General features: G+C 38.4%; 11 protein-coding genes, 2 non-coding genes and 3 pseudogenes across 21 annotated transcripts; 11 read left to right on the top strand and 5 right to left on the bottom strand.

Moving 5' to 3' along the window:
- Positions 1-136,009: 136,009 nt before the first annotated feature.
- On the top strand, positions 136,010-299,280 carry GRIN3A (glutamate ionotropic receptor NMDA type subunit 3A). The gene is made up of 9 exons (XM_003940103.4): positions 136,010-137,483; positions 187,815-188,419; positions 202,559-203,606; positions 246,798-246,943; positions 251,067-251,182; positions 260,452-260,603; positions 289,963-290,127; positions 291,476-291,552; positions 296,091-299,280. The coding sequence occupies exons 1-9, from the start codon at positions 136,785-136,787 to the stop codon at positions 296,428-296,430; spliced, it is 3,348 nt and encodes a 1,115-aa protein (XP_003940152.3). The 5' UTR covers positions 136,010-136,784; the 3' UTR covers positions 296,431-299,280.
- PPP3R2 (protein phosphatase 3 regulatory subunit B, beta) lies at positions 279,750-281,144 on the top strand. Its single transcript, XM_003940104.3, has one exon. The coding sequence runs from the start codon at positions 279,812-279,814 to the stop codon at positions 280,331-280,333; it is 522 nt and encodes a 173-aa protein (XP_003940153.1). The 5' UTR covers positions 279,750-279,811; the 3' UTR covers positions 280,334-281,144.
- Positions 299,281-306,060: 6,780 nt separating the features above from the next.
- On the bottom strand, positions 306,061-334,112 carry RNF20 (ring finger protein 20). Of its 3 annotated transcripts, none has more exons than XM_003940102.3 (20): positions 334,024-334,112; positions 332,666-332,820; positions 327,551-327,718; positions 327,288-327,435; positions 326,952-327,134; positions 324,309-324,427; positions 321,436-321,582; positions 320,988-321,065; positions 320,677-320,796; positions 318,412-318,591; positions 317,312-317,447; positions 316,865-316,986; positions 316,374-316,744; positions 315,028-315,145; positions 314,290-314,439; positions 311,874-312,086; positions 308,461-308,586; positions 308,157-308,297; positions 307,382-307,483; positions 306,061-307,142 (listed from the first exon to the last, which is right to left on the bottom strand). In XM_003940102.3, the coding sequence occupies exons 2-20, from the start codon at positions 332,792-332,794 to the stop codon at positions 306,966-306,968; spliced, it is 2,928 nt and encodes a 975-aa protein (XP_003940151.1). In that variant the 5' UTR covers positions 332,795-332,820; positions 334,024-334,112; the 3' UTR covers positions 306,061-306,965. The 3 variants fall into 3 exon arrangements, with proteins under 3 accessions (XP_003940151.1, XP_010349132.1, XP_074251212.1); XM_010350830.3 differs by having other exon boundaries at positions 333,966-334,060; XM_074395111.1 differs by lacking the exon at positions 334,024-334,112 and adding an exon at positions 333,675-333,938.
- A 22,119-nt stretch (positions 334,113-356,231) lies between these two features.
- LOC120366420 (U6 spliceosomal RNA) lies at positions 356,232-356,338 on the bottom strand. The gene has a single exon (XR_005581089.1). It is a non-coding gene; the product is annotated as a U6 spliceosomal RNA (small nuclear RNA).
- An 8,231-nt stretch (positions 356,339-364,569) lies between these two features.
- On the top strand, positions 364,570-364,913 carry LOC120366393 (cytochrome c oxidase subunit NDUFA4 pseudogene; annotated as a pseudogene).
- A 15,224-nt stretch (positions 364,914-380,137) lies between these two features.
- On the top strand, positions 380,138-380,601 carry LOC141582429 (uncharacterized). Its single transcript, XM_074390321.1, has one exon. It carries the CDS (start codon positions 380,206-380,208, stop codon positions 380,599-380,601), a length of 396 nt encoding a protein of 131 aa, XP_074246422.1. The 5' UTR covers positions 380,138-380,205.
- Positions 380,602-390,888: 10,287 nt separating this feature from the next.
- On the top strand, positions 390,889-394,826 carry PGAP4 (post-GPI attachment to proteins GalNAc transferase 4). Its single transcript, XM_003940101.4, has one exon. The coding sequence runs from the start codon at positions 390,889-390,891 to the stop codon at positions 392,116-392,118; it is 1,230 nt and encodes a 409-aa protein (XP_003940150.1). The 3' UTR covers positions 392,119-394,826.
- A 34,064-nt stretch (positions 394,827-428,890) lies between these two features.
- ALDOB (aldolase, fructose-bisphosphate B) lies at positions 428,891-443,841 on the top strand. The gene is made up of 9 exons (XM_003940100.4): positions 428,891-429,017; positions 433,812-433,933; positions 435,049-435,260; positions 436,781-436,835; positions 437,669-437,829; positions 438,664-438,747; positions 439,682-439,856; positions 440,262-440,461; positions 443,320-443,841. The coding sequence occupies exons 2-9, from the start codon at positions 433,822-433,824 to the stop codon at positions 443,413-443,415; spliced, it is 1,095 nt and encodes a 364-aa protein (XP_003940149.3). The 5' UTR covers positions 428,891-429,017; positions 433,812-433,821; the 3' UTR covers positions 443,416-443,841.
- An 11,220-nt stretch (positions 443,842-455,061) lies between these two features.
- On the bottom strand, positions 455,062-467,562 carry ZNF189 (zinc finger protein 189). Of its 4 annotated transcripts, none has more exons than XM_003940099.4 (3): positions 467,237-467,538; positions 466,418-466,544; positions 455,062-457,776 (listed from the first exon to the last, which is right to left on the bottom strand). In XM_003940099.4, exons 1-3 carry the CDS (start codon positions 467,267-467,269, stop codon positions 456,056-456,058), a joined length of 1,881 nt encoding a protein of 626 aa, XP_003940148.3. In that variant the 5' UTR covers positions 467,270-467,538; the 3' UTR covers positions 455,062-456,055. The 4 variants fall into 4 exon arrangements, with proteins under 4 accessions (XP_003940148.3, XP_074251210.1, XP_003940147.3 ...); XM_074395109.1 differs by having other exon boundaries at positions 466,418-466,499; positions 467,237-467,537; XM_003940098.4 differs by having other exon boundaries at positions 466,418-466,502; positions 467,237-467,536.
- Positions 467,563-467,808: 246 nt separating this feature from the next.
- MRPL50 (mitochondrial ribosomal protein L50) lies at positions 467,809-477,032 on the top strand. The gene is made up of 2 exons (XM_010350827.3): positions 467,809-467,924; positions 476,128-477,032. Exons 1-2 carry the CDS (start codon positions 467,833-467,835, stop codon positions 476,513-476,515), a joined length of 480 nt encoding a protein of 159 aa, XP_010349129.1. The 5' UTR covers positions 467,809-467,832; the 3' UTR covers positions 476,516-477,032.
- Positions 476,805-506,190, top strand: BAAT (bile acid-CoA:amino acid N-acyltransferase). Of its 2 annotated transcripts, XM_003940096.3 has the most exons (6): positions 476,805-476,893; positions 478,694-478,872; positions 482,747-482,842; positions 498,265-498,780; positions 501,192-501,394; positions 504,573-506,190. In XM_003940096.3, exons 4-6 carry the CDS (start codon positions 498,267-498,269, stop codon positions 505,158-505,160), a joined length of 1,305 nt encoding a protein of 434 aa, XP_003940145.1. In that variant the 5' UTR covers positions 476,805-476,893; positions 478,694-478,872; positions 482,747-482,842; positions 498,265-498,266; the 3' UTR covers positions 505,161-506,190. The 2 variants fall into 2 exon arrangements, with proteins under 2 accessions (XP_003940145.1, XP_010349128.1); XM_010350826.3 differs by lacking the exons at positions 476,805-476,893; positions 482,747-482,842 and having other exon boundaries at positions 477,122-478,872.
- LOC101046067 (UAP56-interacting factor-like) lies at positions 482,849-497,348 on the top strand (annotated as a pseudogene).
- A 1,235-nt stretch (positions 506,191-507,425) lies between the features above and the next one.
- On the bottom strand, positions 507,426-513,567 carry LOC101045747 (zinc finger and BTB domain-containing protein 10 pseudogene; annotated as a pseudogene).
- On the top strand, positions 507,908-633,178 carry LOC104653227 (acyl-coenzyme A amino acid N-acyltransferase 1-like). The gene is given in 13 exon segments (XM_074395108.1): positions 507,908-532,567; positions 533,953-534,461; positions 535,046-535,241; positions 538,254-538,473; positions 538,511-538,759; positions 538,762-539,298; positions 542,281-542,405; positions 543,943-544,002; positions 623,819-624,222; positions 626,419-626,547; positions 627,985-628,222; positions 628,698-628,854; positions 630,973-633,178. Coding segments are annotated over 6 exon segments (1,332 nt in total). The 5' UTR covers positions 507,908-532,519; the 3' UTR covers positions 538,872-539,298; positions 542,281-542,405; positions 543,943-544,002; positions 623,819-624,222; positions 626,419-626,547; positions 627,985-628,222; positions 628,698-628,854; positions 630,973-633,178.
- LOC120366530 (U4 spliceosomal RNA) lies at positions 522,713-522,853 on the top strand. Its single transcript, XR_005581170.1, has one exon. It is a non-coding gene; the product is annotated as a U4 spliceosomal RNA (small nuclear RNA).
- PLPPR1 (phospholipid phosphatase related 1) lies at positions 547,589-1,011,668 on the bottom strand. 3 transcript variants are annotated; one of them, XM_074395106.1, is made up of 11 exons: positions 1,011,526-1,011,668; positions 913,728-913,846; positions 892,674-892,831; positions 890,819-890,905; positions 703,001-703,108; positions 609,156-609,344; positions 580,462-580,594; positions 562,782-563,032; positions 558,984-559,160; positions 554,518-554,649; positions 547,589-548,703 (listed from the first exon to the last, which is right to left on the bottom strand). In XM_074395106.1, exons 5-11 carry the CDS (start codon positions 703,061-703,063, stop codon positions 548,671-548,673), a joined length of 978 nt encoding a protein of 325 aa, XP_074251207.1. In that variant the 5' UTR covers positions 703,064-703,108; positions 890,819-890,905; positions 892,674-892,831; positions 913,728-913,846; positions 1,011,526-1,011,668; the 3' UTR covers positions 547,589-548,670. The 3 variants fall into 3 exon arrangements, with proteins under 3 accessions (XP_074251207.1, XP_003940142.1, XP_074251208.1); XM_003940093.2 differs by lacking the exons at positions 890,819-890,905; positions 892,674-892,831; positions 913,728-913,846; positions 1,011,526-1,011,668 and adding an exon at positions 857,273-857,637; XM_074395107.1 differs by lacking the exons at positions 890,819-890,905; positions 892,674-892,831; positions 913,728-913,846; positions 1,011,526-1,011,668 and adding an exon at positions 753,084-753,676.
- Positions 1,011,669-1,015,803: the final 4,135 nt, after the last annotated feature.

Genomic DNA, 1,015,803 nt, shown 5'->3' with positions numbered 1-1,015,803 from the left:
CGTTTGGTTTCAAACAGCAGAATAACTGGCTATTGTTGTATGTTTCTTTTTTTTCCTTTCTAAAAAAATTTCTTTTAATATTCTCTACCAATTACAGAGTAATGAGGAAGGTAAATCACACACGAAAATTCCAGCATTCATAAATGTCATAGTAACAAGGCAGTCTACCTAAAAAATGTCTTGTTTAAACTAAAGAATGATTTGAAAATATAGCATTGAATATTTTTGCTATAGTAGACTATCTGTCTTTCTTCCTACTTTTATATAAATGAGAATTCTTTAAAATGTGCCCCTTCCGCCTTTATTTAGACTATGTAGAAATAAATAATATAAATTAATAAGAATGATACCAGCACAGAGGAGTAACCTGAGGATAGCGGAGAAAAATGCTGAACGGATGATCAAGTACTAAAGGTTCAGTATATTCCTAAAGTAAAATCCCTGGGAAATGACACTAATTAGAACCATTTTCTTTGGAATAATTGAAGTGTACCTTTAAACTTTAGAAGCACAAATGTTTATTTGGCTCACTGGAACTACCAAAATTATCTATCTATTCATTTCAGTTGGGAGAAAATATTTAGAAGAATAGGGAACAAATGTATTAAAACCTATGTTAAATATTATTTTAATTAGTCAAGAGGACCCACCAGAAAAAAGTGGCATGTAAAAATGTTAAATTTAAAATCCTGGGTTTCTCCCAACCTACTTAAACTTAGTAAATATTTATCTCCACAAGAAATTGTTAGCATTTCTATGTTTTAGACAAAGAGGAAAACAACTCCACCCTTTGCCCTCAATATGCTAGTTAATCTGTTTCTTCAAACCAATGGATTTAACAGGCCATTCTTCATGTTAAGATGTAATTAGATGTGTTTGACTTCAGGACTTAACTGCATGACACATCCCTCCCAGCGGAATTAGTTTGGAGCATGGAGGTGAGAAAGGAGTACACAGAGATTAAGCCAAGAGAGTGTGAAGTCAGAGTTGCACTTACTAAGCACTCATGTAGTTACTTCAACACTATGACTGCAGAAATCCAGGCACAGAATAGACCCAGTTGTTTTTAAAGATTGGTAAGGTTAGTGTCAAGAGATCAGTTTACATGAAAGACTTGAGACTCTCCCTCATCAGACTTTATCCTCAAAATAGAGTTGGAATCATACCCAGGATGGACCCAGGAGTTACAGGCCAGTGATGGAGCTTGAGTGAAAAAGGGAAAAGATTGTAAGCCCAGAGCAATGTCCCAGAGATTTTCTGGCCCGACCTGATAGGCTAAAACATGAGTTCTGGGGATAGAGCAAAAAATGAAAGTATCAGAAACACCATACTCTCTAAAATATTGAAAATACAAAGTTCGTACTTACATGACCGTGCTAAGGATTTTATTTGTTTGACAGAAGTCTCACTTGCATTGATAGCCTCGCCCCGGCATCAGGACCCAATGTCTCACCAGCTGTCACTACTTTAGAAATCTGGACACGGAACAGGAAATGAGAAAATGATAGACAACTTATACCACGCTGCATGCCCAGCGACACTGGCTCTACCAATAAGAACTTAAAGGGAATGGGGTCTTGAACTGGGGTTGAAGTTGTTGTAGTTGTTGCTGTAGAAAGATTCAGAGAAGTGCCATTTTTATTACAAGACTGTTATACACAATTTTACTCTTCTACTCTCAGGCTGATGTGGGCTAAGAAATAAGAATCACATTGTAAGTTTCCTTCTGTGGCATTCAATCGGGTTTCAGAGATGTGGATTTACTGCTATGTGATCCATTAACACTTCAGCAGTTCACTGTCTCCTTGCCGTATGTTAAACCAATTCCCAGAAAACAATATGAAAATTCAGACAACTAACTAGGCTTCCAATTCCTTCTCCATGAACAATACGTAACTTTCAAATATACCATTTGACTGGGACATTATAAACCATAGTGCACTCAAGGGAGGAGACTCCACTCTAAGGTATTTCACATCTCATGATATCAGAAGACCCAAGTTCCTCTTTCAGCTGTGTTGTGCTATACCCAACAGAAAATTGACTGGGAAGCACCTTTGTAGGCAAAGAAAAGACACTGAAGAGGAATAAAGAGGCAGCTGTTGAGTTCACACCTAGCCTTAGACTTAGCTTTTGCCTTCATGCCCAGAGTTGAGGATCTCCTGGTCATATTGACCTCAGTTTTGTCATCTCTAGTCCTCCATGATGTCTTCTTTTTCTTAAGGGTATAACAGGGCATTTGAGGATGAATGAAATGTGACCGATATCATCAGGTTGTGTATCAGTTCTTACTAAGGTGTTTGAGAAATGTTTCAGTGAATACTTGAGCTAACATAATTTGATCATTAAAATATCTGTGATGTAAATTTGTAGGCACAAAGAAAGGAGTAGTCTATATGAAAGGCAGCCCAATTTTGTTTGTCTTGCTCTTTAAAAGTGGCTTTCCTGTTTTTGGCTGGAATGGCAGATTGGGAGACAGCTGGGGTGAAGGCATGATTTCTGCAGTGTTAAATCCAGTGAGTCTGTGTAGTGGTTCTGTTTTTCATCTAGAAAGATGCTGCTGCTTCTCCAACTCTTCTAGCCTCAGTGATCAGACAAAAAACGCTGTAGCAGCCTGGGGCCTTCAGAATTCAGCTCTCTTTTGTGTGATACTCAAATATCAAGACTTGATGACTGTAGCAGTGCCCAAAGGTTCCCTTGAATCAAAAACTTCCTGACACCAATCTGTACCTACCTCCAGCATGAGGTATCTGCTTAAAATGCAAATATATTACCTTGCGGGGAGTGAGTAACACATTAATCCATTATGAGCTATTAATACTACAGCACCCTTTAGTTTATCAGTCAGTCACTGGAGCAGGCATTGCCTCAGGGAATGGTACACAGAGCAGATTTGTTCATTTTTCCCATCTTAAATTATGATTTATTGTTCAAACAAAATATTGCTGCAGCAATAAAGAAATCTAAAACAATGACAAAATAACCCCCAACCGCACCCATCCACCCACCCCTGCCCCACAGTCATACTGCAAGTAACATGTTTTATTTGTCTGCGTTTCCTTTCACCTCCTATCCAAAATCAGAACCAGCTCAGCCAACACCAGTGCTTTTTCTTTATTCTGAATAATAATGGCTAACATTTATTAAGCTCTTATTATGTGTGCCAGGCACTGTCCCAGAAACTCTTAAACTAATTAAATCATAACATCATTTTAACAACAGCTCATGTAGCAGGTATGTAACCAGGAAATGATTGATCCAACCCAGCATTTAGTTCCAACATTCATACTTTTAATCCCTGAATCAAACGTCTCAGGCATCCTTAGTTACCTTGTCCACAGATCCATGAATAATGTGTGCCAAGACCAGAGTTTAAGCAGGCTGCCTGGGTCCTCAGCCCACTCTCTTGACTGCACTCTATTGATGATAGGCATGTTACTCTAGTTGTTATACGCATTCTCGAAATAAGGTTGATAGCATTATGACCATTTTGCAATTCTGACGTTGAAGAGGACTGATTAATTTGCTGAAGCGCAAATCATAAATGATAAATACAGATTACAAATCCAGATCTTCAGTCTCCAAGTTTAGTACTCATTAGTTTATAATCTTTTTTATTTGCCTCTATTAAAGTTCAGTTTTTATCAATATAGTTTAAACAAAACATACAATCTGTAGTTTTCTACTTTATGCATTTAATGTAATTCACAAATACCTTCTCTTGTTACTGGGTAGTTTTTATAAGTATTAGTATATTGACAGCCCAATAGTACCCTCTCATGATAAATCATAATGTACTTAAACATTCTGTTGTATTTTTTTCGTTTTCTTTTAGTATATTTTCTGCTATTATAAATAATGTCACAATAAAGACATCTGTCCAATGTTGTTTTTCTTTTAAAGTATTTCTTCAGGGATGATTATTTATTGCATCACTTATTTTGTTTGGTTTTCCAACAATGATTTGACCTCATACAGAAAACAGCATCATCTCCCTATGGGCAGCAACAGGAACAGCAACAGACCATCCCCAGGCACCCCTACATGTGAGCTGCCTACGGAGACTTGAAGTTTCTGCTCTGTGGCAGCTTCAGAGGCATTCAGCAAACCGAGCTCTGCTATCTACTTGCCGGCAGAGTGCTCATTAGCTGGAACATGGTATTCTGCCTTCTGTTGGTTCTTTCTTATGGCTGCTGCATGCAGGGACCCACGCCTGAATCTCAGAAATCATTGTCAAGGTTGTGCTTTACAGGAATGTACTGATTTAAGTACCCTGACACCTGTCCAACCCCCTGACACCTACCTGCACTGTGCCTTCCCAGTTAGGGTTAAGACCACAGATGCCCAGTAATTAGATGGGCATCTCTCTTAGTATTGTTACCAAGATAAAGCAAATTCTTACGACTGTTGCCCAACTAATTAGCGGGCATCTGTGGTTCTCTAGAATATAAATTCCATGAGAGCAGAAACTATCTTTGTTGGGTCTCAGCCTGTGCTCCATACCCAGCTGATGCTCAAATTTTAATTAATTTCCTGATATATTCAAGTGATGGGTGTGCCTTATGCTTTGTAGTCAGTTCAGTCAGACAACCATTTTCACTAAAATGAAAGATTGATTGTTATGTTAGAGTTTGTGTAGTTTAGATTGCAGCATAGAAGTAATTTATTTATGCTAATTGTCATGTCTCATTTCATAACTTTCACTGAGTGAAATATTGATTTTCAAAAATAAAAGTCACCTTGAAAAAGTGATGACTAGAGTTGATAAAATAATTATTTTTAATTAATCTAATCTTACTATATAAATAGATTTGTGAAAGAAAATTTGCCAACTTTTTTATGTAATTTTTTTTCCTGAAAGCACTCTGACTTAGAAATAAGATAAGGTCACGTAGAGTCTTCTTTCAAAATAAATTATTTCATTAAAAAAAATCTGGAGTTAGAGTATGGCTAGCCGCCTATCTTGGCTACAGTCAGGAACTTTTCTTTAACTACAGGCAAAAATATAACAATGGCTCTTGAGAAAGCCTGTATCTTAGGGCCATATTTGTCATTGACACTTTGAACAGTTTCAATATTTAATCATGAACTTTGAATTTACTTATCTCACAATTGTATTCTACTTAGCAGCTGAATATGGGCTATAACCAGCTGGAAAGTAAGAAATGGAAATATACGGTGACAACTTCTAAAGATAAAAACATCATAACATCAATGTTTACAGTCAATAAGGAAAGTAAGTTATAAGTTGTTAGATCATTTACTGAGTTCTACAATTTTTATAATTTATACAGCAAGATTAATAAATAATGTGTTATGATCTATTAAAATTTGATATTATGGAAAATAGAAAAAAAGAAGTCAATTATAGAAATAATTAAATCACTTGAAACCTATTCTCTGGAATAAAGTTCTCCAGAAATTTGTTGTCCTTCTCTAGCCCTGTACTTGGGTGGCTTCCTACTGAGAGGCCCATAGAGCATCAGAAGAGCTGACCATAAATATATGCGGAGGTTTTCAAACTGCATTGAGAGAGCGTCAGAGAGAGAGGGGCCTCCATCAGAGAGAGACCAAGGAGTCAGGGGCTCCAATTTTTCCACTCCTGTCTACCAGAGCAGCACAAATTTTGTCTGTTTTATAGATTTGCTTTCCATCTAGAATTTCTTTTTGGGAGTTGTGTGGAGGGTGACGTTTCTATTGATAAAACTATTGCTATAATGTAATAAAGATGTTATAGAACAGGTCAAGTCAGTCATTTTTCTCTTTCTTATTTCTTTTGCTGTTCTAGACAAAACATAGCCTCAGTACAGACTTAACTGGTGGCTTAAACCAATCTAGAAACTGAAAGAGTTTAACAGGGACCAAAAGGAAGACAATTGGATGTTTATGTCATCTAATATACTAAGGAATAGAGATAAAGTAGAAGAGGATAGTGAAGCAAATAAAGCAGAAAGAAAAGCATAAAAGAACTTTAAAGCTAAAAGTCTGGAGAGAAAAAAAAGCACAAAAATATACTTGCACTTTAGACTTTGGTTCAGATATTTGAAGTGGGAGATGCTATATTTTTCAACATTGATTTTGGTTCATCACAGCCAGGGTTTTTCATAGATCTTGTTCAATTGGGATTATAAACTAAAAAAAGAAAAGGGGCTAAACTGAGAAACAAGACTCAAAGGAGCAGAGAATGTAATAAAGTGTAAGGCTTTCCAAGCAACCAAGGTTTTTCTCTGTTAGAAAGTCTGGTTTACTATTTCAACACATTATTCCTTCAACAAATATTTATTAGGACTCTATGATGTGCCAAGCTACTCTAGGTTCAGTATAAAATGATGAATGGCTTTATTTTATCCATTGGATATATGGAAAGTTATATTGTTGGAAACTTTTGAACACCCACTTTCATCTTTATTCTGGCTTCTTACAGTATTTTCTAATTTTTTAGTAGTATTTATCACAGTTTTTAGTATTGTGATTTTTGTCATGTATTAGTCCTTGTACTAGACTGTAAACACCTTAAAATACCAACCATGTATGTCATGCTTCTTTGGTCCTGATATGTTACCTCCTATATAGCAGACATTCAATATGCGTTTGATGAAATTTTTAAAAACCACAAAGTGTATATAATTTAAATTTCCATAAAACATGCCTTCAATAATGAATGTAGAGCAGGCAGAGGGTAAACTTTCGTATATTTACTCTTATACTAGAACATACTTAGAGTTATCAGTGCCTTTCCTCAAAGAACTATGCATATTTCATTTATTTCTACCAGAGGCCTAGAAGATGAGTAAAGCCCATTATTATTATGTCAGCGTCTCTCCATGTTGGTTATCTAGGTTGATTATAGAGCGAGAGAAAACCTCACATCACTGTTCACACATTAAACAATTCTACTTAAATATTTATTCAAACAAGATCTGTATGTTGTAGTGGGGAAATAAAAATAACAAGCAAGTGAGCCTCACTAATAAATAAAAATTTTAAATGTGAAATACAGTGGAAAAAAATCAAATTTAGTACTATAATAGAGAACAAGATAGGGAAATAACCTGCCTAGAGAAAAACCCTCATGTCTCCCTCAGGGGGTGATAATTAAGCTGAGAAGGAGCCATCCACGTGAAATGCTGAAGAAAGAGCATTTCCTGAAGAAATAATATTAAATATTAAAATTAATGGCAAAGACTACAGTGGTTTTTGCATCAGCCTAATACAATACACAATGGTTCTAAAGTAGGTAAAATCTTGTGAGGGAAGGTAAAAGGCAGTATGGCCAGAGCATATTAAAGATATGAGTTCAGAGTCCAGAGCTAAGCAAGGGTCATTCCATACTAGGTCTTTCAGGCCAACATCTGAAGTTTGGGTTTAATTCAAAGTGAAATCAAAATTCATTGAACTATTTTTAAGCAAGCAGGTAGCAAAATCTATTGTTTTAAAGATCATTCTGGATGCTACAGAGAAGATGGTTTACAGGGCCATGGAGTAAGAAAAGGGGTAGGGAAACTCAGAATACTATTAGAGTAGTTTTAAGTCCCGCTATGAATATGGCTTGATTTGGAGTGCTGGCAATGGATATGGAGAATAGTAGGATATAAGATATTATTTGTAGATAAAACTTTCAGGGCATACTAACAGATTGGAATCGGGGGATTGGGAGAGGAAAGAATAAAGGATTTTTTCCCAAGTTTCTGCATAATGCAGCTGGGGAGAAAGAAAGTGCCATTTACTAACATGAGGAAGACTATGAATGGAACAGGATTTACAAGATTGATGTCACATCTGGGATGTCCATAAAATATCCAGATAAAAATGTCAAGTAGGAAATCAGATATATAAAATTGGAAATCTAACAAAGTGGATATTAGTTGAATGTCATCAACATGTAGATGGTATTTAATTCTGCAGAAATGCAGGAGACCTACTGCATAAAGCCTTTAGAGAGCAGAAAGAAAAGGCTATTACCGAACATTGAAGAACTCAAACAGAGATCAGTTTAGAGGAGAGAAAATCAACAAGCATGGGCAACATGGATGCGAAGAACACTAGAAAAAGGAGAGGTTACTAAAACAAGAAAGGTGTTAATGTGAAGATCTTAATGTCAAATATGCTGAGAGGTCAAGTAAGAGGAGTGCAGAAAGCATATGCTGAATTCAACAGCATGGATGTGTCAGAGATCTTAACAAGAATGATTTTGGTGAAATGTTGGAGGCAGAAGCTAAAGTGGAGCAGGGATGAAAAATGCTAAGAGTGCTTAGAGAACTATTTGGAGAAGTATTTGCAGAAGAACCATTCATGCATTTGATTCTTTTATTCATGTTTGTTATACAATTTACTAAACAAAAAAATATTTAATTTTATCAGTAAAACTTCCTGGTGATTCCTTTGTGATAGATGAACTGCAAAACATACTTGCAAGAAATGGAAAAACTTAATCTGATACATAGAATCGTTGACTGTTAGCCAAATAATTGTAAAAAAAATGTGCAAAAAATGGTTTTTTGTGGTAAAACCAAATGACTTTGGTTTTAAAACATTTGATCTTAAGCCATTTTTGTGGCAGTAATTAAAGGGCAGGACTAATTGCCTATTGAAGCAATTACTGGCATATATGAAATTGAATCATAAAAAAGATAAAAGTATATGTACCTTTCTTATTTCTTTAACAGGGAGCATACATAAAATCAACTAGAAGCTGTTTGGAGTCACTGAGCAACACAGGAAGTGCTAGGCTTAAATCTTTACTTTCAAGATGCTTAAATTAAACACATAAGCTTATTTTTTATTTAATTACTTTAAGTTCTGGGATACATGTGCAGAACCTGCAGGATTTTTGCATATGCACATGTACTTTGCTGCACCTATCAACCCATCCTCTAAGTTCCCTCTCCTCTTCCCCCACCACTCCATAGGCTTCAGTGTGTGTTATTCCCCTCTCTGTGTTCATCTGTTCTCATTGTTCAACTCCCACTTATGAGAGAGAACACGCAGTGTTTGGTTTTCCGTTCCTGTGTTAATTTGCTGAGGATGATGGCTTTCAGCTTCACCCATGTCCCTGCAAAGGACATGATCTCATTTCTTTTTATGGCTGCATAGTATTCCATGGTGTATATGTACCACATTTATTTTATCCAGTCTATCATCGACAAGTGTTTGGATTGGTTCCATGTTTTTGCTATTGTAAACAGTGCTGCAATAAACATACGTGTACAAATGTCTTTATAGTAGAATGATTTATATCCTTTTTGGTATATAAATGGAATTGCTGAATCAAATGATATTTCTGGTTCTAGATCTTTGAGGAATTGCCATATTGTCTTCCACAATGGTTAAACTAATTTACCTTCCCACCAACAGTGTAAAAGTTCCTATCTCTCCACAGCCTCACCAGTATCTATTGCTTCTTGAATTTTTAATAATCACCATTCTGACTGGCAGGAGATGGTGTCTCATTGTGGTTTTGATTTGCATTTCTCCAATGATCAGTGATGTTGAGCTTTTTTTTATGATTGTTGGCCATGTAAATGTCTACTTTTGAGAAGTGTCTGTTCATATCCTTATTCACTTTTTGATGGGATTATTTTTTTCTTATAAACTTGTAAGTTCCTTGTATATCCATATTCTGGATATTAGACTTTTGTCAGATGGGTAAATTGGAAAACTTTTCTCCCCTTCTGTAGGTTGCCTGTTCACTCTGATGATAGTTTCTTTTGCTGTGCAAAAGCTCTTTAATTAGCTCTCACCTACAATAAACAAGCAGAGAGCCAAATCATGAACGAACTCCCATTCACAATTGCTAGAAAGAGAATACCTAGGAATACAGCTAACTGGGATGTAAAGGACCTCTTTAAAGAGAACAACAAACCACTGCTCAAGGAAACTAGAGAGGATACAAATAAATGGAAAAACATTTCATCCTTGTGGATAAGAAGAATCAATATCATGAAAATGGCCCTACTTCCCAAAGTAATTTATAGATTTAATGCTATTCCCATCAAACTACCATTGACATTCTTCACAGAATTAGGAAAAACTCATTTACATTTCATATGGAAACAAAGAAGAGCTTGTACAGCCAAGACAATGCTAAGCAAAAAGAACAAATCTGGAGGCATCACACTACCTGACTTTAAACTATACTACAAGGCTACAGTAACCAAAACAGCATGATACTGATACTGAAACAGACATATAAATCAATGAACAGAACAGAGACATTAGAATTAACACCACACATCTGCAACAATCTGATCTTTGACAAAGCTGATGAAAACAAGCAATGGGTAAAGGATCTCCTATTCAGCAAATGATGCTAGGAAAGCTGGCTAGGCATATACAGAAAACTGAAACTAAACCCCTTTCTTACACTTATACAGAAATTATGATGGATTAAGCACTTAAATATAAAACCCAAAACTGTAAAAACCCTAGAATAAAACCTAGGCAATGCCATTCAGGACATAGGCATGGGCAAACACTTCATGATGAAAATACCAAGAGCATTTTTAAATTATAAAGCATCAGCATAAATGATAGCAATGATGAGAGCTGTGAAAAACTGAAGAAGCATGAAGGTAGGCCCCTTATATGTTTTAATTACACTTACATGTTAAATAATTGCTTTTATGGATCTGAGCTTTTATATAAGTGCCTGGTAAAATTGTAGAATATTAGTAAAACAGATTCTTCACTGGGCTAAGAATATAGTATGGATAATAAAACCTCAACCTCATAAAAATGTGTTTTTCCTGCAAGGTTATGCCTTTCAGAAGCTTGTTGATGTGGTGTTTTTCAATGTTTTCCTTTTTATCCAGATAGAGGGGTTGTAGATATTAACATATATTACATAAGGGAAAAAAATAGCATTTGGTAACAGTTGCTATCCTCTTTCAGTTGCAAGTGACAGATGACACAACTCAAAATGGCTTGTATTATTATATACAGTAAAATAACTCTTGGTTAGTGCTTATTATATTTTGGGTAATGATATAGATAGATTAGATAGATGGATAGATAGATATTCATCTAATTCTACAACAATCCTATGAGGTCAATATATTCTTACTTGTATAGTACAGGTAAAAACATTAAGGAATGAAGGCATGACTTCCAAGGTCTCACAGGTAGTGAGTATGGAGCTATAATTTGAATAGTCTACCTCCAGAAACTTTCTCTTAACCACTATACTCTACCATGAATAATTTATTGGCTCACCTATTTGAAAGTTAATGCTAGTCTCAAGGGAAGCTTGACCTAGTGGTTAAAAATGACATTGCTGACGATTCAGTCTTACTCTATCTTGCATGGCATTTACTCCATTCTGAAACCCAACATTAAGCTTTTTCCAACTACCCCCTACCCACCACCAGTTTCAGATTCTTTTATTCTGAATAAAATGACTGTAGCCATTACAGACTTCAAAATCTCACAACACACCTTTCAGAGGAATAAGAAAAAAGCTCCTTTTACACAAAGTCCCCACAAACCTCTCCTTGCATTGTGTTGGTTATGATTGGATTACATGCCTACCTGAGAAGTAATTACTACATCTGAGAAGGTAGGAGATACCAATGATCTTGAGCCAATTGGGGCCCACCCATGACTGAAAATGGAAAATTAACAATTTCCCAAAACTAAAGAGGGACACTATTACTGGGATGAGGAAAAACGTGGGTTGGACTGCAGACATCAATCCAGTATCTTCATAGGCACACCTTTCTGTTTTTCAAATGTCTGTATCTCCTTTAAGGAAGACCAGCTGAAAGTCACATTCATTTTCTATATTCAGCTCTAAGGCGAGTTAAAAAATACAGTTCTCACAAGTCACAATATAACTCCTCACAGCCTGGAAAACTAAAGGTAAATAGAAAGCGTAACCACTGTCAGTATTCCAACTGTCAGTGGTTATTAAACCACTGAAAATTATGGAACACTTTGGTTTGGGAATGAATAGTGGTCATTGATTAATAGCACATAACACATTCTTCCAGGCTGGAATAACAAGAAATATCAGACAAAACAGTGAAGAGCGTTCTTGGTCAACCAATTGTCTGCCCCAAGTAGTATCTCTGAATCTCCCTGATCCATGGTCCTTCACAGCCATTTGGCAGGGCTTAGGTGAGGAAGCCCCCTTCTGAGGTTGTAGCTCTTTAGCAGCCTATTTCCTACTGGTGCAGAAATGGATCCTGGAAATAACCTAAGGGGTTGAGCAATAGCCAACCACAAGCCCAGCTTGAAATCTGTCTGGTGATACAACCCCCTTAAAATTTGGTTTCCAATCTATAATATCTGGAAACATTTACAAAGTAATTAACCAAATCCAAAGACCTTTTGAGTCGTCAAGAACCTACCACGAAGTTCTAATACTACCGGTCTCAGCTCTCTGGCCGTTACCTACACCCCAGGGAAATAGGCTCTGTATTGGCCCCTGACTCAGCGCATTTCCAAATAACAGACTGGGATAGGTGGGAAACATCATTTTTCTGTTGTCCATAGGCTGCATAGCACTTACTATGTATAAGGCACTGCTCTAAGCACTTAACATAAATTAACTTACTTTTCACAATAGGTTTTGGAGGTATCATCATTCCCATTTTAATGATAAGAAAATTGAGGCACAGAAAAATTAAGTGACTTTCCCTGAGTGACTTGGAAAAGTCACTCAGCTAATAGAGATAGCCAAGCTAGGATTCAAACGGAGTAAGCCTGGCTCCAAAGCATACACTCTTACTGCACTCTTTCCACACGTTCTCCACGGGAATAATGACCTCTTTGTTCATCAGGAGTGTTTTGGAGATGCCTAGGAGACTAGACTTTTTTCAGCCCTATTTATGTCTCCTGCTGTATTTCCCTCCTCTCTGCCTTGTGGTTGTTACTCATTTGTCACCTTGGATTGCAGGCTGCAGGCAGAAGACACCTTTGTTCCTTTTCTGTTCTACAACAAACCAGCTTCACCCTAAACTCGGCTCTTGTTTGATGGGACCATATTTCAATAAGTAGAGAACTCTTTCCAATATTCTGAATTTTTATCTTTCAAATCACCTAAAACTGTAAGCTAATGAGTACATGCTCTGAGTTCTGAGTACAATTAAATGACAATTTAACTTGTTTGGTTTCCCATTATAAAGTCTACTCATTTTGTTCCTTTCTTTCACTTAACTTTAGCTCCATCAAATGCATATACGGGAGTCTATCACTTATATCTCCCTATTCTGGGCAACAAATTCTGTATTTGTGATGAATCATCTGTTAGCAAATGTCAGAAAACCCACTTCAACTTGCTTTAATGATAAACAAAATGCACTGGCTTAGGTGCTTCCAAATTCAGAGAGATTTCTGGCTTCAAGAAAGGCTTAAAACAATATCACATACTTGTTATCAAGGGTTCAACTTTTCTTCATCTTTTGCTTTTGGCTTTTACAGCATTGGCTCCAGGCCTAGTCTCCACACAGTAATTCCTGCTCCATGCCGCAGGCAGTTCCAGGCTGTCTCCTCACAGGAGTAAAATGGCCACAGCAGTTCCAGACCTTGCAACTTTATACCACACCAGCCAGGATAAGAGCAATCGGTTTCTCTTTCAGGACAAAGAAATGTCTTGACTACATGTGGTTAGGAAGCAAGAAGAAAATGTGTTGGTTGACTGAAGCCTCTAAGGATCCACCATGGAGCCATTAGTAGAGATAATCTCCCCTGAATCTCATGATGAAAATAAGAGGTGAAGTCTTTCCAAAGAAAACCCAGGAAGGTGAAGGATGGTGTAGGGGCCCCCAGGTCCCCTGCTTTCTGTCTGTGTCCTGACTGAAAATCACAGTGTCTTGAATGGTCTGTGATGCAGTCAGCTGCAAGATTTTCCAGCAGGTTTGAACCTGCATGGGGCCTTGAACATACCCAGGCACTGATAACGGTACCTAGATTGTTGCACAAAACACTGAAGAAATTAGCCATGGCCCTGAGCCAGGAATATATTTCCTTAAGGAATATGGATTAAGAAATATGGTTTCTTAAACCTGCATAGAAACTCCCATACCCTGACCCCTTCACTGTGGACATGCAAGGGAGTCAGGAGATGAAGTTTATATGCGGGTAGAACATCTCTTTCCTCTTACTGTTTGTCAGGAGCATTGCTGCAGCACTCTGTACGTTTCCCTAATAAAGGCTTTGGACTGATCACTGTGGCCTTTAATGCTTCTTTCTTTAGAATCCTAACTGGCCTCATCTGGGGATGGTTTGGGATACTCCCGTATGGAAACTCCCTTGCTGCTGCTTTTGGGGTGATTCTAGTTGTGAGTTCTGTGGAATGAGACAAATGGATATTATGCCATAAATACGAGAGGTCAATTCCAGTCAGAGTCAAAGCGATGTTATTGACTAACTTCTAAAAACTTTCATGGGTTGGAAAGATATAGAGAATAAAAACTATCATTTCAACAGAGCTGTTATCTAGGTCCACTACTCAGGGAATGCCAAATTTTAATTTTTAAAAAGTTTATTTTATGTATCTTTGATGAAATAATGACTTTTTTTACCTTTCTACTTAAGAAAAGTAATATTTTCACATGCTTCCCCAAAGATATTTTCTGATATACAAGCAAGTCTGATACATGAAAAGCTCACCAATATATTTAGAAATAATCACTATAAATCTGAATTTTTTAAGCTTTCTAATTGACAAATAATAATTTTATATCTTTATGGGGTACAATGTGATCTTCTTTTCATATATGTATACATTGCGGAATAATCAAATCAGAGAACTAAAACTTCGCTATATAAGCAATGGCTTATCTACTAATTTGTAGACAACGTATCTTCCCTATATAAGCAATGGGTTATCTACTAATCTGTAACTTTTTAATTCAGTGATCTTTCAGGGTTTTCCCACCATCAAAGGAAGAATTTCTAAATCCATGCTATTTCAAGTAGATTACAACACAAATTATATTTTTATCTTTATCTAGGAAAGACTACATTAACTAATCAAAAAAAATAAATAAAATCCATGTCAGACTCTTATACCACATCAAGCTTACATTATAGAAGAAAATGTTTATGTATGTGTATATACCAAGACTCTCAACTTGAAAAAATATTTCCATATGACAATCTTTGAACTACATGATGAATTAACACAGAAGCTGGCCATGGTCATTTGGAGAAGAAGACAACTAAAAATGATGTGTCGAAAATATTCAGTTTTATGGAACCAAGAAACTTCCAAATTCCGAATCTCTGGACAAAGGGTAGATGACTCCACAAATATGGCAAGTAGCAAAGCCAGCAATCACTGGTCAGAAGATGACAAAAGAAACACGCACCCCAGTTGCAAAGTCATGAAGCGAATGCAGTTTAAGGGCCTATTTTTTGCACAAGTCCCTTCCAAAGTCTGCACCAGAAACCTATGCTGTATTTACATGATCCTCAATTTCTATAAAAACAGTCAGTGAAGACTTCTGTCTACCCTCCGATTCCCTCCATCCCACTCTGCCTCCTGCCTGGAGATGTTAGGGTAGTTGTGGCCCTAACTAAGGGGAAGTTTAGTTGGAGTTACACTTATCTCATATATGAAAAATCTATGAATATATGAATTGTATAGAAGTTCCCAAATTTGGCAATTCCTTAAAATGCACCTAACATAACCAATATCAAGTAGTGAAACTACCAGGAGCTTTTCTACATTTCATATATGTATACATTTCTATCTGTGTCCTGACTGAAATTTTTAAATTTCAGTTTTTAAAAACCCGCAAAATTTGGTACTTTCAGCCATGGCAAAATAAATGGGTTCAGATTTTGCCCTCCCATAGAGAGTAACCTTATTAATGAACCAAATATATTAAATAACCATTTTTTGGGCATTAGACTACAAACACGACTGTGATTCTTGAGAGAAGAAAGGCACATATGGGGAATCCCACGTTTTTCCTGGCTCTCTCCCCTAGGAAAGAGTTTCCCAGTCGTGAAGCAGGGATTTGAGACCCCAGCAGAAAGCAATGGACTAGCTGAGCTGAGGAAGCAGAATTTGGAGATTAGGGTGCTGAGGTAGCTGGAATTTTCTGAGCAGGGCTTTAGAAAGGAAGTAGCCACATAAAGAAGGAGGCACAGGTTTCCCAAGGGTCCTTAGAGGAAGCTGGCTGGGCTGCATATGTGCAAGACAAAATTCTGTAAGGCCTAAGAGAAATAGTGGCTCTGGGACCTAACGCCAAACTGAGATGGCAGATGTTATACAGTGCTGGAAGATTTTGGAATTCTGGCCCCAACAGAATGGAGAGACCTTGCTAAGCACCACAATCACTCCCCTGAGACTCAGGAAAGCTACACATGAGAAGAGCCATGCTATACAATAAAGAACAAAAACAATCAAGTGGAGAAGAAGGTTATGATAATATCAGGCCCTAATCCACATGTGTATTGAACAGAAAACCTTCCAAGGGAAACAGCAGAGTATCCCAATTGGTTGGCAGAGCACAGAGGCAGGGCTTTCTGGGAGGCTGGAATCATTACTGTCAGGGCGTCAGGGCTCAGGTACTGTGCCTGAGAAAAATGACAGAAGACCGAAACCCAAAACCCCTGTTATGAGATCAGGACTCCAGGTAAAAGAAGTTGGGCATATGTAAGGTTCAGACCAACTGCAAAAGGAAAAGTTTTGGAGGTAGAGCTGTTTCAGTACCTCCTGTCTCCAGTCAGAGTCAGCTCCAGAAATCAGGAACAGGACAGACACTGCATTTGAAACACAAGCCGTCCTGACTATAGGGATCACTTCGATCAATGGTAAAGGAAGATGAAGAGTCAAACAATACATGAAAGGAAACAGCTTGGTGATTGTTAAGTCTGGGTTCAAAGGAGACAACGATGACCATAACTGAACAGGAGAGAGCTCAACGGAGGGATGCTGGTGGAGAAGTAGCACAGTGCAAACCCATGTGGGCAAAGTCCATGAGACCCTCTGATCACAACAAGGAAGGCAACTTGCCTCCAGCACAAATTGCCGAGAGGACCCAAGTTTACTTCCTGCTGTTTTAAATGTACAGTCTGGTTCCTAATTAGGACAGTGTTTCCCTCACAGACCAGGACAGCAGCAACCATTATATATTTCTAAAATTGCCAAAAAGTGCAAAAGTGAAAGAATCGGGTTGTGTTCTCAATATGACATTGACATTGACACTTTCTAGATAGATTGACCTTATTAATGCTGTCGAAGACCTAATTAACAATCAAAAGGAATATTTTCACCACAAAGAGCAGTCTGTAAGACTACCGCCTCTGAATACCTTCGAAGTCCTGGAAAATCAAGCATTACAAATGTACTCTGGATCCTTCGGGCCAGAAACAGCCTTGCCAGTGATAATTATGAGACTGACTGGGTCTAACAACAAAGAAGAGAATGAGCCAATCTCCGTAACTAGGAGTTTTGGAATGCAGAGCTTGTTGATCTGTTCCAGTAGCATTTGTGTGTGTTTCTGCAAAAACTAGTTTTAAAAAATAGCAGCAGAACTAAGAGATAAAATCACTGTAAAAAGGAATATACAGTATCATGAACAACTAGAGCTGAAGTGATTGTGTACTGAAAAACACAAATACAAAAAAATCAGGGTGGTTACATATAAAAACACATATAAACATCAATACTACTCTAATATTTATGCTTCTATTTCTGTGTGTTTTTTGGGGGTTTGTTTTTGTTTTGTTTTGTTTTTGAGCCGGAGTTTTGCTCTTATTGCCCAGTCTGGAATGCAATGGCGTAATCTCAGCTCACCGCAACCTCTGCTTCCTGAGTTCAAGCAGTTCTCCTGCCTCTGCCTCCCAAATAGCTAGGATTAAAGGCATGCGCCACCACACCCAGCTAATTTTGCATTTTGGGTAGAGCAGTTTCTCTATGTTGTTAGGCCAGTCTTCAACTCCAGCCCTCAGGCGATCCGCCCACCTTGTCCTCCCAAAGTGCTGGGATTACAGGCATGAGCCACCAGGCCGGCCTATGCTTCTATTCTACCAATTTCCCCCACTCACTCACCTTAAATTTTAGACCAAAATTTTTTATTGTTACCCTTTAATACTTTACATTATTCATCTTAGCCTTAAACTTTATCTTTTGATTATGTTGGCAATCAGTATAATTATTTATATTTATAATTTAACTGGTTTTACTACTCACTGCCAGTGTTTCTACAATACATCACTGTTCTCAAAGGGTTTTTTAATGGCGATTTATCTTTTTATCCATTAAAGAATATCTCTGAGTAATATCAGGGATGAGCTTGTGTAGTATATTTTCTGAGTTTTGCATATTGTAGGATGTGTTTTTGTTGCCACTGCACAAGAGAGGCTATGTGCCCACAGGTGGGATCTTCAGTCATAACACTGTCATACTCTCCCTCACCACCAAAAACACTGCTTCTAGCATTGCCATCCAGCAACAAAGACATTCTAGATTCATTTCATTTTTTTTCCTACACAAATAATCTGATTTGTCTTACTTGGATGTTTGTGGAATATTTTTTATTTATTCTGTGAAATTCAGATATCTCAGCATGATATGTCTAAACACTGGCTTCCTTTCATTAATGCTTCCTGCTTCTCAGCGAAACCCTTTATTCTGCAGACTCAACGCTTTCTTCAGTTTAGGAAAGTTTTCTATAGCTGTGAATTCAGTTACTGATTTTTTACCATTTGTTCTGATCTCTGTTCATTTATCTGTTATGTTGATTCTCCTTAATCTTTCATGTTTCATCTTCACTGTCATCCCCGTATTTCACTCCTTCTGACTGTGATCTAGAAAAGCTTCTTAATGTGTGCCTCGCATTACTGAGTCCCTTTACTGTGGTGTCAGTCTTTAATCTTTATTATTTCCAATGCATTTTTAAATTCCCAAATGGCAATTTTAGCATCATTCTAATATTTACTTACCTTGCCTGGTTCTGTTTTCATCTAAGTCTTTTGCCTTATCTCCTATTTCCTCTTTGTTCTTGTTTTTCAGTGTTGATATTTTGAATTGTTAAAATTATAAAACAAGGGGCTTTCAAACCTCCTTCCATGTACTACAATGTGTTATTATCATGTATGCACCTGCATTTAAATGTACTTTTTTTTTTTTTTTTTTTGAGATAGATTCTTGCTCTATCACCCAGGCTGGAATGCAGTAACACAGTCTTGCCTCACTGCAACCTCTGCCTCCTGGGTTCAGGGGATTCTCATGCCTCAGCCTCCCGAGTAGCTGGGATTATAGGCACCTGCCACCACACCCAGCTAATTTTTGTATTTTTAGTAGAAATGGGGTTTCACCATGTTGGCCAGGCTGGTCTGAAACTCATGGCCTCAAGCGATCCACCCACCTCAGCATTCCAAAGTGCTGGGGTTACAGGCGTGAGCCACTGTGCCCAGACTGAATGTTCTTTTTGATGCCACAAAATCTGTTTATAAATATCATGTAATTATAGTTTCTTTTTCAATATATTCATCCTTGAACCAGGAATAATATCTACCCACAATGGAGGCTTGTGAGGAAGGGGCCCGTGCTCTTCAATATTTCACTTTTAACTACCTGTATGCTCCTAAAATCTCAATCTCAGATATTAATCTGGAAATCCTGCTTGATCTGCACATCTTCTTGGCAATTTTCTAGTTTTCAGCAATCACTTGTCTAGTGTCTCTGATGAATTAAGAAGGAGGCTACTTTCCTCTTACTGGATCATCCAAACATGCAGATGGACATACATCCCTGCGTAATCAATGGAGAAAAGGAAAACAAAACAAAACAACAGAAAAGAGTTGTTGGGCAACTTCTTCATGGCAATTGCTTCTTTCAGGTCCTCAAATACAAGGCACCATATATATATATGTATATATATATATATATATATATATATATATATATATATATACATATATTTTTTTTTTTTTTTGCCCACAGCCACTGTTATCAAAGATTGTTGTGAGAGTGGAGATAAACTGGCTCCGGCTGCTTCTGACATTTGGTTGACTAGGATTTTATACTTCGTGATAGATGCATTCAATGAAGAGAGATGAAAATTACTCTATGTTTTCCCATCTGACCTATCCCTGTGTCCTAGATCCCTATGGGTGCCAAGGTAACTGGAAATTTCTCCTGGGATTTGGCAGATCATTAGCCAAATATTCTTAATTCTGCATATTGTTATGAATGCACATATTTCTGGGAATATAGTAACATATATTGAAATTTATAACTGCATTTATCTTTAATTAAGACCTATATAACAATAAGAATGGGACATACTCAAGACTCTTTCCTCTCTTAGATTCTTTCGCTTTCTTGCTCCAGTCTGCAAATATTGGAATAAAGAATTAACATTAGTCTACTAGTCAGATACAAAGAGAATGATCAGATAATTGTTGATGGTGGATGAAGTATAACCATATATTAAAAGATCTTATACATGGGTGAAGCTCTTCTTTTCCACTGCTGGGAAAGTAAGGTTTCCCAGGGCTTGCCTTTCCTGAATATACTCAACTTTTTCTGTTCTCCTGTCCTTTCCTACAGTTAGCCAGAAGGTAAGGAGACTCACGATTTGGATTTGGGAGTGGGGGTGTACCACCAGTGGGAAGCCAAAGAATCCATGCCCTAGACCAGGTTTTTACACTGGTGGCATTCAAACACAGCTGATGATAAAATGATAGTTCCTTATACCTTTGTCTTTTGTTTTTAAGAATTGTATGGAGAGAGAAAACAATGATTTGAGGAAGAATAGAATCTTGCGTGGTCTTTGACCTAATTTTATCCAACGTGCTCTAATCCGTGTCAAATATAATGGAGAGTAGGCAAAGAGTCACTTGTTAATTTCTTAACCTAGTTTGTATTTAAACTCATTTAACTAACATTTATAAAATTACAAAGAAGTATACGATATAGAAAGTGGCCAAGAATAACTTATAACCACACTATAGCAGCTAACAAAAATTACCTGATTTGTATTAGTTTTTCCATTCCTTGGCTCTTCAAAGAAAACCCTTTTTTATTAACCAAGTGGTACTAAATTCTCCAAATACCACCTGAAACTTCTGCTAGCATTAGCACATTTTGTCTTAGCTATTCAAACAGTATACTTATTTATGTACATTTTCTTCTTTCCTTAGGTAATGCCTTTTTAATAAGCATAGCTACTTAGAACTCCTATCAACACATCAAATGTGTGCATATATATACACACACACACCATCAATTATATTAAAGTTATTAAGAGAGAATTACATACATTGCCCAGATACAGTTTCAAGTGTGTCTAATGCAAACAATAAAAATTTCTAAGCAATTTTAGTTTGAACACGAAATTCCTTTACCCATGTTTATTCAAAACATATTTTCTGCATGATTCTTGAAGTATAGAATAAGACAGAAAATAAGAAGAATAAGAAGAATAAGACAGAAACAGTCCCTAGTACACGACTATTGATTTATTCCTTTTTCTTAATGAACAGGTAACACATTGTTTGCACTAACTTGCTTGTTTAACCTTGCAGTATTTTAGAACTCGCTCATATGCACTCAATCTTTAAAGTGATCACAATTTTTTTCTCAGCTTGATTTCAAACGATTATCAATCCCTGTTTCTGCAAGGACTGAAACCACCTTCTTATTTACATAGGGATTGTGATAGACTTATATCCTGGGAGGCACAGACCATACCTAACTGGTACCTAACTAGCTTTCTCTTCATGTGAGGGTCAAAGTTAGTAACCCCTTTCCAATAGAGCCAGGAAGACAGCTTAATTACCTAACAGAATCACCATGTAAATCTTCTTCTTTCCTTCCAAGATTTTCCTGACTCTCCAGAATCACTTCTTAGTACCAGTTGAATTTCCAGGAGTCCTTCAGTTCCCCATCCATCACCGTAATTTATCACTTTGTTGTCTTGCTGTATTTGCCACAGTTGAATTGCCACATATTTTCATTTCATATCGTTGGTCTGCATTTACCTGAGTAGAATTTGTGGATGGCAAAGTTGTAGGTGCTGTCACAATTACACTTCATCATGCTTAAGCCTCTTGTCAGTTAAAATACTGTGTTAGCTATCGGTGTCGAAGTGTTCAGTAAGTTTTTGTTCCTTTTGACTTTCTGTGGTCATTTACTATCGTGATTTAGGGTGAAGTTAGACTAGGGCAGGTATTTGGAGCAATAAAGCACTGTCCTCTGGAAGATTTACTGATTTCTTACCTGTTTATTCCTCCTCTCACACTGAGTACTAAAATACAATCATTCTATATCAGAACAATTGTTCCTCCATTTATGATGAACTGGTCTTTTATAGTATATGACAGAACCAATGTGAAAATTCTTTGTAGGCAAAGTTTTGGACAATCTTAAAAGATTTCTCAAACACACTTCTAATAACCCGTTGTTTCCGGCCATAATATTTATACTTTTGAACTCTGTAGTGTCGGCACACCCACAGCAAGTGACACACTGTAAATCTGTCTTTTCTGTGAAGAGCAGAGCATGCTATTGCTATTTAAGAATCATGCCTCGGGGCTTAACACACACGCGATACTCTGAAAATCTGCTATGGCACTTAACAGTGTGTACTTGGCCTTTTTTCTTTGTACCTGAAACCCAGTCACCAGGAACTGCCCATATTCCAGACCAAGATAAAATGAAGCAGGGTGTATAAAGAGATAATGATAGAGAGATATCAGATGTAGCCTTATTTCTAAGTACCACTAGTCAGCTGATGATCCTTTCATGATCACATAGACGTTCTTTCTGGAAGACATTCATCAGTAACAAATTGTGGATGTTCTATTATGCCAACCTCTTTAAGCTGCTTACTATATTGTTTTCCAGTGAGAATGAAACCACCAATAGATTTTACAAGATGCCTGATTTCACCCAATACTTCACTTTAGCACCCCCTTCTTACACATTTTGTGATGAAAGGTTTGACTCCATCCCAGTCTGAGACTAGCAATTTTAGAAGTCCACTGGCATTTGCAGGACTATGAAGCTAGATCTGGTAAATGAGTGAGAGGAATAATATTCATGTGTCCACAAACCAGCAAAGACTCATCCTTGGACTGTTTACCTGGCTGCACTCTGTGGAGTGATCAGGCTGATTCATAGACCCGGGTACTATGGGATGTCAGAGACAGATACAGAAAGCCAAAAAGTCTTACTAACGCTAAACATCTGCTATGATAAGTTGAAGAAACTTCTTCCTAATTCAGTGGCAAATATTGGATTTGTTACTTAATTTTTGTCAGTGGGAAGAAGGATGGCATTAAATTATTGCTTTCCACAAACCTCATTCTAGTGGTACATGCTCACTAGAAAGTAGGGAATTTAATTATTGATGTTTTTTCTCTATATTTTTACATACTACATCTTATATTTACAAAATCCCAGCACAACTGATTGAAAAGTAACAAATAAAGATTATCGTAAATTAACTTCTTTTCTCTTCAAAGCTTTGAAGAAAAGAATTCCTTGATAGATATATGAGGGTTTAATTTTCAGTGATTCAGACATCAGGCAGTTTAGTAAAACAGCAAGCTCTTCGTTACAAAAATGAGACAAGAGTTCCAATGTTACCCTGTCACCTAATAATTCAGTGACTCCATCAAGAAATCTCTGTTCTTCAGATTTTCCTTTCTAAAATGAGGAAATACAGTTAGCTGTCTTTTCGAATTGTTTCTGTTTATTTTCATGGAAATGGCTTGTTGACTAGAGGGCAGTGAAAAAATGATACAGAGCTTAGATTCTGCATAAAAGTATGATTTGGAATTATATTGCTCATTTTATTTTTTAAGATAAAATTGGCCACTTGAATTAATCTCCTGTGTGATGTGTAATGAATTAACTCAGTCTGATCGCCTGCCATGTGTGTGGAAAAGCCTCGTACTCTGAAAAATGACAAAACAATAAAAATCCAACAGAATTCTCATAGAACAGGGAAGAAAACAGCCAAATATGCTTCATTGCTGTTTAGCTACATGATGAAATGCAATTTAATAATGAATAATCTGGACAGCAGAAGAGAATGTAGAAAATAATTGTTAGTTGAAGTGAATAGTTTAAGCACAAATGGTAAATTCAAGAATAGTTCCACAAGAATGAAAAGGAAGAAATAAATAGCTTCAAGGAATCTACCATAAGAAGAGACAATAGATTTTTATGTCTGATTTGTTATAGAGAGAGGTACCGAGGGGTGCCAATCTCATGGACACCACTATAGATCTTTTCTTTACTAATTCATGTATGAATTTATATCATATCATTGTGTGACAGAAGAATGCCCCTCCTCCAAGAAATATATACCCTAATCTCCAGAACCTACAACTATATTACAGGGAGATTACAGATACGATTGAGTTCAGCATCTTGACATGCAGAGATTATCCTGGATTATCCCATTGGGTCCAGGAGTCCTCATAAGAAGGAGGTAGGAGGGTCAAATTCAGAGGAGATGTGATGATGGTAGCAGGGTCAGAGTCAGAAAAATTTGAAGATATTTTGCTACTAGTTTTGAAGTTAGGGAAAAGGGGATTCTAGCCAAGGAATTCAGGTGGCTTCTGGAAGAAAGGAAAGGCCTGAAAACCTATTATCCCCAGAGCCTTCAGAGAAAACACAGCCCTTCCTACACCTTAATTTCAGACCAGTAGAATCCAATTTGGACCTTTGACCTTCGGAACTGTAAGATAACACATTTGTGTTGTTTTAAGCTTCTAACTTCACAGTAATTTGTTATAGTAGCAACAGAAAACTCATCCACCTTGTGTTCCCTCACACTCATTCATTTCAGCCCCCAGCTGATCTAGTACGTAACATCTAATTAACCTCTCTAAAAAGTCATTTTTATCCAAGCACTTCTTGTTCAAAACTTTCAGTGGTCCCTCAATTCTCAAATGAAAAAATATACTCCTAGTTAAAAATTATAACTTATTAACATTATCCTCAATCATATTCCCAAGCTTAGGCATCAGTACTGAACACACAGATTTTTATTCTAACTAAACTGGGTTTTTGTCTAGTTTACACTGCTACATTTTTCTTGAAAGTGAGTATCTCCAGTACATCTATGCATAATAAAATTTTATTGTCTGAGAGTGTTTCTAAACATTAATATAAAAAATTGGCAGATATATATAAAATATTCATATTTCTAGATCCTAAAAGGAATTGCCACACTGTCTTCCACAACGGTTGAACTAATTTACACTCCAAACAACAGTGTAAAAGTGTTTCTAGTTCTCTACATCCTCTCCAGCATCCGTTGTCTCCTGATTTTTCAGTGATCGCCAATCTAACTGGTGTGAGGTGGTATCTCGATGTGATTTTGATTTGCATTTCTCTAATGACCAGTGATGACAAGCTCTGTTTTATGTTTGTTGGCTGCATAAATGTCTTCTTTTGAAAAGTATCTGTTCATATCCTTTGCCTACTTTTTGATGAAGTTGTTTGTTTTTTTCTTGTAAATTTGTTTAAGTTCTTTGTAGATTCTGGATATTAGCCCTTTGTCAGACAGGTAGATTGCAAAATTTTTTTCCACTTCTCTTTGTTGCCATTTCACTGTATTGATAGTTTCTTTTGCTGTGCAGAAGACTTTAAGTTAAATAGAAATACCATTTGACCCAGCAATTCCATTACTGGGTATATACACAAAAGATTATAAATCGTCCTATTATAACAACACATGCACACATATGTTTATTGCGGCACTGTTCACAATAGCAAAGACTTGGAACCAACCCAAATACCCATCAATGATAGACTGGATAAGTGAAATGCAACACATATACACCATGGTATACTATGCAGCCATAAAAAAAGATGAGTTCATGTCTTTTGTAGGACATGGATGAAACTGGAAACCATCATCTTCAGCAAACTGACACAAGAACAGAAAACTAAACACCACATGTTCTCATTCATAAACGGGTATTGAACAATGAGAGCACACGGACACAGGGAGGGAAACATCACACACTGCGGCCTGGGGGGTTGGGGGTCTAGGGAAGGAATAGCAGGGGGTGGGCGTATTGGAGAGGAATAGCATTAGGAGAAATATCTAATGTAGATGACGGGGCAATAGATGCAGCAAACCACCACCATGGCACATGTATACCTATGTAACAAACCTGCACGATCTGCACATGTGCTCCAGAACTTAAAGTATAATAAATAAATTTTTAAAAATATATTCAACAGTCTGAATGCTTAAAAATAATTGGGGAGAATATGTAAGACAAACACAACAAAAGAATATTTTTGTAAGGTTAATGTCTAATTATAAAATTCATATAAATGACAAACTCATAGATGACTTTAGGTAAATGTACAAATAATCTAAAAAGAAAATTTAACTGATTGGAAAATTTAAGGATAAATATTCAACCAAGTAAATTCAATTTAAATAATGATACATTATTTTAGCATATAAATTAGTAAATATTTAAAATTATAGTAATAATGTCAAGTATATGGTGGAGCACTTCCCCTAACAATGACAAGTGACAGCTCTACCAGAGAGCATTTTGGCAGTACATACTGAGAGCATTAAAAATGTAATCTTCCTACTGGGCACTGTGGCAGTTTGGGAGGCTGAGGTGTGCCTTAAACTTCATATGGAACCAAAAGAGAGCCCTCGTAGCCAAGACAATCCTAAGCAAAAAGAACAATATTGGAGGCATCACACTACCTGATTTCAAACTATACTACAAGGCTACAGTAATTAAAACAGCATGGTACTGGTACCAAAACAGAGATATAGACCACTGGAACAGAACAGAGGCCTCAGAGACAACACAACATATCTACAACCATCTGATATTTGACAAACTGGACAAAAACAAGCAATGGGGAAAGGATTCCCTGTTTAATAAATGGTGTTGGGAAAACTGGCTAGCAATGTTCAGAAAGCAGAAACTGGACCCCTTTCTAACACCTTACATTAAAATTAACTCCAGATGGATTAAAGACATAAACATAAGACCTAACACCATAAAAACCCTAGAGGAAAACCTAGGCATAGGCATAGGCAAGGATTTCATGACTAAAACACCAAAAGCATTGGAAACAAAAGCCAAAATAGACAAATGGGACCTAATTAAACTCCAGAGATTCTGTACAGCAAAAGAAACAATAATTAGAGTGAACTGGCACCAACAGAATAGAAAAAAAATTTTACAATCTACCCATCTGACAAAGGGCTAATATCCAGAACCTACAAAAAACTAAAACAGATTTACAAGAAAAAAAAACAAACAATCCCATTTCAAAGTGGATGAAGGATATGAACAGACACTTTTCAAAAGAAGACATATATGAGACCAACAAACATATGAAAAAATGCTCATCATCACTGGTTATTAGAGAAATGCAAATCAAAACCACATTGAGATATTACCTCATGCCAGTTAGAATGGCAATTATTAAAACATCAGAAAAATCAGGAGACAACAGATGCTAGCGAGGATGTGGAGAAACAGGAACACTTTCACACTGTGGGAGTGTAAATTAGTTCAACCATTGTGGAAGACAGTGTGGCGATTCCTCAAGGACCTAGAAACAGAAATTCCATTTGACCCAATAATCCAATTACTGGCTATATACCCAAAAGATTATAAATTGTTCTATTATAAAGACACATGCACATATATGTTCATAGCAGCACTGTTTACAATAGCAAAGACCTGGAACCAACCAAAATGTCCATTGATGATAGACTAGACAAGGAAAATGTGGCACATATATACCATGGAATACTATGCAGCCATGAAAAATGATGAGTTCATGTCCTTTGTAGGGACATGAATGAATCTGGAAACCATCATTCTTAGCAAACTGACACAAGAACAGGAAATCAAACACCGCATGTTCTCACTCATAGGTAAGTGTTGATCAATGAGAACACATTGACATGGGGAGGGGAGCATCACACACTGTGGTCTGTTGCAGGGGTAAGGGAGGGACAGCAGGGGCAGTGGGGATGTTTGGGAGGGATAACATTCCAAGAAATGCCAGATCTAGGTGATGGGTTGGAGGCAGCAAACCACATTGCCATGTGTGTACCTATGCAACAATCCTGCATGATCTGCATATGTACCCCAGAACCTAAAGTACAATAAAATAAAATATTGAAAACAAAAGTGATACTATTTTTCGATTTAATTTTTTCTTTTCAGAGCTTATAAATATTTTATTTGGAGTACACATTTATTTTGTGTAAACATAAGCTATATATATATTTTTAAACTCTACTCATCTTTCAAGTCTCACTTTAATACTGGTCCCCCTATGATTTTTCTTTCTTTTATCGGGCCAACATAATATATTGCTCTTTCACTTCTAAAGCACTGCACAGCAATTCTCATGGAACTTTGAACATGCTACTTTACTTTCAATTTTTTTATGAGCACAGAAAAGCAGTCATGTGTATTTCTTTACAGGATTTTTAACATGTAGTTCAATATCTAAATTATGGTAGGTGATCAATTAATTTTTTTTGTCAAATAAGCCTTATTCATTTCAGAACAGGTTCTATGTTTCAAACAAACATGGATATTTTTCCCCGTTCAATTGACAGATATTTTTAAAAAGTCAAATTTCAAAAGAAGAAAATAAGTTTAATTGCATTTTGGATCACTAATATAATAAAAGAAAATCTGGAAAATGGGTAGGGGGATCCCATTCAATTCTTTTTAAAAGATAAAAAAGTTTCTGATTAGACCTGGATATCCAAAACTCACTAAGCTTTTTTGCTCATTATCTGCTGGGATCATCCAATCCCCAGTGGCTGAGCATTGCCAGTGTTTCCTGCCAGGGAGAAGCAGTAACTGTGATGCTATACCAAATATCTTTCAGATCACCACCAAAGACTGAACTTTTCCCTTTGACCTGAACCACTGGATTAATTACCCACTGTCAAAGTACTACCACCTGCCTGAGTTCAGAAATCACCCATGATGGAAATTATCATTGATGTTTACTCCCAAGGATGTAAATATCAATCCTAAAATACATGTGTCCCTGTCATACCTTTTTGGATATTGCAGTTGAATTGTTCAATTATATCTGTTGTGGGCCAATTCTAGAGCTATGTCAATTTCACTACCACTGTTCACATTTCTTTCCTTTACCAGAGACACATACTACAAAAGTCCCTACATGCTTCATGGTAATAGCTGTCCTATTGCTGACCTGTCCATTGAGAGAGAGCAAAATAGTGATATAACGTTTTCTCTTTACCTGATACTATGTCAAGCCTATGAACACAACAATTTGGAATTTTTATAAATATTATACTCTTAGAGAAAATTTATTCAAGCACTGTATAGTCACTGCACTTAAACAAAGGGAAAAATTACAAAGATTCTAGTCTCCCTGCTTAAATATATCTCCAGTGAGAAGCAGAAGGAAAACTTCTGCCCAGTAAATCTTCGGTATGTGATGTAAGGCGTAAACTTGATGCTCAGCATTATGTACTGCCTTGATATCTGGTGAAATCAGAAAGGCTTTGAATAGCATAACTGCAAGGTCCCCTCCCAACCCTGCTCCCACAGATAAGATTTCCTAGCCAAATGACCCTCCTTATCAAAGGCACTAGACACAGTTTCCGCTTATTGCTGAGTATTGGGTTTCAATTTCCTGCCAACTTGTAGAATCATTCAAACAAGCTGATCACATCTTCCACAGGAACCAGAGGACACATTACCCTTTTAATTCTACAAAGTCTGCCTTCTGCAGCCCCTGGCTGTTCACTCCATTTCTGAATCCAACCCCTGTGTGACCCCGTATGACATACGGTGTTCTCCTCCCCTCAAGCTGTGAATGTATGTGACTGCCTAATAAATGCTGTCCATATCATCTTATTAGTGTCAGGTGTCATATATTCACCATCCCCATAACTTTAGTGTGGGAATCCCTCTCTCACCAACTGGATGAATAGGAGGCAATTAAAACACGTCAGTAAGAGAGCTTCTTGAAAATGTCTTATATGCTCATGTATACAAATTTTTTCTCATCAGTTTTCTTCTTCAGACCAACCACCTTGGGAAAACAGTTTCTTATAAAATCTTCACAACTGGATATGTCTAGAGTGATGGGTCTGGATCAACAATGTATACTCAGTATTACTCTCATTTTGACTCTCTCCAGCATACCAGAACAGTCAGCCATATCCAGAACTGCAGATCTCTCTTTCCTACTCGTAAAGCCTTCAAAGTACACACACTGAAAATCCTGTCAGTCATGATTATAATTAGCGTTCAAGTCAAGGGCTAGGCTTTCTGTGACGGAAGGACTAGAGAATGCAGACCTTTTAGAGTACTGATGGAAGAAAGCTGTTCCTGATTTTCTTGTGTGTTTGTTATTTTACTTTAAGTTCCCAAATACAAATGCAGAACGTGTAGGTTTGTCACACAGGTATACATGTGCCATGGTGGTTTGCTGCACCTATCAACCCTTCCTCAAGGTGTTAAGCCCTACAGTCATTAGCCATTTGTCCTAATGCTTTCCCTCCCTTTGAACCCTACCCGCCAACTGGCCCCAGTGTATGTTGTTCCCCTCCCTATATCCATGTGCTCTCATTGTTCAAATTCCACTTATGAGTGAGAAAATGTGGTGTTTGGGTCTCTGTACCTGTGTTAATTTTCTGAAGACGATGGCTTCCAGCTTCATCCATGTCCCTGCAAAGGACATGATCTCATTCCTTTGTGGGCTGCATAGTATTCCATGGTGTGTATGTACCACATTTTCTTTATCCTGCTTATCATTGACAGGTATTTGGGTTGGTTCCAAGTCTTTGCTATTGTAAATAGTGCTGCAATAAACATATATATGCATGTATCTTTATAGTGGAATTATTTATATTCCTTTGGCTCTATATCTAGTAATGGGATTCCTGGATCAAATGGTATTTCTAGTAGTATATCCTTGAGGAATCACCATACTGTCTTCCACAATGGTTGAACTAATTTACATTCCCACCAACTGTATAGAAGTGTTCCTATTTCTCCATAGCCTCACCAGTATCTCTTGTTTCTTGACTTATTTAATAACTGCCATTCTGACTGGCATGAGATGGTATCTCCTTGGTCAGCTTTTTTTCATATGTTTGTTGGCCTCATAAATATCTTCTTTTAAGAAGTGTCTGTTCATATCCTTTGCCTACTTTGTGATGGCATTGTCTGTTTTTTCTTGTAAATTTGTTTAAGTTCCTTGTAGATACTGGATATTAGATCTTTGTCAGATGAGTAGATTGCAAAATTTTTCTTCCATTCTGTAAGTTGCCTGTTCACTCTGATGATAGTTTAATTAGATTGCATTTGTCAAGTTTAGCTTTTGTTGCAATTGCTTTTGGCATTTTTTGTCATTAGGTCTTTGCCCATTCCTATATCATGAATGGTACTGCCTAGGTTTTCTTCTGGGGCCTTTATAGTTTTGGGTTTAAGTCTTTTTTAAGTCTTAAATCTATCTTGAGTTAATTTTTGTATAAGGTATGAGGAAGGAGTCTAGTTTCTGTTTTCTGCATATGGCTAGTTTTCACAAGACCGTTTATTAAATAGGGACTTCTTTCCCCATTGCTTGCTTTTGTCAGGTTTGTCAAAGATCAGATGGTTGTAGATGTGTGCTGTTATTTTTGAGGTTTCTATTCTGGTCCATATATCTGTTTTGGTACCAGTAACATGCTGTATTGGTTACTGTAGCCTTGCAATGTAGTTTGAAGTTAGGTAGCATGATGGTGCCAGGTTTGTTCTTTTTGCTTAGGACTGTCTTGGCTATACAGGCTCTTTTTTGGTTTCACATGTAATTTAAAGTAGTTTTTTATAATTTTATGAAGAATGTCAATGGTAGTTTGGTGGGAATCGCATTGAATCTATAAATTACTTTGGGCAGTATGGCCATTTTCATGATATTGATTATTTCTTTCCATGAGGATAGATTTTTGTTATTTGTCTGTGTCCTCTCTTATTTCCTTGAGCAGTGGTTTGTAGCTCTCCTTGAAGAGATCCTTCACATTTCTTGTTAGCTGTATTCCTAGATATTTTATTCTCTTTGTAGTAGTTGTTAATGGGAATTCACTTATGATTTGGCTCTCGCTTGTCTATTGTTGATGTGTAGGAATGCTTGTGATTTTTGCACATTGATTTTATATCCTGAGACTTTGTTGAATTTGCTTATCAGCTTAAGGAGTTTTGGGGCTGAGATGATGGGGTATTCTAAATATAGAATCATGTCATCTGCAAACAGAGACAATTCGACTTCCTTTCTTCCCATTTGAATATGCTTTATTTCATTCTCTTGCCTGATTGCCCTGCCCAGAACTTCCAATACTATGTTGAATATGAATGGTGACAGAGGGCATTCCTGTCTTGTGCCAATTTTCAAACAGAATGCTTCCAGTTTTTGCCCATTCAGTATGATATTGCCTGTGGGGTTGTCATAAATAGTTCTTATTATTTTGAGGCATGTTTCATCAATACCTAGTTTATTGAGAGTTTTTAATATGAAGGATGTTGAATTGTATTGAGGGCCTTTTCTGGATGTATTGAGATGATCATGTGGTTTTTGTCATTAGTTCTGTTTATATGATGATTATGTTTACCGAATTGTATATGTTTAACCAGCCTTGCATCCCAGAGATGAAGTTGACTTGATCATGGTGGATAAGCTTTTTGATGTGCTGCTGGATTCAGTTTTCCAGTATTTAATTGAGGATTTTTTAAATCCATGTTCATCAGGGATATTGGCCTGAAGTTTTCTTTTTATGTTGTTTCTCTGCCAACTTTTGGTATCAGAATGATGCTGGCCTTATTAAATGAGTTACAGAGGAGTCCCTCATTTTCAATTGTTTGGAATAGTTTCAGAAGGAATGTACCAACTCCTCTTTGTGTCTCTGGTAGAATTTGGCTGTGAATCCTTCTGGTCCTGGGCATTTTTTTTTTTGGTTGGTAGGCTATTAATTACTGCCTCAATTTCAGAACTTGTTGTTGATCTATTCAGGGATTCACCTTTTTGCTGTTTTAGTCTCAAGAGAGTGTATGTGTCCAGGAATTTATACATTTCTTCTAGATTTTCTAGTTTATTTGCATAGAGATGTTTATAGTATTCTCTGATGGTAGTTTGTATTTCAATGGGATCACTGGAGATATCCCTTTTATCATTTCTTATTCTGTCTGTTTTATTCTTCTCTATTCTTCTTTATTTGTCTAGCTAGTGGTCTATCTATTTTGTTAATTTGCAAAAAACTAGCTTCTAGATTTATTGATTTTTTGAAGAGTTTTTCATATCTGTATTTCCTTCAGTTCTGCTCTCATCTTAGTTATTTCTTGTCTTCTGCTAGCTTTTGGATTTGTTTGCTCTTGCTCTTTTAATTGTGATGTTAGGGTTTCAGTTTGAGATCTTTCTAGCTTTCTGATATGACCATTGGAAAAATGTTTTCAAAAGTTCATGAACCAGAATCAAAATGCCTTCAAACAGTAGCTTAAATGAGCATTTCATATTTTTCATCTGTATCTTCATTTCCCTGTGTTTTTTTTCTATCCACCTTAAAGAAATAGGGGCATGATTTAAAGAGTGATGTAACAGGAAGCAAGTTGTCTCCAAACTCATTCTTCAGTTATCACCTTAATTATGAGCTAGAAACTTGGCATCCTAAAGACTCCATTTCCAGCCTACTTTGCTCCTACATGTGATGTGTATTGTGTGAGGCTTCCATGAAGTCTTAAAGGAGACATCACATCTGTCTCCCCACCATTTTCCTCTTTACTGAAGGCTGGAATACGACATGAGGACTTAAGCTTGAGCAACTGTTTTGGAACATGAACAGAATACTATGGATGGAAGAATATCAAAAGAAAAAAAATCTACGTTTGTAAAAACTATTCAAGCCGCTCTACTATCCCTGAACTGACTATCTCTAGACTCTCTCACCTAAACAATAAATAAAGTAAATATCTATCTTGTTTATGAATCTGTTACATGCAGTGGAATTTCCTTCTAACTGACACAGATAGTATACCTAGAACTGCCATTCAATGAGTTTATACCAGTATAGTCATGCTATACTGAAATCTAAAATTCTCCCATATAGGTTATTGAGGAAAAACTCCATCTAATAATCTTTCATAGCATCAACAAAGGCAGGAAATTGAGCCTGTGGGTCTTGCCAGTATACACATGGGACACTCCTGGTGGCTAGTGAGTGGACTGAGCTGGTGGCAGCAACAGTGCCAGTGGCATTTTCTGGTCCCACCTGCTATTTTAAAGTAGCTCAAGATTTGCAAGGACAACGTAGCTGAGCAGATGGCAGCAGCAGTAGCACACTGGCAGCAACAATGTCATCACTAGTGGATGACCATAGCCAGAGTCTGATTAAAACTCAGGCTCTCCTGATATGCACATGCAGGCAGGGCTTTCAACACAAAACATACAAAAGTAACAGGTACCCGGTACCTACTCACTTTCCATTTACTGTAGCCCTCATCCCCCTTATCCCTGGGGCTATGTTTTAGGTCTCCAGGGGATGCCTGCAATTGTTGATAGTACTGAACCTTACATTTGCTATGTTTTTTTCTTATACCTACATACATACCTAGGGTAAAGTTTAATTTATAAATTTGGCTGGGCGTAGTGGCTCATGCCTGTAATCCCAGCACTTTGGGAGGCCAAGGCCGGTGGATCACCTGAGATCAGGAGTTCTAGACCAGCCTGGCCAACATGATGAAACATCATCTCCACTAAAAATACAAAAATTAGCCAGGTGTGGTGGCAAGCACCTGTAGTCCCAGGTACTTGGTGGTTGAGGCAGGAGAATTGTTTGAACCCAGGACGCAGAGGTTTCAGTGAGCCAAGATCACACCATTGCACTCCAGCCTGGGCAACAAGAGCGAAACTCCATCTCAAAAAAAAAAAAGAAAGAAAGAAAAAAAGAGTTTAATGTATAAATTAGGCATGGTAAGAGATTAAAAACAGTAACTAATAATAAAATGAATGTGGTATCTCATTCTTTTTCTCTCTCAAGATACCTTATTTTACTGTACTCATTCTTCTTTGTTGGTGATGATATGAGATGATAAAATGTCTGTGTGATGCTATGAAGTTAGGTGAATGATGTAGGCATTGTGACCTAGCATTAGGCTACTACTGACCCTGTGATGATACATCGGAAGGAGCATCTGCTTTGTGTGAGTCTGGTTCATGGAACCATGACAGTGTCAATAGATAGTTGGATGTCTGGAGCAGACAGTATTGACAACAAATGAGCAGGTAGCTTATACAGTGTGGACATTCTGGACAAAGGGATGTTTCACATCCCAGGCAGAACAGAGCAGGATGACACAAGACTTCATCACACTAGGCAGAACAATGTGCGATGTAAAACATTTAAGTCCTTTACTTCTTGAATTTTCCATTTAATATTTTCAGACAGATAAGGGGGAATTACCTATTGGATAAGTCATTGGAATAGTGCTTGTGGTTTGCAATATTAAATCTAGACTCAGACAGGAGCAGCTTAATGAAATCATGACAAGCAAAATATTATGCTATTGACTTCTAAACAAACCAATAACTGATTTGAAAATTACTAAATTGGATGAATGATTTATATAACTAAGCAGTTGTATATTTATAGATGTGTGTGTGCACACACATACACGTTTAATTTAGAGACTAGAATTTTAAATGCATTTTATTTACACACAAATTTATATTATTATATCAGTTATTATATATTTTGAATCTCACACCTGAACTTACCTAGATAGAAGCCAGTCTTAATTTACAATTTTGTAAGAGAAGCTGCTGTTCTACTTTTCCCACTCTGAACATCAGATTATTGACGATAATCGTCATTCAAGACAAACCCAGTAATGATTTATGTATCTATAAAAATAGCTAAAGAATATGTAACTTTGGGACTTTATCTTCTTAAATAGAAGACACTGCTGATGAAACGGCATGATGAACTCAGAAGGATGAAACATATACCATAAGAAAAGAACTATAAAGATGTAACAGGCATGATAAACACAAGCTACAAAACACTGGGTGTGACATTAGCTTTCAATCCATCTTCCATCGGATACTGGTAAAACAATTAGCCAGGTGTCGATAAGGAAAATACTTCTCTTCTAGTCTGTCAACTGTTTTGATTTCATCATGATTCATGGATCCTCTTGTTTCAGGTTTCATACTCTAATAATTAGTTATGGAGGTTGCTCGGGTTCTTGCATCACGGAGTTTATAAAGAATTGAAGAGAATTCTCTGTCCCCTCTTAATAGCTCTTTTGTCAGACTGATTTAAATACAGTCTTTATCATCTGTATCTTATAAGAATTTTTTACTTGCAATTACGATTTGCGTAATTGTTACCCTGGTTTCTAAGAGCAGTGGCTCTCAAATGTCAATCTCTTGACCCACTGCATCAGAATCATTTGGAGAATTTGTTAAAAATTTAGATTTTCAGGCCATGCTCCCATAAGATATTTTATGTAGGGCCTAAGAAATTGCAGTTTAGCAATATCTCCTGCTCCAAAATCAAAAGCACAGCCAGATATAGGAATCTGATATTTATAGGAAGTCTGCCCTTACTGCCTGGTGAGGCTGAAACACTGTGCTTACTTCACCTATCCAAGTTCTCTGGGATCTTCCCCTTTCCGTAGCTATTGGGTGGAGAATGGGAAAGAGTATGACACCTCACTCTTAAGGTGACAAACAGATTATTTTCCAGATTTGAGCTGATATAAACTCAATCTGGAAAAGTGCATTCCCTAAAAGACAGAACTCTTATTATATGTTTCCACCTCAGAAAAACTATCACCCACAGCTCCAATCATTTTGGGTTTTACTAAGTTTCATGTTTATTCTCAAGCAACTAATTTAAATAACCCTGAGAGATAACAATGGAGAGTTACATTCTCCATTGAACATGCAGAATAAAAAACTGAAGCATAAAGTATAATTCCCAAGCATACATAGGGGTAGAGATCATCAGACAGAATCAAAAAGAAGAATTTTTAATTCCAACCAATTTGAGCAGTCAGACATGAATCTGATACCAGAGGAGGCAATGGGTCAGAATCCAACAAGTCCTACAAACTGAGACTCCTAAAACAAATCGGAGGTGAGGAGAGAGCAGGAAATGGATTAACTCCATGGTTTTAAACAAGGCTAGAGAGATCAACAGCATCTTGAAGGTCAAAGCAGGAACAGAATCCAACAGCTTAGAGAATTTGAAGCAGTGGCACTCATGAGTAGAAACAGTAAAGAAACTTTAAGCCTAAGTCAGTGAGAAATTCTCTCTGCTTCCTCATATATTTCCTGTTGGCAAAGGGTGGCCCTGAGACTACAGATGTATAATCACGGACAGAGGATGATTAGAGACTAAAAGATACGCTCTGTACAAGAATGAAGTAAAGACAGAAGTGTGGCAATTACTGGAAGCTGTTAAACATTAAAAGTACTGGCCAGGTGCGGTGGCTCAAGCCTGTAATCCCAGCACTTTGGGAGGCTGAGATGGGTGGATCACAAGGTCAAGAGATCGAGACCATCCTGGTCAACATGGTGAAACCCCGTCTCTACTAAAAATACAAAAATTAGCTGGGCATGATGGCACACGCGTGTAGTCTCAGCTACTCAGGAGGCTGAGGCAGGAGAATTGCTTGAACCCAGGAGACGGAGGTTGCGGTGAGCCGAGATCGCACCATTGCACTCCAGTGTGGGTAACAAGAGCCAAACTCCATCTCAAAAGAAAAAAAAAAAAAGTACTCAGCAGGCAATTCCTTCCTCCTTTATTAATTCCTCCCCTGCATCTGACAATGTACAAAGGCAAGTTCTGGTCTCTGCCTGCTGCATGTTTACAATGTATAAAAGACCTGAAGAAATCTTTCACCTCAAGTCTCTCAGGCACCGTAATTCCTCAATAACTTTCATAAAGGTCAATTCAGTGGGTCATACCCTGTTCTGTTGTTGCAGAAATAAAAATAGTTCAACCAGCAAAAGATTCTCGAGTCGACTTGAATTAAAAAATGGAAATTAATAATAGTAACTATAGAGTGCTTGGGTCTCACAGCAATGTAGAAATAAGAAAAGACAAAACTATAATCTTGAGCAAATCATTTAACCTTCCTCAGTCTCAGTGTCATTGCCTGTAAAATCAAGAGAATAGCACTTGCTCAGAATAGTTCATGAAATTGTGATGAGGCTTGTGAGTTAACATATACCAAAGCACTTCAGAGAAAAACACTATCAATGTTAGTATTTATCTATTTGGCCAGTATTTTAGTCACATTCACATGAGTATGTAATTGCAAACAATTACATTTTGATAATACAAAAATAGCAAAAAGATACATAAAAATGGTCAAAAGTAAAACAGTCATACGATTTTTAAAGAGAATGCAATAAGAAAATTCCACATCAGGGAAGGTGAAAATATAATCAAAATGTGACACTATTTCTTATTGTCATATACATTTTCTCCTTCTTTTAAATCACACAACAATTTTAGAGAAAAATGATACATAGTGTTAAATAAGATGCTGATTTATATTTCTAACTAGATACTTGGTCAATTTTGCTTTTGGCAAGTTTCCAAGGATCATATTAAAGAAAGCAGAGCATAGGAAAGGAGCATATTCCTCGCTAGCCCTATGGTCTACAGTCTAATAGAAAACTGTATCAAATTAGTATTGACCTTGTGTAGGACCTCTCATACCATATCCAGATAATTCTGGGTGACTTAGAAGCAAAGCAGGCTAAAAGGTTTTATTTATTTGTACATCAGTGATTAAACTCAAATCTTTGTGCTCTTACCTCTCCAATCCAAGTAAAGATTAATCAAAAGCATGGGAACAAGTGAAAATTTAAAAACAGAGGAGCAAGAGAGTTTGCGCCAGTGCATAGAGTATAGCTGTACAATTTATGTACTCAAACACACTCAGTGCTTTCTCAGGCATCAATGTAGCTCACATGTGAGAAAATAAAAATTACATTGGGAAATGACACCTTAAAATGCTCAAATTTAGTCCTTTCTTTGAAAGCCATACTTGCTGAAAATGTGGACCAATATCTCAAAATAATAGTCACTGGTGATATAGTCAACACATGTAGGCCTAGTTAATAATTCTTTATATTAAATTCTTCTGTTGAAATAACTGCCGCGATTTCTGTCTTCTGATTGAACCCTTGACTGATAGAAGATAGCTGGCATTCAAGCCAGAGGCTAAAAGGCATTGACCAAAAGAATGAGTAAAAAGAGAGAAGGCAAGAGTGTCAGGAACTGAACCTTCAAGCGCGCCAGCTAATTTAAATGTTTAAGGAGATGATAAGAAAATGGCAAAAAACAAAACAAAACAAAACAAAAAAATAAGATGAAAAAAATTAGCAACTAGTGAAGTAGAAGAAAAACTGCATGATAAAATATTCTGGAAGACAAGTAAAAAATGATATTTCAAGGAAGAGAGAATAATCAAGATGGAAGTCATAAGTAACCTATCAGCAGTGGGGGAAATCACTTGGCAAATACATGTTTAAAAGAGATCAGAGATTATGATCTTAATATCAAATAAGTCTGAATTCAAGGGAAAATGCATACAATTATCAAAATAGTGTGCTTTATAATTATAAAATGCATAATTTATAATGCAGTTATATGAGTTACAAATATATGCTCTAAATAATATTTATAAAGCAACAATCACAGAAGATACAAAGATCAATAAATGAAAATATATTTAAAATAACAAATTTAAGCCAGGCATGGTGGCTCATGCCTGTAATTTCAGCACTTTGAGAAGCCAAGGTGGGAAGATTGCTTCTAATTCAGGAGTTTAAGACCAGCGTGGGCAACAAAGCAAGACCCTGCTTTTACAAAAAACTTAAATAAATTAGTTACATGTGGTGGCAAGTGACTATAACCACTTAGTTTGAGCCCAGGAGTTTGAGGGTGTATTGAATTATGATGGCACCAGCCTGGCTAACAGAATGAGACCCTGTCTCTAACAAAAATAAAATAATGAAATCACAGATTTACATTTTCCTCTCTCGGTTCATAGCAAATCAAATGGACAGAAAACATATTTTAAAACTAAGTATCATATATAAAAAGTAAATGTAATTGATATATGTATCATTTTATACCCCAAATATAGACAATATGCCTTCTTTTAGGAGGCCCTGTTTCATGGACAGGAGGTAATATGTCCTCCTGTCCAAGAAATGGTCTAAAAAATGGACTATATATTCAACTGCTAAGCAAACTCCAATAAATTACAAATGTATGAAGATTACAGGAAATATTCTCTGATCATAAAGCAGGAAACAAAACTCCCTGCAACTGATAAATTACATTAGTGGTACTCATCAACGTTCCCAGTATTTCTACTTTTTGTCATTCGAGAACATAACAGGACTGTGTTTCCCTAACACTCTTGAATTCATGCTGATGAGACTTGTGTTAACCAATAAAATCTGAACAGAAATATTTAAGAGTGTGCTGCAGTGACTGGCATCATTCCAGATGGTTCTGTTTAAGGATCAATGGCGCACAGCTCCCAACTGATGCTAGTGGATATGTACTATGAAGTTAGCATTAACCTATCCTGAACTGACTGACACAAACTTTCAGATTTTTGAAAATTTAAATTGAAATTGTAGAATTCTAGCCCCCCCAAAAAATAAAAACATCAGAACCTGTGAAAATATACTTTTTAAAAAGTTATGCTTCAAGTACACATAAAAATATACAGGAAGAGCTTTCCTTTGGTGACCCAGCTCCAAAACCCCTAAGTCTCTCTGTCTCCCTCCACCAAGATTCAGATTTGCAGGAAATAACATCTAATTGGTCCAGCTAGAATCAGTTATCTGACCAAAAGCATGGGGTTTGACAACATGGACATGGCCTCTTGGGGTTTGAGGGCCCTCCATTGTGTTTTGAGGCCATTTCCAGAGGGTGAATAACTATAATTTTATTATATCTTACCCCTTGGTCATATGCTGCCTACAATGATTCAACTATCTAGTCTCTGGACTCAGTTAAGAGGCACACCAAGACATGGTTCCTAGATGGACGATCTCTACATGTTCTTCAGTTGTTTCCCAGTGAGGAAGAGCTCGACCTTAGTTATATAGGTCAAATAGGCAGAGTTATCACCTGAATGGGAAGTAAATATCATATATCGAAAGCTGTATGTTCCATACTAGCTTCTATGAGAGTTCTCATGAATTCTGAACTGAGTCTACAAATTGATCAAGTTTCATTATAATGCTCATTTCCTGTGTATATGCTATGTGAAGAGAGATTGTGCGTATGGAGAAAAATATGGGAAGAATTAACATAGGTTTCCTTGAATTTATCATTTAAAGTAATTATTATCCAACTTCGTTTTAGCATTGTTTTTGTATTTCATAACTCCTAGAACCACCACAAACATCTAGGGCAGGTTTTCTAAGCTTTTTCTCTTGTCCTCTCCATCTAAACAGAATTTTCATCCAACTTCACTCTTGCCTTTAATGGGACAAAAACCAATTTTTCTCTTTTTCATTCAGCAAGGCCCATTATTTAAACACCTTCCAGAAGCAGAATATATATTCCAAGAGGAGCTATGGACATCCCTAAATCCTCTTCAGTGGCAAAAGTGGCAAGGAAAAGAGTATCCAGATGGCTGTGCTGGAACTCTTTTCTCTCTTCTGGATCTACCCAGGGATTGATTTCTGATCAAACAAATGTGACTGGACTCCTTTCAAGGCATTAAATGTAATTAGCTGTTAATTGTTATCGTTAAAGGACTCTGCTGAGTGGCTATCAAGGCACCATCTGGACAGCTCATCACATTCACTGGGGAAATCCTGAAATCTCCATCCAAAAATGCATGTGTCACTTGCAGGCATTTACAATACCTGTCAACAAGCTTTGTATCCAGTGGGAAACTTGTTACAGATGGTTGAAATTAAAGACAGAAATACTCTTTTTCTGTGTCAAAATTCAACGTTGTAGTATTTGTACTTCTTTAAAACAATGAAGTTCAAATGAGGATCATATAAGAGAACATATGCTTCTATGTTCTCATATTTTAAACACCATCTTTATCATTTTGGCATTTGGTTGTGAACAACAGAATATGAAGCAGATAATCTGAAGTAAAAAGAGAGAGAGAGAATTTATTGGAATTGGACTGGACTACTGGAAGACCAGCTTGAAAATCTGACAGGTCCCAAGCAAGCTCTGGGCGGCCATGCAGAAGACAGCCAGGGGATGTCAGACAACTCTAACTGCCTCTGTATTGTGCTATCACTTGCTCAAGATCCAAAATCTCACAAAAGAACAACTGCTATTCAAGTCTATGTCATAGTCTTATCATCCGATTCTACCAAGCTGAAGAAAGAGGAAACATCTTCGGCCTCCATAGCAGGAGATGGACGCTGCCTTCAAGTAAGTGATCTCCAAGTTAAGGTAAAGATACCAGTATGAAGCAGATGCGGAAGCTGAACACCCACCGAAGTGGCAGCGATTAACTAAATGATTTCACTATAAATCCAACCACTCCATGACAGGTGAAAAAAAACTGTCTTTTAATGATATTTGGGAAATCATTCCTGATTTCAGTCATTAACTAAACGTATGTTCAACATTGTGATAAGATACAGATAAATCTTCAGAAGTTTGGATAAGGTGGTATATTCCTTACCTTTTGAGACCCATACAATGAAAGAAAACAAAGTGCTTTTCTCCAAAATAGAATACTGGTCTCAACAGGCCATTTTCATGACACACTGTGGGGGTTATTAAGTTTCATTAATTTTTTATTAAATTCATATGCATCTACTAAGTTGTTTATGGGTCACTGTGTAAAGTTTTGCTAGATGAATACAAAATAGTATTTAAAAGTGTCTCTGATTAAAATCTAAGTGGGAAAATAAGATATATCTACTTCCAAATAATTAGTAAACAGGGAAATACATATACTTTGATGGAAGTCCATTAAAATTTTATATATCCTGAACTCTACTTAAAAGTACATTTTATACAGACAATATTCAGTTCCTAACACGTCTTCCATGCTTGGAAAATAGGTATGACAGAAATCCAATTTAATTTTGTCTTTCCCCTCGGCTGTGCAACAACTTGCCAAAATGTTACAGGCTTGCTCCTTCTATCCAGATACTTGGATGTGTATTATCTAGTTCTAGCAAGCCATCTCCTCCTCCCTTTTCATCTCGTGAACTCCAGTTCAGCCTTCAAGAATTAACTCAGATGTATCTCCTGTGAAATTCTTGATGTACACACTATGGATCTGTGGTCTGGACACCTTGTCTCTTGTCTTCTTAATGGCACCACACTCTAATCACTCGGGAAATTCATGCCCACTCTCCTTCCCTATTCCGCTTCACTTCATCCATCTCTTAAATAGAAGAAAGAGTACCAATAGGACTCAAAGACAAAGTGGAGTTCTAGAGGCATACACATAAGCCAGCAACCATGGGGTGGCACCTACAGAGGGGGAGTGGAGGGAGGAGTAAAACGTTTATAAAGAAAATTTAATGGAAAAAAATGCTGACCCTTAGGAAGCTAGGTCAGTCAAGAAGTTCAGAACAATTAAATCATAACCCCTTAACATAATTCAAACTGTTTCCCTCCTTCAACATGCTTAGCTGGTTGGCTAGCCCATGTACTACAGCAATACTTGTGGGTTAACATTATCATTGCATCTTAGTGAAAAAGGAAAGCTTCAGTCTCTGCGCCTGTATGGCAAAATCACTGTAGCACTGGAGCCTACTGTAAACATTCCTACAAAATAGATGTATCAGTCACAGTCCTACACATCAGTGATTTTAATGGAGGTTTATTATAAGGAACTTGTGAATCGGATAAAAGAAATAAGAAGGCAAAAAGAAAACAGTGAGACACCGAGAAATGATACTTCAAAAGCAGCGACTCATCCAAGGGTCCTAAGAACTTAGAAGCTTGGAAGAAAAATCCTGAAGACCTGGATATAGACCTCTGAGAAAGGGGAGCTGCTAGCTGGCTTAGTATCTCCAGAGTTCAGAAGAGGGACCCCGGAGAGCTAGAACTGAGACTTATGACAAGAGGACTGTCTGTTTACTGTTGGTAATCCGGGGAGATGCAACAAGGCTGGGACCAGAGTACAAAAAAGCAAATGGAAACTGGAGCCGCCTGGTGCTGTTGAAACAATTACTGCGTTCACAGTGAAGCTCCGTTGCTATTGTAGTCCTGAAAGGATCAAGAAACTAAAAGAAGCCACAATCTCCTCTTCCTTCTTCAGCTTTTCAGTCCCCCTCTGGTTGCCCATAGTTCATAGTGCCCAATAAGAGCCAGCTGGTGAAGGGAGACTGCAGTTTGCAGAACTCTAAACCCTATAACGCCAAAGCTGGGGGATAAACATTTCATTACCAATAGGAAAGGCAGCAGGCAGGGAAGAAATCTCTCCAGGTGAAGTTAGATGTCAGTTCTTCTTTTCTTTGCATTGCATCTTTTTAGGTTTTATTTCTCACAAGGTTAGGTTTTCAAGTTTTAACTGAGGCTCTCCAAAAGATAATATCACAAGCTTTGTAATTAACACCTTTTTCCTCATCATCATTTCTGATCCAGTTGAAAACATTTTTTAAAAATTACTAAAAGAGTATAATTGAACTGTAAAACACAAAGGATAAATGTTTGAAGTGATAGATACCCTATTTACCCTTACGTGATTATTAGTGTATTGCATGCCTGTATCAAAATATCTTGTATAACCCATAAAATATATACACCTAATATATACCCACAGGAATTAAAAATATTTTTAAATGTAAATATCCCTTCAGAGACAGGGCTTTCCTAATCTTGCCCAAAATTCAGAGACCCATTTCACTCTGAAAATTGCCCCTGACCCTCTGGATAAAGGAAGAATCATCACAGTAAGCAGAGATTACAAAGCCCTGTCTCTTAAGTAGCCGTGAGCTGTTAGTCCCATTTTGCTTTCAGACTTGTTTATCAACCTCTGTTTTTTAAAACAAAGATTTAATCTTAGAATACTCTTCTCTGAATAGCTTTAACCAATACAGACAAAAATGAATGGTAGACATCCCATGAGCCTCATAAGGCTGTACACCAGCTGAGCACTGAGCACAGTTTTACCAGTGAAATCATGATGAATGGTTTTTCCATACATAAGCACAACGTTGAGTTAAAATCAACACTGCGTGACTCATTTTTAAAACTCTTCTGACAGTTCTACCCTGTAGGTTGGCCTTAAGCCTGTCTTGCCTTTATGGGCCATCAGATCTGTTCGGAGATCTCCAAAAGGCAGCAGCCTTGTGTACCTGCAGCTTAGTGGCTCTCAATGCCGGAAACATTCTTACCCGACTTTGAATCTACTAAAGTAATTTCTTCCTCTCTGATTTTTACAGCTAAGGTCCATTTGGCCAGTCAACCACATCTGCAATGAAAGGAAAACAGCTTTGGGGAAGTAACATGGACTGCTTGGAGTAAAACAATCAACATAGGAAAGATCCTATCCAGTTTATTCTCTCTCAATTTTAGAAAAACATCTTTCACACTTTCCCTCAAATATTGAGCCATATAAAATCATTGTTCTATCTAACTTTAAATTAACTTTCACCATGACAACTTAAGGTACTGTGTTAGATGGAGTAAACCAAACAGGGTCTCAAAATTTAAAAATTCTTGACAACCGAGTAGGAATGGCACCCCTTTTTTTTTCATTTAACATTTCGTCCTAACCATGAAGATGTGGGGGACTTATGTCCTTTCCCCTTTGATTTTGTGTATGTTCTGCAATTGCTTTAATCAACAGAAAACTACAGACGTGACAGTGTACCTGTTTCTATGCCTAGGCCTTATGAGACTGACAGCTTCCACTACCTGTCTCTTAGAACAATCCCTCTTGAAAACCAGTCATCACGCTGTGAGGAACACCAAGTAATCCCATGGAGAAGCCCACGTAGAGAAGAACTGGAGATCCCAGACTGACGTCCTGCTGAGTTCCCATACAACAGTCAGTATCAATTTGCCTTTAAAGAAAGTGAGCACTCATGGAAATGACTTCTCTGGATCAAGAAAAGCCTAGTTCTTGACCTACAAAATCATGAGCAAAATAAAATTGCTCCTTTAAGACATTATCTTTTGGGGTATTTTCACAGGCAGCAGGCAGCTACTATAAAAAGCTGTCCATCTCCTATGACATAACATCCTCAAGATGTTTTTATTGCTTTACTCCAGCTAACTAGAAACACCCTTTATTTTCTCTCTATACACACACATTATTCCTGCCTTTGTGTAATGTATGTTCCGAAGCGGGGGAAAGGCACTGAGACACAAAAGCACATTGTAAGACAGAAAACTCTGTCATTTCCTATCATTTACCTTGATGTGGGCAACCACCTCCAGAAGGGGGACTAGTTCTCATTGCTTCAAATCTCCTTCTCATTTTCCTTCTACTTCTCCCTTTGCAGTTTTGTGCATACCATTGGGGCCTCCTCACCTATTCCCACCTCTTCTCTATTTTTTAAATTATACTTAAATTTTAAAATGTTTGTTTTTAATTTACCGGCTCCATGAGATGGTATCTCATTGTGGTTTGGATTTGCATTTCTCTAATAACCAATTAATGATTCGCTTTTTTTCATGTTTGTTGGCTGCATAAGCTCTGGGATACATGTGCAGAATGTGCAGGTTTCTTACATAGGTATAGATGTGCCATGGTGGTTTGCTGCACCCATCAACCCGTCATCTACATTAAGTATTTCTCCTAATGCGATCCCTCTTCTTGCTCCCCACCCCAAACAGGCCCCGGTGTGTGATGTTCCCTTCCCTGTGCCCAAAGGTTCTCATTGTCCAACTCTCACTTATGAGTGAGAACACATGGTGTTTGATTTTCTGTTCCTGTGTTAGGTTGCTGAGAATGATGGTTTCCAGCTTCGTCCATGTCCCTGCAAAGAACATGAAGTCATTCTTTTTTATGGCTTCATAGTATTCCATGGTATACATGGGTAACACTTTTCTTCACTCAGTCTAACATTGATGGGCATTCAAGTTGGTTCCTAGTCTTTGCTATTGTAAACAGTGCTACAATAAACATATGTGTACACATGTTTTTATAGTACAATGATTTATAATCCTTTGAGTATATATCCAGCAATAGAATTGCTGGGTCAAATGGTATTTTTAGCTCTAGATCCTTGAGGAATCACCACACTATCCTCCACAGTGGTTGAACTAATTTACACTCCCACCAGCAGTCTAAAAGTGTTTCTATTTCTCCACATATTCTCCAGCATCTGTTGTCTCCTGATTTTTTAATGATCGCCATTCTAACTGGCTCCATGAGATGGTATCTCATTGTGGTTTGGATTTGCATTTCTCTAATGACCAATGATGATTAGTATTTATTCATATGTTTGTTGGCTGCATAAGTATCTTCTTTGAAAAAGTGTTTGTTCCTATCCTTTGCCCACTTTTTGATGGAGTTGTTTGTGATAGAGTGATTGCATTAATAAACCAAGAGGTCTAGCTCAGCCATTCCCACCCTTATGATACAGTCCCTCACAGCTTCTTTCAGCTAGCGGAGGGAGTTCCCCAACTCCTTGAGCTTCCCAGGTGAGGTGATGCCCCACCTTGCTTCTGTTCCCCTCTGTGAGCTGCACCTATTGTCTAACCAGTCCCAAAGAGATGAACTGGGTACCTCAGTTGGAAATGCAGAAATCATCTGCCTTCTGCATTGGTCTCACTGGGACCTGCAGACGAGAGCCATTCCTGTTCAGCCGTCTTGCCCAGGAGTCCCTCTTCTCTATTCTTTAATCTCAACAAATTCAGAGTGAAAACTATGGACCTGAGAAGAGCAAGTAGAGCAGGAGAAGGAATATCAAACCACCAAAAATAATCCTACAAAGCATTGCACTTTTTATCTGTGTTCACAGCCCCTGGCTCATTTCTTTAGCCACTACAGTAAAAACCACCTAGTTAAAATTGCAGCCCCCACTGACACACTCCATATGCCTTTCCTGATTTGTTCTTCTCCATAGCACTTATTGTCAGATGCCATATTACATATTTATTTATATAGCTTGCTTATTTTTGTCCACCCTAATAGAAGGTAAGTTCCATGAGGACACGGACGTTTATCTGTTTTACTCACTAGTACGTCCCTATCCCCTAGAACAGAGACAGGCCCATGTAAAGTTCCAAGAATATATATTTACTAAATTATTGCTGTTAATTGTAGTCTTGGGGTAACCTTCAGAACATCATTGCTGTTTTGAAAAAATGCACTACAAAATCCAAAGGACCTACTTTAAAAATTAACTTTGAGAACAAGACTACTCAGAAATAGAAGTTTAGTTTTTTACTTAGGTTTGCAGCATCTATTTTTTGTGATTCAGCAGTATGAAAATATTTCATACTGTTAAATAGTATCCAATACATAATTTTCTTTTTGAAGTTTTCTCAATTTTGGCTTTGGTCAAGCTAAACTATTAATAACTTGTTAGAAAAAATTCTTGACTGCCTGCTAATGAAAATTTTCTGTACTTAAGTGATCGAAGTGAACACAGTCCGATGACCTTCTACCATACCATGTTTTTAGCTTTAGATGTTTCTCTACTGTTCCTTTTCATTTTTTTTAAGTAATCATTTATAAGTGACAAGAACTTCTAAGGCACTTGAACAAATAGATAGGTCACCACAATAAATATACATCACTTTGAAGAGCTACAACAAAATAAACAATGACAGAACAATTTGGACACTTAGCTGGATTCTAGAAGTAACTAAGATCTACATCTTGTGACTCTTCTATGTCCTCATCGCCAATAAATAATCTATTGATCTTAAGACTTTTTACACTCATGTGTATATTACCTCGCAGTTTGCAAAACTCATTCATATGCATTGTCTTAATCTCTGCAGTAACAATGAAGTATTTTATTTGTTAGCTACTGTGGCATAACAAACCAGCACAAAACCTCAATGGCATAAAACAGTAATCACTTATCTTTGGTTACGAATTTATATCATTGGCTGCACAGTTCAGCTGAGCTCAACAGGTTTCATACACACATCTTTGATCAGTTTCAGGTCACCTACATAGTTTTGATTACGTTGACTGAGCTCCCTCACATGTCTTGGGCATTAGCTGGACAACGTGTGCTATCTTGACTCTCCTCCACATGTCCCCTCCCCTAGTTTGGGCATGTTCTTATGACAAAGGCAGAGGAGCAACGGAATGCACAGGTACACATTTTCAAGTTTCATATTACATCAAATTTGCTACTGTCCCATTTGCCAAAGCAAATAACATGGCTAACCCAGAGTTAGAGTACACAGAAAAAAATGTTACTAGTGAGACATTGTTAATTACGGTGATTAATGCAATCAATCTACCACGGTTTGTGCTATTTTTCTTATTTTACAGATGAGAAACACAAGACTTGAGAAGGTTAAATAAGTTCCCAAAGTGAATCAGCCAAGTGAATCTATCAGAAGCTCAGGTATTCTGACTCCAAATATGTTCTTTCCTCCAACCATGTCTGGCCTGTTCATTCATATTCGTAGACACTGAGTTTATTGTTTCTAAAAAGCAGAACCATTTCATATTACTATGATCCTCAGAAATTCCAAAAGCAAAAGTTGGAATGCCACTCAGATTGCTTATCCTTTTTGTAAACTGGATAAATGCAAATCTTGTTAGTTCACACTGCTATTTAATATTTTAATGATTGAATGCTATGGAACTTTTGGGTGTACCTTGCTTGTCCCTCCAGCTAAATTGTCACCTTCTTCAAGACAGAGACCTTAAGTTATTTGTCTTTGTATTTCTCCGACTGCCTACATAATGCTATTCAAGTAGTAGATGTGCCACTGGGTTGATAAAACTAAAAGAACAAAAATGTCACCTTGATAAAGTTTCCTGTTGGAGAAGCAAAAACTAAAAGGAAAAAGCTAAATTCACATTGAATTGAGTAAAGGATAAGGGAGAATTCCAACTGTGCTTACATAAGAAAAGAAAAAAGGAATACATTGATGTTTTATTTTCAAAATCTTCATGTCAGCTAACATATATGGAAATTTCCCTTACATTTATTTGCTCTGATTCAGAGCTGAAAATCAGCTGCAGTGAACTACCAAGCACTAATCAGTGAACTAACTGTTTTATTCATTGTAATAACCATCACAAATGTTGGGTTTAATGAGGTACTCACTTTTCCATTATAAAAATTGAATCCAGATTTTCCTTACTGCACTTTCAATGATAGCTGGCCTAATGTCATTCTCTATAAAGCATTTTTATTCAATAACTTTATTATATCTGGAGCAGGTAAAGTTTAAAAATATGTAAAATTTTGTCAAATATTTTTGTTTCTGGGTAAGTCAGTTTGCCCCTTTTTCATGTTTGAGTCACCCTCAGAAAATGAAAAAAGAGAACAAGAAAGCAATTTAATAAATTTCTGTGAAAACCCTGAACATTGTCATTCTCCTTTAGCAGTATAAGTATTAAAGGAAAATACCAGACAATACATGTTTAGGCAAAGGAAAAAACTCTGTAGTGGTAAAAGAGGTAGTCATCAATTTCTAAGTTTCAATTGAAACAAATTATTTAATATTGAGTCTTAGATCTTCAGTTGGGGACAACTCAAAGTTAAGACAAAGTTTATTAGTACCTCCAAATCCTTAAAAAGGGGAACTTGTCTTCCTCATAAATAAGCATGTTAGAAGGATCCAATTCATAGTCAAGACTAATTTCTCTATTAAAACAACAATTAAGTGGCTATACAGGTAAAGAATCCTTCAAAGTAACTAAAACAGTTGTATAATTTCTGAAACATACTGCAATAATGTCTGCAGATAATGCTATTTTCCTCTGACTCAAAATGCCATCGGCTGAATTGTTGCAGATATGGAAACATTGATTGATAATGACAGGCAAACCAAACTGCTACTCAAAATATAAGCAAAGGGCATCTTCAATAGTAGATTATTTTTCAACAATAGGACAATGTATACACTATAATTTTGAGTTCAGAGTTAGCCTCAATCAATGCAAGTGTCTGAAAACAAAGAGCATAACCACAAAGAATAATCTTTCCAAAGTGCAGATTGAAATATAAAAGACTTTCTCTCTTCAACAGCAAGAATCAAATGAAATATATCAGCAAGTAGTCTCATTATGGAATAATAGTGGCAACAGCATAGTGCTAAGATGTTTTTCTTCCAGACTTTGTAAGTTGTAACAACAAGAATTTGTATATAAAAAATTTAGAAAAGGCCTAAGAAAATGAGATTTCCTGTATGAATGTTTTAAAATGTATAATAATTAAGTAATTTTAAGTATATTTTAAGTTCATCGCCCTCAGAAATATTTTATGGTAATAATGATGAGGTTGCAAAAGATTTCAAGAATGAGATACTATCTCACACCAATAAGTATGGCTACTATTAAAAAGTCAAAAACTAACAGGTGCTGGTGAGGTTGGAGAGAAAAGAAAATGTGAACACTGCTGGTGGGAATGTAAATTAGTTCAGATACCGTGGAAAGCAGTTTGACAATTTCTCAAATAACAGAACTATCATTTGACCCAGCAATTCCATTAATCAATATAAGCCCAAAGAAAAATAAACCATTCTGTGACAAAGATGTGCACACATATGTTCATCAAAGTAGTATTCACAACAGCAAAGATATGGAATCAACCTAGATGCCCAAGAACAGTGGACTAGAAAAATAAAATATTTCCTGAAATATTATGCATCATATGCATCATGAAATACTATGCAGCCATGAAAAATAACAAAATCATGTATTTTGCAGCAACATTGATGGAGCTGGAAGCCATCCTAAGCAAACTAATGCGAGAACAGAAAACCAAATACTGCATGTTCTCACTTGTAAGTGGGAGTTAAAGAATTGAGTACACATGGACACAAAGAAGGTAACAATAGACACCAGGGCCTACTTGACATCCAAAAAAATACCTATTAGTCATTATGTTCATTATGATGAAATAATCTGTACACTAAACTCCCACAACATGCAATTTACCTATGTAAGAAACCACATTACCTCTGCTAGCCTAAAAGTTGGAAAGAAAAAAAGAAACAATCCCCCCAACTTCTTTCAAAACCTTTGCTCTTTCTGCAGCTCATAAAGTGAATAGTTATTAGAAGTACCTCTTAAAACTTATTAAATACTGAGCTTTCTGTAGCTAAGCAGTGACTTAGGAAGTAATGAAGCTCAAGAGAGATCTATTTTAATATTGATTTTAGCCTGAAATAAATGATTATATCTTTGAAACAAATAAAAATTTGGTGGTATATAATTACAATAAGCATGATATAATAAACTGTTTTAAGACTGGAAGACAGAAGCAATGTGTGTCATGGGGATTTAGGGTACAGATTATTTTGTCACCCGTAAATGTGTTGAAAGGAAAAAAAAAACAGAATCAACAGAAAATTTCAAACTTGGAACATTGGCTCATGGATATGAAAAGATGTCTTCATGGGTTGCAGATCCAGGAGCTCAAGTTGTGTCAATTATTCTATTCAAAGCAAGTCACCACACCTAAAGACCAGTTACAGAAGTAAGGAAAAAAGGAAGGAATAAGAATAGTTGAGTACTTAACAATGAACATCTATTATTACCTATGTATTAATCCATTCTCTTGCTGCTATAAAGAAATACCTGAGACTTGATAATTTATAAAGAAAACAGGTTTAATTGGTTCACAGTTCTACAGGCTGTACAGGAAGCACACTGGCTTCTGCTACTGGGGGTGCCTCAGGAGACTTATAATCATGGTGGAAGGTGAAGGGAAAGCAGGCATATTACATGGCCAGAGCAGGAGGAAGAGAGAGGGAGGAGAAGCTATACACTTTTAAAACAACCTGATCTTATGATAACTCACTTACTCACTATCATGAGAATGGCACTGAGAGGATGGTGCTAAACCATTCATGAGAACTCCAGCACCGTGATCCAATCACCTCCTATCAGGACCCACTTCCAACACTGAGGATTACAACTCAACATGAGATTTGGGTGGGAACACAGATCAAAACCATATCAGATCAGCCTACATCTAAAGAAGTAATATACCAATTGTATTAGGGTTCTCCAGGAAAACATAAGCAATAAGCTATTTTATTATGGGAATTGGCTCACATAATTATGGAAGCTGAGAAGTTTCACAACATGCTATCTACCAGGTGGAGAACCAGGGAAGCCAATGGTGTAATTCAGTGTCAGGCTGAAGGCCTGAGAACCTGTGAGACTACTGGAATAAGTCTGGGAATCCAAAAATCTGAGAATGGATATTTTAGTCAGGGTTCTCTTAGAGGGACACAACTAATAAGATATATACATATAGATACACCCATGTATAAAGGGGAGTTTGTTAAATATTAATTTATGTGATCACAAGGTCCCACAATAGGCTGTCTGCAAGCTGAGGTGCAAGGAGAGCCAATCCAAGTCCCAAAACTGAAGAACTTGGAGTCTGATGTTCAAGGGCAGGAAGCATCCAGCACAGGAGAAAGATATAGGCTGGGAGGCTAGGATTGTCTTGTTGCTTCACATTTTTCTGCCTGCTTTATATTCTCTGGTGGCTGATTAGATGGTGTCCACCTGATTAAAGTCGGGTCTGCCTTGCCCAGTCCACTGACTCAAATGTTAATCTCCTTTGGCAACACCCTCACAGACATACCCAGGATCAATATTGCATTCTTTAATCCAATCAATCAACACTCAATATTTACCATCACAGTAGAGTTCTGATGCCCATGGACAGGAGAAGATGACAGATGTTCCAGCTCCATAAGATAAAACAAATTCACCCTTCCTCCTGCTCTTTGTTCTATCCAGGACCTCAATGGATTGCATAATGCCTGCATTGGTGAGGACTTACTTCTTTTTTAATCTTAATTTTAAAAATTTGTTTTAATTTTTTAAAAAAAAAATTTGAGACAAAGTCTCACTTTGTTGTCTCACTCCAGGCTGGAGTTTAGTGACATAATCTCGTCTCACTGCAACCTCTGCCTCCTGGGTTCAAGCAATTTTCCTACTTCAGCCTCCCCAGTAGCTGGGATTACTTGCATGTGCCACCACACCCAGCTAATTTTTATAACTTTAGTTGAGAGGGTTTCACCATGTTGTCCAGGCTGGTCTCAAACTCCTGACCTCAGGTGATCTACCCACTTTGGCCTCCCAAAGTGCTGGGATTACAGGCATGAGCTACCATGCCTGGTCTACTTTGAATTATTATGAATACTATATTAGTCCATTTTTACACTGCTGATTAAGACATACCCAAAATGGGGAAGAAAAGGAGGTTTAATTTGACTTACGGTTCCACATGGCTGGGGAAGTCTCATAATCATGGCAGAGGGCAAAAGGTATTTCTTACGTGGTGGCAGCAAGGGATAATAAGGAGGAGGCAAGTGCAGAAATGCTTGATAAAGCCATCAGATTCCATGAGACTTACACACTATCACAAGAATAGCACAGGAAAGACTGGCCCCCATGATTCAGTTACCTCTCCCTGGATCCCTCCCACAAACGTGGGAATCCTGTGAGATACAATTCAAGTTAAGATTTGAGTGGCGGCACAGCCAAATCATATTATTCCAGTCCTGGCCCCTCCAAATCTCATGTTCTTACATTTTAAAATCAATCATGCCTTCCCAACCATCCCCCAAAGTCTTAACTCATTTCAGCGTTAACTTAAAAGTCCACCATACAAATTTTCATCTGAGACAAGGCAAGTCCCTTCCATTTCTGAGCCTGTTAAATCAAAAGCAAGCTAGCTACTTCCTAGATACAATGAGGGTACAGTTATTGGGTAAATACAGCTGTTCCAAATGGGAGAAACTGTCCAAAATAAAGGGGTTACAGGGCTCACACCAGGTCCAAAATCCAGCATATTGCTGTCAGGCTTCTGGGCAAAGCCATTCAAGTCTCTAGGGAGTTCCAAACTTTCCCACATTTTCCTGTCTTCTTCTGAGCTGTCCAGACCAACCTCTGCCTGTTTCCCCATTCCAAAGGTGCTTCCATATTTGCATGTATCTTTTCAGGAACATCCCACCCCACTTCTGGTACCAATGTAGTGTATTAGCCTGTTTTTCTGCTGCTCATAAAGATATAATCAAGACTGGGAAGAAAAGGAGGTTTAATTTGACTTACAGTTCCACATGGCTGGGGAGGTCTTATAATCATGGTGGAGGGCAAAAGGCACATCTTACATGGTGGAAGCAAGAGGGAATAAGGAGAAAATGAGTGCAGAAACTCCTGATAAACCCATCAGATCTCATGAGGCTTATTCACTATCATGAAAAAAGCATGGAAAAGACTAGCCCTCATGATTCAATTACATCCCCCTGGGTCCCTCCCACAACACGTGGGAATTCAGGGAGATACAATTCAAGTTAAGATTTGGGTGGGGGCACAGCCAAACCATATCAGTTACATAACACTTATACACATTTATGGGGTACATGTGATATTTCAATACAGGCATACAGTGTGTAATGATCAAGTCAGGTTACTTTAAAACATACAATAAATTAGTGTTAACTATATTCTCCATATTGTGCTACTGAATACTAGGTCCTATTCATTATAATTGCATTTTTGTACCCATTCATCGTCCCCACTTTATAATCTACTTTATCCCTCCTCCTCCCCCATTACCCTCACATTACTCTTCAGTAACCATCACTTTTCTCTTTATCCCCATGATTTGAAATATTTTAACTCCCACATATGAGTAAGAACATCTGATATTTGTCTCGCTGGCCTGGCTTATTTTATTCAACATATGGCCTTCAGTTCTATCCATTTTATTGTAAATTACATGATTTCATTCTTTTTATAGCTAAATAATATTTTATTGTGCATATGTACCACATTTTCTTTGTCTATTTATCATTTGATGGACACTTAGATATATCTCTTTGATATGCTATTTTTTGATATAGAATCAGCAGGAGGATTGCTGGATCATATGGTAGTTTTAGTTTTCATTTTTTGAGGAACCTCTTTACCGTTCTCTGTAGTGACTGTACTAATTTCGATTACTATTGACAGTGTATGAGTGTTCCCCTTTCCCTACATGCTTGTGAACATTTATTATTGCCTGTCTTTTGGACAAAGCCATTGCAACTGGGGTAAGATGATATCTCATGGAAGTCTCTATTTGTGTTTCTCTGATGATAGTGATGGTGAACATTTTTTATATATCTGTTTTCTATTTGTATGTCTTCTTTTCAGAAATGTCTGTTCGATTTTTAAGATTATTTTTCTCATTCACAATTATTTTTTCCTATTGAGTGAGTTGTCTCTTCACTTGCTTTTTTTTTTTCTGTCCAAAAGCTCTTTTTCAGCTTCATGTGATTCTATTTGTCCATTTTTGTTTTAGTTGCCTGTGGTTTTGGGTTCTTACTCAAAAAATCTTTGCCCCGATCTATGTCCTGGAGAGTTTCCATCATTATGTTCTTATAGTAGTTTTATAGTTTTGGGTCTTAGATTTAAGTCTTTAATCTATTTTGATTTTTTTTTTTTTTTTTTTTTTTTTTTTTTTTTTTTTGAGACGGAGTTTCACTCTTGTTACCCAGGCTGGAGTGCAATGGCACGATCTCGGCTCACCGCAACCTCCACCTCCTGGGTTCAGGCAATTCTCCTGCCTCAGCCTTCTGAGTAGCTGGGATTACAGGCATGCGCCACCATGCCCAGCTAATTTTTTGTATTTTTAGTAGAGACCGGGGTTTCACCATGTTGACCAGGATGATCTCGATCTCTTGACCTTGGCCTCCCAAAGTCCTGGGATTATAGGCTTGCCACCGCGCCCAGTGATTTGATTTTTTTATATGGTGAGTGATAGGGTTCTAGTTTCATTCCTCTGCATATGGTAAAAGAAATGCTTAAAGACACATAAAAGGTTCCGCCTTCTTTACTTAGTCTACTAATTTCGTGCTAATGCCTTCTGGAAATACCCTCACAAATGTACCAGCTCTCTGGTACATACAATGTTTTACCAGCTATCTGGTTCTCCCTTAATGCAATCAAGTTGACACCTAAAGTTAGCCATTATTGCAATTGCTCTGCAATAAAAATCATTTGGTTACATTGAAAATAATGGCTTCTATCCTTACATTTTGTTGTCATTATTGTTATTTTTGTTGTTAAGAGAATTGGCCAAAAATTCTCATAATTGGTGGCAGGGAGGTGCAGATGCTGTTAGTGGCCCAACATTTAGGAGTAAGACATCAGATGGTCCCCTAGGCCACCAGATACCCCTCTGGATAAAGGACTATGCCTGTGGGAACTTTTGTGGTTCTAAGAAACATTATGTTTTCTTCATACATGCTACCTTTTTATTTTCCCTTTTCCTCACAACTCGGCCACTGGCATGCATCTGCTTTAAAATTCTTCTATCGCCATGTTCTCTCCGAAGACTCTGCATTGTGTCACACCGCTAGCACACACTGCTGAAAGTCAACTCTGAGTTTACCTCAAATGAAAATGTTCACAGTTTAAATATGCAAAGCAGTAATACTAATTCATTGTAAGGCACAACTACCTATGGAGAAGCAATAAAATACTTTATAATTTTTAAATATCTAAAATCTAGATAGCAAATCTGGCATGTGTGTGTATGTGTGTGTATGTGTGTGTACACACACACTCATATATACATGGATATACACATATATATATGTGCACACACACACACACACGGAAATTTCAAAGAAGCACAGAATCAAAAGGTTTGAAATATTTTTCTATTTCCTTTAAATAGAATTAAATCCAAACTACTTACTTTTCCACCTCTAGGTAAAACTGGAAATAAATAATCCAAAAGCTCCATTTCAAACAGGTTTCAAGGGAATAAATAGTTTAATCCTGACCTAAATAAACATAGCACCAGCCTCAAATATTCTAAAAGTAATACTCTCCAGATATATGGCCTAGAAGCCAGGCATTGCTTCTTCTGACTCTGAATAAGAGTAGCCTCCTGGATATAGTTGACAAGCACACCTCAAGTTCCAAAGAAAAGGGAAAAATGCAAATATGAAAAATAGAGCACAATAGAATGTGAAACTCTGTAAGATGATATTGTCTGAGTGAAGTGAATCAATAAACCTCCTATTAAGATTCCTTTGGTACTAGAAATCACTTGATTAGTACAACATGAACTAGATAACTAACACTTATTGAATTTACATTTAATATTTAAAACCCTCTTCCCTTCTTACTTTTATAAGCAAGTAAGAAAAATGAATGGTAAACAACAAAAAACTTCATTTTCTTAATAATACTCCATCTTCCTTAACTATATCATTCTTTAATATTCTTGCAAAATGAATTGTTTAAGTCTTTAAACAATTGCACAATTTGTGCCCTGCATAAATGCACTTGGACAAAGAGGTGCAAAAACAAACAAATCCATCTATATTCCTTTTCAAGTCACATGCCCTCAGGAGGAGCTGCCTCTGCCAGAGAGGAGGGCAGCCTTTCTAATTCACCTATAGACATCAGACCCACTGGTCACTCACAATGATAACTAAATCTTCTCTCTCTCTCTTCACTTTCCTTTTTAATCTATCCACCTTCAAAATCCTCTTTTATTCCAAGACAAACTCTGAGCTGTTGACCCATCTTCTTGAATCCCACTGACCCATTTCCTCAGGGTCTGACTTTACCCAGGAGTTTCTTATTTTGGTGTTGACCATTTTCATGACATATTTTAACTCCACTATTTTTGCATCTGCCTAGCCAGCTGCTTTTGCCACAGCTCTTCCACCACAATAGGACACAGTCTTGCCTGCAGCGAAGGATAACACAAGTAGCAGGCAGAAGACTGCATCGTGAAGGCAGAAGCCAGTGCCAGTGCCATCACATGGGGTCAACTGTAGTGTCCAGATGGATGGGCATCTCCAAAAATGCAACACTTCCTTCATGGGCATCAGAGCCTTTGGGAGTGCAAAACTTCCAGAGACTTCTAGAAATAGTAGCAAAGATATTTAATATAAGTAAGAATGGAAAACTCACCATCCTGAGTGAAGGTAAATCTAAAAATGTAGATGTGACCACATTTGGGAACCTACTATGACCGATAAACTGGTTTGACCTATAGAATATAATTTATGTTTGTGTAGGAAGATTATATACCGTATATAGTGAAATACCTTAAAATACTGAGCTAAAAACCATTTATTTAGGCAAAAACTTGCACAGTTTGACCAATGCCCTCAAAGGAAATCAAATTGTGAAAGTTTATCTAGTGCTAGCATGTGAATCACTGAACTGATATTTGAAATGTTTATAAGAAGTCAAAAATATGATATGAAGTTACGAAAGATAAACACAGAAGCCTGCAGAAAGAGAAAGACTAATGATAAAAATACAGTCAGTGCAGAGCCAGGAGATGGAAAGTGTAGCCCACTAGATTCAATAGGTAATGCTCTCTATATTCTAGTGAGTAAAACCAGTTTTGAAGTCTTAATTTAATGTATCCTTAATCCAGGAAGGGCACTCCCTAAAACTGAACATATCTATTTTCATCAGATAAGACTTCTGATTAAATGCTGTAGACTTTGTCTATTGCCTACAGGGAAAGAATATGCTGATCTGTAAGAGTAATTATTCAGTTCTAGCAACAGATATATTTTTCATTACAAGTGAGTAAATTGATATTCTGGTTTATACATTTCTTTTTTTTATTGAAATGAAGCAATTTTCTATGGCCTAATTATCTCTGATTTCTGATAAGATCAAATTGCTGGCCTTGCAAGGCTGAGGACTAACAACTGAGATGTGATGACTTATCACTGGGTCTAATCCCTAAATGGCTCCAAGATCTCTAGTGGACATTGCGGCATTATACAGGTGGGAAATTAACACATCTTGCCCTCTGAATTTCATGTGCATTTTATTTGCTTTCTTAATATTTTAAATTGGTATATTTACCAAAGAAGTTCATCACATTAGCAATTAAGAAGCATAGGTAGTTTACATGTAGTAAAGAATTTAAGTAAAAGAATATATACATGCATAATTAAAGTTAAATTCCAAGTATTTCCATCTAAGGTTGAGGGCAATATTTAATACCAAAAATAGAGAAGAACATGAAGCCTATAACTTTGGTAAAGCATATGCAAAACCTTCTCCACTACTCAATCTGGATGTCCTTCTCATTTAATCAAAAGCTATCTCAGCGTATTGAATCATGTTTACCGCTATATGAAGGAAAGAAACACTTTGGATCAAAGGTAACTGCTGCAAGAATTTTTCAAAGGTTGTATCAAAGGAAAATTAACCACCTCAATTTCTAATTTAAAAAGGTAAAAATTTAAATAAAGAATTCATGAGGACTACCCTTAAAGCCTTATAGCTAAAGACCGGGAATTCTCTGCAATTAGTACATTATTAAAGATTTAATACTCCCTCAAAAAAATGTGTATGCCCAGGTAGATCAGCACATCTTATGTAGAAGTTGTGAGTAAACAGGTTATCATATGTTATACAGTAACACTTTGGTTTTCACATAGACCATTAGGCAAAAATATGTCTAATATTTGTTTCTAACCATGAGAAATGTACCTCACTACCTAAATAGAAGTTCAACTTCCAGAGCTATTAGACAGGCTTGTAGAATCATCTTCAGCTTATGTACACATCACATTATAGAACAAGGGAGGGATAAAAGTCTATCATTGCCTTCTGGCTTCGTTTCAGTAAGGGGGTCATATAATGGACATGGGTTCTGAGCTATGAAAAGAAAAGAATCGAACCAAATGATACAAGTTTCCCTCTATCTCTAAGACTCTCTAGAACCCACAAAGTGGGACACTTCCAAGATTAGTTTAAGAATAACCATAGGGTCTTCCAAAAAATTACCTAAAAGACATTATGTAATTGTGGTAAATGAAGATTTTGTAATTGAGAATATAAACATTCTCAATTCATAATTCACCAAATGTGATTCTGTGATAAAATTCTCCTACCTGTAGCAGTAAGAATTTTCACAAAGCAGTCAAGAATAACATACTTAAAATATTTTCATTAATGTCTTCACAAATATCCTCATCACCTCTTAGAACTTTATTTTTCACCTAAAGGTTTTTATCTGAAAGACATATGGCTTTTTAAGGTATTTGTTTTCTGTTTTTCTACGTAAATAATATGTTTTTAATATTTCACTAGATGGAGAAAATATTTAAAAATTATTTGCAGTCTCTCAGATGACACCTACAAAGATTAGAGATATTAACTAAGAACATCATTAAGATGTTTACTATAAAAATAGTATATATTTGCTTTTTAAAATTGAGCATTCTGTAAATATTCTTTTATAACCTACACTTTTCATTTAAAAATTTATCTTAAGCATTTAAATATGTTGTTAAATACTATTATTAACATGCTTTTGATCATTGAACAACACTTTATCTAATTCTTACATTCAGACATTTTGCTTTGAGTATTTCAGTATTATACATAATGCCTCAGTGAAGATTTTTATACACAAGTTCTTCATGGAATGCTTTGGATCTAAAAATATGTTCCTAGAGGAAAAACTACCCAGTCAAAAAGTGCAAAGATTATGTCTCCTATGAAATGCTGCAAAATTTTCTTCCAGAATGATCATAATTGTATCCCAGCACAAACTGGGCATTACCATTTTCAAAGCATGCAAATTTGAAAATTTAGAACTGGTAATATGTTTCTATTTATTTTACTTTGATTACTACTGGGGTCGAACATATTTTTCCATATTTTATTGACTAGTTTTCTTCTTGTAGAAACAGGTTCTTGACCTATTTCTCTGTTGGGATATTCAAATGTTATGTATTGATTGCTAACATTGATTTTAAATTAATTATATTTAACTCTTATTCCATTAAATATTGCCAATACTTATACCAGTGTGCCACATGCTCTTTAGTAAGTATTGTTTTATTTTTCAGATATTTTCAGTAAAATCTCATCATTTACTCATATATTTTTGTCTTTGATTTTATGTTTGGAAAGTACTTTCCAACACTAAGACGAAAAACATATTCAACATTATTTTCTTCTATTTTCCTTCAGTTTCATTTTTACTTAGCTCTGCTGTATGAATTTATTCTGATATGGAATCTGAAATGAGGAGAACTAACTTCATCTCAGTTCCAAAACTTTTATCTATTGAGATATTTGTTTAATAATCCCACTAATTTAAAAAGCTATTGATTTGTCCATTCATCGGATCTGCCTATTATGTTTCCTTTTCTGTCACATAAAATATTTACGTATTCTATGGTCTATAACTAGTCTTTATTTGAATCCACTGACCTTCTGATTATCTTCAGGCCAATAGCATACTTTTTAACTATTATAGCTTTATATCCCATTTTAAAATTTCTCTGCAAATATTCTTGTCATAAGTAGTAATTACTTAAAACTTTAACTTATTTACTTTACAAATAATCAATCAATTTTTATTCTGGCTCAATACTTATTAAGAATGCCTTTTTAAAATTTCCCATTTGTATGTTTGGGAAATTTGTATATTCATACATGTGGTTAAAGAATATGGCCTTACAATTCCTAGCTTGAAAAATGAATTGATGCTTGGTTACCCTAATTAGGAAAAATTTTGCAAATGTTTTTGGAATTTCAAAAAGAAAATATATCCTTTATGCACACAAAGCTTGCTAGCTATCTGTTAAATTACTCCAGAAACTTTTTGCTTTAAATATTTTTCAAATAATTATTTGTCCAAGTTATTTCTTTCTCTTCAACAAATGATTATTGACCTCTGCAAAGCACTGGGTTAAATGAGAGTAAAAAGCTATGTGGCCCCATCTTCAAATATAAAACTTGGATATATTGATGTTTATCTGAATGACTTCCATATTCTAGTTTGATCTTTGTTTTTGCCCCTTTTCATCCATTGGCTCTAATTGTTTTTAATTCTTTTTAATTCCCCTCTACATTCAGGTAGAATTTCTTGGTTTATTGATATCATTGATACCATTTTTTTCAAATTATTCATTTTGCTTTTTCCCATCAATAATAGATTGTAGTTTTTAGATCACAAATAACCATTTCTTATTTCACAAATCTCTATTTTTAATTAAAATCTTCCATTCGTGATTTTCTGCCCTTTTTTCTTTATCATATATGTATTAATATATCATTATATAGTATTTGGAATATCAGTGATCTGTGTACTACAGCACAAATTCTCAAAAGCGTGCTTCTTCTCTAAATACTTAGAATGTTTCCTTTCTTCTGATTTATTTCATTAATTCATAGATTTATTTTTCTATTTATTCATATTCAAACAAAATCAGATTAGTGAACTTCAATTCATGTCATTAAGAAAGTTTGTGTTTTGCCTTTGGCTTTGAACAATTTGTCACTTAAACGACAATTGAGTTCCATTCTTAGAACCTACAGTGGGAAGACAGGCCAGCAATTTTCAACACAACTCCCAGTTTCTAGAAAATGTATACCTATTCCACTATGCTGCACTGAGATAGAGTCTTATTTTAAATATCCAGAAAACCCATTGATGGAGCAGTAGTCAAATAAATTATGATATACTGTTTGCATGGGATACAATGCCATCATAAGCAAGAATTAGGTAGCTCTTATGTAGAAACATGGTAAAGCCTCCAAGAACTATGTGAAGTGAAAAATTGACCTCAGAATTATGAGTATATTATGTTTTCTCTGTTTTAAAGAAAGATAAATTCATATAGGTACATATGCATGTATGAAATGCACAGATAAATGCCTAGAAAGATGTTTACTAAACTGGCCAGGTAAGGTGGCTCACACCTGTTGGGAGGCCAAGGCCAAGAGGATCAAGAGGTCAAGAGATCAAGACCATCCTGGCCAACATGGTGAAACCCGTCTCTACTGAAAATACAAAAATTAGGTGGGGATGGTGGCACATGCCTGTAATCCCAGCTACTTGGGAGGCTGAGGCAAGAGACTCGCTTGAACCCGGGAGGCAGAGATTGCAGTGAGCCAAGATCGTGCCACCGTACTCCAGCCTGGTGACAGAAGGAGACTCCATCTCAAAAGGAAGGAAGGAAGGGAGAGAGGGAGGGAGGAAAGAAGGAAGGGAGGGAGGGAGGGAGGGGAGGAGGGAGGAAAGAAGGAAGGAAGGAAGCTGCATTTTGTTTATGTACACATCCATTGATGGACATTTGGGTTGCTTCTACCACTTGGCTTTTGTGAATAGGTGCTGCTATAAACATGTGGGGGCAAATACCTCTTGAAGACCCTGCTTTCAGTTCTGCGGGATATATATCCTGAAGTTTGTTTGTTTGTTATTGTTTTATTTTGTTTTTTGAGACAGCGTTTCCCTCCATTGACCAGGCTGGAGTGCAGTGGCACAATTTCAGCTTACTGCAGCCTCCACCTCCCAGGTTCAAGTCTCCTGAGTAGCTGGGATTATAGGCTGCACCACCATGCCCAACTAATTTTTGTATTGTTAGTAGAGTCAAGGTTTCTCCATGTTGGCCAGGCTGGTCTTGAACTCATAGGCTCAAGTGATCCACCCACCTCAGCCTCTTATAGTGCTGGGATAACAGGCGTGAGCCACTGTGGTGACCCAGTAGTCCTATTTTTAACTCTTTAGGAAAATCCATAGTTTTTCATAGCAGTTACACCATCTTACACTCCCTCAAGCAGTGAACAAAATTTCCATTTTTTCCACATCCTCACCAATGCTTGTTTTTTTTTTAACAGTAGCCATTCTAATGGATGGGAAGAGATATTGCAACTTTGAAGTTTTTAAATCTTTCTTGGCTCACAACACTCTTAGTGTCTCAGTAACCGTTTTATGGCACAAAATACATCTCTATCAGTTCTGTTTTATTAAAGAGTTAAGTACAAATAACTTAATGAGTACTTATATCCTGTTTAGTAGACATTTTGGTAATTTTATATATACGTATATATAAATATATATATTTTTATATATATGTATATATGTGTATATATATACACGTATATATATGTGTGTGTATGTATATATGTGTGTGTGTATGTGTGTATATATATACTGAAAGACAAGCAATATTGTTTATTTTATTACTGACTAATATGCTTGTTGGACACTGCATTAATTCTCAAATTTTGGAAACAAGTTGGATACTCCCACCCTCATTTTTTGTTCTATATTGATGTTTGTGTCATATTTAACATTTTATCACAGAAATTCCCCTCAAATTCCTGCTTCTCCAAGATATGATATCATCTAATACATGTTGCACAGTCTAATGGGGAAACTGAACTATATTGAACTAGTAGTTCATATGGTGTGTGGCAGATTTTAGTTATTACTGTGTTTCCCCTGAAAAACAAAGTATCTCATTGTGCCCCTATTAGTTTGTCACAACGCCCTGGGACTTTGAAACTGCAGTTTTACAGGCCTGTTGCAAAAACTAACAGATTATAATGAAAATGCCTATCACATAGTCTGACTCATGGCAAATGCTAATAACTCCATATCTGTTTGTGTAGCAACCTGAGACAACTGTCAGACAATAAGAAATTGGGAAAAGACATAGCCACAGATGTGAATAATCCTAGAAAATAAATCATCAGACAACTGTAGTAATGATTTAACAAGGAATAGCAGTGTAGAAATAATATGTTTCAGATATTAAAATGGGATACAGCACTGTTTCTTTGTTGCTTTGAAGCATAACTAAATAGCTCTTTTAGAGTTTCACTGTATATTTTGTTCTATGTGCTCATAGCTATATTAGTTGTCAATGCATCAACAAATGCCCACAAACTTGGTGACTTAAAACAACGCACATTTATTTATCTCACAGTTTCTGTGAATCAAGAGTCTGGGTATTTTTCAGCTGAGTTCCCTGCAAGGCTGCAAACAGGATGTCAGCCAAAACATGGTTCTCATCTGGAGGCTTAACTGGGGATGATCCTCTGTGCTCCCTCGGGTTGTTGACCGAAGTCATTCACTTGTGCCTGCAGGATTTATGGAAACTTGCTTTTTCAAAGCTCGTAAACAGGGACAGATATATAGCAAGTCTATTAGCAAGACGAAGTCTTATATAACAACATAATTATAGGAGTGGCATTCCCTCACTTTTATCATATGCTATTAGTGAGAAGCAAGTCACAGATCCCACTCATACTCAGGAGAGGATTATGCAAGCTCATGAACACCAGGAGATGGGAATCCTGGGGGCCATCTTAAAGTCTGTGTATCTCAATAGATAATACTAAAATAAACATAAATTTTATTATAAATAATAGTTCATATTTAGTGATATATGCATGCTAATAAAACTTGAAGGAAAGTTACTTATCCAGAGCATGTCTACTATCTTAATCAGCATTAGTTTGTACTGCATTTATTTAAATATCAATTTTAACAAAACATAACAGCAACTCATAAACAATTTCAAAAAACTAAAAATGTCTTCAACAACTAGTTGGCCCTGCATCTATGTGCAGCAAGGAGGAGCGTGACTATTTTCATTGCTGCATTATTTTCTCTTGCATTTGGTAATATCATAAACACATTGTCTAGAGGAAGATGTTAAGCTAGAAAAAGGGCAAATTATACAGAGCAGAGGGAATACGCTAATGCAGACTCTATACCTGGAAAGGTTTATGAAAGGGTAGGGATGTGGTTTCTAAAAATGCACTTATTTATTTATTTCTTTATTGAACAAATATTTATTCATAGATGTAGTATGATTATTCTTATACGTCGCTATCTACTGATGAGCATCCTACTCTTTTAGTATAAACCATACCACTGACTTCCAATCAATTCATTTTGATAATATTCAAAAGAGAGTAATCAACCTGACACTAACCCTAGTAATTGACATCTCACTAGCCCTATTAGTACTAATAATAGCATTTTGGCTCCCACAACTTAATATTTATATAGAAAAATCCAATCTGTATGAATGCAGATTTGACCCAATAATCTCTGCCTGCCTCCCCTTTTCCATAAAATTCTTTCTAGTAGCCATCACGTTCCTCCTCTTCAACTTAGAGATCACTCTGCTACTAACCCTACCATGAGCCCTTCAAACAAACAACCTGACACTAATAATCAGCACAGCACTTGAAATATTAGTTACCATTTTAATCCTAGGTTCATTTATTATGTGCCAGATACTGTGCTAGTTATTACAAATACAGGCTGGGTGCGGTGGCTCATGCCTATAACCCCAGCACTTTGGCAGGTGGATCACGAGGTCAAGAGATCGAGACCATCCTGGTCAACATGGTGAAACCCATCTCTACTAAAAATACAAAAATTAGCTGGGCAAGGTGGTGCATGCCTGTAGCCCCAACTACTCTGGAGGCTGAGGCAGGAGAATTGCTTGAACCCAGGAGGCGGAGGTTGTGGTCAGCCAAGATCACGCCATTGCACTCCAGCCTGGGTAACAAGAGCGAAACTCCATCTCAAAAAAATAAATAAATAAAAGAGAATAAGGTAGCTATTTTCAAATCTGCTTTTGGATTAGCCCCTAAATATTTCCCTAGAAAGTTACACAAGTCTACTGACTTGTTTAAGGTTCAGATTCCTTACAAATTACACTTTCTACTTTTATTAATGAGTTGGGAAGATCTTCATTACCTTCTAATTAGCCACATTTATTCCCTTTCCTGTTCATACTGATGAGCAATGGAGTCATTATTGCCTCCATTTTAGAGTCATTAATTTTATCCTCTTCATTTTTGGAATAACAGAATGGAATGACAGAAAGCAACTTTAAATATCATTTCAGTAACAATCTATCTCATCCTTGAATCATTATACAGCATCTTGACAACTGCCTTCCAGTCCATATTAAATACCTTCCATCATGGGCAACTTTCCCCCTCCAAGGGCAACCTATTCAGTGTATTTATCCATCAAATACTCATTAAACCACTACCACAAACTGGATATTATACTAGACGCTGCTTATGCCTTGGAGAGTAGAACACACGGGGTCCTGATTCTCCGTGAGGAAGCAGACAATAAACAGGAGAAAAACAAATGAGTTTGTAAATATTAATGGTAATGGGTGTTTAGAGGAAGTGAGCATGATGCTGTTATAGTGAAGAGCTAAGGATAGTTAGAAAAAAAACTCACTTTGGAAACAGCGTTTATGTCAAGATCTGAAGGATGACGAAAATCCAACCATGCTAATAGTGAACCAGCAGACGATTGTTTAAGGAGCTGAAAGGAAGCCGGTGTGGCTACAGCATAGTTCACAAAGGAGGAGAGCGGCGGGAGACAAGACGAGAGAACTAAAGAGTTCCTCTTTAGAACTGAAATCATTCTCCCTGCCTCCGCACTCATGAGGCTGTTTGTCTTCCCCCTTCGACCATTCAGAACAGACAAAATTCAGTCTACTTCTAAGAGGTAAACTTTCCAGAATTTCCTAGACACATCTCTCTTGTATATCACTCCACTAAACTTCCTCATCCTTTCATTCCTCCTTCCTATGACTGGCAGACCACACTTTCAGGGTCAAACTCTGATATCTGCTACATCACAAGCAGAATGGAGGGTAGCTTCATTCTTTGGTTTTAAGATTCTAGTTTTCCTTTAAGCATCCTCTTTACACCTGGGGATTCCCCAGCTCTCTCCTCACTAAGCCTCCCCTTAACAGGATTAGCTTCTATAAAGAGCACCACCCTTGTCCCTGGCACCCAAAACTCTCTCCTGATTTTGTATTCTCTTCCACCCACTCTTCTGCACCACTTCAAATCGCCTCTCATCTGTGACCCTCTGCTGCCCTCTTTTGACCATAATCCATGCAAGCTGCTGAAAAGACACGACCCTTCTGCTCCACACATCTCCCTAGACCCTGAGACTAGCCACCTTTCCCCTTACTGTGAAACACATCCCTGAGCACAGGCACGTGACAGCTTCTCGCATAGAAGATGCATTCCCTGCGGGATATTCCAGCTCCACCCACGGACTTCAAAAACATATATGTATATACGTATGTGTGTAGATTGTCAGTCACTATGCTGGTCTTTGGCAATAAACCACTAGATGAGAAAATTCATGGCCATTAAATATATGGCATAGTGGAGGATATAGCTATATAAAATGGAAATAATATATCTGGACAAGTGCTGAGATGGGGAAATTTTACGATACCATAGAAGGGTTACGTAACTATGACTTAAGGGACAAGGAAAACGTCAGACCTCAGATTGAGATCTGAAAATAGAGATGAAAGGTGTTCCATGTAGTTCAAGCGTTGCCACATAGAACCCAACATTTCTTGGCCACTCTGGAGAAAATTATATCACTCATGTAGCTCATGCCATCAAACCAGACCTTGGCCAATTTATCTCACTTCTAGACCTACTCATCTATCAAAGGCTAGGACTCTGTTGGAAAAATATAATGCCATAAGAAACACAAGAACTCTAGCTATATACGGGGTAGAGCCGAGACTGATTATCTAACAACTTTACCAATGGATAAACCCACCTACTCCATATTCTTGCTATCTTTAGACAGTGCCCAAGAAAAACCTTCTGGTTTGCTGTCATCTCCCATGTCAGCACCCATAATACTTTTTGCTGCTTTTTGCTTAACACAGTCACCTATTGCTACCCTCTATTCCAAACTTTTTCACTATGTCAAATCCTGAGGGGGAAAAAAAAACCCTCTGTATGCAGTCTTTTTTTCTTCATCCTTTCCATGTCTTTAAGTTTGTATCTCCTCTCAAAATCTTGTTTTTTCTGCAGTACTCTTAAAGGGTTTCTCATTTTCTTATGCTGCAAACTTTTCAATCTTACCACTGCAAAGAGCATGCCATCAAATCATTGCACAATCTCTTCTCCTCGTCACCATCAGTCACCATTTCTACATCTCCTACTTCTTCGAAGACCTTGACAGTAACTATCCATCTCTCTACTCTGTTCTTGCCTGGGAAACTCAAGATCCATGCAGATGATGGCAGTTCTAATAAGTTCGTTACTTATGAATATGAACTCTTCTGTTTTTCCTCCTACTCTATGGCATTTCCATCTCAACCTCATTTATGGGATTTTCTTCTCTGTATATCCCTGTATTAGTAAAGCACATGCTGGCTTCTTTTCCTCTCACTCCATACCCTCTCCCTTGTAAATACTGTCTGAATTAACTGTGGCTTCAATTAACATCTATGTCCGATAAATAACAAATCTTTATCTCATCAAAATACCTCTCACGAGCTCCAGAGATGAATACCTAACCATCTAAATAGATAGTTTTTGTTGACCCGCAGACATCTTAATTCAATGTGTCTGCAGATGAATTCATCATCTTTCCCCCAATGAGTTCTTTCCTCTGAGAGTGACACCTAAATGCTCAAGCCAGAAATACAGGTTTCTTCTCTTATTCCCCATTCTCCAGTTTCTCTGCATACCTACCTCAAGACAATTTCTATCCTTCCTTCTCCATTTGCCCTTTTTATAAATTGTCACCATGGTATTCCTTAAGTTCATTGTCCTGCATCTCCTCCTGCCATTCTTCACACTGCATCCATCCTGACTGTCCAAATATTCATCTGCTTATATCGTTATCCTGATTTTTTTTAAATAATGAAATAAAATACTTAGTGGAACGCTTCTACTCTCAGGAGAAAGTTCACATGCCCCAATGTAGCATAACATGCTCCTCTAATCTGGTTCTTCATTAACTCTCCAACCTCATCTCTCGACCTCTCAACACCAGTATGAGCCATTCATGCCGAACTGCTGTGTGGCAGGATGCAATGACCATGATAAAATTCACAGAACAGTTATAATTCTACTTGTATCCAAGGTTAGAAGACTCTCTGATTAAGTGTCTGGGGGTGAAAGATGGGGTTTCTAAGGAAACTTCTGTCAATGAATCCCAGTTATGTGAATAAAGATAACCAGTTACATGTAGGTTTGATCTCTGCCAAGTATGAGTAATTCTCGAGGGAACTGCTAGAGAAGAAGAAGAAAAAAAAAAAAAAAAAAACTAGTAACAAGAAAATGTTAGCCTCACCAGGCTCCTTAAATTATGACAACACTTACACATGACTGGCCCAGAATTTAGGCTGCAGTGAAGCATTTCTAATGGCTCAATTCCAAGGCTAATAGAGCCAAGCAACTCTTTGAGGATTCTCTATGTCCTCTCATTTTTTAAATCCCCAGATGCTAGCACATAATCAATGCTTAACTCTATGCTACAGATCCTTTACAGGGATTGTGCTCATATAACCTACATTTTCCAGGACAACTGTGATTTCAAATATTCTCCTCTGTAAACCATGGAAATGTTCCATAAATTACAATTTTAGGAAAATAATAATGCAGAAGACCAAGAAAGTTAAGTATTGTAGTAAAATTCTTCATGTGAAAAGATGAATAGCACACAAAAGATCTGAGACATCAGAGGCCAAGGAAGCATTGCAAAATACTGAATACCTATAAATACCTAAATATTGAAATATTACAAAAACAAAGTATACTATGCCATGTCATATACATCTAGGTATGTCATGTTAAATGTGTGTAACCAGTGGCCCCCTCGGATAAAATAAATCATGTTAGAGTGACATTCTGCAAGGAAGCCACTTTCCTCATTGGCACAATATGAGGATCAGAATTTAAATGAAGAGTCAGATAGGTATTGCCTTGTTTTATTGTTTGTTTGTTTTGTAATTCCTGGAACTTCATGAAAAAAATTGGTTGAGAAAGTTGAAAACCTGAGTGAATTACATTAAAAGAAAACAATATATATCTTACTGTGAAGTTATGTATAGTAATTTATAACAACTTTTACTAGTTTGAGCACTGCAAGATATTTTGATAGATTCTTGTGGCCTCACTTGCTCACTTGTTTAATGAATATTAAGCATCTCCTACATGTTGGACACTGTCCTAGATACTTGGAATATGAACCTTATAAACACAACACAGGTCACTGTCTTCAAGAAGCCTATATTCTAGCAGTGGACAGATAATACAAATAGGAAATTTTAGTAAATCACATCAGATGTTAAAAGATGTTAAATTTATGCAAAAAAAAAGTAATGTAGGGCAAAGGGATTCAGAGTGCCATTAAGGGAAAAGTGTAGAGGCTGTAATATTAACAGAGTTATCAAAGTAAGCTTTATTTGGAAGATAAGATTTGAGCAATCATTTGAAAAGGTGAAAGAATTAAACAGACAGCAGGGGAAGTATGTTCCAGGCAGAGGGGACAGCTGGGGCAAATGCCCTAGGATGAAAGGACTTTTCACAGTTGTGATTTCACATTTGTATTTTGATCATTGTATTAATCTGCCTCCTTCCTTAGACAGTATCTCCAAAAAAGTTAAGAACCATATCTGCTTTATTCAATTTTCTCTTCATATCTAGACCAAGAATGCTCAGAAAATATATATATCCTAAATGATTAAATAAATGAAGGAGGTTAATTTGCACATTTTTTCTAATGAACTAGGAAATCTCTTCACCTGGTTTGACTAAGATATTTTCTATTCTAGTCTATTCTAGATTTTGCTCATTCATTCACTTGTGGCTGATTCTGTTCTTTGTGTCTGGCTCCATTATGGACTCATACTAGCCTGTAATTGAATGATACTTCCTTGCATCAGCATACCTATTACTAATTGCAGAAAATATATAGCTTCATTCTCTACCTGACCGAATTTAACCTTATGTATGAAAGTGCTTATAAGCCTTCCGATACTATCTAATAAATGTCTGCTGCAGATTTTTTTCATGGGAGTTCATTTTGGTTTCTCCTAGCATGAATGAGCAGATTCTGTTCTCTGTTTCTTTATTCTTTGGCTGACTGCCTATATTCTGCAGAATCAGTATTCTGCTCTGCTGTGTGATGGACAGGGGGTTATCTGACTTCTTTTTGGCAGGAAGAAGGACTTCAAGTTTGGCTCTGAACTGAAAATGGATAACACACTGAGAAAAAATAAGGTCACCACTATTCCTCCTGTATAACTTGCTATTAAATATTTTCTTTGCATGAATTAGCGCAGGAATTTTAACTCTTTGGAGCCCAAAACCATAAAACATAAATGTACAATATGCCAGTTAAGCTCTGTGAATTCTACAGCACATAGGAAAAACTAAGCAACTGTCATGGGAAAAAAAAAAACACACAAAATTACATTCCTGGAGTTGGAATTTTTATCAAGTATGTTTGAAAATATTTTATTATTGTATTGCATGAATACAAAAAAGTCAACAAAAATACATAAGAGAAATATTCCAATATGTGAAAAAGTATACTTTTTCTAAGTAATATGACCATTTTTATAATATTTGACATAATACATAAAGTTATGATGGAAATAAAAATTACAGAGCACCTACTATGTTCTAAGATTAAATAACATAATGCATATAAAGTGTGTCTATCCGTCATGAACCCATAATTAATATTAGATATTATTATCATCACGTATTCACCTTTATGCTGCATTCAGCCATGCGCTAAGCACAGAATAATACTGAGGTAAACTTTACAGTTAAAGAATTTGATCTTACTTAACATATATAATCTAAGAAAGACTAGTAAGCCCCGAAATGTGTAATATACAGAGACTCAGTGAAGGTTTGTATATAAACACACTATCTAAAAGATGATTTTTGGCTAATGGAGTTTGTGCCACAAAAAGAGATAATCAATTCCGTATTGTAACATTTACATTTATCACCTTTGCATGTTGAATAAGAGAGTATTTATCAGAGGTAGTCTCCTTGAGTTTGAATCTCAGTTCTGCTACTTACTAGTCAAATGTCCATGAGAAAGTTAGTTAATCTCTCTGAGCCCAAGTTTATTTCATCAGCTAAAAATATTGCCTATCTGTGTTAGTCAATTTTAAGTATCAACTTGACAGTGCTATGGTTCCCAGTCCTTTGGTCAAACATGGGAACCATAGTCTAGCTGCTTCTGTAAGGAATTTTTAAGATGTGATTAGCATTTAACTCAGTAGACTTTGAATAAGGCAGCGTTCCATAATATAGGTGAACCTCATCCAGTCAGTTGAAAACCTTATGAGAAAAGACAGATCTCTCAAGGAAGGAATTTTCTGGCTTCTGACAGTCTTTAGACTCAAGACTGAAAATCAGATTTTCTCTGGTCTCCACCTGCTGGCCTGCCCTGACCTGCAGATTTCAGACTTAACCAGCGTCCACAATCATGTGAACTAATTCCTTAAATTCTCTCTTTCTCGTTCTCTCAATCTCTCTCTCTCTCTCTCTCTCTCTCTCTCTCTCTCTCTCTCTCTATCTATCTCTTTTTGTGTTTGTATGCATGTACACACATTTTATTGTTCTGTTTCACCAGAGAACCTGAAGAACCCTACCCTTCTGCTTATTGGAGTGCTATAAAAATCTGCTCTGAAATCTCAGCTTTCCTGTGATTATTGTCAGTATATTTCTCATTTTCTATTCTTCATACTATTTCTCCCTTTAAAGTACATTTAATTTTGGTAATATATTCTTAGGTCTTACTTTTTCAAAACTAACAATTTTTGCTTTTAATCGGGGTGTTTAAAATATTATTTTGTCTAGCTCCGTATTTCCAAATGGGTTCATTTTCCTTCTACTTGGAGGATTTTCTTTCAATTCTTGGACTACAATGGGCTTTATTTTACCTTTTTTTTAAATTTTAAGTTCCAGGTTATATGTGCAGGACATGCGGGTTTGTTACATAGGCAAACGAATGCCATGGTGGTTTGCTGTACCTATCAACCCATAACTAAAGTATTAAACCCAGCATGCATTAGCTACTCTTCCTAATGCTCTCCCTCCCTCTGTCCCCGACCTTTATTTTTTAAAGAGATTTCACTCAGTATAATTCTACGTTGGAGTGTTTTTTTCTTTCAAAACATTAAAGGCATTACTCCACTATCTTCTCACATATATTTGTTCCAATGAGAAGTCTGCTATTATTCTTATCCCTGTTCCTCTGTATATCATACAGCTTTTTCTCTGTCATATTTTATTTTTTTTCATTGGCTGTGATTCTGTATTTATGATGTACTTTGGTGTGGTTTTCTTCAATGTTTCTTGTGCCTGGATTCCCTGAGTTTCTTGATCTTTGAGTTTATTCAGTTTGAAAACTTTTTAGCCATTATTATCTTCAAATACTTTTCTTCATCTCTTCTTTCAGAAACTCCAATTACATACATATAAGGTGACTTGAAGTAGACCCACAGCTCATTAATGCTTACTAGTTTTATTATCATTTTTCTTACTAGTTTTATTATCATTTTTCCCTACTTCTGTCTTGAAGTTTACTATCTTTTTCTGCAATGTCTAGCCTGTCATTAATCCCACCTAGTATACTTTTCATCTCATTGTATAGAAGTAAAATTTAGATTTTTTAAAATATTTTATGTCTCTACAGAAGTTAAATTTAATTTTTAAGTATCTTTCATGTCTCTAAAATATTAGCTTTTTAGTTTTTGAACATATAGAATGTAGTTATGTTAACTGTTCTGATGTCATTGTCTGCTAAGTCTAATATCTGTGTCAGTTCATCTTTCTCCTTATTACAGATTGCATTTTTTCTAATATTTGAATGCCTTATAGTTTTTTATTGGAAACCAGACTTTGTAAACTTATCCTGTCTGTTGCTACATATTTCTATGTCCATAAATATTTTTGTACCTTGTTCCAGGATGCTCTAAGTTGTTCTAAACTTGGTTTAGTCTTTTTGAGCCTTGCTTTTAAGATTGGTAGGGCAAAATCATAATAACAGGTAGTCTGTGGTTAATGATTTCTTACTACTAAGGCCAAGCCCTTCTAAGTATTTGATCCAATGCCTCACGAATTATGAGGCCTTGCAGTCCAACTAGTGGAAACAGTCACTATTGCTGGCCCTGTGTGAGGCCAGCTATGACTCCCTCTAATCCTTTCAAGATGTTCTTCCCCTGTGCCTCAGTAGTTTTCTTCATATGCATGTACTGATCAGTACTCTGTTGAATACTCAAGAAGGAATCTCTGCAGGTCTCCAAAATTCTCTGTGTAGCTCTCTTGTCTGTGCTACCATGCTGTGAACTCCAGCTACTGTGGACTCACCAGACATTACTCTTTTGCTTTTCAACTCAAGAAGTCTCACAGGCTATACCTAGATTCTTCTAAACACTCTCAGTAAGCAAGGGAAATGACAGGAGTTACATCAACTGTTTCCTAGTCTCAAGGAGATTTCTCTACCAATTGTACAATGTCATGAAAACTGATCATATATTGTGTCTGCTACTTTTTGGTTATTTCAAGCAGAAAGGTAAACCTCCCTGATGCTAGTCCACTTTAACCAGAAGTAGTCCAATGTTTTAAAAAATCTAATGAAAGAAAAGTGTGCTTGGGAGGATACCATTGAATATTAGCTATTATTATTATTATTATCAGAGGTTTGAGCCATTGAAAGTGTACTTTTACACAGCTCCCTCATTCTATTAACTCAATTTTCATACATAAGAGGAATGTGTAGAGCAATGAAAATATTAATAGCCAATGATAACTGACTGCTAACTGCTTTAAATTAATTGTCCATTTAATTTCAGTCCAACACTATAAAGTAAGATAATATTATATGCATTTTATAGATGAGGAATCTGAGGATAAAAAAGGTTAAATAAATTGTTCAAGGTTAAGCATCTTCTAAGTAATAGATAGAAAACAAAACCAAGGTCTGTCTAATCCTGAAACCCAATTTCTTTTTTTTATTATTATTATTTTTTATTGCATTTTAGGTTTTGGGGTACATGTGAAGAACATGCAAGATTGTTGCATAGGTACACACATGGCAGTGTGATTTGTTGCCTTCCTCCCCTTCACCTATATCTGGCATTTCTCCCCATGCTATCTCTCCCCAACTCCCCACCCCCGGCTGTCCCTCCCCTATTTCCCCCCAACAGGCCCCAGTGTGTAGTGCTCCCCTCCCTGTGTCCATGTATTCTTATTGTTCAACACCTGCCTATGAGTGAGAACATACAGTGTTTGATTTTCTGTTCTTGTGTCAGTTTGCTGAGAATGATGGTTGCCAGGTTCATCCATGTCTCTACAAAGGACACAAACTCATCGTTTTTGATGGCTGCATAATATTCCATGGTGCATATATGCCACATTTTCCCTTCCAATGACCTTCTTCACAGAACTTGAAAAAAACACCTTAAACTTCATATGAAACCAAAAGAGAGCCCGCATAGCCAAGTCAATTCTAAGCAAAAAGAACAAAGTGGGAAGCATCACACTACCAAACTTCAAATTATACTACAAGGCTACAGTAATCAAAACAGTATGGTACTGCTACCAAAACAGAGATATAGACCAATGGAACAGAACAGAGGCCTCAGAGGCAACACAACATATCTACAATCATCTGATCTTTGACAAACCTGACAATTTCTTTATGCATCATTGCCAGATCTCTCCTAAGCAACTGTTGAAAAACATCTTTGCTTCAGAGACTTGAAAAGAATTGAAAATTGTGTCTTAGTGATCTTATAGGTTTTATTAACTACTAATATCAGAAAGTCATTTCCAAAAATATGTTATAGAAGTGTGGATTTCAGTTTGGCATTCTTGAGCTTGAAGTTCTGCCACATGGGGCAAATAACAAATGTAATGATGATATTTACTCTTCCCAGATTTGCTGAGGCTTGCTCATCAGCAGATCTCAAGTGTCAGATTTACTATTGAGGCTGTTAGCATAGCAACAGAAAATATAGGTTCCAGCTTCAGTAGTGAAAAATATAAGGGTAATAAGAATAATTCCATGAAACTTTCAGTTAACAGCAACAGAATAGGATTAGGACAAAGAGGCAAGGGCCATGTGTGTAATCACCATGATAAATCACTCATCAGATGTTTCTCCAGTCAATATGGTAGCTGTTATATTATAAAATATCCCATTGTTTCCATAGATAAACCATACAAAACACTAAATTCAACACATTCTCTGAGTTTATCTAAATAATGTTCAATTTTGTCATGTGCAAATGTGAGATTCCTAAAGCCTTAACCATTAAATAATACCAATATCACACTTATTAGTTATTTTAATACTAACAGAGAAAACTTTTAAGAAAAAAAAAGTACTCATAATTCTACTGCTTTGTTGACTTTTAAAAAATTAATCCACATAAGTGATTTAAACCTTCAAACATTAAAGAAATATTCAAAAGATTTAAGCATTTTTTTCTCCATCCCTCCCCTCCAAAAGCCTCTACTTTTTTCAGTTCTTTTCTTAAAAAGTAATTATGAGTAATATTTGTTGTGCTCGTTTTCTGAAGAAAAAAAAATAGGCAGCCTTGTAGATATACACATACAGAAACTTCCCTATTAAAGTCTATTGAAAATATCCCCATTATTTTAAGACATTTTTGAAGATATTATATTACCACATACATTCTGGCTTCTACTGCTAACTCAGTCTAAGTCAATTATAAGTTATAAAATATTTCATGGTAATATTTTCTAAATATGAAGACCAAATGTATCATCCCAGTAAACCAAAATCAAATATCTGAGCTTTTGTTGACATTTAGGCTTTATTTGTAAAGGGCAAAAGTTGAAGATACATGTGATTCAGTAGTAATCACTGCAAGTTTGTACCTACTAAGCAGGCAAAGAGGTATGGCTGAAGTTCTATGGTAACTGAATAAATTGCTCTGATCATTAAAAAATATATACGCAGTACCACCACCTTATAGTTGAAAATTATTATTAGATAATCCATGAAAACATGACATATTTTATCTTTTCCCTTTTTTGTTTCTATTTGCTTGCTTTTTAGTCTTTTACTTGTGGTTTCTAGCAACGTGCACTCATTTAGGGTCCATTTGAGATTTTTGTGGGAATCTTTAACTTTCTTACATTTTGTTTTGTGATATTCAGTTAATGAACTCTGACATTAAATAACATCATAATGTGTAATGATTAGTTAGAAATTTCTCTTTAAACAATATTCTCTGCACTTAGATTAACTTGATCACTGATCTGAAACTTATTTACACACCTAAACTTATATCTTTTGCAAAAATTAAGAAAAAAGTAAGACTTTGACAGGGTGTGGATCTTATAATTGCCATAATTTTATATTTATCATTCTCTCCTTTGAGAACCGATAAGAGAGCCTGAGAAAAGAAAGGGGAAAATGAGGAAAAATTGAAACATTCCTTTCACCCTCTTCAAGAATAAAATTACAAGAATGTGGATATAGAGGATTTTCAGTGATTAATCTGAAAAGTATTTCAAGAAACAGGCTATTAAAAAAGTCAGTTCTGGTATTATTTGGAGTCTAAAACTGATTAAGAGATATAATTTTAAAATGTTGTTGTCATTCTTTTTTCATTTTTCTCTGTATAACATCCCGTAGTAATCAGTAGAACATCCAAACAAAACTATTCATGTGCTTGTTGAATGAGGATTTAATGATAATTTTCTAATCCAAGTGATTGCCTGTGTTCAAATCCTGACACTGGGATTTAGCATTTGTCTTTGAAAATATTATTTAATTCTTCTGAAATTTTGGTTTCTTTGAATATAAAATAAGATAATAATGTCCTCACACAGTTGGAAGAATTAAATGAGAAAATTCACAGTGAGAATTTGGTGAAAAGGAAAAAGAAAGAAATGAAGTAATCTAATGTTTATTATATGTCAACTATTGCCACATACTGGGTATGTTTCTTCTCTACGTGACTTCTAATTCTCACACATGGTAGGCATGATACTATCAGCTCAGAGGTTGCAAAGAGTAACCTTTGAGCTGGAAGAGTTCAGAATTGATTACTAACTGAAGTAAACACATGTAGCAATGGATATAGTTAGAATTCAAACCCACATTTTCTAACTCAAAAGGTTTTCGTCTCCTTATATGACAGTGCCTCCCAAGCAGGACAAACTGTCTTGAATGTGGGCTTCTTACCTTCAAAGGGTTATCTGTGAATGTTTTAAAAAGATAAAACATATAAAGAGTTTAGACTAGGACTTAACACATAAAAAGTACTCATCATCATCATTATCAACACAATGTCTCATTTTACTTCCTTAAATCCTTGTGGAGAATGGAATTCTGTCTTCCATACTCAAAATTGGTCAGTCTCTGCTAAGCTATTTTTTGAAGTATATCAAAGTTAGTCATCTGACCCATAAGGTAGATAACTAGAAATTCTCGCTCTGTTTTAAATATCATTCAATATATAATATCATAAGTAAAATGGATGATGCTGATTTTTTTATTTCATTATTTTTTCCCAAATATATGAGGACAAAAATAGAGGGGTCCATATCATTCACAATATTCAACATATCTGAATTTGTTAAGACATTAAACATTGAAATGCATCTCGGAGCACACATCTGGGTGATTTTTTTTTCTTCTTTGTTTTGTTTGATTTGATCTAGATCAGTGGTTCTCAACTGGGGGCAATTGTACCCCTCAGGAGAATTTGACAATTCCTGGAGAAATTTTTGGTTGCCACAACTTAAGGGATAGAAAGAGCTACAGGCATCTAGGGGGTAAAGGCCAGGAATGCCGCTGAGCATCCTCTAGCACACAGGTCAGCTCCCGTCACAAAAAAACTATCCAGCCTGAAATGTCAATAGTTCTGAGATTGAAAAATCCTGGTCTAGATCAGCAGTTCTAAACTGTGGCTGCACATTAGAATTACCTGGGGAACATTTTTAATGCCAATTCTTGGGTACCCCCAAACCCAGAAATTTAAACTAAAGTGGTCTGGGGTGGACCTAGCATAGATGTATCTTCCCTAGTTCCCCAGGTGATTCTAATGTACAGTGCAACCAGGATTGTGAAGCACTGATGTACATAAAGCTAACTAGTTTTATCAAGGAAATGGAAAAGATAGTTACAATGAGAGGAAATCCTTACTGGGGTTTTGCCAGAGGGATTCTTGCCTTACTCTTTCTCTAACTTACCAGGAAAGTCCTCAATTTTATCAGAGATCCTACTAAATTCACTTTTTGTTATAGCATTTTCCAAAACAGTATTCCGACTAATATAAACAAATCTTATTTTAAATGAGCCAGACTCAAAAAAACCAAAAGCAGGAAATTAGATCTTACCCACACACAAAATACCCCACTACTGAAAGCACCATGTATATGGCTTTTATGTACAATCCTTCCTGTGAACAGCCATGAGATTAATTTTTGTTTCAAAACATGTTTTTGTTTACCTCTCTTAACTTGGATCTGCAGTGTTATTATCCTTCCTGCAAATTCATTCTGTCCCTGGCTCTTTCTTCCCAAGCTCTCTTTGATCCACTTCTTCATTAATTCCTACTCATCACAAAAACAAACCTCTTCCAGCTAGATTTTCTCATGGGATCCTAAATCAAAGTTCAGAAGAATGTGAGGTCCCCACTAAATTTAATATCAGTGGTTCAGACTCTCTACAGGGTCTCCTCTCTATACCAAAAGTAGCTTATTAAATTGCCATAGTTACTGCTTAATGGAAACCCAAAAGGTGTAGAAAAAGAGGTTACTTAATTTCTCTAATTTCAGTTTCTCCACACAGATTGACTTAGAAATCTCACCAGGCTAAGTAAAAGATTTAAAAATATACTATGGAAGTTGATTTTAGGCACATTTGTAATAAGGTTGATGATTGGGAATGTTATACAATAAACATACAGCTCATTCCTTCCTCTGGACAACAGCTTTACCATTGGCTGCTGGAAGTCCAATTTCTACCAAAGGAGAAAAGTCGTTGAGCGGTTTGACAAAATGGTTTTAACTCCTATAAATAAGACAAGATACTTTAATGCATCTCAGCTGTAGACTTTATTGCCTTCTCATATCACATGCTTCTGCAGAGTAAACGGAAATACTCTATACTATATGGAACTTAGAGGTTTTCTGTTTTTAAAAACAGCAAATGTAAATGGGAGAAGCAACATAGTTAGAAATTTCAGAATTCTGTTGGTTGTCATGCAGCAAAGGTAATCTCAGTAACACATATTGAGGGGAACACAGCACTAAAAATAATATCCTTTGTAGCATAAAAATATCGATCATCAGTGACAAAGGGAATCTGAGTGTTTGAACAAGAAATAAGTTGGAGTAAATCAACAACCACACTCATGAATTACAAAGGAACCACCCTTTTCTTATCCATTTTATCTCTCAGCTCTTTGAATTGGTTAAACCTGAACGGTGTTGGTTTACAGCAAAGGTCTTTTCTATAAAGGACCAAATAATAAATATTTTAAGTTTTTAGGACGCACGGTCTCTGTCAAAACAACTCAATTCTGCACTGTAGTATTAAAGCAGCTATAGACGACACATAAATAAATGGGCTGGAATGTATTTTAATAAAACTTTCAATGTGTTCCAGTAAAACTTTATTTATGAACGCTGAATTTTGAATTTCATCTAATTTTCACATCATGAAATATTATTCTTCCTTGATTTTTTTTCCATCCTTTTAAAATGTTAAAACTATTCTTAGCTCACAGGCCACGCAAAAGTGGTAGTAGAACCTGGCCCACGGGCCCTAGCTTGCTGACCCCTATCCTGCAGTATTTATTTACCATTATTGAATTTTTGAAATGCTTATTAAAAATTGTTGGAAAACACTTATGGGACTTCCACTTCTGGCATAGAGGTATTATGGAGATGCTAAAAATATCCTGACATTCACACCTAAAAATGTGTAAGTAGAATTTTAAATGGTAGAATGAGGGAAAGAAATATCTTAAATAATTAAATGAGCCTACAAGAAAGTAAGGAAACCTGAAGAAGTTAGGAGCACAGAGGGAGACTTAATCGCATAAAAAGCAAGCACCAAAGCCACTGGAATATGCTGAAGAAAAATACAGATCCCTGGGTAAACAGAACTTTAGAATGTGAGAGAGACTGGGCACAATGCTGCTTCAGACTATACTTAGCAGAAACCTGAACAAGCCACACAAAGCTCACAAGTGTTTTGTCTTCAGGAAAGGGGAAACAGAAAAGAGAAAGAGGCAGTCAGCAAGAAAGACTGACTTTCCAGCCTATGCCTGGAAAGTCAACAAAAATTGAAAACAACAAAAATTTCTCACCAGTAACTTGCAGACACCAGCCTGGACATAGCTGGATTTGGGGACTAACTATAGATTATCTGATGGTCCCAAAAATTGCAAGCTAATAATTGTAACTTGCAAGTTTGAATTGGGTAACTGGCAGAGACAAACATAAATCTTCTTGGTAGTAGAGCCCATATTCAGAGTTCATAGAATTTCTATACATAGAACTTCAACAAATAATTACAATAATAGTAGTTTCTCATGATATAAAGGATTCACAAAATGCACAAGGAAACAAATCACAATAAGCAAGAAAAAGAGAAAATATCATAGATATAGATAATATATAATGAATTCCTATATTCCTAGAAATTATCAGATAATAAAAGATAAGTAATTTTATTAGGCTTGAAGCAAATAAGGAAGGAATTGAAAACAGGATCAATCAGTGAAAAGGCTCTCAAAAAATGACCAGTAATTTTTTTAAATGAACAAAATAGAATTTTAAAAACAAAAATTTTAATAAACTGAATGTGTAACTCAATGAAGGGATAAGACACAGGCAAAGAAAATCAGTGAACACTATGGCCAATTTTAAGAAATTGTCCAGAATGTAGTACAGAGAGAAAAAGAATTTAAAAATATCAGAGTCCTAGCCGGGCACGGTGGCTCAAGCCTGTAATCCCAGCACTTTGGGAGGCCGAGGCGGGTGGATCACGAGGTCAAGAGATCGAGACCATCCTGGTCAACATGGTGAAACCCCGTCTCTACTAAAAATACTAAAAATTAGCTGGGGATGGTGGCGTGTGCCTGTAATCCCAGCTACTCAGGAGGCTGAGGCAGGAGAATTGCCTGAACCCAGGAGGCGGAGGTTGCGGTGAGCCGAGATCGCGCCATTGCACTCCAGCCTGGGCAACAAGAGCGAAACTCCCTCTCAAAAAAAAAAATAAATAAATAAATAAAATAAAATAAAAATAAAAATATCAGAGTCCTATTAGGTAACACGAAGAAAGGAAGAATATATTCTAATAATCACCTAGCCAAAGAGCCAGGATGTGTGGATAATAGACATTATCCCTTTTATCTATGAATCCAAAAGATAATAAATGTGAGTTTTTTTAGAATTATTTAAAGATATCGGGGGAATGCTGGGAAGATGGCCGCCTAAGAACAGCTCAGGACTTCAGCTCCCAGTGAAAGTGCAGAGGGTGAGTGGATGCCGCATTTCCAGACGAACTCTTATTGCCCACAGACCAGGAGATACCCAGGCAGAGGGGTCGCCAGCGTCGCAGTCCCAGCCGGTGCGGCTGTTTTGGCCCCCGCGGGGCTGATTCCGCCCGCGCGGCTGCTGTGACCACTCCCTGTTGCTGCGGTTCTCCGTACAAAAGCCACTGGTCTGGGAGCCCTCTTAGCTGGCGAGCAGAGCCCTGAGACAGCAGAATAGCCCATTCATCTGAAATAGCGAGTCAGGCCAGGAGATTCCTAGGCAAAAAATCCACCAGGAGCCGGCGCCACGGTTCGAGCCGACTCTGTGAGTCGCAGCATGGGAGATCCCGGTGCCTTTTCAACAAGCGACCGGAACGCGGGGTCGTTCAACTTAAAAGAAAAGACTCTGAGTCAGGGAGCCAGGTGATCAGGCTCGGTTGGTCCCACCCCTCCACCCCCAACAACAACCAAAACAAAAACAGTAATTGGAAACCCTCTGGGTTGAGCCCTTCAAACCAAGCACAGCTGAACCGGGACGGTCCGGCTCCGTGGGGGAGGGGCTTCCGCCATTACTGAGACTCTCCACCACTACGGAGGCAGGCTGCCGTTGCCGAGGCAACCCGCCGTTGCCGAGGCAACATGCCACAACAGAGAGAGTCCACCATAACAGAGGCGAGGCCACCATTGCCGAGACAGTTCTAACTACGCCCATATAAAAAGGACTACAGGGAAGAGCTCAGGGCAGCTGGGCAGAGCCCACAGCAGCTCAGCAAAGCCCCTGCAGGCAGGCAGAGGCTAGGCGTGCTGCTAGCTGGGCGGGTCCGACCTGAAAGAAAAATCAAAAAAGGCAGTAGTGCAACGGAAACTCATAAAGCTCCAACTCCCTGGGACAGAGACAGACAACAGGTGGATAAACCCACAAAAATGGGTAGAAACCAGCGTAAAAAAGATGAAAACTCCCGAAACCAGAACACCTCTCCTCCTAAAAGGGATCACAACTCCTCACCAGCAAGGGAACCAGACCGGATGGAGAAGGAGGGTGATGAAATGACAGAATCAGACTTCAGAAGGTGGGTAGTAAGAAACTACAATGAGCTAAAAGAACATGTTCTAACCCATCGCAAAGAAAATAGGAACCTTGAAAAAAGATTGGACGAAATGCTGACGAGAATGGACAGCATAGAGAGGAGAATAAGTGAATTGATGGAGCTGAAAAACGCAACACGAGAACTTCGTGAAGCATGCACAAGCTTCAACAGCCGAATTGACCAAGCAGAAGAAAGGATATCAGAGGTCGAAGATCAACTCAATGAAATAAAAAGAGAAGGCAAGAACAGAGAAAAAAGCGCAAAAAGGAATGAACAAAATCTTCAAGAAATGTGGGACTATGTGAAAAGACCTAATCTTCGTCTGATAGGTGTACCTGAATGTGATGAAGAGAATGAATCCAAGCTGGAAAATACTCTTCAGGATATTATCCAGGAAAACTTCCCCAACCAAGCAAGGCAGACCAATATTCAAATCCAGGAAATACAGAGAACACCACAAAGATATTCCTCAAGAAGAGCAACACCAAGGCACATAATCGTCAGATTCACCAGGGTTGAAATGAAAGAGAAAATGCTAAGGGCAGCCAGAGAGAAAGGTCGGGTTACCCACAAAGGGAAGCCCATTAGACTCACAGCAGATCTCTCAGCAGAAACCCCTACAAGAAGAGACTGGGGTCCAATATTCAACATCCTTAAAGAAAAGAACTTTCAACCAAGAATCTCCTATCCAGCCAAACTAAGCTTCATAAGTGAAGGAAAAATAAAATCCTTTGTGAACAAGCAAGCACTCAGAGATTTCATCACCACCAAACCTGCTCTACAAGAACTCCTGAAAGAGGCTCTACACATATAAAGGAACAACCAGTACCAGCCACTTCAAAAACACACCAAATGGTAAAAAAGCATCAACACAATCAGGAATCTGCATCAACTAACCAACAAAACAGCCAGGTAGCATCAAAATGACAGCATCAAATTCACACATAACAATACTATCCCTAAATGTCAATGGACTAAATGCCCCAATCAAAAGACACAGACTGGCAAATTGGATAAAAAGCCAAAACCCATCAATCAGTGTGCTGTATCCAGGAAACCCATCTTACATGCAAGGATACACAAAGGCTCAAAATAAAGGGATGGAGGAAGATCTACCAAGCAAATGGAGAGCAAAAAAAGGCAGGAGTTGCAATTCTCATCTCTGATAAAATAGACTTTAAAGCAACAAAGATCAAAAGAGACAAAGAAGGACATTACATAATGGTAAAAGGATCACTGCAACAAGAAGAGCTAACGATCCTAAATATATATGCACCCAATACAGGAGCACCCAGATACATAAGGCAAGTTCTTAATGACTTACAAAGAGACTTAGACTCCCACACAATAATAGTGGGAGACTTTAACACCCCATTGTCAATATTAGACAGATCAACCAGACAGAAAATCAACAAGGATATCCAGGACCTGAATACAGACCTGGAACAAGCAAACCTAATAGACATTTACAGAACTCTCCACCCCAAATCCACAGAATATACATTCTTCTCAGCACCACATCACACCTACTCTAAAATTGACCACATAATTGGCAATAAATGACTCCTCAGCAAATGCAAAAGAACAGAAATCATAACAAACAGTCTCTCAGACCACAGTGCAATCAAGTTAGAACTCAGAATGCAGAAACTAACTCAGAACCGCACAGCTTCATGGAAACTGAACAACTTGCTCTTGAATGTTGACTGGATAAACAATGAAATGAAGGCAGAAATAAAGATGTTCTTCGAAAGCAATGAGAACGAAGACACAACATACCAGAATCTCTGGGACACATTTAAAGCAGTCTCTAGAGGAAAATATATAGCAATGAGTGCCCACATGAGAAGAAAGGAGAGATCTAAAATTGACACCCTATCATCAAAATTGAAAGAGCTAGAGGAGCAAGATCAAAAAAACTCAAAACCTAGCAGAAGATAGGAAATAACGAAGATCAGAGCAGAACTGAAGGAAATAGAGACACAAAAAACTCTTCAAAAAATCAATAAATCCAGGAGCTGGTTTTTTGAAAAGATCAACAAAATAGACAGACCACTAGCCAGATTAATAAAAAAGAAAAGAGAGAATAACCAAATTGATGCAATAAAAAACGATAAAGGGGATATCACCACAGATTCCACAGAAATCCAAACCATCATCAGAGATTATTACAAACAACTCTATGCACATAAACTAGTAAACCTGGAAGAAATGGATAAATTCCTGGACACCTGCAACCTCCCAAGCCTAAACCTGGAAGAAGCCGAAACCCTGAATAGACCAATAACATGGTCTGAAGTCGAGGCAGCAATAAAGAGCCTACCACCCAAAAAAAGCCCAGGTCCAGATGGGTTCACAGCTGAATTCTACCAGACATACAAGGAGGAGCTGATACCATTCCTTCTGAAACTATTCCAGACAATCCAAAAAGAGGGAATCCTTCCCAAATCATTTTACGAGACAAACATCATCCTGATACCAAAACCTGGCAGAGACTCAACAAGAAAAGAAAATTTCAGGCCAATATCCATGATGAACATAGATGCAAAAATCTTCAATAAAATACTGGCAAACCGATTGCAACAGCATATCAAAAAGCTCATCCACCATGATCAAGTAGGATTCATCCCGGGGATGCAAGGCTGGTTCAACATACGCAAGTCCATAAACGTAATTCACCACATAAACAGAACCAAAGACAAAAACCACATGATTATCTCGATTGATGCAGAGAAGGTTTTTGACAAAATTCAACAACCCTTTATGCTAAAAACCCTCAATAAACTAGGTATTGACAGAACGTATCTCAAAACAATAAAAGCTATTTACGACAAACCAACAGCCAATATCATACTGAATGGGCAAAAACTGGAAGCATTCCCTTTGAAATCTGGCACTAGACAAGGATGCCCTCTCTCACCACTCCTATTCCATATAGTACTGGAAGTTCTAGCCAGAGCAATCAGGCAAGAAAAAGAAATAAAGGGTATCCAAATTGGAAAGGAGGAAATCAAATTGTCTCTATTTGCAAATGACATGATTGTATATCTGGAAGACCCCATCATCTCAGCCCAAAATCTCCTGAAACTGATAAACAACTTCAGCAAAGTCTCAGGATACAAAATCAACGTGCAAAAATCACAAGCATTCCTATACACCAGTAATAGACTTCAAGAGAGCCAAATCAAGAATGAACTGCCATTCACAATTGCTACAAAGAGAATAAAGTACCTAGGAATACAACTAACAAGGAACGTAAAGGACCTCTTCAAGGAGAACTACAAGCCATTGCTCAACGAAATAAGAGAGGATACAAAGAGATGGAGAAACATTCCATGTTCATGGTTAGGAAGAATCAACATCGTGAAAATGGCCATACTGCCCAAAGTAATTTACAGATTCAACGCTATTCCCATCAAGCTACCAATGACCTTCTTCACAGAACTGGAAAAAAACACCTTAAACTTCATATGGAACCAAAAGAGAGCCCTCATAGCCAAGTCAATTCTAAGCAAAAAGAACAAAGCAGGAGGCATCACACTACCGGACTTCAAACTATACTACAAGGCTACAGTAATCAAAACAGCATGGTACTGGTACCAAAACAGAGATATAGACCAATGGAACAGAACAGAGGCCTCAGAGGAAATACAACATACCCACAACCATCTGATCTTCGACAAACCTGACAAAAACAAGCAATGGGGAAAGGACTCCCTGTTTAATAAATGGTGTTGGGAAAACTGGCTAGCCATGTGCAGAAAGCAGAAACAGGACCCCTTCCTGACACCTTACACCAAAATTAACTCCAGATGGATTAAAGACTTAAACATCAGACCTAACACCATAAAAACCTTAGAAGAAAATCTAGGCAAAACCATTCAGGACATAGGTGTAGGCAAGGACTTCATGACCAAAACGCCAAAAGCAATGGCAACAAAAGCCAAAATAGACAAATGGGACCTAATCAAACTCCACAGCTTCTGCACGGCAAAAGAAACAGTCAGTAGAGTGAATCGGCAACCAACAGAATGGGAAAAAATTTTTGCAGTCTACCCATCTGACAAGGGGCTGATATCCAGAATTTACAAAGAACTAAAGCAGATCTACAAGAAAAAAACAAACAAGCCCATTCAAAAATGGGCAAAGGATATGAACAGATACTTTACAAAAGAAGACATACAGGAGGCCAACAAACATATGAAAAAATGCTCATCATCACTGGTCATCAGAGAAATGCAAATCAAAACCACATTGAGTTACCATCTCACACCAGTTAGAATGGCGATCATTAAAAAATCGGGAAACAACAGATACTGGAGAGGATGTGGAGAAATAGGAACACTTTTACACTGTTGGTGGGAATGTAAATTAATTCAACCATTGTGGAAGACAGTGTGGCGATTCCTCAAGGACCGAAAAATAGAAATCCCATTTGACCCAGCAATCCCATTACTGGGTATATATCCAAAGGATTATAAATCATTCTACTACAAGGACACGTGCACACGAATGTTCATTGCAGCACTGTTTACAATAGCAAAGACCTGGAACCAACCCAAATGCCCAACGATGATAGACTGGATAGGGAAAATGTGGTACATATACACCATGGAATATTATGCAGCCATCAAAAACGATGAGTTCACGTCCTTTATAGGGACATGGATGAACCTGGAAACCATCATTCTCAGCAAACTGACACAAGAGCAGAAAATCAAACACCGTATATTCTCGCTCATAGGCGGGTGTTGAACAATGAGAACACATGGACACAGGGAGGGGAGCACTACACACTGGGGTCCGTTGGGGGGAAATGGGGGAGGGGTGGGGGGGTGGGAAGGTGGGAAGAGATAGCATGGGGAGAAATGACAGATACAGGTGAGGGGACGGAAGGCAGCAAAGCACACTGCCATGTGTGTACCTATGCAACAATCTTGCATGTTCATCACATGTACCCCAAAACCTAAAATGCAATAAAAAAAAGTATATTTCCATAAAAAAAAAGAATTATTTAAAGATATCATTCATAGATTCAAGAAGCGCAGCAAATCTGAAGAAAGATAAACTTTTAAATTCACAAATAGATACAAAATGAAAACTTCCCTAAAAGACAAAATATAAAACCACTAGAAATAAAAGATAGATGGAATCTAGTGTCCAGATTGTCCTTAGATTTAAGGGTTCAGAAAATTCAACTCCAGTACCAGAAGGAAGAAACGAATATATGGTATACATGTTGGCTGGTGGGGAGATGTGGAAGAGGGAGCTTGTAGAAGTTCTATTCTGGGATCCACCCTCTCCATAAAGTTGGAAGCAAGGTCATCAGTGGAGAGTAAGGTATAGATTGGTAGAAGAATTTGGGGGTTTAAAAAAGTATGGAATTGTTTAAAAAAAAAAGTTTAAGACTAAATGGAATTGGAAATTATAATTGCTGGCAGCATTAATAATCTTCCTGAGGTTTATAGTCATAAATTTTAAGTAATATCACATAGCTTCAGAAGTACAGGAAGAAAGTAGGCACAGAATTGGGTTTAATGGAGGCAGGGTTTCGACAATGTGAATAAAATGAATTGAGATGGGAATAAGGACGACAAAGCTGTTTACAAAGGAGCGATTATTAAGATTTGGCTAGATAACGAGAAAAGTGAGAAGAGGAAATGGGTGAGAGGTAATTAAAATATGACAAAAACTATAAATCATAGGTCTCCATAGAGTCACATGATTGGAATCAGAAGAGGAAAGAGCTTGGAAAGACAGAAGGCAGTGGCCAGAAAGTGGCCTCTCAGAACAGTTTACGAGGGGCTTGTAGTTAGTGGTCAGAACAAAGAGCTTCTAGGAGACTGGAGTTGATGAGCTGGAGGGCAAGTTCACCGATGGGAAGAACTGAGCAGCCAAGAATGTTGGAAAGACTTTCCATGTGGATACTGAAAGCCACAAGAACTAAGATGGAAATTTTTGGAGAGTATGACAGTGAACCAACAGGTAAATGTCCTAAAAATGGGAGGAAATGACCTAAGAGATCTTAGGTGACTACAGAATAAAGAGACAGTGGATGTTAGAAATAGTTGGCAACAGTTTCAAAGTTGAATCTTAGTAAGAAGGAATGGAGAATGGTCTGTCAGTGAAGGCTGTTCTGTGCATCGTAAGGTGTTTAACGGCATTCCTATTCTCTATTGCCTCGTTGCCAAAAGCACCCCCTGTTCCCATTTGTGACCATGAAAACTGTCTCCAAACTTTGACAAATGTCCCTCAAAGAGGAAAATTGCCTCAATTGCTCTATAGGAAAACCTCACACCAAGTTCACCATGCTTGCTCGCTTCAATTTTTCTCTTCTTACTTTCTCACAGTTTTCTTATCTGTAATTTACTTACACTTCCTCTAAATATGCTTTTATTAAGGTCACTATGACCTCCCCATTGCTAATTTCAATGTTCAGTATTTGGCCTCCCTTATATTCCCCCAAGCATTTAATGGAATTGATCATTCCCTTTTCCTTGAAACACCTTCTTCACTTGGTAACAGTATACCTCACTCATCCAATTTTCATTCTTCCTCAGCAGCTTCTCTCCCTTTTACATTTTTTTCTCCAATCTAAACTTGTTGGCATCCCTAAGATTTGATATTTTGGGCTCCTTCTCTTTTCTAGTTTCACTTTTTGGTGAGCTCATCCAATCTCATAGATGGTCCACCTATGTATTGATGATACCCTATTTTATGCTTCTATCTAAGTCTTCTTTACAGGATGGAGACTTATACAACCAGTTATATAAGTGACATATTCACTTTCACATTTAATTGGTATGTGAAATTACATCAAAAATAAATCATCCAATATTTCCCTCAAATTTGTCTCACTGACATCCCTTCCCACCACAGCTAATGACAACAGCTGCTTTTCAGTGGCTCTGGTCAAAAGTCTCGAGTCTTCCTTACTCCTCTATTCTTCCATGCCACCTCCAATCCATCAGAACATTCTGTTAAATTTACTTTCAAAACATCTATAACAGAACTGTATTAGTTCATTTTTCTGCCACTAATAAAGACATACCTGACACTGGGTAATTTATAAAGAAAAAGACGTTTAATGGACTCACAGTTCCACGTGGCCAGGAAGTCTTCCCAATTATGGTGGAAGGCAAAAAGCAGGTCTTACATGGTGGAGGCCAGAGAGAATATGTGCAGGGGAACTCCCCTTCATGAAACCATCAGATCTCCTGAGACTTATTCACTATCATCAGAACAGCACGGCTAACACCCACCCACACAATTCAATTACTTCCTACCAGGTCCCTCTCACACATGGAGATTATTACAATTCAAAGTGAGATTTGGGTCTGGGCACAGGGCCAAACCTTATCAGTAACAAATTTGCACTCTTTTGTGTCTACTCCCAATCCAACACATCATCTTCTGGGATCTGAATTATTTTAGCAATAATAGTAGGCAATAGTTTCCCAGTGAATCTCCTCTCTTCCTATCTCTGTACCCTACAGTCTATTCTAAATGCACCAGCCAAAGGAAATCTGTTAAAACTTAACTCAAATCTTGCCACTTTTCACTTTCAAAACCCTCCTATGGCTTCCCACCTCCCTCAGAGCAAAAGCCAGATATGTTACTATAGCCTACAGAGTCCTAAACGATGTGGCTGCTTGTTTCTTCCTGCGCTGGTTTGTAGGGTGTTTCCACAAAAGTTGTGTTCACCGAGAACTTCAGGAACTGACCTTATTTGGAAGTACCCTTTGCAGATGTACTTAGCTCAGATGAGGTCATATCGGATTAGATGGGTCCTAATCTACGACTGGTTTCATTAGAAAAAGAGAAAAACAGATATAGACATACAGGGTATGTGGGTCAGGGGAGAAAGCTAGGAATGCCATGTAAAGATAGAGGCAGAGATGGAGTGGGGAGTCTGCAAGCCAGGAAACACGTAGTGGGGAGATCCCATAAGTGCCAAGGCAGAAGCAAAAAGCCTCAGCCTATTTCCATATAAATAATGAAGAAGAAAGTAATTAGAAATATAACTGTACTAGTTATTAGTTATTTATATGTGATCTGAGTTATTCATAGGTGATCTTAATTCCTTTACAAATGCCTATCAGGTAGGAAGTGTGAACCTGGGGTGACATTGTGGCATGAATGACACTAAGGCAAAATGCTCTAAGCCCTCTGTCACGCCCACATAAGAGCTGCTGGAGGGCGCCTCGGCTGTGCAGCAGTGACAGTGCTGTGAAAGCACCTGCTAGAGAAGATGTTTAGCCAGCTAGAGAAGATGTCCTAAATGACCAAAACATCTTCTTCCTGGAGAAGGCTGGAGAAATCTCCGCTTCTCCAAGCTTTTGTGGTAGGTCTGACAGCTGTCAGGGAAGCTCACAGACATATGGGGGCTAAACTGTCTCTAGGTGATGCTGTGCTTCAGCAGTCATGTTCTATGTCTACTCTTATGTTCTGCTTCTGCACCTGGTTCCTTTTGTCTTACGATAATTAGTAACAGTAATATAAATCTTAATGTTTTAGTTCTTTCTTGATAACTATAGAAAAGGTGCTGATGCATTATGCTCCTTACCTCACTTCAGTTGCCAGAAATTCCTGAGCCCCTACCTGAATGACACCTGATGTAGTTGACCTTATCATTGCCACGCCCTATCTACCCTACCCCCAATCACCAACCACCAAGGCCATGCCCTACCTACCCTGCCCCCAGATTTGCAACTCAATAAAAGTGAAAGTGTCCTGGCATTCGGGGCCACTGCTGGTCTCCACGATCTGGGTAGCAGTGACCCCTGAGCCCAAACTCTCTTTTCTCTATCTCTGTGTCTTGTGTCTTTTATTTCTACAATTTCTCGTCTCCACACCAGCCCGGAGCAGCTCACAGAACCCTGTAGAGCTGTACCTGACAGAAACACTAAAAACTGCTAGCACCACCAGAAATTAGGAAGGAGGCATGAAACAAAATCTTGCTCAGAACCTCCAGTTAAGAAATTAATCCTACTACACCTGTACTTCAAACTTCTAGCTTCCAAGACTGTGAGAGAAGACATTTACGTGCTTGGTACTTTGTTACAGCAGCCCTGATAAAATAATACATTTATCTTTTTATTTTCTCCTCTTTCCCTTGCTCATTCTACTCCGGCTGCAGCCTACTTGCTAGTCTTCGATGCTGCTAGTCTTTGAATACCTAGGCATGCGTATGTCCCAAAGCCTTTGTATTTTGTGTTTCCTCTGCCTGGAATACCTTTCCCCCAGGTGTTTGCATAACTCCTCCACGCCTTCCTCATGTCCACTTTAAAGGTACCTTTGCCTGATGTCTGATAAATTTAAAATTACTACAGCACGCTCTGCCCTCTCCTCGCGTTTATTTATCAACCTAAAAGCTTTCACCTCCCAACAGCCTATGGAATTGAGTTGTTTTTTAAATTGTCTATCTCCTTTTAATACAATGTAAACACAATGAGTGCAGGGGTTTTGTCTAGTTTGTTCACTCACACATTCCCAGTGTTTATAACTGTGAGTGGCACACAGTAACAGGTACAGACTATCTGTGATACTTGTCACTGATGATAGTAGCCTTAATCATGTGGCTAAGGTCATGTTTTCTCTGTTTTTCCACTTAAAGTTATTTTTACTTCTTTTCATTATCTATTCTTTGGAAGACAATTGCTAAACACGGTCCACACTGTTGGGGATGGTGATGGGGAGGGAGAGAAGTTTCATCTCCTGGAGGTGATGTATTTACACAAATTATCTGGAATTTTTCTCTAAGGAAACCTGCACCATTTATTTATTTCAATTATTTATTTGTATCATGTAGACGTATTTTATACTCTGAGTTATAATCCAATACTACACTGTTAATTTTGTCACTCCGAATGTCCTGGTTTGAGCCATCAGAAGCTCTTTTGGGGTGACCCCTGCAATGGACTACATTGTTTGCATTCCCCAAAGGTTTATATGTCAAAGCCCTATCCCCCAATGTGATGGTATTAGGTGGTGGAGCCTTTGAGAGGTAATTAGATCATGAAGGCTCATGAATAGGGTTAATGCCCTTTTGAAAGAGACCCCAGAGACCTCTCTCACCTTATTCCTCCCTATAAGGATGCAGTGAGGATATGGTCATCAGTAAACAAAGAAGCGGCTCTCACTAGACACCAAATCTTTTGGCGGCTTAATCCTGGACTTGCAGCCTCCAAAACTGTGAGATGTAAATGTTTGTTGTTTAAGCTACCCCCTCTACAGTATTCTGTTATAACAGCCCTTACTAAGACAGTCTCTATGACTCGATAATGTGTCCCATCCTTTTGTTCTTTACTCTCTAGAACTATAAGATGCTCCAGTGTTGCATTTTCCTTTTCCATTCTTAGAACCAGCCATATATCTAAGCATAGTGGGAGAATTTTACATCTCTCTCTCAATAATTAGAAAAGATGAAAGTCAGAATACAGAAGATATGAAAAGTAAGAATACAGAAGATGTGAACAGTGTAATAAAGGAGCTTGATCTAATGGACATATGTAGAATATTACAACAAAGAATTGCAGCCTTTACACATTTTCAAGCATGACAGAAATAATTATAAAAATAGACCAACTACTAGGCTACAAATAGAGCTTTCAGAAAATTCAGAGAATTGTCTCAAACAGATCACATTTGCTGAACACAGTGCAACAAATTAGAAAATCATTTATAAAAATACGATTAGGCAACCTTATACAGTCATGGAAAATTTAAAAGCATTCCTTTAAATGACTCATAGGTAAAAGAAGAAATCATAATGGGAACCTTAAAGCATTTATAGTTGAACAAAAATTAAAATATGATATATTACAGCTTGGATGCAACTAAAAATAGTTCTAAGGGAGAAATATAGAGCCTTAATCATTTTAAGTAGGAAAAAAATTTTAAAGTTAATTATCTAAGCCTACACAGTAAGACATTAGAAAAAGAGCATCAAAATATAGCCAAAGAAAGCAGACAGAAAGAAATAAAAGTTAGAACAGAAAATCACACAATAGCAACCAAACATGAAATAATGAGTTAACTAACCCAAAATGTTGGTTTTGGGGAAAGATGAATAAAACAAACAAACAAAAAAAAGAATAACCAGAGAAAGTAAAAATTTGCAAAAATTAACAACAAATTTTTAAGGAATGAAAAAGAAGACATACGACAGATCCTGTAAGGAATAAACATATAATAAAAAGGTATTGGGAACAATTCTTTTTTAAAACACAGATGAAATAGAAAAATTATTTTCAAATATTAACTGGCCAAAACTGATTTAAGAAGGAATAGACCATCCTAATAGTCCTATAACCATTAAAGAAATTGAACAAGCTAAAAATCTTTCTGTGAAGAAAACAAGAATTTTACACAGAAATTCAGGTGACTTCTACCAAACATTCAAAGACAGGTTTTTCCAGTCTTACACAAACAGTCTTACAAACTGTTCCAGAGAATAGGATGAAAGCCAGAGAATAGGGAGAAAGGGGGAATTCCCCAACTCACTTTATGAGGCTAGTATAACCTGGATTCCAAAATCTAACAAAGACAGAACCAAAAGACAAAATAGCAATTTTATTATGAACACATAAAAAAGTTTAAACTTTAGTAAAATAAATTAATAATACTTTAAAAAGATAACTAATCATGACTAAATTGGTTTATCTCAATACTATAAGCTAATCTCATATTGGAAATCAAATAATGTAACACACCATGAATGAATTAAAGCAGAAAAATTATGATCATCTGAATAGATGAGAAAATTATTTTTGAAAACTTTATTATTTTCCCAAGATATTAAAACACATACACAGAGAGAGAGAAAAAGAGAGAAAGAGAGAGAACAAGACTAGAAGTAATTATCTCTAACCTGATCAAGGGTACTTACCAAAAACCCATCATTGTGAAATGCTAGAAACATTTGCTGTACTGTAAGATCAGCAACAATAATTCTATGCCATTTTATATTAGAAGTCCTACAATGTGGAGCTTAAGAGAAAGTAAATGAAAGCTATAAAAGTAAAAAACAACCAAATTGCCAATACTTGCAAATGCTATAATTATTAATAGCTCTGTAGAAAATATGGAAAAAATCTACAAACAAATTTTTTGAAATACTAAAAGATTTTAATAATGTTGCTCAATATAAAATCAATACACAAAAATCAATTGTATTTTTTAATACCAACAACAGATTTTAAAATGTGGCTTTGAAATACCACCATTATTCCAGCAACAAAAATAGGAATAAATCTAGGAATAAAGCTAACGAAATAGTTATAAATAGAACTGTAAAACTTTATTGAAAGCTATTAAAGACAACCCAAACAAATGGAGTAATAAAGCATGTTACTGGATTTAAAAAAAAAACTCAAAATCATAAAGATGTCAATTCCCTCAGGTTGATCTACAGATTCAATACAATTCCAGAGTCCCAACAGGCTTTTTTTCTCTCTCTCATGGAACTTGGCAGCTGACTCTAAAATTCATGAGACAGCCAGAAGTCAAAATTATATAAGACATTCCTATAGAAGAAGGCAAGGCTACAGACTAACAATACTTTATCATAAAGCTATAGGTATTAATACAGTGTGTGCTTCAGTACAGCTAGGGAAATAGACCAACAGAATAGGAAAAAGAGCTCAAAACAGACCCACACAGAGACAGTATTGCAAAGCAGTAGAAAAACCATAGACTATGTAATAAACGGTGCTGGAACAACTGCTTATTCATATGGAAAAAATGAAAACTGATCCCTATTGCATATCCTATATAAAAATCAATTTCTAGGGGATTAAAAATAAATGTGAAAAGCAAACAAAATATTTAGAAAACAATGTAGGATATTTTTATGAAAGTATAAGACAATATTTCATAAAAGAGCCCAAAAGCACAAAGTTTAAAAATATAGATGAATTTGACCATTTTAAAATTAAAATCAAGAACTCTTGCTGGTCAGAGAAAAAAATATGTATATATGTATATATGTGTGGGTACACATAACAAACAAAAGTATTAAAGGATTTTAGGCATAGAATATAAAGCTCTTCAAATTGTTATGAAAAAGACAGCTAAATTGGGGGCAAAAGGGAATGCCATGAAAACTTGAACAGGCATTTCATAAAAAAGAAAGCACAAATGGCTCATAATTGCATAAAAAGATGCTCTACTTCATTAGTCATAATTAAATGTAAATTAAAATCACAAATCTAAGCTTTATATTTAATATATTATTCAATATGTTTGATGAAGTTCAGAAAGGCTTATTTTTTAAAAAATCACCCTAGCAGCAAGGTAAAGAATTGACTGCAGAAAGGGTAAGCTAATAGATTCAGATTACTACCCTAAGCAGGAAATAATGAGTGACTAAACTCTTAAAGCAATACTAATGAGAGAAAAAGGAGGAGACATGCCAGTGAATGATATTAAGGAAGACCTTACCTCTCTTATTCATCATTTATCCCTAGTAACTAGAATAGTAACTAAAATACAGTAGACATTTAATGGATATTTGCTAAAATAGCAAATAAATGTAATGATTTATATGTTCCAAGAAATATAAGAAGTGACATAACCAAAAGGATATATAGTAATGTCAACTTATTTTTTATTTCATCACTTTCGTGTGTATAAAATTTTATCTTCATACCTTTTGGGTTTAATTTTTGTAGCTGAATAAATAAAGAGGTTGAACACTATTCCATATGTTTCATAGCTAATGAAGTAGAAATCTCTCATATGTTTCTTTATATTTTTCCTTCTTTTCTATGAATTAGTTCTTTATGTCATCTATCAATTTATTAAACTTATATTTTGTATGATAATGTTGATACAAATGCTTTGTCTTTCATCTTATGCAAGATTCCTAAATTTAATGATTTTCATTTTGCTTCAGTTATGTTAATTACCAATGTTTAAAATATTTACATAGTTCAACCTGTTTATAATTTTTCAAGTAATACATAGAAAAGTATTGGCTCTCCAAAATTTAATTCTGCTTAACTCTAATCAAAATTGAGTGGGTAAGAATCTAGATAGTCTTTGTTTGGCTTTTATATTTATCTATCTACTTACACATAAACTTAGGTTTACAATGTAAGGTATGAATCTGAATTATTTTTCCCAGGCTTCCAAGCTTTTCCCAATTACACTATAACTTATTATATAAAAATCAACACTATTTTTGGAATTTTCTGTGTTATTGCAATGATCCACACCTTTATTTTTGAACTTAATTGCAACTTTCCAATAGATTGTCTGGTACCTGCTCTCTGTTCTCTCTCTTTTCCTAACACTTCCTCCTTTTTGCACTTTAAAATATGCTGTTCACTACACATTTTTCGTCTCAGCCCACTCATTCATCCTGTGCATTCTCATTCTGTCAACTGTATCTTGAGAACACTGACATTAGACTCTATAGCCTAAACCTTTTTCTGAGCTTCATATTCATGGATCAAATGACCTACTGGCCATTTCTTCAAGATGTGCTAAAGGAGTCCTAAGAGTAAGATGTTCAAACAAAATCAATTTTCCTTCCCTTTTTCTGCAAACATTGTTTTTATTGCATTTTAGATTTTGGGGTACATGTGAAGAATATGCAAGATTGTTGCATAGATACACTCGTGGCAGTGTGATTTGCTGCCTTCTTCCCCATACCTATATCTGGCATTTCTCCCCATGTTATCTTTCCCCCACTCCCCACCGCCCGCTGTCCCTCCCCTATTTCCCCGCAACAGACCCCAGTATGTAGTGCTCCCCTCCCTGTGTCCGTGTGTTCTCATTGTTCAACACCCGTCTATGAGTAAGAACGCAAACACATTTTTTCCTATATTTTCTTTTCTGTGGAAGGTAGCACCTTTGCTTCAGTTACTTGAGAGTGAGTGACTAAAAACATGGGAATACACCTTTTTATACTTCACTACAAATGTCCAGGCAATCACAAAGTTTTATCTATTCTCTCTCTAATTGCCTTTAAATACTGAAAACAAAACCAGCAATAGATTTATTGAGCTCTAGGCCAATGACATGTTAAGTATTTTAACATATTATTTCGCTGAATTATCATAAAATCTTATGATATTGGGATTAATTCCAAGAATTAAGACTGAAAGATTGTGTCAATTTGGGTCCCCCACAAACTGGCATCAAGACAAGATTACCAAAGGATTTCTTGGGGAAATCACCTGCGAGGGGGAAAATGGGATGGGAGACAGAGGAAACTGGGAAAGGTGTCAGATGAAGACGTCACTTCTGCAAAAGAGGGAGAGAAGCAAGGAAAGTTGAGTAGGCAATTCTTAAGACTTCAGTGCAGTTAAAAGGTTTTGAAAAGCTGATGGAGAGTCCTCCACCTAAATCCACTGTCCAGAGGGGCTCACATCTTCAGGAAAGGGCCTGTTTTAGTTTCCCTGCCATGCTCAGTCACTGGCTAGTAAAAGCCCAGGGAAATGCGGCCTCAGAGGGAATGCAGTGATGGATTCGGAGCACAGCGGCTGGGGCTGCTACACTCCCTGCAGTCGGAGACATAGCAAGCACATTTTGTAACCACCTCAAAGAGTGTAAATAATTTGCCAAAATTTCACTGATAAAAATATATATATAAAGCCAATATTCAAACCCATGCAGTGTGACTTCACAACTCACAGAACTGACTACCATCCAAATCTCCTTCAATCACCCCTTTACTCCCAGCCTTGTCCCTAATCCATCCCTCCACACAGAAGCTAAATAACATTTTCTACAACATTATTATGAATGCTGCCCACCTTCTCAAAATTATTTAATGCCTTCCACACTCTCTTAGAATAAAATCTAAAGTTTCTTTTTTTTTTTTTTTTTTTTTTTTTTTTTGAGATGGAGTTTCGCTCTTGTTACCTAGGCCGGAGTGCAATGGCGCGATCTCGGCTCACCGCAACCTCTGCCTCCTGAGTTCAGGCAATTCTCCTGCCTCAGCCTCCTGAGTAGCTGGGATTACAGGCACGCGCCACCATGAGCAGCTAATTTTTCGTATTTTTAGTAGAGACAGGGTTTCACCATGTTGACCAGGATGGTCTCGATCTCTCGACCTCATGATCCACCCGCCTCGGCCTCCCAAAGTGCTGGGATTACAGGCTTGAGCCACTGCGTCCGGCCTAAAGTCTAAAGTTTCTATACAACATACATCCCTAATGGCATGGTTTCTGTCTACTCCTCAAGCCTTATTTTCTGACACTTCCACTATTTTTCTGCTCTACAAAAAGATTCATCTTTTCATTCTTCACTCATCTACTCAATAAGGATTTGTGGAGCACCAACCCTATGTGACAATTCTGTTTTAACAAGAAGTTTCTCAAAGTTAGATGATGTCCCTATTCTTTTTAGTGAGATAATAAGAAGCAAAATTAATAAATTCAGAGAAGGATAAAAGCCACACATCAAATTAATCAGAAACAAATGTTATAGGAGTAACAAGATTGGAACGATGGTCCACAAAGGGCTGAATGATAATTTGGAGGGAGAAGTTTCTAGGAGAGTGGATGAGGATAAACACTCTGAAGAAGAAGGAGGTCAGTACCTTCGAGGAACGGAAAGAAGGCCAGTGTGTCAGAAGGGCAGTAAGCAGGGGGAGAGTGGACCAGGAGAGATAAGGGGGCTTGACATTGTGAAGCTAAAACAGGGTACCAAGAAGAGGAATGACATAACAGGACTTTCAGGTTTTGAAAGGAGCACTTTGTGTGCTGAGTAAAGAGTGAGTTATAGCGAACAAATACAAGAGGAGAATTTGTAGGTTCCTGGGCATATCATGTTCACTTACTCATCTCTATTACACCTTCAGAAAATTTTTGCTCATACTTGAGATCTCAGCTAGAATATTAGCATCTCTGTGAAGCCTTCTCTCATTCATCCAGGAAGATTTGAGTACTTATTCTTCCAGAATTCCATTGTATCAGAGGGAGTTCTAGCAAACTGCTAGAGCCCACCCTTCTTTGGAGAGATAAGAGAATAATGTAAACTTCTGGAATGTGTGTTATTTTTCTACATATACTAGAGAAAATGCTGGAAGTCACTGTACACCAATTAACGCTGGCTCCCAGGTTGTAGCTGGATGAAAGAATTAGTTGGCCTTTTAAAGAGATCATAATAATTTCTTTATAAAACCAACATACTACAACAAATGTATCCAAAAATTCAGCATATATAAATTAAAAAGAGAACTTGCCAATGGTAAATGCTAAAAGAAATGCCTATGTAATAACTGATTTTGATTTTCTGTTTGTTTGCAGCTTTTAATACTAATTTTAGTATTATGTAATAGATGCTATCTTTGGCATCTAGAGGCATTATTTTATAAAACCTTTCCAATAATCCCTAGAGAGAAGTCTGTCTTCTGTAGTCATTACCAAGTTGACTTCTTTCAAATGAATCACAATCTTGACATATTTATCAAATCAGTGCTTCCCAACTTTCAAACTAGTCTTTAGCAAGAAGTAAAGTATATCCTCCTGATAGTTCCTTGTAGTAGAAATATTTTTTCTCTGACTCTTAACAAGTTTTCTATTTCACTCTCTTGTCCTTAGAATGCTGTCTTGAGGATTTTCTCATCTTCTAGCCATTGTCAAACCCTAATCCTTCTTACAGGCTTCAATATCTATATGACAAACCCAGAGATGAAAAGCAATTTCTTCCTGAAGTTTCCTGATGGGAATCACAGTGGACTCACAAGAACTCACATTGGGAAGTATTATGGAAACCTACAAGGCATTACGTTCTTTCGTCCAAGTCTGCAGAAAGTCTAAAAACAAATCAATACGTGTTGAGTGTCTAAATGCCTTCCTGCCAGCCAGTTGCTCTGGGATTAAAGGGATTCTCCAACCCTCTCCCCAAAGAAACCAAGTGAAGAGCTGCACTGAAACTCTTGATGTCTGATTTATAAATGAACTACAGCGGGAACTCAGGTTCCTTGATTAACATGATGCTGCTCTTTGACCTGCCTTTTAATGACTGGGCCATCTGTTGCTTCATTGTCCAATCATTGCAACTTTGAGTTGCCACAAATGAGAAGTCCTTTGCATAAACACAGTTCCCTAAGTCAGAAAAGCAGCATAGACTCACCAAGTTGTTCAGGGCCAGCTGTCAAACCAAAGATGAAAGAACTGATTTTTAGAAGTTCACAGAGCAGATGAGGAAAACGCTTTTAAAGTGCTGTCAAGGTATGGCTGTCCTTGAAGAAATGGCTTCCTGACAGCTGCTGGTGCCTTCCTTCCTGCCAATGTTTAATTTCTCTGAGAGAATCAGGGCTTTAATTAGGTTCCTAGGGCAGCCAGTTCTGTATCTTTGACCTTATCAAGGATGTAGGATTTCAAAGCACAGACTTAGATAGGTCTTCCTTCATTACTGATCAAAAGTCTTCCTGGGAACCCTCCTGGGCTCAGACTTTTCAGTTCCTCAGAAACCGAGGCTGCCATTTGTGCTTCCTTCTAAAGGGTAGTCTTACACCAGCTTCCCTGTCATTGCCAGACTCTTCAAGGGAGAAGGAAGTGTTCAGGAGGCAAAAATTAGATGCAATTCATAGAAGAAGCTTTTTATGTCTAAATGTACTTGCATACATCACTGTGAAGGCCTTCTAAATATTGGAAGAGGTTTACATCTGGTTTATTGACTTGATTTTCAAATGAGTAACACTCTGAGTTTAAAAAAAAAATAAAAGATTTCAATTGAGTACTAAGACTTAGTTTCAACCTGATTGAGAGTATGTAATTCCACTAAAAAACAGATTTAAAAAAAAAGACAGATATTGAATTTTAATAATAGAACTTTTTGGCATGTAAAATTAAGCATAGAGCATCTGCTTTTACAATGCCAGCATCTGTTTCTTTGACATCTCTGCCTTCCCTTCTGCTAAAGCCAACTGTGAATTGGTATAGAACCTGATATGAAAAATGGATAAAATTGTTCCTGATATGTTAGATTCTACAGGGCCAGCATAAACTAGGCTATCAGAATTAGACTGTCATTCTAAAAGAATAAAATCTTCTGAGTCACTCTTGCTCATGACACTCAGATTTCCAACTGAAATCAACAAATGCAATTTTTTTAAGAAAAGAGTGACATAATTTACAAATGACATTGTGTTTTCTGGGGCTTTCTTTTGGAAAGCTTTTTGAAAAATTATTTAAAAGGCAGCAATTTAAGACTGTCATTAACAGTATCACTCAGTATAGGTTATTCACATAACATCAAGAAAATTCACTCCAGGAAAGAAATTTCCTTGATGATAAGCTTTTTAAAAAGATATTCAGAGAGATTAAAATCACTTAAAATTGAGTACAGTTGTGTAGTAAGAAGAAAATTATCATTAGGTAACCATAATGATCTTCTATTGAAGGAAAACGAACACTTGGTTTATTAATGATATCCCCAGCTCCCTACTCCTACATCTCTTTAATTACCATGGATATATTTATTTATTCATCAGATGTTATTAAAAACTAATTCTGTACCAGCAAGATTAGATATTAGGGATCTAAAAGCTACTAAGCCAAAACTTAAGTCCCGAATGTAAGGTCCAAAGGGGAAAACATATACTTCGCATACAAGTAAATATTAAATTTAAAACCTTGTTAATGGCATTGAGTAAAAACTACAATTCATTCCTGATGATTAAAGACTTAAACACAAGACCTAACACCATAAACACCTTAGAAGAAAATCTAGGCAAAAACCATTCAGGACATAGGCATAAGCAAGGACTTCATGACTAAAACACCAAAAGCAACAAAAGCCAAAATAGACAAATGGGACCTAATTAAACTCCGGAGCTTCTGCACAGCAAAAAAAGCAATCATTAGAGTAAACTGGCAACCAATAGAATGGAAAAAAAAATTTGCAATTTACCCATCTGACAAGGAACTTATATTCAAAATCCACAAAGAACTAAAACAGATTTACAAGGAAAAAACAAACGAACCCCTTCAAAAGTAGGCAAAGGATTTGAACAGACACTTTTCAAAAGAAAACATATGAGGCCAAGAAACATGAAAAAATGCTCATCATCACTGATCATTAGAGAAATGCAAATCAAAAACTACATTGAGATACCATCTCACACCAGTTAGAATGACGATCATTAAAAAATCCGGAGACAACAGATGCTGGAGAGGATGTGGAGAAACAGGAACACTTTTACACTGTTGGTGGAAGTGTAAATTAGTTCAACCATTGTGGAAGACAGTGTGGTGATTCCTTAAGGACCTAGAAATAGACATTCCATTTCACCCAGCAATCCCATTACTGGGTATATATCCAAAGGATTATAAATCTTTCTATTATAAGGACACACGCGCATGTTCATTGCAGCACTGTTTACAATAGCAAAGACTTGGAATCAACCCAAATACCCATCGATGATAGACTGGACAGGGAAAATGTGGCACATATACACCATGGAATACTATACAGCCATAAAAAACTATGAGTTCGTGTCCTTTGTTGGGACATGGATGAACCTGGAAACCATCATTCTTTGCAAACTGACACAGGAACAGAGAATCAAGCACTGCATATTCTCACTCATAGGTGGGTGTTGAACAATGAGAACACATGGACCCAGGGAGGGGAGCATCACACACTGAGGTCTGTGGTGGGGGGTACTAAGGGAGGGACAGTCAGGGATAGGGAGTTGGGGGAGGGATAACATTGGGAGAAATGCCAGATAGAGGTGATGGGGATGGAGGCAGCAAACCATATTGCCATGTATGTACCTGTGCAACAATCCTGCATGTTCTTTACATGTACCCCAGAACCTAAAATGCAATTTTATATATATGTATATATATATATATATATATATATATATATATATATATATATATATTTAAACTAGAACGTGTTCTGAGATAAATCAAAGAGGGTAGTATATTTTAGAATGATCAGTTAAGGAAGACGTTTAAACAAAAGGATGCTTAACCCCAAACATGAAGAATAAGTAGATGTTAATAATCAGGATTAAAATCATCAGAAGAAAAAGATTAGGGTAATACTTAAGAAATAAAAAAAAAAAAATCCAATGCATCCAGAAAGTATAATGACTACAGGCAGGGAAGAGATGAGACTGAAAAAACACAACTGGATCCATGAAGATCCCAGCAACAGTCTCAATCATTCCAAAGCCACCGTTGTTTTTGGTCAGGGAGAATGAGGAGACCCAGAGAAGGGAATCTCTGGCCCACTGAGTAGTGGTATGGCCTCGCTGCTGGACTCACACTATTCATGTGCCCATGGTCACAAATTCAACCTTAGATCCCAGCCTGAGTAACAGCTCACCTGTCACTTTCCCCTTGATGGGGTTTCATAGTTAGGACTCTCATCAAGATACCCAGTCCTGTTTGCCAAGAGGTCATCCCAGCTCTGGCAATGCCTCTGAGCTGGTCATCAAACCTTCTGCCATGGTTGAGCACTCTTACACTAATCTTTGGGGTTATCAGAAACAGCAATTCACTCAAGTTCCTGCAGGCAATGGGAGTGGCACATGAAAAGCTAGACATGCAGGCTTCAGGAACAGCAGAACTTGTTTCTTGGTCTGTGGCAGCTTACGGATCTCATGCCTTTTTCAAGACTCAACTACTTTCTCTCCCTCCTGCATCTCCCTGCTTCTCTACCAGCTTTGCTGTCCCCCAGTCAATATCTTTTCTAAACCTCCTTGTGTCTGTTATCCATGGTTTCTGCTCCCTCATAACTGCGGCTCTACACAAATCTGCCATTTCCTCTCAGTATTCTCCAAAGATAGAATCTAATAAACTCAAATTATCTTTTGCATTCAGACCAGTTTATTGATTGGTTGATTTTGGGTTAGTCTCATCGTTTATTCCCATTGACTGTGTCCCCAGGACGTAGAGCCTGATGTCAAAAACATTGCTGCCAAGGCGTTGTCTATTCAACATAGATTGTATTGATAGTATGGCTGCTTAGAACAATCTATACTGATTATTTTATTTACCTCAATTTCCTGATTTGCAAAATGAAGGCGATGCCATCTTCACCTCCTTCAAAAACATATTATGATTATAAAACTCCTATACTCATTGCTACTAGGGAGGCTAAGGCAGAAGGATTGCTTTAGCCCATGAGTTTGAGGTTCCAGTGAGCTATGATCACACCACTGCATTCCAGCCTGGATGACAGAGCAAGACCCTGTCTCTAAGAAATAAAAAATAATTTTTTTAAATGTGACATGGGTTATATAATCACCTTAAGAAGTTAAAACTCACCAAATGTAATTCAGGTATTATACCTAAAATATTATTATCATTACCAAATTTAAGATATAACAACAGAATTCCATCATATTGCTATGGTATATTAAGGGAGAATGATATTTGTGGCCTTTAATATCTACTTTCAGCATCATCTTTTTTTTTTTTTTTTTTTTTTTTGAGACAGAGTCTAGCTCTGTTGGTCAGGTTAGAGTGCAGTGGCAAGATCTGGCCTCACTGCAACCTCTACCTCCTGGGTTCAAGTGATTCTTGTGCCTCAGCCTCCTAAGTAGCTGGGACTACAGGCATGCACCACCATGCTCAGCTGATTTTTGTATTTTTAGCAGAGACAGAGTTTCCTCATGTTGGCCAGGCTGGTCTCCAGCTCCTGGCCTCAAGTGATCCACCCACCACAGCCTCCCAAAGTATGGGATTACAGTCATGAGCCACCACACCCGGTTTTATAACATTGTTTGTATATTATTTGCTATAATATATGTGTATATCTTTAGTTTTCTCCACTAGATCCTTAACTTGGCAAATATTTTTTATAGCACCAGACACTATGCTAGGAATTTAGCATGCAGCAGCAGAAAATGTAGAATGGTCTGAACTCAAGTTGCTTATTGTCTAACCAGAAAGACAACTGAAAAGCCATACCTATAGACAGTGTTCAACACGTGATAGCTTTGTACGTCCTCATGAATAGAGAGCATCTGTTCATGAAAGGTGGTGACCATGCTAATTCCTATCATCATCCCTTCCAGTAGATAACATCATCCTGTCACCTACTGGAGGATAATAACTTTAATAAGTTTAACCTACTGGAACCCAGCCAGGAAAAGGATAGAATCCAGTCTGGAATTGAGAGAAAGAAATCTCAAGGAGAAAATCTTAGTCAATATAGAGACCACTACCAAATAATCAATTGCTCAAATCAAAGAAATGATCAATGGGGTAGCCATTTTGGAAATACTGAACAGAAAGGACATAGAGGTGATGAAATAAAGGTCAAACCACCACCCAAAACAAACAAACAAACAAAAAACATGGAGATAATGGTAAGTGGAGGGCATTTTTCAGATTACAAATTCAATACTAACTCAAATAGTCAAGCATTACTTCAAAAGCATTTTTCTGACACTATATGAGTGTGTGTGTCTGTATGCACATTCCACAGAGAGTAACAGGCATCCAGTAAGCACTCAATAAATATTAACTATCATTGTTCTTACTAGTAGTATTGTCTCTGGACTACAAATATGACATCACAGTAAAGAATCAAGCCAAGCATTTAGAAGCTTTTTACATTATATTATGAAAGCTGCAACATAAACTGTGAAAAGGCAAATTCTTTGACTCACGTTATAATTGAATCAAGGCTAAAATGAGATATCTCCTAGTGGGGGCTACAAAATCATTTTTATTTCCCTGATTGTCTTTGAAAATGATCCTGTAAGTGTATGATAGAAACAATTAGGACAAAGAGGGGATGACCAAATGAGCTCTATTTTGTAAAAACAATGAATGTTCATTGTTTTTAAATTTCCTGGAATGTGATACATTGCATAGCTGTTGTTTCGGCTCTCACTGAATTCCATTAAGTTTGGAAGATTTTTGGTTGGTTATGCTGAGTGCTTCTTTTCATTATCCTTAGAACACAAATAGTAAGTTGATTTTCAAACCGCAAATACTTTCATTTTAATCAAGCTTTTGCAACAGCAGAGCTCAAGTTCAAGAGTTGTTATTACTTTAAAAATCTGTTTTAACAATACACATCACTGTGGTTTCTAAACACTCTATTGCCTCCAAATCCTGTTAACATGTGCACCCAGAGACTTGGGTTTTGGACCAAATCTTATAAATTTAAACAAAGAAGAAAGCAAAGTTCAATGACTATAGCTCAAAAAAACAAATATTATGAGTGCCCTGGTTTTAAACACTTTTGGTTATTTTAAAGATCATACAGAAAAAGTTTGAAGATATTTTATACGTAATTGTTCTCAAATTACCAGTACTGAAAAGTACAAAGAATATCTTTATTGGATATTGGCATGTACACTGATTTTTAAAAATCATTTTATAAGAATAAGATCCTCACGATTTAGGAAGACATCATATGAATAATCTCTTGCCACTACTGAATTTGGTTGCTCGGAAGATTTTAGGGTAATAGCACTCAATTAATGATTAGCCTAGGACCTACTACCCAAGTTAATGGTATATTGCATTGCTTTCTCCAAAAATTCAAATTATACTACATTATATTTTACAACTCCATATGATTTTTGACTCACACTGAGAACTTGATGATTCTAAATTCTGAGATTGCAAGGCTCCTTGTGGAATCATCCAGGGTTTCCATTTTATCTGATTCCTGAATCTTCCCCATAACACCTTGAGGGACAGTCATCCTGCCTCTGTTTCAACAGCCCCAAAAGTGTGGTAATTTCTACTGCTATATCTGAATACTGTCTCCTAAACTACGCCCAGAGCCTCCAGAGCGTACCTATAGAAAAAAAGGTCCAAACAGGATCAATGATTACAACCAGGTTCTGCTTATGTTCTCCCTTTCCCTCTGGAATCTCAACTTTGGACTTCTGCAGCCACCATCATACCAGCTGTTAGAGATCATATTACTCTCTCTGGAGAAATTCAATTGGATCTACATAGATCCATGTAACTCAGGAATGGATGACAACCCTTCCCTACAATCTCTCTAGGATACTTGAGCAGTGTGGGGATTTCAAAATACTCTACTGTACAAGATAAGTGTATAGAGTATACACAGTTTGCAGTCTACATCCGGTTACAGCCAGTGCTCTTCCTGCTCCTTTTACACCAAGCCCTTCAAGATGATACAGTCATGTATTCCTTCTGCATCCACAATAATTGATTCCCAGGATCACCTGTACAGATTCCAGTGCCTACAGAATTAAAAGGAGGACTGTGGGCTATGAGGTCTTCAGGAAAACAACCCCACTGCCACAAAGCCAAAACTGTCAGCATATTGAGAGAAGGGGAGAAAAAAGAGAACCTTTAATGGCAACAATACAATTATGACAATGCCTACAAAAACATGTGTCATGATCATACTTAGTCTGGGAAAAACATGTGTCATTTAGAAGAATTAGTTAAGTCACTTTGGCAACCACATCCCATGTTCTGGTTTTTAATTACCATAAATATTTCTTGTGTTTTCCTCATCCATGTCTCCAGCATCACTTTCACTGTGTTTCCAGATGTTTCCCAGGAAATGTCTGGCCTGGAACCAGGGAAACACATCCCACCTTATTCCCACACTGGCTTTTTCTCAGCTATTTACTTCCCATACCTGTTTGTTTCAGTTGACTGCTTCTTCCTTTCCCAAGTAGTTGAGTTTCTTTGTAATCGTTTTTGGAAGCACACAGTACTCAGAAGCCTGCCTGGTCTACTTTAGAATCATGGTTTGTCCTGAGATCAGAAACACAATATCATGGACAATCAAAGTGGCCATCAATGAGCTCACTACAGGAACATGAAAAACTGTTGAAGAGACCACTGGAACATCCAAAATCCAAGGCTCAGCCTATTTGGCATTAAGATAAGATAGCCAGGTTAAGTGAAAAGAGCAGATTCAACATTTAGAAGGCCAAGCTAGGCAGCAGAGCAATATAGATAAGAACAGTAGGACCTGGGGTTTGGGAAATTATAATTTGATAAAGCGAGTTTCAGCTACTACTGCATTTGGTGTCTACATGTATGGCATACATGTCCATGTAGAAGTTCATAATGTTGTGTTTCTTTTTAGGTAAACTGAGGTACTTATTTATCTTTTTAAAATTTGTCTTTTCAAATTACAGTGTATCTTGTGGATTTTCAAAAATCAGTACATGTGTATATTTACCTAATTGTTTGGAATTGTGAAACATATGGTGTTCTACTGATGGGAGCACCATAATTTATTCAATTAATTACCAATTGATGGATTTTGTGCTTACTTTTAATGCTTTGACACACATCTTTCTGCTTACCATTCCACTTGTGATTATTTCTCTAAGATATGTATTATCTGAAGTGGAATTGCTACTTTGAAGATTTTCCATATGTAAGTTTTAATTAGATGCTGCCAAATTGTCATCCAAAAAGGCTATCCCCATTTGTACATCCAGCAGCAGAGCGTATATGGAACACTTCACTCTATAACTTCATGATTATCAATCTTTCAATATTCTGCTAATTTTTTCAGTGAAGAACATTGTCTTGCCTTATTTGCATTTTCCTGATTAAGGTTGAACATTGTTTTATATGTTTATGGAGGATTTGCATCTTTTCTTTTGAGTCATGTTACTTTTTATATACATTCTCTATCAGCATTATTTTTCTCCTGAGAAGACAATAAAAAGAACTGGGCTTTGAGGGGGAGAATGATGTTTCAATGGGGAAATGAGTTCAGAGAAATGAAAGAGAAACTGTAGACAAACACATCTTTCATTGTTACTGAATTTTGTACCCAGAACCACTTAGACCAAGGAGAGTCAATGTCATCAATGACTGAATAGATTTAATGCACTAATATACGATAGTTAGAATGTTGTGTGAGTTTCATTTAATAGTATTAGGTAACCTTTGACAAATTACTTAATTTCTCCATAGTTCAGTTATCTCACCCATAAAATGAAGATAATGTTACCTACCTGATAAGATAATTTTAAATATTAAATGAGTTTGATGTGTATAAAGTGCTTAGAATGGTACCTGGTACATAGGAGTATTCATTATTACATTATTATAACTTCAGAATGAAAATGTATAAATGATTCACTGCACATACAGGTTTTATGTTTTTTAAAAAGGTAATGTAAAAAGAGCAATGGCAGTCAACAATTATATGAAAAAATGTTCAACATCATTAGAGAAATGCAAATCAAAACTGCAATGAGATACCCATCTCACACAAGTCAGAATGGCTATTTTTTAAAGTCAAAAAATTACATATGCTGGTGAGGTTGCAGAGAAAAGAGAATGCTTATACTGCTAGTGGGAATGTAAATTAGTTCAACCATTACGAAAAGAAGTTTGGCAATTTCTCAAAGAACTTAAAACAGAACTACCAGTTGACCTAGCAATCTTATCCTTAGGTACATAACCAAAGGAATATAAATTTTTCTACCACAAAGACACATGTATGCCTATGTTCATTGCAGCATCATTCACAATAGCAAAAAATATGGAATCAACCTAAAGGTCCATCAGCAATATACTGGATAAAGAAAATGTGGTATATATACATTATGGAATACTATGCGGCTATAAACAATGAATGAAATTACACCCTTTGCAGCAACATCAATGTACCTGAAGGTCATTATCCTAAGTGAGCTAAACAAAGGAACAGAAAACCAAATACCACATGTTTTCACTTATAAGTGGAAGCTAAATACTGAGTACACATAGACACAAAGAAGGGAACAACAGTCACCAGGGCCTACTTGAGGGTGGACAATGAGGATCAAAAACTACTTATCAAGTACTATGCTTATTCCCTAGGTGACAAAATAACCTGTACAACAAATCCCTGTGGCATATAATTTACACAGACCTGCATGTGTATCCCTAACCTAAAATAAAAGCTTAAGAAAATAGAAATATAAAGTTAATGAAGTATTAACAACAAACATACAAATAAAACAAAGGCAGAACAATCAAGCCATTTTTGACTCACAGCATCCCTCCTCCTTTTCATAGGGTGGTTTGCCTGCATACAAAGTAACATACTGGCATCACCTTGAAATGAATAAATAAAATGTAATTTTTTAAAAAAAAAAAGCAGTGCATGAATGTTAAAAATGTGTTCTTTTAGCAGTTTTGAAATACACAATTTATTATTATTAACAATGACCACTGTGCCGTGCAATAACTTATTCCTCCAGTCGAAATGAAACTGTGGACGCTTTGATCTACATCTCTCTCCACCCCTCCCTGTTTTTCACAGCCTCTTGGAACTTTCTATGCTCTGCTTCTATGAGATTGACTTTTCTCTTACCAGGAAAAAAAGTTGGTGAGGTGAGGGATACATTAATTAGCTTGATTGAATCTTTCTATAATGATGAATCTTTCCACATAGATCAAAACATCACGTTGTACTCCCATAAACATAAAAAATTATTGTCAATTAAAAATAAATATTTTTAAAAGAAAATAATTTTTAAAAGAAAAAAGTAATGCAAGAATAATATGCTAATAATATGTATATGTGTGTATATATATGTATATGTACGAAACTCTCATTATGCTAGTGGGGAATGGGGTAGTGAGCAACTATTATGAAATCCCCTGAGACAGGAACAGATATCTAAGAAGTCTGCCTGATGCTACTGTATTTGTTTTCCTGGGCTGCAAGTAGGTAAGTTAGTAGAGGGCAGGAAAACCAATTAGGACTGGATATCCCACCAGAGGACATTAAAAGCAGGGAGAGCCAATAACACATCCAAGCCATCAAAGCCAATATCCTTGAAGGTGACATGAAAGCTAGGAGCTCTTCAGACACAATGTAAGGAGTAGGAGAGAATCAGTCCAGTGCCAGAAAGGGACAGGAATTGAGTCAGAATGAGAACAGACAGTGATAGGAGAAGAGGAAGCAGGACAATTACATCAAATTTGTTGGAACTATGTGCTTCACTTTTCTGGGTCAGTGGCTGTTAGGCAACCTTAAATGCAAAGGATAGAAGGGTTCACTTAAACCAAATGAAGAATGAATGACCATGGCATAGACAGAGTAAATTAGAACCACTACTACCTTGAATTTGTACATGGCTTCTTTGTGCAAAAGACATGATATACAGCAAACACTCTGCATTCAGGGCTCTAATGACTCTGAATATGACACTAAATATCTGTTCATCACACTCGAGTCTAAGGCTCAAAGACATGGACCAATTTTATCAGGTATCTAACCAATGGAAATGCTACATTAACTTATTTCTTCTGCCCAAAGGAAATACTCCACTCCCAGATGAAAAACACAAACACTAAAATTATTTTAAAGGTGTAAATAATAAGAGGCTTCTAATAAGTAGAAAAAATTGATATTCATGAGCAAGCAAGAGATTACAATTTCCCTAGGCCATGAAGTGAAATAATTATGACTTCTCCCTAAAGTAAGACAAAAGTGAAAAACGTGCTTTTATGTTCTCCTTTCACTTTTAGTCTATGCTTTGTATGCACAGAAAGGTATCATTTTTATTTTCTTTTTAAAATTCTGCCTCAATATTTCAGATTGAATATCCTCTGAATTATTTCTGGAGACTCATTCTGGCATTTTGACCTTTCACATTTTGACATATTTGTATGTGACTGCAACCTTCCAGGGGATTTCCATGAGTTTAATTTTTGTTGCAGAATTAATGTTGATTATCAGGTCTATGCAATTGTAAAATCATATCAGCAGCAAAAGTTTTAACAGGAATTTGCTTATGAAGCAGTCTGTAGGAAATTTAGGGTCAAAAGATCCATGATTGAGACAAGTATCACCACTTATCAGCTAGACAAATCACTGAGTTTCTTTTCCTATAAAATGACGGGCTGCAAGAGGGATTAGAATGTTCCAGTGTGTGAAGTTTTCCCATAATAAAAGCTAACACTTTGGAGTGCACACTATGTGCCAGGAACTCAGCTAAGTGCATTACATGGATCATTTCATTTAAGCCCCACAACAACCCTGTGAAGTAGGAATTATTAGTTGCATCATTTTACAGATGAACAGCTTAGAGAATTTAAATAACTTGCCCAAAGTTACAAAGCTTGTAAGTGTATTAAGTGGGGTTTCAAGCTCAGCACTAACTCCAAAACCAAACTTAATCACTGTTTTATATACCAGTTCCTTCAATGTTTTACTGGCTCCTAATACACATGTCAGCACAAACTAAGTTTTAGCTGTTGTGCCAACTCTGACTCTCTCAAGTTCCATGTTTGGCAAGGACTTTTCTTAATAGACTACTATTGCTCAATAAAATTCTGCACAATGGGCTTTGCATATGTTTTCATTTAATCCTTAGCCACTCTGTATTGTAAGATTATTCCCATTTTACAGAGGAGGAAAATGAAGCATAGAAAAGTTAATTAAATTTTCTCAATCACACAGCCAGTTATAAGGGTATTGTGATTTGAGCCCAAGTTTACCTGACTCTGGGGTCCATTCAGATACAGAAAATACTATATAGAGTTACATCTTATTTGGAGGTTAACTTCTAAACTGGCACATAAAGCAAAAATTGGGTATAATCTAAACAAAAACTAAAAATCTCGTTAATCATGGATGAAGTGCCATGTATGGTTGTATTCTATGCTATGCTGGAGACGAGTGAGATCAACACCAGAAATCTTCCTCCAGGATTTGAAAAGATTGCTATTTCTTCAGTTCAGCACAGATAAAATAGCTCATGTTGAGAGTCCATGTTTTGGAAAAGTAAGTGCCTTTAACATAAAAATTATACCCAACTCAATAAAGTATACATATCATAAGAAGTAAATGGAAACTGAAGTCAACTGACTGAACAGCAAAGTAATATCTCACATTTCATGCTCTCTTCAGGGTGGATAGCCATTGAGTGAGGTGGCTTGCTTGTATTACTAAATTTTTACATTTTAATGTTTCTGCTACATTCTGCGAGGCCACATTAAGAGTCAGGGGAAATAGGATCACCATTAATGATTCTTGTAGGTTATGAGTACTGGAGTGGCAGTTTTTGCCATAACTTTAGTAGGTATTTAAGTATCACCAAATATGAAACTCACTTTTCCTCCTATATTCAGAGCTTATAGTTCTCTTTTATAAAATTTAACACGCTTCCTTATTTGATCATAAGTTTACAAGTGTAGGAACAATGACAATCCTGATAAACACTTTATTTCAAAGTCTAAGAGAATAGATGGAACACAATAGCCCAACTCAAAAATTTTTCTTGGATAATGAATGACTAAGCAAGTAAATGATCATGTTCTCTTTAAAGTTAGAATCATGTCACAATGTCAGAAGTATCCATAATATTTTACAGAGTTAATCTTCACTCAGTTTGATTATCTCATTGAGAAGACATGGAGAACACAATCTATTTGATTTCCTGGACCTTCACATATCCAATACACACAGAATTTTATTACAGATAATGTTCAAAAAAGGCAAGAGAATGAACTCATTAGTCAATTTGCCTAAGTCAATGTGTCTCAGCATTTAACTGACCTCTACAAGCCTCAGTTTCCTCATCTATAAAGTGAGTAAGACAATAATTACAACTAGTATTTAAGTATACATTATATGATAGCTTGTGTGCTGTTTCATCATAAATGCTTTATACTACTAAGCTCATTTAACATTTCCAGACACTCTGTGAGATAGTGTCTCCAAGTTTAGGGATCTTGTTCAGGGTTTCACACCTTAGAATCAGGAAGTTAAGCTGCTGTTTTTTACCTAGGCACTTTGACTCCAAACCCTGAGTTTATAACCAGTTCTTTCTACTGTCTCACAAGGTGATCATGCTTAAAGTGGCTAGCTTCATAGAGCATTAGGCACAGTGTTCCATGTCTAATATGTCTCAAACGCATAAATACATCTCAGTGTTAGCTCTGATCATTAATAAACAGCAATAATAATATAATAACTGTGTGCTCTTGATTCTATAGGACATGGTAACCACAGGAAGTACTGTGGTCAGGCCATCCTAGTCCTTCTTCAAAACAGAGACCTCATGATCCCAGTGTGCTAGTTTCCAAAGAAACAGAACTAATAAGATATACAGACAGTCCTGACTTATCATAGTTCAACTTCATGATTTTTCAACTTTATGTGAAAGTGATATGCATTCGGTAGAAGCCATACTTTTAGTACCCGTAAAACAACTCTGTTTTTTACTTTTAGTATAGTATTGAATAAATTGCATTAAATATTCAACACTTTAGTATAAAACAGGTTTTGTGTTAGATGATTTTGCCAAACTATAGGTTAATGTAAGTGTACTGAGGATGTTTAAGGTAGGCTAGGCTAAGCTATGATGTTTGGTACATTGGGTGCATTAAATGCATTTTTAACTTACAATATTTTCAACTTAGGATGAGTTTATTAGGACACAACCCCACTGTAAGTTTAGGAGCATCTGTATCTATTATGAGGAATTGACTCACATGACTATGTAGGCTGAGTTATCTCACAGTTTGCTATCTGCAAACTGGAGACCCGGGAAAGTCAGTGGTGTAGTTGAGCCCAAGTACAAAGTTTGAAGTAGCAGAAGAACAAAGGCCCCAGTCTGAGGGCAGTGGAGAAACTCAAGTAGTCAAAAAGAGAGCAAATTCTCCCTTCCTCTGCCTTTTTGTTCTATTCGGGTCCTCATCACACTGGATGATGCCCAAGAACACTGGAAGGGCAATCTGCCTTATTCTGTCTACAGATTTGATGCTGTAGTAATTCAGAAACACTCTCACAGACACACCCAGAGGTAAGGCTTAGCCAAATATCTGGGCACCCAATGATCCCGTCAAGTTGACACATACGATTCACCACTAGACCAGCTATCGGGAATGTTAATGGCTGATAACTCATGACCAAGTCACACTCTTAGAAATGGCCTCTGATAAAGGGAGTAAAGGTTCACACTCTCTCTCATAAGACAGCCCGCTTCCAGTGTCTGCTTGACAGGATGGTTGAGGGGAGGATCAAAGAGCTTGCCTGCTTGCCTCAATTTGGGCCAGCTCTTTTTTTTCTTTTTTTTTTTTTTAGAAACAGAGTCTTACAGGAGGCCAACAAACATATGAAAAAATGCTCATCATCATTTGTCATTAGAGAAATGCAAATCAAAACCACATTGAGATACCATCTCACACCAGTTAGAATGGCGGTCATTAAAAAATCTGGAGACAACAGATGCTGGAGAGGATGTGGAGAAATAGGAACACTTTTACACTGTTGGTGGGAATGTAAATTAATTCAACCATTGTGGAAGACAGTGTGGCGATTCCTCAATGACCTAAAAATAAAAATCCCATTTGACCCAGCAATCCCATTACTGGGTATATATCCAAAGGATTATAAATCATTCTACTATAAGGACACATGCACACGAATGTTCATTGCAGCACTGTTCACGATAGCAAAGACCTGGAACCAACCCAAATGCCCAACGATGATAGACTGGATAGGGAAAATGTGGTACATATACACCATGGAATATTACGCATCCATCAAAAACGATGAGTTCACGTCTTTTGTAGGGACATGGATGAACCTGGAAACCATCATTCTCAGCAAACTGACACAAGAGCAGAAAATCAAACACCGAATGTTCTCACTCATAGGCGGGTGTTGAACAATGAGAACACACGGACACAGGGAGGGGAACACTACACACTGGGGTCCATTGGGGGGAAATTGGGGAGGGACAGTGGGTAGGGAGGTGGGAAGAGATAGCATGGGGAGAAAGGACAGATACAGGCGAGGGGGCGGAAGGCAGAAAACCACACTGCCATGTGTGTACCTATGCAACAATCTTGCATGTTCTTCACATGTACCCCAAAACCTAAAATGCAATTAAAAAAAAAAAGAAAGAAAGAAACAGAGTCTTACTCTGCTGCCCAGGCTGGAGTGCAGTGGCATGATCTAGGCTCACTACAACCTCCACCTCCTGGATTCAAGCAAGTCTCTTGCCTCAGCCTCTCGAGTAGCTGAGACTACAGACACATGCCGCCACATCTGGCTAATTTTCTTATTTTTAGCAAAGACAGGGTTTCACCACATTGGCCCAGGCTGGTCTGAAACTCCCGACCTTGTGATCCACCCACCTTGGCCTCCCGAAGTGCTGGGATTACAGGTGTGAGCCACCTTGCCTGGCCTTGGGCCAGCTCTTAATGGCCTGTCCTGTTGCAGAACTCCCTGTGGAATCTGCTGAGGCTTCTGCTGCACCTGATCAGTTTCTCCCTCTGCTTCATCCTGCTTCCCTCAACCCCAACAGGTGCTGCTTCGGAGCACATTTCACAGTAAACTTCCTGCAGGCAAATCGTCGTATGAGAATCTGTTTCTGGAGAACCTGACCTAAAACTGTAACAGAAGAACACACAGTGTCTCACAGCTTCCTGAAGCTATAAGGAACTCCATAAATGAAGGACTTCTCACAGAGAATTGTATCCCAGTTCTCTTACAGACTATTGAGAGTGGAACTGTTCTGTGATAGACCAACTTTCTTTCTGACCTCATCTTTTATACTCAGTCTGTTACTTTTCTACCCAAATGTCTTTCCTAACACACACATCTCTCTCGTATTCCAATACTGAGGCAGTCATAAACATTTTCACTGAAAGGCTGATAACAAAAGTAAGCAAAATTATTTTGAAAGTATAATGATACACTTTGGATGCTTATTCCCTCCAAATCGCATGTTGAAATGTGATCCCCAGCGTTGGAGATGGGGCTTAGTGGGAGGTGTTTGGGTCATGGAGGTGGATCCTTCATGAATGGCTTGGTGCCATCCCCTTGGTGATCAGTTAACTAGTTGTCTAAAAAGCCTGGCAACTCCTCCCCCTCTCTTGCTCTCTCTCTCATCAAGTGATACACTGGTTCTCCCTCAGCCTTCCACCATGATTTTAAGCTTTCTGAGGCCCCAGCAGCAGCCAAGCAGATGCTGGTGCCATGCTTGTATGGCCTGCAGAATTATGAGCCAAACAAATCTGTTTTCTTTATAAATTGCCTAATTTCAAGTATTCCTTGTAACAACACATAGTGGACTAACACATATAGTATCAATTCATCTACTATAATATAAATAAATAAATAAATAAATAAATAAATAAAAGCATGTGAAAAGTAGAGTTTCCAAGGTAGTGTAAAATTTTATGCAATTTGTCTTCACATTTATTAAGTTTGGTGCCTAAACTGGAGCATCATCTTCAAAGTAATCTTGATTTGACATATGCACAAATATTAGCTCTCATAACTAAAACTCAACTTTGTGTTAACACAGTTAGTAAATCATGCAATTTTACCAAATTGTACTGTAAGATAGAATCTCCACCTCACCTTACTCCTTGATGGAGCCCAATTTAGGCTGCAATTTTATAAAATCTGGGTTGGCCAAGTTGAGCTTTTATGACCTGTGTTTAGCAGGTCACAGAACTGTTGTGACCTGCTACAATCGTTGCAGGTTATACAAACAGTTAAATGTAGGCTAGTGGAATTACTAAAAAACAAAACAAAACAAAACACAATAATCATTCTTCAATGCCTGAGGATAAAAACACAATGATCTACTCTTAATTATGGCTGAAGATTTATGTGGGTCAACCCATGCTTTGGCAAGTGATATAGTTTCACCTGAAAATTGCTCAAGATGGATTGAAATATTAATTTTTGACTGATGTAGTATTGATGTTATTCAGAAAATAATAAGCCTATGTATTTTTATCTGTATCCAAACACTTCCTCATACGATAATGAAGTAATTTTACACTAATTGGCTAACTGAACATGTGATGTGCTGAAGAAATGCTAACAAATAACAAACACAAAAGAAAGAAAAGAGTAAACACAAGCTGTCATCTCAAGATGCACTCTCCGAGAAAATTCAGCAGACATTTGTCCATGAAGAAATGCCCATGGTCTTCCACTTGGGGTATCCCTCAGCCTATTTTTGGTGTTGTTATAAGTTTAAGTTGGGAGACACAAGGAACATTTTGCAGAGAGTTCTCACATCTAAAAATCTCTTCTCTAAGCACCCCCAGAAGCTGAAGGAGTAGTTTAAGTCTACCTAAAATAAGTAAGTGAAGCCTTTCTGCATTTGTTTATCAGAGGAAGGGAATGTCACAATCATTTACATATGACTCGCAATTTCTTAAAATAAACTCTTTCCACAAGGCGATACCTCTGACGAGGCTCACCGAATCAGGAATTGGATGATTCGAAGGGCAGGATTCTACAACAGCAACTAACAATATCAACACAGTCCAGTAAACCCAGCTGTGTTGACTGCCCGTTTCTACATAGAACCAACTATAACTAGCAGTTTTATTTTCATTGGCAGCTACTTTTATGATTCAGATGTCTCCAGTTTCTCAGTTAGGTTTTCCAGGGCTGCTAAACAATCTTCCTATATTGTCTGCAACCTGACTGGGTAGCAGGGGAGGTTGGCTCTAAGTAACTTAAAAACATCCATGAATTTTTGTTATCCTTTTCAGCTAAGCTTGTACAGGTCATTTTGCTTGGGATTAATTGTTTACCAGGTTTCTAAGTTTTTAAGCTTACTGTATTTTGAACTCCAGCCTAAATTCAAATAATAGTGAAATAAATTGCTATACATCTTTTTCAGAGTTGATGATCTTAGAAAAGTTGACAAAGGTACAAATTATATGTTATTTTTAGATAGCAAATAACTCTTATCTACTAGCATTTAGATAAATAAAAATTATTTATAAATAAGTGATTTAAATGAACCTTAGGATATTTACAAGTGTGTAAATTATGGGAAAAATAAAAGATATTAAAATACGTTTAGTTAAAATGATTTGATTTGCTGTGATGCACATTATCATTATTGAACATTTATATCTTAATTTCATGAGCCTATTTTTAATATGCTTATTTATCACAAGATATAAAAATGAAATTATACTCTAAGCTCCATAAAATCTTTAGAAAATATGCCAATAAGAATGCAAAAGCTAAGAGTCAGATTGAAAATGTAACTAGGTGACTTCTAAAGTCCTTTCAATCCTAGCAGTTTAACATCTAGTTCTTTGTTTGTATTCTGATTATTTTCCTCATCAAATTTAACAAATTTAGATAAATGCATACTGCGTTATTTGCACAGTTCTCTCTTAATTCTAACAGAATACACAGTGTGGAATTGATAAACTGATTGAATCAATAAATTAATATGAAAGAGAAAAAAGAAAAACAAAGTATCAATATATTTGGTTTACCTGAATTTCAAAGTTGGCCCTAAGCTTCCTGGTAAAGGCAATTAGAACCAAATATATTGCTCTTTCTTTCTTTTTTTTTTTTTTTTTTTTAGAAAGGAGGGAGTATCATTTTTCTTAAAAGGAAACTAGGGTTTTTTAAATAAATTATTTCTAAAAGTATTGCTAACAGAAAATTTTATATTAGCAGGCTAAGTTAAACAATAGAGAAAATTCCTCAACTTCATTTCCAGCAAATGCTTTAGCATATTTTGTCGTAGGACATATGTAATCTTAACTATAATTGATGATGTGCAATTCTTCAAGGGAATGAAATAATGCAATCTAAATGTGCAGTAAACTCATTGAATGGGAAAGTAAACTGATCTTTGCCCTCTATCACACTATTGAAATGCAGTGATGATCTCAAAGACTTTTGAGTTGTATAATACAATTTGCCTATACACTGAAGCTCTATACTTTCCAGAGTCTCTTTTGGGGAAGGGGATTTTGTGGTATAGAGTTTCTATTTTCAGTCAGTAATAATAGGTAAAGTGGACACTAAGTGTCAATTGACAATTCAGGAATTCAGAAGTTTGATTCATTCAAAAATTTGAGTCTTCTACGCATATGCTAGGGTGAGGCCCTGATGTTGATATATGACCCATTCCTTCCCTTCCACACATCACACGAGTGAACTTTCTTTTTCTAAAGTTGCCAAAAGCACCCAGTAACATTCCCTTGCACTTGTTACCTTAGCATAAAGAAATATATACGCATTAGAACATTTCAACCTAAGTTTGGGGCCCAGCTGTGGCTTAGCTGTCTATTTGACTAAGTCTTAAGCTCATTAGTGTATCACAAAAGAGAAGACAAGGATGAGAAATTGTCAACATCTGTAGGCCCTGACCCCAGCAGCTTCTACCAGGTGCCTGTTTGTTATTTTTGTTTGTTTGTAAGTGTGGATTTTTGTTTTGTTGTCGTTCTTATTGTTTTTGTTATGAATCACTTTCATATTCTTACAGACTGTGATGATGGGTGGGAAGAAAGGCCAGAACTGGAACCCCTAGTGGTACCTGTACTGATGAATGAATAAGTGATACATCTATTCTTCTAGTTGCCAGAAAGTGAGTAAAATATGGCATATTCAGTTATTACATAGTCTTCTGGAAGTAAGAAAGCCTGAATTTGCCAATAGTTATTGCACATCCATTTAGTATCAGACACCAGTTTGGAGAGGTACCAAAGAGTTAAGCTTTACTTATCATGTAAGGAAGTGTGGCTCTCATTACTTCTTTAGGTGTGCAATCAGATCTGCTTTCTTGGAATTAAAGTTTTGCTTATTAAAACAAAGACATATCAGAAATGCAGTACAATGCATTAAGATAGTAACTGCCAAGGACGTGTGGTGTGTGTTACTGTGTGTGCGTATGAGTGTATTGAAAAAAATTACTAGCACCAAATTATTTCCCTAAGCAGACCTTTTGTGTGTCCTGGATAATCTAGAAAATACCAATTAACCTGGCCAAAAGAACCTTAGAAACATTAAGTACCCTGTGAACCAAAAGACAGCATGAGAAAGAATAATGTGATGACTCAAGCTCGTTTCAAAGGAGTGCCATTTGACCCGGGTTAATATGGATCACAGAAGTCTTTTCTCATGATGGAAACTTTTGATGTATATTTTTGCAAGCCTTGTCTTCTTTGTAAAATCTATGATATAAAGCAGAACCAAGTAAAATTCCAGATGTTTCCTTTTATTGTTGTGTTCAGGCATGAACACTAGCACTTTAATATGAAAAATCTCAGTTTTGCCAGCTTTTTTATTCCATGATTGGAAGGAGAAGCATGTAAACTAAAAGAATTTTGAAGATACAGAGTGGCGAGGATGTACTAAAAGAGAAGAAAACAACTTCTATACAAATGTTCATTATTTTTTCTTAAAACAATTTCAAATCCAAAAGTGAACATATAGTAAGCTATCTATTCAATTTGTAGGCTAGAAGATGCAGTGAAGGTAAAGATATTAATTCAGATTTAGAATACTTGAATTTAAGTTTTATGATCTGGGATAAAGATATTTAATCAAATGTATTCTTCTGTGATATGAACACAATAAAAACAACTCAAAATTTTTGTATGAAGGAAAGGAAATATTGCATGTTAATGCACTTTATACAGTATAAAATAATGTATAGATCTTATTGTTACTAGGTTTGTTAGAATGCTCTGAGTGAAAGCAGAATGTGGTCTTCTACAAACAAAATGTGTGAATTTCAGAGAATTGACACTTCAATGTATTTTTTGGCTCATTGGCTATATATTTGCTTATTTTCTAGCTCTTAAGTATGTTTTAAATATGAGAGGTAGCTGGGTAACTATTTGCTAAATTAGCTACTCTTTAATTTGCATGTCACTGTTTCATTTTAAATTGTGTAAATGTGGTACTACTAATTAAAAAATGGTAGCCATTACTTTTATATTAATATTTTTCTGACCTCAATGTGTAAATGAAGAGTTTACATACATAATTATAATCAAACTATATGCAATTCATACTTGATTTTTTTCCAGGGTGATTTATCAAAAACTACAATTTTTATATTTATCATTTTAACTGACTGGGTGAAATTACATAGAATTAATATGCCATAAATAATTATTCCTCTATTATTAGCTATATCATTTTCCAGTTTTTTTACAGTTTGAATTATACTGTTTTAAATATCTTTCTATATACACATTTTAATTTTTCTTTCTTTTTTGTATTATCATGAGTCAGACAATTTTATCAAAAAGGATCAGTAGTTACAGGGCCCTCCACATAGGTTAAGAGCTTGATTTTATTATCAGCATGGGAGTATTCCTATATTTTCCAAGCATCAACAATGTAATAACTCTGAGCTATATATTTTAATGTTTTTGTGTGATTATACACAGCTCCTTAATCTCAGTGAAGCATATTAGGTAAAAAGTGAGTTTTCTCAATGTTGACTTGTAAGCTTCCAAGAAGCAGTCATTAAGTGATAATAACTTTCCCCACTGTTGTTATGCCTAAAGGGCAAGAATTATACTTTCAAATATCACCTGATATATTTTCCCCTCTTGATAATCAATTTGTTTTTAGTTATGCAACAATTCCACCATTAAAACTAGATGGAGATAAGGTTTGTTATTTAAGAGAGAATAAAGAGGATAAAATAAAGCTATTGACGTTTTAGCTTCCGAGGTGACTTTTGCAAAATTACAGCAGAAGTGATCATTCTCGAAGTCCATATTTTAAAGAGCCAGGCTTGACACAGAAAAGTTTTGCTGTTTTTGGTTTGAAATTCTACAAACCTTAAAAGATCTAAAACCCAACCCCTGGAAAGATTGTAAATTTTTTCATAAATGGGTTGAAAAAAGTATACATGATGATTTAAGAGTTAGCTGAGGGAAGAAAAGCATTACCAGCTCATAGGAAAGGGAGAATTAGAGCGGGTATGATCATAGATTTTCTGCAGTGGACCACCAACTGTGCTCAGCTCTCCAACTCATTTTGGGGTTTGTGGTGAATACACTTCAGGGTGGCTCCCATAATCCCCACGTCTTGTGTCCATGCCCTTAAATGTTCCCACTCCTTGAAAGAAGGCAGGTCCTATGACTTTGTTCTAACCAAAAGAATATAGCAAGTTAAGAGGATGTCACTCCTGTGATTAGGTAACATTTTACAGCAAAGGTGGTGGGATGTCTCTCCTGTGATTAGGTTATATCATATGTTAGATAAGGACTGTGTCTTAGTAGAGATTCTTCTTGAGGTATTAATGAAATAAGGAGACATACTGAAAAAGTCCATACAGAAAGGAACTCCAGGTGGCTTCTAGGAAATATTGCTGGTCTCTAGGATCTGAGGACAGCCATGAACTAATAGCCAACAAAAATCCAAGGCCCTGATTCCTACGATACCAAGGGACTTCATCCTGCCAACAACCTGAATGAACTTAAAAGTAGATTCTTCCCCAGTTGAGCCTCCAGGTGAGAATACATCCTGGCCCACAGATTGATTGGTAAGACCCTGAGAACAGTACCCAAGTAAATGGTACCTGGACTCCTGACCCATGAAAACTGTAAGGTAATATATCTGTGTTAATTTAAGCTGCTAAATTTGTAGTAACTTTTTATTACCATTAATAGAAAATACAGGGTTGAAATCCTTAAGGGGAAAAGAAATGGACTACTCAATTAGGCTAAGGGAATCCCACATCTGAAAGAACTATTCTCCAGCAACTGACAGCTTAGAAGACTGAAAACCTTGCAGAGAGACCTCAAGTCCAACAGGTCCCCTAAGCATTAGAACAGCAGCCCAAGAAAGCAGCTAGATAGAGGCCTAAGGTCAACCTGCTCAAATTTCACACTAACCGCTGTTGAATAAATGAGTCTCAGAAAATTCTCATCACTTCCTAAGAGAGATGCAAAAGTGGCTGAAAGAGCCAATGGTCCAGAGAAGTCAGGAGTTGGAACAGGGAGGATGCTATCCTTAAGGTTTCAACAGAAGATGCAGGCCCACATCAGGAGTCACCATAGCAGAGAAAGAAGCTTCAACAAAGTCAACTCCCCTCCTTTCACACCAGGACAAGTAATAAAGCCACTTCTACACTGAAGAAAAGATGAAGGAAAGTAAGAGTGAAAGAACCCTAAGGGAATTTGTTTAATCCAAACAGACTAAATGTCTTTACATTTATCTATTTAACTTTTCTACCATTGGTGGAAATGGATATTTGAAAGCTAAATTAAATTTTAATTACAGATAAGTAAAGTGGCATTTTTGCTATCAAAAAGGTGATATACTTGTGGACTATATAATTTGGAAACCACTATATTTACTATGACAAATAAAAATATATATTTATGTATGTATACATTTATTAATGGTATAATTTGGCCCTATTTTAATCCACTTTATGATTTCTAGCTTATACTGTATTTTTCCACTAGCCACAATTTTTTTTTCATAGATTCTTTTATGTTTGACATCCATACAAAGAACTCGATTGCAATTAAGAATGTTTCTTCCACGTCAAGCTTTATTCCTCATATCTTTTTAATGCTTTGTTGGAATGATAAAATATTCCAACGCAAGTGAGGCTTCAAAGCAGGGACTTTTTATTTATTTCTGAATTCTATACCAAACATCTATCATCTTCCTAACACAGAGCTGATATAGTCTCCAAAGTGATGTGTCAACAGTTATTAAATTATGCGTGTTCTCAGCCTTCATTCTAACCCAGGATACTAAAGAAGATTCTGGCTTGAAGTCCTCAGCCTCCTGTCAACTGAGTTCAATCCGTTCTCCTGAGATTTGTTATGCAGAATCAGGAAGAAAGCTAGAGACAGAGAAAGACTGGGAGGCCACAGGCTATGGCTGGGGAAATCTTTAACAGGGAAAGGTTTAAAGATTATAAGGAAATTTTAGAATGAAAAAAATGTAAAAGTAGTTGTAATTAATAAAGAAAGTGCATGAGAGAAAGAAGAAAAAAATTATTTACTGTGGTGCATGTATTTCTCTTTGTGCTATTTGAAATATATAAATAAAGGATTTTTATTTTAAGATTATCTTGCAACTGGATGTGTTTATTCTAAGCTAAATACCACTTATTCTAGGCACTATATGAGTGTATAGAATTATTCTTAATGAATACAACATGCTGAGTGTGTTCATTTCTTGATGGTTCAAGATCTCCATTGTGTTGGGTCATACAAAGATCATGAATCTGCACTGTTTGAGGCTGCAGTTATAAATGTAAGTGCTTGGACTGCCTGTGGCCATCTAGAATATATTATAGAGAGATTTGAGGATTTTTTCTTAACCCTAAAGTTTCTGATTTGTCTTTCAACTGTTTCTCCTAAAAGTGAACAGAATGCATCTAATTAAAGCTTTTTGCCCAATAGATTTATACATGTATATCAGTCACTTTGCTGCATAATAGAGAACCACAAAATATTGGGGACATAAAACAGCATTTATTTCTTGCTTACCAGCCCATTGTCCACTAAGGTCAGTTTGACTTGTCTGTAAGCTGCAGTTGGGTCCAGATCTATTTACATGTCTCTCAGGGTCCTTGGACTAGCAGTTATCCAAAAATGTTCTTTGATGTGAAGGCAGGAGCTCAAGAAACAAAGCCCAGCTGTGCAAGTATGTTTCAAGTCTCTATTTGTATCATGTCCACTAAAATCTTATTGGTCAAAGCAATATTTATTGACCAATCTCCACCTCAAAAACAGGGAACATACAACCTGCCTAGCATAAGATTATACTACTACTAAGAGGAATGAAGACATGAGGCTAATAATTTAATGTACACATTTTGCTAAATTATATTTTATTATACATAAGGTATATTTGTCATTATCTTGGAGTGAATACATTGCTAATGCCTTTCCTAATATACTCATAGGATTCCACCTAATCTTATCGTTATCATCATAATTTCTGCTCTTGTAAAAATATGGCTAAAGGTCATATTCGCTAGTTTTATTTCTTAAAACCATATTTTCTGGCTATAAAAACAAATAAGACTTGTTAGCATTAGCATCATCAGTCTAAAATGATATCTAAAGAGCCTATAGACATTGCTAGCCACTTGAAAACTTGATATAAAGGAAAAAACACTATAGGTGACTTTCCCTACCCATCCCATACACCTATTTGTGCCTGCACCACCAACTGTGGATGTTGCTTTAAACTTATTTCTGGTCCCCCATTTTGGAATGAAGGTGACTTTTGGCATCAGTTAAAAAAAAAAAATCTTTAATAGCAAATTTAAACCCCATGATAGAGAGGCTGATAAACCTGGAAAATCACAGCTTGATTTAGAAAGCAGCAGGGAGCTAGTAGGAAGACTTAAAGAGAAAGATTGAATTGCTGGTACAATAGAAAAAGAAGATTGCTTTTGCTAAAGACCATTTTTGAAACTCCACAGAAACATGACTGTGTCACCAATCAGATGAAGAACTTCAGGGAAAAAATCATACCAAGGCAAGAGTAAATTGCAAATCTCCCAGTTAGAAAGCATGAATGAAGATTCAAGTAGATATGGTCATTATAAAGAAATGGATGGTCAGTGTTTTTATTACCAAAAAGATCAACCATCAACTTAATAGCATTAAATGTCAGAACCAAACTAGGATCTTGCCTGAGCAGATCAAAGAAGAAACACCAGCCTACACAGTAGAAGTAACAGCAGTAGTAGTAGTATTAGCAGCAGCAGCAGTAGTAGTAGTAGTAAAGATTGCCTCCCAATTTTGACTGCTATAAAAGAAATGAAATTGAAGTTCTGCATCTGTGGAATCCTGGACTATCCATTTATTGACTCTGTCTCAGGTACCATCTATTTGTAATTGATTTGAAACTATATAAATATATTAATATGTCTACCCTCTTTCTACCTGAGAGAAGATAAGAAATTTGCAAAAATGTATTAAGCTCTTCAAAAGAGAGGTGTCCGCCCTTTTTAGAATATAGTAATTATTATTATTTACATCCTGCCTCTTCCAAATCTGTCTCATTAGACCAGTATTTTTTTAATGGCTGCAAATGTTTTCCCACTGAGTTCTTTGTTGAGTTTCATGTGCTCATAAGCTAATCACCGCTGCTGTTGTTTCAATCTTGTCCAGTCTGCTCACCATTGTGTATGCTGCAATGATCATACTGTTGGGGTTATGGGTTTTTTAACCCAATGATAGCACCCCAAATGAAAAAGATACAGGTTTTTTTGATGGGATTTCAAATTCAGAAAGCGTTCATTTCTCCATCAACCACAACAACTAAATGACTAGCCCTCATTTCAGAGTGGCTTAGTTCCCAGAAGATACAGCATACTCATGAGACTTTTTTATAGCACCTAGAAATGGCAACTCTGTTTAGCAAAAGCTCACACATCACAGTATAAAGTATGTCCAAACTCATTTTTGAGTAAACTAGTTTATACCATGAAAACGCTTCAGTCCTTAGATACAGATAAAAGTCTGTCAATTAGAGTATGTAAATAAGAGGCTTCAGTCTACCTTAGAGAGAGTAAGGGTTCCCCTAGAATTGAACTTTTTCCAATGAGAACATTCCAGAAGCACTATCACAAATTATGAAGATTTTCACATATTAAAATATTTCTTGGTACCCTGAGTATGTGATTGCTGCACAGAAATCCTAAGGAAAATAATAAATTATAAGATCATATTGCCAATGACATTTAAAACTGTAGCCAAAGTAGGAGTCATTTCACAGATGAAATGAATAAATGACATCTGCCTGTATGTTTTGTGACCCAATAAGAAAATAGAAAATGATAATGATTCATGCCTATTTGTACTATGAGTAATGCACATTAAGGAAAATATTTAATAGAAAATGTACAGTAAGGAAAACATTTTCTGAGGCCATCTTAAATATTATCTTTGATTTTCATTTGTATGCTCTAATAAGTAATGAATAATCAAATAAACTTTGTAATTATGTTTGTCCCTGTACACTACTCAGATACTGGTTTCAACAGTCAGCCCAGGCCGGCCATAAGGTTTCATTCATGCTGTAAGTAGAGATGAAAAAGCATGAACTTTGGAGAAAGAATATCACATCTGGGTTTGCATCACATTTCTCAGCAAATGACTTGGCCTCACCAACCCTCAGTTTCATCATCTATAAAATAAGGACAGTTGTCTACTGATGAAATTAAGAAATCATGTATGCCAAGTACCTGGCATGCAGATGTCACTCAAGGTAAAAGCTCTAGAATAATGAAGACTGCATAATTCTTGAACATCATCTGAACGTCTTTCTTGAAGTCTCTTTCTAAAGCAATAAAAACCATGTTTTTGTAGATTAAATTTTTTTACAGATGCAAGACATAAGATCCATGAAGGCAAATAAGCTTTTAGAAAATTTCCAAATTCTTTTGGTTGCAGTGATAAAACTAGCACTGCAAATTAAGCACAAAAAAAAAAAGTCCTTAAAAATGTCCTAGTCTATGATGGCCCAAGTATTATTCCATAGCTCATTTAGATAAACACTAAAATGGAATGATTATCACACACACAAAAAGAGAGTGATTGAGAGAGACTGCCATATTAGCTTCTCCAATCCCTATTTGAGTTGCCTTTAGAATATGATTTAGAAAGGAAATCAGGAAATGCAAACACTCAGCTAATAATCCTGGTGGATATTGAAAAGTCCAAGCACTTGTCACAACTGATGACTGACTCCCCTGACAATAAGTAGATTAAAGATACCATAATGTGCTTTTTCATAGCTAAAAGGTAAACAACTATTCGCAGTTCCTAACTTACAGATAGGTAATAGCCCTGGCCTGAATTTGGCTTCCTGGGTATAGGGGATTATGTGATGCAAAAGACAAGACAGTTTCCTTTGTATTTTCCAGCATAAAGTCAAAGCACAGCAGTATTTTGAATTGGACAAGACAGACTAGATTTTTGCTTCCTCTCTGTCACTCCATTTCCGTAGTTTCTAAGGTCGCATTTCTCCTGTTTCCAGTTTCTCAGGCTGCCTAAAAATTACTGAGGGAAGTTCCACCTGGATCCTGTATGCAATGTGCCTGGCATGTAGAAGTTACTCAAAATAAAAACTCTAAAGTAATGAAGATTTTTGGCACATCTTCTGAAATTCTTCCCTAAGATCTTTCATGTTCCCCAAATCTTTTATAATGCAAAATAAACTTCTTTCCCTTCTCTTTCCCCCAAAATCCCAACAGGATATTAATCTTACACCAATCAGGATAAAATAATTTATACTAATCTGTGATTGATAGTCCCATAACCATGAGAGTTATTTGCATTTTTAAAAGTGAATGATTGTTGCCAAAATTAATGCCTAATTAGTAGAATGTAGCATAGTGTTACAAAGTATTGAGTGAATGTAGGCTTATTTTTAATTGGGGGAATGAAAAAAATAATTAGATTTTGGATAGACGACCCCTCAGGGTCTGCTCCTCTAAACTGATCTAAGTTTTACTAGATTCATTCCCTCCTAAAAGTCCACTACCATAGATTCTCTAAGAGCTCCACGTATTTTTTTGTTTGCTTTTATCCAAAGGATTCACATGAAAACAAGGTCATTGGCAATAGAAACAAAGGAGTCAATGTGAAAGACAGCATAATTTGAGAATATGGGTATGCACTAGCTAGGGGAGAACACATTTTTCATCTGAATATTGATAAAATCTACATAATCACTATTGTTAAAAAAGGCTGACCCAGAATTTGGGACATGCCATTAATATTATGGCCATTTACAAAAACGAAGATAGATGTGAATACAACTTGTAATAAGTCAAGCTATAGGAAAAAAACACAAGTTACTTTTCCAGACTCACCAGAAGCCTCCCATTCCCATGGAACTTGAAAACGTTCACAGGAGGCTGCATACTGTCACATCTATGTAGATAACTGCCAAGAGCTGTCACCACAACCACAGTACAGAAGAGGACTTCAGGTGTGAGAGGTTAAATGTCATACGCATAGGAAAAAATAATACTGAGAAGAGAATCTAACTCCTAATCCCCACAGTATCCTTTACTGTAGCCTTTCCTGGGCTACCGCCACAGCAATATACCTCAGCTTTTAGTCCACCCATTGCTGGTACCAGGAAGCACAGATGTGGACAAAAGCACATGTTAAATTGTGAGCATTTGGATTTGTTGTGAATTGTTTGACTCTCCAACATGGGTTCTTAGATCAGTAGTTCTCATTTTGAATCAGATTATATTTTTTAAAAAGCTTAATCTCTGAGTGAGCCAATTTTGAAATTCGACTGATTTTTGTTACCAATCACGCAGCTGGGAGACACTTAAACTATTGAAGCCATAATGCCAGTCAGTATATGATGATTTCGTGCAAATAACTCAACCTGTCTGAAATTCAATATCCTCTTCTTTAGAATGGGAATGATTACACAAACCTAATGAGGTTGATTTTTATGATTTGACGGTAATGTTAATTTTCACGTGGCCTATTGCAATAGCCTCATCTCCTTTTCTCCTCTTCTGATTTTCACTCTTATCCATCTTTCAGCTATTAGCAGCAAAACAGCTGTAGCAATCCTGTTACAGTATTAGGTCTATCACCCTTCTGCTCAATGCCCCTGCCCTCATGACTTCTCACCTCATTCACAGTAGAAGCCAACGTTCTTAATTGGCTTACATTATCTGCCACCTCTTCATTGCCTCTCTGACCTGACCTACCACCACTTTCATCCCGGAATATTTTGTTCCATCTGCTCCAGACCCCTCATTATTCCTTAAACCTTCCAGAAACACTCAGAGCCTTGGCATTTAGCTTCCCCTGCTTGGAAATTCTTGCCTAGAGTATTCACATGGATCACTCCCTTACGTCCCTTTACATCTTTATTCAAAAGCTGTCTTCTCAGAGAGGTCTTCCCTGGCTTTCTCATCTAAAATTATAACCCATCCTCCTAATACTTCATCTACACTGCTTTCTTTCTCTCCTTTGCACCAACTAACATATCCTGCATTTATTTACTTATTTGTATGTTTTACTGTCTCTTTCCCACTCGAATATAAGCTCTATGTTAGCATTTGGTTCACTTATTGACTATGCCATGTTGTGGAAAGGGGAAAACTCAACTTTTCTAGAGTTTATTCATCTGTTTCCAGGATGGTCCTACAACAATGCCTGAGATATATTAGGAGCTTAATAATTGGTGTTGAACTTAAATGAGCTTTGAAAAAGATGACCTTTGACATATGCAAAAGTGGAGAAGAAGGAGAAAAAGAAAAGGAAAAAGAAGATTCAGGGAGAGGAGAGGGAACACTCTTGTCAGATACACTCAGCCCAGGGTGATATGGATAGAGAAAAACAAGCAGCAAAAGGAAAACAGGAAGGACACCAGTGAATTATAACAGAAAAGCTTGAAAAGAAACAAAACACAAGAAGGGAAAGCCATTCTTCACTGTTGACTCAATTTCACCAGATTTAACTAGGGGTCTATCACCACCTGGCACAGCATCATCTTCAGAAAGTCGGGAATCACCTCTTCTGTGTATGAACAGTTCAGTTATTCATTCCCTTGAGGCAGTCATGAACTTGTGAAAAACCTAATGCATATACAGTGATCTTAGGATGCTTTTAATGATGAGATCAAACTATTCTCCCTCATCATGTGTTTTCTTGGGAACCTGATCTGAACATATGTATAATGCCAAGGACTAAGAGTACCATCATACTCTTTACATTTTACTCTTCAAAACACATACTCAAGTACTGACAAATACACCTCTTTACTATACAATTAGTAGATATCCAATCTTCCTGCAAGGCAAGGACCCCAGACTTCTACACTTTTCTTATTCATATCTCAATCAGTGGAATCCTCTGGAAGGGGGAATTTCCAACACACTAGAGACAGCTTATCTCCATTCTTGGGATGTTCTCTCAGGCTTCAGGAGGGTCTCTTTCCTTCCTCATTCAGCCTCCTACTATGATTTTCACTTTTCTCTCATAGAAGACTTTTCTTCTCTAGCAATTTAGTCTTGGAAAAACAATGTTGAATGTCTGGTGAATTTGTTCTGAGATAACTTTAAAGATCTGGGCTGAGGAAAACAGCATTCACTTTGCAACCTTCTTGGGATTTTTACTTAACTAGAGTCTCTTCATCCCAGGATTTAAAGCATGGTGGAAACTTTAGCTCGCGAATCAAAACAACCCTCCAGAGTTAAAAGCCAGCTGTATTTACATAACAATTTAGCAGAACCAAGGTCGGGTGAAATAAATTGCCAAAGTCATGTTCTTTTGAAGTGGTATTAGACTCAGAAATGCTGATTCCCGATGCTAGCTCCACCCCATGGATATCTCTCTCCCACTCTTCTTCTCTCTCCCACCCTTTATTTTATACTGTGGTATAAAATAAAATCAATCTACTGTATATGTGCAAACCATAGTCCTGCCCTTAACTCTTTCTTTACCTTCTAGTTTCAGATTATTCAGATCATCGAGGAAAAGATTAGATCAAAATATATCGACTTCACTGTACTACCATACAAATGAAATAGCTTAATAGAAACTGTGATCTGAGGACTCTTGGTGTAAACTGGGAACGGCTGTTGACTGCACTTGAAACTCAAAGTATTTTGAAACTCTTTAATTTATTGAACTAAAAAAATTGCTTTGAATTCACTTTAATGAACCTAAAAACAAAGGGATTCTTAAATAAAAAATGCAAAGGCCCACATGCCAGAGAGAAAGAAGCTGAGGAGATAAAATGTGTAAATAATTCTTACTTTAATGTCGTTAGCTTAAAAAATAAAATAAAATAAAATAAAATAAAAATAAATAAATTTTAAAAAATCTTAAAAGCAACACATCCAGAAGCTCGTTAAGCCACAGCCTCTTTGAACCTATTTCAGTGAACTACCGAATTTCAGATCCCTCCGGTGCGACTCCGAATTCAGAATTCTCACCGGCTCAGAGTCCTTTTTTCCTTCTTAGGTCTCAGGAAATTTTGCAAACTACAACTCCCAGCCAGAGGGGAGAAGACTTTCCAGGGGCGCCGGATGAGCCACTCGGGAATCTCACCAACAGTGGGCGTTTAGCGCAGCCAAGCGACAGGCAGGCGCCAGGGCGCAGCAACAGGGAGGCGCCGGCTGAGGCGGGGAGAACTTTGGCGCTCGGAGCAGAGCCACCCTTTGCTGGCCAGTAGCGTTGCTCCTCCGAGGAAGCAAGCCGCGTTGGCGACTCGGCGGAAAAATAACCAAAGAAAGACAGAGGAAGTAGCGAGAGAAGAGAGAAAATGAAGTCAGCACTGGGGGAGCCTGCAGGAGGGTGGCCAACAGCGGAGCAAGGCGGATTTGGCTTCTTTTCCGCACCCCGGGCGTGAACGCCCTCTCCAACGCGACCCCGGGAAATAAGTGGATCCCGCCTAGGAAAAGGAAAAGAATCCAACGAGAGTGCGTTGCTCCTCTGTCACCGCTGCCCCCGAGGTACTCCGGCTGCTTCTCAGCCCCGCCGCCTCGCGGGGCTGGACGCAGTGCCCGAGGCGCCCTGCAGATGGGGCGGGCAGAGAACATGCGCCCCAGCCGCGGGTGACAGGCGCCGGCCCGCCTGCCTGTCTGCTCCGCGCAGTGACCCGGGGGGCAGAGGATGCCCGGCGGAGGGACCTGGGAGCCGGATCTGAGACTGCCGGGAGCGCGCTAGGCTCCAACTTGAATGGCTTAGAGACCGCTCCAGTCCTGGGTCGGCTTAGCCGAGTGGAGTGAAGCTGCGCGCGGGACCTGGAGGCGGAGACCTCAGGCAGCGGCTGCAGAGGGGCGAGCCGGGCGCAGGAGGGGGCGCGCTTTCTCCCTGAGGTCTCAGTAATGAGGAGACTGAGTTTGTGGTGGCTGCTAAGCAGGGTCTATCTGCTGTTGCCGCCGCCCTGCGCACTGGTGCTGGCTGGGGTGCCCGGCTCCTCCTCGCACCCGCAGCCCTGCCAGATCCTCAAGCGCATCGGACACGCGGTGAGGGTGGGCGCGGTGCACTTGCAGCCCTGGACCACGGCCCCCCGCGCGGCTAGCCACGGTCCGGACGGCAGCCGGGCAGGAACCCAGCGGGATGAGCCGGATCCAGGGACCAGGCGGCCCCTGGCGCCCTCGCCGGGCGCACGCTGGTTGGGAACTACCCTGCATGGCCGGGGGCCGCCGGGCGCCCGTAAGCCCGGGGAGGGCTCCAGGGCGGAGACCCTGTGGCCACGGGATGCCCTCCTATTCGCCGTGGACAACCTGAACCGCGTGGAAGGGCTGCTGCCCTACAACCTGTCTTTGGAAGTAGTGATGGCCATCGAGGCAGGCCTGGGCGATCTGCCGCTTTTGCCCTTCTCCTCCCCTAGCTCGCCTTGGAGCAGTGACCCTTTCTCCTTCCTGCAAAGTGTTTGCCATACCGTGGTGGTGCAAGGGGTGTCGGCGCTGCTCGCCTTCCCCCAGAGCCAGGGCGAGATGATGGAGCTCGACTTGGTCAGCTCAGTCCTGCACATTCCAGTGATCAGCATCGTGCGCCACGAGTTTCCGCGGGAGAGTCAGGTGAGAGGAATCTGGTGCGTGGAGTGGAGATGGGCGCTGCTGGGGGCCGGGGCCATTGCATGGAAGGGGGGGGCGTAAATTCTGAAGGGAGTTGTTTCTTTATAACTTTGATATTGTTTAACGATTGGGCTCATGTTCGTAGGTGGTAGGTAGAAGGACCTTAGTAGACGTAGAATAAAACATTTTAAGCGCGGATGGGAATAAAATGCGCAGTGAGGTCGCGGATGGAAGGAAAGAAGTAGGGAGAATACGAGAGAAAATCATATTTTGACCAGCTGGGAAAAATCTAGTAGGTGCCCCACGGAAGTAGAAGTCGAGGTTCAGGACCGTGGAGAGCAGTCAAGGTTCTGAAGAAGGTTGAGAGCAGGGAATGGGGGTGGGGTAACGCTGACTCCCTGCTAGGTGTCACACTCCCATAAGGAACTCTGAAATCATTTGCTCTCTTTGACTTCTTCGGAAGGTGTGCCTGAGCCTTAGGCAATGGTGTAAGGAAGAAAGCATATCGCTCTGAATTCCTTTGGATAAACAGAAAATCAGCACCTAGTACGGAAGCAGCGATAGGTAAAGAAGAGTAGTCAATTAGTCTTGGGTATTGGAAAGCATTAGAAATATATAAAAGCGTAAAGACGGATGGGGAGATTTATTTGTTTCTTTGTCCCTATTTTCCTTCTATGTAAAGTGGACTCAGAGGCTAGTATTCAGTTGTGTTAAGCCCATTTCTCCTCCCATCATCTAAGAATTTTTTAAAAAGGAATTAAATGATATATTTTCCTATCGATTAAAAAAAAAGCTAAATATATTTTCAGTGAAAGAGCTATTTGTGAACTTAACGTTGACAAGTAATAATGAGGAGATGAATACTTAAGGACAAGACAGAATTCTTTCAGCAATAAGAGTTCTCTGCCTTTTATATGTTACTTTATTATAATCTCAAGCTGTGTTAAGCCTTGCACAAAGTATTTATGAAGCAAATAGGTAATTAGCATGGGCCCATTTTAAAGATTGAGAAACTGAGAAAAGTTCACGGACTTGATCAACACTGGTCAGTGTACTAGTAAAATAAGTCCACACCCTGGAGGATTTCTGACTTACATCATTTTCACTCAACTCTTGCAGCTGGAAAAATGTATTTCGAATCTTGTTCCACGGTTGATATATATCCAGAGATAAAAGCTAAAATGAGTAAGGGCAATATACAATGAAAAGTTTGATAGAATCTGTGCATAAATTGTCAAGGGAATACTAAAGATTTCTTTTTCTAGAAAAAATAAATCTTACATTTTTAATCTTAGGAAGGGTGAGTCCAAGCCATTTTCAGCAGTTGCGCAGAAGATTCCTAGCTGAACTACAGAGATTTGATCTGTAGAGTGCAGGCTAATTAACTTTTATATAAAATATTTCTGTCACCTGAATCTGCATGGCTGTAGGCAGCAGACGGGAAGGCATGGAAAACACAGGTGCACAATGCTGCCAATGGCCAAAGTGTTATAAACATGAAATTGCATCCATAGGGTGCATCATTATTAATATATATGCAGAATCAGATCTAACAAAATGCAGGAGTCAGCATCACTTGCTTCTCATCATTGCTCCTTTATTACCTAATACTTCATAAGCTGCCAATAGTGGTCATGGTCTCCAGACTCCTTTCCATTTGTAGATTGTTTGGCAAGAGTCTTAATTAGCAAGAATTCTTCACCAAAATCTTGTTCCTTAGTTAGAAGGGAAATTGTGTTCTAGAATGGATGCGTGCAGCATACAGCACATTACAACAAGGGGACCAGAAAAACCATGAAGCAGAATCCAGAATCTGTAAACTTCAAAGCTCTAAGACTGGGGGAAGGGGGTGGGAATAAAGTCCTCCAGGGACAAGCTAACAATAAAATAAATACTCTGTGAAGCACATTTGCTTCTGTATTTCAACTCAGAAACGTATTTTAAATCACTGTTGTCACTTACTTTCATGGCACACATCTTGAAAGGGAGAGATTATTATATTAACACAGATCTAGTTTGTTCAGCTGACTACCTTTTCATTCATGTCCCTTTGTATTTTAGATTCAAACATATCTAACTTGTCTTACTTTTAGTATATCATTTAAATGTCATTCTATAGTATTCTGTAGTAAGAATGTTCTGGTCAACGCCAAGTCACTGTAATATGTAATTTTAAGATGATCGTAATCTAGTTTCAGTAAAAATAATAACTGATCTTTCCCTGGCTTCTCTTGAAAGTGGACCTTCCTCTAATGCAGTGATGTGATTTTTTAAAACTTTCTAAATATGAAAGGATGTCGAACTCATTTTACACATTAATTAAATTGTATTAATTGAGCCACCATCCTCGGAGTCTACTGCCCAGTGACCTAATTTGTTGGTTGTATGCTACTGCCTGAATAAAGGATTCTAGAAGAAAGTGGACCTTTTCACACAACCAAGTAAAATAAAATTATATCTCCTGTTCAAACAAATCAACACTGCTTTTAGAGCAGGAGCAGCAACAGCGGTTTCCTCTCACTTTCTTTTGGGCTGCTGATTACATTCACCTGAAGGTTTTAATTAACGAGCAAAGTTTTGGTAACATCCTGCCACAACTCTTAAATGGAAAGAGCTACCACTGAGATGCACAAAACCCTCAGAGAAGCATAATGGTTTTATCTCAATATTCTATCTATTCAAAATGTAAACATATAAGATTATTGCCTTCTAGTGGATCAACTTTCTGTAGGTAGATAAATTCATTAAAAGTAATTTAGTTAACTACATACTTTTGGAAAACATATATATATATATATAAACTGCATAATGAAAGCTTAATATAACATTAAACATAGGATGGAGTCAAAGTAGTTTTCCATCAAAAGAATTCTGACTTCATTACAACACTCAAACCCCAATTGAGGCCAAACCAGTTTATTAAAATGATCACTTCTTTGTTCTAAATTCTATTCTTATGACCTTAAAATAATGATACTTAATATAAACCTAGTTCCATTTACATTTACACTTTAATTATGTACCTGAAGTTATACTTTCTTTCTCTTTCCTTTCCGGACAACTTTTTCCTATACAGGTTTTGTGTGGTTTCTTCAAAGTTAGCTCTTTTAAGTTTACCTGCCAATGTAGTGACAAATACACATTTTTTTATTAGCTCATTTAAGTTTACCTGTTGATATAGTGACAAATACACATTTTTTAAAAATATACATCTCAGGTTAACTTCATATTTGTTTTGTTAGGCAGAGTTAATGATGTAATATAATTGGCTTAGATCCAAATCCATGCAATTCAAAAGTGACTGTACAATCAGGCATGGTGGTGCCTATATGTAGTCTCAGCTACTTGGGAGGCTGAAGCAGGAGGACAGCTTGAGCTCAGGAGTTCCAGACCAGGCTGGGTGGCATAGTAAGACCCTGTCTCTTAAAAAAAAAATTGTTTTTAATTTAAAAAAAGTAACCACACTACTATTTTCAACACTGTTGTAGAATACACCAACTACAACTTTGCCTGCTTCATGAACAATATGTACTAAGAAATTAATACCTGTTTCTTTCATGGAAATACAAGTGATTATTATCTAATATCAGATTATCTATTTTCTCTGATAGTACAGGACTAAGCACTGAAGCCTATTTATTAGAATTTGGCTAATACAGCCCTACTTTTGTATGGTACAGGGGCACCTTATGAGGGGACCAGCAAGGGATATTTATTTTTAAAACATCTGCTCTCAAATGTGTTGGTTTTCTTTGACTTGCTCTATGCAGAGCACAGCTCTTTCTCCTCTGGGGAAAATGTATTCTGCAATTTATGATGAATAGCTGATCGTAGCATCTAATTATTGCTGACTTAAAGATAAACAATTTGAAATTAAATGTCAAGTGAGGCAAAACTTTTTAAAGCAGGGATCTTTTACAGGTTCCTCTTGAAGAACAGAGACCTGGCATTAACTTGGAAGTATTTTTTAATTTAGTTATTTACTTACAATATGTATTAGTTTTTCTAGATAACTAGAGCAAAGGAGACTAGCAGATGCCATTTATTAAGCAATTAGTCTCTCCCAGTTTTCTTTGTGCTTACCAGAGAAGTATCACTTAATGCATGAAGAATATATTTGCTCTTGATTTTACCTGACCATTATATCTTACAAGTTAATTTATGATTGAATCAGCTGAACTATCTGAAGACCAATGTCAATTTCTAATACCCTGAGTTTCATCTTCTGGTGCTGCAGAAGACACCATCGGTTTTGTACCGTTAGATTTTATTTTACAAATAAAATAAAATTCCAACAGTCACATTCCAGCCACAATAGTTAAAGGAGCACAATGTAATGAAAAACATATGAAATAGTGGCCAAAATTTTCCCAAGCTGCCTCTGTCATTGCAGACGTTCCCAATCCACCTCTTACTCGTCATGTCATCTTGGGCAAGTGACTATCTCTGAGTATCAATACCTATCAATCAAAAAAAAGGTACTTTATCAATCTGACAAAGATATTTTGTGAATAAAATGAGAAAGTAAAAGTACTCTGGAAAATTTATAGTGTTAGCCAAATAACTAGTGGAAAGGTGTTAGTCATTATCTGAAAAGAAACAATTAAGTGTTAATTTTCTACTAATTTTCTATTAGCAATTACTAATTAACATGAGATATGATTCATATGTAAAATGTTTCCATTCCCCCTCACCTCTTCCTCTTTACCCTCTCCCTCATTTTTTTCTCTTAAAAAAAATGGGTTTGAAAACAAATAAACAAAAAACTTGGTTAAGTAGGTTACGAACTTGCCTGGAAAAAGACATGCCATAGTACTGTTACTGTATTCACAGCAACTGTTAACCTATGGCAACATCTAACACAGCTTCTAGAGCCTAAGTTCTGCTATAGAAATATCATTGAGGTGCCCAAGATATTTGAGAAATGTTGGTCCTTCATATTGTTCATAATTTTTTCTATTGGCAAACTATCCTTCAGAAGACTATGGCCATACAGAGTCTACTCCACTCACACTCCTGTTCCACTAACTACACCACAAAGCAAACATTTTCATAGCAAGCTTTCTTGATAAGGAGAGCAGTGTGTTGATTCGTACTGGCCCAACCTCCTTATCTCATCATGGATATATAATTTATAAACCCGGTACTTTGGGTCCCATTGCCCTAGACGACCGTATGGAGCTCTCTTAGGAAAGTGTTGCTTATTTTAGTGGCAACAGTAAATGCAGAGATGAGAAATCTCATCGCTTTTTTCCTGCTAGCTCTGGCTACTGCCACATATACACAAGAGTAGAGGACCTATGTAGCACCAGAAATATGATGTCAAATTCATAAAACTAGGCAGGAAGAAAGAACATCTCTTAGAATCTGCCGTATTGCTTTTTGAGTGAATGTATGCATGACAAACTAATAGAAATCTTTAAGCCTTTCAATTGTCTTTTGCTAATATTTTCATTATGAGGTCACAGGAGAAAAGAGCAATGGGGAAGAAGTGAGCTAAGAGTAAGCCAACTCTCTCCCTTTCCTTCTCCTTCCCTCAACCTGACACCTCAGTCAGATTCTCAGATCTTTCATTTAACTGTGTAAGATGCATGCACTTTCAGATAGACTGTCAACTGCAAGTGTCCCCAAACTTTTTACACGGGGGGGGGGCAGTTCACTGTCCCTCAGACCATTGGAGGGCCGCCACATACTGTGCTCCTCTCACTGACCACAAATGAAAGAGGTGCCCCTTCCTGAAGTGCGGTGGGGGGGCCGGATAAATGGCCTCAGGGGGCCGCATGCGGCCCGTGGGCCGGGCCATAGTTTGGGGATGCCTGGTCAACTGTGTTTGATCTCCTGCCTTGAAGGAGTGGGTTGATCCCTGACCTGGTTGGCATTATGTCATGAGGAGTAAACTCTGGCCTTGAAAGGCTGGCGTCTGATTGGCCAGAGCTGGTTTAGTAATGGAGATGAGCCTGAAAGGGTTCAAGTGGTAGAGAATTGAGCAGGATGACTCCATTTTTAGTCAGTATGCATTATACTTCATCATTATTCATTTGAAGCAAAGATTTAGGAAGAATTTTAATCATATATATTTTTGTAGCATTTATGTTTTTCCAAGGCTTTTTCACAAATGTGTTTAAGTAATCTCCTAACAGCCCTGTAAAGTAGATCACAATGTATAGGCAAAATATGGAGAAACAGAAAGAGCTACGTATTGTAGGAAGTGGGAAGCCATCCAGAAGAAAAACAGACTAAGAGTACCTTCTTAACTTAGTCTATTTGTCAGCCTTTAACCAAAGAACAGATTGAATCCATCACAGTTTTTGTAATATCCCAGAAAAAAAGAAAGAGATAAAAAGAGAAAAGTGCCTACTTCCAGGTTGGATTATTAAAAACATATTATACAATAAATGTTCAAAACAATGGGAATTTAATTAATTGAATCATAATTTTTAATGAAGTACAATGCACTCATGCAAAATGAGGATATATTTATTGACACAGAAAGAAAGAAAAATTTTCCATGAATACATGTAGAGTGTGACCTTGTTCCTGTAAAGTATGAAGTCTAGAACTTTATTTATAAAAATTATAACAGTGATTATAGAGGGGGAAAGTCTATATTTTTCTCTATTCTTGTTTCTATTTTTCTAAAAATAAGCATTTTAACCTACAGAATTTAAAAATAATAAGAGAAAAAACATAAGTTCACTTTCTCTAGACTTTTAATACTTCAGCATGAAAACACTTATTTTAGAAAGAATAAATTGTAGTGTATGTTTAAATTTATCTAAGCCCTCTCTCATCTCTTTTACCATTTTATCCTCACAGTTACTTTGTGAGGAGAGCAGGACAAATATTATTACAGCTATAATGCAAATGAGATAATTATAACATATGGATGGAGGAAATAGAAGGTGGGAGTTAAGAGTACATTGCTGAGAAGCTTAGAGCTATGTTAGAATCTTGGCTGTACAACTTTTAGACATCCTACCTTGAAAAACATACCTGATGTCTCCATGTTTCAATTTATTGAGTCATAAAACTTACAAGTTTATGGTGAGGACTGCATTATACGTACCTAGAGCAGAGTATTCTTATGATGTTGATAATTGTTCTTTTAGCGTACAGCGTTGATGTAACGAGATTAAAAAATAAAACTAATCAGGAAAAGAAATCAAATATTCTACCTTATTCTCCAAGGAATGTTTATATGCATTCTCAATGTGTCTGTAATATTCAGGCTTAGAACTTCTAGCTCCAGCAAACTAACCCTGAGAAAAATGAACAAATCTGCTGTTTTGAAGCCTCAGTTAGAGTTCTGGTTCACTGAAGTGTACCTGCAATTTAAGTGTGTGCAAAGTAGGTCAGCAAAGAAGTGAACTTTGAAGTCCAGTTTTACCTAGCTGCTCTTATATATGGGTTCAGGATGGTTGGAGTTGTGCAGCAGTTACGTCAAGGTTAAGAAGCATGTTTTGGTCTATTAGATGGTCTTAGTGAGGAACTCACAAGTCTTTCCTAGCTATTGCTCTAAGTTCTCATAGGAGGCTCTGAGAAGCTTAACTCAGGGAGCAATGGAATAGAAATGACAGTTTCACTTTATTAATAAATGCATGAATGCCCAGTGCCCTGCTGCATAGCTCTTTAGAAAAAGATTGGGTTGGAACGTATGATTTGGGCTTCAGGTTTCTGTGGCATTTCCTAATTCTAAATCTTGATTTCCATCTTAGAAGTGGCAGAAGAGATGGAGAACAACAGATACAAGTTTATGAAACAAGTGAGCTTATTTTGGTGTGGTAGGGCTGAGTAATGGTTCCCCCAAAGAGGGCTAAATCTGAGTCATGAAAACCTGTAAATACATTATTTTTTATGGCCCAAAGGGACTTTGAAGATGTGGTTATGTTAAGCATCTTGAGATAGAAAGGGCATCCTGGATTATCCAGTTGTACTCAATGTCATCAAAAGGGTCTTCATAGGAAGGAGGCAGAAGTCAAGGTCAGAGGACAAGGCGATGTGTTCATATGATCAAGGAAGTGGAGTTTGGAGTGATGCATGTTGAAGATGGAGAAGAGACCATAAGCCAAGGAATACAGGCAGTCACTAGAAACTCAAAAGGCAAGGAAATGGATTCTCCTCTCAGAGGCTCCAGAATGCAACCCTGTCAAAATCTTGACTTTAGCCCAGCAAAACTTATTTCAGACTATGATCTCTAGTCACAAGTAATGAGAGAATAAGTCTGTATTGTTTTAAACCACTAAGTTCTTGGTAATTTGTTACAGCAACAAGAAGAAATGAATACAATTGCCCACACAGACTTATGCAGGAAGGAGGTGACAAAAAGATAGAGAGGTATCTGGCCCATCTTATCCTGGGAAGGCAGGTTCCATTTCAGCTTATACACTTTGCATCTGAACAAAAACGTCACGAGAGGTTAAGCATGGGGATTCCACCCACTGGTAACCATAATCCAATTGATGTTTGGAGATTCTTGTTAGAAAGGGCAGAGTCTGCCTGGACTTGGATTGAAGGTTCAGCAGTCTCGTTTCTTTCATATGGGCTTTATCTGCATCAATGTAACAACATGGCTTACATTAACCCAAAGATTAAGGGAAAGTAGCATTGCTATAGGCCAAGGCTTCTGGAAATAGGACTGCTCACGAAGCAAAATCTTCATGTTTAATTGGATGCTGACTATATCAAAACTGATGCACACAACTTTGTGGGACTTTTTAGATGCATATTGCTTTTCTGATTATAAAAACAGTGCCCATGCACTACTACTGTGCATGTCCACAGATTAACCCTGAGTCACATTTGATGTATTTTCCTCTTTCAAGGATAACGGCTTAAATTTTAGTAACAGTGGAGTACAATTAAGAAAAACTCTATTATTGCTCTGAGCACTGACATCAAAGAACAGGAAAAATAAAGAAAAGTAACTTTCTAAAATTTTCTGAAAATGCAGATTTGACATGGCTTTTGAAACTTGAGCATTTAGCTATTTCTATTTAAAAAGTGGGATTTTCCTTTGTGTTTGCAGTCTGTATTTTCATAACACTGCAAGTGGCTAAGTCTCTATGGTTCCAAACAATAGCTCAACTTGTACCTGTCAATAACATTCTTAGGAATCACTTAGAAATGCGTTGTCACTAGTCTCCTCACTGCTAGGGGTGGTCATTAGCGGAACTTAATGAACATTTCACACAGTAGTGGGCACTTTGATGGCGGTGCAACCTGTATGCAATCTATTGGTGTTTTTGTACTGAAGGCCTGTACTAGAAACCAAATGGAAGTTGTGTTAATACTCCCCAGATTAAAAAGAAAAGTTTTTATTTTCATAAAGTTAAATATTCAGCATGTCTTTAACTAACAGAATCACAATCCAGCTTAGTTGTGGAATGCTATTTTTTCAGCCCCAACCAGACATTCTTAAACAGGGATTCCCTTAAATAAATAATTTGCTTCTATATATTGTGAATGTAATAATAGGAGCAGATACAGACACAGAGAGATGTAATTTTGTTGCTGACATAGGAAGAGTTAATCTGAGTCTTATCACACATTGTGTTATACACTTAAAGAAATGCTTCAATGTGTACCTGAATATGAATGAATAATCTAGATCCAAATTTATCTAGTGTGCCTTCACCTGGTAACAGACACAGTGAGCCATCTAGTGGTCTCCAAAATATAGCTTCAGGCTGAAGCATCCTAGGAATCCAGTCTCACAAGACAAGAAAGGATTCCAAGCAGCTGTTAGTGTATTCCTGGTCTTTTGACTGTGGGAAATGTAGGTTAATTCACCAAAGAGAAGATCTTCTTCTGCCTTCTACTAAGAAGAAGCTTCATCAACCTCTGCTGTACTGCCAGTGTATCTGTAATTACAGTTAACAACCATAAAGTAAGCTATCTCAAAGTGTATGTCCAGTGGAGTTGGGAGAAAAATGAGATAAAGTCTTAATATAGAGTCATTAATTCTTAGTAGCTGTATTTACTGGCTCTTTCATTCATGAGGCAAGATAAAGAGATGCAGCCATTTTATTGTGCTAAGCACATCACTTATTCCTTTATTTCTGATTATAAAAAATCTATGCTCTTTGTGGATAATTCTGAGTTAATAAAATGCCAAAGAATATAATTCAAATCATCTATAAATACACAACCAAAAGATCTACACATATGTGTGTGTTATAAAATTGGGGCCATCGTACTTCATGGATTTTCCTGGCATAGCCACTCACTATAAATGTCTTCCCATATCACAAATATTTTTCTCCATTATTTGTCATGGCTAGATAGTTTGCCTTTGGATGATTTGTTTACCTAGCTGTTGCTGTTTAAAAATCAGATCTGTTTCCATTTAAAAGGAAAAAAAAAAAACAAAAACAAAAAAAAACACTGCTACTGAAGGGATTTTACTACAGTCATCGTCCTTAACATTTTTGTAGTTACTCGGGCTGTGGAACACCCTCTACTTGAGTTTTGTGACACCATCATTGTTTTCCTTGTTTTTTTCCCTGTCCTTTCGTTGTCTTTTACTGATTATGCTTCTTGTCCTTCAATCTCTTATAATAATCACCATAGTACTATGCTGTCTAATATTATAGCCTCTACCCAAATATAGATACTCAAATTTAAATTAAGATCATATAACAACTGACTCCGTTTCTCAAGCACATAAATCACATTTCAAGTGCTCAAAACATCTCATGTTTGAACCCATAAATATATATATATTTATATATATAAATATATATATTTATATATATATACCCCATAAATATATATACCTACAATGCACCCACAAAAATTGAAATTTGTAAAATGTTTTAAATAAAAAATTTAAAAAACTGTTTTAAATAAAATATTTTTAAATTTTTAAATGGGCATATATGGGTGGCGACTACTATATTGGACAACACAGATACAGAACATTTTCACTTCTATAGGAAATTCTATTGGATTGTTATGTCCAAGGATGTGCTGTTGCAAAGGAAAAGAAACTCCCCAAAGCTCAAAAGCAGGGAATTTGTCCTGAAATCTTACAGGAAAGTGACATGAAACAAATGCATAAAGTATGGCTGCGCTGTACCACCAGAAGGTGTTTGGGTAGCTCCTCTCTGTTTCCTTTGCTCTGAGGTCCAGTGGCTCTTCTCTCAGTTCCTCACTTCACATCTGCCCCAAACTCCTCTTGGGATACCAGCTGATTCTTCTGCTTTGCCATTACTTCTCCATGGATGTGGTTCTTATGACAGGACTTAGCCTGACTCTATATGACTGCACAACTCTAATCAATCTATCTGACTACATTTCTTATATCTCGTAGTTCAAATTATCCAGACATCTGATTGGTTTAACCCACATTGGTTTCCCCTTCACCCCAAATTATATGTCCTTAATGCAATCAGAAATGGCCAGATTCTTAGGTTGCATGCTCAATATGAGACTGACTTAGAATATGGCAGTAAATTAAATAGCAAAGCCCAGGATCTCAAAGAACTCACATTCTAGCAGGGAAGATAGAAAATAAGACATGCAAAAAATAAATACGTAATATATTGTTATTAGAGAGAGACTAGTGCAATGGAGAAAAATAAAGCAAAATGTAAGAGTAGAGAATGACTACAGTTGGTCAAGTAAGGTCTGTCTGAGCATGGCATTTGAGCAGAGAATGAAGTAAGGAGTGACCCATAGAAGTTTCTATGGAAAGAGCATTACAAGCCAGATCAACAAAAAATGCAAAGACCCTGAGATAGGAATGAGTACACCAATAAATAATTGTCAAATAAATGGACTATCCTTAGTACCATTCATAACACAGTTTCTTAGTGGGCACTATTTCAAATGCAGTATCAGTAATGAAGCAATAACCAGATTTAGTACACCTATACATACAGGCCTTTTCCATAGTGTCAACTACTGAATTTATCTTTTTGCATGTGACAAGGCCAGGAATTTCTAACCTGAATTTGTGGTTATATTTCCAATTCTCACCTTAAATTAAAAATACTTAAAGATAGCTTGAAAAAAACGTTTTTCTTTCACCTGTAACAATACTTTTCATAACATCTTCGACTTCTCCCTTTTCTTCCTACCAGGTTCTGTTGCTTTCCTTTATGTATTTCTCATAGCCCCATTCTTTCTTCTTACTGTCATATTACCTTCTTCCATCAATTCTTTTGAATAGCCTTTTTATCTCTAGTTTCTTTCTTTCAACCAGACCATTCTGCACATTGCTGCCAGATAAATTTTCTTAAAGCAATTTTTATTCTTTAATTCATTCATTCAACAAACACTTATCAAATATAATGCCCTGAGCTTCATGCCATCCCCTTGCTCAAAAACCATTTTACTATGACATTATTTCCTTTCTTCTTCCATGACCCAATACCTCTGTGGGGTGAAATACATACCTTAATAACAATTACTTATTACAGCATTAATTCACAAAATTGGAGTGGTGTATGCCATACTTAAGAAACTGTATCAAATTATCTAGCTTTTGAAAGTACAATTCAACAAAGCATTCCATCTCTTATTGACATGCCAGGATTCAGGCATGCTTCCCCTAAAGCCAGAGAAATATATGTTAATAATCATGAGCAATTTTAAAGAATCTGGCCCTCAAGGCCTTCCACATCATGTACTGTATTAGTTTGTTTTCATATTGCTGATAAAGACATACCTGAGACTGGGAAGAAAAAGAGGTTTAATTGGACTTACATTTCCACATAGCTGGGGAGGCCTCAGAATCACAGCAGAAGGCAATAGGCACTTCTTACATGGTGGCGGCAAGAGAAATGAGGAGAAATCAAAATCAGAAACCCCTGATAAACCCATCACAACTCGTGAGACTCATTCACTATCATAAGAATAGCACTGGAGAGACTGGCCACATGATTCACTTACCTCCCCCTGGGTCCCTTTCACATGTGAGAATCCAGAGAGATACAATTCAAGTTGAGATTTGGGTGCGGACACAGCCAAACCATATCATTCTGCCCCATCTCCTCCGAATCTCATGTCTTCACGTTTCAAAATGAATTATGCCTTCCCTACAGTCCTCCAAAGTCTTTTCAGCATTAACCCAAAAGTCCACAGTCCAAAGTCTCATCTGAGACAAGGCAAGTCCCTTCTTCCTATGAACATATAAAATCAAAATCAAGCTAGTTACTTCCTAGATACAATGGGTATACAGGTACTGGATAAATACAGCCGTTCCAAATCGGAGGAATTGTCCAAAACAATGGGGTTACAGGGCCTATGCAAGTCCAAAATCCAGTGGGGCAGTCAAATTTTAAAGCTTCAAAATGATTTCCTTTGACTCCAGGTTTCACATCTGTGTCACACTAATGCAAAAAGTGAGTTCCCATGGCCTTGAGCAGCTCTGCCCCTGCGGTTTGCAGGGTAAAGCCTCCCTCCCAGCTGCTTTCACAGGCTGGCATTGAGTGTCTGCAGCTTTTCCATGCACATGCTGCAAGCTGTCGGTGGATCTACCATTCTGGGATCTGGAGGACTGTGCCCCTCTTCTCACAGCTCCACTGTGTAGTGCCCCAGTAGGGACTCTATGTGGGGGCTCTGATTCCACATTTCCCTTCCACACTGCCCTAGCAGAGGTTCTCCATGAGGGCCCTGCCTCTGCTGCAGACTTTTGCCTGGGCATCCAGGCATTTCTATACATCTTCTGAAATCTAAGCAGAGGTTCCCAAACCTCAATTCTTGACTTTGGTGCACCTGCAGGCTCAACACCACATGGAAGCTGCCAAAGCTTGAGGATTCTGCTCTCTGAAGCCACAAGCTAAGCTCTACATTGGCCCCGTTCAGCCACAGCTGTAGCAGCTGGGACACAGGGCACCACATCCCTAGGCTGCACACAGCACAGGGACTCTGGCCCATGAAACCTCCTGGGCCTCTGGGCCTGTAATCGGAGAAGCTGCCATGAAGCTTTCTGACATGGCCTGGAGACATTTTCCCGTGGTCTTGGGGATTAACATTAGATTCCTTGCTACTTTTGCAAATTTTTGCAGCCAGCTTGAATTTCTCCTCGAAAAATAAGTTTTTCTTTTCTATTGCATCATTAAGCTGCAAATTTTCTGAACTTTCATGTTCTGTTTCCCTTTTAAAATGGAATGGCTTTAACAGCACCCAAGTCACATTTTGAATGCTTTACTGCTCAGAAATTCCTTCTGCCAGATACCCTAAATCATCTCTGGTAAGTGCAAAGTTCCACAAATCTCCAGGGCAGAGGAAAAACGCCACCAGTCTCTTTGCTAAAACATAACAAGAGTCACCTTTGCTCCAGTTCCCAACAAGTCCCTCATCTCCCTCTGAGACCACCTCAGCTTGGACTTTATTGTTCATATCACTATTAGTATTTTTGTCAAATTCATTCAACAAGTCTCTAGGAGGTTTCAAACTTTCCCACTTTTCTTGTCTTCTTCTGAGCCCTCCAAACTGTTCCAACCTCTGCCCATTACCCAGTTCCAAAGTCGCTTCCACATTTTCGGATATCTTTTCAGCAACACCCCACTCTACTGGTACCAATTTACTGTATTGGTTAGTTTTCATTCTGCTGATAAAGACATATCCCAAACTGGGAAGAAAAAGAGGTTTCATTGAAATTCTAGTTCCACATGGCTGGATTGGCCTCAGAATCATGGTGGGAGGCAAAAGGCACTTTTTACATGGTAGCAGCAAGAGGAAATGAGTAAGAAGCAAAAGCAAAACCCCTGACAAACGCATCAGATCTTGTAAGACTCATTCACCATCACAAGAATAGCACAAGAAAGACTGGGCCTCATGATTCGATTATCTCCATCTGGGTCTCTGCCACAACACAGGAATCCAGGGACATAGAATTCAAGTTGAGATTTGGGTAGGGACACAGCCAAACCATATCATGTAATCTTTCCGATTCATGGCATTCTGTTGAAATATAGGTACACAGAAAATACAAAATTTCTTTTGTTTTACTTCTAAGTTCAGGGGTGCATGTGCAGGTTTGTCACCTAGGTAAACTTGTGTCATGGGACTTTGTTTTACAGATTATTTTATTACCCAGGTATTGATCCTAGTATTCCTTAGTTATTTTCCCTGATCCTCTCCCTCCTCCCACCCTTCACCCTCCAGTAAGCTCCAGGGTCTCTTGTTCCTCCTATGTCTCCATGAGAAAGCATAAAATTTCTAGAAACTGAAATGCATATATGATTTTTTGATCAATAAATTTAAATCATCATATTGAAAAGCATTTTTTATTATATATCTATATGGAAAGAGATATATAACCAAGATATCACAATTTGCAGATGAATTGTGCTGTAATTTAAAATTGATTTTTCCCTTGAAACAATGTTATCTATGTTTGTTAAGACCTCAGGCCAGGCCCCAGAAGCCTATTTGACCCATTATGTAGCAGAGTTTTGGTATTAATGATTTTATAGACACTAAACACTGTCTGTAACAGACTCCTTCTGTTTGAGACCAAGGAGATATGGAGTGGGGAGGAGAACCAGAGGCCTGGCTTCATTTCGGTTTTAGAATCATCTGTAGAGCTTTGGGAAACCTCTCTGAGCCTCAGTTTATAAATAGTCACTCATTAGACAGGTTTTTATTGAGTGCCTACTGTGCCATTTAAAAAAACAATAATATAGACTTCAGTGAATTAATATACATAAAACAACTTTATAAATTCAAATTTTAAAACTAGATGAGAGGCATTGTTATTGAAACATCTTCTTCAGTAAAACTCACTCCTAGCTCCAATTCTGGGAAGTTGGGATATATCTTCCTTGGTACTAATTTAACTATAGGAACAGCCCACCCTTGTTTCATCCTCCAGCAATGGGCCAGCATAGTCACACTGTAACCTCTAAATGGTCAGCAGCAGCTGGAAGTGGAGGAAAAGAGAGCAAGGTATCGTAATTCCCAAATAGGGACCTAAAAATGTCTTTATCTTGGATGCTCCCATAGTCAGGGAGGAGAACCCAGGGTGCTCAGCTGCTCATCTTAGGCCTGAGAAAGAAGAAGGGAGGTTGAGGAGCCATCAGGATAGGACTATAGCCAGAACACCGGTTAGAATAAGAGACACTTGGGAGGTCAAGTATTAAAGCTAGGATTGCTACTTTATATTCGTAAAAATATATTAATTAAAATTTAAGATTGTAACAGTTTCTAAATACTACTACGTATGGGTTGAAATGCTGGAAATGATCATATCCTATTCATAACCTATGAAGGTTACTTTATTCAGTCTCTGCCTTTAACACTCGCGGGGCAGCAGCCACTTAAAGTTCTTTGCATCTCCAGCTGTCAGAACTCCTTCAGGATTTAGCCCTGAGCTCAAGCCAGGGGAACCATTAGGTCCTCCTTGCAGAGCGAGAGAGGGAAGTAACACTAGGAAAGATCAGTAATAAGTCAATAACCTTAATCATGGCCATGCCATCTCTGCCCACAGAATTTCAATGGCTCCTAACTGATTTAGGAGGCCACTGAAACCCTGAAATCTGTCTTTACTGTAGCCCTCAATGGCCTGCTAACTGACTTCTTTGCCTTCATCCTTCACCACTTCTATTCTCTTGTCCCAGCTGCTGTCAGTGTACTAACCTGCTTAAACCCTTTTGCTGCTCCCCCAAATGGCAGCAGTATGTCCCAGTCTCCAGACATTCATGTACTGCCCTCATAATTTTTGCTATGTCTCTGCATCATCTGCTGCTATTAATGTTTTTAATTAACTTATTGGTTTACTTAAATAAATTCACTTTTAATAATCTTTTCATTATTAATGAGCATTAATGAAATACCAGCACCACTTGCTGTAAATAGAAATTAACAATTCTAGCTCAGTACCCTTGCCTGCCTGAGGTCTGAATCTGAGTTCTTTTTTAAAAGAGGAAACTTCCGGGTGTTATAAAAGTGTTAAAGACACACTGACACCAAACTGAGGCTTTCTGCTTGACTAAATAGATGGATTAAATGCTAATTGAAAAGGGATTAAGTTTCTCACTATGTGATTCAGTGTTATATTAATGTAAAGTTTCTGAGCAACCTAAAATCATCTTATGAACCACCTACTCTCTGCCAAACACTAACCTATAAGATGAATTCTAAGCAGCTTAGTGTGGCGTTCAAGACCCTTCGTTATCTGACCCTCACATCACTCCTCTCCTCATTTATTCTTGATACTAACCCTTGTCCTTTGTACTCTGTGCTCCAGTAATGCCTAAATGTGCAATACTATTCCAAGCCCACGCACGTGTTGTTCTCACTGCTTGGTATACCATTTCCCCTTGTGTCTGCCTGAAACTCCTATTCAATCTTCATCCTTTGCTCAAACACCACCGCTTCCGTGCTTGGTACACTGGCCACTCTCTCCCTACCACAATTAATGACTTTCACTTCTGTGTGAATTTTCTACCGTTGTCTTTCTAGATCTATCACACCGTTATGTAATTATTTGTTAACGTGTGTCTCTCTCCTCCTCTCTCACTAGATTAAACCCAGTGCTCTTCACACAAGGTCTGGCTCATAATAGATGCTCAATGAATAGTTAAAGTGAATTAATGGTCCATTTTCATTCATTCTAGTGTAAACGCTAAATCACACCTGTGGAAAACCCACCATCTGTCAAGGTATGGTGATGTGAACCTAAGACAGTGTAATGCCCTATGAAAGAAGGTCCTCAATCACTTCATTGGACAGACTTCCTGACCACCTAGAATTTAGTATGTTATTAGATGTAGAACAAAACTGGAAAGTAAGGCCTTGGGGAAATTGATTTTGTAGTAAATAGAAAACCTGTTTCTACTACCCATTAAACTTTTCATACTTCCTTCATTCTCCCCAAATCATTTTTCAATTTGCTACAGACCACAAGTGACAGAAAGTGACATTGTTCTCATGTCTTTGAACCCCTGCTTTCCCAGCTCCTCGTTCACCACTTCTGTCAATTTCTCTGTACTTCGTAGCCAAAGATTCTTGACATTTAAAATTAGAGAAAGTCAAAGTTGATGAAAAGTAAAGTTACTGGAAATAATTATCAGTAAGAAAGGAAAAGCCTGGAATTGTATTTTACCTTGTCATCTCCTGTCAAACAACATATCAAGAAATCAGACAAGAGTTCAGATCTTGCTAAGATTAGCCAACTCTATTCCTGGCTTCCCATTATACTCACTGCTCGTCCGCCACTAAGTATGATTCTTTAGTTTTCAGCTGCTGGGTGTGGTAGCCATCTGTTTTTTAGCAGCACCGAGATCATTTCAAAATATAGATTCCCAGATTTATCAAATCAGAACCCTTGGGGTTGGAGTATAGAGATCAATTTGAAAAGCAAACAAACAACTTCACACGTGATCTGAGTATCATTTGTTATTTGGACCACATTATCCTGAGTGTCATCTAACGTGATTTTCAAAATGTGGCCAGAAACTACGTGGAAAAAAAAATCACATTTGGTAGTTTTAAAGCATAGAATTTTAGCCTCATTGAATTCCACTGAATTATAGGCTATGACCTCATATTTCTGTTTTTTCTTTTTAAATAAACTTCTCCAGATTATTCATATATGCACAGTACAGTTTGAGAATCAATGACCTGGGGCAGAGGTCTCAAACTCAGATGCCTTTTAGAGGCCATGAAGGTCACGGAAATGTGCAAAACAGTCCCAAATAATACACTAGGGAGTAGCAATACTGTTTGTCACTGAAGTGTGCCTGACCTTTCTACAGCAGCCAGCCAGCTGTTACTCACAGGGAACCCTGCCAGGTATTCTGACTTTTCAAGAGAAGCCAGACTGGGTTTTTAAAATGTAAAAGCCTCCTTAAATGTTGACAACTTACTCACTTTTTAAAAACAAACTTCAGGCCTACTAGGGCTGGAGGGTCACCAGTTCGACACCTTCCAGACTAGCAATTATTGAGGGATTTGTAAAGCAGACATGTATTGGCCAGAAATGTCTCAATGCCTGGCTGAGTAATGGAAGATGGCACAGGATAGGCCTGTTGTCATCACAATTACACTTCCTCTAAGCTACAGCTAGAAAGAACTAGAATAAATGTATAATGTAAAGGACAGGTGGATACCTCATACGAAAGCAAGAGACAAGAAAGAAAAAAGGCACTAAAAGATAAGGAATGTAATCCATTCTATTCATAATGTGCCCATAAATGAATCTTAGAAAACCTTAATTATAAAATAGAAATAAAGAGATGACGATAACTATTTATAGTGTTTGAGTTCTTAATTAAATAGAATAGCTTATATCAACTGGATTAATGACAGCATCTGACATGTAACGTGTATTCAATTTTTTAAAATGTGAGTTCTTTAATTTTCTCTGTTTTCAGGCTTCTGTTCCCTCACACTAAAATTCAAGAGGCACTAAAGAAAAGCAAGCTCATGGCTAAAAGCTAACACACTTTCTTAATTTTCATGTGTGTGTTTTTAAAAAATGACATTTCTATGATGTGATCATTAATAAGACTGTGATGACAAGGACCTTCAGTCCTCTCATTGTCTTTTCTCTCATCACTCTGCTTCTTCCTTCTACTTTTCAGTGATTCCAAATTCTGCGCAAAGAAAGTTGCTAAATAAATGGTCTTGAGAATTCTTGTGGATGATTCGGAAAAAGTGGATAAGAGTCTGGGCGAGATTGGTCTAGAAAGATTGCTTTCATTGTATTGCATTCATGATATATCGACTCTTTAAACTGTAATAATTTGTATATGAAAACAATGTAATGGTGATGTTTAAAAATGTATTTACAAGGCAAAAGACTCACACTTTCACCACCTTAGTATACATATTCTTCCAATTTTTGTTTTTCTGGGAGGTTACTGTTTTCTGTTTTATTTGTCATTATAATCCAAGGATCTATTACACTGTTTTGCTCATAGTAATCATTCAGATATTTGTTAAGGAAGGAATGAATGAACTCCTGAAATTATCATGCACAATTGACTTTGTTTTCTGCTTGTTCACTTTCATTATATCATGAAACTTTTATGAATCTCTGCAGAATTCAAATGACTCATATCTCTCTACCTGTTTTGCTAATTTTTTATGACAAAATCAGAAAAATGGGAAACTTTAGAAAAGAAATTTTAATCCTACTAGCCAGGACAATCACTCTTAATTTTTTGAGATATTTTATCCTAGGATTTGTTATATAAAATATTTTCTTTAAACATAGAGAATTTCTAATTCCTAGCCTTAAACTATCCTCCCATTTCAGCCTCCCAAAGTGCTAGGATTATCGGCATGAACCACCACACCCAGCTTTAAGCATGAGAATTTCTATTCAGATTATTTCATTTAATATGGCATTGCCAGTATTTCACATGTAATGGGACGCCCATTGTCACACCATTATTTTATTAACTGCTTGTTATTCCAGACTCTTGAATATGCATAGAATGTTGACATTTTAGGTGTTTGGGATTTTTTTTTGGGGGGGGGTTGTTTTGTTTTGTTTTGATTTTACCATTTTTGTCACAAAATATTTCAAGGTAAAGGTCTTTATTCACAGGCTCTTATTTCCTTATCATACATTTCTGAAAGAGGAAAATAAATACTAGTTAATTGAAGAATGTCCAAAGATCTTTTTCATATTGAGTATAGAAATGGCATATTTTCTACATCCTTATGTATCCTAGCCTTAGTTATTTTTCTAACAAATAAAAGACAGATTGACAGGGCATAAAATTCTTTCCCAAATAAACTCAGTTAGATATTACTTTATGATCATTGGACATTTAATGTAGCAGAAGTGAGAAGCCCATGATATTTACATTTATCCCTTTGAAGCTTATCTTTTTAGTTTTCTTTCTTCCTAAATATTTGACAGTTTTTCTAATTAAAACATTTTGCCAGACATGTCTATGAATAGTTCATTTGCATTTATTTTGTCAAGACTGATGTGAGTCCATCAAATTGACATTTTTTTAATCCCAGAAAAAAAACTATTTTGATGTATCTTTCATGAGCGCTTCTGTTTTTGTTATGGCTTCTTTCTTAGGGGCATTATAACTCTTAGACTGGGGCTTGCTTGTTTATCCCCTGTACCTCGGGTGACCAAATAGTTTATATCCAACCAGAAAAATGTTGAAAATGACAAGGGAGAAGTGCTAGTAATTACAGGGGACAATAGGAATAAAAGAGGGGCTGTCTGAGTTCTAACTGACACCCACAGCCATCCTTCCCTCTTTTCTCTCACTATTTATAGTTGTTGATTCTTTTGTTCTATATCCTGGAAGGTTTTCTTAATTTTGTCTTCCACTTCACTAATTCAATGTTTGCAATATTCACCATGCTTTTCATGTTTCCAAAGCATAATTTGAAATCTATTATTGGATTTACTTTTCCTGTTTCTTTCCATATCACACTATTTCTTTTTATTGCGTCCTATTATTGTCTATCTCAGCATGTTCTCTTGTGAATTTTTTATGTTTCATAAAAATCAAATTAGCCTGCTTGTTATGTAAATGTCGGGGTTTTCTTTTCCAATTTTCTTTTGGTTTCTAAAGTAAATCATTTTTGTAATATGTCCTTTATTTTCTTTGCCTTGTTCTACAGCATTTATTTTCTTTGCCTTGTTCTATGGCATTTGTAAAGGGACCATGTTGCTTCCTTGTTTCATTTTTAATTTTTATTTTTCAGAGACAGGATCTTACTCTTTTGCACAGACTAGAATGCAGTTCCACGATCATAATTCACTAATACTCCTGGGCTCAAGGTGGCTAAATTTTATTTTTTATTTTTATTTTTTGTAGAGATGGGGGTTACACTCTGTTGCCCAGTCTTAACTTGAACTCCTGGCCTCAAGCAATCCTCTCACCTCTGCCTCCCAAAGTGGTAGAATTACAGGTGTGAGTCACCATGCCCAGTCTTGGTTTTGTTTTTGTTTTAATTGGGTGGCGGGAAGAATTCTCATTCTAAAAACAATAAGGAATCCATCCATACCCTCTGTTTACTGAGCAGTAGGCTACTTGGACTTCACTGTCTGACTTTGGATTCATTTATGTGCTAGCTAAATCTGTTCTAATAAATGCAGATGAGCACTACGTTCTCAAGCACATTGCCTAAACCGGTTGTCAGCAGCCATCAGGCACATGGTATGATTCTGCTAAACCAAGCTTGGAAATTGATTATCCTCTGCTGCATTACTTTCTGATAATTAGTTCCTCAACCTAGTCAGCTTTTACAGAATATATCCCTAGGCTTCATCCTAGACCTCCTGGTTCAAAATCTTTGAAGACATCAGCTTGTATATGTAACAAATTTCCCAGGTGTTTCTGATATGCCCTTTTTGTTGGTGATCACTGACCTGAACCAATTAAGTACATTTAAAAATACCACAGCTATCAGTTCCATGTCTACTGGGGTGAATGTCTAATTCTACTATCTCCTATGGTGTTTCTCCTGTGGGAATTAAACCTCTTCCAAACGTGTTCGTTTTAGAGTTGCATTTTTTTATCTATATTTAAGAATAAAAATGCTCATCAGAGCAGGGAAGTGATTGAATGTTATCCTGACTACCTCAAAAAGCAAAGCCCATGCAGTAGAGGAGATGCAGTGACTTTTCCAACTGAACTAAATGGCAGAAGGAAAGGGATGGCAGTCTTTAAAGGAATTAAGTGTCAGAGGACCCAGATTACCTAGGTCTGAATCCCATCTCTGCCAATGACTAGCTAAATGCAATGGGTAAGTTACTTAACTTCTCTATGCCTTAGTTTCCCCATCCACAAAGATAGAAATCTTAATCTTTTCTCATTCCATAAGATAGGAATAATAAGACTCACTGGTCATTAGAGAAATGCAAATCAAAACCACACTGAGATACCACCTCACACAGTTAGAATGGTGATCATTAAAAACTAAGAAGACAACAGATGCTAGAGAGGATGTGGAGAAATAGGAATGCTTTTACACTGGTGGTGGGAGTGTAAATTAGTTCAACCATTGAGGAAGACAGTGTGGTGTCTTCTAGATCCTCAAGGATCTAGAAGTAGAAACACCATTTGACCCAGCAATCCCATTACTGGGTATATACCAAAGGATTAAAATCATTCTATCATAAAGACACGTGCACACGTATGTTTATTGCAGCACTGTTTTCAATAGAAAAGACTTGAAACCAACCCAAAAACCCATCAATGATAGACTGGATAAAGAAAATGTAGCACATATACAATATGGAATACAATGCTTCCATAAAAAAGGATGAGTTCATGTCCTTTGCAGGGACATGGATGAAGCTGAAAACCATCATTCTCAGCAAACTGACACAAGAACAGAAAACCAAACCCCACATGTTCTCACTCATAAGTGTGTGTTGAACAATGAGAACACATGGACACAGGAAGAGGAACATCACACACAGGGGCCTGTTGGGGACTGGGGGGCTGGGAGAGGGATAGCAGGGGGCTGGGGGATTGTGAAGGGATAACATTAGGAGAAATACCTAGTGTAGATGACAGGAGGATGGATGCAGCAAACCACCATGGCACGTGTATACCTATGTAACAAGCCTGCACATTCTGCACATGTACCCCAGAACTTGAAGTATAATTTTTAAAAAAATTGCCTGGTTCATACTAAGTGTTTCAAGGAATATTAGTTATTATCATTGTTGTGTGGAATAACAATCTCATATTTTTTATTCTGTTTCCAATGGCTGGTAGTTTGTGCATTATCCTTCTGTTCTAGCAACAAGTTGATTATTAGTGGATGTTTTTAGAGTGGTGAGCTTTCATATTTTTCTGTCTTATTTGATACCTGACTGGGAAGTTGAGAGACATTTCATCAGATCAGTTCCTACATTTTATTGAAATTTTATGGATGAGTTCTAGAATGGTGGTCCATTACTGTAATCTGGGGTTGAACAAGAAGTCAGTCATTTCATTTCCATCCATGCATTCCTGCCATTTCCTATTCACTGCCTTGTCTACCTCATTTGTTCTTCCATTTAGTTCTGTGACTTTGAAGCAGCACTGAAGTATGGTGAAACCCATAACCTGGTTTGAAGGTAGTGAAGTCCAGGATGAAGTCACACCCTGTGATTCAAAAGGCCCCTATGGGTGATAATCGTTAAGAGTGAAATTTAGCTGAAAACCAAGATCTTTCTAAGTTTTACAAGTAATTAATTAAACCATTAGAGAGTAAGTATATTGGCGAAACTTAGTTATTTGAAGAGGGAAATTTTATTGAAAAGAATTGTTAATTAAGCACAAAGGTGTTAATTAGTAGTTGGAAGGATAATAGAACTTTATGACATCATGAATTCAAATTCTCAAAGCAGTTGCCATTCATTGAGCTGAGGAAACAACAAGAGACTGGAAATAGAAATACTTAGAGGCCTAGAGGGGTAGCCCCATAAAGCTGAAATGCAAGCATCTAAGGAAAAGGAGTGTTGCTCAGCTGGTACTGGAATCTTTAAACTCAAAGGAGGGACCCAGAAGAGCTCAAGTTCAGACCTTTACCCTCCTGGTTGATGTTGGTATCTCCAAGGGCATGGAATAAAGTGGTTCTACAAATGTTAAAAAATAGCTACTGTCTCTCATTTAAGACTGTTTGAAAGTTGAGACTTAGAGCCTTAATTATCTTACCTCTCTAGTTTCCAGTCACCCACCCCTACACCTTCTAATGATCATTTACCTATAAATATCTCTCCAGTTTTTAAAGGCAGCACTGGATTCAGCCGCTGCCCTGGAAAAGAACCACTAACAAGATGAAGTATTGCTGAGGTGATGCTTACAGCAACCCAGAGCAGTCAGATAACCCACAGAAAGCAAAGCAAAGACAGACCAGAAGCAGCAAATCCTTTCTCTTCCTTCAGTCTTGCAGTCTCCCCCTAGTGGCCTCTATTGGAAGAGCCCACCAGAATCAGAAACGTGATGTGTAGAATACAGTATTCTCCCCTATTCAAGGTCTTGCTTTCCAAGGTTTCAGTTATCCATGGTCAACCAAAAATAAACAGTTCATAAGTTTTCAACTGGATGCTATTCTGAGTATCATGATGAAATCACCCACCGTCCCACACTGACCTATCCAAATGTGATTCATCCCTCGGATCAGTGAATCCAGGCAGTATGAACTACCTGCCTGTTAGTTATCAGCATCATCTGCCCCTGACATCCAACCATAGACATCATCATGGCTCAAGATCCGGGATCTCCCAAAGCAGATGGCCTTCCTTTTAATGTCTGGTCAGAAGTTTGTATGTGACAATGCCTATGCCATTGACCTCACTTCATCTTATCACATAGGCATTTTATTATCTCACATTTTCATAAGAAGAATGAAGGTGAGTATAGTACAATAAAATATTTTAAAAGAGAGACCACATTCACAAAAGTTTTAATACAGTATACTGTTAATATTGTCCTATTTTATTATGTTATTGTTATTAATCTCTTAATTTATAAATTGAATTTGATTATAGCCATATATATGAGAAAACATAGCATAACTGCTCAGAGCTGTGGAGACTGGGCAATTTTCCAATTCATCTGAACTAAACAGTCAAAATCAGACAATTCAAACTTTAGAAGAAATCTGTTAATGTGAATGATTTGCTTTAGCCATCTATTTCATCTTTCAGAATGCCTAGAACAATGCCTGGTTGCCAATTAACTTTGCACCACATAATGTCACTGTCATTGTTTGGCAAAATTTCTATCTGGGGTAACTCATCATCAAAGGTTGACTTTTCTCAGTAGTCCCTTCCTTAGGAAAACAACTTGAGTAAACTGATTTTGTAATTTTGCCATAAATAGAAATCCCTGAGGTACAATATGGAACCACAGAACAGAGTGGAAACTGGAAAGTATCAGCCTATTGCAGATCTTTAAGCTAGAGGAGAATCTCCATCCAAAGAATAAATTGTTACTCTTGAATATAGACTTGGGTAATCAGTCATCTGCCAAACCTTAATATATACGTGGATGCCACTGATGTCTGCAAAAGATTACCAGTATTTGCATATACTTGACATTCTCTATGCAACAATAAATGAATTTTTATCTTAATTTGTATTTGTGCCTGAGACTCAAAAAATAATAAGCATTCTCTGAAATAGTAAGACTTGTTGTATAGCTACTATCTGTCCTTTGAGGCTTTTTGATCGCTGAGACTTAGAGCCTTAGTTATCTTAGCTCCGTAGTTCCACCCACTCATCTCTACTCTGCCTAGACTCCCAGTGGTCATTTGCCTGTAAGTATTTCTCCTGTTCTTAAAGAATGAACTGATATGCCCATACTTTCTCTATTTTCTTCTCCCAGACCCCAAAATCGCTGAGATTCACCCAGAGTTCTCTAGAACAGGATTTCCAGGAAAAACAATGTAGAGATTGATGTCTATCATTCTCTGAGTCTTTCACAACTAAAAAAGCAATACATGCAGTGTGGAGTCAGGCTGGCATGTTTCAATTTTTTAGGGCCTTGGGTACTTGTATAATAATTTTTAAAACACTTTTTGTACATGTATAATAAAAATAGTCACTACCTTGATATGCATTTTACAATTTGCAAAGTAATTTCAGTCACGTAACCTTAAATATACGTAATAACCTGCAACAACTTTAAGAGGAAGGTATTATTCTTCCAAGTTACAGATGAAGAAACTGAGACTTGGGTAATTTATTTTACCAAGCAAGTATTATAAAATTTTCTGATTTTAAGTCCAGTTCTTTCTCTAAATCACTACAGATGCAGAGTTCCCTCTGAGAGCTTAGATGGCAGTGAGAGCTGCTACAACATCAAGTTCAGAATTCATAGGTCCTAACCTCTCTCCTGACACATAAATAACCAGTCTCTGCAGCCTCAACAGAACCAGGTGTCTTCTACCAAAGGTCCCATAAGCAGAAAGTTGTACTCTGTTTCAATAAATGGTACATTTTTTAAAGCTGCCTTTAGATTACCCCCTCAGCACCTTGAAACTTTATTTATTATCATCTGAAGCCGGTGACATAGATATATAATGAATCTTATTTCTTACCAGAAAAGATTATTTGAATTTTCTGAAACCTATTTGACCTCAAATGCATATTAACATATTTATCATTAGCTTCCTTTATCATGTCTGACCTCTAGAAATGGGTAAGCATCTCATCTTCCTAGAAAAAAATCAATTTCGGAAAAGAAGAAAAAAGAAAAACCTTAAAGAGTTAGAATACAGGTTAGGCTGGGAAAATGTGAGTATGCTGTCTAAAGAATGAGTCCATTGACAAAGGTCATAGGAACTTTTTGAAATAGCCTGTGTGTTATAATCATTTAGAATCCTTTGCAAAGGTTTCTGAAAACATTTACAAGAGTTAAAGATTAAATCTTGAGCTTTCTTCTATTATGTGGGATTTATAAAATATGTCCTATGACATATTCATATGTTGGAGATTTACTGCAAAATTTTATGTGAGAGTCTGCAAACTTACTTTGAGGACTTTTAATAAACATCCGAGAGATGTTAGCATAAACCTTATAACGTGAAAGGTAGAGGCTCACTTATCTAGAATAAAAATGTCAGGCTAGCCATAGAAATGCACAAAACAAATCACTACTTCATGATTTCTGAAGATGTATGCCTTGAACAGATATGATAAATTCTGGATCTCTTAACCAAAATGACTCATTATCATACTTCTATTATATCTATAATATAAACAGAACCCTATCATGTAGGGATCAAATACATATTTCCTAAACCACATTTGTATCTGTGACCCTGATCTCATTTGGGGGGTTGGCCACAAGATACCATCTCTCCTTTTATATAAAGTTTTCTACTACTGTGACTTAGCAATGCTACAAAATTGTCCCCAAGCACCAATGGAAGAAAATATGCTGTAATTGGCTTCATCTATAAAGCTATCACAAAAATCACATTATCTTATTCGAAAAGATTTATAAAAGACATGTAATTCCAGTCTCCCCAATACTGGACAACACATTGCTCAGAATTAATGTTAACTCCCTGAGAATCATAAAGTCTAATTTGCTATTCAAGTCTTAAAATCAAGATCACATTAGTTACTTAGTGATCCATTGACTATTAGCGTTCATTCACTGATATGGCCTCAGGACCCTTCAGAATGAAAAACATATTATCCTCAGCAACTAACTCATTTTACACTCTTCATTTAAGCTGTAGCATTGTTCTCCTTCTCCTTTTCTCTAAGTCTGTTACGTATGTGGCGCTTCCCATAGACTGGCCCTCACCCTTGGGGACCTTTCTGCAGTGAGGATTTCTCTTTTCTTCCCCCACTGGGTAATCAGCAGGGTGCAATGAGTCAACATTAAAGGAAAAGCCTCGCCAAAGAACTACCAAGAGAGAAGTGAGCAACTTTGGCCTTCCTACTCCTTTCCCCTCCCATCCCTAGCAGAAACATTAAGCACGAAGAATCATAGCAGTGGCCTTTCCCAGGAGAATTCCAAAAGGGAGTATTCTGAAAAGGCAGCTACACTTTGCTATCCACTAACCCCAAATCCTAATCCCTTACCTGTGGTTGCTTGCCACAGTTAAGAGTACAAAAATTGTCTCAATATTATTTTAAAATTTTAGGCATAGTGTTAGAAATGTCTTGTTATTATTGGGAGCAATTATGAAAGACTAAATCAAAACAAAATCAGTGTTGCTGAAACTATACAGATGAATGTATTAAAAATAGTTTCCCTTTAAAATAATATGACCCCCCATCTATATTCATTTCTTACTTCTTAGATGCCAATCTGGAATATTTTAGAGGATATATGAAGAAGGCATTGCCAGGGCAACCAAAAGGGAGGTTTTTCTTGACTATGCCAAATGTGTACAGGATCAGACAATACAGTAGCCATAAAGAAGAACAGTCAAGGGGATGCCTTTAGCACTTGGATTTGAATTCTATCATTTAAGCTTAATCGATACAAACAATAATTGGTGATAGTAAACTAATCTAGTCAGTGTGTCCCCAGTTGAATTCATTACACCATTATCAGGAACAAAGAAGTACAGACATTTCTGCTGATGTAGCTACAACCCTGGGGCTACTTACGGACTATCATGCAGCCTGCTACACTCCATAAGAAAAAAAAAAAAAAAAAACACTTACTGCTGGGAAATTTTGTACTGCATTTTTAACCTGCTATTTGCACAGCTGACATTTCAATATCATGATTGTTTACTCTCCTGGGAGATACTGGCACCTTTTGCAAATTTTAGTGGCTGTTGAATCATTGCTGTTAGGATGTTTCCTGCTTCTCATTTACTGCTTTAGTCTCACCACCCCATTACAAGTCTGTGATTTCTTTTCTGAAATCTGTGAGTTTCATCTGCAAGTGAGGGGGAAAAACGGAGATCAATCTACTTAGGCTTGAGAGACTATAAAACTTGGTCACTTGACAACACATTCACTCTCATTATTTCTCTCAGTCTCCCTTGTGTGCAGCGTTCCACATTTTTAGTTAAGTGCTGGGGTGCAGAAAGAAATCTGTGTCCACGGAACAAACTGAAGCTTCCCCGTCCATCTGGGAATTAAATAAGCAGTTGCTTGAAAAGCACCTGCGATGACCTTCTCTGGCAGCATGCTCTAGCGCTCTGCCACCTGGACGGTGAGGATGTTTTCCCTAATGATCAGCTTTAAAACGGAAGGCACTATTTCCCTGAAATGGTTTACTATGTAAGTGTCACAAATCAAACACAGTAATGTCAGTCTTTCCAGTGCCCTGATTGCATCATCTGATTCTGATATTTTTAAATACCCCAATCCCTCTCTAAACAATGGGTTTATCTCCAAGTGACTAGAATGGGTCACAAAAGGATCAATACTGATATTGTTCACATCTTGAGGTTACTATTGAAGCTGTCAGATATTCATGTTCCTCCTGAAGATAGACCATGGCCACCCATGGGAGTCATTTAAGGCATCTGACCCATATTCATTTGTTCTGGCTTTACATTATGTTGAGCAACAGTAGAGACTGATTACATTGCAGGAAGTGGAAAGGTCAGAAGAATGAATTAGCTACCAAACTGTCAATGAGGCACCTCTATCTGTATTTCTTTGAAAAGGAGGTTCAAGTAGTATTAGGTAGGGCAGAATCAGGCTAAAGGGAATAAAATATGAATTAGTTAAATCATTCCCATCTCAGTTCCAACATCTAAGAAAATCTTCCCTGATTCCCAGACTAGGTCACTTATTATATTACTTACTTCAGGTCCGTGGAACTCATTACCATAATTATGAATTTATTTGAAGCGATTCTTGCTTCTCGTTTTTTAAAGTCTCACCAGGCAGTAAAATGTAGTGATTGAAAATATGGCCTGTAGAGCCTGATTTTGAATTCCATCTTCAAACTCTTACCAGTGGTGTGGTGTTACTTTCTTCCTCTGTCCAATGGGGCTATTAGTAGTTGCTACATCATAGAGTTGTTGTGAGGATTAAATGAATAAATAATTGTAAAGCACTTAATACAGTGCCTGACACCCCCATAAACATGCATCCAATAAGTGTTAGCTATTTTTTTCACTCTATGAATGTGAAACCAGAGAGTTCTCTGATCTCCCTTGCAGGACATGTGACAGGGGTGTGTCTTGTCTGTTTGGTGACTGCTATTGCTCAAGCTTCGGAGACGAGGAGGAGCACGCAGACCAACAGGTGCTGGAGCCCAGGTGGGCATGTATCACAGTGTGCTCCTTTAGCCTTGCCATCTGGGGACAGCTGTTAACCCGCCGGATTCTTGTCCAGCATCCTGGACAAATCAGGTCACATGAACTGTTTAAAAGGTGATGAATGTGGACTTGATTGAGCAGTGGATATGGCTTTCAGTGGGATGAGATGCTGGAGTGGGAAGGTGGAAGCGTGGGAGACTCTCTTTGCCTGGAGTTCCGCCGTTCCTGTGGTTCAGAAACCTCTTCCCTCCCTCTCCATGGTGCTGCCCTACTGCTCTTGGCTGCTATCTGCCGCTCTGTTCCTCTGCTCTTCTCAACGTTCAGCCACCTGCCTGTGTACCCACTAAGATCTTAGGTTTATATGGACACAGGATGGAAGTGGGGCGTGTGGTGGGCTAGAGTGGTCTTGGAAACTTTTGGGCACAAGAACAGGAGTGCCTGTTCTCACTTCCATCTGTGGGCACAGGCCCAAGGGTGGAACCCTTGCCAGGGACCTTACTCTACCCAGCATTTCTGCCCCCCTCCCATATCAAATGTATTATTTTATTAATATGTGCCTCCCTCTTGAGACTCCAGGAATGCAGAGAACGTGTCTGTTTTGCTCATTCCTGCTGCATTCCCAATACAAACGCTCCTCAACATACAAAGAGGTTGCAACCCAATACACACACCAGAAGTTGAAAGTATCTTAAATTAAAAATGCACTCAATACACCTAACCTACCAAACATCATAGCCTAGCCTAGCTCACGTTAAACATGCTCAGAACACTTCTATCAGCCTATCATTAGGAAAAGTCCTCTGGCAGTATTGCATAGTATCAATTGTTTACCCTCCTGATCCTGTGGCTGATTGGGTGCTGCAGCTCAATTGCTGCTGTCCAGCATATTGAAAGAATAGAGAGTATTGTGCCTCATATCACTATTGAGGGAAAAGATCAAAATTCAAAATTCAAAGTATGGTTTCTACTCAATGTGTTCTGTTTTTGCAACAGGGTAAAATTTTTTAAAAATCATTAAGTCAAATCAATCTAAGTCGAGCATTGTCTGTATATGTCACAGTGCCTAGCACATAGTGGGGATTCAATGCATATTTTCAAAACAAATCAATACATCCAAAATATGTTGCCTGGAAACATGAATTACCCTGGAAGTTAACATGACCTCAAACACCAGAGGATCGAGTTGGGCTTCTGTAAAACATGACATGAAGAGAATGAATGGACTAGCCCTGTTTTACCAGGAAATCCTAAGTAAGACTATTTTAGAAAACATGATTGGATCCACAGGATATCCAATTTTGCAGTAAAGAACTGTCGCATAATGAGTTTTCTTTTTAATAACAGCTAAAATGTCTTATCTTTTTAAGACATTAACTAAAGCAGCAAGCTGTTTGGATATGATGATAATGGTTTCTAATGCTTAGTAAATACAGTTGTTTGCCATTATTATGCTCATTTTAAAGGAAGCCCTTTCACTTGTGTTTAAACAAAGGAGAAATACAAAAACAAAGCCTCAAATCAACTAAATGTTAGATAAAGATATTAGAGACCAAGGTAGAAATAAGACCAAGATGGAGATGTTGATAGAGAAAGAGACAGTAGTGAAAGCAGAGGGAGTATCAGACTGGGACGGATGGAGACAGAGGCAGCAAAAAAAGACAGATTTGTGCAGGTCAGCCAAAACTGATTAATAATAAACCCCAGAATAATAATAACAAATCATAAGCCTCCAAATAATTCCACCAGGAAAATTTCTGAGAAATGTGTTATCAACCAAAACGTGAGCTCTTCAGTGGAAAGATAAATTTTAATGCATGATACAGAGACATCCTGAATCAGGGAGTAAGTCAGACACCAAATGCCACTGAACGTTTTTCTAAGCCCTGAGATTATAGTGAGGAACAAGTGTCTGGGCCCTCTAGAGACTTACAGTTTAGTACTGAGGAATTGTTCAACAAACTCATAAAGAACTAAGATAATTTCAGCTATTCACTATGCTCTGAGGAAGATAAAATAGTTTCATAAAAAGAAAATATGCATTTGATGGTGGGTGGTGCTGTGAGGAGATTGCTAATGTCAGGGTGGACAGCTCTGAAATTTGAGCTCAGACCTGAATGTGAAGAAAGAATCAGCCACATAGAGATCTAGAGGAAGAGGATTACAATCAGATGGAGCAGCAACTACAAGGCTCTGAGACAGGAATGACCTTGAACCTCAAGGCTTTGGAGCCACGTGGGTGGAATAAGTGAGGTGAGAACAGTAGGCAAGTCCAGATCATTTAGGGCAGAGAGTAATGAGTTTGCCTTTTGCTTTAGCTGCAACGGGGAAGCTATTGATGTGTTTTAAGCAAAGGAAAAAATAAGAATTTAGATTTTTTTCTAAAAATCACTCTACCTGCTGTCTGTGTGTCAAACTGATTACTGGAGAGGCAGTGGTGGAAGCAGGGATACCAGCGAGTCTGTCACATTCGTCTGTCACCACAGACCAGATGATAGACGTGGAGGCTTACTCTAAAAGCAGTGAGATGATGAAAGTGATTGAGTCCAGGATGTATTTTGGAGCGAATGGGACTAACTGATGGATTAAGGAGTGACATAAAGAAAAAGAGGGATTAAAAGCTGATTTCTTGGTTTTTGGCCTGAGCAGTTGGTGTGACTGATGGTGTGGTCATGGTGACTTGAGAAGGGTGTTCAGAGAAGTGAATTTGGCAGGGGTATCTAGAGTGGGGATAGAGAAAAGAAAGTAACACATCCCTCTGGACTTGTTAAGTTTCAGTTGCCTAACAGCAATCCTAAAGGAGATACCAAGAATGGAGTCCAATACATAAGTTCTCTATGTTGGAGAATAAGGGGTATAGATGATATCTAAATGTGGTAGGAATGTAGATAAGAGAGGCAAGGACAGAAGCCTATGTCACATCAAACTTAGAGAAATGGCAGACTGGGAAGAATCACCTGGTGAGATCAGAAAACAAGGCCTGTGAGACAGAGAATCCTAGACGACGAGGTGTGACGAGAGAGTGAACACTGTGCTGAAAGGCACGGAGAGGTGCGTCACATGTGCACTGAAAATCAGCCTTTTCCACAGGATTTGATCACTGATGGCTGTGGTAAAAGTTGTTTAGATGGATGGTGAGTTTCAAGACTTGATTGGATAAGAAAATGTAAAGTGAATAAATAAATAAATAATTTTTTTGAGACAGAGTCTCACTCTGCCACCCAGGCTGGAGTGCAGTGGGGCGATCTCAGCTCACTGCAACCTCTGTCTCCCAGGTTCAAGCACTTCCCGTACCTCAGCCACATGAGTAGTTGACATTACAAGTGTGCGCCACCACGCTTGGCTAATTTTTGTGTTTTTAGTAGAGACAGGGTTTCACCACATTGATCAGGCTGATCTTGATCTCCTGGCCTCTAGTGATTCACCCACCTTGGCCTCACGAGTTGCTGGGATTACAGGTATTAGCTACCACGTCCAGACAAGAAATGAATATTTTAAGTATAGATAAATCTCAGGCTTGTACTGAAAAAAAGGCTATATGAAATAGAAGCTGAAGTAGATGATACCAAGAATATGTGTAGGCTGATGGGAGGTCTCAGAATAGAGAGAGACTGCTGATACAGATTCCAGAACAAGGTCATTGCAGAGGTAAGAGAGAAGAATGAAAAAACTCCTAATCATCTATATAACTGAAAGTTTGCAAAAATGTTCTCCCATTCTGTATGTTGTCCATTAACTCTGTTGACAGTTTCTTTTGCTGTGCAGAAGCTCTTTAGCTTAATTAGATCCCATTTGTCAATTTTTGCTTTTGTTGTAATTGCTTTCGGCATCTTCATCGTAAAATCTTTGTCCATGCCTATGTCCTGAATGGTATTACCTAGGTTTTCTTTTTTTTCTAGGGTTTTTGTAGTTTGGGATTTTACATTGAGGTCTTTAATCCATTGTGAGTTGATTTTTGTATATGGTGAAATGAAGGGGCCCAGGTTCAATTTTCTGCGTATAGCTAGGCATGTTCTCACTTCCAAGTGGGAGATAAATGATGAGATTACATGGATACATAGAGGGGAACAACACACGCTGCACCCTACTGGAGGGTGGGAGAAGGAAGAGGATCAGGAAAAATGGTAAATGGGTGTTAGACTTAATACGTAGGTGATAAAATAAATCCCCATGAAACACGTTTACCTATGTAACAGACCTGCACATCCTGCACATGTACTCCTCAACTTAAAATAAAAATCAAAAAAGAAAAGAAAGAAAATTTCCAGGCACTTCAGAAACTAATTCTGGGCCCACCTCACTTACATGCCTAGTAATCTGAACCTTATTTCCTTGTTAAAAAAAAATAAGCATTTCCACATTTCCAACATATACCCTGAGTGGCAAACCAGACTCATCTGGAGCAAGAAGAGCGGAGAAGTTTCACTGTAGTTGTCCATGTTTTCCTCTCCCATCCTCCACACCATGTGTAACTGTGTGTCTAACTTCAAGTAAACAGAAACCTAATTGCTTTCTTTTTTATGCAAAATACTAAGGTACCTTCTGGGATGCATAAGGATAATAGATGTGTTACTTTAGCTTTTAAAATATTGATAAAACTTCTGACATCTTTCTTTGTCTTCTTTCTCTTAACATTCTCTTCTTTATATACATCATTTCCATTTTTACTTCATTAAGATATCATTCTGTGTGAATCACTGAAATTTCAAAATCATGTGTTCATTTCTGTAATGCTACCTCACTTTAGATAGCAGATAAATAACTGAAAGGTTGACACAATCTTGATGTTCCTATATTGAATGATTTTAAATATGCATCAGTGTTGAGCATGTAACCATTTTATGAGTAATTTGTAAAGCACAATAAATAATTTCCACACAACCATCTTTAGTATAAAGTAAATGAAGGACACACATTGAGTTTGCACACATCATGATTTGCCTGTATTTCCAGCCAGTGCCTCAGACAGGTATACACTTGAGCAATTTTGTGAATTCTCTCAGCATTCAGGTGCCACTTTTGTGATTGACATCAGAGAAGATCTGTGCCATCTAATAGAATAAGATTTTATGGGAAAGCAAATCATAATTACTCTTGCCTCTAGGTAGAAACCATATTAGTCAACTTGGAAGGAAAATGATTCATAAAAAATAGACACAGTGTTTAGCCACAGGTCAGCCTTCTGCATGTAAATCTAAACTACACATCACCACTTATTCATTTATTCATTCAACCAACACATCTCTTCTGTGAATCTGTTATTTTCTGGACACTTTTATATGGAATTTCACTATATAAAATAGCATCTCTGGCTTCTGAACATTCCAGGGAAGGAAAGAGATGAGTAGACTAACAATGACTATGTCGTGTAATAAATTATTGGGGGTTGTACAGAGGGTGATGGGGCAGAAGATAAGAGAGACAGGTAATACACCTTAGGAGTGAAGCAAGAAAGAGATGTTTAACCACTCAAGAAACCTAAACACAGCTGAGACCGTTGATCACCACCTGCAGAGGTCTGTCCTGCAGACCCTGACTTAGCTACGGATGAATGAACTATGCACTCACACCTAGTACAGTACAAGAGTCAGACTAAGAGGTTGTCAGCTGCTTTCAGAGGGCAATTGCAGCTAATCAACCACTATTCCCTGTTCCTCCTCATATTTATTCAGTATACATTTAATATCAGAGGTTCTAGGTCAACACACTTGTGGATAATCAACATGGTTAAAAGAGTGGTTTTATGAATGATAAAAGCTTTTGGTTCTGGGACCCAGAGTAAACACCATTGATGGGTAATACTTCTTCAACCTCCACTTGAGAGGACCATCCAGCACAAAGTTTACATGAGTAAACAAATTAGAGTAGGGACAAAAGAATGTGGGGTAAACAGATTTAACTGGGGAGGCTTTTATTAGCCCTAATCATCATCCTATGACTTAAAGCTCTAACATAAGAACTGGCTGCCTTCAGCCTGTTCCATAAGTTAATAAAAAACCTTTCGGCCTTCCAAAAGGTTTGAGACTATAATCTATAACTACCCTAATATTTCCCTTAATATTTTGCCAGCCACCCTGCATGAATCTCAACACACACAGCCTTGAAAGTTGTCTGGGAGTTAGCGATGCAAAAAAAGAAGCAAAGCAAGTTCCAGGCAGAGAAAATAACTTACCTGTGGATGTGGAGGCAAGAGAGCTTGAAGCACTTGGGGAATTCCAAGTTTTTTTGGAATGGCTTTGAAGGTCATCAGAAACCAAGACATATTTAGACAATCAAACAAACAGGACAAGACAACACTACTGTTGTACTGCAAAGAAGATAAGCATGACAGCAAGAGTACATGGAGTTGTAACTGTCTGCTCATACATAGCCTGGGAAGGGAGGCGAGAGATCCTGAGTCTTCAGGATCATCCATGACCCAGACAAGAAAGATATGAAATAAATCATCAACATTATCAATTTAGCATTTTGAGATGCTAGACTATGATATAAAGGCTGGTTAGCAATTCTCTCTTTATCTGGAAATACAGTAATGTGCTGCATAACATTCATGGACCACATATACACCAGTGATTCCATAAATTATAATGAAGCTGAAAAAACCCTATCGCCAAGTATTTATCATACTTTGCTGTTTATTGTTATTTTAGAGTTAATTCCTTCTACTTATTTTTGTTTAAGTTAATTGTAAAATGGCTTTAGGCAGGTCCTTCAGGAAATATTCCAGAAGGCAGCATTGTTATCATGGGCAATGACAGCTCCATGCCTGTCATTGAAGAACTTCCAGTGGGAGAAGAGGTAGAGGTGGAAGCCAGTGATATGGATAATCCTGAACCTGTGTAGGCCTAGGCTAATGTCTGTTTGTATCTTTATTTTTAACAAAGAGTTTTAAAAATATTTTTAAAGTTAATAGAAAAAAAAAAGCTTATAGAATAAGGATATAAAGGAAGAAAACATTTTTGTACAGCTCCACAATGTGTTTTATACTGTGTTGTTTCAAAAGTCAAAAATTGTTTTATAAAACTAGAGTTACAATAGTCAGGTGCAGTGGTTCACCCCTATAATACCAGCACTGTGGGAGGCCAAGTGGGTGGACCACCTGAGGTCAGGAGTTCAGTGCCAGCCCAGCCAATATGGTGAAAACCCATCTCTACTAAAAGTATAAAAATTAGCCAGGCATGGTGGTAGGTGCCTGTAATCCCAGTTACTTGGGAAGCTGAGGCAGGAAAATCACTTAAACCCAGGAGGCAGAGGTTGCAGTGAGCTGAGATAGAGCTGTTGCACTCCAGCTTGGGTGACAAGAGTGAAACTTTGTCTTAAAAAAAAAAAAATTAGAGTTACAATAAACTAAAGTTAATTTACCATTGAAGAAAAAATTTTAATAAATTTAGTGTATCCTAAATGTACAGTGTTCAGATATGTTTAGATGCCATTATGTTATAATTGACTACGGTATTCAGCATAGTAACATGCTATACGGGTTTGTAGCGTAGGAACAATAGATTACACCATGTAGCCTAGGGGTGTAGTAGGTAATACCATCTAGGCTTGTGTAAGTACACTCTGTGATGTTCATATGATGAAATTACCTAATGACACTTAATCATCATTAAGTGACACATGACTGTAATAAAGACCTCTCAAGGTCTCTACTTTCTTTGTCAGTCTACACTCACTGGACTACTCTAGGAAATGTTAACAATAGTCTTTGAAAATTCTTTCCATTTCTAAAGCCTAAAAGCTTTTGCTGTAATATGCAAGCATCTCAAAGAAAATAACACCAATAAATGCTAAGTAATGCTAACAAAAATCAGCATATTAAATGGCAAATAATTTCAGATAGAAATCACTGCAGGATTCTTACAGTAAATCATATGTAAACCCAAAATATATATATATATTTGATTAGATTTGGACCTTTTTTGCATTAGCTATATTAGTAATTAGTGTTTCTGTCCTTACAAGATATGTGATTATATGTTTGTCAGAATGGAGAAGAAAAATTAGTAAATTCATTAACCAGTATGCTCTTTATTCCTCTCTTATAAATGGCAATTATTTGTGGCTTAAGCATTACAGAGAGGTGTTAGAGTGTGCATGTTTTAGCTAAGCCAGAATCTTTCCTTTAAAATGCAGAAGGTAAAATTAACCATAAGTATCATTTATAGATATATTAAAATTAAGTCATACTCATTAAATATTATATGGAAGACAGACTATCTCAATTCAACAAATTATTAGCCTTATAATAAAAAGAGAACTATTTCTAATTCACTCCCGCCCCTTAATTTGTGGCATTCTATAAACTGTACAAGACTTTGAGATAGGTGAGCATTAAGCACCCTTCCAAACCAAATGACAAAGTCATAAGTGCACTAATTGGTTTCTGGTGCATTGTTCAAACTAAATATTTCTGCCCTATGTGATTATACTGAGTTTCAGTGGATACAGGCAATGATTTGACAAGTAAGTTCACAACAAGGGCCCGATGCGACCCAAATCTTACATTTGAAAACTATCCAACCAGGCATTTTTTTCATTTCTTATTCCATAACAACGCTCACATAGACCTTCCTGAAAGGTAACAGACCTGTTCATTCAGGATTCATTGTCCTGGACCTGAGGTCATCAGAGCTGCTTGAAGAGCCTTTGAGTCTGGTTACTAATTCATGGGAAAGTACTACCTCTGGGACCAAAGACTTGAAGAACTAAATTCAACGTTCCCAATGTCTCTTTACTTTCAACCAGATTTGAATTATACTGATATATTCCACAATTCAAGTGAAATAAAATGTCATTGCAGCAAAGCTTAATCACAATTAGTAGATCACAAGTTTTGAAATAAAGTGTTAAAATGGAAATGTATTGAGATACTGCTTAATGTCATGCTAATATTATTTCTAGTATGAAACTGGTCAGGGTCAAGTAGCAAGCAATGAGTATGAATCAATAAAAAATGTTTGAATTCTCAAATGAAATGAGAAGCCATTATACAATAAAGCTGATTTAATAATTATGAAATTATTCTGGACTGATAAATAATATATATAAAAGGTATATTATGTCACAATTAGTTGACCCATGGTTTTGACATACAAAAATCCTTATGTCAATTTTTTAAATGTCTTGAGAGTATATAATTGAGAGAAAAAGTTTATGTCAACTGTGGTATCAGTTCTAGAGAGTCTTAAAAATAAAAATAGTCAGCATTTGGCTGAGTTTTTATTTTTAATGCAATAAAACAAATTAGCATTTGACATATGTCATCTCTTAATAATAGTCTCAGGCTGTACCGACATAATCAAATTTCTATAGGAAATTTAACTTGCATGCCAGACAGTTTAATTATCTGGTACATATTTCAATAGTTCCCATTATAAGAAAATATGCTCGAGTTTGTCACGGAGAATGTCTATAACAATGGTTTTAATATTCAATAAATTTAAATTATCTTGTAAATCATCTGCCTGTGTATGTCCCTTCAACTGTTACTTAATTTGGTCAAAACCTAGGTGATGAATTAGGAACTAAAATCAGTCCTAGAGCAACATCTTTATTCCAAAAGTTCTTAAAATTCAACAAATAATCTTACTCTTTATAATATATAGATTAAGAAGTTGACATTAGATTTGAAAATTATATCTAACTTTAATAACCTACTGCAGAAATGCCTCTTTTATCCTTGCTTGCATATTGATTCCACCATTTCTACTGTCCAGGAAACAGATATGCAAATACATTATGTCTTCTATTTTTATAATATTCTCTGCTTCATAAAGCACTTTCACTTGCATAATATCATATAGTCTCTACATTGGTCTGAAGTAGTTGTTTGACAATTAATATTACTCTCCAGTCACAGTTGAAAAATGCAAGTACAAATCCCCCACATGAGTCCTGATCTCTAATCCAGTCCTCACCCTACTCAATGCTGCTAAAGCGGATCTATTGCCCCTATGGAATAGTCTGTGATGTATTTTACTCTTATGAAACAAAATTATAACATTCTAGGTATGCCTTCTCTTTAGCTCAAAGCATATTAAAAGAGACTGCAATGGATTAATGAAGGTAGGCACAGTGACTGAGCAAAAGGGACAGCAGGTACCTAACACTGGCAGGAAAGAGAAAATGCATTTTCTAAAGAAGCTTGAGAGCTCCAGCATTGCCACAAGCTCAGCTCTACTTGGTTCAGTCGACATGGAAACCAGTTGTCTCTGCAGCCTCTGAGCACATTATGGTCTGGCATCTAGGCATAATGATTGGTGTTGACATCAGAATACTATGAGTCATTGGGAAAGAATCAATTACACCAGCACAAAGAAGTCCGCTAATGATAATTAACAATAGTAATAATGAGGCTAATATTTAGCAAGCACTCACTACGTGTGAGGCATGTGATGAAGCTTCTTAATTGTCAGATTCTGCTGTCAGATTTCTAGCCACCTCCTCTCTTCCCACTCATTTATGGTCCTTTAACCTCCACCTGCAGACTTGGTCTTACTTCAGGAACCAAGGCTAGTCCAAAATGTAGGCAGGATATCTATGAAGAGATTTGTCTCAAATCTAAGACTCAAAAACTACATCATCATTTCTTTTAGACTGGCTCAAACTGTGAGCTTTATTTCTTCTCTACCACTGTCCTATCTCTAATCTGTTCCTCAATTTGTTTCCTGGTGCTGATGATACTTCCCTCTAGATTTTAAAATCTGGAAGGAAAATATTGTATTGATCACTTTCACTACTGTAGTCTCAGTAGCCAGTACCTGGCACAAAATAGGTACTCAAGTGCTCATTAAATAAACTGAACGCATCACCACTCTAGCTCTTGCACGTCAGGTCTCTTAGCGTAAACTTCCTAATCTCAGCATGGTCGCCATCATTATGAACTACCACTTTCTGAGTATGACTGTGCTGATCCTTTGTATACATGATGCCATTTAATCTTCACAAAATTTATAAGGTAAATTTTCATTGCACAAAAGAGGAAAATGGTTTTCAAAAGGTCTCCCATATATAACTGGTAAATCAAGGAATAATAATTCAAATGAAGATATAAGTGACTCCAAATAAAGCCACCTCCTTCTAGACACTCCTAAAAATTGCAGTGACTATCTGAAGTTCTGACCAAGGTTTTGGACTTCATTGCTTACTAATAGTCTTTCTTTATGTCAAATGTCCACATTTCTAATGATTACCTGTTCTTGGATCACTCTTTCCCATATTGGAAAATCTTACCTAAAAAAACTGCCTTCCTAAGTCACCATATGACTAAATATCTTCTGTAGCCACATCCTTTCATCAAAGCTCTCTTATCCCCAAGTATGTTGGTGGGACTTTTTTAGCCCCAAAAGTTGCATTTGTGAGGGGCATAATTTATACGAATGGGCTGGGAAAATAGGATCCAGATAATGAGTGAGTCAAAGGCTTTCAAGATTACCAAGGGATGGGTGATGAAAACAAAGTGTAGCCATACAGAACAAAAGGCAGAAATGGGATGAAATATAGATGAATGAGTTGAGTGTATCATAATTAAGTGGAATTATCATGGAAAAAAAAATCCATGATTAGAAGCTCAGTGCAGGTAGCTTAAGTGATTATCACCAATCAACCAAATATGCCCTGAGGCTCCTTTCTGTAAATCATCCTGGGGCTCAGAAGGATTGGTTAGCTCAAAGAATGTAGCATGCGTGCTTCTGGTCTTTCTTCTGCCTGAAGACATGCAATTTTCTATCCATGGCCTGGTATATAATGGACTTTAAAATAATTTGTTGTATGAATAAATAAGCTGGTTGTCTTTGAAGGCAGTAGTGTCATGCATGGCAACACTTTCTTCTAATTGTGTCTGCTCTATTTTAAGAAGTGGGCTCTGTTCCAGATCACCAAACCTCTTAGCCTTTCCGACACTACTGCAGTGAAACAGACCATACCTCGCCATCACCAGCAATATTATGTCAACTGCACCATGCAGTGATAAATCCTGCCTTCTGAAGCATTTATTATATTTTACTACACTGTTGTATTGTTCTTTAATATATCAGCCACTCAAAAACCCTGAGGGGTATGTGCGAAGATCTTTTTTGACATCCCCATACATGATATTTGAACACAGTATAGATTATAGTTTTGACCATGAATTTCCGTAGAATCTAAGTGAAAACTTTAGGTGAGTGTTTCCAGACTTGCTTACTCTATGAAACACAAAATTGATCTCGTTAATTATGCAACTCTCATTATTTTCTCAAGTGTCGTTCATGAAGAAATACAAGTTTTGTAATTTCACAAGAATTGCTACACTTGGGAGAATGAGTGAAGAAAACAACTGGGAAGCCATATACACATTGGGCAGCAGGCTGGAGCCCCTCACTGACTCCCATAGCCCAGTGGCACAGGGAACGTCACTCTAACTCATGCCTCAGACATCTTAAAAGTGGTTTTATTCCATGGACCTTTAGGATTACTTGCAAATAATCAGAAATTATTAAATCTACAAATGTCAAGGATCTATTTCACGTTGCTCTTACCAAGTAGAGGGAATAGTATAGAATAATGGTTAAAAGCACAGGCTTTTGAGTCCAACAAATTGGAGTTTTGAATTTAGGCTCTATTTTTATTTATTTATTTATTTATTCATTCATCCATTCATTCATTCATGAGACAGAGTCTTACTCTGTCTCCCAGGCTGGAGTACAGTGGCATGATCTGGGCTCACTGCAACCTCCCCTCTGGACTCAAGAGATTCTTGTGCCTCAGTCTCCTGAGTAGCTGGAATTACAGGCACAAGCTACCACTCTGGGTTTTGTTGTTTTGTTTTGTTTTGTTTTGTTTTGTTTTGTTTTGTTTTGTTTTGTTTTGTTTTGTTTTGTTTTAGTAGAGACAGGATTTCATTACATTACACAGGCTGGTCTCGAACTCCTGATCTCAGGTGATCCACCACTTCGGTCTCCCAAAGTGCTGGAATTAAAGGCATGAGCCACCATGCCTGGTCCAGGCTCTATTTCTTAGTAGCTGTGCCACCTTGGGAAAATTACTCACTTTTTCTGAACCTTGATTTTGTAGTCTACTGCAGTCACCTCGTGATGCCATTGTGAGGATGAAATAAAACAATATGCATAATGCACCAGGGACATCAGTAGCTATTAGCTTTTCATTTGTATAATTATTATTAAATTATAATTTCTGGGCAGGGACTACACCTTATGCTTGCCTGTGTCCTTAATGTAACCCTAAAAACAGTTAATTTATTTAAAAGCCTGGACTTCTAAAGGAATAATCTTTAATTTTCAGAAGAAAAAATCTTCCAAATAATATAGGTCAAATCAGATGTGAGATAATTAGAAACAGAAAACCTCCTGCAGACTCTTTGGCTGAGGAGAAATGATAGCTGTGTAGAAAGCCTGTTCTGAGCCTCTCAAATGCATTTGGTAATCAACCAGCTGATGAAAGGAAGGATATTTCGTCTCTGGTAAAAGTAGTGGAAATATTATGCTCACTTGAGGTTTCTAGGCTTTGACCTAGCTCATCTGATTCTCCTTACCCTGGAAAGAGCTGAGAGAATTGCATTTTTTCTCTGATTTTAAACCCAGCCCCAATCACCTCTTTTTTTCTGTCAGGGAATCTCTCAGAGTTCTCTGGCAAACTCTTTACTGCAGGCAATCCTGTTTTTAAAACTCTTACTGATCCAGAAAATAACAGAATCTGTGCTCTCTGAGAGAACAAAGATTGATGACAGATCTCCAGGAGTTGGCACCAAGAATTCCTTAACTTGCCTGCAGAGTGGCACTGGAGCTTGTTACCAAAGAAAGAAGAGTTGGGAGTGTGGGGAGAACTCTACTGGGAACATAGTATCTCCCAAATAAATAGCCTCTCCCAACGCGATACAGAGCACTTCTGTTTTCCTACTAAGAAGTTGGTGTAATTTATGTTTGTAAAAGATATCTCTTGCTGAGACCATTGTATGAAAATAGACAAGAGAAAGGAGAAGGAGCAAACACAAAGAAAAACACTGTATTGCAGTCAGTCACTTCCAACAGGAACTAACCTCTATGCGCCAATTGTAACAGCTACTATCTGTGGGCCCTCACTCTGAGCCAGGCACTTCCCATGCATTCTCACATTCTCACATTTAATTCTCAGATGAATCCATAAGGTAGGAAGTAGCACTGTCCTCATTTTACAGATGAGGGAGGTATGACTCAGAGATGCTAAATGGCTTACAGAAGGCCACGTAGTGCATAAATCATGGAGAGAGAACTTAAGCATAGGTTGAACTGACTGCTAAGTCCTAACCACTATACTGCTTCTCCAAAGAGGACAGAAAAGCCCAGCTGCGGAAGAAGATAGTGGCCCCACCAGCAAGAAGAACTTGGAGCTTAAGGACACTGTAGACGCTACTGAAGAGAACAATGGAGAATTACACAAGAAATACAGAAGCTGGTGTTCACTCCAACCAGTTATCTGGGACTAGGAAGATACTACCCAGTCAAAGAAGAATGGATGGTCAAATTGAGACTACATTTTTAGTTAAATGTGTCTACTTTTTAAAAGCATTATAGGCTGGGCGTGGTGGCTCACATCTATAATCCCAGCACTTTGGGAGGCCGACATAGGCAGATCACGAGGTCAAGAGATCGAGACCATCCTGGCCCACATGGTGAAACCCCGTCTCTACTAAAAATACAAAAATTAGTCGGGCATGGTGGTGCGTGCCTGTAGTCCTAGAGACTCAGGAGGCAGAGACAGGAGAATTGCTTGAACCTGGGAGGCGGAGGTTGCAGTGAGCCGAGATCACCACTACACTCCATCCGGGTGCCTGGCGATGAAACAAGACTCTGTCTCAAAAACTTAAAAAATCATTGTATATATTTGTCTATATAGTAATCAATAGTTTTCAAATACATCTCATTTTTTTCTAAAGTCCCAGTTGGAGAATGCTTGTATAGTACAAATACTCCTATCTCCCAATTCCTACAAATCATAATTACTAAATTAATATTTCCTAGTTTCTTCTCCCTCTCTTAGTTTTGCTTGATATTATTTCATTCGCAATAATTTTCATGACTTCTAATTAGAGGAAGTGTTTATTCATCTAGTTAGTTACATATTATCTATCTCTCATCCCTATAGAGTCAATGGGAAATGCCTTGCAGAGGTCATGTCTCACAGTAGGAGCTTAAAATTGTTTTTCCTGATTGAATAAGTGTTCAGTAAAGGATTCTATTTCCTTATTGACCAATAAATGTTTTATACATTTGGTGAACAGTAACTCTTTGCCTACACAATTTATTACTAATATTATCTTGTTTTTCATGTTCCTTTATTTTTTATGATAGGTGTTTAAAACTATAAATAAGGTGTGCTATGATAGTTTAATGTTTTCCTTTTATTATTGTAATTTCTGATACATATTTAGCTATTTAGTCTATCTTTTAATGATTTGATACTGTACTTTTAGCTCTTTAATGGTCTGGGATGTGTTTTTAAGACATGATGTAATGAGGAATTTAATGTTATTTTTCTAACTAATCTATTTTCTCAAATTTTAATCTATTTCCTTCCATATCTCTTTATGATTTTAATTTATAACATAGTAATTAATGTATTTAATTGACGTACTTTTTTATACGTTAGCATTTGCTCCATTTATTTATCTGTTAGTACTCTCCTGTTTCAATTATTATTGCTTTATAAAAATTACATTTTATAACGTGTTCTAATATCCTCCAAAACAAGGCCTATCATTTTCTTTTTCCAATTTTTTTTCCACTCTTGCCTGATTTTTCTGTATATGAAACTTTGATACTTCACAGTCTGATCCGTAGCAGGTAAAGCAATCTTCTCCCACAGCACTGAATGATTCTCTGATATTTTGAACCAACTTCTTGATGACTCCTCTCTGGCTGAAACTCCATACTTACTTGGGATTTTACTCCATGAGTGCGTGACAGCATGTCCATTCCCCATCCATATTTCCTGCCTTTATGCTTTTGGAAATTTCAGGCTCCAAAACAATGTCTAAGCAGGTTATGATGGAACAAAATCCCAAAATCAATGGAGTGGAGTGGGTGTCATCTTCACTAGAAATGAAGATTCAATTCAAAGTGTAGAAAAATTACATTTCAAATTTTTTTAATTATCTATGTAGGTTGACATATACAGTTTTGCATGTACAATCTGTATAATAATATAGCTACATTGAAGTATGTGATAATGTAAATAATATGCTATAATAATCAGTACACTCATTTAAGGGCATGAGAATTATCAGTACTATTTAAATTCATATTTTCTCCCTCCTGCCTCCCTCTTCTGAGCCTGTTTATTTTAATGCATATCAATTGAATTTAAAGTTTCACTCTGTCTGCATGGTAGAGACAGGCTTTTTGCTGAGTTATTCTGTTTCTGGATCTCTGATTTAGAGGACAAACAATTGGAAATTATTTTTAAAGGCTTGATATCTTCTTTCAAGCCATGAGTTTGCTCTTTTGCGAACAACAAACCATATGTAAGACACAGAATTTTCATTCTCAATTTGACTCAATAGATCTTGCTTAATTTTTGTCCTGGCCTTTGACAGAAATTTTACTGTCAGTCTTGAATTTTAGTGTTGTAAATTTTCATAATCTTTGTGTACATGCATGTATGTGTGCACACATGTATCCACACACGCATGTGTGTGCCTTTGTCCTCATATGAGGAGAAATTGGAAAACACTGTATCTGAGGCTGCTACATAAAGAATACATTATTAGATGCTTCTAAGCTATCATTTCATCAAATTTTTTGAAGAATTATGTTTCAAATCTGTGTAAGGATTAACTTCCACATCTGGAATTTCTCAGCAGAGTTGTAGGGGTGAGTGTGATTATATGAATTATTATCCATTGTGACGGTCTTCGTTTCACTCCTATGTCTTCCTCTGTCTCTCATGCCAATTGCATTTGTCTCTCTGATACTAAATGCTCAATATAATTGGCTAATTCAACTTCTTATTTAGTAAGAAAGCAACAATTTCATCCCTGCCTCTTAAGCCATACTATTGATTTTTAAATCTGTCCTATGGGTGATTCGGAGGTTATGGTGCAGGAGAATGATATGGTCATGTTTGTGTTTTAGGGAGAAAACTGGCAACAGATTAGGGAGCTGAAGCCAAGAAAACAGTTGAGATAATTTGTTCTTGCCAGCTAAATGCAGAGCTTGTCTTCCACTGCTTTTTGCTTCTAGAAGAGAGTTAAGACAGAGGAGGAAATAGAAAGGAAGAAGGAAAGGAAGAAAGCTAAAAGAGGAGGGCAGAAAAAAACACGGAAGCAATTTATATAAATCAAAAGGAGGAGTGGGGAAATGAAGATTCCATTTTTCTGACCTCAAGATCCTGCTGGCAGCTCAAGCCTGGACACCAGGAGCTACCTACTGGATCCTGTCTCCTGGTTTTTGAGACCTTTCTCTCTTTTGCCTCTTGCATTTGATCTTGTCACTAAATCCTTGTTAATTTCATTTCATTTTATTCTATTCTATTCTACTTTTGAGACAGAGTCTCAATCTGTTGCCCAGGCTGGAGTGGAGTGGCACAATTTCAGTTCACTGCAACCTCTGCCTCCAGGTCCAAGGAATTTCCAGCTAAATTTTGTATTTTTAGTAGAGATAGCATTTCACCATGTCAGCCAGTCTAGTCTCAAACTCCTGACCTCAAGTGATCCAGCCTCAGCCTCCCAATGTGCTAGGAGTACAGGCACAAGCCACCATGTCTGGCCAATCCTTTTTAATTTTAAAAAGCCCATTTTTCATTACCCTCCCTACCATGAAGAGCAGCAGAACATTTAGCACATAATCAAGATCCTGGGGGGCTTTTAATTTCCCATCCCTCTTAAATGCTTCCCAGTGACGATTTTTCCAAAACTCTGTTTCTATCATTTCAAGCCTTGCTCAAAAGCTTAATTTGGAAGGTCAAAAGACAAAGTCTCAGAATAAATTTTAAGAATAGATTTTTAAGACTCCATCCAACCTATATCATGAGTACCTAGGGTCAATTTTCCTCATGTAAACCTCTGTGGAATCCTCGCTTTTTATTTTACACATATCAAAGTCCTTTAAATCCTTCAAAGTGTTAAAATGCAGCATAAATTTTATTTCCGGTTACACATTTTTGGTAGGTCTGTAACCGGGTTTTGGAGTGCCAGGGAGGCACAGCTCCCCAGAGAGAATGTTGTAGGTTCTTGGTCTCCCGAGCTCTCAAGAATGAGAGAGGGGAACACAGCAGGTGCACAGTATGCTCGTAAAGTAAATACCGACCCAAAAAGTGTTGCAGAAAAGTGACTTATTTAGGTAGAGAAAGAAAAAAAGGAGAAGAGAGAAAACTTCCATGAAGAGTATGTGGAAGGGGATCCAAACATGGAGTCCAAAGGGGTGTGGAAGAAGGGGACTTTTAACCTGGGAGGAACCTCCATCTTCTCCAAGACCCCTGGCCAATGAAAGGAGCTCCTTAGAACTTCCGCTGGAGTGATTGACTTTTGACTCTTTCCCACATGTGCAAAAATGAAAACAGAGACCTTAAATCTCCTGGATGGAGAGGCATGGGAGCGGGGCATGGCACTGGGAAGTTCTTGTCCTTAAACCTACATTCCCTTGTCGACCTGGAAAGAGAACACACTCCCTCAGGTAGGGACAGGTCACACTTCTTTGTTTCACACAAGGGCTTGAAATTTTACTGAGAAAGCCTTCCTTATTTCTCAACGCATATTACTGAATGTTTAGTAAGCGCATAAAAACAATCTAATGGTTCCCAAAAGAAATATAGTTAGTCCAACTACACCAATATTTACTGTGCCCCTAACGTATATAAGACATTGTGCTAAACACTGTCAGGATGTCAGTATTCAAGGATAAATATATCAGATGTTTGCTCTTGAGAACAAAAATTAACAAATGTATTCATTGGAAGACTATTTCCACTCAATTATATGATTAATAATTTGTGACTTCTCAAAAAGATTCTCTTCTTCCATGAAGTTTGTAAATTCCACAAGTAGATAAAATTGTGATAGACGTTAAATAAGTGTGTTTAATGGCACAGATTTCACTCTTAACAGCAAGAATCCAGGTTCAGAAGATACAGAAAAGTAATCAAGTCTTTAACATTGCACTATACATTTACTCTTGATGTATGTATTGCTAATTATTCTGTACTTATTAGAAGTGCCTTCCTCAAGGGGATAGAAGTTTAGGAAACAGTGATACATCCATCTTTCATATCATTCTTATTAAAACACCTGCACTGTACTAAGATTTCTCTACCATTAATTTTAAAGGGAAGCAAAAGTAATTTCTTCCCATTATTGCATGTGGAGGAAAGTTTAACAAATGAGGTCTTAATAGCAATACTAAGAAATGGAAAGCCATAAAAGATGACTGCCTGTAAGGCAATAGACAAGCTTGACAAAAATCCTCAACCAAATGTATGATTATGTTACCTCTGATTTTAAGACCAAGAACCATCTGCCCTCTGGGAATCTTAGCAAAAATTATTAGGAAATCAGTTGTAAGGAATCAATAGTTCCATTAGACAAGAAGCATAGTTTGCCAAAGTATGGGAATTTTATCCCAGAGGTATGTGAATATCACAGTGAAATGAAATGATTAAGCCTCATAAGAAAGCACAAGTACCCTATGTTATAGTCTTTGGCCAATGCTTTCTAATTCTTCTTTTTCGTATCTTTAAATACAGAATCCCCTTCACCTACAACTGAGTTTAGAAAATTCATTAAGTTCTGATGCTGATGTCACTGTCTCAATCCTGACCATGAACAACTGGTACAATTTTAGCTTGTTGCTGTGCCAGGAAGACTGGAACATCACTGACTTCCTCCTCCTTACCCAGAATAATTCCAAGTTCCACCTTGGTTCTATCATCAACATCACAGCTAGCCTCCCCTCCACCGAGGACCTCTTGAGCTTCCTACAGATCCAACTTGAGAGTATCAAGAACAGTACACCCACAGTGGTGATGTTTGGCTGCGACATGGAAAGTATCCGGCGGATTTTCGAAATTACAACCCAGTTTGGGGCAATGCCCCCCGAACTTCGTTGGGTGCTGGGAGATTCCCAGAATGTGGAGGAACTGAGGACAGAGGGTCTTCCCTTAGGTCTCATTGCTCATGGAAAAACAACACAGTCTGTCTTTGAGTACTACGTACAAGACGCTATGGAGCTGGTTGCAAGAGCTGTAGCCACAGCCACCATGATCCAGCCAGAACTCGCTCTCATTCCCAGCACGATGAACTGCATGGAGTTGGAAACTACAAATCTCACTTCAGGACAGTATTTATCAAGGTAGGATGCAAGGTCTGGGTTATATCCCGATTCATAGGGCTGTGACAGGAAGTAAAACTCCCCTATCTGTCCCCTTTTCAGAAATATTGACTCTGAGTAGCTTTAAACTTAAATACTATTTCTTAGAGGATTTCTGATTATAGAAGCTAGTATTTCCTGATCTACGATCTGTAATTTGATCTATAGACTTGTAAGTACATGGTATAGTGGAAGCGCTCAATCCTGCTCTTACACCTTGGTTTAGGTTCTTACTAGCTACTGTGTTCTTGGAAAGTTATTCGAAAGCTCCAAGCCTCAGTTTTCTAACTAGCAAAATAGAATAATGAATAGCTTGGTATAGTATAATAAATATACCATGAAATTATATATAAAAAGGACCTAATACCATGCTTAGCTCATAGTAGATGCAAAATAAATGTTTCTTCTCCTGTCCACTCTTTTCCATATTAAAACAATTGAACAAATTTCTCTAAATCTATATAAAGAAAAAAATTAGTCAAGGAAGAAATGGACTTTTCTCTCTCCTCCATGGCCTTCAGGTTTAAGGCAGCATAGAATAGTAAAGACAAAGCTCCTGAAGTCTGTGAAACTTGAAGTTTGGCTCTGCCACTTACTACACTCGAGTGACTACATCAAGTAACTTAACTTCTCTGAGCCTTAATTCCCTGTGTTGTACATTCATTTAAGAAAAATGGATATAATAGTAGATCTTCCCATCCTTAGAATCACTGTGATTGGTGAGAGAGAGAGAGAGAGAAAGAGAGAGAGAGAGAGAGAGAGAGAGAGAGATAGTAGACAAACAGGATAGATTAATAGAACTAAGAGTGCCATAAGAGTATTATACATATATATTTGTATAATATTATTTGTTTATACATTTGCAATTATATTTGTCTATTTTTAAATTAAATACATTTCTGCTTCAGTCCTTCAATATTATTCAGAAACTAGAATAAAAATGTCCATTTAAAATAGAGAATAATATGTCACATGGAAATGGTTTTGGTGATCCCCAGTAAAAGCAGAATATCCTTAAAGGATATTTCATAAGGGCTTAGATGTTATTCTTAAAAAAAGACCACCTACTATTAGAGTCAGAAGATTATTATTTCTTCAAAGATGAAGGTTTCTTTGTAGACTAGGCCCTGTTTTTAGGCTGTCCTGGAACAGTGGCATCTGACTATGTTGAGGACTACAAGGCAAACTCATAGCATCTTACTTTAAAAAAGACATGATAAAAGGTCAAGAAGTGTGAATAATTGTACACTTATATATATATATATATATACACACACATACATATGCACATATATATATACACATACATATACACATATATGTATGTGTATATATAATTAAATGTACAATTAAATATGTATGCATATACATATACACATATATATGTATGTGTATATATATATATATAATTAAATGTACTATATATATGTGTGTGTGTGTGTGTGTGTATATATATATATATATATAAATTGAGCACCTACTATGTACAAGGCAATATGCCAAATGCCATATGTAAGGGAAAAGTGAAAGACTGAGCACAACCAGTAAACTCCTTAAAGAATGTTAATAAAATAAAATTACTCAAATATATTTATTACAAATCTATTAATAAAATTAGATGTTCTATCATCATCTGAACTTTCCATTTTTCCCATATTATAATTTCCATAAGATTAAAATCTATGCATATTTTATTTTACAGCCACTCTCCAGATATAATCTATTGCGTGCTGGCATATAATTAAAGTTCAGAATTTTATCTAAGACAAGAAACATTCTCCTTTACAGCAAACATACAAGCAAAGCTTTGATTTATAATTTCAAAAAGTCATTGTTTTGGAAGGACGGTGATAAACAGCAGCCAGGAAGAACCACTTACAAAAACTACCTTGAGTTGCTTAGCATCTTTCTGTCTCATGTAAAATGGAGAGTGCAAGAAAAATGATTCTGTTTGGATCCTAAAAATGCTTAGAAACTATAGAGAGGAATATTTGTTGACTTAAGTTATATATACCTTAGGGTCTCATTTACCAAGATCAAACCAATCTTTCTGGCTCCTCAAGATTTAATTTATATTAAAATTATGCTCTTCCTCCCACAAGGATTCCATGGCATTTTGTATGTAAAATTATACAATGGTACTTGGTCCATTCTATTATCATTATGTGTCTATGTGTCAGACTGCTGAGCTAGAATATAAATTCTATTAAGTGGAGACGTTGTTATTCATCCTTGTCCAATGCCTAGCATATAGTAGGCTCTAAACAGATATTTATTGAAATTGACATAGAAAGAAGGAGAGGTAACTTTCTGTTATATTTACATCCTACATCATCTGTTGCTATAGAAGAAAATGGGTGGTTGGTAGATATTGTCTCAATTAAATAAGTACTTGTTTAAATTTACATAGATACTTACTGGATGATTTCTGTTTGGTTTTCTTTCTCTCGCTCGCTTGCCCACTCTCACTATTGCTCTCTCTGTCTCTGTCTCTGTCTCTCTCTTTCTCTCTCTCTTTCTCTCCTTCTCTCTCTCTCTCTCTCTCTCTCTCTCTCCTTATGGTGGCATGTAAGATTAGTTGTTTACTTCACAAACTTTGAAAGCTGTAAAAGAAGATTGTGAGGTTTGAAGCCCAGCAGTAATTTACAACGGGTCAGTTACAATATTTTCATCATGATGAATGTGTTTGAGAAATGGACCCAAAGAACTTCAGGAAGTGTGCCTAAGACTTTTTAAACTCCTGAGGGATACAGGCAAAGAGAAAGTTTGAAAAGTATTCAGGAATGAGTCAAGGGAAATGAGCAAAAGCCGGCAAGGAGCCTTTATAATGAGTAACTGAAAAGCTGCCTTAAGCCATAAAACATCTGTGGATTTTCCAACATCTTTATTTATTTTGTTTAATACAGTCTTTTAGAAAGTTATTCTCAGTCCATAAGTCACATCTGCATATAGTAATTTTCTTAATTGTTCTTAAATTTTGTAAGGCTGACCCCACTTCTTCACTGCGAAATGAAAGTCGGGAAGATAATGAGCCATGGATAGTGAATGTCAGAGTTACACAAGTTTTCATTTCTTACACAGTCATTTTCAGTTTGGGCTGACAGAACTGTCAACATCTTAAAATGTTAATGAAATCACCAAAAACATGGCATTTTCAGCTCGGCTTTTAGATGAGAAAAGTCATTTCTCATGGCAGACTACATACACATAATTACAGGTATTAGAGATTTCATTCTTCGTAGGTCCCCACATGCCGGAGTGAATGTCCATCATAGCTAAATGTAGACAAAACATTCGGGGACCAAGTTCATGGCATAATCTTCAACAATATACTCACAAGTTGTTTTTTTAATGTTAATTACTTGGAGCAGTTATTAGTGGAATAGTATTTTGAGAATACCTTTAGAAGTGTGTATGAATGGATGTTTTTGCCCAGCCAATGACCAAAGGTGAGGTAGACAAAATGAAGACTTGAATCCTGATGTGTGGGAGCTCACAGTCTAGTGCAAGAGGTCAAAATGTAAGTAAATGGTTATAAAACAATGAGACGTTTGATTTATAAGAATATATTCAGCTGTGCAGAGGGAAATAATTAACTCTTCTCAGAGATTTGGTGATGAGGGGGAAAATGCTGGAATTAGATCCTGTAAATGAATAGGGGTTTTCAGGTTTGGAACAAATTCACAGACAGAGAAAACTGCATATACAAATTCACCAAGACCTGAAAGATAAATTTAGCACAGCTGGAGCATTAATTGCATATGAAAAGGATTCAAGATGATTCCGAAAAAGTAGTCAATTTGATAACATGCCACACAGAGCTTTCATGCCAACCTAAGACATTTGCATTTTATATCCAGAGCGGATGTCAGCTGAATGGCAGAACATCAGTCATTACATATTTATAAAAAAATCATAATCCTATAACAAATTAACCAAATGAAGTAATACAGTATAAAAGCCTTGCAAGGAATTTTTTTAAAAACATTAAGATATAAACATTGTTTTTATTTCTTAAAATTGGTTTCAGCCTTGTCCACATTTATTCCCTTGCTGCATTCCGAACATTGGACTCTGGGGAAAGTGAATAGGAGTTTGAGAATTTACCTGCTGTTCCCAGGATTATTATTTGCCCATGCTTGCCTAAAGGCCCTAAGTGCTAATAAATTCATTGTTCCTGCAGAGAATGCTCCATGCATTGGTCATAATCTAGCCCAGGGCATTTATCTTTAAGAATTCCAAGACAAGGACACTGACAGACACCTTGTTCCTCTTGGCCTGAGAAGTCCCTGACCCTTTGGCTATTTAGTCATAGTCCTTATAGTTTATGCTAGCTTCTAATTGGACTGTAGAATCCTGCCTTTCTCCTTTGAACAGCTTCTGCAGTTCTGTTCTGTATCCCGTGAGAATTGAATCAAGTAGGCAGTGGTTAATTCATTCCTTGTTCAAATATATTTGTTGAAATTTACTAATATGAGGTCAAGTCCTTGTCTGGAGACACAAGGAATAGAAGACAGAAGGCTGTGCTGTCAGAAAGCTAGCAACGCTCTTCTGTTCTTCCATCAGGAGAAGACATACTCATCTAACTGTTCATAGCTGTATCCATTTTCCTTAACCTGGTTGTTTGGTTATTATTCTTCATTGGGATAACACCCTTGATACCAGTGATTATACTCTGCTGGTGCTGGCATTTCTAGCCCTCCCTCCTCAGTTGACCCTGAATTATGATTCAATGCACTAGAGGCTCTTTTTCCCCCAAACTATGTTTATCTTTAAGCTTATATGGTCAAGCAATATCAGTATTCACTGGCCTTTTATTAATAGTAAATGTTTTAATTATTGATTCTGCATGTATTATTAAGAGCCTATTACGTGCCAAGTATTGTGAAGAATTAGAAAATCTTCAAAAAAAATGAATCAAACAAATGTCCATTCAGAAAACCCAGCATATAAATTGATAATCATCACAATTTATTCCTGAACATTAGCAGAGTTCCAGAAGAACTTGAGGCTGCATGCTATAATTCTAATTTTGGAGATTCCAGTCCACTGTCACCATAATTTGGTGGCACTGTGACCATGTTAAAGTTATTTAACTGACATAAACTTTAATTTCCTTAATTATAAGGATATCTATCTCAAAAGTTAAATAGTATACCTAAGGTCATTCAGATAGTACTTTGTAGAGGAAGATTTAAACCATTTTATCTAAATCCACATTCCAAGCTCTTTCAGAATTAGTATAAGCCTTCCTTAACTGGGATACTATTACTTTTGAATTTATATTCTTTCAGCTCAAAGCTATATAAATCAGGAGGCATGATTATTCATATATAAGCATTCTTGTCCTAAGGACCTCTACCAAGACAAACTGGTTAACCCACATATTTCAACATGTATTTAAAAGAAATACAGTTGCATTGAACATCGAAGCCAGGGGTTGGAGGCTGCTTGACACACTAGCTCCCTGGAGGCCCAAGAAGAATGCACGGCTTGTGGCTGATCCAGTATATCCAACTGTTACTCCTAGGTTAACTTTCTCTGCTAGAGCTACCAAGGTGTTGATACTTCTAGAAAACACACGTTTTGGTTCATGAATCTCAGGGATCAACATTTAAGGTCTGTATGTTCAGATGTTTTCAATAGGAACCCTTGTCAGTGGAATCTGGCTGAAATCCTTTGAAACAGCCTCTCCCTCCAGGTCACTTAAGTCATGCCAAGAGATGAGTCTAAAATTATTCCTAAGTCATGGGAGGGCCTCACATAAGGGACACTGGAAAATGTGTATTCCCTCAAGACCCTAGTTTGATGAATACAGCTCAAATTTACTTAATCTAGGATTCAGCAGATTTTAAATTGTGGAATGTTTCCCAATTAGGAGAGCCTCCAAGCTTTTATTTGCCTGAGAAGAAATTGTTGGCTTTTCGACTTTGTGTGCATCTGCTGTAAAATCTGGAGATCTGCCACAAAGTATGAAACTGTACAGAGTAATTCTGAAGCTCTATTCTGATTTTCAGATTTATCTCTCAAGATCACTTCAATCTGCATACCCTATAACCCTTAGGATAGATGTTTGACTGGTAAATAATGCAAAATGTCTTATTGCCAGGACAATACTTAACAGAACATCAACACCTTGGCTAGCACTGGGGCCAGATCCAAAGAGCCAGAATAAATTGAGTTGGGATGTTACACAATGTGACCAAGAACAGTTCAAGGGCTAGGCAGAGATTATAATTGTATAGAAGAGTTAAGGTTCATACCAAAAAGCAAAAGGTAAGGACAATGATATAAGGGTATGGAATAAATCAAACTGTTAGGTAACATATCAGAGAAGCAAATACAGAGAGAAAAAAGTGCCAGCTTGCCAGTTACAAGACATGCAAGCAAGAAAAAGAGATTACCATGTCCATGGCTATGACTCGTTGATGTAGCAAACCCCTCATCCACACCAATAGTAACACAGCACAAAACATGCAGTAAACTATGACCCCCACAGCCCATAGATTAGTATTTTTCTCTTCTTGGTGAAAAGTGCAAGAAGGGCAGGAGCTCTCCTTCCATCCTACAGTTTCACATTTTGCAGATATTGAAAAAACATAAACCCAAATGATTCAGATATGTGTATATAGATGTTTAATGTATTACTAAATTGCTGTTGCCCATTAACTGATAGAAATCTATTTTAAAAGATGCACCCTGTATGCTATTTTAAAAGATGACATGATCAGGGATTATAGTGTACAGGGCCTTCTGTTCTGAGGAAGGAAATTTAGCAGTTTCCAAATCCTATTAAACTCCTTCTCATCAGAGAGGTTCCCCATTGAACTAGTTTCAATTTTTGATACTCTCCATTACTCAGGGGGAAAATGTCTTGAAAGTTCAATGCTTCAAACCATTTATAAATTACAAATGCAACTGTTTCCTGCCTTAGTGATCCCCATTCTTCTGCCAAAGTGATGGAGATCACTTTAGGTGGTACATGTCTGATTTGAGCAGAAGACATGTGTTTAATTGCATATACCCAAAAATATTAATGAGCAGTTACCCCAGCCAAGCACTGTGTTGTGCCTAAGAGTCAAAGATGACTCAGTGAGATAGGTACTTAGACAAACACTGAAGCCTCTTTCAGCTTAACAGCCTGCAGTGTTATGAAGCAAAGCAGTGGGAAAGGGAGAACAGCAACTCTGTGGAAGATACTGCTCTGCAAATGTGGAGTAGGTCCAAATCCATGCCTTTGAGGACCTTCTAGTCTAAAAAGTCAAAGATGAGATGAATAAACTGCCAAACTCTTAGACTTTAGGGTAGCAAAAGGACAGTCAAGGAGTCATTTTACATGTAAGCTCAAGAAATCACCCACGTTTAATGTTTAATTTGAAGAGCTATCCCATATATGGAGAAGAAAATCAAACAGAATTGGACCACAGGTAAGCTCTGTGGCTAAAATGGACAAATTCATGTTATCATAAAAGGAAGGCAGATACCACAGGGCTCAGCTTTGGTGAAACAAGCCACAGAATACAAGCTGAACTAGTAACAATTCACCATCAAGTACAGAGAAGTTCCCTGGGGCTGTAAGAAATGGGAAAATTTGTAAAGAAGACATTAAGAAAATAAAGGGAAGTAAATAGATGGATCTCAGAAGACAGTGGGAAGGGAGCTGGAAGGGCGACACACAGTAAATTAACTAATAATGGTCAAAAAGCTGCTTTAAGACAAGATCTCCCACTAACAGGACAGAATATTGACATTTCTGCTATACAAAGACCACTAAAAAGAAAAGGGGGAGAGGGAGGGAAAGAGAAAAAATAAAATTCAGAAAAAATATTAAAGAAATAATGAGCTAACTGTGGATTAACCCACATGCCAGAAACAGTGAGAATAATGGAGGGAAGGAAGTCAGAGGAAGCTACATAAAATGAGAATAATTTAGAAAATCAGGGAGTTTAAGAGAAATCTCTGAAAAATTAAGAAGTGTTATACACATGGAGAAATACCAATGTAAACTATGTATAGTAAATAATTCAGATAAATGGAGATCTGTGGACATTGTAAAATATCAAAATTAGCTGTAAGAGTTCTAAAAGACAATTCGAAAAGAGAATAGCTTGGGGCGGGGGGGAAGACTGCATAAGCATGAACTTGTAACAAATGCAAAAGTGTAGAACTCTAGAGAATGTGAGTTCTTAATTAGAAGATTCATCATAGATATGAATCACATTAAGAAAATATAGGATTACTGAGCATCTATCTCAAGTTTCTCTTTCTCCCAGAAAAAAAACAAAATGGAAAGGGAAGCTTTAAGAATATTCCTTTGTCTCCTATGAAAAGGAGTTTACTGAGCTGGGTTTTCTACTACATGTCAATAGTTGGTAGATCTGAAGCTAAATTAAAAGTAACCAAGAAGCAGATATTTAAATTTCATGTATAAGAGCAAGTAATCCTGACAAGCAAACCGAGTAAATCTAAGGAGAATTAGGTGATGCTGACAGGAAGGGAGTGTGAGGGAATTTTATTAGTAATAATATTGCTAAAGATTTCTAATCAGGCAAAAGCAAAAAATCAAAATAAAGTTCTCACAGACAAAAAAAAATGATAGAACTTGATGCAGGATGAGCAAATCTCTCATCCTCGGGAGAAAATATCAAATATGAGATGATTATAAATTCAGCTTGTTTTTCAAGATATAAGAGAAAGAGGATACAGATCTGTTTAATGATAGAAAGTTCCTAAGGGTAAAAATTAATTTTAAGACCTTGCAGAACAAAATCATGGACAGATATGATTAATGGAAGGTAACAATAGAGGAAAAAAAGAAAAGGTAATAGGTCAATTTAAAAGACACAAAAAAAGAAGAGGTAAATACCCAAAGAGACAAGTTGATGAGTGAAAAATGGTCTAAGTAGAAATAAATATATGATCTATAAACAACTAGGTCATGAAAGAAGACACATGAGGATAACAAAGGGAAAGCAGGTTGCAATTAGAATGCTTTCCCTATGAGGAAATCTCCTAAGTGAGGATGGTGATACATTTAAACAACATAAAAGTAGATTAATATGTGGCCAAAAATGAAGGCTGAAAACAATGGAATTATTTCAGAGCTCTTTCCAAAGCAAGGAAAAACACAGATTCATAATAAACATAAAAACATAAGACTAATAAAACTGTATGTGCCAAATAAGACAAGAAAAATCAAGGGGGCAACAGTTCTTCAAATCTTTAAGAAAAGGGCAACATTATTTGTAATGGGAGATTTTTATTTAACTTTAGCAAATTTTAGAGCAAGTTACAAAAAGTAAAAATAGTATATGAATAATGTAATTAATACATGAAGATAAACACTACAGTTAACATTTCACAGAGAATGTACACTCATTTTGATTAGTACATAGAATATTTCCCCAAATATGCCAGTATTTTAGCATCCAAAAAAGGCTGTAAACTTAAGCAGCAGGTTATTATGCATGAAAAATACAATAAATCAATAAATCAAAGCTCAAAGCATTTAAAATTACAAAAAAAAAAAAAAAAAAAAACCTCTTATGTCCACATTGGGACAGGTCTAAATCCCATACATATTACCTATTTATCATTATGTATTCTGTCTCCTTCAATAGAATATAAGCTGCATAGATTGCGGTCTTACTTCACTGCTGCATTCCCAGCACCTAGGACAGTGCCTGGCACATAGTGAATATTGTGGAATAAATAGATGATTGAATGTATGATGTGTTGCTCATTTTATGCTGAATAAATAAGAAAATCCTTTCATTAGTATGTCAACATTTTGCATGCAAATATGGCTTCTAAAATATATCTCAAATATATGAAATATTGATCTTGCTTATGCTGTGAACTATCTCAAAAACATTTTCTAAATAATTTGCAAAGTGCAGATTTTATCTCAGCTGTTATGCAAATCAACACGTTCTTAATTAGTCACATATTGGGAGCTTTTAATAAAGAAAAATTAATGAATGAGCCTCATTCTTTTGAGGAGAGTGGTATCTTGGGATGTTTGTCGATAAAAAAGATGAATACTTGAACTACTTTGTTAAACACTCACAAAACCAGATTCTCACTCATGGAGCGAGATCGGGGCCCTTATCAAACCATGACAAAGATACAGTACTGTAAGTGGTCTCCTAGTCACCATTTTCCCTTCCTATATGTGCATTTTACTTGCTTCCAGACCAATATTACTAACGTAGATCTCTGTTAAAGTCATTATGCTGCTCAGTAATCTTCATGGTTCCCCTTTTCCTACTAAAATAAAATTCAATCTCATAAAACAGGGGCATGAGGCCTCTATAGTCTAGTTGCAACCTGCTTTCCCTATGCTATTTTCTAATACTTTTCTACCCTGCTCTCCAATCAGATTGTCATGCTTACCACCTCCTCTTACATTTTCCACCTTCATATCTTTCTTCATAACATTCCCGAATCTGGAAGATTTGTTTAGGGTTCATATCCAGGCTGGAGCAGTTACCTGATCAGCACAGTGAATGGTAGTCTTATTGTTCCCTTTGATCCAGGCTCTAAACTTTTATTAAATGAACTTAAGGTTATTTTTTTACACCCACATTGCTCTATGGGCTTACACTGAGTTTGTATTCAACTAAATACTATCAGGTCTTATTTATAGGACCTATGGTCAAGCCGAGTCTCATACATTTTTAGTAAAGTTTGCAAGCCTGTGCATTTGGCCCTTTTAAATCACTGCTTTGCTTTTTAAAGATGAAATATCTCTTGATTATGCCATTTTCTCTCTACTTCTGCTACTGACTTCGCCCTTACCATTTTAAGCCCTTTATGAAACTAGCAGAGAGAGAGTAAGAGAGGAAGCAAAAGAAAGAAAGAAGCAGCATTGTTCATCACATGTGGAATTATGTTCAGTCCCCTCCTCCTTCCAAGCTATGTCCTATATAACTAGCAAGGGAAAATAAAATCTTTCTAAAATTAAATCTAATGATCATGTCTCTCCCCAGACAGATTCCCCTCAGTGGCTTCCCATTGTCTTCACTCTAGTCTCAGATCTGATGGAATTCATTTCCCATCCTCATCTTCCTCCTTGTTTTTTATCTCATAGTCCAACAGCTCACACTCTCTGTCTCCGGCCTTTGTATTTGTATCTCCTTGAGATGACAACATCATTTCCCAGCTTCTTTTTCTGGCTTACTATTAATTCCTTCTTTCAAGACTCAGCTCTGGCACTTCCTCCTCTATGAAGCTTTCCTTGGCATGCTATGGTAGAATGTGCAGGTGCTCTTGCTGTCTGTTCCAGTGGCACCAGATTTACCTCTGTCACGATGCTCATTATCTGGGTCTGAATTGCCCGCTCACTTTCTTTCTCCCCAGAATTAGACTTTGAGCTTCTTGAGTTTCTTGAGACCAGTGAATTTTTCTTTCATCCCTGTAATTCCAGTGTTGGAACAGTGCCAAAAGTTTGTCAGTTTATGATGCCAGTAAAACTATTCCTGATTTTTTTTCTTGTTTATCCAAGAACAGTAAAAGAGAAGATAAAAAAGGAATGTGATAGAATCCAACATAAGCAAAATCAGGATTTCAGCCTTTTGATACTTTAACTAACATAGTGAGCGTTTAAACTTTGCTACGCGTCGTCACTCTATAGTCATAGAGCACGTGACTATAGCTAAAGCTTTCAGGAGATTATTTTGATTCACCCTTATCGTAAGACTAAAAATAAAACAAGTACAAATAGTCTGTCATAAGTGGTGATTCTCTGGGACCCAATTTTTTTGGAGCCAATAGTGAAACGAGCATTAGGTTTTCTGGGCTGAGAAAACTAGAGACATTGAGGTCCGTATTGATTTGCCTTCTTTGGAGAATGACTGCCTCAAAGACAACTGGGCCTTGTCACTCTGTCATGGCCATCTTAAATGTTATTTAATACCAATAATCAGGAATAGGTTTTACTGGAATGAGGGAGTTGTGTAATCTCTGGAAATTTTCTGAAGATTTCTGATGGTTTTTTTTTTTTGAGATATATAGTTTAAATATATACTTAGAGGTACTTTCTCAAGGGACCATCCAGTTAAGAATCTATAATCATTAAGCCCCAAACATTCTTAAAATAATGAAGGGTTCTTCTTTCCACAACTTCCTCTTTACTTTCCTGATCAGTAAATTGACCGGAAGAAATTAACCTACTTACTACTAAGCATTTATTTCCTATATTAGCAAGTGTGTGTATGTGTGTGTTTTAACAAATCTAAAAGTAGATTTCTTATAAAGAAGTGTATCATCTTTTACTTATAATAGCTAGGCAATTATCAATTGATTAATCTGTATATTTTAATGATTTGGCTCCTTCTCTAAAGAAGCAGAAAACTATTTCAAAGTCTTAAACAGCCAAGACTTCATTACTTGTTGCAAAATAGAATTTAAGTGGTGGAGTGCCACTGGGGAGTACTAACATGAATAATTACCATTAGACGCAGTCTTACAAAATGAACAGTTTCACTGCATTTATTGATAGAAGCATCTTCAAATGTGATTTACATTTATATCTCTAATGAAAATTAGTATGTACTTCACACTTTCTGATTTTTCTATGTCCCTTCTGTGGCTACATAATGTCTTAGTACTTCTATTTGCATTTGTAATTTATGGAGTAATATTTGTGACAGGCAATGAGTGAATATGTTTTGCTGAGAGCCTACACTTACAGCAGCAACTGACTGTGCAAAATACCTACTATGTTCCATTCTACATTTCAATTTAATTACTTTTAATTTGAAATGTGTCTTGAGTAACCGCCATGGATTTATCATAATGCAATACTTGGTGTTTCCAACTTTTAAAATTTCATTAAAATTCTTGGAAAAAGTGACCTGGAGACAGCCTTAACTGAAAAATACTTGAATGACATTACGTCATAGTTGCCATATCTGGAATATTTGTTCCATGTTAGATGTAGCTTGTGCTTTACATAAATTATTTCCAATTCTTGTAATGAAGGAAGTATCATTTTCTCTATTTTGCTGGTGACAAAACTAAAGCATAGAGTTAAGTAAATTGTTCAAGGTCAACATTAGCAGGTGGCTAGGCCAATATTCAAATGCAGGTGGATCTGATGCCAAAGCCTCGGCTTTTATTCCAACACAAGGCCATCATTAAGATGCCACAAGCTTGCATATTACCTCTTATTCTTTTATCTTCCCAGACTCAAGAAAGACAGAGGCTGTGACCAAGCTTTATTAGTCTAGTTTTTTCTGTCTAGTCCATATCAGAATGTATACTGTAAGTGCCCTAGTTCACAGGGTTAGGAATCAGTATATTATTTAGTTGGTAATTTTCCTTTTTGTGGCTTCTGGCAGAAGCCCTCTCTAGAGCCAGGGCCAATTGTTTCTAATGACTAAGAGGGAGGCTAGCCTGAGGCTATCTTGAAAACTGCAAGTTGATTTATCATCTTTTTCTTTGTTCTGTGGATGAGCTCCAATATGCAGCTTGAACTATCCTCATGGGGACAGATATGTTAATTGATTTCTTTCTACAAGAAACATTAGTAACAAGATTTGGCTATTTTCTAAGGTTATGAATGCAGTGTTTAAACAATTATTAATGTATATGCATACTTTTTAATCTCATTCCTTGTACAAAATATCTAGATAGGTAGGTAGGTAGCTAGCTAGCTAGCTAGCTAGCTAGCTAGCTAGCTAGATAGATAGATAGATAGATAATGTAGTTACAATTTAACATAGTCAACAATAGAAGTAGGATATGTTAAAGATGCTGAAAATCTCCATAGCTTGAAAAGTTGTAAGAATATGTCATTAACAGTTTACAAAAGAAAATGGTTAACACATCTCTTAACTAGGAATTAAAAAAACATTTAGAGTAAGACTAAGAGTCAAGCACCTGGCCGGAATATTAGAACCTGAGAGTGAAATCTCATTTGCTTAATATAATAGGACTTTACTCCTATAATAGAAAATTAGTCCAGCTTATTAATTTCTGAAGAAATTGTAGGCAAAGTCTTTTTAAACAAAAATATGAATTTATTTTTATTAAGACAGGGAAGCAAAGATGAACACGGCTTCCTGTCTTTGGTCTCACTTCTGTTTCTTACTTTCTGCCTTTGCTCCTCTCTTCCAGGTTTCTGGCTAATACCACTTTCAGAGGTCTCAGTGGTTCCATCAAAGTAAAAGGTTCCACCATCGTCAGCTTAGAAAACAACTTTTTCATCTGGAATCTTCAACATGACCCCATGGGAAAGCCAATGTGGACCCGCTTGGGCAGCTGGCAAGGGGGCAAGATTGTCATGGACTATGGACTATGGCCAGAGCAGGCCCAGAGACACAAAACCTACTTCCAACACCCAAGTAAGCTACACTTGAGAGTGGTTACCCTGATTGAGCATCCTTTTGTCTTCACAAGGGAGGTAGATGATGAAGGCTTGTGCCCTGCTGGCCAACTCTGTCTAGACCCCATGACTAATGACTCTTCCACTCTGGACAGGCTTTTTAGCAGCCTCCATAGCAGTAATGATACAGTGCCCATTAAATTTAAGAAGTGCTGCTATGGATATTGCATTGATCTGCTGGAAAAGATAGCAGAAGACATGAACTTTGACTTCGATCTCTATATTGTAGGGGATGGAAAGTATGGAGCCTGGAAAAATGGGCACTGGACTGGGCTGGTGGGTGATCTCCTGAGTGGGACTGCTCACATGGCAGTCACTTCCTTCAGCATCAATACTGCACGGAGCCAGGTGATAGATTTCACCAGCCCTTTCTTCTCCACCAGCTTGGGCATCTTAGTGAGGACCCGAGATACAGCAGCTCCCATTGGAGCCTTCATGTGGCCACTCCACTGGACAATGTGGCTGGGGATTTTTGTGGCTCTGCACATCACTGCCATCTTCCTCACTCTATATGAATGGAAGAGTCCCTTTGGTTTAACTCCCAAGGGGCGAAATAGAAGTAAAGTCTTCTCCTTTTCTTCAGCCTTGAATGTCTGTTATGCCCTCTTGTTTGGTAGAACGGTGGCCATCAAACCCCCAAAATGTTGGACTGGAAGGTTTCTAATGAATCTTTGGGCCATTTTCTGTATGTTTTGCCTTTCCACCTACACAGCAAACTTGGCTGCCGTCATGGTAGGTGAGAAGATCTATGAAGAGCTTTCTGGAATACATGACCCCAAGGTAATACTTCCTTTTACTTTAGCTTTTTTGATTGCCCATTATAACTCCACGTGTTGTGTCTTCTGCTGTAGTATGCCCATGTTTCTCCATCTAACACAAGAATATTCTCTCAGCCAAGCAGACAGACTAGTCCGGAAGTCTGCTGCCTGGTGAACTAAATATTTCATTGTTTCATTAAATGAAACAGAAAGACTGAGAAGTTTCAGGGGGTGTCTTTTCTAGAGTAGGTCTTTCTGGTAGAAACATCTATTAATGCCTCTTTTCCTTTATTATTTGACCACCTGATAGCACACCTAACAGGGAAAGGTCTTATAAGGTATCTTCACCCAAAGCAGACCTTAAAAACTGATTAATGACTTATCTTGGAAATTAATAAAAATAAATTGGAAGGTCCACATTCTAAATAGTAAAGAATCATTTTCATCATTAAAACATGATACAATGGAAAGAACTAAAATTTTATTATAACTACACAAAGTCAACCACGAGGGAATTCTCAGAGTATAGAACAAGGAGTGTCGGACTGAGATGGCAGGATTAGCTACGGCCTATGAAGTCAGGAGAGCTGTTCAGCTGACCACCTGGCATAGAAGGGAGAGTGACAGCAGTCCAAGGACATTCATCAAGATTTTATCTATCTAGGGTACCCTTGATATCCTAGACATCTGACCCTAAGGGTAGCGGGAAGAGGAAATGTAGAGCACAAGTAAACAGTCAAGGTGGGGGTGACACTCAGGTAAGGACAGCCATGTCCATATTCTCTCTGGATTGAACCAGGGCCCCTCTAAGTGACCTGGGGTATGGAAAACTTAGTCCAACCCAATGGGACTAGAGAGGAGGGGGCTGTCAAGGACCAAGGCGATTAGGACAGAGCTCCAGGGAGTATTGCAGTCCTGATGGGAAACGGAATGCAGATCTGAAGCTGCAGTGCATTCTAATATCAGGATACATTTAGTAGGGATTGGAGAAAGATTCAGTTCAGCAGGCGCACTCAGGACATACCATATTTAAAGCAACTTGAGCTAAGCTGAGCCTTTCAGATTATAGAACATTCACATGCTTTTCCAAATACCCCTTGTCACACCAAGTCTCAATGTATTGAACTATTTGCTATCAATTACTATGCAGCATTTAAAATGAATTTCATAGAGCATCAACAAGCAGGATATTTGTAGCTGTCTTTACTAAATGATAAAATGCCCCAGAGGGCTGGTGACAGCTTTAAATTTTTTTTCATAGATGGTTCCAATTGGATGTGAGTTCTGTTTTGGAAACAAAAGAATAAGAAATTTGACCCATGTATTGCAAACCTCCCAATAAGTGACGTGAACCTCAGGAGAGGATTCAGCCAACAATGCCTCACTGACTAGGCAAGAAATTGTGTAATGAATACTCAGGGCTTTATGTTAGGAGCTGGAATTCACTGAACACAAATAAAATCATTAGCGTAAATAAACACATCACCCTAAAGAGAGATGTTAGTGATGCCTCCACAGTCACATGCTGCACTAGCGCCAGCAGTCTTTGTTCATTCTTTGCCCCAGGAGTCCTGCAAATCTTCTGAAGGTTTTCAGTCTCACTGGAAACCTAGACTAGTTGTGAGAATCTCAACAACGTGACTCCTAAATTATTAGCTCAAAATTAAAAGTATTTAGTCTGATCTAGTTTAAAAAAATCTAATATATGCCTGTTGCAGAGATATCAGGCTATTAACTTATGTAAAAAGATGAACACAATATTAACTAGAGTTTCGTTTATCAGAACCAATGATTGCCAAAATTAAGTCCTGGATACTATGCATGAAAAAGCTGTTAACAGCGATTATGCTAAAGTATTAAAAAATAAAAATATAAAGACAAGCTATACATAGCAATAAAATTATTTTTAAGCAAAAAGAAATAATCATTTTAGCTCTACTTCACCAGAATGAAGAGGTGAACTTTTTTTGTAAGTATAACCCTGTCCACAGGACAATGCCGGAACTGGACAAAGTCAACTTTTCATTATAACTAGCGAGTTCCTAATGAGATAGGACAAACCTAAATCTAAACTATTTCCAATTTGAGATGATAAATGAATTTCCACTAAGTTTCCTGAAAATGGATCTGTGTCTACTAGTGTTGTTTCTATGTTAAAATATCTCTTTTGTAGGTTCATTTTTTCCGTAAAAAGACAACCAGATTACTTAGCTAAGCAATGCTTGACATCGAGACTTAGGAGGAATAATTGTTGTGATAGAATTTTTTAGTTCTCAAGCAAATATGTCGTATTATGTGGACTACATAATGTCCTCACTGTCAAACAAGAGATATAAGATAAAAATAATTTCCACACCCTTCAGTCACTCAGAATGTACTCTCATGATACTGTAGTGACTCACATAAGTATTCTTCTCTCCTATTCATGCTAAATTTTTTTAGGAGGGCCTGTCCCTGTTTCTTACACTAAATGATTAGAACAATTCAGCGGTAAATGAGTCAAATTGTTTGATTTCAATCAATTAGGGGAGAAAAGATATAAGCAAAAGGAGAAACAAGTTAAAAGGTAATAAATATGCCAAGGTTTAGCAACAGATGAAATACCGTCCAAGTTCAAGGAAATAATGATCACCTTCAATTCATAATAAGATAAAAAAGTTTAATTCATAAGGTAATATTTGTGCCTATTCTTAAAGAATAGTAAGAATTCAGAATGTGTGTCCAGGGAGGAGAAATGGACATCCTAAGTGAAGGAGCAGACTGTATTACTTGGAGGTAATACTTTATATTATCTATAAAGTATATATTACCTATTTTATAATATAACATATTATATCCAAGTAATTCATTCTGCTTCTTATAATTCAAAGTATATACATATATAGTATAAAGCATATAGGTAATATGAAGTATAAATTACAGGCAAGATATGAGAAATTCAGTTTAGCCACAATGTGGGTTATAGGAGAGGAAGGAGATGAGATCCAAGTCAATTTAATTGAGGTAGCAGAGGATCTTTGATGTCAGGCTAAGAGTGAACTTCAATATAGATCCATGGCCATTTGTGAACAATGGAATAGCCCAGTAAACTGGTATCCATTTAGGATGGCTGCTTCAGCAGCAGGCAGACGAGATTACAAGAGAAAGAAAGGGAACAAAGCTGAAACTATAGCTTTGGTCACTGAAGAAAGGATGCAAGAAATATTATGATCCAATCAGCAGGACTTGGCAATTAATTGGTCGGGAAAGGCAATAAAGAGTCAGGCCTTCGGAGCTGCAGGCCTGAGTGTCTGAGAAGGTGCTGGTACGGAAGAAGGAAAACAACAGTTCACGGGCTAGAAAATACGGCACTCAGTTCAGCTTCACATATGGCATTTTTTTTTTAACTTTTAAAAGTTTAGGGGTACATGTGCAGGCTTGTTACATAGGTAAACTTCTGTCACGGGACTTTGTTGTATAGATTATTTCCTCACCCAGGTATTAAGCCTCGTATCCATTAGTTATTTTTTTCCTGATCCCTTCCCTCCTCCCACGCTCTACCCTCCTACAGGCCCCAGTGTGTGTTGTTTCCCTCTATGTGTCCATGAGTTCTCATCACGTAGCTCCCACTTATAAGAAACAACGCCAGGTATTTGGTTTTCCCTTCCTGTGTTACTTTGCTACGGATAATAGCCTCCAGCTCCATAGCATACGTGGCATTTTAAAATCTGTTTTGAACATTACAGTGAAATCCAACAGGCATTTGGAAACATGGGGGCCCAGAATTCAAGAGAGAAAATGAAGCTAGTAAGAATCCTGGCGGAGGAAGGCCATACTGTCTATTAAAGCCCTAGGGGAGGGAGTATGCGATCCCCAGGGGAGAAGGTGATGGGGAGAAAATTCTCTGTTTGAAGGAATGCACCATGAATAAAGAGTCCTAGGGCTCTGGAGTATAGGATTTGCGGAACGATGAAGTGAAAGATAAAGAAAAACGGTGACCTGTAAAGTCATGCACGTCCACAAATGCCACTCTATAGTTTGAATTTTATGTTTTCGAGGTGAATATGGGAATCATCCTACTTGCTATGCCTACCTTCTTGTCAGTGATTATCAGAAATGATAGAGGCAGATTCATGCCCAGAACAAACCACGAGAATTAGCATGCATGTGTTTTAATGTCTGACGAAACTATTAGTTGGTGCAAAAGTAATTGCAGCAGTTTTTGCCATTGAAAATAATAGGTTATGTGATTTAATTTTTGGAGTATTTTTCAAAATTCCATTTTCACTTTGCGAATTCACTTTGATAGCATTTTAGTTCTAATTAGGGCAAATTTAGTGCTTACAGAGAAGTCATAGATCTCTGTGGTTCTTTGGGGGCATTTTTTTTTTTTTTTTTTTTTTTTGCTTTAAGTCAAAAATGCCCCCAATCTCAATGAGAGGTAACATTTTATATGGAGTAACGGTCACACTCTAAAGATTATCTGCTTTATTTACTACTTACTATGTGCTTTATTTCTCTTCATAATCTTTTATCTCCCTCATCTACTGGATATTAGGATGGTCGCCTTATACCACGTTGCCATTTTCATCCCATTTTCACTACGTACAACTCACCTCAGTTAATTCAACTCAAGAAAATTTTCCTGTGCCTTCCCATTAATGCTCTTAAATACCTGCCTCTTTTCCTCCTTTAACTCTTCTTTGGTTATCTTGAGATAATCTCTCCAAGTCTTTCTGTTATAACTGTGTGCCCTAAAACTTTGAAAATAATAGAAGAATTTTACTAAGGAATGCGCTCCAAGGAATTGATGTTTTTACCTCTTAGAGGCTATCTAAAAGGAAACCAAATCTAAAAGTGAAACTCCCTAAAGCTCCATCTACCCTTTTCTTAAAACTACATTTCTGTTGCATATAATATTTTAAATTATAATAAAAGTGTTATCTTACTTTTGTGTAAAGTTTATATTTCTAGCTCAAAATTTAGGCTGTTTTTTGGTATTAGTCTTGGAATCCAAACACCACTTATAAAACATTTCTATGGAAAAAAATATGTTTGGATGAAAATCCTATTGACTTAAAAGTTAAGATTTGTGATTCTCTATATTTAGACATGGTCTGTCTGCAAGTAGAGTCCTAGCTACGTATCTGTAACCCTGATATGCGATAACTTACAATGAAGTAACAGCTCCATTTTTCTTCTTAATCATAATTGTTTGGAATGCTGGCTATACATTTAACACAATTAATAAAACTGTTAAGATTTAAGAGGGTGAATATTTCAGGGCTGAGATTCATTGGCTTTAACCCACTGCTTTGAATCAAAAATAAAATTAAAAGCAAAAGCCTGTGCAAGAAAGACAAATTTATGATTCGCTGCATGTTGCAACAGCCACGGGAGGTTGAATTTTTTTTTTCCTGATAGGGGGTTGGAAGAAAGAAATAATCTTGTTGCTGGCTGCTCTTTCAGATAACTGCAAGGGAGAGGAACTGGCCCACTGCGCAAATGAGGTTCAAGAGGAGGATTCTATCCTCACTTAACTATTCTTGCTAGAATAATTTATTTTACACGAAAAGTAATGTATGTTGCTTCTTACAGCCTCCTACCAACTCATCTGGAAAGCAAGCTTCATGCTTCAGAGTAGGTGGGCTCTTGAAGCATGAGACCATGAAAGCAGGAATTTATGAGTTGTATATTTAATAGAACTTATTTAGATATTTCCTCAATGTAAAAGAGCACTATCCATTATAGGCAATGCAGAAAATCAAGTAGACAGATGGAAGCAAGCATCCATCACCTCATCATCCAAATCATGTCATTTTAGCATTTGGGGATGACTGACAAGTAGATAGAAACTGCAGCCATATTTTTATCCAGTGAAGTCTCTCTTTGGGTCTGCAGTCTAAGGAGTGGATCTGGGCATTCATAGGATCTTTCAGCCATTGGCATCTGTTCTGCTGGCATCTAAGATGGGATGAGAAAATAACTTTGCAGAACATAAAGTTCACTGAAAAATAAAGCTCCATTTCCCCTCATGGAGTTGAATTGGCCCAGCTGAAAGCACTCAAAATTAGCTATTTGCTGATTTCAGTGGACTTTCTGATACTTCTTTTCCAACTTCTCCCCCTTTAGCTCTGAGAAGTATCTAATAAAAAATAAAAGAAAAAGAAAAAGTCAGCTCCTTAGAGAGAATAGGAAGCTAGTGTCATTGTTGTTCAGGCAAATGACAGTACTATTTTAGAAACACAGTCCTGAACATTCAAGTAAATATTCAAAATGAAATAGACATGCTGTGAGGGCAAGAGCAAACTTTAACCAAAAGTATTAAAGCAAAGGACACTGGCATAGCCCTAGTAGGAAATGAGAAGCATTTCCTAAAATAAGAAAAACCACCTTTATTGATCTTCATATAACAGCATGTGGCTGCCCAATAAAATGTATGAATTCATATAATAAAAGCTGGCTGTGAAGAAGGGAAGGATGCCATAACTCCAAGGCAAACAAGATAGTGAAAATGGAATTTGGGGTGAAGGGAAAGAAACTGAACTACACCAAACTACTCATTCACTCTTTAAGTCATCCAGTAACAGCAGCTTCTAGTCCAAGCACCATGCGAGGTGCCTGGGAATTTAAGAGTAAGCAAAATAGACACTGTCCTCCCAACATGGAATTTAGTAGGAAAGAAAGACATTAATCAAGGGAGCACATAAATTAGTCAATGATTGGTTTAAGGCATGCTAAATTACTGAGAAGTGAAATACAGCATAAACTAGGAGACTTTCAGGAGACCTGATCCGAATGGGGAAAAAAGGTCTGGCTGAGACCTGAAGGATATAAATGAGTTAAAGGGAAGTTGATGAGGATGTTAGAGAAGAGCATTTTAGGGTAATGGGGCTGCATGTGCAGAAGCCTCGAGGCTAGAGAGAGGGGAGTACAACCGTCTCATCAACTATGACATTGGAAAGCCAGGAAAACGGGAATGAGAGTCAGACAAGTAACAAGATAGAGGGTTTTGATCACCAGACATTATAGAGAGAACATTTCTCAGAAAAAGAAAAATCCAAAGAATATCATACTCTAAGGAGAGCTGTACTTCATATAGGCTCCATGTACTTTCAAATAGAAAACATAATGGGAGAAACATCCCATTCACCCTAGCAACAAAAGTTCGTTATAGATCATGGAAATGTCCTCTATAAAAATTGGGTTAAATAAAAAAATTGTTAATGGTCCAACACATAAAAGATAGTTTGGATAAAATAACTACCATATTACCAAGTTGGGAGGCTGAATACTTAAAGATGTCAAATTTCCTTCATTAGTTTATAGGTTTAAAGCAATTCCAATCAAATCCCAAAGGACTGCTTAGCTTGTTTCTTTGATTAATCTCTTAAAAATATATATTAGTATATTATATATATTAATGTTAATCTTTTCAAAAAGGCTCAAGGTATTTGCTTTACTGGATATTAAAATGTTTAATATTGGTAACAATAAAAGAAAAGCTAATATTCATTGACCATTTTCCACATGCCGGGCACTATTGTAAATGAAGTTAATATAGTACTTCCACCCCCATTAAGTAGGTATAGAGATTAAATAAAGTAATTTAAGCAAAGCACCTTGCATAGTGTCTGACACCTAGGGGGCACAAACTAATAATAACAATAGTTAAAATTTTATCATATTTTAATACCAATAATAATTATATTTATCTTGAACAGTTAGTACCCCTACCCATTGTCCAGGTGAACATGGTAGTAACGAGATTCCATTACTGAGCTAATTTATAGAAAGGAGTTTAAAGACAAATTTCTTACCTACTAAAAACAAATTTATTGTCATTGTGGTATGCATTTTAAGCATCATTCCTGACTTCGTATTCTTTTTCTTAGTTCACTCTGTTTTAATTTTTGCTACTTTGTATTTTATGTGACCTTTAAGCTGCCTTAAATCTTTTCAAGAAGATAGCAAGGTATATATAAGTAATGTTAAAATCAAATAAATAAAGAATATTAACAGTAATTCAGGAAAGAAATAAATGGAACAATAATGTTAAATCATAATTATAATTAAAGAAGTGCTAAATTAAAATAGAAATGAGATGTTTTACCCATCATATTATAAAATTTTTATTGATATTCTCAACCTTAGTGGAAGTGCATTAGGATGAGAGCCAGCATACACTGCTACTAGGAGGCTGAGTTTATGAAATGTTCATAAATCATTTTGGCCATTTGGATCAAGAGCCTTAAAAGGGTTTATGCCCTTTCACCCTGGACTTTCACTTCTAGGAATCTGTTCAAAGGAAGTAAGATAATATGTGGACAACAACTTATTGCAAAGATTCACTGCAGCCTTATTTAAAATAGCAAAAACTTGGAAACCATATAAGTGTCCAATATGTAGCACAATTACTAAATTATAATATTCCATATGCTATAAAATACGGCCAGAAGAAATGATATTGAAGAGCCTTTTAAGTTGTCAAAAATCAAAATATAATGTTAAGTGAAAAGTCAGGATACAAAACCACACACTACAGTCTCAATTTTGTAATATACATATGTACATGCTATAAAGGGACATGACAGGAAAGAAATATCATGCAATGTATATAATACAACATGTATAAAATATCACAGCAGTGATATCTGGGCAGTATAATTAAGGAAATATTTATTGTATTATTTCTACCCTATTTTTTTTACCACATTCATGTATTATTGATGTAATGGAAAAAATACTTAATAACCCAAGTAAGAATGAGAATAATTCAGACATGCGACAATAGTAGTGACAATATCACGGTAGCAATATTTGCTCCACATGTGCTGCTGCTGTCTGAAGCCTGAAGTGAGATGAGTTCCTCAATGAGTAGCACTCCTACAGCAAAAATGTTTACATTTTAAAGACACTGATACTGTCCACAGAGGCTTTCAGAAGCAAATTGTCATTTCTACCCAGTTTATTTCCTTCCTAGGACTTAACACAATCTGTAATTGTCGTGTTATCTGTTTGTTAACTGTCCCCACTTTATCTTGCTTAACACTGTGTCCTTAGGACCTAGCAGAGTGCTGTGTGAACAGTAAATATTCAGTGAATGTTGTTTGATTAATGAATGAAAAATGGCAGTATCATTGGAATATGAGTATAGCGCTCTGCAGTGATTAGTTTGAAACCAATGCTTTTGATATGACCTTTCAAAATCATTCTCATACTAGATGCTGTGGAACAAATAGGAGAAAAGTCCCTGTTGGGGGCAAGATAGTATGATATAAAGGACAATCTGGCATCAGACAGCTATGTCTGATGTCTGATCCCATTACATATTAGTTTTGCGAATTTCTGCAAGTTACTTAGTCTCTCATGGCTTCTGTCTTCTCATGTGAGAAAATGAAAGAAGATAATGGATGCAAAATATCCAGCTGAACATCTGATTCCATCCACCACTAGACTATAAACTCCATATGAGTAGAGACTAAATCTTTCTTATGCAGCAATGTTCCTAGGGCCTAAGCAAATGGCAGCTCCTCATTTAGACAATGGTCAAGTAAGTAAATGGACTTGATTGTGACACCTGTTGAAGCTGAGTTGGCCAACATGAGACCAGTAGGATAGAGGTGGAGGGTGGGAGGACCTCTCATTTGCTGTTGAAATTATGTCCAAAGGTGACCCAGAGTGTTTGAGCCAGAACATTGTATATGATTACTGCATGTAATTTGCGTATCATCACTGAATATAATTTGCTTCCATTAAAGCAAAGAACACCTAACACCAAGATGCGCATAGTGGAGCCAGGTCTCAGAGATGTGTGATCTTGAGTAGGAAGGCACCCTGAGGGAACACGAGACAGATGATGCTGCTCCATCCTAGGTGGTTCTGGATCCCCAGTGGCATATTATGGAGTTGGATTAGCATCATTCAGTGGGTCTTATATGGATTAGACACATAGTACATGACACTTAGCGGAAACTGAGGGGAAATGGTATATTCTTTCCCTTCTTGAATGCTCTTCAATTCAAGGAACTATGGGAAAATCATCAAGGCTTTGCTAATTTAGATTGATAAGTCAAAAACTGAACAAATATACACATGACTTATTTACTCACCTACTTCTGAAATAATTTTGAGATGGCATCTTTACAGAATTTTTTAAATAACTGGTTTTATTGCTTTCAAATAGATACAGTAATTCATACTAAATACAGCAACGTGTTTTCAATCAGAAACCCTGCTGAGTTTGCTTTAATGAACATCTAAGATGATTTCCTTCGTTTTAATACAAACAGAGAATACGTCAAATTTTTGCCAACCTTTCTCTTAAATTAAGAGGAAATTGGCTTATAGCCTTGTTTACATGATTAACCTTCTTAGCGAGCATTAAGATATTTGCTATACTAATACATAGATACTTTCTATGCATAAATGAATACATAGATACATACTTTCTACACCAATGAATATTTCTTGGATATCTATAGATAAGTATGTGTATATGTATATATACATATTATATCTTGTATAATTATAAACAATTATCAGTATATATGTATATTGACTCTGTGTTCACATAGACACATTTATATTATTTTAAAAGTTCATACAGGTTAAATGGGCTCACACTTGGAATAGAGAGAACTAAGTTAATGATGGTTTGCTCTGTAAAGAATCTTATTTTCACGCTCAATAAATATTTATCTCTGTGCAAAGAAGTTGCAGGCAGTCCTCCAAGGGGACTCCTTTTATGTCTAAAATATATGTATTTTAGCTTCACAAGCACAGTGTAAATAAATTAAGTTGAATGTTGGATTTTTATGATTTAGCCTCAACTTGATAGCTTGATCCCTAATCAGATCAGAAGCTAGTGTGATTCAAACACTGGTATATCCAGTGGCAAGTCAAGAATCTTAACTGAGTTCAGATCTGTTGTGAGCTCAATATGGAAAATTTCACCAGTTAGGACTTGATTTTCTCAATTGCAACTGAATACAAGCCTACTCCAGCCAATTGTACAGATAGATAGATAGATAGATAGATAGATAGATAGATAGATAGATAGATAGTTAGAACAAGTATACAAAATATATGATGTTATTCATAGCTTACATTCAGAATGGTATTTTGTCAGAATCCATTAATATTTTTCAAACTCAAAAAGTGAGTTTAACATGACATTTTGTCAGGAAGCTGCTGCCTAAAAAAAATGCCAAATAACAGAAAATTTTAACAACGTTAAACAAACAAAACCTGTCAATGTTTACTTTAATTATACTTCAAGTAGGTTTTTTCTGTGTGTGATCTGAAGACATATAATTAATAGAGGTAAATCAATTGGCAAATAAGAATGTAAGTGAATATGGGTATATGTTTATCTCCTATGGTTTGTGTTTTAAATGGTGATTAATCATCATCCTAAAGGTCATAAATGACTTATTTCACTTCATAGTAAGACCACAGATAGAATTTCAGGAACAGAAAATAAAAATGTCAATGTCAACAAACAGTAATACTAACATGTATTACATGCCTGCTATATTCTAGGGACTAAGCTATCTGCTTTAAATTGGATTTTCCTCACTTAAAGTTTACTGCATCCATACAAATAAGAAAATTGGGCTAAAAGGAGACAGATGACTTGTCCAAAGCTATATAACTAATAAAAGGGAAAGGCAGGATTCCTACCTAACAATATCTGACGATGAATTATTCCTATTCAGTATTTCATTAACACGCGCAGTCAAAATGTTCTCCCCAACCTGATTTATTCCAAGTCCTTTCCTCACCTCTGGACTTAGGCTGCAAAAGCTGCTCATACCACAAAGATGATTGAAGGGCATAGACTGCTGCTGAGGCTGTGACATTTGACTCTCTGCACAAATGGTACAGGATTCAGTCTGGGATGAAGAAGTGAAAGAGACACAGATGCAGGGAGGAATAACTCCCACACTCCCACTACCATTGCCATCACTACTCCCTCTTCCAAGGAAGTACTACAGCAAGAATACATCCTCTGAATACTTCGTAAACTAAGAAGGAGTTGCTTCTCTGCCTAGTGTCTTCCATCCACCACCACTGAGGGATGCTGTCAGTCTCAGATGCTGCCCCACTCTCCTGACACCACCCACTGCTTCTCGTCCTCCTCTTTTTCCCCTGCAGTTAGACATCTTCAAATGAAGCTGTAGTGTCTCAGTACAAACTATGGTGCAATTAATGTTCCCACTGTTCAATCTTTTCATTGTTACTGCACTCTACCTTCAGCACTGCTAATGCTCAACTCACATAAACTTCACTCAAAGCATTAAGTTCTTCCCTGTTCAATGAAATACTGTTTACACTATTGAAAGAGGCTAGAAATACTCCATAATTATCAAGAGTAGGTGGGTTAAGTAAAGCAGGGCATATTTCTTCATTGGAATATGGTGTTACTATTAAGGAAAAAAAATTGAGCTGGTTGTGAATTATTAAAAAGTAGATTATACAAAATATGAATCTATAATACAAAGTGTCAATCTGTTTTACTGAATTGGCACTCATGTATAAAGGTTGCTCAGCACTAGAATATAAAAGATATCAGAGGCACCTCAAATCTCTCTTCCTGCCACATATTCTGGAAATTCCTCCAATAGTCATTTCTTTGAATTAAGAAATTTTTCCACCACATACACTGCTTACATTTCAACATAAGGGAAATGTTATCTGAAAGAGATGATACTTCTGTTAATTTCCTATATGGGTTACTAATATAGATGAGACGATTTTGCTTACATAGAGAACAAAGGGAATATATACCACTGGGTGGTTTGATAAATTTCAGGAAGAAGACACAAATGATCAGACCTATAGAAGAAGAAACTAGGAAAAAAGGCAGCTGCCACAGCTTCTTGCCAAGATTGAACTCCCTGTTGCTCTCCTCATAGGTGAGGCTGCTTCCCCCTGAGTTTCAAGTACTGACTTTCCTTGTCTTACCCCAACAAGGCTCAGGAACCAATCCTATTCTTTCTCAGGGAAAATTTAAGATGCTTTATCTGGATCTTTTCAGAAGTTTGGTCCAAGAACAAATAGTTCTGGCATCTCCAGGAGCTTGTTAATGTAGAATCTCAGATCCAATCTCAGGCTCTACCCTAGACCTACTGAATCAGAATCTGCATTTTAACAAGATCCCTAGGTGTATTCTGCACAATACAATCAGAGAAGCAAAGCTATAGGTCAGTTTCTACATGACCCAACATCAGGTCACTACTGCTGCTGGCTCCACTCTTATCTTTTACCCTTGAATCTGTAACATTCTAAGACTAACTGTACTTTACATCTAATAATTGGTTCTATTCCCTCTTAACAAGCTCAATGTTCCATTGACTTCCATACTGTGATCCTGCTTAGCTCTGGTCTTTTCCCAGCATCTGGGAGATGCTTTGACTCAGAGTCCTAACTTGCCGGATATAATTTTAGCCCAGCTGGTTGACATCTTGGATAACAGACCTACAAAATTATCTTTTTCATTGTTCACCCAGAATTCTCCCACCCCACTGCTAAACTGATCTACGCTACCTCTGTGCCAAACCCGCACAAATCAGTCTATCCTCTAAAGAATTTCAGAAAATATTCCTTTTGCAAGTCTTTTTACCCTTGTTCTTTCCCCTGTGGAGATAGTAAGCAGCTTCATCAGCTTCTTTGTTGAACCATTATTAAACCATTTCTCACTCGCTCTTCACGTTTTGTAAATCAGTTCACAAATCACTCTGCTCTAAAGAAATGAAAGGTGCTGTCCCTGCATTCACATCATTTTATCATCTGCACACTTTTACACAGGGCTCTCATCTGCAATTGAATGCTGTAAGTGGGAAAAGTGTTACATATTGAAAATACAAGTTTTATCCTAATCCCATTATTTTCTTTTCATTTTCACATCCTTTTAGAAAATGACTATTTTGCCTCACTAATATGACAAAAATTATGACCCCATCATTTGTAAAGCTGTTCATTGCCTCCCAAACACTTTCACTTCGTCACCTCAATTGACTCCCTACATCTTTGTGAAGCAGAAAATGCATTGACTTTTGGAGGAGACTGAGACTCAGAGGAGTTAAGTGATTTTTCCAAGGATCAGGCTGTTTCTTAAACCCAACTTGTTAATTTCAGAGTCATAATTTTTGGCACAATGTGCTGCCTCATATTAAACTATATTCAAAAACATATTGAGCATACAGTGGTAGGAATGCTCACAGCTCTCAAAGCTTTGCTCAGCATTTCAAGAGTATAATTTGAGAAGAATAATTATCAGAATAATAAATTCATAATATACTCAATTACTGCTCAATGCACATCTAGTAAGTGTGAATTACCATATGTTTTTAGATGGTTTAACTTTCAAGGACCTGAATATTTTGCAGGTCAAATATGAAATCAAGTAGTCAATCTACTGAGAGCCAAACTGAAGTCCAAAATTGCAGAATATATTTTGCTTTATGTCATGTACCAAATGACTAATAGGCAGCGAAGGTTTTCAGGGTTATGATTTCAGCCCAAGGTTCTGGTAACTACATGAAATCTTTGAGTGGTTTATGATATCTTAAGGTGAAATTATAGCTCCCCATGGGCAAAAGTTGTTGAAGTGCTTTCAGCCACTGAGTACCGTAATTAACCTGTCCTCTATAGCAATTATAGGAAAAACTATATTGAATGCCTTGTCATATTGACTAATGACTTTAAGTATACAAATTATTTTTTAAATGAGAATGGTAGGCAGGAAATTCATTCATCCATCAATTCCATAAATATATGTCACCATTTATATTTTGTATGTTTGCCGCTAAGATGAAGGCTTGGAATACAATAGCAGACAAGTCAGACCCCTACCCGTCATTTCCAAAATCCTCCATTTTAGTAAGAGAATTAGACCTTAAATGACCATACTCATGAGATGAGTATTACGATGAGGAATGGAACATTATCCCAAATAGATTAATAGGAACCTGGCCAACTGGGGTGGATGGGAGGAACACAGCCAGAAAAGGCCTCCTTGAGGAAGAAAACATGAATTCTCAATGATGAGTCAAAATTATGAAGGAAAAGAGGAGAGGAAATCTCCTTCTTAATAGGCATATAAAGTAAATAAGAAAAAAAGGAGACCTTGAAGGAAGTGTGGATCCCTGTGTGGATACAATCTCCCTCTGAATGACAGGAAGAGCTGTGTGGAATGTGCTAGAGGAAAAAGTGGGAAACAATCAAAATAGTTTGTATAAAATAACATAGACTGGACATCAATAAGAAATATCTACATTATTTTTTTTATATTACACATATACATGACATGAATATGTTATGTACAATATATAACATAGGGTATTTGTATATCATATGTGTATATATTATGTATAATATATAATGGAAAATATAAAGCATATATATCATATAATATAGCAAAATATAGTATAGTATACATGTATATTTGATACATGTGTGCATAGGTATATGTAGGTGCATGTGTATATACCAAAGCAGAATTTGTAATGATAAAACACGAAGACATTTTCTATAAAATGCCTCATCTTCAGTCACAAGAATGTAAGATAATATTCAAAAGGTAAATAATTAAGATGACAAAACAGTTAAGATAATAAAACACTGTTCTGAATGAATAAAAATAGGTACACAATTTTAAAAGACATCAAGAGGTTATTCAATGTGAAACATTTACCTACTGAAGATGTAATTCATTTCAGAGAATACAAAGATTGCCACCAAGTGGAAAAGACCAGAAAGATCTAACCACAGAAGTCATCTCTTAATAATATTTCAATATCATTTCAAATAATTTTATTATTTTCACTGATAATACAATTTTCATTTGTATCACATTTGACAATATTTTTCCAGCCTAGTAATGAGGTACACATGCGACAGAGTTTTAGCATAGGTAAAATATAATCAATCACACATATAAAATGAAAAATAGATGCAAGAAAGATTATGTTTCAGAATATCAGACTGTATCAAGAACAGGTTGAAGGCAAAAACAAAGTAGAGACACAAACCAATAGAACAAAACACTTAAATACCTGCCTGAAGTTCTAAATGGCAGTCCTTAGATGTAGGAAAAATTGCTTTTTAGTTTTAGGGTAATTATTAATCATTCTACTCCCTAAAAGTTGGTTTTACTAAGAAAGCGACATATTTTTAAAAGTATTTTATCTGTCACAGGACAGAGCAAATAAAAAATTAAAAGATTTTTGAAATTTCATCAATGTGCAATTTACAATGGACACACTTAAAACAGACCTAAGCTAAAAAATTAAAAGCTTAATTAACATAGTTCAATAAGTATAGAAATTGTTTTGAAATGTATTTTGCCATTTTAGAGTTCATCATAAATTCAAAAATAGTAAAAGTAACCTAGATATTTAATTTCTCTCTGAAAAGCTGTATGCCAAGTGAGCATTACAATGATATGAAAATAATGAAAAATTTGAGGCATTTTTGCACTAAATGCTTTAATATAGTTTTAAAAAGAAAGAAGGTAGCCCTTGGTAATTATAATTCTTTTAAATCTTGCTCAGATGAAATTCTTGACACAAGTGGCATGTGATAAGTTTTAATAACCATTCATACTTGGAACATTTTATGCATTAATAATAGTTGGAGTAAAAATTGATAGCATTTTCCAAATATAATAACTCAAAATTAAATGAAAACATTTGTGAAAATACTTTACTTTTTAAAATCTCCTTGGGCTGAGTCAAATCATGGAAAATTTTAGCTCAAACAAAAGTTCTTCCTCTTTCCCAGCCCCCCTACAAAAAAATTACAAGGATGTGAAAACAGAGGATTATAATGGAAGCTGTCTTGCAACATTAACTACAATGTTCATTCTTGTAAAAGCCATAATTCATGGCTGCTCCACAGCCCTTTCCTTTCAGCAATTATGCATATTAGAGGAAAGTTTGAATACATAAAAACCAAATGCTGATAGAAAATCAAGCCTCATAAAAGACGCGTTTACTCGACTAGTTTTTCCGGAAGGAAAATGTGAAAGCTAACTAGGATGTCTCAGTCCAAGGGGCTGGAGAAAGCATGAAACCTACAGCTGCAGGGCATTATACAAGGTTTACTGCCTGGGATCCCTTGTCAAACCACTAGCAGTCAACTCTATCACTAGAGGACAGCACCTTTGGTGGAAGGAGGATGTTGGGACCTACTACTGGCTCTCCTGGGAATTTAATGCAAAAGTTGCTCTTTTAAAAGGAGAGTCCCAGGAGAGTACCTCAAACACAATCTTTTTTTCTTCGTTCCTTTTTACTTCTTCCCTGTTTCTTCTGACTTTCATAGGGTGTCATGGAAAGTAACACATGAGAACTACCCATGCCATTTTGATGACCTTCCTATTTCCAAAATCTAGTACAGAGCCTGGCATTTGATAAACCTTTGCTGGAAAAAAGAATCAAAGATTTCTAAATCCTGTTTCAAATCAGAAATCTTAGGTTTGAATTGTGTCTGTTGCATAACTGGGTTTTGTGACCCTGGGAAAGTTATGTATACTCTGGACCTCAATCTCCTCACCTAAAAAGTAGAAAAGAAAATAATGTCTCTTCATAGCACTATCCCCAGGCAATTATGAAATAGTGTATGTAAAATCTTTGAGCCCAGTGGCTGACCTGTATAAATGCTCTGTAATTATTTGTTAAATCCAAATTCTCCATTTTGCCTATAATTCCAGAGTTGTAGAAGACTAAATAATTGAAAAAGACAAATTATATCAAATTTGAGGACTGAGAACCCACTCTAGTGATTTTTTCTGATACTTATAATAATAGGCCAAAACTAAATGTATCCTTGAGTTCTCTAGGAAGAATTACAGCCAACATTTATAGCATTCAGGATTTATGCTTTGATATACATCTTTAAAATAAAGCCTGTTGCCATTTTTAAATGGGAAATCTCAGAAGAAGCTCAGAAATATTAGCAAGGAATACAAAATTTATTTATAAAATTTACAGACTTACAATAACCCTCCAAGCAAGTAGCATAAATTTTAAAATCTGAAAGGAAGACCACACACACACACACACACATACACACACACACACACACACACACACACACACACACACATATACACATACACAAACACACACACAGGATTTATTGCATACATCTTCAGATTAACAAATCAACCAGCAAGCTACTTTCTGTGCAGAGGGTCTGTGGAGAATACAAAGAATACTGCACACAATCCTCATCCTCAGAAACTGTGTAATCAAGTCAAGATTAAAATACTGCAATAAAACTAGGAAAAGAAAAGGTGCGTTCAACAGAGTATCCAATAAGTATGTCAGTATCCCTTACCACTCTATCAAAAGTAGCCTTCCCACCTGACTTTCTATCACATCATATCATTTTCCCTCTCTTTCTTTAATTTTTATTATCTGTAATTACCTGTTTTGCTTTGTGTTGTTTTTCTTCATAGGAGTAGAGACATTTTCTGTATTATTCATAGGTATTATTAACTGATACAGATTATATAGTAATGGGGTCTTTGTTCTTGAACCTATCACCTGACCCAAGGACCCTAACTAAGGTGGCAGTTAAGACCAAATCAGAAATAAGCATGAAACATTTCATTAAGAAATCATTTCTTCCTCCATGATATTTTTATATCAAGCAATATAATTCTAAAGATATTAATAAGGTACTATGATAAATTCTAAAAGAACTCAGAGAAACATATTTCCTTGAGAAATACATACAAGTAAACAAATACTTATACTACATTGTTATTCGTGAAATAGTAAAAATAGGTAAAAGGAAAATGTAGTACCCACAAAGATGGCTAATTCTTCCTTGGGAAGATCAGATTGAGAAAAAAGATGGTACTTACTGAGTTTTAAAGAAATAATACCAATTTATCCAGAAATCAAAATTTGAAGAAAAAAAAAGGAGCCAGGGGGACTTCCAGATAGAGGTAACAGCATGTGTAAATGCTAAAAGGCAAGCCTGGACCAATGACATGAGTGCTGGGATTAATGACAGAAGACCTTGGCTTAGTTTCTGGATCTTCACAAATAGTTGTAACCACTGTATCAGTCACCTATTTCTATGATGCTTGCAAAACAATCATAAAATATTGGCATACAACAAAAAGCATATATATAGCTCACAAATTTTTCCAGGTTTTGCTGACCTACTCCAAAATTACCAATTTGGGGATCAGCTGGCTGTTAGATGATATACAGTGGCTTCAATAATTTGCTGGGGTGATGTGACTCTGTTCCACATGTCTTATCCTCTAACACACTCATTCACACATGTCCTTCTCATGGTGATAACAGAGGGTTACGGCACAAGCAAAGATGCAAGCACTTAGTTCTAAGACTGTGCTTAGATCATGCTTGCTAACACTCCAGTGACTACTGCAAGTTACATGGCTAGGACCAAAGTTAAGAGGGGAGGAACCTCTGATAGTGAAATGACAAAAGATGTGAAACAGAAAGGAGAGAAGAGTTGGAGCCACTAACATAATCAATCAACTGCACCTACTTAATCTCTAGAGTTTGGGTTCCTTTTCTACATATGAAAAACAAAACAATTCTTCCCCCCTGACATCACATGGTTGTTGGGAGGAAATATATAAAAGGTGTTTCAGAAATACTTCATCTGAAAATAAACAGGTAAGTAGTCAAAAAGTTGTCATGAAAATCTAAAAGATTGGTGTTACTCCGTTCATGGTTTGCACATCAGCTAACCACACATTTAAGCATCAACTCCTCTTCCATTGCTGCAAACAGCCCCCGCTCTTTGAATCCAACTCACTCCAAGTGTTTCAACCATGTTAGCACTCTCAGAGACAGAGAAAATGCACAATGCTTGTTTGAGACTATGTTTTGTTCTAGAATCAGGGTAGTACATTTTCTAGAACATAGTCAATAAAAGACATCTAAGTTAAACCCTGGCATGCATCAGTGACATCAGCAAAATGGTAGAAGAGAAAGTTTCCCAGCAAAACTCTACCAACAAAAATACTCCTAGAAACTATTCAAAAACAGGAATACCTCCCTGAATACACCAGAACTCAGAGGAGAAGCACAGAAATCCCCTGGGCCCACAGAATTGAGAAAAGCTGCAACCAGTGAGAGAAATAGTTATTTCAGACTGCAACACTCTTCCCTCAAGCCAACATAACACTACTCAGAGAATTTCCGAAGACCCACGGTTGCTGAGGTAAGAGGACAGAATTGGAGGTGTGGGCTCACTCTTCCCAGCAGTCTGGAATCTTCCTGAAAAGCCCACTCTGGCCCTGTCCTATGGAAACCATTGGGAATGATAATATGGCTGAATCACCTGGAGTGAGTTGGATTCAAAAAGCGGGGCACTGTTTGCAGCAACTGGTGCCCAGATCTTGGAGGGAACCTGGCACTCTAATCAGCAAAGACACCATGTTGACAAGACTGGCTGGTGCTACACTGCTGCAGGGGAAACAATAGGCAGGGAGGCCTGAATCCCTAGCCAGCTTTTCCACAAATCCCATGTGCTCACGTGGAGAATTCTCCCGGCCCAGAAACAACTATAAGGCAAGGATCAAGTTCCAGCACTCATTTTAGTCTTTACCAGACTAAGAAACAAGGGCAGGATAGCAATATGGTTTTATGGCAGCTTTTGAGTTTTGGTGCCCTTGATAAGTCTTCTCAGAATTATAAACAATGGAAAGGCATCAATTTAGTTCAAGAGTAGTATTTAACTTCTGGTGTCCATTATAAGTCTTCCTCTGATGGGGAAACAATGACAGCGCTGTGACTTAATTCACTGCAATGTTTCAGTTCCAGTGTTCACTAGAAGTTCATAATGGGAAGTAACAACAGTGTTTTAAGTCTGATATTAAAAAGTAAAGATCTAACACCACCAAACAACACACAACACCCACAAAAACTGGAAGATATGGCTGCCTCATCAAATGTACAGGCATCAAAGTAAAGATTCAAGGATTGTGAAACTTGGCGAAATATTACATCACCAAAAGAAACCGAAAAAGCTCCAGCAGTGACAAAAACATTATTACATAATGGTAAGGATGCCAATTCAGAAAGAGGATGTAACAATTTATGTACTCAACACTGCAGCATCTAAATATATAAAACAAATATTAATAGAACTAAAGGGAAAGATTAACAGCAATACTTTAATAGTAGGGACTTTAGCATCCACTTTCACCAAAGAACAGACCATAGAACAGAATATCCACAAGGAAAAATTGGAGTTAAATTGCACTCTAGACCAAATGAACCTTACAAATATTTACAGAACATTCCATCTAGCAGCTGAAGAATACACATTTTCCTTAACAGCACATGGAACATTCTCCAAGATAGACCATATGTAAGGTCACAAAACAAGTCAACAAAGTTTTAGAAATCAAAATCATATTAAGCATCTTTTCTTACCGTGAAATCAATAGCAGAAGGAATAGACAAATTATGGAAATTAAAAAACACACTCCTGAACCATGAATGAGTCATTAAAGAAAAAGGAAATTTTAAAATTCCTTGAGACTAACAAAAATGGAGACACACACATCAAAACCTATGGGATACAGCAAAAGCAGTTCTAAGAGGAAAGATTGCAGCAATAAACACACCAAAAAAGCAAGAAGACTTCCAAACAATGCCCCTTAAGGAACTAGAAAAGCAAGAACAAATCAAACCCAAAATTAACATAAGGAAAAAAATAATAAATATCAGAGAAGAAATAAAATTGATACTAAAATAAAATACAAAAGATTGACAAAATGAATAATTGGATATTTAAAAGGTTAAAAAATTGACAAATCTTTAGCTAGACTAAAAAGAAAAAAAAATAAAGATGTAAATAAATAAAAAACAAAAAAGGAGACATTACAACTAATACCACAGAACTACAAAGGATTAGTAGAGACCATTATGAACAACTAGGCTCCAGCAAATTGGAAAACCTAGAAGAAATTCTTGAATGTATACAACCTACCAAAATCAAATGATGAAGAAATAGAAAACTGAACAGACTAATAACAAGTAACAAGACTGAAGCAATAACAAAAAGTCTCCCATTAAATAAAAGCCCAGGAGCTGACAACTTAACTACTGGATTCTACCAAACTTTTAAAGAACTAATACCAATTCTACTAAAACTATTTCAAGAAATTGAAGAGAAGGAAATGATTCCAAACTCATTCTACAAGATCAACAGCATTCTAGTACCAAAACCAGACAAGGACACAACAAAAAAGTGAAAATTACAGCCTAATATTTCACTGATGAATATAGTTGCAAAATATCCTCAACAAAATGCTAGAAAACCTAATTCAACAAACCCTGAAAAAGATCATTCACCATGACCGAGTGGGATTAATCTCAGGGACAGAAGGATGGTTTAACACGCAAAACACAATAAATGTGATACATTAACAGTATCAAGAACAAAAACCATATGATCATTTCGAGAAATACTGAAAAAGCATTCATAAAATTCAGCATCCCTTTATGTTAAAACTCTCAACAAACTGGGCATATCACGAACATGCCTTAAAACAATAAAAGCCATATATGACAGAGTCACAGCTAATACATCATACTAAATGGGGAAAAACGAAAACCCTTTACTATAAGATCTGGAACAAGATAGGGATGCATACTTTTACCACTTTTATTCAACATAGTACTGAAAGTCCTAGTAAGAAAAATGAGAAAAATGAGGCAAGAGACGGAAATAAAAAGTATCCAAGCTGCAAAGGAAAAAGTCAAATTATCCTTGTTCACAGATTTTTTTTATATTTAGAAAGACCTAAAGACTCTACCAAAAAAAAAAAAAAAAAAAAAAAAAAAAAAAAAAAAAAAACAGAGCTAATAAATTGTTTATGTAAAGTTGCAGGATACAAAAATTAGCATTTCTATGTACCAACAGTAAACAATCTAAAAAATAAATTGAGAAAGCAATCCTATGTGCAATAGCTATCAAAAAAATAAAATAGGAATAAATATAACCAAAGAAAGATCTCTATAATAAAAACTATAAAACACTGATTAAAGAAACTGAAGAGGACAGAAAGAAATGGAAAGATATCCCATGCTCGTGGATTGGAAGAATTAATATAGTTAAAATGTTCATACTACCCAAAGTGATCTACAGATTCAATACAATCCCTATGGAAATACCAATGATGTTCTTCAAAGAAATAGAGAAAACAATTCTAAAAATTGTAATGTAACCCCAAAAGACTCCAAATAGCTAAGACAATCCTAAGCAAAAAGAATAATACTGACATCAGCACACTACCTGATTTTAAAATATACTACAAAGCTATAGTCAGCAAAAGCACAATACTAACATAAAAATGGCCACATAAACCTTGGGTAAACAATACACATTGTTTCAAAGCATATTGAAGGGACAGTTTCTTCAATAAATGGTACTATGAAAACTGATTCTCCATATACAGAAGAATAAAACTAGATCCCTATTTCTCACGTTATACAAAAGTCAAATCAAAATGGTTTAAAGAATTACATGTAACACCTGAAACTACAAAACTACTAGAAGAAGACATTGGGAAATGCTGCAGGACATTCATCTTGACAAAGATTTTTTTGGGTAAGACCTCAAAATCACAAGTAACAAGAGAAAAAATAAAGAAACTGGACTACACCAAGCTAAAAGGCTCTGTACAGCAAAAATAAATAAATAAATAAATAAATAAAAGATAAAACAACATAGCAAAGAGACAAAATAAGAGAAAATGTTTGCAAACTATCCATTCAACAGGGATTAATAACCAAATTATAAAAGTACCTCAAACAATTCAGTGGCCAAAAAAAAAAAAGAAGAAAAAAGCAAATAATCTAATTTTAAAATGGGCAACTGATCTGAACAGACATTTTTCAAAAGAAGACATAGAAATGGCCAGCAAGCATATGAAAAAATGCTCAACAACACTAATCATAAGCGAAATGCAAATCAAAACCACAATGATGTATCATTTCACCCAATTAAATGGCTTTTATAAAATATATATATATGCTGTTAAGGATGCAGAGAAATTGGAAATCAAGTACACTCTTGGTAGGAATGTAAATTAGTACAGCAACTATGGAAAACATTATTGGGGCCTCTCAAAAAACTAGAAGTAGATCTGGCAATCCTGGTGCTGATCCAGCAATCACACTATATAATCCAGCCATACCACTGCTAGGTGTATATCCAAAAGAAAGAAAATTGATATCTCAAAGAAACATATCTACATTTGAAAGTTTCTTATAATGCTATTCACAATAACAAAGATATGGAACTGACCTAAGTGTCTATTAACAAATGAATGAATAAAGAAAATGTGGTATATACAGTGGAATACTATACAGCCATAAAAAGCTTGTCATTTATTGCAAAATGGATGGAACTGGAGGTCATTAGGTTAAGTAAAATAAGCCAAGCACAGACGGATAAATATCACATGTTCTCACTCCAACATGGGATTTAAAAATAAAGTTGATCTCACAGAGACAGAGAGTAGAATGATGGTTACTAAAGGTTAGGAAGTACAGTGGGAGGGCTAATGAAGAAAGGTTGCTTAATAGGTACAGCAACACAGAAGAAATAAGTCATATGTTTGATAGCACAGTAGGGTGACTGTAGGTAACAATAATTTATATTATATTCCAAAACAGCTGGAAGAAAATATTTGGAATGTTCATAACACAAAAAGTGATAAATATTTGAGATTATTTGATCTAATCATCCCAATTTGATTACTACACATTGTATATCTGTCTCAAAATATCACATGTACCCCATAAATATGTGCAATTATTGTGGATTAATAAAAGTTAAAGGAAAAGGGAACATCTAAATAACAATCTCTGCCCCAGAATATGGGGGCATAAAGTGAGATGAACTCAAAAATGCTCATGATAGCCACTAAAAAATCAACAACGGCTACTTCTGAAGAAGGCAATAGAATAAGAGAGGAAAAAGAAATGCCACATTTGTTTATGCTATAAAACTTCTTTTTGAGTTTTACAGTGAGAACAGAGTTATATATTACTTGTCAGAATTAATGAGTATGATTGTGAAGAATTTTTTAAATTATACTTTAAGTTCTGAGGTACATGTGCAGAACTTACAGGTTCGTTACACAGGTATACACATGCCAGAGTGGGTTGCTGCATCCATCACTCTGTCATCTACTTTAGGTATTTCTCCTAATGCTATCCCCCTCCAATCCCCCTACACCCTGCTATCCCTCCCCTAGCCCCTCACCCCCTAAAGGCCCCAGTGTATGATGTTCCTCTCCCTGTGTCCATGTGTTCTCATTGTTCAACACCCACTTATGAGTGAGAACATGAGGTGTTTGGTTTTCTGTTCTTGTGTCAGTTTGCCAAGAATGATGGTTTCCAGCTTTATCCATGTCCCTGCAAAGGACATGAACTTACCCTTTTTTATGGCTGCATAGTATTTCATGGTGTACATATGTAAAATTTTTTTCACTCAGTCTAACATTGATGGGCATTTGGGTTGGTTCCAAGTCTTTGCTATTGTGAACAGTGCCACAATAAACATGTGTGCATGTGTCTTTATAATAAAATGATTTATAATCTTTTTGTTATATAGGCAGTAATGGGATTGCTGGGTCAAATGGTGTTTCTAGTTCTAGATCCTTGAAGAATCACCACACTGTCTTCCACAATAGTTGAACTAATTTATGCTATCTTACACAACAGTGTAAAAGCATTCCTATTTCTCCACATCCTCTCCAGCATCTGTTGTCTCCTGTTTTTTTAATGAACACTATTCTAACTGGCGTGAGATGGTATCTCAATGTGGTTTTGATTTGCATTTCTCTAATAACCAGTGATGATGAGTTTTTTTTCATGTTTGTTGACTGCATAAATGTTTTCTTTTGAGAAGTGTCTGTTAATATCCTTTGCCCACTTTTTGATGTTTTTTTTTTTCTTATAAATTGATTTAAGTTACTTGTAGATTCTGGATATTAGCCCTTTGTAAGATGGGTAGATTGCAAAAATTTTTCCCTTTCTGTTGGTTGCTGGTTCACTCTAAAGATAGTTTCTTTTGCTATGTAGAAGCTCTTTAGTTTAATTAGATCCCATTTGTCTATTTTGGCATTTGTTACCATTGCTTTTGGTGTTTAGTCATGAAATCCTTGCCCATGCCCATGTCCTGAATGGTATTGCCTAGGTTTTCTTCTAGAGTTTTTAAGGTGTTAGGTCTTATGTTTAAATCTTTAATCCATCTGGAGTTAATTTTTGTATAAGGTGTAAGGTAGGGATCCAGTTTCAGCTTTTTGCAAATGGCTAGCCAGTTTTCCCAGCACAATTTATTAGATAGGGAAATCCTTTTCCCATTGATTGTTTTTGTCAGATTTATCAAATATCAGATGGTTGTAGATGTGGCATTATTTCTGAGGACTCTGTTCTGTTGCATTGGTCTATATCTCTGTTTTGGTACCAGTACCATGCTGTTTTGATTACTGTAGCCTTGTAGTATAGTTTGACATCAGGTAGCATGATGCCTCCAGCCTTCTTTTTGTTTTTCTTTTTTTTGTTTTGTTTTCTTTTGTTTTATTTTTAAAGTGGTTTTTTTTTCCAGTTCTGTGAAGAAAGTCAATGGTAGTTTGATGGAATAGCATTGAATCTATAAATTACTTTGGGCAGTATGGCCATTTTCACAATATTGATTCTTCCTAACCATGAACATGGAATGTTTTTCCATCTATTTATATCCTCTTATTTCCTTGAGCAGTGGTTTGTAGTTCTCCTTGAAGAGGTCCTTCATATCCCTTGTTAGTTGTATTCCTAGGTATTTTATTCTCTTTGTAGCAATTGTTCATGAGAGTTCACTCATGATTTGGCTCTCTGTTTTTCTGTTATTGGTGTATAGTAATGCTTGTGGTTTTTGCACATTGATTTTGTATCCAGAGACTTTGCTAAAGTTGCTTATCAGCTTAAGGAGATTTTTGGGCTGAGACAATGGAGTCTTTTAAATATACAATCATGTCATCTTCAAATAGGGACAGTTTTATTCCTCTTTTTATAATTGAATACTCTTTATTTCTTTTTCTTGCCTGATTACCCTGGAAAGAACTTCCAATACTATGTTGAATAGGAGTGGTGAGAGAGGGCATTCCTATCTTGTGCCGGTTTTCAAAGGAAATGCTTCCAGTTTTTGCCCATTTAGTATGATATCGGCTACGGGTTTATCATAAATAGCTCTTATTATCTTGAGATATGTTCCATTGATACCTAGTTTATTGAGAGTTTTTAGCATAAAGGGCTGAATTTTGTCAAAGGCCTTCTCTTTATCTATTGAGATAATCATGTGGTTTTTGTCTTTGGTTCTCTTTATGTGACAGATTATGTTTATATATTTGCATATGTTAAACCAGCCCTTCATCCCAGGGATAAAGCTGACTTGATCATGATTTTGAAGAATTTTTATGAAGTGGAACTAGTTAAGTTTTTCCATAATTCCATTTCAACAGTTCAAACATTGATATAAATAGTCAGAGTTGTTTTTATTCCATTTTATCTTTATGCATATATATCTATGTATTCACACTGTTTTTATTTGACTGATTCATGTAATTTCAAGAGGGCAGGAAGTAAGTTCTGGTCCCACCTTTTCCAAGTCTTTAGTCTCGAACAAGTCCTAACATTGGTAATTCTGGTTTATTCATCTGTAGACTAAAGCTTTTTCTTTAAAATATAGCATCGCTTTAGGTCTAACATTCTATAATTCTGGGAAGAAATAGTGTATCTGGAAATGAGCTAGCTTATCTGAAAATTATCAGAAAATGAACAAAAGAAAAAACAAAAAAGGAAGCGTTGATTGGAGTTTAATAAGTAAGCAAATTTTAAAATTAATTTTAATTTATTCATTTTTAAAAATGAAAATTATATACATTTAACCTGTAAAACATGTCATATATATGCATTCATTATGAAGTGATTTTTACTTTCTTATCAGATTTTATGTATACAATATAGTATTATTAACTACAATCACCATAGTGTACATTCAATTCCTAGGACTTATTCATCTTATAATTGAAAGCTTGTACTCTTTAATCAGTATCTCACCATCCTCTTCACAGCCAGTCCCTGGCAACCACCATTCTACTCTGCCTCTACAAGTTTGATTTTTTTAGATTGCACATAAAAGTGGAATTATATAATATTTGTCTTAACGTGTCTGGCTTATTTCACTTAACATAATGTCCTCTAAATTCATTCATGTTGTCATAAACAGCATTATTTTCTTCCCTGTTAGAGCTGAATAATATTCAAGGGCGTGTGCCTGTGTGTGTGTGTGTGAGAGAGAGAGAGAGAGAGACATTTAGGTTGCTTCCATGATTTGGCTATTGTGAATAGTGCTGCAATAAATATAAAAGTGGAGATATTTTTTCATGTTACTGATTTCAGTTCCTTTGGATATATACACAGGAGTGGAACTGATGGATCATATAGCAGTTCTACTTTTAGTTTTTAGTTTTCCTCAAAAGGCTTTGAGGAAACGCTATGCTGTTTCCCATAATGGCTTTATCATTTTACAATCCCATTGTCAGTGTACCAGGGTTACCTTTTCTTCATATCCTTACAAACGCTCATTACTATTTACTTTTTTTTAATAGTCATCTTAACAGGCATAAGGTGATAACTCATTGTGTTTCCCTGATGATTAGTGATGTTGAGCATGTCTTCATCTACTTTGTAGCCATTGCATGTCTTCTTTGGAAAAAAATATCTATTCAAGATCCTTAGCCCATTTTAATTGTATCATTTGTTTTTGTTTGTTTGTTTGCTATTGAGCTAAATACGTTTCTTATATATTTTGGAGATTAACTCCCTATCACATATATCAGCGGTCACAAATGTTTTGGCACAGGGACCAGTTTCATGAAAGAAAATTTTTCCACAGGTAGCTGGAAAGAACACTTTCAGGATGATTCAAGAGCATTACATTTATTGTGTATTTTATTTCTATTATTTTTACATTGTAATATGTAATAAAATAATTATAAATCTAATCATAATGCAGAATCAGTGGGAGCCCTGAGTTTATTTTCCTGCAACTAGCTGGTCCTATCTGGGAGTGATAAAAGACAGTGACAGATCCCTTGCATGTGTAGTTCACAAGAGGGTTCATGCATCTATGAGAATCTAATGCTGCTTCTGATCTCACTGGAGGCACAGCTTAGGCTATAATGTGAATAATGCAGGCGGTAGGGGTGGCTGTAAATCCAGATGAAGCTTCATTTACTCACCTCCTGCTGTGTGGCCAATTCCTAACAGGTCATGACCAGTTGGCGTAGGGGTTGGGGGCTACCATGAATATGGGCTTACAAATACTTTATCCCATTTTATAGGTTGGCTTTTCATTTTGTTATTTACTCTGCTATGCAGAAACTCTTTAGTTTGAAAGAATCCCATTTGTTTAATTTTACTTTTGTTGCCTGTGCTTTTAGAGTCAAATTCATAAAGTCGTTGCCAATACCAATGTCAACAATCTTTTCCTCTGTGTTTTCTGCTAAGATATTTACGTTTTCAGGTCTTACATTTAACTCTCTAATGTATTTTGAGTTGGTTTTAATGTATGCTGCAAGATAAGGGGCCAATATTATTCATTTTCATGTGCAGATTCAGCTTCTCTAATATCGTTTATTGAAGAGACTATTATTTCACTATTGTGTATTCTTGGGACCTTCATTGAAGATTAGTTGACCATATATGCATGGATTTATTGTGGGGTTCTCTATTCCATTCCATTGGTCAATGTGTTTGTTTTTATGCCAATACCATACTGTTTTGATTACCATGGCTTTAAAATATATTTTGAAATCAAGTATTATGATGTCTCTAGCTTTGCTCTTTTTTCTTAAGATTGCTTTAGTTATTTGTGTTCTGTTGCAATTACGAAACCATCAATTTTTTAATTACTTTTTAAGTGAATACTGGTATAACAGATAATGATGATCAAACTATCAAATAGCTACCACTCACAGTTACTTTTTTAAATCAATGAAATACATGTAAGTGTAATAGTGTAAACTAATTAACATAATGAAGTTTTAGGTTCTAAGTCAACTTTTCATTTTTTATTTCTCTATGCTTTGGACATATTCATTCATCCAACACTTAGTAAGAATCTACTGATACTATCTAGTTACCAGAGAGACAATTCATAAAACTGGTCTGCTCTTTCATATTTCACTTAGCCTATTTCTGCACATGAATTGTAAACTCCATATTTCATGTTTAGTTTGTTTTCATGCTGCTGATAAAGACATACCCAAGATGGAAAAGAAAAGAGATTTAATGGACTTACAATTCAACATGGCTGAGGAGGCCTCACACTCATGGTGGAAGGCAAGGAAGAACAAGTCATGTCTTAAATGGATGGCAGCCGGTAAAGAGAAAGAGCCTGTGCAAGGGAACTCCTCTTTATAAAACCATCAGTTCCCATGAGACTCATTCACTATCATGAGAACAGCATGAGAAAGACCTGCCCCCATGATTCCATTACTTCCCACTGGTCCCTCCCACAACACATGGGAATTGTGGGAGTCACAACTCAAGATGAGATTTGGGTGGGGACACAGCCAAACCATATCAGTCTGTTTGCTGTGAGGATTACACAAGATAGTGGAAACAGAACTGACATTCAGGTTACGTTCCCGAGGCAGGATATAAGTGCAGTATGTCAAATGTATGTATGTCATAGCTCAATTCACTGTCTAATCTTGGCCAAATTGCTTAATCTCACTAATCCTCATTTATCTCAACTGTAATCTTTACAAATCATTGCATATGTTTTTTATTGATGTATGAAAATTTTCTCAAATTCGCAAGGAAAAAAGAAGGAAAGTGCCTTTTTTACTCAGCTGACTGCTGCCTTCGGATGCTTGGCTCACAAAGCAAAATGCTACTTCAGTTGTGCTGCTCTTGCGATTCATGTAGCAGAAGCAAATGTGCTGAACAGAAAAGAAAGATAAGCAAACACTAAATCAGTCATAAACTGGGAGATGGTCTCAAGTGCAAATGCCGAGTAGAAAGCTACAGGTATGCTGCCCTGAGGGAGCCAGGGCAGAAGAGAGGCATCCACTATTCCTAATCATGGCTCACTCACTGATTCTCGGAACATTCCAGAACAAAAACAAATTGACTATTTAGCCATGACAAACAAAATTATGAGACACAGCCACGTCACCCCCAAGAGCTAGCCTAAGAGAAAAATGAAGCAAGAGGGCAGGATTGTTATTTTTACTGTTATTCAGCAGTTTATCTTTCTGTTTGTCTGAAGTTTTGCTTCAACAGCCTTGAGACTTGTTGCCTTATGTCTATGCTGTGTAATTGCTTATCTTTAGACTAAACCTTCTACTGATATTTTTGTACCCAGCCCATCTTGAATGAAGGCCAAATTGGACATGCTTTAATATTTAATCCTTCTGAGTTATCTAATTAAGTAAAAACTGGCATTTTAAAAGTTCCTATGTGATGAGAATTTGAGTAGCTGTGCCAAAAGGCTTACATCACTAGACTAGGGGTAAATTTATGGCTGTTTTTATTCATTTGCATTTCATCAGCCCAGAATTGCTGACTCTAGGTTCAGCAAGGACCTTACTGCCTGCTCGGTCTGCAGGGTACAGTACACTGCTGGTGATGGGCAATGACTCAAGAGAGACGTTTGAGTTCTACAGTCCACATGTCATTTTTCACCTTGAAGTTTGGCTGTATAGTCAATTATATAAACAAAAGCCAGCATTATTCTAATGCCATGGGCTTAATGGGATCCTCCTTTTTTTTTCTGTAAGAGGCTCTATAGCATCAATTCTGGCCTCAGCTGACCTAGTTCAGCCCCAGTCCTGACAATCACAGTGAAATCACATCTTAAGGTGAACAACGGGTCTCAGGTAATTATATCATGATCATTATTACCTTTGAAAATCCCATGTAAGACAGTATCTTACACTGTAGTGGGTTCTAGAATCAGCTCATAAGTATGCATAACAACTGACTCCAATAACATAGACTGAAGAGCCTGGAGAAATTACCTCATGTCTCTAAGCATCATTTCACCCATGCATGAACTGCCATTATTAACAGAGCCTACCTCATAGGGCATAGGAAGGCTGAAATGAGATGACTAATGTGAGGGCTAAGCACATAAACCAGCACAATCAATGACAGCTACCAGTATTAACAGATTGTTATGGGCTAAACTCACACAGTGGGCTGTTGGCTACATGTACAATGGCTAAACTCATTCAATTAGCCCTTTTGCAGATAAGGGAACTGAGTCTAACTCCACGCAGTTAAGGGGATAGCTAGTAATGCCAAAAACTTGTTTACTGTGTACTGTAGTAATCCAGATCGTATATGATAGAGCCAGCTCTGCCCAGCTTTGTCATTTACTGTTTCCATAGACTTACAGAAGAAGCTGGTTAGCTACTCTAAGGATTTTAAGAACTCATAAACCATTCAGTAGTGCTTAGCACATGATGAGCTCCATCGCGGTCATCGTCACAATTGTGGTTATTATTATTCTATGCTTTGTGTGGAAATACCAACAGTGTTGGCAGCACAAATAGTGCAATAATTTACCTTACACATAAGGAAGAAACGGACTTAACTCCACAAGATTACTCAACACAAAATAGGATTTGAAGGGGATTTTCAATAAGACAATTGGAAGAGGCTCAGTGAACTGAAAAGGATAGACTGCTCCAGATGAATAAAGTAAGAAGACATGGAGGCCAGGGTCATAGAAGAGGCAAAATAAAATGACTTGTATAAAAGAAAGGGAAAGACAAGAAACAGAGAGATCGAACATTTACAGCAGAATGGCAATGATTTCTTTGTTGGAATTCTATAATTCGTTGGCTTGGTCTCCATGGTATCTACAAGTAGATAGATACTTCACTTGGAGACCATGACAATAGACCTTGCTCTTTTATTATAATAAATGAGACAGAAAAATACCAAGGTACATCCAGAGGCTCAGAAAATGAGTGCTGTCGTCCTATTTCATGGCTGTTGCTGAGCAAATACAATTCAGAAAATTATTCCTTAGAAAAGAAAATAATGACCAGAAACTCATAATTTTATGAATAGTGGATGGGTGAAGTTGAGCATAGGATACCAGAGAGAAATAAGGAACAATTATTTTTATTAGCCGTATTCACGTGGGGAGGTGACAGACTGTATTTAGCCCTGAGTTAGGATTTTTCAAGCTCACTTTTACATTATTTTTTGTGACCTGGAGCAAGTCCCTTCTTCACACTTATTATGGGCCTAAATTGTCTTCTTGCCTAGATCAGGAAGGAGCACAGTATAATGTTTAGATACAAAGGCTCTGGAATTAGGTTAAGTTCAGAACTCTCCTTTATGCCTATTTTCTGAGTTATCTGGGCCACATTAGATAAACTCGTGCCTTAGTTTCTCATGTGAAAGTTGGAGATTGCAATAAATATTGCTTATTTATTATTGTTGTTAGAGGCTTAAATCATATGATTCATGTTAAGGTGCTAGCAAAATGCTTGAAAGATGGGAAGTATTTAATCAATGGAAACTACCTGTATTTTTAATCTATAAAAATAAAAGAATGGACTAAAAGATTTCTAGTATCTCCTCCTGTTTCTCATTTTTTCTCTAGCCTGTTCTCCATATTGTACAGCCTCCCAACTTTGACATCTCTCTTCTAGTTTATTCCCTAGCTCCCATCCGCAAACTGAGTGGGTAAAAGAAATGTTTAAGATGTCCAGTGTGGAAGCAGAAATGTATGTGAGGGAAGAAGGAGCAGGTTTCAGTCCCCTACAGCCACCACTAAGCTTGCTAGAAGTTAAATACAAATGTTTGAATCCCACAGAGCATATGTCTTGTTTTAGAAAATTCAGCTGACATATTTAGCTTGTTTTTTTACCTTTTATGAATGAATAGGACACAGAAGCCATCAGACTGTGGCTTGTGAGTGGAATAATATGCACGGATACATTTTAGAAACAGCACTGTTCAAATGGTGCTGTTGTTGCTGCTGTTGCTATAACTGTGACAAGCATATTGTTTATAAACTCAAAGGTTATGGGCTGTTTGTTTTATTTCTATAAACTGGCACTAGCTTTTTGGATTAAACTATCATTAGGTTTGAGTAATGCCTACCTTATCTACAGCTTCTCAAAGAAGAGAAATCTTTCCTAGAGGCAGTTATATATTAGAGAAAAATTTAAAATAATACACTTGAGATAACACACACTAGAGGTACATAAACTAGAGATTAATAGTGCAAGTTCTCAGGTTTCTGGATTCGTGTCCTTGATCTGCCACATTCTGGTTGTGTGGCCTTGAGCAAGTTGTTTAATTGCTCCAAGCTTCAGTTCGTCCATCTTTAAAATGGTGAAAATGACTGTATGCACCATGAAAGGATGCTGAGAGGATGAATTTAAGACGCTGGCACAGTGCCTGGAATGAGGGAGGCACACAATAAATGTTAGCTATTATCATTATTAAAATAATAGAAGACATAATATAGAGATAATCAATATCTCCACTTTAATGAGATGGTAGATACACAAAGTCTGGATGAAAGGGATGTGGAATGGAGGAAAGTGGTAAAGAAGCAGTTGGAATGAGCAAAACCCAGCTAAAGTGAGAGAGGTGGCTCACGCTTTTAATGCCAGCACTTTGGGAGGCTAGAGCAGGCAGATCATTTGAGGTCAGGAGTTTGAGACCAGCCTGGACATCATGGTGAAACCTTTTCTCGTCTAAAAATACACACACAAAAATAGCTGGGCATGATGGTGCATGCCTATAATCCCAGCTATTTGGGAGGCTGAGGCATGAGAATCACTTGAACCCAGGAGAAGGAGGTTGTAGTGAACCAAGATGGTGCCACTGCATTCCAGCCTAGGCAACAGAGTGAGACTCCATCACGAACAAAATTTAAAAATAACTAAAGTGAGTAGGTGGGCCACTGGCCAATTTTTATAACCTTAGGCTTACAGGGTCTGCTCCAAAAGTATCTGTCCCTGGGATAGAATCTAAAACAGGTCCAAATGTCATACTGTTGCTTCCATTTGAAATTTTGCAACCAAGGCCTTCCTATTACTAGTCCTAAAAAGAAGCAAAGAGCTTTAGTAGTCTAGACCTCCAGTAGGGAGATTGATACTCCTGTGCAGCTAGAAATAAAGTATGGCATCATATGACAGCCTACATCTGGACAGTGCCAGGAAGCCTGCTGAGATTTCTTAAACCTACCTCTGCTTATTGACCTGCAAAGATGGCTCTTTATAAGTGACCATTAGGATTTTAGAATAGACAGAAAATTTTGAAATAGGAGACAGCAAGTATTTCCTGTGTGGGCCAGGTGGTAAAGATTTTCAGCTTTTTCAATTTTCTTGTCTACTTCTCTCTACTGCTGTAGTGCAAAAACAGCCATAGACAATACATGAATGAATGGCATGGCTGTGCTCCCATAAAACTTGATTGACAAAACTGGTAGCAGGTTAGATTTGGCCCATGGACTGTAATTTGCTGACCCCTAGTCCCTACAAGAGACTTGATGCCATGACTCAAGTTGTCAGAAGAACCTGGGCTAAGGCTCATATAAATCAAACATGATGTCGAAGAATGTTGTTGACTAGAGATTAGCTGACCTGAGATAGAGGGCTTTAGACTGAAAACGAAGGGAGAGGCAGCAAACTGCTTAAATTTAAATGGAGGAAGCAGCTGCTGTGGAAGAAAATAGGAATAACATGAAAAAGAATTGCACCATAAGATGTACTCAGTAACTCACATTAGAAAAATTACAGAGTGGACATGAGCAACATTATTTTCAACATCTTTTTTCTGTATTCTAATATTCAGAGCATGAGTAGTAACTAGGGGAAACATATATTTTTGTTTTTTGGGGCAGTCCCAGAGTGTCTTTTGTCCTCGTGTGATCAATAGTCTCACCTTTTAGAGAACTGTCCTAGTTTGCACTGTAAATTACAGGATCACATCTATAATAACCAAAATGATTTTGAAGTTGCAGTGCAAATAGGTATATATTAGTTGGATTTTCACAAGACTTGGACAATAATACAAGTCTATACATGCAGAATGTAGTGCTAGATAAGGGCATGTTAAGTACTTCAAGTCTGAGTTGGTTTTAAATCCAACTTTATCACTTTCTGGTCTTCTTAGACAAGGTGTTTAATCTCCCTGAATCACAGCTCTTTGTACATAATAATGAATAATAAAAGTAGCAATCTCATTAGATGTAAATATATTAGCATATATAGTAAATATTCTAAAACATTAGCTGTTATTTTATTATCATTATATATTCAGGTGGAATCAATTGGTTGTGTGGAGACAAAAGTCACCCTTCATTTACAGAAGAGATGCCTCAGGAGGAGTCATTTTCTTGTCACTGGAGACAAGCACTTCATAGGAGTATTATAAATAAAATCTTGCTACTCAAAGCCTGGTCTATAAACCATGACATTTGCATAAATTAGCAGCTTGTTGATGCAGAATCTTGAGCTCCCAGCTAGACCTACTGAATCAGAATCTACACTTGCAAGAAATGGCAGGCAGTACATTTAGCCTTGCTATAAAGCAGCAGTCCCCAACCTTTTTAGCACCAGGGACCAGTTTTATGGAAGACAAATTTTTCATGTATGGGTGGGGAGGGGAGGTGATGGTTTTGGGATGATTCAACTATATTACATTTATTACTGGATTCTCGTAAAGAATGTGCAGCCTAGATCCCTCACACGTGCAATTCACAATAGGGTTCATGCTCCTATGAGAACCTAATGCCAGTCTGATCTGACAGGAGGCAGAGCTCAGGCCATAATGTGCACTTGCCCACTGCTCACCTCCTGCTGTGTCGCCTGGTTCCTAACAGCCCATGGACCATTACCAATTCATGGCCCTGGCGTTGGGGATCCCTGCTAATCATCCACTGATGACTCAGACATTAGTGGATGACTAGACTTACAAAGCCCCTTCCATCCTTGAGACCACCTGATACTATAGCATCCACAGGTTTTAAGTGGATAAAGTAATGATGTGGGAAGGAGCTGTGAATTCAACACATACCATAGCCTATGCCATTCGGCAAGTTAGGAATAGTTCTTTCCACCCAACTCCAAAGAACATAATACCAGGTCCAGTGATTACATTTCACTGATAAATTAAATACTAATCTCAGATAGGTAGAGATGTAGCCCTTAGGTGAAGTATACTCAGCATTGGGATTATTTTTTAATCTATGGCATTACATCTACCTTGGACATAGCAACTTGTTTATTTCCCAAGTTTGCCTCATTTTGTTTTGAGCTATTTCTCTGCTTTCTGGGGAATGTCTGTGTGATTATTCTCCATGTAGGTACTCTGTGTAGAGTTCAGTATTCCATTAATACTGAACAATTCACATACAAATAGATAGTTTAACCTTAGATATTTCCCCAAGGCCTAAAGAGTTTGATGCAAATATAAACAGAATTGGAAGAGCTGGTAAGGTATTTAGCTGAAACTTTAAAGAAATGCTTCTCTCACTGGGACTTCTTGGTGATGGTTGTAATGCAGCTCAAATGCTTAAGCTCTTTGTACACTTTTATCCTTTTTCCTTGATGCAGGCTTTCTGACATCCCTGGCTGTCTGAATTATACACAAGGTGGACTATGCTGGCCCACTGGGTTGCATCAATAGCTCTTAAATCCCTTTTCTGATTCTATTATTCTGTGGCTGCTGAGTAGCCTATGGTTATTTTTCATTAGAATCTCACACACAGAAAGAAAGAAGAGTATATCATTTTGAAAAATTAAAGTAACAAAGGAAAAAAATAATTTTAAGGGGAAAAAAATGACAGCAGAAGGGGTGTGATAAACAAAGCATCAAATCTCTAATGTATCTAACCTAAGAGAATTTCATTAATTATCTTAATAATAATTCACTTATTATGCCAGTATTTATCAAGCATCTACAACATGCTAAGCACTGTGTTTGTTGTATAACAATCATAATAATAATAGCAGCTAACATTTGTTGAAGACTTACAACCACATGAATGAAATCACCATGGGTGCCACCCTCATGGAAATTTACAATCTAGCAAGGTAGGCAAATTGCAAAAATAATTCCAGGTGTTGTCAGTGCTATGTCAAACTGTAGGTATGATGGGAGGTTGTTACAGGTCTAAGGGTCAGTGAAGGCTTTCCTGAGGAAGTGACATTTAAGAGTTAGCTAGACAAAGAAGTAGGGATGAGGTCTCATAAAATGATTTGGGAAGGATTCCCTCATTTTGTATTGTTTGGAATAGTTTCAGAAGAAGTGGAACTAGCTCCTCTTTGTATGTCTGGTAGAATTCGATTGTGAACCAGTCTGGACCTGGACTTTTTTTTGGTTGGTAGGCTATTAATTGCTGCCATGGACACAGAGAGGGGATCATCACACACTGGAGTCTGTTAAGGTGTGGGGTGGGGGGCTAGGGAAGGGACATGGCGGCCGGGGAGGTTGGGGAGAGATAACAGGGGGAGAAATGCTGGATATAGGTGACGGGGGGGATGGAGGCAGCCAACTACCTTGCCATGTATGTACCTATGCAACAATCCTGCATGATCTGCACATGTACCCCAGAACCTAAAGTACAATTTAAAAAAAAAGAGTAGGGATGAGGAAAAAGAGTGTCCCAGGCAGATTGAAGACTTATATGCAAGAGCTCTGATCAAGCAAAATGTACGTTTTGGAAATGAGAGAACTGGCAATGCTTGAAAGGCCACGAGGGGAGCAGGACGAGCCTAGGGAAAGGAAGGCAGGAGTCAAATATGCAGAACCCTAGAAGCCAAGTCAGGAGTTTGGACTTCATCCCCAGGGCCATGTGGAGCCACTGATGGGTATTAAGCAAGTGAGGGACATGATCATATTTGAATTCTAAAATTTCTCTGAGTGGATTAGAAAGGAAGAAAGGGAATATGTGAATGGCAGAAATAACAGTGACTCGAACAAGAGCAGTGGCAATGTTTGCAAAACAAATCCACGTGGGAGTGAGGTCCCTGTCAGGCTAATAAAATGCTTTCTCTTCTGGAGTCTTATTATTTGCTAACCCAAGAAAAAAACTTTTCATTCTCAGAACCTGAGAACCTTTGCCTTCACAGAGTCGATGAGAAGCTGATGAGCAAACACAACAGAAAGTCATGTAAAGGAAAAATGCAAAGAGCCAGTCCTCCACTGGAATTCTGAGCCCAGGTCTGCAGGCTCCCTGACTCCTTCCACGCTTTGGGAAGGCATAATGTGCTGGTGCACTCTGAAGAGAAAAAAGACCCAGAAAAGCAGGGTTTCACTACGACAGGTCATAGGCCATAAAAGTATTCTCAAAACATAATGTGAAGAAATCTACTTCTGGAAGGAATTCTGTTTCTATAAGATAGAAAGGTATTTTAATTAATGATTCTGCAACGTTTCACCTTAAAGAGAGGGTTTATTTAGAAAGCTTGAGTTATAAGCTATACTGTTAGCATAGTTTGTGCTAAGTGACATGACAAAACTCACCTTTCTCTAAGTTCAAAGAATAGTTATCAATTAATTACTCATCAAGCATTTTCTTAAGCAACTGCACAATGAAAGGCATTAGAAATACAAGGATACATTAATATTATTCTTGTTTACATGGAGCTTCCAGTGAAGAAAGTGAGAGTCTAGGCACTAATCACATGATTACACAACTAAATTTAAAACTGCAACTGTGATAGGTTCCACAAAAGATAGGTATATGTACCATAAGGGTTTACAAAAAAATCTGGCCTATACAATAAGTTAGGGAAGTAATTACTGAACTGAGAGCAGAAGAATGCATATAAATTAAATGAATAAAACAGGACAGAAAAAGAGACTAGATAAAATGAATTAACTCAACAGACAGATACAGACTACTGGCTGGGTGCCAAAGGTCATGATAAGTAACTGTATTACACAATCAAATGAAACTTAGTCTGCAATTAGGGAAAATGGCTGAAGCTTGTTAATTTCTAGTCATGAGAAGTTGATGTTACTTTAACTATCCAAACCTCAGTGTATTAATCAGCAAAGTAAGAAAATAACATCTATCTTGTAAGATTATTGTAAAATTTTGTAAAGCCTTTAGCTCACTGCCTGGCATATAAGTAACAAATTTTGTAATGACCAGACTGAAGGAGTCGGTATGTCCTAGTATCAGAAACAGTGTTCCATGGTTGTCAAAAGCTGAATGCCTTTGATCAGGCTGAATTCAAATCCCAGGTACAATTACGAGTTCTGTGACTTTGGACAAATGACAAACTTTCTGGTCTTCAGTGTCTTTATGTAAGAAGATGATAGACGTAGCTACCTCACATTTCTTGGTAGGATCAAAGGAGATGATGCATGGAAAGGCCAAAGATTGCTTAAATAAATATTTGCCTTTATATTTTGAATGGCCAAGCTACCATATCAGCACAGATAAATAAGTAGTTAATTTTTTAACTGTTTTTGTTCTGGGTAGGAGGGTGAAGTTAGACAAAACCAATGACTTTACATAGAAAATATTGACCTAAGTCTTGAAAAGTTAATAGGTGGTGGACAGACAATGCTGATAAATTTGCCTTGCTCAAGCCATAGGACTGCAATTTGCTACTGTGAGAACAGCCTGGGGGGTTCAAGGCATAAGGATAATATCTTTAAAAGCTTGGTGAGTTCCTTCTAATAAACATCGTCACTTCGGTTGTCATGAGCTAGAATGCAAGATGATATGATAGATAATAGCATATGCTTTGAAATAAGCTAGACATGGGTTCTGAGCCAGTTCCTACTACTTATAACTGCATGATCTTATGCCCATTACTTCACTTCTCTGAGCTTCAGTTTACTCGTCCCTAATAGGAAGTAACAACAGTGCCCTCCCCGTGAAGCTATTATGAGGATTCAGCACGATAATGCATGTAAAGCTCTAAGTCCCATGTTTGGCACATAAGTGTTTAATAAATGTTAAATATTGTTATTATTGTTGATGTGGCATTAAGGTTATGCTGGCATAAAGCATTAGAATTTGTTCAGTGCGTGGAACAATTACATTAAACTCAGAGTAAGTTATGTTACCTACTTAACAGTGGGATACCAAAGAAATACAATGAACAACCAGGCTGTAAGAGATCCTATATGGCAGTAATTGCAGATATTTATCTCTTAGCCCTAGTAACTTTGAGAGCTGTACAGAGTAGGCCTTCAATAAATGTTGAATACATGAATGAGCGATTTATTTCGCTGATTTTAAAATAAAATTTTTTTTCTACTTACAAATATGGTTAAGTGTTTCCACAGATAATCTGTAAATAAAAAATACACTTGTAAATTCAACTCCAGTGGGGTTTCTTCCAAGGTGTGTGTGTATTTGTGTGTGTGTATAATACATATGGGAAATCATAGCATTTAAATAGATGTATATGTATTTAATTTTGATTATACCATATAAAAGCCTTTTTCCACCTGTCATATGAGTATTTGCCTTGTTTTATGAAGCATACTTTATGAACATGATTTATATGTTGCATTACACTCTATAAGAATATGCCATATAATTTATTTAACTATTACCATATTGTTAGACCTTTACTGGGTGTCAAAACTAATTCATCTTCAAATATATGTTATTCGTCACCATATTCAGTGAGTTCTTAATCATTTTCAGGGTAAACAACTTAAAAACCTAATTATTAAAAAACTACTCTGTATTATCTCCCTCCTGGATGAAAATTACAAACACATTTACAAAAACTATTGCCTACTATTTCAGGAGGTTTATAAACTCCATGAAGCCCATCCATAGATTTGTGTCCCCAGGGAATCACATCAGAACTAATTATATAAAATATGTTAATACCAGGCAAAACAAAATTGTGCAAAGACTTGACTATAATTATTGTGGAGATGTATCATCTCTAAAATATTGCTGACCACAGTAATGTGGCCAAATCCCAGTTCATTCTCATTTTTTTAAATAGTCCACACTTTAGATTACACATTAATGCTTCTCTAGAACTTCCATTGAATAGTAATGTTTCGTGTGATCTCTCTTTATTCTCCTTAGTGACAGACAGTCTCTGCAGGACTCCCAATGCACACTCTTTTCTCTTGGTGACAAGGTTTGGCTGTGTCCCCACCCAAATCTCATCTTTAATTGTAGTTCCCATAATTCCCATGTGTTGTGGGAGGGACCAGGTGAAGATAATTGAATCACAGGGCTGTTCTGATAGTGAGTGAGTTCTCATAAGATCTGATGGTTTTATAAGGAGCTTCTCCCTTCACTTGGCACTCATTCTCTCTCCTGCCATCCTGTGAAGAGGTGCCCTCTGCAGTGACTTTATGTTTACTGAGGCCTCCCCAGCCATACAGAATTATAAGTCAATTAAACCTCTTTTCTCGATAAATTACCCAGTCTCAGGTGTTTTTTCATGGCAGTGTGAGAACTGACTAGTACACAAGGTGAGGTGTCTTGCATCCTGGAAACCTATGAAATTATTAGGTCTACTCCTGCCACCCTCCCCTCTGTCACTACAAATTATCTTTCATACCATTCCATTTGAGCAAATATACAGCATGACTCAGCATTGGATAATACAGTTATTTAAAGGAAAGAGAGCATTTTATAATAACGCCAAAAATAAATTCAATAAACAGAATGTAATATAGCATAAAGATAGCTAAACACAAAAGCAATGTAGTCACAGCATTGGGGCAGGTTTATTATAATCTCAGAATGCAAGGTTTTAACTTGGCCTTTGAGTCATTCTAACCAAGGAGTATCATAATCTTTATTATGAATATATCCTGTCTGATATGCAATTTACAATAATGAGACTGATTCTACATGCCAATTTGCACAGCTTCTAAAGAATTCTAATAGGTTCTCAATATAAAACAAAAACAAATGTTTTGTATTTTTGTTTCCATATGCTTGCTTCTAAAGCTAGAACAATTTCTGATGTTAAAAAGCACGTACCCATGTCTGCACATTTCTATGTACATGCTCCTGCCTGTGGGTGTTAGAAAAGTTCTGAATTATCTCAGAAGCAGCAATTTCTTTATAGACTTAAAAAAAGAAAAAATGTTCTGAATTATTATCATTTCAAAGAATTATGGAAAAAATGTTAAAAACAATTCTAAGAATAATTTTTATTTAAGCCTTTTCTTTTTCTCCCTCACAGTTGCATCATCCCTCCCAAGGATTTCGCTTTGGAACTGTCCGAGAAAGCAGTGCTGAAGATTATGTGAGACAGAGTTTCCCAGAGATGCATGAATATATGAGAAGGTACAATGTTCCAGCCACCCCCGATGGAGTGGAATATCTGAAGTGAGTGTCAACCTCTTGGATCCAAAGAAAAATTCTTACTGAAGAGAAGTAATTTAGCTACTGACGTACTGTTTTTCAGTCTCCGAAAATGACAGACAAATATACCCATGTTGCATTCAGTAATATTTTACACTGTGTGAGATCCCAGGAGATAGTGTGAAATAGTGTGTATTTAATTGTGTGGCCTATATTACTTGTGACCTGCATAGTCTCAAGTTGGCAATAGCTTCGTTCAAAGAGCCAGTGGGACCATTAGCATAGCAGATGGTGGGGGAAGTAAATGTTAGCTTCACATCACTTGAGAAAACAATGGTGCTGAAATGATCAAACACACAGGGAATGTGGCCAGAGGATAAAGTGTCCCAAGGTAACCTTTTTCTTTGCAGTGAATATATCTCTAAGCCCATGGAATGCCTCCTCTTGCCACAAGGAAATGGAATTTATCTTGGAGATTTTCTGTAGAAAGGAAATAAGATAGAAGACAATGATTCCCATGCCTGCATTTTTCTCATCAAAATTTATGAGAAGCAATCAAGAGAAATCACATTGCCATGGAAGATTATCAGAGCCTGTAATTCAATGATGTTGAATGTAAAGGCAGACGGTGCAATGATGGGTCTGCTCCATCTAGTTTTCCTGGGAAAAGAGAAAGAATGGTTTCTGAAAAACATGAATGCATGAGGGTGACCAGTCATCTCCCTCCTGATTGAAGGAATCAAGATAATAAAAAACATCCACACTTCCAGTTCCTAGAATTGTGCAGAATCAGGAAACTGGTTTCTCCATGGTCAGCTTCAATAGTCTCCCCGATGGACAGCAAGACCTGCCACCTCAAATTCTTTTTTAAGGAAGAGCAGAAATAAAGAAATAATTTCACGAACATAAGGGTTTTGTCTCTCTCAACAACTTTAGAAATAGGCCACTTAAAATGTTATGGACTCTTAACTCTAGCTCAGAGAAAAAGCCTGTTCTCTCATATTTGCAAAATTCTATATGATGTGAAAGTACTATGAAATGCCACTTTTAATTTTGCAAGAACATCAGCACATTAGAGGCTCTCTCTGACATGACATTTAGAGCCCCTTTGCCTCCCAGATCTTCTTGTGTATTCTCTTCTTCAGGCAAATTTATGGTTGAGAGAAAGAATAAGAAGTCAGGGTAGCAACAGCTTCCAGCTCAGCAGAAATGGCAGACAAACTGGGCTCTGCTGACAGTGTGAAGAAGGATGAGAGGAGCAACTGCTGCAGTCCCCAGCAGTTCCACTTCATGCAGGGCATTCATGTAACCCAGGAGCTTTACCCGAGAAGGCACACATGCCCAGCGCTGGCCCCACCCTAGCCTGAAGAGAAGCAATCTTGAAGAAAGCAGCCACAGATGATGAAGGCCTGGAAGAAGTCCTTTTTTTTTTTTTTTTTTTTTTTTTTGTAATATGGCTAGCAAGTAGCAGAGTGAGGACTAGGACCAGGTCTCTGAATGAAATCCAACCACTGCTTCAGACTTGTCTAGGAACCATGACAGGAGAGTGGGCCATGGAAGGTTAAAGAATAGTCCATGTTCCAGCAACATCTATGTTCCAGTTGGTATCTGAAAGCTAGTTAGAAATGAAGCAACTCCAGCCTCATCCCAAACCTATGGCATCAGAATCTTCATGTTAACAAGCTCCCCAAGCAATTCACTTATTGAGATGAAACTGAAATATAGGCAGAGCTTATCACTAATGCCCTCTCAGCACTTCTCCCTGGGCCTTAACTCTCCACTTTCAGTCTAGTCATTTCCTATGCCCTTAGACAACACTTCCCACAACCACAGTCTTCATGTTACCTCCCTGGCATCCCAGAGCTCTGACCTACAAGGCACAAGCCCTAGTATTGCCCATGCAAGGCAGGTTTCTACATATTGAACCTGTCCTTTCCCTCTCCCATCAAGATTCCCCTGGACTTAATTCTACTCTCTCAGGGCACTGCTTTCTCATTAACAGTTTTCCCAAAAAAATTAATCCATTAATATTCTTATTCATTTTGTTATGTTAATATGTGACTAGTTTTCTTGTGGTGTGTGATATGTATTTTAAAATAATGCCTAAGAAAAGACAGGGCATGATTCTATAATAGAAATAACCATTGGGGGCCCTGCGAACCACAACAGTGATTCATCCAGTCTAGAAGCTACTTGTACCTGGATCCCACTTGGCCATTTCCTCATCAGTGACTCAGGGTCCCATGGGAGTCTGAAAGCTGACTGCTTTTTGCCTTTCATGTAATTGAAATTCATCATAGTTATCTGCACTTTGCAGTCCAAAGTCAAGAGTGGTTATTTAAAGAAGGATACCGGAGAAATTAAGCTTTATGTATTACTGGTTTTAAAAAAACTGAAATGAACCTCATCTTTTTTACTGCCATATTGCTACCACAAATATTTGTGGAATATTGGCAAATGATAATTTGTTGGTTAGCTCTCAAGGTACATTATGATATTGTGGCAGTTGAACTTTGATTGGAGAAACAGCTTTCAGCTCAATTTTTATTTTATTGCCAAGGTTCCATTAAGATTCCTTATCATCAACTCCTAGGAGACAATCCACATCCATCCCGAACCCTTTCTGAAGCTTCCCACTGCTGTAGAGCTGGGTGGTGCTTCATTCTGGTTAAAGTCAAATATGGGCCTCATTGTAACTTAAATCTGATACCCCTTGGAAAAGGGGATGCATTTTAAATTGGGTATTTTACTTATTTGAAGAGTAGGATAAGAAAGCAATGGTCATTGGTACCAAAAAGGGAAGCTGACCTACCAACCAAGTGTCTACACGTGACCCGATCAAAGCCATTTCTGTAAAGATATGTTTCCTGCCCACTGACGAATCTTCTGGTGTGTAGAGATGTCTTTCTCTTTTTGATTTTTTATGAATTCTAGTCATATTCTCCTCTGTTAAGAGGCCACACAGTGTTGAATTAGAACAGCCTCACCCTTAAGAGAGGATCTAAGAGAGAAAGGACTGAGCCCAGGAGGAATAGAAAAGAGTTGTTCTTTTTGCAAAAGACTTGTAATTTTCTACTCTTAGAGTTGTTCTGGTTGGACAACTTGTAAGGGTAGAAAATCTTTCTTTTTTCAAATTAATAAATGTTCTTGCTTCTAAAAAATAAACCTCTACACTTACACAATAAAAAGGACCTGAGATAGTCATCGCGTGAGAGAGAAAGAAGTATAATACAGAGTTCTTATTCTCAAGAAACTTACACTTTAATTGGGGAGATAATACAGTGCACAAAATAGTTTTTTTTCTGGTCTTTACAAAATCCATTCCCTCTTTTTGGTCACAGCATCCTACATTTCTTCATCCCTCTTCTACTCTCAATGATTTATGTGGGGCTTACTCCAGATGACGCCACCCAGCCAATAAGAGTAATAGCCCATTTCCATGGTAACAATATCCAGGGATGGGCTCATGACATAGTCACAATAAAAGCAAATTAGGCCAAGAGTTCTTCTGAAACTTTTCCTGATAGAAAATCCTTTCTTAAATGGATTTATGTCTTTCACCTTTCCAAAAAGAATTGGAAGTGGCTGATAACAAAGAAGCTGTTGCATGTATTTTAGACAGTTATTTCCGTTTAAAACTTCTCCTTCCTTGCCCTCTTTTCAAGTGGAAGCCCTGGTCCCAACACTATCTGTGCAACCTGGTTGAAGTTACTTCAACCCTCTGAGCCCCGATTTCCTCATCTTTTATATCATAGTCATTCTGAGTGATAAAATGTATAGAGAATAATGGAGGCAATGCCTAACAATAAGAAATCACTCTAATGGTATAAGAATGAACCTTCTCTATGCACCTTCCTATTCAATTCAGAGTGGATCTAGCTTTATTGATGGATTTAGAAGTAATGAAAGAAACCAGTAGATAAACCCACTGGAAAAATGTCATACTCTTTCATAAGAGTATCTGTCTCCCCTGGTCTATAGCCTAGAGGTCAGTGAGAAGCCAAGACAGCTAAGTCAGCAGCTAGGTAGGCTGTGCTGCCCTTTCTGTCCAGGTTTCTGTCCCCTCAACAAAAGCCTGCTGTCAGCCTTCGTGCTTCCTTCCCATTAATGAATCATTTTCACTTTTCTCCTCTGGTCTTAAATATAGGAATGATCCAGAGAAACTAGACGCCTTCATCATGGACAAAGCCCTTCTGGATTATGAAGTGTCAATAGATGCTGACTGCAAACTTCTCACTGTGGGGAAGCCATTTGCCATAGAAGGTATTAATCAGTCACTCTTGATTCACTTTTACTTAGGTTGTGCTCAGTTCGCCAACCTAGCAAGTCACAAATGCCAAAGTCAGAAGCAAAGAGCTATTCATCTTCCCTTGTTTTCTTTTTCAACTCATAAGCACTTAGCTATTAAGTTGCTAAAGTTAGGAATTTATTTTTCACCTATTCAACAAATATTTATTTACCCAATTGTTGGGGGGAGAAAATCATTGTTACCCAAATGATCTGGGAGTGGTGGCACAGTGTAAGAGATAGGGAGTTGATTTGAATTTAATCTGGGGTGTGTGTGTGTGTGTGTGTGTGTGTGTGTGTGTAAGCAGGGTGTTTTGTTGCTATGTTGCCCAAGTTGGTTTCCAATTCCTGGCCTCAAGTGATTCTCCCACCTTGACCTTCAATAAGTCAGGGAAATCTTTATTTTCTAACAGCCAGCTACTGTAGCAAATCTGATGGCAAAACTAGAATGATTACATTTTACAACTGGAAGGGCCCCAATATTGATCTAATCCAATCTACTCATTTGATAAACAAAAAAGCCCAAGGACATTACATAACATTTTCATAATTGTCCAATAAGATGATAATACTGGGACTGAAATCTAAAGCTCGTGGTTTTTAAATAAGTGTTCTTCCACTAGTTGAAAAATAAGTAGAAAAATACTTATTCTAGTTTAATGCCCTTTGGGGGTCCCAAACCAAACCTTGGATCCGTGTTTGGGATCTCAGATCTTTTTCCCCACTAGCAGCAATTTTTTCCTTCTAATGTGATCGCCCAATCAATCAAACTTCAGAACCAAAGAAAGATTGCTTTGTCCGTAGCTCCTTTCATTCTGAGTGATGGTCAATATATGGAGCTGATAGTTCAAAGCAGCAAATTTCACATTTTCCAGTTCCCAGCTTCCTTTCCCTGACAGTACCTGCTGGCTCTCAAGATAGCCATGCTCACTTCTCAGAAAACACTTTGGCTTGAAACAATCCCATGGGGGTGCCCAACTGCTATTTCCAGAAATCTGTACTTTCCTGTTTGTTAACTAGGATATCAAGACTATTCTGATTTCAATTTTCCAGCCACAGTTGGTCTCTGTCTCCTCTAAAGGCATCAGCAGATTTTTTTACCTCTGTCTTTGTTTTTGTGATAAATGAGAGTGTTATAGCTGATGCTGTTTCTTCATGTCTTCTCCTATCAGAAATCAGTCCCCTCTCCAGGCAAAGTGACCCCCACCTGCAGCAGGGATGGAACTCAGAAATTTCCGAGAGGCAATTAGCAGTATTGGTCTTCTATTAAGACTACCACTTAAGATAGCAAAGGCAGACAAAGAAAAAGCTAGAAAAGCAAACAACATTCAGTACATAATCCCATTTTTATGTAACAATGGGAAATTTCTCATTTTTTGTAGCATCTAGGGATGTTACATTTTATTTCTGTCCTAGATGCACTGTGTAGCTGAGGTCCCTTCTGCCATTAGGAGCTACTAACAGTGAATCATGTGTATTGGACCTAAGAATGAGGGGCTCCATTTTCCACCTTTATCTTCAGGGGACAACTCTATCTTGTCAAAAGACAGTGGTAAGATGGCTTGTTTGCCTCTGTTGGACCCCAGTGCCAGATGCCACACAATTAACTCCCCACTGGTTTCCTGTTTACATTTCCATCTGTGCTCCTGAGACTTAGCCTCTTGCACTTCCCATCATCTCTAAAAACCACATCGTTTTCAAAGGAGATAGGCACAAAATGGCGAATGGAAGAGCCCTTCCTGCAAGAGAGCAGAAAGACTGCAGGTTTCAATTGAGAGTGTATTATTATCATCGTGAGGTTATTCTCAAAATGGATGGGGCACACATCAGAAAATTTAATTCAATACTGCCCATGACAATAAGTTCATACCCCAAAAACCTAACTCAGTAAAACAGAAAGGGAGGATACATATAAATTACACAAAGCAATGTGGTAGAAATACTAGTCAAAGTCTTGATTGCTACTTTTCTTAAAAATATGAATATATATATATATATATATATATATATACAGAGAGAGAGAGAGAGAGAGAGAGAGAGACTGAGTCTCACTCTATCATCCAGGCTGGAGTGCGGTGGCATGATCTCAGCTCATTGCAAACTCCACCTCCCAGGTTCAAACGATTCTCATGCTTCAATCTCCCAAATAGCTGGGATTACAGGTGTTCACCACCATGCCCAACTAATTTTTGTATTTTTAGTAGAGACAGGGTTTCACCATTTTGGCCAGGCTGGTCTCAAACTCCTGGCCTCAAGTGATCTGTGCGCCTCAGCCTCCCAAAGTGCTGGGATTACAGGCATGAGCCACCTACCATCTAAATAATAAGGCTCAGATTTTAATAAGTTCAAGAAATGTAAATGTTATTAAAGGATAGCATAAAATACTTTTTAAAATTTAATTAAGAGAAATATGAAAATATTTCTCAATATTTCTCTCAAATTATTTATTGAATTGAAATTTAATTTAAATTAATTTAAATTTAATTTAATTGAATCTCAAACCGAAAGAAATATTTTCGTATTTCTCTCAATTAAATTGTTAAAAAATTATATGCTGTCATTTAATAACATTTACATTTCTTGAACTTATTAAAACCTGAGCTTTATTATTTAGACTGCATAGTTATAAAAAACATCATCAAAGCAGTTTATGAGCAACGGTTCACCATTTAGCTTACAAGACTGTTTTAGATGCCTACCCATATCTTTTCACAGGGTCTAGCACAATGCTAGGCATGTAACAATTATGTAATAAATGATCTATTACCTATTAAATAGTTAATTACATTTGAAATAAATACCTAATTCACTCACTTAGGTAGTTAATAGCTTGAATCTATACTTTCCCAAATGTTTAAATGTACTAAGACGTGAGAAAACAGTGCAATTATTCCTTCATGTTGAATGTACCTACTGTCACTCTATATAGCAGTAACACACTAAGTACTATATGTGTGACACACAGTGTAACTACTGCTATGGTTTGAATATTGTGCCTCCCCAAAGTTCATATGTTGCAATCTAATCCCGACGTGATGATATTAGGAGGTGGGACCTAGTGGGAGGTGATTAGGTCATAAAGGTTTCACCCTAATAAATGAAATTAGTTCCCCTAAGAAATAGGCTCAACGAAGCTCACTCGCCCTTTTCAGCATGCAAGGATCCAGCTACAAGGCAACATCTATGAACCAGAAAGCAGTCCCTCACCAGACACCAAATCTACCAGAGCCCTGCTCTTGGACTTCCCAGCCTCCAGAACAATAAGAAATAAATTTCTTTTGTTTATAAGTCACTCAGTCTATGATATTTTGTTATAGAAGCCTGAACAGATGAAAATAACTATTACCCTTCCCAGCTTCACCATTCTATATTTATTTTGACTTAAAAGGAAAAAGTATGGCAAATAAGAGACAGTGGCTCCACACTGAGTTTGAAACCCTTTCATGAGTGCTCATTCGTACTAAAGAGTATATAGCAGAGCAAACCCAAACTGTTAAGGATTTGAAAGCATGTGGAGAGCCTTTGGTTGAATTAAATCCCATATACCAGGGGCACAAATACATATTGTATGCAGTGGAGAACAAAAGCAAGTGTTGAGATAAATGAATACATGTCTCCATTTTGTGCATTGGAGTTAGCTGACAACAAAGCTCAAACGAGGAGAAAGAGTAACGTAACCACACAATAATGATGCCTGACCTTTCTGCCAAAGACCTTTGCCTACTTTTGAGTTTGTTCTTTTACTTGCTTTCTAATAATTATTTAATACAGTGCTTGGAGCACTGGCTTTGGAGTCTGGGTGCTTGGGGCAGGATAAAATTGCTGGTATTAACTGGTAAGCTATTTAATCTACTCCTCAGGTTCCTCATCTGCATAATGGGGAGATGAACAGGAAATTTGTGATAGAATTGTTGTGAGGATTAAGTAATACATACAAAGCATGCACTGTAGAAACTTGTTTGGCTCATAAGAAGTGCTCAACAAATTATTATTATATAGTATATTGAATTAATAAATTGAGACCAATTCAGCATAAAATTCTTCTAGGATAGTCTCCCTAAGTTTCAACTCTCCCACACATTTCTCTCCCCACTTTGATGTAGTGAGGCTAAGGGAAACCTATTTTATAGTCTCTTTATAGTTGGGACCATTACAATATGTTCTCAACCATTGTCCCAGAGTAGCTAAATATGGTATTCCAAGGACAGACTGCAAAACTGAATAAATCCTTCTCCCTGAAGCCTTTTTAACCCTATCTGAGATGCTATTTTCAAAATATCTCCTTTCCAACCACATTTCAGGAAGATTCTTTTAGTCTATGAATTTCAAACTATACATTTGCTAGCCAAAATATTTCCACCACTTTTAGCTGAGTAAAGCTGATTTATCCATGGTTAAGAGATCAGGATTCTACTCTGAAAATTGTTCTCTTGGGCTATTAAGCTGTATCCAATTTCCAGGATGCCTGATGCTTTCATCTTTAGAGTTGAAGGATTCCATTTTGCTTCATCCATCAACCACAAAATAGTCAACCCTGTCTTTATGGCAAAGCCACGTTTCTAATAATAACAAAAGCAACTCAGGCTGCTAAGTTGAGTCAGCAATTTAAAAATAAGAATTCTTTGATCAATGAACACAAGCAAATTTGAAAAGCAACTGTTAAGTGGGGACAGAAATAAAACCCTCAAGGTTTTACTATTTTATGTTTCTGAATAAAATGGATTTTTATCTCTTTTCACAAATAACTCCTCTCATCATCACATAATTTATTTTCCTATTTTTCCCTCATTCCATGTTCATAGTTTGTTTTAATTAGCTAAAAACAGTTATTATTGCTAGAAATCATTAAAATATCAATTTTCAATACATTAAAATAGAAATGTTAAAGGAATAGTAATCTATTTTTAGCAACCAGCTGCAAATTGACCTCAACATGATCGAGTGGAGTGATTTAATATTTATTATTTCTTGTGTAACAATTTTTATAAATGTCTGAAAACTCAACATTTTCATTAGGGAATTTTAGTGCCAAAATTCTATTCTTAGAATATGTAGATTTATCATAAGCATGAAATTCAAAATTTTTTGAGTACTCAATATATTTTTATATTATTATTATTATGGTTTTTTTTAAATTGCATTTTAGGTTTTGGGGTACATGTGAAGAACATGCAAGATTGTTGTATAGGTACACACATGGCAGTGTGATTTGCTGCCTTCCTTCCCCTCAGCTATATCTGTCATTTCTCCCCATGCTATCTCTCCCCACCTCCCCACCCCTCATCCCTCCCTCATTTCCCCTCAACGGATCCCAGCGTGTAGTGCTCCCCTCCCTGTGTCCATGTGTTCTCATTGTTCAACACCTGCCAATGAGTGAGAATATGCGGTGTTTGATTTTCTGTTCTTGCATCAGTTTGCTGAGAATGATGGTTTCCAGGTTCATCCATGTCCCGACAAAGAACACGAACTCATCATTTTTGATGGCTGTGTAATATTCCATGGTGTATATGTACCACATTTTCCCTGTCCAGTCTATCATCGATGGGCATTTGGGTGAAGTTCAAAATTTAAAACTTTCTTATCATATACTTTTGTCTTATCTACCAAAATATCAGGATCAAGAAACAATTCAAGATGACATCTCTCATCCTCTCCTCTGGTACCAATTTCTTGTTCCTATGGATTTTCACAGAGCTTCGTCCATCCTCCTCATTGTGCCCTAGGCATTATATTTTATCTTTTTTGAATTCAAATTGGTAACTTAATTCATTTAGTAACTTTAAGTTGGTAACTTAATTCATTAATTTTTGAATTAAGTTGGTAACTTAATTTAAGCTGTTTTAACTTGGTAACCTCCAGAGCATATGAAGGAGTGCCTGACACAGAATAAGCACTCAATGCAGGTTTATGGAATTAATAAATGAATACATGAGCAATAAGTGATTATCAAATGAAAAAAAAAATTCTGCCATGATTACATTAATGTAGGTTGGAATGATTAGCTTTCAGAGGGTTTTAGGAGAAACAATATAATTAGTGAGTGTTCTTGCTAGTGAATTTTCCCATATATAATCACATATAAGTTAGAGCTGTTTTCACACTATTTCTACATAACATAGAAAAGTTTATAAGTAAAATCTGACTGTGAACAATGTGTATTTGTGTTTACTAGAAACAAACCAACAGTTTAGATGATTGTGTTTTTTAAATGAATTATCTGGTTACATCGGTGTGCATATAGTGTTGGGGCCTGCATTAAATGGAAGGAAATAAGTATTTCTTTGATGTGGTCACATGTTGTAATGGACATGGTAAGAAGAGCATTGGTTTTAAAATCAAATAGATCTACTTTAAAATGCTGGCTTTGCCAACTACTAGCTGTGTGACCTTGGAAGTTTATTTATTCAATCTTTAAGTCTCCAAGTAATACACACTCTGGTGTCAGTTCATGTAGGAATACATGCGGAACAGCGCTTCGCACACAGCAGAGCTCAGTATGTCCCAGTACTTATTATTAGAATCCAAGGATGATTTAACTGAACTGTGTGCCCCAATCTGTTGCTGTTGTTGTTGCTGCAAACTATGGACCAGGAAGGAAAAACACATTGATATTCCACAAACCTGGCTAATTATCTGAACCATCATCCCACTCCTACCAGATAGCAGCAAGTCCTTCTACACTTTGTTCTTACATGGCTCAGTTCTCCCTACAGCATCTATCTCAATTGTAATGAAATAATAATTATGCTGTGTATTGCTTATTATCTGCCTCCCCAGTAGAGTGTACATCCCATAGCAGCAGAGATCACAACTACCTTGGTCACTGCCAAATGCTGACTGCTTAACATGGTGCCTATTTACTTATTTCTTGGATAAATGAATGAGTGAGTGAATAAATGAATGTGTGAGTCAGTGAATCAGTGAATATTATGATATACTTGTGCCTAGTATTGTGCATGATGTGCAAATAAGTACTGAATAAATGTTCGCGCAGTTGAATTGGCAACTGCATTCATTATGTTTCTAAAGAAAACTGATTACTTCCTTCTAATAAATTACCCATTATTTTTTAAAATGTTATTTAATAATAACATCAGCAGAATAAAAAGCTACCCATCCAAACTCTTTTGTTATCAGTTCTGCCTTTCAAACCAAAACTACTAGGCACAAAACAGGCACTCAAAATAGATCTTTGAATGGAAAATGCTAATCATGCTTTTGACATTCTCATCATTTTCTTGACTCCCTATTGTTAAGGAACAAATAATATTATTATCAGAAAAAAATACAACCCATTAAAACTCAGGTTTTTTTCTGCATTATTTCATCTCTTTTATTGGTTATACACACCTCAAGCCTTATTTTTTTAAAGAAAAAGATTGTGTATCTGCATTTAAAAAGGAACAAAAACCAGTGTTCTTGAAATTGAGTCCTAAGATAGAATAATTATAGGAGGTATTTGTTTCTATTAAGTATCTTCAGATGCTTGACAACCTTTTAGTCTTTTATCCATGAAAAAATAACTAACTATATTTTTATTTTATCTTCCTCAATCATGTTGAAGCACAAAAAAAAGTTGTTTTTTTCTTGTTTTTTGTTTTTTTTTACTAATCTGTCCAATAGCTAAAACAAAATGTAGTTAATTAGCCTCTTTGACATGGCTCATCAAAGAGATTAACAATATAGTAACATTTGGAAAGCAAGTAAAGCCACACACTGTGAGGATAAAGTCTAAGCTGATTAATAAAACTCTGACAACAAATTAACTTCATCTTTATGTTCCTCCCTCATTCCTTCCCCTGCTTCCCTTGCCCTGCATTACCACCTTCCATTTATCATATCCTTGTTATTTTTTTTAATAAGTATTATCACTGGCTGGGCACATGACTCATACCTGTAATCCCATCACTCTCGGAGGCTGAGGTGGGTGGATTGCTTGAGCCCAGGAATTCAAGACCAGCTTAGGCAACATGGCGAGACCCTATGTCAACAAAAAATACAAAATTAGTCAGTCATACAGTGTGTGCCTGTGGTTTCAGCTACTCAGGGGGCTGAGCCAGGAGGATCACTTGAGCCCAGGAGGTCAAGCTTGCAATGAGCCGTGATAGCACCACTGTACTCCAGCCTGGGCAACAGAGCAAGACCCTGTCTTTAAAAAAAAAAAAAAAAAAGGATTATCACATATATATGCATATATATGTATTCCTAAAACTGTATTGTGTTGTTTTGAATGTTTTAATATTTACACAATGAATTTACCTGCTGCAAGCAATCTTCTGGAATTTACCTTTTTCATTCAATGGCATATTACTAAGGGTCTTCCATATCATTGCATCTAGTTCTAGTTCATATAGTTTTGATTATTAATATTCCATCTGTGCAAATAGTCCACAGTTTCATTATTCATTCTCTTGTCAAAGAGCATTTGGGTTGTTTCCAATTTTTGCTATCATGAACAGTTCCTCTAAGAACATTTTTATACACATCTCCTGGTATGCCTGTGGAGGAGATCTTTGAGAATGGACTCAGGAACAGAATTGCTGGTCTTAAAATATGTAAATGTTCAATCAAACAAAATACTACCAAACTGCTTTCCAAAATGGTTGTATCGATTTTCAGTTTGTATTACAGCAAGCAATATATAATCTTATTGATCCTTATCTTCTCTAAAACTTGGTATTACCTCTTATTTATTTATTTTTGGACAATTTAAGTTGGTTTTTACAAGTTCCTATTGATGTTTTAGTTCTTGTATTGTTTATTTACATGGTCTTATTATGTTATTCAAAAATAAAAAATAAATTTAAAAATGTAAGAGAGGGTCATGCATTAACAGTTATAAGAGACTGTCATTAACAACAGACCATGATTAATCCAGTTTCGTATATTTAAGTTTCAGAAGAGGGGTTCTGGAAGAGATAGAGAATCCTAGCCCTGATAAAGACCTCAAAATTGCCTCAAAGAAATATCTTAAAGGGAAAGGCAGAAGATCTTAAAATGTTTCACTAATACACTGTGCACAGCCCATTCCTCTCCTTTTCTGACTCAATTTATCTACTCCGATATACCACTAATTTAAGGGTAATCATGACTAGGAATGTCTTTGAGTGCTTTGAAAAAACGTTGATGAAAGCTCATCACACCCTTTTTTTAGGTCTGATAGCAGTAGCACACAAGTATGAACTATGGTGGCGATCTCTCAGGAAGAGTGTAAAAAATTCATCAGAGATTGTATTTTCTCCTAGGATACGGCATTGGCCTCCCACCCAACTCTCCACTGACCTCCAACATATCTGAGCTAATCAGTCAGTACAAGTCACACGGGGTTATGGATGTGCTTCATGACAAGTGGTACAAGGTGGTTCCCTGTGGCAAGAGAAGCTTTGCTGTCACTGAGGTATGGAAAGACTGCTGAAATGGTGACATGTTGTATAGCTTTGCCTCAGAAGACATAAGGAAATGCTGTTGCTTGTGTCTCATGATCCAGGTTATTGCATTTACTAGGCTTTTACATAATATTTGGAATACTTTTTACTTTGCCCAAGAAGTGCCAAATCCTATAGGAATTTACAGGGAAGCGGGTTTGTCTTAGATTTAAATGTCATGCTATTTTGGTGAGTAAATATCTAAATTTCTACTTTTCCCCATAACCTATATCCACAAGTACAGAAGAAATGCCATTTTTCAGCAATAGTATCTGAGACTGACATGAATTACAGCAATAGTATCTGAGACTGACATGAATAGTGTTTGATTTAATCTTTAATTGTTGGACATGATGCGTACTTCAAAATCTCCTGCAAAATCTAATCAAAACTTTGCTAATTTGCCAATGGTGACCACTTAAAGTCTTTGCGAATGGAGAAAGATAGACATACCTTAGCAAGTACTTCTTAGATTACAGAGTCATAGATTTTTAAAACTGAAAACAAGCAAATCCCTTCTTCTATAGTTAGGAAAACCCTCAGAAGCTAGGAGAGAAGCATAAAACAGAGATACTCAGTGGAGCCAGAGATACTCAGCTGCTTCTCCAAGGCACACAAATAATCAGAATCTGTTTCTTTCTATTGCAATACTCTGACTTTACAATGTAATTAGAAAGAAACCTACAAAATAAGGCAGAAAATAAGAGACTGGAAGGTATAACCAGAGCCACAGGCTCCAATATTTCAAAGAGAAGCCAAATATACCTGAACAAGGTCAGCTTGACAATTTAAAAAACAACAACAACAACAACAACAACAACAACAAAACCACCTAAAGCCAAGAATAATGGCTTTAAATAGTCTCTACTTGCCAAGAACTCCCAAATTTGCATTTCAACACAGACTCATCTTCCCGGATCCAGACCATATATCCACCTTCCTATTTGACGTCTCCACTTGAACATCCTCCAGGTATCTCAAATTTAACTTGTCTTAAGCTGAACCCTTGATCTTCCCTCCTAAATCTATTTTTCCTCCTGTGCCTCATATCTTGGTAATGGCACCTCTGGCCATCTAGTTACTCATTCTGGAAACTGGCAGGATCCTTAATGCCTCCCACATCACATCTTCTGCATTCATCAACAAGCCATGTCTTTTCCTCCTATAAAATATGCCTCAAATATGCCCATTTATTGTCATCTCCACTGTTGTCACTGGAGTTCAAGCCATCATTTGTCACCTGGATCAATATAGAAGTCTCCTAACTGGTTCTCTGCTTTCACTCCTGCCCACTCAAATTGGTTTTTCACATGGCAGACCATTCTTCTGCTCAGAAGCCTGCAGTGGCCTTCCATGTTAATGGGAAAAAATCTCTTAGGTCTACAATGCCCTATGAGACCTGGCCCTGCCCACCTCTCAGCCCCACCCCATGCCACTTTCCTCCTGGCTTCCCTGTACATGCTGTTGCCTCCTCTTCCTCAAATACTTTATCCTCTGACACTTGCTTAGCTGAATCCTTTATGTTAGAAACTCCCAGCTGAATTCTGGGAGTCTCAGACTCTGATAATCCCAGACCAATATGAATCATATCTCCCTTTATAATCTCATCTATCTCACATTATTTCACAGCACTGGTCATCATTTTTAAATTATATTATTTTTAAGCATATACTTAATTGGGTTTTTGTTTTAGTGTATCCTTTCGTCAAACTGGAAGAATTTGGTGAGGGGCAAAGATTTTGTTTACAATTGTACTGTCAATGTCTCATATATAGTAGCATTCAGTAAGTGATTATAGAATAAGTGAGTTAGAGAAATTGGACAGCATACCTGAGAAAAAGTCGGGGAGCAGAAGGTAAAAGCATAAATCGGGAGTGAAAATTGGGAGTGAAATTGGTAGTGTACCAGGACAAATAGTGTCCCCGCCAAATTAATATCTACCTAGAACTTCAGAATGTGACCTTATTTGGAAATAGGGTCTTTGAAAAGGTAGTTAATGAAGTTAAGATGAGGCCATGCTGTATTTAGGTAGGTCCTAAATTCAATGATGGGTATCCTTATAAGGAGACCCTGTGGAGAGACACACAGGGAAAAAGTCTACATGACAACAAAGGCAGAGACTGGAGCATGCGGCTACAAGCCAAGGAAACGCAGCAACCCTCAGAAGCTAGGAGAGAGGCATAAAACAGGTTGTCCCTCAGAGCCTCCAGACAAAACTAACCCAGCTGACACATTGATTTCAGACTTCTGGCCTCCTAAATTGTGCGGGAATAAATTTCTGTTGTTTTAAGCCACAAAATTTGTGGTAATTTGTTACAGCAGCCCTAGGGAACTAATACAAATAGATGATAGCTATCTAGATGATAAGGACAAAATGTAGGTAGGTAGGTAGGTAGGTAGGTAGGTAGGTAGATAGATATAGATAGATAGATAGACAGATAGATAATGCAAGCTGGTCAATGTCCTTGGTAATTAAGTTTACTTCTGATTTTCCTGGAAGCCATGACAGGTAGGAATATAAGATGGGTTGGAAATGTTTTTTTAATTTCCAAAAGAAAAAGAAGTTAATCTATTTTAAGTTCTAGATTCTAAAGTAATTCTTTTTGAAAAAATGACATTGAGTAACAGAGCTAGCAATGTTTACAAGATGCAAAAACATTTCTTCTCTAGATAATTGTTATATTGATTAAACATTTGAAGGAAGCACCGAGGAAAATGGGGACTCAGGGAGCTAGCATGTTCTGTTTCCTACGACGCGATAGAAACTGTACAAGGAAGGCTAACTTTGGTTCTCACTACAGCCCTGTAAGGCAGACATTTTTATCTTTATTTGGAGAGATTTGCATGGCTTTTCCTAACTTGAGCCTATACCAGTCAATTGAGTTAAGTCAACCAAGGAAACAAACCAACCAACCAATTGCCTGACCTGTGCCAATCGCTGGTGTTTTCTATACCATTGGAGCTGACTCAAGTCAACATATTCAAGGGATTCCAAATTAACAGCAAGACAAGGCTAGGTGCAGTGGCTCATGCCTGTAATTCCAGCACTTTGGGAGGCCAAGGCAGGCAGATCATTTGATCTCAGGAGTTCAAGACCAGACTGGGCAATGGAGTGAGACTCTGTCTTTACAAAAAAGATTTTTATTTAAAAAAAAAAAAATTGGAGCAAAACACTAATATGAAAGGAGCCACCCAATCCTGTCCCCAGAGCCAGCAGTACCAAATGATTTTAACCTCCCTGATCACATGCAAGGCTCTAGGGTATTGTCATTTCAGAGGATTATCTGACCAAGACATCAGCTGGTGGAACCATCTGACTCCTAGGTGGAGGAGGACCTAAGGACACACAGCTCTGCAGACTCAGAACCTAACTCTACCTGGACACACAGAAGGGAACACACTATTGGAGACTTACCAACACAATCATTAACATAAACCTATGTTAAATTTATTCCAAAGTAAAAATACCTAACCTAAAATAAGATACATTTGAAGCCATACATTTCTGGATTTGAATCCTGTCTCTACCAATTAACAGCTGAATTACTTAATGCTCTTAAGTCTGAGTCTCCTCATCTGTGAATGGGTATGATAATACCTGCCATGTCATCTGTTCTGAGAATAAGAGATCATTTATGGAAGCATATCACAGTGAAGAATAAATAATAGAAGCACTCATTCTTCCTCTCCCTACATCAGGATATCTTCAGGTATCTTTCTGTGGCTCTTTTTAAAGTGAAGAAATAGTCCCAAGAGCCCTCCATTACATTTCCTCATATTTCATTGGCCAAACTTATATCTTCTGCCTGTGTCTAAGCCAATCAGTGGTGAGGGAATGGGTTCGCCGTGATGGATTAGGCCAATCATAACTGATCTCCTGGAATTGGCAATTGCACAGCCTCCCTTGAAACACAGGGTCACATCGAGATGTGTGAAGACCTAAATAAAAGCAGGATTCCCTTAGGAAAGAGGCGACAGAAGAATGGGTATTGAATAAGCAACCAACAACTTCTACTCTCTGTAGACTTTGAAAGCTGCTTCTTCTCCCACCAGCCATCTGCACAATGAGGTATTTGGATTTTATCATCTGCAAAGGTGCTCCCAGCTTTAATACAGTGATTCTGACTTCCCTTAATATTATCGTAAAATATGAATATTCAATATTCTATACAGAATATAATGGTTAGAAACATGGGCTTTGGAGACAGTTCTAGATATGAATTCCTGCTCTACCAACTGTGATAACAGAACATGGTACTTGAGCATTCTGAGGCTCAGCTTCTACAAACTGGGGAGCTAGTCATACATACTTTATAGGATGGTGGTAAAAATGAAATTCAATAATGCTTTTCAAATATTGAGCATATTCCTAAATATGATAAGCACAAACTTACCCATGTTCTTAAGGATTATGACATTTCACCATATATGTTACAGGGCTATATGGATTTATCAGCAATTTCAAACAAAACCAAATTAAGTGTAGACAAAAAAAAAGATGTTTTGAAAAACAAGTATCAGTGAAAGCTATAGACTGTTGAGATGATACATCTAAAATACAGCAAAGTTTTTTCAGTTGCACTTTTTAACAGGCCAAATTCAAGGGAAAGGCAGTTGGGAAATTCTAGATGGAGTCAGCTGGACGCATTGAATCATAGACTAATAGCAGGATCAAGTTGTGCTTCTCAAGGCAACTTTGGGCGCACATTCCAGGTCATCTACATGTGAAAGAGAACGAGGAATGAGAAGAACAAAGGGAAGTTATGTCCTTATTGGAACATCAGAGACAGAAATAAAAGAGAGTTCTGGTAACATTAGCGTGTGTAGCTAGAGGAAGGCCACATACACAGAGCACTTCTTCCTCAGGGATGGTGGTCTGCTGTATGGTAAATCCTGGTCTATGGAATAGGAAGCTATTTTGTAAATGATGCTTACCTGGGTACATTTAAACAGCAGTACATATTCTTGTATGACATTTTTGTTTTGAACTACCTAAGACAGAATTTCAGGAATGTCCTCATAGAACCTAAAGATAAAACATGATTAAATGAAACCAATCTTCAGTTCATTGACTGAGCTTGGCCTCCTCTGCACAAAGACCCTCTGCCTGTTAGATTCCCCATTGCTCAATACACTAAGCCTCCGACTGCTCTTTTCTTCTCAACTTTCTCCCAGAAAAGGTCAGAAGAAGAAAGTGTACTTACTAATGCTTCGCTTGCCATCTCTTTGGCCTCAAATGTCATACACCACTAGGCTGTGCTAGTGTGGGCAACCAGGATTAGCTTTGAAATCAGACAAGCCATCCTTGACGCTTACGTCAACTACCAACTTACCTTTGGCAGGTGTGTTAATCCAGCTCAGCTTTAGCTTCTTCATCTCATCAGTGGCTCTTGGGTGGAGTAAATAAAATGACTGTATCATCCACACGGCCCTCCTCCTTCTTCCTGCCCAGGGGAAGAAGTACCCGGCACAGTGCGACAGAACCAGGCATATACTCTGGATAGATCCCCTCCCAGCGGGTGCCCCTGACCCCTGAGGATGCCATTCTTCAGTTTACTTTTTACCTTACCTTCCATTTTGCCAGTGTCATTCCCTGTGTATGTCTGTTGCTAAAGAGCAATTAAACGCTTTCTTTTACTCTGAAGGAAGAGTTCTAATTTAGATAACAAATTCTACAGTGACCTAGTCATCAAATATGAAAGGTACCTCTTTTCCCCATTTCTGGCAGTTGGACATTAATGCCCGGCCCAATGTGAGAACTTTGACCTATTCACCTTCTATCTCTTGCAGCCCCAGAGCTACCTAGCTGCAGTTTCTCTGGAAGATAAACTCACTTTTTCTCCTGAATTTCCCGGCTTTATCTGCTCCCCAGAGTCACTTAGGAAATTGCAGGTCCAATTCTGCTGACCAGGCTCTGGCAATTTTCGAAGAGGAATTTTAAATTGACCTCAGATGTTTCCCCACGGGCCTCCCTGCACACCTGGGCCTCTGCCTGCAGTGGCCTCGTTGTCAATCAGCTCCACGGGGAGAACATATGGCAGGGTGTGAATTGCTTTCATTTTCTTTTGACTCAGCAAAAAAAAAAAAAAAAAAAGGTATTTTTTTTTTCAATTCCTCAAGTGAATTTAAGAGCTTCAGGACAAGAGTTTTATGAAATCTGTTATTCACAAACCAGGAAAGCAAGGCAGCAGACCACAGCTTAGCAACCTCTAAAATTCTTCAGGGGATTACTCAGATACCCAGATGATAACCTCTTTTTGCAAGCTCCTTTAAATAATGGTTTGAAAAATGCACTTTTTACCAAATGGGACTAGTCAGGAAGAAAGAGGAAACAGGTGAGGAGTAGATAGAACACTCCAATGATCAAAAAGAATTTTTATAAAACCATTTGCAAAAGTATGGTTTAAGAAAACCAACAAAGATACTACAGTCTCCCAGGGAAGGGAAAGTGAAGGAGCCATTACCGCATCTAAGTTCAAAGGGAAGAATTAAGAGCCATTTCTAGAACCCAGGGGGAGATGAGAGAGGGCTTTCTAAGAGCCAGGGCCATTTGACCCGGGGTACATCCAGCCCACAGTGACCTGCCCAGAAGACTGCCAGGGAATAAATACCTGAGGCTGGTCTCCTCCCACCCTTGCATCTTCTACCTCGGGTTGAGGGGACCTGTCGATATGGTGTAGAGAGGTCCACCTCCCAGGGCACAAAGTAGGATGAAGAAAGGTGGAGAGTAGAACTGGAAGGGTAGAAGAATGTCCTGCACTGTCTCTCGTGGCAAAAGAATGCGGGGTGGGGTCAGCCACAAAAAAGTGTCTGCAGCCCGACCATCTGAAAGCACCTGCACCTCCAGACAGGGGTTCAGCCTGCAGGGAGAGAGACCATGGCTTGCACTTGTTGGGAAGGAGAGAGAAGTACAATCAAGTCCACTTAAATGGCCTTGGTCTTGGGAGTCAGACCATGGCTCTCCCATCACTAGGAGGAAACAGCTCTATGACCTTGAGAAAATTACTTCACCTCTCTGAGCCTCAGTTTAATGCATATCTTGCTTGGTTGTTACAAGATTTTCTTACTGAATCCAGGAGTCTCCTCCATTATTATTGAGGACTGAGGGAAACAAATACTAAGCAAGAAACCAAACATTAGAGTGAAAGCTTAATCTAGGAACCCAGGGGCCTTGATTGCATGGAGTAGGGAAAAGGAGAAATACATTTCAAAACAATCCAAAAGGAAACCATTCAACTCTCCAGTGTTTTTATTATTATCAGGGAGAGTGCGCAGCAGGAAACAGTGCACCGTATCTGAAATTTCCCTATCTTTTACCTCACCCTATTCCTTACCACCAGCCCCCAGTGACCTTCAGCCCATTATTGAACCTTCCTATCCTCCCCCAGCCTTTACCTTCACCCACTAAAAGATGGATCCATAGGGAAGGGATGAAGTGAAGATGTCTATTACCCTCATTATGAGGTAATTTAAAAATGGAAGCTTAAATGCTTTGTTTTTAAGGAGAATGGTATAGTTGCAAAAGGAAAGATAACCACAGTATTAAAACATCCACAAAATGTCATGAACACAAATTGCTTAAACTCTCTGACTTCCCTACATTGCAAAATGGAGATATTTTATGTTTCTGGCTTGGTACAAAGAAGAGAGACAACATATATCAAAGTGCCTGACACATAGTAGGTGCTGAATGGAGAGTGTTCATCATATTTGTCCTGACACTGCCACAAACCAATTGTGACCTTTGGCTAAACTTGTTTCTTTACCTTAAAATAAAGGACCATGTACCATGGCCAGCAAAGAGATGCCGTGATTCACAAGTAGGACTGTTTAGAGGATTCCTGGCCTAACTAACTGAAGATCTGAATCCCAGAGCACAGAGGACAGTGAACTGACTGGCCTCAAGCCTGGGTTCCCCATCCTGGGATCCGCATCCCCAACCGGGTACCCAGACTTGATTCCCAAGGACCTCCAAAATGCACATCTGATATATTAGTATGTGTTTACCTATTTAATATTAATAAAATGGAGTTTTCTCATAGCAGATCCATTCTCTCTGTTAACTTCTTGGAAGAGGAAAAGGAAGGGTTAGTCCACTACACATTGAAAGTCAAAGGGAATTTCACAAGTCACATTGAGAAGCTTCAAGGCTGGTCAGTTCTTTCTGTCCAGTTTATATTTGATTCATATTAAAAACTCAAAGGGAAAGGCTAGGGCAGTAGGGGAAGGCTGAGTTTTATGCAGTCTTTTCTGCTCCTGACAGCTAGGCCACATCTTAACACCCTCCTGCCCCTCTCCCATTCCTACCCCTTCTCTTTTCCATTTAAAAATCACTCTTTGCTATTCAACCTGATGAAAGTTACGGGGGGGGGGGGGGTGGCAAGGAGAGTTAATGACTGTAGATTGCTTTAAATGGAAAACTCGTGTATATCAAGAGCCACCTTGACAGCTGAGTGCTTTCCTTAGCATAGCCTATGTAATTAAGTTTAATATTTAAGCCAAGCATAAGGTCAGGTGGAACCTATCCAGGTAGTATGTTCTGAAAACGTGAAGGAACACAAAGTTGTACGTGTGTTCTTTTATGACGTGGAATAAAATTGGGCCTGAAGAAAGGGAAGCCAGTCTCAGAAAGAGCTCATTTTCAGCTGGCTTGCTACAAGAACAAATTGATTTGTTCTTTCTTTTGCTTCCTTTCTTTTCTTCTTCTTCCTTTCCTTCATTCCTTCCCTTCCTACTCTTTCTCCTTCCCTCTCTTCCCCTTCCTTCCTTCTTCCCTTCCTTTTCTTTTTCTGTCTTCCTTTCTCCCATCATCCATCAGCAAACATGTTTTGAATTCCCACATACCATGTCCCATGCTGGGTGCAGCCAGTGCTGAAATGAATACAGAGCTCACAGGCAGAGAGCTCACAGGAGCTCAAGACAGACTTGTGAAAAAAAAACCAATTCCACACCTCCACGGGGCAGCAATAGATGAAGATACAAGGTAAACAGTGACACAAACAAGGCCATAATTCACTCATGGAAGAGCCAGAAGGAATCAGAGCAGGCTTCCTGCAGGAGGTAACCCCTGTAATGGGAGAACCCTCCAAGCAAAACCCGAGTAAAACACGGAGGCATGAAATTAAAAGCAATGCAATTTGGCCTTGCCCTCCAAAGACGCTGCACCCAATCATATTGGAAGGACAGAATTGTATGCCCTCTTAATAGTGCCCCCTACCCAGGAATTCTAAAATTACAGGTGACTGCTTTCTTTGGCCCACTTGTTATGCAGACACAGGTAGAACCCACAAGTAAATTATAGGCCTTTACTTTTCCTGCACCCAGCCTTGTAGCTTCCCTATTACCTCCTAAAGGCAGAAACATTTTCTATCTTATATGGAGGGCAGTCTAGAATACAGAATTTCAGCTCTGGAAGCAGCATACCGAGATTTGACTCCCAGGTCCACCACTGTGTGTCTATGCAAGCTGTGCAACTTCTAAAACTTCAGATCTTCCTCCAAACCCAGGAACCTGCCTGTGAGGGTGAAATATATTTAATGAAATAGTTTATGAAGAACACCTGGCTTAACAAATGCTCCCTCATTTTTCCCTAATTACAGAACCATGCACACAGAAAATATATATATATATATTTGGTGAATAATAAGCAGAGACAAGAAATTACAGTTGGTGCACCCACCCTCATAAGCCCATCTTGGACCCATCTCCAAAAAAAGCAGGCGCATCCTAACATTACAAGCATCTTATAACTCCGACATAAACACTTTTTATTTATATATTACAGAATCAAACAATTTTTTATTGGACAATGAGAAATGCTTGGTTCTGGAATTTTCTACATTTCAAAGCGCTGGTTTAACTAATTTTTGTAGTGTTGTGTACTTTCTTTCCTCCAGCTCAGCATCTAAGTGGGAGAACGTGAAGATGCTTTATACAAACAATTAGGCTGCACTTAAAACAGATTTTTATAGAAACAATGGTAACCTGGGCTTTGCACGTAGTCAATGGTATTTCAAAGTTGGGCTCCTGTGTGAACAGGCCCCAGACCTACAATTCTCTAGTCTTATTTTCCCCTTTCTCCATATCATCACAAGATTAGGGCTGCTGCTCTCTGGCTACTATAATGATAGAATTTTGGATTCTGAGAGAAGTAAAACTCATTTCAGCAAGTGTCTCCTTCACCCTTGCTAATGATCAAGTAAACAGATCTCTTGGAATAAGAGTCCCCTCTTTTATATACCAGAGATGCTTGGGCATCAATTATACCCAAGACCACATACTGCTAAGAGTTCTTGCTTTCCCCCTGGTTAAATTCAAAAAATCATGAATATTTATGAAATGCTATTTACTATGCAACTAAAAGGTATTAACGGTGCTCAAACTGATTCGGACTATTGTGAGAGACAGTCTTCCACTTTTTTTAGACTTCCATGCACTAAAATCTGTGGGGGATCACAGGAAATGGGACTCCTCCCTCACCCCTATTCCCTGTGCAGAGAGGAGTTGCCTCTGGGCTCTGAGGATTTGGGCTTGAAGAAAGCAGAGGAAGCATGGAAATGTGTGAAGATTGCCATCTAGTGGCTCTTGATGTGAGGTGTTCCAAAATACTGGAAAAGCCATCTTTTTTCTTTGTCACAAAAGGCATAAACCAAGTCTAAAAATGTGAGAGATTTTTAGACATTTCCTCCAGCGTATCTGAGGACAGTTCCTCCCCATGCGGCTGTGGTAGTTGGTAGAATTTCAGGATGTGTTGGATGAGAAAGCAACGTCATGGGAGAGCCCTGGAGCCTTTTTAGAAATGTCCCTCTTCTCACACAACATAGGTAGCTTCCTGAAACATGAAAGCTTAGCGCTAGCTGGTCAGGAAAGCCAGTGCACACACATCTGGGGCCTCCTCTGAGCTCCTTCCTTCTGTCCTTCTATCCAATAAGACTTCAGCCTAGTGTTATGGGTTGAATTGTGCCCTGCCCCCCCCCCCCCCGCCAAAAAAAAAGATATTGAGGTTCTGAGGTCCTAATTCTCAACACCTCTGAATGTGTTCTGATTTGGAAATAGAGTGACTGCAGATGTGATTGGTTGAGATGCAGTCATATTGCAGGAAGAGTGAACCCCGAATCCAATATGACTGGTATCCTTATAAGAAGCCATCTACCACACCAAGACAGAGACACTCAGGGAGAGCACCATGTGATGATGAAGGTAGAGACTGGATTTATCCATCTGCAAGTCAGGAAGGCCAAAGACAATCGCAAACCACTAGGAGCTAGGAAGAGGCAAAGGAGGCTTGCCCTATAGGTTTCAAAGAGAGCATGGTCCTGCCAACTCCTTGATTTCAGACTCCTGGCATCCAGAACTAGGGGACAATAAATTTCTGTTGTTTAAGCCACCCCCTTTGCACTGCTTCATTATAGCAGCTCTTGCAAAATAATTAATACACTCCACATTTTACTTCTAATGCCTCTGTCATCCCAGCTCAGGCTCTTCTACACAAGCATTTGTATTTTTCATTGTTTCCTAGCTGCTCTCCTAGATACTGATTCTCTCGTCCTGTTCAATCTACCCACAGTGCCAGATTCATCTCTCCAGAACATAATGCTGATTAAGTTGTTCTTTTGATAAAACTTGTGCTTTCCCTACTGGATAGAAACTAAATGTCTCAGCCAAACATTCAAAACCCTGCTTCACCTGGTTCCATCTAGCTCCTCTTCTGCTACCTTGCTCAAGTACTTCAGCCATAATAAGCAACTTGTTAATGTCTACACCTGCACTCTCACCCACGTCTGCGATTATGGTACTTGTTCCCTTTGTCTCCCTCAGGATCAAATACTTCATGAAATAAAAGAAGTATTCCTCTATTGTTACCAGCAAGAAGTAATTTCTTCATTCTCTGAGTTCTCAGAGTTCTTTTCCCTTACCTCTCTGATGACGTGTTTGTTAATTTGTCCATCTTGTGTTATTCATTATAGCTCTTCAATATCTCAGTTCACTCAGTGATCAGTAAGCTTTCGAGCAAAGACCATCTCTGAATGCCCCAATGCTTTACATGTTAAAACATGATTGAAGAAATTATGCCCTATAGAGAATCATTGAGGCCGGGAGTGGTGGCTCATGCCTGTAATCCCAGCACTTTGGGAAGCTGAGGCGGGTGGATCACGAGGTCAAGAGATCGAGACCATCCTGGCCAACATGGTGAAACCCCCTCTCTACTAAAATATAAAAATTAGCTGAGTGTGGTGGCACATGCCTGTAGTCCCAGCTACTCGGGAGGCTGAGGCAGGAGAATTGCTTGAACCCAGGAGGCAGAGGTTGCAGTGAGCTGAGATCGTGCCACTGCACTCCAGCCTGGTGACAGAGCAAGACTCTGTCTCAAAAAAAAAAAAAAAAAAAAAAAAAAGAAGAAGAAGAAGTAGAATAAGAATTGAGTAAATGTTGCCCTTTCTTCATTGTGTGAGGAATGTTCAAACCATCTTACCACTTCATCCAATACCATCCCCTCCCTGGACCTCCCTGGTCCGGTCACACTGGTGTTCTTTCCGTTCCTCCTGCTTGTTCTGTTCCTCCTGCCCCAGGTCCTCCTTGCACATGGAGTTTCTTCTACCTGGAACACTAATTCCTTCCAAGAATCTCTAGTTAGCTTCTACTTCTTAAGAGTGTATATCAATCATCATTTTCCCAGTAAAGGTTTCCCGTTGTCCAAACTTCCCTGGCACCATGTACTTCTCAAGGCAAGTGCCCCTTTATGTCTATGGACATGATAATGTGGTTAATGTCCACCTTCCTGTCAAAACTGTAAGCTCCAGGAGAACAGGAACAACAGGGAAAGTATCCACTGTAGGTCAGTAATGTATTCATCTCATATAGTAGATGGTCAATAAACATTTGTTGAGAAAACAAACAAATAGCTGAATATATCTGTGTGTGTGTATGCAAACAGTTTATTTGAGTTTTTTTATGCAACCTAAAGTAAGCAGTAATTATAATCTCTACCATTTCTGTACCTACTATGTGACAGGCATTGAGCCTACTTCTTATAATCTATCTCATTTAATCCTGAAAGTGATGCTGTGAGTAATCATTGTCCTTATTTTACAGATGAGTGAAAAGATTCAGATAAGTAACTTGGCCAAGGTCACAGAGTTGTTAAATAGCAAAACTCTGATTTAAAACCATACACACCAAAACTCATAAAGCACCATCTCAGTATTACAAAAGAAAAACAAACATATGATTCCTAATCCTTTTGAATATACATGGTAAACATAAAATACTGACCAAATAGTCAGTATAGTATGGCTTAAAGCCATACTGCTTCTTAAACTGTAGATTTCTCAATGACGAAACTGTATTTCTCAGGAGACTATGCCTTATTCATTGCAGAAAACCCCATTGCCTGACAAAGCTTGGCACATAGGAGATGCTCAATATATATTTGCTATGTGAATTTAAATTTGAAATAAGGTTTGTCACATCCAAAAAAGGTAAAATACATCTATACAGTCATAGTCAAATTTCTGCTTCATAAAAAGCAAATGAAAAATTAGGAACGGGGCTGGACATGGTGGCTCATGCCTGTAATCCCAGCGCTTTGGGAGCCTGAGGCAGACAGATGGCCTGAGCTCAGGGGTTCGCGACCAGTCTGGGTGACACAGTGAAACACCATCTCTACTAAAATTCAAAAAATTAGCCGGGCATGGTGGCATGCACCTATAGTCTCAGCTACTCAGGAGGCTGAGGCAAGAGAATTCCTTAAACCTCAATAAAGGGGTTTAATAATGATTTAATGATTATATGCAATGTAATAATGACTTACTATATTGACTAACATTAGGGAGATGAAGGTTGCAGTGAGCCAAGATCGCACTACTGCACTCCAGCGTAGGCAACAGAGCAAGATTGCGTCTCAAAAAAAAAAAAAAAAAAAAAAAGAAAAAGAAAAAAAAAATTAGGAAAGGGAAAATAAGAGACAAGGTATAAAATATATTCAGTACCTGCGTGCTGACACTATTTTAGATGCTTTCTAAAAATATTTTTTGTTTTAGATGTTATCTCACATATAGCTACAATAATGCTATGATACCACTATATTATTCCTGCTTTGCAAATGACAAACCTGATGCTCAGAAACAGTTTAAACTTAAGCTGATTCCACAGTCTGCACTGTGGCTAACGTCAGTACTTTAATGGTTATTAAATAACGGTGACCGGCAGTGCTACAGAAAGGTGAGAGCTTCCAACCAAATGTCAAGGACCACCTGTATAGCTTCTAGAACAGCTGTGTGACCCTGTTGAGGAACCTGGTCACCTGACTGGCTTGAAAAATGAAGCTTTATATGAACCTCAGATCTCATCATTTCCATTTCTGTCGGTTTCATTTTCTAATGTCAGTTATTTTTACATGTGACCAATTCATAGTTCTTTGTCTGAAAACTTTTGAGGGAAAAAAAAAATGACTTGCTGAAATAGAAGTGCCATCAAGGCTCCTGGTTTCTTCCAAAACAGTCAGTCAGCTCTTTTAATTTACCTACTTCAGTGGATGTCCCACAATCCACGTCAATCCACAGTGATGAACAGAAAAAGTAATAAATAGTGTTTTCCATGGAAATGACTAAGAACAATGGCCAGAGAAAATCGAAACGATAGCGTTGATTCCCATAATATGCTGAACCACACGGTTTATGAAATGTAGAACAATGGGAACTCAACTTCACATTGACTGAAACTCCAGATTTAGCATAATGTTACATCCTCTACAGCACAGAGTAGAATGGATCTGCCTGGACACCTGAATTATTTTAGTGCAGTGGTACCATCTTCCCAGTACTGTCTGTGTGACCATTCAACATTCCTGTGACATTTCTATATACACTACCTCGTCTGACTCTCATAACAACACATCAGTAGGTTACGCAGGTATAAGTATTACCACCATTTCACAGACGAGGACTTTGAGACTGATACAGTAACAGCTTCACTCAAAGGCTCACAGCTAATGAGGGAAGGAGCTGAGGCTGGAACCTACTATTTACCCGCTAGGCTCTCTCCTTTACCCTTTGCTGCCTCCTAACCACACACTCACATAGGGAAATACAGCTGACTAAGAGTTTTCACACTGGGAGCTCCTTTCTAAATGACTGTAAAGGAATGACTCAGGAGAATGTCTAGGCAACAGAGCAAGATTTGTGAGGAATCCCTAAGAGTGCCTGATGGGCCAATGATGTTGGTTACTGCATTTCTCAAGCCTGTAATGGAAGGTCTGCGTTCAGTCCTCAAAGAGTTCTGAACTGGAGGAGCCAACTTGAATGCTGGTATAGTGTGTGAGCAGTGTGTGGCATACAGTAACCGATACACGAGGAGCGTTGTTACATGGCCGTACGTACACTTAAGTGTCCAGGGCAGGCTGGCATCCTTTAAGCCTTCATCTCTACTAGCAGGCTAAGTAACAATAAAATTAGTAATAATAGCAATCATAATAATGACTTATTATATTGACTAATATTAGCTTTAATACTCACAAAACTGTACTAAATAGATATGATTAGCCCCATTTTTCATATGAGAAAATTAATGTCAAGCAACTTGTCCAAGGTTTTACTGCTACTGAGTGAACAGATCAGATGTGATGTTGGGTTGTCCCCATTTTCAATTCTTTCTACCTTATAAAAAATAATACCTAATAATACCTCTTTTATACCTAATTAATTCAGTAAATTGGGATAATAATTCAACCATTAAATATTTTAGCCTCCAAACCGTTCCTTTTCCATTAAACTGTCTAGATCTGTGCTGTCCAATATGATGGCCACATGTAGTTACTAAGCACTGGGAATGTTGTGAGCTGTAACTGAGATGTGCTGTAAATATAAAATGCACACAGTACAAAGAGATGTAAAAAAAACTCATTCATAAATGATAATATTGATTATGTGTTGAAATGGTAACACTTTGGATATATTGGGTTAATATAACTATATTATTAAAATTCACTTTTTTGCTTCTTAATGTTACTAAAAAATTTTAAAACTACATATATAATTGGACAGTACTGCTATAGATTATTATTTCGAGATCCATCTACTTTATCCCCACATACTGATCTCACAGAGAATCAACAAGTATGAAGGTGTTTTTGCTGTTGAATTATTCTCATGGCATGAGCCTATAAGCTATCAAAACACTGTGTTCTATAATATATGTCAGACTGTCTTTTTTACTATAACCCAAGAAAGAAAATGTCATATTGCAAATCCAGAATAAGCTGGTATGCCTTTATCATATATATACTATATTTAGTTTTACATAGCTATATGTCAGTATAACAGAAACAGCAACTTTATGAAGTAACAGTACTTCCCTTTAACGGATGATACTTTCTCTTCAGTAATCTGCTATTCTACTTTTTTGATGTTGCTTATAACTCACTAAACTAACTTCACCACTCACTAACGTGTTGTAACCCACAGTTTGTAAAACTCTCTGCAAGAGCGTCTGCAAGTGAGATACTGATTCTATCTACACAGAGGTGAAGGGATATTTTAGCAAATAATAAGATGGACCGGGCAGAAATGAATGAGCTAGTGGAGACCTGTAGCAATAGCAAGCTCTGTGGCCTATTCAGTTGGCACAACTGAAGGGAGTTGAGAACGCTTCCTCTCTCCTACAGAGTCAGCACTAACGGACCTGTCTAACGCCCATCTGTTGTTCCGTCTGCTCAGCATCAGCCATTCTGACAAGTGAGCATGTGCTTCTTTTGGGACCTGCTCTTCCTACCCAGCCCCCACTCCCCACCCCAGCTCCACCCATGAGGTTAAAATAGAAGCTTTCATTTGTTATAAGCCATGTCTGATGGCTCAGGGGTGGGAACACAACCCAAGTGAGACCAATCAGAGCCTGTTACTGAGATTTATGGGCATCTAACTAGAACAGGGAAAAGTCCGTCTTTTCTGATGATAAAACCCCAAAGTCTTAACTTAGAATCTGTCAGTGGTCATGTCCTCTGTAATGTGGAGGAATTGCTTTATTATAAGAGGGAGTTAAGGAAAGAGAAGCATATGTGAAAGGTACAGAGAGGGCAATGGGCGCAGCTCCTTGTAGGGCCAACTTCATGGGCATGTGGCCCATGTATTCACATAAGGTCCTGTACTTGGTTTAATGTTCTCTTGTGGCCATCTTGAAGTTCTTAATCATTTTCAAACAAAGGACACTGCAAATTACATAACTGGTCCTGAGGTCTTGGTTCCAAGTTTTCCTTAAAGCCAGTGGGATCCCCACCTTCCTACGACTGAATTATTCAGCTCTTCTTTCGATTATGTGAGATTCTTCCAACAAATTATCTTTTGTGCTAAGCTGCTTCGAGGTAGAGTCTTTCACTTACAGCTAAGAAGCGGGACTACACTGCAGTCAAAGACACAACATGAGGCCAATAACACAATTCTAGAGACTCCGGGCCCCACTGCATGCCCAAAGATAGAGTTCTGTCCTTGCCCCAGAGGTTTTTGATTTTTCAGAACTGCAGCTCCAGGGCCTGAGTGTTTCCCCAGAGAGTCCAGAAAGGCCTTTGTGCTTTAGAAAGAACACATGCTACAGTGGTTGAAAGCATTTAGAGACCAGCACTGATTTTGGGCATCTTGTAATATAATTTAAGGTGGTATCCTTAACACTGCAAATTCAGTAGGTTTGTATCCAAACCGTACCCTGCTGATTTCTCCGAATAACTGAAAAGCAAGCAAGTAAAATAAAACATGTTCCAATATCACAGTCTAATTGGGAAAAGGGGTTTCATCTATGTAATACCCACCATCAGCTTTAAAACATATCCATAGATTATCATTTGTTTACAGAGGAAAATAAAATAGCCAGACCTAATGATAAGGTGGTCGGTCAGTGGCTTAGTTTTGCTTATTTCAGCATGCTTATCTTTAGACTGATCTTTTGGCTGAACTAAAGAACACAGAACTTGCCAACATTTTTTAAAGCAAAGGAGTGTTTGCCTCTTTCAGTTCGATTTAGTGGCCTGAGGTTCCCCCATCTCCCTTTGAACTGTTTGCTCTTGAACCACATTTGTTTCTTATGCATTTGGAGTAACTGACGTGCTCCTAAAGGAAGAAGGAATATGAGGAAGCACGTGAGATTCCCCTCCAACAGAAAGAACAAATCTAGTGAAACAAAAGGAGAAAAGTGAGATCATCCAGAGGCGACTGTCATTCTCGACACACACAAAAGGCTTCTTTGGGCACATTGCAACCATTCCCCCGAAGTATTCTGTAGAGTTGCCCTGAGGAACCAACAACAAAGATGTGACTTGGGCATGAGATGATGATGGATTGGAGGGAAGAAAGTAACAGAGGCTGTGCTCTTGAGACCTGTGTCTTCTTGAAAAACTCCCTGAATTCAGCATTGTTTATACTCCTCAGGAATATGTTAGTGCCTGTAGGTGATGCATGTAAGAAATTGTGCGTGGTATTGGCACGGTCTCTTACACTCTGAATCCTATGTCCTGAAAAAGGTACAGAAGGATGTCAACTCTGACTTCCCCTCCCAGAGAATCGTGGAAACCGCACTCTATCAATGCCTTGATGTGTCACCTCGATTTGTCCTTACACTAGGCCAGTAAAGTAAGTTTGCAGTGTCCTTGGCTGCAGTTCAGTCGTTCGGCATATATTTATTAAGCACATCTTGCCTGTGAAGCACTGTGCTGCTGGGATACTGCAGTGAACAATACAGATGTGACCCTTTCCCCTTTGGAGTTTACTTTCTCAGAGGGGGAAAAAAGGGAAATAAGTAGATAAAAGAAAGGAAATAAGTAGATAAAATAATTGCCAGGGAAATCGGGGTTATCATGGAAAGGTACAAGGAGTTTGAGAGAAGGAAAATAGGAGGGGCAGCCCGGCTGTCCACCTCTGCCTCTCCCGGGCACCCCCAGGCTCCACTCTCTCCTCTCTATACGCCTGTCCAGACAGCGCCCCCCGCCCCTTCCTTTCCCTTTTCCCCCTTCCTCCCGCCCTCCCCTCCCTCACTGACCTGCCGCCCCTCCTTCTGCTCCCCTGCCCTTTTGCTTGACCAGGGCCCCGGGAGCCCTCTACCCCCACCCCACAGCTCAACCGTCCGGGCGCGGGCGCGCGCCCTGCCCGAGGGCACCACCCCTGCTCCCTCCTCCGACCCCGCGAGCTCCGGCCGTTGCCAGATGTCCACGATGGGAAACGAGGCCAGTTACCCGGCTGAGATGTGCTCCCACTTTGACAACGATGAAATCAAAAGACTGGGCAGGAGCTTTAGGAAGCTGGACTTGGACAAATCAGGCTCTCTGAGCGTGGACGAGTTCATGTCCCTGCCGGAGCTGCGCCACAACCCGTTGGTGCGGCGAGTGATCGACGTCTTCGACACCGACGGCAACGGAGAGGTGGACTTCAAGGAGTTCATCCGGGGGGCCTCGCAGTTCAGCGTCAAGAGCGACGAGGAGCAGAAGCTGAGGTTTGCGTTCAGCATTTACGACATGGATAAAGACGGCTACATTTCCAACGGGGAGCTCTTCCAGGTGCTGAAGATGATGGTGGGCAACAACCTGAAGGACTGGCAGCTCCAGCAGCTGGTCGACAAGACCATCATCATCCTGGACAGGGATGGCGATGGGAAGATATCCTTTGAGGAATTCAGTGCTGTGGTCAGAGACCTGGAGATCCACAAGAAGCTGGTCCTCTTCATGTGAGCGTGTTTCTTAGGAGCACCACCCAACAACTTTTGCTTTCTTCCCTACCTCTTTCAAGATTTGCTCAAGACATCCAACGGTCTCTCTGACTTACCTGGAAGTATTTCTCTCTGTGAAGCCACATGTCCTAAAAGGAGCTTCATCACCAGCTCAGTGCTATTAATTCTCCTCTGAATGACTCAAGGTACCCTACAGCGGGAAGAGCAAGTCAAAGGAGCATAGTGTGGAAAGAGAGGGAAATGGCTTTTATAAACGTCTTTTTCTTTATTCTGATTCAAAGACCAAACTAGAACTTTAAAAGTTCAAAAATTAGAAAATAGACACTTTTGCTGTCATTTCTCATCATTTTTTGTGTAAGGGAAGAAATTTATAATTTGCATGGGGGTTAGGTGAACTGTTTTCATTTGCCTGTATTTGGATATCTTCCCAGATTGTTAACTCTCCTACTATAACAACAGAGACACATATATTTCTCTTTTCTAGGCATCTTGTAATCACTTTTCTTGGGGAACAAAGTCCCATCTTTTGGCAGATTGGGGCCCCACTCCCCACAATGCATCCAGAAATCACTGTGCATGTTTGAGGGGTAGGAGTTCATTTGGCCTCCTCCTGAGTCATTGCTCCAACTTCTGAACAGAAACTAGCTTCAGGGCTCTTACAGGAAATGCTAAGCCTGGACCAAGTGCCCAGCTTAATTTTCAGCCTCAGTGGCAGTGGGTTTCCAGGGTTGGCGACCCACTCCAGTATTAAATTCAATGAAGGGGACTTTCAGCTAAGTAGGGCAAGGACCTTCCCAGAACGTGCTCTCACCTCTGACACTGGTGCCTACCCCACGTGGAGAGAATGGGACATTTAGTCAGGTTTTCCACGGAGGAGAGGCAGTAAAGGTTCAGGCTGCAGTGCAATCTCCCTGGGATGCTGAAGAGGCATTGTGTCTGGTGCTCAGAGATGCGGAGACTGACAGTTGTGTCTCCACAGCAGAGGTGGATGCTGGCTACACTAGCTATGCTGATTTTGAAAATCAGATCTGGGGCCTAGTAGAGAAGCTGAGAGTTCTCTCATTCCAGGAAGTCTTTTCCCTAATGGAACATTCAGCATAGAAATCCTCACACCCTAACAGATCTCCACCATTGGGCGTGCTGTAGCCTGTGGTTTCGGAAGAGATCCAGAACACACGTGTCTCTTCCCACTCATTTCTGTCACGTTGGTAGCTTTAGATCAGCCATGGTGAGAAAGGAACAAAAGCTTTTAGGTTTTTTTGTTTTGTTTTGGAGAATCGGTTTACCAGTAAATACATTACTGCCTATACCCCAAATGTTACCCGCTCCCTGAGGTCCCACATACTACTGTCAGTTCTCAGAGCAGGAACTGTCCTCAGAAGAGCAGGGCTAGGACTGGCCCCAGCATCTGCGGCTTCACCCCAATCCTTTTTGTCACAGAGAAACACTTCCCATATAAGATCTTGAGGCTTTCAAACAGCAGAACAATGAAACATACTCTCCCTACACTTGCTTAGCTAAGGGATACCACTCAGGTAACTTTTTTCAGGACACGGAAGATCTGTTTCAAGGAGATTTATTGCTATTTTATTTGTAAGAAGCTAACAACTGGTCTTGACCAAAAATAGAAAATAAAAAGTCCACAAATGTAATCACTGGCCGGGAAACCATCTACCAAGGCACCCTACCATATACTTTTTTATTTAATAGAGTATTTAGGAACCACAAAAATAGAAATCCTTGCCCCTTCAATTCCTGTGCAACTCTAAAAATTGTGATAAACACTGCCAACCCCATGGTGCTAACATTATGCAATGTTCAAAGATTCAGACACGGATTCAGTTGCTACTGGGTTGTTGCCACACTCACCTCTTTTTAGCTGTGTGAACATGAATAATTTACTTAGCCTCTCTGTGTCTTTCCACCTAATTAAAAAGAGGATCCATGCCAGGGTTATTCTGAGGATTCAAAAAGATATGCAACACACCTGGAGCACAATTCCACTTTCACTCAACGAATTCCCTTCTCTTTCCGCTTCCTCCCCTTTACAGGACCAATATGTGAGGGAGACATGAGGCTTACTGGTTGCTTTTGAAAACCTAGTTCTTAGCTGTGCCCACTCTGAAATTAACTGGACATTTGTGTCCAGCCCATGTCCAAGCCCGGAGAGAAAACAATGGGAACAATTTTTCAAGGTCCTCCCACTCCTTCATTTGCAGAGGGGACAAAAAACTTTTTGACTTGAGAACCGGAGAAATTTAAAAGAAAATCTCTCATTCCAGCCCAACCTATTTCTTTCTGTGGAGCAATTTTACATGGCGAAAGTGAGCACAAGTCATGCTAGCTAAGAGGACATTATTGTCATTAAAGGGAGACGTTATTTATATACCCTGCAATGTGCACATTAAAATATGGAAATTTTAAAATTATGACCAAGGGTTTGAAACATGCTGGATTACATATTTGCATTTAACAAAGAGAGGAAATGTATTTCAGTTTCTGGAGTGGCTGGAATGAACAAGCTAATTGTCCAATAAGTCTACCTACAATAGTTACCCAAGGCTTTTTGGCAATGACCTTGAATGGAGAGCCTATATCTGGATTTAACACTGGAAAGATCTGACTGGATATTTGGATTAAAAGAATCACATTTATTCCCAAATCACAATGCTTTGTTTTCCTGTCAGTTAATTGCCAGTTGCCAGCAAACCTAGTTCTACACAGTTTCTTGGGGTGATAATAATAGACTTTTATTGAGGAATTGTCCCATAACTTTTGATATAACCTTTATTATACATACCATTTAATCATCACAACACCACTGTGAGTCCGGTACCACTATTCCAGCTTTACAGATAATGCCATGCAAAGATCTAGAATCTTCTCCAAAGTCACCCAGCTGGTAAGTGGCAAAGCACGGATTTGAACCAGGATTTCTGACACCATATCCTGAGCTTTATTTCTACCTCTCTGCATTTATCTTATTTTTATAGCTCCTATATCTACCTGTCTCAAATTATTTATTATAGTCTTAACTATGTAATCAAATCAAGTCTCGGTTTTCATAAATTATGAAACTGAAGCCCAAAGAGGTCAACTGTTTGTCAAAGAACAAGCAGCCGCCACCTCTTTGGTTCTGCGTATTGCAATGAAACAGATACGTTAGACAAGACAGTTTTAAACCATGTCCCGTCTTTGGCTCATCTTGAGAAACAGGTGACAGTATTTAGATTAAACTGATAACACAAACCAATATGCTCTGAGGCTATTGAGATCAGTCACAATATGTTGTTATGAATCCTATGTTAATAGACGGTGTCTGCTCTCTACCATATGTTGCAATCCCCAGACCACTAACACTCTTTCTGAAACAGAGAAAAAAATATGGCCTCAGCAATTCCATTTAGCTTTGGTTTATATTCTACCATGCTTTAGAAACATTATCAAGGAAAAAATATCTTCCAGAAATATTTTTTTAATTACAAATTTCTAAGCCACTGTCCAAGGAATGATATAAATTTTTTAAATGAAAACAACATTTTATTTTAAAAAAAAATTACAAATTCCAACCTTCCTGCCAGCTAGAATCAGTAGTTCGTATATGTACAAAAAAAAAAAAAAATTACAAATTCCATTCTTCACTTACACTACTGATTCTTTCTCGCTATTAAGATACAGAGTAGCTAGTTAGTCTGCTAGGGTGTTATATCTATTTTGAATAATTTGAACAGGACAAGGCTCAGCAAAGTGTCATTATGGGACAAGTGGCAGAGGAACAAGGCCACTAGACTGAGAATCAGACTGGACTCCTCTGCTTCTGTGTCAACTACCGTACCTACCCCAGTGGCCAGTGACTGTGAACTATAAATCAGGAATTCTCAGGAATTCACTGATTATAATGAAAAATTATAACACTGAAGGGTTACCACAGTAGCAATAAAGCTGTGTACATCAGAGGACATGATATGACCACTCATAGGCTAACTCTGACCTACAAATGTTTGCTTTTGTTGCTATTAGTTTTATATGGTGTTTGTTCTCACGTTTTTTTAAAATTAAGAATATTTTTTAAATCTGAAGATTTTAAATAAAAACCTAAATTAGTACAAAGAAATGCAGGCCACTCTAAGATGAAAGTAGCCTTTTATTGACTAAGGAGCCTCTGAAATATTGAGATAAAATTAAGAGTTTCGGTGAAGAAAAATTAACATAGCTACATTCTTTGGCACAGAAGTTCAAAACGGACTGAAGTGTTCACTATTTTTCAAAAATATAACACTGGACACAAACTATTTATCCCTGCAATTGATGTTTTCTAATGCCTGAAATGGTAGAAGATTGTACAATAATCAAAATAAATTATACGTGTGTAAAATTTAACAAAACAAAGATAACAGGAAAACATAAAAAAGGGGAAACATAATGTTACCAAAAGGGTTAGCAGTTTTTCAACAAAAAGCCTCACTGTGTCTGATATGCATAAATATATGTGCAAAAGAAGTCATTACATGATTCATACAAAAGGACATAGGTAAAACAAACATGGAAAAATAGCCTTGCTAATTCAATAAATATAAATTACAATATTTAAAACAGGAAAAAATTATTAATTATAAAACAGAACTGGCAAACATAGAAGGTCCTGAGCATTGCAGCATCTTTCGTGGCACTGGAAATGGCTTCCACCCTTTTCACGGGTCATTTTACACATCACAAGTCATCAGAATGGTTGTATGTTTTGACCAGGTAATCTCACTCTTGCTATGTATATCTCAAAGAAAGAAAAATATTTTAAAACGCTATATACAGCCAGGCACGCTGGCTGATGCCTTTAATCCCAGCACTTTAGGAGGCCGAGGCGGGAGGATCACTTGAAGTCAGGAGTTCAAGACCAGTCTGGCCAACGTGGTGAAACCCCATCTCTAATAAAAATATAAAAATTAGCCAGGCATGGTGGTGCATGCCTGTAGTTCCCAGCTACTTGGGAGGCTGAGGCAGAAGAATTGTTTGAACCTGAGAGGCAGAAGTCGCAGTGAGTTGAGATTGCTCCACTACACTCTGGCTTAGGAAACGGCAAAACTCTGTCTCAAAAACAGAAAAAAAAATGGTATACACAAAAATTTTTGTTGTAGCAATATTTGTTGTATATACAAAAAATTATAATATTTTAAAAATTAAACACCTACAGCTTGGGATTAGTCAAGTCAATTATAATAAAAATAGTAGGTAATAGTGTTAGGCTACTAAATTAATAAATAAAATAATATTTAGAAAATAATATTTTTAGAAATTAATATTAAAATCGTTAGAAAATAAGTTTGTTTAAAAGTATAATTCAAACTTGGTATAGCCTATGTTTAGAATTCTGAAAAATATACGTGCATATGGTCATCGTTCAGAAGAGAAAATGGAGAATTGAAAGTGAGTGTTCTGTAGCACAGGATTATGGGTAATCTCACATTTCGTTCTTAAAAATATCTTTCTGAGTTGTTTTAGTAATAAATTTTTCAAAACTGCACAACAGAGATCATGTGGCAAATTAAGTACCATTTTCAAGCCTAAAATATGATTGCCCAAGCTTAGAAAAGTTGGGGGCTCAAGAAACCCAAGAAACAGAAAGACAGAAGCATCTCCTCAGCAACATGGGCAGAGCCCTGTTGATGAGCCACTAAGCAGTTTCCACATTACAAGAATGCAGAGTGCTGTCAAAAAGCTTTTGTGAGCACTACTAACAGGCTCATGCAGTCTCTCCCTAGATTTTGTATTAATAAATTACCTCCTCTTCTGTTTCTTTTGTTAAGTGTGATCTTTCACTATGTCTTGGTTAATGAGAAAATTCCAGTTTATTTGAATCTCTTTTTTCTCTCTCTTCATGATTGTCAAATACAAATTTTTTCAATCAAAATGATTACACCACATAATCTTACCCAACTGTCCCCAACCAGACTCACGTATATTGTATCTGGCATATGTATTAAATGCCCAATTTAAAAACAATAACTACCTCTGTTAGTCTATTAGCATGTGGATATAAACAACAGAAGTTTAATGAAAAAAAGTGTATAATATAAACTGAATACGGCCTATTTGTTATTGAGGTACTAAGAGAAAAATAAGACTAATTATTGTTATGCACAAGAAAACAGAGGGAACCATGTCTTTAAAAGCAAGATGACTCACTGCAATGTACATTTTTCTTCCTCATCTTGGCAGTGTCTTACAAAAAAGCAGTGCCCATATGCTCAGAGTTTAACTGAATGTTTGATGATGTTAAAGTCCAAAATAAATTTTCCCAATCTGTTCTTAATCCACAGCAACAACTCAACTGAATTCTTCATATAATAGCCAAATCCTGTACACATTAAAATAGGTCTAGACCAAGGACTATTTTCAGAGACATTTGTATGTACTTTCTGCATGTCAGCTTTATGCAGCTGGTCACCATTTGCACAGAGATGTCCCAGGAAAATCCCTAGTACCTCTGAAGCCCTAGGGGTCCAGTGTGCTTTCCCACCAAAGCCTTTTCCAGACCAGCATTCCTTGTTTCCTGGGGCTGGGCTTCAGCCTACATTCCCAAGTCATCCGCCTGGTTTTTGTGCCTCATGCCAGTCTCCTAGAGCTGGTACCTGCTCCGAGCCCCTGCTCAGCTCCAGTCTTTTCTTTTCTAGGGACACTAACACTGATCTTTGATTCATAGCCTGCAGTACTGGCATAGAGGGAAAGAGATTTCCTGAGTCAGGCTCCAACAAAGCCTGAAATCTCCGAGATTTGCCTTAGAGTCCTGACCCCCCAGATAGACTTCCCTATGCAACCCATGCCTAAATCATGCCTGCCTGGCTGTTTCTCCAGGATCGAGGTGGGTCAGAGGTAGGGAGAATGAAAGGAAAATGCTTTAAAGAGAATAGGACGATCATTCACATCAGACAAACGAGGCAGTGAAGACTATAGGTTCTGAAAACAGACTGCATGGGTTTGAATATCCCAGCTCTAACCTTCGCCAGCCATGTGACCTTGGACAAGTTATTGAACTTCTTTGTTGCTCACTTTCTTCACTTACAAAATGAAGATTATACCACTATTTACCTTATAGATTGTCATTAAGATTAGGCGAGTTGCTCCATTGATGAAGTGCTCAGAACTGTGCCTTACACAGATTAAATGCTGAATAATTATCAACGATAATGATGACCAAAAGCTTCCAGCAAAGGGCTAACACCCAGGCTCCTTAGCACGGCATCTGAGGATTTGCCCAGTGTGGCCGTTTCTCTCTCACTGAGTATCTTTGTCCGTGTGTGCCATTACAACAAAATACCTGAAACTGGGTACTTTATTAGAAAGAGAAGTGTATTTCCCACAGTTCTGGAGGCTGCAAGTTCAAGATCAAAGAACCAGTGAGTTTATTATCTTCATAAGGGCCTGGTCTCTGCTTCCAAGATGCACCTTGCTGCTTGTCCTCCACAGGGGACAAACGCTGTGTCCTCACATGGTGAAAGGGCAACAAAAGGGACTAGCTAGCTTCCTCAAGCCCTTTTATAAGGGCACTCATCTAGCCCTTCATGAGGGCTCTTAATACCAACCCTTGGGGTTTAAGTTTAAACATATGAGTTTGGGAGGGACACACATTCAAACTATGGCACTATTCATGCCTTGAGTACCCTCCCTTCAGCCACAGCAGTCAGTTTCACAACACTATACCACTGTCTAGGAAAGTCATGTCTTTTTTCCTTTGTTTATGCTACCTTCAGGTTAGTATGTCCACATTCCCTGCCCCACCTCCCCATCTTGCCTCTTTTATTCAAATGTTATCTCATGAGCCATCTTCCCCACAAATCCCAGGAAGTGTGGATCAAATGTATCATGAAGGAATACATTTTTTTTCTCCCTAGACTCAAGCTGCTTCAAAGGGAAGATACAACTTCCTTCTATCTCCATCCCTTGATACTCAGAAGAGTCCCTGGCACATAGTATAAATTCAATATATTCAATGTTTTTCCTTCTACAGAGTTGATTCTTGTCATTGATGTCTAAATAGTGGCTAAATAATGGCCATTTTAGAATACATGTGAGGGTTTTCTTAGATAATCTATACAAATCACTTAGTAAAGTTCTGGCCACATATATTTACTGTAACTACTACTGTATATATAGAGCAGTATAGCAGAAAGAGCCCAGGCTTTGGAGCTGAACAGAAATGGACTGAAAGACCAACTTTGCCACTTAGAAGTTGCAGGAACTTCACTTTCCTTAGTTATAAAATTGAGGTTATAATATCTATTTTAATGTAAAACACTTGGCAGAAAGTAAGCAACCAATAAATATTATTAGGTTCCTCCTCTTTATCAATTTTTGTAACTTGGCTCAGTTTACTGCACTTTTCTGGTCTCACTTTCCTCATCTGTAAAAATGAACTAGATGATTTCCATGTTCCCTACCAGATCTACATTCCAGTTACTGAACTCACCATCTTTTTCCCCTTAAATCTATTACTTCTCTGCCTCGAGGGAGGTCCCTTCCTTGACAGCGACCTAATGTTTCAATTAAATTGTTTCAATTCCCTATCTCTCTTTCTCTCAATCTCTCTCTAGAACTATAGGGTGGTCCAGACCCAGGGCCTTGGCACAACTCCAGGGGCTATTTGCACAATGGGATTAACTTATGAATAGCACCTGTCAACTGAAGAATCATGAGCTTCATAAAGTTGGACAGGATTTCTTTATCTCTTATAAAGGGTTGCAGCCAGCAGGCCAGCCATCCTGCAGACTGGGAAGCGTAGCCTCAGCAGAAGCTGAGAGCAAGCACTTCAAGGGAGGGGTAAACGAGAACAGGAATTTATGCTGAATGGGGTGGCTGAGTATATGTATTGAATAAGCTATAGGAGGAGCCATAAATATTTATAAAAAGCAATACATGCATGTGTGCAGTTGAGCTTCATGCCTCTTCATGAGCCCCATGTTCAAAGAATGGAGGCATCAGCATGACCCAAGGGTGGAGTTTTTGGTCTTCTGATGTCCAAATGTGAAGCGGAGGACATGAAAACCCTCACTGTGCATCCTCCACAAGTTGGCCAAAACCATCTGGAGATTGTGATCATTTTTTGGGAAGGGTGCATTGTGAAACTGGTGAGCTGTCACACTGAAACTGCAGAGGGAGGGAGAATCTAGATGATTAGCTAAAGGTGATAAAGCAATGAGTTATCAGTTTCTTGTTTTCCAGAGCTAGTTCCTGCTTACTTCTTAAGAATGAATTATGGCTAAATGTTAATAAGGAAGGGGCCTACTGAGGCATGACAAATCGCCTATCTTGTCAAGGCCAGGAACTCAGTTTCCAAGGTTTCTCCAAGGTCCCCTTGGACAAGAGAAAGTTTGTTCAGCCACTTGGAGAGCTATGAATTTTATTTTTATTTCTCACACCCTAGGAATTGGGTACTTCTTGGCAGCCCTCAGTCCAACACTGGCTGAATTTCTTTCACGACGTAAAATGAAGGTCACAGAACACATAGGAAGAAACAGTCTCCAGCTTTCCTTGAGTCCAGACAAAAATGAGTATCCATCTGAAACCAAAAAGACTGCACAAGCATTGGGCCAGGTATCTCACTGCGTTCATGGCCTTTTCTTTCCTGTTCTGTTACAGACTTTGCAAATGGGCATCAAACACTTCTCTGGACTCTTTGTGCTGCTGTGCATTGGATTTGGTCTCTCCATCTTGACCACCATTGGTGAGCACATAGTATACAGGCTGCTGCTACCACGAATCAAAAACAAATCCAAGCTGCAATACTGGCTCCACACCAGCCAGGTGAGTGCCACCAGTGTCTTGCTCCAATATTCTTAAACTGTAGAGTTCCTAGTGACGGGAGGTTCCAGAACCCTATGTCAGACTGATAAGTGATGTTACCACAACAACGAGGGTGGGGCAGGCACTCTCATTATAGAAGCAACCATCCTCTCTATCCCATTAATTCACATTTCCCTTAAATTAAACTATCCCACAGTGCCCACTCCTTCCCTGTAACCCTCCACTGTTGCTCATAATAGAAGCAATAGAATTTTTTTTAAACCGGGTTTCACTTAATAGTGACAGTCTGAAAAGATGGTGTGAAACATTTATTTCCTAGGTTCTTTTCTTGCCAAAACTGAAACCTATTAAATGAGTCTGAAGTCCCTGGTCCCCATTAAGTGACCCTACTTGCCCCTGTTTTCTCTCCTTTGTCCCTGGTCCAGGGAGGTTTGAGGCCCACTGGGGCCAAGGCCAAGCTTCACAAGGCCACAGTTCTTTCCTGTAATCTAGACATCAACACACTGATTTATAGGGAGAAGTGAAACTGTCAAGCAGACTGGCAATTCAAGCACACTCATTTGCACATCTCTCCCTGAAGGAAATTGGCATGGAGAGCCAAAATAGAGGCAGAAGGCTTCACGATGATGGAGGAACTTTAACAAAGGGTGCGGTTTCACCTGGCCACATCAAGGCTGGATGAGCCATCCTGGTCTCTCCTGTGGTGTGACCTCCTCTCGCCCCCCAGTGTACTGTGGATTACCTCCCAGCAGGGAAGCTGTCACTTCCTCTGCATTTACCCCATTCATGTACTCATACACCCTCATGCCAACCTCCTCGCTTTGGTAACACTTTTTTTTTTCTAGATAGGTTACTGTCATTGGTTTTGTTACAGTTGAACTCTGTTCTTCCTACTTTCAACCTGGGAAGTATTTGGTCTTCTAGGAGAACTCCTTAGATCTTCCTTATTGTATGCTAATAGGATTAGTTTAATTCTCAAGAATTTTATACTTTTTTTGGTTGTCAAGAATTTTATACTTTTTACTCATCTTTAGCAATTATGGAAGGCCTTTTGCTACACATGAGTTATGACTGTGCCTCTTTATATCACATACCATTTTATAACACTGAGCCTTCTATCAGATCCCTGTTTTGTTTCTCCAGGCGGAATAATAACCTCTAATTATAATTTTTGTTCTCTTGAGATTTGAGGCTAAATGCTGCTCTATTTTTAGGCATTCCTGGAAATTTATTTAAAGAGGCCAAGGTTTGTACCGACTACACATACCATTAAATCTCAAGTGGTTCTTTGTCCCCTGACCTATGTGTTTCTCATAATTTCTACCTGTGAATCTGTTCTCTCTGCCAGAGATTACACAGAGCACTAAACACATCATTTGTAGAGGAAAAGCAGAAGCATTTCAAGACCAAACGTGTGGAAAAGAGGTAAGAAGGGGCCAATGGCAACTGTCTTTGCATTTATAAAATAATACTTAGAGATGTAACTATATCAATAATTATTCAGATCAAATCAGGACAATTTGTCGATCAACAGAATCAGTATAGATAGAGAGAAATAAGACACAAAATAAAAAATGTATATGGACACTAAAATGCAGTGTACACAATATACTGTCATGGTTAAAAGTGTAGCCATGGACTCTAGGATCAACCTTCTGGATCCAAATCCTGTCTCCAAAGACTTACAATATGTGTAAGTCATTTATTTAATCTCTCTGTGCCTCAGGTTCCTCATTTGTAAAGCTGAGATAAAAACACTACCTATTTCCTAGAGTTGTAAAGATTAAATGAGATAATACACGTAAATCTCTGAACAAAAGGAAATGCCTAATAAATATTAGTTATTATTATGTACAAAATATACATAAGAATTAATGAGTACTGCAGGTAATTAATTCCATGTTTTACTGTCTTTTTGGCATATTTTCACTCCCTACTCCTTTCTAGCACTCCTGGGAACAGAGTATTGGAAATACAATACAGACATGTCCTGCCTAATTCATTTCCTGGCACTTTTCTACAAACTCCCTAGCAAAGAGCATCTTATTAATAGGAAATGCCAAGCATTAAATGCATTGATGACAACTGAAAATCAAAGCTCCTCACTTTCACCACACCAGGCTGTGGATGATTGTTCCCTAGTCTATGGTGACTAGAGATGTCAGAAGCACTTCGGTCTGGTTCCTGGCTGGTCTCTGCTGCCTGCTGCCTAAGGCAACCCTCCTGGTTCTTTCATATGCCCAAAGGCCTCAGATGAGGGCATCAGCTCCAAGCAACTCTGTCCCCTATGACATATCCACAGCTCACAGCTTGGCTTTCTCTTTCAGTTTTGAAATCTGACATTCACCCCTCTCTAACACAAGAAAAAGGATGGAAAACAGGATGCTTTTTCATTGTTTGTACCTCCTCCGGGACCGCTGCAGTCCTCTTCTATCCAGTTTGCATCTAGCTTGTCAGAATCATTTCCTTTATCTCTTAAAGTCTCTTTCCAGTCAGTGAGCACTCTCCCCGCCCCTCTCAGTCTGTGGTATTCCTGCATCATATTGCAAGTCTGTTAGTGACAAGCTGTATACTAATCCTATCACAGCTGTTTCATGTCAGGTCATGTCATGTTACACAACTATTTTTTCTATTTTTAGCGTAAATTTTTAATAACAGTGACACAAGAAGAAATAGCAACAAATGTGTCATCTTACAATAACAAATATTTGTTTTCCAGCTATTATAGAAACAGGAAGCCCAATGATCCCATCTCCAATGTGATATGATTCATATTCACATCTTTCTTATGTAAACTGAAAACCACTGTCTTTTGACTCAACTTACCCAATTTTCTTGGTAGATTCCCTTCCTGAACCCCTTATTTTGAGGAGCTAAGGAGAACATTCACTCATGGTTTATCTTGGGCTCACATTTCCTGTGCTTACCTCTGCACAACCCAACATTAGCAACCTGTCAAACACAATGAGTGTTTGGGGTCCCATAGCTGTCATGTCTCGTTGGAATAGTCCAGTGGAGTACTGAACCTCAGTGTTACATAAATGCTCCAGGGAAGCCGATTTTACCCACTTTCAGTGTTAAATACAGCTCATTCACTGGTTACCTAACACTCTAAGACTGAAGAAGGCTTCAATTAAAGCAAAGCCTAATTGCTACTGAGGATAAAAGTATAACACCCGCCTTGGGTTATTTTTTCCAAGTAGACACTGAGTCTTACTCTCATCATTTGTCTCCTTGCACTCATAGGTACCCCAGAGCCACACATCAAATACCAGAGGCCTGGTGATGCTAGCAACTAGAATTGGGCACAAAGTCTAGCTTTTGTTAAATTCCTCTGTATTATATTACCAGATAAATATACAAAGCTCTGCAGAAGGCCAGTCCAGCTGGTCTTCTTACTTACTTACCTTACTTTATCGCTGTTGCTGCCTAGACAGTCAAAGAACATGTGTAGATGCTCACTCTGAGGTTTTCCCTGCCGTGAACCATTGCATGGTATTCGAATGCGCTCTTCTTCTTCTCCTGGAAGAGTATCTAGACAAATGTTCATGCCTGCTACAACTTGACATCCCTCCCGTGTGCTCCATATTTACTGAACTAATAAAAGAGCAGATAGATAAATGAATGAATTACTAATATGAAATAGAGGAAATGCTTGGAGAAGTTTGAGGCCATGGAAGTAGGTATTGTTCCTTTTTTATTTAATGAAGATAAAATAAGGTACATATTGCAGGAGACTATTTATATATAGTTCTGGGTTTTCTCAGCATGTGATCTCATGTAAGTTTTAGGTTTATCTTTCATCTCACTGGGTTCCCAATCAGTACACAACATCCCCCTTTTCCCTGTCTTCTCACCCCAAAACACACAAAAATTACAAACTGTAAAACAGCATGACCAAAATTACTTTGAAATTATTAAATTCAATAGGAAAAGACTTGAAGAAAAAATTAAAGTGAATTATAAGGCTAGAAGGAAAATTATATCTCTTCTCTGATTCAGGTTTAAAGCTAATGGAGCTATAAGTGGGTTCATTACAGAACTTTTACCCACCCCATGCCCTATGAGGCATGTTAAAGAACCACAGGGTGGTCTGGATTGTGTGTTTCAATAGCTCGGGGCATGTATAAGCTAGTCTTTGCTATGTACTAAATCATCCCAATACTTAATGTTTTAAACAACAGCAAGTTGCTTATTAATTTATGGATCAGCTGTGCAGTTTGCTGATCTGAGCCAGACTTGCCTGACTTGGGCTGGGTTTGCTCATACATCTGTAGCCAACTTGAGGGGAGGGGAAAGCAGCTAAGGGCTGTCTGGCTTATGATGGCCTCAGCTGGATCAACTGGGAAGCCTGAGGATTCTCTCCATATTGCCTAGCATCATGCAGCAGGCCATTCTGGACTTGTTCACATTGCAGCAGCGGGGCTCCAAGAGAGTGGAAATGTGCAAGGCTTCTTAAAAGTTTAGGCTTGGAACTGTCATTCTGACATGTCTGCCACTTTCTGTTGGCCAAAAGAAGTTGTGAGAACAGTCCTAACTCAAGGGAGAAAGGAAGCAGATTCAGCATAGGTACGAGTTGCAAAGTCACATTACGGAGGGCAGAGACAAAAGGAGAAAAGAAGGTTTATGGCCACTTTTACATCAATAATTTATTATTTATTCTCTTTCCCCTTCTCCCTCCAGATTGTCCCCTTCTCTTGGCAAATAAGAGTCCAGGAAAAAAGTCAATTCAGTTACATGGATGGGAACAAAGACACAAAGGCTTGGTAGAGTGTTTCTATGTAGTTTTGTCCTGTGGTAGATTGCAAAAGTGGTCATAACCCTCCTTCTCCTCCTGCTGCTGCTTCTCCTATGGTAGAAAAAATCAGCAGCTCTGCTGCTTAGGGCTCTAATCTGTTCTTGTAGTGAGAAACTCTTTTTATCACATAAGTTTCAAAGTGTATTTCAGAAACAGGATCAGCCTCCTCCTGTGACTATTTGACAATAACTCTCATGCCGTCTAGGTGGTAGGTGATATGATGCAAGCCTAAAACAGGACTGTAAATTGCTTTCTATATGACTTTCATTATCTCATCAAGAAACTGAGGGCTTTCTTGGGATTTTTTTTTTTTTTTTTTTTTTTGAGACAGAGTCATTCTGTTGCCCAGGCTGGAGTGAAGTGGCATGGTCTTGGCTCACTGCAACCTCTGCCTCCTGCATTCAAGCGATTCTCCTGTCTCAGCCTCCCAAGTAGCTGGGATTATAGGTGCCTGCCACCACATCCAGCTAATCTTTTGTATTTTCAGTAGAGACAAGGTTTCGCCATGTTGGCCAGGCTGGTCTCGAACTCCTGATCTCATGATCCACCCACTTTAGCCTCCCTTCTTGGGATGTTTTTAAGCATCAGACCTAACCTGTCATTCTGAACTCGCATAAAAATCATCCCTATAATAAGAAACACTTTGTTAAAACCTGTGGCTTGTATGCTTTCAATCTCCCCAAAATCAAGTAGTAAACATCAGGATGGTCCTGTGGGACTAAGGATGAGCCATGTTATGAGATCTAAGCAGGTTGATGCTTAAAACCCAACAAACGAATAAACAAATTTTGCTTTTATTAAAGCATCATCTTTCAAACCATAAAATGTTTCAAGGTGGGGCTGGTTTCTGAGCTTCCTTTGCAGAAAGAAAATTAAAAGCCACCTGAGGTTGTTCACCAAAAAATGTGCCATATTCCAACCTATTAGCCTTTCAGAAGATACCCCATTCCAGTTTCAGAGCAGCATTGGACTTGAACTTTTAAATGTTCGTGACTCCTGCTGCCCCATGACACCTTGGCAGGTAGTCTGTCCAAGGCTCTGTTACTTCATCTGTAAACACACACCCAGCTCCATATTACTGACACAGGAAATGGCTAACAGATAAAGAACAGCAACTTGAGAGCTGCAGAACGGAAAGTAAATCTAAAATTTCTCTGTTTCCCAGGTCCAGTGTGGGACCCCGTCAGCTCACTGTATGGAATACTTCCAATCTGAGTCACGACAACCGACAAAAATACATCTTTAGTGAAGAGGAAGGACAAAACCAACTGGGCATCCAGACCCACCAGGACATCCCCCTCCCTCCGAGGAGAAGAGAGCTCCCTGCCTCACTGACCACCAATGGGAAAGCAGACTCCCTAAATGTATCTCGGAACTCAGTGATGCAGGAACTCTCCGAGCTAGAGAAGCAGATTCAGGTGATTCGCCAGGAGCTGCAGCTGGCTGTGAGCAGGAAAACGGAGCTAGAAGAGTATCAAAGGACAAGTCGGACTTGTGAGTCCTAGGTGACCACTGCTCCCCTTTCTCAGTTCCTGGCCTTCCTCTGAGCCCTTGAGACACTTTGTAATGCTCTTTTCTAACTATCGACAAAGGTGTGGGGAAGCTGTGGTCTAGGTTTTCTTAGAGGTCGAGTCTGCTCTCCCTAGCCTAAAGAACAGCCGCAGCTCCTCTCAAGCTCACTCCCTAGGTCTTCAGGGTAGAAGTGTTTTTCTATCAAGAATCTTAGTCAGGAGTAAGCTCTGTGTGAGGGATCTGTGAATAACCAGATAACTCTAGCTTCCGTTATCCTTTTTACCAGGTGCCACAGTAGTATTTCTGGTTTTTAGCCCTTTCTCTGCACTACCAACAAGAGATAAAATCGTTACTCATACTTATGTCTTACTGGGTTGTTGGCTTTCATTGTAACACAGAACAAGATTATCCAGGGTTGTAGCTTTTTATACAACTTCCCAATCTAGATTTATGTCTACAGTCTGAACGGGGAGCAGGTAGGAGCAGAGCACCTCCCACTGGGGGTGGGGTACTTAAAAGTTAACTCATTAGTATCACAAAGGTCAAGGATTGATTGGACCAGGCAAGAGCCATGTTTTGGAGAAGGTTCTGGATCGCTGACTCCAATTTGACTAATGTTTAGTAAGAACACGCTTACACGCCACTGTGAAAGGGGACGGGGATGTGGTAAGTGGGAACAGAAGACAGGCAGAAGAGGCATTAAAAATGCATACCATGCATTTAGAACAAAAGCTGTGGGCCAGAAAAGCGATTGGCTAAAAAATGAGTAAGACCACTTCTAATGTAACTAAGCGTCTCCACTATGGTGTGTGCCTTTTATAAAGGAAAAGAGAGAAAAGCAAAGCAAGGTTGTGGCCTTAGGTCGGATCTGGAATATCCCTGCTTATTGTCTATAATAGAATATGTGACACTATGGGTGAAATGTTGTACACACCACACACTAGGCCATTTTCAGATCAGCAGTCACCCATCTCTTAACATAGAAATCCCAAAACCTCCAGCCTGGGTATACCACAAGCTTCAGCCATTCAGGAATCTGCCCTGTGCTTTGCATATCTGTATAGAAAATCATCAGGTCAATCCCCCATCCTCATACCCGCTCATCTCTGAGGAGCTGTGAACAGATTTTGCTTTAATGATTCTCCAGCCTCATCTAATGTTCCCTAAAGACTGATATAAGTAACCTCCCCTTTGCTTAGGCATCTCTTTCTCAGCCTATGATGTTTAGGTAGCAAGTGAAAGGAATATGGGAACTGTAGAACTTCAGTTCTCAAATGTCAGTGTAGATAAGTCATCTAGTACAGAACTCATCAGAGTGCTGATTGCCGAGACCCTTTTCCAGAGATTATGGGGTCGGGGGTGGAAGTCTAGAGGTGAACTCAGAAACCTACTGTTAACCAACACCCCCAGGTGACTGACACAGGTGGTCTAAAAATTGCTCTTCTAGAAACACCATTCTTGAAGTTTGGCTGCCCACAAGTATGAGGAGAAGCATGAAGAGAAAACCTGTTTGAAAGTTTGTTTTTTTGGTGTTTTTTAAATAACTTCAGCACACATCTGCTGATTCTCCTTCCACATCCTCACCCCAACCCCTAGGCACCATTTAGGAGAAGACTTCCTTAATTACTTGCTCCATCTTCTCAGGACTCATTGTTCCACCCCGCAATAAATTTGAATGCCTACAGTGAGTTCAGGAGCTGTGCCAAGAACTTTCCTCTTTTACAGCTGCAGATCATTGGAAAGGTGGCTCAATCACAAAACTTCTCCCCCCATTATTGGATGAAATGACTGTAATTCCACCAGAAGCTACCCAGTCCCCCAGGGAAAGGTAAGGACTCAAGCTGTAGTTGGGTAACACCTAGTGATTAATTGCCTGAGAAAACCCAGGAGTGGAGGTAGACTCAGACATCCTGATGTGGATGTGGGAGGGCTCTAAAGTCAGAGGTCACCAACCCCACAGATGAAACAGTTCAATGAGGAAACAAGTGAGCCCTGAAAACAGAAAAGGACAATTCTGTGTTGAAATACGCCATCCCCTCACGTTCTCACCCCAGGCCCAAAAGTAGGTTGGCAGCCGCCTTTGGAAGATTTTGCCCCTTAGCCATCCCTACCCACTTGCAACACTAAGGATGCTGGAGACTGCCACCATGCTCTGTGTGCCCCTGAACCTCTGTCCAGCCCAGAAGGCTGATGTACAGGTGTACCTCAGTTCACATTACAGCCATGCTCCTAATGTACATGGACATTTTTGTAACTCAGCTCATATTCTGACTGTATTTGAGAAGCTGGCTATTTAAGGGAACCCAGAGGTGAATCCTTTTGTAAAGTAAAGCACCCTTTTGTAATGCAGTTAATCATCCCTTAACGTATCTGTTTTGTAAATCTGAATTTTTGTATATCGGGTTTACCTTAAGCTTCTCTACTGAGGCATTCTGAGCAGTGGTGGATCACATGCCAGATCGCCCTGCCTATCCACAAAGTATTTGACCGATGCAGGCTCCTCAAACATCTTTGGAGGAACTAGCTGGCCAAAACACTGGCCAGGATGCAGCAAGCAGCAGCAGGGGCTGAAAGCAGGCTTACTGCCATCAACATTGCTTGAAATGCCTCTATGTTCTGAATGAAAAAAAACCATAATTGCTTGTGGTGAAACGAAGCAGTCTTCATGTTAAGTAACAATGGTTATTTTTATCAGTAGTAATTGAACAGTGTTTTGCAATTTGTGAAACAGTGTATTGTGTTTTGTAAAATGATGTCATGAAATGGTGGGTCCTTGGAAACCTCCTTTCTGTTCAGCTCCACCTCCTGTTCTTTCAATTCCTTTCAGGCTCAAAAACACACACACACACACACACACACACAAGATCAGAAGCCTTCAGATGGAGGGTGGTATTCTGGTAAAGAAGAGATAAGAGATGCTACCCTGCTTCTTCTGCTCGGCTCCCATTTCATGAGATCAAGAAGACCTCCATTCTCTACCAAGGTCTGGTGCTGGGAAATCTTGAATATGACACATTGTGCCACATACCCCAACCCTGTTTTCCAAGGGGAATTTCTGGCACAGGAAGCACATAGTAAAGCATGCTCAGGTGAGCTGGAACAGATACAGCTACCCGGTTCATGTAAATAAGAATAATAAAGGCCCCAGAGTATACATGCTTCCAGGTAGAGGAGAAAGGGGAATCCCCCAAAATTTAAAAACAAGTTGGAAGAATAACCAGGACAGCCAAGTGAGGCAGCCACAGGGACCCAAGCAGTCGAGGTCTTTAATGTGCCTGGAGAGGACTCTCCATCATTCATGAATCTTGCTATTGCACAAACCCTATCAGGAGCTGCAGCTTCCCTTTCAGCCGGAGAAGCAGTAAGTGGAGCAAGTGCCAAGCAGGACAGACCTTATCATCTGGGTAACAGACTTCTCAGTGTTGGTGCTGTGTCTGTTAGAGCCTTGGAGCAAATTAAGCACTTCCTTGGTGTGGGTAAAGAATAAAGGGGAAAGAAACTACTTCAGAGCCTCTTTTTCTCCCAACTCATATTTTTGATAGGAAAACCAGAAAATCCAACCATTTCTTCAGAAATTGCTTTCTAGTCATTAATACTACTTTACTATCTATACTGTTAAGTTATTCCTTTCTTTACCCACCTACACTACCCATCTATTCCAGGATTCCCTCACTCTTTTTTTAGTTACTAATCATTTTATGAAAATAGTGTACTTATAAGTATTTTCTTAAGGTTTGTGAAGAGTATTTGCATTGTGTCTTCATTTTAATGTGTTTGCAATCGCTCCGCTCCAGGAAGAACGGAAATGCTGTCTTGTGAGCATGAAGTGAACAGGCTGTTTTGCTCCAGCCACTTTTCCTGTACAACCACATGGATGGATTAGATGTCCTCAGGTCTTTTCCATCTTCAGTTTCTATGACTATGGAATAAATGTTCAGAAACTTCACTTTTGGATGTACTGCTGGCTTTGTCTTTGGGGATTCAAATGTTGACATGATACCAGTTCCTTCATAACAGGAGACCCAATAATGCTATGATTTATGCTCGTTTCCTTGCTACAGTCCCAATAAGTAACAAAAGATATGCTGAGAAAACTCGGAGCTCAGGCACCAGGAAGTAGAACTGAAATGGCTTCATCTGAGAGAGAAATTCTAGGAAAAAGCAAAAGTTCAGAGATCTCTAAAAGCCTGTCCTGATCACCCTCATTAGTAATTCAACAAACATTTGCTAAACAGCTTCCATGCACATGCCAAGTGCTAGACACACAATAGTGAAGAAGCTAGGTATGGTCCCTAACTTCAGAGATCCTCTCAATCTGACCTTTTTACAACCTATAGACAGGTAATATTATGATAACTAACAGGTACTGGGTACTTATTATAAACCATGATCTCATTTAATCTTAACCCCCCAAGATAGGCACTATAGATGTAGTCTTAAATAGGTAAATGAGACCTTCAGTTTGCAGATAAAAAAAAAAAAAAAAAGAATCAGAGAAATTACGTAACTTGCCTAACGTTACAGAACTAATAATAGTAACAAAGAATAGTACAACCATACAGGTTTCTGGTCACTGCCTCACAATTTTCTGTTCTTCCTTGAATTCCCTTTTAGTCTGTCTGCCTTACTGATTCTTGCCCATGCCTCAGCCTGGCCCCTAGCTTTATGGAACAGAGGGAAGCTGATATTATAACTACACCTTCATTGATCCATTTAACTCAACACTGTAATATCTAAGTCTCATAAAAATAGCATTTCAGTATCTTTTCTTTCTGCTTTCTGGCCCAACCAAGAACAGTTACAAATCACTCAGCAGCCCTGCAGTCTCAGATATATTGGCAGTTTCTGATAATCCAAGCAGTTTTAGCTGCTGGCAAATTTGCCTTCATGAATCTGCTAGGATGTTGCCTTCCTCACATACATTCTTTCAGAATAGAAACAATCAAATCTCATGAAAATGTAAACCCACTATAACTTAATTCAACTACCACCTTACCTAAGGATGTTTTTGCATTACTCAATCATTCATTCTTTGGATGCCTATTTGTACCCAGGCACTGGGGCTAGTTGCTGGAAACAGATAAAAAGAGCAGATTCTGATCCCGTAGAGCTCAGTGTAATGAAAGGACACACTCACAACATAGTATGGTATGTACTCTGATAAATGCACACTGGGTACTACTGGAGCAGTGAAGATACCATGTGTGTCTGCACGTGGGTGCAGGTTTGTGGAGATGAAGGTGGAGAGTCTGGGTGGAGGGTAACAGGCAACTAAAGTAAAAGAAAGCATGTACAAAATTCCAGATTTGGGAAACCATGGCAATCAAGAAACTGAGACCTTCGAATCATTTAATACAACAGAAACATAAAGCTCAAGGTGGAATACAAACTATATGAACTGAAAGAGAAAAGCAGAGGCAAGATCACCTGCGCTAAATTGGATTTGTGTCCTGAAGACTAAAGGAACCACTAAAGGATTTTAAGCGGGAGAGAGAACTATCAAAAGAACAGGATCCTCACCACTAGGTGGAGCTGGATATCACTCACATGCATTTTATTTGTAGGACAGTGAACAGATAAAAGTTAACTTTTTGAAGTTTTGGAATGAGTTGGCCATGACATCATTTACCAGTACAGCCAGACTAGAGACAGACAGACATGGATAAACACGTGACTTAGATTTCACGGAGGATGTCAGTGTTGTTTTGGTTTTTTTCCTAGAAATACGAAGAAAATGTAGGTGGAAAATAAAGCTGATCTATCAACTTCTTTATTTTCTCAACAATAATAAATGTTAGTATTTGCTGAGCATTTTCTAGGTGCCAGGCACTGTGCTGAATGTCTCCTGTATATTGATTCGTTTCATCCTCAATACAAACCTATGATGTAGTTATAATTTTAGGGATGAAGAAACTGAAGCAGAGACATGAAGTAACTTGCTAATAAGTAGCCATGCCATACCCAGGCAAGTCTGGCTTCATGAGAAATATATTTAACACAATGCCTGGAATCACAATAAGCACTCAACAAATGCATATGATTGGGAGAGCAGGAAGAAATCTAAGATGCCTTGATTCAATTCCACACTACAACAAAGGCGCCAAAGGAACTCAGTGAATTCAAAAACAAAATTGGCTCTAATCCAGGGCCAGGCAGAGTCTATTTAGATTAGAATTATCAAGGATAAGTATAGTAGGTATCTATAAGTCTTCAGAAAGACTTCACAGTGACTCAGAAAGTATTTTCACTTATTATCTAGCTGATAACAACTACTCTATTAATACAGGTCTCCTGTATTAATAGGATAAAGGAACAATGGTCTGGTAGTAGCATTTCAATCCTGTGGCTGAGTGGCCCTGGAACCTATTTCCTCACCTCTAGAATAAAGACATGGTCTGGGGTCCCTTTCAGCTCTCGTATCCTCAGAGCACATTATTATTATATTAATGTGAATATACCTTCCCTCAGGGGGCGGGGGGAGGTTAACCTACAGTAAGTGAGGCCTCTATGCAGGTTTCTATAGTGTAGTGGTTAACGGATGTGCCTTACAGTAAGTGAAGCCTCAACAATCATGGGCCGCCAATACAGGAGTGTTAGTTTTAGAATTCATAATAATTCCTTCTATTACCACAAAAGAAATGAAAAATGTAGTCATATATTTTTGAGTAATAAAAATTTGAAGGGTTACTTCAACATAAGGGGAAAGAATGTTTCTACTTAGAGGGTGAAAAAAAAAGAGTAATAAGGTTTGAATCACATATTGGCCCAGTAAAGCAGACTTCTGAAGATTTGGCAGCAGATGCATGAAGCAGAATTAACTTAATTATGAAAACTTTTACTGAATGCTATGTGCCTCTGCTAGATATTAGGAATTAGACTGTTAAGATGTTGTCCTTTCCATATGCTTCAGTAATTGTGAAGTAGGCTATAAATAAGACCTTAATAGCTAACATTTGGAACAGACCAAACACGGGCAGAAATCCCAGAAGGTAAAGGTCATTCTTTTTGATGGGACAACTTTTAAATATTTCCAAACTTTAAGATCTAGAAAATGTTTAAGTATTTCTATGCCAGGGCTTTTCTATTGTGCAAACTCAATCCAACCTACACATAATCCACCATTTTTCTACTCATCTCTGTGTTTCTGTCTTATAGTAGGTCAGTCAAGTAGACTTCTGCAATAATGACTAATCAAAACTTTTCTGCAGATCCACTGGGACTTGGGTTTATCTGGCAGTCCTCAAATAAACCCTTAAAGAACAAAATGTAAAGGCATTCTACATACTAGCAAATGACAATAGGAATAAAGATAAGAGCAGCAAATGCTTCCTGCAAGAGTAAGCATCACCATCCCAGTAGCTTTAGAAGACTGATGATAATTTATTATCTAGAATCTTCACAAAATCAAATCACACTCATCACTCTACTGGCATGCACACTAAACTATGTGCACTGAATTCCGGCCCTTGATGAATAAAGATGCCTATGGATCTGAACAGAAAAAGGAAAAGGAATCGCAATGGAAAGTCATGTAAGAATATAACTGCAGAAACAGCTCAACATATTTGAAAAAAGATCCCTATAGTAAGTAAGAAGGTAAGAGCCAAGCCATGTAGTTAACATGTACGCCTTAGAGCACACCTGATTTTGGTTAACGTTGCTAAGAAGTTTCCAAGGTAACAAAGAAAGAAAGAAAGAAAGAGAAAGAGAGAGACCATCCCTACAAAATCTGAAATGGTTATTTGTTTATGAGACAGGGTCTCGCTGTGTCACCCAGGCTGGAGTGCAGTGGCACAATCACAGCTCACAGCAGCCTTAACCTCCAGTGCTTAAGCTATCCTCTCACTGCAGTCTCCCAAGTAGCCAGGACTACAGGTATGCACCACCACAGCCCACTAATTTTTGAAATTTTTTGTAGAAATGGGGTCTCCCTATGTTGCCCAGGCTGGTCTCTAGCTCCTGGGCTCAAGCGATCCTCCTGTCTCAGCCTCCCAAAGTGCTGGGATTATAGACATGAGCCACCGCACCCAGCCTGAAGTGTTTTTAAGAAATAAGAACCTCTAGGACTTCTACAATAATCTTTGAAATTGGCATTTATAAGCATTACCTTAAAGAAATTACCCTTTAAAGTTCATATAGATCAAGGGCTATAATTGCCAACTAGGATCTGAAAAAAACCATGAATAATTCACATACAATACAAATAAAATTTGGTATGCAGTTTGGGAATATTCCTGAAGCTCAGTCACTGACCTCCTCTTTAGTGAGAAGCCAGCTGCCAAAAAATCACTGTCATTTTTGGTTATTATCTGAAAATGACTTTGAGAGCTCACCTTGTGTTGCTGGGACCTCAAGCCAGTTGGGATCAGGGGCTCCCTGCTCATCTCAACTAGAGGAACTTCCTCTAAATCCAGCTTCCCACAGGACTAGAGGTTTCCTCCACAAAATTATACAGGCCCTATGGTCCCCTGGTGCTGGGCAGCTGGCTTTCCCAGCCAATTGTCACAAACAGCCAACAGCCAAGCCCAACCCACCTGCTGACTAAGCAGTCTATCTGCCCCCAGCCAACAAAGCTATGCTAAGGCTTACCCTATAAGAAGAGCAAGAAGCAAAGAGAAAGTGTCCTGTTACTAAATGAAAACTCACTGTGTCCAGAAGCAGGAGCTAATCCTGTCATGATGATTCCGTGGGGGTAAGGGTTTTTCTTGGCAGGGGGATCAAGGGACCCATGACCTCTCTTGATGACCTGGTAAGATTCTTCAATTAGATTCATTGCTTAATCCCTACCACACGACTTTGTGCAATTCATTGGAAATCCTGCTGATTATAGCTGGTGACCACAAAAACGACACAGAATTTGCTCCTACCTGTCTTCCAGGACAGGTGGTGATCAAGAAGGATCCACTTTACACAACCCCTTGTCAGAGATTTATAAAACCTCTGGTTTGCTGGTTACTATAAAACATAATGCATCTGGGCATGGTGGCTCACACCTGTAATGCCAACACTTTGGGAGGGGAAGGCAGGCAGATCACCTGAGGTCAGGAGTTTGAGACCAGCCTGGCAAATATGATGAAACCCCATCTCTGCTAAAAATACAAAAATTAGCCAGGCATGGTGGTGGGCACCTGTAATCCAGCTATTCAGGAAGCTGAGGCAGGAGAATTGCTTGAACCCAGGAGGCAGAGGTTGCAGTGAGCCAAGATTGTGCCACTGCCCTTCAACCTGGGCAACAAGAGCAAAACTCCAACAACAACAACAAAAAAACCCACCCACACACACATAATTCAAGAACTTTCACCCTGAAGCAAAAAGCAGCACTATGTTCCCCAAAAAACAAAAACAAATTATGGTCTCTTAACCTGCATAGTGAACTACGAAAGATAACTGAGTAGCCAAATAAATTAATCTTTTAGACATAATTTCTCCACAGAATAGACTCAATAAAAGAACCAGGAGAAAAGTGCTTCTATTAGTCAAAGATCTAAATACTCTAAACAAGGCCAACCTCTTAATCTAAGCTGATTATTTCCATGCAAGAGAGTTCAATTCTAGAACTGCAGGTATAAAATCAACTCGTAATAACAAAGACAAAAGTTTCAAAGAAAAACCATAAACACAAATGCAAACTGAACCCTGCTTTAATTCAAGCTTGTGGAGTATCAAGTCCTACAGAAACATTACACACAGAATTTTCTGGAAAAGAGGGATCACAACAACCCCTATAAAAAGGAGATGAGTAATTCACAGCTTACCAAGTTCTCTCTGTAGCAAATTCCCAGAATACCCAGAAGATTTCTTCACCAGCTTAATCCTGTTCCCCCACCCTCTTCAATCTTTATTTCATCAGAAGACAAAGGGTCATATTATTTAAAATTATTCCGGCCTCAAGAAATTTAAAGACTTGAAGTAGCAGAGCATTCAAAACTTAAATAACTCTAAGAAGAAAGCCAGCTGATCTTACAAGTTATTCTGCTAGTAAATGGGAAATGAACTGAATCATCCTGGACATAATTTCACTAGGGCTGCAAACCACCCAGGGAAGAGGAGCACAATTATACCATTTTGTAATCCACATTCACAAAAAGTGTGCTACACAAATGAAGAAAACTTTATGCCCACAGACAACTTATTTTTTAAAATATCACTCCCCAAAAATAGCCATGTTTCCACATTTGTTCCCTTCTCCGTATCAAAAATACTGACTTGGTTTCTTCAGGAGGAATGGACAATCCAAGATTATACAGTGGGCTGGAAAAAGAAAGCAGGAAATAAACAAAGCTGGGAGGGAAGAGAGTAAGAGTTGTTTGTTTCTAATTCATTCTGAAACCAAGGCTTGTATTTACCAGTCCTTTCTGCTAACATCACCCAGCTGTTGAAGAGGAGAGCCTGGAAGCAGTCTGTAGAGGAAAGGCAGTTGATGGATAAACTGTCCTAAAAGTGACAGTCAAGAAGAGAAGAGGTAGAGGTTTGGTGATTAATGAGTAAGTGCCTGTCTAGCCAGCTCCTCTTCTTCTCTTGACTTGGATCAACCAATATAGATGCGATGAAAATCATTGGCACCAAAAGCAGCATTACACTTGGGACATTTGCGCTGGCGGGTGTCATAGCGTGTCTTCACACACTCAAAGCAGAAGACGTGAAAACACTTAGTAAGAACAGCATCCTTTTTACGCATGTTACAGCACGGACAGGTCAGGCGTGCCTAAAAGGAAAAGATGTCAGAGTCTGAGCAACCATGAAACTTTACAATCCAAATGGCTCTCATATAGTACACAACCAACAAGAAAACCCACAGGGCACTAATAAAGAGCATCACCCCCCGACCCCCAAAATAAACCATTCTCAGGTTACCATCACATAAAATTCAGTGTTATTCTCCTAGTCTATTAAGCCACTTAAAGCCTTGATAAAAAGCAAATCACTGAGGCATTTTTTTCTAACCTTGTAATCCTTAATCTCTTCCATCAGAATCTCATCACACTTGGGTACATTGTCTGGTTTCTTTGTGGTCTCCAGCTTCCTGCGAAGTCTAGAGATGTCCTCCTGCGGTAGGACAGCATACCCATTAGACACACTTATCCAAATTTGCCATTTTTGAGAAAAATAGTAGTTCTAACTTGAGTTTTCTATTGTGGAAAGAAAGAACTTTCTGGCCTTTCATGTCCAATTATCTTGTAGAAATGTGAAGACTTGCAAGTGGCAAGGTATTTTCTTGTTTCAGAACAGGCAATCATATCCTCAAATCAGAGGTGCATCTAACTATTACCAATTCAGTCTTGCAAACACACATCTAAGAGTTTAGAGGATACCCCATTCTGTTTTATGGTAACTAGTTTTAAGCTAAAGGTAGACTGGCTCAAAATAATTGAGATTTATGGATAAGGACAGAAAGACATCATGAGAAACAGCTGGCCTGACAAAAATAGAGAACTTACAGGAGATCTTTAAAATACTCTACTGTTGCTATGCTGCTACTTCTTTAACAATTTACCAATTCATTAATTTAACAACTATTTATTTTGTGCCTTCTAGGTGCAAGGCACCGTAACAGGGTCTGGGGATATGGCAGTAAAGAAAACAGACTTACTCTCTTCCCTCAACAAACTCCCTCAAGTCTAGAAGGAAATGACATATACTGGACAAATGATTCTTTCACATGGGTCACTTGAGACCTCAGAAAACACTAAAAGGTGACAAGAAAAGACAACTGCTTTACCTGGGCTCGTTTGAAATTGAACATGTCCTTTTCTTTGGTAACACTGTTCTCCACAATCTCATCTTGAAAATCATGTAGCTTCTTCTGAGCCAACTCTAGTTGTGCTTTGAGGTCATCTGCAAGCTGGGCTGCCTCCATTGCCTATGTGGGATGTACAACTAAGTAACACCATTGTATCACATCTTATTCCCAGTGAGGCAAAACGTTAGCCCAAGTTGAAGGAATAAAGTGAACTTATAATTTCAACAGTGTTATACTCATTTGTTCCTCTGAGACTAACCGTCATAAGATTAATCAATCATACCTTGCGTTTATTCATCTCTAAGGCTTGGGTCCTAAGACCCAGCTCTTTCTCCCCTGTGCCAATGTTGTTCTGTAACAGATGCTCCTTCTCTTCCAGTTTCCTTACTACCTGTAGCTGGGCATCAACCTTTGAACAGAAAATCAGATTTTAACACAAACGAAAATATTTAAAAAAACAAAACTATTCTGTTAATATATAAACCCACAAAATACAATATGTTAGAAATCTCAAACTATTACTGATTTTGCCCATGAACCCTTCAAAATACATCAAGATGATGATAACTGGAAGGTTTACTTTTAATATGAAATATTGTGGAAGATTCAAATAGGAGTCTGAAAAATGACTGAAAAGATTCTTGTCCAAATTGCCAAAAATCGAGAATATCACATGCTAATGCTCAAAACCTGGCCACTCATACTATAACATATAAATTAGAACTCAAACATAAGTTCGAGAGCACTTGAGAATGGCCAGACATTCTAAAGGAGTCTTTTTTTGAAATTAATGCACAAAGTAGACTCAAACAATATTAAAGTGTAAAAAGTAAAATCACACACACCCACCTCCTAACCTCACCCACAAATCATCTCAATATGTGGGGGTAACCATTCTAACAGTTTCTCATGCCACCTTTAAAAAGCGTATCAGAAAGATAATCCACCATGATCAAGTGGGTCTCATACCAGGGATGCAGTGGGGTGGTTTGATATCCCCAAGTCAATAAATGTGATACACCACATAAACATAATTTAAAATCACATGATCATCTCAATAGACGCAGAAAAAGTATTTGACAAAATCCAGCATCATTTTATGATTAAAACTCTCAGGAAAATCGGCATGGAAGGGACATACCTTAAGGTAATAAAAGCCAGCTATGACAATCCCACAGCCAACATTATACTGAACACAGAAAAGTTGAAAGCATTCCCCCTGAGAACTGGAACAAGACAAAGATGCCACTCTCATCACTTCCATTCAACACAGTACTGAAAGTCCTAGCCAGAGCCATCAGACAAGAGAAAGAAACACAAGACATCCAAATTGGTAATGAGGAAGTCAAACTGTCACTGTTTGCTGATCACATGATCATATACCTAGAAAACCCTAAAGACTCATCCAAAAAGCTGCTAGAACTGGTAAATGAATTCAGCAAAGCTGCAGTATACAAAATTAATGTACACAAATCAGGGCTCTGCTATACACCATAGCAACCAAGCTGAGAATCATATCAAGAACTCAATCCCTTTTACAATAGTTGCAAAAAATAAGACAAAATACTTAGGAGTATACTTAACCAAGAACATGAAAGACCTCGACAAGGAAAACTACAAAATACTGCTGAAAGAAATCACAGATGACAAAAACAAATGGAAACACATACCACGCTCAAGGATAGGTAGAATCAATATTGTGAAAATGACCATACTGCCATAAGCAATCTACCAATTCAATGCAATTTCCATCAAAATATCACCGTCATTCTTCACAGAACTAGAAAAAAAAATCCTAAAATCCACATGAAACCAAGAAACAGCGCATACAGACAAAGCAAGACTAAGCAAAGTGAACAAATCTGGAGGCATCACATTATCCAACTTCAAACTACACTATAAAGCCATACTCATGAAAACAGCATGGTACTGGTATAAAAATAGGTATATAAACCAAAGGAACAGAATTAAAAACCCAGAAATAAAGCCAAATACATATAATCAACTGATATTTGATAAAGTAAACAAAAATATAAAGTGGGAAGGGACACCCTATTCAATGAATGGTGCTGGGATAATTGGCAAGCCACATGTAGAAAAATGGAACTGGATCCTCATCTCTCACCCTATACAAAATCAACTCAAGATGAATCAAAGACTTAAATCTAAGACCTGAAATCATAAAAATTCTAGAAGATAGCATTGGAAAAACCTTTCTAGACATTGGCTTAGGCAAAGACTTCATGACCAGGAACCCAAAAGCAAATACAACAGAAACAAAGATAAACAGAGGAGACTTAATTAAATAAAAAGCCTTCTGCACAGCAAAAGAAATAATCAGCAGAGTAAACAGACAACGCATAGAGTGGGAGAAAAATCTGTGCAATCTATACATCCAACAAAAGACTAATATCCAGAATCTACAAGAAACTCAAACAAATCAGCAATAACAAAATAAACCCACCAAAAAAATGGCTAAGGACATGAATATACAATTCTCAAGAGGATACACAAATGGCCAACAAACATAAGAAAAATGCTCAACATCACTAATTAACAGGGAAATATAAATCAAAACCACAATGCAGTAATACCTCACTTTGCAGGAATGGCTATAATAAAAAAATATCGATGTTGGCATGAATGTGGTCAAATGAGAACAACTGTACAGTGCTGGTGGGAATGTAAACTAGTACAATCACTATGGAAAGCAGTATGGACATTCCTTAAAGAACTAAAAGTAGATCTAATATTTGATTCAGCAATCCCACTTCCGGGTATCTACCCAGAGGAAAAGTCATTATATGAAAAAGATACCTGCACATGCATGTTTATAGCAGCACAATTTGTAATTGTAAAAATATGGTACCAGCCCAAATATTCATCAATCAAGTGGATAAAGAAAATGTGATATATATGTATACACACACACAAACAATGGAATACTACTCAGACCTAAAAAGGAACAAAATAATGATATTCATAGCAATCTGGATGGAATTGGAGACCATTATTCTAAGTGAAGTAACTCAGGAATGGAAAACCAAATACTATATGTCCTCACTCGTAAGTAGGAGCTAAGCTATGAGGAAGAAAAGGTGTAAGAATGATAAAATAAACATCGGGGACTTGGCGGAGGGAGGTGAGGGAAAAAAGACTACACATTGGGAACAATACATACTGCTTGGGTGATGGGTGTACCAAAATTTTGGTATCACCACTAAATAACTTATTCATGTAACCAAACACCCGCTGTTCCCCAAAACCTATGGAAATATTAAAAAAAGTAAAATCACACATACCTCCTAACCTTACCCACAACTCATCCCAATATCCAGAGGTAACAATTCTAACAGTTTCTTATGCACCCTTCAAGAAATTTTTTAAATACACAGCAGAGGCACACAAGTAAACATACACTTTAACACAAAAAGGGAAACAAAACAAGTCACTAGACTTTATTTTATACATGTTTCCCTAGCAGATCCATATTTGTTTTGACAGCTACACTGTACTCTTTTGTAAGAATAACAGTAGGGATGTATAAATTTACCAATACCCTAATGATGAACATGTAGTTTCCAAGTTTTTTTTTCAATCACAAAAAAAGGCCACAATAATCATTCTTTAACTTGCATCATCATGTAGAAGACACCCTACTTCAACAGAATAGAAAGCTCTACTCATTCTAATTACCTGAGTCTTCAGAGTCAAAACCTGGTCTGCCAGCTCCTCCTTCTCCTCTTTAAGCAATTTATGGATCTGATTGGACTTGATACGCTCTGACATGAGCTTGAAATTTGCATCATCCTTCTCCCGCAACTGCTGCATCAAACGGATATTTTGTTCCTGCATGTCTTCAAAGGCCTGGCCTGTGACATCCATCTCAGAAAGGAGTGCTTCTTCTTCCTACAGGAAGGAGGAAGAGATTTCATTTTAGAAGGATCCTCCAACTTCAATGGATGAGCACAGGAAACTAAACTTTCCCACTATTCATTTAGATATAAATTAAATCAGTGACAGAGTTTTAAGAAGCTGTGTTTTGTTACTAGGCATACAGAAGCTCTATTATCTGAAGTCACTGGCACCAATTGTTGGTCTGACACTTATTAGTTGATCTGTACTCAATGTCAGTTAAAGCAGACAATAATTACATTTACCTTATCTAGGCAAAAGGATCAAGCAGCAGTTGGTTAAGAGTACTTCTATCATAACCTCTCACATTTTCTCATGCTTTTCTACAATTAAAATACTGAATCTATGAGATTTCCAGCAGGTGCAAACATCCAAAAACTCATTAACAATCTAATAGGTGAAGATTGGTATCTAACAATAGCTTTAATTTATATCTACCTCATCATAAGTGAGACGGAGGATTGTTTCATATAATTAAGACCACTTGTAGTCTTTTCTATAACCTATTCATTTCTTTTGTCTATTCTTCCATTGGATTTTTGAGTTTTTTCTGCCTATTTTAGAGGTTTTTTTTTTTTTTAAATCAGATAAGCCTTTTTTGTAATAACAGTTAAAAGTATTTTTTACTTTTTGTCATTTAATCTTTTGGCTTTGCTAACAGTGTTTTTTGTTCTTTTTTTTTTTTTTTTTTTGCAATGTAGAAGTTTCGCATCATTTTAAAAAATAACTAAAAATTATCCATCTTTCTTTCATGTTTTCTAGTCTTTTATTCATAGAAAGGTCTCCATGCCACATTATAAAGGAATTTAATGATTTTCTTGTAACTTTTTGATGGATGCATTTTTTAAAATACCATATCTATGATCCATTTGGAAATCATCCTAATGTAGAGTGTTCAATATGTATCTATCTTCTTTCTAATGTTATATTTTTTACTTTTGTCCCATCACTTGTCACAGTTTTTCTTTTATCCATGGATTTAAAACTATGTATTTAGCATATAATAAATATCCTGTGTACTTTCATCTACTTCTCAAGCTTCTATTCAGTTCTAATAGACTGTCTAGCAATCTCAAGCTATTTACAGAAACTTTTATGTTTTAACATACGGAAGAGTCCCCAGTGCTGTTCTTTTTCAATTTCTCGTTACCCATTTACTTTTCCGTATGTACTTTAAAACCAGTTTGTCTAGTACCAAAATAAACAAAAACAAAATTTTAAAACAGCACTTTTATGAGATCACATTACATTAATACATAAACATAGAAAGACTTAGTATTTTCAAGATAGTCATCCCATACAAGAACACAGTGTCTTTCTTTTTACTAGTTTTAGAATCTTTAATAGTACAATTTCCTGATAATTATCTTAAGAGAGGGAAAGAGAAAAGTGGCAATTACCAGATTTAAGAAAAGTCAAAATTATACTTTTTTAACAAAAGGAATGTGTTTAGAATCTAATGAAGTTCTTCTTTTCAAGTCACTTCATAACCAACTTATCATTAAACCTACGCCATCTCACTGTCATTCTGCTATTGCTTAGAAACAATGAAGGTGTACTAACAGAGAACATATATATGGTTTTTCCAAGCATTTTCAGTATCTTTATTATTGAATGTTAATAAAAATTCAATGGGATTTAAAAATAAAGAAACACATATTCATTATGAGGAGAACAATCTCTAAAGTTCTATGACCCCAAAATAGCCATAGTTAACATACTGCTTAATCAATATATTATTATACTGGTTAATATATTATATCCTTATTATACATAAATCACATATATTTATGAGCATAGTTTTTCTATGTAGTATAGGTACTATATAGAAATACATAATAATATATATTTATAAGAGTTTTCTTAGTTTCATATATCTGTAATCATAATGTATATAAAATCTTACATCTTATTTTTCATTTTACATTCACTATAACCCTTAATTCTAAGTCAGCAAAGAAAGACTAGATCTTCAGTACATGTCTGAACAACCAGCTATGCATTTAAATAAAAGTCAATTTCCTGTCTCACAAATACACAAAACAAAATAACAGAAAGATGAAAGACTTGAAGGTAAGAAACACACATACACACAAAGAAAAAAACACAAATCAACAATCAAAAAAAGACCAAAATACAAAAGCGAATTTCACTGGCAGTAACTTATTGTCAAGTAACATTTATTCAAAAAGTCCACCTGCTTGGCCATGGCTAGCTTCTTCTGCAGGTATTCTATCTGCTCCTCCACTGCCCGGATCTTCCTTAAAGCATCCTCATCAGCCATTTTCTTGTTCTCTTTCTTCTCTTTATCTTCTAGATCCTTGAGTCTTTGCCTTAGATCTTCCAACTGCAGGAGGGAAGGAATTACACAAAAATAAAAAGTGATAATACATTTTCAAAAATCAATGAATATTGTACAAAGATGGAGGGTCCATAATACCAAAAAGGTCTTTACAGAATATGGAACAAGATTAATAATATACTAAAACATCACATAACAATATCTGTTTTAATGTCACTCCATTCCACTATGACATGCCTCTATAAGCAACATTTTTGAGAAGTGCACATGCACCTTTCTTTAGAATAGTGGTACTCGTCCCTTTTTTTAGGACTCAAAATTTTAAGAGCACAAGACATTCCTCCCAAAAGTAATCAGAAAAATGTACTCCCAGTAGCAATGAATAACATAGGAAAAACAGGGAATAAATAATTTGAAAACACTACTCATAATCCCAGCAATTCACATATATTTTACCATCCTATGGGAAGTTTAAAATCTCTACTTTAGATGGTCTTTGAAAAGGCAGAAAATGTTGCATTTAAACACTAATTTTAAAGATAAAGAAAGAAATTATATCCTTAGCACGTATGACAGAAAATCTCACAAATGAGGATTTTAACCAGAAGTACAGGTAATAGCAAACCAGAATACCTCTGCCTTAGACTTCTTCTCAGCTGCCATTAGCTGAACTTTGTCTCTCTGTTCCTTTGGGGCAGAGCGGTACATATCTAGCAATAGTTTCATCTCCTTTTGGCTCTCTTGTGCCTTCCTGTGACAGGGGTAGTAGAGGGAGGGGAACAATGTAATGAGAAAATAAAGGTCATCAGAGCAAGGGAACTGTGAATTGAGTAGAATATTTTAAAACAGTTTCGTTTTACATTTCGTATCACACCTAAAAGATAAAATTTTGCACAGACTATCACAAGATTTTTGGATATGCTTAGAAAGTACAGAAAAGTAAGCCATATAAAAATGAATCGTTTCTCCCTTCAGACAAAATCCTCTAACAAAGTTATAAAACAGACATTTGTGCACTTGTTATATAGGCAAACTTCTGTGGCTCCCAATCCTGAATAACTGAGATTCAGTAGGTCTGGGGATTGAGTCCAAAAATGTATTTAAACAAGTCACTCAGATGATTCTGATACCACATCAGGAAAAAAAAAAAAAAAAAAAAAAAACTGCCTTAAAGAGATCAAGAGGGAGGAAAAAAAAGGGAAAAATTTGCAAGTCTGAGATACATTGTTAATCCTAGATTTGACAGCTGGATGATTAACCATCAGCTGAAGACAAGCTTTGTCTCTTATTAAATTACTGAACCTCTTAACTACACATATATAACAGAGGAGTTCAAGCATTTTGAGCACAGTGGTCCCTCAAATCCAAACATGAACAAAGAGTCAATTATAGAAAATAAGGAGCAAGAAGTAAGCCGTTCTACCAGAGAAGTTATTGGTTATACAGGAGGAGAAGGGCCAATGTGTATGGTTATGACACAGAAAAATTCACCGAGTTAAAGATCTATCTTAGTGTTTCAATGTCTATAGGAGTCAATCTCCTAAAAATAAGATCTGGCATATTCACAAACCAGTTAATTGTCAGGCATACTGTCCAAGTCACAGTGATATATAAATACTCCACTTAGTATCATTTAAATTACAATTAATACCAGCAATCTGCCCAAATCCAATGAAGAGCAGTAATTAATTTCCAGTAATTCTCAGGAATGTTATCCCAATCATGACATCCTTTTTCTTAATTTGGATTCATAAAAAATAAGGCTACAATCATCAGTTTACTGATACTTGATCACCGAACCAAAGTACATAATAGCCACGCAAGCCATTTTGGCTGCGCACTTGAGTAAGATTTGAAGCCAAATTAACTGTACAATCTAAAATATTACAATAATCAGACAAGTCATGCCACCAATCAAACATTTCATGCATGATGTCTTAGCTTTTCAGACAGAAACTGCTACTCTAAATATGACTTACTTGAGTTCAATCTTCAATTGTTTGATAATTTCTGCTTCCTTTTTCCTTCCATCATCATGTTTGCCTTTCTCTTTATCTTTAGCAGAATCTCTCTCTTTTTCTGACTCTTTCAGCTTCTGCTTCTCTCGTTCTCTCTCCTTCTCCTTCTCCCGTTCTCTTTCTCGTTCCCTCTCTTTCTCCCTCCTTTCTCGTTCTCGCTCTTCCTCATCACGTTTAGACTTGATTTCATTGGCATCCTCCTGAGATGCCTTTGAAGCTGAGGACTGGGAAGAGAGGTCCTCAGAATCTGGTTTTAGCTCTGCAGGCTCATCCTTAGGGTCCTCAGTACTAGACTGGGACTGGAGGAGGGCACTACCACTACGCAGACGTGTCTGGAAGAACAAAGAAAAGAAAGACGCACATCTCTTACCATAACCACATTGCCCAACTCATTCAAAAACAGACTTACGACACTGATAGCAAATAATATTTATTCTATTCCTTCTAGTTACCTTGTTCAGGTCAGACTGGGCCTCTCTCAATTTCCGCTTGTATCTCAGCACCTCCCCTTTCAGCTGGTGATTGTGATTTTGGAGGCTACTGATGAGGTGGCGCATCTCCCGGTTTATAGGGCCTTAAATACAGGAACAGCAACGTTATGTGGAACTGTGATAAGGGCAAAGGCACAAGGAGAGAAAGTGCAGGATACATCAGGAGACACTGAGCAACAGGGAAAATTACCAGAAGAAAGATTCCTTCTCAGAAGATGAAAACAAAACTGGTCAACTTGAGTTGAAAAACAAACACCCAGGCTGTGAACCAAAATGAATTACAGGATTTGATTTAAGGTACTTTAGGAATTCTGAGTTGAAGTTAGCATTAAGAAACCCTGGGGTCTGTTATATCTTTCAAGGTAGGTACTTACAGCAAACTACAGCTTGGAGTGAGAATCATTATACCTGCTTGTTCATTGGCAGCAAGGGTCTGCTCAAATTCTATCCTCAGCATTTCATACTCCTTGCGGACCTGGGCCAATGTATCTTCTAGCTGAATTACTTCAGTCCTCAGCTTCTTATGAAGACTAACCTCATCTCGCTCCACACAGATAAAGGAACCAATAAAAAAATTCTTATTAAAGCATAGAAATAACATCTATTCTATTATTCTGTCTCCTAAATTTGATCTATAAGAATCTAAAAGGAAATATATATATATATCAAGAAAATAATGGATTACTGTGAAAATCTCTAGTTCAATCTATACTTAATGAATACCAGATATCTACAAAAGACTAATTTGGAAACTGACAGGATATTGAAAAAATAAAGAAAATGACCCCCAATTCTGAGAATATTACAATTAGTTGGAGAACTAAACTATAAAACAGTATATAAACATATATAAAATAGTACTCAATTCATTTGTCAGGTATATATTAAAAGACCAACTACTATAACCATTACCCTAAAAACTGTTGAACATACAGAAATATATGAATAAAAGTCACTGTCTTTAAAAAAAAATTATCTACTGGTGTCATTATATGCCATAATAGCATGGAAGTAATTTTGCAGCTTCTGCCCACTATTTTCTCTCATACACATAAGCTCTGGTCATATTAAACTATTTATTACGCTCTCTCATACTTTTATATATGCTGTTCTCAAGCTGAGAATTCCCCTTTTCCTACTTTTAACTACCAGTAAACTTGTATTTATCCTTCATATTCATGCTTCGCTTTCTCAAGTGGAATCAGGGAGTTTCTATAGTCAAATCAGATGCTCTGTTCTCATCTATCACACCTTTTGACTATGCTTCCATTGTACCACATTGCATTCTAAGGAATACTGTTCTTCCACTATTGCAGACTACAAAATCTGTGAGGGCAGGAATTCTGTTGTCTCATCTTTATATGCCCAATACCTACCAGAGTAAAGAGCTACAGCCACTCTATGAATGAAAGCTGAATGAATGGAGGTTAAATGCACATGAATGATTAAAACTGTAAAATTTAGGAGGCAGGAAAGCTTATATACCGAAGACAAGGCAAGGCTGTTACCTCAATGACCTCAACCTGGTGCTGGTGGGTTCCCCTGGTGCCTTGAAGCAGGGTTCGAGCCTCATCCAAGTGTGCTTTCAACTGTAGGCTCTCATTATACAGGACAGAGAACTGTGACTGCATGCAGCGATATTCTGGAGTCTCCTTAACGACTTCTTCCACGGCACTCCGCAATTCCACCTTAGGAGGGTCCAAAGCAAAGCAAAGTCAGACGCAGAATCTAGCATGTGCTGCAGAGGCTGGACAGGAAGTAACATTTTGAACTCACTGTGTCCTACACAAGTGAGACAATTTTAAAAGATTATTAAGTCTATCTACCCATTGTTCTAGGTATATAAAATCTACCCCAAAATTAAATTAGACCAAACTAGGAGACGGTACCTGGATATACTGTATTCTTTCCTCCTAGAATTCTTTTGATATGTGTTTTACATTCTGTGTCAACTGAGCCACTAGAAAAGTGAAATTTGTCAGGATGCTTATTTTAAAAACATAGCTGAGGACCCCAGTCACTAACTTTTTCTCTTTAATAACAGTAACAGAGAAAAAAAATTTACAGGATATCAAAAATAGTTATGCCTCTCCTAAGCAACTATCCGCTTTAATTACTCACTTTTAACTGATTTAACTTAGGTTGTTTTTGTTTTGTTTTTTTATTTTTCAGTTCAAATATCTTTATTCATATCATTTAATCTACAAACAAATTATAAAATAGAGGTAACTATGATTGAAAGAGGAGTGAAGAAGAGACTTCCAGAATCTCTTTTCTTCTCCTGAGAACCTAAGAAGAAAATTCTTCTGGGCAGGTGTGAAGAACAATGGGATCACCGATCATGTTTCTTTCTCTGTTTTGGCAGCAAGAAACTGCACAGCCAAATCTGTGGAACCACAAGTACGGATATGTGAATGGCCTCCCTCCCAAAGTATACACATGCCCCTTGCAAACATCATGTATACAAGCCCCACTTTTTTTTTAATGCATTTTTGGATCCTCACCCTAGTTTATCCTACTTCTCATTTTTCTCATCAACTCCTACATTATAGCACCTTGATTTAGCCTACCTATCTTTGTACATTGCTTTAAATCCTTTTCAAAACAAGATAGGGTACATATAATAAGTAAATATGCAAGTAAAGAAGTAACTATATCAACAAAACTTACATTTTTTTGTTTCCCCCAGCTTTATGAAGGTATAATCAACCAATTAAAAATACACATATTTAAGGTATACAGTGTGATGTCTTGCTATACACAAACACTGTGAAATGATCACCACAATCCAGCTAATCAACAAATCAATCACCTCACAGTTACCTTTTTGTGTGTGGCAAGAACACTGAAGATATACTCTTAGCCTATTTCAAGTACACAATACAGTATTAATTATAGTCACCACGCTACACATCTCCAGAACTTTATTCATTTTGCATAACTAAAACTTTGTACCTTTTCCCCCAACATCTCCCCATTTTCCCAACCCTGGTAACCACCGTGCTACACTCTGCTTCCATGAGTTTGACTTTTTCAGAACCCACATGTGAGATCATGCAGTATTTGCCTTTCCGTGCTCAATTTATTTCAGTTAGCATAATGTCCTCTACGCATACCTATGCTGTTGGACATACACACACACACACCACATTTCTTTATCCATTTAGTGTACAGATCTTTCGTCACCCTGATTAAGTTTATTCACAATTTTTTTAATGCTATTTTAAATGAAATTGTTTCCCTAATTTCTTTTTTGTATAGTTTGTTATTGGTATGTAGAAACACAACTATTTTCATACATTGATTTTTTTTAACCTGCAACTTTATTGAATTCATTTATAGTTCTAGCAGTTTTTTGGTGGTGCCTGTAAGGTTTTCTATATATAAAATCATGTCACCTATAAACAGAAACAACTTTACCTCCTCCTTTCTGCTTGAGACGCCTTTATTTCTTGTCCTTGCCCAATTACTCTGGCTAGGACAAATGTAATGTGAGTGATTATCTTTATCCCGTTCCTGTTATTAAAAGAAAAAGCTGTCAACTTTTCACCATTGGGTATAATGTTGGCTGTGGGCTTGTTTTATATGGCATTTATTATGTTGAGGCACATTTCTTCTACCCCTAATTTGTTAAGAGTTTCATCATGAAAGGATGTTGTATTTTGTCTACATTTTTCTTATCCTTCATAAAGATGCAGATTCACAACTATGTGTACACGTGAGTTGATAAGCAAAATGTCTGATTTTACTGCTCTTCACGGATGTGTTCCTACCTTCAGCTTTTCATTTTGTGTAGTGACCTCCTCAAAGTCTTGCCGAAGCTTCTCCAGCTCACAGAGACGGTTCTGAGCCAACTCTTTGTTCTCCTCAAGCTCTGCATTCATTTCCTCAAACTGGAGAAAAGTAGAAAAATAGAGAATAAATAAGTAGTCTTCTTAAATCATTTCCATTTCTAAGCTTCCTATCTTCACTGATCTGCTCTTCCAGCAAAACCCCATGATGTCACTTGTGAACACAATCCTAAGTACATAAGCACAAAGGCTGACATAAAGTCCAAAACCATGTCCTGAGTCACTGACTTTACCTTCCGGGCATTGATAGTGATTGTGCCGCCATAGAGACTGCTCCCCGCTCCATATACCTTATAACCTTTCGAATTCACCTACAAAGAAGACAAAATATACACATACACTGTAAAATATTACCACATTCTAGCTAATCAACAAATTCATCAGCTGACAGTTACCTTTTTGTATGTGGCAAGAACATTTAAGATCTACTCTTGGTATATTGCAAGTACACAATACAGTATTAATTATAGTCACCACGCTACACATCGCCAGAACTTATTCATCCTGCATAGATAAATCTTTGTACCTTTTCCCCAACATACAACCAATAACCAATGTAATTTCAAAGGATGTACTTTTAAAGGATGAGTTTTTTTCCTCAAGTACCACACCCCAAGTTGAGTCTTCCTAAGAACATTCCTTAAAATGATTCAAGTCTCCAAGCCATAAAACAGCACTGACCCGTTCTAGGACCTCTGCTAAATGTCGGTTGAGTCGCTGTTCCCTCTTTCGAATTTTGTCAATATCCCACTGCAGGTCATCAATCATGGACTCCAGGACAGACACTCGTGATTCAGCTGTCTCCACTTTACTCTGCAACTTGGAGAACTATATCCCAAAGACAGACATTCAGAAACATATAGCAAAATAGACCAAGTTAGAAAAGGACTGCCTAACATCACTAGCTTAAGTTCCAAATTTCACATTATTAACCCTTGCTTATGTGTAATTATAGAAAAGATGCAAATAGAAGATGTTTCACCCTCTTCCCAATGCATGATTATAAAATGAAATCATGGATTCTTCCAAGAATTCTGGGCCAGTTGTAATCATGAAAACATGAAGTCTAAAGTCTTTAAGAACTCCCACACAAAGAAAAGACCATCTAAGATTCAATAATTTTTCTACCTCTGAAAAGCACCATATCCCTGGCCAGACCACAAACTCAAAAATTTTGTATTTTTTAAGACAAAACATAATATCTTTCATTTTGTTTAGCATTTTAAAAGACAAATATTTTTTCAAGAAAACCATTTTCACCCCCAAATTTCTCTCTCCACATTCCTACCAAAAGTAATCTATATAGGACAAAGGGAAAATTTCCATACTCTTTTTCAAGCTCTTCCCTGTTAGAAAGATATTTTAGAAGATAAATATTTAAAAAAAAAAAAAATTTACTCCCAAATTTCTCTTTCCACATTACCACAAAAGGTAATTCATATAGAACAAAAGGAAAACTTTCAAACTCTTTTTCAAGCTCATCCCAGAGCAATCTAGAGTCAGATACTACACAGTATAGATTATACTATAATCTAGACTCAGATACTCTATTTAGGAGCTATACACAAGTTAACACTATTTAGTAATTTTTTTTTTTTTTTTTGAGACAGAGTTTCGCTCTTGTTACCCAGGCTGGAGTGCAATGGCGCGATCTCAGCTCATCGCAACCTCCGCCTCCTGGGTTCAGGCAATTCTCCTGCCTCAGCCTCCTGAGTAGCTGAGATTACAAGCACGCGCCACCATGCCCAGCTAAATTTTTGTGTTTTTAGTAGAGACGGGGTTTCACCATGTTGACCAGGATGGTCTCGATCTCTTGACCTCGTGATCCACCCACCTCAGCCTCCCAAAGTGCTGGGATTACAGGCTTGAGCCATCGCGCCCGGCCCACTATTTAGTATTTTAACTACTAAGCTGTTACATGTTCACATTAATCTATATATACCCATTGTGCTAGGTTTGGGTTTTTTTTTGTTTTTTTTTTTTTTTTTTGAGACGGAGTTTCGCTCTTGTTACCCAGGCTGGAGTGCAATGGCGCGATCTCGGCTCACCGCAACCTCCGCCTCCTAGGTTCAGGCAATTCTCCTGCCTCAGCCTCCTGAGTCGCTGGGATTACAGGCACGCGCCACCATGCCCAGCTAATTTTTTGTATTTTTAGTAGAGACGGGGTTTCACCATGTTGACCAGGTTGGTCTCGATCTCTCGACCTTGTGATCCACCCACCTCGGCCTCCCAAAGTGCTGGGATTACAGGCTTGAGCCACCGCGCCCGGCCTGTGCTAGGTTTTAAAACAAGGCACAACAAAAATTCTTTAACAGTCCTCCCATCAAGAGGTGGGATCTTTGTTCCCTTCTCTTGAATCTGGGTCAACTTTAGAGACCCAATGGAAATGCACTACATAATTTTGAGGCTATATCAGAAAGGCCACGCAGGTTCTACCTGGTGATTTTGGGATGCTCACTGGAAGAAGTCAGCCAACATGTAAAAATCCCAACCATCCTGAGACTATCATGATGGAGAGACAACCTGCAGGTATTCCAGTGGACAACTAACCCAGCTGAAGGAAGCATCAACAGCCAGCTATGAGGGCCAACTTAGACCTCATACAATTTAGCAAACAACTGCCCTCCAGGTTCATAATACTATTTGAGCTTTGTCAAAGGGCTAGAAAAGGAAGACCTCTTCATCTTGGTAGCACTTTGACAATGCCTTAAAACATGACAAAAGTATTCTATTTTCTTACTAGACTCCAGTTTATTTATAAGGGCTCCTACATTCTACCCCTTTGAAGGTTTGGGAGAATCCATATGAATTAATTCCCCAGATGAGATTCATGCAACCAGTCCACTGGAGTTTAATAAACAAAGGCCTATGAAGAACAAGAGCTTTGAAGTCAAACAGACCCACATTCACAACACAGCTCAAGAACTTTCTAGCTATGTGCCCTCAGAATAATCACTGACCTCTTTCAATTTGTTTCTTTGGCAATAAAATGTGAGTTGTTTTGCACTGGCAGATAATATTCAGAAAGTGCTTAAATGCTAGGCACTAAGTAAATGGTAACTACTAAACTATTAATTAATATGACAATTCAGTGGCCAAACTAAGGTAGGTAGAATTCCAGTAGAATATCTTTTGAACTAAATCAAAATGATAATCAGGAGTATCAGAAAAGTCGTATAAGGCTTATCATCACTTTATCTTGATCATTTTGCGTAAATAAATAAATGCCCAAATCTTGGCATGGTTTAATCATGAGATTATTTGTGCCCAAGTTTAGACTGAAAATTCATATTCCTCAAATTCCTAGGACATCATCAATACAGTAGTTTCTACTTCCTCATTCTCTGTTGAATTTCTACCATGTCATTCCTCAATAACATTACACAGTCTTTTATATTTTGGGTAATTCATTATTTGGAGATTTGGAGTTGTGTTTTGCAAAACCCCCTACGATAGGCTTCTAGAGTAAGGTAACCTTTGAGGTGCTCAGAATTCTAAGTTAATGTCTGCCACAGCCCACTTGACATAGCCATCTCTCCTTTCTGGTTAAGTACCTCCTGAGACATGGTGCGATGCTTTTCCTGAAGAAGATCTGTCAATTCCTGTAGCCTCATATTCTCCTGTGCAAGGAAAGAATTCAGCTCCTGCACTGCTTCCTCCACTATCAGATTATCTGGGGAAGAAGAACTATACTTTAATTTAGCATCTATGGTGTCAAATTCTAAAACTGTGTATCCTTGGCCAGGTATCGCAGCTCATGCTGTAATCCTAGCACCTTGGGAAGCCAAGGCAGGCTGATCACTTGAGGCCAGGCATTCAAGACCAGCCTGAATAACAAAGCAAGAAACATATGCTCTTACCACATATTCTCATATCATATATTCTGAAATACTATGTTAGGGGCACTTCTGAAGCTCAAAAAACAAAATATACACTACTATTTACAAAGCAGGTAGGTAAATCCATAGAATTTATTATACCAAGTTAATATGTTTAAAATTAGAGTTGCAAATATTATAGCTGAAATCCAAATGTTATTAAATGCAATCAGATACTGTCAGGATATATACCACCCATTAGAGGGAGTTATCAGGAAGAAAAACATGTTCTCTCATATTACCTCTTGGCATTACTCTTAGTATCAATAGAGAACAGGTTGGTCATGTGGGGTTTTTCATGGTTCTTAATCTAGGATTACCCATCAGAATCACCTGTAGAACTTTTAAAATAGACATTTCCCTAGGACCTATTTCACACCTACTCAATAAGAACTTCCATGGGCAGAGCCAAAAAGAATTATGCTCAGAAAACTTCAAAGGTGATTCTGATTCATAATCTGATGCCAGATGCAACACTAGAAACTAGAGAAATGAAGAAGGGTGAGCCAAACCACTACAGTGAGGCACAGTTTAGCTGGGAACATGCAAGCAGACAGAATAAACGAATACAAAAATACGAAAGTCTGAGAGAACATAAAACACATTGTTTAGAATAGTTATCTTTGAAAAGTGAGAATGGGGGAACATTTGCAGTCTACTAATTTGTATTTCAGACTTGTATATTTTTAAACAAATATCTGTTTTGCTTATAATAAAATACAGAATACATAATATAATGGTAAAGCAAAAGAAACCCTTAGCCAAATTTTCACAGGCCTTCAACAAGCTGCTTAATTATGTTGACAATTTAGCCCAATTACCCTCAACAGCAAAATTACAGAATAATACTTACATGCTCATCCTATGGTTCAACCTACATTACATTCAACTTATTACCTTCAGAAATGAAAGGTTAAACTTCATAATGATAAGCACAGAAATTAAGATATTAAGATATTACAATTAGAGCATGATTATTATTGAAGACATGAAATCAAGGCATTTATTTGCATTTGAGCAAGGTATTTATGTCACAAATGAGTAAAGATGTAACCTAGCTACACAAATACTTTACTGTAAAAATATAAATTTTTACATTAACTCTGAGTAAGACAATTACTCCAAATAACTATTTTATTTCAAATAGACATTCTTTTATCCACAGAATATTTTCTAATCATCCTTTTAACTGTACAGATCATCTGTCAACTCTAAAACCTGCATCAAGTATTTCTAAAAACATTAGAGATAATGAAAAATAAAAGTCAAGTAAAAATGAACTCTTTCAAGTCAAAATGTAGTATCTAATAAGAAATTATTAAATAATCGTTAACATTTAAAATAATAAACCAACAGCCTACATACACTATAAAAATATCCAGATATCAAAGCTGTTTATTCAATAAAACTAATTCTGCTATTTACAAAACTGTCATTAATAGAGTGTACCAGTATGGAGCTGATAAAATCTTTCCTCTGTTTATTTATTTTATTTTTTTATTTTTTTTGAGACAGATTTTCACTCTTGTTACCCTGGCTGGAGTGCAATGGCATGATCTCAGCTCACTGCAATCTCCGCCTCCTGGGTTCAGGCAATTCTCCTGCCTCAGCCTCCTGAGTAGCTGGGATTACAGGCACGTGCCACCATGCCCAGCTAATTTTTGTATTTTTAGTAGAGACGAGGTTTCACCATGTTGACCAGGATGGTCTCAATCTCTTGACCTCATGATCCACCCGCCTTGGCCTCCCAAAGCACTGGGATTATAGGCATGAGCCACCGCACCCGGCTCCTCCGTTTATTAAAGGACTATCATGTAGCTCAAAATGAAAAGCATTGATAAAAGATTAATATGACATAGTGAAGACACTACCAGTAATATTGAAGGTTAGAATTTTAAGAAATATAATTAAAAATAAATAGGTAGCCCAGGCACAGTGGTTCATGCTTGTAATCCCAATACTTTGGGAGGCCAGGAGGGAGGATCTCTTAAGGCCAGTTTGAGATCAGCCTGAGCAACATAGCAAGACTTCCTCTCTACAAAAAAATTAAAATATTAGCCACCTGTGGTAGTACATGCCTATAGTCCTAGCTACTTGGAAGCTGAGGCAGAAAGAATGCTTGAGTTCGAGGATGCAATGGGCTATGATGGTGCCACTGTGCTCCGGCCTGGGTGACAGAGTGAAACCTTATCTCTTAAAAAATAAATAAAAAATAAATAAATAAAAATAAATACGCAAGTTTGCAAACTACATATTAGCATGCAAAAATGACTTCTTATTCCTCCTCCACTACTCCCGGTCTCCAGGTTCTTGCCTCACCTCCACTGTTTAGCTTTCGGGATAAGAGCTCCACTTTTTCTTGCAATTTATCATAGACAGTCACAATCTGGGACACGGCTCGGCGGGAAGACTCCACACGTTCCTGCAGCTGAGACTCCATCTCTTCACTGGAACTGCTGGCCAAAGTAGCAAGGAAAGAGAAAGCTGGCTCTTGCCCTTCCCCTGAGGACACAGTGGGAAAAAAAAGAAGCCCCCCCCAAAATTAAAACTGGAAATAACAAAATCCATTGTTTTTTGCTCAAATGAAAAGCAGGCAAAGCAATACTTCAAAAACCCAGATAGCATGCAGTGATAGAATCCATCACAAATACTTGCCTCTCTCTCGGTCATCTTTACGTTCCTGATTGCTATCAGAATCTGGTTCTGGCTCAGGCACAACAAGGGCTTTTCTTTCTGTGAGTAGGTCTCCCAAGCCCTGCTCCAGATCGTAACGTTTAAGGATGATACGGATGTTTTCATCAAACTGGAGAAGAGGTAAGTACAATTTTGAAGAAACGAAGGACCCAACTTTGGAAATGAATAGTAAGGAGAATTAAATTGGTCAAATAAAAATCTGAGCAAATGAACGAGTTAGCTACCTGACTCCAGTATCGGTTGACAATCAATAGAGAGGCATCATCAGTGGCCTGGCGTCGTTCCAGTTTTTCAATGTGCTCACGAAGCTCATCTTCAATGGCCTGCCGCTGATCCATCATTTCTGCCAGCTTGCGGTTTTTGGCTTGCAGTGTTCGAATATCTAGCTCCTCCTGCCCAGTAAACCAATCTTATTAGTCTCCACAAAGAAATTAGAAAAACGAGCTGTTAACAAGGTCACAATAATTCATTAGTTATTTCCTATGAATAAAGTTATTGACTTTTTAAAAATCTTACAAGTAATTAAATAAGAGGTAGAAGCAGAAGAGATAACAGGTATATGATGATGTGAGGAAAGAATAACACACACAAATAAACCAGAACCTCAACCAAACCCATCTCGCTGTTCTAGTGACATGAACATCTACAAAGTAATGCTACTTTAAGGCTAGAGCACCCAGCTAGAGCACCCTCTACTCCAATCAATACTGTCATCTATCTCCTAAGCACTACACTTCATTCATTAAAGACTTCAGCCGCTGGGTCCTTGTCTATCCCAGTTCCTGCCAATATATCTGGTGACTTCAACATACATGTGGACAAACCACCTAATCCTCTAGCATCTAGGCTGTCAGTATTTCCAATTCCTTAACTCCAATGATTATCTCCCTCCTCCACTGTGCTTCAGCTGTGCATTTCAAAAGCCACATCTTGGACTTCTTTTTTTGTTTGTTTGTTTTGTTTTGTTTTATTTTGTTTTGTTTTGTTTTTTGAGACGGAGTTTCGCTCTTGTTACCCAGGCTGGAGTGCAATGGCGCGATCTCGGCTCACCGCAACCTCCGCCTCCTGGGTTCAGGCAATTCTCCTGCCTCAGCCTCCTGAGTAGCTGGGATTACAGGCACGAGCCACCATGCCCAGCTAATTTTTTGTATTTTTAGTAGAGACGGGGTTTCACCATGTTGACCAGGATGGTCTCGATCTCTCGACCTCGTGATCCACCCGCCTCGGCCTCCCAAAGTGCTGGGATTACAGGCTTGAGCCACCGCGCCCGGCCCACATCTTGGACTTCTGTCATTATCTGGAACTGTACTACATCTAAAATCTTAAATTCTAACTTCCCATTCCCTGAAAAACACCACATCTTTCAGGTATCTCAAGCCTTTAACCCAATATGCCAATCCCTTTACCTCATTTAGGTCTCCAGAATGTTGTTCTTTTCTTTCTCCTTTTTGGGCCCCTTCTGTCTCCACTACCTTCCATATCTTAATCATATGCTATATAGTACATTCCTTCAAACACCTGCCTAACAGCTTCCTCAGTTCTCTAACTTTAATCCTTTTATTCTACCTTCATGAATAAACCCCAGTCTGAATTAATCCAGATATCTGACTATTCCATTCCTGTACCCAGTATGTTGCGACTTCTAGAGAAATTCATCAAACCACAGAAACCAGTGCCTTTACAAAATGAATTCTGAACCTAAACAGATCTTATCATGTGTCCAGAAATGTTTATCAAGCGAGCTCTCTCCTATTCTCCATCAAGGCAGCATCAACCTCTACCAAACCCTGCCCCCTTTTATATCAAACTAAACAGATGGCTTTATTTCCTATTTTAATGAGAAAATAGAAGCCATCAGAGAGGAAACGCCTCAATTCCCCATCTCTTTGACCCACTCATATAATTACACACACATTCTTAAAACTCAGCTTGTGCTCAGGGTCCTGTTCTCTTCTGTCTCTACAAAACCCTCACTCCATCAGTAATTTCACATCCCTCTCAATATTTTTCTCTCCAGCTCCTTCCCTGCGACAAACCAGGGAGGCTTTGGTGGGAGGTGGGATGAGGGAATATGACAAGCAAAGAACCAGCATGTGAAAAAACATTCTTACTTTTCTGAGGAATTAATGAAATCAATATTTTAAAGTAAGAATTGTTTATTACAGCACCAATTTTGGTTTCATCTTTCTCTTTTCCAGTTAGTTAAAACATTCCTAATATGCCAAAGTAGTCAACAGTTTTCCCCACTGTACCAGTTTATTAACACTATTAATCACCTCTGTCTTCAAATTCTTCTCTGAACATTGCCTTTCCCTTCTTGCTCTACCTGAAACCTGGATGAGAACACTGTTTCCCTGCAGGCTTCTTCAGTGGTGGCTGTTTCTCTTCTACACCCCTTGAAGCCCTGGAGAGATGAATATTCTCTTATTTTCCATTGCCACTTCCGGGCGATTATCCCACATTCCTCCCTAAAACCTACCTCTGCAGTTCATGTCATTAGCCCATACCACCTGCCACCATGCTCTGTTGAATTCATCTATAAATGTCTACCTCGTTTCCTCACATTTCTCAAGATTTAGCACCTAGCTTATTATCACTCTCCAATACTTTTCCTGTCATCATTCTTAATGACTTCAATACCCAAACAGATCATCTTTCCTATACTTGGATCATCAAGTCATTGACTTCCTCTCCACCAATGATCTTGTCTTCTACCTCCTTCGGTCACCAACTCCCACATTGAGTCTTACTTGTCCCTACATGTCCTCTATAAGCTCAATTTCAAACATCTCATTCTTCACAACTACCACTATTTTTCCAGTTCACTCTTTCCAGTTTCCTTACTCCAAATATCCTTCAAACTCTCCAGGATCTACAATCTACTGGTCCTATACCTTTCACTTCTCTCACTTCCTTCTTTACTGAACTTAAATTCCATGATCAGTCACTATATAGTCATCTACCTTACAGCAATACTCCTTTAAAGTATTGTCTCTACTCTCTTTTCCCTAATTCCTCTCCTCTCATATTCTCTTAAGCTCACTGAAAACAGGTTGCCATCCCCACTAATCCACCAACATAGGTGTTGTGGTATCTCCAATGAACTCTGTATTATTAAATACAACATCTCAGTCCTCTCTTTACTCTCTTTGTTCCAACTGAAACCTGAATGAGAACACACCTATAGCACCTGATCAACTCCTTCTTGAAATACTTTCTTCAGTGGGCTCCTGGGAACCCAGTCTCTCTTACCTTATTGGTCCCGCATTGTTTGTAACTTTGATTAGTCCTTTCTCATCCTTGACATGAAAATATTACAGTGCTCCAGCAGACCTCTTTATTTATGCTTATTCCTTAAAACAGTCTGTAGTCTCAAACATTTAAACAAAACTTACAAAACAATGACTCCCAAATGTAGGGCTTTAGCCCTCTGTCCAGCATCCAACTTATTAACTACCTATCCACTCAGAGGTCAAATAAATATCTCAAACTTTTATGTCCCAAACCAAACCAAACTCAATTCATCCTCCATGATTCCCAAAAATCTGCTCCTCTCTGGCTAAGTAGACACTCCAATACTTTCAAAATCCTGGGGTGATCCTCCCTCCTGTCTTTTATGTAAGTTATCCAATCCATCAGCAGATCTTATCAATGCCACCTCCACAGTGGTCCAAGCCACCATGATCTCTCATTAAGATTACTGCAAAGGCCTCCTACAGCAAACACTCTGTGATAAGTCCTGTCAGCCTGCCACATTTCAGCACAGCTGTGGTGGACAGCTCCATTTACGCTGCCAGTGTTCGCGCTTGAATTACCCTCGGGAGACTAGTTTTCCTGACCCACAATCACAGCTGGCACATAACAGCAATCTCAAAATGAACAGGAGGCACTGCTTTCAAAGGCAACCTTCAACCAACTGGAGGAGGGATCAATGGATACATGTCTCAGATCCCCACATTTGGAGAGACAGAGTTGTAGAGGAAAGGGAATAAAAAGGAATGAAGAAACAACTGTGCTAACTGGACTCTTGTTTTATAACACTTGCTCTTCTATAGTCTCCAAACATAAATCAGAGCATGTTATTCCCCTACTTAAGGCCATCCAATGGCTTCTCATCGCCTTCTGGATAAAGTCCAAACTCGGGTGTGTGCTATGTGCTTTCCCTAAGTATGTACTTGACCCTATGAACAGCACATATCCCACTCTAAAAAGTCTATTCCCTTGTCAGTGCTACCCTACAAACTAAAGTCTAGGGTCTGTCTTCCGTGTAAAGCGCAGTGTCTGGCAAATAACAAATATGCAACAAATATTTATATATTGAGTGAATAAATGCCTTTGGAATGCATGATATAAGGCAGTGCTAAGACAAAACCACCTCCTGTCGGCAACATTAAGTACCAGAACCTCAGGCAGCCTCAGAAATAACACATCATCAACAACTTACTATGAATGTTCCTATTATTCTGACTCAAAGAAAAAAAAATCAACCTCTCTAAAATAAACCTCAGCTTCAAAATCGAGTAAGTAATAGATGTAGTTTTGCAAGCCACACAAATGCAAAGCACTTTAACATCACATCACCATGGCTGAGTTTCAAAACGTAAAATCTTGATCCACATCAAAACCTGTTAACTTCTGATGTCTAACAGATATATAACATTACTATGAGATTTCGGTATATAATACTCATTTTGTCAGCTCCTTTAGAGCAAGGATAATATGTACGTTATGCACCATTATATGATCTAGCCCAATATTAGCTACAAATGGCTCACATTTATTGACTATTTACTATGTTAAATATAAAGTGTTAGCCCTTAACAGGGTCTCTCATTGTATCTGCATAAAGATCTAATGTAGCAGGTACTCTAATTACATTTACAGACGAGAAAATGGGCAAAGGCAGGCTCACACAGATCAGCCAGGTAGGAAGTGGTACAGCTCAGAGTCAACCCCAGACAGCCTGGTCTCAGACTCTCACTCTTCACCATGCTCTCAATAATTACTAAACTGCCTCTCAGAATCTGGTACTGACTTTTTCAGGGAATGAAAAATAAATGTGTATCTTCCCACTGCTAAATACCTACAGTTAATGTTGTATCGGGCACCACATTCCCAGATTTTCAAAAGAATCTAAGTACACCTCGAAAACAAAAAACTGTCAATCTACCTCTCCTCCAGAACTGACTACCATATCATTTTACCTATTTTCAGTCTGTTTTATTTCCCTCTTCTTTTCAAAGAGCTTCCCCATGCTCCAGAAAGCTGCCAAGAATTTTTAATTTCAAGTTGCAAATGACAGAAGCGAAGCACACTTTCATAGCATTGTTTCCTCATACCGTTGAAGAGACACCTCCTAGCTTAATTGTTTCCACTGTGGTCCCCGAATCTTCAACAGCTGTCTTCTTCTCCGGAGGCATGGAGCTGCCAGGTTCTCCAGCTGCTCTTTTATTTCCAATTCCTGACATTTTGGCAGAAGATGACAGCCGTTTTCCTGATAGAAAAAAAAAAAAAAAGGCAGAAACTGACATAATATATGTAAGGAAAGGAACAATAAAGAGAGTACACCCATACTGTAAAAACTAGCAATTTTTCTGGCCAACCCTTTAACCTGGATCCATTAATTCCACACCCATCCCCACATTCCTCTTGGAGGGAAAAAAAAAAAAATTAAATCGTGGAGTAAAAGTCAAGGTAAAATTAACATGCCTAAAAATTAAACCGTGGACTAAAAGTCAAGGTAAAATTAACATGATAAGAAATGACACAACGGGTAAAGAGTGAAGAGACAAAAGATGAAGTTCTGCAATCTCCCTTCCTACAATGCCAAAATCAGAAAAGGGCACTCTGATTATGCCAGAAGTTAAAACGACAGTGTTGAAATCAGTGAAGAATCACAGAGCTGAAAGAAATCTGGGAAATGCCAACTAAAGTCATTAACAACAGACAAGTCAGTTATCATCTCTGAGCCTCAGTTGCCCAACCCAGGAATAAATAACCACAGTATATACTTCCTACGCTTATTATTTTAAAAAGATGATATAATTGTAGAAAGAACTTGGCACAATGCAGAACACAAAGTAAGCATTCAGAAACCCCAGCTCTTCTTTTAACGTGGGCATTGTCTCCCTTTTTTCCAAACCCTCTCTCCACTGTTTTGCGCAACTCTCTGGAAGTTAGACCTGGGTGCGAATCCCAGTTCTGCCTCTGAGAGAGCCGTGCTGCCTTGAAACTGAATTCGCCAAGAGCTTCAGTTTCCTCAACTGTACAATATTAACGACTGTATTTTTCGTCTGCCCTGCCTACCTCCCAGGGTGCTCAAAGGGGGCGGAATGGATGCTAAAGCACCTTAGCTACTTCAGAAAGCAACCCGGCCATCACCGAGACCGACAAGGCTACTTAGCTTCCAATTCAAGCTCCAGGAAAGGCCTATCGCTGGCAACAACCTGCGTAGGACCTCGCCTGGAGAGAGAAGAGGCAGAAGCAGTACAAGGCTGCCATCCACACTCGCGAAAGGCCAAAGACCTCAGCCTCAGCGTGGATAACTGCAGGCCCAGGAGACTGAGGGCCCCAGAACCGGAGAGGGTGGAGATGCCTGATGCCCAGTACAGTCCTGCTGCGCCCTTAGCGTGCTCTGACCTAGGTTCCTTGACCAGGCGCCGCCCAGGAACAGAACTCGCAGCAGTTACTCACTCACCAAGGCCCGCGCAGCGGTTCCACCTCTCACCCCTGACCCGCGGCGGAGACAGGGCAGAGCTTCCGGGAGGCGGGGCCGTGGGGAGGAAAAAGGGAAAGAAAAAAGGAAGTCGCTTCAACCCAGCTGGTAGGACTGTAAGACACCGCCGGGCGGAAGTGACGCGCGGAGAGGGTGGGAGCCGCTGGAGCAAGCGCCGCTTCTCTAGCAACCCTGGGCAGGGGCAGCCGCCTTTCCTGGCTACGACCTCCAGGAGTACTCGGGCCTTGCTGATGTCCGAGAGAGAGCCCTTGGTTTTTGTTGACTTGCTGAGCTTTGCTACTGCGATATGGGTTTTCTGCTGGGATAAAGTTCCTCATTCTGTTGCTTGTCATTGGGGGTTATCGTGACTGGTTCAGACGGCCGATTGGCTGATGGTCCCGTCAATCTGCGGGGAAATTACTAACCTCAGCCACTTCAGAATATTGTTCGTTGATGCCCCTTCGTGCAGAAATGAAGAAGAGTTCTGGAGATAATCTGAGGAATTTCCGGTCTTGGGGATATTTTTCCCCGCGCAGGGAACGGTACTCTGCCCTGTCTGCACGTTAGAATCGCTTAGGGAGTTTTGGTCTCTCTAGGGTAGGGCCTGGACAAAGGCTTTTTTAAAAAGCGTTCCCCTCATCCCTTCCCCACAAGCCCAACATTTCCACCTGCTAGATTCTAATTCGTTAACAGGACTGACAAACTACTGCTCTTGTGCTTTTTTTGGAACAAGAAATTGTCCAGAGAAAAGATAAACGCAAATGAATTAGTCGCTGATCTCAGTACTAGTCTATTTTAAGCTAATTAGCATTGTTTTTTTTTTTTTAAGTTTATGGCAAACTGCTATTTTCCATTCAGTTAAACTAAATGCGTTTTAATGATAGGAAGGTAATGAATCTAAACTATCAGTAAAAAGCTGTATGCGTCGCAGAACTATGATAAACTAGCTAATGACATCATCTAAGTGTCCAGAAACGGGAGAATGATTGCTAAATCTTTTTTAAAAAATAGAATTTAGGCATCTTGGGAAAAAAGAACCTGATCTACACTGGATGTCTGGTAGTGTGAAGACTTTTTTCCCTGCACCTGGTAGGACTTACCTGTGAATGAAGTAAGACGGTCAACACCAGGAAAACAGGTGTTCATGGTGCCTGGCAGTAGAACACCTTGACTGTCTTGGAAAGAATTAACTGGCTCCAAATGTACTTCACATTTCATTCAGTAAAGTGGGAGCCTGAGAGCATGTGTGTGGCGACACCTGCCGAAAAGCATTGTTTAAGACAATGACACTCATTCTCATCTTCTTTGGTTCCTCTACTCTTAGCAAGCCTTTCATTCATGGAACCACTGAATGGCAAGTAATGGTTTTACTGGCCCAGAGCTGGTAGAGCTTCACAGACTGCATTTAGCCAAAAGTTATGCTTTGTTTATTTTAGACAGTATTGGCTGCCCTGTGTGGTTAAAAACAAGAACAAAAAGGTACTTAGTTGCCAATATTTAAAATGTCTATTTTACATAAAAATCCAAGTCATCAGTTTCTCTGGAAAATGTTGACTGTCTTTCAACAGAAGGGTTATATTTTTGCATGGTCACATTGCCTAGAGCAGAGTAGCGGCTTCTCTCTTTTTTTTTGTTTTCCGAGACAGAGTCTGACTCTGTCACCCAGGCTGCAGTGCAGTGGCACGATCTCCACTCACTGCAACCTCCACCTCACATGTTCAAGCAGTTCTCATGTTTCAGCCTCCCAAGTAGGGTTGACAGGAGCATGCCACCACATCCAGCTAATTTTTGTATTTTTAGTAGAGATGGGGTTTCACCATGTTGGCCAGCCTAGTCTCAAAACTCCTGACCTCAGGTGATCCGCCCACCTTGGCCTCCCAAAGTACTGGGATTACAGGCATGAGCCACCGTGCCCAGCAATAAGCCACCACACTCGGCGTGGCTTCTCTTTTATTAATAGATAATGTTATTCTTGTTTACCATAATCCCCACTATTCTTTACTAGTTTGTTAACACTAGTTTAGTTTAACTTGAGTAACATCAGTTGTGTGTTATATTGTGATCAGTCAATTGCCAGTACTAGGTTAAGTGTTGGGTGGACATTATTGGTGTCTACCCCACATCCATTCCCCTTCCCTCACCTTAACAGAACCAGTTTTTTTTTTTTTTTTCAGGTATCGGTATAGCCCCTTTGATTCCACAAGTCTTAGGGAAAACTTAGACTTGTTTCTCCTAAGAAAACTTAGGGAAAAGTTCGCCTTGGCTGCCCCCAGGTCCAGCATGTCCAGAGTCACCACGTCTTCGGCCAATAACTGCACGGAAGAATCGGCGTTCACCGTGACGGAGCCGCTGTCCAATCTCCAAGGATAGTTTTAAATATTAAGTTCCATTTCCCAAGCCAGAGTCCTAGTCAGCAATGGACAGTTTAATCAGGGTGAATTTCTTTGAATACTAGAACTGAAGACGTTTTTTATCTTCCAGATATTTTGTGTGAGGCTGAAACTGTTGGAGCCTTCCTGCTACCATCCTTGAGAATGGAGCGACCACACAGGGGTGGGCAGAACCAAGAGAATCTCAGGGAAATGGAGCCACATCAACTGACTTAGATCACCCCTAACTTCAACCCACACTTTAGAGTGCTAGAGAAGTGTCTAAAAAGAGAGAAGACTTTTCTAGTAACTTTCAGTTCTCACCACGTAGGTAACCATATTCTGTAGCAACTGGGAGATATGTCTTTCTCAAAAGTTCCAGTTATCTAACAGCATCACAGGTGTCACATTTCTCTAGAAAATAAAATCAACTCTGTGTGTGTGTGTGTGTGTGTGTGTGTGTGTGTGTGTGTAAAGAGATTTGAGAAAGAGAGAGAGAGACATTATAAGGAATTAGCTCACAAGATTGTGGTGGCTGGATAAACCAAAATGTACAAGGCAAATTTGCAACCCCCAGGAAAGATTTGCAGTTTGAGTCTAAAGGCAATCTGCTAGTAGAATTCCTTCTTGCTCAGGGGAGTTCAGTCTTTGTTCTATTAAAGGCCTCAGCTGATTGGATGAGGCCTACCTGCATTGTGGAGGGCCATCTGCTTTAGTCTACCAATTTAAATATTAATTTCATCCAAAAAATACCTTCACAGAATCATCCAAAATAAAGTTTGACCAACTATTTGGGCACAGTGGCCCAGCAAAGTTGACACATAAAATTAACCATCATAGTAGGTAATCATATTCTGCAGCTACTGGTGAGATCTGTCTTTTCTGAAAGCCTCAGACAGCCATCTGACGTCTTCACAGTAGCCTGTCCCACCCTAGAGAACTGAGAAAATCGAATAGATGAAAAGGAGGATGGCAGCGACTGCTCTCATCAACAACATTCCCTATTCATTTCTGACCTGCTACCTTCTATTCACCATCTTAATCAAGAGAAAAAGGAATATCCCTGGAAAAATAAGTTTTTCCCTTACTTATAAATGGGAAAACAGCATTAGCAATGATAAAAAGGATACTTAATATTTCACTTTTAAAGTCTCATTGCCTGTATCAAAAACATAAGCAAACAGTAATCTTTTTAAAAAAGAAAACAGACTCAGATTTTAAGTGATTTTTTTTCAAATGACTTCATGAATATTAGTTGAAGGACCCAAGTCATGTGATTTCCAGCTGGTCTTCATTAACTACTCAGTTTTGCCACGAGGTGGCATAAGGCGACACGCCTCCTTCCCCAAATCCCCTTCTAAAGCTTTGGTTGCAGAGTACATCGGTCATGTCCTGTCTTCACCTTAACTCTTAAAAACCTGGACAACTACTGAGGGCAGGCTTAATGCTCTCAAAATGGACACAATTAAGATATTTTGGATTTTTATTTTTTTCTACACTCCTTACAAATGTTGTGTTTTAAGATTATTATGTCTCCATGCATTCCAATATTCCATGAGATCTGGATTGGGTTGTGTGCCAGACATAATTCAGTGACTCCCTTATTCATCTGTTCTTTTTAAACAAGTTGCATTTTATTTAGCACGGTATCACTTGTTAAACAGAAACATTCTGATTCCATAGCCCTTGCTCTAGACTTGCTGAATCAGAATTTCAAGGGGAAAGCTCTCTGAAAATGCAAGTTCTTACTTTTGTAATTATGCTTCCTCTCTGGGCACATTTAAGGAACACTGCTCTATGTGATGATGTCCAGATACACCTGAGAGTGTTCTACAACAACCAGCCCCTTCCTCTTGTCCTCAGCTTTCCCTTCTCCTACCATTCACCCCCGCCACACCTTTCTCCATCATTTCCACACTCCTGCCTCCTTCTCTCCAGATCACCTGGTCCATTATGCTACCTCATGCTCAACCCTCTTACTTTGTAACTTCTGGAGACCAAGGAGGTGGCTTACTCACGGGAGCCAGAACCAGGTTTCCCTTTTTTAAAGAGTGAGGACAAGGTGTCCTAGCTATCTATGGAAACATGAAAGCTAACTGGTAGTCACAAATTGTCAGAAGAGCCCCATTTAGTTTAATGCTCTCTTAAAAAGCCGAAAGAAGTCTCGGCATGGTGGCTCACACCTGTAATCCCAGCCTTTGGGAGGCCAAGGCAGGCAAGTCACTGAGGTCAGGAGTTAGAGATCAGCCTGGCCAACATGGTGAAACCCTATCTCTACTAAAAATACAAAATTAGCCGGGCATGGTGGTGGGCTCCTGTAATTTCAGCTACTCGGGAGACCGAGGCAGGAGAATCACTTAAACCCGGGAGGTTGAGGTTGCAGTGAGCCAAGATCATACCACTGCATTCCAGCCTGGACAAAAAGAGTGAAAATCTGTCTCAAAAAAAAAAAAAAAAAAAAAAAAAAATGGCTGAGAGACACCATGCAGCATGCAGCTATAAAAATAAATGAGATCGGCCGGGCGCGGTGGCTCACGCCTATAATCCTAGCACTTTGGGAGGCCGAGGTGGGTGGATCACCTAAGGTCAGGAGTTCAAGACCAGCCTGGCCATCATGGTGAAACCCCATCTTAAAGAAAAAGAAAATTTAAATTTAAATTTATATTTTAAAAAAATGAATGAGATCATGTCATTTGCAGGGACATGGATGTAGCTAGAGGCTATTATCCTTAGCAAACTAACACAGGAGCAGAAAACCAAATACTGTATGTTCTCACTTATAAGTGGGAGCTAAATGATGAGAACACATGGACACAGAGAGGGGAACAACACAAACCAGGGCCTAGTGAAGAGCGGGAGGAGGAAGATCATCAGGAAAAATAACAATGGGTACTAGGCTTAATATCTGGATGATCAAATAATCTGTACAACAAACCCCCAGGTCAAGTTTACCTATGTAACAAATGCACAGGTGCCTCTGAACTTAAAGGTGAAAAAAAAACAAAAAAAGCTGAGAAAGTATCTATGTTACAATCATAGAATTGATCTTTTATGTCCTTATGCCCAGCCATGTGACATTCTATGTTTGGGTTTCTAATATTATCATTTTTATTGCTATTATGCTTTTGTGCTGGCTATGATTCCTTCATCAGAGGATGAGAATTTGGAAAGTAGAAGCCATGTTGTCTTTGTGAATTTTCACTGGGTAGGTCTACTCTTCCACATTACTGTTACTGTGTAACTAGAAATTCACCTGGCCTTGGAGGAGAAAGAAGAGTATCACTGAAATGCTTGCATCAGGCATTGGGGATGGGGGTACAGCACGTAATTACAAAGGCCAGATTTGGAATTTCCATTTCCAGAAGCATGGCACGACCATCTTTCAGGAAACAAGCTGCGGACTGAAACTGGATTTCAGCTGAGGCCATTTGTCAAACTAAGTAAAGGAGAATTTAGATTTGTATGGCCTCGGTGGGCAAGCGGGACAGAAGACAAAGCCCAAGGACTATCATGATTGGGTGCGTGTTAGACTCCTCCCCATACAAGCAAGGTAGAAATAACTGCTTCTAACTGAAAGAAAATTGTCCGTCTCAAACTTTGGTATAAATATTTTTGCTGACTGATACAGAATTCTAGAAGGCAGTTAAAACGAGTTTCCAGAAATGCAGAGAAATAGAAGGGTCCAAAGAGGCCATGGGCAGTGCCTATGATCTCACTTTTACTTTTAAACTTAAAAAATGCAATAAATCTTATCCTAACCCTGGGTAATTGTGCTTATTTAGTACAACTCTGAGTACAGATTTTGGGGCAACAGTACCTAATTAGGTACACCCAAGCACACCAACTTACACTTGGAGCTTACAAGAGTTTCAAGACATGGATAAAGATTGTGCATCTTTCCCAATCACTGAATTCCAAAGGATCTATGTCATGCTGTATACACATAGCAAGGAGGGCCTTAATATTAATACACATAGCAAAAACATCTGGTGTCGCATTAAGTAAATGTTGTTAGCTTTAAGCTTATTTGGCTTTGTAGCCTTGTTTATATTTAATTTGTAAGTATGTTTTTGTTTGTAAGCTGTATAAGCATAAAGCATGCATATCAAGTTTATATTTATACATTTTAATATTACAATTAAAATACCTTAAGTAATTACTAAATGGCCCATGAGAAAAATGTTTTCCTTTAAAGAGGGGTCTGTATATTACTTAAGTTTGTAAAACATTTATTACTTAATTGTGTATCTACTGTCATGTGTGTTTCATAATTATGTCTAGTCTTTTCATTTTCTTTTAAATTATTCTAGGATCAGTAGGGAGAATTGATATCGATATAACTGATACCGTATATCATTTTAAACATGTTTTGACTCCAACATGTATTAAGATATGAATTTCTGGTGTCCAAAGGCATGTGGCCAAATTCAGTTAAAAGGAGTTCTTAAAGCAGTAGTATACAACCAGGAACCCATGCGTGTTCAGAATCTTGCCTCGTCAGCACCCCTTTTCCCACCTCAGAAGAAAGAATAGGGCTGATTGCATTGATGACTAATGCAGTTATCTAGAGAGCTATGAATTCTGCAGAGACTGCCTCCAGAACCTCAGCTCTTGTAAAGCCTTTCCGAGTGGGACTGCCATCCTCGTCAACCCTGTGATACTTTTAGCACTCAGCCAACTCTCTTTTCTCACTGTCATAACCTCAGGAAACATTTTAATCTTAAATATGCACATACTGATACATAGTGAATTCAAGCTTCGTCTTTATTGCAGAATGATGGTAGTATCTCCTGCCAAAGACATTTATAAAATAGGAGACACATGAGCTTATTCCAAACAGGTGGAAAGAAGTTCCTGACATCCTTTCCCTATTTTTCCTCCCAAGCATAGTTCTGGTTGGTAACATTTACTTTAGAAAAATGGAATAAGTCATTCTGCTTCACTTGTTGAACTAAAACTTCAAATAACAGTTTACGTACCAGCCTAGAAGCTGGATTCACTTGCAACATGTACTCGAATAATAAGGGTTTAACAGTAACTGGGGACAGGCACAGTGGCTCATGCCTGTAATCCCAGGACTTTGGAAGTCCAGGCAGTTGGATCAACTGAGATCAGGAGTTCAAGACCAGCCTGGCCAACATGGTGAAACCTGCCTCTACTAAAAATATAAAATTAGCCAGACATGGTAGTGCACAACTGTAGTCTCAGCTACTCAGGAGGCTGAGGCAGGAGAATCACGTGAACCCAGGAGGCGAAGGTAGCAGTGAGCTGAGATTGCGCCACTGCTCTCCAGCCTTGGTGAGAGAGCCAGACACCATCTCGAAAATTAATTAATTAATAAAAATAAATTAAAAAAATAAAAGTACTTGGGAGGCAGAGGCGGGTGGATCATGAGGTCAAGAGACTGAGACCATCCTGTTCAACATGGTGAAATCCGTCTCTACTAAAAATACAAAAAAAAAAAAAGAATTAGCTGGGCATGGTGGCACATGCCTGTAATCCCAGCTACTCAGGAGGCTGAGGCAAGAGAATTGCCTGAACCCAGGAGGCAGAGGTTGCGGTGAGTCGAGATCACGCCATTGCACTCCAGCCTGAGTAACAAGAACAAAACTCCGTCTCAAAATAAATAAATAAATAAATAAATAAAATTTAAAAAGTACTGGATGGCAGGGTAATAGGGATTTCAAAGTATAGAGAGAAAGATATTTTCAATTGACTATGTCCAAACAATGCAGCAAATTTTGACACTGCACTGACATTTCAAATATTCAGTTAACCTTGAAGACTATTCCCTTTCTCTTTTTCTATTTGTGCTTGCTTTTATTAATAATCTAAAAAGCATGTGAGTAACCACTTACAAAAGAGTGATGGCCAAGCCTAATTAAATGAGTGTATTTGAAATGTGATCTTAACATTTAGAAGACCAGCAAAGAGATGTGTTGTTTCAAGCTGTTAAATGCTAAAATATGTGAAGTACTGAACATCTTGTTTTGTGGTTTTTTTTCTTCTTATGCAGCCTTCCTTTTATAAATGAATGTCAGTTTGTACCAAAAGCCTAAAATATGTCATACCCAATGATTCAGCTATTCCGGGTTTGATTATATGCTTGAAAAAAAATAGAACCACATAGTTGTTTATATATGACTGCACAAAAATGTTTATCATAGCATTATTTATTGCTTAAAATTTTTAGAATCAATTCAAATAAACCATGAAAGGTCCTCAAATATAGAATTCTATGTAGCCATTAAAGTTGTGATATAGATTGGTATTTCTTAACCTTGAAATATAAAAATATGTTGCTAAATGGGGTATGTTTCAGGAATATATGTGTAACATTTATTTCCATAAGAAATAAAAAACGTTTAAAACCAACGTATTACCAATTTTAGATGTACAAAAATTGTTACCACTTGTAATCTCTCCTTCCTCGTCTTCTATTAACTCGATTCTCTAAGTGAAATATTTTATCAACTATTTACATGTAAATAAATATGAAGGGGGTTTAATATGTAAACTAAATAGCAAACACAAACCTAGCTATTTAAAGAGAGGGCTGACTGCAGAAAGCAGTTTGGAGATTTCTCAAAGAACTTAAAAAACTACTATTGGACTCAGCACTCCCATTACTGGGAATATACCCAAAGGAAAACAAATTGTTCTAACGAAAAGATATGCACTAGTATGTTCACCAGTGCCCACTTCCCAATAGCAAAGACATGGACTTGACCCAGGTGCTCATCAGTGATAGACTGGAGATAGCAAGCATCATGGCAGACAAGAGGCAGGACTAGACTACAGCTCTGGACAGAGCAGTGTGTGTGGGCTCACATTATGAATTTTAGCTCCAAATCAACTGCAAGAACAAACGAGCAATCCCAAGAGGACTCACAGACCCTCTGAAGGAAGAGAACTACTCTTGCAGAACCCAGGAAAGCCCCCCAAAACTGTGAGTACCCCAAGTGGGGAAGTGGAAAAGGGAGACCCTCCTCTCCGGAACACACACACACACTAGAGAAGCTGAAAATCTGTTTGCGGGAAAAGTTTCCGACTTTACCTGGAGCTGAGTCAAGTTAGAGAGCTCGGCAAAATAAAGGAAGAAGTAAAGGAAGCAGCAGTAAGGCCCTAGGAGCTCCCTGGGTCCCCAAGCAGCCCATTCCTGCCTGGCACCACAGGGATCCACTGGGAGGGTGGCCAGAGGTAAAACTCCATAGGGAGAAGGAACTCTCTAGATGAACTTTGTAACAAGTTGAAAGGGGTAAAAAGGGAGGGCAAAAATCTAGTGTGCAGACTCCACAAGCAGGGGAAGAATGAAGCCCTTGTCTTTTACATCTGAGTGGTGGATAGCCTGGGGCAGGTTTCAATCCTAATATTGAATGCAAATGGCCTAAATGCTCCACTTAAAAGATACAGAACCACACAATGGATAAGAACTCACCAACCAACTATCTGCTGCCTTCAGGAGACTCAACATACACATAAGGACTCACATAAACTTAAAGTAAAGAGGTGGGAAAAGGCATTTCATGCAAATAGACACCAAAAGCAAGCAGGGTTAGCTATTCTTGTATCAAACAAAACAAACTTTAAAGCAACAGCAGTTGAAAGAAACAAAGATGGACCCTATATAATGGTAGAAGACCTTGTCCAAAAGGAAAATATCACAATCCTAAACATATATTCACCTAATACCGGTGCTTCCAAATTTATAAAACAGTTACTAATAGACTTAAGACGTGAACTAGGCAGCAACACAATAATTGTGGGGGACTCTACTGACAGCACTAGGCAGGTCATCAAGACAGAAGGTCAACAAAGAATGGGTTTAAACTATACCTTGGAACAAATGGACTTAACAGATACATACAGAACATTTCATCCAACAACCACAGAATACACATTCTACTCAACAGTACATGTAACATTCTCCAAGACAGATCATATGATAGGCCATAAAATGAGCCTCAATAAATTTAAGAAAATTCAAATTATATCAAGCACTCTCTTGGTCTCAATAAATTTGAGAATTATAACAAGCATTCTCTCAGATCACAGTGGAATAAAACTAGACACCAACTCTAACAGGAACCTTCAAAACCATGCAAATAGATGGAAATTAAATAACCTTTTCCTGAATGAGCTTTGGGTCAAAAATGAAATCAAGATGGAAATTTAAAAATTCTTAGAACTGAAAAACAATCATAAACCTATCAAAGCCTTGGGGATATAGCAAAGGTGATGCTAAAAGGAAAGTTCATAGCCCTAAAAACCTACATCAAAAAGACTAAAAGAGCACAGACACGCTGAGCTCATACCCCAAGGAACTAGAGATATAGGAAGAAACCAAACCCAAACCCAGGAGAAGAATAACCAAGATCAGAGCACAACTAAATTAAGCCAAAACAAATTAACAAAAAAATACAAAAGATAAATGAAACAAAAAGCTGGTTCTTTGAAAAGATAAATAAAATTGATAAACCATTGGCAAGATTAACCAAGAAAAGAAGAGAGAAGATCCAAATAACCTCACTAAGAAAGGAAAGTCTACTATGAACACCTTTACACAGATAAACTAGAAAACCTAGAAGAGATGGATAAATTCCTGGGAAAATACAACCATCCTAGCTTAAATCAGAAAGAATTAGACACCTAATAAAAAGGAGTGAAATTGGAATGGTAATTTTAAAATTACCAACAAAAAAAGTCCCAGGATCAGACAGATTCACAGCAGAATTCTACCAGATATTCAAAGAAGAATTGGCACCAATCCTTTTGACACTATTCCACAAAATAGAGAAAGAAGGAACCCTCCCTAATTCATTCTTTGAAGCCAGCATCACCCTAATATCCAAACCAAAAAAAAGACACAATCAAAAAAGAAAACTCCAGACCAATATCCTTGATAAACATAGATGCTAAAAGCCTTAACAAAATACTAGCTAACCCAATCCAACAACATATCAAAAGATAATCCACCATGATCAAGTGGGTCTCATACCAGAGATGCAGGGATGGATTAACATATACAAGTCAATAAATGGGATACGGCACATAAACAGAATTAAAAACAAATATCACATGACCATCTCAATAGATGCTGAAAAAACATTCAACAAAATTCAGCATCGCTTTTTGATCAAACCTTCAGCAAAATCAGGATACAAGGGACATAGCTTAATGTAATAAAAGCCATCTATGAGACACTCACAGCCAATATAATACTGAATTGAAAAACGTTTAAAGCATTCTCTCTGAGAACTGGAACAAGACAAGGATGGCCGCTCTCACCACTCCTCTTCAACATGGTACTGGAAGTCCTAGCCAGAGCAATTAGACAAAAGAAAGAAATAAGGGGCATCTAAATCAGTAAAGAGGAAGTCAAACTGTCACTGTTTACTGATGATAGGATCATTTACTTTGAAAACCTTGAGGACTCCTCCAGAAAGCTCCTAGACCTGATAAAAGAATTCAGCAAAGTTTCCAGATACAACATTAATGTACACAAATCAATACAAATCAGTAGCTCTTCTACACAATAACGACCAGAGAATCAAATCAATAACTCAACCTCTTTTACAATAGCTGCAAAAAATAAAATACAATTTTTAGGAATATACCTAACCAAGGAGTTGAAAGACCTCGACAAGGAAAACTAGAAAACACTGCTGAAAGAGATCACAGATGACACGAACAAATGGAAACACATCCCATGCTTATGTGGGGAGAATCAATATTGTGAAAGTGACTATACAGTCAAAAGCAATCTATCGATTAAATGCAATCCCCATCAAAATACCACCATCATTCTTCACAGAATTAGAAAAACACAATTCTAAAATTCACATGGAACCAAAAAAGAGCCCGCATAGACAAAGCAAGACTAAACAAAAAGAAGAAATCTGGAGGCATTACACTACCTGTTTTCAAACTATGTTATAAGACCATAGTCACCAAAACAGCATGGTACTGGTACAAAAATAGGCACATAGACCATTGGAACTGAATAAAAAACAAAGAAATAAAGCCAAATACAGCCAACTTATCATCAGCAAAGCAAACAAAAACATAAAGTGGGGAAAGGACACCTTTTTCAACAAATGGTGCTGGGATAATTGGCTAGCCACATGTAGGAGAATGAAACTGGATTCTCATCTCTCACCTTACACAAAATCAACACAAGATGGATTAAGGACTTAAACCTAAGACCCGAAACTATAAAACTTCTAGAAGATAACATTGGAAAAAACCTTCCAGACATTGGCTTAGGCAAGGATTTCATGACCAATAACCCAAAAGCAAATGCAATAAAAACAAAGATAAATAACTGAAATCTAATAAAACTAAGGAGCTTTTTCATGGCAAAAAGAACAGTCAGCAGAGTAAACAGACAACCCACAGAGTAGGAGAAAATCTTCACGATCTATACATCTGACAAAGTACTAATATCCAGGATCTACAACAAACTCAAACAAATCAGTAAGAAACAAACAAACATGACTGGGCATGGTGGCTCACCCCTATAATCCTAGCACTTTGGGAGACCGAGGCCAGTGGATTGCCTGAGCTCAGGAGCTCGAGGCCAGTCTGGGCAACATGGTGAAACTCCATCTCTACTAAAATACAAAAAAAAATTGCCAGGTGTGGCGGCATGCACCTGTAATCCTAGCTACTCAGGAGGCTGAGGCAGGAGAATCACTTGAACCTGGGAGGTGGAAGTTGCAGTGAGCTGAGATCATGCCATCGCACTTCAGCCTGGATGACAAAGTGAGATTCCATCTCAAAAAAAAAGAAAAAACAGAAAAAAGAAAAAATCCCAAACAAACGATCCCATCAAAAAGTAGGCTAAGGACATGAATGAATAGACAATTCTCAGAAGATATGCAAATGGGCAACAAACATACGAAAAAGTGCTCAACATCAGTAATGATCAGGGAAATGCAAATCAAAATCACAGTGTGATAACACTTCACTCCTGCAAGAATAGCCATAATCAAAAAATCTAAAAACAGTAGATGTTGGCATGGATGCAGTGACCAGGGAACACTTCTACACTGCTAGTGGGAATGTAAACTAGTACAGCCACTATAGAAAACATTGTGGAGATTCCTTAAAGAACTAAAAGTAGAACTACCATTTGATCCCACAATCCTACTACTGGGTATCTACTCAGAGGAAAAGAAGTCATTATATGAAAAAGATACTTGCATATGTATGTTTATAACATCACAATTCACAATTGCAAAATTGTGGAACCAACCCAAATGCCCATCAATCAATGAATAGATAAATAAACTGTGGTATGTATATACAATGGAATACTATGCAGCCATAAAAAAGGATGAATTAACACCATTCACAGTGACCTGGATGAGACTGGAGACTATTTTTCTAAGTGGGGAAGGGAAAACCAAATATTGAATGAGAACACTGTATAAGAACATTCTCATTGTATGAGAACATTCTCACGGATACGTGAGAGCTAAGCTATGAGGACATGATGGCCTAAGAATTATACAATGAATGTTGAGAACTTGAGAAGAGTGGGAGGGAGGCAAGGGATAAAAGACTACAAATATGGTGCAGTGTACACTGCTCGGGTGATGGGTGCACCAAAATCTCATAAATCACCACTAAAGAACTTGCTCATGTAACCAAATACCACCTGTACCCTCAATAACTTAGGGGAAAAAACAGATGGTCTGGATAAAGAAAATGTGCAACACATACACCATGGAATACTATGAAGCCATAAAAAAGAATGAAATCATGTCCTTTGCAGCAATATGGATGCAGCTGGAGGCCATTATCCTAAACAAATTAACACAGAAACAGAAAACCAAATACCGCATATTCTCACTTATAAGTGGGAGCTAAACATTGAGTACACATGGACACAAAGATGGGAATAATAGACAATGGAGACTGCTAGAGGAGGAAGGGAGGGAGGAAGCGCTGAGGAACTACCTACTGAGTAATATGCTCACTGCCTGGGTGATGGGATCATCCATACCTCAAATCTCAGTGTCATACAGAGTTTCCATGTGACAGACTGCACATATATCCCCTGAATCTACAATAAAAGTTGAAATTATTTTTAAAATAAATACATAAAATAATAGGCTTTATTGCCATTATTAAAAGACATCTCAACTCCTTAAGAAAGAAAAGCTAAATAGTGTCTGGCTTAAGCTTTCATAGAAGTCACAAATCCTGGGAAAAATACATCTCACAGCAGTCACTGAGCTGCATAACACACCTCCAAAACAAAAGCTAGGACCGAAACAATAACTTACACTACTATATAGTTTCTCCTGTCCCACACCCAACCCCACAACCATCATCTTGAATCACGTGTGTCATTCCTTTGCTTTTATTTTGATGTAGTTTTCTTGTATCTAGATGTACCCCTCTAAAAGCACATATTTGATTTTAGTTGCTTTTAACTTTGTCCTTTTAAAAATTGGTATGTAATTTTCCTGCTGAGACAAAAAGTTTAGCATGTTCTCATATCTTTTCCTTCTTCCTCTCTTCTCCCCCACCCCATTAGCTTGTCATAATCTAGACATTTAATTATATGTGATATAGATATGTTTTCCATTTTTCTCTAGTCTCAAATATTTTTCGAAGCAACAAGAAACACTATTTGATCACCTTTATTTCGTAAATTTCTTAGAACACACACATTTTTTGTCATTGCTTTTCTTTCCTTTTTTTCCCTCATGTCATTGCTTTTTATTATTTCAGTAGCTCATCCAAAATTTGTCTTCACTTTGGAACTTGGTGAGGTAGCTTCTGAAATCTTATATACAAGCAGTCCTCATTATACCTAATTCTGGAATATGCAAATTTCAGTTACTGCAATTTAGTTAAATAACAACAGACTCCAACAATAATGGTTCAATTTCAGTTAACACAGTATAGTATTATAAGTGTGATTAATTACATAAAATAAAAATTTTGCTCTCTAGTCTTCGATCACCACGTAAATAAGAGATGCTTCATGAGCAGTGACCATCCACACCACTCTTTCAAAGTCTGTTGGCGATCAGTCACCGCGCATCTGTTAATCCGGTCAAGTGAAAACAGCAAAGCATGTAGCTGTAGGTTGCCTCATTGTCTCCCAGTGATAACCAACCTCAAGTGATGTTTTTGCAAAACTGGATAATCAAATGAGGGAACTGGCTAACAAAGATGAAATTGCAACAGAAATAAAAAGTGACAAGTCTGAAAGTGAAATAGGATGTGATGTGATTATAAGATTTGAAAATGGCAACAGCAAAGCAGAAAATGAGAAGTAGGTCTGCAGGATGGTACAGTGTGAACCATTGTTGAGAATGTCTGATAAATACAAAAAACAAGATAAAGTCATAGCAATAAATTTTAGCTAAAATTGTACTAGGAACAGAAAGCCATTTATTGAAATTGAGGATTTACTTCACTTTAAAGATTTTAAAAAACAGTTCCAATAAGTTGGCAAGCATTCAAGGCAAAATATGAAATTAGATACCACATGGAAAACAAACAGTAATTACAAGGAGAATGAAGATCAAGTCTTCTTTTGCCATTTCAGAAATTAGCATGAATTGATTAATGTTAAACTATCTGGTGAAGCTACTATTGCAAATAAAAATGTTGCTGTAAAATCTGCCCTCAAATTCTGAGAAACAGTTAAGGCAGATGTTTATAAAGATTTGGAAGGGAATATCATCAAGAACTTAGGCAAAAAAAGAAAGAATCACAAAGTGGCCAATAAGGAGTAAAATAGATTAACTACTTTCATTAGGAGGTAATTTATACATCATAATTTATATGAGGAAAAGAAAGCAAGTATTATTCAAACTACTCTTGATACTTTTTAATTATGATTTTTAATTGACAAATCATAATTATTTATAGGGGACAATGTGATGTTTTAATAAATTTTACAATGTGGAACCACTAAATAAAGATAATTTACATATTCATCACCTCACTCATTTTTTTGTGATGAGACACTTGAAATTTACTTTATTAGTATTTTGAAATATATTATACATTAACATTGACTGTAGTCACCCTAGTATGCAATAGAACTCAAAATTTATTCCTCCCATCTATCTAAAACTTTATATCCCTTAATCAAACAATTCAAAGATTTAAAAAGTATCATATTCTTGATATTTTTCACAAAGAAATATGTTAACTCTCAATGTTTCTAAGATTTAAATCATAATGTACTAAATAAATACTAGTTTTACTTTTTCATTTCCTAATACATTTAGGAGTAAGAGCATTTTTAATGTTTTGACAAAACTTTCTGAAGGACATGGAACAAGTCCCAGTTTTCTGATTAATTATTAATATAGCTTTGCATGGTTTCAGCAAAACCTTTTTAGTCCTGCATTACCATGTAAACTGAGGAGTGCCTCTACTTGGAAACATTTTTACCATGCCCACACATCTGAATAACAGTTTGGTGGACATAAAATTCCGGATTCCAAGTTTTCTTCCTTTAATAATTTGAAAAACTTATCTGGAGAACAGGACTTTGCAGATATGATCTTGAGAAGGGGAGTTACCCTGAATTATCTGCGTGGGCACTAAACGTGATCACAAGGATCTTTATGAGAGAGAGGCAAAAGGGCCAAAGAAGGAAGAGGTGATGTGATGACAGAGGAAGGAGAATAAAAGGTGGCATGAGTGGGATGATGCCCAAGGATGCAGCCACCTCTAGAATGCAAAAGAAGCGAGGAATGGATTCTTCTTCACAGATTTCAAGAGGAACAACTTTGCCAACACCTTGATTTTAATCATTTTGGACTTCTGACCTCAATAATTTTAGGAGAATAAATGTGTGTGGTTTTGAATCTGTGGTGATTTGTTACAACAGCAATAGAAAACTAACAGCACTCAACAAAAATTGCCTGGAAAGTTGAATGAAAGTAAAATAGCATCACATATATGTACATCCGAATATAACACCTCTCAGCTTCCCCTCCTCAAACAGAAACTTAGAGCCAGTTGAAGTGTCCCCTGGTTCTTAGGGGAGTTCTCAACCGATGCTATATACATGCCACATTAGTATAAAGTCATGATGAGGAAAATGGCACAGACCTGACCAACTAGTTGAGTGGGTAGGACAAGAGAGGTGCCACCTTATTCCCTTTAGTTTCCTCCTTCTCTTCTTATACCCTGCCCCCAACCCAATTCCTCTGTTCTTCTCTGCTTGCAAAAAAAAAGCCTCAGCATTTCAATAGATGCAAACACACACCGCTGGGAAATTTTGGTGAGGTAACTGCCAACTTCAAATAGACAAAAATGTTTTTACACACACACACACACACACACACACACACACACACACAGAGGCACATAGGCACACATACACACATGTACATGCAAACACACAAAATGGGAGACAGAAAGGACCACAATGCTGTCAATAATTGTTTAATCAGACTTACAAAATTTTGATTTTCTTTTTGCTTGACTACATTGTCATTTTTACAGTGAGTCATTTATACAGTGAGTATAAATCATTTGTAAGATAAGTAAATAAAACTTTAAAGCAAAATATTTTAATCAGTTAAACCTAGTTTTAGAAGGACTATGGAGTTGCTGTCAAGAGCTAGACAAACACATAGAGACATGAGAGGAATGTAGATTCCAATCACTGCAGCAAAGAGGCTGAACACAGAGTGATGGAAGTCAGCTAATGTTATGGCTAATTTTACATGTCACCTTGGCTGGACTAAGGAATGCCTAGAGAACTGGTAGAGCATTACCTCTGGGTGTCTGTGAGGGTGTTTCCAGCAGTGACTGGCATGTGAGTCAGTGGACTGAGTGGGGAAGATTCACCTTCAATGTGGGCAGGCACCATTCAATCAACTGGGAACCTAAATAGAACAACAAAAAAAAAAAAAAAAAAAAAAAATGAAGAGAAAAGAACTTTCTCTTACTCTCTCCTAGAGCTGAGATATTCTCCTCCTGCCCTTGGACATCAGAACTCCAGGCTCTCCAGACTTGGAACTCCAGGACTCACAACAGTGGCCTCCCAGGTGCTCAGATCTTCAGCCTTGAACTGAGAATTACAGTATCGGTTTTCCTGATTCTGGAGCTTTCAGACTTGGAATGAGCCACACTATCAGCATCCTAGGGTCTTAAGCTTGCAGATAGCCTGTTGTGAGACTTCCCCATCTCCATAATTATGTGACCCCAGTTCCCTAATAAATCTCTTATCTGTCTGTCTCTCTCTCTCTGTCTCTCTCTGTCTCTGTCTCCCTACCTATCTATCTACCTATCTGTCCATCCATCCATCCATCCATCCTATTGGTTCTGTTCCTCTGAAAATCCTACTACAGCTGCCAACTCAAATTAGGCAACTAAAATCGTTGCTAAGAGGCATCTACATTGCAGTCCTCAATCAATAGAGTGGCACTGTAGCTACTAGGACACTTAGCGTATCTGTGAGAGGTGATGTCCTTGTCTCATCATGTCCTTTTGTTAAAAATTCAAGTGTGTGGAGTGAGGGGTTGACTGTTCTCAGATGCAGAATGTTAGTTTGGGCTAATTAAAGTTTTACTGTAATAAAAATAGAGTAGAACTTCTTTTATTGGGGCTTACCCAAAATGGTCTCTGCTTTTTGTTTTCTTCTCTTTTGTAAGGTTGGAAGAATCACAAGATTAGGTGATGGTTAGTGCAGAGAGGACCATAACACCGTTTCCAGCGTCCTCTCACCTTTAGGTTTATGAGCAACTGCAGATACTCATTGTGGACAGGAAAGAAACTCAAGGATGATCAGGCAATTTATAGCCACTGCTCAGCACACAGTCTGTATATGTCTTTGATGAAATGTTTGTGGTATTTTGGTAAAGTAACAGTTTTAACAAAATAAGGGTTAATATTTCCTATACTTATGAAAAAAAGATGTTTCTGCCTATGACTAGTGACAAATACAGCAATAGGATTTACTTGTTCAATTAGACTGAGGTTTCTAGGAAATTTGCGTGGTTAATGCTTCTATAAAATTCAGTTCCCAAGTGTCAAAGAGTCAGCTTCCTAAAAAGGTGAGTCAATTTGTGAAACCTTAGAGAATCACTGGGAAATAGTCAAACTCTTGGAACATGGAAAATCCACTGAGATGTTTCACTTTCTATACTCCTTTAAAAAAATGGAATGTAAATATTTCCCCCTTGGATCCAAGGAGAGGAAATAAGTAAAAACCACATAGATGGAAGTTATTGTCAGGGTTCTAGTTTCATGTTAGGTAGTGGTTTTAACAATGTATATTACATTATTGTTGTTATTGTTATTAGTAATAGAAGTCCTTATATAGACATTTGATAAAAGCATATCATGAACCAAGAATTATGATTAATCTTTTCATGTACCCTGTTAAAAAATAAAATTTCAACCAATTACTTTAAATGTCGAATTGGCTTTTATTAGTGACTCATGAATCAGTCAGCCTCCCATGTATCAAGAATTATAATTAATTATAATTAATCTCTTTATGTACCTTGTTAAAAAACAAAATTTCAACCAATTTATTTTAAACGTACAATTGGCTTTTACTAGTGACTCATGAATCAGTCAGCCTCCAATGTAAAAATAGAAGGAGGCATCACTGGACAGGGCAGAACAGTCCGTTTTGTGAGATAGCTTGAGCAAGAACAGGAAACAGAAAATCACAAAAAATAAATGTGGATTGGTTAACATCAGGTTACTTCAGGTCACTTTCTTTGTAATGGTTAAAGCTGAGAGGCATGTTGGCTCAAGGTAACTGGGCCCTTTCTGATTGGCTGCTGTGAATCTCCTATTTTTAGGAAAAACTGGCCTTTGTGGGGATGTGGGGTTGTGGATTATCTTGCTTCCTCAACGTTGCAGTTTGATTATGTGGCAATTAGCATGAGTGACTGCATTTTGGTTTGGTCTGCTGGGGTTTAGTGCAGGAGCTCAGTCTGAAACAACGGCCTCCTATAAATGTTATTTAACAAACCCCTGCTTTTGGTCAGGCTTTCACCCAGATGACACTTAGGGCATCAGTGCTACACTTAGTGATTATCACTCTGGATTTTCAGTCTCAACACATTATTCACAGGTTAGAGTGTCCTCATTATTATACATTTCTGTGAGCTTTTGTCATTCTGGCTGTAGGGAGACTATTTGGCATTGGGTGGATGACTGCATGCAGGAATTTAAGACTTTTGAGAGCATGCACCAGAAAGACTACTATTCTGACTAACCCATCCTAGCCCTGACCCATCCAGAAAACATACAGACTACAGCAAGTACATATTGATAACCCATACTTGGTAGGAGTTAAATGGAATCTAATTATAAATGCTCAAATGGGCCTGATGGACAGCAGTCATCCCAGGAAGAACAGAAAGGGATTTTCGTGGCTTCAGAGATTGGCAGATTAAGCATTGATTATAAATAGCTTTTGCAATTTTGTAACAGTTTCCTCACCAATACCTACTGATTCTTTGTATAATGGCATCTTACCAATACCATTATGGGTAAAGAAACGTAAGGAGCCTAACCAAGTTCTCTTAAGGAAGTCTTGGGAACACCATGTAACCCTCCTAGTTTTGCCACAGTTAGGAAAGGAAATTAAAATAGCATCCCTCTCATTGCCAATATTCTTTTTCATCCTTAGGAACATTTTGTTGCCCATAGGCAGTAATGGCTGGGTGTAAGGAGGCAAACTCAGGTAGCAGGCAGCATGCTTTATGGCAGGGATCCCCAATCCCTGCCTAACCAGTCTGTGGCCTGGGGTTTGGGGACCCCTACTACAAAGCATGCTCCCTGCTACCTGGACCAGTAACTGGTCCTTGGCCCCTTAGGAACTGGGCCACACAGCCGGAAGTGAGTGGCAGGCGAGCAAGTGAAGCTTTATCTGCATTTACAGCCACTCCCCATCACTCCCATTACTACTTGAGCTCCGCCGCCTGTCAGATCAGCCGCAGCATTAGATTCTATTAGGAATAAGGACCCTATTGTGAACTGCACATGTGAGGGATCTAGGTTGTGTGCTCCTTATGAGACTCTGATGATCTAAGGTGGAGCTGAGGCAGTGATGCTAGTGATGCTAGTGCTGGGGAGCAGCTGCAAATACAGGTTAACATTAGCAGAGAGGTTTGACTACACAGAGACCCTAATAAATCAATTGCTTGCAGACTCATACCAAAACCCTATCGGTGAGTGGCAAGTGAAAAATGAAGCTGCATCCGGTGGCAGGCTTTACAATGGCAAGTGAGTTGAATGCATCTGGCAGGCTTTAAGTCAGAATCTGACACTTATTTAACTCCATGTGTGGTCCGCCCATTATTTTATTCACCACTTCGGTCCGTGACTCTTTCCCGCATTGAGCACTTGTCTTAGTCACAGTTTTGGTAAGCTCATAAGTCAACTGTAGCCAAAATGAGTAAAAAAAAAAAAAAAAAAAAAAGTCACTGGAGAGCTTATTTGAAAAGGGGAAAGACCCAATGATGAGCCAGCAGAAGACTAAGACTGTGGGCAAAAAGAAAGTTGCATTTAAAAGAAAATGCCAAGAGTCCTACTTAAATTACAGGTGTATTGCAACAGGTGATTCACATTCTCCAAGCCCACTATGTATAATATGTGGCAACCAGCTATCTAACAAAGCCATGAAACCTTCAAAACTGCTTTGCCACATACAGAAAAGGCATCCTGAATTAAAAAGTTAGTCTCTGGAGTTTTTCAAAAGGAAAAAAGAAACATGAACACAAAGAACAGAAGCAATTATTGAAGGACACCACTTCATCAAATGTGTCTGCACTGAGAGTATCATTCTTTTTTTTTTTTTTTTTTTTTTTTTTAAATATGGAACGCTTCACGAATTTGCGTGTCATCCTTGCGCAGGGGCCATGCTAATCTTCTCTGTATCGTTCCAATTTTAGTATATGTGCTGCCGAAGCGAGCACGAGAGTATCATTCTTAGTGGCTAGCTAACTGTATCGCTAAAACTAAGAAGCCCTTTACTATTGGTGAAGAATTGATCCTGCCTGCTGCTAAGGACATGTGTCATTAACTTTAGGAGAGACTGCAGTTCAAAAAGTGGCATGTCTTCCTCTTTCAGCTAGCACCGTAACTGATAGACGAAATAGCAGAGGATGCTGAGGCATAATTGTTAGAATTCATGAGTCTCCATTGTACACAATCCAGGTTGATGAGTCTACTGATGTTGACAAGGCAACATTGCTTGTTTCTGTGCACTATATTTTTCAGGAGGATGTGCATGAGGATGTGTTATGTGCACTTTTATTGCCAACCAACACAATGACTGCAGAACTATTCAAGTCTTTGACTTACTATTACGTATCAGGAAAACTGAAATGATCATTTTGTATTGTGTATGCACAGATGAAGTGGCTGCCATAACCGGATGGCTTTCTGGTTTCACCACTAAGGTCCAAGAGGTTGCTTCTGAATGTGAGTCTATGCACTGTGTCATCCAAAGAGAAATGGTGGCGAACTGAGAAACATCACCTGAACTTAACATTTTGCAGCATGAGATTAAAATGATCAACCACATTAAAGTACATGCCCTTAACTCATGTCTGTTTGAGCAGCTCTGTGAGGAGACAGACGCAGAGCACACAGGCCTTCTCTTACACACAGAAGTGAGATGGCTTTCTAAAAGTAGATTTCTTGCCAGAGTTTTTGAATTACAAGAGCCACTCCAAAGATTTCTTTTAGAAAAACAGTCACTGCTGGCAGCACATTTCAGTGACACAGTATGGGTTGCAAAACTTGATTACTTGTGTGACATATTCAACCTGCTCAACAAACTCAATCTGTCAGTTTGGTGGAGAATGACAACTGTGTTCAAATTGGCAGATAAAGTGACTGCATTCAAAGCCAAACTAAAATTATGGAGGCGATGAGTGAACATGGGGATTTCTGACATGTTTCGAACATCAGGAGAGATTTTGAAAGAGACTGAGCCAGGGCCTTCTTTTTTTTCAGATAGATGACCTATCTCAGCTTTCAGAAGAGTCTGAGCATTACTTGCCAACCACAAAAGACCCCCAAACTGGGCAGGAATGGGTCTGTGACCCTTTTGTGAATAAGCCAGGTGAATTGACTTTGTCCATGCTAGAAGAGGGCCAACTGCTTGACCCTGCAAAGGACAGTGGCCTTAAAAGTATGTTTAAGACAACTTCAAATCCTAATCATCAAGGTAGAATATTCTGCAATTGCCACAAAAGCACTGAAAAGCCCGCTTCCATTTCTAACATCCTATCTTTGTGAAGCAGGGTTTTCTGCAGTGACAGCGATCTGAACAGGGTTACAGAGTAGACTGGACATAAGCAACACACTTCTGGTGTCATGGTCTTTCCTCACCCCCAGATAAGGCCATCTAGCTGCAGGAAAACAAGCTCAGGGCTTTCATAGATTCTGCATTACTGTAAGCTGTATAATTATTTCATTATATATTACGGTGTATTAATAATAGAAATAAAGTGCACAATAAATGTAATGCACTTGAATCATTCTGTAACCACACCTCCACCCCATCTATGGAAAAACTGTCTTTCATGAAACCCATCATCAAAAAGCTTGGGACCACTGCTTTATAGTTTTTAGCTGAAGGATTTAGATAACAGACCACACAGGGTTGACTATTGTTTTTGTCATGAAAGCTGGATAGAGCATCTCGCTGATATTCAGGCTTCTTTGTAGAAACCTGGTTTTTATGACAGCAATCTCTTTAGACAGCAGTACAGCAGTAAGGAACTCATCAACATGTGGGTCATTTTGTAATGACATGCCTGCAGATGTGAAGAAATTGTTTTGTTTCCAAAGCATTCCAAAGTTAGAAACCACCACAAATGCACAGCAACTGTCAGTCAGACTGGTTTTTAGATAAATGCAGGCATGGACAAGTGCACAAAGCTCTGCCCGTTGATGGACTTCAAGTGGGGCAGTTTGCCACTTTCCATGAGCTCATATTGGATGGTGAATGCACATGCAGCACAAAAGTTTTCTTCCTGATCTGTAATGTTAAGATCCATCCACAGGAAAAAAAAAAAAACTCAAAAAGGATTTTCAAAAGGAATGTCCTGCAAATCAAGATAGGAAATGACTAATTGAGAGGTTATCATGTTATAGTCAGGTGGTTCACCTTCATCAGATAAGGGCAACAAAGTAGGATTAAGAGCATTACACCATTTTAGATGAAGATTAAAGAGTGAGAGTAAAAGGATTTCGTAAGAGATTAGTCTGCTCACAGCTAGAACTGAGAAGACTGTTCTGTATGTGGTGTGTGGGGATACACAGCATTACCTCAGATCAGATTTGCAGAAGCTACAACCAGTTTTTCCACTGCATCTAGCTTTATGGAAATTTGGGTATGCCCTGGTGATTGAATTTAATTAAGCACTATAATAATCCGCAGCCTAAACCCTCCACTATGTAGCTGTGTGAGCATTCCCAAGGCCTGATTATTACTGTCTTGCACAAACAGGGTGGAAGGTTTTGAATAATTGAGCAATCCTAAACCAGCAGAGCTTTGTAACTTTGTAATGCCCTTATTATCCTACAAAGGCTATCACCATGTTTTTCTTCCCAAGGATGGGGTTCAAGAACTGAGCTTTTAGTGACTTCATATATGTCAATAAGAAAATATTGGGGACCCACAGATAGCAATATCCAACTAAATCTAAACATCTGCAAAGTTGTCTCCTCCTTATATGGATAAGCCTAACTTTATTAGGAGACAGCTAGAGACCTACAGCACTTACATCATGTCCCAAATAGTAAACAGTATCTGATGATAACTATAATTTGTCTTGGGAAACCTTATGTCCCTTTCTCTACTAACCATTATGACAGATCGATAGACTCGTGTTAGTATACCTCCTCAGTTGGTAAACAAAGCAAGAGGCCATCCACATTACTGCAAGAGAGAGTCAAGCCTCTAGCAATTGGAGAGCACTAAATTCGGGAGCACTCGGAGGAATCAGAAGGGCCTTCAGTGAACCCCTGAGGCACAGCCATACAGGTATATTATGGGTTATTCCAAGTGAAAGCAGATATTGACTGTTGGGGTCAACTGGAATGCTAAAGAAGGTTAACCATAGGTACACCACTGTAAACCATTTAGAATTTGGGAGAAACTGTGATACAAGAGTACGGTTTGGAACCACTGGAAAGTGGGAAATAACTGTCTTGTTAATGGTTTGTAGATTCTGAACAAAAACTGCTACCTTTGCCTGTTAGGTTTTTACAGGAAAGACTGGGGAGTTACAGGGACTGGTGCATGATATAATTAATCTCCGAGCAATTGGGTCTTCTATTATTGGCTCAAGACTTTGTATGGCCTCCAGCTTTAGCAGATGTTAAGGGAATTTGGGAAGAGGCTTAGTGGGGTCTATTTAAATTTTAATAGGGTTTGCACTTCTTATTCTTTCCATACTAGTATTAGACATGGCTAATACGTCATTGAGTATCTCGGTTAAGTCAAGAACATTTTGTGGACTGTCCTCTTCCTCTGTATCTAGGACAGATGGTCACGTATACAGGAGATCTGGCTCAGGTGACTCAGAAAATTTCGGAGTCAAGTCCCTATTAGAGGCAAATCATATCAGGCCTTTTATTTGAAACAGAAGGTCTCTGCCCAATAATTTGACCAAGATTGTGTTACAGAGCAAAAAAAGAATGTTTTTCAGAAAAGGGCCTCAAGTCACTTGCACAGGTTGAGAAGCAAATTCTTCTTGAATTTGATTTCATGCCTCCACAGCTAAAATTTCCTTTTCATTCCAAGAGAAAGGCTGTCTTGTAAAAGTGGGGTGTAAAGTAGAAAGAGTGCCTTGAGTATCTACTAAAATTGGATGAGAACTCCAGTGTATTTTTATCTTTGTCTCCTCCTAACTATTCAAATGCATCACTGGTAGTGGCTTACCGTAGTTTTCCACAGAGGCCCATTAGTCCTGGTGGGTAACACGCAGATGGCTACCAGCGGGTGGGCAGCATGTTTTTAGAGGCCACCTTTGAAATCTTTGAGGGCAGTTTCTATTACCTTGCATTTCTTGTTTTCAAAGAAAAAACATTTCAAACAAAAAAAAGTTTGTGCAAATGGCAACATTTTCTTGGAAACTGCTTTTCTAAGGGTCGCTTCTTAGGAAAGCACCATGGTAGGTCCAAAGGTCATTTAAATTGTTGAAGCTACGGAGTTGCTTAAATCGCAAAATGAATGATTTGGAAGCTCTTCATTTCTCATCTTATTCTAAGGTCCTTTCAAAATATTCAGCTATAATTACTAATTCATCTAAACCTGTAGCTTCCTACCCTTTTGTGTTTTTATGAACCAGATAATTTCAGGGGAGAGTCCATTTATAAAGGTGTTAGCTAGGGTTGGCTGGGTTGCATTATCCACTGTGTAGAAGGCAGAATGCTAAAGAAGAGAGCTTCCCTAGGTTTAGGAAATTCTTTAACTATAGCCCTAAGCTCGTTTTTTGTCCAAAGATCATAAGTCACTCAAGGACTATCTTCTGAATTCTCAGGTGGTCTTTTTCTTATACAGAAACTGTAAAACCATTTTTGATTTTTTTTTTCAGGGAAGAAAGGTAATTCAGACAGAGGGTTAATAGGCTGTAAATACTCAGGAAAAGGAGAATAGAGCAGGACAGTGGAATTCCCATCAATCATATCATCCTTGGTGTGGGAGATAGCTTGTATTTTCAATTTTTCATTAGCTTTTTGCAATAAATCTAAAAAAGCTATTTTAGAATCTTGTAATCTCTTGGAAGCTTCTATCTACCAATTAAAATATGCATCCCATTCCGTCTTCCTAATTCAGGAAACGTGGGTTTCAAGTACCCTTTCAGATGAACAATCTTCTCCACTTGGAGTGTTCCACATATGGCTGTTGTAATTCTAAATTATCTTTGATAAAAAATTGCCACTTTTGTAAGTATTCACAGCTTCTGGAGCCATAATTTTTATACTTGAAAAAGGCAGGCATACTGGAAAGTGGAGGACTCAGTCCTTTAGATCATAGGGTCCAATTTTTACATCGAATCTTGGGTCTCTCAGAGCTGAGATAAAAGCTTAAGGAGGAGAAAAGAAAAAAGAAGAAAAAGAAAAAAAAAAGAAAAAAAAAAGCTTAAGGAGGAAATGCCATAGGGCTCAGTCGTGTGCTGTTTTCATTGTGTTCTTCATTGCATAGGAATTTTCTTGAGGTTGGCAGGTGACCTAGTATCATCTAACTCATCCATGACCAACTTATCCTAACACAGAAGTTTTTTAGTAAGTGACAGGGTCCACTGGCAGCTTTTTGGTGCCCAACTCAATGCCCACCAGTCAAGTTGTGGCTTGGCTCTGAGATTCCCTTGACCAACTTAGCCAATGATTTTTCCTTACCTTAGCCCATAAGAATAACAGCAATGAAGAGAAGGAAATCCAGATTTCTGAAAACTTGTGAAAGATGGTCACCTTCTGGAAGTGATTTCCATTTTCTGCAATTTTTCTCATTTACCTTTAAAACCAAAGCCCATTGATCATTGTGAACTCTCAAAATTATACACCCTGCCACAGCACAATTAAATTCTTGGGACCAAAAAGCCAAGGAATAAAAGGTGCTCAAATATAAAAGACAGCAGAACTTGGACCTGAGAGAGACAGAAAGAGAGAGAAAGTTGCTCATGACTTCCAGGCTCTCTGAGGAAGACAGTAGACTTTAAAGGTGTCAGCAGTCTTTGGGTCACTTTGTGGGTTTATCAGAATTGTTAAAAATAAAATGTCATAAATTTAATTTAAAGATGTAATTGCTTTTATTAGTGACTCATGAACCAAAAAGCATTCCATCTAGAAATAGAGGGAAGCTCCACTCAACATAACAGAACAGTTGGTTTTTGTAAAGTAGATTGAGCAGGAACAAGAAAAGAGAGTAATACAAGAGCTAAGCAACCAACCAAACAACAACAACAACAACAAAATACATACACAAAACAAACAAAAAAACAGAAAGTAGAGAGGACTTCCTTATCATGCTGGCTCAGGTTGATTAGTCCCTTTCTGACTGTTTGCTGTGAATCTCCCACTTTTTTTTTAGAAAAGCACTGGCCTTTTGGGGCATTATCTTCCTTCCTTAAAGTTTCAATTTGATTATGTGGTACTTAGCATGGACTATATTTTGGTTTGATCTGTGGGGGTCTAGCGCAGGAGCTCAATCTAAAACAACAACCTCCTGTAAATTTTATTTAATAACCCCAAAGTCCAATTTTTTAAAAAGCAGAACAGCACAAAAGAATGGGGAAAAATAGCAAACTCTTCCTACCACAATTGGTACCCAGCGGATGATTTGGGAAGGGGAGAAGGTTAGGGTAGATTCTGTTTCCAGATGGGAAACAGGATCCTATAAGCTTGTCTTCCCAGGACCTTTTCCAGGCTTTCCCAGGTTACCACCTCTCTTCCCTCCACCTTCCACCTCGGAACTTTTCAATTCATTTTCTTTTATAAAAGACTTTGATAACTTTTCAATTTGGGATTCTAATCTGAAAAAAATGGCTCCCTGTGGTAGAGAATGTAAGAATGTAATCATTATTATCTATGCATAACAACAATCACATAAAATTATAATAATAAACATCCTTGAAACTACCACCCAACATGAAAATTATAATCATACAATTTTAACATACTGAGTACAAAATAACTTCAAATAACTGGGTATTCCTCTTCATAACCTGTATTGGATTGTTTAATAGCATACAATAAAACAAAGTAACAATAACTTGGAAAAAAATAGTTAACATTCTCAAGTGAAAGAGTCTGGAAGAAGGACATCCAGAATTGAGGCTCCATGATGATCAAGGATCTAAGATTCTTCCTTCATTTGCTTTGCAATCTTTAACTTGAGACTTTCATTTGCAAGATTCCTTTTTGTCCAAGATGGCTCTAAGAGTTCCAGCCTTCACATCTGCATTCCAGACAGCAGAAGCTTTCCTGGAAAACTCACCCAACTACTTCAGCTTATATCTCATCTCAACCCAACACTGAGAAGTGAGAGAGAAATGTAGTTTTTCATTTGGGCACATTGCTCTAGAACTATTACCAAGTATGAAAAGGAATATTTGTTACTGGGTTGGCACCTGGCAATCTTGTGCCACGTGCTTCGTGCACAAATGCTGCTCAACAATGAAAAATATTTTTATCAACCCACATCTTTATCCTTCCCTCACTCACCTCCATTCCTCATGAAAAAAGGAACTTTTAGCCCAAAGTCCATCAAAGTTATGATTATGAGAAGTGGCAAGGAAAAGATGTCTTTCTTATAAATGTTCTTTTCTGAAAAATCTGACAGAGATTCATGTTCTGACTCTGGGAGATAGCACAGAGACCAGAGCAAGGGACATCCAAAGCTAATTTTCTGGGGATGGATGGATGTCCTAAGAAGAAATGTAAAGGCACAACATGTATTCTTCTTCTGGGCTTCTCATGGTTTTCCTAATCCTCTACTATAAGATCAGATTCTTGGTATTGGGATGGTGGGGTGGCATTTTGTTTTATAGTATAACTCTCAATGTCCATTATTACCTAATTTGCAAGCTGTTGGAGGTATTTGGCTGGGTGGGTGGGGGGTGAGGAAGAATCCCATCAGTGGAATCACAGAGACATAGTTTTAGTTTTAACTGCTTAAGTATTTAGAAATTATCTCCACGAGAACTCATCCATTTAGTTTTCATCATTTGGAATTTGTAGGATACCACCACATCCAAACCAAAAAGAGTACTTCACTTAGGACAGAGATATTTCCTTAACAAGTTCAAACCTGAAACTGGGATGACATTTCAGATCACACTGCCCTTTTCTACCCCTCAAAAATTTCCATATTAAGAGTATCAACAGAGTATTTAGGATTTAGAGAGAAAGATGCCTCAAAAACAAACCCACTTGAAAAGCCAAGGATTTTACCCACATAGGGGACCACAGGAAATGACCTACCCTGAGATGTGTCTGGCATTTTTGAAAGAGGGCAACTCTAAGCTGGACATTCGGCAATGAGAGGATACAGAAAGGAAAACCTTGTTTTATCTGTTTGGGTGTTTTATGTAATCTTAAAAGTTATTAGCTGGCAGATACTACCTAGCCCAGGGCCTGATGACTAAACTGTTTCTCTCCTTTCTAATCGAAGGCCTCTGCCACAAACATGCTCTGCCAGATCATCAGTCAGGCCAACACACATCCGAGCTTGATACCCGTTTTCATAGTTATTGGAGCTGGAGGTAAGAGAGCAGCACTGTATCTCTTGTGTTTGGTGTTATTCAATCTAGATGTTAGTTGGGACAGCAAGAACAACACAGAGCCCTGGAACAAACTGGGTCCCAATGATCAATACAAGTTCTACTCAGTGAATGTGGATTACAGCATACTGGAGAAAGAAGGTCCAGATTTCTAAATAAAATGTTTCACTATAAAGCTGCTTTAGAATGAAGGTCTTCCAGAAGCCATCTGCACCATTTTCTACTTAATCAGGAAATATTTCTCCTCTAAATGCATGAAATCATGTTGATGCAATCTACTGGAGATTACACTGATTAATAAAGAACTGAAACTCGGGGGAAAAAATCTATTATCCAACTTGATGCTCAAACTGGAGTCTGGAAATCTGAAAGATCGCCTTCCTCTTTTCATGTGGCTCTTATTCCTGCTGGTCAATGGATTTCAGTTCCCGTGGTACCACATTGTTTAGCCATCAGATTCAGCTCAGCTCATATTCTGAATCATTACTAATTCTAAGGGTACGTTTTTCTGTTGTGGCTACAGCATCATTATGGTAACAGTTATAGCACAGATTGGGGAATGCAAAGAAGAATCAAACCGCGTTCTGTGGGCCCAGGAGAATGTCAGATGTGTATGTGCAAAAGGGAAGAATGGTAGTGTCGCTTCACGCTGGATATCCTGGAGAGAGAAAAGGTTGACTTTCTCTTTTTTTTTTGAGACGGAGTTTCACTCCTGTTACCCAGGCTGGAGTGCAATGGTGCGATCTCGGCTCACCGCAACCTCCGCCTCGTGGGTTCAAGCAATTCTCCTGCCTCAGCCTCCCAAGTAGCTGGGATTATAGGCACGCGCCACCATGCCCAGCTAATTTTTTTGTATTTTTAGTAGAGACGGGGTTTCACCATGTTGACCAGGTTGGTCTCGATCTCTTGACCTTGTGATCCACCCGCCTCGGCCTCCCAAAGTGCTGGGATTACAGGCTTGAGCCACCGCGCCCGGCCGACTTTCTTTTTAAGCTCCAACTTCTATTTCACATAAAGCAAATCATCCACTTTTTGTACAATGCGTTGTGAAGTGGTGAAATGTATCTACTTGCAGAAAAATAATTCCATAGGTGTATAACTGTGTATATTCTTTGTAATGTATAGTCTATACACTGGGATAAAATTTAGAAATCATAAATCACTTTTTCTTGTGACAGTCCCCCAGCACAGATGTCAGACAACAACTTTTTCTTAAAATTTAAGTACTTTAAAAATAGGTTCAGAAAAAGGCATATTGCTTTCTTCCTTACTCCTAACAAGAAGGGGATCTTGATCTTCAGCAGTTTGCCAAACCAGAAATGCAAACTAATAGGTTATCTTCTTGTCTCCTCCTTTTCCTGAGCTTCTTTTAATTTCCCACTCATTATCTTCTTTTCCCTGCTTTTCTGCCTTCATTTCCATCTATCTTCTTTACAAAAGGACTCACAATGACTTTCAAAAACATATTGTATCATGTGCACTGTGGTGGGCTGACTAATGCTCCCCAAAGATATCTATTGCCTGTGAATATGTCACCATACATCGTTTTAAAAAGCCCTTGCAAATGTCATTAAATTAAGTATCTTGACATGCAGAGATTATCTGGATTATATGGATAGGCCCATTATAGTCACAAGTGTCCTTATAAGAAGGAGGCAGGAGAGTCAGAGTTAGTAGTCACAGATGTGGTGATGCAATTAAGGGGTTACAGTAATGCAAGGAAGTGGCTCAATGAACCAATAATATGTGAGAGCCCTAAAAACTAATAAAGACAAGAAAATGGATTCTCTCCTCAGAGCCTCAGGAAGGGACCAGCTATGCTGATACCATGACTTTGGATTACTGGGACTGATTTTGAACTTCTGACATTCAAAGCTCTAAGATAATAAATGTCCATGTTTTTAAGACACTAAAGTTTTGATAATTTTTATAGCTGAAGTAGGAAACTAATAAAAAGACCAAGAAACAGTTCCAGATTAAAGGAGATTAAAGAGACAAATAAATGCAAAACATAATTCTGGATTTGATATTGAACTAAAGTTTTTTTCTTCTGCTAAAAAGCATATTAGTGAGACAAATGATGAAATTTAAACAAGGGCTATATATTAGGTAATATATTTTATTAATATTAATTTCTCTATTTTAAAAATTAAATTAGGGTTGTATACAATGTCTAGAATGTCTCTGTGCTTAGAAAATAGACAAGGAGGTAATTAGAAATAAAGGAACATTATGTCCACAACTTTTTCTCAAGTAATCACCCCCTCATGCACACACAAATATTGTGAAAGTTATCAGAATCAAAATGGAGTCACTAACGTCAAGAAAATTCCAACAAAGAAAGCCATGAAAGGCCATGAGATCTCACATTTCTATGGCTGATAACACAAAAGGCTCTACAAAAATCACAGCTTTGAAAAAGGCCATTGCAACCTTAAACAAAAAATATTTCTGTACAGACATCTGCCCAGGAACTGCCTGTCCAACCTCAAAATAGTATTGCCCTTGTGACAATAGTCAAGTATCTTAGCAGTCAAGTATCTTAATATTCAAGAATAATAACTTCAAAACAATTATGGAAGCCTTTTTTTTTAAAAAAAAAAAAAAACCTTTGCCTTCCTTTACTTCCTTGAGCACAAATATAGTTTACTATCCCATGAGTATTTTCACTGCAGTGTTCTATTCCTAAATACACGTTTTTTTTTTTTCTTTTTGAGAGACTGTTACTTAGGTTGATATACATGATATCAGAAGTGGTATCTCAAAAGGTCACTATTGGAGGAAATTGGTGGCATTTGGAACCAGTGTGCAGTACTCACTTGAGCCCTTTGATCCCTCCACTTCCACAGCTCACCTTTTTGGCCCTTATGAGCTGAGCCTCTTTCCACTGGGCAGAGGCTTTTTTACTTTATTTGGGATCTGGTTTAGATAAGGCCACTTTAACAAGAAATCTTACATTCCTTCTGGCTATAAAATACTTCGTGTTCAGTCTTTTCTGGTAAGTCCTTTCTGGTATAAAGACAAGAATATTCTTGCTTTCTACAGAATTTACATTCAGTCTGTGAGGCATGTCTTCTCTGGGTTGCACGCCTAGTTTAGTATTTCATTCAATCTGCATACCTGGGTTAACATTTTATGAGTACTCTTACCTCAGTTTCCTTTGATTACATTTGACTCATTTCCTTTACTATTTCTGAAAATCTTCTGGGAAGAAGAAAATAAACATCCTAAACAGTAGATGCAGGATGGCTAATTAAAAGCCACTAGAGCAGTCACCACCATCTAAAACACCAATTTAACCCTCTGAGATTCCCTGGATTTATAAGATTTAGGGTTTTGTGCCCTTAAGGGATTAATAAGAAACAGAATGGAATTCTCAAATATCAAAGCATGCCAGGTTTCCTGGGACTCCAGCTGGCTACATATTATAGCCTATTCTTGTGCACATTTTTAAACTAATGGGAAAATTACATCAAAGAAAACTCAGAGCTCAAATGTTCATTATTTTTAAAACCTGCAACTATAGAGTTAACATGTAGTCTTTTAAGTTCTATATCTCTCCATTTTGTTCTTCCTACTTTAAATATGTTGGCTTTTCTACTGGTGGTGAAATAAAACTCACTGCTATCTCACTGCTCTGGCGTTCCAGCCAAGATTGAAAAAAAAAAAAAATTCTTAAAGGGCTTTCAAATTAATGCCTTTACAAATTATAATAGCTCCACAGCAACTAACAACATAGACACCTTCCAAAAATACAAATTTAGTTTTGCCTGCTTAACAGTTGTATACAATGATAAAACACTTAATTCAAAAATTAATATTCTAAAAAAACTATTAAATTGCTTCCCTGCCCTCATGTGCTAATCAAACAAATCAGACCAGCAAACAAAAGATGGATTTGTTACTAATTCAAAGCACCTTGGAGATATCTTTCTTACACAATTCAGCTAGTCCTCCCCACAATGCAAACATTGAAAGTTTAAACCTAAACTCATTTAAATCTGGGCAAAAAAGGAGTAAAAGAGACTTTTAAAAATCAAACTGCCCTGAAAAATGTTTTACCTCAAATTTTGGTCCACAGCCTTACCAGCTGGAGCAAATAAAGTTTAGTCACATGAACAGGTTCCAATTTTATGAAAAACACAATTTGGATTCAACTATCTTTTACAAACTGATAAGTTTATATTACTATCCCTAACTAAAATTCTAAAATAAAAACTATAAGCTCTTTGTTTTTGTGTATATATGTGTTTAAATATATTTATAGATATGTACATGTATTATATGTTGTGTCTACATGGCAAAATCTGGCTTAGTTGACCAAAATTCCCATAAAAATTTTCATTTAGATAAATGAACACTCACATAAAATATAAAGTTATTAATCCAAATGCTTTTTAGTTCATATGACTTAAATAAATCTTTAATAAATAAGCTGGTTTTAAAATTATTGATAAAAATAAAAATGTCTTCAAAATTGTCAACATATATTTTCACCTGGATTTACTGATCAGACAGCTTTATATTTTTCTCTTATCTAGAGAAGATAAACAAAACAAAAAATTAATTACATAAAATTAAATAATTGATACAAATAATGTTCTTATGACTTTTATTTAAAGCATTGTTGGCTCTTTAATTAAATGTTTTGATTTCCAGATTTAAGAAAATTTTCTCTCACAATCTATCTGTATTTTAGAAAAACTTGGGAAAGTACACTTTTGTAAACAAAGATGAAAATATTTGCTTTTTCTCCCTAGTTGATTCACCAAAAATTTAAAAGCCATTCATAAGTATTTTTATTTTTACTTACATAATTTCAGTTAATATCTGCTCTCTCTTTATAAACAAAATACCCTTTAAAACTTTGGTTATATTACCAAGGCTTTAACTAAAATGTCATATTTTTAAATGCACATTTTAAAAATGCCTGCCTTCAAGAATTCTCAGCCTTAAAATGAGTAAATAAAAAAAAATTGTCACTTCCTGTCATGCTCAAGAACTTAGAACTATAAGTAAAATCTAAAGTTGGGCTTCATTTGGCTTCCTAGCCTCAAACGGTTTTTAAATCTAAAATTCTTATATGATCAATATTTTTAAAAAATAATATTATATATCTCGAAAAACCCTATGGTACACCTGTTACTATATTATATCTCTGTACATTGTTTTCAATCTTGTTATCTACCCATAGACTGGACTAGATCCTACATTCTCCTATTCTGCCCCAATATTTGGCTACAACTCTCCAACTCAAAATAAAAACTGCTTTATTCATAGAGCCCCATAAACTAGAACTAAATTGATTTTAAGAAATAAGCCTTGCTCAAGTGCGGTGGCTCATGCCTGTAATCCCAGCACTTTGGGAGGCCAACGCGGGTGAATCCCGAGGTCAGGAGTTCAAGACCAGCCTGGCCAACATGGTGAGATACTCTCTCTACTAAAAATATAAAAATTAGCAGGGCATGGTAGCTTGTGCCTTTAATTCCAGCTACTTGGGAGGCTGAGGCAGAATTGCTTAAATTGCGACCCAGGAGGCAGAGTTTGCAGTGAGCTGAGATTGTGCCACTGCACTCCAGCCTGCACTACAGAGCAAGACTCCATCTCAAAAAAAGAAAGAAAGAAAAAGAAAGAAAGAAAGAAAGAAAGAAAGAAAGAAAGAAAGAAAGAAAGAAAGAAAGAAAGAAAGAGAAAGAAACAAGCCTTGTGCCTAAGATATGGACCACACAAAAGTTCACCAAACTGCCCAATGTCATGACCAGAGACATTCAAACTACAAATCAAAAAGAAAAGTTAACGGTTAATGTTTTCATGCTATAAACAGCTTTTACCAAGATGTTAAAATAAGATTCCATATCATAATGAAACTTTTGCCCTCTTAATGCTACCTTTTTCACTTGGCAAGAACATAAAATTTCACAATCAATAGCTTCTGCTGGTAACTTCACAAAACTTAACCTAAGAAATTATTTAGTATCCATTAGGTAAACTAAAAAAATATTAGCACCATTGCTACTACTACATACCCTACCTAAATAAATTTCCTTAAGAAAGTTGAGACCCATACACAGAAAATTTTAAAATGGGCTACATAGTTAAAACAGGGCTCATGTAATTCTCTGAGATCATTTATTCAATGAGTTATCTTTAAGCCTCAATTCATGGTTCAAAACCATTGTATAAACTCAACTTCTCATATTAATATTCATTTTACTTCATATGTTCCCTTTTTAAACTTTGCATTTGTCACTTGTTAAAATTTTTACAAAAGTGCAACTCAACAAAATAATCGTGACCCAGTACTTTTTGATGATAACAAAAGACTACAAAACAGACAAAATCAAATATAATAATGAACTCTATGTATACTTAGCCTGAAAGCCACTCCCTTAAAACATCCCTTGTTGCTCAAATATGACTAAATGGTTTTAACACTGACTCATCGCCAATGACTCCTCTCATAGCAGAATGAGACTAACAACTGGAACAGATCTATCAAGCACTGAGAGACAACAAAACCTAACTACAAGATGATTAATTAATCAATTGCTTTCAAAGAAAGAGCTTAATCAAAAGGGGGAAGTGTGAAAGTTGTCAGAATCAGATTGGAGTCACTAATGTTAAGAAAACCTTGACTAATAGAGCCAAGGAAGGCCAGGAAGACAGGGCTCTCATGCTTGCATATATGATAACAAAAAAGACTACAAAAACCACAGCCATGGACTGAGATCATCACAACCTTAAAAAAAAAAAAAAGTACTTCTAAAAGGACATTGGCCCAGCAATTGCCTGTCCAAACTTAAACTAGAGTCATTCTTTGTAGGAGCTTGGTCAGGATGGTGGAAGAAACTGCAGGGAAAGAAGCTGGCCTTTTGAAAGATCAAAGGCTCTGCAAAGCCTCGGGCAAGAATGAAGCTGAAGGTAGCTGATTCTTTTACCCTGAGGTTGAGGGCGAACAGCAGATAACAAGGGAGTATAAAGAAATCTATCGGCCGGGAGCGGTGGCTCAAGCCTGTAATCCCAGCACTTTGGGAGGCCGAGGCGGGTGGATCACAAGGTCAAGAGATCGAGACCATCCTGGTCAACATGGTGAAACCCCATCTCTACTAAAAATACAAAAAATTAGCTGGGCATGGTGGCCCATGCCTGTAATCCCAGCTACTCAGGAGGCTGAGGCAGGAGAATTGCTTGAACCCAGGAGGCGGAGGTTGCAGTAAACCGAGATCGCGCCATTGCACTCCAGCCTGGGTAACAAGAGCGAAACTCCATCTAAAAAAAAAAAAAAAAAGAAATCTATCTAGATAAGATGACTTACTTATGTCATCTGGAGACCGATCTATGATCATCCACACACAAGACTGCTCCTTGCATGGAGGGAAGACTGTATTAATTCCCCAGAAGTTGTGTTGGCTCCAGGCCTTTGACGTTATAACAGTACTAAATAAGTATAAGCGGCTCCGGCTTATCAGGACTGCTCACTCTGCCAGCAGTGCCCTAGCTGTTCTTTCGCACTCTGTACCTGTGTCTGAGTACTCCTTTCATCCCTCACTCAGCCAGAGTCTGTGGGACAGACTCAGCAATCCTTGCCAAGGATAATTCTTTCAAAATAATTGTGTAATCAAAACAAAAATAAAAAATCTTTGTCTCTCATTACCTCCCTGAATATGTACTTAGTTTCTATGGCATGTACATTGCCATTGCAATGTTCAACTCCCAAATAAACATCTTTTCTTTTAGAGAGGCTCTCTCTATTATTTAGGTTGACATACAAATAATACATATGTAAAAATAAAACAAACAGGATGAAATATTACCTTTAGAGAATTTTTAAAATCTTTACAGATTTTTTCACATTTTTTTGAAGTTTGAAGTTAAATAAAAACCAAAAGGTATATCATCTTAATGTGAAACCAGACCTTCTAATGATTTCATCATAAATATAATTGCAACAAGAATTTTTGTAATTTTGGAAACTTTTACTGAGGCCCTGTAGGACCACAGGAGGAACAGTAGCCAGTACTTGCATTCTGCCCGTAAAATTTTATGCAAAACCCCTTCCCACTCTGCTCTGCACCCATCCGCAGGATGGGATGATTTCCCTCTCCTCTTTTTCTTCAGACCCAGCCATGCAGGCCTATAAAGGTAAATTGTACCTTACCTGCCTCCGAAAGTAAAGTGAACCAAGGAAAGGAAGAGAGTTGAGGACATAATCCTCCACTTTGAGAGTCTATAAAGGAAGGCTCAGAGCAAATGAATGTTGCTAACATTACTTAAGTCTTTTCTATTTTCAACAAACTGTATTAATAATACTTGCCATTATTCTAGAGTCTCAGATTTGTAAATTTAGCACCCTAGAGATTGATCCTTCATTGTATGTTGTGGGCCATTAGGGCAATCTGCTAAAAAAAAAAAAAAAAAAAAAAAAAAAAAAAGTTTTTTTCCGAGAACTGGCTTCCCCACCTTCGCCTTTGAATGAGTATGAGTAACTACTATTTTATATCTAGAAAGAAATCCTAAAAGTATGAGATTAGGAGCCACAGGAGACTGTAGCCTAAGTGAAGAACTACTGGTTTATTTATTTTCCACATTGTCTACCTGAAATTTTGTTAACAGAAACTCTGCCCTATTTTCATTATCATCCTTTGTAATTTTTGCTTCTGAGTCATTGATAGCTATGCATGTTTCAGTATGTCTCCCACTGCTTGTCATTAAACTAATTGAAATACTAAAATTTTCAGTGTGATGCTGTGAAAGTTTAATGTCTTCACTTTCACTCAGTGAAAATCTGAATTATTTGAAACTGCTGGTAGCTAGAAGAGAGACCTTGAAATGTTCCCAGCACAGAGAAATGATAAATAATCAAGGTGATGGATACTCCAAATCACTGGCTTGATGATTACACAGTCTATGCTTGCAACAAAGTATCATGTGCACCCCATGAATATGTAAAATATTATGTATCAATTTTTAAAATCCTCCCTTGACATGTGAATTTGAGTAATCAAAAGTAAGTCATGTATTTTGGGAAAATCTTTGGGTTTGTAGAACAAGAAAAGGAGACATAAAATGTCAATTACCACTGACATTTAGTAGCTGGTCATTTTATTGGCAACTAAATATATTACTTCAGACCATTTTCTGTCTATCCTTTTGCCTACATGACATGCAGAGTAAAACAGAAGTACTTATAAAATACCTAACTAATTAGAGTCCCAGTTTGCAGTAATGGCAGAGTGAATTGGTAGATAAAACTGCTTGGCAGATGACTTTTATAAAATATGGATGAAATATAAAAGGGCACTGAAAAGCAACCTAAAGCAGGAAAAGAGTAGAAGAGAGTTTACTTTTGATAAAATGTGACTTTTTTGACTGAGTGCATTCTTCAATCTCCATAGCTCCTGAAGCAGAAAAAATGCAGCTTTATAAACACAAGGTGGCAGGGGACACAGCTCAGTGGTTACAGAGCAGTGGAAAATTAGGGGAAAATGTTAGAAGCACGAGAGCAGCAGAATGATGGAGACTCACAATCTGAGTATAAACTCTGCCCAACTCCATGGCTGACTGCTAAACTACTCACCTGTGGGTAACACCCCAGGGAGGCAAACGAAAAAAAAAAAAAAAAACAGAGAAAAATCAGAAGAGTCTATCTTTGAAAGACAAAACTGCACTTAGTGAGATTTATAAGTTTACTATTTTTTAAAACTAAATGTGCACAGCTCAGGCAGCAGAAAGCAGAAGCCTTACTTGCTTGAGATATCAAAGGGCGTCTTGGAACTGGAAGAGCAGTTTAGTGGGGAGTTTAGGGAGAAAACTCCAGAAGCAGAAAGATAGAGAGAATAAGCCTGAATATAATTTCTGCCCAAATGCATGACTAATAACTAATCTACTTAGTCACAGGAAAGATACTTAGGGGGACAGTCTAAAAAAGCAGAAGCTGAGGGAAGAAAGACAAATCAGCAGAGTTAGTAGCAGCTACAAGAGACATACGGCTTGAAAATTGAAATCTGAGACCAGGCAAGTCAACTGCCTACTCTAACAAAAACCCAACAATCTTCAGAACAATATAACAGAATTCAGAGTTGCTACAATATATTATCTACAATGTCCAGTCTTCAACCAAAATTTATTAGATGTGCAAAGAAAAAAAAGCATGGGGATGCTAGAGACACTATTTTAATATCACAAACTTAAAGACAAAAATTACTGCCAGAAACAAAGTTATTTCATAATGATAAAAGATATCACAATCATAAACACATATGTGCCCAAACAAAAAAAAATGTGAAACAAAAACTTATACAACTAAAAGGAGAAATAAACAAATTTACAATTATGTGTTTATTTTAACAGACTTTTCCTATAATTGATAGAATTGAAGAAACTCATTACAGAAGATGATGTAAATGACACTATTTCCTACACAGATCTTAGCTAATGATTAAACACAACACTCAATAATTGCAAAATGCACCATCTTTTTAAGTGTATATGAAACATTCCCCAAGACAGGCTATATTCTGGGCCGCTAAAAAAAAAATGTCCCAACAGATTTTAAAAGAATATATGACATTACACACTGGGGCTTGTTGGGGGATGGAGGATTAGGGGAAGGACAGGAGGGGGTCGGGGGATAGGGGAGGATAGCATTAGGAGAAATACCTAATGTAGGTGACCGGGAAAAGGATGCAGGAAACCACCATGGCATGTGTATACCTATGTAACAAACCTGCATATTCTGAACACGTACCCCAGAACTTAAAGTATAATAAAAAATATTTTAAAAATAAAAGAATATATATATATACATATATATGTGTATGTATATATCTCTCCTTTAAGATTTCATTTTTGGGCTGGGAGCAGTGGCTTCAGCCCATAGTCTCAGCACTTTGGGAGGCTTAGGTGGGCAGATCACCTGAGTTCTGGAGTTCAAGACCAGCCTGATCAACATGGAGAAACTGTCTTTACTAAAAATACAAAATTACCTGGGCATGGTGGTACATGCCTGTAATCCCAGCTATTCGGGAGGCTGAGGCAGGAGAATGGCTTCAACCCGGGAGGGAGAGGTTGTTGCAGTGAGCCAAGATCATGCCACTGCACTCCAGCCTGGGCAACGAAAGTGAAACTCCATCTCAAAAAAAAAAAATATTTCATTCTTTAAAAATATTTATATATCCTTTGCTATTTCATATACATTCTTTGAGTTTTTATGTATATACATAGTTAACGTATTACATATATTAAAAAGAATAAAATTAAAAATCAATAAAAATATAGAGAGAAGCCCCAAATATTTGAAACTTTAAAAATACATGTCTAAATAACATGCATAAAGAATAAATTACAGGAAAAAGTTGAAAATATTTTGATCTGAATCAGGTAGTTAGTATGACCTGTCTTGCAGATGTTAATCAGCTTCTTTAGTCAAGTAGGGCTTGTTTAATGGGCCTGTGTACTAAATGGCCATGTCAGTAGGGACAGATTCTAAATGATTTCAATGATAGTACTGATCAATTTCAATAATACACTGATTTTGCTACTGTTCATGTTAAGTGCTCAAACTGTCAACAGCAATGATCAAATGCTGGTTCTGGGATACGGCATTATTTCCTAGAAGAACCAACCAGCTACCTGGTGCCAGGTTGTTTTTATTGCACACCTAATACCATAGGGGATAACCATTTGTCCTCTGTAGAGATATTCTGGTTAAGAATTTTCCTTCCTAGGCCACAGCACTTCTGCTAATACCACTATTCATGGATTTAGAGAATAACCATACCATTGCCTTGTTCTACCACAGATTACCTTTGCTCAGGGAACCCATTTTACAGCAAAAGAAGTATGACAATTAACTAATATCTTTGGAATTCAGTGGTCTTACCACAGATCCCAACATCCAGAAGAAGCTGGTATTATTAAATGGTACAGTTATCTCCTGAAGGCTCAGTTATGACACCAGCTGTGAGACAACCTCATGAGAGGTTGAGATGCTATCCTCAAGAACGCAGCATATTCCTGAAACCAACAGCCAATGCGTGGCATAATTTGCCTATAGCCACAATTCAGATGTCCAGGAAGCAAGGATATATTCTTCTGACTATTACAGCAAAAAACTTACTATAGGAATATTTTTTCTTCCAAGCCCCACAAACTTAATAGATTGGGGAACTCTAATATCCAAAGAAGAAATGCTTCCACCAGGGAATTCACAGCCTGTTGAACTGGAAACTGGGGCAAGAAAAGAAAGGCGCCACTATATTGCCCTAAGTAATTGATTATAATACCAATGGAAAATCGGTTGCTGCGACTCAGTCAAGTCAAGGAGGACTATATCTAGAACCTAGAAGTTCATTAACGCGTCCATGTGAGTACACACATAGCCAGTGGTTCTGATCAGTGGAAAACTGAAGCAACTCAGTAGAGAGGCATGGCAAGAACCTAAATCTCGTAAGGTCAAAAGTCTGGGCCAAGCGTGGTGGCTCATGCTTGTAATCCCGGCACTTCGGGAGGCCGAGGCAGATGAATCCCTTGAGGTCAGGAGTTTGAGGCCAGCCTGTCCAAAACGGTGAAACCCCATCTCTACTAAAAATACAAAAATAAGCCAGGCATGGTGGTGCGGCTACACGGGAGGCTGAGACACGAGAATTGTGGGAACTTGGGAGGCGGAGGTTGCAGTGAGCTGAGATTGTGTCACTGCACTCCAGCCTGGGTGACAGACTGAGACTCTGTCTCAAAAATAAACAAATAAATAAAAATTAAAAATGTGGGGTCCCTCTGTAAAGAGCCTCATACAGTGAAATGCTGGCAGAGAGGAAGGGGAACATGCAGTGGGTAGTGGAAGAAGAAAGCTATGATTTTCAACTTAAATTTTGTGACCAACCACAGAAGTAGGGATTCTAAGTTATGTTTCATATTGTTTATCCACCATCCTCAGTCTTCCGATTACGAAGAGTAATAGTAATGATTAATATTTTATGTCTCAGGTATATGTTCAAACTGAATTACTCTATTATGACACAATAGTTAATGCAACTTTTTGTGTGTCCCAAAAGGTGCGTTCTATTTATACAAACAAAGTACAAGAGAAGATGTTCACTTTACTGGATATCTTCTGTTTATGCCTCCTGATCATTCAATCAGTATTGTGTCCTGGGAATTTGAGCTACATAGATTGCATCAAGGGCTCTCTTGCCCTCTGATTTCTGGTTGGGTTTGGCCAATGGCAGACACTAGTAGGAGATCAGATGGTGGGAGGAAAGTAGAGTTATGCTATTTATTCTCCTGGCTCTTTCCCTGATGGGTCACCATAGGTTCACTGCCTCATTCTGTTCGTGACAGGCCCCACAGGATGTCTCCCCTTTTACAATTATTCATTTGTTGCTTTAATAACTGTTTCCTTTCTTTGCTCATCAGGCCTAGGATTAGTCATAGTTTCTTGCAGTATCAAGCCCTAGGGTATGCACTGCACTATGCCTTGCTGGTTTCCTTTAATTTCACCCACACCTTTGGGAATAGACATTTCATTAAACTCTCCTGTTGCAGCGTGTTATTTCTGGCCAAAACCTAACTGGTAAAATATACTATTTGCATGGAGGTTAAGATGTTTACCATAATACTTGTAATAGTACCCACCACTAGTCTCTAACCTCTTATTTTATTATTCTTCATTGATTTTTTTCCTATTTTTGCTTTGCTTTGAGAAGAAATACAGCATGTTTATTAAGAGAACGAACTCTGAAGCCGGATTTCATGGGTTTGGATTTTGGCTTTTCCTCTTTCTAGCAGTTTGACTTTGGGTAAGTTACGTGGCTTACCTGTCTCATGGGGTCGTTGGTGTGACTGAGTTAATAAAATGCACTCAGGACAATATTTGCCACAGGAAAGCGTTTGATTTTACTATTCAAAATATTTGTCAATACCTGATATAGTATGCATTTATTTATTATCTATTGTCCACCCAAATGTAAGCTCCCTAAAGGCAGAGATTTGGTTTTATTCAAAGCAAAGTAGGATTCACCCTACTGTCTAGAAAAGCACTATCTCATAGAACTTTCTGTCATGATGAGATGTTCTATAGCTGTACTGTCTAATACAGTAGTCACTAATCACATGTAGGTACTAAGCATTTAAAATGTGGCTAGTGCTACTGAAGGACAAAAATTATTACGTTTTATTTAATTGTAATTAATTAAAATGGACATAGTTACATGTGACTAGTGACTGAGACATTGGACAGCACAGACATTGCCTGAAACATCATAAATAGGTACTCAACAGATTTTTGTTAAACAATGAATAAATGCCAACCATTTATTGGAAGCTAGATATTTTAACAGGTATAACGCTAAGCACTTTATATACATTATCTCATGTAAACCTCTCAACAAACCTGAGGGAAACATCACTGTTCCCAATATATAGATGAAAACATTGAGGCATAGAGGAGTGAGTTTGTCATAGCCAGTAAATAGATTAGACCCCAGCAGTGAGCCAATGACAGTGAACTGAATTCGACTCAGGTTGGTTATAATCCTGATTTCCAATATCAGAGTATCAGACTCCCAGTCTTTCGCTCAGGAAATGAAACTACCTTCCCAAGCTTCCTTTCTCTGCTATATCCATCTCTCACACTACCCAGCCTCACAAACAGGCTTTCGAACAATTCTAACAGATTCTTTGAGTGAAGGATCCACACCTCATTTCTTACTTCATTGTCACCTACAGTGTTGGTCCTATGTCAGAATCATTCTTCAGTAAATGCTGGCTGAAAGAATAGAGGATGAATGGAGGCTCAGGTGGATGTCTGTGAGGTTCTGAGGGAAATTATTATCTAGTATCAATTTTACTTACACAAGAAGAAATCATATGAGCAGCTACTGGCCTTAATGCTTTATCTCGTGCCCACTGAACAGATCTTTTAGAGCAGGTGTTGGCAAATCAGCTAGTATATTTTAAGCTTTGTGGGTCATAAAGTCCCTGTCACAACTATTTAACTCTATCATCCTTGCACGGCAGCAGCATAGACAATATGTAAATGATGACCCTGTTGCAATAAAACTTTATGATCACCAAATTTTGAATTCATATAATTTTCATATGCCTGAAATAGTCTTCCATTTTTTTAACCATGAAATACTGTAAAAACCGTTCTTAGCTTGTGGGCTGTAGTTGCTAACCTGTGGCCTAGACAGGCAAACATAGGATCAGAAGCACTGAGTAAGGCCGTCAAACTGTGTGGTAGAAACCCATACAGAAGGGAAAGTCCAGGGTGGAACATCAGAGGCTGTTGCTTTTCTTTTAACGTCCCCGTTTCTCCTCCCTCGGATCATTCTGTATCTTCTTCCCGTATAATTTGCTGGGATTATTCTCAATCAATGTGCATACCTTCTCACACCTCCAGCGTTCTCTCTCTCGTGGCCATTTGCATTTAAATTAAGGGTTTGGGGAAAACCGAAAAGCGGTCAAGACCCAAAGTCATAGCTTTCTCACGAGGCGTTTACACGCACTGAGAGACATCGTTCCGCCGGTGTGAATACGTCTCTATGCACCTACCTGATGAAACAGAACACTGGCTTCCAGGCCCCTCACAAAAGCAGCAGGCTTCCTGCTCGCGTGACTTGGGGGCGACTCCTGCTCTTCCCTGGCTGCCCATTAGTGGGCGCCTTTTGCCGTCCTTTCTTCCCAAGCCGGCTCGGGGGGCCGCGGTCGCTCCGCAGCTCGCGGGTCACATGGCCCGCCTGAGCAGGGGGAACCCTGCGCCAAAGCCGCTCGGCTGGAGGAGGAGGCGAGGCTCCGGCGCGCACGCGAACCGCGCTGCTCCCGCTCCTTCCGGGCCCCGGCGATGGCGCCTCTACCGGGATGAGCCGGCCCGCCTGGGCGACACCTTAGGCGGCCCTCGGCGTGCGGTGGGGACCGAGCTGACCGCCCCGACCGGGTAGGTTTCCGCTGCGCACCATCTGCCCAGCCCTTTGGGCACGGTGGTCGGAACCCTGGAGAGACACCAGAGCCAGGGGACAAGGATTAGGGGCGGCCACGACTGGCACAAGGAGGGCGGCTGGGGGTTGGGGCGAGGCATCGCAGACGGCCTGTGCCTCCGGCTGTGCGCCTCGGGCAGGCGGGCTGCCTAGCGGCCCTGCCCGCACCTCCGACCGCCGAGAGGATTGCTAGGACCCCGAAGGGCGTCCCTCGCGCGGCCGGGGCCCGAGTCAGCGCCGGGAGGGAGGAGTGTCGCGGGGGCGCCTCCCTGGCCCTCGCCCGCGCCAGCCGCGCTGACAGGCCAACAGAAGGACGCGAGCGGGGCGCGTGCCAGCTGGGGTAAGACCCTCGCCGAGGCTAGCAGGACCGCAGCGCCAAGGGGCCTGGCGCCTAATGGCCGCCCGCAATCAGGGGACCCTCGCGGCGCGTCCACACCTTGGGTTCGCCGGGCGAGCCGAGAGCGCGGCCGCGGTGTTGGGTTTCTGCGGGCGACCTCGCCACCGAGGGCTGGGGGTGAGCGACTGGGCAGAGGAGGGCGTCCCTCCCGGCACCAGGAAACACCAGCAGAAGAGTGCAACGATGAAGACGGGCAGCTCGCCCTACGGGTAGGAAACTGAGGCTCAATTGTGGCAGGGACTGCCCAAGGTCAGCGACAGACACTAAGATTCATGGCCCTGGACATCGTCCCCCATTCTTTTTCCAAGAGGGAGGGTTAAATTAGGTCTACCTGGGCGTGTCTCGCCCTCTTTCTGGCCCTTGGCTCGGGCGTCGCCTCTGCCGCACTGCGCTCGCGGTGCCTTGGGGCGTGAGCTCCTGCAGGGTCGTTGTGACCCGCATCCCCCGCTCGGCCCACGCTCTCTCCGGGGGACCGCAGGGCGGCTCCAATGATGATCTCACCATGCTCACCATTAGCAACACATGCAGGTGTGTGTCTGTTTGCATGTGTGTTCTCCAAGAAAACTAATCCTTCTAAGGAGAAATAGTTTTTTCTAAGGGGTGGATTTCGAGAATGCACTGCATTACATACTTTATGAGATGAGAAGAGAAAACTAACATTATTAGAAGTATTAGAATGTCGTAAGGATAACCCCTTATTAGAAAACATCCAGGAAACAAAATTCCAAAGGGGAAAATAAAAGATAAATAAAATATAAATAACTTCAACTTCTAGATGGTTCAGATTGTCTACATATCTTAAAATTTTCTTTGTGTATACACATTTGAAGTTTTAAGTTAAAAATGTGGACAAAAATGGTATCTTGTCTTAATTTGCATGTCTTTGATTGTCCGTAGGCTTTGACACTTTATCCTCTGTGTAGTAGCCTTTTGCATTTCTGTAGGTGAGCTATTAATTCTTTTGCCCATTTTTCAATTGGAGTATCTTTCTCTTCTTGATTTTTAAGCACTTTATGTGTACTATATATTAAAGTATTAATTCTTTGTCACATGTAGCACTAAATCGAGTGTTTTATGTTAATTTTTACTAGTCCTAATTCCAAATGATCTTTTGGATACTTTGTCAGTTTTTTATTTGGATGGTTATGGGCATATAAATTTGACAAAACTCATCAAAATGTATATTTAAGCAGTGCATTGTATTGTATGTAAACTATACCTCAATAAAATTGATTTTTTAAAAGGCCTAGAAAATTATGATGCTGAATAATGAGACAGTCTGCCCAGTCAGCATTAAAAGCTGTTATAAAGCTTTCGTAATGAAAATAACATGGCTCTGGCACCACAGTGCAGAGAGCGAGAGATACCAAATCCACAAACAGATTATATATATATATATATATATATATATATGTAATTTAATTTATTATAGCTATGGCAACCTAAATCATAAATTTAAAAATGGACTTAACAGATGCTCTGTCATGTTCACCTTCCCAGTGTCTAACGCAAGACTCAGTGTTGAATCGAATACTTAATTATGGTTATAAAAGTAATACTCTTTGCAGAAGTGTGAAAGCAAAACAGGAAATTGCCATAATGTTGTACCCAAGTGAGTCAAGGAATGCGCCACACTCTGAGAATGAATTACGAGTCCTTTATTAAGCCGGCGACCGAGAGTGGCTAATGCCCAAAATTCTCTGGGCCCCAAAGAAAAAGTTAGGTGGTCTTTTATACACTAGTTTTAACAGGAAGGGGAGAACCTAGCAGGAACAAACTTTTCACAAAGGCAGAATAAGCAAAAAGTTAAAAAGAAAAACTGATACATAAGAAATAAAACAGTGCCGGGTGTGAGGAGTACAGCTGTCATGAAAGACATACAACTTACATAAGGCGGGCTCTGGGCACCCACTGCAGCTGCATTTTCAGGCTCTGCTGATACCACTTTACTCGGCCTCTTATCAACAAAGGCATTTCTGGGTGCCCAGGGTCAGTCTGACCTTGCTTTATACTATACTTCCATACTTAATGGGGAGAAGGTTACTAAAATGAAGAAGCCAAGATGGAGTCTGTTCAGCTCTAAAAGGCTAACATAAAGCCTGAACAGCTTTTAGTCAAGGAAAGGAGAGTTAGTTTTAGCTGGCAAAAAGCAGAGTATCACAATCCCCATACCCTTCATTTCTCCTTTGGTAAATTATACTCCACATTAAAAATAAAATGGTCAGAGCTCTGTACATTTTTCTGTAATTTACACTGACAGAGTTTGCATTTCTCCCTTCTCATCTTTGTCTACTTGGGCTGCTGTAACATTCCTACTGACTAGGTGGCCTAAAGAGCAGACACATTCCTCAGAATTCTGGAAGCTGGAAGTTCCAGATCAGGGTGCCAGTGTGGTTAGGTTTTGGTGAGGGCCCTCTTCCTCATTTACATGTCAGAGAGCAGAGAAAGGAAGTGATCTCTTCTGTCTTTTAAGGATGATAATAAGGAGCATGCATTCCTGAGGGCTGCATGGTCATAACCGGTTTACCTTCCAAAGACGCATCTCCAAAAACCATCGCAGTGGAGATTGGGGTTTATAACATGAATTTTGGCTGGGGAAGAGGAGGACAAACATTCAGTATATAGCACAAACCTGGCCAAGATTTCTTTTATGTCAACGTATTTAAACCTTTCTCTTCTTAACATGTCCACAGCATACTCTTTTATGATTATCTAAAAATCTGTTCCCTTTGCTAGGCACTTCATTTGCCTGCAGTTCTTCCCTCCTTCCTTCCTTCCTCCCTCCCTCCTACCCTCTTCCTCTCTTTCTTCTTTCCTTTCCGTTTTCTTCCTTTCTTTCTTCCCTGTCTCCCTCCATGCCTCTCCCCCTTTCTGTCTTTTTCTTTCTACTACCAACTAAACAGCAGTGAACATTTCTTATCCATCTTTGGTAGCATGTGTTGGCATTTCTGCAGAGTATATTCCTAGAAGTAGGATTGCTATGTCAAAGGGGATGCACATACAAAATTTTTATAGATATTGCCCCAACATTTCCTCCAAAGATTGCACCAATTTATATGCAAGTGCCTAGTTGTTGAACTGTGCCACTCTCACTTGAAGTAAATAAAATTCAGATGTTAAATATAGAGATTAATTATGGAGAAAGGCATCTCTATTACCAAGTCTTTTCACCTGAGCATTATTTTTCTGTTTATTAATGACTTTTTAAATACCCTTTGGTAGAATTTTGTAATATGTGTGTATATTCTGCATATTTCTGAAATTTATTTCTAGATATTTTTGTTATTTATTTTTTCCCTTTTGACTGGGATCTTTTATTCCATTAATTCACTGGTGATTGTTTACATGAAAGCAATCATAATATTATAATACAGATATGTAATGCTTGCATATATAGTGTATTATATTTGCTATGTATATTATATATTATTTTTGCATATTCTGGTAGCAACCATGTTTTGAAAATCTATTGCCATCTCTAACGGTTTTTCCGTTGATTTCCCTGGGTTCCAAATTTGTACAGGCAGTAGTGCATATTGGTTGAGAACGCGAGTTCTGGACACAGTCTGCCTGGGTTCAAGTTTTGCCACCCTACTTAAAAGCTTAGTTTTTAAAAGTATATCATGGGCTTCATAGTCATACTTCTCATGGGCTTTTTATGAGGATCAATAGATGAGGTGCTTAGAACAGTGTCTGGCACATAAGGGCTCAGCAAACATTTACAAATAAGTTGATCTCTACCCAGTATATGACCAGCTATTTAATACTACAAATTTTATAACTGAAGACCTGAGACCTGTAGAGGTCAAAAGAGGCCATTTATTTGCTCAAAAAGCATTGAGTGTCTTCTATGCATAGTTTTGCGCTGGGTCTGTGAGGGATACCAAAGATAAATCAGACTGAATCTACTAAAAAGGGATGTAAAAGTCCAATGGGATCATAAGTCAAGAGCCATAAACAAGGCCATGGAAGACAGCAGGCATCATGGGAAAACATGAGCTTTGAAATTTATCCCTGTGCTTGTATTTTCTGCTTACAAATTGGTAGCATCAGTTTTTTCAACCAAATGGGATTAATTCCATTGCTATTTGAGAGTTGTTTTGTTCAGAAGAAGTAGATGCAAGGGTCTAGCACAACACTGGGATGGATAGTATGGCCTTAATAAGTGGCAGCTATAAATAGATACTGAATATTTATAGTACTCTATAAATAGAGTCTGAAGGAGAAAGTGACAGATGAATGCCCTGGAGGAAAAGTTCATAGAAAGGGACCCAGTCTTGAGGGGAAAAAAGGTTATTTCTGGTTGGAGAGATCAGGGTTGGCTTTTGGAAGGGGTACCTTGTGAGCTGATCCTTGATGGTTGAGTTAGACAGTGTGAGGAGCAGAAATGTGGCTGGGAAGATAGTTAGAAATGGATTGTGAAGAATCTTGGCAAATAATCTGGACTTTATTCTACAGTCATGGGAGAATCATGGAATAGTTTTACAGAAAAGAATGCCATGTTCTTACTTATGCTTCAGAGTATCATACAGCTGCTGATCAGGTAAAACATCACCATCATTTGCTCAGTCTCCTATGCCTGACAAAGGGCTATCCTAGCTATTGCCCCTTCATCTTCACAATGCCTCTATAAATGAGATATCTTTTATTTTCCTTTTTTGCAGAGAAATAAAATAGGCTCAGAGAGATAAATTATTTTTTATATAAATTGATCAAATTAGTGAGTGCTGGGATGAGAACTGGACCCAGATCTTTTGGCTTGTGTTGCTCATTCTGGAGTTCAGAAGCTCTGTTAGGAGCCTGTTGCAATCAGCAGGTTTGGAGGGACTGAGGAGACACTAGAATGTGGCAGGGAGGAAGGCTTGACAAGGGGAAGGCAGGGGGCAAAGAGAGGCATAATTAAAGAGGTCGGATTAGAAAGTGACTGCACGAGGTGAGAAGTTAGAACCAGTGTTTTAGACTGAGGTGCCTGGGAAGTAGTGGTGCCATTCATATAGTAGATTTGGGAAACACAGAACATTCTTGAGCACGCATCTCCTGACTCACACCCTGGTATTATGTCTCCCACACCCTGTGGATCCTTTAGTTTAGTTTTCAGAAGTTGCACTAAAATGCAACTGTTGAGTCGTCGCTGCATTTATTCATCTAAGCCCTAGTTCATGTTCATTTCTCAGAGTCTGTGTCCTTTGGTGTCTTCTCTGAGCCCTACACTCTAGACATGGTAACAGGTAGAGAATTCTGTTTAGGGAAGAGTTGTGTTTCAAAGAGCACATGCAAGGCATAGATAAGAACTGGGTATGTATTTTTCTGTAGAATCGGAGCTGTAATGGTGCGATTGTTATTAGGTCAGCTCCCAGGTGCCAATCAGTCCACAATGTCTCTAGAGTGTGGGCCTCAGCCTGTGACATCATGGGCAACTGGAATTCTGGAAAAAGACGATCAGAATAGTAACACAGACATAGCCCTCTTGTCTCACCCTTATGATTGGACTGGGAGTAAAAAACTCCTTCACCTAACCAGTGGTGAAAAATCCTGTGTTTTTATATATGTTCCCCTAACGCCATTTATCTTTGTGTTTTATTTGTTTATTTATTTATTTATTTATTTATTTATTTATTTATTTTTAAGACAGGGTTTTTCTCTGTCACTCAGGCTGAAGTGCAGTGGCGCAATCACAGCTCACTGCAGCCTCGACCTGCCAGGACTCAGGTGATCCTCCTGCCTCAGCCTCCTGAGTAGCTAGGACTACACATACATGCTACCACGCCTGGCTAATTTTTGTATCTTTTGTTGAGACTGGGTTTTGCCATGTTGCCCAGGCTGGTCTCAAACTCCGAGGCTCCAGCCGATCATTTCCCCGCCTCAGCCTCCTAAAGTGCTGAGGTTACAAGCTTCAGCTACCACATCCATCTGTCCATTCTTCTTAAAACCAGATCAGTAAGTTGAAATAAATTATAGGTGGCATTGGACACCACAGCCTCCTGTGCAGCAATTGGTTAAATCTTTTAAGAAAATATTTTTTAAAAAGTAAACAAAAACATATTCTCGAATGACTATATAACTCAATGTGGTTAGATTTTGAGAAAAGCAGTCATCTAATCTTGGATGAAGGATCTGATCCCAGCTCCTGTGTACTGGGTGGGTGTGGTAGATTGCATTATTGTTCAGAATATTTTCTGCCCCTCCCTGGGGGCAATTTCTTCAGTCCTTCATTGGCTTCAGTTATGGCCATGTATCTTTTGGCACTCCCTTCTTGCAGGAAAATGACATAACTCTACTGTTGAACTTGAGTTATTATGTGACTTGTTCCAGTCCGTGAAATGTGGATGGAAGTGACTTGTGTCACTTTTGAGCAGTGCCTTTGAGAGCCAGCTTGTGGTTAACTATTTCTCTTTTTTCTCTCTACCACAAAACCAGCAGTGTTAAAAAACAAAACAAAACAAAAAAAACACCAGTTCTACCTGCCTGGGTCCTAGAAATACAGACAACAGGCAACAGAGGCACAATTGACCTCCAATGGACAAGTAATATAAGCAAGAATTCAACCTTAGTTCTCAAGCCACTGAGATTTTTGGGATCGTTACTGAAGCCTGTCCTTATTCGCTCAATGTGTAACGATTGGGGTTGAGGGCTGGGTCTTAAGCCCTGTGAGTATTCTAAAAAAAATTTCCATACTCTCTGAGCAGATTGCTAGATGCTTGCTTTTCTCCTGAGGATTGAGAAATTGGCCTGTTGCTTTTCTTTTCTAGTGAATGTTCACTTTCCCCTCCTGCTCTGTGGGAGGAGTAAATATTCCTGTACCATTGCTTTGGCCAAGGCACGATGAGTGGACTTGATTTGTGGCACACTGGAACAAGGATGTAAATGTACCTGCATGTTTTGACTCTGCCTCTTGGGTAACTTCCAGGCAACCTAAGAACACACCCCAGGTGTTTGTTTCTTTTGCAGCTTGATCTAGAAGGAGGGGCCCGTGGCATGAACTAATTCTGGCCTACATTCTGGAGCTGACCCCAGCGGAGCCACAGCTATCCACAGACCCGTATGCAAGAAATACATGTTATTACTTTAAGTTATGAAGATCTGACGCTGTTAATCACCCCAGCAAAGCTGATTAATATAGGCAGGGACCATGTGGCCTCTGAACCGAATCCCTCTCTTTTCCTGATTATCAGAACAGCAGTCCCACAGACATAGTTTTAAAGGAAAGGACTATAGGAAATGTTAATGATTTTATTGCCCCCAGTAGGATAAATTGCCTGGGCCCAAAGGTCCTCTTTATGTCTGTACTAGGTGTTTCCATTTCTTTCCTCCTGCCCTATCATAGTACATGATGGCCCTTACTATATGCCTGGCATTTTCCAAGCTGCCTGCCCTATCTCATTGACTCTAGTTCCTTCCTCTAGATTGATCCAGCTTCCCTGTGGTAACAGCAAAGGCAGGGATAATAGTGTGAGCAGAAAGCCACTTGAATGCCTCCTTTCCCAAAGCCAATAACGCAGGAGTGTGAGCTCAGCCCAGTTCTAGTATTGGCTTCCATTAATAGTGATGTGAAACTGGCGAGGCCACATGGATGTGCAGCCACATGATTTGTTAACACCATTGCCCTGAGCAGAGCAGAGGAAGAAGCAACCAGTCTGCAATACCCTGGACCAGGCATCCCCAAACTACAGCCCGTGGGCCGCATGCGGCCCCCTGAGGCTATTTATCTGCCCCCCCCCCCCCGCTGCACTTCAGGAAGGGGCACCTCTTTGATTGGTGGTCAGTGAGAGGAGCACAGTATGTGGTGGCCCTCCAACAGTCTGAGGGACAGTGAACTGGCCCCCTGTGTAAAAAGTTTAGGGACGCCTGCCCTGGACATTCATAAACCAGCAAGACTGGGGTTGCATACTATTCAAACCTCTCCCTGCTTTGTTCCATCTTTGGGTACTATCTAGATCTCTTCGTTCTCACCTTTGGGTCCCATAGTACAATCTGCTTCTGTGGCTGAAATGAAACTTGTTTCTCTACTTGAGAAACTACCATGTCACTGTGCTATAGACATTTGGTATTCTACACAACTGTAGGCTAACTGCTGTAATAAAGTCCAAAAATTATTGGTGTCTAGACACAGTGGTTTATGCATCGCTCACAACACAGTCCACTCTAGTTTGGGAGGGTACTGGGAGGTGGGCAGTGGGAGGGACCTCTGTTCCATACAGTCCCAACACTGGGATACGTATGTACAGGATTCAAGGGCCCAGGTTTCTGCCATCTGGTGGCTCCACCCTCCTCTAGATCCACCAGGGCTCTCCATTCAGCTGGCAGATGGGGAAAGAGAAAGTCGACCTGGCATATCTGTTCTCAACTACCTTGTCCCAGGTGTCACACCTGTCACTTTGCTGACAAGCCCTAGTCACATGACTGTACCTGGAGAAGGCAAGGTAAGAAATGAAGTCTTTCTGTGTGCCCAAGGAGAGAAGATGGATTTGAGCACAATGACTTAGTCTGTTCCACAGCAGCCTCCTATGGTTCCTGGGCAATCCTCCCTTTGCAATAACTCACAAACTAGATACTTTTCCTCAAATCTGTGTAAACCTTATTATGTTTCTGAGGCAACAGGTTTACTTTCTATACTGCAGACACCATTTAGTTTTGCATTGACCTTACTAGTAATTGCTGTGTGCTGGCTTTGTCTTTTTAATTCTGGGGTTTTTGTTTTGTTTTGTTTTTTGTTTTTTTTTTTTGCCAGTAGTCCGTTTTCCATCAGAACATTAGACCTGCTAACTTCTAAAATATTTTTATGAGTTTGAACATATGGATAGATTTTAATGGCATTTTTTGCTCTGCATTATTTTGCTTCTTAACACATTTAATATTCACAGTAACCCTACAAGACAGGTATTGTTATTTTCATTTGAGAGCTGAGAAATGTAAGATACAGAGAGGTAAACTGTCTTCCCACCAAGTGAGATGCAGAGCCAGGATTCACAGCAACATGAGCCTGGCCTCAGGCCATGCTCTGAACCCTCACATCACACAGCATTGTTTCCTGGACCAAACTGGGGGCAACTGTCTCTTCCATCTTCAACTCTGCCTGCCTCTTCCCTCCCTCATTGAAAAGCTACTCTTGGATCTTCCTCCAGATGTTTCCTCCCCTCCCAAACAAGCTCTTTGCTTGCTTATGGGAGAAACTTCCTCTCATTGGTACCCATGATCTATAAAAATAAAATGAGAGAACAAGCAGGATTATATTAATGTGCAATTTTAAGTATTGTTGGTGAGATTACAGACATATGAATGGAAAATGACATTAAGTAACAAAGATATTTCAGGGAATCCTAAGTATTCCTTCTCTTGCTGGACAGTTTTTTTGGTAATTGCTATATGCACAGTTAATCAACAAGTATTTACTTGGCCCTTATGCTGGAACTTGCTCTAAACGTCTGTATTTCCTTTGTGCCAAGCCTTGCTTTTTTGCCTGTTTTAAGAACCCATTGTCTGTGTAGCTGGTGAATAGAAATAACGATCCTAACAGCCTACCTGGAGATTTTGTGGCACATTGTAAACCTAAGTAAGTATCTTTAGGCATGGAGACTTGGTTGGATGCACTGAGATCTTGTTACTCATGGAAATAGTAAAAATATCGCATAGGTTGTTAGCAGGCACAACCAAAGAACAGTTTCATTCAGAAAATAAAGTCTCTAGAAGCTACAGAGCCTTGAATTATAATTTCTGCTTTGACATGTACTGAGTTCAGTTCTTGGCCTCTTTTTGTTTTTAAGTTATCCTTACCATTACCTACTTCTTCTCTCTTTAGGTTTGACTTCTGATGACTCTGGCCTGAGTTCCAGGATGGTTTTTTCTTGGGACCAGACATGAACAAAGTTGACCTCATGAACACTTCAACCTCTCCAGCTGCCATGCTCCTCCGGAGGCTGCGGCGACTCTCCTGGGGCAGCACCGCTGTCCAGCTCTTCATCCTAACGGTGGTGACATTTGGCCTGCTGGCCCCACTGGCTTGTCACCGACTTCTACACTCTTACTTCTATCTGCGTCATTGGCATCTGAACCAAATGAGCCAAGAGTTCCTGCAGCAAAGCTTGAAAGAGGGCGAGGCTGCCCTCCACTATTTTGAGGAGCTTCCCTCTGCCAATGGCTCAGTGCCCATTGTCTGGCAAGCCACCCCCCGGCCCTGGCTGGTGATCACCATCATCACTGTGGACAGGCAGCCTGGCTTCCACTATGTCTTGCAGGTGGTGTCCCAGTTCCACCGGCTTCTTCAGCAGTGTGGCCCCCAGTGTGAGGGGCACCAACTCTTCCTGTGCAACGTAGAGCGTAGTGTGAGCCATTTGGATGCCAAGTTGCTCTCCAAGTACGTCCCTGTGGCCAATCGCTATGAGGGCACTGAGGATGATTATGGTGATGACCCTTCAACCAACTCATTTGAGAAAGAGAAGCAGGACTATGTCTATTGCCTGGAGTCATCCCTGCAGACCTACAACCCAGACTACGTCCTGATGGTAGAAGACGATGCTATTCCGGAAGAGCAGATCTTCCCAGTCTTGGAGCACCTTCTGCGGGCTCGCTTCTCTGAGCCACATCTCAGAGATGCCCTTTATCTCAAGCTCTATCACCCCGAGAGGCTCCAGCACTACATCAACCCGGAGCCCATGCGGATCCTGGAGTGGGTTGGTGTGGGCATGTTGCTGGGGCCCTTACTGACCTGGATATACATGAGGTTTGCCAGCCGTCCAGGGTTTAGCTGGCCTATAGTGCTCTTCTTCTCCCTGTATAGCATGGGTCTGGTGGAGCTGGTAGGTCGGCACTATTTCCTGGAACTGCGGCGGCTGAGTCCTTCCCTGTACAGCGTGGTTCCTGCCTCTCAGTGTTGCACCCCAGCCATGCTCTTCCCTGCCCCTGCGGCCCGCCGGACCCTCACCTACCTGTCCCAAGTATACTGCCACAAGGGTTTTGGCAAGGACATGGCACTGTACTCACTATTGAGGGCCAAGGGAGAGAGGGCCTACGTAGTGGAGCCAAACCTCGTGAAACACATAGGGCTCTTCTCCAGTCTCCGGTACAACTTTCATCCCAGTCTCCTCTAGGGTGCCAAGAAATGCCTTTCCAAAGTTGGCCACTTCTTGAAGATTCAAATATCGATCTCTTTATTTAGATATGGTTGCCTGCAGGTATTTCACTGTTTACTGTTGCTAGAGATATAGGCACTGGGGCAGCTGAGGACGATCAGTAAGACAAGAGCCTTGGCTTTGGTAGCCTCCTGGCAGGAGCAGCAGTTTGCCACAGGTCCGGACCTCTCCCTCCACACAGCCACACTGCCTCATGCAGTCTGACCCACCCAGTGAGGGTGCATTTGAACACTGGTTATATTCTCCATTTGTTTTTAAGCTCTTCTCTGTGATAGAGCTTGTGACTGCCAAAAATCTTGCGCACAGTGATATGACTGTTTTAGGATCTGAAGGATAGAATTGTGTGAAAGGTGAGATCCTTTGAAATTGAGTTCTCTCTCATTAGGTATGAAAATGGATGTATGTTTAGAATATACACCCAGTGAGGCAGGACCATGTGGATAGATTCCATTTGTTTCCTTGATGTGGCGTAATAAAAACTGATAAAAGCCGTGCAGTGCCCGGCATCTTGGAGGCAGATGATCTGGCTTTTCTGTTACCTGGCATTTTCTTTTTCTATATGTCTGTAGTACACTGATAATTAATATTGTTAGTGAGAACATGAAGGCATGACAAGATCTGGAAGAGCTTCTGAACCATCAAAGTCAGATTGCTTATGTGAGTAGTGATTTAACATGGAATATTTCTGTACTATTCTGACTCTTTGAAAACTGGACATTTCAGAATGATATAGTATGGGAGAGCTCTTTACAAGCAGCATATCGTTTTTCCTGACTCTGCTGGCTGACTGCTTACTCTCATTTCTATTTCTTCTAGATAGCATGATGTTACAGGAAAAAAAAAAAAAAAGCATGGACTGAAGTCAGAAGACCTAAACTTTTATTTCATATCTCTGCCATGCCCTAATGACATGACCACCTTGGACACATCATATAATCACTCTGGGTCTCAATTTCTTTACCTGTAAAATCAGGACAGTAATACCTGTTAAAATTACCTTGAGGATTAAATGGCAGAATATATATAAAACACCTAGCAAGTGCTTGGTCCATAGAAGACACTTGGAAAACTTTTCTCTCCTATAATAAGCATATACAACTCAAGTTTATTTCAGAAAAAAAGATCCTGGTGATGTTGCTTAAGTATGAGGTAGTGCATGGGGCTGCCACCTATGTACCAGCTACTCCAGACCAAGCACTGCTAGAATAAAGACTGACTTTTCACTGTGACCTCTGAAGGATGTGCAGCTCAGCTCTCACCTGCCCCTACTTTCAGCCAAGCCAAAAATAACAATTGTTCGTTCAAACTGGAAATGATCTCCAGTTTGAAAATGAGACCCCTTGTGAGTTTATTCTAAGACCAGAGTCTGAAAATTACTTTTCTCAAAAGTTACAAAGAAGTGTCTTTGACAGTACTTACCAGACAGTGACTGGCAAGTTTTTTTATAAGGATGGATGATGATATTCGAGTTCAAGCGATCGTCCAGTGTGTTTCAGTGCCACAGTTTGCTTTTAAATTCCCACAGTGAACTTCCATCTTGAGATGCACTCAAGACCACTGAGGGATTACATAAGGGTTGATTACCCACGCTCTACAGATGAACAAATTGAGACCCAGAGATGCTAAACTGTTCTCCAGGTCGTAAAGCTGAACAGCAGCATAACCAGAATGGGAACAGAGCTCTTCTGACTTCAAGCCCCTGCACTTTTTTCTTAACCACATTTATTTTATAAATATCTATGTGGTCAAAGTCTCTTTTGTAAAATCTGAGTATAACGTGGACTAAATAATGTCTCTGTAAGCTAAGATAGCAGCAACCCATTGTCATATTAGCTTGGGGGAACAAACAGATATAAGTATGTGCTGTAGTGTTATAGTGAGCTGTGATGTATCCCCCAGCAACGTCCAAAGTGATCAGAGCTCCTAGATGACTTATTACAATGTTCGGATCCCGCTCCTTCATTCCTCCTCTCTCAGTGACCTGTCCACCCCCAAGCTTTAGAACTGAACCATCTCCAACTTAGAACTCATTAGAGTTTGTTGTATTAATGATTGGATCTCCTCATGAAAGTTTTTTGACCAATGACAGTGGAGCCACTTTAAGCTAGCCAGGCCCAAGATAGGGAAGCACTGCTGGTTTACATTCCTGCTCTAATTCATTTGTCGATTGCATGCAGATATCCCCTCCCCTGACTTCATTGCTGAAGGCTAAGGCCATCCTTCCTGTCCAGTATCTCTACCCGCACACTAACATGGTTTTTCCCGATTGAGCTGAATTAGGATCTGCTGTCCTTGGACATTTTCTGCAGATGCAGGCTCAGTTCTGCTCTTTTGTTCCTACCCGCCTCTAGATCTTCCTTCATTTCATCCCTTATTCTTAGAAGAAGTCTAATTTTTGTGTATTGTCCTTGATTAGGGCAGCTGACAGCTTTACACCAAAGCTGAAGTCTCTCATTTAATCCTAAGCAAGGAGCTAGGGAGAACTAAGATATCCTTCCCATATCAAGGGACATAGGTTACCAGAAGGGTGGAAGTCTCTTAACAGGCTCACTCACCTTTCACAGTTTAAGTTATGGTCAGGCTTAAGAAGCTCTCTTTTGTGACTGAGTGTATTTGCATAGACATGTCTGTGAAAATAAAAGCACCCATTTTGCTAAGGCTGAGAAGACTTTTATCATTCTCTGTCTTTCATGAATGGATTTTTCTGATGTGGCAAATACTATGGGTTTTCTGCCCCCACACACATAGTTTTATATTCCCAAGGTAGCCATTCAAAAGTATTGGCTGCTGCCTGCACAAGCAACCATGGTCACAGATCCCTGGGCCACAGCAATGCCAGAGCATTTATCCATCTTTTTCTGGATAAAAACAAATTGGGAGTCACCTCTACCATCCAGATCATCTTACCTCTCACCAGTATACCCCTGGTACAGTGTGGTGATCATTCCTTTACTCTTTCCTGCCTCTTGGCCTAAAAGTCTTAACAGTAAGCTGCAGAGCTGCCATGGGTGGTATTCCTGTCTAGTGCTCCATTGGTATCACTAAGAAGATGCAGCAACACCTGCAGCCTGGGAGAGAAAAACCCAGCTTTCCCCTGAGAGAAACACGGGGATCCCTCACACCCATCCTCCCCCAACACACACACTGAAAACAAAACCACTACAATAACAAAGTAAAAAACTAGCTTCCTGTGGTAGTGGAAAGACTTTCTCTTAACACTTACTATTCCCTCTGCTTGGAATGCATGTAAAAAACTTTTAATAGGAATAAAATTGTACACTAGAACTAATTCTCAGTACCTAGACCCCATTCTTTTTCCTCTTTTTCCTGATTTTCTTTCCTAGTCCATTTCTTTTTGTCCAGTATTCCTTTCGTTCGTAGGCAGTTCCACTGTGAGTCCTTTACCCTTTCTCATTCATTCATTGCTCACTATGTGTCATGTTCTATTCTACGTGTTGGGGATATAGCAATGAATGAAACAGAAGACCCCTGAGCTCATGTTCTATGGGGAAGGTGAAGTAGCAAAAAACTCAAAAGAATAAATAAGGGAACTTCAAGAGGTTTGAAGGAAATCTAGCTAGTTAATGTGATAGAGGGACCTAGAGATAGGGAAGGGCATGGACTGCTTTAGATAGGATGGGAAATCTCTTGGGGGAGATTAAAATTGAACTAAGATGTGAATTGCACGGAAAAATTCAGCCAAGGGAAAAGCATTCCAGAGAAATAGCATAGCAGGGCAAAGGTCTTGCAGAAGGAGCCAGTTAAGAAAGTCCAAAGATGAAAGAAAGCCAACGTAGCTAGAACTTGAAGAATGAGGATGGCAGTGGGAAGACGTGAAGGTCAGTTTGCAGGGGCCAGATATATCAGGCCTGGAAGGGTTACAGCTGTTTGAATTTTATTCTAAATGCAATGAGAAACCAGCTCCTAGCAAGATAAATTGTTTTTCCAGAACGTTAACTGTCCATTATTTAGTTTCTTTGCATTCTCATAAGCTGATCATATAAACACTCCGTAACAGTAAGGCATCCATTAGAGATTTATTACATAAGGGAACATGGGACATGCAAGGGCAGATGACAAACGTAGAAACTCTCTGCTTCACTTGGCATCTCTGTCCTTTTCCTCATCTTTCTGTTATTTTAAAGCTACTGTGTTCCTACATATATATGCTATCTGTTCCTTCATTCTCTTTGATACATTCATCATTTGCCTTTACATTGTCATCTGTTTTTACTCCCAAATGGTTAACATAGGTGCTTTTTTTGGAATCAGTTTATTATTTCATATTTCTGTGTCAGTCACTAGGAGAAAGACCAGGAAAACATGTTAAACTCTAAACCAAAAATTCCCATTCACTGCAGAGTAATGATTCCCAACTCTGCTGTAATTCAGGTAGTGGGGTGAACTGAAGCCACAACACATCACCACCACAATCCTAATAAATTAATTTTTTTGTTTGTTTTGGTCTGCTAGCTCTTCCAAATTTCCAAGCGTCTTTGACATAGTCCCAAGGATTTTCCAAATAATACCCAACCTAGAAAACAGTTTCAGTTAATAAGCATTTTTCAGCAAATTCTATTGTAGTTGGGATAAAAATATCCAGTGGCTTAAAATTACCCAATTTTATGTCATGTGTTGCTGTAGCTCAACAGTGCATCATACTGCACATAAAAATCCCACAGTAATCAACACCAATTAAAGTGCCTCTCCACCTAAATTAAATTACCAGCTAAATAACTTCTCCCAAATGAGGAGTGTATTAAGGTAAATTAGATTAGTTCTATCAAACTTGTATTCTGCAGTTGCACCATAATATTCTCATCATTTTTCTTCAAACAACAACAGGAAAAGAATGCATAATGCAATGTTCCCGTTAAAGAAACAACAAAATCAGTTATGAATTTTTAAGCAAACATCTGTAACCTAATTCCCCATTGTGTTTTTTTTGTTTTTTTTTTTTTTTTTTCCTGCAAACATTGGCTGCCATTTAATTTTGGAAAAGAAATAGAACTTTCAGTTTTCCTATTAGGCATGTTACTCACAGTGGTTGGGATTCAATGTTTCTAGCTTTGCCCCAAGCAGGGCAAAATTTCTGATTAACTAGTTTTCAAGTCAATCAGTCTGTGTAGATTTATTTCCAGCAGTGTGTTTGTGCAATGCCTCCTGTCCTCAACCATACCCTTCACCAGTCCCAGTATATCCAAAATCCATGTCCAATTGGGGTTCCGAAAAAGTTTGGCTTCCATCTAGCTCCCCTCCAAAGAAGTTAATGAAAGAGGAGGCAAAATTTCATCTTCTTTCTGGATGGTGCACATGGAATATATCTAAATTTTAAAAGCTATATATGTAAAAAATGGTGTGTCTGTATCACATTCAAAATCATAGTTCATGTATTATTCTCCAAGGGAATACATCAAACAAATTAATCATGAGTAAATCTAAATTTAGTAGTTTATTCTCATCTTAATGAATACTAAATCCTGTTTGCGATTTTCACTCAAATGACTCAAGCTTTTTCCTTTTTGATTTCCTTGAACTTTTAGCTGAAGTGCCTAAATCTGCAGAAACACATTTCCATGTTTGAATCAGGAAAGGCTTGGAAGAGATTAGAATCACATTATATTTCATTTAACAGTAAACACCACAGGAAGAACTATTTCAAACAAACTAACCCCTTCTTGTCACACTTAAACATTAACCTCAACCCCAAGGTAGACAGATACTAAAATTCAGAATTGCATCCCAGGAGGCCTTTAGGACAAATTAATTTTTGTTCTGTAAAAGGCACCATGTGTCATGTTTCATATCAATTTACATGTACTGAGTGCCTAACTGAGTGAGAGGTGCTGTGCTCAGTACTGGAGACTCAAAGATGAGTGAATAAGACACGCTTTCTTCCTTTCAGAACCTTGTCCCCCAGTGAGGGAGTTGGCAACATCAGGTAAGTCCTGAGATGGCAGGATCACACAGTGCAGTCTCTAAATTGCCCCAAAGCACTGCGACTCCTAAGTTATCCCAAATTCCTTAACTTCTCTGCAACCTCTTTTGCTGAGGACAATACGATCCAACAAAAAAAGTCTCCTACTAACAAAGAGAATGTCTGATACAAACAATTTCAGAAACAATTGTCTCCCAAAGCACTTGGCTTGCCCAAAGATGACTTACCTTGTGGGCAGCCCCTTGCCACACCTGTCTCAAAGAACAATCAAGCTGAACCCAGACAGTTTCACTGTCCACCCCTCCTTGCTTACAGAAGCTTGCTGATGTGCGAATGGAGAGAGAGAGGACTGGGAAAGTCACAACTTGTCCTTGCTCCCTCAAGGTAAGTCTCATCCCTTAAAGCTTGCCTGCTGCCTCATTGCCTTTCCCAAGTCTTGTGCCAAGTCAGAGCTTCCTGTATCATAACTTCACTATAGCTGATTGCAAGCTGAATTCAGTCTCCTGGCACTCTCCTCACAGAATTACAATAGCCCTTCTTTGAGCCCTGCAGTTTTTAGCCGAGGACCACATATTTTTTCCACATACTCTCATCAGTGTTTCCCATAGGGACCCTCAGTCCTGAAAAGACACATCCCTTACTTTTGGCCAGGCACGGTGGCTCATGCCTGTAATCCCAGCACTTTGGGAGGCTGAGGTGGGTAGATCACGAGTTCAAGAGATTGATACTATCCTGGGTAACATGGTGAAACCCCGTCTCTACTAAAAATACAAAAGTTAGCTGGATATGGTGGCACGTGCCTGTATTTCGAGCTACTTGGGAGGCTGAGGCAGGAGAATCGCTTGAACCCAGGAGGTGGAGGTACAAGTGAGCCAAGATCACATCACTGTACTCCAGCCTGGTGACAGAGCAGGACTCTGTCTCAAAAATAAATAAATAAATAAATAAATAAATAGACATATCCCTTCGTTTAGGCAACTCACATTGGTATGGGCCAGAGTCCTCAGACTGACTCTGATGATAGCTGACTAAGCTGCTGCTCCAGAACCCTGAAACATGTCATAATTCACAACCATGGTTCATAACTGTGTGACCACCATAAATCTTACCTTCAAGGATGCTCTCATCTGAATGAACTAAGCAGAAGAAACCAAACAATAATAGTAGGGCTTGAACTTTTTAGCAAATTCAGTTCTTAACTAATTAGAAAGCATGGGTGAGCTAATAGTTTCTTACCCCTTGCCAGGAGGGAAATACGGAAATTTGATTTATACGGGAAAATTCTGCTTTTCAACTTTCACTTGCCAAAGGTAGGACAACTCAAATGAGAAGGAAAAAATGGTGTTACCCATTTATTTTCCCAAAAGAGATGTTTGGAATGCTCTTTTACATTCTCTTCGTATATGGGCAGAGTTCGTGCTGTAAATTTTGCAAGTTGGTTTCAGGGCAAGAGATGGTTGTAGCATTAGGATGCATTCAGCAGCAAGTAAAAGAATCTAGTCTCCAAGGGGCTTAAGCAATAATGATGCTTAATTTTCTCACCTGTCAAGAGGTCTGGAGAAGGCAGTTGCAGCAATGCAATGATGTCATCTAGGACCCAGATTCCGTCGGCTCTTCTGTTCTGCCATCTTTTGCCACCTCAGCTACTGCAGCTTCTAATATCATGTCCTCACAGAGCTGCATTCAATAAGAGTGGGAAGGGGCTGGGATAAAAAGCTTTCTCTTGTAAAGTTCTGTGGTGGTTGTTTTGTTTGTTTTTCTTTTTCCAGGAAGAGCAATTTCAGGAAGTCTCCCAGCAGACCTCTCCTTTTGCTTCATAGGGTCAGAATTGGGCCACATACCCACTTCTAGACCAGTCACAGGCAAAGGAAAACAGGACAAGCCCAGTTGCAATTAATTCCCTTGGGGCTTGGATAGGGGCCCATCTTCTATGATCTCAGTGGCTCCCTACCCACCACTTAAACAAGATGGGGCTGTTGTTGGTCAGGAAGAAGAGGCACACGGATAGCTCTTGGGTAAAATGTGAATAGTAATTGCTCTGTTGCTGGGGGAAGTGATCAAGATTTTTTTTTTTTTTTTTTTTTTTTTAAGACAGAGTTTTGTTCTTGTTGCTTAGGCTGGAGTACAACGGCAAGATCTCGGCTCACCACAACCTCCACCTCTGGGGTTCAAGCAATTCTCCTGCTTCAGCTTCCCAAGTAGCTGGGATTATAGGCTTGCACCATCACACCTGGTTAATTTTTTTTGTATTTTTAGTAGAGTCGAGGTTTCCCCATGTTGGTCAGGCTGGTCTTGAACTCCCGACCTCAGGTAATCCACCTGCATCAACCTCCCAAGGTGCTGGGATTACAAGTGTGAGCCACTGTGCCCAGCCTGATCAAGATTTTTAATAGCCTTTCTGCTTTTGCCATTTTATTTGGAAATTGAAGTAGCATGGAGATTTATTTAAATACAGTCATATGGTTAGGTTAGGCACATTATTGAAAAGATATTCTTGGCTGCTACAAGATTGTTTGGAGCTGTTAAAGGGCTCTGAGAGGCATAGTTTCTTAGATTCCTGGTGGCCCATTAGATTTTGTTTTCTTTCTCATATGATAGGACATCTGAAGAGCAGAACATGAAACATCATGGGAACAATAAAATCATTGTTGTCACTTTCAACGAAGTACAGATAATCAAATTCACATTGGACATGGGATTGACCACTTGGCCATGGAAGTTTATGCTTATTTTCAACCTATTGTGGAAATGTCTTAAATTGTTGATTTGGGGCCCATGAAGTTTTTTATTTTTTTGAAAATGAATTCACAAGTTCAGAAAGTATAATATGGATTTTGATGTATGGTATAAACCATGTCTAAAGCTCTTTTTGGCATGCAAATGTTAATACATCTGCATCAGAAAGCATTTTCCTGTCTGTAGTCAGTTTCAAGAAAAAAAGCTATGATAATGAAATTAAATTATTTCTGGAGATCTGAGCAATGTGTGATACTTTACTCTCCAAGGAAGGAATAAGGATGAAGACAGGAAGTAAAATCATTCCTGCCATCTAGAAACAGAATTGTGACCTTGCCCTAACAAAACAGATCCCACAACTCAGCACCTAAAGACACCATGTGTCATGAGTTTTGGGATACAAGCAGTCACGTTAATATTAAATAATGCAGAGTTTCCTTTGTTGATACACTCTTCCTCAAGCCCTGAAAGTCCTACTTAAATATTTCTGGGAGTCTGCAGAAAGATGCCTTATGTGTATGTACTCACTAAGAAGTCTGCTAGATACAATCATTAAAGAGCATCTATCTTATCTTTTCTTTCCTGTTCTGGCTCCACACTGCCCTGCAAAGTAACTGGAAAGACCTCTCTTTTACTCGGGCTTATAGCAGCTATTTTTGAAACCACCAGGGCCTATGCCATGGGAACCATTTTTTAATGTTTCCCAAATATCAGTTCTCCCAGTTCGGGTCGACTGGTACAGCAAGCCCAAGTGTCTTCTCAGTGGCTTGCCATGACAAAAGTTTATTTCTCGCTGACACAAAACCCAATATAGTTCTGGGCAACCCCTTAGGGCAGCCGTTTTCCATGAAGCCTCCCTGGTCAACTAAGCAGGTTTAAATTGATCACTTAATGGTGGTTAATCACTAGCTCTTTGCTTCGGGCTGCAGATGCCGTAACTAATCACTATGGTTCTACTTTAACTGCAAGATGGACAAAAAGTGCAGACAGGTTCATGTATATGAAAACAGAGGAGAGCAGATTTTGGTGAATACCGGTGATATCTACTTTACAGGTCAATACTTGGTCCTGGGGGAAAGTGGAAACAACAGCCCTCTTTCTAACTGTTGCTTCGTTTTGTCACTTGATCTTCCAATCAGTACGGCTTATGTCCAGAGCCTTAAAAACTCTCTCATGAGTACACTCTATTGTAGGCTTCAGCATAGGTCAAAGGTGGGAGAAAATGTTGTGCCGTTTTTCCTGTTCTCTCTGACTCATATACATATTTCACGGCAAATTTACATGCACCCTCTTTCCCCATTTTTTTCATCCTCCTTCAAATAATACCCAACTTGTTTATCAGTGGATTATGAAGTCTTAGCCCCGTGACTGGAATCTAGAAATGTGTTAATGACTGACTGGAAGAAAGGATGGATTGGTTGATGAATGGGTGATTGAATAAATGATGGTCCTCTCTATCCACAGGTTATGCAACAAAGGGAACGTGGTTTCACTATCTATTTACCCTATGAACTTGTCCTGTTTACCTTGACCCTAGTTGTAGTCCTTCTGGCTTAGACACAATTTTTTGCCTCTCTTTTGGGATCCCTTTGGATAGAAGTAAAATAAAATTGTTTAAGATAAATTGTGTTAGCGTCAGGGGTTCAGTTTAGCAGCTGAAATCCTACCATTCAGGGATTTCTAATTAAGAAATACGCACATGAGAACAATGCCAAATAGAGAATAAAAATACCTTTTTATTAACTGAGCAACCACTTCTCTGCCAGGGCAGAGATCTTTGTTAAATCAAATGAGATTATACCACGTAGGTTTGGAAACCTAAGGAAGGTTTCCATCACTTCCATCCTGGGTGATGGAAAGATCTAGAACAGATCAGATACAATTTATGCACAACCTATTGTGATAGTTCTGTTAGATTAACGTAGTACATATGCACAGGACAGAGATTGGCCATGCCCTTTCCCAGTGTGCTGAAATAAGGGGCTTGCAATTGCCAATGAGGGAGCATCAGCTTAGAGACCCTGCCCTCGAGTGAAATGTGGTTTGGTAATTGCCTTGTGCTTTGAGTACTTAAGTAATGCCTTCTCCCTCTGGAAGAATTAAAAGACAGAGGGGATAGGGTGGCAGAAATGCCTCTTCATCTCCAGACTAAAGTGGAAATAGAGGGAGAGCTGGCTTCTGCTCTTCTTACTCACTTTGAATGTCATCTTCACATCCCCTTTGCCCAAGCCCTTCAGTTCTTTCCCTAGGATCACATTCATTCTACTCCATGACAAAACGACAGTTCTGTCCCCCACCTAGGTCAGTGTCCTCACTCTACTATGTGCTTCTTAGAGAGACAAGTGCAAACTCTAGGTTTGTAACTGTACTTTTATATAAAGTTCTTCTTATTTTTAATATAAAACTTGCTATGCATCAGCACTGGAATCAATAAAAACTTTCTTTTGCCAACACATGGATTTCTGATCATGTGGCCCACTACTGAAAATTCTTGGCAAGCTTATCACAATGAATAGCCAATAACTAGATTCTGCTGCTGAGCTAGTCTTCATCTCTTAACATATTTGCAATAAATTTTTTTTAAAATCATAATAATGAAAAAAATTGTGGCGATGGGGAAAGACTATGAAGGGTTGGTCATGATATAGATAGTGTGGAGGGGAGACTTTGGATGGGGGCAAAAATCAATATTCCCTTATGGTTTCTTTCACTATCTCCCATTGCCTCCCAATTATATGCCATCATTTCCTCCTCCCCTCCACTGTCACTTCTGGCAGCCTGAATAAGTGTAAACAGTCTCTGTCTGCACCATAAATATCAGCCTATTGTGATAGTTCTCTGTTAGATTAACATAGTTCTTTTTCATTTCCCACTAACAGTGCTATTTATTTTGTAGTTCTGTCAACAAAATTGTAGAATAGACAAATAGAGCAGACAATGCTTCAAATATATTGTCATTACTGCAGAACATTAAAAATGAAAACAAAAATGGGGCAATTAAAAAACATAAGTAGTGATTACAAACATGTCACCAGAGAAGATTGTGAATTAAAGAAACAAATGACACAGAAATTCTTCAGTTTTCAGGACGCCAGATAAGAAAAGAAACAACTTACTGAAACACAAAAGCTCTCTCTGCTTCTAGGATAACAACTGGCTGAAATCGGTTGGAACCATGACGGCCAACTGGAGTCTGTGCAGAACACGCCTGCTGACACCACAGCCTGAATTTCCACTGCATGTTTCAAATAACTTCCCCCAAATTTGCATATGTGATTCATGAGGTCGCATGAAGAGATAACTGCACATGCCAGAGGGCTTTCCAGACCTCCCCTTTCCTTCTACCAATGAGGGGTAAATCCCAGAATCCATCCCCTAAACCTTAATACAAATCTTGCCTTATAGCCAACAAGAGGAGATAGATTTGAGTTGGACTCCTGTCTCCTTGTTGGTAAACCTACAATAAAAAGTTACTCTTTTCTCAAAAACCCAGTATCATTGCATTGGTTTCTAGCACATTAGGAAGCAAGTCCCTTTTGCTCAGTAACAATGGCAAAATAAGTACATTAAAGGATGCTTAACATTATTAGTCATATGGGAGATGAAAATTAAAACCACAATAAGATACTACCACACAGTCACTAGAATGGCGAAACTTTCAGGAAACTGAACATTCTGAGTGTTGCAGAGGTTATATAGCCACTGGAACTATCGTACGGTACAGCCCCTTTGAAAAACAAGCAGGTAGTTGCTTGAGAAGTTAAACATATACCTACCATTTGATCAGATCCAGCCATTCAACTTCTAGGTATTTACACAAAAACAATGAAAGCATGTGTCCATATGAAGACTTGAACATGAATATTCATAGAGCTTCATTTGTAATAACCAAAAACTGGAAGCCATTCAAATGTCCATCTGCAGCAAATGGACAAACAGATTGAGAATATTCATACAATGGAATACTACTCGGCAATGAAAAGAAAAGAACTATTGATATGTGCAGCGATATGGATAAATCTCAGAATAATTATGCTGAGTGGAAGAAGCCAGATTAAAAAAAAAAGTGTGTATGATTTCATTCATGTAAAATTGTAGAAAATGCAAACTAATCACTATAGTGTCATGAAGCAAATAAGGGTTGCCTGGAGATAGGGATGAGGTAAGGTTAGGTAGGAAGAATTTACACAGGTGCATAAGAAAACTTTTAGGGATGATGAATATGTTCAATGTCTTGGTTGCAGTGATGGCTTTGGGAGTGTATGCACATGTTGGAACTTACCAAATATTATACTTTACATATATGCACTTTCTATGTCAATTTATTAATAAACCACTTTTAATAGTGGTTTCTGCATCAGCCAAAGATGAAGGAACTGGCTTGTATCTTTCCATTAAGTTTCAAATTATTTTCCACAAGTTCCCTTGAAAGTGTAGGTCACCATAGAGGAGGGGTGAGCGTGCTAAGTCACCTATCAGCCCACTGTGCTTTTATCCACTGGTTGGTTTATAATTTCTCTAAAGATTTCTCTCCAAAACACCAGGCTTAAGGAAAAAAATGGAAAAGGCTTTAAAATCCACTGGATCTTTAATGCCCACTAGCTGTAACATTTTATCAATCTAAGATTCTAAAAATGAGGAATTTTGTAAAATACTGTCTTTTTTAACTGAAGATGCTTTCAATTATAAAAGACATACCATATCCCCAGCTTTCCTTAACAGCTTTTTAGGAAAAAAAAAAAGCACAAGAAATATATTAAGAGTATACTTCTTATAAGATGCACTTCAATTTCAAGAACATTCTTAAGTGTGGTTTTAGAATACTCATTCCAGCAAGTAGTCCTTGAGTTTTGGAAAGGAGTGGGTAGGGTCAGCCGTTATAAATGTAGAGTGCCCGACTTGCGGCCTCAGGACCAGGGCTAGTCTCAGGCATCATCTCCTTCCTTTAAAGAAGAAGTAGTACATTGCAACCCTAAACACTGTGCTCAGCACTAGTTTCCCCAACCCCAGGCTTTGTAGACGATGAGGTTAGAGCCCAAATCCCACTCAACTCTAAGGAACTGAAGCTAATTTTCATTCATTTATTTATTGATTCAACAAAAACTTATTGGGCACCTGGCACTGTTCTAGAGTCTGGGGACAGAGTAAGAAACAACACAAATGAGAGTCTCTGACCCCATAGTGCTTACATTCTAGCAAGGAAAACAAATGTTACAAAGTACACAGATAAAACACAACATGAGTCAGGCACAGTGGCTCACACCTATAATCCCAGCACTTTGGAAGGCCGAGGCAGGTGGATCACCTGAGGTCAGGAGTTCAGGACCACCCTGGTCAACATGGTGAAACCCCATCTCTACTAAAAATACAAAAATTAGCTGGGTGTGGTGGTGAGTGCCTATAATCCCAGCTACTTGAGAGGCTGAGTCAGGAGAATCGCTTGAACCTGGGAGACGGAGGTCGCAGTGAGCCAATATCAGGCCATTGCACTCCAGCCTGAGCGACACGACGAGACTCCATCTCAAACAAAAACGAAAACTAAAAACAAAAAACAATATGATTTCAGATTGCGGTAAGTGCTATAAGGAAAAGCAAAGCTGCTTAAGGATGTAGAAGCTGTGTGGGTTATTTCTGATAAGATGTTATAGAGAATTCTCTGAAATGACATTTAGGCAGGGATATTGATGATATGAATGAGTAAACTGTGTAAAAATCTGGAGTGTAGGATTCCAGGCAGAAAGCACAGCAAGTAGCATCAGTTCCTGAGATGGACATAAGCTTGGCCTGTTTAAGGAGCAATAAGGTCAGTATAGCTGGGGTACATAAAGAAAGAGGGAGTGGTCAGAGGTGACGTGTGATGGGAAGCTATTGGAGATGTGGTAAGCTTCTGAACCCTCCACTGAGACTCAGAAGAAATATCTTCTGAGCACAATACTGACATCAGCAGTCTTACCTAATCTCCTCTACTGCAACTAGTTAGATTCCCTCTATCAACCACAAAATATAAAAGTACAAAGAATAATGTATTGTGCTAGAAATCAAGGAAAAGGGTCAGTCATATGCTACAGATGGGAATTTCTGCAAGATACAATACAGATGGGACTAGTTTGAAAAAATGGCCAGTCCTATCTAGTACAACTCAGACCCAAGAAGCTACAACTAACCAACTGGACAGGCCGGGTGCAGTGGCTCACGCCTATAATCCCAGCAGTTTGGGAGGCTGAGGCTGGAGTACTGCAAGGTCAGCAGATCAAGACCATCCTGGCCAACATGGTGACACTCCGTCTCTACTAAAATACAAAAGCTTAGCTGGCCGTGGTGGTGTGTGTGCCTATAGTCCCAGCTACTTGGGAGGCTGTAGCCGGGGAATCACTTGAACCTGGGGGCAGAGATTCCAGTGAGCAGAGATCACACCACTGCACTCCAGCCTGGAAACAGAGCAAGATTCTGTCTCAAAAAAAAAAAAAAAAAAAAAAAAAGAAAGAAAAGAAAAGAAAAAGAAAGAAGTGGATCCCAGCAGAACCCACCTATTTACTCAGGATCTAGGGTCAGAGATGAGAGTGAAGCAACAGATAATCTTAGGGTGTATCTGGATCCCCCCAACAACCGTGGAACAGTTTACTTGATACCAGAAGTCATTCCAAGCAGGATCCTTCAGTATCATTTACTGCCAATGTGCTTTCAACAAGGATAAATATGCCTGGCAAATATCTGCGGTGCTACCTTGGCTGGTATCTAACAAGGCAAACCTTGCCATACAAAAAATAAAGGCATATGCCCAGCTACTTTCTAATTACACAGCAAACAAAAAATTGAAGCTCTTTAGTATACAAATGAATTTCCTAGGAAAATTCATTTTTTCCGGAACTGGGGGTTTCCGCCCTATCCCCAAACAGTCTGATGCTCAAAGGAGCAAAGAAAAACTACTTAAAAATCAAAATTGTCTATATAGCCTTCATTTAGACATCACAAAAACTCTGAGAAATTACATTTTAAATTTCCATGCAAGGCAATCAGAAACTACTCTAAGCTTACTTCTTTAAGAGTGTACAAATGGAAGCATTTATAGGTGACTCAGATGAAAAAGAAGAGCATCAATCAGAGAAATATCTTCCCAAGAAATACAGTTGCTACAACAAATAAGAGAAGTTTTAGAAAATTCCAAATCAAGTGTTTGCCAGATTCAAGAGGACCTTGAGCCAGGTGTGTGTGGCTCATGTTTGTAATCCCAATACTTTGGGAGGCTGAGGTGGGAGGATTGCTTGAGCCCAGGAGTTAGAAGCTGCAGTGAGCCATGATCACGTCACTGCAGTGGGTGACAGAGCAAGATCCTATCTTAAAAAAGCAAAAAAACAAACTTCAAGAGGACCTTGAAACTTCAAATCTGGAGTATACTGTCATGGAACATTAACGAAAAACAAAAACAAAAACAAACCTAGAAGCATCTGTTGGTTGCAGTGAGTTTAATAAGCCTCTCTGGGTCAAATTTCTTAGTCCTATCCTGCCACCTCCCTCAGTACCTTGAAAAATGCCACCGTTTAGAGTATGTGCACAAGTGACAGGTAATGGTCCTGAATCATGATGTCATCTATCCTTGTGAATTAGCCTGGAATGAATGTCTTGAGTCCAAGTGAGTACTCTTCCTGCCCATGGGGCTTCCTTCACTCTGGTTCTTCCTTAGTCTTCTAAGTGTAGGGAGCAACTTTTTTAACTTTCCATAGCACCAGCTTCATGGGAGCAAAGGAAACTATTCAATAGAAAATACCCAAAAAGAGAGATCTCCAAGACCAAGTGGCATTGGAGCATTTATCCTAACCTGGTTTTATGTATTTTCAGCCTTTTCGCTGGAAGTACCGATTCCATTCCGCTACCAAAGGAGAAAGCCTTGCGCGCCCCCTAGAGGACAGAGCTTGCAGCCAGCATTTCCCCGTCTTCCCTTCTCTGGAATAGGCCTTGACGCCTCTCTTACCGCCGCGGGCACGCCTCTTTACAGCACTCACCGCATTGTGCTATTTGTTGCAGCTCATCATTACATGTGTAATGTGAGCCTCTTGACGACAATCAGACTGTCATTACATCTCGTCTAACCCTTAAAATGGGGCCTGGTGCAAAGCAGGCCCTCCGCAACCGCTTGTTAGGGGGATGAAAGCATTCATGAGAAACAAAAAACATGAACATTCCTGGAATGCCCGTATTTTATCTTGCTGTGCTGTTATTTCGCCTACTTTCTTTTCTACTTTTTCTCCATCACATATTGTAACTCGCAACTTACATAGCCCTTGTTCATGCACTATGAAAATGAGTCCTACAATTCTACGGGAATAGAATTTCCCTTTTGCCCTTTCTAGAAAAGAAAACTGACACTCAAACAGGTGAAGTGAGCTTCTCAAGGTCACGTAGCAGGAAGTATTAGAACAAAGAAACAAACCCAGGTTTTTCTGACCAGATTATATGATCAACTAGGTGACTTTATCGTGTTCCTTTAGATTTTGGCCAGCTTTAGCCTTAGTTTGTTTGCAATGCCACACATGCACACTGCATGCATACTATATGCACATGCAAACTGCACATAAATTCGCAAAATGAAGATAACTTCTGGCTCTCCCTTCTTCCTGCTTTATAAAATGATCACTGATTGTAAAGCATTCAAACAATATACTCTCAAGCTTGATTGCACACTGAATCATCTGGGTAATTTTTAAAATTACTAGAACCTGGGTTCATCTCCAGTAGTTCCGACTTAATTTGTCTAGAATGGGCCAAGCATTCAGATTTTTCATAGGTTTTTAATGTACTTTCTAGTTGAGAACCGCTGCAATACAGAAAACTGTAAATAATTTTTTTTTAATCTGTAATTCCTTGGCTGGGGGGTGGGGCAGGGGGCAGCGGCTCATGGCTATAATCCCAACACTTTGGGAGGCCAAGAGGGCTTCCTTGAGTTCAGGAGTTTGTCAGCCCCACCAACATGGTGAAATCCTGTCTCTACCAAAAATACAAAAATTAGCTGGGCGTGGTGGTGCATGCCTGTAATCCCAGCTACTCAGGAGGCTGAGGCAGGAGAATTGCTTGAACTTGGGAGGCGGAGGTTGCAGTGGGTGGGCATCGCACCATTGCACTCCAGCATGGGTGATAGAGCATGACTCAGTCTCAAAAAACAAAATAAAATAAAATCTGAGGAGCGGGGTTGGTGGGCGCCAAGATGGCCGAGAGAAGCCAGCCGTAGAATGCAGTTCCCAGCAAATGAGATGTACAGGGCTAGAGGACTTCATGATTCCAAACGAGGTGCTGGGTTCGTTTCTGTGGGACTGACAGGGCACTGAAATTAGGCCCAGGGAAGGGGCCACAGGACGAGAGCCGCCCAGGGGGGCAAATCAAGACGGGGTGGGGGGGGGAGGGGGAGGCGCGTCTCCACCTGAAACGTGAAGCAAGCTCGGAGGTTCGCAGGACTTAACCCCCTCAGTGCTCCGTTTTGGATTCTGTGCTTACCTCATCCCTCCTGCAACCCCGGGTCGACGAGAGCCCTGCCGGAAGGTGGGGCACGGTGGGCTGTGGATGCAAATTGGAGCTGCGGCTACCGCCAGGTGCAGCGAGTTGTAGCAGGGACCTGGGCGGGAGTTTGGACTAACGCCAGCGGGACGGAGCGTCCCACAGAGGGAGGCAGAGTTGAAAACAGGGAAACAGACCGTAAGGCCTGGCAGGCCTCACCTCCACAGAGCTAAACTGAAGCCCTCGCTAGAGAGCTTGGCAGCAAATACACCAGCTTGAGCGGAGCCGGGAAGATCCAGCTGGAGAAGGAGAGACGCCATGGGGAAGGCGGGGCGATCTCACCTGCAGCCAACTCCGGGGAGGGACCACCCACCCAGCGACCGAACGGACCCGAGAGAGCCCAGCAGCGCCCTCTGCGGGCCAAAAAAGACACAGAGCCAACCTCAATAGAAAAAAGGTCCGCTCAGAGACTCCACCTGAAATCACCAACTTCAAAGATTTAAGGGAGATAAATCCACGAAGATGGGGGAAAAAACAGTGCAAAAAGGATGAAACCACCACAGAACAGAACACCTCTTCTTTTCCCAGGGATCACAACTCCTCACCATCAAGGGAACAAAAAGAATGAATCTGACGAATTGACAGAAGCAGGCTCCAGAAGGTGGATAATAACAAACTTCTCTGAGTTAAAAGACCATGTTCTAACCCAATGCAAAGAAACGAAGAACCTTGAATAAAAGGTTAGATGAAATGCTAACTAGAATAATCAACTTAGAGAAAAACATAAACAACTTGATGGAGCTGAAAAACACATGAGAACTTCATGAGGCATACACAAGTTTCAACAGCCAAATCGATCAAGCAGAGGAAAGACTATTAGAGATAGAAGATCAAATCAGTGAAATAAAATGAGAAGACAAGATTAGAGAAAAAAGAGTGAAAAAAATGAGCAAAGCCTCCACGAACTATGGGATTATGTGAAAAAACCAAATCTACACTTGATCAGCATACCTGAATGTGACAGGGAGAATGAATCCAAGTTGGAAAACATTCTTCAAGATATTATCCAAGAGAACTTTCCCAACCTAACAAGGCAGGCCAACATTCAAATCCAGAAAATACAGAGAACACCACAAAGATATTCCTCAAGAAGAGCAACCCAAAGACACATAGTTGTCAGAATCACCAGAGTTGAAATGAAGGAAAAACTCCTAAGGGCAGCCAGAGAGAATGGTCAAGTCACCCACAAAGGAAAGACCATCAGACTCACAGTGGATCTCTCGGCAGTGACCCTGCAAGCTAGAAGGGAGTGGGGGCCAATATTCAACATCAAAGATTAAAGAAAAGAACTTTCAACCCAGAATTTCGTATCTGACTAAACTAAGCTTCATAAGTGAAGGAGAAATAAAATCCTTTATAGGCAAGCGATTGCTGAGAGATTTCGTTGCTACTATACCTGCCTTACAGGAGCTACTGAAGGAAGTACTAAACAGGAAAAGGAACAACCAGTACCAGCCCCTGCAAAAACATACCGAAATGTAAAGAATAACAATGCAATGAAGGAACCATGTCAATTAATGGGCAAAACAACCAGCCAGTAGCAAAATGGCAGCAGCAAATTCAAACATAACAATATTAATGTTGAATGTAAATGGCCTAAATTCCCCAAAAGACATAGACTGGCAAACTGGATTAAAAGTCAAGACCCATTGGTGTGCTGTATTCAGGAGACCCATCTCACATGCAAAGACTCACATAGACTCAAAATAAGGGGATGGAAGAAGATTTACCAAGCAAATGGAGGGCAAAAAAAAGCAGGGGTAGCAATCCTAGTCTCTGATAAAATGGACTTTAAACCAACAAAGATCAAAAGAGACAAAGAAGGGCATTATATAATGGTAAAAGGATCAATGCAAGAAGAAGAGCTAACTATCCTAAATATTTATGCACCCAAATGCAGGAGTAACTAAATACATAAAGCAAGTTCTTAAAGACCTACAAAGAGACTTAGACTCCCACACAATAATAGTGGGAGACTTTAACGCTGCACTGACAATATTGGACAGATCAATGAGACAGAAATTAAACAAGGATATCCAGGACTTGAACACAGATTTAGACCAAGTGGACCTAATAGACATTTACAGGACACTCCACCCCAAATCCGTATAATACACATTCTTCTCAGCACCACATTGCACTTACTCCAAAATTGACTACAAAGTTGGAAGTAAATCACTCCTCAGCAAATGCAAAAGAATGGAAATCATAACAAACAGTCTCTCAGACCATGGTGCAATCAAATTAGAACTCAGCATTAAGAAAAGCACTCAAAACCACACAATCACATGTAAACTGAACAACTTGCTCCTGCATGATGAATGGATAAACAATGAAATGAAGGCAGAAATAAAAATGTTCTTTGAAACCAACAAGAATGAAGACACAACGTACCAGATCATATTGGACACATTTAAAGCAGTGTCTAGATGGAAATTTATAGCAATAAATGTCCACATGAGAAACAAGGAAAGATCTAAAATCAACACCCTATCATCAAAATTGAAAGAGCTAGAGGAGCAAGATCAAAAAAAACTGAAAAGCATGCCGGGCGCGGTGGCTCAAGCCTGTAATCCCAGCACTTTGGGAGGCCGAGGCGGGTGGATCACGAGGTCGAGAGATCAAGACCATCCTGGTCAACATAGTGAAACCCCGTCTCTACTAAAAATACAAAAAACTAGCTGGGCGTGGTGGCGCGTGCCTGTAATCCCAGCTACTTAGGAGGCTGAGGCAGGAGAATTGCCTGAGCCCAGGAGGCGGAGGTTGCGGTGAGCCGAGATCGCGCCACTGCACTCCAGCCTGGGTAACAAGAGTGAAACTCCGTCTCAAAAAAAAAAAAAAAAACTGAAAAGCAAGCAGAAGACAAGAAATAACAGATCAGAGCAGGACTAAAGGAGATAGAGACACAAAACACCCTTCAAAAAAATCAATAAATCCAGGAGCTGATTTTTTGAAAATATCAACAAAATAGACCACTAGCCAGACTAATAAAAAAGAGAGAAGAATCAAATAGATGCAATAAAAAATGCTAAAGGGGAAATCGCCACTGATTCCTCAGAAATACAAACTACTATCAGAGATTACTACAAACAACTCATAACTACAAACAACTCAACTGCACATAAACCAGTAAATCTGGAAGAAATTGATAAATTCCTGGACATTTGCACACTCCCAAAACTAAGCCAAGAAGAAGTTGAAACCCTGAATAGACCAATAACAAGGTCTGAAGTTGAGGCAGCAATTAATAGCCTACTGACCAAAAAAGGTCCAGGTCCAGATGGGTTCACAGCTGAATTCTACTAGACATACAAAGAGGAGCTGGTACCATTCCTGTTGAAACTATTCCAAACAATACAAAAAGAGGGAATCCTCCCTAACTGTTTCTATGAGACCAACATCATCCATCATCCTGATACCAAAATCTGGCAGAGACACAACTAAAAAAGAAAACTACAGGCCAATATCAATGATGAACATAGATGCAAAAATCTTCAATAAAATACTGGCAAACTGAATCCAACAGCACATCAGAAAGCTTATCCACCTTAATCAAGTAGGCTTCCACCCGGGGATGCAAGGCTGGTTCAACATATGCAAGTCTATAAATGTAATTCACCACATAAACAGAACCAAAGACAAAAACCACATGATTATCTCAATAGATGCAGAGAAGGCCTTTGACAAAATTCAACAGCCCTTTATGCTAAAAACTCTCAATAAACTAGGTATCAATGGAACGTAGCTCAAAACAATAAAAGCTATTTATGACAAATCCACAGCCAATATCATACTGAATGGGCAAAAATTAGAAGTATTCCCTTTAAAAACTGGCACTAGATAAGGATACCCTCTCTCACCACTCCTATTCAATATAGTATTGGAAGTTCTAGCCAGAGCAATTAGGCAAGAAAAAGAAATAAAGGACATTCAATTAGGAAAAGAAAAAGTCAAACTGTCTCTATTTGCAGACAACATCATTGTATATTTACAAGACCCCATTGTATCAGCCCAAAACTTCCTAAAGCTGATAAACAACTTCAGCAAAGTCTCAGGATACAAAATCAATGTGCAGAAATCACAAGCATTCCTATACACCAATAAGACAAACAGAGAGCCAAACCATGAGCGAACTCCCATTTACAATTGCTTCAAAGAGAATAAAATGCCTAGGAATACAATTAACAAAGGAAGTAAAATACTTCTTCAAGGAGAACTACAAACCACTGATCAAGGAAATAAGAGAGGATACCAACAGATGGAAAAACATTCCATGCTTATGGTTAGGAAGAATCAATATTGTGAAAATGGCCATACTGCCCAAAGTAATTTATAGCTTCAATGCTCTCCCAATCAAGCTACCATTGACCTTCTTCACAGAACTGTAAAAAAACACTTTAAATTTCATATGGAACCAAAAGAGAGCCTTCATAGCCAAGACAATCCTAATCAAAAAGAACAAAGCCAGAGGCATCATGCTACCTGACTTCAAACTATAATACAAGGCTGCAGTAATCAAAACAGCCTTGTTGGTACTGGTATCAAAACAGAGATATAGACCAATGGAACAGAACAGAGGCCTTGGAAGCAATGCCACACATCTACAACCATCTGATCTTTGACAAACCAACCAAAAACCAGCAATGGGGAAAGGATTCCCTGTATTTAATAAATGGTGTTGGGAAAACTGGCTAGACACATGCGGGAAGCTGAAACCGGATCCCTTCCTTACACCTTATACAAAAATTAACTCCAGATGCATTAAAGATTTAAACATAAGAAGTAACACCATAAAAACCCTAGAAGAAAACCTAGGCAATACCATTCAGGACACAGGCACAGGCAAGGACTTCATGACTAAAACACCAAAAGCACAGGCAACAAAAACCAAAATAGACAAATGGGACCTAATTAAACTAAGAGATCCTGTACAGCAAAAGAAACAATCATTAGAGTAAACCGACAACCAATAGAATGGGAAAAAATTTTCGCCATCTACCCATCAGACAAAGGGCTAATATCGAGAAACTACAAAGAACTAAAACAGATTTACAAGAAAAACAAACAAACAAACCCATTCAAAAGTGGGCAAAGAATATGAACAGACACTTATTAAAAGAAGACAAATATGCATCCAACAAACATGTGAAAAGATGCTCATCATCCCTGGGCATTAGAGAAATGCAAACCAAAACCACATTGAGATAACATCTCACACCAGTTAGAATGGCGATCATTTAAAAATCTGGAGACAACAGATGCTGGAGAGGATGTGGAGAAATAGGAACACTTTACACTGTTGGTGGGAGTGTAAATGAGTTCAACCATTGTGGAAGACAGTGTGGCAATTCCTCAAGGACTTAGAAATAGAAATTCCATTTGACCCGGCAATCCCATTACTGGGTATATACCAAAGGATTTTAAATCATTCTGTCATAAAGACACATCCATATGTATGTTCATTGTGGCACTGTTTACGATAGCAAAGACCTGGAACCAACCCAAATGCCCATTGATGATAGACTGGACAAGGAAAATGGGGCACATGTACATCACGGAATACTATACAGTCATATAAAATGATGAGTTCGTGTCCTTTGTAGGGACATGGATGAACCTAGAAACCATCGTTCTCAGCAAACTGACACAAGAGCAGAAAACTAAACACCACATATTTTCACTCATAGGCGGGTGATGAACACTGAGAACACTTGGGCATAGGGAAGGGAACAACACCCACAGGGCTAGGTAGGGGGTTTGGGGGGGTAGGATGGGGAGGGATAACACTGAAATGCCTGATGTAGGCAATGGGGCAAGGGGGATGGAGACAGCAAACCACCATGGCATGTAACTATGTAACAATCCTGCGGAATGCAGAATGTACATATGTACCCCAGAGCCCAAATACAATTTTAAAAAATCTGTAATTCTACCACTCTGAGATGACCACCACCATAGTTAATATTCTGGCGAATTTATCTTAAATGCATGTCGTAAGTGCATTTAACTCAGACAACATCTTCTCTTTGCATAGAGAAGATAAATTACAAAAAAGGGCTACTATACAGGTTGTTTTATAACTCAGTTTCTTTATCTGCACCCTCTCCTGACCTGTATGTGTGTGTATGTCTGTAGTGCACACTCATATATGCATGTTAATGGCTTTATAGGATTTCACTGTATAAAGGTAATATAATCACTTAAAACCTCCTCCTAATGAACATATATATCTGTATCTATATACATATATATATTTTTTCTGTTAAAGTCAGTACTTCAGTAAACACCTTTGTATATACTATTATGACACCAGGCTTGTTAAGCATCATCAGTTATTTATCTAATCTGACTTGCATGTCATTACAACATTTTCTCCTCACCCAAATTAAGAAAAATGAGAGAGGAGGCAAGGAAGAGAAATATATATATGAAAGGCAGGTTCGGGAAACAGAAAACTCATCTCTCCTGCATATTTTCAGGGTTTATTTTAGACACATTTGGAATGATAACCTTTATTAGAGACAAGGTGACGACCCATTTCCTAACCCTGATTTTCTTGAAGCACTTTTTCTGTAGCCCAGGTGTTGGGGTGGGGGGCGGGGCAGCGGTGGGGGTGAACATGAAGCAGCGAGCCAGGTATATTCCAGAGGCAGAGTCTTGGCAGGGTGTCCATCAGCCACAAGAGGTCACTAGGGAGATTAAAAAAAAAAAAAACCCTCTTTCCCTGAGCAAACTCCCAGATGAACACACTAGTTTTCAGGGTGTGTGCTGGCAATCGTAGAAATGATAAAAAGAGTGATCTGACAGGATACTGAATTTATTGTAGACATTGATTTGCTGCAGGATGTAAAGAAAAACATTTGCTTTTGAAATCATACCACCATTGTTTTAGGAATTATCTTGCCATCATAGAAAAATAGAGAGAAGTGGTTAAGCTCATAGGCTTTTGAGCCATAAATAAAGAAATCATATCTCAGCTCAGTATTATCTTCAGTAAGATGGAAGCTTTCATTTCCTGATCTGGAAAATGGTCACAATGAATGATGATACCTAATAAATGAAATAACCCTGCAAAATGCTTGATATATGTTAAAAGCTACATAAATGTTAGTTGGGTTTGTGTCTGTGTTTGCTACTGAAGGGGATATGAGTTTGGTTTGGGGCAGTTTGAATTGGACATGCTGTTGAAATATCAAAATAGAGACAATAGCAAGAGCAGAGGGAAGCATCTGTGGTCATATACTGCTCATAGGGGTGTTAACTAAACATACAGCCATACTCTCTTTGTTATACAATTGGCAGTATGTTTTGAGAACTAAAAGTATTTTCATTAGTCAAGACACAAAGTATATAAAAGGGACCCCAAAATACAACAGCTTAAGCTAGGTTAAAATGTATTTCAATCTTGTTTAACATCCAGTAGGCAGGCAGTCCAGGGCTCTGCCATCCAGAGCTGGCTTTATGAGTGTTTGTCTTGTGCAGTCACACAGAGCCCCACAATCGGAAGGGCCCAATGTGTAGCTTAACACTCTGCTGCTGCCATCTTGAAATTCTTAATAATTTCATCTTTGAATTTGTAGTTTGTAAATCAAAGCCAGTGGAACAATGAATCATGTGCATAAGCAGAGGAATACACAGTAGGTGGATCTGTCCTTCCTTTGTGTGACACCTGTCATTCACAGTAGATTTATCATGTCATGCCACCATGTTTGAATGTAGTAATGGCAATGCTCTCTGAGCGCAGAATCCCAATGAGCCCACAATCCATGGGAGTTCAGGGAGACTCCAAGTGAGTACAAGTTAAGTGTGTTATGACTCTGACTAAGAAGCGTCTGGGAGACAGTAGTGACAGATGTCAAAAGGCCAAGCTTTCCATTCAAACTAGATTTGCTTCTGTTCCAGAAAGAAAGAAATGGCATTGTAAGAAACATGAACCACCAAGGAATCCCATCACATCCTTTATTACTTGTGCTACTTCCCTGTGTCAGCCAGCCACTTACTTTGAAAATGATGACACAGAAAGGGAACAATAGGGTAACCTGTAGTTCCTTTTCCCGTCAGTTCTTCCTTACTTATCAGTAGGTGGAAGGCAGAGAATGCTGATAGAATATATGTTATCAAGCAGTGAAATAAAAACAGTTGAATTTTTTGTGTGTGCATTTTTCCTACTTTTCTGGTAAGAGTGAACTACATATGCATGTATGAACCACAAAATACAAAATTATCATTTTTGTGATCCTACATGAGTTAATTGTGCTTATATTTGCATTTAAAATGGGTGTGGCATAATATAAAAATGAAAATTTATACTAATGATTTAAGCCTGTAGTTTTCTTTACTTAAAACAACATTATTGAGATACCAAACTCCTATCTCTAAAAAAAAAACTTCTCTGCATTCTTTTCAAAAATAATTTTGAGAAACTACACCTTTGCATTTTAAATGAGTATCTATGTTTCATTATAAATGTAACTAATTCCAAAGGATGTCATACCCAGTATGTTTTGACACTGGTCACCCTTTTAAGTACGGAAAATGGAAACTTAAACAAGATAATGATTAAATACCCATTATCATCCATTAAAGAAAAACACATGTTAAAGTTCAGAACATTTACATTATTTGATTCCACATCCCTCACAGAACTTGATGTAAATATGATATATGTTTAGGCTTGGAAGTTTTATTGATAACCATATCATACTTCTCTGCAACAAACTAAAAAACTTCCCTCATTTTCTATAACCATAGAGCTCTAATAATGCGCTGGCCAACACTGTTGCCACTAGCAACACATGGCTGCTCTGGTTTTTGTGAGGCATTCGTTGCTAGCAGAGAAGATAGCCCTGTCCGATAGCCCAGTACAATGATCTGTTTGGAAACACAAAGTTTAAAGGTGAATTGAAGAGTGCTGCCCAGGGGAGAAAAAGCACCTCAGATCTCTGAGTAAAGCTGTGAGGAAAGAGGTGAGGAGGAACGATGAGAAAGGACAGAAGAGAAGCAGAGGTTGAAGCAGTGAATGGAACACACCGTACATGGTGTCTCACACGTGGTGGGGTATTTCAAGGGACTTCTGCAAATAAGGATGACAAATGCTCAGTTTTATTTATTTTCTTTCTTCTTTTTCTCTTCCTATGATCAGTTGAAATGATTAAGGCTTATTTTAAATTGATCTATTGCCACCACGTAATTCCCATTTCTCTTTGTAAACTTTTAGTCGTGGCTACATAAAGGCTTTTTGAAAGTGAAATTTTTGTTTGTTTGAAGTTTGTTTTGGTGTTTTATGGAAATCAAATAAAGGGAGCCAAATTTCTCATCACGACATTGGCAGGGCTGTCCATAGGCCTGCCATGATGAGGCAGGTCCTTGACTGAACGGAGTCCATGAAATGAGAAGCTCTGAGCCAAAGTGACCTTAATATCATAACTCCCCTGGGAAGTTCCCCCAAATTAGGGGAAGACGTTGAACTTCCTGGAAGTTGTAGAATGAAGATCTGAGCCAGCCCTTTCTGGATCTAAAAAGGCAAGGAGAGCCCAGCTGAGATCTGAGTTATACACATCTATGTGTGATCTTGCTTTCTCTTCTCTATTAGACCTGAGTCAAAAGAGACCCTCACGTTTGCAGAATCTCTATAGGTAGCTTCCCTTACAGGTCCAGGATGGATAAGGGAGTATGTGCATTTTGAGGAAGAAGATGTCAGAGACTGTGCCTTTGGGGCTGGAGAAGGGGAGAGGGCACTGGAGAAATGACTGGCAAATTTACCTTCATACACTGTGAGCAAGAGGCAGCTGCCTGTTTTCTCTGACCATGACATCTCTGAACATAATTATTCTATTTTTACTTATTCATTTATTTAACAGCTGTCTGAGACACAATTTCTGTATCATAAAATTCATCTATTTAAAGTGCAAAATGCAATGGTCTTCAGTAGATTTACAAAGTTGAGCAAGCATCTCCACTATCTAATTTTAGAAAAATTTTGTCATTCCGAAAGAAACCCAATATACATTAGCAGTTACTCCCCATTCCCTCTGCCCTAACATATTAGGATCTAGACAATACTGATCCTAATATATTAGGATCCTAATATATTAGGATCTAGACAATACTAATATATTTTCTGTCTCTGTGGATTTGTATATTTTAGATATTTTCTATAAATGGAATGATACAGCACGTGAGTTTTTATGCGTGGCTTTTCTCACATAGCATAACTTATTCAAGGCTCATCCATGTTGAATCTTGTATCAGTCCTTCATTCCTTCATTCCTTGTTATGACTCAATAATGTTTCGTAGTATGGCTATAGCACATTTTGTTTATCCATTTGCCATTTGACGAACATTTGGGTTGCCTCCACTTTTTGGCTGTTATGAATGATACTGACGTGAATACTAGAGTGTGTGTTTATGTGGATGTATGTTTTTATTTCTCTTGGGTAGATATCCAGGAGTGGAATTTCTGAGTCATATGGTACAAAATGTAATTATATTTAAATAAATGACTGCCTTTCTATTCTTCCCATTTTTTAAACTGACAGCTTTTTCATTCCTCCCTAGTATCAGAGGGTCTCTGTTCTCACTTGGCATATAGCCCAAAGAAAAGGCCACTAAAAGGAGTGGCAAAAACGGCAGGCCTGCCCTGGGACTCGGGTCGGAAATAAATTGAATGAGCATGAATATCCCCCTTTCTCCCCTCTGAGGAAGCCAGGACATCTGCTGCCTGGTCATGATCATTCGGCATGCAGCCTCCTGCTGGAGCGCCAGCAATTGGACAAATTTCCTGGGCTCCCTGCCACAGAGATAACTTGTTCCAGCCTCTTATTTACACCTCCATCTGGCACCCCAGCGGGGGATCCGGCACACCTGAGTCAGCCATGCCACGGAGGACAGGCGTGCTCCAGGGCAGGCCAGCCACACACCTTGAGGGATGTGGTGGAGGGGTGCTAACGAGGTCAGCCATCTGCCTGCCTGGCAGGTTGGGTCTTCCAGCTGCCCAATCTGCTTCTAACTCAGGAAATACGGGCGGGCCCAAGTCCTTATCTCTTTATTCATCTTCCCTCCTTCATTCCTTTTTACACTTTCCACAAATAATATTACCATCTTCTCAATTTTCCTCAAACCTGCTTCTACTGCTCTCCACCTTTTCTGTGTGTAACTTATACCCTCCTTTGGTTTATGTAACAGGGGATGAAATCTTTATTTACAGCTCCCCACTGTCTTCTACAGGGGTACTCTTCTCGGATGCAGGTATACAACCTCTGAGATGAACTCAGGGTCCAGCTTCATTTTCTGCATAAGAATGGGGAAATCTTTTGAGGGCGGAAGTGGGATGGAAGGATTTCAGATGAAGGACACGGGAGATAATGAGACTAAACACTGTGGGAACAAAAAGTTTGAAAGGGCTTCTCTTTGGTGACAGAGGAGGAAGGGAATGTGGAAACTATGGAAAGGAGAAAGGCGTAGTGACAATGATCGTCACAGGACCTGTTACTTATACGGGACTTACTTTTGCTAGGCATATACTTACTTACTTTATTTAGGCATATGCTTAAATAAAATTGATTCATTATTCAATCCAATCCTCCAGCAATGTTGTAGGGTAGGTTTTATTATTTTTTGGCTGAGGAGGAAACTGAGGTTCAAAAAGTTTAGAGAACTTTTTCAAAGTAACCATGCCTGAAAGTTCTGAGCTGGAATTTAAAACAAGTTTAATCTGACTTCAGAGTCCACATTCTTCATCACTAAATTATATTGACCTTCCAAGAAGGAGGATGGCTGGACCTTCTGAAGGGCAGAGAGTTAAATTTGTAGGTGACTGGATTAATAACCTGGGAAGTGGAGTGGCCCCATTCTTCACCTTGTGTGAGAGCAAGCGGCATTGAGGGGGCGACTAACTGGCCTGCCACTGGCACTTACCGCTGGCTGTTTGCCCCTTGCCAGGCTGGGCCTTTTAGCCAGACTTTCAGGAAAGTGTAGTTCTGGATCCAGCCAGGCTGGCATTCTTCATTCCTAAAGGGTGCTCAAGTGGGAAATCCAAACAGCCAGGGGAAAAGAGGCAGGACGTTAGAACTACCCATTTCTACCATACATGCCAGCATTGTGAAGATTTCTAGGTAAGAGTTAATAAATAATCCATGCCAATGCACTTCTCAACAGAAAATATTTTATATTCTAATCTAAGTTTATTATATAACTGTTTAAAATTATTTTCTTTTTTCTAGGATAACCATGTAGCTCAAACACATGTAATTTGAGTGGCAAAGACCAGAGAATATCACAGCTCGAAGAGACCCCCGTTTTGCTGTATAGATAAGAGTTCAAAACCCCGGGTGGCTTAAGAGTCACAGGTCTGTGTTTCAGTCCCTACCCTGCTTCTTACTAAGGGTGGGACCTTGGGGAAGATACCAGATTATCTCCCTCCTTTCCAAAACAATGCCTACCCTGCAGAGGTAGTGGAGATTTAAACGAGGTATTCTAGTGCCCAGAAAAGTCTCCCTAACAGTATGTGCTCAACAAATGGGAATACACTCCAGTGGGCAATGTCATGAAGGCAAAGCTAGGACCAGAACCTTGTTTTCTGATTCTCAAACTTGTGAGTGCATTCACGCATATGTGCGTGTGTGTGTGCATGCGTGCATACGTGCGTGTGTATGTGTGCATATGTGCGTGTGTGTGTGCATGCATAAGTGCACACCAAGGCACCAGGAACTGTGTAATGCTCACTTTATAATGTTTCACAGCTACGTAGGTCTTTGTAGTTTTCAGAAACCTCATTTAGATAATATGATTATATCACTGCAACAATACAGTTAAAATTAGGCATTAGCGGTATTACCAGGCCACTTTACACATCAGAGAAGGGAGGCTGGGAGAAGGTGACTTTATTCAGCCTGATGACCAGTCAACAGCAGAACCGGACTCAGCATCCAGACGCCTCATGCCTCCTCATCCAGAGGGTTTTTTTCACCCTGGCTTAAGACCATCTCACCTAAATGCCAAAGAGTTTTATGAAAGAGATAAGAAAGAGTGAAATAAATACTGTGCTGGGGTCATAAATGACTTAGGTAACTGACAGCCTGATTAGATAGTGAGGGAAAAACTGAACTTTGAGATGATTGAGCAAAAGGCAAAGAAAAAAACACTGACAAGGCAGTTAACAACTTAATTAAAGAAATATGGGGAAATGGGGGGTTGGTGGACACTTGAGACCACTGTGTAACTTTCCTGTCAGCTAAATACTCATCCCTGAGTATGAAGTTATTTCCTGTTCACTCTGCCTCTGCAACATCCTAACTGCACGTCCACATTTCCTCAAACAAGGAAATCCTCCAGTTCTTCAACACAGTTCAGGCGTCAGCTTTACTGTTTTGTTTTGTTTTGTTTTGTTTTGTTTTGTTTTGTTTTGTTTTGTTTTGTTTTGAGACAGCATCTCACTCTGTTACCCAGGCTGGAGTGCGGTGGTGCGATCTCAGCTCACTGCAACCTCTCTGCCTCCTGGGTTCAAGCAATTCTCCTGCCTCAGTCTCCCACGTAGCTGGAACTACAGGTGCCCACCATCATGCCTGGCTAATTTTTTTTTATTTTTTAGTTTTAGTAGAGATGGTGTTTCACCATATTGGCCAAACTGGTCTTGACCTCCTGACTTTGTGATCCGCCTGACTCAGCCTCCCAGAGTACTGAGACTAAAGGCATGACCCACAGTGCCCGGCTTACTCTTTAGTCTCAAGGGGATATTTTTAAGACCCAAAATTTGGATACTCTTAAATTTACTTACCCTGGTTACTTGAATATACAAGGCACTCTAGTGTTCCTGGAATAAACAGAGTTCAGATTTCTTAGTGATGAAGAGCACCTAAAAAATTGCCACAAGGAAATGAAAGGGCCCCATGACTCTTCCATTCTCATATCTGCTGCACCCCAGTGGTTGTTGTCCTTGGACTATACCATCAGATTTGCAGCATCTTAAAAAACTATCATGTCTCTCTCACAAATTGACATCTAATACGCTAATTCTATAAACAGACTAAAACACCACTGGGTTGTACATTTTAAATGGGTGAATTGTATACTATGTGAATTCTATCTCAATAAAACCATGAAATAATTGAAAGCAGAGTCTAAATACAGTAAAGATATTTGTACACCCATGTTCATAGCAGCATTATTCACAATAGCTAAAGGTAGAAGCGACCCAAGTGTCCATCAGCAGATGAATGGATAAAAAAAATGTAGTATACAATGCAATGTTATTCAGCTTTAAAAAGGAAGGAAATTCTAACACATGCTACCATATGAATGAACCTTGAGGACATCATGCCAAATGAAATAAGCCAGATACAAAAAGACAACAACTATATGATTTCGCTTGCATGAGGTATATAGAGTAGTCAAATTCATAGAGATAGAAAGCTGAATGGTGGTTGCTCAGGGTGGTGGGGAGGCTGAATGGAGAGTTGTCGTTTAACGGTATAGAGTTTTAATTTTGCAAGACGAAAAGAGTTCTGAAGATTGGTTGCCCAACTATGTGAATACACTTAATGCTACTAAGCTGAACACTTAAAATGGTTAAGATGGTAAATTTTGTGTTATGTGTATTGTACCAGAATTTTCTGAAAGTAGGGAGGCTATGGTTCTTGTGTACTGTTGCAAGGCACGATAGCCTGGGTTCCCGTGAAATTCCAAATGAACAATGATAGGAGAGCTTGCAGAACCCAGTATAGTTTTAGAAGAAAGGAGTGTTCATATTCTACTTATTATTTATTTCAAAGCTCTCTGGGATGAGAATTATAAGCCAGTTACTCCAGACTTTTCTGAAATTGATACTAATATACACCCATATTGATACTCATATAGCTATTGATTCGTTGATTCAACAAAAGTTGATTGGGTGTCTAATGTGTTCTAGGCATGGTGCTGGAAAATGAAGAAACATTGGTGAGATACTACTAACCCCTACCCACATAGGTCTTACAGTCTGACAGATCGAATCAATTGACTTGGCCTTGTAAAAAATCTCAAGTATTTGGGTTTTTCATAGGACTTTTCTTTCACGTTACTTCACGCAGTCATCCATGAACACTGCAGTAACAACAACAATCTCTTGTTATTTTTATATACATTCCCGTATTTTGTTTAATACTCAACTTCAATCTTTTCTTCCTTTAAGAATGCAGTTTCCTTTTTTTTTTTTTTTTTTTTGGAGACAGAGTCTTGCTCCGTCACCAGGCGCCAGGCTGGAGTGCAGCAGCGCACTGCAACCTTCACCTCCCGGGTTCAAGCAATTCTCCTGCCTCAGCCTCCCAAGTAGCTTAGACTACAGGCATGCACCACCAAGCCCAGCTAATTTTTTTTTTTTTTTTTTTTTTTTTAGTAGGGACGGGGTTTCACCATGTTGGCCAAGATGGTCTCCATCTCTTGACCTCGTGATCCACCTGCCTTGGCCTCCCAAAGTGCTGGGATTACAGGCCTGAGCCACCGTGCCTGGCCTAGAATGTAGGTTTCTTGAGAAAAGGCCAGTCTCACTTACCTTATATCCTCTAAAAAGTCTCCATAGCTAACAAAATGCCTTATACACATAAAAGCAAAACACTTTCAAGAACTGTGCTGAGAAAACACAGCTCTATCTCTAGACCAAAGTAATAACTGCTGATTTGGGGGTTTTGAAACTATTCCAACTACCAATGCAGATTGCAATATGATAAGGAAATATCTGTACCACAGTTTGGAAAATATATTTTAAAATGCCAATCATGATTCTTCCAGTTGCATTGTGTAATGTGATCTGTTTTTATGAAAGTTCTTTCTCTACAGTATTACCAATTCTACAGTAAGTGTAACTCTATAATATGTGATATTTATTTGCACATACAAGTTTGCTTATGACTCAGACCTCAGGCTATACATTAATCTCATGGCCTGTGGATTGACTTACATAGATATCACATTCAAACCAGAAGAAATATCTAGAGTTGGGCAGGGAGCGGAGAATAGGCCATTGTTAGAAGTATTGACTGTAATGATCATGAATAGTATTGTCATATTGCCTATTAAAAGATTCTACAATCAAAGGCCTCTAAACCAGAGTTATGATTTCAGATCTCACTATCTAATGAAAACCCATTCCGTACAAAGCCCCACTCATATGTTATCTCATTCATGATTCATAATACATTTCTGATGGAAGCATTCCTAGTTCATTTTACAGATGGGAAAACTGTGGATCAAGGTTGAAGAATTTCCCAAATGTTTCACAGCCTCAAAGTCCAATGCTGTTTCCACATATGATACTCAATTTTGAACATTTTATTGATGTAGGAGACTTAAAAAATAAAAATGAACCAAAAACCCTGCAAGCAGTGTGTGTTGGTCGAGAGTTGCTGTTTCTCTAAGGTCCAGTAAGCCCTTAGCTTTGTTTTCCTGAACTTTGAATTTCGGTTGCACATCAAGCCCCAGGGGTGGGCAAATGCTGAACAGGAACAGCAGCAAGTGGCAGCACTCGGGGCAGGAGCACTCATGCTGTTCTGACATTCCTAGCCAGGCTGTTGTTCACGTGAAACCATGCCCAGCTAACCAAGGACACCTAGGTCTGCCGACGCAAGTCATTTCTCCCTGATTAATGAAGGTTTAATGTCCAGGGTTATAAACTGCTGAGAGGGCAATAGGGAAAGAGCTAATTTATGAGTCTCTGGTTACCAAAATGTAAATAACTCTGCTTTAGATCACTATCTTGGAATGCGACAAACTCTCCAACTTCCTGTACTGTGACTCTGGGCAAGTTACTTGCCCTCTCTGAAACAGCATTTCATTATACGTAAAATGGGGATAATAAGCCTTTCTTAAGAAAGGCATTGAGATTGGAGGTAATTTATGAAAAGAACCAAGTACATCATAGGATCTCAAAAAAAAAAAGGTAACAATTATTGTTGTATAACAAGAATAATTAGTACTAGTAGCCTCTCTCAGCAGGTGGAATGTTTTAGCTTTGGTTCTGACCACCCCAGCCCTCACTCCCAACAACTTTCATTACACCCACTCACTTCTTTCATCATCATCCACCTCTTATTCCTCCATTCTCCTTTATCAAAAACCATGAGGATGATACGTCACATAGCCCCAAAGCTGGTCACACTGGTCTGATGAATCAGGTACCAGATGCCTGAATGAGCCCAGGAGGAGATGGAGAAACCAGGATATGTGCTGTGCCATCAGATAGTAAGTGGAGTCAAAGGAGCTGACAAGACCTTTCCCTGGTCTACCCCTCTACTATCCTCAGGACAGGCCTTGGTCAAAACTTCCTCAGCCAAACGAGCCTCAATATTGTATTTCAAATACTTGAGTTTCCTTCAATATTCACATTCAATGATGAATACTTACCACTTTCAAAAGCTGACCAAACCTAAACTCTATTTAGACCACCTAATTCTGTTTCTTTTTTCCTTCATTTTGTTGACATTTCACCTTTTAATCCGTAAATTCCAGTGTTAAACTCTGTACCATCAAGCATCTTGGTCTTGTTTTCCATTTTATGAATTATTCCAGAGGAATATGTTCATGAGAATTTACCCTTTCCTGTAATCATGGCCATTCCATCACTTTTAGATTTCCCTTTTATTTGCCTCATTTATCATTTGCCTCTGGAATCATATAGTATTTTTATTTGCCTTCTCTTGAATTAAATTTGGGTTTCATACTTAGGAAAAAGCCCTGCAGAATGAACCCATACCCAGACAGTACCATATATTTAGGGGTATTGATGGCTTAGTTCAATCACTTTGAGTTTAATTCTAGCTTTTACCAAATTTGAAGACAAAAGTACAAAGGTTGAAAGACAATGGGAATAAAAAAACAATTACTCCTGGCATTAAATACATCAAAAATCCCAGCTAGGTTTTGGAGGACTGGAAAGAATGGGAGGAGCAATGATTTTTAAAAACAGAATGTTTTGAATTTTATTTTCCATCTGGACAAAATTCACACATGGGAAATTCAAGGATTCAGAATCCATTTCTTTTATTGAAAGATTATTTAAATTTGACTGTAAATTATAGAATAAATTGTTGGAACTGGCTACTGCTTACAGACACTATGCAAACTCACTTAATGTTCCTCTGAAGTCAAGATCTCACTTTAAAGAGAAGAAAATAAAGGCTCAGACAAGTAAAAAGCAAAACCAAAAATGCTTCACCAAGTTTATGTGCTTTGTAAGTGTTACAGCTACACTAACATTCTTCCTAATATCATGTAATGGACCCTAGAGCTCTGTCTTTGACTAGCTGCATGACTCAGGCGAATCTCCTAGTCTTCCTTACCTCAGTTTCCTCACCTGTAAAACGGAGGGTCTGGATTAGGAACCATGTGGTCTCAAGACATTCCTTGCAGCTTTAACATTCTAAAAGCATAGGAGTATATGAGCATGATTGTAAGGATTGGTTGTTTATGAGCCAATCAGAGGTGTTGAATGAACACCTCCCTACCAGGTCAAGGTAGAAAGGGGAGGGCAAATGTTGAAAAAGAAAAAACAACTTTGATGAGAACACTATAAAAATTGTGTGCTACCTACCGAAGATCTGTCCTATTTGATAGCTGCTGCCTCACTCACAGCTTTTGATATCTAGGAGGACTCTTCTCTCCCAAACTGTAAGTAAAAAAGCTTCCTTTGTAAACCTGGACTGTACCAGTGAATAAGGGGTTAATGACAGCACTAAGCTTATAGCGGGGAAGATTAATGTGCCTTTGTTTTAAAGAAAAACTTGTTTGTAGCTGAAAACATGATGGTTCTGCTTGGAGAGAAATGCATGTTTTTCTTTTTCTAAGCATAAATGCTTATTCACACCTTTCCTGGCTTTTTGAGAGGTGGCAAAACGCCCAGGATTGATTGCCAGTTACATGTGTTACCTGAATGAGGCCTTTGTGAGTCTCTGATCTAGGAAAAACCACTTGAACACAACTATCGTTAGGTTCTAATCGGTTTTTGAGATTCCTGTTCATTTAAACTCTTGACTCTCTTTTCATAACAACGACTTATTTTAGTGGTTTATTTACATATCTATTGCCTTATGTCATTTTCTACATTCTCTTCCCACACGTACTGGTACTAACACTGAAGTTTCTTTGTCACAGAAACAAACCCTTGGAGTGTTTTGCCCTTTGCCTTCACTCACTGCTCAAATGAGGAAATAAAACAGAGTTAGAAACTTCACAGACCACAGTCGTCATTTGATTATGAATTTCCAAACCCTTCATGTTTGACACTTTCAAGAACATTTCATGCTGGCCTCAGACACTGTGAAGACCCTAGAGCTTAAGACAGTAGAAATGAAAAGGTTCTATATTTTGATACATTTGCTCTACTATCTGAAAAATAGGCATTTGTGAGAATATGTTGGCTTTAAAAAAAAAAAAAAAAAAAACAACTTCTCTTTAAATAGTTGCCTAGGGCTCCGTTAGCTAATTTGGATGCAGCAGGGCTTGAGTTCTGCCGCTCTGCTATTCATCACCTTAGCTAAGGCACATCTAGGTAGCATTCAGGCCCAGGTTAGAGCCAGAGATACTGGGCCCCAGAATGGAGTATTGTTGCTGAAAAAAAAATCTAAGACTTTGGCTTCAGTCCAAGTGTAGAGGAAAGAGCACTACTCAGGACTCTTTCTGGGCTGCTCCCCATGTGTTGAAGGGCACTGGAAATCAGGCTGTCCTAGGGCAGCCGTAGATCATTCTGCCGCACTTGTCACTGGGGCATTGGGGTGGATAATGAAGGTATGGGCATCTTTATGCCTCATATATGAAAGTGCTGCATATAATGCCTAGAAATCATAGGCTTTCACTAAATAAGCCTTCTCACATTTGTCTTAAAAATCCAATTGTCTTGTACATAGAGAAGCAAATGGACTCTCTCCTGCCTTCTATTTCTCCAGGAATTAAATATCCATATGTTACAAATAATTGTGTTTTCACGGAACATCTTCAAGGAAGGCAGAAAGAACCATACCATAGGATTCTACCTGCTATTTTGCTGAAGGATTAGAAATAGAATTTTCAGTCATAAGCCAGTAGGATGTGACTTGCAATCCTAGAACATTACAACTTAGAAGGCACATAGTCTCTCTGGCCTCAGTTTCCTCATCTCTAAAGTGACAGGGTTGACACAGATATCTCTGAGGTCATTTGTAGCTTTGTTTTTCTGTTGTTAACACAACTTTCCTCCAGATTTATATACATATTACTTGTTACACATAAGTAATAAAGTGTGTGACAAAGAACTTATAAAATGAAATGTGGCTGGGTGCAGTGGCTCACGCCTATAATCCCAGCATTTGGGGAGGCCAAGGTGAGACGATTGCATGAGCTCAGGAGTTCAAGACAAGTCTGGGCAACAAAGCAAGACTTTGTGTCTACTAAAAATCAGAAACATGGCCAGGCATGGTGGCAGGTTTCTGTAGTCTCAGCTGCTCGGGTATCTGAGGTGGGAAGATCAGTTGAGCCCAGGAGGTCAAGGCTGCAGTGAGGCATGATCATGCCAGCGCACTCCAGGCTAGGCAACAGAGTGAGACCCTGTCTCAGAAAACAAAAAAGAAAGAAAGAAAAAGAAATGTGAGACTCTTTCCAGCCTACCTCTTCTTCAGAGGTAACCTCAGAGTTGTTACTCTTTGTTTATACAGACACACAAACAGTATGAGTATATATCATTTTTTTAATTAAAAAAATAGGAGAATAGTATATATTCTCTGAAACTTGCTTTTTTTTGTTTAATAATATAATGTGAACAAGTTTCCATCACACTGAAAAAAGTTGGCCTGAGACCTCAGAGAGCAGAAGCTTAGCTTAGGGACACTGAAATCGTTCTGTGTCATTACCCATCCCAGGCTGGCCTCCCGTCTCCCAGTGGTGAACATTGGCCTGTGACCCTGTTTTACGATTAACAGAGAGGCGACATTTGTGCTAACGTGGAACAGACCTTTAATCCCACTGTAGAAGTTTAACTCCCTGTAAACAGTATTAGCTTAAATTGACCTTTCCTCTGTTATTCTGGTTGAGTCAGCACACCCAGATTGAAGAAAATAGTTTGGAAATAGGTAGAAAATAGAAATATGGAGGTACCTTAGTTTTTTTTAATTAAAAAAATAGAATTAGTAATACATTGCATTTTATAGTGCTTTGTAAAGCATCTTCATGTTTACCATGCAATTTAACAAATACATTTTGAGCAACTACAATGAGCAGGGTGCTCACAGATTGCACTGGAGTTATCTGGCAAAGACACAACCAGAACAATCATTATCACTACTTAATCCGTAGTAAACGGAGACTCAGGAAGTTGCCTGACTCGCCCGAGGTTCCAGATAGATTAGGCAGAGCTGGTTCTTAAACCCAAGTCTGTCTGATCTACTAGCAGCAAATCTCTACATGAATATGTCAGATGTTTGAATTAGTAATGTCCTCCGTATAATCACCCACAGCCTAAGGTACTCTGGGGTGTCATCAAGGACATTAGGAGTCATCCAAAGGCCATTCTTTTTTTCACTGAGCTCACTCTTTTCCTTGAATAGAAAGGAGTACTGCCCCTTATCTCAGTTTTATGCCTTATTAGCTATTTTTCCTTGGACAAATAATTAACACTCTCTTATATTCTTTCCTAATCTATTAAATGGGAGGGGAGAAGAGTCCAACCACTTGCTGGGATTATTTTGAACAATTAAATTATATAACTGCATGAAAAGCCATTAGCAGAGGGCTTGACAATACGTGACTACTTGTTGTTATTATTATTGGGCTGACTTTTCCTTTTGTTTCATTAAGAAAACATCTTTCTTTTTCTGTGATTCTCAACTCCTTGGTGCAAATGCCTAAACTGAGGGAGAAAGTTTTCACCTTGTTCTGAGGGTCACCTCCAGGTTGGCTTTTTTCAGCTTGATGATCTGGAGGCCAGGTCCAAAGCTAAAAATCCCTGACTCTAATATTAGAGGCTGATATATAAATGGGGCAAACACGCTCTGCTGGTGGCTGGAATGTAATGGGCCTTAGAGGGTCATCTTCTCTAGAAATTGTTGCCCACTAGCTTGCCCTATGACCCCAATAACAGCACTGCGGTTTCCTGCTTTTGGTTTAAGACAAGAACCTCTGTTGAAATGGAGAGGCAACAATGAGGTCATCGGTTATACCTTCTCATGAATGAGCTCAGTAGCTACTCACGCCTTACATCAAGGGACAGAGTACTGAAAGCCTACCCTGAAGGGATGCAGAAAATGTGGAGAAACAGATTTGTCATGAGGATAGGACTGTCTAGGGAGCTCTGCTTCACCATAGCTGGGACGTTGGACAAGTCAGTTAGCTTCTCTAAGTCTTAGCTTGCTCATTAATTAATTAAGATAATACCTGCTATAATCACCTCATTGCCAGTGGATCAAATGAGATCTGAGGTGTTCCTGGGCTTCCAGGAAGTAATCTGTAGACATGGGGCATCCATCCTGTGCTGAGTGTATTGGAGAGAGAGAAGATTAGGAAAAAGAGGAGACCCTGGGATTGGATAGGAAGCTACCCGAGATACTCTTCACTACCGTTTTTTCTTTGGTAGCCCAATCTATGCAAAAAACACTCTTCGTAACACTCAAAGTGAGAGCTCTTTGAGCTTGCATTTTCAAGAACAAAGTGGCAGTCGAACAGGGGCAATGATTCCCTTCAGAGCACCACCACTAAGAGGGCCACTTGATTAGGGGGTCTTCGAGCCAGAGTCTCCCCTTGCTAAAGCAGTGAAGCTGGAGCAGGGACTGCCATACAACTTTAGCATCTTCATAGAAACCTGAGCACAGATGCACTTAGAAGACATCCTCCCCAGTCTGCCCCAAGTGGTTTCAAAGATGGTTGAATATAAGGAAAAGGAAACTTGCACTCAACCCTCTAGCCCAAGGCCAAAGGGTAACTACCTTGAAGCTAAACATAGCTTCACGACTATGTATAGATTTCTCCTTTCAAGCTTGTTGCCTGGAGAATAATCTGTTGGGACTACAGACTAACAGAGCAAAGTGGAGGATAACTACAGAGGCCAAGAGCTTCATTGTCCTGGCCTCAAGCCATTAAGGAAATCCCGTGGTGTTTCCTTATCCAGAGAATAGAGAGACAGTCCGTTACTGTAGTTCCCTCCATTAGTCATATTTTCATGGGTCACTCATTAGCCAATTGGTGTTAGGATTAATGATTCCAAAGGTCTCCTGGAAAGCATTCTGTCTAGGATCACCATGAACATTCAGCATCCCACCTTCATTCATTGCGGCTAATTGCAACTAATAAGTGATGGGGGAAAAGCACACCTCATTTGTTTATCCGGTTGTGGAAATGGGCCAGAGGTGCCACAGGGGCCTGCACCCCCAACTGTCTTGGTCATGCATCCATCTGAGCCACCCATGGCTCTGTGCACGACTCTCCTGCACTCTTTTCTAGACCTGTCACCATGGCCCATCGATTTCCGGCCCTCACCCAGGAGCAGAAGAAGGAGCTCTCAGAAATTGCCCAGAGAATTGTTGCCAATGGAAAGGGAATCCTGGCTGCAGATGAATCTGTAGGTGAGTGTGAAAAGCAGTCCCATCATATAACAACATATTATTTTTTCTACACTTAGCAAAAACAACTTGATAATCCTATTTTTTTTTTGAGACGGAGTTTCACTCTTGTTACCCAGGCTGGAGTGCAATGGCGTGATCTCGGCTCACCGCAACCCTGGCCTCCTGGGTTCAGGCAATTCTCCTGCCTCAGCCTCCTGAGTAGCTGGGATTACAGGCACACACCACCATGCCCAGCTAATTTTTTGTATCTTTTAGTAGAGACGGGGTTTCACCATGTTGACCAGGATGGTCTCGATCTTTTGACCTCGTGATCCATCCGCCTCGGCCTCCCAAAGTGCTGGGATTACAGGCTTGAGCCACCACGCCTGGCTGATAATCCTATTTTTTATGGAAGTCAAGGTTTACGTACACAGGAGTGGCATCAGAAGACTCAGTAAGCGTAGAGCTTTTGAGTCCTATAAGTAGGAGGCACATTTCTGAAAGCCACGGAAAGAGGCTGAAGCCCTTCATTGTAAGGCCCTTTGCCAGTGGTCATTTGAATTCAGCCTTGTAGTAAGGCTAGAAACTTAGTAACTAGCATAAGATCAGATACACAGAAACCTGCTGCTAATGAGAAATCAGCTTAAAGTCAGTCAAGTCAGCAAAGGGAGGAAAGTATCCGCACCTGGAATAGGACAGGGCTAATGGATGGCAGAACCTGAGGATGCCACAAGGGAGAGCTATGGCAGAGTTCCCCAGCCTGCCAGGAAATGACAGAAGCCTGAGAATCAAGAGTGTGCCCCATCCCTCCTTCTGTATGTACGTCCGGAGAGACCGAGGACTGGATCAGGGAGGGCTAGAGAGGCCCGAGGGCTTTACACATCCACCTGGACCGCATGATAGCTTCCACTCTGACCTCTACATGCCCAACCCACACACTCGCTAACCAGCAACCTGAAAGCAACCAGGGTCTTCTCTCTGGAACACAAAAAAATTGAGGCAGGAGCTTTGACTACCTGAAAAAAGAAAGGGAGCCTTGCTTTCCACTGTGGTGAGGGCCTCTGAGATGATGTAGAGAAGGGCGACGGAAAAGCCCTGGCTTGCTCCTTATGTTGCCCTCTGCCTTCCCACCATAGGCACCATGGGGAACCGCCTGCAGAGGATCAAGGTGGAAAATACTGAAGAGAACCGCCGGCAGTTCCGAGAAATCCTCTTCTCTGTGGACAGTTCCATCAACCAGAGCATTGGGGGTGTGATCCTTTTCCATGAGACCCTCTACCAGAAGGACAGCCAGGGAAAGCTGTTCAGAAACATCCTCAAGGAAAAGGGGATCGTGGTGGGAATCAAGGTGAACACCTCCATTCACACCTCACCTATGCCTTCTCCTGGGCAAACTCCCAGCACACTGGCAAGGGCGGGGCCAACACTCTGAACATTCTCCTCATCTAATTTCTCTTCTCACCCTTTTCCATTGCCATTTTCCCACAGACAACCAGATTCTCATCTAGATTTTTCCTCCAGTGCCCTCTTCTTTCACTCAAGTTTTCTACACCTTCTTCATCTCTTTGCATCTGAATCTCATTTCTTAAAATGGGATTCCTAATACTTAAAATGGGAATCTACCTCATAACGTTCTTACAGGGATGAAATGAGTCAATGTTTCTAGACTGGAAGTGGTGGCTTACAGCTATAATCCCAGCACTTTGGAAGGCAGAGGCAAGAGGATCGCTTGAGCTCAGGAGTTCGAGACCAGCCTGAGAAACATAGTGAGACCTTGTTTGTGTTGGTGCATGCCTGTAGTTCCAGCTACTCAGGAGGCTGAGGCAGAAAGATTGATCACCTGAGCCTTGGAGGTCGAGGCTGCAGTGAGCTGTGGTCATACCACTGTACTCCAGCCTGGATGACACAGTGAGACCCCGTCTCAAAAAAATAAAATAGAAGTTTATATTGCATAATTATTCAGTTAATGGTAACTATTATAATTATTAAAGCATTTACTATTCTATCTTGTAACTAGGTCTTCCAATAATGCATAAACTTCTCAAAAGTGAAAACTAGTATCCATTGGCTGGGAACAGTGGCTCACGCCTGTAATTCCAGCACTTTGGGAGGCTGAGGCAGGCGGATCACGAGATCAGGAGATCAAGACCATTCTGGCTAACACAATGAAACCCTGTCTCTACTAAAAATACAAAGAATTAGCTGGGCATGATGGCACATGCCTGTAACTCCAGCTACTCGGGAGGCTGAGATAGGAGAATCACATGAATCCTGGAAGTGGAGGTTGCAGTGAGCTGAGATTGTGCCATTGCACTCTACCCAGGGCAGCAGAGTGAGACTCCATCTCAAAAAAAAAAAAAAAAATAAGAAGAAAAGAAAAAAGAAAACTAGTATTCATTGCGTACAAGTGTTTACCATTTTAAGCGCTCATAACCTCTGGTAGTAGACTCAATTATTACCCTTATTTAGAGATGAAGTGAGAAAACCGAACTACAAAGAATAACATAACTTGACCTCACAGCAAGGCAAGGTCAGAGCCAGTTTAGGCTAATTCTCAAGGTCATGACCTTGGCCTCTGCTATGCAGAGAGTAGAAGTTGTATCCTTATTCTCTTTGCCTTCTATACTAACACAATACCTGGTGTATGCAGGTGCTCAATAAATGTTAGGGTAGATACTCTCACATTATACTTTCCAGATAACTTCCCTTCTGCTCTGTACTGAACGGTGTCCCTCACAATGACTAATACGCTTTCTTAATTCAACTCCTTGGTCTGTAAAAGAAGCAAACTATTAGTTCCAAGAGTTCTGCTTGTGTTTCCTGACATCTGACACCTGCGAAGTAATTGTTAATTATTTGTATCCATAGTTAGACCAAGGAGCTGCTCCCCTTGCAGGAACAAACAAAGAAACCACCATTCAAGGTAAGGATATTGCTCACTGATATGCATCATGCCAGTATAAGCTAGAAATTAAGGCCAGTAAAGAAGGAAGCAAGGAAAAACAAAACGTGACTCTTACACTGGTCTTAGCGCCACACATACCTGGTTTTGGATATCACCTCCTCCATTTAACAAGGGTGACCTTGGGCCAGTCACTGAAATGTTCTGAGCCTCAGTTCTCCGGTCTCGAAATGGAGTAACTGTTGTGGGGATTAAATTAGACAACGTACATAAGATGCGTACCAAAATACCTTGCACAAAGAATATTAAAGTCTGCACCTGCAAGTATTATTTTTAGAAAAAAAAAGAAAAAAAAATCTATCAGTAGAAGAGTGGAAAGGCCCCACACTTTGAGATCAGGTACACCTGGGTTTGAATCCTGGTTCTATAACATGCTACCTAGATAATTTTGCAAGGTACTTCTGCCCAAGTAGACAAGCATTAACCCACAACATTGGGTTAGCTAAGCAGAATTTGAATCCCAGCTCTGTCATGCTTTAGCATTCCAAACTTGGTAAAGGCGGTTAACCATTAAGAGTCTCAGTTTCTAGATTTGTGAAATGAGTATCGTATTAACTATTGGTTTCTCCTATTCTATATGTGGAGTAGATAGTATGTATATCAGAACAATATACATTAAATCTAGGTCTTCTGGTTCAGTGTTGTGACTAAAGCTTAAATGCTTAGCTTTTTTCAGTCCTCAAGCTCAGCAAATTGAAAGCTAAGCCAAGGGAGAACCCCTTCACTTTATCAGAGGTCCCCATGGTTCAGGTACAAAGGTGCAAGGAAGCCTTTCTCTCTTTTGTGACTTGTAGGGCTTGATGGCCTCTCAGAGCGCTGTGCTCAGTACAAGAAAGATGGTGTTGACTTTGGGAAGTGGCGTGCTGTGCTGAGGATTACTGACCAGTGTCCATCCAGCCTCGCTATCCAGGAAAACGCCAATGCCCTGGCTCGCTATGCCAGCATCTGTCAGCAGGTGCTCCACCTTCCCCTTGGGCTGAAAAAGAGTAGGCTAGAACTTTTCTTTTAAACTTTACTATAACTACACTTGAGCCCTTCTTTCCCCCTCACCAGTATATCCTAGTGGCATTTTCCACCACTTTTTTGCTATAGCCAAGTGTGGTAGGAAAGATTTGGTCCCACAAGCCAATTGGCGTTCAACTAAGCTATGAGTTCAAAGGATAATGTCATCAACTACTGCCCTCTGTCAAAGCTTCATAACTGTTTTATAAGTAATCAGGCTTTGGAGGCCAGATAAATCGCTTGTCTATACTCCATAACATCCAATACATGATCCTCTTAGATTTCTAGCTGAAGAGTGACAGCTCTGACCACAATTCTAATCCAAATAATTCCTTGGAGGATGATGACCAGATGCTGAAGTTTCCAACACATACTAAAATGTCTCTGGGTCCAAGTTAAGTTTGATTTGCTTCTGTGAGTACTATGTTGGGGCTGTTAGAGTTGTGGACAGCTGGAGATTCCCAATTAGAACTATAAACACTGCTTCAATTTCTTTATTAGCCCACACTAGAGGCATTTTCCTTAATGATGTATGCTTGAATGCCCTAAAAAGGTAGCAGCTACGTTTTGAGGCAGTTAGAATAGTCTCTAGAAAGAGATATAGAAATTAAGTGTTTGTATTTATTTTTTACCCCGTTCTGAAAATTTTCACTGGCTTTAAGTCACCTGTGTAGTATTTCTCCGTAATGGCTTCAATTTAAACCAATTGCAACTGCTGAATCTCCTCCTAAGGAAAGGGTGACTGAGCACACAGCTTCACTTTTGCTTCCCTGCTTTTTCTTTTTAGAATGGCCTGGTACCTATTGTTGAACCAGAGGTAATTCCTGATGGAGACCATGACCTGGAACACTGCCAGTATGTTACTGAGAAGGTAAGTCTTAAATATAAAGTTCCCAATTCTCGTTGAGAAATCTTATTTTTAGGTAATAGCTGTTACTTAACACATAACAGCTGTTATATTTGAAGTAGTCTTTAGGTTGGACTCACTGCAGCATTGAGAAAGTAAGGAGGTGCTCATCAGCCCTTTACTTTTTTGGTGCATGGTATGCTACATATAGAAAAATCACAGGAGTTGCAGAACCAAGGCTTGGGTGGGAGAATCCACTTTTCCACTTGTGGGATCTTGGGCAAGTCATATTATCTCTTTTGACTTCAATTCTATTACGTGTACACAAAGAAATTTTAAAATAAGATATGTGGCTCAAATGAGAAGATGTAATTAGAAAGTACTTTATTCCATCTGATTTTCTAAATTAGCCACAGTATATCTGAAAGAAGGTGGTTCTATTCATACACTGTGAGAAAGTAGGAGAGTCATAATGTCACCTGACCTTAGTTTCCCTGCTTGGAAAATTATGTGGACTGAAATGCGATCTAAAAGCACTTCTGCCTCTGAAATGTATGCCTATATGACTACTCAGCCTCTGTAAACATGGACAGTGGAGGCCAGTTTAGATGACCCCAAATAGCTAAAACAATGCAGTCTCAATAGGGGATGACATTGACCAAGGGAGTCATGGGAAGAAAGGAATGAAGGGCTTCTTGGAAGCAGAGCCATGCCTGTCATTCATGCAGTGAATGAGAAGCTAGATTAGGGGTGGCGAAGACAGGCCAGTTTGGTTGTGCTCAGTGGCCATGGATGGCAACATACTGGTCTAATGAGGCTTGAAGGTTGGTTCAGAAGCTTTTGCCCAGTGACAAATGAGAATTCCTTTATCCTGCCTCCCTGCAGTGTAAATGTGCCAAGGTCATGTGGTTCTAAGACTAGCTTTGAGTTTCACCTGGTGGGACCTCTTGTCCTTCAGGTCCTAGCTGCTGTCTACAAGGCCCTGAATGACCATCATGTTTACCTGGAGGGCACCCTGCTAAAGCCCAACATGGTGACTGCTGGACATGCCTGCACCAAGAAGTATACTCCAGAGCAAGTGGCAATGGCCACCGTAACAGCTCTCCACCGTACCGTTCCTGCAGCTGTTCCTGGTGAGGCCTTCTTTCTTCTCTAACTCAAGGTCTTGGCCCTCATTCTTTGGAGAGCCATAAGCATTTGTGTTTGTTCAGGAATCTGCTTCTATTCATGAAACAAAACTCTGTTATCCCACAGGCAGCCAGCACTTCCCCTCCCACTGAATACCAAGCATCCAAATCTGCCCAAATGCCCACAATCCATCTATTTCTTCACCATTTCACCGCCTTCCTTATGTATTTAAAGCCCTTCTCTCTAGCCTAACTAGCTTCAGCAAAAGCAAACTGATTTCTCTGACCCAGTTCGAGCAAATCAAACAGAAAAGACTGAGACATTGCATTTGTGGTAGGTTCATTGCCTGCTTTCTCAAGCAGGGTACATAATGTGGGACTAATAGAGCAAAATGGCTTCTTTTCTACCAGGCATCTGCTTTTTGTCCGGTGGCATGAGTGAAGAGGATGCTACTCTCAACCTCAATGCTATCAACCTTTGCCATCTACCAAAGCCCTGGAAACTAAGTTTCTCTTACGGACGGGCCCTGCAGGCCAGTGCACTGGCTGCCTGGGGTGGCAAGGCTGCAAACAAGAAGGCAACCCAGGAGGCTTTTATGAAGCGGGCCGTGGTAAGATGCTGCTCCCTCTTATCTACTTGGTGAAGTTCACATTTGGGACTTGATTCTCTGACATGGAGAAGCATTGTTTTCTTCAGGCCGTGCAGGTATCTACAGAAAGTGTCTGTTAGGCATTTGAAAATGTGGCATTAGAACTCAGTATGAGGATAGAGGCTAGAGAGAGTTTTGAATTAGCCACACTGGTAGTATAGTTGATGACAATAGACCGAAGGACAATTTCAACAGAATCACTTCAGAGGGAAGAAGATAAGAGGACCAAGAACTGAACTTAGGATACTTTTAATTTTGGGAAGATGAAGAAGAAAAGCCACCAAGAAAAGCAGCAATTATATTGTAGGGTGAACCAAGCATTATGAGAACAAAGAGTGAATCATTTCATTTTTTTGAGATGGAGTCTTACTCTGTCACCCATGCTGGAGTGCAACAGCACAGTCTCAGCTCACTGCAACCTCTGTCTCCTGGATTCAAGCAATTCTACTGCCTCAGCTTCCCAAGTAGCTGGGACTATAGGCATGCACCACCACGCCCAGCTAATTTTTGTATTTTTTAGTGGAGAAAGGGTTTCACCATGTTGGCCAGGCTGGTTTGGAACTCCTGACCTCAGGTGATCTGCCCAGCTTAACCTCTCAAAGTGCTGAGATTACAGATGTGAGCCACTGTGCCCAGCCAAGTAAAGAATTTCAAAGGGCCAATAATAACATGCTATAGAGAGATTCAAAACAAAGGCCAAGAAAAGGCACTGAGATTGGTATTTAGGAGCGTATCAGTGACCCTTACTGAAACACTTTCAATAAAGAAGAAAGGAAAGGTGCAGATTCAAGAAGTTTTTCAGGAAAAGACCCAGAAAGGTTGCCAGGAGAAATGGGGACCACTGATGAGCCTAGAACTGGGGTGAACAAATCCCATATAGCCATGGCCTTCAGGAAGCTTGGAGTTTAGCCAACTAGGAGAGAGCCTGGCATGTTTAAATGTAAAGCAAGAGGAGACAGTAAAGATGAGGAGAGTGGGGATGACTGAGTGGCGAAGAACTTAGAGGAAGCAGAACTGCATGAGACTCAATATTAAACATAGGTGGCATAGCTGGCAAAAGACAAAAAGGGGGTAAGAGGCAGAAAAGAGAACGTGGTTGGAATCAGCTCTATAGACGTCAAGAGATGTAGCAGTTCATGACTGATTACAGTTATGGGTATCTGCTGAGAATGTTGAAGAAATGGAAATTTCTATACTGACAGTTGGAAAGGGTAGAAAAGCAGTTAAAGGAACTCACTAGGAAATTGATCAGACATTATGGCCAGACATAGCCAAGCATCAAGTAAGGTGCAGCTGAAATAAGAGTCTGAGTTCGTGGTAGCTTCATTCCTGAATTTTCCTAACAGTTGTCTGAAGCACGCAGGAAGAGTCAGACAAACCCGAATGCAAAATAGCAGGGTAGAAGAGTGAAAGTTTAATAGGAAGATAGAAGAGTGACAAGTTTTAGCAAAAGCCTCAGTTAGCATGTTGACCATAGAGGAGGCTGGGCAAGGAGTCAAGTGTAGTCAGAAGCGTGGTGGTGAGGCCCTAAAGGAAAGGAAAGCCCCAGGGAAGCTAAATGTCATCTCACAGGCATAAGAGAGGATGAGATTTTCGAAGTAGTGCTTTACCTTGACTATGGAAAGCAGGGTGTGGCTGTGCTGCTGGGTGGCTGATGGATTGAGGAGACCTAGCTCACTTGATGGAGGGATTGTGAAAGCACAGGTCATGAGGGCCATCCACACAGAAGAAGGGAAGCTGAGTTTATCATCAAGAATGGTGCTTCCCAAGCTCCAGTGTAGATCCAAATCACATGAAGGGCTTGGTTTTGTTGTTGTAATCTTTTTTATTTACACATAATTGTATATATTTATGAGGTATCTGTGATGTTTTATACATACATATAATGTATAATGATCAAATCAGGATAATTAGGGTATTCACTCCAAATACATACTATTTCTTTGGGCTGGGAACATTCCAAATCTTCTCTTCTAGTTATTTCAAAATATGTAATAAATTATTGCTAACTGTAATCACCTTACTGTTCTATTGAACACTAGAACTTATTCCTTCTCTCAAACTGTATTTTTGTACCCATTACCAACCTCTTTTCATTTCCCCGACCCCCATTTGAAGCGCTCGTTAAAATGCAGATTATGGGCCTCACCCACTGAGTTTCTAATTTAGTAGGTCTCAGGTAAGGCCAGAGAATTTCTATTTCTAACATGTTCCTAAAGAATGCTGGTAGACCATGAAACACACTTTAAGAATCATTGATGTAAAATGTAGAAATAACTCCCAGAGAGAACAGACAGTAGCAACAGTGACTAGAAAAAGTGGTACCCACTGAGCAGCATTCAAATGTTATCGTAAGTTTCATAATTCTGAATTTACCTTTAACTGGAATGTATGCAGAAAAGCAAATGATACCATAATAACAACTAAATAAAAATTACATATTATTCTAGACCAATATAGGTAGAAAATGGATACTTTTAAAATAAACAAATTTTTCTTCTGGTATCGTGCACTACACTAGTGAGAAATTTCTCAATTTTAGTTTCTATTGTTGCAATATTGCTGGTACCGAACAGAGATTTTCCCAGTATCTGATACAAACCTCAAGCTTACCAAAGAAATGCTCTGAAAACTGAGATAAAAAGGGGAGACACTTTATAGAAGGAAAGGGTTTGTATCAGCAGCAAGACTCAGCAAGTCACTGCAAAAAAAGAGAAAATCTGAGTGAAGGTATGGTTGGTTTCCTATGAGAAGTAGACAGGGTCAAGCTGGGGTCACGTTTACTCTAACTGGTCTCCTCTCTCACATTTGCCTTCTAGGCTAACTGCCAGGCGGCCAGAGGACAGTACGTTCACTCAGGCTCTTCTGAGGCTGCTTCCACCCAGTCGCTGTTCACAGCCTGCTATACCTACTAGGATCCAATGCCCGCCAGCCTAGCTCCAGCGCTTCTAGAAGGAGGGCTGAAAGGGAGCAACTTTTCCTCCAATCCTGGAAATTAGACACAGATTTGAACTGCTGGAAATACAACAGGTGTTAAATCTTAAGTACAAGGGGGAAAAATAATCAGTTGTTGAAACATAAAAATAAATACCAAGGACCTGATCAAATGTCACACAGCAGTTTCCTTGCAACACTTTCAGCTCCCCATGCTTCAGAATATCCACCCAAGAAAATAAAAGGCTTTGAAACAATATCGGCTCCTCATCCAAAGCACAAATGCTAAATGAAATACCTCATTAGCTAAGTGTAGAGAAGTGCGTCTTCTGAAACAATCTCAGCAGTGGTAGGTTGGGAAGGAGATAGCTGCAACCAAAAAAGAAATAAATATTCTATGAACCTTTGGCTGCTATTGGGTTTCACTTTTCTGCTCTTGTTGTCCAAGGACTCTGTATTTCATTACTTTTGACTCTACTAGACAAGACTGGGTTTCAACAGTCAGGGTCTTCAACTCTGGCTATTCATTGGAATTAAACAGCAAAATTTTAAAAAACTCTGATGCTCAGGCCACACCCCAGCTCAATTAAATGAGAAACTCTAAACCTGGGATCCTCTATTATATTTCTTAAAGCTTCCCCAGTGATTCTAATGTACAGTCAAGTTTAAGAACTACCAATCTAAATTTCAAGTTTGAGGATATTTGAAAAGTAGAGCCATTCACAGTATGAAGCCAGCTAAAAATGTAGAATGATTCTGAGCAACTTGCGGAGTGTGATAAGAAAATTAATGTGACTTTGATGCTTAGAGCATTCCTCTTCAGGTGGCCCAGGTTTGCTGACACAGGGCTACACTGCCGTCTGCACGTCCAGGCACATTTCCTAGTTTTGCAGAAAATAGTATTCACGTAATTATACTATACTGACTTTCAGTTTTCATAATTAACCTATGTTACAAAAGAGAATTTAAATATTATAACTTTGGATAATATAAAAGTAAAGATTTAACTGACAGAAGCTGGGAAATATAAGGGGGAGGAGAAGTGGAGGAAAGCAAAAAGAGTCAGGAATACTACTTAAAACTGATGGGTTCAGAAATAGTGCTTTAAATCTATTTAAATGATCGGGGCGCGGTGGCTCACGCCTGTAATCCCAGCACTTTGGGAGGCCGAGGCGGGTGACTCACGAGGTCAAGAGATTGAGACCATCCCGGTCAACATGGTGAAACCCCATCTCTACTAAAAATACAAAAAATTAGCTGGGCGTGGTGGCACGTGCCCGTAAAAAAATCTATTTAAGTAATAAAAGAAATGGATGTAAATCATTAAAATACATACCTAAAATTAAAATACTGAAGATAGTATGCTAAATTTCTTACCTTGACTAACACAAAGAAAAATGGTACTGTGTAGATTAACAAATTAAGAAACAGAGGTTTAACATATTATTTAGAGGAATAAGACAGAATTAGCCAAAGAGGCTTATTTTAAGGAGAAAGACCTGTGAATGGGGTACAGGAAAGACAACTTTTCCTTATTATGTGCCCTCTACAGTATTTTAATGTTTATTTCCATGTACTTGTCATTACTTTTCTAAAAACAACTATATTCATACAAGCAATTCAAGCCTACATTAGAGATCCATTAAGCCCACAGCTTTCATTTTACAGATGATAAAACCGAGCCCAGAGAAGTAAAATTACTTGCTGATGGTCACACATTTATGGTAGAGCTGAGAGATTAAAATTCAGTTCTCTGAATTCAGGTCTCTTGCTCAAAAAATGGACACAGCCAGAGATTTTGCAGGGCAAGGTTACAGGCTGCGTTCAGTATCGCTGCCACCAGTGGTGTGGCCTTCTACGTTTCTCCTCACATTTGGTCAATCATCAAGCACTTTGTCTCCTCCTATGTGCCAAGCTCTCTTAAAAGCTGGTAGGTCACACCTTGTCAGACAAAGCTTTCCCGCCAGATAATTTTTAGCTAGATCTTACCCAGCATTGCTGAATTATTTAGATATTTTAAGAGATATCTAAAGAAACCTCTTAGATTCTTATGAGTTAAGCATGAATTTATAATCAAGGCTGAGTTACTTACATATTTTGGTCAACACTGAATAACATTTTACTGGAAGTGAGACTCTATATAATGCATTTTTCTGGCTACCATCAGATATATTTTCCCTACTAAAGGACTATAATTGTCTTTGAAATCTCAATCCCATTAATTTCCTCCATTCAGGGTAATAAGAAGACAAGTGTTACAAGGCTACAGACTTCAATTTCTCTGTGATTACTGAGTGAATATTTAGTAGCTTCCTAGCTTTGCTTACTTTGTCAGATTTATTTTAGTAGTTATTAAACACCTACTAAAAGTAAAACCTAGTACTAGACATAAAAAATAATTAGAGAAATTTCAGCTTCAGGGCACACCAGACTGTTAAGCTTAAATAGCTAAAAGAAACACACAAACCATTGACTGGGGGTTGGTAAGTGGGGAGGAGAGTCAGGGTGTAGAATCAGATGTCTGGGTGTAGAAAAGGGAGAGATGGTATTTAGGTTGGACACCACAGGAGAACAAAAAGGCAGGGAACTTAGAGAGAGGATACTATCTGTGTGTAAGAAAATACATTCAGAAGTCACTGAAAGGAGATGACATTTTGAAGCTATCAAGAGCCAAGGCCACACACACACACACACACACACACACACACACAAATGACCAAGTTCAGGAAAGAATAAAAAGAGGAATTTGTTTTGCTCTGAAGAGGGAGGAGGGAAAGAAAGAAGGAAATGAGCAAGAAAATGAGGGAAAAGAGGAAGAAATGAGAAAGGAAAAAGGGGAGGCAGGGAAGAAGCTAGGGCAGTATGTAATTGTGGGGTGGTGACGGGCTTTTGAGAAGGAGGAGAACTATTATTAAGCAATCCAAAGATGCTGTCTTCTTGCCACAAAGAACTGAGTTTCTCATATGAGTCTATATCATGCTTTATAAAAACAAGATACTGAGATGATTCGTAATGATTCATAATGTGAATTAATTTAGCAGAAGCAAAAGCCAACTGTGACAGTGAGAATGTAAGCTTCTAGAAACTTGCAGAAATCTTGGAGTGAGCTTTAGGCAAAGCAGAAATGGGACTTCCAGATCATCTGATTTAGCTTTCCTGGAATCAAAGTCTCCAGCTGCCATCTAGATGTCACTCGCTTGAGCAACAGAGGAGGAAACTGGGGTCCAGTGTGCTAAGGAAGTTGTCCAACGTCACATAACCAGTTGGTGGTGAGATTTAGGCTAGTATGATTTGCAAAGTCCTCTTGGATGGCAGCAGTCAGGGGTCTTCAAAGCACAGGTTCTGGAGTCAGACAGCATAGATTCAAATGCTGGCCTGTCACTTACTAGCCATGTGACCTCGGACACATTATACCTTTCTGTGGTTTCGTTTCTTCATCACCAAAATAAGAAAAAAATATATTATCACATATTGTTGAAAGAATAAATGAGTTAATACATCTCAATAACAAGTTCACAATCCCTTATTCACAATTCTGAAATCCAAAAGCTCTAAAGACCAAAAATTTTCTCATAAGTTTTAGTAAATTATTTGGTGGCAACACCTGACCTGAAGCTATCTGTCATCTTTGTTCCATTTGATGATATGCAGCAATATTAACATGCTTAATTGCAGGTGCTGCCTCAGACACTGCAGAGGGCGTTATACAACATATAGCAAAATTAATATATTTACTCTCTGAAATCTGACAAAATTCTGATTTCCAAAGCACATATGGCCTCAAGGCTTTCAGATAAAGAATTGTGAACCTTCCCTTAGAACAGTATCTGCCATTCATTTTACCCATTTCTCGGGTAAAAGATAAATTGCCCATGCTTAGTGCAGCCTGGAGGGCTCATGCAATGCTACCAATCCCAACGCCTATTTTGTAGAGAGGATAAGTTAGAGAGAGAACTGATGCAAAGCTCAACACAGCCAGTCACAGCTCTTTTTCTGCTGCTCGTATAAACATGGTATTCTGGCTGGAAAGTAGTCTAAGCCTCTTGAAATAATCTAAAGCACTCAGTAGTGGGCATCAATATGTATAACATACATAAAAATCAGACAACTAGCACTCTTGTAGCACCTACTGTATGCTCAGCACTATATGCTTACCATGGAAATGAGGAAGACGAGCACGCAGTTAGAAAACAAAGAAAATTGTACACAATAATGTACTAAATTGCAGTGGCATAGGCTAGATGCTGAAATCAAAAGGTAAGGAATGCTTTACAGAAGAGGATTGGCTGAAGGCAGTTTATTATTAGTTTTATGATCTTGGGAAACATACTTGGTCTCTCTGAGCCTCAGTTTTCACATCTGTAAAAGAGGGTTGTTGTGAGGGCAATATTTTATGTACAGTTCCAGATACATAACTAGTGAATAAATATTAGTTTTCCCTGTCAGCTGGCTCTTGAAGAAAGGTAAAGGCTCATGAGTGAGAATAAACATGAATTATGTGTCTTTACTGGAGTACAAACTATGCATTGAGAGAAATATGGGCAATCAGACTGGCAAATGGTGAGGCTGATTTCCCATGATGGAGTGGCACATGGTCGGACAGAGATATTTTAGAAAGTCTTGTCTTGAAGTGATGAGAAATAGGTAACTATGGATGATTTTTTTTCTATTTGTGTATACTGATTTTTGTTCTATTGTACTTGGTTCTGGGGTACATGTGCAGATCATGCAGGATTGTTGTATAGGTATACACATGGCAATGTGGTTTGCTGCTTCCATCCCCCAGTCACCTACATCTGGCATTTCCATGTTATCCTTCCCCCACCTCCCCACCCCCCCCAACTGTCCCTCCCTTGGCCCCTGCAACAGACCCCAGTGTGTGATGTTTCCCTCCCTGTGTCCATGTGTTCTCATTGTTCAACACCTGCCTACGAGTGAGAACATGCAGTATTTGATTTCCTGTTCTTGTGTCAGTTTGCTAAGAATGATAGTCTCCAGATTCATCCAAGTTCCTACAAAGGACATGAAGTCATCATTTTTTATGGCTGCATAGTATTCCATGGTGTATATGTGCCACATTTTCCTTGTCCAGTCTATCGTCAATGGGTATTTGGGTTGGTTCCAGGTCTTTGCTATTGTAAATAGTGCTGCTATGAACATGTGTGCATGTGTTTTTATAATAGAATGATTTATAATACTTTGGAGATATATCCAGTAATGGGATTGCTGGGTCAAATGGAATTTCTATTTCTAGGTCCTTGAGGAAGCACCACACTGTCTTCCACAATGGTTGAAATAGTTCACACTCCCACCAACAGTGTAAAAGTGCTCCTATTTCTCCACATTCTCTCCAGCATCTGTTGTTTCCAGATTTTTTAATGATTGCTATTCTGGCGTGAGGCGATCTCAATGTGGTTTTGATTTGCATTTCTTTAATGACCAGTGATGATGAGCATTTTTTCATATGTTTGTTGGCCTCATATATGTCTTCTTTGGAAAAGTGTCTGTTCTATCCTTCTTCCACTTTTGGATGGGTTTGTTTTTTTCTTGTAAATCTGTTTTAGTTCTTTGTAGATTCTGGATATTAGTCCTTGGTCAGATGGGTAGATTGCAAAATTTTTTCCCCATTCTGTTGGGTGCCCGTTCACTCTAATAATTTTTTTTTTTTTTTTTTTTTTTTCTGTGCAGAAGCTCTGGAGTTTAATTAGGTCCCATTTGTTTATTTTGACTTTTGTTGCCAGTGCTTTTGGTGTTTCAGTCATGATGTCCTTGCCTATGCCTATGCCCTGAATGGTTTTGCCTAGGTTTTCTTCCAGGGTTTTGATGGTGTTAGGCCTTATGTTTAAGTCTTTAATTCATCTGGAGTTAATTTTAGTGAAGGTGTCAGGAATGGGTCCAGTTTCTGCTTTCTGCATGCTGCTAGCCAGTTTTCCCAAAACCTTTTTAAACAGGGAATCCTTTCCCCATTGCTTTTGTCCAGTTTGTCAAAGATCAGATGGTTGTAGATGTGTGGCATTGCCTCCGAGGCCTCTATTCTGTTCCATTGGTCTATATCTCTACCAATGACCCTCTTCACAGAACTGGAAAAAACCACCTTAAACTCCATATGGAACCAAAAGAGAGCCTGCATAGGCAAGACAATCCTAAGCAAAAAGAACAAAGCTGGAGGCATCATGCTACCTGATTTCAAACTATACTACAAAGCTACAGTAATCAAAATGGTATGATTTTTAAGAAAAGAATAACCTAAGAGCAATGCTGAAAATTACTTTCTAGAATGTAGAGGATCAGGAGGGAACCAGGAGCCAGTTAAATGTCTATAATAGCAATTTAACAGAGAACTTGGCCTTTTATTGGTGGGGTGGGTGAGCAGACATGACATCTTTTTTTTTTTTTTTTTTTTGAGATGGAGTCTTGCTTTGTCACACAGGCTGGAGTGCAATGGTGTGAAAACAGCTCACTGCAACCTCCACCTCCCAGGTTCAAGCAATTCTCCTGCCTCAGCCTCCCGAGCTGCTGGGACCACAGGCACCCACCATCAGGCGTGGCTAATATTTGTATTTTGTAGAGATGGGGTTTCACCATGTTGGCCGGGCTGGTCTTGAACTCCTGACCTCAGGTGATCCTCCCATCTTGGCATCCCACAGTGCTGGGATTACAGGCATGAGCCACCACACCTGGCCAGACATGACATCTTTAGACTAGAGAAAACAACAAACAACTCCTTGTGTGTAGCATAGCCATTTACCATCCTAATCAAGTCTGTTTCATTGCAACCTGATAGGCAAGCATTTGGGACAAATGAAAGTTCAAAATTCTTTATGTTGTTCTCAAAAAGAGACTTACATACATGCACAGACTCGGTCAGGCTGAGCAGTGTGGCATATGAAAAATAGGGCATTTTCTAAACATAGCACCAATTCTTTTGGCAGTTCAGAATAGCCAGGGCTAGATGGTAGCCCAAGGTCTCAGGTGTCAGAGAAATGTATTCTGCCCTCTTAAGATAATCAATGTCAAGGCATCTTTCTGCAACTATGTACAACTTTTCCTTGTCCTGCTCTGTTACTCCGTCCTGTTCAGAGTACACTACTGGGCTGCAGGGACACAATGACTGTCATGTATTGTGGAGATTTACCTCAGCCAGTGGACTAACGTGAGAAACCTGTTCTTCGAGTATGGCTCCTAGACAGGCAACAACACAGGCAAGATGCACACACCACGTTTTATTTGTGTGAATGAAATACAAAGTTAATGAAAACTCAGTGTTTTGGAAAGTTGGGTGATTTTTCCTGTCTTTATGCAATATATATGGCTTATTATGCATTCTTCAAGCCTTCAAGTCTCCTTAATGATAAAAGGGTGCTTGATGCAACTATGAAACAGACATAACACCTAGCAGGTATTTTTTAAATACATGTTAATTGACCTCATCCCATTTGTGCAGTAAAGCAAATGTGTCTTTCTCTTTGTGCATTCTGGTTATAGATGACCTTAATTTAAAAGAAACCAATCAACCCACCCCTACCACCCACCTCAGGCCACAAAATACTTTTGAATGAGGTAGAAGAACGTCAAAGGTCAAATACTGACTGGGAACGACAACTTTAAAAAAAATGATTGGAATATCTGAACTAGATTGTTTTCTAAAAGGGAGTTGAAATTTATTCTTCAAGCACTGTGCTCAAGTAGGTGTGTTCTGTGTGCCCCTAGACTTGCTGAGGATATCCTCCTTTAGGAAGACAGATGAATGTGAAATGCCTCACTCATCAAAATTACAGTGAAATAGAATATTCTTGCCTGTGTTTTTTTTTTGATATCTTTATTATTTTACAGACAGAACAACACACATTCAAAGTGTTAGTGATCTCCTCATTCCATACAATGTACTTTTTTTTTGTTCTGTCTCATCAAATAAAAGCACTAACCACCCAAACTGACTTTGAATCTTTACTCTTCCTTGTTTCCTCATCCAACTAGCAACCAAATCTCACTGTTTATAAATATTTCTCAAACTCATCTCTTTCTCATATTCCCACTGCCTTAGTTAAAGCACCATAATCTCTCACCTGCACTACTATAAAGACCTCTCGAGGTTTTTACACAGAAACAAGGCCCTGGCACAATTTTACACATGGAATTTTCTGAGAATTAAGATCCACAAATCTAAGGAAGGTCAAGAACATGGTCCCTGCACACTTAATAAGAACCAGGTGAAAATTTAAAAAACAGAATATAAAAAAAAACAAAAAAACAAAAAAACAAACAAACAAAAAAAACGTGGCCCTAAATTTTCCCCTCCTATTCACTTTCAAATTATCTCGAGTTAAAATGGAGCATAGGGTTTTGGGGGATAGTACTTGGAAAGCTGCACAAGGGAAGTATTTGTAGTACTAGTGATGCTATTCTCAAGCTTGGTGCTGGTTACATAGGTGTTTAGTAGTGAAAACTGAGAGCTGAACACTTCAAATATGTGCCCTTTTAACATACACATCATACTTAAATACAAAATAATGCCACAGAATTTTAGGCAGAATAGTCTCCCTAACATGACAACTCTTGATCTGCCCTTACTGAAGGGCAGCCTTACCTCCTGTCACATTCCCAATTCACCAAGCAATCAGGAATTCAGTTTGTAGCTACCAGTTCTCTCATAATTCCCTTGTCTTCAGATACTATTCATCTTCCCTGGTACTCATCTTTTAGCCTCATCTTAGGCATCCTCCTCTTGATTTGACTTTTTCCTTCCCTTCTCTTCTGGATACTTCATTTCCCTCTCTAGAGCTCTCTGCATACCTGTATAATTTTCTTGGGAAAAAAGAAGTGGACACTTAACAGTTTTTTTTGTTTTTGTTTTTTTAAATACATTTGTAAGTGAAAATGGCCATACTGCCCAAAGTAATTTATAGATTCAATGCTATTCCCATCAAGCTCACAGAACTGGAAACTACTATTTTGAATTTCATATGAAACCAAAAAAGAGCCCATGTAGCCAAGACAATTGTAAGCAAAAAGAACAATGCTAGAGGCATCACGCTACCTGACTTCAAACGATACTACAAGGCTACAGTAACCAAAACAGCATGATACTGGTACCAAAACAGATATATAGACCAATGGAACAGAATAGAGGCCTCAGAAATAATATCACACTTTACAACCATCTGATCTTTGACAAATCTGATAAAAACAAGCAATGGGGAAAGGATTCCCTATTTAATAAATGGTGTTGGGAAAATTGGCTAGCCAAATGCAGAAAACTGAAACTGGACCCCTTCCTCACACTTTATAAAAAATTAATTCAAGATAGATAAAAGATGTAAACATAAAGCCTAAAACCATAAAAACCCTAGAAGAAAACCTAGGCAATACCATTCAGGATTTAGGCATGAGCAAAGACTCCATGACTAAAACACCAAAAGCAATTGCAACAAAAGCAAATATTGACAAATGGGATCTAATTAAATTAAAGAGCTTCTGCTCAGCAAAAGAAACTATCATCAGAGTGAATAGGCAACCTACAGAATGGAAGAAAATTTTTACAATCTATCCCTCTGACACACGGCTCATATCCAGACTCTAGAAGAAACTTAAACAAATTTACAAAAAACAAAAACAAAAAAACCATTAAAAAGTAGGCAAAGGATAGGAACAGACACTTCTCAAACGAAGACATTTATAAGGTCAACAAACATATGAAAAAAAGCTCATCATCACTGGTCGTTAGAGAAATGCAAATCAAAACCACAATGAGATACTATCTAATGCCAGTCGGAATGGTGATCATTAAAAAGTCAGGAAACAACAGACACTAGTGAGGATATGGAGAAACAGGAATGCTTTTACACTGTTGGTGGGAGTACAAATTAGTTCAACCATTGTGGAAGGCAGTGTGGCAAGCCCTCAAGGATCTTGAACTAGAAATACCATTTGACTCAGCAATCCCATTACTAGGTATATACCCAAAGGATCATAAATCATTCTACTATAAAGACTCTTACAAATATATGTTTACTGCAGCACTATTCACAATAGCAAAGACTTGGAACCAACTCAAATGCCCATCAATGTTAGACTGGATAAAGAAAATGTGGCACATACACACCATGAAATATTATGCAACCATAAAAAATGAGTTCATGCCTTTTGCAGGAACATGGATGAAGCTGGAAAAAATCATCCTCAGCAAACTAACACAGGAACAGAAAACCAAACACTGCATGTTCTTACTCATAAGTGAGAGCTGAACAATGAGAACACATGGGCACAGGGAGGGGAACATCATACACCAGGGCCTGTCAGGGGTTGGGGGTAAGGAGAGGGATAGCATTAGGAGAAATGCCTAGTGTAGGCTGAGCACGGTGGCTCATGCCTGTAATCCCAGCATTTTGGGAGGCCAAGGCAGGTGGTTCACGAGGAGGTCAGGAGTTCAAGACCAGCTTTGCCGACATGGTGAAACCCCTTTTCTACTAAAAATACAAAATTAGCTGGTGTGGTGATGGGTACCTGTAATCCCAGCTACTTGGGAGGCTGAGGCAGGAGAATTGCTTGAACTTGGGAGGCAGAGGTTCCAGTGAGCTGAGATTGTGCCACTGCACTCCAGCCTGGGTGACAGAGAAAGACTCCATCTCAAGAAAAAAAAAAAGAAATACCTAATGTAGACGATGGGTTGATGGGTGCAGCAAACCACCACGGCACATATATACCAAACCTGCATTTCTGCACATGCATCCCAGAACTTAAAGTATAATTTAAAAAATAAATATTTAGGAGGCTATGTTTTTAAAAGCAATGATTTGCATATGCAGTCAAGAATTGTTCACTGCTACTGGAGTTCTGAGTTGTCACTCCAGGTTCATTTCCAAGGATTTAAAAAATTTTGTAGGAATACCTCATACAACCGTGGCCTCAAACTACTATGACGTCAACAGCAGCCAGTGCTTCTGCTATAGAAGATAACCACACATGAAACTGATGTGACTTCCACAAAAAGCAAAGAAACGTGTTTCAGTGTGCATGCAGTGAAAACATCACACATTAGATTTTTCAATACTGAGATCAGGTCTAAAAGCCTCATTAGTTGAGATCCTTATCTGGGAACCACAGATGTAATATAAGTAAAACAAGGAAGACCCAGAGCAGGATAATTTTATAGAAGATTCAGGTGCAGTATGCTGTGTTTTGTACTTTTCACTGGACTACAAATTATTTTGATATGTCAACTGTATCATAACTATGAGTACCTAATTTGAATAAGGGAGTGCACAAAGATAGGTATCTTTCTATACACATACCATAATCTCTACACTCACATGCAGGCACACACATAAAGAGATGGGAAGATGAAAGTCTGGAGGTAATTTTTAAAATGACTCAGGTACAGGAGAAAGGGAGGGGTCGTCTGCTCAAACTATTAGAAAGCTGGAATTACTGAATTCTGGTAATTTGGAATTCTATACTCAGAAACTAAAGAACTTGGTTTAGCTGAACTACTCCAGAAAAGGTTAAGGAGTCACATGCAGAACAAATGAGAGCAATTTCCTTCCTATCTTTGATTCTAATTTTAAAAACACAGTAATGTGTTTGACAGAATTGGTTTTACACTAAAGTAACAACTCTTACACAAAGCAAAAAACAAAACAGGTTTTAATGATTAAAACAGATGAATTAATAGTTTATAATGACCATTAACTAAGGGAAGCCCTAGAACAAGAAATAAGGATTTTTAACTGCATGCAATACCAAAATATCTCAGCTTCCTAGCATAGACTCCAGGTCTTTTTATTTCCAATTCTTGGCAATCAAAATATGCACACTTTTATATGCACCTGGTTGTGGAGGAATAAGCTTATTCACATAGGTCTACAAATATCTTCCACAGATAGGAGGGCACAAAAGAACAGTATCTTCCTCCACTTTTTTGGGTCCATCTTGAAAAACAGAAAGGCACTCCCAAAGGTTCCTTGGTAACACCTTTGTTAGGTTTCTTAATTACTAACATAATCTTTACATATAAAGTTAATGGTCCACTCATTTCATAGATCTGGGAACCATTAGGCATTGGAACCGCCTTTAATGGAACCGCCTTTAACTCACATGCCAAACAACTGGCTTTCTTAAACAATAACAAAAACTGTACATTGGTTTCAAAAACATCTGGGCTTTGTTTCCTTGACAACTTATATATGCTTAATCACTGGACTTTGGCATGCAGAGCCAAACATATCATGGAACTGAAAGAACCACAATATGAGATGTGACAGAAGACTCTTTGAATCATCATTCTCAGTTTTCCAACATCAGCTGCTCCAGCTCCCTTATACGAATTCAACTTTGTCCCTCAGAGCACTCATGCTCTGAACCTGGGTTTAATCTCTCTACTGGAAAATTTATTAAAGATACTTAGATAAATTACCAAGTCTTTCTCTATGATCACCAAACAAAGAGTAATGGAAGTCAGTTGCTCATGGGTAGTTGTCCACTATTCACAGAATCTTTAGAAATCATTTGCCTGAGGCCAAGGAGAATTTGCTTTATCACTAAATCTGACCATGTTGAGCCATACTAAAACTGCACTTGGGTAACTAGTCTCAAATCAAATTGAGCTTATGTATTGCTATACATTTATTGCATCCACACTGTGTGCAATTTCTGATGCTGAATAAGAGAAATGCGGCAATTAAAGGCTTCACCACAAGCATCACATTCATGGGTTTCTTGGGTTTTCACCTCTGCATGAATCTTCTGATGGTTGACAAGACTGCGCTGCTGACTGAAACTTTTGTCGCACTTCTCACACTTATAAGGTTTCTCTCCTGTGTGTATTCTCTGATGCTGAATAAGACCTGAGTTCCGACTAAAGGCCTTTCCACATTCATCACATTTATGGGGTTTATTACCTGTGTGAACACCCTGATGTCGAATAAGATTACAAAGCTGACTAAAGCTTTTGCCACACTGTCTGCACAGATAGGGTCTCTCACCAGTATGGATTCTTTGATGTTCAATAAGAAATGAGCTCCGACTGAAGCTTTTTCCGCAGACAGTACATAAATAGGGCTTTTCACCAGTGTGGATTCTTTGATGTTGTACAAGATGAGCACTAACACTAAAAGTTTTCCCACATTCATCACATTTATAAGATTTCTCCTTGGGGTAGATCTCCTGATGTATAACGAGACTGCAATTTGGATCAAAACCTTCCTTAGTTTCATTGTATGGATAAGTCTTCTCCCTGGTGTGAATTCTCTGATGCTGAATAAGACCTGAGCTTCTACTAAAGGCTTTTCCACATTCCTCACATTTATGGGGCTTGTCTCCTGTGTGAATTCTCTGATGACGAGTAAGGTTACAAAGTTGACTGAAACTTTTCCCACACTCTTTGCACTGATAAGGTCTTTCACCAGTATGGATCCTCTGATGTTCAATAAGGAATGAACTCCGACTGAAGCTTTTTCCACACTCAATACAAAGAAAAGGCTTCTCCCCAGTGTGGATTTTTTGGTGTTGTATAAGGTAGGTACTTAATCGAAAGGCTTTCCCACACTCACCACATTTATGGGGTCTTTCCCCAGTGTGAATTCTTTGATGCTCAACAAGCAATGAATTTCGACTAAAGCTCTTCTTACATTTGGTACAGTGATAAGGTTTCTCACCAGTGTGAGTTCTTTGATGCTCAATAAGGTGTGATTTCCAACTGAAGGCTTTCCCACAGTCACTACACTTGTGGGGTTTCTCACCTGTATGAATCCTTTGATGTTTAACAAGGCTCCTTCTCTGGCTGAAGCTCTGTTTACACTGATTACACTGATAGGGTCTTTCTCCAGTGTGGATTCTCTGATGTCTAATAAGGGTTGAGCTCACACTAAAGGTTTTTCCACAGTAGTTACACTCATAGGGCCTTTCCCCAGTGTGAATTCTCTGATGTTCAATAACAAATGAACTGCGACTAAAACTTTTCCCACATTCATTGCACTGAAAAGGTTTCTCACCAGTATGGACCCTTTGATGTTGAATGAAATGGGCCTTGCGGACAAAACCCTTTCCACATTCTTCACATTTATGGCATTTCTCTTCTGAGTTTGGTCTTTTACGGATAATGTTAGTGTTTTCTCTGAACATTCTCTGTTCCTGGGTCAAAGATTCCCTTGGTATTTCCCATAAGAAGATCCCTCTTTGTTTATCTAACCTACCAACAAGTTCAAAGGTTTCTCTACCCATAGGATCCTGGTCAATTTCACTTTTGATTCTTGTAACTATTACACCCTGTGGTTCCACTTCTTCCTCAATTTCTTCAATTTCTTGTTTTACAGTTGGCTCCTCATCCTTATCTCTGTTCAAAACATCTGGAATAATAAACAGGAAATACAAAAATCAATCAAGGTCTTTAAGGCAAGGAGAAACAAAGTAAGGTGGGCAAACAGAGAAAACAAATCAAGACAAAGTGGGATTAATCAGTCCATCAAGGAAAACAGGATAGGATGAAAAAAAATCCCACTAAGTTCAGGAAAATTTAGGATGAGAAAGCATTATTGGAATGTGATCAGACCAAATAATTAACAGAAGGGACCAAAAGCTAATGGCTGGGCATCGTGCTTATGCCTGTAATCCTATCATTTTGGGAGACTGAGGTGGGAGAATCACCTGAGCTCAGGAGTTTGAGACCAACCTGAGCAACAGTGATACCTGATCTCTACAAAAAAAAAAAAAAAAAAAAAAAAATTTTTTTAATGAGCCAGGCATGGTGGCGCAAACGTGTAGTCCCAGCTACTCAGGTAGCAGGAGGATTGATCATTCAAACCCAACAGGTCAAAGCTGCAGCGAGGCATGATCGTGTCACTGCACTCCAACCTGGGCAATAGAGTGAGGCCTAACTTAAAAGAATAATAATTTTAAAAAGATGCTAAGAAAGATAAAAGACAAAGAACTAGGGGAAACAATAACTCATTCATTAACAAGCATTTATTCACTGCCCATCAAAAGCACTCCAGAAACAATGTAATCAACCAGGATTCAGAGATAAGACATGAAGCTCCCCTGCCAAATGGAATGGATGTTAAGTAAAAATGGGGAAAGAAAATAATATGATAAAGAAAATATTAAGTAAAAAGCAGTTCCTATAGAAAGAGACAAAATGGCTTTTAAAAACAATAATAAAGGGTTAGGGGACAGAGAGCCTATGATATCAAGATACAGAGTAAAATAAGTACTAAGAAACATGGTCACAGTTCTTGGACGTAACAACAAAAAAGGGCAGTCTGTGGTAGCTTATGACTTCACCTATGAAAAGTCATACCTCAGGTACAAGTGATTCTAAACTCTCTAACAATATAACACCCAAGATTCACCTTCTTGTTCCAACTGAGAGGCTGCATGACATCTGAGAAATGAAAATCTTGCATGTGTTGAAGAAAAGACAGCATAGTAGTCTGTGATATAACAGACTGGCATATAGTACATTTAGGCCTGCTTCTGACATCTTCCTGATTTTCCATCTCTTGCTGGAATAGATATTAGAAAATTTGGCTAGAAGATTCAATTATGATCAAATTTATATTTGGCCCTAAACAAGCTCCTTTTTCATACATCCTCTTTTCTCTCTATTTCTTATGGAGTCATCTTTGATATTTTCTATTTGCTTACTCCAAACCAGTCATTATTTTATTCTAAAAAAACCTTCCCTTATTCCCCTAAGAAACAACTAGAAACTTTATTTCTTCTAAAGGCTACGTATAATGTCCCCTCTCAAATTCATTTTCAGTGGACTGTATTTTCTTTCACATAATGAAAAAAGATAGAAGAATTCCCTCAGCTTTCTGTCCTCTACCTATGAAATTATCTGCCAATGGTACATAAGGATATATCCCACTCCTATGCAAAGGTAATCCATCCACCCTTTATTGATCCCACTCACCTCTGGGCAGTTTCTTAATTATCCCCAGTCTTTCCTCTTTCTTCAATGTACATTCTCTAATGACACTTTCCTACCATTACATAAATATGTCTAACTTTATCTTGAACCTGAAATCCTTTTCTTTATGAAATCCAAGCATTGAAAAAAAAAAAAAATCTTAACATCATAGTTTTCTATTTCCTATATTTTTCATGCCCAACCTCTTCCCATTCTTTTTTTTTTTTTTTTGAGACGGAGTTTCGCTCTTGTTGCCCAGGCTGGAGTGTAATGGCGCATTCTCGGCTCACCACAACCTCCGCCTCCTGGGTTCAAGCAATTTTTCTGTCTCAGCCTCCCAAGTAGCTGGGATTACAGGCATGTGCCACCACGTCCAGCTAATTTTTTGCATTTTTAGTAGAGACAGGGTTTCACCATGTTGGCCAAGCTGGTCTCGATCTCTTGACCTCGTGATCCACTCTCCTCGGCATCCCAAAGTGCTGGGATTACAGGCGTGAGCCACTGCGTCCGGCCCAACCTCTTCCCATTCAATCTATTCTACAACCTATGGTGAAATCTGGTTTCTGTTTCCAGCATCTAGAGAAACTTCTTATAAGATCACCAGTGACTCAAATTTTTAAAAAAGGGGCTTTTTTTTTTTTTTCCATCTATGAAAAGTCATACCTCAGGTACAAGTGATTCTAAACTCTCTAACAATATAAGACCCAAGATTCACCTTCTTGGTGAATCTAGTGGCTGGGATTACAGGTGCCTGCCACCATGCCTGGCTAACTTTTTTGTACTTTTAGTAGAGAGGGGGTTTCACCATGTTGGCCAGTCTGTTCTCAAACTCCTGAACTCAGGTGATCCACCCACCTCGGTCTCCCAAAGTGCCGAGATTACAGGGGTGAGCCACCGTACCCAGCCTAAAATGGGCATTTTTCAGTCCTTATGTTATTTAGCAGCACCTGACACTGTTGACCACCTGGTTTCTTGACATTATCTGTTTTTGGTTTTTACACTATTACATTCTTTTATTTCCCTCCCTACTTCTTTGTCCTTTTCTGATAAATTTCCCTCATTTATTTCTCTTCGTCAATTGATTTTTGTTATTGTTACCCACATTTACATCCTTACTTGTTCTGTACATACACCCTCCAAATATCTCCAGTTAAATGCCTCACAAAGGGCTCACAGTTAACATGGTCATCATCATCTGCTGTCATGTCTCTTCTCACCTTTAATTATCTCTTGAGAGGCACCATCATCCATTATCCTACAGTCCCAAAAAAGGAATCATCCTGCTATATGTCTCCCTTCTTCTCACTGTTAATCAATCATCCAAATCCTAGATTTCTTTCTATCACCTACCTTTTAACTCACAATCATGTAGCTGCCTTATAATCTTTGGTTCCAGTCTTCGAGCTGCCAACACATTATATATGCCTCACTGATTCCAGAAGAGATCTCTATAAAATGGAATTCTACTCATCTCATCACCTGTAGATTTAGCGGCTCCCGATCACCTTTAAGATCGAATCAAAGCTCTTTGCTATGATACAAATCTTCATGACACAAGTCTCTATGCCCCAATTCACGCTCCTACCTGCTTTATCATACTTTATGTAGGCAATTTGCTTGTGTTACAGTCTTTTATATCTTATCTTTGCATATCTCATTTACTAAATGTCCCTCAACACTGTTTACCTGACAAACTCTTGGTTTCACTTTAAGATTCAAAGGAATCTTTAAGTTTAAAGCAACAGTTCCTTTATAAAGCCTTTACTAAGTCTACCAGATAGATTTAGTGTTCTATTTTTTAATACCAGCCCTCATCCATAACTCTATTATAGCTATTATTACTACACTTTTTAACTGTTTGTTATTTGTTTTTCTCTTCCACTGGATTGTAAACTCTTTGTGAGAAGGCAGTCTCTTCATAATAATAGTTCAGTGGATACTGTTCCGTCAATTTCATCCAAAAGTATAAGACAAAATTATCATTATATGAAGATGACATGAATGTATACCTGAAATTCCTGAAAGAAGCCAATGAAAATATAATCATAATAAGATTAAAATGCATTTTCTTACTACAAAAAAAGTTGGTAAATACTATAGAGAAATGATAAAAGCTCTTCACAATAGTAACAAAAAACACAAAACCTAGGAATAAACATAAGAAATGTGTAAGATCCATAAAAATATTCCATACCATTTTTCTGAAAGACGAAAGGACAGTTAAACAGAGTCAACCAAATGGCTAAAGAGATTCAGTATTATAAGGATCTCAATGCTTTTTAATCTATGAAACTAATCACATTCCAATCAAAAAATCGTATGAACCATTAAAAAAGTCAAAAAATCTAAATTTTAACAAGAAGGCAGACTAGTTAAGTACATCCTGAAAAAGATTATTAAAGAATGACTTATATTACTAGACATAAAATGTAATATATTGTTAAAGCAAATAAAATAATGACATTGGCATAAAAATAAATGTGTCAACAGGATAGGCAGGTGAAGAAAACAGGTGTAAAGCTTCCACACAGAGCAGCCTTGAAATGACTATCCATTAGATCTGGGCTTGGCAATGCTTATACAGTATCTTCCCATCCTGTGGTCATGGCTAATTTTTCTACAGTAGATAGTTGACTCAAAGTGGGTCTCACCAAAGAGCCTGGAATTGAAACTGAAATCGCTAGTTATTCTGAAGGTAGCTAGAGTTGTAGCCTATCAAACCAGAAGCCAAAAGGATGATAGTATGTGAACATAGGAGGAAAGACTAAACTGTCAAGGAGAAAAAAGAGGTACGACAGTGCTATAGACTGAATGTTTGTGTTCCCACCAAAAATTCATATGGTGAAGCCCTAATCCACAATGTGATGGTATTTGGAGGTGAGGCCTCTGGGAAGTAATTAAATTTAGATGAGGTCATGATGGTGGGGCACCCACAATGGGATTAGTGTTCTTATAAAAAGAGGAACAAAGACCAGAACATTTGTTTTCTTTTTTTTTTCTCTCTCTCTTTCTCTCTCCCTCTCTCTCTCTCTCTCTCTCTCTCTCTCTGTCTCTCTCCTTCTGCCATGTGAACATACAGTAAGAAGGTGGCCATCTACAAGCCTGCAAGAGGGCCCTTACTAGGAACTGAGTCTGCAATCACCTAGATTTTTGACTTCCCAGCCTCCAGAACTGAGAGATAAATACCTACTGTTTAGGTCATCCAGTCTATGATATTTTGCTATAGTAGCCTGAGCTAAGACAGATAGTAAATTCCCGACATTCTGAGAATGATTCAGTTTCTGGTTTCAGTCCTTTTCTGACGTCCAGCTGTAATCATGCTCATATAGTCTATAAGACATCCCTATAGGAATTTCCCTTGTTGTCTTAAGCTGTTTGAATTGATTTCTATAATCTGAAATCAAACAGTTTTAATAACATCATAGCTTTGGGGAGGGAGAGAAAGCAAGGAAATAGGAAAGTAGAAGTAAATAAACTTCAGTATAGAATATGAAATGGCACACTTTTTCTGTAAAGAACCTGACAACAAATACTTTGGGCTTTCTGAATCATAGGGTCAGTGTTGTAACAGCTCAATTTTGCCATTATAGCATAAAAGTAACCATGACAACACATAAATGGGGATGTCTGTGTTTCAATAAAATTTTCTTTACAAAAACAGGCAATGTGCCAGATTTGGCTTGTGGACCATAGTTGCCAATCTCGCTAGCCAACAGACTATAAAATGAACAGTTTTCCTGGATGACATAACAGAAAGGGAGAATGGTCAAAAACTAAAATTTCTAGGGTGTAGCACAGTGTTTGATAATTATTCATTGAATGAATTAATGAATTCAACAAATTTAAAAAAGACTATAACCAAAGAAGACAAACAGTAAATTCAAGGTCTTGTACATATAGCCATTCCAGTTCTCTTAAGATCCAATCTGGGTTCAAGTAGACTGAAAGAGTTATGAAAATGGAATATGTCCATGATCTGAGATATTAAGCTATCGACCGTATTATCAATGTAGCTATTAAAAATTTTTTTAATCAGCTTGAAAAGGAAAAGTATAAATGAAAAGCCAAAACTATAAAGCTAGTCCAGAGTTGCATTATGAACAGCAGTAAGATGAAGTAGAAGAGAATACTGCATTGCAACAGTAGAGTAATAGTGATCTCTCATCACGGAAGCTCTCACCAAAAGGATGGAGATAGGGTGTATTGAGGAGGGTGAAAAGACTCCTGTGGGAGGAGAAATGACGAATGATGGAAAGCTGTATTTAAGTTGAAATAAGACAAGTACAAGATCACCTATGGGCACACTGTCATACCTTGTCCATGTGGTATTCACATGCTGCAGTTTTAGAGAAAGGTAGGGCTGGGCACTTATCTGGTTCTCTCAACCAGAATACTATTAATGTATGGATAAGCTGGCAGTGACTGAGAGACATCATGGCATATTAAAACACACACACTGGCCAGGCGCGGTGGCTCACGCCTGTAATCCCAGCACTTTGGGAGGCCAAGGTGGGTGGATCATGAGGTCAAGAGATCGAGACCAGCCCGGTCAACATGGTGAAACCCCATCTCTACTAAAAATACAAAAAGTTAGCTGGGCATGGTGGCGCGTGCCTGTAATCCCAGCTACTCAGGAGGCTGAGGCAGGATAATTGCCTGAACCCAGGAGGCAGAGGTTGCGGTGAGCCGAGATCGCGCCATTGCACTCCAGCCTGGGTAACCAGCGAAACTCTGTCTTGGGAAAATAAAAATAAAAAAAAATAAACTGAGGCAAAGAGAGTTAAATCACTACAGTTACAAGGCTAAGAAAGTAATGGAACCAGTATTTAAACATAGGTAGTTAGGTTCCCCATTACCTTTCTTAAATGGAAATAAAGATTTGGGCTGGGCGCAGTGGCTCATGCCTGTAATCCCAGCGTTTTGCGAAGCGAAGGCGGACAGATCACATGAGGTCGGGAGTTTGAGACCAGCCCAGCCAACATGGTGAAACCCCGTCTCTACTAAAAATACAAAAATTAGCTGGGTGTGGTGGTGCATGCCTGTTATCTCAGCTACTCAAGAGGCTGAGGCAGGAGAATCTCTCAAACCCAGGAGGTGGAAGTTGCTGTGAGCCAAGATTGCGCCACTGCACTCCAGCCTGGGCAACAGAGCTTGATGATGTCTCGGAAAAAAAAAAAAAAAAGATTTGAGACTTATCATTACAGAGTGGTTGCTAATCTGAGTGTAGGTAAGGTCCCTCAAGGAAAGAGTACACACTGAGGGGAAGTCTGAGAATGCAAGCCAATGGAGGGAAACAATAAAGAGTTTCCAATATTCATAGAGAGATAGAATAAAATAAGGTCCCAAAAGAGTCTACTGCACTTGACAATGACGTTATTACAGACCACTGTTAAACAATTTAAGGGGAGTATTGGAGACAGGGCAAAGGGGCTCAGACACAAGGGGAGGTAAAGAAGTACAGAACACACATTGACTACTCTTAAAAAAACTTAACTATGAAAAGAACAAGTAGCAAATTACAGGCAGCAGCAAGAGGGAGACTGGCTCATAGGAGAGACTTCTCTTTTTTCTTCTCCTTTTTCCTATTGGAAGAGCTATGAACGTACCAATCATCAGAATAAGGGTACCAAGGGAGAAGAAATAGAGACTGAAACTGTAAGGGAAAAAAGGATGACTGGTAAGTTTCTGGAAAGGTGAGAAGATGAGAGCAGCTTTAACTGTGTAGATAAGAGGCAGAGAAGTTGAGAGTTTGTGCTTATGGGCCTTTATTTTCTCTGACAAACAGAAGATGACGTCACTACTGAATGATGGAAAGCTTTTGGAACAGCCACTAAATAGAATCGGGCAGTGAGCATATCAAGGACAAAAAATATTGCTAAGATATAAAAACCCAGTAGAGACCGGAAGAAAAAAGCCATACTTTTATACAGGATAGCAATCCTTTTGACTAGAGAATTTCTTCTGCTGTGTTTAGCAGTTTGGACAGCAAAGAGGAAAAGGTGCATTTTATAACAAATACGGGATTTGAAGTTTAAGTAGAGAATAAAGACAAGCTGGTAAGAGAGCTTGCTGGTGATTAGATGAGGAGGCAGACCCAGAGAGGATGGACACCTTGGTGAAAACACAGAGACGTCATTACTACATTGTTAATAAATGAATGGGTTTAAGTGGAAAGGAGTAGGAAAGACAGAGCAATTGTAGTAAGCTCCACAAGGAGAGAAAGCCTGTCTCTTTTGGTTACCCTTGTCTAGTTACAGTCAATAAACTTCCATTGCCAAATAACTGGTCAGAGAATAGGGTATTGGGATTTAGGAGTTGGTTGTTATGACAAAATTGATATGATCCATGTTGCAAGACGCTGAATAAAATTGGAAAGCAGAGTCCCTGAAGTAAGATCCACTGAGGCTGAAGAATGAACTGGGCCATCCATGGCAGGAGTTACACTATGAAACATGTGACAAAGCAATGTGTGAGGGACCAAACAAAAAGTGGACAGATAGTGAAAAGAAACTGAGTGGAAAAAGCAAGACTGCTGACATCTCAAAGGAGAGATTTTGTCTGAAGGTGGGAAACGAAGGCTTTGGGGACAGCATTTAAAAGCCGGGAGAACAATAACTTCTCCCTTCCAACACTGAGACAAAGGATGGGGAAGGAGGAGGATGTGGGAGGATAAGCAGCCCCCACTTGAAAAACTGCCAGAGAAATGATGTCCTTGGGAAAGTGCCAGGTTTCAGTTAAGGCCAGGAGGTAAGGAACATTATGTGAAGAGGAACAGGGGCTCCAGAAGGCAGAGTGAAAAAGGGTGGGAGGAAAGCTGTGGGAGGATGAGCCAGGATAGAAAGTACAGAACGATATGGGAATGAGATTATGGAGACAGGATGCCGGAAAGGCTTGCATTTTGGTGACTGCAAGCAATCTAGGGATCAGAGTTATGGAAACAATTAATGGCTTAAAGGTTTGAATCAGAACTTTAGAACAAAGCAGTTTTGGTACTGGTTTCCGTCCAAATGTTCTGTTAGTCTGATTTCTCTCTACCTTCTTAAGATATTTTAATTAGAGAAACAGCAGATTCTTACCCAGTGAGACCAGGTTTCCATAATTCTCCATCATGACATCTTTATACAGGCTTCTCTGAGCTGGGTCCAGATAATCCCACTCCTCCTGGGTAAAAAACACAGCCACATCCTCAAATGTCAGCAACCCCTGAAATAGTATGATTTCTGCAGTCAGTTCTTGTCTCAAGGACAATTCTACCACTGAAAGTGGCAGAGGCAATCACTTATCAGGGCCAAGTAGGCCAGGAGGAACATGATAACTGAAAGTTCCATATGGTGCCCAATTCTGGGAACGAACTGTAACTGACAGGCATCTCAGATTAGAAAGGACCTAAGGATAAGGCTTTTCTGATTTAATAATTATGCCCTAACAGTTTAATGTTACTGAACTGCCCCACGGCCTCTCCAAGCTTCCCTCATCTCACTACCTGCTACAATTCTCCATTTGCACTGGCTTGTGACTCTATGCAATTCCTTGAGGTTCTCTAAGCGTATACTTTGGGTCCAGGCACTGTGCCAGGAACAGAAGACACAAGGGAAGGTCAAAAATGGTGCTTCACCTGAAGAACTCACAAATGAGAGAGCTAGTCTGGAGAATTACTCATTTTCTCAAGCAGATTTATAAAGTCTCTCTAGAAAAAGAAAAAAAAAAAAAAAAAAGGAGCCAGTGGGCAGTTTGTTCGCGAACCGCACCCCAGCTCAATAGTGGGGAGTTCCTTGCAAGGCGCTGGTCCTAAAGAGGCGGTCAGGAGGTTGGTGGGGAGCCTGGGGGAGAAAGCAATGGTGCGCCTTGCTGGGGCAGTGGCGAGACAACGGGGATCCCGGGGGGTGCTTACTTACCTTTGGCTCCGGCGGGGGACTCGGGGAAGCCATCTCCGGCCAGAGAATAGGGGCAGGAATTGGGGGTGGCCGCACGGAAAGGAGCCTCCGGTGAGGCCTAGCCGGCTGCTGGAAATTAGGCCCGACGAAGACGAGGATCCCTGGCTGGGTCTGGCCAGTGACTGCCTCGGCCCCCAGGCGGTCACGACCCCAGTAGCATATCAGACCCGATCCCTGGCTGTCCCCCAACCCCGAACCCCAACCCCCACTCCTGTCTTGTTGCGCAGCCTTTCAGGCCTCGCAAGAGCCTCCTCCCCGCTGCCAGTGCCTCCTCCTTTCAGCCAAGTAGCGCTGTGACCGCCCGCCCCCGGACCAGAAGGCGTCACCCGGATCATTCCCGGGACGCCACTCAACTACAACTCCCGTCATGCTCCGAAAGAGCGCCGCGACCCAGACGCCGCCGGCAACAGCTACCAGACTACATTTCCCAGCGTGCAAAGGGCGAGGGAGCCTACCCGAAAAAGAAAACGCTTGCCACTGAGCTTGTATCCGATTGGCTGTCTGGGCGCGTCACTGTTGGCTGAGGGCCGCTCTTACGTCAGTGGATCTCAGCAAAAATGGCCGCGCGGTCTGTGTCCTGCGTTACCAGAAGAGTCTTCATGTGGAAAGTCTCAGGGGCACCACGTAGAGAATTTTGGTCTCGATCCAGGTAAAGCTGAAGGGTGGACGGTGGGTCACGTTCAAGGAAAGTTAAGGAGGGACGAGTTCAAAAGAGAGGGTTACGCCTTCGTGGTGCCGCGCCTGATCAGAGCACGGACGAGAAGGTCCCGTTAGGGTCCCGAGTTGAGAAGCACTCATTGAGTGGTGGGACCCAGTTTCTTCCCCTCTTGGTTTTCTCATCTTATAACGGAAATACTACCCCCTTTCCCTTTCACTTCATTCATTCATTTATTAAGCAAACAGGATTAACCTCGTGTGCGACGCACCCAGTGTGTTGTCTGCAAACACATGAAAGCGCCCGATAGGCCGGGCGTGGTGGCTCACTCCTGTAATCCCAGCACTTTGGGAGGCCGAGGCGGGAGCATCACCTGAGGTCAGGAGTTTGAGACCAGTCTGGACACCTTGGCGAAACCCCGTCTCTACTTAAAATACAAAAAATTAGCCAGGCGTCATGGTGCACACGCCTGTAATCGTAGCTACTCGGGAGGCTGAGGCAGGAGAATCGCATGAAGCCGCGATGCGGAGGTTGCAGTGAGCCGAGATTGCGCCATTGCACTCCAGCCTGGGCGATGAGTGAAATTCCATCTCAAATTTAGAAAGAAAGGAAGAAAGCGCTTGGTAAACTAAACTCATTATTTGCCGGCTGTGTTTCTTCACAAGCAAGGTTCAGAAATGTAGTACGGTCTCCTCATTTTGTGTGTTCATTCTCTGAGTCATTCAGCAGATTTCTCAGGGCCAGATTACTGTAAGCGCCTAGGATGCAGCAGGAAAAACAAAATCTCTTCTCATCCTCGAGGTATTCCAAAATATAAGGAAACGGAGGCCCACAGGAGGGAAGTGTTTTTCCCAAAATCAGAAAGCAAGTTAATTGCAAAGCTGAATCTAGAACATATGTCACCTAACTCCCCATCTGTTGCATTTTCCACTGCACGGCTGCACCATGTGTAGTTGTTTGAAGGTAAATCTAATTGGACTTATATAGTGTTTAGGAAATCAAAACGTATGGTGGGAACTGTAGAGACCAATGTATGCGCTCTTAGGTTTCAAACAAAAACTACTACAATTAGGAAAGATTTTTTTCATTAGCTCATGTATTAGCTTTCCCTCTTCTTTGATTAATATTTGTTATTATCTCTCAGATCTCTTCCAAGTGTGTTTTATTCAGTGACTCAACAAATATTTTTTAGACTGTTTACTATACGCCAGGCTATATTTTAGGTGTTTTAAGAATACAGAGGTTACTAAAACAGACTAAATTTTTGTTCTCATAGAGCATATGTTCTAATCGAGGAAGAAATGAACAAATGTGTAATGTAATTTTAGGATGTGGTAAATTATGAGGAAAACTAGAGAAAATAAGAGATAACTGAGAATGATGAATTATATTTTCTTTATTACTTATTTTTAAAAATTTATGTTAAAGGTATAAAACGATGTTATTAGTCAAGTGAATGATCATATTCATCTCTTCACATACTTTTTGTTTTGTTTTAGATAACGGAAGTCTCACTGTGTTGCCCAGGCTGGTCTTGAACACCTGGGCTCAAGTAATCTTCCCCCGTCAGCCTCCCAAATTGCTGGGATTACAGGGGTGAGCCACCACACCTGGTCAGTTACTATTTTTGTGTGTGTGGTGAAAACACTTAAAATTTACTCCTGGAAGCTTTCAAGTATACAATATAGTATTAATGATTGTCACCAGGGTGTACATTAGGTCTCTTTAAATTTTACCTTTGCCCAATATCTCTCCATTTCTAACACCCCTGGTAACCACCATCCTACTCTCTGTTTCTGTGAATTTGACTGTTTTAGATACCACATGTAAGTGATATCATGTGGTATTTTTCTATCTGGCTTATTTCTCTTAGCATAATATTTTCCAGGTTCATCCAGGTATTACAAAAATCCTTTTTTAAGGCTGAATAAAATGCCATTTTATGTGTGTGTGTGTGTGTGTGTGTGTGTGTGTGTGTGTATGCGTTGCATGCACATAATGTACATGTATTTATACATACATAGACACACACATACATATATACACATGGCATTTTATTGAGCCTTAAAAATTGTGTGTTTATGTATGTGTGTATACATGTATACACACATGCTGCAATGAACCTGAGAGTGCAGATATATTTTTGAGATACTGCTTTCATTTCCTTTGGAAATGGAATCTTACCCAGTAATAAGATTGCTAGATAGGATAGTTAGGAAAGTTCTGTTTACAACTTTTTGAGGAACCTCAATACTGTTTTTTATAATGGCTCTGCCAGTATTCATTCCTACCAGCAGAATATAAGATTGCCCTTTTTTCCATGTCCTCCCCACACTTGTCTTTTTGGTAATGACCATCCTAATGGATATGAGGTGATGTTTCATTGTAATTTTTTTAATGTTTATGGATGCATAATAGTTGTACAAATTTATGTGGTACATGTGATATTTTGATGCAAGTATACAGTATATAATGGCCAAATCTGAATGGTTGACATATCTATCACCTCAAAAATTTGTTTCTTTGTTTTGGGAACATTCTAAAGCTATTTTGAAATATAACTAAATTATTACTATCGTTACCCAATCGTGAAATCAAACACTACAACTTACTCTAACTGTATTTTTGTACTGATTAACCAATCTGTCTTCATAGCATACCTCCTCACTATCCTTCCCAGCCTCTGGTAACCAACACTTTATTACTACCTCCATAAAGTTAAATATTTTTATGGTTCGCACGTGGGAGTGAGAACATATGTTATTTGTCTTTCTGGACTTAGCTTATTTCACCTAACAGTGTCCTCCAGTTTCATCCATGTTACTACAAATGACAGGATTTCATCCTTGATGGCTGAATAATATTCCATTGAGTATATGTACAGATTTTTTTTATATCCATTCATCCACTGGTAGAAACTTAGTTTGTTTCCCTATCTTGACTATTGTGAATAGTGCTGCAATAAACATAGAGTGCAGATATCTCTGATAGACTGATTTTCTTTCTTTTGAATAACCCAGCAGTAGGATTGCTGGATCATGTGGTAATTCTATTTTTAGTTTTTTTAAGAAATTTCCATACTTTTCTCCGTAATTATTGTACTAATTTACATTCCCACCAACAGTACACTGGTGTTCCCCTTTCTTCACATCCTTGCCAGTATTTGTTATTTTTTTGTCTTTTAAATAATAGTCATCTTAACTGAGGTGAGATGATACCTCATTGTGGTTTTGAGTTGCATTTCCCTGATGATTAGAGATCATTTTTTCTAGTGACTTGTTGGTCATTTGTGTATCTTCTTGGAGAAATGTGTATTCAGATCTTTTGCTCATTTTAAAATCAGATTACTTTTTTGTTATTGAGTTGTTTGGGTTTTTTATATATTCTGGTTATTAATCCCTTGTCAGATAGTTTGCCAGTCTTTCTCCTATTCTGTAGGTTGTCTGTTCACTTGTTTATTGTTGCCTTTGCTATGCAGAAGCTTTTTAGATTGATGTAATCCCATTTGTCTGTTTTTGTTCTTGTTGCCTATGCTTTTGAGGTCTTACTCAAAAGGTCATTGCCCAGATCAATGTCCTGAAGCATTTAATCAATGTTTTCTTCTACGCAGAAGCTTTTTGGTTTGATGTAATCCCATTTGTCTATTTTTGTTCTTGTTGCCTGCACTTTGGAGGTCTTACTCAAGGCCCTTGCCCAGACCAATGTCCTGAAGCATTTCCCCAGTGTTTACTTTTGGTAGTGCTATAGTTTTGTAACTGCCCTACGGGTTCACTTTGCTTAGACAGCTGATTTATCAAGACGGGAATTGCAATGGAGAAAGAATAATTCACACAGAGCACCTGTGTGAAAGACTGGAGTTTTATTATTACTCAGTTCTGTCTTCCCAAAAACTTGGGGATTGAAGGTTTTAGAGATAATTTGGCAGGTAGGGGGTCGGAAAGTGGGGAGCATTGATTGTCAGGTTGGAAATGAAGTCATAGGGGGTCTAAGTGAGTTCTACTGTTCCTGGGTGGGATTGCAGAACTGGGTGAGCCAGATTACTGGTTTTGGTAGTATGAGCTAATCCACTGAGTGTGAGCTCTGCAAACTATCTCAAGCACTGACCTTGGATTTTAAAATAGCCATGTTATCCCCAGGAGCAATTTGGGGAGGATCATACTCTTGCAGCCAGACTCTGCATGACCCTTAACCATAATTTCTAATCTTGTAGCTAATTTGTTAGTCCTGCAAAAGCAAACTGGTCCTCAGGCAAGAAGGAGGTCTTTTCAGGAGAGGGCTATCATCAATGCTGTTTCAGAGTCAAATCATAAACTGAATTATTTCCCATGGTTAGTTTGGCCTACGCCCAGGAATGAACAAGGACAGCTTAAAAGGTTAGATGCAAGGTAGAGTAGATTAGGTCTGATCTGTTTCACTGTCATAATTTCCTCGGTTATAACTTTTGCAAAGATGGTTTCAGTTACAGGTCTTACATTTAAGTGTTTGGTCCATTTTGATTTGATTTTTGTATGTGATGAGAAATAGGGGTATAGTTTCATTCTTATGCATATGGTTATCCATTTTTTCCAGTATCATTTATTGAAGACTGTTTTATACCCAGTATATATTCTTGGCACCTTTGTTGAAAGTAAGTTGGTTATAAATGCATGGATTTAATTCTGGTTTCTGGATTCTGTTGGATTCTGCTTGCCTGTTTTTATGCCAGCACCATGCTGTTTTGCTTGCTATAGCATTGTAGTATATTTTAAAGTCAGGTAATGTAATACAGCTTTTTTATTTTTTATTTTTTATTTTTTATTTTTTTTGCTTGGCATTATTTTGGCTATTCAGGGCATTTTGTGGTTTCATATGAATTTTAGGATTTTTTTTTTTTTCTATTTCTGTGAAGAATATTATTGGTATTTTGATAAGGATTACGTTGACAGTTTATCACTTTGGGTAGCATGAGCGTTTTAACAACATTAATTCTCCCAATCCATGAACATGGAATATTTCCATTTTTGTGTGTGTCCTCTTCCATTTTTTCATTAGAGTTTTGTAGTTTTTATTGTAGAGATCTTTTACTTCTTTTTTTTTTTTTTTTTTTTTTTTCTGAGATGGAGTTTCGCTCTTGTTACCCAGGCTGGAGTGCAATGGCGCAATCTTGGCTCACTGCAACCTCCGCCTCCTGTGTTCAGGCAATTCTCCTGCCTCAGCCTCCTGAGTAGCTAGGATTACAGGCACGTGCCACCATGCCCAGCTAATTTTTTTTGTATTTTTAGTAGAGACGGGTTTTCACCATGTTGACCAGGATGGTCTCGATCTCTTGACTTCATGATCCACCCACCTCGGCCTCCCAAAGTGCTGGGATTACAGGCTTGAGCCACCCTGCCCAGCTTTTACTTCTTTGTTGAAGTTTATTCCTAGATTTTTTATGTATGTGTGGCTATTGTTAATGGAATTTATTTCTTGATTTTTCAGATTGTTCACTCTTGGCATATGGAAATGCTACTGATTTTGTTTGTTGATTTGTACATCCTGAAACTTTACTGAATTTATTATTTCTAAGAGTTTTTTGGTGTATTATTTAGGTTATAAGATTATATATAAACAAGATATATAAGATTATGTATCACATATAATATGTAAGATCATATATCAAATAAGAACAATTTGACTTCTTTTCAATTTTGATGTACTTTATTTGTTTCTCTTGTCTAATTGCTGTAGCTGCGAGTTCAAGTCCTGTGTTCAGTACAGGTAATGAAAGTGAGCATCCTTGTCTCATTCAAGATCTTAGAGGAAAGGCTTTCAAATTTTTCCCCATTTAATGATGGTGGCTTGTTTTGTGTCCTTGTTTGGTGGTTTTGTCATATATGACCTTTATTATGTTGAGGCATGTTCCTTCTGTATCCAGTGTATTGACAGTTTTTATCCAGAAAGAATGTTGAATTCTATGAAATGCTTTTAAAGCATCTATTGAAATGATTCTTGTTCTTGATTCTATCAGTGTGATGGATCAAGTTCATTGATATATGTTGAACCATTCTTGCATCCTGGATGAATCCCACTTGGTCGTGGTGAATGATCATTTTAATGTGTAGTTTAATTCTGCTTGCTTATGTTTTTTTGAGGATTTTTGCATGTGCCTATCAGGAATGCTGTCCTGTAGCATTTTCCTTTTTTATTTTGCCTTTGTCTGGTTTTGGTATCAGGGTAATGTGGCCTTGTAGACTGTGTTTCAAAGTAATCTCTCCTCTTCAGTGTTTTGGAATAGTTTTGGTAGAATCGGTATTGGTTGGTTATTAATTCTTCTTTAAATGCATGGTAGAGTTCATTAGTGAAGCCATCAGATCTTAAGCTTTTCTTTGATGGCAGATTTTTATTACAGCGTTTATCTCATTACTTCTGTTTGAGTTTTTTGTTGCTTCATGATTAAGTTCTGGTAAGTTGTCTGTATTTAGGAATTAATCCATCTCTTCTAGGTTTTCCAATCTATTGGCATATAGTTGGTTGTAATAATCTCTAATTAGTCTTTAAATTTTTGTGATGTCAGTTGTAATGTCTCCTTTTTTGCTTCTGATTTGATTTATTTGTGTTTTCTTTCTGTTTTTCTTAGTCTAGCTAAAGGTTTGTTGATTTTAACTTTTTAATAAACCAGCTTTTCAATTCATTGATCTTTTTATTGCTTTTTTAGTCTGTTTCAGTTCTACACTGATCTTATTCTTTCCTTCTACTAATTTTGGGTTTGCTTTATCTTTTTCTAATTTTTTAAGGTGCATCTTTAGACTGTTTATTTGAAGTTTTTCTTTTTTCATGTAGGTGTCTATTACTATAAGCTTCCCTCTTATTACTTCTCTTGCTGTATTGGATAGGTTTTGATGTGTTGTATTTTCATTTTTATTGCTTCAAGACATTTTAAAATTTCCTTCCTAATTTCGTCATTGACTCATTGGTCATTTGGGAGCATGTTATTTAATTTTTATGTAGGTATATAGTTTCCAGAGTTTTGTTACTGATTTCTAGTTTTATTTCATTGTCGTTAGATAAGTCCTTGATATGATTTTGAGTTTTATGAATTTGTTAAAACTTGTTTTGTGTTCTAGGGTACAGTCTGCCCTGGAGAATGTACCATGTACTCATGAGAATAATGTGTATTCTGCAACAATTGGGTGAAATGTTCTCTAAGTGTCAAGTCCATTTGGTCCAGAATGTAATTTCAGTGTTTCTTTGTTGATTTTGTCTGGATGATCTGTCTATTATTGAGAGGGGGGTATTGAAATCTACAACTATTGTATTGAAGTCTGTCCCTTCCTTTAGATCTATTAATATTTGTGTCATATGTTTAGGTTCTCCAATATTGGTTGCATATACATTTATAATATATATATGCAACCATAGATATATTATATATATCTGTGGTTGTTGAATTGACCCTTTTATGATTATGCAATGACTTTCTTTGTCTCTTTTATAGTTGTTGACTTGAAATCTCTGTTATCTGATGTAAGTGTAGCTTCTCTTGTTCTTTTTGGTTTCTGTTTGCATGGAATATCTTTTTCCATCTCTTCACTTTCTGTGAAGTAGAATGTAAGTAAAATTAAAACTCAGGTAGGATGTGATGTCCTCTGAGAGCTGTATAAAGTGCTGAAGAGATCACATGATATTACAGTTATGTTTGATTCTAGAAATTAGTCCTCTTGGAAGAGAACAATTTTATCCTAAGACTTACAGAATAAGCAAGATTTCCATAGGTGAAGATAAAAGGCATTTCAGAAAAGGTATAACTTGAGCTAACACATTGTGTCAGGAAAATGGGAGTGTGCTTGGGACACAGGATATAGAGTAGCACATGGAGTACATGTAGGTGATCAGTGAGAAGTGAGAATAGCAAGGCAGACTGGGGCTGGATCTTGGAGGACGGGGTTGGATCTTGGAGGACAGTAAGAAATATTTACCTTACTTCTTCACCCATTCTTAGGAATTCTTACAGTATGTAAAATATGTACTTAGTTTTTGTCTGTCTCTCCCAACTCAGTTCAACTATGAACGTTTCAAGGGCAGGGGCCTATCTCATTCTTTCCTACTCTCCACAGTCCCAGAGGTAGTCAGTGTGCATTTGTTGATTTTGATTGGTAGGCAAGATTTGGTCTCATGTTTTTCAACTTCATTAATGTGGTAAACCAAAGATTAATATGTTTGTTTTTGATCATTCCAGAAAAGAAATAGAGCCAGTGGTTGCTGAGACTGTAGAAGAGGTGAAAAAGGAATCTATCCTAGTGTGTCCACCCTTACGAAGCCGAGCATACACACCACCTGAAGATCTCCAGAGTCGTTTGGAATCTTATGTTAAAAAAGTTTTTGGTTCATCTCTTCCTTGTGATTGGCAAGACGTCTCCCTGGAAGATGGTCGTCTAAAGTTCAGTCTCTTGGTACATTTAGCTGATGACTTGGGTCATGTAGTCCCTAATTCCAGACTCCACCAGATGTGCAGGGTTAGAGATGTTCTTGAATTCTATAACATTCCTGTTCAAGATAGATCTAAATTTGATGAACTCAGTGCCAGTAATCTGCCCCCCAATTTGAAGATCACTTGGAGTTACTAAGCAATTTGGAAGAGAAACACCTTGAAATCATTTTTTTCCCTGGGCAAGGGGGCTGCTTATCATACCTTTCAATACTTTACCATAAGAAATACTACCAGAACTGTTCTCTAAACCCACTCTTTCTATAGATGAATGTATCATCTCTTATTTTTTTTCTCATATTATAAATGGACAAATAACAGGACTTTCTACTTTCATATTTGCTGAAACTGTTTTTTTTAAATGAAATTAAGTCATTAATAATTTGAAACATTTTGAGAGGACACTGTCATTAACTTGGATTTAAGACAGGAGGACATGTCAAGTTCACACCCTTCATTAGGCATAAAGTAGTAGTTGCAAGAAAATATTTTCATCCTATTAGGACTCATATCTAAGGTAGAGTTATTATATATTGCACATATACAAATAAACTTGTATTAGATAGATACCTATAAAGGAAACAGAAGTATGTTGCATGTTACTGACCATTCTAGATTAATTTCTTTTGGAATTAAAGTAGATTTGTTGAAGTGTATTGTGTGTTGTAAATTTTTTTAAGTGAAATTTACTTCTGTTGTGCCTTCGCATTTCTTTACAGTGAGTATAACTTTGAAAAATTAGAATACATGCCAACTATTGAGTGCTATGACTCTTGCTCGTAAGAGATATGCCAGATTCTATGTCTAAATTGTGTATTCTCTTCAGAGGAGATGATGCTTATTTTAAACCTTTTTTCTATAACTTCTAAAAAGTGATGTTGAGTATTCACTAGAATAGCAAGTCTTTGTACTTTAATGGACTTAATTTGTGGAAATTACTTAAATAGCAGGTTATCAGATGGTTCTGAATGACAAAGTTAGTTGTTAAATTTGGGATTATTTATTTTGAGACGGAGTCTCACCCTGTCACCCAGGCTAGAGTGAAGTGACACAATCTTGGTTTATTGTACCCTCTGCCTCCCAGGTTCAAGTGATTCTTCTACCTCAGCCTCCCAGGTAGTGGAGATTCCAGGCATACGCCACCACGCCCAGCTAAATTTTTGTATCTTTAGCAGAGACAGGGTTTCACCATGTTGGCCAGGCTGGTATCGAACTCCTGACCTCATGATCCGCCTGCCTTGGCCTCTCAAAGTGCTGGGATTACAGGCATGAGCCACCGCGCCTGGCCAGGATTATTTTTGTTCAAGCGTTAGATACGGCTGGAGAGTAATGAGACAGAAGGAATGTCTCATATTGTTTTGACTCTGACAATTCCTAAAGAAATGTGATAGAAAGATTTTTAACAAAAGAAATTGCATTTACTCTCTTTTCCAGGGTGACTTGAAGAGGGCAAAATTCAGTTGGGTATATAAATTCTGGAATGTTCATTAAGAAAATTAGTTAATAGTACAGCCATGCCCTACAAATGTCATCCGAAGGCACTTCATTCAAGAACTTCAGGTGTCAGTGCCTGGAGTTCTGGAGCTTAAACATTGAGTTGATATCTTGATAACCGTTGGGGATTGGTTCCAGGACACCTGCTTGGATACCAAAGTCCACAGATGCCCAAGCCTTTTGTATAAAATGATGTAGTATTTGCATATAACATATGCACATCCTCCCATATACCTTAAATCATCTTTAGATTACTTATGGTACTGAATACAATGTAAGTGCTACGTAAATAGTTGTTATGCTGATTAGGGAATAACGAGAAGGAAAAAAAGTATACATATTGAGTGAATATATCAGAATAACGGCTTTTAGTTTTCCTGAAGCATGCTTCAAAAGCTGATTATACAGTTATCTTTTTTCCCCCCGAACATTTTTGATCCATAGTTGGTTGAATCCACAGTTGGGGAACACACAGATACAGAAGACCTACTGTATGTCCAGCTTCTACTATATAAAAGATTCAGCATTGGAATTTTGTATACTGGATTTGATTATCTCACTTTCTATACAGTTTTTCTTTGTGATCCATAGACAGGAAAACAAAGGCCAAATTGAAACTAAGGGATGAGGAGGTCTGTGTGGAAAAACACTTGGTTACAACTGGAGAGTTAACTGCAAAAACCAAGCAGCTTCATGTGACTGTTAGAAGAAATTTCTCCTTTGTAGCCTAGAGTGAGCTGTATTTTCAAAATTTAATATGCATATTAATCATTTGGGGATCTTTTATTGATGATTTTCATGTGGGGATCTTTTAAAAATGCAGATTCTGATTCGGTAAGTCTGGAGTACATCCTGAGCTTCTGCATGCTTCAAAAGCCGATTATGTTTTGAGAACATGGATCTAGAAGATGCTAGTATTGAGTTGGGAGACAAGTACCACTGCCTGAAACAGTCATCGTAAATTTAGCCAACAAGGAGGGTAAACACATCCGGACAGGGAAGGTAAGCTGCACGTCCATCAGTACCTCTAGAGGGCATCACTGGTTTTTAGTTCAATACAGTGACTATATCAAAATAACAGCCTTCAGTTTTCCTCAAAGATTAAATTAGGCTTGCTAACTCGTTTAATGAGATAGTCAAACATATGATGTAATTTTAAAGGGTTTACTGTTTTAAAATTTAATGGTTGCTACATAAAAAGGATATCCTTTAACTAATTTTACTTAGTTGGAATTTCTGTAAGCTTAGTAGGTATGCTTACATAAAGCCTGCTGATAAAATAGAGATTCAGACTCAATAGAATGGTTTTACATACGCAATATATGTTTTAAATAGCATAAAATAGACTTCTCCTATCTTAACATGTCATTCTTTTTCTTAAAAATAGCACATTCTCTTTAGAAGGTTGGGAAAGATAAAAAGCAAAACCAAGAATGAAAAAAAAAAAAAAGAAGCTGGGCACAGGGGCTCACGCCTGTAATCCTAGCACTTTGGGAGGCTGAGGTGGGTGTATCACCTGAGGTCGGGAGTTCGAGATCAACCTGACCAATATGGAGAAACCCCGTCTCTGCTAAAAATACAGAATTAGCTGGGCGTGTTGGCACATTTGTGTAATCCCAGCTACTCGGGAGGCTGAGGCTGGAGAATCGCTTGAACCCGGGAAGCGGAGGTTGCAATGAGCTGAGATAGTGTCATTGCACTCTAGCCTGGGGAACCAGAGCAAAACTCCATCTCAAAAAAAAAAAAAAATAAAATAAATTGCTTCTTGTAATTACCTAACATTTTGGTATATTTCCGTATGAAAATTTTTTTTTCTGTATTTTACAATTACTGTGGCATCATGCCCCTCTTTACATTATAATCATTTCTCCATATTTTTAAATAGACAAGAGTAACAAATTTGATTAATAGCATATTGTATAATTATGTCATTGCAATTTTTCAACCAATATTCAATTAGATACTTAAGTTTTTCCCAGTGTTTTGCTTTTCTGTTCTTTTTTATCCTGCGTTTTTCTAGTTCTTAGAGAGTTGGTTTGCCATAAATCTTCCTACTTAGAAGCAGAAGCTACTCGACTGTAAATTTCTTGACCCTAAACGAACTAAGAATGAACAGTTTGGTCCTGCTTCTTTGATTCACAGTCCCATTAGCATGTATTCTGTGAATCATAAAACACAAAGTAACAAGGACCTTTAAATTTTACTAGGTTGTTTCACAGTGCTAAAGTCCTAAAGCTTTTACTTGAAAGGTTTCCAAATTTAAAAATAGTCTGTGTCCTCCGATTCCATAGAATTCAAAATTAATCTTAGCTGTACAGTAATAGACTGCAGCGACCACCAAAGTTCTGCTTTCCATAATGAAATATCAAATTCAAAATATGTAACAGTGATATAGCAATAATACAGCGTCTGCATTCAAATTTCACCAATGTCCTAGTAATGACCTGTGCAATTTCACCTCCAGTCCAGAATCCAATCCTGGTTTATTTAGTTGTCCATAAATTATTATGTTTCTTGGTCTCATTTTTTCTTCCGTATATTTCTTCAAGTAATTGATCTCGTGTAAGTTATCAAATTCGTTAGCATAAAATTGTTTGTAATATTCCCTAGCTAATGTCAATTGGATCTATAATAAAAAGTCCACTTTCATTTTGAGTTATTTGTGTCCTGTCTTGTTTTTATTTAATCAGTCTAGGTTGTAGTTTATCAATTTTTTAGCTTTAGCTTTATTTTATAATTTTAAAATTATTTATATTGTTCTTCCTTTATCATTCAGTTTGAAATATTTCCTAATTTCCAGTATGATTTCTTTTTGACTCATGACTTATTAGAAATATGTTTGATTTTCAAATACTTGAGAGTTTTCTAGATACCTTACTGTTTTTAATTACTAATTTCATTGAGAATATGTGATTTCAGTATTTTTACATGTATTGCAATTTTATGGCACAACTTATGGCCTATCTTGTTGAACATGCCATGTACATTTGAAGTTATTGAGGTGATGAGGGTAAGGTCATTATACTGTTCAAATCTATGGTTTAAAGAGGGATTTAAAAAACTCCATTTATGGTTATGGAATTATCTATTTTTCCTATTTCTCCCTTTAATTCTGTCAATTTTTGCCCTATTGATATCTTAAAATCCATTATTGGAATTTATGATTTTTATGATCCTGTCATAGATATGTAATATTTATAATTATAGTCATTACTACTTTAGGTTTCTTATGCTTACTGTTGCATGGAATGTATTTTTTTCATTCACTTAGTTGCATTCTGTCAATGTAAACTACATTAATAATTTTTCACCACTATCCAGATTCTTAGTAATTCATTCCTTGGTTTGTTTAAAGATTTACTCCAAAAGTATGGCCTATAGTTTTAGTTCAGCAAATATAAATTTGAAAGATTGCTTTGTGGCTTTGTGAGTATTTATGACAATGTTATAATATTCTAACAATATTATGTTTGTAAGATTCATCCAGGTAATTGCATGTAGTTGTAATTCATATATTTTTGTTCTCTAGAAGAGGAATGGCTGGGTCAAAAGTTATTCATATTGTCACATTTATTAGACAATGTCAAATTGCTTTCTGAAGTGGTGGTACCAATTTATATTCCCTCAGTAGGGCTTGAGTCTGAGTGATTCACTTCCTAACCAACTCTTATTTTTGGAATTTTTAATTTTTGCCAACCTTATAGGTAGAAATATGCCCCATGATTTTAATTTGCATTTCTTTGATAATAAATGAAGTTAAGCCTTTTTCCCATATGCTTATGCTTGTGTCTCATTAGTACCTGTTTAAGTCTTTTTCTCCTATTCATCTAAGATTTTTAGACATACTTTTTTAGGAATATTTTATGTATACTAGTTAATAATTCTTAATCAGTTGTATCTGTAGCATAAGTCTTACAAGGTAGTAGCTTGTAGTTTTCAATTTTTTTACGGAGTATTTGGCCATCAGACTTCCTTAAAATTAAAGAAGTTGAGTTTGCCAATGGTTTCTTTTAAGTTTGCACTTTTTAGGCCGGGCGCGGTGGCTCAAGCCTGTAATCCCAGCACTTTGGGAGGCTGAGGTGGGTGGATCACGAGGTCAAGAGATCGAGACCAACCTGTTCAACATGGTGAAACCCCGTTTCTACTAAAAAAAAATACAAAAAATTAGCTGGGCATGGTGGCGCGTGCCTATAATCCTAGCTACTCAGGAGGCTGAGGCAGGAGAATTGCCTGAACCCAGGAGGCGGAGGTTGCCATGAGCCGAGATTGCGCCATTGCACTCCAGCCTGGATAACAAGAGCGAAAACTCCGTCTCAAAAAAAAAGTTTGCACTTTTTAAATGCTCCATCACCTCAAAAAAGATCCAATACCCCTATGGAGATAGTCCTTTTATTTTCTTGTTATGTAAAGTCCTACTAACATTTCATTCTATAGCTATTTCAAAAACCTGTGTGAATTAGTTGAGGGGGATTAGTAGGAAATTTGGTGCTCCCCACATTCTGAAAGTGGGGCTTGAGTGTTTTATTACTGGTTACTGTGATCACATTTGTATTTTTCAGCTTATGCTGTTCAGGAAAGAAAGATTTGCAAATGCAGAGCCCTTCAGAAGTTACCTTGAGTATTTTATTGTAGAGGAAATATATGCCCTAATGGTGCCAATAGAGGTCAAACAACTTCTATAAAGAAAATTATTAAAATATGTGAGTAAAATGTAGTGGCAATCCCTAAGACAGAGAGATTTCAAGAGAACAGAACATGAACAGGGAAAATAGTGATACATTTACTGGCTTCAGTAACTGTTAAAAGTTAATAGGAAACTAGAGCAAATGGTATGTGGTAACCTGGCACTGAAGTTAGCTCTGTTACTCTTCAAAAGGCATACTGGAGGTTTTGGCCTCCTGGGCAACTTGTGGTGGAGGTCTGTCATTTTCCTTTTACTGCTGGAAAAGAAGGCTCAAGAGGGAAAGTCCAGGTAATTTGTGTTTTAATCAGAACTACTTCTTTTGGACTGATTGGAAATAAGTTAAAATCTTTTAGCTCTTGAATTAACTAAATCAGTTTATTTACTTCAGTGTTTGGAATTTTAGCAGTTCATGAGGACAAATAGTCCTTTTGCTCATTTCATAATCTCAGTTGTGGAGTTGCCAGGAGTGCTCAGTTATGTGTGTCTTTTCATTTTGGTTTGCTTAGAAAGGATGACACTAGGGACTTGCTATTATTATAATATAGAGCTGGAATTTATATTTCTGAGGAAAATGAAAGGCTATCAGAAATCATTTGTTAAGATGTCTTTATTCTGTCTTCCCCATCCCCTTCAATATTTCTCCCTCTTTTAAATATTCTGGGAAACTGGATTGTGGTCCTATTTACATTTTGTTTGAAGGGTAATTTTCTTTTAATATAAGACTAATGCCATGTTAGAATTACATTCTGTGAAAATATTTCTTGAAGCTTCGAATATATGTCCTACGTATTTATGCAATTCAGGAATGCTTTCTGGTAGTGAAATGTAATGTTAAAAAAAATACCAAAAAAGTAAGTATAAGTTGAGTTAATGACTTTCTAATTGACTTCTGTTTGGGCACACTGGTTGGTGCGTGTAATGTTTGAATAGAAATAAATTTAATGGATAATATTGTTAGGGGTGACGAATATCTGAGTTACCGACGGCAAATCTGTATGGGTCTACAGCAGTCTCATTTCTTGCCTCCTCAGAAGAAATAATTCAACTGATTCAACTGAGGGGCATAAAAGAGTAAAAGAGACTGAGGCAAGCTTCAGAGTAGGAGCAAAAGTTTATTAAAAAGCTTTAGATCAGGAAAGAAAGGAAAATACGTTTGGGAGAGACCCAAGCAGGCATCGTGGGGGTCAAGTGCCCCATTTAACCTGGAACCTAGGATTTTATATGCTGGCCTTCTTCTGGCATCTTGCACTCCTTTCCCTTCATCCTTCCCTTGAGGGGAGCCACCCACATGCTTGGCGCCCTGCCTGTGCTCCGGATGTGAGCATGCGCAGTATGCTTACTGGAGTTTTACACATGCTCATCTGAGGCTTGCTTTTGAATTCTGTGGAATGCCACTGGAAGGTCATACTCTGTCATTTTGCCTCTTAATGCACATGCTCGAGCTCATTTGCCCAATTCTTGAAAGCTGCTGACTACCAATTTCAGGTGCTTTTATCTATTGAGAAACTGCCTCTCCTTGGTGCTGGCTGTGACCGATAGTTATTTTAGAGAAGCAGAGTGACAATCACTCGATAGTTACTTGACATTCTGGTGGGTGGGGGGAACTCTCTCCTGCCCCACTCATGCATAACTAGCTATCTACTATAACAATATGTGAAAAGAATACTATATCTTAAGCTTCTTTAGAGTAGGATCTCTATCTTATCTCTCAGTAATTATGACATGTAAACCCTTGATAAATTCTTTTTTAAGTGCTAATCAATTTGACTAAGAGTTGGAGATGTGGATTCCATTTCTCACTCTGTCATTATTTCTGTCTGACCTTAAGTACTCAATTACTCGATTACAAGAAAACAAGTGAAATACGGCACTTGGAAGCTATAGTATCACTTATTTTTAAGCTTCTCAGGAAACAGATGCAACATTTACACATCACTGAATTATTCTCAGCACTTCTCCCTCTGTAGGCTCATTCTCATCAGCATGTGTTTATGCCTGTGTCTGTCTCATCTCTTTTTCATATATATATATATACACACACACATATATACATACATATATGTTCAGTGTGCAAATATATGCAACACAAACATATATATATATGTATTTTACTTTCAATCTGTCTTTTTTTTTTGACAATGTGTTTCTGAAAAAGAAACACTTGCTTTTTCAACTAGTTTGACAATCTGTCTCTTTCTTATTATGTATTTATTTTAAGGATAGGATTTCAGATCTGTCACCCAGGCTGGAGTCCAGTGGCATGATCACAAATCACTGCACCTCAACCCATTGAGCTCAAGCAATTCTTCTGCTTCAGCCTGTCAAGCAGCTGGGACTACAAGTATGCCCCACCACACCCTGCTAATTTTTACATTTTTTTGTAGAGATGGAGTCTCCCTATGTTGCCCAGGCTGGTCTCAAACTCCTGGGATCAAGTGATCCTCAGACCCCATCCCCCCAAAGTGCTAGGATTACAGGCATGAATCACCACACCTGGCCTGTGTCTTCTAATTTGAGTGTTTGATCTGTTTATATTTAACATAATTATTGATAGAGTTGGGTTTAAAACTCTCATGTTGGTATTGGTTTTTTCCATTTATCCCATTTGTTATTTGCTCCTTTATTGCTCCTTTCCTGTTGTGGCCAATGAAATTTCCCAAAGATGTATATACAAATACACATCCAAATACACACAGCCAGGTGTGGTGGCTCATGCCAGTAATCCCAGCACTTTCGGAGGCCAAGGCGGGTGGATTACCTGAGGTCAGGAGTTGGAGACCAGCTTGGCTAATATAGCGAAACCCCTTCTCTACTAAAAATACAGAAATTAGCTGGGTGTGGTGGTGGGCGCCTGTAATCCCAGCTACTCATGAGGCTGAGGCAGGAGAATCGGTTGAACCCAGGAGGTGGAGGTTGCAGTGAGCCGAGATTGGGCCATTTTACTCGAGGCTGAGCAAGAGCAAAACTCCGTCAAGGGAAAAAAAGTGACATTCATTACTGACCACAGGTCAGGAACCTTTAAAGGGCTGTGTAGAGAAGGTACTTACTAGGCCAGTCTTTCTTTCTTTCTTTCTTTCTTTTTTGAGGCGGAGTTTCGCTCTTGTTACCCAGGCTGGAGTGCAATGGCGCGATCTCGGCTCACCGCAACCTTGGCCTCCTGGGTTCAGGCAATTCTCCTGCCTCAGCCTCCTGAGTAGCTGGGATTACAGGCACGTGCCACCATTTCCAGCTAATTTTTTGTATCTTTAGTAGAGACGGGGTTTCACCATGTTGACCAGGATGGTCTCGATCTCTTGACCTCGTGATCCACCCGCCTCGGCCTCCCAAAGTGCTGGGATTACAGGCTTGAGCCACCGCACCCGGCCCTCTAGGCCACTCTTTCTAAGGTTTTTTTTTTTTTTTTTTTAAATCAGCTCTATAAAGTCAACCTCAATTTCTCAAAGAAGTATGATCATACTTGAAAATATACCATTTCAGTCAGAGCTTTGGCAAAATAACCAGTGGCTCCAATGTGTCCTGTTAGAAAATATATTGAATTTATGTAATTAATGATATTTCCTTAAAATGAGAATACAAATCGTTTCCAAATTTTAGAGAATTCTGGTAGAAAGGTAAATTTTTCTCACAAAAGTATATTCAATTGTTATAAACTATAGCTCATAAGAAGAAAGGTATATTAGTCGAGGTTCTCTAGAGAGACAGAACAGGATATATGTATATATGAAAGGGAGTTTATTAAGGAGAACTGACTTACATTATCACAAGGTCAAGTTCCACGATAGGTCATCTGCAAATTGAGGAGCAAGGAAGCCAATAGTGGATCAGTTCAAGTTCCAAAACCTCAAAAGTAGGGAATCCAACAGTGCAGCCTTCAGTCTGTGGCTAAAGGCCCAAGAGCACCTGGCACACCACTGGTGTAAGTCCCAGAGTCCAAAAGCTGAAGAACTTGGAGTCTGATGTTCGAGGACAGGAAGCATCCGGCATAGGAGAAAGATGAAGACCAGAAGACTCAGCAAGTCAGCTCTTCCCACCTCCTGCCTACTTTACTCTAGCCCTGCTGGCAGCTGATTGGATGGTGCTCACCCATACTGACAGCGGGTCTCTCTCTCCCAGTTCACGACTGAAATGTTAATCTTTGGCAATACCCTCACGAACACACCCAGGAGCAGCACTTTGCATCCTTCAATGTAATCGAGTTGACACTGAATATTAACTATCACACAAGGTTTCTTTTGCTGAGCAGAAGCTCTTTAATTAGATTCCATTTGTCAATTTTGGCTTCTGCTGCAATTGCTTTAGGTGTTTTTGTCTTGACTTTTCTTTAATCAGACAGAGTAGCAGCCTTCCAAACAGGGTGTTATCAGTTAACCTTGGCACTGCCATCCACAAACCAAGCAGCTCTTTGTAAGGCAAGTGAGAGCTATTTACTGGGCACCGTAGAATCCAGCAGTTCCTCACACAGTTCCAGAGTCATTTCTAGGGGAAAAGAGGCTTCCTGCACGTGAGTGTCCCTCCTTGCGCTTCCCAGTTAGTATGATCCTATATAAACCACTTCTATTTTATTATGGAACTCTTTGGGATACTGCTGTTTGCATTAGAATGTTTCTCTGACATCACCCCAGACAGCATGAAGATTTTAGCTTTCAAAACTGGGTTTTTATGGCCGAGTATGGTAACACACCTGCAATCTCAACACTTTGGGAGGCCGAGGTGGGCAGATCACTTGAGCCCAGGAGTTTGAGACCAGCCTGACCAACATGGCAAAACCCCATCTCTACCAAAAATACAAAAATTAGTCGGGCGTGGTGGCATGTGCCTATAATCCCAGCTACTCAGGAGGCTGAGGCAGGAGGATCACTTGAACTTAGGAGGCAGAGGTTGCAGTGAGCCGAGATTGCACCACTGGACTCCAGCCTAGTTGACAGTGAGTCCCTGTCTAAAAAAAAAAAAAAAAAAAAAAAGTGTTCTTTAGTCATAGTTCTTCAGTTAATATCCCGTAGCAACATAGCAAGGCAGTAAATGCCCTTCAAGTGGAAATTCTCTAGTCCAGGGTCCTTCCTGGCAGTTGCTGTTGGGAGGCATTCACAGGTTTTTGCCATAAGCCCCAGTAAACCTACGAAAGGCTATCAAATAGAGAATTTGTCCCTGACAGAATTCTAACTTCTACTTTACCCTCTCTGGACTCAAAAATCTTGCTGGTTCCCATTTAGTATGTCCAATTAATATTGCTCAAAGGGGGGATTTATATGCCTTCCATTTATTCTCTAGTTACATATAATTTCTTTTTCCATAAAACATTTAGGTAAAGGAGACACAACTTACTTACATAAACTCTATTTAAACATTTCAACCTTTTTTTTTTTTTAATTCTGGGATACATGTGCTGAACGTGCAGGTTTGTTACATGGGTATACAAGTGCCATGGTGGTTTGCTGCACCCATCAACCTGTCATCTATGTTAGGTATTACTCCTAATCCCTCTCCTTGCCCCTCATTGTTCAATTCTAACTTATGAGTGAGAACATGTGGTGTTGCTTTTCTGTTCCTGTGTTAGTTTGCTGAGGATGATGGTCCAGCTTCATCCATGTCAATGCAAAAGACATGGACTCATTCTAATTTATGGCTGCACAGAATTCCACGGTGTATATGTGCCATATTTTCCTTATCCAGTTTATCATTGATGGGCCTTTGTGTTGGTTCCAAGTCTTTGCTATTGTAAATAGTGCTGCAATAAATATCTGTGTGCATGTGTCTTTATAGTAGAATGATTTATAATCCTTTGGTTATATACTCAGTAATGGGATTGCTGGATCAGATGGCATTTCTGGTTCTAGATCCTTGAGGAATCATCACACTGTCTTTCATAATGGTTGAACTAATGTACATTCCCACTAACAGTGTAAAAGCATTCCCATTTCTCCACATCCTCTCCAGCATCTGTTGTTTCCTGACTTTTTAATGATTGCCATTCTAACTGGCGTGAGATGGTATCACACTGTGGTTTTGATTTGCATTTCTCTAATGACCAGTGATGATGAGCTTTTTTTCATGTTTGTTGGCCACATAAAAATGTCTTTTTTGAGAAGTGTCTGTTCATATCCTTCACTCGCTTTTTGATAGGGTTGTTTTTTCTCTTGTAAATTTGTTTAAGTTTCTTGTAGATTCTGGATATTAGCCCTTTGTCAGATAGATAAACTGCAAAAATTTTCTCCCATTCTGTAGGCTGCCTGTTCGCTCTGATGACACTTTCTTTTGCTGAACAGAAGCTCTTTACTTTAACTAGATTCCATTTGTCAGTTTTGGCTTCTGCTGCAATTGCTTTGGGTGTTTTTGTCATGAAGTCTTTGCCCATACCTATTTCCTGAATGGTATTGCCTAGGTTTTCTTCTAGGGTTTTTATGGTTTTGAAATTCATCTTGCATTAATTTTTGTATAAGGCATAAGGAAGAGGTCCAGTTTCAGTTTTCTGCATATGGCTAGCCAGTTTTCCCAACACTGTTTATTAAATAGGGCATCCTTTCCCCATTGCTTGTTTTTGCCAGGTTTGTCAAAGATCAGATGGTTGTAGATGTATTGTGTTATTTCTGAGGCCTCTGTTCTGTTCCATTGGTCTATATATCTGTTTTGGTACCAGTACCATGCTGTTTTGGTTATTGTAGCTTTGTAGTATACTTGGAAGTCAGATAGCATGAGGTGTCCAGATTTGTTCTTTTTGCTTAGGATTATCTTGGCTATATGGGCTCTTTTTTGGTTCCATATGAAATTTAAAGTAGTTTCTCTAGTTCTGTGAAGAAAGTCAGTGGTAACTTAATGAGAATAGCATTCAATCCGTAAATTACTTTGGGCAGTATAGCCATTTGTACAATATTGATTCTTCCTATCCATGAGCATGGAATGTTTTTCTATTTGTTTGTGTCTTCTCATATTTACTCGAGCAGTGGTTTGGAGTTCTCCTTGAAGAGGTCCTTCATGTCCCTTATAAGTTGTATTCCTAGGTATTTTATTCATAGCAATTGTGATTGGGAGTTCTCTTATGATTTGGCTCTCTGCTTGTCTAATATTGGTGTATAGGAATGTGTGTGATTTTTGCACACTGATTCTGTATCCTGAGACTTTGCCGAAGTTGCTTACCAGCTTAAGGAATTTTTGGGCTGAGACACTGGGGTTTTCTAAATATAGAATCATGTCATCTGCAAACAGAGACAGTTTGACTTCCTCTCTTCCTACTTGAATACCCTTTATTTCTTTCTCTTGCCTGATTGCCCTGGCCAGAACTTCTAATACTATGTCAAATAGGAGTGGTGAGAGAGGGCATCCTTCTCTAGTGCTGGTTTTCAAAGGGAATGCTTCCAGCTTGTTGCCATTCAGTATGATATTGGTGTGGGTTTGTCATAAATAGTTCTTATTTTGAGATATGTGAGACATGTTCCATCAATACCTAGTTTATTGAGAGTTTTTAGAATGAAGAGGTGTTACAAACATTTCAGCTTTTATAATCCTATCAATCCTCACATTTTATGCTTTAGTCTCTGGAACTTCTGTTCTCCACCCGCAGACCATTTAACCCTCTATTGTGAAAAAAGCTTCAGGTTCCCAGCAAGGGGATGAGCCAAAGGACACAGGCCTTTTTTTAAATCAAACTTTATCTGATTAGCCTGTCTCCACATTGCCCCAGGAAATTATTAATCAGCTTTCTAATTGTAATTTTTGCCTTCTGATTTTTGAAACTTCCCCAATCTGGTGTAAATACAGAAAACTGGTGTGGGGCTCTTTAATGTTGGGGAATCAGCAGGGACTCCCTTTGGTCCACCCAACATTTGATAATGTTGTATTAAGACTCAAAAGGTAAATAAAAATGTTTATTATCTCTCATTAATACTATCTGAAAATCTTCAAAAGAGAAAACTAAATTTTACTTTGTATTAGTGTATTATCAATAGTAAAGCTTTTTTCTGAGATGGAGTCTTGCTCTGTAGCCAGGCTGGAGTGCAGTGGTGCGATCTTGGCTCACTGCAACCTCCGCCTCCCAGGTTCAAGTGATTTTACTGCCTCAGCCTCCCCAGTAGCTAGGACTATAGGTGTGTGCCACCATGTCCAGCTAATTTTTGTGTTTTTAGTAGAGACGGGGTTTCACCATGTTGGTCAGGATGGTCTTGATCTTTTGACCTCATGATCTGCCTGCTCTGCCTCCCAAAGTGCTAGGATTACAGGCATGAGCCACTGCACCTGGCTGTAAAGCTAATTTTAATAAAATCTTGTGAATGAGTTCATTGACTCTCACTCAGCTTTTGATCACAGAAGAATTCCATCAACATTTTATACCCTCTTAAAAATTGTTTTCTATTTTTCTTTCTCCAACTTTTAGATCTATTTAGTTGTATCTATATCAGTTCTTCCATTCATTTTGAAACAATCTTTAAATAACTACTAAACCAAGCCAGCATGCCTACATGCTCCCTAGGTACAGCTAGTCTGTGTGCATGAGTGGGAGGTGGCAGGCCTCCAACTCTGGCCTTCTCTGCTGACTGTTCTTGTGAGATGTCTCTAGCCATGAACTATTTTGGTACCTAGTTGGTGGGAGGCACAGTGACCTCGTCACCACCCAAAGCCCTGAACAATGAAACTCTCAACAAAACTGATGTCTTTGGATGATATCATCAAACTAAACTAAAGGAAGGGAAAAAGCAGAATTTTCTAACTGGAGCCTGGAAATTTAGGATGAGAGTACGATGGAGAATCCAACAGAATTCTGGCTTTGGTAAGGCTAGTCTGAGCCACAGAGGAAGAGTAATGCCTGGAAAGAGACAGCTTTATGGAGTTATCACTAGGCTTGCATCTAGGAAAGTAACTGGAATTCACAAGGGAATTAGTCCTATGAATCATTTATCTCTAAGTGACAGGAATATAGAACGATATTGTCTGTTGTTAAAAAGGAAGGCAAAACTTCTGAGAGAAATATGAGGTGCAGAAGAAACCAGTTGCGGTTCTCAAGGGACCTAACCAGCTAAACAGAAAAAAATAACATTCGAGCCAATCTTGCCAAGAGTGAAAATAAATTAAATCATCAGGAAGACATGTGTCAGGGAACTTCTCTTTTTAGAAGATGCCTAAAGTTTCAGGCCCAGTCGAACACAGGTGCAACTGCTGGATGATATAGCAGGAAAGAGAAATCATCAATGGCAGAGTTTTATTGCAGGACTTCTTTTTAGTTCAGTTAAAGCTGTAGTCCTTGTCTCATGGCCACAAAAGTTTAGGCTCACAGACAACTTGTGGAGTAAGAAAAATGGAATTTATTGGGCAAGAAGGAGAAAGGGGGAAAGCGACCTTCTGCAAAGTCGGAAGTGCTGCTACTGCGCTTCTTGCCTTGCCATTTGAATCCCAGGTTCCACACAGGAAGAGGAGAAGCCAGGCTCCTCCCTATTGCAAATGGCAGGAACTTCTGTGGCTCCTCCCCAGTGTGCATTCCTCCCAGTGGCATGCAGTTGGAGTTTTTCCAGGGACGACTTCTTACCTGGATGTCTCACTTTCACCACAAATGGAGGAATTTTAACTGTATCTATGGACAATCCTGGAGCAGTGCAATGCCCAGTAACACAGAAATCAGGATTAATTCATACTGCATACTGCTGTATCTTTATTTTTAACAAAATGGAAGCAATCTAACATAAAGAAAGTTTTTTTTTTTTTTTTTTTTGAGATGGAGTTTCACTCTTGTTACCCAGGCTGGAGTGCAATGGTGCGATCTCGGCTCACTGCAACCTCTGCCTCCTGGGTTCAGGCAATTCTCCTGCCTCAGCCTCCTGAGTAGCTGGGACTGCAGGCATGTGCCACCATGCCCAGCTAATTTTTTGTATTTTTAGTAGAGACGGGGTTTCACCATGTTGACCAGGATGGTCTCGATCTCTTGACCTTGTGATCCACCCGCCTCGGCCTCCCAAAGTGCTAGGATCACAGGCTTGAGCCACCGCGCCCGGCAAGAAAGTTTTTATTGTGGTCCCCTACAATTGACATAAGTAGTGCTGGAAAACAGATAGAGATGACTTTGAAAAGTTTAGAATCCTGAAGGAATCAAGAGCTGCTCTGACAAACAACAATGGAGGAAGCTGCTTTATAACTGTATAAGTCTGTTCTCACACTGCTAATAAGACATACCCAAGACTAGGTAATTTATAAAGGAAAGAGGTTTAATGGACTCACAGTTTCACATGACTAGAGAAATCTCACAATCATGGTGGAAGACAAAGGAGAAGCAAAGTCATGTCGTACATAGCGGCAGGCAAGAGAGCTTGTGCAGGGGAACTCCCATATAAAAGCAACAGACCCTGTGAGACTTATTCACTACCACAAGAACAGTATGGAGAGGAACCACCCCATGGTTCAATGATTTCCACCTGGCCCTGGCCTTAGCATGTGGTGATTATTACAATTCAAGGTGAGATTTGGATGGGGACACAGCCAAACCATATCAGTAACTGTGGGATAGATCCCCTATCAAAGGGACTTTTGAGTGACTTTGAAAAGTTGAATTGCTTGAAGAATTCATCATAGAAATTCAAGAAACTTTGCTTCAAAATATTCACAAGTCTAACTCATTTTTATTTTTAAAGTTTTTTTTTTTTTTTTTTTTAATAAAACAGGTATAATATAATGCCCTGAGCAAGTAACGGAACATACTTGACTGTTCTTAAAGATTTTATTGTTGGCTCAGATAGAACAATTATCTATTTGACTTCTTTGGTTCCTCTTGCAGCAGAAGGAAGACAGAAAGATAGAAATTGATTATTTTTATGATAGTGGTATTTAGGATCTCATTGCCTTTACCCATTTTTTTAGACTTTGTCAGGGCAAATCATGGTCTTCAAAAATTATGAGTAGGTTCCTTTGTTGCTGTCACTTATCCTTTAATAGTTTTGATGCCGTAAATACAGTTGCCTTGTCTTCATTAGAGATATTTTAAAAAATATTGGAATTCTAGTTTGGAACTTTAAGATTTATGGAAATATCTGAAACTTGGTTCATTTTTCAGGTACATTTTAGGCTAATGTCCTAGAAATATGAATTTTTAGTGCTGAACTTTTAAAAAGAACTGTGGCTCTAGGCCTTAGTCTCAGGTTAAAATGTTGCTGCTTAAGGGCTGCAAATGCATATTTACAAAGTTATCTGATAAGGCCTTGGAGGAGAGGGTCCAGTTTAAAAATCTGACAGTTTGTATTTAGTAAATATAAGCATGAGAGGAAGTAGCAAGTTGAAGGACAGGTAACTGGATGAAAAACTTCAAAACTTAGGTCATAGGTATGCTGTTTGGATTTAGTTTAGTCTTGAGTTGTGTCCACAAATAATTCTTCAAACGATATGTAGAAGAATTATAATTATTAAAATGAATTAAGTCCCTTGGACATTTTGATAGTACATTAAATAGCCGTAAAGTCATAAAGTTTATTTGAAAAGTTACTTCTCATTTGAAAAGTTAAAATTTATGAGCTTGAAGCTTGCTAAATTAATTTGTAGCTCCAATACCAAAAATATACTTGTATATGTTGCAAATAACAAATGCAAAATTTATAATAGAATTACATTGTAACCTTGTTGTTTACCTTTCACTGATTTATTGTATGGTTCAGTATTGATGGGGAGAAAAGGGCTCCACCCCTACCCCCAGGTGGAAGGAGTTAGTCTGTTTGCCAAGATAGTGCTGAGTTCTCAGATGTACACTATAAATTATGGTATAATGACAAATGCAGCAAAATGTTCGAGCTATAAGTTACAAGTTTGGTCATTTTGCAGCTTGACATTTTTGTTTGCTATAATGTTAAAAACATCCAAGTAGGTGATGGTTTATCTGGAGTATATTATTAGTGCTGACGTTTCCTATAAAACAAAACATTGTTATTATTCTGCCTGTCTTGCATTGTACACTAAACTTCATTGTTGTCTCTCATGCTTCTTGGGTTGCTTAATGGTTTATGCTAGCCCTGGAAAGCTCTCAGCAACAATTCATGCTTATACCAAATAATTAAATCTGATCCTTAATATCTGATATCTTGCTGGTACTTCTAGTGATAAGGGATTATTGGAAGTTAGTCACATAATTTAAAAATAAATTCTAGTTTCTCCTTAGCTATTTGATATTCATCCCTGTTCCTGCAAAAGATATGATCACATTCTTTTCTATGGCTGTGGGGACATGTAGGCCAAGTACTCACTGCAAAACACTTTTGCAACTATGCACGCTTATATTTGGTCCAGAAATAATGCATTCTAGACTGGTTTAGAATTACTGGTGGCTTATTTTACAGCAAGGAAAAGCAGCTGAGCATGAGTTTGGTGTCTTTAGAACAGTTTGTGAAAATACGCTGTAAGGGTGTTTCCATTTTCATTTTCCTATTCCCTTAAATATTATTGTACAGAGCCACCATTAGTGCCAATTTTTTTTGGAAACCTTAAAAATATCCCCAAATGTTGAAATTAAGTATATCAAATAACAAATTATCTTTGGTATATTAAACTTTTTCCCTTCGTGGTTCTATAATTTAAGTATAAAATGTTGCCTTTAGTACAATTAAAACTCTTGAGTATGTACATGTTGTATATAAACAAAGCAATATGCTCTCTTGGAGGAAAATTTTGTTTCTTGAAATTTTCTTTCTTTCTCTGACCTTTTTTTTTTCATGATTGTAGTCATTCTTGTTCAGTTCTTAAAAGTTTTGTTTTGCTTTGTTTTGTTTTAAGCAGAATGCAACTTAAAATTTCCTTTGCATCAAGGTTTATCCAAAACTTTGATGGAGTGCATCACAAAATGAAAGTTTGCATTTAGGAAGGAGATGCTTTACACTGTACTGTTTGCTGTTTTTTGGAAAAGTTACATTTAGATCTATTCTGAAGCTGTTAACTTTTGATAAATAAAATGTTACTGATTTCCACAATGAAATACCATCTCATACCAGTCAGAGTGGCTATTATTAAAAGTCAAAAAATAACAGATGATGGCAATGTTGTGGACAAAGTGGAACACTTTTACACTGTTGATGTGAATGTCAACTAGTTCAACTGTTGTGGAAAGCAGTATGGTGATTACTCAGAGAGCTAAAAGCAGAACTGTCATTCAACCCGGCAATCCCATTACTGGATATCTATGCAAAGGAATATAAATAAATCATTCTACCATGAAGACCCATGGATGTGAATGTTTATTGCAGTACTATTCACAATGATTTTAACAATTTCAAAGACATGGAGTCTACCTAAATGCTCATTAATGACAGCCAGGATAAAGAAAATGTGGTAAAAATACCATGGAATACTATGCAACCATAAAAAAGAATGAGATCATGTCTTTTGTGGGAACATGGATGAAACTGGAGGCTATAATAGTAAACTAACACAAGAATAGAAAACCAGGTATCACATGTTCTTACTTACAAGTGGAAGCTAAATAATGAGAACTTAAAGAAGAGAGCAAAAGACACTGGGGTCTACTTGAGCGTAAATTGTGGGAGGAGGGAGAGGAGCATAAAAGATAACTATTCTGTACTGGATTTAATACCTGGGTGATGAAATATTCCGTACAACAACAAACCTTCACATGTATCCCTGAACCTAAAATAAAAGTTTAAAAGAAAGAATGAACACATGAGCAAAAAAGAGTTACAGATTTCACATGAAAACAATAAATAAATAAATAAATAACCTCTAAACAAGACAAAGCTATTTCTCCTTTAGCAAAAACTACATCATCATGTCTTTTTAATAAACTTCTTTACCAAAAAGCACCTTATTTTTGTTATATACCCTGTATTTGGAATTGTTTCTCTTATATCTAGTAGTTTTACTTACATATGTTTACTACTATTTTGACCTTTTGTAACCCTAATTTCCAGTGTGAAACCTAAGATTACTTAATTTAACATAACATGTCTTTAAGATTTTAAATGATGGAAAAGAATTTGAAACTATGACACAGGTGTCCTCCTGTATTAGTCAGGATTCTTTTAGAGGAACAGAACTAATAGAATATATATAATATATAAAAATATATTTAAAAGGAGTTTATTAAGTATTAATGTACATGATCACAATGTCCCACAATAAACCGTCTGCAAGATGAGAGGTAAGGAGAACCAGTCTGAGTCCCAGAACTGAAGAACTTGGATTCAGACATTCGAGGGCAGGAAGCATTCAGCACAGGAGAAAGATGTAGCCTGGGAGACTAGGTCTATGTCTCATTTTCATGTTTTTCTGCCTGCTTTATATTCCCTGGAAGTTGATTAGATTATACCCACCAGATTAAGGATGGATCTGCCTTCCCCAGCCCACTTTGACTCAAATAGTAATCTCTTTTGCCATCAAGCACACAGACACACCCAGGATTAATACTTTGTATCCCTCAATCCAATCAAGTTGACACTCAGTATTAATCATTACACCTCCCTAATGTCTTCTTCAGTTACCCTAAATTCCAAGCACCCAAGAATGGCTATGAAGGGCAAGGCGCATTTAGGTCTTGAATTTACTCAGCAAGTGTTGACCTTAAGACAGAGGAGATTGCTGTGAAGCTGATGCCTGACCCTTTTCTGCATAGCAAGGAGGCAGAGCTGGGCTAGGGAGAATTCCACATGGCCTCAGGCCTTACTGCAACCGGTAGATCCTAGAATCTAAAGGCTCTAAGACATAAGGTCACAGACAATTCAAAAACAAAGGGAAAACATTTTGGGATATGGGTCTATGCAAAGATTTTTTGGCTGAGACTGCAAAAAAAAAAAAAAAAAAAAAAAAACCAAAACCAAAAATAGACAAATTAGACTACACTAAAATTTTTAAAAATTCTGCACAATCAAGCACAACAGTGAAGAGACAACTGGTTGAATGAAAGACAAGATTTGCAAACTATTCCTCTGACAAAGGAATAATATCCAGAATATACAAGGAAACTCAAACAACTCAAGATTTATGAAACTAGAGGGTACAAAGTTTCTTTGCATTCTCTATATTTGCTGCAGTCTTATACATTCTATGCATGTAACAAAATATCTCATGTACTTCATAAATAGGTTTAACTATTATATCTGAATAAAAAGGTATCCTGAATACCTTTAGCTCCCACTTATAAGTGAGAACACGTGGTGTTTGGTTTTCTGTTTCTGTATTAGTTCACTTAGGAAAATGGCCTTTAGCTGCATCCATGTTGCTGCAAAGGATATGATTTCATTTTTTCATGGCTGCATAGTATTCTTATTCTATGATCCGTCTATTTTTTAATGTTCTGTTGCACATAAACTCTTGGTTGCAGGGTGTTTTGTTTCCAGGACTTGAGGAAAGAATTAGTGTGAAGTCAAATGTCTCATATCTATAGATGTTCAGTAAATCACCCTGTTTTCAGCCCCACGTCTCACTTTTATCCTCCATTGTACCTGATTTTTTAAAGGTTCTGTATAACAGATTGTTATTTTTCTAGATGTATTGATACTATGCATATTTTGGCTGCTTCAACACTGGTTTTTTACTGTTATAAAATTTGTTGGCTTGTTTACTGTCTTCTAGAAATTCATTAAAAGCTCTCAGGTGTCTTGCACTAGAAGAGTATATCGGGAAGTTTCTACATAACTAGAGGGTTAGAACTGACTCTTAAGTGGTCTGAATGCTGATTCAACTCACCTTTCATCAGTCCTTATCTCTACTTTATTTTATTGCTCCTTCTTTCTTTCTTTTTTGAGGTATGCTGAAGATATTCCTGCGGAATCATCCCAGGTGCCACATTACAAGAATGATTCAGTTGACAGCTACCCCTGTGAGTGCACTTGTTGATGAGCCAGTGCGTATCCGAGCTACAGGTCTGACTCCCTTTCAGGTGGTGAGTTTTAACGCGTCACTGGAAGATGAAAAGAGAAACGTGTTTTATTCTCAAGCCCACTATAGGGCCAATGAATTTGGTGAGGTGGACCTGGAGCATGCTTCTTCACTTGGAGGGGATTATGTGGGAGTCCACCCCATGGGTCTCTTCTGGTCCCTAAAACCTGAAAAACCATTAAAAAGACTGTTGAAAAGAGATGTGATGAATAGCCCCTTTCAGGTCCAATTAAAACTTTATGACTCAGTGTTACTACCGAACAATAAACCTACCAGTGCTCCAAAGGCCAGCCTGACTTTGAAGAGGTGGTATGTGGCACCTGGTGTCACACGAATTCAGGTTCGAGAAGGCCGCCTTCGAGGAACTCTCTTTCTCCCTTCAGGTGAGTAGAATTTCTCTGTTTTATTGTTATTCTTGTTTTTCCACTTTAAATACACTATCCCTCTAGAAATTTAGCTTAAATATGGATAATACACTTGCTTCCTGCCTTACAATCAATGTTAATCTTGGGTCAGAACAAGAATGTGGTAATATTCCACTCCAACTCAAGTTTCATCTCAACAATTCTGAACCTTGTCCCTTGTCTAAGAATGTGACTACATATAGTTTATGGAGTCCCTACATTATGGGATTTACATAGTTTTGGATTTATGCTAAATTTTTCTGCATTGAAGACTGGCTATATGAAGACCCTCATCCTGATGTGACGGAAACCATATCCCAGATCCTTGTGCAGGCTCTGTCAGGTTGAGTTTCAGTTTAGGCACGGGATTATTACCTTGTTGGCGCAACAAGCTTGAGATAAGATGGACTGAAAGACTGCAGCAAGTATAGAGAACGCAAAGAAACTTTGTACCCTCTAGTTTCATAAATATTACATATTTATAGACTATTCCATGAATCAGATAATATAACACGCTTCCTAATGGCTACAAAACTCATTGGAAAACTCAGTTTCCCACAGAAATCTCCAAATACCAATAAATAACTTGTTTACTTGTTTAAACATCTCTTGGTACATTTCTCAGAGTTTATTGTGGGACCAAATAAAGCAAAGTTCATTTCTCAGAAGAAAAGAAGCAATAAAAGCTTTCCTTTCCAAATTCACCATAACCCATGCATTTGTTCAGATAATTTTGAATTTTTAAAATACCCAGTAAACAGCATGTAGACCACTTTATTATGTGTAGGAACAAAGAATTAAACAGCACAAATTGCTGTGCCTCTATTATCCTACCCCAGTTAAAAATCTGTTTATTGGTGCAGGCCTTCCATCTTGGAATCATGTGCTGGCGTAGAGTGTGCTGTTTGTGAACCCTCTTGAATGATGCATGTGCTGGGTCTCTTGCTTCAAGTGTGTTTTCTACAGGGAAAACAAAAGAGAGTTGAGTTGTGTGAGGACGTAAGGAGGTTGAGTCAGATCACAAATATTTCTTGATGGCAACATTCTTCCAAGATAAAAGACTCAGTACTTTCAAGTGTTCCCCATTCTTGTGAATCAGAAGGTCAAAATGTCTTTATTTATTTATGCAAATGATAATTTATAACTCAGATATATTCAACATCACTTTATTTCTTCTTTATTCAATGTAATTAGTTATAGTAATATAAAAAAATTCCCAGTACCCCTTTAAATCAAGCCACTCCTTTCAAACTTGGATTGGTCTATCTTAGTTAAAAACACTTATAAAAGAATAGAATATCCCTAATAAGTACATTGTGAATTTCTTTCAGTGTGTGGGTTCTGCTTTGTTTTGGAAAAAAGTGACCTATGTGGAGTGAGTGTAGAGTGATACTCTGGCCGTCCCTACTTTTTACCATGTGTCAGCCTGCAGAAAATGATCATGGTGTTATTGAATAAAAGGGCTCATCATTTACACATGCTTAGGTGTAAGATTTCATCACTGTACAGTCAAATGAATGTAACAGAGCAGTGTTAAGTCAGGATTTTAGCGAATACAACCATTTCAAAAATTTTTTTGAAGCGTATATTTCTTTGAGAACCAAGTTAAACCTGTGGAACCTCTCATAAGTAAAATTCACCTCTCTCTATATATATATACACCATATTTAGCATAGATTGTAATTTCAGGATCTTCATGGATTTCCTAAAGCCTATTTGTAAATTTCTTTATAGGTTAAGAAGCCTTGGCCTTGGTTGGGCGTGGTGGCCCATGCCTATAATTCCAGCACTTTGGGAGGCCGAGGGGGGCGGATCACGAGATCAGGAGTTCAAGATGAGCCTGACCAACATGGTGAAACCCTGTCTCTACCAAAACTACAAAAAAAAATTGGTTGGGTGTGGTGGTGTACACCTGCAGTCCCAGATTCTCAGAAGGCTGAGCCAGGAGAATTGCTTGAATGCGGGGGCAGAGGCTGCAGTGAGCTGGGTCTGTGCCCTCGTACTCCAGCCTGGGCGACAGAGTGATACTCCATCTCAAAAACAACAAACAACAATAAAAGAAGCCTGGCCTAATTTCTATGCCTTTCTTTACAACAAGGATATAGAAACTCCTGTGAATTCCCATCTCCTTGGCTGCAGACAATAAATATGTCAGTGAATGCAGTTCCCAAACATTTAGGTTTTATGTTCCATTATATATTCAATGGGCCTTAATTCTGCATCAGATAGAAGGCTAAAAGTGTTGGAACTGTACTTGAAAATTTAAATGTTAATTTCAAAATTACATTTGAAATGTAATTTTGCATTTCTGCTTTGTGTTCTCATGTTTTTATTATCTTTTTCACACCTTCTCTTCATGTACAATTCTGTTTTGTTTTGTTATTTTTCAGGAGAGGGTCAGTTCCCAGGGGTAATTGATTTGTTTGGTGGTTTGGGTGGGCTGGTGGAAATTCGGGCCAGTCTGCTAGCCAGTCGTGGCTTTGCCTCCTTGGCCTTGGCTTACCATAACTATGAAGACCTGCCCTCCAATCCAGAAGTAACAGATTTGGAATATTTCGAGGAGGCTGCCAACTTTCTCCTGAGACATCCTAAGGTAATTTTTACTTTTCAGTAGGTTTGAATCCCTGAGTTTTTTAAAAATTTATTTTTAATTTTTTTATTTTAAGAGACAAGGTCTTGCTCTGTCATGCAGGCTGGAGTGCAGTGGCATGATCTGGCACTTGGCCAGAAGCCAGTGCCTTTGATACCACAATGGGCACAGGCTAACTTCCTATGCATTTTATCTTTCTGAGCAAAAGACACTGGCTAAGAAATAAATCATGTGAATTATAAATAACATGGGCACGAATAGAATTTCAATTTCACTGAGAGAGAATCATACTTGAAAGTTAAGAGAAGTCATAGGATATTATGGTTATTTTTTTAAAAGGGACTGGCTGGGTGTGATGTCTCAAGCCTGTAATTCTAGCACTCTGGGAGGCCAAGATGAGAGGATCAATAGAGGCCAACAGTTCAAGACCAGCCTGGGCAACATAGTCAAACTCTGTCTCTATAAATACTAAAACAATAGCTGGGTGTGGTAGCAGATGCCTGTAGTCCCAGCTGGAGAGGCTGAGGCAGGAGAATTGCTTGAACCTGGGAGGCGGAGGTTGCAGTGAGCTGAGATTGCACCAGTGCACTCCAGCCTGGGCAACAGAGAGAGACTCAGTCTCAAAAAATTAAAATTAAAACTAAAAAATTAAAATTAAAATAAAAAAATACAGAATTTCAGAACCTGAAAGGATCTTTTAATTGATTTAAGCCACCCCTCTTAAATATACAGGGTAGGAAATAGAGAGTACATATAACTCATTCCATTTGTTTAGTTTTTTTCTCTCTTACCCTAAGAATATCTCACATTTCCATTGGTTTGGCATGAATTGTACATTGATTCATGTATTTCTAAGTAGTAGAGAAAATATCCCAAACATTGGTTTATAAAATGCCTTTAAAATGTAGGAGATCAATTAAAATAAATACAGGAAGTCAACAAAGGTTTTAGAAAAGTGATGCTTCTCTCTGAGACTCTGTCCTCGCCGGTAGCCAATGCTCGAGGAGAATCAGAGCTTTATTTTGTGGCACAAGAAACAATTTGCTTTAAGTCCTTTTCCTTTGAATTTCCAACCAAATTGCTAAATGGGAGCAATGCACTCAATACTCAAAAATAACTCATGAACACATGGGTTTCTTTTCAGTTTTACTGGTCTTAGCTTAGTTCAGGACATCAAAATTTCCTGCTTATGCCAGTGAAATAAGCTACGGCTTTTCTGCGTCCACTTGTGCAAGTCAGAGTTGAAAGACGGGCCTTCCTAGAGCACAGCTATTTTGCTCACTTGGCTTAAGAGTATCCCTATTTATTACAGGATACAGGCCAGGCTTCCTAGCATGTTAGACAAAACTTCCTGTGGTCTGACTTCTGCATACTTATTCAGTCTTACCTTATGCCCATCTTAAAATTTGTCCTAATTCTCCTCCTTAGTTACGAAAAGAACTGAAGATGCTTAATACATCTTTCAAAGCTATGCACCATGAAGTTGGTGTTTTCTGTTCCAAACTTCTTATGTTATTTCCCACCTTATGCTCTAAAATCAAGTAATGAAGAACTGCTCGTGGTTCCTCTAAATGTCTTGCTCTTCATTGCCTCTCAGTTTTTGCATGTGTTTCACCCATGGTGAATATATTAGGAACGTTTTGGCTACACTTCCCAGAAAAGTGGCCGATGGTGGCTTAAACAATGTTAACATAAAGCCTCTTATTCTCTTATATAACAGGTTTGGTGATAGGTGGTGCAAACTTTGATTTAGAAACTCAGTGTAGATTTTGATCAAGGAGATTAGATTGACATTTCTGCAATTTTCTAGCCTTACCCTGAAGATCACAAAATGACTTTGGCAGTTTCAGGAATTCAGTCAACAGGCCAGCATCTTAGTCTGAAAAGAATGACCATAAACATAGGCTTTCTCTTCATGATTCTGTGTCATTTTGCACAGGGCAAAAACAAAGTCTTTAGGTAGACTATGTTGACCTTAGAAGAGGGGCTGAGAAAGGGAAATAGATTAGAATCCATCAGAATTTATCCCTTGGGGCTGGATATATTGCTACACTGCACAAAATCAAGGTCATATTTGCCTTGAAATTGTAGAGAATGGCTCTTGTGTAGGCAACTAACAGTGTCTTCTATACTCAGCATAGAATACCATTCCTTCTTGTTGGGTTTCTTGTTCTTTATATTTTTTGAGACAAGGTCTCATTCTGTTGCCCAGGCTGGGGTGCAGTGGCACAATCATGGCTCACTGAAGCCTTGAACTCCTGGGCTCAAGTGATCCTTCCACCTCAACCTCCTGAGTAGCTGGGCCTACAGGCACACACTGCCACATCCAGCTAATTTTTAAAATTTTGTAGAAATGGGGTCTCACTATGTTGCCCAGGCTTGGCTTTCATTTTTGATATGAAGACTCATTTTGCAGCCCGTTTCCTCTGAGAGTCTTTCTTTGATCCTGCCATTATTTCCTGCTAATCTGGGTTGGCAGTCTGGCCTATATGCATTCTTATATCGCAGAATCGATGATACTTTAATCACTGTTGTGTTTTTTTCCTCCTTTCTCTCCATCTGGCAGTGAGTTCCTTAATGACAAGAGATTGTTCCTTTCTTCTCTGTGATCACCAGTGCTTGCTGTAGGATGGAGGATCAAAGGATGCTTATTTGATGACTGACAATGAGGGAGGAAGCTGAGCCAAGCCTCCTTTATGACATTTTTCTCCAAAATAAGAAAACTTTTGGAAAACCCAAAGCAAATCTAGAATCCTTTGTTGAAGTTTCCATGCTCTACCCTACTGATCTCACTTTCCTTCCTGGTCTCTTCCTACAAGGCGCCCTTTCCTCTAAAGGGAGCTCAGGATTGGTGCAAGAACGTTTACCAGTCACTGTACCCTGACCACATTATTCACAATAGTCACATGCCATTTCTCATTCTCCCTACTACATCTGCATTTCTTTGGGGCATTTTAAACTCAGAACCAAACACAATACTGAATCCATAATATACAGTCGGTAAAGCTTGACATGTTTTTGGAGTACTTCTTTTGAACACATATTATATATTGTAGAATTCTATAGCTAGGGTTGTGGGTGGGATTAATACTTGCTTTTGAAGTTCTTTGTTTTTTTTTTGAGATTGAGGAGTGTTCTTAGAAGGATAGAATAATTTCTCATTTCTGTTATTTATTTTCAGGTCTTCAGCTCAGGCATAGGGGTAGTCTCTGTATGTAAAGGAGCAGCAATTGGACTGTCTATGGCGATTCATCTAAAACAAGTCACAGCTGCGGTACTTATTAATGGGACCAGCTTTAGTTTTGACGTTCCACAGGTATATCGTGGTCAGATCTATCCGCCCCTTCCCTATTCTCCACAATTAATATCCACCAATGCCTTGGGGTTAGTAGAGTTCCATCAGATTTTTAAGGAAACTCAGGTTGGGGCCAGTCAATATTTTTTTCCCATTGAAGAGGCCCAGGGGCATCTCCTCTTCATTGTGGGAGAAGATGATAAGAATCTCAACAGCAAAGCACACGCTGAACAAGCCATAGGACAGCTGAAGAGACACAGGAAGAACAACTGGACCCTGCTATCTTACCCTGGGGCAGGCCACCTGATAGAGCCTCCCTATTCCCCTCTGTGCTGTGCCTCAATCATGCATGATTTGAAGATGTACTGGGGAGGAGAGGTGATCCCACATGCAGCTGCACAGGAACATTCTTGGAAAGAGATCCAGAAGTTTCTCAGGAAGCACCTCATTCCAGATGTGACCAGTCAACTCTAAGACTAGATATTCCTAGAAAATAAAGAAGCAAATCTCTACCAGAACCTTCTCTCAATTTTCATGGAGGAATGTCCTCCCCCCAACACAGACATTTTTAAATTAATTTTAATGATTAAAAAGAGCACAGGGTAAAAACCCGATATTTCACTTATACTGCATAACAAGCTAACCAAATTGGACATGGTGGATAAATCATAAGTAATTTTACTTATTATTTACATGACTTTTCTTACCATCAGGTCTTCTAAATGGGACTGAGGTATAGTACACTGGCAAAAATAAGAAGAAGCAAACAAGAATAGCACCAAAGTAACAGATACCAGAACCAAATACCATGTCAGAAAACACGATATAGTAACAATTTATCAGTTTAGAGCAGCATGAGAAAGTTACTATTAATTATTTTAGTGATATTTTTCAACTTCACCACAGTAAATTTGCAACATCATTTTTCATTTGAGGGGTAGTAAAATTCAGGTCAAAAAGGAAATTAGGAATGGAGTACCTCAGTTAGTTCATTCCAGTAAATTACCTCTTCAGTTCTTTTTTTTTTTTTAAGAGGGAGTTTTGTTCTTGTTGTTACTAAGGCTGGAATGCAATGGCGCGATCTCAGCTCACTGCAGCCTCCGGCTCCTGGGTTCAAGCAATTCTCCTGCCTCAGCCTCCCGAGTAGCTGTGACTACAGGTGCACGCTACCATGCCCAACTAATTTTTGTATTTTTAGTAGAGACGGGGTTTCACCTTGTTGACCAGGATGGTCTCGATCTTTTGACCTCATGATCCACCTGCCTCAGCCTCCCAAAGTGCTGGGATTATAGGAGTGAGCCACCGCACCTGGCCCTCTTCATTTCTTAAAAACATGCCCATTAGCACATAACTGAGACATAATAACTAAGACTAGAAGAGACTTAGTTTAAGTCATGAAGCAAATTCTAATGGAAAGTACAAGAAGATGGAACCAATGAGTTTGAAAATGCCCCTTACTGAAAATCTGTACTAAAAATAAAATTAATAAAAGTGAAAATAGAAACACGACTCTGTTAGTACATACTAGCCTGAGTAGTTTGATGAACGGACTGATTGGGCTAACTGTCACTGTACTTCCATCAGTCATGTTAGAGCAGCACACAAATGTGAGCTCTATGTGGGCAGGTACTATATTTTCATAAGACCCAAGTAGTTACTGTACATCCTATAAATAAACAACATTTGAGTTTGATATCTGACTGAATATATGAGGACTCCATATAGTTCAACCACATGATTGGTTGGTTGCTGTACAGTCTTGTGTAAATATTAAATTTTTTTTTTTGCTATAAGGCTTTGGTCATACAGTTCTCATAACAACATAACTACCATCTAGCATGTACCACGTTCTGTAAGCCTTTAAGTTCAACAATCCATACTGTCAATTTGTATTATGTCCAAATGCAGTATCCTTGAGGAATATAGTGGGTCGGTTAAATATCTAGAGACATACAAACATCTGCGAATTCATCCCATTGAGATGGATCATACTGATCTCCATCATCAACCTACTTTTCAGCAGCTTCTCCTACTTCATTCACCTCATAGTCTTTATCCTGAGGGAATTCCGTATCCTGTCTCTCATCTACACTTTCTTGCCCTCCTGGTTGTCTACACAAACACCATAGGGTCAAGATCCACGTCTTATTCCAACACTGGCTGCCAACATGATCTTCTTACACACCATAGATTTGCATTTTTATCCTTCTTATGCACCAAGAAATGTCTTTTTACTTGTTCTCTTCAAGTGTAAAAATATCACAGCTAAATGATCTCACTCCTGTATGAATAAGCAAGTGCTTTTTAGTGTTTGCCTGCATTTGGCTGCAGAGCTACAATGATGGCATTTTAACTTATTCATGGTTAGAGATGGTGATACAGTTTGGATATTTGTTGTGCCCAAATTTCATGCTGAAATGTAACCCCCAGTGTTGGAGCTGGAGCTTGGTGGGAGGTGTTTAGGTCATAGGGGCAGATCCCTCATGGCTTGGTACTGTCCTCATGAGAGTATGATAGTGAATGAGTTCTCAAGAGACCTGACTGTTCAAAAGTGTGTGGCACCTCCTCTTCACCCTCACACTGTTTCTTGCTTCCTCTCTTGCCATGTGAGATACCTCCTCCCCATTCACCTTCTGCCATGATTGTAAACTTCCTAAGGCCTCCCCAGAAGCCAAGCAGATGCAAGCATCATGCTTCTGTAAAGCCTGCAGAACCATGAGCCAATTAAACTTCTTTTCTTTATATATTATCCAGTCTAAGGCCTTTCGTCATAGCAATACAAGAACAGCCTAACACAAATGATTCACCATTTCCCCAGGTTTCTTGTTTTGGCCAAGATTCTGGCAATAATCCATATCTGACATTATTTAGAGGACCTGGTATCAACTGATACTTGAAATCATTTGAAGCATCTGATACCAATTAATACTTGAAGTCACTTGAAGTGTCAGGTGTCAAACTATATTTATTATAAAATCATGTGACGTTCTAGCATCACCTCCATGTTGATTAGACCCAGCTTCAGCCAATATAGTCTTATCATCATCTGGCTCTGAGAGTAGAGCAACATCCATATCTGGTTCTTCCAAGATTTCTACCCATATCTGAGTAGCCTGTTTTCCTCTGAAAAGGCAATAGGTGGCTACATCATTGATTAATCTTCCAAATTTGTTTCATTATTAGATGATGTGTTATAAATAAATCTCTTTGTAGTTTGGTTTTTCCTCCATGTTTCCTAGTATATTGAATTCCCTGGGATCCCATATTATTCCCAGCAAACACTTATTTGACCTTTGGATTCATTTTCAGCCATTTTAGGAGATGCATTCTGGACCCAACTATTGTCATTCACTTAGTTTTCTGTCTGGCCCTAGTTGACATGACAACCATCATTTTCAATTTTTATATTACTTGCCAAATTGGTAAGATTTAATGTTGCCCCAAAATTGGCAATTTTTGATCCCATGATAAAGATAGACCATCTCTATTAACTGTTTGTTTGTTTTTTGTTTTTGTTTAGACAGTATCATTCTGTCACCCAGGCTAGAGGGTAGTGGCACAATCTTGGCTCACTGCAACTTCTGTTTCCCAGGTTCAAGTGATTCTCATGCCTCCTGAGTAGCTGGGATTACAGGCATGAGCCACCACACTCAGCTAATTTTATATTTGTAATAGAGACATGGTTTTGCTATGTATGCCAGGTAGATCTTGAACTCCTGGCCTCCAGTGATCCATGTGCATTTGCCTCCCAAAGTGCTGGTATTACAGGCATAAGCCAACCTGACTGGCCGAGTTTTCTGTTATTATAATCCATAGCTGCAGACCCTGGAACTTCTTCTGATTTAATGCTTATATTTAATCTTTAATAAATTTAGGCATCTTTAATAAAATTTTAGCAAGTTTGAAATTTCACTTGTTTGAAGATAGGCCACTGTCACTATTTTGGCTTGTGAGCACCAGGTTACCAGAATGCAAGAAGTCCACAAAGACTGAAAAATATTAACTGCAGCAATATCTAAGTGGGCAGTATTATTTTGGTTAGGGCTTTCTTTGCTTTTTTAATGCTGTATAAGGTCTTAAAGAAATGTTGCCAGCAACCAGGATGTTCTAAGGAGCCTTAAAGATTTTCTGCTTACTACAATGCTGACACCACAAAGGGTACCTTTCTTTCTTTGTTCATTTTGTTGTCACAGAAGTTGACAGCAGTAACAGTTCTCATTTGGTCTACAAGTAAAGTCACAGTACCCCTCCTCTGATGATATTTCTGACTCCTTAACATTGGCTTCATGGAGTTTGTACTCAGCAGACATGTGGAGCCACAAGGGAAGGGTTTTCTTGTCATTGTGGGTCCCCCAAAAAAGCTCATCATTCCCCACTTGGGGAAGGTTCAGACCTCCATCATCCATGGGAGTCTTTTGGCACCAACCCCTAGTTATAAGACCAGTATCCTTGGAATATTGCAGCAAGGGAAAGTCCTTGAGCTGTGAGGTCTGGGAGGAGCACTGCAGCTTCTGCACTAGAGACTTAGACTGCATGAGTGGGAAGTTCTGGACAGCCTCCTTCACCAGCTCCTACACTGCTGTCCTTCACAGTGGAATGTCTTTGATCACTTATTGTAAGAAGGAAGTCACAGCTAGAGAAGGGAAAGAGGACTGAGAATGGTCACCTTAACTTTGAAAGGGAAAAATGGTTTCCACTTCACCCAATATCATACACTGAGAATCCCGTATTTGTAGAGTAGAAATAAACTTAGAGTTCTACCTGACCTAAGACATTCCAGTTTACAATCATAGCAATACATAAGGGAAAAAAGCTACCACTGATAAACCACAGAATGCCCTGGCTTACAAAACAGATGTGAAAAGAATCAGAGGTTGACATTTGTTGATGTCTTAAAACTCAAATTAAATATGCTTAGTGCTCTCATATTTGAAAATGGTAATGTAATTGTTATTGGAAAACTAGATCTGGGAAAAGATTCTATTAGTTTAAGGCAACTTGGAGGTTGATAAGGATATACGATCATAGAATGAGTCTACAATCAATAATTCAGCAAGAGCTAATTAAATTAAATAAACTTATTTTTGCACTTAAACATGTCCAGCATTTTGGCATTTTCAGCAATGAGAAAGGAATCATGTGAAATTCACAGAATTGCAACTTGAGACACAGCCATGATGAGGGGATTATCTGTCTCTAGATTCAGAGCTGGCAAAATCTTTCTGTAAAGTACTAGATAGTAAATATTTTCAGCTTTTCAGGCCCTAACATCTCTGTCACCACTACTCAGCTCTGCCATGGTACCACACCTATGGATACTGTGTAATGAATGACTGTGTCTGCATTACAATTAAACGATATGTATGAACGCTAAACTTTGCATATAGTCTTTGCATCACAAAATAGTACTTTTCTTTTTTTCCAATTATTTACAAATATAAAAATCATTCTTAACCCACAAGGAGTACAAAATTAGGCTGTAGGTTACGTGGCTTTTTATGGTCCTGGGCATAGTGGAATCCAAATAACCTTGTCCAAGGTCAACTTTGAGGGGTTTTCTCTAACGGGCAAGTCACAGCCCAAATATTTCTGAGCTACTAAATTGCAATGTACGAAAGTAGAAGGTGAAGATGAATGACCTTGAAATATATTTTGAATCATTTTCTAGGTAGGTAGGGAGCCAGTGAGGAATTAGAGTAATGGAAGTAACATGAGGACACTTGGGTTGTGTGTGCCTAAACTCTTCTGTCTGCTTTCTGATACTCCCTCTCTTTGGAGTAAAATCATTCCATTTGGTTGAGTGAGACTAATAGCCCCTCTCCTCTCTCAGTTACAGAAGTGGTCATATTTTATAGACCCAGTCAGTAGGAACATCTCCTTTGACTATATCAGTAATAATCATATAATTGTAACGGCTAACGCCTCCAGTTCAAAGTTATATAGTAGTTGTCATAATGGGTATAATTTCTTATTTCCTCTTTTGGACTTTAGGTGGAATGTTTCTGCTCTGACATGATGTTGGTGTTTGGCCTAATGTATATCTCTTGATTTATATTCTATGAAATTTTTTTTAGACTAAGAATTTTTTGAATTGTTGTTCAAGGGCTTTTTTAGCATTACTAGAAATAATTCTATGGTTTTTCTCTGAATATCTAAATGGAATAAATTTTTTTTTAGTATTTAATCATCTTTGTGTTTGTGAAATAAAACTCATTTGGTCATGACATATTCTTAATTAACATTAATAAATAGGATTAAACTGTTGTTTTCTTTTTCATGACATTTTGGGGTTAGATATATCAATGTACTTCTTTCATAAAAAGAATCTTTAAAAATTTCCTTTTTCCACATAATAGTTTAATCACAATCAAAATTATCTCCTTTGTGGAAAGTTTAGTAGTGCTATAATAGATATATAATTATTCCTGGTAACTGTTTAAAAGACAACCTGGATTTTTATTGATATCTGGTATAATATATTTTTTCTATATTATGATGGATATTTCCAATCCAAACCAGTTATTTATATTTTTTATCCTTTCACATACCAGAAAAATAAAAAAAATATTTAAAATTAAGTTACATGATATAATCTTTAAAAAAAAAACCCTCAATCTGGCACATTAATGTTGCCAGAGTTAAAACAGAAAAGGCCATGAACTGATACTTTTCAAAAGAAGACATACATATGGCCAACAAGCATATAAACAGTTCAACGTCACTGATCATCAGAGAAATGCAAATCAGAACCACAGTGAGATACCATCTCACACCAGTCAGAATGATTACTCTTAAAAAGTCAAAAAATAACAGATGCTGGTGAGGTTGCAGAGAAAAGGGAATGCGTATACACTGTTGATGGGAGTATAAAATTCAACCATTGTGGAAAGCAGTGTGGCAATTCCTCAAGGAGCTAAAAATACAACTGCAATTTGACCCAGCAATCCCATTACTGGGTATATTCCCAAAGGAATAGGAATTGTTCTGTCATAAAGATACATGCATGCATATGCTCACTGCAGCACTAGTCACAATAGCAAAGACATGGAATCATCCTAAATGCTCACCAATGGTAGACTGAATAAAGAAAATGTGATACATATACACCATGGAATACTACATAGCCGCAAAAGAAGAATAAGATCATATTCTTTGCAGGAACATGGATGGAGTTGGAAGAAACTAACACAGGAATAGAAAACCAAATATTACATGTTTTCCTTTATATGTGGGGGCTAAATGATGAGAACACATGGATTCAAAGAAGGGAACAACAGACACTGGGGCCCATTTGAGGGTGGAGGGTAAGAGAAAAGAGAGGAATAGAAAAAAATAGCTATTGGGTACTAGGCTTAGTACTTGGGTGACAAAATAATCTGTATAATAAATCCCTGTCACATGAGTTTACCTATATAACAAACCAGCACACTTACCCTTGAATCTAAAATAAAAGTTAAAAATATTTAAAAAGCAAAAAAAAAAAACTATATAAATTTTTGCTTCATAAAAAAATGAACAAAACTTGGTAAAAGATATTGACTTTTTATTGTGATAAAATAGATACAACATAAAATAGACATAAAATATTTAGTTCTATAATATATATGCTGTATAGTGGCACTAAGTACATTCACATTGATATCAAGTATCATTACAATTGTCTATCTTCAGAACTTTTTGATCTTTCCAAACTAAAACTTTATATCCATTAAACAATAATTTTTTCCCCTTCCCCTAGTTCCTAGAAAACACCTTTTTATTTTCCGCTTTTGTGAATTTAACTATTCTAGGTTCCTCATATAAGTAGAATCCTTATTTGATCTTTTGTGTGTGGCTTATTTTACTTAATGTAATGTCTTCAAAGTTTACCCATTTTGTAGCATGTGTCAGAATTTTCTTTGCTTTTTTACAGTTGAATGATACTCCATTGCGTGTGTATTTACCCATCATTTTATTTAGTCATTCATCTGTTGATGGACAATTGGGTTGTTTCTACCTTTTGACTATTTTGAATAATACTGCTATGAACATTGGTATATAGAGATGTATTCAAGCCCTGCTTTCAATACTTTGGATATATACCCAAAGTAGAATTCTTGGATCACATGGTAATTCTATTGATTTTTTGAGGGATCACAATACCATTTTTTCTAATACTGCCACCATTTTACATATCCAACAGCAATACACAAGAGTTCCAATTTCTCTTCATTCTCATCAACACTTTCATTTCCTTTCCTTTTCTTTTCTTTTCTTTTCTTTTTTTTTTTTTTTTTTTTTTTTTGATAATAGCCATTGTGTTAGGGGCATACCTTGGGTGACTTTATTTAGCTAAGGTAATCCTTGAAGATGGCTGACAGCTAGGTGCTGTTTCCCAGCAGTGCTTTCAACAGCTGGATTACAAATCTTTGATTCCTAAAGGAGGATCTCAGCGCAGCCATCAGTGTTACTGACAGCTTACTGACTTCTGCCACTTATGGGCCCCACTATTTCTGGAATTTCTTTCTGCCTTACCTGGAGATTGATTTCCTCACAGGTGCTTCCTCTTCTCATAGAGCTGTCTCTTTCTGGGAGGGAATATTTGTAATTTGTTAGATTTATCTGTCTTCCAGTTTCACTGAAGTGTGCCTTTTTTGGTAACTGATTGGTTTTCAGGAGGAGTGGGGTAATTAGCACTAAGCTGCCACAATATTCCTATTAGAGGTAAACGTCACGAAAATTCTTATAATTATCTTTGATTTTTTTCAACTCTTTCAAATGACTCTTCACAATAGGTTGTTTTCAGAAACTTCTGATGAAATTTGGTAATTCAAAAGATAAAAAGAATCCAATATATTATGATTAAGGTGTTAGTTCACCTTGCTAGATTTGCTGTGGCCATACTCATACTGTCTTGTATGAAGAACACTGACTAAGATAAATTTGATTTATAAGTATAAATTCAGGTTGTTCAAATCAGCAGATCAATTTGCATTGTATATTAACTTGCATATCCAGTCCAAGTCATGAATATTGTTGTAGAGATGAACAATTTCATCACCTCTTTCAAGTTTTTGTTCAAATCTTGTTTTTGTTCAAATCTTGAATTATTATTATCTTTTTTAGAGGAGGATGACACAGTTTTATTTCAATAAAATCACAATGCTTTATTTTCCAACTGCAGCAAAGTGCATCTAAACTTTTTTATTACAGAACCACTTCTAAAAGGTTTCCTGTGACATTGCAGCAAGGCTTTTTTTCAGAGGAAAAATCCTAAATTCTTCTTCAAATAAAAATACATTATAGTAAATGGTAAATGCATAAAATTACAGTAAGCCAGACACTTAAAAGGACAGCCAAGAAGTCTTCCAGCAGTTTATTGGGAAGAATGTAGACATAAAAAATATCTCTACTGTCATTAACATAAATTGAGGTTTTCAGCCTTGGTACAAGCAGAATAAAAAAAAAAGGACATCAAAAATCCAAAGCATACTAACGTTTTTTCAGTCATTTGCCATACTTCCAGTGCAAATACAAATCTGGTCTAAAGCTGCAGGCTCTCAATCAACAATGTACAGCTTCCTTCATCCTCCATGCTAAGAGAATTAAAAGCTTATGTAACAAACAATACCAAACGAACAGGCTTCAGAAACCACCTATGTTACCGCGTTTACTCATTTTAGCTATAGTACATCTGGCACACTGACAAGTGATCACTTACATACAATAACGTGAAGTGAAATTTTTGAAATCTAAACGTTAGTGGAATAGTCCTGAAGTGTATACCACAAGAACAGCAGGTTACCAGTTTAAGGTGTCAGCCAATTTGCTTCATCTGCCTTTGAGTCCATATTCGATAACCTGAATTTAGTTATCCTTGCCTAAGCCGAGAGCTTCCTATCACATCGGCATTTAGGTTATGAAGAAAAGGAGACTTAGATGATATATTTCATTTATCACAACTGGTGCATCAATTACCTAGGACCTCAACAGCTTCATGGAAGTCTGGGAATGTTCGTGCATAAGGTTACTGTCTTAGCTGACTTCAACTTGCCCCCACACTGGTACATATCAGCCCTCAGTGAAGCCTTTAAAAACACAAACAAGTTGACAAATGGGTTAACACAGGCAAACACAGCAACTGCCTTCAGAACTGTCAACTCAGGAATTCTCTCAATTATGAAATCTTGCAGAGAAGTTGCTTTTCTTTTTCAAAATCCAGTTGACGACAATATTCCTTACTCCAGATCATTTTTTCATTACTATCTTGTGAATCGGCATCTGCTCCACTGACTTCTGGTAAATCCTCACCAGCCGTGTCGTACATGATCTCAGAGAAATGATCAAAATTAGACAAGTCTTCATCCAAGTCATCTTCCCAGCTTTTCCAATTATTGAAGTCCACACTCAGCCAATTAAGTTTTGCTCTTTCTTTTGTTAACTTTGGCTCATGATTGGCCAGATCCGCCTTTTTGTAAACAATATAAAGAGCAAAGTTTATATTTGTTCTTTGATGCCGGGAAGTTGTTCTTTGATGCTGGGAATCATTTGGATCAACACAGTGACAAGGGTCAATTTTCCTTAAATCTTTAAAATTGTCACTTCCTCCAAAAAAGCTGAACTTCAGTTTGGATTTTTCAAAATTTACGTTAACATCTTTACTGTCTTCAACACAAAATTTAATGGGGACATCTTCCAGTTGATAGCACCACTTTGCAGAAGCAGGCTGCATTGTGAACTGGGTAGGGGACTGGTGTACAGGTGGGCAGGCCTCTGTGGTGGCTGCTGCTAGGGAGTTGCCTCTTTTCTGGTGGTAACTCGGTGTTTTCCTCCCTGGTTGAGCCTCTTCTTTAGCAGCTGCAGCCTGACCTGGGTTCTCAGAATATGCCTAGCGGAGAGAGCGGCTCTTCCTGCTGGGGACAAGTGGAAAGTGTAGGAAAAGGGGCAGGAGGACAGAGAAGGTCAAATCTCGAATTATGAATAAAGATAACTTTGCTCTCCTTTTCAATATTGTATTCCCTTCCTCCCACCCATATCATCTTCCCTTTCACCCTGCTCTACTATCACCTTATACAGTATCCTGTAACTTATTATGATCTTTGTTTATTGCCTGTGGTTCATTACCAGAATGTAAGCTCCGTGAGGGCGGAAATTGTTGTTCTGTCCAGTGCTGTATCCTCAGTGCACACTATATATTTGTTGAATGAATGAACAGAAAATAACACTGGCTACCATTTACTATATAAATGAAAGGTGCTTTGCAGGTTATCTCTCAATCTTCATGGCAGACTAATGAAGTAGTTTAATATGAAATTTCTTCCAGCAACTGGAACAGAGTGATGAGAACTTTTTACATGAAAATAAACTTCAGCATAAAATAATAAACAATTGCTATCATTCCCTTCTCTTCACGAGGCTGAGGAAAAAAATAAAAAAAATTAGTACATTTTAAATTACCTAGTTAGGAATTTTTATGCAGTTGTGCATATATCCATATAAATATATTTCTTTCATATAGCCAATAAATATATTTCACCTCCATTGCAATAGCCTGAATATGTAGGATAAACATTCTTTCATATACTAAATAATTGTCAACTCCTATAAGTAACATTCCAACATATTTCTGAAAAGAAACTCAATTCATATGAAAATTTATTATGTGAGAATTCATACTACACTTCCTACCATCTATATTTTACATATCATTTTGATGTAAGGTGGGTGAGCCCCAAAGTAGGGCTTAGCCTGCAAGCATTCTTGGCTTCGCCTAAGGAAGAATTCAAGGCAACCTGGTGTTAGGGTAGAAGAAAATAGCCTGACTCAAGTGGAAGTATTACAGCTTCAGCAGTGTTGCAGCTCCGGTGGTGGTACAGCTCCGTGACTGCTCCTGCAGAGCCGGGCTGCGCCGCAGGCAGTGTGCTGAGAGCTGCGGCTCAGGGCAGCTTTGCAGTCATATTTATACCTACTTTTAATTACATGTAGATTAAGGGGTGGTTTATGCAGAAGTTGCCAGGCAAAAAGTGATAACTTTTGGGGCATGAGCTCATTGCTATGGAAAGGAGCGGCAACTACGAGGTGTTGCCATGGCCACGGTAAGCTGTCGTGGCATGTTGGTAAGTGTGCCTTATGAAAAACTGCTTCTTCCTCACCCCTGTTTTAGCTAGTCCTCAGTTTGGCCTAGTGTCCGAGCCTCACGCCTGGAGTTGAGTCCCACCTTCTACCTCAATTTGAACTTCAAAACAATAATTTTAGAAGTTTTAGTTCCCAAAGGTTTAAAATATTGATAGGACCTGAGCACCATCCTTAATATCATGCAGTCAACTTGATAATTATTAGTCTTACCCTAAAATATCAATGAAATCAGGAGATTGACACTAGCCTTGAAATATTGTTCAGAAAAAGAAACCCATAGATTCCCTAGTCAAAGTGCACATTTATTACCTCATGGGATCAATGCCCTTGTGAAAGACGTTGAAGACAATCTGCTGAGCTTGCATGTGCGAGGATGGGGCCCCGTGGCTTCGCCCTGCACCTCCAGGCCACCGAGGTCTGCATCTGCCCTCTGGAGTTCAACCTTCACTTAGTGGCTCGGTATGATACCCTAGACGGAGTGGCCCCTGCTCCTGGAGGCAGCTGATAGGTACCTTGCACCTGATCAGGGTGCCTAAAGGGCCAGTTGAGGCATATGAAGAGGATGAACAGTTTCTGAGGAAGATGCACCATGTGTGGCCAGAGATATATCTATACATAAATTTGTCTTTCTTTCTAGAAGGCACTTCTATACTTCTTTGTTTAATGAATCCCTACCCAGGTGTCAAGCTCCATTCACAGGTACCACCTCCAGGAATCTTTCCTGCTATGTGTTAGGCGCCCCTTGTGAGTACTCCTGGGATTTTATTTTTGGAAATGTACTTACCACACTCCATTAAAATTGCCGGTTTACTTTTTCTAGCTACATCAGGGGGTTAGCAAACTTTTCCTGTAAACGTCTAAATAGTAAATATTTTAGGATTGTAGGCTGTATTAGTCAGGGATTTTCAAAGAAACTAAAACTATTTATGCAGATTGATCCGTAATCTGAAAATCTGAAATGCTCCAAAGTATATGGTCTCTATTGTGATCATCAACTGCCAATGCAAAGTGAAAGGAGCTGTAAATAATACATAAACAAACTTTATCTATTAAAACAGATAGAGACTGGATTTGGTCTGCAGATTGTAGTTTGCCAAACCCGGAACTAGACTATGAATTTCTTGAGCAGGAACAGGGTCCTGATTAATTCAAACATCCTTGGATATAACGGGAACTTAATGAATTATTTTTGAATGAAAATGGAACTGATAGCATAATAGCTATGTGATTGCCATTATGGATCTGCATGTTGGCAAATTCACAAGCATCTTGGTTACTATCAGGAACTATATTTCACAATATGTTTACTTACGTCATCTGGATGTCCATATGTGTTTTCCTTCAGTTTGCATGTGCATATACTTTATTTTAGTTAAGCAAAAATGCATATATATAGCTTTATCACATTTTAAGTTTTCCTATAATTTTTCCAAATGAAATGATACAAATGCACAAAATCAAATAGAATTTTATTTAAAATAATTTGTCAATGTTAGGGTGTCTAGGCACTCTAAATTTTTCTTCAGTTATTTGCAAGGAAAATCAAGTAACAGTCATTAAGCACTAAAATATGCCAACTACTTTATACCTTCACCTCTATTTTACAATTCCTGATCCTTCTGGAGACTGTGAAAAATCTTTTCTCCTGAAAACAACCCTGACAGTTATTTCTGGGGTGTCCTTAGGGGATGTCTCATGTGTTAATCAGTAAGTTCTATCTGCTTCCCTGTGACACTGATCATTCATTGTTTTCTTTCTCTCTCTAGCTCTGCTTGCTTTAGGCCTTCTTCAGTGGTATGACCAAAGCTGAGTGATGTCCTCTCACCTTTGGGGTGTGTGTGTGGCTCAAACATTCTATTGACAACTGCTAATACTTCCCTTGTATATGGTGAACACCTTACGTCCAGTGCTTTGCCAGTGTCCTAAATTCTCATTGGCTATATCCCTTGAGGGTCTTTGGACCATGATGTCCTCTGTTCTGGGGAGCAGCGTGGAGAAGGCCTGGATGTGTGCTAGTTTAGCCTGTCTATCACTTTGTTACCCTAGTCATCATGACTTGCCTAGCCTTTCCTGTGTTTCTCTTAGAGCCTTAGTAAAAAATACTCATAGAGCTTTGGGATTTTGAATTGGTAAATATTCATGATGTGTGAAAAAGCATAATACATACTGTACGATCTCAGGGCCATAAAATTGGATGTTGTGCCTACACACGTACAGGATCTAGAAGAAAATGTCAAACTGTAAACTGCTTGTGATTGTGAATCACTTTGTTCTTTGCTTCTTGTTTTTCATTTTCCTATAATGCACATATTAACTTTATAAAAATAAAGGTTATTTTAAAAGCCAAAAAAAAAAAAAACCGGTTTCTATTTCTGTTGCACCTCTCCTCCACTTTATCTCCTATGTTTGGATCTGGTTCTGGAAATTAGTCATGAAGATGGGGTCCTTGCTATTTTGCCAATGTATCTCCCATCCAGTAGGAGAACTGTGTATCAAAATACCTCCTTTTTCTAGGCATCCCAATATATCTTTGAGTTCCAAGATCAACCCCTCTTTTCTATGTCTTATATTTCACTTTTATTACATTTTATCATGTTACTCCCATTTTACAATTTAGAAAGCTGAAGCACATGGCAAGTTAAGTAATTTGTTTGATGTAAATCACACAGAGTAATGGAGAAAGGGTTCTAATCTAAATCTCTCTGAATCCAGAGACCAGTGATCTTCCAACTATACCTTACTGGCTGCCAGAGATGCAAAAATGAAAAGGCAAGGCTCCTCCCTTAAGGAATTTGCAGCCTAAAGCAGAGTATACTATCTGTAAATTAGCTCATTTTTTACATTTTGACAATGGTCATTGGCTGATGAAATTAATAATGGACCATGGGAATTTCAGAAGTTCCAGTTCTAGGTAGCTTTTTTTTTGCCTGGGAGAGCTTTTGCTGTCCTTTGGAAAAGTGGTTTCCAGAATGGGACACACATTAGAAATCCCTGTTAAAAATACAGGTGCAAGTACCTTATCTCAGACCTATCAAGTCAGAACTTTCAGGTGCAGGACCCAGGAATCCTGACTTAACAGGCTCCTCAGGTGAGTCTTATGCCACCAGCTCACATTGCTCCTAAAATTGGAATTTGGGAGTTGCCCTTTTAGACATTGTTCCACGGGAAACTGTTCAGAGACCACTGACTTAAAGTAGGAAACACAGAAGGAACTAAAGCAAAGGAGACTACAGCCAGGAGTTGAGCGAGTCAAGAGAAAAGGCTTAGAAACCTGAGCTATGTGATGAAGTATTAGACTCTATTATGAATACCTGAACTAAAACACAGAGTAGCGAGACGACTCTGCCCAGACCCTTCGGTAGCATCTGCTGGTAGCCCTGTTGCTGGGAATTTAAAAAGAGGAGCAGTGGATGGTTTTTGTGCAGACAATTTCAACTTTCAATAGGCTGGGCTGTTTTAAATGATATAAATTAGCAAGCAACCAGCAAGCATCCAGTGCTTCTAAGTTGGCTTCTAAGTTCAGCAAGCCATCCTGCTTTAGGCTGCCTCCAGCAGCTGACCTCAACGGTGAGTATCTGGGGAGTCAGGGCTGTCATTGTGTGGTAATGAGGGTCTGCTTTCTGATATATCTGCCTTCAGGGCATCTGGAAAGGCTGCTTTCATCTTGCTGTGTTTGTTTCTCTCATCCCAGAGGGAAACTTGATTCTCTGAGGGACCAGTAATCATCGCTTCAGGTGGTTCATTGCTCTGAAACACAGATTTTTGTCAGATGCATCAACCTAACTAAGAGATTGTTGGGTGACTGTTTTGGAGGCAACATGCACAACTTGGCTGCCAGAGTAAGGGTCCAGCTAATATGAATTGATAGAGATTGGTTCTTGACTTTCAAAACACCTTTCTCTGGGATTTAATGCATGGGAGTAGGGGGAGGTGAGCCGGGGGCTGTATTTCTACCTGGGCTGAGAGATGAAGTGCCAGTGATGACAAAAGCAACAGGCCCCTAAAGAGAATAAGAGTTCTGTTTCTTGGTTAGTAGTTTTTATCTGCATTGGTGATCTTCTAATCTTTTATTCTTTGCGTTCTGCCTCTTCTTTTTGGTGCCCTGCCAGTTTTTGACTTCTCTTGCTTCGAATAGGTCACTGTCTCCCAGTAATATAGACTTGATCCCTTTCACTGTGGGAGTCTGGAGGTCCCTGACCCCAGCATGGCTTTCATGTTCAGCTTCCAATAAGGCTGTCTCATAATGCTAAGGGCTCCTTCCCCAGCCAATCCAGTGCAAATCCTGTGGGAGGCAGCAGAGTTAATGCTGCTTGTTCTCCACTGCTTTGTATCCTTTGTCTCCTGAATACCTTACAGTGTAGGGAGTCCTGGCTTCCAGTGCAAAAAAGTGGGGAAGCTGGGAAAATATGTTCAATTGGATGTTGAAAGGTCTCCTATCTTCAGAAGTAGACTATAAACAGTCGAGTTGGCTTCTGTTCTTTTTTATTCATTCTCTCTCAGAAATTTCAATTTTTTCTTTAATGCATATCATTTATTCTTTCACATATTCATCCAATATTTATTAAGCAGCCACTTGCTTAGTAAATATGCTCCAGGCCCTATTCTAAGAACTGAGGAAATAGTGCTGAACAAAGCATAATTTCTGCCCTTGAGGAATTTACAATCTAGAATAGTGCCATCCAATAGAATATTCTCTGATGGCAGAAATGTTCTCTATCGTCATTGTTCAATAGAGTAGCCACTAGTTACACCTGGTTATTGAGAAATTAAGTTGTGGTTAACATGGTTGACAAATTAGATTTATTGTTTTATTTATTTTTGATTAATTAAATTTAATTAGCTGTGCATGGCTAGTGACTACTGTATTTGGACAGAACAGAAAATGGATAGTCAGATAAAGCAGTGGCCTTTTACAACGTCGTATGTTAAGTTTGTAATGAGATAGTGTTTTAGACTAGTAAATAGATTGGGGTTAAAGGCTTTGATTGAATCAGATTCTGAAGGGTGCCAAACACAAAGGACCATCCAAGTCTCACACTTACAGATTCATCTGGTAAAGAAATAATGAACTAATTTTAGATTCAGCCAGATTATTACTTATATGTATAATAAGACAAGACAAGCTAAAGATGTCAGCCCTGTGAATCCTTATCCCACATAACAAAAGGAAGGCTTCGAAACAAAAGGGGCTAGATTGCTTCAACATGAGTTGTGATACACCCTGTTACTGACCAGTCAATTCCAGACCGCAGCTAAATGGCTATAGAGCTGCAGTTCTGCCCTATGGAAGCATGGGGATTAAGTTGGAAAGTCTCTTGTTCTTCTGGAACCTGGGAGGTATATCAGAAAACTGCCTCATGGCAGTGCCCCACAAAATAGAGGCAGACGAGAAAACAACCTCGTGAAGCCTTCTCTGAAGATTTCCTCCCTTGCCATGTTCCTGGGAGGATCACAGGGCATTCTACTAGATTTAGGTCACATAGATGTCCAAGCTGTACCTGTGCATCCCATGTAGATACATGCGGAGTCGCTAGGGCTCCATGGTGGAGTCATTCCTTTGGAAATGGTCTTAAGTGCTATGCCAAAGGATTTAGACTCTACCCTTGAATTTGGGAGCTACTGGAAGTTTAAAGTAGAAGAGTAATTTGACTTTTGAGTTTTGCAGAGATCAGTCTGACAACATTGCAGAGACTACAGAAAAAAACAAACTGTGAAAACAAAGATTTGAGAAAAAAGGATGGGAGTTTGTGGGAATGAAGAAGAGTGTACAGTTAAAATCATTTATGAACACATGGAATGTGAAGGGCTCTGTATACAGTAGAAGTCATGAATAAATCAAACAGAATTCTGCCCTCAAGAAACGTTCAGATTAATAGGAGAGAGAAAACACAATATAAGTGATTATAAGGGTCAGATTTGTGCAGTGGCAGTATTGTAGCCAATGAGGTTTATCTGAGGCAAGATAATTGATAATTGAAAACTTTTCCCAATAGCCTGCTGTGACGACTTGCAATATAGTCAGCATTGGCAATTTTTGACAGTCTATATGGAGATGAATAGCATTTTTTAAAAATGGCTATAAGGCTCAATATGTTAAGCACTTTGAGGAGCATGCTGGAGGGCCCAGAGGAAGGAGAGAGACCTCTTTAGACGGGTGTCCTTTATACAGTAGGCAGTTTATTGATGATGATGACAAGCAGTGTTGGACAGGAGAAGCCTTAAGGGTCTTACAAATTAACACTGGAAATCTATGAGGTACTAGCTCTGAGAAGCAATAAGCCTTATCAACTAACAAGGGTATGAATTCATATACATGGATTCGTTGGAGTCCAATCGAGAGCAAGGTAATACTAAGGTAATACAAGAAAAGTGAGAAAAAGTCATACAGATTAAGCATGGGAGAGGTGGCAAGGAGGAGGTTTGAAGGCTTTGGATTTTGAGGCCAGCGTCAACTTCTTCCTTATCACGGCACATAGTAATAGATGGGACCTCACTTCTCACTTCCCGTCCCCACATTTTGGCATTTCCACTTTACTTTGTCGTCCTTCGTCTAACCAAGGGAGGCCAGTTGATATCTATGGCCTTAAAAAAAGGTAACAAATCAGAAATAGGAAAAAACTCTTCTTTTGGCTTTTGAGTTACAAAGAGCCTAATGGTTGGTAAGCAGTCCAGAAGCCACAACTGAGTATGTTTTCTTTGGTTACATCTTGTTTTGTTGCACACTGAATACCTTTAGACTGGGCTAAAGACTAGGCAGTCTTTAGTTCTCTACAGCTCTGAATGTAATTTATTCCTGTCCCTTATCTACAAATTTATATTACCTGCTTGGACCCTATGGGTGTCTAAATTTGGAACTTCTGGATTACATTGTACAGCAGGTTCAGAAGAATGCACAATAATGTATAAGCTCCCCAAGTGTGTCAGCATTATAGAAGTCACAGAAAACATACTTGGATTCAAAGTCTATTTTGAGTCTTTCTTCTTCCAGGTGGCAGAGATATAATCTTAGAACAAAGATTTAAAATAGGAATTACTTGGAATCTAGAAAAATAGAAAAAAAAATACATTTTGTGCACACATGAGTTTGTGGGCTACAATTTAATTCTACGATTTCAGTATCCTGCCAAAGTATACACTAGGGTGTATACTTAAATAAAAGCTTCAGAGTTAGGAAAAAGAGAGATGAAATTAAAAATGAGAAAGTATTGGGAAAGAAAAAATGGAGGGGTAGGTTAAGAAAAGAGTGAGTTTTCATATATCTACTCTCATTTGGGGAAAATAGTTAAGGTTTATGTATGGGGTCAGCTGGTATGGGTTAAGATTCTTGCTTCATTCACCATTGACTACATAGTCAAACTTGGCTAAATCGTTTAACTCACTGAGCTCAATTTCCTAATTTGTAATGTAAGGATAGTAATATGTTTTTATTTCCACAGGTTGTTGTTCCTACAGGGAATAAGGACCTTGAAAGAGCCTTGAAAAAGTGAAAAGGCTTTACTGTGGGAATTAATGTTATCCAGTAGCTAGCTTCTAGTAAATATTTAATATTCCTGTTAAAGAGAAAGAAATTAAGGGGAGAATAGAATTCCAATAATTATTTTAAATAACAAACCCTTTCTCTTGTCAAATCATTGTGATATATAATTGTCTTTTCAATTTTCCTAGAGTCATTGCTGCATTTTCAAATAGTTTGTTACACTAAAAACAATGGAATAGGACAACTTTTATTACCAGTAAATGAAAATCCCATTGATAATTAGCCTCATTGTAAAGATGGATTTTTTGATGTGTGGTCCCCTGAAGTTACTCAGAAAATGGTAATTCTGCATCACTAATCTTATGAGTATTGTTCATAGTCTTACAATCCTTTACCATTTAAAATTTCTCTTCAAAAATCACCCTATTGGACCATCTGACATATTTGTAAAATGCATACTACAACAGAGCAGCATAATAAATTACAAAATGAGAAAAAAATTCCCCAAAATACAATTTCTTATTATAATGCTCCTCTTACATTGCCCATATTTTGCAATGTTTACAATAACAGCAAGGTCTCAAGGTGCAGCTGAGTGGCTGTGTATTTTTAAGAATGTGAATTTTCCTCTGATTTTTTGTTACACCAGTACAGTTCGTTCAGTCCCTTAACCAGTTCCACAGAGCTTAAGGGGAATTGGTGGAGGTAATTCAGGAAGGAGAGAAAAATATTATCAGCTTGTTGTTCTCCTCTTCATGTAATACAGTGTTCGCTAATCAACAACCTCCTCTGTCTTGCATCCAAAACTGAGAATGGACTCAACCCATTGAACATGGTGCCTTTTCATACCACCCTGTAGGGATGAAAGAACTGTAAAGATATCACTAAGAGGGCTGCTTAATGACTATTCATCATTGTAAACACTAGCATCGCATGACATTTGAAATCCAAAAACTGTTTCTTTTTTCTCAATTAAGACTTCTTGTGGATCCCTTGTGATATTTTGCTGGACCTTAAGGTACTTCAAACCCTAGTTGAGATTCCATGATATATAGGTACAAAGTTTATCATGTGTTGTGTGTGTGTGTGTGTGTGTGTGTGTGTGTGTGTGTGTGTGCCTGTGTTGTGTGTATGTATTTCAATCTTGGATTTTTCTTGTTTCCATTGAATATCTAATGGATGTTACTTAAGGGACAGATGAACACATGGATTTAGTAATTCTGAGGTCTGTCAGACTTACAACTAATTGTGAAAATGCAATTTTTTGAAGCTTGCCTTGAATCCCTACCAAGTTTTCATCAGGGCACACCCTGCCTTGATAGCTTGTGAAAGAAGGTACCTTGTTTTAGCCCACTGATATGATTTGGCTGTGTCCCCACCCAAATCTCATATGAATTATAGCTCTCATAATTCCCATGTGTTGTGGGAAAGACCTGGTGGGAGATAATTGAATCATGGGGCAGTTTACTCCATATTGTTCTCATTGTAGTGAATGAGTCTCACGAGATCTGATAATTTTGTAAGAGGAAATCCCTTTCACTTGGTTTTCATTCTGTCTTGTCTGCTGCCATGTGAGCTGTGTCTTTCACCTTCTGCCATGATTCTGAGGTCTTCTCAACCATGTGGAATTGTGAGTCCATTAAACCTCTTTTTCTTTATAAATTACCCAGTCTCAGAGATGTCTTTATCAGCAGTGTGAAAACAGATTAATATAGTAAATTGGTACCAGTAGAGTGGGTGCTGCTGTAAAGATACTGAAAATGTGGAAACGACTTTGGAACTGGGTAGCAGGCAGAGGTTGGAACAGTTTAGAGGGCTCAGGAGAAGACAGGAAGATGTGGGAAAATTTGGAACTTCCTAGAGACTTGTTGAACGGCCTTGACCAAAATGCTGACAATAATATGGACAATGAAATTCAGGCTGAGGTGGTCTCAGATGGAAATGAGAAACTTGTTGGGAACTGGGGCAAAAGCTACTCTTGCTATGTTTTAGCAAGAGACTGGCAGCATTTTGCCTCTGCCTTGGAGATTTGTGGCACTTTGAACTTGGGAGATATAATTTAGGGTATCTGGTGGAAGAAATTTCTAAGCAGCAAGGCATTCCAGAGGGGACTTGGGTGCAGTTAAAAGCATTAAGTTTTAGAAGGAAAACAGAGCATAAAAGTTCAAAAACTTTGCAGCCTGATGATATGATAAAAAAAGAAAAACTCATCTTCTGAGCAGAAGTTTAATTCTGCTGCAGAAATTTGCATACATAACAAAGAGCCAAATGTTAATAACCAAGACAATGGGGAAAATGTCTCCCGGGCATGTCAGAAATCTTTGTAGACATTTTTAGGAAAATAATCAGTCCCACTGATGACTTTCTAGATAAATCAAGTGGCTCTTGAAATTAAAAAGTCAAAAGCAAAAGTAATAATCAAAGAGGTCCTTTGTTATCTTTGAATTAGAAGCATATAGATAAGGAAGGATACTGCAAAGCTAGTGCACCACTGAAAAAAACCAGTGTCCCCATACTGTCTAAGAAACAGAACAAGAACCAAAATCTCTCCAATGATGTGACTCCAGAAGAAAATCTATCACTCCATTTCTTGTTTTGACTTCCAATTAAGAAATGGGAGTTGCAGAATTTGAAGTGACCATTGACATTTTTTCCCTCACTTTGGCTGACATATTAAATAATACAACCTAAACTTAGAGAAATACAATATAGCCGGCCGGGCGCGGTGGCTCAAGCCTGTAATCCCAGCACTTTGGGAGGCCAAGGCGGGTGGATCACGAGGTCAAGAGATCGAGACCATCCTGGTCAACATGGTGAAACCCCGTCTCTACTAAAAATACAAAAATTAGCTGGGCATGGTGGCACGTGCCTGTAATCCCAGCTACTCAGGAGGCTGAGGCAGGAGAATTGCTTGAACCCAGGAGGCGGAGGTTGCAGTGAGCCGAGATCGCGCCATTGCACTCCAGCCTGGGTAACAAGAGCGAAACCCCGTCTCAAAAAAAAAAAAAAAAAAGAGAAATACAATATAGTTTTCATTTCTAGTTATGGATAATAAATAGGATTAGATTTTATTTTTGCCAAACACAAAGGAGTTTGTGCCATTGCTAATATTTCTTATGGGACCTGGAATTAACACTGCAGGTGAGGTATAACAATCTATATTTAAATTGGCAGGAAAGTCAACCTGGCTATTTAAGATAGACCAAGGGGATTATTGGGATGTATTTTTTTTATACAGTCCCCTGCCATGTTTCTTTTATCTTGCTTATGAAATATCTTCTAGTCCCATCTTATAGTACCTTTAGTTAGACTTTGATATGGGTTGGCTGTATCCGCAACCAAAATCTCATCTTGAATTCCGACATGTTTTGGGAGGAACCCGGTGGGAGGTAACTGAATCATGGGGGCAAGTCTTTCCCATGCTGTTCTCATGATAGTGAATACGTCTCACGAGATCTGATGGTTTTATAAAGAGGAGTTCCCCTGCAAGAGTTTGCTCTTTTTGTCTCCCGCCATCCATGTAAGACGTGAACTACTCCTCCTTTCCTTCCACCATGAGTGTGAGACCTACCCAGCCATGTGGAACTATAAGTCCATTAAACCTCTTTCTTTTGTAAATTGCCCAGTCTTGGGCATGTCCTTATCAGCATCCTGAGAACAGACTAATATAGTAAATTGGTACTGGGAGTAGGGTGCTACTGAAAAGATACCCAAAAATCTGGAAGCAACTTTGGAACTGGGTAACAAAAAGAGGTTGGAATAGTTTAGAGGGCTCATAAGAAGACAGGAAAATGTGGGAAAGTTTGGAACCTCCTAAAGACTTGTTGAATGGCTTTGCTCAAAATGCTGACAGTGATATAGAAAATAAAGTCCAGGCTGAGGTGGTCTCAGATGGAGATGAAGAGCTTATTGGGAACTGGGACAAAGGTTACTCTTGTTATGTTTTAACAAAGAGACTGGTGGAATTTTTCCCCCACCCTAGAGATTTGTGGAACTTTGAACTTAGAGAGATGATTTAGGGTGGCTGGTGGAAGAAATTTCTAAGCAGCAAAGCATTCAAGACATTACTTTGGTGCTGTTAAAGTAATTCAGTTTTAAAAGGGAAACAGAGCATAAAAGTTTGGAAAATTTGCAGCCTGACAATGCAATAGAAAAGAAATTCTCATGTCTGAGGAGAAATTCAAGCCAGCTGTAGAAATTCAAATAAGTATAAAGCATCAAATGTTAATCCCCAAGACAATGGGAAAAATGTCTTCAGGGTATGTCAGAGGTCTTCATGGCAGCCCCTCTCATCAGAGGCTTGGAGGCCTAAGAGGAAAAAGTGATTTCATGGACAAAGCCCAGGATCCCTGTGCTCTGTGCAGCCTAGGGACTTGGTGTCCTACATCCTAGCCACTCCAGCCATAGCTGAAAGGGGCCAACGTAAGAGCTCAGGCTGTGGCTTCAGAGGGTGAAAATCTCAAACCTTGGCAGCTTCCACATGGTGTTGAGCCTGCTAGTGCACAGAAGTCAAGAATTGAGGTTTGGGAACCTATGCCTAGATTTCAGAGGATATACGAAAATGCATGGATGTCCAGGCAGAAGTTTGCTGTAGGGGCAGGGCTTTCCTGGAGAACCTCTGCTAGGGCAGCACAGACGGGAAATATGGGGTTGGAGCTCCCACATGGAGTCCCTGTTGGAGCATTGCCTAATGGAGCTGTGAAAAGAAGGCCACCGTCCTCCAGATACCGGAATGGTAGATCCACCAACAGCTTACACTGTGCACCTGGTAAAGCTACAAACACTCAGTGCCAACCCATGAAAGCACCTGGGAGGGAAGCTGTACCCTGCAGAGCCACAGGGTCAGAGCTGCCCAAGACCATGGGAACCCACCTATTGTCTCACCATGACCTGGATGTGAGACATAGAGTCAAAGGAGATCATTTTGGATCTTTTAGATTTGACTCCCTGCTGGATTTCAGACTTGCAAGGGGCCCGTAGTGCTCCTTTGTTTTGGACAATGTCTCCCATTTGGAATGGCTCTATCTACCCAATGTCTATACCTGCATTGTATCTAGGAAATAACGCACTTTCTTTTAATTTTACAGGCTCATTGGTGGAAGGGACTTGCCTTGTCTCAGATGAGACTTTGGACTGTGAACTTTTAAGTTAACGCTGAAATGAGCTAAGATTTTGGGGACTTTTGGGAAGATATGATTGGCTTTGAAATGTGAAGACATGAGATTTGAGAGTGGCAAGGGGCAGAATGATATGGTTTGGCTATGTGCCCACCCAAATCCCATCCTGAATTCCCACATGTTTTGAGAGGGATCTGGTGGGATGTAATTGAATCATGGGGGCAAGTCTTTCCCATGCTGTTGTCATGATAGTGAATACATCTCACAAAATCTCATGGTTTTATAAAGAGGAGTTCCCATGCACAAGCTCTCTTTGCCTGTTGCCATCCATGTAAGATGTGACTTGCTCCTCTTTGCTTTCTGCGATGATCGCAAGGCCTCCCCAGCCATGTGGAACTGTAAGTTCAATTAAGTCTCTTTCTTTTGTAAATTGCCCAGTCTCCAGTATGTCTCTATCAGCAACCTGAGAACAGACTATATATGTCTCATAGCTGTTTAATGTGCATTGCTTGGAGTCCTAAAGACAGTCACTGTCCTGACATAAAATTCAACAAGGGATTCAAGGACAGAACCATGATGGAATCACTGTATTTCTTACAGACTGAAAATCAGGTGTCTACAAACGAAAACTCCAGCTTTAAGGAGAATTGGTAGTAGTGGGCTGAGGATTTAAAAAGTACTCATACTCATGGGAAAAGATTGATTTTTCTGTAGCTTAACTAATAAATCCTACAACTGATCTCCTTAGTTTACAGTGTGCTGATGCTATCAATTCACCAGAAATGAATCTATACATGAAAATGTATAATATTTCAGTTTATCATAACAAAATCATTTTTTTCCAGTTAGATATATTTCTTTTGGTAAAGGTTAAGTGACATTATATTGAAAGATCTCCTTTTGAAACTAGTGGCCTCAAAATTAGGAGATTTCTGTACCTCTTCATCAGTAGCCTTCATCAATATAGAGTAGCAGCGACAACAGAGAGAGGTGGTGAGTGATGTGGGATACCAGGCCTTCCCATAACAGGGTGAGATTGATTCTGTCACAGAATCTAGGGGCACAGCCAGCCTGATTTTTGGAAGGAATTTGATGCTGGGATTTTCTCAGTTGGTGGACTCTCAGGTCTGATCAAAAGGAAACACCAGACTGTTGGTATATCCTAGAGGATTTCTCACTTAGAACTTTTTAGAAAAGGAAAACTCATATGCTTTTCTAAAGTTTGAATCATAGCCTGTTGGCCAGTAAAAAGAAAAGCATGCAACTAAAACAGGAAACTTGGCATGTTTTCTCTCTTGACCATGATGTGACCTTGCAGAAGTCATTCTGAGTTTGTAAAATACAAGCTTAAACTGGTTACCAACTCCAGCTAATGTAAACAAAGGGATTCTATTATAAGGATGCCAGAGTGTCTCAAGGAACTCAAGTACAGTTGACCTTCAGGAGTGGTTAGAACCAGGAATTTGAAAACTAGTAAGATTACTTTCTCTGACTTTCATCTTTGTATCATATCCTCTCTCTCTCTCTCTCTCTCTCTCTCTCTCTCTCTCTCTCTCTCTGTCTATCTAACTATCTTTCTCTCTCTCTTTCCCCTCAAACCCCCACATCTTTCCCCTAAGACTGATTTTCTGGGATTATCTGGATACAGCTTCTGAATTTTATGGATTCAATTGCATGTGAGTCTAGGACCAGGGTAAGGCAGGAGAAGTTCCAAGGATGCACAATGCAAGGAAGACCTTAGAGGTTTGGTCTCTCAGTGACATGAAAGTAAATTTTGGTCCTCTAGGTGCCTCTCTTCCCTCACCTTAGTCCTGACCCTGATAAGGTGACTGGTGATGTCTGTGTCTCAGTTCTAACCTGGCAAGGCAAAAACATCATTGGCACATTTTGAATCTGAAATTCAGCTCTAATCCAAAGAGCAATGGCACCAGGGTTAAAGCCACGAGGTACATACCGAGTTTCTGAGTGTCAATAGCTCTGAAAGGAGCTATTCTCAGATAAAAAGGAACCACAACTTGGAAAGAAACCCTCAAATCTTCAATCACAAATGTACTTTGTAAGTATCTATTTCTATTACAGTTTTGGTGCTATTTTATTCTGCCCTGTTATGAACCTTGTAACTCCTAAACATGTACATTGTATAATTTATTATATCAGTGTCAAAAGGATCCCTGAAGTTTTCACACACAGTTACTACCCTTGAGAGTCTCGTTTGCGAGGATAAAACTAGATACAGAATGCATGCAGAAGAGTAATTATAGTAAGCAATGTGAATTAATTAACTATAAAAATAAAATTTGCATTGAGTCAATGCATTGTAGAGAAGTTTAGAGAAGGAGAATAATAGCAAGGAGAGGAAGAATCAATGATGTCTTCTTAAAGTCATCGTTTTTGGGGACAAAGAAGACAGCAGATACAGAGGCTTACAGAAAGAATCATATCAGAAAATATTAATGCCTGCAGAGCATTGAAATGTTGCAGGGGACACCAGATGCTCATTTTAATATTACATGTCCCATCTCCCTAATGTGAATGAAAGACACATGAAGTTGGAATTGATGCCACTTTCTGTCAAGAACTTTCCCAATGCTGAGAAAAAATATTCATAATCGTTCTATTTATTCAAAATTATTGTATTGACCATGAATTTAAGTGTGTGTAAAATGGTCAGTAGTGCTATTTGTTAATGAGGGAATCAAGTGAAAGTGTGTCCTTTGCAGAAAATCACTTTTTAAAAGTAAATTCAAAAAGATGTTTCCCCTTTATCCTTCTACCTCTGATGACTGATCCCTTTTCTAGAGTAGAGAATTGGGCATTGCTCTAGTTGGGATGTTTGACCTCTCCAAATCTCACGTTGAATTTGATCCTCACTCTTAGAGATTGGGCCTAACGGGAGGTATTTGAGTCACAGGGACGAATCTCTCCTGAATGTTTTGGTGAGGTTCTCGTGGTAATGAGTGCATTCTCCTCCTCATAGTTCTGTGAGAGCTGATTGTTAGCAAGAGTCTGGCATCCTCCTCCCCTCTTTCTCTTCTTCCTCTCTTCTCGTATGATCACTGTACATGCTGGCTCCCCTTCTCCTTCCATCACGAGTAGAAGCCACCTGAAGCCCACATCAGGAGCAGATGCTGGAGCCATGCTTCTTGTACAGCCTGCAGAATCATGAGCCGCAAGTAAACCTCTTTTCTTTATAAATTACCCAGCCTCAAGTATTCCTTGATAGCAACACACAACAAACTAACACAGGCATCAATTGCTCTTTTCCTGGACCTGTACTACCAGAGCCTATTTATTTCCACAGAAGTTTTTCTGCTCATAAATATAATCCCCAAAGCCTTTATTTTGAATTTTCCCCTAAATAAAATTAAGGACCCCTTGGAGAGTCAAGCTTTTAGGAGGGACATCTATTACTACAACTTCTGTGAAGATATTATTGAAAAATGGTTCAGATGTATATGCCGAAGTCTCATGTAAGAAATATCTTTTAAAGCTAGAGACGTTTTTGGGGAAGTCCTCACTGTCTCCCTTCCCCTAAGGAACTGATAATTTTTTCTATGAGAATAGTCAGAACAACAGAACTGACCAGGCAGCCCTTTTTCCTTTGGTAACCATAGATTGGCCCCAAACTCACAACCCACAAAATGCTCTTCTTTTTATGTTCTAGGTTTTCTATGACAAATACTTGTAATCCTAGTTCATATTTTCCCAAATCTTATTTTACTTAATTTTAGTCTTTAATTGTTTTACTCTTTGTCAGTAAACGGATTCAAATCTTTTGTGGAATGGGATATAGAGGAAAAAAGAAAGGAAGAAGGGAAGAAGATCCCAGATTTTCCTTACAATGGGTAAAAAATGGCCAAGCAAATGTAAATTGTAGTCTCTTCACCACAAACAGCATTGGCATTTATAACTGTATCAGAAAAGCATAATAGCAACAAATAAAATAAAACAACAAGAGCATGAAATTTTATTTTCCCTTAAAAAGAACCAACAATGGAAAATCTGCAGAGGGTTAGAGGTCCAACAGTGGCAGGTGGGGATGAGAGACTAAAAGGAAAAAAACAACCATAATACAGTGCTTTTTTATGTAATTCTACGCCCAAACCCGTACCCAACAGGTGTGGGGGCTGAAAAGCCGTGTTGTTTCAAAGCCCTTTGTCATATATTATCCCCTTTGGCTCCTAACACCCTGTAAAATAGGTCATGCAGGTAAGATTTCAACTGAAGAATTAAACTTTGATGTACTGAAAACACAAAACTAAGATTTACTAGTGTTATAATGGGTAAGACGAGAGGCTGTGGTGTCAGATACAGCTTGAATTCCCACTTCTACTATCAACTATTTATCAGACTTGGAAATCCCGTATAGCCCATTCCCTCATCTGTAAAATGAGAACAATGAGTGCTTTCTATAAGTTTCCCTCTCCCTCCTCCAAAAGTTCTGCACATTTGTCGCTGAGTTCCCAAAAGTTTAATTTGGTTAGACCCAATGTAAACCTTGCCTTAATCTTTTCTTGGAATTTAAGTCCTCAACTTAAAGTGTTCTCTCCTACTACAGGGCGTGAAGCACCAATTAGTCCCTTGCCAGTTGTCAATGTTCCAGCTGTCAGCCACCCCACCAAGTGCCCTTGCAGATGACCCAGTGCATATCCATGTGACAGGCCTGCCCCCATTGCAGCTGGTGACTCTGAAGGCCTCGCTGAAGGATGAGAAGGGGAATCTGTTCCGGTCCATGGCCTTCTACAGGGCTAATGAGGTTGGTGAGGTGGACCTGGAGCAGGCTCCCGCATTTGGAGGTGACTACGTGGGGGTACATCCAATGGGCCTCTTTTGGTCTCTGAAGCCTGAGAGGCCTTTCCGGAGGCTGCTCAAGCAGGATGTGATGAACAGCCCCTTTTGGGTCACGCTGGGCCTATATGACTCCATTTGTTTTCAAGATTCAGCCACTGTTCAGCCCAAGGCTAGCCAGACGGTGCAGCACTGGTTCTCAGGCCCTGGGGTGCAGAGGAAGCAGATCCGAGAAGGCCAAGGGGCCCTTTTTCTCCCTCCAGGTGAAACTAATCTTTGGTGATAGTGAAACCAGTGTTAATGTGTATTAGTTTGTTTCCACACTGCTGATAAAGGCATACCCGAAACTGGGAATGAAAAGACATTTAATTGGTCTTACACTTCCAGATGGCTGGGAAGGTCTCATAATCATTGCTGAGGGCAAAAGGCACTTCTTACATGGCAGCAACAAGACAGAATGAGGAAGAAGAAAAAGCAGAAACCCCTGATAAACCCGTCAGATCTCACGAGACTTATTCACTGTCACGAGAATAGCAGGAGAAAGACCAGCCCCCATGATTCACTTACCTCCCCCTGGGTCCCTCCCACAACACATGGGAATTCTGGGAGATACCTTCAAGTTGAGGTTTGGCTGGGGACACAGCCAAACCATATCATAATGGAAATAAAAACAACAAAAAAAAGTATCAGATTATTAGAGAGCCAGTATTTCCTATAAACTTTTAAAATTAATGTGCCTGTATGTGTCTGTGTGTATCTGTGTGTGTAATTAATTTTGTTCACCTTGTATTTTCACGGCTATTTGACCCTTTTTTCACTCTTTCTGATCCTATTTTCTTCTCTCTCTGCACCCTCAGGGGAAGGCCCTTTCCAGGAGTCATTGAATTGTTTGGGGGTATTGGGGGCCTAATAGAATTTCGGGCCAGTCTTTTGGCTTCCCATGGTTTTGCAGTGCTGGCGTTAGCATATTTTGCCTACGAAGACCTGCCTGACAAACTGCAGGAGGTGGACTTGGGATATTTCGAGGAAGCTGCCAACTTGCTACTAGCTCATCCCAAGGTATTTAAAATACTTTCCTTTTTACCTTGCAACATTACACATACACACACGCAAAGTCACCAATGTCTGCCCTCTTCTACCAACTTGTGCAGACTTGGAGACAGCACAGCTGACAGTTAAGTGGAGATATAATAGCTGCCTTGTCAATTGAGTTGATTTGTGATCAGTTTTGTGATTATTGGCACATAGAAGACAATAAATAAGTGGTGGACATGATATCATGATATGGTTATTTTTTAGTAGAAAGAAAACCAAGACATCTTTAATTTAAAGTGCTTGTAACTTTTTCATAAGTGGCTCTTCAATGCTTTACTGTTACTCATCTCAAATCATGAATTCTGGCTTGACAGGTTTTCAAACTTCAGTGATTATCTCTGCAGGGGAATAATGCTGTAATAACTCACACTGAAGAGCCCTGAAGCTAAGAACAATGCAGAAGTTCGGTACTAAACCTGAGGTACAGGATCAGGTCAGGAGTATTGGCAAAACTGATTTGACGGCATCATCTGACTAGCTGAATTAGCTCTTTAGTTAGTTTCAGAGCTAGGGGCAGAGTGAAGCATAGAGTAAATGCCCAATGCCATGATCCAGGCTAGATATAGGAATCTGAAAGGGAAGGGTCATTTTAGCACTCTTTGTCAAGTGTGTCCTTCTACCATTGAAAAATGTAGTTCATGGACCAGTGGCCACAGCATTACCTGGAAGCCTTCAGAAATGCAGAATCTCATTTTTCATCCCTGTATCAGCATGCTGCATATTAACAAGATCTGCAGGTGATTCTTAAGCACATTAGTGATTGAGAAGGACTGGAATAGTACACTAACTAGCTTCCTCTAAGAGTTAAATATCACTTGAACTAGGATCTAGTTCTCTTGAGGAGTTCCAAAGTACTAATATTTGTGCTAGTGATTAAAAAGAGAAACCCAGAAATAGATACCACAATATCAAGTATCAGGTTTGGTATTCCACTGAGTTTAACTTATTGTTTTGCAAATCAAAATGTTCAAATGTCAGCAATATCTTATGGATCAACTTAATAACGGTAAAACAATACTGGCTTACATTTGTTGAGTGACTATTTGTTAGACTCTAGGCAAGATATTTTATATGCAGTTTCATGTAACATTCACAATAGCCTTATGAAGTACCATCAACAGCAACCTCATTTTTCAGATGAGGAAGCATATTTAAAGTAATGTGTCAAAACTACATAGCCAGTAAGTGACAGAGACAATCTGATAATGTCTTTGCTCCAAACCAGGCGTCCCCAAACTACGGCCTGCAGGCTGCATGCGGCCCCCTGAGGCCATTTATCCGGCCCCTCGCTGCACTTCAGGAAGGGGCACCTCTTTCACTGGTGGTCAGTGAGAGGAGCACAGTATGTGGCGGCCCTCCAACGGTCTGAGAGACAGTGAACTGGCCCCCTGTGTAAAAAGTTTGGGGACACCTGCTCCAAACCATTAAATTACCTTTGACTTCCCCAAATGTTTCATTCTCTTCGACCCCAACCCTGAAGAGCCTTGACTCTTATCAAGTGGAGATAGGATATGTTTCCTATTTGAACATTATTAACATCTCCATCTTTAGTGTTGAGAAAACATGTAATTTTTCTAAGCTTATTTGAGTGTTTTTAAAAGATTGCCTAAAAGGAATTAAATGCCAACTAAGACGTTTTCAAATTATTTTTTTTTTTTCATTTCTCATGTAACTATTTGTGACATTAGCCTGAGGAAAATAAATCAACTGCAAAAATTCAACTTAGATTTAGATTCAGGAGATAAGCTTCAATTTCTACCTCTGCCTTTTGATAATGTTGTGGCCTTAAGCAAATCTTTTAAGTTTCTTGAATCCAGTTTGGCCATTGGAAAGACCAACTGAAATAATGTGTATATAGCACTTAGCATACAGTAAACCCTCAAAAAATCCACTTCGTTACCTTTGCCCATCTATTTTCTTCCCTCTCTTCCCAAGTCTTCAACCAATCAGCAAGTGTTTTAAGTTATACTCCTGTCTTTCTCAATACAGCACACCCTCTTCATCCTCCTTGACATTGTTTTAGCCTACTTCTCAATTTCCTACTTCCAGATACAGCCTTCCTCCTTCACTCTCTATTCATCAATCACACGGATGATTCCCGATTTTCTTGGGGGACATTTCACACTATCAGATTCTTGGGCCCACTCATACCTATGGCACAGACACTCAAAAAAACTGAGTTTCAGAAAGCTCAAAAAAAAATCAGTTTAAAAAAAATTAGATGATTCTGATGACAGGAAGTGCTGGGGGTACAATTGTGAACAAAATAAGCAAACTAGGTCTTTAAGTACTTGCTGTTCCTTGTCCAGAGTGCCCTTCCTTTCCTCCTTCATCTTTGAGACCTCTCACAACCCCTCAGCCCCCTCAGTCTATGAGAGAATTAATGATCCCCTTGTATGAGCTACTACCTTTTCTTCTTGGGCTAGGTACTACAATTCAATTATTTATTGAATCCAAGCCTTTTGTCTTTATACTCTCATTGCTTTCAAAATTAGCTGTTGAATTTATGGAGGTAATAAATACATGGGCAAAAGCTTCGTAGCTATAAAATGCTATTTAAATGTGAATTTCACTTACATAATATTTAAGAGAACCTGGGAAACACCCCCTTTTTTTTCTGGCTAGAGACAATTTTGCTCTTCAGAACGCTCTGTTCTTGTACTGCCAAGTATCACTGGTGCATTAGACTCTTTTTACCTTTACAAAACTCTGCAATTGATGAAGAGTGTTTATTTCTATTGTTTCACTTGATCCTCATAACAACCTTAAAAGGTCAGTAATAGTATCATCCCTACAAGACAATAAAGCTTAGAGAGGTTAAGTGGATAAGGTTCTCAGTCCCAGAAACTGGTAAACCTGGATGCCAGGTCTTGACCTCCTTTGACTCCTTCCATCATACTTGTTTGTTGGGACACCCAGGACAGCTCTTTCTCAGCTTGTGATCTGTAATTGATTTCCCTTTGTTTTGTGCTTCAGATCCAAAGGCCAGGGATTGGAGTGATCTCCGAGTGCAAAGGTGCCGAGATTGGCTTGGCTATGGCATGCTACCTGAAGCAGGTGGTGGCCACCGTCTGCATTAACGGGACCAACGCCAGCTTCGAAATTCCACTCAGATACGGGGATCTGGTTGTGACACCCATCCGCTCAGCTCAGGAGCGAATGCAGGTCCACGTCTCAGGAGCGAATGCAGGTCCACGTCTCCGGAGCTGTGCGCATCCGCCACTGTAAGGAAGACCCCCGAGATGAGCTCCATCAGCAGAGTGTGCTTCCTGTTGAAAAGCCCAGGGGTTGGATTCTTTTCACCGTCGGAGAGAGTGACGAATGCCTGGATAGCAAAGTGTACGCTGAGCAGGCCGTGGACCAGCTGCGGAGCCACAGCAGAAGCAGCAGGAGGATGCTGGCTTACCCCGGGGCAGGCCACCTCCTAGAGCCGCCCTATGCGCCCTTGTGTTTCGCGTCCTGGAACCCGGGCATTTCGAGGCCTTGCTCTGGGGAGGAGACCCTGCTGCTCATGCGGCAGCCCAGGAGCACACCTGCGGGGAGATCCAGAAATTCTTCAGGCAACACCTCATTAAGACCAGAAGCGAATTCTGAGCAAGGGCTGAGTGATGATGGGGTGGGCAGAGGCTGGAGTGCGGGTGGGGGGATGAGGAGGATGAGGCGAGAACGAGGTAGGGTGAGGGGGCTCGCCTAGTTTGGCTAGATCCACAGTCACCTTGAATCAACTGGAAGGAGGTAAGACACAAGCCAAAGGACTGGGCACACATTCATAGGAAGTATTTCTCATAAATTTGTACGTGTTACAAATTTTTGTAAATTGAATTCTACTTTACACAAACTAAGGCACATTATTATTTCAAAATAGTGATACCCTTGCAAACTGTTTTATTGTTTTTGTTGTTGAACAGAGTCACGTTCATTCACTCAGGCTTGAGTGCAGTGGTGAGATCATGGCTCCCTGCAGTTTTGAACTCCCAGGCTCAAGCTATCCTCTCAGCCTTCTGACTCACTGGGACTGCAGGTGTGTATTACCAAGCCTGGCTAATTTTTTTTTTTTTTTTTTTTTTTTTTTTTTTTTTTTTTTTTTTTTTAAGAGACAGGATCTCGTTAAGTTGCCCACGAGGTTGTTGAACTCCTGACCTCAAGCAATCGTCTTGCCTCTGCCTCCCAAAGTTCTGAGATTAAAGGCGTGAGCCACAACACCTGGTCCCTTGCAAACAGAATAATCTTTTATACCCCAGTAGCAATAGCTTGGGCCACTCATTGCCAATCTAGATAAATTCCCTAGAACCTCCCAGTTACTGACAGAAATATATTTTCTGTTTAAGCTATTTTGAATTGCATTTCTGACACTTGATATGAAAAGTTCTAAAACCAACATTAAGTATAATGCTTGCTGTAGATTTCCAGTAGATTCTTATTTTTTTTTTGACATAGTGATGTTTCTATTATTCCTAATATATATATTTACCGTTTTAATAAAATTGGATTTTATCAAATGCCTTTGTGGTAATTTATTAAAATTAAATGAGTTAATATTTTTAAAGCTGTTAGAACAGTGCCTGACACATAGCAATTACTATTCTAGAGTTAGCCATTATTATTTTCTTAAAGCTTTCCTTCTCAAGTCTGTTAGTGAGGTGAATTGCATTTATTAATTGACTCATTTTTCTTATGTATCTAATTTTAATAGATGAATTTCTCATTTATTAATGTGGGTTTTAAAACTTGTTTTAGAGCCAATCTGGTCATTTATGTTTTTTCAGAATTGCACCCATGCTTCCTAGAACACATTTTTCTCTTATAATTTTTGACATGGCCCCTATTATTTATATGAGTGTTTTTTCTTCTCAGCCTGATTTGTGAAATATTTCTCTTTTATTGATCTTTTCCAGGGACAGTTTTTGGTTTATTTGTTGGTCAAATTTTATTTTGCTGATTCATTGAGTTCTGATTTTTAGAAGTAAATTATTTTCTGCTGCCACTTTTGTATTTTTCTGGCTTTGTGATATGCAGTGCTCTCATTTCCTTAATTTCTTAAAAAGTTCTGATTTACTTTTTGTTCCACTTAAACCCAAGACTTATTTTGCAAAAGTACAAAGCATTATCCTGTAAATAATTTGTCATTACTAGGAGGTGGGGAGAAATGTCACTTTCCAATGAAGGAATCAGATTATCACAACCTGAACTCACTACTTAAATTTCACATCTGTAAGAGGGGTCAGTGACATTATATGTTTCAGGATGGGATGTAATGTGGGGGACCCACACTGCTTAAAACTATTCCTGACAACAGTTTCAGGAATGGTAAAACTAATCTTAGGAGGAGGCTGAGACTAACCAACCCTTTAATAATTAATTAATAATTACTATGGTATCTGTTGAACAAAGTAAATGGCCCTACAAGTTAAGAAACATTCTATGGAACAACTGCCTTGTTTCTTCAAGTAATTGCATGAAAAAAAAAAAAATGCTGGAGTTGCCTGGGGAATTCAGAACTAAAAGAGACTTGAGACATGTCAACAAAATGCCATGCACAGCCCTGGTTTGAATAAAGTAACTGTAAAAAGACATTTTGGGGATAATTTGAGAAATATGAATATGGACTGGATATTAAATGATGCTAAGGAATTATCTTGTTCTGTGTGATAATACTATCATGGTTATATAAAAATCACTATTTGAAGATGCATTCTGACATATTTAGCATAATAAAGTGATATCTGATAAAATACAATGGGAATATGGCAAAATGTGAATAAGTATTAAGTTTAGATGATGGGTATAGTCAAGTTTGTTATATTATGCTCCCTATTTTTATGTGTGACTGCAATTTTTCACAATGGAAAGTTAAAAATATATATATAATCAAGATATTTACCTTTCTGCTCCAGAAGACAAGAATATTAGTATGTATGACATCTTTTTCTCCATGGCATTCCCCATTAATTTCGGGTTTTTTAAAACAATAATAACTATGCTTTAATAGTTTCCTTGCTCTCTTTTTATTTACAGCAATAACTTCAGCATCCTCGCTCCTTCTTACAGTTCATTTTTTTTTTTTTTTTTTTTTTTTTTTTTTTTTTTTTTTATGAGACGGAGTTTCGCTCTTGTTGCCCAGGCTGGAGTGCAATGGCGCGATCTCGGCTCACCGCAACCTCCGCCTCCTGGGTTCAGGCAATTCTCCTGCCTCAGCCTCCTGAGTAGCTGGGATTACAGGCACACGCCACCATGCCCAGCTAATTTTTTGTATTTTTAGTAGAGACGGGGTTTCACTATGTTGACCGGGATGGTCTCCATCTCTCGACCTCGTGATCCACCCGCCTCGGCCTCCCAAAGTGCTGGGATTACAGGCTTGAGCCACCGCGCCCGGCCACAGTTCATTTTTTAAAAACTCTTGGCTTTACTTTTATTTTGCCATTTGTTCAAAGTACAAGCTGTTTAAAAGATTCACATCCATTTGAATCTTAGCATATCTGAAAATGTCTATATTTTGCTCTGACATGTTAATTGTAATTTTTATAGATAAAATATTTTATGTTAATAATTATTTTCCTTTAGCACTTTGGGGTGTTTTAGTTTTGTGACAATTTTTGTCAAACATAAGTTGATTCTCATAACTTTGTGGGTTTTTTCCCTTCTCTCTATCTGGAAGCTTTTTACCATTTTCTCTTTGTTCTGAAATTTCATTAAGATATGACTAAGGGCAGGTTTATTAGTACCCTTTAAATTTATTTATGGCCCATTTCAAACTGGAAACTTGTTTCTATGTTATAGTTAGAATATATGGCGCCCCTCCCAATTTCAGGTGTTGAAACTTAATGTAATGTTAATACTACTACATCACATTAAATTTCGACACCTGAAATTGTGGGGAGCTATACAAGGTAATAGTATTAACAGCTGAGGCTTTTAAGAAGCAAGGCCTCCTCTCATGTGGATGAGATTAGGGTTCTTACAAAAAGAGGCTTCACGGAGCATTTGGGCATTTTGCTTTCTGCAGTGTGAAGACGTAGGGTTGCTCCCTTCGAGGGTTCAGCAACAAGCACCATCTTGGAAACAGAGCGGCTCTCACCAGACAACTGAACCTGCTGGCACCTGGATTTTGGACTCCTAGTCTCTAAAAATGTGAGAAATACTTTTCTCTGTTTTATAAAGTACCCAGTCGTATGTATTCTGTTACAGCAGCACAAATGGACTAAGACAATCTGTCTTCAGCTTTAGGACATTTGCTTCTGTTAAGTATCTGTCCACTTCGCCTTTTCTGTTTTTTTCTGTTCCTTCCTTGGAACTCCTAGTAAGAGGATTTTGGAGCTTCTGGATTCATTCTCCGTAAATGTTAAGTTTTTCTCCTACTGTGCTCTGTACTTTCCCCTCATGCATTCTTGGAGAGTTTTCCAGTTTAACTATTCAACCCACTAACTTGTTCTTAAGCTGTATCTAATCTATTTAGCTAACCTCTTGGGCAGGCGTCCCCAAACTTTTTACGCAGGGAGCCAGTTCACTGTCCCTCAGACCGTTGGAGGGCCGCCACATACTGTGCTCCTCTCACTGACCACCAAGGAAAGAGGTGCCCCTTCCTGAAGTGGGGCGGGGGGGCCGGATAAATGGCCTCAGGGGGCCGCATGCGGCCCGCGGGCTGTAGTTTGGGGACGCTGCTTTGGGTTTTATTTTGATGAGCATTATTTTTAATTTTCATGATCCATAATTACATCTGCTGCTTAAAATCTGTTTTTATAGATATGTCTTCCTTTCTTATTCCTCCTTTTACACATGGCTTTCATGAATACATCCAGGTTCTATTGTGAGTGCTATCATTATAGTTTAAAAAACAAATGAACTGGAGTCCCCTTAGTGGGATCAGCACCATGCAGGTCTTACTTTTCAGGGATCTGATTTCAGCAGAATAAGATGCGTTTTTTTTTCAGCTTTCTTCTTTGCAAGGTGCTACTGGGATCTTGGCTCCCAGCTCTGCCTTGTAGGCTTAATTTTACCAAATGTACAGAAATTAGTTTTCAAGGTTGTCATACTTAAATCCCTCAAATGGTGAATTAATTCCACAAGTGGTGACTAGTTATTAGTTATCCCTAGATATGAGGCTCATTGGGCCAAGACCCTGAACCAGTGAAAGCTTTACCAGAGGATGGGCAGCTGTGGTGGAGCTGTGCCTGCTCACATGCACGCTTAAACCCCACAGCTGCTGAAGAACAAAAACACCTGACTGCAAGGTCCCTATAAAGGCAGAAAGAAACTTTTGGCTGTGAAGAGGGGGAATTAAAAGAGAACATATTTTGTCCAGAACTACATGTAACAAGTCTGCGTGACTTTAGTGAGTCTAGATTTATCCAATCCTGAAATACTAAAAAAAAAAAATCACTTGAAATTGAAAAAAACCTTTTTTCCTTATAGGACAATTCAACAGAGAAATTACTCTGTGTAACAGCATTAAACATCATCCCAAAGGAAGAGTTCTCTGTTCCGAAGAACTTGAAGTAAATTGATAGATGGACCATTAAGGTTAATAGGGAAATGTAAGCACATCTTTCTTTTAAAGAGAAAGAGAATGGCTTTGAGGAAAAGAGTTTTACCCTCACTCTCCCCTCCACTGATTGCATGGGTTTACTTGGCTTCTTAGGAAAGCCATAAAATGTTGCTTTTTTTATAGATGCGGACACACAGGATACAAAAACAACAAGCCAGGATGAGGACAGAGGCACCAGTTTTGGTAAGTGCAAAAGTTAATTTTCCTGGCACAGTCATTTCTAGTGTTAGAAGTGTGTGTGGTGTCACCTGGGTTTCCATGAGAAATAAAACTGTTAGGGCTCAATGGGCTAGAGAGTAAATCGAAATTCAATTTATTTTCCTTTCCAGCTCTTCGTCTATCACCAGGCTCCTATGAGTTGGGGGAGTCAGATTTGGAAAAGTATTCTCTAGGAAGAAAGTGTTTATTGAAAGCTATGATCCCACCACATACAATCGGGTCTCAAACTCTGTGGAGTCCGCCCCCCGGATATGTTTCATATCTTTCCAACCCATGTTCTCTTTGTCATTACTGCCCCTACCCTAGATCCATCATAATCTTGTTTAGCCCAACCCAATACCCTCTTAATTGATCGTCTCACTTGATTTCCTTCAGCTCATTCTACACATAGATGTAGCCCAGACAGACCCTTTAAAAATACAAATCTAATGATGCCATTCTCCTGTTTACTGAAGGCTTCCTGTTTACTGAGGGCTTCTTACCACTTTAGGATAATTTCAGAGTCTGTAACAAATCCTCCAAGATCTCTGATCTTCAGTATCATTAAATGTCTCTTCCCCATTCACTCACCAGCGGATCTTCTTCCCAGGTATAAAGCTCTCTCCTGCCCTAGGGCTTTTGTATGTGCTATTCCCTTGGTCTCGTATGCTTTCCCTTATGGTTTCTGTCTCATTACTTTCTTATTCTAAATAGCCCGGCATATATATCACTTCTTTAGTGAAGCCTTACCTGATAACTCTGTCTTCCCTGTCTAAATCAGGAGTCCCTTAAAAGCATTTAATTATGTATTAAATATTTTATGTGTGTGCTTCTTTTCTTCCACACAACTCTAAGCTTTGTAGGGGTAAGAAATAGGTCTGTTTTGTTGTGTACCTCCAGCTCTTCACATGATCTTATCATATAATAGATGCTCATTAAGTACTTATTGAATAAATGAATGCATGTATCAATCCTGGAACAATCTGAATCATGGATGAGGATGTGAGCAAGAGATTTGATATTTATTACAAAATCCCTAGAGTAGTATAGGGGATGACAGTAGATGACATACTAGTTCTAGTACATATCTTGAATTTAACAGAGCGGGAGTAGTATAATGACCATAATATAACCTACTTCTTAAAACAAACTTGGGCAAGCTGGTATTTGATGTGTTTATCTCTAAGACATTGAACACTTTTGAGAGGTTCTGGCAGTTGGATGTGATAAGGAGTCTAATCAGTTTTTTGAAACAAAAATGCCTCTTATGGTTCTTTCACTCTTTACATCATCCCAGTGATCACTTCTGTCTTGCATTGTAAGGACAGGATTTAGTCTGCTTGCATTCTCTGATTCAGTACAGAACACACAGTCTTTCCTGAAGGGTTGTAGATTCAGCTACACATAGCCCAACTGTCTATCACAGCCTGATAGGGAGAGCTTCAGAACTTACCAAGAGAGGCACCCACATGTTTAGCTGGTAAGTGCAATTTCCTCACCCTTGTTAGTCCTGCATCTAAATGTATTCATCTCTCAGCTATCTTCAGGTTCCACTAACATCCTCTTGATTAGCAAATGAGTCACAGTCTCCCTTCAGCCAAAGTAGGAAGAAATCTGGCATCTATTCATGTATGACAGAAATGTTAACTAAGTGATTTTTCTCTGTGCCAGGTCATGTTCTTGGTGCGGAATAAAAGAAGAAATGAAAGACATCATAGATAAACATGGGGGCTAACAGCCTCATGAGGTTGCTTATGTCAGTACACCTGGCTAGCCTTTTTGTTTTTATTTCTTCCCCAGCTTCCCTCTTTCAATGAGTCAGACTTCCTCATGCACCTGTGGGCTTTCCTTAAAAAGAGAAAAGTTTACTAGAGAATTCATTCTCTGAGGCTACAGTCACCACTTGTCCTATTTGGACAGAGGGCTTTGTCCTTGGCAGAAGACACACATGGAGGAGTCTCTAGCTTGAAGAATTTCGAAGGACAAACTTGAAAGACCAGTGTGAGGCCTGTGAAGTGTCTTGGGGCTAAATAGGAAGCAACGCTAAAGTTGCCATGCCATAGTAAGGAGTCAGACTGGCTCAGGGATTCCAGGGGTGTGAGTCCAGAGATGCCCCTTAGCTCTAAGTACACAAGAGTGGTGTCTTGGCATGGCTCAGTCATGTGCCAACATCTCCCAAGTCCAAGGCCAGGAAAATGGAGTTTGTGGCCAAAGCTCCTAGAATACTACAGATAGGTCCCTTTAAAATCAAAACTAGAGGCTGGGCGTGGTGGCTCAGGCCTGTAATCCCAGCACTTTGGGAAGCTGAGGTGGGCTGATCACGAGGTCAGGAGTTCAAGACTAGCCTGGCCAATATAGTGAAACCCTGTCTCTACTAAAAACACAAACATTAACCGGGTATGGTGGTACATGCCTGTAGTCCCAGCTACTCAGGAGGCTGAGGCAGAATTGCTTGAACCCGGGAGGCAGAGGTTGCAGTGAGCTGAGATCATGCCAGTGCATTTCTGCCTGGGAAACAGAGCAAGACTCTGTCTCAAGAAAACCCAAAAAACATTATTTAAAAAAAAAAAAACTAGGAGAGTAGAAAGATAACATGACTCACTCTGCCAACTTATGTTCTTAAAATGCTAGCTGGTAGCCAGATCCACTGTGACAAGAAATGGGTAATGTAAAAGCAATTTAGACTGCCAGCATTTTTCTAGCGTGTCTTATGAACAATCAAATAAAACGAATCCCTCATTGCTTCTTTTTTAAAAATCCTAAAACATGTTTAGAAGAAAGTCATTCTGAAATTACGTGACATTACATGTAGGTAGCTTATACAGGATAGGAGAGCTCGGAGCCTACCAATGATTCCTTCTCACTATTTCCTTTTCTTCCAGTAGTATCCCTTAAGCCAGATAAGTAGGTCTATTGCACTGAAAACCTATGAAAAGATGTGGACTTGGTTCAAAGGCATATCTAGATGAAGTGCACATAATAAAATCTGGAGTTGGGCAGACCTGGGTGTTAATATCACTGCTGACATGTATAGTATACTTTGTCTCTGTCACAGCCTCACCAGGCTCACTTTTGAGAATAGATTGTTTGTCAAACTTCACAGCTCAGCACCTGGGATGAATAGATCCTTAAATATTCTTTGTTCCTTGTCCCCCTCCCAACTGTGGTCAGATATCACCCAGAAGATGTGTGTGACCATTGTACGTGTTTAGGTAAGCTTAGGCCAGAATGAGGTGGGGGATTATGAAAAATGTTAGCAGAAGTAACTTTTGTTATTAAAAACTATGTCTAACTTTTATTGACAACTCAGAAGTATCTATGGGTAGCCTCAAGGTAGAGGAGCATGCTAGGGATCCAGAATGTTTGAGTAGCTTACTAATTTAAAGAATTTTATTTGCCTAAAAGCTCACACAGTGTCACACACACATGAAATTCTCTGTTGTGCCCCCATTAGAATTTATTTCAGCAGACATGGAACTGAACAGTGTAAACACTTGAGTTAACTTCGTCAAGACTTTTCAAATACCTTTGTCCAGTGGATGAAGGTTAAAACAAAAGACATGAGCCAGAATACATTTTGTGATAACTTTCTCTTCTCTTTAGAAAAAAAAAATATGTACAAAAAAAGCTAAGAAGAGCCAAAATGGAAGTGTCAAGAAAACATTCTGATAGGTACAGACAAAAGAGCTCCCTCTCTCAAAGGAGTTACATATTAGTTTTCACCATGCTAGAAAAATGAGATGCAGTTAAAATTCTAGAATAATTAAAAGCCACAAAGTGAAGCTGTTGTTTTTGGGCCCTATGTTGTAGATTCTCTGATTCCCTTTCTGTCAAATAATACTGTGCAAACTGTAAAATACTCATTTTCATATAAAGTCCATACAATATGATATACAAAACTGTTGAGTTGACAGGGGAGGCTGATGTTGGCTGCTTTTTGGAAAAAAGGCGGCAGTGACACCTGCCTGCCAAAGGACATTCCAGAAAGATCTTGAGTTCTTTAGTAGAGGCCATTATCTAGGAAAGAATCATATAACCCCAAATACCCTCCAAATCCAGGATTCTCTGACAATTTTTTGTGTAACTAGGTGACTTTGTTAATATATTACTTTAAACTGTGAACGTAACAACTTGTTCAAAGATCAGAATGCAACATTCTTTTTAGAAACAATTTTTTTTCTACAATTGACTTTGAGATTTGTTACTAACCAACATTGCTCTTCCTGTCGCTCAAAAGTTGGCCTTTCATTAAAATTCAAAAATTCTGGAGGAGGCAGAAACTATAGTAATAAAAGTTTAAAGTGAACTGTTGTATTTACTTCTGTGTTTATAAAACTGAGAAAAGAAGATTTGTGTACAAATATCACAAAACAACATCAACCATTGAATAAATGTGGTTCTTCGATGCACACTTGAACAAGAAAATTTTGTTGGTTTTAAAATTCTGGCATAAATATATTAAAGCTGACCAAAAAAAAAAAAAAATCAGGGCAAGCTACATCACTTCCTCATACAAAAAAATGTACAAAACATTAGCTTCTAACTAGATAAACATAATATTTGTCATCACAGTTTGACGTTGAGCAACTGTGTGTTTTGAAGAATAGAATTGGAAGGTGATTTTTAAAAACGGCTTGTACCACGTCAGTCATCTCAGGTAACTTCGGTCATGGAGGCAGAGTGATTCTGTGGAGCAAACAAAGCAGATACAATCTGAGATTGGGTTGCGTGACACGTGCACACTCACTTGTCTCTAAACATTCCCTTGTTTTGTCTCCTTAAGTGTGCACAGGCTGTTCCCTTCCCTTAATATGCTCTTCCAAGGTTCCTCAAATTTTCTTACCTCGTTTATTAAAACTTCCCTGATTTTTCGTCCAAAATAGGATAATTTTTCACCTTTTTGTTTTTGTTTTTGTTTTTTGTTTTTGAGACAGGGTTCACTCTGTCGCCCAGGCTGGAGTGCAGCCTTGACCTGCTGGGCTCGAGTGATCCTCCTTTCTCAGCCTCCCTCCCGAGTAGCAAGGACATTGGGTGCATGCCACCATGCCTGGCTAACTTTTACATTTTTCGTAGAGACAGTGTCTCACTATATTTCCCAGGCTGGTCTCAAATTCCTGGGCTCAACTGATCTTCCTGTCTTGGCCTCACAAAGTACTGGGATTATAGGCACAAGCTACTATGGAGGGCATCCTCACCTAAACTTGCTCTCAATATAATTCTGTCTTACACTTCAGTATTTTCTAATATAAACATTTAAGGACCTCAGAGTAACTTAGCATCCTACACATTTTTCATGTAATGCTTTTAATATGAAACATTTCCAGTTTTTAAAAACTTTCTATGTTTTATCCTTTGAGTCATGAGTTACATAAAAGTGAGTTTAATATTTCAAATGTATAGACATTTTTGGGTTAACTTTTTTTTTGTCTAGAGAAAATGTGGTTTACATAATACAGATCCATTAAAATGTTTTTTCTTCAGACTTGTATCTGAGCCTTGTACATGATGCATTTTCATAATGTTTCATGTATTTTGAGAAGGGTTACATATAATGCACATCAGATTAACCTTATTGATCATGTGTATCCTTACTATTTTTGCTTATTAATAAGAAATGTATTACAATCTCCCATGACTGAGGATTCATTCATTTTCCTTGTAATTATGTCAAATGCTTTTTTTGTCACTGGCTTGCTTTTAATTAGTTTTAACTATTAAGCTTCTATGCATGTAATCAACCAGGTGAGGGTGGATATTTAGGTTCTTCTTTCAAGTGAAATGCGCTCTTCACTGTTGACAAGGTTATTTCTGAGTTTTGCAAAAATTCTCTTTCCATGTTTTCCCTGCCATTGTTCCTCTATTCAATCTTGGCTGCCACAATCAGACAGAGGCTCAAGGATACTTTTTTCTTGCATTGGTAATATAATAGAAACTTTAGCAGCAGATAGTAACTGTTACAGGTCCATCAAATAGAAGCATTCAATTTTTAAAACTACATGTAACCTCCCACTTCTTGCAGTCCCAAGGACTTGTCTTGTATTTGAACTTAAAACTCAATGCTTTGGGTCTATGAAATTATTAAATACTTTAATAAATTGCGTCTTTGATCTAATTATTATGGCTTTCCTGATTCCTGTTTTGAGAACACTGGGGATTTACATTATCTTCTTTAGAGCTCAGATACACATTTTAGAAATAGAGTATTTTGTATTTTTCAAGGTACTTTTGTCTGAAATCTTTGTGTAAACTCAGGTTTGGTGCATTTTTTTCCTAAGGCAAAAATATCCTTTTACTTCTATAATATGCTTTCTATTTGAATAGAACATTAAATTTGTCAATATTTCTATGTGACAAGAATGCAACTGAACAACACTCAGCTGATTGCTTATGTACATTGTGAGCCTGGGGGTGTAGAACACGGATGATTAAGAGTTGCTTCTTTTGGGATTCCAATAACTTTATAGAATCATAAAGTAATACTTTGAAAAACTTGACTATTTTTGTTTGATAATTGTTTACTTTTTGGTTTCTTTATGGTATTTGAGAAAGATTTTAGAAAATGCACCCTGTCTCAATCAGCTATACCAAGGGGAATCACAGAAGGCAGATAGTCCAATTTGAGTTAATGTTTTAGAGAGGACCAGAGCACTGTGGCTCTGAGGGCTCCATGTGGCACAGGGAAAAGAATGTCTCGGGGGAAAGGGAAAGAGGGTGACAGGTGCTCTCCCCATTCGGTCTTCCCCTTAAGATACTTTGAATGGTGGGATGCATTTCATGTGTTTAAATGTGTGTTCTGAAAAGAGGTTCTAATCTCTGATCCCAGAAATCCACTTCCTGGGAAGATGGTTCCATTCCAAAAATTACGAAGATGTTGTTTCTGTAGAAACCATAGCTGTTGGAGTTGCAAGGGAAGTTCTTGCCCACAGGGGATATTTATTTTGAAAGAACTGTAGCTCAGGCCCAATATACCAGCCCCCTATAGCATGTTTTCATATTCCATGCTGGGAATTGTGGCTCTCAAAAAAGGAATTTTCATTGAATGAAATCACAGACTGTCTCGTGTAGGAGAACGAGCAGCGCCTTTAGAATTGGATGGGTCTTCGTTTAATTTTGACTGGGTGATATTGGGCATATTACTTAAACCTGGTACCTTACTTTCTTCATCTTTAAGGTAGGATATAATAAAACCAATGCAGTATTGTGAATATTAAATGAGATGACTCTCAATCAATGCTAGTTCTCTTTTCTTGACCAACAAATAAAGGGTGTATCTTTCTAACTAGACATGTGGAAACATTTAATACTAAAAGCAGATGGTTGTAGACTTGAATTTTTCACGATTGGTATGGATAGCATAATGTGAGAGGCAATACTTTGCTTTAGCTTTCTGTAGCTTCGTTCTGGCTAGCCTGCAGATGTCCTGCTCATCATCTCTCATAAATCTCTGCTTTGCCTGGATGTTCAATTAGTGACTATGGTTAAGTTTGAGGTTCTCGGTTTTGGCTAAAGTGACTACTTTAGGTTTTGGGACAAGTTTGTATTCATTCATGAACATTTCACACCTTGTGATGGCAGAAAATATGGTGAATAAGACATGGTTTATAGGGTCCTGATTGTCAAAGAGCCCCAAGTCTTTGGAGGAGGCAGACATGAGGGAACACTTGGCTTTAATTAAGAGTGACAATCACATGAGAGGCCTGGAAGGACCTTTGGCCCAAGTGTGGCATTCAGGCAAGGCCTGAGATTGTATCCATATGTGGTAATAACCATTGCCACAAAGATCTATTGATGGGCTTCAGAGAAGTTCAGCTACAACCTGTAAACAATGAGTAAGTATCTATTTCAAGAATACTTTATCTAGCTTGTGAATAGCAATTTTTGAAACTCTGTTTAGCACTTCATTTTTGAATTTAAGTAGAATCCTCCAAAATAGAGCCTGGACATCTCTAGGTCTGATCAACAATCAATGGTCCTGAGAACGAAGAGAGAAAAAGTTGGGGACAGAGTCAGACAGAGGTCATGTTTGAGCAGTGCTGGGCAGAAGGATGGGGTGTGCAAAAGGGATATTCTTGTATCAGGATATTCAGGGGACAGCATTTACAAGGACACAGACTGACATGTCTGTGGAACTCAGCAAATATTTTCTGTTTCTTTTTAAAGTTCATTTGTTGTCATTTTACCCCACCCCCACCCCCACCCCCACGCCCACCCCCACCCCCACGCCCACCCCCATGCCCACCAATAGAGACCCTCGCTGACTTTACTAAATGCAAGGATTGTAATTAGGGAACAAAAGTTAGAAAGACTCTATTTCCCCATTTCATTGCAAGGTATAGCTATTTAGCTAATTTGATATTTAACTGGTAGCAACAGGCTGTATATAAATCATCCAGAAATGTTTTTGATAACATTGTATTTCTAGACCAAGTCAAAATGTTTGCCTTAATACAAGTTAAGGAAAAACAAACAAAACAGCAATACTTGGTACTGTGTTAAGGGTGAACGTTAAATATTTTCCCAAAATGGAGATATGGATATAAGCTTTCTTGTTCTCACCCCCGCCCACCTGGTTCATTAATAATATTAGAAAAATTTAATTAAAGGTAAAAAGGCATAGGGTATTGAGACCAGCCTGACCAACATGGCAAAAACCTCTCTCTACTAAAAATTCAAAAAATTAGCTGGGCGTCGTGGCACACACCTGTAGCCCCAGCTACTTCGTAGGCTGAGGCGGGGGAATCGCTTGAACCGGAAAAGTGGAGGTTGCAGTGAGTGAGCCGAGTTCACACCACTGCACTCCAGTCTGGGCAACAGAGCGAGACTCCATCTCAGTGAAACAAACAAAAAGCATAGGGTAGTTTGTCTTAGAGAGATGTGATAGTTAATAATCTTTAAATAATGAAAATATTATATTACACTGATACGAAGTACATAATAATCCAAAGGGAAATGAGCTGCTTTTCCCTTACATCTTCTATAAAAATGGCTGAGTAGGAAAATGCCAAATACAAACAAGATTACAAGATAAATAGACTATTACAGAAAATAAATACTATAGCCAGGCTCAGCTACCTGGAAAAGATGACATGCTAATGAAAACCATATTATTAGTTGTTCCCTATCTGCTTAAAAAACTCCTACTCATCCCAGCTTTCCCACTTGCTACCTATAGGGCCTTGTGCAGGTAATCTACCATCACTCTCTTCAGGTTTGTTCGTTTTGTTTTGTCTTGAGACAGAGTCTCACTTTATCACCCATGCTAGAGTGCAGTGGTGGGATCACAGCTCACTGTAGGCTTAATCTCCCAGGCTCAAGCACTCCTCCCACCTCAACCTCCTGGGACCCCAGGCATGTGCTACTATGCCCAGCTAATTTTTGTATTTTTTTTAGTAGAGGTAGGGTTTCACTATGTTGCCCAGTGTGGTCTCAAACTCCTGGGCTCAAGTGATCTGCCTGCCTTGGTCTCCCAAAGTGCTGGGATTATAGGCATGAGCCACCATGCTCAGCCTGTCTTCTGTATTATCTTTACCTGTGAAATGCAAATTACAGAATCTTTTCAACAGGATGGTTGTTCAAGTAATAATATATTTGTAAAACACCTAACAATTGTCCTGGGCAAAATTAAGTGCTTCATATCATCTGTCCAGGCTCCTTTCTGTTGGCAAGTCTTCTTCCTGGTTTCCCTGTCTTCTCAGAGAGAGTAGACTTTTTCCCCTTCATTTGTATTCACGCAGCACTTTGTGGACTGATTCAGCATGTCATATTATGACTGCCTATTTATAGGCACCTTTTCTGATCATCTGTGAATTAATTAATTATTCATTTATTCATTCATCCATTTAGTAGAGATGGGGACTTGTTACATTGACCAGGTTGGTCTCCAACTCTTGGCTTCAAGCAATCCTCCCACCTTGGCCTCCAAAAGTGCTAGGATTATAGGTGTGAGCCACTGTGCCTGCCTCTCATCTGTGCTATTTGAGGGCAAGGACTATATCCAATTATTTTTTGTATCCCTGGTATGATACAGTTTCTGTTGCATAAAATGGATCAGAAAGTATTGTTGCATGAATTTTTGTCACAAAAACAGTTTCTAAGGGACATTTAGTAGCCTTGTTAAATGTGCCCCCAGCTTACATCACTTTGTATAATGCAAGCTTTTTCTTTCCAAATATTGTCCTAGTTATTAAGTCAAATTGGTTTTCCATATGATTAGTCCAAATTTCATAAATGATATTATGTTATAGGTCAAAGTATCCTGAAACAGCTGGGGTTTATGTGAGACATGGCTAAGAACTCTAAGGATTCAAGATTGCCAACCCCCAGAATAAATACAAGAATAATTTAGAGGAAAGAGTGAAGACTGCCTTTCATGAGGGCCTTTACAATAAATGAATCAGATTCTCATGAGGCTGGGTAGATTGAGTGGGATCAATGGATTGATACTGACCACGCAAAGTGTTCAGCCTGTGGGTTGGGTTGGCTAAAACTGCTTTACCATACCTGTGCACTTAAGGTTTCCAGAGGGCTTTCTATCCTTGGGAAAGCCATTAGGGGTACTCCACGGGGATCCTCAGGTTTGGGTTTGGAAGGAGATCCTTGTGTTCCTTTAAAGTTATGAACCACACACATTCCCTGCAGGATGAGGGTGAAAAAAGGATGGGGTCAGACTGCAGCCATCAATGCCTGGCCTTTCCCCTTGAATATCATCACCCAAGTGACCTTGTTCCTTTGAGAGAGGGGGAAGGGACTATGGGAAGTACTGTGGAAGCATGTGTTTAATCACCAGATGACCAGTAATAATCGCTCCCCACTTCACTGGGCCCATTTTCTCACCTGTAAAGTAAGAATAGTGACACCTTCTTCATAGATTTGTAATGATTAATGACACGGTGAATGCAAATCACCTCATAATAACATCTAAAATCTATTGAGGGCCAGTCTGTGTCTGGCACGACCCTGAGGATTACATCCAGTTTCAGTTAACCCACCCAGCAATTCCATAAGGGAGGTACTATTAACTCTAGTCTAGATAGTGGGGCACAAGGAAGTTAGGTAACTTGCCCAAGGTCACACACAGATTGAAACTCTAGACCCCCTAAATCATACCTTTATACTATTTTGCTCCTTAAGAAGTGCCAAACATATAGCAAGCATTCAGTCTGTGTTAGCTGATCTTTAACTCTTACCTTAGATCGTCATCCTCAAATTATGATTATTTGCTTGAGATTAGATAACTCTTTAGTTTTCTTTTATTGCTTCCATTTAAAAACCTTCCCTGTAAGTTACTGCCCACTTTTCTATTTCCTGCTGAGGTCTCTTCATAACTGACTCTACCATCTTCCCTGCTTTTCTGTTTTGTTTTGTTTGCCCAAGAAGCTGCCTCCTCTTCCCTCCTCTTCCCATACTTTCTTTGTTTCTTCATCCAGCATCTTTGAATCTTTCCTGCTATTCTTCAAACCCTGTAGTCCATTTGCATGCATCCTCTCTATCTGGCTCACCTCCATCTCACTCTTACACTCTGCCTTCACTCCCCTCATCAGGAAATGGGAGCAGGGGGAACATGCAGAAACTCTGGAGTGAAGAGATCCAGGTCCTGCTGCTGGTTGTTGGTTGGGAGGCTATTGGGCAAGTTACTTATCTTTAAGCCTAATTTTCCTCATCTATAAAATGAGAATAAAACTATTGTTTGAGTTGTCCTAGGAGCACTTGATTAGATGTATATAAAGCATACAGCATGTGGTCCCCGCTCAGCTAGTAACTTCCTTCCCCTTTCCCCCACATTCCCCCTCAAACACAAACAGAAAGCATTATTGAACATTTGCAGGCGATCTGCTGCCATTCTCAGGGTTTGCTTTCTCTCCTTTTCTGTCTCCTCTTCAAGTCTCTGCTTTGGAATGCCTCCAGGCTCCTCCAGGACATCCTTCCCCTCCCATTTCCCAGCTTTGCGTGTGTCTGTGAGGTGTGTTCACAGGCATGTGCAGACAGGGGGGTCGGTCTCGTGCCAGAGCAATTCAACCACAGATCTGGGTCTTGCATAAAGGCCATTTGTGGGAAAACACATTTTGACCTCAATTGGGAAGTCACTTGAAAGCACAAGCAGACCGAATAGTTACTGAGTGGTGAGAGTCAGGGCTGCATGTTAGGGAGAGAAAACAAGTTTAATGTTGGAGCAGAATTTGTGGGGATTCAGCAAACCCCAAATGTCATCCCAAAAAGACCCTACAAGATTGCTTGGACAGTCAGAAAGGCTCTTCTCTAACTGGGGATGGCTGGCTTCAGAACTGAGGGAGAACAACACTGTTTGTCTTTTCTTGAGCCAAAGTCTTTATTTATATACCATCATTCTCCCTTTGAAACCCTTCTGTTCCCTTCAAGTCACCTATTTTCTTTCCTTCTTTAAAAAAAAGGATTCCTTGGGAACAGTAGTTGGGGGTAGGGGGAAGAGGAGTTGGTTAACGGGTACAAAAATGCAGAAGGAATGAGATCTCACTAGCACAGTAGTGACAACAGTTAACAGTAATTTATCGTATATTTCAAAATAAATGGAAGAATATATTTGGAATGTTCCTAACACAAGGTCTTTGAGGTGATGGATATCCCAGTTACCCAGATTTGACCATTATACATTGTATGCTTGTATCACAATATCACACATACCCCCAAAACTGTGTAACTTCTAGGTATCCATAAAATGGTTTTTTTTTTTTAGACATTCCTTAGGAAAATTCCTAATGAGACATCAGCATTTCATGATCACTTTGGTACTACTTTTCCTGCAGCTTCATCCAGAGTATTTGCATTTTAGTCTTCAGCTTTCACTATAGAAAGAATGCCTGGATCCATTCAAAATACTGGCATGTTCTCATTTTATTTCTCTTCACTTTACTGCATGGTGCAGATTTTTTTTTTTTTTTTTTTTTTTTTTTGAGGCGGAGTTTCACTCTTATTACCCAGGCTGGAGTGCAATGGTGCGATCTCGGCTCACCGCAACCTCCGCCTCCTGGGTTCAGGCAATTCTCCTGCCTCAGCCTCCTGAGAAGCTGGGACTACAGGCACGCACCACCATGCCCAGCTAATTTTTGTATTTTTAGTAGAGACGGGGTTTCACCATGTTGACCAGGATGGTCTCGATCTCTTGACCTCGTGATACACCCGTCTCGGCCTCCCAAAGTGCTGGGATTACAGGCTTGAGCCACCGCCCCCGGCCAGATGTTGTGTTTTTAAAAGACTGAAGCTTTGTGACAACCCTGCGGGCAGCAAGTTGACTGAACCATTTTCTTCAGTAGCACATGCTCACTTTGTGTCTGCGTCAACACTTTTTTAAAAGCCATAAAGTGCTTTTAAATTAAGGTAAATACAGTGGTTTTTAAAAAAATACATAATACTATTGCACACTTAATAGACAACAGAATAATATAAATATAACTTTTTATATGCCTGGGAAACCCAAATTTGTGTGCCTAGCTTTATGGTGATATTCACTGTTACAGTGGTCTGGAACCAAACCTACACTATCTCTGAGATACACCTGTCATTTTGAATTAGAAGCTTCTCAGTTTCCTAAATGTGAGCATTGTCTGTATCTTAGCAGATTTTTTTTAAAGTTGGAAAACCAGTTAGAGGCAGGGAGAGGCATGTGTGTATTTTGCATACCAGGGAGGAAAGGAAGAGGGGCTAGGAAAAGTCAGTGCTAAGTCGTGGGACTGAAGTCCATCTACGTGTGATGCCAGTCCTAACAGATCTTGGGCCGCAGAGGACAGAATAGGAAGAGGGAGGTCCTTGAAGACAGCGATAGCTTCCTTCTCCTTGGGAGGCTTCCTGAATATTGTTAGGGGATTGATTTCATGCACAATATGGGAACCTTCAGACCTGATGATTCATCGTAAAGCTTTCTGGGCCTGTTTTAAGTCCTTGAAGATAATGGAAATCTGCATCTCTGGGGTGTGGCCATGCAATGGGATACTAGACAGCAATAAAAAGGAATGAATTATTGATACATTCTACAGCATGGATGAATCTCAAAATAATGCTAGGTGCAAGATACAAGAAAAAAATACATTATGATTCAATTACTATGGAATCCTGGAAAAGGCAAACTAATATAGACAGAAGATCACCAGTTGCCTGGGGACAAGGGAAAAGGACAGGAGAGAAACTAGTGTGCGAAAACTGATCAAATTGTGCACTTGGTGTGTCACTTATTGTAGGCCTATCATGCTTCAATAAAACAAGACAAGAAGAAAAATTAACCACTTTATCAAATTCAATTCTAGTTAAGGGATTTCCTAGGTGAGCAGGTGGCCAGACTTCCATCTATTTGAGGAACTAAAACATAATCGGAAATATAGGAAAACTGTATTAACCAAAACTCTTCTCCAGGAAGATAGGTGGTTGAGAAGCCAGTTAGTGAAAATAAGATTCCCAAGATGCATTTTCCAGCAGTAACAGAGGCCCAATATGAAGGGTGGGTGTGATAATCTGCAGGGTTTTTAAAATGTCTGATTAGGAGATGCCACTTTGGAGCTAGACTTGAGTTTCTTGGAATGAGGGAGAAGAGGCTGCTTGATTCTACCTGTGTTCTTCATTCTGTTCCTCCCTCAAGCAACACTTAACATTTGCCTCCAATATGCTGAGAGCAAATACTTAAAGAAGATTGGTTTGAAGGCATGCCAATTTATCATTAGTCTGCTTGGCCCCAGTTCCAAGCCCAGTGTTGAAAGTAGAGCCAGCTGTTCTTCTAGGGGCAGTTCTCTCCCTGACACCCAGAAATATGGCCAATCCTGTTTGTGAAAGGAAAGAATGTTTTGAAATCATTTTTGTAGCAAAAGTATGTGTGATACTTGGAGGATAATTGCAATTCACAAGATTGGGACAAAAGGAACCCAGATGGTGAAGTCTGGGAAACCTGATGCAGTTTTTCAGAGAGAAGAGGTGGGGGAAAGGTCAACGGGGGGAAGTCAGCTTACCAGAAACAGGGCCACTGCTGTGCCCAGGATGAAGCCAGCAATCACGTCCGAGCAGTGGTTCCGATACTCGGAGACCCGGTTGAGGCCTGTCAGGAAAGCCGTGCAGAGAGTCCCGAGGCATAGCACTGGCTTGGCCAGTCGACTGCTCTTGGTCTTGATTGTGCTTGTGATGTACATCTGGAATAGGACAGAGGCCAGGGAGTAGCCAGGCAGCCTCCTTGTACTGGTGCGTACACACGCATGCATGTACACATGTATGTACACCACACACGCAAGCAGGGGCCCGCGACAAAGCAAACACACTCACTTCCTTGAATAACTCCGCTATTTAGTAAAATGTTTAGGTAGGAAATGAGGGAAGCAGGAACAATGAGCAGATGTACATTCATCAGGCTTTTGTAATCTAGTGGACATGGGAACACAAGTTACTAGTGACACAAAGAATGTGCATTAACGATTAGATTCGGGACATGGAGCTTTTATGTGAAAAATTTAAGAATCATTTGGGGTATAGGAAATCCACATGATAGTCTGAGATACCAAATAAGCCTTCTGGGGGAATGAAGCTTTGGGTGGAGAAGACCAGCTAGGTGAGTGACTGTAAGCGACTGTACATTTTATATTTTTGTGTCGCCAAAACTTCCTGTTGCTTTGTCACACCTACAGACAATTAATACCAAAGTGTTGACTGATTAGTTGATGGGCTGAATTAGAACTTCCCAACAACCGCATCACATAAATAGGTTTCAGCTGTGCTAGTAAATGGACACTCCCCCCTCCATTCCTCAGGACAGCTGTGATCGGCTTTATTCATTCATTTACTCCGTTTCTTAAAATATTAAACTTTTCTATGTGTGCCACAATATACAAAAGGTCGAGAAGACCTGAACTAAGCAAAAGATGATGCACTTTATGACACTTGAGATGTAGGCGGCTGTTATTAGTTTGTTGTGGGGAGCTGGGTAAGACTTTTACGTTTTATAGGCTCAGTTAGCAAATGTGTCCCTGGTGGTCTAGAGTTAAGAAGCTGTCCCTTTTTCAAATTAAGTCAACACTTTTTTAGATAACCTTTGTTAATGGTTACAAATCACCACTAGAGGGCACCATAGACCTATCATTTCTTAACAAACGTGCTGTGTGAGTTTAGCAATCCCAAAAAATAACAGGCTGTGGTTCAAGCCTGTAATCCCAGGACTTTGGGAGGCCAAGGCAGGCGGATCCCCTGAGGTTAGGAGTTCAAGACCAGCCTGACCAACATGGAGAAACCCCGTCTCTTCTAAAAATACAAAATTAGCTGGGCGTGGTGGCACATCCCTGTAATCCCAGCTACTTGGGAGGCCGAGGCAGGAGAATTGCTTCATCTGGGAGGTGGATGTGGCCGTGAGCCGAGATCGCGCAACTGCACTCCAACCTGGGCAGCGAGTGAAACTCCATCTCAAAAATGATAATAATAATCTGATACTTATATTCTATAGTGTGTTTGTATGGCCTAAGCCCATATAAATTTAAATAGATGCATTTTACAGTATTACAATAGAAATTCTTAATATCCTAGAAGGATGCCTCAACACTGGTAAGAATACCAGAAGGTAGGAATCTATTTCATTTAACAGATTCACTATAAAACTGTGGTTACATCAAAGTTACCTAAATTACAGCATATTATTACACTATTTTCTGACTCTGGTAAATGTTACTTAAAATCTATATTTTATATATTTAGTTGTTCTAGTTTCCAATTATATCTTTTTAAAATCTTTCCTATAAGATTACAAACTATTAAAAGCATGAGCCAAAAAAAAAAAAAAGCATGATCCTATGGTTAGTTGATATTCTTCATAGTATTAACTAGTACCTAGAAAATCCTTGTTGAGTAATTTCTAAAAGCATTTGACATGTAATAGAGAATCAGAAGATTTATGCAATTGAAATCTTGTATCAGGGTTTATCTGACTATAGCCTGTGAGGCATAATTTGAATTGGATAACACCTGAATCCTTGAAAACATGCTATAGTAGCATTTATTCTGTGTGAGCCGACAGTATTTACTTCTTTCTTCCCCAAAGAACTTCATGCCTCATTTGTTGAGACAGCAGTTTATTATAAGTAACAGAATAATTTTATAATGGCACTATAAAAATTAATTTCACACAGCAATGCTTGAGTCTGACAAAAAAATACAGGAAAAGGCACGAGTACGTTGTTTAGGTTCTAGATAATTAGGACAAATCAACATTCTGAAAATTAGAAAATATGTTGAATACCTCAGAGGACTTTCTTTGTTTTAAAAAAAACTGCATAGAGGTTTTTTGTTTTTATTTTAGGTAAAGCAAAGACATTTAACAAAGCTATAATCTGTTTTGTAAAATGAGGCTTCTGTGTTATTTGCATCCATGTTTCTTTAATGTGGGGGCAGCCGAAATCATTTTTGTCACATATTCCTTAAAGAGTAGATCCAAAAGAAATAACTAGAAAGATTCATATTCAGTAGATGCTGGTTGGCAACATAATCCTATGGATGTGATCCTTTAAATGGGACACAAAGGCACTATCTGCTCCTGGTTGTTTTAAATAAATAGACCAGGCTCAGTCACAAAGAATGTGTGTTAATGATTAGGTTCAGAACATGCAGTTTTTATGCAACAAATTAAAGAATCATTTGGGGTATAAGAAACTCCTATGAGAGTTTTCACCTTTTTTTCACCTTAGGGGCGATGGCATAGACCCCTTTCTTCCCCCAGAGGCGGAATGTGCCTCCTGAAATTACACCCAGTGACAGGAAGGGTAGCATCTCCTTGGGTGGGGGCAAGCTGAGGGCACACTTGGGATGTTTGGGAAGAACGGACAGTTTGAAAGCAATCTTCCCTCTGTCTTTTCCCTTCTCTGCTTTCCATTGAGAATCACCAGACTAGTCATATTCTGAATATAAAATAAGTCGAAGTAAGGAAAGGGGGTGTTTTTGGCTAAAAGTTGCTCTGCCACTGGTAAATGGACCTGATGTCCACCAGCAGTATCTTATCAGCCTTTGGAGACTTTGAGCTGATCTGTCTATATTCTAGGTTCTAAGGATGCATAGGCCAGACAAGAGGGAAATGAGGTTATTTACAAAGTGAATACAGTTAAAAAGTTGGAAACTAAGACACCATTGTTCTTTAAGATGTGGGATGTACTTGGGTTTTTCTGTTACTAGAACAAAAAGAAAAAAATAAATCATACCCTAGTGGGGCAGTCAATGGCTGTGCAATCTGGGGGACAATGAGAAACAAACTTTGGGTGTTCAGGTTCTTCTGGGATCATCCTGTCTCCTAGCAAAGTGATGGAGAAAAGTGTCAGAGCAAAGGAAAACTGTGTATTCATCCTGGGTCTGCATGTTGCATGCTTGTAAATTTCTAGGCAGGTGTGAGATGTGCTGTTCTGAAACCAACCAAAACTTTGACAAAGAGTACTGTTATGGGTGGTGAGGAAATCTCAGGCATGGTACCAGGAATCTGGGTCTCTGCTCTAGTTGTATGATCTTAGCTATTGTCTGGACCCCAGCTTTCACATCTGTAAAATGGGAGGATGTAATTAGGTGATTATCAAAACATTCCAAAACTAATATCTTCTGGTAGATCAGGAGATTGAAAGTAGGGTAGAAGTGTTGGGGAACTATTATATCAATAGCATAATAGAGAGAAATACGCCATACATAACTTTAAAGGTCACTGTAAGTGGCAATGAAAGAATGGAGACAGAGGGCAGGGAGACACATACCCCACCAAAAACTGGACTTAAGAGTGACAAGACTCACACACTCACCGTGGCATATAAGGCGGAGTAAATGCTCAGAGCAGCGTGTTTGGAGGGAAAGGATCTCCGAGCCTTTTCTATCACTTCCAGGTCCCCAGTACAAATGTTCCCATTGTTTATAAACTGGTGGTGCGCTTGGCAGTCTGTACTCGTGTAGTTGGGCTTGCACACAGTCAGGAAGTATGGTGTTAAATGCCCAGTGACCACTTGTCCGGCGTTTACAAAAATGTCAGTAGCAAAAAGTCCAAATGCAAACACCCCTATAAGAAGATTTAAAATCATTAGGAATGGTAACATACTCTGTCGACTACATTTTTCTCCTAAGAGAAAACAGTGGTGAGAGTCCATGATGACCTATTAGAAAGATCCTAAGTACTCCCCAAGTATCTTTCCAGGGAGTAGTGCCTGCTTCCTAAATCACCATTTCTTCCAAATTGATGCAGACCTTGTCCTGTTAGCATTTTATGGTTTTGTACCAGTAGTTTAGAAAAAGCACAGTCTATCTAAAATAATTTGAATATTGGAGTCATATAGACCTGTGCTCTCCAGTCTCATCACTGGTGATTCATTCACAGTAAAAATCATTTATCTTCTTTGAGCCTTGGTTGCCTCAGCTGCATAATGGAGGAGGGGGTAGTTTGGGGCAAATGGAATAAGATAATGTGCCAAATACCCGCTATGGTGTCTAAGTAATTAATCAACATCAGTTCTCCCTCCTTCTATACAAAATATGTTCTCCTTGATTTTACTTGGAAATGTACATTATCTTGGGAGGAGTTATTCACAACATCGTGGCAGGTGAGAGTCAAGGAGAATCTTATGGAATTGCTTGTTTTTTAAAGTCATTCTAGAAACCTTGATTGAACTGGAGTTTCATTTGATGTCAGAAATGGAAAATAAGAATAAAGGAAAAGGGTTAAAAACAAATGTGACCATTAGTTTCCTGTTGCTGCTATAACAAATAACCACAAACTGAGTGGTTTACAATACCACAAATGTATCCTATTCAGACTTCTGTATTCTGGAATTCAGAAGCCTACAATACATTCCACTAAGCTAAACTCAAAGCGTTCGCAGGGCTGTGTTCCTTCTGAGTGTTCAGGGTATAATCCCCACCTTTACTTTCCCATATTGTTCTAGAAGTTTCCTTCAATCCTTATCTTATGGTTCCTTCCCAGCAGTTCACACATTTCAACTTCTGCCTTCACTGTCATGTCTCCTCTGACCCTGACCCTCCTGCCTGTCTCTTATGAGGACCCTTGCGATTGTATCTGCATAATCCAGGATAGTTTCCCGTTCACAACCTCAACCATGCCTGCATTCCCTTTTGCCATGTACGGTAACATTCAGTTTCCAGGGACGGAAGAGTACATTATTCTGAGTTTGCTGTTAGTTGGAATACCCTGTGAGTAAGCTATACTTCCTGGATTTTATCTGTTCTCTGGTAAATTTCATAGGATTAGCCCCAACAAGCTTGAACATACATTATTTCAAGGCCTGTATGTGACATCTATGCACTGAGAAAGGCTGTGTAGAGCTATAAGTGGCTTGAAGAGATGAAGATGTCTTATATGCAATTGAAGGTAGAAGTTGACAAGTGTGAGAGGGAGCATTAACCCTTGTAAATGTCAAGGGTCTATTATAGTTTCAATTAAATGTCTACCCAATTTTGGCTCCCATATTCAATATTCTGAATCTTCAAATGTGCTGACTTCAGCACCCCGAAGTTCATCCATTATAGCAGAAGTGAAGATAAGTTTGGCTGAAAACTTTCATCTGGCTTTCACTTTTATCTGTATTGATTGCTATAATTTTCCTTTTTGTGGCTTTGCCAGAATGTGCTTTATCACAACGAGAGCTGGCTCCTTTAATAGCTTCCACTGGTTCATACTCATTGGGTCTGACCTCTGAGAGCAGGCATTCATTGATCATCAGAGGCAGTTTTTACCCCCACATGCTGGAAGTCTGAATGGTGGGCAGTTTTCTACATCTTCAGGCAAGATTCTCAAAGACCAGTTTGCTGGGTCTTTCAAGGGGCAATAAGTCTGTCCAGATATAATTTTTCCAGGAAACGAGGGTAATTTATGATCTGAAAAAGGAAAAGTGACAGCATCTCCCTTTGGCATTTTGTCAGAAGTGTTTCCAATTAGGATGAGTTTTGTTCTTTCTGTGGCTGAGGATTTCTAGGCTTTTGGGTCAGTGCCAGCTCCATGGTCACAGTGATCGTCTGATGGCCAGCTCTCCATGCCACTGTCCTGTATGCCAAGGCTGAAAGTGGATTTCTTGTCTTTGCCTTCTGTGGATTGTGTCTGTTTCTCCTGCTGGCTTCAGGAGCATCTGCTGTCCAAGAACTTCATTCTGGTGCATTTGATCCAGCTTCAGAAGGTACCACATCTGCTCGGGAACCCACCTGTCTGGTGCAGGACACACCAGCAAAGCTCACTGGAACCTGTTCTGGTGACTCACAGACCACGTCAGATGTTACAGAGCTTTTCTAAAGGAATTCAAGCCATCTCTCTGTTACTTAACCCTGAGCTCCATGTGTGTATTTTTACAAGCCTCAGAAGCTAAACATAGCTACTTTTGCCCTCAGAGTCAGATGATACACCATTTGATCTCTAGTATTGCAGGGTATGATTTGAAGATGTTTTAAAAATGTATCTGTATCTTGGCTTGGTGTCTACAATTCTTCAGGTGAGATATTTTTAACAGATATGTTCCATTTCTGTAACCCCACACTCCTCAGAGATGGTTCTATTTATCTTAAGGCTCTGTCCGGTCTCTGATGTTTCTTACTTTGGAGAAGCCGATATGTTTCTGAATGGAGTTTCCAATTTACGGCACACACAAACGTCCAAAAGTGAAGCACTTTTGATTTGCTAGAGCTGTATGCTTGTTGTGATTGGTGTGGCTGTGTTCAGAATTCTGAGTATGTTTGGTTTGGAAGGTCAAGAGCTATAACCTGGAGGGCGAGACGGTGTTGCGAAGTTTCTGAAATCAACTGCAGAGCAGTGGAGGAAGGCAGATGTGGGTGTCACAGGAGGAGCTGGTGCCCTGCCTGGTCGGATTACAGGAGTAAAGAGGCACTTCCAGGCTCCCTCATGCTGGTGTCAAGCCTCAGGGGCTGGGAAATACTAATCTCCAGAAGGGTTCTTTTGGAAATGTGATGAAGGGCATCCTGTTCCTGCTGGGGTGTAGACTGGGAGCCCTACAAACCTCTTGGAGAAGTTGCACATCCAGGTCGGTACCACAGCACAGGGTAACTGCGTTAGCAATGGCTAAGGACGGGTCAAATTAGTTGAGAAGAGGCTTGGAAGAAGGACGCGAAAACTGGCATCTGCTGCTGACGGCCATGATCAGGTCCCAGCAACATGGATGTCTAAGGAAACCTGAGCTCTTTGTGGCCTAAAAGAATTTAACTGATACACACAGGGCTACACGGAGGAGGAAGAGAGAGGATGATGAAGGTGTTAAAGTCTGTTTTTTTTTTTTTTCTCAGGGTTTTACCTGGATCCCATCTGATCTCATGTAGGATATCTCTGGGCAAATTAAGATCTTTGATCCTTAGTAGTTTAGCACGTGAGTGAAATTCTGTGACCCTGTTACTGCTAGGGACTCAGTACAGTACTCCAACCCTTTACTCCACCAAGAATGTAGTAGAAACAGTGATGGAACCAGGAAATATGCATGATGGGGATCTTGGAAGCCACCAATAATTTGTCTACTGGTAAACAATAATAGGGCTCATCCCAGGATCCCTTCAGAATTGATAAAAATACAGAATCGGATGCTCAGTGCTGTCCACATAGTAGACCTTCATCAGGAAGCCTAGATCCATGCAACAGAGTAACAATTAGCAGGGGTTGGTGGGGCGAGCAAAGGCAGGACCATGTACCTGTTAAGCCCAAAAAGGCTCTTAGGTAGAGCCTCAAAACTGAAGGCCAAAGGCTGCATACTAGATTATAAAAGTGTCGTTTTTCAGTCAAAAAAGCCCTTTGCTGACAGCCTCTGATGGATCATCTCTCAGTTGTCCACTAAAATATATGTGATAACAGTGAAAAAAGATGGAAACTTTGCCAACAACTTACCTCACACTGAAGGGAGGATGAGTGAGAGGTGTCCACTGTCAATAACTTTCATATGGAGTATGTTGAATCTCTCTTACACACACTTGGATGCACACACACACACACACGCACCTCATGGAAAACTCAAGCTTCTCCTCAGAAGGCAGACTACAGAGATGGCAGGAGAAAACCTACAGAAAGGTTTTCTTTCTCTCGTACTATCCGGGCCCCTGACTCTAAGATCCAGAATTTAGACTCCCTAGAAAACAAGGCTTCTGTGTCTCCACTGGATCAGTTCTCTCTGAATTTGCCTGCAGACTGAATTTGCCTAAGGCTCTCCTCTCTTGTTTTTTTCTAAACTTATTTATAGAGAGGCTCCTGGACAAGAACTAGGCAGGAGGTGGCAGGGGCACAGGCATGGGCATTTCGTGTTCGAAGACTAGAGCCACGTGTTCTGGACAGCATGGCTGCTGCTGCTATGGCGGCATGCTGCACACTCTATCTTTAGAGTATCCGTGAGCCACACAGTGGGGACGGCGAGGCTAGTTCCTTGGAGCTGAGGAGCTCTAGTAGGATGACCGCTAACTAGGGACTGGACTTGGGGCTGTGTACATCTGCTTTCAAGCTGTAGCTCTGGAAAGTTGGCCAAGAGCAAGTCACACTTCTGTTGGTGAACACTGAGTGTGCATAGGTCTCACCCCAGTTAAGAATAAATAGGGAGAAATAATCACAGGTCACATGGGATCTTGGAAAAATCTCCTATTTTAGACTAGTATGGTACCATTATTTTCTTATTCCTTGTTTCAGTAGGCAGTTTACACTTGCCTAGATTATTCAATAATGTCCATCTCTTACATTAGAATTGTGGAATATGCAAGCTTTATTATAGCAAGGAACACTTGTTTTTGCTCATCATTGTATTCCCAGCACCTAGTATCAAACTTGGCACATAGTAAACATTTAATAGATACTTGTGGGATCAATGATTAAATTTCTGAAGAAACTTTACAGATTAACAGAAGAGGATAAAAGAGCGTAGAAACTAGTCCATATTTTCTAATTCATGTTGGTGCCTTACATCCCTGATTTCAGAGAACATAGGGTGGACAGCAAGCCATTTAACATGTAAGTTACAGAGATCATATCTCCTTTTTATAAAATTCATGAAGTCTGGCATAGTGCCAGACAACTAGAAAATAAGTGATTACTGAAAACTGGGATTTTGTAAGTGTCTCATGAATACTAAATGGTAATTCACAAATCAAAACATTCTTCTAATGCAGCAAACCCCCTCCCCCCCCAAAAAAAACCCACCACCTTTGAGTGTAAAGATCTATGCCATACACAACAAATGTTTTTTATTGGAGATGTTTGTGAAGGACAAGAAACTGAAGTCATGATGAACTTGGGAAGTACTGATGGGTACACATTTTTTGAGACATACATGTTTTAGAAGTGTTCCTATTTCTGCTTCTGAGAAATTGCAGTGGTTGTCAGTTTCAGTATAGACACATGGGTACGCAAAAACTCCTATACATTTTCATGTGGGGAAATGAACACAAAACTTTAAAAATGGGAAGAACAGTGAAAAAGACATGAAATCAATGTATCTGGATTACGTTAGCAACAATACTCTGCAACTGTGTTGAAAGGGGAGGGAAGGGATGCTTGCACCCTAGCAGGCCAAAGCCCCTCTGTGGGCAGCTGCGTAGTCTGAACTGCAGCTTGTGCCGCCCCCTTCCGACTTCCCTTAACATTCATTCTCAATCTCTTATCAAAAAACTTGGCTGAGTATGGTGGCTCACGCCTGTAATCCCAGAACTTTGGGAGGCCGAGGGAGGCGGCCTCCCAAAGGAGGTCCAGAGTTGAAGACCAACCTGACAAATATGGTGAAACCATGTTTCTACTAAAAATATAAAATTAGCCAGGTGGGGTGGCACATGCCTGTAATCCCAGCTACTCGGGAGGCGGAGACAGGAGCATCGGTAAACCTGGGAGGCAGGGGTTGCAGTGAGCCAAGATTGTGCACTGCACTCCAGCCTGAGCAACAAGAGTGAACTCCTCAAAACAAAACACTGTTAAACTAGAGCCAGGCACAGAGGCTTGTGCCTGTAATCCCAGCATTTTGGGAGGCCTGGGTGGATGGATCACCTAAGGCCAGGAGTTCGAGACTAGCCTGGCCAAAATAGTGAAACCCTGTCTTTACTAAAAATATTAAAATTAGCTGGTGGTGGTGGGCACCGATAATCCCAGCTACTCAGGAAGGCTGAGGCAGGAGAATCACTTGAACCTGGGAGGTGGAAATTGCAGTGAGCCAAGATTGTGCCACTGCACTCCAGCCTGGGCAACAGAGCGAGACTGTTTCAAAAAACAACAACAAAATCTGTTAAAAGAGGACTGTTCTTTTGTTTCTTTATGGTAAAATAATGTCATGAAAGAGAGTGAAAGTAGTAGTATGTTGCGTGTATTGGCGATATTTGAACATTTTCTCATTTTCAAAATCTAACCAGCTTTGTACATCTCTTCGTGGTAGCTCTTCTACCATGATTTCCACAAAATGAGAAAATGTGCCCTGCCATCAGCTTCTGGCTTTGGTTTTGGTAGAAAAAAAAATGATGAAAAATCTTATCTCACACAGATATGTAGAAGCAAATGGCGGGGGTTTACCAGTACCATTTTCGACAGTGTGAAGGGAATACCTAAGGAGTTCTTACACGGTGTCCCCAACCACATTCTGATTCAACCACCAGCTCTTACTCTAGATTGCATCTTTCATCAAATCACCATTGGAAATGGAACACAAGATTAAAGAAACAGATACAATTCACGTTTGCTTTTTCTTTTGCCACATCAGGATCCCCAGTAGACAACCTCAATCTAATTCCATTTTTGCCAAGGTACCTCAATTCAACTACTGAAGACCATTCCTTCAGGAAACAACAGTTTCTTTAGGAAAAGGAAAAGTGGTAAAAATGCTTTCTCATTAACATGACTGGAAGTTTCCTATGAAGATAAATTATCTGAGGTTACCATGTTCATCCCATTTCTTTATAAAGATGTACTGAGCTGATGAGATGTTTAACTATGACTGCTGTGGACGCCAGGTAATAATCATAATAGCTAACTTGCTGTGCTTAGTACATACAGGGTATTTTCCTAAGTGCTTTGCGATATTAGTTCACCTAATGCTCACCACAACTTTGAGGCAGATCTCCACATTTTCCAGATAAGGAAATCAAGATACAGAGAAGTCAATTAATTTGATGAAGGTCACACAGCTAGTAAGTAGAGGAGCTTGGGTTAGAAAACAAACAGTAAGGCTCCAGACAGAGTCCATACTCTGAATCATAATTCTCTAGGCTTATTTTTCCATGTATTAACATACATATGGATAAGCATCAGACCATAAAGATATTTTAGCTTATGCTTGGGAGCACGTGTGTACGCGTGTGCGCACGCACACACACACACACACACACACAGCACTGAGAAGAGGCCAGGATTTTATAGCATGTCTCATGAAATGTATTGTACTTGCCAATATAGAATAAGAATTCTTCAATTTTAGTCTATTTTCCAAAAAGAAGATGATGGAATATCTATGACATGTCATCATTTGAATAAGACACTTTTCTCATCACTTTAGCAATGAATCTGAGTTTTTTCTAGTATCATACAAACACAATTGGTGCAAATTGATCCATATGCCTTATACACTGTGCTTCAAAAATAAGTTTTTGACAAAACGGAATACATCAGTTCCTTGGATAGCACATTTCAAGTGTTTACAGAGCAATGCTGTAGTCTCCTTCTGCTATAGATACTGCACAAACACCAAAGGCTGACAACAGCCTGCTTGTCTTGATCAGATCGTTGAAATTATACAAATAGATTTTAAGTGAATTAATCTGAACCTAGTTACTTTGTTAAAATGAATTATAAGTTGCCCTTATATCACAGGGCGATTATTCAAATCACAAAAAAACAGTTGTAGAAACACTGTCAATTGTGAGCCCTTTATTGATACTGCTATTATACCTGAGGAAAGTAGATGTAACAGAGGGAGGTGGCTATACATTGATTGTAAAATTATTTTTTAAATGAAGGAAAGAGATAAGAAACCTACAATTCTAACAACCTAAAACAAATCTCAGTTATTTTTCCTTTGCATTAATAAAGCACCTTTTACAATGCAATAAGCTAGTAGTTTTATAAAAAAAAAATACCCTGTATTTGTCATTGTAATTGGTCAACATGATAAGTGAAGATGAGGGATAATTACTAAAGATGCCAAGTAATCAACTAGAAAGCCCATCAAATATTTTTATAAACAACAAACACATCTTCCCTAAAGCACAAAATTAGTAGACTTTTTAAAAGGATTTTATTTCAAGAATATCCTCTTTACTCCTTTGACAGGACAATTCCCCAGTGCTTTATCTCACAAACATAAGCCTTCTCTCCTGCCACCTGGCTCTACATACCTTCTCAGTCCCTCTATGTAGTCTAATTCCAACTGTTGCTTAATGGAGAGGAAAACCAAAAAGTTTGTCAGAGGCCATGATAACTTTAAAGTGGAATGGAACATGTGGGTACAAGTAAGTCTAGAAAATAAGCCCTGGATACAGACTAAATGTGGAGAAAAAAACTAACAAATACCAAGTGATATTGAAATACAGGAGAATCGAGGCCTGTGTTTTTGATATCACCTGTATTTTTAGAGGGCTTCCAGAATTTATCAAATACTACTTTTGTGATTCCGTGTCTGTAAGTTTCTAAAGCTGAAGCTGATGATCTGAATCTATTCCCATTCCTACCACAAGATCAGCATGAAGCCCCCATAGGCAGCTGCCAGCTCTGTTGGTGATTTACAGATATACTGAGATTTGGCGCTGTTGCTCTCTGCTTGATGTGCTTCCTCAACACTTTCATTATGTTCTAATGTAATAACTTAAATTGTTTCTGCTCATGCCTGTAATAGCAACACTCTGGAAGGCTGAGGCTGGAGGATGCCTTAAGCTCAGGAGTTCGAGACCAGCCTCGGCAACCAACATAGGGAGATCCTGGCTCTACAAATAGTAGTAATAATAATTTAAAGTTAACTGGGCTTGGCGGTGGGTGCCTGTGTTCCTGGCTACTTAGGAGGCTGAGGTGGGAGGATTGCTCCAGTCTGGGAAGTCAAGGCTGCAGAGAGCTGTGATTATGCTACTGTACTCCAGCCCGAGTGACAGAGTCAGACCCTGTCTCAGAAAATAAACAAGTAAGTTGCTTCCAAAACATTACTTTTTAAAAATTATTATAGAAAGCTTTGAAACTACTCACTGTTGAGTCATGTCATTCCTTACTATGCCTAATTTTGTTAAATGAATATTTTTGTCATGCAAGATAATTGTATAACTTCTTAAAAGTCTTTCAAATATACTCTAAAAAACAAAAAACCTTTACAACAGTGGTTGTCAGCTGAGGGTGACCCTGCCCTAGGGTACCTTTTGGAATGTTTGGAGACATTTTTGATTGTCACTAGTGGAGGAGTGAGTGATCTTGGCATCTGGTGGATAGAGGCCAGGGGCACTACTAAACATTGGATTAATATAACACACACAAGATAGTATTCTATTTCTACACAAAGAAGAATTTATCTGGTAGAGAGTGTCAATAGCGCTGAGGGTAAGAAACACTGCTTTACAGCAATTAAGTTCACTGTGGTGTCATGAATTTGCATTGTCTAGCCTGCCAAGTGCTAGAGAAAGTAGTTCTCTGCTCAGTCCTTTATTGCGGTCCAGCCTCCAAACACTGACGCGAAGAAGAACCCTCAGAAGAGGATCACCAGAGTCTCGTATGACTCAATTTTCCTCTTGATAATTAGGGTAACCTATTCAGTTCTAGGGTGAGAGTCTTGTTCAGATCCGTGATACTCTGGCTCACCAAGGATGACTTTCAAAGGGGGAGTAGATTCAGTCTCTGAACGGAGCAGAGGAACCAAAAGCAACCTCATCGCAATTGCTTGAGACTCACGCAAAGGTTGCTCCCTGGCTATGCCTTCTAGGCCAGTCATGGTCAGCTTCAGCATCCTTCCTCCCCTGCATCCTTGAACTCCAGCTGCAGGTCCAATCCTGATCCCTAGTAGGAAGTAGCAAACATCTTAGTCTCTAAGTCTAGTGACTTGGCTGCTTACATGGTCCAGAAACAAGGCTTCCATATTTTTCTCCTTAAGATTCTTCCTGGCTCTTTCCTCTTGACCTGTGTATCTGAGCTCCAGCTATGGTTCCTGTTGCTGAGTTCTAGAAATTATCTCTATCTGTGTATAGGACCATGTCTTGCCTTGCTCTTGAGATTTGTCTTTTATGGTCTAGACTCATGGCTCAGAAAGAAAGTTGGGTGCCTGGGCACTGTCCCTTATCTTTAGACTACCTAGACAGCTTGAATGCCCTTGGTCAGTACATGAAGCTGACCTAGTTCCTTGGGCATCTGGTTCCCTGGGATCATCCCTGTCTTGATTGCTCTGTCATGCTATGAATTCACTGCCAACTTGACAATTCTCATGGTATGGCAACCCCCCCTCTCCATTTAAAATTACATATCTGCCTCCACAAACTCCCTATTTCCTTTCCCTAGTTATTTTTCTCTGTAGCATTTATCTTTGAACACTATAATTTATTTTGTTTAATATCTGGCTTTTTCTATTAGACTATAAACTGGATGAGGGCACATTTCTATTTGGTTCACTAATATATTCTCAACACCTTAATCTGTACCTAGCATCTAGTAGGTGCTCAGTGAGTATTTCATTGAAGGTTGAATGAACATGACTGGGCCTCCAGCTATACTTTAACTATAAATACTGAATGCAAACAGAAATAGACTAATTGAATCAAATAAAGTCTTTTGTCTGATAAAGCACATTTAAATGACTTTAAAATGGAGGATTTTCTAGTTCTCAAAATGGCTGACATTAAGCTTGTCTGGGTATCAATTCTTAAACCATAAAATGCCATGACCTTTGAAATTGCATTTAAAATATTCATACTTTACATAGACCACAATTGATTTATGGCAATTAATTAGTGTTAAATGAATTAGCTGTTTACCATGGCACTTTTTATTCTGTCCAGTGCTACCTAATCCTCAGACCTGACCTAAATGGCAGAAGACTTGGTTGGTATTTAATTAAATTTTTATTAGAAGTAATAATGTATCAACTCTAACCCAAAGTGTAAAGACTATAATGAATGGCTTCTGGATGACAAGCTATTTTAGGTGCTAATAGTCTAAAGTTGGCATATTTGGATCAGTTTTTTAATTAACTCAAAGCAGCTATTCAGGAAAGTTAGTTTTCCTTCTATATGGTAAACCAAAAATCTTTATCAAATTCTAATACTTTCTATTTATTACTTTTCAATATTAAAAAGTCACCATTTAATTGATATTTACAAAAATATTTACTCAAGTATATTTGTGAACATAATTTAACTGAACTTCATATTTTTTTGGGAAAATGTGACTTCCTGATTTAGTCACTGCTACTGAAAACAAAAATGTAGGCATTTAACTCTCTTGAGAACTTAAATCTGTATTACTGTTACTTTGCAATGGAATGTAGTAGCAAAGGAAATGGTATGAAGCAAAAGGAATGAAGAGGGAAAAATGAAGAAAGAGAGGAGTTTTGAGACATATTACTAACTTGACTACATTTGTTTTTGTAAAGTATAGATAGTATAAAATATAGTCAGTTTCACCAGTTTCTTTCCTCCCTTCCCACATTGTATAACAATAACTTGAGAAACTATACAATGGTTTAGAAGTGGACAGATAAGTTTAGCTATGATGTTTTTATGCTTAAAACCTGAAAGGAAGGCATCTTTCTTATAATGAGAATCTTGGGAAAAAATTTCATTGTTGGATTTATGAATCAAAGGAATTTAATCCTCTCTGTCAAAGCCAACACCATTAGCATTTGGTAAAGGAGGAGATGGCTGAATTTAGATGTTTTCTCTTTGACTTCACTATTCTTGCCATTTTCCACTTGAATCTGTGGGGTGAAGCAGAAGCCTCCCCTTCAAATCCATGCCACACACACAGAATTAGACAAAGAATTAAAGAAGCAAGTTGACATCTTCAGCTCTTCTTCCACACTGAAGACTATGTTAGAGAACTTGGCCATCCTTCTGGATAGCCATTATTTTGCCTTCACTCTTTAAAAATTATCTTTAGTTCTTTCTCTGATTCCCAAAGTATACATATTCATGATAAAATTGTAGAACATTAGAAAGCGAAAAAAGTATTTGCCCAATTTGCCCATTATCCTGCAATTCAGAAGTGATGACATTTAATTTTTAGTGTATTTCCCTTCAGTCTCTTTCCTATGGGTAACACACACACATACACAGACACTTATATAATGTATTCTTTTTACTTAAAACAATTATGGATTCATAATGTTTTGACTTTTCACATATCATGAATATTCTCCATGAAAAATTCTTAATACCTTTTTCTGAGGTTCCAACTTACAATAGCAGCATTATTTTTTTAAAAAAAATTAGAGATATCTAACTTATAAAATAATTTTAGTCCACAAAAATTAATCTACATTTCTGATTGTTTCATTAGAAGAGATTATTTGCAGTGGAATTTGGGGTTAAAAATTATTTTTAATGTTATTGAAATACACTGTCAAATTGCAATGCAGAAAGGATTAAATATCAATTTACTTTCACCAGAATTGTATTAGAATCCCGTTTTTTCTTCTTTTACAGCATAAAGCCGTAAACTATTGTTTTCTTGCAAACTATTTTGCTAATTCATTGGTCTTTTTTGCAGTGTCAAGCTGATGATATTTTTTGGAAAATACTATTTATAGTGGATTGTAGAATAATTACATAAATTGAAAGAGAAAAGTCATGCCATTTCAGCTTTATTAGAATGGTTACCTAAAACAGTTGTCATTTTCCAATGTCAATTGCGTAGTATGTATTTTGGCAATTTTTTTCTAAGAAGATAGTGTTTTTTTCTTTAAATATTTTTTATTGTACTTTAGGTTCTGGGGTACATGTGCAGATCATGTGGGATTGTTGCTTAGGCACACACATGGCAATGTAGTTTGCTGCCTCCATTCTCCCATCACCTATATCTGGTATTTCTCTCCATGTTATCCCTCCCTGACCTCCATACCCTCTGCTGTCCCTCCCATAGTCCCCAACAGACCCCAGCGTGTGATGCTCCCCTCCTTGTGTCCATGTGTTCTCATTGTTCAACATCCACTCATGAATGAGAACATGTGGTGTTTGATTTTCTGTTCTTGTGTCAGTTTGCTGAGAATGATGGTTTCCAGGTTCATCCATGTCCCTAAAAAGGATATGAACTCATTTTTTCTTACGGCTGCATAGTATTCCATGGTGCATATGTGCCACATTTTCCCTGTCCAGTCTATCATCAATGGGCATTTGGGTTGGTTCCAGGTCTTTGCTACTGTAAACAGTGCCACAATGAACGTTTGTGTGCATGTGTCTTTATAATAGAGCAATTTATAATCCTTTGGATATATACCCAGTAATGGGATTGCTGAGTCAAATGGAATTTCTATTTCTGGTAGCTTTGGGGCTGGAAGAAAAGACTGTTAAGCTCTTCAAAATAAGTTTTTCTAGTATATTTTGATAACTACCTTATTTTACTCTAATTTTTTCTAAAGAAAACATTTCGATTTAAAGAGTCTTTATTCTAAGTAGCACACTTTCTTATGAAAAAAAATCACATACATAGACTAAGTTACCCTTCTCAAGATAAACAGATCCATTCCTTCACCCCTTCTTCATGAAATGTCAGAGCAGACTTCTCTGGTTTTCTCTTAGAAATTACCTTATTTATTTACTTTAATATCCTAGGACTAAGCTGATTAAACAGAAGGCAAATGAATATTTAAGAATCAGCATTATGAAGCTAGTTTTAGGCAAATCTGTGAATTAACACAGTTTATCTTTGCTCTTCACTCACCCTCCTCTGAGGTTCCTTCTTGTATCAGTCCATTTTCACCCTGCTGATAAAGGCATGCCCAAGGTTGGGCAATTTAAAAAAGGAAAGAGGTTTAACAAAGAACACACAGTTCTGTGTGGCTGGGGAACCTTCACAATCATGGCAGAAGGCAAGGAGGAGTAAGTCACATCTTTACTTGGATGGCAGTGGGCAAAGAGAAAAATAGGAAGATGCAAAAGCAGAAACTGCTGATAAAACCATCAGATCTTGTGAGATGTATTCACTACCATGAGAACAGTATGGGGGAAACTGCCCCCATGATTCAAATTATCTCCTATTGGGTCCTTCCCATAACACATGGGAATTATGGGAGTACAATTCAAGTTGAGATTTGGGTAGGGACACAAAGCCAAACCATGTCACCTCTCAAAAATTATTTTTTTGGTAACCTGTGGGCCAGATACTTTGCTAGTCTACCAACTATACTGTTGACATGGAATGAAAAAGATACAACTTCTGCTCTCCAAGGGATCACAAATTAATAGGAGTAACAGATTTAAGTAATTATAGTAATATGAGAAGTGCCTATAACAGATGTAGGTGCAAGGCTCAGTGGAGGCCTAGAAGACAACTAGTTGTTGGGATTGGTAAACAGGTAATGTTACAGCATGCTAAAGATGAGTAGGGTTTGGCTAGCTTTTAAAGTGAAGGGGTGGCAATAGAATATTCTAGGCTGACGGTGCAGCACATGCACAGGTACTGAGGCAGGGCATCACACTTTCCTTTGGAGGGCATGTGAAGCCCTCCAAAGGGCTTAACCTTACGGGAGAAGCCCTCACGAAGGAGTGGCTCCAGATGAGGAGGGAGGCATGTGAGGACCTCAGATTGTGAAGGGCTCTGCAGACTATGTTAATAACACTAGCAATCCATTGAAAGGTTTCAAGCAGAGAATTGACTTGCTCATATTTTTCTTCAAAAAGATCAATAGCTACAAAATGGTCAATAGATGGTAGCTTTGTGTGGCTGGGTGAATGCAATGAAACTGCAAAACAAGATGTAGGGAGACAATTTTTAATTGCTTAAACCAATGGTTTTCAAACTTTAGATGCATCAGAATCACTTGAATAACTTGTGAAAATACATATAATGAGACTTGTTCCCCATATTTTCTGATTTAGCAGGTATGGAATGAGGCCTAAGAATCAGCATTTCTAACAAGTTCCAATGGTGTAAAGTGTTGCTCAAGTTTTTTCCTTGAGCAACTGGATGGGTCCTAGTGTCATAAAAAACAAAAGAGAGAAATCATGAAGCAAGTGCTTTTTTTTTTTTTCCCCTCTAAATCCAGCAATCCTCCTTGCCTTTCAATGCTGTTTCCTCTAATACTCCAAAGGTTACATGTTACCTGTGGACTGTCTCTCTGCTCTAACATCCCTTCCTTAGCAGGAGAATCTTAGGATGCTGAACTCTAACTCCCCTTATTTGAATGCCTCTGATTTATCCTCCCAAGGTCTAGATCTCCATTAGCTTATAATAGACCCAAATGGACTGATGTTTCATTGATTATAAATGGGAATTTGATGCTCCTCCAGGGTGACAAATTTCTACTTTAACAGTGGTCTTCCTGAACCTTGCCTCACTCTGAGGCAGTGTCTCAAGTGAGAGTTTCAGACACAATAGACAATCTAGAGGACTGGTTCCTGGATGATAGGGCTCTTCTGGCATCCCTCAATGAACAGAGACGTGCTATCAATGCATACAGGTCCATATAAATGACAAGTGCCAGTCAAAATTTCTATTCCTTGGACCCTGCTCTAGGTATGTGGGTCACAAAGTGTATAATTTTTGTTTGCCTAGGGAAATAACGGTGACTTGTAAAGGTGTTCCAATTTAATTGTAATAAATCTCTACTTTAAATAATTTGCTTTAATTACAAGTACAGGCAGCAGATTAGATAGTGGTCATAAATTCTTGCCTGAATCAAATTATGTATGTGTGTGCATGCATTACTTCTTTGGAAAAGTTACTTTACCCCATTTCCTGTCAAGATACTTCATATGTACAACTAGGACTACAAGATACCTTCCAGGGGCTGGGCATGGTGGCTCATGCATGTAATCCCAGCAGCTTGGGAGGCTAAGACAGGTGGATCAAGTGAGGTCAGGAGTTCAAGACCAGCCTGGCCAACATGGTGAAATCACGTTCTCTACTAAAAAGACAAAAATTAGCTGGCCTTGTGGCAGGCATCTGTAATTTCAGCTATTCAGAAGGTTGAGAAAGAATCACTTGAACCTGGTAGACAGAAGTTGCAGTGAGCTGAGATTGTGCCACTGTATTCCAGCCTGAGGACAGAGCAATACTTTACCCAAAACTCTGTAAGGTATTTTATGTTTTAGACAGATTAAATGAAATAATTTATGTAAAATGTCTAGTTCTGTGTAATAAATATTCTCTTTTCTCCTCATTTCCCTTTGATGATCTCTTATCTTGCCCCTCTGGGAAGTGATCAAACTCTGACATCTTTGAAAGGAACCATTGTTTGTAATGAGTGAACTAAAAGTAGTGGCATCATGTCGATCAGAGTATACCTGATAAGCCAATTGCAAACTTCCATAGTCTGCAAAAACTTTTATTCTGCAAATACCATCAAATGCCTGAGACAATTTTAATGTTGAGTTACTTCTTTTAAAGTAGATTTTCTTAGGTTTCCCACTGCACTATTTCTTTGATGCTGATTCCAACCAGATAAGTTATTGCATATTTGATTTTGATGTGATCATTTGCTTATAAGTTGAAATTCAACCCTTTCCTACAACAGGAAAAAAAGATTAAGGATTACCAAAAGGCTTATTAAGAGCATGCTGTATTCTGACCCTCGCTTTCTCAGTTGTCAGTTCTCTTGTTCTAAATGGTATCATGGCTCCCTTAAAAATCTGGTCAGTAGATATTTGTAGGATCTTATTAGAACACCGTAACAGTTATCATTCATGGAGTACTTAATGTGTAGGAACTTTGTAAGAGCTCTACTGCTACCGGCACCCATACACATTTATTCACCTAACGGTAATCATTAATCACTAGCACCTCAGGAGTTTTCATAAAAGTCCCAGGAGGAAAAATATAGGATATGTCTTTGTTATTCTCTGTCACGAACACTAATAAAAGTATTTGTTTTCCAACTTTGGAAAGGCATTATTTTTAAGAATCTGATGGATAAGATTTCCAACTCTTTGTTAAATTCCCTGCATAAAAAAATTACTGGATTGGAAATTTCTCTCAGGAAGTTTATTTCTAAATTTATTTTATTGGTATCCCCTGCTGCCCCCCACCCCCAACCCAACCTTTTGCCTGACTCTGCTAAAAGGTATATAGCAATATCCAGCCAATATTAAAACCTATGTCCAGGGAAATCTTGGGTAACTGCTGTGTGGGGGGAAAATTAGTTGAAATCATTCATAAGACAATTTAAGAAGTACCACTTCAATGGTCAAAAATTTGATGTGGCAGTAGTATCAGGTTCAATTTCTGCACTTTGCAGAAAATCCCCAAAGCAGCCCTTGCTTTTAATGTTGATACATAGTTTATTTTATCAAGCGTTTGCCTTTAGTAATTTTACCTATGTGTGAGAGCTCAGTTCAGCAAGGTCTTGTACTCACCTGTGAATCTTATGATCCTTCGAAGTAAGGGGTTCAGGTAACAGCACTCTCCGGTCAGAATTGTTTTCTCCTGAGCAATCAGGGATTCTCTTGTTGATTTTATGAAATACATGGATATCTCACCAATAAAAATCTAGGGAAGGAATTTTTAAGAAACATCAAGTTGGAGATCTGTTTAATAAGAGGGGCCCATGGCTTTAAAACCAAAACAAAATGTTGAGGACCCACAATCCTTTTAAAAGATACATTGGAGAGATGGTGCATTAGATAGTAGTTTTGTATTTAATACTTCAAAAGAATTAGAGAAAGTGATAATTAATCATTTCAGATAGAGTTTCAGTTTATAATATTAAATTCTAAGGTCACATGGAAACAAGTTGAAATAATAAATTGTAACAATTTATGACAAGGTTCATGCTGGTATTGAATTCTTTTTTAACTTTCTTTGTGAGTTGCAATGATGAGGAATGATTTAGACAGCCAGTGTGCCCAAGAAGGCGTTATATACACACTTCACAAGAGGTTACAGTAAGATCTCACTTTACATCAGTACGTTCTTAAAAACTGGAACTAGAAGTGAAATGACATACTGTGTGCTGTAAGAATTTAACTCTTGTTTATATCAGTCTATGGTACAATGGGTTTTGTAATATGGCATGTTGTTTTGCTTAAACTTGCAGTTTCCAAATAACCTATCCACAACATTAAGTGAGGACTTTATTTAACTGCCTTACTTTATTATGTGTCATTATGATTATTTACATTCTAAATTCTTATTTGATAATATTTGCCTCAGATAACATTTCTCCTACGCTGAACTGGTTGACTATTCCTTCTTTATTATACCACATATCTATCTCCTGTTAACTTAAACTACTAAATATATGTGTTGCCCTTTAAATCATAATGCCCTTATGTAGATTCGATGTCCCCTAATAGCAAGGGCTACATCTTAATAATTCTTTTTTACCTTATAGCACCCAGCACATTGTATTCCCATTTAAAACAAGAAATTGGCAGGAGACAAGCTTTTGTGAACGCTGGCACTGCCACAACTGAAACCTGAGACTCCTCAAGGAAGAGTATAAGGTTAATTATCGTCATCTGTTGAATACCTCGTGTTAGGCACTTCAGTATAGTATTTTCATATTCACAAGATCCCTCCTGTGAGCATAATTATCCTAGCTTTACCGTTGAGGAGTGAAAGTTCAGCAAGCTTAGGTAATTTACCCTCCAAAGCATACAAATGGCGCATGGGGGCACTGGAATTAGTATACACATCAACTGGATACCCGCTATTCATATGCCATTTTGATTTTTCTAACCCTAATTTTAACATTTCCCCAGAAGAATGTGATCTCACAGATGACCTGTGATTTTAGAGAAAATTTATCAATGTCTTAATTCTCATACCTTATATTTTTCCTATCATGCTGGAATATCTGTTTAGATGGATAAACATGATGGCATAACAAAAAGCACATGGGTAACAGACATTAAAAAGTATAAAATTTCAAAACTGGAATCACTTCTTATATTGTTCCTTCCTTTACGGGTTTCAGGAACTTAGACACACACAATCAGATAATATCTGAAACATCTCTAGAATGTGGCCTATAGTTCTATTTCGACTACACTGTTCTACCTCAAACTTTAAAAGCACATGAATCTTTGAGCATTTAGAACATACTGAATTTAACATGATTTGTTTTCTCTGTCCTCAATATTAAGTAAAAGTTCAAGAAATATTTTTATTAAGTCATTACTAGGGACAAGTACAGTCGTTAAGAGGAAGAACTCTGAGGTCAAGTTTTCTTAGCCTCAAAGCTGGGGTTTGTGGTTTATTACTTGTGATGATCTTGAACAAATTAACCTTTCTATGCCTCAATTATGTTATCTGTATAAACAGGATAAGTGTCTATTTATAGGTTTAATAACTATATACACTTATATATGCATGTGCATGAATTGCTTAGAACAGCACTATACTATGTACTACATTATGTAAGAGGGTAATTACAACTGCATTAACACTGTCATCATCATCATTACTATTATTACAAAGCACTTTGTAATATCACTGGGGAGGCAGATTCCAAGATGAAGAAGAGACTTATAACCTCCATGAGTATATAATCTACTGAAGAACACATACAAAGATTTTATAAAATCAGATTAGGTTTTATACACATTCCAAGGACACAGTGCTAAGAAGCCAAGGCTCCTGGGTAGAAGGAGATTTCTCTCCTCTAGGAAAGTCAGTTTTCATCCCTAATGCCAAATGGATCTCATGGCTAGAAGACTCTGCTGCTTGTTATGTATGTAAAAGATGCCATCTTTATTTACAGGAGGGCCTTTTGCCTCCTTGCCAAGAGCACTTGATCCAGACATCTACCATGGTTCTTATCCCATGACATGGAAAATCTCAGTCTATCGTAAAAACATTGAGTTCCTCCAGTTGAGGGCCATTAATATTTTATTTTTGCTCCTACCCTTGACTAGAATCTGAAATGTGATTGGTTCCTTCTCTTTTTTAAAAAGAACTTTAATTTGAATTTTATTTAAGAGGGAAGAAAAGTAGACTGAACATTTTATATGGCTTAAAAGATTCTTGCTCTTACAGGCAAAAAGGCCCTTGGCGTCTCGGTAGCTCAGCAAGGCTTTTGGAGTTCTCCTAATTCATGACCAGCTTCCCTGGCGATGTCCTAAACCTGGATGATATCACCTTGAAATGGACAGTGCTGGTTTCAATTGACATTGGAGAACAAATGGGGACAGGAGAAAAAAAAAAAAAAAACAGAAAAACCAATGAAAAATAGAAAAGTCACTCAATATGCAGGCTAAGATGATTGTAACAGTCATAAGCTACTTTATTTTGATAGAATGGTGTTTTTAAAACTTTAGTAATTATATTTAGCCTAGCTATAAATTTACTATGACTACATCTTGGCCAATTTTTTTTTAACTGAACAAAATGGTCTTTAGCTTTTAGATATGAAGATCTTGCTTTACAGCTCTGTCACACTCTAAACATCACAAGACGTCCTTGGGTTTCAACATCAGCCTCAGCCTCAGCAGAGATAGGATGGATCTGTGGAATAGCACATGGTACCATGGTGTTATCGGCTGAATGAGAGAGACATCCGCAAGGAAGGACCAGTGAGGTACAAGACAGAAGCAGGGCCTAGGTGGGTTGCAGGGGGATAATGGCTTGGCACTGGTACAGAGGGAGCCAAACAAGTAAGAACTGGGGTGGAAAGTAGGTGGGAAAAATAGAATTGAGTCATACAGGCAAACAATGACCCAGCATGGATCACCTTCGGAGGAGGTGTCTATGGTTGTACAGAGTCAGAAATATTCTGTGCCTAATATCCCTTGGAATTAACAATGCATTGATGCTCTACCATATAAAAATATTTGAATAACTTCTGGAACTCAGCCCTCTCTCTTTTCACATAAGACCTATATATGCCAAAATAAGGTGCCAAGGGCTTTGTTTGTCCCTAACATATATGATGGTACACCACCGTTTTTCATCTCAGTGAACAGATGGGGATAAATTCACACATGATTGGATAAATGAAGTAGTATTTCCTTGAGGGAGCGTTCCCTGGTTTTGCAGACTAGATTAGGTATTCTAATTATACATGAGTTTCTTACCTTGTGTTTCTTGTTTCTAGCTCTTATCACAAATAATTACATATTAATATTATTTGGTTATGGGATGTCCTACTTGTCTTACTCTTGGTTGCATCCTAAGCCAATACCAGTGTAAAGTTACACAGTAGTTACTCAATGTTGAATGAAATAAGTATATCAAGTTAATGAAGGTCCTTCAGATGATAGGTTTAATGAAGCAGACTTAAAAGAAGAACAAATGATTTCTATTATTTTTCAGACCTAATGAAAATGTGATTGCCTTAGTGGGGAAGCTTTGGTCAGGCCCTGTAGGAAAATTAAGAGGCTGTCCTGTCACTACTGTAGTGCACTATACAGATGGCTAGCCTGACATCTACCCAGTGAATGGGATTATTGTTTGTATGTCTCTCCATTTCTCTCTGATGCCTTCAAGGGCAGAACATTTGTCTCTTTCCATTTCTCTGTGATGTCTTCAAGGGCAGAACTTTTGTCCTTCCTTGTATAATGCCTAGAACAGAACCTGGTATATAGTAAGGGTAATATCTGTTTTTGTTGTTTTCTATAGCCTAATCTTGGAAGTGAAATACTTGTTGAATAAATACCATATTGAATCCTTAAAGGATTTACTTTTGGATAGAACATTCCAACTTTAATTGTCTTGAAGATGAACACTTGAGGAAAATTGCACTAGGTGCAGAAATCACAGAATTCTTGCTATATTGCTTTAAATTTAGTATAAACTCTTTTATACGAAATTTACTTATTCAATTAGTGTTCAACAATTTGGGGGAGAGGAACACCCACTCTGTGCCTGGCATTGTACCAGTACTAGAGACACAGACATGGACAGATACATAGTAGGGAAATACAAACAAATCATAATGTGATATAAGAAGTGTATACATATAGGTTTCTGTCCCCAGTTCCTGAGACAGAGTTCCTAAGGTCTTTGTAATTTCCTATGTGATTGGAGCATCTTTTGTTCTAATGAGACAACTAGTGAGCTCCTGGGTAGCCTAAGGGTGGGGCTGGTTGCCAGGCGAACCAACCATGTGATTAGAGGGTTGGAACTTTCAGCCCCACTCTCAACTCTGGGGAGAACAGAAGGGGCTCAAGGCTGAGTCAATAACCAGTAGCCAGTGATTTAATTAATGTGTTTACATAATAAAGCCTCCATTAAAACCCCAGATGGACTGAGTTCAGGAAAGTTCTGCACTGATGAACATAGGGAGGTACCCACAGGGTGGTGAGCCCTGAGAGGCCATTGATGCTTCATGCCCCTTCCCACATACTTTGCTCTCTCCATCTCTTCCATATGGCTGTTCATCTGTGTCCTTTGTAACATCCTTTATAATAAATGGGTTAGTGTTATCAAAGTGTTTTCCTGAGTTCTGCAAGTTGTTTTGCAAATTAATGGAACCAGTGGAGGGGGTTGTGGGAACCCCAGTTTATAGCTGGTTGGTCAGAACTATGGATGACAGATCACTACTTGCAAGTGGCATTAGAAATAGAGGCAGTCTTGTAAGGCCAAATCCTCAATATACAGAATTTGACAACAATTCCAGGTAGATAGTGTCAGAACTGAGTTGAATTAAAGGACACCAGTTGGAGAACTGCTTTGTGTGTGAAGGGTTAGAAGTGCTGTGTTGACTGTGTAAAAGAGTAGGAAGGGCCTTTTTTTCACCCTTTGAAAATGTCATGAAATCACACATGATTAAAAAATAAACCAAGGAGATGGGAGAGAGACAAACACATGAGATAATAAGAAAAAAGCATTGCTTGTTCCAGTGATTTCAGAAGCCCATTTATTACTCCACAGAAAAGAAGTACAAATTCTAGAAATTCTCCATTCACTGATACTTTTCAATACTTACACAGGGGACAAAAAACAAGGTAGTGACAAAATTTACACACAACCTGTCTTCATTAAAACACGTGTGTACACACACAGATCTAAACAAAAGCACACCAAAGTATAACAGGCTAAACAGAACTTATGTAACAGAGTTGGGTCTCAAGTTCATAAGTAAAATGTCCTAAGACTCTCATGTCGAAAGTGAGAAGTGGTATAAGGATTATTACTGTCGGCCAACAACAGTCAAATAGCAAATGAGGTATGGAGCGTAAAAGAAAAAGCAGAGCAAGGGTATATACTAGTGTAGTTACTGGGGTAATGCCTGGATCATATTAAGTGATAATGAATGTTTGCATAAGAAATATAGGGAGGGAAGAAGTGCGTAATTTTATAATTAAAATATAGTAAGATATTCCTGCCTTTCAGTTAAAAGTGTGATGAACATAAAATGTGCTTATGAAACAATCCAATTCTCACGTGCAAATGAGTAGGTTTCAGAGATGTTCATTTTCCTGTGTTTTGCTGAAACATATGATGGTCCATTCACTGGGTCCCATGGTCTCATACAGGGCCCAATTCTGCTCTAAGAGAGAGAAAGAAGCCAGGAAGGTAAGGGGTCTTTCTTCTTTATGCCAAGCCTTCAGCGCACATTGGATGTTGGTGTGCTCACCATGGCAGACTTGTGACTCCGATTTTGGCAATGGCGGGGATCCTCCATCTGTACCTTTGTCACATCACTCTGCCTCAATCTATTACTCTGCTGAGAGAGCATCTGGGTCATGTGGGGCTCTCCATGTGTTCAGACTTGCCTCATTTTGGTCTTTCTGATTGTTGGATAACAAACACCATAGCACCCATGGCAAATGAGAAATGGTCTAGTGAGAAATGATCAAAGCCAAACTAGATTGGCAATGCAAATGGATCCATTGGTACATTTTCCATCCCCCAACTTATGCCAGCTATAATCCCAATGGACACATCACCTTTAGATGATAGTGTCTATAATTTAAATAATGAAGATAACTGTTCTATCTTGATAAAGTTATCTTCTGAATATGGAAATGCAAATATAAACCAAATAACCTTGAAACACAGTGGATCAGTTTGGCATATTATCTTTTAGGCTGTGTTTCTTCATAAATTTTATGTTTTAAAATTCAACAGATAAAATTGTAGGTATTTATTGAGTAAACTTGATGCATTAAAGTGTGTGTACACTGATATGAATAAATCTAGCTAATTAACATATGCATTACCTTACATAGTTATTTTTCTAGTGTAAACAATATTCACTCAGCATTTTTCAAGAATGTTTTATTAATTATAGTCACAGTATTATGTAATAGATCTCTTAGAAATTATTCTTCCTATGAGATCAACTTTTGTAGATTCCACATATAAGTGAGCTCATGCAGTATTTGTCTTTCTGTGCCTGGATTATTTCACTTAATGTCCTCCAGGGGTATTCATTTTGTCACAAATGACAGAATTTCCTTTTTAATGGCTGGAATATATTTCATAGTGTATATATATCACTTTTTAAAATCATCCACTGCTGGACACAGGCACATTCCATATCTTGGCTACTGGGAATAATGCTGCAATGAATATAGCAGTACAGATCTGTCTTTGATATACTTATTTCATTTTTTAATATATATACACCCAGTAGTGGTATATATACTGCTACTAGATCATATGGCAATTCTATTTTTAACTTTTTGAGAAACCTCCATATAGATTCCTATAATGGCTATACTAATTTACATTTCCACCAGCAATGTGCAAGGGTTCCCTTTTCTCCATATTCTCACCAACACTTTCATCTTTTGATAATAGCTATTCAAACAGGGGTGTAGTTTTATCTCAGTGTGGTTTTAATTTGCATGTCTCTGATGATTAGGGATATTGAGCATTGTTTTCAAATATTTGTTGGCCGTTTGTCCTCTTTTTGTCTATTTAGGCCTTTTCTTCATTTTTAAATTGGGATATTTGCTGTCTTGCTATTGAGTTGTTGGAATTCCTTCTATTTTAGATATTAACCCTTATTAGACATATGGTTTACAAATACATTTTCTTTTCTTTTTTTTTTTTTTGAGACGGAGTTTCGCTCTTGTTACCCAGGCTGGAGTGCAATGGCGCGATCTCGGCTTACCGCAACCTCCGCCTCCTGGGTTCAGGCAATTCTCCTGCCTCAGCCTCCTGAGTAGCTGGGATTACAGGCACATGCCACCATGCCCAGCTAATTTTTTGTATTTTTAGTAGAGACGGGGTTTCACCATGTTGACCAGAATGGTCTCGATCTCCCGACCTCGTGATCCACCCGCCTCGGCCTCCCAAAGTGCTGGGATTACAGGCTTGAGCCACCGCGCCCGGCTTACAAATACATTTTCTTATTCTGTAGGCTGTCTCTTCACTTTGTTGATTGTTTTCTTCACTGTGCAGAAGCATTTTAGTTTGATGTCATCCCATTTATCTATTTTTACTTTTGTTGCCTGTCCTTTTGGGGTTATATCCAGAAAATCATTGCCCAGATGTATGTCATGAAGTTTTTCTCCTGTGTAAGACCTCATAGTTTTAGATATTACAATTAAGTATCAAATCCATTTTAAGTTGATTTTTGTATATGGTGTGAAATAAGGCTTAATTTTACTTTTCTGCATGTGGATAGCCAGTTTTCCTAACACAATTTAATGGACTGTTCTTTCCCCATTGTGTGTGCTTGAGACCTGCATTAAAAATTCGTTGGCTATAAATGTGTGGATTTATTTCTGGGTCCTCTTCTATTCCATTGGTCTTTCTTTATATACCAGTACCATGTTGTTTTGGTGACTATAGCCTTGCAGTATATTTTGAAGTCAAGTGGTATAATGTCTCCAGATTTCTTCTTTTTGCTCAGGATTGCTTTGGCTATTCAAGGTCTTTTTTGTTTCCATGTGATGTTTAGGGTTGCTTTTCCTATCCTGTGAAAAATGTCATTGATAGCTGGGTGTGGTGGCTCATGCCTGTGATCCTAACACTTTGGGAGGCTGAGATGGGAGGATTACTTGAGGCCAGGAATTCAAGATTAGTCTGGTCAACATAGTTATATCCTATCACTATAAAAAATGTATGTCATTGATATTTTGGTAGCAATTGAGTTGAATCTGTAGTTTGCTTCTGATAGTATTAAACATTTTAACAGTATTAATTCTTCAATCCATGAACATAGAATATCTTTCCATTTTTTTATCTTCTTCAATTTCTTTCATCAATATTTTATAGTTTTCATTGTAGAGACTTTTCATCTCTTTATATAAATTTATTCCTATTTTTTGTAGCTATTATAAATAGGATTATTTAAAAAATTTTTCAGATAGCTTGCAGTTAATATATAGAAATGCTACTTATTTTTGTATTTTGTTTTATGTCCTGCAACTTTTACCAAACTAGTTTATTCTAACAGTTTTTTTTCCAGTAGAATCTTCAGAGTTTTCTATACATAGTATGTCATATGCGAACAAGGACAATTTAAAGTTTTTGCTTCCAATTTGAATGTGTTTTCTTTCTTTCTCTTGACAAATTGCTCTGGCTAGGACTTTTAGTACTATGTTGAATAGAAGTGGTCAGAGTAACCCTTGTCTTACTCCACATCTTAGAGAAAAAGAGTTTCAACTTTTCCTCATTGAATATGAGTTTAGCTGTGGGTTTACCACATATGACCTTTATTGTATTGAGTTACGTTTCTTTATACCTAATTTGTTGAGGGTATTTTTAATAATGAAAGAATATTGAATTTTGTCAAATGCTTTTTTTTGCATTTACTGAAATAATGATATGGTTTTTGTTTCTCATTCTTTTAAAGTGATGTACTACATTTATTGATTTGTGTATGTTGAACCATCCTTGCACCATTAAGATGAATCCCACATGATCATGGTAAATGGTCTTTTTAAATGTACTGTTAAGTTTGGTTTGTTAGGGCTTTTCAAGGATTTTTGTATCTATCTTCGTCAGGAATGTTGACCTGTGTTGTTGTTGTTGTTGTGTCTTTCTCTGGCTTTGGTATTAGGGTAATGCTGGCTTTGTGAAATGGATTTGGAAGTAGTTCTTCCCTTTCAATTTTTTTTGGGAGAGAGTTAGAAAAGGTTTGGTATCAGTTTTACTTTAAACGTTTGGTAGAATTCAACAGCATAGCTGTCAGCTCCTGGGCTTTTCTTTGCTGGGAGATTGTATATTACTGATTTAATCTCCTAACTTCTTATTAGTTTGTTTGGCATTTCTATTTCTTCATGATTCAATCTTGGTAGGGTGTGTGTATCCAGAAACTTACCTGCTTCTTCCAGGTTATCCAATTTGTTGGTGTATCTTTCTTCATAATAGTCTAATCTGATCCTTTCTATTTCTGTACTATCAGTTGTAATGTTTCCTTTCTCATCTCTGATTTTGAATCTTTGAATCTTTTCTTTTCTTATTCTAAAGGTTTGTCAATTTAGTCTACATTTTCAAAAAAGCAACTCTTCATTTTGTTCTTCTCTATTGTTTTCCTAGTCTCTACTTTTTCTTATTTTTTTTTCTACTAAATTTAGGCTTTATCTTATTTTTGTTCTGGAATGTAATTTAAGTCTAGTATTTCCTTATTGATTTTCTATCAGGATGATCTAGTTCCCTAAGGCACAATGTTAGATTATTTGAGATTATTAGATTATTTATTTGAGATCCCTCTTCTTTTATAATGTGAACATTAATTGTTATAAAATTCTCACTTATAACTGCTTTTGCTGTATCCCATAAATTCTGATATGTTGTTTTCATTATCATTTTTCTCAAGAAATATTTAAATTTTTCTTTTAATTTTTTCATTGACTCAGTGGTTGTTCAAGAGCGTGTTGTTTCATTTCTATATCTTCATGAATTTTCTAAAGTATCTCCCGTTATTTAGCTTTATGCCATTGTGGTCAGAAATGATACTTGATTTGATTTTAATCTTCTTAAATTTGTTAACATTTGTTTTGTGGCCTAACATACAATCTACCCAAGAGAATGTTCCATGTGTACTAGAGAAGAATGTGTATTCTGCAGCTGTTGGATAATAAAATAATTTATATATGCTTGTTAGGTCCATTTGTTCTAGAATGTAGTTTAAGTCTGATGTTTCCTTACTGATTTTCTATCAAAATGAGATGATATCTTGCAGTTTCATTTGTTTGATAATCAATAGTGTTGAGCATTTTTGCATGTACTTGTTTACCACTTGTATGTCTTCTTTGAGGAAATGGCTATACAGATATTCTTCCCATGTTTTAATCAGATTTTTTAATCAGATTATTGTATTTCTTTTTCCTATTGAGTTGTTTGAGCTGTATATTCTGGTTATTAATCCCCTGTTACATGGATAGTTTGCAGATATTTTATCTCATTCTATGAATTGTCTCTTCTCTTTGACTTTCTTTTTTGCTGTGCAGAGGCTTTTTAACTTGATGTGATCTCATGTGTCCATTTATGCCTTGTTTGCCGGTGCTTGTGGGGTATTACTCAAGGTATCTTTGCCCAGATACATGTCTAAAAAAGTTTCCCCAATGTTTTCTAATAGTTGTGTAATATGAAGTCTTGGATTTAAAGCATTATTCCATTTAAAAATCAAGAGGTAGGAGTATAATTTCATTCTTCTGCATATGGATATCCAATTGTCCCAGAACTACTTATTGAAGAGGCGATTCTTTCCCCAGTGAATGTTCTTGGCATCTTTGTCAAAAATAAGTTTACTGTAGATGTATAGATTTATTTCTGGGTTCTCTATTCTATATCCTTGGTTTATATGTCTGTTTTCATGGCAACACCATGCTGTATTGGTTACTATAGCTGAGCAGTATAATTTGAAGTCAGGTAATAGAATTCCTCCAGTTTTGTTATTTTTGCTTAAGATAACTTTGGCTATTCTGGGTCTTTTGTGATGCCATATAAATATCAGGGTTTTCTCCCCATTTTTTGAAGAACATCATTGGTATTTTTATAGGAATTGCACTGAATCTATGGATCACTTTGGGTAGTATGGGCATTTTAACAATAATCTTCTAATCCACAAACATGAAATACCTTTCCATTTTTGTGTCCTCAGTTTTTTTGCATCAGTGTTTAATAGTTTCATTGTAGAGCTTGTTCACTTATTTAAGTTTACTCCTAGGTATTTTATTTGTAGTTACTGTAAATGGGATTATTTTCTTGATTTCTTTTTCAGATTGTTCATTGTTGGCATATAGAAATACCATTTTTTGTTTGTTCATTTTGTATCCTGCAACGTTATTAAATTTATCAGTTCTAATAGTTGTTTTGGAATTTTTTTTTTCCAAATATAAGATCATATAGTTGCAAGGAAGGATAATTTGACTTCTTCTTGTCATTGTTTCTTTGTCTGATTAGCTAGCACTTCCAGTCTCATATTTAATAACAGTGGAGAAAATGGGCTTCCTTCTCATGTTCCAGATCTTAGAGGAAAGGTTTTCAGTTTTTTCCCATTCAGTACTAGCTGTGGGTCTATTTTTACATGGCTTTTATTGTGTTGAGGCATGTTTCTTCTATACTCAGTTTTATGAAGGTTTTTTTTAAAAAATAAAAGGATGCTGAATTTTAGCAAATACTTTTTCAGCATTAATGGAAGTGATCATTTTTTTCATTATTCTGATATGATGTATCACATTGATTGATTTGCATATGTTGAATCATCCTTGCATCCCTGGGACAAATCCCACTTGGCCATGATAAATAATCTTTTTAATGTGTGGTTGAATTCTGTTTGCTAATATTCTATTGAAGATTTTTGCACCCATGTTCATCAGGGATATTGGCCTGTACATTTTCTTTTCTTTTTTTTTTTTTTAATTGTACTTTAGATTCTGGGGTACATGTGCAGATTATGCAGGATTGTTGCATAGGTACACACACGGCAATGTGGTTTGCTGCCTCCATCCTCCCGTCACCTACATCTGGCATTTCTCCCCATGTTATCCCTCCCAAACCACCTCATCCCTCCATGGTTCCCCCCTTGGACTCTACTGACAGACCCTAGTGTGTGATGCTCCCCGCCCTGTGTCCCTGTGTTCTCAATGTTCAACACCCTCCTGTGAGTGAGAACATGCAGTGTTTGCTTTTCTGTTCTTGTGTCAGTTTGCTGAGAATGATGGTTTCCAGATTAATCCATGTGCCTACAAAGGACATGAACTCATTTTTTATGGCTGCATAGTATTCCACGGTGTATATGTGCCACATTTTCCTTGTCCAGTCTATCATCAATAGGCACTTGGGTTGGTTCCAGGTCTTTGCTATTGTAAATAGTGCCACAATGAACAAAGGTGTGCTTGTGTCTTTATAGTAGAATGATTTATAATCCTTTGGGTATATACCCAGTAACAGGATTGCTGGGTCCAATGGAATTTCTATTTCTAGATCCTTAAGGAAGTGCCACACTGTCTTCCACAATGGTTGAACTAGTTTACACTCCCACCAACAGTGTAAAAGTGTTCCTATTTCTCTAAATCCTCTCCAGCATCTGTTGTCTCCAGATTTTTTAATGATTGCCATTCTAACTGGCATAAGATGGTATCTCAATGTGGTTTTGATTTGCATTTCTCTAATAATCAGAGATGATGAGCATTTTTTCCTATGTTGGCCTCATATATGTCTTCTTTTGAAAAGTGTCTGTTCATATCCTTCTCCCACTTTTCGATGGGTTTGTTTTTTTCTTGTAAATCTGTTTTAGTTCTTAATTGATTCTGGATATTAGCCCTTGGTCAGATGGGTACATCACAAAAATGTTTTCCCATTCTGTTGGTTGCTGGTTCACTCTACTGATTGTTTCTTTTGCTCTACAGAAGCTCTGGAGATTAATTATTTAACATTTGTCTATTTTGGCTGTTGTTGCCAGTGCTTTTGGTGTTTTAGTCATGAAGTCCTTGCCTATGCCTATGTCCTGAATGGTTTTACCGAGGTTTTCTTCCAGGGTTTTGATGGTGTTAGTTCTTATGTTTAAGTCTTTAATTCATCTGGAGTTAATTTTAGTGTAAGGTGTCAGGAAGGGCTCCAGTTTCTGCTTTCTGCACACTGCTAGCCAGTTTTCCCAACACCATTTATTAAACAGGGAATCCTTTCCCCATTGTTTGTTTTTGTCAGGTTTGTCAAAGATTAGATGGTTGTAGATGTGTGGCATTGCCTCCAAGGCCTCTGTTCTATTCTATTGGTCTATATCTCTGTTTTGGTACCAGTACCGTGCTGTTTTGATTATTGTAGCCTTGTAGTATAGTTTCAAACCAGGTAGAATGATGCCTCTGGCTTTGTTATTTTTGCTTAGGATTGTCTTGGCTGTGTGGGCTCACTTTTGGTTCCATATGAAGTTTAAGGTGTTTTTTTCCAGTTCTGTGAAGAAGGCCATTGGTAGCTTGATGGGGATAGCATTGAATCTATAAATTACTTTGGGCAGTATGGTTATTTTCACGATATTGATTCTTCCTAACCATGAGCATGGAATGTTTCTCCATCTGTTTTTGTCCTCTCTTATTTCCTTGAGCAGTGGTTTGTAGTTCTCCTTGAAGAGGTCTTTTACATCCTTTGTTAGTTGTATTCCTAGGTGTTTTATTCTCTTCGTAGCAATTGTGAATGGGAGTTCATTCATGATTTGGCTCTCTGTTAGTCTGTTATTGGTATATAGAAATGCTTGTGATTTCTGTATATTGATTTTGTATCCTTAGACTTTGCTGAAGTTGCTTATCAGTTTAAGGAGATTTTGGGCTGAGATGATAGGGTCTTCTAAATATACAATCATGTCTTCTGCAAATAGAGATAATTTGACTTCCTCCTTTCCTATTTGAATACCCTTTATCTCTTTTTCTTGCCTATTTGCTCTGGCTAGAACTTCTAATACTATATTGAACAGAAGTGGTGAGAGAGGGCATTCTTGTCTAGTGTCAGATTTCAAAGGGAATGCTTCCAGTTTTTGCCCATTGAGTGTGATATTGGCTGTAGGTTTGTCATAAATAGCTTTTATTATTTTGAGATATGTTCCTTCAATACCTAGTTTATTGATAGTTTTTAACATAAAGGGCTGTTGAATTTTATTGAAGGCCTTCTCGCATCTATTGAGATAATCATGTGGTTTTTGTCTTTGGTTCTGTTTATATGGTGAATTATGTTCATAGACTTGCATATGTTGAACCAGCGTTGCATTCCCGGGATGAATCCTACTTGATCATGGTGGATGAGCTTTTTGATATGCTGTTGCAATCGGTTTGCCAGTATTTTATTGAAGATTTTTGCATCTATGTTCATCATGGTTATTGGCCTGAAGTTTTCTTTTTGTGTTGAGTCTGTGCTGGGTTTTGGTATCAGGATGATGTTGGTCTCATAAAATGATTTGGGAAGGATTCCCTCTTTTGGATTGTTTGGTACCATTCCTTCTGAAACTATTCCAGATTCTCTTTGTATGTCTGGTAGAATTCTGCTATGAATTCATCTGGACCTGGGCTTTTTTTGGTTGGTTGGCTATTAATTGCTGCCTCAACTTGAGTCCTTGTTATTGGTCTGTTCAACGTTTCAACTTCCTTGTTTAAGCCTGGGAGGATGCAAGTGTCCAGGAATTTATCCATTTCTTCCACGTTTACTGGTTTATGTGCATAGAGTTGTTTATAGTAATCTCTGATGATGGTTTGTATTTCTGTGGAATTGGTGGTGATATCCCCTTTTTCATTTTTTATTGCACCTATTTGATTCTTCTCTCTTTTCTTTTTTATTAATCTGGATAGTGGTCTATTTTGATCTTTTCAAAAAACCAGCTCCTGGATTTATTGATTTTTTTGAAGGGCTTTTTGTGTCTCTGTCTCCTCCGGTTCTGCTCTGATCTCAGTTATTTCTTGTCTTCTGCTAGCTTTTGAGTTTTTTTTTTTTCTTTTTTTTTGATCTTGCTCCTCTACTCTTTCAATTTTGACAATAGGATGTCAATTTTAGATCTTTCCTTGCTTCTTTGGTGGGCATTTATTGCTGTAAACTTCCCTCTATTCACTGCTTTAAATGTGTCCCAGAGATTCTGGTATGTTGTGTCTTCATTCTCGTTGGTTTCAAAGAACATTTTAATTTCTGCCTTCATTTCATTGTTTATACAGTCGACATTCAGCAGCAGGTTGTTCAGTTTCCATGAAGTTGTGCAGTTCTGAGTTAGTTTCTTAATTCGGAGTTCTAATTTGATTGCTCTGTGATCTGAAAGACTGTTATGATTTCCATTCTTTTGCACTTGCTGAGGAGTGATTTACTTGCAATTATGTGGTCAATTTTAGAGTAGGTGTAATGCAGTTCTGAGAAGAATGTATATTCTGGGGATTTGGGGTGGAGATTTCTGTAGATGTCTATTAGGTCCACTTGGTCCAGTTCTGAGTTGAAGTCCTGGATATCCTTGTTAGTGTTCTGTCTCGTTGATCTGTCTAATATTGACAGTGGAGTGTTAAAGTCTCCTGTTGTTATTGTGTGGGAGTCTAAGTCTCTTTGTAGGTCTTTAAGAATTTGCTTTATGTACCTGAGTGCTCCTGTATTGGGTGCATATATATTTAGGATCATTAGCTCTTCTTGATGCATTGATCCTTTTACCATTATGTAATGCCTTTCTTTGTTTCTTTTGATCTTTGTTGGTTTAAAGTTCATTTTATCAGAGACTAGGATTGCAACCCGCTTTTTTTTTGCTCTGCATTTGCTTGATAAATCTTCCTCCATTCCTTTATTTTTAGCCTATATGTATCCTTGCATGTGAGATAGGTTTCCTGAATACAGCACACAGATGGGTCTTTACTTTTTATCCAATTTGCCAGTCTGTGTCTTTTGATCAGGGCATTTAGTCCATTTACATTTAAGGTTAATATTGTTGTGTGTGAATTTGATTCTGCCATTTTGATGCTACCTGGATGTTTTGCCCATTAGTTGACACACTTTCTTCATTATGTAGACGGTATTTACCAATTTGGTATGTTTTTGGAGTGGCTGGTACTGGTTGTTCCTTTCCTTATTTAGTACTTCTTTCAGGAGTTCTTGTAAGGCAAGCCTGGTGATAACAAAATCTCTCAGCAGTTGCTTGTCCATAAAGAATTTTATTTCTCCTTCAGTTATGAAGCTTAGTTTGGCTGGATATGAAAGTCTAGGTTGAAAGTTCTTTTCTTTAAGGATGTTGAATACTGGCCCCCACTCTCTTCTGGCTTGTAGGGTTTCTGCTGAGATCCGCTGGGAGTCTGATGGGCTTCCCTTTGTGGGTAACCTGATCTTTCTCTCTGACTGCCCTTAGCATTTTTTCCTTCATTTCAACCCTGGTGAATCTGATGATTATGTGCCTCGGGTTGCTCTTCTTGAGGAATATCTTTATGGTGTTCTCTGTATTTCCTAGACTTATATAGTGACCTGCCTTGCTAGGCTAGGGAAGTTCTCCTGGATAATATCCTAGAGAGTGTTTTCCAGCTTGGATTCATTCTCTATGTTACATTCAGGTACACCTATCAAATGTAGATTAGATCTTTTCACATAATCCCATATTTCTTGGAGGCTTTGTTCATTTCTTCTCACTCTTTTTTCTCTAATCATGCCTTCTCATTTTATTTCATTGAAATGATCTTCAGTCTCTGATATTCTTTCTTCTGTTTGGTCAATTCAGTTCTTGAAACTTGTGTATGCTGTGGAAAGTTTTTGTGCTATGTTTTTCAGCTCCCTCAAGTTATTTATATTCTTCTCTAAGTTGTTTATTCTAGTTAGCATCTCATCTAACTTTTTTTTTCTAGGTTCTTAGTTTCTTTGCATTCGGTTAGCACATGTTCTTTTAGAGCTGAGAAATTTAATACCCACCTTCTGAAGCCTGTTTCTGCCAATTCATCAGATTCATTCTCCATCCATCTTTGATCCCTTGCTGGTGATGAGTTGTGATCCCTTGGATGAGGAGATACATTCTGGTTTTTGGTGTTTTCATCCTTTTTATGCTGGTTTCTTCCCATCTTAGTGGCTTTATCTACCTGTGGTCTTTGTAGTTGGTGACTTTCTGATGGGTCTCTCAGTGGACATCCTTTTTGTTGATGTTGAAGCAATTTCTTTCTGTTTCTTAGTTTTCCTTCTAACAGGCCCCTCTGCTGCAGGACTGCTAGAGGTCCACTCCAGACCCTGCTTGCCTGGGGATCACCCAAAGGGGCTGCAGAACAGTACGGGTTGCTGCTGGTTTCTTCTTCTGTTATCTCCATCCCAGAAGGCTACCTGCCTGATGTCGGTCTGAGCTCTCCTTTATGAAATGTCTCTTTGGGTATACAGAGGTCAGGGAGCTGCTTGAGGAGACAGTCTGTCCCTTATAGGAGCTCAAGTGCTGTGCTGGGAGCTCCATTGTTCCTTGCAGAGCTTCTGGGTAGGTACGTTTATGTCTGCTGCAGTGGAACTCACAATCGCCTCTTTTCCCAGATGCTCTGACCTAGGAAGGTCAGCTGTATTTATAAGTTCTTGACATGCTGCTGCCTTTTTTCAGAGATGCCCTACCCTGCATGGAGTAGTCTAGTTACAGTCTGACAGCAGAGGTGTTGCTGAGCTGCTGCAGGCTCTTCCCAGCTGTTGTCTGACCTGCCTTGGTATTAGCGGACTGCCTTGGTAGTGGCAGATGCCCTTTCCCCCACTGAGCTGGATTGTCCAGGGTCCAGCTGCATTTGTTGCAAAACTGTAAATCCAGAGCATTTCAGATTGCTTGTTTTGTGGGGTGGTACCCACTAAGCCAGATTGCCCAGCTCCCTGTCTCATCTCCCTCCCTTTCAGTTGAATGGACAGCTCTGTCTCCCAGGCATTCCAGGTGCCAGTTGAAATGGCCACCTAGGTTTGTGTGAGTTTCTGTGTGTCAACCCACAGCACCAGCTGTGCCGAAAACTCATGGCATTTTTCAGCCCAGTCTGGGCTGAGACCAGAATCTCCTGGTCTGTGGGCAGTGAAAACTTGTTTGGAAATGCAGTGAGCACTCACCCTCTGCACTGTTATTCCTGGGAACTGCACTCCTATTCACCATCTTGGATCCTCCCTCTTACTTTTCCTTTTTTGGATGTGTCCTTGTCTGGTTTTGGTACAAGGGCAATACTGGCTGCATAGAATAACATTGGAAGTATTTGTTGCTCCTCTACTTTGCAGAATAGTTTAAGTAGAAATGCTATTAGTTCTTCTTCAAATGTTTGGTAAAATTCAATAGTGAAACCATCAGGTCCTGGGCTTTTCTTTGCTAAAAAACTTTTTAGTATGACTTCAATCTTATTACTTGTTACTGATCTATTCAAGTTTTGGATTTCTTCATGGTTCAATCTTGGTAAGTTGTATATGTCTAACATTTATCCATTTCCTCTAGGTTTTGCAATTTATTGGCATATAGCTGCTCATAGTAGTCTCTAAGGATCTAATTTCTGTGGTATCAGTTAGAATGTTTCTTTTTTAATCTCTGATTTTATTTGTTTGAGTCATCATTGTCTTAGTTTGGCTAAATGTTTGTCAATTATCTTTTCAAAAAACCAACTTCATTTCATCAATCTTGTTTTGTTTTCATTTTTTTCTGCTCTAATCTTTATTATCTCTTCTCCTAATTTTGGGTTTGGTTTGCCCTTGTTTATCTAGTTTTTTAAGATGCATCATTATGTTGTTTGTTTGATATTTTTCTACCTTTTTGCTGTAGGAGTTTATTGCTATAAACTTCCCCCTTAGTTCTGCTTTTGTTCGCTTCCATCCATTTTGGCATGTTGTGTTTCTATTTTTATTTGATTCATGATATTTCTTCTTTCTTATTCATTGATCCACCAGTCATTCAGGAGTATATTGTTTAATTTACATGTGTTTGTATAGTTTCCAACATTCCTTTCATTGATTTCCAGTTTCATCCCTTTGTGAACAGAGAATATACTTGACATGACTTCAATTTTTTGAATTTAAGACTTTTTAGTGTCCTAACAGATTACCTATCCTTGAGAATAATCTATGTGCTGAGGAGAAGAATGTGTATTGTGTAGTCATTGGAAATCTCCAGCTATTTTTGCACTGGGGTCTCTCTCTCTGGCTCTAATAATCTTTGGCTCTGTATATCTGCATGCTCCATTGTTGGGTGCATATGTATTTACAATTGTTACATTCTCTTGATGAATTAACCCTTTATAATTATATAATGCAAAATGTAATGCCCAGTATAATGTTAAATTTCTTGTTCTGCTCACTTATCTTTTCCTTTTATTTGCATTGTTTTTCTGTATTTTCTTGAAGTTCATTGAGCTTCCTTTAAAAACAGTGATTTTGAATGCCTTGTCAGTGAGCTCAAACATCTCTACTTCTTTAGGGTCAGTTAGCAGCATTTTGTTTTGTCCTTTTGGTGATGTCATGTTATACTGATTGTTCTTGAATCTTGTGGTTGTGTATTGATATAAGCACATTTGTAGAAGTAGGTACTTATTCCAGTCTTTGCAGATTGGCTTTGTCTGGAAAAGCTCTTCAACAGCCAATTCAGAGATTTTGGGCAGGCCATTGAGCTTGGTTCTGAATCCTAGGGTTACTACAGCCATAGGGTGTGCCCAAAGCCTGGGGCTGCTGAGCCTGCCTGCTGCTTAGGCCTGTCCAGATCCTATAGACACTAAAATCAAGCCAGCGGTAATATAATTCAGAGATCAAGTCTACCTCACAGGCTTAAAGTCTGGGGCTGCAGGGTCCCACCCAGCCCTGGGACTCAGTTTGTGGGTACCACTCTGGAGTCTGGAGTTGTGGGTGCCTGTCAGCATGCCTGATGCTGGATTTTACTGTGATGGGCCCAGTATTGGGGTCCAAGGCAAAGTTCTGTTCCTGCTTTTATCTTTTTCCCCAAAGCGGATGGTGTCTCTCTCAATGTTGTGATGGTTGGGGAAGGGGTGCTGCAGGTAATGTACAACTGTCTGTTTTACCATTTTTAATGCATCTTTTATTAGTATAGTGCTCCTACCAGTCACTCTGATCTCTCAGCTTGTTTTCTTAACTCTTGTAAAGGTATTAATATTTTAGTGCATGGATAGTTGTTCAAGTTGATGTTTCAGTTGGAAGGGATATGATCACTGGATAGTACTATTCCACCATCTTGCTCCATCCCTCTTTTTCACAAATATTTTTAAAAAGATGTGGTGCAATAAATGACTGATATAAATACAAAAAGTTTAGAGGAAGTTTTTAGATTTCAGAATATAAACAGTCTGTGGGAAAAAACTAGTCACTGAAAGATGTATTGTAATATTATAGAGTAAGGGAATTTCATTGCATGTTATATGAGGTTGCAGTTTAAAAGGGCCTTTAGAATTCCTAGAATACACATTTTAAGGTCATACATATGCTAGTTGTGACTCTAGTACTAGGAAATATAAAAGTTTTTGCTGTTTCCTGAATGTGGGCTTTGAAGTTGAAATCTCAGCTCTCTCATTTATTGATGTGTGACTCTGAGCAAGTAATGGAAACTTTTTGAGGCTCAGTTTTCCCTTTTCTAACAATTTGAATATGACGGTAGCAACTGTATTACATAGTTGTTGAGAAGATTAAAAAGTGAATGTAAAAGCATACAGATGTCCTAAGTTTTCTGTTTGTACTTGCTGTTCTACCCAGGCAAGAAAGTGTGTTGAAACGGGAGAAAGAAATCATTGTGCCTAGTCCTGCAATACGGAAATATGGTGTAATTCTGGCTGGGCTCTGCTCTAATCGGGTGTTTGATTTTCGACTAGTTGCTTGACCTGTTTGGGCATCAGTTTCTCATCTGTCAAAGAAGTTTTAGTATAGGATCCCTAAGGTGCTTTTTTTTTTTTTTTTTTTTTAAACTCCAACATATTTGCCATTATGATAGGAGCCAAAAAGAGAGGGCTAATTAAGGGAAACTGAAATCACGTAACTGGGCTTCAGTCTCAGTTCAGTCAGTTAAGCTCTACAGGGCCAGTGTGATTTGTTCCATTGCTGCTTTTTTCAGTCATCATTTCCTTCTACAATCCCATGGGCCTTTATCCACACCAAGTAACTTTCCCGGAAAGCAAAGTAGACACAGCCTACTGCAGAATCATCACATTTCCTGGTATCTGTGTCACTTTTGGTTCTTAAAGGACAGCAGAGGCTGGTAACCAGATTTATCACACACTAGGCATTCTAACACTCTGAGGAAGAGGAGAGAGTTCTTTTATACACTCCCCAATATTCATCTCTCAGTAGTTTCAGAGCTCTCAGTCTTTAGGGATTTTTAGATGCTTCAATAGTAATAAGCATCTCCAAGAAGGCAGAAATGGTTTTTGTTTCAGATTTTAAGTGGCCCAGGAGATTTTCAACATGCAGACCCTGCTGCTAGCCCTAACTGCCACTGTCTCCATACTTTAATCTTTCCTGATGTGTGCTGTCACGTTGACAACCCCAGATCTGCAGAGAGTTGCCTAGCCCCTTACTTGCTGAGCTTTGGTTAGTTCAAGAGCCCTTGACTTCTGCTTTATTACACATAGGTGTAAATGATGCAATTCAGCTCTAGACACTTCCTGTGCCTTTCAAAGCTCAAAGCTTAAATGGAACTGAAAGGCTGTTTAGATGATTCTGAAAATCATTCAGTAACTGGGATAATAAATGTTTTTGTAAACTGGAGCCTCTCTATTGGTCTTAGTCCAGAGGCCACATCCACCCATTCAGAAGTTGTCTTTAGTTGACACTTGATATAAAATACAGCACCAAGGCAATATCATACATTTCCAGAGCATAGTGTTCTCTTATATATTTTTTTTCTGAACAGAGAATACAAGATAAATGGGAATTTACAATGAGTTAGCTAAAATACTGCTTTCAGTGAAAAGTAAAATGCATTGACAATCACATATTTTTAGGCAAACAATATTCTTTCCAAGAAACAAATTATCAAGTTGCTTAACATAATCATCTAGTCACCAATTATTAGGAGAGGTATATGGAAGATGGAAAGTATATCTCTGGGGGAATGATGTCAGGGGAAAAACAATCGCTAAAGGAGATTTGGAGCCGTCATCTGCAGTATGGACAGAAAATGGGAAAATGGATTTAAGTTATTTTTTAAAAATACACAATAATTAATTAATGGGCATATCTAGAAATCTTTCCCAGAAAAATGTAAATTATAAACACTGAATATATTAGTAACAAACAAAGTGTAGTCATGGTGAATTTTTTTTTTAAAGGAAGTCATGTGATAATGTACAAAAGGGAAAAAGATGTGAATTATAAAATGTTAAAAGGAGTTTCAACAGATGAGGTTGTTCAGAGCCTGGAAAAGGCAGATTATAAGGAAGTACAAGACCCTACAATGTCTCCTTTGCTTCGGCAGCTGCACCCCTCGTCAGCCAGCCAACAAGCTTGCATTATTGAGAGCCTACTTTGTGATCTGCACTGTGCTCTGGGTTTTTACATTTGCTGGAAGAGCTTACGGCCCAGAAACCCCCAAATGAAGACTCTCAATTTCCTCCAAATTGTGCCTTTCTATCAAATTGTGTTTGTCTCTTCCTTTCCTAGGAATTCTAGATGAGTCTTGTAATGCATGTGTGCACACTTGCATACAAAATGTGAGCTATTTCAATCCTCGGGCTGGAAGTCAAATGTTCTGCTACTTCAATACTAAATACTCCCCTGTCACTTCGTTGTGAGGCCAAGAAAAAAGGTTTAATAGCCATTTTTTTCATGCCTTGTGCTTCTGGGGCTGAGATAAAATGAGGGTAAATCAGATTCTCTGCTGAGTAAATCCTCTTATCCAAACAGGCTCTCTTCCTTTGACTCTGAGTGTATGAGTTTATTCAGAAGGCCCGAGGCAGTAGTTAGCCAGGGTTTCCAGGTGGTCAGAACATATCCCGCAGATTTCTATCAAGCATAGGCTGCCACTTTGGGCTAAACGGGGACACAGTAAATCCCCCATGCTCTAACCTTTCCTAAAGATCTGGGACAGCAGTGGCCTTGGCCTTTTGCGGTTTATCCCATGTGGCTGTGTCTCAATACGATGCTGATCTTTTCTGACAGCAAAGCACAAAAGGAGAAATAGGAAATGACAGGTTGAACATACAGCAGAGTCTTTCCCCTCAAGCATTTCTTGTGCACCCCTGCAGTTCTGAATGGGGTCATTCATGCCCATCTGCAGACACGCAGCAGTGTAGGGTACTAGGTGCTTCCATGGTTAATGTACTTCCATGTTAAGCACATTAGCCATGGAAGCACCTAGTACCCTACACTGAGGATGCAGAGAAAACCAAGGGCAAGTCTACACTGAGTTACACTTTTGAGATTTAATATTAGTTAGTGTCTCACAAACCATCCAAGAGGAGTCATGGCTTCATTATACTCCAAAGGGAGCAGGAAATGCTTTTAAGAAGGAATAAACAGCTGTGTAGTTCTGTGAAACACTTAATCCGGCACAGAGGTGCAAAATGAAACTCCAGAGAGAGAGTCATGATGTGGGACGCTGGAAGGCTCCACATGTTAGCTTCAGATCAGAATGTTCCCTATTCAGTTTTCATGTAATCTGAGAACTGGCAGGTACTTAGAGATCATTTAGCCTAACCCTTTCTTTTAGGTACAGATGAGGAAACTGAACCCACAGAGAGAACATGAGATCACACAATTACTGGGGGCAGAGCTGTGAAATGAGACCCCTGCCTCTAGTCTTATCAAACCTGGGAAAAGATGACTGCATTGTGAGGAGAGTGAGGATGCATACTCAGAAGCAGGTCTGTGTGCTGAGGTGGGCACCTGGGAGCTGCAACAGGTCATACCTTACCAGAACAGGACAGGAGAAGTGAATGCAGCTCCTTGTTCCCAGGAAACTGTTCCCACAAAACTGTTCCCAAGTAACTTCCCTGAGCATTGTCAAAAAAGTTCTTCTGTTTTCTGCCTTGCTGCTGCTCATGTATTTTTAGGTCTTGAGGGAGAATCGAGCACCATTAGCTGGGTAGGAAGGCCACACTGCTCTTTGCCATTGATCTGTCAGCTGCAGTCAGCCCAGGTTCCTAGCAATGCCTCTCATTTGCGAGGAAAATAAGTGGAAGCAAATGGGTGGCTGTCTAATCATGTACAGAACTAGATGGAACCTTCAGCAAATCATCTAAGCTACTCAAGTCTCAACAGACTCAAAATGAAAGAAATTGTACCACACACTTTTTTCTATGTTCTTTGGCTCTTCTGAGGATAAATTAGGCCATGCCTAGACAATATAAGTATATTAAAAGATGTTATTCTTGTGACTATCATTTATGGAATAATTTTGGTGGTTTGTTAGTATTATCAGTCATATTCATTACACAGAGAAGCAAAGGAATGAAAAAGCTGAATCAGGGTTTCATAATTGAGAGCTAGCATAGAACTGTAGGTTCCTGATGCTCTGTCCACTGACCATAACACCTTGACTTCCCTGGGAGCCCTTGTACTAAATGTCAATTTGTGTCATTTGGGGAAAATGAATTAATGGAAGAGATAAGATCAAAAGTTGTAGCCTGGAGTAGAGCTTCTGCTGAAAATCTTAAAATGAAAGAAGACCTATCACTTTTACCCTGAGAGAAGAGAAAATTCTTTGTAAAGTTTTGTCTATTTTTGTTTTTTGGTTATGTGTGTTTTTATTAGAATTGCCACTTTCAAGTCTTATTAAAGTTTGGTCATTTCATAATGATTGCCAAAAGAAGTGGAATATACAATTTGTTTTAAATTGTATATGTTTTGGTTCAAAATAATAGACATTCATGTAGAATTTGGACAGGTATAACATATCTTCTTAGGATCTGTTACATATTCAGACCCACAGACCACATTTGGTGCTGGTCCACTTGGAGGAAACCACGGTTTGGCGGGAGGGTAGCCTTATGTATTTATCTCCAGCACATGTCCTTGCAGTGGTCCCACGGAGCAATACAGCTCAGGTGCATGGAGGTTACATACATATCAGAGGATGCAGGAGTTATCCTGGCTGAAACGCCACATGCCCTAGAAGAGTCAATATATGATATAACAACTCCATAGGCATAGTTTCCAGCGTCCCACAATAGATATGACAAGTTACCAGAATCACTGTTACTGAAAGTCATAGCAGAAGCACTCTCTATGTTACAACAGTTATCTGAGAACTGATGGAATTCAATAAGGGCTCAGTTTTACCTAGTGACATAATTGATACATACTATCTTTTTCTAGGGAAACAGGCAGAAAATTATGAGGTCAGATTCTCTTATTGAAGGGAAAAAACTTTCTCACAATACTGCATACAATTTTTTGGCCTTAAAAAATCCAATATTAACTTACAAACATGTTCTATCACTGCTTAAGGTGTTTCAAAAACATGACTGGTACATAATGGATTAAATCAATCTCCTGGTATTGCGTATTTAGCTAGTTCCAAATTACTGACATGAACATCCCTATATACAAATCTTTGTATTTTTATAAATCCAGAAAATTTAATTAACGACTGGGTCTGGAGTTTCTTAAGCTCTTAATACATCTTTGCTAAACTGCTCTTCAGAAAGAACAAGTTAGTTTATGCTTTGACTTGAATCACATGAAAGCCTCTATGGTTCATCATAGATAAGTTCCTTGAAAACATTGGCCAATTTTCTATGAGAAAAATGCTGTATCCTTTAAAAAATTATTTTTCTTTGGTCACTGATGAGTTTAGAAATATTTATCTGCACACAGTCTATTGATTGTTAGTTGTATATTCTTGTCCTTTGTCATTTTGATTTTGGAAAACTCATCTTTTTAAGTATTAAGGGTATTTATATTTGAGTCTCCTATGCAGCAAGCTGTTTTGCAGTCTTTAGATAGAAATTTTCTTGGGTTAGCCAAATCTACAAGTTTGTTTTTGTATGCTTGCATCAACACTCCTAAGTGAGATGATTGTTACTATTTGGGGTGCTTTTGTGGGTATTTACGTGGACTCACTTTCTAAGTATTTGACATCTGTATTTTTCTTGTTCTGTAATATGTATGGAAAACTTTTTCATTTATGTTTTAGGCCATGAAACATTGTAAATAGTTTGAGATTTTTTATTCCTCCAATGTTTGAGGAAAGTTATTCCACAGTTACGTGTCCTGAGTACTATTTTTTGAGATAAATTTTGGTATGTCAAAAAATTGTATTCTGTTGGTATTCATATATTAACTTTGCTACATCTTTTAGAAAAGTTTTGGATATAAGGCATCATTAGTAAATATCTTCATAGAGTTACCAATTTTATTGGCACAGAATTGTACATACAACTTAAGTCTTAAAAACTTGATATTTTTATTTATTTCTGCTTACATGTTTTCTTAACTGTATTTTTATGTGTGCCTTCCTATTATAGACTAGCTAGGTGGATGTACATTTAATTTATTCTATTTTCTTATTTTAATGTCACAATTTTTAATAAATTTCCCTTGCTTTTCTTACATTTAAAAAAAATATAAAACAATCTCTATAATTGCAAAAAGTAACTAAAAGAGAACCTAGGCAATGATAAATGAAATTTCCTGGGACTGGGAAGAAGAGAGGAAATATGTTGGCAAGTCAATGGATCACTCAGGGACGCCTGTCTGAATACACAGGAACATGATATGCTTATGAGACAGGAAGAAACCAGGATCCAATTCCAGACTGAGCCCATCGCCTCCAGGTAGAGCCACCATGAAACCATATCAGACAGAACTCAATGTGGCCTCTTACTTTTACATGGGATGGAGTGTGTCACGTTGTGAGGTACAGGGGAAGGTGTCTTGTATGCTTTCTCTTATTCTGCAGGCTGGTAAGAGGGATACCGAGATTAGCCTTCCTCTGGGGAATTGGCATACCTTCCTTCACTCTAGAACTGGAGAAAAGAGGTCTTAATGAGGGTTCTCAGTGGGATTTCATTTCTTTCAGAAGTATCCCAAATAGGGCAAAGAGCAGTTCCAGCCAGGTTTTTGGTTTCCCTATTCCTGACCACTTAGCAAATGCCAGGCACTGTGCTAAATCATTTCTAATCCCCCCACAACAATGCATGAGGTAAGCATTCAGTTGTCCTTATTTTGTAAGAGAGGGAACAGTGAGGTGACTTGTCCAAAGCCAGGAATGTGCATCCAGGTATGCTGGGCAGCAAAGTTTGTGTTTCTTAGCCTCTCTGATACATCACGTTGTGACTCATCAATGCTATTAGTCCTTACAGCACAGTCTTATCATTTAAGGAAGAGCTTTGTAGAGCCTGGGATCAAGGAGCCAAATAAATTTATTATGCCCATATTATTTATCTTCAAAACTCTATTCCATTTCTTATCCGAAAGCAAGCCAAACACTGGCACAGAAAAATAATATTTGAACTGAGTATCTGAGCAATGGCTGTATTCCTCAGCATGCCAGTCAGGGTTTTTATTCCTGCCAAATAGAGGGCAGGTAGGGGAGGAGGGAGAGTTGGGGTGACTCAGCTATTAGAAGAGAAGGAGGGAAGTGGGAACTAAGATCATATCCCGACTGATCTGATCTTACAGCATATTTAAGCAGAAACATTTTAAAACTCCCCCAAATAGCATTTTCAAAATAAAAATGTCTAAGTGTTAAATCACTTGACCAGACAACAAGGATCTGCACACTTTATGCTGTTAAACCATCTCCCTGGAGGATTGTCTGGCCAATCTTTTGCCTCATGAGAGAGAAAATGAAATAAATGAAGGTAAAGTTGCAACTTAATTTAATGCAACATAATGTGAACAGAGCCAGAGCCATCAAGAATGAATCACAGCAAACTTCAAGTTAAGCAATTTCTCTCATCTCTGGCCTCTCTGGAAGTTCAATGAGAACAGCAGGAGATACCGGCCTGAGAGATTCTATTCTACTCAAATCTCAGTTATATCAGTGCCAGCACTTAACATTTAGAATCCCTTTTGAATACACACAACTCATAGCATGTTTTTTCAAGAGGAAAACAGCTGTTCTTAACATATTAGCCAGTCATACCTGTTGATTTATAACATTCTCACATGCTTTTTAAAAATATATCTTTTTAAAATTCAGACACCGAAAAGCAAAAGCCATCTATACAAGACAAGACCTATTTTAATGAGTTTTTCTGCAGAGCTCCATTCACTCTGTTTTGGCTGAAACAGGACGCTACTGATAAAGCTGCTGGGTGAATACTTAGGAAGAGAAGAAAGAAAAAGTAGACAGGAAATATTCTTGGGTATCTGACAATAAAAAGGAAAGCATTTCTGTACTTACAATAGCAGTTGGGGTGGCAGCCAGCACACAATAGAGCACCAGAGGGGTGATGAAGCTTTCTTCCTCTGTCCCTGGGTAAGGCTTCATTAAGTCTCCATCCTGACAGAAGAATCCTTGGATATGCACCTGAAAAGTGTCAGTGCATTCGAAGTAGTAGGCAAGCAGCACTGTCCCAGCCATGATGACAAGCTGAAAATACAGCATGGCCACACAGAGACATTAGCAGGGCTTTGGAGCAGCCCTTGCCCCTCAGAGCAAACTCCCTCCATCACCCCAGCAGCGGCTCTCCTGATATTGGTATTGGCGAGTGTGTGCGTGCCTGGCGCAGCGTGCTCTGGGAGTGTGTGCTTGCTTGTCTGCCTTGTAACATCTGTTCTATAAACCTTCCAGCAAATAATGAGCAGCTCCCATCTGAAAGGCAGATCCCAGCCAGGCTTGTAGAGAGCCTCAGCCCTTGCTGCCACCCTTTCAGAGTCTCGGAGTATGTATGCATGGGAACCAAGACACTATAGCCATTTAGGACAGAGGTGAGAAGTCAAAGGGCAGTGGCAAAAGAGTTGGTAAGACACAGATGTTCACAAGAAATTTCATACAATATTACAGGTAGACTTAACTCATGAAATATAAAAGGTAGGTAAATCATGAGTAAATGAAGGAATGGACAAATGAAGACATTAACAGGAAAGCTAAATCCTAAATGGATCAAGGGAAATTTCGACATCCTAAGTTATTGGCAGGTATTCTATATCAGTCATAACTTTTATCTTTTTCCAAAATGGTTTCTGTCAGTAAGTCAAGGACTTAGCTGATGATTGTATCTTATTGTAGAAATACAGCCTTCATAAGATTTAGACATAAAAAAAGAGACAGTTATCCTTTTGTTTTGACTCATATGTCGTAGATACTCACTGAAGTCTAGTTATAGTTTTTAGCAGGTACGTGGAATTAAGGGGAGATGGAAATTAACAATTTTTTCCATTCATATTTGGAAATCAGTAATGCCAAGATAAAATGGTGATAAAGGTAGATAGGAAATACATCTCTGAGGTCATGAAATTACAGAAACTTAAGCTGGGGGATATATCGGAGTTCTTCCTGTCTGACACCTTTATTTCATAGATGAGGAAAATGGAACTGATCACTGCCTGATTATCCAAAAATTAAAGTAAACATGTGCTTAGATTGAGCATTAGCAAAACAGGGGAACTAAAATGAAGAAAATATATTTTTAAATGTTGATTAGTTTAAAGGTATTAAAGTTATTATGTAAAAAGTCAGAACTTGGTAGGACATCTTTAGATATCTATGGCTTATTTTGAAGTATATATGAGGCAATGAGGGGAAACCATAATCTTTTCAGGGCTTAAGAAGACTCAAGTTCTTATTTCAGCCCTGGAATGATTAGTCCAAGGCCACACAGCTAGTTAGTGTTAGAGCCACAACTAGAAACTCACATTTCCTGATCTGTAGGAAAAAAAAACCAAAAAACTGAGCTGTTTCAGGATCTAAAACTGCATCTTACACAAAAAGGTGGAGAGAGATGGGGGAGGCGAAGTAGCTGAACTCCAGCACAGAAAGGCAACATTTGGCATTCTCATCCATGTTTCTATCCATTGCTTTAGACACAACATTGAAGCACAGCCTTTACCCTCTGCCCTGCTCTAAATCCTTCTCTGGAACCAGCACAGCCTCTACTTCTGTCATAGTAATCCTGCAACTCTTCCTTACAATCACAGACAGGATCATTTTCTTTAAGGGTCATTTGAAGTAAGAAGCTTCCCTATCCTTCCAATTTCTCCTCTTTTGATGCCTTTCCTCTTTGGTTCAGAAGCCTGTGGTATCTCTCAGTTAGAGTGTGTCTCAAGTACAAACTTCTGGGTTTGTTGTTGTTGTTTTGCTTTTGTTTTTTTAGACAGAGTCTTGCTCTGTTGCCCAGGCTGGAGAGTGCAATGGCAAGATCTCAGCTCACTGCCACCCCTGCCTCTTGCCTGGGTTCAAGTGACTCTCCTGCCTCGCCTCCTGAGTAGCTGGGATTACCGGTGTGCACCTCCACACTCAGATAAAGATGAGATGCAGTTTCACCATGTTGGCCAGGCTAGTCTCGAACTCTTGACCTCAAGTGATCCACCTGCCTCAGACTCTCAAAGTGCTGAGATTACAGGTGTGAGCCACTGTGCCCAGCTTCCAGTACAAACTTCTAACTATCTGATCTAAAGGTGTTTAGCTTTTGGCTACATCCATTGCCCCCTTTCCTTTTATTCCAGTTAGGCCACAAACCATCTCTCCATTCACTAGCCGTTATACATGACTTGTTTCTGGATTTTTATGGATTACATTTATCTAGTATGTAGCATTTTCTGCTCCTAGGAATGTGGATCTCCCATCATAGCTTTGGACTGTCCAATAATCTCTGAATACTTCCATGTGTTTTTCCATTGTCTATTGGTGCCACATGTAAATCACCAATGTTTATGCCAGCCTTCTCTGCTGCTTGAAGTAATTGGTTTACTTATTTTTCTTATACCAACAGAAAAGAGGCTTGGATAAGTATGTTTCCTATAAGATTGAGAGAGATACTCCAAACCTACCCCTGCTAATAGGTGCTCTTGATTGCAGCTAGTTTACTATGAAGTTTCTTTTACGCTTGACTGGTTAAGTGGGTTGACCTGATGTTTTGAAGATGAAATAGCACTAGTATTCCAACAGCCTCTTGACTTCCCTCCGTGCCACTGAACAGGGCTTATCTGGGATTTTTGTGTGTCTCATCCCTGTGGCTGGAAATGCTTTTCTCTCTCTTGGGCTTCATCTGCTCTTGGGAAATATCTTCTTGGGAATAGGCAGGACCTATGGGGCTTCTGGACAAAAATATAAAAACCAAACTGACATCTAACTTCCTCTTTTGTGGGAAGACTATTGTATTTTATGGGTATCTTTGTGCTACAACTTCCATTTTTTAAAAGGCAAAAATGAAGTAAATGACAGAGAAAACTTTACATATATATATATATATATATCTCAAGACAAATGCAAGGAATGGAAACTATTAAATAAGAACTATCTTAACATCAAATACACTGAAATCAATGAAGGTCTAACAACAAAGAAAGCACTATAAGCCTAAATTTGAAATCTATAGAACAAATCTTAAGTAGCTGCCTAGCTGATTTAATCCTGGAAGCAGCATTCAGAGAGAACTGAGTAAGTTAAAAGTTTATAAAAATTTGCAGGACATAAAGAACAGAGAACCTAGGAGGGCAAAAGGGTGCTAGTGGTAGGTGGGAGCTTCTGCAGCTTCTGTGACAGAACTGACCCCCACCCCCAACATGAATTGGCTTGCTTTGGCTCTTCCCTCAAGCAACCAGAACTGCTTCCCTGTCATTTTCAAGCAATCCTCAAACTCCCTGGGAAGTCCCCCAATAATGCCATTTAGAGATGCACAGAAGCGAAAATAGAACAACTCAGATTTTGATTTCTGGTTGATTTTCTATTGAACATTCTCCTGTGGCCACGTTTTAAAAGAAAACTGATGCACTTACTGCAGGAACAGAAACAACACGCATTGATTCTGTCTCCATGGGCAGAGAGATCCATCTCACTGCGCTGATGATGCCACACAATTAACCACCACATACTCCCTTCTTCCTCCTTGTCCTGAGACATGATTTATTACTGTCTAGCTTTGTGTCACTGGTGCCAGCTGGCACACTTGCCATCTCTGTTGCCTTCCTCAGCTCCATTTAGGAATGCATGGAGAGAGGCCATAATGTTGGTGTCACATGAGCAGATGGTGAGGCCGTGCTGGGTGCAAGTACTGGTGGAAGGGTTGAAGATGTCAGTGTGAAAGAAGCAATTATGGCAGTGGGAGTATAAGAGGGTGTAAGGAGCTCATGTACCAGGGACTTTCCTCAGCTGTTGCTTTCCAAGAATGACAATCTAATACGGTGGTAAAAAATGCATTAAGTGCTGATCGTTCCATAAGGATTCAGAAGGCAGAAGCCAGCAGTATCTGAAATTCAGCCTCCTGTGTTTGGAAGCACTGTGTTTCTACTGAGGCCCTTTGCTGGTTAGAGAAAAGTAAAAATGTCAAGAATCGTAATTGTGAAGGTCACAAAGCTGAGAGAAGAGGATGAGAACATTTTCCAACAGGTTGTTAAGTCTGGAGGAATTGTGGGCCAATAATTTATATGTCCTGATACAAGCTGGGAAACGGGGAATCAGATGATGATGATGATGTGACTGATGTGAGCCTGTGTGTCCAGGGCAGTAGGACAGAGGCAAGATGTTGGAATGAGAGTATACATGAAGCATCTTGTCTCAAGAGTAAAGGGCATATTTCAAACTGGGGAATCCTAGTGCTAGGTGACCAACCATGCAGCTTCTTGAGGACTGAGAGGCTTCCCGGGGCACAGGACTTTCAGTGATAAAACTGGGATGGTCCTGAGCAATCTGGGGTGACTAAACACAAACAATGAACCAAGCATAGACAAACCTGAGACGATGAATATTTTCTTCCCCAAAGAAGTTTCTCATGCTGGTTCAGCCATGAGCTATCAAAGCTAGTCAACTAGCAACTCTTCTTGTGAGCTGCTTCTGAACTCAGTCTCACTCTAAGTGCTGTGAAGCTGAGGAATTCTCAGACATGCTCTCCAATCCCAAGTAATTTGTAGATTACAAATTACTGGGGTGTGCCCACCAACACAGGGAACAGGCAGTCTTCTGTATGGGGGGTCTGCTGATCCGAAGTGGGAGTCATGCATGGCTGCATGTGCCTGATGAACTGGTTGGGAGCGGGGTTGATGGAAGGAGAACAAGGGAAGTGGGGATATTGCCTGAGACAGAAGAGAATACGTGGGGAGGGAGACGGCTGTGTGGTGTCTGCTTAGGGTATTGGTTTTGGCCCAGCCCCATCGATATAGATGTTCCGTTCCATAGAGTGAGGATAAAAGAAAACGCTGGGCAGAGGGAGGATAGCATCAGAGCTTAGGTGGTAAGAAGTGACATGGTTGACATCAAAGCAATGTCTTAGCCAGGACACCAGGGAATAGCACACTTTCAGGATTTGCATGTTTTTGGGTATTGAGAAAAAGCATCCCAGTCACAAATGTCAATGGTTGCACACAAGGGCTGGGGTGGAAACCCTCAAGTAGCATTGACAGAACTGGAAACCAGTGTAGTAGGCTAGAGAAGAAGCACATAAATTGATAGCAAGCCCTGTGTGAGGCCTCACTTGGGACTCTTAGAAATAAATGACCTCCTAAGAGGGGCTGGAGGTTCTCCATATACAACAGAGACAATGACATGGAGGAAGGGAAGAGAAGGCAGGAGAGAAGAAAGAGCTGGCAGAGATGATAATGTTATACTGTGCATGTCCCAGGAACTGTTTTAAGCACCTTACATAAATTAACTCTTCATCTTCCCAACCATCATAGGTGGTAAGTATATTATTATTTCCATTTACAAATAAGGAGACAGACACAGAGCAATTGCATGAGGTCACACAGCTCACAGAGGTAAACCTTGGATGATTACTGTAAATATATATCTCCACTCAAATTTGTGTGGCCTAGGGGAAAATCAGGTTACAAATATAAGTCAGCATAATATTAAGAACTAAACTGTGTTCCATACCTGGAGACTTTATTTAAATGTCTCCAAGTGTCAGTTTTCTCATCTGTATGAAAGTTAATGATAACCATCTCAGAAAGATGCAATGAGGTGTGTTTATGTATTCCCGTTTTGTTCCAAAAATCAACTTTCATCAGATAAGCTAGCATCAGCAGGAAGTTGGAATGGAAGCAGAAGGGAAATAAGTACAGTGATATAAAATAGAGGCATGAATTACATGCTTCAGGGTAAATGGTCTAACAGTCAATGCAATAAGGAAATTCTGGTCAATATCTATAAGATGAAAAACCAATGGTTAAAGGATAAGTAGAATACTTTTTATATAGTAACCAGACGGGAGTTCTCCTTTGGGTTCACGTAGAGTATGATGGTGCTATTCTTAATATGAGACCTCATATCAACTTAATTTAGGTTTAATATAAGCAAAACTCACAAAAACAAGACTCTGAAATAGAATGGAGGCAGTAAGCATTATGATTCTGCTGCAGCTAAACTTGAGGGAGACAGCATAATGAAAGGTTTAGAGTGCAGGACAGACTGCTGAGGTTGGAAACCAGCTGTGCTGCCTACTAGATGTGTGATCTAAATTCTTGTGTCTCCATGTCTTCATTTGAAAAATTGGGTTAATACTGTAGTACCTAATACTTCAGGTTATCATGAAGATTAAATTAGGATTGTATAACAAAAAGCATTTCCTGGAAGAGTAGAGAGACTGTGTATCTTTCAACACTCCTTCCTTGGTATTGCTTTTCTCAGCTTAGTTTTTAAAAACTATTGGGCAGCAGTGAATTAGAGACTATCTTCTAGCAAGTCTCTTTTAATTTTTTTTTAACTTTTAAGTTCAGGGGTTCATGGACAGGATGTGTAGGTAGGTAAATATGTATCATGGGGGTTTGTTGTAGAGATTATTTCATCACGAATGTATTAAGTCTAATATCTATTATTTATTTTTTCTGCTCCTCTGCCCTCCGGTAAGCCCCAGTGTGCATTGTTCCCCTCTATGTGTCCATGTGTTATCATTTAGCTCCCACTTTTAAGTGAGAACATGTAGTATTTGGTTTTCTGTTGCTGCGTTAGTTTGCTAAGGATAATGGCCTCCAGCTCTATCCGTGTTACGGCAAAGGATGTGATCTCACACTTTTTATGGACGCATAGTATTCCATGGTGTATATGTACCACAGTTTCTTTATCTAGTCTATTGTGGGAAATCAGAATAAATAAAAGCTTTTCTCTTCAAAGCTTTCCTCTTAGTTCATTATGAATCAAAGTTGCTTCAAAGGTTAATTTACTTTAAAGCTTTTGCTAATAATCTTAAAGTAGCTGTTAGTCGTAATAAAGAAATAAGTGCATTCCGTGTTCTTAGTTCTTACACTTTAACCAAGACATTTCCCCTGACATGCCTGGACAAGCCCAGGCAAGTCTTAGGTCAAAGCTTATTCCCCTTCCTTATTTGAAAATGTTATCACTTCTCTAAGCATTCCTCAAGTTACGCCCTCTTTTCCTTTGTTCTCCTCTGCCTTTACTTCTTTAGAAAATTTCTAAGTTTTTGGCCAGTTGGGTCAAGCATAGAATCTGAGGTCTGGTTCTGGCCCCTGGAAACTGGACACAGCAGTAGGGCGATTGCGTCAGGTTATGAAAGTCCCTGTCTCCTTGTTCGGGTGTGCTCTCCTGGCAAGACTGCCAGTGGGTTGCACCCTTCCTGCAGGAAGTAAACTAGCCTTGCTGAGTGATCCACTGTCTCAGGTGGATTTGTCCCGATATTGCAAACCTGTTTCCAACATCTGTCATTGTTGAGCATTTAGGTTGATTACATGAAAATCTGTATCTTTCAATGAAGGCAACTGAACTGTGGTTAATAAGGATATCCTCTTGTGAAAACTGAGGGTCATCAAATGTACCAGTGTGTATATGAGCATTCATCCCCTCTTAGGATTAAAGAGGTACCCTTTAGTCTTTCTTAGGCAAGGACCCTAAAGGCAAGGACATGTAGATGAAATGTGATCATCTAGTCATTCAACTAACATTGCATTTTTAGTAGAGACAGGGTTTCACCACATTGGCCAGGCTTGTCTCAAACTCATAAACCCCTGTATATATCTACTATATACAGACATTAAGAATACTTAGTTAAAAAAACAACAACAAATAACAAAATTGTTAAAATAGACATGGTCTTTGGACACATGGGGTTTTCTGTGGGGGAAGACAGATATTATAAAGAAATAAGAATAACACCCAAAGAAATAGTAATAACAACTCTCATTGATTGTCCATGTAATCAGCTATGTAACTTTGCATGTACTATCTTATGTGATACTTACACTACTCTGTGAGGTATAATGAGTTACTGCCTGGCCTTTAAAAAGAGGAAACTGGCTGGGCACGGTGGTTCATGCCTGTAATGCCATCACTTTGGAGGCCAAGGTGGGCAAATCACGAAGTCAGGAGTTCGAGACCAGCCTGGCCAATGTGGTGAAACCCTGTCTCTACTAAAAATAGAAAAATTAGCCATGTGTGGTGGCCATGCATGCCTGTAATCCCAGCTACTCAGGAGACTGAGACAGGAGAATGGCTTGAACCAGGAGGTGGAGGTTGCAGTGAGCCAAGATCGTATACCACTACACTCCAGCCTGGGCGACAGAGCAAGACTCTGTCTCAAAAAAAAAAAAAAAAAAAAAAAAAAGGAAACTTATGCAAGTGAACAGAGCTAGTGAATGTTAGAGTTTGGATCTGAACCTCTGGAGCCATTTAACTGTTCTTTTACATGTAAAACCTGCAATTAACATAATGACATGACATATATAGAAAGTTTAGTACAATGCCTGGCTCTTGATAAGTACTCAGCTCTTTTTCTTGCTTTTTCATTTCTATTGGCTCCTCCTTTTCAGTGCTTTTCTACATGACTTTGGAGTGATAGTTGAGGTTGACTGAGGTCTCCTCATCCATTTTTCTTTCTTAGCTATCTAAAAATGCTATTCCTTTAATTTCCCCTTTTCTTCAGCCTGGTCTGTAAATGGTGGTGCCCTCCCAGGATCTATCTTTAACCCCTGTGTCATCTCTCTCCGTGGCTTCCATTCTTATATTGATTCCATCGACTCGCCCATCACCAGCTGTAGCTCTGGGTTCCCTCCTGATCACCAACTTGGTGTGTTCCATAGGCATTCCAAATGCCACACGTTTAAACTGGAAACCAGTGTTTCTCTGCTCCCCAAGCTGCAGTTCCTCTTGCATTCCCTATCCTGGTAAATCCAACCACCATTCTTTCAGTTACAGAGCCTAGAAATCTCAGTGTCATCTTAGGCTTCTCCTTCCCCCAGCTTTCTCACTCCTATTCATGCCATACCTGGTCAGTTGCCAAAGTCTCACTGCAGTGTCTCCTTACATTTGTCTCATTTATGCAAACTGCCGCTGCCGCCTTCAGGCTTGCACATTCTCTCACCTACACTATTGAAATCTTGTCCGATTTGCTTTTGCTACCTTTGGGACATCAACCTCTCCATGCCATCATTTACCTGGGTGCTAAAGAGTTACCATCCTAAGGCATAGCTATGATTATATCTGTATACTCCCCACAAATCTTCAGTGATTACTTTTCTATGAACTGAATTTTTGCATTCTCCCCAAATTCATATTTCAAAGTCTAAATCCCCAGTGTGATGGTATTTGGAGGTGGGGTCCCATCTCATAAATAGGATTAGTGTTCTTACAAGAGGAGGCATGCGAGAGGTGATCTCTCTCTCTTGGCCTCAGTGAAGTTATAGCAAGAAGGCAGTGTGAAACAAATGAATCATGGAACCCCAAAATCACTAAACCAAAGGGAAAAGTCAAGCTGGGAACTGCTTAGGAAAATCTGCCTCTCATTCTATTTCTAAAAAAAAAAAAAAAAAAAGATTAAAAAGTGACATGCCTCCCTCACAAGGAATTGCCTTGTGGACAAAGGACAGACAGGACTCAAAGTTATCCCTCTGCTCACTGAGATAAATACATGTCTGCTTGCTTCCTTTGGAAAGGCTAATCAGAACCTCAGAAGAATGCAACCAATTGTTACTTATCTACCTATTACCTGGAAGCCCCATCCCTGCTTCAAGTTGTCCCACGTTTTCTGGGCCAAACCAATGTACATCTTACATATATATCTTGGCTTCCCAGTTTTCAGAACAGTGAGCTATATGGTTGTTTATGCTACCTAGTCTATTATAATTTGCTATAGCAGCCCAGAGTAAGATATAGCTATTAAATCTAGCAATTTTCTCTGCATCGAGCACCCTGGCCTTCGTCCTGCCCATATGTTTTGGTAATAGATAGAAGAAGCCTGACATTTGAATAGAGTCCAAACCAGCAAATCCCATCAGTTAGTGGAGAATATCTTAGTTAGTGGCCCCTTCGTTAGTGGAGAATCCATAGGTCTACCTCTCTGCCTGGGCTGCCTTTACCTTTTTAATTGGCCAGTCCTTAAAGAATAAATGCAAATACTACATCCTTGTCTTCATTTAGTACTTCCTTCCTCCAGTGTCTTGGTGGTGATTTATAGGTGGATGATATGGAGAAATGTAGAGCATATAATAATATTACTAAGTAGATTTATAACTACATCAAGGAAGGAATAAATATTGGGTATTAGTTAAACTAAGCTGGGCTACAAAATTTTCTCTTTGATCTTTTGCTGCTAGGGATTTTTAAATTCAATGACATGGATGAATACACAGAAGAAATGTTAAATGTATAGTGACACAAAACAGGATTAAAAATTTAAAATGATTCTGACATTTGGGGTAAATATAAAATCCTATAGCAAGGTTCTGATAGTTAATAGTGCAGGGATCAGTAGAGCAAAAGCATAGAACTAGAGCTTGAGAGGCTCAAGAGCTGTGTCCTTCCCCAGCGCTGCCTCAGAGAAGGGCAGAGCTGAATACACATGGTGTGTATGAGAAAGTGACGGTGGTGAGAGGATCAGCCAAGAGAATTCTGTGAATAGAAGGTCGTGGATGACTTGTGTATTTTACTTATGTATCCACATGTTCAAGGTAGGTAAAGGAGGGGGAGGGGATAGACACAATCTATCAGAGATCTCTATAATCTAAAATTTTAGTTCTGCTATATATTCTGTAAAACTAAATTGATTTCGGTGCTAACTTGAGGTCTCTCTGGTAAAGCAACAGAAGTCAGCAAAGTCCTGCTACACACCAACCATGTAACAAACCCCTAAGAGGGATGAGAGAAATATAAAGATGAAGTTCTTAGTTTTTCAAGGATATGAGCATGTGGCCATGTTAGCAGTGTTACAACACACTTGGTTAGTGGTTATACCTGGACAGATGGATAGATGAGTGGCTGAGAAAGATGGAAGGGTGGACAGACGCCACAAATGACATCAAGAAGCAAATATTAACTGTGAGAGACAGAAGTGTTGTGGCAGCAATGACAGTGGAGCTGATTGTCATGGTGTAATGGAAAGGTATGGCCTTTGGAGTTTTAAGACATGGATGCAGTATTAGATGGACCATTAACTGCTTGTGTAACTTTAGGCATTGTACAAAACTGAGTACTGGACTGACTTTGGGAAGACTCTAATTTTCTGCCAAAAATGTGGCTTTTAGCCTTTCCCTTGTTCTAACAAATCATTTTGAGTCTTATTACCTAGACAGGAAAGTAAACTTTTTAAAATTACTTCTTTTGGCCTGTTCATGCTGTGATAATATCCACATTAAAACCTTAATGTGTAATGTTGTAAGTCCAAAGCAAAGATAAGGATTTTAAAATAGATTAATCCAATTAATCTAAAAAAATAGGATTTTAGCTCAACAAAAGTAGTTTGCCCAGTCTTTACGGATGGGTTACACAGCGGGATTAAGTTGCATGGGGTTTCGTGGCATATTTGATTCTGTACTTTTCATTATTTGGGGATAGGAGCATGTAATTTGTTTTCTATCGCTAGACTATTCTAGTATAAAACACTAGTTGTTAAATTATAAAGAACCCAGGTGTATGAGCATAGGCTTAGATGAACCCTAAAGCTCCTGAAATTGCACGTAAGTCTTCACAGCATGATGTGATGGCTCACTCCTGTGCTCCTATACAGCTCCTGCGCATACCAGCCAGGAACTCTGCCCTTCTGGCATGAGTGACTATCCCAATTTTCCTGTGTCCCTCCAACCAAGCTGTGAGGCCCTAAGGGAAAGGAGCCTTCAAATCTGTAACCCCAGTTTAGTCAGGCACATAATAGGTAGTGTTTTTAAAACTATTGGTTGAATAAGTGAGTGAGGGTGTAGAGTTTGTGCTTACTCAAAGTAATTGTTTGGGACATATTAAAACTAAGCTATTGGTTTAATATAAATGTGTTCTCCAATATAAAAGAGTAGTAAGTGCTCCGGGAAAGAAGAGGGAGCATGGGGCATGAGACAGAGAGGTAAATAGCTATAGCCAGGAGAAGTTTGTGAAATCCTGGGTTACACTCGATTTGGCAGATTTTGTTACTAGAGGATTCTCAGGGCCTACTGGTATCGTGGAATTCCCAGAAGTGCATTTTGTATATGGTCGTTTAAACTTATTTGAACATAGAACCTCCCCCCTTTTCTTTCCACGGTGCACTAATTATCAATTTAAAGAATATTCATGAAACTGAATTTGGGAAATGCAGTCATAGTTTCTGAGCCGGAAAGAAGAAGGAAGGGGGAGAAAGAGAATGAAAATATGACTATTTGCGTTGTGGGGTGTTAAAAGCAACCTGTTTACAGGTATCAAACAAAAAAGACTTTCATATTGCTACAATCTTCATTTCTGCCAGCATAAATATGCTATCTGTTCTTGATCATTGGACCGTCGACCTCAATTGTGGTTACGAAATAGGAACATTCTGCTTGGACCATTTTGCGGAACTCAGAGACAAATGCCATCTCGGAGCTCAGGCATAAGGACCCACCTCCAAATCCGGTTCTTTGGTACACTGTTCACTATTATGCATATGTCATAGAAAGCTAAGAAAGGAGAATGAAAGAACATGACAAACAATAATAGCAGCAACAACATACTTCACAACGAGTAACACCCCTGGAATTTCTGCAATTACACAGGTCCCTTTTGGATCTCTGGGTTGCTTAGGAGCAATTCGGGTGAAGTGCTGCTGGCAAGTCTGGTCACCCCCTCAACCCTAGAAAAGCATGGCTTGGAGCTCTTCAGCTCCTCTCAGGATAGTTTTTGTTCAACCCAGTCAGGCTCAGCATCACTATCACCATCTATCTCTCTAAAAGACTTAGGAATATTTTTTCAAGGCTTATCTGAGTGTAGTTTTATGTGATTACACCATTTTATGAATGTGTAAGCAAACACTTACATAATATTTTAAAAATTAAACTCGAGTGTCTATAAACTATGTAAAACACATTTATCCTATTTTGAAGCTTATAAGTTATACGGAGAAAGAGGTTCAAAAGAGGATGCAACTCAAACAGTTGGGTTAGAGGAGAATAATACAAGAGTTGCTGCTGCTGTTTTTTCAAGGAAGCACAGGAAGGAGCAGGAGTGGAAACTAACGAGAGAAGCAGCAAAAATATGTATGGCCAGAGTAGGGGGTTAGCAATGGACTGGACTTGGCTTCATCACTGCTGCAAGGTCATCTCAACTTCTGTTATCTTTGGAAAACTTTCTCAAAGAAGACGAGGAAATTCCTAAGATGCTAGGATACTTTGTGAATTTATAAGGAGTCATATTACCTCTCCTAACTTGCGCAGTTTAAACCTTTAACCATTCACACAAATGCACTGTTGGGGAAAATTGTTTTGCTTTGCAAAGGCACATCTAAATATTTGCAAATGCAGCAACAATAAGCACATTCTATATTGTATTGCCATTATTCAGTTGCATGTTATTTTCTTGCTCCTAAATTGCAAGCTCCTCAGGAACTCATCTTTGAATCCCAAGCAGTAAGAATGAAACCTGGTGTTTAATAAATACTGATAAACATATTTGGAGTAAGATGCATTTCTTAAATAAGACTCCCCCAAAGCAAAAGGCCAAAGAGGAAAAAGTGAAAATAATTGATTACATCAAGGCATTCTGTTCAGTAAACTAACTCGTCAATAAAGTTAACAAAGGGGTTAACTTTTGCAGAGTTGGAGAAATTATTTGCAATCTTCAAAATGCAGATGTAATTAACATCTATTATAATACACACACACACACACACACACACACACATATAACAAACTCCTGTAAATCCACAAGGGCAAGACAGGAAATCAAATATTAACTGAGCAAAAGTTATGAATAAGCCATTTCTAGAAGGGACAATCCTATAATGTCCTGGAGCTGTGTTGTGCCATCCTATGAGAGCCTATTACGAAATTTCACTAGGTAGTTGCTAAAGGGTAGCTTGAAATTGGCCATACTGCAGTATTTATACCATGGAAATTGACAAACTGCACAACAAATCAGGCTCCCTTCTCTTTGGTCATCTCCTAAAGCCAGGAGTTAAACATTTACCAGCCCAATGCTAGAGAAATCCAAATGACTAACTTTCATGTGCATGAGCTCACTAATAGAGAAATGCAAATCAAAACAATATTGACATGCCACTTTTATGTCTAATCAAATTAGCACAAATTTGAAAGTTAGATAATAACAAGTGTTGATGAGAATATAGGCAAATGGAAACACCAAGCACAGCCAAGAGATTTTAAGTTGGCACAGACTTTTTGGAGTGCAATCTGGCACTGCCTGGAGAAAATGTGTGCATATGCCTGATAATCCAGTAATTTCACTCACTGGTATATATCCCATAGGTTTGTGCAAGGAAATACATAAGGATGTCTATACAGTGTCATTTTTGGTTAAAAAGTTGGAATGAACAGGAAAATAAGTAAAATGAAGTACTGCATATGATGGAATATTATGTAATAGAAATAATGTATTAGATTTTCATAAAGTAATAAACATAAGTGGCTCTTAGTAAATGTCTAATGCTTTTCTAAGTTCTTTGCACACATTAATTCATTCACTCCTTACATTTTTAAAAAGTGAATATTAGTAACTCTATCTTACAGGAAAGGAACATGAGGATCAGAGAGTTTAAGTAATTAGCATAAGGTCACATAGCATGGAAGAGCCAGCATTCACCCTATGCAGTATCATCTGATAGGAACTGTGGCCTGATAGGAACTGGGCCACACAGCAGGAGGTAAGCAACAGACAGGTGAGTGAAGCTTCATCTGTATTTGTAGCTGGTCCCCATTGCTCACACTACCACCTGAGCCCTATCAAGTCAGCTGTGACACGAGATCTCATAGGAGCATGAACGTTACTGTGAACTGCACATGTGAGGGATTGAGGCTGCACCCTCTTTACGAGAATCTAATGCCTGATGATCTGTTTCTGTCTCCCATCACCCTCTGACACTGTCTAGCTGCAAAAAAACAAGCTAAGGGCTTCCAGTGATATTCTACATATGGTGAGTTGTCTATTTCATTATATGTTACATTGTAATAATAATAGAAATAAAGTACACAATAAATGTAATGTGCTTGAATCATCCCAAAAATATCCCTACCCCTGGTCTGTGGAAAAATCATCTTCCACAAAATTGGTCCCTGGTACCGAAAAGGTTGGAGACTGCTGGTCTAGATTTTCCCCTCTTAATCATTATGTTCTACTGACTAAAAAGCTTAAAAAAAAACAAAGCTTAAAAGCATTAAGTAAAAAACAGAAAAGAAGCAGAGAAAGATCTGTAGTACAATTTTTATCTGAACTAAAATGTACTAAAAACACTACATACTTCTCAGGATGTACACATATTTAAGGGCATATAAGAAATGCATTAGGGTCAGGATAGGGGATGGTAAGGACAAATCATCAAATGACTGTATCACATATTGAGCAGTATAATTAATTCAATTTGGTAGATTCAAAGACCAAATATAGCCAATGAATGAATATTTAGCATCCTATAGACTTAGAGGGTGTTATGTTGAATACAAGACAGCATTTGATAATTGACCCAAAATACTGTCTTTCTCAATCTGTGGTTGTAATAAATCTGACTTGTTGAAACAGAATGCGTAGAAAATAAGAATCATGCTGCATGTTAATGCATTCTTTTTCTTTTTTGGAAGACAGGGTCTCACTCTGTTGCTCATGCTGGAGTGCAGTGGCATGATCTGGGCTCACTGCAGCCTCCGCCTCCTGGGTTCACGTGATTCTTGTACCTCAGCCTCCCGATTCGCCAAAATTAGAGGCATATGCCACCATACCTGGCTCATTTTGTATTTTTAGTAGAGACGGGGTTTTGCCAGGCTGGTCTCAAACTCCTAACTTCAAATGATCCGTCCACCTTGGCCACCCAGAGTGTTAGGATTATAGGAATGAGCCACCACACCCAGCCACTAATACATTCTTAATCTTTTATTAAAAAAAAAAAAAAAAAAGACATCTGATTATCATTAACTCTTGCCCAGAAGTCCACAACCATGAAAAAATAATTTTATGATTCCACCTTAGAATGAAAATACAAACACTGAGTTTTCTGCATGCCACATGGAGCAAATGTTTAAGATTCAAATTTTAAAAACTTAGGAAACATGGTAAGAGTTTTTTATGTTTGCTTTCAAACAATTTCAAACAGAAGTACTTATGGTATCATTTAAATTTCCTTGCCGGATGGAAAAATGATTCTTCTTTCTCCATAAGCATGGCCAAGTTACTTGGGAATTAGGCAAATAAGACAAAAAGGAAAAACAGTCTCTCAAGTCAGTTTGTTTTTCTAATTAAAACAGGTAAATGTCAATATTGCAGAGACTCAGATGTTGTCATTTTCCTTTAAAAATTACTGGGTAAAGATTTTTCTTATTTCCCTTTGAAATTACTCAACAGGTTGCCTCTAAGCTAATATCTTTTCCACACACATTTAAAGATCATGCATAAATGAACAGATTGGGAGTTCAGTCGAACTCCTGGTGGCTGTTAGATCACAAGTGATCAGGCCTGCATCTGCTTCCCTCTGGCTGCATCTAAACAAAGCCAATTATACTAGAGAAAGCAATCAGGTGAACATCTAGTTCATCTAGCTTGACAGGTGTTTCACATTGTGGGAGTAACACTGCATTTATGGAAATGTTTGATACCTGTGCACTCAACGTGGCAGCCACTAGCTATGGGTGGCTCTTGAGCACTTGGAATTTGGCTAGTGCAACTGAGGAATGGAATTTTTTTATTTCACTTTTAAATTTAAGTGGCCATACCTAGCTACTGGCTCCATACTGGATGGTATACGATGGCATTGCATTAGCAGGGTGATACCATGAAGCAAGCATATGTTTAAAGTTTCCATGACAAAATATTCTAATATATAAATATGTAAATTGGAAAATACATCATCAGGATTTTTTACTCACTAAAGGTTAATTATTACTAACATTTGGTGTATATTATTCCAGACTCTTTGTTCTAAGGCAAATAAACACACTCAACCATAGGAAGATTTAAAAATATATAAATTAGAATCACAGTATACATACTAATCTATAGCTTACTTTTCTCTCAACAATACATGGTGACCGACCATCTTTATCAGTACAGAGACATATTTACAGCTACACGAGACAATGCATTCTCTTCTTTGCTAAGCCTATCTCATGTCTGTCATTTCCAGCCAAGAAGTCCTGAGGAACACAAGGGACCAGAATCACAGTTATGATGCTGCTTGAATTAAGAGCCTTATCTCAGGATGAAGGTGGAGAAGTAATAGGTGGAAACTCAAAGAAAGACCTATGGATGCCAGGTGGAAGCAGTTAAATTTCTTTATATACTCTAAAGGACTTTGAGCAAGGTAGTGGCATGGTCAAATCTGTCATTGAAGAGGTTGACCCTGGTGGTAACCTATACGAGACTAGAGCAGAAGATGGTAGGCAGAAAAGTCAGATTTGGTACAAAGGTTTGTTTACATATCAGTTACCAACTCAGAATACCTCTAACACTGCTGTGCTATTGCATTTCCAGAGCAAGCTCACAACCTTCTATCTAGCTTGCTCTCTCACAAGAAAGAAGTGACACACCCTGCTTTACAACAGTTTAAACTATTGTGAAAATATAAAATGATTCATTAACTAAACATTTACTGAGCACCTACTATATGCCAGCCATTAGAGAAATAGCAGTGCCCCAAAATGAAGTCTCTGCCCCCATGGGAGAGATTGTAAAAGGAATAAATTTGGGGCTATGGGATTAAAATTAAATAAGTTTAATTTTGAACATATACATTTTGATATGCCTATTAGACATCCAAGTGAGGTATAAAGGAGTCAGCTGAAATATGAGTTGAAGGCAGTTTTTGGTTAGGATACATTTTGGGGGGTCATCAGAGTATGCGATGAGCTAGTTAGTGAACACACAAAATGAAGAGGAGTCCGGGAGATGAGACCAAAAAAGGTGATGACAAGAATGGAGCTGGAGAGGAAGCAACCATGAGCCATGGTTCTAGGACCAGAATCTCCAAAGAATAGGGGAGGTGCTGAGGTTTAGAACTATGTATAACTGCACCAAGGAGGCAGGGTTAGTAGTATTGACCTGACCACGGTTAGATGGTATGAGGTTCCAGGAGGATTGATTTTAAGGAGAGCAGGACATGAGTCTAGAAGAAGCAATGAGGAGCAAAACCAACACCTAGCCTGTCACTAAGTCCAGTAGTACAAGAGGTGTGGAAAATAAGACATGGCCACTTGGGAGGGCTCTAGGGAAGCAATAGAATTAAGGAGAGCCAAATTTCCAGTAGGAAAGGGAAGGTACTATTCAGACAAGATTAAAAATATAATGGACTGTGCTGATTGCAAGTGAGTTTTGGAGTTCACAGAGCAACTCATACTTTGAATGTGCATAAGAAGGTGCTCTTTGAAAAGGCGGGGGATGGAATCAGAGATGCACAGAGCTGTGTGGGCACAAGAGACCACAGGGTGAGAGAAGACCTGGAGTCCTTATTTTCTAATTGTGGTTAATATAGATAGGAACAAAGGGCATGACAGAATTAGTCCCAGTGTTCTTTGAGGCCGAATGGTGGTGCTGTATTGAGAAGGGAGGAGGAGCTAGCTCTTCTCTATTATGCTCTTCCATGTTGTGCTATAAATTGGGGGGAAAAATTAAGCCTTTGGTACTAATGTAGAAATGCAATCATTTAAAAAACATTTTTAACGTGTAATGTGTTTCCTGTGTTGTGGCAATCTAGCACTAGACAGCATGGATTTTTCTAATACTGCAAAAAATATCAGTTGGACCCCTACTATTGTACTGGGTATGGACAGCAATGTAAAGAAAGGAAAGCAGTCATCTCCAGAAAACACAAGCACTCAAATACAGCTGTGCCTACTGTCCAGCAAGGGATGAGAAGAGATATGCCAGCCGCAAACCTTTTTCTTGCTCTTTGAGATTCTAGGAGTTGCATCTTCGCTGTCTGCAGAGCAAAGGTCAGCTGTCCACTTCTAGTATTCCTATGTTGAGTATTTATAACATTCACATAACAAACTAAATCAGACAATCATACACATATCAGACCATCTTCATTGTTCAAAATGTGGGGGATCTATTTCCCACACCCAACCAGGCTTGGATTTCCTCTGTGTTTAAAGAAGTGAGAAAATGTTAGGAAAAAATTAATATAGAGTCAGCAGAACTAGAAATGACAAACATACGCTATATGTGCCACCCTTCTCCGTCCATATGTCAGATGTGCTAATAATTTGGGGGATTCTTTCCTGTTGATCTTTTCCACATAGTACTTCAGACAGTCATTACCAATTATTGAGAATTGGGCCACCCCTGATAACAGAGGTGGTGCCACCTTTTCAGATACATAAAGTAGGTTCTGAAATGGGATAGAATGTCATGGGGTTTTAAATACACGCTTGAATGATTTCTATGCTCACTTATTGTATCCACAAGGTCCTGAGATGAGAAAACTCTGGTTTCAAAGTATCTTCTCCAGAAGAGAGGACAAGAGACAATCTACCATGAGATACTGCTAGACATTTGCTCACTGATGGTTTGATTTTGTACGAAGCCAAATGGCTTCAGTGAGGATGGCTATCTCCTGCCACAGGTACATCCCCAAATCTAATAGTTAGTTGGCATATCATGAAGTTCACATGGAATTTGGTGTAATCATGGTGATTCTACAAAGCTCACAGCATTGACTGCAGCAAAGATTTGTTTTGGTTTTTAACTTCTAATATTAGATTAAGTTGTTCCCAGATGTATTTTGTTAGGAAAATGTTCTTATACTTCCTTAACAATCTTAAAACCACTTTTTAAGTTTTCGCCTGGGAAAGGCTTTCTTCACCTTCTCATATTTAGAATGAATGCTAACCAATTTGGTCAACCATATAAGCTCAGAGCTTGGAGTCATTTAAAGTTTCATTTGGAGAAGCAGACTTGGAGCAGATATAGCATTTTTGTTGTTCTCTGTAAATTGAAATAAGATAAGAACAGGCATTAAGCTGCTTAGAAATCTGAATTAGAGAAACAATTATTCTAATACACATGATAGGGGAAAGGATCTCAGAGCTCATAATCTCCTGATTTGTATGAAAAACTGTCACTCTGTGGATGTCCATGCTTGACTGGAGTTTCTGAGAAGTATTCTAAGCCTCCTTTTCTCACTTTTATCTCCTCGGATTGATTTCTGGTTCTTTTGAAAATGATTGTTCCTCTTTAAAACTTTCTGAACATAGCACAATGCATTATCTGTATCATTTGGCTCTCTAAATACTCTGCTATTATACTTGGATTCTTACGCGTGAGCATGCCTTGTTGGTATTTGCAGTTGAAATTTATTCAATGAAATGTGAAATTACTTTGTAAGATACATTTAGAGCATTTGACTTAGACTAAGCATGCTGAGCTAAAAAGGTTCAGGAAGTTATAATCTTAGATATTTAATATTGTTCATGACAGGGTACCTTTTCATTTTTGACTGCCTGCTTTTTGACCTCCTGCAGTGGCCACCAGAGGGGTAGGAAGTCAGTATATAAAAGATCATTTCAATGGTGACTTCACATTTTTGACATCTTTGATGTCAGAACTGCCATAACTAGGGTGTGTAGTCAGGGAGCTGGTCTGAGCTTCATCATGTCTGACACCTTGTACCTCACAACCTGCTATCCCCAGAAGTGGTTCCTGAAAATGGTTAGTATTGCTATATGAGCTCACCCAGCCTTAGGCCACCCCTTTCCTGAACAGAGCTTATTTTCTATGAAGGAGAGTAAGAACTCTAATCCCTGAGAATCAGAAAAAAAAATTAGCTGGATATACTTAAGAGGAGGTCAAACTCACTCAGCACGTTCAGAGACTGAGGAGTCAGGAAACAGAACAACAATAACCAGGCTGCTTTAATTCCTACAAATACTTCAAGGAGCACCCTGGGCCTGAAAGATACATCCCTCTACTTGGGAGCTGGTGAAAAATCAGCACTCCAGATCAAGAGATCCTCAATGATTGAGAACACAGCACAGCTCATGTGTTTCCAGAGTCTGGTACATGGTAACCGATGTGTGCTTGGTTAGCAAATGGTGAAAGTCAGAATCGAAAGACAAGATTCAGACATGAGCAGCCAGATGGGTTCCCATGCCCAGACTACCGCACACCCACATTTTCTCAAGTGCCTAAAGACAACCACCAACCAGAGATGCTCTGTAGAGTGCCATGTAGTAACTGTGAATCCTATTAGAAACTGAAAACACCATTCCTCATAAATCTCTCTTTAGGCCCGCTTCCTTTCTCTATGGTGGCTGTGCAAATTCTCCTTTCAGATGTTAAGAAATTGATGTAAGTACCCACTGTGGTCATCTAGAAGCCTGAGGAAGGGAGGAATGGAAGGGCTCTGGAGTTGTCTTTATGTTACTGCTTCTGTTTTTTTTCTCTCATTGAAAAATCTTCCGTGGAGGACACATTTCTGAATCTACTTGTCTTAAAGCTTGGATCCAAATGACATGCTGTTGGGTCTCCCTCCTTCGAGGAGCTGCTGCCCATGGCTTCAGGAAGGAGCCTTGTCATTACCACAGAAGCTGCTCTGTGCACCTCTTAGCATGGCTATGATGGTAAATTAATAATGCATATAATAGCCATGCTAAGAGGTGCACAGAACAGCTTCTGCAGTAATTCTTCTATGAGACCTTGCTACACACATGCCATTTTCCTTGTAATTTCTCTCACTAAATAGGAAGAGTGACATATTTTGGCCAGTGGAGCTGTGTGCCAATATGACTACAAGCAGAGGCATTTGAGAGTTCATACCTGCTTTTGCATGTCTGCCAGAAGAACATGCCTGGGTTAGCCAGCTGGAAGCATGTGGAAGATTCACAGAAGAGAGCTGAGTCACGCAGGTGATACTAAAATTACTCCCAGATGTGTGCACCACAGACAATAGCCGGTCAACTCTGAGACCTAGTTGCGTCCCTGGACAAGATCAGGAGAATGGCCCAGTATAGTCTGAACAACCAACCTACAAACTGGTAAGCTAAATGCCTACTGTTATATGTCACTGAGTTTTGGATTGGTTTGTTACACAGTGTTATTACAGTGATGGACCCCAGATAGAGCTACTTTGTTTTGCCGTTGAGGGATAGCATAATTCTGTGATTGAGGCACCAGATGCTAGAAGCAAAAAGATTGGGTTCGCATCTTGCCTCTGCCACTCACTAATTACAGTGAATCATCACTTAAATTCTCTATACCTCAGATCCTTCATCTGTAAAATGGAAACACTAGTATCTATCGACTGGGGGCTAATATGAAGATTAAATAAGCTAATTATCTGAAGAGCTCAGAACTATCTCTGCCATATAATATGCACTATAAATATGCTGTTATCATTGGCTATCATGTTGATCGGCATTGGTGAAAAGTCAAAATGGTTTGAGTCTGTATGTCTCACAGTCTGTCTCTTTCCTCTTCATTAGGGAATGTTAATGGGATTTTTCTAAGGAGTTTCGTTTTTATTTCAAGTGCTACTACTGCTTAGGGTGGGCAAGAAGTTTTTTAAGTCGGCCTCACTGTCTTCTCTCTTTTTATGAGCCAGTCTGTGCCATATCTGGAGATATTTACTGAGACTTTTGGCATTTGAGTATTATTTTTCTCTAGATATCAGTGTTTATACAAATCTTTATTTTTATATATTTTTTTTCAATTTTGAAAGGTATATGGGAGATTATGGGTAAGTAGCTCTTTGACTCAGAGGTAAAACAATATAGTTTCAAATAACCAAATAAAACCTTGTTTATTTGTCTCTCCTTATTTGGATTTTCCATGTATTAAGAATAACTTGGCAGATTAATATTCTTTGTTCCTTTTCCATATTTTGAGTCTATGTCAAAATATGTAATTTGAAAGGTACTTGGGGAAGTTCCCTGACTTACATACTCTGTTAGTTCTTTGGCTCATGGGATTAAAAATTGTTGGAAATGGAAGGTACTTTAGAAATTACCCAGTCTTTCCAGTTACAGATGAGGGAACCAAAGCTCAGACAAGTTAAGTAGCTTGTTTGTGGTTCCAGCAAAAGTTAGCAAAACAACTTGGGTAAGAATACAGAGCTCTCCCAAGTCCAGTGGACTCCTACTTTTGTAGTGTTTAATAATTGATATGCACTAGAAAAAATATATAGTGTAATCTGTACACATAATAAAAAGACATACTACCAAATTTTTGAAGTAGGACACCATCAATGACATAGAAACTTCTTGTATATACAGCTCTAATCTTAGCGTACGGTATCTTGTTGCAACCCTAACTTGATACATTTCCCAAAGAGTCACCATTTTTCTAAATTTCATATTTATAATTTTATTGCACATTGTATGTTTACCTAAATTATGTATTTAAATAAAAATGATATCAGTCTTGCTTTTTTCACTGTACATTATATTCTAATACTCATCTACATTCTTGCCTATAACTGAAGTTCATTTATTTATATTGTTTAAATTGAGTCTTTTTATTTTTTGCTATAAAGTAAAATTGCTATGAATTATCTTGATCATGTCTAATGAGATATGTATAAAGTTTATTTAGGGCAAGTGATTACAAGTGGAGTTTCTGGAACATAGGTTAATATACATGCTCAACTTTGTAAGCTAATACCAAATTGTGTTTAAAGTGGTTTTTCTTTCTCATGTGCAGCACCAGGATTTTAGAATTCTTAGTGTAGTCTTTCAGCTAGTAAATCCAGTACTAGTAGGCATATTGTATTCTTAAGTTGCACTTCTCTAATGACTAATGTTGACCATCTTTTCATATCTGTATTTACCCTTTCTGTTTCCTCTTTAATAAAATGCCAATTTATGTGTTTTTTTTTCATTCTATTTTTCTTTTAGTTGACTTGTAGTTTTTAATAAATTCTGGACACTAATCCTATCAAATACATACATGACAAATTTTCTCAGGTATTTATTGACTTAACTTTTTATTTTCTGGTATCTTTTACTGAATAAAAATCTTGGTTTTAACATTGTCTTCAGTATAATTTTCACTATATCAAAGATGCATTTTGTCAACATAGAAAAAAGATTGTCTCCAAATTATAGAGACTTGATATGTGAAATAATCTATCTTAATTAATGCTATATCTGAAATGAGAGATTGATTTTTTTTTAAAATCAGAGAGATAAAAAACAGAAACCCCTAACACTTCGTTCTAAAAGAATAAGGGGTGACGATGATGGGAGGGCATAGATGGACCTTAACAGAACAAATACCTTAAAAAAAATGAATAAAACTTAGGGAGTAAACACTCATTCTCAGCTGTCAACTAATTTAATCTTCACTGCTTCTGAGCATAACATTTGAAACAAAAAATATAAAGCCATGCTTTTATTTTTTATTTTTATTTTTACTGCCTTTACCACTCAATCTGTTTACATTTCTATACTACCAAGCTATATGGGAGTTAACTTCACTGGCTCCCTTCACTCTTCTCTAATCAATCTCATTAAAGTCATCAACCTCCTAGGTGAAAAATTCATTAAGCACTTTTCAGTCCTAACATTACTTGATATCTCTGCAGCATTTGACAGTCCTGTTCACTCCATTTTTTTCTTGACTATCTCTCTGCCCTTGCCTCCCTTTTTTGTCATAATTTTCCGAGCTCTCAGAATTCCATCTCAAGTCTCTTTCGTCAGTTCTCCTCATGTGCACATCTCAAATAATCATGTTTTCCAGGGTTCTGCCACCAACTCATATTCTTTCCCTACTATGCTGGGAGGAATGTCATATACTCCCAGGGTTTCAGCTGTTTCTTATATGTTGAAATATTCATTTGTCATGTAAACCCCTTTCCTAAGTTCTAGAGCTTGCTTCTACTGAGCTCCTCCAGTGGCTTCCACCTATACTTCAATGATTCACAGATCTAGAGTACCAGCCCAAAACACTCTCTTGAACTCTAGACCCTTATTTCTTAATCCTCACTTATGTTCTCCGAGAAGTTTCTTAGGCACCCTATAGTCAAGACTTTCCAATCTGAACCATATTGTCCACTCCCTCCACCTCCTGAAGCCTCCTCTCACAGTACTTCCTTCTATGAAAATTAGAGCACTATCCATACAATTATTCAAGACAGAAAATTGAGTCATCCATGAGTCTCCTTTCTTTTCTCCACTCCATATTTAGCCAGATTGTAAACCTGATCAATTTAATCTCCTTAATATGACTGAAAACTGTTCCTCTTCATATCTGCTTTTCTTTAATTCATGCCCTCATTGCTTCTTTCTAGCATAAGTCTCTTAGCTAGATTCCCAACTTTGGGTCTTGGTCTGGTCCAGAAGAATCCATTTGTCACACTTCCACTAATGTATTTTTTTTCTAAAAAGTTCATGAGTGTTCTTTTTCTAGAGGCTAAAAATCCCAGCTCCTTACTATGAAATTTAAGATTCTGATGACCTGGGTCCTCTCTACCTCTCCAACCTCATCTCACAGCTGACACCTGCAAGTATCCAACAGATGAATCATACATTTCTATTTCAGGTAAGGTTACCTACATGTGTCTCACTTTGTTATACTTCTGTGCCTATTCATATGCTTTTCCTTCTGCTGCAATGACTTTTTCTTCCATTTCTTTGCCTAATGAATTTCTTTGAGGCATAATTCAAGTGTTCATGGGCACTGTGAAGCCTCCTTATTTTTTTCCAGGAAGCATTAGAAATTTTCTCTTGTGTTTACTTAGAGCCTTATTTTCCTACTGTAGTAAATGACAGAGAGCAATAAGTACTTGTTTGCATGACAATCTTCACCATCAAACTGTGAGCTCCTCAAGGAAAATTACCAAGTTCTAGTTATCTTTGTAGCCTCACTACTTATAGTTCCCAGTACACAGTGAGCACTTAATGTTTCTAGAATAGGTTAACTCAGTATGCATGAATATCGTGGTATAAACTCCACAAAAGCTTGTGTCTCCCATGGCTCCATTAGCAGTTCTAGAACATATAGGCAGTGACAGTTCTGCTTTTCTGTAGGATGATCAGTCTACATTTAGAATGCTCTGGTGTGATGCTGCTTTTAGATTAAGGCAGATCTAAACTGAAAAATATTAAGAGAACAATCAGAAACCCAACATCATGTCAAAGGAGCAATTATTGAAAAAATGGAAATTATTCTGGTGAGGCATCACAAATATAAAAGAAAATTAACAGTATCTATTGTAATAGGATTGAGAGCAAGCACTCTTTTTCTAATAAAACACAAAGATGGAAGATCAAAGTTGGCAATAAATTCTTTGCTGCTTCTCCCACTGAAAGGTTGAATCTAATTCTCTTCTCCTTGAATGTGGTTTGCTTGAACAATGGCACGGGATTAAAAGGATATGGCAGGATTTCCAATACTGTATCGGTAAGAAAAAAAATTCCAGCCTCTGCCTTGGTCTCTTGGAATGTCTCTTCTTGAGGTGCTCACACTCCAAACTCACTCACTCATTTTCATACTTTGAGAAGCCCAAGGCTCATAAAGAGGCCACATGTTGGTGCTGCCAGTGCCAGCAAACTCCTAGCTAACAGGTGACTTCAACTGCCAAGGACCTGTGAACCATTCTGGATGCCCAGGTTAGTAGATAACTGCAGCCACATGAAAAGCCTAAGCAAGAGCCAGTCAGCCTAATTCTTTCTAAATTCTGGATCCACAAATTAGGGTACCAAATAAAAAGCATTTTAAAAAATTATTACATTTGGGGCTTTTAACTATTAAAATGGGGTGGTTTGTTACCCAGAAACAGCTAAAAACAACCACTACAAATGTTGATTGATTGATTGATTTGATAACAATAAACCATTGTGACAAAAACTGACTTGTAGCACACACAGATCTCCCTTTAAGAAAGGTTTTGCTGCCCAGTTACAAGGAATGTGATTATCTGGCACCCTTCAGCTGTTGGCTCCTTCAGGTTCTACTTCATATCTGAACTGTGAGCTTGCTCGTTTCAGATAAGGCCCCAGCCAATGGCTGAGTAAGGCAATGGTAGCCAACGCCACATTCTTAGAATGTCCCCAGTCAATGTCTAACCAAAATGGGGTGTGAAGGTCTATCTCAAGCTTGTCCAGCCAGCAGCCCATAGGCTGCATGTGGCTCAGGACGGCTTTGAATGTGGCCCAACACAAATTTGTAAACTTTCACAAAACATGAGATTTTGTTGTGAAGCCAGAAGATTGGACACCCCTGGGCTAGCCATTTTCGTACAAGTGAGGACTCCTTGAATGAGCAACCTTTGCTCTAGAACACCCCCCTTAGGCTGGCAGGGACTTCATCTGCCTGCATCACGAGTGATGTCTCCACTTGTCCAGTACTGTCGCCTTCTCTTTTCACATGCATATTCCTCAATAAACCCTTCCTGTACCTATTCCATCTCAGTGTCTGCTTTGGAAAGAACACAAGACATACATCCATCTTGCATTATTTTAAGAAAATTATAATAGCAAAGAGCAACTTTGAAGGCATGGTAGCAAAACAAGGCCCATGAACACTTGTGGGGCTATTGGTCTTAGTTACTAATGACAAGGTTATTGCTTGTTTTACTGGGTTGAAGTAAAGTATGGCAATGATTTCATTATTGGCTACCCATACAGTTAGCAAATAGAAGTGCAAATAAAAGGAGTAAAAGGAGGGGATGAGACTTACACAGAAAGCACAAGGATCTTGATTTTACATCTGCCTGAAGTGGCAGGACACTCAATGGAATGATAAGCATTTAACAAAGATCTAATTGGCCTTCTCAGACATTGGCTGATTTTTCAAAACCTTAATCCAACTTCAGTAATTTCCCAACTTTATCAGAAATCCTCATCTGACACTGCTTGCTTAAAAATGTGTAGGTGAAGAAGGGAGGTCTGATAACAACTTAGAGGCATTTAAGAAGGAAGCTTGAGATTGAATCTTTTGAAGAATATTCGAGTCACATTTTCATAGAAGCTGAAATTGGCTTTTTTACTAAATTCAAAGATAGTTTTTCTGTCATCCTCAGAGATTAGAATGAGGTATTTTTTTTTAAGATGACTGTGCTACCCAATGCAAACTATAGATGCAATAAAATCTCAACCAAAATGCCAAGGATATTCTTCAGAGAAAGAGAAAAAAACAATTCTAAAATTTGTGTGGAACCACAAACAACCCTGAATAGCAAAGGCAGTACTTAGCAAAAATAACAAAGCTGGAGACATCACACTACCTGACTTCAAAATATACTGCAAAGCCATAGTAAGCAAAATAGCATGGTATTGGTATAAAAACAGACATACAGATCAATGAAACAGAATAGAGAACCCATAAACAAATCCACATATTCTGAGCAAATTGATTTTCAACAGAGGTGCCAAGAATATACATTGGGAGAAGGACACCCTCTTCAATAAGTGATGCAGAAACAAACTAGACCTCCATAGGCAGAAGAAGAAAACTATACCCCGATCTCTCATTATTTACAAAAATCAATTTAAAATGAATTAAAGACTTAAATGTAAGACCTGAAACTATAAAACTACTAGAAGATAACATGGGAGAAATGTTTTGGGACATTGGTCTAGGCAAAAAATTTATGCATAAGTCTTCAAAAGCATAGGCAACAAAAACAAAAATAGACAAATGGAATTATATCAAACTCAAAAGCTTCTGTACAGCAAAGGAAACAATCAACAATGTGACGTAATAACCTGTGGAATGGGAAAAATATTTGCAAGCTATTAATCTAACAAGGGAATATCCAGAATATACAAGGAACTCAACAATAAAAATCTGATTAAAAACAGACAAATGATCTGAATAGACAATTCTCAAAAGCCATTATCAATGGCCAAGAGGTATATGAAAAAATGTTCAACATCACTAATCAACATGGGAATGCAAATCAAAACCACAATAAGTTATCTTCTTACTCCAGTTAGAATGCCTGTTATCAAAACATAACTGCTAGTAAGGATGCAATGAAAGAGGAACTGTTACTGTTTTTTAAAAATCAAATTTTATTTTTTTTAACTTGAATTTTAGATTTAGGGGGCACATGTGCAGGTTTGTTCCTGAGCATATTTTACATGATTCTGAGATTTGGGGTATGAATTATCCCATGGCCCAGTACTGGGCAGAGTACCCAACAGTTTTTCTATCCTTACCTCCCTCTCTCCCACCTCTAGTCTTCCAAAAAGGGACTCATACACTGCTGGTGGGAATGTAAATTAGTACAGCCGTTATGAAAAACATCATGGAGGTTTCTGAAAGTCCTAAAAATAAAACTGCCATGCAATCCAGCAGTCCCACTACTGGGTATATATCCAAAGGAAGGGAAGTATATGGAAGAGATAGCTGTACCCCCATGTTTATTGCAACTCTAATTACAATACCGAAGATACGGAATTGCCTAAATGTCCACCAACAAATAAATGCATAAGGAAAATATGGTGTATGTGTACACACACACACACACACACACACACACACACAAATTCAGCTACTCAGTATGAGTAAGCCTTGAGGACATTATGTTAAGTGAAATAAGTCAGGCACAGAAAGATAAACACTGCATGTGTAGGAGCTAAAACAAAGTGAGCTCATAGAAGGAGAAAACAGAATTGTGGTTGTTAGAATCTGGAAAGATAGGAAGGAAAGGTGGATAAAAAGAGCTTTGTTAATAAATAGAAAGTTACAGCTAGATGGCAGGAATGAGTTCTGGTGTTCCGTAGGGTGAGTATGGTTAATAATTTTAAAATTTATTGTTATGTATATAGGGAGTACAAGTGCAGTTTTGTGACATAAACATATTGCACAGAGGTGAAGTCTGGGCTTTTAGCTTACCCATCATCTGAATGACAGACATTGTACCCAATAGGTAATTTTTCACCCTTCTCCCACCCTTCACTTTTTAGTGTCTCCTGTGTCTATTATGTCACTCTCTGCCCATGTATACCTATTGTTTAGCTTCTACTTACATGTGAGAACATGCAGTATTTGACTCTGTTTCTGAGTTACTTCACTTAGGATAATGACCTCCAATTCCATCCATATATGTTGCTAAAAGATGTGATTTCATTATTATGAGTAGTATTCCACTGTGTGCCTCTCTATACACACACACACACACACACAAACACACACATATATATATACACCCACACACATACACACACGCATGAAATTCCATCATATACATGTATACACATATAGCCTATCTATATAGAATAAACTAAAAATAAAACTACCATACAATCCAGCAATCCCACTACTGGGTATTTATCCAAAGGAAAGGAAGGTTACAGAAAAGATACCTGCACCCCCATGTTCATTGCAGCTCTAATCACAATACCAAAGATATAGAATTGCCTAAATGTCCACCACCAAATAAATGCATAAAGAAAATATAGTGTATATACACACACCCACACACACCTGTATCTATCTAGGCTATATATCCAGAATATACAAGGAGCTCAAACAATTGTATATAAGCTGCACCCCCTCCCACATTTTCTTTATTTAATCATCAATTGATGAACACTTAAGTTGATTCCATGACTGTACTATTGTGAATAGTACTGTGATCAATATAACAGCGCAGGTATTTTTTTTACATAATGATGTATTTTCCTTTGGGTAGACACTCAGCAGTGAGATTGCTGGATCATTTGGTAGTTCTATTTTTAGTTCTTTAGTTCTTTGAGTCATCTCCATAGTGTTTTCCGTAGAGGTTGTATTAATTTACATTCCCACCAACAATGTATTAGTGTTTTATTTTCTCCACATCCTTGCCAACATCTGTTGTTTCTTTTTAACTTTTTAATGATAGTCATTCTGACTGGTGTAAGATAGTATCTCATTGTGGTTTTAATCATTTCTCTGATGACTAGTGATGTTGAGCATTTTTCACATGTTGAAAGACACACCTGCATGTTGTCTTTTGAAAAACACCTGTTCCTTTCCTTTACCCACATTTTAATGACTTCACTTTTTTAAAAAAAATTCCTTGTAGATTCTGGATATTATCTCTTTTTCAGATATATAGTTTATAAATATTTTCTCCCATTCTATAAGTTTACCGATTATTTTGCTGTGCAGAAGGCTTTTAGTTTAAGTCGTATTTGTCTACTTTTGGTTTTGTTCCATTTGCTTTTGAGGGTTAATAATTTAATACATATTTTCAAAAAGCTAGAAGAGAGGATTTTTGAATGTTCACACACAAAGAAAAAATGTTCAAGATATTAGATTCACTAATTATCCTGATTTGATCATTACACATTGTATACATTTATCAAAATACCACTGTATCCCATAAATATTATTACAATTATTACATGTTAAGTAAAAAAAAATGGTCATTTTTCAAGTGTGCTGTGGTAACTATGAAGAAAGTGTGCATGTGTGTATGTGTTTGAGTTTAAAGAGAGAGGGCAGCAATTAGTCTATGATTTTAAAATAGGAATTTTATATTCTACTACCATTCTGTCCTTTGGTCTCACATTTATAGAAATATTTGCCTTTTCTCTGACAGTTGATGTTACTTTTCCTAGGGAAGAAAGGAATGCCAGGAGAAGGATGTGGTTCTTCTGTTCAAATATTAGAAGAATTATGAGAAATTAGATTTGTTATAGCAAAAGTTATAACAGCCAGAGGGTAAAAATTGGTCCAATATGTATTTGGAAGTAAAAAAAACAAAAAAACAAAAAACTGCATAAACTTTTTTTGGAATTGTTTAAAGATGCAATGGTTTGCTTTGATAGGTAGTATATTTTCTATTGCTGGGGAAAATCAAACACAACCCTGACAATTAACTGATGGAGAGATATTAGAAGGCATTCAATTAAATCTCGAACAACAGGCTTTAAAGTCTCTCTACCAGAGATTCTATAAACACTGAAGAAACAGACAAATATGAAGGTATCGTGAGGAACTCTACCCCTCAAGATAGAAACATAATGCAACAGGAATTACATTGCTATAATCAAATGTTTGTTCTGGTTCCCATTTTGTCAGATATAAAGTTCTGCTGCTATCTTTAAAATTATTTTTTAAATAAAGCCAGCCAAGCATGAAATAACTTCCTAGCTGCTTTAGTAAAGACTAATAGAGGAAATTACACTAATGAGAGGCTAATAAGGCACACTAAGATGAGCCTTCAAGCACACATCTTTTTCAGAGAAAGCTGGTGAATACTGTGCCTGTTGTGAGAGGTTTATGTCCTAATTTTCTAAGGAAAGGTTTTCAAAAGTTTATCAGCAGGGGGCATTGGTGTTCTATCAGCAGGAGAGCTAGACCCAGAGACGCGCTCTTGGTAATTCTGAGCACTTAGAAATAATCAACAAGTCAAAGCAGATAAGAAACTTTTTTTTTTTTCTTAGAAAAAATTCACATAGAAATGTCATCTGTTTCAAAGGAAACTTTAGAAAATGAAAGTACAGCATGTACATATTTGGCTTTTCCAAGATAAATGAAAGATGCTAGAGGTTTAAAAAAACTTTTTTTTAAAGAGAGACTAATATTCGCAGCAGCTGCAGATTCAGCCCTTCCAATCCCAGGAATTGAGAAGAGAGCTGAATTTGCATCATGGTGAACTAGCATCACTAATGCTTACAGCTCCCATCTAACTGTCACGAGAGAAATTAAACAGTTCTCCCTGTGTTCAAAACTTATTCAGTACAACAAATACTGGTCTGTTCTTCCCTCACCCCTTCTACTCATATAGGCAAAGTCATACAATCATGAAAGGAATCAGGGGAAAAAATAAAATATGCAAATGTGGAATGCAGAGATGAGCTAAAGAGCTGCACTTATTTACCTTAGACACATAAGACTAACAATTTTTCATGGATAGAAAGATTATTGAACACCGTTGAAAATAAATGCATTTTTTCCACATCTGCAATGATATAAATGCTAGATGTCAGATATAATTATATACGAATCGTCATACTTTATAGAAAAACTTGATATCCCAGCTTTTTTTTTTTTTTTAATCTCTGTACTCAAGAATATGTTTTACAACTTAGAATCCTGAGACTTAATGAAATTTGGGATCTTAAAGAGCAAAAAGCAAGGATACATTTTTTGTTGTTGTTGAGACGGAGTTTCACTCTTGTTACCCAGGCTGGAGTGCAATGGCGCGATCTCGGTTCACCGCAACCTCCGCCTCCTGGGTTCAGGCAATTCTCCTGCCTCAGCCTCCTGAGTAGCTGGGATTACAGGCATGTGCCACCATGCCCAGCTAATTTTTTGTATTTTTAGTAGAGACGAGGTTTCACCATGTTGACCAGGATGGTCTCGATCTCTTGACCTTGGGATCCACCCGCCTCGGCCTCCCAAAGTGCTGGGATTACAGGCTTGAGCCACCGCGCCCGGCCAGCAAGGATACATTTAAACACAGATACATCTTTACATTTCTCTGATTCAAATCTACTTGGAGAATAAGAAGGCAGACTAATTCTCACCCACTTTTAAGGTTCATTCAGATTTTACCTTCATTTATTTAATACAAATCAATGAAGTCACTTCTAAGTAATTGGCAGACAAAGGCTAAATATGCTGCTCTAAAATTTACCTTGGCCTATGGGACAATATTCTGAAATCCTGGAACAGGAATTCCTAGTTGAGATTTTGCTTTCTCTAATTCCTGAGATATATATCTCAATTCAATAAGTCCTTATAGTAATTAAGGTATAAAACTTTTTTTTGTTTTTAAAAAAAAATACACTTGGACATTGGAGAGAAAGTAAAACCCTAAGGAAGCAATAGGAACCAAGTTAATAAAAAGGAGTGCTAAATGGCACTGCGTTTTTAATTATTACAAATTTTGTAAACCAGGAGAGAGAGAAGAGGTGGGGAGCCATTGAGATAGTTTTCTGGAGTTAAAGTAGCCAATTACACTCTCCACATGATGAGAAAGCAATTTAGAACTAAAATGTCTAATTTAAATATGAAGTTATTTACAGTATTTCAAGGTAAACTCTCTTCTCTGTATACTTTCTAAAAACAACTACGTTGTGAGTGGGCATGTGTATGTTACAAATAGTAGGGGGTAGGGTGAGGTAACACCTTGGCTCCATGTTGATGACACAAGAAAAAGAAGAACCTGAATGACAGAGAAGTCACACAAACTAGGCTGAATACACAGAATCAGGAGCATGAAACTAGAAGAGACCATGTAAATGTAAATCCTTCTCTCAGTCCTTGCCTCTCACTACCTTCTCCCTACCCTAAGAATTACAGAAATCTTAGGTAGGGCTCTGGATCTCTGGAAGTACAGAATGGAGGATTGAGACATTTTTATAATGATACTAAGCTGTAGGGTAGCCTTAGCTGACTCTGGAATTACATGGTAGTGAGGGACTGTGTTAAGGAAAAGAAACTTCTATTCCCAGGTCCACAAGGGGCGTGGTTTCAAAGGCAAGAGTTTCCTGGTGTCATGCCTCTATCCATGCCCCCATCTGGGAACATAAAGTTCTTTGGGTTTCCCCATGTGGGATAGATAGATGAATCGAGGTGGGCTTCTTTGTCCAAAAAGCCCTAGGAAAGCTCTGGGGGGAGGGGGCTCTGTTGCAGACCAAGCAGCCAATCCGGTATCGGAGTCAAAGATCAGTCACTCCAGAGGACGTCCAGAAGAACTCCTCTCATTGGATGAGAACATGAATGAGGCGGGAATAACTCCAGGGTTAAAACTCCACTGCTCCACACCTATGCAAATATCCCCTGGGGATTCCCCTCCCACACAGTGTGAGAGTAATCTTTCTCTCTTGCTCTCTCTTGCTCTCCCTCTCTCTCTGTCTAATAAATCACTTTTTCTGCAAAACTCTTTGGATCAACAATATTTATTTGAACAGTAAGCTCACAATGCCTCCAGGGCCCCTTTCCCCATTCTTTGGAGTAAAAGAGGCCAAGGACCTCAGATCAGGAAACTGGTAGTGTCTTCAGGATGCCCCCACTCTCTCCCCAACTCTTGGCTAAACATTTGGCAAGCCAACCAGGAGAGACGTCAGAATTCAGAGTGGTGAGGGTTATTGGATCCCTTTTGTTTATCTGTACATGAGCTGCTTTTAAATTTGTTAAGGAGGTAAAGACCAGGCATAGCAGCCCTGTGCAGTGGCAGAGGCAAGGCCAGGTGGGCGCCATCTATGGAAAGCACTGGACAGCCCAGCCTGTGTGGGGCCATGTGCAGTGGTGGAGGCAAGGTCTGGTGGGTACCACCTCCGGAAACTGGGCGGCAGGGACTGGGTGTGGCTGTGCTCAGCGTCAGCAGCTGGGCCCAGGCTGCTAAAGCAGCTGCTGCCTATGCAAGTCACACCCAGACCTTCAGATCACCACTTCCTGGGTCCAGATTTCCATAAGGCAAACTTCTTCCTGGCTCTTTGTTCTAAGATAGTTCCTACACATAAGGACCTCCTACAATGCACAGGGCCAGTTCCCTTAGTCCACAGAGCTAGGTTATGTCCTAACAGAGCCAGAGTCTATCAGAGGGTACTGGAGGCAACAGGACATTCTGTTTTCGTAACCTGCAATTTCCCAGTCAAACTGAGTGGTTCCCGAATCTAATAATGTACAATTTTTCTTGCCTAGAATTGGCTCTCTGTATGGCAGAACTTCTCCACCTGGAATATCATAGTTAGACCTGGTCAGAGGTTCAAGTAGTTAATTACAGCCTCCACAACCCTAGGGCATATTCCTATGATGGAAAGTGGGGTGGGGGAGGTGGCCCAGGTCCCGAGACCAACCATTACCTTCTTTAAGATTGTTGTGCTACCAATGAAACAGAACAGAGGACTCAGAGGCAACATCACACATCTACGACCATCTGATCTTTGGCAAACCTCACAAAAACAAGCAATGGGGAAAGGATTCCCTGTTTAATAAATGGCATTGGAAAATCTGGCTAGCCACGTGCAGAAGGCAGAAACTGGACCCCTTTCTGACACCTTACACTAAAATGAACTCCACATGGATTAAAGACTTAAACATAAGACCTAACACCATTAAAACCCTAGAAGAAAATCTAGGCAAAACCATTCTGCACAGGGGCATAGGCAAGGGCTTCATGACTAAAATACCAAAAGCATTGACAACAAAAGCCAAAATATACAAATGGGATCTAATTAAACTCTAGAGCTTCTGGACAGCAAAAGAAAAAGTCATTAGAGTGAACTGGCAACCAACAGAATGGGAAAAAATTTTTGCAATCTACCCATCTGACAAAGGACTTATATACATAATCTACAAAGAACTAAAACAGATTTACAGGAAGAAAATCCATTCAAAAGTGGGTGAAGGATATGAACAGACACTTTTCAAAAGAAGACATATATGAGGCCAACAAACACATGAAAAAATGCTCATCATCACTGGTCATTTCATTGGAAAAATGCAAATCAAAACTACATTGAGATACCATCTCACGCCAGTTAGAATGGTGATCAATAAAAAATCAGGAGACAACAGATGCTGGAGAGGATGTGGAGAAATAATAGGAACACTTTTACACTGATGGTGGGAGTGTAAATTAGTTCCAACTATTGTGGAAAACAGTGAGGCAATTCCTCAAGGACCTAGAAATAGAAATTCCATTTGACCCAGCAATCCCATTATTGGGTATATATCCAAAGGATTATAAATTGTTCTATCATAAGGACACATGCACATGAATGTTCATTGTAGCACTGTTTACCATAGCAAAGACCTGGAACCAACCCAAATGCCCATCGATGATAGACTGGACAGGGAAAATGTGGCACATATACACCATGGAATACTATACAGTCATAAAAAACAATGAGTTCATGTCCTTTGTAGGGCCTTGGATGACCTGTAAACCATCATTCTCAGCAAACTGACACAAGAACAGAAAATCAAACACCACGTGTTCTTACTCATAGGTGGGTGTTGAACAATGAGAACACATGGACACAGCAGGGAAGCATCACACACTGAGGTCCATGGGGGAAGGAGCTGGGGAGGGATAACATGGGGAGAAATGTCAGATATAGGTGATGGGGATGAAGGCAACAAACCACATTTGCCATGTGTGTACCTATGCAACAATCCTGCATGTTCTTCACATGTACCCCAGAACCTAAAGTACAGTAAAATATGTATTAAATAAATAGATTGTTGTGCTTAGAGGCCCCTCTCAAGAAGTTTATTCCTGTAGGGCAGCCTTATGGTCAGGCCTATGTTAATTGAACTCTTGCTGGGGAATATTGGCACCCATTGCCCAGTCTCACCGACCTAGTTCTTCAAGGACATGCAAGTACAGAGCCACTAGTCCCAGCAGTCCCCATGTCTTTATGGTGGCCCATAAGGACGTTAGACAGTGAGCATGTGCCCATGATGCTGGTAAGCATGATTAAACCCAGCACTTGGGAGGCCCAGAAGATCATGCATCTAGGGTGCAAGGAAACTACAAGGTGCTATAACTGGGGACATCACAAGGCTAGCTGTTGCAAGGAATAAATAGGGATGCAAGCATCACTGTGTTTGATTTCAGATGGGTGCTACTCTTCCCAAGGCAAAATCCAAAATCACCCTTAAAGTGTATCCTGAATAACTGGGACCAATTTGACTCATGATCTTTAAAGAAGCAGCTGACTCTGGGGCCAGAACAGAGTCTAGAATCATTACTAAATCTAGGAACCTTGGTGTTCTATAATAGAGACCAGGAGGAACAGGCTGAAAGGAACAGGAGAGACCAAAGAAAGACCACAGCCCTAGTCATGGCCTTCAGGCAAGCAGACCCAAGGGGCTTGGAAGAGTGAAAGGCTTGGGTTAGCCTTCAGTCTGGCAGAGCTTGCTACAACTGTGACCTACCAGGACACTTTAAGAGAGATTGTCCCCAGAAGAACAGACCACCTCCTCATCCTTGCCCACTATGCCAAGGGGATCACTGGAAGGCACACTGTCCCAGGGATGAAGGTTCCTAGGGCCTGAGGTGGCTAACCAGATGACCCAACAGCAGGATTGAGGGTGCCTGGGGCAAGCACCAGCACAAGCCATCACCCTCACCGAGCCCCGGGTAAAGCTAACCATAGAGGGCCAGGAGATCGATCTTCTCCTGAACACTGGCTCAGCCTTCTCAGTTTTGCTTTCCTGTCCTGGACAGTTGTCCTCCAAGTCTGTAACTGTCTGAGGGGTCCTAGGACAAGCAGTCTCTTGATATTTCTCCCAGCCCTTAAGCTGTAACTGGGGAGATATAATCCTCTCCCATGCCTTTCTCATCATGCCAGAAAGTTCCATTCCCTTACTGGGTCAGGACCTGTTTGCCAGAGCAGGAGCCATCTATATGCACATTGTCAGGGAGGAACTCCCTCTCTGCTGCCTGTTATTTAAAGAGGGAATTAATCCTGAGGGATTGAGCAATGGAGGGACAATTTGGGTGAGCAACGAATGCATTCCCAATTTCAATAAGGCTAAAGGATCCCACCCCTCTTCCTTATAAAAGACAGTACCCACTAAGACCAGAAGCCAAAAAGGGGCTACAGGCTATTGCAAGGAACTTAAAAGCTCAGAGTCTGGTGAAGTTCTGTAACAGCCCTTGTAATACTCCAATTTTAGGAGTCCAAAAACCTAATTGACAATGGAGGCTGGTGCAAGATCTCAGGCTTATTAATGAAGATGTCATCCCTTTATACCCAGCTGTACCCAACCCATACACCTTGCTCTCTCAAATACCAGAAGAGGCACAATGGTTTACAGTCCTGGACCTTAAGTATGCCTTTTTGTATGTTCCATTACATCCTGACTCCCAGTTTCTGTTCATCATTGAAGGCCCATTAGACCAGAATTCTCAGCTCATCCAGACAGTGTTACCCCAGGGCTTTTGAGATAGCCCTCACCTGTTTTGCCAGGCTCTAGCTCAGGACCTTAGTAATTTTTCACATCCAGGTACCCTGGTTCTTCAATGTATGGATAACTTACTTTCAACTGCTAACTCAGAAATCCAGTGTCAGCAGGCCACCCAGGACCTCCTAAATTTTTTAGCCACCTGACGATATAAGGTTTCAAAACCAAAAACCCAATTTTATAGGCAAGAGGTAAAATACCTAGGGCTTGTCTTGTCTAAGGGCATTCAGGCCCTTGATGGAGAATGTCTCCAACCGATACTGGCCTTTCCTGGCCAAAGACCTTAAAACAGTTCCAGGGATTCTTAGAAATAACTGGTTTCTGCCATTTGTGGATTCCCAGATATGGTGAAATAGTCAAACCAACACTCTAATTAAGGAAATCCAAAAAGGTAACACCCATCTAATACAATGGGACCCTATAGCTGAGGCAGCCTTTCAGACCCTGAAGCAGGCACTACTGCAGGCTCCAGCTCTAAGCCTTCCTACAGGGAATGACTTCTCCCTATATGTTATGGAAAAGTCAGGAGTGGCACTGGGGGTTCTCACCCAGACTCAGGGGACCATGCCACAACTAGTGGCATACCTAAGTAAGGAAATAGATGCCGTAGCAAAAGTCTGGCCACACTGCTTGAGGGTCATAGCCACAGCGGCTATACTGGTTTCTGGAGCTGTTAAAATAATGCAATGGAAAGATCTAACTGTATGGATTTCACATGAAGTAGCTGGAATTCTGTCCTCTAAAGGAGGCTTATGGTTGTCTGACAACCACTTACGCAAATATCAGGACTTAATAACTGAACGGCCTGCAACTCAGCTGTGCACATGTGCAGCCCTCAATCCAGCTACTTTTCTTCCTGAGGAAGGAGCAGACAAAAAACATGACTGTCAGCAGGTTAGAGCCCAGAACTATGTGGCTCAAGAGGATCTCTTAGAAAGTCCTCTAGCCAATCCTGACTTTAACCTATACACTAATGGAAGTTCATTTATGGAAAATGGAATTTGAAAGGCAGGATATGCAGTAGTCAGTGATCAAGCAGTGCTTGAAAGCAATTCCCTTCCTCCTGGAACTAGTGCCTCACTGGCAGAACTAGTAGCCCTCACTCGAGCTCTCAAATTAGGAAGAGGAAAGAGAATAAACATATATTCAGATTCCAAATATGCTTACTTGGTTTTGCATGCTCATGCTGCCATATGGGAGTAAAGAGAGTTCCTAACCTCGGCAGGAACTCCCATTAAATATCACAAGGAAATTTTAGATTTATTACAAGCTGTCCAAGAACCCAAAGAGTTGGCACCTAGTAAGGACCTTGCTAAAACATACATGGCACATGGCAGAAGATGAGAGGAAGGGAGAGTGATAGCAAGAGAGGGCCAAATTCCCCTTTGTATAATGGCACCAATCTTACCCATGAAGTTAGAGCCTTCACAGCCTAATCACCTCAAAAGTGCTACCTCTTAATATTGTTACAATGACAATTAAATTTCACCGTGAATTTTGAAAGGGACAAACATTGAAACCATGATAACTCCCATTCCTGTTGGGTCATTCTGTCAGGACCAAGGCACAGGGAACCATCTCTACCACCATCAACTCTTCTGATGAGCTCACTGTCATCTTAAGTTTGTGATTCAAGCTTTCTCTTTTTGTAGACATTACTTCATTTTCCCCTGTTACAAAGTAATTTTTTAATCATTGCACTTTCAGAAGTAAATGAAGAATGACTCTAAAATCAAACACCTACACCCAGTTCGGCATGTCTATGTTTAGAGAAGCTTGTTATGGTAGTAAACAGAATTAAGTGCAGCCATCTGTTGGTAAATGAAATATATGTTGAGTAGCAGTTATGTTTCAGTTCAGAAAAAGATTCTGGGCTTCATATAAATGTGCTTCTAAGGCTAACTCAAGTCTATTTGGAAAGGTCAGTTATATGTATGAGATGTATATTCCAATACAGGTTTGGAATCTGAAGTTCTCACATGCTGATCCAAATGGGGAGGTCTTGGTGGTTGGATCAGGTAAGAAAGTTGTTCAGTGTAGGATCAGACACATATTTATTCCAGCTGGAGTCAGAAAAGCCAACAGAAAGTTAATAAGATAAAGGGAAGTCTTTACGTGCCCTAAAGACAAAAAGAAATGAACAACTGGGCATTTCTTTTAAAAACACCTCATAAAGTTGAGTGCCTTTATATCAATTTTACTGATTGAGAAAACTGAGGCCCACAGAGAAAAAATAACTTGCGCAAGACCTCATAGCTAGTGTGAGGTAGTGATGGGGTTGAAATGCTGATATAATTCTAATCTCTCCATGAAAACATAGCTCAGCAGGCAGGTGACTAGGGAAGTGATTACAGACCCAAGGCTATTTTGACATGTGAATCAGTGCTGAGCAGTACGAAGAGCAGATTTGTAAACAGAAGGTCCAAGTTCTACTACTCATTAGATCTATGACCTTGGGCAATTGCTTAAGTTACCCTTTAACTCCAATTTTTTCTTTTTTTTTCTTTTTAAGAAAAAGGAAGAGGAGGAGGATGATACAATTATCTACTCAACCTGTAAAAAGCTCCCCAAACACAACAATTTAGGAGCAATAAACTGTAGCTTTTTCATGTCATGATACCCAGTTGCCCAGTGACACTAGTACCACAGTGAGAATGGACACTCCAAGGCTACTGGTCTACTTGAACCAGTTTTTGCAAAACCAGGAAAGCAGATGAGATATATCCTAGAATTTCTCAGTGAGGCTCAGAGACCTACACAGAATGCCTTTGGATAACCAGTTGCTTACTTTCGAAGACATTTAAAAAAAGAAAACAGCACCAGAAAAACTGGCCTCCCACATATCAGTTCAACTTAATGTCACTAACAGTACTCAAATATTTTGTTCATTCACTTGTGGCTGCATTTGGGCCTCTTTCCATGCCACTATGCTTCTGCAAGCATACAAATGCTGAAATGTGTATTTGTATGTGATTTTAAAATTTACCTTTGAAAGCGTAATGCTTTGGAAATTATATTTAACTAGGCCACAAAATTTGATTATCAAAAATAGGAAGTTTGAAGTATAAGACTGAAAAAGTAGAAATGCATAAGGAAGATAATGAGGGGAATTCAGAATATTTGTGTCAATATGGATTAATATAAACTTGGCTTTCTCTCTGATGCTGCATGCAGCAATAGGAAGAAAAATGGACTACTCTCAAGCAAGTGAATTACTAGTGAGCAAAGTTCACTAAAATAGAGTATACTTTGATGTTTCTGTAAAATATGGGTTTTATTATTGTAGTGACACAAATGAATCTTTCTCAAGGGTGAGAACTCCTTGGGTAAGCTCAAGACATTTTCAGTTTTGTAGTAACATTTTCAAAGCCATTAAACAAATTTGAAAGAAATAGGTCATCAGATTTGTTTTGCAATTGAAAAGAGCCTTGGTTAGCCCCAAACAATCAATAGCATAATCACATAAGACATTTTAAAAAACAATGTGGAATCTTTCTCCTTTTTCAAAAGTACCTGAGAAAATTAAGCTCTTGCAATAGGAAAATTTTTGCTAAATCTCTGCTTGATGTATATAGCTTAACCTGCTTGGGGGTAGAAAGAAACCAAGAAAAGACCTAATTTATTGCTGGGAGACTTCAGGCTACAGACGGTTCCCACTGCTCTCTTCTGATAAGTTTTTCTTTTTTGTCTTTCTTTTTCTTTTTCTTTTTCTTTTTTTAGACACAATTTTGCTGTCATTGCCCAGGCTGGAGTGCAATGACGTGATCTTGGCATTCCACAACCTCCACTTCCCGGGTTCAAGTGATTCTCCTGCCTCAGCCTCCCAAGTAGCTGGGCTTACAGGTATGTGCCACCATGCCTGGCTAATTTTGTATTTTTCAGTACAGACGGGGTTTCTCCATGTTGGCCATGCTGGTCTCAAACTCCTGACCTTGGGTGATCTACCTGCCTCAGCCCAAAGTGCTGGGATTACAGGAGTGGGTTACCATGCCCAGTCTTTTTTTTTCTTTTTTTTTTTTTTTAAAAAACGGGACACCATTTTCCGTTTCTTTATTCCCTTCCCGCAAAGGTCAGGACAGTGAAAGGACTGGGCATGGTATAGGTGTTGTAGGAAGGGACATGGTGAAAGTTTTCCTGAAGAAAAACTTTGGCCTTGGAGCTGGACAGTTCAAACCCCTGTTCTGCTGCTAAATGGCTGTGTAAGCTTGGATGATTCGCTTAACCTCACCAAGTCTTCATTAATAGGGAAAGTAATTCCTAATACAACAGAGGACAAATATCAATGCATGAGGAATAACAGCCTCCTGCCAGGGACAATTCTGGCCACTGACACCTAGGTGTCTTCCTTTTTATTCAATAGATCCAGAATTAAACACTACAAGGCAGAGAGTATAGAAGAATTGACTAAAAAAAAAAAAAAAAATCCTGCAAATTCAGAACAGAGAATGACTAGTCAAAAAAAAAAAAAAAAAAAAAAAAAAAAAAAAAAAAAAAAAAAAAAAACCTAAAAATGCCTAAAAGTGTAGTGTTTTAGCTCTGTTTTGTTTTGGAACTAGCTTTTGTGTTTTGGTGGTGTTGATAAAATAGCACCCACTTTAGCCCACAGTGGGTTTTAAATCAGTTGAGAGAGAGGTTGTGAGAGAAATCAAAATAGTCCCTCATTACTTCTAAAGGCTGGGTTAGAGGCTTAGGTGGACCTCCTAACACTGAACCACATGATTAGGTAGATGAGCCTACTCAGTCACAGACAGTGCTAGAAAACTACAGCCCTTCTCCACACGGAAGGAACAGGCAGGAACACATGTGGTATCTGGCTCCCAAGGGGAAGGAGAAAGGAAGATGCTGAGCTATGCATGCCTAGTTCTTCTTCCAAATTTGGCAATCATGTAATTTGGTCCATCCCAGGGGAAAAACAAGTGAAGGTATGGACAGAGGCCAGGGTATAAACCTTTCCGGGTGTCTCTCCATATGAAATACTAAAAATAAAAAATGTGCTTCTGTGAGCATCAATCATCTCAAGTCATCCTTGTTCAGTGGAATGAGTTGGATTTATAGTAATTTATTGTAAGTAATAGAACTCTATATCAATATCCTTAGTGTTTAAACAATACAGTTCAGCATCCTGATGAACACATCCTGGTTTTATTCTGGAATGGTTTGAAATGAGATATGGTATGTCTGGATTTTCCTTTTCTTTATTAAACCTTTTAACTCATTTAATTTCCAGAGATGATTGGATTGGTTCCAGGAGAGGGAGGGGAGAAGCCGGTATACATCTGTAATAATCTCTGACAGTGTGACATGGAGCACCGATTTTTACAGCAGTAGTCGAAATTACAGTAATTAAGAGAAAATACCCACATCTTTATAAACAGAGTGTTAACTGACTCAAAAAGAACTTAATGAGAACTTACAAGAGGAAGTGCACTTTTGCCACTGAGTATTAAACATTAATTAAAGTCAGAAGGCAATAGTCAGATTGCCTCTCCACTTCAGTCACTTGGCAAGGCACAGAAATTGGAGAGGCTTTAAAATCTGCTGACTTTGCTGGCTCTGACCCTCTGAATGTGTTCTGTAAATTTATGGTCCTGCTGAATTTTACTTCCTATTAAAGACCGTGGTAAGATTTTGTTTTAGAAACTCAAAGATGAAAGTTTTCAAATGCATAGCATTTCAGAATTGGGTACCTTATTTTAAAAGGGTATTTAAATACCCTTATTTTAAAGATAAGGAAAAAAAAGCCTTATAATTTATAAGAGAAAATGTCAAAAAAAGGTGGAACTGGAAAAGGAAGGGCAATACAAATAATGTAGTCATGAAAGAAATGGTTGTATTTTAAAGAGTATCTTCTATTTTTTACTTTGTTTAAAATAACATTCAAAATAAAGATGATTTAAAAGATTTAAAAAAAAGAAAAAGAAAAAAAAGCCATCTGTGAATTATAGCATGATCTCAATCATGAAATAAAATATGCACAGAAAATACTGGAAGGAAATATACCAATTTATTACAAATGAATTCCTATGAATGATAAAACATTTGATGAGTTTTTCTTTTCTGCATTTTATATGTATTGGTTTCATAAATGGAAAAAACTATAAATTTCTAAAAGTTTGTATATCATGGAATAGGTAGTCAGTACCCCCAAATTGACTACAGGGTACATGTAAGAACTAGCTTTTGTTTCTGTTTCTGAGATCTTGAGAATGTTGCAAATTTGATAAGATACAAAATACCAATCTTTGAATACCACACAGCACTGGTTTTTTTACTGAATGACTACAGATACACTTGTCATTTAAATATACAATTATACTTCTGAATGTGTCAATTGTGGCTCAGATCCAACGTCAAACCCTTGATCCGATAACAAGACAAACTTCCAGAAGCAGACCTAATAATTTTTTTATTCTGAGTTTAACTGACCAGTTTGAACGAGGCAGGTCATATGAATGGTCAGATGAATCACCTTGGGAGCTCCACCTCATGAAACATTTTATATTAACTCCTAGGTAAATAAGACAGTGACTTGAGATGGGTGGGAGGGAGGAGTCTTTCCTCATTTTATTCATTCAACTCACCTATTTTGTATTTTTCTCCTGTGAGTTTCTATTAACATCCTATTGGTCTTCTCCAGTCAATCTACTCTCCCAAAAATTTGGTTACTACTTTGTCCATTGCCCTCGACTTCTGCAGAAAATTCACGATTTAACTCTTTTAGATTATGACTCCCCCTTTCCAGTCTAGCATTTATGGTGTACTCAATTGGTTCTGCTTTTAAATAATCTTGCTCCCTAATACGTCACATCCCAGTAGTTCCACTGGAATTTACTATCAATTTCAAACTCTCTCCAGTTTTTCTTTTTTTGTTTAAAATTATTAAGTAGACTTATTTACCTTTTCTACTTCTTTATATTTTACATCCTATGCTTAATTCCCTCTAATCTATTTTACATACTTATTCTTTGCAATGTCTTTAAAAAAACCTCTTTTTTACACCACAATTACACTACACTTTTAAGTGTGATATATTTTCACCAACTCACTAGTTGGTGAAGCAAGTATTATATCTACTAACAGGTGAAGGAATTTAAGAAACTAAGATCTAAATAAAGGATATGGAGATCACTCTTTGCTTTCAAAATCCAGGGTTTGTTCCACTGCATCCCTACTGTGTATGATGGACATTTGAACCAGAGCGTTCGGTCAGTGTGAGGAGCTTATATTAGGCCTGGAAGGAGACACCTATAGTGGGCATGCGGGTAAGGGGAGTTTGCAACATTATTTTTCTCATCATTTAGTTTGGTTTTACCTGCTCTCCCTAAACAGCTAGGAACTTCTTGATGGAGTGTGTGTGTATGTGTGTGTATATGTGTGTGTGTACGTGTATGTATGAGTGCATGTGTGTGTACATGCGTGTATGCGTGTGTACACACGTGCGCCCCTGATAGCAATACAAAATTATTTCAAACATCCTAGGCAGTCATCTTGAATTTGTCAGATCTGAGTGAAAAGGAAAGAAGGCTGGGCGCAATAGTTCACGTCTGTAATCCCAGCATTTTGGGAGGCCAAGGCAGGTGGATTTCCTGAGGTCAAGAGGTCTAGACCAGCCCGGCTAACATGGTGAAACCCCATCTCTGCTAAAAATATAAACAATTAGCCAAGTGTGGTGGCACATACCTGCAATTTCAGCTACTTGGGAGGCTGAGGCAGGAAAAATCACAGTATACAGTATAAGATAAAGCACAAGCTCAACTTTTAATGAGCTTGAAGCCTGGCCAGGGACATAGTCTTATCACATGTTATGACGGGTGGGGGAGTGAGGGGTGGGTAGTGAGGGTTGAAAAATTACCTGTTGGGTACAATGTTCACTGTTTGGTTGATAGGTAAACTAGAAGCCCAGACTTCATCACTATTCAATATATGCATGCCAGAAATCTGCATTTAATCCCCTACATATATAAAAATAAATAAATAAAAAAATAAATAACGACAATGCAAAGGGTCAAGTGCAATCAGAGATGCATTTACAAATTAGAACCATAGCCCAGAGAAGGGTGTGTTTGGACAGAAAAGGCCTCGTAGAACAGACAAAATATCTCATCATAAACAGACATCATCAGAGGCAAATTATTACTTTTGAAGATGGGATTTTTTATACACTTAATGTTGCTGGGATTCCAGTTATTGAGGCAAATATAATACCCACACTTGCTTAATGATAAAATTTTTAATACAAATGTAAATAATATAAATCTTGCCTCTAAACTGAGGTGTTAGAATAATGCATTTCTTTCTTTTTCCTTCAACATTTATTTTAAGTTCTGAGGTACATTGCAGGTATGTTACATATGTAAACGTGTTTCATGGTGGTTTGCTGCACACATTAACCCATCACCCAGGTATTAAGTCCAGCATCCATCAGCTATTCTTCCTGATGTTCTCCTTCTCACCACCACCACTGCCAGACAGACCTCAGTGTGTGTTGTTCCCCCAATGTGTCCATGTGTTCTCATTGTTCAGCTCCCATTTATAAGTGAGAACGTGTGGTGTTTGCTTTCTATTCCTGCATTAGTTTGCTGATGATAATGGCTTCCAGCTCCATCCATGTCCCTGTAAAGGACACAATCTCATTCCCTTTTATGGCTGTGTAGTATTCCATGGTGTATATATACCCCATTTTCTTTATCCAGTCTGCCACTAATAGGCATATAGCTTGATTCCATGTCTTTGCTATTGTGAATAGGGCTGCAATGAACATATGCATGCATGTATTTTTATAACAAAATGATTTATATACCTTATAATCCCAGTAATGTGATTACTGAATCAACTGGTATTTCTGGTTCTAGATCATTGAGGAATCACCACACTGTCTTCCACAATGGTGGAACTAAGGCTATAGAAACCAAAACAGCATGGTACTGGTACCAAAACAGACACACAGACCAATGGAACAGTATAGAGAACTCAGAAATAAGACTACACACTGACAACCATCTGATCTTCAACAAATCTGACAGAAATAAGCAACGGGGAAAGGATTCCCTGTTTAATACATAGTGCTAGAAGAACTCATTAGCTATATGCAGAAAATTGAAACTGGACCTCTTCCTTAAAGCTTATACAAAAATTAACTCAAGATGGATTAATTGTAAAACCCATAACTATAAAAACCCTAGAAGGAAAACTGGACAATACCATTCAGGATTTAGGCATGGGCAAAGATTTCATGATTAAAGCTCCAAAATCAATAGCAATGAAAGCAAAAATTGACAAATGGAAATCTAATTAAAGAGCTTTTGCACAGAAAAAGAAATGATCATCAGAGTGAACAGACAACATACAGAATGGGAGAAAAATTTTTGCAAACTATCCATCTAATATCCAGAGTCTACTGGGAGTTAAACGAATTTACAAGCAAAGAACAACCCCATTAAAAAGTGGCAAAGGACATGAACAGACACTTCTCAAAAGAAGACATTCATGTGGTCAACAAACATATGAGAAAAAGCTCAACATCACTGATGATTAGATAAATACAAATCAAAATCACAATGATACACCATCTCATGCAAGTCAGAATGGCAATTATTAAAAAGTCCAGAAACACCAGATGCTGGTGAGGTTGCAGAGAAAAAGGAACACTTTTATATTTCTCTACTTTTTAAAGTCAATGTATATCTGGCACTGAATCCACCATCACATTGGGCCATAGGAAATGTATTCTCAGTTGTGATTATTGGGGCTCCTCTATGGGACCTAGTGCATCAAGGAGGCCCTCAAAGTGCTGATCTGTACTGGTTAGCTCTGCAACCCTTTGTGTGCAGCCCACACAGTTCCTTCAAGTTCCCATGGCTCTGCTGCTTCTGTGTCATAATTAGGGCACAGGACCTTTCCTGGGGCTTGGAGCTGCAGGGTCCAAGGTCCAGCCTCCTTTGGTGCTCCCATGTGATCATCACCTTTGAGGTCCCGCTACCTCACAGAAGATCTACCACCCAAGAGGATGTATATCTCCATTAATAGAAAGACCTACCCATTTTGTTTTTCTTTTCTAGTTTTGGAGAATATGCTCCTTCTTTCTCCCTTCTGGTCCTCAAGGACATGCCTCTTCTCTTCCTGCCCCTTCAGAGACCCCGGGGTAACTACTTTAAAGAACATAAGTTTTGATAAAACACAAGTGCTGGGGTATAAATGTTCGTGTTTTCCTCACATTTACATGTTGAAATCCCAGCCTCCAAGGGATGTTATTAGGAGGTGGGGTCTTTGGGAGGTAATTAGGTTTTGGGGTTGAAGCCCTCATCAATGGGATTAGTTCCTTTATAAGAGACCCAGCAAGCTCTCTCATTCCTTTCTGCCACATAAGAATGCAGGGAGAAAACAGTTATCTATGAACTAGAAAGAGGGCCCTCACCAGACACTGAACCTATCAATGCCTTGATCTTGGACTTCCCTGCTTTCAGAACGATGAGAAATAAATTTCTTTTGTTTATAAGCCACCCAGTCTGAAGGTGGTTTGTTATAGTAGCAAAAACAGCCTAAGACAACAAGAACAATCAGTAACTTTCAGTAGCTTCAACTGTTTTCCTTGGCATATATCTCTGTAATTAATAAGGCACACTCTAGCCCTGGCTACTTGCTCGGTATTGAAATGGAGTGAGATGAGATGAGTGAGAAAGGAAATAAACACATGTGTGCACAAATTAATTTATCTAAATATTATTCTGCCACTAAGTGAAGGGATTCCTAGGAAAATCACCTTTGGGAAAAGCTACCATGATAGCTGTTCGTAGTGCAAGCAGCTAAACCATTGTGTTGGAGGGTAAGCTCAGGAAATGAGATTGAAAAGTTATGAAAATAAGCCATGTATTCTTTGGTTCTGTAGAAAGAATGTTGAATTGGGAGTCAGGACACCTGAGGTCAGACCTTAGTTTTCTCACTTACTGTATGATCTAGGAAAAATGACTTTAATCTCTCTGGGCCTCAGTCTTCCCAGATGCAAACTAAGGGGTATTGATGGGTTGATCCTAAACATCCTCTAAGCCTCAATATTGACACTGGTTTGGTAAAACAGAAGAGGATCTATCATTTTTACAAAGCATCTGAATGGTCACCAATCACTGTCTCTAATATCTGACACATTTAAATTACATTGCTTGGTTAGACAGATACAGGAGACGGGGGGGAGGGGGGTAGGGGATAATGCTAACTGGGTGTAGGAAGCCTCCAAGAGTGAACACAATGTGTAAGCATGGGTGTGTGACATTTCAAAACCATCACACACTGACTGCTTTGGGCCCTTCTTTCTTTGTTCATTTGGAGTTATTTTCACTGCATGCTCCTGCTTCATGTTCTGCTGCACAGGAAGTTTCTGCAATTGGGACGAGAAATTCTGGAAAACAGGAATTTATGGGTGAATCCTTGTATGGCAGTGGTCCAGCTCTTGCTTTGGGTGAGCTGTGTGGAACTGGAATGAGCCAGTCAACCCTGCACAGAGAGGTGAGGCATGGCTCTCGTTAAATCCATCTGCAGTGCCTGCTATTTCAGGGAAGCCGCAGTGTGAGCAGTGGTAATATTTCACTCCACAAATGGGCCATAAGAAACATTAAAGATATCATGTACTCTAAAGAAATTGACTTAATGATTCTTCTCACTTAAGGAGGAATTGCTGGCAAAATTCATTCCTTAAATGAGTCCAAATGACAGATTCCTGCACAAACACAAATTCATGCTAACATGCATGAATTAACAAACATGCTAACATGGTAAATCCTCACTTATCATCAACAAGATCTTGGAAACTGTGACTCTCAGCAAAATGATGTATAACAAAGCCAATTTTACCGTAGCCTAATTGATATAAACTGGAGCTAAGTGCCTATGGCACATTTCCAGTTACAAAACTATCAACAAACTTCCAAAGAAAGATATCAAAACACTTAAAATATTAAGCATTGCAACAAATGTGAATTATACATACATTTAAGAAATATTAACAAAAAGATAATTATATACTCAGGGTTGAGGGTTGGTATTATTTATCCCAGCAACTCAGGGTACAAGGCAAGAACCAGCCCAGACAGGATGCCATCCCATGGAAAGGTGCCCTCACACCACACCCACCCTCTCAGACTGGGACCACATAACGTCACCAATTCACCTAATGCGCACAGCTTTGGGATGTGAAAGGCAAGCAGAGTATCCAGAGAAAACCCACAGACACGAAGAAAGCATGCAAACTTCAACCAGACCGGAGCACTGACCAGGAATCCATTTTTTTCCCTCATCAACATTGTAATGAGACAATGCTACTTGAAGACCTGCTTTTTCAAATAACACTGTACCCTCAGATCTCCCCTATTCTGTCTATAAACCCCAACCCTAGGTCCGAGAGCACTCAGAAAGAGCTCAACGTGTGTTTTCTTTCCCAAGTGAAACTGTCACTAAGATGCCCACTTGGTAAGGAAGAAATGAAACACTCTGTCAAAGACTCGGTGACAGCAGCCCGAGCATCATTAACTTTGAGTTCAGTGAAAACGTAGGGAAACGAAGTCGAAGTCATCAACACGGAAGCTTTTCGTTATGTTCCCCACTATGAACTGAAATGAAAGTTTGAAATTGAATAGTGGATTCTATCTTTTGGATATGGCCTTGGAATCCCCCGTTTTCTGGCAGAACATTTAAAATCATTGTTAGTGTGTAGCCATCAAGAAAAGCAAAGACCTTCACCCAAATGTGTAGAGAATCCTTTTTTGCAGAATTTTTCAATTTTGTTCAGCTTCTTACATTGTCAATTGCCAGGGACTAAGTAAGGCACAGTGAAATATTCTTACGTATTTCTCACAGTAGCTCCTCTAGGGAGGTTTGACGGCTTGTTATTCCATCTCCATAATATGGGGGAGATTTAGAGCCAGATATCAAGCCATATGTTATAACACATCATCAATAGAAACAGGAGATCTTGGGCAGAGGTTTCATAATTATTATGTAATATTGACATGTTTTAAAGAGAAACTAAAAACTGACTACTTGTTTTCGGCAATGATGAAGTACTGGTTTGGTTATACATACATATAATGTATATATATTTCATATTTATATATTTTTATTAGTTTATGCAGCTGTGAAGAAATACTCGAGACTGGGTAATTTATAAAGATGAGGTTTAGGCCAGGCGCGGTGGCTCAAGCCTGTAATCCCAGCACTTTGGGAGGCCGAGGCGGGTGGATCCCAAGGTCAAGAGATCGAGACCATCCTGGTCAACATGGTGAAACCCCGTCTCTACTAAAAATACAAAAAATTAGCTGGGCATGATGGCACGTGCCTGTAACTCCAGCTACTCAGGAGGCTGAGGCAGGAGAATTGCCTTAACCCAGGAGGCGGAGGTTGCGGTGAGCCGAGATCACGCCATTGCACTCCAGCCTGGGTAACAAGAGCGAAACTCCACCTCAAAAAAAAAAAAAAAAAAAAAAAAAAAAAGATGAGGTTTAATTGACTCACAGCTCTGCATGGTTGGGGAGGCCTCAAGAAACTTAAGATCATGGCAGAAGGCACCTCTTCATAGGGTGGTAGGAGAGAGAATGAGCACAAGCAGGAAAAATGCCAGATGCTTATAAAACCATCAGATCTCCTAAGAGTCACATACCACCATAAGAACAGCATGTGGGAACCGCCCCCTTGATTCAATTACCTCCACGTGGTCTCTCCCGTGACATGTGGGGCTTATGCAGATTACAATTCAAGATGAGATTTGGGTGGGGACACAAAGCCCAACCATATCAATATTCATACATCATTTTCTTTAAATTGACACAACTAAAGTGATTGGTTGTTTGGTTGTTTGATTTTACACAATTGCCATTTCATTACTTCTCAGGAGAACTCAAGTTATCTCAAAATATAGCATAATTTCCCCATGTCTTTCTTTCTTTTTTTTTTTTTTTGAAATAGGTCTCACTCTGTCACCCAGGCTGGAGTGCAGTCGTGCCATCATAGCTCATGGAAAGCTCAAACTCCTGAGCACAAGCAATCCTCACACTTCACCCTCCCAAGTAGCTGGCACTACAGGCTCATCCCATGGTACACAGCTAAAAGTTTTTCTTAATTTTTTTTGTAGAGATGGGGTCTCACTTTGTTGCCCAGGTTAGTCTCAAACTCCTGGCCTCAAACAATCTTCCCACCTCAGTCTCCTGCAACACAGGGATTACTCATGTGAGCCACTATGCCTGGTCCCAGTCCATGTCTTAAATGCATTTCTTCACACTCTTAGGTGGTAGGTTGGGAGAGAAGTAGTCTGTAGCCTCCTTTGAATGTCACTAGTTGGAATGGAAAACCCAAACACTTAAAGTCCTGGTGCTTTACTTAGAATGTATCATTATAGGTCCTGTTGACTGTGGGTAAATAAATGAAAGGATCTAACATCATGGGATGGATTATTTATGATGAGTCATCTCAAACAAATTCTTGAAATTCTATTTTTTTTTAATGTTGTGGCCCACACTATTGTACATCAACCAACTATTGTTCCTATGCAAACTCAGGAGAGACTTGCCACCAATAGCTGGGGTCCTCCACAGCAGTTGATTTCCATATTGTTTTAGGACCTGTCATTCTCAGAATAACTTAGACATTTCAGAGGCAGATACGTGCTTCCTTCTAGGACTATGGCTTTTAAACCTTTGTTAGTGTAAAATGTACTTCACAGACACAATCTTACATAGAACTTCGGTATTGGAAACATGCTGAAGTGAAGATACCCCAGGAGAATCAGTGAAGAAAAAACACACAGGCTCCCTCCTGTCCCCACCTCATAGCATGTTTATGGCTCTCTCTCAGAAGGCTAGACCTCTGCAGAACCCAATTTGAGGGCTCCTGCTCTAGACCAGCTGTAGAACAAGCCAAATCACATACAATTGCCCATATTCTGAGACATAGGACGGAAAAATGGTAGACTACAGTGTTTGCCTTTTAGCAAAAACCATGCTGGTGTGTAATTGGCACATCATCTAACAGGAATTCCCCTAGGACATACTAACCTGAGGGGAGAGCTGAGTTACCTTATAATGGGACTGTTGTACATAGTGCTGGCTTGCCCAGTTTCTCAGGTGCTACTTCAATTACCAAGTTGCTGCAGGGCTGCCCCAGCTGCTGCTAATTTCTCTGAGGACTTGGTGTCACTACCTAAAGAAGTCATGCATTACACTCCTGGTGAAGAAATTGTTTTACCATTGCTACAGATGCTGTTGTTACATGTTGATGCTGATTTTCTACATGGTTTCTTTACTGCTAGAATGGCTAAGGATCCTCCCATTACACAGGGGTTTCCTCTTTCCTATTTTCTTTCCTTCTTCCATTCATTTAATCCTTGGGAAAAGAGAAAAGGCTTTGTGTTCTGTCTTATTCAAGCAGTGTTGACCATATTGCTTGATAAGTAACCGATTCTTAGCAAATGTATATTCTCTGTAAATATATATTCTTCTAAGATGTTCACTTTTGGAGACAAAAGCACAGGCTTCAGAGTGAAGCAGTCATCAGTGTGAATCTGTGTAATGTTTCCTGCAGGTGGTATAATTTGGGGAAAGTTACTTCACCTCCCTGAGCTGCTATTTGCTCATTTGTAAAGCGGGATAGCAATACTTACCTCAGCGCGGTTGTAGGAAAGAAATATGGTGTATGTGACTGGTGTGGCATGCAGTAAGTTCTCAAAAAAGGTAAGTTCCTTTCTTTTCCCCTTGAAGAATGAAGCGCTGTGTTACTTGCAGGGGGTTCAGTCTGGCTCTGCCCTTCAGGGAGTCCCTGTGAGCCAGAGGTTCCAGCCATTCCATAGGAGCCAGAAGAGAAAGCCTCACCAAAGAGCAGGGTGGGACCCATGGATCTGGATCCACCATACTGTTCTTTACTAAAGGGCTGTCCCTGGGCACTTATCTCAAGGAGTTTCCGGCAATGTCAAGCAAAGAAAACAGGCCTATGATAAGAATGACACAATGGACTTTGGGGACTTGGAGAGAAGAGTGGGAGAGGGGCGAGGGATAAAAGACAAATATGGTGCAGCACATACTGCTCAGATGATGGTGCACCAGGATCTCACAGGTCACCACTAAATAACTTACTCATGTAATCTAATGCCACCTATACCCCAGTAACTTATGGAAAGATAGAAAGAAGAAAAAGAAAACAGGCCTATGGTAAAGTTACAAAAATAGAACAGGGAGAGGGTAGTGTTAAATAATGAAGACAATCAAGCGTAGGAGGAATGTTAACAAAATCAGGGTAGAAGGAGTTATTTGTCCCCAATCCAGCATCCATGTCTTCATCTTCTGGGAGTGTACTTCTAACATCCCTTGAAAAACCACTTCTCACCTTGGGTATATAGTTTGAGGGGGATTAACCCTATCCATTGCTCTAGGGTAGACCCTTCATTGGCTAAAGCCAACAACATATTCAACCTTCTAGCTGCAACCATTGGTTCAGAGATGGGCATATAACTCAGTGAGAACCAATCAAATATTTTCTGGAGCATAAGAGGAAACAGAGTTAACTTTCTGTGGAGCTACCATAAAATTTTGTCTTCTTATGGATGGAGTATTGTGAAGCTGTATGACATGAACTACTGCCATAAGGGAACGTCTAGAGCCGCTAGGCCATGGTGTGAAACATGAAGATAAAGAAAGGGAGTTAAGAAATTAAATTAGGTGAGCAGAGTATGAGGGGATAAAGTCCATATTTAATGTCTTTGTACTGCTGGATCAAGCCTTTTCTGAAGCCTGTATCCATCTGGACTGTTAGATTATATAAAGCGATCAGTTTGAAATCAGTTTTCCTGATATTGCTGCTTATTAACTGTGTATCACTTGGCAGGACCTCAATCTCATCATCTGAAAGAAAAGGTTTAATCGTATCCTTTTATAGTTGAGGTGATGAATAATGAGTAATATATATAAACCACTGTGCTCAAATGACATTTTTAACATAAACGTGGTTAGAAGCTAATATAGAAGTATCTTCTAGAAGAGTGGTTCTCAATTGAAGCTATTTTGCCCCTCAGTGGACATTTGGTAACGTCTGGAGACATTTTGGGGTTGTTGCAGCTCAAGGCATTTAGTGGGTTGGGGCCAAGGATGCTGTTTACGTCCTATGATGCACAACACAGCACCCCTCTCCCCTGTAACCACCCACAACCAAGAATTATCCAGCCCCAAACATCACTAACGGCAAAGTTAAGAAACCCAGATCCAGAGGACACATGTACTGATGTCAGCGAAGTGCTCAAATTGAGGTGTCCATTGTTTCTGCCAAAACACTATGGGGACATGCAAAAAGGACACTGGCACAGCGAGCAAGCACATAAGACGGTATCAGCAAGGGACAAAAACAGAGGGATTCCCTGACTCTCTGCCAAGGCTATGAGAGTTCTACCTGTGAATATCAGAGTAAATGAAGGTTATAAGAGCCCAGCTGAGGTAATGTATAGATTATGGAGCCCTAGAAAGTGTGAGCTTGATCAGTCACTGAGAGCCCATCACAGTATAGCAGAAAGAGGATAAATACTGTTCAGGTGGGTATGGAGCAAGACACAATCTCAGAACGCATGCTCCCTCATCTTTAGGTATTGTGAGGTGCGGCACGGTCAAAATGTTGAGAACTTCATACCACAAGAAGTAGAACATCTTAGTATCATTAACGAGCTACTGATTTCCTGTAGGTATTACACTGTTTTATACTAAAAAATACACATACATCTCTGTGCCAAGAGAATTTGCAAATTCTGCCATGGTGAGGAAATAGAACACTGCCAGTGTTCAGTATCTAGTTCAGTCTAACAGATACTCCTAGACATAACAGAGAGCAACAATTTATGGTCCTATAAATCATAATCTGGCCCTTTGTAGCAAGGATAATTGTCATGAAGTTGCAGAATACTTTCAGATTTCAGCATTAAATGCTGCTTTTCTCACACACCAGGTAGCTGGAGTGAATTCAGTGTCAGGTACCCACCTCCTAGACCTTGAACAAAATTGCCTGAAGTAACCTAGCTGCCAACCCCCACAGACCATCCATCTACACAGTGTCTGGGAGCCCCATCCACCTTCAGTGATGGGTGAGGACAAGGGAAAGGGCAAGGACAAGCTTGAACAGCAAAGCTTCCGTGGCATTAATGCTGATGCTGTGACTCCTTTTCCCCTTTCCCAGTAGGGGAGAAGCCGGATGGAGGTGTGTGTTTATGACATGACCAGTCTAATAACTATCCTTTTTTCTGTTCCTCTGCTGACTTAGTCAATTTCCTAAAGGACATATAGATGTGTGTGAGTGTGCATGTGTACATGTATCTGGTAGCAGCTTTAATTATCACCACTCATTACCTTTTTCCCTGTGCTCATTTTAATTGTCTCCGTGACTTGACTTAGCCACTTATTTGAAAGCATTTCAGTAATTCTTTTCTCATTTCTATGGGTGAAATCTTTATAATAGTCTTTTTATTATCCATGTTTTAATGGTTTTAGTTTGCTACCTGCTGAGATTGCTGTAGTCTTAATCATTACATTTTAAAAGACAGCTGTTGGAAGTTTCTTTAACTGCACAAATAACATGCTAACAGCTGAACTAAAAATGAAATAAACTTTTAATTTCCCAAGCTTTGCTAATAAAAATCTTAACAACAATAATAGCTAACATTTGAAAGCTTACTATGGACAAAGCACTGCACTATGCCCCATATATTTTGTCATTTAAGGGTCACATCCTTATGCGATAGGGATTATAATGTTATCTACATCTATTTTGTAGACAAGGAAACTGAGTCATAGAGAGGTCAAGTACCTTGCTCAGGGTCATGCCAAGCAGTGTCAAACAAGGCAGGGCCACACATCCAGCTCAGAACTAGACTGATGCCAGACTTGGAACTCAGAGACTGTATTCTGATTCTTTCCTCTCTGGTTTCTTCCAGTACTTATCATTATGCACATAATAGTTTTTACATTTTTGCAAATACAGCATTGACAGATTTTATTGCCTATTCTTTCCAGTTAATAGAATACTAAAAACACTTTCCACGTTGCTATCTGGTATTCCCAATGTGGATCATTTTTGATCCACATTGATAGTGTATTCTTGAAATACTATCAAGAATAGTATATTCTTCCAAAAAATTCATAGATCATACTTGAATTGAGCATACTTGTGTTATATATTTATATGGCTTTCAGTTTTTCATCTTTTTTAAAAAAAACTAGTGAATATTTTCATGTATGTAGCATTTTCTACTTTTGATTTATTTCTTGAGATAAATTCCTAGGAGTGAAGTTACTGAATCAAAGGATAAGTGCCTTTTAAAAGTATATATGTAATTCTTCAAGTGTGTTCTTCAAATGTTTTCCAAAATTATGCTTGGAGTAAACATTTCTTGAGATACTAGGTTTACCATGATTTTATTAACATAGAAATTTTTCATTATTTTATTATTTCAATAGTCATTTTCTGTTAATAGGCAGTTGTTTAAGAATTATTGAGGTTGGACAATTCATTAATATGTTTTCAATTTCTATAAAATTTCTATATCATATAGACAAGGAATCAACGAACTATGCCTCATGGGCCAAACCTGGTCTACTGCCTGTTGTTATAGATACAATTTTATTGGAATACTTCCACACTCATTCATTTATGTATTATGTATGGTTCCCGTTGTCTACTACAACCGCAGAATTGAATAGTTTCCACAGAGATTGTAAAGGGCCAAACAATAATGTCAAAATTGTGTAGTCACTTCTACCTGTGGGTCCCGTCAACTTACAGGGTCCAGGGTCCACTTCTACCTGTGGGTCCTGTCAACCTACAGGGACCAGGGTCCACTTCTACCTGTGGGTCCAGTAATTTACAGGGTCTAGTAAAAATTGAGAATGTAGAACCCCTTGTTAAACAACTATTGAGAATGTTAAGACAGTGAAAACAGAAGTTTCAACCATGTGCAGGTCACAAGTCCAAGAAACTGTCCTTGCCCACAAAGCCTAAAACATTGTTATTTGCTCCTTTACCAAAAAGTTTGCTGACCCTTGGTACATATATTTAATACTAAATCTGTTATAACAGGTTTAAATATCTTGCCTATAATTTCCCTTTTTAGTTATGACATTCATGTCAAAACACTGTTTTTTTAAAGCAGGGCAGTGGTTTTTTTTTTTTTTTTAATGTGACAGAATCTTCAGATAATTTCTTTTATTGATTACTACCCCAAAGATCAGACAGTCGAATCTATTCTCTTCTGGCTATTTAATAATATTACTTTGTATATTTAATTTTATTCATGACACTTACTTTAATGTATAGTATTAAATATGGGTTATATGTTAATCTGTTTTAAAATTGAGACTCACAATTCTAATTATAAATATTTTACTTATTCATTGCTTAGTAATACTTACCTTACCATAAATGAATTTCTTACATATAACTGGTCAATTTTTGAGCTTTTCAATATATTTAATTAATTACTGATTTTATTTTTTGTTCTTTAGCTCAGTGGTTCTCAACCAGTAGTAATTTTGCTCCCAAGGGGACATTTTTGGTCATCACAACTGAAGGAGAAGGTGCTACAGGCATCTGATGAGTGGAGTAGAGGCCACAGATGCTACTGAACATGCTACAGTGCACAGGACAGCACCTTCGATAAAAAATTTTCTGACCCCAAATATCAATGGGGCTGATGTTGACAAATCCTACTTTAGCTTTGTCTTTTATTTGCTGATGTAGTACCTGAAATGCCATTAAGGGCGGATGCTCTTCCTAATTTCTGTTTCTTTTCAAAATATTTATTTGCTTTTGTAAAATTCATTTTGTAAATGAATTTTCAAACAGCTCTGTCAAATAGGATCACATTAATCTAAAAAGCTTCTGAATAGCGAAGGAATCAATCTGCAAAACGAACAGCCAACACTCGGAATGGGAGAAAATATTTACAAAGTACCCATCTGACAAAGTAAAAATAACCAGCCTATCTAAGGTGTTCAAACAATAGGAAAAAGGAAACAAACGAATAATCCAATCAAAATGGGCAAAAGATCTGAATAGACATTTCTCAAAAGACAACAGACAAATGGCCAACAGTTATATTTTAAAAGTGTTCAACATCAGTAATCATCAAAGAAATGCAAATTAAAACTCCAATAAGATACCATCTCCCACCAGTTAAAGTGGCTTTTAGCCAAAAAATAGGCAAAATCAATGCTAGCAAGGAAATGAAGACAGGCAATAATCACTACTAGTGAGGATGTAGAGAAAAGGGAACCTTCACACGCTGTTGGCGGGAATGTAAATTCGTACAACCACTACAGAGAACAGTATGGAGGTTCCTCAAAAAACTAAAATTGGAACTATCATATGATCCTGCAATCCCACTGCTGATGCATATCCAAAAGGAAGGAGATCAGTGTATCAAAGAGATAACCACACTTCCATGTTTATTGCAGCATTATTCACTATAGCTAAGATTTGGAGATGGACACTATAGCAACCTAAGTGTCCATCAGCAGGTGAATGATTAGAGGGAATGTGATACATACACACTATGGTATATTATTCAGTCATAAAAAATAAAATCCTGTGATTTTCAACAACATGGATGGAACTGGAGGGCAGTTTGTGAAATGAAATAAACCAGGCACAGAAAGACATATCTCACATGTTCTCATTCCTATGTGAGAGGTAAAAAGTAAAAACTGAACTCATGGAGATAGAGAGTAGAATTGTGGTTACCAGAGGGTGGGAAGGGAAGCAGGGAGTAGAAGATAAAGTGAGGATGGTTAAACGGGTACAGAAGTACAGTTAGACAGAATGAGTAAGACCTAGTATTCAGTACCACAATGTGCTTTCTGCCTACATTGCTAGGTAAAGCTGTCTAAACCTTTCCTGGTTCTGAGCATTGGCCAATTCATAAATCATTCTTTATTCAGATAAGCTCTACTAAATTTAATTTGACTAAAGTTTTTCTTTTAACATTTCAAATAACTTTACTATTACAAACATATAATTTGAGGAGAGTTTAGCTGGTTCTTTTTTCTTTTCTTTCTTTTGTTTTTTTGTTTGCTTTGTTTTGTTTTGATTTGATGGAGTCTTACTCTGTTGCCCAGCCTGGAGTACAGTGGCATGATCTCGTCTGACTACAACTTCTGCCTCCCAGGTTCAAATGATTCTCCTGCCTCAGCCTCCTGTGTAGCTGGGATTACAAGTGCCTACCACCATGCCCTGCTAATTTTTGTATTTTTAGTAGCGACGAGGTTTCACCACATTGGCCAGGCTGATCTAGAACTCCTGAAGGCGAGTGATCCACCTGCCTTGACCTCCTCAAGTGCTGGGATTATAGGCATGATCCACTGTGCCTGGCCCCTCCTTTAGCTTTTCAAGCTATAAAGTAATATAGTTTGTAGATTCTTTCCAATGTTTACTTTTGTTTAGTTTTTAGAGCACACGGCTGGACTTCCAAACCAATTTGATGAATAATGCTGATAGAATTTAAAGTACGAAATATTTCTCAATTAAGCAAAATGTTCTTTAGAATATTTATCATTTAAGTTAAAAAGAACAACTTTTAATGACTTTCTGCATGAAAAATTAAGCCCCAGATTTTTGTCTCAAAATAGTTACTACTGGCCTTTTTATTACACAGTACATTCACATGTGTGAATATGTGTAGGTGCATGTGTACATAACTACATATAATAAACCTTTAAAAATTTATGTGGCAGAGCAAAGTGCTGGATATGTGCTAGCTAGGTTAGAATATGTTGGTAGTGCCATGATGTACTCAAGCTTATTGGGGTACAAGGAGCTATTCACAAGCCATCAAGGTTAAAAAGTACCTCTGTAGCAGGTCGAATTGTAAATTCCCCCAGAATTCCTGCAGCATAATGTGATTGATTCTTGAATGGACTTGAACAAAAATATTTCTGACCTAATCCTTAGTCCTTCAATCTTTCAGTGATAGCAATCCCTAAGTCTCTTTTTCATTACCAGGATCTGTCTTGTCACCTCATCCATTTCTTTATACAGATATTTTTGGAGGCCTTACAGAGCAGTCAAGAGCGACTGAATTGCACATTTCTTTTCAGAGATCAGAACTGTAGGCACACACTTCTCTGTAAACTGACCCACGTTTCTGGTTCTTTCTATGAATATAAAGAGTCATAGAAGTTTGCATTATGAGATATTGATGAAAGAAATTATTAAATTCAATTATAAACTTGATTCCTTTCAGTATTTAACCTTATGTGAATAATATTGAGACAATGATACATTTGCATTAGTGGCGTTTATGACTAAACTAAGTTTCCTCTGCTTTTTCACAGTGTATTTTCCTTGTTAGGTACCAAACATCAGCTTTAGAATCTGATTGGCAATATGGAGGAATGGTAGGATCATAAGAATAAACTGCAACCCAAATGGTATAAGGTAGGAGTTGATAAAGAGTATCCTATAAACAAAATGCTAAGATATATCCTAAAGTCTTAGGTGGTCATAGGTTTTCCCATGATTGCTCCAGATACTCAACATGAAAGCACACAGTAACCACGTTTAAACCATACCTTTTAATTTATAAAGTTGACATTGAAAAGCGACAGACAGATAATGCCTATTTATAAATTGTATAAGCGTCTGCACATTTACTATTTTACTATTAACCTTAGAATTTCCACATAATATAAGACTTAAACAGATTCCTTACTTTGAATTTAATATAGTGCTTTTAAAAAGTATTTGTAAGCATTATGTTTCTTTCTGGTTGCTTACTTACTCAAACTATTTTATGCATTTTGGGGTATTCAAATAAGCTCTTGATTTAGTCACTAACATGGATCAAATGTTTAAAGGGTTGAAGAGGTATAAAAATGGCTAAACTATTATAAAAATTCTGACGGACTGTAGAAGAATGGTAAGTTTGTGTTAAAGGAATTGTCAAGTAGCCTATGAGATGGGAATAAAACCACTATGAATTTGAACCCTAGCTTCACCATTAGCTGTAATAATCTTGGGCAGTTTAATTTACCTCTCTGCATTTCAGTGTCCTCATCTGTAAAGTCAAGGTAATAATAGAATTCACTTCCTAGGCTTGTTACAAGGACTAAAACAGGTTAATTTATGTAAAATATTTATTACTACGATGGGCAGAGAACAGTGAAGAATGAGAATGATTGGCATAAAAGAAATAAAATGCCCTAGGGCAAACTGAATAGCACTTCTAGATATAAATACTCAACAAGCTATTACCAGGAAGGAACAGAATTGTACAGGAAATGCGTTACAACCGACAACATTATAATACACTTGTACTCAATGCTCATATTATAGATATCTCTCATTCCTTTCAATATAGATATGTCCATCATATTCAAAGAAGACAACTTCCTGTATAGTTATACAATGATCCTTGATAACTCAGAGGAATATATACATCTGCCAATACCTGTTTGTATAATCTGAAACCTATAGTTTTATACTGACGACAGTACATTGTTCTCTCAAGAGTTTGATCACTGGACTCATTAACTGTCGTACTAAGAAGAATGATGTTGGAAATTACATTTACTGTAATATGTAGCCATTTGACAATTACTATTATGATCTTCTGTAATTATGTATGTTACTCTGCATATAGTTGGCATTTTGATTTACTACTATCAGATTTTAGGGAATAGAGAAAGCATCTCAAAAGCAATGGAATGTGAGTTAAGAGCAATGGATGTGGCCAGGCATGGTGGCTCATGCTTGTAATTCCATAACTTTGGGAAGCCAAGGCAGGCAGATCACTCGAGGTCAGGAGTTCAAAACCAGCCTGGCCAACATGGTGAAACCCAGTCTCTCCTAAAAATACAAAAATTGGCTGGGCGTGATGGCACATGCCTGTAATCCCAGCTACTAGGGAAGCTGAGGCAGTGGAATCACTTGAGCCCACGAAGCAGAAGTTGCAGTGAGCCCGGATGGCACAACTGCACTCCAGCCTGGGTGGCAGAGTAAGAGTCTGTCTAAAAAAAAAAAAAAAAAAAAAAAAAAAATCAAAGGATGTGGTGTTAGAACAACCTGAATTTGAGCCCTACCTTCACCATTAGCTGTCTAATCTTGGTCAATTTAATTCACCCCTCTGTATTTGTTTTCTCATATGTAAAGTGGAGGTAATAATAATGTCCATTTCATAGGCTTGTTGCAACGATTAAAACAAGTTGATTTATGTAAAATATTTAACACGGTGCCTGACACATAGTATTAGCTATTAGCTATTATCATTTATAAATGAAAAATCCATTTTTAGTTTGGATTCTAAGAAGAAAGCTATTCTTTCTGTCCAAAGGACTAAAATCTTTTCATCATATGAGCAACATTAATAATAAATCTCCCAGAAGAACTGAAATCACAGAGAGGGACAGAGTTGCTGTGAGAACAAGCCAGGCCTAGTGTTAAGGAGGTAGGCCTAACTAGTAGAATTCAAATGGACACAACTGAGTAATTAGCCCATTTATAGAATATTTTCTGGCCAAAGACCACACAGAATACGCCCACAGTTCAACAAATTTGGTTTGCTTGTTGCAGCAAGGAATAGTGCATCCCGTGGGTAACTATGTGGTCTCAGATACCTCAATCACTCAGATAAGAAAAAAAAAAAAGTTTGGTATTCTGTGATTTGGACAATGTTTCATCTGTTTTCAGATGTGAATTCAGAGTAGTCATGTTTTTGTCTTGATTCATCATGATCACAGAATGGCCTTGTTTGATGATGATATGTATGAAATTGCTTGTGTTCACAGGAGAACACAAGGCCCAGTTGACAGTACTAGGACAGCTCCTGGGTAGCAGGGGCTGCCTTTCTTTTTTTCTTATAATCTTAATGATTCTTATTTCTGACTGAGTAGGTGAGACCCCTTGTGAGACCCCAGTCCTATCTCCCCTTGTGAGACCCCCAGTCCTATCTTTTCTAAATATTATTTTCAGTATCAACATCTTAATTCTGAAGTTAACCAGGAACAATAAAACCATAATTATAATAGGATGAATATAACATTAAATCCAATTATAATTATAAATGGAATGATACCCAACTTCCATGCTAAGGATAAAGCAGCAGATTGCATTCTTCTAAATTCCAGATTTTTCAAAATTATACTTTAAGTTCTAAGGTACCTGTGCAGATCTTGCAGGATTGTTACATAGGTATATACATGCCATGGTAGTTTGCTGCCTCCAACCCCCCGTCACCTGTATTAGGTATTTCTCCTAATGTTATCCCTCCCCAACCTCCCCACCCCCTGCTATTGCTCCCCTAGCCCCTCTCCCCACAACAGACCCCAGTTTGTGATGTTCCCCTCCCTGTGTCCATGTTTTCTTATTGTTCAACATCCACTTATGAGTGAGAACATGTGGTCTGATTTTCTGTTCTTGTGTCAGTTTGCTGAGAATGATGGAAACCATCATTCTAAATTCTAGATTTTAAATGCCTCTCCATTTTTATAAACAAAATTGATCAACATAAATGTGTTAAATCCATGATACTCATATGTTCAAGGCCAAATTTTGAAGAAAAATTGATTGGAGACTACGAATCCTCTTATACTTATAGTCTGTCATAAAGAATGAGAGAAAGAAAAGTCAAGTGCCTCCTGCAGAGGACTCAGGAGAGTGGGTGGAAATGATGAGGCAGACTTGTCTTCCCAGTCTGTTCTTTAACCACTGCTTACTTCCCATACAAAACCCCACAGAACCAGGGAACCCCTGACCCCCCTGGATTAAGGATTGAGAGGTGCCCCGTTTCTTGTGTCATATACCAGATGATCTCTGCAGTGTCCTAAGGAAGTAACAGGGGCTATATTAACTTCTGCAAAGTATATGCAATGCATACCTTACTACTCCTAAATCAGAGGTACTTCTGTTTATGACAGAATACCATTGTATATTGTACTGCAGCACTGGCCACCATTTGTAGTGTTAGCAAAGCATGGTTGATGATCACAACTTAAAGCAGTTATCAGGAAATAGAAAATGTACATAATATTTGGTTTTATAATTCTAAAAATGATCCTACATCTGAAGGAAACTTACAAGGTTATGAAAGTAATCCATATACTTCCAGAAGTATGGCTCATTTTTCACATCTAAGACAACATTGTTCCTGGGCTCATACCTGGGTTAACAGTCACTGCACAATCAAACTGTCTACAGGAATCAATGTCAATCTTGAAGACAGAGCAAATTATTAGATCAGCGAGGCTGTGACCCAGAACATAGCTGATGTGCTATTTTTAAAACTTCTTGCTAAAAAAATTATCCACACTTGCAGTAATTCCTTAGAGTGACTGCCTCAGTAGCTGAAAAATGAACAAACCTGAAATGGTCTGATTCCTTGACATTGATTTGATGCGGAAATCAAATGCTTTGGCTAGAAAGAAAAATGCAGTGTCAATTACTCAAACTATGTTGCAGGTTTTACGCTGTTCATCTTTATGGTTTAAAACAAACATCAGTGCCTCATTGTGAATTGGTTGATCCTACCTTCTAATGAATAAACAATGAAAAAGGAGTTGTATAAAGGGAAGAAGCACAGATCGTTGGGCTGTGGAGGTGCTGATGGACTGAAGGAGCCAATAAATCCAAAAAACAACCCTAAAGGGAATGATAAGGAACAAAGATGTTTCATCCATTCCACAATTAAGGTTGGTCCTGTCTACAACATAACTATGTTGAGTTACCCACACAGCACACATATCTGCCAGACAGGAAAAATTCACAGAGGAAAAAGTCCACCTCTTTGAATCTACAGACCTCATGCTTAGTTTATTCATTTCATTTCAGAGGAAGCTTTGTGGAAAAACTTGGAGTATAGTTTCTGTAAATAGAACACAGAACACACACATTCTCAAATATTTAGGTGTGCTATAATCACCTGGAAGGCTTGTTAAAATACAAAGTACTGGGCCCATTCAAAAGTGGGCAAAGGATATGAACAGACACTTTACAAAAGAAGACATACAGGAGGCCAACAAACATGAAAAAATGCTCATCATCACTGGTCATTAGAGAAATACAAATCAAAACTACATTGAGATACCATCTCACACCAGTTAGAATGGCGATCATTAAAAAATCTGGAGACAACAGACACTGGAGAGGATGTGGAGAAATAGGAACACTTTTACACTGTTGGTGGGAGTGTAAATTAGTTCAACCATTGTGGAAGACAGTGTGGCGATTCCTTACCTAGAAATAGAAATCCCATTTGACTCAGCAATCCCATTAACCTGGTATATATCCAAAAGATTATAAATCATTCTACTATAAGGACACATGCACACGAATGTTCATTGCAGCACTGTTTATAATAGCAAAGACCTGGAACCAACCCAAATGCCCTTCGATGATAGACTAGACAGGGGAAATGTGGCACATATACACCATGGAATATTATGCAGCCCTCAAAAACGATGAGTTCATGTCCTTTGTAGGGACATGGATGAACCTGGAAACCATCATTCTCAGCAAACTGACACAAGAGCAGAAAATCAAACACCGCATATTCTCACTCATAGGCGGGTGTTGAACAATGAGAACACATGGACACAGGGAGGGGAGCACTACACACTGGGGTCTGTTGGGGGGAAATAGGGGAGGGACAGGGGGTGGGGAGTTGGGGAGAGATAGCATGGGGACAAATGTCAGATATAGGTGAAGGGGAGGAAGGCAGCAAATCACACTGCCATGTATGTACCTGTGCAACAATCTTGCATGTTTTCACATGTATCCCAAAACATAAAATGCAATAAAAAAAATTACTGGGCCCTACCTCGCAGACTTTCTGATTCATTAGGTTTGAAGTGGGTGTTGAGATTTTGCTTTTCTAAACAATTCTGAGGTAATGATGATGCTACTGGTCTCAGATCCGACTTTCAGAAAAATAATTCTTTTTTGTTTTGCGAATTATTTTAGTTCATTAGTTTCTGAGCTGAGGGTAGGCCTCTTTTCTTGCCCAATATTCTCCATGTGCATTCAGTAAATTACAGCAAGTGAATAAGGAAACCAAGGCACAGACAGACTAAAGCGTGTGCTCAAGTTAGGTCCTTTTCTCCTCTTAGCCTGGCCGAAGGTGGGAACCACTAAAGGAAGTGGAAGTGGCCAGTGTGATCTGTCTTTGTAAATGTTAAAGGTACCAAATTACAATTAATTAGAATTTTTGTAGGTCTTTTAGAAATCCACTCCAAAGGCTCCATTATAAATGTTCTATTTCCTTTTTCTGACTGCTGTGGGAAAAAAAAAAACCTTAGTGGAATTACCTTTACAAATGTATTAATTTATTCTACCCCAAGGATATTATATTCAGTGATTTGGCAAAACTAATCTGAACTAATAACAGGCACATTTGCTGAGACTAAGCAAATTTTCCAGCAGAAAGCTACTTAGCCATTTGGAACAAATAAAGGTTGAGGCACAAAGATTAAAGAATAGCTGTAATGTCCAAAAGAGGTAAGAGTGTTTACAAAGACATCAGCATAGATTGACAAAAATGCAAAGCCAAAGGATGCTAACAAGGAAACAATCACCAGGGAGTGAAAAATTTATGAGGAAATTCTCCATCACTGACAAATGCTCAGGTTCAAGAGACATTCTCCATGTGCATCTCTGGATGACTTTTAATCACTATGTGACAACCACACCTTCTCAGAGCCTTTTGTTCTATCCAATGGAGTTAGGCAAATAGTGACTGTGCACTCACTTCCACACTGTCCTTTTAAAAATCCTCAAGCTATTCTCACAGCCGACTGGAAGCAATATAAATGAGTAAAATTGGGGAGAATATAAGGTAATAGGCAGTAGTGAGACTTGGTTAACCAAAAAAGTTTATGCTCCATTTAAAGGGGGAGCTGCAACCCAGCTTCAGGACATTGTTGCTCTATGGGATGTGATCCTACTGTTACCAGATCTTTCAATTTTGCAAGAAGCATCAGAATTCGAACTTCCTGATAAACACTGTGTGACCCGAATGTAATATGTTTGTAGGTAGAACAGGACCTCTAACTTTTCATTTGAGACCTTTCCTTAGGCTCTTGGAAGTCCTCCTCTGGTCTTCTTTACCTGGTTATAATCTCCTTCTGGATCTATACTCTATCCCCCAGTCCCCCTAAAAGTACTCTTTTTTCAGAACCTCTCAGAGGCACAGAATTCTTCTTCTCCTAAATCCTGAAGGACCACACAGGTAGATAATGATTCTATCAGGAATTGTCTTTGACTACTTCATATGCTGAGATATAGTCCATTAGTGAAGGGTTTGTTATCCATGGTGAATGGGAGTGACCCAGTATCACACAGCCTCATAAGAGAGCTGACTTAAGGGGAAGGAGCTTAGGTTCTAGCCTCCCTAGCCAGCTTATTTCTCACGCTCACACTTCATCTCAGGCCCCTGGAATGACTTTCTAAAAAAATGCATCTGGGCTCCAGAAAAAAGAATACCCAGTTGCTCAGAGCACGAAGACTGCCAGTCCCCATTTGGGCTTTGAGGAAAACTAAACCAAGGAATAAAGAGTTTGAAGACAGCTTTGCTTAATTCTTCCAGTTTAGGTACAACTAAAGTATAGAGGGCAGTAATAGGTCTGCAGGTATTCTGGTCTAATGCTTCTAGCTCCTTTACTGTCTCATTTTCCTTCATTTTTTAAAGGGGAATAAGTGAGGGCAAAGAAAAGGTTTGAATATTTAAATTTTTCTTTAAAGGTTTATCTACTCACTCCCTGAGCCAATACTTAGAGTATTTTACATTTGACATGGAGCTTACAGTCTATGAAAAATAGACACACACACACACACACACACAATAAAAAGTAGGCAAATAAAAAAACTTAAGACTTATATATTGTAAAAAGTACAACCTGGAAAATAATCAGGGTAATGCAAATCACAGAGGAAAAATATCTTAGTACTTATATTCCCAACCTAGGGTGGAAAGGGGTAGGTGATGTCCCTTTTTGGAAGAATTTGAGTGTCACGGATTATATTCACTCTAAGTCCTGGCTTGGCAATGGAGGGATTGCTCTGGTGGTCCACTCCACGCCATTACAAAGGATGTGAAGGCTCTGGATATGCTTGTAATCTCTTTAGCCCCGGTGGTTCCTTGAAGAAGCTCTGAGTCCTGGAGGAATGAGTACTTTCAGGTATAGGTAGTAGTTACAGGGAAAATATAATTAGCTCACATATAGACAGACACTCAACAGTGTCTACAGATGAGCAGGAAACCTAGCTAGGTGCTGTAATTGGGAGCTGAATCAATTTTCATTTCCAACCCTTTTCAAGAAGAGACTCTGCTGGTAAATGAGCCAAGTTTAAACCAATTCTGTTGTCCATCCCCACCTCTGCCACCTTGCTGTGGAGCAAGAGAGGCTTCAACAATGTGCCCACAACTCAAAAGCACAGAACAGAAAAGACACCTAAACAGCAAGCAGAGCTCTCAGACTCTGGGAGAAAGCTCAGGCTGCAGTATAGAACAAATGGAGTCTCGGGTTCATAGATCAAAACAGTAGGCATTTTACTACACATCTTCAGATGTAGTCCTGCAGTCCTTACTCAAAGGTGAACTTCCAGAAAGTTAACCATCATGTTGAGAGTATGAACTTGGAAGTCACGTACACGTGTGTGTGAGTGTGTGTGACAAGACTTGGTCCTGAATATCTTTCTGTCCTGAGTATGGATTCAAACATTCACATATTTTTCAAACAATTGTTATATTTACAAAGTCCTCAGTTTAAAAATATCTCCAGAAATCATCACAGGTCAATAGTTTTAAAAATTTTTTAAGCCCATGCTTTTTGAGAAATGGGCTAGTTCCCCTAGATCCTGCACATTCACTAAGGCTTTCACAATTCTCCTATTTGCCAGAATCTTTGGGGAAATGTGATGGTATAATTTGTGGGCACACTCTCTTCCCACCATCAGTTGATATTCTGTCTGAGGAGATACAGAGCATATCTTTCCTCCCAGTTATAAGAAAGATTATGGTAGCTGACTAAAACTAAGCAAGCAGCACCTCTTTGCTTTAGTAAAACTCACGTTTGTCTGAGCCTGTGATATTTACACAAGCCTATAGGTACAGATCACTCATAGACCATTTACAGGAGAGTTCAAATATGATATCACTTCGGTGGCTGGCATAGGGCTGAGCACAAAGAAAAGTTTCAATAAGTATGTATTTAATAAATGTTTGTCACATAAAATCTCTGATGGAACAGTTTTAAGGTCACAGGCTAGTCTATGACATGACAGAGCTCTTACATGGTTATATTTGCCATACCTAAAGGGAATTTGTCCATGCAAACTTTATAAACATCAAAAAAGGTGAACAAACAGAACAAAATGTTTAGATACATAAATGCCCCCAAATAACAACAATGACTTTCAAATGAACATCTCACACCTACTGTTTACTTTCCTGTAGATAGCAAAGCATTACTTATTCATGATTTACGTCTTAGAAACATCCAATTCCTGGCATTGATGAGGCCTCTTCTCGGTAAAGAGATTTTTCAAAAACATTTATCATATGAGCGTCTCTAAAATAGTTTTGTTCAGAAAATAAGATCCACCTGCCAACCCCATTTAGCATCATGTGGGGCAATTATTTAAAATGTAAATTTCTAATCAACCACTTTTCCTGAATCTAGTCTTTGAGAGGAGACTCAGGAATCTATATTTTTAACTCTTCTAGTGATTCTCATGCATATAGAAGTTTTAAAACCACTGCTCTGATACCTTCAACGTAGCATAAGATAACCTGCTAAAAGAAATAAAAACATGCATTGATCTTATTAAGCCCCCTAACAGATACATAAGGATTTTGTGAGCAGTAATGACTCCATTCTTTCTTCTAATAGGGACTTAAAACTTTGAGATATGAGAACCTTAAAGGCTACAAAAATAAAATCCACAAGCAACTATAGAATGAATTGGTTACCACACTTCTCTCCTCCCTCAATGTATACACAAACCTTCCCTCCAAAGAGAGAACCTAAACTTCTTTCTGGGACCCTAATAAAATTGAGTCTTAATCATTTTAATTCGTGGTAGACTAGAGTGGACTGGGGTGAGCATCTCATATACCTAAATGTTCTCAGTTCTTAAAAAGTTGAAAGTTGAATTTGACCTGAAGATCTTTTGGCATCTCATTCATATTAGCCCTGTAAGAAAATATCAACACCTTAGCGGTGGTAGCAAAGCTTAGAAACCCATTCAGTACTTCCAGGGTCCTCAAGACCCAGTTTGGAATGAGGCTGGTCTCCAGGGAAGTGCACATAGTAGCCTAGCCCTTTAAGAAAAGCCTGGCTGTGGCTTTGCTTTCTCGATATATGGAAACAGCAATATATATTTCTCAATGCATGGAAACTGCTGTTTCCATATATTGAGAATTTTTATGCAATTTCTTTATGCAATTTCTCCTCTCAAAGACCAGATTCAGATGTTTCTAAGTGGTAGAGAATATTTGCTTTCAGGAAAAAAGAGAAAAAAAAATTGCAAATCACATACTGAATGCCATATAATGCAGAATACTCATCAACATGGCTGGCGGGAACTTAAAACCAGAGCTAATCATACTCAGCATCTTCCTCCGAACATCAGCAAAGCCTAGGCATTCAGGTGACAAGCACCCAGGTGGGAAGGCGAAAGCCAGGGATGACTGAGTTTAGTGCTGATCTAGAATGTTAAGTGCCTTTTGTTGGCATCTCTAGTACAATATGATTTTCATCCTTATCTTGAAACTCCTGATTTCCCTTATTCATGGTGTGACATAAAGTCCTCTAGGAAACAGAGTTTGAGGCAGGTGAGTCTAGAAATCTCCAATGGGCTTGAGCTGGTTGGTACTACTCCTTACATGCCACTCTACCTCTTGAGAACAAATAGGATGAAATCTTCCATTTATACTAGGTTATAAAACCAACACTTAGGCTAAATCAGCAAACAAACTGCAAGGTTCCTCCCTCCCTCCCTCCCACCCTCTCTCTCTCTCTCTCTCTCTTTCTTTCTTTCTTTCACTAAATGATAGGGAATCCTTTTACACTGGTATAATCCTGCTGAGCTTCTGAAGACTCATAGGAAATTAAGAGAAACTTGCATTACAGGGGAAGCAGTCTTAGTGCATCCACACAGAGTTTCCATGGACACTTATCTTTACAGACCACTTAAATCAGGCCAGTAATAAGAAAAACAAGGATATAACTCTTTCTCAAATTCCTTTCCCTATTCTGATCCTACATGGAAAACACATTCTCATGTCTAAGTGGTAGAGAATATTTGCTTTCAGGAAAAAAGAGAAAAAAAAATTTGAAAATCACATTCTGAATGCTATAAAATTTGTTTTTTAATTTTGAGTAAAAATTAATTTTTAAAATAAAAATATACACATCTATGTACATATTACAGAAATATATGTATTTGCACATATGTATGTCCATTTTCCCCTCCCAATTTCTACTAGATCCACGTAACTTTTATAAGTCTAAGTCCCATTGCCTTATTTCATAGGATCATTATGCTTGAATCTGGAAGAAACCTTAGTGTTCAATATGTACATTTTACAGTTGAGCAAAATGAAGTCTAGAAGGTTCAAAGTGATTTCTCCAAGGCCGCATGGCTACAAGTTTACACAAGAATGAAGATTAGAATGCAAATTCCCTGATCCCTGGCTCAGCACTGTTTCAAAAGGATCATGAAATCTTTCGTTTGTTTTTGTTTCTTCCCCTAGGGTCTCTGCTGAAATCCCATATAGCTTGGTTTAAAAATTATTAAAGGTATGCTATAAAAGTAATGGCAGAAACAGCAATGACTTTTGCACCAGCCTAATACTTTTAATGCCCCATTTGTAACATAGCCTGGGTATAGGAGACATACCTATAGTGTGATAGAATAGTGTACTCTAAGAAAAACTGCCTTGTGGCTTTTAGAGAAGTCACTGCTCCCAAATCATTCAGTAATAACAGAGTTGATACTGTTTTAAACATGTATCTGCAGGAGGTTTGCAAAAAATCAATGATTTGAGGTCTTGGGGTTATTTGACATTTCTCATAGCTCTTGGCAACTTCCATTCAATTCTGTGCAATAGGAGTTTATTGAGCATTACTGCAGAGGCGGCTAGTGCCCTGCCCTAGTCCCTTTGTACTCACCTTTTTCTTACAAGAATGGATCTGTGCCTGAGGATTTTCTGAGACTCAGAACTACACTGGCTGTATGCAAGGCTACCCAAAGTGCCCAGAATTCAATGCTGCTGGGAATAAACCTCAAACAACAATGTAGCTACCATATGACAAATATTCCAGCTGGGAGAACTTTGAGGCATAGTCTGGCAACCTCCTAGAAGTCTCAGCATACCTAGAGCCCCATTTCTCCACGATGAGAGCCTGCTCTTTAATGCATCCTGTATTCGCTTCATTTCATTTCCATTTCCATGCTCTCTGTAGTACTTTCTGGGATTACCACCCAGGTAAACTACTTGCATTCAAATCCTCATTTTAGGGTTGGCTTCTGGAAGAATCCAATCTAAAACAAGCATATAGTTTGTGAACATAACTGTTCAATAGCAAGTGTTGAGGGATATAAAGATGGAAATGATATTACCCTAGCCCTCAAAAGGTTGAGGGCAGGGAGGGATGATTAGACTCCTACATATGCAGCCATATAGGTAAGACAAGAGAAGACAAAATATTTTGGGAGGATAAGGTATGTATGCAATAAAAAACATTTTCACAAAGGATTCTCACAATGAACAGTAGAATTTGCTAATAAGAACTCAGCATGAAATTCTCTATAGCATGAAATTCACAAATAGTCTAAGCAGTCACATTATGTCCATTAAACAACCAACGACGGTCTTAATTTTGCTTGGAAATATGTGTCAGAGAATTTGTTATTGCTTATACAATGCAAGTTTGCATGACCAATCCAAAGGGAAAATTTTCATGCAACTAAGACTTGTGTTTTAGTGGCAAGAGTGGGCACATAAACCTCCAAACTGGGTGGACCTGATTAATTCCCTACTTTGCATCTTGTGTTTGAAGAGTGTCAAAACTATCTGTTTTTTTCTTTTCATTCAGTTCTGTCAAAGTATACTAATTTCTGTGGAAAGCAAACAAATTGAACAAACTCTGTGTATGCCATTAGGTTGACAAGCCAGCCCTTTGAGCTTTCATCTGAGCTGGGGATCATGCCAAAATCAATCACATGTTTGCAGGTCACAGGCGTTGACCACACAGAATCCTATAAATAATTCTTCCTCAGCCCAAGATGAGTTAGTAAATGAAATGATATAATAAAACAAGCTGAATAAAACTATGTGATAAGAAACCTGAAGGGCACCCCTGAGCTGATACAAGGATGGCTTTTTCACGTTGGCTTTAGCTTGACTATCTTTTGAGCTAATGATTACTGAGCATGTAGCCTGCCAGGTTCTAGGCACCTTAAAAGCTCTATTTAACTCTCAAAACAGCTTAGTAAAGCAGGTATTATTATTAGCTTTTCATACTTTAGAAAACTGAAACTCTGAGATGGTCAGTAACCTGCTGAAGGTCATACAGATATTTTTGTCAGACCCTCAAATCCAAACTTTCCCTAAACTACCATGCTCTCTTACTCCAGAGTGTCTTCCTGTCATGTGAGGACATGGTGTTTGTCCCCTCCAGAGGTTGCAGCCCTTTCCAGACAGGCTTGATCTTGAACTTTCCAGACTCCAGAACCGTGAAAAATACTTTGCTGCTTTTTTTAAAATAATGTACTCAGGATCATATTTTTTTTTATAGAAGCATAAACAGATTAAGAAATTGGATCTAATAACATACACTTCCAGGGAAAATAAGACTTCACTTTTTTCTGAGATGATTTTACCTACTATCAAAAGAAAATTAATGATTTTTTAAGTTATCTAAATTCCATGCAATGTATACAAAATATTTATCTCCAGAAAATCTGAAGACATTCTCAAGGAAAAGTTGCAAAGTTTAATATCAAATGATTAAAACGCATTGCTTGGGAAGGATGTAGAACACATTAAATTTCACAGAAGGATGGGGACCTACATGGAAATAATGGCACGCAACATGATAAATACATAACGAAATTATCTAACTTGACTTAATTTTTATTAAGTAATAAGTACCCTGGATCACATAGCTCTCAGATTTACTTCAAATCTCTTTAAAAATTGTTTTAGCCCTCTATTCTTCAAATCTTATCACCTAGTTTTGTCAGAATAAAGTTTTTCTACTCTGTATGTATTCTTTGCCTTATTGAGTTTCCCATAAAGTGAACTTTGAGACAGTGATGTGGGTGCAAGCAGCTTATTTGTGAAGTGATCCCAGGAAGCATACTGAATGGGATTACTTCCCAAAGGGATGGGGTGGGATGGGATGGGAAAGGGAGAAAAGCCAATGAAGTCTATTAATGAGTGTGTTATCACTATGGGCACCCAGCATTCTATTTTGCTGGTACCCTCTCAAAGGCTACATCGAACTACCTGTGGAATTGTCGCACTGAGTAATGAGGAAGCTGGATTATTCATCTACCATCACCCCTCCTTCTTTGGTTGAGGGTTGCTCTTGGGAGTGCTAATGCCCCTGCAATTATAGTCTACTCTGTTCATTGACCTAGCATGTTCTTATAGCTGGAGAACAGCCTAAGTCAGAGGACAGAGAATCCTATCTGTTCCAGAACTGTTTGCAAGGGCCCTGGGGATAGATCATGAGAAAATGAGCATCTCCCATACTTTATTGGTATACCTTCTCAAAATGAGGTTCCTTATTCATTTAGTTCTGAATCTTTATTGGGATGACCTAAAAACTTATAAAATGCAAATCTCTAGTTTCCTCCCATTCTGATTAAAATCAGTGGCAAGGTTCAGGATTTTAACAAGAACTCCAATCACTCCAAAGCAGGTGGTCTGTGTGCCACAGTAAGAAAAAAGTGTGCAAGTGAAACCAAAGGCTATTTTTAATCTCCATATAGGCTAATTAGTACCTCAGAGATAAAGATCTTTATCTTGGTCATAGATGTACCTTATTTTTCTGTGTCTCATTTTTCAAATATAAGCTGTTGCTCATAAAGAATATAATGAGTATATGGTTGAGTTAGCACTTTGCCAGTCCAATTCTGAAAAATCACTTATATGGGGAAACAAATCACTTCTATATCCAACAGATCATGCATCAGGAGGAAAAGTGTCAGATACCCTTATGCTAGAGTGACCACATTTTTCTAACACATGGTCTGCTGAAGGAATACATTTATGGGGAAAATAGGGCAGAAGAGCTGACATTAGGACAAAGAATAAAGTTATTGTACTTACAAATGCTGGTTAGAAATCTTAGGAAAAAGACTATTTTCAAGCCTGTGCCACAGGGACTGGCAGATAAACTAAAGCAGCTTTGCAAAGCATCAAAGTTAGGCCAACCATTGAGACTGTGTTTTTAAGTTTCCTGAGTTATAAGAAAGGGTGACATAGTAGTTCAGAAAGCAATCCCTTATATTCAGAAGTTTTTCAATAACATAGAGTTCCTTTCACATTTTTATCTGTCTACTATGTGTTAGGAAAAGTGGGCAATGAGGGCTCTGGGGCCGTGACACTTGTTCCTCTCTGAGAAAGATACTCTGCAGTCCGAGGGAGATGGTATCCATTATAAATAGTGAAAATCTCAGCTCATGTCCCCTTTCCATGGCTCCAGGTTCTCAGCACCACTTCTCTGATCTCATATCAACAGGTAAGGTCTAAACTCAAAATATCCAAGAATGCTCTTGTTTCCCAAAGACCCTACGATAAATAAACTATACAATACGGCCTGTAAGGTACTGAACGATTTGGTCTCTCTCCACCTTGCCAGTCTCCTCTGTCGCTGCTCCCCGTCTCATCTTCCAAGCTCTAGTCTGGAAACTCTTTGGGCTCTTCAAATTCTCAGTACCTTTATAGGTCTCGGTCCATGCCAAGCTATCCTTTCCTTCTGAAGCCCTTCACCCCTCACTGGTCTTCAGGTATTAGTCTAAATGTAACTTTCTCTGGCCGGCTTTCCTGACCCCTTCGGACAGGTGATTTGGAGCGCCTATAGAATCTTGGTAGGTACTGGGATCTCCTACTCTTGAAGGCTCCTCCTCTCATCATGTTACGTATGTGAAGATGTACCACACTGCCCATTATGAAATTATTCTTCCTATAAACATTTTGGAGTAAGTTTTATAGTTCTGCTTTTAAAATTTAGCTATAAATATGAAATTAAATTTGTCATTGATCAGGACAGAATCAGGACTTGCAGGTTTGGTTGTGAACTCGGTTAAAATCAGTTGTATGATCTTAGACGAGTTACTTAACCTCTATGAATCTGTTACCTAATCTGAAACGAGGGATTTGCATACGTGATCCAAGGGCCCATTTAGCTCTAAGAGTCTATGCTTTTATCATTAACTGCGAGGAGGGATGTTTTTGGTGGTGGTAAGTTCATGGGGATAGGAGTAGGGCACAGATTCTTTACTGATTTAACATGTGCCACAAAGAATGAGAACACCAGTGGGTATGCTGGCCAGAGCTACATACACAGGTATATGTAGAAAATATAGTACTAAAACTAAAATAAGGAAAACTATTTATTTTATATAATGAACAATTTATTAACCTAAAGGAAATTCAGAGTACTCAAATACCTTTCCCTAAACAAAACTGACAAGTGAAACATGAGTGTAATTATTTATAGCAATACTCCCTAAGGCTTGGCATTGGTGAAAACCACATAGAATGTGTTGTAAAAAATAATCAGGTGTTTGTTAGAAAAAAAAATCACTCTCACTGTTTCTATTGTGCTTTGAGAAAGGATATGTAAGTCTTTGGAATTTTTGTGAATATAAATAACTTTCAAATTGCAGAAGACATAACCAGTCTCTAACTTTGTATAAAGAATTCTGTATTTCATACTATACACATCAGTAACTTAATGCAGTCTTCACAGCTAGTTACTTTATTTTTTCTGATAAAATGCAATACAAGTTCAACACCCAGAAACAGACACTGATTTTGGTGCATAACTTTTCTTTCTAGGCATACACTTGTATAGGCACATAATTCCAAAAAGGCATCACATTTCACATGTTTTGCCCAGTTGGAATGGAGAGGTTATCTGGGTTGGAGCCTGCAATATCTACTGCCATGACTCTAACATACCTGGCATATCTGAGAAGTTAGTGAATCTGATGGTTTGCAAAAACCATTTCTTTTTTTTTTTTTTTTTGTTTGACATCTCTGTGCCTTCGTCTTTATTGGGATATAGCTAAAGTAAGAGGAACTGTCCCTTAGAAAAGTAGAAAAAGCAAATGAGATGATGTGGGCATCGTGCAATAACTGCAGTTCTAAGAAACCTCATGCAATCGACAGTCCACTAGGATAGCGCAGTGCTGTGGTTCTGGCTCACACTGGGCTCTATGTGTTTGAGACCCAGCTCTGCTTCCTTCTAACTGTTTTGACACTGAGCAATCACCTCATCTCTATGCCTTGGTTTCACTATCTGAAAATGGAGCCAATAACAAAGAGTATTGCCGGAAAATTAAATAGATCATTATGCAAATCTCTTAGCAAAAAGCCGGACACATAGTACGTTCAATGAATGTTAGTGAAGGTTATTATTATTGTTGTTGTGGTTCTTTTGAAACTAATCATAAAAATGATCATGCATAAAAATGTGGTTGGGTTAGAGATTTTCAGTCCAGCAATTGCAAAGTCGTTTTTCTTGTTGATACCTTGATAATAATGGTGTTTGCCCTAGCAATATGTGTATGGTTATGAAAGTTTTATATCCCTGAGCATCCCTGAGCTTTGATTACATCTAGATTTTCTTTTTTTTTTTACAGTTTGTTTGGGTCTCTGTAAGTATTGATTCTCGTAGCCTAGAGAATGTTATTTCAGTTTAGTCCACCCCACTATTTAATTGAGCAGCATTGTTTGCGTACCAAGTGAAAAATACTAGTGAAAAAGAGGATAGACTCTAGCTTACGGTAGGCTTTCAAATTGACGAAGAAACATTATTTAAAATAATAACGATAATATTTCTTTTTTTTTTTTTTTTTTTTTTTTTAGAAAACCCGTTAGTGGTCATCAGGGCTGAGGGTGAGTGGGGCTGGATGTCAGGAAGGGCATAAGGAGACTTTTTGGAAATGTTCTTTTTCTTGATTGTGGAGGGGATCCAGTTTTATCAAACTGAATTTTACTGCAAGTAAATTACACTTAATAAATTTGACTTTTTTTATATAAGAAAAAGAATAAAGAAGAGGAAGAAAGAGAAAGAGGAAGAGGGAGAGAGGATGGGGGTATTGCTTTATTGCCTGGGCTAGAATGCAATCTAAATATGGGTAGGCCTATAATTGTCCTTAATAATGGAAACATAAAAGAAAATGAGGGAAGAGAATAACAAACAAGGAGCCAACCAACATTTCGTTTAAACTTCTAAGTTGATATGATGTGGTACTGATCTATGTATTCCTGTATTGGGTGCATATATATTTAGAATCTTTAGCTCTTTTTGTTGTTGCATTGATCCTTTTATCATTATATAATGTCCTTCTTTGCTTCTTTTGATCCCTGTTGCTTAATTGTAACTTCTGCTTTTTATTTATTTATTTTAGCTCTCTGTCTGGTTGGTAAATCCTTCTCCATCCCTTGTTTGGAGTCTTTGTGTGTCCTTGAATGTGAGATGGGTCTGGATGCAGCTTACTGATGGGTTTTAGTTTTTTATTCAAATTGCCTGTCTTTGGATTGGGGGATTTAGTCAATTTAAATTTAGAATTAATAATAATATATGTGAGTTTAATACTGCCATTAGCTGGCTATTTTGTCCATTAGTTGATGTAAATTCTTCATTATATTGATGCTCTTTTTGATAATATTTTTAGAAAGGCTGATACTGTTTGTTCCTTTCTATGTGTAGTGGTTCTTTCAGAAGCTCTTGTAAAGCAGGCCTGGTGGTGATGAAATCTCTGAGTGCTTGCTTATTCACAAAAAACTTTATTTTTCCTTCACTTGTGAAGCTTAGTTTGGCTGGATGTGAAATTCTGGGTTGAAAGTTCTTTTCTTTAAGGATGTTGAATATTGGCCCCCACTCTCTTCTGGCTTGTAGGGTTTCTGCTGAGAGATCTGCTGTAAGTCTGATAGACTTCCCTTTGTGGGTAACCTGACCTTTCTCTCTGGCTGCCCTTAGTATTTTCTCCTTCATTTCAACCCTGGTGAATCTGACGATTATGTGCCTTGGAGTTGCTCTTCTTGAGGAATATCTCTGAGGTGTTCTCTGTATTACCTGGAGTTGAATATTATCCTGCCTTACTAGGCTGAGAAAATTTTCCTGAATAATGTCCTGAAGCGTATTTTCCAGCTTGGATTCATTCTCTTCGTCACATTCAGGTACACCTATCAAGCGTAGATTAGGTCTTTTCACATAGTCCCATATTTCTTGGAGACTTTGCTCGTTCCTTTTTATCCTTTTTTCTCTAATCTTGTCTTCTTGTTTTATTTCATTGAGTTGGTCTTCGACCTCTGATATCCTTTCTTCTGCTTGATCAATTCGGCTGTTAAAACTTGTGCATACTTCACGAAGTTCTCCTATTGTGTTTTTCAGCTCCATCAATTCACTTATATTCCTCTCTAAATTGTGTATTCTTGTTAACATTTCATCAAATCTTTTTTCAAAGTTCTTAGTTACTTTAGATTGGGTTAAAACAAGTTCTTTTAATTCACAGAAGTTTCTCATTATCCACATTTTGAAGCCTGCTTCTGTAATTGGAACACACTCGTTCTCCATCAAGCCTTGTTCCGTTGCTGATGAGGAACTGTGATCCCCCGCTGAGGGAGAGGCGTTCTGATCTTGGGCATTCTCAGCCTTTTTTGGCCGTTTTCCTCCCTTCGTTATAAATTTATCCATCTGTGGTCCTTGTATTCACCGTCTTTGTAATTAGGTTTCTGAGTGGACGTCCAACTTACTGATTCTCAGTGTCGAAATCTGAGCAACCCACTGCGCCGACTAAATCAGCGGCGTTAAGATTGATGGTGCTTTTCTGACTCTGCACCAAGAACCGTCGCTCCGAGGCGCCGGCAAAACCGCCTCGCCGGTCACAAGAGTCGCGCTGGCGACCCGTGGGGCTCCTCCGCTGGGAATCTCCTGGTGCGTGAGCAACAAGAATTCATGTGAAGGTGTGGCGTCCTCTCGTTCTTTGCGCTTTCACTGGGAGCTACAATTCCGAGCTGCTAGTGATCAGCCATCTTGGATCTCTCTCCTCGCAAAAACCATTTCTATGAATTAATGTGCACAGAGAAAGTGGAAGGAAAAAAATGATAGCAGATAAGACAAGGACGTCTGCCTTAAATATTTGTCCTTCCACAAGTACATGGATTCAGGTCTGGTCCTCTGACAAGGGCTGTAGGCAGAAACTTAAGACACAGCACCCCACTGATATTCAGGTAACAGTGAGACATCAAGTTTGGGAGCAGGGCTTCTTCCCGCCTCTATGTGGAGAAAGTATAATACTAGTGGGTCCATATCACCATCCCTCCTGTAAGTAATGCTAGCAATGGCAGGGTGAGGCAACTTTACATGCTTTCTTTGCTTGAAGAAACAAATATGCATGACCAAAGTTGATGAAGACAAAGGTGGCGCATTCTCTGGGTAACAAGGCAAGAGACTGCTTCATGAACACAGGTGAAAATCTCAGGCTCAACCGGGCAAAGATGTAGAGCTGTTGGAATCCTCTGTGAACAGGTCTGAGCAATAGATACGGATGTTTTAGTTCCTACTGACACCATGACTGTCATCTATATTTGTGTACTGGTGAAGCCTGGGGAAACTGAGATTACATATTACTTTGAAGACATTCCCTCCTGCATTCACTTAACTATCTAATTTGAATATTTTCTCATGAGGTTAAATCTTTAACAATGTAATTTTTTATCAATGCATAGTGGTCCACTATCTAAATGGTCAAGAATTTTAAAAACAATACTCTATAGTTTAATATTGGGAATTTTATTTTCCATCATTAACAATTTTGTGATAAATTACCTTGCAGCAAAATCTGTCATATTCATGATTTCTGTAAGATAGATTATTAGGAGTGTTCTTTTGGGGTCTAAGACGAATACAAAATCTTGACAATTTTGCCAAACATTGCCAAACTACTCTCTCAACAGACTTGCATTTTATATTTCATCCTCTTAAAAGTAGACTTCCTATAAAGTCTGTTTTTATCAGCTCCAAGATAGATTGGAATGTCAGTTGTTGTCTTAAAGTAAATTATTATAGCACTGCATTGGCTTAGAAATTATGCTTCATGTAATTTTGGAGTTAACATTCAAGAGAAAGTCTAATACCTTGGCCAGCTACACATATCAATGAACAGTATGGTTACTATATTCAAAGAGGGGTTAATTCAATGAGAGAAAAATGCATCACAAAGCAGGGAATGAATTTACCAGCTACCTATGCAAAATAATACATTGCATTAGACAAGATGCTATCTTTTATAGTTCTTAAAAATATAATATGTTTACTTCAGAGTCTGTCATTATCTTGGAATGGTTGTCTGGGCTTATGCCCCATGAGGGAAGGGAAGAATGTAAAATTCTATGAAGATCAAAGTATTGGTATATTCATTCAACATCATGAAGCATGCTTGGTTTAAAGTACTATAATGCTAATTCTCGGGGAAATTTACAGGAAACATGTGACGTTACCATATGGCATACAGCATAGGAACAAGGTGGTCTGGAAAACAACACAAAATAGATGGCAGATTGAGGAAAGCTGGGGTAGAATCTGAAAGATGCCAGATATTTTGGCATATATGGTTGTCACTAAGACTGTCATCTTTGGAATGACAGGTACCCAGAGTCATAAGGAAATGTTACTGGTCTTCTAGTCCAGTCACTCACATAGTGCTAGAATCTCCTCTTCAGCCTCCTACCACTTGGCAAACTGGTTTCTGCTTGAACTCTTTAGTGACAGGGAACTCCATCAGCACCATTTACTACATAAATTATTTAATGAATGAAAAACTCAAAAGCACATGCAAATGTCTTTATGAACTAGAATATGTCTAAATAAAACCTTTTATTATCTGGTTGATTTGGGACTTACTTTTCGGTAGGAAGAGCTTAAACCATGAGGGAGCCGTAGTAATCATTTGGACTATAAAGAATCTCATTCCTTTCAATAGCTTTGTAGAATGCAATTCCCTAATCTCTTTGAAGTGGGGCATGGCCACATTTCCATTGCTTGGGCTAATGAAATGTGAGTGGAAGTGACCTATATCAATTAAATATGAAGCTAAAAAGCCTGTGTTGTGAATCACCATGTTTGTTTGTTACCCTTTAACAAAGTGGCCATAAAAGCTTGTGGAGATAGAGATACCAACAGGATGGGTCCCCAAGTAATTCTGATGAACACAGCTCTCACACCAACATACATGGGACCGGCGGTGTGAGAAATCAGCTTGTGATGTGTTAAGCCACTGAGATTTAGACATAGTCTGTTATTATGGCAAAACTATTGCATACTAATTATTAACATCAGTTTTAGCAGAGATTATTTTTAAATGCCAATTTATAATACATAGCCTGGGTCCATACATGTATTTGGTCCAATTTCCTATACATCTACAACTATGATAGCCTACAATCACAACTTGTGTTTAATACCTTATCATTAAAAAAACTAGATATAATTGCACTCAGCATTTCGAACTCTTTAAGGCACAAAGTAAGTGCATTTTAGCAAATTGTTCACATCTTAGAAAACTACATGCATCAAATTCAGCTTGGGGATTATCACCGCAGAGGCAAAGAGGAAGACGAGATCCTCTGTGGGAGGGTTCATGGGCGCTTCAATGACATCAGTTATGCTTTTATTATTTTATTTTAAATCGGAACTAAATAATGTCAAAATGTTAAGATTTTATATAGCTGAGTTGTAAGTACTTGAGTATTTATTTTTTACTACATAGAATATACTTGAAATCACTCAAAATAGATTTTTAAATGAGTGTTACTCAACAGTTATAGACATCAGAGGAGTTTTCTATTATCAGCTAAACCTCCATCAAACAAAATGAGCCTGTATCCAGAGTTCCAGATAGTTGAGATTTACTTAAATTAAAATAGAAAAATATTCTTTAAGCTCTTAAAGGAAGGCAGATTGTAGAAAGCGCGTATTTCAACATTTCTCTATGTCTGAACATATCAGAAAGGACTTTCTTAATCTATGTTTGTTATCCAGTGGAGAAAGTTGACTTCCTGAATGTGTCTCTGAGACCAATATATTGCCTACATATTTGTAGTGGAAGAAATCTAAGATTTGCATTTATGTTACATTTAAATCTCAACTGTAGCACCTATTGACAATGTAGCCTTAAGCAAATCAGTTAATTCCTCTATACTTTGTCATTTGAAATTTAAAAAGTGTAGATGAATTTCTATTGCATAGGGTCAATATTATCCTAATGATTTTTTAGTACTCAAGTTTTATACTAAAATACCATACAAATGTCAAATATGGTGTATTTAATGATATAATGCCAATATTTGGGGATTTAAAAATCTGAAACTTGAATAACATATCTTAAGATATGTGCAGATTTATCTATTTTATCAAAATGTTGACGAGAGCAAAGGTGCTTTCATTCTGACTTCATCCCTTCTCATTCAAAATCCTTCCATGGTATGTTACAGTTATTATTATTACCATTTTAGAGATTACTGGTGAGGCTGTATATCTTTTACTTATGAGATTTGTATTTCACCCCAAAGCCAGATTGGGTCTTTATTATGTCTGAAAGGGCCAGGTGGGGAGAGAAGGATAGACCATTAAGGAAAATAGGAAAAGGGAGTAGGGGAATTACAGAGAAACATGGCAGGTAGGATATTTCCAGGCTCAACTCCCAGGCCTTCCCTTGGAGTCTAACCACCTGATTTCCCTGAGAGCACTATTTCCTTCTCTCCCAATTCCTTGTCCTCTGGGGCCAGACCCATTTTCTTAGTCCTACCTTCTTTTCTCTGCTTTGTGATGATTTATTTTAACAGGGGACTTGATTCCTAATATTCTCCTTGGAGAGTCTCAGTGCTGAAGAACAGAGGAACCCTCACTCAAGTGGAAGGGCATCTAAAGACAGTGGTAAAGGGTGATGGAAATGATAGCTCATTTTAGAACTTAACACTGGCTTTTCAATACCATGAAAAACAGACATCTGAATGTTTGTATTATCCTTGTTCTAATATTGCAACACTAGTCAAATGATGTTTAAGCGAGAAAATGCATGCAAAAGTACTTTATATTTGTCATTCCAATTTAAAAGACTTTCAAAAATTTTTATTACTTTGTTTGAGACCTTATTCAGTAACCACCTTAATATGTATTATAAAAATATTCAAACCTAGCAATGTCGCATTTTTAGGGATTAAACTATGCAGACTCCATTTCTTTGTGTCAAGGGTATGTGTGGTGGGGGGTAGGTTATTTTTCATCTTTGTTGTTTTATACTATGTAGAAACTGTTGTTTTTCATTATTTTCATGTTAACATTTATTAATCACTCACCTCTTGGCAAACACTTTCAGGTACATTGCCTCATTTTTCCCCCAAAAACTTCCCATAAGGAAGTCATTTTTATTTCCATTTCACAGATGAAGCAATTGGGGTCCAAAGAACTTCCCCAAGTTTATACTAGCAATAAATGGCAGAGCCAGGACTCAAACCCTGTGCTTTTGACATCAAATTATTTTCTCTTCCCACTTAATTCTATATAAGGATAAAATTATGATCCTTTAATAAGAACTTCTCTAAAGAAGTAAAAGAGACTTTTTAAAACTTTGTTACTTAAATGTGAAAATGTTACTTTAACTTTATATTACTTAAATGTAAAAATCTAAGTCTCAGAAACAGACCTGAGCACTGTTTCTGAGACTTAGACTCAAAAGAGCAAAAAGCAAAGCCAAGACATTCATCTTTCAAAACCTGAGGCACAGAAAACAAGGAAGCAATGAAATGGCATTCAGTGTCCAAACGTGATGATATAGAATTCCTGAAGTACTGGCCCCAGAGAAAGACACTTGAAATCATCAAGTTCTTGCTGAACTTCATGATATTATTTATCTGCAGACTGCAGTTTATAACAATCACCTGCTAGGTTTGAGCTGAGAAAAATTAGTTGTCAAAAGTAGGTAATAAAAATTCCAAGGATCAGCAGCCATCAAAATGATAAAATGTCAGATCTGTACACATCAAACAACAATTTCATTCATTCTGTCCAATTCCTGGTACTTAATATTGTCTGCTATGGTAACTAAGCTCCACTTAGAGTTGCTATTACCACAAATATATATAAAAGAGACTTGACTGAGTTATTAACGGTTTCACAGAAAACAAGATGAAATTGTCTTGAGAGGAATTCACTGATGTCTGGGAAGATCTGTCAAACAGGACATCTCAGTCCTGTTTTAAGCATTTTGGAAAATATGGCTGATATTAGCTGTGAGAAGCCACGAGAGACCTCAAGAAGTTTACATTCTTGTTTTTCAGATGTTTCACTCACCAGTTACAACGTGTTTTTCCTCAAAGTTCTTTTTATGAAAAGAGCCTCAAGCATGAGAGGTATTGCTGAAATGACAGTGAAAAAAAAAAAACCGAAAGAGGGAGAAAACAGGAGGAGAGAAAGAGTATCAGAAGTGGAATGGGAGAGAAGGAAGAAGGGAAGGCAGAAGGAAGGGGAAAAGAAAGAGGACTAAGAATGAAAAACACAGACTATTTGAATTTTTATCACTATTTTTAATTTGTTGGGTATGTTTAAGTACCCTTATTCTAACAAAAGTCATGTTATGACTTTAAGGAGAAAAAAAATGAGGATGAGAAAATGGATGTCCTCATGTTCATTTAAAGATTGTCAATTTTCTCCTTTTCCTACTCCCTCTGACTTTTCTAGCTTTTGTCTGGCTCAGCATTGTTTCTGCTCGCTGTAATAGAACCGGAGCACTGAAAAGCTACGACCTGTTGGCCAAAAATATCATTGTGGATTATCTTGAAATTTTAGTGATTCTGTCTGACAAGTGATAGAAAAGTTTATATCCTGGCCCTTAAAATTATTATCTTATTTTTAAGGGCTCTGGCCAGTACTACAACCGGGAGATGTACAAAGGATAAATTTTTCTGAATATCTATTATTCAAGGATTTGGTTTCCAGAACTGCCTGCCATGTCCATTACACAAACTTCTCCATCCATTCTGCTTTCCTCTCACTGTTAATCCTCTCCCTTTTAGCTTTTCCCCGGAGGTCCTCTCCTCATCTACAAACTTTTCTCTCTCCAGTGGCATCTTAACTTTTCCTGTTGGTCTATAAGGAATTCAAGGATTGCCAAGGGCAATGCTGCTCCTGACTTGTGGTCCCCATAAGACCTTTTCTGTTGCCTGCGGCATGGTCAGGCAGCTTCTCTACCACCATTTCAGCCTTCTGGGTGAGTCCCAGGCAGAGTCCTCAGTCAGTCATCAGCAACTTTGAATTGTAGAGGCTGGTTGGCATCTATTCTCCTCACCAACTTCCATAGATAAACAAAACATCCCCATCAAAACTCTGCTCTTACAATTAAAATCACCAAGAAAATGCACATCAGCATTCCACTATGAGCAGCGTATACGTCTCATTCCCACCCTGTATCTGTCACACACATGTCAAGCATGGCCCAACAGTCCTGGCTCTACGAAGAACTTAGCAAGATCCAAGTTACAGAAGAGTAGTTACAATGCAAAGAATCCCAAAGGGCAAAAGACATAATGCCTGGGGGGAAAATGTAGTAACTGAATAAGGGTTTGTGGAATGAATGAATGCATTCATGAAACAAAAATGGCACAAAAACATTCCACTGCAAATATCTACAACGGTATTCCTCTCTCCTTCCCTTCCAACTCACAGGTAAACTGAAACTGTTCCATATAATCCGGTACAGGAAGACTACAAGAAAAGATCAATTTTGACTATATGTGTGAGACTTTGCACGTTTAATTGCTAAATATAGAAGTTAAACCCTAGGGAAACAAACATTTATGCAAAATCCCTCCAAAGTGATACTCTTAACACCTAAGATCTACGTGAACCTTACAGAAGAAGTAAGCTCTGCTAAACTGAAGCTAAACAAACAACAACAAAAAAAAACAAATATAAGGAAACAGTCCACCATGAGCTAAAGACATCAGTCATAACACAGAGGATCAGAATGCCAATGATTTCGGATAATGGGACAAGCTGAAAACATATAATTACATTTAATGTAACTAAAGACAAAAGAAACAAAACTATAAGTACAGAAAATGAGGCTGTAAAAATAGATTTAAAAACACATATAGAATTTCTGGAAATTAAAAAAACAGCGACAAGGTGGGCTAAGAGATGGAGTGGAAGAATGAGAAGATACAAAAAGATATTGCAGAAAAAAATATTGGAAGCAGCAATGGCTGAGAGTTTTACAGAATTAGTGACAAACACTACTGTTAATATTCAAGATACACAATAAGTCCTAGCTAGTATAAATTAACACCTAGACATATTATACAGAAATTTCAAAGCACCAAAGGGTGGGGGTATTTAACCCCTTAAATCATGACAAGGTTGGAGGGTCAAATATGCCTCATTATACCCTCCTCCCTTTAGAATTCAGGAAAAGCTGACCAGCATTTACCATCTACACAGACTTTAAGTCTGGTAAGAAATATTTACAATCTATTCTCTCTGGAGTCTGTTACCTAGAGGCTTCATCTGTATGATAAAATTTTGGTCTCCATAACCTCTTAGCAAACCAGACATTCCTTTCTATTGATAATGACTCTTTCAACAAATTGCCAATCAGAAAATTTTAAAATCTACCTATAACCTGGAGGCTCTCCCCTTCGAGTTATTCCATGTTTCTGGACCAAACCAATGTATATCTTAAATATACTTGATTAATGTCTAATGTCTCCCTAAAATGTGTAAAACCAAGCTTCACCCTGAGCACCTTGAGCACACATTCTCAGGGTCTCCTGAGGGCTGTGTCACAGGGCATGGCCACTCATTTAGTTCAGAATAGATCTCTTCAGAGTTTGACTCTCTACATTGACTATAAGACTTGCTGAAAGGATTGCTAAAGGATAAACTTCATGAGGAAATTAAAGTAGGAAAGAAATAGTAAGAAAAGAAACTGATGAATACAGGTAAATTCAAAGAAGCCCAACTGAGAAAAAAAAGTGAAAAATTTAAGGAAAATATAAAAATGTAGGATGACATATAGGAGCTCAAAGTAGCCAAAGAACGGTCATTGATCATTTAGGAAAGTGATGGAGCTATGGATGAACTTTAGTTTGTGTTATCAGGTATAGATATTTAACATTTAAAAGGCATTTTAAAAATAGAAATATAATCTCTAATTTATAACCAATAAAGGAAAGAAATGGATTGAAACAAATTAATCAAAATTAGATGATGGTAGGGAGCAAGAAAAAAGTAAAAGTCCACCTTTATTCATAATTCAATAGTAAACATTTAAAATTCGTTGTTGTTGTTTGTTGTTGTTGTTGTTTGAGACAGAGTTTTGCTCTTGTTGCCCAGGATGAAGAGCAATGGTGTGATCATTCACCACCACCTCTGCCTCCCAGGTACAAGTGATTCTCCTGCTTCAGCCTCCTAAGTGGCTGGCATTACAGGCGTGCACCACCACATCTGGCTAATTTTGTATTTTTAGTAGAGATGGGATTTCTCCCTCTTGGTTAGGCTTGTCTTGAACTCCTGACCTAAGATGATCTGCCCACCCCAGCCTCCCAAAGTGCTGGAATTACAGGCGTGAGCCACCACACCCAGTCTGAAGTATTTTTCTGTAAAGCAGTCAACAATGCAATGATGCTCTCTACCACTGCTTCTATCCAACATTACAAGGGAGGTCTTAACCAAAGCAATAAGACAAGGCAAAAAAGTAAAAACATGACAATTGGAAAAGAAGAAATAAATCTGCTGCCACTTACAGATGATGTAATTGTCTGAAAAACACTACAAGCTATATGGCATACCCATAAAGGTTTTTAAAATTTCTTCAAAGAAATTAATATACAAATATCAAGATTGCTTCTGTAATACAGCAGAAAACAACTGGCAAATATAATTATCCCCTAGCAATTCTACTGCTATGTGTCAGTCTAAGAGATCTCTTGCATGTATGCACACAGAGACAAAAATAAGAATATTTTCTGCAAAAACATTTATGATAGTGAAAGAGCACATTAAGTAAACAAATGCATGAAACCGTCCCTCAGTACGTATCTTTGCACAATAGAATAAATAGCAACAATTAAAATGAATGAACTGCCAATATAGATAAATCTCAGAAACATAATGTTGAATGAAAGGGCAAGTTGCAAAAGAAAGATCTGGCATAGCACCATTTCCATAAAATTTTCCTAAAATGTTATTTATGAATACATACATATGTAGGAAAACATAAAACATGCATGGAAATCATGCAGGGAAAAGAAGCCCCAAACTTCCTACATATAATGTCCTCTGGCTTCAGGACAATAGGATTTTGGCCATATCTGTAACATTTTCCTTTTCTTGACAAAAAGATTTGAAGCAGATATGGAAAACACTTAGATATGGAAAGACACATTTTGTCTTGGTAGTAGGTGCAGGGAAGTCTTATTTTCTGTGCTTAAATTCTTTCATAATTAAAAAACAGTGAAAAGATATTCATTGGTCAGGTTGACACTTTTTTTTTACCAAATTTTCTGATATCCTTGTTAAAGTACCTAGAATAATGCAGGTAAACAATAAGTGTTTGATGAGTGAAATACATGAGAATCATGAAAGCCACTTTGATATTCACCTCCTTCCCCCTCAATTTCTTCTGTATTCTACTTCCTTTCCCTTTTTCTTGCCTGTTTCTGAGAGAGGTCACTGATAACAGCCTAAACTTCCATGCAAAATAAGAACAATACAACAAGGAAAAGAACACACCATCTTTCTTCTCCCAGATTTGTAGACTTCTATTTATGTTTGTGTCAGGGTAAGCTACAGAAGAACTAATTTATCTCCTTTGTTGCTGCTCCACCAGCCAAGCTCATCATTCACACATTAGAGAGCTGAAAATCTTCAGAGATTACAGCTTCCAGCAATAAATTAAACATCTCACTTTGAGGGTTGCTTCCTACTTGATTCTTAAGAAAATTTAAAATAAAATTGCCACAGGGAGGATAAAGATGATGATGGATAACTTATTCCCCAACTTCCCCAGCCTACTTAAAAAAGTTATTTTTCATATAACAAAAGAGAAAGCAAACACTGAAAAAGGTACTAGTATACTTTTTAACCTTTTTGCATGAGCAGCAGGAAAAATATTTTTTCCCTTTATCACAATTTCAGTATGATGACCAGTAACCAAAAACCGCAATATATATAATTATCATTATTGCCTGAATGGAGTTATTTTGGCATTGTACAGCAAGTTAAATGCAGAGTATTAAGAATATGTATTTCTTGTTGAGAGATGAGTTCTTTGTTTACCCTTTCAGAGATTGAGCTTAAATTGAGTCTATATGTACCTTCGTTTATATTAACATATCTGCACCAGCTTTCTCTCCTATCTTTACATGATTCTGCAATACAAACAGGTTCTCAAATATCACCAGAAAATAAACTATTATGAAATACTTGTTCATCTAAAGGTATGAAGCAATGTCTGTAAGGTGAAACTCAATGATCAGCCAAACACCCATATATTTGGACAAAAATCAGACTGTTCAAAATCATCTGACTATATAGACAGGTAAAGTTATTTCAAGTTGGAGAACATAAAAGTTGTAGTCTAAATGATTCACAGGCTTTGTATAAACAACACATGTACCGAAAGTACATTTTTGTTAATGTAAATAGTGGTTTAACCCAACTTTGTTTTTATATGGATAATAAAGTGGATCAACACACCTTTCTCCCACAGTCAGCCAAAAAGATGCCATAACATAGAATATGCTACAGCTCACTCCTGGGATGTAGAGACTATCTTGCAGTTACCCAAACAGGAAGTTCAGGATGCTTGCTTTTCAACTCTTTACACGGTCATATTTTAGGTGTGAGCTTTAGGATTAAAAAAAAATCCACTAGACACCCTATCTTCTTTATAAGGCAGATACAATAATATCGCTGGCAAATCAACATCTTATTTTGAGATAACCTGGAAAGCAGGGTTTTTTTTTTTTCCAAATTTCCTAAAATTTTATGTCTTGATCTCCTCTATAGCAAACATAGAGAGGTACAGTACAAAAGGAGTTCAGATAATTTAACCAAAAATATGCTGGAAAAACTGCTGGCACAAAGTTAGAGCAACTAAACACAGTAATTCAGGAAAGAAGAAATCACACATTGCACAAGCTCCCAATACCCAACTAAAGGAGAATGTCCGGTGGAGATAGTAAACTCTAAGATTATTTTTCCTTATTTGGGCTCTAAGGCAAAAAACCATGAACTAACCTAATTTGTAAAATACCTGGTTTACTGACTTCTGGAAACAGGATATTGATTTTTTAATAAACAATTAAAATGCTTCATTCTCTTTCATAGTTAACATTCACATCACTGTAGTTAACATTCACATCACTGTTGAAAATAGAAGAAATATAATAAAACACCTATTGTACCCCAAAGGTGAAGTTTAAAAACATTCTTATTCTATAACTTCCTATTTAAGAAACATTTTATATAGTTTATTAATTCTTTACCAATATTTGTGCTATCAAAACTGAATTATCGACCATAAAATTAAATACTTTTATAAAATAATCTAAGCTATCAGAATAAAAACTGCTACTACCATTTCAGTTTGTCCATAAAGGTTAAAAGTCCACATACCTCAACAAATATAAAACACGGGATGATGGAATAACTTCGTTGAGTGTTGTTTCCTACAGCCATTTCTCACACCATAGAGCAAGACTGCACCGTCTAAAACTGTCCAGGCTGAAATAGAAATAGGTTGCAGGGTATAAGAACCATATACTGAGAAGTCCCTTCGGTTCTTACATAAAAATATCAGCTACCTTCTAGAGAAGCAGGTTGTGTACAAAAGCAAAACCGTGATCTACAACACAGTCAAGTCAGACTAATAATCATTCCAATGTAAAGCAAATAATATATACTTGCCGTGAATAGTTTTACATTCCAAATAAACAGGTCAGGGGCCCCTTGTGCACTCGGTTAGTGGAACAGAATTCTAATTGCCTGGTACTGCACAGTGCCTTACCCCAGTAGACTGCTCTGATGCCATGACACACAATTTCTAATATAAAACATTTGTTACTGTCCATCCTGCATGCATCTCTCTTACCTGCACCTAATCCTCCCCATTTGCAACCTAGGGAATTGTCTGCTTATGCTCTGGCCTCTCCCTTTGCAACTGACGTTTAGTCCCAAAATGCTAATCCCTGACTTCCTTCCTTGACCATTATTTGCCCTTGCTCCCTTGAATACACAGCCATGAACAACTTTGGTTTAATATGTCACTGATCTGTTTCACTGGTTTCCCTCAGCCCCATGTATGACCCAAACACAAAGCATTAAAGCCATAACACATTTCATTTAGCTTATAAGACATTCACTGACTTTACAAGAATGGTGTAGCTGGGCAATAGCAGACTGTGATCAAACATTTTATTAGAACATATCTGCCTACTTTGAACTGAAAATATTCTTGTATTAGGAGATCAATTAGTTTTGATTCCTCTTAATGCAGTGAAATGTTTAAGCTTTAATGAAATTTCCAGTCCAGAGTTTAAAAAATCCTACATCTTTTACTCTCTAGCCAAAGCAATACTGCACATTTCAGATATCTGCTCTTAAAGTTATTATTTTTCATTTGTTCTGTTCCTTTGTCATCCCTACCAACAGTTCTTGTAGATTTTGATTACAGTATGAAAAGTAACATAGGAACTACTAGTCTATTTGAATGCCCAGCTGTACGTTTTTAAAGGTCAGACATTAATGTTAATGTCTTCATTTCTATCCTTCATAAGTTTCTTCCTGCCCTTTTCCAGAATGAAACTTTAAAATACATATCTTTCCCTTTTGAGATATCAAATCCTCACTTGTCAATAAAAAATTTAATATTATATGCTTTATAAATCCATGCCAATCATAGTATTTAAATTTTTAGGCAACTTAATTTTTTTCAATTAAAATTGGATATTATCTGTTATAAAATAATACCCATACTACATCTGTTATTTCACCATTCTATTTTAGGATTTAGGAAAACTAATATTTTCCATAATAAGAAAGGACTCTATATGTAGAAAACACACTGAATTCATTGGACAACCATGTGATTTTAATTTTGCCCTTGCTTAACCCAAATGCCTTAGAAGTTATTTAGTATTTATGATATAAATGAACTTTCCTGTTAGCATCAACCAAATGGAGTGCTGCGTATCTGAAGGAAAAATTAAATATTAATCATGTTCAAGAAGGGCAAAGCACCAGAAAAAGCAAAGGCACCAGATACCTAGTGTTTTAGATGGCTTCTCCATGCAATTAATAAAGAATAACCATAACATGGAGAATATAAGACAATCTTTAGGATATGAAATTCACATTTTCATTCTTCTGGTCCAAAATGTAACCTAGCTTTTTATATGTATATGGCTTCACACACGCGCGCGCGCGCGCACACACACACACACACACACACACACACACGGGAGTAACTATAGCGAGGTATATTTTATATATACCAATTCACTCAAAGTGCACAATTCAATATTTTAAATAAACTTGCCAAATTGTGCAACTTTCCATAAAATAGTTTTAGAACTTTTTAATCACCCCTAAAAGAATGATCAAGTCCATTTACTGTTAATTCCCACCATCAACTTCTTCAACATATCCCAAAGCCAGGTAATCTAATTTCTGACTCTACAGATCTGCCTTTTCTGGATATTTTAAATGAAAAGAATAATATAACACATGACCTCTTATTTCTGCATTCCTTCATTTAGCATAATGTTTTTGGATTCATTCATGTTGTAGCATATTCCAACATTTTTTTCCTTTTAATTGCCCAATAATATTCCATTGTATGGCTATTGCACCTTTACCAGCTGGTAGAAATTTAGATTGTTTTGAATTTTTGACTATGTCCAATATTTGGTTGTATCTAATTATGGAAAATCACATTAATAACATCTGTATATGATTCTTTGTATGGATTTACATTTTCTTTTCTCTTCTTCTTTTTTTTTTTTTAGATGGAATTTCACTCTTGTTGCCCAGGCTGGAGTACAATGGCATGATCTTGGTCACTGCAACCCCCACCTTTCAGGTTCAAGCGATTCTCCTGCTTCAGCCTCCCAAGTAGCTGGGATTACAGGTGCATGCCACCACACCCAGCTAATTTTTGTATTTTTAGTAGAGATGGGAATTCTCCATGTTAGTCAGGTTGGTCTCAAACTCCTGACCTCTGGTGATCCACCCGCCTCAGCCTCCCAAAGTGCTGGGATTACAGGTGTGAGCAACCATGCCCAGCCTATATTTTCATTTCTCACAGACACCTAAGAGGATTGCTGGGTCATACATTAAATTATGTTTAATTTTTTAAGAGAACTACTAAAATGTTTTCCAAAGTGGTTGTGCCATTTTATATTCCCACCAGCAATGTATGAGGGTTCCCATTTCTCCACATTGGCATTGACATTTTTATTATCTTTTTTATCATAGCCATTCTACTGGGTGTGAAATGATATCTCATTGTGGTTTTAATTTTCATTTCGCTAATAACAAGCGATGTTGAGCATCTTTTATGTGGTTTTTAGCCATTTTTATATCTTCTTTTGTGAAGTATCTATTCAATTATTTCAATGTTTTGCGGTTGGGTTAAAATCTTATTATTTTCAAGATGTAAAGGTTTTTGGTACATTCTATATACAAATCTTTATCAGATACATATTTCCAATATTTTCTTCTAGTCTTTTGCTTATATTTTAATTTTATTTTTTCCATATTTTTTATTGAGGTGAAATTCACACAACACAAAATTAACCATCTTAAAGAAGAGGCTGGGGAGGGATAACTTTAGGAGAAATACCTAACGTAGGTGTAGTGGGGATGGAGGCAGCAAACCACGATGACATGTGCATACCTATGTAACATTAAGCTGCCTCCCACTTCTTTTTCTTTAATTGACCAATAGTTATATATATTTATGAGGTATAATATGGTGTTTCTATGTATGTTTACAATATAAAATGATTAAATCAGGATCATTAACAAATATATCATCTCATATACTTATTTTTTACTACAAAAACATTTAAAGTCCAATTTTGTAGAAATTTTGAAATATAGAATGCATCATTTATTATAACCACCATTCTGTGCAATAAATCATTAAAGCTTATTTTTCCTAACTGAAATTTTTCACCCTTCAATCAACTTCTCCCCTTTTTCCATCCATCCCCCTCTTCCAGCTACTGGTAACCATCATTCTACTTGCTATTTCTATGATTTCAACTTTTTAAAATTCCACATGTAAGCAAAATTATGCAGTGTTTGTCTTTCTGTTCCTAGCCTATTTTATCATGCTCTCCAGGTTCATCCATGTTGTTTATTCCCCGCCTTTTTTAAGGCCAAATAGTATTCCATTACAATATTAGATATATCTATATATATGTGTTTGTGTGTATATGTATATATATACACACACATACCAAATTTTCTTTATCCATTCATTGATGATTGACACCTAGGTAGTTTCAATATCTTGGCTATTGTGAATAATGCTGCAATGAACAGAGAGATATATTTTTGGTATACTGATTTCAATTCCTTTGGATATATACTCAGAAGCAGGATTACTGGATAATATAAATTCTATATTTAGTTTTCTGAGGAGCCTCCATACTGTTTTCCAGAATGAATATATTCATTTAAATTCTCATCAACAGTGCATGAGCATTTTTTTCTCCATACCCTCACTATTATCTTTCATCTTTTTTATAATAGCCATTCTAACAGGTATGAAGTAATATCTCATTGCGATTTTAATTTGTATTTTCCTGATGATCTGTGATGAGTATATACATACTCATATATCTATCTGTTGGCCATTTGTATGTCCACTTTTGAGAGTGTCTATGTAGGTTCTTTGCCCATTTTTTTTGGTTGGGTTGTTTTATTGCTATTGAGTTCTTTATATATTTTAAATATTAGCCCCTCATCAGATTTATGTTTGAAAACAGTTTCTCCCAATCAACAGGTTGTCTCTTAACTCTTCTGTTTCCTTTGTTGTGCAGAGCTTTTCTGTTTGATGTAATCCCATTTATATTTTGCTGCGCTTGTGCTTTTGGGGTCATATCTAAAAACACCTTTGTCCAGACCAACGCTGTGAAGAATTTCCCCTGTTTTCTTCTAGTACTTTTACAGTGCCAGGTCTTATGTTTAAGTATTTAATTCACTTTAATTTTTGTTAATGATGTGAAATAAGACCCCAATTTCATTCTTTGCTCATGTAGATCCAGTTTTCCCAACACTATTTGTTGAAGAGACTATTCTTTCTATACTAGTTCTTCCTTGGCACCTCTGTTGAAAATCAATTGACCACAAATATATGGGCTTATTTCTGGGCTCTCTATACTGTTCCATTGGTCAAAATGTCTACTTTTTATGCCAGGACTATGTTGTTTTTGTTCACTATAGCTTTGTAATAGATTTTGAAGTTAGGTAGTGTAATGTCTTCAGTTTTATTCTTTTTTTCTTGATTCCTTTGACTATTTGAAATCTTTTGTGGTTCAATATAAATTTTATAACTTTTTATTTTGATAGGGATTTTACTGAATCTATAGACCTCTTTGGGTAGTATGGACATTTAAAAAATTTTCTTAACTGTTTTAGTTCAGGATTTTCTACAGGGACATAATCAAGCAGAATTAATTTTATATATATATGGGAGTTTATTAAGTATTAACCCACATGATCACAAGGTCCCACAATAGGCTGTTTGCAGGCTGAGGAGCAAGGAGAGCCAGTCTGAGTTTCAAAACCGAATAACTTGGAGTCTGATGTTCCAGGGCACGAAGTATCCCACATGGGAAAAAGATACAGGCTGGGAGGCTAGGCCAGTCTAACCTTTTCAAGTTTTTCTGCCTGCTTTATATTTGCTGGCAGCTGATTAGATGGGTTTGATTAGATTAACAGTGGGTTTGCCTTCTCCAGCCCACTGACTCAAATGTTAATATCCTTTAGCAATGCCCTCACATACATACCCAGGATTAATATTTTGCCTCCTTCAATCAAGTTGACATTCAGTATTAATTATCACAAGTCCATCCCTTGTCAACTTAAACCCATACACATCTCCTGAGATTATACATAATCTTCAAATAAAGACAATAATAAGGTCATAATTATGTCTAACATAATACAACTATCCTTCATACAACAGGAAATGCACCAATCCCCAACCCAAATTACATAAAGTTAACAATACTTAAATGCTGATATGAAGTCAAGAAAGCTCATGTTACATGATAAAGAAAAAAGGAAATAAAATGAAGATTTTTTTTAGTACAAGTGTATACATGCACAAACATGTTTTTAACAAAAGAAGGAATATTCCTGGCAATTACAGTCCTCATTTCTGGAGCTGGTCACATGGTTGTATCTGGTATTGATGATGATCTTCTTCTACTACTCATTCTGTATTCCCTTTGCCTTCAGCAAGCACCTTAGCAGGTCATGGTTTTTTTCCTGTGGAGCGACCCAAACCTTTTTTCCTGAAGGGTCTGGGCCATTTGTAGTCCTGTCTGGATTGATGTGTTGTAGTTTCCCACTGACCTTGATCTCAGGGCATAGTAATACTAAGAGACACTCTAATGGATTTCCTGTATTCCATGGATTAGGTTGTTGTAGTTTCCCATTGACCTTAATCACAGGGCAAGGCAATACTAAGAGACACTCTAATGAATCTCCTGTATTCCATGCATGCTCTTCCTTACCTCTATTGTGGAGCAGCAGATTGATTTCATTTTGACAGTCCAAGCCAATTGCCCCAGCCAATACTGTAACTCCCTTCTTAGCCTGTTGACTTAAATGTAGGAGAAGCCCAAAGTGTCCAAGTGACAATCATAACTTCCAGTTTAATGGAGTCATTGTTGTGTCTCCTGGTGGCAGTGTTCCTTCCCCTGGAACTAAGACCTCTAGGCTAACAGAACATAATGTCACAGGAACAGGAAGCAAAAATTTTGCTAGTAGATTGCTAGGGGTGATGGTGAGTGGTGCCACTTCCACTTCTACCCCTCGATTGCTAGACCCATGAATCCTGGCTATGGGACAAACAGTACCATACATTGGACACTGATTCAGAGCATACATGGCCTTCTGGGGAACTCTGCCCCAGTTCTGCAAAGTATTGTCACCAAATTGTCATTGTAATTGTGATTACAAAAGTCCATTCCACCATCCTATCAATCCAGCTGCTTCAGGATGATGGGGAACATGGTAAAACCAGTGAATTCCATGGGCATGAGCCCAGTGCTGCACTTCTTTAGCTACAAAACTAGTGCCTTGGTCAGAGGCAATGCTGTGTGGAATACCATGATGGTACATAAGACATTCCGTAAGCCCACTGATGGTAGTCTTAGCAGAAGCATTGCATGCAGGATAGGCAAACCCATATCCAGAGTAAGTGTCTATTTCAGTGAGGTCAAATCTCTGCCCTTTCCATGATGGAAGAGGTCCAATATAATCAACCTGCCACCAGGTAGATGGCTGATCACCCCAAGGAACAATGCCACATCCAGGGCTCAGTGTTGGTCTCTGCTGCTGGCAAGTTGGGCACTCACCAGTGCCAGTATCCAGGTCAGCCTTGGTGAGTGGAAGTCAATGTTGCTGACCCCATGTGTAACCTTCATCACTGCCACCATGGCCACTCTGTTCATGGGCCCACTGGGCAATGATAGGAGTGGCTAGGGAAAGAGGCTGACTGGTATCCACAGGTCACAGGTCATCATATCCATGCGATCTTAAAATTCTCTTCTGCTGAGGTCACTTGTTGGTGAGTACTCATATGGGATACAAATATCTTCACAGTTTTTGACCACTCAGAGAGGTCCATCAACATTAATGATGTATTTTAGATTTATATTTTACTATTTAGCCATTTTTACTTAGAAATTTTCCTTGTTAAACTTCAATTTCAAAGATTATTTAATACAGATACTGATTACCTTACTATTCTTATACCAATCCAATTTTTTTTTTTTTTTTTTTTTGAGACGGAGTCTTGCTCTGTCACCAGGCTGGAGTGCACTGGCACAATCTTGGCTCACTGCAACCTCCACCTCCCGGATTCAAGCGATTCTTCTGCCTCAGCCTCCCGAGTAGCTGGGACTACAGGTGTGTGCCAAATGCCTGTCTAATTTTTGTATTTTTAGTAGAGACAGGGTTTCACCATGTTGGCCAGGATGGTCTCGATCTCTTGACCTCATGATCCACCTGCCTCAGCTTCGCAAAGTGCTGGGATTACAGGTGTGAGCCACTGCGCCCGGCCACCAATCCAAATTTTTAAAAGCAATTTACAATGTAAAAAATACAAATCAATGTTAAAATAAAGTTAATGTTGGGAATTATTAACTTTAAAGTTAATAATTATTAACTAAAAGACTATAGAAATTATATAAATGATACAACTTAATAGAAAAATGGATATAGTCAATTTAAAGAAGAAATATGGATGACTAACATGAAAATATTTACAACTTCATTAATAGGTTATAAAAACTAAAATAATATTTTTTGTTTCACACCCAGGAAACTGGAAAATGGTAAAACTCTAATAGCATCACAGGTTGGCCATATGGAGCAGCAAATGATCTTTTACACAGGTGAAAGAAGTGCTATTTGGAACAACCATTTTGAAGAATTATTCAGCAAAATCTAGTATAGTGCAAGATTCTCATTCATTTCACCTCACCAAACAACAACAACAAATACCCTTAGTAAAATTCTAACCATACAAAACATACCTTAGTTTTATTTCTATACCCTAAGAATTAACTATCTAAAAAAGAAATGATGAAAACAAGCCAATTCACAATAGCATTGAAAAGAATACAATACTTAAATTTAACTAAAGAGGCAAAATATCTGTATATTGAAACCAGTACATGTTGATGAAAGAAATTGAAGAGGACACCAAAAAAAAAAAAAAAAAAAAAAAAAAAAAAAAAAAAAAAAAAAAAAGGCATCCCATGTTCATGGATTGTAGTAATATTGTTAAAATGTCCAGACTACAAAAAATGATCTACAGATTCAATGCAATTCCTATCAAAATTCCAACAGCATTTTTCACAGAAATAGAAAAAAAGTCCTAAAATTCCTATGGAACCAAAAAAGACCCCAAATCACCAAAGTAATCTTGAACAAAAGAAAAAAGCTGGAGGCATCAAACTTCCTGATTTCAAAATATATTACAAAGTTACAGTAATTAAAACTTTCTTTGCTGAGACTGTTTTTTTCACTTGTTTCAAAGATATTTGTAATTTTCCACTGAAGCATTTGTATGATGGTCGTTCTATGATCCTTTTCAGATAATTTTAACATCTATGTTATCCTGGCATTGGTGTCTTTTGATTATGTTTTCATAATTAGTTTAGGATATTTTTGATTCTTGGTATGAAATGTGATTCTTTGTTAAAACCTTAGGATATTATAAGCCTCAGAATTTTCTTCTGATCTTGTGTTTAATGTCATTCCCCTGACACTGCTCAAGTGGGTGGGGGAGGAATGTCACTTTGTTATTGTGTGTGTGAAGTCTAGGTTTTCCACCTGGCCTCACATAATACATGGTTAGGGAGTGGCGCCTTGTTATTGCTTAGCAGAAATGGAGTTCAACATTCCCACTAGGCCTCCACTGATACCACCTTGGTGGAGACAGAGGTACCTCATTACTGCCCCTGGGTGGCCTCCACAGATACTGCAAGAAGGTGGCATTGCTATTGGTAGTAAAATTTCTGACTTTCCTCTGATACCACCCCAGTGAGGAATGGGAAGGAATGCCTCATTACTGCCTGTTGGAGTAGGAATCCTGGTTTCCCACATATTCTCTCTTAACATCATAGGGGGGAAGATACTGACTTCTGGCTTCCCACTTGGCCTTCTCTGTCCTGACCCCAGCAAGAGTTTTGGGAGCTTCCTCATATCCTGGCAAGGGTGGATATCTAAGCACTCAATTCAGTCTTTTCTAGCAGAGCTGGAGGTAGGGCCTCAGTTTTTTTCTGTGGTGTTTGACTGGGGTCAAGAGGGTTTATATCTGAAAGTTGTCTGGCTTGTCAGGCTACCCTTTTCCAGGCCCTTTAGCTAGAACAAGCAGGCATTTCTTGGGGTATTAATTTGTCTGCTTTTATTACATCTGTGGCTGCCAGCTTCTCCAATATCAGGTCTGAGATACTTGAGGCAAAAAGAAAATCCTGAGAACTCACTACTATGTTGTTTCTTGGGTTCTAAAGTCCTTAGCCAGTCTGGCTTTTCCTCCAAGCTTTCTACTTGCATTTAGTGAAAGGAATAGGGAAAAGTAAGTCTTACTTTATCTTCTCAAAGCAAAAGTCATCGTGACTCTTTCTGAAGAACTGCCACATATGGCAGCCACCAAGATTCTCATTTAGTCCAGCCTTGCTGTGTTCTCACGAATTTGAGTTTCTTGATGACTAAGTTTCAAATTACCAGAACAAGCCACATAATTTATTCATTTGCTTATCCTTAAATCATGCCAGGTATCCCATTATGTATGACTGGAAGCAATAAACTAGTCAAATACCCTGTATTCTAGGGGCCAACAGATATCAAGAAGAGACTGAAAAACAAATATATAAACAATATAACAATGTATCATAGGTATTCACATAAAATAAATAATGATGGCGCCAAAGAATAATCAATTCTAACCTTGCAGATAAGAGATGTGTTATATATTAGGCAAAGTAGACAGTGCCTAGAACCCACAACACTTTTTAGCAGTCTATGAAAATGTTTTAATTTCTTTTAAAATCAGAAGAAAAGGTAACTTTTAGGTAGACAAAAATGTTTTAATATATAATATTAATATATTCAGTTTTATGCCAATTCAATTGTAAAATACAAATTTTAATTTTTTTTCATGAAGAAAGGTGCCCACAAAACTGCTTAGAGCTCATGAAATAATAATGCAGCCCTAGCTGGAATAAATGTTAAGTAAAGGTTTGTTAGAAGAGACAGCTTGTCTAAGTTGATTAAAATAGTGTAAGTGTTCCTTATCAGACAAAGGATAGAGAGGCATTTCAGCTAAAAGGAACAGCAGGAGTGAAGGTTTTCAAAGATAGGAATCAGCCTAACATGTTTGTGAAACTCTAAAAACAATACCAGGTCAAATGTATGAAGTTCAAGGAAGAGCTATAGATGCTATCAACATTTGTTTATGTACTTGAAGCCCATTATACACAAACTCTCAGAATACTTCAAGAATAAGAATCACAGAATTGGTTATTTCCACATCAGATAGGGATATACAAGTAAAAAAAAAAAAAAAGAATCAATATTGACAGACACTGATGTTCCTTGCTAATTAAGTCAAATAAAGCTCATCATTTCTGTGCATGTAAATATATTATGAATCAGACTTCTTTGGAATATAAATTTCAATAAAAGATTCAATGTTCTCTTACGTGCTCCCATGGAATTTTCTACACAATTTCTTTCCTCTTATTTATGAGAAATATAATCATTCCCAGGTAACTTGTGACAAATAAAAATGATTACCCTTTACAAAGTATCTGTGTCTATGGTACAGAAAATGGATGATGATGGAGTATGGCGATAGCAGGAGGGGAAAAAAAACCTCTTTCATTTCTAAACGATGCAAAGTCAGATCCATGTGATCAGTCAGGGAACGTGCAAAAAACAAAAATGCCCTTCAGAAAGGTCTCCATGACTTAGTGGACCTCTCTGCCCAGCCTTGATGTCAGTTAAATTGCTAGTGGTCAAGTCACAGCCTGTGGTCATTCACAATAGCCCAGCACTTACCATTTTAAGAAAGCTACAAATTGCTCTTTGTATAGAGGATATGTTCAATTAATCTTTTTTAAATGTCATGATGATTCTGTTCAAAATTAGAATGACTTAATAGATTTCACTAAAATAAAAATCTAAAAAACTAGGCAACAACAAGCTCACCAAATATTGTACCCTTCAAAGTATGCCCAAGAATTCTGCACTTTGAGCCTCCATTGATTTTTGAGTGGTGTCTTTTCTTTTCTTTTCTTTTCTTTTTTTTTCTGACAGGATCTCACTCTGTTACCCAGGCTGGAATGCCATGATGCCATCACAGCTCACTGCAGCCTTGATATCCTTGATATCTCCCTGGCACAACCAATCCTCCCACCTCAGCCTCCTGGGCAGCTGGAACTAGAGCACATGCCACCATGTCCAGCTAATTTTTAAAGTTTCTGTGGAAACAGGGTCTCACCATGTTGCCCAGGCTGGAACAGTGTTTCTCAATTCTGTCACTGCTGATCTTTCAGGCCAGATAATTCTTTGTTGTGAAGTGCTCTGCTGAACATTGCTGGATGTTTAGTAATATTGCTGGCCCCTGTCCACAAAATGGCAATAGTAGCAATTCTCTCTTTGCCACTCAAGGGTGAAAACTTAACATTTCTGCAGATGTGGCCACATGTCCTCTTCAAGGGGAGTGAGGAAAAAGGCATGGAGGCTACCAATGATGAAGAACTACTAATTTAGAAGGATTGAGAGCAGAGCCCCTAGAATGAGAATTTTTGAGCTGGTGAAGAAACTGCTTTACCTAAATTAAAGGTCATAGTTTTAGCCAAGGGACAACCATATTCCTGTCTAATACCTAACAGAGGGAAATCTGAAAATTACCTCTGTGTCTTATTGTATTGGAAACAAAGGGCTTCTCAAGTCCAGAGGCTATGGGTGATGTTAAAACACTCAACTCCAGAAGAAAGCGGGGCTGTTTTATGCACTAGGTACTATAGGCCCAACTGCTAGAGCTGGTGAGCTATTTAAGAGCCCATGAAAATACAGAAGAAATTTTTTAAAGGCATCAAAAATATGTAAAACCAAATGAATAAATATGTAAGAATATGCCTGAAAAGGTAAACTCTAGCAATTTCATTAACTATTAAACTTAGTCTTCATAACAATTTCATTAATATAAAAATGACTTGTAAGGAAGGTACTCTTAATTTTAAAAAATCCTTTGCAGAGAAACTATAAATAACTGTATATTAAATTAGTGACTCAAGAAAAGGATTTTAAAAGAATAGTGAAAATCTTTTCATTTCACTTTACCATAAAATAAAAGTTTACTCCTAGATGTAGATTATTCTTTACGGGTTTGTTATCCTACGGACTGGGACCTCAAAAAGTGAGCACTGAAAACAATCTTAACAACCTTAAAATAGCTCTAGAGGGATTTTGCTTCCAGCCAAGATAAAGTAAGTAGAACTGGATTTCATGCCTGAAACAACTAAGAAATGCAGACAAAAATAAATGAGACAATGGTATTCAAGACCTTGGACATGAGGCAATAAAGTGCAATGATCCCTGAAAGATGGGAACAAGCAGAGGTGAGCCCCATGATTGCCCTAGCTTACAGCCTGGAGAGTCTCTAGGTAACGACACAACAAGGGGAATCCAGGCAGGTTGCCAGTGATCCCCCTGAGCTGGGGCACAAATTGCTGGGAAAGCAGAGAGGCCATAGCGTCTCAGTTTCACAAGGCAGAGTTCCAGGGAGAGGAGAGCGCTGCACTGAGACAGCACTTGGGAGTTTGCAGAGGGACCTTGAGTCTTCAGCAGCGTACCGATGAACACATGCATGGGTGGAAACTACCCAAGGCCCAGGGAAAAACCCTCTAAGATTAGAATAAGTAATAATCAGAGTTTTTACACAGGGCCAAGAACACTTTCTCTTCCCACCAACCAAAGTAGAAAACCTCCTAACCAGCCGTGCATGGTGGCTCATGCCTGTAATCCCAACACTTTGGGAGACCGAGGTGGGCAGATCACGAGGTCAAGAGATCTAGACCATCCTGGCCATGACGAAATCCCATCTCAACTAAAAATACAAAAATTAGCCGGGTGTGGTGGCACGCGCCTGTGGTCCCAGCTACTCGGTAGGCTGAGTTGGAAGAATCGCTTGAACCCAGGAGGCGGAGGTTGCAGTGAGCCGAGATTGCGCCACTGCACTCCAGGCTGGTGACAGAGCAAGACTCCGTCTCAAACAAACAAACAAACAAAAACCCTCCTAACTAACTCATCGGATATCAGTTGTACTTAGGTTTTGATTGAATAATTCAGCATGAAAACATTTCTCATCCAGGGACCATTAAGTGACATTGAAAAGTACTCCTTGCAGCATGTTTTCTGTTTTTGCTTTCCCCTTTAGGGTGTCTGTTACCAAATGCTGAGTTCTCATTGAGATATCTCTTGTTTTGCAAAAGACATCTTAACATGTTATAGCCAGTCTTTGCACTACTGAGTGGTATTATGGTATGCTTTTTCCCTGGTGTTGGAATCTCCTAGCAAGTACATGTGACAGCACAATCCATGGCCCAGGTCAAGTTGAAGGCATCTCTAATAGGAGTTTTATAACATTTCACATGGTGAAATTCCCTAGAAGTTCCTCAAAATTAGATTGGTTCACAATAAAATGAGATTATGGCTAGAATTAAGTGGGGGTGGCATATCTCTACATAACACTAAATCTTAATTGGAGGTAAGAGGGTTGGAGTAGAAAAGGAAAAATTAAAAGATAAGAAAGATTGAGCTGTGAGAGTTATACTTCATCATATTCCCTGGTATCCAGAGCAAGCCATGATCCCAAAAGGGAGCTCCTCTTTGACACATGTTAAATAGGCATTCACTTCCTCAGTGGTACTGAGCTACCCCTCCCTATTCTGGATCATTTCTGTTCAGTACATGATCCCTAAGATCAAATTTAATTTTAAAATTAATTTGCACTTAATTCTCAAAGCTAGAAACAGTCTATTTTTTAAAGAACAAAGACATGAAGGGATAGGAACAAATCCAATGAGATTGTAGGTGAGTGCAAAATAGATTTCACCAATAGATGGTGTGGGGTTTAGTAATACACTACTTGAGCTTTCAAGAGAAATACTTCGTTCACCTTTAGAGAGTTGCAAAGCTTGTGAAGGATGACAATGTGAAGACCCCGACACAACAGGAGGGTGGCATTGGCACTGCCCTTCTCTACAGTCTCTCCACTCCAGTTTCTCACAGCTAGATCCACAGTCCTGCCCTTGAGCTATCCCCAACTAAGGCAATGAGATACAAAGCATGGAAGAACTACAATCCAGGGGAATCTGGAATTGAGTCAAATCTTTGCAAACTACTCAGATTCAGGAATGCTGTGAGGACACCTGGGCCCCCATATTATTCTTAAGTGGCTTTTTAGACCCAGGGTAGTTCCAGGTTTCCCCAGGCTCTCACAGTACACTGTCCTTGTCCATAAGACCAGTCCTTCAGCTTTGTTCCCATGGCTTAAATCTGGTGTATCACAAATACCTCATTCTCTCTCCAAGCCTGGGTCCCTACTGGACCTCAAGTGAGTGACCAGGACTCAACTGCCCTATTCACCTGTCTGAATCCTTACACTCATACGTCTGGTTCACAATTCAGTTCTGTGCCTGAATGGAAAGTCTACAAGACAGTCATTGCTGTCTTGGAGTTGGGGACCCCTGGCCTAGAACACTCTTACCCCTCTATGTTTGCCTAGGAAAATGTCTGTCTGTCCTTCAGATCTGCAATTAAATGCCATTTTCTTTTCTTTCCTTTTTTTTCTTTAAGAGACAGGATCTTTCTCTGTCACCCAGGTTGGAGTCCAGTGATGGAATCATAACCTGCCATACCCTTGACCTTCCTGGCTCAAGTGATCCTCCCACCTCAACCTCCCCAGTAGCTGAGATTACAGGCACATGCCACCATGCTTAACTATCCTTTTAAAAAATTTTTTGTAAAGATGGAGTCTCACTGCATTGCCCAGGCTGGTCTTAAATCCCTGGACTCAAGTGATCCTCGACCTCGGCCTCCTAAAGTGCTGAGATTACAGCATGAGTCACTGTGTCTGGCCTAAATGCCATTTTCAGTGGGAATGCTTTCTCACCCTCTCAGACTACTTTAGGTCTATTACACACTTTCATCATACTTCTTCCTAGTATGTGAAATGGTCTAGCTGTGTCCTCACCTAAATCTCGTCTTGGATTATAGCTCCCAGAATCCCATGTGTCATGGGAGGGGCCTGGTGGGAGGTAATTGAATCATGAGGGTGGGTCTTTATCATGCTGTTCTCATGATAGTAAATAAATATATAAAGATCTGACGGTTTTATAAAAAGGAGTTCTCCTACACACGTTATCTCTTGTCTGCTGCCATGTAAGATGTGTCTTGCTTCCTCTTTAATTTCTACCATGATTATAAGGCCTCTCCAGCAATGTGGAACTGTGAGTTCATTAAACTGCTTTCCTTTATAAATTACCTAGTCTCTGGTATCTTTATTAGCAGTGTGAGAGCAGACTAAAACAGTATGTATTGTGTAATTACTTCATATCTTTACTTTTCTGCACTGTCAACTTTGCTCCATGAGGCCAGGTCTTGGTCAGTACAGTAACCTTAGCACTTCATACAGTGGTTGGCACATAGTAGGTACACAGTAAATGTTAATATAAACAACGTGTCTCAGCTACTCAGCTCCATCATTTGATTCTAACTTAGCCCTAGATTAGTTTTCTTAAGCTCCAGATCCACTCTTAGGTCTTAGGTCAATCCTCACTGGGTCTTGAATGAAGTCAACAAGATGGTCTTAATCTAGATCTCAGGTCAATCATATCCACGTATTCCAACAAGATAGAACTCACTCTACCTTGGACCCTAAGAACAGTGAAAAATAAAGTATTTGGAAGTCCTAGACATAAAAATGTAAATCAGAACACATTTCCAAATGTAAAATTGAAAGGAGAGATTATTTTACTGAATTCTACATCTGGGTTATTATTATGAAAAAAATCACTTTAGATTTTTTTTTAAAAATGTATACCTTGATTACATGTAACAAAAAGTAAAATTTTTTGTTAAGTCCAAGTTCATCTAAAAAAGTAATTCATCTGAGTTAAAGACTAGTCTTTTTAAGACAACAGTAAGAATAAGAATGATGCCAACCACAAAACTCAGCAGGTGACCTGAAGCAGTTGAGAAGAAAGCAGAAAGCATGATAATGTCAAAATAAACTCATGGATAGGGAGTATCCTGAATTACCTTACGGTCTACCATCAGGAGAACTGCTAAGTAGGAAATCACCATCCCCATACTAAAGAGCATTGCCCTAATTTCTTCTTAAAATTGTCCTTGTTTACCTCTAATTTTCCACTAGAAAAAAATAGCTGCAAAAAGAAGAAGGGCACAAAGAGATTTGCTTAATGAGAAAGTAGCAAGTTAATGTTTCCTTCAATAAAATCAAAAGCCGGGAGAAAATGAGGTTTTGATGCCCAGTTAAACTGAGACCTTAAAGCAATGGAGCAAGAACTGAAGCACGCGCACACACACACTCGCACACACACGTGTATTGTATTGTGTAACACACACACACGTATTGTATTGTGTAACACACACATATACACGTATTGTATTGTGTAAGACACACACACTTGCACACACACATATTGTATTGTGTAACACACACATATTGTCACACACACTCATACACACACGTATTGTATTGTGTAATTGTATTGCGTAACACACACACGTATTGTATTGTGTAATTCTATTGTGTAACACACACACGTATTGTAGTAATTGCATTGTGTAACACACACACACACATACACTCACTCACTCCAAAAGGGATGAGACATTGGGAAAGTCCCCAGCAAAAGTTGTACTTGGTTTAAAGTGTAGTTGGTTTAAAGTCTGGGAGAAAATAGGCCAAGAATATGTTGTCATTGCTCTCAGCTTAAAGGTAATGAATATAATTCTTTAAAAATACTTAAGTATTTGTAATCTTACTTCTTGCTTTGGTTATAAAACTTCAAACATAAAGAAGCAACTGATGTTATCAACAACAATAAACCCCTATTACATTGCTATTATGATCCAGGTTGTAGGGCTGACTACGTAAAAGGTCAAGAATTGTTTTGTTCTGTTCTCTCACACTCTTTCAATGAAAAATGTCCATTAATAAGGTTTAAGATGAACTTGGAGTATGTTAAAGTCTATTGTAAAATGTCCCATATTTTAGAAAGCTTTTAGTGTTCCTAGTGTCATAATGCCTTTTACTAAACTATTTTGAAGAAGAGTATTGAGAAAAAGGTTCTGCTTTATCCATTTACCCACCAATCCAATAATGCTTTAAGTACCTTTTGGGTACAAGTCCTTATCTTATGCTTTGAGTCTTGCAAATATGAGTTAAGCAGTCATTGACAGCAGGTAGCTTACAACCTAGCAAGAGTAAATGCAGATGGAAATGCAGACTCTATTTTTAAAATAACACAGAGAATGAGAATTCATAGGAAGTAGAATTTTTCCATAGATGATAGTTGAGCTAGGCCTGTGAGGACAGGTTAGTTACGGAGAAGCCTAGGAGAAAAGAGAGGGAATAAGGAATGGAATGAGCAAAGTATGGAACAGAACGTGCCATACTGTATCTATGGCATGAAATTAGGGTTAGTCAAGTTTGGCTAGCACATAAAAGACACCAAGGAAAGTAGCACTGCAGATGGGACTGAGTTGTTGAACACAAGTTAAGGATGTTAGAGTTCCTTTATCAACTACGGCTAAGAGAATGCAAGAGGAATGGTGGTGGGTATCCACTGGAGGAAGACTTATTAGGTGCCACTGTCATCTAGGTCAGAATTAGAATTTATATGGTTTGGCTGTGTCCCCATTCACATCTCATCTTGAATTGTAGCTCCCATAATTCCCATGTGTTGTAGGAGGGACCTGGTGGCAGGTAATTGAGTCATGGGGCAGGTCTTTCCTGTGCTGTTCCTGTATAGTGAATAAGTCTCATGAGATCTTAGGGTTTTATAAAGGAGAATTCCCCTACATAAGCTCTCTTACCTGCCACCACGTAAGATGTGACTTTGCTCCTCTTTTGCCTTTGATTCTGAGGCCTCTCCAGCCATGTGGAACTGTGAATCAATTAAACCCTTTTCCTTTGTAAATTACTCAGTCTCAGATATGTCTTCATCAGCAATGTGAGAACAGACTAATACAAGAATGATGCAAGAGCTGGCTTCAATCTAGACTTTGTATTTTTGAGATGAGCAGGGTGGAGAGGTAGATAGAAGCTCTTGTTTGAGCCTGGGATTCACTGAAGTGGTTTAAAAGGGACATTTGTTATGTTATTCAAGTCAGAGGGACCAAAGTGCCCTTTCAGAACTCCAGTCCTGCCATGGATTCCTCTCCATTGCCCTCTGATGTCTGTACTAGTTCTCATCTCCAGGGTCACAGTGGTTTCTAATGATGCAAGAGATAAGGATCATTAATTAGGCAGACAGAAAAGAAGCCGAAGATCAAGTCCAGAGTGAGAAACTGCAGAAGAGAGAAAATGCGCCGATAGACTAGAATTCTGAAAAAGCTGCACAGGAAAGTCTTTTTGGAGGTAGTGGTTCCAGGATGTTAGACAGCCCTTTATGGTCTTGCCTGCAGGGATGTATGTCACAAGCTGTTCTGAGCAGTGGGGAGGCTGTGATACTGTTGTTCTGCCAAGCAAGACTGCATTTTCCAATTTAAAGCTAAGCTTCCCAGGAGCCAAGCTGTTTGTTTTTCAGAAGGGGAGACAGGAAGAGAAAGTGTGTGTGTCTGTGTGCATATTTGTGTGTGTATATGAGAGAGAGAGAGAGAGAGAGAGAGAGAGAGAGAGAGAGAGAGAGAGACAGACACAGAGAAAGACAGAGACAGATAACAGAGATAGCAATCCAGGAGTAGAGACACCAAATCTATCTGCATGTCTGATCTCTGGAACAGTGTGATTTTGTTTTTTTCTCAATAGATCGTCTGGCACCCACTGAAATCACTGCCAAGAAGTCCCTATGCCCTAGCGACAGGGTAATTAATTAGCTCTGTTAGACCCTGTTGGAATCTCATAGGAGACAGGAAGAAGAAGTGAGAGGAATTCCCTTTCACCACAGGAGATTTCAGGGCAGAACTGAGACCATGCTGGGGCTGGCCGTGGTCTGCCTGTACTGCTGCAGTCAGGGGAGCATTGTGTGCATTGCGAGGCTAAACCAACCTTAGAATTTTGAATGCGTGTGATCATGAAAATTTTGCTCATCAATCTCCTTGACAAACATTTATTGATAGCTTACTAGTCCGTGCCAGACTTTACAGAGGCCATTACTTTATACTTCAAGATTTACATTTAACACTATAATATTTCTGGAGTTAATTTTTATATGATATAGAGATATACTGACCATTCCTTTTAATACTGCAAACTGCTTTTTTTATCTAGCATTCCTGATTCTCCTTACTCTATATCTTCTCTTTCATCAATGTCACTTATCACTGGACATAGTATATAATTTCTATTTGGTTTACTAATTGTCTTTCTTCAATTGTCTGAATGTATTACTAATTTTCACAACTTCTTACCTGTTTTGTTCAACAGTTGTATAGTAGGTATCTTTTGGAAAGATGATATTAGACAAGTCATTACAAGTGGGAAAAAAACTTTGTCTCCCCAAGGCCTATAATGCAGTATTTAACATAGGGTAGGGGGCCAGGAAAGTGTCCCTTGAGAGACTAATCTCTGGATGTATAGGAATGAAGTGAGGGTGAGCAATATATTCCTGTCAAAGGGAATTCTACATGGGAAGTTTCTGAAGTGAAAGAAAACATGACCACATTGTTGAAACATAAAGAGCCCAGGCAATGGGGGCATGCCGTGATGCCAGAGAAGAGACAGGGCCTGGGGTGCAGGAACAGGTACGTCAGGCTATAAAGTTTGGAATTAATTCGAAGAATACTAAATTATAGAAAGGTTTTAAGAAAGAAAACTGCCATGATCTGATTAGCTTTTATTAAAGATTGTTCGGTTGGCAGAGAGTGGGACAAGAATAAATATGATACGGTGGCCAAAGACCCCTGTGATCTACACGAAAGGAGGTGGTGGCTTAAGAATTTGGCAATACAGACAGGCAGGTGAGTGAATTCAAAACTATCAAAATAGTCAATAGGTAAGAGTCAGTCAGCAATTGATTCAAGTGAGAGTCATGGGGATGTCAAAATGCATTTCCTCATTTATTTAACTCCCTCACACTAAAACATTTATCTTTTCTCTTTTGTCTCCAGTGGTGATGAACAGGTGATGAACAGCTTTCTGCTTACTCTACTATTAAATCACCTGGAGCCTCCTCTTCAGTCTTTTTATGAATCCCAATTTTTCCTCTCAGCCTTCATTTGGCCCTGAATCAGGCACAGCATGGAGCAGACTATTCTTGAGAATTGCCTTTTGGTATCTCTTTTTAAAATACCATGCTGAAAGTAAAATGACAAAAATAATATCCTATTGTAAAGTTATTCCCCAAATAAATTCAAATCCCTAAAAGTATTAGTATGCTTTATTTTCTCTTTGCCTTTCCAACTCCTACACATACTTCAAGGCATAGTTCAGTTTCTATCTCTGCCATGAAGCCTCCTCAGGTCACTGTATTCAATTCAGTCAGTTATACGTAACAGTCATGCTTGACCCACCAGTGAGCCATACAACACTTAGCATCTCAGCCACTGATTTGGTGCTTAACCACAGGCAACATTATGTCAATGACAGAATGAGAAAATTGCCATCTATTAAACCCTATTAAACCCAGTCTCTGATTTGCTTTCTGTGTGCTCATATTTTCTTTCAGTTAGACTCCAAAGTTCTTCTCTAACTTCCTATAGACATATGTGTTATCCTTCAACCCTGATTATAATCAACAGGGAACTCTGACTTACATAATTCTTTATGTCTCTCGCAGCATCTGGCCTGGTGCTTTAAATGCTGCCTAAGTGAACAACACATGGCAGAATTTATGGGTTGTTCCATGGAGAACTGTGGAAGAGGACATTAAAAGTTTGCTCCAGCTCCCTCTCCTCTCACTCCAAACCCCTCTCCTATCTGCAAAAGACTCTGTGATTAATGCATAGTGAATCATAATATTCATGTTCGAAAGAAAATGAGTGAAGTCGAACAACCAGTGACCCAATTTTAGATCAGTAGTTTCACCTGGTTCTTGTGTTAAAATTACTCAAAAAAAAAAAAAAAACCCTGAAAAAACAAATACTTTTAGTTTTACTTCTACTTCCTCTTTCTTCTTTAATTTTTAGTGAAAAAAACTTGTAATGCTGTCAAAAGGTAAGGGTCACAAGGATGAAGAAAACAGCAAAATTTTGGCCAGGTGCAGTGGCTCATGACTGTAATCCCTGCACTTTGGGAGGCCAAGGCAGGCAGATCACTTGAGGTCAAGAGTTCGAGACCAGCCTAGCCAACATGGCAAAGCCCTGTCTCTACTAAAAATAAAAAGAAAAAAATTAGCTGGGCGTGGTGGTGTCCACCTGTAATCCCAGCTACTCCAGAGGCTGAGGCATGAGAATCACTTGAACCTGGGAGGTAGAGGTTGCAGTGAGCCAAGATCACACCACTGCACTCCAGCCTGGACAACAGAGTGAGACACTGTATTTAAAAAAAAAAAAAAAAAAAAAAAAAAAAAAAGCAAAATTTAGATAGCATTCATTTATTTAAAACTCATAACACAACTCTATGAAATAAATCTAATTATAAACCGCATTTTATAGAAGATAAACATTTACAGAGAATTTAAGCACAGTGCCCAGGTTCACACAGCTGGTAAGTATTTGAGCTGGAATTTATACCCAAGTGTCTGGTCCCAAAGTTTGAGCACTTAGTTACATCAATTTCTTCTCTGGAAAAATTAAAAAGGAAGCAAAGGGCTTAATCTACATACCTGGTCATCAGCTTTCTGGCTGACTGTTAAGTTTGCTATCTGATATATTGGTTCTTTTTAGCATACAATAAGCACCCAGGGATGGTGACTCTGTGATACATGTCCTGAGTTTTCAAACAAGCATCCACAAATTTCTATCAAAATACATTCAATGACTATATTTAGGAGGCCTCCTCTTCTACGTCACTGAAGCTCTACACTTCACAGGATGGTAAAAATTATTCCAGGAATTTGTTATTATTTTGTCACCCAACCTGGAATGGTTAACATAAATTAGCCCCTACAAAAGGTAGGTATCTCCTGATTGATGCTGCTGCTATCTATAAATGAACTTTGAAAGAAGTTTACCACCTGTCACAGTGTTCTCATACACTTGTCTTTTTTTTTTTTTTTTTTTTTGGTCCTAGTATTTTGCTGGCCTGTGACCTACAGAGTAAAACCTAGACGGGTTCATTAAACAACCTGTGCTTCAGCCGGATGTCACTAGAATGCCACAAGAATGGCAGGATTTCCTTTCCAAGTCAGCACCCCATCACCTGTATGTAGCTTTGCATCTAGACGAAAAAGCACCTGTTCAATGGACTTCAGCTCTAGTGTTAGTGTGACAGCTATGGATTTGAAGCCAGGTCACAACTGGAATCAAGTAAGCAAGCCAGTCCCTAAAACTTCCTGCTTTCTGTTTACTCCTCTGTATTGTGACGGTAAATTTTGTGATGTGTGTACTGTTTAGCACATGCCAGGTGCTCTATGAACATTTGTTGAATGAAAGCTCTTTCCCTCAGCATTTGTAGTTCACTTCTCTCTTTTTGTCCTGGAATGTTCAGACACCACCGATTAGGAAGAAACTACGATACTATTCTGTTAAGTAAGAAGGGACTGCTTTTAGAGAACATTAGCAATACTTATTCAACATTCTCCTTATTCATACAGATAAAAAGATCGTTAATTACTTAGCTTTGGTTAATTCCCAGGACACCTAATTTGTTCACATCTATATACAGAAAAGCTTAAAATTTAAATATGAGTTAATTTGGACAATTATTTATTCTCACAGAGAAACCACAAGGCAGTCAAACAGGCAGCCATGTGCAGGCTATATGTCAGCCAGTGGGGCTTTATGAGAATTTTATTCTTGAGACTGAAGGAGAAATGTAGATAATAAGATAAGGAGGAGGATGAACCAATCAGCAAGAAAAACCTAAAAATTACTTGTGGGTTCTGCCTGGAAGCCTTAATTAACCACATTCTCCACAACACAGAACAAACCCATCTGGACAACCGAGAACATAAATAGCCAGCATGTCGAGCTCTGTGATGGGTCAATGCTAATAACATGGTAGGTCAAACCCCCAAAGCTTTTAGAAGACCCAGGAAACAAAAATAAAAAGCAATGTTAAGGTTGAAGCTAGAATGTCCCAAACTTAGTCCAATTCTCTCTAGTTTAGCCATCAAGCTAAGAAGCCTCAATGGCTCTAAAAACGGAGAAGAGAGAGCTGCAGAAATGTGTACATATGCCGTTGGCACAAACTTAACAAATTCTTCCCTAAGTAAATAAAAGCCAGTCACAGAATCATTTGCTTTGCCTTTGGAAGTTGGTCACTTTTGTCACTGCTTTGTGAATGAGCCAAAACTGTTTCTAACCAAAGCATTTATTTAGGGCCTTTGTCCTGACACATCCTGGGAGCACTCCAGAATCTCCCATCAATTCTGTGTTAGGACAAAGGCAAGGCAGAAGATAATCCTGCTGCCTGCAGGATGGGGAAGAGGCACTCTCAGGCTGTGTGTTTAATCATGCAGACAGACCTGGCTGGCTACAAAGAGAAAATCGCAGCCTTTGGAAAGATTGTTTGCTGGATACCCAGTACCATATGACATCACATGAAATAACTCATTATACTTTTCTTTGAATCCTTTAAAATTATTACTACAATTATTTTTATAATAGTGAATACGGAGGCTCAGAGAGGTTAAGCAATTTGCCGCAGGTGGCTACCAGGCTAAAAAGCGTCAAAGCCAGAACATAAACTCCGGCCACTGTGCTCTAAAGTCGGAGGGCTTCCTACTTTATTATGCTAGCTCCTCTTCCTATACAATGCTTACTTACCTAGGATAGCCAGACTATCAGTATTTTGAGAGGAAAAAAATATATTGAAATGAATGCTATAAATTAAATACTTAAAATAATGGAGTCTGGGGTAGAAACATATCCCATGCGTCTAGTTCAAGTACCCAGCCTATGATTCGAGTTTCAGAAAAGGACTCTTACAGTTTGAAAAAGGCAATAATTTCTTTGGAGAGACAAATGGTCCTACAATGTGGGAAAATGCCCTTATAAGATATTCTTTTGTTCTTCTTTTCATAAAAAGATTCTATTTTGAATGCTTCCTATGAGCCAGGCAGAGTGAAACACTCCAGCGTTGCCTTAATGAATCCCCATGATAATCTTATAAGGTAGGCACTCTTATTTGTAACACCATTTTGCAGATAAGGAAACTGGGTCTTAGAGTAGATACATAACTTGTCCTAAATCAGACAAGCCTTAGTGCAAGGGTACCAATCTAGTTTGTTAATGTGGTTTTCAAGGTATGTGGAGACACACAGCAAAATACAAGGATGTAAAACCTAATGAGTTCCTAATATTCTCTGGCTTACCATCAGTGAATAGTTGCGCTGATTTGCAAGTTTGTAGAGAGATACCCCATAACCCAATTCTTGCCTCAACTTAATGTGTATCCATATTCTCATCGTCTTTGGTTTCCTCGAGCCAGAACACCTTAGGGAAACTGAGACAACATAGTAACTAATGTATCTTGAGCCTGTATTTGAACACCTGCAGTAAACAAAACACTCTTATGCCTTGTTCCATTTGTAGTCAGCTCTAATAATCGAAAAATTACACTTATATTCGGCTGACAATGTTAAAATGACTTTTAGGAACCTCCCACTTATATCTCTTATAGGTCAAGGGCAAAAAACCAAGCTGATGAAATGACATTACCAAAAGCAAAGAGGTTTAATGCTATTCACTGAAGCACAAGTGATCTTCAAGGAAATTGAGATTCTTTTTCAAGGACAGCTTTAATAGCTGAAGGGGTATAATGTTTTACATCCAGTCAACCATCCAACTACAGGCAACTTGTCACAGTAAAGTGTTTTAAGTTTTTTTTTTTTTTTTTAATATTTCAATGACATGTTAAATGCATACAAGAGGTTAGAGTGAACAAGGAAGGGCTTTCTTTTTTCAAAATCACATTTGCATTTAACTTGAAATTCTTTCCAGCCATATGACTTTTGCATAAATATTTATGGGATCCTGATGGCTAATTAGATTATAAGTCTTTTATCCAGGAATTTGTCTAATTTTATCCTCTCCATCAAACCTGAGCTCTGTGCTGATCTTCAATCCACGTTAAACAAAATTGTTTTAACAGCCTTTAAGGCTGCATTTTAAATTCTCCCATTTGCTACGCATACTATGTCATGGAATATGTAGTCTTTATTTTTGGATGAAAGTTTGAAGACCCAAATCCCAAAAAATTGAATTCCCATGTGAAAGCTTTCATTTTGATCAAAGAATAATAAAGGGCCAAATGCCCCAAAAGCAAAGAAAGCAAAAAGCATAAATGGGCACTTTACATCATTCCCGCCAGGCAGCCTTTTACATCAGTGTCTTCATGTGGTCTCCACAACAACCTTTAGAAGTGGAGATGACCATCCCATTTTACTATGAAAGAAAGGAAGGAGGAGAGGGGCTAAGTGACCTGTTGAATATCATGAAGCAACTAAGCAAATATTGTTCTCCACCCAAGCCCTCAGATACAACCCCACTTTTCCAGTTGGAGGTAGTTCAGCTTGCAATTATTCGGATGGGAATAAAATCATTCTCCCGTTGTTCTTCTCATTTCTAGAGGCTCAAGCTGTCTTCCAGCATGCACTTTGAGAATCCAAATGGGTTTTGAAAAGGTCTTTTCACCTACACTTAGCATTTTCACTTTGCATCTTTATCCCTTAAGATAATGCTATCACTGCCATCAAATTTTTCTTTGTACATTTTGTTCTAGCACCATCATGTCACAATAAGCAAAATAAATCCTCTTTGTGGGAAAAAACTTAAGTTATAGTCTTAAGTATCCAGCTCTGAAGGTCTCACTGTCTGGAAAATGATATGCAAAGGTTAAAACTATCAACACAAAGCTTGGAACAATGTAGTTGCTCATTTCAACCACGTGGGTACCTATCAGTACCCTTTTTCTTCATGGAGGCATTGTGCATAATATCCCTTTGTGCTCATTTGTGAAAGTGATTTATCATCCTTGTCTTCCTGGAATCTTTGTTCTTTTGCACTCCAGTTCTGACTTTCCACCTCTTTCTACTGGTCTCCATTTTAACCCTTCTTTTTTGTTCTACAAACACATTTCTTCACAGAACCTTTAGAAATAAAGTATATAAGCGCTGAGTTTAAAAGGTCAAATAAAACTACAAAGTTTCTAACTCCAATAGAAGTTTCTCATTTTGCCTTTCAGCTGCATGTCCCCTTGAAATATTTCAAACATTTCTTTGATATTTAGCAATTAGATTCATGCATTTAAGAGTAAATAGTGTTACTTGTATTATTATACAGGAGAAAAATCATTTTGACCCATATTTCAGAGAAAAAAATTCACAAGGGAAACTTGTATTTTGAGAGCCTAAACTACCATACAAATTTTACAAATCAACTCAAAGTAGTATGACTTTGAGGCCAATGCCTATATTTACACCTCTATAATAATAGAGACCAAATATAGGATGATGATTTGTCCTGTGTTTGGAGGCTTTCTCCCCAACTTTACTCTAATTTCTAAATACCTAGATTAATTCATTGATTATTTTGAGTCAAATAAGACCTACGTCTATTGAAACTGGAGCCAGGCATCATCAGGATTATATTATCAATTACATATGTCAGATGGGAGTAGGTTTCTATCCGATAGATCCCTAATTAAACATGTTTGACTCTTAAAATTGAGAAAACATGAAAAAATATGAACTACATTTAGCACACATAAACTTATTACATGAAAGGTGAATGGAGAGTCCATTCAATGCCATGCTCTCATTCACTCAGCTGAGCAGTCAGTCCTCCTAACTGTAGGAGAAGCAATTGGTACCTGGCATGTACGCCCCTAGCCTTACTGCTTCAGTTGATCTGGCTCAGCTCCCAGCTGTGCATTATCTGCAACCTCTATTTACCTGGAGCTATTTTACCTGAAGCAGAGGCTACTTGCTCAGTCACCTGCAATGCAGGCTAGAAGTGCTAGAGAATTAAAACTGCTGGAAGCAACCCTCAAACAAAGTTTGAAGGCAGTTGGAGTAAAAATGCCTCAGCTTTCCCAAACTTTGGATGAGAACATTCTGAGGCATGCATTTTACACTGTTTTGGCTTTCCTATGGAGTTAGGTTCCAGTGACTCATGATGACAGCTGACTTCAGAGTTTACTCTTTGTCAGCTGTCTTCCTTCCCTTTCTCATTGTCCCACTCCACTACGGATATTTCTGCTGCTTCCCAAAGAAACTGTATATGCTTTTTTGTCTCATGGCATATTTCTGGAAAGATCCAAACTGAGATGAAAGCCAGCTTCTTCATCTGAATTCTGGTCCCATCCCCTTCTATCTCACTCTCTCCTCCATTGATCTCTTCTTCTTCCTAGGAACCAATCTTTTCTCACTCTGTGATGAAACCCCCTCTCATCCCTTTTCAGCTATCTTTCTAACTCTACCCTCCTTTTTCCTTTTCATTCAATCTAAATAGTGCTTTGGGCTTGTAATTTTCCCATCTTTACCAATTGCAATCTGGCTTCTTTACCATTTCTCTATTGAAGCTGTTTTTACTAAATATCAACAACAAACTTTTAAATGCCAAACCCAACTAATACTTTTCTGCCCCTAGTTTACTCAATTTCACTGTAATATGTAACACTGTAGAAACCATCTTCTTTAAGCTTATTTATTTTATTTTATTTTTTGAGACAGAATTTCTCTCTGTCACCCAGGCTGGAATGCAATGGTGCAATCCTGGCTCACTGTAACCTCTGCCTCCCAGGTTCAAGCAATTCTCATGCCTCAGCCTCCCCAGTAGCTGGGATTACAGGCATGTACCACCATGCCCAGGTAATTTTTTATTTTTATGTTTTTTAATAGCGATGGCCTTTCCCCTTGTTGGACAAGCCAGTCACAAACTCCTAGCTTCAAGTGATCCACCTATCTCAGCCTCCCCAAGTGCAGAGATTACAGGCATAAGCCACCATGCCCAGCCCCTTTAAGTTTCATTTACCTTGACTTCTGTGACACCACTCTCTTGATTTTCTCCCTAAATTCCTGATTATTTCTTTGCAGCCTTCCTTGCTGGATTCTATTCTTCCACAAACTATTTAGGCATTGATGTTCCTCAGGGTTTTCTTCTCACAATTTTCTTTTCACCACACATCCTCATCCTGGGTAATTTCATTTATCCACATGGTTTTAACCATCACAATATGCTAGCAATACTCAAATCGATATATTCAGGATTGATGACTCTCCTAAATTTAAACACATATAGCCACCACCCAACTGGACATATTTACTAAATGTTTATACATGTTTACATTTCATATATCCAAGAATAAACTCCTAGGTTTTTAACTCAACTCTCATAGAATCTATGCTATTTAGTGAAACCTCTACATGCCTAATCACTCATCCCTCCCCTTAGGGATCATGACCAATCTATCACTTGACACGTGAATTTTACCTCCTGAATGTTTCCCAGATTTGTTCTCTCCTTTCCATCTTCATTAATACAGAAAAGTCAAGTGAAGTGGGGACCAAAAAGTGTAAGTTGGCTTAGGTATTTAGAATCTGTCATTTCAAATCTGTGATTAAAATAGGTCACTATGATTCCTCATTAGCTTCCTCACATGGTATAATATCCTATTCACGTTCCTTATCTCCAGGCTTTATTCCACCCATTAATCCATCCTCAATACTGCAACCAAATGATCCTTCTGTAATAAGTGGGACCATGTCAATATCAAGCTCACCAGTACATAAAAGACAAAGTTTAAGCTTCTTTATATGTCATACATGGACCTTTTTTATCTTAACCCTGCTTAATGCTTGCTATTCAGAATCATTTATATTTCTTGCCAAATACTAGGCAATAGCTCTCCTTAGCTTTTGAACTCAAGCTATTTCCTCCACTGGAAAGCCTTCCACTCTCATCCTCCCATTGACAATACCACTCATTCATTAAAACCTCCCTCGGGTATTCCCTCCCTGTGATTCTCAGACCCTATAAGACAAAAATTATCATTATGTCTCATATTTTTTCTATTCATTGTATATAACTATTTTACTGCATCATACCAAGTTCCATTAGTTTGCTTCTGCAGCTATTTCTTTCTCTTTTTCTTTTCTATTTTTTTTTTTTTTTGAGACAGGGTTTTACTCCCATCACCCAGGCTGGAGTGCAATGGTGCAAATTTGGCTCACTGCAACTTTCACTTCCCAGGCTCAAGCGATTCTCTTGCCTCAGCACCCTCAAATAGTTGGAACCACAGGTGCATGCCACTGCACCTGGTTAAATTTAGTATTTTCTGTGGAGACAGGGGTTTGCCATGTTGCCCAGGCTGGTCTTGAACTCTTGAGCTCAAGTGATCCACCTGCCTCAGCCTCCCAAATCGCTGGGATGACAAGTGTGAACCACCATGCCTGGGCCTCTGCAGCTATTTCTAACTAGCTGGAAAACCCCTCCACCCACAACAAACCCAGAACCCATGGTCAAATACAAGTAGTAGTATACAGTCTACTACTTTGTAGGGCTTTATGTATTTGTTAGTTAACCACTATGTGTTGAATTCCCATCTTCCTTCTAGACTATTCATTTCATGAGGACAAGGTCAGTATCTCTTTTGTTTTCTGTTATAACCCCAGTGCTAAGCATGATATCTGCCAAAAGTGTTCGATAAATACTGACTGACTAATTGGCTAACTCCTTAAAGACAAGGCTTATATTATATTCATCTTTTCTCTTGTTTGAATATGTCCCCCAGAATCCATGTATTAGAAATTCAATCCCCTGGCTGGGCACAGTGGCTCACTCCTGTAATCCCAGCATTTTGGCAGGCTAAGGCAGGGATAACCTGAGGTCAGAAGTTCAAGATCAGCCTGACCAACATGGAGAAACCCCATCTCAACTAAAAATATAAAAATTAGCGAGGCATGGTGGTATATGCCTATAATCGCAGCTACTAGGGAAGCTGAGGCAGGAGAATCACTTGGACCTGGGAGGCAGAGGTTGTGGTGAGTCAAGATTGCCATAGCACTCCAGCCTGGACAATAAGAGTGAAACTCCATCTCAAAAAAAAAGAAAGAAAGAAAGAAATTTAATCCCCAGTGCAACAGTGTTGAGTGGTAGGACATTTAAGAGGTGATTAGGTGATGGGGGCTCTGCCCTTGGGAATGGATTAATGCTGTTGTCACAGGTCTGGGTTCCTGGTAAAGGAATGAGTTCACTCTCCTTAACCTCTTGCACATATATGTTTTCTTGTCCTTCCTCATGGGATGACACAGCAAGAAGGTTCTCACCAGATGTAAGCCTCTCAACCATGAACTTCCCAATCTCTGGAACTGCAAGAAATAAATCTCTGTTCTTTATAAATTACCCATTCTCTGGTATTCTGTTACAACAGCACAAAATAGCTAAAACAATCTCCTTTCTCCAGTTCAACAGGACAGACCCAGAGGGGGCATCAATATATATTTAAATTGAATATCAGTCAACCTATCCAAATGGCCTGGAAAACAAGCAAATAGGCTATTTCCTGACAATTAGACAATCTCATTTTCTATGTATAATTTTGCACATTTCTACTTGCTCATCATTATTTTTGGAAGATCATCAAATCAGGACATCCAATGGCGAGTTGTACAAAGAGTAGCAAGCAGATTGCTTTAGCCACGCCAACTTGAATGGATTTATAGTAGCGCTTTAAATTCTGTACTGGGAAAGATTCTGAGGCCATGTTTGACCTAAATGTAAGATGATGAATTAGCACTCATTTATGGACTCAGAGAGACAGAAGTGACAGCACAATTGCTGCATAGTTGCCATCCCTTTGTAAACCAATAGTAGGGGAGGGTGACAGGCAATAGTGCCACACAGGAGGCTTCAAGGTACATGTTCAAGCATTCATATAGAATGTCCGAGAACTCGGCAATTTGTTCATTACTTAGGATGCTGCTCTGCTATTCTGTATGACTCTAGAATATTTCAGAGCAACATGGCTTTATCTCTCAGTTATGCAATAGCTGATATTTGCCTCTGCTTAAGAACACTAACATATTTTCCTTTGAAAATAAGAAAAAATATTTGAAGCCAAATAAATAAAAAGGCCTTTGGGTATTTCAGCAAGTAAGTTTCTTAGGATAAATTAGATTTATATAAATTATGTTTTATCGTGAATATTGCCACCTTATGCTTAGTTTCCTACCTTTTTAAAGTTGTTTTTTCTCCATTATTCCATCTGAGAAGGGTTCCAAAAAATTACACAGCCAACTCATAATGGCAACAAATTCCCATTATTTTGGTGTTATCTAGTTCAGAGTATTTTCTGTAAGCCACACATGGCTTTCTTTTCATCTGATTTGACCTTTAAAAACATGCCATCTGGGCCTTTGCTTAAAGTTGTAAAGGTGTTTCCATTTTATTCTGCTCTCTCAAATACCACGTTTAAGACTATTAAGGGGAAAAAATAATTTAATTAGAAATGGCAATGTTGCCCCAACTAGAAAGCACAGCAGACCAATCATGTAAAATGTATATATGTAAGAGTGAACATATACACCTCAGAACTCAAGCAGAAGGCAGACTGCACCGAGAACAAGAGCCATTGCCCTTAAAGGCATGTTGAAATGTCATTTCGGTAGAGGCAATGAGATCTGAGGTCACAAACATATCATAAAGAAGCAGGTCACATCCCAACAGATCAGCAGGGAGGTGGATCTGAAGCAGAAACAAGCTGAGTGGCTCTTCCTATGACCCACAGCATAACCATCTAGTTGACAGAGATGGTTGAGAGGAGAACAGGATGACAGATGGGCAAGAGTCAGCCATCCCCAGATCGTGACACTAAGCAACTATGACTTAGAGGTTTTGCTAAAAACTACATCAGATTTTTGAGTGACAAAAATTGAAATCAGGTGCTTAAGATTAAAATAAATAACAAACACAAAACATAACAGATTTTGTGAGAAGGCTTTTGAGATAAGAAGGCTCAACTAAAATTGTGTAATGCTCCAATTTAACTGTTCTCTTTCACTAAACATAGATATATTCTTCAGAAACCAGTGGCCCAAATTAAGAAAAACTAATAGCCAGCAAGGCACCAATTTGAGACCTCTGCATAAAAGCTACAAAACTAAAGCAAAAGCAAAATTAAACAAAACTGAAACTAAATTCCCACAACAAAGAAGAAGACAAGAAAAACTGAATTATGATTATGTAACAGAAAAGTAACCACCTGATGTAAAAGGAAGGATTCTTCAAATAAATCTTAATAGACACAAAACAATTTTATATAGTTGTAGAATGAGCTTAAAGAAGAGATAAAGAATTTCAAAAAGCCATTGATATTTCCCTAAGAAAGCCTGACATACTACTGATGATGCTATTGAACTCCAAAGATAAAAAAATTCTATCGATGCCCACTTATAAAGAGCAAGGAGAATAAAAAATTCTATTGGCTTCTGACTCCTTTCTAGCAACATATAGAATATATATGATATGCAATGAATTAGAATAGAACATAATATAGAATATAATGAAAAAACATGAATAAAATTCTAAAGAAATGAAAATGTGATCCAAGAAGTTCATAACCAGCCAAATTATTCTCACTGTCTACCCACCTCTAGTGTAATCCAGGTACGGAGCTTACTGTAGGGAAGGTAAAGCCCGCAGGTCCCAGATGGAATATCACTTGGTGCACACATCGGTACCCCCTGACAACCATAAGACTGTGTGGTCTTAGAGAGTTCTGAAGTTCTTGCAGGTAAGCCTCAAAAGTGTTTAACATGGTAATGGTTGTAAGGTTAGGGATTTTAAAAGACTGAACTATTGAGAAAATTTTATTTACTTATTTATTTGTTTATTCATTCATTCACAAATATCTGTAAAATCCCTGTTATATTCCAGTTTCTATGCTTTACACACTTAATTCTGGATGTATAATATATAGAGTTGTAATTATTTCTTTTAAATATACCTCTGATAACAGTGTTTTCCCACTATCTCACAAATGTGAGGAAAACACAGGAAGAAAATGTCAACTGGTTGTAATTCTGTGAAGCAAATTTCTGCAAGAATACCTAACACTAGCACTTCTTATTATCTAAATAGTTCAAATACAATTTTAAAATACAATGGTCTTGAAAAGAGTTTTCAATGAAAGGTGGTGGAAGATCATCACTTCAGCCAGAAGGATGAGGAAGAGAGTGCTAATAAAAGGTTTTTGGGATATCTGGCATTTGAAATACAGACAGATTTAGACATGTGGGGATAAAGGGAGAATGACTTCCAAGCAGAGGGAATTGTGGGATAAAGGCACAGAAATGGGACGAATTCTAGATATGCCCTGGAATAGGGAATGTTACATTAGAGTACTAGAAGGTAAGGTGGGATGAGTCTCTGTGGGACTGAATGGAGTGCTTCAAAGGCTGAACTATGGTGTGGGAGTTTTATTCTGCAATTGGTGGTGGTCAAGTGAACATATAGCAAAACCAACACTGTGTTTTGGGTAATAATAATCTGGTAGAAAATCTTTAAGAGGAGCAATAGGAGACCCTGGCATGGGGCTATTTACAAAGCTAACAGAGAGGCTTAACAAAAGACAGAAAGGGCTTGACCTGACACAATGGGGTAGGGGAGGAGAGCTGGAGAGAATGTTGGAGATTCATTCCATGAGGCCACAAGGGAGCTGAAGCAACTGTCCCAACAAATGGCTGAAAATGAGATGAGAGAAAGGTGGTGGAGGATGTACATTCCAGGTCTGATTACTTGGGAGCTGCTAGCAATTTCCTTACTCTTTAAGAGCTCTTTGCAGGAGTTGTATATGTAGATTCATTGCAAGGCAAATGACCAGGGCAGGGTTTGAAGTGAAATAACCAGGGGCACCTAAGTTTCCCGTAAATGAGAGCGGAGTCCCCAGGCAATGAAATATGGGAGTGAAGTAGAGAATATTGGGCACAAGGGCATTTACTGTATGAGGGTCCAAGGGAGGTACATTCCAGAGAAGAGAGAATGGAAGACTCAACTCATTTACCCACCTTGCAGTTATACTAAAGTGAGGGACCCTAGGCAACTGAGACTCCGTTCCATCCACTTGGAGCAGAGAGGTATGTTGGTGCCAGCCTAACTGCACACCAGTAGGACCCTCTTCTCATAGCCACCCTCAAGTGAACGGGCATCCAAATTTGACTTCGGTTATGACCATGGTTTGCAGAATGCCCTGAGCCAGGAGAAAGCGAGCCCCTTGGACTTGGCCATGAGAATGGGCTTTGAGGTCAGAACACACCAGACTTAAATTCCATTTCTGCCACTTAGTGACATTAGGCAAGTGAATTAACTTCACTGAACCACTGAACAAGGGTTCTTGTTAATATCCCATAGGGTTCTTGGGAGGATTTCACAGGAAAGCAAGAGTAAAGTGAATAGCAAAGAGCCTGAGATGTGTAAATAGCAAATGGGTTCCCGGTGCCCTTCACACCACACTCTCAAAATACCTGCTGTATGAGCCGCCGGTTTCCTGCACAGTCACCTCCAATTCCTGAAACGACATCTTCTCTCTTCTCCACGTACGCCCCCTCTTTGCTTCTCCTTCCCTGGAATTTATTTCTCTTTGTCCATTTCCTAGGTCTCTTTTCCTCCTAAATTTTGCTCCCCCATCTCCTTCAGTGTCTGTGCTTTATGCTATTCTGCTCCTTCCCCACTAAGCAAGTATTACTAAAAAGACAGGATGAGCCAAAAAGGCAGCTAATATGAAAATCCATCATCATGATTCCCAGAGTAATTCAAAACACCATTCCTTAATATGAAGAAATAGGTGCCTTCATAAGACCAAAAGTGACCATTTTGTAAAACCCACCCAAAGACAGAAAATGAGTGATTCTTACAGAGAACCCTTATTGTGAACAAATACAAGACATTCCTTACAAATTATAAATGCACAGACATTGGAAATATACTAGACCACTAAGCACCAGGTAGAATTCTGCTCTAAGCCACAGAGAACAACTTGTGAGTGAAGTTCATATGAGGCCATCAAACCAGCCAATGGGTAATTCCAAGCACAGGACCTCTTTTGTGGGGAAGTTACTCTCAGCCTCCACATATAGTTTCTTTTTAGTTCTAACATTATCAGGTAGCTGAGCTGTGACCCAACTGTTTTAAAACTGTCAAAGCTACATTTCACCCCGTAACAACAAAGCCTTAACAACATTCTAGTTCTTTTTAATTAATCAGCATAAAACAGAAACAGAAGTTTCTTAAAATTCTTAATGCTATGTGGAATCAGAACAAGGCTTATAATTGCAAAATATCAATATCACAAAATAAAGTATCTCTTTTTCACAAGCTAATGCCATGTGTTTCTGGTAGCATTTAAAGCTTGACCCTAGGATAACGGCCTGGGTCATCACTGAGAACTCAGACCATGTACTCTGTACTGGCTGTGGGTGAGAGGGAAATTAGAGGCAGAGAGCATTTTGTTAATGGCTCCTTAGGCCCTGACGGGGGAGTAAGGGAACTCATTCCTTCTGAACTTCCTGCTTGGAACTTTTTTGTTCAGCTGGTTTTTTCAGTTGTGCTTTCAATAATGGTACTTTACTGGTTTCTACGATTCCTGGGCAATCCAAGAGGACAGGACATGAGACACATGATTTTGAAACATCTTGTCTTTCTTTCTGCATAGTTAACAGAAAGTCTCTTAAATTAGACTGGCTGGTAGTTTTTGGGGTGTTCTAGGAGACCTATACTTTCTATTCCATGGGCGTCTATCCAGGGAGGCTTCATATCAGGTATCCTTATAAGAGGATATCAAGTATATTACCCTCCTTTATTCAAAACTGATCTGAAGGCCCTTCTTCAACCACACTAAGAATCTAATTATCTAACTAGTCATTTTTTTCAACAAACATTTACTGAGCATCTGCTATATGCCAGGCTCTGTGCTAGTTACCTAGGGCATAGAAACAAACTATTAATTCCTCAAAGCAAGAGACACAACAATTATGCTGCACTATAAGAAATATCAAGAGATATGAAGTACTATGGGAGACAGAGGGAAGTAGTAATTAATTTTATCTAAATAGTAGAATGAGAGAAGGATTCTCAAAGGAAGTTATGCTTAGGGATTTAAAAAAAAATTAAGAGGTTTTTTGTTGTTTTGTTTTGTTTTGTTTTGAGACAGCCTCTTGCTCTATCACACAAGCTAGAAAGCAGCAAAGCCATCATGGATCACTACAGCTTCAACCTCCTGGGCTCAAAGAATCCTCCTGCCTCAGTGTCCTGAAAAGCTAGGACCATAGGCACTTGCCACCATATCTGGCTATTTTTAAATTTTTTTTGGTAGAGATAGAGTCTTGCCATGTTGCCCAGGCTGGTCTTGAACTCCTAGACTCAAGACATCCTTCTGTCTTGGCCTCCCAAAGCACTGGGATAATAGGCATGAGAAACCGCACCTGGCCTAGCATCTCTTTTCTTATTCTGTTTCTTATTTTTTACCTGACAAAATTGTATATATTGCCAGGCATGTTGGCTCACACTTGTAATCCCAGCACTTTGGGAGGCTGAGGCGGGCAGATTACCTGAGGTCAGGAGTTCAAGACTAGCCTGGCCAACATGATGAAACCTGGTCTCTACTAAAAATATAAAAATTAGCTGGGCATGGTGGCAGGTGCCTGTAATCCCAGCTACTTGGGAGGCTGAGGCAAGAGAATCACTTGAACCCGGGAGGCGGAGGTAGCAGTGAGCTGAGATCATGCTGTTGCACTCCAACCTGGGCGACAAGAGCAAAACTCCGTCTCAAGAAAGTACATATTGTATCTATTTACTGTGTACAATATGATGTTTAAAATCTGCATGCATTATGAAATGGCTAAATCAAGCTGATTAACATTATGTATTACTTTAAATACTTATCTGCTTGTGGTGAGAACACTTAAATCTACTCTTAGCTATTTTCAATTTTTAATACATTGCTATTAACTAGAGTCCTCGTGTACAGTAGCTATCTTGAACTTAGTCTTCCTGTCTGAAATTTGGTATCCTTTGACCAATGTCTCCTGAGTCCCCCTCAGCCCCTGGTATCCACCATTTTACTTTCTGTTTCTATGAGTTGCAGCAACATGAATGAAAGTGGAGGACATTATGTTAACTGAGATAAGCCAGGCACAGAAAGACAAATACCACATGATAGGCCCTGACTTTCTCACCATGGCAAGAAAGGAGAATAAGCATTAAGGCAAGAGAAACAGCATGAGCAGAGGAAACAGATGAGAAAGGGTTTGGCATATTGAAAATGCTGTGAGTAGTGTGGTTGGTTAGAATGCTGTTATATAAATGAATGAGAGGGTGGGGAAATGAAATTGGAAATAGACCAGTTTACGAAGGAGTTAGCAAATGGCTCTTTAGACCAGTCATTTTCAAAGTGTGGTTTCTGGACCATCAGCATCAACTGAGAACTTGTTAGAAATGCAGATTCTCAGATGGGAGAATGTGTTAGAAATGCAGATTCTCAGACCTCACCTGTATTTGTCTGCTAAGGCTGCCATAACAAAATGTCACGGACTGGATGGCTTCAACAACAGAAATTAACTTTCTCATAGTTCTGGAGGCCGGAAGTCTAAAGTTAAGGTGTAATAGGTTTTCTTCAGAGACCGCTCTCCTTGGTTTGAGATGGCTGCTTTCTCACTGTATACTCACATAGTCACCCCTTAGTCTGTGTATCTCTGTGTCCTAATCTCTTCTTCTTTCAAGAACACTCATCACTGGATTAGGGCTGATTCCAATGACCCCATTTTAACTTAATTACTTCTTTAGAGGTCCTGCCTTCAAACAGAGTCACATTCTGAGATGTGAGGGGTTAGGGCTTCAATATATGAACTTGAGGAAAGACACAATTCAGCCCATAGCACCACCCCAGACCTACAGAATAAGAAATTGGCAAGGGCAGGAAGGAAGAAGAAGAGGTCTCTGTCTGGTAATCTCTGTCAAATCTCTAGATGATTTGACAGACTTTGGTCTGGAAACCAATGCTGTAAGTAGGGGGACGTTAGAAACTTCTAGTTGGAGCAACAACATGACACATCTGTGTTTTACAAAGAACATGTTTGCATTAATATGGAGTTGTAGATAGCCAGTATCTAGATGTCAGGGGGGCAAATAAGAGATGACGAGGAAATGAAGAAAGCCATTGATCCATCTACCTTCTCTGTATGTCATCCAACCAGGCAAATGTTACAAGAGAAAAAAAATCACTCAACTTGGATCTCTAATTGTATAATACATTTATGAACACCTATCTCACAGAAGCTTTTAATACCCTCAGGTCATCCCACTATACCCCGCTTCCTGGGGTTTGCTTTTCCCACTCATACTTGACCCTTGTCATAGTACTTATCACAATCTGATCTTGGTTGCATCCTCTGCCCACTGCAATGGGAACTTCTTGAGGACAGGGGCTTTGTCTATCCTGCTCCTCGCTGAATCCTTAATGCCAAGAAGAAAAAAAAAAAAAAAAAAAAAAAGAAGCCAAATGAAGGAATTAAAGAAACAACAATGAAAAATGAAAAAAAGAGACAGATTTAAGAGAGTGAGTTTTAGGTGAGTATGGGAAGGATTCTGAGACTATTCCTGAATTCTTATCTGGGTGAATGTCCTTAAGTAAAACAGGAAATGTAGAAGAACTAGCTGAAGCAGCCAAAGAGACGAGGAGCATCCATTCTGGCCACACAGCAAGCTGGGACAAAGCAAGGACTAACGGCAGATGAAGTTCCTCGTAGGAGTTCCTCTGATCCAGGAGGAAAGGGCCAACCAAATAAAACCAAGTCCAAACAAAAGCACGAGGGGTCAGGTCACATTTAAGTACAAGCCTAGCTGTCCTGGCTACTATAAGCCAGAAGCCGCCCAGGTTTCAAGTTCTGATGGGTCTTTAACCCATCTACTCATTTATTTATTAATTCATTCAAAATGCATGACCAGAGAGAGGCAGAATGGCATAGCAGTTAATAGGGCAAAGTCTATAGCGAGATTGACAGTCTGAATCCCTGCTCTACTATTATTAGCAGTTAAGACTTCGGGCAAGTTACTTAAACTTTCTGTACCTTCTTCCACTTACATGTAAGATAAAGTCTAATGAGATAGTCTCTTGGTGAAGGAGGAAGTTGGGATCACCTAGTGAGAGACACAGTCAGATGGATTTGGATTCAGAAAACTGGTAACGGTTTAGACCAGACACTGGAAGATAAAGAGTAGACTTCCTGAACAGGGAGAACCCATGGGCCCGAGAATGAGAAATCTGCAGTGATATGGCCAAAGAGAAGCCATGGGCCTGAGAATGAGAAATCTGCAGTGATATGGCCAAAGGGAAGCCATGGGCCTGAGAATGAGAAATCTGCAGTGATATGGCTAATTAGCAGGGTTATGCATTTTATTTTCTATATTGTGAGGCAACAAAAGAGCAGCAGGAGAGAAAGTCAACAATGGGGTTGATTTGGGGTGGGGAATCGCTGGGTGGATATAGGAACTGAAATTCCAGGGAGTGTGGGAATAGAAGGTGTCAGTGACAGAGGTTCAGGTAAGGATGTGTGTCTTCACGGAGAGCTTTCCAAACTGTTACTCCCATACTTCTTTATGGCTTTCCCATGTCCACCCTATTGCTGGATAATTAACTCTTCTATTTTTACTTCGTCTCACTGTAAGAACTAAGGGTTGGATTCTTCTCTAAACTCGCTCAATAAATGTTTTTAAATACTCATCCATGTACAACCTAGAATCCTCCTACTCATCATAGGTTAAGAAAAATTCATCATTCTTTTTAAGAACTTGGCTTTTACTTAAGTTCAATTTCATCTAACAGGGAGTAGTAAGATTTGCCATTTGCAGTGTGGTTTTTGGCAAAGTACTTAATCTAATCTTCAATTGGTAATGATAATACCTGCTTCATAGATCATGACCAGAATTAGATAATTCACATTAAATGCTTATCCCAGTGACTGGCGTAACAAGGATGCTCAATAAATTACAGCTATTTTTGTTATATCAGCCCTCCTAGTCATTAAGAATTTATGACACTAATGATTAAATAACGTGAAACATAGCCAATACTTTCACAGTGTGGAATCTTCCCTTTTATCAGAGAAGATTCTCATAGATTCTCCTAGAAGACCGATCTCTCTTCACAATGTATTACAACATGCCATGTTCTTCATAGTTGGTAATTAATGTTTATTTTCCAGTCAAGGAATTCATATTGAAGGAATATGGTACTCCTACATAGGGATAAGCTATACAGAAGTGTCATATTTTCTTCCAAATGGAAACTTCTATATTTGGATCCTTTTGTCACGGGATTCCTGCTAGCTATCATCATTATAAGACCCCTGAGCAGAGAGTGCTGCCCTCTGGGAGATCTTGAGGTCGCTTACTGCATAGAGCACACTCTCTACCTCTTTCTCACATCTGCCTGCATCTGGATATTGCCAGTTAGTTTAGTTTATCATCCTAGTACTGTACTGTTCTTCCCACGAGGCTAGACAGAGTACATACATACCAAATTGTGTGAGTTCAATAAGTGTTATTATACTTTTTCACAAAAATGATCCTCCCCACAACTCCTTGGAAAGTAATCAGTTATTATCTTTTTATCCCTATTCGGCCCCACTCTGTGTAAGGGTATAACAATTTTATTGGTTTCTGTTAGGTTACTATGTGTCACTAAATAGCTGCATATTGTACCTTCTAGAAGGGGCTATTTATTCTTCTACAACAGGTGAGAGGTAGATGATGAAGAGCTATTTAAATGGGGAAAAGCCCCTGGGGAGAGAGCCTGTTCTGTAAGAATGTAAGGCATCCTCTCCTGCCTCTTAGCCACTTGCCAATATATGTAGAGATATAAAGAATATTTTACATACGGATTTCCACTCTAGCAATTTCAAGTGTATTTCATCCCTGCTGGCTTTTCTGTACCTTTTCTGTTCAATAACAACCAGAGTCTAGTACATAGTAAGCCTCAACAAACATTTGCTGAATGAATAAAACTCAAATTTGGCTTCAAGACATTTCAGTAATTCACTTTCTCTTTTTTTACCTTGTTTTTCGTTTCTCTAGAAAAAACAAAATCTCAAAAGTAATTTCTACGAGAATGTTTAAAACCTTAGTCCTTTTGGTGACACAAAGAGGGAACTAAAGAGGGATGTAGGGGGATATGGAAGTAATGATACCTTTCTAGCTCATTTTGTACTCATACTGTCCCTCTCATTTAAGGAGGCTGTAGATTCCCAAGCTTTGTCTCATCAATTCTATTGACTGCCAGTTTGGGGCAGATGCTTATTCCACTTGTTTCAGTGAGTAGTTAAGGCACAAAATAGGGAAAGGCTCTCCAGGTGTGGTAGATCATAGACTCCAGCTGATTCCAGATTTCAATCTGGATTCCAGGCTCTCGGTTCTTGGCTCCAAACCCACATCCACTTTCATCTTTTAGTTCAAAATGGCCATTCTAGAGAGACTGTGCATGTGTGGGAATAAGGAGGTTATGAGAACTCTGTACTTTCAGCTCAATTTTGCTGTGAACCTAAAACTGCTTTAAATATAAAATTTCATAACTCTAAAGCATGGTCACTCCATTGGTCAATTATATATAACTCTTGGTTTACATTTCCATGCCTCCATGGAAGCAAAGTTAATATAGTGGCAACACTCCCAATTCGAGTGTAACACACTGCCTATTCATTCGTTTTGCAAACACTCTCTGCATCTAACCTGACTACCTCTTCACCACACTGTCAACCCTGAAGGGAAAAAGGAACACGCTCAATTAATTAGAATTTCTCTTTTCTTCCAGTCTAAATCTAAATATCATGATAGCTTTTTAACTAGAGTAAACAAATACAAAAAGCTTTAGTGTAAGGAACTGTAAGCCCAGTTTCTGAAGACCAACTAGTCAGATTCTCTCTCTCCTTCATGCCTTTGGTGACAACTTTTTCTCCTTTAAGCACACACCTCATTAGCTCTGGCAATACACACTCACAGGTCTCACTGCATGGGAGACAATGCTACTGGCTTATTTCCAAGGATATAGAGATGCAGCCAAAGTGGCTAACATTCCATATGGTGGTGAACACAGTTCTGTCTTTGTAATATATTCACCCCAAGAGGCCTCAATGCAAAATAATTAATTTTGCAATTGGTAGATTTTTTAAAATCTATTTGTTGTGAAATAATCTACATTTCTTCACCCTTAGAAGACACTGGTATCATTAAACATGATACTTAGATAACATGAAAATATAATAGTTAGAAAACATTAAGTAAATAGTTATGAGTTCTAATGATAAAAACAGTTGCTGGAGACCCCTTCCCTTAATATGAAAAGACAACTATGTCCCAGTGGTAGGATAGGCACACAGAAGTTGTCACAGTTCATAAACAGTCAACTTTAATACTACCAAACCCTAAGGGAAAAATATGAAATTTGAAATTGAAATAAATGCATAGGTTCAAATCCTAGTTCTGCTGCTTTTTAACTTTATCATCCTAGGTAAGGTATCATCTTCTCTGAGCCTTAGTCCTCCTCTGTCACTGGAGGGTGATAATTCCTGCTTCACAGGCACTTTGTGAGCACTAAAGCAGGCAACAGATGTAGCACACATAGCAGAATGCCTGGTACTAATGAGTGAAGTAACTCAACAGAGGTCATACAGCTACAGAGAGCCAGGGCTGGGGTTCAAATTTAATAATTCTGGTAGTGAAGAGCATAAGCTTTAAGACCAGACACTTGTATCTTGATTTCCTTACTTGTGAAATGGAGGTTGTGATACCTATCCTGCATCTCTGTGATGAGAAATAAATGAAATAATATTTGAAAAGCATTTAGAACAGTACCCAGCATGCAGCAAACCTTCAAATTCATTAATTCTTTCAATAGACAGGCAAGCAGACAAGCAGATAAGTAGATATAAAACACCTGCTTGTGCCAGGTGTTACACTAGTCTTTGGGATAGAGTAGTAAGTGAAATATAGCCTCTCTGTCCTATAAATTTTAACATTCAGAAATATGACTATTACTTTTAACAACCCAGTGAGTTATGAGGTAGATATTACTGACCTCAATTTACAAATGAGAAAATTGAGGCACAGGAATTCCTTTCACAAAATCACCTCAATGGCAAGTACTTTGATCTGTACTGACCCATATCCTACTTTCCGCATTATGGAAAATAATACTGGACAGACAAGATGGGACGAGACGACAGAGTTGTCTTAATGACTAGATGTGCATAATTTCATTACCCATACGCATGAGTGGTGACGATAATTCACACACACAGCCTCATCAATGCTATCTTTGTGCTGTGTAGGCAGCCTGGTAAAGCAGAAAAGCTCAAGATTTATAGTCAGAGGGTCTGGATTTAAATCCTGCCTCTGCCACTTACTTACTACTTGTGAATAGCTTGATAACTTGAACCTGTCTGTTCATTTACACAGTGGGTATAACAATACATTCACAGGGCTATTTTGAGAATCAAATGTGGCATGAATATTTAGGAACTTTGTAAACCCTAATACATTATAGAAAGAAACAATATGACTATTTCAGAGGCAAACTATTTTCTTGCATTATATTTTAGTCTCCAGTTATTCCCTAGAGGTAACACATACTAGAAGCTGTACACACTGTTCTTTAGAGGATATTCTTGAGCAGTTCACCCCAGACTGCCATGTACAGTATGCAGGCTATGCCTTGTGCAAGGACACCCAACCAAGAAGGCAAATGAAAGCTAAAAAGCAGGCTGCTCTCTGCTCACCAAGCCATATACCCCAATGCAGGACCACCTCCACCCAGAGGAACTGGCATCCTTTCCTAATTTGCCCAAGGCAGAGTACGGGCCCTCAGCGTCCCTAATTACGCTTTATGTTCTCCTGCTTTAATCTTTCCTTCTGCCATCAATTCCTATCCAACTATGTATTTCTTGTCCCTCCAACTTCCATTCCTTGTGCTTTTGTGCATATTCTCCCAGACTTTCTCACCCGGTAGTGAAAACCAGCACGTTGCCTCTCCTTGCCAGTTGCTTCTCTTACCTTTACATATTTCCCAAGCCCAGTGTATTCCCTTCTCTCCAGAACTGCCCCTCAGTCCACCAAAGAGCACCACCTCTCTGACTGCCTTCAACACTTAAGGAACAGGCTCAGTGAAGAGCACATCTTTTTCATTTTTAATTTTAATGAGTACATAATATGTCTCTGTATGTACAGGATACATAAGACATTTTGAAAGAAGTGTACAATGTGTAGTAACCACATCCAGGTAAACGGGGTATTCATCACTTCAAGCATTTATCATTTTTTTTAGTTACTAACATTCCAATTATACTTTTTGCCATTTTAAAATATACAATTATTATAAAATAATCACTCTGTTGCACCAACAAATACCAGATCTTATTCATTTTATGTAACTGTAATTTTAGACCCATTATCCATCCCCACATCTCTCACCAGTGCCCACTGTCCCCACTACCCTTCCCAGCTTCAGGTACCTATCATTCTACCCCGAGATCACCTTGACTGTAAGTCAGAAGAGCCAGATGCTGCCACTGAGAAGTCAGGTAACCACTTTCAAGTTCTCATCATGCTAATATGACCTATAATAACACAACATAATTCCATATATAAAAGTACATAAAGTTCTTAAAAGTAAACATACAGAATAAATACAATCCATAAATGAATATATGCTGATCTTATTGACCCAAAAATTGCATAGGAAGGAAGGGATTCATGAGTAAAAGATTCAATAGTACCAAGTAAAGGTAGAGAAATTGGAAGCTTCACTAAGGTGATAAAAGCAGCTTAAAGTTAGAGGAAAAAAGACATTGTCATACAAACCCTGTGTTAAATGGCATCAGATAGGACCAGCGAAGGAGAATCTACAAGCTTTTATCCCCCAATTTAAATACATCCAGTGAAACAGATCTCCGATTTGGTGTACATACATGTATTTACTCTCTCAGCTCTAACACTGACCACATAAGCTGTTCATATGAACATTCTATGTTTCTTCCAGGAACTCTGGAGCAATTTGCAACATGCAAGCAGCATATCAGATTCTAGAGGGACGTGGGCTGGTAACAAATGGTGAAAGAGAAGATGAGAAAATTATTCCTCACTAATTCCTATTTACCCTCCACTAAGGTAGGGAAGAAGAGGAGGAGGAGGTGCAGTAAGAAAAGAACTCCAAAGTAATTAACGCCCACTCGGAGGTGAAGGAGAGAGATTAAAGCTGATGAGGGGGAAAAAAACATATTAGAGAAACTTTCCTAAATCCCTGTAACTTCAATCACAGAAAACACTCTCTGCTTTTGCATTTTTTCTAGTTTCTGACCTACCTCCTCTTCCCAGCACAGCCATCTAAAATAAACCATGGGTGTGTTAATGGACAGGATTTACCTGACTCTCCTGCTGCTCCTTTCTTTGTTCAGAATCTACTGGGCAGACAGGGGCAGGAAGGGAAAACTGAAAAATGTAAAGGTGAAAATAACTGTACAAGAATGTAACAGCAAACTGGGATCTCTGAGGATGTGAGTCTCCAGCTTTTACCAAGAAAGGACTCCTACAGCAATAGGATCAGCAACCTTTAAGCTGGAGGTGACTCAGAGTAGAAGGGAAACATCTTTCTACTCTAATGACCTACATGATTCAGGAACACAACTGGACACAATATAAACTCCAAATCAGCAGATCTTAGGGGGCCACAGGGAGAGCAATCCTGAGAGCCCCACTTAAGTAGAAGAGGTAATGTGTCATTGATCTTGAGGCAGTTGGTAAAAGTGAGGGAGAGAAAGAAAAACACTGTAGGAAAACCAAACCAAACAAAACTGGGCCATTTAGCCTAGCAGGGATAAAAATAAGGAGACCCTTAAGAAGGAGCTGGAAATCCCAGTCAACAAGTGCAAGTGATCTGTAAAATGGGGAACAGTGTAAGTTGAGCCATATTTACAGGCCCCCTGTTGCCTCACAAGCCATACCCAGCCTCACTTCCCACTATTTGTCCACAGATGCCCTCTGATCCTCCCAAGGTTTATCATTCATCTGCTGTTCCCCTCCACACATACCATGCCCAGCCCTCCCATGTCCCACCCATTTGCTCTTGCTGTTCTGTTGGACTAGAATTGGAATCCATCCCTACCACCTTCCAAACTCTCTTAGTCATTTGCCATACACTACTATGATTAACTGAAATTGATCTTTCCCTTTTTCCTATTCTGGCCATGCGTGGTGGCTGACGCCTGTGATCCCAGCACTTCAAGAGGCTGAGGCGGGTGAATCACTCGAGCTCAGGAGTTTGAGACCAGCTTGGGCAATGTGGCAAAACACTGTCTCTACAAATATATATATATATATACAAAAATTAGCCAGGCATGATGGTACATGCCTGTAGTCCAAGCTACTCAGGAGGGTGAGGTGGGAGGATCGCTTGAGCCCATGATGCAGAGGCTGCAGTGAAACCAGATCACGCCACTGCACTCCAGCCTGGGTGACAGAGCAAGGCATGGTCTCAAAAAATATTTCCTGTTCTTATAGACCACAATTTATCACTTAGCACTTGGACTGTATTATCTGATACTCTCTCAAATTATTTTCTATGACTTAGGCTTGTCTCTTTAACTAAATAGCAAACACCTTAAGTGTTAAACTTTCATATTTTCTGTAGTTCTTAAGCAGTCAGTAAAGGGTTAATACACAGATGCAGTCAGTTTGGCTTGAAGGCTGGCAGAAACTGCTCATGGATACCAGCTTCATCATTATACAGTAGAACAAAACTCCTGCACATTTCCTGGAACTCCAAACCTAAACTTGAGTTTAGTTAGGTCATTTACAATCTGTGATTTCCTCAACTATGCTTGAATATTAGTGATTCAAATATTGGAATGCTTTCCATGAGCCAGTTCTATATGCCACGGGCCTTACATGTAGCATCTTACTTATTCTCACAACTACTCAATAGATGGTATTATGGATCCAATTTTGTAGATGGAGAAAATGAAGCAGCTTGCCAAAACTGCTTAGTAGTAAGGAGTGGAGCTGGGACTTGTACCCAGAGTGTTTAAGCCTGGGCCTAAACCACTGTACTATACTGCTATGTGGCTTAAGTGTGTTTTTATTTTGCTGTAGTTTACTTCACTTTCCTACAGGGATAAACGCAAGTATAGTAGGCATATAATAGTCAGCCTCCTGGTAAGGAAGGAAGATGTTCTTTAAGCTGAAAACATCGAAAAACAGTGATAGCATTATTTACTCTTTACTGAGTGCTCACTTGATGCCAGGCACTACACTAAACCTGGCATTAAATGTTATATCATTTAATCATCATGATGGCCTAAAACTAGCCATGTAAATATGTTTAGTAGATCTACTATTTTTCATTTTTTACAGATAAAGTAATTGGAGCTTAAGTTAAATAATTTATCATGTGACAAAAGGTTTCACTCAAATTTAGTTCCATCTGATATTGGAGGCCAAATTCAACCTGTTCACTTTCCTGTGTGCTCGTGTTACTACAAATTATAGTGCCTTAATGATTTAATTACAGCGAATTTTCTTTTACAATAGACAAAATCAGGGGAAATAATTATATCTATATTCTTCCCAGCAGCTGAAAACTATGCTTATTAAAAGGAAAATAATATTAAAGTCTAAGATCAATTTCAAGCATGTGTAATATAAAAGTAACAGACCATGTGTGGTAAAGGAAATTTTGTGGATCAAAGTGGGTATTGATGGGGAAAATTCTATACATGGAAAAAGAAAAAAATTCATTTTATTCCTAAGACTGTTACTCAAGCTTATTTTTCTGTAACTTTCCTAATTGGAACCTGATTCCCAAGGGATTTCTATCACAGCTAAACACTAATTCAGTTGCACAGCTTTGTAGCATGATCGAATCTATCCGGTGGCTAAATTTAGACATGAGAGAACACAACTATAATCCTTGCTTAAAATTATTCAAGACAGGGACAAGTTCTAGAGACTGAGGCAAAAATAAGGAATGAAAAAACACACTAAGTACTAGAATTCACTAGTGCATTCTTTTTTTTTTTCATTAAGACTTAATTAAAAAAATATTTAGGTTTACAGCAAAATTGAGAGTAAAGTTTAGACATTTCTCATATACTCACTGTCCACACATATGCATAGAGTTCCCCAGTAGCAATATCCTCAAGAGTGGTGCATTGTTGCAACTGATGAACTTACAGTGACACATAACGAGTATTCAGTCCATAGATTACATTAGGGTTCATTCTTGGCTTGTACATTCTTTGGGTTTGGAAATGTATCCATCATTATAATATCATACAAAGTAATTTCACTGCCCTCAAAATCTTCTATGCTCTACCTATTCATCTCTTCCCCAATTCCTAACTCCTGGTAACTACTGCTCTTCTCATTGTCTCCATAATTTTGCTTTTCCAGAATAACATATAGTTGAAATCATGCAATATTTAGCCTCTTCAGATTGGCTTCTTTCACTTAGTAATACGCACTTTAATTTTCTTCATGTCTTTTTATGGCGTGATAGCTTATTTCTTTTTAGTATTGAATAACATTTCATTGCCGGGATGTACTACAGTTTATCCATTCACCTTCTGAAGGATACCCTAGCTGTTTTCAAGTTTTGGAAATTCTGAGTAAAACTGCTGTAAACATCCATGTGCAGGTTGTTGGTGCAAATAAATTACAACTCCCTTGTATAAATACAAGGAGAGTGATTGCTGGATCTTATAGTAAGAGTATGTTTAGTTTTTTCAGCAACTGCCAAACTGTCTTCCAAAGTGGCTATACCATTGTGCATTGCCCCAGCAATGAATGAGAATTCCTATTGCTCCACATTCCCACCAGCATTTGGTATTCTCAGGGTCCCAGACTTTGGCCCTTCTAATAATTGCGTAGCCCCAGAGCACTTTTTAGAGATTTGTACCCTGTTCACTTCTAGGCATTTAGTAGTGTTAACTGATCTTAATCTCCTCATAAGCCTTTCAGGAATCTTAAAACAGATATTTTGGAAACTGAGGGGGCTCTGTTTACAGTTCCCCTTCAGTTTCCAAACTACCTGTATTTTAAAAACCACTGCAGTGTCATTAAACATTACTAGTCAAACGGTCTAAGATAAATGTAGTTATGGAAAGCCAAGATAATCCCAATACAGCACAGCTTTTCTTATGAAATTTCATATACCAAACATTAAAAAAAATAGCTAACATAAATATAGCACTTGCTATAAGCCAGATACTCTTTTGAGCACTTTGCTTCAACTCATACTAGTGCTGGCAACAACGCTATGAGGCAGATATTATTATTATCACCATTTCACAGACAGGGAAACCAAGAGAAAGATTAAGCAATTGGCACCAGACTGCACAGTTGGTAAATGGCAAAGCTAAACATTGAACCCAGGTAATCTGAGTGCAGAGTCCATGGTTGTAACTCTTTATTAACATTTTCTTTCAAAGCACAGTTCTTCACTACCTTTTTCTCTAGAACTCAGTTCCTCCTTTGAAAAGTTAGGTTACAAAATGTACCTTTCTCAGACTCCATGGAAAGTTAGCTAAGAAAAAGAAAGAGAGTATTGGCAAACCTTTCATATCCCTGTGTAGATGCTGGCGTCTGAGGGAGAGCTGACCAAGTGGTCTCCCCGCTCGTGACGACTCCTCTAGATTCTAGCTCCACCTGGCTCACTTTCTGTTTATACTTCCCTAACAGAACTTCTAAGTCCTAAAAGTCCTCCTCACGTGGCCCCTTTAAACTTGCTGATCTCAACAACAAACACAGCTGAGATCAAGGAATCTGGAATTGCCTTAGGAATTAGAGGCTTGGGTTTTGGCACCTGTCTTCAATACTTTTAAACAAAAATACTGCTTTAGTTATCCTCCTGAGCCTATTTCAAATATGACAGATATTCTTCCCTTAAAAGAAATGTTAATGAGAGGATTCAGGAGTTCAGGTAATCTCATTTCTCCTTTCATTCACGTACACACACGATAATTTCAGAATGAGTTTACAGAATGCTGTGCCAGGGCATTACAGTAGGTGATTTTTTTAAAATGCCATCAAGGTCAGGTTAAATCACATGACTATCATTATTAACTAGGCAATTGGCCTTATCCAGAACAAGAAGGAATAGTAGAGGCCATTAAGCACCTATTTCTTTAAATTTTTTTTCTAATATGAACATGATTATTCTCAACATCAAATTTGTGATGTGTGTACTGTTATCTACATTTTATGCATGCACAAAATCAGGTTCATGGAAGTTTAATAACCTGTCCAGGGCTTTTTCTGTAAATACTAAGCGACTGATATTTAACGTCAGACCTGTCTAAACCAAAACCCATACTTTTTCAAGTACTTCTTGACTGGTTTATTAAATCTCACTTTGCACCTGATACACATTCTCTGTATTATCCTATTCTTTACTGAGAACAGCTGAACACACTTGCACACATGTTGCCCACTTAGTTTAGCACAAGTGATGGAGAATGAAGATAGATGTTCAGAAGTGATTTTGTGTTGTCTATATCAGTCATAGTCTGTTCATTCTTTGTTAGTTGCTTTATTCTTAGTAGTTGGTTGAGAATCAGCAAGAATTAAAATCAAACTGAGAAAGTTCTCAGTAAATGTGTGCCAGTCTCATAGAAAGTAAGTGCTTAACAACATGTAAGAACATGTATCTCATAGTGATGGCTACCATCCATGAAGTTCCAGGCATTTAATCTAATTCAGTTTTTAAAGTATTCCTTTGAGGTTGGTATACAATTAATTCCATTTTATAAAGGAGAAAATAGGTGTAGGGACTCTAAGTTTCCTAGGGTTATGAAGCTGATAAATGGCAGCATTTGGATCATGCAAGCTCTGTCGGACCTGAATGCCCCCAATCTGCTCAGTGTCATCTGGATGACTGTCTAAAAGCAGACACTTCTTACCATGGAAACATGGAGACAATGGAATACTAAAGGGAGATGCACAGTGGTTTCTGTACAATATTTTTTTGTTTTCCCCAGCTTCACGTCGCATAATTGACAAATAAACTGAACATATTTAGAGTGTAAATTTGATGACATTTGACATATGTATACACCCATGAAACCATCACCATAATCAAGATAATGAGCATTTCCATAGCCCCAAAAATTTCCTCCTTGTCCTTTATCTACTGCCCTCTGCTTTCTCATCCCTAGGCAACTACAATATCTGCTGTCAAAACACATTAGTCTGCACATCCTAGAATTTTACATAAATGGAATAATATTAATATATAGTATTTGTTGTCTAGCTTCTGCAATTAGAATAATTATTTTGAGATTCATCCATGTTATTGTATAGCTGTTTTTTTCCTTTTTTATTGCTATTTTTGAGTAGTACTTCATTGTGTGGCTATACCACAATCACTTATCCATCAACCTGTAAATGGATAGGTTTTTGGGGAATTTCTAGTTCTGGGCTGTTAAAAATATAACTACTATGAACAATTGTGTACAAGTTTTTGTGTAGACATATGCTTTTATTTTCTTGGATAAATACCTAGCAATGGAATGACTGGGTTATATGGTGCATGGGTAACATTTTTTTTTAAGTTTCTCAGCTGTTATTTAAGGTGGATGTACCATTTCACATTATCACTAGTGGTATATAGGAGTTCCAATTGCTCCATCACTTTGCCAATATTTGATATAGGCAGTCTTAAATTTTAAACAAGGATCTCTTGAGCCCCTACAGTGTACTCTACAATGAACAAGAGGGCTTGGGAGCACTGAAGAATTAGAGGACAAGGAACTCTACCCTATGAGGTTCAAAATCTACCTGGGGAGACAATAAAGTAATTAGAACACCTTTAGTACAGATGTATATCTATATCTATACCTACATCTATGATCTGTGAGATTATATGATAAAAAGAATTAATGTTATATAATATCTATATATGATATGTTAGGCATTATTAAGTATAGTTGGTCAGGTTTAGCTTCTAGGAATAGATCAGCTTTGTACCAACTTTGAGAGAACAACAGGATTTATTTTATTTGAAAGATGGGGTTTCAAAGTCCTCTATTGATTGGGTTCACTTGAGTCCATGTTTTAACCCCTCTATTCCTCATAACAGAGGGTTATGTTGTGAATTACCCTCATCAAACAATAAGACAGAGTATTATAAAAACATCTTCTTTCAAAGCTCTAATCAGAGAAGTTTTCAACCTTGCAGATTACACGGATTTAGGCAGAGAAATTGATAATACCTACCTTTGTATTTGGAAAGATAACTCAGATTAACTTGGGCACATCACCAGAAAAAAAGTCGCCTTCCTGTCATGTGAAACCTGCATTTGGCTGAGCGCCAAACATAGTATCTAATTGCTTCCTTGAAGAACGTTCAGGTCTACCATGCCTTTAAAGCAGCAAATGGAAACTCAGTTTGGCACTCAGTAAACTGCCTGCAATAAATTGGTTCAAATGATACAACAGTTTGGCAAAGAGTGGGTAAGATTATCATTATATCTCAAAGGAAAAATAATTTCTATGCACTTTTCAAAACAAATACTCATTCTGAATTTAAACAAAAATTTATAAGGATAGGTTGGAAAGAATCATGATTCCAGTAAGGTTTTTCTTCCTTTGAATTTCTCTACATCTGGGTGTTCTGGTTGGTGTTCCAATGTAAGCCACAGACCCCTTGGTTCTTTAATACTATGGTTCCAGTTTTTCCTTAAAGATATCTCTAAACACAGAACCCATGTTCCCCAAGAAAAGTCTCAATATCCCAAAGTGCTTATTGTTTTCTAGATCCCAGAAAAATTCCTGAACTACTTTTTCTAGGAATTCTGTTAACCTTAATCCTCACCTGCACGTCAGCCCAATATCCCCTATACCATGTCTGATGGGATTTAATTCTTCCCACTCTCCTCTGCTTCTCATCCCTCATCCTCTTGAAATGATCCTCTAACTATGTACTTGCTCTCATTCTCCTCGTTCATCTCACCCCTCTCTGTGGGCTACTTTCTATCCTACGAGCACCCATCTATCACTGGATACATTATATTTATGGTAACCCACAGTTGCCCTTACAGACCAACTCAGGCCATCTGATCAGACTCAGGCCATCTGATCAGACTCAGTCCATCTGATTTCCATGCTCAGAGACCTAACCATCATAAAAACATTCTGCTTCTTGGTGTCTTGAAGGCCTCAGGACTAACTTATAGGTAAAGCTACTCAATATTTCTAATTTGGGAGGACTTTCAGATTTTTAATGTTTGGTACCGATTTTAGAGCATGGAACACTATTTAGGATTTTGAAAATATAGAGATATATTGATATGTCTTATAGAGAGAATTATCTATAACAAAGATCTTGAGAAGCTTCAGGGACACTAATTCCTTGGCACAAGCCCAGGTAAATCTGCCATACTGATGTTAAATTCAGGTCTAAGGGAAAGAGTGCTTTTATGAGGCCCAAAAACACTGTACTTAAGAAAAGCTATTTATATTAAAAGTTACTATTTGCAATTCTGAAAATAGATGTAGACAAATACAGATCTAGCTCCTCTGCACAGAACTGAAACACAGCAGTCTTTGAGAGTAACCAGTGCTAACTAGGCATTAGAAGAAAGACTCACTAGGTGTTAATGAAGATGGAAGTATAGTAGTATACAAAATGCAACAGCTCTAATTCAGAGTTTGCCCTGGGTTATATGGGCAGTGGAACTCCAAATCTTTCACCTGCCATACTAGCAATATTTCTTCTTGCCTTCTGTCTGCCCACTTCCATATGCCTTCTTATGGGCCCACTGAGCTTATGCAGCTGATGATAAGTCTTGGTTAGGAGATAAAGATGTGACCTTGAAGATACATTGTGAAACATATTACTACTTCAAGGAAAAATGCCAAGGTAATTGGGTTTCCAAAGAGAGAGAGGAGAGATAAATGGAATGTTCTAAAGAATTCAGTGAAAAAAAAGAGTATTTTTCACAGAAATGTCAATCATTTCACAATAAATCACAATTGATTTTGATTAGCTACAGAAATCATTAACCAAGACTGAACATTAAGATGTACAATAAATTTGACTCTACAAATAACTTTGGGAATATACTTCTTTAAAACTATTTTTGTTTTGTTTTAAATTAAATATCAACCTTAAAGCTTCAGGAATTTTGATTCATCTTATTTTTTCCTGGTCTATTAAGAAAAAGAATTAAGCTTTATACAGTTTCCACTTCTGGAAAATGAGACTCATCACAGAGTTCTTGTGAAATAAAAAGCTCTTAGAACCATGCCATGCACATAGCCAGTGCAATTAACTGTTTTCTGGTAATATTATTTAAGCCAACAGTTGTAGCAAAGTCAGTATTTATAAAACAAAGGAAAGATAAATATGTTTTAAAATGCCTGGAAAGGTTATATATCTTTATGATGTATGACAGTGTTCCTGTGGTGAGATTAGCCTTCAGTGACAGATCAGGGAAGACTGCCAGATAAGATTCCTTGTTACAACTCAGATGCTGCTTCTGAAAAATCCCTCTATGGATGTTCAAAGCATATTGCAAGAACTAACCTGAAAAACAAATGAATACAAAGCAAGTTTCAATGTCTGTTTTCATATAAAGGAAATAAATACTCACAGGCTGACTCCTTGGATGTGCTCCAGCTTTCTAGATAGTATTGGAAATGCTAGCTCCATGTTCCTTGGGGTGGCACTGACCTTTTTGTCCTTTAAACTACCAATTAATGAAATCACTTAACCATATTGTCATGGCCACATTTGTAATCAGTCTTCAAATGGCTTCCCTAGTGCATATTCTATATCTAAAGAAGAGTAGATTCTTGGCCAGTGTAATAATAGCAAGGGTAAAAGCTGCTACCTTCTGGAAAAAATTCATTAGTTTTACTTGACCGCACTCACAATTCTTACAGCATAGCTGGTCATAAAATTTTTGCAACTCTTGTACATCTAAGATGATCAATTATTTTTGCCTTATTTGAGCACCACTTCCACTCCATCTGCTGACATTCGGTGTGAAAACTGACTGTACACACACTCAGGTGAACGTAGAATGAAGCTGAGGTAGGTTTACCAAGTATTGACAAAAAACTGCTCCTTGATCCTGTATTACTATTGTAAATATTATTTGCAACTAAAATGCATAGTAATACTCAGATGAACAGAGCTTTGGCTTAAGGATAGTCTTTATTTCTTCATGAAACATGGCCTGGCGTGCTGAAAAGACAGCCATTCAGGCAAACCTGGCCATAGATTTGGGTTCTGCTATGATGTGAACTTAGACAAGTGACTTAAACTCTCTGAGTCTCTCAGTTTCTTTATCTGTGGAATGAAAAGAATAAGCCTTGCCTAGTAAGGTTGTTGCAAGCATTAAAGAATGTACACTGCTTGGCACAATACCTGGTACACAGGAGCTCAATGAATGCTAATTTATTCCTCATCTGGTAAAAAGAAGTTAGATATTGTTTTTAAAATGCATTGCACTATCCTGCTGCCTAACGTTTCAGGTTAACAGTGGTAACTTGTTAGAAATCCCTTCTAGAAGCCTGTAATCATTATATGTCTCAAGTGCTATAGAAGACAAAGAATATAATCTGACCATCAGAGAGGACCAGTGGTACCAAGAGGCCTTCATGTCTATCTAAAACCCCAAGGATTACAGTTTACTGCTTTATGAATCAGCCCCATCAATCTTTAGGCAGGTTTAACTTAGAAAATGCTCTTTAAATTGAGTTCTTGTTTTCCTGTAATAGCCACTCACTGATGAATTCTGATTCTGTCCTCTAAGCCACCATATATCCAATGCAATGGATGTGATTGTGGTGATAAGATGAAAAAGTCACTAGATTCTGGATATAATAGGAAGGGCCTCATAGGACCATATTCTCTTTCAGGGTACAGAGATTCTTAAGCTCATTGGGATGAGTGGCTGAATAACTGGTCCTCAAACCCTTCCTTTAATGATGGCCCCTTACTTACATCTGTTGAAGGAAGGGAGCATGTGGTGGTATAATCATCTCCACTGTTTAGCTGAAGAAATAGAAATATCTTAAGATAAAAGAAGGAGATGGCGCTTATTGTCTAATAGCCACTTACCTATCAATTTATTCAGCTGTGCCTGTTGCTAACCAACTGTGAACAGAAAGGCAAGGATAAGTCATTGAAAAAGAAACCTTACCAGGATATGAGGCCCTAGCCAATAAGAATATTTATGATGCTTCCTTAAGGTATAATACATGTAGATGATACAAGAATAAAGACACTGATAAGATATAATTGGCCAATGATGTTGAACAAAAATGGGGACATCCAAATTTTATCTCTCCTTGAAATAAGTTGCAAAGCCTAATGCCAGTAATATCAGCAACAACCATCAAGGCTAACAATAGGAACTCACAACAATAATTCCATTGGCTGTCATAGCTAGAGTAAAGGTGCTAACAGGGGGAAAATAATGAAAAATAAACTGTGAGAGATTCCTGTTCTTTTTCTCACATGTGGCAGATGATTATTTTTATTATTATATGTGCAAATATATTTTTTATTCTGAGAAGCCATAGTAAAAGGAGGCTGGAATATCACTTTAGCTGTGAAGATGTGTGACTTAAATTAGTCACAGAAAGAACCTCGAGACCTCTTTTAGCCAGTAAGCAAAAACCCAATAAAATAGAGGTTAAGTGTAGAAAGAAACACCTGCTAACTTCTCATTATGGCGGTAAATACAGGTTAGATTGGCCACAAGTGAGGCCGTTGAGTAGCCAGGAACAACCTGAGTTTTTACCTAAGTTTGGCACTAGCATCCACAATTGAGTATAAAACCACAGAGGAGACAGAACTGGGTGGTTTGGGTGGGGAGGGGAGTGAAGAAGGATGGGGAAGAGATTATTATTCCAGAGCCCAGAGCTACTGCACTCTCTAAGCTAGACAGAGGGTCAAAAAGCCAATTGAGGTTCTCTCTGAGGTCCGCCAGAAGGCGTCTTGTCCAGTTCTGGCCTCTGGTGATCTGCAGAAGGCAGAAGGATTGTTATTATGTTGTTAGGTTGGTCCTTACTCCACAGGCTCACTGTTTCTAGTTTCCCGCTGGTATTCCCTAATCTACTTCAGGGTTTCAAGGTGCCAGCTCCTCAATTTCTCCACAGCCTGATCTTTCTCCCAAGAATCTCTTGGCTCTTTTTGATTGCCTATGGGCATTTTCCTGTCAATTCTTCACTCTCATATCTAGATGCAAGTCCTGGTAGTGCCATGACCTCCGGAGGGACACTGGATTATGCTCTGCAGCCCTCTGCTGCCCTCCACTGGCCACATCTGATGGCCAGGGCTTGCTCTGAGCTCCCTGGACAGCACAGTTGGAAATGGCTTACTCTTGAAGCATCTCCCAGGAGGGCAGCGGACTGCCACATTGCCAAAGCAGCTTACCACCCAGGAACACAAGGATACCATAACATGGGGGAGAGCAGTCTGAAGGCCCTGTCCACAAATTACTCTTCAAAGAAGAGGTATCAGCCTTTCATGTACTAAACATATGTTGAGCTCTATGGGCAAGAACATGGTAAGGCTGGGGAGATAGGAGATGAAAAAGAAAAAGAAAAAGAATCTCAGAAAGCTCCTGGTGCTGCATGTCCAGTTTGGCTGGCCCATTCCCAGGGGCTTGATTTTAGTACCGGAGAGAAGCAACGGAGCCCCAAGCCAAAGAAACAAAATTCTCATGTCCCATGGATGTCATCCAAATTCAAATTTTATCTGCCATGTCCTTGATTTTAAAAAGAAAAAAACTAAAACACGGCATCAAAGCCAAAGAGGGCCTGCCTTCAAGAAATTTCACAGTTGGAAGGAGAAAGACAGTCATAGGAAAAAAAAAAAAAAAAAAAAAACTAAAATATAAGTCATGATGTGGCAAGAGCCAAGCTGTGTGGGAATGCAAAGCAAAGGCAATTAATTAAGACTGTGGGGATAAGGTGAAGCATTTAAGGGTTGTCCTTCTAAAACAGAAATCTGATCAACATTGTCTGCAGGTTCAAATAGAAACCCCTTAACATGATCTAAAGCAGGCTTCATAATATTTCCCCTACCTTCCTTAACAGCCGCTCTCATCATTCTCCGGTATCTTCTGGTCCAACTGAAATTCATCTTTATGTCAAACAATATGCAACCCCAGAACTCAGAGAGAGAGAGAGAGAGAGAGTGTGTGTGTGTGTGTGTGTGTGAGAGAGAGAGAGAAAGAGTTCCAGGTATCCCTCCCCAGTTCAGAGACCGGACCAGTCTCATATCTTCTCTGCTTCACTCCCTCCTCAATTTCTCATCACCTCTTGTTTGATTTACAGGTATTGATCGACTTACGACCTATGCAACTTACGACCATTTGACTTTACGACCACAATCGCTAGCCATGACTGTTCTGTGCCTGGCAGCGCAAACGTTGCCCAGCTGGGCATACGACAGTGCGGACCAGCTTCTGGCAGCACTACCATCTCCGCGTGAACCATTTCACCTGTACATATAGCCTACTCAACTTACAACCAAATCGTGTTACGAGCATTCCGCGGTCCCGACCGCGGTCGTAAGTCGAGCACTACCTGTATTCAGCTCTCTTTTAGATCTTTTTCTGGAAAGGCAACTTTGATCTGTAAGGTCTGAAACCAGACACATTCTCTCTCTTGGATATTTATGTGCTTTCTCTTGGACTCTCTCAGCTCAGCCCCACTAAACCCAGATACCCAGAACCCAACCAGGCAACACCTATGTCCCGTCTGTGAAGTGGCATCTAAGATCCTGGAACGTTATTGCTCACAGCAAGTCACAGCCTCTATTTATTAGCTACCTGCTCATCTCTGTCCTAGGATGTTAGGAATAAATCAAAGCTATAGCAGCTACGCTGTATCTTAGGCAATTTCTCTGGACATTTGATTTTATCTTCTTTCACCCATTGATTGGCTACCATCTAAATTGCTCCTTTATGCTTTTTCATTGAAAATACTGCTAAACTTACACATTCTGTCTCTATTGACAATGTCCAACAAAGCAGCCCTTAGACAGGGTTAATCCCAACATCCCAGAGTACCACTTAATTTGAAAAGAGAGTCAGACAAAACTATAGTGATTATGAGAATACTGGTAGGATCAAGGAATGTTTATTGGATGCTCAGATCTACCAGGCTCTGTGCTAGGTACATAATGTCATTTGATCTTCACAGTTGCCTTTTTTGAAAGAGGTATTATCTTCATTTAAAAAGAGGGACACTAAGACTTTGGAAATTAAGCTATTTGCCTACGATTTTCTTTCACATGTCTGATTTCAGAGCCTGTACTTTTTTTTTTTTTTAAGGGAAAGCAAATTTATTAAGAAAGTAAAGGAATCAAGGAATGGCTACTCCATAGGCAGAAACGCAGCATGGGCTGCTGGTTGCCCATTTTTACAGTTATTTCTTGATTGTATGCTAAACAAGGAGTGAGTTATTCATGAGTTTTCCAGAAAAAGGGTGAAACAATTTCCAGAACTGAAGGTACCTCTCCTTTTCAGACCATATAGGGTAACTTCCTGACATTGCCATACCATTTGTAAACTGTCATGGTGCTGGTGGGAATGTCTTTTAGCATGCCGATGCATTATAATTAGTGTATAATGAGCAGTAGGACAACCGGAGGTCATTCTTGTCACCTTCTTGGTTTTGGTGGGTTTTGGCTGGCTTCTTCACTGCAACCTATTTTATCAGCAAGGTCTTTATGACTTGTATCTAGTGCTGACCTCCTATCTCATCCTGTGACTAAGAATGCTCTAACCTCCTGGGAATGCAGCCCAGTAGGTCTCAGCCTCCTTTTACCCAGCCTCTTATACAAGATAGAGTCACTCTGGTTTAAAAGCCTTTGACATTTTCCCCCTTCCTTTTAAAAGAGAACCCTTAATTCTAAGAGCTGTAGAGGGACAAAGATCCATCTTCTGTAACTTCATCAGGCTGAATAGGGATGATGATATCCCTGCCTAATTATGAAGTTCTCTTATAGTCAGGGTAGAGAGGAGCTTAGTCAGAAAGCATCAGTATGTTGAGGGCCACTCATAAATCTTGTGTTTCAACAATAGGTGATATTTGGAATATTAATAAGTGTTCAATTTAAGAAAACCTTCAGTAAACTTATCCTGCATTTCTACACAAAGAGTACAACAGCAATACATCCCACAACAGTAAAGCAAAGTAAGCAAAATTATCCCAAGTAAACTAAATAAGAAGGCTTTCCATGAACTGGACAATTGTTGGAACCAAGCTGATATGGGACTGCTAGCTGATTCCACTATGCGTCCAAAATTAGAATACTGATTCAGACTTTTACATTACCTATCCCTTTTGTTTCTTCTGAGCAGCAGCTGATGGTTTCACAAGAATAAGCAGAGTTAGTCTAAATTCAGAAAAAAAACCTAAAAAACAACCGATGAGACTATAATCTAGTAACAGACATACTATAGTTCCCAAAACATAATTATTCTCTCAGCGCCTTTACTCTTAACCCCATGTTTTTTTCTGGTTGCCTGCCTTACAGTCAGAATTCTATAGGTATATATTGGATTTTCTAGATGACATTGACATTTGGCCACAGAACCACATTTGAATTTGTATTAATTCCTAGAGAATCTTCAAAGTTTTGTGCTTTTATAGAATGTTCTTCTCATTCTCTGAAAAACTGGAAGGTCTTGAGTAGAGTCCAAAATCTACTGTTAAGTAGTGAGAATTACTTAGAACTTAGCATAAAGTGGTCGTCCTTCATGGAGTGACTTACTATTGTTGTTGTTGCTATTATCTCTTCTAATTCAATCTAAGAAAATTATATAGGGATAAAGAAATCAAGAAATCCCTTTCATTAAAATGGGATGCAGCTAAGTGTACATTCACATAATATGACAAAAAGCATAATACACACATGCCATATGGTGTAAATGCACATTTCACTGTCAGGTTTTAAGTAATGATTGCTGAAAAGGCTATTATGCAGTATGTTTTTTTATGTCTCTTACATCTACAGTTTTCTTTTAAGCTCAGTTCTTTGTCCTCTCTTATATTCCCTGAGGGAAGAAAAGACACATCTTTCAATCTCAACTGGCAATTTGTACTTTTAAAAGTAAAATCCTGAAAGTATGTTAAGACTACATCTGTTGTGTTCATCACTACAGCCCCAGTGTTTGCCCATTGTAGGCACCCAATAAATAGTTGCATACTGAAACCAGTCATCACTCTCACAACTATCACAATTGCCCTTATAGGCTAAATTTACGCAGGTTGCTGATGCCATGTGCGAATCAGCCTGGAAGAACAGATACATGTATATGCTAGGGCTGTCTCTTTTCCCATTCTTTCTGAGGCTACATTTGGAAAAAAGAAAGCCATTTTCCAGAAATGAGTGGGGCACTTCGTTTCACTAGGGCTTTGCAGTGGAAATGGAGTGAGGTATCATAAATGAACGTACTTCCAGGACTGTGGAGATGGGACAGAATGTGAGAAGGCAGCGTAATCAAATGCAGGCCGGCCCCAGAGTGTGATGCTGAAGTCACCTGGAGAGTCATCTCCAGTGGCTGCAGAACTCAGACTATGCTGAGAAATATAATTAGCTATAAGAGGTAACACAATAAAAAGGAGACCTTTCTACCACCTCTTAAAGGTACTGAGTAAGTTAATCTAAACCAGACCATTAACAAATTGTCCTTAGCTCTCCCTTTTATAGGGAAGCATGTCTATCAGCATTACCTACTGTGCTTCTAAGGAGCACAGGAAAAATAGTAACCCCTTGCTGACCATTCAGGTCTTCATTAAGTTGGGACCAGCCCTAGCTAAGCATTTTGTACTTAGAGAGGAAGATATGTTATTGTTTAGAGTATCTGTCCCAGAAGCAGATTAAGTTCAAATCCCTGTTCCACTGCTGCTTACCCCTAGATCTACCTTTTTCATGCTGTTCTGTGTCCTAAGGCATTGGTCTGTGTGAATCACATTAGTGGGCTTCCTTATCTTCCTGCCTCCCAGTGGGGAGCACTGTCAGGAGACGGGGAGAAAGGAGAGTGAGGTCTGATACTCCTGCCTCTCTCCCTGCGGAGTGACCTTAGGCCAGCTATATTCCTTACCTAAAGATCTCACCCTTTGTAGGTGACCCTATCCACACAGCCATATCTATTTCCTGGATCTCGAGGTTTAAGGTCTTCTTAAATCAGACAAGTACAAGCGTGCTGTCTGTCCCACGTTGGGATCCTGGCCCGATACACCATTTATTAGTATGTGATTTTGGTGAGTTACTTAACCTCTCTGGGTCTCAGGCTACTCATTTATGTTGGGGCTGGTAAGTAGTGCCCGGGTCACAAGGGTGTTGTGAGGATGAAATGATACATTAAAGCAGTTAGAACAGTGTTTAATGAAATAGTAACTACTGTTATGACAGAAGCTCAGTTTGAGATTTCTCGTTTTTAGCCTCAGATTGGCCTCATTCATTCTCTCATTCCTGTTCTTTTTCTTTTACCTCATTTAAAAGGAAAATACCTATGCAAACTTACTGATGCCTCATCTTACTGATCTTCAGCACATTATGTGAGACACACAGAGCTTTGTTTCCAGGTTCCTAAATGAAAACTGAACTATTAAAATGGTTTCTTGTCTAACCCAAATCCACATGGAGGTAAGGTCCAAAGCCTAAATATGAAGTCAGGCCCTCTGGTGACCAAGATTTTAATCTAGACAAGTCAACTTGGTTTCATCTTGTATGAAAACTCTGATGGATTGGTGGTAACGCCAATGTTGACAAGGAATCAGGAAGGAGGAATGTTATGACTGATTAATACTGTCTGCCACACATACCCAGGAAACAGTGATCATGTCAATATCCCTGTTCTTCTCTGTCTAGTGGTCCACTGCACCCTCCAAATCAATCAGTCAATCAAATAACGACATAAATAGTAAATAGATATTGATGAAACATATCTTCCATTTGGACGCTTTCCTAGGTAAGGTGGAATACACAACGATAGGTTAGAATAATTTATCCCGGCTCCCTAGAAGTTTATAATCTGGCCAAAAAGACAAAGCAAAAAGGATAAAACAATGAGATCAGGTTGCCCCTAACTATAAATGCAATAGAAATTGAAAAGGGAGCTGAATGTGGTGGCTCACACCTGTAACCCTAGGACTTTGGGAGACTGAGGCAGGCAGATCACCTGAGGTCAGGAGTTCAAGACCACCCAGGCCGACTTGGTGAAGCCTCATCTCTACTAAAAACATAAACAATTAGCTGGATGTGGTGGCATACGCCTGTAATCCCAGCATGAGAATCACCTGAACCTGTGAAGCGGAGGTTGCAGTGAGCTGAGATCATGCTGTGAGCTGAGATCATGCCACTGCACTCCAGCCTGGGTGACAGAGTGAGACTCTGTCTCCAAAAGAAAAAAAAATTGAAAAGGGAGGAGTTCACTGTTTACTTAATATATAGGCATTTTGCCAAGCACTAGAGATGTAAAACTGAGTAGAGCTGCTTTGACGGGTGTACAAAAGAGAGAAGAGAGAGAGAAAGCAATAGAGGGGAGAAAAAGATACAAAAAATACAAAATACAAAAAATAAACCCAGAAGACTCTAGAAAAGCATCATGGAGGGGAGCTTAGCCCAAGCTCAGTGGAAAGATGGACTATCCAAAAAACTTTCTAGAAAGGAGGTGGCCGAACAGTGTTCAGAGAAAGAACAGCCTGCTAGATACTCTTCCTTCTCCAAGGCTGTGGCACGTGGCCCTTGCCTCCCACCGTAATCACCTTTGGACTCTGAGACCAATAATGTCTTTAGTCAGAACTTAAAATTTCAATTCAATGTTTAGTGAATTGGGCGTCAAATTTGTTTTGATAACATTTATGCCAAGACCTGATACCTTAGTTCTAGAAACCAGAAATTCTTGAGGCCAAGTCATTACCCTGTCCCCCAATTCAAGTTATAGAGTATTTGCCTTGCTGCCAAATACTAAGTCTCTCTTCTCATCACATAGATATTTCAGACACCTATTTTGTTTTTAATCTGTACTCTCCTTTCTTTGCCTTCATTCACTCGCAATCAATTAATTAACTGATTAATATGTTAAACATCAGCAGGTTCTGTGCTGGGCACTAACTATATGGTGATAAAACAAGACACACTTATGTCTTATGTAACCTGCAGTCCAATGGAAAACACAGATATCACAAACAAGTAATTCCATATTCCAATAAGCACAACAAAAAAACAAGTATGGGGCTCAATAAGACTGTGAAAGAGTATCAGTGGGCAAGGGTTCTACTCCTATGAAGAAGGAGGTCAGGAAAGGCCTCTCTGAAGGTTACATTGAAATGGAGACTGGAAGGAGAAGTAGGACTCAGCCAAATGATGGGACAGTGGGTGGGAAATGGGGGTCAGGTTGGGGGAGAGGATTCCTGGCAGAGGAAACAGCATGTGGAAAGTCTCTGAGCTGGCAAAAACATTTCGACATTTTGGAAAAAGCATAGGCAAGAAAATTTGCTAGAGTGTAGTGAGCAGTGGGGAGTATAGAGGGAGAGAACGCTAAAAAGGAAAGCTAGAGCTGGATTTTATAGGACTTTGCAGGCCTTGATGAGGATTTTGGATTTTATTGTTTGTGCAATGGAAAGCCATTGCCAGACACTGATGCTGCTGTTTGCCCTCCTGATTTTTTCAATATTACATTCTTTTCAGACTGCTGCCTGATTTTCAGGGCACCTCTATTGCACCTTGCCTCATCTCCTGGGGGCCACCTGAACTGCCCCTGTTTTCTGCATGTCTTTGCCTTTCCCTCCTTCCCTATCTGAGCTTCCTCCTCTCATCTCCTAAGAAGTCCCCTTCCAGGTTCCAGGCCTTCCTCTCTGCCTACAGCCCCTGCAGGTAAACTTTTCATGTTTGTCTTCATTTATTGCTGGACAGAGACTTCTGTACAAGTCTGCAGTATAACCAAAAGAGTCACAGACCTTCGAGTTTCTGCAGAAATATGCAAAATTGCTTTCTTAAAAGTTTTCTTGTGAAAAAATGTATGTCCATCAACAGGGCAGGAGTTTGGTTGATTTTCTGTTTTTGTTGTTGTTTGGTTTTCTGCATGTGAAAAAGCTTCAGTGACAACAGACACTGATTTTTTTTTTCCTGTTCTTTCTTAACACTATTACATTTTCCCCCAAGCATATTCAATACTGGAATATTTAAGAAGTTGTAAAAATTCCTATTTGGAATGCAAATTGTAGTGCCATGGGTACATTTGAATTTTGATTTGTAAAGATCTTGGGATGATAAATTTTCTGGTTCATCCTATAAAAGATCTATTTCCTGCAGAAAAATTAAAAACATAAATAATCGTTATATATTCCTTACTCATATCGCTTTCTTGTTGCTTCTCTAAAGAGCAAGCAGTATTTACAGAGTTTGAAGGCGTAAATGTACAAAGACACTGACCTAATTCCTTAGTGTTTCATTTTGTTTAGTTTTGGTTCAAGTAAATCAGAATCAGTATTTAGTTTTCACACTGGAGGCTACTAAAACATCCTCCAGGGTTAAAAAAAAGGGGGGGGGGATTAAAATACTTAAAAATTCATCAAGAGAATAAAATTCTTCTTATCATTTCCTCTCCCAACTCTGATTACCATTCTATGACCTCCTAAACTTGAACGTCTATGTCTAAAAGAGTAACATAGCCATGGCTGAGGTTCCAGGTATATACAATTGTGAGCAAATAGAAACATCTTTCAGGATGTTTTCAGCTCCCAAGATGAGAAGTAAAAAACTAAAAGAAAGAATCCATCTTTTAAGCTGCAAATCATGTTCACTGCAAATAAAAAAATACCTGACGCAGACATCTGAATGGTCAGTGTCTGCCTAATCCCATGTGAATTGGCAGGAACTTGTTTCTGCTGGGTTTATTTTGACATAAATGATAAACAAACAAGCAAGTGCTGCCACGTGGCATTTGATAATGTGAATATGAAGTTTTAACACACCTGCTCAGATGTTCCACAGTTAGCTGCCCCCGCCACTTCCTGTATCAACCTGGAGGAATGGAAGTGTACTCTCAGCATTCCTCATTCCCACATTTCCCCCAAAGCGTGAAGCACCATACGGAAACTGTCAAGCTCAGTTCTACACTGCTTGGGGTAGCTATGGAGTCGTGTAGGGGTTCTGCACGTGGAGGGAAGGAATTACTGCATGCCAGAAGGAGACAATGATTAAATGCAGGAAGAGATAGCTTCTGTACTAGACCATCCAAAAGACTGCTAATGACACTGTTCACATCAGAAGCTGTTAATCTTGGATATTCTTACACAAGAATAGTAGCCAAACTCCAAAATCTAAAATTGCATCCTATCAGAATATGAACCCAATAGTAAATAGATAAGGACAGCAATCTTATCTAAATGCTATTCACGAAAATAAACTTTTATTTCCCTCTGTTCTCACTTTTTAATTATATGTAGAGTATCTGTTGCCTGTTTATGTAAATATAAATACACATATGCATGTGTTTCATAATGCAATATAAAAAGGACAGAATCTGAAAAGTTGTCTTCACCACCCTGAATACTTTTGTGACACAAAAGTTTCTAAGTGACAAACTAGGTGTTAAGCTGATATGCAGTTCGGATGTTAAAATAACATTGTAAATCTGCATTGTCTTTAAATATAATTCTCAGTTGCCATGTATGCCTGCTGATACAGTGTGTATATGGGGGCAGGGAAATTCCAAATGATCCTCCGAACTTCAATTTGTTTAAATAAAGCATACTATGCAGTTGGGATGGGAGAAGGTAAGGCTGAAGCAAAGCTGTATCTATTTTAAAATATTGGTATTTGAGAGAATACATTTTTTTTCAGTTCTACTACAAAAACTTTCTAATATTTACGTGCCTTTCTATATGTCTCATTATCCATGGTGGGTTGGACAGATAGATACCTTAAAATGATACGATTCAATTGGGTCAAGCAGAGAGAAATGCGAACATCTGCACTGCTGTGGGGTCAGAGAGACTCAGAAAATAATAATATGCAATTTTTACAACTGTGCCATTATGTTTCACTACCTGGTATTTGAAATTTTCACAAAGTAACTGACAGTGATTCATAGTTTGTCTATTTTAGTAAAGTAAATAAATCTATTTATAAAATCCCAGACTAGCATCAACAGAATATTGACAAATCATACCAAATTGCATTGATTTTTTGTTTTTTAGGCATGCAAATATAGGTATAACAGGAAAATACTGTCCCCCAAATATTTCACCATACAATCTCCAAAATATTTTTATTAAAGTAATTGAGTGCTAAATAGAAAGGGTCTTATGAATTCATCAGTTACATATAAATTCTATTGCATAAGCAAAGCATTATTAGCATTACTGAACTATGAAATAGAATTGGGCTACAATAATGTAGAGTCTGATACTCTAATAATATGAAGAGGAGATTAATTTACCCTTAGCAGAAATATCTTCCTAGCTTTTATTTTTTATTATCTGAAAATGACTTGAATTGCTTCATTTCTTTTTAATAGCAGTAACACTTGTTCTTTGGAGAGTACTTAGGAAATACAGATTCAAAAAGAGAAGAAAATAAAAATCACCCAATATCCTACCACTAGTCATGTTTTGGTATCTATCATTTTAGATATTTTAGTTACACTGTCCATACTTTACTAAGGGTCATCATCTAACAATATATGATTAATATTCCTTTAGGACATTATTTTTAATAAAAACTTAATTCCATTAACCTATCTTCTGCAGTTGATTGCTTATATTGCTCCTAATTCTTCACAATTATTAACAATGCAAAAAGAACCTCTTAGGACCATGGCTTTGCACACATACCTAGTTATTTCCATAAGATTAATTCCAAAATGCCATATTGCTGGATCAAAAGGTATACATCTTCAGGCTTTTTATAAACTATTATTAATTACAGAAGTAACATAGGAACATAATTTCTCAAAAAGCAAACACCTGTATTTTTTCTTCTACCATGCCACTCCGCACTTAGTTATAACCACTGTTAGCAATTTCTTGTTTATTCTTCCAGAAGTTACAAAAAAGGAAGCATGCTAAATCTTAGCAATATATCTTGGAGAGTTTTCACTATCAGGACATTATTTCTCTACCTCAATCCTTTTGATAATTTTACTGGATTTAGTGGTCTGGATATATCATAGCTCATAAAAACAGTCCAGGACTGATAGACAGTAGGTTTCATTCAATTTTTGCTATTACAATGACATAACCTTCTTCTATGTATATTTTAAAAATTTGTGTAAATGTATCAGAATAAAAGAAATTTGCTAGTAAATGGATATATGTCTTTTAATTTTGCTAGATGTTTCCATATTGCCATCTAAATAATTGTATTTTACATTTTTATTATTCTCAGCAACACTCAGTATTATGCAACGTTTTAATCCTTGTCAATCTGCAAGCTAAGAAACTGTATTATTTCTGTTATTTTCATTTGTATGTTTTAAATTATAAGTGAGATCTACCACTTACTTAATCTGAAAATCAAATTAAAAAATCCAGTTGAATCATCATATGAATTCTGAAGCCTGCTGAAATTCTTGTTCCTGCTATTTTTCATCTAATTTGTTAGCTAAAAATTGTTTTGTAACTTACATTCTTCACTTTATATACATATTAAATAGATGATAATTTAAAACAATAACAAGAGCTGTTTTGTTTTAGTACTGTTAAAAATGACTAACTGGTTTATATGCCTGGGATACTTTGGTGGGAAATTATTGAAAATAAAGCATCCTCACCTTTCCCAAAGCAGAGTCACTCAGTACCACACAATGGTCATTAGTATATGCCAAGAATTTAAAGTAACTTTGAAAGTGGTATGTCACAAACAATCTGCCCAGTGGCAGATATTACACATGGCTAGTTGATTATGATGAAAATTTATTAAAATGTAAGTTTGCACTCAAATACTCCAATTATTTAAAAAGGAAAAAAGAATATACCTGAGAATACTCAGTGATTATCCATGGGTAGTAGGATTACAGATTACTAAATTATAAGAAGATCTTGCTGTGGGAATGCTAAAAAATCAACATTAATGTTAATTTTTAAGCACTAATGTTTAAGCATTAATGTTGATTTTAAAGCACTTAAGTGCTTCGTGCATGAACTTACTATGTGTACCTTTTCCAAAACATAGTAGAAGAATTTTCAAAATTTATGGGAATAATAATTTACTCAATGAGTACACTTTGAATACCTCCTATGTAGCTATGACTGTGCTGTAAGCCAGAAGTATATGGCATAGCACTGGCTTTCTACGAGATTACAGTCTTCAATCTACAAAACATGATGAGTAATGTCAAAAGAGAGAAGATAATACAATACTAATTTAAATGCATCAACTATGCCCTTGGAGAAATCTAAGTTTCAATTAGATTGAAACGATGGTGTTTGATTATAGTATATCAGAGGTTCCCAGACTTTTTGGTCTCAGGACTCCTTTATACCCTTCAAAAATATTGAGGACCAAAAAGAGCTTTTGTTTATGTGGGTTGTATCAATCAGTCTTTACTGTATTAGTAAATAATACTGATAAATTGAAAAAATATTTATTAATTCTATTTATTCATTCAGGAATAACACTAATAAACCCATTGCATATTACCATAAAAACACATTTTATGAAAAATAGCTCTTGGAGATGAAAAGAATTCTGGAACTTCCAAAGCCCAGAAAAACTGTAGCTTAATTATTTGGAGTTAATTTATGGCATGAGGTGGGATTTAGCAAAAAGAAAGAAACAAAGAAAGAATAAGGATAAAAGGAATTGAATTACAATGATAATTGGCTTTTAATTTCTCAAAACAGAAATCCACTTGGCTATCTTAAGATGACCAAATTTCTTGTATACCTGGACAGTGCTTGTCTATGCCCGTTGTTCTGGGATGACTACTTACTTACGAATGTTTCTTATCTTCACAAAGAGTCTCAAAGTGGACAATAAATTATCTAATCATACTACTTATCCAAATCCCTGCATAATCATTTCTTTATGCATCACTTATGCATGTATTTATTTCATTCAACAAACATCTATTAAGCACCTACTATCCAGTACCAGATTCTATGCCATCAGTCAGGAATACAAAGTAGAATAAGCCTTTGCAAGATGCTTACTATCCAACAACTCTTGGTCCATAGACAGATCAACTGATTTTATCATGCATTACCTGATACAAGCATCTTTTAACAAACATGATGATGATAATTACTATTTCCAAAAACACAGAATTACAATAATAGAACATAAAAGTTGTTTCTACTTTCAAGGAATTTACACGTTTATAGTAGAAATGAAAAAGTAGACAATTACATAAAAATTACTGGGAACATGATAGGTGAAAAAGTAACTTACAAACATCACGGAAGAGGTGATGGCAGAATTCTTTTTTGGGAGAATAATACTGTGCTTGCATTTAAAAGTACTCTTTAAAGGGCTTCTAATCTGGCTTTAAAGGAAGAAGTTTAAACAGAGGAGCTCATCTGCTTTGTGATACAGGGTTATCTGTGTTGGATTCATGGGTTTATTCTTTAAATATATTCAAGAAATACTGTAGTTCTTGAGAATCAGCTTCTATAGAATGATGAATGAAGAAAAAAATATTTGCCCTCAAGGAGCTAATCGTTTTGTTCAAGGGTTTGAACCACCTGGTCGATTAACGTCTAAAGGGTCTTTACATTTGTTTATTCTTTCATTCATCCTTTTATTCCACTTATTTAATGGGATGATCATATATTGGGTAAAGTATTTAATAAGAAATTTTGGAAGCAATAACGTCTGATGCTGAATTGTTAGTGATTCCCTTTTTTTCCCCTTTTTAATTATCTTAAAGTGTCCTCAGGTCCTCACTAAATATGTCAACCACTGTCCAGAGCTGGTTCTGGAGCTGCAGCTGGACCAAAAGGTAACATACAGCAACAAAGTTTCAGGAGCATTGACAGTAAACACTCATTTTCAGGAGAGGACTGAGTTTCCTTTAGTATTAGCACATTAAATAAAAGAGTGATAAATAAAAGACCAGAAAACCCAAGGACACTTACTATATTTTTATGGGAGAAACATATGATGTTATCTAAGTAATCATTGGAGCATTAACCCAGTCCAAATACATTCACATTTTTCTTCACAGAGATCTTAACTTTGATCATCCTCAGAAGCATTCATGACTGCCATCCCACCACACAAAAAGTCAAGAGCCACTGATAAAGAATGAGAGAAATGTAAACAAATTGTAAGGAAAGAATGAACAGCAGCAGTAAGCTCAGCAAAACACTCACAGGAATGGGTGTCCGTTTCTGAAGGTTTAATTGACCTACATACACCTTTGTATACACAATACTGCAGACTGTCTCAAAGTGTGAGTTTTGAGGTCAGGCAGATCTGCATTCACATATGACTCTGCCACTGTTACTCTGGGTGAATTACTTTGCATTACTAACCACAGTTCTCTTGGCTGTAGAATGGTGAAAGAACAGTCCTAACTGCAGGGTCCTAACTGTGAGGATTAAATTATAAAGAATCTGGGGACATACCTGCCTATTACAAGTGCCTAATAAACAAAAACTAGGAACACAACACACATACACACACACACACACACACACACACACACACGGAACAAAGAGTAATTTCTGATGAACTGTCTTTAAATGTATTCCATATGTTATCAGAAAATAATTCCTTGAAATTTCTTAAATGTCAGCATATAAAAGTGTGTTTTCTAAAATACAATTCCATAATAATTATATTATTTTAGTGGTCAAAAGTAATGATGTGGCATTTTAAGCAGGTGAGTTGAGAGAAGTGTGAGGAGTTGGGGTAGAAGACTCATACAAAGGCAGACAGTTCCAATAATACCTAGAAAATGCAGTCTTTTCACAAATAAAATGCAGTTTCTCACAAATAAAAATAAATAAGTAATTAGAAGGTAAAACCTAATTCTTATTCCTTCCCAGGTCCCCCCTTTAATCCACTCAGTCTCATCAGCCTGCCTTTGCAAATGCAGATGAATGATTTTGCATCGCAAAATAATCACTGTCACCCCAAGGGTAAGATCTTCATATCTTCATCATTTCCCATGTGTGACATTCTTTAAATCAGACCCTGTTATCGTTCTACTTTGCTGGGGTCTAAATTTAATTAGGGACCCATATTAACTCAGTTTTTTGTAAATTCTATATTTCAGAATATTGCACGTAAGAAAAAATTGCCTAAAATGTGATTCTTGTAAAGGAAGCAATGAGTCCCTTTGACCATGTGTCAGAAAAAAAATAATCAGCCACTACATTTTCCCCAAATCTATAACTCTTTGTCGTTTTACTGCAATACACTGAGAAAAAATAATCATCAGTGACTGGATCTGGGAAGCAATTTATTATTGGTCATTAGCGGAAAACTCTTGTTCAATTCCACACAGCACAGACTCTTTCACTGCCTCAAGGGGAGAGGAGGAGGAGGAAGGGCATTTTCTGGTGAGCCACATTTTATTAGCGTACTGTTATCCCCTAGTATCCAGGGGGGATTGGTTCCAGGACTTCTCAGGAATACCAAAATCCACAGATACTCAGTCCCTTACATAATAATGGTGTAGTTTCTGCATGTAACATACACATGCACATTCTCCTGTATATCCTAAATAATCTCTTAATTTCTTATAATACCTAATACAATGTAAGCACTATATAAATAGGTGTTATATTGTCTAGGGAATGATACAAAGGGAAAAAAGTCTGTCCCTGTTCAATACAGATATAACCCTCCTCTTTCTCCCCATGTATTTTCAATCTGAGGTTCCTTGAATTCATGGATGGGTAACCTACAGACAGGGAGAGGTGTGTTAAAAAATGTGTGCTTTGAATGAAGAGACCTTCCAAACAGGTTTTGTGTGAGCAACATGGCTGTTTATTCACCTGGGTGCAGGTAGGCTAAGGCCAAAAAGGGCATTAGCAAAGGGCAGTGGGATAGGAGTTGGTTTTATAGGTTTGGGTAGTTTTTTGGGGTGTGGAGGTGTTGCAGAGTAAGATCAGTTACATTGGTAGGGGGATAGGGGGCAAGGCATATAGAGGACCACAAGCTCAGTTACAATGGCAGGGTTGGGTGAGAGGTATTTACATTATCACAAGAACTGTTAAGATGGCAGGGTTGGGTGAGGAGCTTGTCCTGGGAAGGGATCAGGGACAATGGCGAACGCAGGCAGGGGATGGGAGCCATCAGCCAAGGCAATCAGGACTTCAGACTTCCAGGCTTCAGGCTTAAATACGGAGACCTGACATACCTGTCTTTTTATATATAGAGAGAAAGAATTAGAGAAGAGGGGGTAATCACAGGTTTTAAGGGGCGGGGGTGAAGTTTCCCAAGGCTTCTTCCAGCAGGATTGGGGACAGAGTAGAAACCTAAAAATAGGAAAGAATTTAGACTGCTGAGATTTTGGGCGAAGGGGTAATATTGTTGGGTTGTTAGAAGGAGCATTTGTCGTATTGACTGATTAGTTATTGCTTGTATACAATTTTGTAGGAATTGAGAGATTAATTAGAAAAACACAGGGTTTAAATAAGAGAAGGAGAAATATAGTATTAGAGAAGGTTAACTGTGTGGATGGAGAGCTTTTGTTTTTATGGTGTATGAGGAAGCATGTGGTGTTTATAAGCAACCACTTTTATTAACAAGACTGGGTTTGAGCAGAGAACAGAGCCAGATTAAGAGTGAAATATTAGCTGTAATTGCCTGGGGGAAACATGTAAACAGGCAACTTTAAAAAAAGCAGGGCATGTAAAAGTAAATGAGTACAGTGAATTTGAGCACAGTTAGAAAATAATAGAAACAGACTTTTTGAGGTGTGGTTTAATTAGTAGGGAGAACTGCATAAAGGTGGAAAAGGCGAGGGGCTGAAAGTAAGTATGTGAGGTGTAAAGAGAAAGCTTTGGAGGCTGTGAGAGCTAGAGGCTAAATGGGGCATAACCTGTGATTTTGAGGAATTTTAAGAGTATCAGGGCGGCAGCTGCTGCTGTGCGTTGTCATGACGGCCCGCCCAGGACTGTCAGGTTAAGTTGTTTGGATAAAAAGGCTACAGGACATGGGCCTGGCTCCTATGTGAGAATCCAAACTGCACAGCCCTGGATTTTAGCAGTATATAATGAAAAAGTGTTGAGACAGGTTGGGGGGAGCTAGGGAGGGAGCAGTTTTTAGAGCTGTTTTTTAAGGAGCAAAAGGAAGAGTGAGGAAAGGATTTAGGATTAATAGGGTTGGATAAGTTGTCTCTTGTGAGTTTATACAATGGCTTAGTTAGAATAGCAAAACCTGGTATCCAGAGGTGAAAGCAACAACCACATCCAGGAAGGAGAGAAGCTGTTGTTTGGTGGATGGGGTTGGGTTCTGGGAAATTAACTGGATACGGTGGGCAGGGAGAGCGTTTGTATGCTGGTGAAAGATTAAAACAGATAGGGGAGAAATTTGGCCTTTGGAAGGGGATACATGATACTCCTCTGAGTATAGATGCTGAAGAAGCAGGAGGGTGAATTAAAAGACCATGTTGCAATAGAGGATGATAACAGGATTTACTTTTAAAGCCTGTGTGAGATGGGGTACTGGGGCTGGGCAGGGTAAGGGTGGTTAGCTTTTAAGGGGATGATAAGGGGTGAGTGACTTGTAGCACCCACATGGGGACATGGGACGGCGGTGTTTTACACCCTAGGGTTAAGTTTAGGGAACATAAGGGGAGCTATTGAGGGAGGTACGGGTTTGGGGAGGAGGGTGGCAATGAGGTGTGGCTGTAGCCCAGGAATAGTTAAGGAGTCAGACAATTTTGCTAGGATATCTCAGCCTAACAGGGGAACTGGACAAGTGCGGATGATTAGGAAAGAATGTGGAAAGGAGTGCTGGCCTGACTGACACCAGACTTGGGGAGTTTTGAGCGGCCTGGAGGTCTTGCCATGAATTCCTACAACAGTTATGGAGGCTAAGGAGACAGGTGCTTGAAAAGAAGGCAGTGTGGAGTGGGTGGCCTCCATGCTCATTAAGAAGGGGAGTGACTTACCCCCCACCATAAGAGTTACCCTAAGTTTGGTGTCTGTGATGGTTCAGGGGGCTTCTGAGATGCTAGGGCAGTGTTAGTCTTTAGCCATCAAGCTGAGGATTGGAGCTTCAGGAGCTCTGGGAGCAGCGACGTGAGTTGGACAGTCAACTTTCTGTGGGGGCCCCGCACAGACGGGCCAGGGCCTAGGAGAAATCCCGGGCTGCAGGCACTTTTTGGCCCAGTGGCCAGGTTTTTGTCAGTTGAAACAAGGTCTGGGCAGGGTAGCTGGATGGGATGCAGTCTGGACACCTTGAAGTCTTTTTGAGCTGGTGGTATGGCTGGGGTTTGTCTTATGGAAGAGGCAAACATCTGTAGTTCCTAGATGCACTGCCACTGGGCAGATTTTTCCCTATTATTGAACACCTTGAAGGCGAGGTTGCTTAATTCCTGTTGTGGGGTTTGAGGGCCAGATTTTAATTTCTGTACCTTTTTGTAATGTTAGGGCCTGATTGGGTGATAAAATGCATATTAAGCGTTTTTTAGGGGTAAGAGCAGAAGGATGACATTTAAGTCACTCCAGGTGAGGTTATAGGACTGGGTCAAGTATTGGAGGATTTGATGAAAAGGAGCCTAACCAGTGGCCAATTTGGAAAGGTTGGATAAAGGAAAAGGAATGTGCACCCTAACTACGCCTTTGGCTCCAGCCACCTCTGGAAGGGGGGAATTGCTGGGGAGGGCAGAGGAGGTAGCCTTGGGACTAAACTGTAAGCCGGACCACGTATGAGGTGGGGAGGTGACAGGAGGGGCATAAGGAGGTGAGTTGTGGGCAGAGGAAGAGGAGGAGGCTCTGGGGGGTGGGGTTAGGTTCTGGGTTGGGGCCTGGTTTGGACAGGTGGGGAGGAGAAAGGTTGGAAGGGTCGATGGACAAGGAGGATTCTGGCTTCCCGGCAGAGGAAGGAGGGGCAGACGGAAGGGAAGAGAGGAGTAGAGATTAGGGAGGGATTGGTGTATAAAAAGATGCCTGGATTTAGGGAATTTCAGATCATTTGCCTGTGTTGTGATAAAAATTGTCTAAATTTTGTGAAATAGAGAGTTCGAAAGTGCAATTTTTTGGCCAATTGGAGCCGTTGTTTAACTTGTATTGTGGCCATGCAGTGTTACAGAAGAAGATGAGAGGTTTGGGTTTTAGGTCAGGAGACAGTTGAAGAGGCTTGAGGTTTTTTAGAACAAGCAGAGAGGAGGGAGGGAGAGAGGACGGACGATTGTCCATGGTTCTGGAAAGATGGCAGAGACAAGGAAAATGGACACGCAACCCAGCCGCTCAGCAGGCGCCCCTAGTTGAGCCCGGGTTGAACCTCGTCGTTGGTGGGTGGTCAAAGACATCGTCCTCTACGTTGACCTGCCACCAATATTGTCCATGAGCCTGGTGGGCGAGTGACGAGGGTGAACGTCTCCACGATAGTCAAAGCCCTGGGGAAACTGGGTCGCTGGATCCTTGACCTACGTAGGATCTTCCGGTCATGAACCTCACGCAATAACGTGGTTTACCTGATTTTCCTTGTCTTTGCGGTGGAAAAAGGATGAAAATGAATGAGGGAGGAAGTGGAAAGAAAGAAAAAAAAAGGGATGAGAAAGCAAAAACAAGAGACTGCTTACCAAAATAGCCGGTGGTGTGTGTCTGTGGGCTGGTCTGATGACCCCAGGTCAGTAGGTAGATCTCTTCATGGAGGGAGCACAAGAATAGGGACGGGGGTTTGGTCTCCTGTAGAAATTCCCCCGTCCCGGGTTTCCGGCACCAAATGTTGAAAAACTTGCGCTTTGAATGAAGAGATCTTCCAAACACGCTTTGTGTGAGCAACATGGCTGTTTATTCACCAGGGTGCAGGTGGGCTAAGGCCAAGAAGGACATTAGCAACAGGCAGTGGGATAGGAGATGGCTTTATAGATTTGGGTAGGTTTTAGGGGGGTGGAGGTGTTGCAGAGTAAGATCAGTTACAGTGGGGAGGGGGGCGGTAGGGGGCAAGGCATATAGAGGACCACAAGTTCAGTTACAATGGCAGGGTTGGGTTAGAGGTATTTACATTATGACAAGAACTGTTAAGATGGCAGGGTTGGGTGAGGAGCTTGTCCTGGGAAGGGATCAGGGACAATGGCGAACGCAGGCAGGGGATGGGAGCCATCAGCCAAGGCAAGCAGGACTTCAGACTTCCAGGCTTCAGGCTTAAATACGGAGACCTGACCTGACAAGCTGGATGTATTTACATTTCATACTTTTTTTTTTTTTTTTGATCACAATTACTTTCTCCTGACTTTGCAGTATATGTCAGAAATCAGAAAACAAATCCTTCTTCCTAGTCAATATTTAGTACATGAATATTTACCAAGTGGCTCTTCGTGGGATCATAGACAAACAGGGAAACAGACACAGACAAAGAGTGCTGGGCTGGGAGGGACATTAGAAACAATGGAATCCAACTTTCTCCATCATAATAGCATTCATAGGGTTTTGTTGCTGCTGTTGCTAGCTCAGTTACATTTTACTAAGCACTTCACTTGGCTTGTCTCTTTAAATACTCACATTCTCCCTGACTAGCACACTCCTCTCCCTGCTCCCCCCTCCACACACACACCACATCCATCTATTAGACTTGTTTTATTTTTTTAAACACTTAGAGGGATTGAGTAACTTTCCAAGAGTCAAAGAACTAGTAATTGGTGCCTTCAGGCTTTGAACCCAGGACTGAGCATCTCCAGAGCCCACCTTTGTATAAAAACAAGCATATCAAGGACAGCCTTTAAACCCTCATCTACAAGTTAGTGAGCTCTTGTTCTCTTGTATCCAATACTCATTTCTCACTTTTCATATTTGCAAATGGAGGCCAAGAAACTCAGATTAATGAACGAAGGCCACAAAAGTACCCAGTGGCATGGCCAGGATGGAACTCAGGAATTCCTGTTCCCAGCTGGTTCCTCTTGAACCACACATGCTATCCTTGACATTTATATTAAATACACTTTTCCTATTTTTAAAGGGATGCACTGTTTTGTGAGACCAGTTGCTGCCGCATCTTGCCTGCTTCTCTGATGGGCCCACTTCATTTCCCATTGCTGGGTCTCTTCTTGTGCCCACCATTCACATGCTGATGACTCCTGGGGCTCCCCATCTCTAGCCTTTTTATTCCTCACTCATTCACTAGTCAGTCCCAATCCCATGAGTTTAGTTATCACTGACAGATCATCTCCACATTTCTGTCTTTGGCCTGAACTATCCCCTGACCTCCACACCCTAGAAGGGGTATGCAACTTTCCCATCTGAATGTTGCAGAAGTGCCTGAACTGACTGTGTCTGATACCAAATGCATCATCCCTCCCAGTGTGTCCTCCCCTCCCCCCCCCATCTCATTCATTCATTCTGCCTGAGATTCCTAATCCCACAGGACACAAGTCCACGAGTGCCACAGACTTTTACTTCTAAAATAGCTCTGATTTTGCCTCTTTCCACTGCTTTTGCTATAATTTAAGACCTTATCATCTGGCACAAGCAGATGTTGCAGTAGGTTTCCTGCTACACTTCCAATCTGTCTTCAACTTGGCCTCCAGAGTGATATTTCTGAACACAAATCAATCACATGACTTCCCTGCTTAAATCTATCCATTGATTCTCTATTACTTACTGGGAGAGGAAAAAAAAAACACCAGCATGTTCAAGTTTGGTGTTATGGACCACAAGGACTTCTGTGACCTGAGCTCTCATCAACACTCTAGTCTCACCCTCTACTCCCACTTCCTATTTTCATTATACAAATCCAAAATTACAGGAGGTTTTTCAGTGCCAAGCTAGTTTATGTTTTGTGTTTATTGCCTTTGCTGGGAGCCTCTTGCAGAAATACTTCCCCCACCTACCTCTTCCTGGTATCTTGAAGAATTCCTAATCAGCTTTTGAAACAGACCTCACATGTCATCTCTGCCATCTACCCATCCACCTCTGGGTGGCTTCCATTCTGAATCTGGCCATTGTTTCTTGTGTGTCTCTGTTCCTTAGACACTGCTGCATTTTCCATGGTGTATGGTAATTATTTGTTTATGTTTGTCTTATGATACAGACAATGAATACTTTCAGGTGTAAAACACATACATACCTTTTAGAGGTTGAATCTTCTAGCACTCACTCAGATATTCTAGCACTCACCCAGATATTCTGCATACCCTCAGATTTTCAACATGCTTGTTCATGTTTCACAGATGTATTGAGATGCAACACAGGTTTACTTGTATTCTAAACATATCATTCAAATGTTACATATGCTCCTACAGATAGCACAACACTTATTCAGGTGATACATATGTCCCCTAAATGTTAACATGTTCACTTAGATCTGATTTAGATGTTAATCAGCTCACTTGGATGTTACCTGCAGGTGTCACACATACTTAGAACAGTGGTTCTCAAAATGCAGGTTCCAGACCAGCGGTGCAGTGTCACCTGGAAACTTGTTAGAAATGCAGATTCTTGAGTCTGGCCCTTAATCTGCTGAATCAGAAACTCTGGGGTGAGGTCCCAGCAATCTGTGCAAATCATCCAGATGATTCTGGCCATGCTCAAGTTTGAGATTCCCTGACTTGGATGTTACACACCCTCATTCAGATGTTCTCCCTGCCTGTTCAGATCATATCTTTATTCATGTGGGTGATACACATGTTCACTAAAACGTTACACATGTCTGCAGCTCTGATCTCCTGGGCTCAAGCAATCCCTCCCAGTTTAGACTCCCTTGTAGCTGGGACTATAGGTGTGGGCCACCACATCTGGCTAATTTTTAAATATTTTTGTAGAGATGGGGTCTCACTATGTTACCCAAACTGCGTTCCAACTCCTGGGCTCAAGCAATTCTTCCACCCTGGCCTTGCAAAGTGCTGGGATTACAGTGAACCACTGTGCCTGGCCAGCTTTTCTAAAACCATATTCACTTAGATGGCAATCAGCTCCAATATCACACACTGCTATTCAGATAGGGCATGGGCTTATTCAGATGTTTTACCTGAGATATTGCAAATTTTCATTAGACAGCACATTTGCACATGAAAACAATACAAATGTTCACTGCGTTGTTAACAAGGCTCATTCAAATCTTACACCTGTTAAACTATTCACTTTGATCTTTGACATTCCTGTGCTTATTTAGATGTTACCTACCCTTTTGCAGATGATATACATGATCATTCAGGTCTTACGCATGTTCACAGATATGCTTCACAAACATCTTCTGATGTTCTATGTGCCTATTCAGATCACTCTTGTTCATGCAGATGCTCATGGATCATTGTGTCATGTGACCAGTCACTCAGATCCTGTATCCTGTACCAGGTATACACTGCTAACCAATCCACACTACAGATGATCAAGGAGCAGCTATTGTTCTGGCCAATTCCCACTTTGATTATGGTGTTCTTCTTCAGAAAGGTCTACTTGGTCCTTTGATGCTGCTGACATTCCACTGCTTTTGCAGAAGAATGTTCTGGCCCACCCATTGTCTCATTGCTTTTTGTGATCTGGGTAGCCCATGCACACCATGGTTTACACAGAATTTATACCATTTTGCCACACTCAAATACTCTCATCTACTTGAAGAAGATTGTTCCAGCAACTGCAAGGCTTTTGCTGGATTTGAATGTGCATATAACCACATCTTCTGTCATTTTTGGCAACCCACAGTCATGTAACTACAAGGCATTCATGTTCATTCATTTCAGGGAAGCTTTTGATTGGTTCTACTTCATGATTTTACAATTGCTTTAACCACAATCAATAAGAAAGGCTTGGGCAGCAATACTGGGTCAACATTTAGAGCAAAGAGTATTGATTGAGAACTTATTATGAATTCAGCCTCCTTCAGAGGCCCAGAAATACTTCCCTGCGTATCCCAAGTGTTTCCTCCTCCAATTTGTAGAGAAAGAGCTTGGTGTTTGGAGTCAGACTGGTGCTAATTTGAAAGGTTCCACTACTTACTGACTATATGACCTTGAGAAAACCATTTAGTATTTCAGAAACATAGTTTCTTCATCTGTATAAGGGGGTAACGATGCTTACCCTGCGGCTTTTATGTGAAGGTTTTATGTCTGGCACATAGCATGTCATCAGCAAGTTTAGCTTTTAAGGATTATGTTAATAGCTAAATAAAGGCAAAAATTATGCTTTCTCACATTGAAACTACCGTGATACATGCAGGTAAGGTTTGGACTGACAGGTCAGCTCCATTTATAGAGGCAAACAAACCCATCACAGTGTCAGGAAAGATTCAGACCAGGAATCTCCAAGGAGTAGTAAGGACGATGCTCAAAAGTCCAGCAGTCTAACAAAAAAATCAGCTACTATAATTGTACCCACAGCTATCAGAAAACTCCCCAGCAAAAGCATAGGAAGCAATGGGGAATGCGTAAAATTCCCAATTATCTCAGATGTTGTTGAAATAAAATCTTGGAATAGGAATTCAGTCTGAAGTCCCATCCTACTGATTGAGGCACGAGAGAAGAGAAGAAGTGAGAATATTGAGCTTGGAAAACATGGTAGTAGTGGACCATTCCAGGACAGATAATTTCAAGATCTGAGAAAGGGATAGACAATTACATAAACACCAACTACAGATCACTATTCAGACATCTCACACTGGGCCAGATTAGCTGCAAGGCCATTGACATCACAGCCTGGAACTTGCGTTCAGCACTGAGGCTTCATGCTACCAGGCATGAGGAGAAAGGATGGGGCTTCTTGAAACTTCCTGCCTAATATCAGATTGCTTTTAGAATGGAGATAGACTGAAGCCTCACAGTGAGTGGAAAAAGATGGAAGCAAGAAAATGGGAGTGTGGGTTGGTGACACAGTGGCTCCTTAAGTAGTTTTCCCATGTTTGTGACATTTAAGCCACAATTTGGTGCTTATTGACCAAAAGGATCACCTGGCTGCATGCATTCATTCTTCAAATGAGGCGACCTATGGGCAGTGCTTAGAACCGTGCCTGACACAGACTAACAACCATAAATTGATTGATTTATGGTTGATTCAATAACTATATAATGTATAGCTGCATGTTTTAGTTTTGGAGAATATAGGAAAATAAAACATAGTCCTGAGCTCAAGGGATCCATAATCTATTAATCTAATCTGATTTTTTTTTTTTTTTTTTTTTTTTTGAGACGGAGTTTTGCTCTCGTTACCCAGGCTGGGGTGCAATGGCGCGATCTCGGCTCACCGCAACCTCCGCCTCCTGGGTTCAGGCAATTCTCCTGCCTCAGCCTCCTGAGTAGCTGGGATTACAGGCATGCACCACCACGCCCAGCTAATTTTTTGTATTTTTAGTAGAGACGGGGTTTCACCATGTTGACCAGGATGGTCTCGATCTCTTGACCTCGTGATCCACCCACCTCGGCCTCCCAAAGTGCTGGGATTACAGGCTTGAGCCACCGCGCCCGGCCACTAATCTGATTTTTTATAAGCATAAAAATATAAAGGAAAGAATGCCCAATTCTGCATGGGTTTGATGAGGTGTGTGTGGTCCAGAGAGCTTCTCTGACATGTTTGAGTGCATTCCGGTGTATTCAGCAAAAGAGAGAAAGTAGGATATTGTGAGAGAACAATAATAACTGCAAAGGCAAAGGAGGACAATACATTAAGGGAAATGAAAGAAGCCAAAGATACTATACGGAGCATAGACAAAGTGCAAGCTATAGAGGAAGGTTAGAACTAGATCACAAAGGCCTTAAGTGTCTTGATAGGAGATTAGACATAAGTCTATGGGTAATAGGGAGCCACTGAAGGTCTTTAAGCAAGAGAGTGGCTCGAGTTGATTTGTGTTTTAGAAACATCACTCTGGCTACCATATGAACAATATCTGGAGAGTTTCAAGGCAGGAAGAAGGGCGCTTACTAGACCATTCTGGCTGCAATTCAGATGGATGATGGCAATGGCTTGAATAAAGGAGAAGCAGGAAAGATACAGATGGGAGGTAAGAGGTAAAAATTATGGGATTTGATGATCACATGAACAAGGGGTTGGGAGAGAGAAGTGTATCCTACCATACTTTCAGAAAACTGCAAGTCACAAATAAAATATTTCACTGGAGCTGTGAACAATGGTCTGTTCCCTTGGTGAGGGATCCAGGAACGCTGGCAAAGATTCAAAGATTCCTGGTCATCATGCATTCTGGGCCTTGACCACTTCTTCTGGGATGATAAAGTCCCACAGCTGATCTAGTGAAAAGAGGTAGTCACAATCTCCATTTCATTTAAGCAAAGAAGATGGGAGTGGCTGCCACACCATAGGGATGCACTTACATGTCAGTTGAGTGAATGGATGAAAATTTGGAAGTTAAAGCAGAAGGACATAGGGTTGAATGCAAAATTGTTCCATGGTTGTGGCATGTTTGCTAGATGCATCAAAATAGACAAGGAACTAATTACATGACTTCTGAATAGGCAGAGAGCTGACATCCGGAAGTTTCAAAGCTCTATTATAGCTCCCATGACCAAAATATTTAGTTAAAAATGTCAGGGCTCCATATTAAGTGGGCACTCATTTGAGTGAATAAATGAATGAATGAATTTCTCTGAAATATTAAATCTAGCTTTCAAGATTCCCCAATGATTACTTTATCATTCATATTTTCTACATGGGCTTGGTGGCAGCCTATTAATAACTGAGAGTGTTGATTAATGGATTAGTATTAACTCGGAGGGAAGTTTTAGTGTTCCCAGGTTTCTGTATTTAGCTCAATCCTGTTCAAGCTTTTAGTCTATAATTTGGATAAAAGTGCTATTGTTATTCTTACCAAATTTGAAAACGCTCAAAGCTGATGACTTCCCTCTCTCCTTCCTTTCCTATTCTCTGTGATGATCAGGGCGTGTCTAAACTTTAAGAGAAAAATGAGAACTAGAGGTAATCTAGTTGCTTTATAGCCTCTGAGGAACTAAATAGCGAAAGGGCAGGGAGAAGAGAAAGGGGAGTTAAGGGAGGAGGGAAGGAAAGGAAGGAGGGAAACAGGATGAAGGGGATAGGAAATGAGAGAAAGGAAGGAAAAACCAAAATTAAAAATGAGGAGAAAGAAGAAGGAAAAAAGGAAGGTAAAGTGGGAGGATGGATGGAAGGAAAAAAGGAAAGAAGGGGGAAAAGAAAGAAGGAGATAGGAAGAGAAACAAAGGAACAGCCTCAAAATACAAACAGGATGGTGATTGTTGAAAGGAATGGAACCAGAAGGGCATCTTGGGCAAGGAGGAGGGTCCCTAACAACTGCCAAATTTGAAGAAAGTCATAGTGAAGGGACAAGAACTTTATCCTGTATTGCTATAGAAGGCCAAGACAGGACAAAGGGAAGAAATGTATGAAGATAGGTGTTTCTTTGCTAAATGGAGAGTCTTCAGACAATCCAAAATATTGAAAAACATAATGAATGGACACATCATGAGCTACTAGGGGCTGAGAAGATTCATTAGAAGTGATCCACCCTAGCCTGAGGGTTGGTGACAGAACTTCTGTCTGGTATAGAGATGGGTCCACATGATCCTATGATCCTTCCCACAGCTATCCTAAAGAAACACTTTCTGCCCTGGTGTATTTATGAGTTGCCCTAGGGGGCACAGTGACTAAAATTCAGGGAAAAGTAAAGAAAAGGGAAGAGGGAAGGGAAGAGAGAAACTCAGAGGACAAAAAAAAGAGGAATTAATTCCTCCACTCATTCATCTTTTTCATCAAACGAATATTTATTTGTGGCTGAATGGGGATGGAATGATGAGTCAAAATATATACTTTCTGTTTTTATGGTACTTCCAGTCTAATAGTGACACAAACATTAATCAAATAACAAAAGAGCTTCACTGGGAAAGCAGCAAGAGTGTGTCTAAGCTCAAGCTGCCATAACAAAAGATCATAGACTCGGTAGCCGTAGCTTGAACATTTATTTCTCTGGAAGCTGGAAAGTCCTAGATCACAGTGCTGTTAGATTTGGTGTCTGGGGAGGGCCCTCTTCCTGGTTTGCAGAGGGTTGTTTTCTCACTGTGTCTTCACAAAGAAGAGAGAAAGAGCAGGCTCCAGTCTTTGCCTCTTCTTACAAGGACACTAATCTCATCATGGAGACCCTAGCCTCATGACCTCATCTAACTTTAATTCCCTTTCAAAGGCCCCACCTCCTAATACCATCACATTGAGAATGAGGTTTTCGACAGATGGATTTTAAGGGGACACAAACAATTAGTCCATAAGAGGATGGAAGTCAAGGAAGATTTCCCTGAAGAGGTGAGCCCTGAGCTGAGATCTGGAGGATATGCATGGACATGGGAATTCATTTCAGAGACAGGATGCAGTGGGCAATGTTCCTGCAGCACGAGGGAGGTAGGGCCCCTGGAAATGCTGAAAGGCAAATGTGCAGGGGGCACAGAGAGGGAGAACGAGGCTCAAGATGTACAAGGTTGGACTGAGCAGTCATTTTATTTAGTAAGGATTTAAACTATGGTGATTCTTTCCCTTATTCACCAAATTTGTGTTGAGAAATTCCTATGTCAAATATCAGTTAGGCACTAATAAATACCAAGAATGGTAAGCAGGACAGATATGACTCTCTCCTGGTCCTGATGAAACTTTAGAGTCAAGAAGAACAGAGAGATAGTTAAATAAACAACAACAAATCACAGTGCAAAAATAATAGGTTCTGAAGTAGGGAAGTAGAGACATGTAACAGTTTGGAGGACAGGGATCAGCAGAGGCTTCCTAAAGAAAGTAACATTTAAAATGACACCTGAAAGAGTAGACTTTAGCAAGACAAAGATAGAAACACAATGCGTTCTACTTTAAAGGAACAGGTGTACAGGCCCAGAGGTGAGAGAGAGCATGTTGTACTGAAGGAAGATGAATTTCAGAAGCAGCTGAAATAAAAGGTGCAAGGAGAGTGTCAAGAGAAACAGCTGGGGATGTAAGCAATGGATACATCAAGAGGGAACCCATGCTTCATGTTAAGAAGAAAGGAGGAGGCTGTTAGAATGCATTGGCAAGGAGAAAGCCAAAAGCTGGGAGGACAGTTAGGAGATTACCAGCATAATTCAAGTAAGAGTGGATGAGACCTGAATTATAAGTCAAGACAAGAAAGGAAAAGGAAACTGGAGTGGTTGAGATATATTTAAGAGATAAAAGCCTTTAGATAGAGTAGCTAATTCGCTACGAAAGGTATCGTAGGCAGAATAATAACTACCCAAAGATGTCCCTGGCCTAATCCCCAGAATCCATGAATATGAGAGGCTATGCAGAAAAAGGGATTAAGGTTGCAGATGGAATTAGGTTGTTAATCAGATGACTTTAAATGTGGAAATTATCCTATATTATCATGGTAAACCCAATGTGACCACAAGGAATCTTAAGGATGGAAGAGGAAGACAAAAGAGACAGCCAGAAGAATGGCAGTGTGAGAAGGACTTAGGCTGACCTTGCTGGATTTGAAGATGAAGGAAGGCGGCTATGAGCCAAGGAACACCAGGAAAAACAAAAACAAAAACAAAAAAAAAAGTATTCTCCCCTACAGCCTCCAGAAGACATGCAGCCCTGCCAACATCTTGACTTTAGCCCAGTGAGGGTTATTTTGAACTTCTGACCTCCCGAAATGTAAGATGCTAAATATATACATTTAAATCACCAATTCTGTGACAATTTATTAGAGCAGCAATAAAAAATTAACACAGCGAGAGAGAGGAGGGATTGAGGATGATGCCAAGATTCTGTCCTGGGCAATTATATGAGATGGTGCTTCTGTTAGGAAACACAGTAAGGGAGAAACAAGTTAAGGAGATAGGAGTTGATTCACTTCCAAACACACTGGATTTAGAATTCTGCAATACTGATGTCAGGTAAATGCGTGGGTCTGAAGATTGGAAAAGAACTCTAGATCAGAGATGTAGATTTGAGGTTAATTAACATATGTGGTAATATAGGCTACCAAGTAGAGGGAGAGTGGAGGGAGAAAGAAGAAAAGGAAAGAGGGGAAAAGGAAGGGAGGGAGAAAGGACAGGAAGGCACTTAGTACAAAGCCATGAAGAACTCTGGGATTTAGAGGATGGGAAAAAGTAGAAGCACGCATAGTTGAAAAGGAGCAGCCAAGAAGAAAGGAAGAAAACCAGAAAGGCGCAGCCATGTGAGGCAAACTTAGAATATGGGGGGCTTTTCCAGGTCCAGATGGGTTCACAGCTGAATTCTACCAGACATACAAAGAGGAGCTGATACCATTCCTTCTGAAACTATTCCAGACAATCCAAAAAGAGGGAATCCTTCCCAAATCATTTTACGAGACAAACATCATCCTGATACCAAAACCCGGCAGAGACTCAACAAGAAAAGAAAATTTCAGGCCAATATCCATGATGAACATAGATGCAAAAATCTTCAATAAAATACTGGCAAACCGATTGCAACAGCATATCAAAAAGCTCATCCACCATGATCAAGTAGGATTCATCCCGGGGATGCAAGGCTGGTTCAACATACGCAAGTCCATAAACGTAATTCACCACATAAACAGAACCAAAGACAAAAACCACATGATTATCTCAATTGATGCAGAGAAGGCTTTTGACAAAATTCAACAACGCTTTATGCTAAAAACCCTCAATAAACTAGGTATTGACGGAACGTATCTCAAAACAATAAAAGCTATTTACGACAAACCAACAGCCAATATCATACTGAATGGGCAAACACTGGAAGCATTCCCTTTGAAATCAGGCACTAGACAAGGGTGCCCTCTCTCACCACTCCTATTCAATATAGTACTGGAAGTTCTAGCCACAGCAATCAGGCAAGAAAAAGAAATAAAGGGTATCCAAATTGGAAAGGAGGAAATCAAATTGTCTCTATTTGCAGATGACATGATTGTATATCTGGAAGACCCCATCATCTCAGCCCAAAATCTCCTGAAACTGATAAACAACTTCAGCAAAGTCTCAGGATACAAAATCAACGTGCAAAAATCACAAGCATTCCTACACACCAGTAATAGACTTCAAGAGAGCCAAATCAAGAACGAACTGCCATTCACAATTGCTACAAAGAGAATAAAGTACCTAGGAATACAACTAACAAGGAACGTAAAGGACCTCTTCAAGGAGAACTACAAGCCATTGCTCAACGAAATAAGAGAGGACACAAATAGATGGAGAAATATTCCATGTTCATGGTTAGGAAGAATCAACATCGTGAAAATGGCCATACTGCCCAAAGTAATTTACAGATTCAACACTATTCCCATCAAGCTACCAATGACCTTCTTCACAGAACTGGAAAAAAACACCTTAAACTTCATATGGAACCAAAAGAGAGCCCGCATAGCCAAGTCAATTCTAAGCAAAAAGAACAAAGCAGGAGGTATCACACTACCGGACTTCAAACTATACTACAAGGCTACAGTAATCAAAACAGCATGGTACTGGTACCAAAACAGAGATATAGACCAATGGAACAGAACAGAGGCCTCAGAGGAAATACAATATACCCACAACCATCTGATCTTCGACAAACCTGACAAAAACAAGCAATGGGGAAAGGACTCCCTGTTTAATAAATGGTGTTGGGAAAACTGGCTAGCCATGTGCAGAAAGCAGAAACAGGACCCCTTCCTGACACCTTACACCAAAATTAACTCCAGATGGATTAAAGACTTAAACATCAGACCTAATACCATAAAAACCTTAGAAGAAAATCTAGGCAAAACCATTCAGGACATAGGTGTAGGCAAGGACTTCATGACCAAAACGCCAAAAGCAATGGCAACAAAAGCCAAAATAGACAAATGGGACCTAATCAAACTCCACAGCTTCTGCACGGCAAAAGAAACAGTCAGTAGAGTGAATCGGCAACCAACAGAATGGGAAAAAAATTTTGCAGCCTACCCAAGGGGCTGATATCCAGAATTTACAAAGAACTAAAGCAGATCTACAAGAAAAAAACAAACAAGCCCATTCAAAAATGGGCGAAGGATATGAACAGATACTTTACAAAAGAAGACATACGGGAGGCCAACAAACATATGAAAAAATGCTCATCATCACTGGTCATCAGAGAAATGCAAATCAAAACCACATTGAGATACCATCTCACACCAATTAGAATGGCGATCATTAAAAAATCGGGAAACAACAGATGCTGGAGAGGATGTGGAGAAATAGGAACACTTCTACACTGTTGGTGGGAATGTAAATTAGTTCAACCATTGTGGAAGACAGTGTGGCGATTCCTCAAGGACCTAAAAATAGAAATCCCATTTGACCCAGCAATCCCATTACTGGGTATATATCCAAAGGATTATAAATCATTCTACTACAAGGACACGTGCACACGAATGTTCATTGCAGCACTGTTTACAATAGCAAAGACCTGGAACCAACCCAAATGCCCAACGATGATAGACTGGATAGGGAAAATGTGGTACATATACACCATGGAATATTACGCAGCCATCAAAAACGATGAGTTCACGTCCTTTGTAGGGACATGGATGAACCTGGAAACCATCATTCTCAGCAAACTGACACAAGAGCAGAAAATCAAACACCGTATATTCTCACTCATAGGTGGGTGTTGAACAATGAGAACACATGGACACAGGGAGGGGAGCACTACACACTGGGGTCCGTTGGGGGGAAATGGGGGAGGGGCGGGGGGGTGGGGAGGTGGGAAGGGATAGCATGGGGAGAAATGACAGATACAGGTGAGGGGATGGAAGGCAGCAAACCACACTGCCAAGTGTGTACCTATGCAACAATCTTGCATGTTCATCACATGTACCCCAAAACCTAAAATGCAATTAAAAAAAAAAAAAAAAGAATATGGGGGGCTTTTTTTTGTTTGTTTTTGTTTTGTTTGTTTGTTTGTTTTGAGACAGAGTTTCGCCCTTGTTACCCAGGCTGGAGTGCAATGGCCCGATCTCGGCTCACCGCAACCTCCGCCTCCTGGGTTCAGGCAATTCTTCTGTCTCAGCCTCCTGAGTAGCTGGGATTACAGGCACGCACCACCATGCCCAGCTAATTTTTTGTATTTTTAATAGAGACGGGGTTTCACCATGTTGACCAGGATGGTCTTGATCTCTTGACATCGTGATCCACCCGCCTTGGCCTCCCAAAGTGCTGGGATTACAGGCATGCGCCACGCGCACGGCCCAGAATATGTTTTGAGGAAAGTTGGGTCCTAAGAATGCATTACTGCAGCAAGGGAGCGGAAACGTCCCCAGCTCCCAGTTCCGAAGAGGCTCTCGGCCTTTCTTATCCCGAAGAATGGATAAAGCGGCCACTGAGGCACGGTGAGCTTACAGTTGGAATAAACATCGTGGACCCATAGAGTTTTGCGGGAGAGCGATTTATTAGACAGAGGGAGAGAGGGAGAGAGAGCTCCCATGCTGCCATGGGAGGGGAGCCAGAGCGGGATACCAGCTCAGGGAAGGGGCCCCTGAATTTTAACCCTTGAGTTATTCCCGCCCCATTCATGTTCTCATCCAATGAGAAGAGTTCTTTCAAACTTCTTCTGGAGTGATTGATCTTTGACTCTGATACCGGATTGGCTGCTTGGTTCACAACTCGAGTCAGAGCCCCCTCCTCCCAGAGCTTCCGGCACGTTTTTGGCGGGGACAAAGGAGCCTCACCTGGCTTTCTCTACCTATCCCGTCTTGGAAACCCTGACAAAGAACTTTACATTTGAAACCCCTCTGGTTTCTGCATAGAGGCGTAGAGCCCGGAAACTCCTGCCTTTGAAACCACGCCCCTCACAGACCCAGGAAAAGCAGCTTCTATAACACAGTTTCTCATTACTATTGAGCAGTTACAGCACTTAAAAAACTGAGACGTGAACACTGAACTCAGGGAAGGAGGCCACTGGCACTCTGGAAGCCAGATCAGGATGGGTCAAGGGTGGATTGAGGGAAAGAGGAATCATTCATAAGAAAATGAACAATTTCAACAGAAATCAAACCACATGTGCATGTGTGTGCACACAGTTTTTCATCTTTAAATTAGCAAACGTGAAATCTTCTTTATTAAATTTTATGCAGTCCTGTGAAGATTCAGGGAAATAAGGACTCTTAGACCTTGACAAACTGTATATTTAGTGATATGTATTGAATTATGTCCCCCCCCCCAACACACACACACACACACACACACAAAGATACATTGAAGTCATAACCCCCTATACCTCAGAATGTGACCTCATTTGGAAACAGGGTCTTCGCAGATTTATACAAGTTAAGAGGTCCTAATCTACTAGGGCTCATGTTGTTATATAAAGAGGCAGACACAGAGGGCAGAAGGTATGAAGAGACTTAGGGAGAATGCCATGTGAAGATTGGAGTCATGCTGCCACAAACCAAGGAATGCCTGGGGCTCCCAGATGCTGGAAGAAGCAAGAGATGATCCTTCTCCTGCAGGTTTCAGATGGAGCGCAAACCAGCCAACACCTTGTTTTCAGACTTCAAGCCTCCAGCCTGAGACAATAAATTTTTGTTGTTCTAATCCACCAAGTTTGTGGTATTTTATTACTGCAGCCTTGGAAAACTAATGCATCTTGCAAAAATCTGTCCCAGGACAGTTTAGAAACATGTATCGATTGCTTTTAAAAAAGTAAGTTTGACACAATCTCAATTCATTTATACGGATTACAAAACAAGAGATTCAAACAGGAAAGCTCGCTGTGATAAGCTTATAATGATGAAAAATTAGAAAATCTTAAAATGAAAAGAAATTGACGACTAAACCAAATATTTATAATGTGAAATATGATATCATGTGTTAAACACTATGAAAATACCATTTTAGAAGAGAACTACTGATATGAACAAATGTTCATACTACATGTTTACGTAGAAAAGCAGGTTACAATTGGTCCAATATCATTCCAACTTTGTACTTCATGTGTATATCTAAATAACGACAAGCATTAAAGGAAAGCATGAATGATTTTTATCATCTTAACACTTGTTTTCTGATTTTTCTACACTGAATATAATCATGAGAATACTAATAGTATTTTTTGAAACATATTTAATTAAATTAGTTACAACAATGTGCTTGGTAAACAACAATTAACAACTATCTTTCTATCTGTCTATATTCTAGCTTTATTATTTACTATGTGTTCTTGGGCAAGTCCCTTAACTTTTTCAGCATCAATTTAATCATCTGTAAAGTGGGAATGAGAACTTTCTCATTTGGCTATTGTGAGGATCGAATGATAAAATGGATATAACACACGTTAGCACAATGGCTGCCAAATACTAAGTAGTCAATAAAAGTTATCCACTGTTATACACCTGTCTCCTAGAATTAACTTATTAGGAATCAGAGATCCATGCCAACTCACCAGGAAAGGCAGTCCCTATGAGTTTTAAATCTTCACGATTTAGAAATGTTGTAGGGTGTCAAAATAATTGTTTCATCAGCTGAGTATTAACACTCAGGGATCGAGAATGCAGCACAGCAAATTTGAGGGGCTCTTTTGTGTTCATGCTACTTTCCATTTAAAGTTATAATTTCATTATAAAGGAGATTTCTAGACATGGAATAATAAAAGGCTAAGCAGTTTAAAAATGTTTGATTACTATAAAATAAATGGCAGCTGAAATATCATTGCCCACCACTTCTCATTGTAATCCTTGCTGTGGTTTCCTCAAAGCATTTTACAGGGTGAGAGCAATAAAAAATGTCTTTTTGGTCACATAGAGCTCAACAATGGGAAATTTTACTGCTGGTTACCTAAGATGTTCTGATATAGTTATCATGAAAATCAACAGTTGCTCAATATTACAGAACCAAACTCTGCGTTTTATTTTTTTTTAAAGGAAGGAAACACAAAGCAAGACCATTTTTAATTTTTATGCTACTCATCTGGTGATTTCATTTGCCTACTAGATGGCCTATCTGACTTCTGTAAATAGAGAGGAGGCAATAATTTCACAAGCAAATAAATATTTTAAAATTATATTTTATTTAACATTTTTCCATATTTATTTATTATTTTACATATTAGATATATATATTTTATTCATTCTAGCTTTGTTTCTCTAGGTCTCCCTTTAGTGGCCCTCTAAAACCAATGTAAACTGAGTTGAATTTATGTATTAAATACATTTTAATATATATATTATATATTTTAATATTTATTTATTTTGTTTTTTATTGTATATATTTAAGGTATACATCATGACATTTTAATATACATACTGAAGTGATTACAACTATCTAGTAAATTAACATCCATTATTGCATATATTGGAATTTTGCTGAGAGTAGATTTTTGTACTGCTACCACAAATTCTTTATTGGTCCTCAAAGTCACTTTCTATCCAGACATACCTGCACCATTTTATTAGAAACTTCTCGACGTTCCCTGCAATATCTAAATTCAACTAGTCATTTCCATGAGGATAGGGAAGGTAGAATTTAAGGCAGGGGAAATTTTGATGTTTCTTTTCATATTCCAAAATTTATCAGTAAGGGTTCTCTTCTAATTTGTACTTGAAAAGTCCTAAAAGCATTGGTTCATTCAGTGTTGACAAAGTCTCTACCATGTACCAGTCTCTCTGCTTAGTGCTAGCATTTATCAGAGAGACAGAGATAAATCAAACACCTGTTATTAATTTCAGATTAGAAGGAATGATCAGTTATTTCATTTGTGGAAGAAACATTTGCCTCAGAAAACAATAAGTAGACAATTCTGAATAAAATAATACCAAATAGTCACTCTTACTTCTAGAATAGATTAAGGTCAATGGTTAGCAACACTGAATGGGTTAATTTCTCCCTTCCCACTTCCCAGATAATCTAGTGTGTAAAACCCTAGAGACTTATTTACATAAAATGTATTGACACTTCACATCATCGTAAATGTGGTTTCCTGTTCATTATGCCACATTTTCTGAGAACAAAGAACAAGTAAATTCAACCCAGTCTGCATTGGTTTTAGAGGGCCGCTAAAGTGAGACCCAGAGAAACAAAGTAAAACCCACAGCAAGCTAAATATCTATCCTAGGTTTTATAAATGTTTCTTTGGCAGAAATAGACATAATTTTTACAACTCTTTTTCTTTTCTTCTCGTGATTTCTGTGGCTTCCTGAATAACATTAATGGAGGCTTTTAGTAGAAAAATGAAGATGACAATGAGAGAAGACTAGTAGAATGAATAAACATAAAAGAAAACAGGTACATTAAAGTACATATTCAATTAAAAATTTCCTTTCTTAAATAGAGTGTCAGTAAAACTTCACTTCTTAGTTTCTGTAAGAATTATCTGTCATCATAGAAAATAGAAATGCAATCTCAATTTTTTTTTTTGAGACAGAGTCTCACTCATTCCGTCACCCAGGCTGGAGTGCAGTGGGATGATCTTGGCTTACTACAACTTCTGCCACCTGGGTCCAAGTGATTTCTCCTGCCTCAGCCTCTGGAGTAGGTGGGATTACAGGTGAATGCCACCACACCCGGCTAACTTTTTTGATTTTAGTAGAGATAGGGTTTCACCATGTTGGCCAGGCTGGTCTCGAACTCCTGACCTCAAGTGATCTACCCTCCTCAGCCTCCCAAAGTACTGGGATTACAGTCCTGAGTCACTGCTCCCAGACTCTCAAATATTTTTTTGATTTGGGGCTGCTCTGTTTCTCATAATATAATATTTAGATTAGTCATCAAAGCCTTCGAACACTGGGTATAGAGTTTTGTGTGCTGCTGAGAAGTCCATGAAGGAGTATGAGGTCCTGCGTATGGATTTGTGGCTATTGGCCTATACAGATTTTGACCAAGGATATGAAGGTTATCTACACACTTCTGTTCTCCTCTGTGACTCAGACCTCTCATACTAGAACAAATGTTGGGTGAGAGTCTGAGATTTCTATGAGTGGTGGTGTGGTTGACAGAGTTATGTATAGCCCAGATCACCCTTCAGGGGAGAATTACTGAAGACAGCCTCCAGATATCAGCATCTTCACTGTCCCTTCAGCTGTAGACAGCTACCTGGCTATGGGACACACCCTTCATGGGGTAGACCACATTTGGTTACTGAGCAAAGTGGGAAAAAAGGTCCAGTCATTTTGACCCATTATAGGACAACTCTGATGAAAAATTCCTATCCCAAAGCTCCCTGACAGATAGGCTGAGACTTTCTCAGACATATATCAGTTTGCCTTCTTCCCCTGCCCAATCTTTCTTCCTCTCACCCCTTCCATAAGTGCCGATCCCTAATAAAAGTCTTGTGCCCCAGATTCTAGCCTAGTATCTGCTATCAGAGAGCTTAAGTGATGACATGAGTTGAGTATACAGAGATAAATATCCTCAGGTGTTCAAGAAGCTACAATAAAGACAGCAGACAAATGAACATAGTCATCTAATCAATAGATTAAAAGACAAAAAGCACATGATCAGCTTTTCATAAAATCTAACACTCTTTCATGATAAACAACACTCAATAAACTAGGAATAGAAGGGAACTTCCTCAACCGGATAAAAGGCATCTACAAAATGTTCACAATTAACCTCATACATAAAGATGACAGATTGAAAGTCTCCCACCTAAAGTCAGGAACAAGGCAAAGAGACCCTTAGAATTCACGTCTGGGTTAGGATAAAGACAGTGGAGCAACCCTGGTCCACTTTCAGTGAGGGAAGTGGAACCCCAAGAAGCCAGAGCAAGTTCTGGGGACAACCTAAAGAAATGAGTCCATTTTACAGATTACACTTCTGCCTCTAGCACTGCCTCCTTCTGAAAACTCGTCCCAGCCTCCCCTCCTTTAAAGGGCCTGTCTTTGACCTACTGAGGAATACCAGAACCTATTTTCTAAACATTTTCTGGCCAAAGTTAATGAATTATGACTTCACTTCCAAATAGGAACTGAATTTTTTCTATCGTTTTTTTTTTCCTCTTTTGTGTCTTCTAATGTTGGCCCCGATGTTTGTTTCTGAGACTCCATGTCCCTATGTTTAGGATTGTAATTACAGATGGCCCCATCTGGCCATGTGCTCTGTGGATGGATCCCATTCTCTCACCCTTGACACCCTCCTACCTCCTTCTTCTTCCTTATTGATCTCACAGCCAGCCCTGTTAATTAGTCAAGTCATTTTCAGTTTCAAGGGGTAGCAACCCAACTTAAACTAGCTTTTGCCAAAGAAAAGTATCTTGGGAGGTGGGAAGAGGTTGCATGGGGAGAAATGACAGATACAGGTGAGGGGAAGGAAGGCAGCAAACCACACTGCCATGTGTGTACCTATGCAACAATCTTGCATGTTCTTCACATGTACCCCCCCCCCAAAAAAAAAGAAAAGTATCTTGGAAAGATAGTCTAGAATGTCTTTTTTTTTTTTTTTTTTTTTGGTAACTAAATAAATAGTTGAACAACCGAATTGAAGGAAATGTATCACTAGGCCTTAGAGACAACTGGGGCTAGGGAAGGGATATGAATACAATCCTGGACTCTTGTTCACCCCCTTCCTCTTGTGTCTGCTTCTCTCTGTGAGCCTGCCCCACTCTCATTACAGTGGCATCCTCAAAGGAGGAGATCGTGGCCATCCATTGGCTCCTAAGCTTCCATAGCAGAGAAGTACAGAAACGGTGTCTTAATTTTAATATGAAAAATCACAAAGAAAACATTCTATTTGCCAAGGAATTAAAAAATAACTAGCTCATGAATCACAGAACTAATGATCATGCCTAATCCATTCCAGAGAGGAGTTCTGCTTACACGGTAAGGATTTTTGTTGCCATTGCTGTTTATCTTCATTGGAACACCTTTAGATGGGACATGCATTCTCTAGCCAGCCTCAGGCCCTGTCACAATGTCATATTGATCAATGTCATACAGCATGACTGTCCTTGAAAAAACTTTGGTTTGTAGCTCAAGGTAGACTGAATTTCCTAAGGATAGGCACTAGGCCAATTTTCCTTTCTCTATACTTAGTACCCAGTCAAAGACCTACATGTTCCAAAGAAATCCTTGAATCAAAAATTGAACAGCCCTGTAAAAAAGTCAAAGAAGCCCTGCAAAATGAACTGGCAAGTGGTACATTAGAAAAGCATGACCTCCTCTTTGAAGCTCTGATTTTTCACTTTCTTCTAACAAAAGCCAAAGACTTTGCTTGTATTATAATAGTACCATTGCACAGAATATTGTGTCGATTAAAGATAAAACAGAGCTTGTGTCTCTGGACCTATCAGAGCAGCATTCAATAAAAGTTAATCATCATGATCACTGACACCATCATCATGAAAACATCATCATTGCCATGCTGGCTGCTGTCACTCTTAGGAAACCCCCTCCATAAGCATCTGGTGATGCCTAAGAGTTTTAGCTCCTTTAGTACCATTGGTAGGAATTTTCACCAGCTACCTTGCTGGGCACAGCACCTCCAATCTATCCAGATCCTGGAATTTAGAAAAGAGATTGGGTCCAAGCAGGTCTCAAAAGCACTGCACAGACTGTGTTGCTCCTCCAATGGCTAGGAGCACCTGAACATCTTCAACAAATGTTCCCTGATTAGACAGCCTCCCAGGAATCCCACACAGAAAGCTCTGAGTCAAAGTCCCCTTGTGTACAAAACTTAGAATAGGCCTCATTATAGTGACTGTAGAAAACTCCTCTAAACCCAGCCATTCAGGCAAAATACAATTTATCTTCTATGCTCCATAGCTATTAGATCTACAGATTGGGACACATTTAAACTGCATCCTACTTACAGATGAACTGTAAAGATTAATTAGGCAGTATCAGCCAAGGTGGAGGTCTCATGAGAATTATGCGTGACTGCACTTACTCTTGTTTTCATAAGGCTTGGGAATATTCTTTCCTTCTCCTAGTTATTTAAAGTAAAGAATCTGATCATTTATAAGTAAGCAGATGAAAGAATAAGCATTTGTATTCAACGCAGCATTCCTCAATCAAGTCTCCTCCTTTGAAATAGATAAAGGAATCTACACTGAGGATGCTGAATGGTAAGCAATCACTCCTCTTAAGGGGACACTGCTCTATGATGTAGATGCATTTTCAATACTATTTGCTTCAATCTTTTGTTAAAGATCTACCTTGAGTTACCAATTGATTTTTGTTAGTCCCTGGAGGAAACGCTTCCAGGAGGCTTCATTGCATTTATTTAAGAGGTTCCTGCTCCTTTATGAAATGCATCTGATTTAATAACAGGAGAAAGAAAAAAGGCTTCATTTACTATGTGCTATTCTTTTCAGTCAATTTTGCATAATTTTCTTTTTTGAGGTGGACTCTTGCTGTCACCCAGGCTGGGGTGCACAATCTTGGCTCACTGCAACCTCCGCCTCCCAGTTCAAGAGATTCTCCTGCCTCAGCCTCCTGAGTAGCTGGGATTACAGGCACATGCCACCATGCTTGGCTAATTTTTGTACTTCTGGTAGAGACAGGGTTTCACTATGTTGGTCAGTCTGGTCTCGAACTCCTGACCTCATCATATGCCCACCTTGGCTTCCTAAAGTGCTGGGATTGCAGGTGTGAGCCACCATGTTGGGCCACCTTTTTTTCTTTTTAAATGCTAGAAATCCACTTCTGAATCACAAATCTTAGTGAAGACTGTTTGTTTTCCTAGCTCAACGGTTTTTTTTTGTTTTGTTTTTGAGATGTAGTCTCACTCTGCAGCCCAGCCTGGGGTGCAGTGGCGCAATCTCAGCTCACTGCAACCTCCACCTTCTGGGTCCTGGTTCAAGCAATTCTCCTACCTCAGCCTCCCAAGTAGCTGGTATTACAGGCATGAGCCACCATGCCCAGCTAATTTTTGTATTGTTTAGTAAAGACAGGATTTCACCATGTTGGCCAGTCTGGTCTTGAACTCCTGACCTCATGATCCATCTGCCTCAGCCTCCCAAAGTGCTGGGATTACAGGCATGAGCCACCGCACCTGGCCCCTAGCTCAACTTTTTAAATATACTCTCTCCAGATCTGAAAGTATATCAGCTAGAAGTTTTGGTCTGATAACTTTCCGCGTGCTTACTATACACTACAACAACTACTGGTGAAGATTTGGACATTTTTAAATGTTTTTGTTAAAAATGATACAGTTCAAGCTCTTTATTACTCTATTGGGATTCTCTCAATAGTAACAATGTTCATTGCCTGTTTAGGTTGGACACTGGCAAGAAAGAAATGTTCTTGTGACTGGAACTTTGAAACAGTGATACTTAATTGAGCTTCTTCCTTGGGTCTAACAAGGCTGTCTGACATGCAATAAGATAAATTCTAGGGCCAGTCATGATGGCTCACACCTGTAATACCAGCACTTTGGGAGGCCAAGGCAGGAGAATCATTTGAGGTCAGGAGTTTGAGACAAGCCTGACCAACATAGTAAAATCCCATTTCTACTAAAAGTACAAAAAAATTAGCAGGGCATGGTGGTTCACACCTGTAATCTCAGCTATTCAGGAGGCTGAAACAGAAGAATCATTTGAACCTGGGATGTGGAGGTTGCTGTGAGCCAAGATGGTGCCACTGCACTCCAGCCTGGGTGACAGAGTGAATCCACCTAAAAAAAAGAGTAAATTCTAGAGGGAACTAGTGGATGTACCTGTTCCATAAAGCAGGATTCATTTGCTAATCTGTGCTGTAGAATCAAGCATTTACAGGTCTTAAACTAGATTCTAAAGAAAAGGCTGGGCTTCAGCTTACTCCTAGGCCACTTGTGAAATTCCTTCTCCCCCCCTCCCTTTTTTTCCCTTCTAACATTCTGTTTCTTTGAATAGTAATGACAGCAATAAAAATCAGGGTGATGACAACAGGTGTCCCTCACTTGTACATGCTGAGCAATTTGCTTATATTTGCTTATTTAATCTTTACAGCAACACTAAGAGGAACACTCACATCATCCCCACTTTACAAATAAGAAGGCTGAGATTTAGAATGATTAACTTGCTTGATCCAAGTCACACATATATAGACCCCGGTTTGTCTCACTCCAAAGCCCACACTCTTTACTCTTGAGTAACACATGGGACTAAAATATCCTGGCCAAATAAATAATCATCATACCAGCATTGTTGTTCCAAATTTAAAACCCAGAAAAGGTAAGGACAAGCTTCCAGTGCAAAACAGTAAATGACAACTTTATTTTTATGAGCTTAGTTTTGCAATTAAACATATATCCAATCCAGTTTAATGCGTGGCAAAGAGAGCTCTCTCCCTGCAGCAATGGATTCACAATATGCAATAACATCACCTAAGGTGAACTTCACAAGGGTAAACCATACTAAAAAAATTAATAAATAAAAATCCCCTCCTGCAGGGTCAGGGAGAAATGCTTTTCTGCTCACCCCAACACCCCCACTTTCACCAGAAAAGAGAAAAAATTACCCCCAAAATATCTAGGTAAGCTAATGTTATAACTAATATGAAGGCTAACAGAGAAGAAAAATGAATGACAGACCAAGTACACCTAGGGACTGTGAAAGTAACAGGGTCATCAGACACCACTTTCCAACAAGAAATGGGAAAACACAGTATAAATAGGTGGGTTACATGTGGTGTTTTTCATACTCATGGCTACAGCCCCTTACTCCCCTCCACAATTGTCTCTAAGACACTGCCCGTCTGACAGCCACTACATCCTCCACTCTCAAAAATGAAGCCCAGACATTAATTGGATGTAACTGACTTGATCTCAGGGACAACTCTGCAATATCTAAAGGTGCATCAATCAGAGCATTACACCTGCTTAAAATTGCAGATATTTCCTTATCCAGGCAAAGAAGAGTGGGCTTGTTCCTGCACCAAGTGTTGTGCCTTACAAAGGCAATGCCAGCCAAATTAAAATCCAAGCTTATGTTCCTAGCTCTGTGTCAACTCAGCTACTCACAAGCTTCAGCGGATTCCCCTGATAACACATTTCAACATCCCACACAGTCTGGAGATTTCTGCTATTATCTAACCTCCATTCCTTTTTCTGAGATTTAAATACATCTCTGCTCATCTTATGTTAAGCAGAAACAGAATTGGACCATGCCAATATGTAACACAGAGAAAAAAAATTAATCTAAACTTACTGTAGCTATTTCTGATTTCTAATGGGGAAGTATAAGGATAGAGATGCCATAATTCATATAATTCTTGACTTCTTCTAACCCAATTCAGAGACTAGAAGAGAGGAAATAGATTGGAAGGCATTTCTGATTTAAAGTGGTGAATTAAATACACGTGATGGCTGGGCACAGTGGCTTACACCTGTAATCCCAGCACTTTAGAAGGCTGAGGCGGGTGGATCACGAGATCAGGAGTTCAAGACCAGCCTGGCCAAGCTGGTGAAACTCCATCACTACAAAAAATACAAAAATTAGCCAGGCATGCTAGTGGATACCTGTAATCCCAGCTACTCAGGAGGCTGAGGCAGAGAATTGCTTGAACCCGGGAGGTGGAAGTTGCAGTGAGCCAAGATCACACCACTGCACTCTAGCCTAGGTGACAGAGTGAGACATTGTCTCAAAATAAATAAATAAATACATACATGCATTTAGTTCTGTACCCTCCCAAACCACATTAAATCCCAAGTAAGGTATTTTTTTTTAATGCATGAACTCACAAAGGAAAATGGGGCAGGACACAATAATCTAAAATGTTGGGGGCTAGAGAGTGGATGGGTGGGTAACAACTGACTTGGTAGACTGAGAAAGCAGAATTCTAAATCAGCAGCAGAAAAAGGCAAGGAACAATCTGTTTTACACCGCGTAACTGTCACTAGGCTCCAGAATCAATGACACCAGATACTTCTGAAAGGGAGAAAGATGATACAGCTAAACACAGGAGGATGTGTTAGAAGAGTGTTTAGGAAGCAGTTTGCTCCTCCTAAGACTACTACCATCGTTCTTTCTCCATCTTAGTAAAACCTGGAGCTCTATTCTCAGGAATGGGAAGAAAGGGTCTCCAAACAGTTGTGCGCAAACTGAATGCTCAGACCTCACCTGTTTTCCACCTCTCAGCTCCCAGAGGTTGGTAGCCATGCGGGGTATTAGAAGAGACTTCTCTGGGGATTGTAACCAGCCAAAGAGAAAAATCTAAAGATATTGATATCAGAAGTTTTTGTGTTGTTTGGTTGTTGTTATTTTTGGTGGGGGATTGGTTTTTTGTTTTGTTTTGTTTTTTGTTTTGAAACAGAGTCTTACTCTGTTGCCAAGGCTGGAATGCAGTGGTGCAATCATGGCTCATTGCAGCCTCAACCTCCCCAGGCTCAGGCAATCCTCCCACCTTGGCCTCCCAAATAGCTGGGCCTACAGGCATGTGCTACCAGGTCTGGCTAATTTTTATAAAGACAAGGTTTTTCCATGTCAGCTGGGCTTGTCTTGAACTCTTAGGGCAGCCTCCCAAAATGCTGGAATTACAGGCATGAGCCACTGCACCCAGCATATCAGAAGTTCTGTAAGAAAAGAGTCCATTTAATCACCCTACAGTAAAGATCAGAGTCAACAAATCTCTCCATAGGATGCAGAGATTCTAAATAGGTTTGCATTTTAAAAAATTGAATCATCAGATAGAAGAGAGAAAACAGAAGAGGAACTGTCAGTGAAAAAAACTCAAGAAAATTTTCTACACATGAAAGACATAAATCTCAGATTTAAAGCTCTGACTAACCTAATGGCCCAGTATAATGGGTAAAAATAGATCTGTATTGTGGCATTATATAAAATTTTACAGTAAAATTTCAGAATTTGAGGGAGAACTAAAAGATGTTAGAAACTTCCAAAGAGAGAAAAATACAGGCTTTCCAATAAAGAATAGAGAGTCTGAATGGCAATCAAAATGAAAAGATAATAGAGCAATGCCTTCAAGATGCGAAAGAAATAGTGATTTTTTATCTAGAAGCCCTTACATGCCCAACTAATATTATTTAGTGTGAGGATAGAAGAGAAAAAATTTCACACATGAAAATTCTAAAACAAAATACAAAACAACAATGACAAAAACCTTTCCTCTTGTGTATCCTTTCTTGGGAAGATACTGAGAGATGTGCTCCAACAAAACAAAGGAGTAAAATAAGAAAGTAGAAATGATGAATTTAAGAAAACAGAGAAGAGAATTTCCAGGATGACAGCAAAGGGAGAAAGCAGAATAAAATGTGTGTAGCCTGTGTAGGGGTCACCAAACCACACTGGGCCATGTCAGAAGTCCATGGAAATGATTTCTACAGGAAGATAACATGAGTAGAGACTGCTGGGAGGAAATTTACTTTAAAACACAGATGCTTTAAAACACAGATGCTTTAAAAAAATTTACTTTGAAAAGCAGATGCTTCTAGGGAGGTGAAAGTAGTAGGGAGGATGCCATTTCCTCGCCAGCACATTAAAATATTTAACTCTTAATACCATCTGCATATACAACTTTAAAAACATTTTTAAATGCTTTTTTTTTTTTAAAATAAAACATACATGAATGGATAAGACCCTGAAAATCCAGCACATTGTTTATAGGATGATATTAATTAATCTTTGCATGTACAAAAGGGGATTAGAATCAAGCTTCGGGTTGGGGATAGGAAGAGGGCTGAGTTTTTCTATATGAGAAACTGAGAATATTTATTTTCTTACTAAGAAAGGAGTAAGAATTGAGACAGGAGGGAACCAACATAGAGGAGGGCAAAAAGGAAATAGACTGGAGCAAGTACTAGCAGAAATGGCCAAGAGATTTATCTTTTTTTTTTTTTCTTTTTGAGATGGAGTGTCACCCAGGCTGGAGTGCAGTGGTGCTACCTTGGCTCACTGCAACCTCTACCTCCCAGGTTCAAGTGATTCTCCTGCCTTAGCCTCCCAGGTAACTGGGATTACAAGAGTGTGCCACCATGCCTGGCTGGATTTACTTTTAAGAACAGGCATATAAATACTTTGTTTTGGTTGTCTGTGCTGCTAAGGTAAAGCCTTAGCAATTCCAACTTTTGAAATTTGCTTCACACAAAAATTCACACATGAATGGCTTTTTTTGGCAAAAGTCATGTTAAGTTCCCAGAGAACCTGGAAGCAGCCCCGGCCTCCTATTAGACATGCAATGGGCTATGAGCCTCTTTCACTGAAATCGTAAAGGCAGAGAACAGTAGCTATTGGCTTGATTTACAAGTTAACTTATATGTTCCTGGACCATCTCGCATTATCATTCTCTAACCTTAACGCCAATCTCAACATGTAAAAAAATCTAGAAACACACACAAATCTGATTACAAAAACCTGAAAGTCTTAACCAAAGATTTCTCAAGGAGATCGGGAAGGAAGTTGTATTTGACTTCACACAGAAAGATTTCTTAAAACACCTTTTTAAATATCTTTATCTGTCCCCAGGGTTTTGTACATTCTACTCTGAACAGGACCTGCTCACATCTGGCCGTTTTTTGTTGCCACATCTCAGAACTCAGCCTCACTGTCAATTCTCTGACCCTACCTGTCTTGGACAGCCGCCTCCTCCTCCTCCTCCTCCCTTCCAGACTCTCTTTTCTTCCAGGTCAAGCCGTTTGGCTTTCTCCTAGCTCCTCCGGGACTACTTTTTACTTATTGGACATTAGCTCATCAAAGGTATGAAAAGGAATGATCATAAACATGTGCAAACTCTGTTTCCCCCTCACAGATAAAAGTGAAAGGTCTTTCTGCAAATGTAGGGAATAGTGGTACAGAACCCATATCCCCTTCCCCAGCCTTCAGGACTAAGACACTGGTTCTCATACCTGTGTCCCTTTTGGAAATTGCCCTCTCTAAGGGAGTGGCCTTGCCCAAGGGGAGGGGGGGGTTTCTTTTACAAAAGTAAATCCAGCCAGGCGTGGTGGCACACTCGTGTAATCCCAGTTACCCGGGAGGCTAAGGCAGGAGAATCACTTGAACCTGGGAGGTAGAGGTTGCGGTGAGCCAAGATGGCACCACTGCACTCCAGCCTGGGCAACACTCCATCTCAAAAAGAAAAAAAAAAAAAAGATAAATCTCTTGGCCAGGTCATATAGGGAGGTTTCTAGAGCAGCTCCCTTGCCTCAATTTGGGATGACTCTGGAGGTCTTTCCCAGCTTTGGAGCTCCTCATGGGATTGTCTGAGGCCTCTTTGGTGACACCTTGCAGTTTCACTCCCTCTGTCCAGTCAGCTTCCTACCCCCTCACAGGTGCTATTCTGAGCACATCCTCCAATAAACTTTCTGCACACTAATCTCTGTCTCAGAGAAACTGACCTAAGACAGTCAGCTATAGGCCCTAGGTAACTTAATTAGCATATATAACTATTTAAATGCATAATATACCTACTAATGTGGCTGCATATGTCTTAATACATTAAAAAAAATAAAACAAAGGCAGCAAAGTTTCAAGTAATAAACAAATGGTTAAGACAGGTGGCTGGAGAAACGGGGTGGCTGGTAGAAAAGAGAACATACAGAAAGGATTGAAAACTCAGGGTTAGTCTTGGAGAATTGCTTCTGGCCATCCCTAGGAATCCTGTCCGGTCCTAAGAAGAGAGAGGGGTGTAAGCAGGGATAAAAAGAATGGCTTTTTCTCACTGTAAGATATGTAGAAGCTGAGGCATCACTTAATTGGGCTTAGTCTGTCTAACTTTGACATCAATGGAGTGTGAGGAATTTGCCCCTTCAGCAAAGTAGCCATAGGACTAGTCCACTGAGATGCTACCACAGGGTCACAAGGACATATTGCAAGAGGTAGCACCTCCAGTAATGGGAGGTGGCACAGGTATATCCGTGGTAGTTGTGGCACAGACAAAACACCCTGATATAAGTTTACCAGGTATATCATAGGAAAAGAGGGAAGTAGGGAAGAAGCAGAGGAAATGGCAAATGTAAATAGTCGCTAAGAAGACTTGTTCTAGAACATTCTTGGACCATCCCTTGAAGACTCAATAAATATCCAGAGGAATTTTATAGTAGAAAGCTTAAGTTTCCACTTTTGAAATATGTTTTACACACACACACACACACACACACACACGAAAAATGAGCTGCTATCCAGAGTAAAATAGACAACTAATATTAATTAATAACTCTCCTAATTATATTCCACTGCCAAAGTCAATTGTTTATTTCAACTAGAAAATCTGCCTTATTTAAGACATTAGTACTCAAAGAAATTGGTAATGGGTTTGCATTTCTACAAGTGTGTTTGAATTTCAGTTATCTGACATCTCACAGTAGGGTACTGCTATTTGCATTTTCAGGTACAGACATCTGGGATTCAAGCATGAGACAGAACACAATTATCCTTCACAATAAAAGCAAATAGAGCTCGGCATGAATTTGCTAATTGTTCTTTCTCGCTGAGCCACAATTTTAAGTCAGGACATATACATAAAAGAGTAAGTACCAATACGCCCATTCTTCTCACGAAGGCCAAAGTTATCTTCTCAAAGGCAAAGTCACATTATTTCACTCTCCTGCTTTAAAGCTTCCAATAGACACAAAAATTCAAATTCCTTATCATGGCAAACAAGGCCCTAGATCAGTGGATCCAGGCTTGCGCATGCATCAGAGTGACCTGGAAGGCTGGTTAGAACACGGATGGCTGGACCCGACCCCAGAATATCTGATTCAGCAAGTCTGGGGTGAGCCTGGAAAATCTGCATTACTCGCAAATTCTCAGATGATGCTGATGCTGCTGAACCAGGGACCGACTTTGAGAGCTACTGCTGTACCTGCTCAAGTCCCTGTCCAATCTTCGGCTTCATGTGACACTCTCCCACTTGCCCCTTCTGTGTCACTGGCCGCCATTCTGACCCTGAACAATGATCCTGGTCATGCTTATTCCGGTTGCAGAGTCTTTGCACTGATTCTCTGACTAAACTTGTTCTCATTTTGCTCTTCACCTTCTCTAAAGCACCTTCTTACTCTACCCTTCAGCTAAAGGAAATCCCCATCCAACCACTTACCATCTACATCACTGTCCTATTTTATTTTCTATACCTGGCACTCATCTCTGTCTGAAGGTATGCTATCATTAATTGCTTATATGCTTATTATCTGCCTTCTCTACAGAGAGAAAGCTCCAAGTAGGCAAGGAAGTCCTCCGGTTCTCTGTTTATCTATAGCACTAGGGGACAAATGATAAATAATTTTTGGATAAACAAATAAATCTTTGGAGGAGACCGGACAGCAATTTGAGTTTTCTAGTTACAAGAGAGCTTCCTTCACTAGGCACCAAATGACTCTACCTTTATTGGTCTTTTTCTGTTACTCTCATCTGAGAACTGTTTATGACCTATGTCATCTGTAATTAGAAAATGTATTCCACATGTCATTTGTAATTAGAAAATTAGAACAGGACTTATAATTTAGTGCAAAGCTGGTGGAATGTTTGTTGTGCTAAGTAGGGAATGAATGTAGTAATATTATCCTTACTCTAACAAAGACAATAAAGCTGTTTTATAAAAAGAACAATGGTGTTGTGAACAAATCAAACATTTTAAAATGAAGCAGAATTCAAATTTATTTTGGTGTGAGGCTATGATCTGTGATCTCAGGCATATGACTCTTAAGAAGTCAAACTGCAAATCCATAAAAGGAAATGCTAAGTTATAATATTTGAATAATTCAGTTTTCAACTCAAACAAAAGTATAAAAGATGTACTTCTCTTAACCACTGGATTATTTAAGAACGCTATCTGTTTTCCCCAGCTCTTGACATAAACCTTAATTTTTATGGCACTCATTTGAGTGGTTTCCTGCGACTGTTGTCCATGAAAATTTATTTTTAGGAGATGCTTAATGTTTGGTTCAAATTCAGTGGCTCACAGTAAGTGATCTTTCTTAATTTCTTTTGCTTGGGAAGGAAAGTAAAACATCATCCTTTAGAGACGGTTCCTGCTGGGGGGTTTTAATGACGTTTCATAAACTTGTATCTGTAGTTCTTCCTTTTGTTATCATTGCACCAAACATGTTTCTATTATTTGAAATTATTTTTCTGGGTAATCACTTGATGATTAGTGCAATACTTAGCTCACCCAGTATACAATCTAACTCACACACTGTTCTCTTGCTGTTCTGTTACACATGGCAGAAAACCTACCACTCAGGGAGTACTAAATGAATGACTGACCAACATAGCAATCAAAGAGAACAGGAGCACAAAGTCATAGTGAGAGAAAGGATAGATAGAGGAAGGAAACCTGTTTCTACCATGCCTTGCACTGCCCCATTTTCTCAGAGAAATGTTTTCTTTAAGAGTGGACAGAGCCCTGATGCTTATTCAAAGAGAAGGATATTTGTGGACCTGTTGCAGCAAATGGGTTATCATATAATGTGGCAACACAAGTTATTAATTAGTTGGGTCCTTTTGGGAAAGCTACTGTACCTCTATGAACCTTGTTCTTTCTTTCAGGGAAATATTAGTGAGTTAAAATAATTTATCTGATCCAAAATTCCATGCTTATCTATTAGATCTATTTCTAATAACTGAGGAAAAATGCTACATCCCAATGTCATACTTGATTTTATGGTAGCTAATCACCTAAACTGAAATACACATATAGCATTCACAAACCATCGAGTTAACATATTGCATGTTATTGATCCACAAGGACACTGGATGCCATGTTCTCTTTTCCTGCTGCATCTGTATACCTCCTAGGACTTCATAATTGAATTCCGAATTGAAACCTCGAAGCCATAGATTTTTACTATGGCAAGGTCTGAATCATATTTTGTTTCATGTGCTTTCCTGGCTTTTTTTCTTTGTGACAGAAATTATATAGATTACCCTGGCACCCTTTCTTATTTCATGATTTTTATGGTATATGTGCTTGGAATATCATCACATGATAATAGGATATTAATATTCATGGTTTCATCTCCTTTTTTCTCTCTCCATAAAACAGATTCATATAGATTAGCACTGGCTGCTTCAGTGCAGATATACAAACATGAGCCAAGGCATGGAAATCTGTGTAAGAAACAACTTAACTTAGAGAAAGTGAAACAGATCAATCTACTTTCATTCTTCAAGCTGAACACACTGTAAAAATTAAGCAAAACAAAAATCAAGTGTGACAAGGATTTTAATCAGAGAATATAATAGATCGCCATCATCAAAGCCCATAGGAAGAGACAAGTCTAATCCTGTGAAGGTTTTCTGGGGATTCGGCAATGACCAGCCTCAAGAAACCCACTGTTCTACAGTCAATTTCTCTACCAAGGGACTTAGTTTATTCAGGCCAATGAACTGAGAGAAGATATAGGACAGCAAATAATGTCTAAGCTTTATTTTATTACAGCAGAAAATATAAATGATTCAGGTTGCATACAAACCAATAGGTTGGTTTACTCTTAATGAAACATGTAAATTTTCCTTTACATGTAGCCCTGAAAACTTGCCAGATGAAGAGAGCCTTTTCCCTGCTTAGTGGACCTTTGCGTAACACCCCTCACTATATAGTCATTGAAACAAAACATGCTGCACACAGCTGCCTCAATTTGTGCAATAGATTGGCTGCAAAACAAATTTCAACCCAGAATCCTATATCGGTGAGCTGCAATTGAGTTGGAAGTTCCTTTGAGAAATAACTCAGCACAAATTAGAGTTTTAAAGTATCATCATGCTATACAAACATGCCATGATTCGTTACTTTGTGCTCAGATCACCTAACCTAGACCCATTCCTCTCCAGTTGCCTTCGTTATATCTATATAATAATAGTAGATACCTTTGATTGTCTGCATTTGTCAAGGTATACATGAGTTTGTGTACTGTTATCCCACTTGGTAAACCAATAAGAATTCCTAAACCTCACAAATTTGGACACATGCTTTCTTAAAGTTTTCATGAATAGCAACCGTGAATGGTGAAATTATTTTCTTTAGTAAAACGTGAGCATAAAAAGCTTTCATATGGATGCAAGAGCTTCTAAACTTTTCTGTGAATCTTCTCCTGAGTTGCTACAATATTTTCCTCTGTTTTCATTTCAAATACAAAGCCTATAAGGACAACCTAAGATCTGGGAAATATTAACATATGTTTTCCATGGCATATGATGTAAACACCATTTCATTGGCAGCAATTTTATTTGAAAAATGTATTATTTGTCTACCCTTCATTCCAGGCCCAATCAATAGCAATTTTACTGCCAATTCTACCTGCCCAGTATCTACTGAATGCATCTCTTCCTCTCTATTCCCTCAGTGAATCTTTCTCTCTCACCTTCATTACTTGTGGCAGAGCCTGATTTGTTATATACCAAATCAGTTCCCTTCTCTTCCTGGGCACACAGCTAGACTACACTTCCCAGCCTCCACTGCAGTTAGCTGAAGTCACACGATTTTGTTCTGGCTATAATGGAATGCATGTGGAAGTATTTGCTCCTTCTGGATGGCCCATAGAATCCTCTTGAAAGTATCTTCCTTTCTCTTTTCCCACCTGTGAGCGGGATGAAGGAGAGACTCCGAAGACCTAGAAGAGGGCTAAGCCACAACACAGAAGGAAGATGAGGGCTTGAGTCACAATTTGGAGGACAGCTGTCTGTACAAATAAGCCACCCAACCAGAAACACCTACAGTGGACTTGCAAACATGAGAAGCAAACATTTATGGTATTGACGCCAGACTGTAGGGATATCTGAGATACAGTAAATAGGCTATCTCACTAATACACTACTAAAATAGCCTCATTTCTCAACTTCCCCCCCTTCTATCCCATTTTCCATACTGAAAGCATGCGAATCTTCCCCAAACACCACATTTTAACCATTACCGCCATCCAAAAATTATTTGTAGATACATTGAATAGACAGTTGCTAAATTTCTATTATGTTCCAAGCTAACCTCTTACAGAATCTTACAGTTGAAATGCCTTCACCTGGCTTTCAAGGATTTCCATTTGTGTTCACAAGTTTGCCTCTCATTACATACCCTATGCTGGCCTCTCTGTTCCTAATTTCTGGCAATCCAAATTATTCACTATTCCTGATGTTGGATTTCGATTGTTTGCCTTCATGCTTTTGACTCCTTTGTTCTGTTTCTAAACTTTGCCTTTCTTTTAAGCTCCAATGTAAATGCTATCACTACCAGAAAGCTGCATTTCCCTGAATCTCTAGCTGTAAGTCATCTTTCAGCTATAATATCTCTCTCTGTCTCTCTGTCTGTCTCTGTCTCTCTTCTTTCTCTCTCTCTCTCTCTCTCTCTCTCTCTCTCTCTCTCTCTCTCTCTCTCCCCTCTTCTCCCCCAGAGCTCCCACATAATTTTATCTGTTTCTCCAAGTTGTGCAAGTGCATGGAGGATGAATCCACACCTGCCTCACTCCTCACTGGAGCTGACACCCTGTCTGGCACATAGTGGGTACTTCATTGAATGATTATCATTTATTCGTTGGGACTTAGCATAGTGCCAGAAAGTTAATCAATCATTGTTCAATGAATGTGAAATCTACATTTCCACCAGGTCACATCAGTCTGCAATTTTTTAATACTTCACAACAGCTTTACTTTTTCTCTCCAAATATCTGTTCTTCCTCAGCACTCTGTCTACATGACGGCTTTCCATCCTTCTGGTTGCCTAAAGCAGAAACCTAGAATGACTTCTCTCTCCCTCACTCCCTGCTGATGCTACTGCCTAAGAAGACCTCAAATGCATCCTATCTTCTTCATTCACTGCTCCCTTAGTGCAGGCTGACATTGTCACCAAACTGGCCTTACCCTGCCTTTAGTCCAGCCCTCGGCCTCCCCATGCCCAGGTCCACTAGCTACACAGCAGCCAGATGTTCTTTCTCAGAGCAGATCTGATCTTGTTCTTCACCCATTTAAACTCCCGAAAAGGCTTTTGACTGATTTCACAATCCCACTCTAGATAAAGTAAGCATGATCTAACCCAGATTTTTATAAGTTGATTAATTCATTAAGTCAACAAATGAATGCGAAGCACCTCTTTGAAGTGTCAGATACTGTTGTTGGTGCTGGAGGATACAATGGTGAACAAAAACAGAATCTGTGCACTCGTTGAGTTTACATTCTAGAGGGAAGATATGCAGTAAATAAAGGCAAAATAAGTATATCATTTAGCATACTAGAAGATTACAAATGTTGTGGGGAGAAAACTGGAGGCAATAATGAAGTCCGAGAGTGCAGGTTTGGAGGAAAGACTATGATTTAAATGAGGAAACCAGAGTAGGCCCTCACTGAGAACGTGTTACTTCAGGTGAAAGAGATGAACCATGCAGACAGAGGAAGTAGCCAGTGCTCAGTCCTGGAAAGAAGCATCTCGTCTGTATGAAAAGGTCGATCTGATAAGCTCTTGGTAATCTCTGCTTCAGCCACCAAGACCTGCTTCTAGTTCCTTGATATGCCATTCTTCCTTTTCTGGGCCTTTGCGATGTTATTCTCTCTTTAGAATTCCCTCTGTTCTTTCCTTCCCTCTTTCCCTATCTAAGTCCTCCTCATCCTGTAAGGGGTTAGCGGGGCACTGCCTGCCATTCTCTCAAACTATAGTGGGCATATAAATCACCTGAGGCGAAGCTTGGCAGTCTGCATTTCTGACACATTTCCAGGTGATGCTGATGCTGACAGTTCATGGGGCATAAATGTTGCCAGTCCAGAGGGCTGGTCAGTGGTTCTCAACTCTGAATTATATTGGAACCACCTGGGGAACTTTTAAATACCTCCCTCTCCCCCCAACAATGCTCCACCCAGATCAGTCAAATCCAAAATTCTCAGAGTGGGATTCAGGTATAAGTTTATTTTCTAGCTTTCCAGGGAATTCCAATGTACAGGCAGGTTGAGAACCTGTGGAGTCTCTAAGATACCTTCTAACTCAGAAACCTATCACTGGGAAGGCTAGGCCTTTCCAGACAGGACATCACTGACACTGCTTGGTTATGTCACAATCCTACCATTGTAGACACAGGCCTGCAGCGCAGTGGTTCTAAGGATGGGCGCTAGAAAGGAGAGGTGTATGTTAACATCCAGCTCTATCTTGGGAAAGTTGCTTTACCTCTATCAGCTTAATTTTTTCATCTCTAAAAGGAAAATCATTATATCTAACATGCTGGTTGCTGTTCTATTGCAGGATTTAAAAAACATGATTATGTTCAGCAACTCTCAGGTATCAGGAGCCAGGCTGCTGTGGATTTCAATATGAGATTTTGCAGCATCACAGCTTTTTTTTCCCCCTGGTTTGTTTTCTTGCTTTCCTCCTCAAGAGCATCCATATGGAAAATAACAATAGCCACTAGGGAAGGCTAGATCAGCTTAAGCACCACCGGGGGAACTCTTTCCGATAGTCAATTTCCTCTTCTGTCCTCAGTTCCCAAAGCTACCTAAGCAGAAGCCACTGTTTTACTTTGCACAACATTTGCCCTGGATAATAGACAGTAATTCTAATAGTCTGTGAGCAGACAGAGTCCTTTTCTTATCCCCTGTCAGCCTGCGCATAATAAGCAAAGTTGATAGACTCTACTCACTAGGAGTAACGCTCTTGTCTGCCTTCATTTGCTAGCTGTGGATTATAGTTTTGATTGCCTTACATGATTCAAACACTCTCTTAGTGGAAGCTGCAACAGTAATGAAATCATTAGATGGTTCCACCTAATTAGTAAGTCTTGAGCACATTTGTCTCTTGGTGTTTGGGGAAGAGATCAGAGACTCTGGGAGGCTAGGTTTTAATTTATACTAAGCCTATGGGCACCCCGAGAAATGACAGCATTTTCCCTACTCTTAGTTCATAAAGTTTCACCCATGCCAAATGTTTCGGCATCAGGGCAATCTCAAATTCTGCCCCTCCCCACCCTACCAGGCCTGGTTAGCAAGGCTTGGGAAAAAAATATTGAAAACGAATTCATAAATCCAGGTCTTTCCAAAGCTCTTCAGTGATGATTGAAAACTCTGCTCCCAAATACCGCTTTTTTAAACCCCTACTGGGACCTGTCTGCTCTATTCACTTCCCCTCAGGCTTCCATCAATACACCGGCTATGTCTCTGCACTACTGCCATGAATCTACTGACACTGAAGTACTCTCTTTCTTCTTTCTCACATCCAAAATTTGAGAAGTATTTTCCCTAGAAATAATTTACAAAGACTGATTGGATTCCATAATATCATTAGTATAATTAATTCAGTTAATATATGTAAGATCCTAGAATAAGGATTTGTACATGGTATGTGCTCAATAAATGTTTGGCATTAATATAATGATTATTGCCCTTATCATAGAGAGTCAACCATATTATTTTCTGAATAGGCTTCTGTGGGTTAATCTGTACTTTAGACACCTTTTATTAATAATTGAATACTTTCTCAGCATTTAGCATTATGTTAAGCATATGCTTTGCCTCAGATAATTCTCATAACAGCCCTAAGAGGAAAGTCCTATTATTCCTCATTTAAGCAATAAACAAACTAAAACTCAGGAAAGTTAAGGAACCTACTCAAGGTCACACAGCTCGTAAGTGCCAGGCCTAGGATTTAAATACATGGCCTTTCTGTCCTTAAACCCTTTTCTCTTAGTCACGACACTCAACTCCCTAACAGAACAATGCTTGGTCTACCCTCTCCATCTTTGCTATTCTCAGCACCCACCTAGAGGAGAGAAAGGAATCTGCTAGTGCCAAAGAGTTTGGAAGGTGTTTTTTTAAAAATCCAGGGAAAACTTTTTAATCTGCACTCCAAAGTTTTGAAAGGTGGATTGCGACCTCTCTCGGCAGAATAAAAAGCATTTGACTTTTCAGTCTGTTGAAAAGTCAGATTTTTTGACTTTTCAAAAAAAGTCAGATTTTTTTTGACTTTTCAAAAAAGTCAGATTTTTTGACTTTCAATCTGTTCGTTCAAGAGTCCTTTCAAGAGTCCTTTCTGGCTTGATGTTGCCATCTTCTAACTTCCTAAGACTCAATCATGCATCGCCTCTTATTAAAGTCCTTTAGTTATTAACGAATCATTAATTTCTATTGATTATATATATTTATATTACATATATAAATATACACACATATACATATATAATATATAATATATATTATATATGTGTGTGTATATATGTATGTGGGTATGTGTGTGTGTATATATATATACATACATATATATATATGTATATATATTTACCCATCCTATTCAATACAATATTCTTGAGGGCAAGAACCATATTTGTTTTACAAAATGCATATCCCAAACCACAAGAGCCAAATGTCTCCTCTGATTGACCCCACTTCTTCAAATTCCTATCCTAAAGCAGATCAAGACAGTGATGGTGATATTATATGAAGTAATGTTATTTGCTCATTAAATTCAGGTCCTTTCTTTGAGTCTTTTCTTTTTGGTGACTTGTACTGAGACCGAAATATTATATTGTTCACTTGTAGTTTGAATCTATAAAATAGTTGACTACAATGAGAAGCAAAATTTATGACCTCACAAGAGAGTTGAGGCATCACTGCTAATGAACACTGTCCTTACCGTTACAGAGAACAAAGCTTGAACATTAGCTTTGTCATTTACTAGCTCTCTATCTCAGGCAAGACATTTAACATATGAGAATTTTCTCATCTGAAACACCATCAGGCAGGGTGAGAATTTATTCACCTTGTATAACTAAAATGTCTAGCTCAGAGTAGCTGTTCAATAAATGGTAGGTGGGAGTTTACCAACAGTAGGCTGGGGAAATTCAATGAACCCACCCCAGTAGGAACAAGCACATGTAGTAGCCAGTTCTTGGTTTCTAATATGATTTTGCAATAAAAGGATCGGGAATCCCTGAAAAATGGCTGATTCTAGGGCAGGGGAATAAAATATACAGGATGAGTTTGGAACATCTTTTAGTGTCAGAAAGTAAGGAAGTACCCAAGAAAATCACTATCATGGGGATATGTCAAAGGAACCTGGGATCCAACTGAAAGAGCTCCCAATCGCCAAGGCTGGAACAATTTGAGCAACAACAGATGGTGGTATTGGATTATAACCCAAAGTATATAATAAACATCCATGAATCCATACTGACATAAATGATTAAGTAAATAAATGAGGGAGAAGAAATGAATCTCCTGTATAGAAGAATTCCAAATAACTTAAATGGATACTTCCCCCACCCCATGAAGGTCGAGCATGCATGACTCCCATTCCTTAAGTGTGAAATGTGCATAGTGAATTCCTTCCAAAGTATGGAAGGGGGTGGGGACGAAAGTAATTTGCTACTACAGAGAAGTCTGACATGCATTATCTCAGCCAGGTGATCAAGGTTAACATCAGTCGTGATAAGTCATATAGATACTATTGATATGATATAGGTAGAAGAGCACTATTTTCCTCCCCAAAACCCATAAGCCCTGTATAATCACTAAAAAACATCAGACAAACCCAAATTGAAAAATATTCTATGAAACATCTGATCAGTATTCCTCAAAACTATCAAGGTCATCAAAAACAAGGAATATCTAAAAAACTGTAACAGTCTAGAGGAGTCTAAGGAAACATGAGAAGTAAATGTAATGTAGTATCCTGAGTGGGATCCTGACATAGCAAGCTCACAGATAAAAATTAAGAAAATCTGAATTAAGTATGGATTTAAGTGAATAATAGTATATCGGTATTGGTTCGTAAATTGGGACAAAAGTACCATCGCAATGTCAACAATAGGGGAAGTTAGATGAGAGTTATACAAGTGCTCCCTGTAATATTCTTGTAACTTTTCTGTAAAAATAAAACTCTTCTAAAATAAGAAGTTTTTAAGTCAATGAATCCTTGCTCAAGGTCTCATTTGGAACAATATATTTCTAACTAAAAATAAAGTCTCATGGTAAAAATAATAGTGGAATTATGTTACACATTTGATTAAGGATTTCCTGTGTATTCTGGAACTTGGACTAATCTAACAGTTTGTGAGTTTTCTAACACAAATTATCTACATTTTATACCATCTCATGAGAAGAGTTTACTGAGATGGTTATAAAGCAGCATCCCAGAACACTTGATAATTTCTTTCTACAGAATTCTGGCCAGGGTAAAGAATATTTTTGACCCATTTGTTTTAAATAAAATGCTTTAATGAAAATAGAGAATTTGTTACGTAAAATATTAAGGGTGGGAAACCGAGACCAATTATTCTGAGAAAAGCTCTTTTCCATAAATGTGCCAGAGCAATGTTAAGGATTAACACAGCCTATTTCCAAAGGTGTGAAATGAAGTGAGTGCTTGATTCAATGTCAGGGTTCTCATAATATGACATCTACAATACCCTGCAGAGGAGGCATGTTTCAAATAACAAGTTCTGAATACATACATATCTTAGCTGCTTAGAGGGAGGTCTGTGCAGGGAGGAGGTGAAGTGCAGTGGAATTCCTTTCTGGCCTGTATAAAAAAGTAGGGTGAGAGAGTAATCCTGGTAATATGTCCTTAACATGCTCTGCAAGTCTAAAAATTGACTCTCTCCTGGTTGGTATGACAGTTTAAAAATATATCCACAAATCCTTTGACACTTCTTGATATGGTTTGATTGCATCCCCCAAAAGTTCATGTCTTAAAAACTTGGTCCCAATATAGATGTGTTGGGAGGTGGGAACTTTGGGAGGTGATTGGGTCTTAAAGGCAGAGCCCTCATGAATTAACCCACTCATTGATTATCAATTATCATGAGAATGGGTTTGTTATAATGAGAGTAGATCTGTTACAAACACCAGTTTTGCCCTCTCTCATGAGCCCCCTTTTCATGGGACTCCCTGAGCTACCTCAGGACACTGCAGAGTCCCCAGCAGGAAGAAGGCCCTCATCAGATGTGGTCTCTTGACCTTAGACTCTCAGCTTCCAGAACCATAAGAAATGCATTTTTTATAAACTACGCAGTCTCAGGTATTCAGTTATAGTAACAGAAAACAGACTAAGATGCACTTCCTACCCAGAGTTGGTGTCTACATTTGCTGTGCCAGGAGGGCCCTTGTGAGTGTTCCAACCAATGGATACAGCAAAAGGGCTGCAGTGCTACCAAGGCTAAGTCATAAATGTCAATGTGCTCTGACTGGCTCACAGGAATACTTGCTCTCTGGAAACCTGCCACCTCTATATCTGCTCTGGCCCCACTGTTGGTCTAGGTCCAGCAACTATTTGACCATAACCCCATTCATTCATTCATTAATTCATGTATTTTATAAATATTCATTTCATAACCCCATTCATTTGTTCATTCATTCCATAAATATTAACCCCATGAGAAACTGTGAACTAGGTTTAGCCAAACACTTTCTGAATTCTTGCCCCACGACATCCATAATAGATGATAAAATTATTGTTTCTCTTTTAAGCCACTAATTTTTCAGGTTAGGTACTATACAGCAATAGCTAATTGGAATAGTCAGTTTATAATCATTCAAGAAAGAGTTGGATTAATATAAAGTGTCAGTACAGGGTAATAATGATGCATTGACTGTGTTTTGTCAAACCTGTCCATAGAATCATAAATCTATAAATTTATATTAATGGCAATGGTGTTTTAGTTTAATACTACAAGTATTTACTCATAACCCAGAGCCTCTGCTTTAATTTAGACCATATTTGTTAAGCATCTACTATATATCAAGCACTGTGACCAGCATTAGAAATTCAATAGCGTAAAAGAGCACTACACACTGGGGTCCGTTGGGGGGAAATGGGGGAGGGCGGGGGTGGGGAGGTGGGAAGAGATAGCATGGGGAGAAATGACAGATACAGGTGAGGGGACGGAAGGCAGCAAACCACACTGCCATGTGTGTACCTATGCAACAATCTTGCATGTTCATCACATGTACCCCAAAACCTAAACTGCAATAAAAAAAAAATAAAAAATAAAACAAACAAACAAACAAACAAAAAAAGACAATCATATACCTAGTTTCATGAGCTTACAGTCTAGTGAGAGAAACAAACAAAAAGAAGTCAACAGATCAAATGATTACCAGTTTTGGTAAGTGCTGTAAGGAAAACCAACAAGGTACTTGGGACAATCCTACTTTTGACAGGTGGTTAAGAAAAGTCTCTTTGATGGGGATAGTGTTTAAGAAAAACCTGAAGATTAAAAAAAAAAAAAAGACCAGACAAATTAAGGACAGCAGAAATTTCCCTAGAAGAGGAACAACATAGGCAAAGGCCCTGAGGTGGGAATATGCCAGGATCAGGGTGGATGGAGCTTAATATGTGAGGAGTGTGGAAGAGATAGCTACTGTTCTACCAGAGAGTGTCTATGCTGTGCCGAGGAGCTGAATCGGAGAAGGGGCTTCCCTGTAAAATATTTTATTTTCTCCTCCTTCCCCCTTGCATGTAAACAGTCAGGTGACTGAATCTTGGCCAATAGCATGTGGGTGGAAGTGCCACCCCTAGAAGGGTCCTCATGGTCTCTCCACTCTCTTTGCTTAAGCAGCAGGTGGACACTGACACCTGGAGGGTCGTTGAAACCGCCTGTGAGGATGCCAGGTCACCTTCACTGCGAGGCCCCGAAAGACGGCGCAGGGGAGAGGCCCACCCTCTTTTCCACTCTCAGCTTGATCCAGAAGAACCAAGTTCACAAAACTGGCATTTCTTTTAAATGAAAAGAAATAATTCTACAGTTCAAGGAAGTGATGTGTGTATCACTTAGCAGCTTTTACACTTGCTGGAAGTCTTAATAAACACTTTGTATATTTTAGAAAACATAATCTCCTCGAATATCTCACTCCAGCTATGTTAAAGAGTTTATGTCAGACTTCTCACCCTTTGGGATATGTAAAAAAACGTAAGTAAAGATCATATGATCTTTATCAAGCCAAGCCCATTCCTGCTGCCCCCAAAACTGAGCTTTGAGCATGACCTAAGCCTCTGTAGCAAATTAAGGTATCATCACAATAAGGATTACAAAAATCTGGTGGACACAATGATACATGAATGACCCAATGTAAACCATATTTCCAAACACAAGCCCAAAGACCACACAAGCACTTACATCATATGATAACATAGGGTCCATTATTTTTTTGCCTTGCTTTATGATTGTTATCTATTAGATCAATTTTCATTAGAGTCTTTTCTGGGAAAGAATATTTAGATGAAAAACAAATTTCAGGTAAATTTAGTTATCTTTCCTCTCTACATTTCAGGAGTTAGTGTTCTCAATGCAGTTATAACATGTCATAAGATGTTCAAACATGTTCCCTAAATGTAACAGTTTAAATCACAGTATGAAGTTACACAGACTAAAATATGTGAGAATTATGCCTATAACCATGCATTAAAATAATTTTTTTGCTATGGTTAAGTATAAAAATCTCTCAAAAGGTGTACTTATTCTGTAAAACTCAGGGCTACCAATATTAAAGGAATATTAGCCTGTATGTGGTCTAATGAGGGCTAAACTAAAATAAATCCAGGCAATCAATGAACCCCATTTGCATAACTATTCTCTGAAAATAAAACATTTATTTTTTAAAAGTACCTTCTGTCAGAGAATATCTGTAAGTTTGAAGGGATTCTGGGCTTGCCCTGAGGTGGTGAATGTTGTTTAATGTGGTCCTTGACTAACATCTGCATGAAATCCTTAGGTTTGTGAAGGAAAACACATACATACACACACACACACTCTCTCTCTCTCTCTCTCTCTCTCTCTCTCTCTCTCTCTCTGTTTTTCTCTCTCTCTCTCCATTTCTCTAGTACACACAGTCCACATTTTGTCATAACTGTGAATGCCCAAGAAATACTTGTAAAAGGCAGAAATTGATTGGCAGCTAGAAACTACATACATTAACCATGTTTAGGTTTTGGCTACTTCAGCCTTTACCTATGCAATTCTATCACCTGATGAACAAAATGCAGCCATTCACAAGTATTCAAAGCAATTCCAAATAGCATAATTCTTGTCTCCTGAAAATTCTAGACTCAAGCCAGCCAGATATTTATTTCTTGAATTGTCCACCCCAATATTTTGTTCATATTTGAGAAGAACCATAGAGGTGATCATATTAAAGCAGTTTGAACTGATTTCCAGAGACCCTGACCAAATATGTGTTCATTTATTTCATAAATGTTAATCTGTGTCTGCTATGTGCCAGTTGCAATAACCATGTTTAATAACCTTGCATAAATACGACATCATCCTTGACTTTGAGAAGAAAACAGTCTCTAACAATGCAATACATGTTTATGGAATACAGACTAGGAACAATAAACTCTAAACGACCCTGGGAGCCTCAGGAATCAAATGAGTTAATCTTACTAGGTTGGTGCAAATGTAATTGTGGTTTTTGCAATTTAAAAGTAATGGCAAATCTAAAAGAAAATCCCAAAATAATAAGCTTCAGTTGTTTAAAATGTGACTTGTGCTCCATAATAATGATGTCTGACTGAGTTGTTTTTTAGTCAGTTGTTAGAAGTGTACCCTGCAGTGAAAATCTTCAATCCCTGAAAGTCCCTCTCTCTCTCTCATACACACACACAAACAAACTACAGAGCATTTTGCAAGTTATATCTTAATTAAGTTAATGAGATGAAGAGCTCAGAAGAACGCCACACATTGGCTGGAAAGTTGCCTCTGCTTTCATAGAGACAATTAGATATGTTTCATATCTTACAATTTCAAGATATTTGAATGGCAAAATGAGATCTTCAATCTGAATATGTGAGACTACAAAGTTACGCTGCTTTTGTAAAGGGCAGAGCAGAATCTATCACCTCAAAGACATGCAGGTACAATCCTGATAATCCACATTGGGAAGTTAATTATTTAAGAATTCTGAGGGCTTCCTCCACAGTCTTTTGGATTTCTTTAATGGTGATAAATCCTCACACTGAGACACAAAGATTAGGTTGGGAAAACAGTCAAAAGCAGTTCAGAGTTTGGTTTGGTAAATAAGATGAATTATAGAATGAAGAATTACCACTTTTTTAATGTGGCACATATATACCATGGAATTACTATACAGCCATTAAAAAGGATGAGTTTATGTCCTTTGCAGGGACATGGATGAAGCTGGAAACCATCATTCTCAGCAAACTGACACAGAAAGCCAGACACTGCATATTGTCACTCATAAGTGGGTGTTGAACAATGAGAACACATGGACACAGGGAGGGGGACATCACACACCAGGGCCTGTTGGGGAGTAGGGGGCTGGGGAAGGGTATCAGGGGGTGGAGGGATTGGAAAGGGATAGCATTAGGAGAAATACCTAATGTAGATGACAGGGTGATGGATGCAGTAAACCACCATGGCACATGTATACCCATGTAACAAACCTGCACATTCTGCATATGTATCCCAGAACTTAAAGTATTATAAATAAAAAAAGGAGGGAGTAATTATAAATTGATAAGACTTTTTGTACCTTACAAACTGGCTCTGGGGAAATTTTACAAAGGGAAATTTTGAAAGTGTTTTAAGAAATGGCATTATGACTGGAATAAATATATAGAGATTCTAAAGTGGCAACTTTAGAGAAAAACACACATTTAAATGTATAATATCCCTGTAGCTTGCTACAACAAAGTATAAAGCTTACACTCATTATTTTTAATGCATTAAAAATATGTTAAAGTGATTATCTAAATTATTTTATATATTTTTAATAGTCACTATTTTAATTGACAAGTAAAAAAATTATACATATTTATGTATGGTGAACAGCATGGTGTTTTGCTATATGTATAAACTGAGAAATGGCTAAATTAAAATAATTAACATATGCATTACCTGACATACTTTTCAATTTTTTTTGTAGTGAAAACACATAAAATGTACTCCCTAAGCAATTTTCAAATATGCAATATATTAACTGTAGTCACTATGATGTGCAATAGGTTTCTTGAACTTACTCCTCCTAACTGAAATTTTGTGTTCTTTGACAACCGTCTTCCTAATTTTCCTACTCCTGGCCTCTGGTACACACAATTTACTTTCTGTTTCTCTGAATTCAACTATTTGACACTCCACATATAAGCGAAACCATTTGGTACTTGTCTTTCCATTTCTAGCTTATTTCACTTAACATCATATCCTCCAAGTTCATCCATCTTGTTGTGAATGACAGGATTTCCTTCTTTCATTACTGCTGAATAGTATCCCATCCTGTACACATACCTCATTTTCTTTATCCATTCCTTCATTGATGATAACTTAGGTTGATTCCATATCTTAGCTATTGTGAATCATGCGGCAATGAACATGAAAATACAGGTATCTCTTTAACACACTTATTTCAACTCCTTTGGGTATATACCCAGTAGTGGGATTCCGAGACGATACTGTAGTTCTATTTTTAGATCATTTTTAAAGCAACCTCCATTCTGTTTTCCATAACGGCTGTACTAATTTACATTCCCATCAACGGTGTGCAAGTGTTCCCTTTTCTCCACAGCCATGCCAGCACTTCTTATCTTGTCTTTTTGATAACTGCCATCCTAACAGGTGTGAGGTGACATCTCATTGTGGTTTTAATTCACATTGCTCTGCTGATCAGTGATATTCAGCATTTTTTTATGTACCTGATGAACATTTTTAAGTCTTCCTTTGAGAAATGTTTATTCAGGCCCTTTAACCCACTTTTCAATTAGATTTGTGGCTTTGCTATTGAGTTGCTTGAGTTCCTTATCTATTTTGGATATTAACCTCTTATCAGATGTATGGTTTGCAAATATGTAAATTCTTGCATATTTTAAATCTCATTACTTTACAGCCAAAATGCCTATTCCCTCCATGTAATTATCAGAAGCATTTTATATACACCAAATTGAAAAGTCTTTTACAGACAGGTGGCTGGTGAATTACCAGATCCTTAATTCATAAATTTAACTTGTTATACTCATTTAGTTTCTTGTGTGTAATGCACACAAACCCTGAGTGATACACACAAACTATTTTTTACTCATAAAAACATGTCAAAACCTTTTCAGAGAGTTGCTTTTGTCTCCTTTTGGAGTGCTCATTCTTGAGTGTGTATAAACAAGAAAATTCTTTGATATTCAAATTAATGAAAGCAGTAAAAATGAGAAATGAATCCGTCTGAAAATCATATGCTTCCTTTTGATATATATTAATGAAAAGAGCACAGGAAAAAAAGTTATTTAAGAGAACGTCTACCTCATATGCAATGAAGAACTCTCTTGCTGGTAAAAAAAAAAAAAACAGATGAAAAAGTTATTTCACAGATAATCACAAAATCAGAATTTTAGTTCTCCCCCCACCAGAAGAGTAAGTGGCTGAAAGTGTATATTTTTAGGTGGGAGTAATATGGATTGAAGCCCTGACTCAGCAATTTGTTAGCTGTATGACCTTAAGTTAATTGATGTTTTAGAGCCTTAATTTATTCATCCATAATATGAAAATAATACCAACACTCATTTTAGAAAGTAATTTTAAGAATTAAATAATAGTGCACATAACTTGCTTAGTATACTGCCTTGGAACTTAATTACTGTTGTTACTGTTAATATTTTTAATTTGAGTAACTTTTTTCTGTGCATTAGTTTTCTTGCCTATAAAATGAGGCTGCCTCATAATTGAGCAGAGAGAAATAAAAGAGATGACATAGAAAATATTAAAATATTTAAATGCTATGCTATTCTGGGTATCATTATGAAATACAAAATGCCATTTTGCCTATATCACAATTAACAGTAAGATGCCTATTCCTCATACTTTTTCAGACTCAACAAATATTTTAAGTAGTTGCACCTCCTCTGTTAGCAATGGGGGACTGGGTAACTTTAGTCCGGGATGGTTGAGTTTCTCTGGGCTTCACCAACAGATGGGATCACAGTAGCCGTAATAAATCAAATTTCACTGTTTCCTGCCCCATCTGTTCCAGCAGGACCTGCAAACAACCCCACCCCCACCTCCTCAGAGTCTCACTCAGATATGTTTGGTGGGCTCCATGAGGTATCTTACGTGAGTTCACAAGTGGCTCTCTGAGTTCACATCATCATGTGGTACTTGTCAGGTTCTACCTCTCCCACTCCAGCTCTCTTGGTCAATGTTTACAGACATCAAAGCTGTTTGAGCAGGCCCCTTGCTGCTGGCATAGCTGCTAATACCACCCCCTCTCCCACATGGAATAGTCATGCCAAGCATAATGTATCTCAGTGCTCACAAAACCATGGATCTCTAGCTGTGTTCAAGGAAGAAGGCTCTGGTTCCACACTTTCCCCTTCAGCTTTGCCACACCGTTACTTAGAAATGGTGCTTTCCAATGGACTTAGATGGGGCAGAGCAGGAAGGCAGATGCTTTGCAAAAGCCATCATGTTGTACTCCCTAGGCCCACTTTCTCTTCTTCCTGACCTACAAATTTACTCATGCAAATCAAAACTAACAGCCTGGCTAGCTGTTTGTCTTCTCAGGTGTACACAAACATGCTTGGTTATAAAGGTAGATGCAATGTGGGCTCAACCAGATACTCCTTCTGATAGAAAAGAGTATAACCTAGTGGTGGTTAAAGCATGTTCTTCAGTAACAGATGGAAGATTCAAACTCCAGCCCTCTTATTTACTAACATAATATCTCTAAATCTCAATGTCTTTTTCTATGAATTAGAAATACTAAGGACACCTTCTAAGCCATTGAGAAAATTGTCAGTAAATAAGTATAAAAATATTAAACACTAAGCATAGTTCCTGGATCATAGTAAGCACTAAAAAGTCAGTAGTTATTAAATGAGGTATTTTTAAACAATATATCTTCACCTTCTTTATTGTGCATTTTCACAATGCCCATTAATATATAACAGTTAAAAATACTAAATTTTTCACTAGAGTGATATACCTTGATAATGCAGATACTAGTTTATTCATTTTAGAGAAATAATCCACTTTTCTGATCATAAACGGAGGCTTCCAAATAGTATTGCTATCTATAATACATTTTTACAGAATATCATTCCTTTTAACCAGGAAAATAGTTGATCAAATAATTTTTTTTGATCCTTATATATCTAAGATTACACTTAAAAATCGGATTACTTTTTGGGAATAAGAAGAGGATTCATTCCAACATTTGCTAGTAATGTATTATTTCATTTATTTACTCTAAAGACAGAAATTGAGGCCAACAAAATGCTAAGCACTAAACTAGGTGCAAGACATATGGGGTTTACAGGGGAGGAGATGGCTTTCAAGGTGAGCAGAACAACATAAACACTGGCAGGATTAATGCATTAGGTATGTTTGCTGTGTTGTCTTGTGCCTGGAAAGCTGGGCTGGGGACACCAGGGCAGGGGCTGGAGGGTTGAGTAATAAGTAACCTGGCTTGACTGATATAGTAGGCTTATCTCTGAGGAGCAGTAGAGAATAACCCCCAGACTTTAGAGTTCCTCTCTCTCTGCCACTCCTCTGTGGTTCACACTTCACTTCACTCCACTCCCATTTCTAAGCTCACTGGCCCACGGGCATGATCACAATCTTCTTATCTGCATCTCCAGCTCTTTCACACCTACTAAACTACCTCTTTGGAGTTCAAAGTTTGAGGAATTGATTAATTCTTCCCCTTATCCCTTGTACATGAATCACCTTCTAATTTGCTCTAGTACATTTGCCCTGCTCAGGCTATATTCTGTGATGATTTCACTCTCATCTTGTTTATCTTGCATTTTCATAATATTCTGGGTCCACTGCCACCACACTCATTCATCCTGTAACTTGAATTACTCCAAAGGCCACAAGGTTATTGCTGCAGAAAAACAAAATGTACTAACCCATACTGTAAATCTGTGCTAGTCTACATCAGGGGCACTGTCGATAGCCCAACAATCTCTGATTTTTAAAAATTACCTAAACAAATTATCTCAGGATTTGTCCCATACTGCAATAAAACAAACTTTAAAGTGTAAAGTCTTTGCTTTAAAATCTATCACAGTCACTTACTAGTTTGGTGAATGTCATCAAATAACTTACTCCTTCATCTGACAAACTTCATCTCTAAACTAGAATCAATAACATCTGCCTTACATCTGTTACAGATGTGTAAAGGCCCTAAATGAGAGCTGGTAGATCCTATTTTTCCCTCCAGCCACACAAGTACTGGATTTCTTCTGTCAGCCTCACTTTTCTCACCTAAAGTCTATGGGTAATAATAGTACATACTTTCCCAGAATATTAAATGATTAATAAAATAATGGCTGTAAAGCACTTACTCAGAGACTGGCACTTAAGAAGACTCAATAAATGGAAGCTGTTGCTATTGCTGCTTTTGTATTCTTAACTTGCCTAAAGGAGGAGTTGCCAACTACAGATACAGGAAGCAGTTAACTTTGGGAACATGACGTAAATTCCAAATGTATTCCAAGCAAACACAATGGCTTTATAATTGACAGCTCCAAAGAGATGAAGTTAGTTGTGTCTACTAGCAAAAGAAGCCTCAAAACATCTATGGCTATTCACCGTTCTTCTCCATCTACCCATGTGCTGTGGAACCATGTGGCCCAAAAATAAACCAGATAGATCAATAAACTTAAAACAAGAATTCCTATATAAGAGAATGTAGGGGGGGAAAAACCCATCAAATTGGATTATGACATAAAGAGCTTCTGTGTGTGTGTTGAAAATATCTGTAAGTGATTTTATATGACCTAAAGTAGAATATTAAGGGCCAATGATTACATAAATAATGGAGCGGGAAGATAGCATAAAGTATTCAAGATTATTTGAGACAATGAGTAAGCATAAAACTGCCTTTTGAAATGAGAGTGTCTAATCCAGTTCTCTAAGGAATTGATTAGCCCATCTTTTGATTTACTTGAAACACTTGGCCAAACTGCTTTCAGAAAGATAAACACAACTGTCTCAGCTGGAGACTTAAAGGTAAGCTCTGTCTTGAATGAAATAAGAACTCACAACACATTTCATAACCTATTATTTGGTTTTAGAGATTGTCTTTATTAGGTGGGTATCAAAAGGATTCTTCCTGCATTAGCATAGGAGAGGAAAGACTAATCTATTTAGATCTTTTTCACTGTCAGCATAAAAACTCAAAAAAAAAATTTACTGTTACAGATGATCCTCTTGTACAGGATGCAAAAATCCTGCAAGGAAAACAGAACTTAATTTTAATCAAAGTGTGTGAAAAGCCCCATCCTAATGATAACCTGTTTATACAATCATTGGTTCTAGTTGAACGTTTCAGTCAAAGGGACTTGGAATTGTAAGAACTGAACTATGAGCTCAGGTTAAGCAGTCCACATGGAGCCTTTTGCTTATGAAATGACCATGTTGTTAACCGAGAAGCAAAGAAAAAAGTGCTTGGCTCCCCTCCTGCCACCGACGGTCCCTGCCTTCATGCTCACAGCAGGGCCAGGGGCTCTCCGTATCTGATTCCTGCTGGTTCAGCTCCTAATGGCCTTCCTCAATTCCCATTCTGTCTTTTCACTTTTGGCTGACACAGCAAATGCACACGGAGAGGTTTGCAGCATAGTGGAAGTCAGAGACTTGAAACAAAGAAGGCTCATTTATTATTTATGTATTTGTTTATTTATTTGCAATTCCCTCCATTTGATGGTCAAGGATTTCAGTGGCCGGCACCTTGGAAAAGCCCTGGAACAAATCAATTTTCAATAACCTCAGGGATCTTGGGGCACTGGATAATAAGCAATAAGTCTTTGTGAAGAACAAATCCTGTCTAAAAGAAGGGTTTGTGCAAAGCACAGCTGAAGCAGGAAGCCCTAAAAGAAATATTACACCTTAACGCCAGTACGCCAATACCATTTTGGATTTATCAGTATGCTTCAGAAATATTTCTCGAATCATTTTCTGATGCATGTCAAAGGTTGTGTACAAATAAATGAATGCATGAGACAAGCTTGAAAAATTATCTGGTGAATTTAAAGCCTTTGTGAAAATCACTTTATAGAATTCAGGCTGTTTGGGGTATTAAGTTTCATGAGGAAATTGTAGTCCAATACGGGAAAAAGTATTCACATTAATGATTTCTGAAATTGAATTATATGATAAAAAGGGTGGGTTTTTTTGCATTTTTTTTTTTAAAGACAGAGTCTTGCTCCATCACCCTGGCTGGCATGTAGTGTGGCTTAATCTCAGCTCACTGCAACCTCTGGCTCCTGGGTTCAAGTGATTTTCCTGCCTCAGCTTCCCAAGTAGCTGAAACTACAGGCATGTGCCACCATGTCCAGCTAATTTTTGTATTTTTAGTAGAGATGGAGTTTCACCATATTGGTCAGGCTGGTCTCAAACTCCTGACCTCAAGTGATCTGCCCACCTCAGCCTCCCAAAGTGCTGGGATTACAGGCGTGAGTCACCGCCTCCAGTCTAATAAATGGAGTTTTGTATATAGAGATTGTCTGAAGTATCAGAGGCCATCATATGCTTCTAATTTTTTACAGAATAAAGCCTTGTCTTCTCAGCCCATACACAAGGCCATTTATGATGAAGCCCAAGACTATCCTTCAAGATGCATCTTTTCTCCACAACTTCCAGATCCTTTACTGCAGCCACACAGAAGTACTTCCTTTGTATTCACTTACTGATTCATACCCTTGTTCATTCATTCAACATACAGACAGTATCTCATTTGTTTCTCCAAAGCATCTTGCAAGGTAGGCTGAGGAATTATCACTCCTCCCAGAGCAGGGACATGAATATCCTGTTAAAGCATTTAAACGTAATCTCTGAGGGACATGGAGGTTCCACAAGGACATAAAATTCAAGAGATTTTTGTCATGGAATTGAGTTGTTTATTTTGGGATGATAACTCTGGAGGCATTAGAGTAGGAGAGTTGATAGTGGACACAAAGGATATTGTAATGATCCAAGCAAGGAATTCTGTCTAAATGAATCCTGTGGTGATTGGAATGGAGAGGTCTGAAATCAATATGAGAGGCCTTTAGAAGGTAAAGGAGGGCTGGATGGCATTAAGGAAGGAAGGGACGAGGAAGAAGCCTCTAGGAGGAGAGCTGGTTTTCGCGTTCAGCCGATTAGATAATGGTGGCTCCGTTAACTGAAACGGGAAGCGTAGGCAGTGCAGATTGGTGAGGGAAGGTAAATATGTTTACATGTTCTCTTTTAGGTACTGTGTGACATCCAAGTTGAGATGCCATCGGGCTATTTAACATGTGAATCTGAGCCCTTCAGAGTGGAGATGTCAAAAATGGATTGACATAAAGTATCTATTTTGTGCCACTTCCACCCTGTCCTTTTACTCTCACCTGACTGATCAAAAACTTTAAGTGCCAATTTATTTTTACCGCCAGCTTAGAAGTATTTATGAGATAGTGAAATACAGGTGACCATTGCTGAATGAGAAAACTGGCACAGCCTCCCTGGAAGGCAGTTTAGCAAAAAGAGCCTCAGTTGGCAGTATGCCCACCCTATGTGGAAGATTTTCTTTTAAGCCACAATGGATTGCAGCTCTGATTAAAAAGTGGAATCTCTTTTTCTACCCAGTAAACCTGGGCTTGGCCCTAGAACTTGCTTTGGCCAATGGGACATTGGAAAATATGACCTAAGTAGAGGATACAAAAGTTTTTGCACATTGGAGTTTGCCCTCTATTACTGCTGGGAAATCTTCTGCCTCCATGCAAATAAGCCCAAGCCAGCTTCCTATGACAGAAGACAATGTAGAGGGAAATCCCAGCCACTCCAGCCATCTCTGTCTTCCCCACTATCTTGTATGTGCCAAGTGAGGCCATAGACACCCTAGACTGTGGTTTCTCAGCCTTGCCACTATTGATATTTGGAACCACGTCACTCCGCGGTGGGGGTGGAGAGCTGTCTTGTGCATTGCAGGATGTGTAGCAGTATCTCAAGCTTCTACACACTAGACACCATAGCACTACTCCTTCCCCCATTGTGGCAGCTAAAAATGTCCCTAGACATTGCCCAAAGTGTCCCCAGGGGACAAAATCACCACCAGTTGAAAATCACTCATCAAGACCATACATACGGCTTTAAAGATATGTTCATATATATTTTTATAATAGTAGCAAGTAACATTGATATTTATTATGTGCTTACTCTATTCAATACACTATGGCATATTTTATGTGTATTATGTTATTAATCCTTACAGTAAGCATAAGTGCTAAGTATTATTATCTATATTTTACAGACTAGGGTGCTGAAGTACAGAAAGGTTAAATATTATGCCCGAGTTGACCTAGCTACTAAGCAATAAAACAGAAATTTGAATTCAGGCAGTCTGTTTCTAATATAACTCATTTACCTACCACTCAATCTGATGTCTCCTTACTTACTAAAATCCAGTTATAAAAGAACAGGTGTAATGAAGAAAACTATATGTAGGCATAAAGAAAGCCTGCAAGGATAGACATTAAAATGTAAATAGTGGTTATCACGCATGTGTGTTGGAATTATTTACACTTTCTCTGCATCTTTAAATTAAAGAACAAATGTCTACCTTCCTTGAAGGAGGTGAAGAGCAAGTGGAAGAGAGTAACACATATGTAAAATAGCTACAAAGCAAGGACAACAGTGAAGTGAGCACTAGTAGAAGTAGAAATGTAATGTGAAAATTAGGTAGAAAATAATTATTTCTGACTAGAAGCATCTGAGAGATGGAGGAACATCTTAGTAGGTACTGAAGGATAGTTAAAATTTTGACAAGAGCACATGAGACAAGAATGTCTAAGACATGGAAGCAGGAATATGCAGGGCATGCTTGTGGAAAGGCTATAAATCTGATGCGTTTGAGCAAGTAGAAACTAAGGTAAGGAAGAAAGTCTGGGGCTTTCTATTGGAGGATATGGAGTGCCAGAATAAAGAGCTTAGATTTCATGATGAGCTACTGCTCATTGTTGAGGAATGGGATAATAGTAATTAAGTCTGCGTGTGTGTGTGTGTGTGTGTGTGTGTGTGTGTGTGTGGAAAGAGAGAGAGAGAGAGAGAGAGAGAGAGAGAGTAGTAGGTACAAAGAATTGGAGGAGATGGAGCGAAGAGGCCAATTAGGATAGGAGTAAAAACTTACGGGCAAAATGATCACATCCTTGACTGAAATAGCAGTAAAAACAGAAACAACACTGAATGTTGTAGAGAACAGAGAATGGAAGCTCATCAATATCAGCATTTAAGGGATGATAGAGTGAGATATGCTAGAAAAGTAGACTGCAAGCAAGAAGTAATAGAGGCAAGATGAAAACTATGAAAGGATCATCTTCGGGAAGTCCTGGGAGAAGACGAAGTGAACGTAAAGTGGCAATAGAGTTTGGATGAAACATTCGATTGACAAAGAGAAGGAGACTGGGTAAGAGCGGATGGATTAAAGGAGACGGGCAGAGGCAGTGAGATGAAAGACTAAGAGGTGGTAGTTACACAAGGGTTTCAGAATTTCAGGTTTTAAAACTCTTTTTGTGAGTTTCAAAGTGAGAACAGTTCTCGTTTGTCTAGGATCTATCAATATTGCTATTAAAAGGCATCAAGATGGGCCAGTTGCGACTATTATAAATGTTTTGTATCAACTTGGCACTACCAATAGGAAGACCAGCAGAAAGACGAGATCTGCTGCATACTCTCACCATCCCTGCTCCCTCCTCTGGGTCCGTGCTCTATCCTACTACACAGTACTCAAACACATCCTTACCATACTCCCTGTCCCAGATGCTGTCTTTTCACACTTGGCTTCACCAGAAACAAATAAATGGCAGAAAACCCAGCACCTACTCACTTGGGAAATCTTCCTCACAGATGTCTGGATATCAAAAATAAGACCCAAGAGCTTCTTGGAAAGCTAAAATATACATATAGTTTTCATTGCTTTTCTGTCTTTTATTCATGACTCCATATTTCAGATAAAATCTTTGCCATTACTTCCCTCCACCTCTCATGGTGGACAGAAAATTCTCTCAACACATGTATATCATTTTTGGAAAAAAAGACATTGAGGAAAATTCAAATCAATTTGGAGTTCACAGAATCACAGATCCTAGGATTTCCTGGAATATTTAAGGAAGCTCCTGTTACAGTTGTCTGATCTGAGTATAATAAACTCAGAGAACTGCTTATACACATTTTTATTTTTATTTTTTTGAGAAGGAGTGGCACAATCTTGGTTCACTGCAACCTCCGCCTCCTGGGTTCAAGAGATTCTCCCACCTCAGCCTCCCGAGTAGCTGGGACTACAGGCATGCCCCTCTACACCCAGCTAATTTTTGTATTTTTAGTAGAGACAGGGTTTCACCAACTTGGCAAGGCTGGTCTTGAACCCCTGACCTCAGGTTATATGCCCAACTTGGCCTACCAAAGTGCTGGGATTACAGGTGTGAGCAAGCCACCACGCCCAGCCTATATTCTTCTTTTTATTATTTTAAATCAAGGCTCTTATTAGAGAGATCACTTGTTAACATATGTACACATATATATGGTAATTTTTTATTTTGTTTTTATACAAAAATAGAATTTTATAATACCTATTACTCCATAACTTGAAAAAGAGAATATCATAGTAGTTAAGAGTGTCAACGTTGGAGCCAGCCCACCAGAGTTTAACTCCCAGTTCTACCCCTAAGCATTTGTGTGACCTTGGACAAGTCATTTAACCTATATCTGCTTCAGTTTTCTCAACTGTGTATTGATACTGTGAAAACTTAATGAAGCAATGTATGCAAAATATATATATGCAAAATATATATGCAAAATATAGGCTGAGACTAGACTAGGGTGTACTTTTAAGCCACTATTATTAATTTTATTTTTCTAGCTGCCAAAGGATAATGAACATTCTTCCAGGTGAATAGATGTAAAGTCACATTTTTCAAAGTGGTATAATGTTTCCATTTATCTAATGCTCTATAAATCTATTCAATGTCTTGTTGTTAAATATTCAGGCAACTTTCCAGATTTTAGCTGCTAAATGCCATATCACTAGATACATCCTTAAATATTCATATCCTAATTTTTCTTTTTTTTTTTTTTTTCCAAGAAGGAGTTTTGCTCTTGTTACCCAGGCTGGAGTGCAATGGCGCGATCTTGGCTCACCACAACCTCCACCTCCTGGGTTCAGGCAATTCTCCCGCCTCAGCCTCCTGAGTAGCTAGGATTACAGGCACACGTCACCATGCCCAGCTAATTTTTTGTATTTTTAGTAGAGACGGGGTTTCACCATGTTGACCAGGATGGTCTCGATCTCCTGATCTCATGATCCACCCGCCTCAGCCTCCCAAAGTGCTGGGATTACAGGCTTGAGCCACCGCACCAGGCCCCATATCCTAATTTTTCTAGAATATCTTCCCCAAAGTTGGATTACTAAATGCAAAGGTACACACATTATTAATTTTGAAAATATTTGCCAATAAAATCTCAAAACTATTACAGTAATTCACACAACTATTGGCAGTGTTTAAAGTGTGTTTTCCCACACACGGGGCACACACAAGTGCCAGTGCTCAATGAAAACAATATTTTATAATTGTTTACTGATCTGATAGCTGCAAGATGGTGTCTTGAGCTTTTATTTCTCTAACCATTAGTGAAATTGAACTTCCCTTGATATGATATTGACTATTTGCATTTTCTAAGTTTCTTGTTTACACACTTTGCTCATGTTCATATTGTCTATTTCTTATAATTTTGTAATGCTTTTGGATAGTATGTTTATTAACCCATTGTATGCCAGATGGAGTGCTATTCTCTTCCTGTATTTTAAGGCATGATTGCCTATGGGTACTAGTCAATAGCCACCTTGTAGATGATGGCTCTGAATCAAGACTTTTCCTGGCCTCTGAGGATTGTGGCTATTGAAGTATGCTCATTCAATGCAAATGCATTAGGAGATGTGCATGTTTCCTATTATAAAATCAATGCTTCTGTGAATCTCCCTGAAATGAGACAGTGTCACATTAATCTTTATGCTTTACCTAAAGAAAAAGAAGTCTTTTCCTGAAAAGGGATTTTTGACTTATTATGATTTACTATCTCACTGTAAGCCCCATATTTCCTGGATAGCCTTACAACCTAAAGTGGTGTATTCTTCTCTGATATCTTGTAGGAATATATAAGAGACTCAGTAAGAAGTCAACACAGTTTCTGAGAGGCCCAAGGGCTCTAGGATCCCTGTGACTTTTAATTAGCTCAGGGAAGGCCTGGTACCTCCTATCTGGAATGTTCACTGAATCAAGGATTATGCTGTCTTATGTCTATGCTTTTGTCTTCCCAATGAAATGATGAACTTGGTTGTCATTTTTCATTTTGCTTTTCAGGATCCCCAGTGTTTTCTTGGACACAGAACAAGGCTACTTGGCATCTCTCCCTATGAGTAATGATCTATTTATGAACCAGTTTCTCTGGCACATTTCTGCTGACATAATTCTCAAGACACAGCAAAAGAAGAAATGAAGTTGGCCCAAATGGCACCTGAGCATGGCAAATGGGATAAAGGAGCATGTGATTCACTAGGTCAGTCAACACATTTTTTTTCTAGTTCCTTCCATAGACTAGGCTGAGAGCAACCTACCGGTATTTGAGGAAAGCCACAAGATGCTACTGAGCTAAATCACTTCCTTCAACATTAAAGATTCAGTTTCTAAAGATCTTAGCAATACCTTAGCTTTGATCCGTAGCCTGAGCAAAGGAAACATGACGGTAATCAAAAGGATCGAGAAGAAAACGAAATTGAAGGGCTGCTCAAAGACAGGAAGGTGTTCTAAACAGACTACTACAGCATGAGCATTATAAGCGTATACTTGTAAAAAGCACAGGTATCGAGTATCAAATTGTGAGGCAATCACATGGTTCAGACCTGGGGGTGGATTCGTGCTGGCTACCATGAAGCTGAGAAAATGAAAAGAGAGAGAAATTGAAGTGATACCATTGTAAGGTTACAATGGAGACTGCTTGGGCTAATGAAAGGAATGAATGGTGTGTTCCTGACACAAAGCACAGAATATGCACCACAACGTGGCAGAGTAGGTATTGAGGACAAATGTTTACAAACTGGTTAAAAGACAATTTCCTTCACACAATACTCAGATACACCCTTAACATCCTTTATACGATTTTATTTCTCAGTAGACAAATGAAGCCATTAGGAAGATTATTACTCTATAACTAATTCTGATCAACAGTGATGTGGAAGTATGAAAGATATTCTCAAAACTTGAGAGTTCCTGACTGTCAAGGAGGAATAGTGCAATAGCTTTCTAGAAGGGGCAAAATCCCTTAATCTAGAAATAGTTAAAAGGACTCAGTGTCTGTATATGAGAGGAGGGGAGTCTCAGAGTAAAAATAAGACTCAAAAAACTATAAATGATTCTCCTGGAGAAGAAAAGATGTATTATCTACGGCGGCATTAGGTTCTCATAAGACTGTGAATCCTATTTGAACTGCGCATGCAAGGCTGTGTGCTCATTATGAGAATCTAAAGCCTGGTGATCTGAGGTAGAACAGTTTCATGCCAAAATCAACCCTCTTCTCCGGCAACCCCCGATCTAGAGAGATCAATGTGACCAAAGAAGGGGGTGGTTCACTAAGTTCCATTTTAAAGGCCATATACTAATAGCGATAGTTAACCAAGATAAATGCATTAAAATAAAACAATTACAAGGATTTGTGAAATTCACAACAGCAAGAATAAACTAAGAGAATAAAAGTTGATAAAACACTGAGAGATGAGGTTTTACTGGATTTTCTGAGAATTAAAGAGTTAAAGAAAAATAGCAGCAGATGATGGAGAAGGAAGAATGCAATTTGACAATTTTCCTGTTGCTCTGGGCGGGGGTGGAGGGGAAGTATGAACTGTAAAACTGTCAAGGGGAGGGGGAGGGCATCATGCATTAAGAACAACAAGAGCTGTCTAAAATGGGCAGGAGAGTAGACAAAGACAAAGGCAAGGGAAAAGTAGCTCTGAAAAAAAAACAGGCACAAAACTGGGAAAATGTCAAAGACAAACCATCCTGGGTGAAGTCCACACACAGCAACAGATAGAGTAGTTTGTGTTTAGTAGGGTCTCAGTGCAGTGTACCTACAAAAACATACATGCGTTAGAATGTGTATGTGAATTTTGTGGAGTAAACCAGTGTTGGTTAGTTAATATAAATTTCTGTAATTTTGGAAGAAGCTGTGAGTTTTTGTTGATTTTTAACATGTCTGTATCTGGAGGATGTTGCTGATATTTTCTGTAATCCAAGATCAAGGAAAGGGGAAGGCAACTGATATCCATTGAGAATGAACAATGTGCCAGAGATTCACAGACAGCTCAGATGCTCCTCACAACAGTCATCTGTGGTAGGTATTATAAGCCCATTTTTCAATGGGAAATTGAAGATTAGAGAGGTTAGCTATCTTTCCCATGTCAAAGCTAGTAAATGAGAACTTAAAATCATCTGGTGGATTCCAGGGCCCAAGCTCTTCATATTAGCCTATACCATGTCCACAAGGCAGTGCAAAGATACTAAAAACTCATCAAACATCAGGTGGTGTTATCACTCATGGCTTGTACAGCTTTGGGGCCAGCCTCTTATCTGATCCTGTCTTGCTAAAATATGCTTCTTTAGAGCAATCATTTCCAATCTCTAATCTAGTGCATTTTTGGCTCATTTTCTCCCCACCTATTGCCAATTAGGCATCTAGCTTCCAACTCTCAGAAGCTCAGAGTCATTCCATGTATTCATTGCTCTTTTGGTTCACTTACTCATTACACTTCCATTCACTCACCCATTCCACAAATATCTACTACATACTTAAAATACATTGAATAAATCAAAGAACAGGAATGTGTCTAGTTTCAACCACTGCCTAACTGCCAAGACCCCCATCAGCCTGTTTAGATGCTATCTAGACTATTCATCTAGTTGAATTTTCCTAGTAATTCGGGTCAAAATGGCTTGAGCTGCTTCAAGTTCTACAGAGGTCAAGGGCATTGAGATCCTTCTTTTAGCACTAAGTTTGGTGCTTTCAAACCATACAGCTGTCTGGCAAGACCTTGGTGCTTCTATTCTCAGTAGTTTTGACATAGCTGATTCCTTCTGGATCAGCTCAGACCCCTGCTCCCTTGACCCTTTCCATTTTCATCTTTTGCAAGCGGCCCCCTCTGTACCCATCCAGTTTTAAAATCAAGGCCAAGAATCCTCTCAACTCCTCCACATGCTCTCAGATAGTCCTCATATTAAGAAGGGAACATAGTAAGCACATCACTTAATACCCTTAAGTAAGTAATTGGGGCTAATTAGGTAAAGAGATTCCCTGTATGAATGCCAAACGTGTGCTCTGTTTACCGTAAAATACTTCCTAGATACATCAAAGAAAAACACATCTGATCCTAGTGTGATTTATCTCCTCAGCCAGCACATGCATTTCCATCTGATTCATACTACATGCTTTGGTTTTCAATTGAAAAATGAACAGTAAAAATTTGAGCTTCACAATGCTGGAAGAGTTACTTCATCTCCCTTCATTTTCTATAAAATGATGGTGCTAAATGAGTAACAATATATTAATAATGAGTACTTGTGCAGAATTTTAAAATTTACCCTCCAATACATTATCTCAAAACAATTCTCTTTGAGTTACCCTTGTTTTCATTTTACAAATGAAGCAATTAAATCTCAGAGAGGTTAAGAAAATTCTCAGCTGCACAGTGAATAAGCCAGAAGTAAGGCTCACACTCAGAACTTTTGACAGAAGTCTCACACTTTTTACAGCACACTATCATTTCCAAATGGTTTCTGTGTTCTCTTTCACAGGCTCATGTAGAAAAGTTGCCTGGGGGAGAGTGTGGGGATCACGCAGCAGGAGTCAGCAGGAAGGGCTGCCCAAAACACGCAAGAGAGCAGACAAATACAAATGCAAAGGGAGAATTATCTGTTCATGTCCTAAGCCCACTTTTTGATGGGATGTTTTTCTTGCTAATTTGTTTGAGTTCCTTGTAGATTCTGGATATTAGTCCTTTGTCAGATGTATAGAGTGTGAAGATTTTCTCTCACTCTTGGGCTGCCGGTTTACTCTGCCGACTATTCCTTTTGCCATGCAAAAGCTCTTCAGTTTAATTAAGTCCCACCTATTTATCTTTGTTTTTGTTGCATTTGCTTTTGGGTTCTTGGTGATGAAATCTTTGCCTAAACCAACGTCTAGAAGATGATGGCCAACAAACATGAAAAAACGCTCAACATCACTAGTGATTAGGGAAATGCAAATCAAAACCACAATGTGATAGCAGCCTTACTCCCTCAAGAATGGTCATTATCAAAAATAATTAAAAAACAGATGTTGGGGTGAATGCAGTGAAAAAGGAACACTTCTACACTGCTGGTGGGAGTCTAAACTAGTACAACCACTATGGAAAACAGTGTGGAGGTTCCTTAAAAAACTAAAAGTAGAACTACCATTTGATCCAGCAATCTCACTACCGAGTAACCACCCAGAGGAATATAAATCATTATACAAAATAGATACTTGCACAAACATGTTTATAGCAGCAAAATTCACAGTTGCAAAAATGTAGAACCAGCCCAAATGCCCATTAGTCAATGAGTAGATAAAGAAACTGTGATATATATGATGGAATACTATTCAACCATAAAAAGGAAGGAAATAATGGCATTTGCAGCAACCTATATGGGATTGGAGACTATTATATTAAGTGAAGTAACTCAGGAATGGAAAACCAAACGTCGTATGTTCTCACTTATAAGTGGGAGCTAAACTATGAGAAAGCAAAGGCATAAGAATGATAAAATAGACCTTGGGGACTCAGAGGGAAAGGGTGGGAAAGTGGTGAGGGATAAAAGGCTACAAACTGGGTTCAGTGTATACTGCTCTGGTGATGGGCACACCAGAATCATCACGAAAGAACTTACTCATGTAACCAAATACCACCTGTTCCCCAAAAACGAATGGGAAAAAAAAAATGCAAAGGGAAAGCAGCTCTGGAGAAAAGGGGTAAACGACTGAGGAAAAGTCAGAGGAGAAATTTTCCTGAGTGAAGTCCACATGAAGTGACTGATAAGGCAAAGTATGTGTTTTTATCACCTCTAATAATCAAACAGTTATCTTTAATTCACATTTTTAAAATGTTTAAATCACTCTAATTTATGGAATATTAATCTGGGAGTTACAATTTCATTAAACTTTCTTTTGGTCAAAAGCATAATCACTTAAGTTATAGCAATTCCTTAAACTCAAATCAAGAAATAAAAAACAGAATTATCTTTGAAGAAAAAGAAAAGCTCTCAAGTCTCTTGCTATGGTTCCAGATGTTCAGCAGCAGGTCTCTTTGAAAGCTGAATCTACCCTGGCAGGTAACCCACCATTATTTCAGGATGCTGTCCAGCATGGGGTGAGGGGGAATCTAGCAGATAGTCTCTTGGCTATAGAAGATCTGGTAGGCCAGGCAAATTCCTAGACAGAAAGAAGTGTCCTTGGGGTGATTAGTAAATGCTTTCTGAATGAACAAGAGGAAAAAGAAACCCTAGTCTCAGCAACTGTCTCCTTGGATCCACAACAACTAATCTTGAATTCAAGAAAACACCTAAATGAACAAAAACTTGCAGCTAAGGAAATTAGAGTTTGGGAGTGAGGGGAAAGACTTCTCTCCTGGATGAAGGCTCATCATTTGATGAAACAAGATATGTGGTGTTCTCTTTTCCAAATGCTCTGTTTGAAAAAGCTACCAATTATCTGATAAATTCTGATTTATTCTCTAGTGACTTTACCCTTCTTGTAATGTCAGGAAATCCATTCACCCAGTGCTGAATGATTAAGTTTCTCTTCTCACAGTTCTTCTTCTATAAACTGTACTTTCTCTAGAGGTGTACAGTTAGCTTTTCCCCATCTCCCACCAGACATACTTTTCCTGATGACACTTATAGAGGCTAATACCTTTTAAGAGTCTAGGCCATCATATTCTCTTTTAACATGGTTACTCTTTCCAAGAATTTTACATTTCCTTTCCGTTGGTTTAGTACATTTTTCCATGTAGTCGGAATTTAAGTGAGTAAAAACTTCTGTTCCAAGCAAGAGAACCATAAAACCTTCAATAATTGCTCTCCAAGGAAATACAGAGTCAGACACTCAGACTCATGTTTATCAGGCAACACTGCCACACCTTACACAGTTTCCCCAGGAGGGACTCCAGGCACAGCTTCAAGTAGTCCAAAGCTTCTTTATGATCCCAAAGTCCTCCACAGAGTTGCCTCTGGCTGCTGTACCCTAGACCACAAAGACTACAACAAACCATATAAGAACACCTGTCAGCATTTCACGCAGAACCAAACCTAGTAGCCAGAGGTAAACCCACATTTAAGGCTCTCAAGATAGCTAGATTTCCCATACAAATTTGTGTTTCCTCAATAACAGTACACATATAGAAATTAGAATATATATGTCCTAAATAGTTTTAGTTTTCCAAAGGCATTTTCTCACCTTAATTTCTTAATCTGTGTTCCATTTGCTTTTTTCTTGTAGCACTATACAAATGAGTCTTTATATTACTATAGAGTTTTATTTCTATGGGTACCACTTAATTTCATCTTCTTCCATACAAATTGCACCCCCTTTACCTGGCCACCTTCCATCAAGTAGCTAAAGGGAGGCAGAATTCAGCTCCATCAGGAAGCATGTTTTAATGTTGCAAGGTTCCACAGTGAAATGGACTTGTATGCATAACTAAGCTTTCTGGCATATGCCCCAACTACCAGAGCTCCATGTATCTGAGAGCCAGTGGTTGCAGCTGAGGCACCTCTGCCTCACTGAGAGCTGCCCTCTGGGACCAAGCCCCTACACTGGGTGCCATTTTGCACTATGTATTCACAGATCTCCCCCATTCGGTGTCTCTGGAGCTAATGTCACATTTTTAGATGTTCTCTTGCTCTCCTGCCTTTCTGATCTAATGATTGCTACAGGTTTCTTAAATCCATTCTCAAGAGGCTAATAACGTTTTCTTTTGTTCATTTATCTAATACATTTTAATTAAATTTATAGAGTGTGACAGGTACTCTTCTAGGTCTTAGAGACAAAAGAGTTCTTCATCTTATGATGCTATCATAGTAGGAGGAGGCTGGTCACAAATAAGTAAACAGACATATGAATACTAAGGCACTTATCAATACTATGAAGAAATGTAAATCAGAGTAAAGAGTTAAAGATTAATAGGCTGCATGTTTTAGATAGTTATGAGGGGAGGCTTGTCATCAAGTGATGATACTTGATGATGTATGAGGTAGTGGGAAAGGGAGACATTCAAATTTTTGCAGAACAGGCATTCTAGACTGAGCTAACACCAAGTGCAAAGACCCTGAGATGAAGGTATGTTTAGGATGTTTAATGAACAACTCTCGAGATCCTGGTCACTCACAGCTCAGACCCAATCAGCTTCTATCTTGGATACATCCATTACAGTCACCAACAAGGGGAAGAAATGGAGCCCTGATGCCAAAAAGGAGAGGCTGGACAGTTTCTTGTTACATAGTATGAAAAAAGAGACTCCAGCACTGAGTGGGTGGCTGGGACTCCTGCCATTCACACTTCAGTTCCATGATTCTGTGCAAGCATATATATGTGTCTACATCCAGGTAACCTATCCATATAATTAAGGCAAATGAGACTTGAAAAACATATTAAACTCATAGTGATTATGATGCTGTCTTTATGTTTGAGAAAGGTAGACATTATCATCAATTCCCAAGCATTTGCATGAAAATAAAATCATGCAGAGAAAGAGGGCTGGAATTTAATTTTTAAAGCAAAGTTTTGATGTATTGATCAAATTCTTTCATTTTCCCACCTCTTCCTATGCTTCTGATTTCTACCATTCATGGATCAGCAGCAGCTAAAGATGACATTCTACAAAAGACTTGATAAAGTTTTCTGGTTTAAGTTTCAATTTTTTTTTTAAAGGAGATGATATGGTTTGGCTGTGTCCCCACCCAAAGCTCTTCTTGAATTGTATCTCCCACAATTTCCACGTGTCATGGGAGGAACCAGGTGGAAAGTGACTGAATTATGAAAGCAGGCTTTTCCTGTGCTGTTCTCATGATAGTTAATGAGTCTCATGAGATCTGATGGTTTAAAAAAAGCAGGAGTTTCCCTGTACAAGCTCTCTTTTCCTGCCGCCATCCATGTAAGATGTGACTTGCTTCTCCTTACCTTCTGCCATGACTGTGAGGTTTCTTCAGCCACAGAGAACTGTGAGTTCTCCATTAAACTTCTTTCCTCTGTAAATTGCCCAGTCTCAGGTATGTCTTTATCAGCAGTATGAAGATGGTCTAATACCGAAAGTAAGAGTGTTATTCAGTATTTTAAAGCTTGACATCTAAGTGGTTCGGTTCTAAGGGCTAAATCAAGTGTATAGCCCTTATAGCTTTATGTCATGGTTATAACACAAATAATAAATGATAATAGTAGCTACAGTTTCATTGGTCATGTTGTAGACTGTGTTAAGGCAAGTAATTTATTTATCTCACAAAAAATCTCTGTGGGAGGGGTACTTTTATTATCTCCATCTCACAGAAGAAAGATCTAAGACAATAAGAGTAAGGAATTGGCATTAACATCACAAAGCTGGTGGATGTCAGAGCTCAGCCTAGAAACTACTTCCATATGATGCTCCAGTCCAAGCTCTAGAGCATTTAAGAATCAGAATAAGAATCAGAATAAGAATCTACTTATGCTGTCATCACGGAGCAAAACCATTGGTGAGTATGACTAACTTCATGACTTGATTATTAAGTCCTCTCATTATTTTTCTCTCTTGCTAGATTGTGAAAGTTTCAAGTACATTGTATAGCTGGTAGCTCCTCGAAGGAACTCAGAAAAAAATATTTGTACGATAATTGAATACACCTGAGGACTGATGGCCAAAGGACTCTAAGATTCATCAACTGAGCTCTATTTTAAGATGGAAAGACTTCATGACTTGATTAAAATTAGTAGGTAACATGCATTTATTTTGGAATTCATTCCTTAAGGTTCAAGATGGCAAGAAGCTAAACTGAAAAATAAATCTCTACCAATATGTTTACAGATGAACTCTCTCCCTAGGTAACATGGGCATCACCTGATCTCAATATTACAACTGATTATTGTCTAACTTCAAAGTGGTATTCTAATGTGAGACTATCAGGTCATGGAGGAGGAGAAGATGGAATGCAGTTAGGGGATATATGGCTAGGGATGGGTGGGAGGATAGGGAAGCAATCTCTGCAACGTTTGTGGGTAACGGCAGTTACATAAGGCATGAATTTCAATGTGCCAGAAATTCGTTGCTCATGCTAGTATTTGTGGAGTTCCCTTGCTCCCTCTTCTTGATATGGGGGTTGTCTTGCAGTCAAGTGTAATGAAATCGGCACTGGCTTAACAGGCTGGAAACTGCCTGTTATCCCAGCCTTTTCAATCACCAGTTGTGGAACCCTGGACAAATCATTTAACCTTAACAGACTTCAACTTTCTTATCTAGAAAAATAAGACAATAGGAACAGAATATCCCTTCAAGCAATTCTGTGAATCAAGGAGAATTTACAGCTTTTGCCATTTATTAAGTCCTCTCATTAAATTTTTCTCTTTCTAGAACGTGAACTTTTCCAAAACACATTGTATAGTTGGTAGCTTCTCAAAGAAGCTCAGAAAAAATATTTGTTCAATGACTGAATACATATGAGGGCTGATGGTCAAAGGACACTAAGATATATCAACTGAGCTCTATTTTAATATGGAAAGCAGCATTCATCCATCTCATATAATAGTAATTTTTACCAAATATTTTTAATGAAAATAAATTGTTTCTATTTGAAATTATAGCTAAATAATAGTAAAATAATATATAAAGTATAATCCTATCTTTATAAAAAAATGTAAATTGTTAATGGATCAAAAAAGTTGAAGAAACATACACCAAACAATTGACAGTGGTTTTCTGGGAAAGAGATTAGGGCAGAAATAAGAGTGATATTTACTTTCTACACTAAGCACCTCATTATATCTAAATTTTGAATTTTATCATAATACATGTATAATTAGTTTAATTCATTTTTTAATTGCTAAAACATTTTAAGTGTTTCCAACCAGCCTGGCCAGGAACTGTTTGTGTCACACGTTACATGTCAACTCATTCAAAAAACACTAGACCCAAAAGATTGTCTCAAGCCTAAATATACTTTCTTGCTTTTACACTGCAGGAAAAAAAAAATACAGGGAGATAATGTTTCTTTCCAGTTAATACAAGTGTGAATGAAAAGGTCTTTCTTTTTTTTAGTTCCTGTGACCCCCAGGAGGGAAGGCTGTGGGCTGATTATTAGAGCATTTGAGTGTGTGGGTTGCCTGGAAGTGATAGCTAGCAAAGGCTGGGAGATGGGAAAATGATAAAGCAGGTTTGGCTTACAGAGCAGCTGAGCTGAACAGCCATACTCTCACCCAGATAGTATTCTTGTTAATTGTATCTGATTCCACTTGATTATGTATTTCATGAAATCTAAATGTTGGTGGGGGAGGTCACTCCTCCATGCTACTCATCAGAAATCTCAATAAAAAGGGCACCCCAGAACCCCTTGACAGACAGTCATGCAAACACATCACCCTTCATTGTGACAGATTTGCTCCAGTAAATATGATCACTTTTTTCAGCCTCTGTCTGTAATCATTTCTAGAACACCTGATGCCATATACCCAAAGACAAAGCTCTTTCTAACATAATGGAAGAAAAATATGGGCTTTCATGTCATGCAAAAATTATAGCATTCACACAAAGAGGGGATTTATTTCTTATGTGTATACAGTTCTCTCTGTTGTTATTGATGAATGCAAAAAGATAAATGTAACATATAAGGAGGAAATAACAGCAGGATGTGAAACCGACTGCTGACTTCCCATCCAGTTAACAGGGACAAGCTGCTGAGGCTCTCGTCTGTGGCTTCAGGGCATCATGGGTGGCAAGAGAGTTATGGAGTGATCAGAAACTCTATACCTTTGAGAATCAGAAGGATTAAATGGGATAAGCGTAGGTTTGGGCTCAGACCAGGTTTTCAGTCCAGAGGTCTAGTCTAGCTTTAAGAGTTTAGGTAAGCTAATTCAGTTTTCTGAGACTTGGTTTATTCAACTGTCAATGGGGATACTGATGCCTATTTTCCAGTGTGTTACAGAGGTTAATAATCCATAGTAGTAGCTTGTATGGTACATAGGAGACCCACTCAAAATGTGTTTTGTCTGTCTCTTTTTATCTTTGCCATTCATGCTTCTTTTCCTTTTCTCTCTCTCATTTTTTTTTTTTTTTTTTTTTTTGGCAGAAATAGCCAAGCTCTGTCATCTACTTTCCAAACTCTGTCATTCTACCTTCTGACCTCGAATCTTCAAATCAGGCCAGCAGTGCCATAAGCCAAGACCAGCTAAGTTTACAAGTGGAATAGTTTTCTTCTCGTTTTTATCTTGGGTCTTAAAAACTCAAAAATATGAAGTATTGTAATAACTACATTATAAATGAAAGACTAGTCTATATGATCTTTACATTTTCCTCTAGCCCTGAGACAAAGAGATAAGTAGATAGATGATAGGCAGATAGAGCTCTTATTCAGTTTTTATTTGTACCTTTTGGCCTTGCTTTTACACTGTAAATATAATGTTTATTGACTAGAAGATTAGCCAGGTCATGAAATGTTTATTAGCAGCTAATACCACCATGATGAATGGTGTTTCCTTCAATATTTTCAATCGGGACCCCTGCCATACACACTGTTCCTGCATGTTTACACCAGTGTTGGAAAGCTAGGATGTATCCTTTGTGGAAAGGGCAGGGCTGAGACTAGGGTCAGAGGAGTGAGGCACTTGCACTGGGCACACAATTTAAGGTCTTCCAAAAAACTCAGCAATCAAGATAAACAGTATTTTAATGCAACATTTTAAGAAATCATAATGCAGCATTCCATGAGGAACACAATATAAAATATTAAATAAAGTCAGGAACCAAAGCTGCATTTGCTTCTCTCACCCCTCCCTCATCCCAGCCCTGGGCAGAATCTGGGTCTCAAATCAGAATGCAGGAGTTCTGGCCTCAGTTCCGACATCACTTAGCTACAGTAAGCAAAAGCCTCAGGCAAGTTGCTGCAGTCCCTCAGTTCTCAGTTTCCTGTGTCATTTCACTTGAAAGTCTGATTAGGTAACTTTTAATGAACCTTTGAACTTGGGACAATTCAATGATTTTCTATAATATGAAGTTGCTTTATTTGAAGCATCATCAATGACTCACAAGGACAAGTTAGTTCAATAATTCATCCAGTTATTTAATCAAAAATGTTACTGAACACTTACTATATGCCAAGCACTAGGTTAGGCACAAAAAATACAAAGTTGGGGACTACTGAAACACATAGAAAGAGAAGACAAACCTTAGTGTTAAGAGGTCAGGGCAACTTTGCTAGAAAGTGACTCTGACCTAAAAACTCAAAGGAGTTAGGGGAGGGCAGGGATGGAATTCCAGAAAGAGGTAACAGCATGGCCAAAGGCCTGAAGTTAAAAAAGCAAAATCTCATTGGGGTAACTGTAAGAAGTTTAGCTTGGCTGAAACATGAATAGGATGGATAGGGGGGAAAAGTCTTTGATTACAGCATAGTAATAGTATTTGCCAGAGTGTAATGCAAAGAACACAAAGTTATGAATCAAACCTGGGTTGCAGTTCCTGCCCTGCTGCCAAATAGCCAGATGACAGGGTTTCCACATCCACTGGGACTGTATTTTAGAACACATGACAGATTTTTCCATGAAGAAGGGAGGCATTTAATTTCCTACAGAATGTTGTAAATCTCACATCTGAGATATTTACGGTTTACAACCCCAGTACCAAAGAGGTGCTGTTATTAATATAAGTAGCAATTTCCCCAAAACAATCTGCTAAACAGCTAAGTCCCTGTTGTGTGATGCCTATGAGGCTGAAGGTGCAAAGACCAGCCTAAAAGCAAGTAAACTTTCATCTTCCCCAGGCAGGTGTGAGAAGTGGGCAACTAGGCAAGTGTTATTGGCAGGTACTCCCAGCACATGTCTACTCAACCTAGGCTTATGACAGCCGAGCTGGTCTGCTCCTGACATATTTGTGTCTGCTGATTTAATTTCTGCACTTAGGAAAACAGGCTCCAAGCCAGCTATTTATAACCATCCCCCCAAAAAAATGTTTTAATGAATGCAAAAGCACACCATCTCTCGAGTCCTGAGCATAAAGTCAAAGCTTTATGTTTTTAGCCTCCCTGCTATCACACACAATACTCTCCATTTACTGAGTGCTTACTCTGTCCAAGCTTTACAAGTAACTCAGCCAATCCTCACAATTCTCTGCAATGGGTGCTAGTATTGCTCCATCTTAAAAGCAGGAGTAATCGAAAGCACAGAGAGGTAAACCATGTGCCCAAAGTTGCACAGCTGATAAGTGGCAGAGCCAGAACTAAGAATTCAATTAATTTAGATTTCTGAATTAATTCAGAATTAATTCAGCTTAACAGCCTGTCCAACTCTAGAGTCTGGGCTCTCAACCACTGCGCGACATAAACAAGTCAGGCTCATCAGTCTACATACCCAAGTGGCACCACTGAGGTACGGCACTCAGAGGCTCCTTAAGTTTCCAGGACACTCAAGGATCTGAATTCTCTGAGCTTCAGAGAACTTACTTCAGTCATCTAGTTGTGGGGGAGAAGAGCATCTTCTGTATCTGTCCTCAAATCTATCTTTCCATGCTCTTGGGGAAAGGCGTCCTTTCTCCCTCTCTCCTCTCCTGCTCTCATTTCCCAAATCCTTTTTTCTTAGACACTAGTTTGTTCCATCTGCTCCGCCTTAATAAAACCTGTACTTGAGACTCACTGTACCTTCTCCCTATACCTACAGCCCCATAACTCTTTTTCCTGCTGGACTTCATAAATGGCTGACAGTTATGCATTGCAAGGGGTTTTTTGTTGTTGTTGTTTGGTTTGATTTGGTTTTTTCTTCTCATTCCCCACTGAACTCTCTGAAATGGTTTCTGAGCACACTGCTGTACTAAGATTGCCTTCCTCATGGTCACCAGAAAACTCATTTTCATTGTCCTTTTTCAGTTTCCTACTTTCAACCTTTTCAAACTCCCCTCACTTAAAATCATCCTGGTAATTTATACATTTGATGAGTGGAAACTGCTTATACAATTATGAAAATGGGCTTTGAGACCTGACTGATACTTCGTAATTTGGTAGCTATGGACAAGCTACTGGGACCTCTCTGTTTCAGCTGCCTCAGCTGTAAGGTGTTGTAGACATTAAGTAGGATTCCACGTGGAGGCACTTAAACAAGTCCTGGCACAGCTGGGACTGCTTCTGTGAAGTCTGAGCACTCCTCCTGATTCTGAAGCTTTTGCTTTCTTACCAGTTCTTTTCCTTCTTGTCTGAGTATTCACTTCCTATGCTCTTTCCTGGGGCTTATTTATCTCCTTAATCCCTAAATTTTGCTAAATGCTGAAATTCAGTTTTTGGCTCTATGCTCTCCTCCTCTTCCCATCTTCTTCTCTAATAGAAAATAGTAGTTGGCATTTACTATGAAATCTTACTAGATGCTGGGATCCGTACTAACGCTTTCCAAGATGTTCTGGTGTCACCCCCGAAATCAATTTCTACAAAACAGCATTAAGCTTTTTACTTTCCTGAGCTAAACTCTTTCCCCATCCCTCTGTCACCATCAATCCAGCTACCAACGGTCAAACCCAAAGTGCTATCTTTGATTTGCCTTCTGTTGCACCCCCTGTAGTCAATTTAAAAACAAACTCTATGTCTTTTTCTCCATTCTGCTATCTTTTATTGGCATTTTCAGACTGAAATTCAACATGTTTGGGCTTGGTTCAGTAAAGAATCTACTTCCTGGGTCTGCAGTGTTGATGGCTGGAACACAGATGATCTGGCCCTCATTCCAGGATGCCAAGATGCTATGGGCTCTTTAAATGAGATCCTTATGAACTCTCTGGTGCAGAGTATTTTTAAAGTTTTCCCAAAGTATATTAAATCAGGAAATTCTGACAACAATGGAGGAAAAGGAAATTTACATACACTGCCATCCTACCAAGTATCAGGAACTGTGCTAAATGCTGTTGCTTCCAAGATACAGTGATGATCTCATTTTTTAAATATAAAAAAAATGCCATGCTGCTTTTTCCTAGTGGCACTTCAGAGTACAGTTCTTCTTAATAGAGGCAGCTGAGAAAATGCATTTTTTGTTTTGATTTGTGTCCTCCTGGCACGTTTTAACACTGACCTCCAAGTCAGTTGATCACCTTGGAGAAGTGGAAGTCATGATTTATCTTCCGTTCTAATGCAGGAATCATCACCTCATGGCTGGGTTTCTCATTTGTTTATTTAACGATTCATTCGACAAATATTTATTGGGTCCCCTCTCCATACCAGGCCTGTGCTAAATGCTGGTAATGCCACTGTGAATGTTTCACTCTCACAATGCAAAAAAGGCAGCTATAAAAGTGAATGCAGAAGAACAAGGTGATACTGGAGCACATAGAAGAAGGAAGGCCCTTCTTAGATTAGCAGGCTTTACTTTCTTCACTTGTCTTTCAGAAACATCTCCTTTTGTCCACCCCTACTGCCACCACCCTCATCATTTAACATCTATATTTCCATAATAAGTTCCCTGCCTTCAGTCTCACCACCTCCAAGTCATCCTCCACACTGTGGTTGCAGCCATCATTCTCTAATGCAAATCTGATTATGTCTCAAACTTTCTCAACTTTCAAACAAATGCCCCTGGCCTTTCCCATAAAATGGAAGCTCTTATGCTTGGATAGTGTCATTCACACTTGATTGCTGCTTGTGTCTCTTGCTTGATGTTGTGCCACTGCAGGGAGCTAAGAACCCACATCTCCTGCTACAGCCACACAGAACTACTTCCAGGCCTTACAGAGATATTTCTGCCTGGAAAGCCCTTCTTTTCTCCTTGTCCTCGTTCAAGACTCAGCTCATGTCAAGTTCTCTGAGAAACCTTCTTGATCTTCTTACCCTCCTTGAGTTTGATGCCCTCCCTTTGTGCTTCCACAGCATTCTGGGCATATCTCTCTGAAAAACTGACTCCATAGCACTAGTTGTTAATTGGTGTCACCCAGGTGCTGTTCACCCTCGATGGCACTAACCACATGAGATGGCTTATTGTCACCCTAACTTATCAGATATTTTTGATAAGGCATTCTCAAATATTTTCTCTGCCTGGAATGTCCTTTCTATCCTTTCCTACCTGGTAAAAGACTAATCATTTTTCTCAAAGATCACCTGCTCACATCCTCCTGGGAAAGAAAAAAATTACTTTCATGCCTGAACTATTGGCACATGGTTTATCCTACAGTTATAGCAGTTAATCAGATTAAATCATAGTTAAATACCTGTTTCCTCAATGCCTGGGACCATTTTTTTACTTTTTACTTTCTTGCCTTTTTTGCCAGCCTCTAGCACATAACAAGTGCTTATACATGTTTCCTGAATGTTGAGAAAATCTAGAAGGAGGGGATGGAGTATACAGCATACACATTAAGATCTCATAGTACAATATAGAAGTATCCTGCTTTCTATTTCATGTGTGTTCTTTTTGTATTTACAACTAGATCATAAACACTTTGAGGGACAGAATGATGTTACATGTTTTATATGACTTACAATGCTAAATACAGGATAGGTGGTCAATAAATGCTTGTAAATGGAATCTGAGTATAATCAAAATAAATTGATCTTGCAGATGAAGGAAGAGGAAATATACAGTAACAAAGCAAATAAAGAGCTCTAGTAAAAGCAAAAAATATTCTTGATCTTTTCTTGCCAAGGTTTTCAAAGATTTCAAAGAAAATGATGAGCGTGTTCACCATGGGATAAAAAGGACATATGCTGACAATCATATTTAAATCCTCTCTATGCCAATTTCACTTGAAAATATTCCTGGAAAGGTCTCTACTTCACTTGTTATTTGAAAATAAGAAGCTCAGATTTCTATCTTACTGAATACCTTTAAAAATCATAAAAACAGAGCTATTTTAATAACAAGCATCCCTTTCCCAATTCCCCTCTTTGCATTTTTCTTTCTCAAAAAACACTCTTCACCTTCAGTTATGCTGACTTATGAGTCAAGATCACTTTCATAAGTGTTTCTCAATTAACCTCACGAATATCATGCTTCTTCCCACTTCAAAGAAGTCACAAAATGTTAAAGATAAAAAGATCCCCATCCCAAGCAGCAGAGAGATGCCCCAACCTGTCATCTCAAAGTGAAGAGAACCCCCCCTGATGAGGAGCAGCAGTCATAAGTACTGGATCTGAGCTTCCAGAGTTTACTTCTGTCTGCATCAGCTTGGCTGCCAGATTCCCCCCACACTTTTCCACTTGGATTTTTCCTAAAAATCCAAGGTTCCCCACGTGCACAAAAGCCAAAAATATACCTGTCTGCCCATCCCACCTTCCAGGTACAAACAACATGTGAAGGTGGAGAAACTTTCACAGGAGACTCTACACCTAAACAACTAATTTGTAAGTATGTTACACGTTATCTCAGGAATAATGAAGTCTTTTACGCTCCAGATGTGACATTCTAGCAAGCTCAAAACTAGATTCCCACCAGAGGATTAGGCGCTGCCAACCACACACATAGAAGGGGCACAGGAATTCAGTGAAGGCTGCAGAACACCTCCCTCCAGTCAACCTCTTCCTGCATTTATTGGCTTCTAGTCACACCTCTCCTAAGTGACCATTATCTGTCCCTCTTCTATCTCCCTTTGTCCCAGTCTTGGACTCCTCACACACTGACCCAGTCTCCGCTGTTTCAAAAGGCCATTCGATTTGACGCTTTTCCCGGGTGCAGCGGGTGCACTGCACACTGAAATCCCTCCCCTGTGGGACTGGCATTTTAGGAAATCTTTTTCTCAGGACCTTTTCCATTGGACCAAAGAGATATTCAGAACCGTGCCTGTCCACCAACTAGACAGCAGACAGCAGAGAATCTCTCCCAGGAAAGAGGTTGAAAGGAAAAGACATCCCCACAAAGAAAAATAATAACCCAGAATCCTCCACATATTCCACACGTGCGTGTCATAAAACCCTTCGGAAATGGGTTGGGGGAGGATAAAGACCCGGCTTCCCACTGCCGCCGCCACCGCCACAGCAACCCCTGTCCAGCTCCCAGCGCTGCCGCGTGGTGTGCATGAAGACAGCACCTTCCCCCGGGAGGAGAGATCCTGGCTCCCTGCGTTTCTAGGAGGTGATTATGGCAAGCCTTTCAGTAACTCATCATTTATCCCTGCACTGACCCGAGCCTTACCCCGGCGTCTTTGGCACTAGAGCTCAATCAGAAAGCCGAAGGCTGCCCGTCCAATTTTCCAGGTGACATCCCACCACCACCACACACACACACCCCACTATGCGCCTAGGGCGCAGAGGGGTGGAAGGGAAGGATGCCAGGTGCCCATGCCTGAGAGAAAATCAATGGCAACGCTTACAGCTTGGGGTGAGAAATCCCAACCCGCGCCCGGGTGGGAGGACTTGGCATCAGCTACCTGCAGGGCGCCCCCGCCTGCACACCCACCCAACGAGTGCAGGCTCGCGTTGCAGCCCGGAATGCAGTCAAGAGGGTAGAACTGGACGGAGGGAGCCTCCACGCCCCCTTTGTCTCCACGTTTCCCAAATGACATGGAAGGAAAGTTTACGAGCAGGGAGGCGGTAGCTTTCTGCTGGGTCAATCTGACACCTCGCAGGAGGCGACCCTCCCTGGGTTCGTCCTCTCCTCTGCACAGCCCAGCGCCGCCTTCATCTGCACCTCGACACCCACAAGCAAGGCATGGGACACCTGCGCCGCCAGGTCCGGCCAGGAGCCTGCCCCCGCCCCCCGCTGCCCCACAGCCCCGCTGCAGCGACGTCCCGAGCTGCCCGGCTGCGGGCGCCGCACTCACCTCCTGCAGCGGAGCGTCCTCCCGTGCGCCCTACTGGGCCGTCCGGCTCCCGGGGGCGAGGTGCATTCAGGCGGCGGCCCGAGACACGCTCTCCCGGCGCTGCTGCATTCCGCCTGCGTGGGAGAGCCAGCCGGCGAGCGCGCGGCGCGGGCGTGTACGAGTGTGTGTTTGTGCGAGTGTGTGTATGTGTGTGTCAGTGTGTGTGCGCGCGCCCGTGGAGCGGAGGTGCGCGGGATCACAGATCCCGCTTGGCGCCCATCCCGCGCTCTGCCTCGTCCGCTGCCTCCTCCTGGCGCTGCCGCTTGCGCAGGGTCCAGGTTTCAGGATCTCCTGTTTGTTTAATCAAAGGGAAGGAGCAAAAGGCTGGCGGGGAGGGGGCGGAGGAGGGGAGAGGAGGGGAAGGGTGCCGGGCTGCGCATGCTCAAGAGAGACCCAGCGCTGTCTCCAGAGCCGAGGCTGAGCAGAGAGAGTGAGCCTGTGGGAGAGGCGAGCCAGGCAGATTGCGTCCAGCCGAGCGGGAGTTGCTCCGCGGGGTTCTCAGGAGGCAGCGGGGAAAACCCGCCGCAAAGGTGCACCCTGCGCGGGGACTCCTCGGCGCGTGCAGTGCTGGAAGCCGGTAGTGGGATTCCCACCCATCCCTGGAGCCCGCTACTGCCTGGAGTCAGTAACGCCGGGCTGTCCTCTCCCTGCGTGGTTTTCGTGCTGGCGCAGGCGTTCCTGTGGGCCATTCTCTCGCCTCTACCCTGGGGGCAACCGAGATGCGACTCCCCAGAGGTTCAGGAGGAACCACAGGCTGCAGGTCGCCCCGAACTAAAATGAGTTTCCTGATGTGTGCTTCTTTCTTCCCCTCCGAACTTCCACTCCTTTAAGAGCTAGAAAAGGCAACATCCAGTCGGGTCCCACAACAGCTTTAATGGGGAGAAGGCGGGGAGGGAGCTAGGGATAACTCTTCCAAAGAACAAAGGAGGAGTGGAAGGAAGGTGAGTCGCTGAGGATCCCATACTCAGCCTCCTTTGGTGACAGGATTAAATGGAAGAGACATTTGCCCTATTCAAGAAGGAAAAATAAAAAAAAGAAGAAGAACAATGGGTTCATTGTCCCCCTTGCCTAGAATGCCAACGCAATTCTAGGTCTTTGTGAGGTTTCTGGCTACTTGGTAAAGTGGAAGAACTGTCAACTCGAAGAAAGTCCAGTAAGAGAACCTGAGCCTGTGATGGCACCGTAACCTGAGGCCAGGGGAGGTGGCAGGTGAGTCTCTGCAAGTGGAGTGGAAACTTCTTGGGTGAGATTGTTCTATGAGCAAAACAGAATGGTTAGGATCCACTCAAGAGCTTCTATTTTCAATCTCTTCCCTGTTTAATCGCTCTGTCTCCCCACACACCACACTTCATTTTGTCTCCTGCAGAAGAAAAGACGTCCCAAGCAGGAAACTTACTGTAAAGAGATTTCTACCTACTTTTTATTCATTTTCTGTCCCTACAGAAAAGGATTACCTTTGGTCCCCTCTGCTTTGGAGGAATAGAGGACAGCCTGCCTCGTGCAAATCTTTTCCAAGCTTTCATTAAAGATCACCTCTAAGCATTTCCACTATACAGTGGAAGCGAGCAGATGCCTTCTTGCTGAACCCTGACCCACATCCCATTCATCTTCCCAATAATAATACCAAGTGACACTCGAACAGCAGGACAATTAGATCAAATCCTAGAGCACACCCAGAGGAGAAAAAACAGCATGTCTAAATACCACCAACAGAAACAAAGTTTAGAAGAATAGACTTAGAGGAAGGAAAGAATGAAGGGAAAGTTCTTAAAAAAAGAAAGTGCCCTGGGTGTAATGGCCGGTTTCTTTTCTCAGTCAGTCCTCTAAAGGAGTAGAATTGCAGCATCTCTTTGCTTAAAGGACAGTGAAAGTGAGTCTCCATCCACCAAGTAGGGGAGATCAGGTTCTCCTGAAGAGCAGCAAAACCTCTAATAGTAAAGCACATAGTGTATTTGGAGCTCCTCCTTCCCGGCCTGTATTTATCAGGACTTTCCTTTGGTGCTGGGCTTCTTGGAAGGCATCCAAGATAAATCTGCCTTGCCACATTCCCCTCGGAACAGTAAACAGTGTTTACTGGAATTTCAAGGTGTTAGCACTGGTGGGGCCATTTGCTTCCTTGAGGCAAGAAAGCCATTCTCTTTGCCCTAGCGCATAAGCACAAGTGAGTGACGGCTTTGAATCCATGAACTAAGCGGGGCTGGGGTTTGCAGTTCACACAGTAGGAGAGAGTTTTAAGGCACTTTCTACTATAGTGATAAGTATCCAGGGTTGCCTGGCCAAGAAGCCCACTCTATTTGAGCTTGGCCTTGGGTGAGAGGGAAAGGGATACCACTCCCATCAATGCTTAGGGACACCCTGTTCACCATTTCAAAGCAGAAAGTAACTCCAACAAGGTCAAAGGTGAAGAGGAATTTTTAAATGCAGAATTGCAAATAAAGTGAAATCACTTTATGGTGCGTCTGCTAGGAGATGGTGAATCAGCAGTTCTGGAAGAGATTTTTACTGTTTAGGGACAGTGGGGGAAACACAGAGGACATTAAGTGAGATATGCACCTAAAGCACGTAACAGAGTGCCTACTGCATAACAAGCTCTCCATAACTTGTAGCTCTTATTTGGGTTATCAATACTTTTATTATTAAAGTAGTTTTTTTTTTAAAAAAAAAAAGGCTAAAAACATATTTTTTTTCCTTAACAGGCAAAACAGATAAAAGTCAAAAGCCTTCCAGTTTTCCTTCTGGCTTCCTCCATCGCCCCCTCACATATCACCCTGATCACTGATGTATTCAAATCTGTGTAATGAAAAGCATGCTATAAAAACGTGTGGCAGTGTGAATGGGGAATCGCTCCAACTCTCACCCTTCCACCCTCAAATCTAGACGTGTGAGATAGCTTTGTCTTTCAGTAACATGCCTCAAGCACTTTTTGCCACTAACGTCTCACAGTGATTAAGGACTCCTGCCTGGCAGGGTCTCTTGCTGTAATACCCTACCTACACTGGAACACCAAGCTTTGTATTTTTACTATTTATTTTTATTTTATTTTATTTTTTATTTTATTTATTTATTTATTTTTTGCCTGCCTTCTAATTTTAGCTATCAAATGTGTTACTCCTCCTAGGTAATAGAATGCCCAAAGCCAATTAATATGCACACATCTGCAGATGGTTTTGAGATAAATTAATGGTGAGAATTTCAGTGGCTACCGGTATTTTTAATGCTCCTTTATCACAGATTTCAGACTTAGTATTCAGCTGCTCTACTTAAAGAATTATCCCTAAACTTTGTACCTCCTTCTACAAACCAGCCAACATACCTAATGGCCTTACTTCTTATGTCAGCAAAATAACCCAGCATTGTTGCCTGGATATATATGAAATTACATATTTTTTAAAAAAACTAGCTATTAAATTTTAAATAGAACTAGCTATTCAAAACATAGTATCAAAAATTATATAATTAGTAAAAACCAGTAATAAAGCACTGAATATAAAATTCTCTAGAGTTATGATACTATAGTGGTGTCTGGATTCTTAGAAAACTGTATTTTCTTATAGTTTTCTATATGTTTACATAGAGTTTTCTAAGAAAACTGTATTATATGAAAATTGAATTAGATTATATATAGGTGAGGTAACAACTCTGTCATGATACAGTATGTACAAAGATTCTGCTCTGAATATTTTCTAAGAAATATGAATATACCATTTCCATTTGAATTTTATCCTACCTATAATTTTGATTCTTTTCAAAAATCACCCTAATAAGACAAATAAATATATAATGTTTTCTTCCTGTAGAAATTTCTTATATATAGCAATCTTTTCTGGTTCAATAAAAATGTCAGGTCATTACTGTAAGGGCTAAACTAGTGGTTTCTTATTCTAAGAATTGAAGTGTTTCTGGAACTATCAAAAACTATTCCAAGACTATCGCTACAGCCCTTTGCATATACTCTTACTGTAACTCTTAACATCAAGTTCTTTTTTACATCTGCCTTGTCCCCACCAGGTTGGATGTAAGCCATTCAAGAGCAGGATTTTTCTTCTTTTATGCTTCTACTGCTTTGTGAAATAAGAAAGATGTATCTGTTCAGTAAATGTTTAAGGAGTAAATGAATAAATACATTGCCAAAAATGAATTTCTGTTGGTAACACGTTGACTTTGAAATAGACTACCAATTACCATGATACTTGGCATTCCTTATAGATGATGAAGTCAGTAGATACTGTTTGGTGTGTGATTATCTCTAAATGGCAGTTGAGATGAGAAAAGCAAATCAGTAGATAGTAGATAGTTTTTAATCCCCTTGGAAACATATATATTAAACCCATATAATTTTTCTGGTTCAGAAAGCGAATTAGTTTTGGCTCTAAGTGTACTATTATTCCAAGGATAGATTCATGCTGACCAACCTAATCCACCACAATAACGTTCTAATGTATTAAACTTTGCCTCGAAGTAGTACAAAATATTTGGGTCAATCATGGTTAGAACTCTTTTTTGTCATCAAGAAGAGCCAAAAAGTAACAAGGGCCACCCCCAGAACTTTATCTGCAGCATTTCTGCTACAGCTGTCTTGAATGAAAGGGTCTGGTAAGAAGCTGGGTCTGTTTTCATGAAAGGGTCTAGTAAGAAGTTGGTTCTGTCTTCATGGATGGGAATTTGGGTGACGGGGAGCAGGTGGGGTGGAGGAAGGCTTAACTATGAACAGTCTCATCTCTGATCAAAACTACACTGAGACAGGGAAAGGAAGATGGGAGGACCAGGGGATTGGCATCCTGTTTATCTTTTCTCTTTCATTAACTCATGCATCTAATAAAAGAGTTTATTAAGAATGATCTGAAAGAGAGAGACAGAGAGATCCCAAAAAAGAAGCTGCAGTCTTTTATAGTCTAATCTCAGAAGTAACAGGCCATCACTTCTGCCACATTTTTTCAATCATACAGACCAACCCTGGTATGCTCCTCAGATTATCTTAATTTTAGGGTGATTTTTCTTGCTAGAACCCTGACTGATCTCAAAAATCTCTTTGTTATTTATGGACTCATCTCACCCACCTTGGACCTAATGCTTGTTGTTATATCATATGCTCTGATTTCTAGGTTTCTCCATATACCATGGTTTATAATCCGGGTTAATGCCTCATATGGCCCGGCCCCCAGCATCTATGCGCATGTGTTGCTGGAACTCCCACCTAGTTTTCCATGTCTGCACAAGTAGGACCAGGTACCTATCACTGATTCCATCATTGTTTGATTCCACCTCCTGGTGCCATCCCAGTTATCCCCTCTTGGAAGCCTCATTGGGAATTGTGAGAATTGTGATTCAACCTCTCTTGGGTTTTACATTTTGTAGATATTCTACTGTTAGCTCTTCCCTTCTGTGGACTCCGCCCTTATCTAAGATAGGCAGTTTTGCAAAAGGCCATCTATCTCTTTTTCTCAGTCTGTTCCATACTGGCAATGTGGAACAATTCACCTCCAATGGTTGATAAATGGCATGACGTGTGTCTTTATTTTTATTATCTTTAAAATGAGAGGGCTGAACTAAATTACTCAATCATCCTTTTTTTTTTTTTTTTTTTTTTTTTTAAGATACAGAGTCTTGCTCTGTCACTCAGGCTAGAGTGCAATGGAAGGATTTCAGCTCACTGCAACCTCCCCTTCCTGGATTCAATTCTTGCGTGTCATCCTCCCAAGAAGCTTGGATTACAGTCATATGCCACCACGTCAGGCGAATTTTTGTATTTTTAGTAGAGACAGGGATTCACTATGTTGGCCAAGCTGGTCTTGAACTCCTGGACTCAGGCAATTCATCCACCTCAGCCTTCCAAAGTGCTGGGATTGAAGGCATGAGCCATCACACCCCGCCCTCAATCATCACTGTTTAATAGTCTAGTCCAGGGGTCAACAAACTTATCCTGCAAAGGACTAGATTGCATATATTTTAGGCTTTGTGGGCCACATGGCCTCTGTCACAACTACTCTGCTCTACAGCCATGGACATGGAATAAAAAATAAGAATGGCTGTGTTCCAATGTATTAAAAACAAAACAAAAACAGATGGTGGACTGGATTTGGCCAAAAAGTTATAGATTGCCAACCCTGAGTCTAACTTCATTTTCCACACTTCATCTCTGGCATCAGCAATGTGTTGAGTAGAAGGAACTTGAATCTTGCTTTCTGTCCTGCCTGTAGGAAAATAATAAGAACCACAAAATTGAGTGCACGAAATCTTAGTCCATTGTCAGTTTGGGGCTCTGCATCAGCGAGTGTGGCTTTCACACTATCTTAAGAATGCATTCAGAAAATTATTTTTCTTCCTTTTTGTAAAGCAATTGGCTGTGTTTTCCACATGGAACAGTGGAAGCAAAGGCAACTACACTATTTTTAACCTAAAACCAACATATGTAGCCCTAAAAGTTCAGCGAGAGGAATATTTTAAAGGAAAATAAAAACAATAGTGTAAGCATGATACTCCTATTAAAATGGAGCAGGTAAATATATTCTAATTATGACTAGCAACTTAGGAAAACTGCCTCTAAAGATAAACTCAATTCCAATAAAACAAATACATTCTTATCCAGGCCCCAGTATAGGAGCAACACTTCTGAGTTGAATTCACACAAGTTGAGCTGCTGCTGTCTGAGCATTTTTCCACATTCAGCCCAAGTTATGAAATTCAGCTTATCTAAAAATTTCACTCTGAGTTTCAGATTCAATGCAATCCCTATCAAAATTCCAACATCTTTTTTGCAGAAATAGAAAAAATCCATTTTAAAATTCATGTGAAATCTCAAGGTTATTTGGGGGAACCCAAATAACCAAGATAACGTAGAAAAAGAACAAAATTGAGGTCCCAAACATCCTGATTTCAAAACCTACCATGAAGCTAAACAAAATATAGTAGTAATGGCCTAAAGACAGACATAAAGATTATTGGAATAAAGGACCCAGAAATAAACACTCACATATATGGTCAAAGTTATTTTTGACAAAGTTGCCAAGACCATTCAATGGGGAAAAGATAGTTTTTTCTCAATAAATGTTGTGGCCAACAGGCACAATAAGGAAGTTGGACACTTACACCATATACACAGATTAACTCAAAATGGATCAAAAACCTGAACACAAGAGCAAAACCTACAAAACTCTTAGAAGAAAACTCTTAGCGGAAAAGCTTCATGACATTGGATTTGGCAATGATTTCTTAGGTATGACACCAAATGTGCAGGCAACAACAGAAAAGATAGATAAATCAGACTACATCAAAACTAAAAACTTCAAAGGACGCCATCAACAGAGTAAAGGGCAACCTATGGAATGTGAGAAAATACTTGCAAATCAGACATTCCATATGTCTGATAGGGTATTAATATCCAGACTATATAAAGAACTACAACAGGAAAAAACACAACCCAATTTAAAAATGGGCAAAGGAGTTGAACAGAAATTTCTTCAAAGAAGATATACGAACGTCCAATAATAAGCCCATGAAAAGATGTTCAGCATCACTATGCAAATCAAAACCACAATGAAATACCACTTCACTACCATTAGGATGGCTTTTATTTTAAATAATGGGAAATAAGTGTTGATGAGGATTTGCAGTAACTGAGACCCTTGGTTTAATGGTGGAAATATGAAATGGTGTGGTCATTATGATGGTTCTTCAAAGAATTAAACATAGAATTAGCATAAGATCCAGCAATTCCATTTTTGGGTATATACCCCTAAAAATGAAAGGTACTTGGACAGACATTTGTACACCCACATTCATAGCAGCATTACTCACAACAGCCAAGATGTAAAAGAAATCCAAGTGTCCACTGACAGATGAATGGATAAATAAAATTTAGCATATATATATATATATATATACACACACAGGTACATACAGTGGAGTATTATTCAGCCTTTAAATTGAAGGAGAATCTGATGTATACTATAACATGAGTAAACCTTGAAGACTATGAGAAATAAGCCAGTCACAAAAGTACAAATGCTGTATAATTCTACCTATGTAAGGTACCTAGAATAATCAAATTCAGAAAAGCAGAAAGTAGTGGTGGTTACCAGAGAATGCAGGTAGGAGGGAATAGGGAGTTATTACTTACGGACAGAGTTTCAGTTTTTGAAGATGAAAAATGTTAGGTGGATGCTGGTGATGGTTACACTTAAAAATGGTTAAAATGGTAAAGTTTATGTTGTGTGTATTTTACCACAATTTTTAAAATTAGAAAAAAAAATTCAATTCACTCCTTCAGTTACTCCCTCCCAGCAAGCTTTCCCGCTCAAAAAAAATAATATTAATGGTACCCATAATCTAGTAAAAACTGGATATTAGGCTGACATTGAGTTGAATTCCAGCTCTGTCAGGGAATGTTTTAGCTACATGCCCATAGGCAAGGTACTCTAAGCCTGTTTTCTCATATACAAAATATGGAAAGTAATTTATCTTAATAAATCATGAGAAATAGGATAACATAAAATATGTCTGGCAAGAAATTGACAATCAGTAAACAGAAGCTATCAGCAGCAGCATCATTCATATTTCCCATCCAAAAGTCATCTTAAAAACTTGAGGTCATCTTTGGTCTCTTATTATAACCAGTTACCATATTTTGTCACCCTGACAGGACAAATCTTTTTATTAAATGTTTCATGATTTTTTTTCTTCCTCTTCTCAAGGCTGACATCCCAAATATCATCCCAAGCTGGGATAAGAAGGGTACACAAAGGGATCTTCATGTATATATTTAACTTTCCTATAGGAATTAGGCTATGATAGGCATCCATTCATTCTTTTATTTAACAAATAGGTACTGTTTGTGCCTATGTAATCAATGAAATTGAGGCCAGGACCTCAACATAGTACTCTGAACAAATCCTGCCTAATATTCTGACTTTGTGTATGTATGTTATTTTCAATTTACAAATGTATTGGGTAAAATAACAATTTCATGAAGGGTATAAAGGAAAAGCCTTGAGGACTTAGCTAAAAACAATCTTAAGGTGTCGCTGGAATAATATACTTCAGTCATATGAATATTTTATGTTAACCACCTAACTTTGATATAGATATGAGTTATGATTTTAAGTCATTTAACTGAAGCCTTTAAGAACATGGCTCCTAGCCCTTGCATAATTCAACAGAACTTTAATGGTAAATGATACATTAATTCAGCAAAGTGCCTAAACCACTCTTCTAACTAGGAAAACTACCTCAGGAAAATTACTCAACTATATACCCAACTATACAAATCTCTTCATAAAGTACCAATGATAATTAATCATCCACTATCAATTATAATATTATCATCATCATCAACAGATAACCTTCATCGGAATTAGTCACCTTTAGTCTAGATAGCTTGGTAAACCAAAGATTCAATAAAGTTAAGTGTCTGTTGTTTTGGTTTGCAGTTTTCCCCTTTTTGCCAGTAATGGTATCCATGTTTCCTCTAAGAAAGCACTATTCTCCAAGTCCATTTGTTTTGAGTGGGATTGAAAAACCTCCTCCTGCTGCAAGCATGTGCATAGAATTCCAACCTAGTTAACCAGACTTTCCCATTGCCCTAGTCATTGTGGTGTTTCAGGGATAGCAAATGATCCAAAATGGGAAAATTAGATTAAAATTCAGAACTTTTGTTCTCACGAAAAAAAAAAAGGCCTCTTTTTTTTACTAGACTGCTAAGCAGTTAAAATGCTGTAAGGCTGGGAATGACGGAAGAGAAACCTTAACACAATTTTGAATCCCTAATCCTACTATGTTCTAAAGTGTCACTGGACTTTTTAGTTGCTTTAGCAGTTAATTTGTTTTCTGCTTAAGGCATTTTGAATTAGATTTCCTTTCCCTGGCCCCATTGAAAATGTCTTTATGGACACATTCATTTAGGCATCTCTTTAAGAATAAAAATAGTAAATAAAAGGGAAAGCAGGCAAAGGATGGGGACAGTGTGTAAAGGATCCCTATGGCTGCACTGTGACTGGTTTCTAGCCCAGGACATTTTAGGCAGTCTTTCACTTATGAGCATACATCTTATGTGTCCTCTTCTCCTTTCCTGAATTGCCAGAATCGATGGCTGGCACTCTTCAAGGCTGACACCCACCGTTAGACAGATGGAGCTGAGTGGGGCAAGGCAGAGGCCAGGGAGACCCTGCCAACTCATTTGGCCTCAGGCCCAGCCCTACTCTATAACCACAGATGCTGTCAATATCCAGCTAAGGCTGGTCTGAGTTCTCTTTACTGTCAGCTTTTCTAGGTCCCTGAAGTTGACAGTGGCATTGCTCCTCCCAGGCCTGGTGGGTACATGTGCCAAATCACAGCTTTACATGGTTGGTAAGGTGTCCCTTGGCATTCAGGCAGGCTAAAGCTGCCTCTCATCCCAAGGGCTCCTGCACCACAGGGATTGTAGGGAGAATGCCTGGAACAGCTGTCACCCCTCTGCTTGTCAGACCCATGTTACTGGCTTTGTTGGTATTCTCTCCTTCCCCATAGTTCCCAGAGTTGTCCAGTTTGTGAGCGTTAACTTCCCAGAGAAAGAGGAACTGTTCTTGGTTTGTCCTCCTCACCAGGTCCATCTTTTATTCTGCATCTAGAAGGAATCTAAAATGTGATCATGTCACTGACTGCCTAACTTTTCAAGGGTTTTCCCAGCCTGATGCTCAAGGTCCTTCATAATCTTGACCAAGGATATATATCTGCCCCAAACTTCACTATTCATAACCCACCCAAATCTTGTCACCTCCAAGCCAGTCCAAATGTGCAAAGTTTTCTCCTATCAGCACCGCTTACATGCAGCTGTGACTTTCCCTGGCTTGTATGCTGAAGTCTTATCTGTCCTTCAAGTGTCAGCTCAGATATCCCTGCATCCAGAAAACGTTTCTGAGTCCCCCAAAAAACAGACTAGGGGAAATAAAGTAACCCTCCTCTGTGTTCTCACAACTTTCTGAGTTCACTTGTATCCTAGAATCTCTCATACTGTAACTACACATTTATACACGGCTATGGTTTAACTATTTTCTTCTACTCCAAAATTTACGGTGAAACTTTTAATAACCATTGTGATAATATTAAGAGGTAGGGCTCTTAGTAAGTCATGAAAATGCAGCTCTATGGATAAGATTAAGGATCTTATAAAAGGGCTTGAGAGTGTGGATTCATTCTCTTCTGCCCTCCTACCATGTAAGAACATAGCATTCCTCCCGCTTTTGCGTTTCTGCCTTAACCATGTGAGGACTCAACAAGAAAATTCTCACTAGATGCTGGCACCTTGATCTTGGATTTCCCAGCCTCCAGAACTGTGAGAAAATAGATTTCTTTGCTTTATAAATTAACCAGTGTCAAATATTTTGTTGTAACAGCACAAACAGACTAAGACAACGTGTGACTCCTTTTACAGCCTGTGAACAAATTGAAAACAGGAGTTATGTTTCTTACCTGATATATAACAAGTACTTCACTTACATTTGTTAAATAAGTAAATTTATGGCATATACATAGTTGTGTTTCCCTATTAGAATTAGAGCATGAAATAAGACAGTAAGGGCCTGACTCCTAGAAGGTGTTTCATTTCAGGAAAAATGTTACTGCTGTCTTCTGCTAGTCCACAGGACTGTCTGATTCTAAGTGAATGTGGATTGTACTGGCCAGGATAGAAGAGCAGGAGGACTCTCACCACTATTTCCTGCCTCTTGTAGGTCTAATAGAGAAGAACTCTTGGCTGTGGAGTATCCCATCACCACTTCCACCAAACCAAATCACTTTATCTCTGTGCCCACTCCCAAAGAGCAGCACATCATGGGTGTATACAGAGCACCAGAGAGCACAGCTCTGCTTTGGCAATAATTGGTACCATGGTACCAGTGTCCCCACACTGTCTGTGACTGGCAGGGATACCCAGTGGCTACTGTGTCACTGCATGCCCATGGTAATGAGTGTCAGCAATATTGAGGGCAGTGAGGCTTCCATGGCACCTGCAATGCTGGCTCAGTGTATTGGTTTTATCCCAAATATTAGGATCTGTGTTAATAATGGTGTGCCACAGCAGTAGTTACAATGTTGAGACTCCCTTTTCTAGATTAGTAGTGTCCACTTGCCAGAAGCCAGAACTAGAAAATAGAAAATTAAATAAATTAAACCCAAATCAAAAAGTAAAGAATAGAACATAGCTGGTAGAAGAAAGGATCTTTTCATCAATACTTGTGCTACCATCTCATATACCATAGAAAAGTGGAAGAAGCTAGAGAATCATTTTTTTCTTCTGTCAATGAGACCATTTTCTCTAAACTATTATGATCTAAGATAATGTTAAAACTCTAGGTACTGTACTGAAATAGAGCCCCAAACCTTGAGTCCAAATCTTGCTTTTGCTCTGTGTTTCTCACGATGTTGTTGAATAAGATCGTTCTCAACCTAGGGACCATTATCTGTAAAATGGGCATAATAAAGACCCATCCCATTGGATTAATACATGGATTACATAAAATAATGTATATCAAAGGACTTCACAAATGTGGGGTGTGTATCAAAGTGCTTTGCAAACTTGGGGTATGATCTGCAGCCATTCTGTAGTGCTTAGTGCTTTATACATAGAAGGTGCTTGATGAATATGTGTTGAGTTGAAATATAAGAGAGCTATCACTAAACACAGCACTGAAATGTGGCAGGATAAATTGATAGTTCCTTACTCTCTCCACTTCAGGTCATTCTCCTCAGTTTTGGAGAAAGAATTGACATTTATCAGATGGTTTGCAACTGAGTGGGGAAAATATATAGGAAGTGACACTTCATTTCAGTGAAAAATGTGCCCCCTAGGTTCTGAAGCAGGAATCACACTTCCTGAGTATCCTTAGAGATTCTCACAGTTCCACAAAGCTCCTCCATAGACACCCTATGGATATTTGAGCGTGAAGAACCTGCAGAGGGTGGTTAGCTGCGTTCACATTCTCTTGACTATTAAGTGGAATAGGGTTTTGTTAGTTGTGGGTAATGGAAGTACCCAACATTACCAAAGAGGACCAAAACCAAAAAAGCCACACATGGTTTCACCATCCACTGTGAACAGAAAAGGGCAGTCTTGGCTAATTGGCTGTCAACAGACGCCTTGCTAACAGTGCTTCAGATGATGGGCGTCATGATTCAAGCAAAGCAGGAATCAGCAAACTCACAATGCCTGCCCAGTGGGCAGTGAGAATCTTCGAGGAATGTTAGGTATAGATGCAAATACAGACTTACAAGAGAAAGGTTCTCCAGTAGACCAGAGTGTATGCCCTTTCAAAGGAAGACACAGTTGTCATGCAGGAATAAGACACAGTGTTATCAGATCTTGGTTTTTCAGGAAAAGTTGCAAGTCAGGTTTTACATGATATCTTTGACTTTTGCAAAAGTTGAATATTTTTGTTTCCCAAAAGGCAGAAAAAGAAGCCCTGTGTTGGTCAAGAAAAACGAGCAAGATTTAAATTATGGTCAGCCAGTGTGCATCTTCTGATGAGAGTTTCTCTAACACTCTTCAGAGCTTTCTTCTTTTGAGGACTTAGCAGGATGTAATAATAAGAATAAAGATTAATAAAATAAAAAGTCCACACAATGGCACATGCTAAGGCCTGTGGATGACTAGATTATGCTGTAGTCACAAGAAAACTATGAGATGCATCAGGACCATTAGGAAAAGAGCTGTGATATAGTAGGGCACAATTTCCTGTGAAGCAGGGGCAGTATGACAAATGAGGGGCTGAAGGCTTTCCGATGCAGCTCCAACAGCATAGACGCGCACGCGCGCACACACACACACACACACACACACACACACACACAGAGCAGACCAGATCTCATGGACAGCATCACACACTTAAAACCATATGCAGCAACATCAATAGGAGAGTCCTGTAGGTGAATGGAATGTAATCTCTCAGCACTCACCTTCTGCAATCAGTAAATTTTCAAAGAGGAACAGATCTTCCTCTAGCGTAGTAAATATTCAACAACATGTCTAGTATCTATGAGTAAATTTGTAATATATTTCATCCAGATTTTCTAGTTGGCCTCAGTGAAAGGACTGGCACATTTCTTTCTTTTCATTATCTATCAAGAATGACAGACTTCCTTGGTAATTTGTATATGTGTTTGAGTGTGTATTTAAATAAACAGGGTTATGTATATTAGTTTATTACAAAATAATGTTATGAAAAATTCAAGGTATAGAGATATTATTTACAGAAAAAATAAACACGGACCTCATTTCCATTTTCCACTTTCCCACTAATCCTACTTTCTCCAGAGGTGACAACTTTTGACATATTACTGTGCATCCTTACAATAAATTTGCTGTACACTTCCATATGAACATAAAATATGTGGCCCATATTCAATAAATGGCGTCAGACATACCTCAAGGTCACTTAGTGTGTTGTCTTTCTGTGTCATTTCACATAGATTAACCACATTCTTTTAATTTGTTATATAGAACACTAATATGAATATATCATTTATTTACCCATTGCTGTATGATGAACATTTAGATTATCTTTAATTTTTGCTGCTTTGAACACTGTTGTAATGAACATCTTTGTACATGTCTCTTTCTGCACACAGATAAATATTACTAGATAGAAGAAGTACGTGTGCACTTCAGATTTTAATAATTAAAAATTTCTCCTCAAACATTTTTACCAGTTTATACTCCTGGAAATAAAAATATATGAGAATACCTGATTCTTAGTACTCTCATGAACTCTAATTTCCCTAAATATTATGAGTATTTTTTCCTATTATTGATGATTTTTCTTTTTCTGTAAATTGCCTGTTTCTGGCCTTTGCTCCTTTTACTATTTATGTTCCTGTCTTTTTCATTTGTATAAGCTTTTTAATATTTGCAATAGCATTTTAAAATATAATGCCAAACTACTGCCTGGTTTTAATTTTTGTGATAATTCAAAATTGTATGTGACTAAATCAATTTTTTCTTTTGTGTTCAAAATTTTTATCACTTTTCTGCATTTTCTTATTGATACTAGTTTTAAAGTCATCATCATAAATTTCATTTTAAAATCTTGTGTGTGTTACACTGAATTTATTTATGTAAAGAATTGTCAACCTAAAATATTGACTCTCTCCCTTCAGTAAAATAGTACCTTTTCATTTATTCAGGTCTTCTCTTGTGTCTTTCAGGAAAGATTTGTATTTTTTGATGTTTGTATTATATATTTCTCATTTGGTTTGGTTTTATATATTTGAAAGATTTTATTATTACAAATGCTTCCAAATTTTTATGGGTCAATGCGATTTTTGCTTTATTTTGTTTTCTTGTAGAGCTACTTTTACAGCTGAGAAATTTTCTTCTTTCTAGTTTACTACAAATTTTATCAAGAATGAGCAATTAATTAGATTAAACATTTTTTGCAATTTTGGGTGATAATAGGATTTTTCCTCTTTTAATCTGTTAGTATGGTGACTTGCTTTAATAGAAATTATTTAATGCTTGACCATTCTAGTATTCCTGAGACTAAACCATTTGATAAGAATTTTTATTTACTATAAAATATTATTAGATTTTTCTTAATATTTAAGAAGGATTTTATATGTATTTAATAATAAAATTTACAATTCTCTCTCATTTTTATTTCTCTGTCTAGTTTTTTTATGTAGATTATAGAAGCCTCATGTGCTGAAGTAAAAAATTTTTTATGGTCTCTGCTATGAAATGGTTTATGTAGCACTGGAATGATTGGTTATTGAGTAAATTTTTGTTATTATTTTTAGTATATCTTTTCTAAGCAACCTGTATTTGGACTGGTTTTGCTACAATATATACCGCTGTTTCAATGTGGAAATTTTTAAAAAATTTATTTTAAGTTCAGGGATACATGTGCAGGATGTTAAAATTTGTTACATAGGTAAATGTGTGTCATGGGGTTTGTTGCACATATTATTTTATCACTTAGGGATTAAGCCTAGTACCCATTAGTTATTTTTCTTAATCCTCTCCCTTCTTCCACCCTCCAGTCTTCAATAAGCCCCAGTGTGTATTGTTCCCCTCTATGTGTCCCTGTGTTCTCATCCTTTAGCTCCCACTTATAAGTGAGAATACGCAGTATATGATTTTCTGTTCCAGCATTCAGTTGCTAGGGATAATGGCCTCCAGCTCCATCATGTCCCTGCAAAGGACACGATCTCATTCTTTTTTATGGCTGTGCAGTATTCCATGGTGTATATGTGTCATATTTTCTTTATTCAGCCTATTATTGATGGGCATTTAGATTGATTCCATGTCTTTGCTATTTATTGTAAAGAGTGCTGTAATAAACATATGTGTGCATATTTCATTATAATAGAATTTTTTATATTCCTCTTAGTATGTATTTAGTAATGGAGTTGCTGGGTTGACAGTGGTATTTCTGTCTCTATGTCTTTGAGGAACTGCCATACCATCTTCCACACTGATTGAACTAATTTACACCCCAACTAACAGTGTAAAAGCATTCCTTTTTCTGCACAACCTCACCAGCATCTGTTATTTTTCGACTTTTTAATAATAGCCACTCACAATGAGATGGCATCTCATTGTGGTTTTCATTTGCATTTCTCTAAAGATCAATGATGTTGAACTTTTTTTCATATGATTGTTGGCCTCATGTATGTCTTCTTTTGAGAAGTGTCTGTTCATGTCCTTTGCCTACTTTTTAATGGAGTTGTTTTTTCTCTTGTAAATTTGTGTAAGTTCCTCATAAATGCTGGATATTAGAACTTTTTCAGATGCATAGCTTGCAAAAATATGTTCCCATTCTGTAGATTGTCTGTTTATTCTGTTGATAGTTTCTTTCACTGTGCAGGAGCTCTTTGTTTTAATTAACTCCAACTTGTCATGTTTTCCTTTTATTGTCTTCATCATGAAATCTTTGCCCATGCCTATGTCCTGAATGATTCAATGTGAAAATTTAATCTATTCACATTTATTGTGATTGAAGATACATTGGAACCATTGAAACCATTTGTACAATATACAGTGAGGTCCCTGCCTTAATCTATTCACATTTATTGTGATCGAAGATACAATATATAGTGAGGTCCCTTCCTACTTACTATTCCTGACATTGGCCATTTGTATCTTCCTTTTTAAAAATCAGTCTTTCCAAGGGTTTCTCTACTTTAGTAGTCTTTCCAAAAAAACTTTTGGCCTTTTTATTCTTTTTATTGTCAATTTTTATTTTATTAGTTTTTGTTATTACATCCTGCTAATTTCTTAGAGCTTAATTCACTGGGTTTTTCTTACTTTCAAAAGGTAGATGTTTAATGCATTGATTTATGTATAAATCTCTATATGTATTATTTTTATATTTTTAATTTTTCAGATTGACACATTAAATTGTATATATTGTAAACTGCATGACATTCTGAAACATACATACATTGCAAAATGGACAAACCAAGCCAAGCAATATGTGCATTACCTCACACTGTTATCATTTTGTGTTTAAAATGTGAGAACATTTTAAACCTTAGCATTTTTTAAGAATACAATGTATCACTATTTATTATAGAGATGTTATGTTGTATAATGTAGCTCTTGAATTTATTCTATCTAACTGAAATTGCTTTTGATTTTACCGTGTTTGCTTGGAGATTTTCCCCTTTTTTAAACTTTATTTTAGAATTGACTAACCAAATTTTGTTTTATTTTTCTTTTCTTTAATGGTTTTATGGTTTTCTATGTGCCCTTTGATGGCTACACTTAAAGTTTTATTTGAATTTATTCATTTCTCTCAATATCTAGAGTTAGTATTATAATCTCTTCTCAATTAAACAATAACATCATATTTTTCCTTCTCTTTCTCTGTATCCTGCCACTTCCTTTGTTAGCTCCATGTTATTGCTTTTTTTTTCACTATACCTTGACAACTACATAGTCATAACAATATGAATTTATTATTATTTGTTTCATTGTGCACCACTTTTTTATTCCCATATGTTCTTTTTGGATTGTATCTGTTTTATTGGCATATCCTCAGTTGCTATTTCAAAGGGATTCTCTGAGTAATAATAATTTTGAGGGTGCATGTTAGAGAAACAACTTAACTTTTCCACTTATATGCAAATTTAGCTGAAGTGGAATTCTTGAATCAAAATTATTTTGTTTAAGAATGGAAATGATACTAAAGTTTATTGCTACTAAAGTTATTATCATTTACTTGAATCCTAGAAGACATCATTGGCAGTATTACTATTCATATATAAAAGCAAATGAGAGTGTGAGGGATATTTTCATTATCTTCTGGAATCTAGAAAAGTCTCATAAAAATCCATTTTTTTGTATCTTTGTAGAAGATATATTTTTTCCCCTCTGGAAGTTTTTAGGATTTTAACTATTGTCCTGAAATTTAGTATGGTTTTTAAAAATCATTTATTCTACTTGTTTCTTGGGGACACTTTTCTACTTAAATGTTTTTGGTTTTGTTCAGCTACATAGAAGTGCTCTTTTATCTTTCTTCTGTTAAACGACCTCTATTCTCTCTTTGTCTCATTCTGAAATAGCTTTTCAGGCACATATGTGTGCCTTCTCCTCTACAGTTTCTCTCAAATCTCTTTCAGTCTGTCTTTTATAAAAATATGTCATTGCATTCAAGGTTTACCCAGGTAATCCAGGATAAACTCTGACTTTTAAGATCTTTCACTTAATCAAACATTTTGCCACATAAAGTAAAATGCACTTGCTTAATAAGATAATACTCATAGTTTCCAGGCATTAATAAGTAAATTAATTTTGCAGGGAAGGACATGTTTTCAGCATACTACAACAAGGCAATCATAGTCCAAAATAGAATACATTCCAGATCACATTTACTTTTCTTTGGATTAAAATTTACTGGCTCATTGGATTATCTAGACTGACTCTTACGTTCAGTTCAACAAATATTCAGTCTATAAAATTAGCATTACAGCATTTAATTCTTACCTATTTCATTGGCATATGGGGAAATAAAATGAGCGATGATATATAAAGCATTTTCTGATGGTATCATGGAAAGAATAGAGGGTCTATAGTTTACATTCTACGTTCCAGAAGCAGACATTGGAATTATAGCCAGAGTCTTGCCACTTAACTTAGTGACCTTGGTCTCTTCATTTATAAAGTAAAGGTAAAACATCTATTTTTACAAGTTTGTTGTCATAATTAAATGAGAATCCATATAAAAATGACTGACATGCTGCCTGCTGCCTGGCTCACAGTAAGATTCATCTTCCTCTTTCTGCTCTGCTAAGAAAAGGTTTTGTACACACTCTGTATTGCTAAAAGATGTTAAGATGCAGATAAGCTTAGATCAGCAGTTTTTATTTTAAGCAAGAAAGACAAACATAGATAATAACTATTTAAATAATTAATAGGCTGGAACAAACTACTGATGCTATACATGAAAAATAAGAATTCTCTGCCAGGACCTAATTCGTGTCCTTGGTCAATACATTTTTCCTCCTCTTTGTTTCAGGGAAAATTAACAGTATTGTGTGTGTGTATATATATATATGCCTAGTCAGGGCCTAGAAAAGTATAAACAAGTAAATTGTACTTACTGCTTAAAGTTATCATTTGCTTGAATTCTAGAAGACATTACTAGGAGTATTACTATTCATATATAAAAGCAAATGAGAGTGTGAGTCAAAGGACTAATAAATTACTCTAAGTTCACTCCACAGTAGTTCTATTTCCCTTTATATCTCTGGCTAAATAGCTCCATTCATTAGTTCTCCAGACTGATAATATCAAGCCTGTGGATCTAACTACGAGGTGGCCTTTTTACTCATAGCCTCTGACAGGATCACAGACTGAAACCCTGGTGTGAGGCAGAGCACTCATAAATGGGGGGTTTTGACCAAAAAGAAGGCTTGATGAGGACCTGTTTATATTTAAAATAAACTCCTTCTTAACTTCTACCATTTAAGTGGTGGTGTTTTCTCACAGCATAAAGACTGAATGGTATGTTCCAAGGTTGAGTGGGTTTTAGTTAAACAACTTATACATATTGAGGATCTAGAAGGTAAAGATGAATTAAAGATTTACACATGAGGCCTAACACCATAAACACTCTAGAAGAAAACCTAGGCAATACCATTCAGGACATAGGCATAGGCAAGGACTTCATGACTAAAACGCCAAAAGCATTGGCAACAAAAGCCAAAATAGACCAATGGGATCTAATTAAACTAAAGAGCTTCTGCACAGAAAAATAAACTATCAATAGACTGAACCGGCAACCAACAGAATGGGAAAAACTTTTGTAATCTAACTATCTGACAAAGGGCTACTATCCAGAATCTACAGAGAACTTAAACAAATTGACAAGAAAAAAGCAAACAACCCCATCAAAAAGTAGGCAAAGGATCTAAACACACACTTGTCAAAAGAAGACATTTACGCAGCCAACAAATATGAAAAAAAAAAAAAAAGCTCATCATCACTGGTCATTAGAGAAATGCAAATCAAAACCACATTGACATACCACCTCACACCAGTTAGAATGGCGATCATTAAAAAATTAGGAGACAACAGATGCTGGAGAGTATGTGGAGAAATAGGAATTCTTTTACACTGTTGATGGGAGTGTAAATTAATTTGGCCATTATGGAAGACAGTGTGGTGATTCCTCAAGGATCTAGAAATAGAAATACCATTTGACCCAGCAATTGCATCACTGGGTATATACCCAAAGGATTATAAATCATTCTATTATAAAGACACAGGCACACATATGTTTATTACGGCACTGTTTACAATAGCAAAGACTTGGAACCAACCCAAATGCCCATCAATGATAGATTGAATAAAGAAAATGTGGCACATATACACCACGGAATGCTATGCAGCCATAAAAAAGGATGAGTTCATGTCCTTTGCAGAGACATGGATGAAGCTGGAAACCATCATTCTCAGCAAACTGACACAAGAACAGAAAACCAAACACCACATGTTCTCACTCATAAGTGAGTGTTCAACAACGGGAACACATGGATACAGGGAGGGGAACACCACACACTGGAGCCTGGGGGGTAGGGGGCTAGGGGAGGAATAGTGGGTAGGGGGTGTTGGGGAGGGATAGCATTAGGAGAAATACCTAATGTAGATGATGGGGCAATGGATGTAGCAAACAGCACATGTATACCTATGTAACAAACCTGTATGATCTGCACATGTAACCCAGAACTTAATGTATAATAATTTTAAAAAAACCTCTTCTCTTTATAAATTACCCAGTCTCAGATATTTTTTAAAACAATGCAGGAGCAGTCTAATTCAGTAACATTCATGTTTCTCCCTCTTGCTCTTCATGTCACCATTTTATGCCTACAAAAGTGAAATAGTGCCTGTCACTATTGCCACTTTGTGAATTTATATGTAATGAGACTTATTCAGCTTCAGGTCTTATGGATAGACTTCTTTTTCTTAAGAAGCAATATTTACTTTTGGTTTTTATAAGTTGTAATCTCATCTGACAAACAGCAGGATGAAAATAACTAGGGCTGGATAAATAAATTAGTTAATTACGGACTTTCCTATTTCAAAGAAACATTAAATCATAAAGTATTATGCAGAGTTGAGTAATTGTTCTTGATTTTAATTATTAGAATATAGCATTTATAAAACTGGTACCTTGTTTCTTTGCATAAATCAGTTGCAAGCCAAGAGAGCAGTATTGATCCCAGCCTAATTCTCCATCTCTGCATTCCTCCTTCTGTCAATCCATGGATCTCCTTTTACTCCTCCTGCATTGTCAGCCCCACCCCCAGGTAAGAGGAGTGCTGCTATAACAAATTGCCGCAAATGACACAAATGTATTACCTTACAAATCTGAAGGTCGGAAGTACTAAATGAGTCCCAGTGGGTAAAATCAGGCTGTACTCCTTTCTGGAGGCACTAGAAGATATTCCTTTTTCTTGCATATTCCAACTTCTAAAGGCTGCCTGCATTTCTCATCTCATAGCCCACTTCCATCTTCAAAGCCAGCAATGACTGATCAAGCCTCTCTCACATCGCATAATTCTGGTCTCTGCTTTCATAGTCTCATCTCCCTGTCTGACTCTAACTCTTGTCTGCCTTCCTCTTCTTTTAAATACATTTGTGATTCTATTGCACCCACCTGTGTAATTTAGGCAATCTCCTTGTCTTCAGGTCCACTGATTAGGTACCTTAATTCTATCTGCAACCTTTGCCACATTACAACATGTTGACAGGTTCCTGGGGTTTGAATTTGGACATCTTTGGATAGGGCATTATTCTGCCTACCACACAAGAAGTAACCCCAAACTGCAGCAGAAGTCACCTCTCATTTCCTTCACCTTCCATCACCCCTTAGGAAGCAGGTTTCTACTATTCTGGCTGCTAATCTGATCCTGGCGTCATGGCCAATAATCCACTCAATAAAACCTTCCAAAAATGGACAGGATTCTAAGCCTGTTTTGCAAATACAGGAACATTCAGCCATGCCCAGGTATTTACATACTATCTATGCCTGCTCTCATGCCACAATAGCAGACTTGAGTGTGAAGCCTGCGAAGTCTAAAATATTTATCATCTGGTCCTTCATAGAAAAACTAAAAAGTTTGTTGGCACCTGCTATACAGAGATGCTCCCTTTTGGATTTATTCTTATCCTTAGATTGTAGCCTTTCATCGTCTCTACTGAAAACCAAGAATGTAGAGCAAGGCCTCTCCCCATTGGTGGACTCCCTACTGGGGTCTCTGAATTTCTCATGCCACAAGCCCTGTTAGTCTGCCAGAATTTCTCAACCTCTAGGCTGACACTTTCAGAATCAGCAAACTGTCTTGAGAAAAGAAGTGACAAATGCAAGGTTAGCTTCTTTCCCTGATTTCTTTTCCTGCAAATCCCTTCTATTTTAGTAGTCTTCCAATGCCTTCAAACATACATTGTTTTACTTTGTCTAGCTTTTCTAGTTGTTCTCAGTAATAGGACTGATCCAAGCAATCTGGTCTGCTATGGCCAGAAGTATATTTTTAGTGCTGGTGTTATATTTTTGCTGCCTCCAAGTCCATGTTACAGTATCCATATTCCTTTATATTTTATTCTGCTGTCGTTGGGGTTTATCTTATGATTTCTTTATGGCTTTCATAATTTCCGGGGAACTAGGTTTCCTTGCTTCCTGAGTAGCTGGGATTACAGGCACATGCCACCATGCCCAGCTGATTTCTGTATTTTTAATATAGACAGAGTTTCACCATGTTGGGTCAGGCTGGCTTCAAACTCCTGACCTTGTGATCCACTCACCTTGGCCTCTCAAAGTGCTCGGCACCTCGCCCGGCCTGTTTTCTTGCTTTCTAATGAGGAAGCTAGGTCTTAGGAAATATTCTGAATTCTACAGCTAATTATTTTCTCAGGTAAACTTATCTTTATTCAGAATAACATTTTTTCCCCTTGTTGTGCACTAATTGAGTCCTCACTTATTTAGTTTTGTCTTTTTATCCATCCTCCAACTAAGCAAAGTTAGACTTGAGAATAAATTAGTTGCTTTTAGTCTCCCTTATCAGATCAACAATACATTCAATTATTAGTTTTGTCCTCAACTAAAGGAAAAATAGATGCATTATTTCCATTCAACATTTTCCCACAGTTTCTTCCATCTTCTGGTGTATCGTGCATCATTGCTCTATTCAAGTGTAATATCCTATTCTCACTGCTCATTCTGATTCTGAATTGAATGAGTTCTTAACATTTTTTCTCTTAAAGCATTTACTGCAATGAAAGTTCTTATCTCTCTCATTTTTGGTATTTTTCCAGTTTCCTTTAATGAATAGATAGGCAAAAGTGAGGTACAGTGTTTTTGCCGTTCCGTGAAGAAGCACTGATAATCAGAGACAACTGGTAAGTTTTCTCTGGTTCCAGAGATGTACACAATTTCTTTATTTCTCAGATTAAGTCTGTTTCAAGAGTTGAAGACTGGATAGGTTCTCTCTAGTCCAGCACTAAATACATTTGTGGAAATCTCTCTCTTTCTCGTATTATATTTCCCGTAAATCTTCATTTTTTTAACGTTGCCTTGAAATGAACCTTATATAATTATACTCCTGTTTAGGGAATGTATTTAGGAATTGTGAATTAAAGGTCAGCATCTGCTACCAGTAACAATTCTGTAGAATTTAATCCTGCAACTATCCAGGGACTGGGTCATTCCCTTCATTCAATAGAGTTAAATGCTTTTCATAAATATTCCACTCGGGGTTTCCAGATTCAAAGGAATTACATGGTTTATGATATGAGTCACAAAAATGTAAATAGATATCAATGTAAGTACTTGGCATAAATTAAACTTAATTTTCTTAAAAATTACTGATTTGTGATTTGACATCCAGGAATTTAGGACAGTCAAGGATTTCTTCTTGTTTTAAGAGAAGTACTAATGAGTTTCAACTTGTACTTTGATATTCAAGTGTCTAATAGATAAACAATGTTGTACAATGGAGTCAGAAGACCTGGATCTGTGCCTGTAACTCTGTGTCCTGGAGCAAAGCACATATCTCTGAATCTCTTGGTCCTCTTCCATAAAATGAGAATGATGATGATCCAATCTTACCTATTTCCCATGTTCATCGAGAGAATAAATTGATATATAATGTGGAAGAACTTTTATAAACTATTAAGCCCTATTTATACTTATTTTTGAAACTATTTCAGAATGAAAACTGAGAACTACCCTTTGACAAGGTTAAATCTGAATGATTAATATCCCTGTTAATCTCTAATTATACATTCATTCCAGAATTGACATAAAAAATATTTAGTACTTATTTTCTGTTATAAGAGTATTCCAGGGTAAAGAAAGAAGCCTATGAGAAACGAAGCTAGGTTAAACTTTAAAGGTATTTTTCAGAAGTGTAAATCCATCCACTCTTCCCCTGGTAACATGTCAGACATCAACTATTAGCACATTTCTCAGGTGCCTTAGGTCCACTCTGAATCTTTGAGAAACTTGGGGAAAGTTGAGACCAAAACTTTAAAACAAAAAAACAAAATAACTAAGAGTGAAAACCATAAGAAATTGACTTCAGATGTTTATTTTCAACGGAATTTCATGTTAGGCATCACAGTATGTTAGAGATTTATTTTTTCCTACCAGAGAATTAGAAATATGTATTCTTTCCACCAATAAAAAAGACTCAACCCTGAAAAATACAGTTCACGGTTAAAGTCAGAGAAGGGCAGATTACAGTGGAAGATTAGCCCACTAGAATTAAGAATTTTTCTGATGTCTTTCAGTAGGAAACATCATTATCTGAGGTGTGAGACTTTAATAATTTGCATACACAGAAAACAGGTTGGAGGGTATTTCTGTAAAGGCTGCTGTTATAATGATAGCATCAAAACTAAAGGTGCTCGATTGATTTCTTCTAGTAACATTGTGAAAATTATAGTGAGTAGATTATTACATTGAAACATGATTTCATTTATAATATGATTTTTAAAATATAGCATAACCCCATTCTATCAAGATATGTGAGAAATTATCTTTAATTATTACAAAATTATAAATTTTTACACAGTTTTTACTAGTATTAGTAGCTGTAAACTTGCTTAGCTCTAGGGTTACAGCTATAAAAATTGCAATAAATATTTGTAAGTTCTATTTTTCCTCCTAAATTTCATTATGTACCTATAGAATATTCATTTGATCCTACAAATAAAATGATTATTATTACAAAATTTTTATTGATACATTTTTATTGTTAATGTTATTTGTTATTAGGTGGCTTTCCTGGACATCAATGAATATATGATAAAGATTTAAAATAATTAGAAAGTACAGAATATAGCAAAGAGAAAATACAATGTTACCACCCAGAAATAATTGTAGCTTAATTAATATTTTAATTTTTTTCTATGTATCTATCCACCTTCATATATACTATATTTTCAAATTTCTGGTCATAGTTTGTATTTAGTTTTATTTTTACTTAATAATTTGATCATTTTTACTTGAAATTTTATAAGCATTATCCATGTAATTAAATATTCTTCAAAAACTTTAAATTTGAAAGGAACATATTATTATATAAATATAGTACTTACATATTCTAGTCTATTGTTGCACATTTTAGTTGTTTTTATGTTTTTCTGGTTATAAATAATGCCATGACTAGCATTCATATACCTAAATCTTTGTTAGCAGGCTTTATTAATTTATTCAGTTGAGTTTCCCTCAACTATAATTATTATCCAAAGATATGAACTCTTTGAAAAATATTACACAAATGACCAACCTATTTTGCAGCAAGGTCATACCAATATTCATTTTTATAACAGGATGTTAGAGTGCCTTTTAAACTATGTATGCCATGCATTTAAACATTTTTTGAAGTATGTTTTTGTTAATTGAGAGGTGAAAATGACACGTTGTTTTAACATTTATTCCTGATTAATTAAGATAAGCTTTTTAAAAAATCTTTTGAAATGCCTGTTCATGTTCCTTGCCCATTTCGTCTATTGTTTCTATTTCTCTAATGATTACTGAGGTTGAGCATTTTTTCATATGCTTGTTAGCCACCTGTATGTCTTCTTTTGAGAAGTGTCTCTTCCTGTCCTTTGCTTTTAATCAGGTTGTTAGTTTTTTGCTTGTTAATGTGTTTAAGTTCCTTATAGATTCTGGATATTAGGCCTTTGTCTGATCCATAGTTTGTAAACATTTTCTCCCATTCTGTAGGTTGTCTATTCTGTTGATGATTTCTTAAGCCCATAACTTTTAAACAGTTTAATTTTTCTACATTTTTGGACTTAATATGTAGTTTTCTATCTCAATGTCAGTTCAATACTCATCTATAGAAACATATAGTTGTTTAGAGAGTTATTTTTAAATACGTAATTCTATATAGTATGAAGTCAAAATAAAACTGTTTTCAATACCCTGCACTGAATAACTTGTACTTCATTATTTATAATATTCATTATATAATACATTTTTATATATAGTAAGATTTATTTCAGGACTAACTCTATTGTTCCTTTGATGAAGCAGGATTTTCTTACTCAAACCCCACACTATTGTAATCTCTGTGATTTTGTAATACACTTTAATAATGGTCAGAGAAAGTTCATCTCCTATCACACATATTTTTAATCTAGATTTTTAAATTATTTTTTCAAGTTACAAGTGCTTATATTGGAAATGCTATAAAACTACTAATTAGGGGAAAAAATGATACCTTTAAGATATTTTCTTTGTCTTTTCATACCAAAACTGGTATAATTTTCTACTAATACAAGTATTAATTTAATATCATCGAATAAAGATTTGTAGTTTTCTTTATGTAAACTTTTCTTGTGAAAATTATTACTAAATATTTTCTGATTTTTATCACTATTGATAATGGGAAATATTACCCCCATTCATACCCTAATTGCTTACTTTTATTATATAAGAAAGCCATTGATTAAAAAAATACTTATCCTATGTCTGATCTTTTTGCTGAATTATATTTCTTTGTTCTAATAATTAGTTTATCTTCTTCCTATATGTGTGTACATGTAGACATATTATCTACAAGTAATAATACTTTTTATCCTCCTTTCAAGTATTATACCTTTTAAATCTTTTTTTTTTTTTTTGAGCCGGAGTTTCGCTCTTGTTACCCAGACTGGAGTGCAATGGCGCGATCTCGGCTCACCGCAACCTCCGCCTCCTGGGTTCAGGCAATTCTCCTGCCTCAGCCTCCTGAGTAGCTGGGATTACAGGCATGTGCCACCATGCCCAGCTAATTTTTTGTATTTTTAGTAGAGACGGGGTTTCACCATGTTGACCAGGATGGTCTCGATCTCTCGACCTTGTGATCCACCCGCCTCGGCCTCCCAAAGTGCTGGGATTACAGGCTTGAGCCACCGTGCCCGGCCCATATCTATTTATTTGTTTATTGAGTTGCTATAAATTCAAAAGCTATGGTAAATGGCCATCATGAGAAAAGAGGGATAAGTAGCTTTGCTTCCCTATCCTCCTACTTGCAGCTTAAATGAAGCTCTAGTGAGAGCTTCTCTGGCCCACACTCTACATAGCTTCCTACAAACCTCTCATTAATTTTCTTTCATTATCTTGTTAATTGTCTTCATAATACTTCTTACACGAAAACTGTATTTATGCAAAAGAGAAATCATATAATCTCCTATTCCTTGTATATATTCTACTGTAGTGCTATACTGCAAGTAATGTTGGAGCAGGGATAATGTTGTTTTGCTCCCCTCTGGTACACCCAGCATGTTTTCTAGTCCCTGCTATAGAACTGATTAATAGTGTGTCTGTTTCTGATTTAAGTGGAATGGTCTTTGGTGTTGCATCTTTTAAAAAATGATTATATTTATGTTAAGAAATACTTCTATTTCAGCTTTTAGGATTATTTTGTGAAGAATAAATGCTATGTGTTATTACACAGCATTGCATTTTCAGATTGCACTGAAATTATAACATATTGTCTCAAATCTATTCAGTCTCATTAAACTTATCCAAATTATTATATAAACAAATTGTCTAATACTATATCATTCTTGAAGCTATCATATGAATGCTATCTGGTTGTGGGTGGACTGCAAATATACTACTGAGTTCAACTTTCTGGCATTTTTCTAGTTTTTCTTGTTTTTTGTTTTTTGAGACAGGGTTTCATTCTGTCACCCAGACTGGAGTGCAGTGGTGCAATCTTGGCTCACCACTTCTGCTTCCTGGGTTCAAACCATTCTCCTGCCTCAGCCTCCCAAGCAATTGAAACCATAGGCATGCACCAGTAACACCTGGCTAATATTTGTCTTTTTTGTAGAGACAGGGTTTCACCATGTTGACCAGGCTGGTTTCGACCTTAAATGATCCACCTGCCTCACCTTTCCAAAGTGCTGGTATAACAGGTGTGAGCCACTGCACCCAGCCCTTTCTTATATTTCATTAAGGATTTGTAGTCAAAAGGAAAATTAACCTATATATTTTTTTCATTGCTGTTGCAACCTGTCTCATGTTTTCATAGTATTATTAAAGAATAAATAAATTGGATACTTTTTCATCTATTTCATGAATAAAACAGTTTATATGTGATGGGAATTATTTGTGTTTCATAACTTACAGAAAATTCACTAGCTAAACAGCCTGTAAGTACTTTTAAGAAATAATTATTTTTGACTTTTATAATTTCTCCTATAAATACAGAATTTTTTTCAATTTTTCTATTTTTTTCTGAAGTAATTAATGTATGCTCTCATTTTCTTAGTGTAAAATTAGTTTCTGTTCTCTGAAGAATATTCAGTAATATATATAGAAGAAAATAAATATTATCTATAGGCTCACCACCTATAGTTAATTTCTGTTGACATCATATTTCCTTCTAGGCTCTTTCTTACACATTTATTTGTAACTATACACATATTTATATAAAAACTTGGTATCACTTTGTAGATAGATAGTATTTTGTCATGTTTTCAGTTAACACTATATCATGTCCATTTTCTCATATTTTTTAATTTTCTTTGAGAATGTGACTTTTCATGAATGTACAGTATCTGATATCTAAAATGTTTCCAATATTTTACTGTAATAGTAATTTCATAAGCTTCCTTGATATTTACATTTATATCTGTATCCTTAGCATCAACTTTTAGAAATGAAGTTGTTTTATATTTAATACCAAAGTGTCTATGCAAATTTAACTTTTACCAAAGTGTTTGAAAGGGCATATTCCACTGAGCAATTTGAAACTTCATATTTATTTTTAAAACCATACCATTGTGAAAAGCAAACTACACTTCATTGTTTGTTATGTCTTTGATTAATTACTGCAAATTTTTCATACATTTATTTGTAATTTGCCTTTCTATCTTATGAAATTTATTCACCTAATGTGACCAGTTTGATTTATAAATGCTGTATACATACTGGAGATATAAATCTTAGCTTGACCTTCAGAAATTGTAAGCAACTTGCTCAACATTAGTCAATAATGGAATAAAGCAAAGATTATAACCTATTTTATTTCTTGGTGCTTAATTGATGCTTCTTTACACTATAATAAATTACTAATATTTCCTAGCCATGTGATCTTCAGCAAAATACTTTACCTCCCTGGACATTGTTGATTAATTATTATATATATTTTATTTATTTATATTAATGTTATACATGAATCATTATATTTATCAAATTTTTAAAATAAAATATTGAATTTTGATTTTTCCCCTGAATATTAAGTAATTTCACACCAAAATCAAACAAATCCTGATTCTAAGGATATTTACTGATAATCCAATGATGTCTGCAGCTGGGTTTGACTAAGCTTTTTGAGCTTTTGTATTATAGGTTTCTGAGAATAAGATACCTTCCTTCCAACCACATCATCACTGAAGCTGAAGCACCTTCTTTTTCCTGTTCAGTGTTGAATACTTTAAATATATTATGGCAATTATAATTTGTTTGTGCCATAACGTATATATATATATATTTATATTTGTGAATAAAACCTTGCCATTAACAAAACCCATTGAAAACAAATTCCATGTCTACTTGTGACTTATCTTCCCTGAGTCCTCAAATATCTAGAAATATTATTTGCATTTATCCTTGTCATATTTCAATTTCATTGCCAATGTTGAGTGTAGAAAGACGAGGAAAAGGAGAGTAAATGATAATTGTGAAGTTGATCGCTGGATGAATTAGTAGATGCTGTGCAAAAGAAGCTTGAAATAAAGAAGTAGTGGCATTTGAGTAAATAAGTCACTGGTGAGTCTGTCTTTTTCTTTTTTTCTTTCCTATTCTTCAGCCTGAAAGATTTGACTTGCTGGCAAGTATAATAGCTATTATGATTCCTGGCCTTCAATCTCAGAGTGGTGTGAAGCAGGGAGAGAATAACTGAAATTGCAGAGTCCTAAAGAAGATTTGATCTAGCAAAATTAACCTTAAGAAGCTTTCTTTTTAAAGTTAGTGTCTTCAGAGATGGGTGATCCATAAAATTTCTACTTCTTTATCAAAGAGGGGCCAACAGGACTTGATAAGGCAGCCCTGTGAAAAGATTAGGCCTGGCTATGACTATTCTTATTCTCTTACCAACGCCAAGAAACTGGACCCATTTTCAAAATGTTAAGCTTCAGAGAACTGCTTTTAATTTTAGCTCCTCGCTAGGTCCTGTGAAAACTGTCTCCTCTTTATGGGGATATAAGATTATCTGGGGTTGAAACTTGGCTTCAAGTAAGTTGCTGGCCCTACTTAACTTTGGTCATGATTTGAGAATTAAGGTACTGACACAACATCTAATTCCCCATTCCAGGTCTACGAAAAAGTCTAAAAAGCCATGTTGCTCTCATCTAGGACAGTTATTTTTCTACCATGAATGCAAAGAAATAAAAGAAGCAGAAGAGAGCATGCCCATGAAAGAGAATTTCCAGTTAGACCCAGTTCCTTTTGAAGACCAGCTATACTTTTTTGCCCTTACATTCCATGAGAAAAAGCATGCATTCTTTTAACAAATGCTCTTCTAAATAAATTAGCTCTGAAAAGTTTCTGCTAGTTTCAATCAAAACAACATTGGCTAAAACCAGCCAGAAAAATTTATTCCATGTCTACCTACTAGACCCAGCTATGATTCAAACATTCACTTTTGCAAACATTAAAACTCTGAATATCCTGTTTTCTCCAAGAATACTTCAAGCTCCCAAACTGCTACTCTAATTTTCTTTCCTAAAACATACAAAAAGCAAAATTTTCCCAATAAACAACTTCCTATTATATTTATATAATACTTGAAATTGTGACTTTTTTAAGAGGCAAAATGGTCATATTAAGGTATTACATGTTAAAGTGTGAATAAGCAATAGTTTAAGTCCCCTAGGGATATTTCTCTTAGAAGTACAGCTTTAAATCTGACTTGTAATTATTATTTTGGAAATATGAGTTCAACATTGAAAGTAGCTAACTTCCTGAATCTTAATTTCCTTAGCCACAAAATAAAGACAAATAAATAACTTTCAGATTTGTAAAGACAAATAAGATAGTATTTTTAAACTATATAGCAAAGTTGGTAACATTCAAGTCACATCTGTGACTAGTTACATTAATTAATTTATTTAAGAAGGTATTAAATTTGCCTTACAATAGAAGTCTCCTGCTTGTCTTCATATTAAGAATAATCCTCAAGGCATCAGTGAATTTCTTGGCTAAGGTTGATTGGTCTCACAGCAGAGTGGAAAAATAAAACCCTACAGTAGAGAATTACAAATACTTGGCACAAGTGTCACCAATCCTGGCTTCTGTGTCTATAGCAGACATTGCTAATAGATCCCTGCACTCTTTCTCATCAACCAGAGACTTAAGAGTTTTCAACACAGCAAGTCCAGGCAGCCATTCTTGACCAATCAGAGTTCACATCAAGATTAAAGCATGTTTCTATTAATAGCCTAGAACAAAGGTCAGCAAACATTTTTTGTAAAGGACTAGAAGATTGTTTTGTTTTGTTTTTTGCAGGCCATATGGTCTTTGTTGCAGCTACTCAAATTTGTCTTCATAGTACAAAAACAGCCACAGACAATATGTCAATGATTCAGATTGCCTGTATTCCAATAAAACCATATTTACAAAAATAAGCAATAGATGGCTTGAAACTTCCCAACCCTAGGTTTAGAGGCTTTCTAAAGTCAAGAGGAGTCATGATGGTGGCAAATCCTGCTGAAGTCATTTCAGGAGAGTTTGCAAAAGAAGTGTTTTAGCAGCCTGGCAAGATGAGGGACATAAAAATAGTCCTTAGACCTGAGGAATTCCCTTGTTCAATTTTTTCTGAGATCCTGTTGATTGAAGTTTTCTCTCAACTCTCAGAGATTGCAGAGGGCACTGTGCCCCATTTCTCTTGGGCCAAACATGCCATGGTTCTGTCCCTGGTATTTTTGTTCCTGTTAAAATTCATAGCTGATGTTTCCTATCCAGACCACTTATTAGGAGTCCAGTTATGTTATACTACAGTACTAGTTTTAGCTCTGAATTTGAGGTTCCTTCATACTTACACCACTCACAATTCAAAAGATCATTGGCAATTCCTATTTCCTCAGCATTTAAAGTAACCCTACAGTGTTCCTTACCCTATAGAGTTACAGATAAGCAATACTAGAACCTGCTATTATCTCCTGGATAATTCTCATATTGAGTCCACTGTTTTATTGTCTTTAATAGAGAGAAATATGAATGGTCGAGGGTATGGCCCTAAGCAAGTCATTTTACCTTTTAGAGCCGCAGTTTCTCATTCACAAAACAGAAGTGATAATATTACTTTGCTACATACTTCAGGAAGTAATACGAGGCTCAACAGATACATTTTTTTAACTAAGGCTCAGAAACATTATCCATTAAAACCCCTTTAAAACCAGCTTTAACACTGCCATTAACTCCCACCCATATTACCATAATTACTCACATCCTGTGACAAACATCAAGGTTAATATTGGAGGAATAAGTCTAACCCCTAAATCAAAGATGTTTGGCCCCATGAGTGTCCTCCTACCTTCATTCATCAGCCTTGTGCAACAGAGAGCATGTAAAGGTCTCCAGATGGATTCTGGCTTTCATTTCCTTTTTGGCACCCCAGAATCTGCAATCAGACACATACGAAGTAATATAAATCCTACACGACTATGCCAAGGAAGGTGATAATAAAATATCCTAAGGCATAATGGACTCAAGTAGGGACTATTGCTGGGAAACATTAAGTAAGAATCATTTACCATAATAGCTTTGATTTGGGCCGAAGAGCCCTTCAAATTCCAGCTGAAGTCCTCTTCAAGAAAAATGAGTGACTAATAGCCTTATTGTAAAATCAAAGGTGTTGCTCTCATTCTAAATTCCCTAAACTGCATGGGAAGTGTATCTTTGAATTCTTGAATAAATTCAGATATGAGAATGCTCCCATAGAACTTTGAAAAAAATCATTTCAGAACAATCTATTTTTTCTTCATACATACATTTACCAAATGATGGCAAATGCCACTTTTTGGTGTTAAAAGAAATCCATGACAAGATTTTTTGCAAAGTCACTTAGCTCCTTTGTGAGTTTCCCCGCAAGAGAAACTCTATTTCTGCCTTTGTAAAGTAAAATTTACAAATATCTGCTTTTTTTTTTCATGAAGGTATAAAAAGGAACAAATGGAGTGATACAAATGTGAGTATTTTGAGGTTGAAAGATCTACATAGCAAAGTTCTGCAAACTTTTTCTATGTTTGTGATGGAGTCTTGCTCTGTTGCCCAGGCTTGAGTGTAGTGGTGCAATATTTGCTTACTGCAAACTCTGCCTCCCAGGTTTATGTTATTCTGCTGTCTCGGCCTCCTAAGTAGCTGGGACTTCAGGCACATGCCACCATGCCTGGCTATTTTGTATTTTTAGTAGAGATGGGGTTTCACCGTGTTAGTCAGGATGGTCTCCATCTCCTGACCTCATGATCCCAAAGTGCTGGAATTACAGGCATGAGCCACAGCACCCAGCCAGTTCTGCAAACTTATAAAATGATCTCCTATAAATTAAATAGGAACAATAATTCCCTTGCAAGAAGTGTTTTCCTTGAAATGATTTCTGCAATGAAAAAGCTAATAACTCACATTTTTGTTACCTTCTCTTTTCCTCCAAGAGTCTGCTGCCTCTTATTAAACACAGTCTCTGCTTTCAGCAGTTTTACTACCACTCTATGGCCTCCTAAACTAATAAGGTGACCAACTGTGAAAAGCAGGACGTACATCATTCTTACAAAGTGCATAATGTTTACTCTTCACAGAGCATGATGGTTATAATTTGCACAGTCCAACACTGACAGTATATTTGGCTACATTCCCAACTGGGAAAAAAAAAATCAAGCTGTTTCTGTTCAGCTGCGTGGGTCCAGATGCTGAGTACCTTACATTGCGTAACAGCCTCAGTAGTAAATTCAGGACCCACTGTTTTTGTTCAGGAGATTACAAGCATCCTGCATTGCTGAAGTGGAGGATTTTTCACAGACATCAGTTTAGATGGGCCAAGTGAAGTGGAGGCCCAGGCAGCATCACTGCTTTTGGAGGGTCAATGGGTCTGTCTCTAGAGAGCCCTCGCAGATAAGATGAGGGCGCTAACAGCACCTTAGCAGGAACCATCACACAAACTGTCAGGGACAGCCTGTGGGTGAGGCTCTTGTCCAAAGCTTCATGATTCTGGCCATGAAACGTGTCCACTCTAAGAGACCAGGCAGTGTCTCCTACATAAGGACTTTCCACTCATGGAGCCCACAGGTCTCCTCCCTAGTCTCTCTCCTCTCTTTCTCTCTACTCTCTAATCCTAGGCTTCCCAATTACCCCTTCCCTTTACTCCCAGGTCAGTCTTCTGACTGGTTTCCTACCTTGTTTTCCATCTTTATTGTGTAGGGCTTCACTGTTCCTTTAGGGCTTTACTGGTGGACTTCTGAAATGCTGTTTTTCTCTCCTCGGTCTTGCTCTCAAAGCTTACATCAAAAGCTTTGTCTTTCACAACAATTTCTCTGAACTGGTTGCAAGAGTCCTATTTGGAAGACAAAAATTAAACAGTTTCTCTTTTATAATAATCCAACCATTCTCAAAGTATTGAGTCTCTAGTTGAAATGGGGAAAGGTGATAGATGGGATATGAGCTAACCAGCATATTCCAGTATATTATCTCCTTACACCAGCCAGTGCTCTCTTGAGTTTTCTCTAAAGGGAGGAGACCCAAATTGAGGTGATCTTCTTCTGATTTTCATCTCTTCTGCTCAGCGACTTGCCCACAGACCAAGAAGTCACTTCCCACTCATAAGGGGACCAGGAGAGAGCCAAGCAGTCACTGGCAAGGAGCCATTTCCTCTATTACACAGTGTGTCATGTTAAGAAATATATTGCTGTGAGATACTGTTTTAAGAGTTTTTCTGAAATCATGTCAAGGTGCTAATGGAAGTCATAATGAAAAGTAGACCATAAATATAACTCTTCTTGAATTAAAGAGAAGGCACAGTTCCAAAGCAGGCTAAACTTTAAAAATTATAGTATAATGAGTACCTTCACCACCCCCAACAAAAATACTTTTCAAAGAGTTATTTGAGCATAGAAAGATTCTGTAAACTGTCCACAGTAATAACAGCAATACCTTCTCTTTCTTAAACACATACTCTGTACAAGTGCTTCACATATGATGACTCATCTAATTCACCCACAACTCTAAGTGGTAAACTATCTCCCCATCTTACTGATGAAGAAATTGAGACCTAGCAAGATTAAATAACTTGTCCAACTTCACATAATACATATTCACACAGTCAGAATTCAAGCCCTAGATTATATGATTCAAAAATATACTTCAGAATAAACTACAGAGCTGGTAACAATACAGATACCCACTTACCTCCAGTGATTTGCTGCTAAGTATGGGGGTACAAGTCATTATGCAGCTTATGTCCCTAAAGTGGGGTGCTAGGCTGCCTTGGTTTATAATCCTGAGCACTGATCTGGGTGGTTGTGTGATCCTGGAATATTTGCTTCTTTGTGCCTCAGTTTACTCATTTTTTAAATAGAGAGGAAAGGATTGTAATAATGTCTTCCTCATAAAGCTATCCCAAGGACTAAATGAGTCAGCATATATAAGCTGCCTATAATGATATCTTCACATAGTAAACACAGATATTATTATTGATCTGATGTATTATTAATCTGATCCTCACACAACATATCACATTAAGCAACACGTTTCTGTGACACATTGTTTCAGATCTGAGAATGATTGTGCTGCATTTTCCTTCTTGACTTCAGAAGAATTTATGGGAATAAGCATCTAATCACATCCAAAAATTTCAGAGAATTATCACCTTTTTACACTGCAAATTTCATATAAAAATTATATGAACTAACCACAAGACATCTGAAGATATATTTTCAGCTGTACTCTAATATAGAATAACATCTAATAAAACATTTACTTTTCACTAGACTGTGAAATATAAAGCAATTGTTCAAATCTAATGAGTTCAATTTGTTACATTTAAGTCTCATACCTGTTTATAGCAGACAGGTGACTTTTTTATTATAAAATTAGAGTTCAGGCTGCTGGATACATGAGATAATACTAGTGCAGTTCAGGCAAGTAGCTTCTTGCATAAAGCAACCTATCCCAGGTATGTATAATAAAAATATTCTGTTCTCAAGGTGTTACCCCTTTTATCAACTATTTTCTCAGTCTAGGTTAGGTAGAAGCATGTGTGCTTTGAATTTCTAAAGTAAAAATGGCCCAGATAATCCTGTGTTTACTCTCAATATATGGCATTCAACAATGATTTAGAAAAAAAAAAAACTGAAAAAAAAAAAAAGAACACCTAATTAGGTTTGTTTGGAGTTCTTTTGAAGAAAGCAGCTACTTCAGCTATTTCAGACAATGTTGATTGTATTAGTCCATTTTCACACTGGTACTAAAGAGATACCTGAGACTGGGCAATTTGCAAAAGAAAGAGGTTGATTGGACTTAACAGTTCCACGTGGCTGGGGAGGTCTCACAATCATGGCAGAAGGGAGCATGTCACATCTTACATGGATGGCAGTAGGCAAAAAGAAAGAGCTTGTGCAGGGAAACTCTCCTTATAGAACCATCAGATCTTGTGAGACTTATTTGCAATCATGAGAATAGCATGGGAAAGACCCACCCCCATAATTCAATTACCTCCCACCAGGTCCCTCCCACAACATCTGAGAATACCTGATGAGATCTGGGTAGGGACACAGCCGAACTATATCACTGACATAAAAAGACAAACATAAAATAATGTATAATAGAGATGTATTTATTCATCAAATCCCTATTGAATGTCACTAGCATCTTTGTCTTTGCAGATGTTCAAGGTCCACGTGGTTTACAAAGTCATGTTAATATAGGTGCACATGCAGTAAACATATTCCTTTTCAGATTCTAAGTCATTCTCATAACCGCAATTGTCACATTTCGCTATTAGGCCCTAGTTAATTTTTAAACCACATTAATGTAATGTATTTTATTTTAAAATGTAACAAATCTCTTGAGTAATTTGATTTATAATATAAATATTAAATATTATCAAAATGCTAAACAACTTGCTTTTGGAATTCACATGTAAAGCATTTAAACCTTATATGGACTACGCTTTTATCTATTCGATCCTTGCTACCAAATGCATTCTTACATTCACAACCTAGAATTAATATTTTTATCTCAAACATTTTAAACTAAATCATTTATATTTTTATTGGAAACCAAATCCACTCTAGCATTAATTATGTTTGTGCTCAGTTTTAAGCATTCAATTATATTTCTGTTCTATTTCAAGCATGCAGCTCTTTCAGTGAGAATTTTATAGCTAAGAGTGTATCCATGTTCTTTCAATACCTCCATTTTCTGCCTCTGTAATACCATTAGTCATCATTAAGACAGGATTCCAATCAAGGAAAGAAGCATGTAGATAATGGAAATACCAATATAAAGATAAGCATTGTGACACAAAATACTACCTTTATGAATTATTTCCAGCTAACACTGCAGAAGTAATATCATCCTCTGCTGAAGATCTTAGAACTCATGAAAGAACACGGATGGTAGCTGAAATCCTGATTTGAGGAATGCTTACTTTAGAAACTACACTATTAATTTATTGTCAAATACACTGGCTTATAATTTACTAACTTAATTCTATGTACACAAATGGTGCACACTGTAAAATAGCAGACATCTAAGGCATGAGACTCAAACAAAAATTAAAAAGTATTATTACAATATAAACTGCTGAGAAAATTATTAGAATTCTATAATAATAATTCAAACCTGAACCACAAAAATAAAAGAGTGAGACCCATCTATTGGGATATCATGAATTCAGTTATAATATAACATATGGTGTACAATTAAGAAATCAGCTTTTGGACATTTATTATTGCATAAACATTTACTGAGTGCCTATCAGTATGCTGAGGGTTAGATATCTCCAGGATAAACAGGATATATTTCTTAACACCAAGATGCACACCATGCGTTCACCAACACATATATATCAATACTGGCCATTCTATTTGGAAAGTTGTATACTACAGGTTTGTACAAATTACCATGAGTGCAAGGAAAATGGAATGACAAGTTTCTTGGAACAGTTTGAGCAGTACCACAAAAGAGATGACATTTTGAATGTGGGTTTAAAGAATGAGTCCTCTAAGTGGAAAACTGAGAAGTATTTCATAAAGAGGGAGGACCAACTGAAATTAGATGCCTGGTGGAACAGAGTGAACTTGGAGAATTGCAGAGGGTCTGGGAAGGCTGTCACAGAGGATGTGGTGGTTGGGAAGCAGAAACAGCTGAGTCCAGAAAGGCATATTAGAAGGAGATTGCAGACTTTGGCATTGTAAACCATATTAAATAGGTTTTATTTCATCCTGGGAGCAAAGCAGAAAAAGAGGCCACCTAAGGGTATTCACCAGAAAAGCCACAGATTTGTTTCAAATATATTACTGCAGTACTCACTCTCCTTGATGAGAGCACTCAGTGGTTACGGCTCCCTTAGCATCTAGTACCATGCAGAATGGTTTCTCAGCAGACACTCAAGAGACAGTGTCAATTAACCAAGTGAGAGTGGCTTGGGTTGAATGGTACCAATATAACACATTGTCCTGGTGTATGTGTGTGTGTGTGTGTGTGTGCGCGCACGCGCGCACACACACACACACCCACGCATGCATGCACACATGTATGTGTGTATAAATGTTGCCTAACTCTCACTCATGACTTAATGCATTAACTCAAAAACATGCAGTATAGATTCACTGTGACCTACGTATTAATAGATTCTGGGATACAGAGAAAATAAAACAAAATCCCTGACAAATTATCTAGTACTGTTTTATTTATTCATTTCTTCAATTATCCAGCTATTACTTGAGTGTCTCCTCCAAAACTCACGTAGAAATTTAATTGTTATTTAGTTGCCTTCATGGTAGGGATTAAAGCCGCTATAGACAAGTAAGTTCAGCCTTCTTCCTTTTGCCTCTTCTGCCGCCTGAGATGTGAATATCCAAACTTCCTCCCCTCTGGAAGACTTCGCACACAAGGCACCATCTGGGAATCACAATCACCAAACCTGCAGGTGCCTTGACCTGAGAATTCCCACTTCCAGAACTGTGAGCCAATAAATTCTTCATACATTACCCAGTCTCAGGTAGTGTACTAGAGTGGGACAAAACAGACTAAGGGAGACCACTTTAAAAATATCTGAGTGCCTGATATATGCTAGTTACTGTTTCAGGAGATATACTGATAAGTAAACAGGTAGGATAACTGTGTAGGGTAAATGCAAAATGAAACAGGAAAGCATTGATCAGTTCTGTGGGACAGTTGTAAGAAATTTTCTACTGTAAGTGAAGTCTGAAATGAGGGAGAAGGATAAATACAACTTACTAGAAGAATGGGAAAAGAAGGATAGTGGCCTGAGACCTCAGAACAAATAGAGTAGCACTTCTTACACCTGCTAAGAAAAAGAACGTTGTTCACCCCACAGTCCACATACAGGAGGTCAGCATGGCTAGAGAAGAGAGTATAAGGTGAGGGAAAAGGAGCTGGAGCTGGAAGAGGAAAGCAGGATCCAAACTGTGAAGGGCCTTGTGTTTCAAATCCAAGGTATAGATCAAATCCAAGGTATGGATTTGATCAATCACGAGGATATAATGGTAAATTTGACAGCTGTGATCTCTTGTCTCTGAAAACGTACGGCCTGGTGACATTGACTGGACATGGTCAGATTTGCATTTTAGAAAGATCACTCTTCATCTCTGTAGAGAATGGGCTGGATGAGGGATTGAGAAGGCCAGAAGCAGAGAGACCTGTCCTGCTCATGGACATACTCCCAATAGCTAACACAGGGTCTGGTGCATAGTAGATGTTCAATAAATACAAACATGGGGTGGAGCAGGGGTCAAAGGTAACCCCTGTTTGTTAGCTCTGTAGTCCACCCATCAGCTGCATTCAAAGAAGCCAACCATAAGTTTCTAATAAACAGTCATCTGTAAGGTTAAATCTTTGCATGTTCTCTTAAATCACTAGGCTAGTTATTTTGTTCCCAAAGCCTATTAATATATATTCTCTTAGGGACCTATATGAACAACAACTAACATCACAGACTATTAATCAAACTCACTTTTGTTCTCTTTGTCAATATGTACTGAAACTACTGATTTATTATTTTATTACATTATTCAAAATATCCTGTTCAAAATCCATAGATCTACTTTAAAGCCTTTTGCAAACAGCAAGAGTGATCACTGGGGAAAAGCACATGATTTGGAGGTGTAAAATCCAGGTTCTACTTCTAGTTCTGCTTCTTACTGGTTCTATAATCACAAATAAATTATCTACCATTCTGAATATAAATTTTCTTACTGCCAAAATGAATATAACAATACCTAATTCATGTGGTTGCAAAGATTAAAGGAGATCATATACATGTAAATTATTTCGTAAAAATCTATGGAACTATATCACCAAAAGGCTCCTAGAACTGATAAATGACTTCAGTAAAGTTTCAGGTACAAAATCAATGTACAAAAATCAGTAGCATTTCTATACACCAATGAAGTTCAAGCTAAAAGGCAAATTAAGAACACAACCCATTTATAATAGCCATGAAAAAATAAAATACCTAGGTCTACATCTCACCAAGGAGGTGAAAGATCTCAACAAGGAGAACTACAAAACACTGCTGAAAGAAATTATAGATGACACAAATAAATGGAAAAATATTCCATGTTCATTGATCCAAAGACTCAAGATCATTAAAATGGCAATACTGCTTAAAGCAATCTGCAGAGTCAATGCAATTCTTATCAAACCACTAACATCATTCTTCACAGAATTAGAAAAAAACTATTCTCAATTTCATATGGAATCAAAAAAGAGCCAGAATAGCCAAAGCAATCCTAAGCAAAAAAAAAAAAAAAAAAAAAAAAAGGAAAGGAAAGCCAGAGTCATCACATTACCCAACTTCAAACTATACTGTAAGGCTACGGTAGCACATAATATTGCCAGATCCATTATGTTTATTGATACAAATGGGTGGTGGAGTCTGTATAATTTACACTCTCTTTCCAACATTTTTTATTCACTTCTCAGAGCATAACTGGCGAAGAAGAGTAGTCAAATGTTCCTGGAGAAGCTGTTTGTGATTTCCTAGCATTTTCTTGAGAATTATATATCCCCCCTAGTCCTTAATGATATATAAATATATGATGTCAAAAATACATATGTACATATATTCACTATGTAGTGCTGTTTTCCATAATTAATATACCTTAGTTCACCCCTCAAGAGGAGCATTTACTAATTCATCCCTTGGAAAGGCATAATTCTAGCTGAGAAAAGCTTACACTTAACCACAATTGCATATAAAGTTCTAAGCCCAGGGCCTGGCACAGAGAAAACCCTCAATAAAAGTAAACTATTATTATTATTGTTGTTGTTTGACTGCATCATTCTTAAAGGGTGAATTAGAAATTTGTGCATGGCAAGAGTATGTCCTTCCTTTCCCAAGCACTTCGTTAAAGGTCATCTTAGTAACACTTAACTCTCTCCCTGGGTGCTGCAGGCCTGCAACTTCTCACATAATCAGAAGACCAAATCTTAGTCTGAAAAAATTTCTTTTGTGTGATACACTAGTTTCCAGATGACCCAATTTGAAAATATAAAATTCTCTCCCAAAATGCAAGGCTCAGCCTTGTGAGTTCCACTTTATGGAGTACTTAGGCTATGGAAAACTGGATTCAACTTCCTGTACAACCATTTACTTAAAGTAATCTTGTGTAAATTATTTCTCTCGCTGAACTTCAGGTTCATCTTCTGTAAAATGAGGATATCAATACTTGTTAATGGTTGCCATGAAAATTAAAGAATGTATTTTTGATAAACATATATCTTCCCATGGCAAGATATAAGAAGATATATGTTTATCAAAACTTATATCCTGCCTGGCGTAAGGTAGATGCCCACCAAATCCTAGCCTTCTTCCTATTTGCATTTCCTGAAATTATGAGGTTGAAGGCAATAAAGACCTTCTAACAGGTCTTAAAGAAGTTTTATTTGCTGTGTACTAGAAGTCAGTGGAGGATTCAGTGACTTCCGGTTTCTCCTAAAGCTGCGTTATATCAATTTCTGAGTGACAATGAGATATGCCAGTGTTTCCAGTTGGTATTTTAGCTGATATACCTGGACTTGTGGATCTTGATTGGTTTACTTTTCCAAGTGAATGCTTGTTTCAGGCAAACAGTATCAACTCAACATAAATAATCTCTGTGTCTTCTCCTCTATGGATCTTGCCTCCAGAGCCTGCTACAGATTTTTCAGAATGGCTCCTTGCCCTCTGAGGGTCCAATTCTATTTTGGAAACAGCCAAAAATCATTTGAATCCAGACAACAAGGCAGGGGATCAAACTCCCGTAACAAATTCAAAGAATGTTTTCAGCATTGGTGGTAGGATTGCCTTCCAGGAGGATGACTTTAAAAAACCCACAGCTGGGTTCATCCATGGGTATGTTTACAAAACAAAACAGTCTCTATGCCTTTTCAAAAAGTATTTTCTAGTTGTGAAAGTAAATGCATACTATCATCAGTACATTGGGATTATATTAAAGTGTTTTCTAGGAATTTAGAAATAAAAATCACCCACAGTGGCTAGGACTCATATACAGTGGATGTGAACCAGAAGAACTCTGTGAGAGAAACAGATGTGACTTGGAGGAACTTGGGGAAGCAGACCTAGATTGTGACAATGTTTGGTCAGCAGATATCTAATTAATTACAAGTGAAGAGGAGGGAAATATGAAGAGCCAGAAGTTGGCAGCGTTTTATTCATCCCTGTCGAGGCTGAAAAGCATATACTCTCCCATCACTGGAAAGGTGATTTCTGCTGCAGAGCTGGGTGATTTGTTGGGTTTCCCCTTAGCCACAATAAAATGTCTCTCAAGACTAACCACCTTCATTTGCTCTGATTCTAAGTTAGGAAAGTGACCTTCTGATAACACTGGAAGTATTATTCAGTGTTATCGGGCTATAGGCTAACCAAGGCCACAGGAAGGTCTTCCCAAAAATGTCACATTATAAAGACGCTTATAAAACCTCAACCCATCTTCTGGGAGAAATCACCCTTCTTGTTTACAAAAATATGCCCATTGCTGGAAATCTAAGATTGTAGAAAATTATTTAGAAAATCAGAATAATCTTAAACTCACAACCCAGAGATAATCACTGTTACCACATTGATGTATTTCATCTGAACTATTTTTTTACATTGCTGAGATCAAATTGTATATTCAGTTTTCTATGCTGTTTTTTATTAAGCATTAACAAATAGATATTTCTTGAATTCTCATAAAGTATTTATAAATATAACCATTAAAATTGTGTAATATCAATTGAATTTTTCAGTATACTTATTAATCCTCTATTGCTAGATATACTGGATGGTCTCTAAATTTTTGTTGTTCTTTTGTAAAGAATACTGTAATAAGCATACTAGTGCAAAAAGACTTATTCTCTATTTTGGAGTATTTCCTTGGTTCAAGTTCTCAGGGTTGACTTTTAAGCTGACTTGCCTCCTTGTTTCTATATTTAATTGCCTATTGGACTCCTCCACTCTAAAATTCACATGGTCGAAGCAGAGCAGTACTGAGGGTGAACCTCTCCCTTGCCTCAGTCTAGGCACATTAAAGTGTTTTCTGGTTCAAAAGAGACCAATCTTAAAGCAAGAGCCAGGGAATTGCTGACAGGAGAAAGTGACAAGGATTGATGGGAATGGGAAGTTGGTGGCGGAAGGAGAGATGGTGGCCCTCATCTCATCCTTTAAAACCTGGGCCTATGGATCTTGACTGTGTAAACTTTGACATCAGTCAGAGCATGTAACACTTCACTATATTTCAAAATGTATTAGCTCCTTCATTACCTTGTCAATCCTCAGAATAGTCCTGGTTCTGGAGTATAATAGCTTCTAATATCAATCCCATTTCACTGAGACTCAGAAACAGCTTGTCCAAAGCCAGATATAAAATAAAGTTGTACTCAAATCCAGATCTGTTCACTGGAGTTTGTAATATTTCTACTTCACAGTGATGTTTCCTCTTAAGTCATTGTGTTGGAGTAGAAGAAAAAAAAACATGCTACTAGAGCTTTTATTCTTTGTGATTGTGTTCAAGGGGCAATGATGGCAAGCATCAATCTGTAATTCTAAACAAACACAGTTTAAAAAGCCCACATGAACTATCTCACACGTTGATCCACCTGAGACCTCCAGTTTAAGTGATGATAGAAACAGATGGAAATTTGCAGTAGTTATGAGAGATTATATATGTTCTTAGGGCTCAGAAGATCTAAGCACTCCACTATCTATAATTGAAAATGTACTGGAGCAAATGGAAGTTTGTGATCCCATGTGTATTTTATCAGATGCTTTGGACATTAAAGGAATTCTTGGGGAAATTATATATTGGAATACTCGTCACGTAGCTTTAACAGAAAAAAAAATCATTCTTAGACTTTAGAAAGAAAAGAATAAATTGCCCATAAAATAATTCATAATAGACTTGCAGCTAGAATTGGTTATGAGTGAGTAATATGGTATAAAAGATAAGAAATAGAATTTCAAAAATGCATGGGAGCCATTGCTAATTCTTTATGCAGGAGCAAGAAGAATTGTATGGTGACAGTTAATTATGCTGAATGGAATGCAAAAGGAAAGACAAAAGTAAGCAATAACAGCAAAACATAAGGCACATGAGGGAGAAGTAGAGGAAATATATTTTTCTTTTTCTCCAATTCTATAGGAAGGAAATTCCACTCTAAGTAAAACCAACAAATTGCTTTCACAATAAGAAGTACTATGAAAACATAAAAAAGTGCCTCCATTTTCTCATTTCATAATGAGAGGGACTCTTACAACAAAGAACCTTAGAGCCAATTTTAGTAAACTTTAGAGGTACATTATTTAATTAAGTACTATAAAGGTACTTTCAGACAAAATGGTGGCAAGGGCTGTCCTTACCCCCTAATTCCCAATAAAATGTCCAACAAAGCCTACACATAAGAAGTTAGCAATGAGTTCCTGACAGAATGGACCAGACTAATGGAACCCATTAAAGACCGACCTGACATGAATTACTAAGAAAGAATAGCATACCGGGAAAGCAAATGAAGAAAGCCCCAGCATGAAGGGTAAGAGCTTGAGAACAAGAGTTGGCTGTGTTGCTGGTGGGAAATGTACCCCTGAAACATTTTGTGGACTGACAGCAATGGGCACTGAAACCCACTATAGGATTTGCACTGGGTGAAAATGTGTAAAACACAGAGATGTGGGTTTTGCATGTGGTATGGCATGTGTGTATGCAAATGTTGCAGAGAAGACTTCCATGGGGTTCTATTTTAACAGTAATAAACAAAAGAAAGTCCAATCTTTTAAAGTCAATATTGCTTTTTCCCTCCTCTTTGTTCTTTTTTCCTATCTGTACCTAAATTTCCATCCATAAAAAATTTAGACAGAAACACACGCACTCCCTAATGGAACCACCTGAGTTCCATCCCAATAGGGGTAAGAATATATTAGCACAAAGGAGCTACAAAGAGAAATTCCACTGTTCAAAGGAAAGGGGAAACTTCTTTAAGACCTGTTAGAAGGTCTTTATTGCCTTCAACCTCATAATTTCAAGAAACTCAAATCGGAAGAAGGCTAGGATTTGATGGGCACCTACCTTATGCTGTCTTCCACAGGTTTTGGTGTCAGAGTTATCTTATAAAATGAATTGGAGAACGTATACTTTTTCCCATGAGCAAGAACAGTATAATAGCATAGGAATTGCCCATTTAAAAGTTTAAAAACTCAGTTGTAAGAAAGTCTATACCCAGTGTTATTACAAGGGAGAACTCTTGGACAATGTTTTCCAATTTTTCTCCTTTTTAAAGTTACTTAAACTTCTTTTTAAGTTACTTTCAGAATGTACAAAGTCCTCACTTGACATCATTGATAAGTTCTTAGAAATTGTGACTTTTAGCAAAATAACAAAAAAGGAGGCCAGGCACACTGGCTCCTGCCTGTAATCCCAGTACTTTGGCAGGCTGAGAGCGGGGATTACAAGGTCAGGTCATCAAGACCATCCTGGCCAACATGGTGAAATGCTGTCTCTACTAAAAATACAAAAATTAGCTGGGCATGGTAGTGTGTACCTGTAATTCCAGCTACTGGGGAGGCTGAGGCAGGAGAATCACTTAAACCAGGGAGTCGAAGACTGCAGTGAGCCGAGATCACGCCACTGCACTCCAGCCTGGTGCCAGAGTGAGACTCCTGGGGAGGGGAAGGGAGGAGAGAGGAGCTGGGGAAGGGGAGGGGAGGGGAAGGGGGGGAAGGGGAAGGAGGGAAGAGGAAGGGAGGGGAAGGGAGGGAAAGGGAGGGGAGCGGAGGGGAGGGATTTTTTTCTCATCAATGTCATAACGAAATAAGTTGAACAAAAATGACAATATTTGAGAACCTGTTGTGCATCATTTTGCTTAAAGTCATTTTCCAAGAACCGTCTACAATGTTAAGTGGGGACTTAACTGTACACAAAAAGTTTCGTATTTTTGTCCACAAGCTACTTGGCTCCATTACCAAGACACAATTTACTTATTGTATATTGTGAAATGAGTTGTAAGGTTTTATTTTTTGACATTAATAATTGCAGTTTCTAACTAATAGTTGCTGTTTCTAGCTTGCTTCTCATTCTTTTTTTTTTTTTTTTTTTTTTAAGTGTATGTATTTCCATGCTTACAGTCCTTTGGGATGCCCCAAGCTCTGGGTCTAATCACTGTGCTTGTAGTGCCCAACTGGCAACAGGGTCCTAGAGCAGATTTTTTCTAACAACTCTGCATTCCATTTGCGCCCCTCACCGGTGATTCCCACCAGCAGCGACACCACCACTATGCCCTCTCTGTGCCCTGGGAAGAAAATGAGCAGAAAAACTTGTGACTTGGATTGTTTAAAGATCTCAAGGGCCATTTCTTAAAAAATGGTGCTTCCAATCTGCTGTATTTGGTCAAAGGCTTATCACCTCTACTCCCCTATTTCCAGAGAAAATGTTGAAAGACTGTAGAAACTGGCATTTGGAATTGTGTGAGGTTAAATAAATTATAGGATTTACAGTACTTACATTCCTCCCAGAGTAAACACCAGTTAACCACCCCAGAAGTCTCTTGCAAAGCATTTTGCTTAAAGTTACAATTTCCAAGAACCTATCAACAATGTCAAGTGAGGACTTACTTTATGTATTTTTTAATCTTTTGAGTTTTAAATCATGCATTAGGTTGGTACAAAAGTAAAAGTATGGCAACATATAAATATATATGTAGACAAATATACCCCTAAATATGTAGTATGTTTGGAATTATACCCAACAAGATCTTAGTGTGATAGTCTCTGGATTAAAGAATTATAGATGTGTTTTTCCCTTAATTCTATATTCTAGTTACTCCATTGTAAAAATGAATAACTTGTTTTAAAGTGGAATAAAAGAAAAATGTATCCATGCTTTAAACTAAAAATTATACTGTAAGTCATTTATCCAGAGGTAGTAATTAATAGTGAGCACAAAAGCTGGGATATGGGAATATGTATCACAATATTTGTCTTTTTTAGTTTTAATTTAAAACTACTTCAACACAAAAAATTCTACCCAGAGTATGTAGATACAAGTTACCTGTGCATAGATAACAATTACCTATAGACCCCTGCACCCAGGTTAATCATGTATTAAGATTTTCCCAATTTTGCTTCAGATTTTTTTATAATTAAATACTACATTCAAAATCAACACTCAGCCATCCAGATTCCCTGCCTCTTCAATGATAACAATCCTCATGAAGTTGCTGGAGGACCGTCTCCATTTCATGTTTTTGTACCTTTTTGAATAGGTGTGAATATCTTCAGCAGTACATAGTATTTAGAGGCAATTGTGAAATTTACATGAATGATGTCATTCTATATTACTATATCCATAAGTTCCTTTTTAATAAGGCATCACGTTTCAAGATTTATCCATGTTGATGCATATATAAATTTATTTTGATTGCTATGTTACTCTATTAATATATCATAACATCTATTATTTTATTAGTACACAGTTTAAATTAACAGCTTTTCATTATTAAAATGATCACTGCAAGACATCCTTGTACATATATCTTTGCACATACGCCAAAGATTATCTCTGTATATATCTAGATGGAGAATTGCTAATCACGGGATAGATATATCAACTTACTAGACACTGCTAAATTACACTGCAAAGTCAGTGAAGCAATTTATACATCAACTACATATGGGAGTTCCCGTTTCCCCATATGTTCATCAATAATTGATATCATTGGGCTTTTTGGTGGGGGGGCCAGGCATATGAGCATAAAACGGTAACCCATTTTAATTTTTCCTCTTCAATGCTAAAATGTTATTTATATTTTCATATAGTTTTTTGCCATTTGGGTCTTATTTGTACAATTTCTGCATATATCCTTTGCCTATTTTTCTATTGGGTTATGTTATCTCTCTTTTAAATATGTAAAACTTTTTATATATTCTGTTTACTAATTATTTGTTAGTTATAGGCATGAAAGTGTTCTTCCAGTAGTGACTTCATCTTTCATTTTGCTGATGATCTTTTTTATGTACAATGTTTTCATTTTAGTCAAACATATTTATCTCTTTCTTGAGAGTTGCATGTTCAGTATCTTAAGAAATTATCTGATATCCTGACATCATTTGTTTTTCCTCAGTGTCTGAAAATAACTTTACAGAAGCCAATGCTCCCCTGCTCCCTCTGCCAGTGTACTGAGTTGGATAAAACACTCTGCCTGGTGCAATGTCTACGATATCTGATTCTGAAGACATCAAGCTCTCGGGTAGTGCAGCTCTCTTCTCCTTCATTTATAAAGTGTCTCCTCGGAGTCTTCATTATTATATGACATTTTGTGACTTTAAAACATTTTGTAAATTTCAAATGCTAAGATTTTTGGATTGGTGGAAGAAAAGCAGTTGAGGGTCAAGAGCCCTATACTCGGCCGCCACTCTTATGACAGCAGAAACCATGGCACAAAATATAATATTTTTCTTAATAAAATATCCAGCCATACGATCATTAAAAAATTGGGAAACAACAGATGCTGGAGAGGATGTGGAGAAATAGGAACACTTTTACACTGTTGGTGGGAATGTAAATTAATTCAACCATTGTGGAAGACAGTGTGGCAATTCCTCAAGGACCTAAAAATAGAAATCCCATTTGACCCAGCAATCCCATTACTGGGTATATATCCAAAGGATTATAAATCATTCTACTACAAGGACACGTGCACACGAATGTTCATTGCAGCACTGTTTACAATAGCAAAGACCTGGAACCAACCCAAATGCCCAACGATGATAGACTGGATAGGGAAAATGTGGTACATATACACCATGGAATATTACGCAGCCATTAAAAACAATGAGTTCACGTCCTTTGTAGGGACATGGATGAACCTCGAAACCATCATTCTCAGCAAACTGACACAAGAGCAGAAAATCAAACACCATATATTCTCACTCATAGGTGGGTGTTGAACAATGAGAACACATGGACACAGGGAGGGGAGCACTACACACTGGGGTCCGTTGGGGGGAAATGGGGGAGGGGCGGGGAGGTGGGGAGATGGGAAGAGATAGCATGGGGAGAAATGACAGATACAGGTGAGGGGACGGAAGGCAGCAAACCACACTGCCATGTGTGTACCTATGCAACAATCTTGCATGTTTATCACATGTACCCCAAAACCTAAAATGCAATTAAAAAAAATAAAAATAAAATAAAAAAAAAAAAACAAAGAAAAATAAAAAGGAGGTTCAGTAGCCAAAAAGAAATTGCTTTGGTTTTGAATAAAACATTATTTTAATCTAAAAAAAAAAATATCCAGCCATAAAAAGGATGAGGGCATGTCCTTTGCAGGGACATGAATGAAGCTGGAAGCCATCATTCTCAGCAAACTAACATGGGAACAGAAAACCAAACACCACATGTTCTCACTTATAAGTGGGAGTTGAACAATGAGATCACATGGACACAGGGAGGGGAACATCACACACCGGGGCCTGTCAGGGCATTGCGGGGAAGGGAAGGGATAGGATTAGGAGAAAAACGTAAAGTAGATGACGGGTTGATGGGTGCAGCAAATCACTATGGCATGTGTATATCTATGTAACAAACCTACATGTTCTGCACATGTATCCCTTAAAGTATAATAAATAAATAAATAAACAAAAATATTCACCAACCATAACTCCCTCATACAACATGTAAGGCAAACTTTAAATTCAAGCATGCTTATAGAGGTTCAAATAGTTTTATATTTACCTAGAACTATTAATATTCTTATTTAATAGATACACATGAAGAGTTGACATTTATGTAAAGACAAAATAATTTGCTTGTAGGAAAAAAGAAGTTTCAGCATTCTGAAAATGATAATATTTTTCTTTCAACTATAACTTTAAATAAGAAACATCAAGTTATATCAACAATATTATAAGGATGAAAAACAGTAAAAGCCAAAACTGAACAATTTCCAGATATTCTTCCCCTTGAGAATATTTATAGAAGAAAAACTTTAGGTGACAAGTACCACCAAAGGCTCTTAGAATTATCTCTAGCATTAACAGGACTGTCCAGCAATCACCAATTAAAATGCAGTAATCATTGTATGCTCTCATACGCAGAGCATAAAAATGTCAAACTCATAGAAATAACTAATAAAGTGGTGGTTACCAGAGATGCTGGTCAAGAGACTGAAATTTGTAATTACACAGGAGGAATTATTCCAAGAGTTCTATTGGACCACGTGGGACTAAAGTCAATAACAAACAATATACTTGACAATTGCTAGGAGAGTCGATTTAAAGTGTTCTTACCACAAAAACAAGTAATTCAGATAATGTGTATGTTAAATAGCTTGATGCCATTCTGCAATGTATACGTATAACAAAACATCATGTTATACACCATAAATATATATAATTTTACTTGTCAATTAAAAATAAATACATATATACATACATATATAAAATACAGTAATCATAAGGGGGAGAAAGGCATTGAAATTACATAAAATTTCTGAATCAGAAACAAGCACTAAGTCTCTTTGTAGTCAAAGTGTAGTTAGTAATAACATTTAGAATGACCATGAGAGGGGTATTTTCATAGTGAAAAAAAAAATGTGTGTCCTACCATGGTCAGAACAGAGTAAATATGCAACAAATGGTAATTTTCATTATTTTTAAAATTATCACAGTCAGCAACAAGGAAAAACAGAACTAAATTTGAGGGAGTGAAGGGCAAATTATTATACAAATTCTGCAAACAGCAGCATTAATTCGCCTGACATAGACTACACAACAAGTGAAGATTCTCAAACAGATTCCTTTTTCAGTGAATATATGAATAATAGTGATGATGTCACTCTAAAATAGAGACAAGCTAAAAATATAAGATGAATAAAAGAATGATGAGACCTCTCCTCAATCCAAATTTATTACTGCGACTTTAACCAGTCACTTAACTCTTACAACTGTCACAATAAGAGGTCTGTCCATTCTAAAGGTAGAGCATAAAGCTGCATACACATTCAGTCTTTAGCTCAATCCAGAGGACCCTGGGCACTCCACCTTCAGTATAAAGAAGCAGATGGCTTCTTTAATTTAGTTTCCTAATTATACACTCTGTTCTCAAGTGTATGATTTGTCCTGTTTATCAAGAGTTAAACCTCTGCATCCAAGTGTTCCTTCCAACTAAGAGAATGAAAAGGAAATCTTCTCTCATTAAGGAAATTACAGGTTTTCAAGTACGTTGATGTTTGAAGAAAATATTTAACATAATACAGTTCTTTAACATTTTATGTAAAATTTTCTAAATTATTCTGTAATTACCTTGTTTAAAAATTAAGAAACAATGATGAGATTTATAGAAATATTTCATAATTTCCTTTCCTAAGTCATACAAATGTTCTCATTTTCCGTCAGTGATATCACAAATACATCTTCTAAATAGCACATGGGTTTAACTTACAAGAAATCCTTTTACATACTCACAGCAATCCTAAGCTATACTTCCTTATTTGAGCTAAGTTTTAACTTTCTCAAGTTTATATCAAACTAATAATAAAGAATTTATGTGGAAAAATATATTACTCTTTTAATTTTTATTTTCACAGATTCTTATAATGTTTTGTAACACAAAATAGATGTGGGAAATACTGAAGCTTCCAGTATGCTGCTAGATGTCTCCTTCCTGTATAATACACATACAATCACTAAGTAGAAAATACATTCTGATCCATAACTTTTCTAGAAATACAAAATAATTTTGAGTTCTTATTACAAATAATAGCGGACTTATTAATACATGAAAAACCTACTAGGTGAAACTTATAATTGACCTTAAAAAGCCCTAGATAAGTGAAAAGTGACCTGGAAATAGAAGGAAATGGGAAACATGAGGATGATGAAAAAGTTGATCTCTTGGAATCACATGACATTATTTTAATAAACATTTACTCTCTGACTTCTAGAGAATCAGAGATTCAAAACTGAATCAGGCACAGAATCTGTCCTCAGTGAGTTCACATATAATACGTAGAGCAAGAAAATACTTATATATTTTATATTTCTAGGCATCATACAAACTGCCATAGTTCCCTTAACAGCTTTTTTTGTTGTTGTTAAACCAACCAGGCTCTTCTGCTAGCAGTTTCCTGCAAGGCTCCTCCCATCGTGAACTGGGAGAACATTTCCAGGGAAGGCTCTGAGACACCAGTCAGCCTTGCCTATTTCCGATTTCCAAACCTTTTCTTGAATACATTTCTCTCCTTAGTCTCCCCTCGGTCATGACACTTAGAAGCATCTCTGTCTACCTGAGCTCAGCCTTGTCCAAGACTTAGATTCTGGCCCCTCTCCACCTCATACCTCAGAGCTACCTGCTATTCTCACTCATTCCTGACTTGGGTGGATCCTGAAACTCCAGCTGGCACTGAGCCTGGGCACTCTCTCGCTCCTGCTGGGAAGTGAGGGAATCTTTTCAGTGACCTCATTTTAATAAAATAAAGTTTAGAAAGATGAAGGAACACTTAAATTGATCCCACAAGGACATTAAGTTGCCAAGTGCTTGAACAACTGAAAATTATGACCATGATAGCTATCTTTTATCCTAAGGTACTCTATCCCTACGTACAGGTGAAGAAACAGGTTTACATTTACAAACTGTGTGAGGCTTGAGAATCTCTTGAACTTGGGAGGCGGAGGCTGCAGTGAGCCAAGATTGCACCACTGCACTCCAGCCTGGGCGACAGAGTGAGTGAGTGCAGTGGTGCAATCTCTTCTCACTGAGGCCTCCACCTCCCAAGTTCAAGCGATTCTCATGCCTCGGCCTCCTGAGTAGCTAGGACTACAGGCACATCACCTCACCCAGCTACTTTTTTTTTTTTTTTTTTTTTTTTTTTTTTTTTTTTTTTTTTGTATTTTTAGTAGAGACAGAGTTTCACCATGTTGGCCAGGCTGGTCTCAAACTCCTGACCTCAGACAATCTGCCTGCCACCTCGGCCTTCCAAAGTGCTGGGATTATAGGTATAAGCCACTGCACCCAGGCTGTTTCATTTTTAATGACAGTATCAGCAATACTCACTAGCTTGAATCAAGATGGCAAATGCTATAATGGAGGAGCTGGAGGCCACTGCCACTTAATAATTGCTGATATTAAATGTTTACTATATACCAGGAACTGGGCTACACACTTTATAGAAACCATCTCATTTAAATCTCAAAAATAACCCTATGGGATATACAATGTGCTTATCTTCATTCTAAAAAGGAAAAGAAACAACTATGGCTCAGAGAAGTTTAGTAGGCCCCACAACTATTAACCAGTAGAGTTAAAAATACCTTGAGTCCAGAGCCCATGTCACCAGTCATCATGCCTAACCATTCTATCAGCCATTCTAACATTTTGTCAACTTGACAGATGTGGGGATTTGTCGCATTCCTCCCGGCTTAGATGGCATCTCTCCCCTCCTTACCATCCTTGCAGCTCCCAACTCAATCCTTGCGGACACAGTAAAATTTTACAAATAAGTATAACTAGTAAAACTGAATCCCAAAGCAAACTCGGAATTAGACCTTCTTTATCCGTTTTCTGCAATGGCTACCAATGTCTACTAAAGATATATATCTCTGTCTCATAATCCCAGGATGCTCTAATCTCATTCAAAGCCAGAGGAGATATGTGTGTTGTGTGTTTAAAAGGTATGAACTGGTAGAAAAGAAAAGGAAGTGGGTAACCCTGCATTAGAAAAGCTGGATATATTTGATCGGCACAATGATATATTGTGCTATTGTTTAAACAGCTGTTACTCTGACTGTGCTGCTTTGACCTACTTGCTGCAGAATCGTTGGGAATGGTTTTTCAATGCAGATAGATAGGCCTCCCTCCGCCTGTCTCCAAAAATTCTGGAAGGGGTATGGAACTCAGTAATCTTTATTTGGCAGTTCAGAAGCTTCCCCAGTATTTTGGATATAGATGCACAACAGAACCCCTGGCCCTATTGTGCTTATGTACTCTAGTATTACATAATTTTGGTTTTGTAACTGACAGATTGAAGATCAGGATTTGTGTTACCTCAGAGCCTACAGGGTAATTTATTACTCCAATCATTATCAGAATAGATGACTGATATTATGGATACACCAAAATAGTTCAAGAATTTTATGTACTCTATTGTCACGGAGGCCTGGTGTGCAATGATACACACACAGCATGCCCCTAAAAGTAGCAAACAAAATTTAATTTGAGTACTTTTTTGCATATTGTGTCATACTGATCTTTAATTGCATTAGCCCAAGCACTGCAGAAAGATGCTAATCAGTACTTTGAGTACAAAATGTTTTACACTCAAATAAAACCTTAGGAAACTGCTTTATTAAATCCTTCTTCTGAGGATTCACAGTGATACTAAAATTTTGAGATGCTCCAGTGTGAAAAAGAAACTTGTTAACTTTATGTAGTATTTCACAAAACAACTTACTTGTGTGGAGGATGAGCTTTTTTCCCTTCTTTTCTGCACATTTCTTACCACCAATTTGCTTAGGTCTGAATTCATTTACTCCACAAATATATGTTGTGAATATATGCAACAACTATAAGCTAGGCAGTTACGTTAGAACGGAGGATAAAATGATGACTAAACTAGACAGACTTTTCAACAGCCACATTCATTCTCATTTGAAACTTGTCAAGTCACAAAGGTTTCTCATAGCCCGAGGGGCCCTGATGCAATGCAGTCAGCTATATTGCCTCAGTTCCACTACTGACCTTACTTTAGTTACAGCTTTCAAGAGGCTTCGAGAATCTCCAAACAAACGTAGAGCTGCTGCTGAGCTGGGCTTGACAAGCAGAAGAACTCCCCAGGTGGCTGCATATCCAAGGTAGCCCTGTAACAAGTAGAGTATTATAGAATCTGTCCGGGCATACATGGTGCCATGGCTGCTTCAAAACAGGCACTCGAACTAGTTGTTGAATCAAAATTTAACCTGCAAATTTTTGTGCTGGGCAGGAGTTTTTTCATACCATGGAATAATGCTTATTATTTGTATGGCTTTTTTGAACATCCACTGACAAATAATGCAGATAATTGCAGCATAGATTCGACACTGCAGGGGGCAATCCTTTGTTGTTATACTTTTGTTGTTATTGGCTTATTATTTTTCTCCTGAAATAAGGAGCACAAATGAGTTCACTGAAACAGCAGATCGTCCTTTTACCCATAATACCATTGCTTTGAGAATGACTGAAAGAATGGCACCTAATTGACATATATGAACTGATTTCAGAGTTTTATTTATTTTTATGGTCATGCCAATGATACATACTCCTGCTGCAAATTCTGTAATGACTATATATATATATCCTCATATCTGTTACGATTCAGGTGATTATAATTTTGTCTTTGCAAAAGATGCCTTCCAACATGGAGAATTGTAACCTATAAAGGTTTTATGATGGTGAAACATTAAACTCTGCCTTAGTGCTCTCCTATGGCAGAGGAAATAATACCAGAAATTTAGAAATTGAAATAGGATTTTTAAAAGTAGTGGTCAAAAGGCTCCTAGTCTTCAATGCACACAGCACAGTGCTATTAGAGATGTCCTGCTGAAAAACAGAGGAAAATATCACTTCACCTTCACAGTCTCCTAATGCATAGGATATTGTCCAAACTCTTCAATGTGGTTATCAGAGCATGCCACAATTTTTTTCCCAATCTACTCATCTTAAACTGCTACTAATAACCGACTGCATCTTAAAGTTAGGCTCATTGTTTCATAATATACTGACCTTTCCTGCCTCTTGGCACATGCTAGTTTTTCATTCTGGAATGCTTTTTCAGCCTTAATCCTCAGCCTAGTCATCAAAATCAAACTTGAATCTCATTTCGTAAAACTTTTCTAGATCCATCTAGCAATTCAATAAATGTTTTATTAGAGGCTCTGCTGTGTGCCAAATACTAAGCTACATGTTAGAGATTTTAAAAATAATTTTTTCTTTAAAATCCCTCAAGTCAGTAAGTGATGTTTGCAATATAACATGATAAATGCTATACTCAAGAAAAAAACCCAGGTCATCTACCATACGTGTAGTAATTTTTCCACTATTGCATCTTCTGTTTCACTCAGCTGTAGCTTAAGTGTGTACACCTAAACCTTTAACACCATAGGACTCTTGTAATCCTCAGGAAGAATAACATGACTCACTCTGGTACCCTGTATTCTAGACATCAGCTGGATCCACCCTGCTCATCAACGCAGTGACAGATATTGCTGCCAAATGTTGCACACATCCACATTCTAACTACTAGCTTTCAATGCCTGTGTGCTGTTCCTATTTTTATCTGGCCAAATAATGGAATGCTTTGCTTTGGAATTTGGACAAAACTGACAAAATCAGACCTAGACTAAATTGAATATGTTTGTTTCTTTAAGGCAGCAGAATTATCCTTCATCCATCTAATCAAGAAGTATTTAGCAAATGCCTACCGTCTGCCAGATACTCTGCTAGGGATGTAGGCGCAGCAGGGGAAGACGACGTCTGGAATTAAAAGTACGTTTTCTTGAGCCATATAAGGTTCAATTCTGAATATGTAAAACAATGTGCAAAATTAAAATAGCTTCTTGGTTTCAAAGTTGTGTGATTAGTTTGGGTCATATAAGCCTATAAACTCTTCTAGGCTCACTACCCACCCTGACTACCCCCTACCTCTGCCACTATGGGGCTTTTTATGGAATCCTAATTTTCAGCTGAAGGAGTTTCAAAAGGAATACTAAGTAGAAAATATGATGGGAACAATAAAGCTTATTTGGAAGACAGAATTAATAGAAAGTATTAAAGTAGAAATGGGTGACCTAAGTCCCTTTTGTAAGAGAATGTAAAACATGGGTTACATATAATGTTGAAAATTCTCTCCCAAAATAAAATTATCCAAGATACCACTCTGTCAATGTGAAGTTTACCATTTAGCGCACCAAAAAAAAAAATGCAAGTTGTCTTATGTATTTATAACCTGAGTTTGGGGAACTATCATCTGATTTAAAGAGAGAAAATAACAGTAAGCAGGAAATTAACATTCTGTTATCAAAAATTTAGACTTCAATCTTTCCACAGAAAATTTTGAAATTTTTCTATTAATCAGTTTACCTTTTAACAGGAGTTCCTTATTTCCACTGAAAAAAAATCTATCAGTCTTCTAAAATCTATCACTAGTAGAGAGCATAATATAACTAGATACAGAATATAAGTGCAGTATGTACATATATATGTGCATACAAATAAACTATAGCACTAAATAATTTATTTGAGGGGCTTGTTTACGATAGCACTTTATGAGGTGGTTTTAAACAAAAGGTAGAAGAAACTGGAGCTATTTGTGTTTGTCTCAAGAGAATAAAAGCTTTTTCCTTGAGTTCTCTGATGCATGTAATGTTTGAGATTTACAGAAATAGCATCCTTCTCTCAGGAGAATCAAAGAACCCCTAGGCAGAAAAATAACGCTGCAACATGTAACTAGCATGTAGTCTGTTTCGTCAATTACTCAAATAAAAGATGCAGGAATTTGAGAAAAACAATTTTAAACTCCATTACAAAAGCACATATTTCCCTAACAGAGCTGATAGTCCATTCTGCTCCACCAAAACAAATGGCATAGAATGATTCAATTCAGTCTTTCTGCTTTGCCCCTCTGCCCTCACCAGTTCCCTCTTCTACCCCAGAGGAATTCTAAAGTTCCAGGGGAAGCTTCACAGTCAAGGACAGCTTTTCACATCTAGTCACCTTGTCATGCTGTCTACGTTGCTGGAAATCGCACTGAATTCTCCAGGTGTTCAGGAGCATTCTGACAGGTAAGAGGAATATGAAATCCTTCCTTCTTTCTGAGATAAAGCATCTTCATTACCAAAATCCTGAGTTTCCTTCTGCCCCTCTTAACTCCTGCAGGCCGCCTTTTCCTCCACAGGACCTCAGAGTCCTGAGGTCCCATTCAAGGGATGCTTTCCCCTGTAACAGCACTATATTCGTATCTGTTCCCTTATTCCTAACCCTCTCTCCTTTCTTGGCTTCTCCATTACTTCTCAAGCCTGGTTTTCCTTGAACACACTTGACTCTCCTTCTCGACTTGTCTTGCCTTCTTATGTTTGAAATGTTGGTGTTCCTGATGTTTCATCCTCAGTGCTCTTTTGTGTCCTGTACTCCTTTCTAAGTTAGGTGTCCTTAGGTAAGTCACTTCCCTCTCTGGTCCCCACTTACACATATGTGATGGGGTGAAAGAGACGGGACTGGATAGTTTTGGAAGTTTAATCCCATCCTAAAATTCAGTGGTATTCTACTGAATAACTCATAAAGAAGAAATGACAGTGAAGATAGCTGCAAATCCTGAATGAAAATAGATGGGCTCAGGAGAATGGGTCTCAGTAAAGATACCATGAGAGAACTGGATGCCACAGCTCAGAACAGGAAGCCCCAGTAACGGTGTGGTATTTTGTATCTATTAGAGAATAATTTATTTGAGATTCTTTGTATTTATTAGAGAATCTCAATGGATCCAACTCTCTTTGGGATTCATTGATATTCTCTAATAAATACAAAAGGTCAGTGTGAAACAGGGAAATAGTCACAAAAGGGAAATCACAGAAGTGTCCTAATAAGGGGACAGATGTGTGGAATCCTTTTCCTTGCTTCCTAATGCAGAGAAAAGCAAGGCAGAATCAACATTCTCTAAGAGGCAAGTTACTGCTTACCTGGTTTTGCTCCAGGAAGCCCAAGCAGGAGATACTTTACTCTGATACTCAATTAGAGCTCACCCAGGATTCAAAACAGTAGTCAAAGTACTCTGCAATCATGGATTCTATAAAAACAGGTTTTCTTAATGATTCCAGGTATTCTGGAACAAAAACTCTGCACACACAGTTTATGGGTAACTTACATGTAAAAACGATGTTTTGATACCTGGATCACAAAGCTATACACAAAAATTATAAAAATTATTCATTTGGGAGCTGATATAAATGTCCAGCTCTTCGTCACTAGGAACGCGGTAAAACGCATTCACCAGGTGTGGCTCAAGACTCCGTCCTGGTTGGGTTCACCATCTTTCACTGTATAAGTGTTGATCCCCATCTGTGAACCTTACCCTGCCTACATGGGATGTCTCTTTTTCTTTGGGAGCCCTTAGTGCTATCTTTTGCCTTCTGTCACTGCTCAGGAAGTTTGTTTGTGCCAATGAGTCTACAAAATGCCTGAAGTACATACATGTTACCCAGGTATAATGGATCTGGCCTGTTCCACAAGACTCGGGTTCAGATAATGTCTTGTCAGTTTCTCATATTTGTTTTAGAACCGTGATTCTCAATCGGGGAACCCCAGAAAATGTTTGACCATGTCTGGAGACCACTTTGGTTGTCACGCTATGGGAGTGGGATGCTACTGGCATCTCACAGGTAGAGGTTAAAGATGCAACTAACCATCTTGCAGTACACAGAACCCCCACAATAAATAATTATATGACCCAAAGTATCAACAGTGCCAAGATTGAGAACCCCCAATTAAAACCAACTCAGAGAGCCACCTGTCAAGATTCATGGGAACTCACGTAGGGACTCTCTCCCACATCCCTCCCTCTCTTCTCTATAGAGGTTTATTAAGTCTGAAAAAACACCCTTGTGACTCCGAGCTGAGCGTGGGGAGTTGTGCCACTCAGCCTATGGTTACCTGATGTTGTTCCTGGTGGCCAGGTGGTACCACTGCTTTGACACACCAGGAATTTGTTCTTACCTCTCGTTTCCCCACAAGAGCCCCTGATTCTGATCAGAAATACCTTGAAGTCTCAGGATCCACGACTAACAATAGCTTTTTTGACTTTTCTGGAAGAAAGGAAAGCCAGGGTCTTAAGCACACTGTGCCTTCATTAAACTCTCAAGGAGGGAATCCACATGCCTTTCAATTCTTGCTGATGAGACCACAGCAGTGGAAACAAAGCACAAAGTAAGTTTCCAGTAGGTTCCCCTGCTCTGTTTAAATCTGTAGTAACTCACTCTAATTCTGGTAATGGTACCTCTCACTCTGCCTGCCTTTTCTCATCTGTGATTCTGCCTGTCTTCTCCTGAACTGAGCCTTCAGGGGCCTGAATTCTGCCCCTAGAAAGACTGTGCACATCTATATCCTCACTACTGGGATGGGAGATGGGAGCAAAGTGCCACCCTTTAGACACAAGAGGACCTCAGAGCTACAAATGGGTGCCATGGGCACTGAGCATGACTCTTCCTGTGGCCTACCTGCCATGTCTCATCCTCACCATTAGTAATGGTCTGAGATTTTCCCATTTAACCATTTCATACTTGATGTGTGTAGACACCAAATGATGTAGTTTGGCTGTGTCCCCACCCAAATCTCATGTTGAATTGTAGCTCCCATAATTCCCATGTGTTGTGGGAGGGACAGGTGGGAGGTAATTGGATCAAGGGGGCAGGTCTTTCAGTGCTATTCTCCTGATAGTAAGTCTCATGAGATTGGATGGTTTTATAAAAAGAAGTTCCCCTGCACAAGTCCTCTCTTGCCCACTGCCATGTAAGAAGTCCCTTTGCTCTTCTTTCATCTTCCACCATGATTGTGAGGCCTCCCCAGCCATGTGGGACTGTGAGTTCATTAAACCTCTTTTTCCTTATAAATTACCCAGTCTTGTATATGTCTTTATTAGCAGTAAGAGAACAGACTAATACACCAACTCTTCATCACAATACTTACATCACTCATTTGTTTTCCCACTGGGCCTAGAACTCCTTGAGAAAAAAGACTGTTTTAGTTATTGCTACAAAGAGAGCACAAGGCTGGGTGCTTATACATAAGAAGCACTTAGCATTAAAGAATTAAAAATGCATTTGACTAAAATATTTTCCAGTGGAATATTTGTAAAGATTTATTAAGAAACGTATTAATAGAATGAGACTGGCTATCCAGAATTTACAAGGTAATATTTTTATAAACAAGTAAAAAGACCAATACACAGCTCTTCTGAAGCTTTTACCACAATGGAATAAAAATTAGAAAGACTTTTTTTCTTTTTTTTTTTTTTTCCTGCATTTGGAAATTGTGACAGCAAACAAATTCCTCTGTCTTTTATTTTTGGAAGACACTGATAAAATTTCACGCATCATCATTTGAATTATTTATTTCACAAAGTTAGATGAAAAACTTACCTGTAAGTTAAATAAAAGAGACACCAGAGTGAGTTTTCACAGGCTCGCTGGATTTCATAATCTCAAAAGAGAAATTACTGAAATCAAAGTGTTCTATGGACCTATAAGCAGCTTCTCTCCAACGTCCTCTTTAATCTAAAAGCTGCCTGCTTTTAGAGATAGTTCTGAGTTACATAAATGATCTTTTTATTGGTCTCATTTAGCCCAAGGACAAGGAACTAGGATGCACGTGTATTTCATTAAGAAGAATTCTGGTTTTGTACCTTACATTTTTCTGGCTACTGGGTGCTTCTTACTAAACTGTAGAACCACCTGAATTACGTTTATGGGAACAAGTTTCAAGTCTTTTTTTTTTTTTTTTTTTTTTTTTTTTTGAGACGGAGTTTCGCTCTTGGTACCCAGGCTGGAGTGCAATGGCGCGATCTTGGCTCACCGCAACCTCCGCCTCCTGGGTTCAGGCAATTCTCCTGCCTCAGCCTCCTGAGTAGCTGGGATTATAGGCACACGCCACCATGCCCAGCTAATTTTTTGTATTTTTAGTAGAGATGGGGTTTCACCATGTTGACCAGGTTGGTCTCGATCTCTCGACCTTGTGATCCACCCGCCTCGGCCTCCCAAAGTGCTGGGATTACAGGCTTGAGCCACCACGCCCGGCCTCAAGTCTTTATAACAGCAAATTATAAACTATGTTTTAAGGTAGCTACTCTCCACCTACCTTAAAAAGTGGCATAAAATTATCAATACAATTTATTTTTATTTATTTTAAAATATTGACCTTTATTAAGAAAAAAGTGACTTGGCCGGGCGCGGTGGCTCAAGCCTGTAATCCCCGCACTTTGGGAGGCCGAGGCGGGTGGATCACGAGGTCGAGAGATCGAGACCATCCTGGTCAACATGGTGAAACCCCGTCTCTACTAAAAATACAAAAAATTAGCTAGGCATGGTGGCGCGTGCCTGTAATCCCAGCTACTCAGGAGGCTGAGGCAGGAGAATTGCCTGAACCCAGGAGGCGGAGGTTGCGGTGAGCCGAGATCGAGCCATTGCACTCCAGCCTGGGTAACAAGAGCGAAACTCCGTCTCAAAAAAAAAAAAAAAAAAAAGAAAAAAAGAAAAAAGTGACTCAAGTGTTGAATGTGAGAAAAATTATTATAGTCAATGTACTTAATCTTAATCTCAGATGTACAAATAAGTAGACCATTATAGTAATATTAACAACTTGACCTAATATATACATTGAATTTCCATTCCACCAAGATAGGATAAACGTAATCTCACATATTTTGGGGTTCCAATACCTCAAAATAATAAAAGCCATATATGACAAACCCATAGCCAACATTATACTGAGTGGGGAAAAGCTGAAAGCATTCCTCCTAAGACCTGGAACAAGACAAGGATGCCCATTTTCACCACTCCCATTCAACACAGTACTGGAAGTCCTAGCCAGAGCAATCAGGAAAGAGAAAGAAATAAAAGGCAACCAAACTGGAAAGGAGGAAGGCAACCAAATTACTTCTGTTTGCTAATGATATCATATTACACCTAGAAAACCCTAAGGACACCTCCAAAAGACTCCTACATTTGATAAATGAATTCAGTAAAGTCTGAAGATACAAAATCAATGTGCAAAAGTCAATAGCATTTGTATACACCAATAAAGTTCAAGCCGAAAATCAAATCAAGAACTCAATCTCACTTACGATAGCTACCAAAAAAACAAAACAAAAAAAAACCTAGGAATATACTTAACCAAGGAGGTGAAAGATCTCTGTAAGGAAAACTACACAAAACACTGATGAAAGAAATTGTAGGTGACACAAATGAAAAAGCATCCCATGCTTACAGATTACAAAAATCAATACAGTTAAGATGACCGTGCTGCCTGAAACAATATATAGATTCAGTGTAATCCCACCAAAATACCAAAATCATTTTTAAGGAATTAAGAAATTAAATTCATATAGAACCAAAAAAAGAACCCAAATAGCCAAAGCAATCCTAAGCAAAAGAGCAAATCTGGAGGTGTCTCATTACCTGACTTCAAATTATACTGCAAGGCTAAGGTAACCAAAATAGCTGGTACTAGTATAAAAATAGACATATAGATCAATGGAGAAGAATAGAAACCCCAGAAATAAAGCTACATAACTACAGCCAACTGATCTTTTGACAAAGTTGACAAAAACATACACTGGGAAAAGGGTACCCTATTCAATAAATAGTGCTGGGAAGATTGGCTAGCCATATGTCAAAGAATGAAACTGAACTCCAGTCTCTCACCATATATAAAAATTAATCAAGATAGATTAAGGACTTAAATATAAGTCCTGACATTATAATAAGACTAGAACAAACTCTAGGAAAAATTCTTCTGGACATTGGGCTAAGCAAGTAATTCACCGCTAAAATCAAATGCAATAAATACAAAAATAGACAAATGGGACTTAGTTAAACTAAAAACCTTCTGTGCAACAAATGAAATCATCAAAGAGTGAAGAGACAACCCAAAGAATGTGAGAAAATATCTGCAAACTAGACATCTGAAAAAGGACTAATATCTGGAATCTAGAAGGAATGGAAACAACTCAACAACAAAATAACCTCATTAAAAAGTAGGCAAAGGACGTGAACAGATATTTTGCAAAAGAAGACATACAAATGGCCAAAAAACATGAAACAAAATGTTCCATATCAGTAATCCTCAGAGAAAGGCAGGTTAGAACCACAATAAGATATCATCTTATAGTAGTCAGAATGCTATTATGAAAAACGTCAAAAAATAACAGATGTTGGTGAGGATGCAGGGAAAAGGAAATGCTTACACATTGGGAGTGGAAATGTAAATTAGTACAGCTTTTATGGAAACACAGTAGTATGAAGATTTCTTAAAGGACCAAAAATAGATATACCAGTCCATCCAGCAGTAATCCCACTCGAGGATATGCCCAAAGGAAAAGAAATCATCATATCAAAAAATATTTGTACCCATATGTCTATCACAGCACTATTCATGCTAGCAAAGATATGGTAGCAACTTAAGTGTCCATTAACAGATGATTGTATAAAGAAAATGTGTGTGTACATATTTCTTTATAAACACACACACACACACACACACACACACACACACACACACACACACACTGGAACACTATGCAGCCAGAAAAAAAGAATGAACTCATGTCTTTTGAAGCAACATGGGTCGAACTGGAGGCCATTATCTTAAGTGAAACAACTCAGAAAAAAGTTAAATGCCACATGTTCTCACTGAGAAGCGGGAGCTAAATAATTTGTACGCATGAACATACGAAATAATACACGTCATAGACTCAGAAGTATCGAAAGGTGGAAAGGAGTGAAGGATGAAAAATTATTTAATGAGTAAAATATACATTATTCAGGTGATGGTTACATTAAAATCATAGACTTCATTACTACACATATAGCTATGTAATAAAATGGCACTTATACCCTCTAAGTCTATAAAAATAAGAATTTAGGGTTCCCTCCCCTTGCCCAAGAGTGTGTTTAAAATCTGGGTGATTTATACAGTGTCATGCCATTTTACTGCAATGGGATGGACATTCCATCAATATCACATGTCCATACAGTTTTTCTCTGAGAATGCTAGGACTACATTTGGCTCCCTGCCATCAATCCGCAGAGATCACCACTAAAAGAAGTATCACCAGCTTCTCTCTCCCTGCCCCCTTCAAGTCAGTTGGCTTTCTCCTTTATTTCCTTTCATTTTATGGACACATAATATATTCTAACCTTTCTGTGTCATGCTGAGACAACAAAATCTCTGCCAAACTGGCTAAGACCCATTCTCTCTAAACTTAGCATACCTGTGTCCTCTCTGCTCAAGCTTCCCTCAGAAAGCAAGATACAGGATCCATCTTCCTGGAACAATCCAATCACATTCTTCTACCTGGAGGTTAGCAAGGTCGACCTCTTTCTTTTCTATCCCAAACATTTTGGCTGTGCCTAAACTCCTCTCCAGTCACCTCAGGGCCTAGGATTTTGGAGGCAAAGTCAGTAAGACTCCTTTGTTTTATCTTTAATTCTATCCTGTTCCTGCCTTGAGCAAGGATCATGGAAGTGCCCAAATCATTGAATGGGGTAGGGGTAGGGGTAGGAGGTTGATGAACAAATGAAATACATATAGGAAACAAACTGTTAGTATCTCAAAATGTTATCTCACCACACTTACCACATTTATTGAGTATCCTTCCCTAGTCAATATTTTTTAATTGCCTCCTGTGGTTTGGTTTTGGGTTTTGTTGGTTTTGGCTTTTGGTTTGGGTTTTTTGTTGTTTTTTTTGTTTTGTTTTGTTTTTTTGTTTTTTTTTTTACTCATTGTCCAATCCAACTCCAATGTTTGCCTGAGACAGTTTGGGTGGATTGTCAGTCCTCCTTCTTACACCCCATTCTGATGCTGCCACTTTCCTTCACATAAGGAGTCTGAGGTTTTGTGCACAGCCCACAGCTTCATTTGTGATTCCTAGCAGATGGACTAATGAGCTAAGTAAGATTGGATCTTCCCTTCCTCAATCTGGTCATTTCTTTCATCCCTCTCTATTCACTACTCTCAGTGTTCCACATGTCTCTATGTGTTTTCATTTTTTTCTCTGACCAAATATCCCATAATACAGGACATTTCTCTCCTAGTACACCATACAACACAGTTTTTTCTGAGCCTCTCTTCCTCCTGCAGTATACGTCTTTGATGTTGTATTCATCTCATCGACTGGAGAAAGAGAACCGCCACTGGAGGGTTGATGGGCTGGGGCACTGTCACAGAGTCTGGGAGAAAGGATTATCGCTCAGTCTGGCTTAGGGGGCAGTGTGTATTTAACTTGCAAGACAGCCCTGGATTTTTCCAGTTGTGTGACCCTTCCTTATCCTGAGTTGGATATATAGGGAAGGGATTGGTTAGAGTTTTTCATCACCTTCCAAGGGACTAGATTAGGTGGAGCACATGGCACATGATCTAGGAAAGTGTTTCTTAATACTTCCCTCTCAACAACTCAGTTAGTGAAAAGTTGGGCCAGACTTTGGACTACATTCTTTTCTTTGTTACTGCCGTTGTTCATTTTACTGCTTTTTCGTATTCTTTTGGATTTTCAGTGGAACTTTCACGGCATATCTATTAAGCAAATCCAATATACCAACCTGCAAAGCCAGAGGTCCCAAAGCTGGACTTTTCACCCATATGTATCTAACTCCAAAGCCCCACATTTTCTGCTACTTCATCCTGACACCTTAAGTGTAGTACATTCATTTCTGCTCCTTGAATTCACGAGGGTATTTCAAAATACATTCTAATACTCTACTTTATCTTTGATTTCTGTTTCCTGAATTCCCTCATTTTTCAGTAGGAAAAAATGAGTTTTGTACACTTTGTGGCAAAATCTCAAATGATATCAGTGAATGGAAATACTTCCAGAGAGAAGCCAGCAAAAGGCATGAGACACATGGAACACAGAACTATAACAAAAATATCTGAAAGTGACCTGGGACTCCACAATTGAAATATAATATGACATAAACAGAAAAAAGTTCAGGCTTTGAGGTTTTGATAGAAGCAAGTCCACCACAAATCCATCTATTCTGCTACCTTGAGCAACAAGTGTGAGCCTCAGCTTTCTAATTTGTCAAATGGAGATAACTATGTTTACTTCCCAGGATGGTATAGAAATTAAATGGGTTTATACCTAAGGCTTTTGACAGGCACAGGAGGTAAATGAAAAATAGTAGTTGTCTTAGGTAAGATATTATTGATTTCAAGTAAAAGAATACCTAACAAATGGGCTTAATTAATAACGAAGGTGGTTTATTTTAACATGTAGATGAAAAATTACAAGATAGAGTGGGCTTCACATACCATTTAACATGGCAGTTCCTGATGTCATTTCAGGATGCCAATAATTCTGTGGGTTTGCCTTTGTTCTGTTCCTCTCCTCAAGTCAGCTTTGTGTTGAAACTAGCTTCCCCAAATATTAATAAAATGGTTCACTGCATTCTCCAATGTGAGAAAATGAGCACTTGTTCCAGAATTACTGGCAGGAGTCATGAGATTTACTCCAGAACCATGTGGCCAAGAGGATGGAATCCACTGATTGGCTCAACTCAGGATTCTGAGTTGGGAGCAAAATACAAGCTTACTCTCTTTGTTCTCAAAATATCTACTGTTTCATTTTCCTTCCATTTCTTCTACATGCCCTCAGTACTCCTTTTAAGGAAACCTTTTCTAGTCTAGGATTGAAAGATGAATAGAGGGTACCCTCTCTTCTCAAACTATGCCTAGAATTCTGTACATATTTTTTAAAACTCAGGTATTTGGAAATCAAAACCAGAAAGTTCTCTTTGTCTCTGTGTTTTACCCCTGCCTGTCCCTCCTCTGAGATGCTCACTTGATTCTTAATTTTCTTTTCCTCAAGTCAAAAAAGTTAGAAAGTCTTACACTTATTTAAGCCAAACACTTATATTTGTCTATGGAGATGAGATACACCACACACATAATACTTATTTCAGTAATCATCAGCAGTTTCATCTTGATGTGATTTTTTTGCAGCTGCCTTGGTATCGGCAATAAACTCTAAGGACCATCTTGTGTATTCTTTCAGCAAATAAATAAGAATATTCCTAATCGCTAGCCCACCAACACAACAACTTGAGCATGTACCAAATCTTAATACATTCCCCAAGCACTACTTGTGAGAGCTACACTAACTCTTGGTTTGAATTCCTGTTAGCAAATATCGTTGACTCTAGGTATTCTAGTTTTCATCAGGCATTTGGGGTTTGATAGTAAACTTAACAATCTTTGGGATTCTCTTCTTGATCTTATAGTTTTAAAATAAAAAACCAAATGGCTGAGAACAAAGAAATTCAGCTTTTGCGATCCTAGACTAGTGGACCCATAACTGCATCTAGTTACATATCTTGACATATTTTGGCTATTGTTTGTCCAAACACAGCATTACTTCACTAGAGCTATGGGTAAGTATCAAACAAATCTGCAGACAGAAAGACAAACAAGCAAACCTAACTGACTTTTGGAATAGCTTTCTTCTTTTCCTCTCCAAACCTAGAAAGTTGATTTAAGGATTGGTGACATCACAATTTACATATGGTATTTAGCAAGTACTCAGTTGATGGCAACTTTACTCCTTACTGTGAGAAGAAAGATATACAGACAGTCCCCAACTTACCCTGGTTTGACTTACAATTTTTTGACTTTACTATGGTACAAAAAGGATAGTTACTTGGTAGGCTCCTTGACTTAAGATGGGGCTAATCCCATCATAAGTTGAAAATATTATGAAGTCAAAAATGTACTTTCAACTGATGATATTTTTAATTTATGATGGATTTATCAGGACATAATCCCACTAGAATTGAGGAGCATCTGTGTATTCTTCCCAAACTCCTGGTCTGGGTCTTCAATTCTGTTTCTCAGTACAGCTCCAATGGATAGTATAGAGGCTTTGTAATAGAGTTCCTAACTTAAATACATGGATATTTTCAGTGAAGCTACAAGTAGGAGATCTGTGTTTGTAAGATTAATCTAAAACACTGTTCTGTGTTGTTAAAGTTGTCTTGTATTGTGCTGATGTTGTATTTGGCTGAAATTTTAAAGGTAGGGCCTTTTGTCTGAAGGTACTTTTATTAAGAAATAAGTCTAGTCATGGTGGCTCATGCCTGTAATACCAGCACTTTGAGAGGCCAAGGCATGAGGATTGCTTGAGCCCAGGAGTTCAAGACCAGCCAGGGCAACATAGAGAGATCTCATTTCTGCAAATAATTTTGATAAATAGCTAGGCATGGTAACATGTACCTGTGGTTCAGCTACAGAAGAAGAAGAAGAAGAAGAAGAAGAAGAAGAAGAAGAAGAAGAAGAAGAAGAAGAAGAAGAAGAAGAAGAAGAAGAAGAAGGAGGAGGAGGAGGAGGAGGAGGAGGAGGAGGAGGAGGAGGAGGAGGAGGAGGAGGAGGAGGAGGAGGAGGAGGAGGAGGAGGAGGAGGAAGAGGAGGAGGAGGAGGAGGAGGAGGAGGAGGAGGAAGGAGGAGGAAGGAGGAAGGAGGAAGGAGGAAGGAGGAAGGAGGAAGGAGGAAGGAAGGGGGAAGGAGGAAGGAGGAAGGAGGAAGGAGGAAGGAGGGAGGAAGAAGAAGAAGAAATGAAATGTAATTGATGACAAACCAAGGAGAGATGAATAAAATTTTGAAGAATGAGGAAATAATCTGGTAGTTCATAACTGAGTCCTCAAGTACTATTGAAGATGTTTAACTATACCAAGGAGTCACTAAATCCCAGGTGGGAATCCAAGTAGATAACTAAAAATCACCTAGGTAGACAACCCATAAGAGTAATAATTCCTGCACTCAAAGCAAGTCATCTTCTACACATAGAGTTCTTTTAACCAGGTTTCTTCCTTTAATAATAGTTTGTCTATAACAGTGCCTGGCACAGAGTGGGTGTTTAATATACAGGCATACCTCAGAGATATTGTCGGTTTAGTTCCAGACATCCCAGTAAAGTGAATTTTGCAATAAAACAAGCCACACATTTTTTTCTTTTCCACAGCATATAAAAATTATACACTATATTGATCTTATAATATATAAATTGTGCATTATGTCTAAAAAGATGTACATACATACTTTAAAAATACTTTATTGCTAAAAAGTGCTGACACAGAGACAAAAAGTGAGCACGTGGAAAATGGCATTTTTGGAAAAATGGCAATGACACCAATAGACTTGCCCATGTAGGGTTGCCACAAACCTTCAATTTGTATTTAAAAAAAAAGGCAGTATCTCTGGAGCACAATAAATGAATCACGATAAGATGATATATGCCTAAATATGTGTTGAATGAATAAATAATTAATGAGACATCGTCTGATTTTTGCAGACTTTGACACTCTAGTCACCTTCTGCACAAGCAATGGCCTTCAACATTAGAGATGTTTCTAGAAAGATATGCAAAGACTCCAGGAACCAGTGTTAAAAAAAAAAATCTTTTCTCCCATAGCACATCAACTCAGGAGAGATGTAAGCAAGAAGACATGCTGTCAAGGCTGATCCTACCTGCTTATTAATTTGGAATAGCCAGAATGTTTTGCAGGGGTAGAAGGAAGGTCAAGTAAGTGTAAAAATGGGACTCTTGGAAAGAAAAACATAACATGTATTTCCCTCCAAATGTTTTCATATTATATTTTAACCTGGGAGGGTCAAATGCAAGACTATAAATAGTGAGCAGGAATCAGCTCTTTTGGGCAGACAAAACAGGGAAGTGTTCTCTGTCACTTTATTAATCCAACCTCATCTATGCTGCTGTAAGGTCCTGGAGTAGAAAGGCAGCCTTCCAGACTGCATCAAGCTTCTCCAGTTAAAAAGGTCTGCATTCTCTACTCTCTCCATAAGACCTAAACTCCAGTCCTGCAGCTGTTATGAACATGTGGAAGCTGGAGACAAATAATTTTAAGAGTAAGCAAAGTATTAAGCAAGCTGTCAAAATGAACCACTCTCCCAAGGAATGTACTAAACCAACTGTATATCTTACAAATTAGTTTTTCTTACCAAGGATAAATATTTATAAAGTAATCAAAAATAAATTATCAGGAAAAACTTCAGAAAATTTGCAAATACATTGAAATTAATCAGCATGCTCCTGAAAAAACAATGGTTAAAGGAAGAAAATAATAGGGAAATATTAAAATATCTTGAGACAAACAAAAATGGAAACATAAAATACCAAAACTTCTAAGATGCAGCAAAAGCACTTCTAAGAGTGAATTTTATAGCAATAAATGCCTGCATCAAAAAAGAAGGAAGATCTCAAATACACAATATAACATTACATCTTAAGGAACTAGTAAAACAAAAACAAACAAAGCCCAATGTTAGTAGAAGAAAGAAAATAGTAAAGATCAGGAGAGAAGTAAATGAAATAAGGACTGAAAAAAAAATCAATGAAACTAAAAGTTATTTTTTTTTGAAATGATAAAATTCATAAACCTTTAAACTGAGGTTAGACTAAGAAAAAAGACAGAAGACTCAAATAAATGAAATCAGAAATGAAAAAAGAGGAATTATGACTGATACGAAAGAAACAAAGAGGATTATGAGAGACTAATATAAATAACTACATGCCAACAAATTGGATAATCTAAAATTGATAAATTTCTAGACATATGCAACCTACTAAGACTGAATTATGAAGAATCAGAAAATCTGTGCAGACCAAAAATGAGTAAGAAGACTGAGTCAGTAATTTTTAAATCTCCTATCAAATAAAAGCTCAGGACCTGATGGCTTCACAGTTGAATTCTACCAAACATTAAAAAAAAATTCTACCAATTTTTCTCAAACTCTTCTGAAAAATTAGAGGGAGGAATACTTTCAAACTCATTTTATGAGCCCTGATAGCAAAGCAACATGAGGACATTACAAAAAGGAAAAGAAAACTGAAGGCTAATATCCCTGATAAATCTAAATGCCAAAGTCCTCAAAAAAATACTAGCAAATCAAATCTGACAGCACATTTTTAAAAACCATTCACCATTAGCAAGTGGTATTCATCTCAGGGATGCAAGGAGAGTCAAACATACACAAATCTATAAATGTGGTAAAGCACATCAACAGAACAAAGGGGAAAAAAAACATATGACCCTCATCAGAGGCAGACAAAAGCACTTGACAAAATTCAATATTCTTCATAGTAAAACTCCCAACAAATTTAGTACAGAAGGAAAGCACCTCAGCATGATAAAGGTCATATATGAAAATCCCACAGTTGACATATTCAACAAGAAAAGTTGAAAGCTTTTTCTTTAAGATCCAGAACAAGACAAGTGTGCCCACTGTAACCAATTCTATTTAGCATAGTACTAGAAAATCTACCCAGAGCAAGTAGACAACAGAAAGAAATAAAAGACATCAAATGGAAAGGAAAATGTCCCTGTTTACAGATGACATAATCTTACGTAGACAAAATCCTAGACATTCCATCAAAAAAACTGTTAGAACTAATAAAGTCGGCAAAGTTGCAGGATATAAAATAAACATACAAAAATCAGTAACATTTCTATACACTAACAGCAAGCAATATGAAAAATAAATCAAGGAAACAATTCCATTTACAATGGCATTAAGAAAAACCTTAGGAATAAATTTAACCAAGAAGGTGAAAGATCTCTACACTGTACTATAAAACCTTTACGAGAAAAGTTGAGGAAGACACAAATAAATGGAAAGATATACTGTGTTCATAGATTGGAAGAATGAAGGAAAGTGAATTTTATTAAAATGTCCATCCTACCCAAAGCAATGTACAGATTCAGTGCAATCCCTATCAAAAATACCAATGGCATTCTTCACAGAAAGAAAAAAAAACAACCCTTAAATTTATATGAAACCAAAGAAGACCCCAAATAGCCAAAGTAATCTTAAGCTAAAAGAACAAAGCCAGAGGAATTAGACTACCTGATTTGAAAGTCTACTACGGAGCTATAGTATTCAGAATATCATGATACTGGCATACAAACAGACATACAGATAAATGGAACATAATAGAAAGCCTAGAAATAGGTTGACACATTTATAGACAATTGATCTTTGACACAGATGCCGAGAACGTACAATGGGGAAAGGGGCAATCTCTTCAATAAATGATCCTGAATATCTACATGCAGGACAATGAAATTAAACCTCGTCTCATACCATAAACAAACATAGACTCAAAATGAATAAACCTAAAAACTGAAACTTAAAACAATTAGAAAACATGAAGAAAAATCTCCTTGACATTAGTCTGGGTAGGAATTTTTTGGATCAAGCTTCAAAAGCGTAGGCAACAAAACCAAAAAATAGACAAATGAGATTACATCAAACCAAAAAGCTTCTTCACAGCCAAGGAAACAATCAACAACAAAGAGACAACCTAAGGAACGTGAGAATATATTTACAAACCATATATCTGATAAGGAGTGAATATCCCAAACATATAAGAAACTTAAACAACTCAAAAGCAAAACAACAAATTATGCAATTAAAAATAAGTGAATTACCTAAATAAACATTTCTCAAAAGAAGACATACAAATTGCCAACAGGTATGTGAAAAAAATTTCAACATCACTAATCATCAGGGAAATGCAAATTAAACCACAGAGATCTATCACCTCAGACCTGTTAGAAGGCTATAATCAATAAGACCATAAGAATTGTCAAGTATGGAGGGGGAAAAAAGGAATCTTTGCACATGCCAGTGGGAACACAAATTAGTGGGGCCATTGCAGAAAACAGTAGGAAGTTTCCTCAAATATAAAAAATAGAATTGCCATATGATCCAGCAATCCCATCACTGGGTATATATCCAAAGGAAATGAAATCAGTTTGTCGAAGAGATATCTTCACTTCCATTTTCACTGCAGCATTATTTACAATAGCCAAGATACGTATCAACCTAAGTGTCAAGGAATTGACCTAAGTGTCAATCAACAAATGAATGAAGAAAATGTGATATATATATATATATATATATATATATATATATATATATATCACATTTTCTTCATTCATTTGTTGAATATATATATATATGCATACATACACACACATATACACACACACACACACAATGGAATAGCATTCATCTATTAAAAAGACAAAAGCCCTGTCATTTGCAACAACATTGATGAACCTGGAAGACAATATGTTAAGTGAAATAAGCCAGGCACAGAAAAACAAATACCAACTATTCTCACCTTTATCTGGAATATAAAATTGATCTCATAGAAGTAGAGAGTATAATAGTAGTTTCCAGAGTAGAAAGGAGCATGAGGAGAGGGTGGTCAAATAATATATAATTACAGTTACACAGAATATATTCAAGGAGATCTAGTATAAAGTGACTATAATTAAATGACCATTTCTTGTATTATTGAGAAAGTCTAAGAGAGTAGATTTTAAGTGTTCTTATCACTAAAATGTTAACTTTGTGAGGTCAAGCATACCTCACAATCATAGATGACACAAACAAACAGAAAAATATCCCATGTTTATGGATCAAAAGACTCAATATCATTAAAATGGCTATAATGCCCAAAGCAATCTACAGATTCAATGCTATTCCTATCAAACTAATAACATAATTTTTCAAAAAATTAGAAAAAATTATTCTAAAATTCGTATGTAACCAAAAGAAGAGTCCAAATAGCCAAAGTAGTCCTAAGCAAAAAGAACAAAGCCAGAGGCATTGCATTACTCAACTTCAAACTACACTATGAGGCTACAGTAACCAAAATAGCTTGTTATTGGTACAAAAACTGACATATATACGGAGGGAATGGAATAGAGAACCCAGAAATAAAGCCACACAACTACAACTATCTGATCTTCAACAAAGTTGACAATAGCAAACAGTGGGGGGAAAAAGTATCTCTTAAACAAATGATGCTGGGACAACTAGCCATATGCAGAAGAATGAAACTGGACCCCTCACCCCCACCTTTCACCATATGCAAATATTAACTCAAGTTGGATTAAAGACTTAAATGTAAGACCTAAAACTATAAAAATCCTAGACGAAAATCTATGAAATACCATTGTAGATATCAGCCTTGGCAAAGAATCTATGGCTAAGTTCCCAAAAGCAACTGCAACAAAAAAATGTTGACAAATGGGACCTATTTAAACTAAAAGTCTATTGCATAGCAAAAGAGACTTCAACAGAGTAAACAGACAACCTATTGAACCAGAGAAAATATTCACAAACTATGTATCCAACAAGGTCTTGTATCCAAAATCTGTAAGTTTCAACAAGCAAACTTAAATAGTCCTATTAAAAAATGGGCAAAGGGCATGAAGAGACACTTCTCAAAAGACAACATACATGTGGCCAACAATTACATGAAAAAAATGCTCAACATCATTAATCACTCAAAACCACAATGAGATACCATCACATACCAGTCAGAATGGCTATTACTAAAAAGTCAAAAACCAACAGGTGTTGATAAGACTGTGGAGAAAAGGGAACACTTATACACTGTTGGTGAGAATATGAATCAGTTCAGCCACTGTGGAGAGCAGTTTGGAGATTTCTCAAATAACTTAAAACAGAACTTCCATTTGACCCAGCAATCCCATGAGTGAGTATAAACTCTCCCTCAAAAAATTGTTCTATCAAAAACAAATCATTATATCAAAGGAAAATAAATTGTTCTATCACAAAGACACATCAACTCACATGTTCATTGCAACACTCTTCACAACAGCAACCTAGGTGTCCATCGATGATGAATTGGATTTTAAAAATGTGGTACATATACACCATAAAACACTAGACAGCCATAAAAAAGAATGAACTCATGTCCTTTGCAGCAACATGGATGCAGCCACAGGCCATAATCCTAAGAAAACTAATGCAGGAACAGAAAACCAAATACCATGTGTTCTTACTTATAAGTGATAGCTAAATATCGGGTACACGTTGACATAAAAACAGAAACAACAGACACTGGGACTACTAGAGTGGGGAGGTAGGAAGGGGGCAGGTGCTGAAAAACTACCTATTGGGTACTATGCTCACTACCTGGGTGACGGGATCATTTGTAGACCATACCTCAGAGACATGCAGTTTACCCATGTAACAAAACTACACATGTGCCCCTGGACCCAAAAAAAAGTTGAAAAATCATAATTAAAATAATAAAGATTACCATAGCTGGATAATGTGTACTTCATGAAACTTTTAGGGCTTTGTTAAACTATTCTTTGCCTTTTGAATGTTTGAAATGTGTCCTAATAAAATTCAAAACTAAAACTTTAAAAAATTGAACTAACAGGGCTGAGCATAGTTGGCTCATGCCTATTATCCCAGTGTTTTGAGAGGCTGAGGCAGGAGGATTGCTTGAGGCCAGAAGTTCAAGACCCGCTTGGGCAATACAGCAAAACTCTGTCTTTATTTTTTAAAAAATTAAAAATTAACCAGACATGGTGGTACACACCTATAGTCCTAACTACTTGGAAGGCTGAGGTAGGAGGACTGCTCCAGCTCAGGAGTTCAAGGCTATGGTTAGCTATTATTATGCCACTGCACTCCAGGCTGGATGACAGAGCAAGACTCTAGCAAAGAAGGAAAAAGGAAAGAAGAAGAAGAATAGAAAGAAGAAGAAGAATAGGAAGAAGAAGAAGAAGAAGAAGAAGAAGAAGGAGGAGGAGGAGGAGGAGGAGGAGGAGGAGGAGGAGGAGGAAGAAGAAGAAGAAGAAGTAGAAGAAGAAGAAGAAGAGGAAAGAGGAAGAAGAAGAAGGAGGAGGAGGAGAAGGAGAAGGAGAAGGAGAAGGAGAAGGAGGAGAAGGAGAAGGAGAAGAAGAAGAAGAAGAAGAAGAAGAAGAAGAAGAAGAAGAAGAAGAAGAAGAAGAAGAAGAAGAAGAAGAAGAAGAAGAAGAAGAAGAAGAGGAGGAGGAGGAGGAGGAGGAGGAGGAGGAGGAGGAGGAGGAGGAGGAGGAGGAGGAGAAGAAGGAATAAGAGGAGGAAGAAGAATAGGAGGGGGAGGGGAGGGGGAGAGGGAGGGGGAGATGTTTTTCTGTTAAAAAAATCCATAAACATGGGGTGTTTTTCTTTTTTCTTAAAAAAAAAAAAAAAGAATGAGAACAACTAAGGGAATGTTCACCATGGAATATTATGCAGTCATAAAAAATAATGAAATCAAGTATTTTGCAGCAACATGGATACAGCTGGAGGACATTATCCCAAGTGAATTAACACAAGAAAAGAAACCCAAATACTATATATTCTCCCTTATAAATGGCAGCTAAACATTGAGTACACATGGATACAAAGATGAGAAGAATAGACACTGGGGACTACTAGAGGGCCGAGGGTGGGATGGAGCTCACCTATTACTCTACTGACTCATAGCTGTGTGATACGTCACTAAGACTAGGTTTCCTCATGTGTAAAATGAGAATGGTAATAATATATACATATTTCATAGAATTATGAAAAAAATCAAACATATATAAACAAAATAGATAAATATATGTAAATAAAAAAATAAACTACAATTTATGCTTCTTACCTTACAAGTACTTAGACATGGTACCTGGAATACATTAAGCATAAGCCTAGTTATTATTTTTTATTTCAGTGTGTATTTGGAGTGGTCAATGTGTCTGAGGTGGTAAGTCTGTACTGAGATGCTGATTTCTCAGTGTATATAAAGCAAACCAGAATGACACTCATTAAAGTTGGTCATGAAATCAGGAATAGACAGTGGATGGGAATGGTCAGGCCATCCAAGACCCAGGGAGTCCAAAGTGGGTGGTCAGCCAGAGGCTGGTGAGGTTGGTGCTGAGCTTTCATACTTCTCCAAAAACAAGACCAGGGTAAAATCTTGCTCTCCAGGGAGACTGGGTACTAAGGTCTCTGTAGCCTGGATGGAGGCAGGTGGTTATTGCTGGCTATCAATGTGCAAATGTATTCTCTTTTTCTAGAGACTAGTTCCTAAATGAAGCCCCCAGTGTAGCTCCCAGGTGGGCTAGAATGTGGGCTTTTCCTTTTCTTCCCCTTCCTTACCCTGCCTCTTAGTTCTTCATTCCCATAAAGCTGGTCCCTCCAATTTCCAAGCCTTTTCACAGTGAAGTTCTCAAAAGGTAGCACAGCTAGCAGGTCTCCAGCAGGTGCAGATGCTGGAAAAGCTCTGTCTAATGGAACTTTCTGTGATGATGAAAATGTACCATACCTGCGCTGTCCAGCAGGGTAACCACTAGGTACAGGTGCCTACTGAGCACTTGAAATGTGGTTAGTATGTCTGAGAAACTGATTTTTTATTTTATTTAATTTTAATAAATTTTAATAGCACATGCAGCTAGTGGCTAACATATTAGAACAGCTTTAGAGACAGATATCCTGGGTTAGAGTCCAAGCTCTGCATATTCCTGGCCCTATGAAATTGGGAAAGTATCTTTAATTATCTGAGTCTCAGTCTCTCATTATATATGTGGGTTATATTACTACTGACCTCATAATGCTATCACAAAGATTAAATAAACTCTTAAACAAAAGCAGCTAGAATCAGATATAATCTAACCTTAATTTTTCAATAATGGTAGTTATTATATGCATCAACAAGCATTAAAAATGTTTAGTTGTGTCCCTGTGATTCAGTCGGGTTTGCTCTTCTCAGTGTATTGATTGGTTGAAGTAATCAAACCAAAAATTATGTCCAGCTGACCCTTTGGTAAGCATACAGAAAACGTCAACCAGTAGAACTGATGGAAATTTAACAAAAGGCATTTTCAACTGTACCTTGGGGCATAATCCAACAATCATGCCTAGCTGAGCCATGTAGAAACATAGCTAAGCCTTTTTTAAAAAAATCCAAAGATAGTTTATTCCAAGGGTGTTTGAAAGGTTGAGTCCTAAGAAAATTTCTTAAAGCAATGATATATTTTGTTTGATTATGGAAGGGTTGGGTCTTGTCTGAACTGAGATATTTAACAAATAAAGGATAATTGACAATCAAGTATCAAAGGAGTAAATCCATTTAATAATTTTCAATTGAATAACTTCTCTAACTCTGCTAAGTGAAATGGTATCCCAAAAATTAAGATGACGTTGCCTCTGTTTTTGAGAATTTTGCAGTGCCTTTAGAGATGCAATTTTTTTAATACAAATGGCAGATAAACAAAGCGGGATAAGTATTACAGGTGCTTAGAAAGAGGAGAGCTCAATAGTGGCTGAAATGGTCAAGGGGCTGTTTTGAGGACAGAAGTGTGCACTTGGTCATAAAGCCTAAAAACAGACTATGCTTATCATCTCAGTGTGAGGAGGTTAGAATAGGAGTATGTAATCATTTCTGAAAGCATGTGCTTGTGGGAAGCATTGTTTAAATTATGTAGGCAAGTATGTGAGTTTCCTTTGGATTCAATTCATCTAACAAATATTCATTGAACATCTAGTGTGTGCCTGGCAAAATCACACATCATAGGCAGCTTGTGACTTGCTCAGAATTGTACAGGTGAACACTGCATGGGGGTGGGTAATCTACCTTAGGTAATGGCAACTTTGTGTCTGCAAATTCATAAATCAGAATGTCCTAGTACATGAAGAAGTAAACTTACATGGTTATCATGTAACAATTGTTACAGAAATACTACTGTCTAGTTATCTAGTGGTGTCCATGTTAAATCATTACTTCACTATTGGTGGTCTGAATGTTTCTGGTTTCAATACCCTTCATTATTTATAACTTTTGAAACAGTCACAAGTACAGGTCTATCAAGGCTTCTCTATCTCATATTCTAAGTAACAAATTTGATCTCCAGCCTTGTCCCAGGCCTACTGAATGAGAATTGCTGAATCTGCTTTTAACTTTATTTCCAGGTGATAGATACACACATGAAAAGTTGAGAAGCACTTTTCTAAAAAATATTAAATATTATTGAACTAATTCAAAAACATGGTGCCAGTTAACTCAGCCCTACACCCTCAGTTTCATTCACTGCTAGTTACATGTAAATTGGTCCTGTAAAATAGACAGGAGTAGTGCTTTCAAGGTGAAATGACAAAGGATTCCTAACAGGTACTGGCATTCTCTCTTCCTCAGATAAATATTGAACATGAATTTTTAAGATGCCAATTTAAAGAGCTGACAAATTGCTTTCTTACCTAGGTCACCTACATGACTCTGTATAGCCATCTTTCTCATTAACTGTTTCTTCTTAAAAATTAAAGTCTGAGATGTAGATACAACCTAATTAGTGCAATAAATGATAAATTAGATCATGATGAAAGGAGAATTGGACAGAGTAAGGAAGAAAGAAATATCAAGGAGGTTGAGAGAAATGGAGGAAGCCAACTGTTTCCTGGAATCCCTGCTTCCTCACTTCTCAGGGTCCTCCTGTCAGACAATCTGCCTCCCACACCCATCCTGAGCAAGTCATCCACACTTTAGGATGACAGAGCAGACCTTAAAACATGACCCGAAGCCAGGGACTCTCATTTATGAAACACTTTCTAGAGCAAATGAAATTCAATCCATTATTACAAAACTGGAGGCATACATCCTCTAATTGACATGAAAGTTTACTTTTTTAAAAAATGGAATAGAAGTGCATCTTTTAGCATGGGATGACTGATTTAAAAACAACTGAAAAGGATCTAGTTTCTAGTTATTGCCTTTTTGCAGTTATTAGCTGCCAACTAACAATTCCTTATGAAAAACGAGGGAGGAAGTCATTGCTTGAACATGGTTTCCTGCTCTTATGTAAAAGCAAATGTATGAAAATTCAAATCCAGTGTCAGTGGCTATCTCAACCAATCACTATGATGAAGGCTGGGAGTTTTATATAAATAAATATAATCATATAATCATCAGAAAAGAAAGTATAAAAAGGGCCCTAATAATTGCAGTATGCTGATAAATGTTTAAATACTGACTTTCTGGTGGGGGGAACCCTAACTGTAGCATTTGCTGATTTCCATGACATAAATGCTTCAAATGTGCTGTGTTTCAAGCTGTCAGTGTTGTGTCACTGAGCACAGAATTTGGAAGAGATGCACGCAATTGGTCTCTGGTTCCCATGAAAGTCACACTAGCACACTCTCACAAATAACTAAAGGCATGAATTTTTTACTCATCAATAACTCAGCAACATTTGATGTTTCATCTAGATATGCATTTATTTACATCACCAAAAGTCTAGTGGTTCTACTGTCAATCTTAATCACAGGTGGCAGGGCCAAAGTTTAAACTTCAGAAGAATAAGCACATGAATTTCGAAGTCTGGATTTTCTTTTTCATTTTCAGGATATATAAAAAAAATCCTTCAAAGCCTTGCACTTGTGTAATATCCACCTGCACATCAATCATTCTCATGTTGATGTTTTTAATACCTGTTAAAGATGGGGAACTATTATGTGTGGCTTAGGTTTTGCTCTCTTGTATATCTTCCCCTGAGTTTCTGTCACTACATTGGAAGTAATCATGAATTCTGAGGAGAGACATGAAGCAATGGCCATGAATATGTATGCTTTGAGCTACTTCATCATAATTTTTGGCAGCAATATTCTTCAAGATTGGCATATAAAGTTGAGGTGGTTGCCTCAAAAATAATTTTAGGCTAGATATTTATAGCATGTACAAAGCAATCTGATAACTATTTGTCACAGATATTTTAATCATAAAATAGAAAATAATATTACTCATGAGTAAAGTTTAAAACACATGAAATCACAAAGCCCTACTGCTACACATTGTGTTAAACTAATAAGACAAACTCTAGTATGCATTTATTGTAATATATGTAAAGATGAAATTTCTCATTCAAAGGAGTGTCTTGTTAGCATTTACTTAAGCAGCATTTCTCAATCTTTCAAAGAAATATATTAATGATAATATATTTAAAAACACAATTCACAAAGCCCCTAGAAATTAAGGCTATCACACAACCTAATGCCAAACTCTGGGAGAAATTAATAACTATAAGAAAGATAACATGAATTTAGAAAATTGACTGAAGCATTAGCTCATGGCATTAACCATTTTTGTTTTGTGGAAATAAAAGGACCATGAAAAATATGGTAGAAAAAAATCTACTATAACCCTTGCAACATAAAGTGCTTCTTAAACCAACATAGAGGACCTGCTCCCAGAAATCACTGCTGTATAATGCTTAGAACTGTAGTGAAATAAGAAAGACCTCTGAACTCATGAAACCACTTTTTCCCATCTCAGTGGGCATTCTTTTACATCCTCTCAGAGTCTGTAAATCCTAGAAAAATAACTGTGCAGGAAATAGAAGGAAAGGTTTAAAAAGAGATACAATTACAAATGGCATGGGGTATCCTAGCAAATTTATTCATATTTTTTAATATCCTAGAAAATTAGGCAATGAAGGAGAAGTCACCCTTACTGGGTTCATGGCTGCTAAGAAATGGGAATTTATCTAAGACCTGTGTACATGAATCTTCCTTCATCTAACAAGAAATCTAAGAAAGAGATTTGATCTCCGTGCAAATAGGAAGAAGTACATAGGCCAAATTAATCACCCTATTTGTTGATAAATGCTAAGTCTATGTGATGGTTAATTTTTTGTGTTAACTTGACTGGATGAAAAGATGCCCAGGTAGCTGACAAAACATTATTTCTAGGTGTGTTAGAATCAATAGACTGAGTAAAAAAGATTTATCCTTACCAATGCAGGTGGGCATCTTCCAATTCATTGAGGGCCTAAATAGAGCAAAAAGGCAAAAGAAAGATGAATTTCCTCTTTCTGCGTGAGCTGGAACATACATCTTCTCCTGCCCTCAGACATTGGCTCTCCTGGTTCTCAGGACTTCAGGCTTGGACTAGAACTACACCACCAGCTTTGTTGGGCCTCCAGCATGCAGGGAGCAGATTGTGACAGATCGTGGGACTCCTCAGCCTTTGCAATCATGTGAGCCAACACTTCATAATAAACCTCATATACATATATATCACATATGATATATATAGCTATAGCTATAGATAGATATCTCCTGTTGGTTCTGCTTCTCTGGGGAATCCTGACTAATGCAGTCTAGATAATGTCACCTTTACCAAGAATGAATAAAATAAAAATGTAGATATGGAACAAAACAAAATATAAAACTGCAGAATAGGAAAAGGCAACATCCTGGTGACTAAGAGAAAAGCATACCTTTTCAATACTATCAACGGCAAGGTCTGAAAGAAATTCCAGAAAATACCAGTAAAGTGTAAAAGATATGTTATATATTTTTAAAAGCAATGAGTCCTTTTAAAAGCTGAGATGAGATAAAAGGGGGAAATGACTGAGAAAATAAGGAATTGAAAAAACACAATAGCAGAATTTAAGACCACACTGAGAGAGTAACAAACAAAATCGATGCTGCAGAAAATGAAAGAAATGATGTCATTTAAGAACTTGAAAAACCTTCTTAAAATGCTGGATTAGTCTGTTCTCACACTGCTATGAAGAAATACCCAAGACTGAGTAATTTAGAAAGAAAAGAGGTTTAATTGACTCATAGTTCTGCAGGGCTGGGGAAGCCTCAGGAAATTTACAGTCATGGTGGAAAGCACCTCCTCACAGAGTGGCAGGAGAGAGAATGAGTACTGATCGAAGGGGAAAGTCCCTATAAAACCATCAGATCTCATGAGAACTCACTCTCTGCCGCAAGGACAGCAGGAGGGAAACTGCTCCCATGATTCAACTAACTCACCTGGTCCTGCCCTTGACACACAGGGATTATTATAATCCAAGGTGATATTTGGGTGGGGACACAGAGCCAAACTGCATCATTCCACCCCTGGCCCCTCCCAAATCACATGTCCTCATATTTCAAAACACAGTCATGTCCTTCCAACAGATGCCCAAAGTCTTAACACATTCCAGCATTAACTCACAAGGCCAAGTCCAAAATCTTATCTGAGATAGGGCAAGTCCCTCCTATGAGCCTGTAAAGCCAAAAGCAAGTTAGTTACTTCCTAGAAACAATGGGGATACAAGCATTGGATAAATACACCCATTCTGAATATGAGAAATTAGCTAAAACAAAGGGGCTACAGGCCCCATGCAAGTCCAAAATCCAATAGGACAGTCATTAAACCTTAAAGGTCCAAAATGTTCTCCTTTGACTCCATGTCTTACATCCAGGGTACACTGATGCAAGAGTGGACTCCCATGGCCTTGGGAAGCTCCACCCCTGTGGCTTTGCTGGGTACAGCCTCCCTCTTGCCTGCTTTCATGGGCTGGCATTGAGTGTCTGCAGCTTTTTCAGGCACACTGTGCAAGCTGTTGGTGGATCTACCATTCTCAGGTTTGGAGGATGGTGGCTGTCTTCTTACAGCTCCACCAGGAAGAGTACCCCACTGAGGACCTGTTGGGGGCAGGGGGCTCCAGTCCCTCGTTTCCCTTCCACACTGCCCTAGCAGAAGTCCTCCATGAGTGAGCCACCCCTGTGGCAAACTTCTGCATAGACATCCAGGTATTTCTATACAACCTCTGAAATCTAGACAGAGGTCCCCAAACCTCAATTCTTATCTTCTGTGTACCCACAGAAGGCTCAATACCACATGGAAGCCACTAAGACTTGGAGCTCATACCCTCTGAAGCAATGGCCTAAGCTGTACCTCTGCCCCTTTTAGCCATGTCTGGGGCTGAAGCAGTTGGAATTCAGGGCACCATGTCCTGAGGCTGCACAGAGCAGTGGGGGGTCCTGGGTCCAGCCCAGAAAATCATTTTTCCCTCCTAAGCCTTTGAATCTATGATAGGAGGGGCTGCCTTGAAGGTCTCTGATATGCCCTTGAGACATTTTCTCCATTGTCTTGATATTTAACATATGGCTCCCCTTTACTTAGGCAAATTTCTGCAGTGGGTTTGAATTCCTTCCCAGAAAATGGGCTTTTCTCTTCTACTGCATCATCAGGCTGCAAATTTTCCAAACTTTATGCTCTGCTTCCTCTTGAATGCTTTGCTGCTTTAAAATTTCTTCCACCAGATACCCTAAATCATCTCTCTCAAGTTCAAAGTTCCACAGATCTCTAGGACAGGAATAAAAATGTCACTAGTCTCTTTACTTAAGCATAGCAAGAAGCACCTTTATTTCAGGTCTCAACAAGTTCCTTATCTCCATCTGAAACCACTTCATTGTCCATATCATGATCAGCATTTTGGTCAAAGCCATTCAACAAGTCTCTGGGAAATTTCACACTTTCCCACATCTTCCTGTCTTCTTCTGAGCTCTCTAAATGGTTCCAACCTTTGCCTGTTACTCCAAAGTCACTTCTACATTTTTGGATATCTTTATAGCAGCACCCCAACTGTACCAGTATCAATGTACTGTATTAGTCTATTCTCATGCTGTTATGAAAAAATACCTGAGACTGGGTAATTTATAAAGAAAAGAGGTTTAATTGACTCGCAGTTCCACATGGCTGGGGAGGCCTCAGGAAACTTACAATCATGGTGGAAGGCACTTCTTCACAGGGTGGCAGGGGAAAGAATAAATGCCCAGCAAAAGGGGAACCCCTTATAAAACCATCAGATATCGTGTTAACTTACTCACTATCATGAAGACAGCAAGAGAGAAGCCATCCACATGATTCAATTATCTCCACCTTGTCGTACCCTTGACATGTGGGGATTATTACAATTCGAGGTGAGATTTGGGTGGGAACACAGAGCCAAACCATGTCAAATGTGGGGACTAAAAACAACCATATATAAATTATGAAAGGTAACAATTATAGATGTGGAAGAATGAAAACAGAGAACAAATATTTCAATTTTTAGTGATGTTTAGTGATATTAGAGGAGAGACCAGAGCAAATTGAATTTCATAAAGAAATCAGAATAAATTGAAAAAGAAAAAATAATCAAAGCTATAGTTAAACAAAATCCTTGAGCTTAGGAAAAATAAGTGCATACATTTCTTAAAGGTTCCTAAGTCTAAGAAAAATCTGCTAAAGATACACAACCTCTACCTATCTTGAAGCCTTTTCCTTTCTTTCTTTTGCCTATGCTCTGGCCAGGACTTCTAGTACAATGTGAATAGCAGTGGTGAGAGAGGGCATCCTCTTTTTGTTCTGGTTTTCAAGGGGAATGCTTCTGCCTTTTGTCCAGTCCATATGATGTTGGCTGTGTCATAGATGGCTATTATTTTGAAGTATGTTCCTTCATTGCCTAGTTTATTGGGAGTTTTTGTTTTAACATGAAGGAATCTTGAATTTATCAAAATCCTTTTCTGAATCTATTGAGATAATCATGTGGGTTTTGTCTTTAGTTCTGTTTATGTGATGAATCACATTTATTGATTTACATATGTTGAACCAACCTTGCATCCCCATGATAAAGCCTACTTGATCATGATGGATTAGCTTTTTGATATGCTGCTGGATTCAGTTGGCTAGTATTTCGTTGAGGATTTTTGCATTAACGTTCATCAAGGATATTGGCCTGAAGTTTTCTTTTTCTGTTGTGCCTCTGCCAGGTTTGGTACCAGATGATGCTGGCCTCAAAGAATCAGTTGGGATGAGTCCCTCTTCCCCAATTTTTTGGAATACCTTACATGTAGCCAACAAGCATAAAAAATGTTCAATATCACTAATCATTAGATAAATGCAAATCAAAACCACAATGAGATATCTCACACCAGTCAAAATGGCTGTTACTAAAAAATCAAAAAATAACAGATACTGGCAAGATGCAGAGAAAGGTAACAATTGCACACTGCTGGTGGGTGTGTAAATGAGTTCAACCATTGTGGAAAGCAGTATGGCAATTTCTCAACAAACTAAAAACAGAACTACCATTTGACCCAGCAATTCCACTACTGGGCATATAACCAAAGGAACATAAATCATTCTAACATAAAGACGCATTCACATGTAAGTTCATTGCAGCACTATTCACAGTAGGAAAGACATGGAATAACCTAAAAGCCCATCAACAGTAGACTGAAGAAAGAAAATATGGTACTTATATACCATGGGATATTATACAGTCATAAAGAATAACAACATCTTGTTCTTTGCAGGAACATGGATGGAACTGGAGATCATTATCCCTAGTAAACTAATGCAGGAACATAAAACCAAACACTGCATGTTCTCATTTATAAGTAGGAGCTAAATAATGAGAACACATGGACATATAGTGGAAAACAACAGGCATGGGGAGAGTATTGAGAAAGGAGGATGGAAAGAGGTAGAGGTTTGGGGAAAAAAAATAAACCATCTGCCAGGTACAATGGGTCACACCTGGAATCTCAGCACTTTCGGAGGCTGAGGCAGGTGGATCACCTGAGGTCAGGAGTTTACAACGAAGCTGGCCAACATGGTGAAACCCTGTCTCTAATAAAAATAATAATAATAATAAAAATAGCTGGGCATGATGGCACATGCTTGTAATCTAGCTACTTAGGAGACAGAAGCAGGAGAATTGCTTGAACCTGGGAGATGGAGTTTGCAGTGAGCCGAGATCATGCCGTTGCACTCCAGCCTGGGCAATGAAGTGAGACTCTGTCTCAAAAAAAAAAAAAAAAAAGAAAAACTGTCAGGTACTATACTTGGTGCCTGGGTAATGAAATAATCTGTAAACAAAACCTCCAAGTCATGAGTTGACCTATATGACAAACCTGCACATGTACCACTAAACCTAAAAGTTAAAATATTTTTAAAATTAAAGAAACACAATCTCTTGACAAACCTGACAAAACTTTGAGTAATCAAGATAAATAAATTTTTTGAAATCTTGTAAGCATCTGGACAAGATTACCTATACCTGAACAAACTTACCTCTAATCGTCTTCCAGTGGGTTCCCCCAAAAGAAGATTCTGAGACAAGAGTTTACTGATCCCAGGAGGAAACTGTAGAGGAGTGGGTACATGAAATAAGGAAGAGTGTGTCACCTTTATTGAGGTTGTTACAGCTGTAGGCAACTGAAGCTCAACCATAATGGAGAAATCTAGGAAAATAAAGTATTATCTTACCCAAAGGGTAAGGAAGCTGAGATATTTATCCTGAACGACTATCCACCTCTGGCTAAAATGTGATGAAGGGATCTTAACTCCTGTTACTTCAGGCCAGCCCATGTGCTGGCAGAAGTCCTCAACACAAAGTCAGATGCTTGTAGTAGGACACTGTTGCCACATACCAAAATGGTGAATATTTAGGTTATATGGGAGAGTACTGAAAGCATCTGTGTACAATGATCAAGAACTTAGCTAACATAAGACTTCTGCTCTACAACCACTACAACAAAAAATACTAGAAGGCAGTGAATTAATATCACCAAAATTTCAAGGAGAAAAGAATATGTATTGATAATTTGATATCTACCCAACTCTTTTATGGGCAAATGCAACAGCCAGACATCTACATATGCAAGACATCAAAAACTGTATCGCCCATGAGCCTTACCTTTTAAAAAAAAACAGTTGAAGATTTCCATGCAAAAATAACATTTGATCATGCGTATTTAACTTTTTTGCCTCCCAAATTCTATTTGAAATTTCAAAGTAGAAAAAAATGTCCATCCCCAGCATAACCCTGAAAATAAGTTCATCCATCACTAGAAGCTTCAAGGTATAGCAATTTCTACAAGGTACAGGAAAAATAAGATCTGGCTGAAAAACCACTGAGCATCCCAAGGCTCAACGAATGCATATTTAAAGTAACTATATAAGAAGAGATCTAATGTAGGGCAGCTTTCTGAATGACTCCCAGCGATCTCTGCCTTTGGTATTCATACTTTTGTGTAATTCCCTCCCAATGTACATGCATGTGTGCTGAACCTAGTGACTTGCTTCTGACTAACAGAATACAGCAAGAATGATGGCATGTCATGTTTGAAATTAGGTTAAAAAAGACTATGACTTCCCTTTCGCTAGTACTCTCTCTCCTGCTGGTGCTCTTTCTTGCCCTCTACCTTGCTCACTCTGCCATGTTGTAAGATGCTCTATGGAGAGACCCATGTGGCAAAGAACTAAGTGTAACCTCTGACCAACAGTCAGTGAGAAATTGAGGCCTGCCAACAACCACGTGAGTAAGCTTGGAAGTGGATGCTTCCCCAGGTGAACCTTGAGATGAGACTACAACCCCAGCCTATACCTTGACTGCAACTTATGCCGAAACCCTAAAAAAAGGGGGGCCCAATTAAGATACCCAGATTCTTAGCACTCACACTGAAATATTGTTTTAGACAATATTTTAAAACAAAAAACTTGTTTTAGACAATTTTTAGAATAATTTTTTACCAAGCAAATAACATAGCCAGAAACCTCTCCTAACATGGAATTTCAGGACTTGGCAATCAGGCTGGGTCATCAGGATGCCGTGAATACATAGAACAAATTTAAATTCTGCATCCGTACCCATGCTAACCTTCCTTGTGAAGGAGTGGTGTTCTCCGTGATGGAAGTGTTACTATTGTGAGCTCCCAAACATTGTGGTCATGACAGTTAGAGGTCAGCTTCAGATCCTCAGCCATCTCTCTCCTGCTGCCTGTAATGTATCAAGGGCAAGGCCGTGGGAGTGCTCCTATTTAGTGTGAGAGCAATAAGTGGGTGCATATTCTGGGGAGAATTTAAATACTATAAATAAAGCTAACTAAAAGTCTAATTTCTGTTACCACCATGTACTAGAAATTCTGAACAATGTCAGGGCAACCCCTCCCCATCAGAGCAGACAGCCCTTACCGCCTCCCCTTTGGTACATAACTGACTGCTATGACAAAGATTTTACAAATGGTTGGCAGAGCTAGACTCCCTGCTGTGCATAGCCTTCTTGATAACTCCATCTGCACTTTTTATGAAAATTTGGATCCTTACCCAACAGATGCCCCCACAGATCAGAGTAGCAAGAAAGAGCAGGAGGAACAGCTAAGGTAACGGCAGCCTCAGTATCAAAGCAAATGACACTCTTATGATTGACTTCCAGGAGTACACCAGTGTGACATGCACAGAGTAACCACCCAAATGCTCACCTGTCAGGGGCAGTGTGCATTCTCATTTATTCAACAAATATTTATTGAGTGCTCAACTTGAGCCAGACACTGTTCTTGGAAGAGGGAATCAGTAATGAACAGACACAAATAATTGCCTTTGTGAAGCTCATATTCTAGTGGAAATAGACTGGCATAAATAAATTAACAAGTAAAATATACATCAGATGATGATAAATGCTATGAGGAAAAATGAAGCAGGGAATGAGGGAATAGAAACATGCCAAGATGGTTTATGTTATTTCAAGTATGGTGCTCAGGGAAGATTTCAGGAAGTAGGGGATGTTTGAACAAAGACTCGAGAGAAGTGAGGGAGAGTCAAGTGAGTATCTAGAAAAAACAATCCAGGTAGAAGGATAATTGAGTCCAAAATCCCTGGCGCAGTAGTATTCTTGTTACTGTTATCTCAGCAACAAGGTTGAGAGGAGGGCTGCAGTGGAGTGAATGTGCAGAGAGTGGCAGGAGATTGGGTGGAGGAGTGGACAGTGACTTTTGCTTCTCTTCCCCTCCCAGATCTTCTATGAATTCCTTTCATCTGTGGCATCTGAAGTAGGAGCCTGCTGGCAAAGGATTCTGAAAAATGAAGTGCCCAGCCTTCCTGCCTCCAGAACACTGAGGAGAGAACTCAGGTGGGCAGGAAAAGTGCAAGATACCAACAGGCAATTCAGCACCTTCACTCTCCCCAACCTTCCCTTTTAGGATCTGAAATTAATAGCATCAAAAATACCTTCCAAGACCTTAAAACACTGACACAACTTGAAAGCATGAAAGAAACACTTGCCTTCAAGAACACGAGATTCCTAGTGCAATTCTACTGCTTGGCCTTGACTAGGCAGGCCCTTTAACCTCTCTGAATCTCAGTTTCCCAGCCTGTCAAATGGAGACATTTAACTGGTTAGGAAATGTGGGTTCTAACTCTGGCTCCACCACCCACTAGTGAAATGAACAAGCAGTTTTTTTCACTTCTCTGATCACTGATTTCCTGATCTCTAAAATGAGAATTGCATTGGTGACTTGAAGAAAAGAATAAAAATAGACTCCAAAATTGAAATAAGTAAAATACAAAAGACAAGGCCCATGGTCCTCTTATTTTAAGAATTAAATGAGATAATAGAGAGGTGATACATATGCTGGCTCATAGTTAGGTTCTCAGTGAATGCTAATTATTACAATTATCTACAAAAAAAAATCAAGGAATTGGATTTCTTCAAATTTCCTTCCCATCCTTACAGTCCTCGGTATTTGTTGTCAGTGGTTCTCTAATGTTGGACTTTTGTAAGTTACCTCTTCAAGAACTCATGGGATTTACAAATTTTAATTTCCTCTTAAATAAATTCTATCTGACACACTGTGACCAGAACGTAAGAAAAGTAGAAATGCATGGCTGTCCATTTGCCTGTATGTCCACCGTCCAGATTCCTGAGCAGGAGCTGAAGTCAAGAGGCAGGAGTTACCACAGGAGGAGACCTTTCATTGATCATTTAGATAAACTCACTCCATTACTTTCTCATTTATCCACCACTTGGCCTCCTGGTCTCACCTGAAAGGGCAACTGCAGGTGGCCATCCCATTTTCTGAGGCTATTTCCGCAGAGTAAACCCAGCATGTAGGACTTGGCTGTCACCAAGCAACGTGAAGCCAAAGTCAGAGACAATCAGGAAAGGGGAGAGGAGAGCAGGCAGCTGCCATCCAGTCATCAACCACCCTGCTTCCCAGAGTCCCAGACACAGCCCTGGGAGGAGTGAGAATACACACAGCGGGAACCCATTTTCTCACTTCAACCCATCAGGGCAATTTCCTGAATGCAGCCAAAACTGATGCTGAAAGAAAAACTGTTGAAGGAGTGAGAAAGTAAATGAATGAGCGGATCCAAATATGAGTACCCTGAACTCTTGGCCAGAATGGAGAGTCACTGACTGAAGGTTATCTATTGATGCACAGCTGACACAGGAATGTGAAACACTCTTCACATGACCCTTTACTGTGAACGTGAAGAAACAAGCCGCAGGTGTACTACATCTGAACACATTCTCAACAGCCACCAACTAGATAAGCTACATGTAAATAATGCTTACTCTTTCTACTCCTCCATTAACCACTCTGTATTAGTCAGAGTTCTCTAGGGTATATGGATATATGGATATATATAAAAGGGAGTTTGTTAAGGAGAAATGACTCACACGATCACAAGGTAAAGTCCCATAATAGGCCATCTGCAAATTGAGGAACAAGGAAGCCAGTAGTCGATCAGTCCTAGTCCCAAAAGCTCAAAAGTAGGGAAGCCAACTGTGCAGCCTTCAGTCCGTGGCTGAAGGACCGAGAGCCCCTACCCCACTAGGGTAAGTCCAAGAGTCCAACAGCCAGAGAATTTGGAGTGTGATATTTGAGGGTAGGAAGCATCCAGCACGGAAGAAAGATGAAGGCCAGAAGACCCAGCAAGTCTATTCCTCCCACCTTCTCCTGCCTGTTTTACTCCAGCCATGCCAGCAGCTTATTAGATGGTACCCACCCACACTGAAGGTGGGTGTGCCTATCCCAGTCCACTGACTCAAATGTTAATCTCCTTTGGTAACACCTTCACAGACATCTGCAGGAACAATACTTTGCATCCTTCAATCCAATCAATATGTTAACTTAATATTAACCATCACACACTCCAATGTTCTTAGAGGAAGAACCAGGCATGTGGACAACAACTTCTCCACTTGTCCCTCTAAAATTAACATTCATTTAATTATTGACTTATTCATCCATCCAACTGTCATGCTTGACCCCTATTTATTTCATTAGAGATGGCACCAGGTTCAAGAGGCTGAAGAAGAGACCTGAAGCCAACAAACTAAAACATACGTTTATTTAGGGGAACTTACAGGGTGGTCCACTGGCAGTTGGTATGGCCACTTATAAGAAACATGCAATTTATATAGCACTTTCACTTATCAGCCTCCCCCTCATCATCCATATGGCAACCCTAATTTATTTACTTCTTTGTGTTTGTTGGTTGGTTGGTTGGTTTGTTGGTTGAAGATCTTGATCTATCACCCAGGCTAGAGTGCAGTGGTACAATCATAGCTCACTGCAGCCTCAACCTCCTGGGCTCAAGTGATCCTCCCACCTTAGCCTCCTGAGTAGCTGGGACTACAGGCATGTACTACCATGCCCAGTTTTGTTTTTTTGTTTGTTTGTTTGTTTGTTTTTTAGAGACAGGGTCTCACTTTGATGGTCAGGCTGGTCTCAAACTCTCAAACTCCTGGACTCTAGTGATCTTCCCACCTCAGCTCTCTGAGTGCTAGGATTACAGGTATGAGGCACCAGTCCCAGCCCCTTTTTCTTACTTTCTTGCTGTCAGATGCATCTGCCATACAGGGTCATTCTCCTGGAATGCCCTGGTAAACCAGATTTCAGAAGTGCAGAGGACACAGGTACATCAAGAGAACATGGACAGACACACACCCACACTCAGCTGAACATTACCATCATTTCTTAAGTCACTGCTGCCAGGTGTGTCTGCCATATAGGTTATGCTTAAGTTATTGCTATCAGGTGTGTCTGCCGTAAGGGGTTATTCTCAGGGAATGCTTAAGTTACTGCTGTCACATGTGCCTACCATATACCAATGTGTAACTTTTGAGTACATGTTATGCCTCAGCTAGGAATGGAAAATGTAGCAAGAATATGACCTCGTTCAGCCCCAGCCCTCAAGGAGCTCTTATTTTGGGGAAAGAGACAAATAAGTTAATGCACAATTATAGTAAACTATGATTAAGTATTGTGGGAAAGAAGGAAGTGGCAAAGGATGCCAGAAGGAAATCATGAAAATCAGAAAGGCACATGGGGAAACCTTCCAGGAAATGCTTCATTGGAACTGAGTATAAAAGTATCTGGAGGAGTTAGCAAGCTGGAAAGGCAGTGATGTGGGGGTGTTAGTGGTTAGCATCAGAGATGGGATTCTAGGGAAACAGCAAGGGGAAAGGCGCAGTGTGAGTCCCGCAGGGAGCTCGTCATGAACAAGAGTGTGGTGGAGATGAAGTTTGAGTCTGTAACTCAGAAAAAAGCCACAGGCCAGAGCCAGAGCCTTGCAAGTCCTCAGCCTCAAAGACCTTGCTGAAGCCATGGAAGGACAAACTACTGCTTGTGGTATATAGTGTGAGACATACAGTTCAAGGATCAAGACCTGCAATGGATCCAATTGTTTCTTAACGTCGTATTCAATTCCAGACGCCAAACTTCACCACACTAAAGCTTCCCTGCACTTTATCTGATATCTAGACCCTCCCTCACCCAGCTATACCATTTCCTGTCTACAATTTCTACTGTTGTCCCCAGTTGTCATTCATATAAAGGTAGAAGAATAAGGACTGTCAACACTTTAGGTTTTTAAGTGACAGCAGGACTTTGGATACAATTCTGCTGTAGAGAATTATTTTATAGTAAGAATAATCATTTGCAATAGGTCTGGGTAACACATTGGTCATAGAAAGATGCTGATGTCTTTTATAAAAAAGAGCATAAACTGTATTGTAACCTCTACATGTTGCTAATTAAGCATTTTCCACCAAGTCAGAGAGCAGACGGTTTCACAGACTTTACAGTCTTTTGTTTCAGTGCTGCCTTGGTAGGAATTCTGGCAGAAAATAAGTCTTGTTTTTCTTATTCATTGCTTACAGATCAGACTTGATAGATGGTTTGCACTGAACTTTTTCAACTTAAGATTTCTGACTCCTTTTGGCCAGGGAAGCCCCAGGTTTAGCTTTCTGGACTTTGAAAGCATGTGATTTTATTTTTATTGGAATTCTTCTGACTAATCATTCTGCTGCTGCATATTGCAATTATCTGCCCAGGTTATCTTCTGGAAGGAGATGTTGCCTCTTGTTTGTTTTTTCTATTAAGGACTGGACGCTTTCCTGTCCGTGATGGTGAAGGGCTCCGCAGTGCATCTTGTCCCTACTGAAACTTCCTAGCTCCATCGTCATAGTAACACTGTGCCTTGGCAAGGAGATGCAGAGGACCTATGATGACATTGAGGGTCAGCTTCATGGGTGTATGACTTATGCATTCACTCAAGGCACTGCACTTAAAAAAGCAAAGAAAGGCCAGGCACGGGGGCTCATGCTTATAATCCCAGCACTTTGGCAAGCTGAGGCAGGCGGTTCACGAGGTCAAAAGATTGAGACCATCCTGGCCAACATGGGGAAACCCCATATCTACTAAAGATACAAAAATTAGCTGGGCGTGGTGGTGTGCACCTGTAGCCCCAGCTACTTTGGAGGCTGAGGCAGGAGAATCACTTGAACCCGGGATGCAGAGGTTACAGTAAGCCAAGATTGCACCACTGCACTCTAGCCTGGCAACAGAGCAAGACTCCATCTTTAAAAAAAGAGAGAGAGAGAGAGAGAGAAAGAGAGAGAGAGAGAGAGAGAGAGAGAGAAAGGCAAAGATCCCATGCTTGGCTTAATGCTCTACCATCACCACCTTGAAATCACTGATTATGTTTTCACAGGGGGTCCCAAATTTTCATTTTACCTTAGGCCCCATAATCTCTGTAGCCAGCCCTGTTGACATTATAATCCCTTTTAGCAACAGGAATCAACTTCAATGTTCCATAAACACTGGTTTTTCAGCTGCAGAAAAGCCAGTTCACTTCTTCCCACCATCAGTACATGGCTGCATGCGCCTGGTAAACCAGATTTCAGAAGAGCAGAGGACATAGGTATATCAAGAGAACATGGACAGACACACACCAACACGCAGCTGAACATTACCAGACACCACACTCAGCTTCTTTGTCAAACTTCAGCTCTGTTCAGAATAATAAAGACAGAATTGTCAAGGCACTGTGAGTGTCCCCACAGCTGTGCCCAGCCCCAGGTGCAACCTCAATCAACCTAAGGGCTGTTCCCAGAGACTGGTACTTGAATGATTTAAAAAAAAAAAAAAAAACCTTACAAAATTGCAATTCACAGCAATCTGAATCTGCTTTCAGGAAGTGTGAAAAGTGATGCCTGTTCAATTAGACCTTTTACTCATTTAAATGCAGTACTAAAAACCAGGTTGACAGAACAATGCTCTGTTTTTTTTTTTTTTTTCTTTTTAGCCCAAGAACACCTGGCTTGTTAGAAAAGCAACTTGAGAAGAGAAGAAGGCATCTCTCCAATTGTGGAGAGGTTTTATGCCTAATCTTTTTATTCATTTAGATTTTATCCAAAGGAGTAAAACTGTTTTACTGGATTTCACTTGCAATCACATGACACTCAGTTGCCAAGGATATGAATATGCCTAAATATCTAGCTACAGAAGAAAAGTAGATCTGGGTGTGTATGTGCATGTATATATGTGTATGTACATAAATGCATATATACATAATATACATAAAATATTTTTCAAATAGTGTAGAATAATTTTGAAATACTGACTAAAGTTTTCTTAGTTAGGCAGGCCAGGCGTGGTGGCTCACACCTGTAATCCCAGCACGTTGGGAGGCCGAGGCGGGCAGATCACCAAATGTCGGGAGTTTGAGACCAGCCTGACCAACATGGAGAAGCCCCATCCCTATTTTAAAAAAAAATTACAAAATTAGCCAGGTGTGGTGGCACATGCCTGTAATCCCAGCTACTGAGGAGGCTACGGCAGGAGAATCGCTTGAACCCAGGAGGCAGAGGTTGTAGTGAGCTGACATTGTGCCACTGCACTCCAGCCTAGGCAATAAGAGCAAAAGTCTATCCCCCCCAAAAATATATATGTATATATTTAAGGTGATAGATATCTCAGGTATACTGATTTGATCTTTAAATGAATGAATTAAATTATCCCATGTACCCCGAAACTATGTACATCTATTACGCATCAATAAAAAATTGTTTAAGAAATACATACACACATAGACTTAATATGAAAAAGGATGCATTATTTCATTAACTTTAAGATTTTGATTACAGGTTGAAATGATTATATATATATATCAGAGACAGTGGCATACTAGAGCTTCACTGGCTTTTGAGTGCTGAATGTACATTTCCAACTCCACATTCAGTGATGTTATATTGGTATTTTGAAATTGACCATAATTTCAATAATATTTACATCATGGTGATATGATACAAACCAAGGCATTTTCCCCCTGGAAATCCACATACCAACACATCATTCTATCGAGCTTACTGTAAAAGTTCTAAATAAAACTTGAAAATTAAAACACTGTAGATCCAACTGATTAAAACAAATTAAAACCGATGAAGAATGATTATAGTAGGAGTTTCAATTCCACATAAAGGAAGAGAGGAAGCTGGAAGAATAGCATTTACCTCCATCAGCTCCAACCTGTTTCAGACTATCTTCCAGGACAGCACATGATAGCCTAAGACACAGCAGTTAAAATACCACATGTTCTCACAAGTGAGATCAAAATTATGAGAACACATGGACACATAGAGGGGAACAACACACACTGTGGCCTTTCAGAGGGTTGAGGGTGGGAGGAGGGAGGGGATCAGGAAAAATAACTAATGTGTACTAGGCTTAATACCTGGATGATGAAATAATCTGTACAGCAAACCCTCATGACACAAGTTTACCTATGTGACAAACCTGCACTTGTACTGCTGAACTTAAAAGTAAAAAAAAAAAAGTTTTTTCCCCTGAGCAACGCTGCACCTGAAAATGTAGTGAGTATGTATTGTTTATCTTGGATCAGGGCTACCTAATGTCCTAAGTACAAATCACAAAAATAAATAATTACATAAAATACATGCCTTCATTTTCTCAAAGTCAATGCTATTAAAATAAACACATTTTATAAAGATGGGGCCAATTAAACCAATTAGAACTCTATTTAATTATTCCATTTTGCTTAAGTATATTAAAACAACCTAAACATTATATATAACACAGAGGGAAATGATTAAAACTGAACAAGAATGTTGTCATTTTGTTTCACATCAAGTCTAATCATGCGAAGGGACCCCCTCTCAACAGGGAACTATGAGAAATTAAATAAAGAATTTATTGCTCAACTGTCTATGGCTACATAAATTTATGGCCAAAGGGAAAATTGCACCAGATGTATTCTGCAGGGGGAAAGGGACCACTGCATTTCATTAATACTAGTAAAGGTCTTACAGGAATAATTCAGCCTTTTTTATTTCATCACTTCAGCTTTTAGATATATCACTAACCATCCTCCACAGCCCACCAAATACTCAACATTCTATTTCTGATTGACTTATTTCTTTCTGCAATTCCTTAAAGGAGGAGAACTGGAGAGGGAAGGAGAAAGTTTATAGGAATCTTCAGGTCATACATGTTGTTTAGAAAGAAGGATTCTTTATGCCCTTGTTTTATAATATAAATTTAAAAAAGCAAATCTGGGCAAAATCTTTTGGAATAGTGAGAAGACAGAGAAAATGCAATGCCAGCATAGGTTAAGAACACTAATTGATAGTGCTAACTGCTAATACTCTAGGGCTACCTACTAATACTCTAGGGCTATTAATACTTTAGGGCTGTGTGCCCAGACTTTTCTGAGTGTGTTACATATATTAGCCCAATGAATCTTCAGAACAACCCTTTCATGTGATTATTTCTTATGGGCCCCATTTTACAAGTGAGGAAACTGAGGCACAGAGAGAGTTAGTCACTAAAATATCACACTAAATTATAAAACCAGAAAGTGTATTTCTAAACTAGACCCTAAGCATCTGTGCTCATACCTCTATAGTCTGCCACCTAAAGCATGAAATACCTGCCTTGAGAAAGCCAGAAAGATGAAAATATAAAGCCATCAAACAAATTATTTGGAGCAGGATTTAATGACTGGTCTTGTACAGAAAGTTAATCTTGTATAAAGTACTGTGCAAGTATAACACATTTCTGGGTTTGTTTGGGTTGTTTTTTGAGAAATTTTTCTACCTTTCCAGACTTAACTCTCATTTGTCTTAGTAACAAGATGTCCTCTTTCCCAGCTCCTGATACAGCTAGCATCCAGAATACAGTGTTGCTTATGAATGAATTTTTCAATGAATGAATCCATCAACCAATTAATCAGTTACCCAATGAGTGAGATAATAGCTATGGCATTAAACTTATCTAGAGTGGAACAGTGCTTGATGTGGTTTATTGTTTGAATAATCATTGATGGTCTCAGAGTATCAGGATAAGCTTTGAAGGTTTGTAGACTGGAGCTGTAGAGCTAGTATGGATAAAATGGAGAAATAATATTGAGAAAGATACAGGAATTAGTCTTTAATGGTGTACCGAGGATATACCAAACTCAAGACTGTTCACATGATTTAACTTATTAATTCTTAAGACAATACATTTGATAGGTGAAAAAATGGAGGCTCGACAAATCAAATTATTTGCCAAAAGTGATGCCAGCATATAGTGGAAACTGAGGATGTGAGGCCAATCATTTTAATCCCAAAGCTCTTTTCACTACCATCCAGTATTTCAGGGTTAAGTGCAGGCGTGGAACAGGAGAAAGGGAGGAGGAGAGAGAAAGAATAAAGTGAATATAAGATGACATTTAGCCAAGAGAGAAGCTTTATCTGTGAACCTCAGTTTCTGCTCTAGTTTGACCTAGAAATATCCAGGCAATTATTTTAATCCCCCAATTTCCTCAGCCAGGATTAAAATAAGCATGACCCAGTTGTCACAGTCCTCCTGACAAGAAAGTCAGTGCTGACATGCAATTAACTCGGGGCTTCACTGTGCATTGGCTGGAGTTCCCGTAGGGAGGTAGCCTCCTCAGAAGTTATTTTTCACCTTCTGAGCTGGAGGTAATTGCCCCTGTATGGGAAATTCTAAACCTTGGTGCCTCCAGGCAGAAATCTGGCCATTCATTTGCAAAGCCTTGGTAACTATCCTGGCAGCTTCAGATGCCCCCTTAGCAGTTACAGCTGTCTGGTGGGACACCTGTTCTCCCTAATTGAAGGTGATGGGCAAGGGGCTGGTGAAGAAATATTGGCAGCAGCTCCTCTAATGCCTTGTGATTGGACAAAAACTGTCAAGGAGCCACATGTAAAGGAAATACTGCCCACAGTAGCATTTTTTCAGAGAAGAACCAGCCTGAGATGCAGTAAATTACAAACACCCAATAGAATCTGATGATGGGCAGTAGAGAAACTCCTTTAGAAAAGAATTCCTAAGAAGAAACTATAAAGAAGGGAATAGTGCAATGCCCTCTCCATAATGGCAACACCATACATTTAAAAATCTCCAGCATTCACAATGGCTTTCTTCCTCTACCCTCCTCCCACTTTTTAGTAATTGGTTTAATGGACACTAAAAGCATGATGAGGAATGTAGTGTACCCAATTTATTACTACAGCTCATTTCATAGATAGCAAGCCTATACCTTAATGCTGCATTGAATGTATAGGTTACATTTAAAGATCAATATCATTTGACTGCAATTTGATAAGTGCTTATAATTTAATTTCTAGTTATGACATTTACTTAATCAAAACTTTGGCAATCAGAGTCCATTCAAGTACAATATGCAATAAGAGGATGTGGAAAAGAGTCAGAGGGAATCACAGGGCAAATACTCAGAAACTTAAATGCATGATTTACATTCACTATAACTTAAGTAAAAGCTCTTCTCTCTTATGTCTTTTAAGAAACATTCACATGATTATCTCAATTGATGCAGAGAAGGCCTTTGACAAAATTCAACAACCCTTTATGCTAAAAACCCTCAATAAACTAGGTATTGATGGAACGTATCTCAAAATAATAAAAGCTATTTACGACAAACCAACAGCCAATATAATACTGAACGGGCAAAAACTGGAAGCATTCCCTTTGAAATCTGGCACTAGACAAGGATGCCCTCTCTTACCACTCCTATTCAATATAGTACTGGAAGTTCTAGCCAGAGCAATCAGGCAAGAAAAGGAAATAAAGGGTATTCAAATCAGAAAGGAGGAAATCAAATTGTCTCTATTTGCAGATGACACGATTGTATATCTAGAAGACCCCATCGTCTCAGCCCAAAATCTCCTGAAACTGATAAACAACTTCAGCAAAGTCTCAGGATACAAAATCAATGTGCAAAAATCACAAGCATTCCTACACTAGTAACAGACTTAAGAGAGCCACATCAAGAACGAACTGCCATTCGCAATTGCCACAAAGAGAATAAAATACCTAGGAATATAACTAACAAGAAACGTAAATGACCTCTTCAAGGAGATCTACAAGCCACTGCTCAACGAAATAAGAGAGGACGCAGATGGAGAAACATTCCATGTTCACGGTTAGGAAGGATCAATATCATGAAAATGGCCATACTGCCCAAAGTAATTTACAAATTCAATGCTATTCCCATCAAGCTACCAATGACCTTCTTCACAAAACTGGAAAAAACCACCTTAAACTTCATATGGAACCAAAAGAGAGCCCGCATAGCCAAGTCAATTCTAAGCAAAAAGAACAAAGCAGGAGGCATCACACTACCAGACTTCAAACTATACTACAAGGCTACAGTAATCAAAACAGCTTGGTACTGGTACCAAAACAGAGATATAGACCAATGAAACAGAACAGAGGCCTCAGAGGAAATACAACATATCTACAACCATTCGATCTTTGACAAACCTCACAAAAACAAGCAATGGGGAAAGGATTCCCTGTTTAATAAATGGTGTTGGGAAAACTGGCTAGCCATGTGCAGAAAGCAGAAACAGGATCCCTTCCTGACACCTTACACCAAAATTAACTCCAGATGAATTAAAGACTTAAACATCAGACCTAACACCATTAAAAAAAAAGAAAGAAAGAAAGAAACATTCACTAGCACCAACTAACCCAACACTTGTGGAAAACATAATAATTATTAACATTTTAAATGTAGGGAATCTGGTAGAAGATAGGAACAATCCAGAAACTGTACCGTTAATGTAAATAATGAGATTTAATTGTAAATGCCTTATTAGCTAATTATATATAAACGATGTCTTCATATTGCATTATGATCTGATACTTTTCATCACTTTAAATATATTTTTAAGTGTAGTTTTTAATTAAAAAGTAAATCACACTCAGGAAAATTAAAAGCAGCTTGGAAACTGTTCTTAATCTATCTAAAAGTTACTCCAAGTATCTAACTTTATCCCCTCAAGTAGAACTATTTTGTTGTAAATGACCAAAAATTATTTTTGTCCTGCCCTCTGGAGCTCCTGAATATGGCATAGTTTTCCTCATTTCATATTTTAAAGACATTGTGTCCTCCTAGTAAAGAGTTGTACAACCACACATGAAATCATTTATATTGGTCCTTTTATTTGAAACGTTGAGCCTTTAGAAGATTATGGTTAAAGTAAGAAGAACAATTTACTTTTAAATCAATGATGAAAGATGAAAGACCAACACAGAATGTCAATATTTCAACTCAAATTTTAAATGAGAGTACCAAAGAAATGTACTCTTCGCCTAAAAGAAAACAAGCATGGTCTTGCCATGCCAAGTAGAGAGGATTCTGGGGGCTTTTCTGGTGCTCCTTCCATTAGATCTGTCTTCTCTTTTCTTCCTTCTTCTCCAACATCTCAGGCATCAGCAACTTGCAGAAGAGAATTTCCCTCACTCAAATGAAATGTAGGGGAGTTAATCTGAGCACCCCAGCACTTCATAAATTATTTTTTGTGGACTCTTTTCCTTAGATTCAGGAAGAGGGTATGTGCCCCTTAGCCTCATATACACACAAACACACACACACACACGTGCACATACACACGGAGAGAGAGAAAGAACAAAGTAGGTAAGGAGAAAACTTCCTTGTGTGAATACAGTATTCCCCAAGAGGATACCTCCTTCTTTCTTCCAGGCCCTTATTATACCCAGTTGGGAGAGGGCAAGCCTGAAGAGAGACAGATGGCACCTGTAGATGATGGTCCCATGAACAGAATGTTAGGCATTTTTGCTCTTAGCTTTAGGCCTTAACTGACTTTTGCATTTCTAAGCCAACTAAAAACATCCTACTCTATGCTTAACATGAAACTCTTACATTGAAAACAGCCTAAATGCTCATCTATGAGGAAATAGGAAAAAACAAAATTGACATTTTTTTAATTGTACTTTAGGTTATGGGATACATGTGCAGGATCAGCAGGACTGTTGCATAGGTACATACATGGCCATGTGGTTTGTTGCCTCCCTCCTCCCATCACCTATATATGGCATTTCTCCCCATGTTATCCCTCCCCAACCTCCCCATCCCTCTGCTGTGCCTCCCCTGGCCCCCACAACAGGCTCCAGCGTGTGATGCTTTCCTCCCTGTGTCCATGTGTTCTCACTGTTCAACACCCACCTATGAGTGAGAACATGTGGTGTTTGATTTTCTGTTCTTACATCAGTTTGCTGAGAATGATGGTTTCCAGATTTCTCCATGTCCCTACGAAGGACACAAACTCATCATTTTTTTATGGCTGCATATTACTCCATGCTGTATATGTGTCACATTTTCCTTGTCCAGTCTATCATCAATAGGCATTTGGGTTGCTTCCAGGTCTTCGCTATTGGAAACAGTGCCACAATGAACATACACATGCATGTCTTTATAATGGAAAGATTTATAATCCTTTGGGTATATACCCAGTAATAGGATTGCTGGGTCAAATGGGATTTCTATTTCTAGATCCTTGAGGAATTGCCACACTGTCTTCCACAATGGTTGAACTAATTTATACTCCCACCAATAGTGCAAAAGTGTTCCTATTTCTCCACATCCTCTCTAGCATCTGTTGTCTCCTGATTTTTTAATGATCGCCATTCTAACAGGCATGAGATGGTATCTCCATGTGGTTTTGATTTGCATTTCTCTAATAACCAGTGATGATGAGCATTTTTTCATATGTTTATAGTCCTCATAAACACCTTCTTTGGAAAGTATCTGTTCATATCCTTTGTCCACTTTTGGATGGGTTTGTTTGTTTGTTTGTTGTAAATCTGTTTTAGTTCTTTGTAGATTCTGGATATTAGGCTTTTGTCAGATGGGTAGATTGCAAAAATTTTTTCCCATTCTGTTGGTTGCTGGTTCGTGCTAATGATTGTTTCTTTGGCTGTACAGAACCTCTGGAGTTTAATTAGATCCCATTTGTCTGTTTTGGCTTTTGTTGCCAATGCTTTTGGTGTTTTAGTCATGAAGTCCTTGCCTGTGCCTATGTCCTGAATGGTTTTGCCTAGATTTTCTTCTAGGGTTTTGATGGTGTTAGGTCTTATGTTTAAGTCTTTAATGCATCTGAAGTTAATTTTAGTGTAAGGTGTTAGGAAGGGGTCCAGTTTCTGCTTTCTACACATGGCAAGCCAGTTTTCCCAACACCATTTATTAAATAGGGAATCCATTCCCCATCGCTTGTTTTTGTCTGGTTTGTCAAAGATCAGATGGTTGTAGATGTGTGGCATTGCCTTCGAGGCCTCTGTTCTGTTCCCTTGGTCTATATCTCTGTTTTGGTATCAGTACCATGCTGTTTTGATTACTGTAGCCTTGTAGTACAGTTTGAAGTCAAGTAATGTGATGCCTTTGGCTTTGTTCTTTTTGCTTAGGATTGTCTTGGCTATGTGGGCTCTTTTTGGTTCCATATGAAGTTTAGGGTTTTTTTTTCCAGTTCTGTGAAGAAGGTCATTGGTAGCTTGATGGGGATAGCATTGAATCTATAAATTACTTTGGGCAGTATGGCCATTTTCACGATATTGTTTATTCCTAACCATGAGCATGGAATGTTTCTCCATCTGTTTTTGTCCTCTCTTATTTCCTTGAGCAGTGGTTTGTAGTTCTCCTTGAAGAGGTCCTTCACAGCCTTTGTTAGTTGTATTCCTAGGTATTTTATTCTCTTTGTAGCAATTGTGAATGGAAGTTCACTTATGATTTGGCTCTCTATTAGTCTGTTATTGGAGTATAGGAATGCTTGTGATTTCTTCACATTAATTTTGTATCCTGAGATTTTGCTGAAGTTGCTTATCAGTTTCAGGAGATTTTGGGCTGAGATGATGGGGTCTTCTAAATATACAATCATGTCACCTGCAAATAGAGACAATTTGACTTCCTCCTTTCCTAAATAAATACCCTTTATTTATTTTTTCTTGCCTAATTGCTCTGGCTTGAACTTCCAATACTATATTGAATAGGAGTGGTGAGAGAGGGCATCCTTGCCTAGAGCCAGATTTCAAAGGGAATGCTTCCAGGTTTTGCCCATTCAGTATGGTATTAGCTGTAGGCATGTCATAAATAGCTTTTATTATTTTGAGACACGTTCCTTTGACACCTAGCTTATTGAGAGTTTTTAGCATAAAAGTTTGTTGAATTTTGTCAAAGTCATTCTATGCATCTATTGAGATAATCATGTGGTTTGTCTTTGGTTCTGTTTATGTGCTGGATTACATTTATAGACTTGCATATGTTGAACCAGCCTTGCATCCCCGGGATGAAGCCTACTTGATCATGAGGGATAAGCTTTTTGATGTGCTGTTGTAATCAGTTTGCCAGTATTTTATTGAAGATTTTTGCATCTATGTTCATCATGGATATTGGCCTGAATTTTTCTTTTTTTGTTGAGTCTCTGCCAGGTTCAGGATGATGTTGGTCTCATTAAATGATTTGGGAAGGATTCCTTCTTTATGTATTGCTGGGAATAGTTTCAGAAGGAATGATACCAGCTCTTCTTTGTACATCTGGTACAATTCAGCTATGAATCCGTCTGGACCTGGACTTTTTTTTTGGTTTGTAGGCTATTAATTGCTGCCTCAACTTAGCTCTTGTTACTGGTCTGTTCAAGGTTTCAACTTGTTCATGATTTAGGCTTGGTAGGGTGCAAGTGTCTAGGAATTTATCCATTTCTTCCAGGTTTACTGGCTTATATGCATAGAGTTGTTTGTAGTAATCTCTGAAGATAGTTTGCATTTCTATGGAATCAGTGGTGATGTCTCCTTTATCATTTCTTGTTGCATCTATTTGATTCGTCTCTCATTTCTTTTTTTATTAACCTGGCTAGCAGTCTGTCTATTTTGTTGATCTTTTCAAAAAACCAGCTCCTGGATATACTGATTTTTTTGAAGGCTTTCTTGTGTCTCTATCTCTTTCAGTTCTGCTCTAATCTTAGTTATGCCTCGTCTTCTGCTAGTTTTTTAGTTTTTTTGATCTTGCTCCTCTAGCTCTTTCAATTTTGATGATAGGGTGTCAATTTTCGATCTCTCCTTTCTTCTCATGTGGGCACTCATTGCTATATATTTTCCTCTAGAGACTGCTTTAAATGTGTCCCAGAGATTCTGGTATGTTGTGTCTTCATTCTCGTTGGTTTCAAAGAACATCTTTATTTCTGCCTTCATTTCATTGTTTATCCAGTCAACATTCAGGAGATAGTTGTTCAGTTTCCATGAAGTTGTGCAGTTCTGAGTCAGTTTCTTAATCCTGAGTCCTAATTTAATTGCCCTGTGGTCTGAAAGACTGTTTCTTATGATTTCTGTTCTTTTGCATTTGCTGAGGAACGATATACTTCCAATTATATGGTCAATTTTGGAGTAGGTGCAATATAGTGCTGAGAAAAATTATATTCCGTGGATTTGGGGCAGAGATATCTGTAAATGTCTATTAGGTCTGCTTGGTACAGGTCTGAATTCAAGTCCCAGATATCCTTGTTAATTTTCTTTCTCATTGATCTGTCTAATATTGACAGTTGATTGTTATAGTCTACCACTATTATTGTGTGGGAGTCTGTCTCTTTGTAGGTCATTAAGAACTTGCTTTATGTATCTGGGTGCTCCTGTATTGGGTGCATGTATATTTAGGATTGTTACCTCTTGTTGTTGCATTGATCCTTTTACCATTATGTAATATCCTTCTTTGTCTCTTTTCATCTTTGTTGGTTTAAAGTCCATTTTAAACTAGAGACTAGAATTGCAACTCCTGTTTTGGTTTTTTTTGTTTGTTTTTGTTTTTGTTTTTTTGCTCTCCATTTGCTTGGTAAATCTTCCTCCATCCTTTATTTTTAGAATATGTGTGTCCTTACACATGAGATGGGTTTCCTGAATACAGCATACCAATGGGTCTTGACTTTCATTCAGTTTACCAATCTGTGTCTTTTGATTGGGGCATTTAGCCTATTTACATTTAGGGTTAATATTGCTATGTGTGAATTTGATCCTGCCGTTTTGATGCTAGATGGATGATTTGCCCATTAGTTGACACATTTTCTTTATTGTGTAGATGGTCTTTACCATTTGGTACATTTTTGGAGTGGCTGGTACTCATTCCTTTCCTTGTTTAGTGCTTCTTTCAGGAGCACTTGTGAGAGAGGCCTGGTGGTGAGGAAATCTCTCAGCAATTGTTTGTCCATAAAGGATTTTCTTTCTCCTTCACTTATGAAGCTTAGTTTGGCTGGATATAAAATTCTAAGTTGAAAGTTCTTTTCTTTAAGGTTGTTGAATATTGGCACCCACTCTCTTCTGGCTTGTAAGGTTGTTGAATATTGGTCCCCACTCTATTCTGGCTTATAGGGTTTCTGCTGAGAGATCCACTGTGAGTCTGACGGGCTTCCCTTTGTGTAACCCGACTTTTTCTCTGGCTGCCCTTAGCATGTTTTCCTTCATTTCAACCCTGGTGACTCTGACAATTATGTGCCTTGGGGTTGCTCTTCTAGAGGAATATCTTTGTGGTATTCTCTGTATTTCCTGGACTTGAATGGTAGCCTGCCTTGCTAGGTTGGGGGAGTTCTCCCGGATAATATCCTCAAGAGTGTTTTCCAGCTTGGATTAATTCTGTCTGTCACATTCAGGTACACCTATCAAATGTAGATTAGGTCTTTTCACATAATCCCATATTTCTTGGAGGCTTTGTTCATTTCTTTTTAATCTATTTTCTCTAATCTTGCCTTCTCATTTCATTTCATTGGATTGATCTTCAATTTCTGATATCCTTTCTTCTGCTTGGTTGATTTGGCTATTGAAACTTGTGTATGCTTCGTGTCATCCTCATGTTGTGTTTTTCAGCTCCATCAATTCATTTACATTTCTCTAAGCTGTTTATTCTAGTTAGCATTTCATCTAAACCTTTTATCAAGGTTCTTAGTTTGTGCTGGGTTAGCATGTGTTCTTTCAGCTCTGAGAAGTTTGTTATTACCCACCTTCTGAAGCCTGTTTCTGTCAATTCATCGGATTCATTCTCCAACCAGCTTTGTTCCCTAACTGGTGAGTTGTGATCCCTTGGAGGAGGAGGAAAAGCATTCTGATTTTTGGTGTTTTCATCCTTTTTGTGCCGTTTTCTTCCCATCTTTGTGGCTTTATCTACCTATTGTCTTTGTAGTTGCTGACTTTCAGATGGGGTCTCTGAGTGGATGTCCTTTTTGTAAATGTTGAAGCTATTTCTTTCTGTTTCTTAGTTTTCCTTCTAACAGTCAGGCCACTCTGCTGTAGGACTGCTAGAGGTCCACTCCAGACCCTGCTTGCCTATGTATCACCTGTGGTAGCTGCAGAACAGTAAGGGTTGCTGCCAGTTTCTTCTTCTGTTATCTTTATCCCAGAAGGGTACCCACCGATGTCAGCCTGAGCTCTTCTTTATGAGGTGTCTCTTTGGGTATATGGGGGCCAGGGAGCTTCTTGAGGAGACAAGTCTATCCCTTATAGGAGCTCAAGTGCTGTGCTGGGAGCGCCATTGTTCCATGCAGAGCTGCTGGGCAGGTATGTTTAAGTCTGCTGCAGTGGAACTCATAACCACCTCTTTTCCCAGGTGCTCTGTTCTAGAAAGTTTGGGCCTTATTTATAAGTGCCTGATGTGCTGCTGCCTTTTTTCATAGATCCCTTGCCCTTCATAGTCTATTCACAGTCTGCCAGCAGAGGCATTGCTGAACTGCCACGGGCTCTGCCCAGCGGCTATGAACTTCCTTGAGGAAGTTAGAACTGCCTGAGTATTGGCAGACTGCCTGGTAGTGGTGGGTGCCCTTCCCCACAACGAGCTGAACCATCCCAGGCCCAGCTGCACTTGCTGCAAAACTCTCAATCCAGAGCATTTCAGATTGCTTGCTTTGTGGGGGTGGTACCCACTGAGCCAGATCACCTGGCTCCCTGTCTCAGCCCCCTCCCTTTCAGTTGAATGGGAAGTTCTGTCTCCCAGGCATTCCAGGCACTAGTTAAAACAGTCACCCAGATTTGTGTGAGTTTCTGTGCACCAACTCATGACACCAGCTGAAGCAGCCATGCTGGAAACTCATGGCGCTTTTCAGCCCAGGAATATCCTGGTCTGTGGGCAGTGAAAACTCATTTGGAAATGCGGCGAACACTCACCCTCTGTGTTGTTCTTTCTGGGAACTGCACTCTGGAGCTGTTCCTATTCGACCCTCTTGGATCCTCTGTCCAAAATGACATATTTAAATTATAATATTTTACTAAGAGTAATTAGGTAGATCTATGCATATCAACATTGAAAGATCTCAAAAACATTATGATAAATATGAAATGAGGCAGAATGAGATATATAGTGCTATCTAGCCTCAGCTTCCTCAATATTAAATGAATTCTTTCACTCAGGAATTCTTGGTTGAGTACCTACCATGTCCCAGAACTTGTTTCTGGCAATAAAGATACAGCAATAAAAAATGAAAGAAAAAAAAGTCTTCCTTCATAGTCTTACATTCATTGGTGTGAAACAGATACTGACCATAAACACATAATAAATTTATGGCAAATCAGATCTATTGTTTTTAAAAAGCTATGAAGAAAAATAAAACAGAGAATAAAAAATGTAACATTAGAGGAAGAGGACTAGAAAGTTTTGCAAATAAGATTTTGCTAGAAAGGTGATATCATAGCAAAGACATAAAAGAGTAGAGGACAGAGAAATAAACCTTTGTTGCGACAGATGCACAGATTAAGAATTGAGGTTGTTAGTGAAGCTTTCTCAAACCTATTCTAATTAACATACATCCTTGCCTATTTCCTCCTTATTTTTTTTTTCTTTTGAGATGGAGTCTTGCTCTGTTGTCCAGGCTGGATTGCAGTGGCACAATCTCAGCTCACTGCAACTTCCATCTTCTGGTTTCAAGCGATTCTCCTGCCTTAGCCTCCCAAATAGCTGGGATTACAGGCACACACTACCATACCCCATTCAGTTTTGTATTCTTAGTAGAGACAGAGTTTCACCATGCTGGTCCGACAGGTTTCAAACTCTTGGCCTCAGGTGATCTACCAACCTCAATTTCCCAAAGTGCTGGGATTATGGGTGTGAGCCACCGTGTCCAGCATACAAAAGGGTAGCTTTTTTTTTTCTTTTAAGATGGAGTCTCTCTGTCATCCAGGCTGGAGTGCAGTGGCAAGGTCTCAGCTCACTGCAACCTCCACCTCCCGGTTCAAGCAATTCTCCTGCCTCTTCCTCCTGAGTAGCTGGGAATATCGGTGTGTGCCACCACGCCCAGCCAGTTTTTGTGTTTTTAGTAGACATGGGGTTTTGCCATGTTGGCCAAGCTGGTCTTAAACTCCTGACCTCAAGTGATTCCCCCCACCTCAGCCTCCCAAAGTGCTGGGATTACAGGTGTGAACCACCATGCCCAGCCTCTATTTTCTAGTGTAGATATAAAGCATTCTTTATTTTTATATATTTTCAGGCATTTTGGTGGAAATTTCCTTTCTGGGGCTGAGAGGCAGACAATTAAACTTGGAACTAAATTTATTTTGAATGAATGTGTACTTTTTAAGGGATTTGATAGAAAAAAATTTATTTGTTATTGAGTTACTCAGAAATAATTATGCCTCGTATACCTAATGCTTAAGCAGGAATCACTATTAAGAACTCTGATAATTGAAAATTTTTAGGAGGCTGAATAAAAGTATCTGGCTTGTTTCTGAAGAACAATTCAGTATATGTCAAAATCTCCCTAGCTGGCCTCTCAAATTTATTGTTTAATCTAATGTTAGCTACAAAGCTAACCATAAAGTTAATGGCAGAAGAGATTCTGTGACAAATGGAAGAATATCAAAATTAATGTCGAGAAATAACTGAATATAAACAGCTTCTTAACAGATCTGTGATATTAAGCAAGATAGTTCAATTCTCTGGGACTCAGTTTCCATGTTTGTAAATGGAAATATATTCCTTCCTCTCAGGAATTGAAAGAAAAAATATATAAATGTTTGCTCTAAATCTTTCCCTGTGCTAGATTCTAAGTTCTATAAAGGCAAAGAACATGCCTGTTGTATCACTCCCAGTGCCCTAGGACCTTACAGAGGTTATCCTGGCACATAAAAAGCACTCATTAAAATTTTATGAACCAAATTAATGAATATATGATAATATCTAAAATAGTGCCTGGCACAGAAAAGATCTTCACTTAATAAATATTAGTTTTATCCTTCTTTTCTTTCTTCCACATTCTGGACACCCTTCTCTGCCTAAACTATTCAACCTAGTCCTATTCTAGTAATCATGAATCGCAACAGATTTTTTTTTTCTTGTTTGGAAGTTGACTAGTCAGGAGTATAATAGGGATCTTCAAGCCATGAACATGAGCCATGCACCGAAAATTGACTTACACCGGAGGGTGACCCCTAGGTAGACCCTGGGTCTCTTGGCCCGCTCTGCATCCTAATGTGCAGGTTATACCTCTTAAGAAGTCCTTTGTGATGTGAAAAGAACGCATTGATCAGCTTACCTCAGTGAGGGCCTCAATCCAGGTACCCTGCTCCTGAGAGATCTGCACTCTCTGCCTAAACCAGGTGTTCCACTCAAGGTGTTCAGAGCCCAGAAGGAGTCCACAGCAGGCTATCACAGCCTCCTGGCTAGCAACCAAGATAAAGTGGCTAGAGACACAAACTGGGGCCACCTGCTACGTCTCTGTGCTTTGCATGGTATCTCAGAGGTAGGAGGTGGGGAATGCAGTACTAACAGACCAGAGATCTAAGCTGTTTCTTAAAGAAAAGAGATGAAGAAAAGACTGCAGGTATAAATGCTGTGAAGAGAAGCCACATAGCATAATGTTTAAGTGGATGCTGAAGTCAGATGTGACTCAAACTGCAACTTCACTAACTTTGCAGCACCTTGGCAATTGCCTAATCTGTCTGTGCCTGTTCCTTCTGCATGATTTGATACCAACAGCCAACATCTACCGAGCACACCCTATGGGCTGGATGCTGTTAATACATGCCTGTATTAAATCCTCACAATAACCCAATGAGGTAGATGCCAGAATTATCCTCACTTTACAAATGAGAAAGCAAACACATGGAGCAGTTACATTACCTGTCAAATTCCCACAATAAATTTCATTACCTGCCTGGGTTCAGTGCTCAACCAGCCAGCATTCATGTTCACTACACCATTGTGAGGACTGAATTCGATGATATTCAGAATTGTTTCTGGAATGTCACCATGCTTTAGAATGACCATGACCAGAACTGCCTGGCCAGAAATAAGGGATCATGAAGTTCCATAGGCAGTTGGGTTGGTTAATAATAATTGAAGTTTTGAATCTTGTACTACAAGATTCCTTCCCAAAGACTGGGAAGGAATGAAGGTTGGAGCAGGTGAGAGGAAATCAATTAAGAGCACTTTGGGAGGCTGAGGCAGGTGGATCACAAGGTCAAGAGATCGAGACCATCCTGGCCAACATGGTGAAACCTTGTCTCTACTAAAAATACAAAAATTAGCTGGGCGTGGTGACGTGCGCCTGTAGTCCCAGCTACTCGGGAGGCTGAGGCAGGGGAATTGCCTGAACCTGGGTGGTGGAGGTTGCAGTGAGCCAAGATTGTGACACTGCACTCCAGCCTGGTGCCTGGCAATAGAGCGAGACTCTGACTCAAAAAAAAAAAAAAAAAGAGAAAGAGAGAGAGAGAAGGTTGACTGCTTGGAGAGGCAACCAACAGAGACTTGAAAATGGTTCCATAAATTGCAGTATGTAAGGATAATACCATGCCTTTAAAATCTGGTGGCCTCAGAGGGCCAAGAGTAAAAGTGGGCTTTCAGAAGAGGTGAATGCATTCAATTTTAGTCATCTTAGATTTAAAAAGAATGCAAGATGTGGCACCCAGACAGAAGATGACAAGACAGGCTTCTTATGAATATATGAGAATAGATATCACAAATAAAATGTTGTCATTAAAAACAAATGGAACTCACCTTGAGTAAACCTCTGTTTTTATGTTTTTCTCTCAACAATCACAATTTATTAGACTCCAACTCATTATTATTATATTTTAATGCTTTCTTTATATATCAAAGTAGGAGAGCTTTGTGAACAATTAAGAAATTTTCATGTGTTTCTTTTCTGAATAAATTGTTTTGTGAAACAGTTTATTTTGGCAAATTCTTGGGGCTTGAGACTTTATCTTGAAAAGAGTGAAAGAGGTCTTTCATTTAAAGTGGCTTCTCAACTATTGTAACTGAAAGAGACAACAGGAAGGAAAAAAGCTTTCACAACCTTTTATCCGAACATTCTGTTGAACTGTTCAAATCACAAGAACTTATACCCAAGTTCTTAAATGTTAAAAGTGCACAAAATAAACTTTCTGTTCTTCTCAGAAATGATGTGATATTATCACGGCAGGAAAAGATATTGGGAAGGTTTAGAACATTCTTTAAGCTTTTCAATTGATGTCAAATTGAATGGGATACCTGCCTATGTCAGGAGGCTCATTTGCTTTACCCTGTGTCTGCCAAAGTCCAATATGCTGAAATTCTCATTCAGTTGTTCCACTCCTTGGGATGCTTTACGCCACCAGGCATTAACTATTGAACTGCTAGTCTCAACTACCACTATAAATAGGCTTAGCTACCCAGAAGAGTTACTTGAGAAATGGCTGCCTTGACAGGAAGTGGTACCTGGAATAATATGATGTAAAATGAGTATTCACCAAGCATAGAAACAGATGGTAAAAAAGGTGAGAAGTCACCCAAAGTATCTTCTTCCTGGAGAATCCTCACCATGCCACATCAGAAAGGGGTACTATCTGTGATATTATTGACACCCATATTGTTCAGCCTTTACCTGATTGTGTAAAGGCTGGACAAGTTACTTAAACCATCTGGGTTTTCAGTGTCTTCATATGTAAAATGAAGATATAATGACTAGTTCACAGTATTGTTATTGAAAAATTATATGAATAAAACACCTTACAATAGTGCTTAGGCTTCCTATACATGCTATTAGTATCTGTTTCTCATTTCTGAGTCACGAGCTCATTTTCTAACTATGGCCCAAGTACTACCAGAATCCACTTCTCTCTGCATTTATGCCCCCATTGGAGGGGGTCATAGGGTCATGTATAAAAGTATAAATGGTCAACAATATTTGGCTGGAGAAATATCCGGTTTTTTGACACCTGCTGTACCTTACACTATAGACATTAAGAAATGTCTCTCTGGACTAGTGTACATATGAATTTTGCAACTAAATCCTCCCAAGACAACATGAGGATCAGGCAGAAGGCTGCAGAAAAAGGCATTGAAGAAGAGACCATAGAGGTAATTCAGAGAATGCACTCTTTATATCCATTGCCCTAGGAGATTTGCTCCCATATTTTTCTACTCTCTCTTGGCATTTTGTTTTCTTTAGTGTCTGTTCATAAAGACATTTACTAGAGCAGGTTGATCCATCTGTGGGTCAACAGGAAAATACACAGATTATATAGATCCTACATAACAACACAAGGAAAGGTAAAGAAAGAGGAGGTATCATTTGGGGACACTGTACTGGAGAAATTCAAGATGGTGGGCTAAATATCTAATCCCAGAGCTGTTATAATTCCAAATTCATAATACTTATCTAGGTAATACAAAATACTGCCTCAATCCCCTTTGAGGCATTCCTAAATTTCTGTTCTCCAGACCCATCATGTAAGTCCATTTGACTATGTGTTGTCCCCAAGTTAGTTGTGGAATCCCAATCAGTAAGCCATCCTAGAAAACTGTACATATCACAAATAATTTTAGAGTAACACCATCTAGAGATGTACTAATCATTTGCCAATTTGTCCAAAAAAAACAGATTAAAATATGTGTTGTAGAAGCAATACATGTATCAGCAAGAAGGAGAAGTGATCATATCAGACATTCTCATATTACAATCACTCAAATGAGTTTTTCCTCTTGGTTCCAGGTCAAAGAAGCTCACTTTATTTTATACATAAAGATACTACTGTAACACACTTCCAGTGATAAATAATGATAAAATACCTTAGCATTAGACCATTATGGTCCAGATAAACCAAAGAAAGCACACAAATCTGTTTGGTCCCATTCATTCCTTAAACCATTTTAGAGAGCACTGTATCAGTGACAAGCACCATTCTAAGTGTTGACAATACAGGGATAAATGACAATCTTCCTGTCTCCAAGGAGATTACAGTCTGTCAGGGAGATTTGCCCACCATTACATATATACAAAATATCATGTCAGGTGCTTTAGTTACAGTAGAGGTGCCAGGTGCCATGAGAGCACAGAAACATCAGTAATTGAACTGGATCTTTAGTAATAATAGAGAGTGGAGGCACATTCCAAGTAGAATATCTACAAAAAAAAATTGCAAAAGATTGGTGAGTTGAAGAATAAAGGTGCTTTAGCCTAGGACACCTAGAAAGCAGAACCTGAAGTGAGAATTAAGGCACAAACACTTAATTTGCAAGGCAAATAAATGCCCAGGACCACAAAAGTAACAGAAAACAGAGTGGGGCAGGGTGGGGGTGGAAGATACGATACAAGGTGATGTAGTGTATTACAATAGCTATAGCTTCACAAGCAGAGAGACAGAGCATGCCACTCAACAAGCATGTTTGCTCAGTACAGCTCTGGAAGTGCCACACGCGGGAGTAGTCCACAAGCAAGAGGAAGAAAGAAAATGTCAACTTTCCCATCGATCAAGGTTCTCCCAGTGCTGAATCTCTGGCCCCTTGACAGCTGCTCAAGAATGCAGATTATACGCTAGGGAGTGATGTTCATCCAAGTCTAAAAATGAAGGAATGACCTGAGGCAGGTGGAGTGACGACAAAGATGTAAGCAGCGGCAGACTCTGAGAAGCCACTCGAGATTTTTGTGACTATAAAACAGAAAGCATGGAAGACAGGACGGAAACGGCAGAAATTAACTTGTGAAGGCGTTTGCATACACATTTGAAGGGCTTGGATTTTATTTAGTGGGTGAAGAGTATTTTTAGAAAAGGGGAAGTCAGCCAGACATTGTTCAAGGTTAATTGATTTTCTAGGTAAAAGTGGATCTGCATTTTCTACTGATTGCTTCAATATTTAGCCAAGGTTAAAGAAATTCATTTTGGGATACTTTGAATGTACATATAAATACAATTAACTGAAATGCAATAATTATACAGGGAGCAGATAAACTGTCAATGAATAAGCAGTGGTAGATGCTCTTGTATGTTTTATTTAACTGAAAATAGAAATTACATTATTATTTACTCAAACAACAGATGGATACCAGGTCCACACGGTATCTTGAGATGGTCTTGATTTACGTGAGTTGGCTGATATCACTGTTGAAACTCTCCAGGAAAGAGCCTCCTTTTCGCACCTGGTTTACAAACCAACCACCCTGGAGGATGCAACCATATTTAGTGCTCTTTGAAACACAACCAAGAATAACATCTGGCATTTTGTGAAAGAATGTTTTTTTCACTGTACAGTAATCACTGTTGTCTAACAACTGCCAACATTTCTAGATAGCTTTTCATAATCCATAATCTCATTTAATCACCACAGGAAGTTTATGAGAAAGGAATTATACCCCTTGTACAGATGTCAAAATTCAAACAGATTCAGAAAGATTACAGTGTGCCCAATTCCTACGGCTAATTCGTGGTGCTGCTGAAATTTTGGACATTAATACATTTGTCTCCAAAGTGCACCTTTTTTCTGGACTAGCTTTTGCTGCCTCACTTTGTGTTATGAAAAGACAAAGCCTGGCTTCTGTTGTTGTTAGTTTGTTTATGGTAAGAGTACAAAGCCATAGAATTTGAAAGTCTATTAAAACACTCACACCCATAATTTACCTATGGCAAATTTCTGAGAATCTTTCTCAGTCAGATTTATCTTCTCACATGGCACAAAATCTTGAGGAAATGAGTTCCACAAATCTGATGTGAAGTTGTTCTTCCTATTAAGGGTATTTAGTTCATACCCTTAAAGTTTACAGAGTTCCCATGTTTTTAATATTCTGCAATTCACCTTAATGATTTCAAATTTTTTTATATCATATCTCATCCTTTAGTCAATAGACCTGAATTTAAGTATGAGCTCCTTCATTATGTAGGTTTGAACAAATGATTTAAATTATCTGAACTGCCTCTTCCTTGGATGTAAAATGGGGCTAATGGCAGCTTTCTTATGGGATTTCTAGTCTGCTAGACGAAGATTTATGCAAAGCACAAAATAGGCCATTGTTTGCCTGAGAATGACAAGAGCATCGATGATCAGCGCCCCTCGTGGTGCACACAACTATACATGATCCTGTGCATGATCCTGACTTGAAGTATGTATCACTCTTGAGTGACCAATCCTCTGATTTCCTTCAGAGTCAGAATAATGAAAATTTGCCTTCTGAAATAAAGATATTGTAGAGATGAACTGTGTTCGTATGCATGCATCTTAATCTCTACAGTGAAAGAGAAGAATAACCCTTTGTCTACTATGTTTTCTTTTACAGATAATGTCAAATACAAGAAAAAAAAAAAAAAGGCGTAAGACCCCTCTCAGACTCTGTCATCTTTCCGGGATCTATTTCTCCAGCTTTGGCTCTTTTGTCCTATGGGGCTTTACCTTTGTGTCTCTCTCCTTTCTGCTCTGATGCTGTTTCTGCATCTGTTTCCAAGGTAAGATTAGCAAACTTGACCCCCTCTCATAGATTCCTAGCTTTCACTTAACAACTAGATTCTAATTCCTTCTCATTGTCGACTCATTCAAAAACTATTGCAGAAATTTCCAGATAAGATGAGCTAGAATAATAAATTTCTTACTCCTTTTCCCTGGTCCCCATTGAAACTACCAATAAACATAAAAACGAAGCTGCAAAACATTTTTAATATTTGAAATTCTAGGGATGTAACAATATCTGAGGGATGTTTTTTAAATTGATATATTTCCACATAGAAAATAAATGCTTAAATAAAATATAAAATAATAAAATGTCATGATAGTATGAGATATTTTTTACTTTGCTTTACTCTTATTTGCTTCAAAAAGTTAATTAATGAGCCTGAATCACTCTGTAAACAGAAACAAGATAAACCTTATTTTAAAAAAAGAAATATAAAACAAAAATGTAACATTGACTACATTTTACAACTTAATAGACACAGTAGTTTATTTTTATTTTTTCTACTTTTGATTATAAATAGACAAAGTACTAAATACTAAATACTTTGAAACATGCTCCAAGGCTAGTAAATAAGATGTGACATATAATTCCCACAGGAAAAAAGACAATGTGCATTTTAATGTTCTTCTGGTTAGGCAAAAATGTAAATATTTGAAATATCTTCCAACGAGTTTGGTACTAAAATTTGAAATATGCTGATAAAATACCACAAAACATTTCAACAGCATGGCTATTAAGCTGATTTTAATTTTCCATTTAATCATAAAGAATATACAGAATAAATTTAGATTTAGGTTAATGATCTTCATACAGTCACACCTCTTTTCAGCATTATTATTCCGTTTTTTGAAGCATTCTTCATCAGCATTCTATCAAAGGGAATTTAAGTCTTTATTTGCTTTTTCAACTTTCTCTTTTCCTAGGGACATTATGATCCAATAGTCTGCAAGTAAGAAATTCACCCAATTATGATGTTCCAATCTTAAGACATGTCATAAAATTAGATTGATAGCAACATGGAAGGGGTAGGAAAGAAGAAAGCATAGACAGATAATTAGAAAACTCCATTGAAGAGCTTAAGAAATGATTAAACTGTCAATATTGAATCTTTAAAACACTCCAAGAATGGTCTATGACCACTGCACAATGATTTATGAATTTATGTTGCCTTTCTTCATATTCACATCTTAATTGTGTTCTATGTCAATTCTTGAAACATACTTTTTTGGAGACTCTTTTCAATCATATTTTTAAATTAGGCTCAGCAACACTATATGATCTCCAAATTTATTTCCTTCATTCTTCTTTCCTTTTTTTTTTTCCTTCCTGCAAATGGAACACACTCTATTCATAGAAACTGCTAAAAGCCAATGGTGCAAGTGAAGTAAGATACAGACCTTGCCCCTCACAGAGCTCATGGTTGAAAATCAAGTCAAACTTGTAAATAAAGAACTATGAGTTCCATAAGCGCAGCTTTCAAAATGCCTTAACAGCACAGAGAAGATGAAAATCTCATAAATGACAAGTTAACAGGGAAGAGCCCAGGTAAGCAGATTAGTTAAGATCTTATTGCAACAAACTCAATATTAGATCAATGAGACAGAAAATTAACAAGGATATCAAGGACTTGAACTCAGACCTGGACCAAGCACACCTAATAGACATTTACAGAACTCTCCACCCAAAATCCATAGAATATACATTCTTCTCAGCACCACATCACACCTACTCTAAAATTGACCACATATTGGAAGTAAATCACTCCTCAGCAAATGCAAAACAATGGATATCATAAAAAACAGTCTCTCAGACCACAGTGCAATCAAATTAGGACTCAGAATTCAGAAACTAACTCACAACAGCACAACTTCATGGAAACTGAACAAATGGCTCTAGAATGTTGACTAGATAAAAAATGACATGAAGGCAGGTTCTTTGAAACCAATGAGAATGAAGACACAACATAACAGAATCTCTGGGACACAGTTAAAGCAGCGTCTATAGGAAAATTTATAGCAATAAATGCCCACATGAGAAACAAGAAAATATCTAAAATCAACATTCTATTGTCAAAATTCAAAGAGCTAGAGGAGCAAGATTTAAAACACTCAAAAGCTAGCAGAAGACAATAAATAAGATGAGAGCAGAACTGAGGGAGATAGAGACACAAAAACCCCTTCAAAAAATCAATAAATCCAGGAGCTGATTTTTTAAAAGATCAACAAAATAGATAGAACACTAGTCAGATTAATAAAAAAAGAAAAGAGAGAATAATCAGAGTTGCAATAAAAAATGATAAAGGGGATATCACCACAGATTCTACAGAAATACAAACCAACACCAGAGATTACTACAAACAACTCTATGCACATAAACTAGTAAACACGGAAGAAATGGATACATTCCTGGATACTTGTACCCTCCCAAGCCTAAACCATGAAGAAGTCAAAACCCTGAATAGACCAATAATAATGGTTGAAGTTGAGGCAGCAAATAATAGCCTACCAACCAAAAAAAGCCCCAGTCCAGATGGGTTCACAGCCGAATTCTACCAGACATACAAAGAGGAGCTGGTAACATGCCTTCTGAAACTATTCCAAACAATCCAAAAAGAGGGAATCCTTCCCAAATCATTTTATCAGACCAACATCATCCTGATACCAAAACCTGGCAGAGACTCAACAAGAAAAGAAAACTTCAGGCCAATATCCATGATGAACATTAATGCAAAAATCTTCAATAAAATATTGGCAAACCATAGCAACAGTACATCAAAAAGCTTATCCATCACGATCAAGTGGGCTTCCACCTGGGGATGCAAGGCTGGTTCAACATATGCAAGACTATAAACATAATTCACCACATAAACAGAACCAAAGACAAAAACCACATGATTACCTCAATAGATGCAGAGAAGGCCTTCAACAAATTCAACAGCCTTTATGATAAAACCTCTGAATAAATAGGTATTGACGGAATGTATCTCAAAATATTAAAAGCTATTTACGACAAACCCACAGCCAATTTCATACTAAATGGGCAAAAACTGGAAGCATTCCCTTTGAAATCTGGCACTAGACAAGGATGCCCTCTCTCACCACTCCTATTTCAATATAGTATTGGAAGTTCTAGCCAGAGCAATCAGGCAAGAAAAAGAAATAAAGAGTATTCAATTAGGAAAGGAGGAAGTCAAATTGTCTCCATTTGCAGATGACATGATTGTATATTTAGAAGAGCCCATCATCTCAGATCAAAATCTCCTGAAACTGATAAGCAACTTCAGCAAAGTCTCAGGATAGAAAATCAACATGCAGAAATCACAAGCATTCCTATACACCAATAAAAGACTAACAGAGAGCCAACTCAAGAAGAAACTGCCATTCACAATTGCTACAACGAGAATAAAATACCTAGGAATACAACTAACAAAGGATGTGAAGGGCCTCTTCAAGGAGAACTACAAACCACTGCTCAAGGAAATAAGAGAGGACACAAACAGATGGAGAAATGTTCCATGCTCATGGTTAGGAAGAATCAATATTGTAAAATGTCCATACTGCCCAAAGTAATTTATAGATTCAATGCTATCCCCATCAAGCTACCAATGACCTTCTTCACAAAACTGGAAAAAAACACCTTAAACTTTATATGGAACCAAAAGAGAGTGCACATAGCCAAGTCAATTCTAAGCAAAAAGAACAAAGATGAAGGCATCATGCTACCTGACTTCAAACTATATTACAAGGCTACAGTAATCAAAACAGCATGGTACTGGTACCAAAACAGAGATATAGACCAATGGAACAGAACAGAGGCCTCGGAGGCAAAGCCACACATTTACAACCATCTGATCTTTGACAAACCTGACAAAAACAAGCAATACAGAAAGGATTCCCCGTTTAATAAATGGTGTTGGGAAAACTGGCTAGCCATGTGCAGAAAGCAGAAAATGGACCCCTTCCTGGCACCTTACATTAAAATTAACTCCAGATGGATTAAACACTTAAACATAAAACCTAACATCATCAAAACCTTAGAAGAAAACCTAGGCAAAACCATTCAGGACATAGGCACAGGCAAGGACTTCATGACTAAAACACCAAAAGCATTGGTAGCAAAAGCCAAAACAGACAAATGGGTTCTAATTAAACTCCAGAGCTTCTGTACAGCAAAAGAAACAATCATTAGCATGAACCAGCAACCAATAGAATGTGAAAAAAAATTTTGCAGTCTACCCATCTGACAAAGGACTTAAATCCAGAATCTACAAAGAACTAAAACAGATTTATAAGAAAAAAACAAACCCATTCATAAGTGGGCAAAGGATATGAACAGACACTTCAAAAGAAGACATATATGAAGCCAACAAGCATATGAAAAAATGCTCATCATCACCAGTCATTAGAGAAATGCAAATCAAAACTACATTGAGATAACATCTCACACCAGTTGGAATGGTGATCATTAAAAAATCTGGAGACAACAGACACTGGAGAGGATGTGGAGAAATAGGAACACTTTTACACTGTTGGTGGGAGTGTAAATTAGTTCAACCATTGTGGAAGATAGTGTGGCGATTCCTCAAGGACCTAGACATAGAAATTCCATTTGACCCAGTAATCCCATTACTGAGTATATATCCAAAGGATTATAAATAGTTCTATTATAATGACACATTCACATGTATGTTCATTGCAGCACTGTTTACAATAGCAAAGACCTGGAGCCAACCCAAATGCCCATCGATGATAGACTGGACAGGGAAAATGTGGCACATATACACTATGGAATACTATGCATCCATAAAAAACTATGAGATAGTGTTCTGTGTAAGGACATGGATGAATCTGGAAATCATTCTCAGCAAACTGACACAAGAACAGAAAATCAAATACCACATGTTCTCACTCATAGGCAGATGTTGAACAATGAGAACACATGGACACAGGGAGGGTATCATCACTCACTGAGGTCTGGGGGGGTACTAGGGGAGGGACAGTGTGGGGTAGGGAGTTGGGGAGGGATAACATGGGGAGTAAGGCCAGATATAGGTGATGGGGATGGAGGCAGCAAACCACATTGCCATGTATGTACCTATGCAACAATCCTGCATGTTTTTCACATGTACCCCAGAACCTAAAGAGCAATAAAACATGTATCTGTGTGTATATATATATGTATATATCATATATATGATATATACATATATATTATATATACAATAAAAATACATATATATATATATAATAAAAAAATAACTACACTAGTGAAGAAAACAAAAGAAAAGTTAAGATGATGTTGAATTGATATTTGAAGGATTAATAAAAATTTAGATTATGGAGAAGCAGAAAAGGGCACTCCAGTCAAAAGAGGAGCATGAGCAAAGTCACGGCATGTATGCACCATATCCAAACCAAGAGCTTTGTGGAATGGAGAAGACAAGAAAGCTGACTGAAACCAGATTTTGAAAGGCCTTGAATTCCTTAGTAAGAACCTCTTATTTTATTCATCATGTAATAGAGAGCTTTTATATGTTTTTAAATATGGGAGTGAAAGAGAATCTGATCCGTTATTTTAGGGAAAAAAAAAATGGCTTGACCAGATGTAGTGGCTCACACCTGTAATCCCAGCACTTGGGAGTCTGAGACAGGTGAATAGAGAGGTCAGAGTTCAAGACCAGCTTGGCCAACATGGTGAAACCCCATGTGTACTAAAAATACAAAAATCATCTGGGCATGGTGGCATATGCCTGTAATCCCAGCTACTCCGGAGGCTGAGGCAGGAAAATCAGTTGACCTCAGAAGGTGCAGGTTGCAGTGAGCCAAGATCATGCCACTGCACTCCAGCCTGGGCAACAGAGTAAGACTCTATCTTAAAAATAAAAAAAGAAAGAAAGTAATGGCTCTTTGGGGTATCAGGTATAACAAAGTTTAGTAAATGGCTTAGGGTATATTGAAATAATTTGAACAATTCACATTTACCAATGATTTGTTCTGTTGCATCCTACTGGAAGTGGACATACTGTTTGATATTTATAATTTAACTCAAAGATAATTCTCCACTCTTACACCACAGCTGCCATCCAAGAGTACATGAACTTGAGAGATTTAAAATAAGTTTAATAATTATTTTGGTATAAATAGAACCAAAATGACTCACTAGCCTCTGTTAGGTGTCAGGTATTCATCCTATATGGAGTGAAGACAGAGAAAAAGGTGAGAGTAGGAATAAAAACTCACATTTTAAAATTAGACTCAAATATTTTTTGTCAAGAAAACTCTCCTTTAACCATGAAAACAAATGACATTTTTAAAACCATGGCCTATCTCATAAATCATGTTCTCTTCACCAAACTATTACATGTTTTTAATCACCTTATCATTTAGGAACAGGATATGGAAGGCATGGGAATACCACAGTGAAGTACAGTAAAAGGCCTTCTCTCCTCTTCTCTGTAATCTCTCTAAAAAGCCAGGCTTCCTGCTTCCTTTATGACTAAAGTCAGATGAAGAGACTTTACAAAAATAACGCATAGCATAGTGCTTACCAGCTCTTTTCATGTGAGGGTCCATAAGAGAATTAACCATAATTCCAGCTTCAGGTGCTCATTGTACAGAATAAATTAACTTCTTATATATCTGAAATGGTACTAACTTGTAGCATTCTTGGGGAAATTGAGAAAATAGTCACTATAATCATTTTCTGTAGGGCTGAATTCTCTGGTAGAACCCAAATGCTAAATCAGATGTATGGAAAAAATCATGGGTTGTTCAAAGAAGAGGGAGCAAGAATATCAAAAATCCTCTTATCTCAAAAATAAACCATCCCAGATCCATATAATTATGAGACTGGAATTTAGAGAAATACATACATCAAGACTATTTTACTTTTTTAAACTAGTCTACATTTCCTGAATATAGTGTTAAAAGAAAAACGTTAACCAAATTAAATTTAAAAGAGTTTAATTGAGCAAAGAACAATTCAGTCAGTCTCCCAAGCTCAGAGACTCCAGTGCAGACACGTGGTAGAAGAAGATTTACGGACAGGAAAGGAAAGTGACATACAGAAAACAGAAATCATGTACAGAAACAGCAGATTAGTTACAGCTCGGCTTTTCCTTATTTTAACATGGTTAGAAAAGTTGGCCACATTTGATTAGCCAAAACTTAGTGACTGGCACAACAGTAGACTACAGTTTTTATATAATTCCATTTAGGTTATAGTTCTCAAAGTACACAAAAACCTTTAGGCCAAACTTAAAATACGTAAGAAGGCAGCTTTCGGTTAAACTTGGTCTAACAATTCTCCCCTTTGGGTCATCTTCTCAATATTGAGAGGTTGACCAAAACTTTAGTCATCGATGTCACAATCGCCATTGTAAATATACTTATTTGGTGTTTAAACCTACGAAGAAATATCCGAACATGGGTTTTGTAAGGTGGGAACAAGGAATTTGGGCTATTTTTTTGTGAGGATTAGAGTAGAGGTACCTCCTTACGTGCTGGAATGTCCTGTTTACAGGAGGAAAAACAAAACCTGATCTGTTCTAGAATCTGGATGCTTCTTTAAAGTCTTAGTTTGATTGTCACATTTAGCACAAGTGACTCCATTTTGGTTTGGTCTGGTCTGTTGGGGCCTACTGCATGAGCTTAGTCCAAAACAATAGCCTCTCATAGTTTTGTTTAAAAACTCCCCCCTTTTGGTCAAGTTCTCACTTAGGTGAGAGTATGACCAAAATTTAGGGCCTTAGCACCTCTCTCAGTTACCATCATTTTGGGTTTCTGGTCTTAGCACATCATATGTAGATTATGGTGTCCTCATGATCACATGTTTCTTTCAGGTCTTGTCATTCCAGTTGAGGAGAGACCATTTGACATTCTATAGATGGCTGCATGCAAACATTTAAAACTTTTGAAAGAATACAGTGTACCAGGGAAACTACTATTATGACTATCAAGAGGATAAAAGAGCTTGGCGTATGCTCCTAAGCCAGGGCCCCATAAACCAAACTACCTAAAATCAAATACATTCAAAAAATGAGCTAAAGAGTCTACTCACTTTAAGCAAGCAGTCTCTTCTTTAATCCCCTACAACCGAATTTCTGTAATGCCTGGTGTGATGTGTTTCTCCATGGGCAACAAGTGCCAGCAGCTGCACAGATACTTCTCTGTTAGCGAGTATGTAATCTAGAGCAATTATATTATTTAGCATAACTTTCACAGGAGAATTTAAAGTCTCTTGTGTAACCATAGACTTTGTAGTAGAATCTTCTATAGAGCCTATCATAAGGGATAAATTTCTAATCATTGCCCCATTTATTCCAAACCATGGCAAAAGGACCTAAGAGATGATGCCCTTCCAGAAGAGTGAAGACCTCCTGGTAATGTTCTCTTTAACCCACGATGTGGGTTAAGAGGAGTGAGCCAATGGTTTATCTCAAAAATAATCTATTTCTGACTGATTATGAGGCAATGTACGTACCATTAAAATTTCTCACCTACACTGAGCTTTCATTTATCTATCAAGGCATAAGTTTATCCATGTATAAGGTTGGCTGCAAAATCCTTCACATGTAAAATTATACTCTGTGAGTACACACAAGAGACCTCTTTACACTTCCATTGTTTATAGAGGCATAAGCAAGGTAAAAGTGAGTCTCATGATAGTAGAGAAACCTTGACCCATGATCTTAGGAAAAAAAGTTGTTCCCTTTAGGATACTACATTCTTCTGGGAAGACATGTCCCTGGTTAGCTTTACCTTAAGTTTTCCAATGGGTATACATTACAAGAGTGTGGAGGGATCCTTCTGAGTTGTGAGATTATGAACCCAAGATTCAAGGTCCTAAAGTTTTGCTGCAGTGTAGATGACAAAGAGCAGTCTTGCTCTGATGTTCTGAGATCTAATCTTTGGTTTCTGGATTGTAGAGGGATTGATTGTCCTCAGTCAGTAAACCATGAAAAGCTTACTTTAGCTGGTGAAAATACACTGTGGCATAATGAGCTACTGTTATAACATCAGCCCTCTTGCATGGGAAAGCTTTTATACAACCAGAAAACGTGCATTGAAAATGACAATTGGATGAAATCCCTCTATAAATGTTTAAATGGCCCATCAGGTAATGAAATGTACCTGAAGTTTTTATTGTCTTTTCAGGAATATGGGTTTGACAAAACCATACATTGGTCATAAACTATTTTAGCAATTTACAAGTCACCACACCAATATAATATTTAATTTGGATCATTTTATCTTTTTCATTATGAGTCACAGAATGCAGAACTTTCAATTAAAAAAAAAAAGCTTTAAGGACTCAGGAAGGACAAGGTGGCCATCCTGGTTCTCCATACTTAACATTGGACTTACATTTTCTTGAATACCAGTTTTTCTCTAATTTAGGTGCATAGCACTGATAACTGATGGGTTACCATAGGTAATTTCACTCAGACCATGGAGTTCATTCAAATTGCATCTCTAAACAATTTCAGTATTGGCTGATTTAGCATGAAAATCTGGCAAAGTATTTTCTTGTTATTCAATTAATTTTTGTTTGAGTTAGCAGTTTTATAAACCAGTGTTTTTATTAAAGTTTTAAGAATTTTTATCTAGTCCAAACGACATGATTCTAAAGTTATCAGAAACCTGTATTGAAGAGTGCTCTTCAGGGCCCTTTCCATCCCTCCATGAACCTCTTTAAAGACACCATATTCTAGGATTTTGCATGCTTGTGAAGTTTTCAAAAACTGCATCATAATACATATAAATGACCAACAGACATATGGAAAAAATGTTCAACATCAACAATCATGAGAGAAATGCAGATTAAATCACAATGAGATATCACCTCACACATATTAGAATGACTGTCATCAAAAAGGCAAAAGTGTTGTCAAGGACGTGGAGAAAAGGGAACTCTTACACACTGTTGGTAGAAGCTTAAATTGGTGTAGCCATTATGGAAAACAGTATGAAGATTCCTCAAAAAATTAAAAATAGAATTACCATATGATTTAGCAATCCCACTACTGGGTATATATTGAAGGGAAATGAAATCACTTGGTCGAAGAAATATCTGCACTCTCTGCAGTGCTTGTAGCACTATTTTTTACTATATTTACTGCAGCACTATTCACAATTACTGCATTATGGAATCAAACTAAGTGTTTATCAGCCAACAAATGGATAAAGAAAATGAGGTATATATACACAAGAGAATACTATTCAGCCATTTAAAAAAAATCCTGTCATTTGCAACAGCATGGATGAACCAGGAAGACATTATGTTAAATGAAATAAGCAGTCACAGAAAAGCACCAAGCTTCACTGATATGTGGAATCTTAAAAAGTTGCACTTGTAGAAGCAGAGAGTTGACAGTGTTTACTAGGGGGCTGGAGAGGAGGTAGTGGGCAGATGTTGTGTAAAGAATACTAAATTTCAGTTAGTTAGGAGAAATAAGTTCAAGAGATGTACATACAACATGGTGATTATAGTTAATAACAATGTGTTGTATCCTCAGAAATCAGTAAGAGGCTAGATGTGGTGGCTCACACCTATAATCTCAACACTTTGGGTAGCTGAGGCAGGAAGGTAGCTTAAGCTCAGGAATTCGAGACTAGCCTGGGCAACAGAGTAAGACCCTATCTCTACAAAAAGAAATGTTTTTTTTAATTAGCCAGGCATGGTGGCACACGCCTGTAGTCAGAGCTATTCAGAAGGCTGAGGCAGGAGGATCACTTGAGCTCATGAATTCGAGGTTACGGTAAGTTATCATTGCACCACTACACTCCAGCCTGGGTGATTAAATGAGACTCCCATCTCAAACAAAAAAAAAATCAGTAAGAGAGTAGATTTTTAAGTGTTCTTAACAAAACGGCAACAACAAAACGATGAGTATGTGAGGTAATGCATACACTAATTAGCTCAATGTATCCATTCCACAATATATACATCTTTCAAAACATCATGTTGTACACACTAAATATATATAATTTTTATTTATCGATTTAAAAATAAAAAGAAAATCTATTTTATTCTTTTAAGTCCATGAAAGGAGGAGATTTCTTGATTTTTTTAAAGACATTATCCTCAGCACACAGGAGCAGAAGCCCAAACACTGCATGATCTCACTGAACAATGAGAATACATGGATACATGAAGGGAAACACCACACACTGGGCCCTGTCTGAGTGGTGGCACAGTGGGAGGGAGGCATCAGGGTAAATAGCTAATGCATTCAGGACTTAATACCTAGGTGATGGATTGACAGGTGCAGCAAACCACCACAGCACATGTTTACCTATGTAACAAACTTTCATGTCCTGCACATGTATTCCAGAACTTAAATTAAATTTCAAAAATAATAATAGTTAATTACATAGCAGGTACAAGTGTAAAGAATCTATAGAAGTCAAATTAAGATGTAAAAGGAATCATGGTAGAAAACCAAGCAAAAAAGTAATTATTTTCTTAAGTTTTTTTGTGATGAAATATATCTCTTTTGATGTCTGTACAGGGTACTGAGGAGACAGAAAAAGTCACAGGTCTGTGTAAAAAAGGTAAATTCCTACTCCACAAGGCCCCAGATAAAGCTGGAACATCTAAGATTTTTGTCGTACACATAATAACGGTAGGTGTGAAGTAAATCCATCTTGCAAAATTGCATTATTCAGAAACCAAATTGTCTTGGCCGTGGTGCTGGATGGAGGAAAAAAAAATACCATCCCTGAGAATTCACAGATATAATCTGCCACTCATGCTACCAGTGTGGTCTGAAAAACCTCAGGCAGGCAATTTGATGTAAAATAGTTGGCTATGCTCCGTGGAATAGTAAACACAAATTATTTCTAAAAGAATGTAACTGCAATCTAGGTTTCAGAAAATTCCTGTAAAGTTCAAAAGAACATGAGTTCACAGTCAAAAATCCCAAGGCACACAAGAACCCAAAGAACAATTACTGAAAGCATCAAAAGTAATAAGCAGAGTTGGACCTGTGAAGATTCTAGAAAATGGTATTCCCAGACACTGAACACAAAATACCTATGTCTTACATGTTTAAAAAAATTCTTAGAAGTCTTTAAAATGTGAGTAGAAAACCAAGAGATTTAGGAATATCCGAACAGATTGGAAATAGAACCAAATAATCCTTCCAGACATTAAAAATATCTTCTGTCTTTCACCTAGGATGCAAAAAGTCAGCAGAGAAAGTCACTCCTAACCTAACAATAAGAGCAAGTCAGATAGCCTATAAAAACACCTAGTCTCCACAGAGAATTGAAGTTGCAAGGTCACCTACTACACTAAAATCCAAAAAGATGGCAACATCCTCCGAGGAGAAATGAATCCCACAGCTGTTTCATCTTTGGCAAAGCAGTAGGCCGGGAGGTGGCTCACACCTGTAATCCCAGCACTTTGGGAGGCCGAAGTGAGCAGATCACGAGGTCAAGAGATCAAGACCATCCTGGCCAATATGGTTAAACCCTGTGTCTACTAAAAATACAAAAATTAGCTAGGTGTGGTGGTGCACGCCTGTACATCTGTAGTCCTAGCTACTCAGGAGGCTGAGGCAGGAGAATCGCTTGAATACAGGAAGAGGTGGTTACAGTGAGACAAGATCATGCCACTGCACTCCAGCCTGGCGACACAGCAAGACTCTCTCTCTCTCTCTCTCTCTCTCTCTCTCTCTCTCTCTCTATATATATATATATATATATATATATATATATATATATATATATATATAAAAGGAGGTAGGAGGTAGCTACCACAGAAGTTGGCAAGAATAAAACATCTGAGGATTTAATAACATGTTAAATGATGAGTTTGTGTTGGCACATTTTAGAATGACTGAGGGCCCCAAACCAGGGGAATTCTCACCCATCCACAAAATCTTTTTGCGAATTTCCACTGAATATTTATGAAAAAGACTAGGGGCAGGACCTCTCCTGCTGAAAAAGACTGTACCCACAGTAAAGACAATCAGGGCCTGCCTAAATTTGAAGGAGAGAGGAAAATGAGAGCTGACCTCCTAGGCCCCAGACTCTGTGTGCCTAAGAAGCAGAGTCCTCCGCTGCTGGGAGAGGGCAGGAAATCCTGCTTTGCTCCTTTGAGGAGGACCATCCCGACCCCATCTCAACCTGGCTTAAAGTCACTAATCTTTTTAAGTTAAAAACATGCTTGATGTAAAGTTAGTTTTATCACTTTTACCAGATCTTCAAATATGGGGAAAAACAAATAATAAAAACCAGCAAACCCAAGTCCGCTTTTTAGGTAAATGCGTAGAATAACTCCATGAAACATTAAAATAGCTTATTGATTCTTGCAATTGAGTTCAGTTACCTGATTATCAAGAATTCATTGGGCCACAACAGGGATCTTTTTATAGGGTAAGCATCAGCACTCTATAGAGCAGTGTGGCAGAAAGAAAGTGCCATTTCACCTAAAGGTAGAAGAGGAAGCTCTTTCTATGCCATGGTCATCATCTTCCCCACTACTGCCACCAGTAACAAAATACCTCCTCCAAATTCCAAAAACTTCCAGACCACTGGAACTAACAGTGGTCTGGACAGACAAGAAAAGAGTGAGAGAGAGAAATTTAGAAGGCAAAATGCCTGTATGAAAAACAATCATATTGAGATGATTTTATTCTTAGATGTGAGTGAGTGATCTAACAATAGGTTAAAACTACAACTATATATGGAGGGAGATGGAGAAGAGGGCATCCGAAGAGTGAGGGGGCATAATTTAATTTTATAACCTAAGAAATGTGTTACAAATTAAATCAGAAAGGTAACAATAAAAAGTGCAGTTTTCATATGGATTTTCTGCTCCTGGTTCGACCAAAACCAATAACCAACATATGCCTTCACTGACACCCACATTTCATCCGTCACCCTAATTTTATTCAACAAATATTTGTTGAACTACTATTATGTGCCAGGTACTGTTCTGACCATTTAGAATACATCATAAAGATCCCTGTCCTCATGGAGTTCACATACCAGTGGAGGAAGACAGAGAATAAACAGTAAATATGATGAGTAAATTACTTAATATGTTAGGAGGTAAATGTGATGACCAAAAGAAGGGATAGAGAGGATGAGAGATCCAAAATGCAGAATGTTGAAGTTGTAATATGAAACAGGATGCTCAGGGTAGACCTCATCGAGAAAGTCAGATATAAGCAATGACAGGAAGGAAGTAAACCAAGCAGTTAGCTATCTGGAAAAATTCCTGCAGGTGGGACATCTGGTATTCCAGCTGTATTCAAGGAATAGGAAGGAAGGCAAAATGTGGAGCAAGCAAGAAGAAAAGTAATGGGATTGGAGGTCATCTCAGCCTTTTTATTCATTTTTATTCCCACTCCAAGCTATTAAATCCCACTTCAGGAAATCACACAAATGCAGTGATGGACTCCACCTTGAGATAAATTATCCAACTTCAGCTAACTCAGTTCTAATTATGTTATCTCTTCCCTAAATCACATTCCACGGCAGAACTTCCAACTATATTCTTATCAAGGTGGCATTCCTGCCTCCATACCTTCACCCTCCAAAGATGTCCTTGACTCCTACTTTGTTCAGAGAGGAGAAAGACACTGGCTGTGCTGCTCCCATGTAATCCCACTCCCCCATCTCATATGGCTCAAAGGGAGACTATCCCCCTACTCAAGGCCAGTCTCTGCACCTGGCCTGGGCCCTTAGCACTTCCACTGCCCCTCCCTAAGGGACTCCAGAGTCTCCTTCTCTGAAGTTCCCTTATTGAATCAGGATGTCTCTCCTCAATCTCACTCTCCTTGAGCAGTTTTGTTCATGCCATTGCTATAAATTTCCATCTATATTTTGATGATTTCTCATCTACTTCTCTAGTTGTGAGTTGCTCCTGAGGTCTAAGCAGGCATTCCCAACTGTGTACTAGTCTTGTATATTCTAAAGATACATCAGATAAAATGTGTCAAAAATCAAGCATAACTCCACCTCCCAGATATATTAATACTTCCCCCGTTTCCTGTCTGAACAGATGGCATCATTACTCTCTCAGTCATCGAAACTTTACAGTCAGCTTCCCGCTTCCCTCTTTCCTTTATCTCCCATTTATAATCAGTCAAGTTCTATAAATTCTACTTTAAAAATGTCTACCACATCAATAGCTACCTTTTACCAAATACCTGCATTCACAACTCTCACTGGCCACTTCATTCAAAGACAAAAATCCAATCATCAGCATCTTTTACATTGAGCAAGGAATAATAAGCCAAGTGCCATTTGCTGCCTCTATATAGTCATTTTTAATAAATGAGATTTGGACTTTTTGGTTGTTGTTTTATTTTTGTTTTTAATCTTCTTGTACTGAGAGAGGTAAATGCTTAATTCCATTGAACAATTCATGTGAACAAGGAAAAATTGATTGGCTTCTCTACAAATTAAACTCATCTTGAAACCATACCATAACAGAAAAGTTAACAGGGGGAAGCACTTGAATTCGGACGGGAGAAAAATTAAAAGCTTGCAAAGCAAATAAGAGAATCTGGAAAGAATTTCACAAAGAGAGAGAACACCAAACACCGTTGGAGAACATACAATTTTCAGAGGAAGCCTGGAGTTTACGATGTCAAAGGAAGGATAGTGAGGAATAGGTAGGCAAGAGTGAGCTATGATTGCACTACTGCACTCCAGCCTGGGTAACACAGCCAGATCATGTCTCTCAAAAGAAGAAAATGTAAGCAAGGGATTGGATTCTATATCCACCAGGGAGCCATTGAAGAGTTTTCAGTAAAAGAGTAACCTAAGAAATATTTACGTTACTGAGACCCCCACTCCAAGTTGGTGGGAGAGCTTGGCTTAAGTCATCTTTATTATCTCCCACAGAATCCAGTACAGTGCTTTCAAAGAATGTGTGAAAGTCAGAAATGAATTGTATTCAATTGAAGTAAATGATAGAGACTTTGTGGAAAGCAACGAGTGGCTGTGCTGTGTGCAAAGCACAGTCCTGAGCTGCCTACTTTGAAAGGGGATGTATTGGGCTGGTGTAAAGTTGAGACCAGCTTGTAAGCTCCATTCTCCCTGTTTGAAGACTGGTGGTTGCTATGGTTACGGTTGCATGGGTAGGCTTATTTATAACTATACACTATCTTTAGTGAATTCCACAACAGATGAGAGAAAAATTCAACTGTGAAGCCATTTAAGTGCATTGGAAGCACTTAGGAAGAGCAATAGAATTAAATATACACCAGAGACTCTCAAAAACACTATGGAGAGCCCCATTTTAAACAACTGTTTTGTGAAGAGTGTTCTGCGTAAATTGAAAAAATAAAGGGGTAGAAACTACCCAAATCTAGGCTTCTGCATGCCCTCTACTAGCTCTGCCTCTACAATTTATAAGCATAAGCACCAGGGTAGGTTTTGGAAACAAATAAATTTTCTCTACCACCAATCACATGCAAGACACCTACAGATATTGGGTCTCTCCATTCTTACAAAAACAACATGAGATAGGTAATATTATTATCCCCATTCTGCACATTAGAAAAGGAAGTAAACAAGGTTAAGTGTTTCCCACAGCCTCATAGTTGGTAAAGACCAGAGCTAGCCAAGAGCCCAGGGAGTCTGCTTCCAGTGATTTTAACCACTATGATATACTGCCTTGTTTTGATATGTATAACAAAAAGGTCTAGGGACCAGAAGTCATTGGAGACCAAGAAGCTATATTTATTTCAGTTTAAAGTGAATACAAATAGAAAGTGATTATTTGATGATGCAGAATACTAAGGATTCATGCTGCAGAACCAATTCTACCTAACCCTAAAATTTTAAATAAAACAAACTAGGGGCATCCTACTCCTATTTCAAACAGAATGACAGTAGGATTCCTTTATAAAGAAAATCTCTCTGTTCATGTCAAATTAAATGTAATTTTTAAAAATTGATTGCATGTGTGGGTGCACATGTATATATTCATGCACACACACAAAATTTGGGAACACATCCCATTATGAACCACAAAGTAAAACTATGAATTATTTTTAAAGGTATGGATATTGACAGATATCAAGTGTGTTCATTCATTTTATCTTGACAAGTCAACGAGGCAAGTATTACTGATCCCTAGTCAACAGAGGAAAAACCGAGGTTCATGCTATATAAAACCCTAAACACACATACCTTGTGGGCAGCACAACTGGACCTGAAACTTAAGTCCTTCTCACGTTAAAACCCAAAATTCTTTTCTCTGTATCTTTCTGTGTCATCTTGACTTCAAGGGAACCAAAATTTGGCCAGTTTCTAACTGAGGCTCTCCTCAAAGCCAAGAAAGTTGTCTTTGCAAATACATCGCTGTTCAAAGGAGGATGACAGGTAAAGATTTGCCTGGACAAGTCCTAATTCAGTGCAAGAACCACTCACTTTTTGGACAAGTGTGTATTAAAATACCATGACTTGTGTTGGAATACATTATTGTAGCATTCCTATATCCTATGCTGAGAGTAGTTTTGAATAAAAATAATATGGTAAAGATTTGGAATTTGTATTTGTTGTTAGTGATCACATAATCTAAAAAATCATATGATGTTTGTTCATGCTTTTATCAGGTAAATATTTACTAACTCCTTAAAATGTTCCTCTATGTGTGGTAGGTTCTGGGGATTTAGTGTTAAATAAGACAAACATAATTTTGAATGCCAATGAAAGTGCAATCTTAGACTCAGAGAACATTCAGAGTATTCATTTATTCAACAAATGTTATCTAGTGACTCCCATAAGCCAGACAACACGAGAGGTAATGAGGACATAGCGGTGAATAATTCACATTACTACAAGTAACGTTAGAGATCAAACATATGACAGATGACTAAAATATCAAGAGACTCAGCACTCATCCAAGATCCTACAGTGAAACTGGAGTTGAAACCAATGGTTAATAACTGTCTTTTTGACCCCTCTACTTTTCCTGAGGGCTCAACAATGGGAAGCCTCCTACCTTCTCTAGCACTTCTTGGTATGATATAATTACTACTTGCTATCTTTTTTTCCAAACTGGGAGAAATGCCAGAAGGAAGTAACATCACATCTTCCATAAAGGTGTTACAGCCACAATTACAATAACAAAGAATTATCTGGCCCAAAATGTCAGTAATGCCCAGGTTGAGAAACCCTGCTCTAGCCTATCTTCTTATTAATAAAAAGGACTATAGAATATGTATGATAAAATAAAAGTCATCCTTTCTGTATGAAATAAAATATGAACTCACCGAAGGAACTAGGAAGTACTTTGATGTGACTCAGAAAAAAAAAATGTAGAGAGTGGGTATCTTGTTATCTTTAAATACTGAAAATGGTGAGGGAGCATTTTTGGGAGTTTATCACCAGTATCAGCTTGAATAAAAGGTTCATATCCTACTGGAATATGGTTATAGGTATAGACAGGCCTTGGCCTGCACATCTAACTCATTTCTGAATCTGTATACTTACCAAGTAATTCTCAGACCTCTGTCTGGTTGCATATGTAGATTATTTCAAAGAGAAAAAGGCCCACTTACTGAGTAGCAAAAATCATAGGGAAGATGGTCTTTTTGGCTTTCAGATACAAAGTGGTCCTGTTTGGTATGAAACCAAATGTAGGTAGACCCAAAACTTTGGTCAGTGAGATCCCAGGTCTATGGAATATTATAGTTCAGAGACATAATTATAGAGTCTACTCCAGCCCTTAACTGCTTTCTACCGCAGCCACTACTTGCCAACTTCTCACCCCACTATTTTTGTTCCCTATGTAAGTATCTAAGTTAAAATATTAAAGTCCTAGACTTTGGAGATTTAAGAGATTTTTAATAATGATGTGAACTGAATTAATATCCTAGCAGTATCTGAAATTAGACATGAACACGATAATTACTTCTAGTAATGACAAAATATTTTTAAGATACTATTTATGAAACTGAATCTCTGCCTTTAGTTATCCTCTGATCAAAAATAATAAACACAAAGGAATTAAAGGCCAACAAATTGGCAAAACTCAAAACATTTTTCAAGAAATTTCAGGAGGGGAAGGGTTGTAATGCTAACATAAAACAAAATAGTTTGCAACCAGCATGGTCAACATAGCAAGACCTCATCTCTTAAAAAAAGGAGTTTAAAAAAAACAGCCAGCAGTGTTGGCATGAGCCTGTAGTCCCAGCTACTCAAGAGGCTGGGGCAAGAGGATCACATAAGCCCAGGAGTTTGAGTCAGCTATGATCACACCACTGCACCACCCTGGACAACAGAGCAATACCCTGTCTCTAAAATAAATAAGCAAATAAACAATCCTTTAAAAAATAAAATAAAAGTCCAGCCCTAAAGGGGAAAATATAGCATTTTATGTTAATAAAAGCTAAAAGGCCATGTTGAACATTTATGTACTAAAGTGGCATGGGAAACAACAACAGCTATTATTTGATTAGTACTTTGACTTTAAACTTCAAAACAACCTAATGAAGTAAGCATTGTGAAAGGATGAGATCAAGACTTAATATCTGAAATTTAAAAAGCACAAAGCTGATTTTATTGCTATCTAAATAAGGAAGAGCTATGCTGGTCAGGCACAACCTCTCCAAGCTGCTGCTATAAGGAGAAAACGATATATCCATAATTAAATTTTATGTGCCAGATAATGTTGCCTCAAAATATATTTAAAGGAAAATCTTTTGGAAATGTATTGAGAAATTGACAAAAAGACAGCAGTGAAAGATATTTACAGAGCAAACAATACATGTCTCCTTATGGGGACATGTATTGACCTGCAAGGTGGAGGCCTCCACATTGTCATGAAGCAAGAGGGATCAACAGCATTTAACGAGGAGGACGTGGTCACTTCTGCATGCCCAGAGGATTCAGTAGATTCTGAAGTTTCAAATCTGTAGAGTGAAGTGATCCAGCTAGCCCATTCCAAATCTCAGAGTCCCACACCTTTCCAAGCAGATTCTTCTGAATTTGGCATAAATTTATTGGAATAGGGAGTTCAAATTTCTCAGAAGCTCTGCTACTCTTCAGTTTTGGGCCTCAGATTTTTCTGTTCTTTCAACTAAAAGAGGTATGTCTCTATATACACTGCTAAGAATGCCCTCTGATTTTCTTATTTTGTCATCAATTGGTAACTAACCTTTAGCCTTTCATTGTCTTCTCCAATTCATCAGTATTATGAAACATAATCCATTTCATCATTCTCATAATTTGTTTCCGATACAACTGTCAAATGTCTGAGATATTGCAGCAGCCAAGGCATTTCCTTGCAATATTACACCATCCCAATGAAAATTTTAGCAATTGCAGAATTACAGAATGCCAGGGGCCATGTATTCTACCTACTTGTTGATAATGATGTTTTCCAGCTCCAAAACTGCATTATAGAGTCAGCTCCCTAAAACCATTTCTGGTATCAACGGTCATAGGTTTGGCCACCTGGAAACATACTCTAGAGTACAGATTTGCATGAATCACCCTTTGGAGCGTGATTTCATGAATGACAACAGTGAGAACTAGACAGAGGGCAAAGTTAAACTATGATATGTGATGCAGTTACAACAGAGGCCTTGCTGATCGCACAGGAACTCTGGAGAAAGACTGGCCCTTCAGAGTTGTCTGAAATTAAAACAAGGGGCAATCCTCATAACTCCACCTTGACCCTTTATTAAATGTGGGTTACTCCTGCAGAGGGATAAGCTTGGGAGAGAAGGCCCCCTTTGACTGAGGCAGCCATCCTGGAGAGGAACACCTGCCAGCCATCAGCACATAACATTCCTGGCAGCTGGAAGAAAGTGTTCTGGAGTGATCCGGGTATTTGGTACTCTACAAACAGAAAATAAAATTTCTTTCTCATGTAACATTTTGTTTTTTGTATAATATTTTACCCTATTAACAGAAAATAGACCTTAGAGTTCACAGTAGTATGAGGGATTTTGTTTTCATATTTTCTAGAATGTTCTGACTCTGCACTTTCAAGCCAGCTAAGTATTTGTTTTAAATTTATATAAAATTGTTTAAGATAACCCTTTTAGCACTTTCACCCCAATCACCTACTTTGTAAAGAGCTGTTTTCCCAAGATATTTTTAAATCCATCATGCAGACATAAGTGGATATCCAAATTAATTGAAGGTTTTCTGAAAAAAATAGGTAGTCTTGATTGACTTTCGACAAGTAACTACTTGTGGTTAAGAAATAAAAATCATAAATGATATATTTGAAATACCATGGTCTTAGGCCTCTACAAAAAAAATTAATATAGCTTGGGATATGGCCAACGGTTCTGATTTTATAGGACTTTAGCCACTTTATAATGGAAAAAGATGAGGATAGGGAACCTGTATTACTCAAAAGAGAAAAAGACAATGATTTGTTAATTAATTTATTTTTTAAATTTAGTAGACATTTTATGTTGCTTACCTTGTTTTTTTCAGAAATGAGGCTTACATGTGAGTTCAGCAAAATCTCTTTGAAATTAAGATAAGGGTCACTCTCTTTCAGTCACCCCTTATAGGAGTATTCATTTTTAAGGCAGCAGCTCAGATAAGCCAGACTATTTCCTAGAAGACTAAACATCAAATGATATGGAAACCAAAAAAAAGACAAGCTTGACAAATCCCTGAAAAAAAGACAAGTTTGACAAAAGATCTGGTTCTCTCCTCAACTTTTTTTTAGTACAAAGATGAAATAATAGACTCGCTACTTGTGGCCAATGATATAATGATGCTGGACATTTTTAAAAATCAGAACTCCTTAGCTCCTGAGTTACATTTGCCTTCTTTGTCCAGTTAACAGGAATAAAATCAAAATGAATCAAGAAATAATAAGAAAACATCAGTGACATTTATCACTCTAAGTCTTATAGCCCAAGCATACCATATTGATGGATACAAAATTAGAGAACCAGCTAATGTCACTAATCTTTGATGAGTCACAAAACTGAAAAGGATGCCGAGACGAAGAACATGGAATAAATATAATCTCAATATTTAATAAAGAGCACCAAAATATAAAACCGATCATTGTGGTCACCTATAAAAATACATAGATCACTAGGGGCCAACACCTGTTCACTAGGTCAACAGGTCAGTTCATCCTGACCAGTTAGTAGACTGGGTAAATTAGAGGAATGTGAGGTATAGTCTGTGTAGAATATAACCAGCACTTGATGTTTTATCTCTATAATATCTGTGAGAACAGCATAGAGGAATATCAGTTGGTTCCCAGTACGACTAGATGTATTTGTTGTCGGTTGAATTATTGTACTATCAAAGAACACTTATGAACCCTCTTGAGAAGTGAGGGCAGAAAGGGTGGGGTAGCAAATATAGATGCAATTCAGATTTTAGAAACAGCTGAGATGAAAATGTTAGTTTTGCCACTATGGAAATCCCTGCTCTGATGACCTGTAGCACCACTCCAATGGGATCTCTTATCACATTTGTTGTCTTAAAGTTGGTCTTTGACATTGGATTTCAACATAGCTTCCTAATTGAACTGTCCTTTCAGATTCTGTCCATACCTCTGCAGAATCTCTAGACTTCTCTGATTATAAAACTCTGTGATTAAAAAAAAAAAAAAAAAAAAAAAAAAAAAAAAAAAAAACAAACTTTATTTCCTTCTAGGATCCTTCTATTCGTTAGAAGCTCTCTTCTTGAACTTTTAGTGTCCCTAAATTCTACCCTGAACTCTTCCTTTGACTAGCCTTAAAATAGCTTTAAGTTGAAAATAGTTAATACTCAAAGGCTGTTAATGAATTACGAATTATAAAGGCTGGTATCTACCAAGAAGGACAGTTCTAGTCACAAGCCATGGAGCATTAAAAAGAATAAAAAGAACAGGAGCACAGAAGTAGTTTTGTAATCAGACCTAAGGGCTGAAAGTAGAAAACAAGTGGAAAGTTAGTGGCCAGGTCAGCCCACAAAAAGAGCAGCTAGAAATAAGAGACGGGAACCAGGAAGACATACCAGAACATTCCTCATGGATGAAGGAACTGAGGGGCCCTGAGCTTTGTTTGAGATCTTCTATACAGATGTGTGATGACTGCTCAGGGTCAAGTGGAAAAGATGTGGCTGTCAGCTTTCAGGAGTGCCTGAATAACAGCCATGTAGTCTCTCTGTGGAATGCTGCCTGAAGAAAACAGTATGGTCTCTCTTCTAGAAGACACTCTACCTCATAAGCTCACTTACCCCTTGGGATACCACAATTTACACTAGCAACTTTGTGTCACTACAGATCATAGGATAATTTTGAGTGAACAATATTTAAAACAACAGAAAGAAGTGTGATGGAAAGTCATTGAGGTGTGTTATTTTAATAGGATTAAGAGAGAAGAAATAGTTATAAAGACCTTTTAAACAACTAAACAACATAGAATCCTTGCCTATGTGCCATAAAACTAGCTGTTTAATGACAAATTATGTATTTTAAAGAGTGAGCATTATTGCCTTTTAACTTAGTAGCCTAAGTCGTTATGTGATACGAATTTTCTTCTCCAGTGACCCATGGTTCCAGGTGCTATTGATTTCTAAAATAGTGTCCGATATTCAAAATCTTTCAAGGTTATATGGTTGCTATTTGAAAGAAGTATGATACAAAATGAAGCTGTAGTGGCTCCTACAATCACATCAAATTTCACATCTCAAGTATAATTAGCATGACATTTTATGGATTTAGCTTGAAGAAGTCTGAAAAATAATCCTTATTTTGCAGAATCAAAGCAAATTAAACATTTAGATAACTAGCAGTTATCTTTGCTCAGATTTTATTATTGAAGTGAATTCCTAATTATATCCGCCAAGAAATCCATTCTCATTTGGGAAAAAAAAGTTTTTCTTCTCATGAGCTCAATAACTGAAAGTCTACGGGAGTCATATAAAATGTCAAATTTATTATCAAGTACTCATTGGTTTAATTCTATTTTATGCTGGCAAACATCTGGAAGATTATGAAAAAATAAATTATTTTAAAAGCATTAATTAGGATTTTGCTTACATATTCCTTCATAAGACAGCAAATATTTACTGAAATCTATTATGCCATCCAGTCCTTATCTTACCAAAGTCAATTATTTATATTTTAAGTGATTAATATACAAAACTTAATAATAATTTACTTTGATGTTTGTTACATATGAATTCATAAAGGTATTTGAATTTCATTATCTCGCCCTTCTCAACATCAACCAAAGATCAGTAACTTACTTTTTACATTGGACACTGTGATTGGGCACAAAGTTTCTAGGATAACATAAGATTTATAACAAAATTATAAATAGTACTTGAATTGGGTCTTGTTAATGTCACTGATGGATATTGGCTAGGGTTTGGTCCTAACACAACATACACACATACATACACACACACACACTCGAGTAGTGACCATCTATTTCTTTGGTTGACACCTGAAACTCATTTTTTTTATTTCAGCAACCACTTCTCCCCTACTCTCAAACTACCTGGTTTGAGTGAGGTGATCTCTACTTTTCCTTCCAGAGAAAGACACATGACAGGGCCTGGTTAATCATTGTCCATCCTTTTGGTCACAAATGGCCAGTCAACCAAAGTCATACTAATCAGAGCCCTCCTTGGAAGTTTTTCTGTGACTATTAGGGATTTAGGGGGAAAAGTGCTTCTCTCCCAGGATTATAGAGGCTAAGGACCCACTAAGAGGATGTGGTTAAGAACAGCTTTGTAGCCACATTAAAAGAGCGTTTCTGAGAATGAGTGTAACAGAGGAGTGCAGGTCTGAGAGACAGAGAAAACAAAACAAACAAAAAATTCTTAATGACATCAATCTAACCTCACATCCAACCATTTCTGAAATTAGCTTGACCCCTTCAAAAATCCCAGTTATGTGAGCCAATTGATTCCAATTTGTGTTTCTTTGAACGGAGTTTCTGACATTTGCAATTGAATGAATCCAGGCAATATACATACATACCCTCAGACTCATTATCTTCTACTTGTGATTTTTTCTGATACCAATACACATCACACACACACACACACACACACACACACACACACACACACACAGTGTGCTAGAGCAGCTTAGCATTTGTCCTGTAGATGATGACAAAAAATTTTACAGTATGGTTTTCACCTTCATGGCCAACAGGATTTTGCTGAAACTCAGCAACTTTTCATCTGATTGATGTGCAACAACATGTTCTGACTGCTTGCAGAAACTCTTTTAGCCATTGATCCAAACGTGACAATACTGCAAACTGACCATCAGCCCTCCATCTGGGTAGCTTTATTTCTGCCTGAGCTCTGATAATCAGAAAACTCACTCACGTTTCTTATAAAGTTGGAGTCCCGTAAATTATACAGTCTCCAAAATGTTGGGCCTAAAATGATGTAAACACCTGGAGGTTCTTACCCATGATTACATAGGCATCTGTTTTCAGTTGGAGCTTTATTCCTTATTGATGCCAAGTTGAGACTGGCTTAGTTGTGTATTTTCTATGTCGTTGGCTGACAGCATACTGTCAGAGTTTGCTTGATTATAGCAGAAACTTATAATTGTTTTCAGCTGCAAACAAATGCAAGGCTGACTCCATAGAGGTACATGTCTTTTGTTTCTTTGATCAGCAGCTTTGGTTTGTCCCATCAAGATGGCAACTATCCACAGCAACTCCAGGTTAACTGCATTCAGTATAATGTATTCTGTTGTATTATTTGACATGTATACGAGTTGTTACATTTTCTTTTCTTCAGGATAGTAGAATTAGGACCACATTACCAAGTGGGCCCACGTTAAACTTTGAATTTCAAGTGCCAAAGCTAGAGGAGTGGAAAAGCCAGTTTGAATTTAAGCCAATATACAAGCATAATAGACTTACTGAGTTCAAATCCCAGCTTTTTGGGCAAGTTATCCTACTTTTCTAAGCCTCAGTTTCCTCGTCTATAAAGTAAAAATATTTACAAGTATTGCTTTATCAGGTTCATAATTCATTAAGGTTTAATAGGCATTAGCTACTAATGTTAATAGCTAAAAACAGTCAGAAAATATTAAACTATTCCTGAATAAGCATTAATAATCAATAAACATTATCTACTCATATTATTGCTATTATTATATGGAGAAGTCCTTTCACCTGAATTTCCTTGTAAGTTCTATTTTTTTTTTTTTTTTTTTTTTGAGTTTTGCTCTCGTTGCCCAGTCTGAAGTGCAATGGTGCTATCTCAGCTCACTGCAACCTCCACCTCCTGGATTCAAGCAATCCTCCTCCCTCAGCCTCTCAAGTAGCTCGGATTACAGGCATGCGCCACTACATCTGGGTAATTTGTACATGGAGAGGGGTTTCTCCATGTTGGTCAGGCTGGTCTCAAACTCCTGACTTCAGGTAACCCACCCGCCTCAGCCTCCTAAAGTGCTGGGATTACAGGCGTGAGCCACCACACCTGGCCTGAATTCAGACTTCTCAACTACAAAATGGAAGAATTACTGACAACTTCCTAAAACCAGTTTTAAACTCAAATGAGAAAATGTACATGAAAGCACTGTATAAAATGTAAAGCATATGAAAATATATAATGGCATTGTTGCCATTTCTGCTTTTGTTGTCTTCATTACTGGCACTGGGGCATACAAAAAAATAAGTGTATTTGTATGTATTAAGCATCTAACATGTACCAGGTTCTAGTCAGACAAAAATCCTATTCTCTAAATGCTTATAATCATTGAAAAGACATTAGAAAGAATAACTTCAAAACATAATACAGCCTTTTTTACTATCTTAACTAGCAAATCCTTTTCATAATAACATAGATAAAGGTGGTCTGATAGAATTTTCTATGATAACACATATCTTCTACATTTATATTGTACAATATGATAGCCATCAGTTATGCATACTACTGAGCAAGCAAGATGTGGCAGTCTGACTAGGGAACTAATTTTTTAAATTTTATTTTAATTAATTTAAATTTAGCCACACACAGCTAGTGGCTACCATATTAAATAGCACATATCTAGAAGGTCTTCAAAACCTTTATACTTCCCAGATTTGATAGTTTTTGTGTTGTATGCTATAATGATATGATTTTAGGTTGAAAATCTATTATATTCTAAATTCCATCTAAATGCAGTCTTCCACAAATCATGTTTATATTTAATATTTAGATGTAAAAATTTATAATTCCAATTTTGAGCCCACTTTCTTATTTCAAATGATTAACATTATTTACTTGAATATTTGTCCTTTTTATAAGAATTATACATCACTCTTGGTATGATAGGTTGCCTGAGTCCATTAAAAGCCAAAGAGAAAAAGAAGAAAAATTGAAAAAAAATTTATATCACCTATATATAAAAATAAGTTTTGACATTTTTCAGCTAACAATGAGACATGCTATTTAATTTAAATTAATTTTGTAAGTATAATTTTAAATGCATATTATATTGATATAGGCAGCCAAGAATATAATAAAATTTAAATTTAACTGCATTATGGCATAAAATAGATTAAAAATTATTTTACTGTGGAAGTTTGAAATTCTTATATTTTACACCAAAAATATAATCAGAGTGAACAGGCAACCTATAGAATGGGAGAAAACTTTTGCAATCTAGCCATCTGACAAAGGGCTAATATCCAGAATCCACAAAGAAGTAAAACAAATTTACAAGGAAAAAAAAAAAACCATCATCAAAAAGTGGGCAAAGGATATGAACAGACACTTTTCAAAAGAAGACATTTATGCAGCCAACAAACATAAAAAGCCTCATCATCACTGGTCATTAAAGAAATATAAGTCAAAACCACAATGAGATATCACCTCATGCCAGTTAGAATGGCTATTAATAAAAAGTCAAGAAACAACAGATGCTGGAGAAGATGTGGAGAAATAGGAACGCTTTTACACTGTTGGTGGGAGTGTAAATCAGTTCAACCATTGTGGAAGACAGTGTGGTCACTCCTCAAGGATCTAGAACTAGAAATACCATTTGACCCTGCAATCCCATTACTGGGTATATACCCAAAGGATTATAAATCATTTTACTATAAAGACACGTGCACACGTATATTTATTGTGGCACTGTTCACAATAGCAAAGACTTGGAACCAACCGAAATGCCCATCAATGATAGACTGGATAAAGAAAATGTGGCACATATACACCTTGGAATACTATGCAGCCATAAAAAATGATGAGTTCATGTTCTTGCAGGGATATGGATGAAGCTGGAAACCATTATTCTCAGCAAACTAACAGAAGAGCAGAAAACCAAACATCTTCATGGCTAACAGGATTTTGGCCATGTTCTCACACATAAGTGGGAGTTGAACAATGAGAACACATGGACACAGGGAGGGGAACATCACACACCAGGGCCTATCAGGGAGTGAGGGTCTAGGGGAGGCATAGCATTAGGAGAAATACTTAATGTAGATGACAGGCTGATTGGTGCAGCGAACCACCATGGCATGTGTATGCCTATGTAACAAACCTGCACATTCTGTACATATACCCCAGAACTTAAAGTATAATTTAAAATAATAATAATAGTCTTTATTCCCACACAAATGAAAGTCAGCTTTACACTCGCCATTTAATATTGATTTTTGAATTATTCTCAACTCTCCTGTTGTACTACATGAGAATTTCGATCAAATGTATACAGCTTACAGAATTGGTGAGGTTCACATTGGAACAGATTTGAGAATTATTAGCATTTTATATGCCTCATTAACTTGACATATATCAGTTTCTGTATTACTTGTGTCCCCATCTTAAGTAATTGTCTAGCATTAAGAATAATTTTATTCTTATAAATAAGAATAAAAACACTTTACAGCATGTGTTGGCCAGGTTTACCATGATTGATGGTTATTGTTTAGCTCAGAGTTTGGCTGAGTGACTGAGTCATAGCACATTCATCTCCACAATGAGCAATGACCACATATTCAAGAACTGTAACACTGTCATCTTCTAAAAGGATATTTTTGACAAAAATTACTTTATCTGTTGCCTTTTAATATGAATTTAAACATAATATTATTGTTGCCTTTGATAACAAACTTAACATGGCAGTAAACTTCTCATCTTATTCTGAAATACTGTTTTCTTGTTTCATTAGTGGTTCTATTCTATTTTATTTCCTAGTGTCACTTAATTTCTTCAGTAGTCAAGCAGAAATTCATTTCAATAGTTTTCCCAATAACTTTTGAAATTTATTAGTCAAATCTTCTTATTCTTGTTTTCTAATCCACCAAAATCTTCTTTTATCTTTATTAATTTCTTTATCCTGGTTCCCTTTGACTCATTTATTGTTTCCTTTAGGACTGAATTGAAACGGTAAGTGTATTTATTTTTATTTTTCTAATCAATGATTTAAAAATATTATATATAATTCCAATTTTGAACCCAGTTTCTTATTTCAGATGATTTAAATTATTTACTTGAATATTTGTCCCTTTTATAAGAATTATTTATCACTCTCAGTATATCATTGTCACTAAATTTACAACTGATATTTAGGCTTAATTTTTTCATTTAAATTGTTTTAGTATTTCCCGTCACTCCTTTTTGTAAAAAATTACATACAGTAAAATTCACCTTTTTAGGTGTACAATTTTATACATTTTGGCAAATGTACATAGTTTTGTAATTATCACAATCAAAATAAATATTATTTTTATCAAAAACTTTCTTATGTACCCCTCCTACTCCCAGCACCTAACAACCATTGATCTGATTTCTTTTCCTATAGTTTTACTTTTCTATATGTATTTTCTACATGTCTATACATATTGTTGCATGTATTAGTAGTTTGTTCCTTTTTATTGCTGAATATTCCATTGTACGGGTGTGCCAAAATTTCGTTTATCCATTCACCAGTTGAGGGACATTTGGGTTGCTATATTTACATAGAGACCTTTGGGTAGACAGATGTTTTCACTTCTCATAGGCAAATACCTAGAAGTAGAAGTGCTGGCCCTATGCTAAGTATATGTTCACCTTTATAAGAAACTGTCAAACTGTTTTCCAAAATTGCCATGTTATTCTGCATTCCCACCAGCAACGTATGACTGTTCCAGATACTCCATATCCTCATATCCTTGTCAACACTTAGAATTGTCAGATTGGGGTGGGGGTGCACAATCAAATGAAGGGGTAGAATTTATTCATTTTTGTTGCTGTCATTCTAATAAACGTGTGGTAGTATCTACTGGCATTACTTTGCATTTCCCTTGTAAGCAATCATGTTAAGTGTTTTTTCATGTTCTTACTTGCAATAAGCCATCCAATATCTCTCCTTTGATAAAGTGTCTGCTCAAAACCTCGATCCATCTTTAAAAATTAGGTTTATTATTTTACTGCTGCATTTACTACTGCATTTTGATATGTCTTTATATATTCTAGTTACAATTCCTCACATGTGTTTTGCAAATATTTTCTCTCGACCTATGGCTTTCTTTTATTTTTAATAATATTTTTTACTTTATTCATATTTAATAGCATTTTCCAAAGAGCAGAAGTTTTTAATTTTGAAGAAGTCCAATTTATAACTTTTTTAGTTTGTGGTGTGGGCTTTGTGCATCCTCTCTGTGTAATCTTTGCCTAACTCAGAGTCTCAAAGACTTGTCTCCAGTGTTTTCTTCTAAAAGTTTAAGTTTTAGGTTTTATTTTTTTTTAATTGCATTTTAGGTTTTGGGGTACATGTGATGAACATGCAAGATTGTTGCATAGGTACACACATGGCAGTGTGGTTTGCTGCCTTCCGTCCCCTCACCTGTATCTGTCATTTCTCCCCATGCTATCTCTTCCCACCTCCCCACCCCCCACCCCTCCCCCATTTCCCCCCAATGGACCCCAGTGTGTAGTGCTCCCCTCCCTGTGTCCATGTGTTCTCATTGTTCAACACCCGCCTATGAGTGAGAATATACAGTGTTTGATTTTCCTGCTCTTGTGTCAGTTTGCTGAGAATGATGGTTTCCAGGTTCATCCATGTCCCTACAAAGGACGTGAACTCATCGTTTTTGATGGCTGTGTAATATACCATGGTGTATATGTACCACATTTTCCCTATCCAGGCTATCATCGTTGGGCATTTGGGTTGGTTCCAGGTCTTTGCTATTGTAAACAGTGCTGCAATGAACATTTGTGTGCACGTGTCCTTGTAGTAGAATGATTTATAATCCTTTGGATATATACCCAGTAATGGGATTGCTGGGTCAAATGGGATTTCTATTTTTAGGTCCTTGAGGAATCGCCACACTGTCTTCCACAATGGTTGAATTAATTTACATTCCCACCAACAGTGTAAAAGTGTTCCTATTTCTCCATATCCTCTCCAGCATCTGTTGTTTCCCGATTTTTTAATGATTGCCATTCTAACTGGTGTGAGATGGTATCTCCATGTGGTTTTGATTTGCATTTCTCTGATGACCAGTGATGATGAGCATTTTTTCATATGTTTGTTGGCCTCCTGTATGTCTTCTTTTGTAAAGTATCTGTTCATATCCTTCGCCCACTTTTGAATTGGCTTGTTTGTTTTTTTCTTGTAGATCTGCTTTAGTTCTTTGTAAATTCTGGATATCAGCCCCTTGTCAGATGGGTAGGCTGCAAAAATTTTTTCCCATTCTGTTGGTTGCCGATTCACTCTACTGACTGTTTCTTTTGCCGTGCAGAAGCTGTGGAGTTTGATTAGGTCCCATTTGTCTATTTTGGCTTTTGTTGCCATTGCTTTTGGCGTTTTGGTCATGAAGTCCTTGCCTACACCTATGTCCTGAATGGTTTTGCCTAGATTTTCTTCTAAGGTTTTTATGGTATTAGGTCTGATGTTTAAGTCTTTAATCCATCTGGAGTTAATTTTGGTGTAAGGTGTCAGGAAGGGGTCCTGTTTCTGCTTTCTGCACATGGCTAGCCAGTTTTCCCAACACCATTTATTAAACAGGGAGTCCTTTCCCCATTGCTTGTTTTTGTCAGGTTTGTCGAAGATCAGATGGTTGTGGGTATGTTGTATTTCCTCTGAGGCCTCTGTTCTGTTCCATTGGTCTATATCTCTGTTTTGGTACCAGTACCATGCTGTTTTGATTACTGTAGCCTTGTAGTATAGTTTGAAGTAGTGTGATGCCTCCTGCTTTGTTCTTTTTTGAACTTCAGCAAAGTCTCAGGATACAAAATCAATGTGCAAAAATCACAAATATTCCTATACACCAGTAACAGACTTCAAGAGAGCCAAATCAAGAACGAACTGCCATTCACAATTGCTACAAAGAGAATAAAGTACCTAGGAATACAACTAACAAGGAACGTAAAGGACCTCTTCAAGGAGAACTACAAGCCATTGCTCAACGAAATAAGAGAGGATACAAACAGATGGAGAAACATTCCATGTTCATGGTTAGGAAGAATCAACATCGTGAAAATGGCCATACTGCCCAAAGTAATTTACAGATTCAACACTATTCCCATCAAGCTACCAATGACCTTCTTCACAGAACTGGAAAAAAACACCTTAAACTTCATATGGAACCAAAAGAGAGCCCGCATAGCCAAGTTTTAGGTTTTATATTTAAGCCTCTGAACACTTTTTGCATTCATTTTCAAATACAGTGTGAGATATGGGTCACTTTTTTTCATATGTACGTACACTTGTTCCAGCACTATCTGAAGACTATCCTTCCTCTACTGAACTACCTCAGCACCTTTGTTGAAATCAGTTTACCATATTTGTGTTGTTCTATTTCTCAACACTCTATTCAGTTCTATTGATCTATACTACTGCCCTTTCACCAATACCACCCTGTTCAGATTACTATAGTTTTACAGCAAATTCTGAACAGTCTTCCAACTTTGTTCTTTATTTACAAAATTGGTTTGGCTATCCTAACTCCTTTGTTCTTCTATAATATTTTAGAATCAGCTTCTTAATTTCAACAAAGCCTTTGGGGATATTGATGGATATTTCATTAGATCTATAGATGACTTTGAAAAGAACTGATTTTTTTCAATGATGAGTCAATTCTTGAACATGACTCCTTCCATTTGCTCTTTTTAATTTTTCTCACAACTGTTTTTTGCTTTTAATATTCTAATATTGATATTTTGTTAGATTTGATCTTAAGTTTTTTACATTTTATGATTCTGCTTCAAATGGTACTGTTTTTACTTCAATTTCTAATTTTCATTGTTTGTATATTTAAAAAAAAACAGCTGACTTTCTAGTATATTGAGCTTATAATCTGCAATCTTGCCAAACTCATGTAGTGTCTAGTTCTAATTCTAACAGCCTTCTTTTTAGATTTTGGGGAGAATGTTTGCATTGACAATCAGGTTGTCAAATAAAGACAATTTTATTTTCTCTTTTCTAATCTAATTATCTCTTATATTTGTCTTGTCTTCTTACACTAACTGAAATCCAGAGTACAAGGCTGAATGGGGGTATAAGAATGAACATCCTTGTTTTCATTCTTAAAGAAACTGCATTCTTTCATCATTAAGTGTGATATCTGTAGTAGATTCGTCATCATTGATGTCCTTTATCAGGATGAAGAATTTTCCTTCAAGTTCTAGTTTGGTAAGAGTTGGTAAGAATGGATGTCGAATTTTGTAAAATAACTTTTCTGCATCTGGTCATATAACTTTTCTCTTTTAATCTGTTGATACAATGTTACGCTGTTTTTTAATGTTAAACCAACTTTTCATTCCTACTACAAATACCACTTGGTTATCTCTATCCCTTTTAAGTCACAATTTCATGTTTTGTTCTCTATTTTTGTTTTATTTCTCACTTTAGCATTTCAGCAACTATCTTTGATGTCTACTCTGCTTTAAGCATTGGTCCAGGTACTGAGAAGGGAGTGTGAATAAGACAGCAGAAATCTCCTGCCCATCTTAAGCTTATATTTCAGTGGTGAGGAGAGACCTACAATAAAAAGCAAATGAATAATTTTAAATTGTGTACTAGAGTATCAAGTAATATGTTTTCAGGTGCAAGTCACCAAAAAAATCCCAAATCTTGTAAGCTTAAACAATAAGGCTTTTCACTACTTTAAAAAGCTTAAGTTCAGAAATAGGACAGGCTTCAAGCATGCTTTAATCATTGGCTCAATAATGTCCTAAAACACCTGAATGCTTTTCCTCACTCTACTGTTTTCTCCAATGTAACCTTTGCCTAAGACTGATCTTCCCTCCTGGTCATTATTAGGCTGCCAGTGAGCTTGTTCTTGTAATTCTTGTCTTACTCGGTTTGGAAAGACTAGAATGTTAAAATTACCTCCTAAATTTCCTTACAGCTATATTTCCATATGTAAATTAAGTTCTGACAATTAGAATTACCTGCTTGTGATTTGGAAAGCAGGAGTGAGACAGGATCTATTTTCCCCGACCTTATTTGGCTTTTTCTACTACACAGTCATGAGAACATAAATTTTCTCTGCAGCAGTGGCCATTCTCCAGTTCCCTGGCTAGTGAATAGTTGTGGGGGTGACTGAAGTGACAGCATGGACTTTATGCTTGGTTTGTTACTTCAGGAATCAAAGCTATGATGTCTGTATCCTAGCTCCCTGTGTTTCCAAAGGCAGTTACAATGTTTAATGGCAGCAGGAGGTTTTCAACTTGTAATAGGTTCAGTAGTGGACTCAGAGATAGTTGCTCTCCTGGTAGGTCAGTCCTATATTTTTCTGAGAGTCATTCCTAAATGTTCAGCCTGGAATCTACTCCCTCAGTGCTTCCGAAAATTTTAAAAGCCATACTCTCCTATGTTAAATCCATTTCTTCCCCCCAGATTCTTAATATGATTATCTTTACTGAAATCTGGCGACTCATGAAAGATCTAGGGATTGCCAGAGATGCTTATAAGTGTCAAAGAAGTAAACTAGTAGCCGTATTAGAGATGGATCTGCCCTCCTCATAGGAATTACAGGTGAGAAATTCCTTGCAACTGGCGGAAGCGACTCATCAAACAGCCCGTGAAAGTGCCCCTGAAAGCAAGAGTCAACTTTACATACACACCGCGCCTACAGAGCTCTGCTGCTATTTCACCAGTGCCCATGACATAAGACAGTGCCCATGACAGAGCCCGTGACATAAGAACTTCATTGCTCCCCTTACCTCATCTTCCCCTTTGTGATCCAAACTGCGGTTCTCAGAAATAAAGGTTTGCAAAAGAGAAAAAAGTAAATGTGCTAGATGGAAAAAGAAACAGCACTTTTCTTTCTTCCTCAACTGCAGTTTGGCTGTGTTAAAAAGGCCCAGCTGGGAAGAGAGAGAAGTTTCAACTTTAAACTGAAACTGAAGTTTTATGTGTTACAGTGAACTTGAGATTTTAATTATTAAACTGTTTCATGGCTTGAATTGACCTCAGAATTATGTGTTACCTAAGAGCAACTAAAAGAGTAATGGATCCTGCTAGAATGTTCATCCCATGAGAGGATGAAAATTAGCCTCATATACTAACCTTTGAGATACAATGGGTCTCTAAATTAAGTTTCTTTATTATTACACTCCATGAACTGTGCTTATTCAGTATAATGTTACACTATCTTTTTATTTCATTGATATTTATCCTATTAACAAGAGCTAAATAGGATGCCCTTATGCAATTCATTATTTTTTCCCATAATCTCTATTCCTTCCTTCCTTTACTCTTCAAAATACATATTGCTTTGGAAATTCCCCAGCCTTATAGATAACCACTTATTTTAGAAACTGCTTTTAATATCCCAAACATCAGTTTTCTTTCCTAAATAACTTTTCCCCAGTTTGACACAGTAGCAATGAGTGCCCTTACATGGTTTTTAAGTGAACAGTGCCAGACAATCATGGGACTTAAAAGAATGATGTTGCTAGATACTGTGATAAAATGATAATATATTCTGTTACCAAGATCAGTTGTCACCTTCAATTGTGAAATTAGGATCAGTAATCTCTTCTCCTAAAATTGATGTATGGATTAATTTGAATGCTATTTAAGAAAGTGCCTCACAGAGAATAAAGCACAGAAAAGTTACTTAATGAAAATCGGTTGACTCTAAATCTGATTTGAACTTCACTGTGTGCAGCTCTATCTCAAAATCCCAGACTACAAATGTCAAAGATCTGTAGGTTCCAATAGCATAAAGCACAATTTTACCACTGAGTTTCAAAATTCATTTGGATTAACTAGGCTTTATATCTCAAAGAGAAAGAATGGAGGCGACAAAGAAGAAAAGTTTTTGAAGAAAGATAAACCAGATTGCTAATCAATAATAATCATTTCCTATGAAATAAATTTATTTTTGACTGAAAATGAACAAGTTGTACTTAACAGCAGGACCTATTACTGAATTAATATAACTTCAGTAAAATGCCATTAACTTTCTCTGCCTCACTTCCTCTACCTTTAAAATGGTGGTTATGGTTATAGTTGATGACTTTTATGACTGTCAAATTAAAAGTTATATTCCCAGTGGGAGACAGATTTGTGGATTTTAATAGCATCTTCCCCCTCCATGCAGTACTGCCAGCAATAGCAAGTCCCTAGGACCTAAATACTGGTATGAATGTAGACTCATATAATAGAGTTATATTTATAAGTTTGTAAAATAGCATTAACAATGCCCCTCATCTGCCATATTGCTCCAAAATGTTTTCCTTCCACAGTTGATGAGAGGAAAATCATTCTTTAACTTTGTGAACAACCTTCAGAACTAATTTCAATGGGAGCAGGCAGGATTGCCAAGATAATAATGGACATCTAGAGAGTATTTGAGAAAATCAGGTCTGAGGTTTTGCAATTCTGGATATAAAGAGAATTCCCAGGTTTACCAGATTATCTACACAAAGAGAATTTGTCCATGTGAAGCAGAATGTGCCTAAAGCCCCCAAGAAGGTTGTTTTTCTTAATGCCCGATTTCAAAGCAAGAAATCCCACTAAATGAAACTGACCTTCAGTCTACAAAGCACACTTGGGCTTAAAGATAGTTCATCTTTCAAATTCAGTTTCTACTTAGGGTTTCCCTCCTGTGCTGTTCAGTAAAATTAATCCTGTACCCAGAAAAGCAGAAAGTCATTTCAATTAGGGTACTGTCATTTACAAAGCTTTCTACTAGATGATGGACACTCAGAACTGAGAACGCATGGTTGCTATTCTCAGACAGCTGGTGTAGTGATGTTCATTGAAGCACTTCTCTAGAAATCCTGACCTAATAGAGAAGGCGACTATATTAGTCAGGGTTCTCCAGAGGGACAGAACTAATAGGATATATGTATATACGAAGACAAGTTTATCAAGGAGAATTGATTCACCCTATCACAAACTGAAGTGCCACGACAGGGCGTCTGTGAGCTGAGGAGCAAGGAAGCCAGTAGTGGCTCAGTTCAAGTTTCAAAGCCCCAAAAGTAAGGAATCTGACAGTGCAGCCTTCAGTATGTGGCCAAAGGCTAAAGAGCCCCTGACACACCACTGTTGTAAGTCCAAGAGTCCAAAGGCTGAAGAACCTGCGGGCTGATGTTCAAGGTCAGGAAGTATACAGCATGGAAGAAAGATGAAAGCTGGAGGACTCAGCAAGTCAGCTTATTCCACCTTCTTTCACCTGCTTTTTCTAGCCTCGCTGGCAGTCAATTGGATGGTGCCCACCCACATTAAGGGTGAGTCTTCCTTTTCCAGTCCACTGACTCAAATGTTCATCTCCTCTGGCAACACCCTCACAGACACACCCGGAAACAATACTTCGCATCCTTCAATCCAATCAAGTTGACACTTAATATGAACCATTATAGTGAGTAAAAGTTATGTTTTTATGAATCCTCAGTGGCCCTCCCAGGAAGGCAGTGGAGGGGGCATATAAGTGATGGCTTGTATCCAGGACACTGGAATGTAAGCTCCCAGTAAGAAACTGAAGTGGATATTGCTGGTACTGTACACAGAGCTCTACAGTGAACTCGACAAAGGGGTCAAGAACATGCACTGGGGAAAAGACAGTCCCATTTGCTTTTGCTGTGTGCCCCTTCCTCAGCTTTGGTGTGTTTTTGCTTTTGACAGCCCACACCTACAATACTAATTTGTAAGGCTGCCCTGTGGCTGCTGGAGCCACATTGCCAAGCCCACAAAAAGTCAGAGGTGCCTTGGAATTCACATCCCCAAAGGGTATGGCTAAAGGGTACAAGACTATGAAAGCTCAGCTGCCTTGCTTTGGGATGGGACAGCAGTGACACAAAATCTGCATTCCAAAATTCTTCTGTAGGATCAAGCTAACACTCTCTTCTGCAGGATTTTCTGAAACTGCACACTTGTATGGCTCTGTCCTCTTTCCTGTTCCACTTTCCATACTATCTTGCTAGTTTCTCCTGGGACCATGTCCTTAATCAGTAGCTCATATACAAATCCTCTTCTCAGGGTCTTATTGACAGGAATAAAAGCAAGCTATACCCAAGCTCTTAGGAAATTCTATGAATAAGAAAGAAACAAATGAAAAATAAAAAACAAAAAGCATAAGAGTATACCCATGTTCATAGCAGCATTATTCACAATTGCTAAAACAGAGAAGCAACTCCTGTTCATCAGCAGATGAATGGATAAGTGAAATGTGTTACATACATACAGTGCAATATTTTTCATCTTAAAAAGGAAAGAATTCTGACTTATGCTACAACATGAATGACACTTGAGGACATTATGTTAAGTAAAATAAGCCAATCACAACAGGACCATATGATTCCACTTATATGAGGTACCTAGAGTGGGCAAATTCATACAGACAAAGTAGAAGAGTGGTTGCTTGCAGAGAGGAGTTGGGGGAGATAATGGGGAATTGCCACTTAATGGGTATAGAGTTTCATATTTGCACGACCAAAGGAGTTCCGTGATGAATGGGTGTAATGGTTACACAACGATGTGAATATATTTAATGCCACTGAACTGTCCATTTAAAAATACTTCAGATGGTAAATTCTATGAGTATTTTACCACATTTTTTTAAATTGAGACAAAAGAGAGAATGTAAGGATCTAGGGGGTCATTCATGGGACATGGGACACTAGCCTTGAAGACATTACTGGAAGTAAAATACTGCAAGGTGCCTATATAGTATCTTCCAGTGCTGGCTAAGGAAAAAATATCTCACATTCCAGGTATCCAGAGCAGGCTACAAAAGGCTGAGACAGTCTAGTAACCCTCCTTAGATTAAATAGGTCTCTTAAAGGTGGCCAGGTTAATATAAGAATAAGAGAAAGGGGATATCAAGATTGCCAGGTGGTAGAGTGGAGATCAGACACCAGAAGGTCTAAGACAAAACTTTAAAAAACAGTGCTATGCAGAAATATAAAGAACTATTCTAAAATTCATATGGAACCAAAAAGAGGCCAAATAGCCAATGCAATCCTAAGCAAAATGAACAAAACCAAAGGCAT

The sequence above is a fragment of the Saimiri boliviensis genome, chromosome 2 (genome assembly GCF_048565385.1).
Source record: "Saimiri boliviensis isolate mSaiBol1 chromosome 2, mSaiBol1.pri, whole genome shotgun sequence".
NCBI classification, from domain to species: Eukaryota; Metazoa; Chordata; class Mammalia; order Primates; family Cebidae; genus Saimiri; species Saimiri boliviensis.
Note: the sequence above shows the minus strand (reverse complement) of the source record. Positions and strands in the feature narration are given on the sequence as shown.

What these genes read in the sequence shown, in the direction of transcription:
- GRIN3A (XM_003940103.4), top strand. Translation starts at nt 136,785, where the DNA reads ATGAGGAGACTGAGTTTGTGGTGGCTGCTAAGCAGGGTCTATCTGCTG. An exon ending in GAAGCTTTGCTGTCACTGAG is followed by an intron (nt 260,604 to 289,962) that starts GTATGGAAAGAC and finishes GTTCTGTTACAG; the next exon opens with ACTTTGCAAATGGGCATCAA. An exon ending in ACTGGCTCCACACCAGCCAG is followed by an intron (nt 290,128 to 291,475) that starts GTGAGTGCCACC and finishes TCTCTCTGCCAG; the next exon opens with AGATTACACAGAGCACTAAA.
- PPP3R2 (XM_003940104.3), top strand. Translation starts at nt 279,812, where the DNA reads ATGTCCACGATGGGAAACGAGGCCAGTTACCCGGCTGAGATGTGCTCC.
- RNF20 (XM_003940102.3), bottom strand. Translation starts at nt 332,794, where the DNA reads ATGTCAGGAATTGGAAATAAAAGAGCAGCTGGAGAACCTGGCAGCTCC. An exon ending in ATCGCACCATGTCTCAGGAG is followed by an intron (nt 321,583 to 324,308) that starts GTACTTAACCAG and finishes TTTGGGATATAG; the next exon opens with TTCTCCAAGTTGCAGAGTAA. An exon ending in TAGAGATGAATAAACGCAAG is followed by an intron (nt 308,298 to 308,460) that starts GTATGATTGATT and finishes CATCCCACATAG; the next exon opens with GCAATGGAGGCAGCCCAGCT.
- LOC141582429 (XM_074390321.1), top strand. Translation starts at nt 380,206, where the DNA reads ATGCACCTACCTGATGAAACAGAACACTGGCTTCCAGGCCCCTCACAA.
- PGAP4 (XM_003940101.4), top strand. Translation starts at nt 390,889, where the DNA reads ATGAACAAAGTTGACCTCATGAACACTTCAACCTCTCCAGCTGCCATG.
- ALDOB (XM_003940100.4), top strand. Translation starts at nt 433,822, where the DNA reads ATGGCCCATCGATTTCCGGCCCTCACCCAGGAGCAGAAGAAGGAGCTC. An exon ending in GGCTGCAGATGAATCTGTAG is followed by an intron (nt 433,934 to 435,048) that starts GTGAGTGTGAAA and finishes TTCCCACCATAG; the next exon opens with GCACCATGGGGAACCGCCTG. An exon ending in CGTTCCTGCAGCTGTTCCTG is followed by an intron (nt 439,857 to 440,261) that starts GTGAGGCCTTCT and finishes CTTTTCTACCAG; the next exon opens with GCATCTGCTTTTTGTCCGGT.
- ZNF189 (XM_003940099.4), bottom strand. Translation starts at nt 467,269, where the DNA reads ATGGCTTCCCCGAGTCCCCCGCCGGAGCCAAAG. An exon ending in GTCCCCCGCCGGAGCCAAAG is followed by an intron (nt 466,545 to 467,236) that starts GTAAGTAAGCAC and finishes ATACTATTTCAG; the next exon opens with GGGTTGCTGACATTTGAGGA. An exon ending in TGGAAACCTGGTCTCACTGG is followed by an intron (nt 457,777 to 466,417) that starts GTAAGAATCTGC and finishes TTATTATTCCAG; the next exon opens with ATGTTTTGAACAGAGATAAG.
- MRPL50 (XM_010350827.3), top strand. Translation starts at nt 467,833, where the DNA reads ATGGCCGCGCGGTCTGTGTCCTGCGTTACCAGAAGAGTCTTCATGTGG. An exon ending in GAATTTTGGTCTCGATCCAG is followed by an intron (nt 467,925 to 476,127) that starts GTAAAGCTGAAG and finishes TGATCATTCCAG; the next exon opens with AAAAGAAATAGAGCCAGTGG.
- BAAT (XM_003940096.3), top strand. Translation starts at nt 498,267, where the DNA reads ATGCTGAAGATATTCCTGCGGAATCATCCCAGGTGCCACATTACAAGA. An exon ending in AACTCTCTTTCTCCCTTCAG is followed by an intron (nt 498,781 to 501,191) that starts GTGAGTAGAATT and finishes GTTATTTTTCAG; the next exon opens with GAGAGGGTCAGTTCCCAGGG. An exon ending in TTCTCCTGAGACATCCTAAG is followed by an intron (nt 501,395 to 504,572) that starts GTAATTTTTACT and finishes ATTTATTTTCAG; the next exon opens with GTCTTCAGCTCAGGCATAGG.
- PLPPR1 (XM_074395106.1), bottom strand. Translation starts at nt 703,063, where the DNA reads ATGGCTGTAGGAAACAACACTCAACGAAGTTATTCCATCATCCCGTGT. An exon ending in CGTGTTTTATATTTGTTGAG is followed by an intron (nt 609,345 to 703,000) that starts GTATGTGGACTT and finishes CTGTATTTTCAG; the next exon opens with CTTGTCATCATGGCTGGGAC. An exon ending in CAGCAGTGGCCCTGTTTCTG is followed by an intron (nt 554,650 to 558,983) that starts GTAAGCTGACTT and finishes CTCATCCTGCAG; the next exon opens with GGAATGTGTGTGGTTCATAA.